The sequence below is a fragment of the Elephas maximus genome, chromosome 23 (assembly GCF_024166365.1).
Source record: "Elephas maximus indicus isolate mEleMax1 chromosome 23, mEleMax1 primary haplotype, whole genome shotgun sequence".
In the NCBI taxonomy this organism is placed as follows: domain Eukaryota; kingdom Metazoa; phylum Chordata; class Mammalia; order Proboscidea; family Elephantidae; genus Elephas; species Elephas maximus.
In genome coordinates, this window is record NC_064841.1 from 56583409 (window position 1) to 57721175 (window position 1137767).

At 40.5% G+C, this 1137767-nt stretch overlaps 3 protein-coding genes and 1 non-coding gene across 5 annotated transcripts; 2 read left to right on the forward strand and 2 right to left on the reverse strand.

The window, feature by feature from the left end:
- The first annotated feature begins 6339 nt into the window (after positions 1-6339).
- NUP58 (nucleoporin 58) lies at positions 6340-49798 on the forward strand. 2 transcript variants are annotated; one of them, XM_049867163.1, is made up of 16 exons: positions 6340-6633; positions 11362-11504; positions 13300-13335; positions 15909-16058; positions 18952-19083; positions 21698-21808; positions 26652-26676; positions 27446-27511; positions 27812-27986; positions 32588-32667; positions 35025-35143; positions 35547-35629; positions 38493-38694; positions 44586-44684; positions 46278-46373; positions 47607-49798. In XM_049867163.1, the coding sequence occupies exons 1-16, from the start codon at positions 6527-6529 to the stop codon at positions 47774-47776; spliced, it is 1794 nt and encodes a 597-aa protein (XP_049723120.1). In that variant the 5' UTR covers positions 6340-6526; the 3' UTR covers positions 47777-49798. The 2 variants fall into 2 exon arrangements, with proteins under 2 accessions (XP_049723120.1, XP_049723121.1); XM_049867164.1 differs by lacking the exon at positions 13300-13335.
- Positions 49799-119135: 69337 nt separating this feature from the next.
- ATP8A2 (ATPase phospholipid transporting 8A2) lies at positions 119136-824690 on the forward strand. Its single transcript, XM_049867411.1, has 34 exons — positions 119136-119189; positions 258451-258595; positions 322736-322835; positions 323221-323319; positions 324220-324265; positions 325067-325107; positions 331302-331375; positions 334244-334313; positions 335301-335428; positions 336711-336822; positions 351113-351278; positions 362123-362250; positions 363837-363914; positions 388382-388470; positions 389188-389232; positions 391102-391177; positions 414560-414665; positions 415377-415459; positions 419901-419950; positions 422331-422400; positions 426036-426120; positions 427401-427540; positions 429078-429216; positions 440942-441006; positions 553426-553598; positions 648110-648293; positions 656083-656193; positions 737358-737432; positions 749476-749598; positions 751601-751679; positions 789054-789115; positions 789617-789673; positions 791081-791188; positions 824579-824690. Exons 1-34 carry the CDS (start codon positions 119150-119152, stop codon positions 824603-824605), a joined length of 3174 nt encoding a protein of 1057 aa, XP_049723368.1. The 5' UTR covers positions 119136-119149; the 3' UTR covers positions 824606-824690.
- A 157310-nt stretch (positions 824691-982000) lies between these two features.
- SHISA2 (shisa family member 2) lies at positions 982001-988370 on the reverse strand. The gene is made up of 2 exons (XM_049867349.1): positions 987336-988370; positions 982001-983112 (listed from the first exon to the last, which is right to left on the reverse strand). Exons 1-2 carry the CDS (start codon positions 987664-987666, stop codon positions 982559-982561), a joined length of 885 nt encoding a protein of 294 aa, XP_049723306.1. The 5' UTR covers positions 987667-988370; the 3' UTR covers positions 982001-982558.
- Positions 988371-1126959: 138589 nt separating this feature from the next.
- Positions 1126960-1127090, reverse strand: LOC126066644 (U11 spliceosomal RNA). Its single transcript, XR_007515222.1, has one exon. It is a non-coding gene; the product is annotated as a U11 spliceosomal RNA (small nuclear RNA).
- Between the last annotated feature and the right edge of the window lie 10677 nt (positions 1127091-1137767).

Here is a 1137767-nt window from a genome sequence, read left to right on the forward strand (position 1 = left end):
GTGGAGTTCGATGAGGGTCTTGGATAGGTATCTTCTTGTCTTTCATGATATCAGGGAAGTTTTCTGCCAACAAATCTCAACAATTCTCTCTGTATTTTCTGTTTGCTCTCCCTGTTCTGGTACTCCAATCACTCTTAGGTTATTTCTCTTGATAGAGTCCCACATAATTCTTAGGGTTTCTTCATTTTTTAAAATTCTTTTATCTGATTTTCCTTCAAATATATTGGTGACAAGTGTTTTTATCTTCAATTTCACTAATTCTGACTTCTATTTCCTCAATTCTGATCCTCTGACTCCTACTGAGTTGTCTAATTCTGAAATTTTATTGCTAATCCTCTGAATTTCTGATTGCTGTCTCTCTATAGATTCTTTAGCCTATTAAATTTTTCATTATGCTCTTGAATAACCTTAATTTTCTCCATTGCTTTATCTATGTGCTCCTTGGCTTGTTCTGCATATTGCCTGATCTCCTTCCTGATCTCTTGAACAGTTCTGTATACTAGTATTTTGTATGAGTCGGAATCGACTCGACAGCACTGGGTTTTTTTTTTTTTTTTTTTTTTTATTCTATCTCTGGTAATTCCAGGATTTCCTCTTCATCAGGAAGATTCCTTGATTCTTCATTTTGAGAGTTTGTTGAAGCAATCATGGTCTGCTTCTTTATGTGATTCGATATTAACTGTTGTCTCTGAGCCATCTGTAATTTATTGTATTAGTTTGTTTTAAATTTCCTTACTGTGTTCTAGCTTCTTGCTTTGTTTTGTTTTGATATACCCAAATAGGCTGCTTGGGTGAGCTAGCTTGATTATTGTAGCCTCTGAAGCTCTAATGTCCTGTCACCAGATGGCTAGAGCTGTTACCAGGTCTATCAGCCTAGGAGCCTATTCACTTTTCTTGTATGGATTTGGCTCAGGTATCCAGGTAGTTGGTCACCAAGTGTGTGGTGCAGGGTCTCACCTATGGTCTTGGAGGAGCAATGGTGATTGGTGTATGCACAGGTTTCTGGTTGCAACAAAAGGTCACACTCTGAGCAAAACAGGGGGCTCACAACTGTTCCCCAAGTGTCTGTGAAGAAGACGTGTCACTCTTCTCTAGAGCGCACAGGTGGGTGGGCTCTGCACCATACCATACGCACCCAATGCTTTTACCTGTAAGGACTAGGAGTTACCACTTATCCTTGGACCCCTGTCATGGGTGGCTAGGTTGCATGGGTGGAGCCTCCAGTCCTCAGGCCCCTGATGTGGGTAGGTGAGGGCCCTGCTTAACAGGCAGAGTGGTGTCAAACGTCAAAAACCTGCCTCTCCACTGCACAGCTGGAACTGTTGAAGTCAGACCTCAGGGACATATACCCTTGCACTGTGACAATGGTATAGCTGCTGAAATGGGGCCACACAAGTCCATGCAGGGGTGAATGGCATTCATAGTCTGTGGGCCACTTGTGCCTGGACAGTAGCCACTTCTGCCCTAAGTGCCCAGCTTGGGGGAGTCAGCAGATTATTTTTTTCCCCATTTGTTAATTTGTTCCTTCTCCAAGGTTGGAAGAATGGCTCAAAGTGTGCAGCAGGACCTATCTCAGGCCCAGGGAAATGGACCATCACTGAAGCCACCTCAGGGCCTGTGGCAGAGGGAGGAGGGATCAGATAAATGGGAGAGAGTTCTTTCGAAAGGGGAGCTATTTGATCTGTACAGTAAATTAGACACAAGCACTTATCTTATGCTGAGAGCACTGTTCTTTGCTGATTCCAGAGGCATGAGTAGACTCTGTGCCGTTGGCTCCCTGTGGCTAAGGAAACCACGTCCTGAATACTACTACCAGCCTTGCCACAGTCTTGCCAGCAGATCAGGGCTGAGGGGCACTGGTTCCTGCTGAGCCAGATCCACCAAATTCTCACTGCTTCTGATCCATCTCTCCCTCCCCCTGCCACTTAGTCCGATTTCTTAACTTTGTCTTTGATTTTCAGGCTCCTAGCTTGCCATATATATAATTGATTCACTTGTTTTTTTGAGTCTTTGTTGTAAGTGGGACCACCAGAAGCATCTGACTACTCTGCCATCTTGGCCCTGCCTCTTCAGGGTTTTCTTGACTGTAATCTTAATGGAAGCCGATCACCAGACCTTTCTTCTGTGGTATCATTGGCTGGGCTCAAACTGCCACCCTTTAGGTTAGAAGTCAATCACAAGTACCCAGGGGCCTTGACACAAATATAACCCCCAGTATTTCCTACTTCCTAGCCTTTGGGATTGTGTGTCAACTTGGCTGGGCCGTGAGTCTCAGTGGTTTGTCAGCCGTATGGTGTGATGACTTCCATGATAAGATTTGATATTGTGTGATCACCTCCATGATGGTGTCTGCTGTGAGTAGCCTGTTAATTTGGGGGAGTTTCCTTAGGCATGTGACCTGCATTGAATATGAATGGATAGTCTGGAAAGGCTTGGGTGCTTATTGCTCATGCTGGATCCTGCAGCTGGCTTCTGTCTTCTAGCCTCTGGTTCCTGGGATTTGAGCTGGCAGCTTACCTGCAGTCTTACCTGCTGATCTTGGGATTCATCGATCTCCATAGCTTGTGAGAAAGAGCCCTGATCTGTGACCTGCTGATCTTAGGTTTGCCAACTCCTGTGGCTACGTGAATCAGGGGAAACCTCTATCTTGACCTGCAGACTTGGAATGGTCCAGCATCTACAACCGTGTGAGCCATTTCCTTGATATAAATCTCTCTCTCTCTATATATATGTTTATAGAGGTTACTGGTTTTACTTCTCTAGAGAACCGAGCCTAAGACAATCAGGTTTCATTTCTTATAGCTACATTCCTTTGTTTCCTATCAATGTTTCTGCCCACTATTACACTGCATTCCTAATAGGTACAGAGATTGAGACACACCTTCAAGACCTTATCAATAGAATTCTATAAGGGTTGCTAGCATTTTATTTTGTCTAGCAAGATTTCTAAAAAGAAAAGAAATTATTACCATCCACTATCATCATGAGGCCGCCAAGGCAACTTTTTCATGTCCCATTCACTGCCCCCACCAATAGCAAAAACATAATTTCAAAATAAATGACTACACTGAGAATGGAACTAATTTAGCTTCATGGAAAATGCCTTCTATTGCTTTTATTTTTCTCATTTCTTGAGTCATGAATGAAAATTTCATTAGTAAACAGATAATTAGTATTCTGACCTGTGATAGTGAACTTTTCCTCTAGCTTTAGGCTCTTCCTTTCTAACATTTTATTTTGAAAATGTCCAAACCTACAGAAAAGTTGAGAGTAGTATAATGGACACCCATCTACCTTGCTTGTGGAGGTACCAACTGTCAACATTTAGTCACATTTTTATTATTGCTCTATCTCTCTATATTCATTTTGTGGTTGTCGTTGACTCTTTTGAGACTTTAATAGGATTTTTAAAGAAGAATGATACTATCTAAATCTTTCAAGCCAAATAAATACACCTCTTCTGGAAAAATTTACAAGACAGAGTCTGGAGGCAAATGCTGCATGTAGTTTCTGAAAGATAACCTCTCTCTTGAATATTTCAGAGGATCAGAACCATAAACATTACAGATCACTTTAAATAGACTTCAGATTCCCAGACACTTTCTGTGTTAAAACCTCTCAAATAATGCTTCTCAAAGGGCTCTCCTGATCTGAACACACTACTACTGCAAGGCTATTTAGCTCTTTAATGCAAATACAAACTGGAATTTTTTTTTACAGTGCTATTGCCTTTCAGCTAATTGTCTGATTATGACATTAACAATGTTATCATCCAGCAAGCAAATCAGCAAAATATGGAGTTTCTTAACAGAATGCTCACAATAAAAGAGGAGGGGAAATAAAGTAGCTTGCTATAGAATTCAGAATCTGAATCACTTGCTTCCTCCTTGGAAAGCAGTAATTCACACAGAACTGACACATGGGTCAGGTCCCATAATGTCCAAGAGTAATATTTGGAACTTCGTTTGTAATAAAAATTTGTCACTCACACTAGATGAGGAATGTTAAGCCAAATTACAGTGCTCCACATTTTTCCCTGGTTGGGGGATAGGGTTTAATAGGCACGAAGTTGAGGTTATTGCTATTTTACTGGCAAGTTTTCAGTTTCGTAACAAAAAATTGGGCCTATTAAAACTGTTTTCTTTGGAGAGGATGTAAAGTGTTTTCTTTTTTTCTTCTCCCTCTCTCTTTGCTAATAGGACAGACAGCCACAGGTATATAAGATGAGAAAAGGTCTTTCAGGTCCAGTCTTATGCTTGGTGCATCTGTAAACTGTGACAGATTATAACACTGTGCGTCAAATATTCCAATTTTCCACCATGCAGTACTTCTTCCTGTGGGATTTGGGATCATTTGTTACTGAAACAGAACTTAAACTGCTCTGCCAGATACAAGGCAGAAATGCCATACTAAAATTTTTATAAAATAAAATTGTAAGAATAGCTTGCGCATCAATTTGAATGGCTCAAAGAAACATAAACACCCTTTGTCTGAGTCAGGTTCCCCTATTTTAATTCTACAATAAGCTTTGTATTTCAAAAGTTTTAATTTATAGAATTTTTGCACTGATAGTACAGACAGTTCCTTTGTACTGTACGCCCAATTATTAATATGTTACAATAAAGCTAAAAACCCATTGCCATCAAGTTGGTTCTGACTCATAGTGACACCATAAGACAGAGTAGAACTGTCCAATAGAGTTTCCAAGGCTATAATCTTCATGGAAGCAGGCTACCATATCTTTCTCCTGCAGAGTGGCTGGTGGGTTCAAACTGCCTGTGTTGGATTAGTAGCTGAGCTCTTAACCACTGTGCTGCTAGGGTTCCATAATATCTTCCGACAGCTCCTCTAATATTTTTACATGCTGTTTCCGTCCAGGTAATCTTACATGTCTTATTAATCAACAAGTGCTTTTTAAGTGCTGGGGATTTTATTTGTCCTAATTTTATTTTGATATTCTTCAAAAATTGTGGAAATACCAGGGAATGAAATGACATAAGGAACAGCTTTCTTTCAAATGTCATCTGGTTGCATTTTTTTTTTTAGTCAAAAGGAAGTACATTTAAATTTTATATCTACAGGCTTCTTACTGGCCGTCCTATATCTGTCATTGAAAACGCTATCTAGATTACTGAAGCTCTAAAATTCATAATAATTTTTACTATTGCTCAATCACTGTGAATTTTTTTATACTATAGTTTAAATATATTTCCCTTTCATTTCTGTTTTATCATGTGACCTTCATAATGTTTAAAATGGTGTTTATCTATTTTTAATTCTACAAACAGAAGTGGGAGTGCCCAGTCTCAACCGGAGAAAGTGTTGCATTCACGGCAATTGTGAGAGAGGAGGTTGTACAGCTGGGTCGTGTTGAGAACTTTGCGTATTAGACTAAGGAGCCACTGGGAGTTTCTGATCAAGCGACTGCCATGGTGGCAATTATATTTTAGAAGAACAAATATGGTGGTTGCTAATGGGACGGATTTTATGGAAAGAGAATTTAGGTAGGAAAACCATTTGAGGAGGCGAAGGTAACAATTCGCGATGGAAAAAGAGACCCACATTATGACGGCGGAACCTCTATTGTACTATTGCTGAAGACTTCCCTGATCTTTCCCACAGAGGAGATATCTTCTTGGAACCCACAGTTTTCTGACGTTGGTCACGTAACTCTTAAATTTTACCTTACGTCATACTTGTCTGTATAGTGTTTTTCTCCTTTGCAGCTGTATAGGCCCTTTAGTAGGTAGCACAGAGGATATCGAAGCGGCGTCCCGGTTGGCTCTAGCTCCTACTATGCTGACACTACTGGTTGACTTGGCTAAACCATGAGCTACAGGGCCTTGGACAGTCCGTTTCCTCAGCACCACGAACAGAGCCAGCGCCCACACCTCCATCGGGCCGGTCCTAAGCCCTGTTGGTGACTGCCGTGTCCGACTATACGAAACGGTCCGCGCAAGCTATTGAGCAGAGTTGAAGCTCAGTGCGTTGAAGGGATGGGTGAATTATGATTTCCGAAATCGCTGACAGCGGTCAGCCAGTTCGCGGCCTTTGTCTCTGTAAAAGGAGGGACTTGGAGATGCTCTTTAGCGCCCTTCCCAACTCCGGAATTCTGCACATCCAGTAGGGAGGACATAAGCAATAATTGAGACGCCAAACTACAAAGTACAGACTGAGTCAGCACAGATACCAAAATAGAAGAACTAAATAAAAAATAGAAATGATTATTGGCTTTTAGTTTTTACTGTGGGCGCCTGCCCCTTTAAGGAAGTCGGTCGCGCGCTGTCCCAGCGTCCCTTGCGACGCGGGCTCGCTCCCGGCAGTGCGTGCGAGCGGCGAGCGACGCAACGGGCTGGTGCGTGCGTTGCTCCACCCCTTCGGCCTTGTCTTGGCCGCCGTTGGGGTGAGGTTCCCGCCAGGTTGGAGCTGGCGTGAGAGATGTCCTCCGCTCCGCCGCGGCGGTGAGGCGTGAGGAGCGGTCCCGACTCTTCCGGGTTGCCAACGGCCCCGGGCCCAGGGTGCAGCCATGTCCGGCGGCTTTTCCTTCGGAACCGGGACCCTGGGCTCCACCACCGTGGCCGCCGGCGGGACCGGCACGGCGGGCGGCTTCTCCTTCGGGACAGGGGCGGCTAGGTAACCGCGTGTACTCGTTTTTCGGGCCCGGGTCTTCGCCGGCGGGTTTCCCTGTTGGTCCCGACCCTCTCTTCCCGGTGGCTTCCTTCCCTGTGGGCTTACAGATATGCGCTTGCCGGGCCACCCGCTCGGTAGGCCGCCCGCTCGCGGTCCAGCCCGAGCCGTGCCCCGGCCTGGCAGGGAGGAGGGCGGACGGTCTGTGAGGTCTCCAGGATCGCGGGTGGTTCAGGCTTTGTTCCGACCGAGCGGGGCCTGGCTGGTTGACAGGGCCTGGGGTTCACAGCCCAGAGCCTTAACGAGGCGTCAGTCTTCAGGCATGGGATGAAGGTTGAATGAATGAATGAAATTACGGTTTATTGTAGGGTTTGACATGAAGATCTTTAACGAATGGAAATTGGTAAGGAGAACAATTAAAAGCGTCTTTCCGATAATTCAGATTCCACTGCAGTGTTACGGTTTTGGATGTTACGGTGCTTTAATGATTTCGTGGTTATTTTTAGCGAGCTTTTTAAGTTTTTTTTTTTTTTAAGGCTTTTTGCAGTATTTATTGGTGATAATTTTGTACGGTATGTGGGGAAATTGGAATATTTGACTAACAGTATCACGGCCTGTCACGTTTCATCATTGAGAACAATTTTCTCTCGATCACCAACGTATTGTAATTTCCCACATTGCCTTTCACTTAAATTGCAAAGCGTAGGTGACATATTCAGCGTTTTCTTGCAACCTGCGAGGACAGGTGTGACAAAAAGACAACTAGCAGAGGTTCGCAAAGATACAATTAAAACGGTGAAAGATGATTTTATGATGAGAGATTTAGCCCGTAGGCCTCAATCTTTTGAAGGTAGAGGCAGAGGAGTGCATAAAATGAAGTATGCATAGCATGAGCTACAAGATAACTCCTGGAGCTTGAAGGATGTGGTTGTAGGTTAAAAAGGCAAAAATATTTTGGGTTACGTGTATTTAAGGAGGGGGGAGTGCACCCCAGACTACACAGCCAAGATTAGAAATCTGGGGGTTTTCCTCTTTTTCTGGCACTCTATGCACTTAACCAGCAAGTCCTGGTGATTTTACTTCTGTGATTTCCGTTTTTTGTGCATTGCCAATGCCACCGTCCTGCTCCACGGTGTTGCATTCATAGAACAAATACTTACTGAACAAATTTCTATGAGCCAGGCTTTGTTTTAGGTGGTGAGATGAATAAGATTCTTGCTCTACTTAAGATTCCTGCCAGCTTTCCAACCAGCAACCTTTTTTTTTGCTAGATGAAAACTGCACCTGTATCTCCTGCATCAGCCTTTTTGCCACATGTAGCCAGAGATTTTCATTTTAAATGCGCTTTGCTACCTTTCTGTGATTTTCCATTACCCTTAAAATGAAATTAAATTTTCTTTTTCTTTTTTTTTTTTTACCATAGTCTACGAGGCCTGAATAATCTGGAATCCCTTTACTCATCTTGAACCCATCTTCTCATTTTAGTTTGCTCCCATTCATTGATCCAGGACCACTGTAAAAAAATAACATTTACATTACCACCCTGCTGGTATATACTGAGAAAGTGCTTGATGTCCAAAACCTCTTTATTGAGTAAAAGAATGATTAATATCTATTTTTTACTAACTGGAAACTTCCTGAGGGCAGGGTCTAATCTTATTTACCACTCCATCCTCAGTTCTCATGATGGTGTCTAACATATGAAAAGAGGTTTAATAAATACTTGTCAAATGCCTAAATAAATGAATTATTTGGTAATAAACTAGAAAAATCTACACAGGCTTTAAAAGGATTTGAATAAATTAATGACAGAAGACCTCTGCCCGTTAGAGTGCTAGATTGGAGACCTGACAGCTCCTGGTGCCGCTTGGTGATTTTGTCTCTTTCGGTAAGTCATTTTGGGTGACTTACTCTCCTGGCCTCAGTTCCCACACCTGGAAAAGGTGTATAATAACATACTTAACCTCAGAGGGTTTTTGAATGAGATAAAGCATGTAAAGTATCTAGCATCATGTACGTGCATCTTGGTAAACCAAGAAAACCAGACCCGTTGCAGTGGAGTCGGTACCAACTCATAGTGACCCTATAGGACAGAGTAGAACTGCGCCATAGGGTTTTCAAGGAGTGGCTGGTGGATTCGAACTGTCCACCTTTTGGTTAGCAGCGAAACTTAACCACTATGCCACCAGGGCTCTGCATCTTGGTAAGTGTTCAGTAAATGTTAGCTACTGCTTTTACTTCTAAGTCCACAGTTAATGTACTCTAAACTGAAAACCCAAACCTACTGCCGTTGAGTTGATTCAGACTCATAGTGACCCTATGAGTAAAACTGCCCCATGGGGTTTCTGAGGCTGTATTTGTTATACAAGCAGACTATCACCTCTTTCTCCTGCAGAGCAGCTGGTGGGTTTGAATCACCAGCCTTTTGGTTAGCAGCCAAGCACTTTAACCACTGTGCCACTAGGACTCCTTTAAGGCAGGCTGGAGAAGTTAAAATATCATTTCTGACTAGATGGAGTCAACTTTGCTTTTCCACAGTAAAAAAAAAAGTGAAATCACTGGCAGATAATACTGGGTCGAGGCAATAATTGGTTGGGCTTAATGTAGCTTTTGTTTTCCTTGAAGTAAAGAAATTTCACTGCCACAGAGAAATTTCTCTTTTGCTCCTCTGGTAGAGTAAGAAGGATTTTTTCTTTGATATATATATTTTTTGAGGATGTTTTGAACTTTTGTTATGAAATACCTTACAGTGCCTTCAGTTATCTTAAGTTGTCAAGAAATTTAAAATTTTTTAATTCATTGTTTAATAATACATACCTTTCACTGTATGTTTTTGGTATATTTATGGAATACAAGTAGGGCACAGCTTTAAAAAATGGGGTCATTCATTTGGGAGCAAAGGGAGCATAATAACCGTTTTTCTAATTTGATTTCGAAATTTGCTGAAATGTTTCTTAAAATACCATTTTAATTGTTCAGTTGATTAAATATATAAAGTTCTATGCTTTAGTTGTACTCCCTTTTTCTGCTCAGTATTGATAACCCATCTCAAGTGTTACCTCCTTAATAAGCTGCTCCCTCTCCATTCCCCTCAGCGAGTAGCTTTTCACCTCAAACTTCTGTTTTATGTTTGCCAGTGATCTGCATAAAGTGATTATAAGCTTGTTGAAGAGATAAATTTGTACTACTTGTATCATAATGCTTCCCTCCCCCAAACTCCCAATATATACAAAACCCGAATGGTTCCATGGGCTAGTTACAGAACAGATGAGATTTGGATGCAAGTAACTTGGAGAACTGTTCTACCTTGGATTATGGTTATTTGTGTTACTTATCCTCCTGGTAAACAACACGTTCCTTGCACGCAGGGGCTATCTTAGTCTTCTCTGTACCCCCTTGCTACTCCTGGCATAGAGCCATGTCTGCAATGTATTTAGTTGAATTTGCAAGTATTCCTAATGTTAACAGTAGTAACAACATTTGAAGTTAATTCACCCTGTGTAATGTCTTAATCTTTATTAAAAACCCAATGAAGTGGGTACTGTTTTTCGTATTTTGCCGTCAAAATGGAAAGTGGCAGAGCTGGTACTGGAATCATCTTAACACTACCGCTTCCTCTTTAAATTGAAACATCTCAGAACTTTTAAACTTTTTTAAAACTGACATTGGATTCTCTCAAGATGATTATATCACTATGACGGGCAAGGATAGATGTAATAAAGGTAAATACATACTGTAAATGAGATTTTCCATTGTGTTGTACATGTTGTTACAGTCTCTTGCATGATTTTTAAAGTGTTAGGCTGTCAGCATGTTTTGCTTAGTTTCATAATTTGCCCTCTCACCTATATATATTGTTGTTGTCAGAAGCCCCAAGTTCTTACTGCTTCTTTGGTGGCAAGATACCAGACCATACCCCTCCCCCCATGAGTACGGTAATAGAGCAGGAGAGGTTGGGAAGACAAATTAGAATGACTTTCTGTTTCTGGGTATGTTTTACTTTATTTTAATTGTTATTCGGGGGAAGAACAAATGAATTTAGAAACTGCTTAAATGGTTCAAAAAGAAAGTGATCACTATTCATAGGATTTCCTTCTGGCCATTTTAAAATATGCTAGGTTTCAGTCACAGAAAAAAATTGGTGAAAGCAGAATATCTGTGACCCTTACCTGGTTATGACTAATCCTAACTGCTTGGACTGAAATTCTGATTCCTATGGACTGCTTTTCATGAAGATTGGTATTTTATTTTTTAAGAATATTTTTACATACTCCTTTAAAAAATTACCTATGAGACCAAGCAGTCAACAATTACTGTAAAACAAAACTGAGAATGTAAGGGAGCAGGGAAACTAGATTAATGTAAGTAAATGGAACAACCAGAATGGAAATAATGAGAATGTTCATACATTGTAAAGAATGTAACCAATGCCACTGAACAGCTTGTGTAGAAATTGTTGAATGGAAACCTAAACTGCTGTGTAAATCCTTTGCTGAAAACACAATACAATTTTATTTAAAAAAATAATAATTTTACATGCACATTTATATTTAAGGAAAACAGAAAAATACTTGATCTTGGTTAAAGGTAAATTTATTGTTGGTTCATTTTGGATCTAATGAAGGTGTATTATATATGTTCAACAAAGAAAAATAATTAACCCTGAAGAGTTAATTTTTGTTTTTGTTAAATATTAGCTCTAGTAGACTTTTTTGTTTTGTTTTTATAAACAAGTAACCCTTCCGTGGGGCTCAGTTTTGGAACTCTTGGAAGCACTACAGCTCCTGCAACTACATCTGCGCCTTCAGGTGGTTTTGGAACTGGACTTTTTGGATCCAAACCTGCCACTGGGTTCACTCTAGGAGGAACAAATACAGGTAAGAAGGAGTGTTGAATTTTTAAGAAGTAGGCTTAGTATATTTATTCTTTTTCAAGTTCTGTCCTGTGTCTCCTTCCTTAACAAGGATTGTCACTGTAGAGAATCAAAAGTGGTAAATCTAAAAAACAGTAATTACTAAGATGAGAAGAAATATGGGGATTTGGAAATAAGGGCCAATGATATGGCCTGTTATAGGCTATGATCTCCTCTACAAAACACAAACACATCGATATCTCCTTTCTTTCAGTATAATGAATTAAGGTACTTTAAAATTTTAAAGATTACATAATGTAGCATTTTACAAAGTATTGTAAGTGAGGATTGTTAAGTCAAGTTTCCTAATTTGGAACATTAACTAATTTAACATAATAAGGGACAGTCAGCATCCTACTTTGCCATAACATTATAGTACATCCCTAAGAGAACTTGTTTTAAATTTTTGTGTTATTAAAACAATTGTTTTCTCTCAACCCACCTGGAGCAAAGGAGAATGAAGAACACCAAAGACACAAGGTAATTATGAGCCCAAGAGACAGACAGGGCCACATAAACCAGAGGCTATATCAGCCTGAGACCAGAAGAACTAGATGGTGCCTGGCTGCAACTGATGACTGCCCTGACAGGGAACACAAGAGAGAATCCCTGAGGGAGCAGGAGAGCAGTGGGATGCAGACCTCAAATTCTCATAAAAAGACCAGACTTACTGGTCTGACTGAGACTAGAAGGACCCCAGAGGTCATGGTCCCCAGATCTTCTGTCAGCCCAAGACTGGAACCATTCCCAAAGCCAACTCTTCAGACAGGGATTGGATTGGACTATGGGATAGAAAATGATACTTGTGAAGAGTGAGCTTCTTGGATCAAGTAGACACATGAGACTTTACGGGCAGCCCCTGTCTGGAGAAGAGATGAGAGGGTCAGAAGCTGGCCAAATGGACACGAAACTAGAGAGTGGAGGGAAGGAGTATGAGTATACTGTCTCATTAGAGGGAGAGCAACTAGGAGTATATAGCAAGGTGTATATAAGTTTTTGTATGAGAGATTGACTTGGTTTGTAAACGTTCACTTAAAGCACAATAAAAATTAAAAAAAAAAAAAAAACAGTTTTCATGGGAAAGGGCAAGAGGTGAAGGAGTTGAAGGTTTCTGGTATATATTTCAATAGTAAAAAGTTTTTGTTTGTTTTTTAAAAATACCTACAGGCATTTTGTTATTATAAGCTAAAAATAACATTTCACTGGAATAGACCATTTAAGAATTTGCTTCCTTATTTACTTTTTATTCTGCAGCACCAGAACCCTCTTGGCCTTTGTTACTTGCTTTTGCATTGACCATATAGCTTTGACTGCAGCGCATTTCATAACCACGCATAGAAAATGAAAGAACTGCAGGGTAAATAATGAGCAGGACAACCAGTCAGCTCCGGGAGACAGCGTTGTGTTCCTCTGCTTTGCTTGGAGTCGCTTTTTCTCCTCCCGCTTAATTTTGTTAAAAGCAATTGTGTTGTCAGCTGCCATCAAGTTGGCATTACGAGCAAGAGTTACTTGTATTTTGTAAATCTTATTTGGTAGTTAGGGGAACACTGGGTTATTTGGTAGTTAATCAAATTATAAACAACCTGGGCTGTAGGAAAAATGTATTACTTAGTGGTTATGGTGGAAGATACTTGTGATACGTATTGGTCTTATTAGAAATGTTACTGCATCCTGAGGGTAAGTCTGAGTCTTTCCCTTACGATAAATAAACCAGAAGAATGCCTTGTATTGATGATTAAATTTTCTCTTTTTGTCCCCAGGAATAGCAACAACTATTTCTACAGGATTAACTCTGGGTAAGACTTTTTGAGGAAAGATCCCAGATGTGTGATTTTCTAATAATTGAAATTAATTGAGTGATCCTTCTCTTTTCTTTGTCTGATATTGCACAGAGCAGTATAGTAGAAAGCATATAAGGAACTGAATATAGATCACAGGTATTGAATGACCAAAGAGGCTTTCAGTATTTGAGTATTTTAAAAGGTTCGTAACTCTATATGATCTTTTTTAATTAAAAAAATTTTAACTGTAGAAATGACTTTTCATATGGATATTTATTTCACCATTAACTTTTTTGAGTCATTTTTAGTCCTTTTTGTGTTAAAAGCAGCAAACTAGAAGTCAGAAGTCTTAAGAGTAGCCCTAGTTTTAACTAAATAGTTGTAAGATCTTAAATAGCCATGCAATTTCTAGGGCCTTTTAGTTATCTATAAAATGAGACTGTTAGTCTAAAAAGTTTTTCTTTTCCTCCAGCTCAGAAACATGGTTGCTCATAGTGGCATGCTGAGAGAAATGGGAGTAACTGTCTTGGATAAGGATAGAAGTAAATAAATGTGAAAGGAGATGAGAAATGAAAGGACATTAAGGAACCTTCTATATTTAAATCAGATTAAGGAGTGACAGACTTTTTCACTTGTATGCCACCCATTACCAACAGAAAACAATCTGTTTACCTTTGGACAGGATTGGCTACAAATTCAAGGAATTTGACCCTCTTGTTTTTTGAGTTCAGAGCACCGTACTGTGGCAGGAACTTCCAGTTGTAGCCAGGGCAATTTAGAAGCATAATTTCTACCTTCTTTCCTTGAGTGATTTCAGGAGAATCCAAAATGGAGGTCACCCATACATTTATTCGCTGAGTAGTTTTTGAGCAGCTACTACATTCTTGCTGTGTGGCCTTGGGTATAGTTACATATCCTTTCTAAACTTCAGCTTCCTCATTTATAAAATAGGAATGATAATGGTGATGAGTAAATGAGCAAATACATATAAAATGCCCAGCACAATGCCTTGGACATTAAGTACTAGCTGCTGGTGGATGGAGTTGGTAGTAAGGATGGTGCTGATGGTGATGTCGGAGACTTCTAAGTACATCAACAGGATCCAGTCTGTGGTGAGCTAAAGGGGACAGACATGTGTTTTAATGTTTCTCTGTAATCTGGCCAATAAATGCCCTAACAGATGTATGAAAGACACTGTGGAAGGCAGAGGAAGAACAGAGCAGGAGTTTATTTTGAGAGTAGGAAACATTATTCCAGACAGAGAAGTGGAAAATGCAAAGGCCCAATCATGAAAGAGGTCAGCAAAATATGAAAAATGTTTTCTTCCGGGAGCTTAGGATTCAGGGAGGGAATGGTAGGGAGAGATGAGGTTCTAGGGGCAAGTTGGGACCAGATAGTAAAGGGTGTCCCTTTTTTCAAGATAACTGAGATGGTTCCAAGGATAGATGAGAGGTTGGAAGGACTGATGGCAGAGCTACAAAATGGTTCTTGAGAGCGGGAGAACCTGATTTAGGATTTTTGAGGCTGCCTGGAATCCAAGGATATTTCTGAAGCAGAACTGACAGGATTTGTGACTAGCAGAATACTGGGAAGGAGAAGATGTCAAGGATAGTTGTGGCTTCTGGCTTGAGCAACTGAATTGACAGTGAGGAATTTAGGAATTCCTTTTTTTTTTTTTTTTGGTGGGATGAGAGGTTACCTCTGGACATATAGGGGTCCAAAGGGACATCAAGGTGGAGATAGCCACTGGGGGACTTGAATAGATACAGACTTAAACTCATGGACCTGCAGTTGAAATTACGAAAGTGGGTGGATCATCCCGCAAGTAAAGAAGCAGGAATGGAACACTAGGGTATATCATGTAAGAAATGAACCAGAAAAAAAAAAAAAAAGAAAAACCTGTTGCTATTGAGTCGATTCCAACTCATAGCGACCCTATGGGACAGAATAGAACTGCCCCATAGAGTTTCCAAGGAGCACCTGATGGACTCGAACTGCTGACTTTTTGGTTAACAGCAATAGCTCTTAACCACTATGCCACCAGGACCTCTAAGAAGTGAACAGAGGAAGAATATCTACGAAAGGGGACTGAAAATGCTTAACAAGGAGGAGTAGAAAAAAGACTGGAGCTAATAGAAACCTAAAAGCCAAGAAGGAAGAGAATGTGAAGGAGTAGAGATGGTTATTTAAATAGTCTTGGAAAAGAAGGATCATTTTTCTACTTAAGACAAGAGGGAAGGAGAGAGGATAAACACTGTTCTAGGAAAATCTAGGAGTGGAATTGAAGTTGGATTGTAATATGACTATACTGGATTCTTTCTTGCTTTTTTTAAAAAAAAATCTAAAAGGCCAGTATTTTTTAAAATATTCACCATGATTTAATCCCAACTGTGGTATTTTTTTTCCTCACAACTACACAAGTACGTATACCCTTGCTCTTACTATAGAAAGTAAGAACTCAAACTTCTGAGGATCCTGATAGAAACTGGTAAAATACACATATAATCTATTGTCATCAAGTCAATTCTGACTCATAGCGACCATACATATACTTCAGGTAAAATGAGATTTTTTTTTTTTTAAAACAGGAGCACCAGCCACTACATCTACATCTACAACAGGTTTTAGCTTAGGATTCAGTAAGCCTGCAGCATCTGCCACACCATTTGCTCTGCCGATTGCTTCTACCTCAGCCAGTGGTCTCACTCTTTCTTCTGCTCTGACATCAACTCCAGCAGGTGAGGCACAATGGGAAATGAAGTTGCATTTCATGGTTAAAGTTTTATTTCATTTGGTTAGTAAATAAAGGTATCCAAGTTCTCTTTTCTATCTTTTTAAGCATAACTTTTTTTTTTAGTTTGGGGAAATTTTTAGTTCAGTTATTTAACAGTTTTGACGACTAAATTTTTGACTTGTGAAGAAGAAAAACCAGCATTCGGCATTTAAGAGGCCATTTGGGGATTTGGTCAATATTTACAGAGCAGAGCAGGGTAGAGGGTGCAAGAGGTAAAATCTACAGCTATTAACATCATCTTTGTTTTTAAGGAATAGTTCAGTCACAGGGAAGGGTACAGAGTTCACATAAATCGTGCCTGGCTTAGGATTCATTTAATTTTGAAAGTAGAGTTGGTAGCTTGGGTTGAAAACTTTTTTTAAATTTACTTATTGTTCTTTAGATGAAGGTTTACAGAAGAATCTAGTTTTTCATTAAACAATTAGTACACATGTTGTTTTGTGATGTTGGTTGCCAACCCCACAACATGTCAACACTCTCCCCTTCTCGACTTTGGGTTCCCCATTACCAGTTTTCCTGTACCCTCCTGCCTTGCCCTTGGCTGGTGTGCCCATTTAGTCTCGTTTTGTGTTATGGGCCTGTCTAATCTTTGGCTGAAGGGTGAACCTCATGAGTGACTTCATTACTGAGTTAAAAGAGTGTCCAGGGGCCATATTCTTAGGGTTGGTTTCTTCCGTCTCTGTCAGAGCAGTAAGTCCGGTCTTTTTTTTTTTTTTTTTTTTTTTTTTGTGAGTTGGAATTTTGTTCTGTATTTTCCTCCAGCTCTGTCTGGGACCTCTATTTTTTTTTTTTTTTTAATTGTGCTTTAAGTGAAAGTTTACAAATCAAGTTAGTTTCTTACCTAAAAATTTTTATATACACCTTGCTACATATTCCCAATTACCCTCCCCTCCATGAGGCAGCCCGCTCCCTCCTTCCACTCTCTCTTTTCCTGACCATTTTGCCAGCTTCTAAGCCCCTCTACCCTCCCATCTCCTCTCTAGGCAGGAGATGTGGGACCTCTATTTTGATCCCTGTTAGAGCAGTCGGTGGTGGTAGCCAGGTACCATCTAGTTGTCTGGTGGAGGCTGTGGTAGTTGAGGTCCGTCAGTCATTTGAACTAACATTTCCCTTGTGTCTTTGGTTTTCTTCATTCTTCCTTGCTTCAGATGGGGTTAGACCAGTGGAGTATCTTAGATGTCTATTCACAAGCTTTTAAGACCCCAGATTCTACCAAAGTAGAATGTAGGCCATTTTCTTTATAAACTATGTTCTGCCAATTGAGCTAGATGTTCCCTGAGACCATGGTCCCCATAGGCCTCAGCCCAGTAATTCAGTCCCTCAGGGAGTTTGGATGTGTCTATGGAGCTTCCATGACCTTGCCTTGTGCAAGTTGTGCTGACTTCCCCAGTATTGTGTACTGTCTTACCCTTCACCAAAATTACCACTTACCTATTGCCTTTTTAGTGTTTTTTCATCCCTAACCCTCCTCACCCTCATAACCATCAAAGATTGGTTCTTTTTTTTTGTGTAAACCTTGAGAACTCTATAACTGTCCAGAATTGGTTGTCAGGTACGGTTCTAGTATTACACAAGGCCCTTATTTCTGTCACTGATTATTTCAGGTATGTATAATTTTGTCTTTAAGGAGCAGTTTTTCCGCAGAGCCACGGAAATCAGTTTTTTAAAGTTATTTGTATTTTTCTGTGGTATTCCTAAAAATAGTGTTGCCAGTGGAATACTGTGCATCAATAAAGAACAATGATGAATCCATGAAACATTTCATAACATGGAGAAATCTGGAAGACTTTATGCTGAGTGAAATTAGTTGCAAAAGGACAAATATTGTATGACCACTATTATAAGAACTGGAGAAATAGTTTAAACAGAGAAGAAAATATTCTTTGATGGTTACAAGAGGGGGGAGGGAGAGAAGGAGGGAGAAAAGTTTTCACTAATTAAATAGTAGATAAGTATTATTTTAGGTATAGGGAAAGACAACACACAATACAGGAGAGGTCAACACAACTGGACTAAACCAAAAGCAAAGAAGTTTTCCTGAATAAACTGAACACTTGGAAGGCCAGTGAAGCAGGGGCGGGGCTTTGGGGGCCATGGCTTCAGAGGATGTCTAAGTCAATTGGCATAATAAAACCTGTTAAAACATTCTGCATCCCACTTTTGGAGAGTGGTATCTGGGGTCTTAAATGCTAGCAAGCAGCCAGCTAAGATGCATCAATTGGTCTCAACTCACCTGGAGCAAGGAAGAATGAAGAGCACCAAAGACACACGGTAACTATGAGCCTAAGAGACAGAAAGGATCACATAAACCAGAGACTACATCAGCCTGAGACCAGAAGAAGTAGATGGGACCCGGCCACAACCAATGACTGCCCTGACAGGAAACACAACGGAGAACCCCTGAGGGAGCAGGAGGGCATTGGGATGCAGACCCCAAATTCTTGTAAAAAGACCAGACTTAGTGGTCATAGTGGGACTAGGAGGACCCCGAAGGTCATGGTCCCCAGACCTTTTGTTAGCCCTGCAGACAGGGATTGGACTGGAATATGGGATGGAAAATGAAAACTGGTGAAGCATGAGCTTCTTGGATTAAGTAGACACATGAGACTGTGTTGGCATCTCCTGTCTGGATGGGAGATGAGAGGGCAGAAGGGACCAGAAGCCACCAGAATGGACACAAGGAGAGAGTGGAGGGAAGGAGTGTGCTGTCTCATTAGGGGGAGAGCAATTAGGAGTGTATAGCAAGGTGTGTATAAATTTTTTGTATGAGAGTCTGACTTGATTTGTAAACTTTCATTTGAAGCACGGTAAAGGTTTAACTATCTCGTCTTTTATAGCTTCCACAGGATTTACTCTAAATAATTTGGGTGGAACAACAACTACAACTGCATCAACAGGCCTTTCTTTAGGGGGGGCCTTACCTGGTTTAGGAGGTTCGCTTTTCCAGAGTACAAATACAGCAACACCAGGTAATTTATATTTATTATCTAGAAATAATAAATATCTGTACTTAGTTTTACTTTGTCCTTCTGAGCAGATCACTTTGTCGCCTTAACCTGTACTTCTTCCTTCTAGTATGAAAGCTGAATTATGTTTTTCATATGTAATTGGACATCTCAGTATTTTAGAAATAAGCTTTCCTTTTTCTCAATATTGATTGGCAAGATGCAGAAATACCAAGAGGGACCTCTTTAAGAAATCAGTATATATTCTAGAGAAACTTGTCTTTTTTAATAAATGGTGGTTGAATAGTCTTGGATCATTTAGAGCCTAAATTCTTTTTAAGCTCATTTGTCCTTTTAAGCCGGAATTCTTGAAATTGCTGTCCATTATAGGAAAGGGTATTAGCATGTTTTGAAGGCAAGATTTTAAAACACAGATGTTAAATAATTTCATTGTAGTCTTTAGATAAAATACTACAGTATTGACTTGCTTGGCAGAGAATACTGAATTAATATTTTGTATTTTCAGTTTGATTTCTTTCTTTCTTTCTTTTTTTTAAATATGCCTAATGCTAAGGTTTTGCTGATGTTTTGAATAGTGGCTGTAGCTAATGCCGATATAAAGAACAAGTGGCTGTTTTAAAGGCATTCTAAACTGTAGATGTAATTTAATGAAATTACAGTGTCTGTATTGTACCATTTGGGACGTTCGTATTTTGAAGAGTCAGTCAGGCTTCATGAGTGAGAAAAGCTCCTTTGCTAGTTGAATAAATTATGTAGCCACTGCACACAACAATGTAATGTCAAGAATTTCTGTTTAACAATTTAGAGATTTAGAAAAATGAATGCATATTGAAATCATAGGCTAATTTATAATGGGTATTTAATTTTGAAAGTTTTATTGAGCGCCTAAAATGTGTCTGCTACCTGGGATGTGTGAGAGGAAATGAAAGAATCTGACTTGATGTTTTCTCTTAAAGAAGCTAGGATGCTTTTATATCTTCTATTCAGATACTAAATTTGGTAGAGAAGATTCCAATCAGTGGAAGGTGAGAAAATAAGTCAGGATAATCAGACCTGTAGAAATTTGTATTTTTGGGGGTGGGGTGGTGGGGGGTAGATTTTACCTATAGAAATTTGTAAAATTTGCATTATTTCAAATACTTATCTTTGTCCTTATCTAATTTTGTAGGTATTCAGAATCCCTACTAGTCACCAAGTCACTAGAGAACTATAACATTATTTCTTTGCAGGATAAATATTTAAACATACTTCACAAAGATTATATATAAGTTCTTTTTACTGACTTTTTAGGTATGCCTTGAGTTTTGTTAGACTCCTGAGACAATATTCATTGCTTACTTTGGTTATATTAATTTAATGGTGCCATTGACTTTTTATTGTTATTAAAAAATAACAAACAAACCCACTGCCATCAAATCAGTTCCAACTCATAGCAACCCTATAGGACAAGTAGAACTGCCCCCAAAGTATTTCCAAAGCTTTAATCTTTATGGAAGCAGGCTACCACGTCTTTCTCCCACAGAGCAGGCTGACCTTTCAGTTAGCACCTGGGTGCTTAACCAGTATACCACCAGGGCTCTTATTGTCATTTATTAAGTTTTTTGTCAGATTACTAGGATTTGAACCCAGTTTTCAGTTATCCCATGCTCTTAACTAGTACAGCCTTCTGTTTGCTCTGTTCTTAAAATAGATATCATTTTGTCCAAGAAGAACCAACAGTTGATTTGGGAATTTATAGACTTACATAAATACAGATTAGTCAACATAAGATCTTTGAAATTTCGCTACTTGATTCATAAGTATACATTAACGACTTATGGTTAGCTATAGTGTGGCCCCTTCGATTCCTTTTGGCAATGGGATGGGATTGAAAGAAATTAATGAAATTTACTCCTTTATAAAAAAAAATTTTTTTTATGAAAATAACCGTTGCCATCGTCAGTCCTTACTCATAGCAACCCTGTAGGACAGGGTAGAACTGCCTCATAGAGTTTTTTAGGCTGTAATCTTTACAGAAGCGGACTGCCATATCTTTCTCCTACAGCGCGGCTGATGGGTTCAACTTGCTGTCCTTCCATTTAGCAGCCAAGTGCTCCCTGAAAATAACTAGGAGTATGAAATTTGATATTTGTTGAACTGTATGTAGGACTTCTAAATTACCAGTTCTTTAAATCTCATGGATAGTATTTCCTTTACATTGTACTAAAATCTTAAATATCCAAACTAGATTATTTTAAAATCATGCAAAATTTAATGCATGATTGGAGGACAAGATGTTTTCACCTGAAACTGTGCAAATTAAAACTGCTTTTATAGAGGGTGGTTTTAAAACACATTATACCAAATAAAAGTTGAGTGTCTTCATATTGAATTAACAAATACATCCTGCCTTTTTAATAAGGAAAAATCACATAATCCAAACTATGTGTACTATTGAATTCAAGCAAGAATGTCTGTTTTTGTACAAAACCTGCTCTAGACTTGTTTCTTGTCATTTTCCTAAATTGAGTATGAAGAAAATCTGGGATCCAAAGCATTTGAGTGTCCTGGTCAGCAGTGGGAAATTTTTATAAAGTCTTTCAATGAACTTTGTAAACGATGTTTGGTTTATTTGTAGGACTTGGACAGAATGCTTTAGGCTTGACTTTGGGAACTACTGCAGCTACTTCAACTGCAGGGAATGAAGGCCTTGGTGGCATAGATTTTAGTAGCTCATCAGATAAAAAGAGTAAGTAATGTTGTAATTTTATGTGTTAACGGTCCTTTGAGGGAACTTTTAGGTTACTAAAAATTCCTGTGTCTGGAAGATCAGTAGTTATACATTCAGTATTAATGCTTTTAGTTTGTTTGCAGTGTCATTAATATTTCACAGGTTGTGTGTGTATTGTGCATTTAAAATTTTGTTTTGGAAAATACTTAGATTTGTATATGTCTTACACAGCTATCTTAATATGCATGTTAATATATCCTTTTAAATTGGGATCATAATATATGCATTGTTTTTGTAATCTGGTCTTTCTCGTGTGAGTATATGTCAGTATCAGTAATTTTTAAAAACATTTTAATGCTGATAGTATCAATTTTATGAATAGATAACAGTTTAGTGGACCATTGTCTTATTGTTAGGTATTTGTTTCCAGTTCTTTCATTCTGTCACTGTATTGGACATCTTTATATAGAGAGACAACGTGATATAGTAGTAGTTAAGAGTATCAGTAATTAAGAGTGACAGCTCTATAGCTTAATTGCCTGGGTTCAAATCTTGGCCCAATTACTTATAAACTGTGTGACCTTATTTGAGTTATTTATCCTCACTGTTCCTCAGTTTCCTCATCTGTAAAGTGGGGGGAAAATGACTTCATTGGGTCTGGTTTGAGGATTGTTGTTGTTAGGTGCCATCAAGTTGTTTCCGACTCATAGCAACCCTGTGTACCATGGAACGAAACACTGCCCAGTCGTGCACCATCCTCACAATCGTTATGCTTGAGTCCATTGTTGCACCCACTATGTGAATCCATCTAGTTGAGGGTCTTCCTCTTTTCTGCTGACACTGTACAAAGCATGATGTCCTTCTCCAGGGACTGATCCTTCCTGAAAACATGTCCAAAGTATGTGAAACACAGTCTCGCCGTCCTTGCTTCTAAGGAGCATTCTGGTTGTAATTCCTCCAAAAGAGAGTCGTTCCTTCTTTGGGCAGTCCATAGTATAGTCAGTATTCTTTGCCAAGACCACAAGTAAAAGGTGTCAATTCTTTGGTCTTCCTTATTCATTGTCCAGCTTTCGCATGCATATGATGTGATTGAAAATACCGTGGCTTGGGTCAGGTGCATCTTAGTCTTCAAGGTGGCATCTTTACTTTTCAGCACTTTAAAGAGGTCCTTTGTGGCAGATTTGCCCAAAGCAATGCATCTTTTATTTCTTGGCTGCTGCTTCCATGGGTGTTGATCGTGGAGCCACGTAAAATGAAATCCTTGACAACGTCAGTCTTTTCTCCATTTATTACGATGTTGCTTATTGGTCCAGTTGTGAGGATTTTTGTTTTCTTTATGTTGAGGTGTAGTCCATATTAGAGGCTGTGGTCTTTTTCTCTTCATCAGTAAGTTCTCTTCACTTTCGGCAAGCAAGGTTGTGTCATCTGCATAATGCAGGTTGTTAATGAGTCTTCCTCCAGTCCTGATGCCCTGTTCTTCTTCATATAGTCCAGCTTCTCAGATTATTTGCTCAGCATACAGATTGAATAGGTATGGTAAAAGGATACAACACTGACACACAGGGTTTTAGCAGCTTATTTTTTACCCTCTTAAGTGGAGCAGACTGGAACTCCCCCCACCCCCACTTTCATTTTAAACAGGAGACTGCTTCTCTCCTTTATAATTGCTTTTAGAATCCATGTGAAAGAGCAGATTGAGACAAAGAAGAAAGAAAAACGTAAGAAATTAACCTCCCCTTTTTTCCCCTGCCCACCATTGTGCTACCCTTATATCATGCCTGGGCTAGAGTTGAGCAAAGGAAATACAATGAATAAATGCTCATAATTACTTGTACCACATCCCCAGTTCCCTTTAATAGGTGGTATATGTCAGGGTATTCTTTATTTAATTTAAAAGATTAATCTTTTTTTCAACGAGCTCAAAGTTAGCCAGGGACCTGAAGTATCAGTGGGAGTTAATCGGCTGCAGAGTAGCAGGAAACAGCATTCAGAGAACAGGGAGCAGCATGTATTGAGGCTTAGAGAGAAGGAGGACCAGGGCTCTTTTGAAGAACTCATGGAAGGCTAATGTAGCTCTAGAATAAAAAGATTCTGAAGGTAGGCGGCCACCAGACCATGAAGGACCTTGTATGCAACACTAAGGAGTTTTGTCATTATACTGAGGGCAGTTGGGATCCACTTAAGGGTTTTCATTGAGGTAGCATGACATGATGAGATTTGTATTTTAAGAAGCACATTCTGACAGCTATTTGGAAAGTGGTGTGCAGAAAGGCGAGAATAGATATGGAGAGCTATTAGGAAGCTTTTGTGGCAGTCCACGCATGTTGCTGAGGCAAAGACTAATCAGGGGTCCATAGTAATCTAGAAACAGGCCCAAGTTACATGTACACGTATAGAAATGCTTTTGTGTATATGTATGTGTATATGTGTAAATACTTATAAACTATAATAAGTATGGAATGTCAGAAGTAAAATAATGTATTACTGAAAAAAATTGAACTATTTGGGGAAAAAATAATATTACAATGCCTCATCAAATCTAAGACAACATCTATAGAAGATGGGTCCCAATTCCAGATATGTTAAAATGTATAAGAAAAAGTCTTAGAATCAATGAAATACAAACTGTAGAAAAAGAAATTACAGTTGGATTAAGGAGTTCAAAGTAAAAAAAATGAAACCTCATATACAAAGTTAAAAGGTAAATGGCAAATTAAAAGTAAATTACTTGATTTTTAGGTGATTTTTTTTTTCCATATTTTGACATCTCTGAAATCGAGACTTGTCTTACAATTATGAGATAAGGGTCTAATTTTAGAAATACCCAAAACACCAAACCCGTTGCCATCAAGTTGATTCTGACTCATAGTGACCCTATAGGATAGAGGAGAACTGCGCCATCAGATTTCCAAGGCTGTAAACCTTTCCAGAAGCAGACTGCCACATCTTTCTCTTATGGTGTGACTGGTGGGTTTGAACCACTAGCCTTCTGGTTAGCGGCCGAGTGCTTAACCGCTGTGCCACCAGGGCTCCATAATTTTAGAAGTAGACAGATGAAATATGATGTATACGAGACAAATAGACAAATAGAAAAAGGAGCAAATAATATGAATAGGCAGGTTACAAAAGACAGACTTGCCTAATGAACATTTGAAAAAATGTTTCGCCTCTCTAGTACTGTCAGAAGTATGAATTAAGATTATAATGAAGTGGCATTTTTCATTTATATGAGTGGAAAAGCTTTTTTTTTTTTTTTTATATATGAAGTTTATTGTTGTTGAGGGTATGAAGGAAAACCTCCTCTCACTGTTCTAAGGGATTAGTGTGTCGTAGGCCTTCCCTGACATACTTCCACATACAAAGTCCTAGGAATATAAATATAGTAGTGTACAAGTATTTGTGGAGAAAGGCATTCACGGCAGCAGCATCATTTACATAACCTCACTTATTGACTATCTTGTTATCTGACATTTCACATTTACACAATAGTAAAGAATCTACTATATAGCTATATAGCTATTTTGCACATTAACGACATACATCTGACAGTAACTAACACCGAGGCACGAGATGAGAGTAATGCACGGTTTGATGGTTAAGGATACGTGTTAACTTGTCTGGGCCATGATTCTCAGTAGTTTGGGAGTTAGTAATGATGTAATTTGGCAGTTACACAGTGAGGTAGCCATCTTCCATTTTTGTGACCTGACGAGGTCATCTTCCATTTTCGCATAATGCCCATTTAGCATAACAACCTGGGCTTTGGAACCTAACCAGGTCTGTAAGTAAAGAGGATGTGTAGTAAAAAATACTAGTAAAAAATTATGATATACCTGCAATACTCTGGACATTTTTTAATCGTTCAGGTGACATGGGAAAATATTTACAACATGCAGGGAACATATGTTAAAATACTAACATACACTAACCCTGACGGCATTTTAAAAATGTATGTGTAATTGCAGAAAAATAGTGACAGGAGCCATTGTGGTTCCCTCTGTTTGCTGGAATTAAATTTTGTATTTCTGTGTTTTTCATATATTTTCTTCAAAAAGTGGCTCTTATTCAGTAATCAGAAATAAACTGAGAAAAGCAGAATGTGAATCACTGTGTCATTATTTTGCTGAAGGAGCAGATACTAATAATAATTATCAACTGGATGTTTTTATTGAGGAAGCTGTTGAAATGTCTGCAAGCATTAAAAAAATTTAATTTGCTGTTTTTGTAAAATCTCTGGAGAAGTTCAGGTAATTACTGATAGGTAACTACTGATAGGGCCTGAAAAAGTGTCAAGTAAAGCTACCCAGGCATCAAACTCCTAGGCAAGAATACAAACCATCCATATAGAACATCTTCCATGGAAGATAGTTGAGAAAGGAAGATTCTTTGCCTTGAAAGAAGTAGATGAAAACCAGCTCTGTCACATATCTGGTTGACATATCAGTTCTGAGTTCATGACAAGTCATGCCATGACCTGAGGGCCATCTCAGGCATGCTTAACTGAGTGTACTTACACTTAAAAAAAAAAAAAAAATGTTGCCATGGAGTTGATTTCTACTCATAGTGACTGTATGGGGCAGAATAAAACCGTCTCATAGGGTTTCCAAGGCTGTAATCTTTACAGAAGCAGGCTTCCACATCTTTCTCCTGTGGAGCAGCTGGTGGGTTTGAACCTCCAACCTTTTGGTTGGCAGCCGAGTGCTTAACCACTGCATCATCAAGGCTTCTTTTACTTATGCCTTAATTTAATAAATTTAAAACTTGTATTAATTTAAATTAATTAAAAGTATTAATTTAAAACTCGTACTTGCAATGTTTGCTGAGTTACCAATTTTTAAATGAAGCCTCTTGTATTTTCTAGGTGATAAAACAGGAACAAGACCAGAGTAAGTTTACAATTTAACTTTAAAATGCTTTAAAGAGTTTTACTTATTAAGTTGTAGACATTGTGTTTTCTCACCTGATTTACATTAGTTACTAAAGCATTTGTCAATAAATTATCAAGTACACTTCTCATAAACCTCTTGTGTATATGTTAGCTATGTTAATAAGTGAAGAAGCCGGAGGCTGAGAGTGATATCAAGGAAGTCAGTAACAGCAGATCTGTGATTGAAACCTAACTCACAATTGTATCGCAGCATGCCAAATATAACGGCTTGTTCTTGCTGAATATTTGTGATTTCCTTAAGCTATCCCTAGGTCATGTTGTCCTGTTCTAGTGGGTAGTGAAGAACAAATAGTAACTTTAACCTCTTGTTATGAAAACCTTTGTAGACATACTTTAATGAATGCTTTAATATTTTGAATTAAATATCAATCATTGAATCTTTAAGCCAGAGGAAACTTGGGTAGTTCAGCATCTCACCCAGTCTGATTTTTTTCTTAGCCATTTAGTCAGATTTTTTAAGTGTGTTTATTGTATATGCCAGCCTTCTTAGATAAGAAGTCTGTATGTCAGTGAATTGTTAAAATATCTTTATTTCATACATCAGGAAATTCATTGTTCTTTATAAAGAACTTTGAAATCATACCAGCATGCTGTAAATAGGAACATTTGCTCTATTTTATCATTTCTTAACACATACGCTAGTATAAAGTTAACTGTCAGTTCTGTTAATTTCAGTAATTTTAATACATTTGTGATGTTTTTCTTAGGGATAGTAAAGCACTGAAGGAGGAAAACCTACCTTCTCTCATCTGCCAGGATGTTGAAAACCTCCAGTAAGTGTCAAATACAATTAGATAAGTAATCCTTGGAGAATTCTGGAGTACATTTTATGGGGAACATCTCCTTTTCCTCCTGAACAGTCTAGCTTGGGTTAAATTTGAATGCTTCGAACATGGAAGAGAAAGCAGAACAATAGGAATTAAAATATAGCAACTGCCTTTCTTTAAAAAAGCATGAGAACTATTGATTTGTTTCTTAAACACTTAGACTTTGACCAACTTATTTTAAATGTACTTTTAAAAAAAGGTTTTTTTTTTTTTTTTAACTCAGCTCTTTTTTTTTTCTTTTTTTAGGAAGTTTGTGAAGGAACAAAAACAGGTCCAAGAAGAAATTAGTAGAATGTCTTCAAAAGCAATGCTTAAAGTGCAAGAGGATATTAAAGCTCTAAAGCAGCTTCTGTCATTGGCTGCCAGTGGGCTACAGAGGAATACTCTCAATATTGACAAATTGAAAATAGAAACTGCTCAGGTATATTAACTTACAGACATTTACCATGAGGTTGTTACTATTATTTTTTTAATGGAAATATTTTTTGGGGGGTCTTTTTTTTTTTTTTTTTGTAATAAAAAGTTACAGATGTACTATAAGAAATCAAGTAGCTCACATACTTTTAAATTGTTATAATAACAATAATGGACAGTTTCTATTGAGTGTTTACCATGTATGTGATAGTGTCCTAAGCAATTTATATATATAACCCAGTTTAATTTTCACAAAATTAAACTGGGTTGTATGTATAAATTGAGGTAGGTACTATTATTATCTTCATTTAATAAGTGAGAAGACAAGCAGAGTGCTTTGTTACTAAGTGGAAGAATCTGGACTCAGGTCCTGGCAATCCAGACCTAGAGCTTATGCTCTTAATCACTTTGTTTCATAAGAGTGCCTCCTGGCTAAATTACCATATTAGACAAAAGGAAAAATAGCTTGTCAGAAGAAACTTTCCTTTTTTTAAATCCGTTAGTTATATAAAAATTGTAACTTGTTGATGACTTTATTATTTCATAGTTAATAAAAATTGTAATGAGGCTGGTATCTTCTCTCACTCATGTCTACTTGTTTTTCTTCCCTATATAAAATAATATTTTTATTTTATATTGTAGAATATATATAAATAAAATGTTTATATACATATAAAATTATATAGTAGATTTCATATATTTGTATAAAATACAATATCACATAAGGGAAATTCTGCTGGGGAAGAATGATAGGTAATTTACTTGTGTTTTATATATCACAATTATAGAATATACTTGATCTGATCATGGCAGTCTAGAAACATTTCCCTAAACTTGACCCTGGTGTTAAAGAACTTCACGTAATACGCCTTTTTAATGTTGGCTCATCAGAATGCTATGCTTTTCATATTATGTGCTTCATAACATTTTAAGTAAAAATTTTAAAGGCAATTTCATGTCTTTAAAGGAGCCCTGGTGGCACAGTGGTTAAGCACTCAGCTCCTAACTGAAAGGTCAGCAGCTCAAACCCACCAGCCGCTCCGTGGGAGAAAGATGTGACAGTCTGCTTCCATAAAGACCACAGGTTTGGAAACCCTTTGGGGCAGTTCTACTCTGTCCTGTAGGGTTGCTATAGTGTTCCTGTGAGTTGGAATCAACTCGATGGCAGCGGGTTTGGTATATGTCTTTAAGTCAACTATTATAGGGTGGATATGAGTCAGAATTGGTTTGGTTTGGTTTGTTATTAGCGAATACTTTATGATCTATTTATAAAAATACTGTGTTACTAAACTAGCTATTTGTAAGGGGGTAAAGCAGACTAAACTACGAAGTGTTTTAAAGGGAATTCAAAGACATTGCTGTTTACACTCGGATTTCCTAGTCTCTTATAAATTCTTTGATTAAATATGAATCAAATAGCCTCCCATATTTCTTCCCCACTTATTCTTCCTTACATATCATCAGATACTGATGTTCTGCGAGGAAGAAAATTTTAAACACTTATGCTGTGGAGGATGTTAAGAATTTGTGTAAACATATGAAATTATTTGTAAATTACATGAAATTATGAATTATAGGGGCCTGGTGGTGCAGTGGTTGCAAGCTACAGCTGCTAACCAAAAGGTGAGCAGTTTGATCCACCAGCCACTCCTTGGAAACCCTCTGGGGCAGTTCTACTCTGTCCTGTTGAGTCGCTGTGTGTTGGAGTCGACTTGATGGCAGAGAGTTTGTTTTGATTTGGATATAAACTATATGAAATTATATAAATTATCTGAAAAAAGATCATTTGCAAAGGTTGAGAAGGCAAACTTGAATTGAAAATAAGTAAATGCTATGTGTGATAGGATCTATTTTAACTCTAAAACTAGATGGTTCCGTTCAAAAATATTTGTAAAATACCTGTTACATGTAAGTCTTGCCACTAGTCTTTCAAGGATGAGAACACAACTCTTATGGTAGTAAAAGTCTAGTGAAATAATAAAATATTTGGTAGAGTACAAAGGTGGCAAAGGAAGAAGGGGGCAGGGGTCAAAGAAAATTTCCTTGAGGAGAAATCATCTGTGCTCTTAAGAAAATTTTATTGGAGATACCACATAAGCTTTAATAAAATATTACATGCTTTTGTTTCTAATATATAGGAACTGTTTTTCTACCCAGAATCTGGTGAATTAAAATTGAAAAAAAAAAAAAGTATTCTTAATACCTTAATGATTCAATCTTAGTATCAATTGATATAACCCAAAAACCTTCTCTTCAAAGAAAGCCTTTCTGAGAAGAAATAAAACTCGGCAATTCTGGAGTGAGGAGCAGTATTGCAGTTAGGAAGCCAGAACCTCATGGCAAATAAAGCAATGTCTTTTATAGACCTTGTTTCTTTGGTAGATAACTTGGGAGTGTAGATAAGTTGGGTGGTTAAAGTTTTCTTTGTTGGGAGGTTGGTGGAAGGATGATGCCAGATGGGGTATTGAAGTCATATTGCTGAGTTTTGCAGCATCCATTCATTCAGTGAACGTTTTTTACGAGTCTGTTATGTGCCAGGCACTTTAACAAGCATTCGAGATCAAAAGACTTATAGTATATAGGAACGTATTGTATATCAGTCAGGTTCAGTTATTGTGTTCCAGGTAGAGGGTATGGTGGGGAGCACAAAGAGCTCAAATGGGCGCTATTATCATCTGTCCTAACTAGGATACCTTTGTGTTGTGTCTTGAAACATTTGCAGGTGTTCCCAGGCTGGTAGGAAGGAAGGCTAATGTGAGGGGGCATTCCAAGCAAAAGGGGCTAGGTGAGCAAAGGTGTGGAGGCATGAAGTAGGCCTATTTGAGGACCTGCGAGTAGTTTGGTACTATAGGAGCACTGGGTGTGTGTCTGGGACTGGCAAGTGTGAGTGTTTGGAGAGGGAGGCAGGGGGCAGAGTCCGCAGAGTCTAGAGCTTTTGTGCAAGAGTGGGGTGAGATGAAGACTGAAAAAGAGGTCGAAAGAACAGTTATCCCTAGTTTTTTTTTTTTTTTGAGAGGCTTGGCAGTAAAAGGTTGCTAGATGGGAATATAAACTTAAGGTCCTTTTTTTTTTTTTAATAGGAGAAGCTTAAATAGTGGTTGGAAAACAGTGAAATGATAAGAATGGTATGTAAAAGAATGGTATGTAAAAGCAGAAATGGTGTTGAGGAACAGTACCCAAAAAAACCAAGCCTGCTGCCGTCAAGTCGATTCTGACTCATAGCAACCCTATAGGGCAGAGTAGAACTGCCCCATAGAGTTTCCAAGGAGTGCCTGGCGGATTCGAACTGCTGACCAAAAGGTTAGCAAAAGGTTAGCAGCCGTAGCACTTCACCACTACGCCACCAGGGTTTCCTGAGGAACAGCAGAAGGCAATATAAGAATGGTTAAGTGTGTAAGCTTTAAAGGAATTAAACTGCCTAGATTCACTTCATAGTTCTTCCAGCTACATGGCATTGGTGAGTTACTTAATGTCTCTAACTCAAATTCTTCATCAGTAAAAAGGGTAGTTCTATAGTAGTACCTACAGTAGTACCTGCATTGTCATTGTTAGTTGTTGATCCTGACTCATGGCAACCCCATGTGTGTCAGGAGATCTGTGTTCCATAGGGTTTTCAAGGCTGTGACCTTTCAGAAGCCGATTGCCAGGCCTGTCTTCCAAGGCACTTCTGGGTGGGTTCGAACCACCACCCTTTCAGCTACTAGTCAAGCGCTTAACCGTTGCACCACCCAGGGAATCAGCGCCTACATTATAAGGTTATTATCAAGAATTAACCAAGAAAATATAAGTGAAGGCTTTATCATGGTGCCTGGTACATAGTAAGCATCCAGATGTTAACTGCTACCATCATCAGCCTCAACATTATTGTCACTATTCATTCCTTTTTTTTAAATAATGTTTTCTGCTTCTGTATGTTAAAGATTTAAAAAATAGTAGCATAATCTTTCATTCTGAATGAGTTAGCTTCATGGATCCTGCAGAAACCTAGTTTCTTAAGTAGATGAACAGCTCATTATAATTTTATCATAAAGGATAGTTGTCTTAGTTATCTAGTGCTGCTGTCACAGAAATACCACAGTTAAGTGGCTCTAATGAACAGAAATTTATTTGCTCACAGCTTAGGAGGCTGAAAGTCCGAATTCAGGGCACTGGCTCTCTCTGTTGACTCTGGGGGAAGGTCCTTGTCTCTTTTTAGCTTCTATTCTTGGGTTCTTTGGTGAACATGTTTCTTTCCCTCTATTTGTGCTTGCTTGCTTAATCTGCTCTTTAAGATCTCAGAAGATATTGAGACACACCCTACACTGACCTGGCCTTGTTAACATGTCAGAGAAAACGTGTTCCCAAATGGGATTCTAACCACAAGGTTAGAATTTATAGCACATTTTGGGGGGATGCAATTCAATCCATAACAATGCAAGAATGTAATTTGTCTTCTCTGGAAAGCAGCTTGTTATAAAGCAGCTATCATGTACTACAAGGTGTTCTCATAGCATGAACTTCCACAAATGGCGTTATTTGAGAAATTTCTGTCCTGGTATAGTTGTTATTTTAGCCTAACTACTAATGGGATTTTTTTTTTTTTTTTTTTTTAAACCTCTGGTATATTAGGAGTTAAAAAATGCTGAAATAGCTTTAAGGACCCAGAAAACACCACCTGGACTTCAACATGAAAATACAGCCCCTGCTGAGTGAGTTACTAGATTTTTTTAAACAAATGTTTCTCACTTTAAGAAAGCAGAACAGTAATAATATACAAGCCAAGAATTTTTAGTTGTTTACTGTGTGTCAGGCCTGGGTTAATAAGCACTTTACATAGCTTTTTAAGTTTAATTCTTATAACAACCCTAAGAGGGTAGTTTGTTATCCCCATTTTACTGAAGGGTAATAAAGGCTAAGAGATCTAATCTTTTAACTACTATCATGCAGCTACACTTCATTTAAATGCTATTCACCGAGAATAGTCTATTCCACTTTATTAAATTTTGCAAGTAGAGGAAGCTTATATTTTTACTCACTAACACATTTAAATTAAAAATAATTCTTTTATAGTTCCATCCTTAAGAAGGACATACTAAGCAGAGTTCTTATTTATTTACATGGGTAATACATACTCAGGAAGAAAAACTAGAAAATAAGTAAAATCAAACAAGAAAAATCCACATGTAATCTCATCACCAAGTTTGTATGTCTAGTTTTCATACCTGTGATATATCTTATCCCTTTTTTAATGTCCTTCCATGTTGATAGAGATAATAGTTAATATTTATCAAATGCTTCCTGTATGCCAAGCAGTGTGCTTAGCACTTTATATATTTTATCTCATATTTTTCACAAAACCTCTGTAGTTATTATTCCAGTCTTAGAGATGAGCAGCCTGAAGCTTAAAGAGGTGAAGTGAGCTACTGGTAGAGGTCTTTTTTTTTTCTTTAACTTTTTATTATGACACAAATTTCCAACTTAGACATTTCAAGACTAGAACAGAGGATTCTCCTAAACCTTTTATCCCGGTTACCTGCCTGTTAAGATTTTTACCACGCTTGTTTGTGCCTCTCTCCATGTTTATGTGTGTGTACACATTTTTTTCCCTGAGTAGTTTGAGCTGTTTGCAGATGTGACGCTCCTTTACACTTAAGTACTTTAGTGTGTTTTTCTTTAACATAAGGGTATGCTCTTTCTTTAACATAAGGGTATTTGCAGTTATTGAAATCCAAAATCAGGAAGTTAACATGACAGTGATACTCCTATATCTAATGTACAGACCTTATGTTCTGTTAGCATCGGGTGTGGTACATGAGAGGAGCTTCTTTTTGCTTTTTTTCTTTAATAAAGAAAACATCAAACTAAGACAATAATGTAATTCCATGTGTACGGTTTTAAGGTTCATGTTTAGCTTTATGTACCCTTTGTTGCAGTCTTCTAAGATTTGTGTCCTATCCTTACACGTTGTAACAGCCTATTGGTAGCCGTCAACGTTGTGACATAGTGTCATACTGGCTTCCTAGTTGGACTTTCTCACATGGTGTAGCCCTCTGTCTTGTTCTTCACGTTGCAGTCAGGGCTAATTTTGAAAAAGCTTCCATAGTTCTCTGTTTCTTACAGAATCATGTCCATACTCCTTTGCATACGACTCAGTGTCCTTTTTTTTTTTTCAAATCTTTCTTGCATTCTCTGTAAATTTATGTAAATAAAATAGTAATAGTAGCAGTAATTACATGCTCTGTCTTTTGTACACTATAGTGTTTCAGATTATAAGTTTTATTAATATAACCGATTGCCGTCAAGTCAATTCTGTCTGATAGCAACCCTATAGGACAGAGTAGAACTTCCCCATGGAGTTTCCAAGGTGCACCTGGCAGATTCAAACTGCCAGCCCTTTGGTTAGCAGCCATAGCACTTAACCACTACACTACGAACTGTAAATACCTGGTTGTACAAATCTGTTTGATAATTACACTTCTTTTTTTTTTTTTGAACTTATTTTAGACTTGCAAAAATATTAGTACTGAGAATTTTCTTGTGTCCCTTATTCTGCTTCCCCTGATGTTAACATGTAACATGACCACAGTATAAGTATCAAGAGCAGAAATTAACATCAATACAATATTATTAACTAAACTACAGACTGTATTCAAATTTTACTGATTTTTTCTACTACTGTCCTTTTTTCTATTCCAGAATCCTATTCAGGATTGCATTTAGTTATTTCTTTTTAGTCTCCTCCGTGTAATAGCTATTCAGTTTTTCCTTGTTTTTCATGACCTTAATACTTTTTGAAGAGTATTAAATTGTTTTTTAGAATCTCCTTTAATCTGGGTTTTTAACTCGTGATCTGAGTAAGGGTATGCATTTGTTTTTGATACTTCAATACCTTACGACTTAGGAGTCTTTATTTCAATAATGGTATCTGTGCCACTTAAAGATACATTATGTCATCAAACTAATCAAAGGGCCTACTCAAATGGGGCAGTTATTGATTTATTTGGCATTTAGAGTATAAAGAAAATGTTTTAAAAAATCTGATCTGATTTTTAAAATGTTCATATAGCTATTTCAGAATCTTGGTTCAGCAGTTTGAGGTACAGCTTCAGCAGTACAGACAGCAGATTGAAGAACTAGAAAACCATCTTGCTACTCAAGCAAATAATTCACATATAACCCCTCAAGGTAACATGCTTCTGTGGTAATTTTTTGATACACTTTTTTTGGTAGAAGAAACATTAAACTATAGTTGTGTAGAAGATATTCCAGTTAACTTAGTTGTCTTAAGCTGCTGTAAGAAAATTTTCATAACAAATGTTGGCTAGACCTCTGTTCCCAGTGAATATAAAATGCTTTATTATGGACTGACTGTGTTAACCAGGGCTGCTTGTCCACCTCCCCTTCCCCCTGGATTCCTAATGTAGACTCCTTCTCTCAGTCTAGCCATCTGCTGTCTTCTCTGTCATCCATATAGTTTTTTCTCTTACAAATTCACAGTACCAAAAATTGAACTCATAAATAATAATAAAAAAAAACAATTTATTGTGTCATACATATATTTGTGTGATAATATAATTTTCTTTTATAGATTTATCAATGGCTATGCAGAAAATTTATCAAACATTTGTAGCTTTAGCTGCACAACTTCAGTCTATTCATGAAAATGTGAAGGTAAGTTTTCATTGCCCATTCATCTAGCTGGATACCTTTTTGTCTCCCCAAATGAAGTATTTATTATAGCAATGGCTAAAATTACATCCTAGTGAAAAAATAAAAAAGATACAGTCCATAATCAGACACAGACACAACCATTGGTAACGTGTATGCTTTTTAAGAAAGATTCAAGTGTTATTTTATATATACAGTGTGCTATTTTAACCTTTTTCAACAGTATATTGTGAATAACTTCCCACTTTAGTGCATGTTTCTTCAGTATCGTTTTTAGTAGTATTTAGGGTTTCATTGTATGTACGTGTCCTGGTTTGTTTAACCCACCCTCTGTCATTGAACATTTACATTGTTTCCATCCTTTTACCATTATAAACAGCATTGCAGAAAATAAACATTCTTAGCAGTAAAATCATTTTTCCCTGCGTTCATCTTATGTGTATTTTAAATGTTTATCAGCCACTGCATAAAAAACTTACTTCCAACATTCTCCCTTCTAAATACATGGAACTGTTTGTGTTCACTAAATTATATAAATAAAATAATTTGTCACTGAATATCTTGACCCACGTAATAATGTGCTAGACCGATCAGTTGCCATCAAGTCAATTCCGACCTACAGCGACCCTATAGAACAGAATAGAACTGCCCCGTAGGGTTTCCGAGGAGCAGCTGGTAGATTCAAACTGCTGACCTTTTGGTTAGCAGCTGTAGTTCTTAACCGCTACGCCACCAGAGCTCCAATAATGTGCTTTTTTTTTTTTTTTTCAATTTATGTAAGTGAAGGGTTACGTGTGAATGTACTTTTTCCAGCTAACCCAGCACATGCACCGTATTTTTATGCAGATAGCACTGGCCCTTCTACACTTGTTTGCTGACCATGCCCTCCCTCTGCGAAGCATTTTCCTCAGTGCCACTATGCCAGGTTTCTTTTTTACACGTTACCGTTTACAGAAATACCTTGGGGGAGGGCATGTTAGCAAACAAATATAGAGGGCGTGTGTTATTTGCATACAAATCTGGTAATTAATTTTTTAGAGTTATATGCGGTCAAAATAACTAAATTTTAAAGCACCCACATCTGAGTCTAAGTAAATTATTAAGTGTAGGGTAGAATTTAATCTTGATTATCAGTAGTTTCATTTTAATTTTAGTCTGATGGATGGCCACGGAATTTTTAAAAAGTTAAATTACACTTAAATTATACCGTTTTTGAAATGATAGCGTACTTCAAACCATTAGCTTTAATACATTTCAAACTCTTTATCAGATCTTTGAATAATTTTAAGGGAGGAATTTTTATCAGATTTTCTTATAGTTTTTATTAATCAAAGTATAATAAGAGCTAATAAAGATGATTCTACAATGTCACTTTGAGGTCTGTTGTACAAATGTTCCTCCTCCCCCCCTTAATTTTTACTGAAGTTCCTGAGTGGTGCAAATGGTTAACATGTGTGGCTGCTAACCAAAAGTTACATGGTGTGGGTTCACCCAGAGGCACCGCAGAAGAAAGGCCTGGCAGTATACTTCAGAAAAATCAGCCATTGAAAACCCTGTGGAGCACAGGTCTAATCTGACACACACGGGGTCACAGTGAGTTGGAATACTCCGACTCCATGGCAACTGGTTTTAGTTTTTTAATTTTTATCATGGAAGTTTTCAAGTACACGCAGAAGTAGACCACTATTACAATGAGTGCCCAGGCACTCACCACCCAGTGTCGGCTATTATGAAGATCCTGCTGATCTTGTTTTATCAATTCTCCACACAGAGATGCTTCTCCCTGTGGACTGTGTTAGAGCACATCGCAGACATGGCATTTCTAGTCATGCATGCTTTTTCAGGGGCGCTTTCTCTGCTATAGGCCCACTCTGGTGGAAACTGTACCCTTTTCTGTAACATGACCATATAAACAGTGAGACAGAGATTCTCCCAAAAGAGCCCCGGATCATGTTGGGTAAACATCACATGAAATTTTGATCTCTGTTTTTAGATGTTCCCAAGAACCAAAGGATTCTCCACAATCAGCTGAACATTTATGTTCCGTTGCATTTAGTGAGCAAACTATAAATACTAGACTTGTTCATTTCTTGTAGAAATCTCACAAAAGATGTTTTTTATTCCTTTTGTTTGTTTGTTTGTAGATAGTCCGTTGAAACAAACTTAGCTACTTTACCCAGGCAGGCATTAACAAACTTGGAAGTTTTAATGATAAGTTATCTACATCACGGTTGATGTCAGTTTTTTAAAATAGTTGTCTTAACATTTTTCAAGTCTCTAAGGCAGGTCTTTATTTCCCAGTGTCTGGAGTAGGACTAAAACTTATAGGGCACTGATGCTCTCTTACACCCTCTGCTGAGGTAGCATCTTATTTTGGCATCACCCAGGCCTTTTTAAAAAAATGTGTTTAACAGCTACCTATTTAGTGCTGGTTTTTGTTTTTTTTTTTTTTTAAGCTTTTTGAGTTTAAAGGTTATCAAAGATTAGATATTTGGAGAAAAACTTTCGTAGAAAACCTGGTATAAAATGCTGTTTTAAATATTATTCTGCTTGTCTGAAAGCTAAGTTAGCTAACTCATTTTAAACAGGGCCCGATGAAGCTGGAGTATCGTAGGCAGTATCTTGTAAAGATGTGCGACAAAAATAGGGAAGAAAATATTCAAAGGAGTGACAGCTCTCAAATGCTACTTCCCACGCCAGCGTGCATTGCTAGCATGCTTATTTGCAGTTTAGGTGGAATGTATAATATTGGCAGTGTCTCTTCTATGATCTGTCTGTCTTTGGTAAATATTTTATAGTTGTATTTATTCACATACTACCAAAGTCAACACAGAACTTGATAAGCCTTTTTTCTGCATTCGTTTAGGTGCTCAAAGAACAGTACCTTGGCTACAGAAAAATGTTCTTGGGTGATGCTGTAGATGTGTTTGAAGCCAGGCGAACAGAAGCCAAGAAGTGGCAGAACACACCCAGAGTTACTACAGGACCCACCCCATTCAGCAACATGCCAAACGCAGCAGCCGTTGCCATGGCTGCCACACTAACACAGCAGCAACAGCCTGCTACAGGTCTGAACACATTCAAGTTATAGATTCTTACTGTTAAATGCAGAGCATTTGTGTGCGTTCTTATAAGTCTTCCTTTTGTGTTAGCACTGAAGAAATTTCTATGAATAGCTGTTCTAATGCAATCTAAAAATTGTGATGAACACAATTATAAAAATATACCTGATAGAAAATGCAGGGTAGAATTAGCAATAACTAACTATACATCAATTAGATATTGAATATTGTTAATTTAATTAATGATATTTGCTGTATTGCTATAAATGCCCTTTAGGACATGGTGTTTCACTACTGAATTACATTTAGAAATTTAGAAATAACATTAGATTCTAAAATTGTGATTGTATCATTTATTGTTTTAAAGTCAGAGATAATCCAGCCATATATTTTATTTTTCTTATATGATACGGAGAGATGGTATATTCTTGTTCTCCTCATATGCAGTGATTATAAAGTACCCACATTCAGGATGAAGGACATTTTTATTTATTGACGGTTCTTTGAAGTTCAATAGGTGTGTTTGTACGCGTGTTGATTGAAAGCAGAGTACAGGTCCTCTAATCCAAATTTTGAAAATGATACATTCTACAATTATTTGTAACCTTCAAAATGAACAGAACAGTAACAAGAGCAGGAAGAAGTTAATTTTGACATGCTCAAGATTGCCTATTAAGAAATATGAACCAAGAGCTTGAGCAGATGGAATTGATTGGTGAGGTATTAGAAAGCAGATAACTTTAGTACTTGGTTTAATTCCACTTCTAAGCAGAGAAACAATTTTGCAGTCTCATTCTGTAGTATTTTATCTTTGTGGTCTAATTCTGTTCTGAAGTTAGCCCTTGTCTGCTTATTCCTGCAACCCCTTTTATCTGGTTTGAAGTTTGACATAGAAAAATACCATCTTAACAGATACTGATTTTTTCTTTGTTCATTTATGAATTTTGAGTGATGCCTGTTAGTTATTATACAGCATGTATCTTTCTGACATGTTGGCTAAGAGTCCCATATAATATAGTAGTAAATTATAGCGCAAAGAAATGAAAATCTGTATCTAGGTAAATTACATTTAGGCTGCTTCTCCTAGGAAAGCATTCTCTGATTTTCACTATTCGCAGTTTGAAAAATTGTTCTTCTCATTTGGAGATGACAAGACATAGCATAAGTCAAGGGTTGGTGGTAGATTTAGCATGCCAGGTCCTCCGTAGTCCCTCTGGACCCACGTGAATGGCGGCTCATACTGTGTGGTGGCTCTCTAGCTGGCTGGAGTGTGAGATTGCATTCTCAAGTTATGAAGGGAAAAAGTAATTATGGGATTGATTTCTCTGTGGAATCACTCCCGTAATTAACGACCATCCATTCTCGTGATTATTTAACCAGCTAAGCAAACCGACAATAGTACAAATTTACATTTTAGAGCCAATATTAACCACTAAAGTAAGTCAGATAAGTGTGGGTTTGGTTAAGTGTTCTTTAAACATAATGGAATTCCAATCTAAGAAATAAAACTTAAGAAAAATCAGTTATCTAAAATGTTGTGCTGTAAGTGAATTAGTGTGTAGCATACAACTAAAATTGAAGCAAAACCGCCTCTCAAAAGAATTTTTTAAAAACTCACATAGATGGTCCTATCTTGAGAGGTTTGTAGGTTTTCTCGCAAACATTTTGGGCTCATGGATGGACATAGGCAGATTTATATTCCTTCAGTAAGTATGAGAGCTTACTCTCTGCTAGACTCAGGGGATACAAAGATAAGCAAAACAAGGTGATCTGCCTTGGTTTCCTAGAACTGCCATAACAAAATAGGATGGGTGGCTTTAAAAAGCAAGTCAAGTTCATTTTCTCACAGTCCTGGAAACTAGAAGTTCAAATCAGGTTATCTGCTGTGTTGATTCCACCTGGGAGCTTTGAAAGAACTGTTCCATGCCTCTCTCCTAGCTTCTGATGGCTGCCGCAGTCCTTGGTATTCCTGTGCTGCTTATAAATGCATCTCTGGTCATATGGTGTCTCCCCGTGTGACTCTGTCTGTGCTCTCCTTTATAAGACACCACTCTGAGGGGATTAGGATTAGGATGTACCCTACTTCAGTTTGACCTCATTTAACTTAACTGATAACAAAAGAAAGACCCTATTTCCAAACAAGATTACATTGACAGCTGCAGGGATTTAGATTTTAACGTATCTTTTGCGGGGACACAATTCAATCCATGACACTTTTTCTGGTGGTGGAGAACATTACCTTAAGTTAGAGTAATCGTTGTGCTTTAATTCCATCTGTGGTTTTTGCTAGGCTTTGGGGAAGCTGACTGCTTTCAATATTGTCTTCAGTTTTGAAGCCCATATTAAGTGTTTTCTAATCAGGGTGCAGGAATTGTAATTTGGCAACCTAAATAATCTTAACAGTGTTTCCATATTGAATCGTGTGGATTTTTAGAATTGAGAAACGAAACAACTGTGGCGACAATTTTGTATTATGTCTCATCTTTCCCTTTTGTCTCTGATGGTATCCCTGTCTCCATAGTCCATTCCCCTTCCTAGTCAAAGTTTTAGTCATTTTAGCCATGTTACCGTTGCTGTGGAATTTATGAGCTATCTTAGATAGGTATATAATGATTTTATGAGTCACAGCCCATTTAGAAATTTCTCTATATTTTGCACTGTGCTTTGTACCCAGTTAGTTATTCCTGAAGTCCTGTGACTTTCATAGGATCTTTTTGTTAAGAGCCAGTAACAAATTTTGAAGACTACATACATGAAGTTAGACAGAGCTTGTGTACTGTTTTTATATGTCCCTCTTGATCTGTGCAAAATTTGAGTCTTCAGAGGGGTTTTGTCTTATGTGCATATTGATTCTTGACTTCCTTAATGTAAATACAGGCACAAAGCAGACAGCTTTATAGACTGCTACCTTCTGAAGATGGTTTACATGTTACCTTTCTTGGAGATAGAGGAATGGATTCAAATGACTGCTTGATCCTTTGTTAAGGCTCTGTTAATGAAAAAAATAAAATAGGGCCTAGGCATGTGTGATTTATGGTTGCTAGTCCTGAAGCTTGAAGAGAGCTGATGGAAAGCCTACAGGCCGTGTATGAAATAAGCGTCAGTACATGGCTATGTTACGTGTTGGTAAATCTTGAGTACACTTGCTCACAAGTGCTTCCCAGGCCTCTTAAAGCACTTACTGAGACAGTTCTATTAAGCTTCTTGGCATAATTTTAACTTAGAATAGGTTTTTTATAGGTATTGTTTTGGGATTGAGTTTTGCTGTTGTGTTTTGACTATTTTAAAAGTTCTTGGTGTTTATATAAGACTTTCTTCATGTGACTTAGCTGCTGTATTTAAGGAGAGAGGAGACATTTTGTTAGGAATTCCTACTTTGTAGCTTTTAGTGTAGGTTTGAAAATTTAAGGTGTAGTGTTAAAATAGGAAACTTTAAGTATTTCATCTTAGTTTCTTGTAGTTTTGTGATTTTTTTTTTTTTGTATTTAATAACCAAAGGAACATTCTCCATTAAATCAGTTAAGAGTAATAAAACTTTTCACACTGGGGAAAAGGCGTTTTTTGTTTTTTAAGAAAAATTAGTTTCAAAATATGACTTGGGAATAACCATACTAATTACATTAGGCATTTTGAGTGATCATGGAAGACTTTAAAGAATTTTTATCACTTTAGTCTTTTCCTGTGAATGCAGTTTTACTTTTAAGAAAGTAGAATTTATTCTGGAAAATATGAATTAATAGTGCTGAACCTGATTCTGTTGTGTTTGAATATATAATGTGGTAACTTTTGTAAAATGTTACTCTACGTAAAGATTTCACTTTGGGCAGTCATTGGAATATATTACTGCTAACTTGGTTTTTATTTATGGAAGTAAGAGTCTCTCGCTGAATATTCAGGTTTTGAAGCAGACTTACTGAACTGTTTACGGAACTTTTGCCTGAGGTATTTAGATTCTGCTTTCTAATAGTGAAACTAATTTATATGGTGGCCAGAGTGTAATATATGTGAATACTTTGGCATGGGAGATATTTAAATATCATGAGTTTTTACAATTAAAAAATGTTATACATTTGCCTACTAGTTTTATAAATAATGTTGCCTTCAGAATTTGTGTGAAGGTACAAAACTCAACATACCATGTACCTGTTGTGCAATGAAAAGTCTTGTCACTATTACATGTAAGTTCTTGATTTTCTATACCCCGAATATTGATGATTAGAGAAACTGTGTTCTAGTGCTTTTCAAAACAGACTCACACACAATAGAAAGCACGCGATTTGAGTGACTGTCATGACTCGGAGGGCTGAGGGTTGTGGTGTGCATTCTATAGGGTCTTCCACCAGCAGTGCCTCCTGTTAACATGTGACACTGAAGTCTCTCAATGTTAAAGAAACTGGGCATGTGTTTTCTACATATTATTTTTGTTAGAAATGAGAAAGTAATATGCTTAGTTTCTTTTTCCTATAGTAACATTTTACAAAAGAGCTGCTAGGCAGATATTTTATTCTCAAACTGGATATAAAAAATGTAAATCCTTTTTTAATTTATTTTTTTAATAGTCGTATAAGAACTTTGGCTGCTATTAATTACTGTTTATTTTCTGGGTAGAAGCTATTTGAAAAGTCCAGTTTCTGTCCCAGTGTAGCAAAATGTAGTTTCTCAGTTTTGTTTTGGTTTTTAATGCTTTATAGTTTTACACTACCTTCTGAATGGACAAACCTCATTCTTCATTAACTGAAAAGCTTTGATTTCTTTGAAAAGTTTAAATTTTAATCTGTTCATATTACTTTGGCAGTCCCCTCACTTTGAAATGCACTGATCACTGTGCTTGAAAAAGATAAGATTGAAGATTATACTATGAAATTTATTGAATAACTTTCATAAATTATTTATCAAAGGAGAGATTTTTAGATTTTTGTATTCTGCTTAGTTAAAAAAAAAAAATAGTTACAAAGAGAGGCTAGTAAGTTTGATGTAATTCTTGCCAAACAAACTCAGCCAAGATCTTCAAAGTAAATGGGCAAAGGATAAGTAATCGTTCTGCGTCCGAGTGCATCTTCCAAAATGTTGAAAGGAAACTTCTGAATTGAAATCTTGAATGTATTGGATTTGTCAAGGTGCACCTCGGTGCCTTTGTGAATGTTCATTTATCTATCTTATTTAATCAGGTGAAAAGTGGTGTCATGTAGCGGAGCTAAAAAGAGAACTCAGTTATCACTTTTTGTGAACAAGTTGGAATTGTCATGTTACTGTGTAATTGATTTGCTTTAAAATGAACAATAAATTTAATAAAATAAAGCATTGTCTTGTTTTTTATCTATTTATTGCATATATCATTTATATTTCATATGCTAAATCATGCCTAGTTTTTTTGGTACTCACTGTTTTGAAGTAACATGATATTTTTGCCAGGTTAGCGTCAGTCTCTTCTGATCATTTGAGACTTGACTCTAATGATAAGGAGCTTGTTTTTAAAAAAGTAAAAACCTTTACTGATTACACCAACTATTTTTTACCAGAAAACAAGTGGGGAGAGCTAAAACAATTCTAGAAGTAGATCTAAAAACAACTGTAATTTATAATACATTAAAGATTTCAAATTATAGTAGCTTTAACTAAGAGTTATCTTTCAGTGTCATAAGACTATTTTATTTGTTTAGTGTGGAACAGGTTAATTTAAAAATTGGCTGGCTTTTTTTCTTTTTTTTTTTTAATAGGTTAATCTCTTGGGGATAGATAAGTTAGGCTGGGAAGACATCCAGAAAACTAAATGGCATTTGTTAAAAGTAATAATGTTCATTAAAAAAATAATTTCGTAAAGAAGCTTTAATCTTGAAAGAGTAAGGCAAATTTGTTTTTTTTCCCCCCCGTTTTTTTTTTTTTTTTTTTTATACCAGGGCCACAACCATCTCTGGGAGTTAGTTTTGGAACGCCTTTCGGCTCAGGTATTGGCACTGGCTTGCAATCAAGTGGCTTAGGTTCTTCAAACCTTGGAGGTACACTTTAACTTTTCTAATATTTTATTGGACTATTAAGCGTTTGCATTGATACTGGACTGTAAAAACAAATTTCTAAGAGGATCTGCTGCTATTTTGGAAGTTAAGGTTCCATCTGGCAAAAACGATTCTCCAGACTTAATCAATGCCTTCTAGTATTAGCTTTAGAGCTTAAAGAATCATTTCATCTTCTGTGAAAAGGAAAAATAAAAAATTACTAAAATTATATGGTAGGGAGGTTTGTATTTTTAAAGTGGTATGCTAAAATGTTAACTTTAGAGTTAATGAATTTAATTTTAATTAGAAATTTAAAAAATTAGTCCTCTTAACACTAGAGTCTGAAATATTTCGAATATACATGCTCTAATCATAGTCTTCTTTTTCTGAATGTGAGCACTTTAACTGGGGAAATAATTTCATTACAAATTGAACAGCCAGACTTTCACCTATTCCTAAGTACTTTTCGCATATTTGCCTATATACATACTTGTATACGTAAGGAATTAAGCTTATTTTAATAGTTCATAAGTTAACTATATATCAGTAAGGTAAGTCTTCTGCAAAAACATGCTAAATAGAAATGCATTCAAAATTCTTGGATATGGGTGATTGAAAGTTGATTATATTTTGACAAATGTAATGAGTAAGATACCCTTATTCTCACTAAAATATATCTTCATAAGAAGGAAAGCCTATAAGCTGTTGTGACCGCTTAAAGTAATAGACTCTATTAGGAATTGCTAGAATTTAGACAGCATATTTTATTTGATCTATAATCCAGTTTGCCATCATACTTCTTAGAGTTACAGGCAATAGCGTTAAACTCAGTATTTTAGATAAACTGTTACAAAGCAGCCTAAAAAGTCATTTAACTCTATTCGCGGAGCATCTGGCTTTTAAGAGTACTTAGCAGAAGCTGCTGACAAACTTTGGGGAAAATATTTCTTTTTTAAGATTATGAAAATAGTTATTGCTAAGAGGACAATCATGATGTCTGCACCCCCATTTCTTACTGTTGTACCAGCTGGTCATACAGTAGGAACCTACTGTTAATTGAGTAGATGTAAAGCGATTGACCATTGTGTAGTTTTTCAGCGGTTTTTGTTAAGTGAAACTGTTTCGGCCAAGAGCAGAGTACAATTACCTTGCGGCGTTTAGTGTTTTAAATTGTTGTGCATGCCGTGCTTATATGTGAATTTGATCCATCTTTTTTTTTTTTTACAAAACGAAATACCCTTGAGTAGGTATGTTTATGCCCGTTTGGCTAATATCACACTTGAGTGTTCACTAAAACTTCCAGCCCATTTGGGAGAGAGAAAATACTAATACGATCTGGTTTTTGCATGACCTTGTTCTTTTAAATTATTGATGGGTCATAAACTTAGCCTAAATAGATATAAAATTATTATTTCAAAATTAATCTGTTTCTTCCAAAAGTCTTATGCAATGGAATAAAAAGCAATTTCCTTAATAAGGTCATGTCTTTTAAGACTGTATTTCTTAGGCCTTTGATAATTTTAGGTTTTACTTGTTAGTATCCGTTGACCTGTGTTTTACATACCGTTGTGTATTTCTCTATTGCCCTTCCACTAGGCTTTGGAACTAGCTCTGGTTTTGGAAGCAGCACCACAGGGGCCTCCACATTTGGATTTGGAACAACAAATAAACCCTCAGGAAGTCTTAGTGCAGGTTTGTGTTTCTGCCTGAATTTCAGGCACATTGAAAAGTGCAAATTATTTAAACGTACAGCTATTATTATTTCTAATCTCCCCCCAAAAGTCACTGATTCTGTTACTACTCCCTGGATAAAGCGTGCAAGCCTAGCTAATTACATAGCTTTATCTTTCTCACAAACTAAAGGTTAGGTTTGTAAAATATTTTTAATAAGAAGACTTCTTAGTTTGACTTGATAAATAATTATATCCTCTCTTAACCAAGTAAAGATTCATTTGAACCCTGGTGACTAGCTTCATGGTTAAATAATTTTCCTGTCATTGCAAAAATGAAAACCATCATTGTGAAAGTTTAACCCAGTTTTTATCTGTGTTCGTTTAGGAGAATGATTTGTATTCCCAAGAGATGTCTTCAGTTAGAAATGCCTTTGGTTTAAATACCAGTCTTAATGGTGGTTAATGGGTTCCATGTTCATTTTTGAAATAGGTGTAATCTTTTTGACTCTGGTGAAAGAAAATTCCAAATTACATCTACTTTTGCATTTACTATATGTTTGTAAATAATGGCTTGTTTTAATGTACTGTTTAGGGATAGATAGTACGTCTAATATAATGACATAGTTGAAAGAAATCCCGTTTAATACAAAGTTGTGGTTAAAATCAGCACTTCCAGCTGAGTAAAATAATAGTAAAATTCAGTGGTATCTGGATCTAGAGATAGATAAAGATGCTATTAGTTAACTAGGCAGTAATAGTATTTTAATTATATGAGAGCCTGTATAAAAATCAGAACAGCAAGTACTGCTCTTTAGTGTGTTCGTTGTCCTGAAAACTGTGGGTTTGAGGCTTCCTTGGAGGACTTAGAATTGTCTGGGGGACCAAAGGTCTGTCTGTTCTACACCTTGATAAAATGTTTATGGTGGGGCTGAGGAAGAAGGCATCTTGATTTATTTTAATTAACAAAAAAGTTTCTGGCAGCTTCACATTTTCTCTGGACTTCAGTTACTTGTGCTAAAGCTTCTCTTTTGACCTATATCACTAAACTTCTGTCTCTCAGGGTGCCACGTAGAGTTGTTAGCTAAATTAATTTCCTATAAAAATTTACGTTAGAAGTTTAGCACCCTAAAATAGTTACTATTCTTATCAATTATGTGTTCTTTCAGATAGAAATTTACCTCTCATCCCATTTTTTTAAATTTGTTTTTGTGACTTAACTTCTGATATAAATGTTTTCTTCCCTAAACATAAGGCTTTGGCAGCTCAAGTACATCTGGGTTTAACTTCAGCAACCCTGGCATCACGGCGTCAGCTGGTTTGACATTTGGGGTGTCCAATCCTGCCTCTGCAGGTTTTGGAACAGGAGGACAACTCCTTCAGTTGAAGAAACCGCCAGCTGGAAACAAAAGAGGAAAAAGATAAACATATGGGTTGGTGTGTTAAGAGAATCCATAGCAGCATCGCTCATTCTGAGTCTATTTTTCTAAAATTGATGCAGTAATTAAATTGCATCCGAGATTTATAAAGTTTTGATATTTTTCCCTACACTGGAATTTGAACTTCGTTCATACTTGCCATGCCGAACAGCTTTTTCTTGTGAATTTACAACCCGGTTGTGTATTTTTCATTATTTTGATTTGTAAAAAAAATGTTCTGATTATATCACTGATTGACTAGTAAAACCCACTGTTTAACTTAGTGTCGATAGCAGTGTTTCTCAGTAAGGTTTACACTGTGTGAATATATGCACATTGGTTTAGTATACAGTTGGTATGACTCTAGGGTCTGTACTAACATCAGTTTGTTTCCTGATAAAGGCCTTTGAACTATATACACTGCAGGGCGTCTTGTGAATATGTATATAAATATACACAGAAGAATACACACAATTGTGTATGCATAGAAAATATATATTTACAGACCTACAACTCTTGCCTCAGACTGTTCCCCTTTTCTAAGGGTATCCAGTTTCTCACCCTTTAAGCTTCAAATCCTCAGTGCTTGTCGAATGATGAACTAGGAGCACCAGTTCATTACCAGCTGTTGGCTTAAAGACTTGTTGAAATAGTTTCTGGCATAAATTTTTGGTCAGCTCAACTTCACTGAGTCTAGCATTAGGTAGACCTATTTATCTTTTAAGTACAGTTTTCAGATGGAATGTGAAACATGGAATTTTCCGTTTTCGTTTCCACTTTGGATTTTAGCAGCTACTCCACAAGAGGAACGCTGTGAGATTTGTCAGGCAGATTTTAACTTTCATTATCTTATAAATTCCCATATTGCACATATAAAGTGTTTTTTTCTTTCCAAGATGGGCCTTCAGGAGCATATTTGAACTCCAGACTGGTGTTCTGGGACAAAGAGCTATTAAGCCAAATCGATTCTATGCAGGTGACGGATGCACTATTTAGTGGAAACTTTTCTAGCTATTCCAATCGAGTTCTTTCTTAGAGGGCTATCGATGTTGACACCAAATGGAGTGGCTTATCAGCCTCTTAATGTCTTAAGTAAGTGCTTAATATGGAATAGAAAAACAGTATATTTTAAGGAAAAACAAATTCTTTGTAGCAGCTATAAACGTTCCCTTGTTCGGATGGTGACAGAGCTCCAGGTAATAATAGCCCATCGGAATGTCAGGTTGCATCTGTGTCATAGTGTGTGTATTAGTACTCGTGAGTGAAGCAGAGTGCAGAGAAATGAGAGCCCTTTGAAAGAGAACTGCCTTAGCTGTGATTTCCAAGAGAAACCATTAGGTAGACCTATTTATCTTTCAAGTACAGTTTTCAGATGGAATGTGAACATGGAATTTCATTGAAAATAGTTTTCTATATAGAAGGGTTTGTACATAATGTGCATCAAGTGAATATTTTCAGAATCATTTTCACCAAGGCACCTTTTTTTCTAAGATAGGATTGCATATATATATAAACACATATATATTTTTAGTATAATGTTAGTTGGGTTTAATTATAAAAGTATTGTCCAATCTGTATTATTTATCTGCATATAGCAATGGTTGGCTTTTTTAAATTGAAATTTGTGCACCTTAATGCATTAAAATAAGGAAAATCGTTTGTTTTGGGGCACTGAATTTGTTTTTATTTCTGTGTACTTCTCTAATATTGTAATTCCCAAATCAGATTGTGGAATAGGTTAGGAAAGGTGTAATTTTGTGTTTTGAATTACTGTCAGAATTAAGTATACAATTAAATCAAACTTTTTTTTTTAAGGGACATGCATTGGGCCGCAGAAATCTGAATATTTATATTGTTGTTTTTTTTTTCTTTGTATATTTTACATTTTAATATGTTGAACCACTGGAAATTTTGTAACGGAATAATCTGTGATAGGAGTTAAAATGTGTTGTCTTTGTCTCCACTGTCTTCACTTTGTCCAAAGCCTATCGTTATGTAAACAATAAAATTATTGTGTCAGTTGCTTTGACTCTTTGTAGGCGTCAGTAGTTGTTCTTAATACGTAATTTTGCGGATTACTGCTCTTGTATTCTCTTTGGTTGGTTTCTAGTGTTTTTCCCTTCACTAGTTTATACATCTCACATTTCTTTTTTAAACCTAAGACTGACCGCAAGATAGTAAGTTCTTTATCATTTGCTTTTGTCTTTTCAAAATTAAAAACAGTAAACATTTTTAATAAAAATTTCCATTATATAGAAGAATATTTACTAAAACGTGAAAGTCCCCTTCAAGTCCTAAAGCCTCAGCCCCCCTTCCTTCCCCAGAGGGTCCCTCTTCACGGTTCAGTATGTATCTGTGCAGGTCCTTTTAAAAATGTCTTTACCAACATGTGTATAGGATGTTCGTTCTCTTTCATTTTTCTCTCCTTTTCTCACATTTTATCTTTCTCTCTTTTCTAACAAATGAGTTAAAACTCTATATATTCTGTGACTTGCTTTTTTTCCCCTTTGATGGTGTATCATTGACATCTTCCTGTGTCAGTCTATATAGATTTCCTTTTTACATACTGTCCCATATGGACTGTGATTTGTGTAACTGTTCCCTACTGAGAGACAGTTAAGTTCTTTCCAATGTTTTAATTCTACAGAAAAAGCTACAGTGAGTATCCTTGTACATGACCTTTTAGGCTTATATTTATTTATTTGTTTGTTTATTTATTTATTGTGATTGATTCTAGAAGAAGAATTGCAAAAAAAGTATATAAATTATATGTCTTACTGTCAGATTGCCTTCCAAAAATATGTACACTCTGACTAGCAGTATATGAATACCCATTTCCTTGCAATCTCTGTATCCCTGAGTATTGTCAATCTTAATAATAACTTATAGGGCTGAACTTTTATATATATCTTAGCTATTTGTGTATCAGTGGGAATTGCATGTTAATATCCTTTGGCTATTTTTATATAAATATAGGGTTTTTTTCTTAAGATTTGTAGGAGCTCTTTAGATAATGAATATTACATTTTTCCTGTTAGATATGTTAGACTCTTGGAGTCAGCTAGGTTCATACCCCTGCCTTGACCCTGTGTGATCTTGGGCAACTTTCTTAACTGTTTATAGAGCTCAAACTCATCATCTGAAAAATGGGGATCGTATACGTGGGTGGTGGTGCTAAGAGAGAGAGTCTACTTTAAAGCACTTGGGTAGCACAATGATGTGTTGTGTTAGCTGTCCCAGCACCAGTGCCACGTTATTTTAATTGCTGTAGCCCTGTGCTTTATTTTGGTACCTGGTGGGGAGGATGCCCGATCTTGTTTTTCTCTGTTTTTGTTTATGTTCTTCTGTGGGATGGCTATTCTAGAACACTTACTCTTCAAAGTGAACTTTCGTATCTGTTTTCTCAGGTTTGATTTTTTAAAGCCTATTGGGATTTTCATTGTGTTGTTGTTGGGTGCCATCAACTCTGTTCCGATTTATGCACAACAGAACAAAATGCTCCTCAGTGCTGCTCCATCCTCACAATCGTGCTTAATTTTAAACCCATTGTTAAAGCCACTGTGTTAATCCATCTAACTGAGGGTCTTCCTCATTTTTGCTGACCCTCTATTTTACCAAGCACGATGTCCTTCTCTAGGGACCGATCCTTCCTGACAGCATATCAAAGGGATGTGAGACATAGTCTTGCCATCCTTACTTCCAAGGAGCATTCTGGTTGTACTTCTTCCAAGACAGATTTGTTCGTTCTTTTGGCAGTTTATGGTATACTCAATGTTCTTTGTCAACACCAAAATTCAAAGGCATCAGTTCTTTGGACTTGCTCATTTATCGTCCAGCTTTCACATGCATAGGAGGTGATTGAAAACACCATGGCTTGGGTCAGGCACACCTTAGTCTTCAAGGTGACATCTTTGCTTTTCAACACTTTAAAGAGGTCTTTTGCAGCAGATTTGCCCAGTGTGGTGCATCTTTTGATTTCTCAACTGCTGCTTCCATGGGTATTGATTGTAGATCAAAGTAAGAAGAAATCCATGACAACTTCAATCTTTTCTCCGTTTATCATGATGTTGTTCATTGGTCCAGTTGTGAGGATTTTTTTTTTTTTTTTTTTATGCTGAGGTGTAATCCGTACTGAGGGCTGTGGTCTTTGATCTTCATCAGTAAGTGCTTCAAGTCCTCTTCACTTTCAGCAAGCAAGGTTGTGTCATCTGCATAACGCAAGCTGTTAATGAGTCTTCCTCTAATACTGATGTCCTGTTCTTCATATAGTCTAGTTTCTTGGATTATTTGCTCAGCATACAGATTGAATAGGTATGGTGAAAGGATACAACCCTGACACACACCTTCCCTGACTTTAAACGAATCAGTATCACCTTGTTCTGTTGGAACGACTGCCTCTTGATCTACGTACAGGTTCCTCATGAGCACAATTAATTGTTCTGGAATTCCCATTCTTTGCAACGTTATCCATAGTTTTTCATGATCCACATAGTCGAATGCCTTTGGATAGTAAAACACAGGTGAACATCTTTCTGGTATTCTCTGCTTTCAGCCAAGAGCAATCTTACATCAGCAATGATATCCTTGGTTCCATGTCCCCTTCTGAACCCAGCTTGAATTTCTGGCATTTCGCTGTTGATTTACTGCTGCAGCTGCTTTTGAATGATCTTCAGCAAAATTTTACTTGTGTTTGATATTAATATTGTTCAACAATTTCCACGTTTGGTGTAATCACCTTTCTGGGAATAGGCGTAAATATGGATCTCTTCCAGTTGGTTGGCCAGATAGCTGTGTTCGAGTACTTCCAGCTCTGCATCTGTTTGTTGAAACATCTCGGTTGGTATTGCGTCAATTCCTGGAGCCTTGTTTTTTGCCAATGCCTTCAGTGCAGCCTGGACTTCTTCCTTCAGTACCCTCGGTTCCTGATCATATGCTACCTCCTGAAATAGTTGAATGTTGACAAATTCTTTTTGGTATAGTGACTCTGTGTATTCCTCCCATTTTCTTTGGGTGCTTCCTCAGCTGTATAATATTTTCCTCATAGAATCCTTCAGTATTGCAACTTGAGGTGTAAATTTTTTCTTCAGTTCTTTCAGCTTGAGAAACACTGAGCGTGTTCTTCCCTTTTGGTTTTCCATCTCCAGGTCTTTGCACGTCATTATAATACTTTGTCTTCTTGAGCCTGTCTTTGAAATCTTCTGTTCAGCTCTTTTACTTCATCATTTCCTTGACTTTAGCTACTCGATGTTCAAGAACAAAGTTTCAGAGTCTCTTCTGACATCAATTTTGGTCTTTTCTTTCTTTCCTGTCTTTTTAATGACTTCTTGCTTTCTTCATGTATCATGTCCTTGATGTCATTCCATAACTCCTCTGGTCTTTGGTCACTAGTGTTCAATGGGCAAAATCTATTCTTGAGATGGTCCCCAAATTCAGGTGGGATATACTCAAGGTCGTACCTTGGCTTTCGTGGACTTGTTCTAATTTTTTTCAGTTTCAACTTGAACTTGCATATGAGCAATTGATCGTCTGTTCTGCAGCCGGCCCCTGGTCTTGCTCTGACTGATGATATTGAGCTTTTCCATCGTCGCTTCCCACAGATGTAGTCAATTTGATTCCTGTGTTTTGCATCTGGTAAGGTCCATGTGTATAGTTGCCGTTTATGTTGTTGAAAAGTATTTGGAACGAAGAAGTCATTGGTTTTATAAAATTCTGTTATGCTATCTCCGGCATCGTTTCTATCACCAAGGCCATATTTTCCAACTACCGATCCCTCTTCTTTGTTTCCAGTTTTTACATTTCAATTTCCAGTTGTTATCAGTGCATCCTCATTTCATGTTCAGTGAATTTCAGACTGCAGAAGTTGGTAAAAATCTTCAGTTTCTTCATCTTTGACCTTAGTGGCTGGTGCATAAATTTGAATAATAGTCGCATTAACTGGCCTTCCTTGTAGGCATATTGATATTATCGTATCACTGACAGCGTTGTACTTCAGGATAGATCTTGAAATGTTCTTTTTGATGATGGATGCAATGCCATTTCTCCTCAAGTTGTCATTCCTGGAATAGTAGAGCATATGATTGTCCGATTCAAAATAGCCAATACCAGTCCATTTCAGCTCACTAAATGCCTAGGATATCAGTGTTTACATGTTCCATTTCATTTTTGATGATTTCCAATTTTCCTAGATTCATACTTCATACATTCCATGTTCTGATTATTAATGGATGTTTGCAGCAGTTTCTTCTCATTCTGAGTCGTGCCACATCAGAAAGTGAAGATCCCAAATACAACTCCATCCACGTCATTAAGGTCAACTCTGCTTTGAGGAGGCAGCTCTTCCCCAGTCACCTTTTGAGTGCCTTCCAACTTGAGGGGCTCATCTTCTGACACTATATCAAACAATGTTCCATGGTTATTCATAAGATTTTCACTGGCTAAATCTTTTCAGAAGTAGACTGCCAGGTCCTTCTCCCTAGTTAGTCTTATTCTGGAAGCTCAACTGAAACCTGTTCTCCATGGGTGACCCTGCTGGTATTTGAATACCTATGGAATAGCTTCCAGCATCACAGCAACATGCAAGCCCCCACAGTACAACAAACTGACAGACACGTGGGGGAATTTTCACTAGATTTGCACAAATAGGTTAATATAGTATAGGGAGAATTTGACATCTTAATACTTATGAGCATGGTGTATGCATTCATGTAGGTCCTTTGTGTCTTTCAGCAGAACTTTACAGTTTTTATTAGAAATTCTTGCTTAACTGCTTTTCCTAACAGTCTCTGGATTTTTGAGTGGATTTATCTTCTATAGTTGGTACGAAGTCATTTGCATTATTAAAATGCAAATTAATTGCTCTTTTGTGATATTATATTGACAAGTCCACGTTAATGTCCTACTGATTTGAATAGTGCCTTTAGAAATAATGCAATGGAATATTTGTTTTTTGCAGTGTTGGGATTTGGGTGGTCCATTATAAGATATTGTGCTTCAGGGTCTGCTTGCCTTGACACCTACCCTGCAGTCTTACTGTGAATGAACGTGGCTGCACTGTGCCTCTCACAGCACACACCAAGGCAGAGTTATTACTTAGGCAAGATGACACTGCGACTTGCAAACACGGTAGCCAGTGTCCTGTCACATCTGAGCTGGAGGGCCTAATCTAAATCTGACCCACAGAGTCATCTTTGCCTGTCCTCACATCCCTCCTATTTATGGGGTGCATACTCTGTTCTAGGCACCACGCTTAGCACTTTATATACTTGACCTTGTGTAATCTCGATATTACACTATGATGCAGCAATCTACAGTTTATAGGTGAAGGAACTAAGGCTTAAGTTGAACAACTTAGTCAAGGTCACACAGCTATTAATTCATGGAGCTGGGATTTGAACCCACATCTGCCTAATTCCAAAGCACATCCACTTGATTACAATGTTATTACTGCCAGTCAGAGAGAGAAAGAGCACACTGATTTCCATGCCTAACCTTGTACAAAGGCGTTGAAGATGATGCGATAACGTAATTTACATGGGGAAAATTACAAGTACACAGACTGTATAGATCAGGGCACCCTGAGGTAAGTACCAAGGACTATGGGACTTAAAAGGAGAGAGAATAATCCGATGTAGGGTGTAAAGGAAAGGAGCCAGGGATGGGCTAGAGCAGCCATCTCTGACCTATTCCACTGCTTCCCTGTGAAGATATTCATGGAGAAAAGCCAGTCATCCTTGCCTGAGGTAGGGGGTAGGGGTGGGGGTGGGGAGGGGAGTGGTCTGCCCACTTCAGAAGGGGTAAGCAATTTTGGCTATTTGAGTCTTCACTTAGGAACTATACAAGGCAATTTTAATGAGAAAGCTTTTCCGGGGATACTTGGACAACTATAACCCAAAACAGTACCCTGTGCTCAGACCAAGAGAAACTCTAGATCTTTTCCTTGCAAAAGAAAACCACGGAAACAGGGAAGAAGCTTCCGGTGCTGACAGCAGCCAACAAAGGAAAGAGTGGACACTACCGGAACGATTGGTCGTGGCCCAGAATGTTTTTTACCTTTTGACCCTCACTCAAGCTGATGCACCCTTTTCTCTTCTACCAAATCGATCTGTCAATAAATGAAAACAAGCTGCTAGGTTCACAAAATTGCTGTGTTAGAATGTGCTGCTGTAGGTTTAATGTGCAGAGAACTCACTGTCATCTCCACCTCTGGTAGCAAGTCAGTGTAATTCAGCAAACATTTCTTCATCATTTGCTGTGTGCAAGTCACTGCTAGGAACTTGCTGGGTGCCGTTGAGTTGATTCCGACTCATAGTGACCCTTTGTGATAGAGTAGAACTGCCCCACAGGGTTTTCCTGGTTGTTATCTTTACTTGAGCAGATCACCAGGTCTTTCTGCAGAGCAGCCGGATGTGTTCAAACCTCCAACCTTTTGATTAGCAGCTGAGCACTTAACCGTTGAGCCACCAGGACTCCTTGCTAGGAACTTCCAAAAAAACCCATTGCTGTCAAGTCAATTCTGACTCATGGTGTGCCTATAGGACAGAGTAGAACTGCCCCATAGAGTTTCCAAGGCTGCAATCTATGGAAGCAGGCTGCCACATCTTTCTCCCATGGGGCAGCTGATGAGTTTGAACTGCCAGCCTTTTGGTTAGCAGCCCAGCATTTAACCACTGTGCCACCAGGGCTTTTTGCTAGGAACTTAAGCTGAAAACCAAACACTTTGCTGGAGAGTCAATTCCGACTCATAGCAGGATATAAATATGGGTAGAATATTGTTTACCCTCCATAATGTTAACATTTATCGAGTGCTGAGTAGCAGCTAAGACCTGTATCAAGACCTTTATGTATATTAATTCAGATTATCCTCAGTCCTATGAGGTGGTTACTATTATGCTTTTTTTAGATGAGAAAATGGGTACCTAGAAGTTAAATAACTTCCAATGGTCACTCAACTAGTAAGTGGATGAGCCAGAATTCAACCCAGCTGTCTTGCTAGAATCTAGGGTTTTAACTCCTGCCCGGGGTGGCACAAATGTTTAAGTGCGGCTCGACTACTACTAGCTGAAAGATTGGCAATTTGAACCTACCCAGAGGGCCTTTGGAAGACGCGCCTGGTGATCTGCTTCCGAGAGATCACAGCCTATGAAGCAGAGTCTACGCTGCACGCGTGGGGTTGCCAAGAGTCGGAATCCACTCTACGGCAACTAACAACAACATATGCTAATAGGAGCCCCTGGGTGATGCAGAGGATCAACCAGCTTGGCCACTAACCAAAAGGTTGATGTCCACTTAACAACTGGTTTACTGGATATGCAGATAAGTGTAATACAAAGTGGGCATGATAAGTGTTACGATAAAGATGCAAAGTCAATTCTTGAGTGCTCTGAAGAGAGAGAGATGAATTCTTTCTGGAGGAATAAAAAATTGTTTTAATAGGTGACTTTGAGCAATGAGTATGACTGACTTAACTTTTAATGAAGGATTTACTGTTTTAAAGTTATTATTGTTAGGTGCTGTTGAGTTGGTTCCAACTTAGTGACCCCATGTACAACAGAACGAAACGCTGTCTGATCCTGCGCCATCCTCACAGTCATTGCTATGTTTGAGCCCATCGTTGCAGCCAAAGTGTCGGTCCATCTCATTGAGGATCTTCCTCTTTTGCGCTGACGCCCTACCTTACCAAGCCTAATGTCCTTCTCCAGGGACCGATCCCTTCTGATAACATGTCCAAAGTACATAAGATGAAGAAGTCTCGCCTCCCTCACTTCTAAGGAATATTCTGGCTGTGCTTCTTCCAAGACAGATTTGTTTGTTCTTCTGGCAGTCCAAGGGTATATTCAATATTCTTCACCAACACCGTAATTCAAAGGCATCAATTCTTCAGTATGATATGTAATGTACCATACATACATTAAAAATTATCACACATTTGAGCAACAGAAAACATTTGAACAACATAAAAAGCAAATGCCTCACTCTCCATGGGAAGTTCCTAGAAGTTTCTTTTCATTTCAGTACATAACGAGTTTCCTCATTCTTTTTGATGTCTACATAGCAGATGTTACCAAGTTCTGTTTAGCTCCTTTCAGTGAATGTTTAGGTTCTACCTTTTTTTTCTTTTTTTGCCACTGTAGATGTGAAATTTTGCCACTAATATAAGTGAACATAGTATTTAGTTTCACTTGACACTTCTTTAATTATGAGTTTTAACTTTTTTTGTGTGTGTGGGCATTGGCCATTTAAGGATATAAAGCACTTGTTTATATTCTTAATCTTTTTCATTATTCCTAAGAGGCTTCCTAATCAATTTCTACCTATAGAGACATTTGGGAAAATTAACAATTCTAGATTCTTTAGTCTTAAACTTTTTTTTAATACTTTAGGTGTAAGTTTACAGAGCAAATTAGTTTCTTATTAAACAATTAAGGCGCTAATTGTTTTGTGGCATTGGTTGCCAATCCTGCGATGTGTCAAACTGCCCTCTCGTCCTTGCTGTTGAGCTGGTGTGCTCATTAAGTATCGTATACATGATTGAAATATGAAACACATTCCTAACGTGTTATTTTTTGCCCCATTAAAAAAAAAAAAAAGCCCCGTTGCCATCAAGTCGATTCCCATTCATAGCAACCCTATGAGTAGAACTGCCCCATAGCGTTGCCAAGGAGTGGCTGGTAGATTCGAACTGTCAACCGTTGATTTGCAGGCATAGCTCTTAACCACTGCACCTCCAAGGCTCTAATTGTTGTGCTGTTGTGAGGTGCCATCAAGTCGGTTCTGACTCATAGTGACCCTATGTACAACAGAATGAAACACTGCCTGGTCCTGTGCCATCCTCACAATTGTTGCTGTACTTGAGCCCATTGTTATAGCCACTGTGTCAATCCATGTCATTGAGGGTCTTCCTTTTTTTGCTGACCCTCTACCAAGCATGATGTCCTTCTCCAGGGACTGATCCCTCCTGATAACATGTCTAAAATATGCGAGATGTAGTCTCGCCATCCTTACGTCTGAGGAGCATTCTGGCTGAACTTAAATCCAAGACGGATTTGTTCACTCTTTTAGCAGTCCATGATATATTCAATATTCTTCTCCAACACCACAGTTCAAAGGTGTCAATTCTTCTTTGGTCTTCCTTATTCGTTGCCCAGCTTTCCCATGCATATGAGGCGATTGAAAACACCATGGCTTGGGTCAGGCGCACTTTAGTCATCAAGGTGACATCTTTGCTTTTCAACACTTTAAAGGGATCTTTTGCAGCAGATTTGCCCACTGCAACGCATCTTTTGATTTCTTGACTGCTGCTTTCACGGGTGTTGATTGTGGATCCAAGTAAAATGAAATCCTTGACAACTTCAATCTTTTCTCCGTTTATCATGATGTTGCTCATTGGTCCAGTTGTGAGGATTTTGTTTCTTTATGTTGAGGTGTAATCCATACTGAAGGCTGTGGTCTTTGATCTTCATTAGTAAGTGCTTCAAGTCCTCTTCACTTTCAGCAAGCAAAGTTGAGTCATCAGCATAATGCGAGCTGTTAATGAGTCTTCCTCCAATCCTGATGTCCTGTTCTTCTTCCTGTAGTCCAGCTTCTCAGATTATTTGCTCAGCATACAGATTGAATAAGTATGGTGAAAGAATACAACCCTGATGCACACCTTTCCTGACTTTAAACCACACAGTATCCCCTTATTCCGTTGGAATAACTGCCTCTTGATCTATGTACAGGTTCCTCATGGGCACAATTAAGTGTTCTACAATTCCCATTCTTCTCAATGTTATCCATAATTTGTTATGGTCCATATAGTCAAATGCCTTTGCATAATCAATGAAACTCAAGCAAACATCTTTCTGGTATTCTCTGCTTTCAGCCATGATCCATGTGACATCAGTAATGATATTCCTGGTTCCAAGTCCTCTTCTGAATCCGGTTTGAATTTCTGGCAGTTCCCTGTCAATATCTTGCTGCAGCTGCTTTTGGGTGATCTGTCTGTTGTACCAGTGCCAGGCTGTTTTGACTACTATAGCTGTATATTACATTCCGAAGTCAGGTAGTGCGAGGCCTCCTACTTTGTTCTTCTTCTTTAATAATCCTTTATTTATCCAGGCCTATTTCCTTTCCATATAAACTTAATAATTAGTCTTTCCATCTCATTAAAGAATGCTGTTGGTATTTGGATCAAGATTGTGTTCTATTTGTAGATTGCTTAAGTTTTCACAATATCTAGTCTTCGTACTGATGAACATGGTATGTTTTCCCATTTATGTAGGTCTCTTTTCTTTTGGTTTCTTGTAGTAGTGTTTTGTAATGTTCTTTGTATAGGTCTTTTATGTCCCAGTTAAATTTATTCCTAAGTTTTTTGTTTTAGGGGCTATTATAAATGGTGTTGCTTTCCTGATCTTCTTTTCATAGTTCTTTTTTTTAGTGTATAGGAATCCAATTGATTTTTGTATGTTGATCTTGAATTCTGCTACTCTGCTCAAACTTTCTATTGGTTCTAGTAGCTTTCCTGTGGAGTATTTAGGGTTTCCTGTGTATAGTATCATACCATCCACAAATAGGGATAGTTTTATTTCTTCCTTAACAATTTGAAAGGAGCCTTGGTGGCACAGTGGTTAAAGCAATTGACTGCTAACCAAAAGGTCGGCAGTTCAAAACCACAAGTGGCTCTGTGGGAGAAAGATGTGGCAGTCTGCTTCTGCAGAGATTTACAGCCTTTGAAACCCCACAGGGTTGCTATGAGTCAGAATTGACTTGAAAGCAGTGGTGGGTGGTGGTTTTCAGTTTGGATGCATCTTATTTCTTTTCTTACCTTATCGCTGTAGGTACAAATTCCAAAACAATGTTAAATAGAAGCGGTGATAAAGGGCATCCTTGTCTTTTTATTGATCTCAAGGGAAATGTTTTCAACCTCTCTCCATTGAGAATAATGTTGGCTGTTGTTTTTGTATAGATGGCCTCTATTATGTTGAGAAATTTCCCTTCTATTCCTGTTTCATTGAGAGTCTATATCAGGAATCGGTGTTGAACTTTATCAAGTGCCTTTTCTGCATTGATTGAGATGATCGTGTGATTCTTTTCTTTTATTCATGTGGTGGATTACATTGATTGATTTTCTAATTGAATCAGCCTTGCATGCAGGTATGAATCCCACTTGGTTATGGTATATTAATTTTTTTATATGATGCTGAATTCTATTGGCTAGAATCTTGTGCAGAATTTTTTCATCTATACTCATGAGAGATATTGGTCTGTAATTTTCTTTTTTTTACCACTGGTGTCTGCCTGGTTTTGGTATCAGGGTTATGCCAGCTTCATAGAATGAATCTGGAAGTATCCCTTCCTTTTCTTTGTTGTGAAACAATTTGAGAAGTACTGATGTGAGCTCTTCTCTGAATGTTTGACGGAATTCTCCAGTGAAGCCATCTGGGCCCAGACTTTTTTTTTTTAATTACCTTTTCAATCTCTTTTCTAATTATGGGTCTGTTCAGATTTTTTTTTTTACCTCAGTTTGTGTTAGTTTAGGTAGGTAGTGTGTGTCTAGAAATTTGTCCATTTCCTCTAGTTTTCAAATTTGTTGGAGTATAGTTTTTCATAGTAGTCTGTTATGATCCTCTTTATTTCAGTCGCGTCTGTTGTAAAGTCCCCCATTTCATTTATTTGGGTTATTTGCTTCCTTTCCTGTTTCTCTTTTGTCAGTTTGGCCAATGGTGTGTTGATTTTGTTGGTCCTTTCAAAGAGCCAACTTTTAGTTTTGTTGATCCTTTCCATTGTTTTTCTGTTCTCTATTTCATTTTTTTCTACTCTGATCTTTATTATTTCCTTTCTTATCTCCGTAGGCTTCTTTTGCTCCTCTCTATTTGTTCAAGTTGTAGGGCTAATGTTTTGATTTTGTCCCTTTCTTCTTTTTTGATGTGTATGCCTATTGTTATAAATTGACCTCTGAGCAACGTCTTGCATTGTCCCTGCAATTTTGGTATGATGTGTTTTCATTCTTATTTGATTCTAGAAATTTTTTTAATTCTTTCTTTGATTTCTTCTATTGCCCAGTGGTTTTTAAGCAGGGTGTTATTTGGTTTCCATGTTTTTTATTTTTTCCTTGTTCCTCCTATTATTAATTACTACTTTTATGGCTTTGTGATCAGAGAAGATGTTTTGTGTTATCTCAGTGTTTTGGACTTTGTTGAGGGTTGCTTTGTGGCCTAAAATGTGGTATATTCTGGAGAACATTCCATGTACATTGGAAAAGAATGTGTACTTTGCTGCTGTTGGGTGGAGTGTTTGATATATGTCTATGAGGTCAAGATGGTTGATTGTGGCTTTTAGATCTTCTGTATCTTTACTGCTTTTCATTCTAGATGTTCTGTTATTTACCGAGAGGTGTGTTGAATTCTCCTACTATTCTTGTGGAACTGTCAGTTCCTTTTTTCAGTGCTGTTAGAGTTTGTTTTCTGTATTTTGGAGACCTGTCATTGGATGCACAGATATTTATTATGTTTATGTCCTCAGGGTAGATTGTCCTTTTCATCATTATATAATGTTCTCCATTGTCTTTTATTGTCGATTTTGCCTTAAAGTCTATTTTATCTGAGATTAGTTTTGCCACTCCTGTTCTTTTTTGGTTGTTGTTTGCTTGATATATTTTTTCATCCTTTGATTTTTAATAAATTTATGTCTTTGTGTCTAAGGTGTGTCTCTTGTAGACAGCATATTGATGCGTCATTTTTTTTTTTTATCCATTCTGTCACTCTCCATCTCTTTACGAGTGCATTCAAGCCGTTTACATTCGGTGTGATTAACAAAAGATGTGAGGTGATTGCTGTTACTTTGTAATGCCTTTTGGGGGGGGGGGACGCTGAGGTTTCTTTGTTCCTGTTACTCTCTTACTGAGTTCCTTTCATTTGTAAAATTTCTTTTCATTTCTTTCATTATTGTATATTTTGTGTTTACTGAGACTTTATGTTTTTCTTCTTTGTTTTGTTGACTAGGTTTGTTAACTTTCTTTGTGGTACCTTGAAATTCTCCCTTATCTTCCTAAGTTTGAACCAGTCTTGTATTACTTGATAATGCCTTGACTTCCTCTCTATTTGAAAGTTCTATGCCTATACCATGTATTCCCCTTTTTATTGTTTTGATGTTGTTGTCATTTACAGATTGACACTTCTAGCTCTCTGTTTTAAGCCTTTAATTTTGTTTTACCCTTGAGGGTTCATTACCTAGGTTGGTATCTGGCTGATTATGGCCCATGTCCTAGATTCAGGTTGTTGTCTGATGTTGGTTCCCTTAACAGAAGAACTCCCTTTAATGATTCTTGTAAGTTTGTCTTGATTTTTACAAATTCCCTTGACTCCTGTTTATCTAGAAATGTTCTAATTTTGTCATCATAATTTAGAGAGTTTTGCAGGATATATTATTCTTGGTTGGCAATTTTTTTATTTCAAGGTTTTATATATGTCATCCCATTGCCTTCTTGCCTGCCTGGTTTCTGCCGAGTACTGAAAGCTTAGTCTCACTATTTTCCCTTTGTATGTGACTTTTCCTTTTTCTCGAGCTGCTGTCAGGATCCTTTCTTTGTCTGGTTTTAGCAAGTGTGATTATGATACGTCTTGGCGACTTTCTTTTCAGGTCTATCCTATATGGGGTTTGCTGAGCTTCTTAGATGGTCAGCTTTTCATCTTTCATGATATTAGGGAAGTTTTCTGTCAGCAAATCTTCAATGATCCTGTTTGTGGTTTCCATTTTCTCCCCTTTCTGGAACGCTGATCACACAGAAATTTTTGCTCTTGGTTTTATCCCACATAGTTCTTAGGCTTTCTTCATTCTTTTCTCTGATTTTTCCTCAAACAAAGTGGCATCCGTGAATTTGTCTTCAATTTTGCTGATTCTGTCTTCCATTGTTTCAAATTTGCTTCTAAAATGTTCTACTGCATTGTCCATTTTGAAATTTTGTTGTTTATCTTCTGGATTTCTAATTGCTGTTTTTCTATTATTTGTAATTATTTATTTTGACATTTTAGGCAAGTTATTTAACACCTTCGTGCCTTGTGAGTAGAGATAATAATACCCTAGTATATATATATATATTTTTTATAGTTTGAAGCCCTCCCTGGTTGTGCAGTGGTTAAGAGCTTGGCTTCTAACCAAAAGGTCTGCAGCTTGAATCCCCTACCTGCTCCTTGGAAACCCTATGGGGCAGTTCTACTCTATCCTACAGGGTTGCTATGAGTCGGAATCAACTCGACAACAATGGTTTTTTTTATAGGTTGATTGTGAGGATTAACATGAGTTAACAAATGTAAGATTCTTAAATATGTGCCTTGCGCAATCCAGGTAATGCAATAAATATTAGAAGTTTCATACTGGAACCTAAACAATATTTCTCTTTCTCTTAGGCAACAAATCACAGGTTTTAACTGGATTTCGAAAACTCAGTGTTACAGAAACCAATGAAGTAGCAAGAAAAATCCAGTTCTGAGCAGTCACTGAATCAACAAATATCTGCTTTGCAAGTAACTTCTGATTCTCATTTTCTGAATCTCGCTATTTAAGAAACGGACCAACAGGCTTAGAATGAGTTTAGTCAAGATGTTCAGAATTCAGGAAAGAAAACCTGCCCTTGATGTTTAAGGACAGATGGATCATATACCAGATTCTGGGAGTATTAAATGGAAATGGAAGTAGGCCACTAATTCTGTGTATATAAGGAATTGCGGAATATTCATAGATGGAGGAGGAAAAGTTGATACCAAATGCAATTAACCTAGTGAATTAAATATTTCTTAGTGCTAATTGTGCAGCTTCCTCTTTGTTTTAATGGCTTTATTAAGGTGTAATTCACATACCATACAATTCATTCATTTAAAGTGTGAAATTCAATGGTTTTAATATATTCACAAAATTGTAGAACCCTCACCACAATCTGATTTTAGAACATTTTTATCATCCTAAAAAGAAACCCTGGACACATTAACAGTCACTCCCTATTCTCCATCATTTCCCCCATGTCCTAAGCAACCGTTAATCTAATTTCTGTCTCTATAGTTTTGACTGTTCTGGGACATTTCTTATACATATGACCAGTTTCTCTGGCCTAGCGTAATGCTTTCAGGTTCATCCATGCTGTAGCTTGTAGTACCAAAATGTGGATATAACACATTTGATTTTTCATTCATCAGCAGATGGACACTTCAGTTGTTTCTACCTTTTGGCTATTGTGAGCAATGCTATTGACAACATTCAGGTAGAGGTTTTTTGTTTAGTTTTATTTATTTTATTGTTGTTGAGAATATACACAGCAAAATATACATTAATTCAGCAGTTTCTGTCTGTACAATTCAGTGACATTGACTACATTTTTTAAGTTGTGTGACCATTCTCACTCTCCTTCTCTGAGTTGTTCTTACCCCATTAACATACACTCACTGCCCCCTAAGGTTCCTATTTAATCTTTCCTGATGCTGGAGTCAATTCAGTCCCATACAGACAGTTCTTAAAAGAGCATAATGCTCAAGGCAGATATTTTTTACTAGTTAAGCTAAACTATTGCGTGGTTTGAAGAAGACTTCAGGAGATATTTTTGGTTCGAGGTTTAAGGATTATTTCAGGGCAATAGTTTCACGGGTTCATCCAGCATCCACGGCTCCAGAAAGTATGGTGTCCATGAGAATTTGAAATTCTGTTCTGCATTTTCCCCCTTTTGATCAAAGATTCTTCTATAGAATCTTTGATCAAAATGTTCAGTAATGGTGGCTGGGAACCATTCAGTTCTTCTGGTCTCATGGCAAAGGAGGCAGTTATTCATGGAGGCAATTAGCCACACATTCTATAAAAAAAAATTCTATATCTTCCTCTTATTCCTCCTGACTCTCTTTCTTCCTCTGTTGTTCCAGGCAAATAGAGACCAATTGTTATGCCTTGGATGGCCATTTGCAAGCTTTTAAGACCCCAGACACTACACAATGAGCTAGGAGGTAGAAAAGAAGCACAAAACACACCATTAGACCAATTAACCAGGATGTCCTGTGAAACTATGACCCTAAACCTCCAACCAAGGAACCAAATCCCATGAGGTGTTTCGTCGTACTTAAGCATCTTCAGAATCTACTCTTTTTTTTTTTTTTGGTCATTTTTGTGAATTTTTCTATCACACAATTTTTGCCATTTCATCTTTTTACAGGTGTGCAACTTACTGATAGCACTTAGTGAAATGTTATCTCCTTCTGGTTTTGATTTGCATCCCTTAATGGCTAATGATGTTTAGCATCTTTTCATGTGTTTGGTGGCCATTTGAATATCCTCTTTGGTGAAATGTCTATTCAATTCCTTTGCCCATTTTATGATAGGGTTATATGTCTTTTTGATGTTAAATTGCTGAAGTTTGATGTATACTATATTTTTACACAAACAACCCACACCTTCTGTGTTTGTTTGCTGGCCATGCCCTCCCCCTTCAAGGCACCCTTACACGCACTGCCATGCCAGTCCTCTTCCACATGTAACTGTAAAAAAAAATCAACATAGCATGCTTATGAAAATACCTTGCAGGGGGTGGGCATGGCCGGCAAACAAATGCAGAAGGCACATGTTATTTGCATTAAAATACGATATTTTAGCTTTTAGATTCTTATTGGATATATGGTTTCTGAAGATACTTTTTCAGTAGGCAGGTTATCTTTCCACATTTTTGGTAAAGTCTTTTGATGAACAAGTCTTTAATTTTTATGTGGCCCATTTATTTAGTTTGTCTTTTGTTGCTTGTGCTTTTGTTATTATATTAGATAATGCATTGCTAAAAGCCAGGCCTGACAGTGTTGCCCCTGAATGTTCTTCTAGGAATTTTATGGTTTTAGTTTCACATTTAGGTCTTTAATCCATTTTGACTTTGTTTTTTGTATGGTGTGAAGCATGGATCCTGTTCATTTTTATTTATGTGGAAGTCCAATTTTCCCAGCATCATTTATTGAAGAGACTCTTCTTTCCTCATTGAATGGTCTTAGCACCCTTGTCAAAAATCAGGTAACCACAGATGTATGGGTTTACTTCTGTATCGTGTAGAGGGTTTTGTGTGGACATGTTTTCAATTCTCTTGGCATTCCTGAATCATATACCAACTCTATATTTGACATTTTGAGGAACCACCAAATTGTTTTCCAAAGTGGCTGAACCATTTTACATTTCCGCCAGCAATGGATGAAGGTTCCAATTTCTTCACATCCTGTTATTGTCTATGTTTTTGATCGTAGCCATTCTAAGAGTGTCATCACATGGGGTCACTGTGAGTCAGAATCTGCTAAAAGACAACGTAGAACAGCAACAATAATGAAGTGGTATCTCACCGTAGTTTTGATTTACGTCTTCCTAATAACTAGTGGAGCCCTGTGGCACAGTGGTTAAGAGCTTGCCTGCTAACCAAAAGGTCAGCAGTTTGAATCTACCAGCCACTCCTTGGAAACCTTATGGGGCACTTCTTCTCTGTCTTATTGGGTCACTATGAGTCAGAACCGACTTCATGGCACCTAACAACAGCAACAATGACTGATAATGTTGGACATATTTTTGTATCCTTATGGGCCTCTTGCATATTGTGCAACTCATTCTTACAATGTGTACACCATTCCTATGTTCGTTATATTATTCGACAAATATTTATTGGTTGATTATTATGTGCCAAAAACCTTTCTAAATATTGGGATAGATCATTGAACACACTAAACAAAAATTCCAGCCCTCATGCAACATACATTGTATTTGAGGGATATAGATGATATACAAAATAAATAAATTAAATATAGAGTGTTAGGTGGTGATAAGTGCTATGGATAAAAAATAGAGAAGAGGACTAGAAACTTCCAGGGGTAAGAGTTGAGTTTAAAATAAAGTAGTTAGAAAAATCTTCACTCATATGATGTTTGAGTAATAACAGAAGGAGGTAAGAGAGGGAATGTTGGGAAATATAATTAAAAACAAAATCTGCTCCCAAGCCTAGAAAGACTCTCTAACAAATGTAGAACAAGAACAGTTTTGTTACAGAATAAGCATTAAGCCAGAACGTGATGCATCACAGGCAGTCTGCTAAAGAGATTATAAAGACAGAAAGAAATCTTGCCCTTTATATAACCAAGTAGATGCAACCCATTTCATACACTTTTTTTTTTTTTTTCGATTTGTATGTAGCCTTACTGGAGCCATGGAGAGACACAGGAGAAAAGCAAGCAGAAGAGATACTGCAAAAGCCTTAGTGCAGGAGCATGGATGGGCTACTTCAAAGAGCATCCATGTGCCTGGAATGGAGAGAGGGAGGAGAGTGGGAACAGATGAGATCAGAGATGTAGAGTGAGCTGAGATTGTGGTAGGGCCTTGAAGGCTTTCACTCAGAATGAATGAGATCTTAAGTCTTTGGAGGATTTGTTCAGAGGAGTGGCATGTGTACAGAGCAGGACTGTCTTCCATTTTAACAGGATGTTTAGAGATGCAGGTGTTATCACACTTGTGTGAGGGGGTATTGGTTGCCACAAACACTGGGGACCAGGGGTATTAAACATTTTGCAACAAATTGGACTATCTTAAACAAAACGTCAATAGAAACCCTACTGAGAAGCACTGAGGAATGAAGGAAACAGGGAAGTCAGTTGAGAGGCTATTACTGCATCCAGGTGACAAATGATGGTGACTTGGTCAGGGTGGGGCAGTGTGGGGATAAGAAGTTTAATGATTCTGAGTGTATTTTTAAGCTGGAGTTGACATGACTTGTTGACAGGTGGAATGTGGGATAAGAATAAGAAGAATCAAGGGTGGTTTCAAGGATTTTGTTCTGAACATTGGGAAAAATGGAGGTGGCATTAATTGTGAAGGGTAAAACTGAGGAAGGAGAAGGTGGGAGGGGATTGAGAAAACCACGGCAAGATCTGAAACATTTCCAGTATAAGATGCCTTTAGACACACAAGTGAAGGTGTTGAGTAGGCACCTTCTACTCCACACAAATATGGGGTTCAGGAGAGAGACCTGAGTTGGTAAGATGAAATTAGGAATCTCATCAGACTGGATGTGATTTACAAAAGAGTGAGATAGATAGAACAGGCGAGGTCTGGGGCTCTCCAAAGTTAGGGTGATAAAGAGAAACCAGCCAAGGAGACTTACAAAGTATACCCAGTGAAGCTGGAGGAAAAATGAGTTAACTGTCAAGAGGAAATCTTTGGTCACCTTGAGAAGCAGAGTTTTGGTGGGGTGATAAGAAGAAAAACTCAACCGGAGCAAATTCAAGAGATCGGAGGATATCTAGTTTTGCTATGGTGGTATATTCCTTCTATAGCCCATACCTCCTATTGATTACAAATATAAACTCAAACAAAATACAAAAACAACTACTGGAGAATTTCAAAAAATACAAGATAGAAGGAATATTATGGAAGGGAGTCAAAATTTAGAGATGCTACCTGCACAGAGTGTAAGTTTCCCAATTTTTTTGTTTTCCCTTTTTTTCTCAGTTCGTTGCCCAGAGGCAGGCCCCAGGGGCAGAGTAGTGCAATTCAGGTGGCAAAAACTCCAATGGGGACAATGGTAGTTCAGTGGCAGATTCTCTTCTGCCTTCTATGCAGGAGACCAGCGATCGACTCCCAGCCAATACACCTCATGCTCAGCCACCATCCGTCAGTGGAGGTTTGTGTGTTCAGTGATGCTGGACAGGTTTCAGCAGATCTTCCAGACTAAAATGGATTAGGAAGAAAGGCCTGGTGATCTGCTTCCAGAAATAAGCCAATGAAAACCTTGTGGATCACAATGGTCTGATTCTATTGTGCTTGGGGTCACCATGAGTCAGGGTGATTCAACAGCAGCTAACAACAAGACTCCAAAACGAACTTTTCAGTCTTTTTGGTGAGAGGAACCAGATAAAGATGCCCCTAAGGACTGGAAAGTGTTGGGGGGAATCCCAGAGGGGAAAAAGTCAGAGAAGGGAATTCCCTAATTCTGGGTATAAATCTGCATGAGCCTCAGACTAAACCTTGAACCACTAATCTGCAAGGCAGACCCAAACCAGGTAGCAAAAACTTGGATTTGAACCACCGAAAGCAAAACGAAACTTATGGTCTGATCTTATCCAGGTTGATTACCTGCTAAAACAAAAATGTTAGCATTCTCTAGACGATTACAACAGAACCCAGAGTGTGACATGTTATAACATAGCATTGGCAGTGTCCAGCACATGATACAAAATTACTTGATGTAGAAAGAACTAAGATAACATGACTCATTCCCAAAGAAAAGACAACCAGGAGGTGCTCCATGAGGTAAGAGAAAACAATTGAGATGACTAAAAAAGACAGAAACTTTCCATGGAGAAATAAAAACTATAATGAAGAACCAAATGAAAATTTTATAACTGAAGAATACAATATATGAAATTTAGAAAAATCACTGTATCAGGTAATAGCAAAATAAAAATTGTAGACGAAAGAGTCAGTAAAGTTGGAGACAGATCAATAGAAAATATCCAACTTGAAGAACAGAAAAAAAAAGTATTAAAAAAAAGATTAATAAAACTTCAGGAACCTGTGGAATAATATAAAAAATTCAAAATACATGTAATATAAGTCCTAGGAGAGGAGAGAAATATTGTGTCAGAGACAATAGTTATTAAGAAATAACATCCAGAAAACTTCCTAAATTTGGTGAAAGACATACATTTACAGAAAAAAAAAGGCAATCAAACTTGAAACAGAACCAAGATATCATGCCTAGACATATCATAATCAGGCTGCATAAAAGCAAATATAAAGAAAAAGAATAAGTTGCTGTAAAAAAAAAAATAACAAATTGTGCTCAGGAAAAATGATTTGAATGACTACAAATTTCTCATCAGAATCCACAGAGGCCTGAAGACAGTGGAACAACACCTTTAAAGTGCTGAAAGAAAAAACATCCTGTCAACCCAGAATTTTATATTCAGCAAAATATTCTTAGCTGCAGCCACTGTGTCAACCCATCTCCTTGAGTGTCTTCTTTTTTGCTGACCCTCTGCTTTACCAAGCATGATGTCCTTCTCCAGGGACTGGTCCCTCCTGATAACATGTCCAAAGTGCATGAAACGAAGTCTTACCATCCTTGCTTCTAAGGAGCATTCTGACTGTACTTCTTCCAAGACAGATTTATTTGTAAATATAACACTTAAGATAATTCTAATATAAAGGACAATGGGGGAAGAGTAAAGGGACCTATATGGTTGCAATGTTCCTACAGTTTATGTGAAGTGGTAGAATACTAACTCCAAGTAGACTTAAAAGTTTAGGTATGTCTATTACAACCCCTAGAGCAACCACCACCATCAATAACAAAAATACAAAAATATAGAGCTGACAATCCAATAAATGAATTAAAATGGAATGCTAAACATGTTCAAATAATCTAAGAGAAGGCAGAAAAGGAGAATAGAACAAAACATTGGAGGTGAAGGAAATTTTGTTATTTTAATTGTGACGGTTTCACAAATCTATACATATGCTAAATGTTATAAAACTTATGCTTTAAATATGTGTTGTTTATTGTTTACTAATTTTACCTCAGTGTTATTAAAAAAAATGAAAGAGGACAGGGAGAGAGAAATTGGAGGTGACAAGTAAAGGCAACTCTGAGGAGATTGCTGAGAAGTAGCATGCTAATTGGAGAGAAAAGTAAGATCAGGAGAGTTTCTGTTTTTAAGATGCAAGCAGTAATGGCATGCTTATATGCTGATAGAAAAAGATCTGGTGGAGAAGGAAAAATTAGTAATATAAGAGAGAGAGAGGAGAACTGTTGCCTTGATGCCCTTGGATAGGTGAGGGGAGATGGGACCTTTAAGATGGGATTGGTCCAGAAGAAGAGCACAGAGATCCACCTAGCAGAAGGGGAGGCAGAGTTTATGGGAAGAAATGCTAGAAGGTAGGGAGAAGTTGTTGTGGAAGCTTGTGGAAGCTGAGAGTGAGGGTGCGAATGGAGGTGTTGGAGGCTTGAGAAGAAAGAAAGAAGATCTACAATAGCCCCCCACTATGGCAGTGGGAGAATGAATAGGTAAGATTGCCAGGCAACGCTAAGTGTCCTCTTGCGGTTGGCGGCCATGAATTCAACAAGCTCCATCAGTATGGCTGGACCTTTCCTTCTCCACATTCAGATGTGCAGATTTCAGCATGGAGAAGGCAGAGACTTGGATTACATCAGGGTTCAGGTTTTGTCAAGCCGGTATCATGAAGCTAGAGAGAGACAAGCATTTGCAATTATAGAGTTCAAACTGAGTGAAAGGAGGGCAATGAAGAAGGAAAGGGTAATGAAATAGTTGCAAAATCTGTGGTCCCGAGGGGGTGGAAGGGTTATTAGATTTGATATTAAAGAGCATGTGCTGGGAAGATCCTGGCAGGAGAATGTGATGATTTACACTGAAGTTGTGGAGAAGAGTTCCACTTACTGATAATGACGGCATCTAGAGCTGTGAAGCCCAATACTATTGATAGCCACTAGCCTCAGGTGGATATTTAAATTTAAGTTAATTAAAAGGAGATAAAATAAAAAATAATTTAGTTCCTCCCCACACTAGCCACATTTTAAAAGCCATAAACTACTAAAAACAAAACCACCAAACCCATTGCTGTTGAGTCAATTTGATAACACCATGTGACAGAGTAGGACTTCCCTGTAGGGTTTCCTAGGCTGTCATCTTTACAGGAACAGATCACTAGGTCTTTCTTCCATGGAGCTCTGGGTGGATTTGAACTGCCAGCCTTTTGGTTAGCAGCCATGCACTTAACCACTGCACCACCAGGCCTCTATTACATGTGACTAGTGGCTACCATATTGGACAACACAGACGTAGAATATTTCTATCATCAGAGATAGTTGGATACCTCTCTGCATGTCTGTGGGAGAGAATTTTGAAGTAGGATGAAGATAAATAAAATCATTGGAGGAGAGGCGGTCAAAGAACTCTGGGGCCAGGGTGCTGGATGGATCATCTAAATGGATGTTGAAGCCACCAAGAGTCACAGCAGAAGCAGTGTTGGAAACAGTGACAATAAATCAGGAGCTAAAGTCTTAGGCAGAATAAAGTCAGGAGGAATGACCTAGGGTAGCCAGTGGTATCTTTGATGGCCTGAGCTTTACAGCTCAGGGACTTACTGCAGGAAGAAGGCAAAATGGTCTGCAAGCGTCAGCGAAGAGCAAGAAGGACATCTACACCATTTCCTGGCAGGAGGTCCAAAGAGTATGAGAAAGAAAGCATCAACTCCATGAGATGGTAGCACCAGACCTAGTGCCCTTGGGGGAGAGGCGGGTTATCATTATAGCAAGAAGATGAAGGGACTGTTTAGAGAAGAGTTTGAAGGCATAGGCGGCTTTGTCAATGGCTGGCCTTGTGTTGCAGAGGACACAGGATTCAAGGACTGGGGAAATGAGGGAGATGAAGTTAGAGGTGACTGTGCAGAGGTTCTAGAGCCTGAGTGTGAGGAATGAGGGGTGACTGAAGGTTGCTGGGGCTCTTTGGGTTTAACATGAAGAGCATAATGGGTCTAGTTCTGATGGTGCCTAGGCTGTGCAGCTGAATGGTGGGTGGGTTGGGAGCATGCAAAATTCTGGCCAAGGGAGATTTGGGGCCTGGGGCAAAGTTTTTCTTATTCCAAGCATGTGGGGGGCTCCCTCCTGACTCTTGCATGTGGGAAATTGAGCCAAATCCCCCATTTACTTCAAATAAAACATCTATAATATTTGATACATACAAAAATATATATATATATAAATTGTGTGAAGAAATAATAAAATAAGTACAAAAACCAAAACCGGTGGCCATCAAGTCGATTCGGACTCATAGCGACCCTACAGGATTTCCAAGGCTGTAATCTTTAGGAAAGCAGACTGCCAAATCTTTCTCTCGCGGAGCAGCTGGTGAATTCCAACCAGTGAGCTTTTGGTTAGCAGCCAAATGCTTAACCACTGTGCCACCGGAGCTCCTTAAAATTAGTAGAGGCATAGGTATTGTTGGCGCAGTACAGAAAATTAAGTCTGTTTAAAGTAAAGTCACAAAGGTTTATTTCAAGCAAAGATTACAGTTCGAACTGGGAACAGCACAATTCGTGGAGATAAGACAGTGATGTCCGAAGAGGGGATCTGAATCAGGGATAATTATGCTGCTACGGCAGGCATCAGTTAAAGGTTATTCTTCCTTGGTGCATCTCTGATTAGGGAAGTGGGAGGTGGGATCTTGGAGGGGAGGTACCTTATTGGTTCCGAGGGAAGAGCTCCAAAAGACTGATGGCTACCAATTATTAATAGCTATCATTAGAGATTACAGATAGTTCCACAGGATACTGAGATATCACTCACAAGATACTTATATGGATTTTCTTTGTCTCTCTTTGAAAAATACCTTGCTGGCAACAGCACCCAGACAACACTCTTCCAAGTTCATGTATTTTGAGGTGTGCAGATGGCCACTTGGTTAAGACCCCTCAGGGCATATAGCTTCACATCCTGGTTCTGACTGCTAAGGAAAAACATGTTTTTCTCAAAAACATAGCTGTTAGACTAGAAATCCAGATTAAAATTCAATAGCATGGTCCGTATGTTATGCCTCTGTCTCACTGACTGCACTGAAAGTTCCCCCGCTCCCGACAGTGTATATAATAAACACAGGATACATATAATAGGAGCTACATCTATTAATGTCGAAAACAAAAATCCTCACAACTGGACCAATGAGCAACAACGGAGAAAAGATTGAAGTTGTCAAGGGTTTCATTTTACTTGGATCCACAATCAACAGCCATGGAAGCAGCAGTCAAGAAATCAAAAGACACATTGCATTGGGCAAATCTGCTGCAAAGGACCTCTTCAAAGTGTCGAAGAGCAAAGACGTCACCCTGAAGACTAAGGTGCGCCTGACCCAAGCCATGGTATTTTCGATCACATCATATGCATGTGAAAGCTGGACAATGAATAAGGAAGACCGAAGAAGAGTTGACGCCTTTGAATTGTGGTGTTGGCGAAGAATATTGACTATACCATGGACTGCCAAAAGAACGAACAAATCTGTCTTGGAAGAAGTGCGGCCAGAATGCTCCTTAGAGGCAAGGATGGCGAGACTGCGTCTTACACACTTTGGACATGTTGTCAGGAGGGATCAGTCCCTGGAGAAGGACATCATGCTTGGCAGAGTAGAGTACAGGGTCAGCAGAAAAGAGGAAGACCCTCAATGAGGTGGATTGACACAGCGGCTGCAACGATGAGCTCAAGCATAACAACAATTGTAAGGATGGCGCAGGACCGGGCAGTGTTTCGCTCTGTTGTGCATAGGGTCGCTATGAGTCAGAACTGCCTCGATGGCACCTAACAACAACAACACATCTATTAAGTATAATACATAATTATAAGTACAAAATACGTATAAATTGTAAGGAATAATCATAAACACCACCCATTAAAAAATCAGAACATGATCGATATTGTCGAAGCTAATTGTGTTTTCTTCCCCAACCCCTTCTACCGGGCTCGCCACACAAGTAACCACTATCTTAACTTGTGTTCAAAAATTTTTGCAACTTTTTAAAGGTAGATTTAAATGCAGATGTCACTGACCATTTCATTTTGCTTGTTTTTGAGTGTTATAAAGGTGGTTTACTATATGTAGTCTTTTGCAAATTGCTTATTCCTACCCAACATTCTAAGATTTATCCTTGTGTCTAGCTGTAGTTCATTAATTTCACTACAGTTTAATACTTCATTATGTGAATGGTCCACTATCCGTTCTCCTGAACGTGACCATTTTCGCTGTTTCTATACTTTTTTTTTTACTATGAAGAAATGATTGTCATGAACATTTTTGTGTCTCCCGACACACTATGTAAGGAGTGCTCCAGGGCAGTGTTTTTTCAAACAGTGGGTCATGGTCCATTAATAAGTCATGAAAATAAATTTAGTAAAGGGCAACCAGCATCTATAAGAAGTGGGGGAGCAGAGAGAGGGAGATGTTGCAACCAGAAATGACATCTTTTAGTAATCACCGAAAGAATAGAAAGGGAAAAACAGGGAGGACTTGGTACATGTTCTCTAGGCCTTTTTGAAAACATGGTGTTGTTCCTTTGGCTACAACCATGGGAATCCAGGAGCAAGTTGATAATGTAAACATCAAGGGAATGGATGCTGTTCTAAAGGAAGGCCTCACAAACGTTACCATGGCAAAACCAGAGTCTACAGGGCCACACACCGTGCTTCTGAAACTGTTGGATCAAAGAAGATATTTGCCAAGAGAATTAATGTGTGATTTCAGCATATTAAGCACCCTAACGAAGTAAGGTAACATCCTGAAACATGAGAAGAAAAACAATCACTGCGAATTGAAAGTCAGAAGAGAAAGGGTTCAACTGAACCACCAGCCTGCCCCACCTAAAGGAAGACACCTGTGAAGGACCCAGGTAGAGTCTAAGCCACCAGGATGATTTGATACAAATTTATGGCATGATTGGTATAAAAGTAATAAAGACTTTTCTACTAAAAAAAAAAAAAAAATAGAAAAGATAGTATCAGAAAGTAAGAGCAAGTACTGTTTTATTAAATTAATTTCACTTGGAAGAAGCTTTGTATACTGAATTGGGATGTAAAATGTATTTTTTATTGTGGTTAGTGGTCAAAAGGTTTAAAAGCCACTTCTAGGATATTTGAGTATGCAGATGGTCCAGTTGTTTTCCAAGGGAGTTGTATAAATTTACATTCTCCCAGCAGTGTTTCAGAGTTCCTGTTGTCCTATATCCTCACCGGTATTAGTAATGAGAGATTTAATGCTCGCCAGTCTAATTGGTATTGGTAATGGTAATGGTATCTCTTGGTAGGTTTAATTTTCAGTTACTAATTTTTTTTTCTTTTCACAAACTGACTTTTTTATTGTTGCAAAATATTTATAACACATTTTCCACTTTAACCATTTTTTAGTGTACGATTCAGTGACATTAATTATATTCACCATGTTGTGGAATCATCACCACTATCCACTTCCAAATATTTTCACCACCTTAATTAGAAACTCAGTACCCCCTCTCCAGCCCCTGGTAGCCACTAAAAAGATTTGTCTCTAGGCATTTGGCTATCCTAGATACTTCTTATAAGTGAGATTATGCACTATTTATCCTTTTGTGTCTAACTTTCTCCACATGGTAGCACGTATCGGAACATTTCTCTCTACAGCTGAATAATATTCCATTGTGTGGATATACTACATTTGTTTATCCATTCATCTGTTGATGGACAATCAGGTTGTTTCTACTTTCTAGCTATCGTGAATAGTGTTACTGTGAATATTGGAACACAAGTATCTGTTTTCATCTCTGCTTTCGATTCTTTACGGTATATATGTAGGAATGGATTTGCTGGGTTATACGATAATTGTATGTTTAACTTTTTGAGGAACTGCCAAACTTTTCCACAGTTGCCATACCATTTTTGGTTCCCACCAGCAATGGATGGGCTTCCAGTTTCTCCACATCCTTGCCAACCCTTATTATTTTCCATTTTTTATGATAGTATTCATCCTAGTGGGTGTGAAGTGGTATCTCACTGTGGTTTCGATCTGTATTTCCTTAATGCCTAATGACATTGAACATCTCTCAATGTGCTTACTGGCCATTTGTATATCATCTTTGGTGAAATGTCTACTCGAGTCCTTTGCCTATATTTTAATTGGGTTGTTTGTCTTTTCATTGTTGAGTTGTACAAAAACCCATTGCCGTTCAGTCGGTTCCAACCCATAACGACCCTATAGGCTTTTTTTTTTTTTTTAATTGTGCTTTAGGTTAAACTTTACAAGGCAAATTAGTTTCCCATTCAACAATTTATTCAGAAATTGTTTTGTGACATTGGTTGCAATCCCCACCTTGTGTCGACACTCTCCCCTTCCACACCCCAACTCCTCATTTCCATCTGTCCATTTTTCTTGCCCTTTCCTGCCTTTTTGTCATTGCTTTTGGGAAGGTGTTGCCCTTTTGGTCTCATATACACGATTGAAGTAAAAAGCATGTTTCCCACATGTGTAATAGACCTATCTATGCTTTAGCTGAAGGGTGAACTTCAAGAATGGCTTCAGTTCTGAATTAAAAGGGTGTCTGGGGACCATAGTCTTTGGGTTTTTTTCAGGCTCTGTCAGACCAGTAAGTCTGATTTTTTTTTTGTTTGGGTGAATTTGAATTTTGGTCTATATTTTTCTCCAGCTGTGTCCCGGACCCTCTATTGTGATCCCTGTCAAGCAGTTGGTGGTAGCCGGGTACCATCTAGTTCTTCTGGGCTCAGGCTGGTGGAGGCTGTGGTGCTTTGGACTATTATTTCCCTTGTGTCTTTAGTTTTCTCCCTTCTCCTTTGCACCAGACAGGACGGGACAAGTAGATTTATCTTAGATGGCCACTTACAAGCTTTTAAGACCCAGATGCTACTCAGCAAAGTTGGATGTATTACATTTTCTTTATGAACTTTATTATGTGAATTGACACAGATAACTCCTGTGACCATGGTCCCCGGCCCTCAGACCCAGTAAGTAACTCAAGTCCCTCAGGGTGTTTAGATGTGTCTATGAAGCTTCTATGACTGCCTTGGTCAAGTTGTGCTGACTTCCTCTATATTGTGCACACTGTCTTTCCCTTCACCAAAGTTAACACTTACCAACTATCTAGTTAATGATTTCCCTTCCCAATTTTCTCCTCCCTCATAACCATCAAACATTGTTTCTTTCCCTGTGTAAACCTTTTATTGAATTTTTATAATAGGGATCTCATGCAGTATTTGTCCTTTTGTGATTGACTTATTTCACTCAGCATAATGCCCTCCAAATTCATCCATGTTGTGAAATGTTTCACAGATTCATCATTGTTCTTTATCATTTTGTAGTATTCCATTGTGTGTACATACCATAGCTTGTTTATCCATTCATCTGTCGATGGGCACTTAGGTTGTTTCCATCTTTTCGCTATTGTGAATAGTGCTGCAATGCACATGGATGTTCATGTATCTATTCATGTGACAGCTCTTATTTCTCTAGGATACATTCCTAGGAGTGGAATTGCTGGATCATATGGTATTTCTATTTCTAGCTTTTTAAGGAAGCTCCATATTGTTGTCCAAAATTGTTGCACTATTTTACATTCCCACCAGCAGTGCATAAGAGTTCCAATCTCCCAGCAACCTCTCCAACACTTGTTATCGTCTCTTTTTTTCATTAGCACCAGTGTTGTCAGTGTGAGATGGTATCTTAATGTAGTTTTTATTTGCATTTCTCTAATGGCTAATGATGGCAAGTATTTCTTCATGTGTCTGTTAGCCACCTGAATGTCTTCTTTGGTGAAGTGTCTGTTCATATACTTTGTCCATTTTTTAATTGGATTGTTTGTCTCTTTGTTGTTGAGGTGTTGCAGTAGCTTGTAGATTTTAGAGATTAGGCCCTTGTCAGAAGTCTTTTAGCCAAAAAAATTTTCCAGTCTGTAGGCTCTATTTTCATTCTTTTGGTGAAGTCTTTTGAAGAGCATAAGTGTTTAATTTTTAGGAGCTTCCGGTTATCTAGTTTATCTTCTGGTGCACGTGCATTGTTAGTCATGTTTTGTGTCCTATTTATATGATATATTAGGGCCCATAGCATTGACCCTATTTTTTCTTCCATAATCTTTATAGTTTTTGGTTTTACATTTAGGTCTTTGATCATCTTGAATTAGTTCTTGTGTATGTTGTGAGGTATGGGTCCTGTTTCATTTTTTTACAGATGGACATCCAATTTTGCCAGCATCCTTTATTAAAAAGAGGCTGTCTTTCCCCATTTAAAGGACTTTGGGCCCTTGCCAAAGATCAGCTGGCCATAGGTGGATGGATTTATGTCCGAGTTCTCAATTCTGTTCCATTGGTCAATGTGTCTGTTGTACCAGTACTAGGCTGTTTTGACTACATTTTGTCTTATTGCTCTATCTAGGACCTCCAGCACAATGTTAAATAGGAGTGGTGATAAAGGGCATCTTTGTCTTGTTCCTGTTCTCAGGAGGAATGTTTTCACTCTTTCTCTGTTGAGAATAATGTTAGCTGTTGCTTTTATATAGATGCTGTTCATTATGTTGAGGAATTTCCCTTCTATTCCTATCTTGCTGAGAGTTTTTATCAGGAATGGGTGTTGGACTTTATCAAATGCCTTTTCTGTGTTTATGAAGATGATCATGTGATTCTTCTGTTTTATTTATGTGGTAGATTACATCGATTGATTTTCTTATGTTGAATCATCCTTGCATAACTGATATGAATCCCACTTGGTTTTGGTGTATTTTTTTAATATGATATTTAATTCTATTGACCAGAATTTTGTTAAGAATTGTTGCATATATATTAATGAGAGATATTGGTCTGTAATTTTCTTTTTTTGTAGTGTCTTTGTCTGGCTTTGGTGTCAGGATTATGTGGGCCTCATAGAATGAATTCAGAAGTATTCCTTTCTTTTCTATGCTCTGAAATAGTTTGGGTAGTACTTGTGTGAGCTCTTCTCTGAATGATAGAATTCTCCAGTGAAGCCATCTGGGCCAGGGCTTTTTTTTGGTGGGAGTTTTTTTTTTTTAATTACCTCTTCAATCTCTTCTCTCGTAATAGGTCTGTTCAGATTTTCTATCTCAGCTTGTGTTAGTTTAAGTAGGTAGTGTGTTTCTAGAAATTTGTCCATTTCCTCTAGGTTCTCAAGTTTGTTGAAGTATAATTTTTCATAGTACTCTGTTATGATCTTTTTTATTTCAGCTGGGTCTGTTGTAATGTCCCCCATCTCATTCTTGTTTGGGTTATTTGCTTCCTCTCCTGTTTTTCCTTTGTCAATTTGGTCAGTGGTTTGTTGATTTTGTCGATCTTTTCAATGAACAAACTTTTGGTCTTGTTGATTCCTTCTATTGTTTTCCTATTCTCTGTTTCATTTGTTGCTCTATGTTAGGTGCCATCCAGTCGGTTTCAACCCATCGCAACCCTGTGTACAAAAGAGCAAAACACTGCTCTGTGCTGTGCATCCTCACAGTCATGCTATGCTTGAGCCCATTGTTGCAGCCACTGTGTCAATCCATCTCATCGAGGGTCTTTCTCTTTTTTGCTGACCCTCTACTTTACCAAGCATAATGTCCTTCTCCAGGGACTGGTCCCTCCTGATAACATGTCCAAAGTGTGTGAAACGAAGTCTTGTCATCTTTGCCTCTAAGGAGCATTCCGGCTGTACTTCTTCCAAGACAGATTTGTTCATTCTTCTGGCAGTTCATGGTACATTCAGTCTTCTTTTCCAGCATGGTAATTCAAATGCACCAATTCTTCTTGAGTCTTCCTTATTCACTGTGCAGATTTCACATGCATATGAGGTGATTGAAAACACCATGGCTTGGACCAGGTCCACCTTAGTTCTTAAAGTGACATCTTTTCTTTTTAACACTTAAAAGAGATCTTTTGCAGCAGATTTGCCCAATTCAAGGCACTGTTTGATTTCTTGACTGCTGCTTCCATGGGTGTTGATTGTGGATCCAAGTAAAATGAAATCCTGTACAACTTCACTATTTCATTTATTTCTGCTCTAATCTTTATTATTGCTTTTCTTCTGGTGCCTGTGGGCTTCTTTTGCTGTTCTTCTATTTGTCCAAGTTGTGTAGCTAATGTTTTGATTTTGAACCTTTCTTCTTTTTTGAAGTGTGTATCTATTGCTATAAATTGACCTCTGAGCACTGCCATTGCTGAATTCCAAAGGTTTATGTGTTTTTCTTCTTGTTTAGTTCCAGGAATTTTTTTTATTCCATCTTTGACTTCTTCTATTACCCAGTGGTTTTTAAGCAGGATATTATTCAGTTTCTATGTATTTGATTTTTTTTTCCTTGCTCTTCCTGTTATTAATTTCTATTTTTATGGCATTGTGATCAGAGAAGATACTTTGTATTATCTCAAGTTTTGGATCTTATTGAGGGTTGCCTTGTGGCCTATTCTGGAGAATATTCCATGTGCATTGGAAAATAATGTGTACTTTGGAACTGTTGGGTGGAGTGTTCTATATATGTCTATGAGGTCAAGTTTGTTGATTGTGGCCTTTAGATCTTCTATAGCTTCGTTAAGTTTCTTTCTAGATGTTCTGTCCTTTACCAAGAGTGGTGTGTTGAAGTTTCCTACTATTACTGTGGAACTGTCAATTTCTCTTTTCAGTGCTGTTAGAGCTTCTTTTGTGTATTTTGGAGGCCTGCCATTGAGTGTGTAGATATAGATTATGGTTATGTCCTCCGGGTAGATTGCTCCTTTAATCATTGTATAATGTCCTTCCTTCTCTTTTATGGTGGATTTTTTAAAAGTCTATTTTAGCTGAGATTAGTATTGCCACTTCTGCTTTTTTTTTTTTAGTTGCTATTTGTTTGCTTGATGTATTTTTTCCATTCTTTGATTTTTAATATATTGTTGTCTTTGTTTCTAATGTGTGTCCTGTATTTTCATCCATTCTGTCACTCTGTCTCTTTATGAGTGCATTTAAGCCATTTATGTTCAGTGCAATTATTGATAGGTGTGAGTTTATTGCTGTCATTTTGTAGTGCTTCTTTCTGTGGTGCTGGCGTTTTCTTTGTTCCTCTTACTTCCCTGTGTTGCATTCCTTTTGTTTGTGGATTTTTTTTTTTTCATTTATTTCATTCTTGTAGATTTTATGTTTACTGAAACTTTATGTTTTTCTTCTTTATTTTGATGAGTATGTTAATTTTCTTTGTGGCTACCTTGAAATTTACCCCTATCTTCCTAAGTTTAAACCAGTCTTTTATTACTTGATATTGCCCTGACTTCCTCTCCATTTGAAAGTTCTATACCTACACCATTTATTACCTGTTTTATTGTTCTGATGTTTTTCTCATTTACAGATTGATCTCTTTGGTTCCCTGTTGTAAAACTTTTAGTTTTGTTTTATCCTTGAGAGTTCATTACCTAGGTTGGTATCTGGCTGATGCTGTCTTGCATCCGAGATTTAGGTTGTTGTCTGATGTTATTGGTTCTCTAACTGAAGAACTCCCTTTAATAATTCTTGTAAGTATGGTTTTGTTTTTACATATTCCCTCAATTTCTGTTTTTCTGGAAATGTCCTAATTTCACCACCATATTTGAGCGAGAGTTTCAGCATACTGTATTCCTGGTTGGCAATTTTTTCTTTCAAGGTTTTATATATGTCACCCATTGCCTTCTTGGCTTCATAGCCGCTGTCATGTAATCAGAGCTTAGTCTTATTTTTTCCCCTTTGTATGTGACTTTTCGTTTTTCTCGAGCAGCTCTCAGGATTCTTTCTTTGTCTTTGGTTTTAGTGAGTATGATTTTGATATGTCTTGGTGATTGCCTTGTGGGGTCTATCTTATATGGGGTTTGTTGAGCTCCTTGGATGGTCAGGTTCTCATCTTTCATGATATTTCTGTCAGCAAATCTTCAATGATCCTCTTTGTGTTTTCCATTTTTTCCCCGTTCTGGAACACCCATCACAATTAACTTTTGCTTTTGATTGTATCCCACATTGTTCTCTGGGTTTCTTCATTTTTCTTTGTTCTTTTCTCTGATTTTTCCTCAAAGTGATATCCAAGTTTTTGTCTTCAATTTTGCTGATCCTGTTCCATTTTTCAAATTTGCTCCTAACACCTATTGCACTGTCAGTTTCTGAAATCTTGTGTGTTTACCTTTTGGATTTCTAATTGCTGTTTTTGTATGATTTGTAGTTGTTTATGTATTTTGACATTTTGTTCCTGTATTATTTTCCTGAATTTTTCCATTGTTTTGCCTGTTTTTTCCATGATTTTGTCTATTTTTTCCTTATTTTTGTCTGTGTTTTCCTTCATCTCTTGGATAGCCCTGAATATTAGAGTTTTGAGTTCCTTATCAGGTAGTTCCAGTGCCTTTTCTTCTACTGGAAAGTTGTCTAGTGCTTTATTTTGGATGCTTTCTGGAGCCATCCTGTCCTTTTTTTAAAAAATATGTTTTGATATTGTCTCCTGTCTTTGGAACATTCGGAAATTATTTCCTTCATTTATTGATTCTAGGTTTGTTTGTTTAGGCCTGCTTTTTTGTTTTATTTGGTTATGTTTGGGCAGGCAGGCTGGGTGTGCTTTGTTGTTTGCTCTTCTGTGGGCATGATACCTCTCACCACCTTGTCTGTGTGGGCAGGGCCAGTTGCTCAGCTGTGGTGCATGCAGCAAGGCAGGTCCCATCGGGGGGGGGGAGCAGGGATCAGTCTTTTGTGGCATGTAGTGGGGCTGACAGGTGGGGCTAGGGGAGCAGTGCTGGGTGGGGTTTAGTGGTCCACACCTGTGGTGTTTGGGGGTGTGGCACTCAGAGTCTTGTGCAGATAGGCAGGAGGGAAGGGGGTGTGTGTGATGTGTGGAGTTAAGTGGGTATGGGAAAGAAGAAAAAGAGGGAGAAACAGAAGGAAAAAGAAAAAGTGAATAAAATGGTGACTGAGCGGTCTGGCACAGCCTGTCAAGATGGTGCAGAGATGGCACACGGGGCTTGGTGTGAGAAAGGAAAAGGAAGAAAGGGATAAGAAGCCAAAGAATGAATGAATGAATGGATAAACAAACAAATAAAAATAAAGTATGGCACTTACGGAGCCTGCTGGTACAGTGGCATGAACCCGGGGAAATCATTTGCTGGTGGCTCTCTAGCTGAGTGGTGTGGCACAGCCCATCAAGAAGGGGTGGAGACAACACATGCAGCTAGGTGGGAAGGAGAAAGAAGAAAGAAGAAAGGACAGAGAGATAAGAAACTGAAAAAAAAAAAGAAATAAAAGTAGCACTGAGGGAGCCTGCCAGTGGGGTGATGCAGACCCAGAGAAGACATCTGCTTGTGGCTCTCTAGCTGAGTGGTGTAGCACAACCTGTCAATAAGTGGTGGAGACAGCACACACAGCCCAGTGGGCTGGAGAAAGAAAAGGAAGGGAGAGATAAGAAACCAAAAAAGAAAAGGGTGCTGATGGAGCCTGCCAGTCGGGTGGCGTGGACTAGGGAACCAATGTGCCGGCAGCTCCCCCGCTGGGCATTGTGGCACAGCCCATCAAGAAGGAGCGGAGATGGCACATGCAGCCAGGTGGGCAGGAGAAAGGAAAGGAAAGGAAGGAGGGCGGGGAAAGAGAAGAAACAAAAAGAAGCCAAAAAAAACAATGGCAGTAACAAAAAAATGGCATTGAAAGAGCTGGCCAGTGGGGGTGGGGCAAATCTGAGCAGGGAGGAGCTGGCATCTCTCTGGCTGAGTGTCTCCCTGGCCTAGTGATGGAGGCTCACCAGAAAGCAGTGGAGGCCATGCAGAGGGAAGAAGGATGGGGGGTGGGAAAGTGTGTATTCCTGGTTACCAGGTGCTCTGTCTCCTGTTGGGAGCTCTGTGAAGTTGCCTTCCCATACTACCTGTCTGCTGTTCCTGGTGGCTGAGGACCAAGATGGCGAGTCTCTGCTGCGTTAGCTAATAGGCATCCACGCCACAGCCTTCCTCGTTCTCTGTTCTCCTTCACTTTCCTATTCCATTCAGTGCTTCGTTGAGTTCTTTATCCCTTCATTTGACACTCAGGGTTCCAGGACTGATATTTGTATCTGTTTTACTTAGCTTCTCTGATCTTTGTTGCAGAGGGATGGCAATAGTACTTCTGTCTACAGTGCCATACTGGCTCCTCCTGCTTCTAACTTTCAATCTCACCATCAGCCTTTTTGCTGAAGTTTCTCCAGTCATCTCTTGGTTGGAAAAAGTTCATCCTTTATCACACCCCTAAAGAAGGGCTTCTAAGTAAATTATCTCTTGAGCTCTTGCATGTTTAAGATGGTTTTTCTATAGCCTACATCTTAAAAGACAGTGTGCCTGGATCATACTTGGTTCACAATATTTTTCTGTGTATTTCTTGGTTCACAGATCTTTCCTAGTATTTCTTAAAAAACGTTGCTCCATTTTTGCCTTGCTTTTATGTTGCATTTTAGATAGCAATCTAATTTTCTTGCCCTTGCAAGTTATTTGATCTTTTTGTCTGGAGGACCTGAGAGTTGTTTACTTTATCTTTAAAGTCCGATAGTTTTACTAGGGTATGTCAATGTGAAATAAATTTATAATTTTTGCTTTATGAGAGCAGAGAGAGTTCTAAAGGTCATCTTATTGAATGTTAGAAACCTATGTGCTGTATAATCATAAACATATATAATCTTTAATGCCTATAGCTATACCTTAAACTATAGCTAACCTTTAGAAGTAGCTTGCCTCGTTTCACATAATTGTATTTAGGTGATCAGGCTCATTGAAACACTTGAAATTTATTTTTTCAGAAAGAATGGAAGATTAATGAACATGTCCTGTTTCCAAGTCTCTAGAGGTCTTTCAACCATCTTGTCATTGTTTTAGCAAGGTTTCTATTTAAGCTTTGATAATTTGAACACATACTGCTCTCTTATAAGATTTATGTATTCTGACATAATTGTGAACCAATCACAAAATCCTTTTTTCAAAGTTCCCTGATAAAATCATATATAAGCACTTTGAAAATTTTAATTAATCAGAGCACTGATTTACTCATTAAATGATGTGCTGCCCAATTTTCAAACTGACTATTAAAACTTCATCAATCAAACAAAAACCAAACCCAGTGCCGTCGAGTCAATTCCGACTCATAGCGACCTGATAGGACAGAGTAGAACTGCCCCACAGAGTTTCCAAGGAACGCCTGGTGGATTTGAACTGCCGACCCTTTGGTTAGCAGCTGTGGCACTTAACCACTACGCCACCAGGGCATAGCAATTGGTTAATGGCGCTCTGAGTTGTTTATTTTTTCCCCAGGTATGAGGTTAACCTTTTCAATATGTAGATTCAGGTCATTTACTTCAAGAATGTTTTCTTGGATTATAGTTTATATATCAGTTCTATTCAAGTTTTCTTCTGCGTTTCCACTTCCTCCTTCTGCCTCCTTTTCCTCTTTCAGTTTAACTTCTCCTCCTTTTTTTTTTTTTTTTTAACTACTTCTCTTTCTTTTTCTGGTCCTTCTCTTTCTTCTAGTCCTTCACTACTTCTTTCTCTCTTTTTCCTTCCTTCAAGGACTGTATTTCTGCATATTTTGGATCTTCTTCTTCCTGTCTGCCATTTCAACCATTATCATCTTCTTTTAATCTTATTGTCATTCTCTTTGTTGTTTTAATGCCCCTCAGTAAATTTTCAATTGAGTTTATTCTTCCTTAAAAAAACAAAACAAAACAAAACCCACTACCATCGCAGTGATCCTGTAAGACAGAGTAGAACTGCCCCATAGGGTTTCCAAGGAGCTGCTGGTGGATTCAAACTACTGAACCTTTTGGTTAGCAGCTGAGCTTTTGACTACTACATCACCAGGACTCCATTTCTGACATGATTTTGTCTTTTGCTATAGTTTTTTTCTTCAGTTCAATCAACTTTCATTTTATTTCTTCCTGTTTGGGGTCCTTAAAAAAAAAAAAAAAACTCATTAAAGCTGTTCTTCATATCCCCAAATGCTTATCTGAGAATATTTACTTCTGTTTGGAGTATTATGTTACAATCTTCTTGGAGGGGAGCTGTTCATTAGGTGAAATGCTTTGATTCTTTCTGGGTTTCTTTTCCCCCCTTTAGGTAGCTTTATTTAGATGAAGACTGCTTATATCTATGCATTTTAGGGTCAGGGTTCATTATTTGTTATGTGTGTGTTAGTTGTCTATTGCTGTATAAAAATCAATCTAAAACTTATTGGCTTAAAACAAAAACTTAGTAGCTTCAGAGTGTGTATTGGCTAGGTGGTTATTCAGCTGTCTTACCTGGGCTCATTCATGCAGCTGTTGGGTTGGTGAGTGACTGGGCTTGACTTGGATGGATAGCTGGGTCTCTGTCCATGTAGCCTTTCATCCTCAAGGAAGTGTTCCAAGAAAGTAACAGTGGAAGCTGCAAGGCCACCTGAGCCTGGACTGAGAAGTCACACAGTGTCACTTCTACTGCATTCTGTTCATCAAAACATACCATAGGACCACCCCAAATTCAAGGGGGAGAAGAAATAGAATGCAAAGTCATATTGCAAAGGGTTATGTGTATAGATAGGAGAAATTGTTATATCCATACTACAGAAAATCCCTAGTTCAAGAGAACCATCTTCTATGTAGCAAATTAGATATGTAAGAAACTGCCCCCCCCCCCGCCTTTTTTTCTTTAATAGCGGATGGCTTTGCTGAGGGAGTTATGGTTTTGTGTCCTTCAACTGTTGGTTCTGTTTTGCCTTTGAAGATCCTGTATTTTCCCCTGTAGTTTCTTTTTCCCTTCACCACCAAGTCTCCAAAGGACATCCCTCTCTTCTTAAGTCTCTTCTCCCCTAGAAGTGGTACTTTTCTGAGACTGCCACCTCAGTTCCTGCACACTTTTCAGTCCCTTTCTTGAAGTCAGTGCTCTGATGTACTAGAAATCTTCCAGTATTTTCACTCTTGGGGTGCAGTTTCTCTTTCTGAGGGTGCTTTTAGGTAAATCTTAACCTCCTGCTCCTTTTATTTTCTCATGTGTGGAGATACCCTTACTCTCCACAAGGGCTTATGGTAGGAACTTGAGATATAGCTGTTCTGGAAACTGGTGTTTCTTCTTCCACATACAGGCCGTTTGAAATTAGTAATGTTTTTTGTCTTCTAATTATGTTGATAGTGTGGAGTTTGTGCTGTTTTATTTGCCCTTCTTATTGAACAGTATTGTTTGTTGGAGCAGTGTGGGAAGATTCAGATTAATTAGGTGGGCACCATGACCTCAGTAACCTGGAAGTCTTCTCTTTCCAACTCCTTGCTCTCCATGCTGTAATTCTGGATAATGTTTTTCATATCTGTTCATAATTGCTTTTTCAGCTGCTGTGTCTAATTCAAGGAAGCATTCCAAGAAGATAACAATGGAAGCTGCAAGGCCACCTGAGGCCTGGGCTAAGAGGTCACACAGTGTCACTTCCAACGCATTCTGTTGATCAGAACATACTATAGGACTATGATTGTTTGTTCCAAGAAAAATGTTTATGATTGTTTGTTGGTCCAAGAGAAATGAAATCCTTAGAGACAAAAGGGATGGATTGACCATCTTGATTGTGCCATCTTGATTTTAAGTTTAATTTCTCCTTTGAGGGCCCTAGCTTATTGGTGAGTTTAAGGTTCATCTCTTCTACTTTGTGGTAGACTCCACGAGCAGATGCTACCTCCAGAGCAAAACCTGTTTTAGAAGTTTGCTTACTGCTCACTATTCTCATTTCACGTCACTGTTCTTTTTTTGTGTTTTTCTAACCATCCTCCCCCTAACCTCCTTGCTCACGCTTTTTTTTTTTTTTGGTGGCTTTTAATGCTTACTTGTGAACCTAGCAATGCCTTAAAAGGTACGATGATAGTAGTTTCCCTAGTGTCTAGTTTTTTCTTGCTTCGTTTTCATTATCACCAGGCAAGTCCACCTCTCTAGCCTGATCACATAAGATATTTGTTGTTAGGGGCCATTGAGTTGGCTCAGACTCATGGCGACCCCATGCATAACAGAACAAAATATTGCCTACTCCTTTGCTATCCTCACAATCATTGCTATGTTTGAGCCTATTCTTGCAGCCACTGTGTTAATCCATCTTATGGAGGGTTTCCCTCTTTTTTGCTGACCCTCTTCTTTACCAAGCATGATGTCTTTCTCCAGCGATTGGTCCCTCCTGATTACATGTCCGAACTGAGCAAGACAAAATCTCTCCATCCTTGCTTCTAAGGACCATTCTGGCTGTCCTTCCTCAGACAGATTTGTTTGATCTTCTGGCAGTCCATGGTATACTCAATATTTTTCACCAATACGACAATTTGAATGTGTCAGTTCTTCTTCGGTCTTCCTTATTTATCATCCAGCTTTCCTATACATATGAGTTGACTAAAAAAAACCATGACTTGGGCCAGACTCACCTTAATCACCAAAATGACATCTTTGCTTTTTAACACTTTAAAGCGGTCTTTTGCAGCAGATTTGCCCAATACAATATATCGTTTGATTTCTTAACTTCTGCTTCCATGGACATTGATTGTTGGTTCAAGAAAAATGAAATCCTTAGATGCAAAAGGAATTGATTGGGAAATGTAGAAACATTTGAAATAGGAACAAATGAAGGCATAGCTGAATGTAGATATATCTCCGCTGTTTATATGAGTGTTACCTTGTATATGAGAAAGCCTAAAATAGGGATTAAAAATAGAACTAGAATATGCACTACAAGGGATGGTCTCTGAGGAAGCAGCCACAAAGCTTAATTTTGCGCATTGGGATCCCACCTGGGAACAAGAAAAGGTTTTCTTTAATACATTCGTTTTCCCAATAAATGAGGCTGATGACAAGGACAAAGGCTTGTTATCTGCTTATAACTTCTATTTAGGGATGGTTGTGCCATTTGTTGTTCTGACTCAAAGCGGAAGAAGTTTTTGAAATTCTGCATTTGAATATTCCCACCAGGTCCTGAGAGACTATTCTCTGGGGTGTAGCCACTCTGCTGAGTTACATTTACAAGCTGCCAGCTCTCTCACTGGCCTCCTTACTAAGTCCTCTGACTCTCACTCCAGATTTCCAAACCAAAGTGAAATAAGATTCTTCCTTCTGTGAATATAGCTGGGCTCATGCATGTTTTCACTCTCCTTTAGTTCCAAAGTTACTCACTCTTTTGTTGATATAATTTGCCTTTTAAATACTTAACACATATGCATAACAAGCCTCCCAATTTCACTTTAGGATAGGATGATTCTCATACCCGCTTTGGCAGAGAGAGAAATGAAGTCACCGGTCTCAGTTCACAAGCTAGTGAGTAGCACTGCGAAGGGAGCCCCAGTCTCCGACAGTACTGTCCCAATCCTTGTGCTCAGTGCACTACCGCGCTGAAAAAAGTGAGAGAAATGCCTTGGGCGGGGGTGAGGGTCCCTTTTATATAAGTCGGTTATCCCCGAAAGATGTGTAAAAGTATCCTTTGATATGGGGGGAGAAGGGGTAAGAATCTTGAAAAATGCAGGATAGATTCTGTATCACAGAGATGATCCCAGAAAAAGGCAAACCGGGCTACTCACAGAGCAGAACAAGCACTATGGAGCTGTTTGGAGACATGTTCATGCATATTACCCCAGGCAAACACTGAATGAATGTTGTCTTCCTTCTGTCTGCTTGAGCAATCTCTAGCCAGAGGAGCTCATGTTTGTGTAAAAATAGCACTCCTTGTGCAGGGAGTTGTAATAGTTCAGGTCGCTGTGGCAGCAGCCTCTTTGAGGGTTTCCTCCTCAATCTTAGTTTAACTTTGGAAAACCAAGCCCAACGCTGCCTGCGCCCGAGTGCCTCCCAGGCAGGCCAAACGCATCGATCACAGAGAACGTCAAACACTTCACGTTCCGAGACGAGGCAATGCTGGTCAGGCTGGTTGTGAGCCCAGGTTCTGGAGACAGATGTGACTTTTTCGTGAGTTCTTTTCGGTAGTGAACATGTATATTAGGTCCTGAAGAAGTCTGCCCTCATGTTAATTTGGTGGCTTCGTACCTACTATTTGCAGAAAGGATGTTGTTTAGGGACTTTAAAATACCCTCACTGGCCGCTGTGATTCTTTTTTATAAAACCATCACATTTCTTCCGCAGCGTGAAAAATACTTTCAGGTATGTTTTGCTTTTTTGGAACATTTGTCCTCCTAACATCCCTGGGAGAAAGAGACACCTTCCTTTTGCAGATGGGTAAAGTGAATACACAAAGGGCAGTGACCTATATGTGGTTTGTACGGCGGGTGATCAGGGTCCAGCAGATACCTGCTTATTGTTTTAATTGGGTAGCTTTTTCCAAAAATTACTATGGAAGGGTTTTAAACACCTCAGCCCTTGATTATAAAAGCAATATATGCCTATTGTAAAAGTCTGAAAAACACAAAAGAAAGTCTATCACCCAGAGATAATACCTTTAATATTTCAGTGTATTTTCTTCTATTCTCTTTTTCTCTACATTAAAGAGCCCACTTGCTGAAATATGTTTTAAAACAAACAGAAGTAGAGAAGAAAATGTTATTTCAGGCAAAACTTGAAAAGGCTTTAATTTCATGCCACAAATTTCAAAGAATATGTCAGACAAGATGGATATTGAAAGAGGATATGTATTCCACAAGTATTTCTTCAATTCATGATCGCGGTTTAGTCAGAAAAATACAAAACACAAAAAATATTTCAATAGAAGGAATTTAATATGGGGAATTAGTTATATAGGTGTTGGGGGGCTGAAATAGCAAAAATAAAAGACAGTAATAACTCTAGGAAATATCTACCACCCCTATATTGGGGCAGACGAAAGAAGAGATTACTATTATCACACTGTAGGAACTTGAAGGAGGGTCCCACAGAGCTGGAGCTCAGACCTCTGAGGAGGGCACAGTCAGCTGCTCTAATACCTCAGGAACATAGAGGAGGGGTCTCCAGAGTTAAGAAAAATATATCGCCCATGTTCTCTTCTTGAAAAATCTACTTGTAGACATAATCCAATCAACTGAGAAATAAAGTGTGGATAATAGCTGGACAAATGTGACTTGGAATGTAATCCTAAAACATTAAATTCTGGAAGTCAAAAAGAAGAGCAATTAAGTGAACGAAGGGAGGAAAGAATTAATAAAGATAATAGCATATACAGAGAACTATAAAAAGAAAAACAGAGTTAACACTTTGAGAAGAGTTTAGAAATACATCTCCTAAAGTTGAGAATACACAGATGCTAGATAGATGGATGGATGGACATAGATAGCTGCCATTGGATTGACTCTGACTCATGGTGACCTTACTTACAATAGAATGAAATGTTGCTCAGTTCTGTATCATCCTCACAATTGCTGACATGCTTGAGTCTGTCCTTTCGACCACTGTGCCAATCCATCTCACCAAGGGTCTCCCTTGCCCTCACTGGCCCTCCACTTCACCAGACGAGATGTCCACCTCCAGTGATTGATACTTCCTGATGATGTATCCAAAGCAGTGGAGTCAATGTTCTGCTATGATCCATAAGGTTTTCATTGTCTAATTTTTGAAAGTAGGTCTTTCTTCCTAGTCTGTTTTAATCTAGTAACTCCACTGAAACTTGTCCACCATGAGTGACCCTGCTGTTAACTTGAGATGCTGATGCTATATCTTCCAGCATCACAGTTATACGCCAAGCCATCATGGTATGACACACTGACAGATGGGTGGTAGACACATATACTAAGACATAGCAATTTAACTCTTAGGTATGAAACCAAACTGAACCTGTTGCCATCAAGTCAATTCTGACTCATAGAGACCCTATAGGAGAGAGTAGAACTGCCCCATAGGGTTTACAAGGAGCGGCTGGTGGATTTGAACTGCTAACCTTTTGGTTAGCAGTTGAGCTCCTAACCACTGTGCAACCAGGCCTCCTATAGTAGTGGTGTAGTCAGGTAATGTCATGTAACAGTTCAAACTACATGTGTCACTATTGATAAATAGAAAAGTTTCAAAGAGATATTCTCCAACAAAGGACCTGGACCATAAAATGCCATGAACGTGAATTCATGTAAATTCTTACAAACACTTATGGTTAGTTGCTGTCGATTTGATTCTGATTCATGGTGACCCCATGTGTGTCAGACTAGAAATGTACACCATAGGGTCTTTGAGGCTGTGATCATTTGGAAGATCGCCAGGCCTGTCTTCCGAGTCGCCTCTGGTTGGGTTTGAACCACCAACCTTTTGGCTAGTAGTCGAGTGCTTAACCATTTGTGTCACTCAGGGACATAGGGACTTAAGGGCTGTATAGTAATAAAAGTAAACTTACTACATACTTTGTATGAATTCTTACAGTAACATGAAATATTGTCATCATCACACCAATTTTGACAAATAAAGACACTGTTGTACAAAATGGTTAAATAACTTCCCAATGTCATATGGCTAAAAAGTGACAGATCAAGTCAAACGCAAATCCAGGCAGTCTGCCTCCAAAGGCGGCACTCAATCACTATCAAGCACTGCCTCATCCCGATGCTGTCTGGACTATTCCAGATTATAATGGAAAGTGAAACGTGTTCAATTCTTTTTTAAAGACAAAGATCTAATGGAAATAGCACGTAAAAAGAGAACAACAGACCAATCTCAACCGTAATAAAAAAAAACCCAGTGCATAATATTGATGCAAAAATCCTAGTAAAATATTAGCAAATAGAATTTAGTGGGACCATTAAGTGAAGAGTGCAACTCGAGCAGATGGAATTATTCTAAGAAGGGAGGATTAGTCATTGTTAGGAAATCTATTTAAAGTTTTTACCCCACTATTAAGTCAAATGATAAAAACATAAATGTTATTGCTTATTTAATAATTTCTCCAGTAATATGGACAAAATTCTAGGGTAAACAATTTAATGTAAAAAGTATATGGAATAAAAATGAAAAACTGTGTTCCTCCATCTCTTCCCATATTAATTCCTCTTTCCTCCCCAGAAGTAACCTCTTTGATGAATATCTTCTCAGATTTGTTTTTTACAGTTATATAGAAACACACTTGGAATATATTGGGATTAGCTCTGTGGCCAAATAAATGGTAAAATTTCTAAAAGCTCCAGGAGTGTTTGAAAACTATTTTGGGGATAGGAGTTGTAGCGAGTCAGCGAGTTCTATGTTGTTGTTGTTAGGTGTTGTGGAGTCAATTTTGACTCAGAATGACCCCATGTGACAGAGCAGAACTGCCCCGTAGAGTTTTCTAGGCTGTAATAATTATAGAAGCAGATCTTCAGGTTTTTGTCCCATGGAGCCACTGGGTGGATTCGAACTGCTAACCTTTCCTGAGCAGTTGAATGCTTAACCATTGAGTCACCAGGACTCCTTAGTGAGTTCTATATGTATCAGAGAATAAATGTTTATGTGTTACTTAGATCATCTTACAGCCTAACTTACCTGAAAAAAATAGACAAAAATCATGTTGTTATGTGCATAAAAATTACTGTTCTTTTTTCTCAGAGGATTATAATCTTTTATCAGTAGAAAATAACTCCTTGTCCAATTTAATGTTGTTTTGCCTTGAATTCAATTTCATCTAGACCCATTCCTTTTTGTTAGCACTTGCATTTCGTTTTAATGACTTTATTGCTTTATAAAAATAGCATATGCTTACTGTTTTTTAATGTGGGAAATTATAAAGAAGCAAGTCAAAACTTACTCTCAATCTTATTGCTTATAAGTAACCATTGATTAATATTAGATATACATAAATCCAAACAGGTCTCTAACATGTAAATAGGTAAAACCCCATTGCTGTCCAGTCAATTCCTACTCATGGCGACCCTATAGGATAGAGCAGAACTGCCCCATAGGGTTTCCAAGGAGCGGCTGGTGGATTCGAACTGCAGACCTTTTGGTTAGCAGCTGTAGCTCAAGATAGCTCTTAACCACTGTGCCACCAGGGCTCCATAAATACGTAGGTAGGTAGAAAAAATTGTTGGATAGAAGAAACAGTTTTTATAAAAATAAGATCATACAATGCATACTTTAAAAAAGAAAACTGTTTGACTTAGTTTGAGTTTAATAGAAAAAAAAAACAAAGTAAAAGCTAATAGAAATACTGAACTCAGATAAATATTTCTTGACCACAGCAGCTATTAGTTTTAAAACAATTTCTTTAATATCTTATTTAAGATGAAGGTAAGGGCATTTAAAAAAATCGAGGTACATACAAATATATATATATACACATATCTCCTTAAAAAAAAAAATTAGGTGGCGCAAATGGGTAAGTACTTGACTACTAGCCAAAAGGTTGGTGGTTTGAACTTCTTGCATGCTCCAATTATTAAAAACTTAAAAACATTTTTTTCATTGAAATATACACAACAAAAATATTTCCGTCTTAACGTTTGAGTGTACAATTCAGTGACATTAATTACATTCACTGTGTTGTGCTGCCATTACCACTATCTACACTATCCGTTTCCACAAGTTTTTCATCACTTCAAACAGAAACTCAACACTCCTTCAGCAATAACTCCAATTCCCTTCTCCCCCAGCCCCTGGTAACCACTAATAAACTTTTGTCTCTAGGCATTTGCCTATTCTAGATATTTCAAATGAGTGACATTATACAATATTTGTCCTTTTGTGTCCTACTTACTCACTCAGCATAATGTTTTCAATCTTCATCCATGTGGTTGCGTGCATCAGGACTTTATTTCTCTTTACGGCTGAGTAATATTCCATTGTGTGTACCACGTTTTTTTTATCCATTCCTCTGTTGATGGGCACTTGGGTTGTTTCCTCCCTCTGGCCATTGTAATAGTGCTGTAATGAACACTGGTGTACAAGCATGTATTTGAGTCCTTGTTTACAAGTATTTTGGGTATATACCCATGAGTGGAATTTCTGGGCTGTATGGTTTTTTTTTTTTATGGTAGTTCGGTAGTGCCCAGTTTGAGGGCACTGGGTTTTTGGGTATGGTAGTTCTATGTTTAACTTTTTGAGGAATCTTCAAACTATTTTCCACTGTGGCTGTGTTCTCTGAGTTTTTTGTTTTTTTTTTAATTGTACTGTAGGTGAAGGTTTAGAGAACAAACTAGCTTCTCATTAAACAACTAGTATACATACTGTTTTGTGACTTTGGTCACCCACCCCATGATTTGTTAACCTTGGGCTCCCTATTACCAGCTTTCCTGCCCCTCCTGTCTTCTAGTCCTTACCCTGGGCTGGTGTGCCCCTTTAGTCTCATTTTGTTTTATGGGCCCTTCTACTCTTTGGCTGAAGGGTAAACCCCAGGAGTGACTTCATTACTGAGGTAAAAGTGTGTCCAGGGCCCATACTGTTAGAGTTTTTCCAGTCTCTGTCAGGCCAGTAAGCCTGGTCTTTTTTTGTGAGCTAGAGTTTTGTTCTACATTTTTCTCCAGCTCTGTCTGAGATCCTCTATTGTGATCCCTGTCAGAGCAGTCAGTGGTGGTAGCCAGACACCATCTAGTTGTGCTAGACTCAGTCTGGTGGAGGCTGTGGTAGTTGTGGTCCATTAGTCCTTTGGACTAATCTTTCCTTTGTGTCTTGGTTTTCTTCATTCTCCCTTGCTGCAGATAGGGTGAGACCAGTGGAGCATCTTAGATGGTTTCTCACTGCAAGCTCCTATTTTAAGCTGCTATTACTAACTTCCTATTGTGAACAATAATAAAAAACCAGTAACTCTCATCTCATTCTCTAACTTTCCATTCCTACTTTCTGTTATAGTGTTTTTTTTTGTTTTTTTTTACTGAAATATGGCTTATATGACTTCTTACTTTTATGAACAATATTTCCATAGTTGTTGTTGTTAGGTGCCATCAAGTCGGTTCCAATTCATAGCGACCCCATGCACAAAAAAAAGAAACACTGCCTGGTCCTGCACCATCCTCACACTTGTTGCTATGCTTGAGCCCATTGTTGCAGCCACTATGTCAATCCATCTCATGGAAGGTCTTCGCCTTTTTGCTGACCTTCTACCTTACCAAGCATGATGTCCTTCTCCAGGGACCGATCCCTCCTGATAACATGTCCAAAGTATGTAAAACGCAGTTTTGCCATCCTTGCTTCTGAGGAGCATTCTGGTTGTACTTCTTATAGGACAGATTTTTTCTTTCTTTTGGCAGTTGATGGTATACTCAACATTCTTCTCCAACACCACAATTCAAAGGCATCAATTCTTCTTCGGTCTTCCTTATTCATTGTCCAGCTTTCACATGCATATGAGGCAATTGAAAACACCATGGTTTGGGTCAGATGCACCTTGTCTTCAAGGTGACATCTTTGCTTTTCAACACTTTAAAGAGATCTTTTGCAGCAGATTTGCCCAATGCAATGTGTCTTTTGATTTTTTGACTGCTGTTTCCATGAGTGTTGATTGTGAATCCAAGTAAAATGAAGTCCTTGACAACTTCAGCCTTTTCTCCATTTATCATGACTACATCTGCAGAAAGAGACTACAGAAAAGCTTGATATCATCAGTCAGAAAGAGGCCGGGCCAACTGTGGAACAGACCATCAATTGCTCGTATGGAAGTTCAAGCTGAAACTGAAGAAAATTAGAACAAGTCCATGAGAGCCAAAGTATGGCCTTGAGTACATCCCACCTGAATTTAGAGACCATCTCAAGAATAGACTTGACGCATTGAATACTAATGACTGAAGGCCAGATGAGTTGTGGAATTATATCAAGGACATCATACATGAGGAAAGCAAGAGGCCATTAAGAAAAGACCAAAATGGATATCAGGAGAGACTCTGAAACTTGCTCTTGAATGTTGAGTAGCTAAAGCAAAAGGGAAAAATGATGCATTAAAAGAGCTAAACAGAAGATTTCAAATGGTGGCTCAAGAAGACAAAGTGAAGTGTGATGACATGTGCAAAGACCTGGAGATAGAAAACCTAAAGGGAAGAACACACTCAGCATTTCTCAAGCTGAAAGAAATGAAGAAAAATTTCAAGCCTCGAGTTGCAATACTGAAGGATTTTATGGGGAAAATATTAAATAATGCACGAAGCATCAAAAGAAGATGGAAGGAATACATAGAGTCACTATAGCAAAAGGAATTGGTTGATGTTCAACCATTTCAGGAGGTACCATATGAGCAGGAATCAATGGTGCTGAAGGAAGAACTCTGAGCTGCAATGAAGGCATTGGCAAAAAACAAGACTCTAGGAATTGACAGAATACGTACTGAGATGTTTCAACAACGGATGCAGCACTGGAAGTACTCACTAGTCTATGCCAAGAAATTTGGAAGACGGGTACGTGGTCAACTAACTAGAAGAGATCTATATTTATGCCTATTACCAAGAAAGGTGATCCCACCAAATGCAGAAATTATCAAATAATATCATTAATATTACATGTAAGTAAAATTTCACTGAAGATCATTCAAAAGGAGCTGCAGCAGTATATGGACAGGGAACTGCCAGAAATTCAGGCCGGATTCAAAAAAGAACATGGAACCACGGATATCATTACTGATGTCAGATGGATCCTGGCTGAAAGCAGAGAATACCAGAAAGATGTTTACCTGTGTTTTATTGACTATGCAAATGTGTTCAACTGTGTAGATCATAACAAATGGATAGCATTGTGAAGAATAGGAATTCCAGAACACTTAATTGTGCTCATGAGGAACCTGTACATGGATCAAGAGGCAGTAGTTCAAACAGAACAAGGGGATACTGCATGGTTTAAAGTCAGGAAAAGTGTGCATCAGGGTTGTATCCTTTCACCATGCTTATTTAATCTGTGTGCAGAGCAAATAATTCGAAAAGCTGGACTATGTGAAGAAGAATGGGGCATCAGGATTGGAGAAAGACTCATTAACAACTTGCATTATGCAGATGACACAACCTTGCTTGCTGAAAGTGAAGAGGACTTAAAGTATTTACTGATGAAGATCAAAGACCACAGCCTTCAGCATGGATTCCATAATTCTAAAATCGTATGGATTTCAGTCTTATCACTTGTCTTTGTGGTATGCACTCCATTTTAACTTCTCTACTGGTTGGTTGGAAACCCTGGTGGCATAGCAGTTACAGCCGCTAACCAAAAGGTCGGCAGTTCGAATCCACCATGCACTCCTTGGAAACCCTATGGGGGAGTTCTACTGTGTCCTATAGGGTTGCTATTGAGTTGGAATCTCCTTGATGGCAACGGGTTTGGTTTGGTATTTGTTGGTTGCATTTCATCTCCAGAATTTTTTCCAGAAGCGTCTATAAGTACTATGTTGCTTAGTTCTTGCATCCTGATTGTTTTTTTCCCCCTTAAACTGTCTGCCTTTAGTGCAGCCTTATGTTTCCTCCAAATTCTCAAAAATAGAATCAGATGTCTCAAATTCCCATTTTCTTTCACATGCTTCCTTTTTAAAGTATCCACCCTGCTGTGACAATCTAGATTAATCTTCATACCCACATATGATTGTCATGTTGGGACTCTGATTCCTTATTCTCCTGGGTAGGATCTACTCTTGTTTTTCTAGAGTGCATCCTTTACTAATTTCCTAAGAGTGGCTATGTTCCTACATAAGCTTTATGAGTCATTTTAAGTCTGAACATGGCATTGTTTTACCCTCACCTTTCAAAACTTGGTTTGGTATAAAATTTCAGGTTAAGGATATTGTGCCTCAGAAATTTAAAGCCATCATTCTTTTGTTTTCTAGCGTCATGTTAATGAAGAGCAAAGTTATCTCTGTCTGATTCTCATTTCTTTGAGAGTAACTTGTTTATTTCTTGCTGGAAGTCTGAGGATCTTTCCTTTGTTCCTGATGTTCTGAAATTTCCCAGTATTTTGTCTCAATTTTTATTTGCTTTTTTAGACCCTTGGCTGGCCCTTTTCGCTAGGAAACTTCTGAACACAACCCTGGAAACTTTACTTTTTAAATTAAAAAAAATATTTTTCACCTATTAATTTTCTAAGTTCTCTCTTCCTAGAACCTCTATTAATAATAGGGTTAATTTTTAAATTTCTTTTATCTTTTCTGTCCTATTTCCCTGAATGCCTGGCTGCTGGAAGTTCTGTGCAGTGGGGCAGGTGTATCTGTACGTGTGTCGAGGTTTGTGTCTGGGTTTGTGTGTGTGTGTGCGCGTGCATGGATGTGTGCTTGCATGCATGCGTGTGCTTGTGTGTCTGTGTGAGCTTATGTACCAGGCATGTGCGTATATGTGTACACATTTGTGTGTGCGCATGTGTTTGGGTTTGGCTCTACAGGGTTTCACTAAATTTCTTGTTTTCAGTTCTTCTTTTATCCCTGCCTCATGTTTCTATTTGTTTCTGAGCTCTGGACCTTCCCTGGGTTCCAGTGGGCAGACAGGCTCTGCCCTTGACTCTATCCCCTTCTGTGCTCAAACATAAGCTGCAGCTGCCTCCTGTAACAGAGACTCATCCATAGAGTAACAGCTTATGATCAGAAAATGACTTAGGTCTTTATAAAAGGAACCAATATATAAGGGAGAAACAAGTGGAAGGTGGCAATTTCGATAAGTAAAGAAAAACTGGATATTTAATACATGGTGTGGGCTTTCATGCTTGAGATTGAGGAAAAAAAAAAAAACTGGACCCCCCTACCACTTTCTATAAATCAAAATAAAATCCAGATGGGATGAAGAATCAAATAAAAAAAAAACTCAGAAGTACTACAATAAGTGGATCATTTTCAAAAAGTACGATCTTGAGATGAAGAATGCTTTTTAAAAATATCATAAAAGCCAGACAGCTTAAGGCAAATATTATAAATAACCTGACTACCGAAACATTAAACAATGTGTATTAAAGCCTCAGTTGTCTCTGCTCCCAGCACCCTTTCTGTCTTGGAACGCAAACCGCACCGTGATCGTCCTTTTTGGGCCTGTCCCTTCCAATCCAGGCTCCTGCTTGGCCACTCAGACTCTTTGTCCCCGAAATGAGGAATGTGAATCTTGAGCTGAGGGACACAGGGACTCAAAGTGGTGATACCCTGTGGAGCATGACCGTTACCTGGGTCTGGGAACACCCTATGCTTGCCCTTCCCGAGGCTGGGCTGTTCTGCTTTGCCTTTGCCTATTGCTTGCACTCTGTTGAAAGAAAAATCTGAACAATAATTCAGAGTTCAGAGGTTTCACTGGGCAGAAAAAAATGCCTCTGGAGAGATAAGCTCATCACATTATGATTGTGGTCAGCTTATAGACAGTACAGACTGTTAGGGGGTGTTCCAAGGGAGAAACTTGAAATGATTGGTTGGCATTCACTTAATTGGCAGGAGGTGGCTTGGACTGGTTTCTTTAGTTTGCATGTCTGCGTTCTATAGGTTAGTTATTTAAACTTTTCCCAGACCAGTCCTTATCACAGGTTTTTAGTTTCTGGGGAGGTTTAAGAATTAAGTTTAAATAGGAGATGGGGGTGGCATTTTCTTTAACAACTAAAAGAATTCTAACTAATATAGGTCTGTATAGGGGAAAACATCCCTTGTTCCCTCCCAAAACAACAACAACAAAAACCACAATATTCTAAACATGTTGAAAGACAAATAACAAAATGGGAGATTAGAGAAAGATAAAGAATTATTACAGCCAATTTGCAGAAGAAAAATACTAATTACCAACAAATATATGAAAAGGTATTTAATTTTCTAGTAAGCAAAGCTATGGAAACTTTTACAAATCAGATATTTAGCACCTATTGTAGAGGAACCCACAGGCCATATTTGACAAGGCAGGCTGTATTTGACAGCAGAGCTGGTGCCTCTCAGAGGAATCTTTGCTTGACTGAAAATCTCTATTCCTTTTGCCTTTCTGACATGGTTCTAATTTTTCAGCTCCTTATAATGTTTGTTAGTACTTCTGACCCCTCTCCAAACTTTCCCCTGGTCTTCACAGAGGAGAGGATTTTCTGAAAGGATCTAGCTAAAGTGTTAGGAAGGAACAGTGTGTTTTTCTCTCTGGGCCCACAGTGCAGAAAACCAGTCTTCGTCCCCATTGCTCCCCATTGCATGTTGCCCTTTCACTTCGCTCCATGCCTCATCTGAGGCCATACTGACCAACTGCAGTCTATGACTCCAATCTCTGCCATGGTGCGGCTGACTCGTGGCCTTGCTTCTGGGATCATTACAACCAAACCTCTGTCCACCTCTGAAACAATAGCCAGCACCGCTGGGATGCCGTGGGTAAGGAAGGCATGGACAGCAAGGTGTGATGGAGACCCAGAGTCTGGGAAATTGGGCCTGATAACTTCATGAGAGGGAAAGAGAAAAGGGAAGGAAAGGAAAGAGAAAGAGAGCGTCAGAGAAATGTAGCCAATAGGTGGTGGGGCCATGCAAAGGGCAGGTTAAGGGAAGGAAAGCGTCCCTATCCAGGTGATGGCATACATCCTTGTACACACACTTTTAAATATGCAAGGAGAAGTGTGGAGATATGTGTGCATGCATCAGACTTTCTAAACTCCTGCATGAGTGCCCACAGGAGGATTTCTCCATAGGGGCTGAGGAGGCCTGCATGGGAGTGTCTTTGGCTTGGTGGCTAGGCTGGGATTGCTGTTGAGGTGCGTGAGGGAAGGGCAGCAGCTCCAGCCAGGAGGTGGGATCCAAGGTTCTGCAGGCAGGTGGGAGAAGGGAAAGTGCTGGCTCCCTTTGCCCTATCTTCTGCCATTTCTCTGTCTTTCCTTCCCTCCTTTGCCTATTCTTTCTCTTCCCCATCTACCCTCGATGTCTTCATTTTCCCTCCTGACTCAAGTAGTCAGATCTGTAAGTGGAGGCAGGAGACTGTGGGGTCACTGATATGGACTTCCAAAGGGGCCACCAAGATGATTATGCCCTTAAACACCAGGGGCTGCTTCTGAGAGTCACCTGGTGAGGATATGAGGCATGTGTGTGTGTGAGAGAGAGAGAGAAAGAGAGAGAGAGAGGGTGAGGGCACACATACAGTGCCCTGCATGAGTCTGTGCTCATCTGTTGTTGTTAGTTGCATTAAGTTGGCTCCAGCTCATGGTGACCCCATGTACAACAGAGCCAAACATCGCCCAATTCCCTGCCATCATCACGATCATTGGTATGCTCGAGTCTACTGTTGCGACTATTGTTTAGTGACTTCCAACCTAGGGGGCTCATCTTCCAGCACTCTATCAGACAATGTTCTGTTGTAATCCATAGGGTTTTCATTGAGTAATATTCAAAACACCCACATGTCTGTCAGTTTGTCGTACTGTGGGGGCTTGTGTGTTGCTGTGATGCTGGAAGCTATGCCACCGGTATTCAGATACCAGCAGGGTCACCCGTGGAGGACAGGTTTCAGCTGAGCTTCCAGACTAAAACAGACTAGGAAGAAGGACCCAGCAGTCTACTTCCAAAAAGCATTAGCCAGTGAAAACCTTATGAATAGCAGCAGAATATTGTCTGGTATAGTGCTGGAAGATAAGCCCCCCAGGTTGGAAGGCATTCAAAAGACGACTGGGGAAGAGCTGCCTCCTCAAAGTAGAGTCGACCTTAATGACGTGCATGGAGTAAAGCTTTCGGGACCTTCATTTGCTGATGCGGCATGACTCTAAATGAGAAGAAAGAGTTGCAACCATCCATTAATAATTGGAACCTGGAATGTACGAAGTATGAATCTAGGAAAATTGGTAATGGTAAAAATGAAATGGAACGCATAAACATCAATACCCTAGGCATTAGTGAGCTGAAATGGACTGGTATTGGTCATTTTGAATGGGACAATCATATAGTCTACTATGCTGGGAATGACAACTTGATGAGGAATGGTGTTGCGTTCATTGTCAAAAAGAACATTTCAAGATCTATCCTGAAGTACAATGCTGTCAGTGACAGGATAATATCCATACGCCTACAAGGAAGACCAGTCAATATGACTATTATTCACATTAACGCACCAACCACTAGGGCCAAACATGAAGAAATAGAAGATTTTTATCAGCTGCTGCAGTCTGAAATTGATCGAACATGCAATCAAGATGCATTGATAATTACCAGCGATTGGAATGCAAAAGTTGGAAACAAAGAAGAAGGATCAGTAGTTGGAAAATATGGCCTTGCTGATAGAAACAATGCCGGAGATCGAATGATAGAATTTTGTAAGACCAACAACTTCCTCATTGCAAATACCTTCTTTTACCAACATAAACGGCGTCTATACACATGGACCTCGCCAGATGGAACACACAGAAATCAAATTGACTACATCTGTGGAAAGAGACAGTGGAAAAGCTCAATCTCATCAGTCAGAACAAGGCCAGGGGCCGACTGTGGAAGAGACCATCAATTGCCCATATGCAAGTTCAAGCTGAAACTCAAGAAAACCAGAGCAAGTCCACGAGAGCCAAAATATGACCTTGAGTATATCCCACCTGAATTTAGAGACCATCTCAAGAATAGATTTGACGCATTGAACACTAGTGACCGAAGACCAGATGAGTTGTGGAGTGACATCAAGGACATCATCCATGAAGAAAGCAAGAGGTCACTGAAAAGACAGGAAAGAAAGAAAAGACCAAGATGGATGTCAGAGGAGACTCTGAAACTTGTTCTTGAGCGTACAGCAACTAAAGCAAAAGGAAGAATTCACGAAGTAAAAGAACTGAACAGAAGATTTCAAAGGGCCTCTCGAGAAGACAAAATAAAGTATTATAATGACACGTGCAAAGAGCTGGAGACGGAAAACCAAAAGGGAAGAACACGCTCGACGTTTTTCAAGCTGAAAGAACTGAAGAAAAAATTCAAGCCTCGAGTTGCAATAGTAAAGGATTCCATGGGGAAAATATTAAATGACGCAGGAAGCATCAAAAGAAGATGGAGTGAATACAGAGTCATTATACCAAAAAGAATTCGTTGATATTCAACCATTTCAAGAGGTGGCATATGATCAGGAACCGATAGTACTGAAGGAAGAAGTCCAAGCTGCTCTGAAGGCATTGGTGAAAAACAAGGCTCCAGGAATTGATGGAATATCAATTGAGATGTTTCAACAAACAGATGCTGTGCTGGAGGTGCTCACTCATCTATGCCAAGAAATATGGAAGACAGCTTCCTGGCCAACTGATTGGAAGAGATCCATATTTATGCCTATTCCCAAGAAAGGTGATCCAACTGAATGTGGAAATTATAGAACAAGATCATTAATATCATACGCATGCAAAATTCTGCTGAAGATCCTTCAAAAATGGCTGCAGCAGTATATCGACAGGGAACTGCCAGAAATTCAGGCCGGTTTCAGAAGAGTATGTGGAACCAGGGATATCATTGCTGATGTCAGATGGATCCTGGTTGAAAGCAGAGAATACCAGAAGGATGTTTACCTGTGTTTTATTGACTATGCAAAGGCATTTGACTGTGTGGATCATAACAAACTATGGATAACACTGCGAAGAATGAGAATTCCAGAACACTTAATTGTGCTCTTGAGGAACCTTTACATAGGTCAAGAGGCAGTTGTTCAGACAGAACAAGGGGATACTGATTGGTTTAAAGTCAGGAAAGGTGTGCATCAGGGTTGTATTCTTTCACCATACCTTTTTAATCTGTATGCTGAACAAATAATAGGAGAAGCCGGACTATATGAAAAACGGGGCATCAAGATTGGAGGAAGACTCATTAACAACCTGCGTTATGCAGATGACACAACCTTGCTTGCTGAAAGTGAAGAGGGCTTGAAGCACTTACTAATGAAGCTCAAAGACCACAGCCTTCAGTATGGATCACACCTCAACATAAGGAAAACAAAAATCCTCACAACTGGTCCAATGAGCAACATCATGATAAACGGAGAAAAGATTGATGTTGTCAAGGATTTCGTTTTACTTGGATCCACAATCAACAGCCATGGAAGCAGCAGTCAAGAAATCAAAAGATGCATTGCATTGGGCAAATCTGCTGCAAAGGACCTCTTCAAAGTGTTGAAGAGCAAAAATGTCACCCTGAAGACTAAGATGAGCCTGACCCAAGCCATGGTATTTTTAGTCACATCATATACATGTGAAAGCTGGACAATGAACAAGGAAGACGGAAGAAGAAGAGTTACGGATTTGAACTGTGGTGTTGGCGAAGAATATTGAATATACTGTGGACTGCCAAAAGAACGAACAAATCCATCTGAGAAGAAGCACAACCAGAGTGCTCCTTAGAGGCAAGGATGGCGAGACTGCGTCTTACACACTTTGGACATGTTGTCAGGAGGGATCAGTCCCTGGAGAAGGACATCATGCTTGGCAGAGTACAGGGTCAGTGGAAAAGAGGAAGACCCTCAATGAGGTGGATTGACACAGTGGCTGCAACAATGAGCTCAAGCATAACAACGATTGTAAGGATGGCACGGGACTGGGCAGTGTTTCGTTCTGTTTTGCATAGGATTGCTATGGGTCGGATCTGACTTGAGGGTACCTAACAACAACAACAACAATATTCAGAAGTAGATCACCAGGCTTTTCTTCCTAGTCTTAGTCTGGAAGCTCCACTGAAACCTGTCCACCATTAGTGACCCTGCTGGTATTTGAAATACTGGTAGGAACACACAAGCCACCACAGTATGACAAACGACAGACATCTAGCTACTATCTAGCTATTTAGCAGTCAGTCTCCAGGTTTTAGGAGCCCTGGCAGCACTGTGGTTAAAGCTTTCAAACTGCTAACCAAAAAGTTGGCAGTTTGAACCCACCAGCCACTCCACAGAGAAAGGTGTGGCAGTCTGCTTCTGTAAAGATTATAGCCTCGGAAACTCTATGGGGCAGTTCTCCTCTGTCCTGTAGGGTTGCTCTGAGTCGAATGGACTTGATGGCAGTGTGTTTCTCCAGGTTTTAGTCATAAAATGAGTACCCCATCCTTTTTTTAATGCTCTGAATTAAGCTTCTCCATTCCTAATCTGAGTTTCACTAGTCATATTTGATAGCCTTGTGTCTTATTTAGCTAGTGCTGCTACAACAGAAATACCACAAGTAGATGGCCTTAACAAATATCAGTTTATCCTCTCACACTCTAGGAGGCTAGAAGTTGAATTCAGGGCACCAGTCCCAGGGAAGGCTTTCTCTCTCTGTCAGTTCTGGGGGAAGGTCCTTGTCATCAATGTTCTCCTGGTCTAGGATTCTCAGCTTAGGGACCCCGGGGTCCAAAGGATGCACTCCACTCTTGGCACTTCTTTTTTGGTGTCATGAAGTCCCTCTCGTCTCTGCTGGATTCTTTCTTTTATATCTTCAAAGAGACTTACTCAAGACAGAACCTAATCCTGTAGATTGAGCCCTGTCTCATTAATATAATTGCCTCTAATCCTGCCTCATTAACATCATAGAGGTTAGGCTTTACAACACGTAGGATAATCACATCAGACCACAAAATGGTGATCAACCACACAATACTGGGAAACATGGCCTAACCAAGTTGACACATGTTTTGGGGGGACACAATTCAATCTATAACAGCTTCTTTGTAAAAATTCAGTCATGCATGAAATGGTGTGTATTGCCACTGTCCTTTAGGGTAACACAGATGGATTCATACTGGCAAATAATAAAATCTGCTGTATAAAAAATGCTGCTCAGAAATCACAGAAGTGGATACAGGAAGGCTGCATCACGGTCAGGAGCCTGCCTGGCCTCCAGCGGCCCAGGCCACCTGGCTCAGGGCTGGCTGCAACCTGAAGGCCTTCTCTCCCACCAGCTTTGCTCCTTGCCTCCTGTCTAGAGCAGGTCTCAACTGAGCTGGTTCCTCTCCCGACAGGGAAGTGGATAGAGTATCTTGAGTGTACTCTTTATTTATTTATTGTGGAAGTTTACAGTTCAAGTCAGCCTCTCATATAAAACTTATACATACCTTGCTATGTAGTCCTAGCTGCTCTCCCCCTAATGAGACAGCACGCTCCTCCTCTCCACCCTGTATTTCCTGCATCCAGTCAGTTCCCGTCCCTTCAGCCTTCTCATCTTGCCTCCAGACAGGGGTTGCCGACATAGTCTCATATGTCTGCCTGAGCCAAGAAGTTGAGTGTACTCTTGTTATTCTGCCAAAATGCAACCTAAAGCATTTTGGTTGTTCAATAATTCAGAAGTCACCTCGGTTGAAATGTTCCTCTGTCTTTGCTGCTCCTCCTGAAACTCAGAGCAAGAGAGTAGAGAGTAGTGAGAAGAAAATGTTTAAGATGAATGTCATATGAGCTTTATTATTTCTAGAATATTTTTAATGCATAGAAACAATGAAGCAGATAACAAACCCCAAACCAAACCTGTTGTCGTCGGGTTGATTCCAACTCATAGTGACCCTATAGGACCGAGTGAAACTGTCTCTTAGCGTTTCCAAGGAGCAGCTAGTGGATTCGTACTGCTTACCTTTTGGTTAGCAGCCAAGCTCTTAACCACTCCAGCACCAGGGCTCCGACGAAGCCGATAAAAACAAGCAAAATAAATTCAAAACAGTGTTTTCGAGTTATGTCCCTGTAATTAACTCTCCAATATTCAGGAGCTAGCTTGCCAAGAGGCTGACTTTTTGGCTTCGATTTTACCTCCATTCCCTTTGTGAGGGCCAGTGAGGAATAAGGGAGAATGTGAACACCCAGCCTTTATATTTTCACAACATTTTTGTTTCTGTAAAAGTTGCCCAATTAGGGAATGGTATTAGGGGTTAGGAAATTTTTTTTTTTTTTAAATAAAATGGAGTCTTTTGAAAATTGTAGATTTCAGGAATGCTGTTTCTGTTTCTTAGAAATGCAAATAACAGAGAGTTAGAATTAGAAGCTGGACTATATGAAGAAGAACGGGGCGTCGGGATTGCAGGAAGACTCATTAACAGCCTGCGTTATGCAGACGACACAACCTTGCTTGCTGAAAGTGAAGAGGGCTTGAAGCACTTACTGATGAAGATCAAAGACCACAGCCTTCAGTATAGATTATACCTCAACATAAAGAAAACAAAAATCTCCATAACTGGACCAGTAAACAACATTATGATAAACGGAGAAAAGTTTGAAGTCGTCAAAGATTTCATTTTACTTGGATCCACAATCAACACCCTTGGAAGCAGCGGTCAGGAAACCAAGAGACATATTGCATTGGGCAAATCTGCTGCAAGAGACGTCTTTAGAGTGTTGAAGACTAAGGTGCGCCTGACCCAAGCCGTGGTGTTTTCAATCACCTCATATGCATAGGAAAACTGGACGATGAATAAGGAAGACCAAAGAATTGACGCCTTTGAATTGTGGTGTTGGCGAAGAATATTGACTATACCGTGGACTGGTAAAAGAACAAATAAATCTGTTTTGGAAGAAGTACAACCAGAGTGCTCCTTGGAAGCAAACATGACGAGACTATGCTTCACATACCTTGGACATGTGGTCAGGAGGAATCAGTCCCTGGAGAAGGACATCATGCTTGGTAAAGTTGAGGGTCAGTGAAAAAGAGGAAGACTCTCAATGAGATGGACTGACAGCATGGCTGCAAAAATGGATTTAAGCATGACAATGGTTATAAGGATGGTGCAGGACCAGGCAGTGTTTCCTTCTGTTGTGCATGGAGTTACTATTAGTCAGAACTGACTTGGTGGCACCTAACAACAGCAACAACGTATCTCTGAACATGTAAACAAAAATAAACTCATTTAAAATCATTTTTAAAAAGTTTCCAGTGATTTAATATATAATCTATCAGTCATAAGGCATGAGGTCTGTCATCCATAATAAGTGAGATGATTTGATAAATGATTCTCACAGGCGTGAACATAGATCAGCTATGTTGTAACCACCGCATAACTGAACCCTCCCTCCCTTGGGCCGAAGACCCAACCACCTGTGTTCTTTCAGTGTCCATGGCACCCCACCGTCTGAGCGGGAGGAACTTAAGCTCGTGGCTTCTCTGGTAGTGTCCACTTAAGAGTGTGGCACAGCAACAGGGATTGAGACCAAAGGAGACTAAGGACACCGAGACCCTTTCCAGCATCACCAGTTTACAGACAGCTTGTTCTCTCTCATCCTGGAAGAAATCTACTTTTCCCCAGCTTTTAGGGTACGTAGAGAGAGAACACATAAACATGATTCTCAAAACATTGGTAGGAGCGAAATTGTGAGCACACCAATAAGGCTCGTCCAACTTTTATAAGTGGGGAGGAAATCACATATTCTCTGGGTGGATGACCAAGCTTCGTGAACAACACAAGCTGGGAATGCCCCAAGCTGCGATTCAGACAAGTTCAGTCTCTCCCTGATTAAGAATAGGGTAATAATTATAGTTTACATAACAGAATACTATAGTAGTGTAATTAACCAAAGACAGTAAGTAGGCCTTGTGACTACTTTTACTTTGGTGTAGGCAAAACACATTTCACAGTTCTCTACCTGTTCTTCCACTGCATACTCAACCACTTGTTGTTAGCTGCCATCAAGTGGCCCCTGATTCATGGCGACCCCATGCCAACAGAACAAAATGCTCCCCAGTTCTGCAATATCCCCATGATCGGTTGCGGATTGGATCCTCATAATCCACAGGGTTTTCATGGGCTGGTTTTCCGAAGCAGATTGCCAACCTTTCTTCCCAGTCTGTTTTAGTCCAGAAGCTGCGCTAAAACCTGTTCAGCATCATAGCAGCACCCAAGCCTCCGCCGAAGGACGCGTGGTGGCTGTGCGTGAGGTGAATTGTCTGGGACTCGAACCCAGGTCTCCTGCATGGAAGGCAAGGATTTTGGCACGGAACTACCACTGCCCCCGTAAATCTCCAGTAGCCCTCCAAAAATCTACACCGGAAGTAAAAGTAGTGCCGTGTTTGTCTCAGCATGAAAATAGGTTCTCTAGCTCCTTCCTCCCCTAACTCCTTCCCATATATATATTCTAGAGTTGCACATTATCTCAAGTAAAAAGGGAATTTTTTTCCATCGTAATAATTGGGAAGTCCAATTAGGGGCCTGGACTTCAGAAAAGATCTGGATTGATCAGGTCAAACAATATTATCGGAAAGCAAATCTCTGTCTTGGCTAGCTGGACGAGGTCTTTCCGGATGGTGCCATATGGCTTCTGGGAGCCCGAAACTTACATCATCCTTACAGCTCAAGACCTTCTGTCTTCAAGAGTCTATATCCGTCTTTGGAAAAGCACTCTGGTTGGTCCCGTGTTGGGTATTGTATTCTTCTCTAGATAAACCCTGTTTCTAGGGAGAGATTTACTCTGACTGGCCAGTATAGGGCCCATGGCCATAGCTGTGGTAGGAGAATTGGAGCCATGATAGTGTGGGTACCTTCCTCCAAATGACCTGGAGTGCAGAGAGGAGTTTGTAAAAGGAAAAGATTCCAGATGGACAGAAAAGCAACTTTAGAGAGTATTAAAATGTGAATTTGTACCAATATTGTATATGAGAGTGCATATGTGCTCAAAGTTGTAGTTAACCTTTGCTGGTCTTTGGTCAGCAGACTTATAGAAAATACAAATGCCTGATTAAAGCTTTTTGTTCTGTTTATATAAAAAGATGTCTTTGGAACAGATAATGGTGATGGTTGAATAACATGATAAACATAATTAGTGTCACTAACTTGGACATGTGAAGAATGTTGAAATGGCAAATACTTTGTTCCATATACATTTACTAAAAAAAAAGAAGTCTTTTGGTTTGTGCTGTTATAAATGTCTAGAAATATTCTTTCTTTCCTCCCTCCCTCCCCCCTCCCTCCCCCCTCCCTCCCTCCCCCCTCCCTCCCTCCCTCCCTCCCTCCCTCCCTCCCTCCCTCCCTCCCTCCCTCCCTCCTTCCTTCCTTCCTTCCTTCCTTCCTTCCTTCCTTCCTTCCTTCCTTCCTTCCTTCCTTCCTTCCTTCCTTCCTTCCTTCCTTCCTTCCTTCCTTCCTTTTACCTGTACTTCTATGTTGAAAGATACCTTTGGAGATGTGGTCAGTATGATTATTATGATTGTGGTCACTGGAGACAGACAGACAAATGCTCACATTCAGCTCCATGAACCACACAACTGGGTGAGCTTGGGCAAATTATTAAACTCTAAACCTGAGCTTCCTCATCTGCAAAATAGAGATAATAATGTACTTATCTTTGTATAATGCTTTGAGAATTAAATGAGAAAATGCAACTAAGGCACATAGCTTATTTCCTGACCCAAAATAAGCACTTGAAATGCCAGCCATTATCACCATTACCATAAAGCTAGTTAATCTGCTTTAGACTTATTCATTTGTCATCAAGTTGCTGCGTCAGCTCTTAACTTCCCAATATTCTGCAGCTGTGTTGCAGTTCTTGGAGAGATGCTTTACTTATGACGCCCCTTCTGTTCCTCCAGTTCAGTTTGGCAACCAGCTGTTGCTTTGATAACTTGTCCTTAGCATGTGTTTAGCCAAGTGGAGTTACACCAAAGCAACGTCTCTATGCCGATGGACTAGTTTCCTAGACTTCATTTAAGAGACACTTTTTCTTATTCTGTTGTTAAAAAAAAAAAAGTGAAAGATATTGTCTTAGTTATCTAGTGCTGCTATAACAGAAATACCACAAGTGGGTGGCTTTAACTGACAGATACTTGCTTCCTTTATAGCTTAGGAGGCTGAAAGTCTGAAATCAGGATGCTGGTTCTAGGGGAAGACTCTGTCAGCTATTGGGGAAGGTCCTTGTCTCTTTTCAGCTTCTATTCCTTGGCTCCTTGGTGATCTTCATGTGGTGTGGCCTCTAACCTTCCCCATCTCTGCTAGTTTGCCTGGTGCTTGCTCAACTGCTTTTTTTATACGTCAAAAGAGATCGATTTAATACACACCCTACACTAATGCTGCCTCATTAACATAACAAAGAAAACCCATTCCCAAATGGGATTATAACCAGAGGTATAGGGGTTAAGATTTACATCGCATATTTCTCAGAGACACAATTCAATCTGTAGCAGATACCAAGAAGTATAAAGAAGGAAATAAAAATCACTATCCACAGATAATCACTGTTAACACTTTAGTACAACTCTCTTCTCCCCCAAACTCTCTGTCTCTAGATATGGATACAGATATATAATACATCTATATATAGCTATATTAAAAAAAAAAACAACGCATAGCTGTTGAGTTGATTCCAACTCATGTCGACCCTATAGGACAGAGTAGAACTGCCCCATAGGGTTTACAAGGAGCGCCTGGTGGATTTGAACTTCGACCTTTTGGTTAGCAGCCAAACTCTTAACCTCTATGCCACCAGGTTTTCCATATATAGCTATAAAAGGATTAAAAAACAAAACAAAACAAAAACCATTGCCATTGTGTCGATTCTGACTATTAGGGACCCTATAGGTCAAAGTAGAACTGCCCCATGGGGTTTCCAGGGAGTGGCTTGTGGATTCAAACTGCTGAACTTTTTGGTTAGCAGACAAGTTCTTAACCAGTGCACCACCAGGGCTCCACTTAAAAATTTCATTTCTTTTATTAGTTTTTTTTTTTTTAATTGTGGTATACTTTACAGGGAATTGTATAGGTATTAACCACACAGTTTAATGAGTTTTGACAAATGCACACACCCAACACTAGAACCTTTATGAAAAAACAGAATCTTTCTATCACTCCAGAAAATTCTCTTGAGTCCCTTCCCCAGGAATCTCTGCAACTTGCCATTTAGAGTTTAGTTTTGCTTTTTCTTAAATGTCATGGAAATGGAATCGTACTGTATATACTCTTTTCTGTCTTGCTTTCTGTCAGCATAGTGTTTTAGAGATTCATCTATGTTGTTGCATGCATCGGTAATTTGTTCCTTTTTATCACTGAGTCACATTCCAGTATACTATGTTATTATGAATCCCTTCTGTTCCTCCAGTGTGGGGTTATTATGAATAAAGGTGGTACTGACATACTTTTATAAATCTTTTTGCAGACATACGTGTTCATTTCTCTTGGGTAAATACTTAGAAGTGAAATTTCTGGGTCATAGGGAAGGTGAACATCTGACTTTATAGGAAACCGTGAGCTCTTCACTCCCACGGGCAACGTATGAGCGTTCTGGTTGCTCCGCATCCTCTGCAACGTTTGCAGTTGTCAGGCTTTCTATTTCAGTCATCCCGGTGGGTGTGTACTGGATCACCAAGGTATTTTAATTTGCACTTTCCTGGTGACTAATGATTTTGAACACTTTTTCATGTGCCTATTGACCTTTGGATTTACTAGAAAAGGATATTATGTTTGGTAAACTAGAAGGTCAGCAAAAACGAAGGAAACCTTCAGTGAGGTGGATTAACATGATGGCCACAACGATGGACTCAAAGAGACCCATGACCATGAAGATGGTGCAGGACTGGGCCACGTTTTGCTCCGTTACACATAATGTCACCCTGAATTGGAGCCGACTCGAGGGCACCTAACAATGACATTGACCTGTCGTACATCTTCAGTTGTGAATGGTCTGTTCAAGTCTTTCGTGCATTTAAAAAAGCATTAAATTTTTCCTTTTTAGTATCGAGTTGTAGGAGTTATTTATATATTCAAGATGCAAGTCTATGGCCAGATGTTTTTATTGTGGATATTTTCTAGTCTGTGGCTTGCCTATTCATTTTCTTAGCGTGTCTTTTGATGAGTAGTTTGTGACATTCAATTTATCAATTTTTTTATTTTATGGTTAGTGGTTTCCTCGTTCTGTATAAAAAAAACTGTTTTCTTCTAGAAGCTTTATATGCTTAATTTTTTACATTTAAGCCTATGATTCATTTTGAGTTAATTTTTGTATATAGTTAAGCAGGAGGGGTCAAGGTTTATTTATTTTTCACATGGATATCAAGTTGTTTCAGCACCATTTCTCTGTGGAATTGCTTTAGTGCTTTGTCAAAATCAACTAAAGAAAAGTGCATGGATCTATTTCTAAACTCTGTATTCTGTTTCAATAATCCATTTGTGTATTCTGATGCCAGTACCACACTGTCTTCATTAGTGTTAGTACTGTAGTTAGACTTGAAATCAGGCACTGTAAGTCTACTAGCTTTGTTCTTTAGGAGCCCAAGTGACTTGTTTTCAGTATAGAGGTCTTGCACATTTTTCACCAACTTTTCCACAAATATTTTAAGATGGGTACAATTATAAATCATTTATTAAAAAAAAAAAAAAAGAATCTTGTTACTAGTTCTGATAGATTGTATTTCCAAAAATGGCTGAAACAGTATTTCCAATGTTCATGCTTTTCCAGAAATTTGCCACTTTCTCATTACGAGTTGGAGTCCATTTTCTTCCCTTGGACTGGCTGGGCCTTTGTGACTTAACAAACAGAATGTGGTGGAAGTGACGCTGCATAACGTCCAAGGTTAGGTTAGGAAGGGTGATGCCAGTCCACCTGGCTTTCTGTATCAGGACATTGCCTTTGAAATTCAGCCACCAGGTGTTGAGGAAGCCCAGGATACAGGGAGGCCACTTACAGGTAAATCACAAGCTGACAGTCTCAGCCACAATTGCAGTTGACAGCCAGCATCAAATGCCAGACACAAATGTTAATGAATGAATGAAATACTTGAGAAGAAGGGTCTGGGACTACTACTCCTTAGTCTTCTGTATCCAGTTTGGGATAAAAGCAATGTATAAAAAAGAGAAGAATTCAGAGAAGAGTCAAGAGTCATCACAATGTATTTACATAATGCTTAATAAGAATCCCTAGTACAATAAAGAGTTCCATTAAATGATCTTCTTTTTTGGATCTTTTTGTCCAATACTATCAGGATTGCTTTTTAGCTTGTTTGTTTGTAAATAATCATAGAGAAATAGGAAAGAAGCCCTATCAAGAAAGCCTAAAAGGATATTGCTCTTGGGGCAGAGGGAAAGGAATGGAATTAGAGTTGGGTACGCAGGTGGTTTCCGCTGTGTCTATATTGTTTTGTTTCTGAAACTGGGGGTAGGTAGGTGCATGGGTGATTGCTGTCTGTTTACATGTAACTTTTTATATGTATATATTTACGTGTGTGTTTTCTTATTAAACGTTACTTAATTAAATGGCTTAATTAAAGTCTTTTATCCCAAACTGGATATAGAAGAATATGGTACATACACACACATACCTAAAAAAGAAAATGTGGCTTTTTCTTTCTGATAAAAAACAAGGGTTTAAGAGATGGCCGAATTAAAGTCTTCAATTATATGAAAAAACTTCTTGAGAAGGAAGCTAGCTAATCTTTAGGACCACAAAGATTAAATAAGGAAGAATGGGCTTAAGTCAAAGTAGAAGAAATTGAAGATGGCCATAGGAAGAACTGCTTGAAAACCCTAGTTCTTGAACTCTGGATGGGCTATCAAGAAAGACTACGCCGTCTCCTTCCTTAGTAGTCTTGGAGAGAAGTGGAGTCAGCCTCTCTGCAGTTACTGGCCCGAGGGTTTGAGTCCTCGCTCCTGGAGATGGATCTGTCTTGGCTGAACTCCTTGCTTAGGAAGGGGCACACAGAACAGGGAAAGAGAATGGACACTGTTGGCTTTCAGGGAAAGAAAACTAGTGTTTCTTTATTCCCTTTTTCCTTCGATTTTATCCCCAAGGAGGAAAAGGGTTGCTCTGGCTTAGTTAAGTTCATTGATATTCATAAACCCACAGTGCTAGGGGATCGGTATGACTCTTTCTTGGAACTGTCTCTTGAAGGTTTATTTCTTCCTTCTGCAGTCTGCTTCTGTTATCCAACTTGTGAATGCCTGAGACAGTGGCTCTAGGAATTTAGGCAAACTCTTGTTCTTGAGAAGTTCTTGCTTTCATAAGGGTAGAGGCAAAACACATGTCTCTGGATATTCCCCCCTGTTGCTCTGTATTTTAGATTTGCTCTTCCATTTTCTCAGAGGCCTTCTTTGATTCTAACCCCAGGTTTCCCCTAGCAAGGGTGAAGGGAATTCCCTGCAAGGTCAAGTATAGATCACTGGGGGCTCCAACTGGCGTTTGGATTCTAAGCCTACCAATAAATACTGGTCATTTGCTAGCTTTTGTCCTTTGTGCATATATTTTCCTTGAAGGCCTCGAAGATAGGACTGAGTTCTGGATTCTGTGGGCCAAAGCTATCTAATCTCTCCAAGGTTCCCAACAGATACCCAACAAACCATGAGATTAGGGGAATTGGCCATGGCCATCAATGAGATAACACAAGCTCAAATGAAATATGCATCTATGGCTCCTTGTAATCTATGCTATGATCTTCAAGGGGTGCCAACTGAATTATCTCAACACTCTTACAAAGGTGTCAGGATTATTTTGGTTACTGAAAGACAAACATAGAAATAGAAGCAATAACAGTCTATGTTGTCTGATGGGGTTGCATGAAGTCAGGGTAGGACATGGGGTGAATCTGAGGAGATCAAGGCAAAAGTTCTATACTTAACGGATTCTGCTGCTTTCTAAAAATGAAAAATAATCTTTCTCTAGACTTTCTGTTCTCATCTAGCTATGGCCAAATAAATAAATAAATAAAAGTTTTCTATTTATCTCAACGTTTGGGGTTTAAAAGTCATATTTTCTCCTCCAGCCCCTTTCAAGTTTGTTAGGTCCTCAAGGAGTTACTGTCAACAGAAGATTTACTGGGTCACTAGTGACAAATTTTTGACAAAGTCATAGCTAGGGTTAACCCTTGCTTTAAGTTCACCCTCACCAGCTCTAAGTCCCACTGAGAAAAAAAAAAAAAAAAAAAAAAAACAAGACCCATTTCTCATCAGAAACACTTTTTTTTTTTTTTTATTAAGAGGGCCCCAGAACAGAAAGGCAAGGGATTCCACTTGAAGCAGAATTTTGCGTAGACTCTGGCCAGCCTAGTTTCAAAGCAAGTTGCTCATCCCTTCTGGACTTTCCTAGAAATAGCCACAGCTCAGGCTGTCCTCCCTGGCATTCATTCCTTCAACTCAGCTCTATTCTTCTCTTTGCCAGTCTCTCATGTCTAATTTATGTTAAATGGAACATAATGATCACATCAGTAAATGCAGGGCCAGGCTCTTCTCTGCTTTATTGTTATTATTTTTTAACTCTGAGGTCAGACTTTCATCAAATATTCTAAAGGTTCAGTTTTTTCTTTTTCTATTTGGAACTGTGCCCAGAAGGACCAAGCACAGTTTAAACATCAACTGATAAGTAAAAAAAAAAAAAAAAAAAAATAGATCAAGTGACCTTGGACAAGTCACTTTACCTCCAATGACACTTTCAGTGGAAGAAGGTGTGCGTGTGTGGGAGCGTGAGCGCGCGCGGGGGGAGGGGGCACTAAATATTCGCTGGGGTGTAACATTCTACCAGTTAGACTTCCAAGCAGGCTGGAGTCTAGCTGGGATGAAGGAGTGGGGAAAGGAGGGATCCGGAGGCCCAGAACTCCTCTGCGTTCCAAGCCACACGGACCCTGGGTCTCATTAGAACAGATTTCACCCACCAGTTTGTACATGAAGAGCAGAAACTGAGACCCCCGAAGTGGAATGTAAGGAAGTGGATGGGAACTCTAGGAGGAAGCGAAGTTATGAGTCCTGGGCTACTCACCAGACACAATCCCTCCACTCTGTCCAAACGACAAGTGACAGACCAGCAGAATAGGTAGCAGACAGGCACGAAAGACAGAAAACGGTACCCCGAGGGGCGTGCATGTCCTAGAAGGGTTCCCTAAAGTACCGAATCCCTACCTCCCAGCAATCCCATCCCATAGCCTTCTCCGCCACCTGAGTCCTCTGTCCTGCTTAACGTTCCAGATCCTTCCCCGCCTCCTCCCTCCCGCCGGGTTCCCCGCCGAGGGCCGCTCCCCGCCCCCTGCGCCGCAGCCCGGCCGCGGTGCCCGCAGCGGTGGCGTTCGCGGGCGCTGCTGCATTGGCTGCTGCGGCACCCAGGGCGCAGCCTCCGGTGACAGCCGCAGCACAGGCAGCCAGGCGCTCGCAGTCCGAGCCCTCGCCGGCACCGGCAGAGGCGCGGGCCGCTCCATGGCCCTCGACTGCAGCCCCTGCACCCTACCCCCTCGCACAGTCCCCGCCGACCACCCGGGAGGGCCGCGATGCTGAACGGGTCCGGCCTGGACAAGGCTCTGAAGATGTCCGTGCCCCGAAGGTCGAGGATCCGCTCGTCCGTGGGTGAGAGGGGAGGCGCGCGGGGCGGGGCGGGGCGGCCGGAGGGTCCGCGCGGGGCGGTGGCGGGCGGCGCCGGCGGTTACCTGACACCCGCCCTCCCCCTCCCCCGGGTCCTGGGGCCGAGCAGCCCAGCGGCGCGCGCCGCCCTCACCCGGGCCGCGCGCTCCTGCACCTGCCGTGCCAACAGGCCCCGATTCCCGGGCGGGGGAGCAGAGACCCCCGGAGAGGTTCTGGTTCAGGGGTGTGCGTGTGTGGTTGTATGTGTGTGTGTGCGCTTGAGAGACTGAGCGTGCTGGCGTGTGTCTACATATGCGCATGCCCGCCAGTCCGCTGCGTGGTGATGGGGGGGCGGGTGGAGGCGACCCCAGCGGATCCATGTCCCCAGCCGCGCTCCCGGCGGCCACCATTACCGGAACGTCTCGTCCTCTTCTGCTAGCTGGCCTCGCCATGTGCGGTATTTGCTGCAGAGCTCAAAGGGAGCCAAGGGTCACACTGGTGTTTCTCAGCCCTTGGGGCCCTTGGCCCTCACGCACACACAGCTGCGACGCACTGGCTCACGACCACCCGCGCAGCCCCCCAAGCCCCGTAGCGAAACAGGGCCCAGACACCCCCTGCGTGCAGGCGCCAAAGCGCGGGGCTCTGAACTATTTAAAGCGGTGCATCCTGGCGCTTCGGAGGCAGCAGCTCCAGCTGCTCACGTCCTTAAAAGCCTGTGCTTTGTTGGTTCCCTTATATAACATATTTAGAAACCGAAATCTTGTTGAGCTCGATGTGTAGGTGGCTATGACACAATGGTTGGTTTCCTACACCCTTAGATAATAAAAAAATTGAAAGGGAAGCCTCAAAAATGATTAGATCTCCCACCATTTTAGGACTTTTTCCAAGTTTGTAGGCAGATCTCAGTTATGAGGAAGGTACAGGGTTTGCAGTTTGGAGGTAGGGTCACTGGTACTAGTTGTGTTTTGAGAAAATAGCCATATGATATAAAAATAGCTGACTTTGGTATTTCTGTAGTTGAGTAAGGTGAGAGGGAAAGTAGCCTCTCAGGTAATTTAGACCATGTCTTGCCAACTTGAGTAATAGAAGGGCACCTTCACAATTCATTTTGAGAAGAAAACTGGCTTACAAGAAGGGCTGCGGCTGCAGGGTTGGGGACAGGCAGGGGAGAAAGGGCTGAGGCAAGGGGGCCAGCGCGAGGCCACTGGGACAACCCAGGTGAGAGAGATGGGGGCTTGTTCCAGGTTGCGGCAAAGGGCTGGGGAGAAGTGGGAACATTCTGCAGTGGTCAAATGGGAGAGCCACCAGCGTAGGCTCACGATTTGCGTGTGAGGCTTAAGTTAAAGAGGAGAATCAACGGTGGCTCCAAGGTTTCTGGCCCAAGAAACTGGAAGAATGTACCATTTTCTGAGATGAGGACAGCTGCAGAAACAACAGGGCTTTCTTTTGGGGAGGGGGCGTGAGGAATTTGGTTTTGAACCTGTTAACCTGAGGTGCCCACCAGAGAACCAAACGGAGATGTTTTGCGGAGAGTTGGATTTCGGAGCTTGGCTTTCAGGGGAGTGTCTAGGCCAGAGGTATGCATCCCAGAGCCTTCAGCAGGACCTGCTCCGTGGTGTGTGACGTGTGCAGCTGCGCAGGGTCCCCGTCTTAGAAGAGCCCTGTGCTTGCTGTAATGCTTTGCTGTTGCCATACTGATGTTTTTTTTATAACAATTTTTGAACAAGGGGCCCTGCCTTTTCACTTTACACCGGCCTCACAAATTTGTAGCTGGCCCTGGTTGTCAGTGTGCATAGATATAGCCAGAAAGAGCAGGGTTTTAGGATGGATCCCTGGTTATTCCAGCATTTAAAGGTCAGGGAGATTGGAGAACAGCAAAAGGGACTGAGGGGCTGACCAGTGAAGCCAGTGGAGAACCCAGAGAGGGTGCTCAGAAGCCAAGCGAGGCACATGTTCAGGAAGAAGGGACTGGGAGTGTTTGGCTGTGCCAAGTGCTACTGAGAGCTCAACAAAGACAAGGCTTGATTTAGCAATGTGGAGGTCATTGGCGACCTTGAGAAGGGTTGCTGTTGATTATAGCGAAGGAGGCCTGACACAGTGGGCTTAAGAGTGACTCAGGACAGGAATGGGAGACAGCAAGTAATGACAACTCGGGATATTTGTAGAAAAGGAGGGAAGAAGCTAATTGAGGAGGATAGGAGTTCAAGAAAGGTTATTTGGTTTTGTTTAGACAGACGTTAAAGTGGTGTAGTCTGACAGCATGAGCTGCAAGTCAGGGGTTTGTAGGGAGGAAGAAGGGGCGATGATCTTTGAACTGGGAACAGGGTTGGCAGCTAGAGCAATTAAGGCCCAGAAGGTTCAGGAATAGAGAGGTGGAGGATAGAGGGGGATCTTGCTGATGGTAGGCTGCATGTTCCAGAAGACATAGTGGAAGGTTTTTAAAGGATGAGTGTAGTTAGAGCATATCGTAGTATCATGGGAATGAGAGAGGGCCTGGGGAGCGTGAGTACTTTGGGGTGACTTATGTAAACTTGGGTAAAGGGCCAGAAGGGATTAGTTTCGATGGCGACCGAGACAGATTGAGTTGTTGAGGCTGTGAGTGTTGGAAGGGGAGGGTGGGCTGAATGCTGGAGGGTTCCACCAGGAGGAACCTGAGCTCTGAGACCCTGTCTTCTCTTCAGGTGATAGAGCCGTGGAAGCTGGCCGATGGACAATGCCAGCTGCAGAACTCAAACTCAAAGCTTTGGGACCCTTCCTCACTCAGTCTTCAAAAACGTCTTGGCTCTTTCTGGTCCCGTATTCCTCCATAAGTATTTTTAAAAGAGCGTTTTCTAAAACAAAACAGAAAAAACATGCTGTTAGGATTCTGATAAGATTTGGATTAAATTTATAGATTAAATAGGCTAGAGTAGACTTTGTTACAATACTGAGTCTTCTAAACCCCAAAATATGATCTGTCTCATCATTTATGTATGTCTCCTTTTATGCCCTTTGTTAAAGTCTGTAGGTAAGCTATTGGGTTTTTATATTGATCTGGTTTCCAGCAGCCTGGTGAACTTTCTTATAAATTCTGATAATTTGTAGAGTCTCTTGGTTTTTTTTTCCTCTGTGTGTGTGTGTGGACAGTCTTATTATCTGAAAATATCAATGTGGTTTCTTCCTTTGTAATTGTTTTAACCTTTATTTTTTTCGCATTTGATTATATTTGCTAGAACTGCCAACAAAAGGTTGATTAGAAGAGCCATTCTTGTTTTGTTCTTAGAAGATTAAAGAATTCCATTCTGAGTATGATATTCATTGTTGGTTTTCTGTAGTTACTCTGTGTTACACTTATGAAGTACTCTTCTATACTCACCCAGAACTTCAGCAAGAGCAGAGGCAGATTCACTGTGCACCATAAGATAACCACAGTGGACCAGGAAAATACTGAAAGATTTCTGAGTGGTTGTGAGGCCTCTGCCTTTCTTCTCTGGATATTTGTGTTCATCAAAAATAAATCATGGCACACCTGCCAGAATGGCTACAATAAAAAATAATGACAACACCAAATGTGGGCAAGGATGCAGAGAAACCGGGTCACTCACACATTGCTGGTGGACGTGTAAAATACTACAGCTTCTACAGAAGAGAATGTGGCAGTTTCTTATAAAACCAAACATACAATTACCATGTGATACAGCAGGTGCACTCTTGAGCATTTATTCTAGAGAAATGGAAACTTATGTCCACACAAAACCCTGCACATGAGTGTCCATAGCAGTTTTATTCCTAATAGCCCAAATCTAGACGTGCTTCAATGGGTGAATGATTAAACTGTCGTACATACATTCGTACCATGAAATACTACTCAGCAATAAAAAGAAACGAATCATTGGCACACAAAACTTGGATAGATCTACAGGGAATTATGCTGAGTGAAAAAAGCCAGTTCCAAAAGGTTATACACTGTCCAATCCATTTATATAACACTCACAAAAGGACAAAATTACAGAAATGGAGAACAGGTTAGTGGTTGCCAGGGGTTGGGGAAAACAGGCAAGGTGAGAGGGAAATGGCAGGATGAGGGATGCTTGTGAAGATGGACTGCATCAATGCCAACATTCTGGTTGTGATGTTGTGTTACAGTTTTACAGGTTGGTACCATTGGGGAAAACTGGGCAAAGAGCACATAGGAGCTCTCTGTGTTATTTCTTACAGCTGCCTGTGAATCTACAATGATCTCAAAATAAAAAGTGTAATTAAAAAAAAAGTAAACCATAGTTCTTTTTCATCAGAAAGAATATAATTAGTTAACTGATAGTCATGTTTTAGGTTTTATGATTTATTCCCACTAAAGACATTTGAATTATATTATTATGATTTCATTGGTAGGGTGTACCCTCAGGGCAATTAGATCGCACACCAACTATTTCTAAAACATTTAACAGAACTGTGTTTGACCAGCTTTGTGCTGGTATATCTGGGTAGGGTTTGAGGTGGGATGGAGTTTAGACAATTGTGCACTCCCCTAAAAACATGAAAGAAAGATGTGTGCATTTTTAGTGAAGCCTGCTGCTTCTCATCCTTTACAAACTGTTTGTAAAAGCAGCTTCACAGATCAGAGTCTACCTAAGATTATGTATTTAGCTTCATGACATTTAATAAAATAATTCTGGGACTATTATTTCTTGCCTATGAGACATCTTTTTTTTTTAAATAATTTTTATTGTGCTTTAATTGAAAGTTTACAAGTCAGTCTCTTACACAAAAACTTATATATACCTTGCTACGTACTCCCAGTTACTCTCTGCCTAATGAGACAGCCCGCTCTCTCCCTCCACTCTCTCTTTTCGTGTCCATTTCGCCAGCTTCTAACCCCCTCTACCCTCTCATCTCTCCTCCAGGCAGGAGATGCCAACATAGTCTCAAGCGTCCACCTGATCCAAGAAGCTCGCTCCTCACCAGCATCCCTCTCCAACCCATTGTCCAGTCCAATTCCTGTCCGAAGAGTTGGCTTCGGGAATGGCTCCTGTCCTGGGCCAACAGAAGGTCTGGGAGCCATGACCACCAGGGTCCTTCTAGTCTCAGTCAGACCATTAAGTCTAGTCTTTTTATGAGAATTTGGGGTCTGCATCCCACTGTTCTCCTGCTCCCTCAGGGGTTCTCTGTGGTGTTCCCTGTCAGGGCAGTCATCAGTTGTGGCTGGGTACCATCTAGTTCTTCTGGTCTCAGGATGATGTAGTCTCTGGTTCATGTGGCCCTTTCTGTCTCTTGGGCTCGTAATTGCCTTGTGCCCTTGGTGTTCTTCATTCTCCTTTGATCCCGGTGGGTTGAGACCTATTGATGCATCTTAGATGGCTGCTTGCTAGCGTTTAAGACCCCAGACGCCAATCTTCAAAGTGGGATGCAGAATGTGCCTATGAGACATCTTTGATTCCTGTCCTAATCTGGATATTCAGTTGTACTTTTGCCAGTTCTGCCTTTCCCCAAGTCCATGGGTGGTGCAAATGGTTAACACATTCGGCCACTAACCAAAGGCTGGGGGTTCGAATCTACTCAGTGGTGGCTTGGAAGAAAGGCCTGGTAATCTGAAAAATCAGCCACTGAAAACCCTGTGGAGCACAGTTCTACTCTGACACGCATGGGGTTGTTATCAGCTGGACTCGACTCCACGGCAACTAGTTTTTACTGGTACTTTCCCCCCAAAATACTGAATGCTGTGTGTCTCAGACATTTTGCCAGGTGATGAGGACACAAAGACTGTTCTCATGGAGCTTGTAGCCTGCTCAAGGTGGAGCCTTTTAGTCTAGTAAAGAGACAAGTGGAAACAGAGTCATTCATTCAGCAGATACATATTGAACACCTACTATGTGCCAGGCAGTGGACAGGCCCTCAAGGAACTTATGTTTTCTTGGCTGTTACAGCACATGGAGTAAATGCTCTTCGTCGCTTATCCAGCCTTAGTAACACTCACAGACTGCACAGAGGTGAGCGCGGGGCAGTCATGGGGGTGAGTGTGTGCATGGGTGGGAGTGAGTACTGAGGACAGAAAGGAAAGGGGCTTGTTTTCTGTGGATGGCAACAATAGCACTCTCTATGGCAGAAGCTTCCTCCCGATCTTACTGAATTTCTCAGTTCAGCTAAATGACGAATGATCAGTAATGAAAAGCAGACAGGTGGTAAGTGCGAGGACTTAAATACAGAATCCAGAGGACTACAAATCTTCTAGAAACCATCCCTGGGGTCTTCACCAAATCCCACACTCAAGACCCATCCATCTGTCCTGCCCCCTCCCGATCATCAAAGGTTTGTTTTAAAGGGTTTCTGTGCGGGCCTATTGTTAGTTGCCATTGAGCCAATTCTGATTCGTGGTGACCCCATATGTGCAGAGTAGAACTGCTCCTTAGAGTTTTCAAGGCTGTGACCTTTTGGGAACAGATCCAGGAGCCTCTGGGTGGATCTGAACCACCAATGTTTGGCTAGCACTGGAGCGCTTAACCATTTGCACGACCCAGGGACTTCTTAAGTGGGCCTAGCTTTCCTGTAACACCCTGGCTCCAGGTTTCTGGGGGAGAATGAGGACAGCTGAAAACACAAGGAGCTCTAATGTTAGAATGTAAGATCTAGAAGAGGTCTCAGAGACTTTAATCCTTTCATTCACAGACTGAAAAAACAAATTCAGGAAGGTTAAATTACTTGCTTGCTGGTTAAATTCCTACCAGTAAAAAACCGTTGCTGTGAATTCAATTTCAACTCATCTTGACCCCATGTGTGTCAGAGTAGAACTGTGCTCCATAGGATTTTCAGTAGCTGATTTTTAGATCACCAGGTCTTTCTTCTGAGGCACCCCTGGGTGGGCACCAATCTCCAACCTTTTGGTTAGCAGCCAAGCAGTATAACCATTTGCACCACCCAAGTACTCCTTATTTCCTATAACCCACAAAAAGAACCAGCTAATTTCCAACCCAGGGTGCCAGCTGCCAACTCCAACCTGCCTATTTCAGTATCAGACCTAAGTTGACTAGAACAAATTCATTCATTCTACATTGTTTCCTGTTACTTGATCAGAAATAAAGAAATGGGTCTAATTCCCACTTCCACTTTTTCGTGCTGTCTATGTGGATACTCAAGACATGAAGATTCGGCTGAGTTTGTCATGGATTATTTTTGCTTTGTACTAGATTATTTTTGAAAGTTTCTCAGAAGCAGTATCTATATGGGCAAAAACATTAGGCCTTTGGGTTAGAAAGAATTGGGCTCAGATTCTGACAGTGGTATTTGCTACCTATGTGACATTAGGCCGATTCCTATTCAGATGAGAATGTAAAGTAGTAGTTTGCTCTTCCTGGGGTGGTTGTGGCAAGTGAGGTAAGGTGTACACCAGTGTGAGCATTAACTAGCCAATACGTTGGGAGAATTCTGGCTGACAATCAGGTGCAGTGGTTAAACACTCGGCTAGTAACCAAATGGTCGGTAGTTTGAACCCACCAGCTGCTCCGCAGGAGAAAGATGTAGCAGTCTGCTTCCATAAAGATTAAACCAAACAACAAAAAACAAAACCTGTTGCTGTTCAGTCGATTCTGACTCATAGCAATCCTATAGGACAAAGTAGAACTGCCCCGTAGGATTTCCAAGGAGTGGCTGGTGGACTCGAACTGCCAACCTTTTGGTTAGCAGCTGAATGTTTAACCACTGCGCCGCAGCCTTGGAAACCCTGTGGGGCACTTCTACTCTGTCCTGTAGGCAAGGGCGGATTATGCCATAGGCGAGATATGCGAGGTGCTTACCTTGTTTACCATATCATCCATAGTGAACAATTTCACATGTGAATCAGAGATGTGGCGAAACCCATGTGAAGTGGTTCGCTACAGATTGGTAAGTAACACAAGTCCGTGCTTACCTTGCTTACCGGGTCAGGAGAGTCAGAGGCAGAATCTTTGATGTGGTGAAAAAATGTGAAATTGTTCACTACAGATGATCTGGTAAGCAAGGTAAGCACCGTGCTTACCTTGCCTATTGGATAATCCATCCCGCCTATAGGGTCACTATGAGTTTGGTTTGGTTTTGGTGATGGCAACCAAGCTTATACTGGTAATGTGTCAGATCTCTCTCATGGTGCCCTGTCATCATCCAAGGTAAACTCCCCACCCAGAGCAGAACTGGCAAACACTTCAGTTGTCACGGAGCCCTGGTAGCACAGTGGTTAAGAGCTTGGCTGCTAACCAAAAGGTCGGCAGTTCAGATCCACCAGTGACTCCTTGGAAACCTTATGGGGCAGTCCTACTCTGTCCTATAGGGTCACTATGAGTCGGAATGGATTCGATGGCAACAGGTTTGTTTTTTTACTTGTTTGTACTCAGTTGTCAGTATTCTTCCCTCTAAATCCAACGATGGAAGCCTACCTAGAAGGTGATGGCATAGGTTCAGTTTTGGAGAAGGTGTTTAATTTGCTTCCAGGTGTATATGATTACAGCAATAAAGACTCCCCCCGCCCCCCAGCCCTCCGATTGTGGAGAGAGCTCCTCCTTTACTGCCTGCCTCCAAAGGTTCCCGCTGGCTGTTCTAGAGCAATCCTGCCGTGAAAACCAGCTCTCCCTTCCAGGGGTGGCCAATAATCACCTCCTTTGGTGGCCTCCCTTTTTAATAATTGGTGGATGTTACTTGTACAAAGGATGTTTTATCTTAAACCCTCATCTCACAGAGGTGCCAGCTAGACAAATGGATTAAATTAAAATTATTTTCTAAAAAATTCTCAAACATTTATGGGAATATATGTGCTTGGCACCTTCAAAGATGGCCCTTTCTGCCTTGGATCTTTACATTTACTAAGAATAACCTCTGGTCAATACCACACTGGATACAAGATGTTATTTGCATCCATTTAGGCCCCTTAAAGTGCCCGGAACAAATGTTAACAACCATTAGGAAAGGCTAAAAATAACAGTGATCTCATTGCTGTGCCCTGGGAGTTTTTCTCCATCATGGTCAAGGGCAAACAGAGAAGTAGGACCTGCTACAGACCAGGAGAGAGCCCTTGGCTGGTTAGGGCTGTGCCCAGATGGGGTGGTTAGTTGCAATGCAAAATAGCCTGTAAGAGTGCATGTGTCCACTTGTTCATTTATCCAGTGATAATTACGTAGGGCTCACTGTCTCAGCATATTACCCTGGTGTTGTGTGTACGTGTGTGATTTGGAGCCCTTGAGTGGTACAAATGGTTAATAATCTCAGTTGAAAGTCTGAATCCACCCAGAGGTACCTTGGAAGAAAGGCCTGGTGATCTTCTGAAAAATCAGCCATTGGAAACCCTATGGAGTGCAGTTCTACTCTGATATACATGAGGTCACCATGAGTCAGAGTCGGCTCAAGGTCATCTGTTGTGTGTGTGTGTGTGTGTGTGTGTGTGATCTATGTGTATGTCTCTTGCTCTGATAGTTTATCTCTTACCTCCCACACTGCCTTTCTGTAAGAATCACAATCTGGGATATCATTATATTTCATCCTAAAAAGTGATGTAATCCTGATTAACTTTGATTTAGAGGTTATGCATTTAGAAGTAAGTTTCCCATCCTTATGTATCTTATGCCAAATAATAAACAACTGTACATTTCATCTTTTGAGTGAAGCATTTGGGTGCTACGTTTCACTTCTCTTTCTTTAGAAATACTGTGTTAGCCATATGTAGCACTGAAGATCCTAGGATTACTGTAATGTTTTAAGCACATTACTGAAACTGATTATATGGGAAGCTAGGGTCAGCAAACTACTACAGGGAGTAAGTACTTCTCTATTCTGATATTTGGAACGCCCTAAGTTCAAAGACGGTTGCTTTTTCCATGCTTTTTATCATCCCACTTAAATGATACCTTGATATCATAGTGAAGTTCATTCATATTCAAGGTGGGCAAACAGGGTCCTGTCTGATATGTTCAGGATATTGGTCCACAGGATCAAGCCTCTTACCAACTATTTTTAGCAACACAATGATTATCCCTATTTAAGACTCTTTGATTCTTTTTTTTTTTTTTTTTTACTGTAATGCACTATGAAGGATGACTTTGGTATTAAAACTACAGAGTTCTTATCTTTAAGCCTCAAAAGAGGTAGTTATAGTATTTCTGACAAAGAAAAACCAAACCATTTTCCTATCCTGGAAATTCAGAGTCTCACACAGCAGCTGGCTGTCCCACAGCTTTAGCTGGACCCAGTCGCTGAGAGTGTAAGATCACGCGCTGTTTCTGCTGCCTCCCTGCCCTGTTCAGTTTGCCACTTCCCAAATTACCTCAAGCTCTTAATTTGTGCTGGAGAGAATAATAGAAATAGATTTTCTGGGTCCACTGTAAGTTCATGTTCATATTGACCCTTTGTGACGCTAAAAAATACATTTATCAACTGAATTTAACTTTTCCACTGTTTGGCTTTCTGATGTTAGTATTCAGGAAAGTGGGCAGTGGTGGTTCGCGGTAGAATTCTCCCCTTTTGTTCAGGAGACTCAGGTTCGGTTCTAAGCCAATGTATTTCGTGCGCAGCCACCACCTGTCAGTGGTGGCTTGTGTGTTGGTATGATGCTGAACAGGTTTCAGTGGCACTATTAGACTAAGACAGACTGGGAAGAAAGGCCTGTTGATCTACTTTGAAAACGAGCCAGCTAAACCCTGTGGATCACAACGGTTCAATCTGCACCTGGTCAGGGTGATGGTGCAGGACTGGGCAGAGTTCCGTTGTGTTGTACATGAGGCCACCACGAGTTGGGGGCTGACTCCATGCAGCTAACAACAACAGTGTTTGGGTGAATTTTCTGGAAGGAAAGGCAGCAGTGTGGACTGTCAACAAAGAAGAGTTCTCAGGACAGGATAAATTGGTCTGGATAGAGACCACAAGGGATGAGTATGAATTGTTCATGAAGTACAGGTCGGGGGCAATGGGAGCAGAGCTGTGCTGGTAGCGTGATGGGAGCTGGTAGAACAGTCAGGAGGAGAAAAAAGAGCCAGGAAGGGCCAGGGATATGAAAGCAGATGGGTTCAAGCTCAAGGTTGTGACTGGGACCAGGTGGCCAAAGGCCTGATTTGATTAAGTGCTGGGTATATGTTAGTAGGACAGGTGGCTCGAATAAAAGTATGGGACCAGCCAGACACCCAGGAAGGCAATTCCAAGCCTTTTAGATGCTCTTCAAGCTCCAAATTTCAGTTCCTCATTCTTTTAACTGATAACTTTGTCTTCTAATTTCCTGAGCAGATAGAAGCTGACAAGTGTTCCTTTCTTCGGACCCCCACATGCTCCTTTTTTGTTGTTAGCTGCCACCAAGTTGGCCCCCTATGCATGTGACTCATGCACAACAAGATCGAACTGTCGTGGTCCACAGGGTTTTCCTTTCAGAAGAAGATCACCAGGCCTTTCTTCCCAGCCTGTCTTAGTCTGGAAGCTCCACTGAAACCTGTTCTGCATCATAAAACCAAACCAAACCTGTTGCCGTTGAGTCAATTCCAACTCATAGCTTCCCTACAGGACGGAGTAGAACTGCCTCACAGGGTTTTCAAGGAGCCCCTGGTGGATTAACAGCTGTAGCTCTTAACCACTATGCCACCAGGGTTTCCATTCTGCATCATAGCAGAAGTCTCCACTGACAGACAGGTGGTGGATGCACACGAGGTGCATCGGCCAGGAAACACACCTGGGTCTCTCGCCTGGAAGGCAAGAATTCTACCACTGAACCGCCGGTGTCTCATACATGCTCCCACTACCTCTGATTTTCTCCTTGCCATCACCCTGCCTTTTCTCCTCTACTGTCTTACTGTCTTGAGGGGGAGAAATTCTTCGTACTAAGTGAATACCACTACTGGTGGCTTTGAGCCCATCATTCGAATTTCTGCCTACAGGACTTTCCGTTATTGATGCCCTCAGTTATTCTTGGTGGCTGTAGTTGCCATAGCTACTAGCCACATGTGACTTTTGAGAGCTTGAAAAGTGTCTAGCCCAAATTGAAAGGTGATAGAGGTGTAAAATACACTTCAGATTTTGAAGAGAATACAAAAAGGGTAAACGATCTCAATTTTTTTTTGGTCACATGTTGAAATGATAATATATTGGATATATTGGGATAAATAAAATAGATTATTAAAATTAATTTCTCCTGATTTTTCTTGTTTAATGAGAAACTTTAAAGTTCCATATGTGGTTTGCCTCTGTGGCTTGCATTATATTTCTGTCCGACAGCACCGCTCTGTAGCTCTCTCTCTCCCTAGCTCCTTCCACCTTCACATTATCAGGTTTTGGGCTTCTGTCTCCTGAACAGAGTTTTCCCTTGATCCAGTTAGCCCATGAACCAGTTGCCGTTGAGTGGACTCCAACTCGTGGTGACCCCGCGTATGTTGAGTTAGAATTGTGCTCCACAGGGTTTTCAATGGCTGACTTTTTGGAAGTTGCTTGCCAGGACTTTCTTCTGAGGTGCCTTTGGGTGGACTTGCCCCTCCATCCTTTTAGTTAGAAGCTAAACCTGTTCACTATTTGCACCACCCAGGGATAAACAACAATTTATTTCTTTCTGCCGTTTTACGGCAAGCTATTTGTGTCATCTCACCAAGTCTACTTCCTTACCACCCTTCCCCCTTGACCTTTGCTGTCTGGGTTTCTGTTCTACACTCTAGTCACGTGGCTGGCGTTGCTCTCTCAAAGGTCATCAAGAACAAATAACCTCTCATCAGCCCTTGTGACATTTGATTACTGGTAGTCTCCTCCCTTGTGAAAACCGCCTTCTCTTGGTTGTGGTGCTTCTGCCCAATCTGACCTCCCCATTTCTCTGCCTATACTTTTTCTGTCTTCTTCAGTGGTTACTTGTGGGTGTTTCTCCAAGGTTCTATTGCCTTTTTTTTTTTTTGGGATCTTTCTCCATTCTGTGTTCCAGAGACCTCATCTATTTTTTTATTCTACTTTAGATGAAGGTTTACAGAGCAAACTCGCTTCTCATCAAGCAATTAATATACATGTTGCCTTGTGACATTGGTTGCCAACCCCATGACAGGTCAACACTGTCCACTTCTCTTTCCTGTTACCAGCTTCCCTGTCCCTTCTTGCCTTCTTGTCCTTGCCCCTGGGATGGTGTGCCCCTCTAGTCTTGTTTTGTTTTGTGGGCCTGTCTAATCTTTGGCTGAAGGGTGAACCCCAGGAGTGATTTTATTACTGAGCTAAAAGAATGTCCAGGGCCATACTCTCGGGGTTTCTCCAGTCTCTGTCAGACCAGTAAGTCTGGTGTTTTTTTTTTTTTTGGTGAGTTAGAATTTTGTTCTACACTTTTCTCCAGCTCTGTCCAGTATCCTGTATTGTGATCTGTTAGAGCAGTCGGTGGTGGTAGCCAGGCACCATCTAGTTGTGCTGGGCTTGGTCTGGTGGAGGCTGTGGTACTTGTGGCCCATTAGTCCTTTGAACTAACCTTTCCCTTTTGTCTTGGGTTTTCTTCATCCTCCCTTGCTGCAGATGGGGTGAGACCAGTGGAGTATCTCAGATGGCTGCTCACAAGGTTTTAAGACCCCAGACGATACTAACCAAAGTAAAATGTAGAACATTTTCTTTATGAACTATGTTATGCCAATTGAGCTAGATGTTCCCCGAGACCATGGTCCCTACAGCCTTCAGCCCAGTAATTTGGTTCCTCAGACAGCCTGGATGTGTCTTTGGAGCTTCCATGACCTTGCCTTGGACAAGTTGTGCTGGCTTCCCCAGTATTGTGCACTGTCTTACCGTTCTCCAAAGTTACCACTTGTCTTAGGCTGGGTTCTCTAGAGAAGCAAAACCAGTAAAGAATACACACACACACACACACACACACACACACGTATATATATATAAAGGAAATGGGTCACGGGATTGTAGATGCTGGAACATCCCAAATCTGTGGATCGGAATAGAGGCTCCTCCTGATTCATGTAGCCAAAGGGGCTGGTGAACCCAAGATTGGCAGGTCGGAGAGCAGGGCTCTTGCTCACAGGCTGTGAAGATCGATGAATCCCAAGATCGGCAGGCAAGACTGCAAGCCTTCTCTTGATTCATGTAGTAGCTGTAGGGGCTGGTGAACCCAAGATTGGCAGCTAAGCTGCTAGCTCAAGTCCCAAGAACCAGAGGTCAGATGAACAGGAGCCAGCTGCAGGATCCAGAACAGACAAAAGCCAGAACGTCTACGTACATTTGGATGCAGGCCACACACCCAAGGAAACTCTGTTTCAGGTGATTGGCTACTCACAGCAGATCCCATCACGGGGGTGATTACATATCAGATCTGAACAAGGAAGGGATCCCAACATTATACGACTCCCGAAACTCTAAGAATCATGGCCCAGCCAAGTTGACACACAATCTAAACCATCACACCACATATCTATTTAGCTTTTTTCCTGCCTCACCCTTTTGCTCCCTCATAACCATCGAAGATAGTTTCTTATGTGTAAACCTTTTCATGAATTTTTATAGTAGTGGTCTCATACAATATATATCCTTTTCTGATTGACTTATTTCACTCAGTGTAATGCCCCCTAGATTCACCCATGTTGTGAGATGCTTTGCAGATTCGTCATTGTTCTTCATCGTTGCATAGTACTCCATTGTGTGTATGTACCATAGGCTGTAATCTTTACAGGAGCAGATGGCCAGATCATCCAGTCCAAACATCTTTGATTGACTGTGCATAGAAATGCAGACTCAACAGAAATAAAAATATCTGACAATTTAACTCCCTCATTTCTGGTGAGGAAACCAAGACCATGAAGGGTTAAGTGATATGCCAGAGGTTCTAGGGACAGTGACAGAGTTAGGACAAGAACCTGTGTCCTTAGATTCCTCCAGTATTCTTTTCTGTCATTTTGCTTTCCTCTTACATTGAGTAAAAACAGGCCGTGGTGGTGCAGTGGTTTAGTGCTTGGCTGCTAACTGGAAGGTTGGTGGTTTGCACCCACAAGCCACTCGATGGGAGGAAGATGTGTCTGTCGGCTTCCACAAAGATTAAACCAAACCAAATCCATTGCCTTCAGGTCGATTCCAACTCATAGTGACCCTACAGGACAGAGTAAAACTGCCCTATAGAGTTGCCAAGGATCAGCTGGTGGATTTGAACTTCCGACCTTTTGGTTAAGCAGCTGAGCCCTTAACTACTGTGCCACAGCCTTGGAAGCCTTATGGGGCAGTTCTGCTCTGTTCTATAGGGTCGCTATGAGTCAGAATCGACTGCCGGCACAGGGTTTGATTTTTTTTTTTACATTAAGTAAATATCTCCCTTGGGCACAATCTAAGAGATCCGCCTTAAATTAATTTTGAAAATGAACTGGGTCGTGCTATAGTGAAATTCTGTTTCTTTGAACCGAATATCTGATAAAATCTAGTTGCTCGGTCGAGTCTTTGACTATTGTCTGATATCATCAGTCAATATTTGAAGAGAGGATCTTCAAATATTATGCACCCACACTTCACGATTAAGTGAAATTTTGACCATGTACTGCACCGTTGAGGGCGAGGTGCCAGCAAGTCTTACTGAATATATAAACCTGTTGCCATCTAGTTGATTCCGGCAAGTCTTAGTGGCCCCTGAAACCACGCTGTTAAACACCAGTGGGTATCTCAGCAGCAGTTTTTCTCTTCCAGGCAGCCAGCCATTAATTGAACTGTTTTCCTAAGCAACATATTTTTTAAATGATTACATTTTCATGTGTATTTTCTTTATAATTCATTACTTTCTCAAGTAAGTATCCCAGAGGAATGGAGGAAATAAGTGCAACAGAAAAAATTCATGAAAATGGTATTCAAACATCATTAGGCTGTTAGTGGCTTGAGTCCCATCGAGAAGACAGAGGTAGGTTTTATTACCAGAGGATAATGGCAGACTCCTTAGATTGTTGACTACTTTGAGTTTTTAGAAATTTCTTTTTTTTTTAAGCTACATAGATGAGATTGTGGGCTGTGATAATGAATACCTTGTTGGTAACAAAGATAATACTTGTGCTGTTTTTAGTAGCCTGATATATATATACACATAGAAGCCCTGGTGGCGTAGTGGTTTAGTGCTATGGCTGCTAACCAAAAGGTCAGCGGTTCGAATCCACCAAGTGCTCCTTGGAAACTCTTTGGGGCAGTTCTACTCTGTCCTATAGGGTCGCTCTGAGTCGGAATCGATTCAACGGCAACGGGTTTTTTTTTTTTTTTGGCATATATACACATGTGTACATTTTTATTGTGGCGAATATACATGTAGCAGATCTTTTGCCTTTTCAACATTCTCCGCATGTACAGTTCAGTGACATTAGTTATGTTTATCATGTTGCTCAGCCATCACCATTATCCATTTCTAAATTTTCCCATCACTTTTAACAGAAGCTCAGTGCCTTTTTTCCTCCCTTTGGCCCACAGCTGATAACCACTAGTAAATTTTGGTCTCTATATACTTGCCTATTCTAGATATTTCATATAAGTGAGATCATACAGTGTTTGTCCTTTTGTAACTGACTTATTTCACTCAGCACAATGCTTTCAAGGTCCATGTTGTAGCATGTGTCAGGACTTCATTTCTCTTAATGGCTGAATAATATTCCATTCTAGGTATGTACCATATTTTGTTTACCCATTCATCTGTTGATGGACATTTAGGTTGTTTCCACCTTTTGTCTATTTTAAGTAGTGCTGCAATGAACATTGGCATAGAAGTATCTGTTTCCATTCCTGCGTTCGATTCTTTGCTGCCTCTATGGCAATTCTGTTTAACTTTTTCAGGAACTGCCATACTGTTTTCCATAGTGATTACACCATTTTACAGTCCCACCAGCAATGGATGAGGGTTCCATTTTCTCTGCATTCTTGCCAACACCTGTTTTTTTTTTTTTTAATTATAGAAATTTTGGTGGTTGTAAAGTGATATCCATTGTGGTTTTGATTTGCATCTCCTTAAATGGCTAATGGGGAAACTCTGGTGGTGTAGTGGTTAAGACCTACAGATGCTAACCAAAAGATCGGCAGTTTGAACCTACCAGGTGCTCCTTGGAAACCCTGTGGGGCAGTACTACTCTGCCCTATAGGGTTGCTTTGAGTCGGAATTGACTAAATGGCAATGGGTATAATGGGTATAATGGCTAAGGGGAGCCCAGGCGGCATAGTGGTTAATAGCTAACTAAAACGTCGGTAGTTCCAATCCACCAGCTGGTCCTTGGAAACCCTATGGGGCTGTTCTACTCTAGCCTGTAGGGTCACAACAAGTCAGAATCTACTTGACGACAATGGGTTTGGTTTTGGTTTAATGGTTAGTGACGTTGAGCATCTTTTCATGTGCTTATTGGCCTTTTGTTCTTCTTTGGTGAAATGCTGATTCAAGTCCTTTGCCCATTCTTTGGTTGTTTGTCTTTTTGTTAAGTAATAAGAGAGAGGTTTTTTAAAAAATATATTTTGGGTATTAAACCCTTACAAGATACATGGTTCTTCCAAATTTTATCTCAATCTGTAGATTGTTTCTTTACTTTGTTGATGAAGTCCTTTGATGAACAAAAATTTTAAATTTTGATGACATTCCATTTATCTTTTTTTGCCTTTCACTGCTTGTGTTTTTGGTGTCATATTAAGAATTTGTTTTTAAAAGCTGGGTCCCAAAGCATTACCCTTATGTTTTCTTCTAAAAGTTTTATGGTTCCAGTTCTTACATTTAGGGCTCTGATCTATTATGAGTTAGTTTTTGTATATGGTGTGAGGTATGGATCTAGGTTCGTTCTTTTTCAAGTAGTCTGAAATCTTTCATTAGTGTTTGTTGTTGTTAGTTGCTGTTAAGTTGGCTCTGACTCATGGTGATCCCATGTACAACAGAACGAAAAGTTGCTAGGTTCTGCATCATCCCCATGATGGCTGGTCTGCTTGAGCCCGTTGTTGTGGCCACTGTGTATTTTGAGTGCCTTCTAACCTAGGGGGCTCATCTCCCAACACTATATTGGATATTCTGCTGTGATCCATAGAGCTTCCCTTGGCTAATTTTCAGAAGTAGATCTCCAGGCTTTTCTTTCTAGACTCTCTTAGTCTGGAAGCTCTGCTTAAACATATCCACCATGGGTGACCCTGCTAGTATTTGAAATATCGGTGGCATAGCTTCGAGCATCACAGCGACGCACAAGCCACCACAGCACAACAAACTGACAGACAGGTGGTGGCTTTTATCAGTAGTGTGTGGTTATTTTGTTTTATAGGTATGTTTTGACTCACAATCTGTGAATCTGTATAACGAAGAGGTGTGTTTTATGTACTCTATTGTATTTTTCAGTGGAGACCTTGACTTTCTGAGTGTAGTTATAAAGAATGACTTAACATACCCAGATTAGGATAGTTATGCTATAGCTCTGTCATCCAGGCCCTCTTATGCAGGATGACATGTTAACAAGATATACCAGGGCAGTGCCAACAGCATTATGCTGAGGCCAGGGAAATGACATCTTGGATGTGATGATGCCTATGTTAACACTGTGATATCGGCACCGTTGTGTCAATACTGTGTTGTTAGTTCCAACATCAGCCTCAGGTACCTATGGACAGATGGGATCAAAATTAATTGATAAAATTGATAAAATTAAGTGCCCACTCTAGCTCTCCATAAACATGAGATCTGGGTTTAATTCAAAATGTGTGTGAATGGAACAAATGAATCCCTTTCTGGATACCCTTTTCCCTGATGTAAACTAAACTGCTAAGCAAATAGCTCCAGATCTACAGGAATTGACCAGGTGCTATACTAAAAAAACAAACAACAACAAAAACACAAAAAACAAAACAATAGCAACAACAACAACAAAAAACAAACTCATTGCCATCAAGTCGATTCTGACTTATAGCGACCCTGTAGGACAGAGCAGAACTGCCCCATAGGGTTTCCAAGGCTGTAATCTTTTCTTTCTTTCTTTCTTCATATGGGCCTGTCCAATCTTTGGCTGAAGGGTAAATGTCAGGAGTGACCTCATCACTGAGCTGAAAGGGTGTCTGGGGGCCATACTCTCAGGGTTTCTCTGGTCTTTGTCAGGCCAGGAAGTCTGGTCTTTCTTTTTGAGTTACAATTTTGTTCTACATTTTTTCTCCAGCTCTGTCTGGGACCCTCTGTTGTGATCCCTGTCAGAGCAGTCAGTGGTGGTAGCCGGGCACCATCTAGTTGTACTGGACTCAGTCTGGTGGAGGCCATGGTAGATGTGGTCCATTAGTTCTCTGGACTAATCTTTCCCTTGTATCTTTAGGTTTCTTCATTCTTCCTTGCTCCCAAAGGGGTGAGACCAGGGGAGTTTCCTAGATGGCCGCTTACAGGGTTTTAAGACCCCAGACGCTACTCACCAAAGTAGAATATGGAAGATTGTGTTTATAAACTACGTTATGCCAATTGAGCTAGATGTTCCCCGAGACCATGGTCCCCACGGCCCTCAGCCCAGTAATTCATTCCCTCAGGGAGTTTGGATGTATCAATGGAGCTTCCATGACCTTGCCTTGAACAAGTTGTGCTGGCATCCCCAGTATTGTGTACTGTCTTACCCTTCACCAAAGTTAACACTTATCTATTGTCTATTTAGTGTTTTTCCAGCCCCTCCTTTCCCCTCCCTTGTAACCATCAAAGATTGTTTCTTTTTGTGTGTAAACCTTTTAAGTATAGTAGTGGTCTCATACAATATTTGTCCTTTTGTGATTGACTTATTTCACTCACTATAATGTCCTGCAGATTCATCCCTGTTATGAGATGCTTCACAGGTTCGTTGTTCTTTATCATTGTGTAATACTCCACTGTGTGTATGTACCACAGCTTGTTTACCTATTCATCTGTTGATGGGCATCTAAGTTGTTTCTATCTTTTTGCTTTTGTGAACAATGCTGCAATGAACATAGGTGTGCATACGTCTATTCGTGTGATCACTCTTATTTCTCTAGGATATATTCCAGGAGTGGGATTGCTGGATCATATGGTATTTCTATTTCTAGCTTTCTAAGGAAGTGCCATATCGTTTTCCAAAATGGTTGCATCATTTTGCATTCCCCCCAGCAGTGCGTAAGAGTTCAGATCTCCCCCAGCCTCTCCAACATTTGTTATTTCCTGTTTTTTTGATTCATCCCAGTAATGCCGGGGTGAGATGGTATCTCATTGTGGTTTTGATTTGCATTTCTCTAATGACTGGTGATCGAGAGCGTTTCCTCTTGTGTCTGTTGGCTGCTTGAATATCTTCTCCGGTGAAGTGTCTGCTCATTTCCTTTGCCCATTTTTAAATTGGATTATTTGTCTTTTTGTTGTAGAAGTGTTGAGTTTTCTTGTAGATTTTAGAGATTAGACCTTTGTCTGAGTTGTAATAGTCAAATTTTTTTTCCCCAGTCTGTAGGTTCTCTTCTTACTCCTTGGGTGAAGTCTTTTGCTGAGCACACGAGTTTAGTTTTTAGAAGATCCCAGTTATCTAGCTTATGTTGTGGAGTTTGTGTGTTGTTGGTTATGGTTTGTATCCTGTTAATGCCAAGGCTATAATCTTTATGGAAGCAGACTGCCACATTTTTCTCCCGGGGAGCTGCTGGTGGGTTGAAACTGCTGACCTTTGTTTTAGAGGTACCACCAGGGCTCAAGGGCTATAGGAATATTTATGTGATACCAATGTTTATATCATATGCCAAACACACACTTATAAGGGAAAGATTTTCTTGGAAATAATAGATGTGTAGTCGTATCTCAAGGAACCCTGGTTGCCCAATGGTTAAGCGCTCAGCTGCTAACTGAAAGGTCAGTGGTTGGAATCCACCAGCTACTCCGCAGGAGAAAGACCTGGTGATCTGCTCCTGTAAACCCTATGGAGCAATTCAACTCCGTCTTATAGGGTCACTGTGAGTCAGAATTGACTTGATAGCACACAACTACAAGAAGTGGTATCTCATTGTTGCTTTAGTTTGCAACTTTCTAATGATATGTGATGCTGTGCATCTTTTCATGTGCTTGTCATCTTAGTATCTTCTTTGGTTAAATGTCTGTTCAGATCTTTTGCCCATTTTGTAATTGGATTGACCTCCCCACACCCAAAGAAAAGAAGACAAAAACCTTGGCACAGTGTGCTTCCCCACTCTCCTCTATTCCCTTGTATGTTGAAATCACCTGAGTTGGTTCTAGAGAGTTATTAATTACTTTCCAATCAACAGTTACTTACTGATGTCTTTGCTCACCATTGCTTTCTTGTTATTTTATTCTTTTTGCTGAAGTAGATCCCCTAGGATCTTTCAGTAAGCATTTGTGAGTGGCAAACTTTCAGTTTCTTTGTATGCCTGAAAGTGCTTTTATGTCATCATCACAGTTAAGTGATAATTTTGCTGAATATAGAATTCTAGATTGAAAATCCTGCTTCTTCAGCACTTTAAAGATGCGACTTCATTATCTTCCTGTATCCAAATTTGCTGATAAGAATCTATGTCAGTCTGATTCTTGTTTCTTTGCAGGTAAGCTCTTTGACAGTTTTTAAATAGTATGTTTATCCTTGACATTCTGAAATTTTACTCTGATGGTCTGTTTTTTTCTCCTTTAATTACCTTCTCAACACTGGAAAGCCCTTTCAGTCTGAGGGTTGTGTCTGGGAAATTCTTAGATTTTTATTTCTTCAAGTATTACCTCCCCCGCATTCTCCCTGAGGAGCCTTGGTGCAGTGGTTAGTTGGCTGGTAATGGAAAGGTTGAAGTTTCGAACCCATAAGCTGCTCCGCGAGAGAAAGATGTGGCAGTCTACATCCGTAAAGATTACAGCCTTTGACACCCTATTGGACAGTTCTACTCTCTTCTATAGGGGACAGTAGTGGGTTTGGTATTTTTCTCATGTTCTCTGTATTCTTTCCTGCAACCCCAGTTAGACTACTGTTAGCTCTTCTGCTGTCTCTGTTCCCAGGTTTCTGCACTTCCTTTTTATACTTCCATCTCTTTATGCCCATTTTAGGAGTCTTGCTTGGCTTTATCTTCCAGCTCAGGACTTAGTTTACTGTTCAACTTCCCCTCTCCTCCTTCCCTGTCTTTAACATATCTATGGAATCCCTGGGCGGTACAAATGGTTAATGTGCTTGGCTGCTAATCAAAAGGTTGTAGGTTCAAGTACACTTAGAGGCACCTCAGAAGAAAGCCCTGGTGATCTGCTTCCAAAAACTCAGCCACTGAAAAGCCTTTGGAGCGCAGTTCTATCCTGATACCCTGGGGCCGTCATGAGTCGGAGTTGACTCAATGGCAACTGGTTCATAGTTTTTAGTTAAACAATTATGTATTTTTTATTTCCAAGGTGTCTAATAGATTCTTTCTTTTACAACAGCCTACTAGCATTGCTTTATGTACCGAATATGCACTTCTGTTTCCCAGATAATATGAATTGCAATTATTTAAAAGTCTTTTTCTGAGTGCTTTATTATTTGAGCGTGAGTTCTGTTTGCTTTCTCTTTTTTTGTGGTTTTCATGCTTCTTAAATGCCTTGTGGTTCCAGAACTCAGTTTTTGCAGTTGAGATTCTCTGGAACAGACAAAGAAAAACTGCAGGGACCGTCCACACTGTCCTCAGGGGGATGGGGCAGGTAGGATGTGCCACCGGTGGGGCACCTTGGGGGCTGGTCAGCTCTGGGCAAGTGTTTCAGGGGCCTAACCCTTACCCCACTTCACACAGGACCACATTGGCCATGGAACAGGTTGGGAATGGGCGTAGGGGTGAAAGAGCTGATCCCGCTCAGTCCTTTCTTTTGCTTAAATGAGCGCGTGTTGGTTGAGGAAGGGAGGCTGACCACACCGTATGTTTTCACTCGGTTTGCTCTGTAGTTTAGGCTGAATGCAGCCTTTTCTTTAGGCAAGGGTATAGCCTAACTGGCTTCCAGTCAGACCTGCTTTTGGGTTTGACACCAACCTTTACTCGCTGGGTGTCCTTGGAAAAGTTACCTCATTCTCTGCCTCAGGTTCCTCATCTGTACAATGTAGGTAGTAATAATACCTACCTCATCAAATTTCTCACAGGCTTAAACAAGGTAACATGTATGAAACCCTTTACCTGACACTCTTAGTATTACTTTTTGTTAATGTAAAATTAATAATTAAAACAGTGATCATTAGTATGATACTGTAATTATTATTATTATTGTGCTTGAGGTGAAGGTTTACAGCTGAAGTTAGTTTCTCATGCAAAAATTTATACACACATTGTTATGTGACCATAGTTGCTATCCCTATAATGTGACAGCACACTCCTTTCCACCACGGATTTTCTGTGTCCATTTAACAAGCTCTTATCCTTTTCTGCCTTCTCATCTCTCTTTGGAACAGGAGCTACCCATTTAGCCTTGTGTACCTATTTGAACTAAGAAGCACATGCTCCATTAGTATCATTTTATGTCTTATAGTGCAGTCTAATGTTTGTCTGAAGAGTTGGCTTTGGGAATGGCTTTAGTTCTCGGTTAAAAGATAGTCAGGGGTCCATGTCTTCTGGGGTTGCTCCAGTCTCAGTCAGACCATAAAGTCTGTTTTTTTTACTAGGATTTGAGTTCTGCGCTCTACTTTTCTCCTGCTCCATCCGGGACTCTCTGTTGTCTTCCCTGTCAGGGCGGTCATTGGTGGTAGCTGGGCACTATCTAGTTAAGGCTGATGGAGTCTCTGGTTTATGTGGCCCTTTTTGTCTCTTGGGCCAATATTTTCCTTGTGTCTTTGGTGCTCTTCATTCTTTTTTGCTCCAGGTGGGCTGGGACCAATTGACGCATCTTAGATGGCCGCTCACTAGCTTTTAAGACTTCAGATGCCATTCACCAAAGTGGGATGCAGAACATTTTCTTAACAAACTTTGTTAATGCCAATTGACGTAGATGTCCCCTGAAAGCACGGTCCCCAGACCCCTGCCCCCACTACTCAGTCCCTTGAAGTGTTTGGTTGTGTTCAGGTAACTTCTTTTCTTTTGGTTTAGTCCAGTTGTGGTGACTTCCTCTGTATTGTGTGTTGTCCTTCCCTTCACCTAAGATAATTCTTGTCCGCTATCTAATTACTTTGTTGTTGTATCTAGTTAGTGAATACCTCTCTCCTTCCCTCCCCACCCTCATAACCATCAGAGAATATTTTCCTCTGTGTTTAAACCTTTTCTTGAGTTCTTATAACAGTGGCCTCGTACAATATTTGTCCTTTTGCGACTAATTTCACTCAGCATAATGCCTTCCAGATTCACCCATGTTATCAGATGTTTGTTCTTTATCTTTGTGTAGTATCCCATTGTGTGAATATACTGTAATTTGTTTGTCCATTCATCTGTCGATGGGCACCTAGGTTGTTTCCACATTTTTGCTATTGTGAACAGTGCTGCAGTGAACATGGGGTGTACATATATCTACTCGTGTGATTACTCTTATTTCTCCAGGATGTGTTCAAAGGAGCAGAATTGCTGGATCCTATGGTATTTCTTTTTTTTTTTTTTAATGGTATTTCTATTTCTAGCTTTTTAAGAAAGCACCAAATTGATTTCCAAAGTGGTTATAACATTTTACATTCCTACCAGCAGTGTATAAGTATTCCAGTCTCTCCATAACCTCTCCAACATTTATTATTTCGTGTTTTTTGGATTAATGCTAGCCTTGTTGGGGTGAGATGGTATCTTATTGTAGTTTTGATTTCCTTTCTCTAATGGCTAGTGATCATGAACATTTCCTCATGTATCTGTTGGCTGCCTGAATGTCTTCTTTGGTAAAGTGCCTGTTCATATCGTTAGTCTTTTTGTTGTTGAGATTTTGTGGTATCTTGTAGATTTTAGAGATTAGACCCTGATGGAATATGTCATAGCGAAAAATTTTTTTCCCACTCTGTAGGTTGTCTTTTTACTCTTTCGGTGAAGTCTTTTGATGAGCATAAGTGTTTGATTTTTAGGAGCTCCCAGTTATCTAACTTCTCTTCTGGTGTTTCTGCATTGTTAGTTATGTTTTGTTTTCTGTTTATGCCATCTATTAGGGCTCCTAGTGTTGTCTCTAATTTTTCTTCCATGATCTTTATTGTTTTAGATTTTATATTTAGGTCTTTCATCCATTTTGAGTTAGTTTTTTGCATGGTGTGAGGCATGGGTGTTGTTTCATTTTTTGCAGATGGATATCCAGTTATGCCAGCACCATTTGTTAAAAAGACTGTCTTTTCCCCATTTAATAGACTTTGGACCTTTATGAAATATCAGCTGCTCATGGGTGGATGAATTTACATCTGGATTCTCAATTCTGTTCCATTTGTCTATGTATCTGTTGTTGAATCAGAGCCAGGCTGTTTTGACTACTGTGGCAGTATAATGGGTTCCAAAATCAGGTAGTGTGAGACCTCCTACTTTGTTCTTCTTCAGTAATGCTTCACTTATCCAGGGCCTCTTCCCCTTTGATATGAAGTTGGTGATTTGTTTCACCATCTCATTAAAACATGTCATTGGAATTTGGATTGGAATTGCATTGTCTCTGTAGATCACTTTGGGTAGAATTGATGTTTTCACAATGTTGAGTCTTCTTATCCATGAGCAAGGTATGTTTTTCCACTTATGTAGTTCTCTTTTGGTTTCTTGCAGTGGTGTCTTTTGGTTTTCTTTGTATAGGTCTTTTATGTCTCTGGTTAGATTTATTCCTAAGTATTTTATTTTCTAAATGGTATTGGTTTGGTGATTTCCTCTTTGAAGTTCTCTTCATTGGTGTAGAGGAATCCAGCTGATTTTTGTATGTTTATCTTGTATACTGATACTTTGCTGAAATCTTCTATTAGTTCCAGTAGTTTTCTTGTGGACTCTTTAGGGTTTTCTGTGTATAAGATCATATCATCTGCAGTTGGGATACTTTACTCCTTCCTTACCAATCTGGATGCCCTTTATTTCTTTTTATAGCCTACTTGCTCTGGCTAAGACCTCCAGCACAATGTCGAATAAGAGTGGTGATAAAGGGCATCCTTGTCTGGTTCCCGTTCTCATGGGGAATGCTTTCAGACTCTCTCCATTTAGGATAATGGTGGTTGTTGGCTTTCTATAAATGCCGTTTATTATGTGGAGGAATTTCTCTTCTATTCCTATTTTGCTGAGAGTTTTTATCATGAGTGACTGTTGGACTTTGTCAGATGCCTTTTCTGCATCAGTTGATAAAATCATGTGGTTCTTGTCTTTTGTTTTATTTATGTGATGGATTACATTGATTGTTTTTCTAATGTTGGACCATCCCTGCATATCTGGTATGAATCCCACTTGGTCGTGGTGAATTATTTTTTTTGATATGTTGTTGAAATCTATTGGCTAGAATTTGTTGAGGATTTTTGCATCTAAGTTCATGAGGGATACTGGCATGTAATTTTCTTTCTTTTTTTTTTTGGTGTCTTTACCTGATTTTGGTATCAGGGTTATGCTGGCTTTATAGAATGAGTTTGGGAGTATTCCATCCTTTTCTATGCCCTGAAATATTTTTAGTAGTGGTGGTGTTAACTCTTCTCTGAAAGTTTGGTAGAACTCTCTAGTGAAGCCGTCAGGGTGAAGGCTTTTTTTTTTTTGCTGAGAGTGTTTTAATTACTTCTTCAATCTTTTCTTTTTTATATAGGTTTATTTAGTTGTTCTACTTCTGTTTGTGTTCGTTTAGGTAGGTAGTGTGTTTCTAGAAATTTGTTCATTTCCTCTAGGTTTTCAAGTTTGTTAGAGTACAATTTTTCATGGTATTATGCTATGATTCTTTTATTTTCAGTTGGGTCTGTTGTGGTATTGCCCATCTCATTTCTTATTCTGGTTATTTGGTTCCTCTCCTGTTTTTCTTTTGTCAGTTTGGCCAGTGGTTTATCCATTTTGTTGATCTTTTCAAAGAATCATCTTTGGTTTTGTTAACTCTTTCAATTGTTTTTCTATTTCATTTAATTCTGCTCTATTTTTTATTATTTGCTTTCTTTTGGTGCCCAAGGGTTTCTTTTGCTGCTTCTTTCTATTTGTGCAAGTTGTAGGGTTTATGTTTAGATTTTTGCCCTTTCTTGTGTTTGGATGTGTGTGTTTATTACGATAAATTGATCTCTGAGCAGTGCTTTTGCTGTCCCAAAGGTTCTGGTAGGATGTTGTCTTAGTCATCTACTGCTGCTATAACAGAAATACCACAAGTGAATGGCTTTAACAAAGAGAACTTTATTCTCTCATGGTCTGGTAGGCTAGAAGTCCAATTCAGGATGCTGGCTCCAGGGGAAGGCTTTATCTCTGTTGACTCTGGAGGAAGGTCCTTGTCATCAGTCTTGCCATGGTCTGGGAGCATCTCAGTGCAGGAACTTCAGGTCCAAATAATGTGCTCTGTTCCTGGTGCTGCATTTCTGATGCTATGAGGCCCCCAACTCTCTGCTAGCTTCCCTTTCCTTTTATCTCTTGAGAGATAAAAGTTGGTGCAGGCCACACTCCAGGGAAACTCCCTTTACATTAGATCAGGGATAAGACCTGGTAAGGGTGTTAACAATCCCACCCTAATCCTCTCTAACATAAAATCACAATCACAAAATGGAGAACAGCCACAGAATACTGGGAATCATGGCCTAACCAAGATGATACCTGTATTTTTTGGGGGACATAGTTCAGTCCATGACAGATGTGTTTTCATTCTCATTTGATCCTGTGAATTTGTTTATTCTGTCCTTAACTTCTTCTGTTTTTGAGCAAGGTGTTGTTCGGTTTCCATGTGTTTTATTATTTTTTTCCTTGCTTTTTCTGTTATTGATTTCTACTTTTATGGCTTTATGGTCAGAAAAGATGCTTTGTAGTATTTCGATGTTCTGAATTCTGTTAAGGCTTGCTTTGTGGCCTAATATGTGGTCTATTCTGGAGAATGCTCCATGTGCATTGGAAAAGAAAGTATACTTGGCTGCTCTTGGGTGGAATGTTCTGTATATGTGTATGAGATCAAGTTGGTTGATTGTGGTATTTAGATCTTCCATGTCTTTACTGAGCTTCTTTCTGGATGTTCCGTCCTTCACCGAAAGTGGTGTGTTAAAGTCTCCTACTTTTATTGTGGAGCAGTCTATTTCTCTTTTCAATGCTGTTTGAGTTTGTTTTATGTATTTTGAAGCCCTGTCATTGGGTGCATAAATATTTATTACGGTTATGTCCTCCTGGTGTATTGACCCTTTAATCATTATATAGTGTCCTTCCTTTTCCTTTGTGGTAGATTTTGTTTTAAAGTGTATTTTGTCAGAAATTGATATTGCCACTCCTGCTCTTTTTTGATTGTTGTTTTCTTTTTTTTTTTTCCATCAGTTGAGTTCTATTTTGTGCCTTTAAGTCTAAGGTGTGTCTCTTGTAGGCAGCATATAGCTGAATAGTGTTTTTTTTTTTTTTCTTAATCCATTCTGCCACTCTCTGTCTTTTTATTGGTGCATTTATTCCATTTACATTCAGTGTAATTATTAATAGGTATGGGTTTAGTGCTGTCATTTTGATGTATTTTTGTGTGTGTGTGTGTGTGTGTTGTTGACAGTTACTTTGTTTCCCTTAATTGTCTGTGCTGCATCATTTTTTTCTATATATTTTCATCATTGTTGATTTGGTATTTGCTGAGTCTATCTTTTTCTTGTTTTTTATTTTGATGTGTAGGATTGTTACTTTCATTTGTGGTTACCTTAATATTTACCTCTATTTTTCTAGGTTTAAACCAATCTTTTATATCTTTATATCGCCTTGATGTCCTCGCCATATGAAAGATCTATGACTACATTATTTAGTCCCTGTTTTTTGTTTTAATGTTGTCATCTTTTACACATTGATGTGTTTGTTTCCCTGTTTTCAGTGTTTTAGCTTTAATTTATTTTCGTGACTTTCCTATCTGGGTTGATATCTGGTTGTTCTGTCCTGTGTTCTAGTCTTGGGTTGTTATCTGATGTTATTGATTTTCTAACTATAGGACTCCCTTTAGTATTTCTTGTAATTTTGATTTCATTTTTACAAATTCCCTAAACTTCTGTTTATCTGGAAATGCCTGAATTTCACCATCATATTTGAGAGACAGTTTTGCTGGCTGGCAATTTTTCCCTTCAAGGCTTTACATATGTCACCCCATTGCCTTCTTGCCTGCATGGTTTCTGCTGAGTGGTCAAAGCTAGTCTTACTGACTCTCCTTTGTAGATGACTTTTTGTTTATCCCTAGCCACTCTTAAAAGTCTCTCTTTATCTTTGGTTTTGGCAAGTTTGATTATAATATGTCTTGGTGACTTTCTTTTGGGGTCTACCATGTGTGGTGTGTGATGAGCTTCTTGGATAGATATCTTCTCATCTTTTATAATATCAGGGAAGTTTTCTGCCAAAAAGTCTTCAACAATTCTCTCTGTATTTTCTGTTATCCACCGCCCCCTCCCCCCCCCCCCGATTCTGGTACTCCAGTCACTGGTAGGTTATTCCTCTTGATAGAGTTACACATAATTCTTAGGGTTTGTTCATTTTTTTAAATTCTTTTATCTGATTTTTCCTGAAATAAGTTGGTGTCAGGTGCTTTATCTTCAATCTCACTAACTTTGACTTCCATTGCCTCAGCGCTACTCCTATGACTTTTTATTGAGTTCTCTAATTCTGAAAATTTTTTGTTAATCTTTTGAATTTCTTTTTGCTGTCTGTGGATTCTGCAGCCTGTTAAATTTATCATTATCCTCTTGTATAACCTTCCTAAGTTCCTCCATTGCTTTATCTCTGTGTTCCTTGGCTTGTTCTGAGCTTTTCCAGTCTCTTGAAGAGCTCTGTCTATTAATCTTTTGAATTCTACCTCTGGTAATTCCAAGAAGTTATTTTCCTTTGGAAGGCTTCTTGGTTCTTTATTTTGGTGGCGCGCTGAAGCCATCACGGTCTGCCTCTTTATGTGCTTTGATATTCACTATTTTCTCCGAGCCATCAATAAATTATTATATTCATTTATTTTTAGTTTGCTTACTGTGTCCTCACTTCTTGTTTTGTTTTGATATGCCCAAATAGGCTGGTCATGTGAGCTACTTTGATTATCGGCATCTTTGAAGCTGTCACCAAGTGGTTAGAGCTGTTGCTGGGTATGTGAGCCCAGGAGTCTGTTTACTTTTCTTGTGTGGATTCGGCTCAGGTATCCACATCATCGATCACTGAGTGTGTGGTGCAGGCTCTCACCTACAGTACTAGATGGGCAAGGGTGATTGGAGTAGGCACAGGTATTGAGCTGTAGTAGGGGGTCATGTGCTGAGCAAGGTAGGGGATTCACGGTTGTCCCTGAGTGTCTGGGTAGAAGGCATGTCTCTGTTCCCTAGAGCGTGTAGGTGGGTGGGTTTTACAGCCAGACTATGGGTATCCAATACTGTTGGCTGTAAGGACTGGGAGGCACAACTTATTCTTGGACCCCTATCATGGGTGGCTAGGTGGCATGGGTGGAGCCACCAGTCCTCAGGCCCCTGATGTAGGCCTGTGCTGTTGAAATGGGGCCACACGGGTCTATGCAGAGGTAAAAGGCATTCAAAGTATATGGACCCCTTATGCCTATGCCTAGACAAAGGAGCTGTGCCTGCCCTGAGTTCCCAGCTTAGAGAAGCTGTCAGATTATTTTTTCCTGTTTGTTAATTTGTTCCCTTTCCAAAGCTGTGAGAATGGCTCAGGGTGCGAGAAGGGTCTTACTTCTGGCCCAGGGGGTGCAGCAATCACTGAAGCTGGACCAGGACCTGGAGCACAGTGGTGAAGGGGCAGGTAAATGGCAGAGAGGTACTTCTCAAATGAGGGAGTTTTTGGTCTGCGTGGTAGGTTAGACACTTGTACTTATCTTTTGCTGATTGAGCAGTGCTTCTCGGTGGTTCTGGAGACTTGAACAGACTCTCTGCCTCTTGGTCTCTCTCAGTGTGGAAAATGTGTCCCAAGTGCCAATGCTTGCCTCATCCTACACGCAACAGCAAATCTAGGCTGCAGGGTGCCGGTGTTGGCCAGGTCAGTTCTGGCAACGCCTTACTGGTTCTGAACTGTGTCTCCCTCACCCCGCCACTCAGTTCGATTCCTCAACCTTGTCTTTGATTTTCAGGGCTCCTAGATTGTTGTACATAATTGATTCACTTGTTTTTTCAGGTCTTTGTTGTAAGAAGGAGCACAGGCAGCATCTGACTACTCTGTCATCTTGGCCCCACCTCTGATACTGTAATTATTTTAAGAATAACATACTGAGGGTACAGGGCCCTGGACCCGCCTTCATTTTATCTGTGTATTACTAGATTGCCAACTTTTCTCTCTATGATATGAACTCCATCTATATGGACAGAAACTACTTTAGAAGGTCTCATGACTGCCATGTTGTTGTTATTATGTGCCGTTGAGTTGATTCCAACTCCCAGTGACCCTATGTGACAGAGTAGAACTGCCCCATAGGGTTTTCTAGGCTGTAATCTTTACCGAAGCAGATTGCCAAGCCTTTTCTCCTGTGACACCACTGGTGGGTTGAAACCTCTGATCTTTCAGTTTGCAGCTAAGTGCTTAACCACTGCACCACCAGGGTTCCTTAATCACAGTGGTCTCAATTTTTTAAAAGCATTATAAAATCCTGCTCATGTCAGTGAGTAGATGGGAATTTGCCTGTCTGTGAAATGGAACAATTTAAAAAAAAAAAAATTGTTCTTTAGGTGAAAGTTTACAGATCATACTAGTTTCTCATTAAACAGTTAACACAAAAATTACTTTGTAACATTGATTGCGAATCCTGTGATGTGTCAACACTTTCCCCTACTCCTTCTCTGATTCCCCATTTCCATTTGTTCAGTTTTCCTGTCCCTTCCTACCCTCTCATCTTTGCTTTGGGGCTGGTGTGCCCATTTAGTCTTGTATATATGACTAAACTATGAAGCATGTTCCTCATGTGTATTGTTGTTTGCCCTATAGACCTGTCTAATCTTTTTGAAGGGTGAACCTCAGGAGTGACTTCAGTACTGAGTTAAAGGATATTCGGGGGTCATACTCTCGGGTTTCTCCAGTCTCTGTCAGACCAGTAAGTCTGGCCTTTTTTTGTGAATTCAAATTTTGTTCTACATTTTTGTCCTGCACTGTCTGGGAGCCCTATTATGATCCCTGTCAGAGCAGTTTGTGGTGGTAGCCAGGCACCATCTAGTTGTGCTGGACTCAGTCTGGTGGAGGCTGTGGTAGTTGTGGCCCACTACTCCTTTGGACTAATCTTTTCCTTGTGTCTTTGGTTATCTTCATTCTCCCTTGCCTCAGATGGGGTGGGACCAGTAGATATATCTTAAATGGCTGTTCACAGGCTTTTAAGATGCCAGACGCTACTTACCACAGTTGGATGTAAAACATTTTCTTTATAAACTATGTTATGCCAATTAAGTTACAAGAGAACAGTTTTTTATGTGACTTTGGTGCTTTGAAAGAGCTCTGGTGGTGCAGTGGTTTAGCACTCGGCTGCTAACTGAAGGGTTGGCAGTTTGAACCCCCTAGCTGTTCTGTATTAGACAGATGTAGCAGTCTGCCTCCGTAAAGATTTAGAGCCTTGGAAACCCTATGGGGTAGTTCTCCTGTGTCCTATAGGGTCACTATGAGTCAGAATCGACTCGACCAGCAATGTATTTTTTATTTTTTTATGAGATGGTGCTTCGTGAAACTGAAAGGAGAGCAGTGATTATGCAGAGATTGTTAACCAAAAAAGCCAGTCTGGAGTGTGATGGGAATAGTTTTCCCACTTCTTTCACCTTAGAAATGAAGAGAATAAGTCATTTCATGCTTGAGACCAAGGCACTAAATAGCCTGAAAGACCGTTGCTTAGGTGCAGGGCCAGATTACCAAATAAGTAAGGTACGCATGGGCTTACTTGTGTTTATTTACTAATCATTACTTTGCTTACTGTAAGTGGTATGGACGTTGCTTACTGGTTAATCTGCCCCTGCCTGAGGTGGCTGTGTCTAGGAAACCGTGGAGGATTTCCCCAGGTAGAAGCAAGGAGCATTCCCGCGGACATTAAAGTTGCAGGCATAGTGCTGACTGGCAGTGACAAAGTGAATGTGTTGTTTCCACTACTTGTATTTTTTCTTTTCACTCACTCATTTGTACACATTCTTTTCTAAACACTTGCTTCTGCTTATTTATGTCACTGTGAGGTGGGCTGTGAGTCAGACTCACACCCTAGGTTATCTTCATTTTTCCCACCTCAGAGAGGTAGGGCGTTGGGCCAAGCACTTGAAGGTATTTATCTAGTAGAAAAATGAACAAAAAATCCAGTTGCTATCTAGTCGACTCCAACTCATGGTGCCCCCATGTGTGTCAGAGTAGAACTGTGCTCCCTAGAGTTTTCAATGGCTGGCTTTTTGGAAGTAGATAGCCAGGCGTTTCTTCTGAGGTGCTGCTGGGTGGGCTTGAACCACCAACCTTTTGGTTAGCAGTCGAGCACATCACTATTTGCATCACCCAGGGACTGGAGTTTAGTGCTGTCCTCGCATCATTCTTTGGTGATGCACAGCTTCTCTGCCTCAGAGACTTCATTGGCCTATAAAATTGGTGTAAATAATAATCCCCTCTATCGGCTTACCCCAGGGCACCTCTAGAAAAACAGAACTATTGAAGTTACTAAAAACTTATTTAGAGCTATAACTTCTTAAAACAATAATGATACTTTTGTAATTAGAAGAATTTTTGTAAACAAGAAAAGCTAAAGATAGTTTCTTTCTTTGCTTTAATATTTTAAAATATTTTTTTAATTTAAATCTTCTTTTTTTTTTTTTTACTTTAGTTGAAGGTTTACAGAACAAGCTAGTATTTCATCAAACAGTACACACATTGTTGTATGACATTGGTTCACAACCCCACAACGTGTCAACATTCTCCCTTCTCCACCCTGGGTTCCTTACTACCAGCTTTCCTGTTGCCTCCTGCCTTCCAGTCCCTGCCCCAGGGCTGGTGTACCCCTTTAGTCTTATTTTTTTCCATGAGTCTGTTCAATCTTTGGCTGAAGGGTGAACCTCAGGAGTGACCTCATTACTGAGCTGGAAGGGAGTTCAGGGGCCATACACTCAGGGTTTCTCCAGTTTCTGTCAGGCCAGCAAGTCCGAACTTTGTTTTTGAGTTAGAATTTTGTTCTACATTTTTCTTCAGCTCTCTGTGGGACCCTGTATTGTGATCCCTATCAGAATAGTCAGTGGTGGTAGGCAGGCACCATCTAGTTGTACTGGACTCAGTCTTGTGGAGGCTGTGGTAGATGTGGCCCATTAGTTCTTTGGACTAATCTTTCCCTTATGTCTTTAGTTTTCTAGATTCTTCCTTGCTCCCAAAGGGGTGAGACCAGTGGGGTATCCTACCTGGCCACTTAGAGGCTTTTAAGACCCAGATGCTACCCACCAAAGTAGCATGTGGAACATTTTCTTTATAAACTATGTTATGCCAATTGAGCTAGATGTTCCCTAAGACCATGGTCCCCAGCCCTCAGCCCAGCAATGTGGTCCCCCAAGGAGTCTGGATGTGTCTGTGGAGCTGCCTTGCCTTGTACAGGTTGTCCTGGCTTCTCCAGTGTTGTGTACTGTTTTACCCTTTACCAAAGTTACCACTTATCCATTGTTGTTGTAGTGTTTTGCTGTCCCCACCCCTCCCCTCCATTGTAACCATCAAAGATAGCTTCTTTTTGTAAGTAAACCTTTTCATGAGTTTTTACAGTAGTCTCATATAATATTTGTCCTTTTATGATTGACTTATTTCACTCAGCGTAATGCCCTCCAGATTCATCCAAGTTATGAGGTGCTTCACAGATTCGTCATTATTCTTTGTCATTGCGTATACTCCATTGTGTGTAAGTACCACAGTTTGTTTATCCAGTCATCTGTTGATGGGCATATATGTCGTTTCCACATTTTTGCTATTGTCAACAATGCTACAATAAACATGGGTGTGCATATGTCTTTTCGTGTGAAGACTCATTTTCTAGGATATATTCCTAGGAGTGGGATTGCTGGATCATATGGTATTTCTATTTCCAGCTTTCTAAGGAAGTACCATATTGTTTTCCAAAATGCTTGTATCATTTTGCATTCCCACAAGCAGTGCATAAGAGTTTTGATCTCCCCGCAGCCTCTCCAACATTTGTTATTTCCTGTTTTATTGTTTTGTGCAATTAATGCCAGGGTAAGATGGTATCTCATTGTGGTTTCGATTTGCATTTGTCTGATGGCTCATGATGGTGAGCATTTCCTCAAATGTCTGTTGGCTGCTTGAGTGTCTTTTTTAGTGAAGTATCTGTTCATTTTTAAATTGGATTATTCTTTAATTTTTAAGTACGCCTTTATACATCCGTTGAAACACTGTCCTCTTTACTAATGTTTTCAGATGTTTTGTAGTCGTCATTTTGGTGGCGGCGATGTCATATTATCTTTATTATTTCCTGTCAAAATGAAAAGAAAAAAAAAAAGGGAGAAAGGAAGAAGGAAGAGTTAAAGGTGCTAACCACCATACCCAAACAACAAACCCACTGCCGTCGAGTCGATTCTGACTCATAGCGACCCTATAGGACAGAGCAGAACTGCCCCATACAGTTTCCAAGGAGCGCCTGGTGGATTTGAACTGCCGACCTCTTGGTTAGCAGCTGTAGCACTTAACCGCCACGCCACCAGGGTTTCCGATACCACCACGACCAGTTGCTGTCAAGTCAGTTCTGACTCGTGTTTCAGAGCAGAATTACGCTCCACAGGATTTTCAGTGGCTGATTTTTTCATAAGTAGATTTCTAGGCCTTTCTTCTGAGGTGTCTGTGGGTGGGCTTGAACCTCCAACCTTTTAGTTAGCAGCCGAGCTTGTTAACAGTTTGCACCACCTAGGGACTCCTTTTGTGAGGGTAAGTGTGCTTATAAGTGTGCTTAAAGGAAATGGTGTCTCCACCTGTTTGATGGAAAATAGATTCACCAAGACAGCTAAAAGAAATCCAATACAAAACCAATTAAAGGGTCAAAAGTAAAGCTCTGAAATGAGGAGGTACCGGTGTTCAGCAGCCGCTGGAGATTACATTAGCGTAGCGCCAACTTCCTGCCACTTATCACAGAATAACAAACATAACATTGCCTTTTAAGAGGATTGGGTAAGACAAAGCAATTACTTAATTCAGATAGTGCCACTTAATCGAATTTTGGGGAATACAGGGAGGAAAGTAGCCATTGTTTTATTTTCAGGAATTGAGCATCAGTGAGTTTGGAAACAGGAAATCCCAACATTTTAGATGTAAGAAGAATCAAGCAAATGGTTGGATTTTGTAATATTAAAGCAGGAACATGATTTAGTTGATTCTGAGAAGTTATTTCTGTCATGTCTTTTTTTCTCCTCTAAAGTACTAAAAATCTGGGGTAATGAGGTCAGGAATTTTTATCTGTGAGGCAGTGGTGGTTCAGTGGTAGAACTCTTGCCACCCATGAGGGACACCTGGGTTCGATGCACCAACATGCACAGATGCCACCATCTGTCAGTGGAAGCTTGTGTGTTGCTATGATGCTGAATGGGTTTCAGCAGAGCTTCCAGACTGAGATGGACTAGGAAGAAAGGCCAGGAGATCTACTTTGGAAACTCAGCCAATAAAAACCCTGTGGTTCACAGCGGTCCAATCTGCAAGTGATCACGGGGATGATGCAGGATTGGGCAGTGTTTCTTTCCATTGTGCACAGGGTCACCGTGACTCCGTGGCAGCTAACAACAACAATAATAACAAATCTTCATCAAAGGAAATAGGATAATAGGTTGAGAAAGGAGTTATCAGTCCAGATATAGTCTAAGTACTTTCTGTACGTGCATCATTAACTTGGTTTAGGTTCACTTGGAAATCTTCAGCCCCTTACCTTACGTCAGTGATAACAATTAGAGAGCTAACTGAGGGTAAAACAGAGGATGGTCAATTTAGACCACCTGAGGGCTTCTAGTAAAGTTGTGGTTGTCAGTTAATGGGGAAGTGCGTTTGTGAACCCATTTATCATGTTCAACTTTGGACTGAAGAAGTAGTACCAGGAAATAGCCTCTATTAGATGATTTGTACTCAAATCAACAAATATTTATTGAACATCTCATGTACAACGTGTTAGGCAGTGACTGAATTCATAGTTGTGGGAAAAGGGTGCGTAATACCTGTTTCCAAGGAATTTGTGATCTGATTGGGGGAGATAAGACCTGAACATGTAAAAAGGAAGTCATACAAAATCAGTAATGTTTCCAGACAGTAATAGAAGAGGTGCCCACAAGGCATCATTGATTGCTGCATGAGTTATGAGGATAATCAATGAACACTTCAAGGAGAGAGTGGCCCAGTAGGCTTTTAAGGAAGGATTTGAGTTAGGTTTTAATTTCGGAGGCTTTTTTTCAGGTCTGTTATTAAGGTATAATTTACATACAGTGCAATTCACCCTTTTTAGGTATATGGTATAGCTTGATGATTTTGATAAATATATACAGCTGTGTAACTGAACATCGCCATCATCAGGCTATAGAATACTTCCATCACTCAGAACGGTCTCCCATGCCCCTTTGAAGTCAATCCCTTTACCCTTTTCCAGCCCTGAAACCCTTTATCTGATTTCTGTCCCTACAGTTTTGCCTTTTCCAGAACATCACACAAATGGACCCATACAGTGTGTAGCCTTTTCTGTCTGGTGTCTTTTACCTAATGCTTTTGAGACTCATCCATGTTGTAGCATGTGCCTTACTTTTACACAAATGCGGCATGCCTTCTACGTTTGTTTGCCAACCATGCCCTCCCTGGCAAGGTATTTTCGTGAGCGCAACTATGTCAAAAAAAATTTTTTTTTACATGTTGCTGTAAAAACAATAGCTTAACGCGCTTTCGAAAATACCCCACGGAGGTGAGAAGGAGTGGTTGGCAAACAAATATAGAAGGCGTGTGTTATTTGCATAAAAATACAGTACTGATGGTTTCATTCCTTTTTATTGCTAAGTAGTATTCTCTTGTGTGGATGTGCCACTCAGTTTGTTTATATCTTCACCAATTTCCTTAAATGTTGAAGGGTGAGTAGATTTAGATGGAGCTGATGGTGGTGGTGGTAGGGACAGGGGAATTTGGAGGTTAAGTCACATGGAATAGAATAAAATGAGTCACTGAGTATTTCCAGTACATCAAAGAGGAAGGGTTCTGGACACAAGACTTTTTTATTATGGATAAATCCTGCTAGCAGTAATATCTCCCTATCCTGAATTCCAAAATACTATTCATCTGGCCACCCTTCTTCCATCTAGCCATCCATTTATTATTATCCATTCTTCCATCATCTATTTAATTATTCATCATGTAGCAAACGTTGGTTGAATACCTCCAATGCACCAGCAATTGAGCTATGATCAGTTTGTACAAATTAAAAATCGTGACCCCTGCCCCAAATAGTTCTTAGTCTAGTAGTGGAACTAGCAAGAAAATCAACAGTTAACACAAACAGTTATCACAGAATGCTGTGCCTGACTATTTAACTTTCCTTATGGGTCCTTGAAGGCAGGAAGCTTACATTGCTGTTTACTTCAGTGCCTCAAATATAAGAGTTTAAGAGGTACAAAAAATAGTTAGAGTTGAAGCCTTTTAGATTAGTTTTGGTTTTCGGAAAAGCAAAGAAACGTATTTATATGAATGTTGATGTTTTTGTCCTCAATCAAAGCCACACAGAAGAAATTTTGGCTTTACTGGGGACCTTTTAGCAGGCTGCCCTGGTTGAGTATACGACTCAGGGGAAATCACAGTGTGTAACTTTTTCTTCCCTGAACATGAGTAGACATTTGGACACTGGTTAAATGGTTGCTCGGGGCATTCTTGAAGGGGAACCAAAGAAAGGAAATGCACACAAGTGTATTGTACAGCCTGAGGGATTTATGTGGAAGAAGGTGCTGTACGACTGAAGGAATTTATGTGCAAGTAGGTATACATGGGGAAACCCTGGTGGCATAGTGGTTAAGAGTTACAGCTGCTAACCAAAGGGTCGATAGTTTGAATCCACCAGGCACTCCTTGGAAACTCTATGGGGCAGTTCTACTCTTTCCTATAAGGTTGCTATAAGTCAGAATCAACTTGAGGTCAACGAGTTTTTAGGTATACGTGGAGTCCTCCAGTGGTGCAAAGGGTTAACATGCTCATCTGGTAAGTGAAAGGTTGGCAGTTCAAGTGCACCCAGAGGTGCCTCAGAAGAAAGGCTTGGCAGTCTACTTCTGAAAAAATCAGCCATTGAAAACCCTATGGAACACAGTTCTATCTGACTCACATGACGTCACCATGAGTTGGAATGACCCAAGGGAAACTGGTTAAGGTATATGTGGGCATCTCAGTTCTGTTTTGTCTTCGCATCTCAGGTCTGCTTTGTTTTCATGCTAGCTGGTGATACTTCCTCTTTGTCCACAGAGTCATAGCCCTCAACACGGGGCTTCTCATATTTATGGTTGAGAAAATGATTTGAAAAATACCAATCATAATGTACAATATGTAAGAATATGAATAAAAAATAGAACTACTAAATTCAACTGCCCAGAGATGGACGGGCAAAGGCAGCCACGATGCCCTGGGCTCCCGCTTTCAATGAGAGAGTGCAGTCAGGTTTAGGCCCACTTCTGTGGACGGAGCCCTCACTGTCTGCCCCAGAAGAGCAGTGGTAGAATGCAAGCGGTATGGTGCTTAGTAATTGATACTGAGCACCAAACCATCAAGTCTCTAATGTCCTCTAGCCAGAAAAAACTTGTTTCTTGTACGCATGCCGAGCCTTTCCTGCGCTCACCTGCACGTGTCCTTGCAGGCTCCAATGTCCTCTCCTCCAAGGAACCTTTCACGAGAGAACAGATGGATGAGTACTTTCGCTGGACCACTTTTTACTTCATGTATAGTTTTTTCTCTTAACCTGCTGAGAATTATTTATATACTGTTTTGCCAACTCAGTTTGACTTTCATCTTCTTTAGGGAAAAAAAATGGGATTCATTTTATTTTGTACCTGCTTGAACCCTGGTGGCGTAGTGGTTAAGAGCTATGGGTGCAGTTCAAATTCACCAGACGCTCCTTGGAAACTCTATGGGTCAGTTCTACTCTGTGCTATAGGGTCGCTATGAGTTGGAATCGACTTGATGGCAATGGGTTGGTTGGTTGGTTGGTTTTTTGCGTGTAGCTCAGTGCACATCTAATCTAAGGCAGTGAGGTAAGTTGGGAAGAGATCAAGCTCTTGATGCCTTGGGAAAGTTATAAAATTTTTCAAAGGCTCAGCCTACCAACCTATAAAACATGGATAGTATCTGATAAGCATTGAGAGGAATTAGATAATGTGCAATTGCCTGGCTTTTGATAGTTATTCAATAAGTACTGTTTTTTTAAAATTATTTTTGTTGTTGTTGTCAAATATTGATGTAAATGATCAATATAGCTGTTATCACCTTAAAAAAGAACAGTTGCCGTCAAGTCAACCCTGACTCATGATGACCCCATGTGTGTCAGAGTAAAACTGTGCTCTGTAGGGTTTTCAATGGCTGATTTTTTGTAAGTAGATTGCCAGGACTTTTCTGAGGTGCCTGTGGGTGGACTTGAACTTCCAGCCTTTCAGTTAGCAATCAACCGCGTTAATGATTTGCACCACCCAGGGACCCCTATCACCTTAAAAACAGGTTGCAAAGATTCTAATGGACTGTGTCAGCTTTCCAGATAACTAGCTGCAGGTGGTCCGGGCTTGTCCTTACCTGTGATCACCAGGTCTGTCCACAGGCAGGCTGAGAGTGTGAGGCGGAGCCGGTTCGGACAGAAGCAGAGCTTACTGGGATGCAGGGAAATTGGGCTTAGGCCGGAATCAGCCTTAGGATAATTCATTAAGCCTTACGTTGCTTTGTGTAGTTTTCTGTATCTGTGTTTTAGTTTACAAAAGAAAATATAAACTGAAAAATGAAGTTAATAAAAAAAACAAACCTAAACGAAAACCCCAAGCCTGATCAGAATATAGCATGTTGACCTCAGGCCCAGGCCTCACTTCCCACCCTTGAGGGGAGATGTTATCAGAACAGCCAGATAAGTGAAAGGGTAGAGAGACCAATTGCTGGCTGCTGATGAAGAGTTCAGAGTCTAGGCTCACCAGGCCTGACATTTTTTCCTGGCCAACCCTCCATACGCTGCTAGTCCATCTGCATTCTGTCCGCTCCAGAAGCTAGTATCTAAAGCCAGATCCTGCCTCTAGCTTAAGGGGTTCTGTCTTCTAGAAACAGGCCTGGGTACTCTGCTTACCATCCTCACCTCACTTTCTGGCTTCCACCTTGGCCTCTGTCCAGGTACAGGGGTGAATGTGCCCTTGACCCCAGGCAGCCTTGAGTATGAGGGTGCTCTTGGACCCATTGTCAACTTTGTGTTTCCAGTCTTTGCTCTTACAAATGTTATCTTGAGGCTGAGGACTTGGCTTTGTCCGTACAGACTCAGCAGCAGCTGGAACACCGCCTCTGACAAGACTGCATTTCCTTCACTTTCTGCTTCCGGACCTGCTGAGAGTAAAAAAAGCTGTCTCTTATTGACTTACTGAAGCCCACACAACGTAGCCAACACTCGCTGACATTCTGGCATTTTTCTATCAAGTCCCAAAGCGCCAGGTTCTAGGGCCAAGTGGTTGAACCCTCAAGGTGCACAGGCACCTGTTTGTTTTGCTACCTTCTAACATATTAGAAACATATTAGAATTTACACATTCAAATGAATTTTGTTGGAAACATTTTTGGGGTTCTCTTTTAGAAGCTGCCTTCAGGGATGAGCTTATAAATCATAAGAAAATCAGACTAAAGCTTTACAACCCTACATCATTTTTGTCAAAAATGCTTATTGGAACTTCCTGGTGGGGGATGGAAGGAGGTCCTTGGGTGGCGCAAATGGTTAATGTCCTTGGCTGCTAACCAAAAGGTTGTCAGTTCAAGTCTACCCAGAGGCACCTTGGAAGAAAGGCCTGGCAATCTACTTCTGAAAGTTGGCCATTGAAAACCGTATGGAACACAGCTGTATTTCGACAGACATGGGGTTGCCACGAGTTAGGGTCAATTCCACAGCAATATCCCATTCCAAAACCCATTGCTGTTGAGTTGATTCTGAATCACATCTACCCTATAGGACAGAGTAGAACTGCCCCATAGGGTTTCCAAGGAATGGCTGGTGGATTTAAACGGCTTACCTTTCGGTTAGCAGCCAAACTTTTAACCACTGTGACACCAGGGCTCCAATATCTCATTAGAGGAATCAATTTCTCTCTTCATCAGGAATCTTTTTATAGCCTTCTAGAACTTTCCATTATAATTAGTCATTATACATCCATTTGTGTGATTTTCTGATTGTCATGACTGGAAGCCATAAGGTTCATGAGGGCAGGCTTTGTCTCTTTTGCTTCACGGTTGTTTCTCAGTGCCTGGTGTACGGTAGGTGCTCAAAAAACATTGTTGACTGAGTTTTCTAAAAGTCCTGTGCTAACATCCTGGAAATACAAATTTGAATGAGACTTGGTCCCTGTCCTTGGGAAGCTTGGGGTTAGGGGGTTTATAGAATGTTCTCAATACATTTGATAAATTCTATTAACGAGATGTGGATGAGGTTAAGAGGTGACAGAGGAGAGGTTCACTTGGGGTGGAGGTGATCAAGAGCAGCTTTACAAGAGAAAGTAATCCTATCATGTTGTTGGGTGCAGTCCAGTTGATTCGGACTAATAGATACCCCACATGACAGAGTAGAACTGCCCCATAGGGTTTTCTTGGCTGTAATCTTTACGGAAGGAGTTTGCCAGGTCTTTTCTCCCCCTGGGAAACCCTGGTGGTGTAGTGGTTAAGTGCTACCGCTGCTAACCAGTGGGTCAGCAGTTCGAATCCGCCAGGCGCTCCTTGGAAACTCTATGGGGCCGTTCTACTCTGTCCTGTAGGGTCGCTATGAATCGGAATCGACTCGACAGCAGTGGGTTTGGTTTTTTTTTTTTTTTTTGGTTTCTCCCCTGGAGCCACTGGGTGGGTTTGAACTGCCAACCTTTCAGTTAGCAGCCGAGCACTTAACCATTGAGCAGCAAGGCTCCTTAATTCTATAATAAAAGAGTCCCGATTTTACTGAAGTAATGTATGTGAAAAGAAAGAATACAGGCAAACATACATTATAAACCCCAGACTTTATACTCCTGTACAGATATGGATAGGAAGATATGTATATTTTGATTCTTTACCTCCGCTTGGGAGGCTTGCTGTCATTTATAGCAGTGATTACCAATCTGTAGACTGGCTGAAGCAAAACCACAGGAGGTGGGGCCTGGTATCTAACCTGTATGTTTAACAAGCTCCCCAGGTGATTCTGTTGTACCATGAGGTATGGGGCCACAGGTGAATAGCAGTGGTTCTCAGAATCACCTGGAAGCTTGTTAAAACACTGATTGCTGGGTCCCACCCCCAGAGGCTGTGCTTAGGTAAGCGTGGAGTGAGGCTGAGAATTTGCATTTCTGACAAGCTTGCAGATGATGTGGATGCCGCATGCTGCTGGTGGCACCAGGCTTTGAGAATCACCGGAGTATAGTAAGGTCCTGAATCCTGGGCACTTCTGAGGAGCACAGCGTTGCACCTAAATGACTTGTCCAGATAACTAATGCTTATCTCTCCCAATGCCAAGACTTTGTTTCTTTTCACCATATTAGGAGGGCACTTTTTAAAATAGATTCTGCATTTCTTTGCTTTTTTAACCAGAGGACACGGCCCACCGTCTAACGGTTTTGTGATGACTCAGGATTATCACAATGAACACCACCCACTATTGTTCTGGGCATCAATGTACGCAGGGTGATAGTCCAGCTGTTTAACCACCAGTCCAGCTTGGGGCCACGCCAATCACAACAGCCTCTTCTCAGAGCACTGCAGAAAGATCCCGGGCCTTCCTCTGCTTTGGCAGGCTAACCTTTCAACTGCTGGGTCATGGGGAGGCCCTGGGATCCTGGGAGAGGATCCAAGGAGACAGGCCTTAGGGGACCACTCAGGGGCAGATTATCCAATAGGCAAGGTAAGCACTATGCTTACCTTGATCATCTGTTGCGAACAATTTCACCACTTCAAAAGTTTTGCTGCTAGGCATGGCTGGCATCTGTCTCTCTCCCAGCTCCACTGCACCTTCCTACACACAAAAAAGCCTCTTTTAAAATTTACAATCCCTGTCAGAGGTGGTGACCCAGTAAGTGAGGTAAGCGTGGCTTACTTAATATTCAAGTGGTGAAACCCATGTGAAATTGTTCACTATAGATGATCTGGTAAGCAAACAAGGTAAACATGATGCTTACCTTGCCTATTGGGACCACTCAGGGGCTAGGGAGAGTGGTTATTTGCCAGCTGGTACAGAGCATCTCAATATCTCAGCAACAATAAGCTGTGCTAGTGCTTATTCACCCCGAGGCCACATCAGCTCTCGGGCTGCCCAGATCAACAGTGGATTGTATTTATTGTTCAGTGTTCTTGTTATCAGGCCCTCAGCTATCAATCATTTATTGTTGACTTTTACTCATTCATTGAACAACGATGCTGAGCATGATGGGTGTCTACAAAGATGAATCAGACATAGAACAAGCCTGCTGCCCAGTTGGGAAATTGGACTGAGACTCATTTCTTAATTTCTCTGAGACTCATTTCTCTCTTGGTAAAAACTGAACACATTCTTGCCCTTCCAATATTGAAGGTTTCTTGTTGCTGTCTAGTTGGCTCTAACTTGTGGCGGCCCAATGTACAACAGAACAAAACGTTCCCCGGTCTTGTACCATCTTCACCGCCATTGGTCTCCTCAAGTTTATTGTTGGGGCCACTGTATATTCTCAGAGCCTTCCAACCTGGGGGCTCATCTTCTCGTGCTGTATCAAGCAACACCGTGTTGTGACCCATAGGGTTTCAGTGGCTGGTTTTTGGGAAGTAGATCACCGAGCCTTTCTTCCTAGCCTGTCTTATTCTGGACGCTGCACTGAAACGTGTCCACCATGGGTGACCCTGCTGGTACTTGAAATACCAGTGGCATAGTTTCTAGCATCATAGCAATACAAGATTCTGACAGATAGGTGGTAGATATTGCAGGGTAGTAAGGATAAAATGAAAATGTACTTGAAAGCTCTTTAGGGTGGTTTTTGTACCAGCGAAAGGGATCATTATTCTTTTTTACTGAAAGTGTTAAAAATGATTTCTAGATAAGTGGCAGGATGCTATAACAGAAGTAGCATTTTATCAAACATTTTCAGCCTTGCAAATGCTTATATCCATCAAGTTATGAACGGAATCTGAACAAAAGGGCTAGCAGCAATATCATTTAATAAATGCCTGCTATGTAGGTTATGTAGTAAAGAGGCTCTTGTTTCCTTTAAATAGCAGTCCAAAGCTTTTTTCTCCCAAAATAACTAGTTTTCAAGCTGTTCTTTCTTTAGCCATGAATACAATTTAGGTTCAATTGTGAGTGACAAAGATAAGTGCTTGTTGGCTGAGGAGAGAAAAGAAGTAGACATTTGTATGAGAGCTATCAGCTGCAAACAGGCTTCAGGGCCACTGCCCCTCTGTGTGTTGGGCAAGTGTGTCTGTCTGCATGAATGAAGGGGCAGGATGGAAGCAGACAGTGTCTTTTGAAAATGGTTTCTTTCCTCTTTTTCCATTCTGGTTTGCAAGGCTTCTGTGTCTACATCTAAGCAAGCTTATGACTTATAGTTCAGTCTTTTTCTTTTCGTTTTCGTCAGGGACACCCTGGAGTTGACTCCAACTCATAGCAACCACATGTGTGTCAGAGTGGAACTGTGAAACACAAGGTTTTCAATGGCTAATTTTTGAAGGGAAACCCTGGTGGCATAGTGGTTAAGAGCTACAGCTGCTAACCAAAATTTTGGTCAGCAGTTCAAATCCACCAGGCGCTCCTTGGAAACTCTGTGGGGCAGTTCTGCTCTGTCCTTTAGGGTTGCTATGAGTTGGAATCGACTCAATGGCAACAGGGTTTCAGGGTAATTTTTAAGGAAGCAGATCACCAGGCTTTTCTTCCAAGGAGCCTCTGGGTAGATTCTTACCGCCTACCTTTCTGTTTGCCACTGAGCAAGTTAACCGCTTATACCACCCAGGGTCTCCTGAGTCATGCTGGGCACCATTTAAAAAGAGTTGAGGGGAAATATGGCCCTCTGAATTTAAACTTCCCCATACCTACCTGGTGGTGCTCTGGTTAAGTGCTCAGCTGCTAACCAAAAAATTGGCGGTTCAAACCCACCAGCCACTCTCCGAGAGAAATATGTGGCAGTCTGCTTCAGTAAAGATTACAACCTCGGAAACCCTATGAAGCAGTTCTACTCTGTCCTGCAGATTCTCTATGAGTCAGGATTGACTCAATGGCAATGAGTGAGTGGGTATACCCACTCAGAGGTGCTTCTTTGGGAAAATGGCCCTAATTCCATATACCAGTCCAACTCTGGCTAATAATGTTGAGTTAAAACAGACTTGTGGAACCAGGCTGTGAGTTGGAGAAAGGTACAGAAAAACACCTCTAAACAGAAAATTCAGGTTGAGCTGTGAAACCTGTCTCCAGGTGTGCCAGGGACTCCTTGAGTGACATTGAAGAAGCTTTTCACCTCCTCTGTATCTAGAATTTTCTCTCTGGGCCAGCTTTCTACACAGGGCAACTAGATGGTTATATGTGGCAACTGTACTTTTTCAAAACCCAGTAGGGATACACAGTCTGGCAAAATTTTTTTCCAACATATGTTTCTTTTTAATAGAATGTTGCCTACTGAGTTAGTTCATTCAGGAGCTGGTTGCAGCCATGCCACTTTTGAAGACCGGGGGTTTAGAAGGGTAGAGGATTTGAAGTTGGGACTGCCCAAGAAAGTCCCACATATATGGAGAGTCACTGGTTTGCTTTATCTGGCAGAAGTGAGATAAAGCCTGAAATCACAAAGGATGGAGAGGGGCTGCTGAATGGAATCCTTTCATTCACTCCTCCTTCCATTCAGATATTTATGGGTTACCTGCCATGTGCCAGGCATGATGCTAAGTGCTGAGGGTATACTGATGAGGAGGATGTAGTCCCTGCTCTCTCAGAACTTACGGTCCAGTGGGAGATGCAGTACACTGGGTAAGTTATACCACAGGGAAAGTGGAGGGAAGTACATAGGAAAAGCTCCCAGACTTGGTGGCTGGAGAAGGCTTCCTGGAGGAAGTGACACCTGAGACGGAAGATAGAGACATGCGGAGAAGGACTCCACAGTGGTGAGAGCATTCAAGGCAAAGGACACAGCAGGAGCAGAAGCCTGGAGATGTGTGAAAGTCTGCTATGAGAGCTGAAAGTACTTCAGTCTTGCTGGAACTTGTGGAGGGAGAAGAATTTGAACTTCGACCTCAAGGCAGTAGAGGAACATTTGAAGGGTTTTAAAGTGGCGTAATTTTTTAAATGAGATTTGCATTTGAGAACTTCTACTCTGGTTTCACTCTGGAAACTGGCTTGGGGAAGACAACTATGAAGACAGGGAAAGCATTATCAAAACTAAAACCAAACCCACTGCTGTCGAGTTGATTATGACTCATAGTGACCCTATAGGATAGAGTAGAACTGCCCCATAGGGTTTCTGAGGCTGTAAATCTTTACAGAAGCAGATTACCACATCCTCCCCTGGAGGGGCTGGTGAGTTTGAACTGCTGACCTTTTGGTTAGCAGCCAAGTGCTTTTAACCACTGCACCACCAGGGCTCCTCAGAGCATTACTGGAGGAGGGATAATAGAAGACCAAGCCCAGGGCAGTGGCAGTGAGGGTAGAGGGAAGTGGATGCCCCCATGAGAAAGTTGGGAGATTGGTTAAATGGAATGAGGGAAGAGGAATCTTGTCTGCTCGGATTTCTGATTTGGGCAATGGGGTTGGCAAGGAGCCTAAGAGGAGGAGCAGGGTTTTGAGGGGCATAATTAGTTTTTGGACATGTTGTCTTGAGTTACCTGTAAGAAAGCCAAGAGCAGACGTATAGTAGGATGTGAGGTGTGGGGTTGAGAGATCAGGGGTTTGAAGATCTTCAGTGGGTACTCATGGGAACTGATGCTCTAGGAATGGACGAGGAGCCCAGGGAAGGTGGGTCAAGTGAGGGAAAAAAGTGCCCTGAACAGAATTATCATAGGCAGCAACATTTAAGGAACAGGCAGAAGAAGAGAAAACAATTCATTACATAGAGAAGAGGTGGCTGGAGACTTTGGAGGTAACCAGGAGAGTGTGGTCTTGAAGAAGTAAAGAGTGAAAGTGGTCAGCAGGTCAAATGCTGCTGGCGGGTCAAGAGGAAAGGCTGCAGAAGGGTCTCCAGATTTGCCAGCAAGACACTCTTGGAGACCTTGATGAGATCAGTGGACCTAGTTGCTAGGAACAGAGGCAGATAGCAGTGCCAAGAGGCAACAGGAGGTGAAGGAGCCCTTGGGCAAATGTTGATGATACTTTCAGAAAGCTCAGCTTTGAAGGGAGGGTGGGGAGTGGAATGTGAGGAAGCTGTTGAAACATGAGTGAAAGTACACAGAATGGAGTCCTGAAGAGAAATGATATTTATAACATAAGGGTTAATTACACCCTTATACACTGCCTTATGACCTAATGCTGCTGTCACAGTAGTACCACAAGTGGGTGGTTTTAAAGAATGGAAATGTATTTTCTCACAGCTCTGGAGGCTAAAAGTCCAAGTCAGGGTCTTGTCTGTGTTGATTTCTTCCTTGTCGGTAATCTCGGGCAGTGGGAGCAGCAAGAAAGGAGCTTGTAAGCCTGTCTGGGAGTGGAGAGAGGGCTGGAAGTCCTCACAGAGGAGGCAACATGTGGACTTCGCCTCGAAGGAAGAGTTGGCTTTTTTCAGGTGATGATGCATGTGTGGTCTGCTTTTCCCTATCAGCCTCCCTGCTCTGTACTCATCACCTCCTTCAAGGGTGTGTTCTGGGTTAAGAAATTGACAAAGTGTCTTTGCCGCCATTTCTTGAAAAATGTAGTAATCCTTCCATAAAGTAAGTGGTATTTATTTTAACAATGCTATTTTTTTCTTTAATTTTATTTTTGGTGGAAATATAGATAGCAAAACCTGCTCGCATTCCACCATTTCTAGATGTAAAGATCAGTGACATAGGTTACATTCTTCACCTTGTGTCAACGTTCTTGTTATTTCTCTTCTACTTGTTTGGCTTCCTTTATAAAATCTCTCTGCCCCCTAAACTTCTCATTTATGCTTTAAAATAGCTGTTGGTCCTTTGGTCTTATATAATTTTTTTTTTTTTTTAAATAAAGAAACTCGAAGGTGAAAGTCTGTACTCTTTGGACTAAACTATTACTTAGTTTAAAGGTGACTTCAGGGGATAATTTCAGTTCAAGGTTTAAAGAGCAACTTGGGGACTCCTCCAGCCTCAATAGGTCCAGTAAGTTTGGATTCTTAAAAAATTTGAAGTTCTGTTTTACATTTTTCTCCCTTTTTATCAGGACTCATCTATTGTGTTCCTGATCAAAATGTTCAGTAGTGGTAGCCGGGCACCATCTATTCTTCTGGTCTCAAGGCAGAGGTAGCAGTGGTTCATGTACACAATTAGTGCTGTAGTCCAGTTCCTTCTCTGATTATTGGGTTTCCTTCTTTCTTTTTTATTTAAGATGAATAAAAACCAGTAGTTGTATCTTTAACAATGCCATTTTTATAGCTAATACCTCAACCCTAGCAGGCGATTTGCTTAAACCTGTTACCATTGTTCCAGATGTTGGACACAAGCTACGGCATTGTTGAGAAGGGGGCATTGCCTGGCAGGGGTGGGGCACTCACGAATGCTGTGTTTGGGTTGAATTAAGAACTGAAGACATGACTGCCCAGGTCTCCAATGCCATGCTCAATTCTCAGGATCAATGCAAGGTGTCTCTGTATGGAAGATTCTATAGTTAATCTAAATGGCTCCAGAAGAGAACAGGTGTCCTGTAATCCTGAGTCTAACTTCAGGAGGTAATTTAAAGAGAAAACAAAAGTTGGAAATTTTTTCTGAAAGGCCCTTTCAGATAAAAGGGAGGATGTATTTGAATTCTGACCAAAGGCTTTGTTTCTAGACCGTATTTTGGACAAGTTAGCTTCAGTGAGGTCTAGGAAAATGATGAAGAGATTGGAAAATTTAATTTAGAGGAGGATTATACTAGGCTATTATGAGAAAAAGTGGTAAGCAGCTATGAACAAATTTCACAGAGGGCAACATTCAAAAGGCCTGGAAGAAAGCGGATTAAAATTGAAGAGGATGTTTGCCCTTAGGGAAAACTTCCTGCCTGTGTTTTGCTGGGAGCTCATGATGGGTTGCCAAAGAAGACTACAATCTCCTCTTCTGTGAATAATTTAAATAAATCAACAGAGATATATGTTGAATGTATTGCTGTTGTTGTTAGGTGCCATTGAGTTGATTTTGGTTCATAGTGACCCCATATGACAGACTACAACTGCTCCGTAGGGTATCCTAGGTTATAATCTTTATGGGAGCAGATTGCCTGGTCATTGTCCTGTGGAGCTGCTAGGGGACTTTGAGCCACCAACCTTTTGGTTAGTAGCCGAGTGCTTAACAACTGCGCCCACCAGAGCACCACTGAATGTGTAGAAGGCATTATATATCAGATATGTGGGGCTACTGAGGGATAGGAAACGTGGACTCTGACCTTTGGGAACTTACAAAGCGGGCTTTGTGGAATGGTTTGAGTTCAGGAGAATAGACTACATAACTTCTCAGTCATTCACTTGAGATAATGAATTACTCTTGCTAATCATTTCAAAATTCAATACGGTAAAGAGTGATTGCCTTCATCGTTTGTGATTGTTCCACCTTCACCAGCATCAGCATCCTTTCATCCCTATCATCTCTACAACTTTCTTCTGAAGGCTCTGGGCTCTCTGTCTGGCCCTAATCCTAGCCTTTTGTTTAGACACCTCTCAGCTTTCTTCACTGCCTCCTGGGCCCAAGACAGAGGGAAGGAATGATGGATGTCCAGAGGGTCAGTATCCCCTCGGACACTGAGTTGGAGGGTGATTCATGGAGAGAAATGGTTCATCCCCTTAAAGCTCTGCCCTATTATGAAAGTTTGGAGACTTTTTTCTTTGTGTTTTAATTGGTAGATTGACTCCTAATTTATTTCATACAGTGTTTCATGGAAATGTTGTATGATTGTATTGTTCTGCTTTTGCAGCAACCTGAGACAGTTTCCTAGTTCCAGGCTCAGCACTTCCACCTACAGAATGAGTGGAATTAGGACTGAAACTCTGCCCCCACTGGCGCCCTGCCCCACAAGCCCATCCCTCACCCCATTCAGAACCTTTCTGTACTGGCTATTCAGGGTCTCCAGTTGTTGCTGCTGATGTCACAGCACCCTGACACTTTGTAGCCTCTGTTCCTGATGTTCTTGCTTAGGATGATGAGGGCTGGCCTGGGTGTACGCTGGCAGTGTCGCTAAAGAGTTGGTGTAATTGGTCTAATTTCTATTTACATGGGACTAGTGTTTCTCATGGTCAAAGATATGTTCCCACAGAAGCTGCAAAAAGTCCTCTCTTCCTGTCTGAAGACATTTCATTAGATCCCTGATAGATAAGGGGGCCTTGCCCTCCCAGTTGCTAGTGGAATGGGATGGAGAGCAGAGATGACACCAACACAGTTTCTTGTCATACACTTCGAGGTGTTGCTGTTCTTGCTGCTATGGATTGAATTGTATTCCCCCCAAATATGTTTTGTAAATCCTAATTTTATACCTGTGGATATAATCCCATTTGGGAATAGGGTTTTCTTTGCTATGGCAATGAGGCTGGATTAGTATAAGGTGTGTCTTACGCCAATCGCTTTTGATATATGAAAGAGCAGATTTGGCACAGAAAAACAAGCACAAATGGAGAAAGATTGATGCCACTTGGAGATCACCGAAGACCGAGGAAGAGAAGTGGAAAGAGACGAGAATTTTCCCCTAGAGCAGACAGAAAGAGCCTTCCCCTAGAGCCAGTGACCTGAATTCGGATTTCTAGCTTCCCAAACTTCAAGAACATAAGTTTCTGTTCTTTAAAGCCACCTGCTTGTGGTATTTCTGTTACAGTAGCAATAGGTAACTAAGACGGTTGCCGCCAAGTTGGCTCTGACTCATGGCGACGTATGCATAACAGAAAAAAAAATTACCCAGTCTTTGCCATCTTCATCATCTTTGAGATATTCAAGCCCAGTGTGTGGCTTCTGTGTTAACCCATTTCACTGAGGGTTTTCCTTGACCCTCTACCCAACATGGTGTTCTTTCCTAGGGATTGATCTTTCCTGATGACATGTCCAATGTAAGACGGGGAAGTTTCTCCACCCTCTTTTCTAAAGAGCATTCCGGTTGTATTTGATTTGTCTTTTCTAAAGAGCATCCTGACTGTATTTGATTTGTTCATTCTTCTGGCAGTCCAAGGTATATTCAGTATTCTTTGCAAAACCATAATTCGAATGCATTGATTTTTCCGCTATCTTCTTTTTTTATTGTCTAGCTTTCGAATGCAAATGATGCAATTGAAAAGACCATGGCTTGGGTCCAGCATACCTTACTCGTCCAAGTGACATGTTTGCTTTTTAGAACTTTGAAGTTTGACATGTCAATCTTGCTGAAAGAAACTTTTCTCCAGTCTTCTGTCGGGGGGTAATTTTCTTGGTAACTAAATTTGTATTATAGCAAAGTAAAAGTTTGTTAAGTCTTTTATTAGTGTCTCATTAATGACTTCTATTGATGAGTTATCTATACTAAGCCATTACCTTAAACTCTTCTCCCTCCAGAAATATTCTTGGCCTTATTTTAAAGGACTTTAGTTAGGAAATCTCATAACTCTTATGCTTTGGGATAGCTCTCATGGTTCCTTGATTGGATAGTTCAAGGAAACTAATTTTACATTTAACAAATTTTGATTTCTGATTACAGATGCAGGACAATATGATGATACTCTTGGAATGCTTCAAAAGAAACATCTTAAATGTATACATAATGGATTTTCTGTAAACATGCAAAGAATTATAATAACGTTTCAAGAAATGAGGCATTGTTGTGATGCTTGATTTGATGGAGCCCTCGTGATGCAGTGGTTAAGTGCTCAGCTGCTAACTGAAAGCTCCCTGGTTTGAACCCACCAGCCGCTCCAGGGGAGAAAGATGTGGCAATCTGCTTCTGTAAAGATTACAGCCTTGGAAACCCTATGGGGAAGTCCTTTTCTGACCTATAGGGTTGCCCTGAGTTGGAATCAGCTTGAGGGCAACGGGAGTAATTATAGTTTGCAAATTTATACATTGTTTCATAGAATTGTTCTAAAATTTTTCTTCTTTATTTTTCTATACCCTGCCTGTACTTGTGTCGCTCTCTTCTATTTTGATCTTCCTGTAAAGCTCTTTTTCTGTACACAACAGTTTCTGGAAATAACATTATTGGCTAGACCAGCAGGCTAAACTCTCCAGCTGTCATCACTTCTCTTCCACAATATACTCTGTCTACTCAAGTATTGACTGGAAATCTGCAGGCTTATAAGAATGTCTATTTACACAGAAAGAATTTGTTGGGGTCTCATTTCCTTTTAGGGAGGCAGGGGATGGTTACTGACATTTGTATATGTCCCAGAGAGTGATCATTGTAAAGCATGGAAAGCATAAAACCAAAGGACAAGATCCCGGACGTCCAGCACTCAAGATCTCAGATTTAAAATTCCAAATACCAGAGTGAATAGCCGAACTAAAATAAGAAAGAGATGAAGTAGATAAACTGGAAGAGTAAATGGAAAAAGTGATTCAAATGCATGATAATGTCTTATTTCAGTTTCTTGTAATTAATCATGAGCTTCAAAAAGGGACTGAACATTATACCAGATACCATGAAGTTTAGGTCTGCATTGTTCTCCTAACTCACTCCCTTCCCCAGCCATCTATTCTCCAGCCTACAGCCAGATTGATGCTTTTATGATTAGTCAGATCACGTTGTTGTTATTAGCTGTCATCAGGTTGGCTCCTGACTCGTGCGACCCCATGCATAGCGGAAGGAAACTACACCGTCCTCATGACTGGTTGCAGACTGGATCGTTGTGATCCTTGGGGCTTTCACTGGCTGATTTTCAGAAGTAGATAACCAGGACTTTCTTCCTAGTCTGCCTCAGTCTGGAAGCTCCACTGAAACCTGTTTAGAATCATAGTAACATGCAAGCCCTCACTGACAGAAGGGTGGTGGTTGCATATGAGGTTCCTTGACTGGGCATCAGACCTGAGTCTCCTGCATGGAAGGTAAGAATTCTTCTGCTGAACCACCATTCCCCTCCCCCATTGTCATTGGGTTTGCTTGTGTTGCCATTCCTTCCTATGTCACTCCCATTTATTTTTGAAAAGTTTTTCTATAGATTTTATGTGAAAGACTTGGAAGACTCCAGTATAAGTCCTGGCACCAGAGTCAGAAAGTGAGAGTGCTAGGTGTTTTTCTTTTTTCTAACATCCATCAGACAGCAAGTGTAGACAGTGAGCATTGATTCTGGGCAGGTTTGATGTCGAAGTGTTTATTTCCTTCAAAGAAAATTTGGAACCTGTATTAGCCTCCCCCAATCCTCTCAAATGAACAGATTCTAAACCTACCAGGAAACATTAGCTTTGGGTCATTGCTGTCATCATTTGGTTAATTCATGGTATTGGAAGAATTATAAATTGCCCAGAAGAATCATATTGTCAACAATCCTTCCAGAATGACTAACTTTATTAGTATTAATTATTCATCTCTGAAAGATTTCTTTTAGCTTTTCTACTTTCTTGGGAGATGCTAAAAGCAAACTCTCTTTTTTTGTTTTCAGTTGAAAATGTGGAGGCATACACAAATGAAAGACATTTAAATGAGGCAATAAATTAAACAATATTTTGTAAACATAACATTAGTTTCTTGGTAAGTGGTGTGAGGTCTTGAGCACATTTGCTTGCCTTGTAGTTTAAAACTTGGTCCATCAAAGGAGATAGTTTAGGAAACTGGATTCCAGATGAACTAAAGCCATTGATTTGTATTTTAATTATGAAATGTTAAGGTATTTGGTTTCTTCTCACTTGTCTGAAAAGCCTGTCTTTGCCCCTTGGGACTTCTGTGCAGGCCCGGTTTTCCATGAATTCTTGACCATTTGTGGAGGTGGATGTTGTTCGGTTTTCTTAGTTGAGGAGCACCAGGCATTTCTTCTCATGTTCAGCCTGTTCCAGAAGGTGGAGACTTCTCTTGTGTTCTAAAGCTGTGTCCTAACAATCTAGAAACCTTTACTCTTATTTTACTTCATTGTCTCCTTTCTTCCTGATACCTGGCTCCTGTGTCCTGCCTTCTTGGTCTACTCAAGAGTTCGTTGTAGTCTAGCTATGCAGTCTTGGCCAAGTTACTTGAACATTTTTGTGCTCAGTTTCTTCATCTACAGAATAAGAGGATTGTCTTTAAAAATCTGTAAGTGCGGGGACCAAGATGGCTGACTAGGTAGATGCTTCCGCTTATCCCTCTAGCAACAAAGACTTGAAAAAACAAGTGAATTGATTACATACAGGACAATCTATGAACCTTGAACATCAAACACAGAACTAAGGAGTTGACCTGTGTGACAGTGGAGCAAAAAGCCACATGCCGAAGCAGCGACTGCTTTCAGAGCTAGTGTGCTACGCCGTAGCCTTGAGCCTTTGCGGTTCCCTGGTGCCAGAGTGGTGGGGCTGATTGTGGCTTACTGAGATGGGGCAAGCACGGATGCAGGCCTAACCCTTGGGACCCAGCCAGGGCATGCAGGCTACACACCGACGCGGCTGACATGCAAATTAAAAACCACGGGGAAGCAGCGACTGCTTTTAGAGCCTGTAGCGCAGTGTCCCAGACAGGAAACCTTGGTGCTGGGCTTTGGACTAAGCATGGAGGAGCTGATTGCAGCTTTCTGAGATGGCACAAGCACCAGATGCAGCCCTAAACCTCTGGGGCAGTCTCAGAGGGGAACCAGCCAGTGCAAACAAGCTACACACCCCTCTGGAATCTCAGGAAAAACAGTCCTCACCAAACAAGATAAGTAACTTTGTCTATCTTGCCACCTACTGTCTACTAACTATCTGATCCCTCCCATCCCTGCCCCAGCCAGCTTCATTAACATTGGAATTCCTGGGGCCAGAGAGTGAAGTGCACTGCTGGTTTTTTTTTTCTTCTTTCTTTTCTAACCCATTCTCCTGGCCTGAGAAAAACAGCACTTAACAATCAAAGCAAAAATCCTTTTCTGACTTCCCTAAACTGGATTAAAAATACAGAACCAGCTCTATCCAGGAGTAAGAGACCCACAGTCTTTGGCTTTCATCCTTACAGGTAACCAGGTGGCTATTATAATGTAAAGGCAATTCTGATAGAGATCTGACTATAAGTATTTTAGCGGAGCACCACATACTAGGTGACCAGCTATCAGGACACCTGAGCTGATTCTATTCAAGAATAGCGAATGGACTCATAGGCTTATATACCTGGTAACAGCTCTAACCAGCTGGTAACAGGACATAAGTGATTCAAAAGCTACAGCGATCAAGATAGCACAATCTAGTAGCCCATCTGGGTGTATTGTAACAAAACAAAACAAGAAGATAAGACTCAGTGAGCAAATATAAAAGAAAACATTACAATATCTTATAGATGGCTTGGAGACAGCAGTGGATATCAAATCACATAAAGAAGCAGACCATGATTGCTTCTAAAAAAAAATTCTACAAACCCCCAAACCAAAGAATCAAAATCATTCCCAGATGTGGATACATTCCTGGAATTGCCAGATGTAGAATATAAAAAACTAATTTACAGAATGCTTCAAGACATCAGGGATGACCTCAGAAATGAAATAAGGCAATCTACAGAAAAAGCCAAGACACACACTGATAAAGCAGTTGAAGAAATCAAAAAGATTATTCAAGAACATAGTGAAAAAATTAATACACTGCCAGAATCCATAGAGGGACAGCATTCAGAAATCCAAAAGATTAACAATAAAATTACAGAATTAGACAACTCAATAGGAAGTCAGAGGAGCAGAATCAAAGAATTGGAAGGCAGAGTGGGGGAGCTAGAGGATAAGGCATTTGACACCAATATAGTTGAAGAAAAATCAAATAAAAGAATTAAAAAAAATGAAGAAACCCTAAGAATCCTGTGGGACTCTATCAAGAAGAATAACCTGCATGTGATTGGAGTTCCAGAACAGGGAGGGATAACAGAATATACAGAGAGAATAGTTGAAGATCTGTTGGCAGAAAACTTCCCTGGCATCATGAAAGGTGAAAAGATATCTATCCAAGATGCTTATTGAACCCCATACAAGATAGATCCCAAAAGAAAATCACCAAGACATATTATCATCAAACTTGCCAAAACCAAAGATAAAGAGAAAATTTTAAAAGCAGCCAAGGATAAATGAAAAGTCACCTACAAAGGAGAATCAATAGGAATAAGTTGAGACTACTCGGCAGAAACCATGCAGGCCAGAAGCCAATGGGATGACATATACAGAGCACTGAAAGAGAAAAACTGTCAGCCAAGAATCATATGTCCAGCAAAACTCTCTCTCAAATATGAAGATGAAATTAAGACATTTACAGATAAACACAAGCTTAGAGAATTTGCAAAAACCAAACCAAAACTGCAAGAATTACTAAAGGAAGTTCTTTGGCCAGAAAATCAATAATATCAGATACCAACACAACACAAGGTCACGGAACAAAACATCCTGATATCAACTCAGATAGGGAAATCGCAAAAACAAAATAAGATTAAAAAAATTGCTCAAAACGGGGAATCATTGATGTTATTGCTTAAAAGATTACAATAGCCAAAAAAGAGGGACTAAATACAGAAGGCATAGATCTTACATATGAAGAGGAAACCAAGGCGATATAGGATGACACAAGTTAGGTTTTTACTTAGTCAAGTAGGGGTAAATATTAAGGTAACCACAAAGAGGTCTAACAATTCCATACTTCAAAATAAAAACCAAGAAAAACATAGCAACTCAGCAAAAATAAATTCAACTACTGTGAAAATGAGGAACACACATTCTACAAAGAAAAACTTCTCAGCACAAAAAAGTAAGTGGAAAAATGAAAGTGTCAACAACACACACAAAAAAGGCATCAAAATGACAGCATTAAACTCATACTTATCTATAACTACGCTGAATGTAAATGGACTAAATGCACCATAAAGAGACAGAGAGTTGCAGACTGGATTAAAAAACACAATCCGTCTATATGCTGCCTACAAGAGACACACCTTAGACTTAGAGACTAAAATTCAAAGGATGGAAAAAAATTTATCAAGCAAACAACAATCAAAAAAGAGTAGGAGTGGCAATATTAAGTTCTGACAAAATAGACTTTAAAGTTAAATCCACCACAAATGATAAAGAAGGCCACTACATAATGATTAAAGAGACAATTTACCAGGAAGATATAACCATATTAAATATTTATGTACCCAGTGATAGGGCTGCAAGATACATAAAACAAACTCTAACAGAATTGAAAAGTGAGATAGACACCTCCACAATAATAGTAGGAAACTTCAACACACCACTTTTGGTGAAGGATAGGACATCCAGTAAGAAGCTAAATAGAGACATGGAAGATCTAATTGCTACAATCAATCAACATGACCTCATAGACTTATACAGAACACTCCACCCAACAGCTGCAAAGTATACTTTTTTTTCTAGTGCACATGGAACATTCTCTAGAATAGATCACATATTAGGTCATAAAACAAGCCTTTGCAGAATCCAAAACATTGAAATATTACAAAGCATCTTCTCAGACTATAAGGCCATAAAAGTAGAAATCAATAACAGAAAAACCAGGGAAAAGAAACCAAATACTTGGAAACTAAACAACACCCTGCTGAAAAAAGACTGGGTTATAGAAGACATAAAGGAGGGAATAAGGAAATTCATGGAATTCAACGAGGCTGAAAACACTTCCTATCAAAACCTTTGGGACACAGCAAAAGCAGTGCTCAGAGGTCAATTTCTATCAATAAATGCACTCATACATAAAGAAGAAAGAGTTAAAATCAAAGAACTGTCCCTGCAACTTGAAAAAATAGAAAGAGAGCAACAAAAGAAACCATCAGGCACCAGAAGAAAGCAAATAATAAAAATTAGAGCAAAATTAAATGAATTAGAGAGCACAAAAACAATTGAAAGGGTTAACAAGGCCAAAAGCTGATTTGTTGAAAACATTAACAAAATTGATAAACCATTGGCCAGACTAACTAAAGAAATACAGGAAAAGAAACAAATAACCCGAATAAGAAATGAGATGGGCCATATCACAACAGACCCAACTGAAATTAAAAGAATAATATCAGATTACTACGAAAAATTGTACTCTAACAAATTTGAAAACCTAGAAGAAATGGATGAATTCCTAGAAACACACTACCTACCTAAACTAACACAAACAGAAGTAGAACAGCTAAATAGACCCATAACAAAGGAAGAGATTGAACAGGTAATAAAAAACTCCCAACAGAAAAAAGCCCTGGTCGTTACAGCTTCATTGTAGAGTTCTACCAACCTTTCAAAGAAGAGTTAACACCACTACTACTGAAGGTATTTCAAAGCATAGAAAAGGACGGAATACTATCTAACTCATTCTATGAAGCCAGCATAACCCTGATACCAAAACCAGCTAAAGACAACACAAAAAAAGAAAATTACAGACCTATATCCCTCATGAACATAGATGCAAAAATCCTCAACAAAATTCTAGCCAATAGAATTCAACAACATATCAAAAAAATAATCCACCACGACCAAGTGGGATTTATACCAGGTATGCAAGGATGGTTCAACATTAGAAAAACAATTAATGTAATCCACCACATAAATAAAACAAAAGACAAGAACCACATGATTTTATCAATTGATACAGAAAAGGCATTTGACAAAGTCCAACACCCATTCATGATAAAAACTCAGCAAAACAGGAGTAGAAGGAAAATTCCTCAACATAATAAAGGGTGTCTATACAAAGCCAACAGCCAACATCATCCTAAATGGAGAGAGCCTGAAAACATTCCCCTTGAGAACCAGAACCAGACAAGGATGCCCTTTATCACCACTCTTATTCAACATTGTGCTGGAGGTCCTAGCCAGAGCAATTAGGCTAGACCAAGAAATGAAGGCCATCCGGATTGGTAAGGAAGAAGTAAAATTATCTCTATTTGCAGATGACATGATCTTATACACAGAAAACCCTAAGGAATCCTCCAGAAAACTACTGAAACTAATAGAAGAGTTCAGCAGTGTATCAGGTTACAAGATAAACATACAAATATCAGTTGGATTCCTCTACATCAACAAAAGGAACATTGAAGAGGAAATCACCAAATCAATACCATTCACAGTGGCCCCCAGGAAGATAAAATACTTAGGAATAAACCTTACCGAAGATATAAAAGACCTGTACAAAGAAAACTACAAGGAAACCAAAAGGGACCTACATAAGTGGAAAAACATACTTTGCTCATGGATGCTCATGGATAGAAAAAAAAAAAAAAAAAGATAGGAAGACTTAAATTGTAAAAATGTCTATTCTACCAAAAAAAAAAAAAAAAAGCCATCAATATATACAATGCACTTCTGATCCAAATTCCAATGACATTTTTTAATGTGATGGAGAAACAAATCACCAACTTCTTATGGAAGGGAAAGAAGTCCCGGATAAGTAAAGCATTACTAAAAAAGAACAGAGTGGGAGGACTCAACCTACCTGATTTTAGAACCTGTTATACCGCCACAGTAGTCAAAATAGCCTGGTACTGGTACAACAACAGACACATAGACCAATGGAACAGAATTGAGAATCCAGATATAAATCAATCCACATATGAGCAGCTGATATTTGACAAAGGCCCAGTGTCAGTTAATTGGGGAAAAGATAGTCTTTTTAACAAATGTTGCTGGCATAACTGGATATCCATCTGCAAAAAAATGAAACAGGACCCATACCTCACCCCATGCACAAAAGCTAACTCGAAATGGATCAAAGACCTAAATGTAAAATCTAAAACGATAAAGATCATGGAAGAAAAAATAGGGACAATGTTAGGAGCCCTAATACAAGGCATAAACAGAATACAAAACATTGCTAAAAATGCCAAGGAGAAACCAGATAACTGGGAGCTCCTAAAAATCAAACACCTATGCTCATCTAAAGACTTCACCAAAAGAGTAAAAAGACCACCTACAGACTGGGAAAAAATTTTCAGCTATGACATCTCCCACCAGCGCCTGATCTCTAAAATCTACATGACTCTGCTAAAACTCAACCACAAAAAGACAAACAGCCCATTTAAAAAATGGGCAAAGGATATGAACAGGCACTTCACTGAAGACATTCAGGTGGCTAACAGATATGTGATAAAATGCTCTCAATCATTAGCCATTACAGAATGGATAAATTATGGTATATCCACACAATGGAATACTACACATCGATAAGGAACAGTGATGAATTGGTGAAAGATTTCACAACATGGAGAAACCTGGAAGGCATTATGCTAGTGAAATTAGTCAGTTGCAAAAGGACAAATATTGTATAAGACCACTATTATAAGATCTTGAGAAATAGTTTAAACTGAGAAGAGCATACTCTTTTGTGGTTATAAGAGGGGGGAGGGAGGGAGAGTGGGAGAGGGGTATTTACTAAATAGATAGTAGACAAGAAGTACTTTGGGTGAAGGGAAGGAAGACACTCAACACAGTGGAGGTCAGCACAACTGGACTAAACCAAAGCAAAGAAGTTTCCTGAGTAAACTGAATGCTTCGAAGGTCTGCGAACCAGGGGAAGGGGTTTGGGGACCATAGTTTCAGGGGACATCTAAGTTGATTGGCATAATAAAATCTATTAAGAAAACATTCTGCATCCCACTTATAAGAGTGGTGTCTGAGGTCTTAAATGCTAGCAAGCAGCCATCTAAGATTCATCAATGATTCTCAACCCACCTGGATCAAAGGAGAATGAAGAACACCAGGAACACAGGATAATAACGAGCCCAAGAGACAGAAAGGGCTACATGAACCAGAGACTACATCATCCTGAGACCAGAATAACTGGATGGTGCCCGGCCACAACAGATGACTGCCCTAACGGAACACAGCAGAGAGCCCCTGAGGGGGCAGAAGAGTGGGATGCAGACCCCAAATTCTCATAAAAGTTCAGACTTAATGGTCTGACTGAGACTGGAAGGACCCCGGTGATCATGGCCCCCAGATCTTCTGTTGGCCCAGAAGAGGAACCATCCCCGAAGGCAGCTTTTCAGAGATGGGTTGGACTGGACGGTGGGTTGGAGAGGGCTGCTGGTGAGGCGCGAACTACTTAGTTGAGACAATGTTGGCATCTCCTGCCTGGAGGGGAGATGCGAGGCCAGAGGGGCTTAGAAGCTGGCAAAATGGTCACAAAAAGAGAGTGTCTCATGGGGGGGAAATTAATTGGGAGTATGTAGCAAGTTGTATATGGGTTTTTGTGTGAGAGACTGACTTGGTTTGTAAACTTTCACTTAAAGCACAATAAAAATTATAAAAAAAAATCTGTAAGTGCATCCATTTACCAACAAATATCTATGGACCATCATCTTGTCAGAGACTGGATAACTTTTCATTGTGTTCTAATTTGTTTCACAAAGAATTTAAGGCAGCTGAGTAATAATTAACAGTTGCGTACAAAGCACTTTCACGTGTATTTTCCCGTTAGATTATTACACTAGTCCTGTGAGGGAGAGAACATAGTGCTTACTGTCTCCATGTATAGATGCGATAAAAGGCCCTTCCAACGCCCCAGATTTGATGATTCTGTAGTCCAATTATTGGGGCCCTGGTGGCAAAGTGGTTAAGAGCTTCACTGCTAACCAAAAGGTCAGCAGTTCGAATCCACTGGCAACTTCTTGGAAAACCCTATGGGGCAGTTCCACTCTGTCCTATAGGGTTGCTGTGAGTTGGAATTGACTCGATGGCACACAGTACAACAATATAGTCCAGTTAAGGAGCCCTGGTGGCACAGTGGTTAAGCACCCAGCTGTTAACTGAAAGGTTGGAGGTTCAAACCCACCAGCCACTCCAGGGAGAAAGATGTGGCAATCTGCTTCTGTAAAGACTTGCGGCCTTGGAAACCCTATGGAGCATTCTGCTCTGTCCTATAGGGTTGCTATGAGTCAGAATCAACTCGATGGCAATGGGTTTGGTTTTTTGGTTTTGTATAGTTCAATTAAGGGGCCCTGGTGGTGCAATGGTTAAACACTTGGCTGCTAACCGAAAAGTTGGTAGTTTGAACCTATGCATCGGCACCTTGGGAAAACCACCTGGCTATCTGCTCCTGTAAAGATTACAGGCTACAAAGCCCTATGGGGCAGTTCTGGTAACTATGAGTCGAAATAGACTTCATGGCACCTATCAACATGACAATAGTATGTAAGAAGCCCTGGTGGCACAATGGTTAACTGCTCTGTTGCTAACCAAAAGATTGGTAGTTCAAATCCATCCACTGGCTCCTTGGGAGGAAGACCTGGCAGTCTGTTCCCATAAAGATTACAGCCTAGGAAACCCTATGGGGCAGTTCTCCTCTGTCACATGGTGTTGATATGAGTCAAAATAGACTTGATGACACAACAAAAACAACACAGTCCAGTTGTTCAACTTCAATTAATTAGTGTAATTTTTCTATTTCAGTGGTTCTCAAACTTTCATGTGCGTAAGTAAGACATGTGTTCAAAAATGGAGGTTTCTGATTTGTTGTATTGGAGTGGAGTCCAGGAGTCAGCATTTCTAACAAGCAGTGACAGGCAACTGATCAGCAGGTGCCTGCTAACTGCACTTTGAGATTTTCTTACCTAACATGGCACCTGGCACATCAGAAGTTTATTGACCTAGTTTATGGGTAACAGATATCAAGTCAGTGTTAACCAATGGAAATAAACATCTAAAACTCTTAAGCATAGGTAAATAGGTGACAGCTTATGAGATGGACACAGTGCGCAACCCAGTTGTTTTGTGGCACCAATATTTGGCACGTCAATGTCTGAAGGTAAAATTAATTTGTGCTCCGTGTGCTGTGCTACCTGGCTATCTTTCTAATACCCTAAGAAATAACAGCAACAAAAACCAGTTGCTGTCACGTGGACTCTGACTCGTGGTGACTCCATGTATATTAGAGTAGAACTGTGCTCCATGGGGTTTTCAATGGCTGATTTTTGAGAAGTATATCGCAAAGCCTTTCCTCTTAGGTGCCTCTGGGTGGATTCGAACCGCCAACCTTTTGATTAACAGCCAAGTGCTTAACCATTTGTACCACCCAGGGGTCCTCTAATAACCTAGACCTTTAGACTTACCTCACACACTTCTAGTCCCACCCATACCACTAATACACTGTCTTTCCTCCCCTGTAAACAGACTCTCTCAGCCAGGGCCAGAGTAACCAGTAAACACAGTATGTACCAGCTTACAGTAAACAAGATATGCATGGGCTTAAAAAAACAAGTGAAATTATTCACTACAGATTAGTAAATAAGCATAATTAAGCCCATGCGTACCTTTTCTATTGAGTACCCATCCCTGCTCTCACCCCTTTTTCCTTAAATGGCCTGGTTTGGTCAGCTCATGGATTCTCCTATCAGTGAAGATCTCCCTGGCTGGAATATATCTCCCAATGAATACAAACCCTCACACATGGTAGAATGGGGCATTGAATAAAAAGATCCCAACACCCCCTCCCTACCCTGTAATAATAGTACCTACTGACCTTTGCAGAGAACCAAGGGGAACTTGGTATTAAAAAGGCATTAGCTGGAGCTTGGTTGTAGATTGTGAGTGAATGGCTGTGCCCACAGAAGTTAGTGAGCAGTGTTTTAGCCTTGCATTCACCCAAGCTCCAGCGAGGATCCGTGGGCTCCACAGGGGCCAGGCTTCTCTGCTGGCCTCTTGATCTACTACCATATTTTTTGTTAAAAGATATACATACATAAATATGTTGTTGTTATGTGCCATCGAGTTGGTTCCGATTCATAGTGACCCTACGTACAAGAGAACGAAACATTGCCCCGTCCTGCACTATCCTCACAACCGTTTTTATGCTTAAGCCCATTGTTGCAGCCACTGTGTCAGTCCATCTCATTGAGGGTCTTCCTGTTTTTCGCTGACCCTCTACAAAGCATGATGTACTTTTCCGGGGACTGATTCCTCCCGACAACATGTCCAAAGTATGTAAGACGTAGCATTCTGGTTGTAGTTCTTCCAAGACAGATTTGTTCATTCTTTTGACAGTCCATGGTATATTCAATATTCTTCACCAACACCACAATTCAAGTGTCAGTTTTTCTTCAGTCTTCCTTATTCATTATCCAGCTTTCACATGGATAGGAGGTGATTGAAAACACCATGGCTTGGGTCAGGTGTACCTTAGTCTTCAAGGTGACATCTTTGCTTTTCAACACTTTAAAGAGGTCTTTTGCAGCAGATTTATTTATGCAATACATCATTTGATTTCTTGACTACTGCTTCCATGGGAGTTGCTTGTGGATCCAAGTAAACTGAAGTCCTTGACAGCTTTAATCTTTTGCCCGTTTATCATGATGTTGCTTATTGGTCCAGTTGTGAGGATTTTTGTTTTCTTTTTGTTGAGGTGTAATCCATACTGAAAGCTGTAGTCTTTGATCTTCATCAGTAAGTGCTTCAAGTCCTCTTCACTTTCAGCAAGCAAGGCTGTGTCATCTGCATAATGCAGATTTTTAATGAGTCTTCCTCCAATCCTGATGCCCCATTCTTCTTCACATAGTCCAGCTTCTCGAATTATTTGCTCAGCATACAGATTGAATAGGTATGGTGAAAGGATACAACCCTGATGCACACCTTTCCTGACTTTAAACAACGCAGTATCCCCTTGTTTTGTCTGGACAACTGCCTCTTGATCTATGCACAGATTCCTCATGAGCACAACTAAGTGTTCTGGAATTTCCATTCTTCACAATGTTATCCATAATTTGTTATGATCCACAAAGTCAAATGCCTTAGCATAGTCAATAAAACACAGGTAAACATATTTCTGGTATTCTCTGTTTTCAGCCAGGATCCATCTGACATCAGCAATGATATCCCTGATTCAACATCCTCTTCTGAATCGGACTTGAATTTCTGGCAGTTCCCTGTTGATATACTGCTGCAGCTGCTTTTGAATAATCTTCAGCAAAATTTTACTTGTGTGTGATATTAATAATATTGTTTAATAATTTCTGCATTCAGTGGGATCACCTTTCTTGGGAATAGGCATAAACATAGATCTCTTCTAGTCAGTTGACCAGGTAGCTGTCTTCCAAATTTCTTGGCATAGATGAGTGAGTACTTCCAGTGCTGCGTTTGCTTTTTGAAACATCTCAATTGATATTCTGTCAGTTCCTGAAGCCTTGTTTTTCACCAATGCCATCAGTACAGCTTGCACCTTTTCCTTCAGTTCCATTGGTTCCTGCTCTTATATTACCTCCTGAAATGGTTGAACGTCGACCAATTCTTTTTGGTATAGTGACTCTGTGTATTCCTTCCATCTTCTTTTGATGCTTCCTGTGTCATTTAATATTTTCCCCGCAGAAGCCTTCAATACTGCAGCTCGAGGCTCGAATCTGTTCTTCAGTTCTTTCAGCTTGAGAAATGCCGAGTGTGTTCTTCCCTTTTGGTTTTCTATTTCCAGGTCTTTGCACATGTCATTATAATACTTTCCTTTGCCTTCTCGAGCTGCCCTTTGAAATCTTCTGTTCAACTCTTTTACTTCATCATTTCTTCCTTTTGCTTTAGCTACTCAACGTTCAAGTTTCAGAGTCTCTTCTGACATCCATTTTAGTCTTTTCTTTCTTCCCTGCCTTTTTAATGACCTCTTGTTTTCTTCATGTATCACGTCCTTGATGTTATTCCACAACTCCCCTGGTCTTCGGTCATTAGTATTCAAGCAAGTTGAGAACCCAAGTTGAGACAGTCTCTAAATTCAGGTGCGATATACTCAAGGTTGTACTTTGGGTCTCATTGACTTGTTCTAATTTTCTTCATTTTCAACTTGAACTTGCATACGAGCAATTGATGGACTGTTTCACAGTCGGCCCCTGGCCTTGTTCTGATTGATGATATTGAGCTTTTCATCGTCTCTTCCCACAGATGTAGTCAATTTGATTCCTGTGTATTCCATTTGATAAGGTCCATGTGTATAGTTGCTGTTCGTGTTGGTGAAAAAAATGTATTTGCAATGAAGAAGTCGTTGGTCTTGCAAAATTCTATCGTGTAATCTCTGGCATCATTTCTATCACCAAGACCATATTTTCCAACTACTTCTCCTTTTTCTTTGTTTCCAACTTTTGCATGCCAATTTCCAGTAATTATCAATGCATCTTGATTGTGGAAACCCTGGTGGCATAGTGGTTAAGTGCTACAGCTGCTAACCAAAAGGCTGGCAGTTCAAATCTGCCAGGTGCTCCTTGGAAACTCTATGGGGCAGTTCCACTCTGTCGTATAGGGTCGCTATGAGCCAGAATCAACTCAACAGCACTGGGTTTGATTTTGGTTTTTTTGTTCTTGATTTTATGTTTGATCAATTTTAGACTGCAGAAGTTGGTAAAAATCTTCAATTTCTTCACCTTTGGCCTTAGTGGTTGGTGTGTAAATTTGAATAATAGTAGTATTAACTGGTCTTCCCTGTAGGCGTATGGATATTATCCTATCACTGACAGCGTTGTACTTCAGTGTATATCTTGAACTGTTCTTTTTGACGATGAATGCAATGCCATTCCCCTTCAAGTTGTCATTCCCAGCATAGCAGACCATATGATTGTCCGATTCAAAATGGCCAATACCAGTCCATTTCAGCTCACTAATGTCTAGGATATCAATGTTTATGTGTTCCATTTCATTTTTGACAACTTCCAATTTTCCTGGATTCATAGTTCATACATTCCAGGTTCTAATTATTAATAGATGTTTGCAGCTGTTTCTTCTCATTTGAGTCATGCCACAGCAGCAGATGAAGGTCCTGAAAACCTGACTCCATTTACATCATTAAGGTCAACTCTACTTTGAGGAGGCAGCTCTTCCCTAGTTGTCTTTTGAGTGCCTTCCAACCTGAGGGGCTCATCTTCTGGCACTATATCAAACAATGTTCTGCTGCTGTTCATAAGGTTTTCACTGGCTAAAACTTTTCAGAAGTAGACTGCTGGGTCCTTCTTCCTAGCGTGTCTTAGTCTGGAAGCTCAGCTGAAACCCTTCTGCCATGGGTGACCGTGCTGATATTTAATACCAATAGCTTAGTTTCCAGCATCACAGCAATACACAAGCCCCCACAGTATGACAAACTAACAGACATGTGGGGGATACATACATATAGACATATATATGTTTAAAGTTAAATATCATGACTCTCATACAGATAGTGTTAAAGATTTTATTTAACTCATTATTAAAGAGAGAACTGGTAAGATGTTACAATCAGTGCAAAGGAGAATCCAAAGAACAGACACATTTATAGATTGGAAGATTAAAAGGAATGTGTAAATACAGGCAAAACTAGCATCTTTCATAGTGTGGAGGGCAACAGCTGATGGAATTTACATGTTTATAGACAAGAATTATTTCACATTGCTATCAGTTATCTGGAGTCCTGGGTGGTGCAAAAGTTAAGGCACTCTCAGCTGCTAACCAAAAGGTTAGAGGTTGGAATCCACATAGATGTGCCTCAGAAGAAAGGCCTGGTAATCTCTTTCTGAAAAACCAGCCATTGAAAATCCTATGGAGCACAGTTCTACTCTGACACATGTGGGGTTGCCATGAGTGGAAATCAACTGGTGGGTAGCCTGCTAGCTCTGACAGGCATTCAGGCTCATTCTCCACCCCCTCCCACTCCCAGACTATTTTAAGGTTTAGCTGGTATAGCTATAATCATTTATGCTCAAATGCCTTTTATTTTTTAATTGTTCCCTTGAGATGTCTCCCAAACGGTGTCTAACTGAAACTATGCCTTCCCTTTATTTCTAAAGCTTTGATTCAAGTTATAAAGACTGTATATGAATATTTAGGGTTTCATCTATTGTGAAAAGTGTGGTACAAACTTAGATTGACAGAGAGCTCACATCTTTTTTATTTTGGAATCAACTTGATGGCAACTAATAACAACAACAATAACAATCATCTTGGCATAGAATCCCACTGCTGTCAAGTTGATTCTGACTCATCGCAACCCTGTAGGACAGTGTTGAACTGTCCCATAAGAAATTCTAGGCTGTAGTCTTTATGGACGTAGACTGCCACATCTTTATCTCACACAGCAACTGGTGGGTTTGAACTGCCAACCTTTTGGTTAGCAGCTGAGTGCTTAAAAACTGTGCCATTAGGGCTTCTTTGGCATAGAATAAACTGAAAAAAAATAAAAACAAAAACAAAAAAACCAAACCCATTGCCGTTGAGTCGATTCCTACTCATAGCGACTCTGTAGGACACAGTAGAACTGCCCCACAGGGTTTCCAAGGAGTGGCCGTGGATTTGAACTGCGGACCTTTTGGCTAGCAGCCGAGCTTTTAACCTCTATGACACCAGGGCATAGAATACACAGGTCAGAATCCATATTACAGACAATATTCCTTTACTGGTTCAGGCATTGGAATGGATGAGAGGACAGCTACTTAGTAATCAATTTTGTTTTCTAGGTCCTTGCAGAGTCCTCTTCTTTACCATTACGTGAGATATAGCAACTGTACAGTTTTTACATTTTTAAAGTATGTTTCCTCATAAATTTTGGCCTCTCTCCTTTTCTTATTAAAAGAAAGAATAAACTATAGGGCAACTGAAAATTACACATGTAATTTATTACTTTATACTTGCACAGAACTGGAATTAAACAGCAGGCAAAGAAAATAAACATGGAGTTGATCTATAACCTTATACTGGCTCTGTTTGGTGCCATTGTTATTTCTGGAGCTAAAACATGTATATATTTGCTAAACTCAGAGGCCTGGCAGTCCTGACAAAGGCAACATCTGTCTAAAGTTCCCTCTATAGATATTTGAATCACTCTTTCTTTGCTCTTCTTATTTAGCACCATTTCCGACATCATATAATACCTAAAACAGATCCTCACATCTTATGCCCCCACCCTAGATCCCACCAGTTATAAAATGGTGAGAATGAGCAAATACTGGAAGGTAACTAAAAAAGGCGTAGGGCCCAAATATTGATTTCAGAGTTTCAGGATAGACAACAATCTAGTTGCCATTACTTTTCTGGCTTGTTCCTTAACTGGACCATTACTTAAACAGATGAAACACTTAGGAATTGAGAAGAGTAATATAAAGAATCCCTTAAGGACTTAATAAATACATAGAGAGGTATACTTGAAAGCATGTATTATTTATCTCAGTAAAGTGCTTGTTCATCTATGCCAAGAAAACTGGGAGACAGCTACCTGGCCAACTGACTGGAAGAGATCCATATTTGTGCCTATTGCAAAGAAAGGTGATCCAACAGAATGAGGAAATTATTGAACAATATCGTTGATATCACATTCAAGGAAAATTTTGTAGAAGATAATTCAAAAACAGTTGCAGCATCACACTGATGGGCAACTGCCAGAAATTCAGGCCAGATTCAGAAGAGGACATGGAAGAAAGGATAACATTGCTAATGTCAGATGGATCTTGGCTGAAAGGAGAGAATACCAAAAAAAATTTTTTTTTACATGTGTTTTATTGACTATGCAAAGGCATTCAACTCTGTGGATCATAAATTATGGGTAACATTGCGAAGAATGAGAATTTCAGAACACTTAACCGTACCCACGTGGAACCTGTACATAGACCAAGAGGCAATTGTTCAAACAGAACAAGGGGGATACTGTGTGGTTTAAAATCAGGAAAGGTGTGCATCAGGGTTGTATCCTTTCACCATAGTTATCCAATCTGTATGGTGAGCAAATAATCTGAGAAGCTGGACTATATGAAGAAGAACACAGCATCGGGATTGGAGGAAGACTCATTTAACAGCCTGCAATATGCAGGTGACACAATCTTGTTTGCTGAAAACAAAGAGGAGTTGAAGCACTTATTGATGAAGATCAAAGACTACAGCCTTCAGTATGGATTACACCTCAACATAAAGAAAACAAAAATCTTGACAACTGGACCAATAACCAGCATAATGATAAATGGAGAAAAGATTGAAGTTGTCAAGGATTTCATTTTACTTGGATCCACAATCAATGCCCATGGAAGCAGCAGTCAAGAAATCAAACCATGTATTGCATTGGGTAAATCTGCTGCGAAGGACCTCTTTAAAGTGTTGAAAAGCAAAGATATCACTTTGAGGACTAAGGCACACCTGACCCAAGCCATGATATTTTCAGTTGCCTCATGTGCATGTGAAAGCTGGACAATGAATGAGGAAGACCAAAAGAAGAATTGATGCATTTGAATTATGGTGTTGGAGAAGAATATTGAATATACCATGGACTGCCAGAAAAACAAACAAATCTGTCTTGGAAGAAGTACAGCCAGAATGCTTCTTAGAAGCAAGGATGGTGAGACTTCATCTCACGCACTTTGGACATGTTATCAGGAAGGACCAGTCCCTAGAAAAGGACATCATACTTGGTAAAGTAGGGGGTCACCAAAAAAAGGAAGGCCCTCACTGAGATGCATTGACACAGTAGCTACAACAATGGGCTCCAACATAGCAATGACTGTGAGTAGGGTGCAGGACCAGGCAGTGTTTTGTTCTGTTGTTCGTAGTATCCCGTAGAGTGGGACGGCACCTAACAACAATAACAAACAATGTTGTATACTGATATAAATATCTGGTCAAGAGGTTTTTATTTTAAATGGATTGACATTTTTAATGCCTGACATTGGGGGACAGGTGAGGTGTGATAGTGCACACACTTTAGTAGACCACACAAAGAGGTTTAAAAGAAAAAGTCACTATTAGACCAATGAATTAAAAACTTCATTGTCATTTTAGAACTTCTGTCAATAAACAACTGTGCCTTCTCTGTTTTGCTCTTGGTCCAACTTTTTTTTTCTAATTACCAGAAGATACTTGAATATATTCTCATATGACATTCCCACTAACATTCTGGAATTTAATAAAATTATGGCATTTATCTTTGCTCTTCTTCTTTCACTTCTCTGCCTCCAGCTTGGTAGCTCATATACTTGGTTGAACTGTCTTCTGACTCTGTGCAGGTGAGCACTGTCACTCAGTTCCATGTGTACTCTCTCAGAACTCTTTCTGTGCCTTGATCTATACACACAGCCTTATGTTTCTTTTTAAACATTAATTGGATTAGGTACACATATTTTTGCAACTTTCTTTCCCTCTTAATTTATCCTTGATCTCTTACCTTGTTATTAAAATTTTTTTTTTATTGAACTTTAGATAAAGGTTTGCAGAACAAACTAGTTTCTCATCAGACAATACACACTTTGTTGTATGCCATTCATTAACAACCCCTCGACATGTCAACACTCTGCCTTCTCAACCCTGGGTTCCCTATCACCAGCTTTCCTGTTCCCTCCTACCTTCCAGTACCAGCCCCAGGGCTGGTGCACTCCTCTAGTCTTGTTTTGTTCCATGGGCCTGTTCAATCTTTGGCTGAGGGGTGAACCTCAGGAGTGGCCTCATCACTGAGCTGAAGGGGTGTCCGGGGGTCTTACCTTATTTGTAAGTGTCTACATTGACTAGACAGCACAGAGCAACAACAACAACAACAACACAACAGTTTTGAGGGGCAGTGGTGGTTCAGTGGTACAATTCTTACCTTCCGTGCAGGAGACCCGGTTTAATTCCTATCCAACGCACGTCATGTGCAGCTGTTACCCGTCCATCACTGGAGGCTTGCGTGTTGCTATGATACTGAGAAGGTTTCAGTAGAGCTTCTAGACTAGACAGACTAGGGAGAAAGGCCTTGTGATCTGCTTTTGAAAAATCAGCCAGTGAAAACCCTATGGACCACAATGGTTTGATCCCATTGTGCATGAGGTTCCCATGAGCTGGGGACAGACTTGATGGCAGCTAACAACAACAACAACAACAACTACAAGGAAAGAAATTGGTCCATTTAGGGATGCAAGCATTCTTCTTATGCTTGGGTGATATAATAGATGAGGCAGGAGAAGTCGCTTAGAGCCAGACTGGGAAGGGCCTTGTCAGATTTGCCAAGGAATCTAAACCTTTTGTAGCCAAGAGTCCCAAGATGTTGGTAAGGGTGTTATGACTGAGTAAGGCAGTGGGTCACGTGTTGATGGATCAGGAAACCGACTGGGCAGGAATTAGCAGGCTGTCATGGACCAGGCTGAGAAGATGAGGACCTGGAGTAGAAGACAGCTGTGGGCACTGGGAGGAAGGGGTGAGCTTTGAGAGAGTTTTGAAGTGAAACTAACCAGGTTCAGTAACCAACTGCCTTAGAGGCAGAAACTTGTGATGACTGCGATGTCTGTGGTTTGAGAGCTTAGATAAATAGCAGATCTGATGAGGAAAGGGAAAGAATTCCATTGTGGATTTGGAGAGTTGGAGCAGCACGTGGGATTTCCAGACGGAGGTGTCTAGTAAGCAGCTAGAACGTGGGCTCATGCTCATGAGAGAGGTCTGGGCCCAAGACTAGCTTGGGAAAGGGTGCCCCAACCAAGGGCACATGGTAGCTGAAAACAGAACTGTGGGGGACTCTGATGACAGAGGGGTGCACGTGAAAGGGAATGGAAAACGTCAGCTGTAAGAGGGGGCCTAGGGCCAAGAATTTCTAGAAGCCGAAACTAGAAATTGTTGCAAGTGAGGCATGTTTAGAAGGCCAAATGCTGCGGAGGGTTTATAGGAAAAGGAGTAGTCATTTACAACTGCATTTGGTAGGAAAGGCATTGTCATTGATCTTGGGGACAGAAATTTCAGAAGATGGTATCTAGAGGTCACTGTACTAGGTTAAGACTGGTGGCTAGAGGTGAGGACAGTTTGAGATGTTCTGAGAGACAAATAGGGCAGTAGCTTATGAAGGAGACTTGAGTATGCTTATAAGCCAAAGAGGAAGAGACTAGTTAATATTGGCTTTCCTTACTTGAGTGTATATTCCTTCCTAAAACGTATTTCACAAAATAGACATTCAGTGTGTGTATACATATATGTGTTATTGTTGTTCAAAAACCAAACCCAACCCAATCCTTTGCCATTGAGTCGATTTTGACTTACAATGACCCTATAGAACAGAATGGAACTGCCCCCCCCACCCCATAGGGTTTCCAAGGCTATAAATTTTTTTTTTAATTTTTATTGTGCTCTAAGTGAAAGTTTACAAATCAAGTCAGACTCTCATACAAAAATTTATTAACACCTTGCTAATAAACCTTGCTGTATACTCCTAATTGCTCTCCCCCTAATGAGACAGCACTCTCCTTCCCTCCTACTTCTTTTTGAGTCTATTTGACCAGCTTCTGACCGTCTCTACCCTCTCCTCTCCCCTTTAGACAGGATATGCCAACATAGTCTCATGTGTCTACTTGATCCAAGAAGCTCATTTTTCACCAGTATCATTGTCTATCCCATGGTGTGGTCCAATCCCTGTCTGAAGAGTTAGCTTTAGGAACGGTTCCTGTCTGGGACTAACAGAAGGTTTGGGGGCCATGACCTCCGGGGTCGTTCTAGTCTCAGTCAGACCATTAAGTCTGGTCTTTTTTTGAGAATTTGGGGTCTGCATCCCACTGCTCTCCTTCTCCCTCAGGGGTCCTTTGTTGTGTTCCCTGTCAGGCCAGTCATCGGTTGTAGCTGGGCACCATTTAGTTCTTCTGGTCTCAGGCTGATGTAGTCTCTTGTTTATGTGGCCCTTTCTGTCTCTTAGGCTCATAATTACCCTGTGTCTTTGGTGTTCTTTATTCTTTGCTCCAGGTGGGTTGAGACCAATTGATGCATCTTAGATGGCCGCTTGCTAGCGTTTAAGACCCCAGACGCCAGTCTCCAAAGTGGGATGCAGAATGGTTCTTAATAGATTTTATTATGCCAATTGACTTAGATGTCCCCTGAGACCATGGTCCCCAAAACCCCACCTCTGCTACACTGGCCTTTGAAGCATTCAGTTTCTTCAGGAAACTTTTTGCTTCTCGTTTAGTCCAGTTGTGCTGACCTCTCCTGTACTGTGTGTTGTCTTTCCCTTCACCTAAAACAGTTTTTATCTACCATCTAATTAGTGGATACCCTCTTCCTCCCTCCCCGCTCTTGTAACCATCAAAGAATATTTTCTTCTCTGTTTAAACTATTTCTCAAGTTCTTATAATAGTGGTCTTATACAGTATTTGCCCTTTTCCAGCTGACTAATTTCACTTAGCATAATGCCTTCCAGATTCCTCCGTGTTATGAAATGTTTCACAGATTCATCACTGTTCTTTATTGATGTGTAGTATTCCATTGTGTGAATATACCATAAATTATTTATCCATTCATCCACTGATGGGCACCTTGCTTGCTTCCATCTTTTTGCTGTTGTAAACAGTGCTGCAATGAACATGGGTGTGCATAAGTCTGTTCTTGTAAAGGCTTTTATTTCTCTAGGATATATTCTGAGGAGTGGGATTGCTGGATCGTATGGTAGTTCTATTTCTAGTTTTTTAATGAAGCGCCAAATCGATTTCCAAAGAGGTTGTACCATTTTACATTCCCACCAGGAGTGTATAAGTGTTCCAGTCTCTCCACAACCTCTCCAACATTGATTATTTTGTGTTTTTTGGATTAATGCCAGCCTTGTTGGAGTGAGATGGAATCTCATAGTAGTTTTGATTTCCGTTTCTCTAATGGCTAATGATCGTCAGCATTTCCTCATGTATCTGTTAGCCGCCTGAATATCTTCTTTAGTGAAGTGTCTGTTCATATCCTTTGCCCATTTTTTAATTGGGTTATTTGTCTTTTTGTAGTTGAGTTTTTGCAGCATCATGTAGATTTTAGAGATCAGACGCTGATCGGAAATGGCATAGCTAAAACCTTTTTCCCAGTCTGTAGGTAATCTTTTTACTCTTTTGGTGAAGTCTTTAGATGAGCATAGGTGTTTGATTTTTAGGAGCTCCCAGTTATCTAGTTTCTCTTCTGCATTGTTAGTAATATTTTATACACTATTTATGCCATGTATTAAAGCTCCTAGGGTTGTCCCTGTTTTTTCTTCCATGATCTTCATTGTTTTAGATTTTATATTTAGGTCTTTGATCCATTTTGAGTTAGTTTTTGTGCATGGCGTGAGGTATGGGTCTTGTTTCATTTTTTTGCAGAGGATATCCAGTTATGCCAGCACCATTTGTTAAAAAAGACTGTCTTTTCCCCATTTAACTGACTTTGGGGCTTTGTCAAATATCAACTGCTCACATGTGGATGGATTTATGTCTGGATTCTCAATTCTGTTCCGTTGGACTATGTATCTGTCGTTGTACCAGTATCAGGCTGTTTTGACTACTGTGGCGGTATAATAGGTTCTAAAATCAGGTAGAGTGAGGTCTCCCACTTTGTTCTTCTTTTTCAGTAATGCTTTACTTATCTGGGGCCTCTTTCCCTTCCACATGAAGTTGATTTGTTTCTCCATCTTGTTAAAAAATGTCTTTGGAGTTTGGATGGGAGTTACACTGTATCTATAGATGGCTTTTGGTAGAACAGATATTTTTACAATGTTCAGCCTTCCTACCCATGAGCAAGGTATGTGTCCTCCCTCATTCTTTGTGGTGGATTTAACTTTGAGGTCTATTTTGTCAGAAATTAATATTGCCACTCCCGCTCTTTTTTGATTTTTTACTTGATGTATTTTTTCCCACCCTTTGAGTTTTAGTTTATTTGTGTCTCTTAGTCTAAGGTGTATCTCTTGTAGGCAGCATATGGACAGACTGTGGTTTTTTTTTTATCCATTCTGCCACTCTCTGTCTCTTTTTCGGTGCATTTAGTCCATTAACATTCAGCATAATTATGGGTAGGTATGTTTAGTACTGTCATTTTGATGTCTTTTTTTGTATGTTGTTGACAGTTTCTTTTTCCCACTTAATTTTTTGTGCTGAGTAGTTCATCTTTGTATGTTGTCTTTTTCTCTTATTCATTTTTGTTGATTTTGTTTCTGCTGAGTCTTTATTTTTTTCTTGTATTTTATTTTGACGAGTAGGATAGTCTCCTTTGTGGTTACCTTAATATTTACTCCTACTTTTCTAAGTTTAAACCTAACTTTTATATCGCCTTGACTTTATATTGCCTTGTCTTCCTCTCTATATGAAAGATCTATGACTACATTTCTTAGTCCCTCTTTATTATTTTAATGTGGTCTTCTTTTACATAATGACATTGCTATTTCCCTGTTTTGAGCATTTTTTAATCTTGATTTATTTTTGTGATTTCCCTGTCTGGGTTAACATCTGATTGCTCTGTCCAGTGTTCTACTCTTGGGTGGATACCTGATATTATTGATTTTCTAATCAAAGAACTCCTTTTAGTATTTCTTGTAGTTCTGGTTTGGTTTTTACCAAATCCCTAAACTTCTGTTTATCTGGAAATGTCTTAATTTCACCTTCATATTTGAGAGACAGTTTTGCTGTGTATAGGATTCTTGGCTGGCAATTCTTCTCTTTCAATACTTTATATAGGTCATCCCATTGCCCTCTTGCCTGCGTGGTTTCTGTCAAGTAGTCAGAGCTTATTCTTATTGACTCTCCTTTGTAGGTGACTTTTCATTTATTTCATTTATCCTTAGCTGCTCTTAAAATTCTCTCTTTATCTTTGGCTTTGGCAAGTTTGATTATAATATGTCTTGGTGACTTTCTTTTAAAATCCACCTTATGTGGAGTTCAATGAGCATCTTAGATAGATACTTTCTCATCTTTCACGATATCAGGGAAGTTTTCTGCCAACAAATCTTCAGCAATTCTCTCGGTATTTTCTGTTATCCCTCCCTGTTCTGGTACTCCAATCACTCGTAGGTTATTTCTCTTCATAGAGTCTCACATGATTCTTAAGTTTTTTTCATTTTTTAAAATTCTTTTATCTGATTTTTTTTCAAATATATTGGTGCCAATGCTGTATCTTCAAGGTCCCCAATTGTACTTTCCACTTGCTCAATTCTGCTCCTCTGACTTTCTATTAAGTTGTCTAATTCTGTAATTTTATTGTTAAACTTCTGAATTTCTAATTGCTGTCTCTCTATGGATTCTTGCAGCTTATTAAGTTTTTCATTATGTTCTTGAAGAACCTTTTTAATTTCTTCAGCTATTTTATCTGTGTGTTCATTGGCTTTTTCTGTATATTGTCTGATCTCCTTCCTTATTTCTTGAAGAGTTCTGTATATCAGTCTTTTGAATTCTACCTCTGGTAATTCCAGGAAGTCACCTTCATCCAGATGATCCTTTGATTCTCTGTTTTGAGAGCTTGTTGAAGCAATCATGGTCTGTTTCTTTATGTGGTTTGATATTGACTGTTGTCTCTGAACCATCTGTAGGTTAATGTATTAGTTTATTTTATATTTGCTTACTCTATCCTAGTTTCTCGCTTTTGTTTTGTTTTCTTATGCCCAAGTGGGTTGCTTGAGTGAGCTAGCTTGATTATTTTCACCTTTGGGGCTCTGACATCCTGTCACCAGATGGCTAGAGCTGTTATCAGGTATATGAGCTTATGAGTCCATTTCCTTTTCTTGTGTGGATTCCGTTCAGGTGTCCAGGTAGCTGGTCTTCAAGTGAGTGGTAGAGGCTCTGTCTTACAGTCTTAGAGGGGCAGGGGTATTTGGTGTAGGTACCAGTATCTAGTTCCAGCAGGGGGTCACACTCTGAACAGGTCAGGTGGTTAAGAACCATCCCCCGAATGTCTCTGAGGAAAGCACATCCCTCTTCCCTAGAGCGTGCAGGTGGGTTGGTTCTGCAGATGGACCATGGGAACCCAATGCTTTTGGTTGTAAGGACTGGGAGGTACCAGTTATTCTTGGACCCCTGTCGTGGGGGCTGGGTGACCTGAGAGGAGCCACTAGTCCTTAGTCCTCTGATGTGGGTAGGTGAGGACCCTGTTTAATAGTCAAGGCTGGGTCAAATATCAAACACGCACTTCTCCGCTGCACAGCTTAAACAGTCACAGTCTGCCAGCAAGGGCCTATTCTCCTGGAATAGGCCCAAACAGGTCCATGCAGGGGGGAAAGGTTTTGAAAGTCCACGAATCGTATATGCCTGGACAGGAGCTGCTTCTGTCCTGAGCTCCCCAGGTTAGCTGGTAAATTATCTTTTCCCCCTGTTTTGAATTTACTCCTTCTCCAAGTCCAGGAGCATGGCTCAGCATGCTCAAATGGGCCTATCTCAGGCCCAGGGAAATCAACAGCCACTGAAGCTGGCTTGGGAGTGGGGGGTGCAGTAAAATATACGCAAGTACTTAGTTTTGCCGAGAGAACCATTTTTCACTGGTTCTGGAGGTGTGAATAGGCTGTGTGGCTGGCTGCTTCTCCCTGAGAAAACTGCGGCTGAATGCTACCACCAGCCTGCCGAAGCAGCTTCTGGGAATGGTGCCTGACCGGGACCTCTGTGATTCAGGTGCGGCAACTCCTTTCTGCTTCTGAACGGTCTCATTCTCGCCCTGCCACTTAGTCCATTTTCTAACTTTGCCTTTGATGTTCAGGGCTCCTAGCTTGTCATAAATATAATTGTTTCACTTGATTTTTCAGGTCTTTGTTATAAGAGGGATCGCCGGAAGCATCTGGCTATCCCACCGTCTTGGCCCCGCCTCCAAGGCTGTAAATATGGAAGCAGAGTGCCATATCTTTTTCCTACAGAGTAGCTGATAGGTTTGAACCTCTGACCTTTTGGTTAGCCGCTGAGTGCTTAGCCACTGCACCACAGTTGCTGTCAAGTCAGCTGCAACTCATGGTGACCCCATGTACAACAGAATGAAACATTGCCTGGTCCTACACCTTCTTCACAAACTCTTTAACTCTTTAACACCTTCTTCTTTAACTCTTTATTTAACTATAGTCTACATACAGAAGCACTGGTTTTTTTGGTTGGTTTTTACATACAGAAAAGTACATGATTGCTTTTAAAATTTTTTTAAATTTTTTACTGAGATATAATTCACATACATAAAATCTGCCCTTGAAAAATGTAAAATTCAGTAGTTTGGTATGTTCAAATTCATTTTCGTGGTCACTGTGTATTTTGAGTGTCCCCCAACCTGGCTCATCTCCCAGGTTGGGAAGATACATATTGGACCGTGTTCTGTTGTGCTCCATACGGCTTTCACCAGCTAATTTTTGGAAGTGGGTCACCAGGCCTTTCTTCGTAGTCTGTCTGAGTCTGGAAGCTCTCCTGAAACCTGTCCACTATGGCTGACCCTACTGGTATCTGAAATACTGGTAACATAGCACAAACAGTTAAGGTGTTCAACTACTAGCCAGAAGGTTGGCAGTTGGAACCTACCTAGAAGCCCCTCAAAAAACAGGCCTGGCTGTCTGTTTCTGAAAGATCACAGCCTTGAAAACCCTATGGAGCACAGTTCTACTCAGTACACATGAGGTCACCATGAGTTGGAATTGACTCAGAAGCAACTAACAACAACAACCAAAACCAAAACCAAATCCACTGCCGTCGAGTCGATTCTGACTCATAGGGACCCTACAGGACAGAGTAGAACTGCCCCATAGAGTTTCCAAGGAGTGCCTGGCAGATTTGAACTGCTGACCTCTTGGTTAGCAGCTGTAGCTCTCAACCACTACGCCACCAGGGTTTCCAACAAAAACAATAGTGTGTATGTATGTATATATATATATAAAATTAAGTCTGTCCCCTGGTTATTTTGATAATATAACCTTTGACTGGAAACGCTGGTGGCGTAGTGGTTAAGTGCTACAGCTGCTAATCAAAGGGTCGGCAGTTTGAATCCCCCAGGTGCTCCTTGGAAACTCTGTGGGGCAGTTCTACTCTGTCCTATAGGGTCGCTATGAGTCGGTATCAACTTGACGGCAGTGGGTTTGGTTTTTGGAACCTTTGAATGGACAAGAAAACCTCAGTGTTATTAATATGCTTTCTGTAAACAGATTTTAATTGATGAGTGTAATGGCGACCTTTACTTTGAACAAATCTCATACAGTCACAATGGAATGGGAATTGATTTTTTCCCCTGAGCTCTACAAAACATCCTGTGGTTATCTGAGATCCAGTTTTAGCATAAGCCTGATTTTTTCTAATTAAGCAATAATCTTGCTTTAATAAGAAATGCTTGCTAGTAAAATGTGAGCTTGTTGCTCAAAAAAAAAAATTAACTAAATATAATCTACATGCAGAAAAGTACATGATTGCTTTAAAAATATTTAAATTTTTTATTGAGATATAATTCACATACATAAAATCCACCCTTGAAAAATGTACAATTCAGTAGTTTGAGTATATTAACAAAGTCTTGTGATAGGCATCACTGTCTCATTCCAGATGTTTTCCTCACCCTAAAAGGAAACCACATGCCTGTGAAGCAGTCACCCCTCCTTCTCCCCTCCCTTGAATCCCTGATCTACTTTCTGTATCTGTGGGTTTGTCGAGCCTGGCTATCTCCTCTAAATGGTATCCTGTAATATGCAGCCTTTGTGTCTGTCTTCTTTTACTCAGTATGATGTTCTCAAGCATCACTCATGTTGTAGCATTTCTCTTTATGGCTGAGTAATATTTTGTTACATGAATACAGACAATCCCTGGTTAGGAACGTGATCTGTTCCTAATGATGCCTTTAAGTCGAACTTGTAGGTACATAGGAACAGGTACATATGGTTCTTATTTAGCCTTACATGCACTTTAATGCAAGAAGAGACTAGAAGCCTTTTTGATGATTGACAAGGTGTAGGTGCAGCAAGTGAAAGGTGATTGTGATGAAGATTGTTTCAAGTAGGGCCTGGTTCAACCTTTTCAAAGTGAAGGCAAATTTACATAACATTAAAGGGGACTGCCTGTATGTTATGTTTTGTTTACCCATGCATCAACTGATGACGGTGATTGCTTTTTAATGTTTTCACTTTAAAGTGTTGGACCTTGGTTTTGTGCTGTGGAACTCCACAGAAACCTGCAGCAAGCCCAGAACACTGGCCCAGCTCACACCCCTTAGTGTGTACAGATGGCCCTTGGTGCTGCTTTGGGCAAGGGCTCACAGGGTTGGGGGTGAGGTGCCTGGAGGCAGCTCTGGTGTCTTATCTGCAGTGCTCTCCTAGGGAATAGTGGGTTTTGGGGAACCTTAGGACCTTGAGAACTGATGGTTAGAGATGACAGTTTCAGATGTTCTGAGAGACAAATAGGGCAGTAGCTTAGGGAGGAGACTTGAGCATGATTATAGGTCAAAGGAAAAGGGACTAGTTAATATCATTTTCTTTACTTAAGGAGCCCCAGTGGCACAGTGTTTAAGACCTAGAGCTGTTAACCAAAAGATTGGCAGTTCGAGTCCATCAGCAGCTTCTTGGAAACCCTATGGGGCAGTTCTACTCTGTCCTATAGCGTTGCTATGAGTTAAATTGACTCGATGGCAACGGGTTTGGTTTTTTGGTTTCCTTACTTAAAGGAGACCTGGTGGCTCAGTGGTTAAATACTCAGCTGCTAACAGAAAGGCCGGTGGTTTGAACCCACTAGCTGCTCCGCAGGAGAAAGATATGGCAGTCTGCTTCCATAAAGATTCAACCAAAAAATCCACGTCTATTGCTATTGAGTCAATTCTGACTCATAGTGACCCTACAGGACAGAGTAGAACTGCCCCATAGGGTTTCCAAGGGGCAGCTGGTGGATGCGAATTGCTGGCCTTTTGGTTAGCAGCCGAGCTCTTAACCGCTGCACCACCAGGGCTCCACTGCCTTGGAAACCCTATGGGTCAGTTCTACTCTGTCCTACAGGGTTGCTATGACTCAGAATCGACTTGACGGCAATGGGTTTGGTTTGAGTTGGGTTCCTTACTTAAGTGTATGTTCCTTCCTAAAATATATTTTGCAAAATATGCAGACATTCTCTGTTGGAGCCTGGTAGAAATTTATTACCAGAAAGTGCAAACCACATTCTTTCCTTGGGGATTTTTATTTTAAAGAAAAAAAAAGTGGCCATCAAGTTGCCCCAACTCATGGGGACCCCATGTGTGTCAGTCAGAGTAGGACTGCTCTCCTTAGAGTTTTCAAGGACTAATTTTTCAGAAGTAGATCAGCAGCCAAGTGTGTTAACCATTTGTCCCACCCAGGCACTCCTAGATCTACATGAACACAGAGGGAGCTCTTTTTCCTGGTGAACACTGACTATTTGTTTATGGGACTTTTGTGGTTCCCAGCTCAGTCCTAAGGAATCACTTTGTCATGTGTTTGAAAGCTGGCCAGGGGCTCTCAGAGGCCTGAGGGGAGTTCATAGGCAGGGACACCCCACTGTTGGTGACCCAAGGTGCGGTCCCCAGGAATCACAGCAAGCAATGCAGCCTGTTTGCTTGCTTCCTGTAAAGTGTTCCTGTGGATGAAATGACCATGTTTACACTCCTCCAGACTCTGGAGAAGGACATCATGCTTGATAGAGTAAAGCGTCAGAGAAAAAGAGGAAGACCCTCCATGAGATGGGTTGACACAATGGCTGCAACAGTGGGCTCAAACATAGCAATGATTGTGAAGATGGCACAGGACTGGGCAGTTTTGTTCTGTTGTACATAAGCTCGCCATGAGTAGGAGCTGACTTGATGGCAACTAATAACAACAACAACACACTTCTCGAAAGGATGCGCTCTCAGAAAGATCACATTGTAGGCGGCAAATTAAGTGTAATTCTGGTATTTACGTGTTCTTAAGTGGTAGGAGTTCTTTCATGGAGCCTAATGTTCTTGATACGGGCCCTGGTGGTGTAGCGGTAAAGTGTTTGGCTGCTAACCAAAAGGTTGGTTTAATGTTCTTGATTTTTTTTTTCAATGTACACATTATATTTCTACTCCCCACCTATTGCCGTTGGGTTGATTCCGACTCATAGCGACCCTATAGAACAGGGTAGAACTGTCCTATAGGGTTTCCAAGGCTGTAATCTTTATGGAAGTAGACTGCTACATCTTTTTCTCACGGAGTGGCTGGTAATTTGAACTGCTGAGCACTTAACCACAGCGCCACCAGGACTCCTTTTGTTTCTGTTAGGGCAAAGTAAATGTTACACGAACAATCTGTGATCGAGGTTATCCTGTACCCATGTTATCTAAAGAGACACAGCCAAACATTGTTTTTTCTTGGCTCTGGGTGGTATTGGGAGCAGTCAGCTTTCGTGAGGCTCCTTCTGTAGGTTTTCACAGTTTGGGAGAAATCTACATTAGTGTGGAAACTGAAGTCAGATTCTCTTTTCCTTTTAATCTGTGGGAGTTGAGTTACTGCAGGGCCTAAGTTGCTAAGCTTTGGCAATAGGTCTTTTGATGATGACATGAAAAGGCATGTTCCAATATGTTTATCACTTAAGCTGGACATAGATGGTGGGCAAGGGGAGGAAAAAGGGTATCGTGGACTTTCTTGGAATATCCCCAAGGCATCCTATAGTTCAGATTGTTTCCAATCCATCTTTAAAGCTCTGCTTGCATCTGGGGAAGTAAAGTGTGTATACTTGGTTCTTGTGTTTGGGCTGAAATGTTTAGTTGCACAATGAGCTATAAGTCATTAGAAATTGTGTACTCGTTGGTCTGACAGAGACTGGAGAGACCCCAAGAGTATGTCCCCAGGCACCTTTTTAACTCAGTACTGAAGGTCACTCCTGAGGTTCATCCCTGAGCCAAAGATTAGACAGGCCCATAAAACAAAACAAGACTAAATGGGCACACTAGCCCAGGTGCCAGGACTAGAAGGCAGGAGGGGACAGGAAAGCTGGTAATGGGGAACCCAAGATTGAATAGGGAATAGTGTTGACATGTCGTGGGGTTGGCAACCAATGTCACAAGACAATATGTGTATCAATTGTTTAATGAGAAATGAATTTGCTCTGTAAACCTTTATCTAAAGCACGGTAAAAAAAACAAAATAAGAAAAAAAGAAATTGTGTGCTGGACAGTGGTGGAGGTGTGGACGTGCTCAGCTCCTTCTGTGTGAAGGCACTTTCCTTTGTCAAGCTAGAAGGACTTCATCAGACATGGCTCAGATTGCTAGTTGTGCCTAAAAAAAACCCGAAAACCAAACCCAGTGTTGTTGAGTCAATTCCGACTCATAGTGACCCTATAGGACAGAGTAGAACTGCCCCATAGAGTTTCCAAGGAGCACCTGGCAGATTTGAACTGCAGACCCTTTGGTTAGCAGCCATTGCACTTAACTACTACACCACCAGGGTTTCCAGTTGTGCCTATGAGGCTGTAATTCAGGACATTTACCCAAAACGTGTCATTCAGGAGGTAAGCCCCTGGGCTCGCCAACCTAGGAGGGATGGGAACCATGCAGTGCTTAAAAAAAATTTTCTTTTTAAGCACAGCAGCTGGCTCACCACAGAGTTAAAATAACTGTCCTTTGTTACTGCCTCCAACATTACCCAGCACCCAGCCCCATTCAGTCTGTTAATGGCCCTCTCTTATTTTTATCTTTTTCTTCCTGAATCAAAATGCTGTACGTAGCATAGAAAGCAAGAAAGACCAATTGGCCTCTGCATGCGGGTGTGGTTTTCTCCTGCAGGGGTGTGTTATAATGGGATGGACCCCACCATGAAAGGTTGACGCTAGCATGGTTCGGGGAACATTTAGCTTGTTACCTGCTCTCATCCCTAAGTGTCGATGGTGGGCCTTTGTGGGGAAGCAGCCACGGAACCATCTCTTTCTTGGGTCTTAGATGCTTTTCTTGGGACCTGCAAACCTGCTCCAAGCTGGGAAACCTTGGAATTCTTGTGGGTTAATCTGTTGAAGCCTGGTAGAAATTTATTACAGGAAAGTGCAAACAGCAGAGGACTTCTGAACCATGGGCTTTTCTGGCTACCGGAGCTCTTTCTTTGTGTCATTAATTAAGTTGTGTGTGCTGTATCTAGGGGAAGAGAAAACCAGTCAAGTTTAAGTTTTGTTTTTTACCAACATGATCTTTGTGAGATTTTTTTCTTTTGGAACTATCTAACCTTAAAGTTGATGTCATCCTTCTCTGGTGGGCATGCCACCAAAATTGATGGTGTAGTATACTGCTTGTTTTTTGTTGGGTTGGACTTTCTGTTCCTTTTGAGCCTTATTTGCGCAGTTGATGGATCTTATGGGTCCCCCCCCCAACACTGAAAGTATTTGAATGTTATATTGAATTGTGTTTCTGTTTTTCTTTAAGAGACCTGAGTAAGGGAAATATGATATAGATTATTAAGTTTAGGAACCACCATCAGACCAGAATCTTATTTATTCTTCACACAAGTTTATCTTTAGTTGTAGGCTAAAATGATCTCATTAAAAGTCTTGCACTGTTGGGGGGAAAAAAAAACTGCCAATATCTCTGTACGTGACTTTTCTGACTAAATTTCAGCTATTGGCTACCTGTTTATTGGTTCATGGCCATAAACCTTTATCTTAACACTGGAGGTTTCAAATTTGGTTGAAGTAGAGTTGTGATAAAACGACTCTGGAGAGGGCTCTGCCCTAGAGGTTCCCAGGACCTTCCTAATCAGGATCCAGAGCAGTTGATGGGTGAATCCAGAACAATATTTTCATAGTCTTGACATTGCTTCTAATAGCCGCCTTAACCTTAAATAAAAACTCAGGTGTTTACATATTTTGCATTTTTTTCCCCTGCAGGGAATATTTATGCTAAGGAATTTGGCTTTTCAGCAGATCATAGCCCTATCAAATCAGCTGTCAAAGCTTTAGAAGCTGCGGTACTTTCAAGAAATGAGTGTATATAATTGTTGTTAGCTGTCATTGAGTCCGCTCAACTCAAGTTGACCCCATGCACAGTGGACAGAAATGCTGCCTGGTACTATGCCATCCCCACGATCGGCTGTGGATCAGGCCATGGTGATCCCTAGGGTTTTCCCTGACTGCTTTTTCAGAAGTAGATTGTCAGGTTTCTTTCTAGTCTGTCTTAGTCTGGAAGCTCTGCTGAAACCTGGTCAGCGTTATAGCAACATGCAAGCACCTGCTGACAGACAGGTGGTGGCTGTGCGTGAGGTGCATTGGTTGGGAATGGAGCTCGGTTCTCCCTCATACAAAGCAAGAGTTCTACACTGAACCACCGTGATGTGACTGTTAAAAAACAAAGCTTTTCCTGGTATTGACAGAGATTGTGTTTAACATTTTTAAGACATTCTAGATAGTAGAAACCCCCATCAAACATGATTAGAGAGCCACGTATCTTTTTAAGTCAGAGTTAAACAAATAGATCTTAAAGAAAACATATTTATTTCTCTCTCTTCTTATATATATAAAGAAAATATATTAAGGAACCAAAAGTCAGTTGTTGTGGAGTCCGTTACAACTCACGGCGCCCCGTGTGTGTCGGAGTAGAACACTGTTCCACAGGGTTTCCCTGACTTACTTTGCAGAAGTAGATTGGGAAGTTCTTCTTTATCCGAAGTTCAAAGAATTGGTAGGGAGAGAGGCTGAGGGATGTGTACTTTGCTTTAAAGACAAAGTCAGACATATTTTAAATAAGTTGATATTCTGGAATCTTTACATTTCCCCAAAGGATTTCTCACCCCTGGGCTTTGTCCATGTAGACTTACATTTTACATATAGAATACTATATGCTGATAGCGAGGTAAGGCAGCCTTAACTTATTAATCCACTATTAGGAAGGCATTTTGGTTAAAATAAGATTTAATAGGAAAAAACATTCTTCCATTTTAATCTTTTTCTAAAATCCAGTGTGTTAATTTTAGAAAATATGAGGGCAGGAATAGGAAAAAAAGAATATGTCATCTATAAGCTTAAAGCCCAGAGAAGATAACTGTTATTAACATTTTGGTTCATTTTCTTCTAAAAAGAAATACGAGTCTTAATTCTTTCTTTTCATCAGTTTGCTATATTTGTCATTTTTCAGACTCAAAATATTGTTTTCAAATCTTAAATCAGCAAATTTCTCTAGGGCATTCTGTAATCCTTAACTGACTTTTAACTGTGGGACAGTTAAGCCTAAGGACAGATGAGAAATGAGGGAGGGTCTGGGTAGGAGGTTTACAACTAAGAGAAGTCCAGTGAATGTAAAAGAAAGGAGTTGACCTCTTAAAACCAGCTCCTGTTGTTTCTGAAAGAGCTTTTAAGTCAGTTATCAACTTTTCGTGATTATTTCTATAGAAGGATTTTAACTTTTTACAAATAACCAAAGGCTGTAAGAGATGAATTAGAAAATACAATCTCTATCTCCCAACTTTTAACTAAGTTTGTTAGCAGACTCAGCCTAGTTTACACGGTTTTTACTTTTATGTTTCTAATTTTATTTCACTATAGTCCTCTTATGGAAGAATTATTCCACATAACAATATGCCAAGTATGTTAATTACAGAAATTAAGAAAAATTGAATTTTCTAAATTAAAAAAAATTATTGACTACTTTTGAAATATAGGTCCATTTGTCAAGTATTTAGTGTCTATCTTATAGATACCACTATTCAGACACTGTGGGTAGAAATAGCTCTTTATTTCTCCACAATCCTTTTAACTCCAGTAACTTTAGAGGTGACTTACAAAATTACGGACACTATAGCACAATTGAAAATAAGCAAGAATATAGGGGCTAAGAGAAAATGTTGTTGGGTGCCATGGAGTTGATTCTAACTCATAGTGACCTCATAGGACAGAGTAGAACTGTTGTTCAGTAGGGTTTCCAAGGCTGTGATCTTTTCAGAAGAAGACTGTCACATCTTTCTCCCATGGAGCAGCTGGTGGGTTCGAACAACCAACTTTGTGGTTAGCAGCCGAGCACTTAACTACTGTGCCACCAGGGCTCCTTAAGAGAAAATAAGAGTACAGTGCAATGGATTGCTTTTGTGTGGCCGTTCTCGCCGTGGTCTTGTAACTCCCACCCAAGTGATTGGGTGGGACTATAGAAATAAAGTAATTGTGGCCCACCAAGGGGATTGGTTTCCCATCACTAGGCTTAAAATGAGCCATCCCAGAAGTGGGAGGAGAGGATCTCACCACCACCAAGGAAGAAGAGCCACAAGTGGAGCATGTCCTTTGGACCCAGAATCCTTGTGCTAAAAAGCTCCTGGAACCAGGAGACAGAGAATGAGAGAGAGAGAGAGAGCTGTAACACCAAAGACAGTGAAAAGTGATGGCAGAGAAACAGTGCAGGAGAAGCTGGAGAGACTAGCAGGAGACAGTGCAATGGGCCGGAGCCCATGGAGCAAAAAAGCTGAGTGCCTTTGGGCAGGGATGGAGTAGGATGCCTTGCTAATAGAGTAGGATGCCTCCAGGCACCATGGAGCTAGAGCTGAGTGCCTTTGGGCAGTGGCTTACCGTCAGAGAGGGGTGCCTCGGGGCACTTATTGGCAGAGCTAAAAGAGCTTTTTAACACTAGCCTGAGCAGGGCAGAGGCCAGCTGTCCAGAGCGCTGTGCCTGTGGGCATGGGTGAGAAGAGGCTGTCCTGATGGAAGAACTTATCCTGAGAGTTCCTAATCCTGAATTGTAACCTGTTACTTTGCTAATAAACCCCATAATCGTGAGTATTGTCTGTGAGTTCTGTGTGGCCATTGAAATGAATTATTGAACTCAGCAGAAGAGTAGAGAGTGCCGTCGGCGGGACGGTTGGTGTCAGAATTGGTAAAGATGGCGGGGAGAGGAGGCAGGTCTGACCTCTCTCTCATAGGAATCAGCCTTGGGCTGTTGATCTTGATTTTCCTTCCCCGTCATGAAGTTAGAGGAGGTCAGATGCCGCCCCCATGCCATTTTTATAAAGAGTAAGGAAAAATAAGATGAAATCAAAGGTCAGAGAAGAAAATACACTCGCCTCAAGGCTTTTAAGCAGCCAAGGCAGCAATGATACATGACTAGTCATAATAGCAAGTGTCCATTAGAGGAAAAACATTCTGCTTACGAGACACCCAGCTGTTTCTGATACTGAGTCCAGAATTAAATTCCTCCCTGAGGAATTAAAAAAGGTGCTCTGACAAAGAACCACATCTTCCACAACGTCCCTAAAGAAAACGCAATGCTATGCTACCTGGATCTGTGCAGAGGCTGATCAGGCAGAGGGTCAGACTCGGGAGTACTGGTAGACCTACTCTGTAGTGCTGGTGCTGCAGAAGAGCCTACCTGTTACAGAGAGGTGATGCTAACTCTTCAGAGGAGGCAGGAGATGCCTCAGGATGAACAAACAACAAAACAGAGCTGTGATGTCACACTCCTGTTGCTCTTTGTAAATATCTTTGTATGAGGTTAGTGAGTATCTTAAGGAGTCCTGGTGGTGCAATGATGAAGAGCTTGGCTGCTAACAAAAGGTCAGCAGTTCAAACCCACCAGCTACTCTGGGAGAAAGACCTGGCGATCAGCTCTCATAAAAATGTGAGCCTAGGAAACCCTATGGAGCAGTTCTACTCTGCCCTATAGGTTTGCTGTGAGTTAGGGTCAACTGGACGGCACACAACAACAACAACAACAGTAAGTGAGACTTAGGAAGAAAGGCCTGGGGATCTACTTCCAAAAAATCAGCCACTGAAAACCCTATGAAGCACGGTTCTACTTTGACACACATGGGGGTGCTATGAGTTTTGTGAGACTCTATCAATCTATTTTATGTAAGACAGATTCTTTGCTATTTTTCCATCATGTTCAAGGATAATGTTTGTATTGTCTCTCCACATCCCTTCCATGAGTGGCAGGCTTTTAAAATGTCACATGATTCTAACTTGCTACCACTTGCTTTCGGATTTTTAAGTAAAGATGTTTCCCATATATGGTTTTGTTAAGCATATGGAGTTTTGGGACTTATATATGTTTTTCTATATAAATGTCAGCCAAAAGGCAACATACCGAGAGATCTTTACAGTCTACGAAGTTGAAGAGTTAAAATCCAAGAGACATTTTGTGGGAGAGGGTTAACCAGGGAGAAATTGTGTACGGTGCATGTCACCCCATGTGCCCCTTTGTCTTAAATGTCATGGCAATGGCTCCTGCACTGGTGTAACTTATCCTGCATGAAGGTGCAGTTAAAGGGAAAGAGCCCCGAGGCAGGCGTGAGAGCCGGGCTTGTGCTTGGCTCTCCCTGTAACTCTAGGAATGAATCCTTAGATGCTGTTGTTGTGTTGTTAGGTGCCCTTGAGTTGATTTCGACTCATAGCAACCTCATGTGATGGAACAGAACTGCCCCACAGGGTTTTCTAGGCTGTAATCTTTATGGGGAAGAAGACTTTGTGATGCAATGGTCAAGCGCTTGGCTTCTAGCAGAAAGGTTGGTGGTCTGTACCCCCCTAGCTGCTCCTTTCATAAAGATTCCAGCCTTGGAAAGGCTATGGGGCAGTTCTACTCTGTCCTATAGGATAGCTATAAATCAGAATTGACTAGAGGGCAATGGGCTTGGTTTTTTTTCCCTTTTTTTTTTTGGTTTAATCTTTATGGGAGAAGATTGCCAGGTCTTTCTCTCATGAAGTCACTGGGTGGGTTTGAACTGCCAACCTTTTGGTTAGCAGGCATGCATTTAACCACTGTGCCACCAGGCCTCTTCTTTCCTCAGATGCTGCTGGGAAATAAAGCAAGCCAAGAAGGTGTCCTCTCCATTTAGGAAGTTTATTTTAGTATACCACTGAGTGTTATCCCTCCACCCCCTTTTTGGGCTAATTTTTTTAGAGAAAGTTCTTTTCCCCCCCTCCATTTTTTTTTTTTTAATATAATGCTGTACTCTCCATCCTAAGTTTCTTGTACTCAAGCTATGTTTTGTGCCCGGTGAATTAGAACGGGACAGCTTCAGGGTAAACTATAATTCTCCCAGATTATCACGGGGATCAGCCTTGAGCTTTCTTAATACTCAGAAACCTATGAAAGGTGACTGCTGTCTTTGTCTTCATGCAACCAGCATACAGGACTGAGCACCATGCCTCTGACTCTTGGCTGGAGAAGATTCTGCTCCATAGGTAACAGATAGCATCCAGACACTGGGAAAATAGAGGTGTAACGTACACATGGTATGAGCGAAGGAGGCAATAATAAGAGCAGCCATTTTTGAGCAAATGCTTAGCCCATAGCTAGCAATTCCCCAATCCTATGCATTCTAGATAAGATTTATAGGTTCTGTGGCTTAAAATGCAGCCAAAAATGGCCCAGATGGTTATTTAGAGAATTTTTTTTCTTTGTGTAAATGTTAGGCAGTTTTTAAACATGTTGTGATCCCTGAAATAGCTTTTTGCCTTGAAAATATTTAGATGAAACCTTAAGGCAAATTAAATGGCATGTAGATAGCAAGAAACCCAGCAGTTACATGCATAAAAATGGTCTACTAATATTATGTAGCCTTAGAAGGGGTTGTTCGCCTAGTGTTCCCCTACAGGAAAGCTATACGCTCCTGACTGGGGATCGGGATGTTCACACCACTTTAGAACCACTTTTTCTCCGTCGATTTTTCTCTCCGAATATTTCTTTTAGTTGAAATATCATGCCAAATTATTGTTAGGTCTTTAATTTGCTCTTGTGGTTTAGAACAGTAGTGTAATGGCTGATAAGATATAGCAATCCAAAGAACATGAATTGAATTTTGAATTTCTGGGCAACTTCTTTTAATATGTAAAAGTTATGACTGCCAAAAACGGTAGTTGGAAGAAAAATCTAGAACACTCTTTGTCAAGATGTATTGCTTTCAGAAGTTGAATATTTTTGTACTTATCTTAAAATTGGAACAATGTTAAGGACTTAAGCACAGAAGAATTGAGAGTAATTTATGCCCAACCCAATGCTATGAGGAAGTCAGTACAGGGTATACTGTTCAGTATTCTAGAAGGTCTCCTTTTTTAACCTGTCTGGTCTTTCCTTGGAGTCCCTGGGTGTTGGAAACAGTTAGCATGCTCGGCTGCTCCCAAAGGTGCCTGGGGAGAAAGGCCTGGTGATTGGCTGCTGAAAACTCAGCCATTGAAAACTCTGTTGAGCACAGTTCTTCTCTGACACACACGGGGTTGCCATGAGTTGGAATTGACTCACAGCAACTGTTTTATTTTTTTGTCTTCTTTTGGCCTCTTCATTCATTCGTTCATTTTATCAACCTAGATACAATTTGGAAACCCTGGTGGGATAGTGGTTGGAGATACAATTTAGGAGCCCTGGTAGCACAGTGGTTAAGTGTGCAGCTGCTAACTGAAAGGCCCATAGTTCAAACCCACCAGCTGCTCCATGGGAGAAAGATAAGGTAGTCTGCTTCTGTAAAGATTACAGCCTTGGAAACCCTATGGGGCAGTTCTACTGTGCCCTATAGGGTCTCCATGGGTTGGAATTGACTTGATAGCAACGGGTTTGGTTTAGATACAACTTGTGATGCAGGTTGTTACAAGCTAGATACAAATAACGATTCTTTCAGACATACTTTATATAAGTATATATAAGTTTTTCAACAGTTGTTGTTGTTGTTAGGTGCCGTTGAGTCAGTTCTGACTCATAGGGACCCTATGCACAACAGAACGAAACACTGCCTGGTCCTGAGCCATCCTTATAATCGTCGTTATGCTTCAGCTCATTGTTACAGCCACTGTGTCAATCCACCTCGTTGAGGGTCTTCCTCTTTTCCGCTGACCCTGTACTCTGCCAAGCATGATGTCCTTCTCCAGGGACTGATCCCTCCTGACAACATGTCCAAAGTATGTAAGATGCAGTCTTGCCATCCTTGCCTCTAAGGAGCATTCTGGCCACACTTTTTCCAAGACAGATTTGTTCGTTCTTTTGGCAGTCCATGGTATATTCGATATTCTTCGCCAACAACACAATTCAAAGGCGTCAACTCTTCTTCAGTCTTCCTTATTCGTTGTCCAGCTTTCACAGGCATATGATGTGATTGAAAATACCATGGCTTGGGTCAGGCGCATCTTAGTCTTCAGGGTGACGTCTTTGCTCTTCAACACTTTGAAGAGGTCCTTTGCAGCAGATTTGCCCAATGCAACACGTCTTTTGATTTCTTGACTGCTGCTTCCATGGCTCTTGATTGTGGATCCAAGTAAAATGAAATCCTTGACAACTTCAATCTTTTATCCGTTTATCATGATGTGGCTCATTGGTCCAGTTGTGAGGATTTTTGTTTTCTTTATGTTGAGGTGTAATCCATACCGAAGGCTGTGGTTTTTTATCTTCATTAGTAAGTGCTTCAAGTCCTCTTCACTTTCAGCAAGCAAGGTTGTGTCATCTGCATAATGCAGGTTGTTAATGAGTCTTCCTGCAATCCTGATGCCCTGTTCTTCTTCATATAGTCCAGATTCTCGTATTATTTGCTCAGCATACAGATGGAATAGATATGGTGAAAGAATACAACCCTGACGCATACCTTTCCTGACTTTAAACCAATCAGTATCCCCTTGTTCTGTCCGAACAACTGCCTCTTTTTTTTTTTTTTTTATAATTTTTATTGTGCTTTAAGTGAAAGTTTACAAATCAAGTCAGTCTGTCACATATAAGCTTATATACACCTTACTACATACTCCCACTTACTCTCCTCCTAATGAGTCAGCCCGCTCCCTCCTTCCAGTCTCTCCTTTCGTGACGATTTTGTCAGTTTCTAACCCTCTCTACCCTCATATCTCCCCTCCAGACAGGGGATGCCAACACAGTCTCAAGTGTCCACCTGATACAAGTAGCTTACTCTTCATCAGCATCTCTCTCCCACCCATTGTCCAGTCCCTTCCATGTCTGATGAGTTGTCTTTGGGAATGGTTCCTGTCCTGGGCCAACAGAAGATTTGGGGACCATGACTGTCGGGATTCCTCTAGTCTCAGTCAGACCATTAAGTCTGGTCTTTTTATGAGAATTTGGGGTCTGCATCCCACTGTTCTCCTGCTCCCTCAGGGGTTCTCTGTTGTGCTCCCTGTCAGGGCAGTCATTGGTTGTGGCCGGGCACCATCTAGTTCTTCTGGTCTCAGGATGATGTAAGTCGTGGTTCATGTGGCCCTTTTTGTCTCTTGGGCTCATAGTTATCGTGTGACCTTGGTGTTCTTCATTCTCCTTTGATCCAGATGGGCTGAGACCAATTGATGCATCTTAGATGGCCGCTTGTTAGCAGACACCACATTTCAAAGTGGGATGCAGAATGTTTTCCTAATAGAATTATTTTGCCAATTGACTTAGAAGTCCCCTTAAGCCATAGTCCCCAAACCCCCGCTGACCTTTGAAGCATTCAGTTTATCCCGGAAACTTCTTTGCTTTTGGTCCAGTCCAGATGAGCTGACCTTCCATGTATTGAGTATTGTCCTTCCCTTCACCTAAAGTAGTTCTTATCTACTAATCAGTAAATAACCCTCTCCCACCCTCCCTTCCCGTAACCACAAAAGTATGTGTTCTTCTCAGTTTATACTATTTCTCAAGATCTTATAATAGTGGTCTTATACAATATTTGTCCTTTTGCCTCTGACTAATTTCACTCAGCATAATGTCTTCCAGGTTTCTCCATGTTATGAAATGTTTCACAGATTCGTCACTGTTCTTTATCGATGCGTAGTATTCCATTGTGTGAATATACCACAATTTATTTACCCATTCATCCATTGATGGACACCTTGGTTGCTTCCAGCTTTTTGCTATTGTAAACAGAGCTGCAATAAACATGCGTGTGTATATATCTGTTCGTGTAAAGGCTCTTATTTCTCTAGGGTATATTCCGAGGAGTGGGATTTCTGGGTTATATGGTAGTTCTATTTCTAACTTTTTAAGAAAACGCCAGATAGATTTCCAAAGTGGTTGTAGCATTTTACATTCCCACTGGCAGTGTATAAGAGTTCCAATCTCTCCGCAGCCTCTCCAACATTTATTATTTTGTGGTTTTTGGATTAATGCCAGCCTTGTTGGAGTGAGATGGAATCTCATCGTAGTTTTAATTTGCATTTCTCTAATGGCTAATGATCGAGAGCATTTTCTCATGTATCTGTTAGCTGCCTGAATATCTTCTTTAGTGAAGTGTGTGTTCATATCCTTTGCCCACTTCTTGATTGGGTTGTTTGTCTTTTTGTGGTTGAGTTTTGACAGAATCATATAGATTTTAGAGATCAGGCGCTGGTCGGAGATGTCATAGCTGAAAATTCTTTCCCAGTCTGTAGGTGGTCTTTTTACTCTTTTGGTGAAGTCTTTAGATGAGCATAGGTGTTTGATTTTTAGGAGCTCCTAGTTATCTGGTTTTTTGGTAATGTTTTGTATTCTGTTTATGCCTTGTATTAGGGCTCCTAGGGTTGTCCCTATTTTTTCTTCCATGATCTTTATCGTTTTAGTCTTCATGTTTAGGTCTTTGATCCACTTGGTGTTAGTTTTTGTACATGGTGTGAGGTATGGGTCCTCTTTCATTTTTTTGCGAATGGATATCGAGTTATGCCAGCACCGTTTGTTAAAAAGACTGTCTTTTCCCCAATTAACTGACACTGGGCCTTTGTCAAATATCAGCTGCTCATATGTGGATGGATTTATATCTGGGTTCTCAATTCTGTTCCATTGGTTTATGTGCCTGTTGTTGTACCAGTACCAGGCTGTTTTGACTACTGTGGCTGTATAATAGGTTCTAAAATCAAGTAGAGTGAGGCCTCCCACTTTGTTCTTCTTTTTCAGTAATGCTTTACTTATCCGAGGCTTCTTTCCCTTTCATATGAAGTTGGTGATTTGTTTCTCCATCACATTAAAAAATGTCATTGGAATTTGGATCGGAAGTGCATTGTATGTATAGATGGCTTTTGGTAGAATAGACATTTTTACTATGTTAAGTCTTCCTATCCATGAGCAAGGTATGTTTTTCCACTTAAGTAGGTCCTGTTTAGTTTCTTGCAGTAGTACTTTGTAGTTTTCTTTGTATAGGTCTTTTACATCCTTGGTAAGATTTATTCCTAAGTATTTTATCTTCTTGGGGGCTACTGTGAATGGTATTGATTTGGTTATTTCCTCTTCAATGTTCTTTTTGTTGATGTAGAGGAATCCAAGTGATTTTTGTATGTTTATCTTATAACCTGAGACTCTGCCGAACTCTTCTATTAGTTTCAGTAGTTTTCTGGAGGATTCCTTAGGGTTTTCTGTGTATAAGATCATGTCATCTGCAAATAGAGATAATTTTACTTCCTCCTTGCCAATCCGGATGCCCTTTATTTCTTTGTCTAGCCTAATTGCTCTGGCTAGGACATCTAGCACAATGTTGAATAAGACCGGTGATAAAGGGCATCCTTGTCTGGTTCCCGTTCTCAAGGGAAATGCTTTCAGGCTCTCTCCATTTAGAGTGATGTTGGTTGTTGGCTTTGTATAGATGCCCTTTATTATGTTGAGGAATTTTCCTTCCATTCCTATTTTGCTGAGAGTTTTTATCATAAATGGGTGTTGGACTTTGTCAAATGCCTTTTCTGCATCAGTTGATAAGATCGTGTGGTTTTTGTTTTATTTATATGGTGGATTACATTAATGGTTTTTCTAATATTAAACCATCCTTGCATACCTGGTATAAATCCCACTTGGTCGTGGTGGATTATTTTTTTGATATGTTCCAAACGACTGCCTCTTGATCTATGTAAAGTTTCCTCATGAGCACAATTAAGTGTTCTGGAATTCCCATTCTTTGCAGTGTTATCCATAGCTTGTTATGATCCACACAGTCGGATGCCTTTGTATAGTCAATATCATATAGGTAAACATCCTTCTGGTATTCTCTGCTTTCAGCCAGGATCCATCTGACATCAGCAATGATATCCCTGGTTCCACGTCTTCTTCTGAAACCAGCCTGAATTTCTGGCAGTTCTGTGCCGATACGCTGCTGCAGCCGTTTTTGAACTGAATATAAATTTAGAGCTTCAAGCAATAAAGATGATGATCAATCTTAACTTCTGATGGGATTTTATATTTATTTTAATGTTAGAAGTCTCTTAGGCAGAAATAATACCATTTCTTGGAGATATATTGAAGCACTATATGGGCTTTATTGAATTTCTCCCCCTTTCAGCAATTTGGAAGAAAGAAAACTCTTCCTTGTAAAGTGAATTAATTTCAGGCAAAGGTAATTTGGAAGTAGAGCTAACTGTTGTTTTAAGTGTGTGTTGTGAATAAGTTACCGTTTCACACTGGTCAAATGAAAGCATAATTAAAAAAACAAAGCTCCACATGGAATTCATTTTATGTGCCTATCCCTCATTATATCCAACAGCATTTTATGGGGTCAATGCCAAAATTGCAATCCAACCCCCATCCACTTTCCCTATATCCATTTCTTTTTTATTTTTCACTATTTTGCCTTTCTCCTTATAAAACACTATATAATATGATTATTTTGCATACTATTTCTCTTTCCCCACTAGAACATAAGCTCCGTGAAGGCAGGAACTTCTGTTTTGTTCATTGCTGTAGCTCTAGTGCCTAAAAGGGTGTTCAGTAAATATCTATTGAATGAAAGAATACTGTAAGTGAAATAATAATACCTGTTGCCATTGAATCAATTCCAACTCAGAGTGATCCTATAGTGCAGAGTAGAACCGCCCCAAAGGGTTTCCAAGGCTGTAATCTCTATTGAAGCAGGCTACCACATTTTTCTCTTGTGGAGCAGCTAGTGGGTTTGAACCACTGACTTTTTGGTTAGCAACTGAACACTTTTGGAAACCCTGGTAGCGTAGTGTTTAAGTGCCACAGCTGCTAACCAAAGGGTCGGCAGTTCGAATCTGCCAGGCGCTCCTTGGAAACTCTATGGGGCAGTTCTGCTCTGTCCTATAGGGTCGCTAAGAGTTGGAATCAACTCGATGGCACTGGGTTGGGCTGAACACTTAACCACTGAACCATCAGTGCTTCTTGTAAGTAAAATAAATCCCTTGAACAGTAACTGCATTTGTAATATTTTAATGTTTGCAACTTTTATTTTTGAGATTTAACTCATATGAAATGAATTATACAAATCTTAAGAATATAGCTTGATGGATACCTGTGACCACTACTCAAATCAATATAGAATATTTTCATTACCCCTAGGAGATTCCTTGTATGCCTCCCCAGACATCCCTTCCTTGCCAGATGCAATCACTGTTCTGATTTCTATCACCCATAGATTAGTTTGCCTTTGAACTTCGTATAAATGGAATTATACAATATGTTATATAGTTGTGTCTGGCTTCTTTCACTTGACATAATGTCTATAGTATACAGTATACTTATTTTGAATATTTATCTATGTTGGGTGTAACCTTCCCTTTTCTTGCTGAGTAGTATTTCGTTGTGCTGAGCAGTATTCCATTGTGTGATATATCATAGTTTATTCATTCCCCAACTGATGGACATCTGGGCGTATTTATATTTTTGTTGCTATGAATATACTTCTTGTACATATTTTTGAGGATATAACTCTTTGTTTCTCTCGGATAAAGTACCTAGGAGTAGAATTACTTGATCATAAAAAATAAACTGAACCTGTTGCCGTTGAGTCAGTTTCGACTCATAGCGGTACTATAGGATCTAGTAGAACTGCCCCATAGGGTTTCCAAGAAATGGCTGGTGGATTCCAGCTGCCGACCTTTTGGTTAGCAGCTGAGCTTTTAACCACTGTGCCACCAGGGCTCCACGTGATCACAGGGTAGATGTATATTTAACTTCTAGAAACTGCGACACAGTTTTCAAAAGTGGTTAAACTAGTTTATATTCCAGCCGGCGATTTTCCACATTCTGCCAAACATGATGGATGCCACGCTGATTGATGTATAGTAGTATCTTCTTATTTATTTATTTTATTGTGCTTTAGATGAAAGTTTACAGAGCAAATTAATTTCTTATTAAACAGTTAATACACAAATTGTTTTGTAACATTGGATGCTAATGCCACTATGTGTCAACACTTCCCCCTTGTCTATCCAATTCCCTGTTTCCATTCATCCAGTTTTCCTGTCCCTTCCTGCCATCTCGTATTTGCTTTTGGGCTGGCGTGCCCATTAGTCTCATATACGTGATTGAACTATAAAGCACGTTCCTCATGTGTTGTTGGCCCCATAGACCTGTCTAATCTTTGGCTGAAGGGTGAACCTCGAGAGTGACTTCAGTACTGAGTTAAAAGGGTGTCCGAGGACCATACTCTCGGGGTTTCTCTAGTCTCTGTCAGACCAGCAAGTCTGGTCTTTTTTTTTTTTTTTTTTTTGTGAATTTGAATTTTGTTCTACATTTTTCCCCTGCTCTGTCCAGGACCCTCCATCGTGATCCTGCCAGAGCAGTTGGTGGTGGTAACTGGGCACCATCTAGTTGTTCTGGGCTCAGTCTGGTGGAGGCTGTGATAGTTGTGGTCCTTTAGTTCTTTGGACTAATCCTTCCCTTATGTCTTTGTTTTTCTTGATTCTCCTTTGCTCCAGATGGGATGGAACCAGTAGATGTATTTTAGGTGACCACTCAAAGCCTTTTAAGACCCCAGACGCTACTCACCACAGTTGGATGTAGAACATTTTCTTTACAGACTATGTTATGCCAATTGAGCTGGATGTCCCCCGAGACTATGATTCCCAGCCCTCAGCTCAGTAGCTTGGTCCCTCAGGGTGATTGAATGTCTGTGAAGTTTCTGTGACTTTGCCCTGGTCAAGTTTTGCTGACTTTCTCAGTATTGTGTACTGTATTACCCTTCTCCAAAGCTACATGTTATCTACTATCTAGTTATTGTTTTTCCCTCCCACACCCTCCCCTCCCTTGTAGCCATCAAAAATTGTTTCTTTCTGTGTGGAAAGTTCTCATGTCTTTTTATAATAGTGGTCTCATGCAGTATTTGTCCTTTTGTGATTGACTTATTTCACTCAGGAGCCATGGTGGCACAGTGGTTAAGCGTTTGGCTGCTAACCAAAAGGTTGGCAGTTGGAATCCACCAGCCCCTCCTTGGGAACCCTATGGGACGGTTCTACTCTGTCCTCTGGGGTCACTATGAGTCGGAATCAACTTGATGGCCACAGGTTTTTTTTTTTTTTTAATTTCACTCAGCATAATGCCCTCCAGATTCATCCATGTTGTGAGATGTTTCTCAGATTCATCATTGTTCTTTATCGTTTTGTAGTATTCCATTGTGTGTATGTATTATAGTTTGTTTATCCATTTGTCTGTTGATGGGCACTTAGGTTGTTTCCATCTTTTTGCTATTCTGAACAATGCTGCAATGAACATGGCTATGCATACATCTATTTGTGTGATGGTGTTTATTTCTCTAGGATATATTCCTGGGGTGGGATTGCTGGATCATATGGCATTTCTTTTTCTAGCTTTTTAAGGAAGTGCCATATTGTTTTCCAAAATGGTTGCACCATTTTCCAGTCCCACCAGCAGGGCATCAGAGTTCCAATCTCCCTGCAATCTCTTCAACATTTGTTATTTTCTATTTTTTTGATTTGTGTCAGTAATGTTGGGTTGATTTACATTTCTCAATTAAAAAACCCAAACCCAAACCCACTGCCGTTGAGTCGATATCGGCTCATAGCGACCCTATAGGACAGGGTTGAACTGCCCCATAGAGTTTCCAAGGAACACGTGGTGGATTTGAACTGCTGATCTCTTGGTTAGCAGCCGTAGAACTTAACCACCATGCCACCGGGGTTTCCACTTTCTCCAATAGCTAGTGATAGATAGCAAGCATTTCCTCATGTGTCTGTTAGCCACCTGAATGTCTTCTTTGGTCAAGTGTCCGTTATATCCTTTGCCTATTTTTTAATTGGATTATTTGTCTTTTTATTGTAGAGGTGTTGCATTTTCCTATAGATTTTAGAAATTACACCTTTGTTGGATATGTCATAGCCAAAAAAGTTTTCCCAGTGTGTAGATTCTGTTTTTACATTTTTGGTGGTCTTTTGATGAGCATAAGTCTTTAATTTTTAGAAGATCCCGTTTATCTAGCTTATCTACTGAGTTTGTATATTGTTAATTATGATTTGTATCCTGTTTATGCCATATGTTACGGCCCCTAGTGTTGACCCTATTTTTTCCTCCATGATCTTTATAATTTTTGGTTTTATATTTAATATTTAGGCCTTTGATCCATTTTGAATTAGTTTTTGTGTATGGTGTGAAGTATGGGTTGTGTTTCATTATTTTACAGATGGACATCCAGTTTTGCCAGCACCATTTGTTAAAAAGACTGTCTTTTCCTCATTTAATAGACTTTGAGTCTTTGTCAAAGGTCAGGTGGCCACAGGTAGATGGATTTACATTTGGGTTCTCAATTTTGTTCCTTTGGTCAATGTGTCTGTCATTGTACCTGTACCAGGTTGTTTTGATTACTGTAGTTGTACAGTAGGTTCTGAGGTCAGGTAGTGTGAAGCCTCCTACTTTGTTCTTCTTCATTCATGCTTTACTTATCCGGGTCTTCTTTCCTTTCCACATAAAGTTAATGATTAGTTTTTCTGTCTTGTTAAATAATGCTGTTGATATTTGAATCGGGATTGCATTGTACTTACAGATTGCTTTGGGTAGAACTGACATTTTCATAATGTTGAGTCTACCTATCCATGAGCATGGTATGTTTTTCCATTTATGTAGGCCTCTTTTGGTTTCTTGCAGTAGTGTTTTGTAGTTTTCTTTGTTAGGTTTTTTACCTCCCTAGTTAGATTTATTCCTAAGTATTTTATTTTTTTAGTGGCTGTATAAATGGTATTGCTTTCTTGATTTCTTTTTCATTGTTCTCTTCATCGTTATATAGGAATCCAATTCATTTTTGTATGTTTATCTTGTATCAATATTCTGCTGAATATTTCTATTAGTTTCAGCAGTTTTCTTGTGGAGTCTTTTGGGTTCTGTATGTATAGTATCATATCATCCAAAAGAGGGACAGTTTTACTTCTTTATTACCTGTTTGGATGCCCTTTATTTCCTTTTCTTGCCTTATTGCTCTAGCTAGGACTTCTAGCTCAATGTTACATATGACTGGTGATAAAGGGCATCCTTGTCTTGTTCCTGTTCTCAGGGGGAATGTCTTCAGCCTCTCCCTGTTGAGAATGATGTTGGCTGTTGGTTTTGTATAGATGTCCTTTATTATGTTGATGAATTTCCCTTCTATACCTATTTTGGAAACCCTGGTAGCATACTGGTTAAGAGCTATGGCTGCTAGCCAAAAGGTTAGTGGTTCGAATCCACCAGGTGCTCCTTGGAAACTGTATGGGGCAGTTCTACTCTGTCCTATAGGGTCGCTATGACTCGGAATTGACTTGACGGCAACAGGTAACGGGCAACGGGTATACCTATTTTATTGAGAGTTTTTATCAGGAATGGGTGTTAAGTTGGACTTTATTGAATGCCTTTTCTGTCTTGATGGAGATGATCATGTGATTCCTTTCTTTTGTTTTATCTATCTGGTCGATTACACTGATTTTTTAAATGTTGAACCATCCTTGCATACCTGGTGTGAATCCCACTTGGTCAGGGTGTATTTTTTTTTTGGTAATATGATGCTGAATTCTATTGGCTTGAATTTTGTTGAAAAGTTTTGCATCAATATTCATGAGAGATATTGGTCTGTAATTTTCTTTTCTTGTGGTGTTTTTGCCTGGTTTTGGTATTAGGGTTATGCTGGCTTCATAGAATGAATTTGGAAATATTCCTTCCTTTTCTATGTCTGAAATAGTTTGAGTAGTACTGGTGTGAGCTCTTCTCTGAATGTTTGGTAGAATTTGCCAGTGAAGCCATCTGCGCCAGGACTTTTTTTTTTTTTTTTACCTTTTCAGTCTCTTGTTTTGGGTTTGCTCAGATTTTCTACTTCTGTGTTAGTTTAGGTAGGTAGTGTGTTTCTAGAAATTTGTCCATTTCCTTTAGGTTCTCAAATGTGTTTCAGTACAATTTTTCATGGTACTGTGAAATAACCCTTTTTTATTTTAGTTGGGTCTGTTATAATGTTCCCCATCTCATTTCTTATTTGGGTTATTTGCTTCTTTTCCTGTTTTTCCGTTGTCAGTTTGGACAATGGTTTGTAAATTTTGTTGATCTTTTCAAAGAAATAACTTTTGGTTTTATTAATTCTTTCTGTTGTTTTTCTTTTCTGTTTCGTTTATGTCTGCTCTGATTATTATTTCCCTTTTCTTCCAGTGGTTTTTAAGCAAGGTGTTATTTGGTTTCCATGTATTTGATTTTTTCCCTTGCTCTTCCTGTTATTCATTTCTACCTTTATGGTATTATGATCAGAGAAGATGCTTTGTATTATCTCAGTGTTTTAGATTTTGTTGAGAGTTGCTTTATGGCCCAAAATGTTTATACTGAAAAATTTCCATGTGTGTTGGAGAAGAATGTATACTTTCCTACTGTTGGGTGGAGTATTCTGTATATGTCTATGAGGTCAGGATGGTTGACTGTGGCCTTTAGATCCTCTGTATCTTTGCTGAGTTTCTTTCTAGATATTCTGTACTTTATCAAGAGTGGTGTGTTGAAGTCTCCTACTATTACAGTGGAACTGTCAATTTCTCTTTTTAGTGCTGTTAGAGTCCTTTTATGTATTTTGGAGCCCTGTCTTCGGGTGTGTAGATATTTATTATGGTTATGTCATCATGGTGAATTGTCACTTTAATCATTGTATAATGTCCTTCCTTGTCTTTAATGGTAGATTTTGCCTTAAAGTCTATTTTATCTGAGATTAATATTCCCACTCCTGTCCTTTTCCGGTCACTGTTTGCTTGATACATTTTTTTCCATCCTTTGATTTCTAATATATCTTTGTGTCTAAGGTGTGTCTCTTGTAAACAGCCTATTGATGGGTCTTTTATTTTTATTTTTTGATCCATTCCATCACTCCCTGTCTCTTTATGAGTTCATTTAAGCCATTTACATTTGGTGTGACTATCCATAGGTGTGATCTTATTGCTATCATTTTGTAGTTTTTTTTTTTTTGTGGTGCTGAGGTTTTCTTTGTTCCTCTTACTCTCCTTGCTGAGTTCCTTTCATTTGCAAAATTTCTTTCATTATAGCAGATTTTGTGTTTACTGAGAGTTTATGTTTTTCTTTATTTTGATTAGTAGTTTTATTAACTTTCTTTGTGGTTATCTTGAAATTTACGCTTATCTTCCTAAGGTTAAGCCAGTTTTTATTACTTGATATCACCTTGATTTCCTCTCTATTTGAAAGTTCTATACCTCCACAAAGACTCAAAAAAAAAAAAAAAACAAGTAAAACAGATACAGACTTCAATCCTGGAACCCCAAACCTTAAATAAAGGGATAAAGTGTTAGCTCAGAAGTCACTGAGGAGAAGAAAAAACTGATAGAAAATGGGGAAGAAATGCAGATACAGGTGAAGGTTCTTGGCCAAATGACATGACCCAGTGTGGCCATCTTGGAATAAAACCAACAACCCTGCATGCAGAAAGGCACCTCCGTGAATTCCCAATAGGAGACAGTGGTACAACATGGACATACCCAGGGCTAAGTAAGACCATGTTTGCTGACTGCAATTCAAGGAGGAGCCCAGACTCTCACCTGGTAACCACAGGAGTGCACTCCTACAACCCCCACACCTCTAGTGAACAGCAGCTATAACCACCCCATCCTGGCAACCCCAACTGCCGAGAACCACAATACTGACCCATCTTATTGCCCTCCTCCATCTAGCCCACTCTGCGCTTGCATTCTCTTCACCTCCTACCTCTTTCTTAGCCCCAAAGGCTGCTGCTGCAGCCTCAAAGGGACCCGGCCCAGACCCCAGCCCCCACTGCTGGCTCCAGACCCCTCCCAGCATTTGCCATGCACCAAAGGGACCCAGCCTGGACCCCAGACTACTCCCTGCCCACACCAAACTGCCTCACTGCCCACCAAGGGGACTCTCCCAAACTCCAGGCTCCTCCCCACCAGCTCTGGGCTATCCCCCTGCCACCTGCTGAGGCCCCAAGGGGACCCAACCTGGACCCAAGACCCCTAACCATCAGCTCAGGACACTCCCCTGACAGAACACCACAGCCCAGCTCCTTCCCCAGCCTGGTTCATGCTGCAGAAGAAAAATGACTCATCTCCACCCCTCCCGCCACTCTGCTGGACCTGCCAAGCTGTACTATAGCTGAGTGACCAGTGCTGCACTCCCGGATATGGTAGCAAGAACTATTTTTCCCACAGACAAGGAAGCAGCAAAGCATGCCTGGCCCGCCTGCCCAGATATAACAAAATAAAAAAGCAGGATGAAGCAAACAAACCTACAATCAATAAATAAAGAAAAATACTTACTGAATGTCTATGAGACAGCCACAATATGAAAACATATTTAAAAAAACAGGACACTATGGCTCCAGTAAATGACCAGAATAAAGCACTAGATGACCTTCCAGCAGAAGAAAAGGAACTGAAACTACTTAAAAGGGCATTTAAAAGTCTAATATTCAGGACTCTCCAACAGATCAGGAATGAGATCAAGGAAAACACAGCCAAAATCAATGAAAACACAGACAAAGCATTAGAAGAATTCGGGAAAATAATACTAGAACAAAATGTTGAAATAAATAATAGGAAATCATACAAAAAAGAACAATTAGAAATCCAGAAGAAAACAATAAAATTGCATTGCTGTGGCTTAGTGCGTCTGACTGGTCTACCATCTTGGCTCTGCTTCCCTCTTCTTATAGCTTTAATTTTCATTTCCCTAATGACTAATGGAGCACTGTGGTGGCACAGTGGTTAAGTGCTCAACTGCGAACTGAAAGGTCAGTGGTTTGAACCCACTAGGCGTTCTGTGGGAAAAAGATGTGTCAGTCTACTTCTGTAAAGATAACTGCCTATAGGAAGCCCTATTGGGCAGTTCTACTCCGTCCTATAAGGTTGCTATGAGTCAGAACTGACTCAACAGCAACAGGGTAATGACTAATGATGCTGAGCAGCTTTTCATGTGTTTATTGCCCAATTGGGTATCCTCCTGTAAAGTACCTGTTCAAGCCTTTTGCTCATTTTGTTTTTACCTTTTGTTACTGTTTTGTATGCATTTTTCATTCTGGGTACAAATCTACACACAGTGAAACATGCTTTTCAGCTGTGATTTACCTGTTCCCTTTCCTAATGATATCTTGGTGAATGGAAGCTCTTAATTTTAGCCAGTTTAAATTAACCAATTTTTCTTTAATGGTTATTGCTTTTTTGTGTTCTGTTTAAGAAAACTTTGCCTAGCCTGGAATGATTTTAAAGTCATCAGTGCAGTTAGCACGAAAAAACGAGATTGAAATAGACACTCTCATTTGAGAAAGGAAAGGAATTATATTTAAACAACCACAAAATCCAAAGCAAACCCAAACCAAACCTGTTGTCATTGTGTCAATTCCTACTCACAGCAACCCTATAGGAGAGGGTAATACTGCCACACAGGGTTTCCAAGGTTGTAATCTTGATGGAAGAGGACTGCCATGTCTTTCTCCCACGAAGCAGCTGGTGGGTTTAAACCACTGACCTTTTGGTTAGCAGCCAAGTGCTTAACCACTGCGCTACAAGAGCTCCCTCAAAATTCAAACATCCCTCTTTTATTAAGGATTAAAAAAAAAGACAGAAGGTCTTTCTTTCTACAGCCTTTCACAAAGACAAGGTCCCTGGGTGGCACAAATGGTTTACATAAGGTTGGCAGTTCAAACTTACCCAGCAGTACCATAGACAAAAGGCCCAACAATCTGGTTCTGTAAAGATTATAGCTTAGAAGACTCTGTGGTGCAGTTCTATTCTGTTACACATGGGGTCACCATGGATCGGAACTGACTTGATGACGATGAGTTTGGTTTTTGAGTTTTTCACATAAACACGCTTTTTATCATACACAGATTTTTTTTTATAATTTTTTTTTCTCGGTGTTAAGATAGAGTATAGACTATTGGCCACAGTAATGACACAGTACTGATCTGAGAGTGAATGGATTGTTTAGCCTGGACACAGAACCTTTTACCTTTCTCCTTAACAATTCGTTGTACATAACTTCCCTATTTGCCCCTTCTCTTTCCTTTGTGAGCTTTCTGTTACAAGATTTTATTATGTACTTTTCCTGGTATGATAACTTCACAGCTAAAGTTGGTGGTTTATCAGTAGGGATGACAATATTTGAATTAATAACTTTTGTGCAGCTTTGATAAATCGTGAAATGTGAGGTTACTGCATATTGGAGTTATGTTCTATTAAAATGGTTTTCTAACTTTCTTTAGCCGTGGAGTTCTATCTTAAAATGATGTCTTGCGGAGAAGCTTGCCTTGCAGTTAGGCAGTGCCCTTTCTGGAGCCCATTTTTCTCCTTTTATTGTATCATACATAAATCAGTCACCTAGCATGCTGAGCTTTTGTGGGAAAGTCTAGGAAGGCTTTCTTTCTTCCAAGGCCACACTTACTTTATTTATCATGCTGAAGTACATAAGAAGACCAAGTTCTCCTCAGAAACAAATGCTCACCCCCCTTCCTTTTTTTATTGGTTTGTAGGTATTTTTTATTCTGGCTGTAAATTTTTAGTTATATGTATTGCAAATAAATTTTCTTGTAGTCTCTGTGATAGTTCCAGCGTCCGTCCTGTTTTTCGTATTTAACAAGCTCTCTTTGGACAATCTCATCTACTGTCTGGCTTCAGATATTGTTTCTGTGGTCATAGTTCCTTAGTCTCCAGCCCAGATCATTCTTCAACCTCTATGCACAAATACAAAATACATACTCTTGAAGGTTTCATGGCAACCACAAATTTGAAATGTCTGAAAAAAGATCTCTCTCATACATCCCTTCTTTTCCATCTCTTTCCTCCTCTCAGACCACACAAACATAGTTCTGTTGTAGTTTATGGTACCACTATCTTCTTGCTGAAGCCCAAGATTATAACATCATTCTTGGCTTCTCTCTCTGGTGATCGCTCTGTTGATTCTAGTGCCTTAATGCTTTTCCAAAAATTTCTGCTGCTTTCATTTCTGTTACCACCTTAATTTAGGCCAGTATCTCTCACCTGGTTTGTTAACAGCATTTAACAGACTTTACTCTTCTCCCTGTCTAACCCAACCAGGAAGACTTTTCTCAGTGTGAATGAATTCTTATCACATCATTTTTTTTCTCCCTTCAATATATCTGAAAAGGTTTATGAAGTCTAGATTACTTCACATGGGTTGTAAGACACTTCAGATTTGTATACGCTGTTTTTCCTCCTGGGCTGCCTTGTCTATCCTTCTTTAAAATAGTTGCATAGTAGTCTCATATGGACAGGACATAATTTAATGACATTGTCTCAATATAACAGCTGAGTTTCTAACTTTTTGCAGTTATAAGCAACACTATACAAGTGATCATTATAGCTAAATCTTTGACTACATCTATTTTTAGTTCCATAGGATAAGTCTCTAGAAAGAGAAAGGTGATCTTTTCAAAGAACCAATTTCAACTTTGTTAAATTTTCTCTGTTGTTTATCCCTTTTTTATTTCATTGGTTTTTCTTCTTGTCTTTATTTCTGTCCCTTTACTTTGTGTTTAATTTGGTCTTCTTTTTCCTAATTTTTTAAGGTAAAAGCTTAGCTCATTTATTTTAAACCCGTCTTCTTTTCTAATATAGGCTCTTAAAGGTATAAATTTCCCTGTAAACCACACCACATCAATTTTGATATTTGCTTATTTTTATTCAGTTCAAAATATTTTCTAATGTCCCTATTGATGTCTTCTTTTATCTCAGGATTTAGAGTATGGTGCTTAGTTTTCAAATATTTGGGGATTTTTTGCAGAGCTTTCCATGATTAATTTCTGGTTTAATTCCTTTGTAGCCAGGGAAAATACTTTCTATAATTTCAGTCCTTTGAAATGTCTTGACACTTGCCTTATGACACTGTAGTTTGTCTTGTTGAATGGTCCATGTGTATTCTTCATTTGTTGGGTAGAGTGTTCTATACATGTCAGATATATCGAGTTGCATTATTGTGTTGTTCACATCTTGTATATTGCTACTGATTTCCTTTCTACTGGTTGTGTCAATTTTGAGAAAGAAGTATTGAAGTCTCCAAGTATAGTTTTTGAATTTATCTATTTCTCCTTGCAGATCTATCAGTTTTACTTCAAGTATCTGTTATTAGACGTATAAACGATTGGCATTGATATGTCCTCTTGATGCATTGACCCCTTTATCATTATGAAATATGCCTTTTATCCTGGTAATAGTTCTTATTCCCAAATCTGCTTTGTCTGGTATTATTATACTCCAACTTTTTTGGGGGGTAAGGGTAGTCTATAAGAAACGTACTGTGATTATGAAGATATAAATAGGTTAAAAAAGAAATGTATACATCAGGCAGAGCACAATTGACCCCATAGGATTTCCTAGGCTATAATCTTTGTGGAAGCAGACTGCTACATCTTTCCCCCCTGGAACAGCTTGTGGGTTCAAACCACTGAACTTTTGGTTAGCAGCCGAGTGCTTGACCACTGCACCACTTGGGCATCTTATTTCTAGGTATACCATATTTTTACACAAATATTGTGTACCTTCTGTGTTTGTGTGCTGGCCGCACTCTCCCGCTGTGACACGCACTTTTCTTCACAGCAACATGTTAAAAAAAAAAAGCTGGGATAGTGGTGCCTGTGAAAACACCTTGTTGGGGGAGGGCACAGAAGGCAAACAAATGCAGAAGGCAGGGATTATTTGCATTAAAATCCAGTAAGTCTGAAACCCATTGCCGTGGATTCCAACTCATAGTGACCCTGTAGGACAGAGTAGAACTGTCCCATAGTGTTTCCAAGGCTATAATCTTTACAGAAGGAGACTACTACATCTCTCCCATGGAGCAGCTTGTGGGTTCAAACCACCAACCTTTTGGTTAGCAGCTGAGAGCTTAACCACTGTACTACCAGGGCTCTTTAAGTCCCCAAATACAATATTGTATTGAATTATCAGTTTAGTAAATTTTGATAAAAATCTGCAAAGGGAATCTCATTTACTTATATATTTCCAATTTTGTCTTCTCTTTATTTTTTATGTACAATCCAAGTTTCAATCTGCCATTCTTTTCCTTCAGCCTAAAGAACTTCTTTTATCTTATAGTGCATAGATTCTGTTAGCTTTTGTTTGTCTGAAAATAAATCTTATTTAGTCTTCATATTTGAAAGATGTTATTGCTTGGTACATAATTCTAAATTGATGGGTTTTCTTTTTAAGCTCTTCAAAGATGTTGCTGTATTGTCTTCAGACTAGTTCTTATCTTTGTTCTTCAGTCTGTAATCTGTCTTCTCTAGCTACTGCTAAGATTTTTTTTTTTATTGATGGTATTTGTCCATTTGAATATAATGTGCCTCAAGATATTTTCTTTATGTTTATCCTGCTTGTTGTTCACTGAGTTCTTGGACCTTTGAGCTCATTATTTTCATCATGTTAGGAGATATTTTTGCACATTACTTCTTCAAACATTTCTGTCTTTTATCGCCATCATTTCCTCCCCAGAACTCCAATTATATGTATGTTAGATCCCTCAATATTGTGTCATAACCAGTTGCCACAGAATTGACTTCTACTCATGGTGACTCCATATGTGTCAGTGCAGAACTGCACTCCAGAGGGTCTCAATGGCTGATTTTTCAGAAGTGTATCACCAGGCATTTCTTCAGAAGTATCTCTGGGTGGGCTCAAACCTCCAGACTTTCAGTTAGCAGACAAATGTGTTAACTGTTTGTACCACCCATAGGTTACTGTATTAGTTTCCTTGGGCTGACATAACAGAATACCACAAACTGGGTGTTTTATCAGAACAGAAATTTATTGCTTCACCCTTCCGGAATCTAGAAGTTCAAACCTAGAAGTCCAAGTCAACCTGTCAGCTGGACCATTCTCCCTCTTAAGGCTCTAGATGAAGGCCTTTTTTTGTCCCTCCCAGGTTTTGGTAGCCCCAGGTGTTTCTTGGCTTATGGATGTACCTCTACATGGGCATCCTTCCTCTGTCTCTTTGTGTCTATTCTCCTCTTTTATAGGGACACCACTCAGACTGGATTAGGACTCAATCTACTCCAATATGAACTCATGTTAACTAACTGATAACATTCTTAAAGACCCTATTTCCAAACAAGGTCATGTCCACAGGTACCAGGGGTGAGGACTTGAACATATCTTTTTAGGGGACACAATTCAATCTATAGCAGCCACTAATGCTCTCTGCATATTTTTTCTCCCTGTGCTTCATTTTAGTTATATTGTCTTCAGATTCAAGGATCCTTTAATTTGCAGTATCAAATCTTCTGTTAATCCCATCAAGTGAAATTTTCATTTCAGATACTCTATTTTCCATCTGTAGAAGTTTTTTTTTTCTTTTATCTATCTTCCATTTCTTCATTATTATGTTCTTTTTTTCCCCCCTCTAAATCCTTAAGCATATTGAACCTACTTATATCAGTTTTTGCTTCCTTGTCTGGCAGTTAGACACCTCTTTCATATCTGGGTCTGTTTCTATTACTGACTTTTCTCCTGGTTGTGGATCGCCTGCTTCATATGGGTTTTCTGCTTCTTTGTATGTCCAGTAATATTTGATTGAATGCCAGACATTGTGAATTGAGAGCTGGATTTTTGAATCCCATCAGGAGTGTTGGACTTTGTTCTGGCTTAGTTACTTTTAGGTCAGTTTGATCCTATTGAGACTCATTTTTAAGCTATTTTGGAGGTTCTAAAGTAGCCTTTCTTATAGGTCTATTTTAGCTCCTCAACTAAGCCAGGATTCTTTTGAGGTTTCTGCCGATAGCTCCATCATTCAGAGAGGTCTTTCCACTTTGGCTCCTGGGAACTCTAAAAATCTCCTGGTCTTGTGTGAGTTCTGGAATTGTTGCTCTTATAGCTCTCCGGTCATTGTGCTTTCCATGGTCATTGTTCTTTGCCTAATTTTAATAAATTTTGCTCTATATTTACACAGATCAAAGATTTAAGCCAACCCCTATGCTGATTTTTTAGGCTTCTAGTTTGCATAGCTCCCTCCTCTCCAGTTTTCTGCCCTGTAAGTTCTTAGCACTTCAGCTTACTCAAACAGTGATCTCTGTCTGGCAGGCTTTTGTTTGGGATTCTCCTATCCACAGTGCAGTCACTGTGGTCCAGAAATTGCTTCCACACCAGGCTGGTGTGATCATAGGGCTTACCTTGCTTGTTCCTCTTCTCTCAAGGGTTACTTTTTTATATTGCCTGTTGTTTGATACCTGAAAAGAGTTGTTCCCTATATTTTTTCCATTTTTCAAGTTGTTACAACAGAAGGGTTAGTCTGGACCTCGTTACATACTCATGATCAGAAGCAGAAATCCCAATGAATATATTTCAAACTTTGTCAATTTGTGAGGTTATATATACTCATTTTAATTTATCTTTCTTGGTTACTGATGTGCAACTTCTTGTCTTCTAGATTAGCTTGGACTTTTTAGGATTACCATAGTACAGTTTGTTTGAGGGAGCCAGTTACTTGGGTATCATCTAACTTGGGTTATTATTACAGTAGTGGAAAGTCACCCCATACCAAAAACATGGGTATCATGTTGGGTACAGTTTTCAAAATCTTGATGTAGAGTTCAAAAGGGGAAGGAGTATCCTTTTCTGTAAGCAAATATATCTTCATGAATTTAAGGAAGTCCACTAGTTTTAGAGAATTTAGAGAACAGAAGTTTACAACCCAGTTCAGATGTTAGTCACACAAGAGACTGCTATCATGTTGTAAAAATGGTGTAGGGGCAGTGTCTGACCTTCTCTAGTCCCACGAGGGGGAAGGAGAACCAAGATCAACAGTGCAAGGCTGACTCCTATGACGTGGAGGCCACACAAGCCTCCTCTCTCCACCATCTTTCCTAATTCTGACACCAACTGTCCCTTGCGCAGCACTCTCTTACTTCTCTGTGGGGTTCGATGATTCATTGCAATGGCCACACAGAACTCACGGACCATACTCACGATTATAGGGTTTATTAGGGAAGTAAAAGTTACAACTCAGGCTCAGGAATACTCAGGATACAATTTTTCCATCAGGATGGCCTCTTCCTGGCTGTGCTCACAGGCATGCCTCTCCCTGGCCCTCAGCCTCTACCTCTAGCTTTCTCTGTGGACTGGGAGTCCTATCTTGCTGTCTCCTGCTGCTGGGTCTCTGCCACTAATCTCTCCTTCCTTGATGGTAGTGGGCTCTTCTCTCTCCTCTGGAATTGGCTCTCTTTTAAGGCAAACTGACCTTGGTGGGCCATTTGCACAGCTACACTTAATCACCTGGGTGGGCGTTACAAGACCATGGTGAGAAAGGCCATGCTAAGTAATTCACCACACTGCAGACACGGAGAATGGCAAAGTGGTGACTACTGCACATATGCCCTTGGTGTCTTTTCTACCACTGAGGGCTAAAAGTACATGAAAAAGACATTATATTCTATTGTTTATGTGCTACAAGTGTATTGTCTTGATCTTTTCATTAAAATAATTCAGTTCTGTTTAGGTGCTCTTATCTGCTTATAAACTTATGACTGTTTTTTTATCCACTTGGCTATGATATTTTTGTATAAATCAAATACCAATTTATTATGTTTCCAAAAAGGTGCTATTAAACGGTGATACCCTGTTTAATTCTGTGTTAAGTATAATACCAGTAATTCACTGGCTATTAAAGAATTTATAGGTGCATCTTTAAGATACATTACTGTATATTGTTTTAGACATTTTATATTTCCAGTAAGATCTCAAGTATTTAATGGATCAAATATCATCTTTTAGCTTGAATAATAGATACAGGATGAAGTATTTTAGGTTGGTTGGGAAATGTAGTGCTAATAAATTAAATCTTTGATTTAAATTAAATATTCAGTTTATCAAAATATAATAGAAAACTTCTGAATCAAAAATAAATTAGGACAAAGCATTGGGACCCCTAGGAAAGTTTTATACTAATATTTCTTAAGAATTCAAAGTGTTATTTGTGAATACTACCCTACTACCAAATTAGGGTTGTCTTTGTGGCCTCAGGGGTTGCTGTGCTTGGTAAACTCATTTACCAATGAGCTTTTACCATTCTGTGCCATTCTTGCTGTGAAGTGTCATTTCTGACTAGAGACTAGTGTGCCTGCCCTTAGCAGTCTTTTTTCCCTCACTTTCTCTAATCTGAGGTAGGGTTGGAACTAGTTTGTTAATCGTATTAGAAACAAGATTAAACTAAATATGTGTTCATCTCTAAGGCAGGCCTAAAGTTATCCATATAAGAAAAGTGTTTGAATTTTAGTGAAAAACTTTCTTCACATTGATTTATATTTCTTTAGAGGGCTTTTTGATCCCCAAATCACAGCCTAAAGTGGAGTTTACCAGAGAACTAAGTTTCTAGATAGGTGAAGTATTAGTACTCAGCTTTAGAGTTTGATAACTCTGTGTCCAGAGCTATCTTCCCTATAAGATTTTCCTTTAGCTGGTATTGAAATTACTTTTTCTCCCTTAAATTCAAACTGTCAATTTAGTTGAGGATTGGAGAGACTACGGGTGGAGGGAGAGAGCTGGTTTGGTAGTTGAGAGGTAAGAAGCAGGTGAGAGGTAACATCAATAGTGAAGTTGTACCTGTTACACCAGTGCTAATACGAATATAATGTAAGCATATTTGTAACTTAATAGTATTATATATCTCATTTAACCAAGTATATTGTAAATATTATTTCAGCATGTAATTAATGTAAAAATTATTAATAAGATATTTTAATTTTTTTCATACTAAGGCTTTGAAATCCAGTATATATTTTACACTTTGGCACATCTCAATTCAGAAAAGCCACATTTCAAATGTTCCATAGCCACCTGTGACTACCAAAACCCATATCTGCTGCCACTGAGTCAATTCTGACTTATAGCGACCCACATTGGACAGCACAGTGCTAGTCTCTGATCGTTAATCTGATCAACAGTGTTCTTACTATTCACAAGGTACACATGCAAACACAAATTACAGTATAAGTGAGATTAAGTGTTGATAGTTTAGAAATACCCTTTTTTTAAAAAAATTAATTTTGTTGTTGAGAATATACACAACAAAAGATACACCAGTTCCACTGTTTTTACATGTATAGTTCAGTAACATTGATTACATTCTTCGAGTTGTACAACCATTCTCACTGTCCTTTCCTGACTGTTTCCTATCCCATTAACATAAACTCACTGCCCCCTGAGTTTCCTATCTTATCTTTTGAGTTGCTTTTGTCACTTTGATCCCATATAAATAGTTTTTAAAACAGTATAATGCTCAAGGCAGACATTTTTTTTTTTTTTACTAGTTTAGCTAAACTATTGTTTGGTTTTAAGAAGATGTCAGGGGATATTTTTGGTTTAAGTTTTAATGATTACCTCAGGGGAATAGTTTCAGGGGTTCATCCAACTTTCATGGCTCCAGGAAGTCTGGAGTCCATGAGAATTTGAAATTCTGTTCTGTATTTTCCATGATTCTTTTATAGGATCTTTGATCAAAATGTTCAGTAATGGTAGCCAGGCACCATCCAATTCTTCTGGTCTCATGGCAAAGGAGGCAGTTGTTCATGGAGGCAATTAGCCACACATTCTGTTTCCTCCACTTATTCCTGGCTCTCCTTGCTGTGTTGTTCCAGGTGAATAGAGACCGTTTAACATGCCTTGGACAGCTGCTTGCAAGATTTTAAGACCAGCAGTTTAGACAGCTGTAATGAAATAATATTGTGCGTGTTTTGGTCTTTTGGTTGTTCATAACTATACTTACTGGTACTCTAGTCTGAGTGTTTATACCTGTTTGGGTAATTGACAGAGGATCTTTAGGATGCAGTGCCTCAGGCTGATACAAATTGGAGTGCATCCTTAAATACAGTCAGTTTTTTCCAAGACTTTTGTGTTGGTGGCAACACTGTAGCTCTTGTTTGCTAATACATTACACTTAAAATGTGGAAGTGTACATAGGTAAACATGAAGTGTATCTACACAGTAGGAAAAGATGAGTTCACTGGATCGGGCAATGCAATATGCAAATAATTTTTTGTACAAGAGAAGTTTTATGGATTCAATTTAAAATTCTAAGGTACAGGCATAGTATGGCTAGAAGGGGAAGGTGGATATAAGGACAGCCCTTGCAATTTCTGAAACACAGAATGGAGGTTCATTAGTAAGCCAAATGAAAGAATCCGGGGTAGAGTATAAAGTAAGTGTATAAAGGAAATTCTAGGGAAAATGATGCCTGAAGAGGGTTCTATATGAACTTTTTTTTTTTAAATAGTTTTTATTGTGCTTTAAGTGAAAGTTTACAAATCAAGTCAGTCTCTCACACAAAAACCCATATACACCTTGCTACACACTCCCAATTACTCTCCCCCTATTTTAATGAGACAGCGCGCTCTTTCCCTCCACTCTCTCTTTTCATGTCCATTTCACCAGCTTCTAACCTCCTCCACCCTCTCACCTCCCCTCCAGGCAGGAGATGCCAACATAGTCTCAAGTGTCCACATGATCCAAGAAGCTCACTCCTCACCAGCATCCCTCTCCAACCCATTGTCCAGTTCAATCCATGTCTGAAGAGTTGGCTTCAGGAATGGTTCCTGTCCTGGGCCAACAGAAGGTCTGGGGGCCGTGACCACTGGGGTCCTTCTAGTCTTGGTCAGACCATTAATTCTGGTCTTTTTATGAGAATTTGGGGTCTGCATCCCACTGCTCTCCTGCTCGCTCAGGGGTTCTCTGTTGTGTTCCCTGTCAGGGCAATCATTGGTTGTAGCCGGGCACCATCTAGTTCTTCTGGTCTCAGGATGATGTAGTCTCTGGTTCATGTGGCCCTTTCTGTCTCTTGGGCTCCTAATCACCTTTTGTCCTTGGTATTCTTCATTCTCCTTTGATCCAGGTGGGTTGAGACCAATGGATGCATCTTAGATGGCTGCTTGCTAGAGTTTAAGACCCTAGATGCCAGTCTTCAAAGTGGGATGCAGAATGTTTTCTCAATAGATTTTATTATGCCAATTGACTTAGATGTCCCCTGAAACCACGGTCCCCAGGCCCCTGCCCCTGCTACACTGGCCTTTGAAGCATTCAGTTTATTCAGGAAACTTCTTTGCATTTGCTTTAGCCCCATTGTGCTGACCTCCCCTGTATTGTGTGCTGTCTTTCCCTTCACCTAAAGCAGTTCTTATCTACTATCTAATTAGTGAATACCCCTCTCCCACCCTCCCTCTCTCCTCCCTCTTGTAACCACAAAAGAATGTTTTCTTCTCAGTTTAAACTATTTCTCAAGTTATTATAATAGCGGTCTTATACAATATTTGTCCTTTTGCAACTGACTAACTTCACTCAGCATAATGCCTTCCAGGTTCCTCCATGTTATGAAATGTTTCACAGATTCCTCACTGTTCTTTATCAATGCGTAGTATTCCATTGTGTGAATATACCATAATTTATTTATCCATTAATTTGTTGATGGGCACCTTGGTTGCTTCCATTTTTTGCTGTTGTAAACAGTGCTGCAATAAACATGGGTATGCATATATCTGTTCGTGTAAAGGCTCTTATTTCTCTAGGATATATTCCAAGGAGTGGGATTACTGGATCGTACGGTAGTTCTATTTCTAGCTTTTTAAGGAAGTACCAAATCGATTTCGAAAGTGCTTGTACCATTTGACATTCCCACCAGCAGTGTAGAAGTGTTCCAATCTCACCACGGCCTCTCCAACATTTATTATTTTGTGTTTTTTTGGATTAATGCCAGCCTTGTTGGAGTGAGATGAAATCTCATTGTAGTTTTGATCTGCATTTCTCTAATGGCTAATGACCCTGAACATTTCCTCATATATCTGTTAGCTACCTGAATGTCTTCTTTAGTGTAGTGTCTATTCATATCTTTTGCCCATTTTTTTAATTGTTTTTTTGGTCTTTTTGCAGTTGAGTTTTTTGCAGTATCATGTAGATTTTAGAGATCAGGCACTGATCAGACATGTCATAGCTAAAAACTTTTTCCCAGTCTGTAGGTAGTCTTTTTACTCTTTTGGTGAAGTCTTTTGATGAGCATAGGTGTTTGATTTTTAGGAGCTCCCAGTTATCTAGTTTTTCTTCTACATTCTTTTTAATGTTTTATATACTGTTTATGCCATGTATTAGGGCTCCTAACATTGTACCTATTTTTTTTCCATGATCTTTATCGTTTTAGATATTATATTTAGGTCTTTGATCCATTTTGAGTTAGCTTTTGTGCATGGCGTGAGGTATGGGTCTTGTTTCATTTTTTTGCAGATGGATATCCAGTTACGCCAGCACCATTTGTTAAAAAGACTATCTTTTCCCCAATTAACTGACACTGGGCCTTTGTCAAATATCAGCTGCTCATATGCAGATGGATTTCTGTCTGGATTCTCAATTCTGTTCCATTGGTCCATGTATCTGTTGTTGTACCAGTACCAGGCTGTTTTGAGCACTGTGGTGGTATAATAGGTTCTAAAATCAGGTAAAGTAAGGCCTCCCACTTTATTCATCTTTTTCAGTAATGCCTTATTTACCTGGGGCCTCTTTCCCTTCCATATGAAGTTGGTGATTTGTTTCTCCATCTCATTAAAGAATGTCCTTGGGATTTGGATCGGAATTGCGTTAAATGTATGGATCGCTTTTGGTAGAATAGACATTTTTATAACGTTAAGTTTTCCTATCCACAAGCAAGTTATGTTCTTCCACTTATGTAAGTCTCTTTTGGTTTCCTGCAGAAGTGTACTGTAGTTTTCTTTGTATAAGTCTTTTACATCTCTGGTAAGATTTATTCCTAAGTATTTTATCTTCTTGGGGGCTACTGTAAATGCCATTTATTTGGTGATTTCCTCTTCAATGTTCTTTTTGTTGGTGTAGAGGAATCCAAGTGATTTTTGTATGTTTATCTTGTATCCCGATACTCTGCTGAACTCTTCTATTAGTTTCAGTAGTTTTCTGGAGGATTCCTTGGGGTTTTCTGTGTATAAGATCATGTCATCTGCAAATAGAGATACTTTTACTTCTTCCTTGCCAGTCTGGATGCGCTTTATTTCTTTATCTAGCCTAATTGCTCTGGCTAGGACTTCCAGCACAATGTTGAATAAGAGTGGTGATAAAGGGCATCCTTGTCTAGTTCCCGATCTCAGTGAGAATGTTTTCAGGCTCTCTCCATTTAGGGTGATGATGGCTGTTGGCTTTGTATAAATGCCCTTTATTATGTTGAGAAATTTTCCTTCTATTGCTATTTTGCTGGGAGTTTTTATCATGAATGAGTGTTGAACTTTGTCAAATGCCTTTTCTGCATCACTTGATAAAATCATGTGATTCTTGTCTTTTATTTATGTGGTGGATTTCATTAATTGTTTTTCTAATGTTGAACCATCCCTGCATACCTGGTATGAATCCCACTTGGTCATGGTAAATTATTTTTTTGATATGTTGTTGAATTCTATTGGCTAGAATTTTGTTGAGGATTTTTGCATCTACATTCATGAGGGATATAGGTCTATAATTTTCTTTTCTTGTGGTGTCTTTACCTGGTTTTGGTATCAGAGATATGGTGACTTCATAGAATGAGTTTGGTAGAGTTAACACCACTACTACTAAAGGTACTTCAGAGCATTTTTCTATGCTCTGAAGTACCTTTAGTAGTAGTGGTGTTAACTCTTCTCTGAATGTTTGGTAGAACTCTGCAGCGAAGCCATCCAGAGCAGGGCATTTTTTTGTTGTTGTTGTTGGAGTCTTTTGATTACCTTTTCGATCTCGTGTTATGGGTCTATTTAGTTGTTCTACCTCTGTTTGTGTTAGATAGGTAGGTAGTGTGTTTCTAGGAATTCATCCATTTCTTCTAGGTTTTCAAAACTGTTTGAGTATAGTTTTTCATAGTAATCTGATATGATTCTTTTAATTTCAGTTGGGTCTGTTGCAATGTCACCCATCTCATTTCTTATTCAGGTTATTTGCTTCTTCTCCTGTTTTTCTTTTGTCAGTTTGGCCAGTGGTTTATCAATTTTGTTGATTTTTTCAAAAAAACAGCTTTTGGTCTTGTTAGTTCTTTCAATTGTTTTTCTGTTTCATTTAGTTCAGCTCTAATTTTTATTACTTGTTTTCTTCTGGTGCCTGTGGGTTTCTTTTGTTGCTCTCTTTCTATTTGTTCAAGTTGTAGGGATAATTCTTTGATTTTGGTCCTTTCTTCTTTTTGGATTTGTGCATTTATTGAGATAAATTGGCCTCTGAGCACACTTTTGCTGTGTCCCAAAGGTTCTGATAGGAAGTGTTTTCATTCTCATTGGATTCTCTGAATTTCTTTATTCCATCCTTAATGTCTTCTCTAATCCAGTCTTTTTTGAGCAGAGTATTGTTCAGTTTCCAAGTGTTTGATTTCTTTTCCTGCTTTTCCTGTTATTGATTTCCACTTTTATGGCCTTATGGTCAGAGAAGATGCTTTGTAATATTTCAGTGTTTTGGATTCTGCTAAGGTTTGCTTTATGACCTAATATGTGGTCTATTCTAGAAAATGTTCCATGTGCACTAGAAAAGAAAGTATCGTTGGTTGCTGTTGGGTGGAGTGTTCTGTATATGTCTGCGAGGTCAAGTTGGTTGATTGTGGCATTTAGATCTTCCGTATCTTTATTGAGCTTCTTTCTGGATGTCCTGTCCTTCATCGGGCATGTGGAAGTCTCCTACTATTATTGTGGAGCTGTCTATCTCACATTTCAATGCTGATGGAGTTTGTTTTATGTATCTTGCAGCCCTGTCATTAGGTGCATAAATATTTAATATGGTTGTATCTTCTTGGTGTATTGTCCCTTTAATCATTATATAGTGTCCTTCCTTATCCTTTCTGATGGATATAACTTTAAAGTCTATTTTGTCAGAAATTAATATTGCCACTCCTGCTCTTTTTTGATTGTTGTTTGCTTGATATATTTTTTTCCATCCTTTGAGTTTTAGTTGGTTTCTGTCTCTAAGCCTAAGGTGTCTCTCTTGTAGGCAGCATATAGACGGATCTTGTTTTTTAATCCATTCTGCCACTCTCTGTCTCTTTATTGGTGCATTTAGTCCATTTACATTCAGTGTAATTATGTATAGGTATGAATTTAGTGCTATCATTTTGATGTCTTTTTTTGTGTGTTGACAGCTTCTTTTTCCCACTTGATTTTATGTGCTGAGTAGATTTTCTTTGTATATTGTCGTTTCCTCATATTTGTTGTTGTTGATTTTGTTTCTGCTGAGTCTGTATTTTTCCCTTGTATTTTATTTTGATGAATAGGATACTTTGTCTCCTTTGTGGTTACCTTATTATCTACCCCGATTTTTCTAAATTTATAACCAACTTTTATTTCTTTGTATCACCGTATCTTCCTCTCCATATGGAAGGTGTATGATTACATTTCTTAGTCCCGGTTTATTATTTTAACGTTGTCTTGTTTTATATAATGACATTGCCATTACCCTGTGTTGGGCTTTGTTATTTATTTTTTAATCTTGCTTTGTTTTTTCGGATTTCCCAGTCTGGGTTGACTTCTGGTTGCTCTGCCCAGTGTTCTAGTCTTGGGTTGATACCTGATATTATTGATTTTCTAACCAAAGAACTCCCTTCAGTATTTCCTGTAGTTTTCATTTGCTTTTTACGAATTCCCTCAACTTGTGTTTATCCGGAAATGTCTTAATTTCATCTTCATATTTAAGAGACAGTTTTGATGGATATATGATTCTTGGCAGGCAATTTTTTAAATATGTCATCCCATTGACTTCTTGCCTGCATGGTTTGTGCCGAGTAGTCCGAGCTTATTCTTATTGGTTCTCCTTTGTAGGTGACTTTTCTTTTATCCCTCGCTACTCCTATAGTTGTCTCTTTATCTTTGGTTTTGGCAAGCTTGATTATAACATGTCTTGGTGACTTTCTTTTAAGATCTACCTTATGTGGCGTTCGATGAGCATCTTGGATAGATATCCTCTCATCTTTCACAATATCAGGGAAGTTTTCTGCTAACAAATCTTCAGCAATTTTCTCTGTATTTTCTGTTATCCCTCCCTGTTCTGGTACTCCATTCACTTGTAGGTTATTTCTCTTGATAGAGTGCCACATGATTCTTAAGGTTTCTTCATATTTTAAAATTCTTTTATCTGATTTTTCTTCAAATATATTAGTGCCAAGTGATTTATCTTCGAGTTTAGAAATTCTAGCTTCTACTTGCTCAATTCTGCTCCTCTGACTTTCTATTGCATTATCTAATTCTGTAATTTTATTGTTAATCTTCTGAATTTCTGATTGCTATCTGTTTATGGATTTTTCCAGCTTATTAAACTTTTCGTTATGTTCCTGAATAATCTTTCTGATTTCTTCAGTTGCTTTATCTGTGTGTTCCTTGGCTTGTTCTGCATATTGCCTCATTTCCTTCCTGATGTCTTAAAGGGTTCTGTATATTAAACTTTTGTATTCTGCATCTGGTAATTCCAGGGATGCACTTTCATCTAAAAGATCCCTGGATTCTTTGTTTTTAGAGCCTGTTGAGGTGATCAGGGTCTGTTTCTTTATGTGACTCGATATTGACTGTTGTCTCCAAGCCATCTGTAAGTTATTGTATTTAGTTTATGCTTGCTTACTGTGTCATAGTTGCTTGCTTTGTTTTGTTTTGGTATACTCTTATGGGTTGCTTGAGTGAGCTAGTTTGATTATTTTCACCTTTGGAGCTCTAGTGTCTTGTCCCCAGCTGGCTAGAGCTGTTATCAGGTATATCAGTCTAGGAGTCCATTCAGTTTTCTTGCATGAATTCAGCTCATGCTTCAGGTAGCTGATATCAAGTGTGTGGTATAGGCTCTGTCCTACGGTCTTAGAGGGGCAGGGTTGATTGGCGTATATACCGGTATCTGATTGCAGCAGGGGGGTCACGCTTTCATCAAGGCAAGGGGCTGAGAACCGACTCCCAAGTGTCTCTGAGGAAAATGCGTCTCTGTTCCCTAGATTGTGCTGGTGGGTGGGTTCTGCAGAGGGACCATGGGCACCCAATGTTTTTGTTTGTAAGGACTGGGAGGTACCAGTTATCTTTGGACCTGTGTCACGTGTGGCTGGGTGACTGAGTGGAGCTACCAGTCCTTAGGTCCCTGTTGTGCATAAGTGAGGACCTTATTTAATAGGCAATGTCAAATGTCAAACACCCACCTCTCCACCGCACAGCTGAAATGGTTGGAGTTTGCCAACAAGGGCCTATTCTCCCAAAATAGGCCCACACAGGTCCATGCAGAAGGGAAAGGTGCTCAAGGTCCACAGATGGTTTATGCCTGGACAGGAGCTGCTTCTGTCCTGAGCTCCCCTAGTTAATGGAGCTAGAAAATTATCTCCCCCACCCCGTTGCAAATTTTTTCCTTCCCCAAGGCCGGGAGGACAGCTCCAGGTGCTCACCACGGTCTATCTTAGGCCCAGGAATTCAGCCGCTGAAGCTGGCGGGGGTGGGGGGGGGCGGGGGGCGGGCACGGTAAAATATACACAGGTACTTAGCTTTTGCCGAGAGTGCCCTTCTCAGGTTCTGGAGGTGTGAGTGGGCTGTGTGGCTGGCTGCTTCTCCCTGAGGAATCTGTGGCCCAATGCTAGTGCCAGCCCATCTCCACCGCCGCTCCTGGAATGGTGCCTGAGGGCTTCCTGCGATTCAGGTCCGGCAACTCCTCTCCACTTCTGAATGGTCTCTTCCTTCCCTTCCCCTCAGTTTGTTGTCTAAGCTTGCCTTTGATATTCAGGGCTCCCAGCATGTCACAAATGTACTTGTTTCACTTGTTTTTTCAGGTCTTTGTTGTAAACAGGGCTCGAGGAAGCGTCTGTCTATTCCGCCATCTTGGCTCCACCTCTGTATAAACTTTTAAGTCAATTATCACAACTGATATTTAAAAGATATTTAACAAGTGCTCTTATGGTATTATAACTTTCTGTTTGACAATTAAGTAGAATCTTTAACAAACAATCTTGTACTTAGAAAATTATAACATCTATGTTAGCTATTTCTGATGTCTCTCAGGAGAATAGCTGTGTTTGGGGTCAGGAAGATGAAAACACTCTGTCTTAGTTTCTGTTATTTGAGCCGGGATAATGACCGTGGACTCGACTTGAGTTATAACATCTGGTGTAGCAGGTATGATGAAATCAATATGTTAACCCTGTCAAGATCAGGTACTTGAGCATTCCATAGCTTTGTATTTATTGTAAGGTTGAATTTTTAACCTAAGGAACAGATGTGTGCTTTATATCGAAGGGGATGGTGGTGCTAACTGAATTAGGCAAATGTATTACCTAGAGCGATACTCTATTGATGAAGAGTTATTATATGTTTCTTGTGGTTACATCTTAAAGTCCCTTGAAGGAATTCCTTTTTGGGGTATTAGCTTTAGTAATTTTTCCCTAATATAAAACAAATTAAGTGTTTAGATCATTGGCTTTTGACTTTAAGACTTTGCATGTTTTCGTTTTTCCAAATCTCTGATTTAAAGTTGTTATTCTTAGAAGATGATAGTAAGGTTCGGAGCAGAAAATGAACATGCCACTCACATTACTTAGGGAGAAGATAATATACTTGTATACATTGTAAACAAAATGCCACCTTGCATTCTTTCAGCACAGTTAGCTTCAGATATTACAGGTTTTCAAATTTGTTCTTCTGGTAAGTTGTTTGACCTAGGTGACCAGGTAACTTGACACATGTGCAGCTTTAGTTCACTGGCTGCCTTTTTCTATCCATTCTTTGATTTCTTTTTCTATCTTCTTATTCCAGCATGTGTTCCCTTGCTTTGCCAGAGTCTTCTCTTGTCCCATTTTCTTGCTTTTGACCACATTCTAGACAATGGTATTTGTCTTATGGTCTTTAAGGCTTTGCTGGGTAATATATGGTCTTCTGTCTATTCCAGAAACACCACAGTTACTGCTCAGAAGTGTCAGAAGATCTCCCCTGGCCTTCTTTTGTGTGACCCTTTTGACTGGGTAGTTGTACTCACGTTCTAAAATTCCTCCACTTAATCATCCCAGTAATGTTATGTAAACTCTTAACAAACCTAGATGTATTGCCTACAAGTTAAAGGACATTGGGCAAGTTATTTAACTCATAAATCCTCACTTTTCGCTTCCATTTTTGTTGTTGTTAGTGGCCATCGAATCAGTTCCAACTCTTGGAGACCGTACGTATAACAGAATGAAGTTTTACCTTTCCTGTGCTGTCATCATGATTGTTGGTTTGTTTTGAGCCATCGTTGTGGCTTTTGTATCAATCCATATCATTGAGCATATTCTTTTTTGTTGACCCTCTACTTTACCAACCTGAGGTCCTTTTCTAGTGATTAGTCTTTCCTGATGACAGGTTGAGACTTTCGCTCACTTACTCTCTTGGTTATCTAGTGCTACTGTAACAGAAATACCACAAGTGGATGGCTATAACAAAGAGAAATTTATTCTCTCGTAGTCTAGTAGGTTACAAGTCCAAATTCAGGGTATCAGCTCCAGGGGAAGGCTTTCTCTGTCTGTCATCTCTGGAAGAAGATTCCTTGTCATCAGTCTACCCCTGGTCAAGGAGCTTCTCAGGTGCAGGAAACCCAGGTCCAAAGGAAATGCGCTGCTCCCAGTGCTGCTTTCTTGGTTGTATGAGGTCCCCTGTCTCTCTGCTCGCTTCTCCTTTCATATCTCAAGAGATTGCCTCAAGACACAATCCAGTCTTGTAGATTGAGTCCTGTCTCATTAACACAACTGCTGTCCATTCTCCCTCATTAACATCATAGATGCAGGATTTACAATATACAGGAAAATCACACAATGCTAGGAATCATGGCCCAGCCAAATTGATACATGCATTTTTTGGGGAACATAATTTAATCCATGACACTTACTTTGGACACATCATCAAGAAAGACTAGTCACTAGAAAAGGACATCACGACTGGTAAAGTACAAAAGTACCATCTGCAAAAGGGTGATGACACCTCTCTCACAAGGTGGTTGTGTGAATTAAATATTTTGTGTAGAGAGCACCTGGCAGGGGGTAGGCCTAGGAAATGTTAGTTTATTAGTATACAGCCACTAACTAACGTCTCTAGCTGGCAATTTTACAGTAATCCTTTATTATAGAATTTTACAGTTAGCTTTTACAAACTCAAAGTCTCACTTAAGTATTAATGAAACTCTTGTTAGGCAAAGTAGTATTATCTTTCATTTCTCATGTGAAGAAGACATATCCCAGAGGTTAAGCTTTAAATTGTAGGTAGAACATCCTGGGTTTGAGGAAATTAGAAAAATTAGCCTCAAATCCTGACTCTAGTGAAAAAAGGGCAAGATATCTACTTATTGCTGTTTTGACAAGGGTTGTTATTGTTAGCTGCTGTTGAGTGGCCCACCCCCCCGCCCCCCGACTCATGGCAGCCTCACGCATGACCAAACCACACGCTGTCTGGTCCTGTGCCATTGCCCTGATTGGTTGCAGGTCAGCTGTTGTGATCCACAGGGTTTCCATTGGCTGATTTTCGAAAGTAGGTCAACCGGGCTTTTCTTTCTAGTCCATCTTAGCCTGGAAGCTCTGCTAAAATCTGTTCAGCATCATAGTAACATGCAAGCCTCCACTGACAGACAGGTGGTGGCTCTGCATGAGGTGCATTGGCCGGGAATTGAACCTGGGCCTCCCATGTGGAAGGCAAGAGTTCTACCACTGAACCACCACTGCCTCTTTGAGAAAGGTTAAAAAAAAAAAAAGGTTAATATGTATAAAATGTCTGGTATATACCACGTGAATAGCAGATCTTAGCAACACAACTGAGTGGTTTTTTTATGAAGACTTTGTTGATTCTTGTGAAGATTCATTCATTGAATCATTCAGGTATCTGCCATATACCAGGTCCGAGAAGGAGAGCAGAGAAGAAGAACTCAGCTCATGGAGCTTACATTGTAGGGGGGTAACCAAAAAATATTTTCCACTGAGTTGCCTCCGACTTACGGTGACCCCACGTGTGTCAGAGCAGAACTGTGTATTACATATAAACTTATAGATATATTTTAATACATATATATATACATATTACTAACTATAATATGTACAAAAAAAAAAAAAAAAAACTCCTAAAAATCAGATGGTTGTAAGTCTGGTTCATTGTTACTTGAATATGTCATAAGTTGGGAATACTTGTATATGCTATGGTCAGGTGAGCCCTGGTGGCAAAATGGTTAAGTGCTTGGCTGCTAACCGTTGGCTGTTCAAACCCACCCAGTGGCTCTGCAGAAGAAAGAACTGATGATCAGCTCCTGTAAAGGTTACAGCCTAGAAAACCTATTGGGCAGTTTTATTCTTTCACATGGGGTTGTTATAAGTTGAAAATTGACTTGACGGCACACAACAGCAACAATGCGATAGTCAAGATGATGTTTCCAGTCTTCAGCCTTACTCCCTGCCTCAGGGGTTTGTTCTCTGTCCCTGGGTCCAGGCTTGCCTGTCTTCCCAGCAGACAGTCCAAGGTCGACCCAGCAAAGCAGTACGAGGCTCTCTGTTCCACTAAGTGACTCCAAAGTTTACTGCAACTCAGTTTTCTTGTGTGAGAGGTGTGGGACTTTTAAGTTGTTCATTGGCTGGAACTCTGAACTTCGCACAAGTGTGAGGGAGTCTGTTGAGAGGTTGTGTTACCAATGAGGAAGAGAAAACAAAGCGGGGCAAGTAAGCGTAGCAATCAGCTATGGATCCTTCTTGGCAGAGATAACTACTAGTACATGAGCGATGGAAAGTGTAGGGGGCCAGGGTCCCAGCTGGGGCCTTCTGTGTCTGCTGTCTCCTGCTGTCTTTGGCTCCAGATGGGAACTGGAAACTCTCTGGTGACAGGAACGTGCTTTTATATTGGAGTAAGGATGTGTATGGTGACCCCATGTGTGTCAGCGTAGAATTGTGCTCCACAAGGTTTTCAGTGGTTGATTTTTCAGAAGCAGATCACCAGGCCTTTCTTCCAAGGCACCTCTGGGTGAACTTGAACCTCCAACCTTTTGGTTAAGAGCTGAGTGTGTTTGCATTCAGGGTTTGCACTACCCAGGGTTGCCATGAGTCGGTGTTGACTCAACAGATGTGTATGTAGAAGGGGTACAGACAGGTGACACCTTTCTACAAGGACTACAGTCACAGTAGGGTAAAGTGCTATTTAAGAGGGTATCCACCCCGGTGTAAGTGAGGCTGGAAGGGGTGCTTCAGTGGAGCTGTGAAAGATAGATGAGTTAGCCAGGTGAAGAAAGAAATAGGGGCCAAATGCAGAGAAAAAGAACTGCAGAGAAACAGAACTTAGTTCATTTAGGAACTGCAAGTGGTCCCGTAGCCCAGACATTTGAGTGATGGTAAAAGCAGTAAGAGATGAGGCAGAAAAAGGAGGCATTTGAATCTGAGCGACAACCTTATACATCCTGGGTAAAAGGTACTGCATGATTTTTAAGTCAAATACCTCTACTCATGAAGTTTAGAGTTAATACATAAAAAACTATGCGTTTGAAAAGCATTTGTGCTTTATTTGCCATTTTCTTAAGAAATGAGTCTTCAAATGAATTCAAATAATCTCATTGCCCACTCCCCCAACCTGCTTTTGCATTTGGATCTAACGTGAGTGCTTTCCATGTGGCTAAGGCCTAAAAGATCAATAATTAAATTATTTCTTCCAGGGACGTGTATTTCTAATACAGGTCTCACTGAGCATTTGAATAAGGAGCAGTGGTGTTTTGGTGGTAGAATCCTTACCTTTCATTCAGGAGACTGGGTTCGATTCCCGGCCAATGCACCTGTCTGTCAGCGGAGACTTCTGTGTCACTACGATGTTGAACAGATTTCAATGGCGCTTTCAGACTAAGACAGACCAGGAAGAAACGCCTGGTGGTCTACTTTTGAAATCGGCCAGTGAAAATACTACAGATCACAATGGCCCAATCCACAGCTGATCGGGGATGGTATGACATTTTGTTTGGTTGTACCTGGGGTCGCCAGGAAATGGAGCTGCCCCAGTGGTGGTTAACAACCATGGCATTCGAAGACTTTGCTGGTGCCTTTACCTTTGTGTTTCTTGGGCTGCACACTTAGTGCAATGTGTTACTTTGAGGTAAATTCTATGGCCTTTTCACTTCTGGTGCTCTGTCCTCTGTCGTGGAGTTCCTGGGTGGTGCAAACGGTTAAGTGCTTGACAGTGACAGTTCAAACCCACCCAAGCACTTGAAAATGTTTATCTAATAGAAAAAATAAACTCCAGTCGTCCTTTTAGTCCAACTCCCGGTGGCCCCACATGTGTCAGAGTAGAACTATGTTCCATAGGGCTTTCAGTGACTGATGTTTTGGAAGTAGATTACCAGGACTTTCTTCATCGGCACCTCTGGGTAGACTTGAACCTCCAACCTTTCAGTTAGCAGTCAAGTGCGTTAACTGGCTGCAAACCACCCAGGGATTCCAAGCAAAGTCTAGGGAGTGACATTCTAGGCAGAAGAAAAGACGTGTACCAAGTCTCTGGAGAGGGAACAAAGTTGATGTCTTTGTTGAGGAATGGTGAGAAGGCCTCTTTGGGTGGGGCTTCATGAGCAAAGGTCAGGGGATACAATGATGCTAGAGAGATGGGCTGACCAGACGCCATGAATCCATACACCTTTGGCCAAGGCACTGTGGGTCTTCAAAATGCTTAGGACAGGCAAACCAACGCTACACAGAGTCCGCACCTCCCTAGGATTAACTGCTCAAAAACTGCTTTCATGTGCATTGAGCTGGCAATGGGATTTTAAAGTTGGTGTCCCTAACTTGAACCCAGTTTGAGGTCCTAGGAGCAACGAAGAATACCTTTCCTAGTAACATAGGGATTTGCTATAGAAAAGTCATTGGATTTGTACTTTCAGCCTCAGCCAATCTAGCTAATTTAGAACAATCCTCTGAACTGGGTTTGTGCAACATAACTCTTCTTTTTTTATTTTTATATATGACACATATTTCCTTAAGAGCACATTTATTTTGTCTTGACTTAATTTGCATGATCTTTCTTAATATATGTAAGGTATAAAATGGGTTTCGAGGAACAGAAGCCCAATTTGTATTGCTGTACTTACTGGAAACAGGTCTTCAAATTACTGTGGCTCAACTTTGAACCATCACTTGGGAGCCAACGAAGTTGTAAATAAGGTATCACCAGCATGCGCCTCCCTCTGCTCATAGCTTTTACCGTTCTGTTCTTTCTGCGCAAACAAAATCATACTCATTCTTGAAGGTCTAGTTCAAATACTTCCTTAATGAGTTTCCACTGTTGGTTTTTTTGGCCCTATTTGAGGCTGGAAGCCATCTTTGTCCTCTGAATTCCCACATTTCTTGGCCTCTTGAACATATCATTGTTCTTTCTATTGCCTCTACTGGAACGTAAGCTCCTGTCTTAAACTTTGTACCTCTCCCTTCCCAGTGCCTAAGAAAATGCCTTCTATTATAGTAGGAGGTGCTCAAAAAGTATTTGAATGACTTCAGCACCCAACAATATTTTAAGTTATGAATATCCCACGGCCTATTATTTCCCTTCCCATTGTCTCTATCTCTGCAAAAAAGAGAATCCAGTTAGTATTTGCAGGAGTAAAAATTTCCGATCTGTCAATGTCACTTTGCTTTGTGTTTATTTCTTTTGAATTCTTGGGTAGAAATGTATCACAGATGCTATATTTGGAAGAGATATGGTTTGTGCAAAGTGGGGTCTTGAAAAGGCCTCCACAGTGTGTCTGCCAAGGCTGGAATAATCACGTTTTGCATTTGCACAGCATTTTCATTGTGTTTGCTTGATTAAGAGAAATAATCAGCCCAAGTGTTTCCCTGTTGCTGGGCTGCTTTGCTGTGTCCATGTTCTGAGGATTAGGGATATCTCTGTAAATATGGCGAGTGAAGTTGAAACTCTTGGGAAGGGTTGTGCACGTGTGTGTGTGTGTGTGTGTGTGTGTGTGTGTCTCGTGAAAGAGTTCTATGATGACTGCACTCTTTTCCTAGAAATTTATCTGGAAGCAAAGAGCAAACTCCCCTTACATGCTTTTCAAGCTCATAAACCATTATGAAAAAGACAAAAACTAACTTCTTATCGTATGTAATAGAAATTTGAAGAGCTAGGTTTGCTGGGAATTTTATGCCAGGTCATGTTGACATGTTGTTGTTGTAAGCTACCATCGAGTCGGCCCCTGACTCATAATGACCGCCTCTACAACGAGATTGGACCATTTTGGTCCATAGGGTTTTCACTGGCTGATTTTCACAAGCAGATTGCCAGGCCTTTCTTCCTAGTCCATCTTAGTCTGGAAGCTCTGCTGAAACTTGTTCAGCATCATAAGGACACACAAGCCTTCAATGACAGATGGGTGGTGGCTGTGCTTGAGGTGCATAGAAAAAACTTAAACTCATTAGTTTGTATCCCCGAGGTGGGAGCTGGGATATAATCAGGTTGTTAACTGTCAAAGAACTTAATTTATATAAGGGGTCAGCAAACTATGGCCTATGGGTCAGATCTGGTTTGTGAACTGAGTGTTTTTTACATTTTAAACAATTTTGTGTTAAAAAAAAAAAAAGATCAATATATAACAGAAACCATATGTGGTACACAAGCCTAAAATGTGTACTATCTGTCCCTTTATCTAAAAAGTTTGCTGGGACATGGTTTAAATAAACAATTTCTGTTTCACAGATGGAGAAACTAAGGTTCAGCGGATAGCCTGACTTGTCGCAGAATTGGAAGAACTGGATTCGAGTTTTGGTGTATCTGGCTTCCAATCCTATCTTCCATTGGAGCCAGTGTGGTTTTGTGATTCTCTATAGGTTTCCCTTTTGGCTCTGCCATTCTAGAGTTCACACCACAATGTCCAAGCCAGTCTGACTCTACCGCTACTTCTCTTTTCTCTATGTAACTAGCAAAGAGCTACTAAGAGGGGCACAGCCATAAAGGTTAACAACCTTACTGGGCTTCTGACTTAGGGCGTTTCTTTCCCAAGAGCCTGTAGTCTAAGATAGCCAAACTTCTTTGTAAGGGAAATTGATTAGATGGGTCATGAGTATCTGCTGGAGTTTTGAACGTTTGATTTGACTTAAGGGCAAAAGTACTGCAGTTCAAAGTCATAAGACAACATCATTTTGTTTCTGTGATAAGACAATAAAATGTGTAGTAATACCATGCTTTATAGCCCCTGGGTGGGACAGTTAACTCACTGGGCTGCTAACCAAAAGTTTGGAGGTTCAAGTCCTCTCAGAAGTACCTCAGAAGAGAGACCTGGCAATCTCTTCTGAAAAATCAGCCATTGAATACCACATGGAGCACAGTTCTACTCTGACACACGTGGGGTCGCCATGAGTTGGAGCTGACTCGAACAGCAACTGGCTTCATAATATGCTTTACGCTAACTCTCCTTTTGTGTTTAATTCCTTGTTTGACGTTCTTAACTCCCTGGACCTATTTAGTTTATTCTAAACTAAAATAATATTCATTATTTTATTTTAAAAAATTATTTGGGTTTTTCATTTTCTTTCCAAAAATGAACTCCATGGAATTATTTAATGGAATGAATGGAAATGAAGTGTTGTCCTCATTGCTATCAGTTCTCCTGCCAGTGGGGGGGCGGGGGTCAGTGTCCATCTGTCATTGTCTCTGCTTCCTAACCCATGGCTGCCACATTCTTGTCACCACAGGCCAGGGCGTGTGAGGGAAATGAGAGGAGTATGGGCCACTCAGTAAGGTGAAAATCCTGCAGTAGCAGCGACTGGAACAAAGTGAGTGGAGAAGAGATTAGCAGGAGGGCTGGAGCCACGGGTGGCTGAGGCCCGGGGGAGAGGTGGGATGGAGGTCGTGCTGGGAGGTGGGAGTTGCTGACGGTGCTGGGACAGCTTGCGCATGTGTTCCTCTCCTTTAAACTCCTCTCATCCCTCTGGGGGGCACGGGCATAGATACTGTAATTAGTCTGCCCCTCTTCTGCCCCTTCCCCAGCTCTTCACTTTTCCTCTCATGACAGTTCCTCCTGGGCATTCTCAGCCATCTTTCTCTGTTTCTTAATTCCGTTCTTTCTCCAATCCGGGGTGAAACCCTAAGGGAGGAAGAAGACAGGGCTGCTTATTTCTTTCACCAACCACCTTCTAGTTCCTGTGTTTCTTCTAAACCAATGGCCCAGATGCTGCCATGCACGGTTTCTTCAGTTCCACGTGGCCTTCCTCTGTCTGGCTGTGGCCGACCCCTGGGGCTCCTCAGTGTGGTCTATAAGTGAACAGGTATCTGCCCCTCCTCTTTAAGCTGACCTGCTCGTCGATTTTAGAGGGTAAAATAGACCCTCTGTGTGATCCCATACTGTACTGGTTGGGATTCGTGGCCATGGAACCCAAAGACCCCGAAGTAGCTGGGATCTAAGAGGGGGCTAGATCTAGGACTAAAACACCTGTCAGGACAGTCTCTGTTGCTCTCCAATTGCCTGCTTCATTCTTATCTCAAAAGACCTTCATTGTCAGCTGTCAGCTTTCCAGTACACCTGGTAGATGGAAGATGGCCATCCCATAGACCTGGGTATGTATGTTAGCAGTCTAGCCACATGTGGAGACTGTCCTCTCTAGGTGCCATGTCAAAATTCCCATATGAGAGGTTTTGAGTGGCCCAACATCAATCAAGTAACCATCTCTGGTCCAAACAGCTATGACCAGTGTTGGGATCACATAGCACAGACATGCATGCTGCCCTTATGTGGGAGGGGAAGGAGTCCATATCCAGAGAAAGGAAAAGTCATTGGTTCCTTGACTGGGTGGGCACCTTCAAAAGATACCCACTATATTGTTGTTGTGTGCCATCAAGTCGATTCCAACTCATAGTGACCCTATAGGACAGAACAGAACTGCCCCATAGGGTTTCCTAGGCTGCGATCTTCGTGGAAGCATATCACCAGGCCTTTCTCTCACAATGCAGCTGGATGGTTTGAACCTTTCAGTTAACAGCTGAGCACTTAACCATTGCACCGCCATATATTTACAGACTGCCTACTGTGTGCTAGGCACTACTCAGTGTGCTGGGGTGGAGCAGTGACTAAGTCCCTGCCCTAATGGCCTTGGCCGTCAGATGCCTTGTCTGCATTTTCACATCAGAGTGGGCAGATCTAGTGCTTGTCAATTTGCCTATTCTTGCTTCTCTTTATTCTCTCCTTTTGCTTCGGTTTCTTTCTCAACTAACATATTTTTATTGAACTCACACTATCTGCTGACACTGCTGGGTTTCATGGGAAGTTGTAAGCATATGCTCTCATTTTGTGTAGTGGTATTTGCAAAATGCATTAACTCAGGATTTGTCTCATGAGCCTGAAATTGAAGCCTTAGTCATAATGTGTTTTGCTATATATGGTAGTGTGATTTCCTAAGGCAATCCATTTTCAACAAATGTTTGTTATTTGGAAAATATTATATATACTTTTTTCTGCTAAGCAGTGTTATGTTAGGATGAGGTCACTGAGGTAGGAGGAAGTTATTTGAGTCTTAGGGGGAAACGGTAACTACTTCGACCTAGTAGGAAGTTTCCAGGTCTGGTCCTGTTGTATAGAAAGATGAGCTGGTCTGATGAAGGCCAAGTTCTTGACTGAATTAAGTGAAATAACATCTCTCTCACTACTTGTTTGTGTCAATTATATTTTTCCCCAATATTTGTTATCTAACATTTAAATTCTTCTTTGGAAAAATTGTTGTTTTCCCTCACTTGTATCAGTGATGCTTTCTTTTTGGTCTCAGTCTGCTCGTCTTCTAACTCTAGTTACCCAGCCTTTCCTGGCCTGCCTGTTCAACCTGGAAAAAGTCTTGCAGAGTTTTCTTTTGAGATGTTTCTCACATTTGTGCTTTTCTCCATTCTCCTCTGAATTCATGCTTTTCTACCCACTACTACATTGTAGAATTAATGTCCTCCCTGGTCTGCTTATCTTCAGATCTTTCCTCTTCTTGTTCCTACTTGAACGTTACTGCCAGCCCCACTTCTCTCTTGCCTGGAGGACACCTTCTGTGGTCCCTGTGACCTTCAGGACGAAGGGCAAGCTTCTTTGCCTGGCTTTAAAGTCATTCACGGTCTGGCCACAAGTTACCTTTCTGAGCTTCATTTCTACCCTTCCTCAATTTGGACCCTCACTGCCAATTTTTTTTTTTTTTTTTTTTAATTTGGCCCCTGATACAATTTTGTCTGTTTGGAACTTTGCTTAAGTTCTCGCCCTTACCTAGAACATACTTCCCTTTCTTCCTGCTTTATGCCTGTTCTCAAAGTTTGTTCTGTCCATGTCCCACCCCAAGAACAAAGAGACTGTTGGCCCCGGGCCTTGCTTAGTGTCTTCAAGCTATTCTTTATCACTTAGTCACAGCTGTCACCCACTGGTATGTAATTGTGGTTCTGCCTTAGCCCCTTAAACTAATCAACATTTTTGAGGGCAGTAGCCATATCTTTTATTTTCGTCTTCCCGGCAGTATCTAACAAGTGTTTCTCAACTCTGGCTGCCCAGTAGTATCACTTCCTGTTGTTGTTAGCTGCCGCTGAGTCTGTCCCAACTTACGGCTACCCCATGCCCAATGGAACGAGATGCTTCCTGGTCCTAAGCCATCTCCATGATTGGTTAAATAGCAGACCACTGTGATCCACGGGGTTCGTATGTGCTGATTCTTGGAAGTAGATTACCAGGCCTTTCTTCCTAGTCCATCTTAGTCTGGAAGCTCCTGCTGAAACCTGTTCCGCATCATAGCAACACGCAAACCTCCACTGACAGATAGGTGGTGGTAGCACATGAGGCGCACTGGCCGGGCATTGAACCTGGGTCTCCCACATGGATGGCGAGAATTCTACCACTGAACCACTGTTGCCTTAAGGAGCTTTAAAAAAGAAAAAGAAGCGAGAATCTGTGAGGATGGGGCTGAGGCTGAAAGCTCCCTTGGTGATGATAATGCACAGCCGGAGTGGAGAACTACTCACTGAACACAACACAGGCAATGAAGTATTTCTGACTGCATAGTGTGTGTACTTTGAGCCCTTTGTGCATATCATTACCTTTCTGCTGAGAGAATTCAAAGAGTCCTTTTATAAGACTTGAGTAAAAATGACTAGTTCGACCAGCAAATATGACTGCCAGTGACGTGCCAGGCACTGTTCCAGGGGGTGAGGTCACTACAGGGACCAGGGAGCCCTGCTGTCCCAGGGCTTGGGTGCAGGAGCACAGAGAATAAGCAAATACTGCCAGGTAAGGATGAAAAAGGCAAAGGCAGGTAAGAGGGCAGAAAGAAAAGCAGTTCTTTTATCTATGCTTCTTTACAACATATTTTTTCTCTGCCTTAACTCAGTATGTGCTTTTTAAATCTAGTCCTATGTGACCAAAGTCAGGGCGCCCGAGCTTGCTGGCTAGCAAGACTTGCAGTCGAGTTTCTTGTTCTCTACTGCCTCTTACTGATAAAGAGAGAACAGAGCTTAATTGGCCTAATACCGTGTTTAGTTCTTCTGTTCTACCTTCTAGTTCATTGCGTAGTCCTGGGGTCTTAAAAACTTGCAAGTGGCCACCCAAGGCACAACAATTGTTCTTCATTCACCTGGAGCATCAGTGGAAGAAGGAGAGTCAGGAATAGGAGGAGGATATAGAATGTGTGGCTAACCGCCTCCATGAACAACATTCTCCTTTGCACCAGACCCGGAGAGCTGGATGGTGCCTGGCTACCATTACTTGACATTCTGCTCAGAGATTCCACAGATGAATCCTGATCAATCCCAATCAAAAGGGGAAAATGCAGAGCAGAATTTCAAATCTTCATGACCTCTAGACTTTTCTGGAACCACAGAGGGCAGATGAACCCCTGAAACTATTGCCCTGAGGTAATCTTTAAACCTTAAATGAAAAATAACCCCTGAAGGCTTCTTAAAGCCAAATAAGAGTTTAGCATAATTAGTAAAAATGTCTGCCTGGAGCATTATGCTCTTTTAAGTACTGTCTATATGGGATCACGTTGACAAGGGCAACTCGAAAGGTTAGATAGGAGCCTTAGGGAGCAGTGAGATTATGTTAATAAGGGAGGAACAACGCAGAAAAGGCGGGCGAAAATGGGTACACAACTTGAAGAAGGTAATCAGTGTCGCTAAATTGTACGTGTATAAACTTGGATGGGTGTATGTTTTGCTGTGCATATTCTCAACAACAAAGTAAATAAAATTAAAAAGAAAAAGAGAGAGTGAGACAGAACCATATCCTGTGGAGCAAGAGGGATCCCAGAGAACAGGAGGCCGGAGGGCGCAGGGAGGGCAGGGACCAGCTGAGGGCTCCTATGCCTGCACCCATCTGGGTGCCCTCATCTGAGTAAGATGTGAGGCCTTAGCCCATGGAGGCTTCATCCTTCCCTCAGGTTCAGAGTGGCTTGTCCGCTCTAAAGTACTAATTTCGGTTTTGGTTGTAGTCCACCACTTAGGATGAGGATTATGAGCCTTCCCATCACTTTAAAAAGATGGCATACTTACATAGCCAGAATGTCCTCCTTCCAAATGTTTCTCTGTGTCAGCAAGCAGTGTTCTTTGCAGCTGGGAGCTGGATGCTTGCTTCGAGGAGAATCTGTTTCTTAAATGACATGCCACAGGGCTTGCATTTCTTGGATGGGTGGAAAAAAGCATAACATATTGGAGCAAATGTATATTTAAGGAGAAAAGGTGAGTTTCATCTGTAGGACGTTCAATTTTTTGTGATCCTTTACCTCAGAAGCCCCTCTGCAAGGTCAGTTCTCAAAGAGGGTGTCCCTGATCTAATGAGGAATGCTGCCTTGTAGTTGGTGACGTGGTTCCGCACCCCTGCACGACTCTGTCTCTTTCTCTCTCTCTGAGTGTAACAGTTTCTGTACTGGGTATATCAGTGTCCATGAGGACACCTCCATCAGCAAAGGTTATGGGGAGGGTTAGCTCACGGAGAGAGGTTTGTGTGGTAACCTCAGTAACTTCAGCAGTGACAGGAAAGAGCATGCATTGGCCATAAATTGGAATTTCACTTCAGGTTGCCAGGCACATTAGGGAAGTCTGTTCAAGCTTTGGCATTGTGGCTTTAGAGCGTTAATTCGTGAAGCCGAGCACAAGATGTGCGCCCAGCATCCCTTTCTGCAGTGCGTGAACCAGGGCGCATTCCCGCCACTATCATCGGTCTGCTCCTGAGAACCATCGAGGAAGCCGAGCGGACCTGCTTCCCGAGCACGGTCCCTCTGCCCCTCCGCCCTGCACGAGCTGCTCCTCCGCACCCTGCCCGCCCCTCGCGCGTGCGCACGCAGCCTCCCAGGTGGGGAGCCGCGGCCAGGCTCGTGGGCGCGCAGGGAGGTGCCCGGGGACGGGGCGGGACGGGGCGGGACGGGGCGGGGCCGGGCGCTGCCACCAAGTCTCAGGGGAGCGAAGGTACTAAGGCGGGACCGTGCGGGTGCCCAAGCATCCTCCCTAGCGGGGCTCCGCCCGAGAGCGCGCCGCTGCCTCCAGCTAGCGGCTGACTTCTTTTGTGTGTTGTTTTCTGCCCCGCGCCTGGTCTCTGCAGGACCTGTCTGTTCTTCTTCGGGCTACAAGAAGGCAGATGATGAGATGTCCCGGGCCACGTCTGCTGCAGACCAGCTGGACACACCAGCCCGCACCATTTACCTCAACCAAGCGCATCTCAACAAATTCCGTGACAACCGGATCAGGTAGGGGAAGGCGGCGGAGAGAGGGCGGAAGCAGGGGAGTCACAGTTGGGATGGTAGTGCGTTTCCAGTTGTCATCTTCCCACGTATCTATCCAGCCCGCGCCCATCTACATCCTCCAGCCCCTCCTCCCCGCCTTCTCTCCTTTAAAGCCTTCCAGTGTTTCCTCGGCTTCCAATGGGGTCAAGCGAATACAGCCTTCACCTTTCTTTCCCTCTTACCTGTTCACTGCCCAGCCTGTCCCCTAACCCTTATGTTCACTGACAAAAGTCAAGTCTCTTATCGTTTCATGCCTTGGCTCACTGCCAGAAATTCCCTTTAGTCTGGTTTAAGCCCAAATTGATAACACTCCTTAGCAATTTGTAGAGTGTAATGTAGGGAAGTGCTTTATACCAAATCCCACAGATCAGAGCTCTGAGTGGCCCACAGCTTTTGTTAAGAGGTCTTTATTTGCTGGGAAACTTTGCCTCTGTAGAAACGGAGTTAGCAGAAAGATGGACCGGAGCGAACATTTAAGTGTCTTCTTTTTGCTGGCCACTATGACAGATGCTTTTACTCTGCTAGCTTAATGAATTTTCATAAGCTCTTTTTCCTGGAGAAAGCAATGTTGCCTCCAAATCAGGAAATGGAGATACAAAGCTGTTGAGGAATGTACCTATAAGCGATAAATGGCTGAACCAGAAGTGGACCCAGGCCAGTCTGACTATTGTATTAAGCCCAAATTCTCTGCCGTGCAACACTAGCTCTTTAAGTGTTGTTATTAGGACGTTTTCAAATTTCATTAAACTTTCAGGCTTGGACAACTTTCTGTCTGGGAGTGTCTTCAGGTGATGTAGTGCCGGGAGCTGCAGAGAACACTGCCGAGGTGCAGAGCGGTTAAGTGGTTGGCCAGGTGACACTGGTTAGTGGTTATGGGCAAACCTGGATTCTGAGGCAGGGCTCTGTCTTGCAAGCTCTGGCCAAAACTTTGTAGTTGTTGTATATTTCAGTATTCCACTACAGCATTAGCATTTGTGCAGGCTGCTGAGCCTGGCATCTTTATTTAGAAAGGGCTCTGACTGTTGTATTGCAGTTTGATAGAATTTAGGGTAGAACAACAGTGTGTGTTATGTGGAGGTGATACCTTCATTTATTCAGGGACTGTTAGATTACCCTAGCTTTATTTTGGGCTTTAAGAATGACCATCTGGGAATAAGGATAGCTGGGGCCATTCCAGAGGGAGTGACCCCGTTTTAAGATATTCATCACCACGAGGAATTACCACTTCACACTGACTAGAATGGCTCTGATCAAAAGACAAGTGGTGGTGAGAGTGTGGAGAAATCAGAACCCTCATATGCTGTTGGTGGGAATGTAAAATGGTCCAGCTGCTGTGGAAACAGCCTGGCAGTTCCTCAGAAGGTTAAACACAGAGTTACCATATGACCCAGGATCCACTCCTGGGTATATGCCCAAGAGAGATGGAAGGATGTTCATACCAGCATTATTCATAATAGTAAAAAAGTGGAAACAACCCAAATGTCCACCAAGTGAATGGATAAATAAATATTGCTTGGCCATTAAAAGTAATGAAGTCCTGGTACACGCTTCAACAACATGAAAACATTCTGATAAGTAAAAGAAGACAGATACAAAAGATCACATACATTATGATTCCATCTATATGAAATGTCCAGAACAGGCACATCTATTGAGACAGAAAGTAGATTAGTGATTGTGGTGGTGGTGGGGAGGGGGGGTGGGAAATGGGGCTTGACTGTTAATGTATATGAGGTTTGTTTTTGGGGTGATGGAAAATGTTCTAAAATTGATTGATGGTGGTGATTGCACGATTCTGTGAATGTACTAACAACCATTGAATTGTAAACTTTAAATGAATGAATTGTGTGGTTTGTGAATTGTATCTCTATCAAGCTGTCATTTAAAAAAATACAGAGCACCTCTGGAGTCCTGCAATGCTAATACGGTTCCATTATCCATACCTCCTCATATGTGTTTCTGTTGAATTTTTTAAAAAAGGTAAAAATTATAAGGTAACAGGAATTGAAGAGTTACTTTTCTTTCTAAACTTTAATATGTTTTCAAGTAGTATTTTTGCCTAGTTCCTGTTAGTTCCTTTCATGTTGGTACCATTCAGGCATGCGTAAAGCCTGAAGAATGAAATAGGGGTCTTTTGTTTTTCTCTAAATTCTCTAGTTTCTGTGGAAGGTACAGATTTTTAAGAGCCATGGTAATGGGCCTTACTACCTATTCTGTAGTCATGAGTCAAAGCTGACTTTTGAGACTGATTGTGTTATCTGCCAGCTAGATTTCAAGTGGCTACCTCTTGTAGACTTTCATTTGTACTTTCCTTGGGAAGTAGAGATGCACAGTGAGTTGGCTAGGAATGAAGCAGGCAGATACCACCTATGCCCTCTATTTAAAGCTTTATCTAAGTGTATTGGAGCCTGGTTGCACAGTGGTTAAGCACTCGGCTGCTAAATGAAAGGTCAGCAGTATGAATTCATCAGCCGCACAGCACGAGAAAGCTATGGCAGTCTGCTCCTGTAAAGATTATAGCCTTGGAAACCCTATGGGGTAGTTCTGCTCTGTCCTATAGGGTCACTATGAGCTGAAATCGACTCCATGGGAGTGGGTTTTTTTTTTTCTTCTTCTTTAAATAAGTGTATTACCAATGATCATGAAGATGGCACAGGACCAGGCAACTATTTTAAATACATATAATAGGTCTGCTATACATAGAGTCGCTATGAGTCAGACCCAACTTGACCACAACTAACAATAACATAAGTGTATACTGGTAGTTTAATTAGTGAATTATATTAGATACTAAAATTTGTAAAGTTTTTGAGTTCATGGCTTGTACAATGAGCATAAGTTTCAGAATATGGTGGATAAGGTCTTAGAAATTAAAACGTGGCCCTTGATGTACTATAAAATGGCCTTGTGAGTAGTTGGTTTACCTTGACTGTGTATTTTAATAGGAATTACTAATGGTTACCAGTGACTTGTAGTTCATAAAATAATTTATTATAAAACTTATTAGGATTATAATTTAAGGATTTTACAAAATGTTGAGCACATTATTTTAGTACTTTAATGTTACTGAAGTCAAGTTTTAGAAAAAAGATATTTTATAAGGCTTTTTTATCTTGGCCATGAATGTTTGCTGAAAGTTGATAAGGATAGTCAAAGGAATATTTTTTAAAAACAGAGTTGAAACAGATTTGTTGTTTTAATGTATTTTTTCTTGAGAATAGGTTAATGGTTTATTTTAGAGGCAGTGGTATGGGGTATCTATCCCGGATTGTTTGCTTCTAAATCGGAATTTCTGGAAAGGAGGGACCACATGGGGGCAGTGGGGCTCATGCCAAGTTATGGAATCGGTGGTGTCTGACTTTGTTGAAGGCTATATGGCTCAGGAGGCTGGATGTCTCTAGAACAGCATTTTCTGACTTCAGTGGAGCTTCCAGACTAAGACAGACTAGGAAGAAAAGCCTGGTGATGTATTTCTGAAAACCAGCCAGTGAAAACCGCGTGGATCACAATGGTCTGATATGCACTCGATCACGGGATGCTGCAGGACCAGGAACATTTCCTTCCGTTGTGCATGGGGTTGCCATGAGTTGTGGGCTGACTTGATGGCAGCTAACAACAAAAACAGATCTAATGTTGAGTACTGAGAGGACGAATGATTCTCCGCTAAACATTTTAAAGCTATGGAATTTAGGTAAGAGCTGGTCTTCACACTCGAGCTTCTTTCATTTTAACAAAGAAACTGTATCAATATCATAGTAAGAATCATAACTTCCTTTTAAGTACAGATTATTCTTTTAAAGAACCAGTGTTTACACAGATAATCTTATCAAGTTCGACAAGCTTTGAAAGTATTAAAAATCCTCATCAAAAGTAATTGCTTGTACATAGATATATCCAAGCTCCATGAGGGACTGAATTGCTGGGCTGAGGGCTGTGGGGATCATGGTCTCGGGGAACACCTAGCTCAATTGGTATAACATAGTTTATAAAGAAAATGTTCTACATTCTACTTTGGTGAGTAGTGTCCGGGTTCTTAAAAGCCTGAGTAGCCATCTAGGATACTCCACTGGTCTCACCCCTTTGGGAGCAAGGGAGAGAGAAGAAAACTAAACATACAAGGGAAAGTTTAGTCCAAAGAACTAATGGACCACAACTGCTACGGCCTCCACCAGACTGAGGCCAGTACTACTAGGTGCTGCCCGGCTACCACCACTGACTGCTCTGACAGGGATCACAATAGAGGGTCCTGGACAGAGCTGGAGAAAAATGTAGAACAAAATTCTAACTTGCAAAAAAAGACCAGTCTTACTGACCTGGCAGAGACTGGAGAAACTCTGAGAGTATGGCCCCCGGACACCGTTTTACCTCAGTAATGAAGTCACTCCTGAGGTTTACCCTTCATCCGAAGGTTAGACAGGCCCATAAAACAAAAGGAGACCAAAGGGGCACCACCAGCCCTGGGTCAAGGACTAGAAGGCAGAAAGGGACAGGAAAGCTGGTAACAGGGAACACAAGGTCGAGAAGGGAGAGCGTTGACATGTGGGGTTGGTAACCAATGTCACAAAACAATGTGTATACTAATTATTTAATGACAAGCAGTTTGCTCTGTAAACCTTCATCTAAAGTACAATTATATATATAAAAAAAAGCACCCATAAGATGTTCTTTCTGTGTGTGCTGTTTTTATTTTAGAGTCAGATTTACTTGGTTAAGGAGCCCTGGTGACACAGTGGTTAAGTGCTCGACTTCTAACCAAAAGGTCAGCAGTTCAAACCCACAAGGCGCCCTGTGGGAGAAAGATGTGGCAGTCTGTTTCCATAAAGATTAAAACCTAGAAAACCCTATGGGGCAGCTCTGCTTTGTCCTATAGGGTCCTTATGACTTGGAATCAACTCGATGGCAACTGGGTTAATTTGGTTATACTTGGTTAATCTGCAAACCAGGCACTGTGAGTGCTTAATTTATCTATACCAGCAATAATTAATGCCATTAAAAAGTCTAGTAGTTAGAACTTTTATTGTGTTTAGCCCCTGTACGAGAATATTAAGGCAACCTGCAGATGAAAGTATTCAAATTAAAGGACCTTTGGCATTGTACATACCAGGGTGACTGAGTGAGCTTTCTTCAATTGTATTTTTAGAAACAGCAAAGCATGCTAGCCAGGGGCCAGTTTTGTATTTGATGTTTCTAAGGAAACAGCAAATGTCTAGGAGAACAGACTTGCACGGTGATTTCTTTATCAAGCTGATCCTGTGAGGATGATAAGAAGCATGGATTGAATTTGACCAAAGAAACATCTACGCCATTCTCCCATTCATAAAAACAGATTAAAGCATTTAGTTTGGGCAATTTGGTCAGTACCTATTTCTCCTCTCTCCCATCCCTAAATTCTGTTAACTCTTATTGTCCCTTGTGAACTTGGAAGCATTTCTGATTCTTACTGATAAAAAGAATTAAGCATCAGGATTTGTGAAAAACGAGTTAGCACTGAATCTGAACTTGAAGATACTAAGGAGTTCCTGGGTTAAACACTTGGCTAGTAACTGAAAGGCTGATCATTCAAATCCACCCAGTGTCACCTCAGAAAAAAGGCCTGGTGATCTACATCCAAAAAGTCATGGCCATTGAGAACCCCACGGAGCACAGTTTTACTGATATACATGGCCTTGCCATGAGTTGGAATGGACTTGAGGGTAACTGCTTTTTTTTTTTTAAGGAGACATTACAACCAAATGCCATGTAGATTCCTGAATCAGATCCTGGAACAGAAAAGCAGACAGTGGTAGAATAATGGTGAAATTCAAATAAAACCTGTAGTTTAATTAGTATTGTGCCAATGTTATTTTCTTAGTTTTGGTAATCGTACTGTGGTGATATAAAATGTTAACACGTGGGCGGGGGTGAAGGGTACATGGGAACTGCTTGGCACTCTTTTTGCAACTCTTCTGTAAGTATAAAATTATCTCAAAATAAAAAGATGAAAGAGTTTTACCAGAAGTATCCGGGAGGGTGGGAACTAAGTGCTAAATTCTCGTCTCTGTGTCAGATAGTTTGGAAAAGGTTTGGGAGCCTTTATTGGTAACAGACGTGATTTTGAGTAGGAGATGGTCTGGAAGGGACGGGCAATCTTCACTTCTCTGTTGTGCTGGCAAGATAAGAAAACACGCACTTTCTGGGAGTTACACAGCATTCCCCTGGATGATGACACTAAGGGTTTACATGACATCCAGTCTAGTTGTATGTTGTTGTTAGGTGCCGTGGATTCCATTTTTTACTCATAGCGACCTCACGCAAGCTGCCCCATAGCGTTTTATAGGCTGTAATCTTTATGGGATCAAATCACCAGGTCTTCCCCCCACTGAGTCCCTGCGTGGGTTCGAACCACCAACTTTTCATTTAGCAGCCCGGTGCTTAACCGTTGTACCACCAGGGCTCCTTAATCTGTGTAGAGGTTGAAAAAGGTGGGTGGTGTAAAATAAACAATAACACCTGAGAGGAAATTGTTCCTCAGAACAATCGATTATATGAGATCAAAAGGACAATTGCCCAAAAGCAAAGATGAGAAGGCAGGAAGCGGTAGAAAATCAGGACAAAAGGAAACAGGGAACCCAGGGCAGAGATGGGGAGAGGAGAGTGCTGACACATTGAGGGGAATGCAACCAATGTCATGGGACCCTTTATGTACAAACTGTCAAATGGGAAACTAATCTGCTCTGTAAACTTCCACCTAAACCACAATAAAAAATTAAAAAAAAAGAAAAAGCAGGTAGCAAAGTGGACTGCGGAAGGTTCTGTGCTCATAGTTTAGCCATGTGGGTCTTCACGTGGTTATATAGAAAGTTGATTCTAAGTGTTTATTCTACTACTTACAGCTGAGCCACTAAACAGACAGCAACAGCCTTCTGTAAGAAATGCTCATCAGCAAGCCTTTTAAGAGGGACAATGCTTAGAACAAAAGGAGAGGCCTGACCTTTGTTGGGATGCAGAGGTGCTTTACAGAGAAATTTCCTGAACTCTGAAATCTATGAGGTTCGTTTTGATCACTTAAACACTGATCTACCCTTTAAATGAAAGTAGCTCTTTAAAACTGAAATAATGGACTTTGATTAATCATTATTGTTTTATTGTAAATCCATTGCTGTTGAGTTGATTTCGACTCATAGCTACCTTATAGGACAGAGTAGAACTGCCCGACAGGATTTCCAAGGCTGTAATCTTTACAGAAGCTGACTGCCACATCTTTCTCCCCTGTTGCTGCTGGTGAGTTCAAACCCCTGACCACTTGGTTAGTGGCACAGCTCTTAAAACCCGGAGCCACTTTGTGGGAGAAAGATGCGGCAGTCTGCTTTTGTAAAGATTTATAACCTTGGAAGCACTATGGGAAAGCTGTACTCTGTCCTATATAGGCTCTGTATGAGATGAAATTGACTTGATGGCAATTTTTTTTTTTGTTGTTATTGTTGTTAATTTTATGGTAGACGAAGCTAAAAATGATTTGGAGTTGAGTTGGGATGTTGTTACTGTTATTTTGAAGGATTTTCTATTTCATCATTATTTGTTGCATAGCCTTGGTGGTACAGTGGTTAAGAGCTCCGTTGCTAACCAAAATGTTGGCAGTTCAAATCCACCAACCGCTACTTGGAAACCCTGTGGGGCAGTTCTACTCTGTCCTGTAGGGCTGCTCTCAGAATAGACTCAACAGCAATGGGTGTGGTCTCTTGCCTGCAACTGCTACAAGCAAGCCAGTTGTGCTAAGAGCATAAGACAGGGCTGGGATATGTTTGACTGCGCACGTGTGTGTATGTATTGTTAAATTGAGAAGTCAACTTCTCCTTTTGGGGGACTGAGAAAACAAAGTTGGGCATAAATTCACAATAAGTCCATTATTTCCTATCCCTTCCCACAAATTTCCACCCCGCAATGAAACACCAATCAAGATTCTTTACTACAGAATGATAAAAACCTTAAACTTTGTCCAGATGGATAACTAGATTGAATTGAATTGTGAGTATGAAGCCTGTGTTTTTTCTCTCTCCCCTCTTTTTTTAATCTGTTTTCCATGTTTCGTGCTGTCAGCTTTTCAGCACTAGGACTCTGCTTTGAATATCCTAAGGGAATTTGTCATGATGGCAAAATAATTAATCTGAATTCTTAATTGTAGATCTAATTATATAGAGAAATCTTTAAATTATCCCATCAAAGAATTACTCTTTTATCTTTACTCCAGTAAAGGGTGGAGGTTTTGAAAATAGTACTGTCTAGTGCATGAAATGTGTTATCAAACTTGGACAATTTTTAAAATAGAGCTCTATATTTTAAAAGAGTACAGCTATTTGCTGAGTGGGATCATAATTACTCCCCAGTATTCCAGTGTTGTTAAAATTGCCTCATATTAATTTTTAATGCTACCTTTACAAATTAGAGTTCATTAATCATTCCAGGGCTGATGTAGCAGAATAAATTATTTTAGATAATGACTATGCCAAGGAGAAGTAGAATCATGAACTTCCTTCCATATGACAGTTTTCCCCTCCTAGCTGTCACATTTCCATCACCATGCGTATTTTGATTAAGTTTTTTTCACTGTATAGGTAGTCCCCGATTTACGATGGGATCCCTTTCTGATAACTGCATCATAAGTTGGTTCTGACGTAAGTCAAATACCTCTTTTTTTTTTTTTCAAGTTTTCATTATTATTACCTTTTATTATCAGTATCTTTATAAGTTCGATCTTTGAACATCTGTGAGTGAACATCTGGGAATGATAACATCAACAAATAATGCACCACAACATTGTACGTGGTCCATAAAAAAAAAGAAAAAAGAAAAGTCTTAAACGCAGTTCATCGTAACTTGAATATGTCATAAGTCGGGGACTACTTGTACACACTTAGACATTTCAGGAGAAGTAATTTTAAGTACAAGGAGCCCAGGTGGTGAAGTGGTTAAGTGCCTGGCCTAGCTGAGAGGTTGGTGGTTCAAACTCACCAGCTGCAACTTGGGAGAAAGTTATGGCAGCCTGCTTCTGTAAAGATTACCGTATTTTGATGCAAATAACACACACCTTCTACATTTGTTTGCCAACCACTCCCTCCCCCGTGAGGTATTTTCATAAGTGCCACTATGCCTATTTGTTTTACATGTTACTGTAAAAACATTAACATAGTGCAGTTACAAAAATACTTTGCAGTGAGGAGGGCACAGTTGGCAAACAAACATAGAAGGAGTGTGTTATTTGGGTAAAAATATGGTACAGCCTTGGAAGCCCTATGGGGTGGTTCTACTCTGTCCTACAGCATCACTATGAGTTGGAATCAACTCCACGGAAAAACGATTAATTTTAAGTACCGGAGGGAGAAGTATGTGTGTACGTGGAACCAGTTTTTCTCTATGTGGATGGAGGTCTTAGCTGTGTGTGTAAGCCCAACGTTGTGGGTACTGTGAAGTCAGAGAAATCTGCAGCATAAAACAATATAATAAAGATTTTTATTGATACAGCTACCAACCTCCTTCCACCATTTTGCATAAATATACACACATATACATACATACACCTTCAGTCTTATTTAATATTTTTAATTTATCTGGCTTCTATACAAACTTTTTATTTCTCAGTTGAATTTGCATTTTACTTGGTTTTGTAATAATTGTTGTTAGGTGTAGTTCAGTTGGTTCCGAATGAAACACTGCAATCCTGCGCCATTCTCACATTTGTTGCTATGTTTAAGCCCAGTGTGGCAGCCACTGTGTCAGTTCATCTTGTTGTGGGCCTTCCTCTTTTTTTGGCTGGCCCTCTACCTTAACAAGCGTGATGTCCTTCTCCAGGGACTGGTCCCTCCTGATAACATGTCCAAAGTACGTGAGATGAAATCTAGCTATCCTAGCTTCCAGGGAGCCCTCTGGCTGTACCTCTACCAAGGGAGACTCGTTCGTTCTTCTGGCAGTCCATAGTATATTCAGTATTCTTTGCCAACACCATAATTCAAAGAAATCAATTCCTCTTTGGTCTTCCTCATTCATTGTCCAGCTTTTGCATGCATATGAGGTGACTGAAAATGTCATGGCTTGGGTCAGGCGCACCTTAGTCCTCAAAGTGACCTATTTGCTTTTCAACACTTTGAAGAGGTCTTTTGCAGCAGATTTGCCTGGTGCAATAATGAAAGCAATAAAATTATGGTTAACATTTCCTGAGCACTTATTACTGGTTTATATGGATTATTTCATGGAATTATCAAGCTATCTATGTAATATGAATTATCATTCCTGTTTTACAGATGAGGAAACCGAGGCCTGGAGAGATTAATTAATGTTTAAAAAGACACGTAATTAATAAATGGTGGAACTAGAGCTTGAACTCATACATTCCAATTCTAGTATCCAATCTCTTAACTCTTATACTTTATTTATTTTGTAAATTTATGTTGTATTTATAGTTGCGTAAGAGCTAAAAACATAAGGTTCATGTAGCTAGATTTGTGTTTGTATATATTTAAGTAACACAAAACAATTTAATTTTAGGTGTTACAGTCTTTTGTTTTTTCAAAAGCAGTCAATTCGTTGCACATATTTATAAGTGTTTGTCTCCAGTGGGAACATATGAATTCACCTGTCAATCATTCTAGCCCACGGTGAGGTGATGTTCAAGTTCTTACACTGAGGCTTCTCTGACTTCCAGATGTTGATCATAGGTTGTAGGTTGCATATGAAAAGCAGCACTTGGTCCTTAAGCAATGGTAGACATTCTTAGTCACTATGACAAAATCTTGTTTTTGACACACATTCAAATTTATAGCACTCCTAATGTTTAGCATAACAGCCACGTGTACATTCATAGAGACGTGCTTTTCAGAATTGTCCCAAAGAGTATTTGTGGTTTCCTCCTATGTTAGCTCTTCTATCATACCTTTGGCAAAGAATATTTTTATGTCATGAAGTTGACAACCGGTTTGATTTACATGGCTCTTGTAAACCAAAAACCAAACCCAATGCTGTTGAGTCGATTCCAACTCATAGTGACCCTATAGGACAGAGTAGAACTGCCCCATAGGGTTTATAAGGAGTGGTTGGTGGATTCAAGCTGCCGATCTTTTGGTTAGCAGCTGTAGCTCTTAACCACTGTGCCACCAGGGTTCCTATATGAAACAAAAATGGAAACAAGGGTTGGAAAGCATTTCCATTTTTTCCCGCTTTAGAACCTGAAAAATCTTAAACTCCATATTAATAGGTATGAAGTTTGAGGAGATGCTGACAGAGCTGGAGGCTGTCAGTCAACTTCTGATAATCTTTTCATGTGTTTTCTAGTTCACTTTCTGAGGACTGTGTATTTCTAGTTTTGTGATCCATTTGTTATTTATTTTCTTTGGTTGCTTCGGGGCACAATACAGCATTCCAAAAAAAATTTTTTTTTGTATATCATATACTTAACTAGACAAAAAATTATTTTCAGTACAGTGCTGGCATTTGGTATTTAGTAAATAAGTATTTTGTGAAGCCGACCCATGATTTTTAAGGATTTTGGGATGACAGGGTAACTTGTAAGAAAGTTAAACGATCTCCATTTTATATCATAGTATTTTCTATATGAATACTTTGAAAATACTAGTTTGACATTCTTTAGAGCCAAGCACATTTTTTTTTCACATAGCAGTTGAAGATAAACTGATTATTCATCATATTTTTTTGGACCATTGTGCCAAGGGACTTCATGAATTTTGAGATAGCACCATTAGTAAAAATGAATTCAGTGAGAGCATCTAGCTTTTAAAGAAACTCATGTGCTGTTTACTTTTTGAAATACACTGAATATTTAAAAATTGGGGATGGTGTAGGACTGGGCAACGTTTCCTTCTGTTGTACATGAAGTACCATGAGTTGGGGCAGACTTGATGGCAACTAAGAACATTTTAAACAGCATAAAACAGGTCCCCATACATCCATGAAATAATGTCCCCATACATAATGAATAGAGCTGTGGTGTGGTTCTGCAGAGTTGATAGCTATGCAGTTACTTCTAAGATGTTGTCTCTGCTTAGTAGGACTTTAAAGAAAATCTCCCACTAAAATGTCTCCCATAAAAGAGCCCTGGTGGTGCAATGGTTAAGTGCTAGGCTGCTAACTGAAAGGTTGGTAGTTCAAACCCATGCATTGGCTCTGTGGGAGAAAAACCTGGTGACCTGCTTCCGTGAGGATTACAGCCTAGAAAACTCTGTCACATGGGCTCACTGTGAGTTGGAATTGACTTGACAGCATCTAACAACAGCCACGTGTTCCCCATAAAATGAGCAAATGCATTGTTACGGAATCTTTACAACAGTGCTGGGAATTGATTTTTGCCCTCAGTTCCTCATTCTTGGAATGCTTGTTTTAAGAAGAGTGATTCGTACTCTGCCAGCTGAAATGGGCCCTTCATGTCGTGTTACATGCACATAAAGGCAGTCTGGTTGGTGAGACCATGCTGCATACATCAGGTATTTTTTTTTAAAAAACGTTACATTGCATAAGAAAATCTAGGGTGCTTGTTAAAAAGGTAGATCCATGCTTTCTCCTTTTACCCAAAATTCCTTTGGTGTGGGGCAGGGCTCTGAAGTCTGTCTGAAGGAGCACTGTGGGTGATTATGTTGAAGGTGGCCCTCATCCATTGCCATCTGCATCCTACAGCACATATTTCTTAGGGTTGTTATGGGCATTAAGAGTGTTAACATGGGTAAAGAACTTTAAACAGAACCTGGCACATACTGAGTACTTTATAAGTTTTGATATTGCTGTTGCTTGCTTTTTAGATCTTAACCACTGCGCCACCAGGGCCCCTCTACATGTCATGGTAGAGATTACAGGTGAGGTGCAAATTGAGGAGGATGAGTTTATTTAAGGAACAAACAAGAAACATTTTCTTTTTGCAGTGAATCTGACTTTTAAGATTACTTCTAGTATTTGCCTGAGGGTGTCAAGGAGAACTTTTAATGATTACGTATTTCTTTTTTTTTGAGGTGTCTTTACCTGGTTTTGGTATCAGGCATACATACGCTGGCTTCATAGAAGGAGTGTGGGAGTATTCTGTCTTCTTCTATGCTCTGAAATACCTTGAGTAGTAGTGGTGTTAACTGTTCTCTGCAACTTTGGTAGAACTCTGCAGTGAAGCTGTCCGGGCCAGGGCTTTTTTTTGGTGGGAGTTTTTTTATTACCTTTTCAGTCTCTTCTTTTGTTATGGGTCTATTTAGTTGTTCTACCTCTGTTTGTGTTAGTTGAGGTAGGTAGTATGTTTCTAGGAATTCATCCATTTCTTCTGGTTTTCAAATTTGTTAGAGTACAATTTTTCGTAGTAATCTGATGTAATTCTTTTAATTTCAGTTGGGTCTGTTGTAATATCGCCCATCTCATTTCTTATTTGGGTTATTTGCTTTCTCTCCTGTTTTTCTTTGGTCAGTTTGGCCAGTGGTTTATCAATTTTGTTAGTTTTTTCAAAGAACCAGCTTTTGGTCTTGTTGATCCTTTCAGTTGTGTTTCTGTTTTCTATTTCATTTAGTTCTACTCTAATTTTGATTATTTGTTTTGTTCTTGTGCCTGAGGGGTTCTTTTGTTGCTCTCTTTCTATTTGTTCAAGTCGTAGGGATAAGTCTTTGATTTCGGGCCTTTTTTTTTTGTATGTATGCATTGATTGATATAAATTTGACCTCTGAGCATTGCTTTTGCTGTGCCCCAAACGTTCTGATAGGAAGTGTTTTCATTCTCATTGGGTTCTCTGAATTTCTTTATTCCATCCTTAATGTCTTCTATAACCCAGTCTTTTTTGAGCAGGATATTGTTCAGTTTCCAAATGTTTGATTTCTTTTCCCTGCTTTTCCTGTTATTGATTTCCACTTCTATGGCCTTATGGTCAGAGAAGATGCTTTGTAATATTTCAATGTTTTGGATTCTGCTAAGGCTTGCTTTATGCCCTAATATGTGCTCTATTCTAGAGAATGTTCCATGCGCACTAGAAAAGAAAGTGTACTTGGCTCCTGTTGGGTGGAGTGTTCTGCATATGTCTACGGGGTCAAGTTGGTTGATTGTGGCATTTAGATCTTCTGTGTCTTTATCGAGCTTCTTTCTGCATGTCCTGTCCTTTACCAAAAGTGGTGTGTTGAAGTCTTCTGCTATTATTGTGGAGCTATCTCACCTTTCAATGCTGATAGAGTTTGTTTTATGTATCTTGCAGCCCTGTCGTTGGGTGCATAAATATTTAATATGGTTATATCTTCTCGGTATATTGTCCCTTTAATCATTATATAGTATCCTTCCTTATCCTGTATGATGGATTTAACTTTAAAATCTATTTTGTCAGAAATTAATATTGCCACTCCTGCTCTTTTTTGATTGTTGTTTGCTTGATATATTTTTTTCCATCCTTCGAGTTTTAGTTAGTTTGTGTCTCTAAGTCTAAGGTGTGTCTCTTGTAGGCAGCATATAGACGGATTGTGTTTTTTAATCCATTCTGCCACACTCTGTCTCTTTATTGGTGCATTTAGTCCATTTACATTCAGTGTAATTATGTATAGGTATGAATTTAGTGCTGTCATTTTGATGTCTTCTTTGGTGCGTTGTTGACAGTTTCTTTTGTGCTGAGTAGATTTTCTTTATATATTGTCTTTTCCTCATATTCATTGTTGTTGATTTTGTTTCTGCTGAGTCTGTTTTTTTTCTCATATTTTATTTTGATGAGTAGGATAGTTTGTCTCCTTTGTGGTTACCTTATTATTTACCCCTATTTTTCTAAATTTAAACCTAACTTTTATTTCTTTGTATCACTGTATCTTCCTCTTCATGTAGAAGATCTATGATTACATTTCTTAGTCCCTCTTTATTGTTTTAATGTTGTCTTCTCTTTTATAATAACACTGCTGGTACCCTGTTTTGAGCTTTTTTTTTTTTTTTAACCTTGCTTTGTTTTGTTTGATTTCCCTGCCTGGGTTGACTTCTGATTGCTCTGCCCAGTGCTCTATTCTTGGGTTGATACCTGATATTATTGATTTTCTAACCAAAGAACTCCCTTTAGTATTTCTTGTAGATTTGGTTTGGTTTTTATGAAATCCCTAAACTTCTGTTTATCTGGAAATGTCCTCATTTCACCTTCATTTTTGAGAGACAGTTTTGCTGGATATATGGTTCTTGGCTGACAATTTTTTTCCTTCAGTGCTTTATGTCAGTCATTCCATTGCCTTCTTGCCTGCATGGTTTCTGCCGAGTAGTCCGAGCTTATTCTTATTGACTCTCCTTTGTAGGTGACTTTTTGTATATCCCTAGCTGCTCTTAAAATTCTCTGTTTATCTTTGATTTTGACAAGTTTGATTATAATATGTCTTGGTGACTTTCATTTAACATCTACCTTATGTGGAGTTCGATGAGCATCTTGGATAGATATCTTCTCATCTTTCACGATATCAAGGAAGTTTTCTGCCAACAAATCTTCAACAATTCTCTCTGTATTTTCTGTTATCCCTCCCTGTTCTGGTACTCCAATCACTCGTAGGTTATTTCTCTTCATAGAGCCCCACATGATTCTTAAGGTTTCTTCAATTTTTAAAAATTCTTTTATCTGATTTTTCTTCAAATATATTGGTGCCAAGTGCTTTATCTTGAAGTTCAGAAATTCTGCCTTCCACTTTCTCAATTCTGCTTCTCTGACTTTCTTTCGAGTTGTCTACTTCTGTAATTTTATTGTTAATCTTCTGAATTTCTGATTACTGTCTGCCTATGGATTTTTCCAGCTTATTAAATTTTTCATTATGTTCCTGAATAATCTTTTTAATTTCTTCAACTGCTTTATCTGTGTGCTCCTTGGCTTGTTCTGCATATTGCCTCATTTCCTTCCTGATGTCTTGAAGGGTTCTGTATATTAATCTTTTGTATTCTGCCTCTGGTAATTCCAGGAATGCACTTTCATCTAGAGGATCCCTTGATTATTTGTTTTGAGAGCTTGTTGAGGCAATCATTCTCTGTTTCCTTATGTGACTTGATATTGACTGTTGTCTCCGAACCATCTATAAGTTATTGTATTGGTTTATTTTATGTTTGCTTACCATGTCCTGCTTTTTTTTTGTTTTGATATGCCCAAAAGTGTTGCTTGAGTTAGCTAGCTTGATTATTTTTGCCTTTGGAGCTCTGATGTCCTGTCCCCAGATGGCTAGAGCTGTTATCAGGTATATCAGTCTAAGAGTCCATTCACTTTTCTTGTATGAATTCAGCTCAGGTGTCCAGGTAGCTGATTATCAAGTGTGAGGTACAAGGTCTGTCCTACAGTCTTAGAGGGTCAGGGGTGCTTGGTGTGGGTACTGGTATCTGTTTGCAGCAGGGTGTCACACTCTGAACAAGGCAGAGGGCTGAGAATCGTCCCCAAGTGTGTCTGAGGAAAGCGTGTCCCTCTTCCCTGGAATGTACAGGTGGGTGTGTTCTGCAGACGGGCCATGGGCACCCAATGTTTTTGGTTGTAAGGACTGGGAGGTACCAGTTATCTTTGGACCCCTGTTGAGGGTGGCTCGGTGACCTGAGTGGAGCCACCAGTCCTTAGGCCCCTGATGTGGGTAGGTGTGGACCCTGTTTAATAGGCAAAGCAATGTCAAACATCAAACACCCACCTCTCCACCGCACAGCTGAAACAGTTGTAGTCTGTCAACAAGGGCCTATTCTCCTGAAATAGGCCCACACATGTCCATGCAGAGGGGAAAGGTACTCAGAGGCCATAGACCATTTATGCCTGGACAGGAGCCACTTTTGACCTGAGCTCCCCTGGTTAGTGGAGCTTACAAATTATCTTTCCCCCCAGTTGCAAATTGATTCCTTCTCCAATGCTGGAAGGATGGCTCTAGGTGCTCAACAGGGCCTATCTCAGGCCCAGGGAAATCAGCTGCTGAAGACAGCTTGGGTGCCTGAGGGGGGAGGGCGCGGTAAAATATATGCAAATACTTAGCTTTTGCTGGGAGCGCTGTTCTTTTCTGGTTCTGGAGGTGTGACTAGGCTGTGTGGCTGGCTGCTTTCCCTGAGGAAACTGTGGCCGAAGACTAGTACCAGCCTGTCACAGCTGCTCCTGGGAATGATGCCTGAGGGCTTCCGGTGATTCAGGTCCTGTGACTCCTCTTCGCTTCTGAACTGTTTCTTTCTCCCCATACCCCTTAGTTCATTTTCTAAGCTTGCCTTTGATGTTCAGGGCTCCTAGCTTGTCATAAATATACTCGTTTTACTTGTTTTTTTGGGTCTTTGTTGTAAGAGGGCTTGCCGGAAGCATCTGTCTATTCTGCTATCATGGCCCTGCCTCCTCAATTACGTATTTCTTGAAAAAATGATGGTGGAAAACCATCTACCAGTGTAAACTATCTGTTTTAGAATAGCCAGAGAGGGAAGGAAGTTAGGTATAGTAGAAGAGGCACCATACACTTGGTGTAGAAGTTTTTATTCTATCAGTCACGAGCCGAATGACCTTTTGTCAATGACATAATTTCTGTGAGCTTCAGTTTCATCATTTGTCAGATGGGGACATACTGCCCTTGAAGACTTGTGGAAATAAAGGTTGCTGATGTGAAAATATCCAGGATGTAATGCATAGTGAATATCATATATCGCATCCTCCATGACGTGTCGGATAGGCTTATTGCTCTTTGAAATTGTTAATTCTTTACCACCATAAGGTGTTTTGAAGGAGCTCTGGGGGCACAATGGTTAAATGCTCAGCTGCTAATTGAAAGGTTGGTGTTTGATCCTACCCAGCAGCTCTGTGAGAGAATGACCTGGCAATTTGCTCCCATAAAAATTAAGAACAAAAACAAAAAAAATGAAACCCATTGCTGTGACGTCAATTCTGACTCATAGCGACTCTGTAAGACAGAGTAGAACTGCCCCATAGGGTTTCCAAGGCTGTAAATCTGTATGGAAGCAGATTGCTATATTTTTCTCCAGGAGTGGATGGTGGTTTTGCACCACCAGCCTTTTGGTTAGGAGCTGAGTGTTTAACCACTGAGCCTTCAGGGCTCATCCATAAATATTATAGCCTAGGAAACCCTGTGGAGTAGTATTACTCTGTCACATGGGGTCGCTATGCATCGGAATTGACTTGATGGCACCTAACAACACAATAGGGTGTTTCAGTACCCTATCAAGTTTTCTTGTCTTACTGTATACCAAGTTTAAGTGCTGTTTTTAAAAAAAATAGGTATAAAAGTTTAGAGGAAATTCAGAAGAGTTCCTTTTTTTCTCTCATTTCTGCAGTGGGTTGACTTTACTATACCCATTTTTCCCTGATGATCCCAGGTGAGTTGGGATATACCAGGACCCCAGTGGAGAATGAGAAGACTGAGGAAGAGGCTTGGTGGGATTGGGCACCGAGTTTTACATTGTATCTGCTTTTGATCAAGTAGATGCTTTCTGCTGCTCATTACCTGACTTCTCAACCCCTAACTGGACTCCTTGCCTTGTATTTTCCCCAGCACACAGCACAGTTCCTAGCCCTTGTTGTTGTTGTTATGGGGTGCTGGCAAATTGATTCTGGCTCATGGCGATGCCATGTGTTAGAGAGTAGAACTGCCCCACAGGGTTTTCTAGGCTATAATCTTTACAGGAGCAGATCGCCAGGTCTCTCTCCCTTGGTGCATCTAGGTGGGTTTGAACCAACAACCTTTCGGTTAACAGCTCAGCACTTAACCATTTGCACCACCAGGGCCCCTTTCCTGGCCCTAGGAAGCAGAAAAGCTGCTGAATAACACCGCTGTATAGGTGAAGGTTGGAATTGTGCTGAAGATAGGAGTTGGCTTAATACACTGTCCTACGAATTTCCTTCACACTTAATTGCTTATTGAACAGAGCAGTTATGCAGGTTAGTCCAGCCTCAAAAACTGATGTAATGTGTGGTTTTGATGTTACTCTTTTATATATGAACCACTCTTGAAATGGAGCCACCAAATTTAATGCTTTTATTGTCAGTTCTTCAAATTTAACAGATTGATATCTATCCTCAAATGCGGGCACATTTGGGATTTAATGTGGTAGCTGGCACTCACAGTCAGTTATGTCAGTTGAAGTTTAAAATGTGTTCATTCAACATATTTATTTTTAGAACTTAGTACACACAAATCACTGTGCTTGGTGTAGGGGATACAGCAGCAGAAAAAGAGAAGGTCTCTGCGTTTGTGGTTCTGATCTTTTTATTCTTTTTTAACATATTTCTCTTTAGCTTTTTGGGTAGGTTTAAGTAAGAAAGATGACATAGAAAACACACGTGTTGAATTATCCATTTTCATTGTTAAGCTAAAAAGAGTTTCCATCCAATGGACTCCGACTCATGGTGACCCGTGTGTGTCAGGGTAGAACTGTGTTCCATAGGGGGTGTCAGTGGCTGATTTTTCAAAAGTAGATCACCAGGCTTTTCTTCTGAGGCATCTCTGGGTGGACTTGGATTTCCAGCTTTTTTGTAGAGGCCAAGTGCATTAACCATTGCACCACCCAGGGACTCTATGTGGCTAAGTTAGTTGCTCCCTTTTTTTCCCCTCTCTCCTGTTTGGCCTGCATCCTCTGCCTTGTACAAGACGAGCTGGAGGAGAGCAAGATTCAGAAGCTGACTTCCCTTGTGTTCTTTCTTAGCCATGGTGGGCAATCAGCATGCCTCCCAGGGCTGGAAGTGGCTCTGTCCTGCCCATCCCTCACTTCTCACCTGGCTTTGAGAGGCAGGAATGCTCATGTGTTATAGGTTCAGGCAAAGGGCCTGACTTTGGGCTATGTGTGGCCTGTTCACCAAGGTGAGGTTAAGACTAAAGTGCCCTGGAAATTAAAGTTATAAGGTGGGACAATATTCTGTCCTGGATGAAGTTAGCTCAAAAGGGAGGAATTTCTGGATCAGCAGCTGATGAATCACCAAAGAAACTTCTTTTGTGAGATCATAGCCAAGGATGCAAGGTTCTACTGGTCCTGGTGTCAGATACCAAGGGGGGAGATAATCATATGCAATTAACTGAACGACTCTAGGGCAGCCCTGTGGGCAGCTTTGTCAAGTGAGATGGTGGCTCCTCACTGGGAGACCTGATGCATGCTTAAAATGCAGGTGGAGTTGCAGCCATGGCTGTGGATGAGAAAGGGCAGAGGGCAGAAGGCTGAAGGTAGAGCCTTGGGTAATATGGACAGTAACATCATGGACTGAACCCATAAAAAAGACAGGGCAGTCATTAAGTAAGCCAGTGTCCTGGATACAATGGAAAAGAGATTCTGAGCTTGTGAAGGATATAAATATTAGTAATTAGAATAGCCAATTAACATTTATTATGTGCCAGGCACCATTTTAGTACTTTACGTATTTCTTTTAAGATTTTTTTATTTTTATATAATTTTATTTTGTTGTTATTGTTGAGAGTATTCACAGCAAAACATATACCCACTGAGCAGTTTATACATGTATCATTTAATGACAATGATTACATTCTTCAAGCTATGTAACCATTCTCACCCCCTTTTTCTGAGTTGCCCCTTCCTCATTAACATAAACTCACTGCCCCCTAAGGTTTCTATCTGATCTTTCCAGTTGCTGTTGTCAGTGTGATCCCATATAGATAGTTCTTAAAAGAGCATAAAGCTCAAAGCAGACATTTTTAACTATTGTTCCATTTTAAGAAGATTTCAGGGGATATTTTTGGTTTAAGGCTTAATCCTTCCATGTATGAATTAAATTAAAAAACTATATATATTTTTGCTGATACCATCTGTTTTCATTAATGGAAGGCATGCTGAATCAAGGAGCATTTCTAAAATTTGATTGTGAAATATGGATTTTGATACATATTATGTAGGACACATATGTCCCATTACCTTCTAGATCTCTTGACAGGTGTGTACAATGTATGGCACCTGAAAATAGGTATTCATGTGAACTTGGAATCATTGCAAGAAATGCAGCTTCCAAATAACACACTATATACTTTAAAGACTTATGTTGCTGTACAGAAGCCAAAAGAGACACAAGTTTTCCACAATCACACCTCCAGGATGCAACACCTACTACAAGCCCTGTAAAAACAGTAATTTGTGCCACATGTCCATTTCTTCCATTTCAAACAGTTATACAGGTCCCCACCTGGCAGCAGCATACACTGAAAGTGGGAAAGCAACTTCCCAAGAAATCTGAAAAGAGAAAATGTAGGCAGGCAAACGTATAACCCGTTACTCAAGAAAGGGCTATTAAAGGTTATCTCAGGGCAGTAGCTTCAGAGGTTCATCCAACTTTCATGGCTCCAGAAAGTCTGGAGTCCTTGAGAATTTGAGATTCTGTTCGGCATTTTCCTTTTTTGGTCAGGATTATTCTATGGAATTTTTGATCAAAATGTTCAGTAATGGTAGCCAGGCACCACCCAGTTCTTAAAGTCTTAGGCGAAGGAGGCAGTTTTCATGGAGGCAATTAGCTACACATTCCATATCTTCCTCCTAGTCCTTACTCTTCTTCTTCCTCTGTTGTCCCAGGTAATGACCAATTGTTTTGCCTTGGTTGGCTGCTTTGAAGCTTTAAGACCCCAGGTGGTAGCATCAAACTAAGAGGCAGAACAGAAGCACTAAACGTGTTATTAGGCCAGTTAACTGGGATGACCTTAAACCTCCAAACCAAGATAGCAAATCTCATAAGGTTTTTAGTTGTACATAAGCAGCCTTACCAGCTACTCTTTTTTTTTTTTTAGCCTTTGTTGTAAATACATCTATCACACAGCTTTTGCCATTTCACCTTTTTACAGCATACAACTTATTAACAGCAATTACAATAATCAGCTGTGCAACCCTGCCCTTAATCAATGAGATTTTTCCATCACCATTATCGGCACCTTTCCCCCTCCTGCTCCTCTTGTCTTTTTATATAGGCAAGTTCATACAGTATTTGTCCCTTTGTGATTGACTTATTTGCTCAGCATAATATCTTCTAGCTGTATCCATATTGTAGCATGTATCAAGATTTCATTTCTCCTACTGGCTGAGTAGTATTCCCTTGTATGTATGTACCACATTTTGTTTATTCATTCATCTGTTGACAGGCATTTAGGTTGTTCCCACTTTTTGGCTATTATGAATAGTGCTGCAATGAACATTGGTTTACAAGTCTCTGCTTTAAAGTCTTTTGGGTATATTTCTAGGAGTTGAATTGCTGGGTCATATGATAGTTCTTTTTTAGTTTTTTGAGGAACTGCCACACTATTTTCCACAATAAAGGTCCTAGTTTCCCCACATCCTCACCAATATTTGTTATTTTCTGTTTTTTTTTTTTTTTCCTTGCCATCCTTAAAAACAAACAAATAAAAAATCCAAACCGGTTGCTGTCAAGTCAATTCCAACTCACAGCAACCCTATAGGACAGAGTAGAACTGCCCCATAGGGTTTCCAAGGAGCAGCTGGTGGATTTGAACCGCCAACCTTTCTGTTAACAGTAGAGATCTTAACTACTACTCTACCAGGGCTGCTTAGCTATCCTAGTGGGAGTGAAATGATATCATTATGATTTTGATTTCCATCTCTCTGACGGCTAATGACACTGAGCATCTTTTCATGTGTTTGGTGGCCATTTGAATATTCTCTTTGGTGAAATGTCTATTCAAGTCCTTTGCCCATTTTTTAATTGGGTTATTTCTCTTTTTATTGTTATGTTGTTAAAGATTTATGTATATTTTGGTTATTATATTCTCGTCATGTGTATAATTTCTAAAGATATTCTCCTAGTCAGTAGCTTATCTTTTTACTTTTTTGGTAAAGTCTTTTAATGAACAAAAGTTTTTAATTTTTATGAGGTCCAATTTATTTATTTTGTCTTTTGCTATTTGTACTTTTGTTACTAATTTGGTAATTTATTGTTGAAAGCTAAGCCTGACAACATTGCCCCTGCATTTTCTTCTAAGAATTTTATGGTTTTAGTTTGTTCATTTAAGTCTTTAATCCATTTGAATTTGTATATGGTGTCAGACCTAGATCCTGTTTCATTTTTCTGCATGTGGAAATACAATTTCCCAGCACCATTTATTGAAGAGGCTCTTCTTTCCTTGTTGAATGAATTTAGCTCCTGTGTAAAAAATCAGTTGACCATAGATGTGTGGGTTTATTTCTGAACTTTCAGTTCTATTCCATTGGTCTATGTGTCTATTGCTATACCAGTACCAGGCTGTTTTGATTACTCTAGCTGTATAGTATGTTTTAAAATCAAGAAGTGTGAGTTCTCCTACTTTATTCTTCTCTTTTAACATTGCTTTTGCTATTTGGGGCCTTTTGCCATTCCATATAAAGTTGAGGATTGGTTTATCTATTTCTGTAAGGAAGGCTGTTGGAATTTTGATTGGGATTGCTTTGAATCTATAGATCGTTTCGGGTGGTATTGACATCTTAAAAATACTAAGTCTTCGAGTTCATGAACATGGAACATCTTTCCATTTATTTATGCCTTCTTTAATCTCTTTCAGTAGTGTCTTATAGTTTTCATTGTATAAGTCCTTCACATCCCTGGTTAGATTTATTCCTAGGTGTTTTATTACTTTATGCATTTTTTTTTTCATTGTTGATGTTGGATGCCATTGAGTTGGCTCCAACTCAGGCAATCCCAGGCCAACAGAATGAAACATTGCCTGGTCCTATATCATCTTAATGATCGCAGACATCTTTGAGTCCATCGTTGTGCCAATCTATCTTATCAAGGGTCTGTCTTGCCCTCATTGGTCCTCTACTTAACTCAACACGATGTCCTCCTCCAGGGACTGATCCCTCCTAATGATTTGTCCAAAGCAAGCAAATTGGGCAGTGTTCTGTTGTAACCCTTATCATTCCCTAATTTTTGGAAATAGGTGGCCAGGCCTTTCTTCCTAGTCTAAGTCTGGAAGCTCTGTTGAAACCTGTCCACCATGGGTGACCCTGCTGGTATTTGAAATACTGGTTGAGTAGCTTCCCGTGCCATAGCAACATGCAAGCCACCATAGTACTACAAACTGACAGATGGGTAGTGAATTTTTATATCTATATATATATGCACACACAAACAGACATACTTACATATACACACATTTATATACACACACATACACACATATATATATACACACACACCCACATACATACTTGTACAGAACCCTGGTGGTGCAGTGGTTTACACCTATGACTGCTAACCAAAAGGTCGACAGTTTGAATCTACCAGCTTCTCCTTGGAAACCCCATAGGGCAGTTCTACTCTGTCCTGTAGGGCTGTTATAAGCCTGAATCGAGTCACCAGCAATGGGTTTTATATATATGCATGTACATATATATGTTGCAAACTAGCACAGTACTTTAGTAAGTTTGTATTCTACATGGAAATCAGGAGAACTCTGGTTACTCCTTGCACGCAACTGCTCACTGACTCAGCTGTATACATTCATTTGGAGATTAAGGCCCCAAGGGATTGGAGTTGCTTAAGCTCTCTTGGCATGTAGCCCTGCATCTCTGTAACCCTTGTGGTGTTGCACATTCCAGAGTGTAAGAAATAGATATGAAATATACTGCCATGGGCAGAGTTGGTAATCAATAAGAAATAGAACTTGAGTTACTTCAATTCTGTCATTTTGTGTGACCACTTGGAGTTTTGTGTTTAAAATTTGAAACGGTGAAAGAGAATATGAACTGGCAGGTGTAATATTTTTGTCTGGTAAGTGTAAAATTTAGTTTATATAAGATTTTACTAAATTTAATAATATCCTTAAAGTTGAAATTTATTCTTAATTATTCATTGTTTTAAAATTGAAGACCAAATCAAGAAAATAACATGTAATAGTAATAGTGTAATTCAGTAGTTGCCTAAACTATACCTTTTGCAAACATTTTGGTTTTGCTAAATTTCACTTATTAGTTACTCCGCAATTATTGACACATGTTATATCAGCCTGTAACCAAAGGATCAAAGTTCAAGCTTTTATGTAGTTATGTAGATGCAAAAACTATTGAATAAATAGTCTTTTTTCCTTTTTTTATTATAATAATTATTTTATTTACTGGCATGATTACATGAAGTTTAATAAAAATAATTTTTGCTGTGTTTCTTTTTTTTTGGTGAAAATATATACTGCAAAACATACACCAATTCAACGACTTTTACATGTACAGCTCAGTGATACTGATTACATTCTTCAAGCTGTGCAACCATTCTTGCTATCCTTTTCCAAATTGTTCCACCACCATTAACATAAACTCATTGTCCTGCCCCTTAGACTTTTCATCTAACATTTTGAGTTGTTGTCAATGGACAATATATAGATAATTCTTTAAAAAAGCACAATATTTAAGGCAGACATTGTTTACTCTAATTTGGCTAAACTACTGTTTGATTAAAGATGACTTCAGGGGATAGTTTCGCTTTAAGGTTTAAAGATTATCTCAGGGCAATAGATATAGGGAGTCATACGGCACTGAGGTTTTTGGCTAGCTTCAGTGGCTCTAGAAAGTCTGGATTCCATAAAAAAATTGAAATTCTGTTCCAAATTTATACCCCTTTTGATCAGGATACTTTTTTGGAATCTTTGATCAAAACAATCAGTAATAGTAGCTGGGCACCATCCAGTTCTTCTGGTCTCATGGCAAAGGAGGCAGTTGTTCATGAAGGCAATTTGACACACGTTCTATTTCCTCCTCCTATTCCTGACTTGACTTTTCTTCTTCCTCTGTTGCTCTAGGCCAATAGAGACAAATTACTATACCTGGAATGGCTTCTAGCAGGGTTTTAAGACCCCAGATGCTATGCAATGAACTAGGAGGTAGAACAGAAACACTACAAACAATATTTGGCCAATTGACTGGGATGTCCCATAAAACCATGACCCTAAACCTCCAAGCCAAGGAACCAAATCCCATGAGGTGTTTGATTGTACTTAAGCAGCCTCAGAAGCTACTTTTTTTTTGTTGTTTTTGTTATAAGGACCCCTAGTGGTGCAATGGTTAAAGTGCTTGGCTACTAGCTGAAAGGTTGGTGGTTCGAACCCACCATCCACTCTGCAGGAGAAAGAAGTGACAATCTGCTTTCGTAAAGATTATAGCCTTGGTTTGTTGTTATAAAGATATATATAGCGTAACATTTGCCAATTCAACCTTTTTCAAATGTACAACTTATTGATATCAATGACATTAATCATGTTGTGCAACCATTTCCCTTAATCATTGCCCAGTTTCTAATCACCATAAACAGAATCTTACTGCTTCCCAAACAATGGCTCCCCATCTCCCCGTCCTTTTGAATACCTCTCCTCCCCACCCCAGGATAACCACTAAAAAACTTTGGTCCATAGATTGATGCTGTGTTTCTTTTCTGGTCAGTTTTATATGTGTTTTTATTTCATGATTAGTATTAAAAATGGAGCCCAGGTGGTGCGGTGGTTAAGAGCTCGGCTGTTAACCAGAAGGTCGGATGTTCAAATCCACCAGCCACTCCTTGGAAACCCTATGGGGCAATTCTACTTTGTCCTATAGGGTCGCGGTGAGTCGGAATGGACTCGATGGCAATGGGTTAGTTAGTTTAGTAGTTATTACTGAAAATAATTTTTCCATATTAAAGAGGAGACTGTTAAAAAATTATTAAAAAAAATCTGCTCTGGTTGTCAAACCCCCTAATTACGCCACTACCCATGGCTAACTTAGTGATGGAGCCAAGGCTTGACCCAGTTCTGAGCTCTCAAATTCACATTCCTAACCACTAAGCTGCAACTCCTCCGGCCGTAGGCGAATCCATCTCTGAAGATGTAGCATTTTATCTTCAAGACCTCAATTCTCCATGTGTAAAATGAAGGGCTTGGACTGGATTTTTCAGGGTCTTTTCTAGTTTTAAAATCCTGCGGTTGAATGGATCATAGGTCCATGACGTAGCAATGGCAGAGAAGTTGTTTATGTTGACCTATTGGTCAGTTATTGCTGGGACTGCCACTCCTACAGGCCTGAGTGGTGGGACCCAGGTCTCTTGCCCATTGACAAGAGTTGGAAGTGGTCAGTGGATACAGTCATCTCTTCGCTGTTGTTTTAGTCCCTGTGACTAGGAGTGAGGGGCCAATTCAAGGTGTCTTAGTCATTTAGTGCTGCCACAACAGAAATACCAAAAGAGGATGGGTTTAACAAAGAGAAATTTATTTTCTCACAGTCCAGTAGGTTACAAGTCTAAATTCAGGGCATTGGCTCCCGGGGAAGGCTTTCTCTCTCTGTTGGCTCTGGAGAAATGCTTCTCCTGGTTGAGAAACTTCTCAGGTGCAGGGACCCTGTGTCCAAAGGAAGTGCTCTGCTCCTGGTGCTGCATTCTTGGTGGTGTGAGGTCCCCAACTTTCTGCTTGCTTCCTTTTCCTTTTATCTCTTTAAGAGATAAAAGGTGGTGCATGCCACCCCCCACCCAGGGAAATTCCCTTTACCTTGGGTCAGGGAGGTGACCTGAGTAAGGGTGGTGTTACAATCCCACCCTAATCCTCTCAACATAAAACTGCAGTCACAAAATGGAGGACAACTACCCATGGCCTAATCAAGTTGGTACACAGATTTTTGGCGGGACAAAATTCAATCCATGACATGAGGTTTCCACTTGTGCTTGGAAGGAAGGTGTATTCTCTATAGGGTCCATAGTTCATTTCTTCAGATTTTGAATCTGTATTTTTAGCCTATCCAATTAGTCAGTTTGATAATAGCATTAATTTCCTATTATAGCTTTTTTTTTTTTTTTTGGTCAACTTCCTCATAATTTTTGTTTTCTCTATTTTCATGTTATGTTATTTGATACATAGAAATTACCACACAGGTGGCGATGTTAGCTATAATTATTATTTTGGTCTTATTATTATTAGTTGGAAACCCTGGTGGTGTAGTGGTTAAGTGCTACAGCTGCTAACCCAAGGGTCAGCAGTTCAAACCTGCCAGGCGCTCCTTGGAAACTCTGCAGAGCAGTTCTACTGTGTCCTATAGGGTTGCTATGAGTCGGAATCGACTCGATGGCGCTGGGTTTGGTTTTGGTTATTATTATTAGTTATTTAGTTCTTGTCATGGATTGAATCGTATCCCCCCAAAATATGCATCAACTTCGCTAGGCTGTGGTTCCCAGTATTGTGTGGTTGTCCACCATTTTGTGATCTGATGTGATTTTCCTATGTGTTGTAAATCCTAACCTCTATGATGTTAATGAGGCAGAATTAGAGGCAGTTATGTTAATAAGGCAGGACTCAATCTACAGGATTAGATTGTATTTTGAGTCAATCTCTTTTGAGATATAAAAGAGAGAATCCAGCAGAGAGAGTGGGACCTCATGCCATCAAGAAAGAAGCAATGGGAGCAGAGCATGTCCTTTGGACCCGGGGTCCTGGACCAGGGGGAGATTGATGACAAGGGTCTTCCCCCATAACAATGGAGGGAGAGCCTTCCCCTAGGGCCAGCACCCTAATTTCAGACTTACAGCCTCCTAAACTGTGAGAGAATAAATTTGTTTGCCAAAACCATCCACTTGCGGCATTTCTGTTATAGCAGCACTAGCTAACTAAGACAGGTTTTAAACTTGATTTTGATGTTCATATTACAGCCTTTGCTTTCTTTTTGTTCATTTTTGTGTTGTATGACTTTGCTCATAAATTTGTTTTGAAATTTTTCTGAATTAAATAACAAAATCCCCACAGGGATCCCCCCCTTTTTTTTTTCAGTAAGGGCACTTACCCTATATGTTGTTACAACTTTTCAATAATGCATTCATTTTGTTTTATGTGTTTTATTTTTCTGTCCTTGCCCTTTTCTTGACTCTGGCTTGGATGATGGCACTGTGGGATTACTAGACAAATGGGAGAAGATGGAGGTGGAGCGATCAACTTTGGTCATGTTGACCCTTGAGAATGTGTGGGACATTCAGGTGGATGTACCCAGAGCTTGTGGTGGAGGTCAAGGCTGGTGACCATGAGTATATTGGTGGTAGTTTGAGCCACAGGAGTGAAAAAGATGGTTCGGAAAGTTGAATAAAGGCCAAAGACAGACGCTTAGGGAACATCACTGTTTAAGGGGCCTGTCAGTGAAGGAAAACAAGTCTGCAGATGGGCTTGCAAAGGAGCTGTCAGAGGAAGATGCTGGTGACCAGGAAAGGAGAGCTACAGAAGCCAAGGAGAGCATATCGAGGAAAGTGGTAAGTGGTATCAAATGTGGACAGAAATCCTTCTGCTGTGGCAGTTAGGTCACTGGGAAATTTTAATTATTAAGAGCATTGAAAGCCAGGTAGCAGGAGGTTAAAAGGTGTAAAAGAGATGAGAATAGTAGGATAAGGTTGCCTTCTTCAGTGAAGGAAAATGAAGAGGGGCTTAAAGCTATGTGTTGTTGTTAATTACTATTGAGTTAGCTCCAGCTCATGGCAGCCCCACGGACAGTTGCCTGGTCCTGAACCGTCTTCACGATAGTTGGTATGCTTGGGTCCATTGTTGTGGCCACTGTGTATTTATGAGTGTCTTCCAACCTAGGGAGCTCATCTCTCCGGAACTATATTGGAAAATAATCTGTTGTGATCCATAGGATTTTCACTGGCTCATTTTCAGCCATAGACCTCCAGGCCTTTCTTCCTAGTCTGTCTTAGTTTGGAAGCTCTGTTGAAACCTGTCCATCATGGGTGAGCTTGCTGGTATTTGAAATACTGGTGGCATAGCTTCCAGCATCACAGCAACACACAAGCCACCACAGTATGACAAACTGATAGACAGGTGGTGGTATAGCTATGTAGAAGAGGAGAAAGAGTAGCGAGGGATTTTATTTAAAAAGTCTCTTATTAAAAAGACTCCTGAGCATGTTCATAGGCTACAGGGTAAGCAGTGGGGAAGGAAGGAGGGCTAGGTTGAAGATACTGGGCACAAGATAGTAGAGGGGATTCCCAAACCCAAGTGCAGACTACATCTTTGATGGGAAGAAGAGAGACTTACTTCCTTTCCCAAACAGGATGGAAAGAGCTAGGGCTGATGAGAGGAGACAGTTTATAGGTTGTCGGTGGTATGGTGAATCAAGTCCAACTGAAAGCTTCTGCTTACCCCATGAATCTAGAGGGTGGAGACACAGCACTCACAGTGGAGGGAGTGGGGCAGGATAGACGTTGAGGTGAGTGAAATGTTGACAGCAGTGTCGTGATTGGGGCAGGAGCTGTCCAGGGTCTGGTAAGAGGCACGAAGAGCCTGGCTGCTAGTGGAAAACACACGTGGGTTAGTGTGTATCGAGGGATGCACTTAAGTTTGCTGTGTTGAAGAATATAGTTTAGGCAAATGAGACAGGGTTAGTCTGGGTCTCCTGTGTGCCTACTGTAACTTCTGTGGGTAGCGGGTACTCTCCAGGTGGAGGGGGTGGGGAAGGGAGGTGAGTGACTTCTCTGCCACTGCAGAGGATTCTCACTGCCAGTATGAAAGCAGTGATACATATTTCATGAAGTTTCCTGGGAGCACAACCATGCTTCAGAGAGTACGAAAGCTTATTTGGTAGGGATGAATGTAAGAGGCATTATATGATAAGGGAGGAGAATACAGGGAACATAGCCTGTTTTTTGTTTGTTTTGGTTTTCTGAGGCAACAGCCACACTTTGTCTTGTTCTTTTGGAATCCACATCTATACTTGGGAGTAGCTTTGCTGTTCTGATATTTTCAGGACTTTCATGTGTGTTATAAAACTGAAAACATACGGATGAAAACTTAATAAGAAATTTTAAATTTTTGACATTTTTGGTACTTGTTTTAGAACACAGTTAACTTTATCTCCCTATTTATTCTCTTGGACACCTTCTGTATTAGTCATCTAGTGCTGCTGTAACAGAAATATCACAAGTGGATGGCTCTAATGAAGAGGAACTTATTCTCTCACAGTCTAGTAGTCTACAAGTCCAATTTCATCTCCAGGGCAAGGCTTTCTCTGTTGGCTCTGGAGGAAGGTCTGTGTCATCAATCCCCCCTGGCTCTAGGAGCTCCTCTTTGCAAGAACCTCAGGTCCAAAGGACATGCTGTGCTTCTGGCACTGCTTTCTTGGTAATATGAGGTCCCCATGTCTTTCTGTTTGCTTCTCTCTTTTATATGTGAAAAGACATTGGCTTAAGACACTATCTAATCTTGTATCTCATAAATATAACTGCCACTAATCCACCTCATTACGTCATAGTGATAGGATTTACAACACATAGGGAAATGACATCAGATGACAAAATGGTAGACAACCATACAATACTGGGAATCATGACCTAGCCAAGTTGACAGATATTTGGGGGGACACAATTCAAACCATGACATTCCAACCTTCGGCCACCCAAAATTCATGTCCTTGCCACTTGTTAAACATATTCACCCTATCATAAATCAAGTCTTAAATCAACTCCAAGTCCAAAATTAAAAACTTCCTGTTTGTCTGTGAAATCTAGAAAACAAGTTATCTGTTTCCAAAGTACAATGGCAGAGCAGGTAAAATCTAGACATTTCCATTACAAATAGAAGAAACTGTAGGGAAAGAAAGCATAACAGACACCGAGCAAGTCATCAGAACACATTACATTAGCCCTCAAGGCTTTGAAAATAATCCTGTGTTCTCTGAGGCCATTTACACAGTAGCCCTGCCGTCCAGCCTCTAGGTATTGGCCACACTCTCTGGATTTTGAGTGGAGGTCCCTCAGCCTTGGGCTTCAGCTCTGCCTTCCAGGCCCACCGGGACAGCAACTCTGCTCCCTTGGCTTTAGGTGCACCATTCTTCTGGTCCACCTGAGTGGCAACTCCACCCTTAGAAACACCAGAGGCCATGGCTCCACCCTTTGAAACCAGAGGTTGTGGTTATACCTTTTGAGATTGAGACAGCTTGGCTTCCTGTGTTCCTTGGCATCTCGGCCTTTGGACCTCATGCTTGCATCTGCCCTGCCACTTGCTGGGGCAAGTGTTCCAAAGCTTAGTAGCTCCACCAATAAGTGCCTGGAGGCACCCCACTCTGCCAGGAAGCCTCCTATGCACAGGCACTCGGGTCTCTCACTTCGAGTTTGGCTCCTGTGCTGTCTGGCATTGGTCTCCTGGTTCTGCTGCTGCCAGTTCCCTGCTGCTGCAAGTCCTCTGCTACTGTTACTCACCACTTGCACCTTCTCTGGTGTTAACGGTTCTCCTCACTCCCTTCTGAGTCTTCTATCCATTCACAGTTTCAAAAGCACTTCTACATTTTAGGTATCTGTTAGAGCAACACCCTACTCTCTCGGTACCAAATTCTGTCTTAGTCATCTAATACTGCTATGACATAAATACCACAAGTGGATTGCTTTAACAAAGAGAAATTTATTCTCTCACAGTCTAGTAGGCTACAAGTCCCAGTTCAGCTCCAGAGCAAGGCCTTCTCTGTTGGTTCTGGAGGAAGGTCTGTGTCATCAATCTTCCCTGGGTCTAGGAGTTTCTCCATGCAGGAACTTCAGGTCCAAAGGACATGCTCTGCTTCCAGCACTGCTTTCTTGGTGTTATGAGGTCCCCAACTCTCTCTGCTTGCTTCTCTATTTTATATCTCAAAAGAGGTTAGTTTAAGGCCCTATCTAATCTTATAGATCTCATCAATACGACTCTCACTAATCCATCTCTTTACATCATAGTGATAGGATTTACAGCACATAGGGAAATCACATCAGATGATAAAATGATAGACAGTCATACAATACTGGGAATCATGACCTAGCCAAGTTGACAGATATTTATGGGGGACACAATTCAATCCATGACACCTTCTGTCTGAATCCTTATAACACTGAGTGAGCCTGACACTAATTCTTTCTTTTGTCACAGTGATGTCAGCAAACCCACACAGACCTAAGGGTTTAGCACACAGGCTACAACCATGCTTTTCTGGCTCCTGGTGACACTTTGCTATCTAAACCAACCAAACCAAGCCCGCTGCTGCTGAGTTGATTCTGACTCATAGCAACCCTATAGCGATCCGTCTTATAGTATAGAGTAGATCTGACCCATAGGGTTTCCAAGGCTGTAATCTTCATGGAAGCAGACTGCCACATCTTTTTCCTGACCAGCAGTTGGTGGGTTCTAACCACAGCAGTTAACCAGCGTACCATCAGGGCTCCTTCTTTGCTGTGTAATGGCACGGTTCTGGAACTGTGTGTGTTAGATGTCTGCTCAGATTCCCCTTTGGCTAACTCTTCCCAAACCTAACACCTTTGTGAACCTGCCCTGGGTATTGTTCTTAATGGATGTGAGGAACGGATGTGTGCAAATAAAACAAGAATGAGAAGTTGATGATGTTCCAATCAGAGCTGTCCTCTTTGGCCCTTGAGGGTGGGGTTCATCTAGCTTTACCTACCGCATCTTTCTTTTGGTAATTATGTCATTACTTTAGAAATGGCATCAGTTTAAAGCATTGAAAATGTGTTAGAATTAGTTTTAAGTGACCTTGGGATTGGTTGTGGAAGGCAGAAGAAGGTGATGCCATCTGTTTGGGTTCCTGAATCTCTGTGTGTGGAAGAGATGGGAACCACATATGGAAGCTGACATCACCCTTTTTCTTGTCTCCTCCCTTCTTTCCCATCTTCCCACCTCGTCTGTTTTTATTTCTTGAAATCACTTTTGTTTTGCTTCTTCTTGTTATTTTTGCCATTGGGTTGGCTCTGAATCATAGTGACTCTATGTACAACCAAATGAAACATTGCCCGTTCCTGTGCCAACTTCATGATCATTGGGATGCTTGAGTCCATTGTTGTAGCCACTGTGTATTTTGTGTGGCTTTCAACCTAGGGGGCTCATCTTCCAGCACTATATCAAACAATATTCTGTTGTGATTCATAGGGTTTTCATTGGCTATTGCTTCCCCATATCCAAGTCCTAATATAGTTTCATATTTGCTATAATTTGATTTGAGTTGCACAATTCAAGCTTTTCTTGATTTGAATACACATTGGCTGTCTAGATTTAAACCCTTTGAACACAGAGAACATGACTCTTCCTTGTCCACTTTCACGTAGGAAATAAAATTGAACAGTTTACCTAGCAGAACTTTCTTAACTGGGACTCATGCACACGAATAGTCAGATTCATTGTTCCCAGCACCGAATAGTGCTCTGTGAATCATTGCAGGTTAATCTAGCTGTATGTTTGATTTTTTTTTAGAGTGCTGCCATACAGAGGGAATGAGAGCGTTGATTTTAATTTTTTACTAGACTATTTTCTTAAGTTTTATTGTTAAAGATCAATCCTACAATTAGTGATTGTATGCAGTTCAAGTGGTTGAAGAGGAGGCTCAGTAGGAAACAAGGATTTAAAGCATTTTGGAAAATGAAAGTAGTTCCTTATAAGTTGTGAAGTCTAATACTTCTGGTCCCTGGATTGGTTTTGTTTTCTCCCGCTGGAATGTTAGATGACCTGGTAACTTTTCTATTACTTCTGACTTATTTTGAAGTACTTCATTGCCATTAACTCCTGATAGGAACAGTTTTTAATTATGCAAATTGGAAGAAAGTAAAAGCTCACTTGACCTGGCACCTTCTGTGAAGGGATTTTTGAAGACTAAATCAATGATGCAAAAAATAAAATCCACACACACAGACAACACAGAGCGTAGGATCTGGATGTTCATCCAATATCGTCTTCCTTAATGAGCTTACTTAGTGGAACAGATTGTTCTCTTGGGCAGGCATGGGTAGAACTGGCTTTTGTATGCAAATCACACTTTGGATTAATGTATTTCTGTGCCTTTGTAATAGAATATTTAATGTTCTTATTAGAATATCAGGGAGAATGGTAAGTCTCAGTGTTATAGCCTACTTGCATGACTTGATGTGTTGATTTATCCTTTTGTATCTAAAGCTGCCCTGGGTCAGTCTGCCCAGACGTTAAGATCATGATGCTGTCCTTGACCAAGGCGAAGGGTCTCACTCCTGGTTGCTGAGGTTTGGACTTCTCTGAGCACTGGACTCATCTTGGAGTGACTTGTTCTTTACACCATGGGACTGGACAACAATACAGGGTGATCGACATGGACTAATCCCCTGACTTCTTTGAAGTCAGAAGCAGCCATTAGTATCAAAAAAAGATGGAGGGATTGTTGTGTGTGAATAAGTAGCAAAAGCTTGGAGGTGCTGCATCATCCTATGCATTTTAGATTGAGTTAAATGCAGAATAACTAAGGAAAGTTATTACTTTTTAGGTTTGATTCAACCATTCAAAATAATGGTCAGTTTTAGAATTAATCTTTGCCTAAGGAACTTCCTGACTACGTAGGGAGATACAAAACTTGAGCAGCTGATTGAAAATTGGAACCCTGGTGGCACGGTGGTTAAGTGCTTGGCTGCTAACCGAAAGGTTGGTGGTTCTGACCCACCAGCAGCTTCCCCGGATAAAGATGTGGCGGTCTGCTTTCTCAAAGATTACAGCCTTGGAAACCCTATGAGGCAGTTCTACTCTGTCCTACAGGGTCACTGTGAGTTGAAATTGACTCGATGGCAATGGGCTTTTTATATCTAATTTGGTTTAGACCAATTTATTCTGATTTTAAGGGGGAAATAAAGTGTTTTTTTTTTTTTTTGTGGATGAATTCTCGAAAATGTATTTGATTCTACAGTGTTAGTTTATTTTTCCTTTAATGGGAGCACTTGTGGGTATGTCAAGCCAATTTAATCAGTTTATCTATATTTGTTGTTAGGTGCCACTGAGGCACAGAGTGATTAAATAACTAGACCAGAGTCTGACTGCAAACCCAGTAGTCTGGCTCCAGAGCTTGTGTTTTTAGCCATCTGCTAACAGGATGGCACCAAGCCCTATTTTTTAGGTGCTGTCGAGTCAGTTCTGACTCATAGCTTATGGCAATAATTCTTTATTATGGGCACTCTCTTTTACCCTACCATCAAGAATGTATAGCTGTTGTCTCAAATTCTATCAAGAAAGGCACTGATCTGCCTCTCCTGTTTACTCATTTGTTTAGTGTTTATTAAGCACCTGAGTTTCTGATTTAGGAAGTTAGATAGCAAACGAGGAAAATAGGCAACTTTGTATTGTAGTAAGAGCAAGTTAGAAAATAAACAAGGGGGTGTAAGAAAAGGTTGTGGCGTGGAGGGGGAAGATCAGCTAGTGGCCTGGTGTAGAGTTGATGTTTGTGTCAAGATGTGAAGGAAAAGAAGGAGCCAGCCATTCAAAGAATAGGAGAAAGAGGCCACTGGGCAGAGACAGAGTGGCTGCAGCATGCTGACAGCCGGCAAAGGGAGGCAGCTGAGAATGAAGCCTGCCTCTTAGTTTTGAGGACCTGCCCTGGGAGCAAGGGCCGTCAGGAATCCCCATCAGCTTCAGGGGATACCCCAGCTGTTCACAGTGGTATGCTCTTGTCCAGCAGTCCCAGTACAAAGTAACCGTGATTCCCCAAACATAACAATCCCCTGGTTCACGAAGGTTTATGTCATAGTGGAAAAGAATAGATTATTTCCTCCTAAATGCATCCTGTCAAAGCTATTGAATTTCCCTCCCAAGTTATATTGCCTGATCCTTAGATAATATTCCTGCTTCACTTGAAAGGAAGGCCCAGTGTGGCGAATTGGAGGCCACACAAGTCATCAGAAGTTGCTATAGAAGGAATCCAGGCCCCATGTGCCCCCTGGAGGATCCAAGGGCACCCAATTATGTTATAATGGAGCTTTTCTGAAGCTGCCACTGTAGTATTCAGGGTAACATCATAGGATGTGCATCGAGAGTTATCTCATTAAAAACACTTTTAAACTTGTGGAAGGGGATTTAGATGGCTCCGTCAAATTTTACAAAGTCATTAGTGTTCATGATGAGTGCCATGGTGGCTGGGGTGGGGTACTCATGTGATGCTCCAGGTGGGAACTAAAGCAAACTGAAGGTAGAATGTAGAGGTTATGAGAGTATGACAGTAATAATTTGAGACTCAATATAAAATTTCTGGCTAAAACTTTTACGTATTTTTTAATTCTTTTGAGGTATATAAATATATTCCCTGTGCAATGTTTTTTTTTTTTAAATACTGTGCTTTAGGTGAAAGTTTACAAAGCATATTAAGTTCCCATTTAACAATGTTTGCATGAATTGTTCTGTGACATTGTTTACAATTTTCACAACATGTCAGCATTCTAAGAATCCCTGGTGGTGCCGTGGTTAAGTGCTTGGCTGCTCCCCAAAAGGTCGACATTTTGAACCCACCAGCTGCTCCAAGGAAGAACATTGTGGCAATTTGTGTCCATAAAGATTACAGCCTCAGAAACCCCATGGGGCAGTTCTACTCTGTCCTATAGGGTTGCTATGAGTTGGAATCAACCGGACAGCCATGGGTTTGGTTTTGGTTTGGTCAACGTTCTCATTATTTCCATTCTGTTTGTTCTGTTTCCATTGGACCAAGCAGTTTTGATTTATAATGTTTTCTGTAGTTGCTTATTTCTGAGAAACAAACCTTAGTGTCTTTAATTGCTTTAACACATATTTGCATTTCTTTGACGTGTTTGACTCCTACTCTGTGCATATGTATATGACACTCTTTTGTTAGTATTGCTGCGGAGATAGGTGGAATCATAAAAGAAACGCAGTCCCAGTGGGAACCCTTCAGGCATCTGTAATTGAACTGAAGAGACAAAACACATATATATGAATAAATTGGCATGGAAGGTAGTGTAAGGTGAAAGGCCAAAGGGTGAGCTAAATTTTCTCAGACAGTAGGGAAGGGGCCCTTGTTCCTGGGACTCTGAGAGAGGTCCTGAAGGACGCAGAGGGGAAAATGAAGGAAGGAGAGAACTGTGCAGGGTGAGTTCAGGAAACAGGGACAAGTGGGTGTGAAACGGGATTGTACTAGAGAGGATCTGTGATTAGAGATACATGCCTGGAAGCATAATGTTGGATCCCTTTCATTATAGGCTGAGTAGCACAAAGAGCAGTGCTATGAGTTAGCCACTGAGTCCAGATCCCATGCCCTTGGCTTTGCTTCCTGACCCTGTTATTCAAAATCAAGTTACAGCCTCTGAAATGCATTATGTCAAATGCCTAGCAAATAATAAATTTCCAAACATTATTATTATTTGAATCATGGGGATATTTTTGAATATGATATGTGGCATGTCAGAAAGAAAGCTATCAGATATCATTTTATGGGGTACATTGGGGAGATGAATTAGGAGGTGAGAGGTGGTGCGGGCTTCCCATTGGCTATGATGGCATTGGGAGTGAAAAAGAGAAATAAACGGGAGATATTTGGATACACCCACCCCTGGTCTGTCAGCTTATCATACTGTGGTGGCTTTTGTGTTGCTGTGATGCTGGAAGCCATGCTGCCAGTATTTTAAATACCACCACGATCACCCATGGTGGACAGGCTTCATCAGAGCTTCCAGACCAAGACAGACTAGTAAGAAAGGCCTGGTGATCTATTTCTGAAAATCAGCAAATGAAAACCTTATGGATCCCAGCAGAACATTGTCCAACTCGCTTGCTTTGGACATGTCATCAGGAAGGATCAATCGCTGGAGAAGGATATAATGTTTGGTGAAGTATAGGGTCAAGGAGGGTGTGGGAGTGAGATGGATTGGCACAGTAGTCACAGTGATGGAATTGAACACACTGGTGGTTATGAGGATTATACAGGACTGTGCAATGTTGTATTCTGTCATACAGAGGATCACCATGAATCAAAGTCGACTTGACAGCAGCTACCAAGAACAACAGTTTGGCAATATAACCTATCCGGAGAAGACCTCAGGCAGGGAACCTCATTATACTCTCAATGGCAAAAATTGAGTGTTGAAGAAATAGAGTATGGTCTTCTGGGGCAAAATACATTTCTTGTCAAATATTGAAGCCTAGAATGCTGCCAACGCACAAATGCTTATTTTTCTGTGGAGGGGCCCGTTCCTATCATCTGAGTTCTACAGGGAGCCAGAGCCCAACAATAGTAATCTGTGGCTTAAAAATCATGTTTCTGTTCCATGTATTTTGTGTGATGCTGGACAAGTTAACTTTTAATCTGCAAATGGTAGCTGTAATTAATAATTATTGCCATTATAATATTCAGAAGAAGGCAGTCAGAATAATGGGAGGTATAGTGTGCTCCTTCCTTTGCCTAGTTAACACTGACTAGATAACTCCCACTTGTCCTTTGTTGTCGTTTCTTGCCATGAGTTGGCTCCAACTCAGAGCAACTCTATGCACAATACAATGAAATGTTGCCCAGACCTGTACCATCTTCATGATCATTGATTTGAAAAATATTCTGTGCGATCCATAGGGTTTTCATTGGCTGATTTTCAGAAGTAGATCACCTGGCCTTTCTTCCTAGTCTGTCTTAGCTGGAAGCTTTCCTGAAACCTGTTCAGCATCATAGCAACACGTAAGACGGGTGGTGGACTTGTCCTTTAGGACTCAAATATCACTTTTTTGGTGTTTGTGTTGTGTCATATGCTTATTGTGGTTGTAGTGCTTATCATTCTGTAGTGTAATTGCCTGTCTCCCCTCTATAGACTCTAAATTATTTGAGACCAGCATTGTGTGTATCCGTGGTGTATCTAATACAATGGTGTTTAGACATAGTAGGTGGTTCATTAATTGTTTTGCAGTTAAATTTAAAGAGAAATTGCTGAAGAGCCCAAGTGATGAGGTCTTTGTTTATTAACTTGGAGAAGAGACCACAAAGGGAAGACATAGCAGAGTGTTCCAGTGGTGAGAACTGTCCCAATTGTGTTGGGCAGCCTCAAAAGATGAGCATGCTATTTCTTGTAATATTCAAGCAGAGGCAGGATGCCAAGAATGCCAAAGGATGGGACCTGTGTACTGACTGGGTGGAAGGGGCTCTCTGAGATTTGGTTGAGAAGAAACATGACATAACATTTGGCTTCGTTGTTCCCTTCATAGAATGATTCCCTTGGATGGGTCTGAAGTGGACTGCTTTGGCTTTTGGTCTCGAGCTTGCAAATAAAATTAGTTGAAAGAGAGGCTGAGTAATAAAGAGACTCACCCAAACTGATGTGATGACTTATTGCATACCTCAATCAGACTTAGTCTGACTGCTCTGAGTAGCCTCATGACCTAGTCAGGGGCTCCTTCTGCAGAACTGGGTACTGGTTGGCATCAAGTTGGTGATACATCCAAGTGAGTAGTCCTCTAGGGAAGGGATCTCATCAGACCCAGGGTGGGAGAGAAAGGTCAGCATGGTGATAAGGAATAAAGCTGTGAAGCAGTACTCAGGTAGAAACTGTACAGTTCTGAGAGTTGTACTGAGGTGGAAAGTTGTTTTTTGGGTAAAATATCCTGTATATATATACATTTTTTAATTTTATTCAATATATATGTAACAAAGTATTTGCCATTTCGCCATTCTTCACGTGTACAGTTCAGTGACATTAATTTTCGTCATTCTTTTGTTTAACCATCACCACTATCTGTTTCCAACATTTCCCATCGCCCTTAATGGAAGCTCAGTGCCCCTTAAGCAATAAGCCCCCCCTTTCCCTTCTTGCCTGCCCCTGGTAACCACTAGTAAAGGTTAGTCGCTCTATGCTTGCCTATTCTAGATATTTCCTAAGAATGGAATGACAGTGTTTGTCCTTCTGTGTCTGAGTTCATTCAGCATGATGTTTTCAAGGTTCATGCATATCGTGGCATGTATCAGGCCTTCATTTCTGTTTATGGCAGAGTAATACTCCATTGTGGGTCTATACCACATTTTGTCTGTCCATTCCTCTGTTGATGGACTCTTGGGTGGTTTCCACCTTTTGCCTGTTGTGAACAACACTGCAGTGAACATTGACATACAAGTGTTTGTTTGCATTCCTGCTTTCAGTTCTTTTGGGAGATACCCTGTCTTGATGCTACACTTGTATCTTGGATAAGAACCCATAAGAACAAAGCCTCCATTTCCGAATGGGGCCAGGGCAAGGCCTTGTTTACTCAATAGAAAAAAATTAAGTAAGAAGATATCGGAAAAATAATTGAGAACGCTCTGGGTATTTTTTCTTGACGTGCATATTTCAGAATTTGAATATTTGCCACCCAACCTAAGATACTAAAGCAGACGGTAATATAAAAAATTGTGAAAAAAATTAAGGTCCTTAGGCTTAAAAAAAAAAAAAAAAACAGGCTACAGGGATGAAGTCAGAGTACTTACTGACAAGTTGAGAATATCATGTAGCTGTAAGCCTGTTGCTGGCACTCGGTAAACACCGGCATGAAGACGTGCAGGCATGCGCATTGGACAATGTAAAAACTTTAAGCCAAACAACGTGTGTTCGTTTTTAAAACAAAATCTTCCCAAATAGGATAGTGAGATTATCCCTCCTTAATGATTACTGAACTGTTTGAAAGCACCATGAAGTATTCCTGTGTCTGAATTCCTTGAGGTATAAGAGAAGACTGTTACATTGTGTATGCAGGTAAACCATGCGTTGTAAAGTGTGTTAGAAGGAATCTGACAGGGATATTGCTCTCTGCTTTCCTCTCTACCTCATTCCGATAGAATGTTGTTCATAATTATTTTTGTGTATCAAGTCTCCCCCAACCAAAAAAAACCAAACCCACTGCCGTCGAGTTGATTCCGACTCATAGCGACCCAATAGGACAGAGTGGAACTGCCCCATAGAGTTTCCAAGGAGCACCTGGTGGATTTGAACTGCCCACCTCTTGGTTGGCAGCTGTAGCACTTAACCACTATGCCACCAGGGTTTCCCAAATCTCCCCCACCTCCCCCCAAACCAGGCTTTGGTTTGAACACTGCTGGCATTCAGTATTGTATATATACAGTGGATGAGCATTATACATTATTTTGGTAAAATTATTTGTGTATTGCTATGAGATTTTGGAAAGGTAGAACAGAATGGTACCCGGTTCTTTTAAAATTCTTTGTAATCTGACATCTGTTGCATACGCTGTTGGAAGTTGTAGTTATAGGGGATTGTTATTGCAAATTGCGGGTTCGAGCCTCCTGCTGCAAAGCCAATACTGAGACAGGAGGAGGTAAGTAAGCAGTAAAAAGGCTTGATTGAATACCAGTATCCAAGAGACAGAGGGGGTGAAATTCCTCCCAAATTCTGTCTGCCCCAAAGGGTTGATGGGAGGGTTTTATATGGGGAAGATCAGGGTTACCTAATGTTTTGAGCACGTAGTCCACAGATGGTCTTATATATCACAAAACAGCTACAAAAACTCTTTATTAAACTAAAGATAAACACGTCAGGCATCCAGACTCTAATCAGTATATTTGTAACAGGCTGAAAAGCTCACATAAGAATCTCTTGGCTAGTGGAGCTGTTTTGCCAAGTCCACTGTGGTTGAGATAGGGAGCAACTTTAGAAAGCCTTCCTGTCGGTTTGCAGGCTGATGGCCATTTCTCAAGAGGACGAAGAAAGGAGAAGAGAGATCAAGGCCACAGGAGTTGAGATAGCTCCGCACCCCTTTGGAAGAGACCTGTGTAGCTGGTGTAATAAAAAAAGGTTTAGAGATTACTTAGAGCATCATTATGGCATTAGCCATGTCAAGCTCTCAATCACCTATTTTGAATAGGGGGAAACATATTGTAAGGTATTAGGGTGTTTGTTATGTTTTAAGAGTGGAACAGGCTGCTCAGCTATATTTTGAACAGAGCCTGCACCATTTTCCAAAGACTAGAGATTAATGACAGCCTATACAGCTATACTAAAACAAATGAGAAAATATACTCTCTCTCTAATATTTAAAACACTAAAGAGTATGCATTTTCGCTACTTCAGGATTACTTATTAAGAATAAATCCAGTGCCATCTAGTCGATTCTGACTTGTAGTGACTGAGTATAACTGCCCCATAGGGTTTCCAAGGCAGTAATCTTTACGGAAGCCGACTGCCATGTCTTTTTCCCATGGCTAGTGGGTTCAAACTGCTGACCTTTTGGTTAGCAGCCAAGTGGCTTAACCACTGTGCCACTAGGGCGCAATCCTTATTAAGAATAGGTTTCTCTTTTCTTTTTTGGTATAAGATATTCAGACTGAGTCACTTTATAGTGTGGTGGGAAAGGTCACACATGATAATCTATGGTCCCCTTGTTAGTAAGTACATTCCATCAGCTAAACTATTGTTCTCATGATTCCTGAAACCCTTGCTTGAATCAGCCGCTTAAGGCTATTGACTTTGGTCTGTAGTCTCAGAGTCACTTTTTAATGAAGATGGATGGGCTGTTGAGTCATTGAGGAAATTACCACTCTGATCCATCTTCTTATTGCGTAGGGTAATATCCTCATGGCAGTCACTTTTCTGAGAATGGTGTATGTCTTGAGTTTGGACTGATTGCCTTGGACGAGTCTGAAATGGTCTGTTTTGGTCCCTGGTCTCCAACTTGCAGATAAAACTTTTATTTTCTTTAGGTTAGCTAGAAAATTTTTGTGGGTGTGGGCAACTATTTTCTCATCACTGAACTGTTAATCTTGCATCCCTTTTTCCTCTCCCCTTTCATCTCTCTCAGGGGACCTGTTGATGTGTATACTTTCCTCTTCTAGTTTTTTTCCTCTGAGCCACGTCAACCTAGCTGATGGTGTTTTCTTATAAGAACATTATTTTCTTCCTAGGTTTTCCTTATGTACCTTAATCTGGAATTAGTTATAAAGCCTGAATAGTCAGTCATTTTGCATTTGTACAACTGGTTACACATATAAAGACGCCTTCACACACACAATTTTATTTTAGCCTCAGAGACTTCCTAGAATACGGCCTGTTATTAGATGCCTTAACTTCTCAGTCGGCTCTCAGTGTTTTCAGCGCAGCTATCTTAAAACCAAAAACACCAAATCAGTTGCCATTGAGTTGATTCTGATTTATGGTGACTCCATGTGTGTCACAACTATGCTGCATAGGATTTTCAGTGGCTAAATTTTTGGGGGGGAGTAGATTGCCAGGCCTTTCTTCCAAGGTACTTTTGGATAGATGCAAACCACCAGCCTTTTGGTAAGCAGACAAGTGCTTAACTGTTTGCATCACCCAGGGTCTTCATATCTGTCCTAGAGACACTTTATCACCAATGTATGCATTCCTAGCTCTTTCACTCCTCAGGGTCTCATAAACCTCACTTTAGGATGAGAGTGTGTCCATTTATTTCCCTTCCAGACCATTGTCAGCCAGCTTCCTATGTTCTGGCTGTGTGTGTTTTAATATTGTAAAATCAGACATACCGTTGTGTTCCTTTCTATTCTTCTGTATGGGTGTTCTTTCTTGCCTTAGCGTTAGAGTTAGCCCCAACTTCACAACAGCTGTCATAAGGAAAAAAAAAAAAAAGTCTCTGCTTATAAGTGCAGAGGCATAGAGAGGTCAAGGGGCTTATGCAAGCTGGATCTTGGGTTTAGAAATCAGCTTTCCAACCCCTTGACTAGGTCTTATTCTCCTTGATTAAGTGTGAGGAAAAGAGATATAATAAATGCTTGATTATTGCTAAATATAAAGGAAAATTATTTTATCTTTGTTTAAACTATAACTTCATGTTTATCATAGAGAATACCAAAATATGATTCCCAGAGCCTTTCTTGCTCTTATTGCTGAATGTTGGTTATTTTTTAATTTAGTGAAGCTCATTTGGGGGAACATTGCAAACTTTTTAACTGACGATTTTAGATCATTCACTGCACGGATGCTATAATGGCACGTAGTGTTTTGTCATGCCCCAAACACAAACCGTTAATAACTCAGCAGTTCCCTAACCTAAGCCATGCATAGGACAGCCTCAGTTCACCTCTGAGCCTCAGTTCATGCTGACTCCCTCACTGGGGAGGGACTAGAGGACACGTACTACCTGGCGAGCCTTTGCTGTGGAGTGGGCTCTGACTCATGGCCACCCCATATCTGTCACAGTAGACCGTGCTCCATAGGGTTTTCTTTAAAAAAAAAAAAAAAATTTTTTTTTTTTAATTGAGTTTATGGTGAAAGTTTACATAGCAGGTTAGGTTCCCATGTGACAATTTCTATACAAATTGTTCAGCGACATTAGTTACATTTATCACAATATGTCAACATTCTCTTCAATTGTGTTCCGTTTGTTCCCTTTCCCGTACTCTAATTTTCCTGCCTCCTTCTCATCCTTGTTTTTGAATAATTGTTGACCTTTTGGTCTGATACAGATGGTTTTTAAGTACAGCACCGATCTTACAGGTAGTATCGTTTATTTTGTGTGCCACTCTGCCATTTTGCTAAAAGGTGATCATGGGATATGCTTGTCTTTAGGTTTAGACTGTCTCAGGGTGATAGTCTCAGGGAGTCCTCTGTTCTCTAATGTTCCAGTTTGTCTGGCTTGTTTTTTTCTTTGAGTTCTGCTCTACAATTTTCTCCATTCTATCTGGGACCATCTATTGTGGCCCCAGTCAGAATGGTCAGTGGGGGTAGGCAGGCACCATCTAGTTCTTCTGGTCACAGGGTAGATGAGGTTGTGGCTCATATAGAGTTGTTTCTTCTCTGAGCTTTTGGTTACCTTCTTACTGTTTCACTTCTGGTGAGTACAGACCTATAGCTGTGTCTTAGATGGCCTCTTGCAAGCTCTTAAGACCCCAGATGCTACCCACTTCACTAGGATGCAAATCATGTTTTTGGTGAACTACGTTATGCTAGTTGACTCGAATTGTTGCATAAGACTATGGTCCTAAGGTTTCAAACCCAGAAAAACAGTCTTGAAAGTTTTTTTTTTTTTTTTTTTTTGTCTTCAGGAGTACCTGTATTTGTGTCTTCAATGGATATATGTGCCAGCACCCACATATTTGTATTAACACGTACCTGTAGATACTTCTAGAGCTCTGGCGGTTAAAAGCTTGGCTGCTAACCAAAAGGCTAGCAGTTCGAATCCACCAGCCACTCCTTGCAAACCCTGTGGGGCAGTTCTACTCTGTCCTTTGGGGTTACTATGGATCAGAATTGACTTCAGGGCAATGGGTGGTGGTATGATATAGATTGTTATTAACATCCACATGTAGATTCCTCATGTATTTATATTAGATTAGGCACATATCCACAGAAACAGATTTACTTGAAGCAAGTGGAATTTCAGTTTAAGTACTCTTCACTTCTGTCTGCCCATTCCAAGACCCTGGGAAGGAACCTATGCTATATTTTTTGTATAACTTTAGAAATAGGTTTTAACCGTGATTGGTTAAGTCCTCTGTCTCTTTTCACTCAGACTTTCCCCCTGTCACATCTCCTCTTCTGTTTGGTGGTGTTGGAGTGGTATTTTGGGACACCATGTAAGGGAGAGTTGAGTTGGAAATAACAGTTTGGGTTTGCTGTTATGGTGTGCCATTGAATTGATTCCTACTCCTAGCTACCTTATATGATGGAGTAGGACTGGCCCATAGGGTTTCCTAGGCTATAATTTCTATGGGAGCAGATTGCCAGGTCTTTTCTCTCACAGAGCCGCTGGGTGGGTTCGAACCTACAACCTTTCTGTTAGCAGAATATACTTGTATGGTCTGCAATCACTTTTGTGAGTAGGTCAGTTATTGCTAACTGTTCCAGTATAGGGATAAGTTCCAGAAATACTCCTACTGCCCACAGCCTTGTCTGAGGTTGTATGTGAAGGTGCAGAGTTAGAAGTATCAGATTATCAGTGCAATTTATTATGCTAGAAGTGTGTGAGGGATATTGGAAAAATGATATTTGAAATGTATGGAGCCAGCAGCTAGTCCGCAGAAAAATCTTATAGAGCTTGAGCTTCAGTTATGGAGGAAATTTGATAGAGATTTCTCTGACAACAATCATAAAAACGTACATATCACTATTGATGAATTGTGAAACAAAAGGGAACTTTACCAAATCAGCAATGAAACATGCTTGATCAACCCTAGCTAGAGTAAAGAATGAATAATCTTTCTATCCTCTCTCCAAAAAAATATATTACAAAGTTGCCATGTAAGGGGTGATCCAACCAAATGACGGAAAAACCATGGAGAGAAAATATTACGGAACACTTGACAGTTAATAAAGATACTGTTTTCTCAATATTGTGATGTAGTACTTTTCAGCTTTTATAAACTTGTATTATGTTGTGATTCTTTTCTCATTCTAAATAAGCATTCACTTTTATGTCCAATTTTATTTTGTAATTTTTTTTTCTTAAAGCAAGATCCTCAAATTGTATATGTGTTGTGTACAGATTGTATCCAGTCTCCACAAAACCTGGATCTAACTCTGGGATATAAATGAGTACATTAGATGAAAGACATGAGTAAATGTTTTAGAATTGCTTAGTGATGAACTACACTACTTTATGAGTATGTGTGTTTTAAATTAAAAGACTACAAGTGAATATATAAGAAAAATTATTGAAGTGCAGTAAGACATTGAAATTTTTCCTTAAACACCGCTTTTCTGAGAATTTCTGTTAGGAAATTGTGAGGGACCTGGTTGTCATCTGGCTCACACCTGCTGCTCCAGTGTTGTTTACATGGCAGAAAACACCGCCGTGAGGGCTGGCCAGCAGAGGGCACTGTGCTGTTGGTCCTAAGGGTGTACCATGAGTTCTCAGCCTGGAAGGTGCACAGAGACAGGAGAACAGAGTAAATATTTCATGTGGCAAGCTTAGAGCTGATGGGGTAAGAAAAAGGAGAAGAAATTAACACATACACCCACTGTTGAAGTGAATCAATGAATTACAGATTGTTTTTTGAGTAGATGTCAACAGGGAAAAGCTCTCTAAACAAGATGACCCCTTGGGCTCTTGGCTCAGAAGAAGAGAAGGATGTGGTTCGATGAAAAGAGGAAACAAAGACGTCCTAGGAATTTGGCTGAGGATTAACCAAAGATCTTTTGTGGTGGGAAGTAGAATAAAAATAAATTCAGTCTTTAACTTAATTTCATGTTCTAATAAACAGGTCCTTGTGTGTATGAGCAGTCCTGGAATTAGCCAGAAGAGCTGACTGTCCCTTGACAGTTATATCTGGATGATATTTATTTGTATAAAAAAATTAAATTATTGTTAAAATAATACATGTACATGGTTCAGAGTTCAGATAGTAGGGAAAGACTTATCATGAAAATCAGTAGACTCCAGCCCCATCTCTCCCATCCTGGTCCTATTATATCAAAGGAATCCACTTTGAATTCTTTCTGTTTTTAATTCTTCTGGTGGTTTTCACCACATTTCTAAGTGTAGAAATTATCTCTCTGAATTCTCTTAGGGATGAACATTTAACTTATTTATTTCAGGGCCAAGTAGTATAGTAGTGTGTTATGTTTGGTTCTCTTCTAATGTACCTTGCTTTTCCTGTCTCATTTCTCTACTTGAATATGGATTTTATTTTTACATGTTAATCCCTTTCTTATCATCAGATCAACATATATTTTAAATTATGCAACTTTTCTATATAATTTCAAAATAATCTCTCAGAATAATGTCTCAGCTCCACTCCCCCCGCCCCCCATGGAGGCCTCCTTCCCAGGTAGATGTGTTGTAGAGTGATCATCCTAGAGCTTTCTTTTGTTGCTTTCTTGAATTGGATTCACTGGTTTATTGATACTGTGTGTGTGTGTTGTAATTAAAATATTTTATTGTGTTTTCTGTGAAAGTTTACACAGCACATTTGGTTCCCACATAACAATTTCTACACAATTTGTTCATTGACATTGGTTATGTTTTTCACAATGTGTCAACTTTCTCATTATTTCCTTTCTGGTTGTTCTGTTTCCAGTAATCTAGATTCCCTGCCCCCTTGTCTTCTTGTCTGCTTTTGAACTATGTGTGTGTGTTTAAAAATTACTCTCGAAGATGGCTGACTAGGTAGAAGCTACCGCGGATCCCTGTTGCAACAAAGACTCGGAAAAACAAGTGAATCGATCACATACACGACAATCTACGAACCCTGACCATCAAACACAGAACTAAGGAGTTGACCTGAGTGACAGGGGAGCAAAAAGCTATGCCCTGAAGCAGCAACTGCTTCTGGAACTGGTGTCCCATGCCACAGTCTTGAGCCCTCGTGGTTCCCTGGTGCCAGAGTGGTGGGGCTGATTGCAGCTTACTGAGACAGGGCAAGCACAGGATGCAGCCCTAACCCCTAACCCCCAGAGTAACCTTGGTAGAGACTCAGCCAGCGCAAGCAGGCTGCACACTGATGCAGCTGACAAGAGAACGAGCAACCACGGGGAAGCAGCGACTGTTTTCAAAGCCTGGAGCCAGTGTCCCAGTCAGAAAACCTGGGCGCTGGGCTTTGGACTAAGCGCAGAGGAGCTGAGCACAGCTTCCTGAGACGGCACAAGCACGGGACGCAGCCCTAGCCCCCTGAAGTAACGTTGGCAGAAACCCAGCCAGCGCACGCAGGCTGCACAACAACGCAGCTGAAGGAGGAGAAATCACGGGGAAGCAGTGACTGGTTTTGGAGCCTGGAGTGCACCATCCCAGCCAGAAAACCTTGGCACTGAGCTTTGGACTAGGAGCAGAGGAGCTGATCAGGGCTTCCTGAGACGGTGCAAGCACAGGACGCAGGCCTGACCCTCGGGGGCAATCTCGACCCAGCCACCACACACAGGCTACGCCCCCTCTGGAATCTCAGTCAGATAAAACAGCCATCATCAAACAAGATAAGTAACTTTGTCTATATTGCCATGGGCTACTCTCTCCTATCTATCTGATTGCTCCCCTCCCTGCCCCAGGCGGCTTCATTAACATTGGAATTTCCTGGGTGAGGTAGTAAAGTGCTTTTCGTTTTTTTTTTCCTAACCCATTCTCTAGGCCTGAGAGAAGCAACACTTAACAACCCAGGGGGGAAAAATCCTTCCCTGACTTCCCTAAACTGGAATAAAAATACAGAACCAGCTCTAGCCAAGCATAAGAGATCCACAGTCTTTGGCTTTCATCCCTATAGGGAACAAGGTGGCTATTATAATGCAAAGGCAATTCTGATAGAGATCTGACTGTAATTGTTTTAGCAGAGCACTGGAAAGACAAGTTTTTGAGCTCTGATAACTCTCTACCTATTAAACAGAGGCCTCACTGATCCACAGCAGGGAACTGAGGGCTGAAGCTCCACCCAAATCACCTAGCCACCTGCCAAAGGGGTCTGAGGATAGTGATGCCTACCAATCTTTAGAGGTACAAACGTCGGGTGCCTAACGTACAGCTGCAGAGCCCACCCACCAAAGTGCTCTAGGAATAGAGACATACCTACCTCACTGGCACGTGGGGGAAAGCTGTCAGCATCCTGCCCTCCTTGGAGTGTGACCCCCTGCTGCTACTAGAATCTGGTGCATACAACTATCACCACTACTCCTATAAGTTAATAGGTGACAGCATACACCACACACTTGGTGACCCAAAATCAGGACACCTAAGCTGATTCTATTCAGAATAGTGAATGGACTCTTAGGCTTATATATCTGGTAATAGCTCAAACCAGCTGATAATAGGACATAAGCGATTCAAAGGCTACAACAATCAAGACAGCACAATCTAGTAGCCCATCTGAGTATATTGAAACAAAACAAAACAAGAAGATAAGACTCAGTGAGCAAATACAAAATAAATCATTACAGTATCTTGTAGTTGGCTTGGAGACAGCAGTGGATATCAAATCACATAAAGAAGCAGACCATGATTGCTTCTACAAAACCCCAGACTAAAGAATCAAAATCTTTCCCAAATGAAGATACAATCCTGGAATTGCCAGATGTAAAATATAAAAAACTAATATACAGAATGCTTCAAGACATCAGGGATGACCTCAGAAATGAAATAAGGCAATCTACAGAAAAAGCCAAGGAACACACTGATAAAGCAGTTGAAGAAATCAAAAAGATTATTCAAGAACATAGTAGAAAAATTAATATGTTGCAAGAATCCATAGAGAGACAGCATTCAGAAATCCAAAACATTAACAATAAAATTACAGAATTAGACAACTCAATAGGAAGTCAGAGGAGCAGAATCAAGGAATTGGAATGCAGACTGGGGGAGCTGGAGGATAAAGCAATTGACGCCAATATAGTTGAAGAAAAATCAGATAAAAGAATTTTAAAAAATGAAGAAACCCTAAGAATCATGTGGGACTCTATCAAGAAGAATAACTTGTGTGTGATTGGAGTTCCAGAACAGAGAGGGATAACAGAAAATACAGAGAGAATAGTCGAAGATCTGTTGGCAGAAAACTTCCCTGGCATTGTGAAAGATGAAAAGATATCTATCCAAGATGCTCACGGAACCCCATACAAGATAGATCCCAAAAGAAAATCACCAAGACATATTATCATCAAACTTGCCAAAACCAAAGATAAAGAGAAAATTTTAAAAGCAGCCAAGGAAAAACGATAAGTCACCTACAAAGAAGAATCAATAATAAGTTCAGACTACTCAGCAGAAACCATGCAGGCAAGAATGGGATAACATATATAGACCACTGAAAGAGAAAAACTGTCAGCCAAGAATCATATATCCAGCAAAACTCTCTCTCAAATATGAAGGTGAAATTAAAACATGTACAGATAAACACAAGCTTAGAGAATTTGCAAAAACCAAACCAAATTATAAAAATTACTAAAGGAAATTCTTTGGTTAGAAAATCAATAATATCAGATACCAACACAACACAAGGTCACAGAACAGAACATCCTGATTTCAATTCAAATAGGGAAATTACAAAAACAAAATGAGATTAATTTAAAAAAGAAAAAAATGCTCAAAACAGGGAATCATTGAAGTCATTATATAAAAGATTACAATAATCAAAAAAGAAGGACTAAATACAGGAGGCATAGATCTTTCAAATGGAGAGGAAAACAAGGCAATATAGGATGATACAAGTTAGGTTTTTACTTAGAAAAATAGGGGTAAATATTAAGGTAACCACAAAGAGGTCTAACAATTCCATACTTCAAAATAAAAACCAAGATAAACACAACGACTCAGCAAAAATAAATTCAACTTCACTATAAAAATGAGGAACACACATTCTACAAAGAAAAACTTCTTAGCACAAAAAAGTAAGTGGAAAAATGAAATTGTCAACAACACACAAAAAAGTCATCAAAATGACAGCACTAAACTCATACTTATCTATAATTATGCTGAATGTAAATGGACTAAATGCACCAATAAAGAGACTGAGAATCTCAGACTGAATAAAAAAACACATGATCCATCTATATGCTGCCTACAAGAGACACACCTTAGACTTAGAGACACAAACAAACTAAAACTCAAAGGATGGAAAAGAATATATCAAGCAAACAACAATCAAAAAAGAGCAGGAGTGGCAATATTAATTTCTGACAAAATAGACTTTAAAGGTAAATCCACCACAAAGGGTAAAGAAGGACACTACATAATGATTAAAGGGACAATTTACCAGGAAGATATAACCATATTAAATATATATGCACCCAATGACAGGGCGCAAGATACATAAAACAAACTTTAACAGAATTGAAAAGTGAGATAGACACCTCCACAATTATAGCAGGAGACTTCAACACACTACTTTTGGAGAAGGATAGAACTTCCAGTAAGAAGCTCAATAGAGACACGGAAGATCTAATTGCTGCAGTCAACCAACTTGACTTCATAGACTTATACAGAACACTCCACCCAACAGCTGCAAAGTATACTTTTTTTTCTAGTGCACATGGAACATTCTCTAGAATAGGTCACATATTAGGTCATAAAACAAGCCTTTGCAGAATCCAAAACATTGAAATATTACAAAGCATCTTCTCAGACTATAAGGCCATAAAAGTAGAAATCAATAACAGAAAAATCAGGGAAAAGAAATCAAATACTTTGAAAATGAACAATACCCTGCTCAAAAAAGACTGGGTTATAGAAGAAATAAAGGAGGGAATAAAGAAATTCATAGAATGCAACGAGACTGAAAACACTTCCTATCAAAACCTCTGGGACACAGCAAAAGCAGTGCTCAGAGGTCAATGTATATCGATAAATGCACACATACATAAAGAAGAAAGAGCTAAAATCAGAGAAGTGTCCCTACAACTTGAACAAATAGAAAGCGAGCAACAAAAGAATCCATCAGGCACCAGAAGAAAACAAATAGTGAAAATTAGAGCAGAATTAAATGAATTAGAGAACAGAAAAACAATTGAAAGAATTAACAAAGCCAAGAGCTGGTTCTTTGAAAAAATTAACAAAATTGATAAACCATTGGCCAGACTGACTAAAGAAATACAGGAAAGGAAACAAATAACCTGAATAAGAAATGAGATGGGCCATATCACAACAGACCTAACTGAAATTAAAAGAATCATATCGGATTAGTACGAAAAATTGTACTGTACCAAATTTGAAAACCTAGAAGAAATGGATGAATTCCTAGAAACACACTACCTACATAAACTAACACAGTCAAAAGTAGAACAACTAAATAGACCCATAAGAAAAAAAGAGATTGAAACGGTAATCAAAAAACTCCCAACAACAAAAAGCCCTGGCCTGGACGGCTTCACTGCAGAGTTCTACCAAACTTTCAATGAAGAGTTAATACCACTACTACCGAAAAAAAAAAAATAATAATTTTTTTTTCTATTGAAGGTATTTCAAAGCATAGAAAAGATGGAACACTACCTTAACTCATTCAATGACATATCCCTAATACCAAAACCAGGTAAAGACACCACAAAAAAAAAAAAAAAAAAAAATTACAGACCTGTATCCCTCATGAACATAGATGTAAAAATCCTCAACAAAATTCTAGCCAATAGAATTCAACAACATATCAAAAAAGTAATCCACCACGACCAAGTGGGATTTATACCAGATGTGCAAGATTGGTTCAATATTAGAAAAACAATTGATTTAATCCACCATATAAATAAAACAAAAGACAAAAACCACATGATCTTATCAATTGATGCAGAAAAGGCATTTGACAAAGTTCAACACTCATTTATGATAAAAATTCTCAGCAAAATAGGAATAGAAGGAAAATTCCTCAGCATAATAAAGAGCATTTATACAAAGCCAAAAGCCAACATCATCCTAAATGGAGAGAGTCTGAAAGCATTTCCCTCTAGAACAGGAACCAGAGAAGGACGCCCTTTATCACCGCTCTTATTCAACATTGTGTTGGAGGTACTAGCCAGAGCAGTTAGGCTAGACAAAGAAATAAAGCGTATCCGGATTGGCAAGGAAGAAGTAAAATTATCTCTATTTGCAGATGACATGATCTTATACACAGAAAAACCTAAGGAATCCTCAAGAAAACGACTGAAACTAATAGAAGAGTTCGGCAGAGTTTCAGGTTACAAGGTAAACATACAAAAATCACTTGGATTCCTCTACATCAACAAAAAGAACATCGATGAGGAAATCACCAAATCAACACCATTCACAGTAGCCCCCAAGAAGATAAAATACTTAGGAATAAATCTTACCAAAGATGTAAAAGACCTATACAAAGAAAACTACAAAATACTAGTGCAAGAAACTAAAAAGGACCTATATAAGTGGAAAAACATACGTTGCTCATGGATAGGAAGACTTAACACAGTAAAAATGTCTACCCTACCATCTATGTATACAATGCACTTCCGATCCAAATTCCAATGACATTTTTTAATGTGATGGAGAAACAAATCACCAACTTCATATGGAAGGGAAAGAAGCCCCTGATAAGCAAAGCATTACTGAAAATGAAGAACAAAGTGGGAGGCCTCACTCTACCTGATTTTAGAACATATTATACAGCCCCGTACTGGTACAACAACAGACACATAGACAAATGGAACAGAATTGAGAACCCAGATATAAATCCATCCACATATGAGCAGCTGATATTTGACAAAGGCCCAGTGTCAGTTAATTGGGGAAAAGATAGTCTTTTTAACAAATGGTGCTGGCATAACTGGGTATCCTTCTGCAAAAAAATGAAACAGGACCCATACCTCACACCATGCACAAAAACTAACTCCAAATGGATCAAAGTCCTAAACATAAAGTCTAAAACAAGAACGATAATGGAAGAAAAAAATAGGACAACGTTAGGATCCCTAATATAAGGCATAAGCAGAATACAAAAAAAAAAAAAGACTTCACCAAAAGAGTAAAAAAAACCACCTACAGACTGGGAAAAAATTTTTAGCTATGACATCTCGGACCAGCGCCTGATCTCTAAAATCTACATGATTCTGCTAAAACTCAACCACAAAAAGACAACCCAATTTAAAATTGGGCGAAGGATATGAACACATACTTCACTAAAGAAGACATTCAGGCAGCTAACACATACATGAGGAAATGCTCTCAGATATTAGCCATTAGAGAAATGCAAATTAAAACTACGATGAGATTCCATCTCACTCCAACAAAAAAAAAAAACACAAGGCTGGCATTAATCCAAAAAACACAAAATAATGAATGTTGGAGAGGCTGTGGAGAGATTGGAACACTTATACACTGCTGGTGGGAATGTAAAATGGTACAACCACTTTGGAAATCAACCTGGCGTTTCCTTAAAAAGCTAGAAATAGAACTAGCATACGACCCAGAAATCCCACTCCTTGGAATATATCCTAGAGAAATAAGAGCCTTTACATGAACAGATATATGCACGCTCATATTTACTGCAGCACTGTTTACAATAGCAAAAAGATGGAAACAACCAAGGTGTTCATCAACAGATGAATGGATAAATAAATTGTGGTATATTCACACAATGGAGTACTACGCATCGATAAACAACAGTGATGAATCTGTGAAACATATCATAACATGCAGGCATCTGGAAGGCATTATGCTGAGTGAAATTAGTCAGATGCGAAAGGTCAAATATTGTATAAGACCACTAGTATAAGATCTTGAGAAAGAGTTTAAACTGAGAAGAAAACATTCTTTTGTGGTTATGAGAGGGGGGAGGGAGGGTGGGAGAGGGTCATTTATTGATTAGATAGTAGATAAAAACTGCTTTAGGTGAAGGGAAGGACAATAGTCAATACAGGGGAGGTCAGCACAGTTGTACTGCACCAAAAGCAAAGAAGTTTCCTGAATAAACTGAGTGCTTCGAAGGTCAGCGGAGCAGGGGCAGGGGTTTGGGGACTATGGCTTCAGGGGACATCTAAGTCAATTGGCAAAATAAAATCTATTAAGAAAACATCCTGCATCCCACTTTGAAGTGTGGCGTCTGGGGTCTTAAATGCTAGCGAGCGTCCATCTAAGATGTATCAATGAGTCTCAACGCACCTGGATCAATGGAGAATGAAGAACACCAAGGTCAGAAGGTAATTATGAGCCCAAGAGACAGAAGGGACTGCATGAACTAGAGACTGCATCATCCTGAGACCAGAAGAACTAGATGGTGCCTGGCCAGAACCGATGACTGTCTTGATGGGGAGCACAACAGAGAACCCCTGAGGGAGCAGGAGAACAGTGGGATGCAGACCTCAAATTCTCATAAAGGGACCAGACTTAATGGTCTGACTAAGACTAGAAGAATCCCGGCGATCATGGTCCCCAAACCTTCTGTTGGCCCAGGACAGGAACCATTCTCGAAGCCAACTCATCAGACATGGAAGGGACTGGACAATGAGTTGGAGAGAGATGCTGATGAGGAGTGAGCTACTTGCATCAGGTGGACAGTTAAGACTATGTTGGCATCTCCTGCCTGGAGGGGAGATGGGAGGGTAGAGGGGGTTAGAAACTGGCAAAAAGATCGTAAAAGGAGAGACTGGAAGGAGGAAGTGGGCTGACTCATTAGGGGGAGATTAAGTGGGAGTATGTAGTAAGGTATATATAAGTTTTTATGTGAGAGAGTGACTTGATTTGTAAACTTTCACTTAAAGCACAATAAAAATTATTAAAAAAAAAATTCTCTCTGGTTTTGTTGAAGCAGATCTTGGAGTAGCTTCCTAAGAAAAGCTTACATGAAAACTATGATTGTGTCCAATAGCTTGTCTGGGTATAGAAATCTTAAGTATTACTCTAGCTGTCTGTATGTTACTGTTAAGAAGTTCAATCTCATATTGATTTTTTTCCCTTTTATAAATAAGCTCTTTTACAGTCTTGTTTTTTTTAATCTTTGATATTCTGTAATTTCAAAATTTTGGTATAGATCTTACATTGTTTTGGGTACTTGGGAGTCCTTTTCATCAGAATTTTTTTTTCCTTAGAGTTCTGGGAAATTTTCTTGGGTAATTTTTTTTTATTATTGTGGCGAAAATATACACAGTAAAATATTTGCAAATTCAACAATTTATACGTGTGTAGTTTAGTGATATTGATTACGTTCTCCATGTTGTGCAATCCTTCTCACTATCTTTTGCCAAATCGTTCTACCACCGTGAACATAAACTTAATGCCTCCGGAGCAAAAACTCCCCCTTTCCCTCTTCCTCCTACCCCTGGTAACCATTAATAATCTTCGATTTCTATATATTTAACAACTTCATATAAGTGAGATCATACAGTATTTGTCCTTTTTGTAACTGATTTTGTGAAGTTTCATCCATGTTGTGGCATGCATCAGGACTTCATTTCTTATTCCATTGTATGGGTATACCACATTTTGTTTACCCGTTCATCTGTTAATGGACATTTTGGTTGTTTCCACCTTTTGGCTATTGTGAAAAGTGCTGCAGTGAACATTGGTGTATAGGTTTCTGTTTGCATTCTGCTTTCACTTGTTCTGGATCGGGATTGCTGGGTCATATGGTAGTTCAATGCTCATACTTTAGAGGAACTGCCAAAATGTTTTCCACAGTGGCTGCACCATTTTACGGTCTCACCAGCAATAGATGAGGGTTCCAGTTTCTCCACAACCTTGCCAACACGTCGTTTTCCATTTTTTGGATCAATGACATTCAAACGGGTGAGGTAGTATCTCATTGTAGTTTTGATAATTTTTTAGTATTTCCTTTCTCTGTTTTTTATGAAAATCTTAATGGTAGGACATTCACTCTCATACTGGTGCTCTAAGTCCCTTTCATTTTTCTTATTCTACTTTTTTGGAGATTTACTCAAATATTTTTCACCATTTTTATTGCCTTTTTAGTTAGGCTGTCATATTTCTTGGAAACCCTGGTGGCGTGGGGGTTAAGAATTCGGCTGCTAACCAAAAGATTGGCCATTTGAATCCACCAGGTGCTCCTTGGAAACCCTATGGGGCAGTTCTACCCTGTCCTATAGGGTTGTTATGGGTCAGAATTGACTCAGTGGGAATGGGTTTGTTTTGGTTTTTGGTTGTCATGCTTCGAATTTCCAGTAGCTCTTTTATTCTGTTAGTTTTAAAAAATAGCATCTATTTTATAAATGTATTATAACTCTCAGGGTATTAACATTAAAAAAAAAATACTTTTAAAGCTTCCTGAGCTCTCTGTTTTCTCCAGTTTTCCTTTTGTCCTGTTTTCATTTGGAATATTTTTTTCATATCAGGGACTTTCTACACATAACTGGTAATTTCCCAAAGAGTGGGCACAGACAGCTCTGATATGGGTCGGATAACAAGCTTCACTTCTGAGTGAAGGGCTTTCAAACATGAATGTGTGGAAGGTTTTTTTCTGTCTTCCTTTGAGGTTTGTATGGTTGCCCCAGAGAATAAACTTTGGCTCTTTGGCCATGGATGTAGCAGGCTGGCTGTGTGGGTTTCTGGGCCTCTTGCAAAGGGGGACTTTGGGAGAGGAACAATGACGCTTTCATTACGCCTTTTGCTCTAGCCCTTTGTAGTTTATCTCATACAGCTTCTCCAGGCTCTTCACCCTCATCGCCTGGCTCCACCCCTCTCTGTACAGACTTTATACACTTCTTTTTGCTTTCCACCGTTGCATCAGACTCCTTTCTGTCTTTGATGTCTCCCATTCCTGAGGCACCTCAGTGTGCAGGCTGAGACAGCGTTCCCTGTCCACTATCGTTTCTGACATACTTAGTTGTCCCCACCTGCCCTGTCTAATAAGTGACCCTCCTAGGACTGTGGTAAAGAAAAAAAAAAAATTTTTTTTTTCTTTACCTATTGCCCTTTAAAAGTAAATTGACACATCTTTTTTTTTTTTTTTTGCCAGAAAGCTGTTCTGTAGCTAGACCCTTCTCTCTTCCTCCCAGGCCCAGGCCTTTCCTCAGGCTGCAGTTCCCTCTGTGTGTCCCCGCTTCCTGCAGTGGATACTCAGAAGGCATCTTTGAGGCATATAAACAGTTTTTTGTTTGTTTTTGTTTTTTGCCAAAAGCAGAGTCTATTTACGGGGAAAAAAGTTTGCTGATGATTCCTTTTCTATTTTCTAAAAATATGGCTGTATGTTTTAAAATTGCTTCCTACTGTCTTAGTGGTATCTCAGTAGCTGGAGGTGACACAAGTTTGTGCCCATTTTACAATTGCAAATCGGAAGCTAGGTACCCTTTAGACTGTGCCTTTATTGCTGTTAGAATCCCACACCTGAAGACTTGTTCTTCTCATTTCTATATGTTAAATTCCAATTAGATGACCATATGGGGTGTGTTTGCTTTATGAAAATTTGAGCTGTACACTTTGATTTTGTATATTTTTCTGTGTGCATGATAGGCTAAATGAAACAATCTCTATTAAAATTGAACATTTGAATAGTTTGGCAATTACATGTGAAATTCAGAGTAATAAAATCATATTACAATGAATCCTGTGAAAGCCAGAACCTGTGTAAGACGGAAATACGACAGAGAAGGAAACTCAGCAATAAAAAAGCAGCGAGACTGCACTCTGTCAAAGGCAGAAAACTCACAAGACTGGGAAAGCAAGGCAGTCCTGTTGAGTTCCAGCTCTCATAGGTTTCACTGTAGCTGGATTCAGGATTCTGCAATCTATAAACTTCTTTGACTCTTTGGAACACAAAGAACTGACATATTTTGCTTAACACCTGGACCAGTATTAAACTTTTGTACATTGCATACTCATGGACTCTGTGCCATAATCAATTAACCTCCTGCTACTCTCCCAGTTTGCCTGCTTCAGTCTAGCTTCCTACCCAGACACTCCTCACTGGCACAGTCCCTGAGCTCTGTCTGCTGGGAAAGGGTCCTTTATGACCAGCTTTGTCCTCGCCTTACAAACAGTGGCACCACTGCCTTCTTGACTGAGAACATGGGCGTGCGGAACGTGAGCCAGACAGATTTAGATGCTTCTACTTGATAGCTTGATTTCAGAGATTGGTCTCCAGTTATTTGGTTTGTAGCATGTCAGGGCCCCAGTACAGCCTTAAAACTTTGTTATTGATAGGGTTTATTTCCCTGTTTGGAAAGAATGTATAGAATTCTAAGTGGAGAGCCAAAGTATTGGAATTAAATGCAGTGTATATATCATGGCATTTGAGTTGTATCCCTTGACTTACTTTGTTTTTCTCTTGGGGCAGTGGTGGAATCAGGCCTGCGTGTGACTACTCCTGAACCCACTGGCCCCCAGGCCAGATGATTTCAGAACACATATTTGGCGTATTGCCCTCTTAGAGAATAAATGAATTAAGCTTTTTATAAAGACATGAACAACCTTGTTAGGACACTTAGTGTTTTCAGCTTCCTTCTTGAGTGAGTATTTGAGTGAAGAAAGGCAAATGGTATCTTACAGGGAGCTGGGTAGGATGGAGGGCTTTCGGAACCTGGCTCTTCTTGTGGAGAGTTTTAAAGAGCCCTTCATTCTTTCAGTAAATATTGAACACTCCTGCATGGTGAGCACATAGAAGAAATGCCCATATAATTTAGGAGAATAAGGCGATTGTCTTTGGCTATCTTTAAAACTTAATGTACATTTACATTCACGATTTTGGAAGTGAGTGTTCAGCCAGCTTAGCTTCTGGGTTTCTAGAGGCTTGCTTTAAAGGGAAGTAACCCTTTGAGCTGCTACTGTGTTATAGATTTGCCTCTGGAGAACAGTTCTCAACTTCTATTTTTTTCATAGCTGGAAAATCATATTCAAACATTGTCTGAGGGTTCTTGCCCTTTTCTTCATTCTAGAGATCAGGCTTCTATATTGCTTTGTGATGGTTGGGTGGCCCCAGACCCATATTTTTTGCCAGGCCCTAATTTCCACTGGGAGTCCCTGGGTGGTACAAATGGTTAGTGAGCTTAGCTGCTAACCAAAAGGTTGGAGGTTTGAATCTCCCCAGAGGTACCTTGGAAGTAAGGCCTGGCAATTTACTTCCAAAAAATCAGCCATTGAAAACCCTATGGAGCACAGTTCTACCCTGACAAACATAGGGTCACCATTGGTCAGAGTCAACTCAATGGCAATTTAAAAAAAAAAATTTCCAGCAGGTTTATTCTCATACTTGTCAGATCATAGGAATTATAAAGAGACATGCATCCAACATGGCTTCTTTACTGGTAAATGTTGGTTGCTTTATTTCAGTGGTTGAAACTGCCTTAAATGGACACATGAGTCTCTGTTTGACTTGTGTGTCCTCTAAGCTGTAATTAAGAAAGCTTTGTACCGTAAGCAGTCACAGAAGGGAGCTTGAAATATTTGCCTTACTCTTTAATTAGTTTAATGTCAGCTAGTTTATTGGATGTGGCAAAATTCTACAGTGATATCTGCAATTTCCCACTGGGCTAGATAAATGAGTCAGGGGTTCCATGTAAGCACTTTTTTCAGCTAATTCAATTCTATCCATTCAAGTGTCAAATTCTTTAAGTTTGAACCATTTTACAAGTGGTAGTTATTAGTTAGCTGATACATCTTTAGCACCTTAAGCAGAAGACGGCTAAACACGATTTTGTCTTTAAGACGTCTCTGATCATTACGTATTGCAAAACACCAGGCTGCTGCACCATGGGATGATTTCTCTGGGGCAGTGGCAGCATTAGCATGTGGACTATTTCCTGCTCTAGCAAAAAACCTCAGGCTGCTATATTTTTGAGTTGCCAGCTTTGGTTTGATTTCATCATTGGCACCGTGGTTAAGTGCTCGGCTGCTAACTGAAAGGTCGGTGATTTGAACTCACCAGCCACTTCGGGGGAGGAAGATGCAGCAGTCTGCCTGCATAAAGATTACAGCCTTGGAAAACCATGTGGGGCAGTTCTACTCTCTTCCACAGGGTCACTGTAAGTCAGAATTGACGACAACAGGTTTTTTATGATTAGTTGCTGTTAGGTCTTAAACAGTAGTACATATATATGCCTCTAGTGTATTCTGTCTCCCTGAGCCCCCTGCCCCTCCACTTTGGTGACTCTGATTTGTTGTGTTCTTGTAATCTGGTGAATAATCTCGCTAGAAATATATTTCAGTTAAGAGTAGGCTCAGAGTCATGCCTTCAGGGGGTGAGGTATGGGTCAAATATGTACTCTTATGGAGTCCCTGGGTGGTGCAAATGGTTAACCCACTCAGCTGCTAACTGAAAAGTTGGAGGTTCGAGTCCACCCAGAGGCACCTCGGAAGAAAGGCCTGGTGATCTACTTCTGAAAAACCAGTCATCGAAAACCCTATGGAGCCCAGTTATACTCTGACACACATGGGGTCACCATGAGTCAAAATCAACTTGATGGCAACTAGTCTAGTCTGGTTTATGTACTGTTATGGTTTGACAAGCCTTTGAGCAGCCAGGGGAAGTATGGTTCATTTTACCCCTACAGATTATTTAGTTTATGCCTTTGGTTTATTTCATTGTTCGTTGACTCTCTGCTATGTGATATGTTCTAGGAATATACTGAGTTGAAGTAACCATTATTCTGTTCCCATAATATACTCTGGAGATAGGTAAATAAATATAATATGAAGCAAAGACACTAATGTAGGTATAAATTCCATACTGTGGGCTTAGATGAAGAATGTTGTTGCTGTGTACCAAGTCAATTCCGACTCATAGTGACCCCAGGTGACCAAGTAGCCGTGGTAGAACGTAGAGTTTTCTAGGCTGTCATCTTTATGGGAACAGATCCCAGGGCTTTTCTCCCTCAGAATGGCTGGTGGGTTCTAACAGTGGACCTTTTGGCTAGCAGCTGAGCACTTAACAGTGGCACCTCCAGAAGAATAGTTATAAACTTGATTCAGCTTAATGGAAGATAATGAAGCTGGAGGGTAAGATAGGAAGGAGAGTTTAGTCATGGAGTGACAGGGCAAAAGGGAGAGGATGTCCCAGGTGGAAGCAGAAGTGTGAACAGAGGTGGCCAAATAAAGGGTGTGTTAAAGGAGCAGAATTTGCTCAGGTGTGGTTGAAACATAAAATATCCGTGGTGGGTGTCCAGAGGGACATATCGAACTATTATTCACACGGGCCATGCTTTGTCGAGTTGACTCTACACTGAATCCGGTGGTTGTGTAATAAGAATCGTAGTGCCACAAATTCCGGAATGTTTCTTCTGCCTTGCTCATGTGAGTTACTCAATTAATGCATTTATATTTTACCGTATTTGAATCATGTACCACTTTCTGTTTTGTCATTCTTGAAACATTATCTTTTTTTTAAACAAACATTCTGTATATGCTTACTGTATAGGTTGCTGGTAGCTCCTAGGAGGTGGGGACATTTTCTTGCTTATAATGTGTGAAAAATAAATGAAAACATGTATACAAAGTTTGAAAAAAAAATCATGTTAGGAAATTTTCTTATCAGGTGTCTCCTTTTGCAAAATAACACCTTTGTACAAGAGAGTCAGCATGCCAGTTTGTCCTGAATTTTGGAAAATTTTTTTATTAAAGCCACTTGTCCTAACGCATATAGTGAAAAGAACTGAGAGCAGGACCACAAATAGAAGCTTGCACACCAGTGTTCATTGCAGCACTTTTCACAATGGCCCAAATATAGATCAACCAAAAAGTCCATCAACAGATGAATGGATAAACAAATGTGGTACATACATACAATGGAATATTACTGAACATAAAGTGAAATGAAATCCTGATACCTGCTATGACATGGATGGATCTTGAAAACATTTTGCTGAATGAAATAAGGCAGTCACAGAAGGCCAAATATTGTATGATCCCACTTATATGAAGTTTATTCGTCATTACCAGGGCCGGGGAAGAAGGGGAAAAGGGGAGTCCACTGCCTAGGGGACACTGAGTTTCTTATTTATTGCTTTGTATCGCATGTTTAATGGTGGTAGGATAATTTGAAAAGGAATAGCAGTGGTGGTTGTACAACATGAACGTAATCAATGTCACTGAATTGTACGTGTAAAAAATGTTGAATTGGCAAAAATTGTATATATATATAAATACAATTAAAAACATTTTTGAATTTTTGAAACTATGTTTTGCTCTCTTTTTTAGAGTTTACATCATTAGCTGATAGTAGTATTTTTCTTTATCCTTGTAGTACGGCCAAGTACAGCGTGTTGACCTTTCTACCTCGATTCCTGTATGAGCAGATTAGAAGAGCTGCCAACGCCTTCTTCCTCTTCATTGCCTTATTACAGGTAATTTAAACAATTAAATTACATGCAAAATGAGATTTTGCTAAAAGACCACTTAGCTGAAAGAAGTGTTATAATACTTGACTATATTTGCTTCCTTCCTCCATCCCTTGTGTGACAGAGTGAACAGAAATGATCTTGGTAAAAAGAGAAACTTCTTTTGGTATTGCCTCTGGGACCATTGCAGATACTAAAAGATGCACTGACAAAATGGCACTGGAGGCGTACCTTTCAGTCTTTTTCTGTTCCAAACACACAGTAATGTTAGATTTAAAAAAAAAAAAAGTAAAATACAAAGCTAGTTTTAAAATTACCCAGTAATTTTGGGTAAGAGAAATAGAACAGAACTACCAAAGGTAATAATTTCTTCATTATCTCTTACCTACAGCAAATTCCAGATGTATCTCCAACAGGAAGATATACCACCCTGGTGCCATTGATCATTATTTTAACAATTGCAGGCATCAAAGAGATTGTAGAAGATTTTGTAAGTTTTTGTCTTGAATAATAAAATCATTATATTGAATATATCTTATTTATTGCTTTGTATTACATGTTTAAGACAAGAAATTGGGCTATAGCCTAACTGGCCTCTTAAAACTCATGATGGTATTTTTTGAGAGGGCATGTGTACACAAAATGTCTTAAATACCTATGCAGTGGCATAAAAAAAAATTTTTTTTAGGCATAGAAATATTTTAAATTATGTTTTCAAATGTTAGGTCTCAGCACCCCCTTTGATGTGCCTTATATCTCACTTCAGAGCTTGCTAATATCAGTAGCAAATGAAGGGTTGTAGTTCTGTCTAGTGTAGCAGCATTGTACCTGGGATCATTTTATAAGAATCTTTTTCCTCCTCATAGTTATTCTAGAAAATAGAGTTCCAAGTTCGTTGGCTACAATATTCTCTCTTCCTCTTTTCTTCTCTCTCCTTCTCCTCTCTCTCTCTCTGTTTTCTCTCTGTCCTTCACACACACACACACACACACACACACACACATGCTTCTGGGAATAGGTAAATAAATGTAATACATATCAAAGCAAAGGCACTTTGACCAAAGGTACTTTACCAGTAAATAAATTAAGCTGTTTGCTTTTTGGATTATCATCCTTAATGATTCTTTTACTCTGATCTAAAGCAAATGAGGAGGGAGAAGGTTATACTTCAGAGTGCTTGGTAATCGTTAGACCCAGAATGTAATCATTTGAAGTAGCATAGACTTCATCTAAATCTCATGTGTACGAGATCACAAAACCGTTGAGCTGAATTCGTGTTGTTGGTGGTTCGTTTCCCTGCCCCTGCTTTAATTTCCTGATCTTATTGTTTGCTATTTCAATTATTCATTCAGAGCTTTTGAATTTAAGGACTTTTTTCTTTCTGTGACAGAAGCGACATAAGGCTGACAATGCAGTTAACAAAAAGAAAACAATAGGTAAGGTACCAGGCTGAATCACTTTTTCCACTGAGAGACTTAAGAATAAGGTCTATACTTAAGGAATTTTAAGTAACAAGTAGTTCATGATATTGAGATAAGTTGGAAAAATTATCTATAAAATATTTTAATGGAGCAGAAAAATGAGAAACACGTCAAACAAAACATTAGTCCTGATAACTAAGATTTGAACAGAATTTGTGCACTTAAGAATTTTAGAAGATGTTGTAATTTTCAGGAAATAGGAAACAGACAGCTTTTAAAAAGTTCCAGGCATTCACATCCTTGGTTTGTAGTCTCTCCTTTCCCCCCTTGACCCAACTCTCATTGTATTGATTTATAGAATATCAGCTCTGATTTGTTTGTTTTTAACCTTGTAGCAGCAGGCCTATTTATTTTTTCCTTCTTCTTCTGGGCCGAACATGAATAGATTTAACATATATGTGTGGAAACCCTGGTGGCATAGTGGTTAAGTGCTACAGCTGCTAACCAAAGGGTCAGTAGTTCGAATCCTCCAGGCGCTCCTTGGAAACTCTATGGCGCAGTTCTACTCTGTCTTATAGGGTCGCTATGAGTCAGAATCGACTCGATGGCACTGGGTTTGGTTTTTTGGTGTACATATTTATGTATGTGTCTGCATTAATGTATACAAGTGACAGAGATACATAAGTTAGGACTCCATTTTGGGGGAAGAGGTCTCTATATCAAAATATACACAAAATATACCTTTTGGATTTTCAAGAACTGATTCTATTTTGATTATCACCAGTGGTAACCAATACTTTGTTTTTTCTTTTTCAGTGTTAAGAAATGGTATGTGGCATACCATTATGTGGAAAGAGGTAAAAATGAATTTTAAAGCTATGCCAGAAAGTAATTGTCTGGAGACTTGTAATTAATGTCTAGCATTGATTGCAATAGAAAGTTTGTGTTAAGACACAAGTCATGTCCATATCATGTGAGTTCTGCATTGTGGAGCTTGTCTGTAGAATGACTTAGAGCTGAGGTGTGCTTCCCCTGTTCCTCTGACCCTTCTAGATGGAGCTCACACCGTCCACTCAGAGTTGTGAACTTCACTGCTCCTGGAGGGATGTTTCTGAAACCTCGAAGCAACATTCTAGTTTATAAATCCAATTTGAGACACATTTTCCCCTGGTCCTCTGCGATTCAATATTTTTGTTTCCCTTTTATTAGGCTTATGATAATCATTGAATATAGAGTGATGGAATAGAGATTGAAAATCATCTTGTTTCAGTTCCGAGGCTAGGGTGGTTTAGCATGGCTGATAGTTATTGCTTTTAATTTGACAACCTCAAGGAAGGGTATGTCTCTACATCCCTACAAGTGTGAGGTTTGGAGGGTCTGAGAAGTTTTTGTGGATTTTTTGGTTGTTTATAGTGATGAATAGAACATTTAGGAGAAATATGCTGTGCCATCTGGGTATTTGGTACCTGATAAGATAAGCCTCTTAAATGAGTCTCTGATTTTTGGGAGGTAACTGCCATTACTTCAGGATTCAAAGCTGATTAATATGATGTGAAAAGAAAACTACTCTTTAGAGGATAACTTAAAATGGTTTCTCTTGCTAAACGTTTATAGACAATGTGTTAAAATACCACCTGTAATTGTAGTTAGTTGCTGTTGATTCCAACTCATGGCGACCCCATGTGTGCAGAGTAGAACTACTCCATAGGGTTTTCAAGGTTGTGACCTTTCAGAAGCAGATCTCCAGGCTTTACGTCCGAGGTGCCTCTGGGTGGGTTTGAACCTCCAACCTTTTGATTAGTTCGGTGCTTAATCATTTGTACCACCCAGAAACTCCTAAATACTGCCACTGGACTATTATGTAAAAAAAAATGCCCACTCATGCTTCAGCCAAAGATTAGACAGGCCCATAAAACAAAACGAGACTAAATAGGCATGCCAAAACAGTGGCAAGGATGAGAAGGGAGGAGGGGACAGGAAAGCTGCCAATGGGGAACCCAAGGTCGAGGAGAGTGTTGACCTGTGGCCAGATTGGCAACCAATGTCAGAAAACAATATGTGTATTGATAGTTTAATGAGAAACTAATTTGCTTTGTACACCTTCATCTAAAGCACAATAACAAAAACTTTACATAATCCACCCCACCACACACAAATGCCCACAATATGATAAATGCAGCATACATTTTAGTTCTTTTTGCTTTTGCTTTGTTATAGGAGAACCAGCTGCCATTTTCAGAAGTCCCCTCCTTATAGTAATTTGTGATAACATCTTAACCTCTGTAGTGGTATAGAGCTCCTGTACTGGCAAACATTAAGTGACCTCACTCTCATTGGGAAGTGAGGTGGTTCTTAGTGAAGAGGGTGGACATTCTCGACTTCACCGAAGGTGGAAACCTGCCAATGCTATGAGAAATTCAGGGTTCTTTGGCACTCTGGAATTGCCCCACAGTTTCTTTTGGGGTCCTCTTGTTGCTGCCTTCCCCAGAAAGGATCAATATGGCAGGAATGATTTGAATATGGGGTGCTGGGCACTGCTGGAAATATCAGAGAATGGGGTGATAGTCTCTGGAGTCTGGGTCCAGGAGTGGATGGTCTTGCAGACCCCCAAAGTGGATACCCTCACACACATTTGGAGAGAATCAAAATTTATTATATGCCTTGCCACATGTATTTTTATTTCAGTTAAAAATAGATTTTGCTTGCTCTTCGCATGTGCCAGGGACTGTGCTAGGCATTCGGGGGGCAGACAGGAATAACACATGGCTCCACCCACGAGGAGTCTTCAGAAGTGGGTCTCCCCTGTTAAAACACAGATGACCGGGCCCTACTCCCAAGCTTCTGATTTGGTAGAGCCAGAGGGAGGTCCTGGAACAGGCATTTTCACTAAGTTCCCAGATGATGCTGATGCTGCCAGCCTAGGGCCCACACTCAGAATGCTGGTGGAGTGGAAGTAATGGGCAACTGGGTATACTGCAATGCAGGGGCTCAGCTCTGTGAAGAGGTGCCCTTCAGGGGCTACGGGAACATCTGGTTGGGTCGAGATTCAGGTCAGGAAGGTGTCCCTCCTGAGATGGATATGTTCTTTTGAAGGGGGTAGAGGTAGCCAGTTTAAGAGGAGAACATTCAACACAGGCAGCTGGGTAAAATCTCTGGGGTACGGGAAAGTCAGCAGTGTGCAAATTTGTAAGTAGATCAGTGTGGGGGTGAGAATATTAGAGATGAGAGGCATTATATTCAGGCGGTGGTAACAGATGCCAGTGATGTATGGCAAGGCGGAGCTGGCCATCTTTAGGGTCCCCAAAGCAATACAGCTGTCGTACGAAATGCTGGCGCTCACAGTGGCATCTGGCCAGGGAAACCTGGGATCCCCTGGACTGTAGCTGTGGAGCTTTGGAATGCTGAGAGGCAGCTCTTGCCTGGATCTTGATAGCTTTGATTGACTTTGAAAAAGGATCATTTTAGTTTCTTCTTCAAAATTAAGAGACTTGTGAAACCTTCTGAGGTTACAGTGAATTCGGCAGCCCAAAGAGGGCTCGTTCCCACCTAGGAGTTCTTGCTTTTGGGTAGTTTCACATACTCAAGGAGTCCCTGAGTGGTGCAAAAGGTTAAGGCGCTCAGCTGCTAACTGAAAAATAAGAGGTTTGAGTCTACTCAGAGGCACTTGGGAAGAAAGGCCTGATGGTCTACTTCCAAAAAACCAGCTATTGAAAACCCTATGAAGCACAGTTCTACTCGGACGCACATAAAGTCACCATGAGTTGGGATAAATTCTGCAGAAACTGGTTACACACTCAAGGGACAGTCATGCATAAGAACGTAAAATAGAAAACTATTTTCAAACAAAATCCCAATAGTTCCTCAAATATGTGAAAGTTTTTAGTACCCTGTAACTGGAATATGAATATTTATTTATAAAGTAAAGATGGGAGAAAGCCATAATTTCCCTCATCCTCCCACTTTGAATTAAAAACCAAATAAACATACTACCTTTTATTTTTTGGAATTATGGCTCATTTTCCTTTTGAGTGGTGTCTACTAATGATCTCTTTTGACATTTTTTCTGTGTAATTAAACTATTTATATGAAATGTAGTTACTTTTAAAAAACATCTCCAGGTTACATTGGTATTCCTGCTTTTGTACTGATGGCCATTAAAATAGCGCTGTAGTATCTGTTCTCTTTTTAAAAATTGTATGTTTCCCCTTTGCTTTTAAATTAGATTCTAATCACAAAAGCACAATTATCCTAGAATTTAATTTTTACTGCCCTTCTCTTTGTTAAGGAGCCCTGGTGGCACAGTGGTTAAGAGCTCAGCTGCTAATGCAAAAAGTCAGTGGTTCGAACCGACCAGTAGCTCCCCGGGAGAAAGATGTAGCAGTCTGCTTCCGTAAATGTTTACAGCCTTGGAAGCCCTATGGGGCAGTTCTGCTCTGTCCTATAGGGTCACTATGAGTTGGAATCAACTTACGGCAATGGGTTTGGTTTGGTTTTCTCTAGCTGTCCCAGATTACTTAGACTTCCCCCGACACTTTGACAGGCAACTTGAAGCACTTCTAAGACACCTCCTTTCTCCCAACGGAAAATTAAGCTTGAACATCTGCTGAGGGTCATCCTACTGACTTCTAAGATCCAGTCATTTTACATGAGTATTCACATCATTTGAAATTCTTGATTACTAAGAGAATTTAGTAACGTGGGTTAGAATAGAAGACAAAGCATACGTCCATTTTGAGATTGTTCTGAAATTACTTATGAGGTAGAAATGACCTTTCTTCTTGTGTCATCAGAGAATTCTAATACTGTTGACGTTCACATTTATAGTATCCATTTATGAGTTCCGGGGGGAGTAAGTGATTAATTATTGTGCTTGGCTGCTAACCAAAAGATTGAAGGTTTGAGTCTACCGAGAGGTGCCTCAGAAGAAAGCCCTGACAATCCTCTTACAAAAACTCAGCTATTGAAAACCCAATGGAGCACGGTTCTTCTCTGACACACATGGGGTTGCCATGTGTCGGAGTCGACTCCACAGCTTTCGCTGGTAGTGTCCATTTGGTTATATTCATGCACATAGTGACTGACACCATCACACACCTGTTTCCTGTAGGGTGCTTTAGTCACTGCAGCAGCCCTGCAAGGTCGGTGGAACTATTTTTCCCATTTTTAAGTGAGGAGACTGAAGCTCCAAGTTTAAGACACTTTCCAAGGTCATGGTCATGTTTGTGAAGCTGGAATTTGACCTGGGCCCCCATGACTTGAAAGTCCATATTCTGTCCAACACAGCTGAGATGCCAGGACTGCTCAAGCAGATCCTACCTTGATTGCCAGTTGTACCAAACAAGTCCAGGGAGGCTGAGATCATCCACCTGTGATGCCAAATGCGTGGTGGGTGATAAATCCCACTCCACATGCCAACTACATGCTGTGGAAATTTCAGCTTTTCTCCCCTGGTCAGTTCAGACCATAGCCACCCGCACGGCCCCTTTCTCTCTCATCCCCATTACCTTGGTGCTAGGTCAGCAGGTACCCACCCCTTCTCTCTCCCATCTCTATTCACCTGGGGCTAGGTTAGTACATACCTACCCCTTCTCTCTCACATCCCCATTCACCCAGGGCTAGGTCAGTGGGTACCCACCCCTTCTCTCTCTCATCTCCATTCACCCAAGGCTAGGTCAGCAGGTACCCACCCCTTCTCCTTCATCACCATTCATGCAGGGATAGCTCAGCAAGTACCCACCCCTTCTATCTCATCCCCATCTACCTGGGGCAAGTCAGCAGGTGCTGACCCCTTATGTCTCTCATCCACACTGACCTGGGGCCAGGTCAGCAGATATTGACCCCTTCTGTCTCATCCCCATTGACCTAGGGGTACCTGCTCCTTCTGTTTGTTAGGTCCAGTAATCTGTTGCAACAGCTCACAGACTCCAGGGAAAGGGCTGTCTTTAGTCTAGGAGAAAAAAAGATACAAATACATAGGGTGAGGTCCAGGAGGGATCTTGGTGCAGAGCTTCCATGTCTTCAGGAGACATGTCTACCCTCTTGAGAGCAGATGTTCATTCTCTCCACACAGGAAGCTCCACTGAGCCTATCTTCCAAGGCCTTTATCAGCCTCACCATGTGGCCATGATAGATGACATCATGCCTCCTGAGGCTCAGTCAGCATTGGGCCCCCAGGTGGTCCCAATTGGTCTGGTCAGTCCCCACTTATTGGCCTCGGTGTGGTCCAGCTGTCAGAAACCAGGACCAGCGGCCAAATTGCTTACTGCAAAGGTGGTTCTACACGCGCAACGACGCTTCTGTGTTGTTATGGAAAAGATTTATAGATATCTGGCTATGGTGCTCATGTTTTAAAGACTGAAGCTTGTTTCCTTGGCTTGGAGTCTTCTGTTCAATGCAGGGGTAGATTAACCAGTAGACAAGGTATGCATGGGCTTACAGTAAGCAAGGTTTATTTGTGTTTACTTACAAATCTGTAGTGCACAATTTCTCATGGGTTTCACCACGCTCTGCCCAGCTGCATACTGCTATAGATACGTTTCAGTATTTGTAAATAAGCTGTGAGAAAATGAGATCTTGATGGTGGGTCTGGCTCGTTCGTTCTCTCCCTGTCCCCCATTTTTTTCTTTTTCATTAAGCATTATCGCAGAAAGGCAACCAGTTGCCTATATTGAAGCATTTCCCTTTTGTTCTTCTCAAGGAAAATAATTTGGATTTCTCTGGCCTGAACTTTGTGGCTAAGTAACATAGCAATTTTTTCTTCAAATGTTTAAACTACCTATATCTCCATTTGGGAGTCCCTGGGCGTTGCAAACGGTTAACACACTCAGCCACAAACCGAAAGGCTGGAGGTTTGAGTCCACCCAGAGGCACCTCAGAAGAAAGTCCTGGCAACCTACTTTCAAAAACTCAGACATTGAAAACCCTATGAAGCACAGCTCTGCTCTGACACACGGGTTGCCAGGGGTCAGGTCGACTTGACCGTAATTGATACCGGTATCCTCACTTGCACTCTTTCTCTCATGCATCTCTGTCCTTGTCTCTGGTCCTGTAGGTGACAGTGGGAGACATTGTGAAGGCCGTCAATGGGCAGTATCTTCCAGCAGACATGGTCCTACTATCCTCCAGGTCAGGTGTGCCACTGGGCACCGTTTTTCAAATACATGTTAAGAACCATAAAGCAGTAAATGACAACTGAATACTACCTCGAGCTGCCTTTTCCCTTTTACCCTCTGAGTTAGCGTCCTTTTCACATCCTGTTCTTCCATTTCGTTCTCCTGCCTTGCCCTCTGGTTGACTTTCTCCCATTCATTCCTTTGAACTTTTTCTGAGCAGTTTTACATTTATTGACTCATTTCAGTCTCATGGCTCTTCTGGTATTCCTCATTTATAGGGAAACTAATTCAAGATCAGTTGAGTGATATGTTCAGTAACGTCCAGGTTACAGCAAAGCCCATACTGCAGCCATGTTTTCTGATGGTCCAGCCAGCAGTCTTTCCCTTGGAACTCAGTGCTTCCTGTCACCAACTGTTCAGAGAGCCCCAGGCGCTTTCTCAGAGCAGGTGTGACCTGTGCACTGTTTCCTCTTCATTAGTCCACGTGTCACCCCTTCTCTATCCAGGCATCATTTCCACATTCTCTGGGTAGTTTTAGAGGTATTATCGCTTAGGTATTATCATACAATGAACAACACAATTCTTGACTTCTCCTTATGAGTAGCTTGATACAGAAAGTATATATTAAAGATAGAAAGCCAAAATTAGAATAAGAATAAACTTCTACTCTTGAGTTCAAGACTAAATTATATGATATTAAGACTATAGCTTCCCATGTGCTGTTGAGAATCATGGATACTCATGCTGTTAGCATTTTCTTCAATTGCAGAAAGAGTTTTTTATGTTGAATTTGAGCACTCATTAGATTTTAAGGCTTAGCTTTAATTTTCTGCTCTAGATGTAAGATTTAAAAATAGAAACTCAGGCCTAAAGAGGTGGCAAAGCACCATGAAAACACCAGGCAGGATTCACGTTTGTCCCTAGTCATCAGTAACAAAGATACTTTTCTTAAAGTGATTAAAACATTACCATGGCCTCATCTACCCTGAGACCAGAAGAACTAGATGGTGGCCCTACTACTACCAACTCTTCTGATCAGGAACACAAGGGATGGATCCTGACAGAATGAGAGAAAAATGTGGAACAGAAACTTAAATTCCTAAAAACACAAACAAAAATCCAGACCTACTGGACTTGTTATACCTGGAGGACTCCCTGAGACTATTGCACTGAGATATTCTTCAAACCTTGAACTGAAACTAACCCAAGGTCACCTTGTAGCCAAATAACAAATTGGCTAAAAAAAGTAATGAATATCACCTGTAAGTACTGTGCTCCTTTAAAAAAATCATCTGTTGTTGTTAGGTGCTGTCAAGTCGGTTCTGACTCATAGCGACCCTATGTACAACAGAGGGAAACACTGCCTGGTCCTGCGCCATCCTCACAATCGTTGACATGTTTGAGCCCATTGTTGCAGCCACTGTGTCAATCCATCTCATTGAGGGTCTTCCTTTTTTCACTGACCCTCTACTTTACCAAGCATGATGTCCTTCTACAGGGACTGATCCCTCCTGATGACACGTCCAAAGTACGTGAGACGAAGTCTCACCATCATTGCTTCTAATGAACATTCTGGCTATACTTCTTCCAAGGCAGATTTATTCATTCTTTTGGCAGTCCATGGTATATTTAATTTTCTTCACCAGCACCATAATTCAAATGCATTATTTTTTCTTTGATCTTCCTTATTTATCGTCCAGCTTCTGCATGCAGATGAGGTGATAGAAAAAAAAAAAAAACTCGCCTATGTGAAACCAAATGGTTAATTACTTTAAAACAAAAATGAGAATGTAAGGAGGCAGGAAAACTAGATTAATGGAAATAGAACTACCAAAATGGAAATAGTGAGAATGATCATACCTTGTGAAGAATGTAACCAAAGTCGGTAAACTACTTGTGTAGAAATTGTTGAATGGGAACCTAAAGTGGTGTGTAAACCTTCACCGAAAACACAATAAAATTTTATTAAAATATTGGTCCCTTGATAGTTTGCGGTATGACTCTTGGCTATGACCGTCAGAAAACTTGGCTTCAGCACAGGATTGTTTTGTCTGAATATCCCTCATGTTTTCAGAATGCTCATTATGAATATTTGCATGCTGAGCATATTATCCCATCTGATCTTCCCAACAGCCCTTGATGTCCTTATTTTATACATGAGAAAACCGAGGCACAGAGGAGATTAAATGACTCACCAAGGCCAAGTAGCCGATAAAGGTAGAGCTGGAGGATTTTAAGTTAGCCAGTGTGACTAGGGAGTCCATTCTCCCACCCACTGACTGTGCTACCTGTACCCAAAGATTAGAAGTGCGAGTACAATATCTGCTATGCTTATTTTTTTTCTTAGAGTTTTCTATGCTCAAAATTAGGTGTTTTGATTAAAAAGTTGCCTTTTGACATCATAAAAAATGTGGTGAGGCAAATGCTTGTTTAACCTATGCCCTGATCCCTTAACTTCTCTGGCTGAAATTTTCTTCAAAAGATGTGTATGTACTGGCTTGGGTAGGGCAAGATTTTAGGGATCACCCCAAACCCAACAGTTGGGCCTTAGCTGGCACACGGTGTGCTTCAGAGAGCATGCCCCTCCCCATTCATCCACGATTATTTCTGCCACCTTGAGGTCTAGCAGCACCCCATCTCCATAGGCCCTAGGGTAAGGTTGGATCATTTGAGCAACTTCTTGTTGATGTTGAGCCCTAAAGCTGAATGTTTGTCTGCCTTGTTAATTAATCACTCCTCACTGAAGTCATTGTATATAGCAATTTATTTTGAAGGCCCATCAGCAGACCTAGTTTCCCTAATGGAGATGTTATGACCTGTGAATTTTGTAGAGAGGTTCTTATTAAACTTTGACTTTTTTTTTTTCCCTCTTTCTCTTTAGTGAACCTCAGGCAATGTGTTATGTCGAAACAGCAAATCTAGATGGAGAGACGAACCTTAAAATACGTCAGGTAAAATCAACTTCTTGTATTTGGTGTTGTTGTGGAGTCCAGATTCTAAATTTGGACCCCATATGTACCAATCAGTATTTTTTCTAGAGAGAGATGTGCTACCGCCAAAGGTTATACATGAACCCTAATGGGATCCATGAAAAAAATGTTCCTCTTATGATGAAGAAAACTAGTTGAGAGAACATTAGAGCTGGGAAGAGCGGGCCCATCAAACTATAGGTCACAAAGGGCATCTCACCTTGCTTTGTGTCTCATTGAGCTCTATGCCTGCTCAGTTATGAGCGGGCTGAGCTGAGTGGTGAGGAACGGGCAGGATCTGTAGTGGAGAGAAGGAAGAGACACGCTATGGGCACCTTACCTTACATTGTTGTTTCATTTGTGATTTTAATTACAGAGAGGAGTAAGTTAGATACAAATTTTTCGTGTCTTAAATAAAACTATTCTCACCATATATTTTAATTTGAGGATAAAGAATAGTCTTTAATGTATAAAAAAGTTTCAGCATTTTGACATTTAAGGATTTTTTTTTTTTTTGCCACATCAGGTTGAATTTGTTAATTCTGTTGACATAGCCTCCATTTGATTTTGATATTTTTTTTCTGTCTAAAGAAGAGTTGCCAAGTGTAAGATGTAGTAAAATATTAAAGGGGTACCTGGCTGGTTTTTGGGCCAGTGTTACAGTATAGTAAAATTAATGCTTTTGGCAAGATGTTTGAGTATGGTAATTATTACTTAAACATGGATTTTTCCAGCAATGGCGGAATCTTAACTTTCTGCCTCACTGAATTATTGAAAGTTTTACATTAGATTGCTGTGGCAAAATCTGCTGGTAAAGTGTATCTTAAGGGGCGGATAGTTTGATTTGTTTTCCGGGTTAGATGATCCTTTCTTCCTTCTTCTTGTTTTTGATTAACAATCGGAATCTTGAACAGTGTCCCCCAAGCCCTGAAGATTGTTTTCAGTTTCCTCTTTTGGTTGAATATTTAGGGTTTGAGCCACACTGCTGACATGCAGACAAGGGAGGTGTTGATGAAGCTGTCTGGGACCATAGAATGCGAGGGGCCCAATCGCCACCTCTATGACTTCACTGGAAACCTTCACTTAGATGGAAAGAGGTACCACTTTTCCTGTTTGTTTTGCCTAATGTGACTAGGAAATACTGGAGTTTAGAAAATAAAAGGTGGTTTTCTAGTTCCAGAACATTTTAAAGCAGTGAGATTTGTTCCTGTTTAGCTTAGGTATGAGAACCTGAGCTTTTCTTAAAACACTATTTCAGTTTAAACCTCCTGTTAAATGTAACCCTGGTGGCATAGTGGTTAATTACTACGGCTGCTAACCAAGAGGTCGGTAGTTCAAATCCACCAGGCTCTCCTTGGGACCTCTATGGGGGCAGTCCTACTGTGTCCTATAAGGTTGATATGAGTTGGAATCGAGTTGGTGGCAGTGGGTTTTTTTTTTTTTTTTTTTTTTGGTTAAATGTAAGGAAAGAACTCCTGGTTTTTTAGAAGAAGAAAACCTGAGGACCTTACCTGAGGTTCAAAGCATGTGCCCTGTTCTTTCTGTATGTGTTTCTGGCCAGGGCTGAGAGAAGATTTTGGCAGCATATAACATTGTCCACAGAAGCTAAAGAGAGGTTTCTGAGGTGTATGCAAGCTAACAAAGTTACTAGAGAAACATCTCATTTTTTTGCCAGCCTTCTTCCAAGTAGCGTTTGTCTGTTTTTGGAAGTTGAATGAAATGACAAAAAGTTACCTTTCATTTAGAATATTCAGTACCTGTTGTCTGTGTCCTGTTGTCTGTGTCCTCTGGGTGTCTGTTTTATTGTTTGAGAGTCATCTCTTGTCGTTACCTTGGGATGTGGTTTCCTGTCTTCTGCCCCTCTTTTATTTGCGTGCCTCTTACCAGTGCCCCTGACAGGCTGGAGGGCTGGGAAGGGCCTGGTTTTCGGGATCCACCCAAACTAAATTTGACAACTATGAATGGGATTGCTTTCTTGATTTTCGTTTACCATATATAGCTATTCTGTAGGTTCCCCATTTTGAATTTCTAAATTTTTACTTAGGCTTTTACTTAACCATTGTCATCCTTGACAATTTGATATTATAGGTTTATCCCCCTTTTTTCCCCTCTTAATATTGTATAAAATAAACTGGGTTTCCCAAATGGGTAAGTTTCTGGTTGTTGTTTTAGCAGATTTCCTCCTTGCTGGCTCTTGAGTTTTTTAATAGGGCTGTAAGAGACACAGTTCCTGCTAATATTTTATAAAATACAAAAACCAAAACCAAAAAAGATGACTCAAGGAAGCATTTGATTTATTGTGGGTTTATGTTTAAGGGTGGGAGCCTATTCTCATTTGCCAGACTTTCATTAAATGTAAATGTTGTTTCTTATTTTTAGCCCTGTTGCCCTTGGGCCTGACCAGATCTTATTAAGAGGTACACAGCTTAGAAATACTCAGTGGGTCTTTGGCATAGTTGTTTATACTGGACACGACACCAAACTCATGCAGGTAAAATGTTTCTGTGCTGAAAAGCAATACTCCTTACAATGGGGTTTTTGTTTGTTTTTGTTTTTTCACCTGTTCTTACTGAGGGTGGAAAATGCAAGTGTTATATTTAGGAAATGCAAGTTTTTTATGAACATAATTTGGAAAGGAAGTACCTTTATTTCATATTCTTAGGTAGTTTTTTCTGGATTTCTGTTACCTTTTCAGATATTTGTTACCTAATTGCCTGAAATACAAATGGCTTTCATCTTCTGGATTTAGGGAAATAATCAGTTCTAAATTTTTTTTTCTTCTGAGCTTGAAAGGGGTTAGTTATAAATATTTTTCTCTGCTTTTCCTTCTCAACCCTTTAATTCAGATTTGGCAGTAACTTGTCTTATTTCATTGAATTCTAGACAATTTAAAATGAGTTATTTTTGAATTAATGTTTTTTTATAGGCCAAAGAAATAATATTAAGTTAAAATGATTTTGCTCATTCTCCCTGCTAATATTTCTTATTATTTATGAGAAATATATATAACATTATAAAACTTACCTATAACATTGTGGATAATATTACATATATGATGTTATATGTGTAACATTATCTATAATGTATATAACATTATACTATTATAAGTAACACAAAATATAATTTTCAAGCCTCAGTTATCTTCTGGTGTATTTTGGCAGACAGCTTTTGAAATTCTATGTAAATCATTTTCTCTGTGTGTCATTTCTTACATTTCTTTGGTATCATCGGCATTTAATTTTGGACCGGGAACTGCTAATGGTTGCTGTTAATGAGAGCTGACTTTTCAGCTTGTCTTCCCTTTTGTATAACTTCTAATGCATATATTTGGCTGTAAGTATTAATATATTTAGTGACCACTGTGCATCAAATCCTGTGCTAGGCCGTATGGATATAGAAGTGAAAGGAACCCAGTCTTGCTCTCTGGAAGACAGACTAAGAAAGTAATAAGGAATTACTAAGTAGAGATTTACTTTTAATATAGATCTTTACAAAGTCCTGTGAGTGCATACCAAAGAGCCATCTAGCCCAGGTTTGGAGATGCCTGTTGACTAGATGCGAAGAATGATCCCAAGGCAGAGGCACAATTTATATGTAGAACTGGAGAAGGGAAACTGTTGTGTTGATCTGTGTTTGGGGTGTTTCTGTTTGAAGTCAAATGATGGTAAGATGAGAGACTTAAATATTTACTAGAACAGATGAAATGACAGACGACAGTGTATATCAAAAACCCAAACCTACTGCCATCAAGTCAATTCCGACTCATAGAGACCCTATAGGACAGGGTAGAATTGTCCCACAGGGCTTCTAAGGCTGTAATCTTTACAGAAGCAGACTGCCACATCTCTCTCCCTTGGAGCAGCTGTTGAGTTCCAACGACTTTTCAGTTAGCAGCTGAGTGCTTAACCACTGCATCACCAGGGCTCCTTACCAGTTGCCATGAAGTCACTCTGACTCATGGTGACCCCACATGTGTCAGAGTAGAACTGCTTCATAGAGTTTCCAAGGCTGTAATCATTATGGGAGCAGACTGCTACATCTTTTTTCTGAGGAGTGACTGGTGAACTCAAACCGCCAACCTTTTGGTTAGCAGCCCAGTGCTTAACCACTGCACCACCATGGCTCCTTACTATGTCCAAACCAATTAGGAAATCCAGTGAAGATAAGAAAGGAGATAGGGAGGACTAGAAGGGCTGACTCATTGAAGCTAAAGAGACTGTTGGAGTTCCTGAGTGAGAGGTTGATCAGAGTGGAGGATACTTGTCTTTGAGTTTCTGGGATGGAGGGCTTGTAGATGATGAGACTTGGGAGTGAACCAGGGAGTCAGAAGCTAAAGGTAGAGAGCTGTTGAAGGTCATTCAAAGTTGGAAGTAAAGAACTGAAAGACCAAAGTGTTTGGTGCATCAGTGCTGTGGGTTTTGAAGACTTTTTTTAGCTGATAATAACAAAACTGGGGTAGAGAGGAACACATGAGTGAAATGCTCAAGTTTTTAGGGAGTGAGGAGACGTGACCAAAGGGTTGGTGGACTTGCTGGGGCTGGGGGCAAATGGTAATGTAGTCAGATGACATGAATTTTAAGAGTGGATTTTTAATGCATTAGAGGAATAAAGGTTCAGAGGTATTACCTTGTCCTGAATATATATTGAGTAATATGGCCTTCAGACTCCAAGGCATGTGATTCTTTCCTGAGCACCCTCTGCTCAGTAAGGGAGGGAAGGAGTGTCCTATGCTGAGTGAGGCAAGGAGCAGGAGAGCCCCATCCAGGAGGGGGAGAACATAATAAGGCCACAGGCACAGTAGGATGGTTGCAGATGGGGTGGTTAACATAGGATAACATGTTTAGCCTCTCTGAGGTGTGCCTGATCTCTCCCTCCTGCCAGGTCCTCACCATTCACAAGTGCAGACTAGAATGTTTGGAGCTTATTGGTTCTGAGCAGCCTGTATATGCAAACTTTATCCTAATGAATAGTTTAGTGCTCTGACTCTAGTAAGCATCCTTGGACTTGCCCAGTCCAGTGGCAGTAGCCAGTACTTAGCACTGTTGGAGCGCCATTAATCACAAATCACTATTTTTGTTTTGCATGATGAAGTGACAAGGAGACCACGAGTGGCTTAAATTTGAACAGGGTGCCAAGGCTAGTTTTCAGATCGTGCATATTACAAATTTAACCAGTCCCTAAGACTCCTTGCACACTGGGTGTTTTTTCAGTGTATACAATTATTTTTCTAGACCCAAAAACAAAAACAGTTGCCATAGGGCTGACTCCATCCAACTCATGGTGACTCAATGCATGTCAGAGTAGAAGTGGGCTTCATAGGTTTTTCAGTGACTGATTTTTTGGAAGTAGATCTCTAGGCTTTTCTTTTGAGGCATTTCTGGGTGGACTCGAACCTCCAACCTTTTGGATAATAGCTGAGAATGTTAACCATTTGCACCACCCAGGGATTCTTCTTTTCTAAATTATACATTGCTAATATAACTTTCTAGCTAAGGTGTAAGAGTTCATTCAATTACACTTAAAACATAATCCCATTGTCTTTTGGGTGTGCAGCATGTGTACTAAGTTACTTCATGACGTTTGCCTCCTGTGGTTGGGATGGGCACAGCCCCTTGTATCCAGATGCAGGAATCCTCTCTGCGAGGCTTATTACACATTGACTGTTTAAGTGCAGAATACTAAAAAGCCCAGAAACATCTGTGTTGGATTCATGATTCCTTTAGGGCTGAAACAACAAGTAAAAATAACGAGTCTTCAAAGGAAATGTAATCTAACACACATAGCCGGAAACCATCCTGCTTGTGAAATAACATTTTTCGTCTGTACTTCGCTTCTTTACTACAGAGAGGTATATATGTATATATATACATACATACTTCACTCTTAGACTCAATGGCTTCTACTCTTCAGAGTTCTCTTATTTGATGCTTAATGTAGTTACACTTAAGAAAATTGTCAATATCTTTTATTTCTGGTTGACTTAATGGGAAACAGGTACCATCACACTAATGATAACAAACACTGAGTGCCATGCACTGTTCTACATGGTTTACACATATTAACTCATTTATTCCCCACAATGGCCATCTGAGCAAAGTATTTCTCTTCCCATTTTACAGGTGAGGAAACTGAGATGAAGAGCATCTCAACTGGTTACCCGAGGTTTCATGTCTATTAGGAGACAGAGCTGGGGTTCAAACCCAGGCAGCCTGGCTCTGGAGATCATATCCTCGATTGGTACTAGGTTATCTGCCTTTTTAGGAGGGAATCAAACATACAAAAATCTGGGTCGCTGTTAAGCTTTTTAAAAATCTGACAGTTTGGCCTATTTCATTTAGGACTTATTATGCAGAAGTAGCGATGTTCTTTAAGAATTTTCTAGAAGAACTTGTAATGCTGGTAGGAATTTAACATTACAAGGTCATCATTGCAAGTAGAACTGTCCCGGGGATAGGAGTGAGTAAGAAAAGGCTGGGCTTCCATGAAGCGTGCATGTTGAAGCCTGAAGTTTTGAGGTTATTTTGTTGTGAAGATGAGTTTATCTTACCAGTGTTGGGTGAAAGGTAACTTTTCCTAACCTGTTAACTGGCCAGAATTCAACCACTGGAAAAGGTCAGAAGTCAATAAACTGATAGAGTCAAAGAAATGAGGTTTCTTTGTAGATTTTTTTTCTGCCCATGCAGAAACTGTGGTGTTGTTGTGTGCCGTCATGTTGATTCCGACTCATTGCAACCTTCTAGGACAGAGAAGCCCTGCCTTATAAGTTTTTCTAGGCTGAAATTTTTATGGGAGCAGATCGCCATGTCTTGTCTTCCACGAAGCTCCTGGTGGTTTCAAACCACCGACCTTTTGGTTGGCAGTTGAGCGCCTAACCATTGCACCACCAGGGCTTCTCATACAGAAACTAAAGTATAGCAATCCTTCAACTCCCTCAAAGAAAACTATGGCGAGGCGGAGCCAAGATGGCGGACTAGGCAGACGCTACCTCGGATCCCTCTTACAACAAAGACACGGAAAAACAAGTGAATCGATCACATACATAACAATCTACGAACCCTGAACAACAAACACAGATTTAGAGACGGAGAACGAACTAATACGGGGAAGCAGCGATTGTTTCCAGAGCCTGGAGCCAGCGTACCAGTCAGGTACGGCACAAGCACAGAGACCTGCTCCACCCCCCTGAACTAACCCCGGGAGGGGGACTAGCCGGTTCCACGGGCGGCGTGGGACGCAGCCGTTAGGAGAAGTCCCCGGGAGGCAGTGACTGATCTTGGAGCAGAAAGAGCAGCATCCGAGCCGGGGAACCGTCCCACAGGGATTTGGACTGCACGCAGGTACGCCATAAACACGGAGAGTTGCTCCACCCCCTGAACTAACCCCGGGAAGGTGACCATCCGGGTCGCGTGGGCGGCGTGGGACGCAGCCGGTAGGAGAAGTCCCCGGGAGGCAGCGACTGGTATTGGAGCGGGGAGAACAGCGTTCCAGCCGGGACACTCGGTCGCGGCACAAGCACGGGGAGCTACTCCACCCATCTGAACTAACCCCGGGAGGGGGCCCACCTGGTTCACGGGGGCGGCACGGCCACGCGGCTGGAGGGACGAGAAGTCCCCGGGAGGCAGCGACTGATTTTGGAGTCGAGAGTGCACCGTCCCAGTAGGGGAGCCTTGACGCTGGGCGTGGGGCTGGAAGCGGAGGATCTGACCGTGACTCCAGCGGGCCAGACCCCCCGGGGGCAATCTCCACACAGACAGCACACATAGGCGACGCGCCCGCGGGAATCTCAGATATAATAGTCATTCCAAGCAAGACAAGCAACTCTGGCTATATTCTGAGGTGCTACTCTCCTATCTCTCTGTTCCCTCCCCCACCCTCCCCAGGCGGCTTCATTAACATCTGAATAGCCTGAGCCAGAGGGAGAACTCTGATAGGGATCTGACTGCAGTTTTTTTTTAGCGGATTTTCTGGAAAAACTAGTTTCCCAGTGATGGCTCGGAGACAACAATCCATATCAAACCACTTAAAGAAGCAGACCGTGACAGCTTCTCCAACCCCCCAAACAAAAGAATCAAAATCTTTCCCAAATGAAGATACAATTTTGGAATTATCAGATACAGAATATAAAAAACTAATTTACAGAATGCTTAATGATATCACAAATGAAATTAGGATATCTGCAGAAAAAGCCAAGGAACACACTGATAAAACTGTTGAAGAACTCAAAAAGATTATTCAAGAACATACTGGAAAAATTAATAAGTTGCAAGAATCCATAGAGAGACAACATGTAGAAATCCAAAAGATTAACAATAAAATAACAGAATTAGACAACACACTAGGAAGTCAGAGGAGCAGACTCGAGCAATTAGAATGCAGACTGGGACATCTGGAGGACCAGGGAATCAACACCAACATAGCTGAAAAAAAATCAGATAAAAGAATTAAAAAAAATGAAGAAACCCTAAGAATTATGTGGGACTCTATCAAGAAGGATAACCTGTGGGTGATTGGAGTCCCAGAACAGGGAGGGGAGACAGAAAACACAGAGAAAATAGTTGAAGAACTTCTGACAGAAAACTTCCCTGACATCATGAAAGACGAAAGGATATCTATCCAAGATGCTCATCGAACCCCATTTAAGATTGATCCAAAAAGAAAAACACCAAGACATATTATCATCAAACTCGCCAAAACCAAAGATAAAGAGAAAATTTTAAAAGCAGCCAGGGAGAAAAGAAAGGTTTCCTTCAAGGGAGAATCAATAAGAATATGTTCTGACTACTCAGCAGAAACCATGCAGGCAAGAAGGGAATGGGACGACATATACAGAACACTGAAGGAGAAAAACTGCCAGCCAAGGATCATATATCCAGCAAAACTCTCTCTGAAATATGAAGGCGAAATTAAGATATTTACAGACAAACACAAGTTTAGAGAATTTGCAAAAACCAAACCAAAGCTACAAGAAATACTAAAGGATATTGTTTGGTCAGAGAACCAATAATATCAGATATCAGCACAACACAAGGTCACAAAACAGAACGTCCTGATATCAACTCAAATAGGGAAATCACAAAAACAAACAAATTAAGATTAATTAAAAAAAAAATACACATAACAGGGAATCATGGAAGTCAATAGGTAAAAGATCACAATAATCAAAAAGAGGGACTAAATACAGGAGGCATTGAACTGCCATATGGAGAGTGATACAAGGCGATATAGAACAATACAAGTTAGGTTTTTACTTAGAAAAATAGGGGTATATAATGAGGTAACCACAAAAAGGTATAACAACTCTATAACTCAAGACAAAAACCAAGAAAAACGTAACGACTCAACTAACATAAAGTCAAACACTATGAAAGTGAGGATCTCACAATTTACTAAGAAAAAAGCCTCAGCACAAAAAAGTATGTGGAAAAATGAAATTGTCAACAACACACATAAAAAGGCATCAAAATGACAGCACTAAAAACTTATTTATCTATAATTACCCTGAATGTAAATGGACTAAATGCACCAATAAAGAGACAGAGAGTCACAGACTGGATAAAGAAACACGATCCATCTATATGCTGCCTACAAGAGACACACCTTAGACTTAGAGACACAAACAAACTAAAACTCAAAGGATGGAAAAAAGTATATCAAGCAAACAATAAGCAAAAAAGAAGAGGAGTAGCAATATTAATTTCTGACAAAATAGACTTTAGACTTAAATCCACCACAAAGGATAAAGAAGGACACTATATAATGATAAAAGGGACAATTGATCAGGAAGACATAACCATATTAAATATTTACGCACCCAATGACAGGGCTGCAAGATATATAAATCAAATTTTAACAGAACTGAAAAGCGAGATAGATACCTCCACAATTATAGTAGGAGACTTCAACACACCCCTTTCGGAGAAGGACAGGACATCCAGTAAGAAGCTCAACAGAGACACGGAAGATCTAATTACAACAATCAACCAACTTGACCTCGTTGACTTATACAGAACTCTCCACCCAACTGCTGCAAAATATACTTTTTTTTCTAGCGCACATGGAACATTCTCTAGAATAGACCACATATTAGGTCATAAAACAAACCTTTGCAGAGTCCAAAACATCGAAATATTACAAAGCATCTTCTCAGACCACAAGGCAATAAAACTAGAGATCAATAACAGAAGAACGAGGGAAAAGAAATCAAATACTTGGAAAATGAACAATACCCTCCTGAAAAAAGACTGGGTTATAGAAGACATCAAGGAGGGAATAAGGAAATTCATAGAAAGCAACGAGAATGAAAATACTTCCTATCAAAACCTCTGGGACACAGCAAAAGCAGTGCTCAGAGGTCAATTTATATCAATAAATGCACACATACAAAAAGAAGAAAGAGCCAAAATCAGAGAACTGTCCCTACAACTTGAACAAATAGAAAGTGAGCAACAAAAGAATCCATCAGGCACCAGAAGAAAACAAATAATAAAAATTAGAGCTGAACTAAATGAATTAGAGAACAGAAAAACAATTGAAAGAATTAACAAAGCCAAAAGCTGGTTCTTTGAAAAAATTAACAAAATTGATAAACCATTGGCTAGACTGACTAAAGAAATACAGGAAAGGAAACAAATAACCCGAATAAGAAATGAGAAGGACCACATCACAACAGAACCAAATGAAATTAAAAGAATCATTTCAGATTATTATGAAAAATTGTACTCTAACAAATTTGAAAACCTAGAAGAAATGGATGAATTCCTGGAAAAACACTACCTACCTAAACTAACACATTCAGAAGCAGAACAACTAAATAGACCCATAACAAAAAAAGAGATTGAAACGGTAATCAAAAAACTCCCAACAAAAAAAAGTCCTGGCCCGGACGGCTTCACTGCAGAGTTCTACCAAATTTTCAGAGAAGAGTTAACACCACTACTACTAAAGGTATTCCAAAGCATAGAAAATGACGGAATACTACCCAACTCATTCTATGAAGCCACCATCTCCCTGATACCAAAACCAGGTAAAGACATTACAAAAAAAGAAAATTATAGACCTATATCCCTCATGAACATTGATGCAAAAATCCTCAGCAAAATTCTAGCCAATAGAATCCAACAACACATCAAAAAAATAATTCACCCTGATCAAGTGGGATTTATACCAGGTATGCAAGGCTGGTTTAATATCAGAAAAACCATTAATGTAATCCATCACATAAATAAAACAAAAGACAAAAACCACATGATCTTATCAATTGATGCAGAAAAGGCATTTGACAAAGTCCAACACCCATTTATGATAAAAACTCTTACCAAAATAGGAATTGAAGGAAAATTCCTCAACATAATAAAGGGCATCTATGCAAAGCCAACAGCCAATATCACTCTAAATGGAGAGAACCTGAAAGCATTTCCCTTGAGAACGGGAACCAGACAAGGATGCCCTTTATCACCGCTCTTATTCAACATCGTGTTGGAAGTCTTAGCCAGGGCAATCAGGCTAGACAAAGAAATAAAAGGTATCCGGATTGGCAAGGAAGAAGTAAAGTTATCACTATTTGCAGATGACATGATTATATACACAGAAAACCCTAAGGAATCCTCCAGAAAACTACTGAAACTAATAGAAGAGTTTGGCAGAGTCTCAGGTTATAAAATAAACATACAAAAATCACTTGGATTCCTCTACATCAACAAAAAGAACACCGAAGAGGAAATAACCAAATCAATACCATTCACAGTAGCCCCCAAGAAGATAAGATACTTAGGAATAAATCTTACCAAGGATGTAAAAGACCTATACAAAGAAAACTACAAAGCTCTACTACAAGAAATTCAAAAGGACATACTTAAGTGGAAAAACATACCTTGCTCATGGATAGGAAGACTTAACATAGTAAAAATGTCTATTCTACCAAAAGCCATCTATACATTTAACGCACTTCCGATCCAAATTCCAATGTCATATTTTAAGGGGATAGAGAAACAAATCACCAATTTCATATGGAAGGGAAAGAAGCCCCGGATAAGCAAAGCACTACTGAAAAAGAAGAAGAAAGTGGGAGGCCTCACCTTACCTGACTTCAGAACCTATTATACAGCCACAGTAGTCAAAACAGCCTGGTATTGGTACAACAACAGACACATAGACCAATGGAACAGAATTGAGAACCCAGACATAGATCCATCCACGTATGAGCAGCTGATATTTGACAAAGGACCAGTGTCAATTAACTGGGGAAAAGACAGCCTTTTTAACAAATGGTGCTGGCATAACTGGATATCCATTTGCAAAAAAATGAAACAGGACCCATACCTCACACCATGCACAAAAACTAACTCCAAGTGGATCAAAGACCTAAACATAAAGACTAAAACGATAAAGATCATGGAAGAAAAAATTGGGACAACCCTAGGAGCCCTAATACAAGGTATAAACAGAATACAAAACATTACCAAAAATGATGAAGAGAAACCCGATAACTGGGAGCTCCTAAAAATCAAACACCTATGCTCATCTAAAGACTTCACCAAAAGAGTAAAAAGACCACCTACAGATTGGGAAAGAATTTTCAGCTATGACATCTCCGACCAGCGCCTGATCTCTAAAATCAACATGATTCTGTCAAAACTCAACCACAAAAAGACAAACAACCCAATCAAGAAGTGGGCAAAGGATATGAACACACATTTCTCTAAAGAAGATATTCAGGCAGCCAACAGATACATGAGAAAATGCTCTCGATCATTAGCCATTAGAGAAATGCAAATTAAAACTACGATGAGATTCCATCTCACACCAGCAAGGCTGGCATTAATCCAAAAAACACAAAATAATAAATGTTGGAGAGGCTGCGGAGAGATTGGAACTCTCATACACTGCTGGTGGGAATGTAAAATGGTACAACCACTTTGGAAATCTATCTGGCGTGATCTTAAACAGTTAGAAATAGAACTACCATACAACCCAGAAATCCCACTCCTCGGAATATACCCTAGAGATACAAGAGCCTTCATACAAACAGATATATGCACACCCATGTTTATTGCAGCTCTGTTTACAATAGCAAAAAGTTGGAAGCAACCAAGGTGTCCATCAACGGATGAATGGGTAAATAAATTGTGGTATATTCACACAATGGAATACTACGCATCGATAAAGAACAGTGACGAATCTCTGAAACATTTCATAACATGGAGGAACCTGGAAGGCATTATGCTGAGCGAAATGAGTCAGAGGCAAAAGGACAAATATTGTATAAGACCACTATTATAAGATCTTGAGAAATAGTAAACCTGAGAAGAACACATACTTTTGTGGTTACGAGGGGGGGAGGGAGGGAGGGTGGGAGAGGGTTTTTTTATTGATTAATCAGTAGATAAGAACTGCTTTAGGTGAAGGGAAAGACAACACTCAATACATGGAAGGTCAGCTCAATTGGACTGGACCAAAAGCAAAGAAGTTTCCGGGATAAAATGAATGCTTCAAAGCTCAGCGGAGCAAGCGCGGGGGTCTGGGGAACATGGTTTGCGGGGACTTCTAAGTCAATTGGCAAAATAATTCTATTATGAAATCATTCTGCATCCCACTTTGAAATGTGGCGTCTGGGGTCTTAAATGCTAACAAGCAGCCATCTAAGATGCAGCAATTGGTCTCAACCCACCTGGAGCAAAGGAAAATGAAGAACACCAAGCCCACATGACAACTAAGAGCCCAAGAGACAGAAAGGGCCACATGAACCAGAGACCTACATCATCCTGAGACCAGAAGAACTAGTTGGTGCCCGGCCACAATCGATGACTGCCCTGACAGGGAGCTCAGCAGAGGACCCCTGAGGGAGCAGGAGAGCAGTGGGATGCAGACCCCAAATTCTCATAAGAAGACCAAACTTAATGGTCTGACTGAGACTGGAGGAATCCCGGCGGTCATGCTCTCCAGACCTTCTGTTGACACAGGACAGGAAAAAAAAAAAAAAAAAAATCTTTTGGTATTCATTATAGTTCTCTGTAAGAAATACAGTTTACATTGTGATTCAGCAAAATCATATTTATAAATCCTTATATTTTAAATTCAGTTCTATTCTACTTTTATCTACTTCATAAAAAAATAAATGCTGTTTTGAGATCTACCAAAAAAAAAGAAAACTATGGCAAAGTATTTCTGGATTTTGCAGTACAGTTCAGATAGCAATTTCAGCGGCATTGTGGTATGAAATTCTTTTATGGAGCTTAGAAATAAATTTTGCCTATGTAAGTTTCATCTCGGTTTTATTTTCACATTGTGGCTTAATTTGTATTCTTGTTTTTGGAGACATTTTTATCCTTGCTCTTTTAACGATCAGATGAATTGAAATAGTGGATGAGAGTGCTAACTTAAGTTTGATGCAAGTCACCATCTTAGGAGCCCTGGTGGTGCAGCAATTAAGTGCTTGGCTGCTAACCAAAAGGTTAGTGGTTTGAACCCATCAGCAGCTCCACGGGAGAAAGATGTGGTGATCTGGTTTTATAAAGATTACAGCCTTGAAAACCCTATGGGGCAGTTCTACTCAATTGGAATGGGTAGTGCCTTACAAGGAGCCCTGGTGGGGCAATGATTATATACTCGGCTGCTAAACAAAATGTTGAAACCTCCAGAGCCTCTGTAGGAGAAAAGACCTGGTGATCTGCTCCTGTAGAGATTATGGCCTAGAAAACCCCACTGGGCAGTGTTACTCTGTCATATAGGTTGGCTATGAGTCAGAACTGCTCAGCGGCACACAGCAACAACAAAGGTGCCTTACAGGTTTTAAAATCACTTGATCTAAAAAGGTAGAGTTCCTGAGTCATGGAAGGAGCCCTGTGCCTTGAAGTCTCCTGTGCCCATCTCTTCCTGTCCATTTCCTGGTTTCTGGTTTAATCCAGCCTCTTGCTCACTTTCAGGAATGGATTGTTGTAATGAATCCTTCTGGCTTTTCCCTCCTCAACATCCCCTTCGACCATCTGCAATTCTACGGTATTAGTTTTCCATTGTGCCAGAACACATTTCCACAAACTTAGTGGTAACAACGCAGCCTTATCACCTTACAGTTTGTAGGGTGAGAACGGTCCAGCCCAGGTCTCACTGGGCTAAAATCAAGACGTTGGCAGGGCTGTGTTCCTTTGTGAGGGCTCTAGGGGAAAATCCACTTCCTTGCCTTTTCCAGACTCTAAAGGCTGCCTGTATTCCTTGGCTTATGGTCTCCTTCCTCCATCTTCAAACCCAGCAACATCACATCTCTTTGACCATTCTTCGGTGGTCATGCCTCCCTCTGACCACAGTCAAGAAAGGTTCTCTGTATTTTCTACTTTTCAGGATGCACGTGATTAAATTAGTCTCTGTGTGGCATGAAAGATTAAGTGCTCAGCTATTAACTGAAAGGTTGGTGGTTAGAATTCACCCAGAGGCACCTTAGAAGAAAGCCTTGGCGATCCACTTCTGAAAGATCAGAGCCATTAAAAATCCTCTGGTGCATAGGTCTACTCTGAGATCCATGGGGTCTCCATGAGTCAGAATCAACTCTACAGCAAATGTTTTATTTGTTTGTTTATTTATGTAATCCAAGATAATTTCCCATTGTAAGATCCTTAATCATATCTGCAAAATCTCTTTTGCCATGTAAGGTAACATATTCACAAGGTCCAGGGATTAGGATATGCCACCAGGGTTTCCGGACATCTTTGGGGGGAGTATTATTCTGACTAGCACAAGTACCTTAAGAAATTTTTTTTACAAAATGACTACTAGTGTATCACTGTCTTGTTCATACAGTTCTATTGACTTTTCCACTGCTGAGAAGATATAGTCCTACATTTTCAACCTGACATGCAGTGATCACTGAACCTGGCCTTATTGAATCTTTCTGACCTGGACCTTGATTCCCCACACTGGCCTTGGCTCTAGCCAGGCTCATCCCTCCCTCCCCCTACTCTCCCTGCCCTCAGAGAAAGAGCAGATAATACCCGTTTATGGACCCTAAGCCTGTGTTAAGGCTGTCTTCCTAAACTGCCTTTCCCCCTGTTTTTTAACCTTTCTGTCTACCCTATGTTTAGGATTCAGGATGTTGTTTAAGTTTCTCTGGTTCACTAGGCCTTTCCTGACTTTTCCTGCTTATTTCTTGTTCACAGTTCTCCAAATGAACTTTTTTTGTCCACCCATTTATTTTGATACCTGTTGATGTTGTGTTGCATTATTGATGTGTATGTGTTTGTCTTTTTTTTTTCTCTCAACTAAAATTTTTTTTTTATGTGTTTGTGTGTGTCTTTTTTTTTTCTCTCTCAATTAAATTTTGAGCTACTGGAGGGAAATAGGTACTAATTTTTATCTTGATAGGTTTATTGTAGAGTTATGTTTTTACATAGATGGTTCTCTCTAAAGTCTTACAGTATAGAATCTCTAGTTTCTCTTGATTTAGCAACATCCTGATTTCTTTTAAATTAGACTTAAATTATTTAGAATCTGTTGTGTTTTAAGGCAATGAAGGTGGCTAATTTTATCACAAGATGTAATCACCGTAATTACAGATTGAATCATGGAGAGTGGAATGTGTTCTTTAAACTGGCAGAGTGTGTCTTCTGTCTTATCTAAAACTAGCTGTTGATTCAAGAGCATAGTATACTCCCCCCCCCACATTGGCCATTTAATAAAGAATATTGTCTTTTACTTAACAGTTGTTGAATTTGGTTGTCTTACCTCTTTTCGTCCCCACCCCTTGTCCCCAAATCTGTTCTGTTCTCCTTACTGACTTTAATGCTGTTGTGCAGAATTCAACCAAAGCACCGCTGAAGAGATCAAATGTTGAGAAAGTGACTAATGTGCAGATCCTGGTGTTGTTTGGTATCCTCCTGGTCATGGCCTTGGTGAGCTCAGTGGGGGCACTCTACTGGAATGGGTCTCAAGGTGGCAAGAACTGGTACATCAAAAAGATGGGTAAGTGTTGGGTGGGTTGTTTATTGATGTAGGACAAAACCACCCTTGGAAAGTTCTTTCAGGGGTAGTCATGCACCTTTTTCTTCCCTTTAGCTACTGTATATAATGCCAGCCTTTCAAGGAAGATTGAAAGATTATGAGTCATGTGCTGAAGTGAAGATGGACACATTAGGGGATTGCTTTTTACTCAAATGATGGTTTTTTTTCTACATCTTTTGAATTATTTTCTTAGTGGTTACTCCGCGGGTTACAGTATACATCTTTGTTTGTCAGAATTTACATCATAAAGTCAAAAGCATAAGGAGGCGGAGCCAACATGGCACTATAGACAGAAGCACCATGCCATTCTTCTGCAGCAAAGATCAAAAAAACCTAAGTAAAATAGATACAAATGTCAGTCCTGGAACCCTAAACATCAAATGAAGGGATAAAAAACTAGATCAAGCACCAGATGGAAGAAGAAACTGACAGAGAACAGAGAGCAAGGAGAGCTACTGAGTGACAGTTCCCTGCCAGCTAACATGACATGAATTTGCCATCTTGGAGTACAGCCACCAATGATTCCAGACAGTGAGTACGGGAAGGCAACTTCATGGAGCTTCCAATAGAAGACAGAGCACCCGGCCCTGTGCTACGTCCACCCCTTCCTTACTGGCCATGCTGTGTTGCCCAGCAAGAGAGATACCAGCTTGCCGTCACCCCAGTTCTGCACCACCCCCAATGGCTGGTTTTCTCAGTGCCGTATTTTTTGTTTGTTTCTTCTCTCTCCTTCCCTTACTTCCTTTCCTTTCTCCCACCCACCTAGCCCTGTATGCCACCCCTACTCCTTCTCAATGGGCAGTGCCACACTGCTCAGCTAGAGAGCCACCAGAACATGACCTCCCTGGGTCTGCCTCACCCACACCCACCGACTGCCACCGTGCCACCATTTTATTTTTTTTTGCTTCTGTTTCTTTCTCTTATTTCTCTACCACTTGGCTCTGCACATCACACCCTCTCCCTTCCCTTCTGCCTCTCTGCACTGTGCACAAAGCGCCATGCTTCTGAGCAACACTTGCATGAACCTCCGGACCCCTAGACCCTGCTGCACACCACCTTCTAGCCCTGATCCACTGAGTGCCACGACGCTGAGCAGCACCAGCACGAACTTCCTGACCCCTGGACACTGCCCCATGCTACCCCCTAGCCCTGCCCTTCTGAATGCTCTGCCCCCAAGCAGCACTGGCGTGGACCTCTGCACCCCCAGAGCATGCCCTGCGCTACACCCGACTCAGCTCCACTGAGTACCATGCCCCCAAGTGGCACTGGCATGAAACCCAGGATCATTTCCCATGCCACCCACCAGCCCTGCCCCATCAACCACCATGAGCCTGAGTGAGACCAGTGCAGACCTCGGACCCCCAGGCCCTGCCATGCTGGCCCCAATTCATGCGGCAGATGACTCATCCTTCCCTGCCCCCCCACGAACCTGCCCTGCTGCACCATCGCTGATTGACAAGCCCTGCTCACCTGGGCAAGGTGGTGAGAACTATTGTACCTACAGAAAAAAATACACCCAGCCCACTTATCCAGACATAACAAAATAAAACAAAAAAGCAGGACAAAACAAACCTGCAATCAATAAACAAAGAAAATAATTCCTGAATGTCTAGGAGATAGCAGAGTATCAAAACATGTATATATATACGTATATATATGTATGTATATATATATATGTGTGTGTGTGTGTGTATATATATATATATGACAGCATGGCTCCAGTAAGCGATCAAAATAAAACACCAGATGACCTTTTAGTAGAAGAAAAGGTGCTGGAACTATCTGATAAAGAATTCAAATGTCTAATATTCAGGTCTCTCCAAGAGATTAGGAAAGAGGTGAAGTGAAGCCCAGATAAAACTAAAGAAAAAATAGACAAAACCGTGGAAAATACAGATAGAATCAGGGAAAACACGGATAAAGCCATAGAAGAATTCAGGAAAATAATACAAGAAGAAAATGTCAAAATAAACAATTACAAACATATAAAAACAACAATTAGTAATCCGAAAGATAAACAAGATTTCAGAAATGGACATGATGCAATAGTAGGCTTTAGGAGCAAATTTGAAAAATGGGAGACAGGATCAATGAAATTGAAGACAAATCCATGGATGCCGCTTTGTCTGAGGAAAAATCAGAAAAGAATAAGGAAAACCTAAGAACTATGTGGGATGTAATCAAGAGCAAGAACTTGGATGTGATTGGAGATCCAGAACAGGTGAGAAAATGGAACACAGGATCATAAAGATTTGCAAAAGAATTAAAAATAAAATAAAATATAAAAACAAAGTCCTGGCCCAGATGGTTGAAGTGGAAAATTCTATCAGACATTCAGAGAAGAGCTCACATCAGTACTACTCAAGTATTTCAGAACATGAAAAAGAAAGGAATACTTCCAAATTAATTCTGTAAACCAGCATAACGCTAATAACAAAACCAGGCAAAGACACCACAAAAAAAGAAAATTACAGACCAATATCTCTCATGAATATAGACGCAAAACTTCTCAACAAAATTCTAACAAATAGAATTCAGCATCGTTTAAAAAAAAAAATACACCACAACTGAGTGGGATTCATACCAGGTATGCAAGCATGGTTCAATATTAGAAAATCAATCTCTCTAATCCACCACATAAATAAAAGGATCACATAATCACCTCAATTGATGCGGAAAAGGCATTTGATAAAAGTCCAACACCCATTCCTGATAAAAACTCTCAATAAGATAGGAGTAGAAGAGAAACTCCTCAGCATAATTATGGGCATCTATACAGAACCAACAGCCAGCATCATTCTGAGTGGAGAAAAGCTGAAAACATTCACCCTGAGAACAGTAACAAGACAAGGATGCCCTTTATCACCAGTCTTATTTAACATTGTACCGGAAATCCTAGCTAGAGCAATCAAAAATGAAAACCCGCTGCTGGCCAGTCGATTCCAACTCATAGTGACCCTACGGCAACCCTATAGGACAGAGTAGAACTGCCCCATAGGGTTTCCAAGGAGTGGCTGGTGAATTCAAACTGCTGACATTTTGGTTAGCAGCCGTAGCTCTTAACCACTGTACCACCAGGGCAATAAGGCAAGAAAAAAGAAATAAAGGGCATCCAAATTGGCAATGAAGGAGTTAACTATCCCTATTTGCAGATGATATGTTGCTATACATAGAGAACCCAAAAAACCTCACAAGAAAACTACTGGAACTAATAGAAAGATTCAGCAAAATAGCAGTATACAAGATAACTGTACAAAAATCAGTTGGATTCCTGTACTTCAATAAAGAGAACTACAAAAAGGAAATAAGGAAAGCAATGCCACCTATAAGAGTCCCTAAAAAAATAAAATACTTAGGAATATATCTAACCAGGGATGTAAAAGACCTATATTAAGAAAACTACAAAACACTACTGCAAGAAACCAGAAGAGGCCTGCATAAATGGAAAAACATACCATGTTCATAGATAGGTAGACTCAACATTGTGAAAATGGCAATTCTATCCAAAGCAATCTACAAATACAGTGCAACCCCAATCCAAATACCAACAGCATACTTTAATGACATGGAAAAACTAATCATTAACTTAATACAGAAAGGAAAGAGGCCCTGGATAAGTAAAGCATTTTTTGAAGAAGAACATAGTAGGAGGCCTCACACTATCTGACATCAGAACCTACTATACAGCTATGGTAGTCAAAATGGCCTGGTACTGGTACAAAGGACACATTAACCAATGGAACAGAATTGAAAACCCAGATATAAATCCATTCACCTACAGTCACCTGATCTCTGGCAGAGGCCCAAAGTCCGTTAAATTGGGAAAAGACAGTCTTTTTCACAAATGGTGCTGGCAAAACTTGATGTCCATTTACAAAACAGTGAAAGAGGACCCATACCTCACACCATGCACAAAAACTAATTCAAAATGGATCAAAGACCCAAATATAAAACCAAAAACTGTAAAGATCATGGAAGAAAAAATAAGGTCAATGCTAGGGGCCCTAATATATGGCATAAGTAGGATAGAGACCATAACTAATGATACACAAACACCAGAAGATAAGCTGGATAACTGAAATCTTCTAAAAATTAAAGGCTTATGCTCATCAAAAGACTTCACCAAAAGAGTAAAAGGAGAATTTACAGACTAGGAAAAAATTTTTGGCTATGACAAATCTGATGAAGGTCTACTCTCTAAAATCTGTAGGAAAATCCAACACCCCTACAACAAAAAGTCAAACAATCCCATTAAAAAATGGGCAAAGGATATGAACAGAAAGTTCACCAAAGAAGACATTCAGGTGGCTAAAAGACACATGAGGAAATGCTTGCAATCTCTAGCCATTAGAGAAATACAAATCAAAATGAAAATGAGATACCATCTTACCCCACATTACTGACACTAATTAAAAAAAATGTTGAAGAGGTTGTGGAGAGATTGGAACTCTTATGCACTGCTGGTAGGATTGAAAAATGGTACAACCAGTTTGGAAAACGAGATGGCACCTCCTTAAAATGTAGAAATAAAAATACCATAAACCCAGCCCAGTGCAATCTCACTCCTGTATCCCACAGAAACAAGAGTCGTCACATAAATAGACATACACATACCCATGTTCATTGCAGCATTATTCACAATAGCAAAAAGATGGAAACAGCCTAAGTGCCCATCAACAGATGAATGCATAAACAAACTATGGCACATACACATAATGGAATACCATGTGATGATAAAGAAAAATTATGAATCTGTGAAACATCTCATGACGTGGATGAATCTAGAGTGTATTATGATGAGTGAGATAACTCAATCACAAAAGGACAAATACTATACGAGACCCCTGTTATAAAAAAAGAAAAGGTTAGCACACAGAAAGAAGCAATCTTTGATGGTTATGAGGAAGGGGAGAGGTGGGAAGGGAAAAACACTAACTAGAAAATAGTTAAGTGGTAAGTTTGGTTAAGGGTAAGACAGTACACAATACTGGGAAAGTCAGCACAACCTGACCAAGGCAGTCATAGAAGCTTCATAGACACATCCAAACTCCCTGAGGGACTGTGTTACTGGCCTGAGGGCTGGGGACATGGTCTCTGGGAACATCTAGCTCAATTGGCATAACAGTTTATAAAGAAAATGTTCTACATCTGATTATGGTGGGTAGTGTCTGGAGTCTTAAAAGCTTGTGAATACCCATCTAAGATATGTCTACTGGTCCCATCCTGTCTGGAGCAAGGGAGAATGAAGAAAACCAAAGACACAAGGGAAAAAGTAGTCCAAAGGACTAATAGACCACAACTACAGCCTCCACCAGACTGAGTTCAGCACATTTAGATGGTGCCTGGCTACCACCAATGACTACTCTGACAGGGATCACAATAGAGAGTCCCAGACAAAGCTGGAGAAAAATGTAGATCAAAATTCTAACTCACAAAAAAAGACCAGACTTACTGGTCTGACAGAGACTAGAGAACTCCCAAGAATATGGCCCCTAGACACCCTTTAAACTCAGTACTTAAGTCACTCCTGAAGTTCACCTTTCAGCCAAAGTTAGATAGGCCTATAAAACATATTAACACACGTAGTTCAGCCACATGTATTTGATTAAATGGGCACACCATCCTGGGAGGAAGCATGAAAAGGTAGGAGGTGCAGGAAAGCTGGACGAACAGAAATGGGGAACTCAAGGTGAAGAAGGGGAGAGTAATGACACATCACAGGGTTGGCAGCCAATGTCAGGAAACAATATGTGTATTAATTGTTTAATGAGAAACTAATTTGCTCTGTAAAGTTTCACCTACAGCACAATAAAAAAAAATCAAATAAAAAATATCTACTTCATGTGAAGTTAATATGACACTAATTTAATTCCAGTAAAATATAAAAACCTCACTACAGTATAACTCCATTCTGTCACCAGCTTTGTGTTATTTTATTATGTATAATTTGTCTATGTTATAAACCCAACAATGAAATGTTATAGTTATTGCTTTATATAGTCTTGTGTCTTTTTGAAGATGCTAAAAAGAAAAAAAAAGATACAGTTTTTAAAATCAACTATGTATTTAGCATTTCCAGTAATTTTCATTTCCTCCTATGGATTTGAATTACCAACTAGTGTCACTTCCCTGAATTGGTTGGCTTCATTTTCTATCAATTTCTCTTTGCTGTCATATACATCTTTAAATGTTGTAAGTCCAACAATGCAATTTTATAATTTTTGTTTGGCATTGAAAAAATTAGTAATAGAAGAGAGGATAAAACTATATAATAATACTGTTTTATAATTACCTTTACTGGTGGTCTTTTTTTGTACTTTAGTTACTGCCTGGTGTCACTGCCTTTCATCTTGTTGAACTTTTTTTTATATCATTTCTTTTAAGGCAGCTAGCTACAAATTTTTTAGCTACAAATTATTTCAGTTTTTGTCTTGGGATGTCTTAATTTCACCTTCGTTTCTGAAGGATAGCTTTGCTGGATATAGAATTCTTGGATGACATTCTTTTTCTTTTAATACTTTGAATATATCCTCCCATTGCTTTCTGGACTCCATTATTTCTGATAAACAGTCAGCTGTCAATATTATTGTGTTCCCTTTGTATGTGAGTAATTTTTCTCTTGCTGCTTTCAACATTGTCTCTTTGTCTTTCAGTAGTTCTGTGTTTATCCTGTTTGGAGTTTTGTTGGGCTTCTGGAATTTGTAGATTCATCAGATTTGGAAAGCTTTCAGCTATTATTTATTCAAATGTTTTTTCTAACCTTTTTCTTTCCCCTTTCCTTCTGACCAAAGGGTCAGCAGTTCAAATCCGCCAGGCACTCCTTGGAAACTCTATGAGGCAGTTCTACTCTGTCCTATAGGGTCACTATGAGTTGGAATTGACTCGACGGCACTGGGTTTGGTTTTTGGTTTTCCTTCTGATACTTCCACTATATGTATGTTGGTACAGTTGACTCTCTTACAGGCCTCTGAGGCTCTGTTAATTTTTTTTATTTCTTTTTCTTTCTGTTCTTCAGATTGTATAATCTCTATTGATCTCTCAAGTTTGCTTATACTGTCTTCTGCAAGCTCGAATCTACTGTTGATCCCATCTAGTGATTTTTTTTTCATTTCAGTTCTTTTCAATTTTAGAATTTTTATTTGGCACTTAAAAAACTAATTTCTCTATCTTTATTGATATTCTGTATTTGATGAATCATTGTCATCATACTTTAATTGTTTAAATACATTTTCCTTTAGTTCTTTGAATATGCTTATAATAGCTGTTTTGAAATCTTGATCCATCATCTGGACCTCCTCAAAGTCAGTTTTTATTGCTTTATTCCCCCCTTCTTGTTTCTTTGCACATCTCATAAATTTTTGTTGAAAATCGGCATTTTAAATAACATATTGTAGGAATTCCAGAAACTGATTTCCTCATTCTCCTGGGGTTTGCTGTTGTTGCTTTTTATTTGTTTAGTGACTTGCCTTCTCTAATGCTGTGAAGTCTATTTTCTCCTGCAATGTGAAGCTTCTGATGGTACTGCTCAGGTTTATTTTCTTGTTTTTTATTTTTATCTTTAAGTTCTTAAATATGGACAGTTCAGTCATTTTTAGTATGTTCATAGATTTGTGTAACCCTCACCACCAACTAATTTTGAAACATGTCATCACCCCAGGAAGAAACCCCATCTACATGAATAGTCACTCCTCTTCTTGTTCAGGGTACTTAAAACCCTTCAACTATTAAGGATTCTACCCTCTGCTGTTGGATCTGTGTGTGGCTTGTGGAATGTCTTCAGCATTTGGGGACATTCTATCAGGAATTAGTAGCTCACAATTACCTTTCTGAAGAGGGTCTTTTTTGAGCAGGAGCAGCCTTACCCATGAACACAGTCTTCTGGACTACCAGAGATGTGTGTGATCTTACCAAAGTTTGCTTGGCTGTGTCTTTCCATGGATGTCTCAGTTAAATTTCTAGCTGATTGACTGTTTTGCTTGCCCTTATTAGTATTGTGGGGATATTAACCTTCCCTAATTATTAGTCACTGGGATTTTTTTTTTTATGTGCCCTTGGTACAGATTTTTTCATTCTCTGCTCCACATGTAAGCACCCTCAGACTGTCTCCTGTCCTGATAAACTGCCCCACTCTGGGATGAACAGCCTGTCCCATCCTGGGGTACAATTTCTACAGCATGGACCTGGGATGGAGAGAAAATTAGAGCTTCCAGCCTTCATGATGTGCTTTACCCACCCACTGACCCTGAGTATAACTTCAGCAACAAGGATCTGAGGGCAGGGGAGTGGGAATAGCCTCTACCTTAAATGCCAGAGCCTCCTAATGTTTTTATTGAGAGTCTGTAGATTTTCTTGAATATATGCTTTTTAATTTTTTATATGCTTCATGATCAGTTTCTAGAGACTTTAAATGATTGTTTCTGACAAATTTGTCCAGGTTTATTGTTGCTCTTTTGGGGAGAAGATCTGCTAATCTCCTTACGCAGTCATTCCAGAAAATGAATAAAATTTAATAACAAAATATTTAATGATAAATTTGAATTTTAAAATCATGGAATATTTTCTTGGGGTTATTTTTATTCTCGTCTTTAAGTATTTATTGGTTAAAATGATCAAAACATTTTTTCCTCTTTTAATTATTTCATTTAGAAAACTTAGCCTTCTAGCTGCCAATGAGAACTCTTGTTGCCACTTTACAAATGTGGGAAATGAACCTGTGGCTTTGATTATAGGTTGGAACACAATCCATTGGTCTAAGTTCCTAAAATTTGGACTTAGACCATGTTATGTGTCTAGATTCAAATGTGAAGATGAGTACTGTGGGTATATATATGTAGCTCCAAAACATTATGGTCTAGGTAAAGGTATAGCCTTGAGACTGTACAGGCCTCAGGAAAACTGAAAGACATTTAACTTTCTCAGGTATAATGTCATACTCCATTACTAACTACGTGATGTACGGTGGAAGAATGGTCTTTCTGCCATCTATAATGCTTTCTGTCTTGCTTGTTAACAATTATCTTTATGGTCAAGTATGAGTAGCTCTGGTAAAGCCTTGAGGCTTCCATCTTGCATTGTCACTGTAGGAGCTTTGACCTCAGTTCCTATCAGATTCTGTCCTTGCTCATCTCCACTTGATTATTTTGGTTTGACCAGAATCTTTATACAAAGAGTGTGGAGTCAATCTTTTCTTTTTTACACCTTCCATATTTCTTGGCTTTGAACCAGATATTCTAGGGTTTCTTCAACTTTGGTTTTGGGTCTTGCCAAATGTGCTTTACTCCTCAACATGATGCACAGTGATATAAAGACTCTTTTGACTGGTGTTTAATAGCTGACTTAAGAAATAACTTAATATATGATTAATTATATATGATTCTAATTGGAAACTAGAGATTTGTTTCTAAACAAATGTTATACCTGAGGGATATTTGTTAATTATTTAGCGACTTTATAATTCAATAAAAGAAAAGTGTAGCAAAGAAATGTATCAAGAAGAAAAGCAGTCATCAGGAAAAACGGAAGGCTTGGTACCCATAACCCATTGCTGTCGAGTCGATCCTGACTCATGGCGACCCTATAGGACAGGTTAGAACTGCCCCACAGAGTTTCCAAGGAGCACCTGGTGGATTTGAACTGCCGACCCTTTGGTTAACAGCCATAACACTTAACCACTACGCCACCAGGGTTTCCCTGGAAGGCTTGGTAGTGAGTAGAAAATGAAGGATGGTGGAAATATAACACTACTGATGATTTGTATGCAGACACCCTTGTTATCCTTTAGAAGTCCTTATCTTTTCATCGCAACTACCCTCCACAACTCTGAATCAAGCCATCACCATTTGACTTGATTTCTTGTGGGGAAAAACTCAGTAATTGTGGATTGGAACCATTACAAATTCCTAGACTCTGACCTTAGTCTTCTGCTATCTTTATTTTAATTCCAGTTCCCATCAGAGGCATTGTTAATACTAGTCAAACCCTTGGCTTGCTGCAGCCCTCACCTGCCTCTTCCCAAATTGAGAAGATTGTACTAGTTTTTACTTCACCCCGAATTTCATGACCATCAGGGAAGAACTTCCTCTTTTGATACCTACAAACCTTGTGCTTTGTTCGCCTGCCCTGGTCCACCCTCCTGTTCAAGATGATCCTGCTCTGCTTTGGATTTCAGCCCTTAGAAATCTTGTTCCCTCAAGACATTTTTCTTCTTCTCTTTTAACATACTCAAGGCTTTTACCTGCTTCTGTCTGCCTGTCTCGCTTGTGTGCACTTTTTCCATCTTACCAACTCGTTGCAGTGTCCCAATTGTAGCCATGTTTCCATGAGATTGTAGATACTTCTTTCAACCATTTCAGATGCTGGTCATCTTCTCTGTATTCTTTTTAATTAGCTGCCTTCTCCCTGTATTTCAAAACATGACTTGAGCATTATTTCTTCTGGGTGGCCATCAGTGACCGTGCTTCTCCATTGAAAGCCTTCTGTCTGTGTTTCTGCAATACCATGTGAACTCCTCACTTAGATATATACCCTGGAGCATGGTCACACAGAGCTTCTGCTCATCCTCACCCTACCTCCTACTAAAAGCTAGCTCTTTGTTGGCAGGGACTATCTTAATAGTATTTTATTCATAGTTCCTGACACATAGTGGGTGCTAAATAACTACTTGGTTTAAGTTTCTAAATTTATGTATAGACTGAGAGACTTTAATTGTGAACACCTTTTAGAAAAATACCGGAATAATAAAGTAAAAATAAACTGAATGGAGATTGTAACTAAAGCTATTCACATATTCTCGTTTTCTTCCCCAGACACAACCTCAGATAATTTTGGATACAACCTGTTGACGTTCATCATCTTGTACAACAATCTTATTCCCATTAGCCTGTTGGTGACTCTTGAGGTTGTGAAGTACACGCAAGCCCTTTTTATAAACTGGGTGAGTGTTAAAGCAGAGTTTACAAATTGAACTGCTGGGGAAATGACAAACACTGTTTTCTAATACTATCTCAGAGCTTTAGGCATTTAATTAAGCTCATAGAAAAAGAAGAGCATGGTTCATTTATGGTTAGGTCTATCGAGAGGCTAAACTGGCCAGGCAGAACTGGTGTTGGCATATATGTTAGAATTAGGGCAAGGGGTCATCAATAGGGGCCTCTCCAATGACTTAGGGATTTCTCTAGCTAGTTTAAGTGACTTGAAAGTGGTTGGGTAGAAAATCACCAGAAGTTGTCTATTTAAGTTTAAAACACTTTCAACAACAGTAAGTACAAACAAACAAACAACAACAGCAACAACAAAAACAAAGTTTTAAAAGAAAAATTTAAAACACCTCATGAGGGTGGGAAAGTTATTAGTAGACTTATGTGACAGTGTAATAAAATGAGGAAGACTTCAGGATGGGGACAAGCTGCTTGTGGTGACTAGTTCCCTAACTTCTCAGCTTCTAAATCTTCGAAATGGGGAGGGAAACAGTACGTACTGCAAAAGGCTGTGTGATGATTAAGGAAGATGTTGGAGGTAGGACGCTTGCTGTTGAGCTATGTCTGGTTGGGTAATGATGAAACAACTGAAGCTACTGTTCAAACTTGTAGAGTCTAATGCTGAAGAAAAGATCTCTTGGTGTGTTTAGTGTTAATTGTATTTCAGAATTCATTGTGATAGTAAACTTGATTTTCATTTTAAGGGTGGAGTTAGGATCTTTAGATAGAATCTATTAACTCTTGATGTATAATTATTCCTTAGTTTTAATCCCCAAATTTTCTAAGATGAAGGAGACTGTCTTGACTTTTGTGGATTTCAGCAACCAGTGTTTGCAGATCAGATGCTTTTTTTTTTAACAATAATTTGAAGTTTTTGTTTTTTTAATAATTAGTGATGAAATAGTTTATATCTATTTGTTGACACACTTATAAAAGTATTAAGGGAGAAATACTCAGTGTAGTTAATTTTCTTAAGTCTTAACAGATTAAATATATTTCTGTATTTTTTAAAATAATTTATTTTGTTTTGTTTTTGTTGAGAATGTGCACAGCAGAACATATACCAATTCAGTGGTTTCTACATGTACAATTCAGTGACATTGATGACATTCTTTGAGTTACGCAACCATTCTCACCCTCCTTTTCTGGGTCGTTCTTATCCCATTAACATAAACTCACTGCCCCCTAAATTTCCTGTCTAAACGTTTGAATTGTTGTCAGTTTGATTCCATATAGACAGCTCAGGTACATTTTTCATTTGATCTTCACAAGTATGAACTGTGAAAGATGTATTAACTGAGTTTAGAAGTTTCCATTAGTCTAAGTCATGAAAAATCATGAAACCAGACCTTCCGTATATAATGTTTTCTCCTGTATCACAGTGCTTTTCTGCAGTAATAGCCACCGTTTCTTCACCCCCAAAGTGTAAAATTAGCATTTACATCAAAATGCAGTGGTTTTATCTGTTCTTAATTTTTTTTCTCTGTTATATAAATGAAGTGTAATAATATTTATTTTCTGAAGTGTTCTCTTTCTCTCTCAGGACATAGATATGTATTACATGGAAAATGACACTCCTGCAATGGCCAGGACGTCAAACCTTAACGAAGAGCTTGGGCAGGTGAGAGCCTCTTTCAGAACTTTAATAACCATGGCATGAGTTGAGCGGTGACCAATATTGGATGACTATGAAGAGTTTTGTATAATATAGTTCTCCAAAAATGGAGTTATTTCATCTGAAGAGCTTTTTGTAATATTTGAGAGTATTATTAAATGAAAATCCTGACTTGCTTTTTTAGGTACAGATATATTTTATTGCCTAGAAAATACCTGGAAAACAAAACCAAAAAACCAAACCCTTTGCTGTCGAGTTGATTCTGACTCATAATGACCCTTAGAACAGAGTAAAACCACCCCACAGAGTTTCCAAGGAGCACCTGGTGGATTTGAACTGGGGACCTTTTGGTTAGCAGCTGAACTCTTAACCACTATGCCACCAGGGTTTCTGGAAAAACAAAGTACAAAAAATATAGTAAGTCATAATTTTGGACTCTTAAAATTGTTTATCAGGAGCAAGTGATAGAGAAAACAGTGGTTAGGATAATCAGATATCAGGCACCCCTATGCCCCACAAAATGTGTAATTTGCTGAAGAATTGAAATTGATGATTGATGCTGGTGCAATCATATCAGCCATGGAATTGTGTGTTAAATATATAGTAAGCAATATTATTTTAAAAGGCATTTTGAAAAAGCATTTTTAAAATTAATCTTAATTTGTTTTTGTGATTTCCTTATTTGAGTTGATATCAGGATGTTCTGTTCTGTGACCTTGTGTTGGTATCTGATATTATTGATTTTCTGACCAATTTCCTTTACTATTTCTTGTAGCTTTGGTTTGGTTTTTGCAAATTCTCTAAGCTTGTGTTTATCTGTAAATGTTTTAATTTCACTTTCATATTTGAGAGAGAGTTTTGCTGGATATATGATCCTTGGCTGGCAATTTTTCTCCTTCAGTGCTGTATATAGGTCATCCCATTGCCTTCTTGACTGCATAGTTTCTGCTCAGTAGTCTGAACTTATTCTTACTGATTCTCCTTTGTAGGAGACCTTTCTTTTATCCCTGGCTGCTTTTAAAATTTTCTCTTTATCTTTAGTTTTGGAAAGATTGATGATAATATGTCTTGGTGATTTTCTTTTTGGATCAATCTTATATGGGGTTCGATGAGCATCTTGGATAGATATCCTTTTGTCTTTCATGATGTCAGGGAAGTTTTCTGCCAACAGATCTTCAACTATTCTCTGTATTTTCTGTTATCCCTCCCTGTTCTGGAACTCCAATCACACACAAGTTATTCTTCTTGATGGAGTCCCACATGATTCTTAGGGTTTCTTCATTTTTTTTTAATCCTTTTATCTGATTTTTCTTCAACTATATTGGTGTCAATTGCCTTATCCTCCAACTCCTCCACACTGCATTCCAGTTGCTCGATTCTGCTCCTCTGACTTCCTATCGAGTTGTCTAATTCTGTAATTTCATTGTTAATGTTTTGGATTTCTGAATGCTGTCTCTCTATGGATTGTTGCAACATATTTATTTTTCCACTATGTTCTTGAATAATCTTTTTGATTTCTTCAACTGCTTTATCAGTGTGTTCCTTGGCTTTTCCTGTAGATTGCCTTGTTTCATTTCTGAGGTCATCCCTGATGTCTTGAAGCATTCTGTAAATTAGTTTTTTATATTCTGCATCTGGCAATTCCAGGATTGTATCTTCATTTGGGAAAGATTTTGATTCTTTAATTTGGGGAGTTGTAGAAGCAATCATGGTCTGCTTCTTTATGTGGTTTGATATCGACTGCTGTCTCCGAGCCATCTATAAAATATTGTAATGATTTATTTTATATTTGCTCACTGAGTCTTATCTTGTTTTGTTTTCTTTCAATATACGTAGATGGGCTACTAGACTGCGCTGTCTTGATTGTTGTAGCCTTTGAATCACTTATGTCCTATTACTGGGTGGTTTGGGCTGTTGCCAGATATATGAGCCTAAGAGTCCATTCACTATTCTTGAGTAGAATCTGATTTTGGGTCACCAAGTGTGTGGTGTAGACTGTCACCTATTCACTTAGAGGAGTAGTGGTGATAGTTGTGTGCACCAGATTCTAGTAGCAGCAGGGGGTCATGCTCCGGGGGGGCAGGATGCTGACATCGTTTCCCCAAGTACCAGTGAGGTAGGTGTGTCTCTATTCCTAAAGCACTTTGGTGGGTGGGCTCTGCAGCTGTACCTTAGGCACCCAATGCATGTACCTCTACAGATTGGTAGGTGTCACTATCCTCAGACCCCTATGCAAGGAGGCTAGGTGGTTTAGGTGGAGCTTCAGCCCTCAGTTCCCCATTGTGGGTCAGTGAGGGCTCTGTTTAAAAGGTAGAGATATCAGACCTGGGCAACTTGTCTTTCCAGTAATCTGCTAAAACAACTACAGTCAGATCCCTATCAGAATTGCCTTTGTATTATAATAGCCACCTTGTTCCCTGTAGGGATGAAAGCCCAAGACTGTGGATCTCATATGCTTGGCTGGAGCTGCTTCTGTATTTTTAGTCCAATTTCGGGAAGTCAGGGAAGGATTTTTGGTCCCTGGGTTTTTTGTAGCTGCTTCTCTCAGGCCAGGAGAATGGGTTAGGAAAAGACAAAAAAAAAAAAAAAAAAAAAAACCACAGAGCACTTCACACTCTGGCCCAGGAAATTCCAATGTTAAGGAAGCTGCCTGGGAAGGGGAGGAGAGGGATCAGATAGATAGGAGAGAGTAGCACCCAGGAATATAGACAAAGTTACTTATCTTGCTTGGTGATGACTGTTTTATCTGAGATTCCCGAGGGGTGTGTAGCCTGTGTGCATTGGCTGGGTTGAGATTGCCTCTGAGGGTCAGGCCTATGTCCTGTGCTTGTGCTGTCTCAGAAGCTGTGGTCAGTTCCTCTGCTCCCAGTCTAAAGCCCAGCGCCAAGGTTCCCCGGCTGGGATGCCGCACTCCAGGCTCCAAAACCAGTGGCTGCCTCCTGGTGACTTCTCCTCCTGTCAGCCGCACACTGCGCTGCCTGCGTGCACTGGCTGGGTTTCCCTTGAGGTCGCTTCTGGGGGCTAGGGCTGTGTCCCATGTTTGCACCGTCTCAGGATGTCGTGCTCAGCTCCCCTGTGCCCAGTCCAAAGCCTGGTGCCAAGGTTTTCTGACTGGGACACTAGCTCCATGCTCCGAAAACAGTCGCTGCTTCCCCATGGTTGCTCGTTCTCTCGTTAGCCACATCAGTGTGCAGCCTGCTTGTGCTGGCTGAGTCTCTGTCACTCAGGTCAACTCTTTAGATCTGTGTTTGATGGTCAAGGTTCGTAGATTGTCATGTATGTGATCGATTCACTTGTTTTTCTGAGTCTTTGTTGCAAGAGGGATCCAAGGTAGCTTCTACCTAGTCAGCCATCTTGGCCCAGCCCCCTGAAAAAGCATTTTTAAACTATGGGTTTATGATATAAGAAAACTTCCTTGTTCTCAATTTCACTCAGATTAAGTGATATTTAAAAAAAAATTTTTCTGCAGTGATTGGTTCAGCCCATGTTGGTCAAGAGCAAATACGATACTTCTCTGATCTTGGGTAGATTTTTAGACAAAGGAAAAATAGTTCTCACAAACGGTTAAGTGCTCGGCTGCTAACCAAAAGTTGGCAGGTCAATCCCACTCAGTGGCTCCTTAGGAGAAAGACCTGGCAATCTGTTCCCATAAAGATTACATCCTAGAAAATCCTATGGGACAGTTCTAGTCTGTCATATGGGGTTGCTATGAATTGAAAATCACTTGATGGAATTCAACACACACACAATTAATATAACCATCTAGATGGTAGACACAAAATTTCACGGGAATAATGCTACTGTTAACTTGAGCCTCTAACTCAATTAATTCATATGGATCCAAAATCAATTCAAGTGAAATACCCAGAAGGTGCAAAAGAATTTAGTGATTTACCAACAATTCTCATTTGAATAAAATGATTTAGAAACTAAATGAAGAAAAAAACAAAATAAAAACTAAAATCCACATAAATGTGAGGAGATGTGAACATGAGTATGCAGGACCTGGACAGCACACACCAGAGGATATAACCTAAAATGAGCTATGGCTAAGCTTTTCAGATATCAAGGTGAGAAACTTGTGGAGGCTGACTTGAAAAGCACATGGATGTGTTAACTCTTTCACATGTTGTGGATTTTGTCTCCGGAATATGCAGGGAACCAGAGACTGACATGTTTGGGCCTCATGGTGCTCTTTAAACTTTTACCCCAACACCCTCATTGCCCCTACTGAGTTGGGCTTTGCCATTATGCCTTTATTTTACAGGGACCGTACTGTAGGAAATTACATCTCTCGAATGTACTGCAGTCAAAGATTATAATTCCGTTTTATACATGTTTATCATTTAAACCTCCCAACAACCTTATGAAGGTGCTATATCCTTATTTTATAGGTGCCAGGGTTGCTATGAGTCAGAATCGACTCGACAGCACTCGGTTTGGTTTGGTTTGGTTTATGTCCTTCTTTTATAGGTGAGGACATGCGTAACTTACCCAGGATACTTGGGTAGTGAATGATAGACTGGGGACTCCAAATTGTCTGACCAAATCTGTTGTCGTGCTTTCCTGTCTTGTGTAGTAATGTTGTGGAGCGCTGCCTTCCCCCATTTCCTTCCTCAGTTTCCCCTATGTGAACATGCAGGTGAGATAGTTTATGCTGGCCTCAGGGTTAGAAAACATCTCCTAAGGAGGCAGGCCCCCACATGTCTGTCAGTTTGTTATACTGTGGGGGTTTGCTTGTTGCTGTGGTGCTGGAAATTGTACTGGTATTCGAATGCCAGCAGGGTAACCCATGGTGGACAGGTTTTGCTGAGCTCCCAGACTAAGACAGAGTAGGAAGGAGAACCTGGTGGTCTACTTCTGAAAAGAATTTGCCAGTGAAATGAATACCAGCAGAACATTGTCTGATACAGTGCCAGAAGAGGAGCCCTTCAGGTTAGAAGGCACTCAGAATATGACTGGGGAAGAGCTGCCTCCTCAAAGTAGAGTTGACCTTAATGATGTGGATGGAGTTAAGCTTTCAGGACCGTCATTTGCTAATGTGGCAGGACTCAAAATGAGAAGAAACAGCTGCAAACATCCATTAAAAATATGAACCTGGAATTATGAAGTATGAATCTAGGAAAATTGGAAATCATCAAAAATAAAATGGAATGCATGAACATCGATATCCTAGGCATTAGTGAGCTGAAATAGACTGGTATTGGCCATTTCAAATTGGACAATCATATGGTCTACTATGCTGGGACTGACAACTTGAAGAGGAATAGTGTTACATCCACTGTCAAAAGGAACATTTCAAGATCTATCCTGAAGTACAGCACTGTAAGTGATAGGATAATATCCATACGCCTACAAGGAAGACCAGTTAATACGACTTTTATTCAAATTTACGCACCAACCACTAAGGCTAAAGATGAAGAAATTGAAGATTTTTACCAAATTCTATGGTCTGAAATCGAATGAACATGCAATCAGGATGCATTGATAATTACTGGTGATTTGAATGTGAAGGTTGGAAAACCAAGAAGGATTGGTAGTTGGAAAACATGGCCTTGGTGATAGAAATGATGCCAGAGATGGCATGATGGAATTTTGCAAGACCAAAAACTTCTACATTGCAAATGCCTTTTTTTACCAACATAAATGGCAACTATACAAATGGACCTCGCCAGAAGGAATACACAGGAATGAAATTGACTGCATCTGTGGAAAGAGACAATGGAAAAGCTCAATATCATCATTCAGAACAAGGCCAGGGGCCAACTGTGGAACAGACCATCAATCGCTCCTATGCAAGTGCAGGTTGAAACTGAAGAAAATTAGAACAATTTGATGAGAGCCAAAGTATAACCTTGAGCATATCCCACCTGAATTTAGAGACCATCTCAAGAGTAGATTTGATGTGTTGAACACTAATGACCAAAGACCAGATGAATTGTGGAATGACATCAAGGGCATCATACAAGAAGAAAGCAAGAGGTAATTAAAAACACAGGAAAGAAAGAAGTGACCAAAATGGATGTCAGAGGAGGCCCTGAAAGTTGTTCTTGAACATCGAGTAGCTAAAGTGAAAGGAAGAAATGATGAAGTAAAAGAGCTGAACAGATGATTTCAAAGGGCGGCTCTAGAAGACAAAGTAAAGTATTATAATGACATGCGCACAGACCTGGAGATAGAAAACCAAAAGGGAAGAGCACACCCGGCATTTCTCGAGCTGGAAAAACTGAAGAAAAACGTGAAGCCTCGAGTTGCAATATTGAAGGATTCTACGGGGAAAATACTAAATGACACAGGAAGCATCAAAAGAAGATGGAAGGAATACACAGAGTCACTGCACCAAAAAAGAATTGGTCTATGTTCAACCATTTCAGAAGGTAGCATATGATTAAGAATCAAAGGTACTGATGGAAGACGTTCAAGCTGCCCTGAAAGCATTGGTGAAAAACAAGGCTCCAGGAATTGATGGCATACTACTTGAGATGTTTCAGCAAACGGATGCAGCACTGGAAGTGCTCACTCATCTATTGCAAGAAATTTGGAAGACAGCTACCTGGCCAACTGACTGGAAGACATCCATATTTATGCCTATTCCCAAGAAAGGTGATCCAACTGAAATGCGGAAATTATTGAACAATATCATTAATGTCACATGGAAGTAAAATTTTGCTGAAGATCATTCAAAAGTGGCTGTAGCAGTTTACTGAGAAGGAACTGCCAGAAATTCAAGCTGGATTCAGACGAGGATGTGGAACCAGGGATATCATTGCTGATGTCAGGTAGATCCTAGCTGAAAGCAGAAACTACTGGCAAGATGTTTACCCGTGTTTTATTGACTATGCAAAGGTATTTGACTGTGTGGATCATAAAAATTATGGATAACATTGTGAAGAATGGGAATTCCAGAACACTTAATTGTGCTCATGAGGAACCTTTACGTAGATCAAGAGGCAGTCATTCAAACAGAACAAGGGGATACTGCATGGTTTACAGTCAGGAAAGGTGTTGTATCCTTTCATCATAACTATTCAATCTGTGTGCTAAGCAAATAATCCAAGGAGCTGGACTATATGAAGAAGAACAGGGCATCAGGATTGGACGAAGACTCATTAACAACCTGTGGTATACAGATGACACAACCTTGCTTTCTGAAAGTGAAGAGGACTTGAAGCACTTACTGATAAAGATCAAAGACCACAGCTTTCAGTATGGATTACACCTTAACATAAAGAAAACAAAAATCTTCACAACTGGACCCATGAGCAACATCATGATTAAACGGAGAAAAGATTGAAGTTGTCAGGGATTTTGTTTTACTTGGATCCACGATTAACATCCATGGAAGCAGCAGTCAAGAAGTCAAAAGATGCATTGCATTAGGCAAATCTACTGCAAAAGACCTCTTTAAAGTGTTGAATACCAAAGATGTCACCTTGAGGAATAAGGAGTCAAGCCATGGTGTTTTCAGTTGCCTCATCAGCGTGTGAAAGCTGGACGATGAATGAGGAAGACTGATGAACAATTGATGCCTTTGAATTGCGGTGTTGGTGAAGAATATTGAATATACTGTGGACTGCCAAAAGAATGAATAAATCTGGCTTGGAAGAAGTATGACCAGAGCGCTCCTTGGAAACAAGGATGGTGAGACTATGTGTCACGTACTTTGGACATGTTGTCAGGAGGAATCAGTCCCTGGAGAAGGTCGTCATGCTTGGTAAAGCAGAGTGTCAGTGAAAAAGAGGAAGACTCTAAATAAGATGGATTGACTTAGTGGCTCCAACAATAGACTTAAGCATAACAATGATTGTGAGGATGACACAGGACCGGGCAATGTTTCGTTCTGTTGTATGTAGGGTCACTGTGAGCCGGAATTGACAACACCTAACAACACCACCACCACCACGGAGGTAGTCTTCCTTTCTTTCCTTTTCATCCCCTCAAGGATAAAGTGAATTCTGCAGTTGTTTTATAGTCTTTTTGTGTTTATTGCCAGAAAGTTAAGGTTCAGATCTGTGGACCAATTTTTGTAATAAAATAGAACCTTTTAGACAAATATGCAGTTGATTCTGTTCCTTTGATATTATTTTTCAAATCTTTATAGAGTTTATAGCAAATTTTTCTTTTTTCTTGAATTGTATATATTCATATTAAAAAACGAAACCAAACCCAGTGTTGTCGAGTTAATTCTGACTCATAGTGACTGTACAGAGCAGGGTAGCACTGCCCCATATGGTTTCCAAGGAGTGACTGATGGATTCAAACTGCTGACATTTTGCTTAGCAACCAAGCTCTTAACCACTGCCCCACCAGGGCTGAGTCTATTCATATAAGCACTCTTAAATTCTTAATTTGACAAAGTGTATTAAGGGAAACATGCTTCATACATGCTTGGCTTGGTGTACAAAACCTCCTCAGTGAGACCTACGTCTCAAAAGGCCTCCCAATTTTCCACCCCGCGGTCTAGCCACACAGACCTATGTATTGTGCCCAGATTTCTTTTTTGTTCTCTCTCTTTTTTTAAATTGTGCTTTAGGTGAAAGTTCACAGAGCAAATTAGTTTCTCATTTAACAGCTAATGGACAGATTATTTGGTGACATTGGTTGCCAACCCTGCGGTGTGTCAACACTCTCCCCTTCGCCACCCCTGGTTCCCTATTTCTGTTGATTCAGTTATTTTGTCACTTCCTGCCTTCTCATCTTTGCTTTTGGGCTAGTGTGCCCATTAGTCTTACATACATGACTGAACTATGAAGCATGTTCCTAACGTATGTTATTGTTTTGTCCTATTAAAAAACAAAAAAACCTGTTGCTGTCGAGTTGATTGTGACTCATAGAGACCCTATAGGACACAGCAGAACTGTCCCACAGGGGGTTTCCAAGGAGTGCCTGGTGGAATCGAACTGCTGACCTTTTGGTTAACAGCCATAGCTCTTAACCACCATGCCATCAGGGTTTCCATTTACCTGATAGACGCATCTAATCTTTGGCTGAAGAGTGAACCTCAAGAGAGGCTTCAGTACTGAGTATCGGGGGGCCATACTTTTGGGATTTTTCCAGTCTCTGTAAACCAGCAAGTCTGATCTTTTTTTTTTTTTTTTTTTGTACTTTAGATGAAGGTTTATAGAGCAAACTAGTTTCTTATTAACATATTGTTTTGTGACATTGGTTGCCGATCCCACAACATGTCTATACTCTCCTCTTCTCAACCTTGAGTTCCCCATTACCAGTTTTTCTGCCCCCTCCTGCCTTCTCATCCTTTCCCCTGGGCTGATGTGCCCATTTAGTCTCCTTTTGTGTTGTGGGCCTGTCTAATGTTTGGCTGAACCTCAGGAGTGACTTCATTACTGAGCTATAAGGGTGTCTGGAGGCCATACTCTCAGGGTTTCTTCAGTCTCTGACAGACCAGTAAGTCTGTTTTTGTGTGTGTGTGTGTGTGTCTGAGTTAGAATTTTGTTTTACATTTTTCTCCAGCTCTGTCTGGGATCCTCAATTGTGATCCCTTTCCGAGCAGATGGTGGTGGTAGACAGGCACCATCTAGTTGTTCTGGGCTCAGTCTGGTAGAGATTGTGATAGTTGTGGTCCATTAGTCTTTGGGACTAATGTTCCCCTTGTGTCTTTGGTTTTCTTCATTCTCCTTTACTCCAGCCAGGATGAGACCAGTAGATGGGTGCTCACAGGCTTTTAAGACCCCAGATGATACTTACCAGGATCGGGTGTAGATCATTTTCTTTTCCAATTTATTTATTTATTTTTTGTTGTGCTTTAAGTGAAAGTTTATAGTTCAAGTTAGTTTCTTATACAAAAATTTATACACACCTTGTTATATGACCCTAGTTGTTTTCCCTGTAATGTGACAGCACACTCCTCCTTTGTACCCTGTATTTCCTGTGTCCATTCAACCAGCTTCTGTCCCTTTCTGCCTTCTCATCTCGCCTCCGGAGAGGAACTGCCCATTGTCTCCTGTATCTACTTGCGCTAAGAAGCACTGTCTTCACAAGTATCATTTTATGTCTTATAATCGATTCTAATCTTTGTCTGAAGGATTGGCTTCAGGAATGGTTTCAGTTCTGGGCTAACAGAGAGTCCAGGGGCCATGTCTTCCGGGGTCCTTCCAGTCTCAATCAGACCATTAAGTCTGATCTTTTTACTAGAATTTGAGTTCTGCACCCCACGTTTCTCCTGCTCCGTCAGGGACTCTATTGTGTTCCCTGTCAGGTCAGTCATTGGTGGTAGCCAGGCACCATCTAGTACTCCTCAGGCTGATGGAGTCTCTGGTTTATGTGGTCCTTTCTGTCTCTTGGGCTAATATTTTCCTTGTGCCTTCATTCTCCTTTGCTCCAGCTGGGTTGGGACCAATTGATGCATCTTAGATGGCCACTCGCTAGCTTTTAAGACCCCAGATGCCATGCACCAACGTGGGATGCAGAACATGTTCTTAATAAACTTTGTTCTGCCAATTGACCTAGATGTCCCCGAAACCATGGTCCCCAGACCCCTGCCTCTGCTACTCTATCCCTTGAAATGTTTGGTTGTATTCTAGGAACTTCTTAGCTTTTGGTTTAGTCCAGTTGTGCTGACTTCCCCTGTATTGCGTTTTGTCCTTCCCTTCACCTAAGATAGTTCTTGTGTACTATCTAGTTTTTTTTCCTCTCTCCCTCCCTTACCACCCTCATAACCATCAAAGAATGTTTTCTTCTGTGTTTAAGCCTTTTCTTGAGTACTTATTATAGTGGTCTCATACAATATTTGTCCTTTTGTGACTAATTTCACTCAGCATAATGCCTTCCAGATTCATCCACGTTTTGAGATGTTTTGTGGATTCATCATTGTTATTTATCGTTGCATAGTATTCCATTGTGTGACTATACCATAATTTGTTTATCCATTCTTATGTTGATGGGCACCTAGATTGTTTCCATCGTTTTGCTATTGTGAACAGTGCTGCAGTGAACATGGGTGTGCATATATCTATTCGTGTGATGGCTCTTATTTCTCTAGGATATATTCCAAAGAGTGGGATTGCTGGATCGTATGGCACTTCTATTTCTAGCCTTTTAAGGAAGCTCCAAGTCAATTTCCAAAGTGGTTGTACCATTTTACATTCCCACCAGCAGTGTGTAGTATTCCAGTCTCTCCACAACCTCTCCAACATTTATTATTTTGTGTTTTTTGGATTAATGCCAGCCTTGTTGGGGTGACGTGGTATCTCATTGTAGTTTTGATTTGCATGTCTCAAAAAAAAATTTTTTTTTTTTTTTTTTTAGTGACTAATGATCGTGAGCATTTCCTCATGTGTCTGTTAGCTGCCTGAATGTCCTCCGTGGTAAAGTGCCTGTTCGTGTTCTTTACCCATTTTTTAATTAGGCTATTTGTTGTTGAGGTTTTGCAGTATTTTCAGATTTTAAGGATTTGTTGTTGAGGTTTTGCAGTATTTTCAGATTTTAAGGATTAGATGCTGATTGGATTTGTCAGAGCCGAAAATTTTTTCCCAGTCTGTAGCTTGTCTTTTTACACTTTTGATGAAGTCTTTTGATGAGCATAATTGTTTGAATTTTGGGTGCTCCCAGTTGTCTAGTTTCTATTCTGGTGTTTGTGCATTGTTAGTAATGTTTCATGTACTGTGTATGCCAGGTATTAGGGCTCCTAGCATTGTCCCTATTTTTTCTTCCGTGATCTTTATCATTTTAGATTTTTTATTTAGGGTTTTGATCGATTTTGAGTTAGTTTTTTTGCATGGTGTGAGGTATGGGTCTTGTTTCTTTCTTTTTTTTTTGCAGATGGACATCTAGTTATGCCAGCACCGTTTGTTAAAGAGACTGTCTTTTCCCCAATTAATGGACTTTGGGCCTTGGTCAAATATCAGCTGCTCATGTTGTTGTTGTTAGGTGCTGTCGAGTTGGTTCCAACTCATATGTACAACAGAACGAGACACTGCCCGGTTCTGAGCCATCCTTACAATCCTTGTTATGCTTGAGCTCATTGTTGTAGCCACTGTGTCAGTCCACCTCGTTGAGGGTCTTCCTTTTTCCGCTGACCCTGTGCTCTGCCAAGCATGATGTCCTTCTCCAGGGACTGATCCCTCCTGAAAACATGTCCAAAGTATGTAAGACACAGTCTCGTCATCCTTGCCTCTAAGGAGCATTCTGGCTGTACTTCTTCTAAGACAGATTTGTTCATTCTTTTGGCAGTCTATGGTATATTCAATATTCTTTGCCAACACCACAATTCAAAGGCGTCAATTTTTCTTCGGTCTTCCCCATTCATTGTCCAGCTTTCATATGCATATGATGCAGTTGGAAATACCATGGGTTGGGTCAGGCGCACCTCCATCTTCAAGGTGACGTCTTTGCTCTTCAGCACTTTAAAGAGGTCCTTTGCAGCAGATTTACCCAATGCAATGTGTCTTTTGATTTCTTGACTGCTGCTTCCATAGCTGTTCATTGTGGATCCAAGTAAAATGAAATCCTTGACAACTTCAATCTTTCCTCCATTTATCATGATGTTGCTCATTGGTCCAGTTGTGAGGATTTTTGTTTTCTTTATGTTGAGGTGCAATCCGTACTGAAGGCTGTGGTCTTTGATCTTCATTAGTAAGTGCTTCAAGTCCTCTTCACTTCCAGAAAGCAAGGTTGTGTCATCTGTATATCCCAGGTTGTTAACGAGTCTTCCTCCAATCCTGATGCCCCGTTCTTCTTCATATAGTCCAGCTTCTTGGATTATTAGCTCATCATACAGATGGAATAGGTATGGTGAAAGAATACTACCCTGACGCACACCTTTCCTGACTTTAAACCAATCACTATCCCCTTGTTCTGTCTGAACAACTGCCTTTTCATCTACGTAAAGGTTCCTCATGAGCACAAGTAAGTGTTCTGGAATTCCCATTTTTTACAACGTTATCCATAATTTGTTATGATCCACAGAGTCGAATACCTTTGCATAGTCAATAAAACACAGGTAAACAGCTGCTCATAGGTAGATAAATTTATGTCTGGATTCTCAATTCCGCCCAGTTGATCTGTGTATCTGTTGTTGTACCAGTACCAGGCTGTTTTGACTACTGTGGTGGTATAACAGGTTCTAAAATCAGGTAGTGTTAGGCCTCCCACTTTGTTGTTCTTTTTTGGCAATGTTTTACTTATCTTCCCTTTCCTTACGAAGTTAGTAGTTGTTTCCCCATCTCATTAAAGAATGCCATTTGGATTGGGATTGCATTTTATCTGTAGATTGCTTTGGGTAGAGTAGAAACTTTCACAATGTTGAGTCTTCCTTTCTATAACCAAGGTATGTTTTTCAACTTATGTAGATCTCTTTTGATTTCTTGCAGTAGTAACTTGTAGTTTTCTTGGTATAGGTCTTTTTTTTTATTAAGTATTTTTTATCATGCTTTAAGTGAAAGTTTAAAAATCATGTCAGTCTCTTATACAAAAATTTATATACACCGTACTATATACTCCTAATTGCTCTCCCCTTTAATGAGACACCACACTCCTTCTCTCCACTCTCTCTCTTCATGTCCATTTGGCCAGCTTCTGACCCCCTCTGCCCTCTCATCACCCCTCCAGACAGGAGACGTCAACATAGTCTTATGTGTCTACTTGATCCAAGAAGCTCGTTCTTTACCAGTATCATTTTCCATCCCATAGTCCTGTCTGAACAGTTGGCTTTGGGAATGATTCCTGTCTTGGGCTAACAGAAGGTCTGGGGACCACGACCTCCGGAGTCCTTCTAGTATCAGTGTGACTATTAAGTCTGGTCTTTTTATGAGAATTTGGGGTCTGCATCCCACTGCTCTCTTGCTCCCTCAGGGATTCTCTGTTGTGTTCCCTGTCAGGGCAGTCATCCGTTGTCGCTGGGCACCATCTAATTCTTATGGTCTCACACTGATGTAGTCTCTGGTTTATGTGGCCCTTTCTGTCTCTTGGGCTCATAATTACCTTGTATCTTTGGTGTTCTTCATTATTCCTTCTTCCTGGTGGGTTGAGACCTAATGATGCATCTTAGATGGCTGTTTGCTAGCGTTTAAGACCCCAGATGCCACTCTCCAAAGTGGGATGCAGAATGTTTTCATAATAGATTTTATTATGCCAATTGACTTAGATGTCTCCTGAAACCATGGTCCCCAAACCCCTGCCTCTGCTACACTGAACATCGAAGTGTTCAGTTCATTAAGGAAACTGCTTTGCTTTTGGTTTAGTTCAGTTGTGTTGATCTCTCCTGTATTGTGTGTTGTGTTTCCTTTCACCTAAAATAGTTCTTATCTGCTAATTAGTGAAAACCCTTCTCCTTCCCTCCCCCATCTTGTAACCATCAAAGAATATTTTCTTCTCAGTTTAAACTATTTCTCCAGTTCTTATAATAGTGATCTTATACAATATTTGTCCTTTTGCAACTGACTAATTTCACTCAGTGTAATGTCTTCCGGATTCCTCCATGTTATGAAATGTTTCATGGATTCATAGTTGTTCTTTATCGATGCGTAGTATTCCATTGTGTGAATATACCATAATTTATTTATCCATTCACCTGTTGATGGACACCTTGGTTGCTTCTGTCTTTTTGCTATTGTATCAGTGCTGCAGTGAACATGGGTGTGCATATATCTGTTTGTGTAAAGGCTTTTATTTCTCTAGGATATGTTCCGAGAAGTGGGATTACTGGATCGTATAGTAGTTCTATTTCTAGTTTTTCAAGGAAGCGCCAAGTCGATTTCCAAGATGCTTGTACCATTTTACATTCCTGCCAGCAGTGTCTAAGTGTTCCAGTCTCTCCACAACCTCTCCAACATTTATTATTTTGTGTTTTTGGATTAATTTCTGCCTTGTTGGAGTGAGATGGAATCTCATTGTAGTTTTGATTTGCATTTTTCTAATGGCTAATGATCGTGAGCATTTCCTCATGTGTCTGTTAGCTACCTTTTGGCCATTTTTTAATTGGGTTATTTGTCTTTTTGTAGTTGAGTTTTTGTAGTATCGGAGATTTTAGAGATCTGATGCTGATCGGAAATGTTATAGCTAAAAACTTTTTCCCAGTGTGTAGGTTGTCTTTTTAGTCTTTTGGTGAAGTCTTTGGATGAGCATAGGTGTTTGATTTTTAGGCGCTCCCAGTTGTCTGGTTTCTCTTCTGCATTCTTAGTAATGTTTTGTATATCGTTTATGTCATGCGTTAGGGCTCCTAGCATTGTCCCGATTTTTTTTTTTTTTTCGTTTTAAATTTTATATTTAGGTCTTCGATCTATTTTGAGTTCGTTTTTGTGCATGGAGTGAGGTATGGGTCTTGTTTCATTTTTTTGCAGATGGATATCCAGTTATGCCAGCACAGTTTGTTAAAAAGACTCTCTTTTCACCAGTTAACTGGCTTTGGGCCTTTGTCAAATATCAGCTGCTTATATGTGCATGAATTTATGTCTGGATTCTCAATTCTGTTCCGTTGGACTATGTACCAGGCTGTTTTGACTACTGTGGCGGTATAATAGGTTCTAAAATCAGGTAGAGTGAGGCCTCCCACTTTGTACTTCTTTCTCAGTAATGCTTTACTTGTCTGGGGCCTCTTTCCCTTCCATATGAGGTTGGTGATTTGTTTCTCCATCTCATTAAAAAAATGTCATTGGAGTTTGGATCAGAATTGTATTGTATCTGTAGATGGCTTTTGGTACAAGAGACATTTTTACAGTATTAAGACTTCCTTTATGCATGAGCAAGGTATGTTTTTCCACTTATGTAGGTCTCTTTTGGTTTCCTGCAGAAGCGTTTTGTAGTTTTCTTTGTATAAGTCTTTTACATCTCTGGTAAGATTTATTCCTGAGTATTTTATCTTCTTGGGAGCTACTGTAAATGGTATTGATTTGGTGCTTTCCTCTTCGATGTTCTTTTTGTTGGTGTAGAGGCATCCAACTGATTTCTGTATGTTTATTTTGTATCCAGATACTCTGCTGAACTCTTTTATTAGTTTCAGTAGGTTTCTTGAGGATTCCTTAGGGTTTTCTGTGTATGAGATCATGTCATCTGCAAATAGAGATACTTTTACTTCTTCCTTGCCAATTTCGATGCACTTTTTTCTTTATCTAGCCTAATTGCTCTGGCTAGGACCTCCAGCACAATGCTGAATAAGAGTGGTGATAAAAGGCATGCTTGTCTGGTTCCTGATCTCAAGGGGAATGCTTTCAGACTCTCTCCATTTAGAATGATGCTGGCGGTTGGCTTTGTATACATGCTCTTTATTATGATGAGAAATTTTCCTTGTAGTCCTATTTTGCTGAGAGTTTTTATCATGAATGGGTGTTGGACTTTGTCAAATGCCTTTTCTGCATCAATTGATAAAATCATGTGACTCTTTTGTTTTATTTATATGATGGATTACATTGATAGTTCTTCTAATGTTGAACCATTCCTGCATACCTGGTATGAATCCCACTTGGTCATGGTGAATTATTTTTTTGATATGTTGTTGAATTCTATTGGCTAGAATTTTGTTGAGGATTTTTGCATCTACATTCGTGAGGGATATAGGTCTATAATTTTCTTTTCTTGTGGTGTCTTTACCTGGTTTTGGTATCACGGATATGCTGGCTTCATAGAATGAATTTGGGAGTATTCCATCCTGTTCTATGCTCTGAAATACCTTTAGTAGTAGTGGTGTTAACTCTTCACTGAAAGTTTGGTAGAACTCTGCAGTGACGCCGTCTAGGCCAGGGCTTCTTTTCGTTGGAGTTTTTTGATTACCCTTTCAATCTCTTCTTTTATTATGAGGGTTTTTAGTTGTTCTACCTCTGTTTGTGTTACTTTATGTAGGTAGTATGTTTCTAGGAATTTATCCTTTTCTTCCATGTTTTCAAATTTGTTAGAGTACAATTTTTCATAGTAATCTAATACGATTATTTTAATTTCATTTGGCTCTGTTGTAATATTGCCCATCTCATTTCTTATTCGGGTTATTTGTTTCCTCCCCTGTTTTTCTTTTGTCAGTTTGGCCAATGGTTGATGAATTTTGTTGATTTTTTCAAAGAACCAGCTTTGGTCTTGTTAATTCTTTCAACAGTTTTTCTGTTTTCTATTTCATTTAGTTCTGCTCTAACTTTTGTTATTTGTTTTCTTCTTGAGCCTGAGGGGTTCTTTTGTTGCTCTCTATTTGTTCAAGTTGTAGGGATACTTCTGTGATTTTGGCCCTTTCTTCTTTTTGTATGTGTGCGTTTATTGATATAAATTGACCTCTGAGCACTGCTTTACCTGTGTCCTAAAGGTTCTGACAGGAAGTGTTTTCAATCTCGTTGGATTCTCTGAATTTCTTTATTCCATCCTTAATGCCTTCTATAATATGGTCTTTTTTGAGCAGGATATTGTTCAGTTTCCAAGTGTTTGATTTCTTTTCCCTGCTTTTTCTGTTATTGATTTCTGTTTTTTGGCCTTATGGTCAGAGAAGATGCTTTGTAATATTTCAGTGTTTTGGATTCTGCTAAGGCTTGCTTTATCACCTAATATGTGGTCTATTCTAGAGAATGTTCCGTATGCACTAGAAAAGAAAATTTGCTTGGCTACTATTGGGTAGAGTGTTCTGTATATGTCTATGAGGTCAAGTTGGTTGATTGTGGCATTTATATTTTCTGTGTTTTTATTGAGCTTCTTTCTGGATGTCCTGTCCACAGAAATTGGTATGTTGAAGTCTCCTACTATTATTGTGGAGCTGTCTATCTCACTTTTCAATGCTGATGGAGTTTGTTTTATGTATCTTGCAGCCCTGTCAGTGGGTGCATAAGTATTTAATATGGTTATGTCTTCTTGGTGTATTGTCCCTTTAATCATTATATTGTGTCCTCCCTTATCCTTTGTGGTGGATTTAACTTTAAAGTCTATTTTGTCAGGAATTAATATTATCAGTCCTGCCCTTTTTTGATTGTTGTTTGCTTGATATATTTTTTTCCCATCCTTTGAGTTTTAGTTTGTTTGTGTCTCTAAGTCTAAGGTTTGTCTCTTGTAGGCAGCATATCAGTGGATCGTGTTTTTCAATCCATTCTGCCACTCTCTGTCTCTTCATTGGTGCATTTAGTCGATTTGCATTCAGCGTATTTATGGATAGGTATGTATTTAGTGCCATCATTTTGATGTTTTTTTTTTTGTGTGTGTTATGGACTGTTTCTTTTTCCTACTTAATTTTATGTGCTGAGCCGATTATCTTTATATGTTGTCCTTTCCTCATGTTCCTTGTTGATTTTGTTTCGCTGAGTCTGTATTTTTTTCTTGTATTTTATTTTGATGAGTAGGATAGTTTGTCTCGTTTGTGGTTACCTTATTATTTATCCCTATTTTTCTAAATTTAAACCTAACTCTTACTTCTTTGTATCGCCTTATCTTCCTCTCCATATGGAAGATCTATGACTACATTTTTTTAGTCCCTCTTTATTGTTTTAATGTTGTCTTCTTTTGCATAATAGCATTGTTTTTACCCTGTTTCGAGCATTTTTTTATCTTGATTTATTTTTGGGATTTCCCTTTCTGAGTTGACTTCTGATTGCCCAGTGTTCTAGTCTTCAGTTGATACATGATATTATTGATTTTCTAACTAAAGAACTCTCTTTAGTATTTCTTGTAGTTTTGGTTTGGTTTTTACAAATTCCCTAAACTTCTGTTTACCTGGAAATGTCTTAATTTCACCTTCATATTTGAGAGACATTTTTGCTGGATGCAAGATTCTTGGCTGGCAATTGTTTTCTTTCAATTTTTTATATAAGTTCTCCCTTTGCCTTCTTGCCTGCATGGTTTCTGCCAAGTAGTCCGAGCTTATTCTTACTGACTCTCCTTTGTAAGTGACTTTTCATTTATCCCTAGCTGCTCTTAAAATTCTCTCTTTATCTTTGGCTTTGGCAAGTTTGATTATAATACATCTTTGTGACTTTCTTTTGAAATGTACCTTATGTGGAGTTCAGTGAGCATCTTGGATAGATATCTTCTCGTCTTTCACTATATCAGGGAAGTTTTTTGCCAACAAATCTTCAACAATTCTCTCTGTATTCTCTATTATCCCTCCCTATTCTGGTGCTCCAATCACTTGTAGGTTATTTCTCTTGATAGGGTCCCATGTGATTCTTAAGTTTTCTTCTTTTTTTAAAATTCTTTTATTTGATGTTTTTTCAAATATATTAGTGCCAAGTCAGGCACTCCTTGGCAACTCTGTGGGGCAGTTCTACCCTGTCCTATAGGGTTGCCATGAGTTGGAATTGACTCGACGGCACTAGGCTTTTTTTAAGTGCTTTATCTTCAAGTTCAGAAATTCTGCCTTCCACTTGCTCAATTCTGCTCCTCTGACTTTCTACTGAGTTGTCTACTTCTGTAATTTTATTGTTGATCTTCTGAATTTCTGATTGCTGTCTGTCTATGGATTTTTCCAGCTTATTAAATTTTTCATTATGTTCCTGAATAATCTTTTTAATTTCTTAGTTGCTTTATCTGTGTGTTCCTTGGCTTGTTCTGCATATTACCTCATTTCCTTCCTGATGTCTTGAAGGGTTCTGTATGTTGATCTTTTGTATTCTGCCTCTGGTAATTTCAGGAATGCACTTTCATCTTGAAGATCCCTTGATTCTTTGTTTTGAGAGCTTGTTGAGGTGATCATTCTCTGTTTCTTTATGTGACTTGATATTGACTGTTGTCTCCGAACCATCTATAAGTTATTGTATTGGTTTATTTCATGTTTGCTTACCGCATCTTGCTTTTTTTGTTTGTTTGTTTTGATATACCCAAGTGTGTTGCTTGAGTGAGCTAGCTTGATTATTTTAGCCTTTGGATCTCTGACATCCTGTCCCCACGTGGCTAGAGCCATTTTCAGGTATATCCGTCTAGGAGTCCATTCACTTTTTCTGTATGAATTCAGCTTAGGTGTCTAGGTAGCTGATCATCAAGTGTATGGTGCGGGCTCTGTCCCATATTCTTAGAGGGGCAGGGGTGATTGGTTTAGGTGCCATTGTCTGGTTGCAGCAGGGGGTCACAATCTGGACAAGACAGAGGGCTGAGAATCATCCCCCTTGTGTCTCTGAGGAAAGCGTGTCCCTGTTCCCTAGAGCGTACAGGTGGGCAGGTTCTGCCCACGGACCATGTGCATCTGGTGTTCTTTGGTTGTAAGGAGTGGGAGGTACCAGTTATCCTTGGACCTGTGTTGTGGGTGGCTGGGTGACCTGAGTGGAGCCACCAGTCCTTAGGCCCTTGATGTGGGTAGGTGAGGGCACTGTTTAATAGGCAAATTAATGCAAAACATCAAACACCCGCCTCTCCGCAGCACAGTTGAAACAGTTGGAGTCTGCCAACAAGGGCCTGTTCTCCTGAAATAGGCCTACAGAGGTCCATGCAGACGAGAAAGGTACTCAAATTCCACGGACCGTTTATGCCTGAAAAGGAGTTGCTTCTGTCCTGAGCTCCCCCGGTTAGAGGACTTGGCAAATTACCTTTTCCCCCAATTGCAAATTTATTCCTTCTCCAAGGCCAGGAGGATGGCTCTAGGCACTCACTGGGGCCTATCTGAGGCCCAGGGAAATCAGCCACTGAAGCCGGCTTGGGAGCGGGGGATGGGGGTGTGGAAGAATATACACAAGTACTTAGCTTTTTTCGAGAGCGCCGTTATAACCTGGTTCTGGAGGTGTGAGTAGGCTGTGTGGCTGGCTGCTTCTCCCTGAGGAAAATGTGGCCAAATGCTAGTACCAGCCCTCCACTGTTGCTCCCAGGAATGGTGCCTGAGGGCTCCCCGTGATTCAGGTCTGGTAACTCCTCTCCACTTCTGAACCGTCTCTTCCTCCTCCTGCCCCTAAGTCCATTTTTGAAGCTTGCCTTTGATGTTCAGGGCTCCTAGCTTGTCATAAATATACTCGTTTCACTTGTTTTTTCGGGTCTTTGTTGTAAGAGTGCTCACTGGAAACATCTGTCTATTTCGCTGTCTTGGCTGCACCTCTAGTTTAAGAAAGTTTTAAAAGTCAAAGATGTCACTTTGATGAATAAGGTGCACCTGTTCCAAGCCTTGATCTTTTCAGTCACGTCATATGCATATGAAATTTGGAGAGTGAGAAAGGAAGACAGAAGAATTGGTGCATTTGCACTGTGTTGTTGGTGAATAATATTGAGTATCCACTGCACTTCCAAAAGAACAAACAGTTCAGTCTTAGAAGAAATACAACCAGAATGCTCCTGAGAAACGAGGATGGAGAGACTTCAGCTTGCTTACTTTGGACACCTCATCAGGAAAGAAGATCACTAAAAAAGAACATCATGTTTGGTTAATAGAGGGTCAGCAAAAGTGAAAGAAACTCTCAGTGAGATGGATTGACACAATGGCCACAATGATGCACTCAAACACACCAATAGTCATGAAGATGGTGCTGCTCTAAGCAGCTTTTTGATAAGGTTGCTGTGAAGTGGAGCCGACTCAACAACAAAATAGTACCCAGTGCCACGGAGCATGCCTTGGAGTTTTATTCCTCTATTTTTTTTCTTTGGTTCTCTTGTCCCATCTTCCTAGAGTGGCCTTGTCATCTCCCTTGTCTTTCTTGTAAAATCCTTCCCATACAAGAATCAGTGTGTACTTGGTACATATGAGACTAAATTTGTCTCATGTTGAACTGCCTTACAGGGAATTACTTTGGGTGGCCTTTCTAGCTGTGCTCTTTGTGACTCCCACAAAATGATTGGTTGGGACTATGTAAATAAAGTGTTTGTGGCCCACAAAATGGGATTGAGCAGTCTGCTAATAATGCAAATAGGATGCATAGAATGCTTGTGGGGGTGGGACCATGCAAATAAGGTGTATGGAACCCTACTGAGGGGATTGGTCAGTTTTGCCACTTGGCTAGGCTTAAAGTGAGCCAATCCCAGAAGTGAAGGGGGGACCTCAATACCACCAAGAAGAATTGGGAGTGGAGCATGTCCTTTGGACCCAGGGTCCCTGTACCAAGAACTTTCTAGACCCAGGATACAGAGAGAGAGGTGTAACACCAGAGATGGCATGAGATGGTGAGAAACAGCAGGAGAGAAATGATGGCAGCAGAACCAGGAGATTGAAGTGAAGCAGTGCAATGGGCTTTCTGTCCCATGGAGAGAGATGGCTACAGTGGGTATGCTGACCCGTGGAGCGAGAAAGTTGAGCACCTTTGGGCAGGAGGCTTGCTGATGGAATGGGGTGCCTCTAGGCACTTGTTCGTAGAGCAAAAAAGCTGTAACACTTGCCTGATCAGGGTGGAGACCAGGCCGAGGGGTACAAGATGACCTAAGGGGCCGAGAGCCCAGAGAGAGTCTTGCTTACAGGCACAGCTGAGAAGCTGTACTGATCGAAGAACTGTATCCTGGGTGTTCCTGATCCTGAATTATAACCTGTTACTTCACTAGTAAATGCCATAACTATGAGTATGGTCTGTGAGTTCTGTTTGGCCATTGCAATGAATTTTTCGATCCAATAGAGAAGTAGTGAGTGAGGTGGTGGGGGAGAGGGACAGCTCATATCAAAATTGGTAAAAAGGGTAGAGAGACAGGAAGTATGTATGACCTCCACTTCATAGGCATCAGCCTTGGGCTAATGATCTTGATTCTTTCTCCTCCCCTTGTGAAGTTAAATGAGAAGGTCTGGTGCCACCATACCATTTTTACACGAACCCTTCTCCAGTCTTATAGGCAATTTATACCTCTTCTATGTTCCTGTACAGTCTTCTAAACACAAATCTAGTAAAATGAGGCATATGATAGTGATGTAATGCCCTTTTCCTCTTTAGACTTTAGATCCTAATTACAGATTTTGGGGAAGTTTTTATGGGGAGGTAGTTTTGAATTGGAACTTGAAGAATAAGATAAAATTTAATAGGCAGAGTGATATCAAATCTTGAAATTTTTAATGATAAATTTTTCAGTTTTTAGTACTTTGATGCAGTCTTTTAAATGTTTTTTAAGAGGGCAGAAGAAAACACTGCTTATTAAAAGGCAGATTCTACTGAATTCCTTATACCTGTAGACTTACTGCTTATGAATCTTACAGTTAAAACATTAATCACCTGCGTTGTTGTTGTTAGGTGCTGTTGAGGTGATTTTTAACTCATAGCAGCCCCATGTGACAGAGTAGAACTGCCCCATAAGGTTTGCAAAGCTGTAATCTTTATGGGAGCAGATTACCAGGCCTTTCTCTTGAAGAGCTGCTTGGTGGGTTCAGTCCATTAACTTTTTGGTTAAGTCTTATCTATTTCACCACCAGGGCTCCTTAATTACCCATAGTATACTAATTTTACATTTCTATGTAATATTTCACTCCATTAGGAACTTTAATAATCTTTTCTTGAAGGCTCTTTGGATGAAATTGAAAAACAATTTCAGTGTATTTGCTTGTATTATATCCATCAGAAAGCACAGAGAAAACAATTCATGTCATTAATTCCTCTTCTAAAAAACAGTAGAACACTGCCTTTCTAGAACAGTTGATATCCCTGGACTACAACTACATCTAGCACTTGGTAACAATCATGACCCCTCTTTAGAAAACCGTGGAGAAACTAGACTTTTTACTGGAGACAGTTCTCAGTTAATTACATCCCCTCACCAATCTATCACATAATTTCTTGGAACGTTAAATATAGAATGATATTACATAGCTTCCGGTCAAATCCTTTTATTTTATAGATATGGAAACTGAGGTCAAGAAGGATGAAATGACTTTTCCAGAGTCCGCGTAACTAGTGTCCAGAGCCTGAACTGGACTATCTCCTGTCTTGTGGTCCTGTGTTACTTTCCCACTTCCCCGTTACGTTTCTGACTCCAGAGGATGTAATTTGCACACCATCTCTGCATCTGTAGTATGTCTCTTTTACATTCAGTTGAACATGCCAAGATGGTTTGCTTTTTCCTCTGCTCCAGTAATGGCTGTTTCCACTTTGTGTATTGGAAGGTTTGTGCAATAAATCTGTAAGATGTTGTAACTCGTAAAGTAGTATAACCTATAGCAATTCATGCCATCTTCATGTACAACTCAATTGTGACAGTGACTGAGAAGCTTCAAGCTTTGTTCTGTACCATCTGAGGATATGCCTCCTTAATCCAATTTTAAGGCCGAGACTTAAGAAATTTTTGAAGATTGCCAAAGTTTTTTTAGCTTTTTACCTAGTCATATAGGACAGAATACTGTATAAGACCACAGAAATGTCCTGAAGGTAAATGTGTGTCATTGAGATGCCTTATGGTAGGACTTGTTGCTATGCTTATAAATCTAAAATGATGCCATGGCCGTTACTGACGCTTCCTTTGTTCATTTCCACATAAGTCGATGCTAGAATTGGTTATGGGGAAGGGTTTCTAAGTGGTCCAAGCACTGAAATGCAATTGGTACTGATTTGCTTGCTTTAAGGAAATTGACCATTTTAAATTAATATAGCTTTTGAAACACAGAGAAGGAAAGAACTTAACCATTGATCTTTACATTGTATTACATTTTTGATGTATGTTTCTTCTTTTCTTTGATTTAGGTGAAATATTTATTTTCTGACAAAACTGGAACTCTTACATGCAATATCATGAACTTTAAGAAGTGCAGCATTGCAGGGGTAACCTACGGGTGAGTGTCTTTATTGCCTATTGAAAAATTCATTTTTATTCTTCCAACAAAACAAGTTTATTCTTAGCTATTTAGTCAAATACTTTGAATTCCTGATATTTTGAAAGGATATTTATTAGAGATTTAAATATGTAGTTATTATTGAATGTGTTTGAAATATAAGGGTCTCAAATGAAACTTTGAACAACTCTAAAAGGTGATTTTTTTCTGCCAGTGTTAATTTAGACGTCCAAGGGAATAAAATAAATAAGTTTATATTTGAGTAAGTTAGTTTATAAACAAGTGAGTTTATATTTCTAATTTAGTTATAAAAATTCTTTACTCATGTAAGAAATCTTGGCCGCTAAATTGTTTGTGCTCAATTACGAACCGAAAGGTTGGCAGTTCAAAACCACCTAGTGATGCCCTGAAAGAAAGGCTTGGTGATCTGTTTCCATAAAGATTACAGCCAAGAAAACCCTGTGGAGCAGTTCTACTCTGTAACACATGGGGTTACAGTGAACAGAACTGACTCAATGGTAATACCTTATTTTTACTCAAGTAATGTTTTTTTTTTAATGCTTAGCACCTATGTTTGTTTGTCAACCACTTCCTCCCCCCAAGAAGTATTTTCATAAACACCACTACGCCAATTTTTTTTTTAACACGTGTTGCTGTAAAAATTAGCATAGTACACTTACAATTTTGTGGCCACTGTGTTTTCCTTCTCTCTGGCAGTCATTTCCCAGAACTGGTGAGAGAGCCATCTTCAGAGGATTTCTGGTGAGTAGATTCTACACTTACTGACACTTCAGTGGAAAAGGCTTTGGGATGTTTTCATATTGACATTTCTCATCTGAACTAAAAGTTGGATATATGTTGAGAGAGAACCCGAATAATATTTAAACACTTAGTGGGCCTCTAGTGGGCCCTTTCTTTCTATAAATTTTCTTTTATTGATTCTTGGAAATGTCCGTGTGTCATTTCAGTGTTAATTTTTCTCCTTTCCAACTTCCGTGTTCACTCTGGATTTCTTATTAGTCAGATATTTGGGTGATTTTCCAATGTTGTCACCTTTCTCACCCATTTCCATATTTTTTTTTCTGGTATTTCCTTAACATGATCTTTTACTCTTTTGTAGTGAAGTTTTAATTTAATTTGATTTTCAGTCTCAAAGGCATTCTCATAGCCTCGCAGTTGCATTGCTCTGTTTCCTTTTCCCTTTCCCTCCATGGTGTTTTTGGTTTCTTACTATTATTACAGAGGCTTTCTTCAAAGGCCCGGTGCCCATGGGCTGTCTGCGTCTACTTTAAGATTTACATACTAAGAAAGCTGACTGGTGGGTCTGTGTGTATGTATGAGGGGTGGTGTGGTTGATGTTGGTTGGCTTCACCAGGGCCTCCTATTTTATTTGGGCATCCCTGGATGTTAGGGTCTGTGGGTCTTTCTTGTAGGCTGGCCAGTTTTCTTCTCATGCCTACTGCCGAGGGTTATTAATCCACTTGCAACAGTTATGGGAGCTGAGTGGAGGTAGAGGGTTAGTGGTCATACCTTCTAGTGTGCATAGGGTTTTATTTCAAACTCCTGTTTTGGGAAAATGCTGTAGCCTCACCCACATGTGTGCCTGGTGTTCCAGGGTCACTGGGCCCAGGGTTCCTCTGACCCCTCTTAAGGGCAAACCTTCCATTTCTTTCTGAGTATGGAAGGTTCAGTTGCCTGGCTGCATGGGGTGAGGGGAGGTTTTTGAAGGATGAATCTTCCTCACAAGGATTGGGAATTAGTCCTATGCTCACAGGATATGGTGCTGCCATTTCCAAAGCCTTCCCAGAGTTCTGCTGGGGCCACCAGTTGGCATTTTAGATGCTCCCCTTTGAAAGCTGCTGGTTTCTTTTTTCTTTGCTATGCTAAACTCTGATGTCTTCTCAGAGTTGAGACTGACATCCACTCTGTTGTTATCTCCTCCTCTGTTGTTTTTGTCCACAGAGTGGAGATAAATGTGTATACTAAACCTCTCACATTGTCTTCAGTATGATAGCACAGCCTTCATATTACGTTTCCTTTGTGACCATCAGCCTTCTTCCCTCTCCTACATTTGAGCTCTGGCTGTAAATGATTGTATATATACAATGCAACAGTTATTCTTGTTTTACTTGCTTTGTGCAGGCACTTTTGGAAGTTCTCCCTCATCAAAGTTACCCAGGGACCGACTAAAATGGCAGAGCCAAGCTGTTGATCTTTGGCTTCTGTTTTCCCTCCTTGTAACTATGTTGTTATTTTTAATAACTTATAAAATACCTTAGTTATAATAAGATCAAATTTTGCTGCCTTGAAGTTTGAAATAATGTAAGTACTACAATGATTGCAATGTTTAATATCATTCTATAGGGTTTTTGGAGTCCTGGTGGCACAGTTGTTATGAGCTTGGCTGCTAACCAAAAGGTCAGCCATCTGAATCCACCAGCTACTCCCTGGAAACCCTGTGAGGCAGTTCTACTCCGTCCTCCAGGGTCACTATGAGTCAAAATTGACTTAATGGCAGTGGGCTATAGGCTTTTTTAAGTGTGAATCTTCCTGAAGATGGGTTCTTCCTAGGTGTGAGTTATATTAACAGGACATTTTAAATTGAATATGTATTTCTGTTCTCTTCTCCAGTCGGCTGCCTCCTCCCACTAGTGACTCGTGTGACTTTAATGATCCCAGGCTATTGAAGAACATTGAGGATCACCACGTAAGTCCAGCATTTTGTTCTAAGGCATCAGATAGCTTAGTGTGTACGTTTTGTTTATTTATTTACGTATGCAGGTAATGGCTTAAAAGTTGCAATTTGGGAGCCTGGGGAAGAGATACAGGTTCAATTGTGCGGCGTCCACACGATACATTTGCTTAAGATCACTTCCCTGAAGTGTGTATCGTGGGGACACTGTGCCTAAGTTAGTATAAAGCTGAATTAAAGTAGGTATTGAAGTTAGTAGCTGTTGTAGTTATGAATCCAGTTGACTTAGGTTCTGAGCTTCATTTCTACATTTATCAGCTAGTTAATGCTCGGCCACGTGACTTAATGTTTCTGTGCAACCCCCTCATTGCTGAGGAAGCACACCAGGGTCAAAGTGATTCTCACCACAGAATTGTGTAAGAGTTCAGTTGCTTTTCAAGCTTTCTGAGGTACTATTTCTTTATAGTTACAAATCCAAGTGGACATGTGTTTTGTAAAGAAATTGCTATATTCTTTGACTAGGATACTTGCCTTGGTTTCCTAGTATTGCCATGACAAAATACCACGAGTAGGTGGCTTCAAAGAACAAAAATGTACCTTCTCACAGTTCATGAGGCTAAGTTTAAATTCAGGGCCTTGGCTCTAGGGGAAGCTCCTTTGTCTCTTTCAGCTTCTAGTAGCTACTGGCAATCCTTGGCATTCTTGGGTTTATAGATTCATCTGTTGTGAGCCAAATTTTCCTATATTTCAGTGGTAAAGCCAATGAGAATAGGGGCAGATTAAGGCCTTGTAGAATAGATGTGGAGCCTTGGTAGTTCAGTGGTTAAAAGCTGAGCTGCTAACCAAAACGTTGGCAGGTTGAATCCACCAACCACTCCTTGGAAACACTATGGGGCAGTTCTGTTCTGTCCTATAGGATCAGTATGATTCAGAATCAACTTGACAGCAATGGGTTTTGGCTTTTAGAATGGATACCATGACTTGAGGAGATTATCATGAGCATGGGTGAAGAAAATGACTCTTTAGGATATTTAGTAATCTAGATACTCACAGATCATTTAAGGTGTAACAAGGTCATTGGTTGGGAAATTTATCTTCTATTTTTTATTAAAAGCCTACTTGCCTATGTTTTAACATTTTTCAACTTTCCTGGGCCCTTTAAGTCTTCCAGGTATTCTTCATCTTGACTACTGCATTAATTAAACCCTTTGACATGTGACATCTACTATAAATAATGAAAAATGTAAATTTCAGTATTTTTCTTTCAGAAGATGTATGATTGGATTAAATGTACACAACCAAAAAATTTTTTTTTCTAAGATTAAGGAAAATACTTTAATCATCTTCCAGTTTTACAGGCCAGTTTCTAAGACTTAGAACAAGGTTATTTCCAAGCCCATCATTTTACAGTAGTTGAAATTTTACAATTGTTCCTGAAGCCAAAGTAGTTAGACTTATAGTTGTGCACATTTCAACAGAGATGCTTCTTAGAAGGTTTTATTTTGTTCGCTAGAGAATTAATTTGTTGTAATTTTCTATTTCCTGGAGGAGGTCTGAGGCTTGTGTTTGGGTCACCTTGATTGGTCAGATTTCATAGAGCCTTGAATGTCTCCAGGCAAGAAGGCCTGATTCCTAGTTTTTTCATTACATCTGAAGATATTGGACCTTACTCCCTTCTTTCCATCCTTTTTTCTGTTATCTTCATTTATGCAACATGAATTTTATATAATATGGATCTTCTTTTAACAAAGGTTTTAAACAGTTCAAATACAGGGCCTCTTATGATCACTTGGTCATTGTGCCATAAAATGTTTGGGGGTGGGGAGGGCAGAAGCATTTTAGTCTTTTAGGTTACAGATGCCCTACATTCTTATCTAAATTGTCTTGGGATCTTTGACTAAAATTAAAGCATTGGAACCAAGAAAACCCTTACTTATCTCCTAAGGGAGTATTTCCATCTGCTACAGAATTTTCTTTTGTCCTGGGTCATCATTTCTGATTTTCTGGGTCCTTCAGGACTGTTTTGAACTTATAGGCTGACAGCCAAGGTGAAATTTGGCTTTTAGTCAGAGATTCAAGCTATGTAAAATTTCAAGGAACAATTTATGTTAATATATTCTTGACAGTGTTGCTAACCAGTGATTTCCTGCTTGTGAGATGAATTTCCAAAGGCATGCCAAGGAAGAAGACACAGCTTTTCTTTTTGATCATTATGTCTAGGACTCTTGAGTTTGAATCTTCAAGAATAAATCATTTATATATATTATTTGTATACTACATAGCTGGAATTTGACATGTAAAACAATTTTTGACATGTACATTTTTCTGCTTTTTTGAACTTCATCAAATACATTGAAAATATTCATTTCTAGATATGTAGCAATTTGTATAGAATAAAAAATGATAATTTATAAGAAGATATAGCCATTCATATATATACATTAAAAAAAAAAAAACTGCTGCTGAGTTGTTTCCAACTCATGGTGACCCCATGTGTGTCCAAATAGAACCATGCAAAGAAGCTTGCAGAAGGAGGAGCCCAGAATGGCAGCTTAGTCAAACACACCATAACATCCCCCTACAAAAAAGACTTGAGAAACCAAGTGACACAGATACACATGACAATCCTAAGCATCAAATGGAAGGCTGAAGAATTAAACAAAGCACTGACTGGAAGGAGAGAATGAGCTAGAACAGTAGATGAGAAAATTTACAGATCATCGGTACTAGGCCAGCTGACCTGGTACAGTGTGGCCATCCTGAGGCAAGAAAGGAGCATTCCTGGATGAGAAGCACAGGAAGGCAATGCCACAGAATTCACAACAGGAGACAGAGATACTGTGTAAACAAACCTGGAATAAAACAATGTGAATAGGACTTAGTCTGGATCTAAAACAGGAAAGTACAGAAAGGTGAGTAAGAGCTTCAGTGATCCTGGTGACCACAGAGCAGGAAGGGGGCCAGGAACAAGGGACAGGACTACTCACCAGTGGATGTACCTGGACCATTTGGACAGGAAATGCTCACTGAATAGTAAAACCTAGACTAACAACTAGAGTTTCCCTACCCAGTAAGCCTCCATGAAGCTCCCAACACCTCGCATTTAATCAGGCCAACCCCAATCACCTGATGTGGGCTGCCAGGAACACCCCTGCACCCACCCTTAGCAAAAATCAGGTGAGCTCACCATGCCTCCCTCCCAGTGACTGGTGGTGCACTCCCACGCCACCCCCTGGTGACCAGCAATGTGCTTCCATGCCTCTTGCCTGGCAACCAGTGGTGCATTCCCATGCTTCCCACCTGGCAACCGGCAGCGTGCTCCTACACCACACGCCTGGCTCATCCCGACAGGTGCCACTCATGCCCCTGCCCAACAATGAACAAACAATCACTATGCCATCACCCAATGACCAACCAGATGCAACATCACCCATGTATTGAGACCCTCAATCTTCCTCACCTAATAGGACGCCAACTTGTGCATGCACAGAAGGCCTTTTCCTCTACTTTTGTGTACCATTGCTTCCTAGTGGCTACAAAGATGCCCTGCCCTGCTCTCCAGGTGACGTACTAACTGCTAGCACCAACCTGGGAAGACCACACAGTCCCATAAGAGCTGTGGGGTGGGGGGACCCTGACCGCTCAACACTTGCTGCCGTACATCCAGGAAAAGATCTGCTCTACACTTCAACTCAACCAGTAAGGGAAGACATATGAGCCTAGTGACAGAGGACTCACATGTAGGTGTGACCCACCATAGCCACTAACTAAAACCAAACCAAACCTGTTGCCATTGAGTCGATTCCAATTCATAGTGACCCTATAGGACAGAGCAGAACTTCCCTATAGGGTTTCTAAGGAGCAGAAGGTATATTTGAACTGCTAACCAAAATCCTGAGATTTTAACCATTATGCCACCAGGGCCTCTTATACCCACTAGTGAGAGGAAATCACATCCAGCTAACCGACACCACCAAAGTCATACATAGACTAGTACCACAAAATAACAACAATTAAAATAATACAAAGGAAGAAAGAAAAAAAAAAAAGAAAGCTCCTGATATATCAAAACAAAACAAAATTTAGGATAAAGCAAATAAACATACAATCAACAGAGAAATATATAAATAAATAAAATAGCACCTTAATGCTTCAGAGACGGCAAAAAAACAAAAAACCAATCAAATGAGGAAACAGTATAAGATGGCTCAAGCAAATGAGCAAAATAAAGGGATGGAAAACCCTCCTGAGGAAGAACTGATAATAAAGCTACCTGATAAGGAAGTAAAAAGGGCTCCTCAAAGATATCAAAGAGAAGATTTGAGGAAAACAATATGAGAACAAAATGACAAACTCAATAGACAAATAGAAACCACAAAAAAAAAAAAAATCCTAGAAATTCAGAAGCTTCACAACAAAATATCAGAAGTAGACAACTCAGTGGAAGGACACAGAAGAAGAATTGAATCAATGGAAGAAAGAATGAAATGAGGGAAAAGAAACTTCATACTAATTTATTTAAGGAACAATCAGAAAAAAGATTGAAGGAAAATGAAGAAACCCTAGGGGTTATATGGGATACCATCAAGAGGAATAATATATGTGTATCAAGAGTTCCAGAGAGGAAAGAGAGAAAAAAGAGTACAGAGAGAATTTTTGAATATATAATGGCAGAAAACTTCCCAAATATCATGAAAAGCAGGAAGATTTTCATCCAAGAAGCTCAACGAACCCCATACAGGATAGACCTCAAAAGAAATTTACCAAGACATATCATAATCAAACTTTCCAAAACCAAAGACAAAGAATTTTGAGAGAAGCTTGTAAGAAGCATAACATCACTTACAAAGGGGCCTCAGTGAGACTAAGCTGTGATTTCTCACCAAAAACCATGTGGGCAAGAAGGCAATGGGATGACATTTACAAAATCCTGAAAGAAAAAAAATTGCAAACCAAGAATCGTATATAAAAAAAGTGTCTTTCAAAGACAAGGGCAACACAGCTCATTATTGTAATTTCTGTCAATTAGTTGTATACTTGTAAAAAAGTTGAATTGGCAAAAGTTGTGTGATAGATACATTTACAACAATGAGAAGAAGAAAAAAAGGGTACCTGCTGAGGCTGCTGTTATAGAACTAAACAACTCACTGGATTTGGTTTCTTGGTTTGGTGGTTTAGGGCCATGGTTTCATGGGGTATCCCGGTTAATTGGCCTAATAACATGTTTAGTGCTTTTGTTTTATCTCCTAGTACGTTGTGAGTGCCTGGGGTCTTAAACACTTGCAAGTAGCCATCCAAAGCACAACAATTGGTCTCTATTCACCTGGAGCAACAGAAGAAAGAGAGTTAGGAATAGAAGGAGGATATGGAATGCATGGCTAATTGCTTCCATGAAAAACTGCTTCCTTTGCTATGAGACCAGAAGAACTGGATGGTGTCTGGCTACCATTATTGAACAGTTTGATCAAAATTCTATAGAAGAGTCCTGATCAAAAGGGAGAAAATGCATAACAGAATTTCACATTCTCATAGACTCCAGACTTCCTGGAGCCATGGAGGGTAGATGAACCCCTGAAACTGTTGCCCTGAGATAATCTTTAAACCTTAAACCAAAATTATCCCCTGAATTCTTCCTAAAACCAAACAGTAGTTTAAGTTAATAAAAAATGTCTGCCTTGAGCATTATGCTCTTTTGAGAACTATCTGAATGGGTTCACACTGACAACAGCAATTAATTAGATAGAAACCTTAGAGGGCAGTGAGTTTACGTTAATGAGGGAGGAAAAACTCAGAAAAGGAGAGTGAGAATTGTTGCACAACTCGAAGAATGTAATCAAAGTTACTAAATTGTTACTTGTAGATACTGTTGAATTGGTGTATGTTTTGCTGTGCATATTCTCAACAACAACAAAATGAATAAAATTTAGGAAAAAAATGAACGTATTTACTAGGACATTCTCAGATAAGCAGAAATTAAGGGAGTTTGTAACCACCAGGCCAGCCTTACAAAGAATATTAAAGGGAGTTCTTTTGTTGAACAGAGAACCAAGGCCATCAGACAACAGCCTTAGATAAAGACACACAACAGCATCACCCAGATACCAAGTCAGGTAAAGACTTCACAAAAGTAAAACAAATCTGCAAAACTGATTACAATGTACTAGAGATGTTAAGCTGTAAATGATGACAACTTCAAAACAAAAGGGGGAATAAATGGTGTAGTTATAGAACTTCCATATGGAGAGAAAGTTAAGAAAATTTCAAGATATAGCAGGCTGTTTTAAACATAGAAGGATAAAAGTAAACTTCAGTGAACCACAAAGAGAATTAATAAATCTACTCAGCAAAATGAAGAAAATCAAAAGGACTCAGTAAACATAGAAACAACAATAGTAAATGATAGGAGAATAAAATCCATATACAAAAAGACATCAACACAGGAAATTAAGAGGAAAAAAGAAACTGTTAACACCACACACAAAAAAAGTATAACAAAATGTGGAGTGAATCACACTGAATGTAAATGGGTTAAATGTACCAGTCAAGAGACAGAGAGTGGCAGAATGGATTAAAAAAAAAAAATGACCCATCAATATGTTGCCTAAAAGAGACACACCTTAGACACAAAGACATAAATAGGTTAAAAATCAAAGGATGGAAAAATATTTACCAAGAAAACAGTAACCAAAAAGAGCAGGAGTGACAGTATTAATTTCTGACAAGATAAACTTTAAGCCAAAATCCATTGTAAGAGACAAAGAAGGACATTGTATAATGATTAAAGGGTCAAATCACCAAGAAAATGTAACAATAATAAATATTTATGCACCTAATGGCAGAGCTCCAAAATATATAAACAAACTCTAACAGAATTGAGAAGAGAAATAGACAGCTCTACAATAATAGTAGGAGACTTTAATGTACCACTTTTGCTGATAGACAGAACAACTGGAAAGAAAATCAACAAAGAGACAGAAGATCTAAATAATGCTGCTAATCAGCTTGGCCTAACAGACATATACAGAATACACCACCCAACAGCAGCACAACACACATTATGCTCCAACGCACATGGAATATTCTCTAGAATAGATCATATTTTAGGCCACAAAACGTTTTAACTTCAGTAAATTTAAAAACATTGAAATTATACAAAGCATCTTATTTGATCATAATGTGATAAAGTTAGGAATCAATAACAGGAAGAATAAGGAAAATTAATTAAATACATGGAAACTAAATAACACGTTACTAAAAAAAATTATTGGGTCAGAGAAGAAATCAAATGTGAAATTAAAAAATACTTAGAATTAAATAGGAATGAAAACACAACATACCAATACCTTTGGGATACAGCAAAAGCAATGCTCAGAAGGAAATTTATACCAATGAATGCGTACACTAAAAAAAGATCCAAAACCAATAAATTAACCTGACAGGTCACACAAATAGAAAAGGAAGAGCAAAAGAAGACCAAAGCTACCAGAAGAAAGGAAATAATAAAGATCAGAGCCGAAATAAATGAAATAGAGAATAGAAAAATGATAGAAAGAATCAACAAGATTGGAAGTTGGTTCTTTGCGAGGATCGATAAAATTGACAAATCACTGGCCAAATTGACAAAGGAAAAGAATGAGGAGATGCAAGTAACCAAAATAAGAAATGAAATGGGTGACATTACCACAGATCTACTGAGATAGAGAGGATTGTAACAGAATATTATGAAAAATTGTACTCCAACAAATTTAAAAACCTGGAAGAAATGGACAAATTTCTAGAAATACACCACCTACCTAAACTAAATCTGCTGCAAAAGACCTCTTTAAAGCATTGAAAAGCAAAGATGCCACCTTGAAGACTAAGGAATGCCTGACCCAAGCCATGTGTTTTCAATTGCCTCCTACGCCTGTGAAAGCTGGACGATGAATAAGGAAGACTGAAGAAGAATTGATACCTTTGAATTGTGGTATTAGGGAAGAATATTGAATATACCATGGACTGCCAAGAGAATGAATAAATCTGTCATGGAAGAAGTACAGCAAGAGCACTCCTTAGAAGCAAGGATGGCGAAACTGCATCTTACATACTTAGGACATGTTATCAGGAGGAATCAGTTCTTGGAGAAGGACGTCATGCTTGGTAAAGTAGGGGGTTAGCGAAAAAGAGGAAGACCCTCGATGTATTGACATAGTGGCTGCAACAATGGGCTGAAGCATAACAATTGTGAAGATGGCACAGGACTGAGCGGTGTTTTGTTCAGTTGTGTATGGCGTCACTAGGAGTTGGAACTGACTTGATGGCACCTAGCAACACCACCTAAACTAACACAAATAGGGGTAGAAAATCCAAACAGACCCATAACGAAAGAAGAAATTGATGATGTCATAACAATACCCTCTCACCGCCCCCCCCCAAAAAAACCTGGCCCAGATGGCTTCACTTTGGAATCCCATGAAACATTCAGAGAAGAGTTGACACCAGTTCTATTCAAACTCCCCCAGAACATAGAAGAGGAAGAAACACTCCCTAAGTCATTCTATGAAGCCAGCATAACCTTGATACCAAAGCCAGGTAAAGATATCACGAAAGAAGAAAATTACAAATCGGTATCTCTCATTTGCATAGACACACAAATTCTCAACAAAATTCTAGCCAACAGAATTCAACACAATATCAGAAAAAAATAATACATCAGAATCAGGTGGGTTTCATTAGAAAATCAATCAATGTAATTCACCACATAAATGATAAAAAAGGAAAAGAATTACATGATTGTCTCAGTTGACGCAGAAAAGGCATTTGCTTGAACTTGCGTATGAGCAATTGATCGTCTGTTCTACAGTCAGCCCCTGGCTTTCTTCTGACTGATGATATCGAACTTTTCCATCATCTCTTTCCACAGATGTAGTCTATTTGATTCCTGTGTGTTCCATCTGGTGAGGTCCATGTGTACAGTCGCCGTTTATGTTGTTGAAAGAAGGTATTTGCAATGAAGAAGTCGTTGATCTTGCCTCTTAAAGTGTTGAAAAGCAAAGCTGTCACCTTGAAGACTAAGGTGTGCCTGACCCAAGCCATGGTATCTTCAATGGCATCATACGCATGTGAAAGCTGGACAATGAATAAGGAAAACCAAAGAAGAACTGACACCTTTGAATTGTGGTGTTGGCAAAGAATATTGAATATACTATGGACTGCCAAAAGAATGAACAAATCTGTCTTGGAAGATGTGCAACCAGAATGCTCCTTAGAAGCAAGGATGGCAAGACTGTGTCTTACATACTTTGGACATGTTGTCAGGAGGGATCAGTCCCTGGAGAAGGACATCATGCTTGGCTAAGTACACGGTCAGCGGAAAAGAGGAAGATCCTCAACGAGGTGGATTGACACAATGGCTGCAACAATGAGCTCAAGGATAACAATGATTGTAAGGATGGCATAGGACTGGGCAGTGTTTTGTTCTGTTGTGCGTAGGGTCGCTATGAGTCGGAACCCACTCGACGGCACCTAACAACAACAACAATGTACACAACCAACTGCCAACATTATTCTTAATGGAGAAAGACATGAAGTCCAAATTCAGGGTGCCAGACACAGGGGAAGTCTCTCTCCCTCTTTGTTGGCTCTGGGGGAAGGTCCTTGTCATCAGTCTTCCCCAGTCTAGGAGCTTCTCAGTGCAGGGACCCCGTGTCCAAAGGATATGTTCTGCTCCTGGTGCTACTTTCTTGGTGATAGGAGGTCCCCTGTCTCTCTGCTTGCTTCTCTCTTTTATGTCTCTAAAGAGATTGACTCAAAATAGAACCTAATCTTGTAGATTGAGTCCTGCCTCATTAACATAACTGTCTCTAATCCTGCCTGAATGACATCATAGAGGTAGGATTTACAACACATGGAAAATCACATCAGATGACAAAATGCTGGCCAGTCACACAATACTGGGAATCATGGCCTAGCCAACTTGACATACATTTTGGGGGATACAATTCAACCCTTCACAGCAAGAAAGGGAAATAAAGTATATACAAATTGGTAAGGAAGAAGTAAAACTATCCATGTTTGCAGATGATATGATCCTTTACATAGGAAACCCCAGAGATTCTGCAAGAAAGCTACTGGATCTAATAGAAGACTTCAACAAAGTGGCAGGGTACAAGATCAACACACAAAATCAGCTGGGCTCCTTACACCCACAAGGAGAACTCTGAAAAGGAAATCAAGAAAACAATAGCTTCCAAAGGGATAAAATACTTGAGAATAAACCTAACCAGAAAAGATACATACAAGGAAAACTACAAAGTACTACTGCAAGAAACTAAAAGAAACCTACATAAATGGAAGAATATTCCATGTTCATGGACTGGAAGATTTAACATTGTGAAAATTTCAATAGTACTTGAAGTGTTCCATAGATATGATGAAATCCAAATCCAACAACATTCCTTACTTAAATGGAAAAACTAACTTTATATGGAAAGAAAAGAGGGCTCTAACAGCCAAAGCAATATTGAAGAAGAACAAAGTAGGAGGCCTCATACTTCCTGATCTTAAAACATATTGTATAGCCACAGTAATCAAAACAGCCTAGTACTGGTACAATGACAGACACATAGACCAATGGAATAGAATTGAGAACCCTGAAGTAAAATCATCCACCTATGGGCAACTGATTTTCAACAAGGGGTCAAAATCCATTCAGTGGGGAGGAAACATTAATAAATGGTACTGCCAAAACTGGATATCCATTTGCAGAAAAATGAAACAGGATCCATACCTCACACCATACACAAAAACTAAGTCAAAATGGGATCACAGACTTAAGTGTTAAAGCTAAAACTATAAAGTTCCTGGACAATAACATAGGGATAAAACTATGGAACCTAATTTTTTTTTTTGTGGAAATAGACTATCAAACACTACTACAAATGCATAGAAAATGAAAGACAAGTTAGACAACTAGGGCCTCGTAAAAATTAAATACAACCAGCCCTCCATATCTGCAGGTTCTGCATCCACGGATTCAACAAACTGCAGGTCGAAAATATTTGCGGGAGGGGGAACAAAAAGGTCTTTTTTTCCTTGGCATTATTCCCTAAACAATATACTATTTATATAGCATTTACATTGTATTGGGTATTGTAAGTATTCTGGAGATGATTTAAAGTATATGGAAGGATGTGTATAGTTATATGCAAATACTGTCATTTTATATAAGAGACTTGAGCATCCACAGATTTTGATATTTGGGGGGGGGTCCTGGAACCAATCCCTTGTGGATACTGAGGGATTACTGTACTTATGCTCATCAAAAGACTTTACCAAAAGAGTAAAAAGGGAACTTATAGACTGGGAAAAAATCTTTGGGAACAACATATCAGATAAGATTCTAGTCTCCAAAATATATAGAAAACTTCAACTTCTCAACACCAAAAAGACAAATAACCCAATCAAAAATGGGCAAAGGACATGAACAGATACTTCACCAGGAAGGACATTCAGGTCGCTGACAAACACACGAAAAGATGCTCATGATTATTAGCCGTTAGAGAGATGCATATTGAAACTACAATGAGATACCACCTTACCCCTGCAAAAATGTCACTGATCAAAAAAGCAAAAAACAAATGCTGGTGAGATTGTGGGGAGATTGGAACTCTTCTACACTGCTGGTGGGATTGTAAAATGGTACAACCACTATGGAAAACAGTATTGTGCTTCTTCAAAAAGCCGGAAATAGAAATACCTTATGATACAGCAATCCAACTCCTAGGTATATACCCTACAGATCTAATAGCAGGGACACAAATAGACATTTGCACACCCATGTTCATTGCAGCATTAGTCCCAATAGCAAAACAATGGAAACAGCTTAAGTGCATATTAATAGGTGTGGTACACACATACAATGGAATGCTATGCAGCTATAAGCAATAATGATGACTTCTTGAAACATAATTTGGATAAATCTGGAGGACATTGTGCTAAGTGAAATAAGTCAATCATAAAAGGACAAATATTTCATGTTCTCACTTTTATAAAAAGACAAGAACAGGTACACACACTGAAAGCAACGTTCTTTGAGGTTACCAGGGATGGGTGGGGGAGGGATGGGGAATCACTTTCTAGATAGTAGGCACTTGTTATTTTTGATGATGGGAAAGGCAATACCCAATATAGGTGAAGTCTGCACAACCTGACCAAGTACACAAGAATAAGGGACAATTTTGGTAAATGCTATGACATACACAATTTTGCAACAACAGTAATAATGACCAAAAATATGTGTATGGATACATAGGTAGATATTTTTGCATATATGTGTACAGGAAAGCACATGTGAGTATATGAGGTATGTATCGTAGGTATGTGTACATACTTGCTCATGTGTACATACTTGCTCTTGTGCTACATATATATTCATATATATAATAAACTACATAGGAGGCACAGTTGTGGGTACTTCCTAGACATAACCAAACACCTTGGGGGTTTGGTTTACTGAGTTTGAAGGTTTAGGATCATAGTCCTGGGGGACAACTAGGTCAATTCGCATAACATAGTTCATAAAGATATTGTTCTACATCCTAGTTTGGTGAGTAGCATCTGGAGTTTTAAAAGCTTGCAAGTGACCACCTAAGATAGACTGTTTGTCTCTATGCATCAGGAACAAAAGAGAAAGAAGAAAAAAAAAAAAGACTAAAAGAAGAAAATACTCTACAGGACTCATAGCTCACACGATCCGTGGCCTCATCTATCCTGAGACCAAAAGAGCTAGGTGGTGACCAGCTACCACTAACAACTGATCTGACCAGGGGTGCAATAGATGGTCCTGGGTAGAATGGGAGAAAAACGTAGAACAAACCTCAAATTCCTTAAAAAGGCCAGACTTACCGGACCGGTAGAGACTAGAGGATCTCCTGAGACTACCACCCTGAGATATAGAACTGAACTCACTCCCAGAGGTCACCTTTCAGCCAACAGATTGGCTCATAAAATAAATAATGTCATCTGTGAGTAGTGCTTCTTTAAATAACCATCTATATTTAGACCAAACAGTCAAATTTACCCTAAAGCAAAGATGAGATTATTGGAAACAGAATAACCAGAATGAAAATAACGAGAATGTTGACACATTGTAAAAAAAAAAATGTAACCAGTGTCACTGAACAATATCTTTAGAAATTGCTAAATGGTAACTTAATTTGCTGTGTAAACTTTCACCAAAAAAAAAAAAAAAAGAACCATGCTCCATAGGGTTTTCAATGACTGATTTTTCAGAAGCAGGTTACCAGGCCCTTTTTCCAAGGTACCTCTGAGTTGACTTGAACCTCTGACCTTTCAGTTAGCAACCAAGCATGTTAACTGCATCGTTCAGGGACTCCTACACATACATACATATGAACGTAAATATATATATATATACACACATATTTTCCAATAAATAATTTTTCTTGGAAGTTACAGAAGAACAGTTTATTTTCCAACATAAAACATTTCTCTGAAATATAAAGATATTTTATCATAGTGTTTTCTGATTAATTTTATCTTCTTTCCCTGATGGATTTTAGAATGCCAGGTCAAGTAAAGAAACAAAGATAGAGCCCTGGGGCAAGGACTAGAAGGCAGGAGGGGGCAGGAAAGCTGTTAATAGGGAGCCCAAAGTTGAGAAGGGAGAGTGTTGACATGTCATGAGGTTGTTAACCAATGTCATAAAACAATATGTGCACTAACTGTTTAATGAGAACCTAGTTTGTTTTGTAAACCTTCATCTAAAGTACAATTAAAAAAAAAAAAGTAGATTAATTTTGTTTTAGGAATTCTTTTTTTGGACTACCACTTAACCTTGAAACAAATTGAGTGTATATGTGACTTTTCCTTACAACTCGCAGAAGATATTTCTCTACTAAGCTTATTTGTTTGCTATAAAATCAAAGACCTGTTCCATGTTATTTTATTATAGGGGAGGGTTATGTGGAAGACTGGTTAATTCTAAGAGGCAGAGAAGGGCAAATTTTAATTCAGAGCCCAATTCTCAAATTAAAATGCTTTTTGGGTCAAATGCCTCACCATTTTTTAGTAAAAAAAAATATATATATATATATTTTATTATTTTTTTATAGTATAGGTCTTGGGAATTTAAACGTTCCCTAATTTAGCCTAGTTGACTCTTTGAACTACAATTTAATTATTATTTTTATTCCAGGCTGATAAGTAGCCATATAAACAGTTATGATTTGCTTCTAAAAATTGCTATTGAATTACATTATTAGGTCAAAGGAGAAAACTAGTAACATTTTTGTTGAATTCACCATCCTTTTATGACTTAAAAAAGAAATAAAAAAACTCCAAGAATAATAGCAAACATAAAGTTACTTTCTTAATCTAAGAATACAAATCTATCTCAAATTTATAGCCAGCTACCTATTTAAAAGTGAAATGTAATAACCTGAAAACAAGGAGGCGTGTTATTACCCCTACCCTTGAACGTCTTTCTTAAAATGCTAGCCTGTGCAGATGAGAACTAAATAACTATAAGTTGGGAAGGAAAAGGAAAAATTTATCATTTATGGATGCTATAATTGTCTGCCTTGAGAATTCAGGACAGTCAGCTGAAGCTCAAAGAGCTGCTAAGACTTCAATTACAGTTGGATATTAAATTAATTTACAATAATCAGTGTCTTTACTTACAACAATAAATAGCTATAGAATATAAAGGAAATAAGAATCAATTCATAATATAAAAAGAGAGAGATAAAATGCCTAGCATATGTCTCACATGCAGTATATATGTGCAAATATTTTTGAATGAATAACAAAATTAATAGGAAATAAGCTAGGACCTATATCAAGAAGATTTAGAAGTCTTTGGTAAATAGGAAGATACACTGTTTTCTTAGATGGGCAGACAATATTAAGATGTAATTTTTTCACTAATTATGAATATTGTATAACCCAACTAAAATCATAAGGATTTATTTTGGGGGGGCGGGAAGAAGGGAAAATGGGAGAAGTTTATTAAATGTGTATCCAGGACAATTCTGCTTAAAAAAAATTAGTAATAGGGAAGGGGTGCATTTACCATATAGATTTTCAAGGGAGAATGAAGAAAACCAAAGACTCAAGGGAAAGATTAGTCGAAAGGACTAGCAGACCACAAGTACCATAGCCTCCACCAGGCTGAGTCCAGCACAACTAGATGGTGCCTGGCTACCTCCAGTGACTGCTCTGATCCATTAAAAGAAACCCATTGCTGTCTAGTTGATTCCAACTCATGGTGACCCTACAGGGCAGAGTAGAACCGCCCCATGAGGTTTCCAAGAAATGGCTGGTGTATTTGAACTGCCGACCTTTTTGTTAGCAGCTGAGCTCTTAACCACTGGGCCACCACTGCTCTGATAGGGATCACAACAGAGGGTCCCAGACAGATGGAGAGAAATGTAGAACAAAATTCTAACTCAAAAAACGACCAGACTTATTGGTCTGACAAAAACTGGAAAAGCCCCAAGAGGATGGTCTCCGGACTCCCTTTTAACCATTACTGAAGTCACTCCTGAAGTTCACCTTTCAGCCAAAGATTACACAGGCCCATAAAACAAACAATAATGCATGTAGCTCAACCATATATAAAGGTGCAGACCAGCCCAGAGGCACGAACGAGAAGGCAGGAGGGGACAGGAAAGCTGGACTAATGGAAATAGGGAACCCAAGATTGAGAAGGGGAGAGTGTTGTCACATCGCGGGGTTGGCAACCAATGTCACAAAACAATACGTGTATTAATTGTTTAACGAGAAACTAATTTGCTCTGTAAACCTTCATCTAAATCACAATTAAAAAAAAAAAGGCTTTAAGAGGTTATAAAGTTAAATAATGGACATGGAATAGAACAAATGTTAGATGAAAGAAGTAAAAGACCAGGAACGTACATGTTTTGGTGAGCCAGTTGCTGCTACATTGATTTAGTGTAGATTTAAGCATCTTTAAGTGTCTTCTGATTGTCGTTCTGGGGATACATTAGTGAGGAAGGTAGGCATCCTGCTTGCCCTTATGAATCTTCCAGAAGTAGGGAAGAAGCTCATAAGTGATAGAAGTGTTACAAACGAGTGATGCAGGGTGCTGTGGCAATTACAGGAGGAGAAAATGCCTCTTTTGGTTCTCACTGAGCGGGCTAGCATGTCAAGACTGGCGCCCTAGCAGGGGCAGTTTATCCAGTAAGAAAGGTAAACGTGGGCTTACTTGTGCTTACCTACTCATCTGTAGTGAACAATTTCACATGAGATTCACCACACCACATCAAAGTGAAACCCATGTGAAATTGTTCACTATGGTTAAGTAAGTACAAGTAAGCCCGTGCTTACCTTGCTTACTGGGCCATCCGCCCCTGTCAGGGACTGTAAATTTGAAAAGAGGCTTTGATTCTGTAGGAAGGTGCTGTGGGGTTGGGAGAGAGACAGATGCCAACCATTCGTAGAAGTAGAATCCGTGATGTGGTGAAAAATGTGAAATTTTTCTCTACAGATAAGTAAGTAAGCACAAGTAAACCCGTGCTTACCTTGCTTACTGGATAATCTGCCCCAGTGCCCAAGGATGGGGTAATAACAGGCTTCTCAGAGGAAGTGTCTGATAAATGGAGGGGGAGTAACTAAGCTGGCTGGAAGCAGGAAGAAAGTAGAGATGGAACAGTGGGAAAGGATGTGCTTTATTTAAAGAATTAAAAGATGACCAGAGAGACTAGTAGAGAAGGTAAGAAGGAGAATGGCAGGAGACAGGGCTAGAGGGTGAGCAGGTGCCAGCTCACATGGGGCCTGGAGCCCATGTTCAGGAGCCCTGCTTCTGTGCTAAAGGCAGCAGGAAGCCATTACAGGGTTTTAAGCAAGGGATGACTTGATTTGTGCTTTGAGAAGATGACTAGCTCTGCATAATGGAGAACGGACTGAAAAGTGGGCAGTAAGAATGGACATGAGAAGACCCATTAGACAGTCTCTCTTAGAGTGGTTGAGGAAACTGGTCCCAGCACTCTGCCTGGCACATCATAGACCCTCATTAATAATTATTGAACCAATGAAGCACCGAGATTGTGTTGTGTTAGAATAAGGTGATAGTACTGGGAATGGGAGGAAATGGACATATTTAGAGTCTTCAGACTTGTTGATTGTGGTGTGGGGCTCTAGGGGTATGGAAGATTCAAAGATGGTGCCCATGATCCTGGCTTAACCAATTGTGAGGGTGCTGGTACTTTTTCCTGAGATACAAAGTGCAGGGAGGAAGAGCAAGCATTGGGAGGTGCAGGGGTGACCTCAGTTCAGTTTCTAACATGTTCCATTTGTGGTGTAGGTGAGAAGCCTAAGAGAAGGGATGTAGCTGGCAGTTGGATATGAGTTTGGAACTTAGAAAAGGGCAGGAGATCTACATTTGGGAGTCATTGGCTGTGGATGATGATAGCAACTATGGGAGTGGACAACGTCTCTAAGCAGGAGAGCAGAGAGAGAAGACTAGGATAGGCCTCCAGGAGGAGCTCTGGTGTACAGTGGTCCAGTAGCCCAAGACTGGCTGGAATGGAGGGAAGGAAGTATTTAAAGTCAGTGGAAAATGCATATACTCTTTAATACTGGGACAACTGGCTAAGTAGTCGGGTCTTCAAAACTGGGATAATTGGCCAAATATTTGGGTAGGGGATAGTTAAATTCCTTTTTATACTTTACATCAGGGATTTGGTAAACGTTTTCTATAAAGAGCCAGGTAGTTAATAGTCTTTGAGGGTCATATGGTATCTGTTGCAACAACTCAACTCTAATACTGTTGCATGAAAGATCCATAGACAACATGTAAGCAAATGAGCACGCCTGTGCTTTAATAAAGCTTTATTTAGGGGCATAAAATTTGAATTTCATTTTATTTTCACGTCATGAAATAGTAGTATTCTTTTTATTTTTCTCCAACTACTTAAAAATTTAAAAACCAATCTTTGCTCACAGGCTATGCAAACGTAGACAGCAGGGTAGATTTGGGCCTTGGGCCATAGTTTGCTAACCCCTGCCCTGTATTAAAATGCTTTTGAAGTATTTATTGTTCACTTGTAAATCTTTAAAAGTGATAGAATAAAATAGAAAGAGCTCAGTGTATTCTCTTGGGCTCCTAAGCCTCAAATCAAATCGACAACACATACAGCAAAATATGAATATATTTCACTATTATGAAATAGGACTTTTTTATACATACGTACATACATGCATTTTTTATATATAACATACAGCTATGAGCTCACTGGAAACCCTGATGGTGCAGTGGTTAAGAGTTTGGCTGCTAACTAAAAGGTCAGCAGTTCAAATCCACCAGGCGCCACTTGGAAACCGTATGCGGCAGTTCCATTCTGTCCTATAGGGTCACTATGAGTCAGAATTGACTTGAGAACAACGGGTTATAAGCTCATAAACTAGAACAAAAAATTTCTAATATGGATGTACTTGGTACCTAAAGTACACTCACAAGTGAATTACCTGGGCAATTTATACATTTAGAATTAAAAGGTCTCAAACATATGTTCCACCTTATAATAAAAAAAAAGCCAATTAAAGTAGAATTTTTTTAAATGAATGGTAGTATCCATTACTGAGGCTCTGGGCGAAATGGTATACTGTCATCGGGAGTATCATAAAAATATAATAAATAATAATTCAGAAAGAGGCTGGGCAATATGTATAAGCCCTTAATATGCGTGTGGCTTTACCAACCAACCGTCTTCTATAAATACAGAAACAGAGACAGATGTTGTATGCATGTGTGTGTAAGTGTCAAACATAGTAGTGCTAATTATTATGAAAAATTGAGTATAGCTAAAATGTTCATCTATACAGGATTGCACTCTAATTAAAATCCACTAAAAATGAGGTAGGCCAGTATTTGAGATGGAAATATACTCAACGTACATTAACAGGGACAAAATTTAGTACAGTGTGTTGTTGTTAGCTGCCGTGGACTCTGCTCCAGACTCACGGTGACCCCATGCACAGTGGACCCAAAATGCTGCCTGGTCCTGCATCATCCCCACGATCGGTTGCAGATTGGACCCTTGTGGTTCGTAGGGTTTTCATTGGCTGATTTTCATAATTAGATCGCCAGCCTTTCTTCCTAATCTGTCTTAGTCTGGAAGCTGTGCTGAAATCTGTTCAGCATCATATCCACACACGAACCTCCACCGACAGATGGGCGGTGACTGTGCACACGGTGCATTGGCTGGGAATCGAACACCGGTCGCCTGCATTCAAGACGAGAATTCTACTACTGAACCACCACTGGCCCCCAGAGCACAGTGTACATACGGGGATATATGCATCCAAGGGTGTCTGTAAAGTTACAGTGATTATCTGTTGGTGGTGATCATGATTGACCATTCTACATAATTTGTACATTTTTCAGTTTCTTTGCCATGAGCATCTTTCTCTTCAGTTAGTAAGAAATACTTTGAAGATTTTCAGTTATATAATTTCAGACTTTTCAAAGACTTCTCTTAATACAATCCTAGATAATTATCTTCCTCGAAGGGCTAGAATAGCTAGCATTTCATTAGGTATTGTGACTTAAGTGATGTTGCCGTTCCTGTTCTAAGTCCCAGAGAACTCAGTTGGCTCATCCTCAACTGCATTCCCTCCACTTTGGCAGGTAAGTGCCTTCAACGCCATGGCACTGATGGTAGGGCTGCCTTGAGTAACGTGCAGGTGAGGTGGGGACTGCATTCTCCCTCCACGCTGTTTGTCACTTCAGAAGCCAGTCTGGTCTAGGGTGACTGTCCAGGAAGGGCCCTTTTATCTAAGACCACGGTTGTTTTCTTGGGGCTGTCTGATGCTTTGGCCCCTTGGAACCATTTTTTCTTAATTGTAAGAGCCACGTGGTCTTTGTGGAACATGTGGAAGATGCAGAAACTGTGAAGAAGTAAACCAGTCTCCCATTTTCTTCGTGTTGGCATTATTCTAGGTGTTTGTTGAGTTATTTGAATGCTTTTTGTCAGTAGGCGAGATGTAAATAGGTGGCTTTAGATGGAAGCTCTCCCTGGGTGAGAAGGCACGTGTGGTCTATGTACCTCTCTGCTCTGCGTATCTCCGTTTAGCTCTGTGCTGGTAAAGCTATCTTTTTTTTTTAATAATTTTTATTGTGCTTTAAGTGAAAGTTTACAAGTCAAGCCAGTCTGTCACATATAAGCTTATATACACCTTACTCCATACTCCCACTTACTCTCCGCCTAATGAGTCAGCCCGCTCCCTCCTTCCAGTCTCTCCTTTCATGATGGTTTTGCCAGTTTCTAACCATCTCTACCCTCCCATCTCCCCTCCAGACAGGAGACGCCAACACAGTCTCAAGTGTCCACCTGATAAAAGTAGCTCACTCTTCATCAGCATCTCTCTCCAACCCATTGTCCAGTCCCTTCCATGTCTGATGAGTTGTCTTTGGGAATGGTTCCTCTCCTGGGCCAACAGAAGGTTTGGGGACCATGACCGCTGGGATTCTTCTAGTCTCAGTCAGACCATTAAGTCTGGTCTTTTTATGAGAATTTGGAGTCTGCATCCCACTGTTCTCCTGCTCCCTCAGGGGTTTTCTGTTGTCCTCCCTGTCAGGGCATTCATCAGTTGTGGCCGGGAGGTAAAGCTATCTTGTTGACCCTGCTTCTTTGTCCCAAGTTACCTTATCAATTATAATTTTCTTGTGGAGTAAAATCACTCATGTTGTATATTTCAATTTCTTGGCCATTTAGAATGTCTTAGGTGGCATCCCCAGGATGGTGGCTGCTGTGTGATAAGGTAAAAGGCTATATGACTGGCTTGCTTTCAGTGAGCAGCAGTGATGCGCAAGGCCTTAAGGATTCTCTGTTGTGTGGTTGTAAATAGATCAGGTTAACTCATCAAACCATGAAAGCAGTAATAAATGAAATAATGGTGTGTGGGAAAGTTGGGCAGGACTTGGAACCTCTGGGAAGGATATGGGGAGCCTTGTCTTGCCCAAATATAGCCACCCACTGGGCTCAGAACAGAGTAGAAACAGACGTCGAAATGGAACTCGTACATGTGTAAATTTTAATTTGTATTCTTAATGGCATCCACTATCATTTATTGAGTGCTTACCAATATGCTAGGTACTTCTTTGATCTCCACAATCCTCAGAATCCTATAAGGTAGGTGATGTCCTTATTTTGCAGTTGAGGGAACTAAAGCTGAGTGAACTTAATAAGCTTGTCTGTGGGTAAAATGCTGAAGTAGTGCTTCAGCTCATGATTAAAAATAAAAAATTATTGTAAAATATAACAAAACATTTGCCATTTCAGCCATTTTTAAGTGTACGACTCAGTGACATTAATTACGTTCCCATGTCGCACGTTGTGCTACTATCTCCACTATTCTTTTCCAACAATTTTCTATTACCCCAAACAGAAACTCAGTAACTGTTCAGCAGCAACCCCCTGTGTCCCCTCCACCCGGCCCCTGGTGACCATGAATAAACTTTTATCTCCATGTCTTTGCTGATTTTTCATATAAGTGGGATCATATAATATTTGTCCTTTTGAATGATTTCACTCAGAATAATGTTTTCCAGTTTCACCCATGTCATAGCATGTATCAGGAATACATTTCTCTTCAGGGCTGAATACACTCCATTTTATGGATATACCGCATTTTATTTATCCAGTCATCTGTTGGGTTGTTTCTACATTTTGGCTACTGTGAATAATGCTGCCATGAATATTCCTGTGCCAGCATCTATCTGAGTCCTGATTTCAAGACCTGGGTGTGTACCTAGGAGTGGGATTGGGAGGGTATGCAGTAATTCTGTGTAGCCCACGCTCCCTTTTTGAGGAACCACCAAATTCATGAGTGTTCCAGTTTCTCCATATTCTCACCAACTCTTGCTATTTTCTGTTTTTCTGATCATAGCCATCCTAGTGGGAGTGAAGTGGTATCTCATTGTGGTTTTGATTTGTATTTCCCTAGTGACTAATGGAGCCCTGGTGGCAGTGGCTAAGTGTTCAGCTGTTAACCAAAAGGTTGGCAGTTCGAATCCACCAGCTATTCCTTCGAAACCATATAGGGCAGTTCTACTCTGTCCCATAGGGTCACTATGAGTTGGAATTGACTTGATGGCAACAAGTTTGGTTTTTGTTGGTTTTAGTGACTAATGACATTGAAAATTTTTTGTGTGTGCTTGTTGGACGTTTGTATATCTTCTTTGGAGAAATGTCTATTCAAGTCCTTTGTGCATTTTAAAAATTGGTCTGTCTTTTTGTTGTTGATTTGTAGGAGTTCTTCATATATTCTGAATGTTTAGCCCTTAGCAGATGTGTAGTTACCAAAAATTTTCTCATAGTCTGTAGGTTGTCTCTTCCCTTTCTTTTTAAAGCCAGTTCTTTTTTTTTTTCTTAACCTTTAGAACTTGGAGAATTAAAATTCTGGCTTTGACTGATTGCTTTAATATGTATGTAAAAAAAAACTCCAATATACCTATAATGTAGAATTGTATTTCATCAAATTTCTCTCTCTCCTCTTTCTCTTTCACAAACACACATACACACACATTTTCACATAGACATTCATATGCCCTTGGATCAGTATGGGTCTTTGCAAGGTGGTATAAAACCCAAAACCAAACCCATCGCACTTAACTACTGTGCCACCAGGGTTTCCAGAGGTGGTATAAGCATATGTATGTGTGTATGTGTATAAATATATTTCTTTACTATGAAAAGCAATTCAGTCACTGATTACATCAGTTGTGCTTTCCAATAGGGACAGGAAAGCAAAAGTGTTCTAAGGAATTAGAATCAATCTGACCCGTATAGAAAGATGTAAGAACCATTGTCAACAAATCTTTACCATTTCTTGTAACTTGCCCAGATTTGTAGTTATGAATGAGTTCTCAAATAGTGAAGAGAATCGGTAAATAGCCTGAAGTGTTAGAATACCAGTGATGTCCATCCCATTTAAAACCTGTGAATCTGTCTTGGATCTTGCTTGACACCTGTGTGTTTTTTTGTTTTGTTCTGGATTTGTCTTTCTGTTTTGTTTTCCCTTTTAGGACCGAGGAGCCCCAGTTGTTTCACAGCTTTTCACTAACACTTGAGATTGCAAAACATCTTTGGATGTTTAATTATTTAAATTTTTTTGTGCTTATTTTGTTTTCTGAATTTAGAATAATTTTTAATTTTAATTTATTTCATAGGGATATTGTTTCAAACTTTTTTTAGTAAGTTTGTATCATTTTATACTTCTGAAGTTATTATAGCTTAAAGTTGCACTAAGCCGTGAATTGCATAGCTTCAAATCTGCATTCTGTATACATTTCAGGATATAAACCAGATTATAGCTGAGGTGGATGCCAACTATATTGTAATGGATGGATTAACTCAGCGTGCTGTTTTGTAGCCCACAGCTCCATGCATACAGGAGTTCCTTACCCTTCTGGCTGTGTGCCACACAGTGGTTCCTGAGAAGGATGGAGACGAGATCAACTACCAGGCCTCCTCCCCAGGTGAGTCTCCTTGGCTATTCCCTGCTGTCCCTTCTGTGGAGACGTGGGTGTTTGCTGTTATTTGTGGAAGGTGTGCTGTCATAGCCTACCTCAGAAGGACTCCACTGTTTGCCTCTGGCCTCACACCTTGTATAGGTGATGGTTGCAGGTGTTAAGACCATACAGAACAGGTTGGTGCTGGCTCTAGTAACACTTCAACCACGGGGGGAGGACCAGGCCCTCCTGAATTTCCTAACAGAAGCTGGAATGCTAGAGAAGGCTCTGAAGGGGAAGCAGGGTTGGCTTCCTTGCTCACCCCAGCATCGCATGGATTTTCCAACTGCTGGTGAGGCTGTCCTATGGGAAGAGTAAAATTGTCCCTGTGTCCTGGTGCTCTTTGACTCCCCCCTCATACTAAGTATGAAACATTGCCTTACTCAGAGAAGATACTGAGCCAGCAATAGAGAGAATTTGCTCCCACCTGAGTTAATGGGAGTGTAATTGACTTTTGTCCTAGTGAATTAACTTTCTGTTCCAGCCATTCCATTGAACACAAGTGCTCATCCCAGGACACCTGCTGGCAGAAGAGTGGGTGCCTTCCATACCCTGTCAGATAAGACCAGGCCTTTTTCATGGGTGTGGGTTTTGTTCAGTTGCATAATAATACTTAGCACACAGAATTCCATCATCACAAGTGATCAGTCAATGACTCACCAACCTTTTTATTGACAGATGAAGCTGCTTTGGTGAAAGGAGCTAAAAAGCTGGGCTTTGTCTTCACAGCCAGAACGCCCTACTCTGTCATCATAGAAGCAGTAAGTGACATACCTGTGCCTGTGTCTACAGCTCAGCTTTGTCTACTTCTTTGACGAATATGTGTTTGAAATAGCATGCCTATTGTAAATATAACTCTGTTTCTACTTTTTTCCTATGAGAAATGAGACTAGTTGAAAAATGAGAGTGTGATGGAATTATACTAGCCTGTTTGTTTTATCGCTGCTCTTGCTCTGCAGTAACTTATGTTGTTTTTGCATTGCAATAATTTATGTTGTTTTTGCATTGCAATAATTTATGTTGTTTTTGCATTGCAATAATTTATGTTGTTTTTGCATTGTAGTAACTTATGTTGTTTTTGCATTGCAATAATTTGTCGTTTTTGTGCTGCAGTAATTTTTCTCAAAGATGATTCACTACAAGTCTTTCAGACATTGATGTGAAGTTATTTGTAGCAAAATATTTAGCAAGCCTGTTCTTTGCTCTGTAGTTGTTGGGGAAATTACTTGTGGCCCAGGGCTCATGTCTTTATCTTTGTAACTTCAGCACCTGCGGTGTGTGTGTAACAATGTCCTTAGCCCATTGGGCTTCACTCTCCTCAGTTGTGAAAGAAAGGAGTTGAAATTTAAGATCTCTTTTAAGGAATCCTGGTGGTACAGTAGGAGCCCTGATGGTGCAGTGGTTAAGTGTTCAGCTGCTAACTAAGAGGCTGGTAGTTCGAATCTGCCAGCTGCTCCATGGAAACCTCATGGGGCAGTTCTACTCTGTCTCTGTGAGTCAGAATCAACTCCATGGCAATGAGTTTGAGTTTGGAGTCTTTTGGTGGTACAGTGGTTAAGAGCTCAGCTGCTAACTAAAAGGTTGGTGGTTTGAACCCACCAGCCATTCCACAGATGGAAGATGTGGCAGTCTGCTTTCATACAGATTACGGTTTTGGAAACCCTCTGGGGGAGTTCTACTCTGTCCTTTAGGGTCACCATGAGTTGGAATCAACTTGATAGCAATGGGTTTGAGTTTTGCCTTTTTTTTTTAAATCTGTCTGTATGGAATTTTTTTGGTTGCTGTTGTTGTTTCTGAAGTCAAGAGGTTTATTTACTTTATGAGCTTTTTTTTTTCTTTTTCTACATTTCCTTTCCTAGAGGCTAGAGGGAGAAATTTTATGATCAAAAGGAAAAAAAAAAAAAAAACTAAGAATGAGCTCAAACAGGGACCGTTGAGTTGGCAGTGGAAGAAGATGGCGAGGACTGCAAGGGCTGCGTTTTCAGTGAGGGTCAATTGTAAGGGCTGCATTTTGCTACTCACTGGGTTGGTCAGGGCCAGGCAGTAGTCTCTGCCTTCCTTCCCCTCTGCTTATCTCCGACCTTCAATTTGGGAAGGACTCATGCATATTGGAGTCCCTGGGTGGTGTAAATGGTTAACACACACAGCTGCTAACTGAAAGGTGGGAGGTTCAAGTCCACCAAGAGTTACCTCTGAAGAAAGGCCTGGAGATCTTCTTCAGAAATGTCAGCTATTGAAAACCCTAAATGGAGCATAGTTCTGCTCTGACACACATGGGGTCGACGGCAATTGGAACTGGTCATGTATTATTACGGTTTTGGGCTTTATGTACTTGAAATCCCTGTTGTTGTTGTTGTTAGGTGCCGTCGAGTCAGTTCCAACTCATAGCGACCCTATGTACTACAGAACGAAACACTGCCCGGTCCTGCGCCATGCTCATAGTCGTTGTTATGCCTAAGCCCATTGTTACAGCCACTGTGTAAATCCATCATTTGAAATACCTAGACCTCTTTAATTCATTTAAAATTCACTTCTGACTGCTATAATAACTTGATGCTGTTCCAGTCTTGGTAGTAGTTTTTTCTTTTGCTTGTACACAAAACCTATAAAATATTGTACCTTATACAAAGTGCCCATTTCTTGCCATTTTAATCTTTTCTTATGGAATACAGAGATGAGATCATATTTATTTTTATTTATTTCAACCAACAGAGGGGATTTAACTTAAGGAAACGTGCAACAGTAAAAGTGGAATGAAGTAGTGATAAAACCTGTTGCCGTCGAGTTGATTCTGACTCATAGCCACCCTATAGGACAGAGTGGAACTGTCCCATAAAGTTTCCAAGGAGGGCCTTGCGCATTCAAACTGCTGACCCCTTGGTTAGCTGTAGCAATTAACCACTACACCACCAGGGTTTCCAAAGTAGTGGTGGGACATAGGATTTCCTTCAGAGAAGCTTTTCAGAAATGACATCCTACTTCCTTTCTGTCTGAGGAGACTTTAACCTTGACTGTGGGAGCTTGGGTTGTATGCATCCCCACTGCACCTCAGGCCAATCACAGCACAGCCAGGAGAGATTGGCTGCTTCTGCTTTTCCAACAATACCAGGGAAGTACAGGGACCTTGGGAGCCTGTTGACCTTGTCATCTAGTGCTAGGTGCTGACGAACAGGGTGTTGGCACCCCTGCATTATTTTGTTACAGTTACCAGGTCGTATTTTGGGGAGTAAGAAGGACTATGTGATTGGTTAGGGCTTGTCAATAATAATAATTTTACTCTATTCAACCTTTGTTGTTTTTGTGTGCCTTTAAGTGGATATCAACTTATAGTAACCCTATGTGACAGAGTGGGACTGCCCCATAGGGTTTCCGAGGCTGTAATCTTTAAGCGAAGGAGCCGTGGTGGTGAAGAGGTTAAGCACTTGGCTGTTGCCTAAAAGGTTGGTGATTCGAACCCGCCAGCCCCTCCACTCCGTGGAAGAAAAATGTGGCAGCCTGCTTCCAGAAAGATCACAGCCTTGGAAACCCTATGGGGCAATTCCGCTCTGTCCTATAGGGTCGCTGTGAGTTGGAATTTACTCAGTGGCAAGGGGTTTGATAATCTTTATGGGAGCAGATTGCCAGTGGCTGGTGATTTCAAACTACCAGCCTTTTGGTTAGTATCTCAGTGCTTAAATGTAGCACCATCTTAATACTGAGATATCATCAAATCACAAACTTTCAAATTGCTCACCAGCTTTTCACATGGAATATCCTTACTGATAGTCATAATGGTAAGAAAGTACTTCTTCTCACAGCTGAGTCCATTGGCTGCACAAGGAAGCTATTGAATATAATAGCGGGTGCAAAGAGGAGATGCCCCCTCTGGCAGTCACAGCACTGGTGCTGAAGTGGTAGCTTGCAGCAGCGAGTGCATTTCTAGACAGAATCTGTCAGAAAGTCCAGTCAGGCTGAGAAGAAAGGGAACAGGTAGATTCAGAAACAGATGAGTAAAGGCCGAAGAAGGCTGGATTAAGCAGAGTGTTAATGGTAATTTGGGGGGTGGGTGGGAAGATAACATTCGGTTCTACCAAGTGTCATCCATGCACTCGGTAATTTGGATATGTACTTCATTTATTATTTCTTTCTAACTGGTGATACCACCAATCAGAATAAAGTCACACTCTCAGCGCCAGAAGCTGGACTTCAACTCACATCTGTTGGGCCCCAAAGCCATATTCTTTGCACTGTGATATGTTGGGGAAAGAGAGCAGATTGGGTTAAAAACAGTTTGAAAATGGCACACACATAATCTGGAACTTTCAGTTGGAAAAAATTGAGACTGTTGGGGCTCTAACTTGAAAGAATCTGAAGAAAATGGACATTTAAGCAATTGCCCTAAAATCTGATGCAAATTCATAATCCTTTGTCTGCAAATCCAAAAAGCTTTGGATTTCAAAAGAGTTTTCCTAAGTTTGGGGCAATGTGATTTGACAACAAAACCTAATGAAAACTGATGAGAGACTACTTATGGCCTTTATAAATCTCACTTAGTGTGAATATTCATATATTTTGCAGAAAATTAATATGTTGTGCTATTGCATGTTGCCCCAGACTCAACTGAGGACGTTATAGTATGTGGTCTATGCATAAAAAGCCAAAACCAAATCCATCGCTGTCGAGTCGATTCCGACTCACAGCAACCCTACAGGACAGAGTAGAACTGCCCCATAGAGTTTCCAGTGAGCGCCTGGTAGATTCAAACTGCCAAACTTTTGGTTAGCAGATAGCTCTTAACCACTACACCACCAGGGTTTCCTACCTGTGAATATACCTTTCTAAAATCTGTAAAATTCTGGATTCAGAAGCATAACTGGCCCCAAGATTTCAGATGAGTCCCTGTGGACCTGTGTAGCTAATGTCCTTCATCTTCATCTTTTGGCTATACCGGCCAGGTAGTAGGATGCCAATACTGTGAGCAATGGGAGACTTCTACCAGAAGAGGGAGCTATGACCACACCAGACTGGAGAAAACAGCACACGTTGAAAATGTGTGGCAGGAGGGTAAATTGTGGGGAAAGAGAGAGGGAGAGGCAAAAAAGCAGAGGGAAAGAGGCGGAAAGGGGAAGAGGGAGAAAGCATTTGATTGGGGAGAGACCTGTTTTTAGATTTTAATATTTATACCTTTGCACTTCAGGTAAGAATATGTTTTTCTTCCTTTAGATGGGAGAGGAACAGACATTTGGAATCCTTAATGTCCTGGAATTTTCTAGGTATGTTTCTCCTTGCTACACTTGAACTACTTAAATATATGTAACTACTTCATCACAGTGCTTGCACGACTGTGTGGTATGATTAAATATAGGACATAAGTAGTCATTACACTAAATGTATCTCCACAAACCCTCTTCTTCCTGGAATTTGTGGATTTCATTAAAGACGGTGCGGCGGGCCAGTTCTCTTTGCTTTCTTCCGTAGAAACGTTATCCTTCACAACCTTCCTTTTCTTTAGCTTCCCGGGGCCTGGCGTTGTGGCGGCGCTAGCAGCTGCAGATGTGTCTGCGTAGTTGGGAGCAGGTCGATTAGGGTCCTGTTTTCATTGGCGCTTCCAGGTCTCCTGAAGTCATGCCTCTTGCTCCATCTGAGCACTGCTGTGCTAGAGCTGAGAAACTGAGGCGTGACGACAGAGCCACCACTCACCCCATCCACGGCTCCGTCGGCGCCTAGAGGTTCTCTTGCAGTATTCAGAAGCAGTCTTCTCAGCGCAGTTTCTTCCATTTAAGACCCAGAAATGTGTGTGGGATCCTATTTTTTCGAAATTACGGAAGTCATCATTTGTTATAGGAAAACGTATCTTAATGTTTTGTGTCTTTTCTTCTTCTTGACGTTGAACTGTTGAACTTGCTAGAGCAAGGTTCTGCTGTTCCCTCGAAAGCATCTTTAAAAATGAGGGGGATTTTAAAATTTAACCTTTGTTAAATGAGTCACAAATTGCTTTGTTCTGTCTGCTTCTTGAGGGACTTGAGACAGATCGCTTTTTGCTCCCCTTGGAGGCAGTACTTTTCCATTCTAGTCTTTAGTTTTCGGACTGTAAGCTTGAAAACTGGTGGACCCTCAGCCCCCAGGGTTGGAGGTCCAATGGGAGGGGCAGAGTATGGTTGCTAACAGTAATGGTTCCTGTGGGGTGTGAGGGGTGGGGTGTCTGTATGCAGAGGTAGACACAGACTTGACGTCCTTCCAGACTTTCTTGTGGCCCATCTTTGGCTGACATCCTGGCAACTCGCACTGTTTTGTGGCTGCATTAACTAGGACCAGCAGTTAATGAAGGAAGGGGGAGAAAAAAAGGAGTTAGATAAAAGACATGATGCTGGGAAAATATGAGGGAATAAAGGAGTCATTTGTGGTTATAGTTATGGCTCTGTTCCTTTTTCATCAACTCATCTTTTCCGTTAAGCCTGACGGTCTCCTTTGAACGGAGCTTAGAACCAGATCTTTTTGAGTCGATCCCCTGCTGAGAATTTGAATTCTAACAAGTTCCCAGGAACCTATACATAAGAATCACCTGGGGATCTTATTAAAATGTGGATTCAGATTCAGTATATCTGGGGGTTGAAATGCAAATTCTCAGCAGGGAACTTGTTAGAAATGCAAATTCTCAGCAGCTGTTTGAACCAGAACGAACCCTTCTGTAGCCCTGCCTTTAAAGTCCTTGTTGGTAACCCTGCTTTAGAGATTAAGAAACTGATATTCAAGTTAAATAGCTTTGCCAAGAGTACCTGGTTACTAAGTAGCTGAACGGAAATTCAAATCCAGGTCAGTTAGAGTGCTGTGGGGTAGGATGTAAGAACTGACACAAAACTGAAGAGATAACGTCCCATACTCTTAGGAACTTATAGTCCAGTAGAAATGGCCACTCTGAAAGAGTTGGGTGTTCTGGGGCCCACCATAGTTGAGGGTGTGTTTCAGCAAGATGAGATTCAGTCCTGGAGGAAAAAGCAAGGAACAGAATGCACAGAAGAGGAGAATGGTGAGCCTTCTGGTGTGCTTGAAACCCCAGGGGCACCTGAGGGGCCAGCAGGAGATGTGGCGAGGCTGAAGATCAGCTTGAGGAGGAATTTATAGGCAATGGGGAGCCATCGAAGGTTTGTGAGTGAGGACAGGCTATGATGAAAGAAGTTTGTAGACATGTACTCTGGTAATGTGTGTGTTGGAGTGGAGCAAGGAGAGAGAGAGTACGTTGGTGCTCAATTAGAAATGTTCTGTGAATTTGTAATCTCTTTCCACTCCAGTTAAAAGCAGAAACAATGAGGAGCTTTTGAATTAAGTAGATTTTGAACTTCCCACTTTCCCACTTACTGGGCAAATTAATATTTTTGAGCTGTAAAATAAAGTAGGTGTTGTAGAGAGCGTGCTCAGAAGTAAATTAGGCTTACATAGTAAATGCTCAAATTTGTCTCTCCAGTCTCTCCTTCTGCAATATTTGTGCTAGTGAATTTCTATGGGAGGGAAATGAATAGATGTATGTCAATTAGAAATAAATAAAAAGAGGAGGAGATATGACCATCTTTTGATTTGATTGGTGTTTGATCATTTTGGGGCATGGATCTTATAAGACAGGCCAGTGACAACTTTTTTTTTTCTTTACTGTTACAGTGACAGAAAAAGAATGTCTGTAATTGTTCGAACTCCTTCAGGACAACTTCGACTCTACTGTAAAGGGGCTGTAAGTATTGGATGAGTGTCTTGCATAGCAGTGACTTCATTTTTAATTTTTTTTGTCTGGTAAATTATATATAGAGATAGGAAAACATTTGCCTTTTCAACGTTTTTACATGTATAATTCATCGACATTTATTATGTTCGTAATGTGCAACTGTATAGTCTCCTTAAATTTAAAATCCTTAAATCGTTGTAAAAATATATATGACACAACATTTGCCAATTTAGCATTTTTTTCACATGTACCATTTAGTGATGAGCCTTGGTGGTGCAGTGGTTAAGCGCTTGGTTGCTAACTGAAAAGTCAGTGGTTCAACCCACCAGCCGCTCTGTAGGAAAAAGACGTGGCAGTCTGCTTCGGGGAAGATTTACAGCCTTGGAAATCCTGTGGGGCAGTTCTTCTCTGTCTAATAGGGTTGCTACGAGTTGGAATCGACTCAATGGCAAAGGTTTGGTTTTTGGATTTGCTGCTAATGACATCACTTATATTAATCAGTGGTGACTTCTTGATGGCTGCTTGTTAATCTTCTGGTTTTTGTCACTGCTGTTTTATTATTCTCTGATTGTTTGCCCAAGGTTGAAAGGCTGTTTCAGGTTGGCCATGGCGCTCACTTAGTAAAAGCCCACTGAAGATATGGGGGTTCAAGGCAGCATGGCAAAAGCAACCAGTGCGAAGCTTATGTTGAGCCGGTGGTTGGTTTCAGACATGGTAACTTGGCATGTGATGCCAAACCTTGGACTGTGAATTCTGAGTCCAGCTTCATCACCATTGTGTTGTGACGTTGAGAAGATCACGTGATTTGTGTTCAGCTGCGATAATCTTCCTTTAAGTTCTCTTCTATATACTGCTTCTCTAGCAGCAGTTCTTTTCATTTTTGTGGTTCTGGTTTTTTTTATAACTCATTTTTGTTGTTGTTGAGAATACACACAGCAGAATAGACACCAGTTCACAGTTTCTGCATGTATGATTCAGTGACACTGATTAAAAAAAGTGGGACACTGATTACATTCATTGAATTGTGCAACCATTCTCACTGTTGTTTTCTGAGTTTTCCTCCCCCGTTTGTGGTTTCATTTTTTTTTTTTTTAATTCATCTCAGGAAGCTATGTAGTAGGTTCGAGGGCAGTGTCTATGGTTGCAGCATTCTTAAACTGCCCCCTTTGTCCAGTTTCCAAGTAATCAAATTTAAATATATTATTTCTAAGGGGAGATCTTACTGCTTATGAGCCTACTCGCAAAATCTATACCCTGTTAAGTTTGGCCTAATGTGTTGAAGGAAAGAATTTTATGAGACTGTGTCAAGAAGACACAGCTATACTAGGATTGATGATTGCTGAAAATCTTACAAATCTTTGTTAATTTGGGGAAGAAGGGTGGTCTTAGTTGAGTACTCCCTGACTAGGGTTTATAAAAAAACATGAGAGTAATCCTGTGAACTCTAAGTGCTTTCTATGTGGAACCATTAAAGGATTCTGTGTTTATAGGGTAGCAACAACTTAAATTAAGGACAAGCAATGCTCTTGCACAGTATTCTTAACTTGTATTTATTTATTTTCAGACGTTGTATTCTAAGTACCACACGCGCGCACACACACACACACACACACAAACTATTGCCATTGAGTCAATTCCTATTGGGTCGCTATAAGCTAAGTACCACCCAAAAAAACCCATTGCCGTTGAGTCGATTCTGACTTGTAGTGACCCTATAGGACAGAGTAGAACTGCCCTATAGGGCTTCCAAAGAGCACCTGGTAGATTGGAACTGCCGACCTTTTGGCTAGCAGCCATCACTGTAACTCTTGACCACTATGCCAGGAGGGTTCTCCTATGTACAACAACAGGTACAGAAAGAGGCAGTGTGAGGAAGGCTATAGACAGAACAGCAGAAGTGTGAAAATGCTAGAATGGTATATTTTAATTTTATAAACTTTTTTTTTTAGTGCTTCCCAAATTTGTTCCCCTCCTCCCAAGAAAACAAACTAGGTTTCTTTTTAGTATCCTGAAACTGCAATGTTACCGTATAGGATCAATTCAGCCCAGATCTATAACACCAAATGTAATGATCAAATCAATGCAATTTTCAATTTCACTTCAATTCAATTTTGTTCCTAACTGCACGCACAGCACTTTTTCCTCTGACTCTAGCTGCCCAAAGCTAGTTTAACCCAAACTCGTTGCCTTCGAGTTAATTCTGACTCATAGTGACCCTGCAAGACAAAGTAGAACTGCCCCATAGAGTTTCCAAGGAGCAGCTGGTGGATTCAAACTGCCAAGCTTTTAGTTGGCAGCCAAGCTCTTAACCACTGCGCCACCAGGGCTCTGAGCTAGATTAGACCTCCTAAGTAAAGGGCATGGTCCTCTAGACTGCCAAGTCTGCCTAAGACTTCAGATGCCAGCTACACGCTTGGGGGCCCCCATGATACCCTCACTTCTGACCCCCTGGCTACAAATTCAGGAGCTTCCCACTACCCCTCAGGATGCCTGTGGGTTCTAAGGGCTCCCCTCACTTCTGACCTGAGAGCCATAAATTTGGGGGCTTCTGCTACCCCTCCTTAGGATACTATCTATAAGGTCAGGGTTCTCTACGCTTCCCTTGTTTCTGACCTGCTGGCTCCCACTACTCCCCGAGGTTTGATTATCCTCTAGAATGATTCACAGAACTCACACAAGAGTCTACTTACAAGTATAGTTCTATTACAGAAAAAAGGAAACAAAAGAAGAGACACACAGGGTGATTTCTGTGAGGGTTCCCAACACAGAGCTTGATGTCCCAAAAAAAAGCACGCTACCCTCCCTCATGGGTTAATGTCTGTCGTCAACCAGGAAGCCCATGTGACTTCCATGTCCAGAGCCTTTACTGGGGCCTCATTACATAGGCATGATTGGTTGAATCGTGCTCCCCTCCCCCTATCACAAGCTGGGTCTTTCTGGTGTGGCCAGCCCCTACCTGAGTCACCTGTTAGGTAGGTATGGTCTGGAAACCTCATCAAAGACACTTCAGTCGCTGGGGAAATTACAGGCATTTAGAGGTTATCTCTCAGGAACCAAGGAAAAAGACCAAACTCTTTGGATAAAGTTGAATTCTTTACTCCACAATAACATCTTTGATTGATGATGTGTGGCATTCCATCCCCAGTCCTGCGTCTCGGTCGCAGAAGTATCACATGGTGATGAGCTGGACCACACCAGTGCTTCTTGGCTGCACCGGGCTGAGTGCCTTGTACCTAACGGCCTCCCTGGTTAGGGGCTCCTCCCTGGCAGAGCATGAGGTACTCGAGTAATTTGGGATGTGCAATTTATCCTCTCTACTTCTGCAAAAAGGTATAAACTCTGCTACGAATTTTGCAAATTTGGGTGACTATAGACACCATTCCTCATTCCTCTGGTTCTCCACCAACATGTGTTAGTTTGAATTTTAAGGTACATAACAGATTTGGGTTTTGCTGGGCACATCCATAACTGATTTATTTTTCAAGGCTCATGATTGAATCCAGCCAAGAATTGTATTTCAACTTGCCCATTCAAGTATTCTCATGCACATTAGACAAATACCACCAGAACAAAGCCACGTTTAGAATGCTGACTGGGAGGCTTACTTAAATATTTGCTAGTCACAATGTTTCCCTATTTTATAGGATAATGTAATTTTTGAGAGACTTTCAAAAGATTCAAAATACATGGAGGAAACATTATGCCATCTGGAGTATTTTGCCACGGAAGGTAAGTAAAAATTGGAAGTGCTCTTTCTAAGCATTGAAGTTGTATTTTCAAGTGCTTATGGCTGATGCTTGGGTAAGGAGCCACGTTCTGGATGGACGTGTCATTTTTGTGAAGTCATTTTTTGGCTTGCTTTTCTAGTGCCAGTCCCAGTTTCTCCACATTCTGTGCCTACGACAGTGATAAAATGTGTGGCACAGTCTATACTCAGTTACCTACAGATGACTCTGCGCACGCTTGACCAGCAGTGACAGGAACTTTGTGCACAGAGGGAAAAGACAGGCGAATTCACAACATGTAGAATCATTGTGTAACCAACTTTCCCCTTCTGGAAAGCTCATGTTGTTGTTTCCTGGCTATACTCTTGTTACCCTTATGGCACTGACTTATAGTTGTCTTAAGGAAATAACAGCTCACTGAGCCCACAGTGAGCAGGAAAGGAGTTCTCTGAAAGACTTTAAACAACACTGATGTCAGGTTTTCCTGCCAGTGAATGTGATGAAAGCGGGAGCCCTGCTTAAGTGTTGAGTGCTGCTTTCCCACCTTAAGTGTGTTCCCTGTGACTCCGTGCTCACACACACACACACACACACACACACACACACAGAGGCACCTCTGCTTGAAAACTTGGGTCTTTCATGTGATAGCACATTGAGCTTTTTATTGCTGTCTTGAAACATACTTTCTGCTTCCTCTACTTGCTGATACCTGCCTATTGTGCACATGCTGTGGGGATTTACCATCCAGTGACTTCTCATGTACTTTTAAATATATAGAAGAGGTTATTCACATTAGAATACAGTATCCAAACCCAAAAAATCCATTGCTGTCAAGCCATTCCAACTCATAGTGACCCTATAAGACGGAGTAGAACTGCCCCGTAGGGTTCCCAAGGCTGTAAATCTTTGCAGAAGCAGACTGCCACATCTTCCTCCCGTGGAGTGGCTGGTGGGTTCACACTGCTGACCTTTCGATTAGCAGTTGAGTGCTTAACCACTGCACTCAGGGTCCTTAGAATACAGTATAAAACCAAAACCAAACCCAGTGCCATCGAGTCGATTCCCACTCATAGTGACCCTATAGCACACAGTATAGTTATTTTAAATTTCCCTCTTTAGATATGTGAAAGTTGGATTAAAGTGACCTAAAAAGCAGACAGTTTCTTTAATTTATTTGAAATGCTCATATGAAATGGAGTCAGGTGATTTTACATAGGAGATAAAATATTCTACTTGACCCAGTTCACCAATGGCCTGCCTCGTCTACACTGTGGCTGTTGGCAGGTTTGCGGACTCTCTGTGTGGCTTATGCTGACCTCTCTGAGAACGATTATAAGGAGTGGTTGAAAGTCTATCAGGAAGCCAGCACCATACTGAAAGACAGAACTCAACGTCTGGAAGAGTGTTATGAGATCATTGAAAAGGTACATGATACGTGATACATTCTGTACGTGCCTAATGAAACACTTACCACCTGTTGAACAAAGTGTTTGAGCAGGAATCCTTTTGCTGTATAATGACATTCTATTTTCTAGTTAGCATATTAATTAACCATTAGGTTTTAATCTTTTTCTTTAAAAAGCACTGAATTTTGCTGAGCTGTCTGAAAGGTCCCAGTACCCTCGGCTAAGTATTAATGATATCTTAAGGAGTATTGGTGACTTTCTGGATTTTGCCAAGATTAAGTTTTTATGTGAGCAACTCACCAATATACATGAGCAATCAGAATATTGCATGGTTGGATTAGACAATGTACATATTGAGAATTTTTATACTTAATATAATATTTAAGCTTCATCATTGCTAGTTCATATTGTCTATTTTGACTTTTATTTATTTATTTTCAGCTTATCACAAGGCACTAGGTAGCTTTCTACTTACTGGATTTCCTCACATCAGGGGGCCTGGTTTCAACTTTTTCTGCTTCATGTTAGATACTATTTTCTAGAAACTGGTCCATCTGTTTTCTAGTTTCTATATCTTTGAAGTCATTACCTGTTTGCTTTTTTTTTCTTTCCATTTTTGGTTCTTTAGTTCCCCTTTGTTTTTTTTATACTTGGCTTTTGTTGGGGTTTTTATACTCAGTTGTTTGCCATTTTGGTGGAATCTGGGTAGGAGTAGAGCTGACTCCGTGTTCACTGGCCGTGCTTTACTGGAAATAGGCACATGACTTTATAGTAAGAGAACAACTATTCAGTAGGTGACTTGCCCATGTGGTGGATGCTCACCAGTTAGGTGGCTTTTCTTCCAATCTGTTAGCCAAGGTGAGGTGATACGTCACGGGTGAGGGGAGACAGGGAGTGTTTGCCAGGCCTTCTCTCAGAAAATTTGGAATCTACCAGCCCAGCAAGCCAAAGCACAGGCAGCCCAGGGCATTGCGTGTCCACACCCATCCTCGGAGTCACATGAACAGATCTTTCCTGTGGCCGTTAAGTGAACAAAAAGGGGTGAATTTTTATAACTCCTCTGTCCTAAGATGTTTTTATGTTTTCTTCTGTACCTGTTATATTCTTAGCATCACACGTTTTCCTCCTATATTGCTAGATAAGTATATCATCTAGAAATACATCTTTTCGTATGTTAAACTTAATATAATGCTTTATTCATTAGCGGGGTGAGAGGGGAAGGCTCATGTAATGTTAATATCCTCAGAGTAACTTGCCCATATTCTGTGCTACCAAATGATTTCTATTCTATTCCAAGTCTACCATGCCTATGCACCAAGAAATAAATGATGAGCGCTGGGTTGACTTTGTGTATTGAGTGGCCCTAACATTGTGAAGAGTTTTGAAGTGCCGTGTATCTAGATATCATTAATCATCTACGAATAAAGGCTTGATGTAGAGGAAATAAGATAACTGTCATAGAACATTTTGACTGCCTTTCTTTTGTCAGAGTTTAGTGATTCATGCTGTTCTTAAGTATGTTTCAATCTTTGATTAAAGATATTTCTCGTTCTAGAACTTGCTGTTACTTGGAGCCACGGCCATAGAAGACCGCCTTCAGGCAGGTGTTCCAGAAACCATAGCAACTCTGTTGAAGGCAGAAATTAAAATATGGGTGTTGACAGGAGACAAACAGGAAACTGCAATTAATATAGGTAATCAATTTTAAAAATAATTTTTGGATGTTGGTTTTTTACTTACATTTTTAAAGTGTCAGATGAGGTGCCTAAGACCTCTTCAGATGCGTTGACAAATGACTTTTTATAGAATTCTTGATTCACAAGGCAAAGAAGTTTGCCCAAATCAAATGAAGATACTCTGATGAGGATCATCTGCCTGTTATAAATATTAAAACTCTTATAGCTCCCTGAAAAGTATAAAATGTACTATATATAGAATATACAGTTTAAGAGTTGACATTTTTTTACTGCTTTCTTCACAAAATTTTGCTCTCTTAGAGCATGTTTTCATTACATTTAACTGTATATTATTATTTTATATAATTATAGCCATTTTAATTATTTTACCAGTTGATAGATTTTTCTAACATCCTGGTTGGCCACCTCCTTCCTTATTAAGTATCTCAGCAGACAATTGAAGAAGGGGGAATTTAAGTCAAAAGGCTGTCTTTGCTAGTGTTAAAGAGGCACATTTTCAGTGTGAGAAGAACTTGAAACTGCTCATTTAAAATCTAATTATGATTATTTGGCGTATTTTTAAATTTTTTGTTACTTTTACCACCATTATGGAGTAACGGTCTCTGGTACATATGTGATAAAATGGATACGTAAGGACTAGATGACCTACCGTGCTTTTTGTAAATACCCATACCGATTGCCGTCAAGTCAATTCCGACTCATAGCGACCCTATAGGACAGAGTAGAACTGCCCCATACGGTTTCCAAGAGGCGCCTGGTGGATTTGAACTGCCGACCTTTTGGTTAGCTCTTAATCACTATGCTACCAGGGTTTCCTTTTTTGTAAATAGATTTTATTTTATGTCATGGGACTTCAGAAAGAAACCTCCTAGAACCTCTGAAGTTAAGGGACTATTGTCCTTTTCAGAGCAGCCTCCCTGGAATACTACCAGTTTATTCCAATGGTGCCTCATTTCTATAAAGCCCTCTCCTGGATTAGTTCTATCTTTCAGATGCCTCAGCTGTAGATAATACCTGCTCTCTGGGGTTCATTTCATTTTTTGGAATTAGACAAAATAGACATTTTTGGAAATTATTTCTGCAAGGTGTGGAAACACCTTACACAAAGCCATTTGGGCCTTTGTTCTCAGTTTTTCAAGCTGTACCAACACCTGAGGCTAATGAGCGGAGGCTGACCAGACCACTAGGGGCCCAATGTTGACTAAGCCTCTGGAGGCATGATGCCATCTATCACCGCCATGTGGTGAGGCCAGTAAGAGCCCTGAGCCCCGAGGCTCAGATGAACTTCCTGGTTGGTGACCATGCACAGGAGAGGGTAACACATCCCTCTTTGGGACATGAAAGCCCTACAATGTGACCCCTCCCAGACCTCACCCTATGTGTCTCTTTCTTTGTATCCTTTTTGTTTGTAATAAAGTTTCAGCCATAAATACACTCCGTAAATTCTGAGTTATTCCAGCAAATTAATGAACCCACAGGGGCAATGAGGGCCAGCAGGGGCTGGTTTCTGCCTATTTGGCAGTCTGAAAGAAGGTGTCCTTCTAATGTGTGAGCTCTGACACAGCTCTGGGTGGCTAGGGTTGAAAGACAGTGTCCGTCTAACATGTGAGCTCTGACCCAGCTCTCGGTGGCTAGGGCTCAAAGACAGTGCCTATTGAATGTGTAAGCTCTGATCTAGCACTCGGTGGCTAGGGCTGAGAGGCAGTGTCCATCTAACATGTGAGCTCTAACCCAGCTTTCCGCAGCTAAAGCTGAGAGAGAGTGCCACATGAGCGGCTGGCAGCGAGGATGGAGAAGTGGGAAGGTGAGGACTGGATCCATTTGCAAGCTTTGGGAATTGGTTCATGCTGATGCTCACCACACAGTTAGCAATGAAAGTGAGATTTTCCAACAAGGCCCTTGTTCAGTGCAATTTCATTTTTGGAAATAGTCATTTCATGTCAAGATAGTAGCTAGCCAAATGCAATTTGAGTTCCCTAACAACTGAAATTAAAGTCACAAGAGAGGGACATGTGATTCATAAGCAGTCCCTGAGACATCAATAAAAGGCTCCATCCATCAGTTCGTGCTGGCTGTCACTCGGATGCGCTCTCTCGGACAAGTGTGAGGGTGTTTCAGTGCAAACCCATCGCTACCCTTGGACAATAAAAACCCAAAGCTTACAGCCCTTTGGTGATGTGTTGATAACGTATTTATAAATGAAGGATAGCACGCTTCCTCTTTTGTAATGTCTCTTCATGTGTTACTTCTGAAATAAATCTGGTCTAAAGCACCTGCTAATGATATAAAAAAAAATGATATATGGCCCCTGTTATTCCTATATGGCATATAAAGCTGACTACTACCTGAAATTGTTGTTGTTAGTTATCATCTAGTCAGTTCCAACCCGTGGCAACCCCGTGTACAACAGAACCAAACTGCCCCATCCTGTACAATCCTTGTGATTGCCGGCATGCTTGAGTCCATTATTGCCTTCCAGCCTAGGGGGTTCACGTTCACCTTCCAGCACTATATTGAAGAGTATTCTGTTGTAATCCATAGAGTTTTCACTGGCTGATTTTTAGAAGTAGATTGCCAGGTCTTTCTTCATAGTCTGTCTTAGCCTGGAAGCTCTGCAGAAACCTGCCCACCACGAGTGACTCTGCTACTATTTGAAATACCAATGCATAGCTTCCAGCATCATAGTAACATGCATGTCACCACAGTACAGCAAACTGACAGGTCATGGACTGCCTGAAATACTTACCCAGAATTTCAGTATACTTTTTGCTCTGTTATAGCAATATGAAAGAAACGTGTAACTCCTTAAATTAAAACAGAACTGTAGCTATAGTCTTTCTGTTTTTCTAGATCTTGAATGTTCTTGCTGGACTAAGGACCTTTCCCTGCACCTAGTCTCAGACCTATCATCCTAAAGTACTTTATCTGTGTGGTGTGAAGAGCATGCGTTAGAGTGCGCTGACGGCGCACTACCTGGAGGAGACCAATGTCCTCTCTCAACCACGTCACCCTTCCCTGGGGGAGCACGCGCATCCTTTTCTGGCTTGTTCCTGTTGTTACACCTGACCTGTCAGTGTCTAGCTCAGTTTGGATGGTATGCAAGAGAAAGCTAACTGGTTGAAAATCAATTCATATAACACAAATGGGTAATTTTCTGAGAAGGAAACTTTTACCTGCATGCAGCAAGGCTTCTCTGAGCCCTCTGAGATAATTGATACCTGTCCAGTTTTTTTTTTTTTCATTGTTATATTATTTTGTGTTTTTTTCCAAAGAGTGTACAGTAACATCTGTAGTTTTGGCACTAGAAACACTCACATCCATTAGGTAATTTATAACTGGTCTTTCTTAGTGAATGCTTCTCAGGGCCATGAGAAGATGAATATTGGTGTTGTATGCCATCAAGTCAATCCTGACTCATAGTGACCTTATAGGACAGAGTAGAAATGCCACATAGGGTTTCCTAGGCTGTAATCTTTATGGAAGCAGATCTCCTGGTCTTTTCTCCCCTGGAGCAGCTGGTGAGTTCAAGCCACTGACCTTTCATTTAGCAGCCAAACACTTAACCATTGCACCACCAGGGCTCCTGAGAAGGTGATGCCTCCTACGTAAAAGCTGATGACTTCGCCAAAGTCTCGTATTTATCCTGGGAGTTTCCTCTCTGGAGTTTTTCCTACTGTATTTGTAAGATTCAGTCAGCTCTTTGGTGTTACTGTGTTTCTAACTGGGGAATACATGTTTTTTGAAAGAACTCTATCCAAATTGTTCCTTCACTTTACCTTCAAAACTCGTTTGTAACCCTGGGTGATGTTGAGGAATGCAGTTTTCAGATTTAGGATCTCAGTTGTTACTACAGTCTCTGCAGGAGATTTAGCAAAGTGTGTACAACCAGAAATTTTATCAGGCTTGTCCATGCTAGGTCACAGTCAATACCTGTAAGCAGCTCAAGGTCCATGCTGCGTGGATTTTAAGCCTGTTTTCTAATCATCGGTTCCTCCCGACATGAAGTCCCAGGGAGGCCCAAATGGTTAACACACTGGCTGCTAACTGAAAATTTGGAGGTTAGAGTCTACCCGGAGGTGCATCAGGAAAGAGGGCTGGCAATCTACTTCTGAAAAATCAGCCACTGAAAACTCTGTGGAGGACAGTTCTATTCTGACACACGTAGGGTCACCATGAGTTGGGATCAACTCAATGGCAGCTGGTTTTTGGTTTTATTCCTCCAGAAAGCTACCCCTGGTAATGAAAACCAGTATCAATGGACCTGCCTAACACAGTGCTTCTTTTTTCTTCTGTACACTTTAGTGCATTGCACATGTGTTTTAGGGTAGCAGAAGATATTTGGGAAGAAGATCTAGCAGTAGTTCTTCTGGATGAAGGAAAGAAAAGATGACAAGTTAATTGAGTGTCTGCTGAGTACCAGGCCCTGTGCTAGGAGGTGCTTCCTGTCTTTATACATGAACAGTTTTATAGCTCCTGGGGAAAACGCAGAGTGTACCAAGGTTATGGAGCCCTAGTGGTACAGTGGTTAAGAGCTTGGCTGCTAACCAAAAGATTGGCAGTTCGAATCCATGAGGTGCTCCTTGGAAACCCTATGGGGCAGTTCTATTCTGTCCTGTAGGGTTGCTGTGAGTCAAAATTGACTGGACAGCAATGTTTTTTTTTGGTTTTACCAAGGTTATACTCTACTTAATGGCCAAGCGAGCACCGCGTCTCATGGTCCTTGACTTCTCGTGCAGGGCTCACTTAAAACCAATTCACCTAGCTTTCACAAAAAAACCTCCTCCGAAATTCCATCCATTCTAAGATGCACATTGTTTTGACATTTTAATGTCTCTGAAATGGGGATTTCTTATGATTGTTCACTCTTACAGTTTTAATTGGCAGCATTTTCTCCATGGTTCATATGGTAAGTGTTTAGATTTGGTGATGTTTGGTATGTTTGGTGTTTGGGGTTATGGGGTATCTTTCGCCTTTGGTGCTTTTTTTTTTTTTTAACAAGAATTTATTTTTAAAAGATTACTTTTGGTTCATACCTTGGCAGTAAATATCCTTAGTGAAATTCAGTTCCAGGACATTCGTGTCTGTTTAGAGCCAACGTGAGCCAGTGAGCAGTGTGTAGATTAACAGTCATTTTGCCTGTGGGTTTAGGTAGTTTGCATCCGGCATGATGCCGGAATCCTCCTGCACCAAATGCTGGGATTTTATGCTAACTAGCTCTGTTTCAGGGAGTTGGCAATTTTCTCTTTTGAACTTAAAAATTTGGCATTAGCTGGTCTAAAGTGAAATCTCAGATGTGGCCTTTGCGAATCATGTAGTCATCATTTCCTTATTACCGGTGGATAAAGCATCTATTAAGTAGATGTACAATACATGTGGCCTTTGCACATCTAAATTTTTTCTGATGGATATGGAATGAGTGAGAAGAAATTCTAGCATGCATTCCATTTTAGTGTCATTCATTTGGAAACAGCTTTTATCTTCAACCATTCCTGAGTTGCAATTTCCCCCTGCTTTTTGTTAAGCACTGTTTGTTACTTTCATACTGCTTCTTACAGACTTCGAAGTTTAATGTTAAAAAAGTGAGTACAGTTGGTGCTTGCCTACCACATCATAGTTGCCTGGCCTGTTAAAAGGACAGCATGTTCCCATCCTCAGGTGAAGCTGGTGTGAAATGGTTGCAACACTGCTTCGGGGCAATCTCCGTCTTTGTGCTGTTGTTAACAAAAGATTCAGACGCACATTTCTTTTTTTAATTTTATTTATTTTGTTGTTGTTGTTGAGAATATACACGCAAGACAAAACACACACTGATTCAACAGTTTCTACGTGTACAATTCAGTGACATAGATGACATTCTTCAAGTTGTGCACCCATTCTCACCCTCCTTTTCTGAGTTGTTCCTCCTCCATTAACATAAACTTCTGCCCTCTAAGCTTCCTATCTAATCTTTCAAGTTGCTGTTGTCAGTTTGATCCCACGTTGATAGTTCTTAAAAGAGCATAATGCTTAAGGCAGACATTCTTTACTAGTTAAGCTAAACTATTGTTTGTTTTAAGAATACTTTGGGGGATATTTTTGGTTTAAGGTTTAAAGATTATTTTAGGGAAATAGTTTCAGGGGTTCATCTAGCCTCCAGATGGTCTGGGATCCATGAGAATGTGAAATTCTGTTCTTCATTTTCCTCCTTTTGGTCAGGATTCTGCCATAGAATCCTTGATGAAAATGTTCGGTGCTGATAGCTGGGCACCATCTAGTTCTTCTGGTCTCATGGCAAAGGTGGCAGTTGTTCATGGAAGGAATTAGCCACACATTACATATCTTCCTTCTATTCCTGATTGTCTTTCTTCCTCTCTTACTTCGGGTGAATAGAGACCAGTTGTTGTGCCTTGGATGGCTGCTTGCAAGCTTTTAAGATCCCAGGCGCCATGCAGCAAACCAGGAGGTAGGAGAGAAGCACTAAACACTTTATTAGGCCAATTAACTGGGGTATTGCGTGAAGCCATGACCCTAAACCTCCAAACCAAGGAACCAAATCCCATGAGGTTTTTGGTTGTACATAAGCAGCCTCAACAACTATTCTTTTTTTTTTGACATTGTTGTAAGTGTATTTATCACACAACTTTTGCTGATTCAACTTTTTACGGGTGTACAACATATCAACTTAAATTACAATAATTGGCTGCAGACCTGCGTTTCTTGATTACCTGCTGCTAACATTGTTGCTGGGTGCCTGGTATAGGCTTGGGGAATGTACATTCCCTAATTGAGGCATGAGTTGATTAGGAGACAAATTAGAGAACAAAATCGATGAGAAAGTACTCATTGTGCAGTATAGACATGAAGCATGACAGGCTTTAACAATGGTAACTTAATGAGTATCAGCTATTATATACCAGACATCGTACTACGTCCTTTACATGGGTTTGATATTTAATTCCATTTGGGGTAGGTATTATTCCTTTTTAAAGGATAAAACTGCAGCACAAGAGATCAAGTAAGTTACCCTAGGTCACATAGGCATGACAGTGCTGAAAATCTGAGCACTTAACTGCTACACTTGATATTCACCTCTTGGAAGGAAAAGTATTTGAATTGAAAGGCTTCATGGTTGAGATATATTTAAAGCTAGAGCTTTCAAGATCTTATTAAAAACAAAATAAAACAACAACAAGAAAAACATGAGTGTAGAATGGGTTGTTGTTAGTAGTTAGTTGCCATCTAGTCAACCCCAACTCATGTCGATCCCATGTACAACAGAAAAAAAGTTGCCTGGTCCTGTACCATCTGCGCAGCCGCTGGTATGCTCTAGTCCGTTGTTGCAGCTACTGTGTACCTTGAGTGCCTTCCAGCTTAGAGGGCTCATCTTCCAGCGCTATATTGGACAGTATTCTGTTGAGATCTGCAGTGTTTTCATTGGTTGATTTTTGGAAGTAGATCACCAGGCCTTTCTTCCTAGTCTGTCTTAGTCTGGAAGCTCCACTGAAACCTGTCCATCATGGGTGACTCTGCTGGTATTGGAAACGCTGGTGGCAGAGCTTCTAGCATCATAGCAACACACAAGCCACTGTGGAACGACAAACTGTCAGAATGGGTTAGGATGGTCCAATTTGGGAAGGAGATCCTGAGGTAAGACTGAGGCAGTGTGTTCCTACATATGAGACAGAACATTACTGAGAAGAGTCTTAGGGATGTGGAGGGAAAGGTGCTAAGGTAGGTGGGTCTGAGGAAGAGTCCTCAGGCTCCTGGTGCTACGCGTGATGAAAGACCCTGTACTGAGTATCGCCAACCCTGCATGGAGAAGCTAAGGGTACTGTCTTTCATAATCCATTTGTGATGTCTGGCAGGGTTTTTCATGCCCTCACAGTCAAATATTGATTGATCAAATTTTCTATGAAAATGTTTGGAACCAAAAGTACTCGTTGAGAGTTTGGAACCATGTAGAACCCCAATTAACTGATAACTTGATTAATCTAAAAAAAAAATTTTTTTTGATTAATCTGATCCCAGGATATATGGTTTGCAAGTATGAATTCTTTCTGACTTTTTGAAAAATGTCTCCAGTGAAACTTGAATCTCTTTGACAGTATAAGTGGAGCCCTGGTGATACAATGGTTAAGCACTTGACTACTAACTGAAAAGTTGGTGGTTCGAACCCACTCGGTGACTCCACAGAAGATCTTGTGACCTGCTCCAGTAAAGATTACAGCCTAACTACACTATGGGGCAGTTCTACTCTGTCACATGGGGTCGCTCTGAGTCAGAATAGACTCAATGGCACCCAACAACAAAAAAGGGACACTGGCAGAGAGATTTGGCTTGGCAGAATTTTCTAGTGTAAAATATTATTTTATTGTCTTAAAACCAAGGTCTGCTCTAAGTGCCATAGACTCTGTGATATTTTGGTTTCTTTGAATGTTGATTATACTTAGGTAGTAGAAAGATTAAACATTTTTATAGCATGCTGTTAATTTCAGCTGTATTAAAAGTAAAAAACCCCAGAGGTTTTCTGCTCAGTCATTTGATGGTCGTCTTGGTAGATTGCGAGATTAAAGAACTAGGCCTCGATTTACAAGTGTGGATTGACATTTCATACCTGGCTCTTTTCCAAGAGTTGATCTCATTTTATCCACAAACATTAGAAATCAAGCACACCAAACTTGGGCTGACATAATTTAATTTGCCACGTTAGCTAAGTCACAATTAACTGTGTTAAATTGCCATGGTCTGTCTAGTGCAAGTGTTCTGTGTGATAATTCTCTAAGCAAAATCTCGCTTCGATTTCCAAATTAAAAAACAAAAAAAACCCACTAAACCTGTTTCTTCCTAGAACCCTTTAGTTGTGTATATTTAAGTGCATGAAAGTGTTGGCAGTTTTATTTATTATCCTCCCCCAGCCACGGCTAGAAAGAAACAGTTTTTTTTCAGAAAATTTTTGTGCAACTTCACTTGTCAAATGGCATTTTGCTTGAACTGAAAAATATAAAATAAAAAAACAAGCTAGGGTTTAAAAATTATAGCCTGCTTCTGCAGCTGTTGTTCAAATCAAAAACTACCAGCAAATCCTTTTGCATTAGTTACACCGAATTTGTAACAGCCTTTTATACTGCATGAGGTTGCTGGAAGTCTCCGGGGAGAGGGTAAGCCGAACATGGAGGGAAATAATTAAAGTTGCAATATCCCCTTTTGTAAATGAAAATAAAACGTAGACCTCCCTTTTGGACGTAAGCTAAAGAAAGTACAGGAAGGAAGAATGCATTTGTAGAATTTTAATGAGAAACAAAGTTCGTTGATTTCAATCTTACTATGAAGAACTTTTAATGGCATTCTGGGAAAGCCTCATTTTTACTCCTCACTATTGTTAAAATACGGCCTGATAAAGAACAACTTTGAGGCTGCATTGTTTGAGAAAATTTTTTCATGTCTGCTTGCTGGTGGTTTTTTGGTGGAGATTTTTTGGGGGGAGGGGCTGGCTTAGATACTTAACAGGTGTTCGCCCATGTGGTATTGTGATTTTAAATTATTCAGTTTCTTTTAGTGTTTAAAATAATACATGGTTGTTTTAATAAGGGAAATAATTTCATCCCCTTGAGAAAACTATTGTTAACGGCCTGGACTCTGTTCTCATGATATTGCTTTAAAAAAAAAAAAAAGTAACATTTGGATTAAAAAACATAGCTTTATGCTTAAAAGTTTGTGAACTGAGGGTATTTAAAAGCTATTCTTCTCTAGTGACAATCATTAATGCAGGATATAGTTGTTTTTTTTTTTATAGTTTGTACATTCAAAAAAAACTGAATAAAAATACTAGTTTTTTTTAATTTTAATTTTCCTCTGTCTTGAATTCTATTTTGTGCTTTTTGGTAGATTCTCTTAAGGATGAAAAGATACCTGCTGAGTAGGAATGAACACAGAACTGTTCCGTGACTTGGCAGTTAAACACCTATCTCTTTTTGTAGTTAACTGTAATGCCTGTGGAAACCCTGGTGGCGTAGCGGTTGCTACGGCTGCTAACCAAGAGGTCACCAGTTCAAATCCACCAGGCGCTCCTTGGAAACTCTATGGGGCAGTTCTACTCTGCCCTATAGGGTTGCTATGAGTCAGAATTGACTTGACGGCAGTGGTTTAGGTTTATAATGCTTATGGCAGTGGGTGCTTTAGCATTCTTTTGGGAGTATTGGTTAAGGCCAAGAAGCCCTGGTGGTGTAACGATTGTTTGGCTGCTAACCAGAAAGTTGGCAGTTTGAATCTACCCAGTGGCTCCCCGGGAGAAAAGACCTGGTGATCTGCTCCCACAAAGATTACAGCCTAGGAAACCCTCCAGGGCAGTTCTACTCTGTCACGTGAGGTCACTATGAATCAGAATCAACTTGACTGCACCTCATGGCGATACTGATTAAGGCCCTTCTTTGAGATAACCATATACATACTTGATCCAAAGTTGAAATTCTACTTGCTGATGATTTGTTTCATTTTTTGTAATCATTGATCGATCCATTGTTATAACATACTGAGAAGAAATTGGTTTTTGAGGGCCTATTTTCTTGGTGAATTCTTTGCTTGACTTTTCTCAATGAGATAAATTGAAACAGGGTTTAGTGAAAAGCACACAACTGATCCCATTTCTCTCAAGGGGCACTGAAAGGTTGTAGGATGATTTGAAAGAATGACTAGAGTCCTGACACGGCACCCCTGGTCTTGATGTTTTCAGGGGCCTACCCCTTCTAGGGAAACCCTGGTGGTGTAATAGTTAAGAGTTTGGCTGCTAACCAAAAGGCGGCAGTTCAAATCCACCAGGTGCTCCTTGGAAACCCTATGGGGCAGTTCTACTGTGTCCTGTGGTATTGCTATGAGTCGGAATCGAATCGATGCCGAGTTTTTTTTTTTTTTTTTGGTTTACCCCTTCTAGAGTGAATGGATTTGAGCGGGGAGGAGCCAGCAGGGACCCTGTCCCTTGTAGACCTCCAAGTCTCTGGGCACCAAGTATCTCCATCTGTCTCTGAGTGGACTGCTCAGCTTGAGTAGAAAAGGCCATCATAGACAACAGTATTACCTAGTAGAAGGGAAAGCAGAAAAGAATATCTTGGTTATCCTACAGAGAAAGATTTATTGAAAAATGCAATGGAAATCATTGATAAGAATTGGTATTGGGATACATTTATTTCACAGTGCTTTTTTTTTTTTTAACTCAACTTTAATTCTTTTAATGGGGATTAGTTTGAACTGCGGAAGGAAAAGTGATTCTCTTAAGTACAGTAGTATTCCTTTGAAGCCTGTTGTGAGAATTACCTAACATTTTTAAAGCAAAGGAAGGATCTTACTATTACAGTAGGCACATTTATGCTGGTTTAGGTACACCATTAGGTTCCATTTGTCTTCTTAAAGTGTTTGCTGTTATTTTAGATAATCCAAGGCTTATCCTAATTTATACAAGGATAAGAAGGATAAAGAAAAAGCCACAGAAAACCGACAAGTACTTATTTAGACATTAGTTATGTCGACCTCCCCAACCAGTTCTGTTCAAGCTGTCTGGAAGAATAAAAATCATTTAAAGTTTACTTTTCCTACCTCTTATTCTTGCCCAATTCCTGTGTGAGACTCAGTAGGCTTAAGATGGTCATACTGTGGGTAGAAGAATAGAGGCTGAATTTAAGTCACCATTGAAAAATGAGGAGCTCATGGAAGGAATGGTAAATTCATGTGTGTCGTCCCTTCCCCCATTTAGGCTATTCCTGCCGACTGGTCTCACAGAACATGGCCCTCATCCTACTCAAGGAAGAGTCTTTGGATGTAAGTAGTTTTGCAGAAGTTGTATTTGATATAACTTTAATAAACTATTTGTTTATTTGTTTCTGAAATGATTGATAATCAGAGTTTTTGTTTTTGCCAGAAAACAACTATAAAACTACTGTGTGAGTGTATGTTTTTTGTTTGTATTCAGGAACAAATGTCATACAGGGGTATCTTTAAATATCAAAAAAGCAGCTTAGAATATTGTTTCCTGATAATACATTATTTTACTCATCTAGGATTCTGCATTTAACACAGGATGGTTTTCTTTTAATCTGGTTTAACTTTAATGATTAATTTTGAAGTATGAATGGGGTCTATTATGATTTACACTAAGTAAAAAAAAAAAGTGATAGTTAAAATATACATGAGGCTGCCATGATTTGGAATGGACTTGACGGCAACAGGCTTGGTCTGATTTTTTAGTGATGGTTAACTCCATCACTAAAGGAGGTGAATAAGGAGACTTGTTGGATTTTCTTTCTAGTAGAAACGTTAAAATAAGGATAATATTCTTGTTTCAGGAGTTTTAAAAATTTTATAGTAATACGGCACCAAAAAAAAAAAACAAACCTGTTGCCCTAGAGTCGATTCCAACTCCGAGGGACCCTATAGGACAGAGTAGAACTGCCCCATAGAGTTTCCAAGGAGCACCTGGTGGATGCAAACTGCTGACCTTTTGGTTAGCAGCTGTAGCTCTTAGCCACTATGCCACCAGGGTAATAGGCTACATATGACCTTAATTCCCCACCATCCCAATACCATGAGTTCATCCAGAATTGAACAGCCTGGGGTTTCCAAGTGCTTTATAGACATGTAATGACCCCCTCATGGCCTAAAGCCAGTGATGACACCAGGAGTGAGAGCTGATCTGAGGATAACCCATGACCTATGTGAGTAATTTGATATGAAAAGATGAACTGAATACACCAGATTCTATTTCTTGGGCCTTTTAACAGGAGATTCTTTACCAACAGGCATCAATAGTCACTCAGCCATGCAGTGTACTAAATGCCAGTGCTAGGAGCAAATCACAGGGTTAGTTGTCATGGGAGGATATATAGCACAGAGATTTCATGCTTGAAAATTGGCGAGGCCATGAGTCCTAATGTGAAGGACAAGACACACTCAACCCCTCCACGACTTCAAGGGCAACATTCAGGAAGAGAACACATGGGCTACACATGCTCAGGGCTAAATCTTTCACCTCCTGGCCTCCAAACCACTATCAGCGAGATACAGTTCTTTGGCTTGAGTTCTTAAGGATTCATCCTAGTATTCTGTTTGTACTTGTCTGTGTCACTGCCTGCAAAAAATCCAACACTCCCAGGTCATCCCTTAAGGACTCTCATTCTCACCTGGCTCTATGGTAGTGAGGAAACCTCCCCTCTAACCAAGTGTTCCCTTCCACGCAACGCTCACACTTGCCTCTATTTTTTTCTGTAGCACTTCTCAGCATTTGAACTACTTAGTATTTTATTTGTGTGTCTATAGTCCCTTAGAGTGATAGCTCCATGGGGAAAAATTGTCTTATTTTATCTGGGCATCCCCACCCCCAAGACAATGCTTGGTATACACCAGGTTCTCAGTATAAGTTTGAATGAATGAATGAACAAGCCCAGAAAAATTTTTCAGTTATCCATTAGAATTTGTATTTAAAGGTCATGCTCATCCTGAGGTAATGGTGAGGGTAGCTACGATGGACCAGGCAGAAGCTGAAGTTCTGAGAGTGCAGAGCCTGAGTAAGCAAAGGAAGCACGTTGGTGGAGAGGGCGGGGGAGGGTTGACCTAGAGAGATGCCCAGAACCTTGAACAATCCACACAGTCTGTGTGCACACCCAGAGTGGCTGGTTCCTGGTGCTTCTTTGTTTCAAGATAGTTTTCCAGATCCAAGGCATCTACATCCTTAAAATAAATCCCATTTTCCTGGAAGCAACTCAAGTGGGCCTACGTTTTCTTTTATATGCGGTATTCTCTGGAATCCAGGAGATGGACTCTAACTCTATAAAGCACTGTAAGAGTTGCCACACTAAATGAGGCTTTTGGTTTCCTTAGACCTATTGAGTTTTTGAACATCACCAAGGAATAGTTTGTCAAGTCAGACTGAGAAGGTTTTATGGGTATATACCTGCCTTCCCTTAGTAACCTGTTAGCGATGTTTCTTCCTTAACCATTTTTGAACTTTACCTTTTGGTATAAGACTTTAATACATCCAATATCTATTGAGCATAGATGAACTTTTCTACCCAACCCACCCCAGTGCCGTCGAGTCGATTCCGACTCATAGCGACCCTATAGGACCAAGTAGAACTGCCCCATAGAGTTTCCAAGGAGTGCCTGGTGGATTCGAACTGCCGACCTTTTGGTTAGCAACAGTAGCACTTAACCACTATGCTACCAGGATTTCCAAACTTTTCTACATACTTTTTATTTTCAAAACTCAAAGGAGGCACTCCTTATTTCTGTCTACCAAGAAGACTTCTTTATTTTCATTTATTTTCAACTAAAGTTGGGTTAAAGCAATGCCTAGTCTCATTAAAATTTCATGTAGTAGGCGTGGCATAAAAGCAGAGTTCTAGAAGGCCAATAATTTATATATACAATAGATCCCTAGATGCACTCTCAAATTAAGCCTTTAAGGTTTCAGGGCTCTGCTGATGAAGCAAACAAGATAACAACAAGGGAAATGGCTCAAGATACAGAAGGGTTGAGTCTGGTTTCCCTCACTATACCCCCTCATATATGTAGGAGGGAATAAGGGGCCTACTTCAAAGACCCAGAGCAAGTTGTCATCATCTTCACTTGACTGACAAATATGTCTAGGCCAGGACTCTTAAGTGCTTATAAATGATTAGAATTTATCTTTCTGTTTTGAGTTTTGGCCTGTTGCCAAAATAACATCTAAGCTCTGTTTGTAATATAAAAAAAAATAGGTAAGACCAATGGCCTTTGGAACAAGGCTACGGTGGTGTGTGCCCTAGGGACCACATTAGATAATCCATTAAGTTGTGGAAGAAAATAATATAATTTCATTTTTTTAGGTTAAAGAAAAAGTAAAGAGAAATGAAGATTTATTAATAACAACGTATGGATTACCACTGATACAGCCAGTTCTTACTTCTGGTATACTGACCAGAAATGGGGGAGGGGGAGTAGGTAGAAGGAGAGAGAAATGAGTGGCATTTGCAGAAGAAGGGTTGACACTGGGACTCTCCCTCTGTTCAGAGGGAAGGTAGAGGTTACTATTTTATGTAGAGTGGTTAGGGGAATCCTCTCTAATAAGGTGATATTTGAGCCAACTTGCAGGAAGGGAGGGGAACAGGAGCCGTGGGTTCGTCTGGATAGGTGATCATGCATCCCAGTATGCCTGGAATAGTCTCAGTTTACATCTGTTGTAGTGGCATATTTTTAAAAACATCCCTTTTTACTCCTCAAAGTGCCTTGGTTTGGATGGTAAATGATATCATTACCCTGTATCTGGGAGAATAGTGTTCCAGGCAGTGGTTCAGTGAGTTCAAAAGTCCAATGTACTTAGGTCTTAATGTGTTTGCACAGCATTGTGGCTGCAGTGGAGTGGGTGAGGGAGACCATGGCTGAGGAAGTCAGTGGAATAGCACCCTGATTCTGCAGCCTTGTAGGTCATTGTAGTGATCTGGCTTTTATTCTGAGTGATGTGGGTAGACATTGGTGGAATTAGAGCAGAAAAGGGACCTGATTTGATTGATCTTTAAAGAAAGGTACGACTTCTGGGCTAAATATAGACTAAAGGGGGGCAAGAGCAGGAGCAGGGAGACAAGCTAGCAGGCTATTGCACGAATCCAGGTAAGAGGTGATGGTGGGTTGAATTAGGGTGTTGGCAGTATTGGTGACAGGAAGTGGCAAGATTCTGGGCATATGATATTTTGACAGTAGAACTGGCAGGATTTGCTGATTTATTGAAAATGGGAAATAAGGATAAGAAGTAAGAGTGACTCCAGGGGTTTTGATCTGAGCAACTGGAAGAATCAAGTTGTCATTTCTGAGATGAAGAAGACTGTAGGAGAAGCAAATATGATATATGTTTGTGTGCATATATATATGTGTGTCTGGAAGTTCAGGGGAGAGATCTAAGAGATACTTGGAAGTAGTCAGTGTATCATTTTTAAAGCCATGAGACTGGATGAGACCCCCAGGATTGATTAGAGATGGTACAGAGGTCTAAGAATTAAGATCTGGGGGTACTTCATTGTTTAAGAGTTTGGGAGATGAGAAAAGCAAAGGAGACCAAGAAGGTGTGGTCACTGGGGTAGGTAGAGAAACAAGAGAGGTTGGTATCTTGGAAATTAAGTAGAACAAAATCTTTCAAGAAGGAGGGAAGGGACAATTGTATCAAACGTTTCATGTACATCTAGTGAGATGAGGTCTGAGATTAATCATTGGTTTTAGCCATGTGGAGATCATTGGTGACCTTGTCAAGAGCTGTTTGATTGTGGAGATGAATGCCTGATTGGAATGGATTCAAGAGATTAAGTGGAGAAAACAAATATAGAGGATTCAGTGAGTTTTGCTGAAACTTTTCACAGGTCTTAGATTAGCATGATAATCCATTTCTTTATCCTGATAAGCAAGTTAATAGATAATTTTTGTCTTCTTTAAATGTATATTAAACCAAGATTTTTAAATAAATTCAACCAAGAAAATAATATTCCTTTCTTAACATTGTCTGTTCAGTTGTAAGTGGTGAATGTTTGTTACTAATGGCCTCGAAATAATTAGATGAATCAGTCAAAACTCTAAACTTAATGCACTAAACTCTTTATAATCTATCATACTTTTGTCTGTAGTTTGTTAGTAAAACAGAGGTGGCTGTAGCTACTTAACAAATCATTCCCATCCAGTGGGCTTATTTATTTATGTCCATTCTATAAAAAAAAAAAAATAATAATACAGCTTTGGGGGAATGATCTCAGAAGTCTTTATCCACCACTACTGCTGATAATGGTGTCCTTGCAAGCATCAAAAGCATAGAGAGAGAGGAGGCATGCCTATAACCTGTCAGGGAGCCTGATGATTCTTGACTTACCATGGCTGGCTTCCTAAGTGAAGAAAATCAGGAATTACATGGTGTATCGTACAGGTATATCATGAAAAACGTTAAATGCCCACAATGATGGTGGTTCTGAGGCTAGGATAACAACGTATTTTGCTGTGTCAGTGGAGCCAGGCTACTGGAAGAGAAAAATTATTACATCAGAGGCTTAAAAAAAAAATTTATTATTGAAGTTTATTCCGTGATCAAGTTTCTCAGCGCTGTGGTTCCTATATAAGATAACTTATGTAGCCCTGGGTATGTTTTATTTGGAATGACTTCCAAGATGTATGTAAGACAGAAGCTTTGATGTTGTTCACTTGATTAATGGGATTATAATCATCAAGCTTCGTTCTGAGGATAATTTAGGTTCCCTGGCAGTCTAATAGTTTTCAACCTTATTTACGCCTCTTTTAAAATTATCCAATCCATTTAACGTAGGGAAAGATAGATATAAATGTGGAAAAAAATAATTACTTAGAATTCACTACCTAAAGACTGTAATTAATATTTTGGTTAATAGTCTATGCACATTTTTCTGGTGAAAGTAGAAGCATATTTTATTTATGTATGTGTGTGTAGACTTTTTTTTCAAAAACAATTATACGTAATAGATACTTGTTAACCTGTTTTTTACTTTCTTAACAAGAATTCTCTGTAGATCAATAAATATGTAACTATCACCCTCTTTTAGAGAACTATATAAAATTCCATTGTCTCTATTGCCATGATTTATTTAACCCTTCAACATTATTTATTTATTTATTTAATTCAGATACCTTAGATTTTTCTACTTTTATAGCCTAGAACTTAAATTTAAAAACAATGTAAAACAAAATGGTGATCATTATATTAAAACAAATGAGCAGAAAAACACATTTTCCATAAAGGGTTAGTGAGAAGTGAGAAATCTTATATTATGCTATGATAAATAAATTTTAGAAATGTAGGTATACAATTCGTTAACCTAAAAGTTTGGATTAGTAAATCCTGATGTTTTTAGTGTTTTGTTTTGTTTTTTGATGAGCAACTCTTTTAATAAGTAACATAGACTTGTAGACTTAGAAATACTGTTTTGAAAAATAGTGTGTTTTCCGCTGGATCCCAACCCAAAAAAAAACCAGCGCTGGATAGATCATGGGAAAATAAAAAGCCTATGAGGAGAATACCCAGAGTAAGAAAACAGAAATGTGTATGTAATTTGTGTTTCCATGAAATCAAGACATTTGAGTACTTTTAGCAGACCAGGCATTTTGCTAAAGTGGTAGATGTAGCAATAAATGGCAGCATGTTCTCTGCTTGCCACAAATTTTTATTTTAACTGAGCAAATAGTCTCTAAATATTGACTTATGAAATTAAGTTGTTTTTGTGATAGTTCCAACAAAGGAGAAGTGTGTGTTGCTAAGTATACACAGCTAGGACAAAGGTTATCAAAGTTTTTCTGTAAAGGGCCAGATAGTAAATATTTTAGGCCTTGAGAGTCTTATGTTCTTGGTTGTCGTAATAGGAAAGCAGCCATAGATGAAATGTGGGTATGCACACATGCACACGTGCACATACACGTCTTACGTATCTATGTATGTGTGTATACGTAATGTGTACATATATAGCTCCCTGTACTCACATTCTTCTCAAGTAGAGCATTTTCCTTGCAAATCATAAATTCTCAATATAATTTTAGAGACTCCGTTATCATTCAGCTCATATTATATGAGCACAACTGACTTAACCAAGAAATCAGTGATAAAAAGATCATTATAAAAATCTTAGATTCATAGAAATTTAAAAATTATACTTATAAATAAGTCAGGAGTCAAAGAAGAAATCATACTGGAAATTAGAAAATTCTTAGAATTGAATGATTAAAAAAATACATCACATCAAAACTCATGTTCCAAAGAAAGAAGTTTGTATATTTGTAATATAATTACTGATTATATTACAAAAGAAAAAAAGCTTAAAAATGAATAAGCTATATATACAATTTAAGATATTAATAAAAGAAGATCAAGAAAACCAAAAATGGATTCTTCGAAAAGTCTAATGAAACAAACCAGAAGCAAAGCTGGTCAAGGAAAAAAGCAAGAATAAAGAATTTTAAGAATGACCAGAGAGAAATAAGTACAAGTAGAGCAGTGATTAGAATAGTAGGAGAGTACTGTAAATAACTTTAAGCAAATCCGAAGCTTAGATGAAATGATAATTATCTAGAAAAAATATGTACCTTTCAGAATCTGATTGGAGGATATAAAAAACCCAAATAATGTTACAACCATTAATGAAGCGGTATCACTACTTATAATTTTTCCCACAAAGAAAACAGTCGACACACGTAATATTTATAGTACAGGTTTTTCAAGCATTCAAAGAACAAATAATTCCAATTCTAAAGAGTCTTCCAAAAAAAAAAAAAAGTGAACACGTTTCAGTGTCTTCATATTAAAACCGGTAGGGGAAGAATAATTAAAAAAAAAAAAAAAAAGTTACAGGCCAGTCTCAGCTATGAAATGAGAGGTAAATTCCTTAACAAAAGTTTAGTAAACCAAATCCAACAACTAAAAAAAAAAAATTTTTGATTAAGTTGGGTTTAATTCTAGGAACGTAAGCATAGGCTTAGTTTGGAAAAATTAATGAATATTGTACTTTACCTCATTAATAGATTAAAGAAAAAATCATCTAATTAAAAAAATTAGATACAGGAAAAAAAAAACCCACTAAAAACCTTAACACTCATCTATTATTTAACAAAAAATTTTTAATCCTAGGAAAGAAAGGGACATTCTTAACCCAGTGAGGTTCATCTACCCAGACCTATGCCAAACCTCATACTTAATGGTGAAATGATAGAATCACTTCTTTTAAGGCAAGGCAAGATCAGCATACTCCTTGTTAGTAGTCCTTTTTAACATGATACTGAAGTGCTAGCCACAGGCTGACAAGATAAGGAAATAGAAGTAAAAGTTACAAGGATTAAAATAGAACAGAGACCATTGTAATTGATGGTGTGGTAATGATTGTCTACATAGTAGATACAGGAGAATCAACAGATAAATCAGTATAATTAGAATTTAAGAGAGATTACTAGTTTTTTTTTTTTTTTTAAGGAGCCCTGGTAGGTCAGTGATTAGAGCTTAGCTGCTAACCAAAAAGGTCAACAGTTCAAATCCACCAGTCGCTCCTTGGAAACCCTATGGGGCAGTTCTTCTCTCTCCTATAAGGTTGCTATGAGTTGGAATTGACTTGACAGCAATGGGTTTGGATTTTTTTTGTGTGTGTGTGTGGTGCAGTGCTCCTTAAAAAAAAAAAAGAAAACCTGGCAATCTTTGTAAGTTCCTATGCTGAACCATCTGTTGATCCTCCTGTATCTACTGGAGCCCTAGTGGTGCCATGGAGCCCTGGTGGTGCTGTGGAGCCCTGGTGGCACAGTGGTTAAGAGTTTGACTGCTAACCAAAAGGTTGGCAGTTCAAATCTACCAGCCGCTATTTGGAAACCCTATGGAGCAGCTCTGCTCTGCTCTAAGGGATCAACTCAAAGGGTTTGATTTTTTGGTTTAGGGTGGTACAGTGGTTAAGAGCTTGGCTGCTAACCTAAAGAAAGGTGGGTAGTTTACAGGCAGTTTGCAGGAGAAAGATGCGGCAGTCTGCTCTGTAAGGATTACAGCCCTGGCAACCCTATGGGGCAGTTCTACTCTGTCCTGTAGGATCACTCTGAGTCTGAATCACTAGATTTTTTAAAAAGAAACAAAACATTACATACAATTGAAGCCCCATTTGTTCTCCTTTACCCATTTCCATTGCCTGACAGAAATTCACAGTCTGGAATTTGGTGTTTTTTCTTTACATGAATGTTTTTATACATTTGCTATATATGTATATGGATCCCTAAACTATATATAAACTTGTTTTGACTTTTTTCAGTTTTATGTAAAGAATTCATAATTTATGTGTATTTACTAAGTTTGCTTTTTTCACTCATTTTGTTTTTGACATTTATTCATGTTGATATATCTAGGTTTAGTTAATTATTGTGCAGCATTTAAAAGCTGTTGATAGACATTTTGGTTGTTTTTAATTTTGTATATTATCACAAGTGCTGTCTCCTTGTGCCCATGTGTGAGAATCTCTCAGGTACATGCCCGCAAACAGAGATGGTATATACATCTTCAGTGCTACTAGGTACTAACTTCTCTCCAAAATGATTCTACCGTTTTCACTTCTGCAGGAGTGTGAACAAGCTTCCATTCCCCCATATTCCCCTCAACACACAGATGCCCAACCCTTAATACTACAGGAGTAGAAATACGTCAGAGTTCTCTTCTACCAGTGGCAAATCCCTTGTCACTTTGAAATGAAAGTTAATCAAGCTGCTCGGTGGCTACTCAAGAGAGAAGTCTGTAGCACTTAAAGTCACCCTGATTTATCACAAGTTTACTGACCCAAAAAAGTTTACTGAGGCCTGTATAAAGAATTATTTCATCAATCTTTGAAACGCTTCCCTTTTTGAAAACCTCACACCCTATTCGCCCTACTTATCTTTTCGGTGGCATCTTTCTTTGTGCTCAAAATTGTTTCTAGAGCTATCCTTTTATCCCAGCACAAATATGTTTCTATTTTTTAGTAACCACTGAGGCGCCTGGGTGGTACAAGTGGTCTGCTAACCTAAAGGTTGGTGGTTCAAACCCACCCAGCAGCTACTTGGAAGAAAAGCCTGGCAGTTTGCTTCTCTATTGCCTAGAAAACCCTATGGTTCGGCTCTACTTTGTAACACATGCGGTCAACATGAGTCGGGGGCTGACTTAAAGGCAGCTAACAACAATAACAACAACAGTGACCACTAGTGAAATCTAAACTTTTTTTTTTTTTTAAACTTTAATTTTTTTTTTTTTAATAACTTTTATTAAGCTTCAAGTGAACGTTTACAAATCCAATCAGTCTGTCACATATAAGTTTACATACATCTCACTCCCCACTCCCACTTGCTCTCCCCCTCTTGAGTCAGCCCTTTCAGTCTCTCCTTTCTTGACAATTTTGCCGGCTTCCCTCTCTCTCTATCCTCCCATCCCCCCTCCAGACAAGAGTTACCAACACAATCTCAAGTGTCCACCTAATATAATTAGCTCACTCTTCATCAGCGTCTCTCTCCCACCGGCTAACCAGTCCCTTTCATTTCTGATGAGTTGTCTTCGGGGATGGTTCCTGTCCTGTGTCAACTGAAGGTCTGGGGAGCATGGCCGCCGGGATTCCTCCAGTCTCAGTCAGACCATTAAGTTTGGTCTTTTTATGAGAATTTGGGGTCTGTATCCCACTGATCTCCTGCTCCCTCAGGGGTCCTCTGTTGTGCTCCCTGTCAGGGCAGTCATCGATTGTGGCCGGGCACCAACTAGTTCTTCTGGTCTCAGGATGATGTAGGTCTCTGGTTCATGTGGCCCTTTCTGTCTCTTGGGCTCTTAGTTGTCGTGTGGCCTTGGTGTTCTTCATTTTCCTTTGCTCCAGGTGGGTTGAGACCAATTGCTGCATCTTAGATGGCCGCTTGTTAGCATTTAAGACCCCAGACGCCACATTTCAAAGTGGGATGCAGAATGATTTCATAATAGAATTATTTTGCCAATTGACTTAGAAGTCCCCGCAAACCATGTTCCCCAGACCCCCGCACTTGCTCCCCTGACCTTTGAAGCATTCATTTTATCCCGGAAACTTCTTTGCTTTTGGTCCAGTCCAATTGAGCTGACCTTCCATGTATTGAGTGTTGTCTTTCCTTTCACCTAAAGCAGTTCTTATCTACTGATTAATCAATAAAAAACCCTCTCCCACCCTCCCTCCCTCCCCCCCTCGTAACCACAAAAGTATGTGTTCTTCTCAGGTTTACTATTTCTCAAGATCTTATAATAGTGGTATTATACAATATTTGTCCTTTTGCCTCTGACTAATTTCGCTCAGCATAATGCCTTCCAGGTTCCTCCATGTTATGAAATGTTTCAGAGATTTGTCACTGTTCTTTATCGATGCGTAGTATTCCATTGTGTGAATATACCACAATTTATTTACCCATTCATCCGTTGACGGACACCTTGGTTGCTTCCAGCTTTTTGCTATTGTAAACAGAGCTGCAATAAACATGGGTGTGCATATATCTGTTTGTATGAAGGCTCTTGTATCTCTAGGGTATATTCCTAGGAGTGGGATTTCTGGGTTGTATGGTAGTTCTATTTCTAACTGTATAAGATAACGCCAGATAGATTTCCAAAGTGGTCGTACCATTTTACATTCCCACCAGCAGTGTATGAGATTTCCAATCTCTCCGCAGCCTCTCCAACATTTATTATTTTGTGTTTTTTGGATTAATGCCAGCCTTGCTGGTGTGAGATGGAATCTCATCGTAGTTTTAATTTGCATTTCTCTAATGGCTAATGATCGAGAGCATTTTCTCATGTATCTGTTGGCTGCCTGAATATCTTCTTTAGTGAAATGTGTGTTCATATCCTTTGCCCACTTCTTGATTGGGTTGTTTGTCTTTTTGTGGTTGAGTTTTGACAGAATCATGTAGATTTTAGAGATCAGGCGCTGATCGGAGATGGCATAGCTGAAAATTCTTTCCCAGTCTGTAGGTGGTCTTTTTACTCTTTTGGAGAAGTCTCTAGATGAGCATAGGTGTTTGATTTTTAGGAGCTCCCAGTTATCGGGTTTCTCTTCATCATTTTTGGTAATGTTTTGTATTCTGTTTATACCTTGTATTAGGGCTCCTAGGGTTGTCCCAATTTTTTCTTCCATGATCTTTTTCGTTTTAGTCTTTATGTTTAGGTCTTTGATCCACTTGGAGTTAGTTTTTGTGCATGGTGTGAGGTATGGGTCCTGTTTCATTTTTTTGCAAAGGGATATCCAGTTATGCCAGCACCATTTGTTAAAAAGGCTATCTTTTCCCCAGTTAATTGACACTGGTCCTTTGTCAAATATCAGCTGCTCATACGTGGGTTCTCAATTCTGTTCCATTGGTCTATGTGTCTGTTGTTGTACCAATACCAGGCTGTTTTGACTACTGTGGCTGTATAATAGGTTCTGAAGTCAGGTAAGGTGAGGCCTCCCACTTTCTTCTTCTTTTTCAGTAGTGCTTTGTTCATCCGGGGCTTCTTTCCCTTCCATATGAAATTGGTGATTTGTTTCTCTATCCCCTTAAAATATGACATTGGAATTTGGATCGGAAGTGCGTTAAATGTATAGATGGCTTTTGGTAGAATAGACATTTTTACTATGTTAAGTCTTCCTATCCATGAGCAGGGTATGTTTTTCCACTTAAGTATGTCCTTTTGAATTTCTTGTAGCAGAGCTTTGTAGTTTTCTTTGTATAGGTCTTTTACATCCTTGGTAAGATTTATTCCTAAGTATCTTATCTTCTTGGGGGCTACTGTGAATGGTATTGATTTGGTTATTTCCTCTTCGGTGTTCTTTTTGTTGATGTAGAGGAATCCAAGTGATTTTTGTATGTTTATTTTATATCCTGAGACTCTGCCAAACTCTTCTATTAGTTTCAGTAGTTTTCTGGAGGATTCCTTAGGGTTTTCTGTGTATATAATCATGTCATCTGCAAATAGTGATAACTTTACTTCTTCCTTGCCAATCCGGATACCTTTTATTTCTTTGTCTAGCCTAATTGCTCTGGCTAAGACTTCCAACACGATGTTGAATAAGAGCGGTGATAAAGGGCATCCTTGTCTGGTTCCCGTTCTCAAGGGAAATGCTTTCAGGTTCTCTCCATTTAGAGTGATATTGGCTGTTGGCTTTGCATAGATGTCCTTTATTATGTTGAGGAATTTTCCTTCAATTCCTATTTTGGTAAGAGTTTTTATCATGAATGGGTGTTGGACTTTGTCAAATGCCTTTTCTGCCTCAATTGATAAGATCATGTGGTTTTTGTCTTTTGTTTTATTTATGTGGTGGATTACATTAATGGTTTTTCTGATATTAAACCAGCCTTGCATACCTGGTATAAATCCCACTTGATCAGGGTGAATTATTTTTTTGATGTGTTGTTGGATTCTATTGGCTAGAATTTTGTTGAGGATTTTTGCATCTATGTTCATGAGGGATATAGGTCTATAATTTTCTTTTTTTGTAATGTCTTTACCTGGTTTTGGTATCAGGGAGATGGTGGCTTCATAGAATGAGTTGGGTAGTATTCCGTCATTTTCTATGCTTTGGAATACCTTTAGTAGTAGTGGTGTTAACTCTTCTCTGAAAGTTTGGTAGAACTCTGCAGTGAAGCCGTCCGGGCCAGGGCTTTTTTTTGTTGGGAGTTTTTTGATTACCGTTTCAATCTCTTTTTTTGTTATGGGTCTATTTAGTTGTTCTACTTCTGAATGTGTTAGTTTAGGTAGGTAGTGTTTTTCCAGGAATTCATCCATTTCTTCTAGGTTTTCAAATTTGTTAGAGTACAATTTTTCATAATAATCTTAAATGATTCTTTTAATTTCATTTGGCTCTGTTGTGATGTGGTCCTTCTCATTTCTTATTCGGGTTATTTGTTTCCTTTCCTGTATTTCTTTAGTCAGTCTAGCCAATGGTTTATCAATTTTGTTAATTTTTTCAAAGAACCAGCTTTTGGCTTTGTTAATTCTTTCAATTGTTTTTCTGTTCTCTAATTCATTTAGTTCAGCTCTAATTTTTATTATTTGTTTTCTTCTGGTGCCTGATGGATTCTTTTGTTGCTCAGTTTCTATTTGTTCAAGTTGTCGGGACAGTTCTCTGATTTTGGCTCTTTCTTCTTTTTGTATGTGTGCATTTATTGATATAAATTGGCCTCTGAGCACTGCTTTTGCTGTGTCCCAGAGGTTTTGATAGGAAGTATTTTCATTCTCGTTGCTTTCTATGAATTTCCTTATTCCCTCCTTGATGTCTTCTATAACCCAGTCTTTTTTCAGGAGGGTATTGTTCATTTTCCAAGTATTTGATTTCTTTTCCCTAGTTTTTCTGTTATTGATCTCTAGTTTTATTGCCTTGTGGTCTGAGAAGATGCTTTGTAATATTTCAATGTTTTGGACTCTGCAAAGGTTTGTTTTATGACCTAATATGTGGTCTATTCTAGAGAATGTTCCATGTGCGCTAGAAAAAAAAGTATATTTTGCAGCAGTTGGGTGGAGAGTTCTGTATAAGTCAATGAGGTCAAGTTGGTTGATTGTTGTAATTAGATCTTCCGTGTCTCTATTGAGCTTCTTACTGGATGTCCTGTCCTTCTCCGAAAGTGGTGTGTTGAAGTCTCCTACTATAATTGTGGAGGTATCTATCTCGCTTTTCAATTCTGTTAAAATTTGATTTATGTATCTTGCAGCCCTGTCATTGGGTGCATAAATATTTAATATGGTTATGTCTTCCTGATCAATTGTCCCTTTTATCATTATATAGTGTCCTTCTTTATCCTTTGTGGTGGATTTAAGTCTAAAGTCTATTTTGTCAGAAATTAATATTGCTACTCCTCTTCTTTTTTGCTTATTGTTTGCTTGATATACTTTTTTCCATCCTTTGAGTTTTAGTTTGTTTGTGTCTCTAAGTCTAAGGTGTGTCTCTTGTAGGCAGCGTATAGATGGATCGTGTTTCTTTATCCAGTCTGTGACTCTCTGTCTCTTTATTGGTGCATTTAGTCCATTTACATTCAGGGTAATTATAGATAAGTTTTTAGTGCTGTCATTTTGATGCCTTTTTATGTGTGTTGTTGACAATTTCATTTTTCCATATACTTTTTTGTGCTGAGGCGTTTTTCTTAGTAAATTGTGAGATCCTCATTTTCATAGTGCTTGACTTTATGTTAGTTGAGTCGTTACGTTTTTCTTGGTTTTTATCTTGAGTTATAGAGTTGTTATACCTTTTTGTGGTTACCTTATTATTTACCCCTATTTTTGTAAGTAAAAACCTAACTTGTATTGTTCTATATCGCCTTGTATCACTCTCCATATGGCAGTTCAATGCCTCCTGTATTTAGTCCCTCTTTTTGATTATTGTGATCTTTTACCTATTGACTTCCATGATTCCCTGTTATGTGTATTTTTTTTTTAATTAATCTTAATTTTTTTTTGTGATTTCCCTATTTGAGTTGATATCAGGACGTTCTGTTTTGTGACCTTGTGTTGTGCTGATATCTGATATTATTGGTTCTCTGACCAAACAATATCCTTTAGTATTTCTTGTAGCTTTGGTTTGGTTTTTGCAAATTCTCTAAACTTGTGTTTGTCTGTAAATATCTTAATTTCGCCTTCATATTTCAGAGAGAGTTTTGCTGGATATATGATCCTTGGCTGGCAGTTTTTCTCCTTCAGTGTTCTGTATATGTTGTCCCATTCCCTTCTTGCCTGCATGGTTTCAGCTGAGTAGTCAGAACATATTCTTATTGATTCTCCCTTGAAGGAAACCTTTCTTTTCTCCCTGGCTGCTTTTAAAATTTTCTGTTTATCTTTGGTTTTGGTGAGTTTGATGATAATGTGTCTTGGTGTTTTTCTTTTTGGATCAATCTCAAATGGGGTTCGATGAGCATCTTGGATAGATATCCTTTCGTCTTTCATGATGTCAGGGAAGTTTTGTGTCAGGAGTTCTTCAACTATTTTCTCTGTGTTTTCTGTCCCCCCTCCCTGTTCTGGGACTCCAATCACCCGCAGGTTATCCTTCTTGATAGAGTCCCACATAATTCTTAGGGTTTCTTCATTTTTTTTAATTCTTTTATCTGATTTTTTTTCAGCTATGTTGGTGTTGATTCCCTGGTCCTCCAGATGTCCCAGTCTGCATTCTAATTGTTCGAGTCTGCTCCTCTGACTTCCTAGTGCGTTGTCTAATTCTGTAATTTTATTGTTAATCTTTTGGATTTCTACATGTTGTCTCTCTATGGATTCTTGCAACTTATTAATTTTTCCAGTATGTTCTTGAATAATCTTTTTGAGTTCTTCAACAGTTTTATCAGTGTGTTCCATGGCTTTTTCTGCAGTTATCCTAATTTCATTTGTGATATCATTAAGCATTCTGTAAATTAGTTTTTTATATTCTGTATCTGATAATTCCAAGATTGTATCTTCATTTGGGAAAGATTTTGATTCTTTTGTTTGGGGGGTTGGAGAAGCTGTCATGGTCTGCTTCTTTAAGTGGTTTGATATGGATTGTTGTCTCCGAGCCATCACTGGAAAACTAGTTTTTCCAGAAAATCCGCTAAAAAAAAAAATGCAGTCAGATCCCTATCAGAGTTCTCCCTCTGGCTCAGGCTATTCAGATGTTAATGAAGCTGCCTGGGCAGGGTGGGGGAGGGAACAGAGAGCTAGGAGAGTAGCACCTCAGAATATAGCCAGAGTTGCTTGTCTTGCTTGGAATGACTATTATATCTGAGATTCCCGCGGGGCGCGTCGCCTATGTGTGCTGGCTGTGTGGAGATTGCCCCCGGGGGGTCTGGCCAGCTGGAGTCACGGTCAGATCCTCCGCTTCCAGCCCCACGCCCAGCGTCAAGGCTCCCCTACTGGGACGGTGCACTCTCGACTCCAAAATCAGTCGCTGCCTCCCGGGGACTTCTTGTCCCTCCAGCCGCGTGGCCGTGCCACATCCGAGAACCAGTTGGGCCTCCTCCCGGGGTTAGTTCAGATGGGTGGAGCAGCTCCCCGTGCTTGTGCCGTGACCGAGTGTCCCGGCTGGGACGCTGTTCTCCCCGCTCCAATACCAGTCGCTGCCTCCCGGGGACTTCTCCTACTGGCTGCGTCCCATGCCGCCCGTGCGACCCGGCTGGTCCCCTTCCCGGGGTTAGTTCAGGGGGGTGGAGCAACTCTCCGTGTTTATGGCGTACCTGCGTCCAGTCCAAATCCCTGCGGGACGGTTCCCCGGCTCGGACGCTGCTCTTTCTGCTCCAAGACCAGTCACTGCCTCCCGGGGACTTCTCCTACCGGCTGCGTCCCACGCCGCCCATGGAACCGGCTGGTCCCCCTCCCGGGGTTAGTTCAGGGGGGTGGAGTAGCTCTCTGTGCTTGTGCCGTACCTGACTGGTACGCTGGCTCCAGGCTCTGGAAACAATCGCTGCTTCCCCGTATTAGTTCGTTCTCTGTCTCTAAATCTGTGTTTGTTGTTCAGGGTTCGTAGATTGTTATGTATGTGATCGATTCACTTGTTTTTCCGTGTCTTTGTTGTAAGAGGGATCCGAGGTAGCGTCTGCCTAGTCCGCCATCTTGGCTCCGCCTCCTAATTTTCGAAATCTAAACTTTTAAGAGTAGTATTTGGTATGGCTTAGCTTGTCAGATTCTCCAAGTTTCTAAATAGCTACCTGCTTTGAAAGAAAAAATTTTTTTTCTTTTTTTTTTTTTGGGATCTAGGGAAACCCTGGTGGCGTAGCGTTTAAATGCTATGGCTGATAACCACAGGGTTGGCAGTTTGAATCCACCAGGTGCTCCTTGGAAGCTCTATGGGGCAGTTCTACTCTGTCCTATAGGGTTGCTATGAGTCAGAATTGACTCGATGGCAACGGGTTTGGTTTTTTGGGTTTTGGGATCGAGAGAGAAGGTGATTTTAGGATGCCTCGTCTCTGGAACATTTTTTTTTTTCTGTTTCTGAATCATGGGTGCTACACGGATTACCCTTTGTTCCTTAAAAAAAAAATTACTAAAATCTGATAGATTAGATTAGGTCATAGGGGTACAAATTGTTGTGGCCGACAGGCCCATGTGGCTCCTATCAAACATAATAATAGTCCTCTGAAATTTGTGGCAGCTGCTGCCAAGGTCGCCAGCCAAGATCTGGACTAGAGGGTGGCACATGTGTAATTTAAGCAATAACCTAGAGATTAAATATGTCATTGAAAATGATTTTGCAGAATAAAGTTGAAGTCTGGACTATCTGAAAAGGAAATTAGTGCAGACATGTAAATAGCTTACTGTACAGCTAAATCATAGTTTTAGTAGGAGACAGGACTCGACGTCTCTGTAAGGATGCATTAAAGTGGGACTGATAACCTTGCTACCTTTGTATGGAAAAAACATGCCTATAATGCCAAATTGAATGTAAAAATAGTTTCATTTTCTTAAAGTTAATTTTTTTGACTATAATTAAATGGAGAGTTATTATTTAAGGGGTATATGCAATTTCCTTATCATTGTCTAATAGATTAACTTGAAAATCTTTTCCTTATTATTCATATGGCTTTTACGGAAGTTACATACTAGATTGTAGTTTTAGGGGTTGATTATTTTTAAATCTCAATTTATTTAAATTTTGAGACTTGCTTTTGCGTCAAATCTAAGAGTTATAATCGGTATTCAGTGTTTCAGTTCCCTCCACTTAGAACTGACAGAGTAGTTCTGTGGTTAGGAAATGAAGAGTTTGGGAGAATAAAACTAAAAGCTGATTTATTTGACAGAACTGTTAGGGACAGAGAAAAGGGCTAGATAGTCAACCTTGCTGACATGCTTCTTTTCGGTGGTAACTCTGCTTTGCTGTTTGTAGTGGTTATATTTATGAATTTCTTGAATTTATTAATTTTGTTAGAATTCATTCATGAAGTTTACTGAATTAATTAAAAATTATCCATTTTTTAATGCAGAATTGGAAAAATTAGAGTGGTTTGGGGGAGAATATTTTAAGAATCACCACCATCCCTTCATTCTCTCCTTCCCTCATTGATCTTAATATCTACACTCAAAATACACAGATTAGAACTAATAGATACAGGGAAGTCCCTGGGTGGTGCAAACTGTTAAGTGGCTCAGTTAGTAGCTGAAAGGTGAGTAGTTTGAGCCCATTTACAGGTTTTTGGAAGACAGGCCTGGTGATCTGCTTCCAAGGGGTCACGACTTTGAAAATCCTATGGAGCAGTGCTACTGTGCACATGGGGCCTCCATGAATCAACTCCATGGCAACTGACAACAATAGGTACAGGGAGAGAAAGTAAAGGGTTTCTCACTGTTTTGCAAGATATAAATTGATGATGTGATGTATACATGTATTTATATCTGAATTTAAATATTCTAAACCTTTTTACCCATTTAATCTACCAGCCCTTGTTGCCTGCTGACACATTTTTTTTTCAGTTAATTTATTGGTTCCAGTGTTTTATACTATAGGTTTAGACAATATAAAAACAAACAAACAAAAAAACCCATTGCCATCAAGTCAATTCTGACTCATAGTGACCCTATAGGACAGAGTAGAACTCTCCCATGCAGTTTCCAAGGAGCGCCTGGTAGATTCGAACTGCCAACCCTGTGGTTATCAGCCATAGCACTTAACTGCTACGCCCCCAGGATTTCCAATATAGAAGTCGATAATTGGTTTGTAAATCGTGTACAAGTTCCCAATGTATAATCATGTTACTTTCGTGAAAGCAGCGTTAAATGGCTCGGTGCCTATCCTATACAAACATGCATGCTGAAGGAACATGCACTGTTTAGGAGAGTAAATGAAAAGATTCTTGCAATATATTTAATTAATCAAAGTAAGAATGGAGTTTAAAAACGAAGCCTGGTAATTAAGGAAAGTAAACGTTCTACCATATGAGCATGGATGGATATTTAGGTGACCATATGAAAGGAGCTTTCTGTGTGCTCAAGAACTAAGTATATACTGTACATATAAATTATAACTATATACTAGGATGAATGGCATATATCATGTTTAATTTCACTTAGATTTCTGATTTTGCTTTTTCTTGATGCATTGGTATAACTGGAACTATTCTACTACTTCAAAGTCTTTAGTAAATTTTTCAAAATGTTAAAATAGAATGGGCAGCTTAACAACAAGAAGACAAACAACCCAATCAAAAAATAGGCAAAGGATTTGAATAGATGTTTCACCAAATAAGATATGCAAATGGCTAGCAAGACCATGAAAAGATACTCAGCATCATTAGTCATTAGGGAAATGCAAATCAAAACCACGATAAGATACCACTTCACCCTTATTAGGATGGTTATAATCAGAAAAACTGAAAACAAGTGTTGGCGAGGACATAGAGGAATTGCATTTTGGGAATGAAAAATGGTATAGTCGCTGTGGAAAACAGTTCGGCGATTCCTCAAAAAAGCTGAACAGAGCTATCATATGATCCAGAAATCCCAACCCTAAGTATATACTCAAAAGTATTGAAGGCAGGAAGGCAAACAAACACCTGTAGGCCTGTGTTCATTGTAGCACTATTCACAATAGCTAAAAAGGTGGAAACAACCTAAATGTCCATCAACAGAAAAATGGATAAACAAAATGTAGTGTATATATGCTATGGAGTATTACTCAGACATGTAGAGAAATTAGGTTCTGATACATGCTATAACATGCATGAACCTTGAAAACATTATGCTGAGTGAAATAAGTCAGTCACAAAAGGACAAATACTGTATTATCTCACTGACATGAAATAGCTAGGCTAGGCAAATGCATACAGACTAAAGTTTATTAGTGATTGCTGGGGGTGGGAGGGAGGAGAAAGAGGGAGTCATTGCTTGAGGTCACTGAGCTTCTGTTAAGGGTGATGGAAGAATTTGGAAATGGATAGTGGTGATGGTTGCACAATGCAATGATATAAATAATATCACTGAATTGTACATGTGAAAAATGTTAAATTGGCAAATGTTTTGTTATACATAACATGTACATTTTGTTATACATGTTTTTATCACAATAAAAAAAGAATGAACTGAGATTAAAAGAAAAACGGAGTAGGCAGGTTGACAGGTTGAATGTTGAGGAGCGTGTGTTTGTAGTGTGAGAGATGATTGTGTAAGCTGACCTCTACGCAGCGAGAAGCTGAGGAGTATGTGTGGTCAACGTGGGAAGGGAAGAAGTGGGAAAGTGGCTTAGATGGCTTTACATGCAAGGGGAGGAGGATGTTATTGCCCCTGGAATGCCTTGTTGCTGTCTGGAAAGATTTGGAGCTTGGGAGAGTGTGCTAGAATGGGTACCAGGACAGGAAAATGGCATGCAGTTCGCCATCCGTGTGACTAAAACATTGACTAGCCTTATGTTAGTTAACTAAGTACCCCTGTTTTAAATACTTGAAAACAATCTCATTAGTCTGTTTTGACTACTAAAGTAATGAAGTAATGAAGAATTACATTAATGGCAGTAAAAATACATCAGAAAGGAAATCCTATCCTTTAGAAATTATAGGATTTGTGGATACAGTTCTATTAATAATTTATTTTCTTTTTCAGCACAATTCTTATATGGAATAGGGAGATTTCATACAGGGTAGCTATGAGTCGGAATTGACTCGATTGGAATGGGTTTGGTTTTTTGGTGATTTAGGTAGCAAGATAATACTAAATAGTAGTTAGTGGTACCGTAAGATATTTTGGAACCCTGGTGGCACAGTGATTAAGAGCTTGGCTGATAACCAAGAGGTTAGCAGTTTGAATCTACCAGCCGCTCCTTAAAAAACTCTGTGGGGCAGTTTTCTTCTGTCCTATAGAGTCACTATGAGTTGGAATTGATAGAGTGGGTTTGATTTTTTGGTTAAGACTTTTTAGGGGCATGTGGAATATCATAGCCCTGGGCTACATCCAACAGGCATTCTTTTTCCAACATGCATTTTTATTAGTTTCTTTGGTTAATGGAAAATATTTTGCTTAGTTTCTTAGCACCAAAATATGAAGAACTCAATTCTCTAAATGGCAACAACATAATTAAAAAATTGAACTTGGGTTTCTGTTTTCTAATAATGGTAGGTTGTTCTTGTTAATTGGGTGCTTTGGAGTTGATTCCAACTCATAGCGACCCCACATGGTAGAGCAGAACTTCTGCATAGGGTTTTCTTGACTGTAGTCTTTATAAGAGCAAACTGGGTGGTTTGAACTGTCAACCTTTGGTTAGTAGCTGAATGCTTAACAGTTGTGCTACCATGGCTCCTTAAAGATAGGTTAGTATAACCAAACTTCCTGCTGAAAATAAGTAAAACTGTTGAACAGAATATTTAAAAATATGTATTTATGAAAGCATCAAAAAGAAGACAAGATGGTAAGGGCTTCCCAGGTAAAACTAAAGGGAGAACCAGAGCCCAGAGAAGCGAGAACACTGGAACATGGAAGCCACACTTGTTCTGAGTGCATTTGCTGACACCAGTGAAAGTGAACTTTTATTTTGTCAGCACTGTAAAAGGAGGGGGGCAGAAACTACAGCCTGGGGAATCTCCTCAGAGTGAGAAGAGGGCCTTAAAGGGCAAGACCCTCAGGAAAAGGATGAGCAAAAGTAAAACTGGTGTTCTATGAATTTCAAGCCTAGGTTCTTCTCACCTGTATGGACCAGGGACCCTCAAACTACCTGTCAGCAGCAAATGCAGATCCTCTTAGTAGGAGGGCACTTTTATTTTAAGTGCAAATAATGAATTCACTGTCAAAAATAATAAAGCACGGGAAAAAAGACACCATGAACGCTAAGCAGCACAAAGGGACAATAGAAATCAACTACAAAGATTGAAGATGCTAGAATAACCAGGATTAGATGTAGAATACAAAACAACCATGCTTACTATGTTTTAAAAACAGACAATAAGCCTAAGGAGATCTGTAGGATACAGTAAATGATAAAAAGTAACAAAGCACATGTGAGGAATGGCTAAATAGAGTACTACCCAGAAAAAAAACCCAGTGCCATCGAGTCGATTCCAACTCACAGCAACCCAGTAGGACAGAGTAGAACTGCCCCATAGAGTTTCCAAGGAGCGCCTGGTGGATTCAAACTGCCGACCCTTTGGATAGCAGCCGTAGCACTTAACCACTATGCCACCAGGGTTTTCCAAATGGAGTACTAGAAATGAAAAATACGGTAATGCATTAAAAACTCAAAGGAAAAGTTGGACAGTGTATTGGACAACACTCTAGAAAGAATTGGTGAAGCAAAAAATAGGCTAGAGACAATATGTAGAACAGGGGTCAACTAACTTTTTCCTGTAAAGGGCAAGATAAGTATTTTAAGCTTCATGGGCCACATATAGTATCTGTTGCATATTTTTCTTTGTGTGTGATTTTTTTTTTTTAATTTACAATCTTTTAAAAATTAAAAAAAAAAATTCTTAGATTAAAGGCCATACAAAAACAGCTCATGGGCTATATTTGGCCCATGGGGCATAGTTTGATAATCCCAATCTAGAATACAGCACAGAGAGTAGAAACAATAAAAAATAGAGAAGACAGGTTGAGGCATACAGGGTAGAATGGGAAGGCTTACCACATGCTTAATGAGAATCCTAGCAGAAAAGAAAACATAGACTAGGATAGAGGAAATATTTGAAGAAACAATGGCTAGAAATTTTTCAGAAGTGATGAAAGATGCCAACCTATAGATTCAAAAGCCCAAGCAATTTTAAACATAGCAGTAAAAACATTCAAGACATATCATAGTGAAGCTTAAGGATACTAAATACAAAAAAATTTTAAAAGATGGTAGACGACTAGGGAGAAGGAGAGACAGATGACTTCTCACCAGCAACAATGGAAGCCAGAACACAGAGGACTGACATCTTCAACGTTAGAAGAAAATACCTGCCAACGTAGGATGAAATCAAAACACTTGCAGAACAAAAGCTGAGAGTTTGTCACCAGTGACCCTTATAAATGAAATTCTGAAGTTTGTATTTTTCACAGAATGAAAATGATGTTAGGTGGAAAATCTGAATTGCACAAAAGGGTAAAAATCAGTTTTAAATATGTGACTGAGGCCCAGGATAATATTGAGCATACTTAAAAATGCCTTGGGGGTTTAAAAATATTGATTTTAAATATAACACAATAATAGCCACACAAATAGAGGTATAAAGTGTTTAAAGTCCTCATATTTATTTGGGGAAGTAATTGAAAAATACGAACAATTTTACGATTGATAGAATCTTAAGCCAAAAAACCATTTACTCCATTTTTAATGTAGTAATGAAATGAAATATTAGTGGCATTGTGAAATATATTACTTGATTCCTGTGTTGTTGTTCTTAGGTGCCATTGAGTCGGTTCTGACTCATAGCGACCCTATGCACAACAGAGCAAAACACTGCCCGGTCCTGTGCCATCCTTACAATTGTTATGCTTGAACTCATTGTTGCAGCCACTGTGTCGATCCACCTCATTGAGGGTCTTCTTCTTTTCTGCTGACTCTGTACTCTGCCAAGCATGATGTCCTTCTCCACGGACTGATCCCTCCTGATAACATGTCCAATGTATGTAAGACACAGCCTCGCCATGCTTGCTTCTAAGGAGCATTCTGGCCGCACTTCTTCCAAGACAGATTTGTTCGTTCTTTTGGCAGTCCATGGTATATTCAGTATTCTTCGCCAACGCCACAATTCAAAGGCATCAACTCTTCTTCGGTCTTCCTTATTCATTGTCCAGCTTTCACATGCATATGATGTGATTGAAAATACCATGGCTTGGGTCACGCACACCTTAGTCTTCAGGGTGACATCTTTGCTCTTCAACACTTTGGAGAGGTCCTTTGCAGCAGATTTGCCCAATGCAATGCGTCTTTTGATTTCTCGACTGCTGCTTCCACGGCTGTTGATTGTGGATCCAAGTAAAATGAAATCCTTGACAACTTCAATCTTTTCTCCATTTATGATGATGTTGCTCATTGGTCCAGTTGTAAGGATTTTTGTTTTCTTTATGTTGAGGTGTAATCCATACTGAAGGCTGTGGTCTTTGAGCTTCATTAGTAAGTGCTTCAAGTCCTCTTCACTTTCAGCAAGCAAGGTTGTGTCATATGCATAATGCAGGTTGTTAATGAGTCTTCATCCAATCCTGATGCCCTGTTCTTCTTCATATAGCCCAGCTTCTCCTGTTATTTGTTCAGCATACAGATTAAATAGGTATGGTGAAAGAATACAACCCTGACGCACACCTTTCCTGACTTTAAACCAATCAGTATCCCCTTGTTCTGTCCTAACAACTGCCTCTTGATCTATGTAAAGGTTCCTCATGAGCACAAGTAAGTGTTCTGGAATTCCCATTCTTCGCAGTGTTATCCATAGTTTGTTATGATCCACACAGTCGAATGCCTTTGTATAGTCAATAAAACACAGGTAAACATCCTTCTGGTATTCTTTGCTTTCAGCCAGGATCCATCTGACATCAGCAATGATATCCCTGGTTCCATGTCCTCTTCTGAAACTGGCCTGAATTTCTGGCAGTTCCCTGTCGATATACTGCTGCAGCCGTTTTTGAATGATCTTCAGGAAAATTTTGCTTGCGTGTGGTATTAATGATATTGTTCTACAATTTCCACATTCGGTTGGATCACCTTTCCTGGGAATAGGCATAAATATGGATCTCTTCCAGTCAGTTGGCCGGGAAGCTGTCTTCCATATTTCTTGGCATAGATGAGTGAGCACCTCCAGCACTGCATCTGTATGTTGAAACATATGTCATCAATTTCTGGAGGCTTGTTTTTCACCAATGCCTTCAGAGCAGCTTGGACTTCTTCCTTCAGTACCATCGGTTCCTGATCATATGCCACCTCTTGAAATGGTTGAATATTGACTAATTCTTTTTGGTATAATGACTCTGTGTATTCCTTCCATCTTCTTTTGATGCTTCCTGCATTGTTTAATATTTTTCCCATGGAATCCTTCACTATTGCAACTCGAGGCTTGAATTTTTTCTTCGGTTCTTTCAGCTTGAGAAATGCTGAGCGTGTTCTTGCCTTTTGGTTTTCTATCTCCGGCTCTTTGCATATGTCAGTAGTAATACTTTACTTTGTCTTCTCAAGACACCCTTTGAAATCTTCTGGTCAGTTCTTTTACTTCATCAATTCATTCTTTTGTTTTAGCTGCTTGATGCTCAAGAGCAAGTTTCAGAGTCTCCTCTGACATCCATATTGGTCTTTTCTTTCTTTCTGTCTTTTCAGTGACCTCTTGCTTTTTTCTTGGATGATGTCCTTGATGTCATTCCACAACTCATCTGGTCTTTGGTCACTACTGTTCAATGCATAAATTTGAATAATAGTCATATTAACTGGTCTTCCTTGTAGGCGTATGGATATTATCCTATCACGGACAGCGTTGTACTTCAGGATGGATCTTGAAATGTTCTTTTTGACAATGAATGCAACACCATTCCTCTTTGTGTTGTCATTCCCAGCATAGTAGACTATATGATTGTCTGATTCAAAATGGCCAATGCTAGTCCATTTCAGCTCATTAATGCCTAGGATATTGACGTTTGTGCGTTCTATTTCATTTTTGACTATTTCCAGTTTTCCTAGATTCATACTTCGTACATTCCAGGTTCCGATTATTAATGGATATTTGCAGCAGTTTCTTCCATTTTGAGTCATGCCACATCAGCAAATGAAGGTCCCAAAAGCTTTACTCCATCCACGTCATTAAGGTCGACTCTACTTTGAGGAGGCAGCTCTTCCCCAGTCATCTTTTGAGTGCCTTCCAACCTGGGGGGCTCATCTTCCACCACTATATCAGACAGTGTTCTGCTGCTATTCATAAGGTTTTCACTGGCTAAGGCTTTTTAGAAGTAGACTGCCAGGTCCTTCTTCCTAGTCTGTCTTAGTCTGGAAGCTCAGCTGAAACCTGTCCTCCATAGGTGACCCTGCTGGTATCTGTATACTGGTGGCATAGCTTCCAGCATCAGAGCAACACCCAAGCCCCACAGTACGACAAACTGATAGACACATGGGGAATTCCTGTGTTAACAAGGGGGAAAACATGAAAATCAATGAACCGATGGTAACATTATAATTTTTTTTTCAGTAAAATTGTGTGAAACCATGTTGTTATTGTTGTTGTTGGGTGCCGTTGGATGGGTTCCGACTCATAGCAACTCTGTGTGCAACAAAATGAAACATTGCCTGCTCCGGGGCTCTCCTTACAATAATTGCCATGCTTGAGCCCACTGTTGCAGCCACTGTGTCAATCCATCTCATTGAGGGTCTTCCTCTTTTTCACTGACCCTGTGCTTTACCAGGCATGATGTCCTTCTGCAGGGACTGGTCCCTTCTGATACCAAACAAAAACCAAATCCAGTGCCGACGAGTCGATTCTGACTCATAGCGATAACGTGTCCCAATTATGTGTGACAAAGTCTCGCCATCTCACTTCTAAGGAACATTCTGATTGTACTTCTTCTGAGACAGATTTTTATGTTCTTTTGGCAGCCCATGGTATATTCTGTATTCTTTGCCAACACCATAATTCAAAGACATCAATTCTTCAGTTTTTCTTATTATCAGTCTCTCCTATCTGTTGTCCAGCTTTTGCATGCATATGAGACGATTAAAAACACCATGGTTTGGGTCAGGCACACCTTAGTCTTCAAAGCAATATCTTCATTTTTTAACACTTTAAAGAGATTCCTTGCAGCAGATTTGCCCAATGCAAAAATCGTTTGATTGTTGACTGCTGCTTCCATGGGCGTTGATTGTAGATCCAAGTAAAATGAAATCCTTGGCAACTTCAGTCTTTTTTCCGTTTTTCGTGACGTTACTTATAGGGTCCAGTTGTGAGGATTTTTGTCTTCTTTATTTTGAGGTGTAGTCCATAATGAAGGCTGTAGTCTGTGCTCTTCATCACTAAGTGCTTCAAGTCCTCTTCACTTTTAGCAAGCAAGGCTGTGTCGTCTGCATATCGCAGGTTGTTAATGACTCTTCCTGAAACTCTGATGCCATGTTCTTTTTCATATAATTTAGTTTCTCAGATTATTTACTCAACATGCAGATTGAATACGTATGGTGAAAGGATACAACTCTGACCCACACCTTTCCTGACTTTAAACTGCCTATTATCTCTTTGTTCTGTTGAACGACTGCCTCTTGTTCCATGTACAGGCTCCTCATGAGCACAGTTAAGTGTTGTGGAATTCCCATTCTTTGCAAGGTTATCCATAGTTTGTTATGATGCACACAGTTAAATGCCTTTGCATAGTCAATAAAACACAAGTAAACATCTTTCTGGTATTCTTTGCTTTCAGCCATGATCTGTGTGACATCAGCAATGATGTCCCTTGTTCCACGTCCTTTTCTGAATCCAGCTTGAGTTTCTGGCAGTTCCCTGTCCATGTATTGCTACAGCCGTTTTTGAACGATCTGCAGCAAAATTTTACTAGTGTGAGGTATTAACGATATTGTTTGATAATTTCTATGTTCGGTTGAATCACTTTTTTTTTTGGAATGGACACAAATATGGATCTCTTCTGATTGGTTGGCCAGGTAGCTATCTTCCAAATTTCTTGACATGGACAAGTGAGAACTTCCAGCATTGCATCCATTTGTTGAAACATCTCAATTGATACTCTTTCACTTCCTGGAACCTTGTTTTTTGCCAGTGCCTTCAGTGCAGCTTAGACTCCTTCCTTCAATATTATCACTTACCATGCTGTGTGTTAGAATTACTGCTCCAGGATCTTCCCACTAGACTCAGCATTCCCAGAGAAGTGGTCTTATCCTAGTTATTTTTGTGTTCCGTCCTCTTCTCCAGTTCATAAGGAGGTGCCTTGAAATGCATAAAAAATTTTTAATAATTAGAAAAGGTGTTCTTAATATGACTTCTTGTGTACTATTAAGTATGAAATCTACATAAATGTATCCATTGCTGGATTCCTTATTCCTTGGACTGAGTGTTGGTGGCCTTCCTACATTGGAACAAGAATTTTGTATGAGATTTAGCTTATTTTTGATTGACTCTATTTGTCCATTTTTATTTTCCTCAACCTTTTCTGCTACTTAGTTCTCTCTTGCCACTGTCTTTTCATAGTTATTTGTTTGTTTGTTAGATCAAAAATTATACTATTTTAGAATGATCTCACCTTTCTTCACTCTGATGTTTACCAATTTCAGTCTTGGTATGTCAGCAAGCTTCCACCACCGGAAATCTGGAAAAAAGGAAAAAAAAGTAAGATTGCTTATGAGACAGGAGATTCCGTTCTAGTAACTTGGAAATCTGTTCCCTCTTTTGAAGTATATCGAAAGGCAGTTGCTAAAATTTGGAAATTGTAGAAGACAAATTTTCGCTGAATGTAGAGAAAATTTGCACCAAAGTTCTATGCTTTTAAAATCCAGAATGAGTCCAGAGCTTTGTCCTGTGAATCACACCGGAGACCAAGTTTTATTCTGAGAAATTAAGACCTTGATAAAATTTATATGCCAAGAGGAAGATGTGTAAATAGAAGTAAGGGGACTTTTGGCAACTGCTAAATTTAGTTTCTTACGGAGATTAAAAAAAAGAAAGAAAAAAAAAGAAACGTGGATAGAATGAGATAAGCATCGAGAGGAATGATTATGAGCAGAAGTGAGAAGAAGATACCGTAGCAAACTTGGAATGTTGAGATGTAAAACTATCATATTTTAAAACCTAGGAAAGTAATGAACCTTACCTTGCTCTTCCTCCTAATTTACCATACTTTCGAAAGGAGTTACATAATTTGAAAGAAATGTTTATAGTACTTATTGAAGGGTCATTACAAATCTAAGTCATTATATTAATTGAAGTGAAAATTTGATTTGCAAAGATTTGATCATTTTAAAGTTAGTGTGTAAGTCTATTAGAAATCTGCTAAAATTAAAAACCTTGATAATTTGTTAAAAATTAAGTTATGAGCAATTCAGTTTTAAAGAATTTATTTTCTTACATGCACCACCTCAAAAAAAAAAAAAAAAATCAAACTTGAACTAAAAAGCCAGAAAATGTTTGTTTTTAAAGGTTCTCCTCAGTGTCAACAGGGAGATGATGGAATTTTTCCCCCTCTTTTTTAATTTTTTTTTTTTCCCTCAAGGAAGGATTTGAAGGGATAAATAGAGAAAATCTTGTAAATTCACTAAACGATGCATTTTGTTACACAGTGCTTTTCTACTTGGCCTCAGTTCCTCATTCTGTCATTATGACCAGTGTTTCTTTCTTTGCTTTAGATCTACTACCTTCGTGGATTTTTGAACTACTGAGGTTTTTACCTTGATGGAGATAAAACTCCTCTAACCTTTCACGTGAAAACTTCCCAAAAGATGGTCTAAATCTATCTCTCCTCAATTTCTCCCTACAATCCTGCTTAATTAGCTTATTGAACAACCCCCTCAACATTATATCCTTAGCATTTAGCATACTGCTTAGCGTTGTGATTAGGCACTGAATATAATGAAAGAATCAGTGTCTTGCTCTGTAAGTTCTGTTCTCTGATTCCCAGTCTTCAACTCTAGCCCTAAGCCTGTGCATGTGAAAAATATTTCTTCCATAAAGTCTTTTCCTGGCTTCCTCCCCCATCTCTCAAACCAGATTTGGATCTTCATGTACTTATTTTAGATTTAGATCTTCAGGTATTTATTTTAGAGAATGGATCTTGATAGGCATTGATAATATAGTGCAATACTTGGCTTATTCCCAAACTAGGCTGTAAACTTCTTTGTTAATATATGACTTCTTGCTGGTAGGAGTCACTGGGTGGTGCAGATGGTTAATGAACTCAGCTGCTAAGCGAAAGGTTAGAGGGTCAAGTCTACCCAGAGGCACCTTAGAAGAAAGGCCTGGCAATTTACTTCTGAAAAATCAGCCTTTGGAAAACCTATGGAACACAGAACTCAAATTTTTAGGTCCAGACTTAACTGGTTGAGACTAGAAGACTCCCCAATACTGTCATTCTGTGATGCTCTAAACTTTTATTTATTTATTTACCTTTATTTTTGAATTGAACTTTAGATGAAGGTTTACAGAACAAACTATTTTCTCATTTTACAGCTAGCACACACACTGTTGTATGACATTGGTTAACAACCCCGGGACATGTCAACACTCTCCCTTCTCAGTCCTGGGTTCCCTGTTACCAGCTTTCCTGTTCCCTCCTACCTTCCAGTCTCTGCCCCAGGGCTGGTGTGTCCCTGTAGTATTGTTTCCACCCCGCCCCCCCCATGGGTCTGCTTAATCTTTGGCTGGAGGGTGAACCTCAGGAGTGGCCTCATCACTGAGCTGAAAGGGTGTCCAGGGGCTGTACTCTCAAGATTTCTCCAGTCTCTGTCAGGCCAGCAAGTCTGGTCTTTCTTTTTGAGTTAGAATTTTGTTCTACATTTTTCTCTAGCTCTGTCCGGGACCCTCTATTGTGATCCCTGTCAGAGCAGTCAGTGGTGGTAGCTGGGCACCATCTTGTTGTTCTGGACTAAGTCTAGTGGAGGCTGTGATAAATGTGGTCCATCAGTCCTTCGGACTAATCTTTGCCTTGTATCTTTAGTTTTCTTCATTCTTCCTTGCTCCTGAAGGGGTGAGACCAGTGGAGTATTCTAGATGGCTGCTTACAGTCTTTTAAAACCCCAGACACTAATTACCAAAGTAGAATGTAGAACATTTTCTATATAAACTATCTTATGCCAGGTGAGCTAGATGTTCCCCGAGACCGTGATCCCCACAGCCCTCAGCCCAGCAATTTTTTCCCTCGGGGAGTTTGGATGTGTTTTAGGAGCTACCGTGGTCTTGCCTTGTACAGGTTGTGCTGGCTTCCCCAGTATTGTGTACTGTCTTACCCTTCACCAAAGTTACTGCTTATCTATTGTCTATTAAGTGTTTTTCCATCCCCACCCCTGCCCTCCCTGGTAACCATCAAATATTGTTTCTTTTTGTATGTAAACCTTTTCATGAGTTTTTACAGTAGTGGTCTCATAAAATATTTGTCCTTTTGTGATTGACTTATTTCACTCAGCCTAATATCCTCCAGATTCATCCATGTTATGAGATGCTTCACAGATTCATCATTGTTCTTTAGTGTTGTGTAACTTTTTTTTGTGTGTGTGTGGTGCTAACATTTTCTTGGTTTCTCTTACTCTCCTGTGCTGCGTTCTTTTTGTTTGTGGATTTCTTTTTCATTTCTTTCTTTTTTTGGTAGATTTTGTTTTTATTGAGACTTTATGTTTTTCTTCTTTGTTTTGATGAGTAGGTTTGCCAACTTTCTTTGTGGTTACCTTAAAATTTACCCTTATCTCCCTAGGTTTGAACCAGTCTATTATTACTTGGTATCACCTTGCCTTCCTCTCTATTAGAAAGTTCTATACCTATGCCATTTATTCCCTCTTTTATTGATGTTGTTGTCATTTACAGATTAACCTCTCTGGTTCCCTGTTGCAACTGTTTTGGTTTTAGATAGTCCTTGAGAGTTTGTTTCCTAGGTTGGTATCTGGCTGGTACAATCCTGCATCCTAGATTCAGGCTGTGGTCTGATGATGTATGTTCTCAGACCAAAGGACTCCCTTTAATAATTGTTATAAGTTTGGTTTGTTTTTTATATATTCCCTTAATTTCTGTTTATCTGGAAATGTCCTAATTTCACCACGATATTTTAATGAAAGTTTTCCAGGATATATTATTCTTGGTTGGCAATTTTTTTCTTTCAAGGTTTTACGTATGTCATCCCATTGCCTTCTTGCCTGCATGGTTTCTGCTGAATAATCAGAGTTTCATCTTATTTTTTCTTCTCTGTATGTGACTTTTTGTTTTCCTCAAGGTGCTCTCAGGATTTTTTCTTTGTCTTTGGTTTTAGCAAGTGTGATTATGATATGCCTTGGTGTTTTTCTTTTGGGGTCTATCCTATATGGGGTTCGTTGAGCTTCTTGAAGAGTCAGCTTTTCATCATTCATGATATTAGGGAAGTTTTCTGTCAGCAATTCTTCAGTGATCTCTGTTATCTGTTTTCTCTCCCTGTTCTGGAACTCCGATCACTCATAAATTTTTGCTTTTGATTATATCCCACATAATTCTCAGGGTTTCTTCATTTTTCTTCATTCTTTTTTTCTGATTTTTCCTCAAACAAAATTGTATCCAAGTGTTTGTCTTCAATTTTGCTGATCCTGTCTTCCATCATTTCAAACCTGCCCTTCAGCCCTTCTATGGCGCTGCCCATTTCTGAAATCTTGTTTATCTTTTGGATTTCTAATTGTTTTTGTATGATTTCTAGTTGTGAATTCATTTTGGCATTTTGTTCCTGTATTATTTTCCTGAATTGTTCCATTTTTGGGTCTGTATTTTCTATGAGTTTGTCTGCCTTTTCCATAAATTTGTCTATTTTTTCCTCATTTTTGTCTGCTTTTTCCTTCAACTCTTGGATTTCTCTGAATATTAGAGATTTGAGTTCCCTGTCAGGTAGTTCTAGTGGCTTTTCTTGTACTGGAAAATCATCTGGTGTTTTATTTTGGATGCCTACTGGAACCATCCTCTCCTGTTTTATATGTTTTGATATTGTCTGCTGTTATTTTCTTTGTTTCTTGATTGTAGATTTGTTTGTTTTGTCCTGTTTTTTTGTTTTATTTGGTTATGTCTGAGCAGGTGGGCTTCTTTGTTGTTTGGTCATCTGTAGTCACGATACTTTTCATCTCCTTATCCAATGGGCAGGGCCAATCATTCAGCTGTGGTGCAGCAGGGCAGGTCCAGCTGAAGGGGAGGGGCTGGGATGGGTTGTTTGTGGCACATACTATGGCTGACAGAGTGGGCCAGGAATCAGTGCTGGGCAGGTTCCAGTAGGCCGTGCCTGTGCTGCTCAGGGGCGTGATGTTCGGTGCATGGTGCGGGTAGGCAGGAAAGAGGGGGAGGTTGTGATGTGTGGATCGAATAGGGGTATGGGAAAGAGGAGAGAGTGGAGAGAGAAACAGGAGCCAAAAACAAACAAGCAAAGAAAGAAAAGAAAAAAAGAGGGCTAAGGGAGCTTCCCACTGGAGTGGAGATGAGAAACTGAGAAATAGAGAAATGCAAAAATAAAAAAGGGAAAAAAAGAAAAAATAACTAGATAAAAATTTGGAAAAGAAAAGAGAAGCCCCCCAGGAGTCCCAGAGTCCCACTGGGGGGACTGCTAAGACTGGGAAGTGGCTCCCAGGCTGTGCAGTATAGCCTGGCTAGAGGGGGTACAGATGTCATACAGCACCAGGTATTCAGGAGCCAGGAAAAGAATATAAATGTAGAGAGACAAGAACTGAGAAATGAAGAAAGACAGAGGGAAAGAGAGAGAGAAAAGAAGAAAAAAAGAAATGCCCTCAAGGATCCCACCTTCATGGCTGCACAGATTGGGGGAGTGGCTCCTAAGCCATGCAACAGAGCCTGGCTAGAAGGGGCCCCCAAGCTGTGGAAAGAAAAAGAAAACAAAACAGAACAAAGCAAAGCAAGGGAAAAAAAAAAAAGCCCCAGGGATCCCACAAGCATGGTGCGGCAGGCTGGGGGAGTGACTCCACAATTGAGCCTGGCTTCCCAGCTTTCAAGAAGAAGCAAAGATGGTACATGGAGCCCAGTGATCCAGAGAAAGGAGGGGGAGGTGGTAGGAGGCACAGAAGAAACCAAGAGAGATGGAAAGAACCAACACCAGCTCAGGGGCCAGGCCAGTGTCAGCATGGCAAACCCAAGCAGCCTGAGGCCAAAGCAGTTACCTCCCCACCAACAGACTGCAGCTGGCAGGAAGCAGAGGAGGCCGAAGAGGGAGGGGGAGGGGGATTAGAAAAGCATATATCGCTTGTTATCGGGTGCTCTGTCTCCTGCTGGGAACTTGGTGAAGTTGCTGTCTGATACTGCCTATCCGCCAATCTCCAATGTGGGTGGGGCAGATCCAAGCAGCACGAAAGCTGCACTTCCCGCTGGGTGAGCCACTGCAGCCAGCCAGGAAGCTCGGAGGTAGAGCAGCAGGGAGAGAATGAGGGGTGGGAAAGAGTGTATTACTGATTACTGGGTGCTCTGTCTCCTGGCAAGAGTTCCCAGTAGCTGCGTTCACGTGCTCCGTGTCTGCCTATCCCCAACAGGAGTCCAAGATGGCGAATCTGTGTTGTATTAGCATATGGGGCCCTCTGCGCGTGTCCCTCCTAGCTTTCTAGCCTGTGTAAGTTTTTTATTCCTTCCCGTGCTTGGCTGAGCTCCTTTTCTCTTCATTTGACACTTCAGCTTCCAGGAATGGCGTTTTTCTCTGTTTTACTTAGTTTTTTGGGGGTATTTGCTGTGGAGGGAGGGCATAGCATGTCTATGGTGCCATGTTGGTTTAAAGTCCACCTTTTTTTTTTTTATCGTGTTTAAGTGAAAGTTTACAATTCGAGTAGGTTTCTCATACAAAAACTTACACACATATTGTTATGTGACCCCAGTTGCTCTCCCTACAATGTGACAGCACACTCCTGTCCACGCTGTGTTACCCATGTCCATTCAACCAGCTCCTGTCCCCCTCTGCCTTCTCATCTTGCCTCCAGACAGGAGCTGCCCACATAGTCTCATGTGTCTACTTGAGCTAAGAAGCACACTCCTCACCAGTATCATTTTATGTCTTATAGTCCAGTCTAACCTTTGTCTGAAGAGTTGCCTTTGAGAATGGTTTTAGTTTTGGGCTAACAGAGTCCAGGTGCCATGACCTCTTGGGTCCCTCCAGTCTCAGTCAGACCACTCAGCCTGGTTCTTTTACTAGATTTGATGTCTGAATCCTACTTTTCTCCTGCTCGGTCAGGGATTCTCTGTTATGTTACCTGTCAGGGCAGCCATTGGTGGTAGCTGGGCACCATCTAGTTTTTCTGGTCTCAGGTTGATGGACTCTCTGGTTTCTGTGGCCCTTTCTTTCTCTTGGGCTCATATTTTCCTTGTGTCTTTGGTGTTCTTCATCCTCCTTAGCTCCAGGTGTGTTGAGACCAATTGATGCATCTTAGATGGCTGCTTGCTACCTTTTAAGACCCCAAACACCACTCACCCAAGTGGTTGGTGGAACATTTTCTTAATACACTTTGTTATGCTGATTGATCTAGATGTCTCCTGAAACCATGGTCCCCAGACTCATGCCCGTTACTCTGTCCCTAGAAGTGTTTGGTTGCATTCGGGAAACTTCTTAGCTTTTGGATTTGTCCAGTTGTGCTGACCTCCCCTGTATTGTGTGTTGTCCTTCCCATCACCTAAAACAACTCTTGCCTACTATCTAAATAGTGAATACCCCTCTCCTTCCCTCCCTTCCCACCCTAGTAACCATCAAAGAATGTTTCCTTCTTGTTTAAACCATTTCTTCAGTTCTTATGATAGTGGTCTCATACAACATTTGTCCTTTTGTGACTAATTTCACTCAGCATAATGCCTTCCAGATTCCTCCACGTTATGTTTCACAGGTTCATCATTGTTCTCTGTCATTGCATAGTATTCCTTTGTGTGAATATACCATAATTTATCTGTTCATCCATTGATGGACACCTTTGTTGTTTCCATCTTTTTGCTATTGTAAATAGTGCTGCAATGAACATGGGTATGTATTCATCTGTTTGTGTGATGGCTCTTATTTCTCTAGGATATATTCCAAGGAGTGGGATTGCTGGATGTTACGCTAGTTCTATTTCTAGCTTTTTAAGGAAGCACCAAATCGATTTCCAAAGTGGTTGTACCATTTTACACTCCCACCAGGAGTGTATAAGTGTTCTAGTCTCTCCACAACCTCTCCAACATTTATTATTTTGTGTTTTTTGGATTAATGTCAGCCTTGTTGGGGTGAGATGGTATCTCATTGTAGTTTTGATTTGCATTTCCCTAATAGCTAATGATCGTGAGCATTTCCTCATATATCTATCCGTTAGCCACCTGAATGTCTTCTTTGGTGAAGTGCCTGTTCATATCCTTTGCCCATTTTTAAATTGGCTCATTTGTCTTTTTGTTGTTAAGGTTTTGCAATATCGTGTAGATTTCAGAGATTCGATGCTGTTTGCATTTGTCATAGCCAAAAATTTTTTCCTAGTCTGTAGGTTGTCTTTTTACTCTTCTAGTGAAGCTTTTGGATGAGCATAAGTGTTTGATTTTTAGGAGCTCCCAATTACCTAGTTTCTGTTCTGGTGTTTGTGTATTGTTAGTAATGTTTTGTTTATGCCATGTATTAGGGCTCCTAGCATTGTCCTATTTTTTCTCCCATGATCTTTATCATTTTAGATTTTTTATTTGGGTCTTTGATCCCTTTTGAGTTAGTTTTTGTGCATGGTGTGAGGTATGGGTCTTGTTTCTTTTTTTTTTTTGCAGATGGCTATCCAGTTCTGCCAGCACTATTTGTTAAAGAGGCTCTTTCGCCATATAATGGACTTTGGGGTTTGTCAGATATCAGCTGCTCATAGGTGGATGAATTTATGTCTGGATTCTCAATTCTGTTCCATTGGTCTATGTATCTGTTGTTGTATCAGTACCGGGCTGTTTTGACTGGGGTTTTGGGGAAGGTGGTATAATAGGTTCTGAAATCTGGTAGTGTGAGGCCTCCCATCCTCCCATTTTGTTCTTCTTTTTCAGTAGTGCTTTACTTATTCAGGGCCTCTTCGCTTTCCATGTGAAGTTGGTGATTTGTTTCTCCATTTCATTAAAAAATGCCATTGGGATTTGGGTCAGGATTGCATTGTATCTTTAGATCGCTTTGGGCAGAATAGACATTTTCACAATGTTGATTCTTCCTATCCATGAGCAAGGTATGCTTTTCCGCTTATGTATGTCTCTCTTGTTTTCTTGCACTAGTGTCTTGTAGTTTTCTTTTTATAGGTCTTTTACATCTCTGGTAAGATTTATTCCTAAGTATTTTATCTTCTTGGAGGCTTTTGTAAATGGTATTGATTTGGTGATTTCTTCTTTGACATTCTGTTTTTTGGTGTAGAGGAATCCATCTGATTTTTATATGTTTATTTTGTATTCTGATAGTTTGCTGAAATCTATTACTTCCGGTAGTTTTCTTGTGGATTTTTTGGGATTTTCTGTGTGTAAGATCATATCATCTGCAAATAGGGATACTTTTACTTCTTCCTTACCAATTTGGATGCCCTTTACTTCTTTTTCTAGCCTCATTGCTCTGGCTAGAACCACAGGGTTGAATGAGTGGTGATAAAGGGCATTCTTGTCTGGTTTCCATTCTCAAGGGGAAAGTTTTCAGACTCTCTCCATTTAGGATGATGTTGGCTTTGTATAAATGCTTTTTATTATGTTGAGGAGTTTCCTGTCTATTCCTGTTTTGCTGAGAGTTTTTTTCTTTTATCATGAATGGTGTTGGACTTTGTCAAATGCCTTTTCTTGTCTTTTGTTTTATTTATGTGGTGGATTACCTTGATTGTTTTTTAATGTTGAACCATCCCGGCATGCCTGGTATGAATGCCACTTGGTTACGGTGAATTATTTTTTTGATATGTTGTTGAATTCTGTTTGCTAGAATTTTGTTGAGGATTTTTGCATTTAAGTTCATGAGGGATATTGGTCTGTAATTTTCTTTTGTGATATCTTTACCTGGTTTTGGCATCAGGGTTATGCTGGCTTCATAGAATGAGTTTGGGAGTTCTCCATCCTTTTCTATGCTCTGAAATACCTTTAGTAGTAGTAGTGTTCACTCTTCTGTGAAAGTTTGGTAAAATTCTCCAGTGAAGTCATCAGGGCCAGGGCTTTTTTTTTGTTGGGAGTTTTTAAATTAACCTTTTCAATCTCTTCTTTTGTTGTAGGTTTATTTAGTTGTTTTTCCTCTGTTTGTGTCAGTTTAGGTAGGTAGTGTGTTTCTAGGAATTTGTCCATTTCCTCTAGGTGTTCAAATTTGTTAGAGTACAATTTTCATAGTATTCTGTAATGATTCTTTTAATTTCAATTGGGTCTCTTGTGATATTGCCCATCTCATTTCTTATTCGGGTTATTTGCTTCCTCTCCTGTTTTTCTTTTGTCAGTTTGGCCAGTGGTTTATCAATTTTATTGATCTTTTCAAAGAATCAGCTTTTGGTCTTGTTAACTTATTTTTTTTTTTCTATTCTCTATTTCATTTAATTCTGCTGTAATTTTTTATTATTTGCTGTCTTCTGGTGCCGGAGGGTTTCTTTTGCTGTTCTATTTCTTCGAGTTCTAGGGTTAATTCTTTGATTTTGGCCCTTTCTTCTTTTTGGATGCATGCATTTATTGCTATAAATTGACCTCTGAGCACTGCTTTTGCTGTGTCCTAAAGGTTCTGGTAGGATATGTTTTCATTCTCGTTGGATTCTATGAATTTCTTTATTCCACCTTTAATTTCTTCTATAACTCAATAGTTTTTGGGCAAGGTGTTGTTCAGTTTCCATGTAGTTTATTATTTTTTTCCTTGCTTTTTTTCTTGATTTCTACCTTTATGGCTTTGTGGTCAGAAAAGATGCTTTGTAATATTTTGATGTTTTGAATTCTGTTAAGGCTGGCTTTATGGCCTAATATGTGGCCTATTCTAGAGAATGTTCCATATGGGTTTGAAAAGAAAGTATACTTGGCTGCTGTTGGGTGGAGTGTTCTTATATGTCTATGTGGTCCAGTTGGTTGATTGTGGCATTTAGATCTTCTGTATCTTTATTGAGCTTCTTTCTGGATGTTCTGTCCTTCACCAAAAGTGGTGCGTTGAGGTCTCCTACTATTATTGTGGAGCTGTCTATCTTACTTTCAATGCTGTTAGAGTTTGTTTTATGTATTTTGGAGCCATGTCAGATGTGTAAATATTTATTATAGTTATGTCCTCCTGGTGTATTGACTCTTTAATTATTATGTAGTGTCTTCTTTATTCTTTGTGATGGATTTTACTTTAAAGTCTATTTTGTCAAAAATTAATATTGCCACTCTTGCTTTTTTTGATTGATGTTTGCTTGATATATTTTTTCCATCCTTTGAGTTTTACCTTTTTTGTGTCTTTTAGCTTGAGGTGTGTCTCTTATAGGCAGCATATAGATGGATTGTGTTTTTTTATCCATTCTGCAATTCTCTGTCTCTTTATTGGTGCATTTAGTCCATTTATATTCAGTGTAAAAAAAAAAAAAAGTTTTTTTTGTTATGAGCTTAGTCTATCATTTTGATGTCTTTTTGTGTGTGTGTTTTTGACAGTTTCTTTGTTCCTTTTTAATTTTCTGTACTAGTTTTTTCTTTATATATTTTCTTTTCATCTTTTTTGTTGTTGATTTTGTTTCTGCTGAGTCTTCATATTTTTCTTGTTTTTTATTTTGATACGTAGGATAATTTAGTTTGTGGTTACCTTAATATTTACCCCTATTTTTCTAAGTTTAAACCAACCTGTTATTTCTTTATATCGCCTCGACATCCTCTCCATATGAAAGATCTATGACTGCATTTTTTAGTCCCTCTTTTTTGTTTTAATGTCATCTTTTACATAATGACATCTCAGTTTCCGTGTTTTGAGCATCTTAGCTTTGATTTATTTTTGTGATTTCCCTATCTGGGTTGATATCTAGTTGCTCTGTTCTGTGTTCTAGTTTTGGGTCGTTATTCAGTTTCTAACCAGAGGGCTACCATTAGTATTTCTTGTAATTTTTGTTTGGTTTTTGCAAATTCCCTAAATTTCTGTTTGTCTGGAAATGTCCTAATTTCATCATCATATTTGAGAGACAGTTTTGCTGGATATATAATTCCTGGCTTTCAATTTTTTTCCTTTAAGACTTTATATATGTCATCCCATTGCCTTCTTGCCTACGTGGTTTCTGCTGAGTAGCCCGAGCTTAGTCTTATTGACTCTCCTTTGTGGGTGACTTTTCGTTTATCCCTAGCTGCTCTTAAAATTCTCTTTATCTTTGGTTTTGGCACATTTGATTAATATATTTCTTGGAGACTTTCTTTTGGGATCTACCTTGTGTGGGGTTTGATGAACATCTTAGATGTCTTATCTTTCATGATATCAGGTAAGTTTTCTGCCAGCAAATCTTTAATAATGCTCTCTGTATTTTCTGTTACCCACCTGTTCTGGTACTCCGGTCACTCATAGGTTATTCGTCTTGATAAAGTCCCACATATTTCTTAGGATTTCTTCATTTTTTAAAATTCTTTTATCTGATTTTTCCTCAAATTTTTTGGTGCCAAGTAGCTAATCTTCAATTTCACGAATTCTGACTTCTGTTCGCTCAGTTCTGCTTATGACTTTCTACTGAATTGTCTAATTCTGAAATTTCCTGAATTTCTGTTTACTGTCTCTCGATGGATTCTTGCAGCTATTAAATTTGTCAATATGCTCTTGTCTAATCTACTTACGTTCCTCTAATGCTTTGCCTGTGTGTTCCTTGGCTTGATCTCCTCCCTGATCTCTGGAAGAGTTCTGTGTATTAATCTTTTGTATTCTACCTCTGGTAATTCTGGAAGTTCTCTCCATCTGGAAGATTTCTTGATTCTTTGTTTTGGGAGCTTGCTGAAGCCATCTTGGTTTACCTCTTTATGTGATTTGATGTTGACTGTTGTCTCTGAGCTATCAGTAAGTTATTGTATTTATTTCATGTTTGCTTACTGTGTCCTAGCTTCTTGTTTTGTTTTGTTATGCCCAAATAGGCTGTTCGAGTTGATTATTGGTGCCTTTGAAGCTCTATAGCCTGTCACCAGGTGGTTAAAGCTTTTTCTAGGTATGCGAGCCCAGTAGTCCATTCGCTTTTCTTGTATGGACTCAGCTTAGGTGTCCAGATAGCCAGTCACCAAGTGTGTGGTGCAGGCTCTCACCTACAGTCCTAGACAAGCAGGGGTGATTGGTGTACACACAGATTTCTGTCTGTTGTAGGGGGGTCATGTGCTGAGTAAGGCAGGGGACTGACAACTGCCCCTGACTATCTGTGAGGAAAGCATATCCCTATTCCCTAGAGTACGTAAGTGAGTGGGTTTTGCAGATGGCCTGGGGGCATCTAATGCTGTTGGGCGTGAGGACTGGGAGGCACCACTTATCCTTGGACCCCTGTCTTGGGTGGCTGGGTGTCATGGGCGGAGCCACTAGTCCTCAGAGGCAGGGTATTCCTGCCGGGTTGAGTCTGGCAACTCCTCACTTCTGAACCGTTTCTCCTTCCCCCTGCCACTCAGTCCTATTCTTCAACTTTGCCTTTGATATTCAGGGCTCCTAACTTGTCATATATAATTGATTCACTTGTTTTTTTCAGGGGTTTGTTGTAAGAGGGACCACAGGAAGTGTCTGACTACTCTGCCATCTTGGCCCCACCACCAAGATAGCCTATACTTTGAACGGAGATAATTCCCTGAGGTTACCTTTTAGCTAAATAAAAGATAGGCTCATAAAATAAAGATATCACCTGTGAGTGTGGTGCTCCTCTTAAAAAACATCTGCATGAGACCAAGCCGTCAATATTTACTCTAAAGCAATGATGAGAAGGCAAGGGGACAGGGACATTAGATTACTGGACATAGAATAACCATACCAAAAATAATGAGAATATTGACACACTGTAAAAAATATAACCAATGTCACTGAACAATTTGTGTAGAAAATTGTTAAATGGGAACATAATTTTCAGTGTAAACTTTCACCAAAAACACGATAAAATATTATCAAAATAAAACCTACGGAGCACAGTCCTACTTTAGACACACACATACCTGGACGGGGTCACCATGAGTTGGAGCCAACTCCATGGCAACTGGTTCTTGATGGGAAGGACTGTTGTACTCTTCTTTAAAATAATTTTACGCTTAGAACACTTAAACTGAACTTAAATCCTCAAGAAACATATTGTCTAATAGCAGACTGTCTTGGTTTTTCATTTGTGTATTTCTTTTCTAGTATACATAATCCCTAAGGATAAGGATTCTTGGACTTTCTTTATGGCTTTGGAAGAGAATATAAGTCGAGTTTAGAGGTCTATTCTATCACTTACCCATAGCTTGTGGTTCACGAACACCGAAGAGGAAAAGGGAGGAGATCTGGAGGAAATTGAATTATATGAACTACCTCCAGCTGATTGAGTTATATTCTTAACTCTCTAATTTATGTAATCATGGGCAAGTGTTTTTGTTTTTTTACTTTGCCTCAATTTAATTTATATTCGCTAAGTTGTTGTGTGATCCAGTTAACTTTGACGAGATACTTAGCTTTATGCTTAGGAGTCTTTCTGTGTATTTGCGATGGCACTATATTGCAGAGTACTGCATGCAGTTTGAACACTATACTTCTGAAGCACAAATTATAGTATTTTCCCAAATTATGCGTGCTAAAGACAGTCAAGGAATGAATGCTGTTATGTGTGTATCAAGTTAGTGATTTGTTACTAGTTGGGTAAGTGCAAGTTCTATGGATTACGCCAGAGCAGGGGTGGTCTGGTCCATGTAAGCTGCTTTTCAGAAAAAATCAATTTACACAAATAAATTGATTAGTACAATTTTCCTCATGACCAACCCTCTAAATTTTTTACTTCTATCTCAGCTCCTGTAAGTTTTAGAAGTATATCATTAAAAAAAAAAAAAAAAAAAAAACCCTTCCATCTGTAGTAGTGTGTTGCTTCTGACATACCCGAATCAACTAAGATCACTAGGGTTTTTGCATATGAATTGTCTACAAATATTCTGAAAGTCTACGTTTTTCTTTAATGTTGTAAGGAAAATTTTATAGGAACGACGAGTTGTTCATGATCAATTATATGTAGTCAGATTTTTGAGGAACAGAACTTTAAGTTGGTAAGAGCAGGCAAGAGGAAAAGGTACGTTTAACCATGGAAGGAAGAAGTGATTAGTTATGTGTTTGCCTCAACAAGTAGAGTTGGAGACACTGTTAGGAGAAACATACAAGCTTGCCTCCAACAATCAAGAGATATGAGAAGTGTTATTTAATAAGAGGAAACCTTTTACTTTGTCAGTTCCCATTTTGAGGAAGAACAAATGCAATCTTTGAAACCATTAATTGTTTAGAAAAGGGTGTAGAAATGTATCGCAACTGTACCTTAAAGATATAGCTCTTTACATCCAAAGTTTCTACACAGTGTGAAGCCATTGTCTACAATTACAAGTGCTACTGTAATGTTTGAACTCCAGCTGCTAATTGAGCCTTCAAGTTTAAAAATACACAGGCCTCAGCAATTCAAGGATTCTTAAATTACACTTTCTTGTGGGAACCTGTATTAATGTGTTTGAGCAATGTGAAGTGAAGGTCTTCGGGGAAACAGGGATGATGGGTGTTCTGTTACAGCTTTTGCTACTGAGGTTGTTGCTCCTTCCTAAGATGGTAGATGTTCATTCCACTGGATGTTTAAAAAAGGCAGAAGTCTCTTGCTTCGTGTGATTGTTATTCTCAGTTTTGGGTTGATCTCTGAATTGCTAGAAATTAAATAAAATTAATTATTAACTAAAAGGCAAGCTTTGGTACATAGCTGATTATTTTTAGTTAACCTTCACAACAGCCTATGACGTAATTGCCTGAATCTCCGTTTTATAGATCGGGGCTCAGATGGGTGACTTGGCAAAGGTCGCACAACTCAGTAGACTTGCTGAGGTGGGCTCTCCTGGCTCCAAAGTGCTTTTTTCACAGTGTCTTAGTTATTCTGATGTTTTAAATGCTTTACAGTCAAAATTGAATCTAAAGTTATTTTGATTTGCCATCTAGGTTGAGGGAATGAAGACTGAATACTAGTTAAACAAGCAGTTTATTCTTTGATTCAACAAATGTATTGCACACTTGTTGGATTGGTTTTAGGCAGCTGGGAATAAGTGTTTATAAAGGACATGTTGCCGTCCAGTTGACTTTGACAGAAGGAAACGTTGCCAGGCGCTGCACCATCTTCATGATTGTTGGTATGCTGAAGTCTATGTTGAGGCTATTGTTTCAGTCCATCTGATTGAGAATTTCCCTTGTTTTCTCTGACCGTCTACTTCACCAAACATGATAACTTTTCTAGCAATTTGGTCTAAAGCAAGGGAATCAAAGTCATGTCATCCTCGCTTCCAAGAACATTCTGGTTTTATTACTTCTAAGACTGATTAGTTTGTTCCTTTTGCAGTCCACAGCATATTCAATTTTCTTTACCAATGCCACCGTTTGAAATCATAGCTGGTCTCTTAAGTGGAGCTAACATTTTACCTGGGAGGAGGTAGACAAAATAAATGAATTTACAAGATAGCCTAAGTGCCTTGAAGGACATATAACAGGATAGTGTGTTAGGGAGGATTTGGGGACCTCTAGATAGGGTGGAAGGAGCTTTGGTGGCACAATGGTTAAGCCCTTGGCTGCTAATTGAAAGGTTGGCAGTTCGAACCTACCCAGTAGTTCCTTGGGAGAAAAGACGTGGTGATCTGCTCCCATAAAGATTAACTCATTTCTATCATTTCCAACTTATAGTTACCCTACAGGACAGTAGAACACATGCTTTGAATGTGAAAAATTTATCTGAATATATAGCTTGGTTTGAACAAATTATACGAGAAGCCATGTTTTCTATCAGAAGGTTGCTTGCTGAACTTGGACTCAAGATACAAGGGTGCTTAGTTCTACAAGTCAGTAGACAGGTCTGGCAGGATATTCCTAGGGCCCCTCCTTTTCGTTGATTTAGAAACTCATGTAAACCACTTCTGTCTTTATAATCTTCCATTTTAGACCAGTCAATTCCCTTCTGATCCACACATTTTTTTCTTAACATTAATTCTCTCAGTCAAATTACAGTTGAGGCTCACTGGTCCAGAAACCGTTCATTCTCTTTAAGAGGATGTTACACAGCTTTGGATTAATCCTTTATGTTAATTAGTTGTATTTCTAGGTTCTGGGGGCTTGGAGAGTGGGGGCACAAAAGGGGGTGGTGATCTTTCAGTCACCTCTCTTACCTCTCAACCACTGCTATAACACTATTTCTGCAGTGGGGACTTTGGTGATAGCTCCTTGTCTTGTTCACTCTGATCTCTTTGCCTGAATACCTTTCCCCCTTTTCTGATTCGGTTGGGTAACCCCACCTTTTCCCTCACAGCTTATTGCAAACATTGCATGGCACACACCCTGACCCCTGTTTCGAAGCTTTGTGATCACTATTTCTCCTGCAGGAAAGGATGATCTTGCGGCAGCCTCTTACTCCCTGTCCGTGTAACTGCTCCGCCATAGGTACCTGTTACTCTGACTAGACAATATATCCTTGAGGACACCACCAAGATCAGCTCTGTAGCCTCGCTCTTGGCACTTAGGAAGTGCTCTTATATTGAATGCTTGGGTATCATCTAATGGCAGTACAGGCTATAGATTTGACTTCTTAGAGGGAGTAATAGAATGGCAAACCATATACTTGAAAAGAATAGAGGTTTAAAAGAGTACTTAAAATTTTTTTATTAACCTAGTTAGAACACTAGAGTTGAAGCATAGGTTACATTAAGTCTGTATGTCTTCTTACACAAACCCAAACCAAACCCATTGCTATCAAGTCGATTCTAACTCAGAGAGAACTGTCCTATAGGGTTTCCAAGGCTGTAAATCTTTAAGGAAGCAGACTGCCACATCTTTATTTCATAGAGTGGCTGGTGGGTTCAAATCACTGACCTTTTGGTTAGCATCTGAGTGTTTAACCACTGTACCACCAGGGTTCCTTTCTTCTTGGCATAATAGATGAATAGTAAGTTATTTTCTTTAATCAGTCGTTTAATCCAGTATAACAGTAAAAAAAACCAGTTACTGTTGAGTTGGCTGTCACTCATGGTGACACCATATGTGTCACAGTGAACTGTGCTCCATAGAGTTGTCAATGGCTGGTTTCTTCAGAAGTAGGTCACCAGGCCTTACTTCTGAGGTGCCTCTGGGTAGATTAAAACCTCAAACTTTCAGCCTTTTGTTTAGTGAGCAAGTGAATTAACCATTTGCCCCATCCAGGGGGACTTCATAAATGCCTTCCTTCCAGTCTTCTTTAGGAATTGTTGAAATGATAGATCAAAATGTCTTTTCTCTATTTCGTTTGGTATTTGAAGAACTGTCAAATATTTTATATTAGCCTACAGAATGAATAAAATAGAGAAAAACAAAATAAAACAAAACCCATTGCTGTTAAGTCGATTCCAACTCATAGCAACCCTAAAGAACAGAATAGAGCTGCCCTATGGGGTTTCCAAGGAGCGCCTGGTAGATGGAAACTGCCGACCTTCTGGTTAGCAGCTCTTAACCACTAGGCCACCAGGGTTTCCTGAATATATGTTATATATTATATAATTTGCTATAGTTTGTGGAGAGACTGCGTTCAACTGTGAAGGAGATAGTATCAACCAAAGAAGAGGGCACATGCCAGTTGTCTGTCTCTGACTCTCTCCTTCCTTGTTCTCACTGACCACCTGCCTTCCCCTCACCCCGACCCACTTTTCCTCTGCTTACTCTGTCTGTTGTGGCCAGTGTGGCTTCGATTTTCCAGTGTAAAAACTCTGACCTCAAAGGAAAAAATGATGGTTTGACATGCGGCATAAATTGGTCTGCTTTATAGCACAAATTTATACTAGTATTTTTATTATTTTGATTTTTTGAGCGAGAACTTCAGATATGGGGAACGGAGTAATATAATATTGCAGTTCATATGGCAGCCACAGTTTAATTTTATGGTGAAATCAATGACTTTAGAAATGGTGAAGTATTTATAGTACTGAAAGCTTTGTGTTGGCAATTTCTTTCAGAGAAAGGAATACTTATTATTCTATCACAGACATGCACACCACCCTCGGGCTGTTAAAGACACTGGAAGGGAAAACCAGGCCCAAGGTTTTTTGTGCTTGCTTCTAATGTTTTATTTCTAAACGAATTGAGACCATATGGTGACATAAACCCAAAGCTGGATGGTTCGGGGGTCTAATTTTGTGGCCTTGAAGTGTGTCTAGTTTTGCCTGCAATTAGTTGGAAATAATGCATTCAGAGAAAAATTTATAACTCACACAGGATTATTGATGAGAAAACCCACTCCAGGTATTGTCCTATTTCCAAAGAGAAGTGGCAGCGTTAATCTTCATGTTGTCATTGTTGTCACTTGCCTTCCAATCCCCTCAGACTCAAGGGGACCCCATATACAACAGAAAGAAATGTTGCCCGATCCTGTGCCATCTTCATGACTGCTGATGTCCGTTGCTGGGGTCCCTGTGTGTTTTGAGTGCCTTCCAACCTGGGGGGCTCATCTTCCGGCACCGTCTTGGACAATATTCTCTCATGATCCATAGAACTTTGATTGGCTAATTTTCAGAAGTCGATCACCAGGCCTTTCTGCCTTTCTTCCTCGGCTGCTTTGTCTGGAAGCTCCACTGAAACCCGTCTACCATGGGTAACCTTACTGGTATTTGAAATATTGGTGGCATCACAGCAACACATAACCCACCACAGTAGGACAGACTGACAGATGGGTGGTAGATTAGTCTCCATAGAGATGAGACTAAACCCTTCCTGTTTTTAACAGGACATTTATTTGTTGTGACACTTCACAGTGTCAGTTTTCTCTGCGAATATGCCCCTGCCCTGATCCTCATTTCACATGTATGAACGTTCATGCTATCATTGTTAAAACTTGGCTTCAGGCCAGCGATTTTAAGTAAGGACGCTGCATTTTGCTAAATGTAACTGACTCCTCTCTACTGTTATGAATAGAAAGTTCTACCAAATGTTTCCATGAAGGAATAGTTCCTCGGGAAACTTTGAGACAGCCCTTCTGTTGATACATGTAAAATATGCTTCCTAATAATACATGTTTGTGAGAATCAGATAATGGAGTGTTGACTGAGAACTTGAGCAATTTGCTTGGCTAATGAACAGGATGTTTATTGGCTGTGAGTTCTCTGTGCACACCAAAGGCAACTGTATCATCTATTGAGAGCAATCCCTCCTGTCCTTTTTCTTATCTTTCATTTTAATTTACAAGAGTGGTAACTGCTGCTAGGATTTACTTGGAGTGCTTTTTTAGGAATTAAGTCTGATTCATAGGCCTCAACTATGAAATGCCTGGGTGCCTCTATCGTCATAGCTTAATTACAGTATTTGCAGCTTGAGTTGTTGACTGCCCTTTTTTCGAGACTTTGAGAATGATAAGTGTGATTAGCTTTTTAGTTTCTGATTCAGGAGGTAAATAACTTTCTCCTGGTAATTGTTAAATAAGAAAAACAAAAAGCAAACCTGAAGGGGTGGAGCCAGACTACTCTTCATAACCTGTAATAGTGCTGCCCGGTAGACCTTTCTGTCATGATGAGGGTGTTCCGTCTGCACTGTCTGATTTGGTAACCTCTAGGCCTATGTGGGAAACCCTGGTGGCGTAGTGGTTAAGTGCTACGGCTGCTAACCAAGAGGTCAGCAGTTCAAATCCACCAGGCGCTCTCTGGAAACTCTATGGGGCAGTTCTACTCTGTCCTATAGGGTTGCTATGAGTCGGAATCGACTCGACGGCAGTGGGTTTGGTTTTGGTTTTAGGCATATGTAGCTAGTGCAGGGGAGGAATTGTTCATTTTAGTTAATTTAAATGAAACCAACCACACGTGGCTAGAAGCTACCATATTGGACCCTGTAGATTTAGGATATTTTTGAAAGATTAAAGACAGTTTTACCTAGTGGTTCCTAGCAGATTTAAAATACTTAGGTTTGCTCTAGAATAAGTATAATTTGGTCCTAAGTTGGTGATTTGAGAAGAGACTTAAATTTTGCAGTCATCTAAGGTTTGTATATATGTGACATCATTTGGTCGAATTCTGGTGGATGATTCCGTTCACTCTGAAAGAAAATGTTTGCTGCTTATATGCAAAAATGAGAACTTTGATGAGATTCCTGGCAAGCTTGAGAGGACAAATACATGTCAGAACAGCCGTGAGATTCTCTGGGGTCACTGTTGCTACAGTTGAGAACTGTGCTCCTGGTGAAGTAGACATTGAGTACATTGGCCCCAGGAATATGAGTGTGAATAATTTCAGCGCTAAACCACTGGCCCCTTAAAATGGTACCATTTGTGCTCTGCCTGCAGCAAGTACTGTTAGGGTGCATGTTACCATCAGTCTCATAAAGTGCTCATTCAGAAATAAAATTCTACTGTTCTACCAACTCAACCAAAAACCAGGCTATAAAAAAATGCAACATTTAACGAGTAACAGCATGTCTATATTAAGGCTTTAGCATTATGTCAGAAGTAGTCCCTTAAAGCTCTCCTAGGAAGCTTGAACTGGTGAAGAATTCTTCTGAATTTTCCTGTTCTAAGTAGTGTCATTGACTATAAGTCCATGTATCTTGGCTTCATAAGGAACCCTGATGGCACAGTGGTTAAGCCCTGGGCTGCTAACCGAAAGGTAGGTGGTTCAAACCCACCCAGTGGCTCCACAGGAGAAGGACTTGGCAATCTAATACCGTAAAGATTACAGCCAAGGAAACCTTATGGGGCAGTTCTACTCTGTTGTGCAGGGTCGCTGTGAGTCAAAAATCGACTTCATGGCAGCTAAAAACAATGGCAGTCTTTCCAATGCTATTGCCTAAAGCAATGGTGCTTTTTTCCCCCCTCAGTGAAAAAAATGTTTGAAAGAAGACCTGTATCCCAAGTATTTATTCTGTTTCCCCCTCTAATTTATTCAGATTAGATTTAAAATTACAATTTTAACTCTTTGCTCTCTGACCAAGTCTTGGCTTTAAGGGCTGTGAAGGCTTAACCTCATTGACCCTTACCGTAGTGCTCAGCGAGGAGTCCCTGGGTGGTGCAGCAGTTAACACACTTGGCTGCTAACCAAAGGTTGGTGGTTCGAGTCCATCCAGAGGCACCGTGGAAGAAAGGCCTGGCAATCTACTTCTGAAAAGTCAGCTTTCGAAAACCCTATGGAGCAGTTCTACTCTGACACACATGGGGTCACTGTGAGTCGGACTCAAAGGCAATGAATGACGACAATAGTGTTTGGCAGTTATTATGGAAGCCATGAAAACAATTACCAATTTTTCTTTTAGAGAAGCTGCATAATACCTCCTGAAATTGTTCTTAGGAATGCTCCCTTTAATTTGCGAAAGTGCAGGAGCAAAACTAGGACAAAGCGAATTTGCTCCATTGTGAATGTGCTGCTTCCGCTGACTCGCAGGTGTAGAGCTCCTACTGTCTGCCAGACACTTTGCTCTGTGTGGGGGTCACCTGACCACAGTCACCACGATGTGCACAGAGTTCCATTTAATGAAGGATGACCCACTGAACATCTCAATGGTGAAAACTCATAAACAGAAGTATAGACCGCTGTGGCAGTAAAGGGGCAGGATGCTAACCTTGAGGAAGGTCAAGCCTGACAGCAGGGAAAGCATGCGGGGCGTGGGGGGGGGGGTAACGAGGCAGGAGAAAACATTCTTTAAAGGGGACTGCCGTAGGTTGGGGGATGTTGGTGTAGGTACAAGTGGTGGTCAGCCAATATTTGTACTGCAGGCTGTAAATAGGTGTTCCCTGTGGAAGGATCACTGGGGCTGAGTAAGTTTGAGGGTACAGCACCTCGAATCCCCCTTTTGGAGATTTTCAAGTCACACAGCCATATTAAACTCTCTAAGATGCCCTTCTGCCAAGAAACCTGCTTAAATTGGTTTAATTTGGGGGTTTCCAAATGGTAAGCATGGAACCCTATTTTATAAAAAATATGGGCCCCCCATAATATGCCATGGATTGGTTTGTTGAATGACAGGGAATGCCATCTGCTGGAGGTGCAAGAGGGACTCAGAGGCTTGGCAGTGGCCAGGCTGTAAGAAGCCTTCTGTGTTACACTGGAATTTTAAATTTTTCTCTGTAAAAATTTTAGTGTCTTCATATCCGCTATGAAAGGATATTTCCGTGATAAAGCTGACGATCTCAGCTTTGGGGAATCCATAGAAGGAAGAGTCTGGACTCTTGTCCTCAAGGAGCTTACAGTATGATGAGGGATAAAATGCAAACTATTCCCAGGGCTTCAGTAAGTTCCAGGCTATGCTAATGCTGCTAGTTAGGGACCAGTTCTAGAAACCACTGTGTGGAGCAGTGTTTCTCAAAATTTATTATACGTAAGAATCACCAAGGGATCTTGTTAAAATGTAGATCCTCATTCAGTATGTCTGGGGTTGTTGTTATTAGGTGCCGTCGAGTTGGTTCCAACTCATAGTGACCCCACGCACAACAGAATGAAACACTGCCTGGTCCTGAGCCACCCTCACAATCATTATGCTTGAGCTCATCTTTGCAGCCACTGTGTCGATCCACCTCGTTGAGGGTCTTCCTCTTTTCCGCTGACCCTGTACTCTGCCAAGCATGATGTCCTTCTCCAGGGACTGTTCTCTCCTGACAACATGTCCAAAGTATGTAAGATGCAGTTTCACCATCCTTGCATATAAGGAGCAGTCTGGCTGTACTTCTAAGACAGATTTGTTTGTTCTTTTGGCAGTCCATGGTATATTCAATATTCTTTGCCAACACCACAATTCAAAGGCGTCAATTCTTCTTCAGTCTTCCTCATTCATTGTCCAGCTTTCACATGCGTATGATGCGATTGAAAATACCATGGCTTGGGTCAGGCGCACCTTAGTCTTCAAGGTGACATCGTTGCTCTTCAACACTTTAAAGAGGTCCTTTGCAGCAGATTTGCCCAGTGCAATGCATCTTTTGATTTCTTGACTGCTGCTTCCATGGGTGTTGATTGTAGATCCAAGTAAAATGAAATCCTTGACAACTTCAATCTTTCCTCTGTTTATCATGATGTTGCTCATTGGTCCAGTCGTGAGGATTTTTGTTTTCTTTATGTCAAGGTGCAATCCATACTGAAGGCTGTAGTCTTTGATCTTCATTAGTAAAAGTGCTTCAAGTCCTCTTCACTTTCAGCAAGCAAGGTTGTGTCATCTGCATAATGTCTTCCTCCAATCCTGATGCCCCGTTCTTCTTCATATAGTCCAGCTTCTCAGATTATTTGCTCAGCATACAGATTGTATGGCAAAAGAATACAACCCTGACACACACCTTTCCTGACTTTAAACCATGCACTATCCCCTTGTTCTGTCTGAACAATTGCCTCTTGATCTATGTCAAGGTTCCTCATGAGCACAATTAAGTGTTCTGGAATTCCCATTCTTTGCAGTGTTATCCATAGTTTATTATGATCCACACAGTCAAATGCCTTGCACAGTCAGTAAAACACAGGTAAACATCCTTCTGGTATTCTCTGCTTTCAGCCAGGATCCATCTGACATCAGCAATGATATCCCTGGTTCCATGTCCTCTTCTGGAACCGGCCTGAATTTCTGGCAGTTCCCTGTTGATATACGGCTGCAGCCGTTTTTGAATGATCTTTAGCAGAATTTTGCTTGAGTGATACTAACGATATTGTTCTATAATTTCCACATTCAGTTGGATCACCTTTCTTGGGACTAGGCATAAATATGGATCTTTTCCAGTCAGTGGGCCAGGAAGCTGTCTTCCATATTTCTTGGCATAGACGAGTGAGCACCTCCAGCGCTGCGTCTGTTTGTTGAACCATCTCAATTGATATTCCATCAATTCCTGGAGCCTTGTTTTTCACCAATGCCTTCAGAGCAGCTTGGACTTCTTCCTTCAGTTCCATCGGTTCCTGATCATATGCCACCTCTTGAAATGGTTGAACATTTACTAATTCTTTTTGGTATAATGACTCTGTGTATTCCTTCCATCTTCTTTTGATGCTTCCTGCGTCATTTAATATGTTCCCCATGGAATCCTTCACTATTGCAACTCGAGGCTTGAAGTTTTTCTTCAGTTCTTTCAGCTCGAGAAACGCCGAGCCTTTTGGTTTTCCATTTCCAGCTCTTTGCACATGTCATTATAATACCTCTGGGGTGGAAATGCAAATTCTCAGGAGAGGTTCAAACTGGAAGGAATCGGCTTGAAGTCCTGGTTTTCCCATTTAGTTTTCTAGATTATATTTAGTAGTTTCGTCTTTCACGTCCACGTCTTGAATTGATTTTTGTGCAAGATGTGAAGCAGTAGTCTAATTTTATTTTTCTTTAGGCATGAGCATTTGTACCGGTGCTATGGATTCAGTGATTATCCACCCTTTCAGTGGTTATCATTTGTGCCAGTTCCTTTATTAGTCAGCTGCCCATATGTGTGGTTATGTTTCTGATAGTCAGAGCCCTAGCGGCGTAGTGTTTAAGAGCTTGGCTGCTAACCGAGAGGTTGGCAGTTCAAATCCACCAGCCACTCGTTGAAACTCCACGGGGCAGTTCTACTCTGTCCTGTAGGGTGACTAAGAGTTGGAATCACCTCGACAGCAACAGGTTTGGTTTGGTTCATCGGTGTGTTTATCCTTCTGCCAGTTGCACATGATCTCAATTGTTATGGTCTTGAGATCAATTACGGCAAGCCTCCTTTGCCCGGGGGTGGAGTAACCACTGAGCAAGGTACCATGGGCTTAATTGTGCTTACTTACTAATCTGTGGTGAACAATTTCACATGGATTGTCTCCACGTCAATTCATGTGAAAATGTTCACTACTGATTAGTGAGTAAACACAATTAAGCTCCTGTGTACCTTGCTTATTGGGTAATCCATCCCTTACTTCCTTTTCAGGAGAGGCTTGCTCTTTTTGTTCTTTTATATGAATAGCCTGTTAGGTTTTGAGTATAATACAGATAATCTTTAGATTATTTTCTAAGATTTGACATCTTTATTGTATTAAATTTCCTAATCCACGAACATCATCTATGTATTTAGTATTTCTAATATATTTTGATGTCATCCAGTTAAATTTTATAATTTTCTCTTTAAAGGTCTCCTACATCCTTTTAAATTTAAATCCAGGCTCTTTATGCTTTTTAATGCTATGCTAAATAATAACATTTTAGAAAATTTTATTTTCTAGCTATACATGAGTACTATATAAAAATGCAATTTATTTTAGTAGATTATTTTGGAATCTAGCAACTTTGCTGAGCTCTTTTATTCATTCTGACTTTATATTCTTTTGAATTCTTAAATGTAAATTAAAAAAAAAAAAAAACCAAACCCATTGCCACGGAGTCGATTCCAACTCATAGTGACACTATAGGATAGAGTAGAACTGCCCCATAGGGGTTTCCAGGCTATAATCTTTATGGAAGCAGACTACCACATCTTTCTCCCGACGAGCTGCTGGTGGATACAAACCACTGACCTTTCGGTTAGCAGTCGAGCGCTTAACCACCAAGGCTCCTCATAAATAATAATACCACTGGTTTTCATTTTTTTTTCAGTCCTTATCATTCGAATTCTTCTTCTTGTTGACCAGGACCCCGAGTGCACTGTCAAATGTAATCATGGGCATACAACAAGAACAAGAACAACAGCGATTGGGCTGCTCTTGCTTTTCTCTGATCTGAATTGTTCTCTTGTTTTACCTCTACGTATGATGCTGTTGCACATTTCTGTAGGTGTCCTTTATTATTAGGTTATCATAATTGGGTGTTGAATTGTATCAAATTCTTTTTCTGTATCCATCAAGGTGACCTCATGATTTTTCTTCTTTAATATTTTAATTTGTGAATTATATTTACCACTTTTCAGATGTTAAACCAATCTGACGTACCTGGAAATATCCAACTTGGTCATGCTGTATTTATTAACTTTCTTATACATTATTGGATTTTGTTTGTAAGTGTTTAGAAAGTTTTATCTGTATTTGAGCATCATTTGTTTGTAGTTTTCATTTTTTTGTGTTGTCCTTACTGGGTTTGGTATCAGAGGTATGTTACCCTTGATAATGAGTTAGGCAAGTGTTCCTCCTTTTTCTTTTCTCTGACTTAGTTTGTATAAAGCTGGAATTATTCCTTCCTTGAATGTTTGATAGAACTTGCTGGAAGAATAACCTGGGCTGAGGATTTTCTTTGTGGAAAGATTTACACTATTGAGTTTTTAATCATTTTAAGATTTTTCAGGTTTTCTTTTTCTTCTGAAGTCAGTTTATTAGGTTATAGTTTTTTTTTTTTCTGGATATTTGTTTATTTCATTAAAATTTCAAACGTATTGCCAATAAGTAACTCATTACTATGGTCCTTTTTATGACTGTAGTGGCTCTCATTTTCACTAGATTTATTGTTGATTTGTTTTGGAGCTTGTTTATTAGGGCAATATTGCCAGGGGGATTTATTAGACTTTTTAAGGAGCAAACTTTTGGCTTTTTTGATAGCCATTTTGGGAATGTGAGTTTTATATATTCATTTCTCTTTTATCTATTAGAAAAACCAAAAACTCATTGCCATCGAGTTGATTCTGACTCATAATGACCCTGTAGGACAGCTTAGAACTGCCCTACAGGGTTTCCAAGGAATGGCTAGTGGATTTGAACTGCTGACCTTTTGGTTAGCAGCAGATCTCTTTACCACTGCACCACCAGGGCTCTTTATCTATCATGGCATTAGTCTTTTTCTTACCTATCTCTTATAAATTATGTCTTTATATATTTAAGATATTTATCATGTTGCTGGCATTTTGATTGTAAATAGTTTCCTGTGGATTTCTTTAATTTTGATTTTGGCAAAGTTATTTTGCAATTTCTTCTATTACATTTAAACCTAGTACATCATCTATCTAGAAATAAAAGATTAAAAATTTCTTTTAACTTTAATTTTGTATCTATTTCTAATTCTAATTAAACTCTAACCTGGCATTTTATCTTGACTTTTAATGTGAAGTAAAGACTGCCCCATGGGATTTCCAAGGAGTGGCTGGTGGATTCAAACTGTGGACCTTTTGGTGAGCAGTCTGAGTTCTTAGCCACTGTGCCATCAGGGCTTCAGGAAACCATCTGTCTAGAAATAAAAGATGCCAATTTTCTTTTAACTTTAATTTTATATCTATTTCTAACTCTAATCAAACTCTAACCTGGCATCTTATCCTGACCTTTAATGTGAAGGAAAGACTAAATCAGTGATTAAAAAGTCCAGCTTCACGATAGATTCACCTGAAGGCCTCTTAGGAAGAACTCTTGCCCGGCCCCCTTCTCGACCTGGTTGTCAGGTGCTGCAGAGTCAGCTGCCCGAGACTTAGTGCAGGACGTATGGTGGCCACTCAGTGAACTGGTTACAAGTAATGGGTGGGTTTGTGCCCCAGAAACAGCCCTCTGGCAGTGTGGAGACTAGGGTGGGTAGGAGAGGGTTCACAGAGAAGCCAGATAACACCTGTTGCAGTTTTCAAGGCAGAGGAGGGTAAGGGTCTGAACTAAGATCGACCTAGTGTGGATACAGAAGGAAGGTTAGATTTCATTGCCAAAAGGTATGATTTAGGTACCAACTGCTGGTGAAGGAGAGAGAGCTGAGGGGATGGAAGGCCTCCTGAGGAGGTGGGTGTGGAAGAAAGGTGGGAGACAGGTGGTGACATTTTCTTTCTCCCTTATATACCCTGAAGGTAAGTGTATTTAGTAAAAATTGTTTGCCTCGAAAGGAGCCCTGGTAGCTCAGTGGTTAAAGCACTTAGCTGCTAACCGAAAGGTTGGTGGTCCAAACCCACTAAGCTGCTCTTCAAAAGAAAGATGTGGGAGTCTGCTTCTAAAAAGGTTACAGCCTTGGAAACTCTATGGGGCAATTTTACTGTGTCCTATAGGGTCAGCTATGAGTCGAAATTGACTCCAGGGCAATGGGTTTTTGTTTTTTTTTTTTGGCTTTTGTTTTCCTCGGAACCCAAAAAGCTGTTTTCAGGTGTGAATAGGGAGTGATTCTATTTTGCTCATTAGCACTTTCTACTGAATGGCTTCAAAGGGCTGTGGCAGAATTTTGAAGACATTTGCTAGGATGTTAAGGCACTGCATTGAGTTTGCTGGGTCATCGTTTTGCCTTACAAGATATAAAACTTGGAAGCTTCATCTACAGGCCCTGGCTGATGCTTGGTTTCCTTTTGGATAGACAGTCTTTCTAATGTGAGAGCTTGTTTCTGTCCTTGGTCTGTGTCCTGTGATCGTAGACATAAAGGGTCATCTTCCCTTATTTTGCTCTCTGTCTTCTTTGTTATTGGGGGGATGGTGCCCCCTTAAGTCTCTCAGCACATGATATTGTGCAGATTTGTCAAGGAAGGCTCAGCAGTGATGCCCGTTTGATGATGCTGTTATCCTTAGAATTTTTCTGCAGATAGTTGGAACCCCAGTGTATTCAAGAGAAGCCTTCAAAATTGGCACCAGCCCAGGCTTACGTTAGTTGCTTGGTTTACTGAATGGCAGTGCAGATGGATGGAGGAAGGCTGGAGCTACCCACTCAGTGAACGTAATTGTTTTACAAATGGCGCCTGAGGGTTAGAAGAATGGAAGTGGTGGATGAACTTCACATCCTGTTGATGAGATGGGCTATCCCCCTGGTGGGGTGGTATGATCTCCTTGCTTCCCAGGGGAGTTTCTAACATCATTCAGAATATTATTACTCTTGCAGCTAAATATCATCAGGGAGTTTGCCTGGAGATGGTAGAAGATAGTGATGTTTTGTAGTTGTTGAAATAAAACGCCCTCTAAACTGCAGTTATCCCCCAGTCCAAATCTGTTCTGACACCATCTGCAGACGCAGCACTTCCTCCTCTGACCCCAACCACTGGGAGCTCTGTCAGAGCTCACGAGTAAAGGGCACTGTCCCCCAGACTGCCAAGCAGTCCCAAGGCTTCCGACGCCAGCTGCAAGCTTGGGGCTGCAAGCTTGGGGTCCCCGTGGCACTCGCAATTCTGACCTGCTGGCCGTGAATTTAGAATTTTCCTACTACCCTTTCAGGATGCCGCCCATAGGCTTGGGGGTCCCCAGGGCCACCCTCACTTCTGACCTGCTGGCTTTTACTACTCCTGGGGCGTTTTTTTTCCCCCCCGAGAACAACCCTTAGAACTCATGGGAAGCACGATACTTACAATTTTATTACAGCCAAAATGATACAAATAAGAGACGCATAGGAGGTCTCCCAGTGTGGAGCTTTCATGTCCCAAAAAGGGACTTGCAACCTCCCACAAGCATCAGTGGTCTGTGATCAACCAGAAAACCCACAGAGCTTCAATGTCCAGAGCTCTTATGAGGGGCCGGGGGTCTCATTATGTAATTAAAATCCTCTCACCTGAGTCAGTATCAAGAGGCTGATATGACATTGGTGGGTCTTCCTGGCCTGTCTAGCCCCCACCCAATAGTCACCTCATTGGCATAACCTGTTAGGTTAGGTGTGGTCTGGAGCCCTCATCAAAGACTACAGGATCACTGGGGCAATCCCAAGGTTTTAGAGGATATCTCTCAGGAACCAAGGACAAAGACCACATTCTTTAGGTAATATCAAGGTCTTTACCTGACAGAACTAAGACACTATTAGCTCTTGCAACATAATTGTTTGACTGTCCATATTCTGTAGTTTAATCATTGCTAAAACTTAACAGTGAACGTCGCATGCACCCTGTGTAATTTATACTTTGTCTTAGAAATATTTATATGCAAATGGACAGAATAAAGTGGGAGTTCAAGCTCCATGTGTCTGAGAGTAGAACTGTGCTCAATAGCGTTTTCAGTGGCTGATTATTTGGAAGATCTTCAGGCCTTTCTTCCAAGGCACTCCTGAGTGGACTTGAACCACCAAACTTTTGGTTGGTAACCGAGCACTTGATCATTTACACTACTCGAAGACTCCAGAATAGGAAAAAAAAAAAAAAAAAAAAACCCATTGCCATCAAGTCAATTCTGACTCATAGCGATCCTATAGGATAGGGTAGAACTGCCCCATAGAGTTTCAAAGGGGTACCTGGTGGAGTCGAACTGCCGACCTTTCAGTTAGCAGATGTCGCTCTTAACCAGTACACCACTAGGGTTTCCAGAATAGGAAATAGCAGTCAGGAAATCATAGACAGAGCCAAAGTGCCTCAGCTGAAATCCTGACCCCATCCTGTGTAACCCGGGACCAGTTACCATATTGTTACACAAATAACTCACTTACGAAAATACCTCATGGGGAGAGGGCATGGTTGGCAAACAAAGGTAGAGGGTGCATGCTATTTGCATAAAGATATGGTATTTAAACCCTCTGTGCCTCAGTTTCCTTCTTTGTAAAATGAGAATAACAAAGGTAGCCTAGGAAAGTTGTAAGAATTATATTGCTTCACACATGTAGAGCCTACGAAACAGTATCTGACAAAGCATAAATACTCAAATGTTAGCTTTCATTATTATGAAGTAGTTCCTAAAATATAGCCTTGTTTTATGACCAAGGAGCCCTGGTGGCTCAATGGTTAAGCACTTGGCTGCTAACTGAAAGGTCGACAGTTTGAACCCACCAAAGGGAGAAAGACCTGGCATCTTTCCCATAAAGATTAAAAAATAAAGATTACAGCCTAGAAAATCCTATAGGGCATCTGTACTCTGTCACATAGAGTTGCAATGAGTCTGAATGGATTTGATAGCAAATAGCAGCAACAACATTTTATGACCAGAATGCTAACTAAATTTAAGTAACACTTAGTGAATTGTTTTATTAGTTTGATTTTTTTTTTATTAAAAGTCCCAGTGGATTCAGATCACCGAGATTCATCTATTATTAAGGTAGATTTTATTCATTAATTCAGGGTATAAATTATCCAAGCGGGTTGAAAAAGCTTAGACATAGAAGCTCCATTTCCTTTTTAACTCCAGAAAGCCAAATAAAACAAGCTGAGGATCGGTCTTTGGCATTCAGGTCAAGAAAGCAGAGTGTGAAAACCGAAGGATGGAATGTTTGTCTCCTCCGAATTCACTGTTTAGAGACACATGGGGTGCTTAGAACCGCTACGACCTAGAAACAGTGTGGCTTCATGGTTCCTGCAGCCCATCAGAGCATCTGTTCCATCCTGTCTTAGAAGTTGACTCTGTGCCTCCATTTCCCTTTCTATAAAGTGGAGCTTAGAAACTCAGATGCCTACGAGGACAAGACAGCCACAGGAGTGACTGTGGAGAGCCCTGAGGGGACCGTAGCAAACAGCAGAGCACGTCACCTCTCTAAAGGAGCAGCCACGAATCAGTTCCAACCAGTTGTTTCACACAGGAATTCAGGGCAGGTGTTTCAGAAGTTGTGATTTTTCAAGAGAAGACAGCAGTCGACACTTTTACATAAATTTCCTAGTTTTGACATATTGGAAATTAGAAGTTTTACGAGTGCTGTATAGAGCCCTGGTGGTGCAGTGGGTAAGAGCTCAGGCTGCTAGCCAAAAGGTCAGCAGTTTGAATCTATCACCCATTCCTTGGAAACCCGATGGGACAGTTCTTCTCTGTCCTATAGGGTCGCTATGAGTTGGAATCAACTTGATGGCAACGGGTTTGGGTTTTTTGTTCTGTGTTGTTTTGTTTTGTTTTTGGCATGAAGCCCTGGTGGTGCAGTGCTCAGCTGCTTACTGAAAGTTTGGCAGTTCGAACCCCCAGCTGCTCCACGGGAGAAAGATGTGGCAGTCTGGTTCTATAAAGACTGCAGCCTCGGAAATCCTATGGAGCAGTTCTATTCTGTGATATAGGGTCACTGTGAGTTGGAATCGACTCAGTGGCAGTGGGTTTGGGCTTTTTGTCGTTTTGGTACCAAACCAGTTTGGGGCCACTAGTTTGCAATATCTGCAATGGGAAGATAATATTTGCTATATAGGTAGCCCACAAATGTTTAATATAAACAGGTAATTTTACTAGAATCTTTGAGTGAAATAAAATCTGATGATCCCGTTAAAATTGTTACATCCTGCCAGCTTTATTCAGGGTATTCCTGCTGTGCGAGTTACTGCATCATTTGGCTAACATTTTCCCTTGAGAGTGAGAAGTTGCTGTAAGCAAAACCTGGCCCAGAAGTAGCCAATGACTCTTCTGTAAAATATTTTTGAATGCCTATCTTTTGCCTTTTAGGTTTTATTAATCTGATAAAAGTAACATTACTTTTGGTTCTTCTGTTCTTTTGCATTTAATTGACAGTGTCCTCTCCTAAAGAATTTTGATTTTATGGTTGGGAGTCTTGAACTCAGTGAAGCTTTAGAAGCTGATAGAGATATGAACATACTGGACACCTTGACACCTAGCCCACCAAAACCATACTGGACACCTTGACACCTAGCCCACCAAAACCAGCTGCTGTTGACTCAACTCTGACTCATGGCAACCCCGTATGTGTCAGAGTAGAACTGTGCTCCATAGGGATTTCAGTGCTGATTTTTTGGACGTAGATTGCCTGGCCTCTATTCTGAGGTGCCTCTGAGTAGCCTTGAACCCTTAACCTTTAACATCCAAGCACATTAACCGTTTTCACCACCCAGGGTTTCTGCAGAGTATTCTTAATAGTTGACTGAACCAGGCTACCAGGTGGTTACTTGGCTTTAGCTAAAAATGACCCAGGGACACCGGTTGTTCAGCGGTAGAACTCTCACCTTCCAAGTGGGAAACTCAGGTTTGATTCCCCGCCAATGCAGCTCAAGCACAGCCACCACCCGTCTGTCGGCGGAGGCTTGCGTGTTGCTGTGATGCTGAACAGGTTTCCTGGACCTTCCAGACCAAGACGAACTAGGAGGAAAGGCCTGGTGATCTTGGTGATCTACTCCTGGAAACCAGTCAGCGAAAACCCTGTGGATCCCAGTGACCCGATCCGCGCGGCGACCCGATCCACGCAGCGACCCGATCCGATCCACGCAGCGACCCGATCCGATCCGCGCAGCGACCCGATCCGATCCGCGCAGCGACCCGATCCGATCCGCGCAGCGACCCGATCCGATCCGCGCAGCGACCCGATCCACAACGAACCGTGGGAACCCGGCAGCGCTAGGCAGCAGTCTGTTTCGCTGTGCGTGAGGTCGCCATGCGTCGGGGCCACCTCAAGGGCAGCTAAAAACAACAACAGAAAGAGATTCCGTAAGTTATAGTACTTGAAACACTTAGGGGAATTTTAAAGTTTTACCATACCAGCACGTATGTATCTAGAATTACCTCTGTCCAAACCGCAAAAATGACCAAACATTCTCCTTTCTTGGCTAATATGAATGACTGCTGCTTCTTTACCTGTTAAAGCTTTAACCTTACTTTGTTCTTCTTGATAAAATTATTAAGATACCAGTCACAGAATTGTCCCTGCTTTCTGACAGCACCCAGTCTGTGTCAAAACCAGGCTTCTGTAAACCCTTGCCCACATCACCTAAACAGGAGTTCAGATCAATGACCAAACCAAACCATATAGTCAATTCCGACTAAGAGTGACCCTATAGGACAGAGTAGAACTACCCTATAGGGTTTCCAAGGCTGTAATCTTTACAGAAGCCGACTGCCACATCTTTCTCTTGTGGAGCCACTGGTGGGTTTGAACCACAGACCTTTTAGCTAGCAGCTGAGAGCTTAACCACTCTGCCACCAGGGCCATACCAATCCCCTACAAAAAACATCTCTTGGAACCACCCCACCTGCACTGTGCTGGTGCCCTCATTGCAACAAACCAATAAACCCAACTTGGCTCTGCTACAGTCTGATCCTGGTAGTCTTTGGATGAAGGGCATTGATACCTACTACTAAATTTATGATATCATGTAGTTATTTACTTTTTGGTACTTGTGAAAAATTAAAGGAAGCAGGACCTCTCACAGCAGGTGCGTTTACAAAGGAAGATTGATGGTAAAAACAGAATTATCTAGTTCAATAAAAGCTGTTTAACAAACCTTCTCCGTCTCAAGTACGTCTGTGTGCTGCCTTCTTAGTGTCTGGGAATGCCACTAAGTGACCATAGGTAGATTTGTAAAAGTAGTTTGACTTGCCTTGAAGGTAGTGGGAGTAGAGGACCCTTTGAAAGCTACTTAGAAAAGGTTCTTTCTAAAAGCTATAGATTGTGTTGATTACTATCATAGCAGGTTTCAACCTGCTGTCCAGGTCTGGAACTCGGACAAGTTAAGATCAACAAGAATTTTGTGATCGAGTTTCATTTAATTAGTGTTTTCTGCCAAGTCATGGTTTTGAGGCCGACTTCCATGCCAGCTGCCTTTCACCGATTGCCTGCCCGAGCTGTGAGAGAACTCGCAAGGATGTTCTGCCTTTTCACCAGACTAGCTTAGCATGAGCTCAAATCCCAGAGCTTACCCAGAGATAAAGGAGACCTGGTGGTACAGTGGTTAAGCTCTTGGCTGTTAACCAAAACGTCAGCAGTTTGAACCCACCAGCTGCTCCACAGAAGGTAGATGTGGCAGCCTGGTACCATCAAGATTCAGCCTTGGAAACCGTATGGGGCAGCTCTACTCTCCTACAGGGTCGCTGTGAGCTGGAATCAGCTCGACAGCAGCAGGAACCAGAGATAAGCCATCGTGATTATATATGCTGCTGGGTGCTTTAGGGTTGCTTCCAGCTCAAGATAACCCTGGATGACAGAGCAGAGCTTCTCCATGGGGTTTCCTAGGCTGTAATTTTTATGGGAGAAGATTGCCTGTTCTTTTCTTCCACGGAGCGGCTGGTGGGTTTGAAATGCTGACCTTTTGGTTAGCAGCCAAGCACTTAACCATTACACTGCCAGGGCTCTTTCCCTCCTTGTATAAGAGAATGACTTGTTGCCTGGTCCTACATCATCTTCACGATTGTTGGTGTGTTTGAATCCGTTGTTGAGTGCCTTCCAATCTACCAGCTTCATCTTCCAGCACTATATTAGGTAATGTTCTGTTGTGATCCGTAGAGTTTTCATTGCCTAATTTTCAGAAATAGATTGCTGGGCCTTTTTTCCTAGCCTGTCTTACTCTGGGAGCGCCACTGATGGTATTTGAATACTGGTGGCTTAGCTTCCAGCATCACAGCAACATACAAGCCACCACAGTATGACAAACTGACAAACAAGTGGTGGAAACTGTTTATATGCTACTGGATATAGAATGGGGCCCTAGTGGTGCAGTGGTTAAGAGCTCAGCTGCTAACCCAAAGGCCAGCAGTTCGAATCCACCAGCCACTCCTTGGAAACCCTATAGGGCAGTTTTGGATATAGAATGTACTGATGCTAGTACATGGGGGCTAAGCGTATAGGACTATGTCGTCGTTGTTGTTGTTAGGTGCTTTACAGTTGGCTCCGACTCATAGCGACCCTGTGTACCACAGAACGAAACACTGCCCGGTCCTGTGTCGTCCGTAAAATTGTTGTTATGCTTGAGCCCATTGTTGCAGCCACTGTGTCAGTCCATCTCGTTGAAGGTCATCCTCTTTTATGAGACTATAGAAGTGGGAAATCCAGTTTGGTAGGCTTTTTTCCAGAGCAAGATAAAAGCATTTTCAGGTCTTTATCAGGACAGTGTCAAAAAAAAAAAAAATTGAAAGTAAGCTGACTTCTGCTTTTTCAGGTCCCTTTTCTAGGAAACGCTGAAGACCCTCTCCCAGGCTCTGCTATCTCCCTCCGTAAAGCAAACCCAAGCTTTCCCTGGCCAGCTTTGTTAGGTCATTGAATTAACAATGTTGTAAAGACTAGATCAGATCAGTTTGGCATCTATGCCTTTAGGGAAATTTTTGGTAGAGTGACCTTCCATTTTTAATACGTATGTTATTACATTTAGAATGAAATTACTAAGAGCAAAGCTGCCCTCCTGGATTTGCTATTAGCCATTTTTCCCTTTTATTTTTAATGAACTAGGACAAGTTGAAGCCAGTTGTTTCTAACAGTAGGCAGTGAGGAAGGAACTCAAAATCTTTTACTACCAGGCCCTTAGTTTAGGGAAGTTTAACTCTTCTAAATGTTAGAATTTGTAATAGTTCTGTACAAAGTATTCATTTTTTTTCTTTATTAAAATGGAAGGGGAGAGCCCATTGCATTACTTCACCAGTTAAATGTAGAAGCCTTTGCATGCTGAATTTTCTTCCTTAAATTAAAACAAATCATCCTCATTGACACCTTTTTTTTTGTGATTTTAAAATCTGAGTCGAAAATAAGCAGGCTAGAAGCCCAATAGCCTCCTGTAACAGCACACTTGTGAAGAGGGCCTAATCCCATCAAGTATTACAATCCAGCTGAAAATGCCAGTCCTAACTGCAGTGTGGTGATGGGCCAACACAAAATAATACAAGTCCAGCGAGCAGTTGGGAAATAGCTAGCTAGCAAACTAAGTCAATTTTAATAGCAAGTAACACTCCCAAATCAGACGTAAGAATTTTTACGAATGATGTTAGAAGAGAGACATGGGAATTTGGAGCCAAAATTTTAGATCCCACACTATCGATCTAAAACAAATACACACATACACACACACACACACACACACACACACACGCACCCCAAACAAAAGGATTCTTCAGGTTCACTAAAGACAACAAAAATTATCAAGTTGTAGGGAACATAATAAGAAAAAGAAACCTTGTTCAGGTAAGAAACAATAAACCAGGTCACCAAGCTAGGACTATTATACATAACAAGACCTCACTGAGAACTGGTAACCTTTTGGTTTCTGGCACCTAACACACCTACTTAGTCAAAGTCCACACATTTGCTAAGGGCGATTAATGAGTGCTACACATTAAAATACCAGTGCATAAACTACTATGCATGAATGTGTAAGGTAGTATACAAAAATAAAAATAATTGTGCTAGGATGATTACATTGTGGATTCCTTTTTAAGTGTCTCTTCAGCGATGCTTTTAACTTACATAAAATCTTTGACCCAGCAATAGAAATATTACTTTATTTGTTATGTATTTTTCACATTATTATTTTTTTATTTTGCTTTAAGTGAAAGTTTACAATTCAAGTCAGTTTCTCATACAGAAACTTATACACACATTGTCATATGACCCTAGTTGCTCTCCCTACAATGTGACATCACACTCCTCCTCTCTGCCCTGTATTTCCTGTGTCCACTCAACCAGCTCCTGTCCCCCTCTGCCTTCTCATCTTGCCTCTGGACAGGAGCTGCCCATATAGTCTCATGTGCCTACTTGAGCTAAGAAGCATACTCCTTGCCAGTATCATTTTATGTCTTATAGTCCAGTCTGACCTTTGTCTGAAGAGTTGGCTTCGGGAATGATTTTAGTGTTGGGCTAACAGAGTCTGGGGGCCATGTCCTCTGGGGTCCCTCCAGTCTCAGTCTTGTCTTCTTAAGGCTTGTCTTCTTACTAGAATTTGAGTTCTGCACCCCACTTTTCTCCTGTTCCATCGGGGGACTCTGTCGTGTTCTCTGTCAGGGCAGTCATTGGTGGTAGCCAGGCACCATCTAGTATTTCCAGTCTCAGGCTGATGGAGTCTCTGGTTTATGTCGCCCTTTCTGTCTCTTGGGCTCATATTTTCCTTGTGTCTTTGGTGTTCTTCATTTTCCTTTACTCCACGTGGGTTGGGACCAAATGATGCATCTTAGATGGCCGTTTGCTAGCTTTTAAGACCCCAGACGCCACTCACCGAAGTGGGAGGTAGAACATTTTCTTAAAAAACTTTGTTATGCCAATTGACCTAGATGTCCCCTAAAACCACGGTCCCCAGGTCCCCATCCCTGCTACTCTGTCCCTCGAAATGTTTGATTGTGTTCGGGGAACTTCTTAGCTTTTTTAGTCCAGTTGTGCTGACTTCTCCTGTATTGTATGTTGTCCTTTCCTTCACCTAAAATAATTCTTGTCTACTATCTAGTTAGCAAATACCCCTCTCCCTCCCTTTCCACCCTCGTAACCATCAAAAAAAAAAAAAAAATTTTTTTTTTTTTAACCATCAAAGAATGTTTTCTTTTTTACATTATTGATAGTGATGTTGTTATAATAATAGACAGGATTCATTGACTGTTTGCCACATGCTGAGTTCTTTTAAAGTAACCATTTTTTAGTTCTCATGGTGACCTTACGAGACATATTTACATTATTTGAATATATGTTAATAAATCTGTAATGATGGCTAATTTGTATCTGTGCACGTATACATACACGCGTCTGTGAGAGAGACACAGAGAGAGTTAACTTTACATGACATGCATGTGTGATATCTACTCTCCTCAACCACAGTGTGAGCGCCTTCTAGTTCAAGGGTATTGCGAAACACGGATTCTCTGACTTAGGAACAGCCTGGTCTACTTGTGGAATATTGTCCACAGGAACCATCGGTTCCACGCTTCCGTTTCTGAAAAATCTGTCACCTCCTAGGACTGCCCTGCTGAGTCTAGGGATGTATGTTAGCTTAAAAGAATACATGGCATTAAATATAAATTTTTTTCTACTTGTACCTTTATTGATTCTGAGGCTATCCATTGGTATCCTGGCTGGTCTTTTGGTCCTGGTTAGGGAGCCCTGGTTGTGCAGTGGTTAAAGTGCTTGGCTGCAGACTGAAAGGATGGTGCTTCTATAGGGGAAAGACATGGCTCTCTGCTGCTATGAAGAGTACAACCCTGGAAACCATACAGGGCAGTTCTGCGCTGCCCGATAGGGTCTCTGTCGATCAGAATTGACCTGACAGCAATGGAGTTGGTCTTGGTTAGGATAACTACATGATTTTTTTGTTTCTCACTATAATATTGACCATTGAATAGAGCCTAAGATTGGTCTTTTTGTCCCTTGAGATTTTGATAACTCAATTATATATTAAACAAAGTAAAAATTGCTTTACAAGAAGAATAAAAAAAATGATTCGGAACTTAAAAAGGATTAAATAAATTTTCATAGCTCCTTCTTTCTTTATGTTATTGTATAAGGTAAAATTTAGCCCTGATGGTGCAGTGGTTAAGTGCTCAGCTGCTACCTGAAAGGTTGGGGGTTTGAACCTACCCAGTGGCTCCGTAGGAGAACGACCCGGTAATCTGCTCCCATAAAGACTACATCCTGGAAAGAACCTACGGGGCAGTTCTACTCTGTCTCCTGGGGTTGCTATGGGTCAGAATCAACTTGAGGGCACGCAGCAACAACAACAACAGAGGTTAACTAGCACATAAATCACACTTAAAGCATCAGAGAGGAAGTTATTTTGGGGCTGCAACCATGGCAAAAATCTTGTAGTCTTTCCAGGATGATTTCCCCATTTTTTGAAAGAAGGAACACCAATCATTGATTTAAGCCTAAATGCTGACTGCTTGTATGTAGAATTCTAGTTCTGTAATTTACTTTGATGTTTTTTAGCTTTACCTTTTGGGTTTTCTTTTTTTCTTATTTTATAGGACAGGAGAGCAGTCTCACTAGTTTTTAGATTCTTTGGTATAAAAATAGGAATGTTCTTGAAGTGTTCTGTCTGACTGAGAAAAACCTGACTGGAAGTGAACAGTGAGCCACTGCGGAAGGAAACAGTGACTCAGGGAAGCACGAGTTTACTATCTATGGGCCTAAAGTGAATGGAGATTTATCTAATCTGGCAAAAAAAAAAAAAAAACTGGAACTCTTGGTGAGAGGTAAACCTTAACATTCCAGGGCACCTAGGTGTAATTGTCTTTCAACTGTGGATGTTCCCTGAAGCTATTAGTTGGTGGATCTGAGAAGGTACGTTTGAAAGGCTTAATGAGATCTGGGTTGGTGCTGAAGGTATTTTTCGGTGTGCTGTAATATTTGCACACAGCATCCTTTTATAATCCTCCCAAAAAAATCTTCATTTGTATATATTAACCCACGTCTAAGCACCCTGCCAGTGAACAGATGGCAACAGCCTGAATACAAAGAAAAGAAAAGGAGTCTTCTAGAACTTGAGTGACAGGAAGGATGGGAAGAGATGGATATTTAATTACCTACCCTGCCTTGTGCGTGGTACCAGGTGCAATTAGGTGATTATCTCATTGAACATTCACAGCCGTCTAAAGGAGGATGTGGTGGCTCCGTTGGCAGGCTGAGGAAATTGAGGCTCAGAGAAGAGAAGTGTCTTGGCCAAGGTCACACACATAGTAGGTGGCAGAGCCAGGATGCAAATGTCATGTTGAGTAATTCCAAAGTCAGTACAGCTCCTGAATTTGTTAGTTCAATAAAATTCAGATAATGCCCCTAAAAATTGATTCAGTGCGAGTATGACCTGTGCCAATATTGATTCAACGTTCTGCTTAGGAATTATTTCCATGTTCCTTGTGTTAGTTTTGTGGCAGTTCTGCTGTGTCCTATAGGGTCACTATGAGTTAGAATCGACTTGATAGCAACGGGTTTGGTTTGTGTGCGTGTCTAAAGTTTGACTTGAATATTTTACACCACTAGTGAGCAAGTCTCATTTATGAGGTTGAAGATGGGAGAGGTATTTTTCAAGTCAGTTTTGCAATTGAAATTGAGTTAACTAGACTACGAACACATCTTAACCTCGTTATCTGGTGTGATATTCAAATAGCTTCATAATCCATCTTCTTTTTTGTTTCACTGAAGATGAATTGGTTGTGGGTTTCTATCCCGTGATCTCTGGAGTTGCATCCAAAATTGGCTATTTCAGGGATCACAGGCCAACTACTTTTTCGGAACTAGGATTCCCCATTTGTTCTAGACCTGTTATTTGGTGCTATGAAGAGATAAAGCATCTTTGAGCCTGTTAGTATCTAGAAATAAGACTTTATTGTAACCCATAGTGTACAGAACTAATATTAATTGTTCCTGTATTTCAGTCATTTGCTGAGAACAAAGACATTTTTGGAGATCTCTTCAATGGGAATCTTCATTAACCATAGATAATGTCAAACCTTAAACTTTTACGAGTTACTGTAGCAGACTGAAGAAAAAAATTCTAAAGTTTAATCAGCAACTATAGAAGTAAGAAGATGAATGATGAAAATAGTAATTTGCTTTATTATACTCTGAGTGAAAGGCCTTAAATATTTATTAGGTTGTAGGAGAAAACGTGGAATTAGATGAATTGGTAGCGTATTTGAGCCTTCCCCCACACAGACCTCTTCCTGAGGGGATAGTGGGTCATGTGGTCCTGTCCTTTGCTCTCAGCCCATTGAACCATGGCCTTGCACTGTCAGGAGGTGCCCATCCATAGGTCTCCTGTAGATGCACTGCTGGAGACTGGCTCGGCGAGGAGCTGTGCAATAGCAGTGCCTTGGGAAGCTGAGACAGAGCAGTTGCCAGGGGCAGTGGCAGGTAGAGGTGGAAAGCCTAATGAAGTTGGGACAGGTTAGACTATGATGGGCTATGCAAAGCCAAAACTAGGTAGGCTGAGAGGGCCAATCAATTAAGGAGTTGTAGAAAGACCCCCAGGGAGAAGCAGAGATATCGTTAAAGAGATTTGTTCACACCCTCTTGTTACCACCAGCTTTTAACTTCCTGAGGCCTGGCTTTTGTTTTTTCCTGAATGTCTAGTGAATATATACATTTTTTTCTTGATGTAACCAACTTCCTTGTATGTTATAGAACCCTTAACTGTAAGGTGGTGGTGGTGTTAGCTGCCATCAAAAAAAAAAAAAAAAAACCAAGTCACCCCCAATTCATAGGACCCCATGCACAACGGAACTAAATGCTGCCCAGCCTGTACCATCCCCATGATCGGTTGGGGATGATCAGACTGTTGTGATCTATCGGGTTTTCACTGGCTGATTTTTGGAAGTAGATCACCAGCCCTTTCTTCCTAGTCTGTGTTAGTCTGGAAGCCCTGCTGAAACCTGTTCAGCATCACAGCAATGTGGAAGACTCCACTGACAGACAGGTGGTGGCTGCTCATGAGGTGCGTTAGCTGGGAATCAAACCTGGGTCTTCACATGGAAGGCGAGAATTCTACCGCTGAACCACCACCGCCCCGTAACTACGAAGTGAGGAACTCATAAGAAGTCTTTCACGTGTGGTAAAGAAGAAGATCTCCTCTTTGGTCCAGAATGCTGTAGAATTAAGAAAATAATTTCCTGTGGCATTAGAGGTAAACAGAGCCTTGGAGACGAGGAGCAGTGTGGCCGTACCTTCCCTGAGCTCAGATGCACAAGGCAGTAGAAATAAGGAAGGTTTGGGCAGCAGAGCACGGTGCTGGTGGAAGGCTCATGGCGCAGCGCGGTGCGGCACCACAGTGAACACAGCATTCTCCCTTGCGGTTCAGTGGCGCTCTCTCCTGGTAAACACTGCCATCCAAGTTGATATGCAGCTGCTCAGGGTGCCGTCAGCCTAGTTAAAAGTCAAGGCGCATCATTCAACTTTTTTGAGTATTTTAGAATAGGTAGATAAGAATTGGGATGCTCATTCAGTAGAGATGCCATGTGCAAAATTTATCCCCTGCTGCAAACGCGCGTTCTACTTTTACCAGTGTCTTAGTTTCCCTTTGTTTCTGTAACACAAATACCACAAGTGGGTGGCTTTCAGGAACAGAAGTTTATTTTCTCACTGTTCTGGAGGCTGAACGTTCAAATGAGGGACTTGGCCATGCCAATTCCGTCCTTGTTGGTAGCCCCGGGAGTTCCTTGGTTCCTTCGCTTATAGACAGTCATCACATGGTGTCTGCCTTCCCTGTGCGTGCATGCTTCTCTATATCTAAGCTGCTTTTTACAGCTCGGAGTGATTAGGTTTAGGACCCACCCCCACACGCTGGTATGGCCTCATTACCATAACAAAATAAAACCTATTTCCAAACAGGGTCATATTTACAGGTACAGGGGTTAGGATTTCAGTACGTATTTTCGGGGAGGGGAGAAGGACACAGTTCAGCCCATAACAAGCAGCATGTATGAGATGTGGCTAAGTACATGGAACCCATGGGAAGAAAGCCAGTGTTTGTTTGCATAGTTGTGCGTGTGCCAGGTAAAAGGTCAATCCAGATCACTTGGTACTTCCTGTCATTCCATCTTACATTCAGAAACCGAGGACTTTCAAGTTGTATTCAACAATAATTGTGTTGGCTGGGCTCTTTAATCCAGAGGTGGGTTTTTGAACCTTGTACAGTCATAGAATATGTGGTAGAAATTTTAAGACTAAGAATGGCATTTCTTTCCTCTGGTTTTTATTGGCCAATGGGGAGGACATCGAGGAATTACAAGCCAAACTTGGAAAAGTTTGGGCTGGTTTGCCTTGACGTTTTTACATATCGACATAGTATGACATATGCATTTAAACTTCATAGGAAAGTTGTTCATTGGACCATTTTGATTATTGAACTTAAAAACATTAGGTTTTAAATGCGTGACTCTAGATGTCATGGACTGAATTATGTCCCTTCAGAAATCCGTGTATCAACTTGGTTAGGCCATGATTCCCAGTGTTGTGTGATTGTCCTCCATTTTGTGACTGTAATTTTATGTTGAGAGGATTACGGTGGGATTGTAACACCTCCCTGATCCAAGATAAAGAGAGTTTCCCGAGTTTCCCTGGGGTGTGGCCTGCACCACCTTTTACCTCTCAAGAGATAAAAGGAAAGGGAATCAAGTAGAGAGTTGGGGACCGCATCCCACCAAGAAAGCAGCACCAGGAGCAGAGCGAGTCCTTTGGACCCAGGGTCCCTGCACCTGAGAAGCTCCTCGACCAGGGGAAGGTCGAGGATAAGGACCTTCCTCCAGAGCTGACAGAGAGAGAAAGCCTTCCCCTGGAGCTGACACCCTGAATTTGGACTTGTAGCCTTCTAGACTGTGAGCAAATAAATTTCTTTGTTAAAGCCATCTACTTGTGGTATTTCTGTTATGGCAGCACTAGATGACTAAGGCACCAGGTGAAAATTTTGAAATCTGAGATATCAGGGTTAATTATAATAATTATGATTGGATTTTGTTAGACTTAAACAGGGTGTGTTTGGTCTTTTTCCCTTCGTTTTGTTGTCATATATTTAGCACTGTGATTACTGACGGCACCAAGCTGCACTATGTAAAATGAACATGCATTTAACTTCTCTTTTAGGAAAATGAGGGCAAAGGAGTAAATCTCTGAGATGAAGATTCCCCAGGTACAGTCAAGGCTGACACGATCCTAAAATACTTCTGGTGTCTTTCTTTATGAGAGCTGATTTTATTCAGTCTGTTCTTATAAGGAATAAGCTTTGGCTACTTTCTTTTTTAAGGAGCCCTGGTAGTGCAGTGGTTAAGTGCTCAGCTGCTAATGGTTCAAGCACACCAGCAGCTCTGCGGAGAAAGTCCTGGTGATCTGCTTCTGTAAATATTACAGCCAAGAAAACCCTGTGGGGCAGTTCTATTCTGTCACATGGGGTCGCTATGAGTTAGAATTGACTCGACAGCACCCAGCAACAATTTTCTTTTTACCACTAGAAATTAGAGGCGTTTACTTTTTGGAGGAAGGTATTCTCACTTTTCGAAGGAAGCTATTCCCACTTTGTAGACACCTGAGTAGCCATGTTCTTATCTAACTGTGCTGGTATTCAGGCAGCCTTTCAGAGCTGTACGAGGTCTCTGGCCTGGGGGTTGTTGAAGCAAAAGTTCTGTGCAAGACCCCCAGGCTATGCGGACAAGTCTGGGGTGAAGGGTTTCCTTCTCCTTCCAGTTGCTGTGGGTTTCCTAGTTGACTCTCTCTCTCCGCATTCCACCTGCGCATCGCAGTGGCTTCATGGCCCCTGTATTCTTCACTCCTCTCTGGAGCGTTTCTCCTGCTTACCATTTTCAGTCATGCTCTGATCTGGTTCCTTTACAAAATCCTTTTGCTAAATTGAAAATAATGCCTCAACTTTTGGGGCTCCCCTTCAGGATGCTCCATAGTCTTGCTTGGCCTACATTTGCAGTCTCCTTTGCCCACAAATCCCCTTTATAACTCCTCCTGTTGTGGCTGCATTAAGCTAGTCACTCTTCCTGGGTAAAACCTGAGAAGCATTGTTTGGTGGTTGTCCTCACTCTGCATGCCCTTTCCCTCCTCTTCTTTCATTCCTGCATCTGTCACCTACCTCTCCCTCCAAATCTAGCCTAGATGTCAACTCTTCCAGTGTGGAGGATCAGGAAAGCTTAATAAAAGTAGTATCTAATTTATGTGTGTGTACGTGTGTATGTATTAAGTTTATATAGATAAGCCAAACCAAACCCATTGCCGTCGAGTTGACTCCAACTCATAGCGACCCTATAGTACAGAGTAGAACTGCCCCACAGGGTTTCCAAGGCTGTGATCTTTATCAAAGCAGACCGCTACATCTTTCTCCTGCAGAGTCTCTGGTAGATTCTAACTGCTGACCTTTTAGTTAACAGCTGAGTGCTTAACCATTGCACCACCAGGGCTCCTGATAGGTAGATGATAGATAGATAGATAGATAGATAGATAGATAGATAGATAGATAGATAGATAGATAGATAGATAGATAGATAGGTAGATGATAGATAGATAGATAGATAGATAGATAGATAGATAGATAGATAGATAGATAGATAGATAGATAGATAGATGATAGATATACAGATAGATATACAGATAGACAGGCAGACAGACATATATTTAATGGGCAACATTTTGTTCTGCTATATATAAGGTTCTTATGAATTGGAACCAACGGCAACTAATAACAATCAGCAGTATGTGTATAAATTAAATCTTTTGCCATTTCAACATTTTTTATATTTAGTACATTATTTATATCATCATGTTGTAAAACCATCACTACTCTCTGTTTCCAAATTTTCTCCATCACCCTGAACAGAAGCCCAGTGTCCCCTGAGCAACGATTCCCTCCTTCCCTCTCCCTCCGATCTCTGGTAACCACTCATTTGCCTATTCTAGATATTTCATATAAATGAGATCATAAAATATTTGTCCTTTTGTGACTGACTGATTTCATTCAGCATGCTCTGTTCAGGGTTTAACCATGTCAGAGCATGTATCAGAACTTCATCTCTCTTTATGGCAGAGTATTATTTCATTGTGTAGTTTTACTTTTTTTGAAATTCCTTATTTCCTTTAGTACCGTTCTGGCTCTTAGCACTCTAGTGTTTTGTGTTATAGTTACTTCTGGTACAAGCATTCTCTCTTCTCTCAGATTTTGAGATATATGAGGACATATACATTGGCTTATTATTACATTCTCTGAATTTCTTGACACAATGCCTTATTGTCTTAAAGTTAACTAATATTTGCAAGATAAATGCACATTTAAGTTTAGCCATGTAAGGTGAAACTAATTTCAGAAGAACATCTTGCCATTTTTCAACTGATATACCAATCTAGCCAACAGAAGTGTGATCTTAAATTTAAATGTTTGCTGAACCTGACTGGGAGATCCCTTAGCTTGATCCTGTTGGACTTCCTGGGGGAAAAACACATAGCAATCCTCCATGTCTTAAAGGATCTCCCTATTGGTGCCTTAATTAGAAACTTGGGGGTTTTCTTGTAATCCAGCTATGTCCTTAGATGTATTATTTTGTCTAAAGGCCTTATCTGGAGTCACGACTTGAATGTTGTCCAACTTGCATTGAGCCACTGACACTGAAGGCTTGGCCCATATGTGAAATCATGATGCTATTTCCTCATCAGGTTTATTATTGAAGAGTGTATTCACTTCATTTACTACTGACTGCTCCGTTATCTGTCATGTCTCAGTTGTGCCTGCAGTCTCTGCACAGGTACAGAAGAATAGTGGGTACAGTGGGTAACCTTGTAGTTCATAGGACCCATCTTGGATGGGTGCCCACATGGAGTTGGTGTCTGCCCTCTGCTCCTCTCCTTTTTATGCCCATCTCTTTGCAAAATTCTGTCTTCGTTTGAAGACTCCAGCGTTGTCCTACGGGGCAATACAAGATGTGCAAGATATTCTAGTTCCATTTCAGCTTCTTCTTATAAAACACCTAGAGAAGGTATCATAGGTCTTTTGTTTTTTCAGACTTCAGCATCACAAACTTTTTCTCTAAAATACTGGCTGCCTCTCGTAGCATCACCTCAATGTGTTGTTATGCTAGCAAAGCCTTTCTGTTTCTCTTTGGGATGGGAATTGAAGATGGAGAGATATTTGTTTCTAACACATTTGGTAAGGGGAGTTAAATCCAAACCTACAAGGAATTGGTTTTTGAAATGTGTACCTTGTTAAAAAAAAAAAAAATTGAACTTCTAATTCTTGCGTCAATTTACGTTCTTCATTCTCTGCATTCATCTGGTCAGCAGCATGTCTTGAGCTGTCTCTCCTGCCAGGCCCTGGCTTTACTCCTCTTTGGATAAGATGAATCTGACTGTAGGATAGAGTCCAAATCTGTACCAGTGGGTCCCAGTTCTGCCTTTTGGAGTGAATGTATTCGTTCTAATTTCTTTTGCATGTGATAGCTATTAAAACATTTCAAGACCACGAACATGCTCATTTGAGACCGGAAGACGCTGGGTTACCGAGGAAGAAGGAGGCAATTACAGAGTGGGAATGGGCAGGCTTTGGTAGTTTGGGAGACTTTGGGGAAAGAGGAAGGGAGCAGGATAGAGACACACATCTTTGTTCAGCTGGTAGCTTCATAGTCACATTCCTTGGAAAGAATCTCATCAGCTTTCTTCTTCAGGATGAAAATGTGAACTGTGTATTAGATTGAAAAATCACAGGACTCCCAAGTTGACACTGTCTATTCAACCCTTGCCTCTTTCCTACCAGGATAGAAGAGGGAGGAGATGGATGAAGGGACAGAATGCAACCTTTTTGTAGTTCTCAAGTTCTCGGATCGCGCTATTAGCTGAGTTCTGTAGAAGTTGTTACCAGTGAATGCTGATGGTCTTTTATACATTTATATGGGATCCTATTTGATACATCTTGTTTAACTTCACAGAGATCCTGGATAAGTTACAAGAAGGTTACCTATTATGTGGCAAATAAGACCAATTGGTATAGCTCTAAAGCAGTGACTCTGATTTCCATATACCACACAGGAAATTGAATCTCATTACTCTAATCCTGCCGTGTATAATACAGATGTAATTATAGGAAAAGAAGTCAAAAATATTTCAACAAATGTGCCACTGAAAATCATACAGCCCTACTGACTAATTTCACCTTAATTTCATGATATTTTGCAAATTGGCATTTATTGCTTCCTGTCTACCCTGCTTTGTTCCTCTAGTAAGTTTGCTTTCTTATTCCGGACACAAATTTTATCATAATCTTCCATGTACCCTACCAAAACAGCTATTTGTGAGTAGAAAAAAAATGGTTTAGGCTAATAAAGACTGATTTACAGCAATAGAGTATTTTTTAAAAAAGAAAGAAAAATGGCTCTTGAACTAACTTAGAAAAAGAATCCAGTGTTTCAAAAGGTATGTTTATAGTCTTGTTTGCCTGTGTGGTCCTAATTATACTTTGTTCCATAAAACAATTTTAGAGAAAAAAAGTGGAAAACAGTACAGAATGTTTGGTGAAAATTATAAAGTCCATAATGCTGCTTTTGCATCATTAAGCTAATGTTTTAAACGAGCTAGATTTTGTGCTCCAGTGGAGGAGATTCAACAAGGATTGCAGTTATGAAAGCCTGTTTGGTTTTGGTTGCACCATGGCTATATCCTGCCAAAAGGATGAGCCTTAGGAATTGTCTAGAAATTTTCATAGAATTGGAGGATGTCGGAGTAAGCCTACATTTGAAGACTCCAGCTTTGTCCTACAGGGGCAGTACATGATGTGCAAGACATTCTGATTCCATTTCAGCTTCTTCTTGCAAGACACCCTAGAGAAGGTATCGTAGGTCTTTTGTTTTTTCAGACTGTAGCTTCAAAAACATTTCTCTAAAACACTGGTTGCCTCTCATAGCATCATCTCAATGTGTTGTTATGCTAGCAAAGCCTTTCCATTTCTCTTTGGCATGGGGATTGAAGATGGAGAGATATTTGTTTCTAACACATTTGGTAAAGGGAGTTAAATCCAAACCTACAAGGAATTGGTTTTTAAAATATGTACCTTGTTTAAAAAAATGGAGCACTTAATTTTTCTCACTTTTGAACTTCCAATTCCTGCTCCCATTTACGTTCTTTATTCTCTGCGTTCATCTGGTCAGCAGCATGTCTTGAGCTGTCTCTCCTGCCAGGCCCTGGCTTTACTCCTCTTTGAATAGGATGAATCCATACAAGGATTGCCATGTTCTGGCCCAAAGTAATGATTCTACACTTGGAGAAGCCACTGACCTCTGTCCCTTTTAGGCTTGAGTGAATAAACTCATCCTGGCCCTAGTGTCTTTCCAGGGTTCCTGTCAAAGGTCTAGATGTGTGCCCCCAAAAAGCAAAATCCATTCTGTAAGGACGGAGGGCAGCGCTCTTGGCTGCTTTTTCCTTGTCTTGTGTCCATGCTTGGGGATTAAGTGTGCAAATTAGGTACTTTTACAAATAACGCACCCTCAGAAAGTATGTTGTTTCCGTTCTGATCAGTTTTTAGGCTCCCAAAGCAAGTCGTACGTCTTTGGAATTGGCTGAGACAGGTTGGCATTAAAGCCTCCCTCTGATATCTGTTGGCCCCGTACTTATCAGCATGAGAAGTTTGGCATGGGTTCCCTGCCAGCTCCCTCTCCATTTCTGCCTCTTGGTGTTGTATTCATTTATAACTCCTGCTCCAGACTTGAGTTTCTACCTCCTCCTTACTCTGAAGAGTATAAAATTCCAGTTGGACTTGGAGAGCAAAAGGAGATTGAAACTTAAACAGAAGGAAGGGGTGCCTTTGGCATGGTCTCCTGCCCTCAAATCCTCAACAGTCCATTTCTTCCCATTTCTTGGCTATCAGGAGAGTGAAGCTTGAAAGATTTTTCAAAATTATGATCTGACTAACGTAGTAAATAGAACAGAATCGGGGTGGTGGTGAAGTGAGAAGTGGCTCATAGACTTAAAACTAAGCCGAATTATTTCTCACTTGCATTTAGAAGATGATTTTGCTGGTGAACTTTTGAACATACCTGATTCACTGGCCATAGTGCCTTTCCAGGGTTTCTATCGAGGGTCTAGATGTGTGCCCCCAAGAAACGAAATCTATTCCGTGAGGATGTAGGCACCTTCCTGGCTGCGTTTTCCGTGTCTTTGGCCATGCACGAAGAATAAGTATGCATATTAGGTACTTTTACAAATTTTGTGCAGTAGTATAATAGTATGGATCATGTTTCTGAGGAGTCAAAAGCAAATTGCAGTAGCTAAATGCATATAAAACCATCATGGAAGAATCCTTTATTCTTTCTCTTCCCTTGGGAAGGTTCTGGAGCCAACTGGGGTCATCCTGCTTTTTCTCATTTTCTTTGCTCCTGAATTCTGATTACTCCCCTGAGTGTATTGCCAGATTGTTAGCATTCAGGTTTTGTAAAGAACATGGACATATGAAGTAGACATGGTGGAGCCTTAAGAGGAAGGAAAGGTCCTAGCAGACAGAATTTTTGGAATGGCAGCAATTTGTGTGCCTAGAATGTCAGCTTTGTTCTTAGGGTTTGCATCCTGTGATCTGGAATGCCAGGTGGTGCTGAGCAGGTGCCATGTTGAATTTCTCCGGTGCCACTGCTCAGCAGTTGTTGAACTTTAAGTGCTTAAGATGTCTAAAATCTTAGAAATGTCTAGCATTCTTCCTTTCCAGAAGGCATCCTATGTTTACATATGCATGCTATTCAGATCAAGCCTCATTGATAGAAGAGTTGTAGAACAGGACAGACCAAGTCAGGTCAGGCCAGGTGGAAAGTGAAACCATGGGAAATAACTCAGTTGTTCTCAGGTGCTTGCAACTGTGTGGAAGTTATGCAATTCATCAAGTAGTGTTTCATTTTAATATTTTGGTGAATGTGACGACACAACTTTTTCTCATCAATGTGTTGTGTGCTTTTGATAGCAAATGAAGTCATCCCTCCATAAACAGAAAAGGAGTATGAAAGGAGACTATCAGTCAAGCAGGTTTCTTGCTGACGAGTCTATTTCAGAGAGAGAAGTTGTTCAGAAGAACATTTAAAGTACTGTCTGGGCTCTGCCCGAGCGCATGGGTTAGATCAGCTCTTCAGTGGACAGGCCTGTGTGCAGCTGATGGAGTGATGATATCAATGCTGTGTATCCTCAAAAAATAACATTATTAAATGGAAATGCCCCGATTAGTGCTTTCCCCTTTGGATTTATGTAATATAAATCATTTTTAATTTGTATAAAAAATAATTGAACAAATATATAAATCAAATTAATAGAATTAAATATAGATATATATTATTTGTGTATGTATGTATTTATTTCAAATATCAGTAGTGCCTGGAAGGAAAAGTATTTGGACAAGTTGGTAATGGCTATAAGTGAACAATCTGATAGGCCGTATGGATCAGAAAATTGAAATTTCAAATTAGGGAAAATGTTTCTAACTTCAGAACTTAAGCATGGATATCTTTTAAGCATCCCAATTTTTACAGGCATTTGGGGAAAGATGAGCTAGATTGTTTGTTTCCCTGCCTGGCATAGGCTTGGCTGTTTTTACATTTGCTCTACGCAGTAGCTCTTCCCATGAGCTGAGGTGTATTGGAAAGGTACGGCCGTTTCTGTGGGGCAGAGGATGGTAAGGAGACAGACAAGTCATTTCAGGGCCCTGGGCAGGAGTAGTAGATCTAATCTAGCACAGAGACCACACACAGGCTCTACCTCAGGATATTCTCATCATTTCCCTGGCAATAAACTTCATTTTATTTGAGCATCTCATAATACCCCTCTGTCTCCACCCAGCCTCACCATATTTTTTCTAAAATATATTGTTTTATAGGTGCCCAAATGAAAAGTTTCATTTTTGCCAAAGTGGAAAAGGTAGGCAGCATATTAAGTAGTTATTTTACATTTTTGTATTCATTCTAGAAAACAATGATTTTTGTATTTGACTTGATGAAATTATAAACTTTTTAATTTGTTGTTGTTGTTCACTGTCGAGTTAATTCTGACTCTTAGCGACCCCACGTGACAGAGTAGAACTGCCCCGTGGGGTTTCCTAGGCTGTAATCTTTATAGGGACAGATTGTTAGGTCTTTCAAACTGTCAGCCTTTTTGTTAGCAGCCAAGTGCCTAACCATAGCACCACCAGAGCTCCTTAAACTTACTAGTAGGGGCTCAAAATCTCTTGTTAATAGAGTTATTCAATCAGAAATTCCCCATGTGAAAAGTTAAGATTCCCAAACAAAAAAGTGTCTGATGTTTTCTAGTCTTGCTCTTTTGAAAGGACTTAGAAAACCTCCAAATCCTTTCCTTTTTCTTTTTTTTCTCCTAGTGCCTTGGTGATAGGACAGAATAATCTCTTTCTCCTTTTTAGAGAAAGGAAAATCTCGTGCCTAGAATGCTCTCGGAGCTTCAAACTCACTTTCCTTGCGGTACCCGACCATCTGATCCATCCTACTGGATCAGACTCATCTTATAAAAAACCCTTTCATCATGGCATCACCTGAGTCTAGAACTCTGCTGCCCAATATAGTTGCCACTAGCCACATGTGGAAAGTTGAAATTAATTTAAATAATTAAATTAGATGCTTAGTTGTTTAGTTGCACTAGCCACATTTCAAGTGCCCAGCAGCCATGTGTGGCCAATGCAGAACATTTCCACCATCACAGAAAGTTCCATTGGACAATTCTGGTCTGGAAGTCAGACCATATCCTGTTTTTAAGACTTTAAATTTGAACTCCTTAGCCTGGCTTTAAGCCTCCTAAAATCTTGCCATCTATACAGATTTGTTGTATTTACTATACTATTGAAGGGGCCCTGGTGGTGCAGTAGTTAAAAGCTCAGCTGCTAACCAAAAGATTGGCAGTTCAACCTACCAGTTACTCTGTGGGAGAAAGACATGGCAGTCTGCTTCCATAAAGATTTACAGCCTTGGAAACGCTATGGGGCAGTTCTGCTCTGTCCTATTGGGTCGTTATGAGTTGGAATCAACTAAATGGCAATGGGTATTATATTATTTATTATAAGCAGGGGTGGTATGTGTAGACAGCTGTCAGGAAAATCCATGTGCCATAGATCATAGGAGACTTGGATAGTAGAAGAGAGGCATTTAATTCTTCTTTCAACAGACAGGCAGATAGTATGAGGTGGTTCTAGGAGGCATGTGAGCACAATCAAGTGTAAAAGATCTTGGTCTTGGGGAAGTGTAGGGTGAATAAAAGGAAATGGGAGAGAGATAGATGGCCTTGCATTCTCTGTTAAGATTTTACATAGTGTATCTTTTCACGATCTTCAGCCTATGTTTGAATTCAAACTTCTTCAATCCCCTCTGTCTTCAAAAAGAGAACAAGAAAGAGTCGATTCAATTATTGCAGAGAAGATAAGAGTAAGGGTGATGGTGGATAGTGGGGACTTCAAAAGGAAGGGAGATGATGGAGAGTCAGAGGTCAAAGTTTCTGGAGGAGTACTGTGATCTGGTGCAAGAGAGAGACAGAGGCATACAGAGCAGAGACAGACAGAAATGGGTCGGAGAGAATATTATACAGACTGTCTTAGTCATCTAGTGCTGCTGTAACAAAAATATCATAAGTAGATGGCTTTAACACATGGAAGTTTATTTTCTCATAGTCTGGTAGGCTAGAAATCCAAATTCAGGGTGTCAGCTCCAGGGCAAGGCTTTCTGTGTTGTCTCTGGAGGAAGGTCCTTGTCATCAGTCTTCCCCCTGACTAGGAGCTTCTCTGTACGGGAACCCCAGGTCCAAAGGACGCGCTGTACTCCTAGCACTATTTTCTTGGGAGCATGAGGTTGCCTGTCTCTCTGCTTGCTTCTCTCTTTTATATCTCAGAAGAGATTGGCTCAAGAAACAATCCAATCTTGTAGATTGAGTCCTGCCTCATTAACATAACTGCCTCCTATCACACCTCATTAGCATCACAGAGGCAGGATTTGCAACATATAGGAAAATCATATCAAATGACAAAATGGTAGATAATCACACAATACTGGAAATCATGGCCTAGCCAAATTGATACACATATTTTTTGGGGACACAATACAATTCATGACAGAGGGCTATGAGGCAAGTACTATTTTTAGAGAAAGTCAGATTTCAGTGATGGAAAGAACAAAGGAATTTTTGAGAAGTCTAAGATGAACAGAAGATTTCTTGTGATCACTCATGGGCCCCATAGGATACAGTGGATAAGGTAATGGAGGCCCAGGTAGCTGATGGCAAGAACTTGATCTTCAGTTTTGTGCCCCCAAAACCTGCAGTGCTTGATACTTAATGGATCCTAATAATATTTGTTGTTTGTGTGGGGAAGGTTGGGGCTCACCCCAGGATGGTAATTTCAGCAATGAATGAAGGAGGCAGATAGGAGTGTGGGGAGCAAGGTGGAGGTACTTAGTGTTGGGGCTGGCAGCAGGTGGAGATGTAGCCAGGAACATTGCTGAGTTTATGGAATTAAAAAACCCCAGTGGGAGCTGTTGAGTTTGTTGAATTACCTAGCTCCAAGGTGCCAAAGTCAACAGTGCGGGTTCACCCTCTGGCACGTTCCTCCCAGTGCTGGCTCTGGCACTGAGAGCAGCTCCTGCAGGTGGGTTCTCCTGAAAGGAGGGCAGGACTGGGGGCCTGAGAGGAGGATAGGGCCACTGCAGGCATCTGCGGGGGCTGTCTTCCAGTGCCAGGTGGGCTTGTTACCCAGCACATGTTTTATGCAGACAGTTGGTATCAGTAATGTGCTTTGGGAAGATAACTGGGGAGTTGGCAGCAGTACAGCTGTGGAGCTCTGAATTAGAAGTCTGATCACTAACTTACTCTGTGACCTTTGGGCAAGTCACTGAACCTCTAAGGCCATTTCCTCCTCACAAAATAAGGAGAAAAATTCCTTTTTTTTTTTTTTGTGAAAAAAAATATATATATATATAAAACATTTGCCAATTCAAGATTTTTCATAAGTAGTGTTTCCAAGGCTATAATTTTTCACGGAAGCAGACTGCCACATCTTTTCCTGTGGAGCTGTTGGTGGGTTTAAACCAATGATCTTTCTGTTAACAGCTGAGCACTTAGCCACTGCACCACCAGGGTTCCTTGATTAATTACATTTTGTAAGACTGATTGCAGTGGGCAGAGATATGCATAAAGGTAACCCAGTGAGGGTGTCTTTACATAATCACCTTGAATTAATGGGAACATGAGGCAAGGCTATGGGAATGGAAAAAATAGAGACAACAGATAGAAAGTTTTCTAGTTAGTATTTAAAAATTACACTTGGAAACCAGTTAAGCAATGGGGAAAAGGTAGTGGGATAAAGGAGAAGGTACCAGGAAGCTACCAGGATTCCTAGCTTAAATGATCGGAAAAATGATGGCAGAATTAACTGAGAAGGGGAGTGCAGGCAAAGAACTGAAGTTAAGACGATGCCTTTTGTTTCGAACTTACTGAATTCTGGGTATTAATGGAATATCTGATAAGAAATGGCAAGAGGAAATTTTGGTTGTAAGTTCAGAAGAAAACTTGAGGCTGGGCTTGGGAGCTAGACATAGGAGCAGTGCTCAAGATTTGGAAATAGAATGCTGTCAACAAGGAAGAATGGTAACATGAGAAGGAAGCCAGAGACATGGTCTTGGGGGCAGATAATGAGCATTAGGTACTCCTTGATGCTTCCATAGTGTCATGGATTGAATCATGTTCCCCCCAAAAATGTGTGTATCAACTTGGTTAGGCCGTGATTCCCAGTATTGTGTGGTTGTCCTCTATTTTGTGACTGTAATTTTATGTTGAGAGGATTAGGGTGGGATTGTAACCCCACCCTTACTCAGGTCAACTCCCTGATCCAAGGTAAAGGGAGTTTCCCTGGGGTATGGCCTGCACCACCTTGTATCTCTCAAGAGATGAAAGGGAAGCAAGCAGGGAGTTGGGGGCCTCATACCACCAAGAAAGCAGCACCAGGAGCAGAGCGTGTCTTTTGGACACAGCGTTCCTGCGCCTGAGAAGCTCCTTGAGCAGGGAAGATTGAGGACAAGGACCTTCCTCCAGAGCCGACAGAGAGGGAAATTCTTCCCCGGGAGCCGATGCCCTGAATTTGGACTTGTAACCTACTAGACTGTGAGAAAATAAATTTCTCTTTGTTAAAGCCATCCAGGTGTTGTATTCCTGTTATGGCAGCACTAGATGACTAAGACACATAGTTTCCTATACCACCTGATCGTGGCACTTACCACACTTCCCGCCATGTGTTCACTTGTTCATCTGCTCACACTCCAAATTCTGGGAAGATAGGGATTTTATCAATCTTATTTATCATCCAACCCTGAACATGAGCTAACTGCCTAGCCACATGCAGTAAGCTTTTGTAAATGTTCATTGGAACAAATAGATGGGTACTCTGAAACTAAGGTAGTCATAGTGAAGGGGGTCAGGAGAGGGCTGTGTCAAGACTACCATCTGGGCATATTCCAGGGCAAGTGGTATTGAAATGAGCCCAGTTGACATTATTAGTGTCTTTCTCTACTGATGCTCACTAGATTGAGAATGTGAGTTGAGAACAGAGATTGTTGACTGTGCATGAGGAAAAATAGAAATCACAGAAGGTCAAGGAGGTTGAGACAGCATCAATATCCATGAAGTCCAGGGTGGGTGGAGGGTTAGGTACAGCTCAGAAAGACCTGGCTAGAAAGTGCAGAGTCAGCAGGTTAGGGAACAAAGCTCACTTTCAAAACAAAGCAGACTGTTGAATGGATGGTAGAAATTGAGTGAGAGGGAAATTTCATGCTGTAGGTTCTTGGGTATGACTGCGCTAATTGGGATTGAACATGAAGGTTATGGAGACCAAGGTGGTATGGGCCATCCATTCAGAGGCTGAAGGTATAGAGAACAGTGCAGTGAGATGAAGGGAAGAACGCTGAGTCTAGTGCTCAAAGCCTCCAGGTAAGTGTTGTGTAGCCTCCAAACTGACTTGTCATATAGCCATAAGGCTCTCTACAGCTCAGTTTCACCCATTATCATGAAGCTTCTTCTATGATCTTGATTTTATTACTCTCAGCAGTCCAGGTTGCTTGTTCTTAGCATTTGGGCTTAGGTGGTACTTAGTATGCAGCACTTGGTTTCTCCAGAGCTCTTGTAAAGGGCCCCCAGTGCATGTAAATAGGACTGAGGTCTTCAGGTTGAATTGGCTCAGTGTGCCTCCCACTCCTACCTAAAGTCTCATTGCAGAACAAAATCAAATACTACACCTCGGCACAGTTTTCTGACCGAGAAGAAAACAATTGGTGTTGAAGTGACTAATTCCTTTTGGGGGGCCCTCCAGGAAAATTTGAAATTCTAGGCTGATGGAGAAGAGAGTCTTTGAAGGCCAGGAAACTGGGATTTAAAAAAAAAAAAAAAAATCTGTGTCCATGAAGCTGGACTTGGCAATATTGAAGACGTTGTTTTTGTTAGTTGTCATTGAGCTGATTGCGACACATGGTGACCCCATGTGTTTCAGAGTAGAACTATGTGACCTTTCAGAAGCAGATCACTGGAAGCCTCTAGGTGGGCTCCAACAGCCAACCTTTGGGCTAGTAGAGTGCCTAGCCATTTGTACTACTGTGATTCTTTTTGTTCCTCCCCATGATCCCAGACAGCCTGGGTATTGTCTTAGTTATCTAGTGCTGTTCCAACAGAAATACCACAAGTGAACGGCCTTAAAAAAAAAAAAAAAAAATTCTCTCACATTCTAGGAGGCTAGAAATCCGAACTCAGGGTGCCAGCTCCAGGGGAAGGCTTTCACTCTCCGTTGGCTCTCAGGGGGAGGTCTTTGTCATCAATCTTCCCGTAGACTAGGAGCTTCTCGGCACACGGACCAAAGGATGCACTGCCCTCCTGGTTCTTCATTCTTCGCGGCATGAGGTCCCTCTGTCTCTCTGCTCACTTGTCTTTTATATCTCAAAAAATACTGACTCAAGATGCAACCTAATCTTGTAGGTTAAGTCCTACCTCATTGTTGTAACTGCCTCTAATCCTGCCTCATTAACATCATAGAGGTAGGATTTACAACACATAGGAAAATGACATCAGATAACAAAATGGTAGACAGTCACACAGTACAGGGACTCATGGCCTAGCCAAGTTGACACACATTTTTGGGAGATGTAATTCAATCCATGACAGGGATGATGGAAATAAATGTCTTTAATTTGTTATTCTAGAGCTCCTCCATTTGGAAAATGAATTTGAGATTGGAGCTAACGTTTTAGATGACTTTTCCCACATTGAGTACAGAATTAAATGTTTGTATGCTCCTTACTTGTTTGCTTTAATTTTTCTACACTCATAATTCTTGGAGAGGGTGACAAGTGTATAATTTTGAGAGACAGCATGACCTGTGTATTCCTCTAGTTCTGGGAGCTGTAGAGCTGGAGGCCAGTGTCCCCTCCTGTTCCAGTTGGTGGCAGGGCATGTATGTTAGCAGGGAGCGATTCAGTGGAGTTTTCACTGTCATTTTAATGGCAGCTTGTTCCTAATTTAGAAAGAGAAGTAGAGCCAACATAAACTGGTAGAGGGTGTTTCCACCTTCTTAGATATTTGTATTTAATTTTTCCTTTTTTTAAAACTTCCCTCCTATCTCCTATCAAAATAAAACGAACAACTCTTATAAAAACACTCCAGAAGGATTTATTTGCTGAAGATGTGTGAAAACAATTATCTATAATGTTGCGGGGAGAATCAGTAGTTTGTTCCATTCTCGGAACCTTTTAAAATAGATGGCAACAGAGACAGGCTGACAGCTTTGGATGTGGTCTGGTTCAACCTCTCTGCTGAGTTACGACCTAGTGACCATGTTGGACTATAGTCAAGGCCAAAAAGAACATTCTGGTCCTTGGCTGATATATAGAAGAAAAGTGTGTCAAGTAGAAGCAAAATTACTGTATATCATTCTCTCACTTTAATAGCTATGTGTAACTGTAGCTGACGGAAAGCTACATTTAAAAAAAAACCAAAAAACTGTGATTGCCATTCTTTGTAATTTAGACTCTTCATTAAAGTAAGAACTGCCATGTAGCTTTGATGAAGGTGCTGGTATCAGTTAGCCGCACTCAGTTTCTTAAGTCAATCCCCCTCTCTTCTCAGCCTTCCACTGTTACTTGTGGTTTCCTGCTGTTAATCAGATCCCCCCTCCACTCTCCTCCCAAAACACCTTCTAGTTTTGCAAGATGATAATCAGGAATAAAACCCTCTCCCTAGCCAGGCTCTGGGACCGCAGTCACCTTTCCCACTGCGGCTGCCTAGCACCCTCTCTGTGAGTTGTTTTCCTTTATCCTGGTGCTGCTGTAATTGGCCACAGTTTTCTTCATCTGTCATGCAAACACTTCACACTCAGACCAGAGTAATTTTCCCCACCTCCTCTACTGCTGGTCGTTTTCCTTTGACGGGGTGTGCCGCTGCTGCTGAGGTCCCGTGGCCCCTGAGCCTGTTCCTCTGCGCATTTTTGAGGGGAGCTTCTGCAGCTGCCTGAGTTACAGCCTGAAGAATGTTGTACCGGCTGCCCAGCTGCAGGATGTCGATCCCAAAAACCCTTGTTGCGCAGGCCTGCACTAGGATTCAGGCGTGCGGGTTAGAAGGCGTTTTCCCTGGGCAGGTGGGTATGTTACTCTAGGACCATGAGTTAGTGCTTTCTCAAGGGTGGGAACTCAGGGTGGGCCCTCTCTGCAGGCCAGGTAGCCTTCTGGTTGGCTCCACATACATTTGCTTGCTTTCTTCTTCTTCTTCTTCTTTTTTTTTTTTTTAATAATATTGTGTTTTTGGTGAAGGTTTACACAGCAGTTTAGGTTCCCGTTTAGCAATTTCTACACAAGTTGTTCAGTGACACTGGTTATATTCCTCACAATGTGTGAACATTCTCATTATTTCCATTCTGGTTGTTCCGTTTCCGTGAATCTAGTTTCCCTGCCCCCTTACATTCTTGTCTTTGTTTAAAAGTATTTGTTGATGGTTTGGTCTCATATAGATGATTTTTTAAAGAAGCACAGTACCTGTGTGTGATGTTCATTATTTTTTTACCCTGTTTGTTATTTAGCTACAAGGTGACCTCAAGGATTAATTTTGATTCAAGGTTTGAAGTGTGTCACAGGCCAGTATCCTTGGGGAGTCCCCTAGTCTCAACCAGTCCAATAGTTCTGCTTTTTTTTTTTTTGAAGGAATTCGAAGTTCTGTTCCACATTTTTCTCACATTCTATCAGGGCCTATCTACTGTGGCCTTGATTAGAACTGCTGGTAGAGGTAGCTGGGCACCATCTACTTCCTCTGGTCTCAGAGTAGATGAGGCTGTGGTTCATGCAAACTATTTGTCTGGTAGACTAGTTTCTTCTTTGAGTTTTTGGTTTCCCTTTTTTTCTTTTGCACTGAACAAGTAGAGATCGATAGTTGTATCTTATATTTACTTTCTTTACATCTAGTAGTCTTGCCTTCAGATTTAAAGGAAGAATTCTTCATGCAGTTAGAGGGACATTCTATGGTGGTCTGCCATAAAAGCTTAAAAGTGCCAATAGTGTTTTTGTTTTTGTGTGCGTCAAGTCCATTTGGACTCACAGTGACTCTTTATAACATAGTAGAATTGCCTCACAGGGTTTCCGAGACTGCCGTTTTTACTGGAACAGATCGCCAGGTCTTTTCTCTTGCAGAGCTGCTGGTGTGTTCGAATTGCCAACCTTTTGGGTAACAGCTGAGCGCTTAACCATTGCGCCTCCAGGGCTGATAATGTAAAGCACACAAAAATAAACAGTGAATTGGCCTTTAAACATTGCATTTTGATTTTTTTTTTCTAGTGCCATCGATTTTGATACAGGGGCATAAATAGAGTGTCAAAGAGCATAAACAGAAAAATGACTTGCTAATACTAAAAACTGATTTTGGTAACAGTGTACAGAATGAAACAGACCAGGAGACAGGTTAGAAGGAGGGACCTGAAGCTCTGTGCTGACATATTGCCCTGAGGCATGAAGCTGTGGCACCTGTGGCATCTGAGGTAAGGCTCTGGCTGAGTATAGGGGGTGATTTCTCCTTGGTCCTCGCCATCAGTGCTGTCCCTCTTGGCTCGGTCTGGAAGCATTGTTGATCTCCTTGGTTGTAAGTGTTCTAGGAACATAAGATTCTCAAAAGGCTCGATTTGGCCAAAGAGGAATATACTTCTACTAGACTTGTGTGTGTACTTTTGTGTGTGTGTTAGGATACCTGTAGGTCTACTTATTGGCTCAGTCTACAAATATTTGTTTTATTCTTGTCATTGTTGTTGTTAGCTGCCATGGAGTCGGCTCTGACTCATGGCAATTCTACATACAACAGAACGTAATGTTGCCAGGTCCTGCACCATCTTCACAATCCTTGGTATGATGAAGTTTGTCATTGCAATGTGTATTTTGATATTTTAAGTGCTTTGCAACTCAGAGGGCTCATCTTCCAGCACCATATTGGACAGTGTTCTGTTGTGAACCATAGAGTCTTTTCATGGGCTAGTTTTTGGAATTAGATTACCAGGCATTTCTTCTTAGTCTTAGTCTGGAAGCTTGGCTGAAACCTGCCCATGGTGGGCGACTGTGCTGGTATTCGAAATACCAGTGGCATAGCTTCCAGCATCATAGCAACATGCAAACAACCACAGTAGGACAAACTGACAGATGGGTGGTGAATTCTTGTCATTGGTGCTCTGAAATGATTGTAGATATGAGCTGTCTTCTTAGCTGAAGGACCACACATCACTGATTTGGGGTGATGTGAAATTCCAAACAATGACTTCCATAAAAGCATACTGAAGTGTTTGTTCAGAGGTTTAAAAAGAATACTTCAAGAATTATCGTTTCTTTTTTTTTTTTTTAAATGAGTGTCTTGATCATGTGTGATATTTATCTAAATTGCTGGCCAGTGGCCCAAATTTAGCTTGTAGTGGTGCTTGTTTGAATAGACAAGTGCTGTTTAAAGTTAGGTTTGACTATCTTTGGGTGGGGCAGGTACTTTCCAGTCTGCCACAGACCCCTCTCCTGCTTACTGTTTCAGTCCCACCTGTAGTACCTGCCTGGTGCCTTGAGGTCATTGATTGACATGGTACCCAAAGTACATTTTCAGATTTCTTCCCCAAAGTGAAACAGATAGTAAAGCAGATTTGTATTTGACTTATATTTTTGTTTCTCCTATTGTCTTCTGATGGTGGTTTAAAATAAACAGTAAAATAGATACTCAAAAGGCTTGAGAGGAAACAAAATTGGTAGAGACTAGCATAAGAAGGCTTAGGGCCAGGGCCAAATATGAACTGGCTAGTTAGCCCTGGAATCTGTAGCACTGATCTGGACGGACGGACTTCAGCAAGTGGGAGGCTTGTACGTTTCAAGTTTACTGAGTGAACAGTCCTGGTATTGAATGATTCTGGTTTAACCTTTTTCAGTCTTCCTGGAAACTTTTCTGCTCCCAGGTTTTCCTTATTCCTCAAATGTTGCTGAATTAACACTTGGCCTTGGCAACTTCTGAGAAGTCATCTCTATTTCACATACTTATTTGTTCTATTGAAAGTGTTGATCGCGAGACAAGCTGACGTCTGAGGCGGGACGGCATTGATCTGATTGATTCAGTTCTGCGCTCTGCTCTGTGGTCGTGGGCTTTCTTCTGGAAAGATCATATCGAGTTCGTCCACTGTTGTGAATGAAAATAATCACTTGGTGAAAGCATAGAATTAGAAACCTCTTGGTATATTTATTTCTATGTCTCAAGAATTCTGATTTAAAACAGACTTTATTTCAAGTAATGTGAACAGTAGGTCGTTCAGGAGTCTCGGATGAATCAATGTTTTCTTCCCTCCTCGACAAGAAAGTCTATTTAAAGCAAAGGTCGAATCTGTGCTGGATTTAGAACATATGAAATGTGAGTCTGGGAGAACAGAGACCCATCTCTCTTTTTTTCCCCCCTACATACTTTCAAGCACTGGGGACACATTGCTCCTCTGTAAATCATCATTTCCCACGTATTTCTGGTGTCTGTAATTTTTTCTTTTGTTCTGGAACATGGGGTTAATCTGCAACATATATCTAGTGAATATGAGCCTTTGAGAGTCTTTGGGTTTATTAAATTTCAGAACAATTTGAACTTTAAAAAAAAAGCTTTATGAATAATTTATTAGGCTTTGAATTATATTGAGAAGGATATATAAATGCATATTGTATCTCATCAGTGCTAGAGGTACTCTGTTAACACGCTCAGCAACTGGACGCCCCATGACCACCCTCCTTCCCCTCTTCTCCTTCTCTCGCCCTCTGGCCTTCTCCATCTCCACGAAGGCTATCGAGCTGTTGTTCAAAGTCGTTGTTGTTAGTTGCCATCAAGTCACCCCCGACTCATGGTGACCCCATGCATGCAAATGGAAAAAAACACTGTCCAGTGTCATGCCATGCCCATGACCAGCTTTGGATTGGACTGTTTTGGTCCATAGGGTTTTCATTAACTGACTTTGAGAAGTCGATCACCAGGTCCTTCTTCCTAGTCTGCCTTAGTCTGGAAGCTCTGTTGAAACCTGTTCCGATCATAGGAACACGAGAGCCTCCACTGACAGGTGGGGTGGTGACTGCTCATGAGATGCACTGGTTGGTGATAGAACCTGGGACTCCTGCATGAAAGGCGAGAAATCTACCACTGAGCCACCAATGTCCTTGTTGTTTCAGTTAATAATCCCTTCCACAGCCCTCCTATTCAGTTACCAAAGTCGGTACTTTCTGCTCCTGAAAAGTTTTCAATTTTGTCACTTCCTTAGTCTAGATTTTATTATATGTGTAGATATTGACATAATGTTCTAACTTATCTCCCTGCTTTCCATTTTTACCTTCTCTAAGCCATCTTTTTGTTGAATAAATATTTGAATATGTTCTGTGGGCCAGGGTCCATTCTGGGCCCTGAAAGTACAATAGTGAACAAGTCAGCCAAAAACTCCCTGGCCCCAGGGAATTTATATGCTGGCGGAAAGGGCAGACAGTAAGCCATATAGATATAGATATAGAATATGAAACGTGATTAGTGTCTGGGAAAAATAAAGCAAGGAAGGGAAATAAAGAGGGGGTGATTTTAAATAGGGTTGTTCAGGAGGGTCTTGTCAAGAAGGTGACGTTTGTTTAAAGACTTCAAGAAAGTTGGAATGGGCCACGTGGAAATCTGGGAGAAGGAGGGTGGGGGAAAGGTATCAGGCCTGGTGTGTTTGGAAAACAGCAAGGAGTTAGTGAGGGCTGGGGTACAAGATGAGGTCAGAGGGGTGTAGGCCTGGCAGGCCTTTGGAAGGACCTTGGCTTTTACTTGGACAGAGAACAGAAGCCTTTGGAAGAAATTGGACTGACTGGTATGATCTGCCTTTCATGCTAGCAGGATTGCTCTGATACACTGAGAACAGAGCACTGGGGAGCCAGGATGGAAGCAGGGGATACTTTCGGAGGCCGTTCTCATAACCGAGGTGAGGGAGGGTGGCTGGCTCTAGTGCTGATGTGGTGAGATGGGGCAAGTTCTGGGTGCATTTTGAAGGCACAGGTGACATGATCTGCTGATGGATTTAGTAGGTGGGGTGTAAGAGAGGAATAAGAATGACTGCAGTATTTTTGGCTTGAGTACCTGGAAGGATGGAGTTGTCGTTTAACTGAGGAGGAGGAAGTGTTCACTGCTGTATCCCCCATAGTTGGTGTTCCATAAATATTCAGTGTTGGGATGCACAGGTTTGGGAAGGAGGGAATCAAGAGCTGAGTTTTGGAAAGCTATGTTTGGGGTGCCTTCTTAGACAACCAAACTGGGCTAGTAAGTTAGGAAGCTGGACTTCAGGGGAGAGGTTCTACCTGGGGGTATGAATTTGAAAGTCATTAACATATAGATGATATCTAAGGTCCTAAGACTGAACGAGACCAACAAATGTACAGGTAGAAAATGTCCTGGGACTGATCCCTGCAGTTTTTCTTATCATTTTCAGAAATTCAGATTTCTTAACCAAGGATCTTTACCCCCAGCCCCCATCTAGCTTTCCAGCTCATGTCTTGGTATTCTTCCGGTGTATGCTGGGGAGGACAGTTGCCAAGCTGCCTTTCCTCTGCAGATGATGTTTCCTTTGCTGGAGTGCCCTTTCTCCTTCCCTCATCAACACTGAATTTTCCTGTTACTTCCCTCTGAACGTTGACTCAATTATAAATGAACCTCTGTAGTTTTTAGTAATGTTTTCTCCTTCTCATCCCTCCCCTGTAAGAATTTCTCTTTCATTTATTTTTTTTACAACCTTCCATAATTGCATTTCTCTTATTTTTAATTTAATTTAATTTCTGTGTCCTTGATTGCAAGCTCCTTGAAGACAGGGTGGCCTAATTCATTTTTATATCACCTGTATATAACAGCATAGAAAATGTTTGTTGAATTAAAATGTTTAATTTCTGTAGGTTAACAAAAGTGGTTATATATTCCTGTGTGTGTGTGTGTATACACACACATATAAAGAGAATATATGTATAAGTACATATACATGTAGATATATATAACTACATATTTATTTATGCATGTATTATGTAACTACATATATGTATAACTACATAAAAAAAGTATGTATATATATATATATTCTCTTTATATGTGCATAAAACCCAGTGCCATCGAGTCAACTCTGACTCATAGCGACCCCATAGGACAGGGTATAATTACACGTATATTCTCTTCATGTGCGTATATATACATATAAAACTGCATATGTAGATGTATTTATATATATGTTCATTTTATATGTGTGTATATATATATAAAACTACATATACTTTTGTAGGAAACCCTGCATAGTGGTTAAGAGCTACAGCTGCTAACCAAAAGATCGGCAGTTTGAATCCACCAGGCGCTCCGTGGAAACTCTATGGAGCAATTCTACTCCATCCTATAGGGTTGCTATGAGCTGGAATTGACTCAACAGCAATGGGTTTGGTTTTTTCTGGTTTCATACTTATGTAGTTTTATATGTGTTTGGTTTTTTCTGGTTTCATACTTATGTAGTTTTATATGTGTGTGTGTGTGTGTGTGTGTGTGTGTGTATTCTTTTACCCCAGAATTCCGTTTCTTCTCTTTTCTAAAGCATTTTAGCACTTAAGGTTTGGGGGCCCAGAAATGTATTAATGAAAAAGAAAGCTTTCATAGGCACACCAGAAATTACCAATTCTATCTCATGTGCCATTCTGTTAAAAGTTTTAAATACTAAAACTGACACATTATTTTCCCCTATAGAATTGCTAGCTAGCTATCTGGACAACCGTGTGTGTTAGATGGAAGATGAAATGCCTGAAGAAAAATTTAAGGTGCTTTGGGAAATCCTTATTTTTACAGATTTTGTTTGTCTTTTAAATCTGGGAAGGTGCGTGTTCTCTCAAAATCACTAGTTTAATGGGAGGTGGAGGCAGGGCAGTCTTCATCCACTAGCTGGAAGGAGGAATCTGTTGCTGTGCCTGTGTTAGAACCAGCCAGTGACAACCCAGAAGCAAAACAGGTAGAGGCCTTGGGCGTTCCCCTTTTTGGACGAGTGTGCCCCATTAGGAATGAAAGAATACGATGCTCCCTAAGATGCGAGGTGGCAATACATGCCCACAGAGGCCCGGGATATAATGGAAACTCTTGAAGGAGACCTATACACCAAACTCCAGAAATGTACGGCCCCCTTGGTAATTCCCATTTCCACTTTGAATGGAGAGGTACGTACATAGTGGTAAAGCAGTACAAGCCCAGCCACCGATGATCAACGGTGCTCCAGATTCAGGGAAACAACTGGGTCGGGAGGCTCCATGGCAAGCTGTGGAGCAAGTGTGTGCGTTACCCACCTCTAGCTGCTATGGCTTTGCAGGAACATGGGCCCTCAAGTCCTAGATACTGTAATTTTTTTGCAAGAGAAGCTGGACATCAGGATTTTCCTGTGAAATCTCCTGGGCTTTTAAATTTTGGCTTAAATTTTTTTTTTTTTTTTAAATATAGGATGAATGATTAACCTTTAGTCATTCTATTGATTTTCCTCCATGATCACTCAGATCATCTGTTGGGACCTTTTTGCCACGTGAACGTTAACTGTAGTTCTCCTGCGCTAAGTCCTTTTTTTTTTAAGTCCTTGCATGGATCAGACTTCTTGACCAAGACCCCTAATGTCCAGTGTTCTGATGAGCTTCTGCCTCCTAAATCCTGCTTTATTTTTCTTATACCACATGACATTGCATGGTGTAATGATTTGCTTAGATTCTGTCCCCTCACTAATGTGTCAGCTTCTTGAGAACAGGGCTTTTATCTTTGTGTTCACTACTATATCCCCACAGTTGTGATCCATAAATATTTTCTGAATATGTGAATGGCCCACTAAGCTAGAGTCTGAAATAATTTTTAAAAAATTTTAACCTAAGGCTGTTGTCTCAACTTGGATGCAGTGATGGACGGAAGGGAATAGCTGAGCAGAGAAGGAAGTATTGTTCCCAGAGGACAGTGACAGGATTGTTCCGGCTGGGGTCAGGAGTTCAGGAAGCAGCAAAAATTCCCAAAACAAGGTGACAAGCATTTTCTCAGCACCTGCTGTATGATGAGTGATGTGTTTGTTTGCCTTTTTCACCCAAGGGGAGTGGTATGGAAACTACCCAAATGGTTTATTTTTTGTCTTCAACCAACTTTGATTGAAAGTTTGCATGATCCACAGAGAACAAGTGATTGCTGCCGGATGTTCAGTCTCAATTTGGTAGATGTCCAAAGGGGCACCGTGCTCTGAGTGACTCACCAGATTGTCATTCTGTGTAGCAATATTCCTAGAGAGCTTTTCTGGGTGTCTTAGGGCTTGAAGAGCCTTCTCGAATCCCCACAGTTTTCATAGGCAAACCCTTCCACAGTCTACAGGAAGCAGTGGGTTGACATCAGGGTAAGAAGGTGGGGTTGAACCCAGACGTTGCTCTTAAACCAAATAGCCAACTCCCTATCCACAAAGTCCATATTCTCTGGTCCCCAATAACATTCTACACATCCTTCCACCAATTCCTCCTGCACTCCTTTTTTCAATGAATGGCCTCATTTATCTACCTGGCTGGGAACTTCATTTTTTCTCTGGCCCTCTTGGAATGTTCCCTGATTTTGTCTCTATTATCGCAGTCAACAGTTAGACCCTCACTATCTGAAGCCTTCTTAACTGGCTGCTGTCCTTATTCCTCTGAATCCATGGGTGGCCCTCAGCTACTAACTGAAAGCTTGGAGGTTGAGACCAAACAGAGGTACCTCAGAAGAACGGCCTGGTGATAAATTCCAAAAACTCAACCATGGAAAGCTCTCGGGAGCACAGTTCTACTAACACACATGGGGCTACCATGAGTTAGAGTCGACTCCACAGCGGCTGGTTTGGTTTTGGTCCCTATTCCTATCCATCTTCTGCATTGTTGGTGAGCAATTTTCCTCAAAGGAAGATCTGTGTGTGGTATTTTTACACATATAAGCCTTTGTTGGTTCCCTATGAGTCCTGGAAAGAAGTCCAGATGCTTCATCCTGTACTGCCAGACTCTAGCCCTCTAGCACCTTCCTAACTTGAGCCCTTGGCTCCTCACCACCTTGAAGGCCTGTGATACTTATTGCCTGAGTTTGTCAGACTCATGCTGACCTTTTGCCATTGTGTGCCTTTGTCCGCACTGCTCTTTCTGTCTAGGACTCCTCAGCCCCTAGAATCTTGTCTTGTGCAAACAGGTCTTTAATGGCTAATGGTTAAAGGATTTTTTTGTTTATATTCTACTGTAAGTTTCCATCTCCATGACCTACAATCCTGGATAAAGGGTGTACAGAGTAGAATGGTAAGGACGTTCCCAGCCTGCCCCAAAGCTAGCCCTCACCTACGTTTTCGTAGTGGTAGTGGGTTCTGCCCAGCTGGTATGTGTGTGTGTCGGGGGGATGAGATTTCTTCCCATATCTGTCATCAGCATGGGGACTCTTCTCTGGAGATGAGACTCTTTCTACACTTCCTGCTTGTTTGTATGATTTTATTTATTATTATTATTTTTTAATTTTACCACATACTAATAAACGTTACCCCTACTGACTGGAGACAATCGTTTAGAAAACATTTCCCATTTTAAATGTGGCAACAGCGTTCCACATAAGCCTGAGCAGTTTTCCTAATATAGCAAAGGATTTGTGTACAGCTGTTCGTCTCTCTCACATGCCTCTCTCTGTGTTCCCCAGCCCCCTGCTGCTGATTCAAGGGAAATTGATGAGGTATCCATTCCTGCTGGCAGACGCTTTCAGAGCTGGGCTCCCAGTGGCTCTGCTGTAGCCTCTGGGCAGTGATGGTAGCTGGTCCCAGATCTTACTGTCCCGTGCCCCCTGCTCTTGAAGGCACTTCTCTCGAGCACCAGGTCCCTTTTCTTCACGTGGCTGCAGTCTCCCAGGCTGTTTACGCAACCTGCAGCTGCGACACATGCATTTCGGGATATTCTTTTATGGCCTCCTTTGCCAATTCTCTTTCAAGAGTTTTACTGTTTCCATTTGCTGTTCGTACAAGTCTAAACTCAGCCTGGGCCCCTCATAATTCCGCTAAGGGTCAAGGAGACTTTACAATAGCGCAGGCTCTGACTGTATTATTGAAATATTAAAGTTAAAAATGTAAATCCCCTGGGGTCAGGAAATTAAAGAGTTAAGCTAAAGTTATTATGTTCATTTTCTTACATGACGTGGGCAGAGTTTTGTTCCAAAAGTTAGTGCATGTTTTTTAAGAAATAGGTTTTATTTTAAAGCAAATAAGTAGGTCAAGAATTGAATGACTTCATGCGACTTGTAATGATATAACGACTTTGTCATTGTGAGCCAAGTGTAGCTCCTTAGTGTGCAGTTGATGTTTTATCTCGTGTATGAGATTACTAGTGCTCTCTTTTCCTTTGCTGAGGTTTACCTGACATGCTTAATCGCATAGTTCCCTAAAAACACCCTCTCTACAAACTGTAGTTATCATTTCTGCGGTAGTTTCTTACTTTTTTTTTTCTATTTTATAACGTCAATCTCCGTTTTGTTTGGTTTGGGCACTTACAATTCCTCTAAGAATCAAGGAAACTTGAGAAATCATTTAAATGCAAAGGCTGTATCATTGAAATGTTAAAAAATTACACCTTCAAAGGTCAGAAAATTAAGTAATTAAAGCTAAGGGGAGGTTCATAGTAAAATTGTCCTAGTTGTACGATGATGTTCATTGTGTCCCCTGAGGTATATGGTGACTTCCAGAGATTCAGTGTGACCAGCAACTGTTCCGTGGAATTACAGAGGGCCATTTTACACACAGCTGAGTGGTCACTTCCGAATGCTGATTTCACATTCTTCTTGCAGGAGAGTCACAATTGGAAATCATGTTCTTAATAGAGGAAGGTTTATCTACTTTAAGTAGAATTTTACATTTAAAAAAAAAAGAGTGTGATTTATATTTTCCTGTGCTAAGGATTCACGATCAAGGTTTAAATAGCAAATGCTTCTTAAAGCATGTATTTGTGAGATCTTATTATACACAGCTATTGAAGGATATATTTGTTAGCATACAATGGATGCCTAGTACCGAAATAAAAATTTAGTTTTGGGGAAGAAAATAAATTAAGCATATTGGAGTCGCTTTTTAATATATTTGAGGAATGAAAAAAGTACGTTTCTTCGGAGACTTTGAACCTCAGTGATTTGAGCTCTATCACAACAGTTAGTCAAGTTTTCTTTCAATAAATAGTGGTGATGGATGGTTTTCAAACTTTCTAGGCTCTGAAGCCTAAATAAATAAATGGTCTCTTTCTTATAAATGGTGCTTGGCCATTAAGTGTCACTACCAGTCTCGTTTCATACACCCCGCTTCCTGAATCTCCCCACTAACTCTGCTTGAGATGCAAACGTAGAACTTTTAAAGATTTCAGATGTAAGAGAAAAGAAGAAACTGAAAAATAAGGCATTCCAGGGTAGCCCACCCAGCGGAAAGATGCTTAGGTACACAGTTCTTACTATACTACACAAAAATGATCCCAGTGTACTGCCTGAAATGGTCCCACTTTACTTAGCTGTATGTCTTCAAGTTGCAGCAAATAAACCACAAAACCCAGTGCCGTCGAGTCAATTCCGACTCATAGCAACCCTATAGGACCGAGTAGAACTGCCCCATAGAATTTCCAAGGAGCGCCTGGTGGATTCGATCTGCTGACCCTTTAGTTAGCAGCCATAGCACTTCACCACTATGCCTCCAGGGTTTCTAGAAATTAACTTAATTCATTAAGCATTAAAAAGATGTCTAACATCATTAGTAGTCATTTTGGAAATGCAGATTAAAATGACAATGAAATTTAACATTACATACGCACCAGAATGGCTAAAGATAAATGACCCTGTAAGGGTTGACGAGGAGGTGGAGCAGCTGGAGCTCTCACGCATTGCTGGTGGGAATGCAGATGGTATAACCAGTTTGAAAAGCAGCTTCACGGTGCCTGTAAAGTTAAACATACAATTGCTATGTATGTATCTATGTATCTATGTATGGTATTACCTGGTAATTTCAGTCACAGGCATATAGCCAAAAGAAATGAAAACATATGTCCACATAAAAGTTCATATGCACATATTCATAGCAGATTATTCATAATATCCCCAAACTGGAAACCACCCAAATGTACAATAATCAGTGAGTGGATAAACAAATTGTGGTATGTTCATACATTGGAATATTACTCAGCAATACAGAGGAATAAACTACTGATACATGCAAAAATATTGAATAAATCTCAAAGCATTATCTAAGTGCATAAGCCAAAAGCAAAACGCTACTAACTCTGATTCTATTTATTTGACATTCCGGAAGAGGAAAAGCTGTAGTGACGGAAGTAGATCAGTGTGTGCCAGGAGCCCTTGGGTGGTGGGAATGGCGAACACGCTCAACTACTAACCAAAAGGGTAGAGATTCGAGTCACCCAGAGGCACCTCAGAAGAAAGTCCTAGTGATCTACCTCTGAACAATCAGCCATCAAACCCTTCAGAGCGCAGCTCTACTCTGACACACGTGGGGTCGTCATGAGTGGAGTTGGCTCCGTGGCAACTGGCAGTAGTCGTAACAGATCTAACGTTACTGTGTACTAACGGTGAGGGATGGACAGAGTAGAGAAACCCAGTCGTGGGTGGGGGGTGGTCAAAAAGTGGCCTGAGTGTACCAGACAGGCAGGAGGACAAATGATCCCTTGAAAATATTTGCTTAATGCTTGTGAGATGTTGTCCCATCTTCCTGGAAGTTACTAGTATCCTAGGAAATCCTCACGTCATTACATACTTAACAGAGGTTCCTCTTACCCACTTCTGAACTTTCAATTTGGGGATATCTGTAGCCTGGAGCAAAGCAACACTCCAGAGCAAAACGGGATCAGCTCTGCCTGCTTCCAACGCCTGCCGTTAGAGGCCATGTGCAGTGATTTGGGTTTCAGCCTTGGCCGCCTTCTTAGCTTATAATAGGTTTGCTGTATTTGTACTTTCACACCCAATAAGTTCCGTAAGTGCAAAAGCATCGAGACTATCAGTGCTACCAAGAAAGAAGTGCATGATTACATTGGAACTGAAAAAGATAGTAAAAAAAAGAAAGCGGTGAGAAGCTGGTGTACACATCTGCCCACAGGATGAGAGACTGGGCAGTAGGACCAGTGTGAAGGACAGGAGAACACAACGGGGAAAAACGATGCATCTGATGACTGGCAAGGGACAAGGACCAGAGACTGATGGCATGGAAAAGAAGGTTTTGAAGACATGGGCTGGAGGTGAGCATTATCGGCAGATACTCATTAGTCCAACGTTAATTCAGGAGAAGAGAGTTTGCTCTCAAACTCAAAGACCAAGCAGTTTGGTTGAAATGCTGCTAATGAAACTTGAGCCATGCTGGCTTTTGGCGTCCTCCTCTGAGCCCCTTGGAATTTGCAGAACATCAAAGTAAGGGCTGAGGCAGCTGCTGCTACCTTGGCGTCTGAGAAATTCCATATGATGTGGCTGAGATCGTGGAGAGAGGGGGTTACCTGCCTCCACAGATTTCAGTGTGGCTGGAACTGCTTGATTTTGCAAAAGGATTTCTGCTATCTCCAAATTGGTGGAAATGCACCCAGGTTCTAGAAATTTAAATCCAAAGTATTTAATACTTTGTTAACTAAATCCAAATTGATTAACAGTGAATGGCCTTTCAGACTCTATTTGTTCCTAGGTTGAGCAGTTTCCGTACTTCAACTTAGCCGTTCCTCCACCAATGAGCCTCTGCTTCTCTGTAAACAGCAGATGAACAAACATTTCCTGGTATCCTGTGGTGGCACTGCCTATGGTATTTATATAATTCTGTTTAAAAAACTGGCGATGCAAAGGCAAGTGCTGATCTTCTAAGAAATTCAGGGTTCACAATATAACACAACTGAGAAAAAGATGGACATTGTCCAGGGTGGCTAAAAGAATGGTCTTTGGCCACAATCATTCACTTTTGGCATTAAATCGTTTGTGTTTTTAATTATGAAGGAAAATAAAATTGTAAAGCTTATGAAAAATTGGTAATATATAGTTTAATATTATTAATACCTAAAAGGCAAATTCTAATGAAGGATTTTGGAATGTTTCTTATCTTTCTGGAAATGAAACCCCCAGGTCCAACTCCTAGCCCCCTTAATACAGGCACGTCCGTTATAACTTTCCGTAATTCATTTTTTATTAAAATAAGGGAGTGCAGTATAACTTTTAGTGACTAGGCTAAATAGGCATTAACAGGCCCTGGGAATCTTACCACAATTTGTAACATCGTTCCTTTGGGAAAATGGATTCTAAGTGCCCAATAACCAACTTACAAATAGACTTTTGAATCATAGTCCATTTGAGAATAAGGAACTGTTTGTGATAGAAATGCCTCCGATTGGCTTGCTTAAGAACTATACAGAAGGGACCTATATTCCCCTGCACATGTGTGTGAACACAGCTAGTCTGGGCTTGATCAAAGATTGCTGCCAAGTGGGCACTGAAAGCACAGGAATTAAATCCAAAGGAGAGGTCCTCTAAATGCAATGTGTGGTTCTAGATGGGATTCTAGATTTACAGGGAAGGATGAAAGGAGGGAATGAACAAATGAACAATGGGAGGAGAGGATGAGAGGAGAGAAGGGAACAAAAAAGAGAAGAAAGAAAAAAGCTAAAAGTACTTTTTTTGGGACAGTTGGAATATTTTGAATATACATATTGTGTGTGTATATATGTGTGTGTGTGTATAGTATACATGGAGCCCTGGTGGAATAGTAGTTAAGAGCTATGACTGCTACCCAAAAGGTTGGCAGTTCAAATCCACCAGCCACTCCCTGAAAATCCTGTGGGGCAGTTCTACTCTGTCCTGTAGGGCAGCTATTGAGTCAGAATCAAGTCAATGGCAGTGGGTTTTGTTTTGTTTTGTTTTGTTAATAGTACATATATGCACGTCAGTTTGTCATAGTATGGTGGCTTGTGTGTTGCTGTGATGCTGGAAGCTATGCCACTGATACTTCAAATACCAGCAGGGTTACCCATGGTGGACAGGTTTCAGCTGAGCTTCCAGACTAAGACAGACTAGGAAGAATGACCTGTGGTCTACTTCTGAAAAATTAGCCAGTGAAAACCTTATGAATAGCAGCCGAGCATTATCTGGTATAGTGTCAGAAGATGAACCTTTCAAGTTGGAAAGCACTCAAAATATGACTGGGGAAGAGCTGCCTCCTCAAAGTAGAATCAACCTTAATGACTTGTATATAGTTATGCTTTGGGAACTTTCATTTGCTGAGGTGGCACGACTCAAAGTGAGAAGAAACAGCTGCAAACATCCATTAGTAATCAGAACATGGAACGTACAAAGTATGACTCTAGAAAAATTGGAAGTCATCAAAAATGAAATGGAACACATAAAGATCGATATCCTAGGCATTAGTGAGCTGAAATGGACTGGTATTGGCCATTTTTAATAGGACAATCAATCCTATAATCTACTATGCTGGGAATGACAAATTAAAGGGGAATGGCATCACATTCATTATCAAAAAGAATATTTTGAATGTGCTTGGCATTTCTCAAGCTGGAAAAACTGAAGAAAAATTCAAGCATCAAGTTGCAATATTAAAAGAGTTTATGGAGAAAATATTGAATGATGCAGGAAGCATAAAATGAAGATGAAGGAATACACAGAGTCAATGTAACAAAAAGAATTTGTTAATGTTCAGCCACTTCAGGAGGGATCATATGATCAAGAACTGACGATACTGAAGGAAGAAGTCCAAGCTGCACTGAAGGCATTGGTGAAAAACAAGTCTCTAGGAATTGATGGAATACCAGTTGAAATGTTTCAAAAAACAGATGCAGCACTGGAAGTGCTCATTTGTCTGCCAAGAGATTTGGAGGATAGCTGCCTGGCCAACTAACTGAAAGAGATCCGTATTTGTGCCCATTCCAAAGAAAATAATCCAACAGAATGCAGAAATTACTGAACAATATTAGTATCACACACAAGTAAAGTTTTGCTGAAGATCATTCAAAAGTGTTTGCAACATTATATCGACAGGGCACTGCCAGAAGTTCAAGCTGGATTCAGAAGAGGACATGGAATGAGGGATATCATTTCCAATGTCAGATGGATCCTGGCTGGAACAAAAGAATACCAGAAAGATGTTTACCTATGTTTTATTGACTATGCAAAGGCATTCAACTGTGTGGATCATGACAAATTATGGATAACAATGCAAAAAATGGGAATTCTAGAACACTTAATTGTGCTCATGAGGAACTTGTACATGGGCCAAGAGGCAGTTGTTCGAAAAGAACAAGGAGATAACTGCATGGTTTAAAGTCAGGAAAGATGTGTGAGGGTTGTGTCCTTTCACCATACTTATTCAATCTGTATAATGAGCAAATAATGCAAGAAGCTGGACTGTATGAAGAAGAACGGGGCATTGGGATTGGAGGAAAACTCATTATCAACCTGTGATATACAAACGACACAGCCTTGCTTGCTGAAAGTGAAGAAGACTTGAAGCACTTACTGATGAAGATCAAAGACTAGAGCCTTCAGTATGGATTACACCTCAACATAAACAAAACCAAAATCAGGGGTCTTAAAAGCTTGTGAATGGCCATCTAAGATGCATCAATTTGTCCCAACCCACTTGGAGCAAAGGAGAATGAAGAACACCAAAGACACAAGGGAAAATTAGCCCAAGAGACGAAAGGTCCACATAAGCCAGAGACTCCATCAGCCTGAGACTGGAAGAACTAGATGGTGCCTGGCTACCATCAATGACCGCCCTGACAGGGAACACAACAGGGAGCCCTGGAAAAGTGTGGAGCAGAACTCAAGTTCACATAAAAAGACCAGACTTAGTGGTCTGACTGAGACTGGAGGAACACCCCAAAGCTATGGCCTCCATACGCTCTGTTAACCCAGAACTAAAACCATTCCTGGAGCCCACTCTCCAGACAAAGATTAGACTGGACTATGAAACATAAAATAATACTCATGAGGAGTATGCTTCTTAGTTCAATCAGATACATGAGACCAAATGGGCGGCTTCTGTTTGGAGGCAGAATGAGAATGCAGGAATGGATAGGAACTGGTTGAATGGGCACAAAAAACGTGGGGTGGAAAGGGGGAGTGTGCTGTCACATTGTAGGGATTGCAACTAATATCGCATAACAATATGTCTATAAATTTTTGTATGAGAAATTAACCCGAGCTGTAAACTTTCACCTAAAGTACAGTTTTAAAAAAAAGGAAAGAGAAAAAACAAAAATCTCACCAGGGGACCAATAAGCAACATCATGATAAACGGGGAAAAGATTGAAGTTGTCAAGGATTCCATTTTACTTCGATCCACAATCAAAGCCCATGGAAGCAGCAGTCAAGAAATCAAACAACACATTGCATTGAGCAAATCTGCTGCAAAAGACCTCTTTCAAGTGTTAGAACGAAAAGATGTCACTCTACGGGCTAAGATACGCCATGGTGTTTTCAGTAGCCTCATATACATGCAAAAGCTGGACAATGAATAAGGAAGGCCAAAGGAGAATTGATGCCTTTCAATTATGGTGTTGGTGAAGAATATTGACTATACCATGAACTGCCAGAACAACGAACAAATCAGTCTTGGAAGAAATACAGCCAGAATGCTCCTTAGAAACAAGGATGGTGAGACATTGTCTCATGTACTTTGGACATGTTATCAGGAGGGACCAGTCCCTAGAGAAGGACATCATGGTTGATAAAATAGAAGATCAGTGAAAAAGAGGCAGACCCTCAACAAGTTGGGTTGATACATTGACTGCAATAATGGGTTCATAACAGCGATTGTGAAGATGGTGCAGGACTGGGCAGTGTTTTGTTGTCCGTAGGGTCAGTATGAGTCAAAACTGACCGGACAGCACCTAACAACAACAGTTGGATAATAGCATTGTATCAATGTGATCATTTTAATACGGTTACATAGGAGAATGTCCTTAGTGCTTAGGAGATAGACGCCTAAACATTTAGGAGGAAAATGTGTTACCTAAATATATTCTCTTATATGATTACAATCATATATATATATATATATGACAACCCTGGTGGCATAGTGGTTAAGAGCTATGACTGCTAACCAAAAAGGTTGGCAGCTCAGATCCACCAGGCACTCCTTGGAAACCGTATGGAGCAGTTCTACTCTGTCCTATAGGGTCGCTATGAGTTGGAATCAACTTGAAGGCGATGGGTTTGGTTTTGGTTTATATATATGCATATCTATATATATATTTTTATATATGTATGTATATATGTATAAAATTTTTTTTATATATGTATACATATATATGTATGAATTTATATATCCTAAAAAAAAATTTTTTTTTTTTTTAAAGGAGAGACTGGAGACAAGTCAAGGAAGGATTTAGAAGAATGGGGTCAGGAGAATCTTTAGAGGTAGGAAAGTTTGTCAATTTCGAAGGTAAAGGTGTGATTCTGAGCAGATGAAGTGAGAGGAGAACAGGATGGAAAATAGGTAAGGCATTGTTTAGGAGCAGAGGAAGCTGAAGGCAAAAAGGCTAGGATATGAGGAATAAAATTGATCGAGAACCAATCATTTTGATGGGGATGCGAGGTGTACCAAGAAGGTTGCATAGCTCACTGGGAGGTCAAGTAGATGCTCCCAAGACTGGAAGAAGGAAGACCCTCAACAGGATGGACTAACACAGTGGCTGCAGTGATGGGCTAAAGCATTGTGAGGATGGCGCAGGACTGGGCACCATTTCATTGTTATACATAGGGTCACTATGAGTCAGAGCCAGCTTGATGGCACCTAACAACAACAAAGGCATATATTCCAACAGAATATTTAGAATCAAGATTTAGACACATCAAACTATTTATAAATTGAGCATGTTTGAGCACCTGCTAAGGGTTAGCATGATTGGAGCATGGCAAAGGGAGTTTCTTCCTTCACAGAATTTACAATTTAATGTACTTGATCCAACCACAAAGATGAGTCAAAGCAAGCTTGAGGTGTGATGATGGTGAAATCTAGACACTTCCCTGGAAGGAGATTAGTTTTTTTTTTATTATTTAATCCTTAATTTTGTGTGTATTTGTCACCCTGATAGTGCTATAAAATTGATGGGGATAGAGAATGTAGATTTTCGTTTTTATTATTATTTCTATAGAAGCGTAGTAGATATTCAAATAAGTCCATCTTGGTTGGTTGAGTCTAATAGGTTTAACTCATGTAAATGCTCAACTGAATCCATTTTGTGTTTGAAGAAGTATTTATTAATGTACTGTGCTAGGTACCAGTGTCAGAGAAAATATCTTTTGGTTGGAATAGAAATGTTAAATTTATCTTCTTTCATCGTGTTAACTTAACTTAGTAATGTTTGGTGCTTTATCTGCAAGTGGAGAGGGTGGCCACCACATATCTAGAGTTTTCAATTCAGTACTACCAATAAAGCGTCATTCAATTGTCTTTCACTCCTACAAGCTTTGTGACTGAGCCCAGCATCTCAAGGCCTTGTCCTGCCATCTGCCCTCTTTCCTCCTCCACCCATTAACTTTCTTCTCTCCCACGTTCCCTACTAAGCTGTTGCATATATCTGTCACTGTAGGCTCCATATTGTATTAGAAGTCTCACTCTAGAGGAAATGGTCTAGCAAATATTTACAGAGCATTGACTACATCCAAGGGCCACAGTTGGCCCTTCACCAGTAGTTTGCGTTCTGCGTTCACATCCTTGTGGTCACGATCCATGTCTTTTCTTCTTATATCTATGATGCTAACCATAGTGCTGCCCCCATAGTAGGGCTCAAGCAGTTGCCCTTTATGGTTCAATTTAAATTAAGATAATATGACTTGTGTCTCCCATCATGGCCACCTGTGGAATCATAGGTGGCCTTTGAGACTCAGGAAAAGCTGCTATCCCTGCTCCTCTCTGTCTCTATCTGTGTCTGTTGAAACTCCAGCTCCCTTTCTGGCATTCCTTTTGTATATATTTCCTTGGGAGTAGGGTGGGGTGGAGGGGGTTGTGCATGTCTAAAGGACACAGTTCACTCAGTTCCCCTCATCTTCCCAGGGCTCAGCCTTATTCTTGTGGCACCCTCTGTACTCCTGCCCCTAGAGATGCATGTGCGAACCTGTGATGAGCGGACCGTACTGGAGCTCTCCTCTCCTTGTCTGCCATGGGAAGAAGCAGACTTCCATGTCCAGTCCACCCTCATGCATGCTCCAGAAATGACCCCAAGTAAGGGGAGCACCTACCACCTGTCCGTCTGTCATACTGTAGTGGCTTGTGTGTTGCTGTGCTACTGGAAGCTATGCCACCAATATTTTTCAGATACTAGCAGGGCCACCCGTGGTGAACAGGTGTTAGTGGAGCTTCCAGACTAAGACAGACTAAGAAGAAAGACCTGGGGATCTCCTTCTAAAAATTAGCCAATGAAAACCTTATAGGTCACAGAATATTGTCTGATATAGTGCTGGGATGTGAGCCCCCTAGGTTGGAAGACATTCCAAATACACAGCAGTAGTCAACAAAGGACCCCAACATGCCAACAATCATGAAGAGGGCACATGACTGGGCAACATTTCATTCTGTTGTACATGGGGTCGCCATGGGTTGAAGCAGACTTGACAGCTACTATCAACAATAGAGAATGCACTCCATGATAGTACTATCTTGATATATCCCCACTTGTGTTGTGCCCCATTTTTTTTTTTTTTTTTTTAAGCCGTTAGTAATAGTCTACACATCTCAGGGGGGATATTTTACTCCTAAATCTTTCCTCCTTGGTTCCAGACACAAGTCAATGAGGGAGGACAAAGGAAGTTCAAGGCACCAAACTAGACTGTAATGAGCTTCTCTGATAGAACAGAGACCAACTCCTGGGGCCAGATCTGTGCACCTTGGCTCCTCATCCCTTGGGTGAAATACTTACCCGAGGTTATCTGTCCTCCATGCAGTCAGCCTCTGGAGGTTCACTCTCCAGAACTGGCCCCCTTGTCTGAGTTCCCTGGTGAGCACAGTCAGTCTGCTGGGCAAGCTGGGGTTCCTCTAAGTTGGAGAAATTTTCGAGGGGCAAATTATTTCCTTATTACCCAAATTCTAAAGGACAGGCTGTTTTCGTCATAATGTAAGCATAGATGTTTTCAGAGTGTGTGTAGGAGATTAAGAATCACATAACTAAGAATAAAAAGTATTGAGTTTTTTTAATTTTTAGTAAGTCCCTTTAACTTTTTGTTCTTAAAACATTGTATCAATTATTATATTATTACACTGACAAGAGAGATGTTGTCAAGGACAGCATTTGCTCACTGCCTTTAGTTACAGAGATGTGTATTTTCCTTGATATAAGGTTTTTTTTTTTTTGGTCAATTCAACATTTTTCAGGTGTACAACTAAATGGTATCAATTACATTAATCGTCATCAGTTATACAACCAATAGTCTTAATTGATGCCAAATTTCCCAACATGACAAACAGAAACTCACTCCTTCCGAACACTGGCTCACCTTCCTCCCCTCCCTCCTTTCCCTGGTAACCACTAATAAACTTTGGTCTTTCTGCGTTTGCCTGTCGTCCTTTTCTATAAGTGAGATCATACAATATTTATAATAGGAAGAGGCATGAGTTTTATTGAGTGCTAACCATATGCCATGCCCAGTCCTAAGGAGTACATTGTTAAGTTCATTTGTTTCTAGTCTCACCTCTATTTTACACATGAGAAAATTGAGATTTACCAAGGTTTAGTATCTTGTTCAGGAGTCCCTGGGTGGTACAAATGGTTAAGCACTGGGGCTACTAAGCAAAAGGTTGGGAGTATGAACCCACCCAGAGGCACATGAGAAGAAAGGCCTGGAGATCTGCTTCTGAAAGGTCACAGCCATGAAAATCCTATGGAGCTTAGTTCGAGTGTGAAACATATGAGGTTACCATGAGTCAGAATTGACTGGAAGGCAACTCTTGTGTGAGTGTGTGTATGTAATATCTTGCCCAAGGCCACAGAGGTAAAAAGGGGAGATTTGGGACTAGAACCCAGGCCATAACCACAGAACAGTGTTCTAAACCACAATAATGCCATCAGTACATCTTTCTGATTAGAAGTGGGTTACTGAGAATAAATTACTGAGCAGTAAGACAGTATAACCTCACTTTGTGATGGTAGTTGATCCTCAGTGTAACTAAGGGTAGAAAGATTCCTGCTCATTAAATGTATTTATTTCTTTAAAACTATAATTTATGTTATCATATGATCACATAATATAATTGCATATATATGTAACTTAATAGCAAAGAATAGTTATCTAGACAAAATAATTTCAGCAGACTTTTGTGTTTTTTTCATTAACTTGAACCAGATTTCTTTTTAATGAGCCAAAAACTGCTTTCTTTTATTCGAGCCAGATATCCTATTCATAGTCATAGATTCACTGTGAAGATTAGAACATCATTTTTGTTTAATCATAAAAATGGTTCTATGCTTTAATTCCACCTGATAAGAAATATTCCACCAAGACATTCATTTAGCTTAGAAATAATGTTTTGGGAGGTATTGGCAGTTTAATTTGATTAGATATTTTCTGTAACCTGTAAAAATAATCGATTCATTTCTTATCCTGATGGTGCATGGACAGAATGGTTGAGTCTGAAGATCTCAGCAGAGTTAGAAACTAATCTTTTGTGTTATTTTTATATCACCTAACATCTTGTAGAAGGAGTCCTGGTGGCACAGTGGTTAAGCACTCGACTGCTAACCAAAAGGTTGGCAGTCAAACCCACCAGCCGCTCCATGGGAGAAAGATGGGACGGTCTGCTTCCGTGAAGATACAGAGCCTTGGAAACCCTATGGGGCAGTTCTACCCCGTCTTGTAGGGTTGCTGTGAGTCAGAATTGACTTGACAGCACACATCAACATTTTGTGTATGCTTTAAAGATTACTTTGTACAAACTTGGAGCCCTGGTGGTGCCGTGGTTAAGAGCTCGGCTGCTAACCGAAAGATCAGCAGTTCAAATCCACCAGCTGCTCCTTGGAAACCCTATGGGGGCGCTTCTCTGTCCTATGGGATTGCTATGAGTTGGAATGGCAACAGGCTTGGTTTTTGTGCAAGCTGTGAAATGTTAGCATTTACCACTGAAGTTCCAGAACTGTTATCTTTTTCCAAAACCACATTTGTTTGTATAGAGTTTTCTTTTCTAGGAGCACCGAGAATAATGCGTATTCAGTGCCGACCATTGAGTTGACTTTGACTCGCGGTGGCCCCGTCTGTGTCAGTCCAGGACTGGGCTCCGTAGGGTTTTCAGTGGTTGGTTTTTGGGGAGCAGATCGCCACGACTTTCTTCTGAGGTGCCTCTGGGTGGACTTGAACCTCCAGTGTTTCCGTTTAGCAGCCAAGCATGTTAACTGTTTGCATCACCCCGTGACTCCATGTAGTGCAGCGGAGGGAAGACAAAGACAGTCATTAGAATTGTAGCAGTTACAGCTGTGGTGGAGAAGAGTCTGGATGTTCTAAGCAGCCGTGGACCCAACCAGAGAGAATAAATGTACATATATGATCTCAGTGCCAGGGTGCTTCCACTGATAAAACAGACCTGGAAAGTGTTAGCGTGTAATCTTAACAAATGCGTGTACCAAGTTGAGTGTTCGTCATACGTTAGAACGGGCATGTTCTAATTTCAAGGTACTTAATTTTGATTTTTGCTTTTGATGTCTCGAACTCACACAAAAATGCACTTTTTCTGCCTACACTTGTTTCAGGCCACAAGGGCAGCCATTACTCAGCACTGCACTGACCTGGGGAGTTTGTTGGGCAAGGAAAACGACGTGGCGCTCATCATCGATGGCCACACGCTCAAGTACGCGCTCTCCTTCGAGGTCAGGAGAAGCTTCCTGGACTTGGCGCTCTCGTGCAAAGCGGTGATATGTTGCAGGTAGGGTGTGCGGGCTGCACAAGATTCACTTTCTGATGTGTCTTTTTTCTGAATTTTTAGCAAATACATTGATGCACAGGAATTGTTGGCCTAAAGTTTTGTATCTGAAACCAGCAAAACAAAAGCACGCATTCAACTTTTACTGCCAGTTCAAAGATTTTGCGGTAGGCAGTTAGTGGTTTGAAAATGTTTGCTCTGTGTATTGTCTTCTAAGAAGATAAAAGAAATAAAAGCCAGAGCCTCCAGTCATATTCACGATGGGGGAGAAGTTGGACAAACTGTGACTCAGGCCTGTGTGGGAATGTTCCAGAAGTCCTAGCAACTTGATTCTTGAGCTCTAGGGGTCTGAGCTCAACTTCCAAGACCAAGGGGGGCTTGCCTGCATCTTTTCTGATGTTCTTTTTCAGTCGACATGGAGTTTTGGTTGGCTCCGCCGACTACGAATTTTTGTGTTGGGATCTAAGCAGGAGTCTTTGGTTTTTCATGAAGTCTGGGAGGGTTTCTTCAGGGTGGGCTCTGCTGCATTCCATTGGTTACTGGCAGCACAGAGGTCCAGTTCTGATAGAGACTTGAAAGTCAGGCAGAATTGTTAAGAAAATAAACTGCAAGAGAGGTGAACGATACCACCCCAGTTACGGGCCTGACAACTTGAAAGGTGAGAGGAGCACCTTCCATTTCTGAAAGCACTGTGCTCAGTGCCAGGTGGGTAGTTAAATTCTCAATGTGTATTACTGAGTTAATACTCTTATTTGTTCCTGCTCTTATATCTTATGATTCCCCACTGTTTATACGTTGCTTTCTTATTTTCTCAGTAGCCAGCTTTTAGGATGCTTTTAAATTCCTAACTCTGTTAGTCGTCTGAAGACGCCTCTTTTGAGTTCTAGCATAATCTGTTTCGAATAGCCAGTTGTCACCTTAACAAGACTGCCTGGCCAGTTCTGCCTTTCCAGAAGGCCCCAGGGATGTTTTCTTCATTCCTCTCTTCCCTAGATCTCTCTCGACACTCACTGCTCTGCTACGCTTAGCATGTCTGCGTGAAAGCCCGCCTGCCCTGCCACCAGGAAAGCTGACTCCTTAACAGCGCACGCGTCTTCTCCCTGTCTCTTCAACCTTGCCTGCCACTCCTGACCAAAGAATCTGTTCTCATTTCCCTGCTAAAACACCCCCCTGTTCAGAACCCCCAACTCTGTTTTCACCTAATGCTCCATCATTTTTCTTTGCTGTCCTGGTCCTTCTCTTAACTTGAGGCATTCCACCAAAGGCCAAGCAGAGCTGGAGTGGCTGTAGGAGCCCCCGTGGTAGAAAGGAATATTGGTTTTGTGCCTGGAGTCACAGGATGCTCAGGGATCTTGGGACTGAGGAACAAATTCAGATGTACTTGAAACAAGGAATGAGAACTCTGTGTTTTACCTTTAAGTCATTAGGAACCTCGGTGCAGCTGTCAGGGATCTGGGGTGGTGACCAGAGCATGTGGAAATGAAATACTATGCTTTCTGGTTTTATGATGGAATCTGTCTGTTTTTTTCCAAACAGCTTCATTGAGATATAATTCACATACCATACAATTCACCTATTTAAAGCTACATTTCAGTGGTTTTTAGTATATTTAGAGTTGTGCAACCATTACCACAGTCAATTTTAGAACATTTGTCATCACTCCGAAAAGAAATCCTGTGAGCCGTGGTGGTGTAGTAGTTAAGCGTTCAGCTGTGAACCAGCAGGTCAGCTGTTCGAACCCACCGGCTACTCCACAGGAGAAGGTTGTGGCAGCCTGCTTCCTTGATGACTGCAGCCTGGGGAGCCCTATGGGGCAGTTTCACTCTGTCCTGTAGGGTTGCTGTGGGTTGGCATTCACTTGAAAACTACGGGTTTGCCTTTTAGCTATCACTTTCCCATCTCTATTCTCCAACTGTAGGTAGCCACAGTAATCTACTTTCTGTCTTTCTGGGCATTTCACAGAAATGGAATCATACAAAATGGTCTCCTTAGGACAGGCTTCCTTCACTTAGCATGTTTTCCAGGATTATCCATTTTGTAGCACTTCATTTCTTTTTATTACAAAATAACATTCCGTTGCATGGATATAGCACATTTTGTTTATCCGTTTACCAGTTTATGAATATTTGGGTTGATTCCAAGGAGCCCTGGTGGTGCAGTGGTTAAGCACTCAGCTGCTAACCAAAAGGTCAGTGGTTAGAACCTACCAGCCAGCTGCTCCATGGTAAAAGAATGTGACAGTCTGCTTCTATAAATATTACACCCTTGGAAACCCTATGGGGGCAGTTGTGATCTGTTCTATAGGGTCGCTGTGAGTTGGAATCAACTTGACAGCAATGGGTTTGGTTTAGGTTTGGGTTTGGGTTGATTCCATCATTTGGCTGTTATGAATAACCCTACTATGAACATTGGTGTGAAAGTTTTTGTGTGAACATACGTTTTCATTTCTCTTGGGTATATATCTAGGAGTAGAATTGCTAGATCACGTGTAACTCTGTATTTAACCTCTTAAGGAGCTGCCAGACAGTTTTCCAAAGCACCATGCCATTTTACATTGTCACCGGCAACGTATGAGTATTCCAGCTCCTCCACATCCTTGCTAAAATTTGTTAAATTCTGTCTGTTTGACATCCTGGTGAGAGTGCAGTGGTGTCTCATTGTGGTTTAGATTTGAATTTCCTAATAGCTAATGATGTTGAGCATCTTTTCATCTGCTTATTGGCCATTTGTTTATTTTCTTTTGAGAAATGTCTCTTCAGATCATTTCCCCATTTTTTAAACTGGATCAATTGTCTTTTTATTATTGAGTTGTAAGAATCCTTTATATATTCTGAATACAAGTCCCTGATCAGATTTATTATTTACAGATATTTCCTCCCATTCTGTGGTTGTCTTTCCACTTCCTTGATGTTATTATTTGCAACATAAAATATTTTAATTTTGATAAAGTCCAATTTATCTTTTTTTTTTTTCTTTTGTTCCTTGTGCTTTTGGTGTCATATCTAATGGCTGTCTTTTCTAAGGAGCTGATACTGTGCTTCCTTTCCTGAATTCTATTTGGCCAGTTTAGATTGTCAACAAGCAAATGGTAATAAGGATAGACATGAGACGGGGAGTGGGGGCATACTCTTTCTCATCATTTCCCCTTTGTGTCTAAGCTGTAGAGTTGCCCAGTAGGTGTGTACCTGATTTCTATCAATCTGTCAACACTAGAAGGTCTATGAATGGTGCAAATGGTTAACATTTTCGACTGCTAACCGAAAAAGGTTGCATGTGAAAGCTGGACAATGAATAATGAAGACTGAAGAAGAATTGATGCCTTTGAATTGTGATGTTGGCAAAGAATACTGAATATACCATGGACTGTCAAAAGAACAAACAAATCTGTCTTGAAAGAGGTACAACCAGAATGCTCATTAGAAGCAAGGATGGCAAGACTACATCTCATATACTTTGGACGTGTTATCAGAACAGATCAGTCCCTGGAGAAGGACATTACGGTCAGTAAAGTAGAGGGTCAGCAAAAAAGAGGAAGACCCTTCAATGAGATGAATCGACACGGTTGCTGTGACAGTGGGCTCAAGCATAACAATGATTGTGAGGATGGCACAGGACCGGGCAGTGTTTCATTCTATTGTACATAGGGTTGCTGTGAGCCGGAACTGACTGGATGGCACCTAACAACAACTGAAAGGTTGGTGGTTTGAGCCTACCCAGAGGTGCCTTGGAAGAAAGACTTGGCGATTTACTTCTAAAAAAAAATCAGCCATTGAAAACCCTGTGGAGCACGGTTGTACTCTGACACACGTGGGGCCACCAGGAGATGAAGTCAATGCAACCTCGATAGCAACTGGTCAACTGGTTTCAGGTTGTTACTGCTCTCTCCAAAGCCAAAAGTCAGGGCAAGTGACTTCTTTTCTCTTTTCCAACTGCCTCTTTGGTAAAGGAGCCCTAGCCCAGACATATTGGTGAGCAGAGGCAAACAGCAGCAGCAGCAACCAGGAGAAACAATGTGGAAAAATCTGGTAAACTGTAAATGAAAGCAAACATGATACAGCTTCATGGTCTTTAAGAGGAAATAAAAATGAGGACGTTTAGGTTCTCAGGGGAGAGCCAGGAATGCCTTTAAGTCTTTACAGGAACATGTTCTTTTCTTGCCAGGTGCTTGATACTAAAGAAAAACATATTTTTCCTCTTCTTACTCTTGGCTGCTGTAACGGTGTTTTGTGTGTCACATAAGCCTGTGGACTTTAAGACTTCACAGGAAGGAGTTCAAACTGTAATTGGCACAGAAAGAGGAAATTTCAAATTAAATGCTGTTACTGTCTACCAAATAGAAGCACTAATTGAAAAAAGGAATCTAGGGGAGTATACTGCTACTCCAAGAGACATTTCTTGGCTAGTCTCATACTTCAGATTAAAAGAAAATCAACACATGCTTTAAAAAAAGAAACACACTTGTATGCTTCAAGGTGTACTTACTATTCATTGCGAGTTTAAACTTGAGATAAATTTAATATGTGGCTTCCACTCTAAGGTTGATCTGAAGTCTCAGTGGTCATCTTTAAAAGAGAAGTTTGTAATTACCTTTTTCTCTAATAATAGAAGAAAAAAAATTTTCAGAAATAACTCTTCTGTGAAATTATGAAGTATTGCCTCTTACCAATTTTGATTCAGAAACTGATAAATGTTGTGTAAAAACATAATATTTTAGGCAGTGAAAAGGAAATGTACAAGAATTTGTTAAATGTTTTCCTAAGATTAGAAACAAACAATTTGGTTAAATTTATAAGGAGCCCTGGTGACACAGTGGTTAACCACTCAGCTGCTAGCCAGAAGATCAGCAGTTTGAATCCACCCAGCAGCTCCTCAGAAGAAAAAACCTGGCTCTTTATTCCCATAAAGATTATAGCCTAAGAAACCCAATGGGGCAGTTCTGCTCTGTCCTATAGGGTTGCTATGAGTAGAGATTGACTTGATGGCACACAATAACAGCAGCATACACTGGTTACATTTCCCATTTGTTAAAATCCTATGGAAGTGCCCTGAGTTGCTCTTCAAACACTGAATTGAAAGTATCCCCTGAAGTCACCTTTAAACTAAATAATAGTTTAGCCCAAAGAGTAAAGATAGTCACCCGTGAGTATTGCATTAAAAAAAAAAATTCTCTACAAGACCAAAGGGTCATCAAGCTATCTTCATGCATAGATGAGAAGTTTGAGGGGCAGGGAGGTTAAGTAAATGGAAGTGAAACAACTAGAACAGAAATAAGGAGAATGTTGACACAATGTGAAGAATGTAACCAGTGTCGCTAATCATTATGTCTAGCAACTGTGTAATGGGAGGGGCTTTTGCTGTGTGTATTTTCACCGAAAATAAAATTAAAGAAAAATATCCTAGAAAGGTTACACTGTGGTCAGCAGAACAGGGACCAGTCAGTGTTCTACCCAAGTTCACTGTCGTATCTCACATTCTTTGTCGAAGTGTAAACTGACTAGTCCAATACGATTTTTGTTTTAGCTTTATTATTCGCTTTATAGTATGTCTCCAGTGCCATGGGGTATAAAAACATAGAAGACGTGGCCTCTGCCTTGTAAGTTTTAATAATGAATGACAGAGTATGGTACAGTATTTGCTGTTACTTTGCATCTCCTTTATGCCCAACGACTTGCACTCAGGCCTTTGGCGACGCTCACCTACCTCATGTCCCCAGTGGCCTCTGCCTGGCCATGTGCACCGGACTCTTGTACCTCCTCAGTATTTGATATGATGGTCCCCCCACTTGAAGACTGTTCTCCTGGCTTCTGGAATACCGCTCTCTTCTCCCTAGTGTTATATCTCCTCCACAGGCACTTTTTCTGGCTGCCTCTGAGATGTTGATTTTCCAACGTTGTGCCTCTCACTCCATATGTTCTCCCTGAGCGCATTCCATCTGCTTTTATGGTCTCACCATACTCTACAGTAGTGATCTACAACACCAGCCTCACAGAATATCACCCAAAGAAACTGAAGAAAGAAAATGCTCCTCAATGACTTGTCCGATGATCCAGCAACTCCACTTTTGGGCATATACCCCAAAGAATTAAAAACAAGTATTCAAATAAAAAGAAGCCCTAGTGGCACAATGGTTGCTTGGCTGCTAACCAAAAGGTGGGTGATTCAAACCAACCAGCTCCTTGGCGGGAAAAAGATATCTGCATCCGTAAAGATTACAGCCTTGGAAACCCTGTGGAGCTGTTCTACTCTGCCCTATATGTTTGCGAGGAGTTGGGATGGATGGCAATGTTTTTTGTTTTTGTTTTCTTTTTTACATCTGAAACAGGTAGATCCATAGAGACAGAAGGAAGATAAGTGTTTGCCAGGGAAAAGGGGAAAGGAAGAAGGCTTAATGGGTATAGGGTTTCCTTTGGGGGTGATAAAATGTTTTGTAACCAGACAGAGGTGATGGTTGTACAACATTGTGACTGTACTAAATGCCACTGAAGTGTGCACTTCAAAATGATTAATTTTGTGTTACATGAACTTTTCTTCAGTAAAAAACCTAAGATGTGGCAGTCTGCTAGTCTGCTTCTGGAAAGATTATGGCCCTCGAAACCCTACTGGGCAGTTCCGTTCTGTCCTACAGGGTCACTAGGAGTTGGAATTGACTCAGTGGCAGTGGTTTTTTTGTTTTTGTTTTTAACATAACTGAATGAAAGAAAGAAACAAATAAACAAGGTACTGATTCCCATGTCCTACCCCAGGCAAGTAAGTCAGAAGCCTTGGCACTTTTCGAGCTCTCTGATTAGCGCTAGTGTAATGTGCCAACAGGATTGAGAATGACTGCTTCCCAAATCTGCGCTCCAGCTGGGCCCTTGTTGAGCTCCACGCTCACCTGTACATTCATCTGTGTCTAGGACTTTTGTGAATGGACATGCTGTGGGTACCTTAAATTCAAAATGCGCAGCCTGAATTTATCACAGTCACCCTGTCTATGCATCTCCCCAATCCTTGCACCCACTGGTCTTCTGAATTCACTCCTCAGCTAATGGCTCCACAGTCCTCTCAGTAAGGAGCCCTGGTGGCACAACAGTTAAGCATTCAGCTGCTAACCGAAAGCTTGGGAGTTCAAACACACCTATCAGCTCTGTGAGAGAAAGACTTGGCAATCTGCTTCCATAAAGATTACAGCCTAGAAAACCCTATGGGACAGTTCTACTCTATCACATGTGGTCACTGTGAGTTGGAATCCATTCAGTGACACTTAGCAACAACATTCTCTCAGTCATCGAGGCTGTTGATAGCATCAGTAGGCATAGTTTTATATGCAAGGAACCTTTAGAGAGACTAAACCATGTAAGCAAATTACAGTGAAACCTGTGAGAGCCAGAACTCAGTGGGACAGTCTTGTTTTTCCAGGCCTCACGAGTTTTCTACCTTTGATAGGGTACAGTTTACCACTTTTCTGTTGCTTGTTTTAGTGGAAAATAGAGTTTTCCTTCTCTGACTGGTTTTCAGCTTATACAGCTTCAGCTTTCACAGGTTTTACTGTACAAGATTGAGATAAAAAATTACAATTTTTTCATTTGTCGATCCTTGATAAGTATTTGTTGTTATAAATGCAGAAATTAGGGCCTCAGAAAAATTCCATAACTTGCCCATAGTATCAAGTAGTAATCCTCAATCTGAATAATGTCAGGACCTGTGTTCATAAATCACAGAGTTGGCTGTGTGACTAACTCATAATCACATACCTTTATTACTGTTAATGCAGTTTCATACGAGAGCTTTTGCATTTAACCTATTTTTCAAGCTATAGAATTTGTTTAAACCTATCCGGCATAAAGTTTTGTGGGATATGTCATTTTCAAAGGGATAAAAGTCATGTAGAAAATGTGTAAATCATTTTCAGTATGTTCAGGAAAGAATTCTCTGTTCTCTCTTCCCTGTTTCCTTCACTTATGGCCGCCATCTTTCTTATCTTCTCATGTTTCCTTTTACTTTGAAGCTCTTTATTTTTGTCAAATGGAGATAAATTCTGCAGCCCAGACTACCAGGGGGCCAGACTTTGACCCCTAGAGAACATTTAGAAATGTGAAAAGTTGCTGCATATCCTCAGGAAAAGAGCCATGAAAGAATCATCAGCCTACCTCTACCCCCTTGTGTGAGGCAGTTGGCTCATGGCTCCACCACAAGTGCCTGCAAATACAGGTGATGCTCAAGGGCCCCGGAGCACCGCCTTGGGAGCTGAAGTGATTTACAGCTCTCACGTCTTCAGGGCCAGGGATGGAATAGAAGGAAAGCACCACGGCAGGGAGCTCAACTGGATGTAGCAATTAAAGGGTTCTGAAGACATCATTTATTTTCTGGGATGTGTTTAGACTTCTGTCCTTCAGGATAGATTCAGAGATAAACATTTATAAACTTACTGTGATACTATAGCAATAAAGAGAGTAAAGACAAAAAGGCAGCATGGGCATAATGGATGTTTTAAAAAACTTTTTTGGTTTGTTTTTCTAACTCTAAGAGAGATTTATATTCCTCATTGAAACAGTTAAAAAATGCAGATAAGCAAAAAGAAAGGAAACAGCAGTCACAATCTCACCAACCAAAGATGATCACTATTAGCCACTGGTGTTTAAATCTAGATCTTTTTCTGTGACAGTACTTTTAATAGGAAGAGGGGTTATACTGTTCACAATGTTCATATAAAATACAATTTAAAAAGCTTATTAGTGTTCTGTTACATGAAATCACAATAACTTAAGTCCTAGTTGTTGAATGGGAGTCACAGGGTGGCGCAAATGGTTAACTCACTAGGCTCTAACTGAAAGGTCAGCAGTTCGAGTCCACCCGGAAGCACCTTGGAAGAAAGGTTGGACAATCTACTTCCAAAAACTCAGCTGTGAAGATGCTGTGGGAGCACAGTTCTACTCTGACACACATGGAGTCACCACAAGTCAGGGTCGACTTGATGACAGCTGGAAAACTGGAAGTTGCTGGATATTCAGGTTATTAATAGTAAAAATTTCTATTATGAACATCAGTATGAAGATCTTTATAGCTGTATCTTTACAAAGATACTTGATGATTCTGTAAAGTAATAATGGATTCAAAGGTACGCAACAGAAATTTACAAAAGGGTTTGTGCCCTTCATATAAGAAAGTGAAGTCACGTGACTTCAAGGAAGAAGGATGTGGCCAGCAGCATTTCCCCACTGGGACCAATGTGTTTTCTTCTGTTTAGTAAGGAGAGTCTGCACTTCCAGTGTGAGGCTTGCTGTCCCTACTAATTAACAATTAAGAGATAATTTTGTGGTAGGATACACATATGAACAGAAACTTAAAGGAAATCAACACAGGCTTCTCTACTGAACGAGACAGGGTTTTAACATACTGACAGTATATCAATTCCCCAGGCTGGCTCCACCTTATACCCGTTTCCTGGACTTTCTCAAGCATATGACTCAACCTGTCTCTGAAAACCTATACAGCTAGCTGTCCTACCTTTAAAATACTTAATGTAGGGGAAAAAACAAAACAAAACTGGCTCTTCTCATTGGGCCTCTTCCCTAGGTTAACTTTTTGTATTAATAAGGCATGACTGGTAATAGGAAAGCTCAAGACATTGTGCCTTTTGTGTGTGGTATCTTTCAGCCTGTGGACTACACACAAGAATTCATGTCAAAACAGAGTTCAGACGTAGTAATTAGAATTGTACCACCAACTGTGTTTTGGTTGGCCTCCATATTGGTAGGGGTCCAATCCTATACTCACAAAAATGAAATTATTCTTTAGTTTCTTTCATGACTGTGATTTCTCAGCATCATACATGTATAGTTATAAGTCAGCGGTCTGCTTTGACACTTTTATTCCAGGGAGCATTATTAACTTGTCAAAGTTGTAAGCATCTCCTTGGGTTGTTTGTATTATAGCTTACAGTACATTTGCCCATTTATTGATTAAATGCAATTAAGGTAGAATTTATTTATAGACTGGTTCCTTTTCACTTAGCTCTAAGATGAATGTTATTATGTGAACAGTAAGGCAGTTTCATTTGGTCCTAAGTGGCTGTATTATTACTCTGCTAAAGAATGTACACCCTCAGATGCAATAGCTCCAAAAAGTCCAGTGTTGATAACACCCCTGCCCACGTTTTCTTTTTACCAGCATTTTTCTAGAAAAACAAATCAGATTAATTTAGATTTTGTACCTATATAGCGCATCTGAGACCAGAATATTTTGAGGCTTCAAAGTATTAATCCAAAGTAGGAAAATGAAACTACTTTGAAGTAATAATATTTAGCATAGGATTTAAAAAAAAAAAGGTTATTAAACATTTTTTAAGTCAAAGCTATATTTCGTTGACTTATGTTCATAAATGAAGTATACTTTTCATCTTAAATAGCAATTGCAGGAAGTAATTTATACAAATCATTATCCAAGTTTAACTCTTGACTATTAGAGATTTCTTACCTGATTTTTTTTTTTTTTTTTTATTCTGCACCTAAATGTTAGATATCATTGCTGTTTATTGACCATTCCTTTAGGTAAGAAATAGAAAAAAATTAGCCCGTCAACTTTGTTGCTTACGTCCTGCTCTCATATAATAATCTGGTGAGGAGATACAGTACATGTGATTAAAATGTGAGCACATACTTATGAGAATACAGAAGAAAGTTCTTTAAAAAAATCTGCTACAATAATCCAGGTTAAAGGAGGCAGCATTTATGGCATGATAACATGACAGAAAACTCTGCCACAGGATATTTCATAGCAGGGTTTGAGCTATTACAATATGCTGTGTATTTAGGAACATGTCTCTGATGTAATTTTGTTTTGGCTATAAAATTGGTATCATGCCTTCACTTTCCTTCTGTAGTAGAACTGTCCTTCTGTACCAAACCTGTTGCTGTGGAGTTGATTCTGACTCATAGTGACCCTACAGGACAGAGTAGAACTGTCCCATAGGTTTTCCAAAGCTGTAATCTTTAGGGAAGCAGACTGCCACATCTTTCTCCTGAGGAGTGGCTGGTGGGTTTGAACCGCTGACCTTTTGGTTAACAGCTGAGCGCTTAACCACCGTGCCACCAGAGCTCCCTGTCCTGTAATAGTACTAAAAAGTGGTTTATGTGGAAGGAATTCTTTTTGATTGACCCATGTTCACACTGGGGTTTCTAGACATAAGCTCAGATACAGTGAACACCAGAAGTAAGGAAGCCCTTTCTTCTTCGAGCAGTCTTCTAAGGATATGGTGTCTGTAATCTCACATCCGTTAACTCTGCTGCGTTCAACACATTGGAGCCCATATGAGATGCCAGAAGAGCTAATAGACACGTCATTTTTCAAGCCCCCACTTCTTTCTGATGAATGATTAATTAATTGGTGCATGTCTTTTTGATAATACTGCTTGCCAAATGAAACAGGTTGATGTGAGGCCGAACTGGATCTAAAATTCTGAAGCGAAAGCTCATAATATTTGGCCTCTTTGTTTCTGTTGTTACTGTTATGTGCTGTTGAGTTGTTTTCAACACATAGCAACCCTGTAGGAGAGAGTAGAACTGCCCCATAGTGTTTCCAAGGAGTGGCTGGTGGGTTCAAACTGCCGACCTTTTGGTTAATAGCCAAGCTCTCAACCATTGAGCATCAGGACTCCTTTTTCCTCCTAGAACAACAACAACAACAAAAAGCTCAAGAATAAAGCTCAAACATGTGGAATCTGTCATGAATATAGATGCCCCCAAGCCTTGTCTTGTGATCATATTTGAACTTAAAGTGTTTTTTTTTCTTCTTCTTCTTTCCTATGAAGTTGTTCACAATGTGTTTCATTAGTACAAGAAAGCATCATGTTAACTTTCGTTAGGAAAAGAAATCCCTCTTCTGCTGACAACATTGACACTGTTCTGATTGAGAGAATACAAAGTAGCTCTTACCTTAATTGGTCCCAAAGAAAATTATGTTTTCCATTTTCCTGTATATACATCTGGCACTTCCTCTCATTTATCAGTGCCTTCCCTTCCCTGGTCTTGACAGCCAGTATTCCTCTTATGGCTTTGAAAACCATGAGGAATATCCCATCTGGAAGCTTTACTGTTCCTCTGGTTTTGAACAGGAAGTTCCAGGATTATAGTGAGGCAAAGTGTACCCCTGTCTACCAATGCTTGGACTTTAGGCTTATCTGCTTTCAGCTTCTCTGCTTCCGTCTCCTACTTGTTTAACTTTAGAGAGAAAATGAATGGAAAGACAGGAAGTTTTAAGTCTTTTATTTTTCAGAGCTCTGCATATTATATTTATATTTAGTACTTAAGACTAAGTAAATTGTCAGCACAAGGCATGTCAGATTGATGGAGCTAGCCTAAGTTGCCAAATTTTGGAAGCCTGTGCTTCGAGTTTTATGGTTGGTGATCTCTAAGCTTTATTGCTGTTGTCATCTGCAAGGTTTTGCTGGGTCAACAGAGACGGAGTGCTTCTGCTGAATGATTGGACTTCTTTTGTTTCTTGTTAATCAGCTAACTGAGCTTTGTCAGAGTGCCAGGGCTGAATTATCTCCAGTGGCTTAGTTTCTGAGAGGCTGGCAAATGAGAGGGAGACAGACAGACAGATAGATACCCCCTCACCCCATCCCATCTCATCAAATTCTTGACATCTAGGTTACTCAAGAAAAACAGCAAGCATTTATTCTCCTACTAAGAAAGTATTCATGGTGGTGTCTTTTCATCACTTGGACCCACCAGTCTCTAAAGACCAAAGTAAATATACCAGCTTGAAGATAATCCTTTCACAAATATACGAATACCAAGTTAAAACTGTCTGTCAGTTATTTGTGCATTTTTCTTTAGCTTTATTTATTTTAATGGATAAGTGTTTGAAAATATTTGAGTTTGAGAAATTAGGAGTCCTATGTTAACACGCCACCACCTATCTGTCAGTTTGTTGCATTGCAGTGCCTTGCATGTTGCTATGACGCTGGATGCTCTGCCACTGGTATTTCAAATACCAGCAGGGTCACCCATGGTGGACAGATTTCGGTGGAGCTTCCAGACTAAGACAGACTGGGAAGAAAGACCCAGTGATCTACCTCCAAAAATTAGCCAGTGAAGACCTCATGGATCACAACAGAACATTGCTTGACATGCTTTCTTTGAACGCATCATCAGGAGGGATTAACCACTGGAGGAGGACATCACATTTGGTGGAGTAGAAGGCTAGCAGGTGAGGAAGACAGTTGGTGAAATGGATTGGCACAATAGCCGCAATAATGGACTCAAACATGCCAGCAATTGTGAGGATGTTGCAGGACTGGGCAAAATTTTATTCTATTGTATGTGGGGTCACCGTGTGCTAATCAACTCAACAGCAGAGATCTGTCTCTAGCTATCATGCTATCACAATATTTTGCCTATTTACAGATGATCAACCCTTAATTCCTGTTTCTTGTAAAATCTCAATTGATATATATTGAGTTTTTCCTGAAACAGAAAGTAACAACAGTAAGAGAATATATGTACATATGCAGATAAATGAGTGTATGCCTATGGGTATATATTAAATGTTTTACACACCCTCATGAGTGACATCAAAATGTAAATGTTGAGTTATCAAATCTGGAAATAAATACAAGGTTAATATAAAAGGGAGTGAAGCCTTTAAAGAGGTAAAAAAATAAACATTGAATGATGTTTATTTACTTTTGTAATACTTTTGTAATACTTTTGTAATACTCAGGATTTGAATTTATATTCCTATGTACCTGTAATTATTTATTAACCCATGTAAATGTAAACATGGCTACTCAAGAATAATACATAATAAAAGCATTAGGGCTGGTACCAATGTTTCATGACGTTTGAAAATATTTATATTCAGAGAAGTTAAAGAATGAAGGTAGGAGTTTGCTGTAGTCATATTTATGTTTCCTTTATTTGAAAGCTGCTGCCAACATTCTTCAGTGTGATTCCACTGCTGGATATCTCGCATTCCTCCTTAAGACTGGCTCGAGCTAAAGACTTCTTTGGATTAGATGACACGTATGTTTAGATAATGTTGTAGAGAAAAAGAGGTCTTTTAAACATCCTATAAGACTACTTAAAAGATCTATCTTATCATATGAAACATTTTGTCCTGTTATTTTTTGAAGCTATATTGTTTCCATGCAGTTGAATGGGGTCACTGCCCTGTCACCAGGTCAGCCCCCAGGTTTCCCAGTTGAGGAAGCTCATATTGAGTAAAAAAAATTGAGTAAGGTGATTGTATAAACACAAATGGCACCATATCTGGTGGGAGAGCCAGCCCAGGAATGACACATGATAACACAGTTCAGAATGTGAGGTGTGATAAAAGTTGTATCTAAAAAGATGAGGGAGCATAGTCCCAAGGGGTGGGTAAAAAAAACAAAAAACAAAAACCTGTTGCCCTCTAGTCAATTCTGACTCATAGCAACCCTCTAAGACAGAGTAAAGCTGCCCCATATGGTTTCCAAGAATTTAATTTTTATGGAATCAGACTGTCACAACTGTTACATCTTTTGAGGCTGGTGGGTTAGAACTGCCGACCTTCCTGTTAGCAGTTGAGTGCTTAGCTATTATGCCAGCAGGGCCCCTGAAGTGGTGGGAATCTGGTGGGAAATGCTAACGATGATGAAGCTAGCATTCAAGTCATCACTATTGGCAGACCTTCTGTGAGCACTTAACAGCTGTTATCTATGCAAATCCTCGCAATAGTTCAGAGAGCAAGGCACAGAGGAGTAAAAGACATTTCCCAGAGGTCCCACAACTATTAATTAGCAGACCCAGGGTTTGAATCCAAGTAGTTCAACTCCAGAGCTTATGCTGAAGGTCTTTATTCTGAAGACATTGGTGAGTCCTTGAAGCTTGTTGAGCAAGTTAACAGTGTTTGTGTGTGTTAGGGGAGGCAACGATAGGAAAGTTAAAAAATAGGAGTATGTATGTGAGGTATACTAAAAGCCAAACCAAACCTGTTGCTGTCCAGTCAATTCTGACTCATAGTGACCCTATAGGGCAGAGTAGAACTGCCCCATAGGCTTTCCAAGGAGCGGCTGGTGGATTCGAGCTGTCAACCTTTTGGGTAGCAGCCAAACACTTAACCACTATGCCACCAGGGTGAGGTATGAGGCCCTGATAGTACTTCAGTTTACCTAAACCAGGGTGCTGGTAGTCTGAATCTATTTACAGATGACCTAGCCTTGTAGGAAATCCCTCTTTCTAGGTTCACACTGAAAAGCAAAGATGTCACCTTGAGAAGTAAGGTGCACCTGATGCAGTTCATGGTATTTTCAGTCATCTCATATGCATGCGAAAGCTGGACAGTGAATAAAGAAGACTGAAGAAGAATTGACATCTTTGAATTATGCTCTCCATGAAGGACATTGAACATACATACCATGGACTGCCAGAAGAACTTCTTGGAAGAAGTACAGCCAAAATGCTCCTGAGAAGTAAGGATGGCAACACTTTGTCTCATGAATTTTGGGCATGTTATCAGGAGGGACCAGTCCCTGGAGAAAGACATCATGCTTGGTAAAGTAGAGGGTCAGCGAAAAAAAGACCTTCAACAAGGTGGATTGACACAGTGGCTACAACAATGGACTCAAGCATAACAATGACTATGAGGACGGTACAGGACTTGGCAGTGTTTTGTTCTGTTGTACATAGGGTCGCTATGAGTCAGAGCCAACTGGATGGCACCTAACAACAACGATAGGTGCACACTCAGGGCAGGGGAAAATGTTGAGGAAGATGAAGAGTTCCTTCATTCCCAAGCCCCTTTGTTAAGGTGACTTGAGAGGAAGGGCTTTGGAGGAGCATTTTTGTTGAGTCATTCTTACTGAACAATAAGCTTTTCAGGGTAGGATCCATGTGCAATTTGTAGGTTTGCTGAAATTCTAAGACCCAAAGGGACTAAATGATACAAAAAAAGAATATAAATGACACCCCCAATTCCTAGCCCAAAACAAAAGATATAGTTAGAGTAAACCTGATAGGTTTCTATACTGTCCAAGTTAATTAATACGGGACCCACCATGATTGTTTTTCTCTTTTGATTTTTTCTTTGATCCACTGGTAGTTGAATAGTGTGTCGTTTTCCATATGTTTGTATATTTTCCAGGTATTGATTTCTAACTTCATTGCATAGTGAACAGAGAAAATAGTTTGTATGATTTCAATCTTTTTAAATTTATCAAGACTTGCTTTGTGACCTAGCATATCCTGGAGAATGATCCATGTGCACTGGAGTGCAAAGTATATTGTACTGTTGTTGGTTGGAATGTTCTACACATGCCTGTTAAATCTAGTTGTTTTAGTGTCATGCAGGTCCCATGCTTCCTTGCTAATCTTCTTCCTGGACCTTCTATCCAATATTGGTAGTGGTGTATTGAAGTCTCCAACTGTTATTGTAGTGACATTTCTCCTTTTGATTCTATTAGCGTTTGCTTTGTACATTTAGGTGCTCTGATGTTGGGTGAGTATATATTTATGATTGTTAAATCTTTTTTTTATTAATTGACCCTCGTATCACTATATAATGTCCATCTTTATCTCTTCTAACAGATTTTGTCTTAAAGCTTACTTTGTCTGATACTAAGATTGTTGCCTCAGGTCTCTTTTGGTAGTATTTGCATGGAATATTTTTTTCCAGCCTTTCACTTTCAACCTACTTGTGTCCTTGGGCCTAAGGTGTGTCTCTTGTAAACAGCATATACTTGGATCAGGATTTTTTATCTATTCTGCCACACTCTGCATTTTGGGTAGAGCATTTAGTCCATTTACATTCACTGTAATTACAGGTACCAAGTGACAGACTTCTGCCCTTTTGTTATTTGTTTTTTGTGTATCTTAAGACTTCTTTGTCACTATCCTTTACTACTGCTTGCTTTTGTGTTGTTGGTTTATTGCAGTGAGCCATTTTGGTTCCCCCCTCCTTTCCTTTTGTGTATGTTTTTTAGATATTTTCTTACCCATTGTAATTATTTTAATCAGCAGCAGTTGCCTTAATAAACTCTGAGTTTGTATTTATAAAGAGGTTGGGATTGGGGTTTGGGGATGATGGGTGGGGAAATATGCATGAGTAGGAGATGATATCCTTAAACAAATCTCATTGTAGAATACCTGGGGATTCTTTATATTTAAAACTATGCCATTCCAAGAGAAGATGAAGTATTTCATTTGATAAAAGCAAAAGCAAAGAATGCCCTCATGGAACTAAAAACCTAATGTTGCATTTAGTTTACGTCACTACATCTTATTATGTTAAAACTATCCTAAGATTACCTTGATTTATTTTGTCTTAGTATAAGGTTAGCAACTTAATTCCTAAAAATATTGGCAGTAATCGTTACATAGAACTGCCTCCTTTCCTAAAATGATAAACCTGCTTCTTTTTTACTAAAATTCCTGGCTTTGCTAGTCCATTCCTTATTTCAGTTTTGATATAAGTTTTAAAAAGATAAAAAGCAGAAATTGCTGCTTCTTTTTCCAACTTGAAAGGCATTTTTATAGTTCTATATGACAAATCCTCATCATTTCCACTAAGTCTGTTGTTTCTGATAGGACTAAGAGGCAAATTTTATTGGTTTAGAAATTTTCACTGGTTGAAGTGCATTATATTGTTCACTGGATTTAGAACAAATTTATATCAGCCCATTTTCTGGAATCCTGAAGTTAATCAGCCTTAGGTTGGTGGTTTGAGTTCCCACAGAGGTGCCTTGGAAGGATGGCCTGGCAATCTACTTCTAAAACATCAGCCTTCAAAAATTCTACAGAGTTCAGTTCTATTCTGAAACACATGACAATGAATTGGAATTGACTTGACAGCAATTTTTTTTTAATTATTGTTCTTAATGATATAGCTTTCATGTAGATATTATCTAGGGAAAAAAACAAAAAATACTTCATTGCCTTAAAATGAGATTTTCAGTCAAGATTATAAAAGAGCCCATCCTGAATCTAGTAGTTGTTAATGATTCATGTTTTTTCTTGTTTGCACCTTAGTACTCTTTATACAGTTATTTAAGCACATTAAGTCTTCTAAGTTTTAGATATTAATCAAAATTAAAAACATTTGTTCATCAAAGGAAATTATCAACAAAGGGAAGGGACAACCTACAGAATGGGAGAAAATATTTGGTAACCGTATATCTGATAACGGTTTAATATCCAGAACATAAAAAGAACTCCTATAACTAAACAACAAAAAGATAAACACTCAATAAAAAAAAAAAAAAGACAAATAATTTGAATAGACATTTCGCCAAAGAAGACATATAAATGGCCAACGGGAAGATGAAAAGATGTTCAATGTCATTAATCATTGTTGTTGTTAGGTGCCATCGAATTGGTTCCGACTCATCGCAATCCTATATGCTACAGAATGAAACACTGCCTGTCCTGCCCTATGCTCACAATCGTCGTTATACTGGAGCCCATTGTCGCAGCCACTGTGTCAATCCATCTCATTGAGGGTCTTCCTCTTTTTCACTAACCCTGTACTCTGCCAAGCATGATGTCCTTCTCCAAGGACTGATCCCTCCTGATAAAATGCCCAAAGTTTGTAAGACGTAGTCTCACCATCCTTGCTTCTAGGGAGCATTCTGATTGTACTTCTTCTATGACAGATTTGTTCATTCCTTTGGCGGCCCATGGTATATTCAGTACTCTTCACCAACACAATTCAAAGGTGTTGATTCTTCTTCAGTCTTCATTATTCATTGTCCAGCTTCTGCATGTATATGATGTGATTGAAAATACCATTGCTTGGGTCAGGCATACCTTAGTCTTTTCCACACTTCACAGAGGTCTTTTGCAGCAGATTTGCCCGATGGAATGCGTCTTTTGATTTCTTGACTGCTGCTTTCATGGGTGTTGATTGTAGATCCAAGTAAAATGAAATCCTTAACAACTTCAGTCTTTTCTCCATTTATCATGATGTTGCTTATTGATCCAATTGTGAGGATTTTTGTTTTCTTTAGGTTGAGGTGTAATGCACCCTGAAGGCTGTGGTCTTTGATCTCCATCAGCAAGTGTTTCAAGTCCTCTTCACATTCAGCAGGCAAGGTTGTGTCATCTGTATAATGCAGGTTGTTAATGAGTCTTCCTCCAATCCTGATGCCCCGTTCTTCTTCATATTGTCCAGCTTCTCGGATTATTTGCTCAGCATATAGATTTAATAGATATGGTGAAAGGATACAACCCTCATGCACACTTTTCCTGATTTTAAACCATGCGGTATCCCCTTGTTCGGTCCGAACAACTGTCTCTTGATCTGTCTACAGGTTCTTCATGAGCACAATTAAGTGTTCTGGAATTCCCATTCTTTGCAATATTATCCATAATTTGTTATGATCCACACAGTTGAATGCCTTTGCATAGTCAATAAAACACAGGTAAACACCTTTCTGGTATTCAATGCTTTTGGCCAGGATCCATCTGACATCAGTAATGATATCCCTGGTTCCATGTCTGGCTTGAATTTCTGGCAGTTACCTGTCTATATACTACTGCAGCCATTTTTGAAATGATCTTCAGCAAAATTTTACTTGCATGTGATATTAATGATATTGTTTGATAATTTCCACCTTCAGTGGGATCACCTTTCTTGGGAACAGGCATAAATATGGATCTCTTCCTGTCGTATGTCATTAATCATTAGGGAAATACAAATCAAAACCACAATGAGATACCTCTTCACACCCACCAGGTTGGATATCATCAGAAAAACAGAAAACAAGTATTGGTGAGAATGTGGAGAAATTGGAACCTTCATGCATTGCTGGTGGGAATGTAAAATGGTGCAGCTGCAGCGTAAAAGAGTTTGGTGGTTCCTCAGAAAGGTAAACGTAGAATTACCGTATGACCAAGCAATTCCACTTTTAGGTATATGCCCAAAAGACTTGAAAGCAGGGACACAAACAGATAGTAGTACACGCATATTCACTGCGCTATTCATGTGCCTATAGTGAGCACTCAGTAGATATTTGTGAATGAATGAATGTTGTGGTACCTAGCTAAGCTTTTATTTTTTGGAGATAACCACTGGGTTGTTTCCACCTTTTGGCTGTTACCATGAATATATGTGTACAAGATTTTGTGTGGACATATATTTTCATTCCTCTTGGGTGTATACCTAGGAGTGGAATTGTTGGATCATATGGTAACTCTGTTTAACTTTTTGAGGAATTGCCAGACTTTTCCCAAATGGCTTTGCTCTTTTTTATTCCCACCAGCAATGAATTAGGGTTCTAATTTCTTCTGATACCTATGAACACTTGTTATTTTCTGTCTTTTTTGTTATAACCGTTCTAGTTGGTGTAAAGTGGTATCTCCTTGGGGTCTAGATTTGCATTTCTCTGATGGCTGATGATGTTGAGCTACTTTTCCTGTACTTATTGGCTATTTGTACATCTTCTTTGAGAAATGTCTATTCAAGTCCTTTGCCTATTTTTAAAATTTGATTATTTGTCCTTTTATTATTGAGTTGTAAAGGTGCTTTATATATTCTGGATGCAAGTCCCTTGTCAGAGATATGATTTGTAAATATTTTCTCTCATTCTACGTGTTATCTTCTCAGTTTCTTGATAATGTCCTTTGAAGCACAAAAGTTTTTAGTTTTGATGAACTCCAATTTGTCTATTTTGTTGTTGCTTGTGTTTCTGGCATTCTATCTAAGAATCCTTTGCCTAGTCCAAGGTCATGGATATTAATTACATTTATCTTTTCTCCTAAGAGTTTTACAGTGTTAGCTCTTACTTTTAGGTCATTGATCCATTTTGAGTTAACATTTGTATGTCGTGTGCAATAAAGGTCCAAATTCATCCTTTTGCATGTGAATATCTAGTTGTCCCAGCATTATTGGTTGAGAAGACTTTTCTTTCCTCATAGAATTGTCTTGGCCAGATACATATTTTTAAATGATCACTCTAACCACAGTGTGGACAGTGATCTAAGGAGAGGTTTGAGTAAAGAAGGGAGACCAATTGAACAAATACTTATTAAGCTCTTACCATGTATGTCTTAAACATTATTGTAGGCACTGGAACTATGGGAATAAACAAGTCAGACAAAGCCTTGCCCTCATGGGGGTTACATTTTGATATTGAGGATGAGGGATGCAGACCTAACAAAGGGGGTAGGGATGAAAGCAGATGAGATGATTCCATTTTGTGAAAGAAAAACAATGATGTTGTGCATCATAGATTACTTGGATATTGAATTTGTAGAACATAAACTGTCTGTTTACTTTAATCTTTGTTTCATATGTGTCTTCACACTTGGGTCGAGCATGCCAGGGCACACACAAGTTGGAAAGAATGGAGTTAAATAAGTAGTTTCCTCTAGAAGGGAAGGTATCTTTATTGCTGTTGTCCCATACTTGCCACTTTTGCCAGTGGGCTTTCACTTAATGTGTGCATTCAATTGCTGTTAGCGTAGACAGAGACTGACAGACTGAAAGAATGACCATTCTTTAATTCATTCATTCACTTCATTTATTCATTTGACTGTAGTAACTGAGATCATGGTACCCTGGCTTAAGGAGAAATGACTAGATTTGAGGGAAGTTTAGATGTGAAATGGAGAGGACTTTGTAATGAAGTATGAAAGGTGAGGGTAAGGAAGGAGGAGTTGTCAAGAATGGGATAGAATAATAGCTATTGAGTACGTAAAATGGGCTAGACCCCATGCTGGGCATTTTTCAGGCATTGTTTCATGTGAGACCCCCAAAACCCTCCCATATAGGTGTCACCACTACCATCATCATCAGGCCAAACCAAGGCTTAGAAAGCTGAAGCAAATCGCCTGAGATCACAGAACTGTGAGACTGGAAAAATGATGGAGCCTTTACTACTTTAAGGAGCTTTTCTGCTTTGCTGAGTTTTCTCATTTCGAAAAACATCCAAAGATTGGATGAAAAAATATATAACAATTCTAATGAACTGTTTAGTGAAGAAATTTGGAGGGAAAACCTGACAAACAATAAAATAACTTCCCCGTAATCTCACTGGCTCTGTATTGTGAATGACAGATCCACTTTTGGTGGATCTGCTTCAGTCTTTAGAGATAAGCCCTAACCTGAACACTGACCTTTCTGTATTGGATCCTGCTCCTGTCATGTGGGCTCACTTGTAGTTCCTGAGGGTGTGCCATGGGCCTAATGCATACCAGTCAGATTTAAGAACCGAGATTAAGCTTGCTTACCTTTGGCATCTTAATTTCCTCCCTCTTTTTTACTATGTGATTTTTTTTTTTTCCTTAGTGATGGCATTTAAAAGTCAAGGCAAACAATGAAAAGAACACAGCATTGTTTATGGGTACCTGGGGGTTTGATGGAACAGATGGCAGTGGGGGCTCTGAGGGTGTGGTGCGTGTTGCCTGTTCTTACGTGAACTAGCACGTGTCCGAGTACTTTATTCCCTTCAGGTTGGTACTGGTTAGGTCATTGGATTTTAATTAGTGTGTTGTTGTGCTGTTTTTCAGAGTAGGATACTGACATTAGGAAAGTTGGATTGAGATCACTTTTTTGGTCATAATTATGAAGTAGAGCAAATATTTCAAAGCAGAGCTTTCATGGATATTCATTGAGTTGGAGCAAGTCTGAAATTATGAAGTTGATTAGGGAACATTTTAATATCTCAGAGACTCAGGGTCAGAAAATTTAAATGACTAGACATAATAAGTAGAACTTTCCATTTACTATTCCTTTTTAACATTTATTTTCTTTTTATTGTCCTAATAAACTGAACTCTTGGTTTTTTCTCACCTTTATCACTTTTGTGGTTATAGATGCTAGCTGATACACAAAGCAGAGAGATTATTTGTTGCTGTTTTGCTGCCAATCTATTGAGCTGGGAGGACTATGGATTTTTTTTTTCTTGGCCCGATGAGCTACAAAAATCAAGACTGTACTGAAAAAAGGGTGAATGATAAAGAACTGACAACATCCTAGGAAACATCAGTCAAGAGTACCAGTACATAAACCCAGAATGTGAACTGAGGGAAAAAGAAAACAGGTTCTTTTTAGCCAAGAACAACAACAAAAGATTAAAACAATATATTTTTTTTAATAATTTTTATTGTGCTTTAAGTGAAAGTTTACAAGTCAGTCTCTCACATAAAAACTTGTGTACACCTTGCTACATACTCCCAGTTACTCTCCCCCTAATGAGACAGCTCACTCTCTCCCTCCACTCTCTCTTTTCGTGTCCATTTTCCCAGCTTCTAACCCCCTCTACCCTCTCATCTCCCCTCCAGGCAGGAGATGCCAACATAGTCTCAAGTGTCCACCTGATCCAAGAAGCTCACTCCTCACCAACATCCCTCTCCAACCCATTGTCCAGTCCAATCCATGTCTGAAGAGTTGGCTTTGGGAATGGTTCCTGTCGTGGGCCAGCAGAAGGTCTGGGGGCCATGACCACTGGGGTCCTTCTAGTCTCAGTCAAACCATTAAGTCTAGTCTTTTTATGAGAATTTGGGATCTGCATCCCACTGCTCTCCCACTCCCTCAGGGGTTCTCTGTTGTGTTCCCTGTCAGGGCAGTCATAGGTTGTAGCCAGGCACCATCTAGTTCTTCTGGTCTCAGGATGATGTAGTCTCTGGTTCATGTGGCCCTTTCTGTCTCTTGGGCTCATAATTACCTTGTGTCATTGGTGTTCTTTATTCTGCTTTGATCCAGGTGGGTTGAGACCAATTGATGCATCTTAGATGACTGCTTGCTAGCGTTTAAGATCCCAGACGCCACTCTTCAAAGTGGGATGCAGAATAAAACAATAGTTTTTGATTGATTTTTTAAAAGTTGATTAGAACTAAAGACTCACAGCATGAACTGTTTTATTTAGTGACAAATGAAGTTCGTTAAGTGTTTTTTCTGTTGTAGTTGGCTTTTGGCATTGATTAGAACAATATAAATAAATAAATAGAGGCGGGAGAGACAGACAAGGTTGGTGCATGCATAGCAGAGGGGGTGAAAGGGAAGGGGTCGCTCTTCATGTGTCAAAACCTACATGCACTCGTGTGTCCACCCAGTGACACCTTCTGTGTACTTCAGGGTTTCAGAAGGCTGCCTTGTTCTGCCTCTTTGAATTAGAACATGGGTGGGAAACTCATAGGTCAGTCCCTGTAAGTGGTTTTCTTCCTTGACTTTCTCCATTAAGTACTTGAACCCTGTGAATCCAACTCCAAGTCAAGAAAGGCTTCATGGTATGCTGTAGGCTTTAATGTTGAATATCTCCCCATTCATTGCTTTAAAAATAAAGCAGTTCCGTGGCTGTATGCCATTTGGACAGCTGTTCATTCTCCTCCAGAGACTGCCCATTTTAATTAGTTGATTCACCGAGGAGAATGAAAATTAGACCAACTGCTGTTTTGGCATGATTGGCCCTGTCAAATGGCAAATGATTTTTTCAAAGAGGGCTTCAGCCTTCTTGGGTGTTTGTGGACAGTTATTGGGAGGAGCTGACCTAGCAGGTCTGCAATGCAGGTGGAAGCAGTCACTTAAAAAAAGATTATGGATGGTGGGTGGGTGGGTGGATGAATGGATGGATGGATGGATGGATGGATGATAGAGGGATGGATGGGTGGATGGGTGGATGGATGGATGGATGCATGAATGGATGGGTGGATAATAGAAGGCTGGATGAATGGATGGATGGATGATAGAAGGATGGGTGGATGGGTGGGTGGATAAGTAGTGGATGAATGAATGGATAGATGATAGATGGATGATTCCCAGGCAAGCATTTCAAGAAAATTTATTATTCGCCTTCTGAATTGTAGCTGTTGTAATTTTGAGATACTGTGGCACATCTTGTTGCATCACTTAATATCCATTCCAACCTCTTTCTTGTATCCCTTCTGCATTGTAGAACCTGGGAAGCTAGAAAGTATATTTTTTGCAACTAGGATTCTGGAAATGATTTAGGTAGCTGGTCAGATTCACGTGTGTAAGACTTGAACACAGAATGGAATTAAGTGGGGAGAGAGACACAGTGTGGGTGAGACACAGGTTTGCTGGCCCCAACCACTCAGGCAAAGGTGGCCCTGGAGCCAGCTGGGCTGTGGTACCTCCTGGACTCTGGTGACGGCCCCTGATCCTTTGAGCAGTGTGAGGACAAGGGCTGCCTTGATGATCAGGCCTCCATTGCATGGTAGAAGCAGCACTTTACTTGGTGGTGGTGTGGTGTTCTGGGAGTTAGTCCTGGAGCCTCAGCTCAGCTCTGCCCTTCTGGGCCTTCCAGTGATTTTTAAAAGCTCCTGATCCCTGTGTGGAGCCCTGGTGGCACAGTGGTTAAGCGCTCAGCTGCTAACGAAAAAAGATCAGCAGTTCAAATCCACCAACCACTCCTTGGAAACCGTATGGGGCAGTTCTACTCTGTCCTATAGGTTTGCTATGAGTCGGAATCGACTTGAAGGCAATGGATTTGGTTTTTGGTTTAATCCCTGCATAAGGGGCCTGGTGGCCAAGTAGTTAAGCACTTGGCTGCTAACCAAAAGGTTGGCGGCTTGAACCCACCAGAGGCTTCACGAGATAAAGGCCTGCAATCTGCTCCCGTAAAGACTATGGCCTAGGAAATCCTATGAAGCAGTTCTACTCTGTTACATGAGGTTGCTATGAGTTAGAATTGACTCCATGGCACCCAACAACAACACACTCCCTGTAGAAAATTTCCTTAAAATACCTAAAGTGGTTTCTGTCATCTGTACTTGAACTTTGATAAATACATACTTCATGTGGGACGTGTTTTCGGGAGTCGAAAAAGAAAGTATGTCCATCTTTGTGGACCTACTGGGACACTGGGAAACTACGGTATGAGATTTGTACCTTCAGTCACATCGTCAGCTTCTCCCACACAATGATCTCTTCCTTCACAAAGAAAGTTAAATTCTAGCCCATTTGCTGATGGTAGTCTCATTTTCCCAGTCACCCAGGTGTGAATCCTGCCGATCATTTGCATTTCTCCTTCTTCTTAACCTCCTTAGCTTAACCATTGTCAGTTCTTTTTGTTGATTGTTTCTTTCCAGTCTAACTTTCCATTCATTCTGCATCCACCAAATATTTATGAAGGGCCTACTCTGTGCTAGAGTCTCTGCTAAGACCTTTGTATACCTTCTCTCAGTTCTAGTAACAACCCTGTGGAGACAAGTTGAACAACTTGTCCCAGGCCTGGAACTAGCAGTGGGACTGCGAATAGAAACCTCAGCTCTGACTGACCCAAGCCATAGGCTCTTTTTATATTTAAGAACAGATTTATTGAGAAATATTTCACATACCAGACAGTTCGCCGATTTAAAGTGTATAATTCAGTAGTTTTTGGTATATTCGCACATACGTGTGCAACCACTACTGCAGCCAATTTTAGAACATTTTCATCCCCTCAAAAAGAAACCCCATACCCTAGCTGTCACCTCCTTATCCCACTAATCAACTTTTTGTCTCCCTGGAATCACCTATTCCAGATATTTCATAAAATGGAATCATATATAAAATGATTGGCTTCTTTCACTTAATGTAATGTTTTCAAGGTTCATCCATATTGTAGCATGTATCAGCACTTCATTCTTATTTATGGCTGAATAATATTCAATTGTTTGGATATACTGCATTTTGTCAGTTAATCCATCAGTTGATGGACATTTTGGTTGTTTCCACCTTTTGGCTCTGGTGAATAATGTGGCTATGAACGTGCACGTATAAGTTTTTGTGTGGACACAAGTCTTCATTTTCTCTTGGGTAGATGCCTAGGAGTAGAATTGTTGGGTCGTATGAAACCCCTATGTCTGACCATTTAAGGAACTGCCAGACTGTTTTCCAAAGTCACTGCACCATTTTACACTCCTGACAGCAATGTAGGAAGGTTCAGACTTCACTATATCCTCGCCAACATTTTGTTACTGGGTAACTTTTTCATTATAGCCATCCTAGTATCTCACTGTGGAAGCCGTGGGCCCTTAACTCCCTTGTAACCCTATCCTCCGTTCCTGAGTGACCTCCTCAGTTCAATTGTCCCCTTCCTCATTGATGGCAGTAGCTGGTCCCTTTTCCAGGGCCTCCATCAGCAGGTTGCAGTCCAAGAGCCCAGACCACCCCTAGCCAAGACCACTGGGGGTTCCCTCTTTCCTACGGGTGGGACCTGCATTGTTTCACTGGGGTTACAGGCACTCCATTATTGGCCTCAGCCTTGCATTGTACTTTCCTCTTGGGCAGGCTTTCTGACAAATGAGACTCATATATTTATGTGTCCAGCACATGCCATGGACTTTGACACATCTGAGCCTATTCCTGCAATTTCTCTTCTCTTCAATGAAATCCTCTCTGCCTATGCCAACTTGAAGGCATTTTGTCCATGCTCTGTAGCTTTTATTGTCATTAACACACGTTTTGACTTTTGTTTGCAAGTATCGAGGATGCATATAACACATAAAAAACACAATAGAATACTTATTTTCTTACTGCTCCCTATTTATTATGGATTGACTTGTGTCTCCGCTCCCCCATACGTGTTGTAATCCTAACCCCATACCTGTTGATGTAATCTTGTTTGAGAATAGGGTTTTCTTTGTTGTGTTAATGAGGCCATTTCAGTGTAGGATGTACCCTAAACCTCTGTGTTACAAAAAGAGCAGAGTAAAACACAGAAGCAAACTCATACTAGGAAGGATAGATGCCAGGTGGAGATCACCAAGGAACCTAAGAATGCCGGGGCTCCAGAAGCTGAAAGAGACAAGGACCTTCCCCCAGAGCCAACATGGAGAGAAAGCCTTCCCCTAGAGTTGCTGGTGCCCTGAATTTGAACTTCTACCCTTCTAAATTGTGAGAATATAAATTTCTGTTCTTTAAAAGCTGCCCACTTCTGGTATTTCTGTTACAGCAGCACTAAGAAACTAAGATACCATCTAAGAAACAGACCTTATCAATGCTGTTGAAGACCCCTGTGTGCCTAAGATCATAGCCCCCTTTCTCTCCCACAGAGGATATTACTCTCATTAATTTTATCATCTACTTGCTTTTCCGTATAGTTTCTGCACATCTGTGGTTCATGTTACTTTACTATACACGTATTTGGATACAGAGTAAGTAGAATTGTGCTGTACTATAAGTAGAATTTTTTTGCAATGTGGCTTATTGTTTTTCTCAATCTTGTTTGAGTTTAACCCATGTAACTATAGTTTATTCATTCTCACTGCTATATAAAGTTTCATCATATGAATATTACCACAACTTATTTTATTATTCTCCTGTCAATGGACAGTTGACTTCTTGCCAGATTTTTCTATTATATAAAATGTGGCTACGAAAATAGTAAAGGTCTCCTTGTGCACATGTGCAAATATTTTTCTAGAGTGTAATACTTGGGGGTAGAATTGCTTGGTAGTGGGGACTGTGCATTTTCAGTTTCACTAAATAATGCAATTATATTCTTAAGTGATTTGCCAGCAGTTTATAACTGTTGCCAGAGATCTGCATCCTTGCCAAGATGTTTAATTTGTAAGGTGTCTAATCTTTACCAGCCTGGCAAGTATGAAATGGTACCAACTTCTTCCAATTTTTCCCTGCTTGCTAATGAAATGACAGTCTTCATCTTCAGCAGTGCTTTTTGCCTTACATGGCTCTTACCCGATACTAACTTGGCTATGGCAGGCTTCTTTCAGTTAGCATTTGCATATCTTTTTCCGTCCTTTTATATTTGGATTTTCTATATTCCTTTGCAATATCCTATATCTGGATTTTGTTTATGTTTTGTTTTGTTTTTTTATTTCCAGTTGGAGGGCCTTTGTAGCTAGGGAATTTTGTCCATTACATAGAGGTTGTGGGGGTTGTTCATCGTTGTTCACACTGGGTGAAGAACAAGAGATGAGTTTGCTTTTAGTTAGTGTGGAAGGCAGAGTTGTAAGGTGGCGCCCATAAAATTCTGCTCTCTGTTGTGTACACGCCCTCGATAATCCCCAAGACTGTGAATGTGGTGAGTTTTACTTCCATGGTTAGGATGTTACATGGCACAGTTGACTTTGAGAAGGAGAAATTACTTGGAGGGGCCTAACCTAACCACATGAGCCCAGTAAATCAGGGCCTAGAGGTCAGATACAGGGGAAGTCTGAGAGATTTAGTGTAGGAGAGGGATGTGATGGTACATTGCTGGTTGGAATGTGGAGGGGACCACATTGCTTTTAGGAGCTGGGAGTGGCCCCTGACTTGCAGCTAACAAGGAAAAGGGGACCTCAGTCCTACAACCAGAAGGAACTGAACTTGTCACAGCCACAGGAGCTTGGGAGAAGAACCCCCTCCAGATAAGGACCCAACTCAGCTGACACCTTGAGAAGAACCCTGAGCAGAGGACCCAGGGCTGGACCTGGGCTTCTGACCTACAGAACCATGAGCTAGAGGATGAGTGTTGTTTTAAGCCACAAACTTTGTGATGATTTGTTACGTAGCAGTACAAAACTGATGCAATGTGTTTGCATTTGAAAGAGACAATATCAGACATTTCCAGAAGGTAACGGGACATAAACACGTAGCGTTCAGGAGAAAGATCTAGCCTGGAGACAGATTTGCAATGGATGCCTCTCTATGAGCTGTAGAAAAGTGATGTGTGGATGAGATCAGTCAGAGAGAGTGTGAACAGGTTAGATAGCAAAGCTATACAATTGTCTATCTGGCTGAGGTAGCCAGGTTACTGGTCATGAATCCTAGGCGAGTACAGGTCAACCACCCTGATGGCGCACCTCTGATTTCACCCATATGCTATCAGATGGGGCCAGCCACCTAGCCTGCCTTCCCCGTCTGAATGCTCTTTCCCTGCCTCACTGGATGTTGCCCCGAGTTTATTATTAATGTTTGCACTTTTGCTCAGTTAACTGCTTGACAGCGCTTCCAACCTAGCTTTCCCTTTGTCTCCTTTTATGGCATATTTCCCCCTGGTTTGATTCCTGTCACTCAAGCAATGCTTCCTCATTCCTATTTCAGTGCCTGCATTGTAATTACCTTTCCTCCTTTGGTGCTTAGCCATGGCCCCTAATGTGGAAAGCATCCCATCCAATGTGGGAACTTACCACATGTGGTAAGACTAGTAAGAAATTAGATCAATTTCTTTTCTGGTTTATAGATCAGTCTTGTAGCTTTTAAGTCCCATCCCTTAAAAGGACCACAAAGAACTCAGCCTGATGATGTCTACGGCGAAATGTCGTCTGCTGCGATGATGACACTAGTGCGAGGATGTACTGGGTACTCCTGAAGTAGCAGTGATTATCCTAGTTTTTTGTGTGGTATTTATTCTTGTGGAATTTTTCTGGTAAGGAAACTGAAGCTCAGGGAGGAGAAATAACTTGACAACCAAATGCTCACTATTGCTGCTTATATGTTTACCTTTTGTGTATGGACAGACAGACATGTGTTGTTTTTAGTTGCCCTTGAATTGATTCTGACTCATGGCGACCCCATGTGTGCAGAGTAGAACTGCTTCATAGGGTTTTCAAAGCTGTGACCTTTCAGAAGCAGATCATCAGAGCTGTCTTCCAAGGGGACTCTGGATGGGTTCAAACTACCAACTTTTTGACTAGTAGTCAAGCTCTTAACCATTTGCACCACCCAGGTCTCCCTAGACAGACACTGTGATCTTTAAGGTTGTGTGTCACCTTGGCTGGGCTGTGATTCTCTCAGTGGTTTGGCAGTTATGATGTAGTTTGGCAGTCATATAATGATGTAATTGTCTCCATGACGAGATCTGATGTAATGTGATCGCCTCCATGAAGGAATCTGCTGTGAATAGCCAATGAGTTGAAAGGGAGTTTTCTTGCAGGTATGGCCTGCATCCAATAGAGGTGGACTTTCTGACAAGGCTCGTGGGCTTTTACTTGCTCTGGATCCTGCACCTGGCTCCTGTTCATCTGACCTCTGGTTCGTGGGACTTGAGCTAGCAGCTCACCTGCCGTCTTGCCTTCTGATCTTGGGATTCATCTCTCTTCTCAGCCTGTGAGTCAGAGCCCTGCTATCCAACCTTCCGTCTTGGGTTTGCCAGCCCCTGCGGCTATAGGAGTCAAAAGAAGCCTCCAGGACTTGGGACTTGGGACTTTTTAGCCTCTACAATTGTGTGAGACATTTTCTTAATATAAATATCTATATATATTTTTATGCTTTACTGCTTCTCTAGAGGACTTAGCCTAAGACAGACACGTAGTAGAAAACTATTTAACATAAAATATTTTGAACCAATTTATTTCAAATGCATTGTTGTTCGGTCCCATCAAGTTGCTCCCACTCATAACAACCCCATGTACAACAGAAGGAAGTGCTGACCATTCCAGCACCATCCTCACGGTTGTTGCTATGTTTGAGCCCCTTGTAGCAGCCACTGTGCCAATCTATCTCCTTGAGGGTCTTCCTCTTTTTTGCTGACTGTCTACTTTACCAAGCATGTTGTCCTTCTCCAGGGACTGGTCCCTCCTGATAACGGGTACAAAGTACGTAAGACAAAGTCTCGCCATGCTCACTTTTACGGAGCACTTTGGCTATACTTCTTCCAAGACAGAGTTGTTCATTTTTCTGGCAGTCCATGATATATTTTTTTAAAAATGCATTAGTGGTACTTATTATTTAAATAAGTCCTTTTAGGGAGAACTATTTTGTGAAGTGTATAATTTTATAATTTGTGCAAAATAGATTGTGATGTTTTGTTGTACATTAAAATGAACTAAGATACACTCGTAGCTGAGAAGGTGCAAGGGAACTGCGCAGTGGAGGAGCCGTGTGCATCACAGGAACTAACTGTGCTAAGTGGCATGAGAATGGACGAGGTGAATGGCATACGAGATCTGGAGAGCCTAGTGTATTCATTTCTAATTGTCTTTGTAACAGAAGACCACAAATACAGTGGCTTACAACAGCACAAATCCATTCTCTTACAGTTCTGGAGACTCTGAGGGAAGAATCTGTTTCTTTGCCTTTTTTAGCTTGTACCAGCAGCCGATATTCCTTGTTTTGTGGCCCTTCCTCCATGGGCAAAGCACATCACTCTAGTCTCCTGTCATCACAAAACCTTCTCTCTCTAGTAAAATCTCCCTTTTCCTTCCCTCTTATAAGAACCCTTGTGATTACATGGGGGCCCTGGTGGTGCAGTGGTTAAGCACTGGGCTGCTAACTGAAAGGGCGGCAGTTTGAACCCACCAGCTGCTCCTCAGGAGAAAGATGTGGCAGCCTGCTTCTGTAAAGATTACAGCCTTGGAAACCCTGTGGGGGCAGTTCTGCTCTGTCCTGTAGGATTGCTATGAGTCAGAATTGACTCAGTGACAATGGTTTTGGTTATTTTATTTTTGTAATTATATGTAGAGGATAATTATCTTATCTCAAATTCTTAGCTTACTCACATCTGCATAGTTCCTGTTGCCATATAAGGTAACATATTCACAGGTTCCAGGAATTAGGACATGGATATCTTTAGGGTTCATTATATAGTTGGCTTTAAAGGAAATAGGAATTATTGAATCAATTCCAATTATTTGATCTAATTGTTTGATCAATTCTTTCTTTTTCGTGAGAAGAAGGCCACGTTTTCAAGGGTCTGAAGAAAAATACTCTGTGAGAGGGTGGCAATGCTGAGAGGCTCAATAGGGAAAAGCAGTTAAGGATCAACCATAGGAGGTAAGAGGTAGAGAGTGGATGGATACACGTGTGTGTGTGTACATGTGTGTGCATGGGTACACACACATATACATCTGCACACACATTTGAACTCCATTTGTCTTTGTGTTGACTTCCTTGGTGTCTTCAATCTCACATTCCCATCCTTCTCCAACTGGGGTATGTGTAATGGATGCAGAGTAAGCAAAACCACATAGAAAACATGCCAAATCTTGGGGTGCGTTTTTCTCAGATCTCAGAGGAAGGCATTTACATTTAAGTTAACACAGCTACGGCATAATGAAAGGTCCCTGGGCGGCTCAGACTGTTGGTACTTGACTAAGACTATTAGCGTAAAATGGTTGGTGGTTCAAACCAGCCAGCGATGCCACACAAGAAAGGACGAGCGACCAGCTCCCGTAGGATTGCAGGCGAGGAAGCCATGTGGAATACTTCTACTCTGTAATGCGTGGGGTCACCATGAGTCAGAATCGACTCGACAATAATGACAGGTTTGTCATATGATGGCAAATGGAAATATTACCTGAATTTTTAAGATAAATCATGAAACTTGAAAAGTACTTCATTTTAACTCTTACGTGATGGACTTTGGTATTTTAAGGAACATTGTTTACTGTGTTGGAGCGTTACAGGAAGAAGTTTAGAGCTTTCTTGGTTTTGTTTTGTTTCACAAAACATTCAGCCGAAAAAACCAGTTGCACCAAGTCGACTGCGACTCGTGACAACCCCGTGTGTCGGAGCAGAACTGTGCTCCACAGGTTTTCAATGGCTGATTTTTCAGAACTAGATCACCAGGCCTTTTTTCTGAGGAACGTCCGGGTGGACTTGAACCTCCAGCCTTTCTCTTAGCGGCTGAGTACGTTAACCGTTTGTACTACCCAGGGACTCACTCGGTACCACAAAATGCTGTGAACAGTCGAGAGAGTTATTTTCCCAGTGTTGCTGTTTGTATTCTCTTTTGACAAAGCCAAAGAAGCGACCACATGGTAGAGCCGTATTTGTGACACTGAAAAGTAAATATCCCAGGCGTTTAGACAAAATGGTCCATCACTGCATGCCATAGGAACCTGTGTCCTGGCTGATGAGAAATGCTCATGGCTTAAATCAGCCATTATCTGGATAAACTTCCCCAAAGAGAATTTTCCAGATTAACACAGGGCACCAGTAAAAAAGCACAAACAGAAAGTGTCCTCCAGCCATGAAAACACGTGGGATGTTTTTCTATATAATATTTCACTTTAAATGTAATTGTAGATTAACTTTTAGAGAGAAAATATTTATTCAAGCCAGATTTGCTTAAATCCTTTCATTTCCGCAAATATGACCAAAGCCCTGGGAATACACTCCCTTCTGTAATTTCCAACCAATTTGCCCCAGTCACGGACAAACCATTAACACTGGCAAAGTCGACGTATGGGAGTACCACAGCTAGGAACCTGAAACTGGCCAGAAACCGGAGTCTGAAGTCAGGACCTTTGTGCTCGGGCCCCAGCGTGGCTGCCACGTGGCCTCTCTCCCATTCCCTGCGCTCCAGGTCCCAGGGTCCTCAGGGCTGCAGCGGGCGGCGAGGCGAGGCTCATCTGCAAGAAACTTCCCTGTTCTAAGCTGGCACGCCCTAGTCCTTCAAAGAACCACATGGTGTGTCGGATTGAGTTAAAACTGAAACCTATTTTTATAGTGTCTATCGAATCTCAAAACTTTGAATAAATCTAGTAATATCTAAATTCCTGGTTTGAACAAACTTAGAAGCTGTAGTGATGGAGGGAGTAGGTTTTGAACTGAAACAGGCCTACCTTTAAATCAGGCTCTACCACTTACTAGCTGGGGGGCCTTCATCAAGAAACTTGTCCGCAATCTCCCATATTCTCATGTATACCGAGAGATATCTACCTTGTGGAAATGTCCATGCAAATGTAAGACGCTTAGCACAATACCTGGCTAGTAATAGAAGCCAGTGTTCTTAAGTTGACTGTGACTCATGGTGGCCCCACGTGTGTCAGAGTAGAGCTGTGCTCCACAGCTTTTTCGATGGCTGATTTTTTGGAAACAAATCACCAGACTTTTCTTCTAAGTAGACTTGAACCACCAACATTTTGGTTAGCCGCCAAATTCATTAATTATTTGTACCATCCATGGATATCTGGCCAATGATAAGTTCATTGCCATGGAGTTGATTCTGACTCCTGAGTTAAAGAATAGAATCACACTCCACAGGGTTTTTGTAGCTGTGACCTTTCAAAAGCAGTTAGCCAGCCCTTTCTTCCATGGTGCCGTGGGGTGGGTTCAAACTGCCAACCTTCAGGTTAGTTGTTGTTAGGTACAATAGAGTCAGTTCCAACTCATAGCAACCCTGTGTACAACAGAGTGAAACACTGCCCAGTGCTGCTCCCTCCTCACAATCATTGTTAAGATCGAGCCCATTGTTGAGCCACTGTGTCAGTTCATCTTGTTGAAAGTCTTCCTCTTTTTTGCTGACCCTCTACATGATGTCATTCTCTAGGGACTGGTCTCTTCTGATAACATGTCCAAAGTATGTGAGATGAAGACTTGCCATCCTTGCTTCTAAGGAGCATCCTGGCTGTATTTCTTCCAAGACAAATTTGTTCTTTCTTCTGGCAGTCCGTGGTATATTCAGTATTCTTTGCCAATACCATAATTCAAAGGCATCAGTTCTTCTTTGGTCTTCCTTATTCATTGTCCAGCTTTCGCATGCATATGAGGTGATTGAAAATACCATGGCTTGGGTCAGGCGCGTCTTAGTCCTGAAAGTGATATCCTTGCTTTTGAACACTTTTGAGAAGTCTTTTGCAGCACATTTGCCCGGTGCAATATGTTGTTTGATTTCTTGACTGCTGCTTCCATGGGTGTTGATTGTGGATGCAAGTAAAATGAAATCCTTGACAGCGTCAATATTCATTAGCAAATGGTCATGTTAGTAGTGCGGCACAAACTGCCTGTGCCCCCCAGGGTTAATAATAATATGTGCTTTTGAGGTAACAAAGACCAGCAGTATATCACCCACTATTTCATCTACACTGAATCCAACATCTTGAGTTGATGCTGTGAATTCTTAAAGGCCATTTTGCCTTTCAGGATGACGTGAGATATTTGATCCGGGAAGCGCACAGATAAAGTGTCTGCCTGAGAGAGAGAACAGGCTTTCCCAGTAGCCAGGGCCACTGTACATGACTGCTAGTAGACATTTGAGACGCTAGCCTGAAAACCAGCTCCTCATTGCAGGGGAGGCATCTGAGCCTTTGAAAAGGGGGCTACTGTGTCCCAGTTTACACGGCTTCACTGTGACGGGAACCAGCCTATATACTCCTTTTTTTTTTTTTTTTAAATATTTTACTGTGTTTAAGGTGAGAGTTTACATAGCAAACTGGGTTCCTATTAAACAGTTTCTTTTTTATTTTTATATACAAATTATTCAGAGATACTGGTTACATTCCTCATAATGTGTCATTATTCTCATTCATTCCATTCTGGTAGCACCATTTCCGGTGCTCTAGTTCCTTTGCCGCCTTATCTTCTCTATATTTGCCGTAGAGTAATTGCTGACCATTTGGTCTCCTACAGTTGATTTTTTTCTTTCTTTAAAGAAGCTCATTACTCACAGGTGATATTCTTTATCTTATGAGCCAATGTGTTATTTCGCTAAAAGGTGACCTCAGAGGACAGTTTCAGTTCAAGGTTTAAAGAGCATCTCAGGACAGTATAGTTCCCGAGGAGTCCTCTAGTCTCAACTGGTCCAGGAGTCTAGACTTGTTAAGGATTTGAGTTCTGTTCCACATTTTTCTCCCATTCTATAAGGATCCATCTGTTGTGGCCCTGATGCCTATATCCTCTATCTTATACTGTTCCCACAACTGGGGGCTCTCAAGAAGATATCCTCACTGCATCAGCCTCAAGGAGCATTTGGAAGGTACGTAATTAGCACAAACGTGTATATAGAAGTGTGTGTCTGGAACTCTTGTAAAGTTAGCTTTCATAAATGTTCTCTTTGGAAAGAGGACAGAGCATACCTTTTGGACCCATGGTCCCTGCACTGAGAAACTCCTAAACCAGGGGAAGATTGATGACAAGGACCTTCCACCAGAGCTGACAGAGAGAGAAAGCCTTCCCCTGGATCTGGTGCTCTGAATTCGGGCTTCTAGCCTCCTAGACCGTGAGACAGTGAGAGAATTTCTGTATGTTAAAGCCATCCACTTGTGGTATTTCTCCCTGTGGTAGCTCTGTTATAGCAGCACTAGACAACTGAGCCAAGGCCCTGTGAGAGGGATAGTCTTCCTGTTGAAATTCTCAGAAAAAACCTCTCAGAACTAACGCCAGAGAAGGTTTTTTTCCCATCTTTTTCCTTTCTTGGGCAAGATTTCAGTTTATTGAGTTAACCCCACATGCTCATAGCCTTTGACCACTTCTGTTGGGTCCCCTGTGCTTTTCTCACTTTTCCACATCTTTGTGCTCTAGGACTCGGCGTATTTAATTACTGCCTTCTCATCTAGGATCAGGATTACCTTGCTTTGATTTTTGTTGCACTCTTTCTCACCCTCTTTGCTCCTTTATCCTACAGAGAACTGGGAGGGGTACAAACTAACTAAACACATGAATGTCTGCAGTTTGGCCAGACCAGGAATAGTGGCACCTAATTAGGGTTATTAATTAATTACCTGTTGTTGTTGTTGTATGCATTCGAGTCGATTCCAATTCATAGCGACCCTATAGGACAGAGTAGAACTGCCCCTGCAGGGTTTCCAAGGCCGTAATCTTTACAGGAAGAGATCACCAGGTCTTTTTCTCCCCCGGAGTCACTGGTGGGTTCTAACCACCAACCTTTTGGTTGGCAGCCAAGCACTTAACCATTATGCCACCAAAGCTCCTTAATTAATTACTTAGGGTTACTGATTAATTAACTAGGTTTACTAATTTATCCTAATTAGTGCCTTCAAAAGGAGCCCTGGTAGTACAGTGGTGAAGTGCTCGCTGCTAACAGAAAGATCAGTGATTTGAACCTACCAGTCACTCCTCTGGATAAAGGGTGTGGCAGTCTGCTTCCGTAAAGATTACATACCCTTTGGTCTTCTGACAGATACCATGGGTCTGGTGTGATGCCTGGGTTTTTTCTCAGTTTGGTATTATTATTATCATCCCTCCCTTAGCAAGGCTTGACTTGAAGCCAATCTTGTCCCACATTTGTTGGGTAGTTTTGTTTGATTTGTTTCCCCTTTCCTTTCAGATGACATTGTTATACTGAAAAAGCTAGACATGGTGATAAGACGTAAGATCTGCAAGGTACTCATTTCATTCTAGTACTTTGTAAATGATGGTGAAGGGAAAACTGGTCAGGAAGAAGTAATGGAAAGGTGGAGAGAAGCATTTGCTGCATAAAGAAGTATGTACGATTGTTAAATTGCCCTCTTTTGTCCCTGAGCCTTTAATATGCTTAACCTGCATTCTGCCAGAGGGGACGTCAGTACAGCACCTGTCAAAGTGATTCTTGTTCACATCTAACTGAATTTATTAGAAAGCAAAATCAGATTAAGGCAGATTTGTCTTCAGCTCCATCAAATTGATTTTCGTTTTGAATAACAGGAAGAATCTTGGTTTGGCGGTTTCAGCTGAGTGTTAGGGCCACCGAGTATTACACTGGTGTTTTCCTGCTGCTGGTTCAAATGTGATAAACATCTGAAAGAGGGCTCTTGGGGGTAGCTTCTGCCCTTTTTAGAATTATAACCTCCGGTGGCTTTGTATCTATTACACTCACAAGTTGGACAAATTACTGATATCTTCGTACGGTTTGAGGCTCTTTATTTTGTCCTGTCTTCTTACTTTAGTTTTTCATACTTCATAGATCTACATGAATGCCACAGGGAAGGCCAAGTGACAACGGTTTGAGGAAATTTAGAATTTTCACCCAATTTACTTATTCTGGAAGAGTTTGTAAAATGGTATTGGAGAAATTCTTGGACTTTAATTATATGTTAATATGTTAATTGTTTAACATATAGCAAAAGGAGGGACAAGTCCCTAGAGAAGGACATCATGGCTGGTAAAGTAGAGGGTCAGGGACCTTCAATGAGATGGATTGACATGGTGGCTGCAACGATTGTGAGGATGGTGCAGGACAAGACAGCGTTTCGTTCTGTTGTACGTAGATCACTATGAGTCAGCACCAACTCGATGACACCTAACAACAGCAATTGTTTAAAAGAGGGAATAAAGATATTAAAGCCACCCATCACCCATCTGTTGGTTTGTTGTACTGTAGTGGCTTGCATGTTATTGTGATGCTGGAAGCTATGCCCCTGGTATCTCGAATACCTGGTAGGGTTACCCATGGTAGACAGGTTTCAGTGGAGCTCCCAGACTAAGACAGGCTAGGAAGAGAGACTTGGCAATCTACTTCAGAAATTTTGCCAATGAAAACCTCATGGATCATAACAGAATGCTGTCTAATATAGTGCTGGAAGATGGGCCCCCAAGGATCATGAAGATGGCACCGGGAGCGGGCAATGTCTCACTGTTATACATAAGGTTGCCATGAGTTGAAGCTGACTCAGTGGCAACTTACAAAAACATTAAAGCTGTAATAATTATAATTTTGACCAACTGAACTCTTGTGCTTGCAGTTTTTCCCATTTTCTTCCCAAACTTTCTTGGCCACAGAATGCTTTTGATTTGGGGGAAAATGTTATCCACTCTTGTACTTTTGTTTTTCTGTGTAAAGAAGCTGAGTCCTCGAGAACTTATATAAGGTATTTTGGGGTACCCAGTGATTAGTGGGATATGCTTGTTAGAATAACCAAATTTAAAGAAAGCAGAATATAATGGCTTCTTCAGTTAAAAACAAGAAGTAGAGGGAGATACGGCAGCATCTAAACACCACCGCAGAGATGGTGCTCGTAAGGTAAGTGCTGCAAATGTGTCCCTTAGAACTAGGAAAAGACATCGTTAACGTGCACAGCAAGGGACTTGGTGTCTAACCTAAAACTTTACAATGTCTACATCTGACAGTTTATTTCAGTTCTACTGAAGGTTGTGAAAAGCTTAGGCATTGAAGATGGAAGTGGTCGATTTGATGGTAAACCAAAAAGCAAACCCATTGCCATCGAGTCAATTCTGACTCATAGCGACCCTGTAGGACAGAGTAGAACTGCCCCATAGAGTTTCCAAGGAGCGCCTGGTGGATTCAAACTGCTGACCTTTTGATTAGCAGCCATAGTTCTCAACCACTACGTCACCAGGGTTTCTAAATAACATAAAATCCAGGAAGCTAGACTTTTTGCATAGGTGGGTGATGTATTCTCTCTCTGAGCTCTGGGGTCCATGAGAAATCCCCAAGGCCATATGTGACTTACCTCTAAGTTACTAGATTTTTTTTTGTTTAATTTCTGAATTACTAGATTTACTTCCTCTCTTGTGCAAACGCACCTCAGACATATTGTTCTGTCTCCCTAGAGTCAGAGTAAAATCCGTTTTTTCTCTCCCTAAACCAAAGAGCTAGACTTTTCCAAGAGGAAAAAGAATAAGTGCTCATACTTTAATCATTGTGTTCAGGGAAAGGAAACAACTTCTTTCCCCCAAAACAATGTTTGAACACTGGAAGTATGGATGATCCTTTCCAGACTGTTATTGCTAGACCTGAATTCAAAAGATGTTGGCTGTTGCCAACTCTGTCATTATCCAGGTACCATTCCTGGAGCCAGACTTCCAAACTCTAGGCCTCAGTTTCTTGTTGTGAAATAGGACCAGTTGCCATCAAGCCGACTCTAATGGAGATCCTGTGTGTGTCAGAGTAGGACTGTGCGCCACTGTGCACCATACGGTTTTCAGTGGCTAAGTTTTTGGAAACAGATCATCAGGCCGCCCTTCTGAGGGGCCTCTAGATGGATTTGAACCTCCAGCCTTTCGGTTAGCACTGAACACGTTAACAGTTTGGACCACCCAAGGACTTCCATGAAATAAGATAGGTGGGCCAAATTATCGCCAATATATTTTTTGTTGTTCTAAAATTCATTATTTGAATTTTAATAGCTAAAGATAAATAAATGTCTTCTGAATTTGTCTTTATTACAAAGTTCATGACCAAGAATATTTACTGATGTAAATAAACCATTTACAAAGTATTTTATCGTCAATGGGATTATATTTTACTTGAAACTTTCTACTGCCTCCTGTCCTTTGTAATATATTCAGCCTTTCTATGAGCTCAGTTGGCCTAATATATTAAGTGTTAATAGAATAGATACTATATTTTATGAATCAATCACTCAAGTCTCAAAGTGATAAAAAATTTTTAAAAAAATACACAATATATCCCAGTAAAGGAACTAGCTTCTTACTGAAAAAAAAAAAAAAATTATACCCTGTATTATTGCCATTTTTGCTCCACAGGTGTGAATAAACCTGGAAAGCTTAAACATTTGGTAGTTATTGAAAGTTTATTGAAAATTCAGTAATAAAACGCCCACCCTTCCTTTGTTCCTATCCAAAATGTAGAATTATTATAGTTGGCTGGGGCTTTTCCTATGTCTCAGTGGTATAATTTCCCCACAAGTAAGAAAATTGAATGGGTAGGGCCTAAAAACAGTAAGGCTGTTAAACAGCAGTTTTACATGCCTTTATGATGAAATGTAGGAGATGGGAAATGTGTGTCATGGAAGCCTTAAATACCTAATAAGGAAATAATCCTACTGACAGCAGGTGTTTTGATTAACAGAGAAGTTAGTTTATAGCATAATAAAGAATGGCATGAGGATTAAATTGTCCAAAACCCAAGCTAGATTTTTTGGTGTCGGGGTGCAGGGGTGATTTCTCCCCCTAACTTCCAACAGTCACTTTGAGGACAAAGGTGCGCTGACCCAGCCATGGTATTTTCAGTCGCCTCGTATCCATGCAAAAGCGTTGATACACTTGAATTGTGGTGTTGGTGAAGAATATTGAATATACCATGGTTTTACCAGAAGAATGAACAAATCTGCCTTGGAAGAAGTACAGCAAGAATGCTCCTGAGAAGCAAGGATGGCAGGACTTTGTCTCACATACTTTGGACATGTTATCAGGAGGCACCAGTCCCTGGAGAAGGACATCGTGCTTGGTAGGTAGAGGGTCAGCGAAAAAGAAGAAAACCCTCAACGAGATGGACTGACACAGTGGCTGCAACAGTGGGCTCAAACATACCAAGGACTGTGATGGTGGTGCAGAACTGAGCAGCATTTTGTTGTACATAAGGTTGTTTCAGAACCAACTCAATAGCACCTAACAATAACAATAAACTGTAAAAGTAATAGATGTTTATTTTGGAAATTTGGAAAAATGAAAATCACAGATGATGTCACCATCCTAAGATGACTTGTTATTTCCTTATGCACACTTTTTGTTTGCCTGTATCTGTGTGGTGGAAACCCTGGTGACGTAGTAATTAAGTGGTACGGCTGCTAACCAAAAGGTCGGCAGTTTGAATCCACCAGATGCCCCTTGGAAACTCTATGGGACAGTTCTACTCTGTCATATAGGGTCGCTATGAGTTGGAATCGACTCGACGGCAACGGGTTTGGTTTGTTTTTTTTAATATCTGTGTGAGTGTGCCTGTACTCACGTGTGCACACATTTTGTTTTCCACATTTTTGTTTTTAGAAGGTCAAACTCTTCATTTTTCACAAGGTCAAGTAGGTAGTGGACAGCTGGAAGGAGACTGAGGAACTTAGGTCAGTAGGATTCCAAAGTTCTGTTCTTTCCATAGGGAGCCCTCGCCTTTGAAGTTGCACTACTTTGGTAGTTAGCTCTTATTTATCCTGTTCTTCATAGTTTATTAGCCCTCTTGCTCACTAGCTTTTAATAGTTTTTCCAAAGAGATGGCAAATATATGTATAGTAGTTGCTAGTATTGAGTCATTCAATCTATTTTATATATGGGTCCGCTTAAAAAAAAAAAAAAAAAAAATCATGGTTGTCCAAAAGGATATTTGGAGAATTTGGCAATTGTCATGTCCTTTCTTCAAATAGGACTGCCTAGAGCCAGCCAAACTATTAAAGGACCTCTTGAAAAATGGAATTGTAAACTACCAAGAGTGTTAACACCCTTTGTTGTCAGAGATTTATTTCTTGTACCTAAACTTCAGTACTTTAAACAAAAAAAAACCCAGTGCCGTCGAGTCAATTCTGACCCTAGAGAACAGAGTAGAACTGCCCCATAGAATTTCCAAGGAGCACCTGGCAGATTCAAACTGCTGACCCTTCGGTTAGCAGCCATAGCACTTAACCACTATGCCACCAGGGTTTCCTCAATACCTTATGGCACAGCTTAACCCCATTTCTTCTTGATTTTCCTTCATTGGATCTGGGGGACAGCTGACCACCTCTTTCGTAAGTTACTTTTTCCAATATACAAACAAGAACGAATTGCCCTTTAACTTCCTCTTCATGTTAATTCTTTTCTTTTATTCCTCTCTTTTACCATGACAAGCTTGCTGTGAACACCAAAAAGACTGCCTGGCTTATGGTGTGCATTCAGTACATAAGTTTGGTTGAATAAACTGAAGTATGGGTTGTTCCTTGCTGTGTAAATAAAGGGGCTTCTTCCTTCCTGATTCCTTTCTCCCTATCCTCATCCCCACTTTTGTCTCTCTGGTATTACTGTTAAAGGTCCCTGTGTCTGCTGGGGATAGGATCCATGCTCATTGCTGAGACAAAATTTTGAAAGGCTTTTTGTAAGAACTTAGTCAAATTCTTAGGCAGGGGCTTTTCTCATTTCTAGTTTAATGTCTGGAGGGTAGGAAGCAGCTAATACACTGAACATAGAACCTTAGGTTGCTATGGTTTATCCCTTTTTAACTGATATTTGTGTAACAGATTGCAGTTTACAAAGCATTTACCTTCTTAGCAAGCATAATTTTTTTTTTTTTTTTTTTAGTGTGTACTACCCAGTGGTTAGGTGCTGGAACTTCAAGGGCGGGTAAAGCTGCCCTGCCCCCAGGGATCTCACAGCCCAGTAGAGGGGTAGAATGTAATGACCATGGTACATGGTAATAAGCTGTCTAATAGAGGGGAGATCAAGGTATAATGGTGGTAGAAAGGAACAAGCAATCAGTTCTATCTGATGGTCAGGGAAAACTTGAGAAAAGATGGTTGAATGGGGTTCTAGCACAACACCTAAGGCATGATTTTACTTATTTAGTTGTGTGGTTCTATTCCCCTCCTTAGAAAGTGGATTTTGGGTCTTTTATCTTGGAAATCCTAGTACAGGTTGTTGGCTAGCTAGAGTGTTGGATGTGAAGAGATTTTTAGATGTAGCTGAAGAGTTGGGGGCAATATCTTAGAGAACACTGAACGAGAAATAGTTTAAAGTTTTTATGTTAAAAAAATAACTGACAGGAGGGAGAGCATGAATGAAAAAAAGGAGAGTCGGGGAAAAGGAAGAACAAGAGATTTTGCAGCATTCAGAGGGAGAAAGGATGGTAGCATGAAAGTGGGCTCTAGAGGCAGTGGGGTTGGAGCCATGGGACAGATAGATGGAGCCAGAGTAGGAGATGAATTGACCTGACTTTGTCATGAATAGATGTGGGAAAAGAAAGCAGCATCTGGGGTGAACCCCATTCTCCTGGATGTGGATGCTATTTCTGTAATTCAAAATGTAACATGGGTTGATTCCAGGTTAATGTGTTCAGTTTCAGACATTTGGATGTGAGGGGACCGTGAGACATACAAATCAACATGTTTAGTTGGAGACACAAATATAAGTGTGATTTGGGACACAAGCCTACATCAAGTATTGGCAAACTTTTTTCTGAAAAGGGCCAGCTAGTAAATATTTTAAGCTTGGTAGACTATATGTTCTCTCTTCCAGCTAAATTCTGCTGTTGTTGCACAAAAATCAGTCATACCAAAAAACCAAACCCATTGCCATTGAGTTGATTCCGGCTCATTACAACCCTGTAGGACAGAGTAGAGCTACCGCATAGAGTCTCCAAGGAGCACCTCGTGGATTCAGGCTGCCGACCTTTTGGTTGGCAGCCATAGCACTTAAGTACTACACCACCGTGGGTCCCCCCGCCACAAAAAAAAATCAGTCATAGATGATATAAATAAATGAATGTGGCTGTGTTCCAATAAAACTCTATTTACAAAAATGGGCAATGGGCCTGATTTTACCAAAGGGCTGTAGTTTTTTGATACCTGGTCTAGATGATTATATAGGTTGTAGTAGATCCTGGAAGTGGATGAGAATATGTACATTGTAAATACGTCTGATTATAGAAACCTGGGGAATACTAACCAGCATGGGATGAGTAAGACAAATCACAATGAAGGAGACAACTATCAACTGGGAAAATACCGAAGTGGGGAGAGGTTTCCAGTGTTTGGGGTGGGGAAGTTCAAGTCAGCCATGGCAGAGATAACCTAAGGTAATGACTGAGAAGTGCTCATGGGATTTGCCCATTCAGTAGGAAGGGAGTTTTAATGGCTTATGTTGTTGTTCTTAGGTGCTGTTGACTCAGTTCTGACTCAGCGACCGTATACACAACAGAATGAAGCACTGCCCAGTCCCGTGCCATCCTCACAATTGTTGCTCTGCTTGAGCCCATTGTTGGACCCATTGTATCAGTCTATCTCATTGAGAATCTTCCTCTTTTTTGCTGACCCTCTGCTTTACCAATCAGGGACCGATCCCTCCAGATAACAATTCCAAGATATGTGAGACATAGTCTCTCGCCATCCATGCTTCTAAGGAGCATTCTGTTTGTACTTGTTCCAAGACAGATTTGTTCATTCTTTTGGCAGTCCTGGGGAATACTAACCAGCATGGTAATACTAACTGCAAGTATTCAGTATTCTTCGCCAATACCACAAAGGCCTTAATTCTTCTTCAAAAACCAAAACCAAACCCACTGCCGTTGAGTCAATTCTGACTCATAGCTACCCTAGAGGACAGAGTAGAACTGCCCCATAGTGTTTCCAAGGAGCACTTACCTTTTCATTAGCAGCTGTAACATTAACCACTATGCCACCAGGGTTGCCCAATTCTTCTTTGGTCTTCCTTATTCATTGTCCAGCTTTTGCATGCATATGAGGCAATTGAAAAACACCATAGCTTGGGTCAGATGCACCTTAGTCCTCAAGGTGACAACTTGGCTTTTCAACACTTTAAAGAGGTCCTTTGCAGCAGATTTGCCCACTGCAATGTGTCTTTTGATTTCTTGACTGCTGCTTCCATGGGTGTTGATTGTGGATCCAAGTAAAATGAAATCCTTGACAACTTCAGTCTTTTCTCCATTTATCATGATGTTGCTTATTGATCCAGTTGTGAGGGTTTTTGTTTTCCTTATGTTGAGGTGTAATCCATACTGAAGGCTGTGTGTGGTCTTTGATCTTCATCAGTAAGTGTTTAAATTCTTTTCACTTTCGGCAGGCAAGGTTGTGTCATCTGCATAATGCAGGTTGTTAATAAGTCTTCCTCCAGTCCTGATGCCCTGTTCTTCTTCATATAGTCCAGCTTCTCGGATTATTTGCTAAGCATACAGATTGAATAGGTATGGTGAAAGGATACAACCCTGACACACACCTTTCCTGACTTTAAGCCATGCAGTATCCCCTTGTTTTGTTCGAACAACTGCCGCTTGGTCTACATATGGATTCCTTATGAGCACAATTAAGTATTCTAGCATTCCCATTCTCCACAGTGTTATCCATAATTTGTAATTGTCCACACAGTCCAATACCTTAGCATTGTGAATAACACAGGTAAACATCTTCCTGGAATTATTTGCTTTCAGCCAGGATCCATCTGACATCAGCAATGATATCCCTGGTTCCACGTCCTCTTCTAAGTCTGGCTTGAATTTCTGGCAGTTTCCTGTCGATATCCTGCTGCAGCCGCTTTGGAATGATCTTTGGCAAAATTTTGCTTGCATGTGACATTAATGATTTAGTTCAATAATTTCCGCATTTGGTTAGATCATCTTTCTTGGGAATAGGCATAAATATGGATTTCTTCCAGTCGGTTTAGTGGCATAGGAGGGACAGACTTAGTTTGAAGAATGAATAGAAGGCAAGGAAGTAAAGACACCAATTCTAGATCATGCTTCATGTGTATTTTGAGCTTATAACAACCCGGTGAGTAAGAGGACAGTGTTTTTTATCCTAGCTTTAAATATGAGGAAACTGGCCCTCACAAAGGCAAAGAAAATTACTGGAGCCTGAGTCAGGACTCAAACTTATGTGATTTGCACCTTATGTTTGTATTTTTTTGCTTTGTTTTATTTTTATTATATCCACCTAGACCCTAGCTAATTCACCTTGGTAATTTTTAAAATCTCAACTTAGGAGAATCTTTTCTGGTTTTATAAAGAAGACTTACTTGTTTCTTTACTACTATTCCAGTTGAGTATGCAGGTAAAAGAAACCCTGACAAAAGTAATCCACAACAGACTCTATTCCTGTTTCTATGAACTATAGCTTCCATTTTCAGAGACCAGAAGAAAAAAGAAATTTTGATAAATACGATACCACTTGCTGAGTCTGAGGATGGTGGTCTGCACTGTTACAGGGGCATTATTTATTAGGCATGCTGTCTGTCGACCTCTGTCTTCACGTGGTATTCCCATTTTATCCAGGAGTAAACCCTTGCAGGGTTCAAAATGGCTCATGTAGTGAGTGGTGAGACTGAGATTTAAATTCTCCTGTGCCAGTGACTTACTGCAAGCAGAGTGATGTCGATTGCAAGTTCTGGAACACAGGTGTGATGCTCTCTCTTGCTTTACTTGCCCTAATTTTGCTTCTCCCTATCCCCTCTTTGTCTGGTAGTGGCTGTGGTTTAATCTTTAAGAAGGCTCTAGGGCTATGGAATTTTGTTATATCCTGTGTTCTTATTCTGAGGTCTACCACCATGACTGGGCATGTGATCTTAGCTCATAATAAATTTAAAAAAGTGTGTTGTGGTTGGCTGGAGGTGGGGAGGTGGACAGGGGGAACACAGATTGGAGGTAGAAAGGGCTTTGTGGTGAAAGATAGGAAGGGGACTGGCCTCAGGGCTCAGTGATATGTCTGTGTACCCTAAACACATCTGTTTTCAGCTGGCTTGTTTCAGCTAACAGTTTCTCAATTTACATATCTAGGAACTACAGGCAGAATGACTTGAATCAGGGGCGCATGGCACTTGGGTCCTTGCCAGCTTTTATTTCAGGCTGACGACTTTCTGGATGTAGTACAAGATTCATAGCTGTTTGTTTCTTCTAATGAGGTGGCAAAATAAGGCAGCATCTGTTGCAACTGTTCAGTGCAGGACATCTGAATATTGATTTTGAAAAGAAGCATGGAAACATAAAATTTTGAAGGTCTACAAACAGTGTGAATTATTGAACTAGTAACTGGACTTACCATAAGTAAACTTCTGCTGCTTTTTAGGTGACCGTGGGAGGGAAGTATGATTGAAAACTGCATCGACACGTGAAATGGGTGAGAAAAAGCTCTTCTTTTTCTCTTGTGCTTGTGGAGGAAGGAGACTCATGGCATACACTTGTGGTGGGGAGGGAAGTCGTCTAGCATTTTTCTCGGCTGTCTGCTCCTCTGATCTGATCCGGCCATACAGCAGGAATGCCAGAGCACCAGCCCTCCATGGTACTACTGGCTGATACCAGAGTGCCTCTGGGAGCTGTTGTGGTGGCTCCAGAGCGGCTGCTGTTGACTGGGCAGAGGTTTTGAGTGTATGCCATCTCAGCCCTTCCTTATCCTAAATGCAGTTTGTTGACTGGATGCTCTTGCTTGCTGGAGGAATATTTTTTTCTCCATGAGCTCAACTATATTGGAACAGAACCAGTATGAAACCACAAGAAAAAAAAAGGAAACAAACCATATTGTCGTCGAGTCAATTCCAACTCATAGCGACCTTATAGGACAGAGCAGAACTGCTCCATGGGGTTTCCAAGGCTGTGATCTTTACAGAAGCAGAAGACCATATCCTTCTCCCATAGACCTTTCGGTTAGCAGCCAAGCACTTAACCACTGCTTTACCAGGGCTCCTTAAAAACAGTATGTTGTTGTTAGGTGCTACTGAGTCAGTTCTGACTCATAGCGATCCTATAAGATGGAGTAGAATTGCCCCATAGGGTTTCCAAAGAGCAGCTAGTGGATTTGAACTGCTAACCTTTTCGTTAGCAGCCGAGCTCTTTAACCACTACGTCACCAGGGCTCCTTAGAATCAGTAAAGAGCAGAAAAATTTAAAGCTGACGTCCATGGCTTTAACTTCCTTACTATACAACTAGGTGAATAGAGAAGAGAACAAGTTTCTATAGTATAAAGGGCAGTCTTTTTCTTCCTTTCCTTTTTTTTTTTTTAAGGCGTTTTTGACCCTGTTCCATTACAAAATAAATTCAACTTGGCTTGGAGAAGAGTGCACACATGGAAAATAGTTGAAATAAAATGTAACAGTAAATGGCAGTGTAACCATTTGTAGCTTGATGTTATAGGAGTTTATGCAATGTACCCCATTTTATTTAAGGGGGAATAGACTTCACGTTAAGGAGCCCTGGTGGCACAGACAGTGGTTAGGAGCTCAGCTGGTAACTCACCAGCCACTCCACAGTAGAAAGATGTGGCAGTCTGCTTCTATAAAGATTACAGCCTTGGAAACCCTACGGGGCAGCTCTGCTCTGTCCTGTAGGATCTCTATTAATCGGAATCAACTCAACAGCAGTGGGTAAACTTCTTATTAATGAAGTTGGCAAATAACCCTGAAATCAGGGGAGATTTCAAAAATCTGGAAGGCCAGAAACATTATAATCGTACCTTCAGGAGATTAAAAATATGGGCAGGAAGTAACAAAATGAGATGCAGCTTAGAAAATGCACACTAATACAACAGGGGAGAAATAATATAAAATGCAGAACCCAAGTGGATAGAAGAAATGTAAACCATAGTGCCAAGAAGAGCAATATTTGCAATTGTCTGTTGGATTGCAATACATTACAATGTATTAGGAGGCTCCTATGTTGGTCATTTTATGTTGGTCATAGATTTATTTATCATAGAGATAATCATGGGGATGATATTTCCAGAAGGATGACCAATATTTGGTTTAGTTTCGGTAATTTCACCATTTAAGAGATAAGGAGATTGGAAGTGAGTCACTGGCAGAGATTAAAGTGACGATAGAGAGGATGCAATGTAGCAGTAGAAATAATGAAGGTCTGAAATGAGAGAATGATAGTGGGGTTGGTGGAAATAGATGGACTTGCAGGAAATTTAGGAGGCAAAACCAACAGGATACAAATCCAAGAAGGAAGAAGTTGACTGCTGTTGGGGCTTGGCGGAGATGGTGGTTATTATCACTACTCACAATGGGGATTATAGGAGTAAGATCAGATTTGGCAGGAAAGATAATGAATTCCATATTGGGACATTGCAAGTACTTAAGGGATATTGAGCTATTAGAGTGTCTAGTATACAGATGGATATTAAGTCCAACTGAGTTAGCCTTGTAAGCTAATTTGTGTTGATAATCAATATGAAATTTCTGATATTTATAATGTACGGACATTTAGCATTTTATTCCAAAAACTGATACCTTGGCCAAGGCAATAGACAGTCATTTCTTCTCATAAGACTGTGCTCGTTCACCTTACTTAAATACAGCTATAGTGTTGTTAGTTGCCATCAAGTCTTTTCCAACTCATGGAGACCTTATGCATAATAGAACGTAGCGTTGCCTGGTCCTGTGCCGTCCTCACATTCTTTGATATGTTTGAGCCCATTGTTGCAGCCACCATGTCAATCCATCTCATGCAGGGTTTCCTTTGTTTTTGCTGACCCTCTACCAAACATGATGTCCTTTTCTGGCAATTTTTCTCTCTTCAAGACATACAGCTATAGCAGATAATATGATTTTAATAATCAGAAATTGAAAAGCACATTTGACTTTTAAGAACTATATATAAAAGTAACTATTTTTTAAAAGTGTATGAGTTGTCACATATTAGTTTTTATAGGAAAGACCTTTGTCTGAAAAAATGAGTTTATAGATCAACTAATTCTCAAAGATGATGGAAATTTTGATGAGTAAATCTAACATTCTAAGGATGCTGATATGCAAGGTTGAAATCAGATCATTGCTTAGTTTCTTAAAATACTGGTATTAATTGTATACCTTGATAGTAATTAACAGTTAATGACCACAGTATAGTTTGTTGCCATGAAGTTAATTCTGACTCACAGTGACCCCATGTGTGCAGAGTAGAACTGCCCGTAGGCTTTCTAAGGCTGTGACCTTTCGGAAGCAGAGAGCCGGGCCTGTCTTCTGAGGTGCCTCTAGGTGGGCTCAAACTGCCAACCTTTCAGCTAATAGTTGAGTGTGTAACTGTTTGTGCCATACAGGAACACCCCTAATATAGAAGTATCCCTGAAATAGTTGGAACATACACTCAAGTAAAACTTTCGTTCTTAAGAGAAAACCAAAAACTATTTTCCCCAGGTATTTGAAAGCTCAAGACAGTTGAATTACTGATGTTCCACTGAAATGCAGCCATTACGGATCGAGGGTTCAGCATCATGGTGTTGAGAGGAGAGTGCTGGACCCAGAGATGGGGAGAACTGTGCTCTAAGGCTGAATCTGCCTCCTTTTGATGTGTGAGGTTTGACAAGGCTCTTCAGATCTCTGAGCCTGGGCCTGTGATGCCTGAGGGTGGGTACCATGTCTTCCTCTTGTGTCTTCATCATAGCCTTTCTGGAGATGTAGGTGATGAGTGATGGAAATCACAGCAGCCTTCCTTGTGAGAATAAATGCCATGGTATCCAAGAAATGGCCTATGTGTGTAAAGTGCCATTGTTGTTAATGTCATCTTGCCCCAAAGATCATGTGTCTAATGCAGACAACAAATTAGGGGCACATTTTAATATGTTTATAAGTTAACCAAACCAGCTGCCATTGAATTGCCTCCAACTTGTGGTGATCATCTTACGTTAAAAGGACCTTTTGACAGGTGTGCACTGTTCTGTCTCCAGTGAGTACATACCACACGGGTTTTATATGTACATCAGTGGTGTGAATTCACTGTTACAGTGTGTGTAAATGGCAGATGTGGGGAGATTTTATCATATAAATGTCATCAGATAAAACAACTCCTGATGGAATCTATGAGGAAGTCAGCTGAATATTTCACCTGATGACTGATGTTGTATGGTTTATGTTAAATGTATATTATTTTAATCAATGAATAAAGCATTAAAAAGTGGAGGGGGGGGGAGTCAGAGTAGAACTGTGCTCCACAGGGTTTTCAATGGCTGATTTTTTTGGAAATAGGTTGTCAGGCCTTTTCTTCTGAGATACCTTCAGGTGGACTCAAACCTCCAAACTTTTGGCTAGCAGCCAAGTGCAGTAACTGTTTGCACCGCCCAGGGAGTCCTATGGCAAGTTAGAAGCCCTTTAGAAACAGAGATTCTGTGGGTCTCAAAACATGTTGTGCCTCATCACCACTGCTATGGTTAAGTGTTGCTCATATGCTCATACGCAATATCTGTCTATACACATACATATATATGTATGTGTGTGTATATATAAGTATGTACATGTATATATGTACACACATATATAAAAAACCACTGCCATCAAGTCAATCCTGACCGTATACATATATATATATACATGTATATTTTCCCAAAAAACCGAACTTGTTGCCTTCAAGTCGATTCGACTCGTAGTGACCCTGTAGGACAAAGTAGAACTGCCCCATAGGGCTTCCAAGGGGTGCCTGGTGGATTTGAACTGCCAACCTTTTGGTTAGCAGCCACAGCTCTTAACCACTCTACCACCAGGGTTTCTCCACATGTGTATGCAATGATACGTAGTATGCAGTGATTTCTAAACATATTCAACTTATATGTACCCTTTTTTTTTTTTTTTGGTGGTAAATCCTTTTGATCAGTTATTGTCAGGAATATGTTTTGAAACCCATAGCCAGGTATTTTAGAGTAGATGGAGGAAGCACTGGTTTGGAAATGGTTTTTATGAATCTGTGAGAATGTCACCTCCCCTTTGGGTCTTGAGGATATGGAATGTGCAGCCATGTGTAGTGCCCGTGGCAGCAGCCTTCCTGGGGAACAGATTGCAGCTTGGGAGGTGGGGGGTTCTTAGAAGAGGCAGAAAATAGAGGGGAGATGGTACTATGCAGAATTCTAACAGGATGAGGAATGGCGAGTGGTCTAGCATTGGGAAAGGAAGCACAAAGAATAAGCTGGAGGTGTGGAGGAAGTAACTGGAATTGCTTCCATCGTGGGTGGTCACAAAACCTGGGAACGTAGCTTCGCTTCTACATCTGGATTCTACCAGTTGCATTTTTCCTTTGTCATGATAGATGTCGCATCAGGCTCTGGCAGATGCTAAACTAGAAAAGCTCAAAGAAATATTAGACAAATGTGTCTTGAGGTGTCAGCAGCCCCATGGAAAGAGCGCTGCACTGATTGGCTCCAGAGCTTTCAACACGTTGATCAATTTCCTCCACTTCACCTGTTGCGGAGTTTTTAGCAGGAATGCTAATTAGTTCTGAAAACCCATATTGATGAATGAGGTGAAGGCCCTCTGAGGAACATGCTTACTATCGGTTAACAGTTGATTTATTCATTGATGGAAGGTCCTTGGAAAGAGTTTTTCAGGTTATAAGTATTTTGAAATGTTGTAGGATGTAAGTTAGTCCTGGGAGTACATCTATACGTGCAGAGAAGAAGTACATACTGCCATTTAGTGTCATGCAGAATTTTACAGCCTTTCAGTGTTGTACATTATGAATTGGGTTTAGTAATTTTTACAAACTAACATCTTCCAATACATGTCTTGATCTTGTAAGAGGGAAGAAACTGAAGTCCAGTTGCTCTGAGTATGAATTTTCTTAGACAATTCTTTTCAGTTTCTCAGCCTATAAACCATGATGCATGCATTTAGATGTTATTTAACCCTGACACTGTAGGCGGGGTGTTCTTCTTTCATTCACTTCTCTTTCTTCAGTAGTAAAATAAACCCTGAGACTTATGTTCACTCTCTTGCTTACCGTTCCCCTCCCCCCGTATGTACGTATGTCACTCTTCTGTGAGGTGACTGTGCGTGCAGCTACCTAAATATGCAGTTCTGTGGGACAGAGATACTATTGGGAAATGAAACACTGTATGTATTTTTATACGCTTCGTTTCAGATATACTTAAACTAAGGAACAAGCTAGGGGGAGGAGAAGGCTTTATTTTTATACACATAATCTGTATTTTGAAATTCTGAGTCCATTTTTGTTACATCAAACCCAAAACACTCAAACCTGTTGCCGTCGAGTCAATTCCGATCCATAGGGTTTCCAAGGCTATAATCTTTACAGAAACAGACTGCCACATCTTTCTCCGGAGGAGCTGCTGGTGGGTTCCGACTGCCAGTCTTTTGGTTGGCAGCCAAGGGCTTAACCACTATGCCACCAGGGCTTCTCTTCATTATATCAGTGATATTACTAATTGAAAAGTAATAGAAACCCTATGGGGCAGCTCTACTCTGTCCTATAGGGTCACTATGAATTAAAATCAACTTAACAGCAATGTTTTTTTTTGTTTGTTTTTTAGTGAACTGGTAGATGCAAACGGTTTGCACTCAACTACAAACCTAGGGGTTGGTGGTTTGAATCCACTCAGTGTTGCCATGGAAGAAAAGCCCTAGTAATCTGCTTCTGTAAAGATTCCAAACCAAAGCTAACCGATTGCCATGGAGGCTATTCCGATTTAAAACGACCCTATACGACAGAGTAGAACTGTCCCCTTAGGTCTCCAAAGTTGTACATTTTTACATAAGCAGACTGCCACATCTTCCTCCCTCGGAGTGGCTGGTGGGTTTGAACCATCAACCTTGTAGTTAGCAGCCGAGCACTTAACTGCTGTGCAACCAGGGCTCCCCTCTAAGAAAACCCTATGGAGCAGTTCTACTCTGTAGCACATGGGGTCACTGAATCAGAATTGACTTGACAGCCATGGATTTTGTTACTTGGGTTTAGTGGACTGATAATTAGATTAGGAATAAAAACGGTACTTCAGTCCTATCTCAGTTATATCCTTATTATGTAACCTTGGTTAGAATTCTCAAAAGCCACTGGGGTTTGTAATGAAAAGCTCGTTGTAAGGCATTCTGTGAAGTTAAAGTGCTTTCACACAGAGAGAAATACTGGAGTTTCTTGGACACATGGTTATAATTTCAGAGGAAAAAAAATGAAAAACCAAACCTGTTGCCGTGGAGTCGGTTCTGACTTATAGCAACCCTATAGGACAGAGTAGAACTGCCCCATAGGGTTTCCAAGGAGTGGCTGGTGGATTCCAACTGCTAACCTTTTAGTTAGCAATATATTCACAGGGGCTATGTCCCCATGTCTTGCAGACAGTAAAGGAAAATGTATGCCTTTTATGGAAGCTGCAGGGATCTTATGGTTGAGTTATGTGATTGAAGGGTCTTTGTGGGAGAGCACTAGTGGAAGGGACTCGGCTGTTCTGGATTTGGCTTTGGAATTTTGGGGATGAATGGGGGAACTGGTGGTGTATAATTCACCTTCTCACTTGCTTTCCTGAGGTTAATATGACTTGCTGCACACTAGGTGTTGTCAATGCAAAGTGGCACGCTCAGTAACAAGGGGAGACAACCTAGAATTTTAGCGTAAAGTCAACTGTACAATTGACTCTATTTGTATTCTGATTAGAGGAGTCCTGGTGGTGCAGTGGTTGAAGCACTCAGCTGCTAACCTAAAGGTTGGTGTTTCCAACCCACCAGCCACCCCCTGGGAGAAAGATGTGGCAGTCTGCTTCCATAAAGATTTATAGTCTTGGAAACCCTGGAGGCAGTTCTACTGATTCGATGGCAGAGGGTTTGGGTAATGGGTTTATATTCTGACTGGGTTCCAAAAACTGGATATGAGAGGCTTGCAATAGATTTGGCATCACTCTGCAGATGATCTCATGAGGGATCTTGGAATATTTCATGTACTCAGTTTAGGTCCATATAGGCTCTGGGCTGTATATCTGTCTTGTGACCGAGCATGGAATTGTCCTGTTGACTGTGGATGCTCTGGAGTGTTTGTTATTGTTGTTGTTAGGCATCGAGTCAGTTCTAACTCATAGTGACCCTGTGTACACTGTTCTGTGCCATACTCATAGTTGTTGCTATGTTTGAGCCCAATCTTGCAGCCATTGTGTCAGTCCATCTCATTGAGGGTCTTCCTCTAATTTCACTGACCCCCTACTTTACCAAGCATGATGTTCTTCTCCAGGGACTGGTCCCTCTTGATAACATGCCCAAAGTAGGTAAGACAAAGTCTTGCCATCCTTGCTTGTAAGGAGCGTTCTGGTTTTACTTCTTCTAAGACAGATTTATTCGTTCTTTTGGCAGTCCATGGTATATTCAATATTCTTTGCGAACACAATTCACAGGCGTCAATTCTTCTTCAGTCTTCCTTATTCATTGTCCAGCTTTCACATGCCTATAAGGGAATTGAAAATACCATGGCTTGGGTCAGGTACACCTTAGTCCTCAAAGTGATAGCTTTGCCTTTTAAAGGTGATTTTAAACCATGCAGTATCCTCTTGTTCTGTTCAAATAGATGCCTCTTCCTCTATGTACAGGTTCCACATGAGCAAAATTAAGTGTTCTGGAATCCCCATTCTTCACTGGAGTATCTGTTGACACCGAGTAAACACGAACCCAGTAAAGATATAGTTGATATAAAGATAAGTTCATATTCAGTAAATGAAATCAATATTGCACAAATGAAACCAGCACCAGTGTTACTTTGTAATGCCAGTGGAGTTTTCATTGCTTTTTTCTTTTTAGATGAGAAAAATGTTTTTCAGCAAACAAACTAAAAACACCTGAGTTTCATCTCCTAGTCCCGTTTTCTAGGAATGCAGCATTTTTTTTTTCCATTGGGGCTATAAAGGGATATTTTAGTAAAAGAGGAATGGTGTAAGAATGGGTCTCTCTGGATTTGGCAGGATGCTAAGCAGGAGTCTGACCAAGTCCTACCATTTTCACTGTACCCTGGGTGCCTGTTGGGGGTAACTTCTCATTCCTCTGCAGGGAACCTTTGCAAAAATGCTGTTTGATACCCAAGAGACCCCCACTGCAAATAATGCTATTCAGAAAAGATGTGAAAGTCCAGGTAAATGTAATCCACGTTGGTCACTTTTCCTGGCTGAAGTTGGCATTCACAGTGATATTCTCAGTGAACTGATGATAAAACCCTCAAAAGACCAGAAAACCAAAAACAAGCAAAAAACCCATGATGACAAGGAAGATTTTTCTTAGCTTTGAGGCTGTCTGTAGAAATGACACACTGACACCAAGGTAAAGCAGAATGGATGATGTGTGATGGCCATTGCACTGGTTCTTTAATTTGGGAAATGAGAAGAGTAAATCCAGCATGTGGACTGAGAAAATTCTTTGGGGCGAAGCTGATGGAAGAATTTGAGCGGGGAAGGGCTTCCAATGATCCCTTTTGTACCTGTAGAGTCCCTGGGTGGTGAAAACGGTTAACGCGCTCAGCTGTTATCTAATAGCTTGGAGGTTTGAGTCCACCCTGACGCACTTTGGAAGAGAGGCCTGGCAACTTCCGAAAAATCAGCCATTGAAAACCCTTCTACTACAGTTCTACTCTGACATACATGGCATCACCATGAGTCAGAGTTAACTTTCCACTGCTTTTTTTGTATATGCAATGAACTCCGTTTGTAGGAAAATATTTCCAAGGTCACTTTGTATGTCATACACACTCAAATATTTGTCAAATTGCACTATAGTTAGAAAAAAATTAGCCCAGATGAGTCTATTATGTTACCTGCTCCTTTGTCAGAGACCTCCTAACCTTACCCTGGAAGGCAAAAGGGATATTTTAGTAAAAGAGGAGTGGTGTAAGAATGGATCTCCCTGGATTTGACAGGATGCTAAGCAAGAGCCTGGCCTAATCCTACCATGTTTTTGCTGTATCCAGGGTGCCTGTTGGAGTGATTTCTCATTCCTCCCCAACACGGTCTCTTCCCTGGAGAGACACTGTATGTGCTTCAACAAAAACAGTAAGAACAACACATTTCCTCAGTTGTTAAAAACTGGACAATTCTAGTTGGAAAGCTTTTGGCGGGAAGTACATTCAAGATGGATTTATAGAAACTGGTTCGTTTTTCCAACCAGAATTAAAATTGTACCTCTGGAACACTTCATAGGTTTTTCTTAATTTTATACTTTGAGCATGGTAGTATCATTAGACTTTTTAGCCTATACTTTCAAGATACCTGTTATGGATTGAACTGTGTTCCCCCAAAATGTGTATCGACTTGGCTAGGCCACGATTCCCAGTAGTGTGTGATTGTCCACCATTTTGTCATCTGATCTGATCTTCCTGTGTGTTGTAAATTCTGCCTCTATGATGTTGATGAGGCAGGATTAATGGCAGCTCTGTTAATGAGGGCAGGACTCAATCAACAAGATTATGTTGTGTCTTAAGTCAAACTCTTGAAATATAAAAGAGAGAAGTGAGCAGAGAGACAGGGGGACCTCATACCACCAAGAAAGCAGCACTGGGAGCAGAGTGCATCCTCTGGACTTGGGGTCCCTGTGCTGAGAAGCTCCTAAACCAGGGAAAGATTGATGACAAGGACCTTACTCCAGAACCAACAGAGAGAGAAAGCCTTCTCCTAGAGCTGGGACCCTAAATTTGGACTTATAGCCTTCTAGACTGTGAGAGAATAAATTCCTCTTTGTTAAAGCCATCCACTTGTGGTATTTCTGTTATAGCTGCACTAGATGACTAAGACAATAGTCCTATGATCAGAGCCTCCTAGCTGGAAACATTTAGTTTTATCCTGGAACTCACAGTGCCCATTGAAAAAAAAAAAAAAGCGAATTCCGTACTGCTTTCCTCTGCTTCCTCTGTAGAATGAGAGCCCTTCTTCCTTGTGTTTCCAGATCTCATTCAGAGTTTTGAATTCTTCATTAATGAAGGAGTAGTTTCACCATCTTCTAGAAGATTTCAAATAGCAAATTTGTTGATTTTCAGTACACATAATAAGTCAGAAGTAGGGATTGGTAGAAACTTATGTCCTCCACATCTACAAGCCATTTGTTTTATCCACTGATAATAACGCGGAATAGAGCCTAGCTTTAAAGGAGCCGCAATGGATATTTATGGATAGTGGTGCAGTAGCTTGGCAGCTAACCGAAAGATCAGCAGTTCAAACTCACCAGTGTCTTGGTGGGAGAAAGACCTGGTGGTCTGCTTCCATAAAGATTACAGACTAGTAAACCCTATGGGGCAGTTCTACTCTGACCTGTAGGGTCACTAAGAGTGGGAATTGACTCGACAGCATGCAATAACAACACAACAGAGCCTGTTAGATCCAGGGTGCTTAATCATGAAAACATGCCTGAGAGGTTGTGCTCTTTGGGCTCATGCATCTTCATATGAGGGGCAATATTGTGGGAAGAAGAGTCCCTGAGTGGTGCAAATGGTTAGTTTACTGAGCTGCTAATGAAAAGGTTGGCGATTTGAGTCCACCCAGAGGCACCTTGGAGGGAAAGCCTGGCAATCTACTTCTGAAAAATCAACCATTGAAAACCCAGTGGAGCGGGGTTCTACTTTGACACTCATGAGTCGCCATGAAATGGAATTGACTTGATGGCAACTGGTTTGGGTTTTCTTGTCAGAAGGGGAGTTCAAGAGTCAATTGCCAGATTTATGTTTCCAAATTTTGTGGATTTTCACTTATTAGGTTGAAAATATAAAGGGATTCAAGCTCCCTTATCTGGCAGGAGTAGCAAAGGAGATCATAAGCGTCTTTTATTCGTGCACTTATTTAATGTCTTCCACTTACTGGAGAACTCTTGTGCTTACAGTGTATTGAGAAAACGGGCTTGTAAAGCAGCCCTTATAATGCAGTGTGATATGTGTTAAATCAGAAGAGGTAAGGCTGAAATTTGGAAGCGAAATTAGCCACTTGGGGAATGCATTCTAAGTAGAAGGAATGGCCTGCAAATAGTTTAGTGTGGTAGGGGTATAGCGTGTTCAGGGAGGGATGGAATCTGGTAGAGTTTGAGGATTTATGTATCATATATAAACTACATCAAGGAGCCTGGTGGAACATTGGTTAAGCGCTCGCCTACTAACTGAAAGGTTAGCATTTCGAACCCACCAGCCACTCCATGGGAGAAAGATGTGACAGTCTGCTTCCATAAAGATTACAACCTTGGAAACCCTATGGGGACAGTTCTACTTTGTCCTGTAGGGTTTCTGTGAGTCAAAATTGACTTGATGGTGACAGGTTTACATACTATATCATTTAATCTCAAAATTCTGCAAGGCATGCACCATCGTCCTCTTTTTACAGATTAGGAATGACATATATCTAAGGACATGCCAATAAATGGGCTAAAATAATATTAGATCATATAAGAAACGCTCCTTACATAAAATTTACAAGGTTTGACTTTTCATAAGCTGGCATTTTGAGCTGGTTTTGTTCAGATATTTTTGTATGAGCATATACATTAGTTTTCTTCTATTACACGGAGATTCATTGGGATTTTTAAAATGGATTCAGCTAATCACCCAGAAAAATCTATGAGGATTAATAGCTAACATTATTTGATGGTTTGTTCTGATTTGGGAATCATAGTTTAAGTTCCAGTTTGAAAAAGCTTTGCTAAGAAGAGATCCATGTATACAACAGTACTTGTTTCAGCTCTGTGGTTTCTAAACAGCAAATAAGAGAAAGCATTGAGCGTTGCAAACAAGCTGGCTGAAATCAGGAAAATTTCACTTACAGTCGAAAAATGATTTTTCAATGAAAGGAGCTAATGAGGTTTTTTTCCTGGTGCTATTTCACATTGAAGTTCTATCAGCAAACTGGTCAGAGTTCTGCCAAACTGTTGTGAATGTCCTTTAGAACTATCCTGACTTTCTTCTCATTATACATCTGAATTTTCTGAAGCTTTTTGGAAACTTTTTCTGTTTTGAATGTTATATAAACTCTCTGGTTTGCCCATCCAGTGAAATGTTATGACATTTAAGGGGAAAAAATCCTATAAGCATTAATCAATGTGAGGTATTTGTTGCTTTTTCATCCGACCCCATCTTGCTTTCATCCTGACATACTCCATGCTGGAGGCATCGGCTGCCCATTTAATTGTTTCATACAGAATGGGGTTTGATCTCCTTTCTGTGCTTTCAGTACTTGGTAAATTAATCAAAAGAAGTTACTGCTCTGCTGGGCGTTCACATGGGTTTAGATGTTTCTGCTTCAGGGCCTGTTCATCAACTAAAATGCTTTTAAGCCCCAAATGGAGAGTAAACAATATGGCTGCCGCGGCTTTGAGGTGAGCCATTACTAGTGACCTGCTTACATTTGGGAAGGGGCCAGTTTGTATTAGCAGTTATTCCTGTTTCGGCTGTAACCTTTTCAAACTGTTTTCTCTCCTCTTTTTACTGTAATATTTTTTATGTTGTAGAGAACCACCCCCACCATCGCCACCACCATATGTACATATCAGAGACATTTCAATAGCAATACATGGACATGAAAATAAGAGAACCTAGTTTGGTCCTATGAAGTTTGAAAAGCAACATTTGAATAGTAACTAATCCTTGTCATAGGAGGACAATGAAGTTATAAGACTAATCCAGATATAAATTATCAGATTAGTTTTTATTAACGTTAAATTAGGGATCCCTAGGTTTGTTTCTTGTCTTCCATTAGACAGACTTTGAGTACCTATTTGCACCTCGGAGTTCCTGGGTGGTGCAGATGGTTAACACACTCGGCTGCTAACTGAAAGGTTGGTTGTTCAAGTCCACCCAGAGGCGCCTTGAAAAATCAGCCACTGAAAATCCTGTGGAGCACACGTCTACTCTGACACACATGGGGTCACCATGAGTTGGGGTCGACTCAATGGCAACCAGTTTATCTGTGCCAAACATCTTGCTTAGGCACTGGGGATACAAAAGAAAAATGGTCTTTGTGTTCCAAGAAATTAGTCCCGAGAAGAAGACAGACATATAAATTGTTATTTCAGTGCTGTTGTGAGTATTGTGACTGACGTGTTCACCAGGGCACTATGGGAATATACACCTGGGTTCAGCTGGCAGGGGGAGCCTGAGATGGGGAGGAGCACAAGAAAGGACCTCTCCCAAGGAGGAGATGGCATCTGAGCTGCTCTTCAAAACTGAGTAGGAGTTAGCTGAGGGGAGAAAGGAAGCTAGGGAGTGGAAATGCTTATTTTGTCAGGACAGAAAACCAGGCAGCAAGAATGTGGGTGGGTAAGGGCTGCGAACACAGACTCTGGGTTCTAAGAGAAGGAGGCAGCCTCAGGAAAAGAAAGGAGAGCAGCATTAGCCTCTTGAACAGTGTTCTAATGAGCTTAGGCTTTCTCCTAGGGGGATCCACTGAGGAATTCAAGGAAGAGTGCTTTGGTTGTATTTGCCTTATGAGCAGATCAAAGCTATGGAGTGGATAAAGGAGGCAGCAAGCCCATTGCATTTGTCCAGATTTTCTTTAAAAATGAAAATGAATTTAAGATGGGAAGTTCTGGTCATTATTGAATAAAAAGAATTATTTAAGGCTACCTGCTGGTCATATAGCTCTAATATCACCTCCTGAGTTTCTGGTCATTGACACCTAAGTCTACTTTAAAAATATTTGCGTGTATATGAGCGTCCCATTTCTATAATAAACAAGAGAATTTCATTATTATAAATTGCTTGACTTCATCAATATTTATGTACCTATTCATGTTCCTGTAAAACCATAGCAAGGAGACCTTCAGTGACATCCTCTCTAAGGCTAAAAGGTCCTTGTTCATGTGAGAGACTCTCCAGCATCAGACAGTAGTCTCCTCCAGAGCCAGAGTGGGCTGTTTCAAATAGATTCTACTGGGAGCACTTGCTAGGCTCTTCATAAACCCCAACAGATTTGAATAGATTGAAGTTCTAATTAAATAATCTGCAAGTGTGTACAGATTTGTCAGAGCCAAACGTAGAGATTGTGAACATGGAAAGTCTTCCTTTGGTACTTACTCTCCTCTTCCTTTGTTACTCTTATCATGTCCCTCACTCCCATTTCCTTCATACTAGGCTCAAAGCTCCACACCTACATCTCCTACAAGCAACTCTCCTTCTCTAGACCTTCCAGTGCTTTCATGTTTTTCCAACTCCTGTTCCTGAGATCAGTGGTTCAGCTTAGTGTCACAAGCATTGAGGGGATGTTACCAATGGAATAGGACCTTTCTTACCATGCAGTAAAAGGATTTTAGGAAGTAACACATTCAAATAGCATGGAGGAGATTTTGAGCCCATGGGGCCCCTACTAGTGGTCGTCCAGTGAGTGTAGTCCAGCAGGTTGATATGGGCAGAAAGAGATAAAAAACTCAGGAAGAAAAGTTTCTTCTGTATGTGTATATATAAAATTTCTATTTTGAAAGAGTTGCTTGGGAAATAATAGAAATTCTCTGAACATATGTTCATAGTTCAGTAAAGTTGCCTGGTGGATAGCTAGTGCCAACACGTCTGTTTTCAAAGCCTGTTTGTCCAGGATCTAAAATTGAAGTGATTTTTGGTTGCATCACGGTGTATTGGAAAACTAAGAGAGAAAGCTTTGGTGTGCTCACTACAAATGTGCTGGCAAAGGCCGTCTTTTCCTGGGGAAATTTATCTGACTGTGCAAGTGTGACTTATTTGGTTGGTTTCTTGATTCTCCTAAAACTTCTTCAATTATTTGAAAATAACTTTGAGTTATTTTGTCTTATTTTGAGTTCAACCTCATTAACAAATGTTTGGCAAGCCTGAGACTATATGTAAGCAACTGTGTTGATTAGACACATGTAAAGTTCTTATTCAGATTGCCTTTACACAATATTCCATCCATCTTTACCCCCATACCAACACTATGTCTGTTTAGTCTTTGCCAAACTCTGTTCAAACTGTTTCTTATACCTGAGACTTTCTTCTCTGGGTTGTGGCCCACCATATCTACCCAGTTTTTAAGAACTAACAAAGAAAGGCTCCTGTGATTTCTCTCCACCTCCCCCCCTTCTATTTACTTATCACCCCCTAAAGTGTCATACCTTTTTCTGAGCATCCCTGATGTTCTGTTATGGTAGTCTTCACTGTGGACCTGGTTAGAGTCTCCTGTTCTCTCCTAGAGGATGCTGCACTGGAGAGCAGGGCCCATGTCTGGCTCGGTGTGGAGTTTTTGGAACCATTCCATGATGTTGTTATAAGCTACCATTGCATTGGCCCCCAACTCATGGCAACCCCCACACACAATGGAACAAAACACTGCCCGGTCCTGTGCTATCCCCATGATCGGTTGCAGGTTGGACCGTTGTGATTCACAGGGTTTTCACTGGCTAATTTTCAGAAGTAGATCACCAGGCCTTTCTTCTTACCCTGTATTAGTCTGAAAGCTCCACTGAAACCTGTTCAGCATCATAGCAACACGCAAGCCTTCACTGACAGACAGGTGGTGGCTGTGCATGAGGGGCATTGGCCAATAATTGAACCCCCAAGTCTCCTGCATGGAAGGCAAGAATTCTACCACTGAGCTGCCAGTGCCTTTCATGGCACTCCTCACCAAGGTGAACCTCCAGATCACTTGCTACGAGGATTAACAGTTGAGGCATGCTGGAGTACTGGGCCTCAGGGCACCACTGCTCATACAAAGTCTAGCCTGACAGGCCAAGAGCAGGTGTAAGATCACTTAATGAGTGAAAAATCAGGCTAATCTGAGAAGCAGCATCTCCAGCAGACCGGGGTGATGTAAATTAGGGACCCACAAACCGAGTGATAAGTCATATGGTGTGATCACACAGCTGCTTCTTTGGCTTGACCCATACACATTCCTAAAGGCCCTCTGAGCTTATTTTAACCACTGGTTTCGTGCTCATGCGTAGGAAGTTGGCCAGACAATCTTTTGTTTTCCTGGTTATTAGCTTCCCTTTACCTTTAATATGAAGAACTCTGGTGGTTAAGCACGGCTGCTAATAGGAAGGTCCGTGGTACAAACCAACCAGCCGCTGCATGGGAGAAAGATGTGGTAGTCTGCTTCCGTAAAGATTACAGCCTTGGTAACCCTATGGGGCAGTTCTCCTCTGTCCTGTAGGGTTGCTATGAGTCAGAATTGACTTGAGGACAAAGGGTTTGGTTTTGGTTTTCCTTTGATGAATCTAATACTCACCTTTTTACAGACTAGAGCAATGTGTGGCTGTAAATATGAAGAATCTCAATCTAGTGTGGTTAGGTTAGTCCCCAGTTATTATCTGAGTGCCAACTATGTGCCGGCTATTGTGGTAGACGTTGGGGCTATTGTGAAGAAAATGTACATGGTTCTAGCCCTCATGGGGTAAGTCACAGAGGCAAAGTTATCCTCAGCCTTGTGGGATGACCCCCTGGTCTCTATTATGTCATTTCCCAGTTGATCTCCTAGAGATATTTTGTAGTAGGACTGGTCTCCATGTGAGAGCAATACGGCAGTGTCTCGGAGTGAAGCATCTCGCTGATCCTGTGAAAGACTTCCGTTTCCTGTACTCTTGGTTTGTGGGTGTGTGAACAAAAGCGAAACGCCACCTGTGTCCAAAATTGGCCCCCAGAGGGAAACAAGAGTCTCTTTCCTTAGTTAACATAGCATCTGGAAGAAATAGAAAATGGCTGTTTCCTAATTACTGTTAAAGTGCATGGAGCCAACGTTTGTGTATATTTTTCTCTCCATCATTCCCTCAAGGGCTTGAAAAGGAATTGGCCCTCTTGCATTGAGCGTCACTGTGTGTGTTACCTATTCAGTGAGAAAGCTGCAGATACTGTTTGACTCAGCCTAGATGGATAGCCCCACGTTAACACAGGACTAAGAGTCCTGGTGATGCAGTGGTTAGAGCACGCAGCTGCTAATCGTGAGATTAGGGGCTCGAACCTACCGGCAGCTCTGCAAGAGAAAGGTGTGGCATTCTGCTCCCATAAAGATTACAGCCTTGGAAACCCTATGGGGCAGTTCTACTCTGTCCTGTAGGGCAGCTGTGAGTCGGAATTGACTCCACTGCAACGGGTTTATCATAGTAGTGCCTCAGAAACATTATGGTATCTCTACAAATCCAACTTAATTGCTGATTTATTTATATTGGTGGACTAGTTTACTAGTTTGCTGCAAGCTGCATAGCTGGTTTGTTTAATATATTTTTCTTTGTTCTACTAATGACCTGCACTTCCTTTTACGACATGCTGATAAGGAGTCCAAAATTGTACAAAGAACTCTGAAAACAAAATTTCACTTCCTTATTAAGCTAACTGGCTCCGGCTCCCGCATTTCTGCTGCTCAGAACATCAGCTAGCAAGTCAAATGCAATGGCCTCATTACCATGCTGGCTGTCCAAACTCATCAAACCATTTTCTTTCCAGGAAATGGGGTCCTTCAGCAATGGCCTTCTGATTGCATCTTAGGAAAATTTCAGTTTTCAGACAATTTTGAATGGGGAAAAAAAAAAATCCTATGTAATGCCTTCGAGCCTTTACTGACATGACTTAATGCTGCAGCTAGCTTCTTGGTAGCCAGTCAAAACTATCTTTTCATTAATCCTGAAAAGTCTTTTTCTTTGACTGAAAATTAATGCCTTCAATTTAACGAGAACTCTAGTTAGAGGTTTGTAGCACAAATCAAGCCCTGTGTAAATAAGAGGATTCCACAGAATTGCCCGATGTCGAAAAACAGGCAGAGGTTTTAGATGTTTAAATGGTTCAGATCAAATAAATTTAAAGAACAAATTCGATTTTTAATGTAATTTCGTTTTAGAAGATTTAATAGTCATTACAGAGATGGGTGCTTTTTTAGATTTTATTATTTTATGCTATAGCAAAAGACATAGATTTTGTTAGGATTTCAGGCTAACTAAAACCAGTCATCTGTTCAAGTGGGTAGTACTGTTTTTCACTTGTTAATTGTCTGGTGTAATTTTACGTAGTTAGGATTTTTAAAAATTTGTTTGCTATCAATTTCTACTCATTTTCTTTAAACAGAGAAAAAGTGAGTGTTGACTTTCTCTTGTTTTGATTGCATCCAGATTGAATTATTTGCTGTCTTTATTTTTGTTTTTGGAGGTGAGATTAAGAGGAAACACTATTTCCAGTACGTGAATGAAAACTAAGAAACCTTTTGTGTTTACTAGGGCTTTAGGAGAGATAATGCTGGTAATGGTTGCACGTTTTTCATGTGTTTGTAATTTGTTCTAGTGGACAGCTGATGTTGTTTTAGGGCATAAGGATTGACTGAGCTAATTGCACAGTTCTAATCATGCAAGAGAGGCCCTGGGTGGCACAAATAGTTAAGCCCTTGACTGCTAACTGAAAGGTTGGCAATTCAGACCCACACAGAAGCGCCTTGGAAGGAAGGCCTGGTGATCTGCTTCCAAAAAATTAGCCATTGAAAACACTGTGGAGCACAGTTCTACTTTGACACACATGGGATTGCCATCAGTCAAAATTGACTCAGTGGCAAGTGGATAATCATTCAAGATCTTGCTATAGCTCAGACTTGAGAGACAGGCCTTCCTGTTTTTGCTCCCAGCTTCACCCAGGGCAAAGCAACTGAAAGAGAGTAAGTGCGCTAACAATGCTAGAATTCTTTCTTTATTCCAAATTTGCTCTGTGCTCCAAACATACATGGCTACCATTTTCCTCCTTCCATATATCAGAACTGTGCCCACTATTACTGCAGTTGGATTCACGTGGCAAACATATCAGCACTTGCTGTGTGCAAAACACTTTGTTGGATACATGGGAAATTAAAAAATGACACTTTGGTGAAGGGTAAGACAGTGCACAATACTGGGTAAACCAGCACAACTTGACCAAGGTAAGGTCATGGAAGGTTCATAGACACATCCAAACTCCCTGTGGGACCAAATTACTGGGCTGAGGGCTGGGGACCATGGTCTCGAGGAACATCTAGCTCAACTGGCGTAACAGTTTATAAAGAAAATGTTCTACATTCTACTTTGGTGAGTAGTGTCCTGGGTCTTAAAAGCTTGTGAGTGGCCGTCTAAGATACTCCACTGTTCTCACCCTGTCGGGAGCAAGGGAGAATGAAGAAAACCAAAGACACAAAAGAAAGATTAGTCCAAAGAACTAATGGACCACAGCTATAACAGCCTCCACCAGATTGAGTCCCGCACAACTAGATGGTGCCTGGCTATCATCACTGACTGCTCTGACAGGGACCACAGTCGAGAGTCCTGCACAGAGCTGGAGAAAAATGTGGAACAAAATTCTACTTACAAAAAAAAAAGACCAGACTTACTGGCCTGACAGAGACTGGAGAAACCCCAAGAGTATGGCCCCCGGACTCCCTTTTAACTAAATACTGAAGTCACCCCTGAGGTTCACTCTTCAGCCAAAGATTAGATAGGCCCATACAACAAAACAGGACTAAATGGGCACACCAGCTCAGGGGCAAGGACGAGAAGGCAGGGGGAGATAGGAAAGCTTGTAATGGGGAACCCAAGGTCAGAAGTGGAGAATGTTGACATGTTATGGGGTTGGCAACCAGAGTCACAAAACAATATGTGTATTAATTGTTTAATGAGAAACTAATTTGCCCTTAAAGTACAATTTTAAAAAAATGGAAAAAAAAATGACATAATCTTCACCCTGTAAGAACTCACAGTTTTGCTTGTGTGTACATATATTCGTTTTTAGTGCATGCTAATATTAGTGTAGATTACACAATTTAATGGTTTGGTATATGTCTAAGTTTCTTAGTGCTGCTCTAACAGAAATGCCCCAAGTGGGTGACCTGAATAGACATAAATTTATTTTCTCTCAGTTTAGGAGGCTAGAATGGCTGTAGGGGAAGGTTCTCCCTGTCAGCTCTGGGGCAAAAGCCTATCTCTTTCAGTTTCTCTTCCTTGTTTCCTTGGTCATCTTCATGTGACATCAGTCTTTCCCCATCTCTGCTTACTTCTTTGTGCCTAAGCTATTCCTTTTATAGCTCAAAAGTGGCTGGGTTTAAGACATATCCTACATTGATACGATCTTTTTAACATAACGAAGAAAACCCTATTCCCAATTAGGATTATATCCACGAGTACAGGGGTTACAACAACAATATGACTCATCATAAAATAGAGTCTAACCCTATTGGATGTAGCAACCCTCCAAGACAAAGTAGAACTGCCCCATAGGGTTTCCTGGGATGTAATCTTTATGGAAGCAGATTGCTACATCTTTCTCCCACAGAGTGGCTGGTGGGTTCGAACCACTAACCTTTCAGTTAGCAGCTGAATGCTTAACCACTGCACCCCAGGGCTCCTTAACGTAACATGAGGATTAGGATTTGCAACACATATTTTGGGGGGACACAGTTCAAGCCCTAACACTATAAGAAACCTTATAAATAATTACACATGATAAAAATCTTATACAGAACTATAAGGAAAGAAAAAAAAAATTTTTTTCCTTAAATAAGGAAAGGGGAGATAAATTCTGCCAAGACTTTCTTCTCTAATGGTTCTCATTCCATCTGCTTCCTGAAGACCGTGAGGGCCCTGAAGCCAGGAGCTTATGGGAAAGATACTCCTCGTTCCCAGCCAGGAATAGCTTAAAAAAAAAAAAAAAAAAAATTTTTTTTTTTTTTAAAGCCTGGACAGTGTACTCAGTGGAGAGGTGCTGAGTGGTGCTTGGGAATGAGGAGCATCAGAACCAGCCATGCTTTTTCTACCTTTCAGGATCCTTATTCATCATTAGCATTTGTGTGGTCTTCATGGCTGTCTTGTGAAGTAGATGGCAATGGTGACATCCCCCTGTTACAAGCAGAGAACTGAGAGTCAGGTTAGCATCTCACCCATGTTGGGAAGGAGACTCAGGAAGCTCTTGGGTGGGTGGTCTTTCCACCACCCACCTAGAATCAACTATTCAACAGTACTCTCTGCAGCTCCTAAATATGATGGAGTAGAGAGGTTGGGCACACAGGCCCCAGACATGTTCAGACCTTGTTGTTGCCACTTTCTGGGTCTGTGGCCTTGAGCACAGCATGTTGACCTTTCTGAGCTTGAGGTTCTCATATGTAGACTGGAGAGCACTAAATTATCCATCTTGCACTGTTCTAGAGAGGATGAAATGAATTAATTTAGTTGCCATCAAGTTGGTTCTGACTCATGGTGACCAATGTAGAACAGAATGAAACGTTGCCCTGTCCTGCATCATCTTCAGGATTGTTGGTATGCTCGAATCCATTGCTGCAGCCACTGTGTATTTGGAGTGTCTTCCAACCTAGGGGGCTCATTTTCTAGCACCATTTTGGACAGTATTCTGTTGTGACCCATAGGGTTTTCTTTGGCTAGTTTTTGGAAGTAAATCATCAGGCCTTTCTTCCTAGTCTGTCTTAGTGTGGAAATTCCCCTGAAACTTGTCCACCATGGTTGACCCTGCTGGTATTTGAAACACCTGTGGCATAGCTTCAAGCATCATAGAAACATGCAAGCCACTGCAGTACAACAAATCAGTGGTGGTACTGATGAATAATACGTGCAAAATCAGTGATTGCTGTTGCTGCTACTCCTGTAATAATTACTATTATATTCTCATATTTTTATTCGCAGTGTATAAGCATAGGTTTTAGAGCTTAAGAAATGTTAGAAATCCTCCTTGTTGGTTTCTTTACAGAAGAGGAAAAAGACCTGGGTGGGAACTTATGCACCTGGATAAGTAGAGGCAAAGATCCCATTTATACTCTTTCTGGCTTTTTGCTCCCTCCGTGCATTCTCCACTGTTTTTCATTGTTTATTTTATTCCTTCACACATTGTCATTACCTGAATTATTTTCTCCCTTCTTCATAAGCTTTGATGATGAACACACTAAAAACCTTTAGGGAAGAGAATTTGCTGACTTTCCAAAAGGATTGGAAGGGAGATTGGAGAAGGGGTAGAATTTTCTTAGCAATCCATGGAGCCACGAAGACTCTCCCCGCATGTAGGTTTTATTACGTTGGATCTTAGGTTGAAGAATGTGGTTCTGGACCTTGTAGAAACTGGGGAGGATGGCCATATCATAAAAAAATGCAAGAGAATTCATTGTAACTTTCCTTGATGCCACATTAGTTTAACGTCCCCCTCTGCCATGCTACCTTCAGCTTTGAAGCTCATTCTGGAGGCTCAGTTTGATTGATGACTCCCACTTTCAGCTGGGAGGTGGGTGTCGTTGAAGGCATCAGCATTCCCCACCTCCTCCGTGAAATTCCCAGACTTACCCAGGATAAGGAGTGAGAGCCCTTCTGAATAATGCTGGGATCACTGTTGGTGGCACTCCTGAGCACTTCCCCTCTACTGCTCAAGTTTCTTGGCTGTAAATTTCTTCATACTCAATTCCTCCTCTGTCACTAGCCCTAATCCAGCTGGTCGTGTATCTAGCTAACTCTGGCCTTGGTCTCTTCCTCAGGCTAATTGACCAGGCTCTGTGCCTTGAAGGCAATCTGGACTTGCTCGCCTCTCTGCCCCCACTTCCAGCCAGGTGAATGTGGCATGTGCTGGGAGCATCAGCTCGGCCTGTCAAACCACATCAATGGCAAACACAACTTTTAGGTGGTAGCTGTTACTTTCAAAATGTGGATAACTTGGTAAACTTGGCTGTCAGCATATTAATTTGCTGTGAAGAATGTAGCTACCAGGTGGACTCAAAGGTTTAGATTCGTGTTTCTTCTCTTGAGTGGTGGTTGTAATAAACTAAGCCTTGTTTTCACTTTTTTCCATCAAGACTACAAAAAGATCATTATTCATGCAGTAAGTTAAGTGTCCCCTTGAATGTGCAAATGGAACAATTATAATTAAGAAGGGAAAGAAAAGAGAGCTGTGTTTGAAATCCAAAACTTATAAAAAATAAACAAACCAAGAAAGCAGGTGATTCAGCAAACACTTGTTACCTACTGTGTTTGGTGCTGTTTAAAACAGATTTTGATCACCAAGTAATTCTAAGCCTAGTCATGGAGACAGAAGTACACCAAAAACCAAACCAAACCTGTTGCCATCAAGTCGATTCTGACTCGTAGAGATCCTATAGGACAAAGTAGAACTGCCCCATAGCGTTTCCAAGGCTGTAATCTTTATGGAAGCAGACTACCACATCTTTCTCCTGAGGAGTGGCTGGTGGGTTTTTGAACTGCTGACCTTAACGGTTAGCAGCCAAGTGCTTAACCACTGCACAACCAGGGCTCCTCACAGAAGCGCACAGCCAATTATATTTCAGATCAGACTTTGTTCAAGGAAGCGCTCTTATGATGGTATTAATCAATTAGAAGAGCAAGTTACCAATTATGTTTTGCAGTAGCTTATGTTAACAGTTCACTATTATAATTTATTTTGATTCAGTCTACCTTCTGTGGGTACACGGTGTTTTGGGGCTGATGTCCTGTCTTTATACAGACCATCATGTTGTTGATCGCCATGCCCATACTTGTCCTACTCACAGCCACCGTGACATCCCACTCCTGTCTGCCTGATGACTGTCTTTCTCTGTCACTCTCCAGGACATTAAAAATAACAAAAACCGGTTGCTTCCGAGTTCTAAATCGACTCATGGCAACCTCGTGTGTATCAGAGTAGGAGTATGGCTGACCTTTCTGAAGTAGATTACCAGGACTTTTGCCCAGGTGCCTCTGGGTGGACTGGAACCTCCAACCTTTTAGTTAGCAGCCAAGTGCATTAACCATTTCCAGCACCCCAGGACTCCTCTTTAGGACATTAGCAGTCATTTTCTTGTTTTGCTTTAGGAATGTTAGAACGGTGCTGCCTTTTAAAAAAAGAAAAAAGTTTTGCATACATGGTAATGGAAAAGAAAAGAACTATCATTTCCTGCTGTTGAGATTGAGAATATAGTGCCTTGCTAAATACAAGTTTTAAGACAAGTAGCCTTGGTGGCACAATGGTTAAACACTTGGCTTCTAACCTAAAGGTCAGCAGTTCGAACCCGCCAGCAGCTCCACTGGAGAAAAGACCATAAAGATTTCGGCCTAGGAAACCCTATGGGGCAGTTCTGCTCTGTCACATGGGGTTGCTCTGAGTTGGAATTCACTCAACAGCACACGGTAACAACAGGTTTGAGAAGGTGTGTAAGCTACTTCAGAGAAAGCTTTGTGTAACTAATCTCCATTCCCACCCAACAAATCTGCTCTCTAATGAAAAAAAAGGAAGAGGGGAAGGAAGAGAAAAGGAGGGGTGGGAGATGCATTGCTCTGTGAACTCACTCTACTGGTGTGCTGTGCACACATCTGGGCAACTCCCGTCCCTGAGACCGTTAGTCTCTTGGTTGTTTGGCTCGGGATTGGATGGAGGTCAGAGGTAGGCAGGCAGCACCTCCCCTTTTTCCAGAGCACATGTAGTTATGGTTTGGCTGATATATAGGCTTGGTGATCAGATGACCTTTTGTTCCAGGCCCACGTGACAGGTGAAGGGTAGGTCTAATTAAAATCATTCTATTAAACACCTCGGTCATCAATAATTTTCAGGGATGCCTGAGCTCACAATGGCTGGTCCTGAAGGAGCCATAAGTTTGTGCTGAGATGTCAAAACTCCAACACTTCTCAGCTTTCCTCTCGGCTCTGTTTCCTATTCCCACCTTCCCCACAGCAGAGGTCAGGCACACTGTTCTGAAACACTAGTGGAATTTGCAGTGGAGTGCAATAAACGTATGTTCACTTCAAGAAAGGCAGACACTCCTGAGAGAGTCTGGGAGCCTTAATAAAGCATTTCAAGGAAGCAGAGTATCAGATTAATGCTTTTTGTGCTAAAAACATTAAGGTATTTAAATGTGTTATTCTAATCCCTGTTTCAGCCTGGGAATAGAAGGATCTAATATCTTGTATTTAAGTCCCAGCCTTCCTAGACGGCTCCATTCTTTTCAGCCTAGTACAGGAAGAAACTGACAAGAGCCAGTTGATTTCAGCGACTAGCAAGCTAGGTGTAATTCCCAACACACGGCCCATTACATTTTTACATAAAATGTAGTTGCCCAGATCTTAATATAGTCGACATCACTTAGTGGAGATGTTCGATTTTCAGAAGCAAGACTCTTATGTGAGCACCACTTTAATTGTTCTGTTTCCTGAACTTTGGATAAAATTGTCATAGACGGAAGTACAGACGCACACATCCTGAGCCTCCGCGCAGGACGTGCTATTCGGATGTGAGCCAATCTTGAGCAGACAGGGGTGTCCTCCCTTTTTCTGAGAGGCCTTTCCTGAAAGCCTTGGCTGCAAAGGCAGCATTTATGGCTGGAGTGCCGGATCAGGTTATCAGGTTTTTGTTCGGTTAATAAAGAATATCAGGTTTCCCTCACGTCTCTCAACTATGCTAAGGTTCATCTGTAACTTCTAGATTGCAGAGAAGAGAATGCTCATAGGATGCTGAAAGAAGTTACCAAGCAAGTATATGCCTGTGTGTATATATATGTATGTCTGTGTGTGTGTGTGTGTGTGTGTGTGTGCATGTGTGTATATCCCATTGCAGTTGAGTGGATTCCAACTCATAGCAACCCTATAGGGCAGAGTAGAACTGCCCCACAGGGTTTCCAAGGCTGTAATCTTTATGGAAGCAGACTGTCACATCTTTCTCCCTCAGAGCTGCTGGTGGGTTTGAACCACCAATTTTTCAGTTAGCATCCAAGCCCTTAACCACTGTGCCACTAGGGCTCCCCATATACGTGTGTGTGTGTTTGTATGTGTATGTATTTGCCTCATCCCTAAATCAGTTGTTAAATTTTCTTCTCTTTAAAATTCCTGTTTTGTTGGGATTTTTATGCCATGTAAGGCTAACTCCAGGTGACTACAATAGGTAGTCTTAAAATTGTTTATATTAGACTCAGCGTAGCTTATCCAAAGTGACTAAGACACTAGTGAGATAGCTTCTCAAGGTATAATAAAAGGATTTATGGGAGAACCAAGGCTGTGTTTTGCCTGAGGCCAGTGTGAGCTTGCCGGTAACCCTGTTAAACTTTACACAGGTGTACCTCGTTTACTGTGCTTTGTTCTATTGTGCTTCCAGGTATTGCATTTTTTACAAATTGAAGGTTTGTGGCAACCCTGTGCCAAGCAAGTCTGTTGGTGCTATTTTTTCAACCGCCTGTGCTTACTTTGTGTTTCTATGGCACAGTTTGGTAATTCTCCCAATATTTCAAACTTTTTCGTTATTTTTGTATTTGTTATGGTGATCTGTGGTCAGTGATCTTTGATGTTACTGTTGTAATTGTTTTGGGGTACCACAAACTCGCCCATATAAGGTGACGAACTTAATCAATAAATGTGTGTGTTCTGATTCCTTCACCAGCTGACTGATCCTCTGTCACTCTCCCTCTCCTCAGGCCTCCCTGTTCCCTGAGACACAGTAATATTGAAATGAGGCCAGTTAATGACCCTACAATGGCCTCTAAGTATTCAAGGGAAAGGAAGAGTCGCATGTCTCTCACGTTAAATCAAAAGCCAGAAATGTTGAAGCTTAGTGAGGAAGGCATGTCTAAAAGAGAGATAGGCCGACAACTAGGACTCTTGCGTCAAACAGGTAGCCAAGTTGTGAATGCAAAGGAAAAGTTCTTGAAAGAAATTAAAGGTGCTACTTTTACTAAAAGTGTTACACACAACGGTAAGAAAGCGAAACAGCCTTATTGCTGATATGGAGAAAGTTTTCGTGGCCTAGATAGAGGATCAAACCAGCCGCGACATTCCCTGAAACCGAAGACTAATCCAGGGCAAGGCCGTAACTCCCTTCACTTCAACGAAGGCTGAGAGAGGTGAGGAAGCTGCAGAAGAAGAGTTTGAAGCTAGCAGGGGTTGGCTCATGAGGTGTGAGGAAAGAAGCCATCTCCATAACATAAAAGTGCAAGGGGAAGCAGCGAGCACTGATGTGGAAGCTGCAGCCAGTTCTCCAGAGGATCCAGCTCAGATAATTGATGAAGTGGCTTCACTAAACAACAGGTTTTCTGTGTAGACGAAACAGCCTTATATTGGAAGAAGATGCCATCTAGGACTTTCACAGCTAAATAGGAGAAATCAATGCCTGGCTTTAAAGCTTCAAAGGACAGGCTGACTTTTGTCAGGGGCTAATACAGCTGGTGACTTTAAGTTGAAGCCAGTACACATTCACCATTCTGAAGATCCTAGGACCCTTCTACTCTGCCCGTGCTGTATTAATGGAACAACGAAACCTGGATGACAGCACATCTGTTTACAGCATGGCTTATTGAATATTTTAAGCGCACTGTTGAGACCTGCTGCTCAGAAGAAAAGATTCCTTTCAAAATATTACTACTTATTAACAATGCATCTAGTCACCCAAGAGCTCTGATGGAGATGTACGAGGAGATTGCTGTTGTTTTCATGCCTGGTAACACAACATCCATTCTGCAACCCATGGATCAAGGAGTAATTTAAACTTTCAAGTCTTATTATTTTAAGAAATGCATTTTGTAAGGCCATAGCTGCCATAGATAGTGATTCCTCTGATGGATCTGGGCAAGTAAATTGAAAACCTTCTGGAAAGGATTCATCATTCTAGGTGCCATTAAGAACATTTGTGAATCATCGAAGAAGGTCAAAATTAACAGGAGTTTAGAACAGGTTGATTCCAACCCTTCTGAATGACTTTGAGGGGTTAAAGACTTCATTGGAGAACGTAAGTGCAGATGTGGTGGAAATAGCAAGAAAATTAGAATTAGAAGTGGATCCTGAAGATGTGGCTAAATTATTGCAATTTCACAACAAAACTTAAATGGACGAGGAGTTTTTTGTTTTATTTATTTTTTTTTTTCTGGATGAGCAAAGAAAGTGGCTTCTTGAAATGGAACATACTACTGGTGAAGATACTGTGAACATTGTTGAAATGATGACAAAGGATTTAGAATATTACATAAACTTAGTCGATAAAGCAGAGGCAAGGTTTGACTCCAATTTTGAAAAAATTCTACTGTGGGTAAAGTGTTGCCAAGCAGCACTGCATGCTACAGGGAAATCTTTTATGAAAGGAAGAGTCAATTCATGTAGTAAACTTCACCGTTGTCTTATTTTAAGAAATTATCACAGTCATCCTGACATTCAGTAACCATCACCGTGATCAGTCAGGAGCTATCAACATCAAAGCAAGACCCTCCACCAGCAAAAAGATCATGACTCACTGAAGGTTCAGACGATAGTTAGCATTTTTTAGCAGTAAAATATATTTTAATGAAGGTATGTACATTGTTTTTTTAGACAGTACTATTGGATACTTAATCAACTACAGTATAGTGTGAACATAATAACTTTTATATATACTGGGAAACCAAAAATTTTGTGTGACTTCCTTCATTGTGATATTTACTTTATTGTGGTGGTCTAGAACTAAACCTGCAATATCTCTGAGGTATGCCTGTATTATTATTCAATATTACATATCCTTTTATGCAAAAAGGAAATTATTAGTAAATGTCAGTATATTGTTTCACTGGCAATTTTGTATACAGAGTGTCTTTAAAAAGCTCCCTGGTGCTCTCTCTCTTTTTGTAGTGGAACTCAACTCCTGTTCTGAAAGTTGAATTGTACCTAAAGATTCTGTCCTGGAGTATGGAAACATTTAACTTTAGTAATTTTGAAAAATGGATACTCATACTATGGTGAAAATCATCTTTGTGCTCATAGGATGCCGTGGAAATTTTTAACATTCAAATTTAATATCTGACCAAATGTATCTGTTTAATTCCTAAAGTTACCAGAAAATCGCTCCTTGAAGGTGGAAAGCAAGATGGTTGGACAACAGCCTGATTCTTTTCTTTCCTTGGCACAGTTGCACTTGTGGTATTGTAACCATAGCATGTAGTCAACCATCAGTATAATCAAATGTAAGCAATCATATGGCCAATACAGGGAACTCACAGGGAATGTTATCAAATCATGGAGGCCTTGAGTGGAGCTAATGGTTAACATGCTCAGCTGCTAACCCAGAGGCTGGCAGTTGTAGTCTACCCAGAGGTTCCTCCAAAGATAAGCCTGGTGACATACTTGCCATTGGAAACTCTATGGAGCACAGTTCTACTCTGACACACATGGGATTGCCATGAGTCACACTCAACTCAACGACAACTGTTTTTTTTTTGTTGTTGTTGTTTTCATTTTATCAAAACATATATGCTTCAACCATGCCAAAATAAGTAATACTATTGGCACCTATGGGCTCTTAGATTAGTTACCCAACAAACCCAACACTGTGACTTGTTGACCTGTATTTCACAGGGGTGGCTGGATCACATCATGGTCCACAGTTATTTCCTGAATGTTCTTATCACCAATCATGAGATACAGGTGCATCATTTTACTCAGCCAACAAGCTAAATGTTGGTTCTGTGCCAGGCATCATGTGGAATATATAAGTAGTTCAGGGGTTCCGCAGAGTGTGCAAGAGTGTGATGGGATATTATTCTAGACTGAAGTCATTGTGCAAAGAGCAAATACATGGTGAGGTGCCCACAAATAAAGACTTTGGATGATTCATATCAGCCAGCATCCCTGAGACCATGGGAAAGGCTTGGTAAGTCGATGTCTGCTAAGCCCTCCTAGTGTCTGTGCAAGATGATGCATGGGGGCTGAGGGTTGGTTTCTAATAGTCAAAGTAATATAATCTAAAGAGGCAGGAAAAACAGACGAGGCTCATACATTAGTCTTTTCCAGGAGAGCCCAGTGCGGAGGCAAAGACTGCTGCCAGCCATATGCCATTAAGAGCTGTCAAAAAAGCCTAGTGTGTTTTTAAGAATATTAGGAGAACACAGAATCAAGACCACTGGCATGTTCGGCAGGAAGTCTGCAAACAGTCTCTAGACCACAGGAAAAGGGGGTGTTTTGAATTGCTTTCCGTGGTCAGTAAGTGTAGATCACATGTAGATGCCCATTCACTTTCTCAGTGACTTCCTTCTTGCTAAATTGGAGTCGTAGTTTTCTTCTCTCAGACACACAGTAGTTGTTCCAATAGTATGTTCCTAGGTCTATTACTTACATGGAAGTTAATGTTTTTTTGTTTACATAGAACTGCATTTTTCCCCATTATCTATAGTTATGGTTAGAGATGTAATTAGTCCTGCAATCATCATTTTGGTATTTAGTCGCCATTTGTTGAACATTCACCGTACAGATACTGGAATTAGACATCTGGGGTAGAGTGGGAAAAGGGGAGGATCAGAAAGCAATGAAAGATACCATCCCTGAACTTGTGAAGCTTAGAGACAAACATACTCCCATGTAATGGATGCAATCAATTACGCTTAAAACAGTTTACAGAAATAAATGCACCTAGTAAATAATTTTGGTATCACTCTAGAAACTTCCGTAATCCATGTTATCCTCCAGTGGTGTGCCATTGTGTCTGCTCTTTCATGATGCAGCTGATGAGGTTCCAGAAAGAACACTAACTTCAGCAGCAGTATGGAATTGTGTGGGAAACCTCATCTTTCATGTGGCTGATCAAGAATCAAGTGTGATTTTGAAATTTTCAAGGATTGAGAGAACTTTTTTTTTTTTATAATAACTTTTATTAAGCTTCAAGTGAACGTTTACAAATCCAATCAGTCTGTCACATATAAGTTTACATACATCTCACTCCCTACTCCCACTTACTCTCCCCGTCTTGAGTCAGCCCTTTCAGTCTCTCCTTTCTTGACAATTTTGCCGGCTTCCCTCTCTCTCTATCCTCCCATCCCCCCTCCAGACAAGAGTTGCCAACACAATCTCAAGTGTACACCTGATATAATTAGCTCACTCTTCATCAGCGTCTCTCTCCCACCCGCTGACCAGTCCCTTTCATGTCTGATGAGTTGTCTTCAGGGATGGTTCCTGTCCTGTGTCAACAGAAGGTCTGGAGAGCATGACCGCCGGGATTCCTCCAGTCTCAGTCAGACCATTAAGTTTGGTCTTCTTATGAGAATTTGGGGTCTGCATCCCACTGCTCTCCTGCTCCCTCAGGGGTCCTCTGCTGAGCTCCCTGTCAGGGCAGTCATCGATTGTGGCCGGGCACCAACTAGTTCTTCTGGTCTCAGGATGATGTAGGTCTCTGGTTCATGTGGCCCTTTCTGTCTCTTGGGCTCTTAGTTGTCATGTGGGCTTGGTGTTCTTCATTTTCCTTGAGAGAACTTTTTCCAAAGGAGGCATACCACAACCAGTGGCATCACTACGGTTGATGTCACCCAGTGTGGTAACTCATGGTATCACCACCTCCGTGCTAATTACACAGTATTGTAGCTGTAACACCAGGCAAATGTGACAAAATCAGCAACCATAAAAACAGTGGTAGCAACAAAAACAAAAGCGCTTCTTTGTAGTGCATGCAGAGACCACCACGTGGTTCAAAGCATCATTGTAACTGGGTAATGACAGCTATGACCAGAGCACATTAGAAAGTTCAAAAAGTAAATTAACATAGAGTTTTAAAAGCTGGGCTTATGAACAAATTTTTGTTGCTGTTCTAACTAACTACAGGGATATTTTTATTAAAAAAATGATGAATTTCTGCTGAAACACTGTACAAAAATTTTATAAACAGTCCTTTTGATGTCACGCCCTCTGACAGTGTCATCCAGTGCAGTCCACACCCCTTGTACCCCCAGTCATGCCACTTTAATCTCAGAAGAAATGCTGGGATAGGGGACAACCCTTACCTGCTCAGGTAACCACAGATAGAAATGCTCTTCACTCAAAGTATGAGCATAATGCTCATTTAACAGCCAGGCATACGGTGCTACACTCTTAAATCTACTCTCTTATGCATTTTTTTTTTCCTCTGCAAGCACTCATCCTGCCTTTTAAAAAGAGCTACGCCCTAACGCTCCCCCCCCCCACACCGCCATGTCTGTCAGTTTGTTGTACTGTAGGGGCTTGGGTGTTGCTGTGATTCTGGAAGCTATGCCACCGGTATTCAGATACCAACAGGGTCACCCGAAGAGGACAGGTTTCAGCTGAGATTCCAGACTAAGACAGACTAGGAAGAAGGACTCAGCAGCCTACTTTTGAAAAGCATTAGCCAGTGAAAACCTTATGAATAGCAGCAGAACATTGTCTGATATAGTGCTGGAAGATGAGCCCCCCAGATTGGAAGGCACTCAAAATATGACTGAGAAAGAGCTGCCTCCTCAAAGTAGAGTTGACCTTAATGACATGGATGGAGTAAAGCTTTCAGGACCTTCATTTGCTGATGTGGCATGACTCAAAACAAGAAGAAGCACCTGCAAACATCCATTAATAATCAGAACCTGGAAAGTACAAAGTATGAATCTAGGAAAACTGGAAATCACCAAAAATGAAATAGAACACATAAACATTGATATCCTAGGCATTAGTGAGCTGAAATGGACTGGTACTGGCCATTTTGAATCGGACAATCATATAGTCTACTATGCTGAGAATGACAGCTTGAAGAGGGGCGGTGTTGTATACATTGTCAAAAAGAACATTTCAAGATCTATCCTGAAGTACAACACTGTCAGTGATAGGATAATGTGCATACGCCTACAAGGAAGACCAGTTAATCCGACTATTATTCAAATTTGCCCACCAACCACTAGGGCCAAAGATGAAGAAACAGAAGATTTTTATAAGCTGCTACAGTCTGAAATTGATCGAACATGCAATCAAGATGCATTGATAATTATTGGTGATTGGAATGCAAAAGATGGAAACGAAGAAGGAAGGATCAGTAGCTGGAAAATATGGCCTTGTGACAGAAACAATGCTTGAGATCAAATAATAGAATTTTGCAAGACCAATGACTTCTTCGTTGTAAATACATTCTTCCCCCGACATAAACAGCGACTATACACATGGACCTTGCCAGATGGAACACACAGAAATCAAGTTGACTACATGTGTGGAAAGAGACGACGGAAAAGCTCAATATCATCAGTCAGAACAAGGCCAGGGGCCGACTGTGGAACAGACTAACAATTGCTCATGTGCAAGTTCAAGCTAAAAGCAAGTCCACGAGAGCCAAAATATGACCTTAAGTACATCCCACCTGAATTTAGAGACCATCTGAAGAATAGATTTGATGCATTGAACACTGGTGACCAAAGACCAGATGAGTTGTGGAATGACATCAAGGACATCATACATGAAGAAAACAAGAGGTCGATGAAAAGACAGGAAAGAAAGAAAAGACCAAGATGGATGTCAGAGGAGACTCTGAAACTTGTTCTCAAACATTGAGCAGCTAAAGCAAAAGGAAGAATTGATGAAGTAAAAGAACTGAACAGAAGATTTCAAAGGGTGGCTCAAGAAGACAAAGTATTATAATGACATGTGCAAAGAGCTGGAAATGGAAAATCAAAAGGGAAGAACACGCTCAGCGTTTCTCAAGCTGAAAGAACTGAAGAAAAAATTTAAGCCTCGAGTTGCAATAGTGAAGGATTCTATGGGGAAAATATTAAACAACGCAGGAAGCTTCAAAGGATGGAAGGAATACACAGAGTCACTATACCAAAAAGAATTAGCCGATGTTCAACCATTTCGAGATGTAGCATATGATCAGGAACCGATTGTACTGAAAGAAGAAGTCCAAGCCGTTCTGAAGGCATTGGCGAAAAACAAGGCTCCAGGAACTGATGGAATATCAATTGAGATGTTTCAACAAACAGATGCAGCACTGGAGGTGCTCACTCGTCTATGCCAAGAAATATGGAAGACAGCTTCCTGGCCAACTGACTGGAAGTGATCCATATTTATGCCTATTCCCAAGAAAGGTGATCCAACCGAATGTGGAAATTATAGAACAATATCATTAATACCACACGTAAGCAAAATTTTGCTGAAAGATCATTCAAAAACGACTGCAGCGGGATATTGACAGGGAACTGCCAGAGATTCAAGCCAGATTTAGAAGAGGACTTGGAACCAGGGATATCATCGCTGATGTCAGATGGATCCTGGCTGAAAGCAGAGAATACCAGAAGGATGTTTACCTGTGTTGTATTGTCTGTGCAAATGCATTCAACTGTGTGGATCATAACAAACTATGGATAACATTGTGAAGAGTGGGAATTCCAGAACACTTCATTGTGCTCATGAGGAACCTTACATAGATCAAGAGGCAGTTGTTCAGACAGAACAAGGGGATACTGATTGGTTTAAAGTCATAAAAGGTGTGCGTCAGGGTTGTATTCTTTCACCATACCTATTCAATCTGTATGCCGAGCAAAGAATCTGAGAAGCTGGACTATATGAAGAAGAATGGGGCATCAGGATTGGAGGAAGACTCATTAACAACCTGCGTTATGCAGATGATGCAACCTTCCTTGCTGAAAGTGCAAAGTACTTGAAGCACTTACTGATGAAGATCAAAGACCACAGCCTTCACTATAGATTACACCTCAACATAAAGAAAACAAAAATCCTCACAACTGGACCAATGAACAACATCATGATAAATGGAGAAAAGACTGAAGTTGTCAAGGATTTCATTTTGCTTGGATCCACAATCAACACCCATGGAAGCAGGAGTCAAGAAATCAAAAGATGCATTGCATTGGGTAAATCTGCTGCAGAGGACCTCTTTAAAGTGTTGAAGAGCAAAGATGTCACCTTGAAGACTAAGGTGTGCCTGACCCAAGCCGTGGTATTTTCAATAGCATCATATGCATGTGAAAGCTGGACGATGAATAAGGAGCACTGAAGAAGAATTGACGCTTTTGAATTGTGGTGTTGGTGAAGAATATTGAATATACCATGGACTGCCAAAAGAATGAACAAATCTGTCTTAGAAGTACAATCAGAATGCTCCTTGGAAGCAAGGATGGCGAGACTGCGTCTTACATACTTTGGAAATGTTGTCAGGAGGGATCAGTCCCTGGAGAAGGACATCATGCTTGGCAAAGTACAGGGTCAGTGGAAAAGAGGAAGACCCTCCATGAGGTGGGTTGACACAGTGGCTGCAACAATGAGCTCAAGCATAACAATGATTTTAAGAATGGCGCAGGACTGGGCAGTGTTTTGTTCTGTTGTGCATAGGGTTGCTATGAGTCGGAACCAACTCAATGGCACCTAACAACAACAACACACCCTAGCCCCAACCCTGTGAGGCTACTTCTTATTCAGACACTGCATTCTTTGAGATAAGAACTCAACTGCTTTCACCATTCTTTAGTTGTTACATCAATTAAAAAAAAAAAATTTTTTTTTTTATTGAGGTACAGTCTCTATGGCTTCCTTATTTACAATATTTTTGTTGTTGTTAGGTGCATCAACTCAGTTCTGACTCATAGCATGCCTTGTGACAGAGTAGAACTGCCCCATAGGGTTCTCTAGGCTGTAATCTTTGTAGTGGGTTTGAACCACTAGCCGGCCAAGTGCTTGTTCGTTGTACCACCAGGGCATAACTCTTCTTTATGTGTAGGTGTTTGTAGTGAGGGAGCACTTAAACAAGTCTACTTTAGAATTCTTCAGTGATTGAGTTTAAATTTCTCTGTGCATGCAAGTAAGCTGGCCACAGGTACCTATTGCGTTCTTCTAGACCCAAATCCTTTCCCCATCCCATCTCCCCTTCAGTCTAATGTCTGCCATGTGCTCTGGGAACCATCCCAAGCTGTCAAAATCATCTGCTTTTGGAAATTGGGGCTACAGCAAGAGCCAGCAAAAACTGGGACATGATATTTAATTTTGAGAGAGGTATTCTTTGGGCCAGGGCACAGATATAGAATGTTTCAGAAGGTGATGAGTGCCCAGAGGGCACAGGCAACTGGACTGTAACCTGAGTGTGCCAATAAATCTAAAGAAAGAACACAGCATTCAGGCCACTTAGTAAACAAACACATGGGATAGTTCAATTATTTTTAGATTTTGGATTCATATGTTAGGGGTGGGTATATCTACCAAAAATATGAGATTTTTTAAGGTGCTGCAATTTTGAACCTTTAGGATAACTGACTGCTATAAGAAGTAAGGAGAATATTTTGTTTCATTTTTTTTTATTTAAAAAAACCCTTTCTATAGGATAATATCTAAGTTAACAGAAAATACCTTTCACAAATGGAATCATCTGATATGCTGACAGTATTTTGTTTTACAGTTAATTATTATGTACTTTAAGGAGCCTAGATAGCACAATGGTTGCCCAGCTGCTAACTGAAAGGTTGGCGGTTTGAACTCACCAGCTGCTCCATGGGAGAAAGATGGTGGCAGTCTGCTTCCGTAAAGATTACAGCCTTGGAAACCCTATGGGCCAGTTCTACTTTGTCCTATAGGGTCACTATGGGTAGGAATTGACCACAGTGGGTATTATATATTTTAGATTTGGGATAGATAGGTTGGGTTTTACATCATTAAAAAATAACTTATGAAGTCATGTGTGCCTTATTTTGGTTAGCCTTTTACCCTCTTAGATGAAACATTCAGATTGGAAGGGTATTTTAAATGAAACCCTGATGAAAATTTGTATTTATTAAATTTTGGTTTAAAAGCCAAGAACCTATATATGCAAAACTTGAAAGAAGGGGATGAGATTCAGTATTTCTGCTAATTAATTGTTAAATGTCACTCTATGAAATTTGTACATATATATATATATATACACATCTTCTACTATGGAAATTTAAGCTTAGCTGCTTGAAACATTTGACTTAGAGTTGACTTTTGATACCGTGTTGGCCAGTGCTAGCCAACAGTGTGGGCCCCAGACACATGGCATCAGCATCACCCAGGACCTTGTTAGAAATGTAAATTCATGAGTGCCACCCCAGACTTTCTGAATCAGACTGTGTATTTTAGAAAGCTTTTTTCTTCAGGTGATTCTGACTTAAAATTTGAGAAGCGCTGATCTAGAACAGTAGTCTTCAAACTTTCTAGTCATAAAGACTATCTGTATGGAAAAGGAAACCCTGTTGGCATAGTGGTTAAGAGTCATGGCTGCTAACCAAAAGGTCAGCAGTTCAAATCTACCAGGCGCTTCTTGGAAACTCTATAGGGCAGTTCTACGCTGTCCTGTAGGGTCGCTATGAGTCAGAATCGACTCAATGGCAGTGGGTTTGGTTTTTGGTTTTTTGGTATAGAAAAAAGAAATTTGGAAGTCCAATCAGTAAAAGCATTTAATGAATCTGGTTAATTAGTACGTGTTGTAGCTCTGGTTAAAGTTCTCGTGGGTGCTTATGGGTGGAGTTCCTTGTAGCCCCTCTGGCTCAACTGAATACAGTCTCTAAAACAGTAATCTAAGTCCAGCCCCTCATTAACAGGTGGGGAAGCTAAGCTTAAGTTTGCTCAAACAGTATTGTAAGATCAAAATTTAAGAACACACCCTGAGACCAGGGTTTTTATAGATCAGCTAAAGTAATGCACGATCATTCATTCTACAAAAGTATTTACTAAAGCCTTTGCATAAGTCTTAATATTTGAAATAACTGAATGGAGCTAGTTTTTAAATTTCGGAAGCTTATATCCCATAAAAGAGGTATTCCAGGATACTGAATTAAAAAAAAAAAAACTCCAAAGGAGAACTTATTTCTCATTTTAGACTGTATTGTGTTATACATAAAAATGGATAGAATACCTCTCCAGGTAATTGAAGACCTTTGATTCAGCTTTTATTCATAACCCATTGCTGTCAAGTCAATTTTGACTCATAGCAACTCTATAGGTCAGAATAGAACTGCCCCCATAGGGCTTGCAAGGGGATAATCTTTATTGGAGCAGACAACCGCATCTTTCTCCCATGGAGTGGCTACTGGGTTTGAACCTTTTGGATAGGAGTCGAGTGCTTTAACCACTGCAACACCAGGGCTTCTCTTTTTATTCGTAATGCACCAAAATAGGTTATAGAAGTGCCACAAACACCTAGCTTGGCTCAGATGTGGTCTGGGGTTCTTATTTTATGGCTTGACTGTGTTATATGCTGGGAACACTTATTACGTGTGGCATATGATTCCAACTCACGAATGGAGATTAAGAGAGAGCTGGGTTGTACTTTGTGATAACTTGGCATACTAAAATATTACATGTGGCTGAGGTGTAATGGTGCCTTTTCTGTTCTCTAGAAATTAGCTGTTTGACATCTGTTATGAACCCCTAGTGTGTGCTGGAATTATGTTTTCTCAAGGCATTACAGCTGAGGGTGTAATAAATCCTTGATGAGAATTTCATGCTTCTAGAACACTGGAATATAACTTGGCTTATATACCCCAGTCAGCTTTTCCCCTTTTTGCTCTTTGGGAAAAGACAAATGTTGGACATTCATATATTGTACTTTAAGCTGTCAGTGGCATTATTCGATTTACTTGAGATGCAAACCCGGAGTGGCAAATGTGGTGAGTATATCTGACTTGCTACTTGTCACACATTGGTTGGCTTATAGCTAAATTCCGGAAAAGAAAAGCAAGAACTTTGACCTCAAAGAAAACCTTGGATCTGTTTAGCTTCTTCCCTGTCTACCACCACAGTCCTCCCAGCCCCCCATATCAAGATGTTCATGTGGCTGAGCTTTCAAGGCCACAAGCAACCTGTCTGCTCCTCTGGCTCCCCAATGCCCTGTGGTATCCCTGGCTACCCCGCAGGCTCTTTTCTCTGTAGACCACTCCAGGTTTGCTGATAAATCAGCCCAGCTTGCTTGATGGCATATAAAATCTGAAGAAGTCAGAACTGTCCTAGAGCTGTTTAAGTTTCTGCTTCCTGTTCTCTTGTGGTAGCTTCATGGATGCAGAAGACGAGTAAAGGGGACAACAACTACATGACGATACTGTTAAGTGAAGTTATACCTTAGTGGATGAACAATTGTGTGCAACACTTGATTTGTGTAATCGTAGAGAATAAGGATTTGTGCTGAGGTTCCCAGACTTTCTAGATTCCTTGTATCCATGGTGCCTTGGTAGCGCGGTACTTAAGCAGTCAGCTGCTAACTGAAAGGTCAGCAGTTTGAACCAGCCTGTCCATGGGAGAAAGGTGTGGCAGTCTGCCTGTGTAAAGATTACGGTCTTAGAAACCTTGTGGGGTAAGCCTACTCCATCCTGTAGGATCATTGTGAGTCAGAATCGACTTGATGGCAACGTTTTGTGTGTGTGCGCGTATAGTGTGTGTGTGTAAGTGTGTCTAAGTAATTTTTTTGTGATTCCTCTAGGCCAGAAGAAAAAACAAACAGTTTCTATTAGGTAGTAGTAGTTGTTAATTGCTGTCAAGTCAGCCTTGACTCGCGGCAAACCCATGCACAATGGAACGAAATGCTACCTGGTCCTGCACCTCCCATGAACAGTTGCAGATCAGACTATCATGATCCACAGGGTTTGCACTGGCTGATTTTTGGAACTAGATCACCAGGCCTTTCTTCCTAGTCCATCTCAGTCTGGAAGCTCCTCTGAAACTTTTTCAGTATTAGCCAACATGGTGCTATAGACAGAAGCACTACACCATCCCTCCACAGCAAAGATCTGAAAAACTAAGTAAAACAGAGACAGACATCAATCCTGGAACCCTAATCATCAAATGAAGAGATAAAAACTAAACCAAGCACCGAATAGAATAAGAAACCAACAGAGAACAGAGAGCGAAGAGAGCTATGAGCAGATGTCCCTTACCAGCTAACACAGCACAGATTCGCCATCTTGGACTCCTGTCTGAGATTGGCGGACAGGGAGTATAGGAAAGCAGCTTCATGGAGCTCTCAGCAGGAGACAAAGCACCTGGTAACCAGCGGTACATGCTTTCCCACCCCCCTTCTTCCCCCTGCTTGGCCTCTGCCACTTCCTAGCAGGCCGAGCCACCACAGCCCAGGAGGCACTGACTCCGTGCCATGCAGATTCACCCCACCCACACCAACTGGCTCCTTCAGTGCCATTTCTTTGTTTCTGGTATTGCCTTTTTCGGCTTCTTTTGGTTTCTTCCCTGCCTCTCACCTCCTCCCCCTTCTTTCTCTCGAACACCTGGCTCTGTGTGCCATCTTTGCTTCTTCTTGACAGGCTATGAAGCACATCTGGGCTGGGGAACTGCTTCCCTGCTCCACGCCGCCACATTGGTGGGAATCCTTGGGGGCATTTCTTTTTATTATTATTATTTTCTTTTTTCCTTTTTGCCTTTCTTCATTTCTCAGTTTCTTGACTCTCTCTACTTACCGTCTTTTCCTGTCTCCTGAATACCTGGTGCTGGGTGCCATCTTTGCCCCTTCTAGCCAGGCCGTACTGCACAATTTGGGAGCCACTTCGCCAGTCCACACAGCCATGCTGGTAGGATCCCTGAGGGCCTTTCTTTCTATTTATTTTTTTCTTTTATCTTTTTTGTTTTTCTTCATTTCTCAGTTTTTCATCTCTCCCTACTTTCCTTCTTTTCCTATCTCCTGAGTACCAGACACTGTGTGCCATCTCTGTCCCTTTTAGACAGGCTGTGCCCTGAGGCCTGGGAGCCACTTCCCCAGTCGGTGGGATCCCCGGGGGTATTTCTTTTTTTATTTTATTTTTTCTCTTCTTTTTTCCTTTTTGTTTTTCTTCATTTCTCAGTCTCTTGTCTTTCCACTCCAACAGTAGGGTCCCTCAGCACTTTTTTATTGGCTCCTGTTTCTGTCTCTTCACTCTCTTCTTTCGCATACCCATCTTAGCTGCACATATCAGTGTCCCCCCTCCCTCCTGCCCACCTGCACCATGCACTGACCATTGCACCCTGGAGCAGCACAGGCATGGCCTACCAGAACCTACCCTGCACTGACCGCTGGCCCACCCTGTCAGCCCCAGTATGTGCCACAAACAGTCCATCTCAGCCCCTCCCCTTCAGCTGGACTTGCCCCACTGTACCATAGCTGAGCGACTGGTCCTGCCCGTTGGACAAAAAGGTGAAAAGTATCGTGCCCACAGACTAGCAAACAACAAAGAATGCACAGTCTGCCTGTTCAGAGATAACTAAATGAAACAAAATGCAGGACAAAACAAACAAATCCACAGTCAATGAATGAAGAAAATAACATTAATGTCCCAAAGACAGCAGGCAATCCAAATATATTTTAAAAAAAAAAAAAAAGACAGGATGGTTCCAGTAGATGCCTAAAATAAAACACCAGGCAACTTTTCTGGTAGAAGAAAAGGCACTGGAACTACCTAATAGGGAATTCAAATCTGTAATAATCAGAGTTATCCAACAGTTGAAGCAAAAAGCAGTCAAAAGTGAGGAAAAAATAGATAAATTCATGGAAAAAAAGACAAATTCATGGAAAACACAGACAAAAAAATGGAAGAATTCAGGAAAATAACAAAGGAACAAAATGTCCAAATAAATTTACAACTAGAAATCATACAGAAACAACAATTAGAAAACCAAAAGATAAACAACAGGATTTCAGAAATGGACAGTGTCATAGAAGGTCTGAGGAGCAGGTTTGAAACAGTGGAAGACAGGATCAGTGAAATTGAAGACAAATCCTTGGATACAATTTTGTTTCAGGAAAAATCAGAAAAAAGAATGAAGAAACCCTGAGAATTATGTGGGATAAAATCAAAAGCAAAAATTTGCAAGTGATTGGTGTTCTAGAACAGGGGGAGAAAATAGAAAACACAGAGAGGATCATTGAAGAATTGCTGACAGAAAACTTCCCTAATATCATCAAAGGATGAAAAACTGACCAGCAAAGAAGCTCAACAAACCCCATATAGGATAGACACCAAAAGAAAATCACCAAGGCATATCATAATGACACTAGCTGAAACCAAAGACAAAGAACCCTCAGAGCAGCTCGAGAAAAACAAAAAGTCACATACAGAGGGGAAACAATAAGACTAAGCTCTGATTACTTAGCAGAAGCCATGCAGACAAGAAGGCAACAGGATGACATATATAACCTTGAAAGAAAAAAATCGCCAACCAAGAATAATATATCTTGCAAATCTCTTGTTCAGATATGATGGTGAAATTAGGACATTTCCAGATAAACAGAAATTAAGGGAATGTGTAAAAACCAAATCAAATTTACAAGAATTATTAAAGGGAGTCCTTCAGCTTGAGAACAAACAACATCAGGCAACAGCCTGAATCTAGGACACAAAGATCTCACCAGCCAGATACCGACCTAGAAAATGAACTCTGAGGGACTCTTCAAAACCAGAAGATTTACAACAGGGAACCAGAGAGGTTAGTTTGTAAATGACAACAGTGTCTCCTGAATACCTGAACAATAAAAGGGGGAGTAAATGGTGTAGGTATAGAACTGTCTAATGGAGTGGAAGGCAAGGCAATACCAAGCAATTTCAAGGTAACAGCCAAGAAGGTTAATCTACTCATCAAAATAAAGAAGAAAAACAAAGTCTCAGTAAAAACAAAATCTACAAAAACAAAAGAAAGGAAAAAAAAATCCACAAACAAAACGAATTCAGCACAGGACAGTAAAAGGAACAAAGAAAACACAAACAAGTACTACAAAATGACAGCAATAAACTCAATACCTATCAATAATTGCAGTGAACGTAAATGGACTGAACGTACCCATAAAGAGACAGCGGAGTGACAGAATGGATAAAAAAAATAAAATCCATCAATATGCTGGCAATAAGATACATACCTTAGAAACAAAGACATAAATTTATTAAAAAAATCAAAGAGCAGAAAAAGATTTATCAAGCAAACAGCTACCAAAAAAAAAAAAAAAGGAGCGGAAGTGGCAATACTAATCTCAGATAAAAGAGACTTTAAAACAAACTCCACCATAAAAGACAAAGAAGGGCACTATATAATGATTCAAGGGGCGATCCATCTTGAAGACATGACCATAATAAATATCTACGCACCCAATGACAGGGCTCCAAAACACATAAAACAAACTCTAACAGCACTGAGACTTTGTCAGTGTCATAGCAACACGAAAGCCTCCATGGGCAGACAGGTGGTGGCTGCACATGAGGCGCATTGGCCAGGAATCAAACTTCGGTCTCACATATGGGAGGAAGAATTCTACCATTGAAACACCAGTGTCCCCATTAAGTATTAAGTTGTTAGAGTCAAACAATTTAAGAAATATTTATGCTCTAGCAATTTAGCAATCACTGGGAGCATTAATCCACATAAATCAAAGGAAATAATACTTATTTTAATCCTTCAATAACCATAATCACTTAGTGGTGGTATTCATGCACCTCTTGAGCACTGTACAACTTCTCGAACCTTGGAGCCAGACCAGACTTCGCTGCCCTCATTTTCTGTCCCATATCGATTTTCACAAGGTACTTGCATTTTATCATCACAACCATGAAAACCCAGCTTCCCAGAGATATCATATCATGTAAAAGAATGTTGCATGGTCTAATGTTGAAACTGTGAGCTACCTTAAGCTAATATTTCACACGAGTCGCCAAGAGATGTCATTGTGTTTCCCTTGAAATTTTCAAAATTCCCATTACAGCGCTCCAGGGCACCCACAGACACAGTTTGGGAACTACTGGTCAGAGTCAGAAGGCATGCAGTTCTCGTGTGTTCATTTGTTTTTTTGTTTTTTTTTTCAACAACTGAGGTTTCGCAGATAACCCCATGCAAAGTAAGGGTAGGAGATAACATTTGTTTTGCACTTGACAGGTAACATAATGACTTCACCTAAATACATCTCAACTACCTCATGAGATGGGTGGTTCTTGTTTTCCCCGTTTTATTCATGAAAAAACCTGGACTCAGAATTATTTTCCCTCCTTAGTGTGGGAGCATGGAACAAGTTCATACACAGTTATTTAACTTTGACTCCTAGGGTGTTTTCTCTATGCTGTATTTGATGTCTGCTTCTATTGAGTTCAAAAATGCGAGGAGTCACACTTGCCTAGCATGTTGGAATTGTGGGCTGTGTCTGCCAATAAGAGATGTGATGAGAGAGGAATATAAAAGACCAACCTTTGGCTCCAAGTAGCAGTTGCAGGAACTTGGAAGGAATAGATACAGCTTAATATTCCCTGTGTGTTAAAAATTGCTTATGTTTGGTTAACTGGAAGTTCATTAATAATCAACAGTAAAGCTTCTAGTAATTTTATATTAGGCTACCTTAAAGTAGGTTTAGCGTTTGAGACCAGGGAGAGGATGATTCTGTTCTCTGCTCTCAGCTGTCTAGAAGATCATTCTTGGAGGCTATTTTTAAATCCTGAAGCATGCCAATTAAATTGTGGTTGAACGACCTGAGAGAATAGTTTGTCATCAGAAACTGCGCTTTGGGAGGAATGACCTGATAGGGGTCTTCATATTTCAGCCTTCCACATATTTGAAAGAGGGAGTATACTTGTTCTGGTCCAGCTCAAAGGATCAAATTAGTGCTTTGAAGTATGTTCAACAACAGAAAAAGCAATAATGATAATTTTTAGTGATTGAAACTTCCCCAGGAGGCAATGAATGCTCATCATTGAAGACTCTTGTGTAAAATGATAAAAGAAATATTGGATTTTATGCAACGGCCCTGAAAGCCCTTTCAGCCCTAAGATTCTGTTTCTCTAACTTCCTAATTTCTTTTCTTTGTAACCGAACAAGGCTTATCAGAGTACCGATGCTTTAAATTCAGCTCGCTTACTTTCCAGAGTGGATAAAATGAAATGTAAGGTAAATTTTAGATTGCTGGGAACAGGTATTTTTGTGGGTTGGAGGTCATAGGACAGGTCGTAATTCTTCCTGGGAAAGCCTTTGAGTGCCCATTCTAGTTTGTAAGGATAGTAAATGTATCCAGTCTTTAGTGACTGGCAAGAAAAACACATAATAAAGTTTGCTTAATGAATAAGAAGAGCTGTGTGTGTTTTCCCCCTTTTTAAAGGAGTCCCTGGGCGGATCAAATGACTAAGCGCTTGGCCGCTTGTCTACGTTTTGTTAAGGTTTCAGGGGAAGATGGAGTCTGTCTGCTTTAAATTTCTATAGAATAACTGTTCTTACAGTTGTTCGGGGAATGAAATACCATGGTTTTTTAACTTGTGGGTGCTGCCTCTGTACCTCTGCGAAACCCAGAAAAGTCTTTTACTTTGTGTGTGTTTAAGTGAATTCAGGGGTTTTCCAGTAAAGTTCCAAATTTAAATCAGCTTACCAATGCAGAATGTAGAGTAAATCAGCCCTGAAGTACTAGTAGATTTATCATGTTGTTATATTATCTGGACTTAGACTATGAACAAACACTTCTTTATAAGTAAAGGGCTGTACTTTAGATACCACCGATTGGTATTTGGTCAGCTTCCCCTTTTCCCCAGATGGCTGTGGGCTTATGAAAAGTAGTCGACTTTCTTTGATTCTTTTTGGAAACCCAAGGGGTTGCCACTTGGCGAAGGCTGCTGTAATCTCCCCTTTGGGGCTGTGCTTCCCCATCAGTCCCACTGTAATCGACCTTTCTCCCCCATGACTCCCATTCTTGTGGCCTTCTGCCTTGGCTGCCCTTCAGACATTGTCTCCATCTCTGGATTTCTTTGTAGAGCTAGATGAGAAGCCTTTCTTCTTTTCTCTTACTCTAGCCCTTCTCATGCCCTGCCAATTTTCGTTCCTTTCTGTAAAAGCCAATTTTACAGACAGTTCCCTTGCCAGCCCTTCGATGTGTCTGATGAATGGCAAACCAAAATGGGGTCTCCATGAGTGTTCTAATTTATTGGAAAGATGTTCCCCAAGACCTCTGGAACTGAGCGTCGCTGCCTTTATCATTCAGGAGGGGACATGTGTACCTGAGCAGTTCACCTTCCTACTTCCCACTGAGAAGGGTGATTACAAATGGGCTGTGTTTTAACTCAGCTTTGAGTTGTACATTTCATCTGTGCAGTTGGCAAATGCTTGAAAGCCACCAGCTACTGTTTTCTGACAGCTCTTTGCACATGAGCATAAAATGTATGTATGGAGTTTGGAAATTGTCCAGTAACTGCCCTTTTAATGCAGCTCAGTGCAGATTACAGCTGTTACCCTGGAAAGCCAGGTAGAGTAAGAACTCCTCTTTTTTCTCTTACAGAGTATCTCCTCTGCAGAAGTCTGAAATAGTCGACGTGGTTAAGAAGCGAGTGAAGGCCATCACGCTTGCCATCGGGGATGGGGCCAATGATGTGGGGATGATCCAGACTGCCCATGTGGGTGTGGGCATCAGTGGGAACGAGGGCATGCAGGCCACCAACAACTCGGACTACGCCATCGCACAGGTGAGAGCAGGCTGAGCAGCTGGCCCATCCTGTTGATAGGGAAGTCAGTTGGGTTGGAGGTCTGCGGTTAACCTCCATGCCACCCCAGGAATGCTGCCACCCCTTTTGAGGCTGCTGTATAGATGGAATCGCTAATGCGTTTGGGTTTCTCCGTCACGTTTATCTTGTGCATTTTGGAGGTCCTGTTTTTTTTGTCCCGCTAGTTGAGATTCCTTTGGCCAGCCGTGGGATTGGCCAGGATGCTCTGTCCCCAGGCGAGAAGCCATCCATGACTGCTAGGCCTCTGGTCCTGCTAATAATAACTCCAGTGTAGCATTTAGTCTTTTCAGAAATGTGTTGCCTTAATCCCTTCACGCTAAAAACATGGGCCACACATACAAGTTCGGAGCCACATACAGCCCAGGTTCACATGCTGGTCCTCTGCAATTTCCAGCTCTACTCCCCCCACCACCCCAAGGTAGAGACCTGCACAGAATCACCAGACAGAGTCCCTTCCAGCTCCATAGGTCTGTGAACACAGCAAGGAATTATAAAATCCTTAGGAGAAGTGGATGAAATCAATCTTCTTCCTTTGTTGCTTTCACATAAATTCTCAAAATAGTTCCAAAAGTAGGTAGGAGAAGGAATTCTGATGTCACAGGTGGGAAAACTGGGGTTCCCAGCATCAGGCGACCTGCCTGAAGTCCAGGAGTCGGCCGGTCGGGGTCAGAGAACAGCAGGCCTGTGTGTGAGCAGGAGACTAGCCCAGCACACCTGCCTGTTTCCTTTCCCCAGTCAACTGCTCCATGGCCGCTGGGAATCGTGCTTCCTGTAGTCTGTCAGCAACTCTATGTGTTATACGCCCCAGCGTTATTAAATACTTGAGTTATAGCATCATGTGGCTGGAAGGGATCTTGAGAGGTTTCCTAGGAGTTCCAGGCAAATATTTGCCTGTCTTTCCTTTAAAATGTCTAGGGAAGGGAGATTCCACGACCTTCTTTACTGAAATGGAACACGAAGGGGGTGTGGAATCCTGAGCAATCGCACTCTTCAAATTAAAAGGGTCAAAGAAGTGTGGGGTGGGGATCAGGGTTGTGTAACTCTATTTAGGGGTTTTCTCCCCCTCCAGTGTAATTGTTACCTTTGCCAAAGGAACTCGTAAATGGTCTTCATCTTCTCCTGTTCAAGGTCTTTTATGATTAGACAGAAATCATATTATTTTAGAACAGTTTTCCTCTTTGCCATCATACCCTCTCCACCCAATAATATAATACACTACATCTACCTTAATTAATACGGAACGCTGGGTGGCTCTGTGGTAGAATTCTTGCCTCCATGTGGGAGACCTGGGTTCCACTCCCAGCTGGTGAATGCACGTCATGCATGGCTACCGCCCATCTGTCATGGGAGGCTTGTGTGTTGCTATGATGCTGAACAGGATTCAGCAAAGCTTCCAGACTAAGACCAACTAGGAAGAAAGGTCTAGCGATCTACTCCTGAAAATCAACCAGCGAAACTCCTGTGGCTCACAATGGTATGATCCCCAACCAATCATGGGGATGATGCAGGACCAGGCAGCATTTTGTTCCATTGTGCATGGGGGTCTCCATGTGTCGGCTGATGGCAGCCAACAACAACAACTTTAATTACTAAACTAACAGTTCCACACTTTGATGAATTATTTTACCCTATTGAAATGATAAATGCCCCTGACTGAAGCTAACATCTGTTATTGGCATTTTAATGTGGCTAAATAAGTTTTTGACTGAGTTTTTGAGAAAGTACCCTGTAGGGTTATATACTAAAGGAAAAAGAAGATTAGCTCAAAGATAAATCCTTGGAAAAATTATGAAGTGGGCAAAGTTCTATTTCCATTTCTTTCCTGCCTACTTTGTGCATTTATCCACACTGACAGCCCCTGGGCTGATAGCTCCCTGTGATTGTTGCCTTGTCCATGTACAGCCGTTGCTGGCATACTATGCCCATAGCCGACCGCTTCCTGCTCTTGTCTGGAGAGAATCATTCCTGCCCCCTACGTTTTTAATGTTTTTTAAACGACCTCATGAAAATAGCATTTTGATTTAGTGTATTTTTTCTTCTGGAAATAAGTCATTGTAGCGCTAAAGTTGAGACACTCAGGATGGCTCAAGCAGATGTTGTGTGTGCTCATTGAAGTCTAACATCAGGGGGCCCAGGTCAAATACAAACTTCCTCTTTATTTGTTTAGCTCCTTATTTTATGATTCCCCATTCCCCTTTGGAATCCTTAATGAGCCTTTATGGGGAGCTTCATTTTTCCATATGTACCTCTTCTGCCATTTTGAAGTCCTCAGTCATTTAGACCTGGGAGTAAGTTGAGGACTTACCATCCTTCCCCCAGATCTTCTGGAATAACTCATTGAAATGTAATTTCATCTTGGAGGTAGTTCATTCTCTTTAGTGCTAATGGAAATTATAATGTGGTTTCCTCCTGCTTTTTAAAATATTGCATTATATTCAGTCAGGATCTTTCTTTTCTATGTGTAATTTTTATTTCAAAAGTAATCTGAAAGTAGTAGGAAGTTTACCGTAGCAAAAGAATTTCTAATGTTTGTAGATGTTCTCAATACAGCCTGATCCTCCCTCCATAAAAGGGTTTCAGCTTGTGGACTGCCCAGAGGCAGTGGGCTTCTGACTCTGGGATTTAGAACAAGGAGATTAAGGCAACCAAGGGGGAACTCTACCCCATGTGAGGCCAATTCAATGTATACAAACTGTGAATTTAAACGGGATTGTTCCTTGCAGCACATTCATGCCAGAACACAACACAATCTGTTGTCGTTGGATACTGTCAAGTTCATTCTGACTCATAGTGACCCTACATACAACTGAACCAAACACTGCCCAGTCCTGTGCCATCCTCACAAAAAATGCTGTGCTTGAGCCCATCATGGCAGCCACTGTGTCAACCCATCTCATTGAGGGTCTTCCTCTCTCACTGACTCTCTACTTCACCAAGCATCATGTCCTTCTCTAGAGACTGGTCCCTCCTGATAACTTGTCCAAAGTACATGAGATGAAATCTCACCATCCTTGCTTCTAAGGAGCATTCTACCTGTACTTCTTCCAAGACAGATTTGTTTGTCCTTTTGGCAGTTCATGGTATATTCAATATTCTTAGCCAACAACATAATTTAAATGTATCAGTTCTTTTTTTTGTTTTCCCTATTCATTGTCCAGCTTTCAAATGCATATGAGGCAATTGAAAATACCATGGCTTGTATCAGAAATGCTTTAGTCCTCAAACTGATACATTCGCTTTTTTATCACATTTAAGAGACCTTTTTTTTTTTTTTGAGGCGGGCGTCCCTAATGGCACAGTGGTTAAGTGTTTGGCTGCTAACCAAATCGTTGGCAGTTTGAATCCATCAGCTACTCCTTGGAAACCCTATGGGGCAGTTCTGCTGTGTTCTGTAGGGTCGCTCTGAGTCGGAATTGACTCAATGGCAATGGGTTTGTTTTTTGGTTTAAGAGGTCTTTTGTAGCAGATTTGCCCAGTGTAATACGTCATTTGATTTCTTGACTGCTGCTTCCATGGGCATTGATTGTAGATCCAAGTAAAATGAAATCCTTGACAATTTCAATATTTTCTCCATTTATCATGATGTTGCTTATTGGTCCATTTGTGAGGATTTTCATTTTCTTTAAGTCAAGGTGTAATCCATATTGAAGGCTGTGGTCTTTGATCTCCATCAGTAAGTGCTTCCAGTCCCCTTCACTTTCATCAAACAAGGTTGTGTCATCTGCATGACACAGGTTGTTAATGAGTCTTCCTCCAATTCTGATGCCACATTCTTCTTCATATAGTCCAGCTTCTCAGATTATTTTCTCAGCATACAGACTGAGTAAGTATGGTGAAAGGATACAATCCTGGCAGATACCTTTTCTGATTTTAAATCACACAGCATTTCCTTGTTCTGTTCAAACAACTGCCTCTTGGTCTATGTACAGATGCCACATGAGCGCAATTAAGTGTTCTAGAATTCCCATTCTTCACGATGTTATCCATAATTTGTTATGATCCACACAGCCAAATGCTTTTGCACAGTCAATAAAACACAGGTAAACATCTTTCTGGTATTCTGTGCTTTCCACCAAGATCCGTCTGACATCAACAATGATGTCCTTCATTCCACATCCTCTTCAGAATCTGGCTTGAATTTCCAGCAGTTCCCTGTCAGTGTACTGCTACAACTGTTTTTGAATTATCTTCAGCGTAATTTTACTTGCATGCAATGTTAATGATATTGTTTGATAGTTTCTGCATTCCGTGGGATTGCCTTTCTTTGGAATAGGGACATATATGGATCTCTTCCAGTCAGTTAGCCAGCCAGGTAGCTGTCTTCCAAATTTCTTGGCTTAGATGAGTGAGTGCTTCCAGCAATGAATCCATTTGTTGAAATATCTCCATTAATATTCCATCAGTTCCTGGATCCTTGTTTTTTGCCAATGCCTTCAGTGCTGCTTGGACTTCTTACTTCAGTACCATTGGTTCTTGATCATATGCTACCTCCTGAAATGGTTGAATGTCAACCAATTTCTTTTGGTGTAGTGACTCTGTATTCTATTTTCTTTTGATGCTTCCTGAATCATTCAGTATTTTGCCCATAGAATCCTTCAATATTGCAACTCAAGACTTGAATTTTTAATTCAGTTCTTTTAGCTTGAGTAATGCCAAACGTGTTCTTCCCTTTTGGTTTTCTAACTCCAGGTCTTTGCATGTTTCAGTATAATACTTTACTTTGTTTTCTCAATTGCCCTTTGAAATCTTTGTTCAGCTCTTTTACTTCATCATTTCTTCCTTTCACTTTAGCCACTCTGTTCAAGAGCAAGTTTCAGAGCCTTTCCTGACATCCATTTTGGTCCTTTTTTTTTTTTTTTTTCCTGTATTTTTAATGACCTTTCTTCATGTATGATGTCCTTGATGTCATTCTATAACTCGTCTAGAGTTCAATCATTAGTGTTCAGTGCGTCAAGCCTATTCTTAAGATGGTCTCTAAATTTAGGTGAAATATACTCAAGGTTGTACTTTGGCCCTCATGGACTTGTTCTAATTTTCTTCAGCTTCAACTTGAACTTGGATGTGAGCAATTGATGGTCTGTTCCAAAGTCGGCCCCTGGCTTTGTTCTGACTGATGATGTGGAGCGTTTCTATCATCTGTTTCAACAGATGTAGTCAATTTGACTCCTGTGTATTCCATCTGGTGAGGTCCACATGTATACTCATAGTTTACATTTTTGAAAAAAGGTATTTGCAGTGAACAAGTCGTTGGTCTTGCAAAATTCTGTCATGTGGTCTCTGGCATTGTTTCTATCAACAAGGCCATATTTTCTGTCAATCCTTCTTCTTTGTTTCTAGCTTTTGCATTCCAATCGCTAGTACTTGTCAATGCCTCTTGATTGTATGTTTGATCAATTTCATACTGCAGAAGTTGGAAAAAATCTTCAGTTTCTTCATCTTTGGCCTTCGTGTTTGGAGCGTAAATTTGAATTATAGTCGTATTAACTGCTGTCCCTCATAAGTATACGAATATTATCCTATCATTGGCAGCACTGTATTTCAGGATAGATCTACAAAACAAAAACAAAATCTTATTTTCCTGCCTCCTGCTCAATATTCAGACTTTTGGGGGCCTTTGTGAAATAGGACACGGAAGACAAAACCAGGCTTAAGAGGAGGATAAGCAAATATGATTGGAGTTTTCCCACAGAAATCCTCTACCCCAGGTTGGACTAATTTGTTTTATTAGAATATTGCTAGCTCTTTATTTCAAACTGCAAAACCATTAAGTTCCTATCAAATTAGTATCACTTAGGTTCTCCTTGACCTCCCCCTCCCCGCCCCCGACAGCACAGCACTCTGACAAGAGGTGCTTTTTATGCTATGAGAAAAGAGAACATAACAGGTGTAGGCATGGAGGCAGATAGCATCATGGACTGGATTGCTTGGAGCCATTTGTATGTATGTGTGTGTCTGTGTATATGTGTGTGCATGTGCGTGTCATTATTTTAACCTGAGGGCTGGCAATGAAAGAAGGTGTGTATATACGTGTACCTGCTTTTAGAACAGGATGCTGTTACACACAGGTTCCTGTCCCTTGTTGCTGATGTCACAATAAAATATGTGATTGTGTAGAGACATCTCTTTACCACTGTGATTTTCTTTCCTTCAGTTTAGTCAGTTGCCTTCCTTTAATAATTAAGATCCTTTATCTTTTGCTGTTCATGCTTTTGTTATTATATCAGATAATCCATTGTTAAAAGCCTTGCCCCTGCATTTTCTTCTAAGGTTTCTGTGGTTTTAACTTTCACATTTAGGTCCTTAATCCATTTTGGATTTGTTTTTGTGTATGGCGTAAGGCATGGATCCTGTTTCATTTTTCTGTATGTTATTGTTGTTAGGTGCCATCAAGTCAGTTTTGACTCATAGCGACCCTGTGTACAACAGAATGAAATGTTGCCTAGTCCTGCACCATCTTCATGATCATTGCTCTATTTGAACTCATTGTTGTAGACACTGTGTCAATCCATCTCTTTTTCGCTGACCCTCTGCTTCACAAAGCATGATGTCCTTCTCCAGGGACTGGTCACACCTGATAACATGTCCAAAGTACATGAGATGAAATCTCGCCGTCTTTTCTTCTAAGTAGCATTCTGGCTATACTTTTTCCAAGACAGATTTGTTTGTTCTTCTGGCAGTCCATGGTATATTCAGTATTCTTCACCAACACGATAATTCAAAGGCATTAATTCTTCTTTATTCTTGCTTATTCATTGTCCAGCTTTCACGTGCATATAAAGCTATTGAAAATACCACTGCTTGAATCAGGTGCATGTACAGATCCAGAAATTTTCCCAACACCATTTATTGAAGAGACTCTTCTTTCCCTATTGAGTGGACTTAGCACCCTTGTAAAAAATCACTTGATCATATATATGGGTGTGAGTTTACCTCAGAAACCCTGGTGGTGTAGTAGGTAAGTGCTACAGCTGCTAACCAAAGAGTCAGCAGTTCGAATCTGCCAGGTCCTCCTTGGAAACTCTATAGGGCAGCTCTACTCGGTCCTACAGGGTTGCTATGAGTCGGAATCAACTCGAGAGCGCTGGGTTTGGTTTTTTTGTTTTGGAGTTCACCTCTGGACTTTCTATCCTAGTCAACTGATCTTTGTGTCTATCATTGTACCAGTACCAGGCTATTTTGATAATGTAGCTGTATAATATGTTTTGAGATCAGAAAGTGTGAGTCCTCCTACTTTGTTCTTCTTCAAAATTGCTTCAGCTATTTGGGGACTCTATAATTAAGACCCTTTAGAAAGCGTTAACCTAAATAGAATTTTATGAGAATTACCATTTCACGTCTAGTAGGTTGTTTGGGTAAAATAATAATTATTCAGATTTAAAAGAAGATTTTAAATGTTCTGAAAAACAAAAAAACAAAAGCCAAACCAGTTGCTCTTGAGTTGACTCTGACTCAAGGTGACCCTACATGTATCAGAATAGAACTGTGTTCCGTAGGGTTTTCAATGACTGATTTTTTGGAAGTAGATTTCCAGATATTTCTTCCGCTAGTTATTCTCATCAGGCCTGAAGGCTGCCCCTTTAGTGAATGGTTTTCTGAGGTTGTCTGTATAATCTAGTTTTGTCTACCTACCTTATCTGTCATCTTCAGCTCATATGGAATCCCTGATGTTTGAGATACTGGAAGAAAGATGATCTCTTATTCTCATTCTAAGTGATTGGCTCTTCTAAACTTTGTTATTTATATTTTTCAGTTTTCCTACTTGGAGAAGCTTCTGTTGGTCCATGGAGCCTGGAGCTACAACCGAGTGACCAAGTGCATATTGTACTGCTTCTACAAGAACGTGGTGTTGTACATTATTGAGGTAAAAAAGGTTTAAGTTGTTTGTTTTTAATTTGAGAATGTAGCCTTTCTCAGAGGACGCATTTAAGGAAATTTCAAAGAAGAAGTTCGTTAAATAGAATTTTATTTTTAAAGATGTTGTTGTGAGTTTATCGAGCCTATGAAACAAACAGCCTGCTTTGAACCCAGATGTACCTCCCAGATCAAGGTCCTCAGGCAGAAGCACCAGCACCAGAAGTCTTCAGCCTTCTCTCCCCTGGACCATGACCTCTTCCCACACTGTGCCCCTGGAGGATGGATAAAGACACCCTTGATCGCAGAGCTCCTCTGGGCCTGCCCTCTAGCCTGTTGCTGTAACTGACACCCTCCTCCTCCCAGGGGTTGGGGGGAGGTCAGAGCCTGGGCAGCAGATGTTCATGCTCTTCTTGCGGGCGGTGGAGGACTGTAGACAAACTGGTTATTTTTTCTTTACTAGAATGAGCTCAGAGATTAGGCCCTTGACTACTAGCTGAAAGGTTGGTGGTTCAAAGCCATCAGCCACTCTGTGGGAGAAAAGACCTGGCGATCTGCTCCCATAAAGATTACAGCCTAGGAAACCCTGTGGATCAGGTTTGCTCTGTCCTATAGTGTCACTGTTAGTTGGAATCGACAAGACAGTGCACAACAACAACAGCAAAATGAGCAGGGCCCAATTTCGTATTGTATTTATCATGGAACCTGTAACTTGCCTTATAGGAATGAACCCAGATGCTATCATCAAACTATTTTTCAAGGTGAAGAAAAGCACAAAGAGTAGAAAAGGCATTTATGATTGATAGCAGTAGGAGTACCAGTCATCACCTTGTTTTCCTTTTTAAGAACAGGGCTTCTATAAAGTTGTGGCTCTTGAGGCCATCATGACTAATGGGTTTTCAGAGGCAACTTCTATTTAGAAAAAGGCGAAGTAGACGGTCACTCTGTGGAGAAATAGGAAACCAATTATAATTTTTTATTGTGATTAATAACTCATTCTCTTAGGGGTTATTCTATGTCTTATTTTTCAGCCCTTGGCAAAAATAATAACCAACGCATAGATTTGATGAGGTCTCCTAGAATACACAGTTCAGATAATTTAATGAGTGGCTTGCTCATGTAACTGTGATTAATCATTTATTTACCACATTGTCAGCATTCTTTCCTGCTGAAGCATTCAAGTCAAACATAGAGATTGGTGTTACTTCTTCCATAACGGAACTACTTCAGGCTAATTTTCCCATTTTGGGCAGATTGCTCGCTGCACAGGCCACCCAGCCAAAGGGGTAAATGGAAGCTAAAGTGTAGCCTCCATTTCTCCAACCCTCCGGTGGTGTGGAACCTGCTACTGGGCTGCGTGCCCTGCACAGAGGGTGCCTCTTCCTGGTTCTCACACAAGGACCTTGTGGACTGGGACAGCCCTGATTGCTACAGGGGTTGGTACTCTTAAAGAATTTGACGAGCCATCAAAAGAGATCTGGTTAAAATCCTGAGCATGGATCCATTCTTCCTAATTTGAGAGGAATCCTTTGTGTGAAATGTCCTGTCAACTTACATTAAACAAATGAAGTTATATCCCTAGGAAGAAAACAAGCATCAGGGTCTTGATACACTTGGAGATGTAACTGCAGATGTATTCAGTATGGTGAGGTTACAATCAGTAGTAATAATTTAAAAACTCATCCATAATGTGTCTGTCTGTCTTGTGCTGCAAAATTCAAATCCGTCCACTCTGGATCAGAAATTATAGATGTTCCGTGTAATGGGTTTCGTGAGTTCTAGCTTCTTCTTGCCCTCATTGGTACAGTTCCCACTGGGCACTTGAAGAAGGGTGTCCCCTCCCCCTTCCTGTTGTTTGTGTTTGTGATAGCAGTAACTCCTGAGTGTCAGCGGGGTCATAGATAGCCAGTGTGGTGGACTACAATGAAGGAAAAGTGGAATTCCCATTCCTGCATCTCATCCCAAGTTTCACATGCATTTTAAGCTACTCTAGCTGGTGACCTCACAAGACTTCTTAATAACCTGGTTTTCCTCACAATCAGCAATTTACAGATAGTCTAGACTTCTTATCAAGAAATTCTACATGAAGCTCCCAGCCCCATAGCTTTCCAGAGCTTCCTGGGGACCCTTCTTAGTCATTTACACCTACTATCTTGCCGTTTTTTTCACTTCAACTGGGGCGAGGCTAAGAAGAGGACGATCTTAGTCTGTGTGGAAAAAAAAAAGCTGTTTGGAACTAGGCTCTGGAAATGCCACATTGGGGCCTCAAATTAATCTTCAAATTGTAGCTACACAACAACTGTTTAATGGTCTTCCATAAACTTCCTTTTAAAATACCCTCAAAAAGTTTTTTAAAAAATTGAAGAAGTCTCCATCTCTCTATGCACAATTTTCTATTTAGTATTTCTGGGAGATATTAATTTGAAAACCAAGAAAACAAAATTCTGACTGAGCCTAGACTATCCGAGCACTTGCTCAGACGTGTCTGCTATTGCCGCGTAGCTGCTGTGGCATCAACGTGAGCTTCAAACGTCGTATTAAAAACAGGAAAACACTACTTGCATGCTACTGTAGTATGTTTTCAACTGTAAGATTTGCTCAGTTGCAAAGCATGCATGTGCTTTCTAAGGGTATCTGTATAATTAATTACTTAAGTAACAATAAATTAAGTGTAGTATTTCTCTTAATGATATTCTTGTTGCAATGGGAAATCCTTTGCAATAGCCAATATATTCTAATCTTAAATGCCTTCTGGTAACTACCAGGTCTTATTTTTATACTTAGTTATTTAAAAATATAGCCTAAAAACAATTTGGAAAATTAGAAAAACTACACACATGCACACATATGCCTTATAGTCAGCCACTACTATGAGGATCATGAAATGATTTGAGTTGCCCATAAAAACTGCCTGGAAGAGCTATTGGCCTGTGATGTAATGTAATCTACTCACTGGGTGTACTAACCTAAAGCACTGGAATACATGGGTATATTCCCATTGCAGTATGGGACACAAGCAGAAAGTTCCCTCACTCTCAACCCCATCTTCTGCTCTCCTTTGCAGTCCCGTTGTGTACATTCTGTTCTCACCTTGTTCTATGTATTTACAGTGATGTGCACAAATACAAACAAATGGAAGTTTTAGCATCAATATCATCAGGCTGTGTGACCATGTTCAGTAATTCATGTTTTACTTAACAGCATAGATTGGAGCCCACTCCCCACCGATACAAAAACATCTATTCATGGTATTTCATGGTATGGTTCGCCACTATCTATTTCACCATTCCCGTATTGATAAACCTCAAGTCATCTCCAGTTTCACTAACAAAAAGCCCCGTGGAATGCCAGCTTTCCCTTGACACAATCCATTAATATTTCACCAAAAAGAAATTGATTTAATTAGACCATTCTTACCATAGTAACACATACTCGCTTTATGTGTTTTTATTCTTACATCAGGTGATTTGTTGTTCACAGATCTTGTGGTTTTTTGGAGTGCCACATAAAATTTGTTCAGGCTAAATAAGAGAGAAGACAGTTGTTCAACCCAGTTGCTTTAAGTGATTAAAAAATGGGAACAAAATAACAGAGTCGATGATTTAGTAGTGGCTCTGCTAATAAGTAGAACTGCAAATACATCTGATTTTGGTCTCAATCCCCACTGCTATTGTTTTAATTTAGTACCTTTTACCTGGACGATTGCAAAAACCGCAGTTTTGTCTCCTTGAACCATCTATCATGCAGCCAGGGAGAGATTTCAAAAACATGCTTCTAGTCAGTTCCAGTGCCAGGCACAGTATCTGGAGCATAGGCACTCAAAAATGTTGACAGTGAGTGAATGACTGAATGAATCCCACTACCATTCTTCCATCCCTTCAGGGCTCACCATTGCCTTCTAATAAAATCCCAAATTCTTCCTTCTATTCACCTGCTCCTTCTTCTGTGGTCTGAACCCCAATTGATGCCAACCTTGACTCCCACTAGACCCCTCCTTTTTTGTTGTTTTTAATCAGTTTTTTTTAGGTTTAATTAGCATACACTAAGATTCATCCTTCTTAGGTGTACATTTCTATGCATTAAAACCAAATTTTTATCATTAGAGATTGAGAGGCAATTTTCTGTCTTCCTCTGGTAGACAAAGGCTAAAACATCACAATCCATAATAAATGATGATGACCAGAATGTCACAACCCTAGTACATGGTGACCAGGTTGTTACAACTCTAGAAGCTGATGACAAGATTGTCACAGCCCTAGTAGAAGATGACCAGAATGTCACAGCTATAGTATACAATGGCCAGAATATCTCAGCCCTAGTAGATGATGACTAGAATGTCACAGCCCTAGCACATAATGACAAGGTTGTCACATCCCTAGATGGTGACCAGAATGGTCACAGCCCTAGTAGAAAATGACTATGATGTCAGAGCCCTTGTAGATGATGAGTAGGCTGTCACAGCCCTCGTAGACAATAACCAGGATGTCGCAGCCCTAGTTGACAGTGACCAGAATGTCACAGCCCTAGTAGAAAATGACTATAATGTCAGAGCCCTTGTAGATGATGAGTAGACTGTCACAGCCCTAGTGGATGATGACCAGAATGTCACAGCCCTAGTAGAAAATGACTATAATGTCAGAGCCCTTGTAGATGATGAGTAGACTGTCACAGCCCTAGTGGATGATGACCAGAATGTCACAGCCCTAGTAGATGGCAACCAGAACGTCACAGCCCTAGTAGATGGCAACCAGAATGTCACAGCCCTAGAAGACTATGGTTAGAATGTCACAGCCCTAGTAGATGATGATTAGAACATCACAGCCCTAGTGGATGATGAGTAGAATGTCACAGTGCTAGGATATGATGACCAGGATGTCACAGCCCTAGTAGATGATGACTAGAATGTTACAACCATAGTACATGATGACCAGAATATCACAGCGCTAGTAGACGATGATTAGAAAATCCTAGCCCTAGAAGATGATAACCAGAATGTCACAACTGTAGTGGACAATAACTAGAATGTTGCAGCCCTAGAAGATGATGACCAGAGTGTCATAACCCAAGTAGACAATGTCCACAATATCACAGATCTAAAAGAGAATGACCAGAGTGTACCAGCCCTAGTGGACAATAGAGCCCAAGTGTTTGTGAAAGGCCCATCGTGTGTCTTCAGAGGGATACAAAAATGTGTAGACAGATCTGTGTTTTGGAAAGTTTATCTAAGATTTGAAAAACTACTTTACATACCGTTTTGTTTAGTATTAACCTAATTAAAAGCAAAGCTTTTTGGCCTTGGCCAGATGGAACATAATTCTCAGAGGGTAAAATCCTGCTGTGGGCTAGAATAGTCTTGACAGACTTAATTTCTATCAGCCAGCTCAAGGGAGGCACACATCTTATATTGTCTGTGTTTGGGGCAAGCATAGGAAGTAAATTAGTAAAGGCAAAGTGATTGGACTGGATGAGATATGTGAATGGTCAATGAAGGTGACCTGAACAACTTGACAGGAGTTTTGTGGATGTTAGAAGGTAGAATCCTTTTTTCATTCTGGAATGGGCAAATTACATGGAAAAAAGGTTTCAGAAAATTTGTTGTCAGTATGTAGGCAGATGGAAAGCAGAGAACTTAAATGCAGTTTTTAAGCCTGTGGCATAAATCATGACCACTATGTAACCATCTCCCCATGTAATTTACATGCAGAAAAGATAGAGTAACTTTTTAAGACTCATTGATTTTGACAATGGAAGGAATTCACTTTGAATCCGAAGACTGGAGGTTGTGGTTTTAGGGAAGGATTCCTATATATTTCTGAAGTCCTAATGTGACCCCTCTGTGGTATTTCCTAAAGGGAAGAATTGAGTAAATTTTTTAAAGTACCTAACCTGTCTATAAACCAGAAGTCAGTTACTCAGAATTTCCTTAATGAAGCACGTTTTTAAAGCCTAGCACTGTCAGCGTTTTGAGTATTTACTACGTGTGCATTTTTCCATGGTTCATCCTGAACCCTTAGCAAAAGATATTTAGAATAGATAAAATTTTTACTGATAATAAAATTTAAATACAAAAACAATAGGAGAGTTACTTAAGTTTAACCTATATTTCAAAAAAGCACCATAGGGATTTATTTTAAAATTGAGTGTAGCAATAAAGAAGATATGCCAAATTATCTTTGAAATAGAGATGAGACTGAAATTATGATGATAGTTATCTGATGATTTCTAATTCAGAGAATACTATTTATGTGAAAAAATGGAAATTGTGTACCACTATGCAAAAAAAAAAATTTCTATCAAGTCTATTCCAACTCGTAGTGACCCCATGTATGTCAGAGTAGAACTGTGCTCCGCTCGCTGGGTTTTTGATGGCTGTGACCCTTCAGAAGCAAGTCCCCAGGCCTCAAACCACCAATCTATCAGTCAGAGAGTAGCTGCTGAGCACATAACGATTTGTGCCACCTGAGGACTTCATTATGTGAAAAAGTGGGAATTATATACCACTCATAGTGTCTATTTTTTACACCACCTATGAGAGATTTTAGTGTTTACATGGGATCATTAACGGGTATGGGATAAAGTCCAGGGAATTAAATACATATTTAGCATGGAGGCCTGGAAATATTATCACTGAATAAGAAAGAGAGAGTCTAAGGCCATAGCAATATTGGGGTGAAATGAAGCCTAACCAACTGGCTTTAGCTGAGAACCAGTTAAATTTTGCCAGCATCTGACATCCCTGCAAGAAGCAAACAGAAGAAGAAGCTGTGCTACATGCTACTACACAGGATATGAGATAAGGCCTACCAGCATTTCCTTGTCTGTGTGTCTTCAGACTGAAAAAGTAAAATGAATTATGGCTTATATGAAAAAAATTCTCAGTAGATGAATACTTTGAATTTTTTATTTTTCTGAAAATACATATATAGTCCCTTTAGCTGTTTTACTTTATTTTTTTCTGATTTTGAAGAGGTTTTGATTTTTTCACCACGTTTCATGTCCCTATTGTTGCACAGTGGTTAAAGTGCTCAGCTGCTTAACTGAAAGGTTGGTGGTTCAAACCCACCAGCCACTCCACAGGAGAAAGATTTAGCAGTCTGCTTTCTTAAAGATACTGCCTTGGAAACCCTATGGGGCAGTTCCACTCTGTCCTATAGGGTCGCTATGAATTGGAATCTACTCAGTGGCAGTGGGTTTGTTATTTTTTTGGTATTGTTTGAAAATAATTACAGTTGAATTGCTTGTAGATAGCCCTTTCTTTCATTTAATATATGATCGATTTCTTGTTTGGGGAACTAAGGTTTAATATGCACATCTGCAGAAATTCTGCAGAGTTAGTCAGACATATTCCAAGCATGTAGGTGTTTCCCTATAGTAAGCCAGGCTGCATTGTGAATTATGAAAGAACACACTGACTTTGAGGTATATTTCACTCTTAAGTGTCAAAATAGATGATAGATGTTTTAAACTATGATAAAAAAAAAAATCCCCCCTTTTGAGTGTAATTTATGAATTAAATACAGCTCAGAAAATGTGTTTTGTTCTTGACACGAGAAATCTCATTATGATAAAATACAAAATTTCTAGCAGCTAAACCTACCTCTTTTGGCCTGCAGGCCTGCTTGGTCAGCTGGTTTTATGTTTCCTGATATTCTTTGTTTGAGGGCCTAGATTGGTATGTGTACACTTAATGTGGGATTGTTAATGGGAACAGATCAGTTGAAAAACACAGTCCACATGTGGGCCTTCCTGTAACCATTGTGGGTTCCTCAAATGAGAAACCATCCATCCATTTTCTATTAAAAGCTTTGTAGGAGAAGAATGGAAATCTATTTTGGTTCTCATTACATGTGGTTTCATTTCTATAAATTTAATTTCAACACTATAACATTTCGTAGTAAGGTACATTCTTTGTGTAAATCCTAGTATTAGAATTTTCAACCCAACTAAAATTCATTTTAAGAACAGTTGTTGTGTGTCATTGAGTTTGTTTTGCCTCATAGCGACCCCATATGACAGAGTAGAACTTCCTCAGAAGTTTTCCTGGGTTGTAATCTTTATGGGAACAGATCACTGGGCCTTACTTCCATGGAGCCGCTAGGTGGATTTGAAGTGCCAGCCTTTTTGGTTAGTCAAATGCTTAACTGCCACCAGAGTGCCTGGTTTTGAGAACTAGGAGAATGGTATCACGCAAATACTGTTAAATCAACAACCATGTGTCATTTACTCTATAACAGAGAGATTTCTAGAACCAGGGCCACCACAACAAGCTTTGTCCCTGCTCTCAAAGTCCCCAGTCTGTTGGGAGTGATGGGTGAACAGAGCGTGAAACATCCTCTGAGAGTCACGTGCTCAGGGAACTTTGACTGTAGGCCTGGCGCTAAGCCCATCCCAAGAACGTTCCAGTTTGCAGAGCTCATGATTACGTGGCTGGTTTATACTTTATCCTGGTAATTGTTGAGCAATAACTATAATTTTAATATGATAGAGGTAAAGTTAAGGAGCCCTGGTAGTGCAATGGCTAAAATGATTGACTGCTACCTGAAAGGTCAATAGTTCGAAACCACCAGCGGCTCTGCAGGATAAAGATGCGGCAGTTTGCTTCCATAGAGATTTACAGCTTCGGAAACCCTATGGGGTCACTATGAGTCAGAATTGACTCGAGGGCAGTGGGTTTGGTTTTTGGTCTGAACGTAAAATTATTTAGAGAAAGACTTTTCATTCGGTAATTTGAGAATGAGAATTTACTAGAAATAGAAACTTTCTGAATACTATTCCCCTTGTATCATTTGGAGTCCCTGGGTAGTGTAAACAGTTACCACCTCTGCTATTAACTGACATATTGGAGTCTACCCAGGGACACCTTGGAAGAAAGGCCTGGAGATCTACTTCCAAAACATCACCAAAAAGAAAAAACAAAACCAAATTCATTGTTGTTGAGTCGATCCCATCTCATAGTGACTCTGTAGGGCAGAGTAGAACTGCCCCATGGAGCTTCCCAGGAGCGCCTGGTGGTTTCGAACTGCCAACCTTTTGGTTAGCAGCCGTAGCTCTTAACCAGCGCCTCGAGGGTTTCCCAAAACATCACAGCCATTCACGGCCATTGAAAACCCTGTGAACACAGCTGTACTTTTACACGCATGGGGTCACCATGAGTTGGAGTCAACTCAGCAGCAACTGGTTGGTTTGTATCATTTATTTCCAAGTCAAGCCCTATCGGATCCTGAGGACAAGATGAACAAAATAGAGAGATCCTGCTCTTAGAATATAGTAGAGAACACAGGTAAGAAATCCAGCAGTTACAATACGGTGTGTTTGGTGCTGGCATAGAGAAAGACAGCTTTCAGTGAGAGCTCTTAGAAGTGGCACTCTACAGCCTTGATGGGTCAGGGCCTCAGGTTTGCAGATGGAATGAGTTAAGACATGCAGGTTGAATAGGAATGAAGAGGATGGGAGGAGAGGGTCATATCAGTGTGCTGGAAAGAGTCAAGTGCCTCTCTTTCCCACCCAACCCTCCCTGTTGATTCCAGCTCTATGATAAATGTCAAAAGTCAGCCCAGCCCTTGAGTGAACAACAGGGAAGAAGCAAGGTTTGTGGGGTTTTATATTTCAGTGGGAGGATGGCTACAGAACAAGTTGGGCATGTTTAAGAAACGTTCTTTTAAAGCCTACTTGGTTACTGCTGCTTTACAGAGGTGGGAGTTTACTAGCAAAAGGTGTGGGAAGGGAGAGGTTGTTATAAAGCCAGAGAAGTGTCAGCAGTCTGTAGGGATTCTCCTCTATGATACACAATCACTTTGAACTTTATAAGAGTAGACCCTTACGGCCTTTTATATGTGACTCTATACGCTTTTTAGTCATGTTTTATAACTGCCTTATTTAAAAGGATCATCATAAAGATCCAGCATTAAAAATACATATATTTAGGCATTGATGGTTTAAAAACTGAGTCTCTGAAACTCCATAAAGTGCTTACACCTCCCTGGAATTAAAAAAAAAAGTGCAAGTTCAGAAACAAAATTCATGGTAAAGAACGTTGACTGGTTGGTTCGTATCATTTATCCCCCTTCTCCAAGTCAAGTCAAGCACTGTTGGGTCTTGATGACACTATGAACAAGACAGCAGACTCTGCTCTCGGAATCTAGTAGGGAACACAGATGAGAACTCCAGCAGTTACAGTGCAGTGTGTTCTGTGCTGGCGTAGAGGAAGACAGCTTTTGATGAGAACTCTTAGAAGCGGTACTTTACAGCCTTGGTGGGTCAGGGCTCCAGAACCTTTGAGAGATGGGTGCTGTGTTGGAGTGACTCTGTATGCAGAATGTCCACTCTTCTTCCCTGCTCCTGTTATTGCAGCAGAAATGAATAAAAAGACCATCAAGGGAGTCCAGCTCATTTCACCACTTGCGCTTACTCGCATATCCCAACTTGTTTCCCTTTCTGAATATCCCATTTTGTTCATAGGCAGCACCCGATAGTTGAGTACTGATTGCCTCTCAGGTTAATGTTATTTTTATTTATCGGATTATGATGACTTTCCTAAGCTCAGGGACCATTTCTTTACTTTTTGTCCCGTGTCCCCTACAGGACTGAGTACACGGTGCTCAATAAACTGATGATCCATTGACTACATTTCAGTAGAGGCAGATATGGAAGAGTTTACTGAACTTTTGGAGCATTTTTTTTTAGAGTATATAAGATTGATGGTTGTTACGTGCCATCGAGTTGATTCCAACTCATAGCAACCTCATGTGACAGAGTAGAACTGCCCCATAGGTTTTCCAAGGCCGTAACCTTTACAGGAGCAGACTGCCATGCCTTTCTCCCACAGAGCGGCTGGTGTGTTCAAATCACTTACCTTTCAGTTAGCAGCCACGATCTTAGCCGTTGCACCCTCTGGGCTCCTTATGAGATTACATATGTGTGTGTGTGTGTGTGTATGAAACCCTGGTAGCGTACTGGTTAAGAGCTACAGCTGCTAACCAAAAGGTTGGCAGTTCAAATCCACCAGGTGCTCCTTGGAAACCCTATGCGGCAGTTCTACTGTGTCCTATAAGGTCACTATGAGTCGGAATTGACTTGGCAGCGGCTTTTTTGGTTATATGTGTTTTTATTATTATATTATTTGCTTTTCCTTTTAGGAAATACCTTTCTTATCTAACTTAAATCTTTCCTGGCACAGTTTTCAAATAGAGAACTCTACCCTCCAAGTATTAGAACATTATTATATTACAAGTTATTTAACCTCATCTTTTGAAAGAATGAAGGACAGTTTTGATCTCGTTCTTCAAACACATTCCTACCTTCCTTTAAATTTTGTTTTGGCTAAAATTCTCAAATACATGTTTTCAGTCTTCTGAAGTTGAGTTTACTGATTAGGTTTTTTTCTTCTGTTTTTTGTTTGTTTGCTTTTCCCTGTTATTTTGTTATAAAGCTTTCCTGTATGTCTTTCTGTTCTTTCTTCTGCCAGTGAAGACAAAGTTTCCTAAAACTTTGAAATCACACTTCCTTTAATTTTTTTAATTAATTTTGTGACAGTGTATAAGGACGAATTTGCTAGATCATTTCTATCAGTTTTTATAAGCACTCGGCTACCTATTGAAAGGTTGGCAGTTCAAATCCACTCAGAGACACCTCAGAAGAAAGGCCTGGTGATCTACTTCTGAAAAGTCAGCCACTGAAAACAGAGCACAGTTCAACTCTGACACCCATGGCGTTGCCATGAGTTGGAATTGACTCAACACAACTGGTTTAGTTTTTTAGGCACCTTAATACCATCATTCTGACCCGGTGGGTTTCAGTGACATTGGATTAATATGTTAGAAACCCCAAGATCAAGAATGAGACTTCAAATAGGCTGTAGAAAAATGTGACAAGTGCAAGAACACCTTTTGTAGTAGATGAGGGAGGAGATGATGGGAAGGAGACAAGGACAGCTCGTAAAGTATCTGCTCCAGTGATGGCGAGATCTCCTCCTTAGTCTGACAGTCCTACACTTGCTTAGAATCAGTCTATTTCCTGGAGTGCCCGATTTCTCTGAACTGGTTGGCCTGATACAGGAAATGGATATAGGTTTTGGCCTGTAGTTTTAAAACACCTTTATATATACAAATGAAACATAATTATTTATGATACACCATTCATCTTTCTTTCTGTGTCTTGGACATATGAGTTTGCTCCCTTTGACCTTTAGCTAAGCTGGTTTCCATTTCTAAGTATCACATTAAGAAACTCTTCTCCCTTCTAGTCAATTTTTGTACGGTTTAACTCATGTAAACTACTATATTAGTTTTCCCAACAGCTCTCCAGGGGGTTTAGCATGCCCTTCATTTTTCAATTCCATTGTCTTGACCAACTGAGTAGACTGTTTAAAGAAGGCTCAAGAATAGGAGCATGTATAAGCTTTCAGCCCTGTTTTTCAAACTGAGGCATAATAGATTCTTTGTGCTAAATACAGCTTGGACTGCCAGAGCATGCCAATAAAAGAATATTGATTAAAATATTACCTCTTTTAGCCAGGGATTATAGAATGAAATTTTTTATTGCTACTTTAACTAAGCAGTATGTTGTCTTGATCATCTTCTTTGTCTGCCTCTTGCCAATTTGAAAGTCGTTTCTTCATAACATTAGCTATTGACTAAAAGCTGTTAACTAAAAGATTTTAGCCCCCTTGTTAGCCTCAATTTAGAGGTTTCATTTGTTCCTCCAAAGGCATTTGTTAGTATGGTATGCCTCTTTTTTGTTTTAAGGTATAATTTACATGCAGTAAAATGAACTTTTTTTAGCGTACAGTCCTGTGAGTCTTGACAAGGGCACCCAGTTGTATAACCACTTCACAGTCTTGTGAGAACAGGATCGTCATTCCAAAAAATCCCCCTGTGCCACTTAGTAGCCAACCCTTATCTTCACAGCCAGCCTCTGGAAGCCACTGGTCTGATTTCTATCTGTATAGTTTTGCCTTTCTCGGAACACCATTCGAACGGAATTATACAGCGTGTGGTCTTTTGATTCAACACGACACACTTGAGATTCTTCCATGTTGTTGCATGTGTTAGCACTTCATTCTTTTTTATTTCTGAGTAGTAGCCCATTGGAGCCCTGGTGCCACAGTGGTTAAAAGCTCAGCTGCTAACCAAAAAAAAGGTCAGCAGTTCGAATCCACCAGGCACTCCTTGGAAACCCTATGGGACAGTTCTACTCTGTTCTATAGGGTCTCTATGAGTTGGAATTAGCCTGACGGCAGCAGGTTTGTTTTGTTTGTTTTTAGTATTCCATTGTGTAGGTATACCACCATTTTGTTTTGTTTTGTTCATCCATTCACCTATTGAAGGACATTTTGGCTGTTTCCAGCTTTTGGCAATTATGAGTAATACCTCTATAATATTCATCTATAGAATTTTATGTAAACATACATTTACATTCCACTTGGTAAATAATCTAGAAGTGGAATTGTTGGATCATATGGTAAGTATGTATGTTTCATTTCCCTAATGACTAATAATATTGAGCATCTTTTTATGAGCTCATTTACCTCCTGTATATATCCTTTGGTGAAGTGTCGGTCCAAATCTTTTATATTATTACATATTTTTCACAATGTATGTGCTCACTGGGAAGTCCAGAATTTTCCCTTAAGGAGAGTAATCTACAACAAGGCATGAATGACCCTTCATTTAACTCCCCCTCAAGATTTGCTTGTTAAATCAAATGCCACTTTGTAGTCAACCACTACTTCCACCCCCAGCCTGTGGTGGTCACTGGTTGCTTATTAAGTGAACATGCATTTCATTTCAACCAGCAAAAGAAAGACATAATTTGGGATATTTAAATTGCTCTTATAGTCACACTCAGACTTTTTTTGAACCACACAGACCACATGTTTACATAAAGTTCTGCAAATGGGTATTTATAGAGGCATTATAGAGACAAGACATAGACCAGCTTGAAAAACAGCAGATAAGGGATCACTGGTGTCCTCCCCTTCCCATCCCCATTTCCATCACTTTGATTACATGAGGGAAAAATTGAGCAGGAGCCTTGCCCCAAGGGACCTCTTGTTCCATAATACAGCAGGCAAGGCTTCTCTGCCTCTCAGGCATGGGTTTCTTGAAGATTTGGGAATTCTGGAAGCCCAACCCATGGGGTCCATGAACCAGGGACCGGGAGCACAGTAGACTCCTGGAAATGTCTTAGCTTAAAGAAGGGCTTGTCTAAAATTTGAGGGGGGATAACACTGACAAAAATAAAACATGATGATGGTGGTGAAGGGTGAGTGCGACTAGTGATGACCCCTACCCAACCCTTCTTGGAGGATGGGAAATGACAGGAGCCCAAAGATGCGTCTCTCCCGGGGACCACTCTTCCACTCCCTGCCACACCAATGACTGCCGTAGCAGAGCACTATGATTAAGGAAGGCTCTGGAGGCAGACCGCCTGGGTGAGTTAGCTTCCGGCTCAGACATGCACACATGGGCATATCTCCTGAGCTCTCTCAGCCTCAGTTTCCTTTTCTGTACAATGAGGATATTAAAAGTATGTAGATCATAAATTTACATTTATGTGAAATCATATATTTAGCACAGTACCAACCACATAGTAAACCCTCAGACTAGCCCTTAGCATGACTTTAAGGTACCTTATCACTAGATATATTTATCACTAGATATATTATATATATATATATTTGATAAAGAGGCATTGGTGGTTCAGTGGTAGAATTCTCACCTTCCATGTGGGAGACCCGGTTTGATTCCCAGCCAGTGCACCTCATGCGTAGCCACCATTCATCTGTCAGTGGAGTCTTGTGTGTTGCTATGGTGTTGAACAGATTCCAGTAGAGCTTTCAAAGTAAGATGGACTAGGAAGAAAGGTCTGGCAATCTCCTTCTGAAAATCAGTCAACGAAAAAACCCTATGCACTGCAACGGTCTGATCCTGTTGCACATGGGGTCACCTTGAGTTGGAAGCCAACTCGACAGGAGACGACAACAGTATCTGAAGAGCCTTATAACTGTCGTTCAGGGCTTGAGGATATTCTAGTCATGCTTTTTTTCAGTGCGGGAATCTTCCCTACAATAGCATGACAGCCATCCCCCCTCTGCTGGAAAAGGGGGAGGGGGTAGAAGTCCCACCTTATTACATCCTTGAAGAGCCCTAGTCATGCAGCGAGTAAGCCTTTGTCTGCTAACCAGAAGGTCAGTGGTCAAACCCAGAAGCCATTCTGCGGGAGAAAGATGTGGCAGTCTACTTCTGTAAAGATTTACAGCCTTGGAAACCCCACATGGCAATTCTACTCTGTAGTAGGGGAAACTATGAGTTGGAATCGACTTGATGGCACAGGGTTTGGTTTTTGTTCTTTTGATTACACCCTTGGACAGCCCTATCTTAAAGATAGTTCTTATCATACACAGCAATTATATTAATCACCATAGAGCAAAATGACAATGACTAAATCTATTAGATTAATTTGAAGTTTGTTTATGCCTTACTTCAGTTGCACATTGCTAATAATTGAGGCACCAACAATAATTGCATTCCAGTGGTGTGGTCTCCTGCTCGTAGCTGAGAAATAATTCTCCCACCATCATCAATGGCCTAGCCTTCTTCCCTGACCCAGGGTGGTATCAGAGGCTTCATGACATGCCCAACAGCCCATGAAGCAAAGTCACTTTGAGTTGCATCAAGAGCTGTCCATGAAACATTAAAACTGATAAACTTGTCCCTTAAAGCCCCAGCCCCTAAACAGTCCACTCTGCTTGGAATTTGCCAGAAGGAATCCACGGGAGAATGGATTCCACTCCCAAACTGTCTCTTGTTGACTGAAACTAGTTTTCCAGGATGCCCTGGATTAAAATGTCTGTCTGCTTTCAAGGCTGAAGAAGAGCCCTGCCACTAGATAGCTACTAATTGGCTGAAAACACAGCTTCCACTTTCCTTGTGTACAACATTGTAGTCATTATGCTTCCAGTAGAGATAACATCACCGCTTTCAGGTGAGACAAGTGCTCTGTTGAGGTCATTTGTTTTCCACCTAGACCTGAAAGTATTCAGGAGTTCTGTCAGATGCACCTCCTTTTTTTGTTGTTAGTTGCCAACAAGTTGGCTTCGTCTCATGGAGACCTTACGTACAACAGAAGGAAAGGTTGCCTGGTCCTGTGCCATCCTCACAATTGTTGGTATGTTTCAGCCTGTTGTTTCAAATATTACACCTCCATTTGGGGTGCTTTTAAAATGCATGTGCTATGAAACAGTGTACCATAAAAGCAAGCAGCAATGAAATATATCCCAACCACTAGTATACTTTAGTATGAAAATGGAAGATAAGTTTTCCCAAAGTCTTGTTGTTCTTCTTGTTGCTAAATATATTTTAAATCTATAAAACCTAGGGATGTTTGGTTCATGCTGACTTTTTTTTTTTTTTTGCACTTGCAAGAGACACCTACCCAAAAGCTAACCTATCTACTGTACAGTTGCAGAAATGAAGCAAAAAAAATTTTTTTTATTTTGTTTATCTACCAGATACATTAATTGCAATACCAGAACCCAAATTGCTTAAACTAATACCTTTTGGAGCAGTATCTAAGATTCTATTTGTGTCCATGACAAAAATTTAATATTAAGAACCAAAAATAAAGAGAATAAACTGGACTTAAACCTTGAGCTATGAAAATTGCTAATCAAAAACCTCATATAACTAATATACTAATATCTGGCACTGGTTATGATCCAGATACTTCTGATCCAATTCAGGTTTAGAAACTTGGCTCAAACAATAAAAATAACCATAATGTTGCTTTTTAACCCTCTTAGTAGCAGTTTTTGTCAACCACGTGTAACTATTATAACCATGGAAACAGAAAAACTTTCTAAACACAATTAGTTGTTTTTGAACTTACTTTATCAAGTCTTTCCATGTGCTTCTCTGTTAGCTCCAAAGTTCTTTAATACCCCGCTCCAGTGTCCAAGCTTCTGTGAAATTCACGCTGACCTTTCTCCATGGACTCAGCTCTTTGCTTCTTTAAATATTCAGCATTGTAAAACACACCACCTCTATGAAACACTTGAGGAGCCCTCATTGTTAACCGAAATGTCAGTGGTTCAAACCCACCAGCTGCTCTGCGGGGGAAAAAGATGCGGCAGTCTGTATCCACAAAGATTACAGCCTTAGGAATGCTATGGGGCAACTCTCCTAAGTAAAGACTCCCCTTTTCCCTTCCCACCCCTGGTAACCACTGATACACTTTGGTCTCTATAACCCACCATCCACTGCCATTGATACGTTTTCCTATTTCATCTAAGTGGGATCCATCCCTTTGTGACTGTCTTATTTCGTTCAGCATAATGTTTCCAAGATTCACCCATGTCGTAGTGTGTGTCAGGACTGCATTTCTCTTTATCACTAAGTAATATTCCATTGTATGTATGTATCACATTTTGTTTACCCATTCTTCAAGTCATTGAAATTTAGGCTGTCTCCACCTTTTGGCTTTTGCCCTCAAAGTGACATCTTTGCTTTTCGACACTTTAAAGAGGACTTTTACATAAGATTTGCCCAGTGCAGCATATTGTTTGATTTCCTGACTGCTGATCCCATGGACATTGATTGCGGATCCAAGTAAAATAAAATCTTTGACAGCTTCAACCTTTTCTCCATTTATCGTAATGTTGCTTATTGGTCCAGTAGTGAGGATTTTTGTATTCTTTATGTTGAGGTACAATCCATATTGAAGGCTGTAGTCTTTGATCTTGCTCACTAAATGCTTCAAGTCCTCTTCAATTTCTGCAAGCAAGGTTGTGTCATCTGCATATTGAAGGTTGTTACTGAGTCTTCCTCCAATCCTGATGCTAAGTTCTTCTTCATATAGTCCAACTTCTTGGATTATTTGCTCAGCATACAGATTGAATAAGTATGGTGAAATAATACAACCCTGGTGCATATCTTTCCTGACTTTAAGCCACACAGTATCCCCTTGTTCTGTTCTAATGACTGCATCCTGGTCTATGTACAGGTTCCTCATGAGCACATTTAAGTCCTCTGGAATGCTCATTCTTCTTAATGTTATCCATAATTTGTCATGATCCACACAGTCAAATGCCTTTGCATAGTCAATAAAACACAGGTAAACATCTTTCTGGTATGCTCTGTTTTCAGCCAGGATCCATCTGACATCAGCAATGATATCCCTCATACCACATCCTCTTCTGAATCTGGCTTGAACTCCTGGCAGTTCCCTGTTGATGTACTGCTACAACCACTTTTGAATAATCTTGAGCAAAATTTGGCTTGTGCATGATATTGATATTGTTCGATAATTTCTGCATCTGTTGGATCACCTTTCTTTGGAATGGGCACAAATATGGGTCTCTTCCAGTTGGCTGGCCAGGAAGCTGCCTTCCAAATTTCTTGGTATAAATGAGTGAGCACCTCCAGCGCTGCATCTGTTTGTCGAAACATCTCAATTGTTATTCTGTCAATTCCTGGAGCTTTGCTTTTTCCCATTCCTTTCCGTGCAGCTTAGATCTCTTCCTTCAGTACCGTTGGTCCTTGATCATATGGTACCTCCTGAAATGGATGAACGTCAACCAGTTCTTTCTGGTACGGTGACTCTGTATTCCTTCCATCTTTTTTTTTTTTGACGCTTCCTGCATCATTCAATATTTTCCCCATAGAATCATTCAATATTGGAACTTGAGGCTTGAATTTTTTCTTTAGGTCTTTCATCTTGAGAAATGTGGAGCGTGTTTGTCCCTTTGGTTTTTCTCTAACTACATTTCTGTCACCAAGGCCTATTTTCCAACTGCCAATCCTTATTTGTTGTTTCTAGCTCTTGCATTTCAATTACCAGTAATTATCAATGCTTCTTGATTGCATGTTTGTTCAATTTCAGACTGCAGAAGCTGGTAAAAATCTTCAGTTTCTTCATCTTTGGCATCAGCGGTTGGTGCATAAACTTGAATAATAGTCGTATTATCTGGTTTCCTTGCAGGTGTATGAATATTATCCTATCACTGATAGCATTGTACTTCAGGATAGATCTTGAAATTTTTTTGATGTTGAGTGCAACACCATTCCTCTTGCATTTGTCATTCCTGGCATAATAGACCATGTAATTGTGTGATTCATAATGTCTAATACTAGTCCATTTCAGCTCACTAATGCCTAGGTTATTGATCTTTATGCATTCCATTTCATTTTTGATGACTTCCAATTTTCCTGGATTCATACTTCGTACATTCTGTGTCTGATTTTTAATGGATGTTGGCAGCTGTTTCTTCTCATTTTGAGTAATGCCACCTGAGCAAGTGTAGATCCCAAAAGCTTGATTCCGTCTACATCATTAAGGTCAGCTCTGCTTTGAGGAAGCAGCTCTTCCACAGTCATATTTTGTGTGCTTTCCAACCTGAGGGACTCATCTTCTGGCACTGTACCAGACATTGGTCTGCTGCTATTCGTAAGGTTTTCACTGGCCAATTTTTTCAGAAGTAGACTGCCAGGTCCTTCTTCCTAGTCTGTGTTAATCTGGAAGCCCCTCTGAAATCTGTTCACCATGGGTGACTCTGTTAATATTTGAAAAACCGGTGGCATAGCTTCCAGCATCAGAGCAATGTGCAAGCCACCACAGTATGACAAACTAACAGATGTGTGGGGTCCTCTTTGGTGAAATGTTTAAAAAGGTATTTCTTAGCCTAATCCTTCTAAAACTAGATTTGTAAATTCCTTAATAGCAAGGACAGCATCTTCTGTATATTTCAGTAATTTGTTTCAAAACAGGAAAATTATGGGCAAATATTATATACCTGATTGGTCTCTAATATCCTAACTGCTAGCTGGCCTTTTCGGCAGTATTTGAAGAATCCATAACCTGTTTAACCAAACGGGTCTCAGCTGCAGTTCCTCCTGGAGGGTGTTCCACAGAGTTGCCTTTGTGAGAACAACTGGGTCTGCACCCCAATGCCTACAGTTTCAAGCCCCTGCCCTGTGATTTTCAGTTTTGAATTAATAGTTGAACCTTTCCCCGTTGCCCACAGACAAGTGTGGAAGTCCTCCAAGAGGCCATCACACAAAATCGCCATGATTCACTTCAGTTCTGATTACTCTGGGGAATGTTTCCTTTTCTGAGTTATTCCCTAGAGGTATCCAGAGTCAATTTTGAGAGTACTACATAGCCTTTATTTTAAATCAAACCTTTCCAAATATTTTATGAAAACCTAGACAGACATTTTTCCATGATATGGTGACAGCAGACAAAGAGATTAAGTTAATTTTATTTATTTAGATTATGCAAAGTACTGGTGCACACTGCTTTCTAATACCATGGGTGTCTGCCTTTCATCTTTTTATTGTACAAATGTGTGTGTATGTATATCTGTCTATCTACACACAAAGTATGTATGTGTGTGTGTGTGTGTGTGTGTGTGTATATATATATATATACACACATATGAATAAAGGTCCTTAGGTGGTACAGTTAACCTGCTTAGCTGCTAATGGAAAGATTAGAGGTTCAAGTCCATCCAGAGTCACCTTGGAAGAGAGACCTGGACATCTACTTCTGAAAAGTCAGCCATTGAAAACCCTGCAGAGCACAGTTCTGCTCTGACACGCATGGGGTTTCCATGAGTCAGAGTCAACTTGATGGCAACTGGATAACCATAACCGAAACCAAACCCGTTGCTGTCGAGTCAATTCCAACTTATTGTGACCCTATAAGACAGGGTGGAACTGCCCCATGGGGTATCCAAGGCTGTAACCTTTAGGGAAGCAGACTGTCATCTCTTTCTCTCATGGAATTGCTGGTGAGTTCAAACCACCAACCTTCCATTGAGCAGCAGAGCACTTAATCACTGGGCTACCAGGTATGGTATATATTTGTGTATATACCATAAAAACTTAAACATAATAAACTCCACTTTTGTCTGTGACTCTGTCCACACCATTGTCCCCTGCCCTCTGGAAGTGTCTCTAATACTTGCTTTCTGTGTTTGTTTTTGCAAATACAGGGTTTTGTGTAAGTATTATTAAGCTCTCCTTTCCTACACAAAAGGTTGCATACTGCTTACCTGTACTGCACCTTTTGTAACATAACAGTATATCCCAGGAATCTTTCCACGTCCACACATAAAGGGCCTCTCATTCCTTTTCCAGTTGCATAGGCCCAGTTAGGTAGTTTATTTAACTAGTCCCCTGTTGATGGACACTTGAGTTTTTTCCAACTTCAACTTTTTAGTGTTACAAATGATGCCACAATGTTAGATAAATTGCAGGAAGTGGGACTTCTATGTCAAAGGGTAAAAGCATTAACAATTTTGACAAATACTGCCCCTTTGCCCTTCTTTTCTTTTTAATTTCTAGGAGTTGTTTATATGTTGGGGAGATGGTCCATTGTCAAAGACATCATTTGCAAACAGGTTTTTTTATCGTAGTAAATGATTAGAGTGGTCCTAAATGGTTGTTTCAGCCTGGGTTTCCATGGATGGAGACTCTGAGGTGGAGTTTAGCATGTAGAATGTGTTTCAAGGAATGCCCTTCAGATCAACACCTTTGGACAGGAAGAGGTGGAAGCAGGTGTGTTCTGAGGAAGAAAAACCGGATGTGTGGACATAGTCAAAAACTCAGCTCAGCTGATGGGGAGTCTAGTAGGTCTTTGAGTTGTGCTGAGTTTGACCAAGAGAACCAGACATTGAAGAGACATTGGGTATATTGGCCTTCCCCAAGAGGCATGATCTTTCTTGGGGGAAACAACTCTCTGCAGCTGAGAAAATTCCTGAAAGGGTGTCCAGCTGACAATCAACAACTCTCTTAATAGTTGGAGCGAAAAGTACCTCATTAATGGGCGACCTAGGCTATGTCTCACACTATCCACCACAGTGTCCAACAGTGGAGACTGGTTAAATATATCATGGTACAGAAATATAATGGTGTATTATAATTAGAAACCATGAGAGAGGCCTGGATGTGCTGGAATGAAATGATATCCAAAGTATATGGTTAAGAAAGAAAAGCAAGGATGCTGATCAAATTTTATATGATTCCAAATATGGGAGGGGGTAAAGTTGGGTAGGTGAAGTTTATGCATGCAGACATACCCACAGACACACTAGATTACGAGTAGAATGTCTCCGAAAGGATGCAAAGAGATGAGTCAGATCAGCTGTTGGAAGAAGTGGGAAAGAGAATTACTTGTCACTTTTATATCCCTTTGTATTGTTTGCAGCTTAAGTTTGTTCACATGATCTAGGCAAAAAATAAATCTATAAGATAAAGAATTAAAATTGTCATGCGGCATACACCATTGTTCATTGCAGCTCTGTTCACAATTGCCAAAAGGTGGAAACAACCTAAACGTCCATCAACAGATGAATAAACAAACAAAACATTGTATATACATACAATGGATCTCTACTCGGCCGTAAAGATAAATGAAGTACTGTGACGTAGATGAATCTTGAAACCATTATGCTGAGTAAAATAAGTCAGTCACAAAAAGACAATTATTGTGTGATCCCCCATATGTGAAATATCTAGAATAGGCAAATATATAGAGACCAAGGTTTATTAGTGTTTACTAGTCATGGGGAGGGGGAGTCATTGCTTAGGGAGCACTGACCCTTTCAAAACCAAACCCTTTGCTGTCAAGTCGATTCCAACTCATAGTGACCCTGCAGGTTAGAGTAGAACTGCCCCATAAAATTTTCAAGGAGCGCTTGGTGGATTTGAACTGCCAGCCTTTTGGTTAGCAGCAGGAGCACTTAACCTCTACCCCACCAGGGTTTCTCTGGGAGCACTGAGTTTCTGTTAATCATGATAGATTAATTTGGGAAAGAATAGTGGTGATGGTTGTAAAACATAATGAATGTAATCAATATCATGCAATTATAGATGTAAAAATTATTGAATTGGCAAATATTTTGTTTTATATATGTATATGGAAACACTGGTGGTGTAGTGGCTAAGAGCTACCACTGCTAACCGTAACGTTGGCAGTTCAAATCCACCGGGTGCTCCTTGGAAACACTATGAGGCAGTTCTAGTCTGTCCTTTAGGGTTGCTATGAATCGGAATCGACTCGATAGCACTGGGTTTGGTTTATGTATATATATGTATTTGGAGGAAGACTCATTAACAACCTGTGATATGCAGATGACACAGACCCAAGCCATGGTATTTTCAATCACCTCATGTGCAAAAAGAACAGAAGAAAAAATTCAAGCCTCGAGTTGCAATAGTGAAGGATTCCATGGGGAAAATATTAAACGATGCAGGAAGCATCAAAAGAAGATGAAAGGAATACACAGAGTCATTATACCAAAAAGAATTAGTCAATATTCAACCATTTCAAGAGGTGGCGTATGACCAGGAACCGATGGTACTGAAGGAAGAAGTCCAAGCTGCTCTGAAGGCATTGGCGAAAAACAAGGCTCCAGGAATTGATGGAATATCAATTGAGATGTTTCAAAAAACAGATGCAGTGCCAGAGGCGCTCACACGTCCATGCCAAGAAATATGGAAGAGAGCTTCCTGGCCAACTGACTGGAAGAGATCCATATTTATGCCTATTCCCAAGCAAGGTGACCCAATTGAATGTGGAGATTATAGAACAATATCGTTAATATCACACACAAGCAAAATTTTGCTGAAGATCGTTCAAAAACGGCTGCAGCAGTATATTGACAGGGAACTGCCAGAAATTCAGGCCAGTTTCAGAAGAGGACGTGGAACTAGGAATATCATTGCTAATGTCAGATGGATCCTGGCTGAAAGCAGAGAATACCAGAAGGATGTTTACCTGTGTTTTATTGACTATGCAAAGGCATTTGACTGTGTGGATCATAACAAACTATGGATAACACTGTGAAGAATGGGAATTCCATTACACTTAATTGTGCTTATGAGGAACCTTTACATAGATCAAGAGGCAGTTGTTCGGACAGAACAAGGGGATACTGATTGGTTTAAAGTCAGGAAAGGTGTGCATCAGGGTTGTATTCTTTCACCATACCTATTCAATCTGTATGCTGAACAAATAATCTGAGAAGCTGGACTATATGAAGAAGAACGGGGCATCAGGATGGGAGGAAGACTCATTAACAACCTGCATTATGCAGATGACACAACCTTGCTTGCTGAAAGTGAAGAAGACTTGAAGCACTTACTAAAGAAGATCAAAGATCACAGCCTTCAGTATGGATTACACCTCAACATAAAGAAAACAAAAATCCTCACAAATGGACCATTGAGCAACATCATGATAAAAGGAGAAAAGATTGAAGTTGTCAAGGATTTCGTTTTACTTGGATCCACAATCAACACCGATGGAAGCAGGAGTCAAGAAATCAAAAGACGCATTGCATTGGGCAAATCTGCTGCAAAGGACCTCTTCAAAGTGTTGAAGAGCAAAGATGTCACCCTGAAGACTAAGGTGCGCCTGACCCAAGCCATGGTATTTTCAATCACATCATATGCATGTGTAAGCTGGACAATGAATAAGGAAGACCGAAGAAGAATTGACACCTTTGAATTGTGGTGTTGGCGAAGAATATTGACTATACCATGGACTGCCAAAAGAACAAACAAATCTGTCCTGGAGGAAGTGCGACCAGAATGCTCCTTAGAGGCAAGGATGGCAAAACTGTGTCTTACGTACTTTGGACATGTTGTCAGGAGGGATCAGTTCCTGGAGAAGGACATCATGCTTGGCAGAGTACAGGGTCAGCAGAAAAGAGGAAGACTCTCAACTAAGTGGATTGACACAGTGGCTGCAACAGTGAGCTCAAGTGTAACAACAATTGTAAGGATGGCGCAGGACCAGGCAGTATTTCGTTCTGTTGTGCATAGGGTCGCTATGAGTCGGAACCGACTCGACGGCACCTAACAACTAACAACAACATATGCAAATGAAAGCTGAACAATGAACAAGAAAGACTGAAGAAGAATTGATGTCTTTGAATTATGGTGTTGGTGAAGAATATTGAACATACTATGAACTTCCAGAAGAATGAACAAATCTAAGTATAGCCAGAATGCTCCTTAGAAGCAAGGATGGTGAGACTTCATCTTGTGTACTTTGGACATGTTATCAGGAAGGACGAATTCCTGGAGAAGGACATCATGCTTGGTAAAGTAGAGGGTCAATGAAAGAGAGGAAGACCCTCAACAAAATGAATTGACAAAGTGACTGCAACGATAGGCACAAGCATAGCAATGATTGTGAAGATGACACAGGTACAACAGTGTTTTGTTCTGTTGTACGTAGGGTCACTATGAGTTGGAACCCACTCAATGGCAGCTAACAATAACAACAACAACTATTTTACCACAATAAAAACTTTAAAACATTGTCATGTGTCAAAATTTTCACTAGGTTCACTTTTAAAAGTTTAATATATTTATCCTATTACATACAAAATATCCAAATCTCCAATATAGGTTTTCTCAGAACATGAATTGTAAAACTTTGAGAAAAAAGCCATCAATTCCATCCAGTTATACCTTCCTGAGATTTCCGAATCCCGTATCCAAAGTGTCAGAATCCCCAAAGTGTGGCCATTCACTGGTGCATTCTGATTAGTCGAGAGTTGGCTCCTCATAGTAAGGTGGCTCATTTCACTGTTAGAGAGCTACCACTGTTCATAATAATCATACTTTTTGCATGTGGTTTGCATTTTCAAACCACGTTCGTACATTGGATTATAAGACCAATTGCATTTATTCTTTGAAACGGTTCTGTGAGATAATCAAGACTTTACTGCTTTATGAGAGAACTAAAATGGAAGAAAACCTTGTAATCTCAAAAGCATTTCATAAACCATCTTTATGTTTCTCCAACAATTTATTATGAACATTTTCCAGTATACAGAAAACAGCTGGAAGCTTTATATTGAGCACTTATATAACCACTCCCTAGATTCTATAGTGAACATTTTATTATCACTTTATCACATGTTTATTTATTTACCCTTCATCCATCTGATCCATCCTTTTCATGCATTTCAGAGTACGGTGACATCACTACATTTCCTCCCAAATACTTCCGTTTGCATGCATACCACTAACTGGAGTTCAATATTTGTTCATGGTTCTTTTGAGGTAGACATGTATTTACATACAGTGGAAGTGTGCAGTTCTTAGTTTATCATTCAATGAGTTCCAAAAATGCACGTGCCTGTGCAACCCAAACACTTAAACAAGATCGTGTTACCATCGCCCCAGAAAGTTCCTCAAGGCTTTTCTCCAGTAAACCTCTCCTTTTCCCAGCAACCACTGTTAGGATTTTTTTCCAACTGTCATATTTGCTTTTGCCTGTTCTAGATCCTCATATAAATGGAATCCTACAGGATATTCTCTTTGTGTAAGGTCTCTTTCATTCAGTTTGATGTTCATCTGTGTTGACGTGTGTGTCAAAAGTCCATTCTTTTTTCTGGCTGAGTAGTAGTCTAATGTATGAGTATACCATGGTTTATCCATTCTCCTATCAGTGGACACCTGAGCTGTTTCACATTTGGGGCCATAATTGCATTTTTTTTCTTTTTGCAGTTCTTTTTTTAAAATTTTTTTATTATGGTAAAAATATATATTACAGAACATTTGCCAGTTCCTTTCACATGTACAATTCAGTGACATTGCTTATATTCATGGTGTTGTACAACCATCACCGCTCTGCGTTTCTGAACTATATAATTGCATCTTTAAACATGAAGAAACTGTGACTCAGAAAAGTGAATTGCAAACCGTGAGTCAAACAGTTGGTCAGGGCCAAAGGCCAGGAATACAACTCAGGTTTCCTCCTTTTTGTCCAGTACAGCTGTAGGCCACTTCTTCCAGTGACACCATACCAGAGGAGGTCACAACTCGGGAGAAATAATTCCTGTCGACATGGGTGGAGGGGAAGCAAAGAGGAGCATAGACAGAAGGCTTCTCCAAGAAGAGGCTATACACATGTGAGATCCAAGTGAATCCGGGAAAACACAAGTAGCTCTGAATGGCTTGAAAGTTGATTTTGAGAGAAGTGAGCCGAAATACAGTGGGAGAGAAGGTGGAGCCGCATTGGTTAGGCCTGTGTTTGCCACTAAAGAGGGTGAGTTCTGGCCCTTCAAAGACAGTAGTGATGATGTGATGAAGATTTGCATTTATGAAAGATCATGCTAGTAGCTGGTACCTCAGTGGCTCACAACAGAGTGGCAGATTGTATTTTCCAAAGATGGCAGCACCAGTATATATGATATATTCCATGTTCTGTATTCAGTGTGCCACTGACACTCCTTCCACTGAGCACTGGAGTCTATGTCCCTCCCCTTGAGTCTGTGAGGGCCTTTGTAACTGTCTCAAGCAAAAGACATTGAGTGACTTCTGAGGCTAAGGCATACAAGGTGATTTCTTCTCTCTCTTGAGATACTCACCCTTGGAATGCAACCATCATATTGTATGAGACCCAGCTCCTGCTCAAGTCTTAGCCAACAGTCAGCATCAACTGCCAGTCATGTGACCAAGGGCACCTCCAGATGTTTCCAGCCTCAGCCTTCCAGCAGCTTCAGCTGACGCCAAGTAGAGCAGAGAAAAGCTGTCGCTGCTGAGCCCTGCCCACATTCCATATTTGTGAGTAACTGTGATGGTGTCATTGTTTTAAGTGTTAGAAGTAATTTGCTAAGGAGTCATAAAAACCAGAACAAATAGTTATGTTGATTTTGATTAAAAAGTTAATGATTTAATCTCCTATCAGGGCAACAAGTTTCTTTACCTGTTGGGTTCATGTACCTTGGAGCCAATCATTTTTGGGGATCCAGGAGAGTGTTTTGTCATGTAGCCAGGAGTTTATCTGCATAAGTTGATTAATTTGTTCTGAATAAACCTAGTTGTGAGGCCTTTTTATCACAAAGTTTAATGACCAGGCACCAGGCCAGCAGCCCAGTGGCTTTAGCACACTCTGCTCTCACCACACTGGTGTCCTGATCACAGAAAAGTACCACATTTTCCTATTGTTCTTTAGATAAAAATTTCTACTTTTTCTGTACCATTTTTAGAAAACTCAAATTGGGCCTGTATTGAAAAATGGGATTTTCCTGATGTTAGATGTATACTCCAGTGATAGCACTTCAATTTTTTTTTTTTTCTTTTAAAACCAATCCCGTTACCCAATTCTTTGAGTAAAAAAGGCACTGGAAGAACTGCTTGAAGAAATGGGCAAGTTTATTGTGTTTTTTGGCCCACCCGTTTTCTGCCTTCAGTCTCTGGATGTTCATTTAAGCCGTTTTTGGGAACACACATATGGGGCAGAAGTAGGTATTCCTCATTCATGTATCATTCTCTCTGCTTTCCTCTATCAAGCATCTAGACTTGGTTGCTACTTCGTTGGTTTGTCTTTGAGATGAAGAATGTTGTGGAGAGAAGACAGAGCCTCACGAGGAGTTCAAGTGTCTTAATAGTCAGGAGAGACATGATTTCAATGAAGAAGGAAAGAGAGGTGGGAATTGAAAATAGAACAATCTTTTTGGTAACCGCGGGCAGGTTCTCATAAAGCTGAGCAGACACTTGCCATACAATCCAGAAATCCCTCTTCTAGGTGATTATCTAAAAGAAATGTACACTTCTGTTCAACAAAAACCTGTACCTGAGTGAAGGTTTATAGTGGCTTCATTTATAATCTCTCCAAACTGGAAACAACCCATGTTCCTCGACTGAGGACTGTGTGGTATGTACACACAATGGGGCATTAAAAAAAAAAAACAAAACACATTACTCAGCAATAAAAGGGAACAAACCATCCATACACACAGCATGAATGTATGATGCTGAATGAAAGAACCCAGACTCAAAAGACTGCAAACTATATGATTTATTTATATGACATTCTGAAAAAGGCAAAACTGGGGGGCCAAAACGCAGATCAGTGGTTTCCAGGAGTGGGAGTGTGGAGAAGTGTGGCTACAAAGGGACAGAGAGAATTTTGGGGGTGATGGAACTTGGGTCTATTCTATGTCTTGATTGTGGTGGTTACACAAGTGTATGCAGTTGTCACACTCATAGAACTGCATGCTAAAAAGGATGAATTATGGTATATGCAAATTATATCTGGAAGATAAATGAATGAATAATAAGAAGAGAAGGATTCCAACAATTTCTTCTTGATGTTTGAACCCACCAGTGCCACATGAATCAGAAAGCTCTTCCATTTATATTGGACTAATCTCTCTCACTCTTTCACTCTCCTGCACGCGTGCATGCACACACACAATCCCCTAGTCATTCTTATAATCATGGGGGGTGGGGGGATGTTTATAGGGTGTTTCCAACTCATGCACCAGTGTTGGTCTCGTGTTTGTGGTCCTGAATGGCTAGGCCTGCAGAGGTGATCCACCCATCCATGGCAGTGTTCTGACTTAAGAAATAGGACTGTAATCAGTCAGTGCTTCTGTACCTTATACGCTTGGGAAACATTTGATAAAACTGAAGCTTGAAGGAGACAACTTAAGTTTGAAAAGGCATATACTTTATATGCACACATATGAATACTTGCAAGGAATTTTCTTTCCATTTTCTCATTCCTGAGAGGTTAGGCAGTGTTTGAGCAGGGATTTTCTACGTGCCATTGGGCCAGCAAAACTTCATATTCCTTATTACTTTTAGTAGTAAGAAAATAATTAACATGCTCATGTTTTTATACATTTCCTTAACATTCAAATATGAATACTACAGTAAATAGTAAACCACAATTCATAAATGCAAAGACCTCCTGCACCCACATTTAGCATATTTAGTCAGTTCGTTTTCCATACCTTCCCAATGACAGCTGCAGAAATGTCTTCAGGATGACAGATGTCAGCACATTGACATAGATTGTTTTAGATGCATATTTTTAGTAGGAATGAATAATCTTTAAGTGAACATTTCTCAGTAATATAAGACTAGGGAGACAAATTGTTATTCCATGTGTCAAACTTGCAGATTTTTGTTTTGTTTTCCTTTTTTGGGTTATAGTCAACCTAATTAGTAATTATTTAACAAGTATTTTAAGAAAAATAAATTAGAGTTTGCTGAAGAACGTTCTACTGTCTACTAGAACAGAGCTGTTGATTTATGCTAAATAAAGAGCAAAGAAATTGATCTTAATTCTTTTTGGCGCAAGTAAAGGACAAATTAATTTAAAATGATTGAAATTGAGCTTATTTTATTGTATTTTATTACTTACATAATATTTTAGGAAAGAATGTTGATCAAAACTTTGTAGATGGAGAGGCTGTTGCATTATGTTTCTTTGTAAAGGTGAACTGGAATCTGGAGATCAAAGGACAATATTTTCCTAACGTATTTATTTTAAGAATGATTGGGACTTCGTAGGATCTCAGTTTCTTCAGAAGAATACTTTGTTAGGATTAGGGAGGTACATTTTATGGTTTTAACCTAGGAAGTAACTGCCAATATTGAAAAAAAAAATCAGTAAGAAGGCCGTGTGTGTTGTTTTCTACACCTCTGGCCCCATTTGAGAAATCTGTTGACTATGTATGAATTGTGATGACTACAGATAGGTAGGAGAGCAGGAAACATGTTAAATTCCTTTTAATTGAAGGAAAGCGCAAAACAATCCTCCAAAGGATAAAACTAGTCACGGCCCTAATCAGGAAGTGCTATTTCCATATTGGAGAAAACAGGCCTGACTTCCTGAGGGAATGTCTTACATCTTCAGCACTGGTTCAGAGGGGTGTATTCTTCATACTCATTTGCAGTGGCCATGATGGAATCCTTATTGCCAGTGGAATCCTTAATTTGATTCCTTTTAGACTGATAAGATTTTAAAGGAGAGGTCTTTAAAGAACATGGAACCCAGAGGGAAAAAAAACACTATAAAATTGATGAAGGCAAATTTTATGTAGAAGGCAGTGGGTTTTAATTTTCTCTGAAAAATAATTAAAACATACTGGGAGCCGTGAGTCCTTCAGCAACTACCTACAAACAACATAGATTCCTTGATGTGATCGTGGAGGAGCTATTTCACGTAAATCCATACATGTTCCCTTAGGAATATGGATCAAACCACATGAGACTCTTGCCCTGTGTGCCTGGACTGCACTGGTGAGATTTAAGTACTCCTTTTATCTGCCTTGGAAACCCTGGTGGCATAATGGTTAAGAGCTACAGCTGCTAACCAAGAGGTCAGCAGTTCGAATCCACCAGGTGCTCCTTGGAAACCCTATGGGGCAGTTCTACTCTGTCTTTAGGGTTGCTATGAGTCGGAATCGACTCGATGGCAGTGGGTTTGGTTTTTTTGGTTTGGTTTATCTGCCTCAAACTATTCTGATTCTAACTTGGCTGTCAAAAAAAGGAGGTGGGGGCGGAGCCAAGATGGCAGAATAGACAGACGCTTCCATCAAGCCCTCTTTACAAAAAAAACAAGTGAAACGAGTATATTTGTGACAAGCTTGGAGCCCTGAGCATCAAAGGCAAGCTTAGACAACGAACTGAGGGGCAGGGGGAGGAAGAGGCCATTCAATAGTGAAGAGGAGTTACTGGACCTGAATCACAGGGAGCCCTCAGGCACCATTCCTGGAGTGGCGGCAGCGGCAGCAGGCTGGTCCTAGCATTCGGCAGCAGTTTCCTTAGGGAGAATCAGCCAGCCACACAGCCTACTCACACCTCCGGAACCTGAGGAGGACGGCACTCTTGGCAAAAGCTAAGTACTTGTGTATATATTACCGCACACCTCCCCCCCACCCCCAAGCCGGCTTCAGCGACTGAATCCCTGGGCCTGAGATAGACCCTGGTGAGCACCTAGAGCCATCCTCCCGGATTTGGGGAAGGAAAAAATTTGCAGTTTGGGGAAAAGATAATTTGCTAGCTCCATTAACCAGGGGAGCTAAGAATAGAAGCAGCTCCTGTCCAGGCATAAACCGTCCATGGACCTTGAGCACCTTTCCCTTTTGCGTGGACCTGTGCGGGCCTATTTTGGGAGAATAGGCCCTTGCTGGAAGACTCCAACCTTTTCAGCTGTGCTGTGGAGAGGTGGGTGTTTGACATTTGACATTGCTTTGCCTATTAAACAAGGTCCTCACCTACCCACATCAGGGACCTAAGGCCTGATAGCTCCACTCAGGTCACCCAGCCACCTGCGACAGGAGTCCAAAGATAACTGGTACCTCCCAGTCCTTACAACCAAAAACTTTGGGTGTCCACGGTCCCTCTGCAGAACCCACCCACCAGCATGCTCTAGGGAACAGAGACATGTTTTCCTCAGAGACACTTGGGGGTCGGTTCTCAGCCCCCTGCCTTATTCAGAGCATGACCCCCTGCTGCAATCACATACCAGTATATACACCAATCACCCCACCCCTCTAAGACTGTACAACAGAGCCTGTACCACACACTTGATAGCAGCTACCTGGAAACCTGAGTTGAATTCATACAAGAAAACTGAATGGACTCCTAGACTGATATAACTGATAACAGCTCTAGCCAGCTAGGGGCAGGACACCAGAGCTCCAGTGGCAAAAATAATCAAGCTAGCTCACTCAAGCAACCCATAGTGGTATACCAAAATGAAACAAAGCAAGCAGCTATGACATAGTAAGCAAGCATAAACTAAATACAATAACTTATAGATGGTTTGGAGACAACAGTCAATATCAAGTCACATAAAGAAACAGAGCATGATCACCTCAACAGGCCCTCAAAACAAAGAATCCAGGGATCTTCTAGATGAAAGTGCATTCCTGGAATTACCAGAAGCAGAATACAAAAGTTTAATATACAGAACCCTTTAAGACTTCAGGAAGGAAATGAGGCAATACGCAGAACAAGCCAAGGAACACACAGATGAAGCAACTGAAGAAATCAGAAAGATTATTCAGGAACATAATGATAAGTTTAAGAAGTTGGAAAAATCCATAGACAGCAATCAGAAATTCGGAAGATTAACAATAAAATTACAGAATTAGATAACTCAGTAGAAAGTCAGAGGAGCAGAATTGAGCAAGTAGAAGCTAGAATTTCAGAACTCGAAGATAAATCACTTGGCACTAATATATTTGAAGAAAAATCAGATAAAAGAATGTAAAAAAATGAAGAAAACTTTAGAATCATGTGGGACCCTATCAAGAGAAATAACCTACGAGTGATTGGAGTACCAGAACAGGGAGGGATAACAGAAAATACAGAGAGAATTGCTGAAGATTTGTTGGCAGAAAACTTCCCTGATATTGAGAAAGATGAGAAGATATCTATCCAAGATGCTCATTGAGCTCCACGTAAGGTAGATCTTAGAAGAAAGTCACCAAGACATATTATAATCAAGCTTGCCAAAACCAAAGATAAAGAGAGAATTATAAGAGCAGAGAGGGATAAACGAAAAGTCACCTACAAAGGAGTGCAAATAAGAATAAGCTCTGACTACTCAGCAGAAACCATGTAGGCAAGAAGGCAATGGGATGACATATTTAAAAAATTGAAGGAAAAAAATTGCCTGCCAAGAATCATATATCCATCAAAACTGTCTCTTAAATAAGAAGGTGAAATTAAGACATTTCCAGATAAACACAGTTGAGGGAATTTGTAAAAACCAAACCAAAACTACAAGAAATACTAAAGGGAATTCTTTGGTTCGAAAATCAATAATATCAGGTATTAACCCAAGACCAGAACACTGGGCAGAGCAACCAGAAGTCAACCCAGGCAGGGAAATCCAAAAAAAGAAAGCACAATTATTTAAAAAAAAAAAAAGCTCAAAACAGGGTAACAGCAATGGTATTACATAACAGAAGACAACATTAAAATAATAAAGACGGATTAAGAAAAGTAATCATACACCTTCCATATGGAGAGGAAGACACGGCAATACAAAGAAGTAAAAGCTAGGTTTAAATTTAGAAAAGCAGGGGTAAATAATAAGGTAACCACAAAGGAGACAAACTATCCTACTCATCAAAATAAAATACAAGAAAAAAATAGAGACTCAGCAGAAACAAAATCAACAACAAATATGAGGAAAGGACAATATATAAACATAATCTACTCAGCACATAAAATCAAGTGGGAAAAAGAAACTGTCAACAACAGACAAAAAAAGACATCAAAATGATAGCACTAAATTCATACCTATCCATAATTACCCTGAATGTAAATGGACTAAATGCACCAATAAAGAGACAGAGAGTGGCAGAATGGATTAAAAAACAAGATCCATCTATATGCTGCCTACAAGAGACACACCTTAGACTTAGAGACACAAACAAACTGCAACTCAAAGGATGAAAGAAAATATATCAAGCAAACAACAATCAAAAAAGAGCAGGAGTGGCAATATTAATTTCCGACAAAATAGACTTAAAAGTTAAATCCATCAGAAAGGATAAGGAAAGACACTATATAATGATTAAAGGGACAATACACCAAGAAGATATAACCATATTAAATATGCGCCCAATGACAGGGCTGAAAGATACATAAAACAAACTCCATCGGCACTGAAAAGTGAGATAGAAGCTCCACGATAATAGTAGGAGACTTCAGCACACCACTTTCGGTGAAGGACAAAACATGCAGAAAGAAGCTCAATAAAGACATGGAAGATCTAAATGCCACAATCAACCAGCTTGACCTCATAGACATATACAGAACACTCCACCCAACGGCAACCAACTATACTTTCTTTTCTAGTGCACATGGAACATTCTCTAGAATAGACCACATATAAGGTCATAAAGCAAGCCTTAGCAGAATCCAAAATACTGAAATATTACAAAGCATCTTCTCTGGCCATAAGTCCATAAAAGTGGAAACTAATAACAGGGAAAGCAGGGAAAAGAAATCAAACACTTGGAAACTGAACAATACCCTGCTCAAAAAAGACTGGATTATAGACGACATTTAGGATGGAATAAAGAATTTCAATGAACCCAATGAGAATGAAAATACTTCCTATCACAACCTTTGGGACACAGCAAAAGCGGTGCTCCGAGGCCAATTTATATCAATAAATGCACACATCCAAAAAGAAGAAAGGGCCAAAACCAAAGAATTATCCCTGCAACTTGAACAAATAGAAAGAGAGCAACAAAAGAAACCCACAGGCACCAGAAGAAAACAAATAATAAAAATTAGAGCAGAACTAAATGAAATAGAAAACAGAGAAACAATTGAAAGAATTAACAAGACCAAAACCTGGTTTTCTGAAAAACTAACAAAATTGATAAACCACTGGCCAAACTGCCAAAAGAAAAACAGGAGAGGAAGCAAATAACCTGAATGAGAAATGAGATGGCCAATATTACAACAGACCCAACTGAAATTAAAAGAATCATATCAGATTACTATGAAAAACTATGCTCAAACAAATTTGAAAACTAGAAGAAATGGATGAATTCCTAGAAACACACTACCTACCTAAACTAACACAAACAGAGTAGAACAACTAAATAGACCCATAACAAAAGAAGAGATTGAAAAGGTAATCAGAAAAATCCCAACAAAAAAAGCCCTGGTCCAGATGTCTTCACTGCAGAGTTCTACCAAACTTTCAGAGAAGAGTTAACACCACTACTACTAAAGGTATTTCAGAGCATAGAAAAGGACAGAAGACTACCAAACTCATTCTATGAAGCCACCATATATCCCTGATACCAAAACCAGGTGAAGACACCGCAAGAAAAGAAAATTATAGACCTGTATCCCTCGTGAATGTAGATGCAAAAATCCTTAACAAAATTCTAGCCAATAGAATTGAACACCATATCAAAAAAATAATTCACCATGACCAAGTGGGATTCATACCAGGTATGCAGGGATGATTCGACATTAGAAAAACAATTACTGGCATCCACCACATAAATAAAAGACAAGAATCACATGATTTTATCAATTGATGCCGAAAAGGCATTTGACAAAAGTTCAACACTCATTCATGATACAAACTCTCAGCAAAATAGGAATAGAAGGAAAATTCCTCAACATAATAAAGGGCATTTATACAAAGCCAACACCCAACATCACCCTAAATGGAGAGAGCCTGAAAACATTCCCACTGAGATCGGGAACCAGACAAGGATGCCCTCTATCACCGCTCTTATTCAACATTGTGTTGGAAGTCCTAGCCAGAGCAATTAGGCTAGATAAGGAAATAAAGGTATCTAGATTGGCAAGGAAGATGTAAAAGTGTCTCTATTTGTAGGTGAGATGATCTTATACACAGAAAACCCTAAGAAATCCTCCAGAAAACTACTGAAACTAATAGAAGAGTTCAGCAGAGTATCGGGATACAAGATAAACATACAAAAATCAGTTGGATTCCTCTACACCAACAAAAGGAACATTGAAGAGGAAATCACCAAATCAATGCCATTTACAGTAGCCCCCAAGAAGATAAAATACTTAGGAATAAATCTTACCAGAGATGTCAAAGACTTATACAAAGAAAACTACAGTATACTTCTGCAAGAAACCAAAAGAGACTTACATAAGTAGAAGAACATACCTTGCTCGTGGATAGAAAGACTTAACATTATAAAAATGTCTATTCTACCAAAAGCAATCTGTACATTTAATGCAATTCCGATCCAAATCCCAAGGACATTCTTTAATGAGATGGAGAAACAAATCACCAACTTCGTATGGAAGAGAAAGAGGCCCCGGATAAATAAGACATTACTGAAAAAGAAGAACAAAATGGGAAGCCTCACTCTACCTGATTTTAGAACCTATTATACCGCCACAGTAGTCAAAACAGCCTGGTACTGGTACAAGAACAGATACATGGACCAATGGAACAGAATTGAGAATCCAGACAGAAATCCATCCACATATGAGCAGTTGATATTTGACAAAGGCCCCAAAACAGTTAAATGGGGAAACGACAGTCTTTTTAACAAATGGTGTTGGCATAACTGGTTATCCATCTGCAAAAAAGTGAAACGACCCGTACCTCACTCCATGCACAAAAACTAACTCAAAATGGATCAAAGACCTAAATATAAAATCTAAAACGATAAAGATCATGGAAGAAAAAATAGGGACAGTGTTAGGAGCCCTAATACATGGCATAAACAGTATATAAAACATTATTAAGAATGCAGAAGAAAAACTAGAGAACTGGAAGCGCCTAAAAATCAAACACCTATGCCCATCCAAAGACTTTACCAAAAGAGTAAAAAGACTACCTACAGACTGGGAAAAAGTTTTTAGCTATGACATTTCTGATCAGCGCCTGATCTTTGAGATCTACATGATACTGCAAAAACTCAACTACAAAAAGACAACCCAATTAAAAAAAGGGCAAAAGATACAAATAGACACTTCACTAAAGAAGACATTCAGGTAGCTAACAGATACATGAGGAAATGTTCACAATCATCAGCTATTAGAGAAATGCAGATCAAAACTACAGTGAGATTTCATCTCACACCAACAAGGCTGGCATTAATCCAAAAAACACAAAATAGTAAATGTTGGAGAGGCTGTGGAGAAATTGGAACACTTCTACACTGCTGGTGGGAATGTAAGATGGCACAACCACTTTGAAAATCGATTGGTGCTTCCTTAAAAAGCTAGGAATAGAACTAGCATACTAACCAGCAATCCCACTCCTCGGAATATATCCTAGAGAAATAAGAGCCTTTACCCGAACGGGTATATGCATACCCATGTTTATTGCAGCACTGTTTACAACAGCAAAAAATGGAAGCAACCAAGGTGCCCATCGATGGATGAATGGATAAATAAATTGTGGTGTATTCACACGATGGAATACTACGCATCAATAAAGAACAGTGAGGAATCTGTGAAACATTTCATAACATGGAAGAACCTGTAACGCATTATGTTGAGTGAAATTAGTCAGTTGCAAAACGACAAATATTGTATGAGACCAGTATTATAAAAACTTGAGAAAGAGTTTAAACTGAGAGGAAAATATTCTTTCGTGGTTACGAGAGGGGGGAAAGAGGGAGGGTGGGAGAGGGGTATTCACTAATTAGTAGATAAGAACTACTTTAGGTGAAGGAAAAGACAGCACACAATACAGGGGAGGTCAGCACAATTGGGCTAAACCAAAAGCAAAGAAGTTTCCTGAATAAACTGAATGCTCTGAAGGCCAGCGTAGCAGGGGCAGGGGTCTGGGGACCATGGTTTCAGGGGACATCTAAGTCAGCTGGCATAATAGAATCTGTTAAGAAAACATTCTGCACCCCACTTTGAAGAGTGGCCTCTGGGGTCTTAAATGCTAACAAGCAGCCATCTAAGATGCATCAATTGGTCTCAACCCACCTGGATCAAAGGAGAATGAAGAGCACCAAGGACACAAGGTGATTATGAGCCCAAGAGACAGAAAGGGCCACGTGAACCAGCGACTACATCATCCTGAGACCAGAAGAACTAGATGGTGCCCGGCTACAACTGATGACTGCCCTGACAGGGAACATAACAGAGAACCCGTGAGGGAGCAGGAGAGCAGTGGGATGCAGATCCCAAATTCTCATAAGACCAGACTTAATGGTCTGACTGAGACTAGAAGGACCCCGGTGGTCATGGCCCCCAGATCTTCTGTTGGCCCAGGACAGGCACCATTCCCGAAGCCCACTCTTCAGACATGGATTGGACTGGACAGTGGTTTGGAAAGGGATGCTGGTGAGGAGTGAGCTTCTTGGATCAGGTGGACACTTGAGACTATGTTGGCATCTCCTGCCTGGAGGGGAGATGAGAGGGTGGAAGGGGTTAGAAGCTGGCGAAATGGGCACGAAAAGAGAGTGGAGGGAGAGAATGGGCTGTCTCATTAAAAAAAAAAAAATTTGTCTCATTAGGGGGAGAGTAATTGGGAGTGTGTAGCAAGGGGTATATGGGTTTTTGTGTGAGAGACTGACTTGATTAGTAAAGTTTCACTTAAAGCACAATAAAAATTATTTAATAAAAGGAAGTATTTCCCTTCTCCTTAGTGGAAGGAGGCCCTAGGTCATTGTTGCCACACTATTCGCTGGAAGATTGATTTTTGCATTTTTCTGGCTGTCATGACCTACTCAGTATTCTTTTCCAGAACCACAATTCAAATGCAGAGGAATGCTCCTTTGAAGGGAGGATGGTGAGACTTTGGCTTCCTTACTTTGGACACATCATCAGGAAAGACCAAGCACTAGAAAAAGTTATCATGTTCGGTAAAACAGAGAGTCAGTGGAGATGAGGGAAACCCTCAATGAGATAGGTTGACCTAGTAACCACAACAATGAGCTCCAGGACTGGACATTGTCTTGTTCTTTTATATATGAGGTGGCCATGAGTCACAACCGACTGAATAGCAAATAACAAAAGTGACAACAACAGTCACTAGAAAAAAACAAGGCTCAGGGTGGTAACAACAAAAAAATTAATCCAAACAGAAGAATGAAAAATAAAACAAAGCATCCTTATAGATACAGCTGCATTCACAGCACCATTACAGATGTCAAACTTACCGACTTAGCCAGTAAGTGCCCTTGGCTTTGGCATGTATCAGAGTCCTTCCTTTCAGGGAGGGAATAAAATGAGTGGGGAGTACTTTGAAACTTTATTTGTTGGGCCACGTAAGTTTGCGTTTTTAAAATACGATTACTGAGCCTTTTTAATGACTAAGAGAAAGCTTCATTAAAGTAAATAATGACAGTTCTTTATACAGTATAAATTCAACTATCCAAATGCATGTGCTTATAAAAAATATTAGAAGGACATAAACCTTTGTACTGATCTTTGGGTAGGAAATTTATGATTTTTTTTTTTTTGCTTCTATGTGTTTTACAGAAATTTTTAATGTTCTAAAATGGCATGTTGTTTTTATAATCAGAAAAATGTCGTTATTTTAATTTAGATGTATATGTGAGTAGATGCTATAATGAAGGAGGTTAGAAGAAAAGCAACCAGAAATTATAGCTGGCATGCATGTTAAAAACAAAATAATCACCAAAAAGTCCAAAAACCACAGTGAGCCATTGCAACAAAAAATGGGATATTATGGGAAAGAGTGTCACTTAAGGAATCTTAAGTTATCAGAATACCTTTTGTTGTCAAGATCTGGGTATATTTATTGGCAAATAGTTCTCCTTAAACACCATTACCATATTTTTATGCAAATAACACATGCCTTCTGCATTTGTTTGCAGGGGGCACCATCCCCTCCCCGCTGGCTCCGCGCCCCAAGTCATTTTCATAGGTGGCTTCTGTGCCAGTTTTTTTAATATGCTGCTGTGAATAAAAATGAGCATAGTGTGTGCTTTGGAGGATGCCTCGAGGGGGAGGGTGCTGCTGACAAAAACAGAAAGTGAAAGTTATTTGTGTAAAAATACGGTAAGTAAATTCTCAGAAGGGTACACCACCTTGCTGTCTGTGGTTTCATAAACTATCCTTTCAAGAACGTTAGGTAATTTGTACCTTTGTGTAAGCTGGGATTAGATGGTCAGGGTAAGCAGGACAGCTCTATTGCGAGAGGTATTATTTCAGTAGGTACTTTTCTAAGTTTCAGGTACAGTACTTAACAGATATTGACATCGTGTCCAAGTACATTCCCATTGTAGTCAGCTCTATGGTATTTTTTGCATCCTCATGTATTAATTAGTTGCTCATGGTTTAAAAATGTGTTTGTGAATTTAAAAGTTTACATATAAGTGATAATTGGTCATAAATGACACATGCTTAAGAGAAACTTTAATCCAAATAAAGCTATTTATTAACTAATCTGACTTCAAGGAAACTATCTCATCTATAACTGTACAATTAAATCAGACACATCTATGTATTTATCTAGGAGTTTGATTTATAGGCTGTCTTAAAAAAAAAAGAAAAAAAATTTTTTTTTTATTACTATTTTTTTTTTTTTATTCAGTCTGGTTTTGATTTTCTACTATTACCTCTAAGTTTTAGAGGGTCCCAGATACAGTAAAACCTGTGAAAGCGGAACCTGTATAAGGCTGTCAGAGAAGGAAAACTCAAATATTTTCCACTAAAACGAGCGATATAAAAGTGGTAAGACTGCACCCTGTCAGAGGCAGAAAACTTCTGAGACCTGGAAAAAGAAAGCAGTCCCTTCGAGTTCCAGCTTTCATCAACATGTTTCACTGTAGTTTTACCTAAGAGCATGACTGTTTATGGATGGGGTCTTCCCATAGGTGGGGTTGTATTAGTTGTTTCAATGCAGATTTATCACTCAGAATAGCACATTTTGAAGTGTTAAACATTCCATGCTGAATTCATAAAAGTTAAAGACCTTCCTGTTTTTAATTATAATACCCCAAGGGAGAACGGTATAGGGTTAGCAAATTGATTCTGTTTGACATATGAGTGGTCGTCAACGAGAAGGGTACCTTGGTTAAATTTAGAGATAAATGTGTCTTAGATTTTTTGTAATTTATGCAAATTGGATCTACAACCAAGGGTAATGAATACCTTCTTGTGTTCCACAGTTAATTTTATTTCAAGAAAACGTTAACACCGTGTAATTTTCCCTAGGCTATGACTTTCTCAGTGCAGGGTTCTTTTGCCCTTGAGGATATTTCCAATGGCTGTAAGTTTACTAATGACCACCATGTGTCACATAATGAGTGTCCAGGTGGAAAGCAAGCCATGCTTGTTTCATTGGCACTGCAAGAAGCAGTAGTTATTCTCTGTGAAGATTCTTGTCATAAAATGGTCAGTGATTCGCATAGTTCCAGAATTTCCTCAGGGAAGCACCTCTTATTTGTGAAAAATGTCACCTGGGTCTCTATGAACTTTCTCAGCTCTCTAGATGTGTGCCAGAAGTCACACAGGAGCATGGTTGGGGGGTTCTCCATTTGGTGATTCGGTGCACACAATTGTTAGGATTCATTGCAAAAGTCCTATATTTTGATAAAACACTTTTATCCAACTGTCCTATCAAAGATAACAGTTTCTTCTTTTATAGATTGCTTTTTACAAGTGGGTGTCCTATCCTCAATAGGGAATTACTATGTCAAACAGTCTTAAATTCTTATTAAGAAAATAATATTGAACTGAGCTTGAAGGCTAGGCAAGTTACAAAGCCTTACATTTATAAGGAAAGGGCTGGAAGGCATGACTGTTTTCTAGTGTAAAGAGCATGAGTTTAAGAGTCAAGCTGTAGTGGCATAATTATAACATAGAGCTTAAATGACCTCACAGGATACCTGTGACAGTTAAATGACATTCATGTGTGAGTTCCCATCACAGTCGAAATGCCACCCCCTCTCCAGTGAGCAGTTGATAGGTGATTGTATCAGGCATGACAAGTTTGTCACTTATAAATAATTTTTAAGCAAATCTGACTAGTGGAAGGACAGGTGTGGATAGAGTAGAGCCTGGACAAAGTACACAGGAGACTTACTTCCAACCACAGCAATATTCAGATGGACAAGAAACTCCTCTCCCCTCCCTAAACTTCTCTGTCTTATATTTTTAAGTACTTTTCAAAAGCACACCTCGGATCCAGGCATTCCACCTGTTATTGCTGATGGCCAAGGAGCCGTTGTAGGGCACAAAAAAAAAAAAAAAAAACCCACTGCTGTCGAGTCGATTCCGACTCACAGCGACCCTATAGGACAGAGTAGAACTGCCCCATAGAGTTTCCAAGGAGCGCTTGGCAGATTTGAACTGCTGACCACTTGGTTAGCAGCCATAGCACTTAACCGCTGTGCCACCAGGGTTTCCAGTTGTAGGGCAGGAGAAATTATTAAGCAATAAAATACCACCTGTGTCCTTTGACTCAGGAGGACGAAACAGTGACTCTTCTTCATGAAAGAAGAAATCAGATATTTCCAGGAGAGCATACACTTCTTCAGGAAAACGTAACACATTTTCTAAAGGAAGAAGGTGAAATATTTTCTGACTGTCCATTACGTTCTACAGTAATTGTATTAACAATCACAATATCGTGGCTAACAGTTATTGAGTCATAGAGTTCTCCCCTTCCATGCAGGAAACCTGCGTTCGATTCCTGGCCAATATACCTCATGCGAAGCCACCGCCGCCTGTCGGTGAAGACTTGCGTGTTGCTGTGTCGCTGAACAGGTTTCAGTGGAGCTTCTAGACTAAAATGGATTAGAAAGAAAGCCCTGGTGATCTGCTTTGAAAAATCAGCTAATTAAAACCCTGTGGATCTCAACAGTCCTATCCCGTTGTTCATGGGGTCGCCATAAGTCAGGGACCGACTTGTGGCAGATAACAATAACAACAACCCCAACTGGATTATTGCTATCATTATCCTCATTTCGCAATGAGAAAGCCAAGGCTCCCAGAGGTTAAATAATGTGTCTACAGTCAAGCAATGGCCGAGCCCACATTTTAAACCAGACAATCTGATTGTAGAGTACTAACTACATACCTGCATCTGTAACAAATAGTTCTGAAACCAGTGGGAACAAGTACAGGGAATCTGTGCTGACATGTTCAGAGAAAAGTTCAAGTCAATTACTTGCTAGAGGGAAGGGTAATAAACAGAGTTACAAACTAAAAAAAAAAAACTCAAGTTAGACGGCAGGTCAAACCTAAGAAGTCTGCCAAAGATGCTCCCACCCAAAATTAGCATGCAGTATCTTGAATCAGGCCCAGATATCTAATATAAGCCAGTGATTTTTAAAAATTCTGGGTGCAGCAACTCATTTGACTTTAAAGGAACTATGTGGCAGTTTCCTGAAAACCCTGAGGCACTATATGAATTTTTTCCTGAAAAATCATCCCTAGGGAGGAGATTACTGAACTGAGTAATCAAATATCTCACAGAGAACGTATGTGTCTTCAGCTCTAAGAAACAACCAGTAGCTCAGCTATCAGAGTTATATCGAGTTTTCCATCTCTAAGCCCTGCTTCATCCTGCCTCCCCATCTCAGTCCAGGCTTGGGAAATTTAACCTTTATAAACCTATTAGTGAGCAGCAGCTAGAATAACCAAGCCAGAAAACCAAACCCACTGCCTTTGAGTCAATTCCCACTCATAGTGACCCTATAGGACAGAGTAGAACTGCCCCATAGAGTTTCCAAGGAGCACCTGGTGGATTCGAACTGGTGACCTTTTGGTTAGCAGTGGTAGTTCTTAACTGCTATGCCACCAGGGTTTCTTCTAGAATAACAGTAGGGTGTTATTAGAAAATGGTTCAGACAGCCAGAAGGGCCTCATGAGCCTAAGATCTTCCTTAGAAACTGTCAGTTGCCCAACTCTGTGTTAACCCTGGGCGGAAGCAGCAGAAAGCATTCTTCACAGTCAAGAATTACTGAGATCTTCACCCTCACCCTCAGAAAAACTAAACTTCTGTTCAGCCACTGACCTTGAACCCTAATTTTTGCTTGGTTTTCTGAGGTCTGTCTGTAGGAGGGACGTCCCTGGGTGGTATAAACAGTTTACCTTCTCAGCTGATAACAGAAAGCTTGGAGGTTTAGGTCCACCCAGAGGTGCCTCAGAAGAAGGACCTGGTGATCTATTTCTGAAAATTCAGCCATTAAACACCCTGTGAGCACGGTTTTACTCTGACGCATGTGGGGTCGCCATGTGTTGGAATCTGATTACCTAGTTTGTAGGAGAACACTGGGCTATTGTCTGAGTAAGATACGCCCAGGTCAGCATGTGTGCCAGTTCTCATCGAAGAAAGAAAGCTGCCGTGTGCAAAGAGAATTGAGATGTCCTGGGTGCAGCGTGCGCCTGTCTGGGTGCCCCACTTCCTTGAAGTGCTCACCTTTGGCAGGTTTGTGTGGATCAGCGCTCCCTCTTCTCTGATGGTTCTGGAGCCAAGGGCATCTCTCTCTCAGGCTTCCTCCGGGCCTGGTGGGCTGTCCAGACACGTTCATTCTGGAATGGGTTAATGCTCTGCCCAAATAAAAATCCCCTTGTTTCTTAAAGTCAGAGAAAAGAAACGAGCTCTGAAAGACAAAGCTTTAAGCAAAAAATATTTTAAAGTTAATATTTCTGGGCTACAGTTTATTCATCTGAGGAGTTTGGACCACTTTAGCTCTAGGGGGAAAGTGCTGGGCTTCTAACCGGAATGCAGGTTGTTCTACAGCCTAGAAAACCCTATGGGGGCAGTTCTATTGTCGCGATGGGTTGCTATGAGTTGAAAATCAACTCGGTGGCACCTAACACCACCACCAATTCTGTGAACCTAAATGATTTGTTTCTTAGCTTCAAGCCAAGTTTTCTAAGATCTCAGTATTGCTCCGTAGTGCTAACCCATGGGCCAAACACATAACTCTGCTTGAAGCTCATACAGGTAAACTTTAACAATGGCTGTCCCTAAAATCTGCCTCCCACACCCCTGTCTGTGGGTGGTACTCTTGTAAGGATAGCAAGGAGTTGTAGGATGGACCGGAGAGGAATTGCTTCTGGATATTCTTCCTTCCTCTTGCCGGAGAACTTGAATATGCTGTGGGGGGATTGAAAAATAGACTTTGAAACCTGACGTTATTTAAATGGTTGGATGTGAACAAATGTTACTGGAATGTTTAAATATTAAAAAGAGGAGCTAGCTACGTGGTGATGCTGTTAGTTGCCCTGGAATGGCCTCCAACCCATGGCAACCTTATGAACCACAGAACGAATCTTCGTTCGGTCCTGCACCTTCTTCGCTATCTTTGGTATATGTGAGTCCACTGATAACCTACATTAATTAGACATTTATTATTTGAATAATAGAACTTTAGAAAATTTTGCCTTGCAAATCTTGCTCCCCATTATTGCTAAAAATAACCACGCATCATTTTACAACTTGTCTTTACAAATATGCATGATGCCTAATTGCAGTGCACAAGTGATTAGAATTCAGTGGCTGAGGCCCAGTTTCTAGAGTGGTGACTTCATGGAGACCCAGAAGGTCAGCTGCCACAGTCTTGTTCGTGAGAGACGGGAGGGCTAATGCCTGCTAAATGCTTGCCAACTTTAAAAAACACAATTTTAGCATTATGAGAAATGAATTGGATGTTTTTATTAGAAAATACCATAATCCTAAGTAACCTTCTCACTTTTCCTACTCAAAATGCAGGAAGATGATAAATTTTCATTATACTTGAAAATTTTTTTCTCAAATTGAATTTAAAAAGGCAGACGGGGAAGCTGTTGGAAATGCAACCCCTGGAAGTCCATTATCAGCATGTGTGCCAGTTCTAATTTAGCTGTAAAAGAGAAGGTTTAGATGCTAGATATTAATTCATCAATAGATTAACTTGAAAATTGACTTACTTTTAATTTAATCCTAAAAGTAAACCTGTAACCTTCCACCCTTTAATTTCTCATGTCTCCTCCAGTTCTGATGGAAGAAATATGAAGTTTTATTTACCTTTCATTCCATGGGTCCCTTAGTGGTTACTTCCTTACTAGTGGTGCGAGTTATTCTTACTATGTAATTACATGAAACGTAGAAATACATGTGAAACACATGAGGGAGGTTTTTTGTTTGTTTTTTAATGAAAACTAATTTGTGTGCTTTAGAAAGGCTCAAAGGTGAGTTTAGTTTTATAAAGCCTTCTAATTAAGCATGTATGAGACAACTGGATAATCAGAGGATTAAAAAAAATCTGAAGGATTTTATACTCAAATCACCTTACAGGTTTTCTCTTAAACACAAAACTGGAAATCGTAGAATCTGAAAAAAATATTGAGCCATCATGGGCATGGCTTGTGTGTCTTAGAGAACATGGAATTTCAGTCAGGAGAGCAGTTTTGGGCTCTAGAACAAAAGGTTGGTGAATGAATGTAGATTTAAGTTAAAATGTTTCTATATCAACTTCAGCTGTTTTTCGATTCTCTTACTAATCAGGTGACAGGATTGTAATATTGTTTGCTAAAACATCAGTTTATTGAAACTGAGTATCAAAATTATAATCTCAGTGTTTTGGGAACAGTTACATCTACAACCCAGAAATTTAATAGAGGCTCATAGCTTCAATCTAAAGGAGCTACTGTAATATAGGAAACCCTGGTTAAGAGCTATGGCTGCTAACCAAAAAGGTCGGCAGTTTGAATCCACAAGGCACTCCTTGGAAACTCTATGGGGCAGTTCTACTCTGTCCTATAGGGTCACTATGAGTGGGAATTGACTCTACGGCAGTGGGTTTTTTTGGTGTTGGTACTATAATATATAAAAATATGTGTATATTAATTAGGAGCCATGGTGCCACAGTGGTTTGAACCCACCAGCTGCTCCGCAGGAGAAAGACGTGACTATCTACTTCTGCAAAGATTGCAGCCTTGGAAGCTCTATGGGGCAGTGATTGTCAGACAGTGTCACTATGGGTCAGAATCGACTTGACGGCAATGGATATGTTAATTATTAAATAGCTTGTTTAATATGCTTGGTAGAAAGCTTATTTAGATCCAGTCATTTAATCACACAGATTATATGTGATACCTCACCCTCATACCTTTATCTAGACCAATATCTGAACCCAAAACGTCACTTCCCTCCTCCCCATATCTTAATACTGAAATTCTTCCCATCCTTCAAATACCAGCTTCTGAAGGCTTCTCCATGTGAAGTTGTGGTCGACTTATGAAACTTGCTTGTTGATAATACATTAGATTATTACCTTTTGTTTGTTTTAGTTAGAATTGATTTTTGGACTCATAGCCCTGAAAATACATCCAAGAACGATATTTACACTTGTGTCTTGAATTTGCAATGGTCAAGAAACTAAACAACATATTGCTTTGGGCAAATCTGCTTCAAAAATCTTCTTTAAAGTGTTAAAAAGCAAAGATGTCACTTTGAGGACTAAGGTATGCCTGACCCAAGCCATGGTATTTTCAGTAGCCTCATATACATGCGAAAGCTGGACAATGAGTCAGGAAGACTGAAGAAGAACCAATGCCTTTGATTTATGGTGTTGGCAAAGAATATTGAATATACCATGGACTGCCAGAGAAATGAACAAATCTGTCTCCAAAGTACAGTGAGAATGTTCCTTAAAAGCAAGGATGATGAGACTTCATCTCATGTACTTTGGACGTGTTATCAGGAGGGACCAGTCCCTGGAGAAAGACATCATGGCTGGTAAAGTAGAGGGTTAGGGGAAGACAGGAAAACCCCCAGTGAGATGGATTGATAACAGTGGCTGCAACAGTGGGCTCAAACATAGCAACGATTGTGATGATGGCACAGGATCAGGCATTGTTTCGTTCTGTTGTTCACAGGGTCATTATGAGTCAGAAGCGACTCAACAGCAACCAAAAAACAACATCTGTGTTAACCTGTATTCAGTACCAAATCTCCAGTTTCTCAGAAACACACTGTCTCGGCAGTTTTGCGTAACTTACGTTAGAGAGCACAGCGCTGAAACACTGAGAAGAGCAGCAGGAGTTTCCGTGGGTGCATTAGAAGTAACAAATGATTATTCACAGCAACTTCAAACATAGTTTTTTAGAGAAAAAGTACATTAATAAATATTTTGCTGTGAACTTGACCATGCGTACAGTGTACTATATATTTTGGCAAAACATTTTGTTTAAACTTAAAGAGCCTTTAAGCTTTTGCCAGTATATATAAAAATGCTGGTCTTGATTTATAATCATTTTTGGAGGGTGTGAGGAATGGTCGTTTTAATATTAACACAGAATAGATTCTTGGTTGTAAGAAGTGTTACTAAATATGATAACTTGTATTAAAAAATTGAAGATAGAAACAAGTGATGACTAGTTGAAAAGTAGAAAATTGAAAAGCCTACCTACCAGCTCTATCAAGGACGAGGAAACTGATTTTAACTCTGAAGGTAACCTCAGAGGGAGCTGCAGTTTCATTTTTCGTGGCATGAGCCAGTTTCACGTAATGAGTTTTGTAGCTTTGTGTTGATCTAACAATTAAATAGAGAGAAACTCTCTTTTTCTGCATGTATGTGACTAGTACATGTGGCTAGTGTCTTCGTTATTACTGGGTCCCAATAACTATCGAGAGCTTTCTGAAAACACATTCTAACTTTAAAAGTGTCTTTAAAAATGATTTCCCCCTTTTTCTTCTGAAGACAGAGTTTTAACTAGGCTGGCATTTTGCTTTGCAATAAAGGGGCTCCTTACGGGAAAGTCGCTTCGCACCTACCCTGCCTTGCCACTGAGCCTGGGTTTCACGGCCCGACTGAATGATTCCTTTACTTAACGTGCAGAAAAATGAATTCCGTGAACTTGAGATCATAGCAGCTGCCTAAGGGACTTCTAGCATAAAGAAAATGCAGAAGCTAGCTGATGCTGAAGAGGTTCAGTTAGGAGAAAAATGAGGTGTTAAACAGTTAGACGCTGCCATCGGATTTTTAGCATTGTTATAATAGCTTTGAATTATTGAAAGCGTAGATGTAGAATGTAACCGTTACTCAGCTAACTGAAATTAAATGTTCAATTGCCAGCTTTCTTTCTTTTCTTTTCCTGATTGCTAATTTTCTGTCCGTGTGTTTTAGGATTTTGTGAAAATTCCCAAGGATTTTGTGAAAATACCTTTTCTTATTTGCATTCTTATTTCTTGCAAATACTGACTTTGCTTTAGAATCTACCAAGAGATAGATATTTGGAGTTGGTTTCCTTTTTCTTATTTATTCTTATTTAATGGTAAGGAGGCAATCCATTTTTGTCTGGTTATAAAAATCTCAATACATGTAATTTATTCAAAAGCAAAGTTTGCTTTTGAAATCTCCACATGTTTGAAATCCAAAGCTATCCATACAAATACAGTCTGCCTACCTAGACTGTACTGAAAACCAGGCTGGCATTTCAAAAATTAAGTATAAAGAGTGTTTATCAGATGGCACATGACGTTTAATTTTGAAACCATGGAAATATTTAAGTTACCATCTTGATGTAGGTCACAGGTATTGTATCAATAAGCTTTTCCATTGAATTAAAGCTCTTATATTAATAGAATCATAGATGCTAAGTAATTGCCAATATAGCTGTTTGATTTTCTGGACTGTTTTAAGTAACTGTTGTTATTGTTAGCTGCCTTTGAATCAGCCCTCGACTCACAGAGACCCCAGGCTAAAAAGAATCCGCCCTTTGGGATCCATAGGTTTTTTATTGGCTGATTTTTCGGCAGTAGATCGCCAGGCCTAAGGTATGTGTTAATACTTATAAAAAGGAGGTGAAAAAAGTTCCAGACACTTTAGCCTAACAACACAATATGTACTTGATATCCTATAATATTTGCTACTTTTGAAAGTATATCACAAGCTCAAGGTTCCTGGTGATGGGATGTGAGGTCATTTATTATTCAACATTTATTTGAAGACCAATTTCATTTCAGGCCCTGTAGATACTTGTCCCGTAAAGATAAGTAGAGCAAGTTCCCTGCTTGAACTGAATCTCACAATTTACAGTAGACTAGAATGGAATTGGTAGTGTAGTGATTAAGTGCTATGGCTGCTAACCAAAAGGTCGGCAGTTCGAATCCACCAGGTGCTCCTTGGAAACTCTATGGGGCAGTTCTACTTCTGTCCTGTAGGGTCGCTGTGAGTCAGAATTGACTCAATGGCAACGGGTTTGGTTTTTTGGTTTTGGAGAATAAAATTGACTCCACAGAATCAGGGTTTAGAGCAACAAAGTACAGCAAAGGTAAGGGAAATACAAAAGACGCCAGAAAGACACTGAACAAGAAAGAGGGAAGAGAGGGAAGAGCAAACTTTTGAAATCAAGATTTTAAGCCTTCAAAGGAGGACATATAGAGAGAAATCTAGTTTGGGTAGAAACAACAAGTTGGTGTTTAACCAAAACCAAACCCATTGCCGTCGAGTGGATTCCAGCTCATAGCGACCCTATAGGATAGAGTAGAACTGCCCAGTAGGGCTTCTGAGGAGCAGCTGGTGGATTTGAACTTTCAATCTTTTGGTTAGCAGCCTGACCTCTTAACCACTGCACCACCAGGGCTCCTTTTTTGTATTATTGAGGCATTCACATAGTAAGCTCATGTGGCACAGTGATTAAGTGCTTGATTGCTAAGCAATAAATCACTGGTTGGAACCCAACAGCTGATCTGCAGGAGAAAGATGTGACACTCTACTTCTGTAAAGAAACCTCACGGGGCAGTTCTTTTCTGTCCTATAGGATTGCTGTGAGTCAGAATCAACTCGACAGCAATGGATTTTTTGTCTTTTTTTTTTTTTTATAACTCACCTTTTTAAAGTGTACAGTTCAGTGTCTTTAAATAGATTCAGAGTTGTGCAGCCATCACCACTATGTAATTCCAGAACATTTTCATGGTCTTCCAAAAGAAACCCTTTACCTATTAATAGTCCCTACTTGTCTCCCCCACATGCCAGGCCCTGTCAACCTCTAATCTGTTTTCTGTCTCTATGGATTTGCCTGCTGGGAACATTTCATATAAATGGAATTGTACAATATGTGATCTTTTGTGACTGGCTCCTTTCATGTAGGAGAATTTTGTCTCGGTCATCCACATTGTGGCATATATTCGTACTTTTTCCTTTTATGGATAAATAATATTCCATTGTATGGATATACTATGTTTTGTTTATCTGTCAGTTGGTAAACATTGGGGTTGTTTCCACTTTTTGGCTATTATAAATTATGCTGCTATGAACATTAGTGTACAAGCTTTTGTGTAGGCATATGTTTTCAATTCCCTTGGTAGATGCCTAGGAATGGAATTGCTGGGTCATATGGTAACTCTGTGTTTAACATTTTGAGGAACTGCCCAAATGTTTTCCAGAGAAGTTGCATCATTTTACATTCCCACTAGCAAGGTATGAGGGTTCCAATTTCTCCATATCTTTAGCAGCATTTGTTATCATTTGTCTTTTGTATTATAGCCATCTTAGTGTGGATGTGAATTTGTATCTGATTTAAGTTTTGATTTGCCGTTCCCTAAGGACTAATGATGTTGCACATCTTCTCCTGTGCTTATTAGCCATTCGTATATCTTTGATGAAATGTGTCTTCAAATCTTTCCCGCCATTTTGTAATTGGGTTGTCTTTTTGTTATTGAACTTTAAGAGTTCCCTGTGTATTCTGGACACAAGTTTCTTATAAGATAAATGATTTGTAAATATTTTCTCCTGTTCTATAGGTTGTCTTTTTACTTTCTTAGTGGTATTCTTTGAAACAGAATAGGTTTTAGTTTTGATAAGTCCAATTTATCTATTTTTTCTTTTGTTCATTCTTTTGGAGTCGTATCCAAAAAACCATTGCCTAACCCAGGGTCACAAAGATTTACTCCTAAGTTTCCTTCCAGGAGTTTTGTAGTTTTGCTCTTATATTTAGTCTCTGATCCATTTTCAGTTAATTTTTGTATGTGATATGAGGTAGATGTCCCACGTAATTATTTTTCATGTGGTTATCCAGTTGTCCTAGCACCATATATTGAAAATACATTTCTTTTCCCCATTGAATGGTCTCAGCACCCTTGTTGAAAATCAATTGACTATAGAAACTCCATGGGGCAGGTCTACTCTGTCCTACAGGGTTGCTAGGGGTCGGAATTGACTTGACGGCAATGGGTTATAGATGAGAAGGCTTATTTATAGACTCTCAATTCTATTCCATTGATCTCCATGTCTATCCTCAAATTTCTTTTAATAAAAGCAAATAGGGGTATATTAATTTAGTCGCCTTATTAAATGCATGTGGAAAATAGAGAATGGAAAATTATCTATAATCCCATCATTGTAATGTTTTGCTATATTTCCCTTGAGCGAGACTTAGACCCTTTAATTCCTTTATATATTGTTAAGCCTACCTTTTTTAACTCTGTCTACTAATATTGCTGATTTCTTTTTTGTTATAGATTGAATTGTGCCTCCCCCCAAAATATGTGTTGAAATCCTTACTTCTGTATCTGTAAACATGATTGTGTTTGGAAATGGGGTTTTTATTATGTTAATGAGGCCATCCCAGAGTAGGGCAGGTCCTAAGCCTAATTAGTTCTGAGTTATGGAAAGGCGGACTAGACACAGACACACAGGGGCGCAGATGGGACATGAGGATCATCCACACAAAAGGAGCGGCAGCAATCGCTGGCCGTCACGAGAATAGGAGAGAGACCCACAGGAGGAATCATACAGCAAGACTGGAGTTGGACTTCTGGCCTCCAGAACTTGAGAAAATAAATTTCTGTTCTTTAAAACCACCCACTTATGGTATTTGTGTTACAGCAGCCCCAGGTAACTAGGACATTTTCCTGTGTGCCTCGGAAGCCAGAAGGAATGTTGCAAAACGACATGATCCCTAAAATCACTTGGCTGCCTCCCTCCCAACGCACACACCTAAACCAAAACCGAACCTGTTGTCATTGAGTCAATTCCGACTCATAGTGACCCTGTAGGACAGAGCAGAACTGCCTCATAGGTTTTCCAAGGCTGTAATCTTTACTGAAACAGACTGCCACATCTTTCTCCCATGGCGCAGCTGGTGGGTTTGAACCGCTGACCTTTCTGTTAGCAGCTGAGCACTTAACTATTGTGCCACCAGGGCTCCTTAACACACATACCAAAAAAACCCCAAACCCATTGCCATCAAGTCAATTCCGGCTCGTAGTAACCCAATAGGACAGGGTAGAACTGCCCCATAGGATTTCAAAAGAGTGGCTGGTAGGTGCGAACTGCCAACCTTTTGGTTAGCAGCCAAACGTTTAACCACTGTACCACCAGAGCTCCTTAACACACATATCAAAAAAAGCCAAACCCATTGCCATCAAGTTGATTCCAATGCATAGCAACCCTATAGGGCAAAGTGGAACTGCCCCACGGCGTTTCCAAGGAGTGGCTGGTGGCTTTGAACTGCCAACTTTTTTGGTTAACAGTCGTAGTTCTTAACCACTATACCACCAGGGCTCCTACACTCACATACGGGAGGGTGTAAATTCCCTTTTAATATTTTGTTTTTCTACCCTAAGCTACTACTGAGTTACTGTATGCACTGCTGAGGTTCTATAATGGCTGGACACTTCAGATTGCCCCTCAATGTACACCTTTAGTAATATAACCTTAATGATATTAATCACAAGTTGCCTTAATTTAACAGTAATAAATGAGAATGTTTAGGACAAAGCATAAATGTTTTTGAACCCAGGTTCAGACTGCTTTCTTTGCTGCCCAAAGACTTTTACATACCTGAAATAGCTATTCAAAGCATCTCTGCTTCAAATTACAAAAAAAAAAAATCTTTCAGACACCTATACTTTAATATTTGTGATTTAACTTTTAAAACCTCTGTGACCTTATAAACAAAGGGAAATCTCTTGAGAATCACACTAGAAACCCACATTTTCAGACAGCTGAGAGATTTTCCACAGAGCTAAAAAAGATCTCAGGAAGACAAATCCCAGGAGGAAGACTTGTGTCCTGTGTAAGCTAGACGTGAAAAACACATGCAGGATTCTTTTAAATTGAGTGTGCCATTGAATGCTCAAATGCTGCATTTTAAATTATCTGACTTTGACAATGACTTGGCTTGGATGTAAAATAATATTTGCTCGAAAACATCAGCCAGTGCAATCCTGCTTTTACAATGAAGTTTCTTATTGAAAATTCAAATCTGTTTTGTTTTGCCTTCTCAGAATGAAACTGGTTGCTGTGAGAGTTGATTCTGACTCATGGCGACCCCAGGTGTGTTAGAGTAGAACTGTGCTGCATAAGGTTTTCAGTGGTTGACTTCTCAGCAGTAGATCACCAGGCCTTTCTTCTGCGGTGCCTCTGGACGGACTTGAACTTCCACCTTTTGGTTAGCAGCCGAGCACATTAACTGTTTGTACCACCTATGAATGCCCTGCCAAACTTAAACATGACCGAAAGAGACCTCTTGATTCTTTCTTCTCAAAACCTATTCTTGCTATTTCCCCTCCCCATGTGAGGAACCCTGGTGGCCTTATATATAGTAAACATTCAGTAAAAAGTAGAATAATTAATCCTTTCCTGCATTAAAACCTTGATTTCTCTGATGTATAATAGATTCATTTTCTAGTAGCAGTGATCTATGTAATTATGTTCGTAATATTAAATAAATTTCTAGAAAGCTCTTTTCAGCATGGCAGGGGCATCAGCAGGGCCTGGGCATGCGAGGCAGAAGTCCAGGGGCCTTAATGCTTAGTGAGAGGACTCGAGTGTTGAGAAAGAGGGGGCGAGCCAGCAGAGAAGCAGGTTTCACCTCGAGTTACAGGCAGGTCGTTTGGTTCCTGGGTAGATGGAACATTTTGATTTTTTGAACAGTTATTGATGTGATGACGGCATGTTAGTTGATACCATCGAATCTTTGCTGAACTTTGCCTTTTTTTTTTTTTTTTTGGAAAGTAAACATTAAGGGGCAGAATTATGATTGTGTTTACATTTTCTTTAGTCATTTTCTGTTTTCGTCTTGCCCTACAGATTTTTCCATGACGTTACAGATTAGGACCTCGAGGGATGATTGTAATAGAGAGTTATACAAAATTTTTGTCCTTCACCTGCCCCAAAAGGAAAACTAGTCACAATTGTTTTAAGTTCCTGTCATCTTAATTAAGAGGTACCCATTCTCCTGATTTTTCCCCCCTCATAATTATATAAACTGTACTGAGTGGAATGTAGTAACATGATTTTTCATTGATAGTGTGTAGAAGGCAGTTGACAGTGACACACACAGCAATATCAGTGACAGAACTTTGGCAGGAGAAAAATACTAAATATAATCCAAGTGTCAATACAGAAAGGAAGACGGTACCAGGTGGTCAATGATTTGATACAGTGTCATTGGGAAAATATTGTCAATTACATTACATTTTTAATCCAAATAAAACATGTAGTTTATTTGAAAGTCGCAATACCTAGATGCATAGTATATGTGTAGATGATGTGTGTAGTTATATACCCACATGCAATCCTTGCTCCCATTGGTACTTCTCTTTTAGTCATAATCCACAAAATAAAAACCTTTTCCGATGTTGCTCCTGGCAGTTATATTTGTATACCTAATGTGCTTATTATTTATTCTGATATGTGTCGAGTTGACCATTGTAGGCATTATCTTTTGACTTCCTGTTGTCCTGGTTGAAGATTTCCCTCTCCTCCTCTTCCTCTCCCTTTCGGTGTAGTTACAGCCCCGATGGTAATTAATTCAGGGATCTGTGTTAACCTCTTTGTTGTTTTTGCTGTTAGGTGCCAACAAGTGAGTTCTGACTCACAAGCGACCCTATAAATAACAGAATGAAACGTTGCTCTTTAAAATCCTTTCATTACCTTTTCTTTTTAATTTTTTTGATGGCATGTGTTTTCAGTATTGGAATACATGCTTACTAATTGAGTATGTTTAAATTTTGGTTGGTAGTATGGATATTGAGGAATATGGTCTGGTAATACAAGCCACCATGAGGTAAGTGGCACTCTGGCACCACTGATCTGTGGTATGACAATATACCAATAAGAACTAACTAGAGAATTTATTGTGAGCACCTTGCTATTAGATTACATAGGGAACTTCTAGTCTTCCAAATATGACACAGAAAAAAAAACAAACAAACCCATCACGGCTCCCTAACTATCACAGAGGGAAGCTGTAATTGTGCTTGCAGGCCTTATCTCACAGAAATAATGGGGGGAAAAAAGGTATAAATTTACAAAATTAACACATCCAGGAAGCATATCTATACAATGCTCAAGCTACACAACAAGGAGGCTCCAACTCCACGCTGCTGAGCTTCATGCATTTCAAAAGGGACCCACCTTGATGCTAAATTCATTAAAACCAGAATAATGTACTACCTATGAGGGCCTGAGGTATACCATTAAACCGACAGTAACCAAAGAGTTAAGATTATAAAAATAATGTTCACTGTAGAGTCAAAGATTATGCTATGATTATTTTTCCTTTCTCGTTCAGGTTTCCGTTTTTCCTGGTGTTTCTAATTGCCTTTCTTTATGTCTCTTTCCTTAGCTGAATCCCACATACTTTAAATACTCCCCAGATGTTCTAGTCCATATTATTTTTTACATCTCCTGTGCACGTTCCCCTGCCTCCTGCAGCCCCCTCTCCTTCAGTCTCCATCTAGACTGCATATTCTCTAGGTCTTCTCTCTGCTGCACTTTACTTCTTTCTCTTTGCCATTCCTCAGGAAAGTACTCTTTTCTAGACTTCTTTATCCTTATTTTTGGTTCTTCACCCATGTTCCTGAAGCACACAGACCAGTAGATCCTTAAGAAATGTTGCATGGGTAGGTCATACATTTCAGTGACATCGGATAACCAAAAACATTCAGCCATCATACTTCATTGATACATCGGCAGAGTATAAAATTCTAGGCTGAAATTCTTTTTCTCTCAGAATGGTGTGTGCCTTTAGCTTCCTTCGGGTTAGCTGGAGAGAAATTTAGTGCAATTCTGCTTCACATCCCTTTGTATGTGGACTCTACAGTTGTTTTCTGTCTTCTCTTTATAGTGTTTTAAAAAACAATTTTTTTTTAGGTTTTATTATACTTTAGGTGAAGTTTACAGCGCAAATTAATTTCTTGTTCAAAAATTTATACACAAATTGTTTTGTGACATTGGTTGCAATCCCCACATTTTGTCAGTACTCTCCTTTACTTTTACACCCCGGGTTCCCCATGTCCATTCGTCCAGTTTTCCTGTCCCTTCCTGTCTTCTCATTTTTGCTTTTGGGCAAGTGGTGCCCATTTGGTCTCATATACTTGATCGAACTAAGAAGCACTTTCTTCACATGTGTTATTGTTTGTTTATAGGCCTGTCTAGGCTTTGCCTGAAAGGTGGACTTTGAGAGTGGCTTCAGTTCTGAGTTTGCAGGGTATCCGGGGTCCATAGTCTCAGGAGTTCCTTCAGTCTCTATCAGATCAGTAAGTCTGGTCATTTGTGTGTGTATGTGTGTGTGAATTTGAATTTTGTTCTACATTTTTCTCCCTCTCTATCTGGGACCCTCTATTGTGATCCCTGTCAGAGCTATTGGCAGTGGTAGCCAGGCACCACCTAGTTCTTCTGGGCTCAGGCTGGTGGAGGCTGTGGTTCATGTGCTCCATTTGTCCTTTGGACTAATATTTTCCTGTGGCTTTGGTTTTCTTCATCTCCTTTGCTCTGGACAGGATGGAATATACTGTTTTAAAATTTTGCTTTGATGTGTTTGTGTGTACCTTCTCTTCTTAATGTTATTTTTAATTCTAAAGACTGGTTTTCTCTAGTCTGGAATATATATATGTAATTTCTTCCTTTCCATTTTCTGTATTTCTGTATCTTTAGTCATATATTGAAACTTCTGCACTTACATCCCAAAGAGCTTATATTTTCTTTATCTTTTTATCTTATTCTTTTACTGTCTTAGAGATTTCTCTAACTTACCTCTCTATTTTCTTTTTTTTAGTTTTTATTTTAGCAATCTTTTTTCTTTTTAATTTGCAAATGCTTTATTTCTATTTTTCTCTACTTTTATAGTAATATTCTGTTCTTATTTAATGAATGTAATATCTTCCCATATCTTGAAAAGTTCTTAGAAGCCCCAAAATGTGGTTTTAATCTTTCTTTAATTTTAGCTCTTTTATTTCTTATTTACATATTTTAACATTCACCTAATAATTAAAATACTAAATATTAAAATACTGAATAGTTAATGCATTTTATATGCTAGTAGAATTAATGTTTATTCAGAGTAATTTGGCTCTGTGATGAAAGATGAGGGCTTTTTTCTATTGCTATCACAATTATTTTGCTTTCCTGAAAGAATTTCCAGAAGAATCGTGAAAATAACAGGACGTATAGATAATAACAAGCAGTGTACCTGCTCCTTCAAATCTTATTGTGGAAATGGATTTTACATTATACAAGTATAAAGAGTGCATCACTATAACTATTTTTTTTATACCTGCTCCTTCAAATCTTATTGTGGAAATGGATTTTACATTATACAAGTATAAAGAGTGCATCACTATAACTATACAGGCTATGTGCGTATTTAGACAGTAATCAAGAGGACCTTCTCTGGAGTGACTTCTGGAATCTTTTCCAGATGTTAATGACAGGTTGTGCTATATATAGTATTCAGATTAAATTGTATATTAGCTTAGTTGGTAGAAGTTTGAGTTATAAGTTTATGTAGTAAAAAGTGATATTTTGAGAATTTAGTCCTCACTATGCTGTAATTGGAAACCCTGGTGGCATAGTGGTTAAGCACTATGGCTGCTAACCAAAAGGTCGGCAGTTCGTATCCACTAGGCACTACTTGGAAACTCTCTGGGGCAGTTCTGCTCTGTCCTGTGGAGTTGCTATGAGCTGGAATCGACTCGATGGCAATGGGTTTTTTGTTTTGTTTTGTTTTTTAATGCTGTAATTGGTACCTTTAGCAATTGCTGATACCCTGCCTGTGTAAGTGTTCTAGGCCTTTCTTCAGGATTGAAAAATAAAAATATAAATGTAAGTAAAAGCATATATGCTTAAAATAGACAAGTTGCTCTATCAGCGCCTTAAATATATTTTAAGTAATTTTCAATTCTAAATGTTAATAATGCCATAGATAAGAAGAAAGCGATAAGATGGCCATCACAGTAGCTGGATTGCTCGAAATTTATTAAGACAGCATTACTTGTTCCTCCTGAAAATAAAAGCTGAGAGAAAAGAAAAGGAGGAAGGAGAAAGGAAAAGGTGTTCAAGAATGATTTTCCCTGTGAAACTCTAATTTTAATTCACTGACACTAATCTGCCCTATATTGACAGCTTTATGAGGCCTAGGATGGATATATGGTGTTGACTCAGAGAAGTGATACTCCTGATGATAGCTCCCATTTTAATCCGTCCATGAATCTTAGAGCTAAGTCTAAGCAACTCTCAATTTGGAGCATTTTGGGAACAACCAGAAGCTGATAGTTGGGACCTTGGAGTATGACAGTGGGGCAGAGGGCAAAGTAGTGGATGCTTTTACATTTATGGCATGCTTTTAGCCTGTCATCTTATTCAGTTTTCCATTTGGTGGACAGACAGGGTTATGGGGCTGACTCGCCCTAATCTGCATCCTTTTCCTCTGTAGCACTCTCAGTGACTGTTCTGGTGGTGGCCACGTGACCTTCCCCTGGCCAGTTAAGTGGATGTCTCTGAGTAGGACTTGCAGGGGAGCTTTCAGAAAGGGATAGACTCTGCTGGCATGCTCCCTTTCTTTTCCTTCTCGCTTCTTGGATATGGATATGAGATGTAGAGGTAAAGCAGCCCTCTTGTCACCCTGAGCTAACAAGCAAAGTTCGAACATCTAAGGATGGTGAAGCAGAAAGATTCCTGATACCAGATAGCATACCAGAGTCCTGATGGCAGCAGTGAGCTGCTCTGACTTCCCTGGGCAGCCCCTTTAAGCAATTATTAGTCGGGTTATTTTTTTTCAGTCCCTTGCAGTGCTGAAGCACCTAGTAACCAAATTTTTTTCATTGTGGTCAGTGACGTATTGTGCCTGGGCGAGAGTCCTAGGAGAGCAAAGCAAACAAACCCTTGATAAGATACGCTGGAGGCAATTGTCCCTTCCTTCACCCAGACACCAAATCCAGGGCCTGGCTCTGTTCTTCCTATTACTTGTGACTGGAAGGTCAGAAGTGAGGTGGTCACCGTGGGGATGCATTGTGATGTGTATTTACATTGAAATGTGAAATTGGGTTTCATTCTTTTTTGGTGTGATTTACCTGATTGATTAAAATGTGAAAACCAGTGTTGTCATTTAGGTTTTATGGCAGAGATTTCCCAAAACTTGAATGAGCTCAATCTGCGGCTGCAAGATTTCGAGGACTATTTAAATCATGTGATACAAGGTGCCTATGTTATTCATGCCATGGCACCTTATCCACAGAGAATACAGTGTGAGCATGATGGTCCTTTGTGGTAAGAGGAAATTATTTTATCAAGCAATAATGTAATGTAGCAAAAGCATATTAAAATGAAAAAAAATATTTTATTTCCCCCAAGCCTTTCTGAGTGTATTCAGTGAAAAAGTTTCATCTAAATGAGAAAATAACAGGAATAAGTCAGAATCATGTGAAAATTTTTGGTACAGCCTTTAGAAATACTTCCTAGAAGTTGAGAAAGTAAATGATTCTCATGACTTGTTAACAAATTCTTCTGCAAGTCAAGTGGTTTCTGTTTCTTTGCTTTCAAACAGATTTAAAAAGGATCTAATCAAGATGACAATAGATAAACAATTTGAAATAACTTTACTATTAGATCACTGTGATTAGTCTTAGTACATGGTTCAGAAGAGGTCCAAAGTATTGCTTGGATATTGCTGTAACAAAACTGTACATTTTCATCTACCATATTTCTTAGTTATCTAAAAAAAAAAAAATTATCTAGTGGGGCTATAACAGAAATATCACAAGTGGATGGCTTTAACAAAGAATAAAATTTATTCTCTCATAGTCTACCCAGTGCCGTCGAGTTGGAAGTCTAAATTCAGAGTGCCAGCTCCAGGGGAAGACTTCCTCTCTCTTTCGGCTCTGGGGGAAGGTCCTTGTTATCAATCTTCCCTTGGTTCTAGGAGTTTCTCAGCACAGTGACCCTGGGTCCAAAGGACATGCTTTCCTCCTAGCTCTTCTTTCTTGGTGGTATGAAGTCCTTCTCCTCTCTGCTCGCTTTTCTCTTTTATACCTCAAAAGAGATTGACTCAATATACAACCCAATCCAGTAGATTCTGTCCTACCTCATTAACATAACTGCCTCTAATCCTGCCTCATTAACAGCATAAAAACTCAGGGCCATCGAGTCCATTCCAACTCATACAGACTCTATAGGCAGAGTAGAACTGCCTCATAGGGTTTCCAAGGAGGTTAGGATTTACAAACAATCAGATGACAAATTGGAGGACAGCCACACACTACTGGGAATCATAGCCTAGCCAAGTTGACACATATTTTTGAGGAACACAAGTCAATGCATAATACATGTGAACAAAATTTCTCAGGACTTGTTGGGTGCTGTCCAGTCAGTTACAACTCATAGCGACCCTATGTGACAGAGTAAAACTGCCCTATAGGGTTTTCTAGGCTGTAATCTTTACAGGAGCAAATCACCTGGCCTTTCTCCTGAGAAGCTATTGGTCTTTCTCCTAAGAAGCTACCTGCCAACCTTTTGGTTAGCAGCCAAGCGCTTAACCGTTGTGCCATCAGGCTCCTTTCTTATAACTGAGATGTATTAAGAGTGAACAATAGCTGTAGAAATGATGCTGAAGCCTCTCTCAATCTAGCTATAGGTAATAGTCTACCACAGCTACATGAACTAATGGACAAGCATCATCTATCTCATTGAGAGGTGTATTTCCAACCATGTTTTACTTATTGTTTAATCATTAGCAAAGTGTATAAATTTTTAAATCAGTTGTATACCATGAATAGGAGCCCTAGTGGCATAGTGGTTAAGAGCACATCTATTAACCAAAAGGTTGGCAGTTCAAATCCACGTGCTGCTCCTTTGAAACCCTGGGGACAGTTCTACTCTGTCCTATAGGGTCACTATGAGTTGGAATCGATGTGACAGCAAAGGGCTTATACCATAAATGATTGTAAAACTCAACCAATAGGCACTTTTTGACACTTAGAACTATAGGGCCACAGGAAATTAAAAATAATAATTTCAATTGCAATTCATTGTTTTTGTGAAGTATGATAACCCATTGCTATTGAATAGATTCTGACTCATAGTGACCCTACAGGACAGAGTAGAACTGCCCCATAGGGTTTCCAAGGAGCGGTGGTGTATTCAAACTACCAACCTTTGGTTAACAGTTCGTAGCTCTTAACCACTGTGCCACCAGGGCTCCAGAGTGAAGTATCATAGGGTGGCCAATAAAAGACTTTCAAGCAGAAATATATTAAATTAGGGCAAAAGTATATCTGGGTCAAGTGGAATGGAAAAACAATTTCAAAGAGAGTAGGAATGGTGCAAAATTTCTTTGATCATTAAAGAAATGTTCATTGATGCATCTTTTAAAGTGTATTGTGATGAGTTTCTGATTGTGGTATTTAGAAACCACTGGTTACATTTAAAAAATGATATAAGTTTTATTTTTAAATGTCAGCATTTGCAATATGTCAGAAATTATATCCTTTGCAACTATTTAACCTTATAATTTAAAAAATGTAAATATTAATTTTAAAATACATTGAAACACTGTATTTTTACACAAATAACATGTGCCCTCTATGTTTGTTTGCCAACTGCTCCCTTCCCCCAGTGAGGTGTTTTCCTAAGAACCATTATGCCAATTTTTTTTTACCTGTTGCTGTAAAAAAAATTATCATGGCGAGCTTAGGAAAATTCCTCGTGGGGGGAGAGAGTAGTTGGCAAAGAAATGTAGAAGCCACATGTTATTTGCATAAAAATAGAGTAGTTCTCAAAGTTCTAAATACCTAGGTACATACATTGTTTTTCAAATTTCTTTTAAGGAGTATGTGAACGCCCATTCCCATCTTTGAAGAATACCTGCTGAGTGTCCTTCACAATCTGACCCCAGCCTTCTTCTTCTCTTCCTTGGTTTTCTTTCTTCTAACCACTTTGAATGCCATGGTAATTCACACATGTTACCCTTTTGTACAAGGAGCCTTGGTGATACAAATGGCTAAGCACTTGGCTGCTAACCCAAAGGTTGTCACTTCAAACCCACCCAATGGCTCTGCAGGAGAAAGACCTGGCAATCTGCTCACATAAAGTTTGCAGAATTAAAAACCCTATGGGCATATGAACAAGCACTTCACTAAAGACAACATTCAGGTAGCTAACAGATACATGAGGAAATGCTCATGATCATTAGCCATTAGAGAAATGCAAATAAAAACTACAATGAGATTCTATCTCACTCCAACAAGGCTGGCATTAATCCAAAAAACACCAAATAATGGCGGAGAGGTTGTGGAGAGACTAGAACACTTATACACTGCTGGTGGGAATGTAAAATGGTACAACCACTTTGGAAGCCAATTTGGCGCTTCCTTAAAAAACTAGAAATGGAACTACCATACGCTCCAGCAGTCCTACTCCTTGCAATATATTCTAGAGAAATAAGAGCCTTTACACGAACACATATGTGCACACCCATGTTCATTGCAGCACTGTTTACAATAGCAAAAGATAGAAGCAACCAAGGTGTCCATCAATGGATGACTGGATAAATAAATTATGGTATATTCACACGATGGAATACTGCGCATCCATAAAGAACAATGATGAATCTGTGAAACATTTCATAACATGGAGGAATCTGGAAGGCATTATGCTGAGTGAAATTAGTGAGTTGCAAAAGGACAAATATTGTACGACACCACCATTATAAGAACTCGAGAAATAGTTTAAACAGAGAAGAAAATACTCTTTGATGCTTACAAGAGTGGGAAGGGAGGGAGGGGGGAAGGGAGAGGGGTTTTCTCTAATTAGATAGTAGGTAAGAACTACTTTAGGTGAAGAGAAAGACAACACACAATACAGGAGAGGTCAGCACAACTGGACTAAACCAAAAGCAAAGAAGTTTCCTGAATAAACTGAATGCTTTGAAGGCCAGCGTAGCAGGGACAGGGGTTTGGGACCATGGTTTCAGGGGACATCTAAGTCAATTGGCATAATAAAATCTATTAAGAAAACATTCTGCATCCCACTTTGAAGAGTGGTGTCTGGGGTCTTAAACTCTAGCAAACAGCCGTCTAAGATGCATCAATTGGTCTCGACTCACCTGGATCAAAGGAGAATGAAGAACACCAAAGACATAAGGTAATTATGAGCCAAAGAGACAGAAAGGGCCACATAAACCAGGGACTACATCAGCCTGAGACCAGAAGAACTAGATGGTGCCCAGCTATAACCAATGACTGCCCTGACAGGGAGCACAACAGAGAACCCCTGAGGGAGCAGGAGAGCGGTGAGATGCAGACCTCAAATTCTTGTGCAAAGACCAGACTTAATGGTCTGACTGAGACTAGAAGGACCCCAGAGGTCATGGTCCCCAGACCTTCTGTTAGCCCAAGACAGGAACCATTCCCAAAGCCAACTCTTCAGACAGGGATTGGACTGCACTATGGGATGGAAAATGGTGAAGAGTGAGCTTCTTGGATCGAGTAGACACATGAGACTATGTGGGCAGCTTCTGTGTGGAGGAGAGATGAAAGTGCAGAAGGGGTCAGAGGCTGGCTGAATGAACATGAAAATGGAGAGTGGAGGGAAGGAGGAAACTGTCTCATTAGGGAGAGAGCAACTAGGAGTATATAGTAAGGTATATATAAATTTTTGTGTGAGAGACTGACTTGATTTGTAAACTTTCACTTAAAGCACAATAAAAATTGGAAAAAAAAAAAAACCCTATGGGCCAGTTCTGCTCTGTTCCATGAGTTGCTAATGAGTCAAAAATCAACTCAATAGCACCTAATCATAACAAGCTGTTCCTTCTGTCTCCAGTGCCCCCGTTCCCTCCACTTATTTACTGAATAGAGCGATTCTCCGAGGCCCAACCCAGGTGCCCACCATCTTTGAAAAGGCTGAGCAGACTCCTCTAGTCACAACCAGTTTCTTCTTCTATGTTCCTGAAGAACTTTCTGTACTTCTGATACAGCACCTGCCTCTCCCCAACCATCCTGAATTCTAACTGAAGGGCAGGGACGATACAGAGTTCACCTTTGTAACTGCAGGCAGCACAGGGCATCATTTGAAAGAGGCTTTTATATATTTTTTTTAATGAACACTTCAGTAATTTAATGCTTTTCTTCTTTAAAGACGTATGATTCTTTCCTTACCATCTTTCTCTGAGAGAGTAGCCAGGGCTTTTCCCCACTTTCTAGAACAAGAAAATAAGACACAAAAGAATAATTGCCGTACCCAGCTACAGGCACTCAGTGGCTGATGTAGGTGCAGGAATGGTGTCAACATTCTTCTTTTGGTCCTGGACTGTGTCAATATGTTAAAGAGCATTACTTTTTTGGTTATAAAACACATGTTCTCAAATATTTGCCATAGGCCCTGTCCATAAATGAAATGATGTTGTACACACTTATGCTCCCCTTCAATTATCAACCTCTGGTCCTGCTCCCACATCCCAGACCCTTTCCCACGCAGGGGACTATCTATAGAAAATAGCACCTAAGGTAATTAGTTTTAAATTGCTGAATGATCTCTCACAGCTGGCAAAGGGAACTGTAATGGCCAATAGAAACTGCTCATTAGGGCCACTCCTCAAGCGGCGCCCAGGGCATGCGCCCTACCTCCCATACCTTAGTTCCGCTTCTGCTGCCACATCTTTCTCCCATACAGTGGCTGATGGGTTTGGACCACAGACCTTTCTCTTAGCAGCCGAGTGCTTAACCACTGCACCACCAGGGCTCCTTGCTTCAACACCAGAAGGTTGGAAACAGCTGTGTCATTAATGAACGATGTCACAGATCCTAACCAGTGACCGCCAGATGAATGAAAGGGTCATTATTTCATTACTGGTCTCCAGAGCGATCTGGTCCCCTGGCACAGGGTTTGGCCTGAAGAGTCTAAGCCTTGAACTATAAAAAATGTACGGAGTCTTTGATACAATTTGGAGCTGTTATATTCTATTGTACCAGAATTCCTTATTAACAATCAGTTTAGTTGTGCATACCCATCAGGTCAGTATTAAGATCTCTTCTACATGATGGGGGGAACATGATTTTGTATTTACCTGATGCTCCATGATATAAGCATGTAATTTTGCAGAAGCAGAGCATTTCGTAGCACTGAGAAATTAGTAATTAAGGAAACTGTAAAACTGTTTACCAGACTTCCCTTGACTAGCTTTTGGTGACTTTTGAGCTCTAAGGGTTCATTTGAGATTTAATGAAAAAGAAAATGTTAGACTAACGTGAAAAATGTGTCTAGGCACCTCATCTTGTGCGGCCTTTATTTGCATTAACCATTTCTGATTTACTCTATACTTTTGAAATTCAAATTATAATCCTTTTAAACATAACCTAGATTGCCCCATTAGCATTATTTTGCCTTGTTTTTATTCAAGGAATTTGGATAATGAAAGGCAAGAAATTCATCTACTGCATTGGTCTCAACTATATTAACAAAAAATTGCAATATTGTAGCTCAAAATATTAACAGGAAAATGTTTCAAACCAGAGTGATTGCATTTTGTTTTATAGAATAGGGAAGTTTTTTTTTTTTGTAGCCTGTTTTTCAAAACAGTTTATATTCTACTCTAAAGAGAATTTCTTAGCTTCTTCATATTGCATTCGAGGCTGAAGATTTGGATCATTTTTAATATGCTTTTATTCTGCTTATGTGCTTATCAATGTATTTTGTTCATGTTACATTGTTAAAATATCAGGAGACTAGTAAATTCTTAATCATAAATATCGATTTGATTCTGATCAGGCTTAACTTTGATGTTTTTAAAAATCACTTATGTGTTATGTAGAGTCCACTATTAATAGTTACCATCTATTGAACACCTATTTGGTCTCATCCATAGTATCTTTAATCTTCTTTGTGCCCTGATTTCCCCATCTGTGGAATGGAGACAATGCTTACTTGTTAAGGTTGCTTGAGGTTTAAATGAGATAATCCATTTAGAGCGTTGCAAGGTTCTTGGCATAGAGTAAGCATTAAACGCATGTTAATTTTTATCATCATCATCAAAAACAAAATGACAATTTTAGAGTGTTTCTCCCTCCCTTCCATTCATTCATAAAATATATAACTCAGGAAGTTGCCTGTGCTCACGCAGCAACTAAGGAATTGTCTGATTAATTCTATAGGCTGCCCTATGATCATTTTTATGCGTCCTTTAAGGTTAAGTATTGATATCCTGCACGTATCCATTTATTAAGTACCTGATGTGTGCCAAGCACTGTGCCAGATACTGGGTGTGCCAGTAGTGAGTGGAGTCGATATGATCTCTGACCTCATGCATCTTACAAACAGTGGAGTAGAGAGAATAACAATGCAACAAAAAGTTATAGAATGTGGTGAGCGAAGAGAAAAGTGAGCTGTGGTGCAGTGATAGAGCAAGCAAGTTGATTTCTTCTACATAATTCTTTAAAGTAGAAGTAACATGTATTTGTTATGATAATAATGGTGTTTAAAGAACACATTAGTTCCCTCATTTGCCTCCATGCCTACCGAAGCAATCAATAGGAACCATTTGGTTAACCTTCCATAACTTTCTTTGCGCTCATACAAACATATGTAGGCTTATGCCATTTTTGTTGTGGTTTTACAAAAAAAATGAGTACAGCCTTGGAAACCTTAGGGAGCAGTTCTACTCTGTCCTGTAGGGTCATTATGAGTCAGAATTGGACTCAACTGCAAGGGGTGTGGGGTTTTGTTTTGTTTTTATACATGTTTCTCTGCAAGTTGCTTTTGTTTGTTTGCCTTAGAAGTTTGCGAATATGGTGTTTGCTGCTAGCATTGTACCCGTCCAAGACTGACTCAACAAGACAAAACTCTCCAAAGATTTTACGGATAAGACCCTCTCCATTTATTAGAATATGCTTTCTAGTCTCCATTTGTTCTGGCCACTCAACACCATGAGTTAGTGATATTTACTCAAGTGTCACAAAAGATACTTGAGGGGAAGTCTGTAGAGCATCTTACTACTGTGAGTGCCACTGCTGCTGCTGCTGCTATTGCCACTGTCACTTCTGACAGCTCTTCATCTATAGTAACATCTCTGACTTATTCCTTTGATCTCCTATCTATCTATCTATTTGGCTTTTCTTTTTTCAGTCTACTACTTCTTGGGCAACGCTTCATTTCCATACATATAGATTTAACATTTAAAATATGGCTGCTACGTATTTTATAGAATTGCTATACTTGCCCCGATAAAGGACATTCAGGTATTTTTTCTATACTTTTTGTTGTGTTTTCAACAACGGTGCTGCAAAATGAGATGTTTTTTTCTGTATAGGTGCTTTTATTTATGAGAAATGGATTTCCAGAAATAGGATTCATAGACCAAGTGTAGTTTGTTTCTTCATTATTTTAATACATCGCCAGCTCAAATTCCACAGAGATGGTAGCACATTGACTGTTAAGCAGATCTCTTGAATGGTAGTTAATCAACTCAGACACAATATACAAATTTGAAAATCATGGTTGTACTGCCACTTTAGTAAGAAACCATATGGCTAATTTATTTACTTAATGCTGACTAGGCTATGTTCCACTTCAGTCCTCGATCATGGGTCTTGAAGAACAGAGTACATAACAATCCATCCCTTCCCCAAATGAAACACCATTTAAGTATGTCATCTGTTAGTGGAGAGCCTGAGCAGCAGCAGGTACAACCCACCGAGGTTGGACTATGGCTGTTGGGACCTCCAGACAGGAGTCGGTGCAATTAGCCAAGATGGTTACTGCATTTTTGGCAGTCAGGCAGCAGTTAGAGCAAAGAAGGGTCTTTTTCCAAGAAGGAAAAGCCATTTAATAAGTTTGGGTTATTTTGCTCATAACAGCACTACATTTGAGGACCAAAAACCCCAGGAGCTTGGCAAGCCAGCAGCGCTTGGCAGGTCTTCCCACCAACTCACCAAGTCTGAGTCAGTCCAGACAGAACCTGGCACTCCCAGCTTTAACTGCATTCATTTAATAACATTCCTAGTTAACAAGAAAGTAACAGCAAAGGAATTTTTTTTCCCCATTAATCCAAAAGAGTCAAATTTAGTGCCTAAAAGCTAGCCAACACACTGTGCACGGGAGGGAAGACTGGCCATCTGTTTGGATTCACGACTGTATGTGTGGTGCATGCAGCTTGGAACTTCTGGTCCACCAAGAATGACGTTAATGTTTAGAAATTGGATGGTGCTTTCTTATTTTTGTATATGAATTAACATTTGTATATGAATAACTAGTGTGAAAGACTGATTTTATAGTGTGTCAGAAAGCCATCATGTACCTGTTTCATGACTAAATAAAATAAAAACTGAGCTAAGTATGTTTGTATAAATATTTAAAAATACAGTGGGTTCTCCTACTTTTCCCGCTTCACCTATGGAAATCTTGCCAAAATGAAATCAGGTTTGAGTGTTTACAATGTAAGAGAAAACCAGCTCATGGCTTTTGAAATTATGAGGTGGATTTTCTTGTTTATTTTGGTTTTAATTCTTTTTCCTCTACCAGATAAATTGTTCCAGTGAAATAAACAGGTCTGGTCACCTAGTGATGGATTATTTTAATGAAGAATGAAATTGAAATTGGAAATATTGAGAACGATTTTGTTTATGGCTTTTGAAACGCTACAGCACCTGCAACTGATAAAAATTAGTACAAACATAGCAAAGTTCTTTGAAGAAACATGTGGCCACACCAGTGCTGAGTGGGGTAGAATCACAACACTAGCTGCACAGAGGAAATATCCCAACTCCCTGCTAATCAACGACGTTGAAGTGAAGAGTGAACATTTTTACATGGTTCAGCAGTGCCTGAAACAAAGCTTGAGAAAGAGATGCTAAATTTTCTAGGATTTTCTTTTTCTTTTATTGTATGTATTCAACAACTTGAGTGTCTTGCGTGTGCAAAATTCACCCTCAGTATTAAAATGATTCCTAATTAGTAATTTAATTAGACTGCAAACGACTTCTTTAAAGTGTTAAAAAGCAAAGATATCACTTTGAGGACTACAGTGTGCCTGACCCAAGCCACGATGTTTTCAGTCACCTCATATGCATGCGAAAGCTGGGCAATGAATAAGGAAGGCCAAAAGAAGAAATGATGCATTTGAATTGTAGTGTTAGCAATAAATATTGACTATATTTTTTTTATACCATGGACTGCCAGAAGAACAAACAAATCCATCTTAGAAGAGGTACAGCCAGCATGCTCCTTGGAAGCAAGGATGGCGAGACTGCATCTTACATACTTTGGACATGTTGTCAGGAGGGATCAGCCCCTGGAGAAGGACATCATGCTTGATAAAGTACAGGGTCAGTGGAAAAGAGGAAGACTCTCAATAAGATCGATAGATACACTGGCTGCAACAATAGGCTCAAACATAACAACGATTTCAAAGACAGCACAGGACCAGGGAGTGTTTTGTTCTGTTGTTCATAGGGTTGCTATGAGTCAGAACCAACAAGACGGCACCTAGCAACAACAATTCACAATTTATAAAGATATATTTCTGTGTTAAGTATCTAAATGAGTGAGTTGACTGAATTCAGATCCACCATGTTCCTCTGTATATAGAAAGGGACTCTGGCTCTACATACCAAGTCAGGCTGTTGTTGTTAGGTGCTGTCAAGTCAATTCTGACTCATAGTGCCCCCATGTGACAGAGTAGAACGGCCCCATAGGGTTTCCTAAGCTGTACTCTTTTATGGGAGCAGATTATCAGGTCTTTCTTCCACAGAGCCAGTGGGTAGGTTCAAACCACCAACCTTTGGGTTAGCAGCCCAGCACTTAACCGTTTATGCCATCAGGGCTCCTTGAGGTCAGGCTAGAGGGAAATTATTCAGAAAGGAGTGAAAGTTTCTGAACCTACACCCCATACACACACACATGAATCTTGGCTTCATGGAATTTGTCACATGTCATTTTTTTTTTCTTATTTATAACAAACAACTCTTACTACAAGGTATCTAAATTTTAACAGGTTGACCTAAATAACTTTGTTTCGTTAATCTAGGATTTCTCAACAGTAGCACGTTTGACATTTTGGACTGAAAAATTATTTGTTGGGGCGGGGCTGTCCTGTGGGTTATAGAATGCTTAGCAGACATTGGGGCCTCTACCCACTTGATGCTAATATCACCCCACTTCCAGTTGTGACAATCAAAAAGGTCTGCAAAAGGGCTCCAAAAGGTCCAACCCATAGGGTGAAATAGCTCCTCAGAGGCAAAATCACCCTCAGTTGGAAACCACTGCTTAAATCAGTTATATAAATGAAACAACACAAAAAGTTCGAAACAACACAAGAGTTATTAGTGAGCTTTGTTCCTACCAGTGAGAGAACACTTTCACTACCTAGAGATAGTGAATACTAACCAATTTTATGTGTCTTCCAGAAAACAGCCATGCATATGTAAATGTGCACACCTGTCGTACACAATCATGAACATTCAACATATATTTTAATGTTTTTCATTTTAATGATATGTCTGTGAGATGTTTGTATTACAGGGCATACAGACATACTCTTTAATGTCTGCGTAAAGTTTCATTGAATGGATGAACCATAATTTAACCAAGTATCTATCACTGTCCATGCAGGTTGTTCTAATTTATTGTTTTTCCAAATAATGCCAAAGGTAAGTGTTACCATGTTGGGTACGATGTGATTACAGCTATAAAATATAATTTAGAATATGTCCCTAAAAGTGGAATCACTGGATCAAGGGAAAGTTAATTCAACATATTTGTAGATAACGCTACCTTCTCGAGTGGGTATAAAAGTAACTATTTCCACAGGCTATCAAACTTTTAAATCTTTGCCCATCTGATAGGTAAAAAAAAAAAATGATATTCCTGTGTGTATGTATATGTGTGTTTTAATATAAAGCAAGGTTTCTTGTATTTACGAGTCTTTTTCCTCCTGTGATCAGCCTGCATGTGGTCTGCCCATTTTCCTGGCCACTTGGAGGACTGTTTCCTTCTAATCTGTAAGAATTCTTCATATATTAAGGAAATTAGGTCTTTCTTTTCATAGGTGTTACAAATACATTTGTACTGTTTATCAATTTTATTTTAACTTTATTAATATTCTCCTCTATAGAAATTAATTTCTGTGTTTTAAATTTATTTCTCTCTGTACAATTTCTCAGTTTAGTATCTTGCAATGAGTCATTTTTCATGTTTAATTTTTTTCATGTTTTCTTCTAATGCTTTCAAAGTTTCATTTTTTATGTTTAAATATTCAACTCATCTGTAATTAATTTGGGTTTATGGATTGAGGCTGAAATAGAACAACCTTTTTCAAATAATATGGTAGTTTATTATATGCTAAAAGGTATTTCAAACAAGTGGGGTAAAGATGGCTTTTTCAACAAATGCTGTTGATACAATTATCTGGATTTGGGGGCACAAAATAATAAAGATGGATCCATGCCTGGTGTGTGCAAGTAACAACATGAGGCCATATGCTGGAGCTTAGTGGGCAAGAGGCAATGTGACAGTTAGGTGAGGCCTTATTATGTAGGGCTTTTTAAGTTGGGGTTATAAATTTGATCTTCTTTGAATAGTGTGTCTTTTTCATGTTTGTTTTACATGTTTCTCTTATAAAACCACTGCCCACTGCCGTCGAGTCGATTCCGACTCATAGTGACCCTATAGAACAGAGTAGAACTGCCCCATAGAGTTTCTAAGGAACGCCTGGTGGATTCGAACTGCTGAACTCTTGGTTAGCAGCCATAGCTCTTAACCACTACGCAACCAGGGTTTCTCTTATATGTAGCATATATTTTGGATTTATTTTTGTATCCATCTGAGCATCTTTTAATTTTTATTTTATTGTTAACCTCGCAGACATGTTTTGTGTTAGTTCTGTTATCACCTTCTATGCAATGTTTTCAGCTTTTAATTTTCCATAGTTTCTATCTTTTGCTAAAATTCTTGTCACACTTTCTCTGAGGACCTGTAAACATTCACTACTGGATTCTAGTATTGCATATCACTAGAGAGAAATATGAACCCAGCTTGATTTTTTTTCCCCTTGTAGGCTGTTTGCTTTTTCTACCAGAATGTGCTAAAGAATTACTATTTTTATAGTTTACAACTCATTAATTCATGTATCAGGATGAGTGCAGGTGTTGATCTTTCCGTATCTGTTGTTTTGTTTCCTGCTAATAGAGTGCCTTCTCCATTTGCTGAGCAACTGTTCAGAATATTTCAGAAATTTTTCTATTATATCTTTGCACATTTTTTCTGTCGAACTTGCTCTTTGTTTTTCCAAGTTCAGCTTTTTCACTCTTGCTGTTATTCTTTAACAGACTTTTATATCTCTGAGTTTCCTTTAAAATCAATGTGAACCCTTTGTCCTTAGCCTAGAATTTGCTTTCTCAAGCCTACCTTACTTACCCCCAACTGCGGTTTCAGCAATGTCTATTCTGGCTTTTATTTCCCTTAATATGGCTTTAATTTGTAATATTAAGGTTTTTATATCTGTTTCCTTCTTTGTATCATATGTATTTTCTTTTAGCCATTATTTTAACAAAAAGCCACATTTTCTTTATTTCCTTTAGACTTGCCAAGAGTGTTCACATTTTTTCTGCTCTGTGGCTGGGTTCTTCTATAGAGATTATTTCCTATGCATTGTGTTGAATTCCTTTATGTTTTTCTTTCTATTGTGCTGATGTCTGTGTCTAAGCCCCACACTATTTTCTTGTTGAGTGTTACCCATTTTTTTTAAATGTAGCTCCTTGTTACAATATGGGGAAAATAACAAGTGTTAGTGAGGATGTGGAGAAATTGGAACCTTTGTACACTGATGGTGGGATTATAAAATGGTGTAGCTGCTGTGGAACACAATTTTATGGTTCCTCAAAAAGTTAAATGTATAATTACCATATAACTCAGTAATTCCAGTCTAGGTGTATAGTCAAAAGAATTGAAAGCAGGGACTCAAACAGATACTTGTACACCAGTGTTCACTGCAGGATTATTCACAATAGCCAAAAGGTGGAAACAACTCAAGTGTCCATCAATAGATGAATAGATAAACAAAATGTGGTACATACATACAATGGAAAATAATAAATATTTTTTATCTGTGGAAACTTTGTCATAAACACGTTTATTTATGGAATAATATTGTGTCACATGGATATGACATTATTTATTAACTATTCTGTTATTATTTTTTAACTCCCCATTGCCTAGTAGAAATGAGGTGCTGGTACACACTACGTCATGGATGAATCTTAAAAATGTTACGCTGAGTGAAATATGTCAGCCACAGAAGGACAAACATCGAATGATCCCACTTATGTGAAATATCTAGAATAGGTAAATTCATCCAGAAGAGAGAAGATTAACTGTTACCAGGTGCTAAGGGAAAGGGCCTCCATGGTCTGTTAGTTTGTCGTACTACGGGAGCTTGCCTGTTGCTGCAATGCTGGAAGCTATGCTACTGGTATTCAGATACCAGCGGGGTCACCCATGGAGGACAGGTTTCAGCTGAGCCTCCAGACTAAGACAGAGTAGGAAGAAGGACCATGCAGTCTACTTCTGTAATGAATCAGCCAGTGAAAACCTTATGAATAGCAGCAGCACATTGTCTGATACAGTGCTGGAAGATGAGCCACCCAGGTTGGACAGCACTCAAAAGATGACTGGGGAAGAGCTGCCCCCTCAAAATTGAGTTGACCTTAATGACGCAGATGGAGTAAAGCTTTTGGGACCTTCATTTGCTGCTGTGGCACGACGCAAAATGAAATGAAACAGCTACAGCCATCCATTAATCATTGGAACCTGGAATGTACAAAGTATGAATGTAGGAAAATTTGAAATCATCAGAAATGAAATGGAGTGCATAAACATCGATATCCTAGGCATTAGTGAGCTGAGATGGAGTGGTATTGGCCATTTTGAATCAGACAATCATATAATCTACTATGCCAGAAATGACAACTTGTAGAGGAATGATGTTGCATTCATTGTCAAAAAGAACGTTTCAAGATCTATCCTGAAGTACAACACTGTCAGTGACAGGATAATATCCATACACCTACAAGGAAGACCTGTTAATACAACTATTATTCAAATTTACGCACCAACCACTCAGGTGAAAGATGAAGAAATTGAAGATTTTATCAGCTTCTGCAGTCTGAAATTGATCAAACATGCAATCAGGAAGCACTGATAATTACTGGCGATTGGAATGCGAAAGTTGCAAACAAAGAAGAAGGATCTGTAGTTGGACAGTATCACCTTGGTGATAGAAACAGTGCTGGAGGTTGCATCATAGAATTTTGCAAGACCAACAATGTATTCATTTCAAATCCATTTTTTACCAACATAAACGGCGACTATACACATGGACTTCGCCAGATGGAATACACAGGAATCAAATCGACTACATCTGTGGAAAGTGACGATGGAAAAGCTCAGTATCATCAGTCAGAACAAGGCCAGGGGCCAACTGTGGGACAGACCATCAATTGCTCACATGCAAGTTCAAGTTGAAACTGAAGAAAATCAGAGCAAGTCCATGAGAGCCAAAGTACAACCTTGAGTATATCCCACCTGAATTTAGAGACCATCTCAAGAAGAGATTTCAGATATTGAACATTAATAACCGAAGACAAGATGAGTTGTGGAATGACATCTAGGACATCATACATGAAGAAAACAAGAGGTCATTGAAAAGACAGGAAAGAAAGAAAAGACCAAAATGGACATCAGAGGAGACTCTGAAACTTGTTCTCGAACATCGAGCAGCTAAAGCAAAAGGAAGAAATGGAAGTAAAAGAACTGAACAGAAGATTTCAAAGGGCACCTCAAGAAGACAAAGTAAAGTATTATAATGACATGTGCAGAGAGCTGGAGATGGAAAACCAAAAGGGAAGAACACACTCAGCGTTTCTCAAGTGGAAAGAACTGAAGAAAAAATTCAAGCCTGAGTTGCAACAGTGAAGGATTCTATTGGGAAAATATTAAACAATGCAGGAAACATAAAAAGAGGATGGAAGGAATACACAGAGTCATTATACCAAAAAGAATTAGTTGACATTCAACCATTTGAAGAGGTAGCTTATGATCAGGAACCAGTGGTGCTGAAGGAAGAAGTCCAAGCTGCACTGACAGCGTTGGAGAAAGTCTCCAGGAATTGACAGAGTATCAATTGAGATGTTTCAACAAACAGGTGCAGCACTAGAAGTGCTCTCTCCTCTATGCTAAGAAATTTGGAAGGCAGCTGTCTGGCCAACTGACTGGAAGAGATCCATATTTGTGCCTATGCCCACAAAAGGTGATCCAACTGAATGTGGAAATTATCAAACAATATCATTAATATCACTGGCAAGCAAAATTTTGCCAAAGATCATTCAAAAGTGGTTGCAGCAGTATATTGACAGGAAACTGCCAGAAATTCAGGCCAGATTCAGAAGAGGACGTGGAGCCAGGGATATCATTTTTGATGTCAGAGGGATCCTGGCTGAAAACAGAGAATACCAGAAGTATGTTTACCTGTGTTTTATTGACTATGCAAAGGCATTCGACTGTGTGATCATAACAAATTACGGATAACCTTTCAAAGTATGGGAATTCCAGAACACTTAATTGTGCTCATGAGGAATCTGTACATAGATCAAGAGGCAGATACTAACTGGTTTAAAGTCAGGAAAGATGTGTGTCAGGGTTGTATCCTTTCACCATACCTATTCAGTCTGTATGCTGAGCAAATAATACAAGAAGCTGGACTATATGAAGAAGAATGGGGCATCAGGATGGGAGGAAGACTCATTAACAACCTGCATTATGCAGATGACACAACCTTGCTTGCTGCAAGTGAAGAGGACTTGAAGCACTTACTTACACCTCAACATAAAGAAAAAAAATTCTCACAGTTGGACAAATAAGCCACATCATGATAAACAGAGAAAAGATTGAAGTTGTCAAGGATTTCATTTTACTTGGATCCACAATCAACACCCATGGAAGCAGCAGTCAAGAAATCAAAAGACACATTGCACTGGGCAAATCTGCTGCAAAGGATCTCTTTAAAGTGTTGAAAAGCAAAGATGTCACCTTAGAGACTAGGGTGCACCTGACCCAAACCATGGTATTTTCAATTGCATTATATGCATGTGAAAGCTGGGCAATGAATAAGGAAGATGGAAGGACTGACACCTTTGAATTGTGGTGTTGGTGAAGAATATTGAATATACCATGGACTGTCAAAAGAATGAGCAAATATGTCTTAGAAGAAGTACGACCAGAATGCTCCTTAGAAGCAAGGATGGCGAGACTGTGTCTTACATACTTTGGACATGTTGTCAGGAGGGATCAGTCCCTGGAGAAGAACATCATGCTTGATAAAGTATAGGGTCAGCGGAAAAGAGGAAGACCCTCAATAAGATCGATTGACACTGTGGCTGCAACAATAGGCTTAAGCATAACAACGATTGTAAGGATGGCGCAGGACTGGGCAGTGTTAGATTCTGTGGTACAGACGGCCGCTATGAGTTGGAACCAACTCGGCGGCACCTAGCAACAACAACAACAAGGGAGAGGGAAATAGGCAGTTGCAAAAATGACAATGGAATAGTTAACAAATAATGTCATATCCATGTGACAAAATATTATTCTGTAAATAGACATGCATTTGTGACAAATATTCCACTGACACAAAAAAATTTTTATCAAAAAAAAATTTTTTTTATCATATAAAAGACGGAATATAAAACTGAGTGAACAATGTGATAATCAAGTGTATAAAGTGCAATGAAAAAAACACACCAAAATCATAAACATGATTATTCTGGATGGTGACATTAGGAAAAAAAAAAAAAAACTTTATGAAAAACTTCAAATATAAGAATCAGCACAAAGCCAATTCCTGTGAGGCAGAGGTCAAGTATATCCCAGATTTCCACACCCTTAAGCTGCTGCACCATCTCATCTCTGACACCGGCCACTCTCCTTCCCCTCATCACTCTTCCCTCCCCTGTTTGAGTTTGGCAATTTGCTGCAGCATCTCACAGATCTCACAACTGTACTTACAGCTAAGTGGTTTACTAAGGAACAGGGTACAACATGGGATCAGGATCAACAGGCTACAACTCAGGAATTAGGATAAGGAGGCATATAGGCAGAGTCTCCCTTCAGTGCAGGACAGCTCTCTCAGCTCCTCTTGGTCCCCTGAGGACAGGCTCCTCTTTGCCTCCTCAGGACAAGCTCCTCATCTACCCTGAGACCAGAACAACTAGATGGTACCTGGCTATAACCACTGAACTTTCTGACTGGGGTCACAATAAACCTGTCACCATCAAGTCAATCCCGACTCGTAGCGACCCTATAGGACAGGGTAGAACAGTCCCGTAGGGTTTCCAAGGAGCAGCTGGTAGATTTGAACTGCTGACCTTTTGGTTAGCAGCTGAGCTCTTTACCACTGTGCTACCAGGGCCCCTTTAGGAGCATACTCTAAATCATGTCTTATAGATATAATCACATCGTATTCAACATGAAAACACAAAGATGCTTACCTTGGCATTATTTGGAAAAACAAAAAATTAGAACAACCTTCATGGACAGTGAAACCATAATTAACCGTTCGATGAAACTTTATGTAGACATTAAAAAGAGTATGTCTGTATGCACTAGATAGATGGTCCCAAATAGAATGGGATAAGAATGTAGAACAAAACTCTTTCTTAAAAATGGCCAGACTAACTGAACCAGTTGAGACTAGAGGATTCTCTGAGACACTCTTTAAACCTTGAACCAAAACTATCCCTTGAGATCACCTTTTAGCAAAATAGCAGAGTGACACACAAAATAAAGGATATTACCCATAAGCATGGTGCTCTACTAAAAACCCATCTGTATGAGTCCAAAAGTTCAATATTTACTCCAAAGCAAAGATGAGAAGATGAAGGGCAGGGAAACTAGAGTGCTGGAAATGGAACAAGAACACCAAGAGAATATTGACACATTGTGAAAAATGTGACTAATGTCACTGAACAAGTTGTGTGGAAATTGCCAAATGGAAAGCTAACTTGCTGTGTAAACTTTCATCCAAAGCACCACAAAATATTACTTTAAAAAAAAAAAAATAACATCAAATAGGGGTGTGGAGGGATTTTTCAAAGTCAGCAAGCTTATCTTAGACTTAGGAAAGAACTCTAGTAATTTTTGAATTAAGGAATGAGATGATGAAAGATGTGCTTAAGAAAAATTTATCTTGCAATTGAATTGAGATATTTAATTTAATCCCACTGGGACTCAGTGAATCCCTCCCTGTTTTGTACCAAGCATAGCATAAGGTATACTGTGCATAGAGCAGCATAGAAAATAATTCCTAACTCAAGAAGCTTAGTCTGGTGGCATCAAGAGACTGATTTTGAAAACTTTGACAGTGGACTTTTAGTACCATGGTCAACAATTACTATAACACAAAGATGAGAATGTAAGGGGGCGGTGAGACTAGATTAATGGAAATGGAACAACCAGAATGCAAATAATGAAAATGTTCACACGTGGTGAAGAATGTAACCAATGTCACTGAACAACGTGTTCAGAAATTGTTGAATGAGAACCTAAACTGCTGTGTAAACCTTCACCAAAAACACAATAAAATATTATTAAACATTTTTTTTAGTCACGGAGTTTATTTCAACTCAGGTTATCATGAGGTTGCTGTTCACTGTTGTCAGTCTGGTTCTACCACACTAACTGATTAAGTCCATTGTGATTTTACATTGTTAAAGCAGATTTTGCGATTTCCACAAAATGGAATATTTTAGGGAAGGGTGGGTGGCAGTTCTGGCGTACCCAAATTCACTGGAATCCTGTTGTATCATAGGAATTCAGCTGGATTTTAAGCCACAGAATTTTATATTCCATATTTCGGTATTCATTGACTTCTATGTCAGGCTATGTATGGTCCATCCTCCTCATGGTTCACCCTGCCCCTCTTCCCCTCCATTCTTCACTCCTCCATGTCCTCATCTAATTACACCCTTGGTGATCGTTCTTGTCTCTAAGTCATGCAGCACTGATCACATTCTGGTGATTTGCTCTGCAGTTTCTTATGTCAGTGTTGCCTAATCAGTTAGAATGATAGACTACTTGGAGGCATAAGTAATAGTCTACATTTTATTTATTTACGCATCCTATGTCATTCCAGAAGAGGATTTTAGGCATATTACTTTCATATTATTGCATTTTGATCTTTTCTAAGTGGTTGACATCCAATTACGGAGGGTCACTATTGCATGAACTAAGAATATACATGATCAACAAGGTTTTGTTTTGCTTTTTTTAAATTTATGATTTTTATCTCCCATAAGTCCCACCAAGATAAATCGTATTTAATAAATTCACTTTACAAGATAAAAGAACATGAAGTGAGACTCTTTTCAGTCAGCGAGAAGGTGTTGACACAAGACATATTAGGCATAAATTAAAAATTAGTTGTTTTTCTGTAAACATTTGTATATTACCTCTCATAAGTTATTTATTTAACCATATTGATATGTGCCTTAAATCTCATTCTTCCTTCAAATGTTGAAGCTTGTGATCTTCAGGATTTATGTTTTATGAACGAGCCACTGCTATGGTCCCCTGGCTAATGATTCCTTAGCAGATGTGTCCAGCTGGTGGTCCACATTCCCCCACTACTTCTTCAGTGAGTGGAAACATTTAGGTCAACATTGATATAAAACTTCATGAACTTTCTTCTCTTTCAGCTTTGGTTCGCCTTTGTTAATGGATTTTCTGGGCAGATTCTGTTTGAACGTTGGTGCATCGGCTTATACAATGTGGTAAGCATCCTCCACCTCTATCTGATAGCATGCAGAACGTCAGTGACATTCCTTGGCTGTTTATGTCTGGGAAGTGTATCTAAGTCAATCATCTCTGTACATAGCAGGCAGCACATATACATCTTTAGGGCCTTTGTTGCCGAGAAACATCCTACAGAAGCCAAACTCCCCACACATGGTTTCAATCATAGCAGATCATTCTGGAATACTAACCCCATGAAATTATGAACCCATATATCTTGACGATAGACCCTCGTTACCTCCTTACTAAATGCCTGTGCGATATTTTTGTGTTTTTAACTCAAGTAAAAACGTCTGAACTGCATCTAGACTTATTCCGTTTCATACTTTCATTTCTGAATTCTTAAACACAGATACGAGTAGGCAGTATGTGATCTAGTGTTCTCTTTGTCCTTCTTAAAAGAGCATCTGTCCTTGCAGAAGGATGTGTTCTTACAGAGTTAGGACTAAAATAATGAATTCTGATTTCCAGCCCCTGTGGTGAATTGTAATGAGCTTATTTGATAGTTTTCATGAATTTGCGGTTATTTTTTTCATGACTTGACTGTAATGAATTCAAAAGCTGGAAATAAATATAAGCTGCAGGCTGAAACGACTTTATGGCTGCTTCGTGTTCTTGCTTTTTGTTTTACTGGCAGAAAGAAGGAAGGGACTTGTAGATTTGTGTGGCAGAGACCCAGTGCAGCCCATCTCTCTAGCTGTGCTCTCCCCCTTGTTTGGGACCCTAACCCTGGCATTCTCTGCCCTGTGGGAGTTCACATTCAGAAACAGCCTTCGTGGCTGGGAATAGCTAGAAGTTATCAGACCTCCAATAATATAAATTGTGGTGCTATAAATATTTATGGCTTGTGTATACATCTGTGTCTGGATATTCAAGTTCTTTGTGCACTTAACCCTTTTTTTTTGGGGGGGGGGCCGGTGGGGGTTGGCCGGTAACTTCTCTGCTAGGTGCTGGGTATAAATGAATAACACAAGTTCTCCATAGTCGTGTGGAGCCTACAAGTTAAGAGGGTCGGATGGTTAGAATAAGACTTCACTGAGTCTCAGTTGGAGCCCTGGTGGCACACTGGTTAAAAGCTCCGTTGCTAACAGGAAGGTCGGCAGTTCAAACCCACCAACCGCTCCGAGGAAGAAAGATGTGGCAGTCTGCTTTCATAAAGATTACAGCCTTGGAACCCTATGGGGCAGTTCTACTCTGTCCTATAGGGTCTCTATGAGTCAGAATCGACTTGATGGCAAAGGGTTTGAGTCTTACTTGGAGTCTTGAGTTTAAACTGCATGGATCAGTTAACCATGCTGTGGTACTTACCACAGAATGCACTAGCAAGTTGGTTACTAACACTTAAGCCCTAAGAGACAAAGGAAACCCTGATGGCATAGTGGTTAAGAGCTACAGCTGCTAGCCAAGAGGTCGGCAGTTTGAATCCGCCAGGTGCTGCTTGGAAACCGTGAAGGGCAGTTCTACTCTGTCCTACATGGTCACTATGAGTCAGAATCAACCGCAATAAGCTTGGGTTTTTTTTTTTTTTTTTTTTTTGGTTAAGAGACAAATGCGGTAGGTATGGAGAGCAGGGCTGAATTGGTATCAGCCCATCCCCTGTGGGAGAAAAGCTGCCCTAAATGTGTGCCCCTTGGGCAGTGGCTCAGTGCCTCCCCTCCACTTCCTAAGGGGAGAGAGCACAGATTGTGAATTTTTCAAAGCTGAAATAAAACTATTTTGAGTAGCTTAAAATTATGCAACAGTCAAGGAAAAAATAAATATGCTGACTGTTCCATACTGATTTACTGCTGGGAAGGGCCAAAGTGTCATGAGGGTGACACCTCACACAAATTCATACCCACGTGCGTATTTTATAAAGAGGAAGCTGAGGCCCAGCAGAGTATGTTTTAGAGCTAAAGACAGGGCTGGAATACATGCCACCTGGTTACTGACAATGGAGTTGTGCTCTATTTTCATGCTTGAGGCACGAGGGCCAGATTCTATTGTGTTCTATTCTGCTAGCTCACTGTAGCTTGGGCAACTCAAATTAACTCAATAAATTTTATTGTGCGCCCTGGTGGTGCACTGGTTAAGTGTTTGACTGCTTACCAAAAGGTTGGCAGTTTGAACCCACCAAGTAGATCCACAGGAGAAAGACCTAATGATCTGCTTCAGCCTAGAAAACCCTGTGGGGACAGTTCTACTCTGTCACGTGGGGTCACTATGAATCTGAATCTACTTGGCAGCACCGAGCAACTGTATGTAAGATGCTTGTAGGCTGTTGGGCTCTATTTTTTCAGACCATTCACATGCAAGTAACCAGGGGTTGTTTATAAAAATGCAGATTTCTAAGCCCCACCCTGTCTTAGCAAACAGTGTCTCAGAAATACTGCATTTCAACCAAACTTTTCCAGTGACTGATATGCACATTAAAGTTTAAGATCCACAACAACCTTTAATCTCTGGGGTTTACTCATTTATGTGTCCCCCAGACTATGAAGAAATAACCTTTTACCACCATACACAGAATAAAAGCCAGAGTGGGGGTGGGGAGGTGTAACAGAACTAGAGGCGAGTGGTGCGTTTTGACTGGGGAGATTGCAGCGCACTTCTTAGAGGTGTTATTTGAGTGAACCCTGAGAGGCTGTGATAGCAGAAGGGTGGATGGAATGCTAACTGGAGCGGTAGCGCAGCCATAGTGCACATTCATGCATCTACTGAATGGGGAGTTTCATTGCTTGGGGAATGTTCCAGAAGAAACGTTGTTGGTGTGTGGTGCAGGGTCAATTCTGGACTCATAGCGACCCTATATGACAGAGAAGAACTGCCCTATAGGGTTTCCTATGCTATAATCTTTATGGGAACAGATCACCAGGTCTTTCTCCTATGGAGCCACTGGTGGGTTCCAACCATCCATCTTTCAGTTAGCAGCCGAGCGCTTAACTGTTGTGCCACCAGGACTCCTCAGAAGAAACATCTAGGGGTAGGCAAAGGAGCCAAGCGGGAGGTATGACATCTGTATGGGAAACTCCTGAATTTCATGCTAAGGAACTTGAACTTTGGAAGGAAGTTGGAAGAGCCATCAAGAGTTTAAACCAGAAGAGTGATATCAGATCTGTGTTTCAGAGAGAGACTAGTGCTGTGAAATGATTGGAAGCTGAGAGTGCAGTTAAGCAAAGGTGAGAACTTTTGTGAACACTAACAGTGGGGGTAGAAAGAAGGAGGCTGATTGGAGAATGTGGCCAAAGGAAGGAAAAGGGAGGAGGAAAACACTGAGACTGGCGATTCTGGCATTTAGGTGTAGAGAGCAGCTCCTAACCGAATGTGAATATGTTGTTGCCGTTGTATTATTAGGTGTCGAGTTGATGCTGACTCACAGTGACCCACCTACAACAGAGCGAAACACTGCCCAGTCCTGTGCCATCCTCACAATCATTGCTCTGCTTTAGCTCATTGTTGTAGCCACTGTGTCGATCCATCTTATAAAGAGTCTCCTTTCTCGCTGACCTGGCTGGGGTGAAGAAGGGATGAGGTAGTTTTTAGCACATCCACTCTTAAGTTGTCGGTGATATCCTTGTGGATTATTTCCTTTTCAAAAATGTCAGTCCCTGCCAAGAAGCAAGATAGAATGTGGGTTGAGAAGATAATTTAGAAATGATGAGATCATGGCTTGCTTTCAAAAGAACTGCTTTTGTAAAAGATTTGCAGTATTGTAGATCTAAAAAAGATTGAGCACCTCCCCTGTACCAAGCACTGTTCTAGCTTCTAGAAATACATTACTGACCAAAGTAGGCATGATCTCTGCTTTTATGGTGTTTATGACACGGTAGGAGAGATAGACCACCAAAAATTAAATACATAATAAGACACCATGAGGAATGCCCAGCAGGACAAATGCAGGGAACTGGGAGAGTATGGAATAGGGGATGGGATCTGGCCTGGGGAATTATTAAAGCCTTTTCCCTGAGGAGCTGACCCTGAAGCTGAGGAATGAATGGGATAATGGAAGTGTAGGAGGGGAGAGTAAGCCATGGTTTGAGTAGCGAAGTTTTTTGTTTTGTTTTGTTTTGTTTCCATTTAAGGAAAGGGTAGACATGAAACAGTGCTTAAGTGCTCGGTTGCTAACCGAAAGGTCAGCAGTTCAAATCCACCAGAGAAAGATATGCCAGTCTACTTCTGTAAAGATTTAAAAAAACAAACCAAACTGAACCCGTTGCCGTTGAGTCTATTCCAATTCATAGTGACCCTGTAGGGCAGAGTAGACCTGCCCTATAGTGTTTCCAAGGAGCAGCAGGTGGATTCAAACTGCTGACCTTTTGGTTAGCAGTGGAGCTCTTAACCACTGCACCACCAGGGTTCCCCATAAAGATTATAGCCTTGAAAATCCTTTGGGCTAGTTTTTCTCTGTCCTATGGGGTCACTATGAGTTGGAATAGACTGAACAGCAATGGGTTTGAATTGGTTATATTTATATTTATTTACATATTTATATAGGTACATACATATAAAGGAGCCTTGGTGGCACAACGGTTAAACACTCAGCTACTAACTGAAAGGCTGGCAAATCAAACCCATTGGCTGTTCCGTGGGAGAAAGACTTGACATTCTGCTCCCATAAAGATTGTTGTTGTTAAGTGCTGTCAAGTCAGCTCTGACTCATAGTGATCCCATGCAGAACAGAAGGAAACACTGCCCCGTCCTGCGCCATCCTCATAAACATCGCTATGCTTGAGCCCATCGTTGCAGTCATCGTGGCCATCCATTTCCCTGAGGGTCTTCCTCTTTTTTGCTGATCCTCCACTTTACCAAGCATGCTGTTCTTCTGCTGATAACATATCCAGAGTAAATGAGACTAAGTCTCACCATCCTCACTTCTAAGGAACATTCTGTGGCTGTACTTCTTCTAAGACGGATTAAAGATTACAGCCTAGGAAACCCTATGGGGCTGTTCTACTCTATCTTGTAGGGTCACTATGAATCAGAATCAGCTGAATGGCACACAACAACAGAATACACACACACACATAAATATGCTGTTGTTTTGTGTATATATGTATATATGCTGTTGTTTTAAATATATATATATATATGATCAATGAGTGGAAAATGCCATAATTTGCAATTCTCAGAAGTGGGTGGGTGGGGGGTATTAATCGAGGGGAGTATATTACAAACAAAATGGATCAGAGGGATTTATAACATCAATTTTTTTTTTTTTTCATGATGGTCCCTAGCCCCAGAGCAGGAAGAGGGAAAATGGCTTGTATGTTTACTCCTGGAAGGATATGGTAGATCAAGATGGAAGGTCAAAGGACAGATGTGCTCACCTGATCATCCTGCATGTGGTTCAGGCTGGGTAGAGAAGCAATGATAGGTGCAGAGTGTTGGTAGACTAGGATTGATGGTTGAGGTGGACACAGCCATTGTTAAAAAAAAAAAAAAAAAGGGCCTAGAAATTACAATAAGGATGAAAAGTGAATTCAGTAACGATAGGAAAGTAGGAGGATATGGTGGCTAAAAAAGTGGATTTCAAAAGTAAAAAGGGCCCCACAGGGTGCACAGTGCAGTCGTTGGAGTGGGATGCCATGGAGTGGTGGCAGAGAAAGCATTTCCAGTTGGGACATTCAGATGGGCCATTGCCCTCCTAAGTCGATCATGTGGAAGGTCTAAATCTTTGAGAGCATGGAAGTTTGCCCCCCATGGAAATGTTCTGAAATTATCGTGGTTGCTTTTGTTTGGAATAAATTGAAATTTAGAAAAAAGTTGCAAGAAGAGTACAAAGAACTCCCATATACCCTTCACCCAGACCAATCAGTTATGTCCGCATTTGCTTCCCCTCTCTCTGTACGTGCACAAGAGCACACACTCTCACACACATGCACACACAGGTGCACACACATACTTTTCTGAACCATTTGAAAGTCAGTTAGAGGCATCAGGCCCTTTTACTGCTTAATATTTTAATGCATAGCTCCTAAGACCGTTCTCTTACATAACCACAGTATAATGATCAAAATCAGAAAATTTGATGTTGATACAATACTATCATCTAGCCCATATTCAAGTATGACCAAAATTGTTCCAATAATGTCCTCTTTAGGAATTTTTTTTCTCTAGTCTAGGATCCCTCCACAGAGGTCCCTTGGAAGAGGTAGTTGGGGGCATTTAGGGCATTTGCTGGTGGCCCCCTTCTGGGCTGCCTTCTTCTTTGCTATGTCCTTCAAGCAGTATTTCTTTCCTGCTTTTTCTTCTTCCGTCCTTATTGATTGTATGATTCTCTAAGCCAGCAAAAGTAGCAAATCATTTTTTCCCAATTTAACGCTTATAGCTGGTTAAAAAAAAAAAAGCTGGTTACGTAGCAGTAAAACTGACTTCTTGTTATTAGGTGCTGTTGAGTCGGTTCCAACTCATAGCAACCCTCTGTCCAACAGAAGAAAAAACACTGCCTGGTCCTGCACCATCCTCACAATCATTGCTATGTTTGAGCCCATTGTTGTAGCCACTCTGTCAACCCATGTCTTTGAAGGTCTTCTTCTTTTCTGCTGACCCTCTGTTTTACCAAGCATGATATCCTTCTCCAGGGACCAGTCCCTCCTAATAACATGTCCAAAGTATGTGAGATGAAGTCTTGCCATCCTCACTTCTAAGGAGCATTCTGGCTGTACTTCTTCCAAGACTTATTTATTCATTCTTCCAGCAGCCCATGGTATAGTCAATATTCTTTGCCAACACCATAATTCAAAGCGATCAATTCTTCTTTGGTCTTCCTCATTCACTGTCCAACTTTCACATGCATGTGATGCCTGGCTTGGGTCAGGTACACCTTAGTCCTCAAAGTGGCATCTTTGCTTTTTAACACATTAAAACTGACATGTATCTCTCCAAATAAGGAATGAATGCTGCCCTATTGGATTCCAGTTATACCCTTAGTCACATTTTTCAAATAACTCTTAGAAAAGGGGATCATCCATGAATAGAAATGTTGTCAGCAGAATGAGATTTAAAAGGCCTCCAGTGACAAAAGCTACCAGAATTAGGATGGATCGCGGCCAGTTTCTGTTAAAGAGATAACTCTAATGTTATTGAAACAGTTTCAGAAAATCAATCTGATTTAATTTTATCAAGTAGGCATAGCTTGAAGAAGAAAACCATGTGTCAACCTCACTTATAAACATAAATGCAAACATTCTCAGTAAAATATCAACAAATGATATTAAACAATGATCAAAACAATAAAATATTTGACCAAGTAGGATTTATTTAAGGTACACCGAACCAAAACTAAACCCGTTGCTGTCAAGTTGATTCCAATTCATAACAACCCTGTATGACAGAGTAGAACTGCCCCATAGGGTTTCCTAGGCTTTAATCCTTATAGGAGCAGACTACCAGGTCTTTCTCCCACGGAGCGGCTGTTCAGTTTGAACTGCCAACCTTTCTTTAGCAGCCAAGCACTTAACCACTACACCACCAGGGTTCCTCCTTAGGTAGGTGTACAGGGAATTCAAAATCAAGAAAACTTTCTCAATGTCACTATGTCAACTAAATGAAGAAGAAAAACACGGTCTCATAAGTAGGTACTACAAAAGCATTTGAGGCAATTCAGCTGCCATTCCCAAAATAAAACTCAAAATAGGAATAGACAGAAGCCAAGGAACTGTGATACAGACTGTTTTCTTAAAAAAAAAAAAAAAAGTAGCATATTGCCATAAATGGTAAAATTCTAAAACTATTTCATTTTAAATAAAAAATTAGGGAAGGCTGCCATCCAATAATGCAGCATTGTTTTGGAATTTTTAGCAACTGACAAGAAAATTAAATGAATATTGGAAAAAATTGAAACTATTTCTGTGCTTATACAAATATGCTGATAATAATACAGGCATGCACATATGCTCATATGATTTTGTATCTTAAAAACCCAATAGAGACCAGTAAAGGAATACTAAGATTGCCAGAGAATTTGACAATGTGACCAGATGCATGGTAAATATATAAAAATCATTAGCTTTTTTCCTATTCTAGCAATAAGAACCTAGAAATACACAGGGAATAATAATTCCTTTCAAAATACTGATTAAAGTTATATATTCATAGCAGTAATTTTTACAGTACCTATATGAAAACGAAACGACTCGATAGCACTGTTTTTTTTTTTTTATATGAAAACAGGAAACCCTGGTAGCGTAGTGGTTAAGAGCTACAGCTGCTAACCAAAATGTTTGCAGTTCAAACCCACCAGGCACTCCTTGGAAACCCTATGGGGCAGTTCTACTCTGTTCTATAGGGTCACTGTGAGTCAGAATCGACTCGGCGGCAATGGGTTTTTTTTTTTTTTTTTTTTCGGTATATGAAGACAACATAAAGTCTCACTGAAAGATATTTGAACAAATACCATTTTCTTATGTGAGAAGACTTAGAGTCATAAAAGAAACAATTCTTCTAAAATTAAAAATAAACTTATATGATTCCACATAGGATCTCAACAAGTGATTGTTTTTTTGAGGGGAGGGGAGTTGCATAAAATTATCTGAAGGTATACAAGAAATTAGCACATGTCTGAGAGTAAATATGTAAGGAAAGTTCAGAGAACAATCACAAGGTTAGGCTTATCTTTACTAAATATCAGACTGTACTATAAAAACCCAGACCCGTTGCCATCAAGTCAATTCCCACTTGTAGCAACCAAGACTGTAAATATTTATGAAAGCCAACTGCCACGTATTTCTCCTGTGGAGCGGCTGGTGAGTTCCAATCGCCAACTTTTCAGTTAGCAGCCGAGCTCTTTAACCACTGTGCCACCAGGAAGAATTTCAATTTAGTAGAAAATGTTTGGATTAATTAATTGTCCTCTCCCAGTTGGTTCTCCATCTGGAAGAAAGTAAAACTGGCTTCTTATTTTATACCATATACCAAAATAAATTCCAGATGTATTAAAGACTTAAATGTGAAAAATAAGACTATTAGAATCCTGCAAGAGCCTCCTGGAAAGTCCACAGAAGTTCCAGGGAAGGGAGACGTCCATAACCACAATCGGACACTCAGAAACAGTTCTTGACTTTATAAAAATTACAAGCTTTTGTATGGCAAAAGAAGCCATGAAGAAAGCCAGTAGACAAAGAGGACATTTGGATGAAATTCTGTAACAGAAAGACGGAATTGATATCTGTTATACTCAAAGAACTCTTAGAAAAGAGGATAAACTATAAATAGAAAAATGGGCAAAGGACCTGAGTAGACATTTTACAGAATTGTGAATCCAAATGTCCCAAAACTATATGAAAAGAAACCCAAACCCAGTGATAGTCAGGAAAATGTAAATGTTTTAAAAGTAAGGTTTAATATCTCTAATTTTTCCAGACTGGATAATAGAAAAAGACCAGTATAACACCTCTTGGTAGTAAGGAAGCAGGCAAAAGGTTACAGCTGTCCTTTGCAAGTAAAGGTAAACGATTGAAACCTTTTTTGAAAGCAGTCAGGCAGCATCTAATATCCTTACACCCAGCAATCCTACTCCTGGGAATGCCTCCCATAAAAATAAAAGAACAAGTATATACAGTACAATATATTACAGATATTTATTACGTAATTACTTGGTAACAAAGAATGGGAAACAAGATGAACGCCTACCAGGAGGTGTATGGTTGAAAAAATACGGTATGTCTCTACCATGAATTATTAGGTCAGCTTTGAAAGGACTGCATTAGTGTCGACTTGGAGGGATTGCCATGATGTATGTTAGGGAGAAAAGTATGATGAAGAAAAAGGTGTATAATAGCCCCCTTTTTAAAACAAATCATGAGCCCCAACAATCTACATATTTGTGTGTAGGATGCTATAAAAAATGAAATAAAACAACCCATTGCCATTGACTCATTCCAACTCATAGTCACCCTATAGGACAGAGTAGAACTACCCCACAAGGTTTCCAAGGAGCACCTGGTGAATTCAAACTGCCCACTTTTGGCCAGCAGCTGTAGCACTTAACCACTATGCCACCAGGGTTTCCATAGGATCTATAGGCAGGGTGAAAACATGACAGGGCATGCTAGGTTTTTAGAATCCCTGGGTGGTACAAGCAGTTAACACATTCAGCTGCTTACGGAAAGATTAGAGATTCTAGTCCACCCAGAGACACCTTGGAAGAAAGCCTTGGTGATCTACTTCCAATAAATCAACCTCTAAAACCCTGTGGAGCACAGTTCTACTCTGACACACGTGGGCTCACCAGGAGTCTGAAGCGACTCCAAGGCAACTAGTCTACTAGGTTGTTAGCCTAATGGTAAACTGAGGGGGAGAAATTGAAGTAGGTAGAAGGAGAAAGTCAAAGAAAATAGAAAAGTTGTGACCAGCAGTACAACAACTCTGGATGTTTTTCTCCTTGAAGTCTTTGTAAGGTCTTGAACTCCAGGGCTATTTTCCATTCTGCCTTAAGGTGAGTGCCGAGCACGAGGGTTTTATTGGCCTTACTCACCACCTCTCCAATTGCTTTAGCTGGACAGCTGTGTCAAAGGCCTCTTTCTCTGGCTCATATCCTCAGTCTCCAAATAAATGATATAAGTTATGAGTTCAGAGTTCTCTCCAAGCCATACTGCCAATTTCCATGGGCTGGCTGGAGAGCTTGCTGGGTTTGTGGGTATGGATTTGGTTGATGCCAAGGAGTCTGTATGAACCCATGGGATCCCAGCATCTGCCAAGCTGAAATGATACCTGCATCCCAAACCCCTTCTTCAGCACCTGGCTTCATCCTTCTAAAGCGCAGCATTATCATGTCACGCCCCTGTAACATACAGATAAACAGAAGTCTTAGAAGCCAGGCACCATCTGGCTCAAGAACTCATTGCTCATCTGAGGTTGCTTTGGTCTCCTCTCCAGGCTTGTCTTCCACCACGTCTTCATCTAGCCATCCTGTACATCTTAGAGATTTTCCCCATACCCCATGCTCATTCATACCTGAGACTCTGAGGGGGGCCTACACTAGGTGCTTCCTTCTGCACCCCTGTCACCAGCATCCATGATCATCATGCCAAATCCTATGGGTGCCCTACCTTGCAGGTCAGATGCTCTGTGGTCCAAGAATCCTTTTTTGACTCTCCCTTCTCCTTCTTCATTCCCTCTCCCATTAATAACTTGGCAGAGCACTGTTTGTACATATTCACGTCCCAGTCCCTGCTACCTCCATCCTTACTTCTGCAATAGACTCAGTTCCTGGAGATGAAAGACCACCTTCCCTTCCTTCCTGCCTGCCTGCCTTTCTTCCTTTCTTTTCTTCCCTTCCTCCCTCCCTCTCCCTTCTCCCTTGCTTCCTTCCTTCTGTCCTTCCTTCCTTTCTTTTTTCTTTCTTCTTTTTTGAATCTTTAAATACCTGGTACTTATCACAGTGGCACCAGAATTTCTTTCCAATAAATGTCCATTGAGCAAATAAATGGGTGAAGTACACTGTGCTCCCTGAAATTTGAGTATAACACCAGTATGCAAAGTGGCAAAATTGTGCCTCAGCTAGCACCAACAGAAAACAGGACATCAGTTCACAAAGCTCACTGTGGTGTGACTCTCAGTCATCGCTAGTTTTATAAAAGGAACCAAAAAAAGAAAAACCGAACAAACTTGTTGCCATCAGGTCAATTTTGATTCATAGCAACCCTACAGGACAGAGTAGAACTGCCCCGTAGGGTTTCCAGGGAGCACCTGGTGGATTTGAACTGCTGACCTTTTGGTTAGCAGCCATAGCACTTAACCGTTATGCCACCAGGGTTTCCTTACAAAGGGAGGTAGTTGTTAATTTAGGAAGATTTGGTGGCTGATCAAATATTTATTATGCTGTTTTCAGCATTCAGTGTATTTATTTTATGCTGATTATGTAACAGTTAAAAATGGTCTTTTGTTTATTTTTTTTGCTTGGAGGGTGTCTGGAGAATTGTGAATCACGGACTCTCAGGTTTGGGCTTGACTGGAAATTAAGTCATCATTCCATAGAACTGAAACACTCACACTGCGTGAATCAAAAGGGCCTGCTCTAATGGGTCATTGTTCTTTGTGTAGATTTTCACGGCATTGCCGCCCTTCACTCTGGGAATCTTCGAGAGGTCTTGTACTCAGGAGAGCATGCTCAGGTTTCCACAGCTCTACAAAATTACCCAGAATGCTGAAGGCTTCAACACCAAGGTAAATACAACTTCGCTGCAAATTGTCCCCTCAAGTAGGCATAAGCCCTGCCTTTGCTCTTTCGGCTCTAGTCATCTGCCTGGGAGAGGTCTGAAGCTTTAGAGAGAAAATTTGAAAAGCAGTAAGACCACAGCCCTCCCTGCTCGATAGAGCAAGCTCAGTGAACCAGAAATGCCAAATTGGGAAGGCGGCTTCCATGTTGTATGTGGTGTTTCTCTCAATTACAGTTTGTTGACATCTTTCTCATCTGCCTCTGGGATTTACGTGGGCAGCCGCACCCATGGCCCACTTCCTGTAGGATCGACCATTAGGGAGCCCCCTCACACTTTCATAAAGCCCTGTGTCTAGGGGGACGAGGAATTAGCCCCTCCAGAGCCCTCCAGCCACAGCTGCTTGACTTTTCATCTAAAAGAAAAGGTTTATTTAGCCAGTGAGTAAAACTGGCTAGATACAAACACGGCAGTCAAGTCAGACATGGATATTTTTCTTCAGACTATAGAATCAGAGAAGATAAACCACCTAGACCAAAAAAAAAAAAAGCCTAGGTAATCCTGAGAAGACCCAGAAAAAACTGGAATAGGTGTTAAATGGATTCCTTAGTCTTCATTGGCAAAGGGGTCTGTCCCCCAGCCTGCTGGTCACGACTAAGAGTGGAAGAGGGTTGAGGGCCACCAGCCAAAAGAGAAGGTGTCTGGCGGACAGACAGAGGACGCATGATATGAACACACCTGGCCTGGCCATGTGCCTGTATTAGGCTTTCGTGCAGGGGAGAATAAGAGAGGCTCAGATGCCCAGTTCAGTTAAAATCCCGTGAGCTGGTTGTGCTCCTGATTGCTTAAGTAGCTTGTGGGACCTTAGTAAGGATGATATGGGGATGTCCCTCCCCAGTCCTCAATAAGGAACAGTCTCTGAAGGCCTTGTTTTAGAGCCAGGTACTGGTTATAGTCTTTCTTCAGAGCCGCCTTATTCTTGGGAAGGTATAATAGCAGATCTGAGACTGGGAAAAAATGTAAGGGCTCCTTTTGATCCTACTACTGTCTTCCATCCGCAGTGAGACATGGGTGGCTCATTTGATCAGAACTTGTTTACTACAGTTCTGTCAATGGGAAAATATGGCCTGTTTGTTCTTTATTATTTGCATAGATAGAATCTGTTTCCTGTAGAGTTAGAAATCAAAGGCCATGCGGGTTGGTAAGTAGAAGTAGGCAAGGGACTCATATAAAAGATAGCAGAGCTGAGAATGCCCTGCAACTTATCTGCAGGCACCTTGAAGACATTTTTTGTAGAGCAGCCACGGAAGGATAGGGAAGGATGAACACTGAACACTGGAAAAACCTCACTCTCTTATAATAATGTTTTTCACTATTTTCTGTTGTCCCTCCCATTACTTAGCATCAAGCTATATGACAAACCCCAGAACAGCTTGTAAATTTTTGATTAAACTCAATCTAGCTTACTAGTTCTATCCACTCAGTGGTTTCAAACATGATTGAAATGCACTAATGAAACGCTAGTTTAGAATCCACTAAACCTGGTGTTCTTTTGTTTGACCTTTCAAGCACTAAAATAAAAAGAATTTTAAAACATGCGTGATCTTAATCAAAATGCTAGAAATTAAAGAAAAGGGAACTTGAGTAAAATGAAAGAGTAAGAATTTTGTGTAAGAATTTACGTGTAAAATGCTTTTAATGCTTTTAGAAAGTGCACAGGCTTAGCTCATTTTTCAAATGTGGACAAGGTGTGTGTTTGTCTATGTATATGTGTGTGTATATACAAAGTTCGGTCTTTGTACTGAAGCAGTGTTATCTGGAGATCGTCCAGCCATTTGTATGTAAAAAATGAGGAAATAGTTGGGGTTTTTTTTAACTCCAAGAATAATATACTCCTTCTGGGGCTGAGCAACACCCCACGAGCACCCTTCACAATGAGGCGTTTGTGGAGAGTTAGGCAGAGGTCAAGTGATGTGGGCAGCTCCTGACTCCCTTGGTTTGTTTTCCCGTAGGTTTTCTGGGGTCACTGCATCAACGCCTTGGTCCACTCCCTCATCCTCTTCTGGTTTCCCATGAAAGCGCTGGAGCATGGTAACGGCTTCATGATTTCAACTGTCAGCAAGTCCCTCTGGTCAGCTTTTCAGTCTCTCTGGTGCCAGCGTGTTCAGTTTTCTTTTTCCAATTCTGCAGAGCTAGAGATCCCAAGAACAAACTTGAGTGCAAAAACGTACCTAAAACCAAATGATAGCTAGTCCCCAGGTTATGGCTTTTAAGTTTCATCAGTTCCGGCCTTGAGATTCCATTTTCTTTACTATGGACTGGGTAGTTAAATACTAGGAATTCTAAGCTTAATTTTCAATAAATGTTTGAGTCAGGGATCCACAGCACCATAAAATGTCAATGCCCCTTGTGCATGAGTCCGAAGTTTTCTGTTAATTATGTGCAGTTTCATTTTGCAAGTCTCACATGACTATATGCAGAATATCGCAAAGTTCTTAAGAGTTTAACCTGTACCTAGTTTTTTGAGCATCTTGTGTTCTGGAGATAGACTTTTCCAAGTTATAGCTTGAAGACTAATCCTCCAAATAGGACTTAGACTTTCTGTAGAGCCAGCAGAGGAGACTTGAGAAAGCTGGTGTGTTCTTTGTGTTTATCGGCCCTTCTTACTAGATCCAAAACACTGCCTCTTAAAGAAATATATCTGTAGTCTCAGAAACTGAAAATGTATCACTAGAATGCTACTCTTTCATCCCATTCAAACAGTAATAATCCCCCTGGGAAAAATTACTCCAAATGTTGAGGAGACAAGGCCTTTTATTGTTCAAAGAGCCAAAGAATATAATGTTTCCAAGCTTCTTTGTTTCTGTGTCAATGTGTTGAATGTTTCAAACAGAAATGATTCATTCTCACTGATATTCCTTAACCTATGAAATACTGAACATTAGAGAAAACGTGTGCACAGCCAGTAGGTGATACCAGATGACCTATTCTTTCAATTTCGTCAGACCTCTTTTTCCTTCGAGGCTCCCTAAGTCAATCAGAAAATAAAATTCCTTGCCTCTAGCTCTATCCGCAAAGAGGCATTTTGGGGGAATCATTTTCTTTTAACCCTAAAGCTGTCCTGGGACTCAACTTTACTCAGAGTAGAGTCTGTTTATTTCAAAATGGTTTTGCTAAGTAAGTTTTTTGCAAGTATGAGGGTATTGAATGTGACTTGGTTCTAGAAGCTATAACGTGTTGCTTATAGAAGGAGCCACCGTTATACTGGGATGAGCAGTGGTGGGAAACAAGATGCCCGATGAGCATAACAGCAAGTGTCCTCTCGCACCTGACCTCAGCCTTTCATACTTAGGAAGAGAAAACGAATGGCTGGCACTGGATACAAGTAGTCTCTAGACCCCTTTCACTTCTTCTCCAAACGTTGTACTGTGTTCCTAACTCAGGATGTGCTTGCCTTTGGACTCTACCCAGAAGTTTTACAAGGTGGCCATCTACTTGCCTGCTACAAAAGGAACTAATGTGGCCCCATTTGACTCTACAGACAGTGGTTTTCTAATCCTGTTGTGATCACATGTTTTGAGTTTGTCACTTACAGTGTATGATGGAATGCTATAATTTGCCTAAATCCCATTATGGAAATCCATTCACCCACCTAGTGTGGTATAAGTTTAAAAGGAGATGGACTCCCGACAGTCAACTCGGAGTTGACCCTGATTGATGGTGACCCCATGTGTGCAGGGTAAAACCGTACTCCATAGGCTTTTCAGTGGCTGATTTCTCAGAAGTAGATCACCAGCCCATTCTTCTAAGGTGCTTCTGGTGGACTCAAACCTCCAGCCTTCTGGTTAGCAGTGAGCATGTTGACCTTGCAGTACCCAGAGGCTCCTCTACCTTTATCAACTCCTCCACTTCCCACTAAATTTGGAAAGTTAACCAGCAGCCAGCCAATAGGATGATTTTTTTCAGTTTTTATTATAACAGTTATTATCATCAAATGTCATTATTTCATTATATTTATTAAACCTCCAGGGTAAGGGTTTTGTTCTAAAACAGTAACCTGCTGAGTGAAATTGTTTAAGGGGAGGTAAATTGCAAATATTAATTATAATTGGCGCAGAACAACAGAAGCCCATTGGTGTTCTTGTTCATTAGTTGACTTCCTCTAACTAGTTAAATGAATATTTAAAACAAAAATTATTATATTATTGCTCATTAACCTTATTTGTTCATGGAATATTTCTGGCCAAGACCCTGTGGTGGATTCTAAGGGTAATAAGTAAATGAACCAATGCAAGTCTTACCTTCAAAGAGTTTGCAGCCTGGGAAAAGAGATTAGATTTGTACATGAATACCTCTAATACAAGGTAGAAAACAACTGCCTCAAGTAAAATACAGATAAAGTATTATCAGATTCCAGAGGGCTGAGAGATGCCTTTCACTTGGGATTAGAAATGGTTTCTTAGAGGAGGTAAATTGAAGCTTAGCCTTGAAGTCCAAGTGGGATTTAGATGTGTAAGAATGGAGGGTGGCGTATCAGTGGAGGGAAGAACCACACAGAGTGGAGAAATCAAGGGTAGGTGTGGAAAGCTAGAAGTTCAGCACTTGAAGAGTATAAGATGGGGAAAAGTTTGAAAGTTGCATGGAAGCTAGATTGTAGAGGGATTTGAAAGTGTGGTGAAGAAATCGGGATTTAATTGTTTAGGCACTGAAGAGTCAATATAGAATTTAGATCAAGGAGAGTGTTTTAAACAGCAATTTGGGAAAAAGAATCTACTGTGTCTTACAAGGGGAATGGTGGAAGGAAAAACTGGATGCATGAATCCTAGTTAGGACACCATGTATTACAGGGGAGAGTTTAATGAGGGTGTAAACCCAGCAAATAGGAGAGAAGAGAACACATTTTGAAAGGAAAAATCATGGCGTATCTACCATGTGCCAGGCACTCTGGGGCACAATGGATATCAAAGTAAGCAAGATGGCAGTGTCTATCTTGGCCTCTTGGTGCTCACGTAAGATTGGAGTTGATCATCAGTAATGACATAAACAGGAGTGCAGTGCTTAAGCACTCAGTGGGAAGAGTGTTCTCCAGGGAAATGATATTTAAGTTCTTGAAGGATGAGTAGGGGATGGACAGGTAGGGAAAGTAGGAGTGGGGGGAGGTGGGGAAAAGCATTCCTGGTTGGCACAAAGCAAAGTGCACGTGCCCTGAGGAGCTAGAAAGAGGCCACATGCAGTAGCTCTCACTGGGACCTGGATGCTGGACTTGGACTGTTCTTTTCCACACTCCGGTGAGCATTTCAGGGTGGTGAGCATCCCTGGCCCCAGGACAGGAAATGTCCCTTCCCTCTTTCCCCATCATTGTGGCAACCATAAATCAAAGTAAGTCTCCGCCCATTTCCCTCTGCGGTCAGGTGTCCCATCCCCCATGGAGACAGCAGTGACACAGAAAAAGGGGAGAGAGGCTGGAAAGAAGGGCAAAGATGTTCCATGAGAGCCAGACCATATTAGGGATTCAGGTTTTCATCTCCATGAAGGGTTTGAGGCAGTAGGGTTATGTGCTCAGATTTGTCTCTGAAGAAGGTCTCTCACACTACCCTGTGGGAGAGCAGGGTCTAGCAAGACCTTAAGGTTTGTTTTGTTTGATTTTTTTGTGGGGAGGGGGGGATACACTGGTAGAAACGGAGAAAGAGTATAAGTTGGAGAGGACTAAGCTATAGCAAATGATCAGATGATGTGCTGTTGTATATGCTTATTTACTGTCCTAAATATAAACGAGCTCTCATTACATTCCTAATTACCATTTAGGAAGATGTAGCCACCCCATAGGAGTCCCTGGGTGGCAAAAATGATTAAGCACTCAGCTGTAACCAAAAGGTTAGTGGTTCGAACTCACCCAGAGGTGCCTAGGAAGGAAGACCTAGGAATCTGCTTTCAAAAGGTCGCAGCCTTGAAAACCCTATGGAGCAGTTCTAGTCTGAGACACATGGGGTCGACAGGAGTCGGAATCAACTCAACAGCAACTGGTTTTTTAGCTTATCTACTCCATGCCACCCCCAAAGAGGCATAGGAACACAGCACTGATTTGAGATAAAGTGGGGCACTTTAAAAGCATGGGGAACCCTGATCTAACAGAAGGACATCTTTGCCCGCACCCCCAAGTGCTGCCTAGAGCCATGTCTCAGACACCTGCCCACACGCATAGGTTCTGCTGGAAGCACTGGGTAGTTTGGCTTGACCCAGGGCTGAGGTCCCTAGAGTAAGCTACATTTCGTTTTTTGGTCCTATGTGAATTATGTCGCAAAGAGTGGTGAATTTTGCTAGGAAATTCTCATGATACATATCAGCACTGAACACTTGAGACAATATAATTGTCAGAAAGAAATGTTTTGGTCAAGGGGTGGGCACATTGTTCATTTCCTAGAATGCTTCCAAGAATGTTGCTTCGCTTATTTTTGCGTGGTTTTGGATAGAAGTTTCAAAGCACTTTTTTGCTGATGAAGTTTGTGATGATTCATTTCAGGTTTCAAAATAACTTTTTTCACTCGAGCAATCAGTGAATCAGATGTCTTCCAACCATCATAGCCTTTCACTTACTCCCGAGACCTGCCTGCAGCTCCCGTTCTTTGGTGTGAGAAGTGATTCTAGGCTGAACCAGGGCTGTCACCTATGCAGGGGCTGACATTGATCAAGAGCCTTGGTGCCAAGTTTCGCATTGGTGTATCCAGTCTGCATATTTGGGCATCGTTCCTTGCAGTGCAATGTGGTAACTGGCAAAAGAACAGAAAATTTATTTTCATTTGAAAAGGGAAAGTGTTCAGAATTTTCTTTATGAAATTAAAGAGTGAGCAGACTGGATAGAGACTATACTAACCAACAGAGAAAGTTCTTAAGTTTTTTTCTTCTTTCTCCACAGTCCACACCCTGAAAACCATCCCTATCCCCCCTTTTTTTTTTAATTTTTATTGTGCTTTAAGTGAAAGTTTACAAATCAAGTCAGTCTCTCGCATAAAAACTTATATATACCTTGCCACATACTCCCAATTACTCTCCCACTAATTTTTTCTTTTTTTTAATGAGACAGCCCGCTCTCTCCCTCCACTCCCTCTTTTCGTGTCCGTTTCACCAGCTTCTAACCTCCTCGACCCTCTCATCTCCCCTCCAGGCAGGAGATGCCAACATAGTCTCAAGTGTCCACCTGATCCAAGAAGCTCACTCCTCACCAGCATCCCTCTCCAACACACTGTACAGTCCAATCTATGTCCGAAGAGTTGGCTTCGGGAATGGTTCCTGTCTTGGGCCAACAGAAGGTCTGGGGGCCATGACCATCGGGGTCCTTCCAGTCTCAGTCAGACCATTAAGTCTGGTCTTTTTATGAGAATTTGGCGTCTGCATCCCACTGGTCTCCCGCTCCCTCAGGGGTTCTCTGTTGTGTACCCTGTCAGGGCAGTCATTGGTTATAGCCAGGCACCATCTAGTTCTTCCGGTCTCAGGATGATGTAGTCGCTGGTTCATGTGGCCCTTTCTGTCTCTTGGGCTTGTAATTGCCTTGTGTCCTTGGTGTTCTTCATTCTGCTTTGATCCACATGGATTGAGACCCACTGATGCATCTTGGATGGCTGCTTGCTAGCATTTAAGACCCCAGACACCACTCTTCAAAGTGGGATGCAGAATGTTTTCTTAATAGATTTTATTATGCCAGTTGACTTAGATGTCCCCCTGAAACCATGGTCCCCAAACACCTGCCCCTGCTACACTGGCCTTTGAAGGATTTAGTTTATTCACGAAACTTCTTTGCTTTTCATTTAGTCCACTTGTGCTGACCTCCCCTGTATTGTGTGTCTTTCCCTTCACCTGAAGTAGTTCTTATCTACTATCTAATTAGTGAATACCCCTCTCTCACCCTGCTCCCTCCCACCTCTCGTATCCACAAAAGAATGTTTTCTTCTCAGTTTGAAGTCTTTCTCAAGTTCTTATAATAGTGGTCTTATACAATATTTGTCCTTTTGCAACTGACTAATTTCACTCAGCATAATGCCTTCCAGGTTCCTCCATATTATGAAATGTTTCATGGATTCCTCACTGTTCTTTATCGATGCGTAGTATTCCATTGTGTGAATATACCACAATTTATTTATCCATTCATCCGTTGATGGGCACCTTGGTTGATTCCATCTTTTTGCTCTTGTAAACAGTGCTGCAATAAACATGGGCGTGAATGTATCTGTTCGTATAAAGGCTCTTATTTCTCTAGGATATGTTCCGAGGAATGGGATTGCTGGTTCGTATGGTAGCTCTATTTCTAGGTTTTTAAGGAAGCACCAAATCGATTTCCAAAGTGGTTGTACCATTTTACATTCCCACCAGCAGTGTAGAAGTGTTCCACTCGCTCCACAGCCTCTCCAACATTTATTATTTTGTGTTTTTTTAGATTAATGCCAGCCTTGTTGGCGTGAGATGAAATCTCACTATAGTTTAGATCAGCATTTCTCTAATGGCTGATGATCATGAACATTCCCTCATGTATCTGTTAGCTACCTGAATGTCTTCTTTAGTGAAGTGTCTATTCATATCTTTTGCCCTTTTTTTAATTGGGTTATTTCCCTTTTTGTAGTTGAGTTTTTGCAGTATCATGTAGATTTTAGAGATCAGGTGCTGATCGGAAATGTCATAGCTAAAAACTTTTTCCCAGTCTGTAGGTAGTCTTTTTACTCTTTTGGTGAAGTCTTTGGATGAGCATAGGTGTTTGATTTTTAGGAGCTCCCAGTTATTTAGTTTTTCCTCTGCATCCTTACTAATGTTTTATATACTGTTTATGGCATGTATTAGGGCTCCTAACACTGTCCCTATTTTTTCTTCCATGATCTTTATCGTTTTAGATTTTATATTTAGGTCTTTGATCCATTTTGAGTTAGTTTTTGTGCATGGAGTGAGGTATGGGTCTTGTTTCATTTTTTTGCAGATGGATATCCAGTTATGCCAGCACCATTTGTTAAAAAGACTGTCTTTTCCCCATTTAACTGTTTTGGGGCCTTTGTCAAGTATCAACTGCTCATATGTGGATGGATTTATGTCTGGATTCTCAATTCTGCCCCATTGGTCTATGTATCTGTTGTTGTACAAGTACCAGGCTGTTTTGAGCACTGTAGTGGTATAAAAAAAAAAAAAAATTGTAGTGGTATAATAGGTTCTAAAATCAGGTAGAGTGAGGCCTCCCACTTTGTTCTTTTTCAGTAATGCCTCCGTATGAAGTTGTTGATTTGTTTCTCCATCTCATTAAAGAATGTCATTGGGATTTGGATCGGAATTGCGTTACATGTATAGATGGCTTTTCGTAGAATAGACATTTTTATAATGTTAAGTCTTCCTATCCATGAGCAAGGTATGTTTTTCCACTTATGTAAGTCTCTTTTGGTTTCTTGCAGAAGTGTACTGTAGTTTTCTTTGTATAAGTCTTTTACATCTCTGATGAGATTTATTCCTAAGTATTTTATCTTCTTGGGGGCTACTGTAAATGGCATTGATTTGGTGATTTCCTGTTCAATATTCTTTTTTGTTGGTGTAGAGGAATCCAACTGATTTTTGTATGCTTATCTTGTATTCTGCTACTCTGCTGACCTCTTCTATTAGTTTCAGTAGTTTTCTGGAGGATTCCTTAGGGTTTTCTGTGTAGAAGATCTTATCATCTGCAAAAACAGATACTTTTACTTCTTCCTTGCCAATCTGGATGCTCTTTATTTCTTTATCTAGCCTGATTGCTCTGGCTAGGACTTCCAGCACAATGTTGAATAAGAGCGGTAATAAAGGGCTTCCTTGTCTGGTTCCTGATCTCAGTGGGAATGCTTTCAGGCTCTCTCCGTTTAGGGTGATGTTGGCTGTTGGCTTTGTATAAATGCCCTTTGTTATGCTGAGGAATTTTCCTTGTACTCTTATTTTGCTGAGAGTTTTTATCATGAATGGGTGTTGAACTTTGTCAAATGCCTTTTCTGCATCAATTGATAAAATCATGTGATTCTTGTCTTTTGTTTTATTTATGTGGTGGATTCCATTAATTGTTTTTCTAATGTTGAACCATCCCTGCATACCTGAATCCCACTTGGTATGAATCCCACTTGGTCGTGGTGAATTATTTTTTTGATATGTTGTTGAATTCTATTGGCTAGAATTTTGTTGAGGATTTTTGCATCTACATTCATGAGGGATATAGGTCTATAATTTTCTTTTTTGTGATGTCTTCACCTGGTTTTGGTATCACGGACATGGTGGCTCTATAGAATGAGTTTGGGAGTGTTCTGTCCTTTTCTATGCTCTGAAATACCTTTAGTAGTAGTGGTGTTAACTCTTCTCTGAAAGTTTGGTAGAACTCTTCAGTGAAGCCGTCCGGACCAGGGCTTTTTTTGTTGTTGGGAGTTTTTCAATTACTTTTTCAATCTCTTCCTTTGTTATGGATCTATTTAGTTTTTCTACTTCTGTTTGTGTTAGTATAGGTAGGTAGTGTGTTTCTAGGAATTCATCCATTTCTTCTAGGTTTTCAAATTTGTTTAAGTACAATTTTTCATAGTAATCCGATTCTTTTAATTTCAATTGGGTCTGTTGTGATATCGGCCATCTCATTTCTCATTCAGTTTATTTGCTTCCTCTCCTGTTTTTCTTTTGTCAGTTTGGCCATTGGTTTCTCAATTTTCTTGATTTTTTCAAAAGACCAGCTTTTGGTCTTGTTAATTCTTTCAGTTCTTTTTCCCTTTTCTGTTTCCTTTAGTTCAGCTCTAATTTTGATTATTTGTTTTCTTCTTATGCCTGAGGGTTTCTTTTGTTGCTCTCTTTTTATTTGTTCAAGTTGTAGGGATAATTCTTTGATTTTGGCCCTTTTTTCTTTTTGAATGGGTGCGTTTATTGATGTAAATTGACCTCGGAGCACCACTTTTGCTGTGTCCCAAAGGTTCCAGTAGGAAGTGTTTTCATTCTCATTGGATTCTCTGAATTTCTTTATTCCATCCTTAATGTCTTCTGTAATCCAGTCTTTTTTGAGCAGGGTATTGTTCAGTTTCCAAGTGTTTGATTTCTTTTCCCTGCTTTTCCTGTTATTGATTTCCACTTTTATGGCCTTATGGTCAGAGAAGATGCTTTGTAATATTTCAGTATTTTGGATCCTGCTAAGACTTGCTTTATGACCTTATATGTGGTCTACTCTAGAGAATGTTCCATGTGCACTAGAAAAAAAAGTATAGTTGGTTGCTCTTGGGTGGAGTGTTCTGTATATGTCTACGAGGTCAGGCTGGTTGATTGTGGCATTTAGATCTTCTTTGTCTTTGTTGAGCTTCTTTCTGCATGTTTTGTCCTTCACCGAAAGTGGTGCGTTGCAGTCTCCTACTATTATTGTAGAGCTTCTATCTCACTTTTCAGTGCCGATGGAGTTTGCTTTATGTATCTTTCAGCCCTGTCATTGGGCGCATATTTAATATGGTTATATCTTCTTGGTGTATTGTCCCTTTAATCATTATATAGTGTCCTTCCTTATCCTTTCTGATGGATTTAACTTTAAAGTCTATTTTGTCAGAAATTAATATTGCCACTCCTGCTCTTTTTCAATTTTTGTTTGCTTGATATATTTTTTTCCATCCTTTGAGTTTTAGTTGGTTTGTGTCTCTAAGTCTAAGGTGTGTCTCTTGTAGGCAGCATATAGATGGATCTTGTTTTTTAATCCATTCTGCCACTCTCTGTCTCTTTATTAGTACATTTTGTCCATTTACATTCAGGGTAATTATGGATAGGTATGAATTTAGTGCTATCATTTTGATGTCTTTTTTTGTCTGTTGTTGACAGTTTCTTTTTCCCACTTGATTTTATCTGCTGAGCAGATTATCTTTATATATTGTCCTTTCCTCATATTTGTTGTTGATTTTGTTTCTGCTGAGTCTCTATTTTTTTCTTGTATTTTGTTTTGATGAGTAGGATAGTTTGTCTCCTTGTGGTTACCTTATTATTTACCCCTGCTTTTCTAAATTTAAACCTAGCTTTTATTTCTTTGTATCGCCGTGTCTTCCTCTCCATGTGTAAGGTGTATGATTACATTTCTTAGTCCCTCTTTATTATTTTAATGTTGTCTTCTGTTATGTAATACCATTGCTGTTACCCTGTTTTGAGCTTTTATATATATATATAAAATCTTGCTTTGTTTTTTTGGATTTCCCTGTCTGGTTTGTCTTCTGGTTGCTCTGCCCAGTGTTCTAGTCTTGGGTTGATACCTGATATTATTGATTTTCTAACCAAAGAACTCCCTTTAGTATTTCTTGTAGTTTTGGTTTGGTTTTTACAAATTCCCTCAACTGTGTTTATCTGGAAATGTCTTAATTTCACCTTCATATTTAAGAGACAGTTTTGATGGATATATGATTCTTGGCAGGCAATTTTTCTCCTTCAAATTTTTAAGTATGTCATCCCATTGCCTTCTTACCTGCATGGTTTCTGCTGAGTAGTCAGAGCTTATTCTTATTCGCACTCCTTTGTAGGTGACTTTTCGTTTATCCCTCTCTGCTCTTATAGTTCTCTCTTTATCTTTGGTTTTGGCAAGTTTGATTATAATATGTCTTGGTGACTTTCTTTTAAGATCTACCTTATGTGGAGTTCGATGAGCATCTTGGATAGATATTTTCTCATCTTTCTTGATATCAGGGAAGTTTTCTGCCAACAAATCTTCAACAATTCTCTCTGTATTTTCTGTTATCCCTCCCTGCTCTGGTACTCCAATCACTCGTAGGCTATTTCTCTTGATACAGTCCCACATGATTCTTACGGTTTCTTCATTTTTTTTTAATTCTTTTATCTGATTTTTCTTCAGATATATTAGTGCCAAGTGATTTATCTTCAAGTTCTGAAATTCTAGCTTCTACTTGCTCAGTTTTGCTCCTCTGACTTTCTATTGAGTTGTCTAATTCTGTAATTTTATTGTTCATCTTCTGAATTTCTGATTTCTGTCTGTCTATGGATTTTTCCAGCTTATTAAACTTTTCAGTATGTTCCTGAATAATCTTTCTAATTTCTTCAGTTCCTTTATCTTTGTGTTCCTTGGCTTGTTCTGTGTATTGCCTCATTTCCTTCCTGATGTCTTGGGTTCTGCATATTAAACTTTTGTGTTCTGGCTCTGGTAATTCCAGGAATGCACTTTCAAGTAGAAGATCTCTGGATTCTTTGTTTTGAGAGCCTGTTGAGGTGATCATGGCCTGTTTCTTTATGTGGCTTAATATTGACTGTTGTCTCCTAGCCATCTACAAGTTATTAGTTTATGCTTGCTTACTGTGTCATAGCTTCTTGCTTTGTTTTGTTTTGGTATACCCCTATGGGTTGCTTGAGTGAGCTAGCTTGGTTATTTTTGCCTTTAGAGCTCTGATGTCTTGTCCCCAGATGGCTAGAGCTGTTATCAGGTGTATCAGTCTAGGAGTCCATTCAGTTTTCTTATATGAATTCAGCTCAGGTTTCCAGGTAGCTGATATTAAGTGTGTGGTACAGGCTCTGTCATACAGTCTTATAGGGACGGGGGTGATTGATGTATATACTGGTATCCGACTGTAGCAGGGGGTCACGCTCTGAACAAGGCAGGCAGCTGAGAACCGACCCCTGAGTGTCTCTGTGGGAAGCATGTCCCTGTTCCCTAGAGCATGCAGGTGGGTGGGTTCTGCAGAGGGACCATGGGCACCCAAAGTTTTTGCTTGTAAGGTCTGAGAGGTACCAGTTATCTTTCAACCCCTGCCACGGGTGGCTTGGTCACCTGAGTGGAGCTACCAGTCCTTAGGTTCCTGATGTGGGTAGGTGAGGACCTTGTTTAATAGGCAAAGCAATGTGAAATGTCAAATGCCCACTTCTCCACCACACAGCTGAAATGGTTGGAGTCTTCCAACAAGGGCCTATTCTCCCGGAATAGGCCCACACAGGTCTATGCAGAAGGGAAAGGTGCTCAAAGTCCACGGACGGCTTATGCCTAGACAGGAGGCGCTTCTGTCCTGAGCTCCCCTGGTTAGTCGAGCTAGCAAATTATCTTTTCACCCCAGTTGCAAATTTTTTCCTTCCCCAAGGCCAGGAGGATGGCACTAGGTGCTCAGCAGGCCCTATCTCAGGCCCAGGGAATTCAGCCACTGAAGCTGGCTTGGGGATAGGGGGACGCGGTAGAATATTCGCAAGTACTTAGCTTTTGCCGAGAGCGCCATTCTTCTCAGGTTCCGGAGGTGTGAGTAGGCTGTGTGGGTGGCTTCTTCTCCCTGAGGAAACTGCGGCCGAACACTAGTACCAGTCTGCTGCCGCCACTCCTGCGGATGGTGCCTCAGAGCTCCTCTCAATTCAGGCCCAGTAACTTCTCTCTGCTTCTGAATGGTCTCTTCCTCCCCCGCCCCTCAGTTCGTTTTCTAAGCTTGCCTTTGAAGCTCAGGGCTCCCAGCTTGTCACAAATACACTCGTTTCACTTGTCTTTTCTGGTCTTTGTTGTAAAGAGAGCTCTCCTGAAGCGTCTATCTATTCTGGCATCTTGGCTCCACCTCTCCCCATCCCCTTTTTAAGAAGAAATTATACTGTGTAGATTCTTAGTGCATGGGCAGTAAATAAGCAACAGGGTCTTTCAGCATTTGGGGAAAAGGCTAGTTTATACCTTTATATCAAAATAAATATTATTTATTAAAAAATATGTGCCACTATAAGATCAGACATATTTTATATACTGAAATAATTGTTCACATGTATAAAGTAAAACTGAGCCAACCCCTCTCTGCCTGTGGCATCTTTGCGTCATTTTAGTTTGAATTGTTTATGACCCTTAGTATGTTACTCTAAATTTGGTTGTTTTATAACATGTAAATTTTGATGACTTGCATTGTTTCACCTTAAGCTAAGTTTGGCAGGATTGCTAACGTTCTCTGAGATTGCAATTTCTTATGCTTAGTTATTTATTGGGTAAGATAGAGATGCTCTAGCTACCTCGTTTGAGAGGAAAACGAGCAATAAGAACAATGGCCATTTCCACTGTGACCTTGAGGAAGAGTCCCTGGATTGACAGACCTGGGCTCTAAACTCTGGTTTTTTGTTCCTCTTTCTGTGCCTCAGTTTCCCTATAGGAATATAACACTAATACCTGCCTTTCTCTCTGGCAAGACCATGGTAAAGATCAAAGAAAACTGTAAATTTAAAAAAGTTAATAACACCAGTACAGCGTGGTGTCATATAGTCATATTAGTGGAATTTCAGCTTCATTCTTTCTTTAAAGGCCTAAAGTTTCTTCAAAAGCCATGCTAAATAAAATGAATGCTTGCCCAGGTCTTTGAGACCTCACCAAATGAGTGAATGAATGAATGAATAGGGCAATAAATGCTTATATTCTATATGCAAGGCTAACCCTGGATGCAGGAGATACAGCCATACACATGACAGGCAAAGTCCCCTGCCCTTAAGACTAACATCTAATGAAGGTAGGCCGTGAACAATAACAGATCCCAGAAGTGTCACAGAGGAGGAAGGTCAAGGTAAAATGGAATGGTTTCCAAGGAAAATTAATAGGGCTAGCCTCCCTGACAATGTGGAAACAGAGTTGAAAAATGAAGGTTTTTTTTTTTTTGGCCAGATGCCATGGAGTCAACCCAACTCTTGGAAGCCCTATGTGTGTCAGAGTAGAACTGAGCTCCATAGGGTTCTCAATGGCTGATTTTTCAGAAGCAGGTCTCCAGGCCTTTCTTCCAAGGCACCTCTGGGTGGATTCAAGCCACCAATCTTTGGGTTAGCAGCAGAGTGCGTTACCCTTTGTAACACCCAAGGACTCCTTGAAAGATAAGTAGGAGTGAGTTATTAAAGAGTTTCCTTAGAAAAGGATTTCCAGATGAGGGAATAGCATGGGATTGCAAGTGAAAGAAGGCATATGTGGGTAGAGGATTGGGGTCAGGGGCAGAGTGTGAGGCACAGATTGCCTTGGGATGATGAGGATGGAGACCCAGAAAGAGGTCATATCTTTTCAGGTCTTTGGGACAAGTGAACCTTTCAGATTATAAGTGTAATGGAAACCATGACATGCTTTAAGCAGGGAGCCATATGACCTGATGTATTCTAATATAACCATACTGGCAAGAATGACTGTCGGTGTCTAGTTGGTTGGCTGTTGCATAGTCTAGCATAGTGGCAACAGCGGTAGAGAGAATGGAATGGATTAAAGAGAAGTTTTGTTGTTGTTGTTAGGTGCCGTCGAGTTGATTCTGACTCATAGCAACCCCATGCACAACAGAACGAAACACTGCCTGGTCCCGAGCAATCCTTATAATCGTTGTTATGCTTGAGTTCATTGTTGCAGCCGCTGTGTCAATCCACCTCGTTGAGGGTCTTCCTTCTTTCTGCTGACCCTGTACTCTGCCAAGCATGATGTCCTTCTCCAGGGACTGGTCCCTCCTGACAACGTGTCCAAAGTATGTAAGATGCAGTATCGCCATCCTTGCTTCTAAGGATCATTCTCGTTGTACTTCTTCTAAGACAGAATTGTTCATTCTTTTGGCAGTCCATGGTATATTCAATATTCTTCGGCAACACCATGATTCAAAGGCGTCAATTTCTTCTTTGGTCTTCCTTATTCATTGTCCAGCTTTCACATGCATATAATGCGATTGAAAATACCATGGCTTGGGTAAGGCACACCTTAGTGTTCAAGGTGACATCTTTGCCCTTCAACGCTTTAAAGAGGTCCTTTGCAGCAAATTTACCCAATGCAATGCGTTTTTTGATTTCTTGACTGCTACTTCCATGGCGGTTGATTGTGGATCCAAGTAAAATGAACTCCTTGACAACTTCAATCTTTTCTCCGTTTATTTTGATGTTACTCATTGTTCCAGTTGTGAGGATTTTTGTTTTCTTTAGGTTGAGGTGTAATCCATACTGAAGGCTGTGGTCTTTGATCTTCATTAGTGTTTCAAGTCCTTTTCACTTTCAGCAAGCAAGGCTGTGTCATCCGCATAACGCAGGTTGTTAATGAGTCTTCTTCCAATCCTGATGCCCCGTTCTTCTTCATATAGTCCAGCTTCATGTATTATTTGTGCAGCATACAGATTGAATAGGTATGGTAAAAGAATACAACCCTGACGCACACCTTTCCTGATTTTAAACCAATCAGTATCCCCTTGTTCTGTCAAACAACGGCCTCTTGATCTATGTAAAGGTTCTTCATGAGCACAATTAAGTGTTCTGGAATTCCCATTCTTTGCAATGTTATCCATAATTTGTTATGATCCACGCAGTCGAATGCCTTTGCATAGTCAATAAAACACAGGTAAACATCCTTCTGGTATTCTTTGCTTTCAGCCAGGATCCATCTGACATCAGCAATGATATCCCTGTTTGCATGTCCTCTTCTGAAACTGGCCTGAATTTCTGGCTGTTCCCTGTTGATGTACTGCTGCAGCCATTTTTGAATGATCTTCAGCAAAATTTTGCTTGTGTGTGATATTAATGATATTGTTCTATAATTTCCACATTCATTTGGATCACCTTTCTTGGGAATAGGCATAAATATGGATCTCTTCCAGTCAGTTGGCCAGGAAGCTGTCTTCCATATTTCTTGGCATAGACGAGTGAGCACCTCCAGTGCTGCATCCGTTTGTTGAAACATCTCAATTGATATTCCATCAATTCCTGGAGCCTTGTTTTTCACCAATGCCTTCAGAGCAGCTTGGGCTTCTCTCTTCATCACCATCGGTTCCTGATCATATGCTACCTCTTGAAATGTTTGAACATTGACTAATTCTTTTTGGTATAATAACTCTGTATATTCCTTCCATCTTCTTCTGATGCTTCCTGTGTCGTTTGATATTTTCCCCATAGAATCCTTCACTATTGCAACTCGAGTCTTGAATTTTTCCTTCAGTTCTTTCAGCTGGAGAAATGCTGAGAGTGTTCTTTCCTTTTGGTTTTCTATCTCCAGCTCTTTGCACATGTCATTATAATACTTTGTCTTCTCGAGATATCCTTTGAAATCTTCTGTTCAGTTCTTTTACTTCATCAATTCTTCCTTTTGCTTTTGCTGCTTGACGTTCAAGAGCAGGTTTCAGAGTCTCCTCTGACATCCCTTTTGGTCTTTTCTTTCTTTCCTGCCTTTTCAATGACTTCTTGCTTTCTTCATGTATGATGTTCTTGATGTCATTCCACAACTCGTCTGGTCTTTGGTCACTAGTGTTCAGTGCGTCAAATCTATTCTTCCGATGGTCTCAAAATTCAGGTGGGATATACTCAAGGTCATATTTTGGCTCTCGTGGACTTGTGATTTTCTTCAGTTTCAGCTTGAACTTGCATATGAGCAATTGATGGTCTGTTCCACAGTCAGCCCCTGGCCTTGTTCTGACTGATACTATTGAGCTTTTCCAGCGTCTCTTTCCACAGATGTAGTCAATATGATTTCTGTGTGTTCCATCTGGCAAGGTCCATGTGTATAGTTGCCGTTTATGTGGGTGAAAGAAGGTATTTGCAATGAAGAAGTCATTGGTCTTGCAAAATTCTGTCATTCGATCTCTGGCATTGTTTCTATCACCAAGGCCATATTTTCCAACTACTGATCCTTCTTGTTTCCAACTTTCCTATTCCAATCGCCAGTAGTTGTCAATGCATCTTGATTGCATGTTCGATCAATTTCAGACTGAAGCAGCTGATAAAAATATTCTGTTTTTTCATCTTTGGCCCTAGTGGTTGGTGTGTAAATTTGAATAACAGTCATATTAACTGGCCTTCCTTGTAAGCGTACAGATATTATCCTATCACTGACAGCGTTGTACTTCAGGATAGATCTTGAAATATTCTTTTTTACGATGTATACAACACTGCCCCTCTTCAAGTTGTCATTCTCAGCATAGTAGACTATATGATTGGCCAATTCAAAATGGCCTATACCAGTCCATTTCAGCTCACTAATGCCTAGGATATCGATGTTTATGCGTTCCATTTCATTTTTCACGATTTCCAATTTTCCTAGATTCATACTTTGTACATTCCAGGTTCCAATTATTAGTGGATGTTTGCAGCTGTTTCTTCTCATTTTGAGTCGTACCACATAAGCAAATGAAGGTCCCGAAAGCTCTACTCCACCCACATCATTAAGGTCGACTCTACTTTGAGGAGGCAGCTCTTCCCCAGTCATCTTTTGAGTGCCTTCCAACCTGGGGGGCTCATCTTCCAGCACTATATCAGACAGTGTTCCGCTGCTATTCATAGAGTTTTCACTGGCTAATGCTTTTCAGAAGTAGACTGCCGGGTCCTTCTTCCTAGTCTGTCTTAGTCTGGAAGCTCAGCTGAAACCTGTCCTCCACGTGTGACCCTGTTGGTATCTGAATACCTGTGGCATAGCTTCCAGCATCACAGAACACGCAAGCTCTCACAGTACGACAAACTGACAGACATGTGGGGGAAAGAGCTATTTAAGAAATGCAATTCCAAGGGTCCAGTACTGCTTTAATTAATACTTCCCTAACTCTATCTGATTGTACCGTGTCCTAAACCTGTCAGGAAAATGTGCTACTGTAGTCAGAAAGACCAGCAAAATGCTATAGTTTAAAGTAAGGCTATATGAAACAATATGCTGACATCTTGCTTCCATTTAAAAATCACTGACATTCCTGTTATGGTTTTAAAAGTTCTAAACTAAAGGGAAAAGATCCAGAGACCATTGTTAAATGCTCTGGGGAGAAAGAGGGGGGTGATATTAACTGAATGTGGCCTCTGTCATTTGGGAAACCTGCTAGGAGGACAGAGTGTGGCTGAAGTTCATAAAATCCTAAAGCAAATGGAATTTGCTCACTAAAAACTAGAAAGGCAGGACACTCTGCACGCATTTTACATTTAAACAAATGAAACTATCGCTTATAAACCTAAGTAACTAGTTACTAACTCAATCATCATAATAAGCAAATTCAAGTTTTTCTTTTTTCTGCTTTGGTTTATTTTAAACAAAGTAAAGAACTGCTAAGATAAATCTTCACCTTTAGAGTTTACTTTTCTGTATGATAGCCATGTTCTGTCTCACACATTCTGTACCACTTTAGGAAGCAGAATTGGGCTGGAAGGGTTATTATTTTCATTCAGTTAAATATGTCTGTGCTTCAATGTCTCTGAATAAGTTCTGTATCATACATGAGGAGTCCCTGGGTGATACAAGCAATTAAGCCCTGGACTACTAATCATAAAGGTTATTGGTTCGAGTCCACTCAGAGGTGCCTCAGAAAAAAGGCCTGGTGATCTACTTCCAAAAACTCAGCCAATGAAAACCCTTTGGAACACAGTTCTACTCTGTCACACATGGGGTGGCCATGAGTCGGAATGGACTCCATAGCTACTTGTTGTTTTTTTTTTTTAATTGCGTATATTTCAGAAAGTTAAGATTGGCGTAATACCATAAGAAGCATGAGCCAGGGTTCCCGGATTTCACCATTTATAACTTTAGCCAGAAGTTGGATCAAGATTTATTAGCCAGGGAAGGAAAAGCTTAAGCAATAAAAGGTTTATTTCTCACTCATGTCACCACGAGTGGAAGAATGCATTGTCATGGGGCCCCATTTAGTGACTGGTCCATGAGTTCATCCTAAGCCTTGACAACTGGGGGGATGATGGGGCGGGGGAGAGCATAAGGAGAAGGACACCTGATCTGAACTGTTTTGACAGGAAGGAAAACATTTTTCATCACTCTTGCCCAAGTCTGTTTGGCAAGAATGAGTCAACGGGACCTGTGGGTAAAGGGCCTAGTTTTTCCCCAAATAAATTGACCTTTGTCCTTGGCTCCGGAGAAATAGCCCTTGGAGTAACTGGGGCTATTTGGTCTGGGACTTCCAGGCCACACCTAAAGATTTGTGCTGGAGTGTGGGGGACTGGCTAGACCAGAAAAGTCTCACCTGGGAGGCCGATAACAACTAGCCTCAGAAGACATGATTTAGCCTATCATGCAGGACTGGTCAATAAAAGTTCGGAACCTAAGGCTCTGTGAGCTTCCTGGTTGGCAAGAACATTTGCTCTGGGAGGGTAGTGTATCCCTGGGGACATGGAAGCTCCACATTGGGAACCCTCCCAGACCTCGTCACATGCATGTCATTTGTATCATTTTGGCTGTAATAAATCTGAAGTTGTAAGTATGGTATACTCTTCGTGAATCCTGTGAGTTGTTCCAGTGAATTTCAAACCCAAAGGAGCAGTAGAAGCCAGCAGATCAGAAAGTAAGGGCATTGTGTGGACCCCCAAGCTTGCAGCGGGCATCCTGAAGAGGTAGTAGGAAACCAGCCCCAAAGTGGTGACCAGCAGATCAGAAGATTGGGGTGCCATGTGGACCCCCCAAAGCTTATTGCCTATTTGGCAGTCTGAAGGATGATATCCTTTTAACTTTTGAGCTCTGACCTAGCTCTGGCTGGCTAGGGTCAGAGGAGGCAGCTGGTAAGGAGGTTGGAGATGCAGGAATGTGAAGACTGGATCAGTCTCCATGTTATGGGGACTGGATTCATGCTGGTCCTTCCACAGGTCCCTATCTAGGTACAAGGAGATGGGAAGTGTCATTTAGCCACGTTTTCAGGAAGAAGAAATAGGTTTGTAGCCACACTAGGTGACCGTTTGACATTGACAATCAAGTTTACTTTGCATCATTTTACTTCTTAGTTTTAGTAAACAAAAATGCAAAAAGAGGATTGAAGTTTGAGTTTCCTGTTCTTAACTTTATCTAGCAGAAATATCAGTAGAGAGGAAGAAAATTCAGCAGAAAGCTTACATAACCAGGAACTTAACCCAGCACTTGTTATGAGTGTAACTATAATCACTAACACTTGTATAAACTCTACCTTTTATAAAGCTCTTTCCAATTTTTATATCTGTTCTTTAAAGAGAAAGATTTAAAAAGAAAAAGTACGTTTTTCTTTCTTCATTAACATGTAGTGTTGGAAGCAGAAAGAATAGTTTCAGTTACAGTACAGAGAGTCCCCACGTAAGAACAGGCTATGTTCTAGAAGTTCATTTGGAGATTAGTTATTTGAAGCTTGGACTAATCTTCAGTCTTGATATAAATCTTCGAGTAGATAGTTGGCAGTGTACCTCCTTTCAACCTCTAAAGCCTTAAGAGAGCCAGAGCGAGGTGGGGGAGAGGGACTCAGTTAATCTTCTGGAATTTGGGCTCTTTCGAAATAGTGCTGGTGGAAGGGTCTTGAAGTAAAAGGGTGAGAGAGAGAAAGCAGGAGAAACTCGGCATCTGCTTCTGACCAAAATTTTCTTGGCAAAAGCCTTGATGTCAGGGATTAGTGCCATTGCTGCCTCAGTTCTCCCCACTGAGTCAGCCTCGGTGAGGCACCGCCTGAGCTTTGCAATTTAGGTGTCCCACAGACTCTTACAGAATTAAAAATAACATACTGTACATAGATGTGCCCATCTGTTTTCTTAATTATTGAACCCTATCTTTTCTGGCTGTACAGTTCTACATTGTAACTTTAGTCTTCAAATGTTGCCTTTTTGTCAGAGCCAATTTGGAGTCCATTTTGTGGTTTAGCTGGGTAATGATGTCATGGCTTTAATGAGCATTTAATTGAAATGGAATATTTATTAAATGTCATCAACCCAGCCTTTTGGAATATTCTGAAATAAGTGCCTTGATCATTTTTGTCTGTTTTGAAAATAAGGCATACTTTTTTTTTTTTTACAAATAGTTCTTCCCACAAATATTTGCAAAGAGGTTTCTGCATGTATCATTTTTGAGCTGTAACTACTAATGTGGAGGGGCATGTGGTTTTGTCCCAGTTGTTCACAATTGTCTTTTTTAGGGACTGTGTTTTCAACCCCCATTCGGCTAATTCTGCATTTATGTAGCGCCTTGGATCCAACCACATTTTGCGAATACTTTAATACATATGTCTAAGAGGATGAACTTACCTGCTGCTGAAGCCATAACGTTGCATTTGGCCTTTAAGAGAATGTGCTGGCTCCCCGAGACAGTATTTCCATCTCTTTGTCATTGTATAACACTTAACATACATATAATAAGCACCATCATTACATTCCACCACCTGTCTGTCAGTTCGTCGACTCTGGTGGCTTACATGTTGCTATGATACTGGAACTATGTTACTGGTATGTCAAACAACAGCAGGGTCACCCATGGTAGACAGGTTTCAGCAGAGCTCCCAGACTAAGACTAGGAAGAAAGGCCCAATGAGCTTCCAAAAATCAGCCAATGAAAACCTATGGATTACAACAGAACATAATCCGATATAGTGCTGGAGACCATGCAGGATCAGGCGACGTTTCGTTCTGTTATGCATAAGGGCACCATGAGTTGAAGCTGATGCGGCAGCAACCAACAACAACAACATCCTAAAGTTAGGTTTGAAATCACATGCAATCACAGATACAGTCTAAAAGTGACTCCATGTTCTATCAAACAAAGCAAAAGGGGAATTTTCCCTACTCTTGGGCCCTGAGCTTTTAGTTGCTCTATGTTGTGGAATCCTCCCTTGGACTAATGATGTTTGGGCTAAGTAGTGCCCTCTTCTCTCATATCAGCTTTCCTCTGAGGATGGATTCAATCCTTGATCTTTAAATGGCTGACTGATCTCAGATCCGTGTAGTTAAATGCCAGCAGTTCTGATGCAAGAAAACCAAACAAAAAAGCTACAGCCATTGAGTTGGTTCTGACTCATAGCGACCCTATAGGACGGGATAAAACTGCCTCATAGGGTTTCCAAGGCTGTAAATCTTTACAGAAGCCACACTTTTCTCCCAACTGAATCAAGAGGGAGGTGAATTATTCTTACCTTTCAGGTGGTCTTTTAAGCCTTTGAGTGCCAATGATGAGTTTCCATTAGGAAAAACTTAGCAAAATACTGTTTAAGACAGGGAAACAAAGTTTAAGGCAGATCATATCGCTCCATATGCACTTTTGGATGGATCCCTTTTCTGGGGCTTTTATAGGGATGTGTAGAGCCTTTCATGGTTTGATCCCAACTGACCTCACCAATCTGACACCGACCACAGTACTCCAGCCTCCCCCCCACCGCCAAAACCCCCACACAGTTTACTGTTCAACAGCACCTGTCTAACTCCGTCCACAGGCTTCTGTTGTTGTTAGGTGCCACTGAGTGGACTTTCAACTCATAGTGATCCCATGCAACAGTAGAACTTCCCCCATAGGGTTATCTAGGCTGTAATCTTTATGGAAGGGAGCCCTGGTGGCACAATGGCTAAGCATTCAGCTGCTAACTGAAAGGTCAGCGGTTCCAGTCCACCAGCCGCTCCATGGGAGAAAGATGTGGCGGTCTGCTTCCATGAAGACCACAGCCTTGGAAACTCTATGGGGCAGCTCAACTCTGTCCCGTTAGGTCACTATGAGTCTGAATCAACTCAACGGCGATGGGTTTTGTTTGTTTGTTGAGGGAGGTAATCTTTATGGGAGCAGATCTCTAGGTCATTCTGTTGTGGAGATGCTGGTAGGTTCAAACTACCAACCTTTGGTTGACAGTTGAGTGCTTACTGATTTATGTATTTGTTTATTTATTTTTCACCTGAAATGTCTTTTCCCTTCTCACTGCATCTCCACCCTCGAATATTTATCTGTACAATTCCATGTTGCTTTCTCTGAAGTAGTGTTAATACTCTAATTTATATATTCTTCTTAGCTGCTGTAGAGTCAGCCCCCAGTTCACGGTGACCCGATGCGCAACAACAAAACACTGCCCAGTCCTGCACCATCCCCTTGATGGGCTGCAGATTCGACAGTTGTGATCCATGGGACTTTAACTGGCTAATTTTTTGTACTTTAGATGGTTTACAGAGGATATTAGTTTCTCATTAAACAATTAATACACATATTGTTTTGTGACATTAGTTGCCGACCCCATGACATGTCCACACTCTCCCCTTCTTGACCTTGGTTTCCTCATTACCAGCTATCCTGTTCCTTCCTGCCTTCTAGTCCTTGCCCCTGGGCTGGGGTGTACCCATTTAGTCTCATTTTATTTTATGGGGACGAGATTGAAGGGTAAACCTCAGAAGTGACTTCGATACTGAGTTTAAAGGGTGTCTGGGGGCAGTACACCTGGGGTTTCTCCAATCTCTGTCAGACTAGTAAGTCTGGTCTTTTTTGTGAGTTAGAATTTTGTTCTACATTTTTTTTCAACTTTGTTGGGGACCCTGTACTGTGATTCCTGTCAGAACAGTAGGTAGTGGTAGCCAGGCACCATCTAATTGTGCTGAACTCAGTCTGGTAGAGGCTGTGTAGTTGTGGTCCATCAATCCTTTGGACTAATCTGTCCCTTATCTGTTTGGTTTTCTTCATTCTCCGTTGCTCCAGACGGGGTGGGACTAGTGGAATATCTTAGATGGCTGCTCACAAGTTTTAAGACCCCAGACACTACTCACCAAAGTAGAATGTAGAACATTTTCTATATAAACTATGTTATGCCAGTTAAGCTAGATGTCCCCCGAGGCCATGATCCCCAGCCCTCAGCCCAGTAATTCAGTCCCTCAGGGAGGTTGGATGTGTCTATGAAGCTTCCATGACTTTGCCTTGGTCAAGTTGTCCTGGCTTCCCCAGTACTGTGTACTGTCTTACCCTTCACCAAAGTTACAACTTATCTGTTACCTATTTAGTGTTTTTCCATCTACTCTTCCCCATCAAAGATTGTTTTGTTTTGTGTGTAAACCTTTTCATGAGTTTTTATAGTACTGGTCTCATGGAGTATTTGTCCTTTAGTGATTGACTTATTTCACTCAGCATAATGCCCTCCAGATTCATCCATGTTGTGAGATGTTTTACAGATTCATCACTGTTCTTTGTCGTTAAGTAGTATACCATTATTTGTACGTACTATAGTTTGTTTATCCATTCATCTGTTGATGGTCACCTAGATTGTTTCCATCTTTTTGCTATTGTGAATAATGCTGCAGTGAACATGGGTGTGAATATGTCTCTTCACGTTCTGGCTCTTATTTCTGTAGGATATGTTCCTAGGAGTAGGATTGCTGGATCGTATGGCATTTCTTTTTCTAGCTTTTTAGGGAAGTACCATATTGTTTCCCAAAATGGTTGCACCCTTTTGCAGTCCCACCAGCAGGGCATTCGAGTTCCAGTCTTCTTGCAGCCTCTCCAACATTTGTTATTTTCTGGTCCATACCAGTAATGTCAGGGTGAGATGGTATCTCACTGTAGTTTCAATTTTCATTTCTCTAATGGCCAGTGGTCTCGAGCATTTCCTCATGTGTCTGAAGGTCTTCTTTGGTGAAATGTCTGATCATGTCCTTTCCCCAGTTTTTAACTGGATTATTGTCTTTTTGTTTTAAGGTGCTGGATTTTCCTGTAGATTTTAGGGATTAGAGTTTTGTCAGATTCGTCATAGCCAAAATTTTTTTTCCCAGTCTGTAGGCTCTCTTTTTACTCTTTTGGTGAAGTCCTTTGATGAGCATAAGAGTTTAATTTTTAGAAGATCCTAGTTGTCTAGCTTATCTTCTGGTGTTTGTGTATTGTTAGTTATGGTTTGTATCCTGTTTATGCCATGTATTAGGGCCTCTAGCATTGACCCTATTTTTTCTTCTATGATCTTTATAACTTTGGGTTTTATATTTAGATTTTTCACCCATTTTGAATTGGTTTTTGTATATGGTGTGATGTATGGGTCTTGTTTCATTATTTTGTGCATGGATATCCAGTTTTGCTGGCACCACTTGTTTAAAAGACTGTCTTTTCCCCCATTTGATGGACTTTGGGCCTTTGTTGAAGGTCAACTGACTATAGGTAGATGGAGTTACATCTGGGCTCTCAATTCTTTGCCTTGGTCAATGTATCTATCATTGTAGGCTGTTTCGACAATACCAGGTTGTTTTGACTACCATGACTGTATAGTCGGTTCTGAGATCAGATAGTGCGAGGCCTCCTACATTGTTCTTGTTCTTCAATAGTGCTTTACTTATCTGGGGCCTCTTCCCTTTTCATATACAGTTAATGATTAATTTTTCCATCTCTTTAAAGAATGCTTTTGGTATTTGGACAGGGATTGCATTGTATTTGTAGATTGCTTTGGGTAGAATTGGCATTTTCACTATGTTGAGTCTACCTGTCCATGAACATGGTATGTTTTTCCATTTATGTAGGTCTTTCTTGATTTCATACGGTTTTCTTTGTATAGGTCTTTTGCATCCCTGGTTAGATTTATTCCTAAGAATTTTATTTTTTTAGGGGCTATTATAAATGGTATTGCTTTTTTGATTCCGTTTTTGTAGTTCTCTTTATTCATGTATAGGAATCCAACTGATTTTTGTATATTTATTTTATATCCTGCAACTGTGCTGAATCTGTTAGTTCCAGTAGTTTTCTCGTGGAGTCTTTTGGGTTTTCTATGTATGGTATCGTATCATCCACAAATAGGGACAGTTTTACGTCTTCCTTATCAATTTGGGATGCCCTTTATTTTTCTTGCCTTATTGCTCTAAGCTAGGACCTCCAGCACAAGGTTAAATAGGAGTGGTGATAAAGGGCATCCTTGTCTTGTACCTGTCCTCAAGGGGAATGTTTTCAGCCTCTCTCCATTAAGAATGATGTTGGCTGTTGGTTTTGTAGAGATGCCCTTTATTATGTGGAGGAATTTCCCTTCTATACCTATTTTATTGAGTTTTTTTTTTTTTTCAGGAACGGATGTTGGACTTTGTCGAATGCCTTTTCTGCGTTGATTGAGATGATCATGTGATTCTTTTCTTTTGTTTTATTTATGTGGTGGATACATTGATTGATTTTCTAATGTTGAACCATCCTTACATACCTGAGATATGAATCTCACTTGGTCATGGTATATTATTTTTTTATATGATGCTGAATTCTGTTGGCTAGAATTCTGTTGAGAATTTCTGCATCTGTATTCCTGAGTGATAAAAAAAAAGTGATATTGGTCTGTAATTTTCTTTTTGGGGTGCCTTTGCCTGGTTTTGGTATCAGGGTTATGATAGCTTCATAGAATGAATTTGGATGTGTGTCTTCTTTTTCTATGTTCTGAAATAGTTTGAATAGTACTGGTACTCTTCTCTGAACGTTTGGTAGAATTCTCCAGTGAAGCTGTCTGGGCCAGGGCTTTTTTTTCTGTTGGGAGTGTTTTTTCTTTTTTTATTATTATTATTGCCCTTTCAGTCTCTTCTTTTGTTATGGGTCTGTTCAGATTTTCTACCTCAGGTTGTATTAGTATGAGTAGGTAGTGTGTTTCTAGAAATTTGTCCATTTCCTCTAGGTTTTCAAATTTGTTGGAGTACAGTTTTTCATAGTGCTCTGTTATGATCCTTTTTATTTCAGTTGGGTGTGTTGTAACGTCCCCCATTTCATTTCTTATTTGGGTTGTTTGTGTCCTCTTCTGTTTTTTCTTTTGTCAATGTGGCCAGTGGTTTGTCGATTTTGTTGATCCTTTCATAGAACCAACTTTTGGTTTTGTTGATTCTTTCTTTTTGTTTTTTATTCTCTATTTCATATATTTCTGCTCTAATATTTCTTTTCTTTTTATGGCTGTGAGCTTCTTTTGCTGTTCTCTTTCTATTTGTTTGAGTTGTGTAGCTAGTGTTTTGATATTGTCCCTTTCTTCTTTTTTGACGTGTGCATCTTTTGCTGTAAATTGACCACTGAGCACTGCCTTTACTGTGTCCCAAGGTTTTGGTGTGATGTGTTTCCATTCTTGTTTGATTCTAGGGATTTTTTTATTCTATCTTTGATTTCTTCTGTTACCCAGTGGTTTTTAAGCAGAATGTTATTCCATTTCCATGTGTTTGATTTTTTTTCCTCGCTCTTCCTGTTATTAATTTCTACTTTTATGGTGTTGTAATCAGAGAAGATACTTTGTCTTATCTCAGTATTTCGAATTATGTTGAGGGTTGCTTTGTGGCTTAAGATATGGTCTCTTCTGGAGGACGTCCCATGTGCATTAGAAAATAATGTGTACTTTGCTGCTGTTGGATGAGGTGTTATATAGATGTCTATGAGGTCAAGTTGGTGGATTGTGGCCTTTGGATCTTTTGTATCTTTGTTGAGTTTTTTTCTAGATTTTCTGTCCTTCCCTGAGGGTGGTGTGTTGAAGTCCTCTACTATTATTGAGGAAAACTATCAATTTCTATTTTCAGTGCTATTAAAGTTTGTTTTATGTATTTTGGAGCCCTATCACCGGGTGCGTGGGTATTTATTAAGGTTATGTCTTCTTGGTGGATTGTCCCTTTAATCATTTTATAATGTCCTTTCTTGTCTTTTATGGTAGGTTTTGTTTTAAAGTCTATTTTGTATGAGATTAGTATTGCTACTGCTGTCTTTTTTGGTTTTTTGGTTTGTTTGCTTGATATATTTTTTTCCATCTTTTGGTTTTTAATATATTTATGTCTTTGCTTCTAAGTTGTGTCTCTTGTAGACAGGCCATTGAAAGGTCCTTTTTTTTTTTTAATCCATCTCTCCCTGTATCTCTTCATGGATGTGTTTAAGCCATTTATGTTCAGTGTGATTATTGATAGGTGTGAGTTTATTGCTGTCATCTTGCAGTGCTTTTGTGTGTGTGTGTGTGTGTGTGGTGCTAACGTTTTCTTTGTTCCTCTAGTCTCCTGTGCTGAATTCTTTTTGTTTGTAATGTTTTTTCTATTTCTTTCATTTATTGATTGTAGATTTGTTTGTTTCATCCTGCTTTTTTGCTCTATTGGATTATGTCTGGGCAGGTAGGCTGGGCATGCATTTTTGTTTGTTCATTTGTTTGTACTTCTCATCACTTTGTCCAAGTGCACAGGGCTGATCACTCAACTGTGGTGCAGCAGGGCAGGTCCAGAAGATTGGAAGGAGTGGGAATGGGTCATTTACAGCACATACTGGGGCCAACAGGTGGGGTCAGGGGTAGTGCACAGTAGGATTGAGTGGTCTGTGCTCGTGCCACTTGGGGGTGCGGTGCTCTGCACATAGTCCAGATAGGCAGGAAATAAGGGGGAGGAGGTTATGTGTGGACATAAGTGGGTGTGGGAAACAAGATAAAGAAGAGAGAGTAACAGAAGCAAAAAAAAAAAAAAAAAATGAAGAAAAAAGAAAAGGTGCATAAAATGGCGGCTGAGCACTGTGGCATCACCCCTCAAGAGTGGTGGGGACAGCACGTGGAGCTTGGTTGATGAGAGAAGGAAAGGAAAGGAAGGAATGGAGAGAGAGATAAGAAACCAAAAAGAAAAAAGAAAAAAGGTGCTGATAGCATCTGCCAGTGGGGTTGCATAGGCCCAGGAAGCCGTATGCCAGTGGCTCCGTAGCCAAGTGTTGTGGCACAGCCTGGTAAAAAGTGGCATAAATGGCACATTTGGCTAGATGGATGGGAGAAAGGGAAGGAAAGAAGAGAGAGAGAGAGAAGAAACTGAGAAGAAAAAAATAAAGAAAGAATGGCGCTGACGGTGCCTGGGAGTGGGGTGACACAGACCCAGGGAAGCTGTGTGCCAGTGGCTTTCTTGCTGAGCTGTGTGGCACAGCCCATCAAGAAGAGGTGGAGACTGCACAAGCGGCCAGGTGGGTACAAGGAAGGAAAGGAGAGACAAGAAACTGAGAAAGAAAAAAAAAAAAAGTGGCACTGAGGGGGCTCACCAGTGGGTCAGCACAGACCAGAAAGCCATAAGCCAATGGCTCCCCTACCAGGCAGTATGGCACAGCCTGTCAAGAAGGACAACATATGGTGCTAGCTGGGTGGGAGAAAGGAACAGAAGGGAGAGAGAAACAAGAAACCAAGAATTTAAAAAATTAATTAATCTTAAAAAAAAAATAGTGCCAAGGGAACCCATCAGCAGGGTGGTGTGGACTGGGGAAGCCATGTGCCATGGTCTTCCCAGCTGAGCAGTGCAGCACAGCCCATCAAGAAGTAAAGGAGACAGCACACAGTGCCAGCTGCGTAGGAGAAAGAAAAGGAAGGAGGTGAGTGAGAGAAAAGAAACAAAAAGAAGCCAAAAAAAATAACAGCAACAACAAAAGAATGGCACTGAAGGAGCCGGCCAGTGGGGGCAGGGCAAATTCAAGCAGCAAGGAGCTGGCATCTCCCAAGCTGAGCAACCAGGGAGGCCATGTAGAGGAAAGAAGGGTTGGGGGTAGGAAAGCATGTTTCCCTGGTTACCATGTACTCTGTCTCCTGTTGGGAGCTCTATGAAGTTACCTTCCTGTACTCAGTGTCTGCCATTCCCAGTGGCTGAGGTCCAAGATGGTGAGTCTGTGCAGTGTTTGCAGTGTTAGCTGGTAGGGCATCTCCACTCTGCAGCTATCCTTGGTCTCTGTTCTCCATCAGTTTCCTATTCCATTTGGTGCTTGGTTGAGTTCTTTATCCCTTCAGTTGATGCTTAGAGTTCCAGGATTGATGTTTGTATCTGTTTTACTTAATTTCTCAGTTCTGTGCTACAGAGGGAAGGTGTGGTGCTTCTGTCTGCAGCACCATGCTGGCTCCACTGCTCATTGGCTGTTTTTGAAAGTAGATCACCAGACCTTTCTTCCTAGTCTGTGTTAGTCTGGAAGCTCCACTGTATTCTGTTTAGCATCATAGCAACACACAAGGCTGCGCTGACAAACAGATGGTGGCTGCATGCAAGGTGCATTGGCTGGGAATTGAACTCAGGTCTCCCAGATAGAAGGTGAGAATTCTACCACTGAACCACCACTGCCCCCATAATTTATACAGATGGTGGTTAAAAAAATGTTCTGAAAGCTGACTTGGGAAACCAATTACTCACGTTGGTTTTAGAGTTATTTCCCCCCATATCAAAAAAAAATTCATTTCAGATTTTAAATATCTGACTAAAATAAAGACAGCCAAATTACAGGAAGACGTTTTCCTGAGACAAGTGGGAGAATTTTAAACAGTAATCTCTGACTAGGCAAAGTGGGAAGAAATATTTTGTAAGCAACACTCTTCATGATATGCTAGAAAATCCGATTAGGCTTTTCTAGCCTTGAATTATCAGCAAGCTGTAGTTTGTTAATGTGTTTATCCACAAACAATTTCTTTGGACTTCTGTACTTTTCTTCAGGACTATCATATTGGCAGGTTTAAACAAGGAATAATGCCTGTGGGCATTTGCCATTAAAACAGTTGGAATATAACCAATAAGAGAGCCCTCTGTTCCACAGGGCTTTCCACAGTAGGGTGTGCGGACTGATGTGCTGTGATTTGTTTAGAGAATGCTGTCTCTTCAGAGGCTCTTGGCCCAGAATCTCACACTGGTTTGGGAGTTTCTTCTCCAAGGTAATAAATTATTTCCAGATGGTGTTAGTTTTGACTTGGGAAGAAGCTACACTTTCCTAAGCAGAAAACTGAAATGCAATGTTGAGTTCTCCTTTCAAAATGATGAGCTGAAATACTAGCTTTATCCTGGCCTAAAAAAAAGTTTGCTGTTCCAATTACCTTCAGTGTAAACATTTTGTCGAATGTCAGTAGCATTCAGTATCATGACGAGTTAAAAATGAGCATATTTTAAAACTCTAGAAGCCAAATTGAAAAGTGTCTTTTAGACTTTCCTATCTCTTTCCTCCCTTCTTGCCAAGTTGCCACGGTAGCGTTAAATAGTCTTAAATGTCTCCATGGAGGTGCTCTCTTCATACATTTGCGTTTAATCCCCAGGTAATCCAAGAGTTTTCCCCTTTTTATTTAGCTCCCTTTTACGTTCTTTCCAGCCTTGTAAATTGTATCACTTTGTACCGAAGCCAGACACCACTTTTTCACCATTACACTCTATGCCCACTGGTCATAGTGGACAGTCATATCCACCATATTTTCTCTTCCTTCGTCTGCTGAAGAGAAGTGGATTTTCCTATACATTCCAGAACCTAAACCAAACTCGTTGCCATCGAGTTGATTCTGACTTATAGCAACCCTATAGAACAGAACAGAACTGCCACATAGAATTTCCAAGGAGCACCGGGTGGATTCGAACTGCCGACCTTTTGGTTGGCAGTCGTAGCTCTTAACCACTGTGCCATCAGGGTTTTTCTATACGTTAGACCTTCTTATTTCATCACTAGGAGCCTTGGTGGAGCAACAGTTAGGCATTCGACTGATAAGTGACGGGTCAGTGGTTCAAACCCATCAACTGCTCTACAGGAGAAAAGACCTGGCAATCTGCTCCCATAAAGATTACAACCTAGAAAACCCTGTGGCGGCAGTTCTACTCTGTGCCATTGGAAACAACTCAATAGTACCCAACAATAACAACAAAAACACTTCATCACTACCTATTCCAGCTCATCTTTCTGTCATCTAACGCAGAGCTTCTCAACCAAAGGTAGTTTTATCCCAAGGGACATGTGATAATGTACAGAGGAGATATTTTTGGTTGTCAGTTGGGGATGGGGCAGCTAATGGCATCTAGTGGGTAGAGGCTAGGGATGCTGCTAAACATCTTATAGTCCATAGGACAGACTCCCCCACAGGGAATGATCCAGCCCCAAATCTCACCTGGACTAATGCTGTGTTCCACACTAACTCACAGTTAAAGGCCAAGCTCAAGGGGTGACACCCAGCTCCCTTGGTTTGCACACTGTGTATATTTTCTTATGTGGCACCTGTTGGTCTTAGAACTTCTAGCATGTGACCATAATTTTTTTCTCTATTTTAATTCTTCCCTAGAAAGTTCTTTCCCATTAGGTGTTGGTATTTCAAATTAGTACTTCTTAGTCTGTTTTTCCCCTTGAAGTTGTCTTCTTTCATTCCTTGTAGTCCAAAAGTCCCTGGTGACGCAAATGGTTAATATACTCAGCTACTAACTGAAAGGTTGGTGATTCAAACCCATCCAGAGGCTCCTCTAAAGAAGGGCCTGATGATCTGTTTCTGAAAGATCACAGCCATGAAAACACTATGGAGCTCAGTTCTACCCTGACATACATAAAAGCTGGAATGTTACTTCTAGAGCATAACATGTCGTTTTACTCCCTACTCAGAACCCTCCAATGATTTCTTATCAAAATTAAGAAATCCAGACTCCTCACCATGGCCCATGTTAATTTTCTTGATTAAAACTGAGCACTTTTTCTTTCCACCTGCGCCCTCCAGCCAAATTGGCCTTCCTGAGGGTCTTTGAGTTCATCAGGCTGAGGGCAATTTCTCTTCTTTCTGCCCAGAATACTCTCCCCTCAGATATTTCTTTAATGCCCTCATATCATTCAGATCTGCTGAAATGTCACCACCTCAGAACAATCTTTCTTGAACACCCTATCAAAATAGTAGCTCCCTGTCACCATCTATTCTATTACCCTACTTTATTTTTCTTCAGAGCATTTATTTCACCTGGCATTTTGCTGTATAGCTATTTGTTTATATATTTATCTTCTGACTCCTTACTACGATGTAAGCTCCATAAACACAGACCTTGTCTCTCTCAATTGCCACAATAGTTCCTGGCATAACATAGACTTTAAATTCTCCTTTCAAGGCTGTGATCTTGTATGTTTACAATCAAAGAAGTGGTCTCCTGTCTAATCTCAAGTGTTTCTTTATTGAGACATGCCTTTAAAAGTGATACATTTACTATAAAAACACAACATACTAAAACCTATGGGATGCAATGAAGGCAGTACTCAGAGGAAAATTTATAGCAGTGGATGCCTACATTAAAAAAGAGAAAGACTCCACATCAATAGCCTAACTCTGCTACTTGAGGAATTAGAAAAGGAAGAGCAAACTAAGCCAAAAACTACCAGAAAAAGGGAAATAATAAAGATTGGAACAGAAATAAAGGAAATAGAGAATAAAAAAAACAATAAACAACAAAATCAGAAGTTGGTTTTTTAAAAAAAATCAATGAAATTGACAAACTTTTGGCTAGGCTGACAAAGACAGAGAGAAGATAAAAGTTATCTAAAATTAGAAGTGATGTTACAACCAACTCTATAAAAATAAAAAGGATTATAAGTGGAAACTACAAACAGTTGTATGCCAATTATAGGAAATGGACAAATTTCTTGAAACACATAACTCTCTACGTCAACTCAAGAAGAAATATTGGATCTCAACAGATCTATAACAAGTGAAGAGACTGAATTGTAATCAAAAACCTCCCAACAAAGAAAAATCCTGAACAGGATGGCTTCACTGGGAAATTCTACCAAATATCTGTAGAAGTGACTCCAATTCTATTTAAACCTTCCCAAATAATAGAAGAGGAGGGAACCCTTCCTAACTCATTCCATGAGGCGAGCGTTACCCTGATACCAGCAAAGACACCGTAAGTAAAGAATGCTAAAGACCAATATTCCTCATGAATATAGATGCAAAAATACTCCACAAAATACTAGCAAACCAAATCCAAAAGCATATTTAAGATTATACACCATGATCAAGTGGGATTTATCCCAGGAATGCAAGGGTGGTTTACCATTAGAAAATCAATCAATGTAATAAGCCACGTTAATAGAATAAGGGAAAAGAACCACATGATCATCTCAATCGATGCAGAAAATGCATTTGACAAAATTCAACACACAACAAGATAGCAATAGAAGGGAAATTTCTCAATATGATAAAGGACATTTAAGGAAAACTTACAGCTAATATCATACTCAATGGAGAAAGACTAAAAATTTTCAAGACAAGGGTGCCTACTCTTACCACTACTATACAGCATCATTCTTGAAGTCCTAGCCAGGGCAGTTAGGCTAGAGGAAAAAAGTAAAAGCTATGCAAATTGGGAGAAGGAAGTAAAACTATCACTTTTCACAGATGATATGATATGATCCTATACATAGAAAATCTCAAAGAATCCACAAGAAAGCTATTAAAACTAATAAATGAATCCAGCAAAGTGGCAGGGTGCAAGGTGAACACAAAAATCAGTTGAGTTTCTATACATCAGCAATAAGCAAGTAGAAAAGGAAATTAAGGAAACATTACCATTTATAATAGCATCTAAAAGAATGATGTACCTATGAATAAATTTAACCAGGAAGGTAAAAGACTTGTACACAGAAAATTATTTAAAAAATTATTAAAAGAAATTAAAGAAGACCTAAATAAATGGAAAGACATTCTGTGTTCATGGCTTGAAAGGCTTAATAGAGTTAAGATGTCAGTACTACCCAAAACAATCTGTAAAGTCAATGCAATCCCCATCAAAATGGCAGCAGACTTCTTGACAGAGTTGAAAAAGCCAATCCTCATATTTACATGAAAAGGCAAGGGACTCCAAATAGCTAAAGCAATCTTAAAAAAAGAAGAATAAAGTAGGAGAACTCACACTTCCTGATTTCAAAAAATATAATAAAGCCACTGTAATTAAGCAGCCTGGTACTGGTATACCAAACCAAACCCATTTCTCTTGAGTCGGTTCCAACTCATAGCAAACCTATAGGACAGAGTAGAACTACCCTATAGAGTTTCCAAGGTTGTAATCTTTTCTGGAGCAGACTGCCACATCTTTCTCCCACAGAGCTGCTGGTGGGTTTGGATTGACAACTCATCAGTTAGCAGCTGAGCATTTGCAACCACTGTGCCACCAGGGCACTTGGTACTGGTATACCAAACCGAAAAAACAAACCCATTGCTGTCGAGTTGATTCTGGCTCATAGCAAATTTATAGGATAGAGTAGAACTGCCCCATATGGTTTCCAATGAGCACCTGGTGGATTCGAACTGCCGACCTTTTGGTTAGCAGCCCTAGCTCTTAACCACTACATCACCAGGGTTTAGTAATAGACAATTAGAACAGTGGAATAGACTTAAGAGTCCAGAGATAAATCCATACATCTATGGTCACCTTATTTTTGACAAGAGTGCTAAGTCCATTCAATAAGGAAGGAAGAGTCTGTTCAATCAATGGTGCTGGGAAAATTGGATTTCCACATGCAAAAAATGAAACAAGTTACCTGCCTCACTCCATATACAAAAACCAATTCCAAATAGATCAGGGACCTCAATGTGAAATCTGAAACCATAAAATCCTTAGAAGAAAATATAGGGACATGGCTGTGGGACCTAGTTTTAATGATAGATTATCAGATGTGACAACAAAAGCAAAAGCAGCCGAAGACAAAATAGATAATTGGAACCTCATAAAAATTAAATACATTTATTCATCAAGGGACTTTATCAAAAAAATGAGAAGACAGCTACAGATTGAGAGAAAAGCATCAGGAACCATATATCCAATAAGGGTCTAGTATGCAAAGTATATTTTAAAAACTACACAAAAAAAAAAAAATCAAAAAATGAGCAAAGGACTTGAACAGACATTTCTCCAAAGAGGCTATTCAGATGGCCAGAAAACACATAGATGCTCGATGTCATTAGCCATTAAAAAAAAAAAAAAAAAAAGCCATTAGGGTGATGCAAATCAAAACCAAAATGAGATACCACTTCATCTCATCCCTACTAGAATGGTAATGATAAGGTCAGAAAATAAGAAGTTAAACAACAGACAACAGATGTAGGCCAGGTTATGGAGAAACTGGAAGTCTTACCCATCACTGGTGGGAATGTAAAATGGTACCACCACTGTGGAAAACAGTTTGGTAGTTCCTCAAAAAGTTGAACATAAAACTACCACATAACCCAGCAATCCTAATCCTAGAAGACTGAAAGCGTGAACGCAAACAGAAATCTGTACACCAACATTCATTGCAACACTTTTCACCACAACCAAAAGGTGCAAACAATGGAAATGTCCATCAACAGATGAATGGGTAAACAAAATGTAGTATATCCATACAATGGAATATTACTCAGCGATAAAGCGAAATAAGTCCCGATACCTGCTACAGCATGGATGAACCTTGAAAACATTCTGAACGAAACAAGTCAGTCGCAAAAGGATAAATACTGTATGATTTCACTTACATGAAATAAGGAAATATATAGAAACCAAAGATCATTTAGTGGTTACCAGGGTTGAGAAGAAGGGAGAGAGGTGGAGTTTTTGCTGAGGGACCATTGAGTTTATAGTGGTGGAATAGTTTGAAAAGGATGGAAATAATGGTAGCACAACATGGAGAATGTAAGGAATGTTGCTGAATTATACATGGAGAAATCGTTACAGTGACTAATGTTTTGTTATGTATATTCTCACCACAATATGAAAGTGATACATTTATTATTAAGGCAGTCTTAGGACCAATTACGGAAAAGTAGGCCTCCACAACTTTGGACTACTCTTTGCTAGTACATCAATTCGTTGCCTTCTTGGGGTTTAGCCTTTCCCTTACTTCTCCAAACTTTTCCCCTTCCTTCTCTTTTTAGGAAATCCTTGACTAAACTTCTGGCCTTTCTTCACCACCTTTTCTTTGGGCCATGAGATCTTTTTTTTTTTTTTTTTAAAGTCAGCGCCATTTTTTTCCCCGTTCTCCTAGCCTCTTATGTCCCCCAGTAGCAGGGTTTTTTTTAGCACTCCCTCAGTTTAAGTCTGTATCTAACACAAGCCCTTTGGTATCTCTTAGCCAATTAATCTTCCCTTAATTTACTCCTGGATTTCTACATGTTCAATGACATGTCTTGATCATTACACTGTTTTAGGGAAGGAAAGAGACCTTCGTTCTTTAATAGAAGTGGGATTCTCCAACAGGCACATAGGCGAATTGAGGAACCCAAATACTTGCAACCCAGCAGCTACTGGGTTGAATATTTGAACACAAAAATTCCTATACCTGGACTGCAGGCCACACTATAAAAAAGTATAAAAGAGAATAAGAGGAGATTGGCAGTGTCGTACAAAGAAACTGTTCCTGATCCTAAAGTAGGCTTTGATGCCTCACAATAAAAACCAGACTTTTCTCAGCAGGCCTAGCTGCCATGAATTAGGCAGTTCTACTACAGTTTTGCCTTAGTGATTGTTGTGTATATTGTAATAGTCACCCTGAAAAAAGAAAAAAAAAAATTGGAATATGTGTGAACACCAAAGTTTCAAAAATCCTAGTGGTATTCTCTAGATATCTCTCATTGAGCTGTTTCCACTCCACCAGTTTGTAGACATCAAAAGTTTATGTGGTTGCATTGAAAACATTAGTAATGAACATACCCCCAAATTCTCTGGGTTCAGTCATTATGAATTGATTTTCTTGTCATATAGTTATCTTCTTGTACAAGGCCATGATACTAATTTAGGCCAAATTTAAGATGGATAGTAAATGAACATTTAAAAAATATTCAATTCTGGCACTTAGTAAAGATAGATTCATATAACCTTATTCCCTTCCTTTTTTTTTTTTTCGATTATCCAGACAAAGAGAGATATTAATCTTTTATGAAAATGTACATTTCAGTACAGAGCTAAGGCTGGTCGTTTGTTGGAAGCCTGATTTTGTTTATTTCAGTTGGAGAGAATATGGATGGAAAATATCAAGGAGGCAGAAAGCAAGGGAAGCATTAGAATCAAGATGATGCCATTTCAAAATACCCCTAACTTTTTGTTGTTGTTGTTGTTAGATGTTTCTAAAGGTCCATTTTTTCTGTTCTGAATGAAGTAGCTTGCAGTGCTCAGCCGCTGGAAAATAACAACGCTGTCTTCATTTTCCAGATACTGTCTTGGCCAATGGTCACGCCACGGACTACTTATTTGTTGGAAATATTGTTTACACGGTGAGTTGATCTCTTTTTATTGAACCATACTTAAATGGCACATGTGTAAATTGTATCTCTTGCCAAGCCCTTGATATAAGGGTTTCCAGGTTGTTGTCATTTATTTCAAACCCATAAACTATATATTACCAATTCCTTAAAGTTCAGAATGGCTGGGAAGTGCTGGCCTCTTTTCCAGGAAGGTTCCGCTGAGCCCAGGTTTTGGGACAGGTGGCTGGCAGACTGCCCTGGGCTCTTGCACTTCTACCTGCAAAAGAAAAGCAACCTTCAGGACAGTGGTTTTTCCCAAATCTTCTGAGCTAAGAAAAGGGCAAAAGTAACTATGAGAAGTTTCTAGAATGAAGGTGTTTCTTGAACTAAACATACCTGTATGTTCCCCAAAGCTAACCCATAGAGAATCTGTTACTGAGATGGCACTTTCAAAGTATAGCTGCCTGGAGGGAAAGTTAAAATAATTCACAAGAATAACATATTTTTCCAATCTCCTCTTTTTTTTCACAGTATGTTGTTGTAACTGTTTGTCTGAAAGCTGGTTTGGAGACGACAGCTTGGACTAAAGTAAGTTTTCTCAAGAATTATTCCTCTATCCAGTATAGACATTTTTTATACTATGGTTTCTGGTTAAGCGTTAGGAAAGCAATAAACAATATCTTGGCTTTTTTTTTTTTTTTTTTTTGGCTTAGCTTTCTTATTTTAAAATCCACATGTAAAAATTGTGGCTTGATCTTTATCAGGGCAAATTTGCTATCCAAAGTTTCCTGGTAACTTATTTTCTGGGCACTTACTACTGCTCTACACTGTTAACAATCATCTCATTTCCAGTGTATACATGGTCATTATAAAATATATATATATTCACACACACATATACCGCATGCATAACAGAAAACACAGAGACATACCAAGAAAAGGTAAAATTTCCAAGTTTTACCACTGCTGTGTAACCTTCCAGACTTTGCTTTCCATGTGCACGTGTGTGTATTTTTAGCGAAATGATGCATTACAGAACATATAGGTTTGTAATAGTTTTTCACTTAAAAATATATCTTCAACAAAATTATTGTTCATGATTAAGGAGTATTACATTTGATACTGATGTGCCATCATTTATATAATCAGCCTCCTAGTTTAGATATTTTGGTTATTTCCATTATTTGGGGATTGTAACCAGTGCTTCCTGTCTGTCAGGAATGTCATTCTGGCTACTGTTTAACTAGGCTCATCTAATGCCATGCTAAGAGCAGATGGGTGGGAGGCAAATTCAGGCAAGTGTGGAATCAGGGAATCAGTTAAGGAACAAGGACAGTACTGCGGCTGAGAGCTGATGCTGGCTTAGCCTGGGGTGGTAGAGGAATACACAGTGAGAAGTGGTCAGATTCTGGATACATTTTTCTTAAAAAAAAAAAAAAAGCTAACAGAGCTTACTGATGGATTGGAGTGTGGAAGAAAGAAGGACCGTCATATTAAGAGAGTAAAGGAGAAAATAACAACTCAGTAGATGCTTAAAAGGGGAGTTGTTAAGATGTACTATCCATTCCAGATTAAACAAACAACAACAACAAAAAAACTGTCTTTGGAAAATTGAAAGAATAATCAAAGTCTTGAAATGACTTGTCCATTTTTCTTTTCAACCATTCTCTTACTAGATTCATGAGACCTTGTTTCATATAACGCCAAGTTGAGCAAACCTTTCTGATGAATCTAGAAGTGCCTGCTATCACTGTGGGATGTTGGCAAAGCACCTCCATCTTTAGGGTAGTTTGGAGGCACTAGTTACTTGAATTCGTTGTTAAACATTCTAAAACAGGAAAATTAGAAAGATTGGCATCTCCAGTAACTGGTGAGTGGCCAAAATCTTTGCATGAGGAAAGGAGCTTGCACAGAGGAATTCTGCAGAGGTGGGGCTGGGGTAAATCACCCTGTGCAAATAGAGAAGCCGGCTTGAGCGTCCGTTTTCTTCTGCAGTTCAGCCACCTGGCCGTCTGGGGAAGCATGCTGATCTGGCTGCTGTTTTTTGGCATCTACTCCACCATCTGGCCCACCATTCCCATCGCTCCTGATATGAAAGGGCAGGTGAGTGCTACTGATTGTGGAGGGTGTGCGTGCTTTCCGTGTCGACTGACCTTCAGTGAGCATGGTGTTACTTGCTTCCACCAAAATGTATGAAGAAATAAACAAACCACCCCAAAGCACGTGGAAAAGGTTGCCAGGTCCATAGAAATAGCATTTGAAATTTTGAGTAGTGTGAAAAGCATCAACTTGCATCCTATGACTTACCAGCATGCCCACCTTTCATCATAAATCGCGTGGTAATTATACACACTGCTGATGTGCGCCATCCATGGCCTTTGGAAAAGGAGCTGCTTGTGAGTCACACATAATCCAATGACCATGCCAATTATAGTGTTACTGTTGAGTGTATTACTATGCTCATTATTTGATAATTGGTTGCCTGTAAAAAGAAATATGATAACTCTTAACCAGGATATCTCATTATTCATCTCTCATGCTGAATTTCTGAACTTTTGAAAAGTTGCACAGAAGCATTACTTCACTTAATTTGAACTAGAGAGGCTGCAATTTTAAGACGTGCACATTCATTTGAATTTTTTAATACCTCTTAGTCTAGTTTTTTGAGATTGAACTATCAGCAGTTACGAATTAGATTACAGCATCCCACAGGATCAGGTCTGGAGAAGGGCTTGGCAATCCCCTGGTCTAATCTCTTGGTGTACAAAGGAAGATGCTCAGGCTGGGGTCATCTAGCCCCATCCCACAGGCTCCTGTGCTGGATCCGTTCACCCCCAGCCCTGCCCATAGCCCTTGACAAGGGGCTTGCCTGAGGTCCTGGGCTCAGTGGGCCTCTGCTCTGGCCCTCCATGGCTGGGCTGTCCCTCTTTATAGGGTGAGAAGCCCATGGGTTGCAGAGCCAGCACCCTCACTTCTAGTACATTCTCTGGATCTCCAGGATCCTGAATTTCCTTTCCAACCCTCCTGAAACCCACGCCCAGATGTGCATGGCTCCCTTCCCAGACCCAGGTCCAGTATGCACACTCCTTGGCCAGGGGTGGCTGTTTGTGAAGCTGTGGGCTGGGTAGTTGGGATGATTGCAGCGTTATGTTCACACGTTTGCATGAGGGTGCTCACACTGTGGGACGGAGCCAGGGATGAGAAGACTGTGGGTTGGGGGCTTCTAGGAGTAAGTATTTTAGGGACAGGCCTGTGCATACATAGCACAACTGCCTGCTAGCTTTGCCTCACTCCTCTGCCTACCCAAGCCTAGGTGTTTGTCCAGCAGTGGCTTCAAGTGAGATGACCCAGGAGTGGCATTGCTGGCCTTTTGCATGGTGAATTAGGAGCTGATGGATACACTCAGGGAATCTGGTGTGCACCTGAGCGTGGGTGCAGACAGGGTGAGCTTGCCCTCCTGGAGGGGCTTGGCTCTCCTCAAACACATTTTTGCTTCCTGTAATATAATACATAATATGCTTTTCAGCTCTTTTCCAAACCTAAATGGTAGAGAAAATTGTAGGGCGCTGGATGAACCCAGGAGATTGTTCTGGGGCAAAAGGAGCATTTCCAACAAAGATACTTTGTGTGTACAGGCAGTCCCTGGGTTGTGAATGAGATCCATTCCTATGTCTGTTTTTAAGTCGAATTTGTATGTAAATTGAAACAGGTACGTACGGTTCTTATTTAGTGTTAGTCAAATGTTTTAGTGCAGAGTACCATATACCGAAGAAACCCAAACCCATTGCCATCAAGTCAGTCTAGACTCATAGTGACCCTACGTGACAGAGTGGAGTTGCTCCCTACGGAGCTTCCGAGGCTGTAACGTTTACAGAGACTGCCACGTCTTTCTCCCACAGAGAAGCTGGTGGGTTCGAACCGCTGACCTTTCAGTTAGCAACTAAGCACTTAACCACTGCACCACGAGGGCTCCTGTTTTCATTATATGAGTCCATAAGCACACTGGTCTCTGTGGTTCAAAGGCTCAGCTTACATGGTGACATGTAAGCTTACATTTGGGACTTTTCCAGTAGAAATTTAGTGAGCTGTTCCTATCATCCCAAAGCAAAGAAATGATGTGATTAAATCACATTTCACCTTCATATGAAAAAGTCTCACTTTTCTACTTAAATCATGTTATTTTAACCTTTTTGTTGGTTGGTTGGTTGGTGGGTGGGTTGGTTGGTTGGTTGATTTCCACGAGGCAGATGATGTCGTTTTGAAATATAACTGACCGAGAGTGGGAAAAAACACCACCAAAGGCCAAGGTTTTCATTAGGGATTGAACAAGATGACTAATGTGATTTTTATGTGGCCAGATTTCTGAGTGGGTATTGCTGCTGTTGTTGGGTACCTGTTGAGTCGATTCCAACTCACGCTGACCCCATGTGACAGAGTAGAACTGCCCTGTAGGGTTTCCTAGGCTGTAATCTTTAGGGAAGCAGATTACCAGATCTTTCTCATGCAGAGCTATTGGGTGGGTTCGAACCATCCACCTTTTGCTTCGCAGCTGAGCACTTACCCTTTGTACCACCAGAGCTCCTTCACTGTCTAAGTTTAAGGAGCTGTTTATCACTTCTGTTCTTTCTCTTAGTGAGGGAAGGATGTCAGGAAACGTGTCACTTCAGCGTCGCTTAGTTTCCTTTTACCCAAATGTCTTCCACTCTCTATTTTGACTCAGTGATCTGTTCGTGTTTTGAAAAGCAGCAGGGAAGCATTAAAAGCATCTTTTAACACTTTTGAAGAATCATTGGGTGGATCCTTTTCGTGCTCAAAATGAGCCTGAAATTTCAGAATATTTTCTGCTGACCCAAGAGGAATTATATGCTGTCATAAAAAGAGAATGGATAGTGGTGATGGCTGCCACCATGGGGAATGTAATTAATGTCGCTGAGTTGTACACGTAAAAATGGTTAAAATGGCAAATGTTTTGTTATATATATTTTACCATAGTAAAATTTAAAAAGATGGAGAGAGATTGGGAACTGGGCTGAGGTGTTGTCAGTGATAGGAATGATCTCATTTTGGGGACTATTGACAATATGACTTTGTCCACACCATTTTCTTCCTTTGGTTCTAGGTAAATGCTTCTTGTTGTTAAGCGCTTTCAAGTCGAAGGACTCATGGTGGCCCCATGTGATAGAGTAGAACTGCCCCATAGGGTTTCCTAGGCGGTAATCTTTACAGGAACAGGTTGCCCGGTCTTTCTCCCGAGGAGCTGCTGGGTGGATTGGAACCACTAACCTTTCAGTTAGCACTTGAGCAATTAACCATTGTGCCACCAGGGCTCCTTAAGTAAATGCTTAGGAGTGAGGAATGTTCTAGGGAAAAACTCTGCCTTTTTTTTTTTCCAGAAATGTTTCTAGTGATTTTTTTATAAACCCATTTTTTTTTTTTTTTTAATAATCCACTAAACAATGAGTTTTGGGCAAGTGAACCTGATTCTCTGGAGCTCTACAATTAGACGAGTGTCTAATGGCAAACAGCATTTCTCACCAGGGTGCCGGAGATAGACATGGCACACAAACCATTTTATACTGTCTATTTGTAACATCCTAAACTGTTGAAAAGATACATTGTTTCTGCTGGGGTTTCCTAAACTAATTTGATTAAATATCTCTTTGTCTTGTCCGTTACATTCAGAATTTTTCTCACAGAGGAAAATACACGTTTTCCCTTGAGGGCAAAAGAGAGGAAGGGCTATAGAATTAAAGAGTTGTTCTCTACTGTCAAAGAGTCTTTATCTTCCCTAAAACACCTCATCAGATAGTACATGAAACTCACCAAGACAAATGAGCCAGGAAGTCCCAGTGGAAGTTTTTGAAATCAAAGAAGTCATCTGCATACTCCCTCTCCTTAAAATATGCAACATTTGTGGCATTTTAAGGAGCATCCAGTTTTTCTATTTTTCTAGGACCAAGCTAGATTTTAAGCAGGATTAAAAACTCAGGTCGTATCTATCCTGATTAATGCCAAAGTCCTCCGCTAGGGAAAATATATGATGGCTGTTTTCCATAGAGGACCACATGTCCCCTGCCCTCCCCAACAGCATAACCTTAGGTCACAGCTTCTGCACAATGGGTCCTGAAAACTAACACCTAAGGTGGAAAATGACAAGCCACTCTAGCTCAACCTCTGTCCCCGCCCCTGCTGAGGTGGAGCTTTGAATTAGATGAAGAAAGCTTGATTTAAAACTAGATCAGGAGATGTATGAATATTTTCTTCATTTATTTCCCAAGACTTTTTCCTTTAGGAGTGTCTGAAGGAATAGGAAGGAGCCCTTGTGGCACAGTGCTTTAAGTGCTCAGCTGCTAACCAAAAGGTCGGCAGTTCGAACCCACCAGCTATTCCTGGTGGCAGTCTGCTTCCGTAAAAATTACAGCCTTGGAAACCTCATGGGCCAGCTCTTCTCTGTCCTGTAGGGTCACCATGAGTCAGAATTGACCAGACTGCAGTGAGTTATGGAAGGGGATAGCATCTTACTTGACCTTTGTTTAAAAGTCAAGAGACCTGGGTTCATGGCCCAGCAAGCTATGTAACCTTTGGCAAATCATTTGACCTCCATTAATTTCCTTATCAGCAATGTAAGAATAATATCACCTACCCTAATTGCCTCAGAGGATTGGGGTGGAGATAAGATGAGATACCCTGTAGTGGGAAATTCCAGACCATGCACGCTCTTCTTTTTCCAAGAGTGATAAATTATTTTTGAGCTTTTATAAACAGACATGTTGTGATTTAAACCCCCCAAAAGAGCTCGGCTACTAACCAAAAGGTCAGCAGTTTGAATCCACCAGCTGCTCCTTAGAAACCCTCTGGGACAGTTCTGTTCTACCCTATAAGGTCACTATGAGTTGGAATCAACTCAACGGCAACAGGTTTGGCTTGGTTTTATAGGTTCTAGGTGTGGTGTTTCTCTGTAAGGTCCATTGATCACCTGCATCAGAATCATCCAGGTTACCTGTTAAAGGTACAACATCCACCCCCCCATACAAAATGTGCATACACACACATGCACGCACACACACACACACACACACACCCCTGAATCAGAACCTCTGAGTGTGGAGCCTGCATCTGGATTTTAATAAATCCCCAGGTGATTCTCTTTAAAGGTTGAGAACCGCTGCTCTAAAACATCTAAAATATTAGTGCATCGTGACAGTGTTTTAACTAGTGCTAGGTGGCATAGAGGGAGCCCTGGTGGCACAGTGGTTAAGCACTCGGCTGCTAACTACCAACCGCCCCTCTGGAAAAAGATGAGGCAGTCTGCTTTTGTAAAGATTATGGCCTTGGAAACTCTGTGGGGCAGTTCTACTCTGCCCTATAGGGTCGTTATGAGTCAGAAGCAACTGGACAGCGTTGAGTTTTCGACGGCTAGTAGAAGATGGTGCACTGAGAAGGATCACAGCTGCAGTGGTTATATAAGACATGACCAGGACGTGTCTGTGACTGCTGGAAGGCAGCTAGCTTCTAAATAGACAGTTATACCAAAAGACATTACATCGTTCACCATGGAAAAATACTCCTCACCAAGTTTGGTGCTTTGCCTTTAAAGTTCTTTTCATTGCTAGTAAAAGAGGAAAGTAAACATTCACTTCAAAGTCTACAAACTGCTAACTTTGCCTTCACTGCCAAGCTCCAGTCTCCAGCTAGTTTCTGGCATATGACAGCCTTTTTTTAAAAAAAAAAAAAAAAATCTTAAATACAGGAATGGGTTTACTTTTGAGTTTTATATACACATTATATATTAAAAAAAAAAAAAAAAACCTGTTGCCGTCGAGTTGATTCCGACTAAAAGCGACCATATAGGACAGAGTAGAACTGCTCCATAGTGTTTCCAAGACTGTAATCGTGACGGAGGCAGATCACCAGGTGTTTGTTTATCCCCCAGAGCAGCCGGTGAATTTGAACCACCAACCTCTTGGTTAGCAGCCAAGCACTTAACCACTGCGCCACCAGAGCTCCTTACACTGTGTCTAACCACGCAGTGCAAATCCCAACAGACTTAAATAAACAGAGGGAGAGATATTTACTATTTTGCCATTGTTGAATCAAAACGATTAATTACTCATCTTCTCTGAGTAATTGCCTTCCTCTGGACTTTGCACCCCAGTAAGATCACAAGTCCAGGTGTTTTTCACTTGAAGTAAGAGGAGTGAGTTTTGCTTCCAGGTTGTGTGTGCTCTAGGTGGAAAGGCAGAAGTAGGAGTAGTGGTCATGTCAAATGCAATCGTTGTTTAGCTATGGCTCCAGAATATGTCTCTGTAAAACCGGGGCTTAAGGCTGAGAATCGGCTCCACGGTCAGCAGAGGACTTGCCCTCAAGTTAACTTTCGTTGTGTGGAGGGTCCCCCAGCACCCGTTCTTCCTTCAGGCTTTCCTAAGGGTGACACTCCCCCTCCCCCATCTGTATTCAAGCACCGTGCCTTGTGCAAGAGGTCTAATGCCTTAGGGGAGTTGTTTCTGCCCTTGTCTCCAGAGGAGCACTTAATCCCCTACTCCTGCCTTAATGACGGGTTCAGAAGCCCTGAAGGAGACCTTTTATGGGGGTTTTGGATGGTGCAAGTGGTTAAAGCCCTCGGCTGCTAAGGGAAACGTTGGAGGTTCAAGTCCACCCAGAGGTGCCTCAGAAGAAAGGCCTGGCAAGTTCTTAAAACTCAGCCATTGAAAATCCTGTGGAGAAGTTCTGCTTTGACACACATGGGGTCACCGTGAATCAGGGCCAACTACATGGCAACTGGTTTTCTGGTAGGGAATCATGTTTGCTCCAAAAAGAAATCCATCAAAGAGCTGACCTTCTCTTCTGAAGGACGTGGTTGCTACTGTGAAGCCTGGAATTTTTCAGCCACAAGAAGAGAAGCCACCTTCAGAGTCCTGCTGCTGTGAAAAAATGGAAAAGAAAGGCAAAAGCCAACCAAGTCTTTTATGCAATTGTCAAGATACCCAGTGCAGCCAGCCCTGAAGTCCATGCTCACAGGCTCTCCGGCTGTCCCCCATGCACATGCTACATGTTCTCTGTATGTAGGCAGTGCTTAGTAAACAAGTCACCACCCAACTTGGATGCTGGGAATTTTTTTTTTTTATATTCACAAGCATATAGGCAACTAAGGAAATAGGTGATTTACACAAAAACAGTCCTGAGTCTTTAACATTTGCATACATAGTGTACTTGAAGTTGGGTACTTCCAAATTTATTTAAGGAACTGGTAAAGAAATACTTTGTGGTGGAATTATTAGTATTTTAGGTGGTAACATCTCAGAGAGGAGCCCTGGTGGTGCAGTGGTTAAGCATTCGCCTACTAACCAAAACGTCGGTGGTTCAAACCCACTAGTCACTCTGTGGGAGAAGGATGAGGCAGTCTGCTTTGATAAAGATTACAGCCTTGGAAACTCTATGGGGCAGTTCTACTCATCCTACAGGGTCTATGTGAGTTGGAATCAACTGAATGGAAATAGGTTTTATTTTGGTTTTTGGTTTTCTTAATGCCTAACATGAATATCTTACAATGATTGAGATTTTTTTTTCAAGGCAGTATTGACTAGAATGGGGTGTGGTAGTAAGTAGAAGTTGTCTCACTTTTCTACCAAAATAAGTTTTCTAGGCACATCCAAACACTTTGAGTAACTGAGTAGCTGGGGCTGGGGCCCAAGGACCACAGTCTCAGGGGACATCTAGGTCAATTGGCATAACTTAGTTCATAAAGAAAATGTTCTATATCCTACCTGGGTGAGTAGTGTCTGGGGTCTTAAAAGCTTGCAAGCAGCCATCTAAGATACATCTAATTGGTCCCATCCCACCCAGAGCAAAGGATAACGAATAAAACCAAAGATAATAAGGAAAATATTAGCCCAAAGGACTAAAGGATCACATGAACCAGAGACTCCATGAGCCCAAGACCAGAAAAACTAGATGGTGCCCGGCTACCATCAGTGACCACCCTGACAGGGATCACAACAGGGTCCTGGACGGAGTGAGAGAAAAATGTAGAACAGAATTCAAATTCACGTAAAAAGATCAGACTTACTAGTCTGACAGAGATTGGAGGAGCCCCCAAAACTATGGCCTGCAGATGCTTTGCTAACCCAGAACTGAAACCATTGCTGAAGCCCACTTTTCAGGCAAAGATTGAACAGGCCTATATAACAAAAAATAACACACTTGAGGAATGTGCTTCTTGTTCAATCAAATATGAGACCAAATGGACAGCTCCTATCCAAAAGCAGGACGAGAAGGCAGAAAGGGACAGGAACTGGACGAATGCAACGGGGAGCCAGGGGTGAAAAGGTGAATGTGCTGTCTTGGGGATTACAACCAATGTCACAAAATAATGTGTGTAAATTTTTTGAATGAGAAATTAACCTGAGCTTTATAAACGTTTACCTAAAACATAATAAAAATTAAAAACTGCATAGATTATAGAATAAAAGCCATGGTTCTCTCCCCTGATACAACTCTGTAATTTCTTTATTATTCTGTTCCGAACAGACTTCTGCTCTGAAAACTTGCTTGGTCAATCTCAGCTACACTTACTCTAAATTCTTGTATGAGCCATGCAGACTCAATGCTGCTTATTTATCTTGTTGCTTTATAAGCATGGAATAGTCAGAGATGAGGTAAATGTCTTGCCTCCTCAGTTATCTTGAAATGCTTAAAAATAGCTCATTTCTGCTAAACAAGTAAATTTTTTTTAGCAAACTCATAACCCATGATTTGGTAGTGCGATAGTTTCTCCTGTTTTCAGACCTTAAAGTTGGCAAGGATGGTTGTCCAGCTGCAGGCAAAGGGAAAAAATAGTTCAAAATTAATTCAAAGGTGTTCATGTAGCCATTCCAAGAGGAGTTTCGAAGACCTTAGAAACTGCTTATCCTTGATTTACGGCATCCACGTCTCAAGACTGTGAGCCAACTGGTAGTTTATAGGAAATTCTTCAGATGGAGGAACACATTAAATGACGCCATGAAGAAGCAATCACACAAAGTATGGAACATTCAAGTAGAAAGCTGGTCTGTCTCTTCATTGTATCAAAGGCATGAAAAGAAAAGGAGCAGAGAACACATGCAAGACGTGGATTCTGATTCACACAAGCAGGTCAAAGACATCCTTGACATAATGAAGGACATTTGAATATGGACCAAGCTTTAGATAATACCAAGGAGTTATTAATTTTGGTGCGTATTTTTATGATAATGACATTATAGTTAAATAAGAGAATGCTTGTATTTTTAGAGATACATAACTGAAATATAAGAGGTGAGATGGTATGAGGTCTCAGATTTCCCTTAAAGTATTTCAGTTGGAGGAAGGGAGAAAGAGAGGGAGTAAGGGAGAAAAAGGAGGGAAGGAGGGCATACATAAAAGAACAAATTGAGCAAGTATGGCAAAAGTCGATAATCATCAGAACAAGGTGATGGATAAATGGGAATCCATTATATTATTTCCTCTACTTCCATATACATTGTAAAATTTTTTCCTAACACAGTTTTTAAAAAGAGGCATGATTGAAAAGTTCTTAAACCCAAACCCACCCAGTTCCATCGAGTTGATTCCCACTCATAGTGACCCTATAGGACAGAGTAGAACTGCCCCGTAGAGTTTCCAAGGAGCGCCTGGTAGATTTGAACTGCCGACCCTTTGGTTAGCAGCCATAGCACTTAACCACTACACCACCAGGGTTTCCTGAAAAGTTCTTAGGGAGCCTAAATTAGCACTTATACTAGTTGATAAAAAGTCTTAAAGTATGGCTTTGGGCCCTGGTCGTCTCTAGTTTTCTTCAAATAATGCTACTCAGTAGCCTGGTTCTCTGGCGAGCGTGAGAAGTGGTCAGTATCTCAAGGAAGGAAGCCCTGTCAAGTAGAGATTTGTCTCTTTGGTTTGAAATGACCTCATGGCATCTTCTTTGTGCAGTTTTCTTGAGTTTTCAAGCTGACGAAATAAATCATTTGTTGAAGTCAGGTTTACATTTTGGCTTTTAAACGTGTCGATTTTGTGAAATACTAAGACTTACAAGAAGGAACATGCTGTGTTCCCAGAGGACGTTATTATGCAAATAGATAGTATGAGCATTTCCAGGAGGGCGCTGATGTCCTGGTTTCTCTTCTCGGAAGTTTGTAACTCGCATCATCCACAGGGTGCCCCCATTAGTGTGCACTCTCCATCTAGGGCTGTCCTCACTAGTCCTTGTGTGAGGCAGGGCCATGGGGATCTAAGCCCAGTTAAAACTGTAATAAAAAATTCTTCATCAATAATGAAAACAAAAACCAGAACCATTCACCCTCCAGATGGCCAGGGCTATCTCGGAGCATTCTTACAGGCTTGGTAAATATTTGAGCTCTAAAAGCAGAAAATTCAGGCACCGAACAGCAGTTCTGTCAGAAAATGGCTTTCGTGGTTGCTATATGTAATGCCGAGGAGCCCTGGTGGCACAACAGTTAAACACACAGCTGCTAACCACAAAGGTTGGCAGTTCGAACCCACACAGCAGCTCTGAGGGAGAAAAGCCTTGGCAATCCACTCCTATAAAGATTAAACCGAAAAAAAACCCCAAACCCATTGTTGTCATCAATTCCGACTCATAGTGACCCTGTAGGAGAAAGTAGAAGTGCCCCATAGGGTTTCCAAAGAGTGGCCTAGAAAACCCTATAGGACAGCTCTACCCATGTGGTCACTATGAGTGACCATTGACTCAAGGCACTCAACAGCAACAACATATGTAATGCCAAGTCATTTTATTTTTCCTGGTTACCAAATAAGGAAAAAAGTATGGGTTAAAATTTAGAAGCTTCTTAAAGTCATTTCAATTATATCTACAGCAGAAAAGATACCAGCACACCCTTTATCCTGATCGCTTCTCTGGAACACCTACAGGAGCAACAGAATCAGTCTGGATTAGGGTGACCTGAGTCCGTCGCCTTTCCTATTCAGTGTGAACCCTTATGTGGAAGTAGGATTTGAACTGAAAGAACCTGATACCTAAAACATGTATGAAGTTAAGCCTACTGTTTACAATATCTAGCCTTCATTGTGTTATTCCTGAGCCTCGGTTTCATCAGAAAATGAGTATAAAGTAGATAATCTCTCTTTTGACTTAATCCCTGGTGGTGCAGTGGTTAAAGTTCACAGCTGCTAACCAAAAGGTCAGGGGTTCAAACCCAGTGGTTGCTCCTCAGAAGGATGTGGCAGTCTGCTTCTGTAAAGATTTACAGCCTTGAAACTCTATGGGGCAGTTCTACACTGTCCTGTAGGGTCACTATGAGTCAGAGTCAACTCAATGGCAGTGGGTGTGGGGGTTGGTTTTCACTTAATATGGAATTTTTTTTTAAAAAAAAGCCACGTGAAGAACAATTGTTGCTATTAGATTCCATCAAGTCTGCTCCGATTCATGGTAACTGCATGTACAACAGAAAGAAATGTTGCCCGGTCCTGCGCCATCCACACAATCATTGGTATGCTAGAGTCCATTGTTTTGGCTACTGTCTAGTTTGAGTGCCTTCCAAGCTAGGGGGCTCATCTTCCAGCACTATACTGGATAATATTCTGTTGTGATCCATAGGGTTTTCATTAGCTAATTTTTAGAAGTAGATCCCCAGGCCTTCCTTCCTAGTCTGTCTTAGTCTGAAAGCTCCGCAGAAACCTGTCCACCATAGGTGTTCCTGCAGGTATTTGAAATCCCATGGCATACCTTCCAGCATCACAGCAACACACAAGCCACCACAGCACAACAAACTGACAGACAGGTGGTGGTGAGTAGGCTTTATTGACTCCTCTGAAGCCAGTGAGCGCAATACCTGGGATTTCCCCTCAAGTCCCTTAGGCACCTGAGTGTCAACCCCCACATTTTAGTGTCACCATGGAAAGCACTTAGGATGATGCTTGTTACAAACCAGGTGTCTCATAAATGTTAGTCAATCCCCTCCCCAATTTTGCTTTTATTAAAATTTATCCGAACTAACTTGCCTTGCAATGTAATCAAATTTTTGTAATATAAATATAGTTAGGAGGCGTAAACATCTTTGTTTTGAACAGCAGTTATGAGAAAACAACTGTCCATGGATTCTCATTTTCTCTGCAGAAAAGCAGGTTTCAAGCAAGTCTTTTTTTTTTTTTTAAGTACATTATGGAAAATCCAAAGAGCCCTGGTGGCACAGTGGTTAAGCACTCAGCTGCTAACTGAAGGATTGGCAGTTTGAACCCACCAGCCGCTCCCCAGGAGAAAGATGTGGCAGTCTGCTTCTATAAAGATTACAGCCTCGGAAACCCTTTAGGGCAGTTCTACTCTGTCCTACAGGGTGGCTGTGAGTAAGAACTGACTGGACAGCAGCGGGTTTGGTTTCTGTTTTTTTACGGAAAGCGCCTCCCCCCCCCCTTTTTTTTTAATCCTTGCCCTCCCACCCCCACCGTGCGCAAACACACACACACTTTCTCCATTTTGGCTGTTTGTTTTATTTTGGCCTCTCCTTTCAAGGATGCCCTGTGTTAATTAGAGGACAGGCAGCTTTGATTGTGAGTTGTTTTTCTGTGCAGTTAAAGGTTTTGTTGTGGTATCGGCATTTGTCATTCATCCTGACGTTAATTTTTTAAATATCTGTCAGCAAATTAAAGTACACATTACATGCTGATTTTGTTTGTTTGTAATATTCAGCCTCAGTGGTTACCGAGTACTTTTGATGTGGTTTTGAACTTTTCCTTTCCTGCAACATATGAGAATGCATATGTGGTGCGCGCTAGTTAAAACGCTGCCTGGGGGTTCACTTCCCCAACGTGTGCAGGACCGTAGTCCTCCAGCTCAGAGGCATCAGTGTTCTTTAGGTCGGTTCTGTTTAGAAGGTAGAGAGGTGTTGAGAGAGGCCAGCAAATAAAGGATTTGTGCAAGAAAAGATGACAGGGTAGGTTAGACTAGAGAAGGAAGAAAATAGAAACATAACATCCTACTAAGCATATATCACGGAAACCCCAATGGCGTAGTGGTTTAGAGCTATGGCTACTAACTAAACTGTCAGCCGTTCGAATCCACCAGGTGCTCCTTAGAAACCCTATGCAGCAGTTCTACACTGTTCTATAAGTTTGCTATGAGTCGGAATTGACTCGGTGCCAATGGAGTTAAGCATATATAATGGAGCCCCTGGGTGGTACAGTTGGTTAAGTGCTGGACTACTAACCTAAAGGTTGGTGGTTCAAACCCACCTAGAAGTTCCTTGGAAGTAAGGCCTGGCAATCTGTTTCCTAAAGATCACAGCCTTGAAAACCTATAGGGTGTGGTTCTACACTGCACAGTTGGGGTTGCCATGAGCTGGAATCACCTCCACAGCAACTGTCAATAAGAACAACAAGCATATACCGAGATTTTTCTGTTCTGATTAAATTGTGATGCAAAGCTGTTTTTGACAGTTTCCAAGAGGACTGAAGCCTGAAGGCAAGGTGGGATTTTAGTCACCGTTGTCATCACTGGCTACATAAAATACTGAAATGCCCACTGAGGAAATCGTATGCTCTTTGTACCTGGATTAACCAGCTGTCATCTGTGTTTGGTGTCCTTCGCCTAAAGACAGGAGAAGAGAATTCTAAGTTTCCTGTGTGTGTGCCCGTATTGCACTTCAGTTCACAGTATTGTTTTTTAAAAAATGATTGTGACCTGATTTTGATAAAGGATGAAAACTGAAAGAAAGGCAATCTTAAATGTGTCGATAGTTATAAGACGTGCTCTGAAGGCACCCCCCACACACATACACACTTTGTTCAGCAACTGCAAACACATTCCTTGGGTTCAGTGGCGTCTGCCACCTTTTGCCTGCCCTACATCTTCCCCTCCTTCAGGACATGCATTCAGGTGGTGCTAGCTCTGCCTCTCCCTCCAGCTCTGGGTCTGGACACTTGACCCAGGACTGGTCAAGCATGATCTTCCATCTCATTGACCAAGATTGTAGATTCAGGAATGGGCATGGTAACCCAAACCAGGTAAATCAGAGACAAGTCAAAGGTTTTATGGAAACTAGTGGAGGTGGGAAAGCTCTCTTGCTGCTGGGTGGCTATTTTTGGACAATGTCAGCCTGGAGCTAGCAGGGGCCACCACACAGAGAGTACCCGAATATGGATGGCTTGAGCATGTTGTCCTCCATTGGAGAAAGTTTAAGTGAGAGATGAGGCTGTGAAGTAGTCCCTGGAGCCAACTACACCTGAAGCTAGGTCCATCTCTAATTTTTAGATATACATAAACCAGCAAATTCCCATTTTTTCATAGGACAGTTCAAGTTGGGTTTCCGTTACTTCTGAAAAGATTACTATTTAATGAAGAAATTAATAATTCAAGTTACAGACCCAAAATGTAAAACTGTCTGGGTCAAGTTAAGATGGAAAGAATTATCCTATGCCTGCCTGGAAAATTGGCAGGCTTGGGCATGAGGTAGATAAACAACTTTTCCTACTGGGAGTCTTCCAAGTTGGAGTACAGGGGACTTTGGTAGAAAAATGTCAGTAACTCGAGGTATATTACCTCCTTTTTATAGCCTTCATTATATGCATACCCATGCCCTTCAAAACAAACAAACAAAAAAGACAGCTTTGGGTAGAAGCTAATCATTTGAAACAGAAATGGAAGGAAAATAGGAGCTTCCCTAAGAGAGGCCAACAATTCAAATGGTGTAGAGTCACAGTCCAGAACAGCACTGTCCAATAGAAATAGAACATGAGACACATGTATAATTTTTAAATTTTCTAGTGGCCACATTAGAAAAAGAAAAAAGAAACAGGTTAAATTAGCTTTATTAGTATATTTTATTTAGCTCAATATATATCCAAAATAGAATCATTTCAATGTGTAACCAGAATGAAAAGGAATTATTAATGAGATATTTTATTTTCTTTTTTTGTACTAAATATTTGAAATCCGTTGTGTGTGTCATACTTGCAGCACATCTTAAGGTGGACTGGACGTATTTCAAGTGCTCAGTGACCAGCCACACCTGGCCAGTGGCTGCTTAATGGACAGCACAGCTCTAGACCGAATACCCATTGGCCTCAAATCGATTCCAACTCATAGCAGCCCTCTAGGACAGATTAGAACTGCCCCCATAGGGTTTCCAAGGCCATAAATCTTTACAGAAGCAGACTGCTACATCTTTCTCCCTCAAAGCAGCTGGTGGGCTCAAACTGCTTATCTTTTGGTTAGCAGGCGAGTGCTTAACCACTGTGCCACCAGGTCTCCTTCCATAAAGATTACAGCCTAGAAAATCCTATGGAGCACAGTACTACTCTGTCACATGGGGTCACTATGAGTCAAAATTGACTCCACTGCTTGATGCATCTGTCACGGGTTGAATTGTGTTCCCCCAAAATATCTGTCAATTTAGCTGGGCCATAATTCTCAGGATTGTGTGATTGTCCACCATGTCGTGTGATTTTCCTATATGTTGTAAATCCTATCACTGTAATAAGATGGATTAGTGGCAATTATATTGATGAGGTCTTCAAGATTAGTTAGTGTTTTAAGCCAATCTCTTTTGAGATATAAAAGAGAGAAGCCAGCAGAGAGACATGGGGACCTCATACCACCAAGAATGCAGCGCTAGGAGCAAAGTGCATCCTTTGGACCTAAGGTTCCTGTGCTGAGATTCTCCCATACCAAGGGAAGACTGATGACAAGGACCTTCCTCCAGAGATGACCAAGAGAGAAAGCCTTATGCTGGAGCCGGCGCCCTGAATTCAGACTTCTAACCTACTGGACTGCGAGAGAATAAAACTTCTCTTTGTTAAAGCCATCCATTTGTGCTATTTCTGTTACAGCGGCACTAGATGACTAAGACAGCACCTAACCCACTGCGGTCTAGTCAATTGTGACTCATAGGGGCCCTATGGGCAGAGTAGGACTGCCCCCGTAGGGTTTCCAAGGCTGTAAATCTTTATGGAAGCAGACTGCCACATGTCTCTCCCACAGAGTGGCTGGTGGATTGGAAACGCCGACCTTTGGGTTAGGAGCTCAGCACTTTCAACACTACGCCAGAGATCTGGAAAGGCATATTCACTATCTGAAGCTACATTTTGTGCAAACAAGATAGGTGGTAGGAAACCCAGCCTCAGAGAAGATGAGACCTGGGAGGAGCAGAGTCCTCCAGGTGCCCCAAGCTCTTAGGAGATGAACTATCTGACTTATATTCCAGTCGTTTGCAATGGAAAGGTTCTTGGCTTTCTAAGACTTTCCCTAAAAAATAAAACTAAGGAGCAACTGAGAAATCTATGGGTTTGCTAATTAATTGCTTTAAATGGAGTCAGAGCTTATTGACCATTCAGCTCTAAAGAGAATATTTGGGTTGAACGCTTTCTAAGGGAACCCCTGCCCCCTCCATTTTGCCCAGCAACTGCAAGGATGTCTCTCGGGTGAGTGGCCTCCCCCGTTTTTTGCCTGCCCTACGTCCTAGATGTATGTTTTACATTATGCACGTAAGAAGATAACCATTAAGAAGAAACTCCCCATACACAAAGTCCCCCCAAAAACCCAAAGATTTTGGAATTTCTGGGTGGCACAAATGGTTAGCGTGCTCAGCTACTAACTGAAAGTTTGGTGGTTCATACCCACCCGGAAGCACCTCAGAAGAAAGGCATGGTGCCCTACCTCAGAAAAACCAGACTCTGAAAACCCACATTTCTACCCTGATACACATGCGGTCACCATGAGTCAGAGAAGAGTCAACAGCAACCGGTTTCTGGTTTTTAATTCCCGGCGGTTCTAGGCTAATCATTATACGGTGGTTTTATTACGAGAGGTCAGGCCAATAAAGACAGTTGATCACAGATGCCAGTAACTCTTGGACAGCATTTTCATTATTATATTAAAGGGATCCAACCACAAAAACCAAACCCAGTGCCGTCGAGTCGATTCCGACTCATAGCGACCCTATAGGACAGAGCAGAACTGCCCCATGGAGTTTCCAAGGAGCGCCTGGTGGATTTGAACTGCCAACTCTTTGGTTAGCAGCTGTAGCACTTAACCACTACACCACCAGGGTTTCCATTAAAGGGATCAGTATTTGTGAATTGATAAACAGAACCACACAGTTGGGGAGGAAGTTTTGGTTAATAATCAGACTTAGGTCGAATTAAGTTAGCAGCCAGCCTCTGATCAATCTGGGATGACTTCATGGGAGAAATGAAACTTGTTGGGGGTATTGTTACTGGTGGAGGAGCCCTGGTAGCACAGTGGTTAAGCACTTGGCTACTAACCATGTGGCAGCCTTGAAAACCACGTGGGGAAATTCTCCTCTTTCCTGTAGGGTTGCTATGAGTCATGGCTAAGGTTTGGTTTTTTAGTTTTAGATCAGGTGGCAGGGGCGTTCCAAGCTTACAGGCTGCTTTAAAAGAGAATTCGGGGCATGAATGGGTCAGGCACCAAGAGCCAAGTTAAGGTAGAGGATCTTAGTGGAAAGTGAAGTGATATAACAAGAGAAGAAAAAAAACTACTGTTTGAGAAGTCTGTCCCCAGCACAGCAGCTTTAATTAAAAGAAAAGCAGGAAGCAAAGTGATTATGTGTTATGTGAATCAAAAGAAGTGGAGAGGGAGAAAGACAGAGGAAAACGTGATTGATATAGTGAGGACAGAGGGCCTTAATTTGATGGAGAAGGCCAGGTGCAGTTATGAAACCTGAAAGGGGAGGATTTAAATTTTCACTGAAGGCAATTACAGGGCAGTTGAGAAACTTTCCTAGGTATAGTATCAAGAAAGAATAAGATCGACCGTGAAAAAAAGGCCTGTCACATAGTAAGTCAGAATTGTGCCTTTTTATGATTAATGTGGGAAAAGTAATTCTTGAAAACTAAAGGAAATAGCGGTAATATGAGTGTTCTCTCATGTTCTTTTTGACTGATAAGTCATTTAATATGATTCCTAATGAACTAAACAAAACATTTTCTGTGCTGTTAAGAAAAAACCTTACGATTATTCAAACTCTGTAGGGCATTGTCTTAGTTATGTAGTGCTGCTGAAAAAAAGCTGCTAGAACAGAAATATTACAAGTTGGTGGCTTTAATGAACAGAAATTTATTTTCTCACAGTTTAGGAGGCTAAAAGTCTGAATTTAGGGCACCAGCTCTAAGGGAAGGTCCTCACTGTCTGCTCTGAGAGAAAATCCTTGTCTCCGCTTTTCTAGAGTTCCTTGACAATCTTGTATCATCCGCTCCATTTGTGCTCCCTTCTCTGTGCCTCTTCTCTTTTTATATCTCCCAGGTGATTGATTGGCTTAAAACACACCTTATACTGTTGAGCTCTCATTAGCATAACAAAGAAAACCCTATTCCCAAGTGGGATTACATTTTCAACTAATGGTGTCATCACCCTTCCCAGTCATGCTTACTTAAAACCTTTACAGGCCCTCCTCCCTCTTTCTCCCTCCTCACCAGTATCCTCAGATCCACCCAACAACATTGATTTCTTCAGCTGTGTTGTTTTTATGTGCGTTACAGCATGGCTAGCATTTATGTCACCATCTTATAGCAGAAGTATTTATGTGATTTGCTCTAAGAGGGTGCAAACAGTCCGTACATCCATTTGGTCTTTAGGACATGTTGGAATGGCAAGACAGACAGAGCATTTGGCATTGAGAACAAGAATTTAAGTAAACTCAGAGTCAAAACTTCGGATTTTTTCTTCTGTTGTGGTTTATTTCCAGGAAAAGATATCTTAAAACATGAGCTCTTATTCCCTCCCAGTGCCTATTTTTTGAGAAAGTCTCTGCTGAGCAAGGCCCATCCTGCCCAGGATAATACTTCCCGTGGTGATACTGCTTCTGAGGGAGAGCAGGCTGCTCACTGGCCTTGCCCTTGATCTTGGGGGTTTGGGGCTATAACCTAAACAGGCTAAACTTCCTTAACTGTGCCAGTCAGGCCCTTGATCTCAATCCACAAAAATGGGCTTTGACTTAATGAACAGAAAAGGAAGGAGTAGAAGGTTGTGATGCAGGAGCCCACAGAATGTGTGGAAAGCTTTAGAACAAGGTGGAGAGAGCTGGTGGAAACCACGGAGGCTGCCACAGGACCATCTGGTTAGGATATATCCTCTGGCATTGCTGCCCTTGGAGACTTGTCTCTGCCAGTGATGAACTCTGGACTCCAGCACTGTGAATAGTCTCTCAGTTACTCGAGACCCAAAGTGTGGGCGGGAACATCTGACGGACAAACCCCAGCCATTTCCCTACCTCAGTGGTTCTTCTAGCAAGTTTATGTGAATTGACCTAAATGTGTTTTAGAAGAATCCTGGCAATGCCTCAATTCTCCTGCAAAAAAAAAAAAAAAAGGAGAAATAAGATCTTTTCCACTTGGCTTTCCCTGGAGAAGCCAGGATCTTGCCTTGAACAGCTTCTCTCAATGAGAAGACAAGCTTGCCTAACTCCACAGAGACTTGAGGCAAGTTCAAGACATACAGTGAAAAACATACTCATTCGTGAGCATAGACAAAGCAAGAGTTTTCAATATGAGAAAACTGAAGTAAATAGGACTTAGAGCTTGGAGAATCAGATTTAAGCTTAAAGAGGTAGATGGTAGAGAGGAGATGGCATTATGGTAGAAAGCCATGGGGGCAGGGGCCTGTCCATGGGATGGCCTGTTCTAGGCAGAGACTCTGATGGGATCAGATAATCCTAAAATCAGAAATTAACTGCATATGGGTATCCGTAATTTGTCAGTGTCTAAAGCAATTTGAGTAACAAATTTCCTTATACTTGTGCTTGAAGAAATTTCAGTAGCTAATCCATAGAGGGTAGCCTCTTGGCAAGCCATTGCCTTGTGTGAAGTAGCCAAACATTCCTTCGCATTAAAAAGTGTTATTTCTTTGTTCCCTCAGGATGTTGTCAAGCCAGAACCAACTGAAGAAAGAGAAGGGGGAGGGGGGCGGAAATGTGGTCAGCATTATTTCATTGTATTAATTAAAACACTGTGGTAGTTTCAACTTGAGCGAATTGGATACTAAAACCAAATGAAATCACTCCCTAATCCGTAATCCTTACACTGAGACCTTAAATGGTAGTGGAAGGCTTGGGGTGAACTTTGTTAACTGTTGGGATATTTCTAGAAGACATTTAGGACAATTCATGTAAATCCGCTGGAAGAACCTTTACAGTAAGGGAATGGCATTGATAGACCACCGTCTTTCCTATCTCAGGAGCTAATGTTTATTATTATAAGGTATGCACCCCAAATGTAAAATGCAATCTCGTCTATCCCTCTATGCTCCAAAAGCTACACAGCATAAATTAATCTTTTCAACAGAAGCAGTCAACTTTTCTAGTAAAGGAATTTGCAGTCCTCATGGTTTGGGTATAAAAAGGTTTTACCTTTTACCAGTTTCTCGATGAAATGTGTTTCATGATAAATTCAATCTTTCCTCTAAAAATAAATGCCCCCAACCTACTTTTTATGCAAAATTCAACTTAAAAGCCTTAAAGCAGCCAAAGATTGAGTTTGTGCAGACCTGAGCAAACAATTTTTGGGTCCAAGGTTAAAGCTATTTATTGCTGAAGATACAGTATGTACTCATACCCAGGAAGAATGAAATCTAACACATTGACACTGGTTTTCAGATATATTAATGTACTTTTGTTTTAAGATTTTTTCCTCTTCGCCCTTTTGAATCCCTTTCCACACTTGGTAAAATTTGGAAGGATTTTTGCCAGAGATTACTAGTAAAAGTATATTGTTTTTGCTGTGTAATGACAAGTCGATTCCGACACATAGTGACCCTATAGGATGGAGTAGAACTGCCCCATAGGGTTTCCTAGCCTGTAGTCTTTACAGGAGCAAACTCCCACATCTTTCTCCTGTGGAACGGCTGGTGGGTTCGAACCACCTACCTTTTGCTAAGCAGCCGAATGCTTAACCACTGCGCCACTACAGCTCCTCAGCAAAGGTAAACAATGTGTTAACATACAGGAGATCGTTGATTTCATTGCCCGGACTTCAGAGAAATTTCCTTGCACTCTGACTTTAGCAGAGCATGCGGGAAATTCCTCACTGGTCTGCCCAGTGCAGTAAACAGACCTCCTGTATCTAACCGCATCCACGCCGAAGTTTCTCATGAGGGATGCTTTTGCTTTTTGTATGAGTTAGGGGTCCTAGCATTCATATTCCACACTGTTTCAGCTCCTTGGCCCTGGAATGTGTGTTGGACTGGGTTTAGGGAGTAATAGGACTTGTGGTCTGATGTATTCCTTACCCTTTACTCATGTGGAAAAGGTAGACAGATACCCTATGGGTACTTATTTTTATGTTTTTTATAAACATTAAATGACATCAGATTGGTCAGAAAAATCAACAATTACCATTTACTTTTTGGTTATTCACTAAGGGCATTGCTTATTATATTTGGAGTCCTTGGGTGGTGCAAACGGGTTCATGCGCTTGTCTGCTAGCTAAAAGGATGGAAGTTGAAGTCCACCCAGAGGCACCTAGGAAGAAAGGCCTGGTGACCTACTTCCAAAGAATCAGCCACTGAAAGCCATATGGACCATAGCTCTGCTTTAACATTTGTGGGGTCACCATGAGTCAGAGTGAACGCCACAGCAAATGCTTTTTTTGTTTTGTTTTGTTTGTTTGGGTTTATTATATTCAGTGCAGGTGAATACTTCAGTAACCCTGGCTACTGAAAGTGTGGCAGCACCCACATCCCCAGACGGCTTGCTAGAAAGGCTGGATCTCGGGCCCCAGCCTGGAGCCTCTGGACTAGAATCTGCGTTCTAGCTGGTCCTCAGGTGCTCTGGAGGCACACTGAAGTGGGGAAGACCTGAGTTACCTCCATGCCTGAGTCCACTCCGATAAGGGCTCTACAAGAGGAAGCGAGAGCCAACGCAGACCGGCCAGTGGGGTGAAGAGAGCCCGAGCTGGGAGGATGTCGCCTGAGTTACATTACGCTCATTAATTCAATTTGAGGCAGGAATGTGTATAAATAAACCCTGGCAGCTGCAGCGGCTCTGCTTCCTGCAGGCGCAGGCGGGAATGCAGGGGCCAGAGAAGAAAACCTGCCTGGGACCAGACACATAGCTCTGCCACCCGAGGTAATGAGCCGGAAGATGAGGTTAGGATTATCGTATTAAGGAGGTCTTCAATGTGGAGAGAAGTACCAAACAGCTGGAATTGGAGAGGCCACTTCAGCATCAATTAAATTGGAATTATTTAAAAAGATTTAAGCTCTCCTGACTGCGTCCCCCTCTTTTTAAATTTTTTTAGGTTTTTTTAATCTATACAGATTGGATTTCCAGGGGTTAAAATGAGCACAACAGAGCCATTGTCCTGGACAGCTTGTCCATACCCACTTTCCCCAATACAAAATCAAGTCTCTGAAAAGCAATGATGAGCAAATTGAGTTCTTATGGGTTAAGAGAAGCCCTGGTGGCACGGTGGTTAAGAGCTCAGCTATTAACCAAAAGTTAGGCAGTTCAAATCCACCAGCCACTCCTTGGAAATCCTATGGGGCAGCTCTATAGGATTGCTATATGGGTTAAAAACAACTTCTTTGTACCGTAGACCTATAAAGTGCTTAAAGGTTTAATCCTTGGCACTTTATGTTCATTACAATGTTATGGGGGGGGGGGCTAAGTAACACTGGTTGATAATTTAAACCCCGAGTGGTGTGCTGGGCGAAGATGCTTGGCTGACGGTAAAAGATGGTACTTATTTGTGTTACCATATTTAGAAGTTCATTGACTATTATTCAGTAGTCTAAAGAGAAGACTATTTCCCAGCACAAAATTAGCCTTCAAGTCCCTTATCCCTCCTCACTGATTTATGGCTATGTATTTTTTTTTTTTTATGAGAAGAGTCATATTCTTTCTTAAATTTTATCTGGAAATGTTTTCTTTAATGCCTCAGCCAAGGATGATGATGTTGATGATGGCTATGGTGATGGTGGTGGTAGTGATGATAGTGATTATGGTAATAATGGTGGTAGTGGTGGTAATGATAGTGATGATAGTGGTGATCATGATGGAGATGATGGGTGTGATGGTGGTGATGATGGTGGTGGTGGTTAAGATGATAATGATGATGGTGGTAGTGGTGATTATGGTGGTGATGATGATAATGATGATGAGGATAATGGTGGTGAGGGTGGTGGTGATGGTGGCGATCATGATAATGATTATGGTGATGGTGGTGGTGATGATGGTGGTGGTGCTAGTGAAGATGATGGTGGTGGTGGTTAAGATGATAATGATGATGGTGGTCATGGTGATTGTGATGGAGATGATGGTGGTGATGATAATGATGATGGTGGTCGTGGTGATTGTGATGGAGATGATGGTGGTGATGATGATGATAATGGTGGTGATGCTGAGTGCTAGACACTTTATTGTTTTATATATTTAATTCTTACTACCGTTCCTATCGTATAGGCAAGAAACTGAGACCTAGAGAAGTTATCAAACCTGCCCACAGTCACAGTTGCGAAGCTGAGATTTGACCTCAGGCTGCCTCTAGGGCAGTCATTCACCCTTCAATGCATAACATCTCCTCCTTTTCGGACCTATCCCTTGCCCGTCCTCTGCAAGGCATGGCATACCTTCTCTGTGCTCTTAGAGCCCTCTTTGAACAATTTTCTTACCAAAACAAAAAAACTGTTTTTTATTATTATTACAGACTAATGCTGTATGTATAGGTCTCTCCACCCAGTGGGTTGTTAGGCATTTTAGAGAAGGGCCTGACACAGAACGAGCCCTCTGCAGACTGTAGTGCATTCTCCTGCATGCTGGCAGACTAGTATCTTCACTCCTGTCCCTTGCTCTGGTCAAGCATGAGGTCTTGCAAGGTAAGATGACTTTACCAACACTGAGCTGAATTCCAGGGAAGAGTGGAGAATGCTTGTCTTGTAGCCTTTTCCCAATTTCTTTAAACCACTAGAGAGAAGTCCTCCCCTAAAGGCCACTGGGGGTAACACTGGAGAAAACATCACCAGCATATGGTCTGTTGCGCATGCATGGAACTCCCATCAGCGTTGATGGGGCTTGCACATTTAGGTCCAGAAGACATGCAGAAAAACTTGCAAGTCCTGAGTCCTTGATTGACAGCCTGGGTGAACACACTGCTTTTAGCTCAGGAGGGAGGATTTAAAACCTGGCTGAGAATGACAGAAAACAGAGCAAGGAGTTTTCACTTCTGGTAAGTTCATCCATTTTCTGCACACACCTTTCCCTATAGAGAAAGAGAGTTCAGGGGGCCAAAAAATGAGAAATGGAGCTCTTGAGGCTCATTCACCGAGCCCACCCTCAGTATCCCTAACTTGCAACAACATTTGGGAGACTGTTTAGTAGAAGAACAGTAGGGCACTTCCACTCCTGCCTTCTGTGAATATCCCCCTTTGAGTCAGCAGCCTTTGTCTGGAGTTAGCAAACCAGGACACATTGAGGTTAAGTTGGTCTTGACTTCCTTTTCCAACACAGCAGTTCAACAAGTTCATGCCAACCCTTAGGGATTTAAGGTGGCAGTTGTGCAGCGTTGGAGGAAGCAAAGCTTTTAGGATTTCATTCTCCTCTGTCAGTCACCATCCACATGCCAATTCCAGAATGTTCCAGGACTGACTTATGTGTGGATTACCCAGTTCACAGGCTCCTGTTCCCACTCGCTTTTCTTGCCATCTCTTCCAGCTTCTTCTGCTCATTAGTAGGCTATCAGAAAGCAGGTGATACAGGGAAGCAAAAAGATATCTAAAGAAACCAGGGTCTGAATAGATAAGTGGTAAACTTGGTGAAGGGTAAGACAGGAGACAATACTGGGAAAGCCAGCACAACTTGTCTAAAGCATGGTCACGGAAGCTCCATAGGCACATCCAAACTCCCTGAGGGACCGAATTACTAGGCTGAGGGCTGTGGGAACCACGGTCTCGGGGAACATCTGGCTCAATTGGCATAATATAGTTTATAAAGAAAATATTCTACATTCTACCATGGTGAGTAGCACCTGGGATCTTAAAAGCCTGTAAGCAGACATCTAAGATACTCCACTGATCTCACCCCATTGGGAACAAAGGACCAATGGACCACAACTACCACAGCCTCCACCAGATGAGTCCAGCACAACTAGATGGTGCCCAGCTACCACCACTGACTGCCCTGACAGGGATCACAATAGAGGGTCCTGGACAGAGCTGGACAAAAATATAGAACAAAATTCTAACTCACAAAAAAGACCAGACTTACTGCCCTGACAGAGACTGAAGAAACCCTGAGAATATGGCCCCTCGGAAACCCTTTTAGCTCAGTAATGAAATCACTCCTGAGGTTCACCCTTCAGCCAAAGATTAGACAGGCCCATAAAATAAAATGAGACTAAAGGGGCATACCAGCCCAGGGGTCGGGCAGGAGGAGACTGGAAAGCTGGTAATTGAGAACCCAAGGTCAAGAAAGGAGAGTGTTGACATGTCATGGTGTTGGTAACCAATATCACAAAACAATATGTGTACTAATTGTTTAATGAGAAAGTAGTTATGTAAATCTTCATCTAAAGTACAATAATTTAAAAACAAAATCAGGATCGGTTTGGCTTGTGCTTCAAGGTTGGCTTACTTTGGAAGGGAGGTTTGTTGCACTTCAGCTGGGCCAAGGATGAGACCTTTCTCTCTACTAACCTGAGACGCAGGTACTCAGCATGCTTTGTAGAGTAAAAGCTTTGAGGAATGGGACCTGCATCACAGCAACTAGTTGAACAGATTTTGATTTCCTTACTTCTCTAATTAGAGGGCCAACTAAACAGCAGCTAACAATGAAAATAATTGCTCCTGCTTCTCCTTACCCACTGACCTCAGACACTTGGCCTCCTTCCTTGAGCCTTCCCACATCCACTGCCCTCTTCATCTCCTCTAAGTCCACTCTGACCTCCCTCCCTGCCTCTACTGGCTGCCAGGAACAAGATAGCTCTCTACAGAGAAGTAGTGCTGTGGCCCTCACCTGTGGGGCCCTCCTGGGACTTAGCTTTGGTGGCCAGGACACCGGGAAGGCCAGGCTCTCCTGACCTTGCCTCCACTTCTTCCTCAGCCAGGGCTCTTACTTCCTCACTCCAACTCCAAGTACAGGGCCAGTCTCCTTTCTTCTTTTGCCTCTTTGCTCCTGGGTCTCTTTCCCTCCCTGCCCCTCTCCTTCCGTCCTTCCCACATGGGGTGAATGGCATGTTTTTTAAAGAGGTGAATTTAAAGCATTATTATTAGGTCTGGTAATTGTCTGAGGAATATCACTTCCCCTTTCCGGCTCATTAACAGAATAGAGTGGCTGCTGTTACAGTCACCAACCGCCTCAATACATCAATCCTTTGTGTCCCACTGTTCCTGAGTATGTTATTTTTTTCCCATTAATTCTTAGTCTTATTTCTCTTAGAATTAAACAATTATAACCTGATATGAGAGGAATTCAGTCAGAGCAGAGTATTTGTGGAGCCACGGCATTTTTCCTTTATTTAAAGCTGGCCTTTTATGAAGCAGCCACAGAGATTGTTTTCATGCATTTACTCCTTAATGATGTGTTTATTTACCTAGACTCTCCCCATTCTCTCTTGCCATGGGTAATCCAATACTAACGGGTAGTAACCAAGATTCCCATTGAAGGAAGGAATTTTTCAAAGAAAACAAAGGGAATTGCTGGTTCAAAATTCCAGAGAGAAACGCTGAATCAAAAACCTACCAAAGAGGATGTGAGAAAATAACTGGATGAAGAGAGTAATTCCTAGAGTAGGATGTTGCCTGCTACCTCGGCAGCTACTCCATTGTTTACAAGTGGTGTTTTGTTTTAAGGAGATTCTTCTCCCAGAATATTCTGGTAGCTTGTCCTAACATTGTCAGACACTGTTATATCATCTCTTGGATGAGGTGTATGTTTTTATATACAAGTAACTAATCAATCATGGTGTTTAGTTTTCCAGATTACCTAAAATGGCTCCTTCCAAAAGAAGTTGGGAGGTGGGGATGCTGATGGTGGAATATTTATTATTGAGATTAGATCACAAATCTCAACTAGCTTCTATTCTAGAAGATTCTCACTGTGGAAATGGTAACATTTGGCTCTTGTTAGGTGTGAGTGAATGTGCTTTGTGTGTTTAGCACCTTGTTTTTTACCTCTTTCAGCCTCCCTATTTTTTGTCACATCTGCAAGGACAGTCTGCCTTTTCTAAAAGCAGGTCACAAAATCCAGACTAGTTGTGTGAACTGTGGCTGACATCCCACATGGCCTTACGCAGTCCACGTTCAGCTGATGAAGACAAGTTCCCAGGCAGAAAGTCCCTGGGGTCACCCTGCGGAAATTCCTTCTAGTGGCAGCCTAGAGTGTCTTTTGCTGTCTGCTGGCTGTTCAGTGGCTTATAGGAAAAACATTCTGCGTCTCAGGGCCTTCTCCAGTAGGTTTTTCAGGGATATATATTGCCATGAGAGAAAATATTAGGAGGCTCACTTAGCATTCAATAGGGGGGTACTTTATATCTGCAGTAATGCCGGTGGGGAAACCCTGGTGGTGTAGTGGTTAAGTGCTATGGCTGCTAACCAAAGGGTTGGCAGTTCAAATCTGCCAGGTGCTCCTTGGAAACACTGTGGGGCAGTTCTACTCTGTCCTACAGGGTGGCTATGAGTCGGAATCGACTCGACGGCACTGGATTTGGTTTTTTTTGGTTTGGGAATACCAGTGGTTTGTTATAAAATCATATTTACAAAGAAAAGGGTAATCAGCTTAGGCACATTGACAACATCTAGTCAACTGGTAGACCCAGAACATTTTCCCAGGTACTAGTCAACTGTACAAGGAGCCTTGGTGGCACAGTGGTTAAGTGCTCAGCTGTTAACCAAAGGGTCAATGGTTCAAACCCACTTGCTGTTCTGAGGGAGAAAGGTGTAGCAATCTGCTTCTATAAAGATTATAGCTTTGGAAACCCTGTGGGGCAGTCCTACTCTGTCCTGTAGGGTTGCTGTGAGCTGGAATCGACTCACTGGCAACAGGTTTGGTTTTTTTTGTTTTTGTTTTTGTTTTTTTTGGTTTGGCAAGTTTAGTGTAGGTAGTCTGTATGAACATCCAGGTGATGTGATTCCATTTGTGTTAAGGTGAAAAACTTGCAAAAGTAACTTATGGTGTTAGAGGTCAGGATAGTATTCCCACTTGGGGGGGAGAGGATGCAGGCTTAACAAAAGGGGGTGCAAAGCGGCTTCTGCCAAGATTCCAGTGTTCTGATCTGAGTGCTGGGAACCCAGGTATTCATTTTGTGAAAATGAAAAATCGTCTGAGGTGTACACGTGGGGTCTCTAGACTTTTTGTATCTGTATATACTGCAATAAAAAGTTTACATTAAAAATACGACCTGAGAGTATAAGGAAAAACTCCTTTCTTCAAGCAAACTTTTATTAATAATAAATTCAGGCAGGAGGGGGAAGAGGAAGGGAGCACATGTAATTAGGTGCCTTCCATGAGACAGGGGCTTTCTTCACATCCACCCCCCAGCGGCTTTTAATCACTCTTCAGAAGTTTAGGTTTGTCTATTTGGGGACCCCAGTTTGTTTGGTTTTTTATTTTTCTTTATTTGAACAAATCAATCATGAACTTATAAATTTGTTTCTGAATTGCGATAGAGTACTTTTTAATAATTGCCTCAAGAGGCTGCTTATGTAATGAATAATCTAAAAATGTTACTTTTCAAAACACTGATTTGGAAATGATTCTTGTTCAGATTTGGATGACAGTTAAAATCATGGGAGCTGATGGCACCAGCCAAGGAGAGCAGACAAAGTGACGGGAAAGGAATGAGACACAGAACCCTGAGAAAACTAGCATTTCCAGGGTGAATAGAAGGCCTTCTGTCACCAAAGCAAGCATGCCTTGGCCAGACATGGTACCGTGATCACTCGGTGAAGGCTGGTTGGATCATTAAATCTTGTTTTCTCTTTAGAAAAGTGGTATGGCTTTGAGCAAATTCTGTGTCTGAAATTTTAGCGAAAGGCTAGAAAATGTCCTGACTGAGAAAGTAGTAGCATTCTGAAACTGGTTGACACAGCACAGTTTTTCTCATTACAGAACTATATCTAACTGATGCCTGTAAGTATTTCTTATGCAATTTCTGAAACTGACTGATAAGCATGTTCTCTCTTTTTCTTTGTCAAGTTCAGAAAAGGTTCAAACAAGAAAGGAAGCAATAAAATATGGGGATTGTGTGTGGTAACTAATCAAGGGGGGCTGAAGTGACGAGATAGACAGTGAGCTCCAACATTGGAGCTGGGTTGCCTGACTGGGTGATATATAAAAGTTTACAGGGTTCATGGATCATTTTGTATAGATGGACATTGTATTGTAATAGGTCATTTTTTGTATTTTTAAGTTTATATGAGAATAGTATTCTGAAGTTTTCCCTTCTCATCTTCACCTTAATATGGCATTTTTTTCCTCTGATCTATCAATGACTACCGTATTCCTGCCCCCCCAGGTATTTTCATAAGCACAATATGCTAATTTTTTTACAGCAACAAGTGAAATAAATTGGCATAGTGCTTAAGAAAATACCTCGACAGGGGAGGGGAGGACACGGCAAAAAAAATGTAGAGCAAGCGTGTTATTTGCGTAAAAACAGGAGAATGTCAGGAAGCGAAGAATGTAAGTTCTGCCACATAAGAGAGACTCCTGTTTTCCAGTCTTTACAAACAAAGACTTAAAGATTATTTGTATACTATCTTCCCCAACCCCCAACAGGGACACCAGTGTCTATTAAAACCAAACCCATTGCTGACGAGTCAGTTCTCACGCATAGCCACACCGTAGGACAGAGCAGAACTGCCTCATAGGGTTTCCAAGGCTGTAAATCTTTATGGAAGCAGATTGCCTCATCCTTCTCCTGTGGAGCAGCAGATGGGTTCGAATTGCCAGCCATTCGGTTAGCAGCCAAGCACTTAACCATTGTGTCACTTCCAGTGTCTGTTAATTGCTATTAAATTTACTTTATTGTTATTTGTCATAAATATAATTTAATGATTTTTAAAAAAATAATAAAAGGATTTCATGATTTCAAGAGGTTTAAGATCCCCTAGGAGAATCATGGTCTGAATAAGTTTTGTTTAAATCACTGAAAAATAGAGCACAGTTGCCAGAGTTCTGACTCATAGTGTCCCCCTGTGTGTCAGAGTAAAACTGTGTCCCATAGGGTTTTCAGTGGATGATTTTTTAGAATAGACTGCCAGACCTTTCTTCCAAGGTGCCTCTGGGTGGACTCGAACCTCCAACTTTTCAGTTAGCAGCTGAGCACATTAACTTGGCTAAGAGGACTCCTTAAGAAATTATTTCATTTGTCTTAAACACTAAGATTTGGCCTAACCGTAAGTCTCTTTATACTTAACTGAAGTCCAATGGTAGAGCAATAAAGTGTTCTTAAAGGACTGTTATTTCAGACTTCGTATGGGTTTTATGGGACCCTTAGTTTCTTTCCTGATAGATATTATAAATATCTTTTCCACATCCTCCCTCCCATATGCAATACCTTCTTCTTAACCTTTATGGTGATTGATCTCCATGCAGGTTTCAATACTGTGGACCTCTCATTCCTTCTAGAAATTCTGCCTTTCTCTTTTTTCTAAAACATAGATCTCTCCTCTCTCTCTCTTTTGACTCCTCATTAACCACTGATCTCAATGGTTTGCCCTACTCCACGGCCCAGTGGAATTTGTCTGAAGGTTTCTTTCCTCAGCCAGTCTTTCCTTTTTTTAATTTGTATTTTCTCTCTAGATTATGTCCTATACACCAAAGCCTTCAATTCCAGCTAAAAACTAACTGCTTCCAAATACATATCTTTAGCCCAGCATTTTACAGTTGCCTACAACTCTGTTTACTTGGAAGAGGGAGAGTGATGCTTTCGTCATTGTAACTCTTCACATACCTAAAAGAGTACCTGATACACGGGAAATAGTAGCAGATGGAAAACATGCTCACGTTGGTAAAGGTTTCTTAATAATTTGGGGGATTTTAGTCTAAGGAAATGTGCCCAAACCAGTGAGGTACTGGAAGAATAAATGTAGAAGCTTCTTTCCCTGATCCGTTTTGGTACTTCTGCCTTGATGGCTGACGGGTCGTCTTCACAATTTTTAATTAAGACTCTGTCTATGAGGCTTCTTGTGGAAATGCACTTTGAGGATTGAGATGACACTTTGCAGAACAGTTTTTTCCCCTTTATTCTTGTGGGCATACTGACTTAGAGCTAAGCCCATGGAGCAGAAACACTAAAACATTTGGGAGCTTTTTTTTTTTTTTTTTTAAAGGGGGGAACTTTTATTGCCAGAAGTGAATATCCCATAGAGCTGAAGAAAGGCCTATGAAATTTAGCTTTTAAAAACAAAGCTGTGTTTAAGTTCTGTGGAAACAGAAGGTATTGCTTAGAAATGAAATGGCAGATGTTAGAAAAATTTGTTTTAAAGCATTACTCTCAGGTTAAGTCATGTTACAACCTGGAACACATTTCTACTACTCAGCAGAGCTCAGAAAATGGGTAGTGGTTAAGAGCTACCACTGCTAACCAAAAGGTTAGCAGTTCGAATCCACCAGGCACTCCTTGGAAACTCTGTGGGGCAGTTCTTCTCTGTCCTGTAGGGTTGCCATGAGTTGGAATTGACTCAACAGCAATGGGTCTGGATTTTGGTTTGGGTCATAATAAGATTCACAGTATGGGATGTGACACATGTTTTCTGTCGTGGCGAGGATTAGAAAGTGGCACTCTCCTTTTTTTTTTGTAAAATATCATTTCTGTCTTCCAGAGTTAACCTAATAAAAAAAAAAAAACAGTTGAAAATGCAAGCTACATTGTCTTTGAGATTTTTTTCTGGGGGTGCAGTGGTTAAGAGCTACAGCTGCTAACCAAAAGGTCAGAAGTTCAAATCCACCAGCCACTCCTTGGAAGCCCTGTGGGGCAGTTCTACTGTGTCCTGTAGGGTCACTATGAGTAAGAATCAACTTGATGGCAAGGTGCTTGGTTTGGTTTGGTTTGGTTATACATTACTCTAAAAAGAACAACCCACTGCAGTCAACATGATTCCTATAGGAGCCCTGGTGGTGGAGTGGTTAAGCACTTGGCTGCTAGCTGAAAGGTTGGTGGTTCAAACCCGCCAGCCACTCTGAGGGAGAAAGATATGGCAGTCTGCTTCCATAAAGATTACAGCCTTGGAAACCCTATGGAGCAGTTCTGCTCTGTTCTGTAGGGTCACCGTGAGTCAGAATCAACTTGATGGCAGTGGGTTTGGGTTTTTGGCTTTTTCATACATTACCCTCACTCAGTTTTAGGCTTACCTGTGGTTTTTTTCATGTGTATCTGATGTTTCTTTAGAGCAAAGTTACACTACTCAAAAATGATCATGTTAAAAGCACACAGAATTGGGAACGGAGTAGAAATAGGGCTGCTTCTTGGATCGGAGCCATTTGATCCCTGCCACTACCCCACCCACTCCAGTGGATTTTAAAAATAAATAAGTTAGGAGCTCTGTTAGGTGTTTTCTGGGTAACATTGAACGGAACACACCGCAGTTTCTGCCTCTGCGCCTAAGTGTAAGACTGTGTCACCAGGTATAGTCAATGTACCCCGCTCTGGAAAATGGACAAAAAGATGGTTTTCTGTTCTTTGACACATTAAAAAAAAAAATCACAAGATTACATATCTAACAGATGAATTAGACTAGTGTTTTGTTGTTGTTTGCTTGCTTGCTTTTTTTATTTTGAGACTTCATAATCTTTTTTTTTAAGATGTTTGACCTTTGAATTTATTAATTTTTTCTCTCAGTTTTACTAATAGGTGGGGTCAGTTTGGGTGCTTACCATGCAGAGCCTGTCTTGGCATAGTGTGCCACATCTTTGGTTATGAGATAACCAGTTCGGCCTTAGGAGTAGACTTTTCTTGACACTTAAGAAGAGTAAGTTCAAAGGCAATAGATACAGCAAATGAAAACTTTCTTTTCTCACACACGTACTTCTCAGTGACTCTTCTTCTTCTTTCCTCCACCTGTGCTAATCGTATTCTGAAAAGGTTCTCTGCATACATAGTGCAGTACTCTCTCTCGTTCATGGCTGGAAGCTTCTCTCTGCCTCCCCCGGCACTGTCATCGCCCGTTAGTTGGCACAGGTAACATGTCTTGGGCATCACACAGGGGTTTTATGTGTTTGACTCTTTTTCACATGAAAATAAATGATTAAATGATTCCTGATAGAAAATAATCTTTAAAAAATACCTAGGACTGAGAGCATTAAATGTTAGTACACAGTATTAAAAAAAAAAGTGGTAATAAATATTAGAGAGGTCTTGAAGTTTGGATTGTTTCCAGCAAACGTGGACGAATCATTCAAATGGTGATTATCTTAGGATAGGTGGTGTTGTAAGCTGCCGTTGAGTCGGTCCCCAACTCACAGACACCCGGTGCACAAAGGAAGGAAACACTACCCGGTCCTGCACCATCCCCATGACTGTAATTTTTTAAAGTAGAGGGCTTTCCTTTCTTCCTAGTCCGTCTTAGTCTGGAAGCTCCGGTGAAACCTGTTCAGCATCATAGCAACACGCAAGCCTCTGCATTGGCCAGAATCGAACCAGGGTCTTCTGCATGGAAGGCAGGAATTCTACCAGTGGACCACCACTGTCCTCTCAGAGCAAGTGCAGAGAAGGTTATTACTGGCAAGCATGGATGATGGTGAGAGTTGGTGAAAATGCCTGAGCCATGAGAAGAAGCACTTCTGGAAGCTTCTTCCAGCCTGGGTGCTGTGGGATGTGGGTGGTGAATGGTGCTGGGCCAAAGAGCTTTGTAGGTAATATTGGGGGTAAGGGAAGCTGAGAGTTGGTTTGAAGAGGAGAAAAAAGAAAAACGTGCTAAACCGAAAGGACTATGGGAGTTTGTGGCGTTGTAGAACTTCTCTTGGGTAAGGAGCTACAATAGCATTTATGTTTATGTAAAAGGAAAAAAAAATCACATGTGGTAATTGGAATTGAGAAATTTTAATGTGCCTGATATTCCTCCAAAAGAATTAAATATTACACTCTGTCAATGTTTATTTTATTATAAAATATTTGATGATTATATTCATACATGTATTAGATATGCATCATTTCAAGTGTGACTTTTAAGAAGAAACCCAGTCAGTAAGTAGAAAGGAAGAAATACTTTAATTATCTATCAGTTTTTCCATTAAGTTCATATACTAATCTTTGAAGCAGGAATCTCTGCTTCAGGGGTTATTTTCTGAGAAGAGTGAATTTTGTTGTTGGGTGCCATTGAGTCAATTCTGACTCATAGCGACCCCATGTAGCAGAGTAGAACTGCACCACAGGGTTTTCTCGGCTGCAGGTTTTACAGGAGCAGATCACCAGGTCTTTCTCCCACAGCTTTTGAGTAGGTTTGAACCTCCAACCTTTAGGTTAGCAGCCAAGCACTTAACCATTGTGCTACCAGGGCCCCTTGAGAGGAGAGAATAGGCATGCCTTAAATTTGTGTTTATAACAAAGAAATTGTTATGGATGGCTGAAGTTTCAAAGTTAGATTGGTTTCACGCCAGGGCTTGTTACCTAAACTACAGCCACTCCACCAAGGCTTCTTCTGGCCTATTGGCTGGGAAAGGATCTTCAAACAGGATATGGTGATTACTTGTAAATGATCATTGCTCATTCTGACAACAGCTCACTACCGGATGCCCGTGGGACCATCTTCTGTTAAAAATGCATGTAAAGATGAGTTAGATGAAAATATCATATGTACAGCATTATAAATATTAGCTCATCTACCAAATCCGAAGATGCCTGAGTAAAGATAACTCACAATAACTTAGTTCTCTTAACGTAGATCTATTAAGGGGCTAGCCTTGTAAAAAAGGATAGCAATAAAAATAATAAAAAAAAAAAAGACAATCAAATGAAACAAGAATGTGAGGTTTAAAAAGGGCAATGAAAAAGTTCACAGAGCAGGAAAGGAGTTGAAGGTTGCTCAGCAGTTCCTCAGGAAACTGTTTCCCTTCTCATCATCTCTGCATTTCAAAAAGCAACGTGATTGCAATCAGGAGATATTACCTGACTGCCAAGTAACCTGCACAGTGAAGTGCCGATTATATCTCCCCCATCCAAAGACTTGGGGGCACATTGGGCATTTTTCTGTATAGATTGGAGCATTTGTACGAATGATTCCATTGAGGAAGAGGAGCTGTTTTTCAGCATGGTGCAGAATAGCCACACATACACACGCACGCACACACACGCACACAGTGAACACTTTCGGACAATTCCTTTTTTTTAACTGATGCCACCAAGCATTTCAACAGAATATATGTAATTGACTCTTTCAGACAGTCAGTCTAAAATATAAATAATCAGATGTGTTGTATTTATGCTTTATTCTTTGCCCACCAGATAAGGGCTTCTTATGGATAGAAGCTGGATGTCATCCTCTCATTAACCCATTGCTATCGAGTCAATTCCAACTGAAAGTGACCCTATAGCCCTATAGGACAGAGTAGAACTGCCCCATAGGGTTTCCAAGGCTATAATCCTTGCAGAAGCAGACTTCCACATCTTTCTCCCATGGAGCTGCTGGGGAGTTCAAAACTCAGCCTTTCAGTTAGCGGCTGAGCACTTAATCGCTGTGCTGCCAGGGCTGCTTACATACTCATAAAAAAACAGAAACCAAACCCATTGCCATCAAGTCGATTCTGACTCATAGCAACCTTATAGGATAGAGTAGAATTGCCCCATAGGATTTCCAAGGAGCAGCTGGTGGATTCAAACTGCCATTGTTTTGGTTAGCAGCCATAGCTCTTAACCACTGTGCCACAAGGGCCCCTTCATACTCATAGGCCCCTCAAAACCAGCATGTGAAAATATTGACGAATTTTTATATGCCGTCCCATCCCCCACACACACAGGTTGGGGTGAGAGTGGGGGTGGATGACAAAGCAGAACAAAAACTTGTTTCTCCTGCTATAAATCCTGTCTTGGTTTCAAGTTACTCAAACCAAGAAGCTGAGACTGGTTCTTGGCCTCTCCCTCTCCCACACTCTCCAGATCAAACGGTCACCAAGTTTGACCACTTTTAACACTGATGTGGCTTTCTAGTTTTCTCCTTTACTTCTTACTACCCTGGCTATTTCCCTCCTCAGCAATAGCAGTAACCTCCTACTGGTCTGACTGCCAGGGCTGTCTGCCTTCCCTTCACCTCAGCCCCAGCTACAGTCACCCAGAAACCACCGCTGCTCACCAACCCCACCACTGCCCATCCTTGACCCTCCACTGTCTGCTCTGAGCACAGCAACCAGAATGACCCTCTTGATATCTAAATCACTCTGCCCTTTCTCTATTCAGAAACTTCCAGTGTTTCCCATCTCCTTTGTAGTGCTCACAATGGTCCAGGAGATCTTTCACAATCTGCATTTGATTTCTCCATCTTCATCATCCACTACTGCCCTCCTCACATGTTCTTCTGTACCAGCTGGTCCCGTTGGTCTCCTTGCTGTTTGTTATCCTAGCACCCCAGGCGTATTCTTTCCTCAGGCTTTGGAACGTGCTGTCAACCGCCTTCTCCATTGTTCCTGTGTTGGCAACCTCACCACCTCCCGGTCATGACTCACGTTGTCAGTGAGGCTCTTCAACTCCCACATTAAACATGTTCTACAACACCCCCCCACACATACACACACCTCTCATCCTTCATTCCATACCTTGATTTTGTCCATAATACTTCTCAACTTCTGATATAGTTTACTGATGTCGTTTGTTTTCCCACATACATTCCCAAGTATTTATATAAGCCCTATGAGGCAGCAGTTTTTGTCAGTTTTATTCACTGTTGTGACCTCTACACGCAAATAATAGGAACTTAATAAATATTTTTAAAATAAATGAATGAGAGCTACTTCCCACCCACTAGGAAAAAAAAAAAAAAGCCTTTTGCCATCAAGTGAGTCAGTTCTGACTCAGTAACCCACTAGGATGGCTATTACTTTTTAAAAAAGCACAGAAATTAACAAATGTTGGTGAGGATTTAGAGAAATTAGAACCCTTGTGCATTGCTGGTGGGAATATAAGATAGTGCAGTCACTGTGGAAAACAGTTTCGGGGTCCTCAAAAAGTTAAACATAGAGTTACCGTATGACCCAGCAATTCCACTCCTAAATACATACCCCAAAGAACTGTAAGCAGGGACTCAAACAGATACTTGTACACCAGTGTTCATTGCAACACTATCCACAGTGGGATGCAAGGCAAAAGGTGGAAACAACCTGAATGTCTTATCAGCAGATGAATGGATAAACAAAATATGGTACCTGCAGACCATGGAATACTACTCAGCCCTAAGGAGGAATGAGTGGTATGAGAAGTCCCCAAACCTACCACAACATGGGTGACCCTTGAAAACATTATGCTGAGTGAAATAAATCAGTCACAAAATGACAAATATTGTATGATACTGCTTGTATAAAATATCTAGAATAAACAAATTCATGGAGAAGAAGTAGATGAGAGGTTACCACAGACTGGAGGGCAGGGAGGTTAGAGAATTATAGCTTAATGGGTACTGAGTTTCTCTTTGGGGTGATAAAAAAGTTTTGAAAATAGTGGTGATGGTTGCACAATGTGGTGAACGTGATTAATGCCACTGAATTGTGGACTTCAAATGGTAAAAATGACAAGTTTATGGCATATTTATTTTGCCACAATGAAAATTTAAATTATAAATTAATAAATGGGAATCAGCCAGGGGTGGGTATTAGAAAATCACTGTTCTGCAAATCCTACCTAAGATCCGTTGAACCAGAATCTTAAGAGTGTGGTGCCAGAAGTTGATACTATTGAACAGGCCCCCAGATGATCCCAATGCCCAACTCAGGTTGAAAGTCACTGCTACTAGAGTGATTTCTTAAACCATAGAGTTCATCCCCGCTTAAAATTCTTGACCAGTTCTCCACTTTCCTATGGAATCATGCCCAGACTCCTTAAGGTCATATTGTAGAGTTGCTGTGGCTTGGACCCCTGGGGGACTTTATCTCTTGTATCCTGCCACTCCTGTACCTGTCTACCTGTACCCCTCTTGCCAGCCTTCTGGAAGCCTTTGTGTTTTCCCAAACATCTCGTGTTGCTTCACACACCCCTGCGTTTGCACAGGCCTTCTCTGCCTTAAACGTTTTCTTCTCATTCCCTGGAGGGTGAATTGTGCATGGTTAAAGTTTTGATTTAAATGTCAACATTTAAGTATAGTTTTCCCTTTTACACTTTTTTCTTTACCCACCCGCCAATAATTAATGGTTACTTTTATAATGTGTTGCCTATCTTAGCCATATTTCATTCCATTGTAGTTTTCCATTACCATGCCTGCTCCTCACGAGACTCTGCACTTCTAAAGAATAGGTATGGTCCAGCATTTTTTTTCCTCAAACCTAGCAAATTATTAAATATCGAATGTACAAGCTATAGTTCTTTAACTGGGGTACCAAAACAAAACTTATCTTAATCACATGGGATAGCTTGATTGGGGTTTTGTGAGTATTCAGTAGCTAGATACCTATACACACACACACACACACACACACACACACACATCTATGCCTCTAAGGAGAGGTGTGTGTGTACAGTCCTGGTCCCTTGGTCCTGAAGAAAGACACACAATACCTGTTTCTTGTTATTAGTCTCTTCTTCACCTGGAGACATCACCCACCTTCTCCTCTTTCTTGAAGCTCTTAATTTAATCTCTGCTACTCAACGGCACTGGATTTCTGAGTACTACTCTCTTTGGAAACCCTGGTGGTATAGTGGTTAAGTGCTACAGCTGCTAACCAAAAGGTCAGTGGTTCAAATCCTCGGTAACTCTATGGGGCAGTTCTACTCTGTCCTAGAGCGTCGCTATGAGTCGGAATCAACTCGACAGCAGTGGGTTTGGTTTGGTTTTGGTTTACTCTCTCTTTTGAAGCCCTGGTGGAGCAGCGGCTAAGAGCCTGGCTGTGAAAACAAAAGGTCGGCAATTTGAATCCATCAGCTTATCGTTGGAAACTCTATGGGGCAGTTCTACTCAACAGCAACGGGTTTTTTGTTTTTGTGTTTTCTTGGTACTCTCTGGGGATCCCTGGTGACACAGTGGTTAAGTGCTTCGCTGCTAACCGAAAGGTCAGCAGTTCAAATCCACCACCCAATCCTTGGCAAAAAGATGTGGCAATCTGCTTCCGTGAAGATTACAGCCTTGAAAATCCTATGGGCCAGTTCTGCTCTGTCCTGTGCGGTCGCTATGAATCGAAATCAACTGGACAGCAGCGGGTTTGGACTCTGTTTCCGTGGGGACACTGGTGGGTCAGTGGTAGAATTCTCACCTTCCATGCAGGAGCCCTGGATTCTATTCCTGGCCAATCCACACAAGTCATATGAAGCCACCATCCATCTGTCAGTAGAGGCTTGTATGTTGCTATGATGCTGAACAGGTTTCAATAGAGCTTCCAGACTAAGATGGACTAGGAAGAAAGGTCTGGCAATCTACTGCCAAAAATCAGTGAATGAAAACACTCTGGTGCCAGACTAAGTGTGTTTTGATGTACATGGAGTCACCGTGAGCTGGGGGCTGATTCAATGGCAGCTAACAACAGCAGCAGTTCTCTTTCAGCAGGTTGCCCCCTTAGATATTTACTCAAAAAAAATTTTTTTTTGTTAAAGGAAGACTTTTAAGTCACATTTCTTATATATGCATTTTTAAAGATCAGATTTTCTCTCCCTTTCCAGATTTAACCTTTCTTCCTGCTCCCTCTTCCTCCTTTCTCTCCATTTGTTTTTGTGTTTTACTTTTCTGGTCTCTCCTATCATTTAATAAACAAGGACAACAAAAAACCTTTGCGCTTAGGCTAAGCCCTTTTTGCTGCTTTCTTCTCTCTACTGAATCATTGTCAAAAGTTGGTGAGTATTGGGTTTCTGCTCTCTGCCTCCATTCCTCACCATTCCCCCTGCAAGCCTCTGCCATCTGGGTTTCTGTGTGAAAATGCAGGGCTCATGAGTTTCCATGTAAACTCCACACCCAGCGCCTGTCTCCACCCTGGTTCTCCTCTGCCTGCTGGCAAACGGTATTGTCCTGTTGCCTTCTGATTCCCCGGAGGAAAGCTCCCGTGGTGTTGGACTCTCCTGAGTTCTTTCTGCCTCTTTGATGGTCTTCCCTCCCCTGCCCTTTGGGCTCCTTATACAACACTTACTGTACGTAAGTGTTCAGTACACTCTTAGGTTTTATGCCCAAATCTTGGTTGTTTACTCTTGGCTCTTTGTCGATACTCCACAAGAAAATCTTTCCCTCAGGAGGTTATGGTTATCAGAATGCTCTCTGCAATCTTGTTCTAGCACCACTTTTATTTTCCAAGCGTGTGCCAAGTGTGTGCCATCATTCCCTTAAATGTTACATGTCTAAATGTCATCTTTTCTCTTCCTCACCCCTTGAAAGCAGGTCCTCCCAAATTTCTGTCATTCATCTTCAGACTCCAGTGTTCCAGGCCTCTGATCACTGTCCTGTTCCTCCCCCTTTACCTGCCCTTCACAGCCAAACAGTCCTTGAGTCCTGTTGACGTCTTTCCTGTCCATCGTAGTGTAAACCCCCATATCCTTTGTTGCTTCCTGTCTGCCTGCCTTTTGTCTCTTTGGTGATGCCTACAACCACAACTTTGACCTTTCTATAAAAGACCATTTTCATCCTGTTACCCTGCTCAGAACCTCAAGTGATTCCCTTACTCTCTCTTCCAGGATTAACTAACTCTACCCAGTCTTCAAGGCTTCCCCTAGCCAGTCACATCTGCCTGGGCAGCCCTATTCCCCAGCAGCCAGCTGCCTGGCAAGGGGATCTTCTCCTGTCTCCTTTTAGCTCTCTTTTCTGTCTTTTTATTAATGCTTTCATTCTTCCTGTATAAAATGCTCTCCTTCCACTCTTCATAGCCATATCTATCCTTTCTTCTTGCTAGTGTTTCTTTTTTTAGGGCATCCTACACAAGCCCTTGCTTTTCTAATTCTTTGTGTTATCCAGTGCTGCAATAACAGAAATACCACAACTGGGTGGCTTTAACAAACAGAAATTTATTTTCTCACAGTCCAAATTCAGGAAGCCGACTCTAGAGGACGTCTCTCTCTGGGCTCTGAGGGAAGATCCTTGTGTCGGCATCTGTAACCCCGGTGTTCCTCAGTTCTCTGGCAATCTCCATGTAGCATCTATCTTTCCCCCATTTGAGCTTGCTTCTCTGTGTGTCTAATCTGCTCTTCTTATATCTCAGAAGTCATTAGGTTTAAGACACACCCTATGCTGATGTGACCTCATTGATATAAAAAGAAAACTCTATTTCCAAATGAGAGATTGCATATTTGGGGGGAGCACAATTCAATCCATAGCACTTCCCTTCTATTTAATTATTCATGTGACAAAATGAGAGCCTATGCTAGGAAATCCTAGTGTCTAATGTTAGTTCCAGCCTTGTTGTTGTTATTGGGTGCAGTTGAACTGATTACGACTCGTAGCGATCCCATGTGACAAAGTAGAACTGCCCCATAGAATTTCCTAGGCTGAAATCTTTACGGGAGCAGATCACCAGGTCTTTTCTCTTGCAGAGCTGCTAGGTGGGTATGATCAGCCCAAAACCCCATAGCCTAGAGTCCTGTCCCACTCCCTGATTGGCTGTAGATCTCTGTCTATTTCTCCTTACTGATTCACTCAGTGCTTGGAGCATAACCCGTTGTCATCAAGTCAATTCTGGCTCATGGTGACCCCATGTGTGTCAGAGTAGAACCACAACCCACGGGGACCTGCTTGAAGCACAGATCCTTGTACGTATGTTTTGTGGATGAGCACTCAAAACTGGTTAGAAACCATACAAGTAACTGGCATATTGTTGCATTCTATCCCATGATCATTTTGAAAAAGGATCCACATTAAGATCAGACTACCAGTTCGATGACCATTTACTAATAATTGTTTGGAATTCTGGCCTCTTTGGTGGATTTCTTAATGACAGAGATCTTGGACTTCTTGATGTCTCTTGACATTCTCATTTATACAGTAAAGGGGTTAATTGACTCACCCATTCAATAGCTATTTCATAAATCCCTATGGTGTGGACATGTTCATCTCTAAGGACCCTTTTAACTATAAAATAACAATGACATTTTCTGAGAACAAACAAAAACCTTACTCAATTAACAAACCTCTCAGAGACTCATTTTCTATCTTTCCATTTGCCGTTACAGACTTTTCTCATGCCTCACCCCTTTTCCTATTTATTTTTGTCCCAACTTTATTTCCAATCCAGGGCTAGGTCCCTGTGCTTTCAGCTGTCAAACTTCACATGCTCTTAAATAAACACAGTAGAACAGAGACTGAAAAGAGATTTTCTTAGAATCCCTAATGGACCAAAGCATGAAATGATAGAGCCAGCTCTTAAGAGAAGCACGATCTTGAAGGTTCTTTTCACTTGTTTTATCGCATTTTTTAAAATTAGACTTTATTTTTTAGAGTAGTTTTAGGTTTAAAGAGAAATTATGAAAATTAGTACAGAGAGTTTCCATATACCGCTTCTCTGCGCAGTTCTTCTATTATTAACATCTTACATTAGTGTGATACATTTATTACAGTCAATGAACCAATGTTAATTATTAACTCAAGCACATAGTTTATATTAGGGTTCATTCTTTGTATCACATTACTTTTTCATTTTAAGAATTTGACTTTTTTCTGTATTCTTGACAAATTTTTTCAGGTAAGCATTTGATGATGACAGATGAAGCCTACGGTCTGACATCTCCCCTAGCAGACAATCAAAACTGAAATTATTAAATGCCATCATTTGAGATGAGTCTTAGAGATCTTATTTAAAGATAGCCTGATGGTTTTCTGTTGAGGCACTTTCTTTGTTTCTACACTTTATGCCAAAAAAAAATACCGTCGAGTCGATTCCAACTCATGATGACCCTATAGGGTAGAGTAGAACTGCCCCCATGAGCTTTCCAAGGATTTGAACTGCCAACCTTTTCTTATTAGCCAGGCTTTTAACCACTGTACCACCAGGGCTCCACACTTACCATAGCAGGTTTTTAATACAATGGTTTCTATAATTTCTAAAAGCCAACAATCATTGAGCACTTTACTTTTGTGGCAATATTGACTTAGGCACATTGAGCGTAGTTTCAGCCACTGAGTCGTCTTGTCCAGCTGGGACTTCAGAGGCCCTGAGGGTTTCCCCATTAGTTCTTAAACTGGTCTTGGATACTTTTGTCTTTGCAACTTCTTGTCCTGCAAGCAAGTAATGAAGCAGAGACTGCCCGTCCCACTGGGAGTGGATAGGGTGTCACGGAGCCCCCATCCCTTGTAAGTGTCTGGTAACAGCATTCCTCAACAGCTGCTCCCTTTGAAGGCTCAGTGCACAGAATTCCAGAGGTCCCAGGGCAGCTGCAATTGCTGAATGGTGACTTCAGGCTTCACTTGGTTCAGGACTCAAGGGGACTGAGCCAAAGCTGACATGACTTAGTGTTCAGGCAACAAGTTGGAAATAGAGAAAACACTTTAAACACCAGTTGGTTGCTGCCTTTGTCAAAAGGAATGGACTTTAGAGGAGTGGTGGTTCTATGCACTCCTTATCCTTGTTCTGTTCACTTCTGCCGCATTTTCTTTTCCTGGCCCCTTTGTAGTGAGGCAGTTGACCCAATGATTTTGAATAATTTCGGTGTGTGACGCTTCACTTTTAAATAACAGGCCAATACCAAAACCAAATCAAACCCACTGCTGTTGAGTGACAGAATAGAACTGCCCCACAGGGTTTCTGAGGTTATAAATTTTTATGGAAGCAGACTGCCACATCTTTCTCCCTGGGTTCAAACCGCCAAGCTTTTTGTTAGCAGCTGAGTGCTTTAACCACTGTGCCACCAGGGCTTCTTAACAGGCAGATAAAATGGCAAATATTCTTTGGATGATAAGAGGAGCCAACAGCATTAAGCAGTGTAAAAAAATATGCATAACTTCATATTGAATCATGGTATTAAATTTTTAGATTTTGTAAAATGTACCTTGAACATTTGGCATAGTGGTTAAGTGCTACAACTGCTAACCAAAGGGTCGGCAGTTCGAATCCACCAGGCGCTCCTCGGAAACTCCATGGGCAGTTCTACTCTGTCCTATAGGGTCGCTATGAGTCGGAATCGACTCGATGGCACTGGGTTGGATACCTTTAACATTCAGGATTCTTTTTCATCAGTAACATTCATACATTAAAACTTCATTTAAACCTGGTGTATTTTAGCTGACGTCCCTGGGTGATGCAAATGGTTGAGTGCTGTGCTGCTGATGATAAGGTCAACAGCTCAAGTGCACCCAGAGGCGCCTCAGAAGAAAGGCCTGGTGATCTGCTTCTGAAAATCAGCCATTGAAAACCCCACGGAGCACATTTCTACCCTCACACACATGGGGTCGCCATAAGCTGGAGTTGACTTAACAGCAGCTGGGTTTTATTTTCTATATATTTTAGCTGAGTATGAAAGCTCTACAAATATACATTGAAGTTGTTGACTTCTTTTGAAATGTCCCCCATTCTGTCTTTTTCCTATGATAAGAAATATTTTTGACAAGAACTAGTACATTTTTTTTCCAAAATTGACCCAGAATTGACCTTTTTGCTCTTTCAGTCAAATGAAATAATGATGGGTATAAACTTCCGACCTGAAGGTCTAGATTGACTTCTTAGAGAATTCTGTAAGAATTCGTGCCTAATGGTAAACACCATTGTAACAAAATATGAGATCCATTGGCAGCCCCTGCAATTGATTAAGTAAATGCTAAGACCAGTGATTTCCCCTTTACAAGAAGTGTTTGAGTCACTGGGATGTTTTGCACACGAACAAAAGAGTCCAGTGTTTTCTAGGAAGTTTGCCTTCCAGACCCCTGTCAGGCTTGAGCCTTTCTGAAGCTCCTATCACTGGAGGCAGGCCCAGTGTCCAGGCTGAGATGCTATTGGACCAAATGGGAGCGTGAAGTCCCTGCAACGCAAGCATGTGATTTCTGAAGCTCATACAGTTCTACCATGTTGTGGAAGCCTAGCTGTTAAATTACTAACCACAGCCAGTGCCGGCACCTTGGTCTTAGGTGGACCCAGTATGAAGAGTCAACAGAATAGATTTTTTTTTCTTAATTCCTATGTTTGAAAAACATATGGGACAAAGGGTGTCTACTATATTTAGCTTGTGCTGTGATCTGGATTGGGACCTGACAAAAGTGTTTTTGTTGTGTTTTGTTTTGTTTTGCAGTTAGGAAAAGACACTATTTTGTTCCCAAGGTTGAATGGAGGCAGTGGTCTTTGCTCAATATCTTCAAATATTAATACATTTACAACATTCGAGCTTTTAATAAAGAACTGTGGCCTTCCAAATTATCTGAACCCTCTGCTGCTTGTCGCATTTTACCTTTTTAGGGAAGTGCTAATTCATGTTAAGTCCGCCTGAGAGATTTGTTTAATGAGAAGATTAAATGGATAATTATCCCTCTCCTATTTTTTTTTTTTTAAGGAGGGGCTTCTTGCAATGCCCCTCTGCTATTTGGCGCAGGAACACAGAGGGGTCTTTTTTAAATTACCCCTGCAGGGTCACTGGGACCCAAGCTGTTTGCTTCATTAAACCCTGATGGCTTCTTTAGAGGCACCCCTCCCCCAATGACCCTGACACAATTGTATCTAAATTAGCATCTGAGTGACCCCTTTTCTCTCTTTTTTCAAGCCCCAGCTGACAGGGATTGGCAAAAGATGTTAATTGGTTGGGCCTGGCTCAGAACAATAGACTTGCCAAGTTGACAAAAGGACCAATGTTTCTTTCAATATGCACCCAGATTCACATAAGTACCTCTTTTAATTACCAGGAATTATTGTAATGCCTGGTCAATGGAATAGTTGACCCTCAACAACTAGCGCTTATTCTGTAGTAAATAATGGCACCGGCCTAGTCAGAGGAACAGGCACCGGGGAGATTTTCGAGAGTGAAAAGAGATTTTCTCAGCCAGCGAGCGCTCTGTGATGTACCTCAGCAGCCCAGAGGAGAGGGGACTAATTTGAGCTTAAAAAAAGTGGGAGGAAATGTGCAGAGAGTCATTAGAACTTATCCTTAGGACCAGAAAGGAGTGCATAAAGAAATGAGTTAGTAGCTTGGCAGCTTAGAACTCATATGATCAGTGATAGGGTATGGGTCAAACAGCTTCAGAACATGTAGAGAGAAAAAACCCACAGCGTTTGCTTTTACCCCTGAAAATACATAGTTCATTTCTAGCAAAAGGACATTTTTATTTCAAATATTCCATTGAATGAGCCCCCAAACCTGGTATTATCTCACTCTTTATTGTCACAAATCCTAGATACGCCAACAAATAATTTTGCCCTCCGTTGAGGTCCTTGGAGAATCTTTTTTTTTTTTTTTTTTAAACTATATATGATGAAGGTCTCATGTGGCGTAAATGGTTAAGCGTTTGCTTACTCAACGAGAGGTTGGTGGTGTGAACTCACCTAGAGGTGCCTTGGAAGAAAAGTTTGGAAATCTGCTTCTGGAGGGTCACAGCCATGTAAACCTTATAGAGTACGGTTCTACTCTAACACACTTTGAGTTGCAGTGAGTCGGAATGGCTTGGTTTTTTGTTGCTGTCATTTTGGTATTGTCTGGCTCCCTGTTATGCAATCCAGTGACATCCTTCTGTTAGGTTTAGGTTCTAATTCTAATCGAGGTTGGTATTTAAAGCTATGTCCTCTCTCCAAAATTATAACATTGATTGGGCACTAATCTTGTACTTGGCATTTCCATGGAGTGTTCATTTAATGAGTATAACACCCCACTCCAGGAAGGAGGTGTTCGTAAGGCCACTGAAATGCTGTGGTGCATTGCTGAACGCGATGTGGTCTGTGAGGCAGACAAAATGGGGTTCCACTCTCAACTTTTTAGAGCCCTGGTGATGCAGTGGTTAAAAGCTCAGCTGCTAACCAAAAGGTTAGCAGTTCAAATCCACCAGCTGCTCCTTGGAAACCCTAGGGGGCAGTTCTACTCTGTCCTATAGGAATCAACTTGACCGCAATGAGTTTTGTTTGTTTTACCCTCAATTTAGCTATATTCTCCTTTGTTACCTTAAGCAAGTTATTGAAATGCCTAAGCTGACATTTCTGTTTTAAAGAGTCAGGGGAGGCTACTTGGACACCAGTGTTCACTGCAGCACTGTTCACAATAGCTAAAAGGTGGAAACAGCCCAGGTGGCCATCAACAGATGGATGGATACACACAATGGAATATTATTCTACCACAAAAAGAAACAAAGTTCTGATACCTGCTACAGCATGGATAAGCCTTGAAAACATGCTGAGTGAAATAAAGCAGACACAAAAGGGCAAATATTGTATGACGCCATTTATATGAAATATCTAAAGAGTATCTAGAATAGGTAAATGCATGGCGATGCAAAGTAGATCAGTGGTCACCATGGGCTGGGGGCAGGGAGGTCTGGGGAGTTACTGCTTAAGGGGCAGAGTTTCTGTCTGGGACGAGGAGAAAATCTTGGAAACAAAGAGTGGCGATGGTTGAACGGCGTTAGTGCCATGTCCTTGTCCACTTGAAAGTGGCTGAAATGACAAATTTTATGTTGTGTATATTTACCACAATGAAAAAAATATGACCCTTAAAAATGGTTAACAGGCAAACTTTTTGTTATGTATATATTTTTACCAGAGTAAAAAAAAAAAAGTTTTAAATATATGGAAAAAAAGAGTGGGGAAAATATCTATTTCTTAAAGTAATTGTAGAGATAATTGAGCTCACCTATTACTTTATTCAGTGCAGCACCAGGTAGATAGTAACACTCCATGTTCCATCTGTTGTAATTATTACCCCTTAGATTAGACCAGGAGCGCTGGTGGCGTGGAAACACTGGTGGCAACGGGGTTTTTTTTTTTTTTTTGGTACTGGTGGCAAAGTAGTTAAGCGCTCAGCTGTGAACCAAAGGTTAGCAGTTCAAACCCACCAGCCGCTCCTTGGAAGAAAGATGTGGCAGTCTGCTCCCGTAAAGATTACAGCCTAGGGCATAACGTAGTTTATACAGAAAATGTTCTACATTCTCCTTTGGTGAGTAGCGTCTGGGGTCTTAAAAGCCTGTGAGCGGCCATCTAGGATATTCCACTGGTCTCACCTCATCAGGAGCAAGGAAGAATGAAGAAAACTAAAGATACAAGGGAAAGATTAGTCCAAAGGATTAATGGACCACAAGTACCACAGCCTCTGCCAGACTGAGTCCAGCACAACTAGATGGTGCCCAGCTACCACCACTGACTGCTTTGACAAGGATCACAAATAGAGGGTCCCAGACAGAGCTGGACAAAAATGTAGAACAAAATTCTAATACACAAAAAAGACCAGACTTACTGGCCCGACAGAGACTGGAGACACCCCGAGAGGATGGCCCCCGGACACCCTTTTAGTTCAGCAATGAAGTCACTCCTGAGGTTTACCCTTCAGCCAAAGATTAGACAGGCCCATAAAACAAAATGAGACTAAAAGGGCACACCAGCCCAGGGCAAGGACTAGAAGGCAGAAAGGGACAGGAAAACTGGTAACAGGGAACCCAAGGTCGAGAAGGGGATAGTGTTGACATGCCATGGAGTTGACAACCAACATCACAGAAAAATATATGTATTAATTGTTTAATGAGGAACTGGTTTGCTCTGTAAACCTTCACTGAAGTTCAATTAAAAAAGACAAAGGATTACAGTCTAGGAAACCCTATGGGGCAGTTCTACTCTGTCATAGAGGGTCACTATGAGTCGTCTAATCTACTCGACAGCAGCAGGTTTGGTTTGGTTTAGGTTATGAATGATGGAGAGACGATTTGTACCGAGGACCATTTGATTCCAAAGCCTATGCTTTTCCAGGATTTCACATGGTCATTTCATCCCTAGAACTTAAAGGAAAATATTAGTACACTTCAACAATGGTGAAAAATAAAATGTTAATGCTTCATTTCATTTTTTTAAACAGCAGGTGAGAGAAAATATCAATTAAATATAACTGGATTTTTATAACTACCATTCTGATCTTTGTGGCCAGGAAATTTATTTCTGACATGTTTCTATCAGGGGAATAGGAATATTTAAGGAAGATATTGATTGTTAGTTCCCAAGGAATCTTTTTTTTTTCCATAAAGAAAAACGTGCAGATTCCAAACTAGAAAGGAAAGTGTGTGATAATGCCTGAACTTGGTGTGAAGGCTCTTTTAGGTGTCCCACGTCTCATCAGAAGTCCCTTTTGTGCTTGTTCGCATGTTTAGTCTGGTGGGTAAATTCAGTCTTTTAAGAGTAAAGTCCTTTTAGGTCAACTTGGATAAATATAAAAAATGGCTGCTGGACAAATAAATACTGTAAAACGAAAACATCTTTTTGTAGTGACTTGAGTTAGGGAGTTGAGGTAGAGCAGCAAGTCTTTCTGAGCTTCTCTGTGGGAAGCCTTAGTTCTTATCATGAAGAGTGGTCTCTTCGGTGAGATGCATTCTGGTTGACCACCAGAAACCAAAATTCTAGTCTAGTTTCACTGTTAACTAGAGACCCTGGGTGGTGCAAATGGTTAACGTGCTTGGCTGCTAACCCGAAGGTTGGAGGCTCAAGTCTCGGAAGAAAGACCTGGCAACCTACTACTGAAGAACCAGCCATTGAGAACTGAATGGAGCATGTACTGGGGTCGCCATGAGTTGGAGTGGAGTCTACTCCACAGGAACAGGTTTATTTTTTTTTTTTCCACTGTTAACCAGTTCTGTGCCCTCAGGCAACTTAGTCCCTCAAGGACCAGTTCCCTTGTAACATGAAGGAATCGAATCAGATGATCAGAGCTCCTAAACACCATGTCCAAAGACATTCCAATCACCACCTTACTGAACCTGTGCTATGATATATTTGTGACCACCTTCTATTTCTTAAAATTCTTCCATGTTTACATCTACATCCCTTCTCTTGCAGACTTTCCACCTATCTGTCTCTTTCTACCTCATTTGCTGGTTTTTCTTTTCCTGTCTGGCCTTTGAGTGTTTTGTTCCTTAGAGTTCAATCCTTTATAGATTTTTCTTCCATGGCCATCTCTTCCATTCCCACGCTTCAACTCTCAGCACTCTCCATATTGCATTTACTTATCTCCAGCCCTAACCTCTCTTTTAGGTACCAGACTTGCATTGTAAGAACTTCTCACCCTTTCCATCTGTGTGTTTTCACGGCCCCCTAAGATTCAACATACTCCCAAGTCACATCCATTGCCTACAGCCTGTGTGCTTCTGAGTATCGTTATTCATCTCCATGCTGTACATACATCTATCTCCATTCCTATACCTTCCTCCACCAATAGGTCCTGCAAATCCACTCCCCTCCACATTCTCATCTGCTACTGTCACAGCACTAACCCTCGCCAGCTTCTGCCCCGAGTGACCTCCATGTCATCGCCTCCTTCAGGCTTCACCCTGCATTACAACCTGCTGTTGCTCAGAAACTTGGTCAGTTCCCAACTACCTGCAGAGCAAATCCCAGACTCCTTAGAAGGGCTTTCAAGTTGCCCACCGTGGGCCTCTTTCTACCCGCTGAAGCACCCCTTCTCTCACTCCCACCTGTGCTAGCGCCGTGCTGTTTCTGAAAGTTGCTGTGTGAAATACCCTTCTCCTCCTTTCCTCAACTGTTGCAATTCGACTCACCTTTAAAGGACCAAACACTCAACATCTTTCAAGGTTTCACCGTGAAGGGTGTTACTGCCTTCATGGAGATGGCGTCTTGTCCAGACTCCCAGCAAAATTATTTTTTCTGTGTCCACTCATAGCTTTTAAGCATGTTTGTTCAAACTGCTGGTAGAATATTTGCTATGTTATGTATCATTAGTAGGTAATCCCTGGTGGTGCAGTGGTTAAGTACACAGCTGCTAATCAAAAGATGGGTGGTTCGAACCTACTAGATGCTCCTCCGGAGAAGGATGTGGCAGTCTGCTTCCATAAAGATTACAGCCTTGAAAACCCTATGGGGCAGTTCTACTGTGTCCTATAGATAAGGTCCGTATGAGCCAGAATCAACTCAACGGCAATGGGTTATTGTCATTAATGGGTTATGTATCATCCTGGGTCTAATCAGGAACAGAGAAAGAAGCCTAAGTATGTAAAGTATTATATTTTAATTCAAGGAATTGGTTGCAAGATGCTAGAAGGGCTGAGAGAGGGAGACAAGAGAAAGTCACTAAGCTGTAAGGACAAAAGAAGGGCCATTATTATCAGAGCCCAAAACGATGCATTGCATTGAGCAAATCTGCTGCAGAAGGCCTCTTTAAAGTGTTAAAAAGCAAAGACATGACTCTGAGGATGAAGGTGCGCCTGACCCAAGCCATGGTGTTTTCAATTGCCTCATATGCATGTGAAAGCTGGGCAGTGAACACGGAAGACAGAAGAAGAATTTATGTCTTTGAATTATGATGTTAGCAAAGAATATTGAATATCCATGGACTGCCAGAAGAGCAAACAAATCTGTCTTAGAAGAAGTACAGCCACAATGCTTTTTAGAAGTGAGGGTGATGAGACTTCATCTCATGTACTTTGGACATGTTATCAGGAGGGACCAGTCCCTGGAGAAGGACATCATGCTTGGTAAAGTAGAGGATCATCGAAAAAGAGAAAGACCCTCAATGAGATGGATTGACACAGTGGCTGCATCAGTGGGCTCAAACATAGCGACAATTATGAGGATGGTGTAGGATTGGGCAACCTTTCGTTCTATTGTACACAGGATCACTTTGATTTGGAACCAACTTGATGGCACCTAACAACAACAACATAGTTTGAGCTGTTTAAAAACTGGGACCTCATCTTACTTGCTTTTGTAAGCCCTGTGCCTAGCACCAAGTAAGGCTTAATAACTTGTAGTGAATTGAAAAGACTGCTAAGTTTTCCTTCTAAGACGACGATAGTGAATTGAAAAGACTGCTAAGTTTTCCTTCTAAGACGACAATTATGTTGCTTTCTACCTGCACATTGCCTCCATTTGTCATGATGTTAAAACAAAGATATGAACCATTTCCATGAATTCTTTTTATAAAATCAGAGATATCTTGTAATTATTTACTTAAATTGATGCTTTAGTTCAACAGAGAGCCAATTCCTTTATTAACATTAAGCTGATGCTATTTATCAGGTCTGGGTTGGTTTTAGAAACATTTTCCACCAACTGTGAGTCAGATTAAATACAGGAAGGGAAATGGAGATGTTGATTTAGTAAATGCTAACAATGTGAGAGAAAGGGGAAAAATTATGCTGTGAACAATTTTCCCATAACTCATCCTGAATCTGCCTTTGAACAGGCCCTCTCCCCCAGTCTGTGGGCAGGCTCCATTGTGCCACTGAGAGAGAGACCGTGGACATTTTGTGGGTCTCACCATGGGCAGAGCACAGCAGGGTGGAGGCAGAAATCTGGGTAGCCAGCCCAGCCTTGCCTTTTTAAGTTGTCTTGCTTTCCCTGAGGAGACATTCCAAAGAAGAAAGGCTCTTTCCAGGGCTGCACACATGGCTTCCGCAGTGAGCTGCCTGCATTTTCAGAAGCTGCCTTCTTGCTCATGAATGGATCTTCAGCTTACCTCTTCTGATGCCACTTGTCCTCAGCAGAATCCTCTAGATTTGATGGGCCAAACACAAGGTTATCACTTAAAATGTGCCACAAGATCCAATGTTTGAGGTGTGTGGCCAAACGAAGTTGGAAGAAATCTAAGAGACATCCAAGTCCTTTGTTGACCCATAAAGAAAGTGAGGCCCAGAAAAAGTGACAGTATTATTAATATTCTATAGGGTGATAGCAGAGCCCTGGTGGCGCAGTGGTTAAGAGCTCGGCTGCTGACCAAAAGGTTGGCAGTTTGAATCTACCAGCCACTCATTGGAAACCCTATGGGGCAGTTTTACTCTGTCCTATAGATTCACTATGAGTTAGAATCAACTTGACAGCAGCGGGTTTCGTTTTTTCTTAGGGTGATAGCAACACACCTGGCCTAGAATCCAACTCAGGTAACTCCTAGCCCATTGTTATGGATTGAATTTTGCACCCCAAAATTCTGTGTTGCAAATTCTAACCCCTAGACATGTGGATATAGTCCCCTTTGGGAAAAGAATTTTCTTTGTTATGTTAACGAGGCCACATAAGTTTACAGAGTGTCTTAAGCCAATCACTTTTGAGATATCAAAGGAGCAGCGTAGGCACAGAAGCAAGCAAACACAAATCAAGAGGAAGATACACACTGCTTGAGGCCCAAGGAACCCTGGAACACAAACTAAAGAGATAAGGACCTTCCCGACCTTCCCCCAGAGCCAACAGAGAGAGAAAGCCTTCCCCTAGGCTGGTGCCCTGAATTCAGACTTCTATCCTCCTAAACAATGAAAAAATAAATTAATGTTCATTAAAGCCGACCACTTCTGGTATTTCTGCTAGAGCAGCACTAGGTAAGTAAGAGACCCATGGTGGTTTTGTTTTGAGGGAAAGTTCTTGAAGGTGTTTTAAACCTTGTCTTTTAACAGAGTATTACAGTGTCATCATTGTCCACTTTGGTGAATTAATTTGGTTTTCTGCCTTCTTTCTATCTCCTCTTATTTTAATTTATTTGTACTATTTTTTTTTAATACTCCTTCTTTTATTAGCTTCTTATATTTTTTTTTAAATTAGGTTTGCATTCAAAGATCATTCACGGGGTCCTTGCTGAGTTCTAGCCGCTGTCACTGGTCCACGTTTCCGGATCTTTCCAGTACCTATGTCCTCCTCACCTACTAGTGTCAACCTTTCACCCCTGCTCATGAGTTATTCTTCATGTTGGTCCCTCTCTCAGCCTAATTGTTCTCGCTCATAAATTCTTCATTCTCTGACTTATTTTGACTCTTTGTGTGTGAACAGATTGTACTCAATTGCCACCCACACCTGGTAGCAACCTCTGCATGTAGATAGAATTTTAGAGCCTGAGATCATTATCCTGACCAGAGCAGTGACCCCCTCTGTTTGGGAAGTCGCTATGGATACAGTTAACCAAAGAGAACCCTGAATGTTAAGCATAATGACACTATATTATCCTAGGTTTTCCTTCCTTTCCACTCCTTTCCGTCTTTCTTTTTTTCTCATTTAAAGACTTTCTAAATCAGAAAGCCAATTTTAACTTACCTCTGCAGATTAGGTTATTGTTAGTTGCCATTAAGTTGGCTCCAACTCATGGCAACTTCATGTATAACAGAACAAAACATTGCCCAATCTTGTGCCATCCTTCCAATCTCTGGCATGTTTGAGGCCATTGTTGTAGCTGTGTCAATTCATCTCATGGAAGGTTTCCCTCATTTTCCTGACCCTCTGCTTTACCAAACATGATGTCCTTTTCTGGCGATTCATCTTTTCTGATGGCATGACCAAAGTAAGAAAGACAAAGTCTCACCGTCCTCACTTCTAAGGAGCATTCTGGCTGTACTTCCTCCAAGACAAATTTCTTTGTTCTTCTGGCAATCCATGGGATTATTCAGTATTCTTCACCAACACCATAATTCAAATGCATCGATTCTCCTTCCATTTTCTTTTTTCATCTCCCAGCTTTAACATGCATATGACCATGGCTTGCGTCAAGTATACTGTTATAGATTGAATTATGTCCCCCCAAAAATGTATGTATCAACTTGGTTAGCCCATGATTCCCAGTATTCTGTGGTTGTCCTCCACTTTGTGATGGTAATTTTATGATAAAGAGGATTTGGATGGGATTATAACAGCACCCTTACCCAGGTTTCTTCCCTGATCCAATGTAAAGGGAGTTTTCCTAGAGTGTGGCCTGCACCACCTTTTATCTCTCAAGATATAAAAGGAAGGGGAAGCAAGCAGAGAGTTGGGAACCTCATACCACCAAGAAAGCAGCACCAGGAGCAGAGTACATCCTTTGGACACGGGGTTCTTGTGCCTGAGAAGCTCCTTGACCAGGGGAAGATTGAGGACAAGGACCTTCCTCCAGAGCCAACAGAGAGAGAAAGCCTTCCCCTGGAGCTGACGCCCTGAATTTGGACTTGTAACGTACTAGGCTGTGAGAAAATAAATTTCTCTTTGTTAACATCATGCACTTGTGGTATTTCTGTCATGGCAGCACTAGATGACTAACACAGAACCTGGTACCAGGAGTGGGGTGCTGCTCTAACAGATCCCTAAAATGTGGAAGCAGTTTTGAAACTGTGAACAGATAGAGTTGCAACAGCGGCAGAGGACCAGTGCAGCAGAGAACCTGCAGTGGCAGAGAAGCGGCAACAGCAGAGAACCAGCAGCAGCCGAACCAGGAGACCAGCATGAGACGGCATTAGAGCCAATCCACGGAGTGAGAAAGCTGAGTGCCTGTGCACAGGAGGCTTCATGGCAGGGTGGGGTGCCTCTAGGCACTTATCGGTGGAGCTACAGAGCTTTCGAACACTTGCCCCAGCAAGGCAGATGTGGGCATGAGGCCTGAGGAGCCGAGAGGCCAAGAAGCCAGGAAGCAGAAACTGAAGAGACAATACAAGAAGCCGAGCTCCCTCAGTCTGAAAAAGTATGGCCGTGACATCAGGGGTTCCAAAGGGTGGAGCTATGGCTTCTGGTGTTTCTAAGGGTGGAGTTGCCACTCAGATGGACTAGGAGAATGAGCCTAAAGCTGAGGGAGCAGAGTTGCTGTCCCAGTGGGCCTGGAAGGTGGAGCTGAAGACAGGGCCAAGGGGCCTCCACTCAGAATCCAGAAAGTATGGCTGATACCTAGAGGCTGGAGGGTAGGGTTATTGTGTAAATTGTCTCAGAGAACAGAGGATTATTTTTGAAGCTTTGAGGGCTAATGTAATGTGTTCTGCTGACTTGCTTGGTGCCTGTTATACCTTCTTTTCCTTTAGTTTCTCCCATTTATAATGGAAATGTCTAGCTTGTACCTGTTCTACCATTGTACCCTTGGAAGCAGATAACTTATATTCTAGATTTCACTGACGAAGCATTTTTGGATTTTGAACTTGGAGTTAAGACTTTTGCTATGATACGATGGGGTGAATATGTTTTGCATGTTGCAAGGATGTGATCTGGGGGGGACCAAAGGGTGGAATGTCATGGATTGAATTATGTCTCCCCAAAAATGTGTATATCAACTTGGTTAGGCCATGATTCCCAGTATTCTGCGGTTGTCCTCCATTTTGTGATTGTAATTTTATGTTAAAGAGGATTAGGGTAAGATTGTAACACTATCCTTAACCTAGGTCTCCTCCCTGACCCAATATAAAGGGAGTTTCCTAGGGTGTGGCCTGCACCACCTTTTATCTCTCAAGAGATAAAAGGAAAGGGAAGCAAGCAGAGAGTTAGGGACCTCATACCACCAAGAAAGCAGCACCAGGAACAGAGCTCGTCCTTTGGACACAGAGTTCCTGCGCCGGAGAAGCTCCTTGACCAGGGAAGATTGAGGACAAGGACCATCCTCCAGAGCCAACAGAGAGAGAAAGTCTTCCCCTGGAGCTGATGCCCTGAATTTGGACTTGTAACCTACTAGGCTGTGAGAAAATAAATTTCTCTTTGTTAAAGTCATCCACTTGTAGTATTTCTGTTATGGCAGCACTAGATGACTAACACATACACTTAGTGATCAAAGTGACGTCTTTGCTCTTGAAAACTTTAAAAGGCAGGATTCAGTCCCAGGTTTGATTGATTTCATACCTGCTTTCTATCCTGTGTTCACTATACTGTGTTACTCACTGTACTGTGTAACTCACTGTACTGTGTTATTCACTATACTGTGTTATTATACTGTGTTACTCACTGTACTGTGTTACTCACTGTACTGTGTTACAATACACATAATTACCTGGTGGGTATACCAACTATAAGTCAAAATAACTGTAATCTCAAGAACAATCACTAACTAATATTGACATAAATAATTTACTAGAAAATTCTATCTCAGTGAAGTTTTTAAAAATAGACAGCCTTGACTATGCTAATAAATATTTAAATAAAGACATAAGCCTTTATAATTTTCCTGTGAGTATAAAAATTATTCCTCCATGAGGTGATTTATCATTTTAAATGTTAATAGGTATATCATAGCAATGGGTTGTAATAGAATAAGATACCTTATTTAGTTTTAAAATTTCTTAAATATCAGAGAATACATCTTTATTCTTTGACTGTTAGAGGTCCCAAAAGATTGCTGACAATGAATAAGGGACTTGAGAGAAAAATGAGAGAAAGCGGATATTTGGAAGAAGAGACTAATTATCTGTAGAGGGACATGTGTTTTTAGATCCATGAATTCATCTTTTATGAAGTGGAAATCCTGGCCAAACCACATAAATGGACTTGAACCGACTGCCAGATAAGGAGCCTTTTAGAAATGAAAGGGCACTGGTGCAGCCTGGAGGATAGGTTTCCCAAAGCGTCCTGATAAAAATAAAATGCTTCAAGGTGCCAGAGGCCTATGGGTGATAGATAGGAGGCTTTCCTGGGGACAGCATCAATTACTAAAGGAGGAGAAAGGGAAATTTGTAACAGGAAATGGGGAAGCCAAAATATTGTATTTGTTGATTGGGCCACATATGCTTTTAACTATGTGATATTCCAATTACAAGGTTACTTGTTGCCAGTTACTATGTGGCCATACAAAGAGCCAGATCTGTGGTTAAAAACAAAAAAGACCAGCGTGATGTAGAACATTCGACAGTGTGAAAACCAAGACTGTTACCTGTGACATCCATGGGAGCCCAGGGAAAAAGAACACACTCTGAAGCCAGGAAAAAGAAAAACTCACTACCATCTAGTCAGTTCCGACTCATAGCGACCCTATAGGACAGAGAACTCCCCCATAGGGTTTCCAAGGCTCTAATCTTTATGGAAGCAGACTGCTACAGCTTTCTTCCAGAGAGTGGCTAGCAGGTTTGAACCACCGACCTTTCAGTTAGCAGCCATGCACTTTAACCACTGTACCACCAGGGCTCCTTCTGAAGACGGAAGCACTCTGTTATTCATTCAGAAAGGAATGAGCAAAAGTATTTATGTGATAACATGTTACAATAGCTTATTTTAAGGAAAATAATTTTGCTTTAACTTGTGAAAAATTTAGTTCCCCTCCTCTTAAATGCGTAAGTCACTACACGGATGAATCTGACACAGTGAAACAAGGATAACATGATTTCACGTGCTTGGCAGCTGTCTCCCATCCCTCCCCAGCAGACCATCCTGGGCATTTCATTTCATTTTGGACCCCTCTTGTAACAATATGTTCGAAGATTCCTGTGTTTGTTATTGTGGTTGATTGTTAATTTCTCATATAATCTTCCTAAAAGAATAATTAAAGAAAGCAAAGTGCCACCTGGAGTGTGGGGTCGGGATGGAGGCCGTGCATTAGGATAAAGAGGTATAAAATACTGTTCCTCTTGGGCCGGAGAGGGAGATTAACACACATGATTCCTCAAAGTCAGCTTTAGCGCCTGTGTTTCTCCAGACCTTATACAGTTAATGAGTCGGAGGGCAGAATAGACCACACATCAAGGTGGTAGATAATGAGTTGTCTTTTCTAGCCTGAGCTTAATGGTGCCTGGAAAGTGAACCAAATTCACGTTTATGCAATGTATACTTTTCCAGGTGTGAAGCCACCCTTGTTTTATTATATTCTCTTCCAAAATTATACATTGTTCTTTGTACTGGAAATGTTCAGGTAAACTTAGAGTTAAGACTTACACAGAAGGAAAAGCTACAGGTGTTAATCTGGGACAAGTACAGAGAAGGTCCTGCCTAAGGCATTCAGCCTTAGGGCAAACAACCCAGTCCTTCTCTTTACTGGATTCCTTCTACAAAAGCCTTCAGCTGAGGAGAAAAACTTTACATATAAAACTTGTGAACGCTGTTTAAGAGTAAACTGCTCTAGGATTTGGAACTGGGGCATGTCATGAAATCTAACTCTTGCTAGATAATCTTAAAGTGATATTTGGTAAATATTGTATTTTACAGGGGTTGGGGGGTGAGATAGAAGAAAGCCAGTCTAACTCCCAGAAGCAGTCATGGACTTTACAGGTAGTCATAAAAGGTGGGCACCCCCATGAGGTTGGCTTCTGGTACCCCCAGGAAACACTGCTGTCCACCCTGCTGGAAGGATACTCGGAATGACGGGCGCAGCGGTTTGGCTGCAATTACAATAAAACCCAAAACCAAACCAGTTGCTGTTGAGTTGGTTCTGACTCATAGCGACCCTAAAGGACAGGGTAGAACTGCCCCATAGGGTTTCCAAGGAGTGCCTGGTAGATTCGAACTACCCACCTTTTGGTTAGCAGCCATAGTTCTTAACCACTACGCCACCAGGGTTTCCGCAATTACAATAGTGTCCTAAAATGCACCTCAATAAACATTGATTGGGTATCTACTATCTGCAAGACTGTGCTATGTGCTGATTATTTATACTGATAGTTTAATTGACCAGGGATTAATTTTTAAATATAAAACTCTGTGTATCCTTATGACTATTACCTTAAATACAACCTTTTTTTATATTTTGAATTTTACTTTTAAAGTATTTTTCATTGTATCAAATTATTAACAGCAGCTTGAAAGGTTAGGTGGGACACTTAGGGGACAGTGAGCCTATGTCAATGGGGGAGGAACAAATCGAAAAAGGAAGGTGAGAATGGCTGCACCATTTGAAGAATGTAGTCAACATCACTGTATTTTACCTGTAGAAATTGTTGAATTAGTGTATGTCTTACAGCGAACAACAACAACAAAAAGTGTTGTTCACTGTAATACTCAAGCATTCTTGCTGTAATATGTGCGTGTGTGTGCACGTGTGTATTCTGCCAGGGATAACCACTTCTATTATTTAGGGGTGGTGTGATTCTTACCTGAGTGTACCACCTCGTTTTTAACTGTAATCAGATCACTCTGCCCAAGAGTTTTGAGGTGTTTTAGTTTTGTTTTTGGTGTTAGGATGTGCTGAGGAGGGTGGAGAGGGGACACTGTCTGAGCAATATGTTCACAGGAGATGCTGTGAGGTGGGCTGTGGCGGCCCGCTGGGCTCTGTGCCCTTCCTCTAGTAACAGTTTTAAGAGCCACCACAGTCATACTTCTCGGTGAGGTTTACTCTTTCTCGGTAGCACTCAGCTGCTAACTGAAAAGTTGGAGGTTCGAGTCCACCCAGAGGTGCCTTAGAGGAAAGGCCTGGCAATCTACTTCTGAAAAATTAGCCATTGAAAACCCTACAGAGCACAAGCCTACTCTGACATATGTGGAGTCACCATGAGTCAGGGTCAGCTCCATAGCAACTGGAAAACAAAACTCTTACTCAACCCACGTCCTCACTTCTCATTCAGTCCTCAGCCGGTTAGAACTGACCTCCTCATTCCTTCAAAACTAGTCTCACCCACGTCAGCAATCAGCTCTTAATTCCATTTCCAGAGAATGTCTTATAGACTTCTGTGTGGTCCTTGACCATGGCCAGGTACTCTTTTTAAAGCTCACATCTTCCTTTGCTTCTTTAACACCATCCTCTTCTGGGACTCCAGCCAACCCTTTACCATTCTTGCACACTGATGCTCCCCAAGGCCCTGGCCTGAGCCACAGGTTCATTCTTCCAGAATTCTCCTGTCAGTTCCTCTTGGCTTCCACTAATACCTGTGTGCTTATGACCTCCAAACCTAAATGTCAGAAGGGTTGTGTCTGTCTCTCTTTGAAGTGCCAGACTCAGTTATCCAGCACCTTGCAGACTTCTCAGCTTGGAGGGCACACACGCCCTAAGCTCAGCATGTATGAAAGAGATGTTATCACATCCCCTGGACACCTCCTCCTTGTCTATGTACCCATCTCAGTCAGGGGCTCCACCATCTACCAGTTCACAGAAGCCAAGAACCAGAGTGCTCCCTCTCACCAGTCTTATCAGTCACCAAGCACTGGCAATGCTACCTCTTAAGTTTTGCCCAATCCCTGCATTCGATCTCACACAGCCTTCATTAGGACCTCACAACCTGTAGCCCAGATGCCACAATGTCCTTGTCCAGCAGGTTTGTGGTTTACACTGCCACTTTCTAGCTTCCATACCCCTCCCCCTGCCTTTAACAGCCTTCTTTTCCTGAGTAATTCCAACATTTTGTTTATTGTACTTATTTGTGCCCCTAGAAAAACTGTGGGCATCCTGATGACAGAATCTGTCTCCCTTCCCTGTATCCTTAGGAAAAAACACAGTCCTGTCGTCCCTACCGCATGCCCACAGACACACTGTAAAACACACACACACACACACACACACATAAATAGTTGCTGTCGAATTAACTGTGACACATGATGACACCACATGTATGGAGTAGAACTGTGCTGTAGAGGGTCTTAATGGCAGATTTTCAGAAGTAGATCTCCAGGCCTTTCTTCAGAGGTGCCTCTGGGTAGACTCAAACCTCCAACCTTTCAGTTACCAACTGAGTGCATTAACCATTTGTATCCCCCAGGAACTCCCCAAACTGTAAAAGCAATAACTAATGAATGCGCCCAAAGCAAAATTCAACAGCAAGATTAAAAGGCTTTTTCTAAAACGGAATAAGCTAATTTGAGTATCGAAATGAACATATTGTTAAATCTTTTTTCCTCCCAGAAATATGTAAAAGATTATCAGATATTAGAAAAAGTGAACAGAAAGTGAATTCATATTTGTGTTGTGTTGAATTTATTTACCCCCTCGGCCTTGTGCTGGCATGAAAGACTTAAGCCCAGAAGCAGAGATATGCTATTTTGATTTATTATGTGGTAAATTGTAGCGAGCACAATATTTATAGTCTGAAGAATAGTTTGTGGTGTTTATTTGGTCAGATGTGTATAATGGTGAAAAGTATATTGAAATGTATTTCTAACCCAGAAATAAGTTAAATAATTTACTGGTGTAGTGAATAATTTTCCCTCTCTGGTTTCTTTCCTAGACTTTTGAAATGGGGAACAGTGACTCCCTTGTTTTGTGAAGGTTGGGAATTAAGAATTAACAATAGCAGCATGTTTGAAGTATTAGAACAGATGAGGAAATCCTGGATACAGTTAGTGATTGTCTGTAATACATCTGCATATGTAAAATGAGAAGAAATGTACCATATCGTCAGTAAGAATCCTCCCAACTCCAAAATTCTGTGAACGTGTCCATCATCCTAATCAGTAATATGCAATTAAAAAAAATCTCTGTGGTTGTAGGTTCTACGTTTGTTAAGGGGTTTTTATTGTAAAGTAACATTCAAAATCTGGATAGCTGAGGGAGTCTGGGCAGGGCCGTGTGCAGATTTATAAGAGTCTAGAATACAAAGTTTGTGTAGAATATAAGGATGAGTTTATGACGGCGAGCGTGATCAGTCTTATTGTTGCAACATTGTTGGAGGCATTAACAACGGCTGGTGACAGGATGATGAGGTCTTTAGATACTGAAGTTTCAGTGAACCACAAATGGAAGGAAATAAGTTGACAGCTATCACATTATGGAATTGCAACTATTCACAGGGATGACAGAAAGAAACATGTGTTTCTAGTCAGTGGGCAGGGCAGTCAGTGTCCTATAGTAAGCTGCTCACTCCTTTCCATGGAGGGCCACCAAGTGCTCTGAGGTTAGAAAGAAGCAATTACAGGGGCCCCTTCAGAGGGCATTGAGCAGGAGGGTTAGCAGCTTTCTCACATTCCTTTTTTGGCTTGTAAACACGCGTATGCCATGTCTAATACTCCCGCCTGGGTCCAAATATCCCTCACTGGGGTATAGTTTCCCCAAAAGGGGAGGTTTGATCTGTTCCACACATTTGTCGTTCATCTGTTCACCACACAGGCAACTGTGAGCCAGCTACTCTTTCTGATGAAGACACACACTCATCCTAATTCCCATAATTGTACCCAGAGCCTGGCCTGTTGGGAAGCCTCGGGAACTGCCGTCTTTTATGGGGAGCCGGTCTAGGACTCCATGCTCTGTAGTTCTAAATTCTGAGGTGGAATCTTTTCTTTTTATCATCAACTTGAAGGAAAAAGGACAGGTGGGGTTAAACAGATCCAGGCATGGCTTCCCTGTTTACTTTCAGGAACAAAGAAACAACCTAGAAACACATGTAGCAGTAGGAACACAGAGTTAAAAATAGTGGCCCTACTTACAACTGAAAAGGTTCAGCAATTATCATATTTGGCTGAACAATAATAGCGAAGTTTTCCCATAATCAGATCTGCCAGCAGAGACCTGCCAAGAGCAGCAGCTATTTATTTGCCAGTTCCTGAAACCTTTCTAAACTACAATTTTATTAAAGTCTTTTATTTCACATTCAACAAACATTTATTGTTTGCCTACTACAAGCCAGGCGCTTGCTAGGCACTGGAGACAGTAGGAATAAGATGTGGTTTTTGGCCATGGAAAGGAGCCCTGGTGGTGCAGTGATTAAGCAGGTAGCTGCTAACTGAAAGGTCAGTGGTTCAAACTCACCAGCCACTTCGCAGGAGAAAGATGTAGCAGTCTGCTTCCATAAAGATTACAGCCTTTAAAACCCTATGGGACAGTTCTACTCTGTTCTACAGGGTCATTAAGAGTCAGAATTGACTCAGTGGCAATGGGCTGTTAGCCATGGGAGGTTGTTCTAAGTGCTAAATATCGTGAAATGCACAACGCACAAAATCTTTTTTCACTTTTTACTACTGCCCTTCTCAAAAATCCAAACCAGATCCATTGCTGTCAAGCCAATTCCAACTCATAGTGACCCTACAGGACAGAGCAGTACTGCCCCATAGGGTTTCCAAAGAGCGGCTGGTGGATTCAAACTGCTGACCCTTTGGGTAGCAGCCGTAGCTCTTAACCACTGTGCCACTGGGGCTCCAGTACAGTTACAGTGTCTGGTTTTTTAAAATGATGTAATTTTATCATTACCAAAGGGTAGTTGTTTTCGAAATAGCTGCCATGAATAAGGGAACCATGACTAGTCAGTAAGCAGCTCTTCGTCTTGCTTTGCCTTTTCTTTGTAAGAACCGAAAGGGTTGATGACATCCCATGGTGAAGATCCCGTAAAATAACTGCTCTCTCCTCCCCAGTTGCCTACTCTGGCTCTCCCTTCCAGCACAAGCAATTGAAAGCTCAATAAGAGCAGTTAAATTGTGAACAGTAAACCACCCGTTAATATCTAAAATTGATGTTTCACTGAGGTATTTTTGGTTCTGCTATACATAGTTCACACTAGTAACTGCCCAGGTAAAAGACTGGATTATGCTTTGTTTTAAGCGGTGTAATCCTGTGATTTTGGTGGAAAAATAAATCTCTCAGCTAAGTTTGGAAAGTCATGAGAGCTTTCCAATGCTTGTTGGTTTTTACTGAATTCGGGTTAAAAATAATTATATGGGTCTCCTTTCTGCCAGTCATGAGCTAGTTGCTGAAAATATAAAAAATATATATATAAGAAGGAAATATTTGGCCTCTGTCCTCAGAGAGTTATGAAGGGTCCTCAGAAAGTTCAACACAGCATTGCCTTAAAAACCCAGTAATTCTAATCCTGGATATATACCCAAAAGATTTGAAAGCAGGAATACAAACAGATAACATCAGTGTTCATTGCCACACTCTTCACAACGGCCAAAAGGTGGAAACGACTCAAATTCTCAACAACAGATGAATAGTTAAACAAAATGTGGTATAGCCATACAATGGAATACTGTACAGTCCTACAAAAGGAATGAAGTTCTAATACATGCTATGACATGGATGAATATGAAGACAATACGCTGAGTTAATAAGCCCGACATAAAAGGAGAAATATTGTATAATCCCACCTATGCAAAATGTCTACAATAGGCAAATGCATAAAGACAGAAGTTTATCAGTAATTATCACAGCCTGGAGGAAGAAGATAATGTGGTTACTGTTTAAGGGGTCCAGGGTTTCTGTTTGGGGTGATGAAGAACTTTTGGAAATGGCTAGTGGTGATGGTTGTACAACAGGACGCACGTAATTGATTCCACCGAATGAGCCACTTAAAAATGATTAAAATGGCAATTTTTTTGTTATATATATTTTACCACAAAAAAAATTTTTTTAAAGAAAAGCTAGTGAAGGGAACAGACTTGCAAACATGTAATATAATATGTTCTGTGAAGTGACTGAAATATATACTAGAAATTAAAAAACTGCAAAAGGATGGGATCAAGTTGGGGTGGGGTCCAGGGAATAGTGAAAACTTCTTAAAGGATAATAGTGACCCCTCAGCAATATCTGAAAGTAAAATAAACATTTTTTTTTTGAAGTATTTAAAGGGTTGGACAACATTGCAGAATGAGAGAACAACATGTAAAAGGATAAGAAGTTCCAGAAGATATGGCAGGGGAATGAGGGGCTTATGGCAGGAAGAGGAAAGATGTGGGAACCAGCACTGAGGAAGAAAAGGTAGCCTTGAACAAGAAGAGAAAATAGTTAATAATTATTTTATAAATTATAAAATTATTATGTAAAATATATATAATTATAATAATTATAAAAATAATAAGGGTGTAATCATTGTCATTGTTGTTGTGTGCCATCGAGTTGACTTTTGACTCATAGTGACCCCGTGTGATAGAGTAGAACAGCCCCGTAGGGTTTCCCAGGCTGTAATCTTTATGGGAGGAGGTCACCAGGTCTTTCTCTCATGGAGCTTACATTTATAAGAAGAAAAATGTCTAAGAATTGAAAATTTCAGTCTAAGGGCCTGAGTATTTATAGGAAATTTCCATAGTTGAATAATCTTGCTTAAATGTAACCCTGAGCACGTCATGTTGTTGTTTAGAACCCTTTGTTGGTTCAACTTGACACTATGATAAAGTCCAGTATTCTTAACAAGATTTAAAGACCCTCTACAGTCTAAGTCCTGTTTATGCCAGCTTTCTTTTACTCTCTGTGCTTCCGCCGTATTAGTTCCTGGGATGTTCCAGGCTTTCTCCAATTTCTAGGACATTGCCGTGCCTGGAGCAGGGTCTTCCATTTCTTTCAATCACATGACCCCACTTGATCAATCCCTACTCATCCTTCAAAAGCTGCTGTGAAAAATTGCTTATTCAGGGGAGTCTTCCTGGATTACTCCCCACTCTGACTCCCCAACTGCCATCAACTCCCAGAGTACCCTGTTCTCTACTTTGTCAGTCTCTTGACATGTACTGTTCACTTACTGTCTTTCCTTCTCAGTAGACAGAAGGCTTTGGAGGGCATGAACTCAGTCTCCTCTATAGCCTGCTGTCGCTCAAGTAGGAAATACTGTGTCTGGCATAGAGTAGGTGGGTGTTTAATGACTGTTTTGCTTAATGAATGAATAAAACACATAGTTGATGGATCATGTTTCAAAAATAAGTTTAAAGTTTAAAAATAAAAGTAAACTATTAATACCAGTCTCAAAAAAAAAAAAGGTTAAATTTTAAATTATTGCAGAACTGAGCTTGTTTTAGTTGCCTCTCAAAAGTCTTTGAAAGAATGAACTGATTAACTGAAAAACGAATGATTTGGTAGTGACATTTTGATGCTGGAGTCCTTAGGTGGTGCAAACAATTACTGTACTGGATGGTGAACGGAGAGACTGAAGGTTTGAGTTCACCCAGAGATGCTTTGAAAGAAAGGCCTGGCAATCTACTTTAGAAAAATCAATCATTGAAAACCCTATGGAGTACAATTCTACTCCGATGACACACATGGGATCTCCATGAGTCAGAATGGACTCAGCGACAACTGGTTTTTATTTTGGTGCCAGAAAGCCATAGAAAGACTAAAGGAATGACTATAATTGCACTTTCTCTAGGTTCTCCCGGGCCTCAATTTCCCCTCTTTTTTTCTGTGCGCCTATCTTGTATTTCCTGTTCCTCCTGCCCACCCTCCATTCTTCTACCTTCTTCCCTTCCCTGCATCTCATATACAAAATACAAGTCCACAAATGCTAGTTCAATATCGTTCTCTCCCGCCCCCACTACAGGGCTGATCTTTGTACTCAGGAACCCCACTGTCTTCGCATCTACAGCTTCTATGCCAGTCAGTGTAGTGAAAACGCATTTAATATGACGGTTAAAATTCTGTATTTTATTGTCTTTGTCGAACAGCCCTTAGTGGCTTCTTCATTTTGCAAGTGAGTTCAGCGTTTGGATTTTCCTCTTAAAAAGTAAATTAAATCTCACGGCGGGGGTGGGGGGGGGCAGGGGCCTGAATCATTCCCAACCCCAAAATAGGCCAGTAGCTGTCTACGTCAGCATCCCAAACTTTTTTGTCATAATACCAGTTACTGTTTTTCAAACCATGGAACCGCTGTTGGACCCAGAGTTGGAAGAGAAATACTACAAGGCTTGTTGTATTTAGATGAGCTCGTGAAGAGAAGTATGGCCTTTGGCACTCAAATATTTAAATGGTTTGAAGATTCATAGGTCTTATCTAAGCCACTCACTGGTTATTAGTTCTTCATATTAAGTTGAAGAATTATAAATTCTTCTTGGTTATGGTATATCCAGGCTGAAAACATCTGAACTTCAGAGAGAGAATTGGGACCTTGAATTTCCAGTAGAAATTCAGTCTGTTCATTTTTCTTGAGGTCCACTCATAGAACAACATTTTTCTTTCTCAGGCTGCCTTCCATCAGAGAGCATGGCAAACACCCAGATAAAATTTTGATCACTTCATCTCCAAAACCATATTTGACTTAGCTTTATATTTATACCATTTATCTTCTTGGGCTTCAAACATTTTGCACTGACGAAGCCTCCTTTGAAAGCAGAACACCCACATTCATATCCCTGCATTCATTTTCCTTATGTTTTGGCTTCAATTATGTTGCCTTTAATATTCATGAAGTTTGAAAAAATAAACATCCTTGACTATTTCCTCTGAATGGAAATGTTATGCTTTCAAACCCCAGAGAAAACAATGGCTAAGTTCTACAAACCCACATCTTTTTCCCCTGTCAGTTGGAAAGTAACTCCAGCCTGACGAAGGTAACAGCCTTCTTAACACTTTTGGACTTCTCTGAGCAGATGGCCGAGGGGGCTTGCTCTAAGGAAGAGGCAAAAAGTCAACAGACATACATATTTAAAGAGTCCCTTTGGGGTAATCTGTACTAGAATTCTTTAAATTAATTCAAAATCATATTATTTCTGTCACTAAAGAACGTAAAAGAATCATTTATTCGGTCTACTTCTCTATGTTCAAATGAAAATAGTTGAAACATTTTCTCAGCCCTCTCTCCTTACTTTACGTGAAGCCTGTATTAGGAATAAACCCGTTGCTGTCAAGTGGATTCCAACTCATAGTGACCCTAGAGGACAGAGTAGAACTGCCCCATAGGGTTTCAAGGAGCAGCTGGTGGATTTGAACTGCCAGCCTTTTGGTTAGTAGCCATAGCTCTTAACCACTGCACCACTGAGGCTCGATATTCGGAATAATAATTGTCACTAAAATGAGATCAACCAGTCCCTTAAATATTTTAAGTAGTATTGATCAGGAATTCCCCACAAACTGGGAAGTCAAACCTTTTAAGAAAAATAAAATGATTTATGATTCTAAGTAATTAAGAGAAAACTGATATTCAGAAGTGATTTCTCAGTAATAGAATATTTTAGGACTATGAGGCCACTTTTGCAGGGAAGCCTGGTGGTGCAGTGGTTAAAGCACTCAGCCACTAACCCAAAGGCTGATGGTTCGAACCTACCAGCAGCTCTGCAGGAGAAATATGTGGCAGTCTACTCCCCTTGGAAACCCCATGAGGCTGTTCTGCTCTGTCCTGTAGGGTTGGTATGAGCCAGAGTTGACCTGACAGCAGCGGGCTTTGGTATGAGGCCACTTTACTTAACCTCTTGTCTTTTATAAAGATTGTAGATCTTTATTTCTTTACTTGGAGTCAACCTTGACTCTTCCTCATCCTTTTTCCTCAAATTTTGTCTCCAAGCATCAAATCTTGTCAATTCTCCCTCAGCAAAATTCCTTACAACTTTCCTGGTTTTTCTATTTCCAGTGCTACCACCCTAATTATGACCCTCACTTTCTCATCTGGGTGAGTGCAGTCATAACCTAATTGGTCTTCCTCCTTCAGTCTGCCCTGGTGTAGACCACCCTTTGGCACCCCCATCTCCGTAACTCCCATGTCCAGTCCACCACTAAGTCCTGTCCATTATTCCTCCAAAATATCTTTCCAATTTGACCATTTATCCTCATCTCCATTGCTGTGTTGCACTGGGCAGATCTGCTGCAAAATACCTCTCTGAAGTCCTAGAAAGCAAAGGTGTCACTTTGATGACTAAGGTACTCCTGACCTAAGCCATGGTTCTTTTCAGTTGCCTCATGTGCATGCAAAAGCCGGACAATGAAAAAGGAAGATAGAAGAATGATGCATTCAAATTGTTGTGTTGGTGAAGAATATTGAATATACAATCAACTGTCAGAAGATGGAATAAATCAGTCTTAGAAAAAATAAAGCTGGAATGCTCCTTAGAAGCAAAGATGGCAAGACTTAAGCTCCCTTACTTTGGAAACATCATCAGGAAAGACCAGTCACTAGAAAAGGACATCATGGTTGGTAGAGTGTCAACAAAAATGAAGGAAGCCCTACCTGAGATGGATTGACACAATAACCATAACAATGGGCTCAAACGTAGCAATGATCATGAAGATGGCACAGGACCTGGCAATGTTTTGTTTTGTTATCCATAAGATCACCATAAGTCATAGCCAACTCAACGGCAGCTAACAACAATCACCACTGTCCCCCTAGTCCGAGCCTCTACCATCACTGGATTATTACCTCCTAATCTGGCTCTCTGCTTCAAGCCTTGTTTCTCTCTACTCTGTTTTCCATATCTTCCTCTGCTTCTTCAAACCCTAAATGACTTAGAATTGTGTTTAGAACCAAAATCCTTTACATGGCAAACTTGTTATGTTGTTAGGAGCTGTCAAGTTGATTCCAACTCATAGCGACCCTATTTACAACAGGACGTGGCAAACTAGACCCTACATAACTCAGCCCCATCCATGTTGCCACATTCACCACACAGTGCTGTCTAGCCACATGGATGGTCTTTCTGTTCTTCACACTAACTAAGGTCTTTTTCTCTCACAGCCTTTACACATGCTGTTCTTTCTGTCTGTAGCACCCAAGCCCCTGCCCAAGCCCTGTTGCCAATTTCAACTCCTTCTTTTGGGCTCAGCTCAAATGCTGCTTTTAAGAGAAGTTGAAGGCCCCCTCGTTATTCTCTGCAATGTCACCAAAATGTTTTCCTTAACTGCCATTAACCACAAGAATTTTCATTGTATTATTTGTTTAATGCTCTGTCTGTCCTACCTCTAGAATGTAAGCAGCACCTTGTGATGAAGACTGAACATTATCTGTTTTGTTTCATTGTGCACCCAAGTACTAGAGAGTATCTTACACATAATAAAAAAAGAAAAAAATTTTTTTTTTTTTTTTTTTTTTAGGAGCTCAAAAATATCTTTTCAATGAGTAACAAAGAAAGTCTCAGGGCTGTCTTTGCTGCCTGTCAAGTTGAATTTCAGCTCCTGGGCCTGTTGCTCAAGGCCCTCTGGGGTCTGACTCCAACCAACCTTTCCCACCTCCCTCACAATTCCCAAGAATGTGATTTGTGATTAAGCCAGATGGAACCTCCATAGCACCTTCATACCTTTGCTGCTACTGGTCCCCATTCTCCTTAAATGTGGCTTGGATTTCTCCCCAGCCAGAAATGCCTTCCACCTCTCTTGGTCTCCTATACCACATTATTAGATCCCCATTGTGGCACTTGTCATCCACTATACGCAGTTGGTGTATCTTCTCCCCTGCACTAGAAGGATGGGTGTCTAAGAAGCACTTGTGTCCCATTGGTCTTGGGGTACCCATCACACTGCCAGCACAGGGCCTTGTCTGATAGCCTCGTTGGGTAAATAGTTGGGCTGAGCCAGCAGGTGCTTGCCATGTTATTGGAGATGCCATAGAGCAAGAGGAAGGGAGAACTGAGCAATCTGTTGAACTGAGAACTGAGTAAAATGTCTAGCCCAAACTGAGGTAATTGAGAAAAAGCCTGAGTTTAAGAAGAATCTTGAATTTTTTGGCCACCTCCAGAAGATACTTTATAAGGAGTGCTTAGTCTACCAGCCATTCTGATCAGGGCCACAATAGATGGACCCTGATAGAATGGGAGAAAAATGTGTAATACAACCTCAAATTCCTAAAAAGAAAGAAACAAAAACAGACTTACTGGACAGGTTGAGACTAGAGGACTCCCTGAGACTATTGCCCTGGGATACTCTTTAAACTTTGGACTGAAACTAACCCCTGAGGTCACCTTGTAGCTAAATAACAGATTGGTTACAAAATAAAGGCCTGTAAGTACGGTGCTCTTAAAAAAAAAAAAAAACCCTATATGAAACCAAATGGTCAACAATTACTTTACAACAAAGATAAGAATGTAAGGAAGCAGGGAAACTAGATTAATGGAAATGGAACAAACAGAATGGAAATACTGAGAATGTTCACGCATTGTGAAGAATATAACCAGTGTCACTGACCAACTTGTGTAGAAATCGTTGAATGGGAATCTAAACGGCTGTGTACACCTGCACCGAAAGCACAATACAATATCATTAAAAAAAAAAAAAAAAAAGAAGAAGAAAAGAAATGCTAAGTCGTATCCAAGAAAAGGTAGAGCCAGAGAGTTTAGGTTTAAGGACTTACAGCAAACTTGCCTGTTTTGGGGTTGCCTGTACGGTGTATGCAGGATATGCCTAAAGTGGAAAGGAAAAAAGTCAGACAGAAAAAAAGTAGCACTAAAGTATAGTAGGGGGGCCCTAGTACTACAGTCGTCGTTAAGCACTTGGCTGCCCGCCAAAAGATTGGCAGCTCCAACCCACAGTCACTCCCTGGGAGAAAGATGTGGCAGTCAGCCTCTGTAAAGATGACAGCCTTGTAAACCCTATGGGGCAGCTCTACTCTGTCCTCTGTGATTGCTATGAGTCAGAATCAACCCGATGGCAATGGGGTTTAATGGATTTAAAGCATATTGGCTCAGCTGGTTGAGCGGATGTTGTACTGAATGCAGACCTCAGAAAGAGAACAGGCCTCTGGGGTGGTGTGGTCTTCAGAAAAGAGCACCTACCCTCACTCTCTTGGGATTGGTCAAAGAAGAAATGCCACAGAGCAACCTGTTTGGGGATTCCCTGGTGCCTGTTTTGTCACATTTTTCCACAAGAAAGAAGTCTTTTCATTACTTGAGTGCTCACTGTGCTCTCCCCACAAAAGAAAATAAACAGAAAAATTCCCCTCCAAGTGGACTCAGAATCAGCTGTCGCGGCTCCAGCAAAAGATCAAACCAGAATCTTTGCACCTTGTGGTCACTGGCATCAAAGGCCGCAGGTTTGCTTTCCGCCACATTTTAATATGCTTGTGAGCCTTGGGAGGCTTAATTAAAACTGTGGGGGAGCCAAAGGAAGCATATAAAAGGAACTGTTTTGATGCTTCAAAAACCCAAGCAAACAGAACCTAGATTATTCAATTAGGTATGCTTATGGGATTTGTCTTGTGTGTTTTGACTGCTCAGAGCCTGCTGGGGAAGTCAGTCATAGGATCTAGACCTGAAAGGAGCCAGAGTTAACGCCCCCCAAATTTCACTCTTCTTCTTCTTGTTTAGGTTTACCATTACCAGTGCATTATAGTGAACTGTTTACTCCAATTCCTGTTTACTTGACTTCTCTTTCTGCTAACAGGGGATTATGTGGCAGGGCCATTCTAGTTCCCCATCCCAATTTGTCTGCATGGTTTGGAAGTTGTATTCTTGATCCCTGTCTTACTTTTCATTGATGGTCTTTGCTGTAGTAACACAAGGGTTGTCTGAAAGGCAGGGTAGCATGGTAGTTCAGAGCACAGTATCTCCCAGATGCACCACGTCCTATCCCTTTGGCCTTAAACAAGTCACCAATCTCTTTATGCTTTAATGTATCATATGCAAAATGAGGATCAAGGTAGTAGAAACTGTGCCAGCAACATAGGGTTTACTGTGTTAATTCAACGGGGAAAAAAATGTATGTTAAAGTGCTTACCAAAATGCCTGGCTCAGGGTAAATGTTCAGTAAATGATGATAATTATGATTATCCCAGGATATAGGTAGGCTGCAGCCAATGGATCAGGGGAGATTCGAAAGGCTGTGTACCTAGACCCTCCCAGAGGCATGCAGTAGACCGGTGACAGTGCTATGAAGGAGAACATAGCCTCAGAAAGTCACATGAGAGACTACACACACAAGTTGAGTTCAATGGAAGTTTCTGTCAGTGAGGCTGGGTTTCCCAACAGGCATCTTAAGCAACAAGGACTCCTGCCATAAGTCCAGCTACTGGCAATCTCTCATTGAGTTAAGAAGCTCCATCTCTGAAGATGGGATTCAGACTCAGGGCTCTGGGGGAATTTATTGCCAGGATCTTGACCAGGGCCGCTGACCTAAAGGCAAGTAGCCGTATCTGTCAGAGTCGAGACCTTTCTGGCCTCTTTGGGCACACATTGAAGACCCCTCACAAAGTGTGTACTCCTTTCTAATCAGCTACAAAGTAGACCCATGTGCTAAATAGATTCTACCCTAACATCTAACTGTTGGAAAGCGATCCTAGAGAAAGCTTGACCTGATGCCAACTGATGAATCCTTAAGAGTCCAATCAAAGACTCTTAGTGTCAATTTGGTAAAAGTTTAGCAACCAGTGTTACCTGAATGGTACCTGAGTGCTGGGCCTTAACTTCCTTTACAGTTGTTTGTATACATTCTATACAAAGCATGCTGTATAGAATGTAGAGTGTATGCGGATGAGTCTTGGAGGAAGTACAGCCAGAGTGCTCCTAGGAAGTGAGGATGGCTTGACTTCACTTTCATTTACTTTGGACATGTTATCAGGAGTGACCAGTCCCTGGAGAAGGGACATCGTGAAGGTAAAGGACATTGTTGTTGTTGTTCTTAGGTGCCGTCGATTCGGTTCTGACTCATAGCGACCCTATGCACAACAGAAAGAAACACTGCCCAGTCCTGTGCCATCCTTACAATCGGTTGTTATGCTTGAGCCCATTGTTGCAGCCACTGTGTCAATCCACCTCATTGAGGGTCTTCCTCTTTTCCGCTGACCCTGTACTTTGCCAAGCATGATATCCTTCTCCAGAGACTGATCCCTCCTGACAAGATAAAGGGCATTACGCTTGGTAAAGTAGAGGGTCAGCAAGTAAGAGAAACACCTTCAATGCAATAGATTGACACAACGGCTGAAATAATGGGCTCAAATATAACAAGGATTGTGAGAATGACCCAGGACTGGGCAGTGTTTTGGTCTGTCACACATAGGGTCGCTATGACTTGGAGCTGACTCGACGGCACCTAACAACATGAAAAGCCTGTGTAGAAAATATTTCTCTTTGTGGTCTCTAGTGAATTAATTGTCTTCCTGTTATGTACCAGCCTCTAAGACACAGGCATGAGGAGAACTTGTCATTAAGAGGCTTTCAATCTAATTTAAACAGATGAGTAAACAAGTAATCATAGCACTGAGCATGTATACAAAGATCACAGGGCACAGGGGCAAGGACATGTGCTATGGAGTCATATGGAGCTAGATCAGCTGGCAAGCCATGTGTGACCTGAGGAAAACTAGTAGACCTCTCTGAACTAAACTTTTGTCATCTATAAAATTGAAGATAATGGTATTGTTGTAGTTTCATCTGTGTGTATTAAATGAGGAGACAGCAAATGACTAGTACGGAGCCTGGCATATGGTAGTCACGCAACAAATGGTAGCTCTAATGGTTATCAGAGGCCTGTAATTCCGTGTGGAGAAGCTGAGGAGATGATATTTGAACTCATCCTGAAAGGAAGAGGAATTCTCAAAGTCAGAAGAATGGCGGAGTGGGGCACTCTAGGCTGAGGGAAGAATAAGGCAGGAAAAGGCCAAAGAAAAAGCATTGAAGGTTTGGCAAAATGCAGACAGTTCACCTTGACTAGGGCATGGGGTGCTGGTGATGAGGGCCAGGAGCTGGGTCTTGAATGAAGGTCAGGGCTGGACCGTGAATGGCCTTGGATACCATTATAGAGAGTTAGATTTTACCAAATTTTTCAAGAATGTCCTAAATATTCTAGCTACTCTTTAATAAGTGCCAAGCACTATACGAGGCTATTGGCTACACAACAACTACCCTCCGAGGGTAGAATAGCCCCAGCTTAGAGCTGCTAAACTCTGGCTCAGGGAGATTAAATAATTTAACCATTAAGTTTTCCACATTAAATTATGGTAAGTTAGGCAAGCTGCCTACCCAAAGGACTATCTCGTTCAATATTTCATATTAAGCTTTGGTGCCTTCTTTTTTTCGTTTTGTATTAATTCCCCTCAATTCTATTTTGGGTACTTTTAGGTAGAACAAAGCAAGACAGAGAATAAATAAGCTCTCATTATAAGATATCAAACTTGAATGAGTTTGGCCACCTTCCCCAGTTGGGCAGGTGGTTAGGTGAGAGGTGGAGATATGACTCACTATTACAGTGTAATTCACTGATACAAAGGCTCATTTTTACTTTGGGTCAAATCATTCTCCCCAAATAAATCAAGCCTGACATTAAAAACTGCACACTATATTTTAATTTTCTGTGATAGGTACTAAGGAGCCCTGGTGGTATAACAGTTAAGTGCTCGGCTGCTAACCAAAAGTTTGAAGGTTCAAACCCATCCAGCAGCTTCGCTGGGAAAGACCTGGCTGTGTTATCCTATAAAGATTATAGCCAAGAAAACCCTATAGGGGCATCCTACCCTATCACATAAGGCCACTATGAGCAGAAAATCCACTCAGTGGCACACAACAACGATAACTTTGATAGGTATTAGGCTTGAGTCCAAAATAAGCTAATGTGGGACATTTGGTTGAGGTTGAAATTTTTGTATGTCACCCAAAAAGGAGTAAGATGCAAACCACCTTTAGACAATCATCAATTAAGAGATTGAAAAAGTACATGTTAGCACATCAACCCTAGGAATTTGGGGTATGGTGTGTACCCAAGTGCCCAGAGTTCTGTAATCTGAACTGCTGCTGTCAAACCCAGCCCCTTCAAATACTCAAGGCACATTTATTTTGGATGGGCTCTAAACAGGTGTTTCCTTTATGCCGCAAACGGTTTAAACAAGAGCCTCGTACATCCGGCATGTTCAGCTGAAATCACATGCCGGCTGCCTCTGTGAGCGTGTTTGCTCATCTGTGGCGATGCTGACAGCCAATACTTGCCGATTCCCACATTGGTCAGCACTGGACATAGAACAAATGTTGGGGATTACAGGGGCAGCTTTGGGGAGGTTGCGGGCCTGTGTGTCTGCGAAGTAATTCATTGTGGAGATAGAGATGGGCCCATTTGAAACTTCAGTGAGAAGTTTTACAAAACCCACCTCTGTGGGCCTGCAGTTAGGACTCAAAACAAATGCTTTCCTGGTGTCCTTTAACTGAAAGAAAAATAGTAAGACATCATCTTCCAGTCCAGCTGAATGAAGAAGGAAAGAAATCCTGATCCCAGAAATTTCCATTTAAGTTCTGATCTCTTAATTAATTTGCGGGATCGACGCGCTGAAGCTCAGAGTAGAATCCTTCTGATTGTTTGGATGGCAAATCATTGGGAGACAGTTCACAGAGGACTGGGAGGTTGACTGCAGACCTGGGAGAATTTCTTTGAGGCTGTGCTTGATTTTGCCCAGTATAAAACAGGGCTATTTCTTTTGGGCCATTTCTGGTTTACCTGGAGTTCTTTGTACAGCTGCTCCACTGATAGTACTGTTTACCCCTTAGGCAACTATCTGGAGTGCTATGAGTTAGAGGTCCAGAGCCTGGAAAACTGCAGGCTACAGATGGAGCATTGCTGTCTGCTCAGTGAACCACCTATAATGGAGCACTCGCACCGTAGTGGTGCTCCAGGGAACCTAGGAAGAAGATGGTGCCCTTTGTTTCTTTAGTGTCCAGAGTTGCACTCGTAGGATTAATGACCCTAAGTTTTATGCTTCCCATTGCAAAGTTTCTTTCCCAATGTGTTGGCTGGCACATTTGAATCAGTGCTGTTGTTTGAAAATCAGATTATTTAAAGAAACACGCCCCCCAAAAAAGGGGTGATACGATGAGAATTTTCTTCATCAGTAATGATCATCTAAGAAAATTGTAAGAATAAAAGCAAAGGAAACTGGACTTCAAAGATGAATCGAATTCAGAAAACATGTTTCCCGGATTTTTCTTTTCCCTTGGTTCCATTGCCAATTTACAACCTTTAGAGTTTTGGTAGGAAGAATGACAAGTAAAGCTGTAAATTCAACTGTTACTGCCTTAGAATTGGGCTTTTTTTGTTTGTTTGTTTTCGTGGTGGTGGTGGTTTTTCCAAGAATGTATTACATATGTCTCTTTTTTCTGGGAAACATAAATGTTTCTGCCAGGGAGAAATCAGGTTGTTTATGAAGAGAACAAAGGTACTGACAATAGTTTACTAATAAACGTTAAAGGGTTAAAGAAGTTATAAAATTATGCGTCATTGGCATGAAATGCCACTGAGTAAGCCAGTAAAATATAAGGAAAAACAAAAGTCTTAAATATTCTACAATTCACAATCTCAGTCTCTGAATGGATGGAATTCATTCATTCAATCACTTAAGAGTTTACCTTTTTTTTTTTTTTTCCAACAGTAACTCAAAGTAGCCTTATTGGCTTTATTCTTGAAAAAGTGGGAGGAAAGGTTAATTATCGTATTTTGCTTCCCCTTCTTCCTGAACTACTTCAGTTCCTCAGAATTAATGGAGAAATATAAGAAAGCATTTCAATGAAAGCAAAAGAAATCCCTTAGCGCTTTTAACAATATTAAGGGGAACAAAGAAGTATGAAAAGGAGGTCTGGATGGCTTTATAAAGAACATGTTATATCAAAAGGTATTTACATATTTAAGCTGGTTTTTAGATGGGAAAACTCTACAAATGTAGAAGGCAGTCTATATAAGGGTTAGTCACAGGTATTCGTGTTTGATTTTATCTAAGGATTTAAAAAAACTAGGGAAGCTGTCTTAAAAAGATAAATTAAAATATATTGGAGAGAGAAATGTAGCTAAAGTGTTACTACTAGGTCATGATAAAAAAAAAAAAATTGGATCTGTTTTATGTAAATTTTCAACAGTGACCTGGTAAAGAAAGTCAAAAGTAACATTAATTAAATTTACAGAGCCAGAAAAGGTGAAGACCCAGGAGGCTAGATGTAAAAACTACAGATGGGCTGAGAGAGATGAGAGGAAACGGACGGACTTTTACAACACGATATTCAGCTTGGAAATATGCAGGCCAGTCCAATGGGGACTACTAGTCAAAAGACAGAAAAAGTTCATAAAATGTTGAGTCTGAAAAACTGTACAGACTGAAGCCAGGAAATTACAACGTTATGGATCCCGCAGCAACTGTAAATTAACCCCACTGCACATGCATAGTATTTCATATTACTGTAGATGGTGTTAACTTTCACGCCTCAACATACGTGTGTGTGTGTTTGGTCTGAGTTATGGTTGTAATGGGGACGGAGATGCAAACAGGACGTGTACTGGGTTGCCTGCCACCTTCACAAGTCAGCCAGGAGCCTTCAATCACACGCTGCTCTCACTCATTGGAATCGAGTGGAGCCAGGATTCAGGCCTTTGATTCAGATCCATAGTGTCCACCAGAGGAAAGGAGCTGGGGAGGGACACGCGATTCTTGACAATGGATGTCATGCGGGTGGGGTGGAAGGGGGTCTGTAACACCTTCCAGTTACGACACATTAGATTTAAGTATTTCCACATTCCTATTTTCTTTGCTTATCTCATGTGAACGACTCCATATCTCTCTAGCATATTCTTTTTATCTTTTTTTTTTCCCTCCAGCTACCATACTATATTTGTCTCTGTGTACCCCTTTCTCTTAGCTGGGCTTATTGTTGTTAGTTGATTCTGACTCATAGTGACCCTATAGGATAGAGTAGAACTGCCCCATAGGGTTTTCTAGGCTGTCACCTTTATGGGAGCGGATTGCCAGGTCTTTTTCCCACAGAGCCACTGGGTATGCTCAAACCACGCCAACCTTTTGGTTAGCAGCTGAGGACTTACCCATTGTACCACCCACCAGGGCTCCTGCTGGGCTCATTACAGGAGGAAAATTACAGTGTTTCCTTTTAAAGCATCCAATCTACTGATCTGTTTGTTTTTTGATTCGGTTTGTTTACTTGTACTAGTACTAGTCGCCTTGGAGTCAGTTCCAACTCATGGCGACACCACGTGTGTCAGAGTAGGACTGTGCTCCACAGAGTTTTTAGTGACTGATTTTTCAGAAGTAGATCACCAGGCCTTTCTTCCAAAGCACCTCTAGGTGGACTCAAACCTCCAGCCTTTTGGTTAGTAGCCAAACGCATTAACTGTTTGTGCTTCCCAGGAACTCCTTAAAAACAGTACTCTCTGCTTTTTCATCCCTAGTGCCAGTTCTTTTTTCTGAGTCAGTTTACTTGGTATATTCCAATACCTCTCTCACTTCAGACATAGGACCAGCAGAGAAGTTTGCCTACTTCTTCCCAAGCTATTGTTTTCCATCTCTCAGCCATCTCTCTCTTGGTTCAGGTGGGCCTTCTTGTAGCATCCTCTACCCTTCCTTGTCATCATGACATAGTCACCTAACTAACTTTTGCCATACTGTTGGAGATTTTTGTATCTACATGAATGACTTCTCTATGAATCATGTCTTCATTATCCTTTAACTTCTCTGCTCTGGTAATATCCTTCTTCATTCCTTGGCAAGTCTACACCTCCACCACCTGGTTACTCGAACCTGTGTCATCTACAAGACATCTGATTCCCCTTGTTCTGCCTCCACTAGGCCTTTGTCCCCGCTGAACTTGCCCTTCACCTTCATTGTCATTGTTAACTCCTCAGCCTTAGACTTGGTATGTAATAAGTTGCCAATTTGCCCAGGCTTTGTCTTCCTTTCTTCCAGCAGGGCTGCAAAGTCAACTTTAAATGATATATTCATTCTCACGCTTGATATCCTTGCCTGTTTTGGTTCTGCTATTTTACCCACCAACTAATTGCTTAACTCTCTGCTCTTAGGCTGTTGAGCATTGTTAGAGAAAGTCAACTCATTTGTTTGTGCTAATAGTTGGGTTCTCACTGGTGTTTTAAGGTCTATTTGTCTATCTTTCCATCCTTCCTTGCCCTCTCCAAAGCCACCATCCAACGCGGCCCGAGGTCAGCTCCTCTCACTCCGAGGCCACTCTTCGCCTATTCTCCTCTTGAGTTTTTACACCTCAAGAGTTTTTCTCTCCCCTGTCTCCTCCCCCACTGCCACCTTGTCATCACTGCCAACCTCGATCTGGCTTTTACATCCCGATTTACTCATTCATGTCAGTGCACTCCCCTTTCACCGTCACCATGTTTTTTTCTTAAAATTTTCTTCAGCTTCAAAGTAAAGCTCCATCTGGCTCTACCCTCTTCCTAACTAAGGCTTAATTGAATACTGGCTCCTTTTCTTTCTCCCCACCTCCTAATGTAAGTAACATCCAGATTCTTATCTCAAGCCTTTCCTTACCATGTATTCCCTTTCTTTGTGATTTTGTTTCCACAGGCTTACCTGTTACTGCAGTGCACCTGATCCTCAAATATATAGGACTAGTCCACATCTCTTGTAAGAGGCAATGAAGGATCAAGAGCTTGGCTCCAGGGTCAAACGGCTGGGTTCAAATCCTAGCTCTTCCACATCCTAGCTGTGTGATCTGACCAAGTTACCTAATCTTTCTTGCCTGAGTTACCTCATCTGTAAAAGACGAGCTGTAATGGTACCTACTTCACAGGCTGTGGTGGAAAGGGCTTAGAACATTGCCTGACACATGCCAACCACAGAGTAATTGTAGCTGTTTTCTCATGGCCATGATTGCCTCGTCATTCTTGACATGTTAATCTTTAGTATGAGTCTCATGCTCACATTTCCAACTTCCAGCTAGACGACTTCCTCTGGAGGGTCTACAGGTGCACTGCACTCTTCACCCTCTCTCATAAACAGAACTCTGACTTCCGTCAGAAGGGTGTAGCCACGCCACCTCAAAGCCTTTTGGTCCACCTTCCCCTTCATTGCCTGCTTCTGCTTTTGCCCGTTCAGTGTCTCCTTTGTCTCCTCGGCTATCTCAAAACCCTCCTTATTGGCCTCCACATTTTGTCCTCACTTCAGTCACTCCCGTACATGAATGTCTTGACTAATGTTCACTGTTCAGAATGTCTTCTGTGTCATTTTGTTGTCTCCTGAATTAAATCTTAACTTCTCAGCCCAACATTCATCCTTCCCTTTTCAGGCCTACCTCCCTGTTATTGTGAGTTACCTTGAATCGATTCTGACTTGTGGTGACCCCATGCCTACACATGCCCCAAATCCAGGCAAATTGTTCTATTCCAGGATATGCTTCATAACTTTCTACCCACCCAACTTGTGTGCTTATTCCTGCTGCTCTTCGAGCTAGAATGCTTCTGATTCCCTGTAACTAGATGGAATCTCAGTGAGCCCATAGAAGCATCTCTCTAACAGAGTTTATTTTACTCTAGATGGCATTAGAATTACCTAACTATTCCTATACCAGCCAAAAGTTGCTCCTTTCCCACGCAGTCTTAGCAACATTACACATTGGATTGAACCTTTGAGAGTTCATACCTGTGGGCCCATCCCTTTAAATCTAGCATCTTGTACTGGACCCTCACACAGCCATGCCATGTACCTTGACCAAAGAAGAGGATTTTTTTTTTCCCCAAAATTATAACAAATTTCACACACAGAGAAGAAGGACACAGAATTAAATGCCTAGTCTAATCAAATATCAACGTGCCACTTGCTTCTTATCTTTTTAAAAAGAAGTAAGCCATTAAGCATATCATTGAGTTCCCCGGAGTTCCCCTCCCAATCTCATCCTCTTAGGATATAACCACTCTCGTTACTTCGGCGTTTACTGTTTTCACACGTATGTTATGTATAAATCTGTAGAAAATATAAACAATATGTACTGTTAACTTTGCAGGGGTTTTGAAACTTTATATAAACCCATTGCAGCTGAGTCAATTCCAACTCATAGTTACCCTATGAAACAGGGTAGAACTGCCCCATGGGGTTTCCAAAGCTGTAATTTATACAGAAGCCGACCGCCACATCTTTCTCCCACAGACCAGCTGGTGAGTTCAAACCTCCCACCTTCCGGTTAGCAGCTAAGCTCTCAACCATTGTACCACCAGGGCTCCTTAACTTTATATAGATTGTATCATATGTACCCTTCTGCTCAACACTTTCTTAAAACTGTTTTTGAAGTTTATCCATACTGATATAAGTGTAGTTCATCCCTTTTAATGTTTTCAGTTATGTAAATACATTACAATTTATTCCGCTAATGATAAACATTGACATTTCCAAATGCTACAGTGAATATTCCTGCACATACTTGCTTGTGGATAAGTAGGAGAGTTTATAACCAGGTATGGAATGTGCATTGGAAATCCGTCAGTCTGTGGCTTTGCTTTATACTTCGTGATGTCTTCTAATACAAAAGCGTTCCATTTGATGCAGCCAGACACATCTCTTTTCCTTTATCGCTTCTGCTCTCTATATTATCTGAAAGCTAACCAAGGTCATAAAGATATCATTCTATATTTTCTTCTAAAAGTTTTACTTTTCACCTTACGGTCTTTGAGCTACCTGGAATTGATGTTTGTATACGATACGTAAACCCATTGCCCTGGAGTCGATTCTGACTCATAGCCACTCTGTAGAACAGACTAGTGCTGCCCCACAGGATCTCCAAGACTATAAATCTCAACGGAAGCAGACTGCCACATCTTTCTCCTGTGGAGCGGCTAAAGGGCTTGAACCACCAGCCCTTCGGTTAGGAGCCAGACACTTTAACCACTGCACCACCAGGTCTCCTTATGCATGTAGTAGGGATCTAATTTAATGTTTTCCACCTGGATAGGTAATCTCATGTATTGAGTTGTCAATGTACAGCACAACAAGAAGAGGCCATGTAGGCTGCTGGGTTTCATGTGAGATTTCTAATGTCCAGGTTCAAAGTCTCCACCTTTACATCTAAGGGGGAGGAGCTGAGCACAGTGGGGCTCTGTGACACTCGCCTTGCCATTCTTGGAGGACGGAGAACACTTGTTTCCAGTGTATGAACTTAGAGAGTATTTGAGATGATCTAAGCTCCCTGCCTGCTTGGAGACTTCTTACCACCTCCAGTGTAGTTAAGTCTTAAGTGTCTTCGATCTTGAAATCCCTGGAGAACAGCTATGCTGTCAATTCGAGGCCTCCTTTCCTCACTCAAATTACTTCCCATTTCTAAAAATGATTATTTTATAACCTGCCGATGTTCTGTGGGGTGATTTGAAGGCTGTGTTGTTGTTTTTGTTTCATAGGTACCATAATTAATGAGACTTGTCCTATGATGACTTCTGTTGTTTAAGTACTTGTACCATGGCCAAGTTCAGGCTACCAACATGAAATAGAGCAATGCAGAGTTGGGACGAGATGAATTTTCAGTGCAGATGACTCCAACACCCACTGGGTGTTACTGGGGAAAAAAAGAAATATTATTATCTTTTCTGTTAAAGAGCCGGAAGACTACCGTATTTTTACATGAGTAACATGTGCCTGTGCCTTCTGTGTTTGTCAACCACACCCTCTCCCTGTGAGAAATTTCTGTAGGCGTATTATGCTAATTTTTTACTGCAACAGGAAAAAAAATTAGCATAGCGGCGCTTATGAAAATACCTCGAAGGCAGAGGGCTCAGTTGGCAAACAAAAGTAGAAGGCACGCGTTATTTGCGTGAAAAGACAGTACGTCTCTGGATGTAGTTCTAAAAAATCCAGTTTGGGAGGAAACGTATCTATCTTTTTAAAACCATTAGTTTTAATACTTTATGAAACTCAAGCTTCCGTTCATAATTTTTTAAAAGTGCAGCATGCGTTGATGTGATTTAGGTTTAAACATGGCAGGCAATTTTTCCTGATGAGAAACACAGGTAAAAGTGTAAATGTTAGTAAGACAATGATAGTAAAAAGATTGGTTTTACGAAAAAAAAAAAAAAAAAAACTTGCTCTGCTGAGGAGTCGTGAGGGACCATGACATCCAGTCAGACCCCACTGCCTGTTCAGGTCCTTGGCTGTCTGATAACGGAGAAGCGCCACGTCGTTTATGAGCCGAGCACTAAGCCACGACAGCTTTGCTTCGTTGAGTAATGGCGCACAACTGCTTACTTAGTTAGCACAACCGCAGTACGCCGGGGGAATAAAGGCATTCCCTGCAAATATTCCACTTGTTAAATTCATCATTTTAAAATGTTACATTTTAAACAGAATAGAAACAGACAAGGGTAGAAACATAGTGAAAGAATTAGCTTATGTGTGGTGAAATCAGACTAGGGTCTCTGGACCAAAAATGGAGGCAGGATCATATAAATGTAAGGGCTTACGGTTTACTAAAAGAAAAGTTATTGAAATGCTGGCAAATACCGTTAAGAAAAGACTAATACACTATAAATTAGGCTATAAAGCCGTGATCTGTAAGGAATATGGTTCTCTGCTATCTTGGGCCAGGTACTGTCTATAGCTAGAAAGGCCTGGGTTCAAATCCTGACTCAAGACACTCATTGCGTGGCCTTGGACTAGCCACTCAACATTAGCCTTAGTTGCCTCATCTGTAAAATGGGGAAAAGTGGTATCTCCTTTGCAGGGGTTTTGGTGGGTCTTAGAAATAATATATGTGGGAGCACTCCAGGAAGGAGACCTGGTGGCACAGTGGTTAAGCTCTTGGCTGCTAACCAAAGGTCAAAGGTTCGAACCTACTAACTGTTCTGTGGGAGAAAGATGTGGCAATCTGCTTCCATAAAGATTACAACCTTGGAAACCCTATGGGGCAGTTCTACTCTGTCCTACAGGGTTGCTAGGAGTAGGAATCAATGGCAGTGGGTTTGGTTTACTCTGGGGAAAAGGGCTGGGTAGAAGAGAGTGGAAGCAGAAACCAAGGACGACCTCTCACTTGTGCCTGGGCCAGGGCAGCTGATGGTGGCAGAGTTGAGGAAAATGGGGAATGCACGGGAAATGGTGGGAGCGAGTGAGGGTTGGTTTTGGATGATGTGTTTTATTTGGGACACCCTTGGTGGGGGCTCACAGTTGTTGCTGGCGTGTGGTGCAACCTGTATATACGCATCAGGTATTTTATGTATATGGGTGAACGAGGAGTCTAACAATAGGCACTACTTTCGGTCAAATGTGTGTAATGCCTGTCGATGAGGTCTTGGGGACCGTGCTTCGTTCATCTTTGTGCCTCTCATGTGTAACCAAGAGGTTGAGCGCCATAGTGGGTGCCCAAAAACTGCTGAAGGAAGAAGGCAGGTTGGCGGGTGCTGCAAAGTTACTAGTTTCATGAAAGAAACAAATCAGCTCTTTAAAAGTGGAAAGTGTTGTTTTAGTTCTTAATTGGGAACTTGGGGTGGATATCTTGCCATATCCGTTTGGTTACTGTGAAATCTCTATTATGTCAAGTCTTTTCTCCCCAAGAACACTTTTCTCTCAGGAAAGAAATATGAACTTTGGTGCGGAGGAGCAGGGACAGGAGTGAAGGGGGGAAAGAGAAATGCGCAGGAGTCCCCGGGGGCTGCACGCTGCTGCGAAGTCTCAGTTGCAGTTGTCAGAGTGAAAGAAAACACTGGAGAAAATGTCTCAGGGCCCTCCCTGGACAGCCTGCTCAGAGAAGGCCAGCTGAGGGGCAGGCCGGCGGCCAGCTGGCAGACGAGGTGCCCTGCCACAGCGTGCCGCCATGAGCTCATTTGCTCCATCTGAGTCATTTTATGGCCAGAGCTGTTTCTAGATTGGCACAAGGGGCTGCACAGATGGGGAGGGGGAAGGGAGAGCCAGGAGGAGTTTGAGGAAGGAAGAAGTATATGCTTATTTTTGAGGGTTTTGCCCCCGGGCTTCTTGAGGTTTTGGTAACATGGAATGTGAGATTATGAAAATAACTAATTGCATGCTAGGCACATATGTGCTAAACAGGTCTCAAACTGCACGACAACCCTTTGAGGTAGGTGCTGCTGCTACTGCTGCTCTGCAGCTGGGGAAACTGAGGCACAGACAGGTTAATTCACCTGCTTAAGTCTAAGACTCAGAGGCAGAATTCCATTCCAGGTCCATGTGAATACAAAGTCCCCACTCCTGAGTACCATATACAACTACTGAGACAGTGCCTCCTAGAGCAATAAAAAGAGTTAGCCTAAGCCCCCTACTTCAGGGTCCTCTGGCTCTACCCCCTCAGCAAGTGTTCATTGTTACTTAGTGAAGGGAGTGAGCACGATGGTGTCCCCAAGGCAATATCTTTGTCCTGCTGAGAGTCTGTCTTGTATATTTCAGTCCTGAAGTACAGATTAAAAGCTCCCCCAGAAAACCCAACAAGATGAGAGAACAACCCTGATCCCAGACCTGTCCACTCCATTTGCACGCCAGTGAGCATGAGCCAGGAAAAGACTGGGTCTGAGCAAAACTGTGCTGTACTTAGAGCATGGGGAACCAAGCTCTCTGTGTCTGCTCCCAGCCCTGCTGCAGCCCCAGCTTTCTTGGCTCCTGTTTACAACACCCATGAATGTCCTAAACCTGCTGATTGGCGTCCTAATTTGTAAATTATTTTTGAACCCAGATATTTATTGTTGTTGTCATTAGGTACTGTTGAGTCAATTTTGACTCATAGCGATCCCATGTGACAGAGCAGAACTGCCCCATAGGGTTCTCTAGGCTGTCATCTTTATAGGAAGGACCCATGTGGTGCAGTGGCTAAGAGTTCCCCTGGCAACCAAAAGGTCAGCAATTAGAACCTATCAAGCTGCTCTGAAGGAGAAATGTTTGGCAGTCTGCTTCTGTAAAGATTACAGCCTTGGAAACCCTATGGGGCAGTTCTGCTGTGTCCTGTTGGGTTGTTATAAGTCAGAATTGACTCAATGGCAATGGGTTTTTTGTTTATGGGTGCAGATCACCAGCTCTTTTCTCCCGCAGAGCCACTAAGCCAAACCAAACCCACTGCTGTCAAGTGGATTCTGACTCATAGCGACCCTATAGGACAGAGTAGAACTGCACCATAGAGTTTCCAAGGAACGCCTGGTGGATTTGAACTGCCAACCTCTCGGTTAGCAGCCGTAGCACTTAACCACTACGCCACCAGGGTTTCCGCAGAGCCACTAGATGGGTTCAAACCGCCAATTGTTTGGTTAGCAGCTGAGCCCTCAGCCATCATGTCACCAGGGCTCCTCAGATATGTATTAAACCACTAAAAAAACCAAACCCACTGCCATCGAGTCAATTCCGACTCATAGCGACCCTATAAGATGGAGTAGAACTGCCCGATAGAGTTTCCAGGGAACGCCCGGCTGATTTGAACTGCCGACCTCTTGGTTAGCAGTGGTAAGCACTTAACCACCATGCCACCAGGGTTTCCCAGATTAGTGACTGATAATTCCACCCTCCTCAAACTTGTCCAGGGAATGCCTCTAACAGCAAAGGAGAGTGGAGACATGGGCCTGGAAGGCCTGAGGATATATTTTTTTGGCATTGCATCTCAGAAATAATATTTATTTGAAGACTTAGGTTTTGTGTAAAAAAATCTTTTGAGTTTATTGTGAAAGTTATTGGTTTGAATATGAAATTACTTATTTTCCAAATCTTTCAGTGAGGTTGGAACCCAGGAGGCTGTGTCTTGTTTATCACGTGGTAGGATGTAACTGCCAGCACATTGGTGGTCTAATTTAGAATCCCTGCACCTTCCCGGTAACATCAGGAGTGATTAAGATCACTTTTCAGTTAGATAAAATATCTTCTCGTTAGGATGTGTATGTGTGTGTCCTAGTCATGGTGTGATTTTATGTCATCTCCATCCTCTTCATTATCACCAATGTCAAGTAGAAGAGCAGAGGAGGGGGCTAGTCCTGCCCAGTGTCACTCCTATCAGGCAGTGTGAAGGCTGTTTGCCTCTCATACCTATAAGGGCAGCTCCTGGCATGAGAGAAAGTATTTATCATCCTCAGAAACAATTAATACATGTCTTCAGTTTGCGCTTCCAGAACAGCTTGACAGCCAAGATGATTTCCGGGATCTCCCAGCTCAGAAATTTGTTTCCCTTCATGATAGCATTCGTGATATCATGAAATCTGTGATTTCCTAAAAATAAGTGAGTTGCTGTGGACCCTTTATTCCACAGAAGCAGTGAAGGCTCTGGAGCACAATTCGGGTTGAGAATTTCCCCTTTCTTCCTGGGGCTGTGAGTCAGCCTTGCCCAGTATTCAGCCTTTTGATATGCAGCTACATGGAGAATATTTTTCTGTGAGCAGTTATCACCTACTTTGTTCTTTTGTATGTGGGCACAAAGTCATGGGTGTATCTCTATCTACAGCAACCTCTGAGTCTACTCTGAGTGGTGTTTTATAAAGATAAGGAGCAGTACCTATGTTGGCATGGTATGCTGAAAAGGAGCTCACTTTAATCAACTAATAAAAATAGAAGGCACCTGTGAGATGTGGACTCAAAGGAATCCCTTTGGCTTTTCTGCTTTGTCCTACAAGGTTTCTACAAGTCAGAATCAACTTGATGGCAATGGGTTTAACGGGCTCTCAGTTCCTTCCAGCAGTCCAACACCTGAGGCCAATGAGTGTGGGCTGACCACACCCCTCGCCCCCCCATGCTACCTAAGCCTCAGGAGGCATGATGTAATGTATCATGGCCACATGGTGAGGCTGCCAAGATCCTGAGCCCTAAGACTCCCTTGGGGCTCCTTGGTTGGTGACCATGCATGGGAAAGGGTAGCGTGTACGTCTTTGGAACATGGCAGCTCTGCACTGTGACCACTCACAGACCTGACCCTAGGTGTCTCTTTGTTTGTATCCCTTTTGGTTGTAATACAGCTGTATTAAGTATGGTATACTATCCACAAGATTCTATAAGTTGTTTCAGGAAATTAAGGAACTCACAGGGACAGTGAGAGCCAGCAGCAGGGGCTAGTATCTGCCTGGCAGTCTGAAGGAAGTAGTTCCAATGTGGGAGCTCTGACCTAGCTCTGCGTGTCTGCACCACTGGGACAGTGCCTGTCTAACGTCTGAATAGTTGAGGCTGATAGAATGCCGTGTGAGCAGCTAGCGATGAGGACGGACAAGTGGGAAGGTGAGGACTGGATCCATTTCCACACTTTGGGGACTGGCATTGTGTTGACCCTCACACCATGCAGTTAGCAATGAAGGTAGGCTGTACCCACTGGGCCCTCACTCAGTACAGCAGCATGTAGGCATTCAGTGTAAGTCAGTGGTGCTTAGACCTGTGGCTAAAGACTAGATTTAGCTTTCTCTGTGTGCCACCACCACTGTCAACACTTGCTGCCTGTCACCAATAGCACCTTGCTTCGAATATGATTTGGGAATTTTGCAGCATGTAATCCAGCCCTTCCGCCCACCTGAGAATGGTAGTAGATAAACCTGCTCCTCACAGTTGGAGAAGATGATAATCTTTTGGACCCAACTCTCCTTAGAATTCATTCAGAAGTCAGTGTATATCACTGCTGACCCCTTCTATCATGTCTGTCTTAGTTATCTAGTGCTGCTGTAACAGAAATACCACCAGTGGACGGCTTTAACAAAGAGAAATTTAGTTCCTCACAGTAAAGTAGGCTAAAAGTCCAAATTCAGGATGTCAGCTCTAGGAGAAGACTTTCTCCCTTTGTCGACTCAGGAGGAAGTTCCTTGTCCTCAGTCTTCCCCTGATCAAGGAATTTCGCCCCACAGGGACCCCAGATCCGAAGGACGTGCTCTGCTCCTGGTACTGCTTTCTTGGTGGTATGAGGTCCCCCTATCTCTGTGCTCACTTCTCTGTTTTATATCTCAAAAGAGATTCCTTCAAGACACAATCCAGTCTTATAGATTGAGCCCTACCTCAGTGACACAACTGCCGCCCATCCCCCCTCATTAATATCACAGGGGTAGGATTTACAACATGTGGGAAAAGCACATCAGATGACAGAAATGGTGGACAGTCACACAATACCAAGAATCATGGCCCAGCCGAATTGACACATACATTTTTGGGGGAGCATAATCCAATCCATGACAACGATTAAATACAATTTATGGTTTTAGCCAAAATCATTTAAAAAAAAAAATTGTTACAACTAAAGTGTATGGCGTTGACCATGTGCCAAAAATAAAAAAATCTGTTCCCGTGGAGTCAATTCTGATTCATAACGACACTATAGGAACTATTCCATAGGGTTTCCAAGGCCGTAAACCTTTATGGAAGCAGACTGCCACATCTTTCTCCTGCGGAGCAGCTGGTGGGTTCACACTGCCAATGTTTTGGTTAGCAGCCAAGCACTTACTTGCTGTGCCACTGAACTCCTCAACCATGTGCCAGGCATCTTTTAAAGTGCTTTGCTTTTATTAATTCATTGAAGCCTTGTGGCAACCCTATGAGGTAAGTGTTGAATTTCTCCCATTTTACAGATGAAATAATTGAGGCACAGGTGGTTATGAATAACTGACAGACCTGGGATACAAGCCTGTCTTTGTCATCTAGTGCTGCTGTAACAGAAATACCACAAGTGGATGGTTTTAACAAAGAGAAATTTATTCTCTCACAGTCTAGTAGGCTACAATTCCCAATTCAGGCCATCAGCTCCAAGGGAAGGCAGAGGAAGGTCCTTGTCATCAGTCTCCTCTTGGTCCGGGAGCATCTCAGCACAGGAACCTCAGTTCCAAAGGATGTGCCCTGCTCCCAGTGCTGCTTTCTTAGTGGTATGAGGTCCCCAGCTCTGCTCAGTTCCCTTTCCTTTTAGCTCTTGTAAGATAAAAGGTGGTACAGGCCACACCCCAGGGAAACTCCCTTTACATTGGATCAGGGATGTGACCTTAATAAGGGTGTTATAATCCCACACTAATCCTCTTTAACATAAAATTACAATCACAAAATGGAGGACAACCACACAATACTGGGAATCATGGCCTAACCAAGTTGACACATATTTTTGGTGACGCAATTCAATTGACGACAAAGCCTACGCATTCTGGCTCCAGAGTCCCTGCTCTTAAATACTGTGCTGTGCAGCCCCACATGGAAGTCTCTCCTGGCCCCTGAGCCTTACAAGAAACACTTGCTGGTCACTCTGTTTTGGCTCCTTCAGACACCACATCCAGAACAGTGCTTCTAACAAGCCTTTGATTTGAGACCTTGTTTTCGTTTACCTTTGTGGGAGGAGCAGTGAACAGAGTACTTCCGTATTGTACTTTGGGAAGTGTGGGTGATCCCGTGGCCTGTGCAGCGAGGGTCTGTATTCAGGCCCCACAGCAGGCCAATGAATGAATGTCTGTTTTGGGGGTCTGGGCTTGTAGGGGCAAGAGAACAGCTTGAGCTGTGTGTCGATCAATCTCTGGGTCCTTGAACCCACCAGATAGAGAGACAAGCTAATAATAACCATAGGTAAGAAGTACTCACATTTCTCCTGGGGAGCTTGTAGCTCAGATGACAAGAAGGTGAGATGGAACATTTGCCCCACCTTGCTTTATTGGTATCGTCCCTAAATACTGTGTTTTAATGCTGTCCATAATATTCTTTCACCACCCACCTGTCATCTTATTGTACTGTAGTGGCTTGTGTGTTGTTATGATACTGGAAGCTATTGTTGCAACCCTATGTACAACAGAACAAAATGCTGTCCGGTCCTGTGCCATCCTCATAATCACTGTAATGTTAGACCCCATTTTTGTAGCCACTGTATCAATCCATCTCATTGAGGGTCTTCCTCTTTTTCACTGACCCTCTGCTTTACCAAGTATGATGTCCTTTTCCAGGGACTGATCCCTCCTGATAACATCCTTGCTTCTAAGGAACATTCTGGCTGTATTTCTTCCAAAACAGATTTGTTCATTCTTCTGGCAGTCCACGGTATACTCGATATTCTTTGCCAAACACCATAATTGAAAGACATCAGTTCTTCTTCCATCTTTTTTATTCATTGTCCAGTTTTTGCATGCATGTGAGGTGACTGAAGATATCATGGCTTGGGTCAAGCACGGCTTAGTCCTCAAAGTGACGTCTTTGCTTTTTAATACTTTAAAGAGGTCCTTTGCAGCAGATTTGCCCAATGCAGTACAAATACCAGATGCACACATGGTGGGCAGGTTTTGGCTGAGCTTCCAGACTAAGGCAGACTAGGAAGAAAGGCCAGGTGACTTACTTCTGAAATGAGCCAATGAAAGCCGTATGGATCACAACAGAATACTGTCTGATACAAACAATAAGATGAGCCCCCTAGGTTGAAAGGCACTCAAAATACATAGTGGCTACAACAATGGACTCAAGCACGTCAGTGACTGTGGAGATGGTACAGGACTGTGGAACGTCATGTTCTGTTGTACATAGACTCATCATGAGTCAGAGCTGGCTCGGCAGTAACTAACAACAGCAACAACGTAATACTCTAAATAATCCTGATTTTTGCCACTGTTAGGCATCTACCCTTTCTCTTCAAGACAGTGGATAATTTTGCTGCATCGGCATACTGCCTCCTTTGGCTTTCTGTATAACTACTTGAGAATTGCAATCAAAAAATAATGATTTTTAAAATTGCCCATAAACACACAATGTAAGCAATATGCCAACAGACACACATACACACAGGCCTACAGCCACACTTCTGCTGGAGGTGAGTTAGAGCTGGATCTGAGGCCTGGCAGCCTGGTTTCACTGCAGCTTTTCTCATAACCCCCACCAGACAATTACTCTCATTACATAGAAGATATAGACATGTCTTCAGTAAATATCACTTTTTTTTCCTAAAAACAGAATAAAGTGCAGTTTGCTTGTCTTTAAACCCAAGCAATACCAGTTTTAAGCCTTTCAGTCTCACCTTGAAATTAAGAGTCACAGGTCCCCAGAGCAGCAGTGCTGTGCTCTCTGATTTAATTTCCCACACCATGCCGTGGGTAGAATGATAAGAATTGCTGTGTCTGCACACCCAAAACACTGTTTCAGGACATTACTGGAGAGTAGGGTACGGGGGTGATTCTATGTGATAATAATAGAGCTATTTGGTTAGACCAATCATTTGGTCTCAAATTTGAGTTGTTCTAAGGAAAAAAAAGGAAAATTAAAATTTTCCCTGTAAAAGAGAAATAGATTTATACTTTAATGAATTTAAGGGGCTTATCTTTCGTTGTATTTGTTGTTAGGTGCCATCGAGTTGATTCTGACTCGTACTGACCCTATAAAAAAAAAAAAAAAAAATTTTTTTAGGACAGAGTAAAACTGCTCCATAGGGTTTCTCTCTAATTAGTAGGCATATTATGGTAACAACATTCTACCTCCTCACTGCCCGTTTGGGAAAATTGGGAAATATTTCCTCATTGGCCTGGGAAATAAACAAGAGTTTAAACATTATTATTATTATTATTTTAATCACCCCATTCTGCATGCCCTGAAATAAGAATTACTTTCCTTTGGAGGAAGGGTGTACTTGTTTGCTTCAAGGTTTTCTTTCTGGAGGTTTTGACCTGTCTACCCCACTCACGTAACCCTCTCTTAAATAGCTCTTATCGATGACAGTAGTAATGGTTGTCAGAATGGCCCCATCACATGACCAATATCATGTCATCTTAGAAATGTGTAGTAAAACCACAGTGCACCATTAAAAGGGGTACAATTTAAAAAAAGACTGACAATGCCAAATGTTGATGAGGGCTCAGAGCAACTGGAATGCTCATACATTGCTGGTGGGAATGTAAAATGATACAACCACTTTGGAGAGCTCTTTGACAGTTTCTCATTAAGTTAGACATGTACTTCCCAGATGACCCAAAAATCCCACTCTTAGGTGTTTACCCAAAAAAAAAAAAAAATGCCCACAAAAAAAGACTTGTACAAGAATGTGCATAGCAGCCATATATTTAAGAGCCCCAAACTGGAAACAACTTACCTCTCCATCATCAGAAGACTGGCGAAACAAATTATGGTACATTCATATAATGGAATACTATTAAAAAATAAAAAGAATGCATCAACAACCTGGATGAATCTCTAAAGCATTATGTTGAATGAAAGAAGCTGATTTGAAAGATCTTACAACTTGAGATTTGTGTAACACTTTTAGGTGGTTGCTTAATCTCTCCCATCATCAGCTGCAAGTGGTAGGGAGCCTGAGTTGGTAGATGTTTGTGCTGGAGGATCAAATCTCCTTTTGTGTGGGTTCACCTAGACACGCTAGTGGGCTGGTATATACATATCAGCGTGGGGGAGGGCAGTTTTTGAGTTATCTAAGATATCCAAGTGCTTCTGGAATCACTTTGTTGCTTTCCTAACAGTTCATTCGCATACTCTGACAGCCACCATATAATCACACAGAGTTTGGTGGGATCATCTCTGGAGAAAGTCTCAAGGCATTGAGTTGAGTTGTCTTCCCCCATTTCAGTAAATCTAAGCTTGAAACTGGCACCAGACTATAGTCATTGTTGGTGGGGGCAGAGTAGGCATAAGTGATTATAGGAAATGAAGAACTAAATTTCACCCTGGAGTTCGTTTCCTTCCTCCTGTGGCAAGTTAGTGCGGGCTTGCTGAGAACTTTACTGGGCTTCGCACTTTCTATCTTGCTGCAGTGCAGAGTTAGGGAAGGAGAAAGCCTCATCCTTCACACCTAGAGAGGAACAGTGACCTGCTTTGAATCCTCCTGACTCTGCCTTCTGGCAGTAAGTCGTTGGGGGAAGTTGCGAACTTAATTTTTCTTCTGTAAGATAGGTACAAATTCTGTGAAATACTTTCAGGGAAGTCTCTGGCACATGGTAAAAGCACAAAGAAATCTTTGTTTCCTTTCTTGCAACTAAGCTGAAGTGTTGCCTCCTTTTTAAACCTTTTGTAGTCTATCACCATATTCCTGGATCACTGGATCGCTGGTTGTGTGTGTGTGTGTGTGTACTTAGTAGCACAGCCACAGCTAATGAGTTCATTAATCCAAGACCATCAGTTTAGTGCATGTACTCGTGCTGATAACCCATTGCCTTCAAGTCTGCTCTACCTCATAATCACCATATAGGACAGAGTAGAACTGCCCCATAGGATTTCTAAGCCTGTGACCTTACAGAAACCGACTGCCACATCTTACTCCCAAGGAGCATCTGTTGGGTTCGTACCACCGACATTTTGGTTAGCAGGCAAGCACTTTAACCACCGAGCCACTAGGCCTTCTTCTAGTGCTAATACTCCTAGTAGGCAGTACTGCACAGCTCACAGGCTTTGGAGGCAGACCAGCCTGGTTTCTCATCCTGTCTCCAGCTCTCATCATCTCTGTGTTCTTTATCTGTTTCACCTGCCTGAGCCTCACTTTCCTCAAATGCAAAATGGGTCTGATTTACCACCATTTGTTCCTATGCATTTGGCATCTAAGTGGTTAAATAGTCATTGCTAGCTAATGGTGTGTTGACTTGAGGGGTGCACTCTTCCCAAAAAGGACTATTGGCACATGGGATGTGTGTTTTTAAAACCCCACTCTAATGTATATAAGGAGGGAGGTGAGTAATTAAGTACCACTCTTTTGTAACCTAGCCTAACTCAATAAACATTTTTTTTTGTTATGCTAGAAAGCAAGAACAATTTAAGCAAATTTCAATAACTAAAGCTGTGGTGTTAGCAAAAATTCAAGACTTTAGACTCCAGTTAGGAGCCCTGGTGGTATAGTGGTTAAGCATTTTAGCTGCTAACCAAAATGTTAGTGGTTCAAATCCACCAGCCACTCCTCGGGAGAAAAGACCTGGAGGATCTGTTCCCATCTGCTATGTTGTTGCTAGGTGCTGTTTAGTCATTTCTGACTCATAGTGATCCCTTGTGACAGAGTGGAACTACCACATAGAATTTCCTGTCTTATAATCTTTATGGGAGCAGACCACCAGATCTTTCTCTCAAGGAGCTGCTGGATGGGTTTGAACCTCCAACCTTTCGGTTAACAGTCAAGTGTTTAGCTGTTTGCACCACCAAGGCTCAGTCTTGGCTCCTGGGTTTACTACTGGCCAAGAAGGTAAGCAGACTATGTGGGTGGAAGGCTGGACTCTGCAAATATGAACTCCTTTGCCTTGGTTTTCTTGGGAGGGGAGCTTCTAAATTTTTATCATGTAAGTAATATATGTTTTCTGTAGAAAAAAAAAATAGGAAGCATAGATAACCAAAAAGAGATGATATGGTTGTTGTTGTTAGCTGCTGTCTAGTCGGCCCCAATTCATGCCACCCCATACACAATGGAATCAGACTGTTGTGATCCATAGGATTCTCATTGGCTGATTTTCAGAAGTAGATTGCCAGGCCTTTCTTCCTAGTCTGTTTTAGTTTGGAAGCTCCAATCAAACCTGTTTAGCACCATAGCAACACACAAGCCTCCAATGACACACAGGTGGTAGCTGTACATGAAGTGCATTGGCTGGGAATCGAACCCAAGTCTCCTGCATGGTAGGTGAGAATTCTACCACTGAACCATCACTGCCCTCCAAAAAGAGTTATGAGAATAAAAATAACCCATCTTGCCACCCTTACGGAGCCCTAGTGGTGCAGTGGTTTAGGTTCATCTCCTAACCAGAAGGTCAGCAGTTCAAATCCACCAGCCACTCCTTGGAAACTCTGCGGAGCAGTCCTATAGGGTCACTATGAGTCAGAATTGACTCGATGGCAACGGGATTGGTTTTTTGGTTTACCACCCTTACATCCTTAGGTACCCTCAAGTCAATCAAGACCTAGGTTACTTCTACTGTTTGAAGTCCTGGAATGTTTTGTTTTGAAGATGAGGAAATACAAAAACAGGATTATAAAACTTGTATTCTGATGTACATTGACACATATGTAGTGCTTCACACTCATCACTTAACACAAAGATGCAGTAACTTCTGGGTGTAATGCATTTGAAAATAACATCTCAAGTTTAACTTTGAAACTTGGCCAATCAGGGTTCCTTTTCCATGCCCACTGAGTTGGAATTGACTCAATGGCACTGGGGGTTTTTGTTGTCATGAGAGGTCCTATGTAAGATAACTTGCTTACAACCTGTGTTTTTCACTGAGCAATTTAACATGGCATCTCCCCATGTCAATAAATATAATTCTATAGCCCTTTTAATAGCTACATAGAAGTCCAGTGTATGTAGGTACCAGAATACATTTAATAAGTCTTTGTCTTGGATATTTAGTTCTGATTTTTTCTGATAGTCAGCACTGTAGTGAATATTCTTGTACTGGCCTCTTTTCACCTTCTTCTCCCTCAGGATAAATTCTGAGAGGTGTAAAAGGCACTCACATATTTTTAAGGTCTAATATTATTTCCTCAGAAAGCTGACACTTCCCCATTTAGGGAAAGAAAGCAGATCCTCCAATGCCAGGATTAGAGTTCAGCTCTTGTATCCCGGATCTCACTGCTTTTCAAGTAATTACCGTAAAATACCGAATAACGTAAATAGGGGCTTAGGGGCATGTGATAGAGTTCAGAGGCCAGAAAGAGGTGGTTTGATGCCGGCTTTGCTGGCACGACAGGGATAAAGGGGGCTGGGGTCTGCAGGGAGTGAAGAGGCTGAGGAGTCACAAAGAGGTGGAGTCCAACAACGGAAGGAGGGTGTGAGCAGTCGGTCTGGCTGGAACAGACAAATATCAGAGAGTTAAGTAGAACTTTGAACTCCAGGCTGGAGCCAGGGTGAATCACCCTGGCTCTTCAGGTGAAGAAAGCTCCCCCAGATCCCTTGGTTCTTAGCCCCACCAAGTCCCGGCAACAGTCACAGAGGTAAATGGTACCTGGCCCTGGGCCCTCTACTCTCCAGCGCTCAGTATGCCTCCCTCCACTTTGCAATAATCATTGCATAATGATCCCAGTAGGACCAAATGTCTGAGGACCCCAAACACAGAAAAACAATGAACATGAAAGGGTCACAACTGAAGCTGTCCCTTTCCCATGTAGCCCACCCTTGCAAGGCCAGCTTGCCAACTGCCCGTCAGCTCCATATGCCCTTCCTTTGCCCACTTGAAACCAGCATTGTGGAATCTGACTCCTCTGGACAGAAACACGCTCTGCTTTTGCCCTTTCAATTCCTCACTTAACTAAAATCTAACTTGGCTCTACTACTCTGTTCCCCACAACCCTCCCTATCTATTCCCCCTACCCATGATCCCTGACTCACTGTGCCAGGAGCAAGTCAGCATCCTCCGAGGTGGCTCTTCCATGCGTTTATCGCTTGGCTTGGGATTGCTCTCTGTTTAAGCCTCACCATCATCTGTCAAGATTCTGCCTATCTTTCCAGGTGCTTCTCACATTCTATCTTCTTTAAGAAGTCTTCCCAAAGATCTAGCCTTCCTCTTAAACCCCACAGAAAGAATATTTCCATGTTACTGCATCATACTCAACTGTATAATATAGATTACTCCATGCGATTTTAAAATCTTTGAAGGCAAGGACTCTAACTTATCTTCTTCCGGACAGTGGGAATCATTGTGTATTGTAACAAGTGGTTATCACATGGATCCTGGTTAAGTAAATGAATGACCAAGTGAAGGAAAACGAATTCTTGAAAGGAGGCTGCTAGTGTAGTAAAGCTCATCCCATGGGAATGAAAAAATCAGTTGTCTCCAAGTCAGTTCTGACTCACAGCAATCACGTGTGTGTCAGAGTAGAACTGTACTCAGTAGGGTTTTCAGTGGTTGATTTTGTAGCAGTAGATTACCAGGGTTTTCTTCCAAGGCACCTTTGGGACTTGAACCTTCAACCTTTCAATTAGCAGCTGAGTGTGTTAACCATTTGCATCACACAGCGGCTCCCAATGGGGATTAGGTGGCTCCAAAATTTCTCTTTAGGAGGTATTTAGGAGAGCATTCTGATCAGAAGGGGGTTGAAGCACTTTATGAAAGAAGGAGAAAACACTTGCCAAAATGAAGAATGGAGGTGAGAACTGGTGAAGCTCATAGGGAGGCGCTAGCCCTTTCAGTTCCCCTGGACATTATTCCTAGATGTATGCTTTACCATCGTCCAGCTGGACAATGAATAAGGAAGATCGAAGAAGAATTGATGCCAGTAAAGAATACTGAATATTCCCTGGATTGCCAGAAGAACAAACAAATTTATCTTGGAAGAGGTACAGCAAGAATGCTTCTTAGAAGTGAAGATGAGGAGACTTCGTCTTGCATACTATGGACAAGTTATCAGGAGGGACTAATCTCTGGAGAAGGGCATCTTACTTGGTAGAGGGTGAGTGAAAAAGAGGAAGGAAGACCCTCAATGAGATGGGTGGACATAGTGGGTGTAACAACAATGATTGTGTAGGACCAGGCAGTGTTTCATTCTGTTGTACATAAGGCTACTATGAGTTGGAACTGACTCAAGGGCACGTAACAATAACATGCTTTACCATTCCTTAAATGTAATGCTTTTGGTTACTTTTGTGTTGTGGGATGCTTTACAATGGTTAAATTATGTTTCACTCTTTTTGAAAGAAAAAAGTATTAATATTGATACACATGCCACTTGTATTTTTTGTAGGCCACCATGGTCCTGAGCTCTGCACACTTCTGGCTGGGATTATTTCTGGTTCCTACCGCGTGTTTGATCGAAGATATTGCCTGGAGAGCGTAAGTTGAAGAATGAAATAGTAACCCAAAGTCTTGTTATTTACCCTTGCAATTGTCTCTCACTTGAAGCTGAGCCCTGCTGCAGGAAGTTAAATGCTATGGGGATTCTGAAGAAGCCAGGATCTGCCACTGGCGATGAAGGATGCTGCTTTTCTTTTCAACCTCTGCTTCATCTTGAGATAAGAATCTAGACGAGAACGAGTCTCCAGCTAGATTATTTCTGTTATAGCAGAACTAGATAACTAAGACACAAGTCAACAGGAACGTTGCCTTGTGTCTTAGTTATCTAGTTCTGCTATAACAGAAATACCACAAGTGGATGGCTTTAACAAACAGGCATTTATTTTCTCACAGTCTGGTAGGCTAGAAGTCAAAATTCAAGGCGTCAGCTGCAGAGGAAGGCTTTCTCTCTCTATTACCTCTGAAGGAAGGTCCTTCTCATTAACCTTTCCCTGGACTAGGAGCTTCTTTGTGCAGGAACCCTGGGTCCTAAGGACGCGCTCTGCTCCCAGAGCTGCTTTCTTAGTGGTATGAGGTCCCCCGTCTCTCTGCTCGCTTCTCTCTTTTGTATCTCAAAAGAGATTGGCTCAAGACACAATCCAATTTTGTAGATTAAGTCCTGCCTCATTAACACAACTGCCACTTATCCCACCTCATTAACATCGTAGAGGTAGGATTTACAACACATAGGAAAATACATCAGATGACAAAATGGTGGACAATCACGCAATACTGGGAATCATGGCCTAGCCAAACTGATGCGCATATATTTGGGGAACACAATTCAATCCGTGACACCTTATCTTTGATTATAAGGAAGTGTTTCCACATACAGACCTATTCCATCAGGTTCAGGAAGTATGACTCAGAATGTATTTCTACTTATATCGAAAGCTTGATGCTAGGTAATCATAAATATGGCCTGCTCTAAATCCCATCCTTAAAGTAAAATGTATACATGTAAGTCATTGCAAGTTATGAGAATGACATATTCTTCATTTTTCTAAATAATTCACAGTAGAAATCTTTCTAATAGAATTCTTCTGGAGTGTCAGTTTTATAGATTTATGAGAAAATTAATCATAAAGATGACATGATAATGTGGATAATTTAGTAAAGAATTCATACTCAATTTTTGCTCATATGTTTCCAAATATATTGTTTGTGAAATCTCTCGGTGCACTAGGTAAAAGAAGTAACTAAGTTGCAAAATAATGTAAATTTAAATTTAGTCCATGAGCAAAAGGTGGGTCACTCCAAATGAAATAATACTGATTTTTGCTTTGGGTAGGCCTAATTTCTTTTACGAATAGTTGCCAACTTCCCTGACAATTGAGACTCCCTAGTTTGGCTGTACTTTAGGTAACTCATAATTATTTTGGGGCCCTGAGGTAGAGTATTGAGACTTTAATCCACACCTTCCAGGAAAAGACATCAGATTTCATTTTATCTCTCCCTTCCTCCCACAGTCAGTGAGAATTGTTCCTGCCTGACAGTTAAGGATGTCTTTTGAAAAAGTCTTCATTTTGGCATTATCTTGACAGCCAGTGATACCTAATGCAGAGAGAGAAAGAGAGACAGAGAATTTTATAGCTTATATTTTATTTTTTTCTTCTGTTAACTAAGTTTGCAACTGTTAGTCGAAATTAAATAATTCTAATTTCTTAAATGCATCAGTGTACCACTATTTCCAGTTTGTCTACCAAAACTGTAATCCATAAATCAGAACCCTCAGAAATAAAATTATTACAGCCAGGAAAGATGTTTTCTTTGTCTAATAAATGCACTGTAGCAAAATATTAGTTCTGTTACTTGCTCTTTTAGCAAGTAGCCCAGGTGTGGTATGACATATTACTTCACTAAATGTCTTAGTTACCTGGTGCTGCCATAACAAAAAGCTTTAAAGAACAGAAATTTATTTGCTTACAGTTCAGGAGGCTAGAAGTCCAAATCACAGCATAGCTCTAGGAAGAAGTCCTACTTCGTCTATTTCAGCTTCTATTAGCTGCTGGCAACCCTTTGTTACTTTGTTATTTGGCATCCCCTGGCATTCCTTGGTATCTGCCTTCCCCTGTGTAAGTGTCTGTCTCTATTCTGCTCTTTTTATGACTTAGAAGCAATTAGGTTTAGGACCCACCCTACTCTGCTATGGCCTTATTAACATAACAAAAGATAATCCCATTCCAAATAGGGTCACATCCACAGGTACAAGGGCTAGGACTTCAATACATATTTGGGGGGACACAATTCAATCCATAACACTAAATTTCTTTAATTTTACAAGCTAATCAAGTAAGTTTGTTTATTTTAGATAAATATAAAAGTGTCTTGGCTACATTAGATGACTTTTTCAAATTGTAATGACTGAGTAGTAAATTGATTATAAATTAGTCTCAGACTATTTTTTAATTTTAAAATTTTCATATTTTTTAAATTTTAATAATTAGCCTCAGACTATTAATTCAACTACCTTAATTAATACCATGAAGTATGTGTGTTTTTTTTTTTAGACTGAATATTTGCCAGGTAAGAATTTAGTAAGAGTAGCTTTCTGCCAACTTAAAAAAAAATGTTTGCAGATTACAAAGTCCCTGTGCTTCCTTGTCTGCTTTCTGGGTCTTTTCCAATTCATTCCGAGTGAAAGTTCCCTCTTGCCATGAAGCCAATTATCTGGTGCCTCAAGCAGAACCTCTTTTTTTTTTTGTTTCCCCTGTCACAGTAAAATTAACACCATTTACATTTTACCAAGGGTAAATCAAGTGTCACTGCTCACAGCCCCACCATATGGAAAGAGTAAAAGCACAAGAAGCCTGCCAGACCCAGTCTGAGCAGGGACCTCGACCCTGGAAAGAAGGAGCTTATCGGGGGAGAAGAGAGGAGGTTGCTGGGGATGTCGACAAGCCAATCGGCTACAAGCGGCTGCCTGCGACCCTGCAGTGCTGGCCCAGGTGTGGAGAGCATGACATCTCAGCAGGAGCCAGAAATGCACCTACCCAATTCCAGAGGTGCTTCTGGAAATACATCTTCATCTTGTTTTACTTGGAGAGGAGGGGGTGGGGGATGGTGTATATTGGCTGTCATTTGGGGTATTTGCCCAAACTATATGCTCCATTTTATATATGTGTATATGAGTGTGTATGTGTGTGTGTGTAATATGTACATGGTAGAGAGGTTCCATTGGAGCTTCCAGGCTAAGACAGATGAGGAAGAAGGACCCGGCTGTCTACTTTTGAAAAAAATTAGCCAGTGAAAACCTATGTATAACAGTGGAATATCGTCTGATATAGTGCCAGAAGATGAACCCCTCAGATTGGAAGGCACTCAAAATATGATTAAGGAAGAGCTACCTCCTCAAAGTTGAGTCAATCTTCATGATATGGATGGAGTCAAGCTTTCAGGACCTTCATTTGCTGATGTGGCATGACTCAAAATGAGAAGAAACAGCTGCAAACGTCCGTTAATTATAGGAATGTGGAATGCACGCAGTATGAATCTACAAAAATTGGAAATCATAAAAATGAAATGGAATGCATAAATATCAATCTTCTAGGCATTAGTGAGCTGAAATAGACTGGTATTAGCCATCTTGAATCAGACAGTCATGTGATCTACTATGCCAGAACAATAAATCGAAGAGGAATGACATCTCATTCATTGTCAAAAAGAACATTTCAAGATCTATCCTGAAGTACAACAGTGTCAGTGATGGGATAATATCCATATGCCTACAGGGAAGACCAGTTAATACGACTGTTATTCAAATTTACGCACCAACCGCTAATGCCAAAGATGAAGAAACTGAAGATTTTTACCAACTTCCGCAGTCTGAAATTGATCAAACATACAATCAGGATGCATTGATATTACTGGTGATTGGAATATGAAAGTTGGAAATGAAGAAGGATTGGTAGTTGGAAAATATGGCCTTGGTGATAAAAATGACACCAGGGATCATATATAGAATTTTACAAGACCAACAACTTCTTCATTGCAAATACTTTTTTTCAAAAATATAATGATGACTATATATGTGGACCTCACCAGGTGGAATACACAGGAGCCAAAACAACTACATCTGTGGAAAGAGACGATGAAAAAGCTCAATGTCATCAGTCAGAACAAAGCTAGGGGCCGACTGAGGGATAGACCATGAATTGCTTATATGCAAGTTCAAGCTGTAGCTGAAGAGAATTAGAACAAGTCCACAAGAGCCAAAGTACAACCTTGCGTATATCACACCTGAATTTAGAGACCATCTCAAGAAGAGATTTGATGACTTGAACACTAATGACCGAAGACCAGACAAGTTGTGGAATGGCGTCAAGGGTATCATACGTGAAGAAAGCAAGAGGTCATTAAAAAGTCAGGAAAGAAAGAAAAGACCAAAATGGATGTCAGAAGAACATCGAGTAGCTAAAGTGAACAGAAGAAATGATGAAGTAAAAGAACTGAACAGAAGATTTCAAAGGGTGGCTCAAGAGGACAAAGTATTATTATGACATGTGCAAAGACTTGGAGTTAGAAAGCCAAAAGGGAAGAACATATTTGGCATTTCTCAAGCTGAAAGAACTAAAGAAAAAAATTCAAGCATCAAGGTTAGCTTCATAGTCTGTTCCTTGATGCTCCAATTTCCTTCCTGGAGTAAGGAAGAGAGGAGTACCCTGGCAGCAAGAACCTGTAGTGAAGCCATCAAGGGACAGTGGCCCAGGACTAGAGTGGGGAGGGTTGGAGATCCTTGGAGTGAGTGGATTATTTCTACTTTCTTTCCTCCTTTTTGCCTCCTGGAGCGATAAGGCTTGGGGCTGTAATTTAGGGTTACACAGCTCTGTAAAACTATGGATGGTACCAGGGGGACCCAACAGCGGTGATTATAGTTGTCCCCAGAACCTAGGCTTTTGGCTGAAGGAAAAAGTGGACTTTGAGACTTCCTTCTACCATTACCCAGCCCAGGCCACTAAAAAAAAAAAAAAAAAAAAAAAGGAAAAAAGACAAGGGTTGCAAGCAAAAACCTCTGCTCCTAAACACAGTACAGAAACATACAAGGGACATCTCAGCAAGGTATAGGAGGAGAAGCTACTAATTCTGTATATCAGAAGGATGATATATGTACATGGTAAAAAATTCAAAACATACCAAAGTAAATATTTAGTGAGAAAGAAATCTTTTTTCCACCCGCGAAAAAAGGAGGTAGCATATGATCACAAACAATGATACTGAAGGAAGAAGTCCAAAGTGTACTGAAGACACTGACAAAAAACAAGTCTGCAGGAATTGACAAAATACCAATTGAGATGTTTCAACAAAGGGATGCAGCTCGAAGAGTGCTCACCCATCTATGCCAAGAAATTTGAAAGACAGCTAACTGGCCAGCCTACCGGAAGAGATCCATAGTTATGCCTGTTCGAAACATGATCCAACAGAATGAGGAAATTATCAACAATATCAATAACATCACACACAAGTAAAATTTTTCTGAAGATCATTCAAAAGTGGTTGCAGCAGTACATCAACAGGGAACTGCCAGAAATTCATGCTGGATTCAGAAGAGGACGTGGAATGAGGGATATCATTGCTGATGTCAGGTAGACCCTGGCTGAAAGCAGAGAATACTAGAAAGATGTTTACCTGTGTTTTATTGACTATGCAAAGGCATTCGACTGTGTGATCGTAGCAAATTATGGATAACATTGTGAAAAATGAGAATTCCAGAACACTTAATTGTGCTCATGAGGAACCTGTGCATAGATCAAGAGGCAGTTGTTCGAACAGAACAAGGGGATACTGCGTGGTTTAAAGTCAGGAAAGGTGTGCGTCAGGGTTGTATCCTTTCACTGTACCTATTCAATCTGTATGCTGAGCTGAGCTGTAAATGGGACCGCGTGAAAAAGAACGGGCACCAGGATTGGAGGAAGACTCATTAACAACCTGCGCTATGCAGATGACACAACCTTGCTTGCTGAAAGTGAAGAGGATTTGAAGCACTTACTGATGAAGATCAAAGACCACAGCCTTCAGTATGGATTACAGCTCAACATAAAGAAAACAAAAATCCTCACAATTGGACCAATAAGCAACATAAGTGATAAACGGAGAAAAGATTGAAGTTGCCAAGGATTTCATTTTACTTGGATCCATAATCTACACCCATGGAGGCAGCAGTCAAGAAAATCAAAAGATGCATTGCATTGGGTAAATCTGCTGCAAAGGACCTCTTTAAAATATGGAAAAGCAAGTGTCACCTTGAAGGCTAAGGTGTACCTGACCCAAGCCATGGTATTTTCAATTGCATCATATGCATGGGAAAGCTGGACAATGAAAAGGAAGAGTGAAGAAAATGCCTTTGAATTGTGGTGTTGGCGAAGAATATTGAATACGCCATGGACTGCCAAAAGAACAAAAAAATCTGTCTTGGAAGAAGTACAACTGGAATGATGCTTAGAAGCAAGGATGGTGAGACTATGTCTTACATACTTTGGACATGTTACCAGGAGGGATCAGTCCCGGAAGAAGAACATCATGCTTGGTAAAGCAGAGGGTCAGTGGAAAAGAGCAAGACCCTCAATGAGGTGGATTAACACAGTGGCTGCAACAATGGGTTCAAACATAACAATGATTGTCAGCATGGCGCAGGACCGGGCAGTGTTTTGTTCTGTAGCACACAGGGTCGCTATGAGTCAGAACTGACTCAATGGTGCTGAACGACAACAACATAGTAATTTTTAACTTTTGGAGGATCAATTTATAATATACATTTAATGTCTACACTATGGTTACCTATCTCCTCAAAAGCAAAAATTTTGCAAGTTTATTTGGGCATTTTCCCTTGGATCATGGGGCCCATTTTGAGACCTGTCACTTCTCATTTTTTGTCTTATACTTGGAACCTGAAATGTTTAGTTTTGGGTCAAGTAAATTTGGTATGCTTCTTCTGAGAAGAGAAAGCATATTAGTAGTTGCTTGCCTCTGATGGGGCCACATTGCTTAACGGTGATTCCCCTTTCTGAACATCAGCTTAAGGAATGTTCTGGCTCTTCTTCATGCATGTGGTGTTGCACTGAGTAGATATTTATCCTGATTGTTCACAGCTCGCCACAACCAGGCATCGTGCGGTTTAAGTCTTCATGTGTTTACTGAGGCATGATACACTAGGACGCACCTTGAACCTCTGAGAAACACTTTACAACCAGTGACTATGAACTGAGGAGCAACTGAAGAATGTGTTCAGGGACGGCTCTGTCATGAATCAGCCCAGGGCACTGCTGCAGTTCTTTAATCTTGGGTTGGACCAATCTTAAGGGTAGTTCGGATTGTTTTGTTTTGACTTTGATGATTACACTTTACCTTGAAAGGCTCTTAGATTCCAGCCTTTTCAAATATATTCCTATGAGCTCGTGAGAAAATTACTCTGCTTTTCTGCATTTCTCCCCTTTCTGTGCACAGTCCTTCTCTTCCGTTTCAAGGCCTGGACTATTAAAAGTAAGAAAAGAGGAACAGCGTGAGGTAATTCAGTCATTTTTTCCATGAAGTCTGACATCTCTGTAGGTGAAGATCCATTATTAAGTCGTTTTTGGACTCCATAAAATACCTGAACTATTATCCTATTAACCAGAATTTTCATGAATGAAGGACCAAACTAACAGATCTTTTATGAAAATAAATGACTGATTACATGTGATACCTGGCTAATGAGTATTTTTATTAGAAGCATGAAGTTTAAATTACCCAGGACTATTTTAATATCCTTTAGCTTACACTTTTCCAAAATGTTTACGTATGACACCATTCTTAGGTAAGCTGCCATAGACTTATTCTCTTATAGGAGAAATTCATTAGTATTGCTCTGTAAGAATAATAGAATGTTCAAGGCCATTGAACACATAGGAACCCGTTTCTTTTTATCTATCTCCTTTTCTTTACCAGCCATTACACAATACATTTGCAATTTCAGAATGACTTCATTTCCTTATTAGAATTCAGATAGAGAGCTAAATGGAAATAAAAGCTAATAAGAAATTTATATATACAAATGGACCTTGATTTTTTTTTTTTTAATTTTCTAGTAAACTGATTTCTTTGAAAGTCCATTATTTTTACATTTTAGTCCACATTGAGAATTGAACTTTTCCTTTGATTTGCTATTTGCTGTGCTCCCATGCAAAAGAAAGAGTCCAGGCCATAAGCCTCAGAAGCAAAAGAGTGAAAAGTTCAAGCTTCTAAATCAATGTATTTATTTTAAAAGTCCCTAATAATCTGACGGGCCCCTTAGCTGTATCTGAAGGTTCACAAAGGCTCCCACACTCTATCCATCGGTGTCCAACCACCTGCATCTGCCTCCTTCTGTGGTCACCTGCACTCTTTTTTTAAAATAATCTTTTATTGTGCTTTTGGTAAAGGTTTACACAGTAGTTTTGGTTTCCATTCAACGGTTTCTACACAAACTGCTCAGTGGCATTGGTTACATTCTTCACAATGAGTGAGTATTCTCATTCCCCTTATATTTTCATCTCAAAGTAATTGTTGACCGTTTGGTCTCATAGAGGTGATTTTTTAAAGGAGCACAGTACTTACAGGTAATGTTCATTATTTTGTGAGGCAATCTGTTATTTAGCTATAAGGTGACCTCAGGAGTTTGTTTCAGTTCAGGGTTTAAAAAGTATCTCAGGGCAGTATTCACGGGGAGCCCTCCAGTTTCAGCGAGTCCAATAGGTCTGGTTTTTTGGTTTCGTTTTTTAAAAATTTGAGGTTCTGGTCCACGTCGTCCCCCCATTCTATCAGGGTCCACTATTGTGGCCCTGATTAAAACAGTCAGTAGTGGTAGTTGGGCACCATCTAATTCTTCTAGTCTCAGGGTAGATGAAGCCATGGTTCATGTAGACTATTTGTCCTATAGAGTAGTTTCCTCTTTGAGTCTTTGGTTTCCTTCTTTCTCTTTTGCTCTGGATGTTTAGAAACCAATAGTTGTATCTTAGGTGGTCGCTTGCAAGCTTTTAAAACCCCAGACACTACTCACCAAACTAGGATGTAGAACATAACTTTATGAACTGTATTATGCCAATTGATCAAGATGTCCCACAAGACTATGGTCCTAACTCTTTAAACCCAGAAAACCAACCCCATGAGGTGTTTGGTTATGTCTAAGAAGTATCTGTGCCCCCTATGTGCTTTATTATGTATATGAATATATGCATGACAGTCACATAGATGCATATATGTATATACATGTGTATATATAGATGGAAACCCTGGTGGCATAGTGGTTAAGTGCTATGGCTGTTAAGCAAAGGGTTGGCGGTTCAAATATACCAGGTGCTCCTTGGAAACTCTATGGGGCAGTTTTACTCTGTCCTATAGGGTCACTATGAGTCAGAATCGACTCGACGGCACTGGGTTTGGTTTTTGGTTTTATACCTATATATACACGGAAACCCTGGTGGCATATTGGTTAAGAGCTACTACATCTGCTAACCAAAAGGTCGAATCTACCAGGCACTCCTTGGAAACTGTATGGGGCAGTTCTACTCTGTCTTTTAGAGTCATTATGAGTTGGAATTGACTCGACAGCAATGGTTTTGGTTTTTGGTTTGATATATATGCATATATACAGCTATACACATGTATGACTACATACATACATATCGTTGTTGTTGTTAGGTGCAGTCGAGTTGGTTCCAACTCATAGCAACCCCATCCACAACAGAACAAAACACTGCTTGGTCCTATGCCATCCTCACAATGGCTGCTATGTTTGAGCCCATTGTTTTGCAGCCACTATGTCAGTCCATCTCGTTGAGGGTCTTCCTCTTTTTCACTCATCCTCTACCAAGCATGATGTCCTTCTCCAGGGCCTGGTCCCTCCTGATTACATGTCCAAAGTAAGTGAGACGAAGTCTCACTATCCTAACTTATAAGGAGTATTCTGGCTGTACTTCTTCCCAGACAGATTTGTTTGTTCTTCTGGCAATCCAGCCCATGATATATTCAATATTCTTTGCTAACACCATAATTCAGATGTATCAATTCTTTGATGAAAATATTCATGGCTTGAGTCAGGAGCACCTTAGTCCTCAAGGTGACATCTTTGCTTTTTAATACTTTACAGAGGTCTTTTGCAGCAGATTCGCCCAGGGCAGTATGCTGTTTGATTTCATGACTGCTGTTTCCACGGATGTTGATTGTGGATCCAAGTAAAATGAAATCCTGGACAGCTTCAATCCTTCTCTGTTTATCATGATGTTACTTATTGGTCCACTTGTGAGGAGCTTTGTTTTCTTTATAGTAAAGTGTAATCCATACTGAACTGTGGTCTTTGATCTTCATTAGTAAGTGTTTCAAGTCCTCTTCACTTTCAGCAAGCAAGGTTGTGTCATCTGCATATCACAGGTCATTAATGAGCCTTCCTCCAATCTTGGTGCAGCATTTTCCTTCATATCGTCTAAGTTCTTAGATTATTTGCTCAGCAGATAGGTTGAATACATACATACTCACACAGATATTTTTTTGGTTGTTTTTGCTGTTGTTGGAAATTTATATATGCCGTAAATAACAATTACCAACAGGTCCTTTTTTCTTGAATACATTTTAGTGACATCATTAACTTTTTTCAAGCCGTGTACGCTTTACCCTCATTCAGTGTTACCTTTCCCATCACCAAAAATACCAAGTATCTACTATCCGGAGAGTGAATCCCCACCCCCACCCCACCCAATCCCTGGTGATCGATAATAAACATTAGTTTCTGTATATTTACCTGTTCATGTCATTTCATAAAAGTGAGAACATCCAATATTTGTTTTTTGTAATTGACTTATTTCACTCATTTGTCATCTGGACTCTTGATGTGTGCTTAGATGAAGCAGGCCCAGATGATGGAGGTAAGCCATCCACTGATAATGGGACTTTGTTTAGGCTGTGCCTCAGAACAAGCTAAGTACCAGTTCATGGTGAGACCTAGTTACATGCTAACATTTAAAAATGGGCTTTTTAAACCTGTAAGTGTTAAATTTTAGTCAACTCTGTTGTAGTCTTTGACAGTGGAGATTTTAGAATCATTTACTAATTAAGGCCGTTTTAGGTAGAAAGTCTCAAGGAAAGGATTTTAAATTGCTAACATCACCTCCACTTTCGTGCTGAGCACAGGAGATGTAGAATCATCCCTGCGTTGCAATCCGTTGCTCTCAAAGAGTGGTTATGTTCCAGGCCAGCTCGTGGGAGCGAGCAGAGTAGATTTGGACACAGGTGGAATTTCATCTACTGAGGGCACGTACAATGCACAGTGCATGGAGATGCTCAGACATTTCCCTCTGAGGTGATGAAATGAGTGAGTAGATGCTGGCAGTGTCTCTGTAGTTGGCCACATTCTCTTCTTCCTTGGCGTAAACTATCAGGTTCCCAGTGGCCCGAACCCAGTGGTTCCACCTTCCTATTCTCAGCCAGCTTCTTAGGGACACGCTCTATTCCCAACCGAAACGATAACACAGATAACACCAAGTGCTGTTCTCGAGGTGGGTGGCTCTGTTTGCTCTGTGTGTGTGCTGCAGTGGGGAGGAGGAAGAGAGGATGGGGGGTGAAGTAAGGGGAACCCTGAACCAGCAAGAGAGCATTCTCATCCTTCAGGACTAGACAGACATGTCCTCGTGGATCTGTGTGTCAGGAGTGAACCTGAGAGAGGTGGGCCGTGCCACTCAGTTGGCTCTCTACCAACATAACCTCCTAAGCCCCTAAGATAAAAAGTCAAGTCTGGGGCTGTCTTAGCCAGGGTTCTCTAGAGAAACGGTGCCAATTATATGTGTGTGTCTGTGTATACACACATTTTATATGTAATATAAAATGTATGATATTTTTTAAATAAAATACAGTTGCCCTTATGTTGATTTTAACTCATGGCAACCCCATGCGTATCAGAATAGAACTGTACTCTCTGGAGTTTCCAATGGCTGATTTTTTGGAAGTAGATCGCCAGACCTTTCTTCCAAGGAAAAAAATAATATATAATGAGTAAAAAAAAAGAGAGATTGATTGATTGATTCTAAGGAATTGTATTACATGATTGTAGTGGGCTGGCAAGTCCAAAATCCATAGGTCAGGTGACAGGCTAAAAATTCCATCAGCCTTGCTTTCCAAAATCCATATATCAGGTGAAGGGAAGAGTGAAGAATGAGAGAGTTCTGGCAAGATGTCTGTTTATAGTCTGGAGGAAGAACACAGCCTAAGGAAACTATGTTTTTGCTCTAAAGGCCTTCAAAACTGATTAGATGAGGTCTATCCACTTTATGGCCTATCCTCTTATGGCCAACTGCTTTAATCACATGTAACTACTTCATAACAGATTCTAGACTAGTGTTTGACCAATTGGGCACCACGGCCTAGCCAAGTTGACACACAAAATTCACCATCACAGGGGACGAGTATATTCAAAATTATATAATAGCATAAATTTTAACATCCTTTTTGACTATCTCCTTTCCAACAAAGTTGTGGAATGTTTTCTCATTTATTGTTTAAATTCCGGTCTTTGCTTTGAACTGCAGCATTTTATCAGTACTGGGAGTCTGGGGACACTGAAGTAATTAAGATAAATCCCGTGTGGTTCAATTCTCTTGCTGACTTTGGGGAAAAGGAAGGCAGGCACACACACAGTGTCTCAGTAGTAACACTCCATTATAGATTAACTCAGAGCATCAGAGATTGACTGCATTATCTTAACACACTCCCATTCCTTCAAGTTGGAGGGTGGGCAAGAAGATGTCATTCAGCTAAAACAGTGAATGTTTCCAGAATATTCCCATTACAGTGTTTTTACTTCCTTGCAGATATGCTCAGCTTTTGTTCTTGTTCTATCTCTGAGTCCTGGTACCTAGCAGGATCCTCACATGTATTTATATTGAAATGAAACTGATGCAGAGCTCTCCAGAATTAGGAAACCTCCCACCTGTCACGATGTTGTGAGCCCCTTTTTTTTACAGTTTATTCTCTTGCCGTATCTACCCTGTGACTCATTAAATGCCTTTTCTTCACCTGTATTGTTTCCCACCAGTAGCTCTTTTTTGTCTGACTTTTATGAAGATCCTAAGATCAGCCAGTTATTTCAAAATCATAAGGTGTTCATCTTAGTTTAATCAGAAAAAAGGTGCAGGTAGCTCTTCCTACAGGTCAAGTAAAGGAATATGACCAGCACAAGGTTCAGGTTTGGTGGAAAGGCCAGCTGGCTTTTGTATTTCCTAAGTTGTTTTATGCTGTGGAGGCCCATACGTGTAGACGCTCATGGAAAGCTGTTGCAGGAGAAAGATGGAGAAGTTGTGCTTGGATATTTGGGTTGCCGCCAGGTTTGAGGTCAAGGGTGTTACATAAAGAACCTGGACTCTGGCATGCTGTATGAACCCTATCCCTGCTGTGGCAGGTGGCCCTTTTCACACTAGAAAGGGCAGGAAGAAACTGCTAATCCTTGGTCTCTCTGATCACAGTAGAAAAACAAAAACAAAAAACCACTGCCATCGTGTCAATTTGGAATCATACTGACCCCAAAGTACAGAGTAAAACTGTCCCGTAAGGTTTCCAAGCCTGTTAATCTTTATGGAAGTAGATCGCCACATCTTTTTCCTGCGGAGTGGCTGATGGATTCGAACTGCCAACTTTTCAGTTAGCAGCTGAGCGCTTACCCACTAGGGCTTCTCTGATCCCAGTAAACCAAAACCAAACCTGTTGCTGTCGAACTGCCCCATCGGGTTTCCAAGGAACAGCTGGTAGATGGGAAGCACTGACCTTTTGGTTAGCAGCCAAACTCTTAACCACTGCACTACCAGGGCTCCCTGATCACAGTAGGGGTTGGGAAATGTCCTCTGGGATCAGGGTTCAAAGCACCTTTTGGGTTTCCAGGTCCCATTGTGAACAACTTTAGAGACAGACCCATGAATATCCCATGAACCCCAGTCTTTGGTCTGAATGCCTGGGTCCAGCAGGCCTGTCCCTCCAGCATGAGGTCTCCTACACACCTCAGCCCCTGAGCCACATCTGTAGGTTTTTTTTCCCAGAGACAAGCAGCATTCTTTTGGGGTGGGTGACTTCTGATATTTGTGAGGTCCAGGAGACTTCCCTGGCTTCTGAAAATGGACCCTATGCCAAGTGTGGATTGTGGGTCCTCTGTTATATCCCAAACATCACCCTTGGACATGCTCCCCTTGTGGTCTGAGAGGGGAGCAACCGGTTTTTACAGCTGTGTAACATTTATGTGTTCTGTTCTTTTTGTCTCTTCCTTGTGATACAGGGCCAAGCACACCTGCAAAAAAACCTTGCTGGAGGAGGTACAGGAGCTGGAGATCAAGTCCAGAGTGATGGGGAAAGCCATGCTCCGGGATAGTAATGGAAAGAGGTAGGGCAGCCCCCTCCCAGGGTTGAAGAACACAAGTCACCCTACCCCTTCCCAGCTTTTCCTTCCCATACTTCTTCCTCCTTAAGTTCTCAGTAGGATCATGGAATGCTCGCTCAGTGTTAAGCATTTTGGTTATTCTCTAAGAATGTGGTAATGTTGAAATTTAAATCATGCTTGCTTGATGGTGGCATGGTACAGGACTTTCAGGGTCGTTGGGCCTGCCCCCAGGTGGCACTGGGGTTTATGTAGGGTCTGAACATCTCCAAAACAACCACAGATGCAAAGTAGAAATAGGAGCAATATTAACTTAAGATGAAAGGAAGATTTCAAGTTTAGCAGCTTTATCAAAGAGGCATTTAAAAGCCAAACCTTTTGTGATCAGGCCCGATTATTATACTAAAGGGTGAGTGTCTACGAGGAAGGTTTACATGCTAAATAATGGCATAGTATTAATCATTCATGTAATCTGGGTACAGTCCACTTGGCCTGTACCTGATTTTCCCTTTTTGTTTTGTTTTTAATGAATTGTTTTTTTCCTAATGGAGTTGAGAAGATATCATGTGAACTACTGGCTGGTTCAGAGGAATCCTCAGAGTCCGTCAGCCTAGCCTTTCTAACCTTACCTATCCTAAGTGTGCTTACCCGTTGCGTTGAGTCAGCTCCGACTCGTGTTTAATCACACATGTTAAAATGTTGTCATTAGAGTGCATTTGATTAAATCCCTACACTACCGAAGGAAATTTCCCCGGGACCGAGAACAACTTGCTGTGTAATAAAGAGCCTTTGCTGCCTGAGAAATAGGAGGTGTCTGGCAAACTGTGAGTGGAACTCTTGTCTCGGGACTTCAGAGGAAATTTGTGGCTAACTGCTAATGAAACAATGAATACTTCTAGAGACTCCCACTTTGTGTTTTGTTTCATATTCTCTTTCCTTGTGCTGTCCTTTATTACGTTTATGAGAGACAAAGCCTTTTCTTTTTTTTGTTTAAGAGAATTCAGACATTTTGAGAGGCATTAGGAGTATGGTTTCAAATAGTGTTAGACACTGTAGGAGAGGGGCTGTGGAGTACGTAGTTGACCTTGTAGTTCTGTGTATGTCTTATTTTTTCATAAGGGGGTTCATCAAGCATTCATCGTGGGCAGCCATTTTAGTCACTCTAGAAAATTATCAGCTAACAAGACAAAAATCACTGTTGTCAATAAGCTTAAAATCACGACCACACGGGTGGAGGCTAGGCTTAGGGTAAGTCGACATAAAACTCTTAAGGCAGCACGCGGTTAATGATCTGAGCCAGGCTATTCTGTCTCTTAGATACTTTAGGCACCATCTAGATTTTCAATGACCTATAAAATTTCTTGAGACCTGAAAAAAAAAAATTCTTAGGCTCCAAAATACTGGGGAAACCCTTGCCAATTGAAACTAATAAATGTTTAAAACTCTACAAAATACTTATCAGTCTTAATATTGTTAAGCTTCTTAAAGCACAAGCAGCTTTATCATATTTAAAAACAACTTACAGACTCTGATATCTCAAGAATTCTCAAGTACACACAATGATCGCTGTGAGATCGCAGTGGTTTCTAAGTGGAATAAGAATTTCAAAGCAAGATTCTGAAACTCTGTTCAGACGTTTTACAGGAAAAAAATACGTATAAAGTGGCGTGAAAATGCGTTTTAATATGTTTGATGTGACGTGGGCCAGGGCCTTTTTCTGGCCAGTGAAGTTCTTAAAACAGGGCTGGACATGGGGGAAGTAACATGGAGAACATTCCGATCCTGGAGGCCATCTGGCTGTAGAGATCAAAAAGGGCTTCAGGTTGGAGATCATATTGAAAACAGGGCTTTGAGGATGTAAAGGACTTGAGCAGACAGAGGGACGAGACTACGGTTCAGGCCGCTGGAGCAGCATACACAAAGGCACAAGTCAGATGGAGTTCGGGGAGCAGCCGCCTTTCAGTTTGTAGGGCCATGCATGTGGCATTTCACAGAGACCTTAGGCCTGAGTTTGAATTCTGTCTTAGCCACTTATTAACTGTGTGACCTTAGGCAAGAGATTTTATTTATCTGGGATTGTCCCTTCACCCATTATAGATGTCTTGTTGTTGTTGTTGTCACTGTTGTTGTTAGTTACCATTGAGTTGGCCCCAACTCATGGCGACCCCATGTACAACAGAACAAAACGTTGCCCAATCCTGCACCATCTTCTCGATCATTGGTAAACTGGAGTCCATTGTTGTGACCTCTGTGTATTCTGAGAGCCTTCTGACCCAGGGGACTTACCTTCCAGCCCTCTATGGGACAAGGTTTTCTTTGGCTAATTTTTGGAAGTAAACCACCAGGCCTTTCTTCCTAGTTTGTTTTAGACTGGAAGCTCTGCTGAAATCTGTTTACCATGGATGACCCTGCTGGTATTTGAAATAGTGGAGGCACAGCTTCCAGCATAACAGCAACAGGCAAGCCACCGAAGTATGACAGACTAACAGACAAGTGGTGGTATAGAAGACTGCTGATTTCATATTGTTGGTTAGGGTTTATGAAATAATACATAAAAAAAAAAATAATACATACACCACAGCATACTGCCTGACCCGTTGCAGGAATGCAGAATGTCAGCTGCTGATCTTCATTCGGGGGGAGAGTCGTGGCATGTAAGGGCGTCATGGGCCATAGCCTAGAGACAGAGCTATCTTTGCTTGTTGATGAAAAGAATGTGCGTAATGAAAACAAATGCTTGTATGCTGTTCAAAATCATTTTTCAATCTTTAAATGGATATCAGGAGATAATTAGAGCTTAAGTGTGATTTCCTACCTTCTACAGTTTAAAATCTCTTTTCTGGTCGCTTTGGGTATTTTACAACTTGGTAGTTGCTGCAATTGTGTGTGTGCTCATGTGTGTGGCTGTATGCACTCCTGCTTATTTATCTCCTTCCCCCTCTAGGCTCAGCGTCTTTCTTCACTCTTGCATTCCTAGACAGAAGATAGATTGGGCACTCCATCCCTCCCATCCTCCTTAGTGCCCCCCCCCCATTTGCTTTTCTCCCTCCTAATTGCTCCCAGGTTTTCTGGGTGGTCCATCTGCCAACTAGATAATGGCTGCTGTTCTCGTGAGAGAGGATCGTGTCACGCTTGGCCTTCTGAGAGCTGCTCACAATTGTTCTTTAATCACCTTTGTTTGCTTCTTTCACACCTGCCTGAATTCCTGGGCCTCCCTGGTGCTGATGAGGACCAGGGAAAGGGTCAGCCAAAAGCAGAGTGTTCCACAGGGAGAGTCAAGGGGTTTCTTCAGCTCTGTGCTTCCTTCTGAAGATTGTATAGACTCTCTTCTTGAGAGACCCTGAGTGTTTCTGTCTCTTCTCATAGCTTCCTCATTCCCCACATCCATCCCATAGTTCAGTCTACTCATGTATCTCTCTCCAACTGTTAGCCTGGTACCTACTAGAGGCTCCATCAGTATTTGTTGACTGTTCAGCTGAGAACGCAAAAGCCCAGCGAGGACGTGGTGAGAAAAGGAAGGTGAATCTGCATTATCAATCACATTATCAACGTATTGTCAGTTATCAGTGCTGACCTCTGGAGTCCAGGGAGCTAGCTCAAAGACGAAGTGTCCGCAGAGAGATGTAGAGAAAGATACAGGTACTCACTTGCCTTCCAGGCAATTTATCTCGTCCCTTAAGAATAGAGCTAAAATAGAATTAAAGAAAGGGGTGGGGGGCGGGGTGTGATGCTGACAATGTCCTACCCATGCAAGAAGGGCCCAGTTAGGAGATAGCCCTCCCTGCAGTCCAAGTCCTTCCTGCTTTTCTGTGCCTCCCTGCTCAGCTCCCCAGGTGTCCTTAGCATCCCTAAGTACTTGAAGGGCTACCAAGCTCAGTTCTGAAAGGGTTCCTTATTGATATCGTTGTCGTCGTTAGTTGCCATTGAGTGGATTCCTGCTCATGGCGACCCCATGTGTGCAGAGTAACTGCTTCATAGGGTTTTCAAGGCTGTGGCCTTTCAGAAGCAGATTGCCAGGTCTTTCTTCCAAGGTGCTTCTGGGTAGGTTTGAACCTCCAACGTTTCGGCTAATAGTCGAGCACTTAACTGTTTGTGCTGCCCAGAGATCAGGAAAGGATTCCTTCACCCTGTTGCCGTCGAGTGATTCTGACTCATAGCAATCCTACAGGACGTAGTAGAACTGTCCCATAGAGTTCCCAAGGTTATAATCTTTACTGAAGCAGAGTGATACCTTTTTCTCAAGTGAAGCAGCTGGTGGATTCGAACTGCAGGCCTTTTGGTTAACAGCCAGGCACTTCGCCACTGCACCACCAAGGTGCCTTAAAGGATTCTTTAGGGCCCATTAGCAGACATTCTGCCACATAATAAAGTCCAGGTCCTAGTCACCGGCAGATAGTCTAGCAGTTTTTCATAGGAATGTACTCATAGGAAATGGAACAAAAATCGTTATGCATTAATTCTGAAAAATTCTTTTGTGCCAACATTATAATTAAAATTATAAAATGGTAGCTAGGGATACTAAATTTCCCTCCATGTCCTTTACTGATTTAATAAAATACTTTAACCTGACATTTTGTTGAACTTGTCTAAAGCCCAAACTTTCACACTATTTTGATTAAAAGTTAAATTTTTATGAACATGCTTCTGAATTTTCTCATTAGTACGTCTTCCAATATTAACCTGTGTTATTTGTGCATAAATGAAGTTGTTTTCATGACTGAAATAAGACAAGCTGATTATAAGGGTTGACAGAGTATTAGATATCTAAAAAGTATAGGGTAGTAAGGAAATGCTTAAGGTAATAGGAAAAAAAAAAGGTTTCCTTGACTTTAGTTTCTTTGCTCTGCTGTAGTGTCACTATGAGTCAAAATAGACTCAGGAGCAACAGGTTTGGGTCTCGGTTTGTGTACCTTATAAATACTACCAAAAAAAAAAAAATACTACCAGTTGCTGTTAAGTAGGTTCCAACTCATAGAGACCCTATAAAACCAAAAAACAAATCCGTTGCCATTGACCCTATAGGACAGAGTAGAACTACCCCATAGAGTTTCCAAGGAGTGCCTGCTGGATTTAAACTACCAGCCTTTTGGTTAGCAGCCGTAGCACTTAACCGCTATGCCACCAGGGTTTCTAGAGACCCTATAGGACAGAGTAAACTACCCAGTAGGGTTTCTAAGGCTGTAATCTTTATGGAGAGGAGCCCCAGTGGTGCAGTGGTTACAGACCTTGGCTGCTAACCAAAAGTTTGGCAGCTCAAACCCACCAGCCACTCTGTGGGAGAAAGAGGTGGCAGTGTGCTTCCGTAAATATTTACAGCCTCGGAAACCCGATGGGGGCAGTTCTCTGTCCTATAGCGTCATTAAGAGTCAGAATCGACTCAACGGCAATGGGTTTGGTTTTTAGTTTGGAATATTTACAGGAGCAGATCACCAGGTTTTTTCCCACAGAACGGCTGGTGGGGTCGAACCACAGACCTTTCGGTTAACAGGCAAGTGCTTAACCACTGCGCCACCAGGGCTCCCTTATAAATACTAGACGCTAGTTAGTATTTGAATTGGTTAGAATACCTTTCCCTAGCCATCGTCCTCAGAAAGCTTACCAAGATGAAGCAGGGAATACTACTGTCCTGTGGACAAAGCAGAGTGTACTCTGCAAATGATATTTCATGCACGTCTAAAAACTGAATTGCTAAATGGAGGAATTCCTTTCTTCAGTGTTTTGGTAATAATTTTCCCCTCTTTATTCCGAAAGTGGAATTCATGCAAAATTTTCTTTTCTGGGAGGAGAAAAATCTACCCATGACCACTTACCTTACAAACATGCCTAAATGCCTAAAATGCCAAATAAGATGATAGAGCTACCTTTTCTTCCCTTAAAATTTTTTTTCTTCTTTAGGGTTGGGTGTGTTCTATAATAGGTATTCTAGCAAGCAAGATAAAAGGTTAACATATTTGATGGAAATATCTAGTTTTGAGTTATAAATAACAAGGAAACCCTTGTTTTTATTCTAGATCTTCATTCTCTCTGTACTTCCCTAACTGGTGGGAGGGGGGAGGGGGGCGGGGTGGGCCCTGGGCGAATTCTCTGCAGTTTCAATGTCAGGGAGAGCTGAGAACTGCTCTTGCATGTCGCCAGCAAGGCTGTGGGATTTTCTTTCATCAAGTGCTTTCCCGCAGTATAACTTGCTCCGTGTCTCTGGTAAGAGTAGCCCTGTGACTGGATCGATCATCGTATTTCCCCTTTGGTTTGTGTTGTTGGGAACGCGGCTGCCTGAGCTCTGTGATGGCTGAGGCCAGCACACAGGAGGTCATCCAGACAGCCAGACAGCCTCTTGGGGACCCAGGAGGGGAACTGATTCAGTCCTGCCTGCGCACGGCTGCCTTGTGCCCTGAGGGCTTCTGGTTCCAGCGCCGGAGCCCAGTGTTCTGGAAATCCTAATTGAGGGTCATCTGCTGAGATTATGGTATGGAGCCTAAGACCCATCAGATTCTCACAGGACCCAAAGACTGTCCCCCAACGCCCAGCAGTACTTTCCCACAGCTGTCTTGAAAACTAATTATATTAAAAACAAAAACTCAACTATGCTTTGATCTTGAAGCAGAAGTCCTTTGAGCTTTAAAATAACGTTTGAAAATCTATTTGCTGTTGTTACACCTCTGAAGTCAAAATTTGTACGGCTGCTGAGTCAAAGATGAATACATACAAGCTTAAAATACAGGAAACGCTGGCTTTATTGCACATTAGTTTTCCATTTTCATTCCATGTTATTTTCCACCTTATGTTGTTTGAGGATATATTGGCGATGTGTGTCTCAGCCTTCCTTTTGTTTCCCTCCCCACGCCTTCCCACACTTTTCTCCTAAAATCTCCCTTAGTGTTTTATTAGCTAACAGGATAGGAAATGATGGCATCATCGGAGCACACCTCTCCTGGCCAGGTGCAAGTGTCTGCTTCCTCACCTGGTTAAAATTTACCTCATCTCCAGCTGCATTTGTTCATTATTGTGTCATGATGCAGTGGAAAGAGCCCAGGCTTTGAGATAAACAGACTCAAGTCGCCATCCAAGCCCTGCCACTCACCGGCTATGTGACCTTGGGTCGGTGATTTGCCTTCTCTGAACTTGAAACTTATCATAAATTTGCTTTGAGGTTTAAATGAAATAATACATATTCAACCTGTAGCACATGTAAGCTTTCAGAAAGTGTTAACACCCATCTGGTCCCCTAACTGAAAAGCTGAGTAACAATTAAATCTCACTGAACATTTTAACATGTGTGGGTTTTTCCCAGAGCATGTAGCTTTTTTTTTTTTTTTTTTTCTGAGAGGATGTGAACACAGCAGACTCTCTGGTTTGCCTTCCCTGAGTACAGAACCAAGGTCCCCTAGCCTGGGGCAAAAGACAGAGGTCCATCTGAGCCCCAGGTACATCAGTGTAGACTTGGCCGAGCTAGAGGTGGCCCAGCTAGAGGTTGGATTGGGAGGGTGGTCGGGGGGATTCACTCAAAATCCTGAGAGTTTCCCACATCAGCCTTTGACTCACTACTTGAAACCAACTCCTCCTTACAAGGGAGAGTGTGTCTCAAGCCCAGGCCTGTCTTTCAAATTCCATATTTTCCTGCTAGGCCACCCTGCCCGGATGTCCATCTTAAATGCAGTGTATCCAAATCCAGAACTCACATCTTCCCCTCAGAAGCAGCTCTGCCTTCAGGGTTCCTTGCTCCCAGGAGAGATGCAGTTGTTCCCAATCACTGAGACTCACCTTTGGCACCATCTTTTTTCCTTCTTTGTCTTTCCATCCAGCCGGGTGCCAGGTCTTCTGAGTATTCATACGGTGATCCTAACTGGTCCCCACACTGTAGTGCTGCTCTCTCTTCCCTCCCTTTCTACCCAGCTATAAGCATGTATGTTTCTAAGGCACAGCTCCAGCCATGCCACCTTCTGGTCTAAAACTTTTGATGGCTTCCCTTGACCTACTGAATTAAGTAGACCTCTCACTGTCACCTTCATGCTCGCGGTGAATTTTTCTGTTCCACTTTGTGCTTCTGTGAATACCAACCTCCTGTCTGTCCTTGCCCACACCAAGCTTCTACTCACCAAACCTGGCCATTCTCATCTCTTGCTAATGCTATGAGTTGGCTTTTCTCTCTCAGCTGGTGGTATACAGTTGTGTCCCTGCGGTGTCCTAGCCCAAGGGGGAGCACCAGGTGCTCAGGACTAATGAGACAGACCCTGTCCTGGTGGGGCATACAGCCCTGAGGACAAATGTTCCTTAGGAACTACAAATGTCCACTTCTTACACACTCCCTCACAGTACCTTGCTGGTTGTGGGGTTTTCCGCACTCTGAAAAAGTACCCCTGGTGGCACAACAGTTTAGCGCTTGGCTGCTAGACTAGCCCTGGTGGTGCAGTGGTTAAAGTGGCTGGCCGCTAACTGGAAGGGCAAACTGTTTGAAGCCACCAGCTGCTCCGTGAGAGAAAGATGTGGCAGTCTGCTTCCATAAAGATTACAGCCTTACAAACCCTGTGGGGTAGTTCTGCCTGTCCTATAGGGTCGCTGTGAATTAGAATTGACTTGAGGGCAATGGGTTTTGTTTGGTTTTATGGTAATATCAGGTAACTCCGGTGGCACAGCAGTTAAGCACTCGACTGCTAACCGAAAGTATGGCTGTTCAAACCTACCCAAAGGCTCCAAAGAAGAAAGACCTGGCGATCTGCTCCTGTAAAGATTACAGCCTAGAATACCCCATGGGGCAGTTCCACTCATTCTATATGGGGTCACTGTGAGTCGGAATTGACTCGATGGCACACAACAACAACATGGTAATGTCAGCCTGGGCCTCCATTAACACACTCATTTTAAATGTTTTTTATAATTATTATGGAACTATTCAAGCATACACAATAGCAGAGACACTAACACAATGAAGTCCCAAGTACTCTTGCCTAGATTTAGCAGCTATCATGCCTTTGCCACGATTGCTTCATCTGTCGCCCTTTTCCCTCTTCTTTGCCAAAGCATTTAAAGTACATTGCAGACATCACATTATTTTATCCTTACAGACTTCAGTATGTATCTTTAAATAGTATATATTATAATGTGTATGTTATAAAACCAAAAACCAAACCCACCGCCATCCAGTCAATTCCAACCCATAGTGAACCTAGAGCACAGAGTAGAACTGCTCCAGAGAGTTTCCAGGGAAACCACTGAGCCACTAGGCTCCATGTTTGTTATAATACATCACTATTAAATTTGTTTGTTTATATATATATGTATGTATATGTATAATAACTAGAGTGCCCATTATGATGTCCAAAAATTAGCAGTAGTTCCTAGGTGTCAGTATAATGTTAGCTGCTGTTGAGTTGGCTCTGACTCATCTTGACCCTGTGCACACCAGAACAAAATGCTGCCTGGTGCTGCGCCATCCCCGTGATCAGTTACATGCGACCCCCATAGGCTTTTCATTGGCCGATTTTCTGAAGTAGGTTGTCAGACCTTTCTCCCTAACTGTCTTAGTCTGGAAGCTCCACTGAACACAACAGGCCTCCACTGACAGGTGGGTGGTGACTATATATGAGGTGCATTGGCCTGAAATTGAACTGGGTCTCCCATGTGGAAGGTGAGAATTCTACCTTAGAACCACCACTGCCTCCATTTTAATCTAATACCTGGTCGTAATCAGATTTTCCTGATTGCCTCAAAAATGTCTTCTTAGACTTGGTTTGTTTGTATTACTATCTATGCAGGGTCCACACACAGCAGTTTTTGTGCTTTTCCCGTCTATTTTTTTAGACTTCTCCTCCCTTTATTATCATAACGCTTATCACCATGTGCTGCAAATGCACATTTTCTCCATGCAGAAAAGGAAACCAAGTCTCAGGCTGGTGAAGTCACCTGCCCAGTGTCACCCAGCTAAAGACAGAGCAGGCACCAGGACCTTCTAACTCCAGGCCTCTTTTCACAAAGCCAAAACCTTGACAGCTGACCAAATGCTTCTGTTTCCAATTTCATTTGTAAGAGTGCCTGGAAAGACGCGGCTCACACTGAGAGTGAGTGGGAGGGACGGCTGGCCACCTGAGTGGGGTCTGGTGAAGATGCCACAGAAAAAGGTAAAAGCCTGTTGATTTGAGAGTAGTGTGCAGAATTCCACAGAAGCTAGGACACAATCGGTTCATGTTGTCGTCGCCTTTTAGGTCTCTAGATGGAGGATGAATGGGGGGTAAATATCACCTCCCCCATCGGAATAGAGATCCTAAGCAATCTGAGGACCTCAGAGCAAATAAACACACAGGAGTTAACAAAAGCTGTTAACTGTTTTGATAGAATTCAGAAAAGAGCAGCCTTATTGCAAAAGATGATTCTCAACCAGAATCACCAAATTAATTAAATGCATTTCTTCTGAGGTAGGATAAAAAAAAAAAATTTTTTTTTTTTTTTTTGGATAGAGTCTTGGGCAAGGCCTGAAGACCACAAACATTTTAGTTTAGACAACAGGGAAGGTTCTTAGAAGAACAATGGGAGAGTCAACACTCCCAAGACCGGTTAAACCTCTAGTCTTGCTCAGAACAGGTGAGGAAATGTGTTAGTGGGACAAAGGGAACAAAGGGAGTCAATGGTTCAGGAAATTGCAGAAAGGCTGACTGGATTACCCAAATGGGGATTTCTGGTGACTGTTTGCATCCTGGGTACCGGAAGGAGAGGATGAGGAGAATAAACTCTTAAGGAAGCAAAGCATCCAATTAGCATTTAGTGTCTAAGCTCCTGTGTCAATTGCAAATAATCCATTCTCTGTTATTCTCTGTCAAACACCAAGTGCCTTTTTTTTTTTTTTTTTTTTTTGGCTAGGACTGATGCTTAAGAATTAAAAAAAAAAAAGAAGAAAGAAAGTTTGATAAGTTCCATTTTCCATTTACTATGAATCAAGGAAAGGACTTCTTATTCTAATCTAACCAGGAACTTAGCTATGGCTCATTGCTGTAATAAATGACTCCAGTAACATCTTTCTGGAATGCCTGGAGAGGATTAGAAAAAGACAGCCATTTTTTTTAAAGGGAGGTGAGGAAGCTGGTATAGAGAAGGGAGGGTGTCAGTCAATGGTATGCTTGCCATGTGTTCTCAGTCTTCATTTCCAGGATGACTTGAAAAAATTCATGTTTTCAGTTAGGACTTAAGTTGGGTAAATGTCAACTTTCTCTATTTGCCAACAAGATTCCTTTTCAGAGATCATATTTACTTGTGAAATTAATGTCAGTAACAAACTCAGTGCTGATGGTTCATTGCATCTTTTGTAACATAGCAATGAAACATTTTCTTTTTTGAAATTTGGTTTTATTTAATTTGCTTGAGACACACGTAGAAACATTTGAAGGTAAATTTAAAAAATTAAAAAATTTTGCATTATACGGGTCATATAATTTGAATAGCGATGTTACGCATTTTGGGCAGGGATTAGTGTTTCAAGAGGATCTAAAAGGACCTCTGCTAATCCCTTTTCTACTTGATTATCAGTGAGTTGTTTGCTTTTCAGTTTGACCCCCCTCTCCTCCCTGCCACCAACTGTGGTGGATCTCTGAAAGTAAAACATTCCAGCCAACTAAAAACCGGTGACCAGAAACACCCATTCTGAAATTGAGTTATAGTTTAGACATAACCTGGGAGTAAGCAGATTCTACTATTCATTTCTCAATGAGTGAGAAAACATTATAGACTTTGGCATCCTGGAAGTACAGGTGTGAAGTGGTTTTTGTAGGGCAGTTAAGAGAATCACTGAATCCCTTGGTTATATTATACTGTTGGGGGAAAGAATTTAAGGGACCATGCAGGACATTTTTCATCTGTATTCGATGGGTGCTTTTATACCCTACAATACTCTGAGCATGTCTGCCCAAGTCCCAAGCATGGTTTTTGTTGTAACGTGTGGTAGTTGCCATCTGTAATGGATGATTGGTCTTGGAAAGCCAGTTAAGGCCCATCTGATCACAGGTGAATATGAAATCATTGGCTTTGTGTTTGAGAAGAACCCAGAGAATATGTAAACGTTATAATTAGCAAATGGTCATTGTAGCATGAGTCACTGTACTTAGCAATAAATTTAGTGGATTTTTTTAATGAAATAAAAATAAAAGAAAATCGAATTGTGAGAGAGCCTCATGCTAGTGCACCTAGTGGTCAGTTCTTCAATACACCAGGATATAAAAGTGAACGCTCATCCTAGAGCCTCGATTACTGGCCATCTCTTAAGTCTTCCTTCTCTAACAGAATAATGGTAATATTATTTGGTGTTTATCTCTTTCTCTAGCAATTAGGATTTGCTCAAGACACTGCGGGTGGTGGTAATTGGGAATTCGCACATGCTAATGAGTAAACAGGTTGACATCATAGCAAATAGAATCAGTGATTGCCTGATATGGGCCGATTCATTTATTCATCCATACATTTAACAGACACTTATTGAAAACTGAGGACATGCCAGGCAAAGGTATGGGCCTACAACAAGACGGACAAAGTCCCACTGTCTTGGAGCTTATATTCTAGTGGGAGTAACAGACAGTGAACAAACAAGTGAATAAACAAGAGAATATGAGACAGGTGAAACCAGTGTGTAATGCGAAATGAATGCCTGGGGTTGCAGTGGCCAGGAAAGCCTCTCAGGTGATACTTAAGCTGATACGTGAATAAAAAGATCCTGCCAACTAAGTGAGGATCTGAGGGAGAAGCATTCCAGGGTGTGGAAAGAGTTGGTGGGAAGCCCCTGAGGGAACAAGACTGTCTGGCGGAAGCTAGAAAGTACAGAGCCAAGTCATGGAGTAGGCAGCAGGGGCCAGATAACTCAGGGGCAGAGGATTTAGATGTTAGCCAGGAGCAGCCAGGCGAGGGGGTCTAAGAAAGAGACGTGCCATTTTCTAGAATGTGTGATTGCGATAACATTTTGAAGCTATGGAATCCCATTTTAAAATTAAAAAGTTAAGAAAAATCCCAGTGTCTTATACAGATAAAAAAAAAAAAAAAACATTAGTATGAGTTTATTTTACAAGTTCAGATTAAGGCATTTATTGGTTTTGGAGTCGATTAGTGGTAACTATGAGATGGTTTTCAGAATGACAAAAATTTGAGATTAGTGTTGTGAGGACAATTTGTCTGGTATCATCTTTATATTTAACTTGTTTCTGTTTTCATTTGGGTTGTATTGAGAATTACATATAAGATTAGTTGCCAACGTTAACAGTGTTTCCACAGTGTACATTGTAATCTCGGACTATTCCTCATTTTTGTTCTTGACTATATCTGACAGCTACTTAAATTTCTTATCATAAATGTAAAAGTAATATAAAAAAGCAACCAGAGGGAGGGAGGGAAGGAGAGGAGTTTTCACTCATTAGTACATAAAAACTATTTTAGGTGAAGGGAAAGGCAACACACAATACAGGCAAGTTCAGCACAACTGGACTAAACCAAAAGCAAAGAAGTTTCCTGAATAAACTGAATGCTTTGAAAGCCAGCATAGCAGGGGCGGGGGTTTGGGGACCATGGTTTCAGGGGACATCTAAGTCAATTGGCATAATAAAATCTATTAAGAAAACATTCTGCATCCCACTTTGGAGAGTGGCGTCTGGGGTCTTAAATGCTAGCAAGTGGCCATCTAAGATGCATCAATTGGTCTCAACTCACCTGGATCAAAGGAGAATGAAGAACACCAAAGAGTCCAAGAGACAGAAAGGGCCACATAAACCAGAGACTACATGAGTCTGAGACCAGAAGAGCTAGATGGTGCCTAGCTACAACCAATGACTGCCCTGTCAGGGAACACAACAGAGAACCCCTGAGCGGGCAGGAGAGCAGTGGGATGCAGGCCCCAAATTCTCATAAGACCAGACTGGAAGGACCCCGGTGGTCATGGCCCCCAGACCTTCTGTTGGTCCAAGACAGGAACCATTCCCGAAGCCAACTCTTCAGACATGGATTGGACTGGACAATGGGTTGGAGAGGGATGCTGGTGAAGAGTGAGCTTCTTGGATCAAGTAGACAAACGAGACCATGTGGGCATCTCCTGTCTGGAGGAGAGATGAGAGGGCGGGGGGCGGGTGGTCAGAAGCTGGCCAAATGGAAACGAAAAGAGAGAGTGAAGGCAAGGAGTGTGCAATCCCATTAGGGGGAGAGCAACTAGGAGTACATAGCAAGGTGTATATAAATTTTTATATGAGAGACTGACTAGATTTGTAAACTTTCACTTAAAGCACAATTAAAAAAAAAAAGACGAAAACCATAATCACCCACGCATTCCTGCTTTGCAGGAGTAAGACACTGATGTATTTCCTTCCTTCCTTCCTGTTTTTCTTTCTGCCTGCCTGCCTGCCCTCCTGCCTTCCTTCCTGCCTTCCTTTTTCTTCTTTTTGTTTTCTCTATAGCTTCTTTTTTTTTTTTTTTATGGTAAAATATTTATAACAAAATTTGCCATTTTAACCCTTTAAAAAAAAAAAAAGCTACCAAAGGCTTACATCTGCACTAAATAGCATCATGTGATAAGTTAGGTGTTCTCTCATTATACAACTGGCTTATGTATGCGAACAAGAACAGAGTCAAGCATACGCACTTTAAGCAGGAGAAGACAGTTGCCAGTGTTATTTCATATGAATGGACACATAGGAATGCTTTTTAAAAATTGTTGTGTGCCATCTAGTCAATTCCAATCCATAGTGACCCTATAGGGCAGAATAGAACTGCCCCATAGTGTTTCCTAGGCTGAAATCTTTGCAGAAGCAGACCACCAGGTCTTTTCTCCCACGGAGCCGTTGGTAGTTTTGAACCACTGACATTTTGGTTAGCAGCTGAGTGCTTAACCATTGTGCCATCAGGGATCCCTTTTTTTAAAAAAATAGCAGTATAGAATTGCAACCTTTCTGACCTTATTGTAAGATAAGGACAAAGAATCTTTAATCATGGAAGCAAGCTAACTTGAAAACATTTGTGGTTTTTTAAGAATTGATACATATTATATGAAACATTTGTATGTGTCTTGTTTTAGTTAAATATTCTAAAATATTAAATGTATACAGAATGCAATTCCGAAAACTAGTGGAGCCTGGTGGCACAGTGGTTAAGAGCTCAGCTGCCAACCAAAAGGTTGGCAGTTCGAACCCACCAGCCGCTCCTTGGAAACCCTATGGGGCAGTTCTACTCTGTCCTATAGGGTCACTATAAGTCGGAATACACTTGATGGCAATGGGTTTGGTGTTTGGTTTTAATGGCTGAAAGAATAGTAAATGGTTCTGTAACCTTAAAAGTATATAAAGCCAAATCCATTGCCATCTAGTTGACTCTGACTCATAGCAAACCCATAGGACGGAGTAGAACTGCCCCATAGGGTTTCCAAGACAGTAATCTTTGTGGAAGCAGACTGCCATGTCTTTCTCCCATGGAGTGGCTGGTGGGCTTGAACCGCCAACCTTAGTGGCCGAGTTCTTAAGCATTGTATCACCGGGGCTCCAAAAAGCATGTATTATCCTTATATTTCAATTCAGTCACAAATTCCAGAAGCATATATTCCTCAAAAATGTTGACATCTCATGACTGAGCCCAGAAGAACTAGACAGTATCCAGCTACCACCATCAACCACTGACAGGGCTCACAATAGAGGGTCTCAGACAGAGTGGGAGAAAAACATAGGACAAAATTCAAATTCATAAAAAAAGACCAGACTTGCTGGTTTGACAGAGACAGGAGGAACCCCTGAGACTATGGCCCCTGGACACCCTGCTAACTCAAAAGTGAAGCCACTCCTGAAGTCCATCTTTCTGCCAAAGATTAGACAGACCTATAACACAAACAATAACACACGTGAGGAGTGTGCTTCTTGGTTCAGTCAAGTATATGAGACCAAACAGGCAACACCTGTCCAAAAGCAAAGACAAGATGGCAGGATGGGACAGGAAAACTGGGCAAACGGACACAGGGAATTGGGTGCGGAAAGGGAAAGGGGGAGAGTGCTTACACATTGCGGGGATTGCAACCAATGTCACAAAAAAATTTGTATATAAATTTTTTAATGAGAAATTAATTTGTGCTGTAAACTTCTACCTAAAGCACAATTAAAAAAAAAGATTAAGAAAAAATGTTGAAGTCTTTGGAGAGAATATACATTTTAAAGAGACTGAAACATATTTGGCTATTTTAATATTATTCATAAATCTAGGTCAGGAAGACAATTTGAATAATTTAAAATTTGGGGTATTTAAATTAAAAAAAATATTATTTAGACAATAGTTTTACCTGCAGTCATTGAATTTACTTATAAGTAGAACCTTTCATTTCTGATGGAATCAAAATGTTTGAATTACACCACGTGTTTCTTTTTGTCAGCTTTTCAGAAGTAGTCAAGATTTTAGATGGAAGATATTCAAGGTATTTCTAGAATTATCGTTGTTTTGTCTATGAAAGCATTGCCGTATCACCCAGCTCTTTTGTCCTCCTTACTGTGACCCACCTATTCAGAAAGCATTTGCTTTTAGAAAAAGAACTGAAGATAGGAACTTGCTGAAAGCGCTTTTGTCATATGGAACTTTGGGCTTATTATCTGAGCTATCATCTTTTCACCATCCTCACAAATCTGTTGAAAGCTGAACGATTGTCCAAGTTGTCACAAGGGTGCCACAAAGCCCTTTTGCATGCTCCCAGTTCTCGAACAGTGTCTTTCAACCTGCTGCAGAAGATGAAAGACACCAAAGTGGTCAAAAGCTCAGAGGTGTCAGGCCTGGGCTGTGATAGCCCTGCCACCATGTTGCAGGACAAATGTGTTGTAGTCTTTGACCAAGCATCTAAGGAAATTCTGTACACAGGAGCATTTGAAAATGACTTGAGGCTGTTCTACTCTATCCTATAAGGGTCGCTACGGGTTGGAATCAACTTGACAGCAATGGGTTTGGTTTGGCTGGGATTTCAAAATTCAATCCTGAATGAGCTCTTCATTTAATAGCCCAGAGAAATGAGGCAGCCACATGTTTCTGCTACATCTTGGCCTGTGCTGTAGCCATGCGATTGGCAGCAGACAAAATGTTTGCAGTTCCTCTAAAAAGTTTTCTACTTTTGTCTCTCCAGTGTTTGAAAATACAAATACACTTACATCCTCACACACCATTGATTTGTATCTGTGCTGTTCTGTGGGGAATATCTACAGGCAAACAGTACCATCTAATTCCACACGAAGGGATTTCTTGAGGATCTTGAGGGAAATCTCCCAATAGGCTCAGCAGACATCCTCATCTCTGTGCTTTAGATCCCAAGTTCGTATAGTTCCTTATGGGGTGACTTTCCTCCTCCTTCCTTTTTATGTAATATTCTCAAAGGACACAACCACATCATTTCATCAGGCCTACTTCATGTCTGTGTCACTGCTTTGTTCTCTGTATTCATTTCTTTCTGGAACACAGCAGCTTATGACATGAATAGGCTTCGTGTTTTCTACTTTTTGTTTTTTTATAGCTCTTTGGGAAAGTATCCAACTTGATGACATCATTAAACATGCTGCACAGGCTGGGGGGTGCGCATTCTACTCAAACATTTTGGTTTCCTGGGCTGCTTTCGTGTTAGTGTCCACATTTCCAACAAGTGATGTATATCCAGCAGTATTCCTAGGATACTTCTACCATGAACCCATTGCCATCTAGTCAATTCCAACTCATAGTGGCCCTATAGGACAGAGTACAGCTGTCCCATAGGATTTCCAAGGCTGTAACCTTTATGGAAGCAGACTGCTACATCTTTCTCCCATGGAGCGGCTGGCGGGTTTAAACTGCCAACCTTTCGATTAGTGGCCAGGTGCTTTATCCACTGTGCCACCAGGGCTCCTCTACCATGAACAAGGGCAATAAAAGAAAATGAAATATCAACCATCAAAGTAAAACTTGATCATGGAGTCAACAATGAAGTTTATAATTTGTTCTCCCAGGACTCTGTCCATTCATCTGTAGTCACTACAGGACAGAATGACCCCTTAATATTTATTTTCTTCTACAAACCAGTGTTGTTGTCATTGTATGCTGTTGGGGCAATTCTGAGTCATAGTGATCCCATGCAACAGAGTAGAAGTGCCCATAGGGCTTCCTAGGCTGTGATCTTCACAGAAGCAGATTGCCAGGTCTTTCTCCTACAGAACCGCTGGGTAGGTTCAAACCACCAACCTTTTGGTTAGCAGCCAGGCGCTTAACTATTGTGCCACCAGGGATCCTTTACAAATCATTACTCATTTACATTCTAACTCTTGAGTTTTTTTGCACGGAATACCTGCTGGGCAAGTATTATCATGTTCCTTGAAAACACCCTGAGCATGCGTATCCTGGCATTGAAGATCACGTTCTAAAACTACAAGGTACTTACACAACCTTGGCTAGTTTTCTTTCCAATCTCCAGGGCCAACCCAGATAAGAGTAGAGCTTCTATGAATGTCCCACATGCAGTTGCTTCTGTCAATCTGCTCAGTTAAAGATGCCGATGTGGTCATCTTTTGTGGTGGTGCTAATCCAGGCAAGAGCGTGTATTGAGCCATTATAATTTGCCAGAGATAGTGCTGGGCAGTGAAGAAATAGGAAAAAAAAAAAAAAAAAAGGACATCACCAGTGCCCCTAGGGGCTTGCAGTCTCAGTAATGCTGGCAGATGAGCAGATAAAGAATAAGGACACCACGCAGAAAGTGCTTTGGCAGCATGATAGACAGGCGGTGGGCAGAGACCAGTGCAGAGCAGAACGTACTACCAGGTAGGGAAGCAGGAGAAGGGCACTGCAGCCTCAGGGAATAACTTGGTAGATGTACAGAGTTATATGGAACCGTGGGGAAGATCGGTACAGTGGGGCTGAGAGTCCAGAATGATGGTAAGATATTAGGCTCACTTATTGGCACTGGGTTTTTTTTTTATTAGGATAAGTAGGTAAGAACTAAACCTCATGACATGTTGCAAAGATTGGGCTTTATTCTGAAAGCCACAGGACACCATCAAAAGCCTCACTTAGAACAAATAACTATAGAATGTGATCTTCTGAGTAGAGAATTATTAAAACAAGCCTCTTGGCCTTTCTTCATCAAGGTCTCTGCAGTTTGTCCATGGAAACATGTAGTTTGTCTGTCACCAGATTTTCTCTTCCCTACAGAGTTGTTTGGAGACATGCACATTTCATCTAATAGTGTTGAAAAATTACCCCTTGCCCCAGATCTAAAACAATTACATTATAGATAAGTGTTTTCTTTGGTTTTTTTAAAGAGTGGTCTCACACCCTTTTTGAAGAGAAAATAAAATTAGAGGTTTGTAATTGCCTTAAATTAAACACTAAGCAACCAAGTATACAAATTTAGAATGTGGTGCCCTTGGGCTAACCATAAACTACCCTCCCTGGCCTGTGGGATTCAGGGCACCGCTAGGGCAGGAGGGGTGCTTTGTCACAAAAGAGCTGATGGGTGGCTATTCATTTAGTAGACATTATGTATGCTGGTTATGAGAATGGTGAAGGTGATAAAACCTACATTATTATTATAAATTAGATATTTTTTTAAGTGAACTTTTCAGAATAACCCCAGGTAGAGCTCAAGGCCACAAGGCCAAATTCCACCTTTCTTCCACTCCAGATCCTTTCAATTCGCTCTCCCTGATCTCTCTTCTGAGCTGCCAGTTTTGGTTCCTTAGAGTCTGTCCATGGGCCAATGGTTCTTAATTATTCTGGAATAAGAAATCTTGCATCAGAGGATGCTTTCAGTTGCAAATAACAGAAACCCCAATCCAAACTGACCAAAGGATGAGAGAAGTGACTGGCTTGTGTCACATATGAGTCCTGCTGGGGGGCAGCCATGGAGGGTGAACCCTAGCCTAGCGATGCCATTGAGGACCATGTTTCTTCCTATCTTCTCCCTTTGCCCCCATGGTTGGTAGTAAGTCTTACACTTGTCATGACCGCAGTGAGGGGGTGATGTGCTTCCTTGTTCAGAAACAGCAGGAGAGGGGAGTTTGCCTCTGACAAGCTCCTGTTTTCCTTGGCGGGACCGTCCTGGGCCAGTCCCCACAGTCAGGGGAAGCTGTGGTGGATTGGCTTGCTTGGGCCCCCAGAGTCTATCCATGTAGGAAGGTGGCAGGGCGTAGGGGTGGGAGTGAGGTTGTTCTGGAGCATGGGTGCTTCTCAGTGGGGGAGGGGTGGGAGTGAGGTTGTTCTGGAGCATGGGTGCTTCTCAGTGGGGGTGAAGGAATGCAAGTTGGGGAACATCAACATGTCCACTACTGGCCTCCGATAATCTGATAAAAGCTCTGCATCATCTCCCTGAATGTCAGTTTTGAGTGAAATTTGTTCAGGGGTTGGGGGGAGCTATTAGAATGTTCCTTAGAAGCGAGAATGGTGAGACTTTGTCTCACTTACTTTGGACATGTTATCAGGAGGGACCAGTCCCTGGAGAAGGACATCATGCTTGGTAACATAGAGGGTCAGCGAAAAAGAGAAAGACCCTCAATGAGATGGATTGACACAGTGGCTGCAACAGTGGGCTCAAACACAGCAACGATTGTGAGGACGGTGCAGGATTGGACAGTGTTTCCTTCTATTGTACAAAGGCTCTCTAAGACTCCGAACCGACTTTATCTTCTTTGTCTCAGAATAATAATGCTGCTTCCAGAGGCGGAGCTGGATCTCACTGCTGGATTTCAGCACTATCCTGTACTACTTATCCTCGGTGTTCAGGAAGTACAGCGATCAGATCCTGGAGATAAACTGTGTTCTTAAAATTCCTATTTCATCGTTTCTAAGGATGATCCAGAAGGAGGCCAAGTAATATGTTGTTGTTGCTGTGTGCCACCAAGTCAATTCTGACTCATAGCGACCCCGTATGACAGGGTAAAACTGCCCCATAGAGTTTCATGGGCTTTAATCTTTACAAGAGCACGTTGCCAGGCCTTTCTGCTGCAGAGCCACTGGGTGGGTCTGAACACCCAACCTTTCAGTTAGCAGTTGGAAGCTTAACTGCTTTGCCACCCGGGCTCCTTAAGTAAGTAATAATATAAAAAATATGGGAACAATTAATTGCAAACATTCAGTTTGTTCTCTAACTCACTCAAAATCCAAGGTTTTTCCATTAAGAACAACAGGGAAGTATGCTCTTGTATATTTTTTATTTTTTACCGTGGTTTTCACAACTTTATCCCAAAAGCAGTGTGATGAATCTGTCCACAGACTGCCAGGTACCAACAGTAAGGACTCTGACCAGGTCTGTCTTGACAGTCTCCCAGTGTGCAACCCAAGCAAGGCTTTGCAATGACAGCGCTCCTCCAGACTGAAAAACATGAATGAGCAGTAGACAATGATGTAGACAATCAACTTATTTTGAAATTTTAGGAGAAAAGTTTGGCCAGAACTATTGGGCAGGTCTATCAGCTGTCCTACTTGGAGGAAGACAAAGGCCTCAGCATCTACAGAGCCTTCTCAGCACTGTCTATCAGCAGCTTTATCCATTTTAAGTAATCCCTGCTTTAAAAGGAATCAAAGAAGTCCTTGGCCAAGTCAGTGTGGTCATGTCTTACTGGATCTCCACTTTGAAGACACTTCTTTAAAGACGAGGCTCGGAAAGAATTCGACAAGTTGCCTAGAGCATCCATAGCCAGTACCCAAGTGGGACTGGTCACATTTCTTAGCCCCCTGCAACCCTGGCTACAGGTAGGGCTCTTGGTCTGGCCAGCATTCAGGTCGCACCGGATACTGATGGTAAATGCCCCTTTCCTTTGGCTTGTATCTCAACAAGCAACACAACTAAAAGTGAAAAAAGCAGCAGTGGTATGGGTCCTGCTAGTTCCTCATATAACTCTCTGCATGTGGAAAAATTGCTACAAACTTGCTGTCTTCACATTGCTGATTAGATAGTTCGAAAAATCCGCTGTTGGGATTCACCATCTACTGCCTGGTGGTAGGGAAAGAAGTCATAAGTACCCCTGGAGAACTATGGAAAATGAAACTAGCTCCACCTACAAAGCAACTCAGGTGAGTTGATGGAGCCCTGTCACGGGCTAATGACCGAGAAGTGCCCAGTGACACCGTTGCATGTCAGCTTCTGATGACAGTGCTGGTTAACGATGTTGTCGGCCTCAGCTGATGGTATTCACTGTCTGTTTCTGCAACCTCCGTGCCACTCAGATGTCACCTCTGCTCAGAGTAGGGGTACTCTGGCGCCCACGCCTGCCAAGGTGTTCGGGAAGGCCTTGACCCTCAAGTGATGAGGAAGACAGCCACACGCTTTTATTCATCTAGCTCAGCCTCCACTCTGCAGTGACCGTGATGACAATGTCTGGGAATGCCTATGTCCCAGGCCACAGCTTATTACAATACATTCATTAGAAAAAGGAGAGAAGCTCAACTGCACACTCTTTTTTTTTTTTGTGGGTCTAACTAGGACTTCATTGCTGGTATGGCTTCGCTTCTTGTGGGGTGAGGGGGAAGAAGAAGAATCGGGAGATACCTTTAAAGGCTTGCAGTGCACCGCCAGACTCCAGGGTGCTCAGGAACATAAGTTTATTCACTCCATATCATTTGAGAATCCGTAGTGGTGCAGTTAATGCACTCAACTACTAACCCAAAGATTACTAGTTCAAGTCCACCCAGAAGTACCTTGGAAAAAAGGCCTGTCGACCTACTTCTAGAAAGTAGGGGTCACCATGAGTAGGAGTTGACCCCACGGCAACTGGTTTGGTTGAGTTGGGTTTTTTTTGTTGTTGTTGTTGTTCATATTGTTTGATTTACACACGCTGCACCTTGCTCCAGAAAGGATTTCAAGCAGCTCAAGACCAGAAATAAAGTGTTAGAGTTTAAAAAATAATTTCTTTGAATCCTCTGGCTCTCTCCAGGGGCTGCACTTTGGGTGATTCACCCATGGTGTGAAGTCCTATGAAGGCTCCACTTTGGGTGATTCACCTATGGTGTGAAGTCCTATGAAGGAGTCCCTCGGTTGGGGCACGTGATTGGTCCACGCATTCCCCAGGGAGACAGCTTGAAGCAGGCCCCTGCGGCCACTTTATCCTCCTCCTCCCTGAGAGATGAGCCTGACATGGGATGTGTGCCCTTACCTGTCCTTGAACTCAGGGAAGTTGTGGAGGTCAGGGTGTGCTAAGCACTTTGTACTCTCGTTACCTTCAGTTACCACTGAGGAGGGTGATTGGTGGTGACACTCATCTTTCTTTAATTATTTGAACAGTGAGTCAGTAGCTCTGTTTGTTTGGATGCTTGTCTGAATTTGTTAAGTCAGGTGTTTACTGCCCAGATCTAGACCCTGTTTGCATTTGAGGGGGTGTCAGGAAAACAGGAGAGAAGATAAAGGACAAAGTTATTTTTACTGCATTTGGAGCTTAATGGAACTAGAAAGTTTGCTATTTTAAAACAGCCTAATGCTTACAAGAGGAGCCCTGGTGGCACAGTGGTTAAACCACTCAGCTGCTAACTAAAAGGTTGGTGGTTCGAACTCACCAGCACTCCTTGGAGAAAGATGTGGCAGTCTACTTCCATAAAGATTACAGCCTTGGAAACCCTATGGGGCAGTTCTCTAATAGGACTCAAAGGGTTACTAAGAGTGGGAATCAACTCAATGGCGATGGGTTTGGTTTTTTGGTTTGGTAACAGTCACAAGAAAGATCAGCAATTTCAAACCTGGTCCAAATTTTCTTAAGCTCCAATAAACAAATTGACTTTATTTTTCATGCAAAGGAAAGTTCACATTCAAGGAATTTAATGGATTGAAAAATACCATAAGTCACTTACCCCATGGCTTTACCTTCACACGGTTACGTGCATTGTCCATTGTATTTAATTTTCCTTGTTTCATGGGATGAAGCTACCAGCTGTGCCCTTGAGAAATCGTATTCCAGCCCAGGAGGTTTCAGTGTTCAAAAAATGTCCTTAATGTGGAACTTAAATGTCCCTTTGCTTATTTCAAGCGTCCTGTGTTGCTCTTCTCCTCTTTAGGTCTGTGACCATCCAATACCTTAAAAACCATTGGAGTGATTTGATAGCTCCCCTTTCCACCATCCCGAGATCTTTTCTCTCCTCCTCCATCCACATGCTTGTCTCTGAAATGAGGTGGTGGTTTTCCAAGCCTCGTGTGGGCATGGGTTTTGGACTTGGGTTGAAATGTATGGTTTTGTTGTACAAGGAAACAGTCTGAGGGGTCGATGCCTCTGTCCGAAAAGTCCCAACTCCTCCTTGGCAAAGTTAGAATGGAGACTTGGCAGCCCCTCGGTGCCAGAAGTTCTCTTTTTAAGAAAGAAGCTCCCTTACACAATGCTGTGGGAGGTCAGCACACTAGCTTCTTTCATTCCCCCCCACCCTCCGCCACCAGAAGAAATTGAACACTGAAATGGTTCTGAGGGTGCGATAGCAGGAGCTTTGGGAAGGAGCAAGGGCCCTGTGGCCTTGCCATTTCCATCTTTGCCTCTGCATTAGTGCTTTGGCCCAGCCTGCATTTCTTCATTCATTTCTTCATTCCAGTGAGTAGTTATTGAGCACCTACCATATATTAACACACTTGGCTGCTAACCAAGAGGTTGGAGGTTCACATCCACCCAGAGGCACCTCAAGAGAAAGGCCTGGCAACCTACTTCTGAAAACTCAGCCACTGAAAACTCTGTAAACACACTTCTACTCTAATACACTTGGGGTCACCAAGAGTCAGAATCAAGTGGATAGCAACTGGTTGGTTACTGTGTACCAGGGTTGTTGTTGTTGTGTGCCATGGAGTCAATTCTGACTCATAGTGACTCCATGTGACAGAGTAGAACTGCCCCCCAGGGTTTCCTAGGCCGTAATCTCTACAGGAGCAGATCTCCAGTTCTTTTCTTCCATGGAGCCACTCGTGGGTTGGAACAGCTAACCTGTCAGTGAGCATCTGAGCACTTAACCACTACACCACCAGGACTCCTTATGTGCTAGGAATAGAACTGTAAACAAAAAAAAATCTCTGCCCTCATGGAACTTACATTCTAATTGGGAACACAGGCAATAAACCCAAGTATGAAGTATGTAGTGGTTAGGGTGATAAAAATAAAGCAGGACGTGGACGTAGCTGGTGACAAGGACCTGAGGTTTACGGTAAACAGGTCAGAGGAGACTGGTTGGAGGGAGAGGGCTATGTCTGTGGGGAGATTTTAGGGAAAGCAAGTGTAAAGACTGCGAGGTGGGTAGTGTCCCAGACCCCGTGGCTGAAACAGAGGGAAGGAAGGGGAGTGGAGCAAGAAACTGGTTGGAGAGGAAGCCAGAGACTTCACATATATTGTATGATTTTTAGCAGGTAAATGACGTGGTCTGATTTGCCTTTTTAAAGGAATAATACCGGCTGCTGTGGAAATAGAATTTTTTTAAAATAATGTTTTGCTTGTAAAGCTGCAGCTTCCCCATTGGCTTGATGCTGTACCACGGTAGTGTTGCTTCGGTTTGTCCTTTCCTCAGACGCCCCTATTCATCGCTGTCCATAGCCTTACCCAGCTCTTACTCGGTCCATCACACATGGGGTTTGTCTACCCCCCAACCCAGCGTTCTTATCGAGGCCTCTCTGGGTCAGCCAGCTACCCTGCTAATCTCCCTGTGCCTAACCACCCTATGACTCCAGCCTGACCTTTCCACGGGCTCCCAGACTTATTGAAGATGAGCCCCACAACCTCATTCGGGGTTGGGGAATGAGGTAATGGTTTCCATATGTCCTGGGGCTGTCATTCAGATTCCCTTTGCCTGTTCAGCTAATGAGCCAGCTGGCTCTGCCTGTGATGGACACCCGTCCCTCAGGTCATGTGCCTTCAGCAGTTGTAGGAGGGTCTCCTCCACCCCTGTAAACACAGCTCAGTGAGGGGACATATCAGCCCTGCTTGGAAAGGGATAACTGCAGAGAAGCACGAATTAGAAGGGAAGGCACAAGAACCAACAGGGATGCCTTTGATTTAAACTTTTTCTTTTGAGATCATTGTAGCTTCTCATGCAGTTGTAAGATTAGAGATTTCCTGCAGCCTTTACCCATTCCCCCATTGATAACATCTTTACCTATTCCCCCATTGATAACATCTTGCGAAAGTACACATCGCTATCAGGAACTCGACATTGATGCACTCAAGATGCAAAACTGTTCCATCATCACAGGCTCCCTCACCCGCCTCCCTCCTGCCCACACCGCCTCCTAGATGCCTGGTAACCACCAACCTGTTCTCCATCTCTATAACTTTGTCATCTGAACAATGTTAGGGGCCATTGGTCGGTCTGGGGTAGACTGGGTTTGCTTTCTGGACAACAGACCTCAAGCACAGCTACCACCCATCTGTCAGTGAAGTTTTACACATTGCTGTGATGCTGAACGAGTTTCATCAGAGCTTCCAGATTTAGACTAGGAAGAAAGACCTGGAGATCTACTTCCAAAAATCAGCCTGTGAAAAATCCTAGGGACCACAACCATCCAATTCAGAATTGATCATAGGGATGGCGCAGGACTGGGCAGCATTTTGTTTTGTTGTGCATGGAGTCCCCATGAGTTGAGGGCCAACTCAACAGCAGCTAACAGCAACAACAACAACGAAGAATGTTATAGAAATGGAATCATAAAATATCCTACCTTTTGGGATTCATGTTTTTCACTCAGCATAAATCCCCAGTGATTCATCCAGGTTACTGAATGTATCAATAGTTTGTTCCTTGACACACTCGGCTGCTAACTGTAAAGTTGGCAGTTTGGATCCATCAGCGACTCTACAGGAAAAAAACCTGGAGATCTGTTCCTGTAAAGATGGCAGCCTAGGAAACCCTATGGGGAGGTTCTACTCTGCCGTACAGGGTCGTTATGAATGACAATCGCTATGACAGCACAACTATAAACACTATTTCCTGGTTTGGGTGCAGCACTGTTTGCTTAACCAGCGCCCACTGAAGAGCATCTGAGTTAGTCCCAGGTTTTGGCTATTACATGTGAAGCTGCTATCACCACCTGTTTCTAGGTTTTTATGTGAACATGTCTTCATTTCTCTGGATAAATGCCTAGAAGTACAATTCCTAGGTCATATGGTATTTTTTTTTATGGTAATTGCATGTTTAGCTTATTTTTCCTTTTTTTTTTTTTTTTACCTCATGACCTTGTGGGTTGGCAGTTTGGGCTGGGCATTGGCTCAGGTTCATCTGATGATTTTTTTTTTTTTTTTTTTGGAGCTATAATTCACATACTATATAATTTACCATTTTAAAGTGTCTAATTCAGTGATATATTCACAAGGTTGTGGTATGTTTAGTTTTTCAAGACACTGCCAAACTGGTTTCCAGGGTGGCTGCACCCTTTTACATTCCCACTAGCAATGTGTGAATAATTCAATTTCTCCACATCCTTGCCAGCATTTGATGTTATCACTATTTTTTGTTTAATTTTTTTTTTTTAATTTTAATGATAGATATGTAGTGATATCTCATTATGGTCTTATTTTGCATTTCCCTGTTGACTAGTGATGTTGAACTTCTTTTCATGTGCTTACTTGCCATATGTATGTCCTCTTTGGTGAAATGTGTCTTCATGTCTTTTGCCCATTTTCTAGTAGGTTGGGTTATTTGTTTCATTCATTTGAGTTTTAGGAGTTCTTTATATATTTTAGATACTAGTCCTTTGTTGGATATGTGATTTGCAAATATCTTTTTCCACTCTATGGGTTGTCCTTTCAGCCTCTTAAAAGGGTTTTTTGCTGAACAAATGATTTTAATTTTGATGTGGTCTAATGTATCAATTTTTCCTTTTATAGATTATGCTTTTGGTGACAAGTCTAAGAGCTCTTTGCCTAGTCCTAGATCCTAAAGATTTTCTCTTATTTTTTCCCCCAAAAGTTGTATACTTTTATGTTTTACATATAAATCTAATATCCATTTTCAGTTAATTTTTTTGTATAAGGTGCAAGACTTAGATCAAGGTCTTTTTTTTTTCCTTGCCTATGTATACAGTTGCTATGGCAACATTTGTTGAAAAGGCCTTTTCTCCCCCAGTGAATTTCTTTTACATGCTTGTCAAAAATCAGTTGGTTACATTTGTGTGGGCCTATTTCTAGATTCTCTGTTCTCTTCCATTGATCTATGTGTCTCTCCCTACAACAGTACCACACAGTCTTGATTGCTGTAGCTATATAACAAGTTTTGAAATCAGTAGACTGATTCCTTCCACTTTATTCTTTTTCCAAATTGCTTTAGCCACTCTGGTTTCTTTGCCTTTCCCTATAAATTTTAGAATTATCTTGTCTATAACTACAAAAAATCTTGCTGGAGTTTTAATAAGAATTGCATTAAATCTGTATATTAATTTAGGGGAAATTTACACCTTTACTATGTCAAATCTTCCAATCCATGAAAACAGCATGTCTCTCCATTTATTTAGATGTTCCTTGATTTCTTTACTCAGCATTGTGTAGTTTTCGGTTTGTAAGTCCTGTACATGTTTTACTAGGTTTACACCCAAGTATTTCATGTTTGAGCAATTGTAAATTATATCGCAACTTTAATTTCAGCATCCATGTGCTTGTTGCTAGTATATAGAAATACGACTGATTTTGTATGTTGATGTTGTGTCCTACAAACTTGCTAAACTCGGTTATTAGTTCTACAGATATATTTTTTAATAGATTGCTTGGTATTTTCTACATAGACAGTCATGTCATCTGCAAATAGGACAGTTTTATTTATTTTTTTTCTGATCTGTATGCCTCTTACTTCCTTTTCTTGCCCTATTGCAGTGGCTGGAACTTCCAGCACTATGATGAACAAGAGTGATGAGAATGGGCATCCTTGCCTTTTTCCCAATACTATGAGGAAAACATTAAGTCTTTCACCATTAATCTGTGGGATTTTTAAGTGCAGTTTATTAAATTCATCCTGATTTGCTGAGAAATTTGTTGTTTTTAATCTTGAATAAATGCTAAGTTTTGTCAAATGCTTTTTCTGCATGTCTTGATATGATAGTGCAATATGGTGGATTACATTGATTTTCAGATACTGAACCTATCTTGGCATGGTATCCTTCGGGTTATTCTGTTTTAGGTTTGTTCATCTTCTTAAACAGGTAGATTTATTTCTCTTGCCAAATTTGTGAAATTTTCAGCCGTTATTTCTTCAAGTACTGTTCTGATCCTACGCTTTCCTCCTCTCCTTCTGGAACGCTAAAGATACAAATGTTAGATCTATACTCCTACGGGCTCCTAAGGCTCTGTTAATTTTCTTTAGTCTATTTTCTCTCTGTTGTTTAGATTGGGTAATTTCAACTTCTCTATCTTCCAGTTCACTGATTCTTTCTCTGTCCCTTCCATTCTGCTTTTAAACCTAGCTACTGAAGTTTTTATATCAGTTATAAAATTTCTATTTGCTTATTTATATATTCTATTTTATATCTGAGGCTTTCTATTTTTTTTCCCACTTGTTTCAAGCGTGTTTGTGATTACTCATTGAAGCATTTTTGTCATGGTTGCTTTAAAAGTTTTGTCAGATAATTCTAACATTTCTATCATCCTGGCATTGCATCTATTGATTGTCTTTTCTTATTCAGCTTGAGATGTTTGTGGTTATTGTTATGACAAGTAATTTTTTAATGATACCTGGACATTCTGGGTATTATGTTACAAGACTCTCAACTTTATTTAAATCTTCTGTTTTAGTTGGCTTTTTCTGACACCTCTCTAGCAGGGGAGGGATGGGCATCGCCATGTTACTGCCGGGTGGAGTTGGTCCAGGTTTCCCATTCAGGGATCTCTTCCAACATCAGAATTGCCCTCTTTCCCGTATTACCCTACTATCCAAAACTTTGTCTGGGATCGAAAAGAACCAACTATATGCTAGTGCAAGCCTTTCTTTCTCTCATTGCCTAATTTTGATGGTCAGAGGAGTGTGAGTCTAGGGAGGACTAGAGGAATCCATCTTTGTGGTTTTGGAATGGAATGGAATGTATAGTAAGGTCAGTTAGCCTTTTACATTATCCATTCCTTTTGACAGACTGTCACTAATTGTTCCATGTAACCTGAATTCTTTTCTTAACAAAATTATAATGCTTCACCTCTTTAAAGGCCACAGACATCTTCTAGAGTTTGAAGTACACTTTCTCCCTCCCTGAAAGAGATAGGGATGATGTCCCTATTATGCTTTTTTTTTTTAAAAAAAAATACTTTATTGTGTTTTCGGTGAGTGTTTACACAACAGTTTGGCTTCCCATTCAACAATTTCTACACAAATTGTTTAGTGATATTGGTAACATTCTTCACCGTGCATGAACATTCTCATTAGTTTTGTTCTGGTTGTTGTTTCTATTAATCTAGTTTCCATGTCCCCTTAAATTCTCATCTTTGTTTTAAAGTAATTCTTGACCATTTGGTCTCATATAGATGATTTTTTTAAAGGAGCACAGTACTCATGGATGATATTCTTTATTTTGTGAGCCAATCCGTTGTTTAGCTAAAAGGCAACCTCAGTTGCTAATTTTGGTTCAAGGTTTAAAGAGTATCCCAGGGCAATACTTTTGGCAGTCCTCCAGTTTCAACTGGGTCCAGGAAGTCTAGATTTTTTAAGAATTTGAGGTTGTATTCCACGTTTTCCTCCCATTCTATCAGGATCCATCTATTGTGGCCCTGATAAGAGCTGTCAATTTTGGTAGCCAGGCACCATCTTATTCTTCTGGTCTCAGAGTAGATGAGGGTGTGATCCCAGCCACTACTGAAAAATGCGTGATGTTCTGAGCTCAGTACTGGGCATTGTGGACAGGCGCAAAAACAAATGATGACATGATCTAGTTGTGGAGACCCATATCAATAAGATATTTATTTATGGTACTAACCAGTAAATACAAAGTACAAATAAAATTGTATATACTTAACCATGTCCTCTGTACTCAGCCCATGGTAGATACTGTGAGAAATGCAGAGAACATCTAACATTTGATCCCTTTAGTTGCACACAGACTCTGTTGGTATTTCCCAAGATCGCCAGGTACAGCACCTCCTTCTTACTGCACCTGCTGTCTTTGGGTGTCTACAGGCTCATGATTCCAAAGTGGCCTCTCCAGCTTAAAGCTCTCTCAGACCCCAGTGCCCAATGGACTCCTGGAAGGCTCAGAGACTACACAAAGCCCTCATATCCAAAGCTGCTCTCATTGTGTTTCCTACTAAACCTACCCTTCCTTCTGTGTTGCCCATCTGGATCCTCAGTACAAGAGCTCATCCATTATTCAGGATGCAACTTCAATGTCTATTTTTCTTTTCTTTTTTTCAATTGTCGTAAAAATATAGATAACACAAAATAGATAACACAACTTTAGCCAATTCAAAATTTTTCACATGTACAATTCAGTGAGACCAGTCACATCAATCATGTTGTATAACCATCACCAATATCCATTGCCATGTTGTCCATCCCCATAAACAAAACTTCAATGCTAGCTAAGTACAGATTGCCCTCTTCCCTTTCTCTCCTGCCCCTGGTAACCACTGTTAAACTCTGATCTCTATATGTTTACCTCTTCTAGGTATCTCAATTATTGGGATCATACAATATTTGACCTTTTTATGACTGACTAATTTTACTCAGCATAGTGTGTTCAAGGTTCATCAATGTTGTGACATGTATCAGGACTTCATTTCTATCAAAGCGCTCCTTAACCTTCTCAGAGTTCTTCCCTGCCTCCATTTGGGCACTGCCCTGATGGCACAGTGGTTAAGCACTTGGCTGCTAACTGAAAGGTTGACAGTTCTAACACACCAGCAGCTCCATGGGAAAAAAGATCTGGTGACTTGCTCCCATAAAGGTTACAGCCTAGGAAACCCTATGGGGCAGTTCTACTTTGTAAGGTTGCTATGAGTCAGAATCAACTCAGAGGCATTCAGCAACTACAGCAAACCTAGTAGAATCTTTTATACCACTTACCATCTTATATCATGAACAAACGTCTACACAGTAAGATCCCCTCAGAGACTGGGCAATTCGTAAGGGCAGAGACTGGGTCTTGGGTAACTTTGCTTCCAGCCCTAGGTCTCACACAGAGTAGGTACAGCATGAATGCTGAATGGTTTTAAGCAGAGTGATGCACACTGTGTGGCAGAAAGAAGGAAGGAGGATAATTTATTATAGTCCATTAGAATAGGATTTATATAGGCTTCTAGATGTAACCTTGATCTTATGAAAGCCTTAGTCAGGAAAACATATTTTGTTCGGTTTTATCGTTGCTATTTTCCTCCATTACTTGAGTATTTAAGGTAAACTTTCTTTTTGTTCTACAAAGGGCAGGGTGGGTCTGGAATACACTGGAGCCCCAAAAGTTCTCATTTTGTAATGGTGAAGGTTGTGATAAGTAAACGAAGTGAGCAAGTGAGGCTATAAAATTTCATTGTCTAAGGATCCTTAAGAATAGCTTACAAGCACAACTTGTACAAGGCAAGGTCGTGGTAGCTCCATAGACACATCCAAGCTCCCTGAAGGGCCAAATTGCTGGGCTGAGGGCTGTAGGGACCATGGTCTCGGGGAACATCTAGCTCAATTGGTATAACATCGTTTATAAAGAAAATGTTCCACATTCTACTTTGGTGAGTAGTGTCTGGGGTCTTAAAATCTGTGAGCAGCCATCTAAGATACTCCACTGATCTCACCCCTTCAGGAGGAAGGAAGAATGAAGAAAACTAAACATACAAAGGAAAGATTAGTCCAAAGGATTAATGGACCACATCTACCCTCCACCAGACTAAGTCCAGTACAGCTATATGGTGCCCGGCTACCACCACTGACTACTCTGACAGGGATCACAATAGAGGGTTCCAGACAGAGCTGGAGAAAAATGTACAACAAAATTCTAACTCATAAAAAAGACCAGACTTACTGGCTTGACAGAGATTGGAGAAACCCTGAGAGTGTGGCCGCCAAACATGCTTTTAGCTCAATAATGAAGTCACTCCCGAGGTTCACCCTTTAGCCAAAGATTAGACAGGCCTATAAAACAAAATGAGACTAAAGGGGCACAACAGCCCAGGGGCAAGGATGAGAAGGCAGGAGGGGACATGAAATCTGGTAACAGGGAACCCAAGGTCGAGAAAGGAGAGTGTTGACATGTCGTGGGGTTGTTAACCAATGTCATACAACAATATGTGTACTGTTTAATGAGAAACTAGTTTGTTATGTAAACCTTCATCTAAAAAAAAAAAAAAGTACGATAAAAAATTAAAAAAAAAAAAAGAAGGTTACAGTTTCAACAGTCTTGAGTTAGGATGTTTGTCCTTCTCTGAAGGAGAGGGAACTTTGGCTAGCTTTGCTGTACAGGGACCTGTCAGCTCAATGCTTTTAAGATTATCCAGCAGCTAATTAAGGGGGGAAAAAAAACAGTGTTTCTTAAAATACATATTTGTTTTTGCCTTTGTGGTATCAGCTGTGATTCTTATCAGCTGTTACCACTGACACAATCTAAAAATCAGATTTGTCATATTTGGTCACATACACCACATGTCTGTTCTTTGGCAGTTATGCAAGTGTGGTTTTTGTAGGAATAGCTTCCTAACGGCAATGTGGACACAAGAATTTACTTTTCCCCAACATAAACCTTCTCATCTCTCACTTTCTTCCTAAGACTGCTCATTTTTTGAGACAGGACCCCACCACCTGCTCTAGGAGGTATCTGTTTCTATAAAGGGCCAGTTTGTAAGGATTTCTTTGGGAGATTGGGTTTCACCATCATTATTGAGGAGGTATATGTAAGGCTGGTGATGTGGTGTTTGTATTACACCTTTCATCTCGGTAGATCCCAGCCAGCATACAGTATTAAAAAAAAAAACAGGGAAATTGCTTTAACTCCTATGTCCCCACTGCTGCTGGGGGTATAAACTGTGAAAATGGCGTCACTACTGACAGTCCAGGTGATGTGAGAAATTAACCTCAGATTTGAATTGCCTTCCGCTTCCTTTTTTTTTTTTTACCCAAAATCTCATGGATCTAAATTATGCAAATTTGTGCTCCTCTTTTCTTCTCATTTCTCAGAATTAACCAAAGTAAATATTTACTTGCATTTTGTTCTTTTTTTTTTTCTGTATCCTTTTGAGTAGATGGATACCTGATGATATAATGCTGCAAATATTATTATCCTAATTTCTACCTCCTTTCTATCTTATGCTTTCTGAGTGTTGTTATTCATGAGAAATTTTAATAATGTCCATTATTAAAATATGTCCAATGGCCTTTTTGTCTCCCAAAGTTGTTGTTGTTAGGTGCCATCAAGTCGGTTCTGACTCATAGTGACCCTATGTGTAACAAAACGAAACACTGCCTGGCCCTGCGCCATCCTCACAGTTGTTATGCTTGAGCTCATTGTTGTAGCCACTGTGTTAATCCATCTCATTGGGGGTCTTCCTCTTTTTTGCTAACCCTCTATTCTACTAAGCATGAGGTCCTTCTCCAGGGACTGGTCCTCCCTAATAACATGTCCAAAGTATGTGAGACAGAGTCTCTACATCCCTCGCATCTATGGGACATTCTGCTGTACCTCTTCCAAGACAGATTTGTTCATTCTCCTGGTAGTCCATGGTATATTCAATATTCTTTGCCAACACCATAAAATTGTCAAAATAATGTTACTTGAGGTTGTAACATTAGAAACCATGGAGAAGTCAAGGCCTCAGATACCCCCAGTAGAGTGATTTCATCAGCTCTGGTATCCTTTTCATAACCTAAAGCTTTGTTCAATCCATTACTAGTTTAAAAGTCTCCAGATAAGTTTTTTCCTAAGTAAAGCAAAATTTGGGGGAAGAATAGTTCTGTGATCTTGTTCTGTAGCCATGGTGCTTTTGAAGAGGTGAGTCAGGGAAATACAGGGTATTCATGGGAACCAAGTAGAGCCAATAGGCAGGGCTGACTCAGAGAGGACCTTTCCAAACACATAGAGATGTCAGGTGAAATATGAACAAAGAAGGCTTTGAATGCATAATCAAGCTCAAAAGAAAGACAAGGAAATCCACAGGTGCTAGAAATGGAGAGAAATCAAAGCCAGCTGGGAAAGAGGGAGTAAGATAGCTGCATAGGAATAGCAGAGTATTTTCAATGCTGCAGAAACCCCAAGCTAAGATATCAGTATAAAAATTAGCATAAAACTAGTATAACCCCTAGGGCCCTGGCAAAGACAAAAAAAAAAAAAAATTCACCCTGAAGAATGGTTCCATAACTGGGCCCACACAAAGAAATGACCACAATGAGGGAGCGTCATCAGGTACCACAATTAGGAAAATCAGCTCCCCAGGAACTGGAGGTGCGAGGATAATCTGAAAGAGTCTATAAAATAAGGATAAAAGAAGTTGAAGAAATCAAAAAGCAAGATTAGGGTGCTATGTAAAAAGAACAGGTGGGTTTTGAAGAAAAATAGAATGTATGCATGTGAAAAATGTAGTGATTTCAATTAATATTTTATTGCATAGTATAAAATCATTTAGATAAAGCTGGAGTGAGATGAGGAAATGGAAAATGTAAAAGAAGTTTAGGAATGTGAAAGCTAGAATGAGATAGATATACATTTAATAGAAGCTCCAGTACAAACTATATTTTTTCCAGTACAAACAAAAAGAGAGAATAGGGGAGAGGAAAACTCAAAGAGAGTTTTCCAGAAGTGAAGAAAAATGAACCCTTGATTATTGCACTTTCCAGATCTGAGCAGCTGAGGAGGGTATAAAAACAAATCTACACCTAGTCACACTAAGTGTTGTAATGATACTACAGAACAGCAAAGACAGAAAGAATTACCACAAAAGCAACCAAAGTGATAAAACGGATTACCTAGAAAATAATAATCACACTGACACACCTTCATTGCTGAAGACAAAAAGATGAGGAAATTCAAAGTTAGAAATTTTAAAGTCCTTGTCCTACTCAAGGGGTGGTTTTCTAACTTTTGACCTTGTCAAATACACATGTTAAAAAAATTAAGGTAACCTCTAATATAATAAACTATTTCCCTAAACCAGTAGACAAAGTAAACATAGGTAAACAAAACGTTATGATTTCAATAGAAGACAAGGAAGGAGAGAAAAAGGTGCAAAGAGAAAGTATGGTAAATGTTGTGTTGTGTGTCATCGAGTCAATTCGGACTCATAGCAACTCCATGTGACAGAGTAGAACTTCACCCATAGGGTTTTCTAGGCTGTAATCTTTAGGAACAGATCACCAGGTCTTCTCTCCTGCCAAGCAGCTGGTAGGTTTTAACCACAAACCATTCAGTTAGCGGCCGAGTGCTTAATCATGGGTTATACCTATTTTACAACATAATACACATACATGTAGGAAAAATATAAAATATTGAGAAGAAGATTATTTCTAACTTTATTATAGTAGAAGGGGGAGGGTTGGGACCAGGGAAGAATATAAGGGAACTCTATACTTAAGATTTTGCAACCAGACCCACTCCTAACATTTGCAATCCTTGGTGCAAATAGAGACCACGTACCATACCTAGATATGTGAAAGTTATAAAAAGTTATAAATCAAGATAACACATAGTTATATACCTTGATTAATATACCTTCATAAAGACTGGAACCCTTTTTGACTCTCAGTGTTTGGAGGTCTGAGGCAGAACTTGGTGACTTGAGGTAGAGTTAGCTTCCCTTGCTCTTCTTCCCGTTACACCCCCAGCTGTGCCCTACCCATTGAGGGGATTTGTATGCAAACACGAGGACTTCTCAGTGCACATATCCAGGCCCTGTCCACATTTCATGTGAAGAGCCTTCCCTTGGCCACCCTCAGCCCAGGGCTCTATGCATTGGCTCATACTTTTAGGGGGACAAGTCTAGGGAAGCGGTCAGGTTGGCCTTGGGTATAGGCATGGGGTCCCTGAGCAGGGGCTTCTAGGATCCCAAATAACTGCAGGCGCGGGCTTTAAGTGGGCATGTCTCCTTGGCCCTGTGGACTTGTCCCCTCATGGGGAACAGGGCTATGGGACAGAGTGCGTCCTTTTAAAGCATGGGGACAAAGAGGCACTTAACGTTGGTTAAGGCTCAGCAGGTTGGTGGATGTTTGTTTTACTTGTTGTTTTTCTCTTTTTAACCATTTCTATATGTTTGGAGTATTTCGTTATAAAAAAGCAGAGAAATAAAAGCAGTGCCATTCCATGAGGGAACTGGCTGACTTCTGCCCAGCATAGAAGGGAGGGGCCAGAGCACCTCAGGCCAAGTGTGGCATGACCTTTGCCTAGTTATGTGAGAGGTCCTGTTTCCTCACCTGCAAAGTGAGATGCTGAGCTTTGTGAGTCTGAAGACCCCTTCCACTTCTGTGATTCTGCAACATTCTTGTGAAAGCCCCTCACTGGGAGGAGGACCTGCTGGATCTAAACAGAGAGAGATACCAGAGAGGGCAGGGTGGAGAAGGGACCTGGGCTGGAGCCTTGCCCTGCTCCTGTCCCTTCGGATCTGGGTCACCCTTTGTGTGACCACATGGTCCTGGCTGGTAAAGTGGCCCAGGGGAGCTGCAGATCAGTCCCAACCGTCCTGGGGCCCAGCAGCCTCAGGATCCCTCTGTGGACATGGAGGCCGGAACAGGGCCTGGCAGTGTCTTCTGTGCGCAAATGAACCATAGCCTTTGTTGGGCAAGTGTGAGCCCGAGAGGACAGGCCCTTCATAGCACACCCCACGTCCTGAAACCAGACAGCACAGAGAGCTGCCAATGGGCTGGTGATGCAGCGACACAGAGAGACAGGTGAGCCTCCACAGGCCCTCTGGTCATTTATCTGCATGTCACTGCAGTCGGGCTGGTGCCCAGCAGGCCCCAGTGAGATTAATTTGGCCAGTGGAAGAAAAAGATAGGAGGTGGTAGGGGAAGCCGGTGTGGAGGGATAGACAGAGCATTTTTCTTCATCAGACATTTTGCCAAGCTTAGCTTGCTGAGGCTTACCCTTAATTGGTGATGAATTAAACACTGCCGTTTCAACCAAGGCAATCAGAAAATGACTTCTTCTGTAAACCCAAGTACAAAATGAACTTCAGCTCATGGAGCCTTTGGGTGCAGCCAGGTCCCCCCACCTCTTCAGAAGACCCGTGGGGAAGCTATGAAGGACACTCTGCTCAGGTCGAGGTCCTTTTCCAGTTAGGGGCTCAGAGACTGAGCGTTCTGAACCACAGGCAAGGGCAGCTTCCCACAGGGCTTCACAAGCCCTCAGACTCCTGCAAGTACAGCTTAGGGCACTGGCACACTTCCGCACCGGAAGCCTCTTTTTGGCCAAGCGAGTGACATCCCAATAGTGAGAAATCAAAGCACCTGGGCCCATATGGGCAATTTTTAATCATCACCTTTTGGTTTATAGACATGAGTAACAGCCTTCCTCCAGTGTGTTGTTGTTGTGAGTTGCCACTGAGTTGGCTCCAACACATGGTGACCTGTGTGTAATAGTCCTGCACTATTCTCACGATAGCGACATGTTTGCATCCGTTGTTGCAGCTGTCCTGTCGGTCCATCTCATGGAGGGTTTCTCTGGTTTTTGCTGACCATGATGTCCTTTTTTAGCAAGTGGTCTTTCCTGATGACGTGTCCAAAGTAAGCAGATCAAAATCTTGCCATCTGTACTTCTAAGGAGCGTTCTGGTTGTATTTCTTCAAAGACTGATTTGTTCCTTCTTTTGGCAGCCCACTGTATATTCAATATTCTTCACCAGCATCACAATTCAAATGCATCAATCCTGCTTCGGTCTTCCTTTCACATGACCATGAGGTGATTGAAAAGACCAGGCTTGAGTCAAGCACGCCTGAGTCACCAAAATGACATCTTTGCTTTTTAAAACTTTAAAGTGGTCTTTTGCAGCAGATTTGCCCAATGCAATGCATCGTTTGATTTCTTGACTGCTGCTTCCATGGGTGTTGATTATTGATCCAAGTAGATCCTTCCAGATAGTTCCATGTTTCTTCACAGCAATGACAACCTTGAAGGGAGGAATTTCAGGGGAGGTAGAGAGGGCTGCCACTCCTGTGTTTTAGAAGAAAACCCCATTTGATTTTCATTGTTTCAAAATTTTCATTGGTTCAAAAATAAGAATCAGGTTCTGCAGAAAGGACAGCTCCTGACCAGGGTCCCGAGACGTACCAGCAGGACTCACCCTCATGTGGTTTATTGGCTTCGGGAAAGACGAGCTGAAGGTGAGATTGAGGCTTTTAAAACATTCGCCATAGAAACAGATCACTCCTGGAAAGTGTTCTGGGGAGCTGCGGGCTTCAACCGGTATGAAAAGGGCACTTGTAGTATACTTCATTTCAGAGGAAGGCCAAGTTCAGAGGCGTTGTGTCCAGGCAGACTGGAAACAGAGCGCCTTTTAGCAGCAGGCGTAGTGCACTCAAAGTGTCAAGATAGCATCTACTGTAAATAATGGGGCAGATTGTGAAACTAGACAGTTTTCTTCATGTGGGGAAGCTTACTTCCCCTGTCTGTCTGTTTTATTTTACACCCTAAAGTTCTTTGCCAAGTACCTTTGAGATGTATGCACATCAACTCGAGACTGACCATGTTTGGTTTCCTTGCAGGATGAATGAGCGTGATCGCTTGTTAAAGAGACTGAGCAGGAAAACGCCCCCCACTCTCTTCCGCGCTGGTTCCTTCCAGCAAGGTGTCCCACGTAAGTAACCACCGACAACTCATTCTGGTCAGCGAGCCCCCAGCCCAGGCAGGGGAGCCGGGCCACTTAATTAAAGTGTGGGTAGTGCTAATAGGGAAGGAGACAGCTGCCAAGCCAGAGATGCACATTGGGAAGTGGAATTAGTGTATTTGGCCCAAGGCAAGTACAGCTTGAATGTAGGTAATTCCCTGGGACCCAATCAAATGCTTAAATGACAAAGTCCTTAAAGTTAAAATCCTGACGTGTTTAAGATCCTTCTGTCAGCCTCCTGATAGGAATTTTATTTTAAGGTGGAAGTGATACTATTTTTAAATTATTTCCCACCAAAGATAATGATAGGAACTGTTTTGTTTAATATTGACATGTTAATTAAAACAATAGCGATCAGTGCAACAATGTGCTTCTCCTGAGAAGGCTTCTCCACACCTAGCTTTGGTGCCCCACCTCTCAGCCCCAGACTGGTTTCTGCCAAAGGGACCCAACCCAGGCAGTGCTCTTGGGGCTGTGCTGGGGACTGGGGGACTGCTGAGAAGACGAGGTGGGAGAGGTGGGGTGACGGAACTCCCTGGAGGCTCACTCATGGGCTTACTCTTAGCAGTCAAGCTCTTCAGCCTCACTGCAGGCTTGTCACTACAGCCCAGACTCCTTCATGCTATCCCTGTGTGGGCCACCTCCCCAGGGCCAGTCCTGTTTGTCATTTGTCTGACAGTGTCTGTCTCTCTGACGGCTGCCACCTGGTCCAACCCTCGCACCCTTTTTATACATGTACATCCGTGTGTCAGAGTAGAACTGTGTTCTACAGGATTTTCAGCGGCTAGTTTTTCCGGAAGTAGGTTGCCAGGCCTTTCTTCTGAGGCGCCTCTGAGTGGGCTCCAACCTTTCTTTTAGCAGCCGAGCACATTAACTGTTTGTACCACCCAGGGACTCCATGCATGCACACGTCATCTTTATCCCATTCCCCACTTCCTTCTTTCTTTTCTCTCCCTGGGAGTTTAAAAAGAACAAAACTGGTAGAAAAGAAAGGTTTAAGAAATGCTAAGAAAATTATATTGAAATGTCAGTGTGTCCATAGTACAGATGTTGAAGAAGGTTTATATTCAGTCTGAATTGAACTCCATGTGCCAACAAATATTCACCTACATTCTCGATGGAGAGAGAGGGAAGGGGCAGAATATCTTTACCTTTCAGTGACCTCTCGCTCCCCCTCTTTCCCATGTGGAAAAGTCTTCCTGTGGGAAGAATATTAATATGGGAGGAAGGGGGCAGAGGCCAGCTCCAGGCGGGGCTACACCTCCTTTGTCTGCTTGCATCTTCCACCGTCCCGTGGCCTATAAGCAGATAGCAGAGGTTCAGGTTGGGTAGGGAAGGGGCCAGTGATGGTGCCATGAGCTCTGGTTTGCAGCCTGGGTCCATCTGACACCAAAATAGATGTCAGGTAGGACAGAGGCTTGATGGTATAGTTGGAAGAACAGGGTCTTTGGAGCTCCACCTGGGGAATTGAACTGCCCTGGTTCATGTCCCAGCCCTGTGACCTGGGAGAGGGTACTTAATCTGTTTCTTCATCTGTAAAATGGGGATTATAGGAGAACCTACTTTAGGGTTATTGGGAAGATTGAATGAGGTCATTTATATGAAGTGCCTAGAAAGTGCCTGACTATGTGAAGAGTTCAGGAAATGCTAGGTATTATTATTATTATACTCAGTCTGCCTTTAGCTGAGTAACTTTGGGCAACTTACATATTTCTGAACTTTTCTTTTCCCCTCTGGGAAAAAAGGGAATAATAATAACATACATGTTAGGCAGTCTACGTAAGGCTTCCCAGAGGGGTATGCAAGGCACCTTCTCTGTGCTTCCTAGGCACCTGGAAAATGCGCACTGGTCCTCTAAACCTCACTGTTCATGCCGTTGAACAACACTGCTTCTGTTGTAAATGTTTTAAAGTAACCACAGAAGGAATATATGGTCCTGTAAATTGACATTGCACTCAAAGACCAAGTGAGAACTTTTGTGGAGGAATTATAACTGTCCTAAAACTTCTACTAAATGTTTTTCTTACTTTTCAATATTTTGAAAGGTGTAACTAAATAAATAAATGAGTGAGCGAGGGAGGGAGTAAGTTGTTATTGGGTGCCGTTGAGTCAGTTCCAACTCATAACGACCCCATGTGACAGAGGGAACTGCCCCATAGGGTTTTCTTGACTGTAAACTTTACTGAAGCAGATCGCCAGGTCTTTTTCCCACAGAGCCACTACGTGGGTTCGAATCGCAAACCTTTCGGTTAGCACTTAACTGTTATGCCATCAGGGCTCCATTCCACACACACACGCACGCATGCACACACACACACGCACACACCACATACTGAACAAATACAAGAAATAAAACGGCTTCTGAAATCACCTACGTGTTAACACCACTCTGCAACCAGCAGCAAGAGCCTGATTGGTAGTCTACACTGTTTCTGTCATTCACCAATGGAGAAAGGCCATCAAGTGTCCAGAGCTGCCGCTGCGTGCGAGAAGCTCTGTATAGCACTTCTCACCTTTTCTGGATCCCTCCTGGGTCTCCACCCTTCAGCTGTCTCAGGCCTCAGGCTTCCCAGGAAACTAAAAGGAGAAACTATAATCTTGGAAGTAAGTTCAATTCCTTCTGAGCGACCGAAGTACAACATTCCTTGGCGAGATCAGCATTTCCTACATAGTCTATTGTCCTTATTGTCCCCGTGTCTTCCTCATTGCTCTATTATGAATCTTTTTGCAGACAGGAGACAGAGCTCATATTGAAAGGAATGCTGTGAAAGGGTAGCTTTATTCCAAAACAGTGAAACATTATGGGATTTAATGGACTTAAGTGTTCTCCTAGGAGAAGACAAAAACCAAGAAATTAACCTGCCCTTCCATCTCCTTCTACCACCACCCCTTCTGTCCCTGAGTTCTGACCATGCCTGAGGATTTAGGAAGCAGATGCATTAGGAAACCAGCCAGGGAAAGTCACCAGTTGGCTCCATGGAATGCTTTCTCTAGGCCCCCAGCATTGCTTTCTGGCTGTCAGGATTTCCTGAAAGATTAATGTAAGTGGGAAATGCAAAGAGCTGGAGGCTTCCTCCGAGCTCCCTATTTGGATGCAAATGGCAGTTAAATGTTCATTAGGTAAAACCTGGTGAGAGGATCATGCATCTTTGTCAGGCTGTTGGGTGATGGCCTGGCAGGCAGAGACAGGTTGCACGGGTGATGGTTCCTGTTGTGTCGGAAAAAAACGGCTCGAGCTCCCATCAGGGCTGGTTTCTAGGAGGAAAACGTTTGATATCTGAACTGGGGAGGAAACACCCCTAGGATAAACCTGCCAGGCCATCCTCCTTTGGTCCTTGGATGGTAAAACCCATGCATTCCAATCAAGAAAGTCTCGGTGTACAGCCACTAGGGAGCTGGTGGGGAAACCACTTGGCAGCGGGGACTCTGCTTCCCCTGCAAGAAAATGTTTAAAATAGGACAAGAAGCTCCTCTTTGCTGTCTCTTCTTATGGAAACCTAGAAAACCTTCCCATCCCAGAGTGGCTAAGTAACCCTACTGCAGCCCAGGGGAGACCCTTGTACCAGTGGTACAAACACAAGCAAAAGAAGTGATGAACCTGCAAGCCGAAGAAACCACCAGGGTTGAGTTCCCAGAATGCACAGGCATGTTATGAATTAAAACAGGATAAATACAAGACAAATGAGCCCTGGTGGTACGCAGTGGTTCGGGCTCAGCTGCTAACCAAAGGGTGGGCAGTTCAAACCCACCCAGTGGGGTACCACGGAAGAAAAGGTCTGGCAACCTGCTTCTATAAAGATTATAAATAAATAAATAAAGATTACCACCTGGAAAACCCTGTGGGGCAGTTCTGCTCTGTCATGTGGGATCGTTATGAGTTTGAATCGGCTAGAAGGCACCCAACAAAAAATGCAAGGCAAGGTTTTTGCTCCTTCCATTTGAGCAGGGATTAAACAAAGAACCAAACCCATTGCTGTTGAGTCGATTCTGACTCATAGCTACCCTATAGGACAGAGTAGAACTGCCCCATATGGTTTTAAAGGAGGTCCTTTTTCCTAGTGGATTCGAACTGCTGACCTTTTGGTTAGCAGCCGTAGATCTTAACCACCATGCCAAGGAGGGAATAGACAATCCAAATGCTAAGGCACCTTTCCCAAAAAGATACTACAAATAATGTTTATTTTCATGTCTTAAAAAGTCCCCTAATTCCCCCTCCCCACTCCTTCCCCCCAAAAAAATTTTAAAAAAGAAAGATAGTAATTGTTCTGTTTGGACTGATGGCTGAAACAGACTCCTTTCGTTTCTGGCATGGATGTAGAGACCTGCCTCATTGATGCAGGGTAAATTAACCCAGAAAATACTGCAGCCTGGGGCAGTTAGCCACAAAGATTCCTAGAGACCATATAGAGGATTGGAGCTGTGAAGGAACTTGACCTCACCTTGTCCAGATCCTTTATTTTACAGGAAAGTAAACCAAGACCCAGGGAGGTTAAAGAGCCCAAGGTTACAAGGTCATATAGCCACGGAATGGCCAAGCCAGGACTCGAAGTCTTCTTTTCTTGCCCCTAGTGCTTTAGTCAGTTCATCCCACAGGATCCAAGGTGAAAACCCATTGTGTGGGGAAAGCTGTCTTTGAGATAGAGAGCTCAGTACTAATGTGGGTGCCATCAGGAGTGCTTATGAAGAGCACTTACAAGGTGACCCCATCCTTGGGGAGAGGGCTGGTCATTACGTGACCCGAACAATTTCCCTCTGATTGAGGCATCTGGGAGGAGTGGTGTACCAGGTCCACAGAGTCAAAGGCAGGACTGGCATTCCAGCAGCACTGCTGGTCCAAAGACAACGACTGCTTGGCCCCCTCAGGAAAATATCAGATGTTACTAGAAACGGTCCTTTTTAAGAGACCCAAGAATGAAAATTGTCCAAGTTGACTACAGTACCCAGCCTTGTTACTGGAAGAGACAGTGTTGTTTGCTAAATTTTGCTTTGAGAAGCCCAAAGGAAAGGCCTCTGCACTTGGATCGTGGTACAAATTCTTCACAAAGAGCACCTTGTGCCGGGCAGGCAGGGAGGCTGGCGGCCGCCTGCACTGGAGGGAGTGAGGAGGCGGTTTGGAGCGGCCCCTCAAAGCTGGACCATGGAGGTCTCATTGTCCAGGGTAATATGATGGACACAGTGGGGACACCTGGTCAAGCAACTTGGTGAAAACTACAAGCTTTTAGGAGAGCGGAGGTGAGAGGAGACACTTCATTTTCAGTGCTATGGGGCAGATCTCAGGAAGATGAAAGAGCAAGAATCAGAGCAAAGGCTGGGAAGCTGCCTGTGTGGAAAGCCCTCATACGGAAGGGCAGAGACCCTTGGAGTGGGCACAGCTGGAACCAGCCGACCAGCCTGGCTGCACCACCAGGAGCCTCCCGTCCAGGCATCTCAGGCTGGGCAGCCCAGCTGGCCTAGCTCCAGGCCTGGCTCAAATTGAAGCAGCTGGTCCCTGAGCCCAGTTATGTGGGGGACCGCCCAGGCTGGTCAGTGCTCTGGGAGGTGAGGGGGTAGACAGAGTCTGCCGCAGAAGACCCCTCTCTGTGACTCTCATCCCCACTCTTGGCTTGCTCTGTCCTCTTTTCCTCCTTTCTGGGACTCAATACATGTCCTCAGGCGCCCCCCACCACCACACCCCAGCCACTCTGTGTGGACAAGCTCTGCCTCCTAGGTGGCCAAGCCATGCTGGGTGGGCCCTGGGGCCCTCCGGAACCTTGGAATTTTTTAGTGTGGCAGAGGACTAGCTCTCTGGAAGGCCGGGAAGCGAGCCCAGGACGGAGACTCACAGTTTATGGGCAGGCGTGGGTAGTCTTCTCCGCTTCTCCGACCTCAGGAAGACTCTTTTATACATTGTTAGAGTATGTCTTTGTACTTTTACTAGAAACTTGCCTTTTTAAACCAAGTATCCGAGTAACTTAACTAACAATCCAGGAAACAATACATAGGCACAAACTTCTGACTTCTTTTTCTCCTTTTAAAGAGTTGGCAATGAACTATTGGCCCCATGGATAATTCTTCAATATAGATGGATGGGAGTCACAACTGGCAGACTTTTTGCTGCATTGTCTTGTGGTCAGAATGTCCAATGGAGCTCTGCGACCTTTCCGTACCGCTTTCAGAGAGCCATCCTTCTAAATGTCCTTTCTGGGGGAAGAGCCGGTTAAGAAGGAAAACCTCACTTTTGGCTCATGAATGCTAAACCTCTTTCAAAATTAGAGATGAGGAATGCACAGACCCTGGCATCTCATGGCCTGGGTTTGATTCCCAGCCCTGCTGCTCACTTAGTCTGTGACCTTGGGCAAGTTACACATCATTCTGTACCTCAGTTTCCCCATGTATGAAATGGAAGAATTATATCGCCTATTTCACAGAGTGATTGGGAGGGTTAAATGAGCTAATTTGTGAAAAGTGCCCCTACACAAGCAGCATTTATTAAGTGTTGGCTATTCTTATTACTGAGAAGCCCTGGTGGCACAGTGGTTAAGCACTTGGCTACTAACGAAAGGTCGGCGATTCGAACCCACCAGCTGCTCCACAGGCGAAAGATATGGCAGTCGGCTTCTGTACTGATTTGCAGCCTTGGAAGCCCTATGGGGCAGCTGTACTCTGTCCCATAGGGTCGCTATGAGTTGGAAGTGACTCGATGGTAACCGTTTTTTTTATTATTATTCTTTATTATTAGGAGTCCCTGGATGGCACCGTTAAGCATTTGACTACTAGTCAGGAGGTTGGCAGTTCAAACCCACCCAGAGGTGCCTTAGAAGACAGGCCTGGTGATCTGCTTCCAAAAGGTCACAGCCCCGAAAACCCTATGGAGCAGTTCTACTCTGCACATGTGGGGTTTCCATGAGTCAGAATCAACTGGACACCAACTAGCAACAACAGTTCTTATTATTAGGCCCTTTATTATTAGGTGCCTGGGTGGTGCAAACTGTTTGTGCTCAGCTACTAACTTAAAGGTTGGTAGTTCAGATTCACTCAGCGGCATCGTGGAAAAAAGACCTGGCGATCCACTTTGTAAAGACTACAGCCAAGAAAACCCTATGGTGCAGTTCTACTCTGTAGCACATCGGGTCACCATAGGTCAGAATCAACCTATCAGGAACTTTTTTTTTTTTTTTTTCAGTTTTTTGAAATTCTTCTTATTAACTGATTGTCCCTAGGTGGCACAAACAGTTAATGCACTCAGCTGGTAACTGAAAGGTTGGCAGTTCAAGTCCACCTAGAGGTGCCTCAGGAGAAAGGCCTGGCTATCTACTTTTGAAAAATCAGCCATTGAAAACTCTATGAGCCCAGACATACGTGGGGTCACCTGTGAGTCAGAATCAACTTGACAGCAACTGGTTTGGCTATTTATTTTTTTCTTATCAGCTAGTTGTAAGAACCAGTCTCCCTGTGCTGATCGCTAAATTCCTCTTGACTTTATCTTGTGATCTTATTCTTTACTTAAACAGAAATAAATTCACTGCGATGACTTATGCCCAATCCGAATCAGTCCAATTTAAGAACAGGAATGCTTCATCATCACCAGCCTCCCTGCCAGCTCTCGCTACTGACTTTGCTTGTGTTTTCCCCGGAATGTTTACAGCTTCGTAAATTACTTGGCCAGCCTTCAGTTTCAGGCAGATTGTGGCATTTCCGGAGCAGAACAACTCGCCCTTCCTCGTGATTGGTGTTGGGAAACTGGAGCCACGGACCAGCGGCTCACTGTTTACACTGCTCAGACTGAGCTCAGCTGCAGCGCCAGGGATATCAGACCTGCCTGCTGAGCTGTTCTACCGCAGTAGCAGCGCCAGCAGCCAGAACTACCCAGACATGGGTCAGCTACGTCTTGCCATCACGCCCACGCTGCCCATTCTCCCCTTCTGGGTCCCAGGTTTCTTCATCCTAGGCCTTCATCTAACCAGTTGCCATCAGGTTGATTCGGACCCGTAGCTGCTCCGTGTGGTCAGAGTAGAACTGTTCTCCATGAGGTTTTCAGTAGCTGAGTTTTCGGAAGTAGATTGCCAGGCTTTGCTTCCTAGGCACCTCTGGGTGGACTCGAATTTCCAACCTTTGGGATAGCAGCCATGCATGTTAACCATTTGCAACACCAAGGGATTCCAGACCTCAATTTACTCAAGGCTAATGAGGCCAGTTGAGCAGCAGTCGTGAAAAAAAGCAGCTCTTTTAAACCTGGTGTGTTCTTCTGTAGTACTCTTAACCAAATCCTTCCATATGCTTTTTTCCAGATGGGTACGCCTTTTCTCAAGAAGAGCATGGAGCTGTTACTCAGGAAGAAATAGTCCGTGCTTATGACACTACGAAAAAGAAATCAAGGAAGAAATAAGATGCAGCTTTTCCTGATTGGTACCAGGAAAGAGATTCGGTTTGTTGTATCCAGTGTTAACACGTCTTCGTCAAAAGAGACTGGCGTCAGCAGCAGCCAAAACCCCGGGAAACACATTTCCGTGGCCTTAGCCAACCAGTTTGTTAGTTATCTATCCCCTTGCGAACCTGGAGTGCACAGTGGGGGAAGCCGTTTTTTTTTTTTGGTTTTTTGGTTTTTTTCTTTTTCCCTTTCCAATTTGTGTGCAGTGCTTGGCCGAACTTTTGTTTATGTTGTTATAAAGCATTCAACTGTGCTCTGTGAGGTGTGAAATTAAAAACATTGTGTTTCGCCAGTATTTAAACATCAGACTAGTTGTTCTAGGAGAGAGGTAAGAGGGTTTTATGTTGCGTGAGAGACCCATCTTGTGTAATTGGAATGGGGGCGCCCGTGTACTTCCTGTTTTGTTAACACGAAGAGTAAGTCCCCAGGCTGCATGTAAACTTCCCCGGAGGCAGGTTGCTGTCGCGCTTATGATTCCTATTTCGTTTGTATGAAGTTGGTATAAACTTCTTGATTGCAGTGAAATCGCAGAAACGTGCATCTGGGTGGTAAATCTGAAGACATGTATTTTAACCTCCTTGCCACATTTCCAGCAGGGCGAGCTGATTGGAGTTCCAGCAGTCTTCTGGGTCCTCCCCAGGTGCCTTCCCACCTGGCCCCTGCCCCGTCCAGGCACCTCTGTCAACCTTCTGCATGGCTGGCCCACGTGCTACGTGCACGCAGCTGATGAGCTGCCTGCCCCAGGCCGCAATCTTCCTAAACCTACTGCAGATTCAGGGGTGGACGTGAGAAACCCCTCCTTCACTCCCTTTGGGCTCTATAGCTAAGGAAAAGAAACATAGGTACTGGGCGTATATTCTCAGTGCTTCTCTGCCTGGTTCTGAGGAGCCAGGTTCTGACGGGTAATCCCTCCCTGCCCTGGTGAGGCTCTGAGCGCTCATTCCCCGACCTCCAGACCCCTGGGCACCCCCACAAATGAGAAACTGCATGATAGCATTTCTCCCCAGAGGAGGAACACACCTGTGACTCCATAGCTCTGGAGCTAGAGAGGTTGAGGACACCCAGAAGGGAGAGTAAGGGGAGTTGCTGGGGGGGGGAGGGCCGGCAGAAGAAAGGCACTGAGAAACTGGGAGGAGGAGCTGGAGGACGGTTTCCACCAGATACTCCTCAGACAACAGACCAAGCCAAACCTGTTGCTCTCAAGTTGATTCCGATTCATGGCAACCTCAGTGTTACAGGGTAGAACTGCCCCATAGGGGTTTTTTTTTTTTTTTTTTTGGCTGTAACAGATGCAAATTGCCAGGCCTTTCTTCCATGATGCCGCTGGGTAGATTTGAACCAACAACCTTTACATGAGTAATCAAGGGCAAACTGTTTGTGCCCTGAAGCCCAGACAGTTTATCCCATAACCAAGGAGGTTAACCAGGACTAGGACATGCAGTTTTAATTGAAAAGAATTCCAAACATTTCAAGGAAACTCCCTTCAAAAGTGACATCGTTTCTTTGCTTTATCCAATCAGTTTTAGATACAGACACCGCTCTAAATATGAGCATCCTGAATTCTAGGATGAGGGAAGTGCTGAGTCACCACCTTTCCAAACTGCAGAGCCCACATTTTAAATTTGGACAGAAACGGGGATTCCTCTGAGGCGAGAATGTGAGCACCTGAAGCCCTAATAAACTACCCGCCTCGAGGCACGAGGCACGTTCTCTCCTCTTTGTTTTGGTTGCCAAACCAGATTTTTGCATGGCTTGAAGTAAGCACTTCTGGGCAGCTGTTGCTGGTTAAAATGGCCGAGTTCCTCTGGGTTGGTTGTGCTGATTTGGGGAATGAAACAATAGTCCCCTTTGCTTTCTAACCCTTTATCTCTGAACAGCCACATCTTCCACATCTTATTGGGGGTTGAGATAATTTAGGGTACAAATGGCGTTGAAGAAGAAAACTAATGGCTCACTTTTGAAGTGACCAGCAATCATAGAGGTCTTGAGGGACAATGGAACACTGCAATCAATAGCTGAGGCTCAGAAAAATGCCATTCCTTCCTCTCCACGATGAGTAAAAAAAGTTTTTAAATATTAGAACACCTGGCAAGATGAATCACTGAAGCACTGCCATGCAGGACTTAAAACAACAAAATATGCCTGAAATTAATACAGCAAACTAAGCTGGTATGTCTGTCCTGCAGGCCCAGAAAGATGACAGCTTAAATACAGAGAAAGAAAATTAGAAATAGATGTGTGTTAGGCATCTTGACTATTTGCTTTCATTTGGAAACTAGGCTTATTTGGAAAGAGTGAATTAAAACTCAGTCCTTGTCAAACCCTTAGCTCTTTCTTGAACTCTGAAGCCTTCTAAGTCAGGTTTGCAAATTAGTTCATGCATGCACTCCTGTGTGTGCACATGGGCACGCACGTACATGTTGGCTTTTTATTTGGTATTTTTACTTTAAAGTACAGTACACATCTTCTGAGATTTAAGTGTATTTTCCAATTCTTTTGAGAAGTAGACTAAACAGTCTTCGAAATAATGAAATATGCACACAGAAGAAAACACTAGAAAAGATGCCTTTCTATTTTCTCATTTGATTAAGCTTTCTTGTAGCCAAATGACTAAATTGGGTCCCTGGGAGAAGCAGCTGTCACCATGTGTGATGTACAGTATTTAGCCAGGGCAGACTCTGAGGCTGTGTCATTTGTCCTATCTTAAAATTGAGGTCAGAGTGTCGCCCATAACCCCTCCCAGGGAGAGGGTGGACTGAGCTGGGTTGCATATGCTGGCTGTCAGCTCAGTGGAGCTGACATGAGCCGCACATGGGACTTGTCACTCTACCACACAGTAAGTGACATGTAGCCTCGCAGGTCAGATTCGGTCAGCACTACAGGGCTGAATTGAGATCAGGGCTAATCTAGCCAGACACACGCAGGTCAACCCTAAAGCTCTGCTTGTTCTCTGGGGTCACTACAATCCTTGATCTGGGGTTGTACTCAGACAGCTGACTCTTTTTATGATCTCTGTCCTGCTCCTGCCTGCTTCTGCAAAAGGAAAAGACCCACCGCTTTATGAACTCAGGTCTGAGTTCAGTTACACACCAACGGGCCAGCAAGGGTAAGGATAATACACACTGAAAAGGTAGGGTGGGAGAGCAGCGTAAAGTGACCGTTTCTACTTGGCTGTCGGGATGAACACTTTACTGCTGATCAGAAAGGGCTTTGTAATCATTTGTGGGGAGTACATAGGGGTGCCATGAGTCAGAATCCAGTCAAAAGCAACCAACGACAGCTGATGTGTCCCGCCTGTCTCTGCAGAATATGTGGGCTCTTGACCAGGCTTCCGTTCTCCTATCCCTCAACACGTGTGGACACACACACATAAGCATACACATGAAAATACAACCATGCACACACGTGTAAGAACGTATTTTTGGGGAGCAGCATACCATAGAAGAGCTGTGCTTTGGAGAAAAGCAATGTCATTTCTTTAACACTTATGGAGTAATATCCTAAAAAGTGAACTTGGGTCGCAGCAGAGCACTGCTGAGGACTCTGTGGCATTTTCTTTCCCTTGAGAAGGCTGCAGGTCTTGCTGTAGGGAGCTGGTCGTGGAAATCAGTAATAACTTGTCAAGAAGCAGTGAATAGTGAAAAAAAAACTCAGCCTAGGAAGCTAATGCCTGAAAATGCATATGGACGTATATGTTACAGGCTTTAAGATTTAATTTTTTTGAAAAAGAAAGCTATAGTCTCTAATCCCCTCTTGGTAGAACAATGACCCTTTATTTTGTGTTTTGAGCCATAAGGAAGAGAGTTTTTCTATCAGGTATTCGTGTTCCTAGGGATTTATGTCTTAAACCATAAGTTGAATAGAATGTTTGCAAAACTCTACTATGGAATAAGCTGGCCTTTCGTTTTGAACATGAGAGAGAACCGCACACATTTCAGCCAGGGTTTGAATTACTGCCCTGGGTCATTGTCCCAAAGTAATTCAAGGAGTGATTTAGCTTCAGCATTTGTAATGTAGCCTCCATCTCCTGGGACCCATAAAAAATGAGAGCAGAGAAACTGTGGTCAAGTAGAGCCTGAAATAATAACTTGGCAAAGAAATGAGTTTATCAGGTCAACTCAGAAGATGGCATCCCTGTTATTAAAAAAAAAAAAACTCGTTAAATATTTTCTGCATGCAAATGCTTAAATTAGTAAATATAATTGTGATGGGGATGGTTAAAATACACCCCCCCTCCCGCTAATAAAAGAAAGCCTACATCATTGGCTTATCATTGGTTCTTCATTGGCACAAGGCAGTCATCTGTCATAGTATAGCCTTGGGGAAAATTATTTTGCCTCACACCAGCCATCTTTCCATCTTGAAAAGCAAGAGGGACAGTTTGATGGGTTTTCAACGGGCTATAGAGGTGAGGGCCCAAGATTCCTGATATCCCAAAACCAAACCCATTGCCATCAACTTGATTCTGACTCACAGCAACCCTAGAAGACTGAGCAGAACTTCCCCATAGGATTTCCAAGCAGACTGCCACATCTTTCTCCCATGTAGCTGCTGGTGGGTTCAAACAGCTGACTCTTCAGTTAGCAGCCCAGCCTGTACCACCAAGGAAGGCTCTTTAAGATTCCCGTAAGGACATGTTATTAAGTTTTCCTAAAAGGAACAGTCCTGGAATACTCAACTCGATGTGTTGTTTCCTTCATTTATTTTTGTCTCAGCATCCCAGATTATCCCAGCGTACGTCTTTCCATTTTCCTTTACCTTAGACAAGCATCATTTAACACTAAATCTCTAACGATTGCTGTTAGAGCTCTTTCTTAGTTTGCTGGGTATGAATGACTGGTTGGTCAATCTGGGGTACAGTCTTGAGTGGAAGAAAAGGCTACTGAGCCCACGTAAATCTAAGTGGTCAGAAGATACAACATCCATGGAGCAGAGGAGAGGGATCAGCTCAACCCCCCGACTCCATAGCAAGTACAATCCATAACTGTTCACCTCTGACAAATACCCCAGTCCCCCTGACTGAGGGGAAACAAGAGGGTGATTCTTTTTACACTCAGGCTGGCTCATTTTCCAATGACAATCTCTTGCCCTCGTTGCCTTTGAGATAACTGCTCTTTCTCCCGGCGTCAGCCCAAGAAAAACATGCTCATACGATTAGCCCGTAGGCATTTCTTCTGACCCGGCTAAAGAAAGAAAGGAGACCTGTTAGTTTTAAACATCGGGAACAAAGTGTCAGGTGGCTTTGATTTATGACAGAAATAGGAAGAAGAAAGTTGAAGTCATAGCACTATCCAAATAGCCCAGGAAACCTAGGGGTCAAGAGTGCTTCTCAAGGGCCTTTAATAGGGCGAGCTCTTCCGTGTACAAGACAAAGGGCCGGAAGGTGGGAGGAGGCCTACAGATAAGGATATGAACCTGCTTCCAGTGGGCCTGGATCCTATTGTATAGCTAGAGGTAGTTTGTGAGTACAGGTGAACCAATAAACAGCAATCAAAAACAGAAAAAAGAAAATCTCCCTGTCATAGGCCTTCTGTTCTACTAACAAGATGCCCCATAAGCAAATGATATTTTTGGTTTTCACTAATAAAGTCAGTGCAAGTACTGAAATAAGTACTCTCTCCTCCCTTCCCCCATGCCTCAGTGACTGCTGGCTGAGTCAGTGATGGGCTGCCCCTGGAGTCCTCTAAACCTGTGGGCAGTGCAAACAGCTGCATGGAGGCTATCTGCAGAGGGGAGGGGGGTGTAGGGTGCAGGTCCCTGCGTGACCGGGACATCCCCACGTTGTCTTTCTCGTGCACAGAAACGCACATGCTCCTCTCTCTGTCACATCTGTGGCCAGGTTGCTTAAGTGTTGTTTTAGATGGGGAGGTTTCCGTCTGGTTGTGCAGAGGGAAGCCTTGCTATAAAAAAAGAAAAGCTATAGGGTACCTTTAATTGGCTCCCAGCAGAGCAGTGAGTGCTTCTGTGGTGTTTGGGGCTTTTTGTTCCCTCATTCTAGAAGTATTACCATTTCCACGTCATATTAATGTCCTCTGGTTGTTAAATCACAGGGGCACATTAGGGTGGAGCCCAGTCCCCTCCTGGAATGACTACAAATGAAGGGCATTTACTTGTCTTTTCAGAGGTTTCGGAGAATTTCGTGATTTGTGGCTTTGATCAATCATGTTGGCTGGTGTATGTCTGCGCAAACCTGTTTCAAATAAATCTTTTGTTAAAGTCAATGATAGGACTTTGTTTTATTTTGGAATTTTCTTTCCCACTAATAAGCAGTTCCTGCCATAGGGTCTTGGGACTGGAACACAGAGGGTATTGTCAGCAGGGACTATATGTGCTGTGCCCCAGAACTGACAACTAGGAAATCCTGGGGAACAGCAGGGCCACAGGTGATAGGGGTGCAGATGAAAGTGCGTCCCCAGGCCTGTCCATGAAACGGGGGCCAGGAGGTCACAAGGCTTAGATTTGGTAACTCAAAGGACAGAGCTGTATGCAGAAGGCCTTCCGTCCCTCAGTCACGTCACTCCCTTTGGTTCATTTCAGTTTCTGTTACGGATTGAATTACGTCCTTCAAAAATGTGTGTTGGAATCCTAACCCAACCGCTATACCTGTGGGTGGAATCCCTTTTGGAAATAGGGTTTTCTTTGTTATGTTAATGAGTCCAAACCCATATTGGGTGTGTCTTTAACCTAATTACTTTTGAAATATTAAAAAAAAAAAATCAGGCACAGAGATAAGCACAAGCTGGTGAAGATAGATGTCACGTGAAGATCACCAAGTCACTAAGGACAACGAGAGGAATGTTAGAGGAGCTGAGATAGGGAGTTTCCCCCAGAGTGGGCAGAGAGAACCTTCCCCTATAGCCAGTGCCCTGAATTCAGACAACTAGCCTCCTAACCTGTGAGAAAATAAATTTCTGTTCTTTAAAGCCACCCACTTGTGGTATTTCGGTTACAGCAGCACTAGGTAACTATGAAAACTAAGGCAGTTACCCTGCAAAGTGAGATGTGGAAAGTTCAAATTCTGCTGCCCAGCATGGAATCAGTACATTGTTAGTTTAAAGACAGTAAGGAGACCTCAGCCCAGTCCCTGTCGGTGCGATGAGTCACATTCAAATACACACCCATCTACCGTGATGCCCTGGTTCATGCGGCTATGTTGCACACGTGGCCATGTCGCACCTGGCTTCAGGTGGGAATCAGAGGGCGCAGGCATGGAGCCCTGAAGTGTGTGGGCTGGTGCGTCCTCAAAGGAAGTGAATAAAACATGTTAGGCATGGTTCCCTCTAGAAGGTTGTGTCTGGAACCCCAAGGACCTCTTCATCGCCCACCTCAGATTTACTACCAATTTCCCATAGCTGAATTTGACTCCTTCTCTGCCAGTCGGAAACACTGGTGGCATAGCGGTTAAGTGCTATGGCAGCTAACCAAAAGGTCAGCAGTTGGAAACCCTATGGAGCAGTTCTACTCTGTCCTGTAGGGTCGCTATGAGTCAGAATTGACTCGACAGCAATGGGTTTGGTTTGGTTTGGGTTTTTTTTCCCTGCCAGTTTGTGTCTTATTTATTAGAGCCAACTTTGGCGATCCAAGGGCACTTGTGGTCTTTAGTCATATCCCAGGCCTCACATCCAGGCAGAGTTCTGTAGTTTAGGGCAGAACAGAAATATTTTCTTTTCTAGCTTTGCATAAATAAGCAGGGGCAGGGCCTTTTTATTATTATTATTATTGTGAAAAACTGAAAATGATTTAATACAATCATCAGGAAGGTGTCAAATTCCAGCTACTGCTTTTTATTTTTTTCTTTTTGTCACAAAATCTGCCTTTGCCTCTACAGTTTTGTCCTGCTGTCTTTGTTTTATCCGAAATGTCATTTTTCACTTTTGCTCACCAGACTGAACTTGAACCACTGAGAGGCCGTTATCAGCTGAGGAGGGTTTGCTGATTAAACTACAGACCCTACATTTCTGCCTAAAACAATGTTCTTTAGAATGGTATCCTCTCCAAAGAGGAGTCCCTGGTGGTACAAATGCTTAACGCACTCAGCTGCTAACCAAAGGATTAGAGGTTCGAGTCCATCCATAGGCACCTTGGAAGAAAGGCCTGGCAATCTACTTCTGAAAAAATCAGCCATGGAAAACCTTATGGAGCACAGTTCTACTCTGACACACATGGGGCCACCATGAGTCGGAGTGGACTCAATGGCAACTGTTTACTGGTTTCTCTCTGGGAAAGACTGGGGATACTTTGAAAAAAGTCTCAAATTCTGCTATTTAGCTTCAAAGTGTTTATGCAACGTGATTGTATCACGTGAGCGATTATCTCCCAAAGCGATAGGACACACAGTGAATCTGTGCAGAGGCAGCAGCCTTCTCAGCCTCTAACATCTTCTGCCTACATTTGTTCCCCATATGAATCTTTCAAGGAACTTTCCAACAATTGTTGGAAAGCCAAGTAGTTGCTATACGTGGGACTACAGATGAAGGCCTGGCACTTTATCTTTCTCCAAAGGAGGACAAGCTAAAATCACCCCACTTATCCAACACACAGTCCTGCTTACAAACATTCAGTTTTCATTTATTAAAAGTAGGGCACACACATTAATAAAATTATTTAAGATTCTTGAGGGTTGGCCTCAAAGCTCTCTTCAACTGTTTGTCTCTTATTGCAATTAAACTGTCCTTGACTGAGTGATGATATTGAAAGAAAGGACATACAGCCTATTCTTAGGGTACCAGTCTTGGCCTGAGCCCACAGAATTTGAGTAGTTTGTCCCCAGAGTGTCTGCGTAACTCTTATTAGAGTTGTTCACAAAGTTTAAACACTTAGTTACCTGCACTCCTCTCCTTTAAAGAAAATGTGTTTTGATTTGAAATATTCAAAATTCATTGTTGAGAAGCTCTTTCTGAACACCGCTCTGCCGCCCCCCCCCCACCCCCCACCCCCCGCCACACACCTTTCAAAACAGTGGTTTTGTGTTTATTAAGCTTCCGGTTAAAGCTCTTCTAACCCATTTTGCCCTGTGGCTGGGAGGGCGGTGTTGGTTGTGGTTGTTTTCCAAACGGCTTTGGCCTCGAATGGAGGTATGGGTAGGTGCTGTGAACTGAAAGAGAACAGCCCATCAGCCACAAACAAAGCTGTTAAACTCATTTTTTTCTCTTCCCCACGTCCTTAAGACTTCTCTTATTTGCAAATTACTTACAAAGATGGCTGCAGGAAAAGCACTTGAATTTGTTTCAATATTAGAATTAAAATTGGATGGGAGGACCAGGAAGGGCTGGGGGAGACCCTGACTCATCTGCAGAGCAAACCACCTCCACACAAATTAATTTAATGCTTTAGCTGGAAAACATTTTCATGTAGTCCAACTTTCCCATCTAGTTGGTGAAAAGCCCGCCTCAGCTGGCTGCTGACAGGAGGCATGGGGGGGCTTGCTGCAGGCGCGCTCCACATGGTATCTGCCCTTGTGGTGAGGCAGAGCCATTCAAACCTGCAGCGCTGTATGCTTTTGAAATACGTGTGCTCGCGTACACGCACACACACGCATATGTATGTGACGGTCCTGTGGGAAATAATGAAGCCAACAAAAAGGTTCACAAATAAAAAAAGGAAAACTCATTCTTAACCTTGAGGATTTGACAAAACAGCTCAGACGGAGCCATGGAAGGTATGTAAGGGTTTAACCCATTTCTTTTTCTCAGAGATGAGAGAAAACCCACTTTCTGGTGACTATATGCACTCAAGGGAAATGCTTCAGGGCCTGTTCAGTTCCAGATGTTTGTCAGAGACCTGGTGTCTTTCTGCTAAAACTGCCAAGGCATCTGAACGGGGTGGCAGGGAGGTGGGAATGTGGCCGACACAGCTTTTGTTCCTCTGCCGACAGCTGAAGCAAGCCCTGCCACTGTCCGATGATCTTTGGGAGCTTCAGCTTTGCTGACTACCAGACACCCTTCCTGGCTTACAGGCAATGGGCATACAGTGGTGAACACAATAGAAGCCCTGCCCCCACAGAGTGGGCATTCCAGTCGGGGAGACAGACAATAAACAAAGGGATATTTCATGTTATGTCACATTGCAGAGAAGAGAGCTCCCCATGGATGCAGTCTCAAGGGCCGATTGCCAGGCTCTTAGTGGATGGTTGAGTCTTCACAAAAATATGCAATTACTCTTCTCTTATCAAAGGAACCTCTTCCCTGGTATTCTTTCCAGCTATAATAAATGGGTAACTGTAAATACAGGTAACTGTCACCGTGCAGTTTGCAATCTGTCACAGAGAATTAACAAGCCCACAGCAATGGGATGCTAACGTAGCTCAAGGTGGCTAGTTCAGAGGAGGACCGGTCAGGCAGAGTCCAACTCATGAGGAATTGGTTTTGGGTGGCTGGGTGGCAGAGGGTCGATGCATAGGCAATTGATGAAGAAGGACAGGGTTTTTCTAGCTTGTGACCTAGGTCCAGTGAAACAGAGAGAGAGAGACGGGCTGGCTGGTCTGAAGTGCAGGGAGTTGTGCAGACTCCTGAGCCTACAGCTATTCCCCAATGACCTGGCCTCAGGTGGCCAGGGATGTTTTGACCTAACTCTGGGTGGTTACAGTGTGAGCAAAAGTGCCATAGAAGATGTGGCTGGTGACAAAGAATGGAGATGTGGGGAGATGAAGCCTGGATCCATTTCCAGGTATAAATTGGATTCAAGCTAATCCTTACTACACAGTGATAAAGCGGGGTTTCCCCACTTTGCCCCTTCAGTAGTACAGTTAGGAGTGACAGTGGCGTCGCAGGGACTTATTGCTTAGGGGGCACAGAGCTTCTGTTAATGGTGGTGAAATGATTTAAAAAGGATAGTGGCGATGGCTGCACAACATGATGAACATAACCCATGTCACTAAATTATATACATAAAAGTCATTGAATTGGCCCATTTTTTGTTTTATATATTTTTACCCCAATAAAAAAAAAAAGAGAGAGAGATTCTCTTAAGAATTCTATGTGACTGGACTTGTCCTGGTTGGCTGTACAAATAAGTGGCCAGGGGTGATGAACAACAATGTCCCCTTTTTTTCCCAATCTAATGGTGGTCAGTCTGCTCACCAGTCCTCAGGATCTTTTAACACCACAGGCTTATCTTCACCTCACAGTCTCTGCTGCTCACTCTCCTCCCCCTTCTGAAGATTCAATCCTTCCTGGCCTCAGAGGCTTGGTTCTAGTGTCCCTCCTTCATGATCCTTTCTCAGATAATGATCTCTCCTTTCTGTCACTATGACAGCTTCACCTGCCACCTCCGGGCACTCCAGGCCTGCACTTTTTTATACTACACTTTTCACACATGTAAGCCTAGTTTCTCCAAAATGGTTAAAAAGCTTCTCAGTGACAAAGACATGTTACCACACATGTGTGTATATCATGGGTAGTGGATTGAAAGTTGGACTTAGAACCAAAGCACTTGGGTTCAAGTATTGATTTGACTAGTTATTAGCTTTGTGACCTTGAAGAAATCATTTAACTTCTCTGAACTTCAGTTTCTTCACTTACAGGACCGGGAGGATACCTACCCTCCCTCCTCACATGGTGACGGCGAACAGGGCTAACATTGTGATACACATCAGAACAACTATTGTTGTTGTTGTTAGCTGCTGTCCAGTCAGCACCCAACTCATGGGGGCCCATGAACAGAAGAATGATACACTGCCCAGTCCTGTGCCATCACCACGATCGGTTGTGCATTGGGCCATTGTAATCCGTACCGTTTTCATTGGCTTCTTCCTGTCTTAATCTGGAAGCTCGGCTGAAAACTGTTCAGCATGATAGCAACACAAAAGCCTCCAATGACAGACAAGTTATAGCTGCACCTGAGGTCCATTGACTGAGATTCAAACCTAGATCTCCCACATGGAATGTGAGAATTCTACCACAGAACCACCAATGCCTTCGGAATAGCTATACTACTTGTTAAAATATAAAAAATATAATTGCCACTTCACTTACCAGTAAGGGGTAGCCATGGTGCTCCACTACCAACACCTCCAGATAGTTCCACAGTCTAACAACTAAGGAGATGAGACCTGCCAAGCAGGGGCCCCCAGACCCTACTCTACCACCCTTGTCCATTATGCCTGGTCAGTGCCCAGTGCCATTCAGATTGATCAATGTTTTTAATATCACCTGTGGTCATGAGACTCTCCATCCATTTATTCCATAACTGTGTGCCTGGCACTGTGATATGAGTTAACATTCGTTGTTAGGTGCTGTCAAATTGGATCTGATTCATAGCAACCCTATGTACAAGAGAACAAAACACCGCCCAGTCCTGCACCATCCTCACAATCATTGTGCTTGAGTCCATTGTTGTAGCCACTGCATCAATCCATCTTGTTAAGAGTCTTCCTCTTTTTTGTGCTGAGAAGTTTTTCTTTGTAAATTGTGCATTCCTCTTTTTCATTGTAATTTGTTTTTGCTGAGTCTTTATATTTACCTTGGTTTTTACTTTGAAGTATGGGATTGTTAGTCTTTTTTGTGGTTACCTTAATATTTACCCCTATTTTTTTTAAGTATAAACCTAACTTGTATCTCCCTATATCGCCTTGATTTCCTCTTCGTATGGAAGCTCTATCCCCTCTTTATTGATTATTGTCATCTTTTACATAATGACATTCAGTGATTCCCTGTTTTGAGCTTTTTTTTTTTTTAATCTTATTTTATTTTTGTGATTTCCCTGTCTGAGTTGATATTGGGATGCTCTGTTCTGTGTCCTTGTGTTGTGTTGATATCTGATATTATTGATTTTATAACCAGAGAATTCCCTTTAGTATCTCTTGTAGTTTTGGTTTGGTTTTTGCAAATTCTCTAAGCTTGTGTTTATCTGTAAATGACTTAACTTCACCTTCATATTTGAGAGGCAATCGACTCGACGGCAATGGGTGATTTGAGAGGCAGTTTTGCTGGATATATGATTCTTGGCTGGCAATTTTTCTCCTTCAATGTTCTATATATGTCATCCCATTGCCTTCTTGCCTACATGGTTTCTGCTGAGTAGTCCAAACTTATTCTTATTGATTCTCCCATATAGGTGACTTTTTGTTTATTCCTGGATGCTCCTAAAATTTTCTTTATCTTTGGTTTTGGCAAGTTTGATTATAATCTGTCTTGGTGACTTTCTTTTGGGATCTACCTTGTATGGGGCTCAATGAGCATCTTGGATAGATATCCTTTCATCTTTCATGATGTCAGGGAAGTTTTCTGCCAACAAATCTTCAACAATTCTCTCTGTGTTTTCTGTTATCCCTCCCTGTTCTGGAATTCCAATCACAAGCAAGTTATTCTTCTTCATAGAGTCCCACGCGATTCTTAGGGTTTCTTCATTTTTAAAAATTCTTTTATCTGATTTTTCTTCAACTATATTGGTGCCAAGTGCCTTATCCTCCATCTCCCCAATTCTGCATTCCAAAATTCCTCAATTCTGCTTCTCTGACTTCCTATTGAGTTGTCTAATTCTGTAATTTTATTGTTAGTCTTTTCAATTTCTGAATGCTGTCTCTCTGTGGATTCTTGCAGCTTACTAAATTTTTCATTATGTTCTTGAATAATCTTTTTAATTTCTTCAACAGCTTTATCTGTGTGTTCTTTAGCTTTTTCTGTACATTGCCTGTTTTCCTTCCTGATGTCATCCCTGATGTTTTGAAGCATTCTGTATATTAATTTTTTGTATTCTACATCCAGCAATTCCAGGAATACATCTTCATCCAGAAGATACCTTGATTCTCTGTTTTGGGGGTTTGTAGAAGCAATCATGGTCTGCTTCCTTATGTGATTTGATTTCAACTGCTGTCTCTGAGCCACCTATAAGTTACCATAATAATTTATTTTATATTTGCTCACTGTGTCCTATCTTCTTGTTTCTTCTAGTAGCCAGATAGGCTACTAGAGTGCTCTAACTTGATTAGTTGAGCCTTTGAAGCACTAATGTCCTGTTACCAGATAGTTAGAGCTGTTACCAGGCATATGAGCCTATGAGTCCATTCACTGTTCTTGAATAGAATCAGCTCAGGTGTCCTGATAGTTGGTCACCTAGTGTGTGGTGTAGGCTCTCACCTACTATCTTAGAAGAGTAGTGGTGATGGTTGTATGCACTGGCTTCTGGTAGCAGCAGAGGGTCACACTCTGAGGAGGGCAGTGTGCTGACAGTCCTCCCTCAAGTGTCAGTGAGGAGGAAGCATCTCTGTTCTCTACAGTGCTCTGGTGGGTGGGTTCTGCAGCTTTATCTTAGGCACCCAGTAAAGACTGGTAGGCACCACTGTCCTCAGACCCCTTCTGTGGGTGGCTAGGTGGCGTGGATGGAGCCTCAGCCCTCAGGTCCCTGCTGTGGATAGGTGAGGGCTCTGTTTAATAGGTAGAGTGGCACCAGACCTCCAAAACCTGCTTTTCCACCACACAGCTGAAACAATTACAGTCAAACCTCTAACATATTTGCCTTTGCACTATATTAGCCACCTGGTTCCATGTAGAGGTGAAAGCCAAAGTCTGCGGATCTCTTATGCCTCAACTGGAGCCACTTCTGTTCTGATCTTCCAGTTTAGGAGAGTTGGGAAATTATTTTTCCCTTTTTGTTAGTTTTCTCATTCTCCCAGGCCAGGAGAATGGGTCAGAAAAAGCACGCACTTCTATCTCAGGCCCAGGGAATTCAAATGTTAATGAAGCCAGTTGAGGCAGGGAGGAGAGAGACCAGATAGATAGGAGAGGTGGTAAAATAGACAAAATCACTTATCTTGCGTCCAGAGCACTGTTTTATCTCAGATTCCAGAGGCCTGTGTGCTGGCTGGCTGGCTGGCTGGGTCCCCGCTAAGATTGCCCCAGGGGGTTAGGGCTGTGTCTCATGGTTTCCATGTCTCAGGAAACTACCACCAGCCCCACCTCATTTGCACCAAAGAATGGCACCAAGGAATCAGTGCTGAGGTGCTGCCCGGGCTCAGCAACTCATAGCTGCTTCTGCATGGTCTCTTGCTCTCCTATCACTCAGGTCAGTGTGTAGCCTGTGTGCATTGGTTGGGTCCCCGCTGAGAATGCCCCAGGGGGCTAGGGCTGCGACCCGTGCTTGCCATGTCAGGAAACTACCATCAGCCCCACCGCATCCGTGCCAAAGAATGGCACCAAGGAATCAGAGGCTCTGTGCAGGCTCAGCAACTCATCACTGCATCTGCACAGTCTCTCACTCCCTTGTCATTCAGGCTGATTCCTTAGTCCTGTGTGTTTGATGGTCAGGGTTCATAGACTGTCATACATGCAATTGTTTCACTTGTTTTTTTGGATTTTTGTTGCAAGAGGGTTCAGTGGAAGCTTCTGCCTAGTTAGCCATCTTGGCCCCACCTCCTCTTCCTCTTTTTCGCTGACCTCCTTTACCAAGCGTTTTAGTCATTGCCTTAGTTATTAAGTGCTGCTATAACAGAAATACCACAAGTGGATGGCTATAACAGAAATTTATTCTCTCACAGTCTAGGAGGCTCGAAGTTCAAATTCAGGGTGCCAGCTCCAGCAGAAGGCTTTCTCTCTCTGTTGACTCTGGGAGAAGGTCCTTGTCATCAATCTTCCCCTGGCCTAGGAGCTTCTCAGTGCAGAAACCCTGGTTCCAAAGGGCGCGATATTCTCCTGGCTCTTGTTTCTTGGTGGAATGAGGCTCCCCTGTCTCTGCTCGCTTCTCTCTTTTATATCTCAAAAGAGATCGACTTAAGACAAAACTTAATCTTGTAGATGGAGTCTTGCCTCATTAACATAACTGGTTCTAATCCTGCTTCATTAATATCATAGAGGTAGGATTTACAACACACAGGAAAATCACATCAGATGACAAAATGGTAGATGATCACATAATGCTAAGAATCATGGCATACCCAAGCTGACACACATTTTGGAGGAACACAATTCCCAAACCGTAACAGTCATCTAGTGTTGCTATAACAGAAATACCACAAGTGGATAACTTTAACAAACAGGGACTTATTCTCTCACAGTCTAGTAGGCTAGAAGTCCGAATTCAGGGTGCCAGCTCCAGGGGATGGCTTTCTTTCTCTGTTGGCTCTGGAGGAAGGTCCTTGTCATCCACCTTCCCATGGTCTAGGAGCTTCTCAGCACAGGAACCTCAAGTCTAAAAGACACATTCTGTCTTCTTGGTGGTATGAGGTCCCCCTGTCTTTCTGCCAGTGCCGCTTTTTTATATCTCAAAAGAGATTGGCTTAAGATACAGCCTAATCTAGTAGATTGAGTCCTGCCTTGTTAACTGTCAATGATCCCACCTCATCAACATCACAGAGGCAGGATTTACAACGTATAGGAAAATGACATCAGATCACAAAATGGTGGACAATCACACAATACTGGGAATCACGGACTCTCAAGTTGCCACACATTTTTGGGGGAACACAATTCAATCCATAGCACCAAGCATGATGTCCTTCTCCAGGGATTGGTCCCTTCTGATAACATGCTCAAAGTACATGAGACGAAGTCTCGCCATCTTCACTTCTAAAGAGCATTTTGGCTGCACTTCCAAGACAGATTTGTTCATTCTTCTGGCAGTCCATGGTATATTCAATATTCTTCTCCAACACCGAAATTCAAAGGCTTCAATTCTTCTTCAGTCTTCCTTATTCATTGTCCAGCTTTCGCATGAATATGAGGTGATTGAAAATACCATGGCTTGGATCAGGTGCACCTTATTCCTCAAAGTGACAACTTTGCTTAACAATAGGTACAGAAAAATAGGCCCTCAAGGACCTTAGTCCAGTAAGCAGACATGCAAATAGAGAAAATACAGTCAGTGAGTGTTTCGGTTATCTATTACTGCTTTGGCTGTTGATTACTGTCTAAGAAACCACTTCAAAACTTGGTGGCTTAAAGCAGCAGCAATCATTCTTTTGCCACAAATCTGTAATTTGGGCGGGGCTCGGGAGGAATGACCCATCTCTGCTCCATGATGTTGGGGGTGTCAGTTGGGATGACTCAAATGGCAGAAGCTGGCTGAGAATCTCAACCTCTTTATGTAATCTCAGCTCCTCTCCACGTGGTCTCTCCACATGGTCTGACCACCATGGTGGCCTCATGGTAGTGAGACTACTTACGTGGCAACTTGGGGGTCCAAGAGTAGCCAGTTATTAGCCTCATGACCTTGAAGAAATCATTTTGCTTCTCTGAACATCAATTTCTTTGCCTATAGGATTCGAGAGTACCTTTTCCATCTCCTCACAGGATGATGGTGAGCAGGGCTGACATATTTCAAGAGACAGGAAGGAGAAGCTGCCAGGCTCCTAAGGCCTAGGTCTAGAAACAGGCACAGCATTAGCTCCCAAAATTCTACTGGCCCAGAAGTCACAGAGCCTACCCATGTATAAGCGGGGGACTTATACCCCCCCACACCGTGGAAGGAATTTCAAAGAATTGGTGGCCATTTTTGGTTTATCACAGTGTGATCAGGGAAGTGTGTACAGGGTCCTAAGTTAGTATGGAGTCAAGAAGACTCATGGGGGATCCAGAAAGACTTCCAAGGGGAAGAGAAGGTGACATCCAAGATGAGATAATTAAGGTGAAAGGATCTTGTAACATTAAGTCATAAAATGCTCCTGTAAAGCATTATCAGTGATGGTGGCAGTAAAGATTGAATTAAGACAAGGTTTTGCATTGAGTCTCTCCCTCTTCAATTCACCATGAGACTCTGGGCTACTGGCCTGGGAGTGTGCTCGGTAGGACCGCCCTGTGGAATGTGGTGCCTGCATCTCAGGACCCAGTCCCCCCCGCAGTGAGGTCTGCACACCACTCTACAGCAGATCAAGGCCACAGCACGCAGTGAATGCCACTGTATGCAGTGCACTCCAAGGTGAATTGTAGTCATGAGGTTCCAACAGATCTAACTCATTTCCCGCTAATTCCAGAGACTTAAAAAAAAAAAAAAAAAAACCCAAACCCAGGGCCGTCAAGTCGATTCCAACTCATAGCAACCCTGTAGGACAGAGTAGAACTGCCCCATAGAGTTTCCAAGGAGTGCCTGGCGGATTTGAACTGCCGGCCCATTGGTTAGTAGCTGTAGCACTTAACCACTACGCCACCAGGGTTTCCTCCAGAGACTTACGTGGCCTCAAATGCCATATTTCAATCACAGTTTTTCTTAATAACCACATCCTTTGTGGTGGGGGAAAAAAAAAAGCCATTGAATCAAATGAGGTTCTGATACTTCTCAATAAATAGTTGCTGAATGAATATTGGTCCTTAGCCATTCAGCGAAGACTCTTTTTGTTCCAAGCATATTTTGTTACATATAAAATTTCTTAAGGCTATAACTAGCATAGATAGAAATACTGCATTGGCTTAAAAACGAAAAGAAAACCCATCAATGATAAAAGCTAGGAAAAAATCTACTTTGGATCACGCTTAGCCTTTCAATTTTTTTTTGGAGGAAATCTGTTTTAGATGGCTCTGGTGATTCCAAATCTTTGCAATCCTCACTTGATTCTGTTGGACCAATGGAGTTAAGCAATGACTAAAATCTAGACAGAAGCCATGATAGTCTCACAAGAGTCACCATAAAAAGGGTCCTATCTCAGGTATTGTTAACTGATTTGTTCTTTGAAAATTTTAATAATCAGAGAAAAACCTATGTGTTGGCTCATGTAATGCCAGTGTCAGCTTGGCTGGGCCATGATTCTCAGTGGTTTCACCGTTATGATGTAGTTTGGCAGTCATATAATGATATAATCACCTCCATGACCAGATCTAATATAATGTGATCACCTCCATGATGGGATTTGTTGTGAGTAGCCAACCAGTGTGATAGGGGGTTTCCTTTGGGGTGCTGCCTGCACCCAATATAAGTGGACTTTCTATCAACACTCATGGGTTTCTGCTTGTTCTGGATCCTGCGGCTGGCTCTTGTTTGTTTGCCCTCTGATTCTTGGGACTTGAGCTAGCAACTTACCTGCCATCTTGCCTGCCAATCTTTGGATTTGTTGGTCCTCACAGCCTGTGAGCTAGAGCCCTGCTGTCTGACTTGCCAACCTTGGGTTTGTTTGCCAGCCCCTGCAGGTATGTCAGTCAGGAGAAGCCTCCAGCCTGATCTATGTTCCAGCCTCTACAACCGCATAAGCCATTTTCTTGATATAAATCTCTCTCTCTATATATTTATACGTTTTACAGTTTTGCTTCTCTAGAGAATCCAGCCTAAGCCTAACATAAAGTTATACTGGACACTGCTTTTAAATAAATAGGTTATTGCATGGGCCTAAGACTATTTCTTAAACTTAGTTTGGAAATAGTAAAAGTCTTTATGTCGAGACATTCTTTCTACCTTCACAAATATTAACCTAGTGCATGCTGTATGCAGGCATTGTTCTAGGTGCCAAGGTGTCATTTAGAAATGTTGAGGTCTTGGTCTTGGTCTTGGTCTTGGTCTTGGTCTTGGTCTTGGTCTTGGTCTTGGTCTTGGTCTTGGTCTTGGCCTCTAAGGGGACATGCACACAATTTAGAGTACCAGGCAGGATGAAATAAGAGCAAAGCAAGTGGTTGGAGAATTCAGAGTAAGGAGGAATTACATCAAGTGTGCATTAAAGGAGCAGAGAGTAGCAGCTGTGCTTTGCCCCATCTCTGCAACGTCTAGTTCCTGTAGCCCAATTTCTAAGGATTGCTGAATAATGTGAAAACATAGGAGCAATGAAAGGATCCCATTAGGATGTGGCTAGGTGAGGTTTTGAAGGAGCCCTGGTGGCACAGTGATTAAGTGTTAAGCTGCTATCCAAAAGGTCAGCGATTCAAACCCACTTGCCGCACATGAGAAAGATGTGGCAGTCTGCTTCTGGAAAGATAACAGCCTTGGAAGCTCTATGCGGCAGTTCTACTCTGTCCATCAGAATCGACTCGATGGCAACGAGTTTGGTTTTTTGGTTTAGGTGAGGTTTTAGAGATGGTTACACAAAAACAGAGTCCCTGGAAAATAACCTACAGAAGCAATCCTGTATTCAGCAAGAGATGTCACAGTGGGCTGCCATATCATTTCACTTACTCCTCACTACAGCCTGTGAGCAGGTGTTCTTAGGGGTTCCATCTTAACCAGCTGAAGCTCAAGGAGGCCGCTTCCACACTTGTCAGGAGTGGAAGAGGGATTTGAACTCATCTCTCACTTCTTCCAGAACCTGTGCTTTGCCCTGAAAGAATGTTCTTCTGAAGCAAGCCTCTAAAGATGTCTGAAAAGTACCCAACAATGCAACTTCACAGGGAATGCTGAGTAAACTCAGTTGTGGCTGAGCATTTAATTTTTACTTTTGCATTCGGACTGGATATATGAGTTGCTTTAAGTTCATCCACTGATTTTATAGACATTTGTGGTAGGTAGATAAATCCATTTGCAACACACACATCAGAGTGATTAGGAAAATCATTCGTTCAAGTCACAATGCATAGGTTCAACTTGTTGTTAATTGACTGTTGAGTCGGACCCCAACTCACGGCGACTGTGTTGGTCATCTAGTGCTGCTATAACAGAAATACCACAAGCGGATGCCTTCAACAAAGAGAAGTTTATTTTCTCACAGTAAAGTAGGCTAAAAGCCCAAATTCAGGGTGTCAGCTCTAGGGGAACGCTTTTTCTCTTTGTCGGCCTTCTCATCAATGTTCCCCCAGACTAGGAGCTTCTCCACACAGGGACCATGAGTCCAAAGGACGCGCTCTACTTCCGACACTGCTTTCTTGGTAGTATGAGATGCCCAGTCTCTCTGTTCATTTCTTTCTTCTATATCTCAAGAGATTGCCTCAAGACACAATCCAAACTTGTAGATTGAGTCCTGCCTCACTAACACAACTGCCGCCCATCCTCCCTCATTAACATCATAGAGGCAGGATTTACAACACACAGGAAAATCACACAATACTGGGAATCATGGCCCAGCCAAACTGATACATTTTGGGGGGGACATAATTCAATCCATGACAGTGACCACATGCACAACAAAATGCTGCCTGGTCCTGTACCATCCCCATGATTGGTTGTGGATTGGACCATTGTGATCTATATGGTTTCCATTGGCTGATTTGCAGAAGTAGATTGTCAGGCCTTTCTTCCTAGTCCACCTTAGTCTGGAAGTTCTGCTGAAATCTGTTCAGCAACATAGCAACAAGCAAGCCTCCACTGGCAGACGGGTGGTGGCTGCTCATGAGGTGTGTAAGCTGGGAATTGAACCTGGGTCTTCCGCAGAGCAGGTGAGAGTTCTACCACTGAACCACGGATGCCCTCTCAAAACCAAACCTGTTGCTGTGGAGTTGACTTCAATTCATGTGTGTTAGGGTAGAACTGTTCTCCAAAGAGTTTTTAAGAAATGATTTTTTTGGAAGTAGATTGCCAGGCCTTTCTTCTGAGGCACTCACTGCTGGGTGGATTTGAGCCACCAACCTTTCAGTTAGCTGTTAAGCACTTAACCATTTGCACCAGCTAGAGACTTCTTATGTAGGCTATAACTCAACAAAAAAATAAAGTATGTTGTAACTAAACCCTGATTGGTTCAGAGAGATACCAATTAGCAGACTAGAAAGGCTCAGTAGGAGTAGCCAAGTCTAGTAGAGGGTACAGGGAAAGAGAAATCCTGTGAATTTACAAAGCAATGGTGCAAAGAAATAAGACAAGGACACTTAGGGTAGTACAAAGAGTGCCATTAGTTCAAAGGTCAGAGAAAAACAATTCTGTACAAATCTTAGGCAACCTAGAAGTCACAAGAAATTTAGATTAACCCAGGCAAAATAGTACTAATTAGTTATTTTTTTAAATAATATTTTATTGTGTTTTCAGTGAAAGTTTACACAGCAGACTGGGTTCCCGTTTGACAATTTCTACACAAAGTGTTCAGTGACATTAGTTACATTTTTCACAATGCGTCAACATTCTGTTTGAGTCCTGGCTGTTCCATTTCCAGTTCTCTAGTTTCCCTGTTCCTGTATCTTCTCATCTTTGCTTTAGAGTAATTGTTGACCTTTTGGTTAATGATTAGTTATTGAAACAAAAATTTAAAAGATCCCTAAACTAGTTATAAGAATCTTTATATATTTGATGTATCTTATTTGTCAATATAAGGAGCCCTGGTGGCACAGTGGTTAAAGTGCTTGACTGCTAATTGAAAGGTCGGTGGTTGGAACCTACCAGCTGTGCCACAGGAGAAAGATTTAGCAGTCTGCTTCTGTAAAGATTTACAACCTTGGAAACCCTGTGGGGCAGTTCTACTCTGTCCTATAAGGTCACTATGAGTCGGAACCAACTCGATGGCAACAGTTTGTCAATATAAATATATATATCTATACTGGACAGGTTAAAACTATCTGAAGTTAAAAAGAAAGACCAGATTGTCTGGCCTGACAGAGACTGGAGAAACCCTGAAAGTATGGCCCCTGGACACTCAGCTCAGTAATGAGGCCACTCCTGAGGTTCACCCTTCAGCCAAAGATTGGACAGCCCCATGGAACAAACGGGGCGCACCAGGCCTGGGACAGGGACTGGAAGGCAGCAGGGAACAGGAAAGCTGGTAATAGGATACCAAAGGTTGAGAAGGGAGAATGTTGACATGTTGTAGGGTTGTTAACCAATGTCATACAACAATGTGTGTACTGTTTGATGAGAAGCTAGTTTGTTCTGTAAACCTTCATCTAAAGATCAATTTTTTTAAAAAATTGTGGTATGCCTATTAAAAAAAAAACTATCTGAAGTTAAATTTTATGTTAATTAGGAAAACCTGCTGGATGTCAATGGCACTGTAGAAGTTATGTCCTTTTACCCTGATCCCAACCCTCACAGGAGGATGTCCTTCATCCCCTTTTATAGAGAGTGCACTGAGCTCAGAGATATTGAGGCTTGTGTGGAAAGTCACAGCATAAGTGGGAAAGATGGCTTCTAACTCGATTCCCTCCCACTCCAGAGGACGACCCTGAGAACCAGCTCTAACTGAGACAAGTGAAGCTGAGGACCGCAAACAAACTCATTTTAAAAAATCAGACCAGGAAAAAAAAAAAAATCAGTCCAGAATTGAGAACAGACTCTTGGATGAGAGGGCCTCATATGATAAGTTCTTTCTGTTTTAAATTTCCCTGCAATCATTATGCACATGCATGTATACACATATGTGGTAATTTTATATACATGTCACAGATGGAAATCAGTCTCCTACAGCTGTTATGTCTACTGAGTAAATAATGTATTGTGTACCCTATGATTTTTCTAAATGGAAAGACGTACACTTCAAGATGGTTGAAATTAAGACGCAAGTTTCTATGCTGAAAACTCTGTATTAAGGCTGCCATCGTCAACTTTTTTACCCCTTTTATGGTCTCTCATTTAGAAGTATTAAAAAAAAAGCATTAATTTCTAATTTCTTGTTCTTGATTTGAGTCTAGGTCCTTCAATTCTGGGAAGCAATGTTGAAGGCATTCTGAAGCTTTAACTGTGAAAAGCAAACTGACCCTCAGGACCAAATCCCTACAGAAAGCCTTGTAATTTCATCTCAAAGTTATTCCGTCTGGGTTATACTTCATATCCAAAAATGCTTAACGTTTTCAACAGGAGTAGCACTGGTTTCTAGGGTTTTAATCTTACATTTTTCTCTGATAAATGATTCTGTACTGGAGAGTGGAGGGCAAACTACAGACAGGAAATGTAAATTAATGCATTACAACATATTTGCTACAGTAATGCTGTAATTCTCAGGAAAAGAGTTAAGTTCTAATCTTTTGTTATCTTTCACTCACTCAGCCCCTTAAAAGCACATGAAGTCCCTGGGTGGTGCAAACAGTTAACACACGTGGCTGATAACCACGGTTCCAGTCCACCCAGAGGCACCTCAGAAGAAAGGCTTGGTGACCTTCCGAAAAAACAGCCACTGAATACCCTTTGGAGCACAGTCCTACCGTGATACACAATAGTTGCCATGAATCAGAATCGACTCAACAGCAACTGGTTTTTTGGTTTTAAAAGGCACGGAAATGACAGCAACATTAATGCTTTCAATTAACAACAAAATACAACAGGCCAAGAGGTTTTTTTCTTTTTATTTATTTTATATAGAGAATTTTTTGAATGAATGCGCTGAATGAAAACAGATGAACTCTGGCTTTTAAACAGAAAAGGTGGCAGGATGGTATGTCCTTAAGGCTCTTCCATCTGAGCAACTGGGGGGAGGGTTAAATTAGAGTGATGAGCACTGGTGGTGTCGTTTGTTTGCACGTTGTATTCCTCCTGGCAACGTTTAGCTGCCCCTTTTAAACAAGAAAGGGGCCCTCAACTTTGAGCACAAAGGGCATGCCTTCTCCAGGGGCCAATTCCAGACCCACCCCCCACCTCCCAGTTCCTTTTATGGGCAGGCCCCAGGTCTCTGCACACTTCCTTGGTTTTTTAAAAGCTTCTGCAACTGCCCTCGCTATGGCCTTGGGGTTCCTCTGCTCAAGGTAAGTCCTGTTGTAAGGTTTTGCAGCTACCTCAGAGATTTTGACTTTTGCTCCAGAGACAAGAGAAATAAGCAAAATATTTTTTAAAAACCCAGACAGTGCTCATTTGGCCATTCCTGCCAGTGCCTTAATTTACTTTGAAGTAACTCAAAACCCTCAGCAGTGGCTGACTTTTCCCTCTGCCCACTGGATCTCCGCCCCGCGCATTCCGACGAGAGCCCTCTGCACATCTCGCGAGAAGAGCCGCGCTCTGGACTCCGTCCTATACGCTCACCACGTATGCTAATAAGGCAAGGCTGAACCACTGGAGAAGAGCAGGCTAAACGAATGAGGAATCTCGATTCTGAAATACGTTAAAAAAAAAATTCCTTTTCAGCATTTAGGAAGCGTAAACAACTACAGGCAAGTGGGTTGTTTATTAAACTGCTAACCCACTTGAATGAATTGCTGAAGATTTGTGTGGCAGAGAGACACTGGACTTTCTGCTGGAGACGACTGTGAATTTGCCGGGAACAGAGAAAAAGCCCCCAACAGTTAAAGGGACTAAAATGAGAGTGCTGTTACGGGGAAGGGGTCCCTAGGTGATGCAAACAGTTAACACGTCCAGCTGTTAAAGTTCGGAGGTTTGAATCCACCCAAGGGCATCTGGAAAGAGCCCTGGCGATCTACTTCCGAAAGGCCACAGCTCCTGAAAACCCTGTGTTGCAGTTCTGCACTGACACGTGGGGTCACCATGAGTCAGAATCGGCTCCTCCACTGTCGCCGGTTTTTTATTTTATTACTGGATAAGGGTAGAACTGAGAAGAGAACTTGTAATCCAAATTCTTTCAGATCCCAATTTTTAGCACTATTTAAACTTACTGCCCCTTGTCCAGCCCATTTGCAAGCATCTGCCCTTTTATCTCTGCTTTCTGATCTTCATGGTTTCTTGAGGCTGGCTTTCTGAAAGCATGTAAATCTTAATTGTTAACAAAACAAGGAGAAAATAAGGCCCCAGAACTCTTGAAATAAGTGTGTAATCATTAAAGAAAGGAGCCCTAGTTGTGCAGTTAAGTGCTCTGCTGCCGACAGAAAGGTCAGCGGTTCAAAGCCACCACCCTCTCAGCAGGAGAAAGAAGTGGCAGTCTGCTTCCCTAAAGATTCAAAAACAAACAAACAATCCATACCATGAACTCCATTCCAACTCGTAGCAACCCTACAGGACAGAGTAGAACTGCCCCATAGGGTTTCCAGGTCTGTAAATCCTTACGGAAGCAGATGGGTCACTAGGAGTCAGAAATGACTTGACGGCAACAAGTTTTTCAATGGGGTTGATCATGAAAGAATGAGCTCAAGGTCAATTTAACAGAGGACATAGTTAGTTTGTTCAGATTCTAAGAACTTAAACTATCAGACATGGCACACTAGCTTGAAGGTGAGTGCTGCAGAGTAAATAAGCTATGCCAAAATGCATTCATCTTAATGGTTTTCTTACCACTTTGGATATTGATACGCTTGTTAAATTTCAACTTTTCCAGCAGCAGAAATCAGTGCGTAGCGCAGACCACAATGGGTGACACTGTCAGAGGGGGTGGCGCCAAAATGACTGTCTATAAAATTTTTGTGCAGTTTCAGCAGAAATTTACTTTTTTTTTTATAAAAATATCCCTGTAGTCAGTTATAACAACAAAAAATGTTCTCGTAAGCCCGGCTTACATGTATCTATACACCTGTAAGGCTAAAACTCTACTCTAATTTACTCTTTGAAGCTTCTAATATGTTGTCATTATTACCCAATTACAAAGGTGTGCTTTCGTCTGCACTCGCTACAAGGACATGCTGTTGTTTTCCTTGCTGCCAGTGTTTTTATAGTTGCTGATTTTGTCAAATTTTCTGGTGTTTTAGCTACAATATTGTGGTAATTAGCATGGGGGAGGTGACACCATGAGTTACTGCACTGGGTGACACCAACCGTAGTGACGCCACTGGCAGAAATGATAGGAAATGCAGAATTTCCAGGTTCCCAGATGGACACAAAAAGCTAGTGAATTTCATCCTTGGAATCAGTGGTTCTGGGCTTTCTCTCCTACATGCAGGGACACACTGGATACAGCTGCAAGCAAAGACTTCCCCCTGCAGCCATCATGAGCTGATGTGAAAAGTTCGGATGCAGAAGAAAATGCAAAGCAACAATCTATTTTTCTACCCGTCAGTGCTCCTTAAAAAACAACAACAACAAAAATTAACAGACTTTAAAATATTTCTCTTGGGTACAAATTATACCCTACAGGCTATTTTGTGTTGCTTTACTGCAAGGAAGGTGTACTTTACTAAACTTTTAATTTTGCTACTGAATTTCTCCCGTTTTTAACAAAATTGAGAAAAATCGGAGGCTGTTGTTAATAACGCTATATGTTTGGAATGACCATGTAGCTTTCACTAAAGTTAAAAACTCATTCCATCTATTAAAACAAACTTTTGCTTTAATCACAGTATTTAATGACAACCTAGAAAAGGAGCAAAAATTATACGATCTTGACTAAGAGAAGGCAGCACTCCCCATACCTCTATGTTTAAAAAAAATCATCAAGAATGTTGGTTGCATTGGGCAAGGCAGGACTGGATCAGGAATGAGCAAACTCAAGCCCATGAATTAATTCAGGCCACTGTTGGTTTTTGTATGGCCCCAGAGCTACGGTTTTTATTTTTTGAGATGACTCAAAAAAAAAAAAACAGAAGAAAAATAACATCATGACATGTGGAAATTATATGAAATTCAAATTTCAATGTCCGTAGATAAGGTTTTATTGGAACATAGCTAAGCTTACTTGTTTACATGTCATCTGTCTGCTTTCCAGCTACTTTGGCAGAGCTGTTGAGTCATTGCAACAGAGACCATATGACTTGCAATGCCTAAAATATTACCTAGCCCTTTTACCAGGAAAAAAAAAATTGCCAGTCCCTAGGCTATACGATCTCTAAGGTTAACAAGTTCAGCTAACTGAAAGGAGCCTCAGAAAACAGTCTTGGCATCTACTTCCAAAAAGTCAGCCACCAAAAACCCTATGAAGCACAGTTCTATCGATACACACGGGGTTGGTATGGGTCAGAGTCAACTCGACAACAATTTTTTTTTTTTTAAGGTAAGTAGGAATTCTTCATCCAAAACAATGTAGGAAACACACTTATTGATCCCAAAAGAATTGTCTTTTGTGTTGTCAACATTTCCACCAGAATATGTAAAATAATACACACAGACTCACAGCATGTACATATAAACTTCTCAGATAGCAATCATTTTCTAATATTGCTTCTAAAAAGCAATATTTATGATTTTTAGTAATTTTATCAGATTAGCAAGTTTAATAAACGACCTGGAAAATTACTAACTAGAAACAAAATGAAAAAAAACCAACTCCCCTAGAAATTCACACCATAAAACATTTATTAATAAGTAAAATTATTTCCCCCACCTTTGGTTATCAAAAAAAAAAAAAATGTGATTATAGTGTCTTTGTTGATACTGATTGCTGCCAATGGTTTTACGTTATTGTCATGAGATAGACAGATAGATATAAAAATGTGTAAAAGACCACACCTCACAAAGGTTTGTTTAGTTACAAATCTTGGTTTTGCTAGCATTTGAAAATGTATTTGCACATACGTAAACTTATTTTTTTATGTAAGTAAACAATATACAAATAAATTCACTTGCAATTTTGGTAAGTCAGAACAACGGCGATAAATACAGCTCTTGCTGAGGACAGAGGAAAACAAGAAGAAAGACCCAACTTGGTGGAAGAAAGGCAATCTCTCTTTGAAAAGCTTTTCTCCTGACTGAAAAGTCCCTGTTTCCTGCAAAAAGCCATTTTGACGGTGAGAGTATAAAAGCCTCATGATTTGCAAAGTAAATCTGTATCTGTGATTTACATTTCACTCCAAGTTTCAGATTATGGCATAAAGGCTATACTAAAAATCACTGTAAAGCATTTCTTTGAATTTTTACTAGGTGAAACAAGAAAACATTTTATCAAATCTAGGCGGAAGGACTGACCTTCACATATAACTACAGTACCTGCACTCAGTACTATATAGAAATCAGGATTCAAAAACCAAACAGAGCGAAATGACAAGCTATACCACATGGCAAAATTAAAAGTCACTTGGAAAAGCAGCAGCTTGATGGTTTATGATTGCCATTTTAAAAATATCAAATTATTGCATCTTCTCAGATGTCCCTGGAAGGCCAGGAAATTAAAAGATTCAACAAGAAGGGGATGAATGGTTTTATGACGACAGCACCCACTATTTCAAGATTAAAATAATCCTAGAGTTCTGAAACGTCTTCACGGGTTAAGTGACTATAAAATTTCTTTCAGTCTCCTTTTAACGTAGAAAATCACTTTGTAATAAGATCTCTACCGAAGGTAAAAAAGCATGATCACAAAATATATATATATATATTTTTTTATACACTGAAATTAAGATTTGCCTGTGAAATACTGAGATCAATGATGAATTTCAGAGTGTTCAAGTTGGTTTCCTTTTATAATGACCACATAATTTATGTCTTCCTCTCAACCTTGGGTGTTTATTTTTAAAAAAAAAAAGGCCCAGGTGAAAAGGGAGGTAGGTCACAGCAATTCTAATCTTGTGAAGATAAAGACAAAATAGAAATAATAATAATGATAAAATAAAAACCCTTAATCTTTCAGTTTACACAATTCTTTTGACATCTGTACCTCGGGGACACTTAAGGGCACAGGCATCTGTGACTTCACCACCAGAAACAGCAGAGGCAGCTCGAGCGAATGTGCTTTCCCACCATTGATCAGTCAGGCGCGGGGATGGACCATCCAGGAACGCTGAGGCAGGGATATCTGCATATGGTGTGGGGGAAACGCACCTGTCATGAAGAATCCCGCCACCAATCTCACCGACATGGATAGCCTCTCACGACAAGGCATCTCTACAAGCTGACTGTCTGCATCTCTGACGCTCTTGGGAGCTACACAGTCACCACCGGGAACATCTTCTGCTCGCTGGTAGTATGGGGGAAGGGGGACTGGATCTGCCTGTAGCCAGTCTGCAGGCCATCCATAAAAGGGGGCACGGGCGGCATGGGTACCGAGTCGTGTTGCACCGTGTACCCCACGTAGGGCGGGTGCAGGTACTGCCCCTGGTGCGGCACGATCTGGGTGGCCTGCTGGCAGTTCAGCACGGAGAAGTTGGTGGGCATGTTGACGTACACGTTGTTCATGGTCCCCTCTGGCATGCAGCAGTTGGTCTGTGACCTGGTGGGGGGGCCCCGGGCACCCGAGTTGGCGCTGGAGCTGGAGCTGGCAGCTGTGCTGGACTGGCGAGAGGAAGACCCTCGGGACGTGCTGGCGCTGGGGATCATGGGGATGGTCTCCATCAAGCGGTTGCCCCCAGGGGCTCGGCTCTGCTGGGGCTCCTGCTTGGGCCGGAGGCATCTGCAGCAACAGGCTGCCACGAGGGACCCCAAGATGATGAAGGCAACAAACACGGAACCCACGATGAGGAACGGGACGTAGATAGGCACTGAAGAAAGGAGCACAGACGCAAAATCATGACTTACTGTAAAAATGCAGTACGATTCTGTGATGAGCAGCATTTATACCCAGAGTGAAGGACCCAGGCTACGCCAGTTTATTCATTATCAGCCACAGACGCTCTGCCCCCTAGGAGGTGCTTGGGAAAGGTGGAGTCCCTGGGTGGTGCAAACGGTTAACGTGCTTGACTGCTAATTGAATGGCTAAAGGTTCAAGTCTGCCCAGAGGTGCCTCAGAAGAAAGGCCTGGCAGTCTACTTCTGAAAAATCAGTCAATGAAAGCCTTATGGCGCACAGTTCTACTCTGACACACATGGGTTCGCCATGAATCAGGACTGACTCCGCAGCAACAGGCTGACTGGCTGGTAGGAGAGGTGGTAGGGCCTTCTGGGCATGGTGCTCAGCTCCCCCAAAACGAAAGTGCTGATATTTACAGTTAGACTCACCACTGCAATACTGTTAGAAGCAAATATTCAATCTGGTAAAATATATATTTATATATAATATATATGGATTTAATGTTTTAAGACTGTTACATTTCTAAAATACCTACCATACCTGAACTGCCCAAACTCATGTCTGCCCTAATAAAATCCTGAAAAACCAGACCCATTGCCATTGAGTTGATTCCGACTTATTGCAACCTATGGGACAGAATAGAACTACCCCAGAGGTTTTCTAAGGAGTGGTTGTTGGATTCGAACCGCTGACCTTTTGGTTAGCAGCCAAGCTCTTAACCACTGTGTCACTTGCCCTAACAGATAGGTGAAAAAGGAAGACAGAAGAAGAACTGATGCATTAGAATTGTGGTGCTGGCAAAGAATAATGAATATATCAGGGGCTGCCAGAAGAACAAACAAACCTGCCTTAGAAGAAATACAACCAGAATGCTCCTTAGGAGTGAGGATGAAGAGACACTGGCTTGCTTACTTTGGACACGTCATCAGGAAAGACCATAATTGGTCTTTTCTGATGAAAAGAACATCATGGTCGGTAAAGTAAAGGGTCAGTAAAAATGAGGGAAACCCTCAATGAGATGGATTGACACCAACAGCCCCAACAGTGGGCTCAAACATACCAATGATCATAAAGATGGCGCAGGACCAGGCAATGTTTAGTTCTGTTATAAAAAAGGTTGCCATGAGTTGGAGCCAACTCGGGGACAACTGATAACAGATAGTTACAGGATCTACATAGTAACAATGAGTTTAAATTGTTTAAAATTCTTTTTTCTCCCACTTAGAAAATTATTTACACTCCTTTACCATTTTTTAGCAAGTTCTTTTTTTACAAGCAGACAAATCAAAAATTTAGATCAGCCTCTAACCACTACCATTTCTCAACAGTCATTAAAAAAAAAAAAAAAACTACAATCTCTTGCTTAGCTGAAGTGCGGGCCCTTGGGTGGGAGGCCTAGCACAAGGCATTAAACGGTGGAAAGGCAAGGTTACTCAGGGGTGGAGTAAAGTTATTCCAGCCAGCAGACCACCGTAAAAACATGTACTGAGAACAAATGTAGGGAGCAGCAAGACATTGGCTCAAGGTAGGAGGGCCACCCACCGGGAGCCAAGAAGGTGCCCAGGTAATACCAGGGGGGCTGAGGTGGCACAGGTAAACTCAAAGTTGGACACTGGATTCTGAGTGAAGAACTGCAGAAAAAGCCTGGAGAGCATAAAACAATGGTCAAGATACACACTACATCAGGTTTATTTCAAAAACCTGTAAAAAATAAAAATAATCTTTTAGTAAAATCAATAGCATACTCCATTTTAAAATTAGATAGTCCTACAAGGCTTCCAGAAGCTAGCTCCATAGGCTGATGGGGGCAGGACCCAGAGAAAGGAGTCTGCAGAATGTCTCCAAACCACTTCTGTGGAATTCCACCCTGTGCTACCCAGCACCTCAAGTTTCTGGTATGTTCCTGATGGATCTTCTTGGCTCTTTGACTGAAAAATGCATGAGGACAGGGACTAGATCTTACTGGTCCTGGAAAAGCACGGTGCCAGCACAGTCATATGGGACAGCCCTTTGGGAAGGATAAAGAGTCAAGTTCTCTGGCAACTGTAAGATCAGATACTTTAAATTATTTGGCTGTCCACGGGAACAACGAACTTTCTAATTATGCTCCTTCTTACTGCTCTTGCCTTCCTGGAGTCACTGCTTTTAGAATACAGTTTCACAAGGAGTCATACGAAAGAATGCTGTACAAATAAAAAGTTCTTTACGAGTACAAAGGCTGACAACTGGGTTCCAGTGCTGAAGAGAGGAAGTACTATATAACTATACACCCACTGCTGTTGAGTCAATTCCAACTCAAAGCAACCCTATATGACAGAGGAGAACTGCCCATAGGGTTTCCAAGGCTGTAATCTTTACGGAAGCAGACTACCACATCTTTCTCCTGCAGAGTGGCTAGTAGATTCGAACCACCAACCTTTAAGTTAGCAGCTGAGAGCTTTAACCACTGCACTACTAGGGCTCCTAAAAAGTGCCCTTTAACAGGTAGAAACACTTGCTGTAGTCTGCAGCACAGTTGGTTTCCCAAGAGTATTTCTGTTCTAATTATACTATCACTTCAGGCTAACTAGAGTCCTGGAGCAGGGGCAGCTGGGCTTTTCCCATGCATGCTATAAAACCTTCATTCTCTAAATTGACACCAGTCCTCCAAATAAGTTATCAAAGAAGTAAACAACAGTAACACTGCAAAGAAAAATACCCCAAACATGAGAGCAAAACCCAGCTGGAATCAGTCTAAGTTCATATGAGTTTTCTGGGAGAAATAATTGTTCTCTTGCCAGGATTTTTAATTGGCAGCATAAATAACTTACACAGGGTAAACAATGCCGAGCTGCTGTCAGCACTCAGCACCGTTTAATTACCTAAGTTCTCCCTGACTGCAGAAAAGAATGGTGAGGAACAGGATTTTTAGGAAAAAAAGGTTTAAAAGTAGAATGAGGAACACACCACACACAATCCATAGCATCAAGAAACTTTCTGCTGCCTACTGATTTGTCCAAAGACCGCTAACAAGCCCAACCTAACAGACACATCACTGCAGCCCACCAGCTTTGGTTTTTCAGGCTTGATTCCAAGGCCACACGCTCTGCCAGGCTGTGCTCGCGTAGTAAGATGGCACCTTTTCTGGAATTACCCTCAGTTCTTCTCTCTTCAGATTCAAGCAGCAGACCGGGGAGGAGCATACTAATAAATTGCTTGACTGCAAAGAGAACTGCACTGGATGGATGTGCCTCTTACCAGGCCCAAGGAGACAGCTCTGTAAACACAGGAAGCCACTCACTGCCAACAGCTCAGGTAGCTCAAACCCCAGGCTTAGGATGCCGGTCAGAAGTCCTCTAGGTTAAGGGCAACTGCCTCAGAAAAAGAACCCCCCCCCCACACACGTTTGCGCTTGACCTCTATCTCTGCCACCCCAGAATTAAATCCTCCCTCACACTCACACACACACCCCCTTAGTTACTGGCATATACTCTCAAGGGAGTCAGCCTGGGAAGGCTTCTGAAGAGCGGAGGAAGTGGAACCTATCAAATTCTATCACAGATTTGTTCACTCTTCAGCTCTGGCTTTGGCAATTTGGAAAAATAAAAAAAGTAATTAAGAAAAAAAAGAAGCCACAAAAAGCAAGGTTAGGCTGACTCTGATGTCATACCTAACAAGTCTGACCTGGCAAGAACTGCCCAGAGGCCCGAGACGCCTGGCCCACCAGCAGGGGAGAGTTAGAGGGGACCAGGTCTGATAAAGTGCATCACCGGCAGGAAAGCCCTGAAGAGCTGCCTTCCTTCCGAGGGGACTTCACGGTAGTGCCACTGCCAGGCCCCCTCCGAAGGGGGCGCGTCCCCGCCGCTTCCTCAGGTACCCCCCCGCCAAAGTACCCCTTACTAGAGGTTAGACGTATGGAGACAGGAGATATGGAAGGTGCAAGAAACGTGTTGCTGTCTGCGGCCTACCCTGTATGGTTTTCTTGAGAAAAGCCTGCCACCTTTTAGCTGACAGTTGGGTAAACTGAGACCAGGGCGGTGAACTGGCGACCCTCTTCGCACCAATTAACTGGATGGACCAGAATGCAGGCTCCGCAGGTGCTTTTCGGCAATGTCGGTGCTCCTACTTCCTTTCCCCTCCCAGGCTCCCGGGTCCCTGCCCTAGGGACACTGTCAACCTTCCTCCCCGTTCGTCGCGCTCGGTCCCGCCGCCCTACCTGCCGAGCCGTCGGGGCCGTCTTTGTCCGCCCGGCCAGGCTCGCCGGCGCCCTGCTGCTGGTCGTTGTCGCAGCCGCCCTGGTCCAGGCGCGCCTCGGCGCTGGAGCAGCAGTAGCGCAGGGCGCAGCTGCCGCAGCAGATGGTGGCGTCGCCGCCGTCGAAGCGCTCAGGGCACTGGAAGCCGATGCGCCAGACGCCCTGTGCGTCCAGCCAGCCGTGGCAGTACTCGCCGCCCGCCCGCGCGCCCGCCGCCAGCAGCGCACCCAGCAGCACTGGCAGCAGCGAGGCGGCGTTCCCGGAGGCGGCGGCCGGGCGGCGGCTGCCCCACATGGTCCCACCCTGGGCGCGGGCGGCGCGGCTCCAGAGGGCAAGTGGAGGTCTTCGGGGGAGTGGGGTCTCCGGGTGCTGCGGCCGGGGCCACCTCGCGGGGCGCCCCTTACGCGCGGGCCACTCCCCTCTGCCCGCCGTCCGAGAGCCTCCGACACTGGCCGGCTGGGTCGCGGCTCCTAAGCCATCCCCGCCACTTTCCGTGGTTCCAGCCTTCGGCGGGGCTGCTTTGAGGGGCGCCTCTCCCTGTTGTAGCTCCCCGGGTGCAGTCAGCGGGTTCCCAAGGCTTCAACCACAACAGGACTCTCCAAGTGCATCCCCACGAAGGCGGTCACTCAGCCCGGGTGGCCTCCAGGCACACCCGCCTAGCGCCGCGCCGCCGGCCTCCTGATGCAGAGCCGAGTCGCAGCTTCTGGGTCCCGGCGCAAGTCCGGCGAGTCTCCCCTACTTCACTCTCCTTTCAGGGGCCGAGAGAGCAGAAGGCAGCGGGCGGCGCGCGCGGAGCTCCGGACAGCAAGTGCAGCGGGCGGCAGCGCGCAGCCTCCAGAGCGCCCAACTTTGTCCGCATGGCTCCGGCCGGCTGTCCGAGCGATGCCCCAAAGTGCAGCAAACACCCCCACGCAGGGCGCTCGGAAAACCCGCTCCCTCCCGCCGGGAGCCCTCGCCCGCTGCAGAAGGCGCCGCCGCCGGCGCGTCCAGGAGCCGCAGTCCCGGAGCCGCGCGGCGCCGCTCGCTGGCCGGGCGGCAGGCGGCGCGGCTGCTGCTGGGCGCAGGTCCCAGGCGACCGCTCGCCCAACTCCCCGGCTGCAGCCGGTCCCACAGGAGCAGAGGGCCTCTGTCGGCTCCCCACGCCCCTGCACTCCGGGGCCCTCGGAGCTGCGCACGGATGGGAGCTTCCCACGGAAGTATCAGTCCGCGCTACCGCGGAGACAGCGCGCCACACGGCCGCACAACCGCCGCTAGGCGCCAGCCCAGCCTCAGGCTCCGCGCGCCGCGGCCGCGCTGCGCTCTCTTATAGTGCTCCGGCTGCCTGGGCGCATGCGTACTGAGCCGCCTTCCGTCCCCACTGGAAGCCCCGAGGTGAGGGGGAGGCCTCCGCCTCCTCCTCCCACACCGGGGGAGACGAGCCCTGTGGCAGTGGGGAGTGGGCTGCAGTCTGCAACAGGGCAGGAGAAAAAATAATTAACAATCTAGACCTTGCTAACACAATAATACTAATAATGCTAATTACAGCAAACTAAACTTGCTTATTCAAGTTTAGTTTGCTTTTATTATCCTTATCTTTCACATTCAAAATTTGATTTGATTCTTAGAACTCCCCAAAGAGGTATTATAATTACTCTTCATTTTACAGATAATGATGTTGCAACTCCGAGTAGCGGTCTCCTCTCGGTTTCTAGCAGCTGATGTCTTGGCCACCGCTGGTCGCAGACGGGGGCGGAGTTGGGAGGGAGCAGATCTTGGCAGTTTTCACACTCCATCCTGGTGCAGCACGTGGTCCGCCAGGTGGAATGAAAAGGGTTTGGCAAAGATATCACACATTTGGCCACTGACTGGCTGACCTGTGTCACTTTTTTCCTTTTATATTTGGGGGTGGGGGGTAATGGAATCCAGCAGAAAGGTACCTCGGTTCAGCGTTTGGCCTCAGTTTACAGACAGCTGCAGTCATGGGAAGGCAAGGTTCAGACAGACCAGACGCCCCGCTTTGATGAAGGAGGAATTAATAGCGTCTCTCCTGCGGAAGCTGAGACAACAGGTGCTGATGCTAAAGCAGCCAGGATTATTTTTAAAGGACCGAATGCCCTTCCCAATTCCTGGGGAGGCAGGAGACCTGACTGACACACCAGCCCTACCAGTGGAGAGTCGCGGCATTGTGTTGGCCTCAGTTTCTCCATCTGTAAAATAGTGCATAGCAGGTGGTGACCACCAAGGTTCCCTTCCAAGTCCAAGACTAAAGAGCACAGGACAGTTTTATTCCGAACAGAGCCTCTGCTCCAAACAACAGCCACTGGGCACTTGTGCATACCTGGTTAATGGAGAGACTCAGAAATTGTTGATATTCTTCCCCTCCTCCAACAGCCAAAGAAAAAACCCTACCGTACCCTGTACCCCTTGATAAACAAAGACGTTCTTTTCACTAAACCTTTCTACAGTATCGCACTCTATTTCCTTGCATATTTGGGGCGGGGGGGTTATACTGTTAGGGGCTGAGGATTCACTGGGAAACCATTTCCTTCAAACAGGACCACGGAAACTGGACAGAAAGACAAAGAAATAAGGAAAGACAACGCAAACATGATTAAAAGCTATGACTGGTGATGTACAGGGTCAATTTAAGCACATAACCTAGGGGCAACTACCGGGCTCAGAAAAATTATTAGAGAAATGTCATTTAAAATTAGACCCAAAGAAACCATGGAAAGAATTAGTTTTTAAGCTTCAGCCATTTTCTTAGAGTTGACACAGACTTATGGTGAGTCTGCGTGTGTCAGAATAGAATGTGCTCCATCAGGAGTTCAATGGCTGATTTTTCAGAAACAGATCACCAGGCCTTTCTTCCAAGGCACCTCTGGGAACCTCTAGACTTTCATTAGCAGCCTAGCACATTAATCCTTTGGATTAAAACCAAAAAACCAAACCCACTGTCGCTGAATCACCTCTGACTCATAGCGACCCCATAAAGTTTCCAAGGAGTGTCTGGTGGATTCGAACTAGTGACCTCTTGGTTAGCAGTGATAGCACTTACCCACTATGCCACCAGGTTTCCTTTGGGTTAGTTAACATTTATTGAGGGTTCACTATATGACAGGCACTGTGGTAAGAGTTTGACACGCATGGTTTCGTTTAATCCTCACAACTCTACAAATAAAACACAATTATTATCTTCATTTTATTAATGAGAATACCGAGACATAGAGATTAAATAACTTGCTCAAAGCATTCAGATAGAAAGTGTCACTATGTCTGCACTAAACTTGGTTCTACCTGACTCCAAAGCCCACCCACACCCACACTGCTAATCACCGCAGTTTCCACTACAGTTTAAGCCCATGCTTGGTTGCAAATTGTGTACAAATCACCAGATGGCTAGATGGCGTTTTTGTTTTCTCTACTGCAGCATAGATTGATTTTGGTGGTGTTCAAAGGGTTAGTGCTTTAGTTCTCTACCACCACCCCTTTGGAAAACAAAGTAATGCAGAAGAACTGTACTTACTTCAGGGAATTCCCATGCTATACCCTTTTTCTACTATCCATTTAGCCTCATCTCCAAAACACCCACAATTTGTCAGTTTATTTACGAAGATGGAAGTTGTTGAAAGTTTTCATAGCAGAATTGATTAGGTGACCTGTTTGTACCACAGTTTAAACAAAACCAGTTTTTCCCAAATAATCCATAAGTTAGTCTCTAGCCAGCTAACTTGCAAGTGTGGAGCTTGAGCAAACCCGTCCTCTTTCTGATGGTTGTTTGCCTCTCTCTCTTAAAAGTTATAACGGGTTTATGTAAATGAAAGAGAAGAGGGCTATTTCAGTCGCTTTATGAGGTGGTGATAGCCTCCAATGCTCGAAAATACATTGCACTGACCTTCCTTCTGACTCGTTTTTCATTTTCATTCTTTGTGTGTCTAGTGTGTTTCATACAAATTTTATAAAATAAAACAGCAAGTATGGGAGATGCTACTGGGAGATATTAAGATGATCTCGTTCCTCCTACAGGCAATGAGAAGAAATTCCCTGGCCCTCCTTAATAGCTATCCCAGCTGTTTTACTAGTCTCTTCTGAGAAACTATGACTGGTAATCACAACATACAGGTAGTAGTAATGATAATTTATTATAATCAAAACTAAATGTCAGGCGGTCTGCCAAATCTATTCAAACACATATAAAAGAACCCCCCCCTTAAAAAAGGTTAAATTCTATAGATATTAACTGCAAAAGCCCATTTTCAAGTTATTTTACCTTTCAGTATGTGCCTACATATATATGAATAAAATATAATTGGTTTTAAAACAAACTTCTGACATATTTTCTAACGGTAAAAGTAGAAAGTCATATAACTAAAGAAATGATTACTTATAACCTTGCTAACTGGAGTAGATACAAATCATCTGGAGTTAATCATATTTCATTTAGCTGGAAGTTCTATAAGTTGCAAGATCAACAGTGTTTTTCTGCAAGTTTCAGCAAGAGCAGAAGTTTCTTACCAGCTGTGTCCCAGTCAGCAGTCTGTGTGGGAAGAATGGCTTTCGCTAGGTTCATTCATTTTTCCCCCCTCTTCTTTCATAAATAGGAGCAGTATTGCAAACTCATGTTTGGCTTACCAGAAGCTCTTTCAAGTTAAAGTGTTTGTGTTACCAATGAGATCTCAAACCCCAATATGTTCATTTGCATTTCTTCGAATTTTGTCTTGTGGTTACCTAACCTCATGTGAAAATAAAAACGGCCAAAAAATTTTGAAAGCAAAAAAATCTTTATTGTTGCTTATAAACTTTCATCTTCCATCCTTCTTTCTTTTTCATATAATCAATACGCTGACTTTCAGAAAAGTAATTTCTATATTTTAAATTCTTTTTCTTCTCATCTACCCTTTAAATATTTGACATACTTCTCTCCCTCTATACATAACGCCTCCATGATTTTTTACTGAACTTTCCTCTCTCTCTCTTTTTAATTTTTTTTTTTTGTCTGTTTTGGCGAACCCCCACGTGTCTGTCAGTACGTCGTAGTGTGGGGGTCTGCATGTTGCTGTGATGCTGGAAGCTATGCCACCGGTATTCAGATACCAGCAGGGTCATCCCTAGAGGACAGGTTTCATCTGAGCTTCCAGACTAAGACAGACTAGGAAGAAGGACCTGGCAGTCTACTTCTGAAAAGCATTAGCCAGTGAAAACCTTACGAATAGCAGCAGAACATTGTCTGATATAGTGCTGGAAGATGAGGCCCCCAGGTTGGAAGGCACTCAAAAGATGACTGGGGAAGAGCTGCCTCCTCAAAGTAGAGTCGACCTTAATGACGTGGGTGGAGTAAAGCTTCTGGGACCTTCATTTGCTGATGTGCCATGACTCAAAATAAGAAGAAACAGCTGCAAATTAATACTCGGAACCTGGAATGTACAAAGTATGAATCCAGGAAAATTGGAAATCATCAAAAATGAAATGGAATGCATAAACATAGATATCCTAGGCATTAGTGAGCTAAAATGGACTGGCAGTGGCCATTTTGAATAGGACAATTATATAGTCTACTATGCTGGGAATGACAACTTGAAGAGGAATGGTGTTCCCATTCATTATCAAAAACAACGTTTCAAGATCTATCCTGAAGTACAATGCTGTCAGTGATAGGATAATATGCATACACCTACAAGGAAGACCAGTTAATACAACTATTATTCAAATTTATGCACCAACCACTAGGGCCAAAGATGAAGAACTAGAAGATTTTTATAAGCTGCTGCAGTCTGAAATTGATCGAACATGCAATCAAGATGCATTGATAACTACTGGCGATTGGAATGCGAAAGTTGGAAACAAAGAAGAAGGATCAGTAGTTGGAAAATATGGCCCTGGTGATAGAAACAATGCTGGAGATCGAATGATAGAATTTTGCAAGACCAGTGACTTCTTCATTGCAAATACCTTCTTTCACTAATATAAACTGCGACTATGCACATGGACCTCGCCAGACGGAACACATAGAAATCAAATTGACAACATCTGTGGAAAGAGAAGATGGAAAAGTTCAATATCATCAGTCAGGACAAGGCCAGGGGCTAACTGTGGAACAGACCATCAATTGCTCATATGCAAGTTCAAGCTGAAACTGAAGAAAACCAGAGCAAGTCCACAAGAGCCAAAATATGACCATAAGTATATCCTACCTGAATTTTGAGACCATCTGAAGAATAGATTTGATGCACTGAACACTAGTGACCGAAGACCAGACGAGTTGTGGAATGACATCAAGGACATCACACACGAAGAAAGCAAGAGGTCATTGAAAAGACAGGAAAGAAAAGAAAAGACCAAGATGGATGTCAGAGAAGACTCTGAATCTTGCTCTCAAACGTCGAGCAGCTAAAGCCAAAGGAAGAATTGATGAAGTAAAAGAACTGAACAGAAGATTTCAAAGGGCGTCTTTAGAAGACAAAGTGTTATAATGACATGTGTGAAAAGCTGGAGATGGAAAACCAAAAGCGAAGAACACTCTCGGCGTTTCTCAAGCTGAAAGAACTGAAGAAAAAATTCAAGCCTCAAGTTGCAATAGTGAAGGATTCTATGGGGAAAATATTAAACGACACAGGAAGCATCAAAAGAAGATGGAAGGAATACACAGAGTCATTATACCAAAAAGAATTAGTCGATGTTCAACCATTTCAAGAGGTGACATATGATCAGGAACAGATGGTACTGAAGGAAGAAGTCCAAGCTGCTCTGAAGGCATTGGTGAAAAACAAGCCTCCAGGAATTGATGGAATATCAATTGAGATGTCTCAACAAACAGATGCAGCGCTGGAGGTGTTCACTCATCTATGCCAAGAAATACGGAAAACAGCTTCCCGGCCAACTGACTAGAAGAGATCCATATTTATGCCTAGTCCCAAGAAAGGTGATCCAACCAAATGTGGAAATTATAGAACAATATCATTAATATCACACACAAGCAAAATTTTGCTGAACATCATTCAAAAATGGCTGCAGCAGTACGTCAACAGGGAACTGCCAAGAATTTCAGCCGGTTTCAGAAGAGGACGTGGAACCAGGGATATCATTGCTGATGTCAGATGGATCCTGGCTGAAAGCAGAGAATACCAGAAGGATGTTTACCTGTGTTTTATTGACTATGCAAAGGCATTTGACTGTGTGGATCATAACAAATTATGGATAACATTGTGAAGAATGGGAATTCCATAACACTTAATTGTGCTCATGAGGAACCTTTACATAGATCAAGAGGCAGTTGTTTGGACAGAACAAGGGGATACCGATTGGTTTAAAGTCAGGAAAGGTGTGCGTCAGGGTTGTATTCTTTGACCATACCTATTCAATCTGTATGCTGAGCAAATAATCCAAGAAACTGGACTATATGCAGAAGAACAGGGCATCAGGATGGGATGAAGACTCATTAACAACCGGCGTTATGCAGATGACACAACCTTGCTTGCTGGAAGTGAAGAGGACTTGAAGCACTTACTAATGAAGATCAAAGACCACAGCCTTCACTATGAACTGTACCTCAACATAAAGAAAACAAAAATCCTCACAACTGGACCAATGAGCAACAACATGATAAATGGAGAAAAGATTGAAGTTGTCAAGGAGTTCATTTTACTTGGATCCACAATCAACAGCCATGGAAGCAGCACTCAAGAAATCAAAAGACATATTGCATTGGGTAAATTTGCTGCAAAGAACCTCTTTAAAGTGTTGAAAAGCAAAGATGTCACCTTTAAGAGTAAGGTGCGCCTGACTCAAGCTATGGTATTTTCAACCACATCATATGCATGTGAAAGCTGGACAATGAATAAGGAAGACTGAAGAAGAATTGAAGCCTTTGAACTGTGGTGTTGGCGAAGAATATTGAATATACCACAGACTGCCAAAAGAACGAACAAATCTGTCTTAGAAGAAGTACAATCAAAGTGCTCCTTAGAGGCAAGAATGGTGAGACTGCATCTTACATATTTTGGACATGTTGTCAGGAGGAATCAGTCCCTGGAGAAGGACATCATGCTTGGCAGAGTACAGGGTCAGCAGAAAAGAGGAAGACCCTCAATGAGGTGGATTGACACAGTGGCTGCGACAATGAGCTCAAGCACAACAACGATTGTTAAGGATGGCACAGGACCCGGCAGTGTTTCATTCTATTGTGCTTAGGGTCACTATGAGTTGGAAGTGACTCGACGGCACCTAAGAACAACATTTTGGTGAAAGTATATACAGCCAAAGATACACTAATTCAACAATTTCTATATGTAAAATTCGTGACATTGGTTGCGTTCTTCAAGTTTTGCTACCATTCTCTGGATGTTTTTCCAAATTATTCCACCACCATTATCTTAAACTCGCTGCCACCTGAGCTTCCCCTCCAACCTTTCGAGTTGCCATTGAACTTTTTTTAAAGTCGATTTTGATACCTCCTATTACTTTTTTCTTTGGAGATTCGGAGTTGAAAACCAGCACTAACTTCTTCAAATAATGCTTGCATAGTAGCAAGAACAAAGTCAACGTGTGATGTCAAAAGCCTGTAGCTATGAAACTAGTAATCCATCCATGATGTCAAAGGAAGATTCTGAAGCAGGTTCACAAATTGCAGAGAGGCTCTATCTTCTTATCAATGAATACACAGGAAGATAACCAACTAAAAAGTTACGGAACACAGTCAGATATCTCTGAGCATAATTCCAAGCTCCTAAGCTAAACGTTAAGAAGTCCTAGTGGCATACTAGACTGCTAACCAAAAGGTTGGCAGTTTGAACCCACCCAATGGCTCCACAGAAGAAAGACCTGACGATCTGCTCCCATGAAGATTACAGCCTTGGAAACCCTATGAGGCAGTTCTTCTCTGTCCTATAGGGTCGCTATGAGCCAGAATCGACTCAATGACAATGGGGTAAGTTAAATGTTACAAACTCTCCCTCCCCCGTTCCCTAGAAACCACTAGCATCAGGAATGCTGTGAGAGATGCCACTGAGGTCTTCCTTTACCGTGGTCTAGGAGTTTCTGGGTGGGGCAAAGAGTTAATGCACTCAGCTGCTAAGCAAAAGTTTGGAGATTTAGTCCACCCAGAGAATCCTTCAAAGAAAAGGCCTGGCAATCTACTTCCAAAGAATCAGCCATGGAGCACAGTTCTACTCTGACACACGTGGGGTTGCCATGGGTAGAAACTGACTGACAGCAACAGGAAAAAGGGAGTTAACTTGGGCCATAGAGGGATGACTTTCAGTGAGCAGGAGCTATGTTCTAGAAAGTTTCAGGAAACTAGATCAAGAATAAGCTGTGGTCAGTTTGTGCTAATTCAAAGTGGTTGGAGAATGGGATATACGTAGTTAACTGGCTGCTGAGAGTTGAATATTGCACATACCCAGCTCAATTTCTCCCATATCATTTTATTCATGACACTATTGATATGGCTTGGATTATGATACTTTTTGTTCCTTTATCTCCCCTTCTAGACCATCAGCTCCCTGAAATCAGAAACCAAATCTTGCTCATCTTTGAGTCCTCACAGTGATTGACATAGAGTAGGCTCAGATTATCCATTCCATAAATACTCATTTTTCACGTAATATATACCAAAGGCGCCCTGGTGATACAATGGTTAAATGTCCGGTTGCTAACCAAAAGGTTTGCAGTTCAAACCCACCCAGCAGCTCCACTGAAGAAAGACCTTTAACTACCTCCTGTAAAGATTACAGCCTGGAAAACCCTATGGGACAGTACAGCACCCAAAAACAACCACATGCCAAGCATGAAAAGAATCAATAGTTAATTGAATTCTTACTTTTGTGGAATTTGAAATTAACAAAACTCACCTAAATATTAAAGCCAATTGGAGTATTAAAAAAATCCCAGTTGCTGTGGCATTATTCTGACTCATGGCAACCCTGTGCGTGTCAGAGTAGAACTGTGCTCTATACGATTTTCAAAGGCTGCTTTTTCAGAAGCAGTTTACTGTCAGCAGCCAAGTGCTTAACTGCTCGTGCCACACAGGGACTCCATCTGGAGTACAGCAGTTTGTATATAAAATATCTGGATAAGACTAGGGGAAAAAAAAAATCCTGATGCTTGAAAAGAATTCCTTGGACATTGGGTTCAGAGGGAATAGCTTTCCCTCAGCCTCCTTTGGCCATGCCTCCACAGGTCTATGTTTTTGGAATAAAGTGAGCTTTGCAATTAAAAAAGATGTGACCAACGAGCAAGCTGTTTCCTGGGAATTCCATGTGAAATAGAAGGGTCAGTCATCAACAGGGTGGGTGCCAGCAGCTCCACCCATGACTGGAGATGGCTCCCTTTGTGCTGCCATTGGTGTTCCTCACTTAGGTCATCAGCTACCTCGGGGCCTGGTATTGGTGGGCGATGACAGCTCTAGTGCCTTCAGCACACGACTGAGGCTCTACCCTGAGCAGGGATGACGCGTTGTCACTGAGAGCTGGAGCTGGAGACATGTGCCAACCACATGGGCACCAGAAAGATGAGTTTGGAAGCACATGGGGAGACACTGCAAGGGTTCCCAGAACCGAGACGAATTTCTAAGTGGGTTAGGGCTGATTGCTGCAGAGCAAAAGGGGGTGAAGAAATGTCTAATGTTATTATGTAATATGAAATTATGTTGTTTTACATCTAGGCTAAGAAACTGGATTAAAACCAATTGCCATCCAGTCAATTTGAACTCATGGCAATGCTGTGTGTGTCAGAGAGGAACTGTAGTCCGCAGGATTTTCAATGGCTGATTTTTTGGATGTATCATCTGGCTTTTCTTCCAAGGCACCCATAATGGATTTAACCACCAACCTTTTGGTTAGTGGCCAAGCACAATTAACTGTTTGCACTACCCAGGGTGTCTTAGTCACCTAGTGCTGCTATAACAGAAATACCACAAGTGGATGGCTTTAACAAAGGAAGTTTATTCTCTCATAGTCCAGTAGGCTACAAGTCCGAATTCAGGGCGATGGCTCCAGGGGAAGGCTTTCTCTCTCTGTCAGCTCTGAAGGAAGGTCCTTGTGATGCATCAGTCTTCTCTTGGTCTGGGAGCATCTCAGCGCAGGAACCTCAGGTCCAAAGGACACCCTCTGCTCCTGGCACTGCTTTCTCGGTGGTATGAGGTCCCCGTGTCTACTGCTCGCTTCTCTCTTTTATATCTCAAAAAAGATTGGCTTAAAACGCTACCTAATCTTGTAGGCCTCATCAATATAACCACCCCTAATCCATTTTATTACATCATAGTGATAGGATTTACAATGTTTAGGAAAATTGCATAAAATGGTGGACAATCATACAAGGGAATTGTGACCTAGCCAAGTTGACAGATATTTTGGCGGGGGACACAATTCAGTCCATGACACAGGGACTTCATGAAACTGCATCACTTCAATATAATTTCATATTTTTTATAGTTTACTTTTGTTGTTGAGGATATACACAGCAGATCATATACCGGTTCAACAATATCTGTATGCACAATTCAGGGACACTGATTACATTCTTCAAGTTATACAACCATTCTCACCCTCCTTTTAGTTATATATTTTTAATTAAAATATTCCAGAAGGCATTTTTGGATCATAGGTTCCTTGGGATTTCTCATTATTAATGAGATCTTTCACTGTTTTTGTATGACCAGGGCATAGAAAAAAAAAAAAAAATCCAATGTATCCTGAGTGTTTAGATTTGATATGAATCGGAATTTCCTTCAACATGGCTACCTCACCAGTCTCTTGGTAAAAACATAAAAAGATAAAAGAAGCGGTATGTTGCTTATTTTAGCAGAAAAGGAACGATGGAATTCACAGTGCAGCCTCAACGTGGTAATTGCCCTTGTCCAAATACTTTCACTTTTCCAAACTCAGCCCTCCCCACTTTCATGGTTTCAACCTATTTTGTACCTTTTGGATTAGTAAAACATTTTCTTTGGCTTTTGCAAGCAGTCAATCTCTCAGGAAACAATCGAATTATATTTCATATTTGTTTAAAGCGTCCTTGGATAGCAACTCACATCTGCATTTCCTCCAAATGTCTCCACTGACAGAATAAAGGGAGAAGGTTATGCCTTGTATAGTATTCAAATGAGGAGGGAAACGCTTAATGAGTTCCATACACTCAAAATGTTAGCGTCCCAGTAACACCTCAAAACTTGCTAAGTAATTCAGACCATTGCAATTTTACGGCATTCAGGATATGTCTTCTTTGACATTGTAAATTCTTATATAATGTAACAGTTATCTGGAAAGTCTCCAACTTACTAGCCTTCATTGCCTAATTAGAAGAAAGGTCTCTTTTTTTTTTTATGTTACAAAATATACTTGAATAGCTATCACACTGAAGTACAATCAACTAATAACTACTATTTATTGAGCATCTATGAGCTGTAATAGACCCGACAACAGTGGGTTTGGCTTTTTGGTTTATTGAGCATCTGGGGGTGCTGGTGGTTCAAGGGCAGAATTCTTACCTTCCATGTGGGAATCCAGGATTTCATTCCCAGTCAGCGTTCATGTGCAACCACCACCCATCTGTCAGTGGAGCTTCCAGACTAAGACAGACTAGGAAGAAAGGTCTGGTAACTTATTTCCAAAAAATCAGCCAGTGAGAACCCTATGGATCACAAAGGTCCGATCCCAATGTGTGTTGGGTTGCCACAAGTCGGTGACAAACTCCAAAGCAGTAACAACAGCAGCAATTGAGCATCTAGTATATACCAGGCATTGTACTAAATCCTCGATATCATTGTAATGTGTCTTCTAATAAGTAAATTAAAAATGGTTTAAATTCATCAATATTTCTAAATTTTCCCAATAAATTAAAAAAAAAATGCCCAGCCTATACAGAATGTCATACGGGCCATTCTAATGCAAGCAGTATGCCTTACCCAGCTTTTATTCCCAGTGAACTGGCTTGTAATATTACACAAAGGAGATGATATGTCTTCTCAGAAAGAATTTACACAAATCAGCGCATTCTTAATTTCTATTACCAAATGCCTATTTGGTATACGATGGTTTGCATTTCTAAATTGCATATGTTTTTAGTTATTTTATTTCTAGAACTAGGTCAGTTTATTTTGGAGATAGGAGGCTGAGAAGAAAAACTTAGAAAAAGGGAAAGCAAAAACGTATAGAAAGGTTTAAGATGATGATTTGTTATGCCTAAAGAAAATAAGGTGGGAGTGACTGCCTCAAAATTATCTTTAAAAATGAGAAGGAATATTTTTGGAGGGACCTTAGCCAGTCAACCATCCTGTACAGATAAGACAAACTCAGGGAAGTAGATTTAAATGACAAAAACTGATATTTAAAGAGTATTAAGCAACCAGTACAACCTTGGAAACCCTTTGGGACCACTGTGAGTCTGAATCGACTCGATGGCAGTGGGTTTGGGTTTTTTTGTTTTGCTTTAACTAACAAATAAGGAGCCCTGGTGGCACAGTGGTTAAGCGCTTGGCTGCTAACTAAAGGTCAGTGGTTCGAACCCACTATCCATTCTGCGAGAGAAAGATGTGGCGGTCTGCTTCCATAAAGATTATAGCTTTGGAAGCCCTATGGGGGAGCTCTACTCGCTATGAGTTGGAATCGACTCAATGGCACACAACAACAGATACCCAGTAGGAATCCTCAACTACTAACGGAAATGTTGGCACTTTAGACCCATACTGAGGCACTAGGAATAAAGGCCTGGTGATCTGTTTCCAAAAGACCATAGCCAAGAAAACCTTATGGATCACAGTTCTACTCTGACACACATGGAGTCACCATGAGTTGGAATTGACTTGATGGCAACTAGTTTCATTTTTTGGTTATCTAGCCAGTGTAGATGAAGAAGCATTAAAGCAGTGACTAGCCAGATACAAAATCTCCCAAATGCTATGATCCTTAAAAACTTATTAAATAACTTCCTGCTTAGGGAAGGGACTGCCTTAGGATAACTGCCAATAGACAGGGCCAGGGTTAGTTAATTTTTTGAGATTCCTTTCTAGTATTCCTTGAATCTTACTATTGTTAGGTGCTGTCAAGTCGGTTCTCACTCATCGCAATCCTGTGTACAACAGAACGAAACACTGCCAGGTCCTGTGCCATTCTCACAATCATTACTATGTTTGAGCTCATTGGTGCAGCCACTGTGTCAATCCATCTCGTTGAAGATTTTCCTCTCTTTCACTGACCCTCTATCTTACCAGCACAATGTCCTTCTCCAGGGACTGGTCCCTCCTGATAACATGTCCAAAGTAAATGAGACAAAGTCTCACCATCCTCACTTCCAAGGAGCACTGTGGCCATACTTCTTCCAAGACAGATTTGTTTGTTCTTTTGACAGTCCATGGTATATTCAATATTCTTTGCCAATGCCATAATTTGAAGGCATCGATTCTTCTTCGGTCTTCCTTATTCATTGTCTAGCTTTTGCATGCATGCGAGAAGACTGTAAACACTATGGCTTGGCCCAGGCGCACCTTAGTCCTCAAAGTGACATTATTGTTTTTTAACACTTTAGAAAGGTCTTTTGCCACAGATTTGCCCAATGCAATACATCTTTTCATTTCTTGACTGCCGCTTCCATGGGTGTTGATTGTGGATTCAAGTAAAAGAAATTCTTGACAACTTCAATCTTTTCTTTGTTTCTTATGATGTTGCTTATTGGTCTAGTTGTGAGGATTTTGTTTTCTTTATGTTGAGGTGCAATCCATACTGAAGGCTGTGGTCTTTGATCTTCATCAGTAAGTACTTCAAGTCCTCTTCACTTTCAGCAAGCAAGGTTGTGTCATCTGAGTATTGCAGGTTGTTAATGAGTCTTCCTCCAATCCTGATGTTACATTCTTCTTCACATAATCCAGATTCTCAGATTATTTGCTCAGCGTACAAGGAAAATTAAAAGTCATCAAAAACTAAATGGAATGATTAAAGATGGGTATCCTACCCACTGGTGTGTTGAAATAGACTTATACTGGCCATTTTGAATCAGATAATCCTATGGTCCACTATGCCAGGAATGACAAACTGAAGAGGAATGACATCACATTCATCATCAAAAAGAACATGTCAAGATCTATCCTAAATAAAACCCTGTCAGTGACAGGATAATATCCATACACCTACAAGGAAGATCAGTTAATACAACTATAATTCAAATTTACTCACCAACCATTAATGCCAAAGATGAAGAAATTGAAGATTTTTACCAACTCTACAATCTGAAATTGATCAAACATGCAGTTAAGATGCACTGGTAATTACTGGTGATTTTTTTTTTTTTAGAATGCAAAGGAAACCCTGGTAGCACAGTGCTTAAGGGCTGCAGCTGCTAACCAAAAGGTCGGCAGTTTCAATCTACCAGGTGCTCCTTGGAAACCATATGGGGCAGTCCTACTCTGTCCTATAGGGTCGCTATGAGTCAGAGTCGACTCAATGGCAAAGGGTTTGGTTTTTGGTTTAGAATGCAAAGTTGGAAACAAGAAGGGTTAGTAACTAGAAAATATGGCCTTGGTGATAGAAACAACGCCAGAGGTTGCATGATAGAATTTCACAAGACCAATGACTTATTCACTGGAAATACCTTTTTTCAACAACATGAATGGTGACCATACACATGGGCCTCGCTGCATGGAACACAACTACATCTGTGGAAGGAGATGACGGAGAAGCTCAATATCATCAGTCAGAACAAGGCCAGGGGCTGACTGTGGAATGGACCACCAATTGCCTCAGCTTCGACTTGAACAAAAGTTCAAGTCGAAGCTGAGGAAAATTAAAACAAGTCCCTGAGAGCCAAAGTATGACCTTGAATTATCTGAATCTTACTATGCAATGTAAGGAAACCCTGGTGGCGTAGTGGATAAGTGCTACCGCTGCTATCAAAAGGTCAGCAGTTCAAATCTACCAGGCACTCCTTGGAAACTTTATGGGTCAGTTCTACTCTGTCCCATAGGGTTGCTATGAGTCAGGAATGACTCCATGGCAACGGGTCTTGGTTTGGTTTCTTACAACGTAAAATGTTTAGGTTTCACATAATGAAAACAGCCAGCAGGGTTACATGCTTATTCTTTTAACATTGACCACACTTTCTGACTTCCTCAAGCAAGTGAAAAATTTTAAAGAAGACAATATTGTTGCCTCTATTAATGTATGAGGTAATTGATTTCAAATACCATTTTATTTTATTTTTTGGGATACTATGCATTTTTAGTACGTTCAAGAGTGAGAAGAAAGGGGAAGGCTGGCGTACAGCTGGGGGCTTCCTTTGTACCTGGGCTGACTTATACAAGTAATACAACTCCCACTCGTGTGCACTCAAAAACCATCCAGCATCAGTTTCAGATGCAGGCAATTTACATTTATAGACTAGGTCAAGCAAATTGGACAGTTTAAGTGAGCACTGAATGAAATGGGAACATAAATATGTTGGGGCCAATAAATGATCATATTTATAGACTGCAGTAAAACCAATATCTCCCCCTCCACTTGGAGGAAACTTGCCAATGGAATTGAATGTAGCAGCTATGATATTGAGTGCTGAAACCACAGAAGGGGTGAACTGAGCTCCTGAAATTGAACTTCCAGCTTCTGTAGTACTATTTCAGATACACTGGAATATCCAGTATTCCTATGGAAGAGAATGGATAATACACATTAAGAAAAAAAACAAAAACAAAACACAGCCAAACAAACAATACAAAACTTCCTTTTGAGTGTATCCATGTGTTTCCAGGTCCTGTATGAGACTGCCAAACTCCAAATAATTTTTGAGAAAATATAATCCATATGTTGCTTGATAGGAAGAGAAGGGTTAAGCCAGACCCCAAGTAATATAAAATCGGTAACCAGCCCCAAAGCTCAACACTCACTGCTGTTTTATTCATTATGGTGGGTCCTGCTTTTTGGTAGTCTTGGGGATGAAGCTGAAGATCAGGGCTTGGTTTACTTTAAAGGCAGGGTGTTAAGATAAATTTAGTCTCCCAAATACACAAAGCACAGACCTCCAATTGTTGAGGTCTAGGGCTTTTTTAGGGCTAGGATCAAAATACTACAACACAGGGCGATAGTACAATGGCTGAGTCGTAAGTCGGGGGCAAAACATAATAGGCTGGAACGTTCTTTCTAAAAGGCCAACAGGCAAGTCCAAGAAAAGATTGCCCTCAGCCTTTCCATGTGTCGCAGTAAATGTACACCACCCTTCTAGGGAAATTGGAGACATTGTTTGCCGTGCCTCCAGCTCACTGTGTAGTATCAGCTCCAAGATTCCTAGCATGATGAAAATTTAGGATTTTTATAACTTACACTTGTATCAAATCTTCACTCTCACCTAATTAATGCTCGTTGTGTTTAATTTCACAATCAGCATGGAGCTCAATCAACTCTTACCATTCAAATGTTTTTTTTTCCAAAGTAGGTTAAGGGCAATATAAATGCTCTAGTTTTTACCAGATGATGTCATGTTTGATTGACTAAAATAAACTAGGAAACCTGTTCTTTGTGAGTTTTTACTTTTTACTTGCAAATAATTTCAAATTTGCAGGAGAAGTTGCAAGAATAAGAATAGTGTAAAGAACTCCTGTACACCCCTTACCAGATTCATTAATTTGGTGCAATGTGTTTTACACCCACACAATGCCTCATAACAAATGCATTAACCCCGCTCTTTCTTATTGGGACTATCATGTACACATATAGAAAAAAGCACCAACCTTACTAACTGTACATCGTTTGGGAGAACAGAACCAAAATCTACCCTCTTGCATTGGTCTTCGATTTATGCTTTCCCTCTGTTTTCAACAAATTATTAAATCTAAACCATATGCTTACTAAAACACATTACTCGGGTAGCCCGCTCCTAACAGCTTGGTTAGCTTTAATGCATGTTATGATGCTGAACTTTGGGCTCTAAGTGCTAAATTGAAGAATAAAATCCCAGGCCTTTCAATCCAGAGAAAAGTAAATGAAAGCCATAAACTTCCAAAGATTTCTTAGCTTTGGCTCTTGCACTCCATCTTCTGGCTAAAAGCTGGCTGTGGGACGGTTAAGTTGAACACACCAATTGCTAAAATCAATAACATAATATAGAGCCTTTTTTTGGGCACTAGACTTAAGAGAAAGGCATGCATGTTTTACCAGTGAAAGAGACTAAGGCCAGAGGAAAAAAGCAACTGACAAGATCATAAAGAAGGGGACTCAAAAGCTGCCATGAATCTCCTGCTTGCCTGAATGGTCAATCTGGGAAGTCCACTGCAGGAACACTGGGTCCAGGCTTTATGACCAGTGTTGGGGGTAGGAGAGAAAAAGGTGTGGAGTAGGGGTGATAATTAGGGGACCAGGAACAGGGAACAGTCATCCATCATGACTTTAAATATTGGATGATCATTCTCTAAGTCACTCCTAGGATCTAGGTCCTTGAAGGCAAGAACAGAGCCCAATTTATCTTCTTATCATCCACAGGCTGAGCACAGTTTCTTGCTGAATGAATGAATGAAGGATGAATATTTTATTCATGTTTGTTTAGCACATGCAGCCCTGTTTATTAAGTTTTAATATTAAATACAAATATTAAAGTAATAAACTTATTGTAATACTCAGTAGCCAAAACGATGCATATCTTTCTGTGTAGTTGCATTTTAACTTGCTCCTGAAACCAGATCTATTTGAGGAAATGCATTATCCATTTAGAATCCTAATAGTATAGACTTAAAAGGGCTGTAATAAGTTTATACTTTCATCATAATCAAGAGTTATCCATTTGGTTCATCATCATGAATATTTCTGCAGATTCCATACACTTTGAGAGCCTCTTCTGGGTTTAATCATATTTGCATCATACCCTTGTCATAGTCACTTGCTGTTCAGTTGGCTCAGACTCATGAAAACCCCAGGTACAACAGAATAAAACGTTGCCTGGTCCTGTGCCATCTTCAAGATCGTTGGTATGCTCAAGTTCATTATTGTGGTCATGTGTATTTTGAATGCCTTCCACCCTAGGGCTCATCTTCCAGCACTATGTTGGACAATATTCTGTTGCAATCCACAGTGTTTTCATTGGCTAATTTTTGGAAGTAGGTAACCAGGAAGGTGAAATTATTGTCACGATGCAATGTTACTGAGAGTAGTAACAGAAGAAAACACAGAGGCCTTGGTTACCAGGGGGGACAAGGCATGAGCCAGCCTTCTATACAATTTCAAATTTAAATCTCCAAGGGACCAAGATCCCTTTTGCAGAGATTTTCCCTGTCCATAACCTTGTGTTTGCTGTGACTTAAGAAGCCTTGCTGCTAAGTTTCGCTAAGGGTCAAAGTACTATGTAGTATTATGACTAACTCTGACCAACAGCAAAAATAGTGAGAAACAATACCTGCCATTTACTGAAGACTTACCATATACCGTATATTCTCTACATACATTGCCACATTTAATGCTTCAAAGCCATTTGGAATCATAGTGATACCCAGAGGTCAGCTTTGGCCTAGGCGTTCAGCTGAAATGCACTTTCCTTTGGTTTAGCTTTGGAAGCCTGCTAAACTTCTGTACAACCAGTGGTCATCTGCTCACACAGGCTACCATCGTATCTGATCATATCAGCATCAGTATCATAACAATACCAGTCACACACACATGCTGTGACATTTGGATTTGTTGTTAATATTGAAATACAGTATTCTCTTTCAGGTGTAAAACCCAAAAACCAAACCCACTGCCGTCGAGTCAATTCCAACTCATAGCAATCCTGTAGGACAAGGTAAAACTGCCTGTAAGGTTTCCAAGGCTGTAAGTCTTCACAGAAGGAGACTGCCACATCTTTCTCCTGCAGAGTGGCTGGTGGGTTTGAGCATAAACCCATTGTCATCAAGTTGATTCTGACTCATAGCAACCGTATAGGACAGAGTAGAACTACCCCATAGGGTTTCCAAGGAGCAGTTGGTGGATTCGAACTGCTGACGGTTTGGTTACCACTGTGCCACCAGGGCTCCAGGTTCGACTGTAAGTATAGGTATTATAAATGAGACTTGGAGTCAAAATCTCCTTACGTTCTTTATGTGTTTAGGGGTTGGATTCTGGCAGTCTGTTGAAGTATAGATCTATAGTTATTACTGTAAGACTAGGATAAGCATGAAAGCTGTTAACTCTATGTCAAAGAAAGCATGTTAGCTTTAGGATACATATCTTTTTTTGAGTCAACAAATGTTCATGAGATTTTAAATAATAATACACGGGAAAAAAACCTCATTGGAACTGACTCATAGCGACCCTATAGGACAGAGGAGAATTACCCCATAGGATTTCCAAGGCTGTAGTCTTTATGGAATCAGACTGCCACATCTTTCTCCCGCACAACAGCCGGTGGGCTCGAATCACTAATCTTTCGCTTAGCAGCCAAGCGCTTAACCACTGTGCACCCAGGCTCCTTATGGTATACAAGGTAGAATAATAACAATTCATAAATTCAGGAAACCCTGGTGGTGTAGTGGTTAAGTGCTATGGCTGCTAACCAAAGGGTCGGCAGTTTGAATCTGCCAGGCGCTCCTTGGAAACTCTATGGGGCAGTTCTACTCTGTCCTATAGGGTCGCTATAAGTCGGAATTAACTCGACGGCACTGGGTTTGGATCACAATTCTAGTCTTTGTAGAATTGTTTTGGTGAACTGCCATTGTTAATATTAAATAACATTCAAAACTGTATTTATTTATTTATTTTTAAATTCTATTTAAGCCATGATCCTTTTAAGGGAAGATGCTCTTCGGGAATTCTTTAACTCTTGTGGGGATGATTTAGAAGCAGCATGTTAACTTTGCCACTAAAAACAACGCCCGTGATGAAGAGTAAAGAAGAGAAGCAGGATATTTATTTAAAATGAGCTACTCAAATACTTTGCTTCTCTACCAGTCACAGTTGAAACTGGGCTCTATTTAGTTTTGTCAATATGTAGGTTTGTTGTTGTTGTTGTTAGTTGCCAGTGAGTTGGCCCCCAACTCATGGTGACCCCACGTGCAAAGAAACAAAGCCCTGCCTGGTCCTGTGTCATCTCCATGATGGGCTGCAGATCAGTCCATGTGATCCACGGAGTTTTCACTGGCTGATTTTCAGAAGTAGATCACCAGGCCTTTCTTCCTCATCTGTCTTAATCTGAAAGCGCCGTTGAGACCTGTTCAGCATCATAGCAACATGCAAGCCTCCACAGACAGGTGGGTGGTGGCTGCACATGAGGTGCATTGGCTGGGAATCGAACCTGGGTCCTGCACGGAAGGTGAGAATTCTACCACTGAACCACCGACTGTCCCTCGGTAGGTAGCTCCCAGAGGAAAAATCAAGCCGCTCACAGTGGAGATGTTATTGCCCCTTTCCCATAACGTCAAACTCACAAAATTTGACTGATGAAACTTTAATAACATGTTCATATGGTAGGTTGAGTGCAAAAATGGCTTTAATTCTCTGCCCTTTTATGTATTTGAACCCTTCACAACATGTCTTTGAAGTCCCTCTTATCAAAAGGCGAGACCATTTTTCCCAGGCTTTGTGTCTTTTGTGTGTGTGTGTGTGTGTGTGTCTGGGCAGCTTTGTGGTTTGCTATACATAATGCAGCAGAAGCGAGCAACAAGCCTGTTCCGAGCCTCATCCTCAGCGCATGTTCTCCCTCTTGCACTTGGAACTCTGTTACGCCACAAGGACAAGCTCAGGTTAGCCTGCTGGAGGAGGAGAGGCCACCTGGAGCAGAGCAGAGACAGCGGCGCTGAGGACATCCTCGACCAGCCAGTCCCTGTCCCCCCACCTGCAGGTGAGTGCAGTCACAGGAATGAGCAGACAAGAGTGAGTCCAGCTGAGGTCTGCAGGGTCTGCCCAGATCAGCAAAACCATCCACAGACCTGTAGAATGGGAAAATATAAATGTGTAATATTGTATGCCTCTGAAGTTTTACAGTAGCTCGTTACACGCAGGCTTGTGGCAAGAGATAACCTATACAGTCAATGACTACTTTCTAATAACAATATGAGGATTATTCTTTTACCCCAGATATCGATGTTACAATGGTGATATTTAACTTTGGCCTTGGTCACTTTACCACTTGACCATGTAGAAGCAGTCAAAGTGTGGATTTGGTACATCCCTATGATTTAAAAATTATTATCTCCAATTTATAATGATAATAATAATAAAAACTGAGGCTCCTGAGGGTTTGGTTGCTTTCCCAGGCCCCAAGTCCAGCTCTGTCTGACTCTGGGGCTGTGCCCTTAACCACCGAGCTCCACTGTCCCCCTAACACATTCTCTAGCGAGAACAGAGAAGTTCACTTTACAGTCGCTCTATGGCATGAGGGGCAATTTATTCTGGGTAGGAAATGAAGCAAGCTGCTTTCCATTATCTGTGTAATAAAACTACCCTGATTATCTGGGGAAAGAGAGTATGAAGAGCGGAAGTGTTATATCCCCGTTACAGACTGGCACACAAATGCTCACTAAATGCTTACTGCATATATTTAGCAGCTCAAAGGAAGAAAACTCTTAAAATCGTGATTTTACAATATAGTTCTTTCTGTTATTCTCCTGACACATTTACTCTATAAGTAGATAGCTAGCTAGCTAGATAGGCGGATAGCTGGGTGGGTGGGTGGGTAGGTAGATAAATAGCTGCCATCGAGTCAGCTCTGACTTATTGTGACCTATGTAAAACAGAACAAAACATTGCCTGGTCCTGCATCACCCTCACTGTCGCTGCTATGTTCAAGTTCATCATTGTGGCTCTTGGGCCAATCCATCTCACTGAGGGTCTCCCTTGCCCTTCTTGGCCCTCTGCTTCACCAAACATGATGCTCTCCTCCACTGATTGATCTCTGCTGATAACGTGTGCAAAGCAAGTGAATCGGACAATGTTCCGTTGTGATCCATAAGGTTTTCAGTGGCTAATTTTTCGAACTGAGTCCCCAGGCCTTTCTTCCTAGTCCGTCTTAGTCTGGAAAGCTCCACTGAAACCTGTCCATCATGGGTGGCCCTGCTGGCATACCTTCCAGAATCACAGCAACACCCAAGCCACCAGAGTATGACAAACTGACGGGCCAGTGATGGGCTAATATCAGGCAAGAGAAATTATTTGACAATATGGGTCTTAGTTCTACCACCATCTCCATAAAATTGACATTTGAAGGGAAGGTGTTGGCCAGCATGGAGTAGTATGTTTCTGAGACACAAAGGAAACAAAGTATCAAGTGAGTAAACATGTGAGTGAAAGAAAGAACTGATGGTGAGATAAGAGCAGGTGGTTTCTCAAGGCGGTTTCAACAGCAGCCTCACCTGGTAACTTATTAGACATGCAAATACCCAGGCCCCACCCCAGAAGTACTGAATCAGAACTCCTCTGGTCGGGCCGGCAATCTGTGTTTTCCCAGAACCTTTATGTGACTCTGATGCACGCCAGAGGTTCTCAAACCACTAGATAACAGAAAGGTGTCATCGAAGAGAGGATTTTTCTTCTTCATACATTTTAAGTTTGGGCCTTGCTTTCAGTTCAGAGGGGTAGAACCAAAAAGACAAACAAACTATACCAAACCAGTTGCCATCGAGTTAACTCTGGCTCGTGGTGACACTGTGTGTGTGTGTCAGAGTAAAACAATGCTCTGTAGTGTTTTCAATGGCCAGTTTTTCAGAAGTAGACGCCCAGGCCTTTCCTCCGAGGTACCTCTAGGTGGACTTGAACCTCCAACCTTTCAATTAGCAGCCAAACTTTTAACCATTTGCACCACCCAAGGACTCAGAGCAGTGGGACCAGGCAGCAATTACCTTCCCTGCTCTCTGCTCGCAGAGGCACCTGCAGAAGTTGGGGTTCCTTGTTCTCTGGGTCAGTTTGTTAACAGTGGGAAGTAGGCAGGGAAAGAAAACACATGGAAGGAAAGGTATCTAGCAAATGAGTTCTGCCCACCCGCCTCCTCCCCCCAGGTTTCAGTGGAGGCCAGCAGCTCCCCTACCCCTTCAGCTTAACCCTCTGGCTGCCCCACAGGTCAAAGCACCTTGTATGTCATGTGAAAAATATTTCCCAGCTAAGTGCTCTGCCTCCAGCTGTGAAATTGATTAGTGGCCTTAAAATCCCTGAAGAGCGTCTACCCTGACAGCTGTGGTTGCTATTTTAAACCTGAAGCCAAAGAGTGTGCGAGAGAGGAAGCGGTTGTGCATTAGGTGCGGAAAAAAGGTAAAAAATACGGTTTTTTCCCTCAAAGTTGAGTAATGGGGAAGACATGCATGAGGAAACGTGATATAAATTTTGCTTCCTATATTCTAATGTTTGTTGGAGTAACCAAAACTTTGGTTAATTGTTACAAAGCTACTTCTGAAACCAGCATCAAGAAATTTAGCTTTCAGGGTCTTAAGAGATGGTGGAATTCGCAGATGAAAAAGACCCCTGAATCAGCCCACGTGGTTTTTAGGTAAGGCACACTCCTTGTCAAATGCTTGGTTTGGTTGAAATGTATCTGTGGGCATGGGTAATGTATTCAGAAACAGTATATGAAACATGAGATGGAAGTCACAGGTTCCTTATATGTTAGACATGATGAACTCAGTGATGGCTTTCCATTAGACGAAGGTTTGAAATCCCACTTCCCACTGTCATCAAGTTGATTCTGACTCATAGTGACCCTTTAGGACAGAGCAGAATTGCCCCGTAGGGTTTCCAAGGCTGTAATCTTTACAGAAGCAGACTGCCATTCCTTTCTCCTGCAGAGCGGCTGGTGGGGTCAAACTGCCAGCCTTTAGGTTAGCAGCCGAGCTCTTCAGCACTGTGCCACCAGGGCTCCTTGAAAGTCTAGTTAACACCTGGAAATCATTCATCACCTGAGGACTCCACACTTACAGAAAGGCTCAAGAGTTGGCCGTTCCACTAATCTAACCATAACTTTATTTACTCAGTGTTATAGATCGAATTGTGTCCCCCCAAAAATTGTGTCAACTCTGCTAGTCCGTGATTCCCAGTATTGTGTGACTGTCCACCATTTTGTCAACTGATGTGATTTTCCCACATGTGATGTTAATGAGGCAGGACTCAATCTACAAGATTAAGCTGTGTCTTAAATCAATTTCTTTTGAAATGTAAAAGAGAGAAGCAAGCGGAGAGACAGTGGGACCTCAGACCACCAAGAAAGCAATTCCTGCGCTGAGAAGCTCCTCTACCAAAGAAGACTGATGACAAGGACCTTCCCCAAAGCCAACACAGAGAGTAAGCCTTCCCCAGAGCCAATACAGAGAGGAAAGCCTTCCCCCGGAGCTGGCATCCTAGGCTCTGAGAGAATAAACTTGTCTGTTAATGTCATCCACTTATGGTATTTCTGTCATAACTAAGACATTCAGCAAACATTTACTGAGCACCTACTCTGTAGCAGATGTTGTGCTAAACGCTGGGAATATAAAAGAAAGATGGGGCACATAAGCTATAAGAAGGAGACAAACGTTCTCAATAAATAAATAAAATGTAAAATTGTTTTATAAAGGTAAGAGTTCAAATGGCTTCCCTGGGCCAAGGGCCCAACAGAAATGGGTCATGAGGTCATTTATAAGAAACAACAATTTTATGCAAAATCAAACTTAGGGAACTTTTCCTTATCAGCATGAGTTACTATGAGTTAGCAATCCTTATCAGCATTAGTTAGCAACACTAGCCCAATCAAGATAAACCAGCTTAGCACTCTGTGATGAACTTTACTAAAACAAAATGAAAATTAAATATGATTAGCCAATCAAAGCAAAGGGCAAGATACTTAATCATCTAAGCTTTAAAAGGGCTTTGTAACTGTGTAAATCTGAGCCTCCTCACCATTTTCAGTTTGGGGTACTCCCTATTCAAGAAAAGTTTCTCACTCAATAAACCCTGTTAACTCTAACTGACTAGATCACATTTTTCTTTCAACAGTGCTATAATGAAAATAAAAGTAAATATAGCCCAATCAGACCACAGAGCAGAGGGCCAGTGAAGAATACTTCACTGAATAGAAGACTGCTAAGCTGGGTGAAGAGGAAAACCAAAACCAAACCTGACTTATGGTGACTCCATGTGTTAGAGAGTAGAACTGCTCCACAGATTGTTCTTGGCTGTTATCTTTACAGACGCAAATCTCCAGGCCTTTCTTCTGCAGTGCTGCTGGGTGAGTTTGAACCATTAACCTTAGGTTAGTAGTTGAATGCATACCATTTGTACCACCCAGGAACCTGGGTGAAGAAAAGGGTGGGGTATTTCAGGCAGGGGGAGGAAGAAAAGCTAAGGATGGTGAGAAGACCTCGTGACAGGAAGACAGGACACTGGGGACAGTGCTGGGGAGTGAAGCTGGGAAGGAGGTTAGGGCCAGGTTGGGAAGCCCCTTGCCTGCATGCTAAGGAATTGGGGCTGTGTTCTGCAGACAATGAGGCAAGTGGGGTGGGTGCATTAAACTGTCTCTAGCAAAGGGGACATATTTGGAAGATAACTCTATCCAGAGTCTGAAGACGGCCTGGACAGATGAGAAAAAGAATGCAGAGGGTCTGACTGGAGACGACAAGAGAAGCAAACTGAACATTCGTCGTTTGTCTCCTATTTGTTACACGATAAGCTTTAATTGCTCCCAAGATAGGGGCTGATACCTCCCTAACCAAAGCAGGCAGACACTTCAGAATCTCCAAGGGGGCAGGTGGAATATTCATTGTCATAAGATCGCAGACTATTTGGAAAATGAAACAAGTAAATATACCCACTTCTTCTGAAATTTCTAGTATCCTTAAAGACGTGAGAGAAAAAAATGTTCTTAGCGGAGGGCATGTTGTTGTTAGAAGCCTTTGACTTGACCCTGACTCATGGTGAACCCATGGACAATGGGATTGGACCCTTGTAGTCCACAGGGTTTTCATTTTTGGATGTAGTTTGCCCGGCCTTTCTTCCTAGTTTGTCTTAGTCTGGAAGCTCTGCTGAGATCTGTTCAGCATCACAGCAACATGCAGCCCCCCGCTGACAGACAGGTGGTGGGGGCACATGAGGTGCATCGACCAGGAATCGAACCTGGGTCTCCTGCAAAGGTGAGAACTCTTCCACTGAACCACCACTACCCTCAACTGGAGGGTATAAACTGTTACCGTACAGTCAATTCCAACTCATAGTGACCCTATAGGACAGAGCAGAACTGCCCCACAGAGCTTCCAAGGAGCACGTGGTGGATTCGAACTACCGGCCTTTTGGTTAGCAGCTGTAGCACTTAACCACTATGCCACCAGGGTTTCCCTAAAGGGCACAGAGGTTAATAAATGTTGACTACTACTGATCCTTAAGCACCTTGGAGCACATCCTAATAGTCTGAAGTCGAAGGATGCTGCTTGACACGAAGGGAATTCATACCCAGCTCTCAGCTACTGTTCTGAGAGCAAGTTATTTGAAACAGACAAACTGGGCCTGGGTGTGTGCGTTTTTCAGCTAATACATAACCAATTGGATTTTTTACACAGTTCAGGGGAAATAAAGCATGCATGACTCGTAATAGAAAAACACGTAAACTACCAAAAACCAAATGCAGGTTTCACAGATGGAAAAGCCGGAAACATTACAACGGAGGTGAGTATGCTCTGTCTGCATCAACTACAAGGCTGTTGGCCCAGAGGAAAAAAAGTCTCTCCTGCCCCCTGGTGTCCATTGGCTTACCTTGCAGTGTTACAAGGTTCTTGAATCACTATTTCTGGAGAAAACGTTCCTGAAGGATTTTCCCTAACCCAGAGCGACTGACTTCACAGTGAATGCATCTTAATTTCTCAGTCTTATTTATGAGAGACTTTATTATTATTATAATAACTCAACTATCTCTCTAAGTATGGGAGGCAAGGAGGTCTGGTGTTCCTGATGGCTAGTGCACAGTGTCACTCCAGCTGTAGGACGGAGCTAGGCAAGGCCGCTTTGGGCTGCTATCGGTGAACAAACAGACGCTGGAGCTCCTGGAATGATGCCTGGCAGACACAAGGGAAGAACAGAATCCCGAGGAAAAGCAGAAGACTTTGGTAAACTGAAGACCAGTGCTGAGTAAAGAAGAAACAACTGCCAAGGGAGAAAATCAGCAGTACTGGGGTAGGACCAGAGGCAGTAGTTCCATGGCAAGCACAGACACAGACTAGACCGCGGCAGGAAGGGCAATCTGAATGGATTGGGGATCTGAGTGTCTCTCTAACCTAGTTTACATTGAGGAATAGGCATCCATCAGAACCGATTAAGGAAAAGGGCCTTCAAGGAGAGAGAGGAAACCGTATTTCAGAGAAATAATCAAATAATGTAATCAAAGAACAGAAAAAAGTGGTTTATATATATTTGCTCGTACCAGTTGTACTAGAAGTTTTGCAATTCGATGTTTCAAAACATCTTAAAAGAGCATGAACAAAATTAAAAATCAGACTTTGGGAAACTGTTTTTTATGCACATGGTTTTTGATGGGAGGAGGAAATAGAACACATGACACAATGAGTCTATTTACTTACCTGTTGCTTTAGGCAGGTGGCCTCAGCACCCAGCATGGCGCCCAGAGCGCATTAGATGAGTGGCTGTGGAGTTGACTCTAACTCATGGCGAACTCATGCACAACAGAATGAAACGCTGCCCGGTCCTGCTTTGTCCTCACAGCTGCCGGCATGTCTGAGTCCATCGTTGCAGCTATTGTGCCAGTCCATCTCACTGAGGGTGCTCCTTGCCCTTTTTGGCCCTCTAATTCACCAGACAAGATGCTCTCCTCCAGTGATTGATCCCTCCTGATGGCATGTGCAAAGAATGAGATGGAACAATATTCCATTGTAACCCACATGGTTCCTGTTGGCTAATTTTCAGTAGCAGATCTTCAGTGCTTTCTTCTAGTCGGTCTTAGTCTAGAAGCTCCCCTGAAACCTGTCTGCTATGGGTGACCCTGCTGGTATTTGAAAATACTGGTAGCATAGCTTCCAGCATCATACCAACACGCAAGCTACCTCAGTATCACAAACTGACAGATGGGTGGGAGCCAGAGAACATTGTTGTTTTGTGTGCTGTCGAGTCTATTCCAACTCATAGTCAGCCTATAGGAAAGAGCAGAGCTGCTCTGTAGGGTTTCCAAGGCTATGATCTTTACGGGAGCAGACTGCCATATCTTTTCCCCACAGAGTGGCTAGTGGATTCCAACCACTGACCTTTCAGTTAGTAGCTGAGCATTTCAGATCCCAGTAAATGTTTCTTTTTGAACAGTTAGAACTGATTAATTCAAAATAATATAGAAGTCGAAGAGACCTCATAGATTCAAAATAATGAAATCAATCGTATAAGCAGTAGCTCCTTTCATAGCAAGTTGGATATTTTTGAGAACCAAATGTTTCCCACTTGTGGGAGCAGACTTTGCTGCCATTTACCAATTCCTCTAAGATATTTCTACAAGCGACTTCATTGTCTGTCTCTGCCTACTGCCTTCTCCCCACAGTAAAAGGCATCTCAAACAGGAAGGCATCAGTTCACGCTTTTGTACACTGAATTATTAAAGTTATAAAGACACTGATTTTCAGAGAACAATTTGTGTGGCTGCTGCAAAACTTTAGAAGATTTAACAGCTAACAAAACTTATCTTACTAATAAAGCCATAATAATCAAAACCCAAACTTGTTGCCGTCGTGTCAATCCAGACTCATAGTGACCCTTTAGCACAGCGTAGAAGTGTCCCATAGGGTTTCCAAGGCTGTAAATCTTTACAGCAACAGACTGTCACATCTTTCTCCTGAGGAGTGACTGGTGAGTTGGAACTGCCAACCTTTTGGTTAGCAGCCGAGTGCTTAAAAACTCATAATAATTCAATTGTTTTCAAAGGAAAGACATTCAAAGAAAAAAAGAAAACTAGCAGTTCCCCCTTAATGAACACCTCCCCTCCCCCAGTTTGATTTATGTGAAACCCAAAGAATCAGGAAGAATGGGTGGAAGGGAGAAGCAGTTTTAATGGTCCAAAAACTTCCTGTAGGTGTTTGATGTTTTCCTGGTTCAGGCCACACAACACAAGTGCCTCTGCCTCTTAGATATGTGGCAGGAAAAACAATAGTTACGCCTTACTTTTTCCATAAATTAAAAGGACACGAACTGTTCACAATAATGAATCTTAACTATACCCGGTAAATGAACGGAGGAGCATAGCTTTAGAGCTGGAGATTTAGTGTATGGCCAGTAGAGGGCAGCACTCTCCCCACTGGCTACATGTATAAGCCTGTTTCCCATTTGCCTTACCTGAAGAAAGTAGTGGACGCTTTGTTGTTGTTAGTTGCCTTATTATTATTAGTCGTGGTGGAGTCTATTCTGACTCATGGTGACCCCAAGTATGCAGAGTAGACCTGCTTCATAGGGTTTTCAAGGCTGTGATCTTCCTGAAGCAAATTACCAGGCCTTACTTCCAAGGCACCTCTGGGTGGATCTGAACCACCAACCTTCTGGTTAGTAGGTTAGTAGTCCAGCACTTAACCATCTGTGCAACCCAGAAACTCCTCCTGGATGTCTTAATCTTCTATAGAAAACATCAAACCAAAACTTTTTCCAGAGTCTGCTCTGAACCAAACGACAGTTTAGCCTAATTAGTGAAGCGTGTCTGCCTTGACACCGAGCTCTTTCAAGGGTCTGGGATCAAGCTGACAACGTCTCAGAACGTTAGCTGAGCAGCTTAGGGGGCAGTGACTTTACCTTAATGACTGTGGGATAATCTGGAAGACAGAGGGAGAACAGCTACACAATTTGAAGAACGTCATCAATTGGAAGGATGTAAACAATGCCACTGAATTGTACACGTAGAATTTGTTGAAACAGTGTATAATTTGCTGTGTAGATGTTCACACACACACAAAAATAAAATTTATACATTAAAAAAAAAAATCTCAGGGTTACAAGCATTCAGCAGCTCCTAACTGCAACCATGTGACTTCCCAAAAATTAAGGGCTGCCTTCCACAGAATTTTTTTTTTCCACAGAATTTAGGGCAAGAATTCCCAAGGCGAATTCAGTTTCCGGGCTTTCCCTTTAGCCATCCATGGCTGTCTACAGGCACAGCTCAGCAAGACCTGGGCTGCTACCCAGCCAGTAAATTCTGACAAGCTGAACTCATGAAAGTACGGCCAGTTTGTGATTCTGTGTCTGAAAACCTGTGCGCGCACACACTGCTTAAAGTAACTACAATTCAAAGGGTGGCAGAGTGTGCGTTGGCGGGGGTCTTCTCTGTAGGTGTTGTCTAGCACTGCTCAGCTTGCATCAGAATCGCCTGGAGAACCTGTGAAAACGCAGATGAGAGTGGGGGGCAGGCGTGACTCTACCTCCAGAGTTTCCAGTCCTGTGGTTCTGGAGTGGGGCAAAGAATTCGCGTTCCTAACCAGTCCCCTGTGATACCGATGCTGCTGGACTTCACTTGGGGACTGCCGCTAGAGGGACCGGAGGGTTTGAGGCGCTCCTCTGAGTGGATGAGCAGGCAGAAGAGAGGACGTGTCGAGGATATTCCCGTGGCTCTTCGCTTCCCTTTGAGCTCTGCAGCAGACCACTGCCCAGGGCTGAATTGTCCCCGGAGGAGGGGCGGCCGCGGGGTTAGACAGGGATCTCAGACCTTAACCCCTTGAGCACACCCATGGGCCTACAGCAGTGCAGGAGGTGAGCTGGCTGGAGCGCACCGACACTTTAGCACCCGCAAACGCGCGTGCAGGTCACCCTCTCCATCTCACCTCAGAGATTGGGCGTCTCCTGATCCCCACCGCCCACTGGGGGTCTTTTGATCCCGGGATGCAGAAGAGGGTGGAAGACGCCATTTCCTCCCCGGGGCGCCCAGCTCTGACCCTTCTTGGCCTGTGTCCTCCACTGCTCCCCATGGTCCCCGCCGCTCCCTGCTGGTCTCCCGCACTCCCCGCTTCTCCCCGGCTACTCCCTTCGCCCCCAATAACCCCTGCTGTTCCCCATTACTGCCCGCTACTCTCTGCTACCTCCCGCTGCCTCCCCGCGTGCCCCGCTACTCCCCACGGCTTCCCCGCGCCCTCCCCGTGGCTCTTAGGGGGCGCCCACGCCCAGCCCCGCCCCGCCCCCGGCCCCGGCCCGGCCCCGCCCCTGCCCTCCCCCGCCCCGCCCCCGGCCCCGCTCCCGCTCCGCCCCGGCCCGCCCCTGCCCCTGCCCCGCCCCAGCACCCGCCCCCGCCCCGGCCCGCCCCCCCCGCCCCCGCCCGGGCTGTGCCCCAGGCCCACCTCGCGCGGGCTGGGCTCCGGCCGGGGGCAGTGAACCTCGTACTTGTCCGGAGAGAACGGAAGTGAGCGAAGCTTCGAGAAAATGAGGTACGGACCGGCGGACTCGGGAGGCCTGGCCGGAGCTGGGGAGGGGACGGCAGGCGTGGGCGCGGTCCGACCTGGGCTTTGGGGAGCCCCGGGAGATTTGAGTCCTCCGAGTACGGCACTCGGCCGGTGGAGCCTTTGCTGCCGGCGTCTCAGGCCGTTTGGCTTTTAGCTGAAGTGCAGGAATTCAAAGGAGGCGCGAAGGCAGCGTCAGCGCGGACGGAGGGAACAGCCCGGACTCCATACTGCTCTGCCGACCAGCGTCCTCGTCGCCCTGGCTTCTCCTTCTCCCCCCTCGGCTCATCTTCGGGTTCCCTGCACCCCTCGGTGAGAAAGCCCCCAGTCGGAGCTGAGTGTGTTCTTGGCTGGCGGGTCTTCACAGGGCCTCGGGCGTGTCCCCACGTTCGGGTGCTCTGGGACCTGCAGCGGTTCCAGGCTTCCAGACCCTCCACCCCCTCCATCCCAGCCTGCGTAGACATGAGGAGCCCAGACGTTAAAACCCCTGGAGACTCCAGGGACAGGCTCCATGCACTTCAGAGACAGAGTTCTTGTGAAGTGACTAGTGCAAGGATATCTCAAGCTTATTTTTGCTTGCCTTTACTTTTCAAAGTGTTACATGTGGCTAATCTCTAGCTCCGTAAATGGGCATGGTTTCCTAAATGTAAAGCTTTGGGGATAACTGGGCAAAATCCTCGCATCAGGGATCGAGAGCCATGTTCAGGAAAAATCTGAATCTTAAAGTTTCGGCGCAGTGATATGTTTGCATCTCATCTAACCTGGACCAAGATTCAGCAGGAAGCCAGATGCCGAATTCTGATTAATGACTGGACACCCAAGTGACATGTGGCCCGTGGCCAGCTGCCCGGAGTGGAACTGGACAGACCATGGGTTCCATCTGGTGCCATACTTCTCAAGAATAAAAAATAAACAGCAACAAAAAAGCCCGAGACCTGGCCTTGAGAAATGCAGGCTGCCAAGAGACTGCAGAAGTCCTTAGTTCAAACAAGTTCTTGCCCTTGCAGAGAACTTGCAAAAAAATCTTCCTGAAAGGAAATTAGTCTTTAGCAGGAAGTTCTAGGAAAAAAAAATCCCAAATAATCTAGATAGGTGGATTCGTTTGTTGGTGGGGAAATCTCTCAGTGTGCCTCATGGCTGGGGAAAGGATTTTTTTCTTTTTTTGGTGAATAAACAAGACTCTGCCATAGCAAATTATGTAACTAAAATATTTTCCTTGACCAGACTGTAACCTGCATGAGGTCAGACAACTAGTTTTTCTTCTTTCCTGCTGTAACTCCAGAGCCCTGGGGAATGTGTGGCAAACAGTAGCTGCATAATATTTATTAAAAACGCAAATGCACGTAAGAGCATTTGTGAATCATATAAGGCTGACATTACTGAAAATCACTCATGCAACCACATGTAAGCTAAGGTCACCCTATTTGTTGACACTTAGTTCTATTGACTCAGCTCTCTCCTCCCTTCCCCCACTCACATCCTGCTGGGATCTCAAGCCCTTTTCAGAGATTTCAGTAAAATGCTCAAAGCCTGTAGTCTCTTGGTGACCTTGCAAAAGTTCCCTTTTCACTTAAGTCATTGTGTGTGTGCTGACCCAAAAATAAAGCCTAGCCTTCGTCACTTGTGTTATGGATTAATTTTGTTCCGCCAAAATATGTGTCAACTTGGCTAGGCCATGATTCCCAGTATTGTACAGTTGTCCTCCGTTTGCTGATCTGATGTGATTTTCCTATGTGTTGTAAATCCTAACCTCAATGATGTTAATAAGGCAAGATTAGAGGCAGCTACATTAGTGAGGCAGGACTCAAGCTACAGGATTAGGTTGCATCTTGAGTCAGCCTCTTTTTGTTACTGGAGAATAGCCTCAGTTCTTGTCTTCGGAGTACGAAAGAAAGAACTCAAACACTGAGACAAATAGTGCCAAGCAAGCAGAGGTTTATTAGCTAGCAGAGGGCTAGTAGCGAAAGTACACTTGACTCTGGAGCGTCAAGCAGGCTACTCAGATAGAGAAAGAGTCTGAGTGCCCCGATAGTCGTTTTCTTAGGGTTTTATACCCTTTTTCTCTTTTCTCCCACTGTTAACATTTCACTGCCAAGTCAGGGACCCCTGTAGAGACTATTTCCTTGGCTTATCGTTTAATTACCAAGTTAGGGACCCCTGTAGTGACTATTTTCTTGGCTTAATGTTTAACTACCAAGTCGGGGACCCCTGTAGGGACTATTTTATTGAGGAATGTCACCACCCCCTGTCTCTTCCTCCTCCCTAGTACGAGCTCTCCCCCTGCCTTACATTTTGAGATATAAAAGAAGCAAGGAGAGGAGAGGGCCCTCATTATCACCAAATAAGAAGAGCCAGGGGCAGAGCTCGTCCTTTGGACCCTGGATCCCTGCAGTGAGAAGCTCCTAGACCAGGGGAAGATTGATGACAAGAACTTTCTCCCAGAGCCGACAGAGAGAGAAAGCCTTCCCCTAGAGCTGGTGCCCTGAATTTGGACCTCTAGCCTCCTAAACTGCGAGAGAGTAAACTTCTGTTTGTTAAAGTTGTCTGCTTGTGCTAGTTCTGTTGTAGCAGCACTAGATAACTAAAACACCCTGATTCCCCAATCAATACTAAATTAGTTGTGTGTTAACACATTTACCAAAGATTTGGGGTTTTAAGGTAGGGATGTATATTACCATATATATAGTGAGTAATTTAAGATCCTGCAAAACTCAGGCCTCACTTCCTTCTCTTCTTACTCTAAACTGGCTCCCTAAGCAATCTCATCCAGTGATTACCAAGGATTACCTATAGACCAAGGAGCCCTGGTGTTGCAGTGATTAAAGCACTTGGCTGCTAAGCCAAGTTTGGCGATTTGAACCCACCTGGTGCTGTATGGGAGAAATATGTGGCAATCTGCTTCCATAAAGATTTACAGTCTTGAAAACCCTGTGGGAGTTCTACTCTATCCCATAGGGTCACTATGAGTTGAAATTGACTCAACAGCAGTGGGTTTGGGACTTACAGACCAACTTATCATTCATATGGGGTATTAAGTGCCTTCTTTCAGCTCTCTGTGTGTTCAGCTGCTTCCTTTATATCTTCACTTGTAAAAGGTTCCTCATACTTAATATACCTGTGGCAGAACCTGAAATAGTACAACGTTATTGCTCAGGCCCTTGCAGGCTGTTGCTGTGTGCGGTTACAACTACAGCGGCAACTGTGGAGGTTTGCTGAGTTGTGACAAAGGCAAGTCCCTTTTCAATGTGTTCTGCCGTTTCTTGGATCCTGCTTGGTTCAGTTCATGCATGTCTTTTTACAGCAGTTCCCAAGAATACTTTTTTATTGCCAACATGTTCTTTGAACGTCTAAAACCAAAAATCAAGCCAACTGCTCTCAAGTCAATTCTGACTCAATGCGACCCCGTGTAGAACTGTGCTCCATAGGTTTTAAATGACTGATCTTTTGGAGGGAGATCGCCAGGACATTCTTCTCAGGAGCCCCTGGGTGGACTTTTAGTTAGTAGTTGAGTTAGTTAACCCAGGGACTGTATGTTGAACATTTTATTATTGCTGCTAGTTGCCATTGAGTCATGGGGTGCAGAATAGAGGGGTGACAAATGTCAGTTGGGTTTCTTGTTGTCTTTGTTAATATGTGAATACAATTAAAGTCAACAATAAAGATCACAGCCATGGCCAATGGAATACCTTCTTCTTAAGCTGCAGATAACTCGTGTCCTGGGGCATGTTGGCAGGGTAGGCCCAGGAGGGTTCCACATCTCCTTCTAATCTTTTCTTCTCTATTTTCACCATGGAATTTTACAGCATTCTGGACATGTTTCAAGTATATCATAGGCACCTTTCGAGAGGCTTGCCTATCTCCTGCCCCTTTCTCTGAGGCAGGCAGTGCAACTTCTCCTTTACTGATCTGGAGTTTTCCAGAAATATTTAAACGTGGTGTGGTCGATAGTAAATACACGTTTTCTGGTTCACTTTACCAATAGCTTATGTTGGTCGTGTTAGAGTTATGAATCTTGGGCAAAAAATAAAGTGGTGTGTAAAAATGTATTTTCTCAAATGCTTTTGTAAAATGCCAGTGTAGAATTACTTTTAATATTTCAATATATCACCTGAAAGTAACCCAGACTGATTTAAAGAACTGCCTAAGATTCATGATGAAATTATTTCTCCTTTAAAATTTGTGTGATTTGGGTTTTGCTGGTTTTATTTATGTGCTTACTTTTAGCATGCTCTAAAGTTTAAAATTCATCAGGGCTAAAGTTCTGAAAAGAATAACTTACCAATATTTGAAATATGGTAATATGGTACTATTTTTAAGGTGACTTATGTTAGGTAAATTGGGATGACTTCAGCTGCAATGAACAGAAATCCCTGATTTAAATTGGCTTAAACAATAACGCAACCTACAGTTAAGGGTTGACTGAGACAGATGCTCAATTATGTCCTGTCATACCATCCTCTGAGTGTTGACCTTGCCTCCAGGCTATGTTCAAATGATGGCTGCATCAGTTCCAGACATCTCATTCAGACAGAGAAACATCCAGAAGCAGAAAGAGGCCATCTCTTCTGTTCTTCTCATTAAGAGGAAAATCATCCTTCCCCAAAGCTTCTCAGCAGAACTCCCCCATCTCTGATTGCCCAGAACTGAGTCACATGCCCACTTCTAAACCAATCACAGATGCAGAAATGTAACCACCATGATTGGCTCATGTCAGAAAAGAACTTACTTCTGAGCTTAATAAGGTGAAGAAAGGGTGGATACCTGACAAAGTCAGGGTTCTGTTAGGAAGCAGGTACACGAAAATGGATGTTGAGTAACCAACCAACAGTGTTAACTACAGTAATCTATTTAAAAGAATTGTATACTACCATAGACAAACAACAACAACAAAAACCTGTTGCTGTTGAGTCGAATCTGACTCATATCAACCCTGTAGAACAGAGTAGAACTACCCCACAGGGTTTCCAAGGAGTACCTGGTGGATTTGAATGCTGACCTTTTAGTTAGCAGCCATTGCTCTTAACCACTATGCCACCAGGGTTTCCGTATATTACCATCCAAAAAAACCAAAAACCAAACCTGCTGACATCGAGTCGATTCTGACTCATAGTGACCCTATAAGACAGAGTAGAATTGCACCATAGAGTTACCAAGGAGCGCCTGGTGGATTCAAACTGCCAACCTCTTGGTTAGCAGCCATAGCACTTAACCACTATGCCACCAGGGTATATTACCACATATCATATTAGATCAACATGACAACACTAATGGAATAACATTAAATAAAGTCTATTAGTCCTACTTCTATGTAATTAATAATATCCTAAACTTCAAAACAAGGCAACTATACACATGGACCTCACCAGATGGAATACAAAGAAATCAAATTGACTACATCTGTGGAAAGAGACAATGGAGAAGCTCAAATCATCAGTCAGAAAAAGGCCAGGGATCAACGGCGGAACAGACCATCAATTGGTCATACGCAAGTTCAAGTTGGACTTAAAGGAAATTAAAATAAGGCCATAAGAGACAAAATAAGACCTTGAGTATATCTTAACTGAATTTAGAGACCATCTCAAGAATAGATTTGACACACTGAATGCTAATGCATGAAGACCAGACAAGTTGTGGGATGACATCAAGAACATCATACATGAAGAAAGCAAAAGGTCATTAAAAAGACAGGAAAGAAAGAAAAGACCAAAATGGATGTCAAAAGAGACTCTGAAACTTGCTCTTGAAAGTACAGTAGCTAAAGCAAATGGAAGAGATGAAGTAAAAGAACTGAACAGATTTCAAAGTGCAGCTTGAGAAGACTAAGAATTATAATGAAATGTGCAAAGATTTGGAGCTAGAAACCAAAAGGAAAGAGCATACTTGGCGTTTCTCAAGCTGAAAGAACTGAAGAAAAAACTCAAGCCTCAAGTTGCAATACTGAAGGATTCAATGGGCAAAATAATGATGGAAACATCAAAAGAAGGTGGAAAGAATACACAGAGTCACTGTACCAGAAAAAATTGGCCAATGTTCACATATTTCAGGAGGTAGCATACGATTAAGAATGGATGGTACTGAAGGAAGAAATCCAGGCTGCACAGAAGGCACTGACGAAAAACAAGGCTGCAGGAAATGATGGAATACCAATTGAGATATTTTAACAAACGGATGCAATGTTGGAAGTGCTCATTCATCTATGCCAAGAAATTTAGAAGACAGCACCCTGGCCAACCAAACTGGAAGAGATCCCTATTAATGCCTGTTCCAGAGAAAGATGCTGCAATAGAATGTGGAAGTTATCGAACAATATCATTAATATCACACACAAAATTTTGCTGAAGACAATTAAAAAATGGTTGCAGCAGGACATTAACAGGGAACTGCCAGAAATTCAAGCCAGGTTCCAAAGAGGACATGGAATGAGGAATATCATTGTTGATGTCTGACGGATCTTGGCTAAAAGCCGAGGATACCAGAAAGATGTTTGCCTGTGTTTTATTGACTATGCAAAGGCATTCGACTGTGTGGATCATAACAAGTTAGGGATAACATTGCAGAGGGTGGAAATCCCAGAACACTTAGTTGTGCTCATGAGGAACTTGTACATAGACCAAGAGGCAGTCGTTCAGACAGAACTGTGTGGTTTAAAATCGGGAAAGGTATGTGTCAGGGTTGTGTCCTTTCACCATACTTATACAGTCTGTGTATTGAGCAAATAATCTGAGAAGCTGGACTATATGAAGAAGAATTCAGCATCAGGACTGGAGGAAGACATTAACAACCTGTGATATGTAGATGATACAACCTTGCTTGCTGAAAGTGAAGAGGGCTTGAAGCACTTACTGATGAAGATCAAAGACTTCAGCCTTCAGTATGGATTACATCCCCACATAAAGAAAACAAAACCCCTCATAACTGGCCCAATAAGCAACATGATGATAAGTGGAGAAAATAGTGATGTTGTCATGGATTTCATTTTACTTGGATCCACAATCAACGCTCATTGAAGCCGCAGTCAAGAAATCAAATGACTCATTGCATTGGGCAAAATTGTTGCAAAAGACAGACCTCTCTAAAGTGTTAAAAAGCAAAGATGTCAATTTGAGGACTAAAGTGTGCCTGCCCCAAGCCATATTTTCCATTGCCTCATATGCATGGGAAAGCTAGACAATGAATAAGGAAGACCAAAGAAGAATTTATTTTTTTGAATTATGGTGTTGGCAAAGAATATTGAATATACCATAGATTGCCAGAAGGACAAAAAAAATCTGTCTTGGAAGAAGTACAGCAAGAATGCTCCTTAGAAGCAAGCATGGTGAGACTTTATCTCACGTACTTTAGACATGTTATCAGGAGAGACAAGTCCCTGGAGAAGGACATCATGCTTGTTAAAGCAGAGGGTCAGGGAAAAAGAGGAAGACCCTCAACGAGATGGACTGACACAGGAGCTGCAACAATGGGCTCAAACATAGAAAGAAGGATGACACAGGACTGGGCAGTGTCTTGTTCTGTTGTACGTAGGGTTGCTATGAGTCGGAACTGACTCGATGGTACCTAGCAACAGCAAGCTTCAAATTTGAGTCCTTTGAAATTTCATGCTAATTGGCCAAGAATGTATCAGTGAAAGATTTACAGTTCTGCTTATACTACTAGCTGAAGATCATCAATGTTAAATTTAACCATTTTGTTTGTAGTTTGATTATTAGTATAATCATTGATTAATTCTTTTCCTCTGATGGGGCTCAAAGAACTCAAGTACAAACCAACAAAAACCCGTTGCTGTCAAGTCGATTCCGACTCACAGCGACCCTAAAGGACTGAGTAGAACTGCCCCCTGTAGAGTTTCCAAGGAGTGCCTGGTGGGTTCGAACTGCTGACCTTTTGGTTAGCAACCATACCACTTAACCACTACACCACCAGGGTTTTCTATTCAACTACAAGGCACTTTAATTACATAATTAGATTAAATAATTTCAAACATTTAGAATGGAGAAGAGGTGAAGGCCAGTTCTCATTTCTAAGATAATTCAATTAAGGATTACCGGAGAATGCACTTAAAGGGTATTTAAAGTAACATTGTTCTTTGTGGTGAAGAGCTAGCTGGAAACAGGATCCAAATGTCCAAGAAAGAGGATCGGTTATATAAACTGGAATATATCCATACAATAATGCTCACATTGCCTTTTCCACTGACTTATAGCCACATGTTTACAGTTTTCATTTTTATAGCTAGAAAAAGCACATAGAAGCAGCCACTTTAAGCTATGTACATTAAGATCAATTTAACAGCAACCGGGAGCCTTGGTGGCATACTGGGTAAGCGCTAGGCTGCTAATTGGAAGGTCTTCGGATTGAACCCACCAGCTGCTCTGCAGGAGAAAGATGTGGCAGTCTGCTTCGGTAAAGATTTACAGCCTTGGAAACCCTATGGGGAAGTTCTGATCTTTCCTATTGGGTCACTATGAGTTGGATTCGACCTGACAGCAATGGGTTGGGTTTGGTTTGGTTTGGTTTGGTTTTATGAGCTTACCCAGAAAGGTAAGGCCAAGTCTGTCTGTGGAGACCTTGCCTACTATGCTAAAGAGCTTGGGCTCTATGCCCAAGGGGGCTGACTTGGTATTTCTGAGGAAGAGAGAACGACATGATCCATCTACGACCAGAGTTACCTAAAAGAATGCAGCAGGGTGAAAGAAATATTATCTTAGTAGCTGGCACTTATAAAGAGGCAGATATATTCAGAATAATAAACAACTCGGTGTTGGGAGGGGACGCCTTGATGGTGTGGGGTGGGGGGAACCAAACCCGTCCCTATGAGTTAGGTGGTAAGAGACAATTAAAAAGGCAATTTTTACACTGCTCTGTGTAAGAATCGAATAGGGATTCTTGAGTGGGGAGAACAGGAAAGAGGGGAGAGGGTGGGGAGAAAGGAAGGAGGGGCTGGACCAAGCTAACATGATTGCAAAGGTAGAAAAGGTGGGATCATCAAAAATCTTCAGGATCTGTGACAAGCTGTTGTCTGACAGCCTCAGTTCCTTTCTGGCAGTTGGCTGAAGGTCTCTCTCAGTTTCTTGCCATGAGATTTTTCCATAGGGCAGCTTACAACATGGCAGCTGGCTTTCATCAGCACAAGCCAGAAAGCCAGAACAGTGAGCAAGACACAGCCCAGAATCTTTTTATAACCTAATTTCGTAAGTGACGTCCCACCCCTTTTGCTGTATTTTACTCATTAGAAGCAAGTCACAGGTGTAACTTGCACACAAGAAAATGACATTACATAAATGTATGAAGACCAGAAAGCAGAGATCATTGGGTGCCATTTTAGAAACTGGCTACCAGAATATTTGTCACATATCTTGTGCTATTTACTAGGATGAGTGAACTCTATCTTACTGCAAAGTTCAGATGGAGTTCCCAAGAGCAAGGATAGTTCATTCTCATCCTTCCTAATGCATTCCCCATTGCCTGCTTGAGTTGAGCATTTCTTTTGAATACACGCACACATCACTCCCCACCTTCTTAATTTTTTTTCTTACTGAAAGATATGGTTTTTAATAATTTTTAGTGAGTAGAAAGATTTTTTGTACAATTAATAAACAACTAAGAATTTTTTAAGTGTTTCATCTTTATCTTATCCTTAAAAATCTTCTCATTGAGATAAAACAGAAGGAATCCTAAGTGCACAGTTCAACGAGCCATCTCCAAGTTAAACACTGTATGATGGAAACTTTGCCTTTTCAGCAGCATTTGCCTAGAAGATTTTAAAACCGAATGCTGTATTTCAAACACAACTGGTTCAAACCAGCCAGAATTGAAAACTCTAAGTATCCCAGTATGCCAGACTATCACCGGACCTAAATGAAAACTATTTGCTGGCCAATAAAAAATGGAGATGAGTTTTAAGCCTTGTGTAGACTTATGGACTCATTCCACTTAATCCATGGTACAAACTTCAATTCTTGTCTAGTGTGATGGTTAAGATTGTGTGTCAACTTGGCTGGGCCATGATTCTCAGTGTTTTGGCAGTTTTATAATGTTGTGATCACTTCCCTGTTGAAATTTGATATGTGATCACCCCCATGATGGAATCTCCTCAATGGTACTGGTTGGGGTGGGGCCTGTGGTGGCTTACCACCCCCTCAGTCTTCATCTTTCCGCCTTCTGCAGCCTATTTCCTTCCTGCTCGCCTTGCCAAGGTTTTTGACTCGTTCTGGATCTAGCAGCTGCCCCTTGTCTAATCTCCGGTTCTTCAGACTTGAGCTATCAGCTTACCTGTCCATCTTAGGATTCGTGGATCTTCACAGCCTGCAAGCAAGAGTCCTGCTCCCCAGCCCACTGATCCTGGGCTTGCCAGCTCCTGCAGCTACTTGAAGCGGGAGAAACCTTGTGGTCTTGCCTGCCGACATTGGGCTTCCTCATCCTTCACAGCCTGTGAACAGGAGCCCTGCTCTCTGACCTGATGATCTTGGTTTCACCAGCCTCTGCGGCTCCACGAGTTGGGAAAGGCCTCTATCCTGATCCACGGAATTGGGATGTTGCAACCTGTACAATCACGTAAAATGTTTCCTTGGTGTAAATCTCTCTTTATATATATTTATACACTTCACTGGTTTTGCTTCTCTAGAGAACGCAGCCTAAGACAACTAGTCTAACCACTGTTTAACCACAATGAAATGACTTTTTAACACATAAAAATTCCTAACAACTTCCCATTGAGAGCCATTCAGTGATTTTTTTTCGTTGATGTGTATACTATTACCAGACAAGAATATAGCCCAGTTTTCTATTTTTCGATCACTGTGATGTCCCACTCCTGACACAACAACCTTTTGGGAGAAAGATGTGGCAGTCTACTTCTGTAAAGATTGCAGCCTTGGAAACCTTATGTGGCAGTTTTATCCTGTCCTATATGGTCTTGACTTAATTTTTGATAATTGTATTAATCTTTTGTCTTGGTGACCTGAATAACTTTCTATCATATTTTTAAGCCTCTTTTCTTGTTCTATTACCTTTAGTCTCTTGATTCCCACTATGTAATGAATGTTTCATATCTCTTCTATTCTATTCTATTAACTATATCTTTGCGTTTACATTTTTAAGGCTGTTTATAGTGGCATTCTGAGTCTTCTGTGCTTTGTCAAAAGTTGAATCTATATACATTGAAAACCATTCAACCATATTTACATTATTTTTATTATATCTGTTTCTTGCTGAGCCAGTTCTCTAGATTCAATTTTTTGATCTTGTGTCTTTGGGAAACTATGACAAGCTTTGAGGACAAATGTATTCTCTCTCCCTCTTTTTTTACATGCCATCAACTGTATAATATTGTACAATTTTTTTAAAATTTCCTTCATATTCAGACCCTAATTTCCTTCTGCAGATTTTGGATTTTCCTAGTTGCCTTTCCTTTTTTTTTTTCCTTACTAATAGAAAAAAAAAAAAAAATGCCTTTTTCATATCTTCACTATAATCCCACTTCTCAAATATACAATCTGCTATATGAAACTTTCTTCTTTAAGATGTAATTTCCAGAACATTATGGCCATCTGCTTAATCTGGACCAACTTTCTGTGACAAAGCCAAAGCTATGTATTCACCAAACCATTTCAGATTTGTCCATGGCACACAGGAAGGTGATGTTTCCCAGGCTTCTTGCTTCTACATGGCATCATATGACTCCTTTTGGCCAATGCAATGCTGGTGGATGTGGTGTGCACCACTGCCACCTCTAGTCCGTAGGAAATCTCCCACCACCCTGCCCAGGATCATCCCCTTCTATGATAGCCTTGGAAGTCCTGTGTTGAAGTCGGTGACATCACAAGATATAAGAGGTCTGGATCTTTGAGGAACCACATGGAGAAAAGCCACCCAGTATCATGTATTTTGCTAACATTTCAGGATATAGTAGAATTTTCTGATGTACAGATATATGTATATATACCCACATACAAATAATCAGGATCATACTACACATACTATTTTGAGGCCCATTTTCTCCTTCAGGAAACCCTGGTGGCATAGTAGTTAAAAGCTACGGCTGCTAACCAAAAGGTTGGCAGTTGAAATTCACCAGGCGCTCCTTGGAAACTATGGGGCAGTTCTACTCTATCCTGTAGGGCCCTATGAATCGGAATCGACTGGATGACAATGGGTTTGGTTTTGGCTTTTGGCTTTCTTCTCCAACTTTATAAAATGGAAATATTTTCTCATTCTGGTAAGTATTCTTTTATAACATAATTTCAAATGACTGTTGGGTATTTAATAAGATGTACATAACACAACTTATTTAACTGGTGACCTATTGTGAGACATTTAGATCTTTCTCTAATTTTTGCTTCTTTGCCACATTTTTCAACTGAATATCTTTCTACTTGAATGCTCAATTATGTGCTTCAACTTTTAAAATCAAATTATTAGACAACAGGGATATTTTGAAACTTTTACCACACTCTCCTAAATGCTGAGTTTACTTTGTCAACCATTTCCGGTTAGGGGAAACATGGTAACTCACTCTCTTTTTTAACTTGTTTTACTAGTGATTAAAAGTGAAGTTAACTTTCTATTTTTCATTTTAAAAGTCATTCGTGTATCTTATGCTTCTGTAAACTATGCAAAGCCAAAGCTATGTATTCACCAAACCATTTCAGTTTTGTCCATGGCACACAGGAAGGTGATGTTTCCCAGGCTTCTTGCTTCTACATGGCGTCATATGACTCCTTTTGGCCAATGCAATGCAGGTGGATGTGGTGTGCACCACTGCCACCTCTAGTCCCTAGGAAGCTCCCACCACCCTGCCCAGGATCATCCCCTTCCACGACAGCCCGGAAGCCCTGGGCTGAAGTTGGCGGCATTTATGTTGTTTGGCCCCCACCCCCTTTCTTCTATTGAGGTATTATTGCCTTTTCTAATTGTTTATCTTAAACAATTAATCCTTTTCTAATTGTTTATCTTAAACAATTAATCCTTTTCTAATTGTTTATCTTAAACAATCCTTTCCCCAACTTTTAATTTGCACTTTAACTTAATTTGTGGTCTCCCACAGCTTTTTCATTTTGAATACGTAGGAAACAGGACCCTGTCCGAAAGGAAAACTAAATCAGTCAAATGTTGAAAGGGGAAAACTGCAAAAAATCTGCTTCCATGTTTATCATTAACCCAATGACTACAGAATTTTACCACAGCAAGAGCTGGAACTCCAAGAGGCGGGTAACAAAACTCAATGCTGCGGAGTCTGACTCATAGCGAAGCAACCCTTTAGGACAGAGGAGAACTGTCTCGTAGGATTTCCAAGACTGTAATTTTGCGTAAGCAGAGTGCCACATCTTTATGTTGTGGATTGGCTGGTGGGCTTGAATTGCTCACTTTTCAGTTGCAGTTGAGTGTGTAACCATCACACTGCCAGGCCTCCTGAAAATAAGAAAGGAAATGCGATTAAGAGTATAAAAGATTTAATTTGTGGATTTATCTTGGTGGGAATCAATTTCAGGAAATAGCTAAGTATTTGAAAAAGAACTGAATTTTTGTTCACTCCTTTAAATGGGCTGGAGTCACAAATAAAAGGGAATATTCATAATGCCAGAATTATTTCTAAAGGCAGACTTCTAAGATTTGTGTTACAAATTGTTTTCTCCTACAGTCGTGCTCCCATATGGGTCTAGAATATGTATACAAACACGTATTTTTATTTGGGTTTCCCGTAAATATATGATGATCATTTCCGCAAGGCTACTACTGCAGATGTTTCTAAATGACCAGCACTACGGCTGACCCATCGGTATTGGTTATTTAACATTAAAACCAGTCAATCAACCAACCAATCTTTTTTCTGGGTTGGGGTAAAAGGAGGGAACATTTCTCTAGGCTCTCTCTGCTTTCCTGTAGTCCCTTTTCAAATTTTATTTCCCTGATGAGTTATAGTTCCTTGTTAAATGCAAACGTTGTTATAAATCATGTATTCTTCCTCTCTCCTCCCTCCTTCCCTCGTTCCTTCCTTCCTTTCCTTTTTTCTTCCAAAACTTTTTGTTGAGGGTCTAATATGTAACAGTAACTGTTGCAGATGCTTGCATCCAACTGGAGCCTCTGGCATCCTAGGGGATTTTAGATGGACTTCAGAGGATCAGTTAATTTCCTGAAATCATGTCCCAATTTTGTGTTTATGCACTTATGTTGGAGGACGAGTCTGTGTTTCTCATTAGATTTTAAAAAGAGTATAAAAAACCAAACGGTTGCCATTGTGTCGGAGTAGAGTTGTGTTCCATAGGGTTTTCAATGGCTGGTTTTTCCGAAGTAGATCACCAGGCTCTTCATCCGAGATGCCTCTCGGTGGACCTGAACCTCCAACCTTTCAGTTAGCAGCCAAGCACGTTAATCATTTGTACCACACAGGGACAAAAGAGGATACATCCAATAAAAATAAAAAAAGTATTCAATGCCTAATGGGCTGTATATAACCAGAAATGAGTCCAGAAGCCAAGATGCCATCGCTTTGCTTCTTTTTTAGCATGCCCACACCCAGAAGGGTTGGAAATCAAGAAAACTTGCCCGGCTATATTTACTTTATGTCATTCGAAATCTGAGTTGGCATCTAAAACAGCAGGAAGAGAATTGCCTAGAGGCTAGTAGTTTCTTAAGTGTTTAGCTGCTCTTTCGTGCCCCCAAGGCTTCTAGATTTCTGCACAATTTTAAAATACAGAGAGGATAGTAGTGAAATTCAGTGGTTCAGCATTTCCTTTCTTTGTCGACTTAGAATTCTGGACACTGGGTCAATATTAAAGAACATCATCTGTCTTTACTTCCATCACCGCTTTCTATTTTTTATTTTCCGTATTCCCTATGACTCCAAACTTTAGAATAACAGGTGAGAATTGTTAAGCTGGCAACTTAGCATTTTGCTTTGTTGTTGTTGTGAGCAGCCATCTAAGTCAGCCCTTGAATCATGCCAACCCCACATACAAGAGAACGAAACTCTGCCTGGTCTTATGAAATCACTATAATCGTTTGTGGTTTGGACCATTGCGATCCAGAGGGCTTTCACTGGCTAAATTTTCTGGAGTAGTTTCCCAGATCTTTCTTTCCAGTCCATCTTAGTCTAGAATCTCCCCCGAACCTGTTCAGCATAATAGCGACATGCAAGCCTTTATTGACAGATGAGTGGTGGCTGCACATAAGGTGCATAGGCTGGGAATTGAACCCTGGTCTCCTGCATGAAAAAAAAAAAAAAAAGGAAGGTGATAATTCTACCACTGAAGCACCATTGAGAGGTGAAAATACAAGTACTAATTATGTCCAGTAGTGCAGGCAAGGTTTTGACTGATGGAGGCGTCAAGATACCGATGCATGGGAGCGTGGAAGGGGCTTGAGAGACTCTTACACCACCCTGAACAAGATTACCAGGAGCAAGTATTATGTCAGGAACAGGTTTCTTCTTTATGGCGGAAAAGCACTTAAAGTGCATGTGGGTTGCTCTTACATGAGAGAAAGGAAGGTTGGAGAAGGGTTTTGTATGTTGCATGGGAACCTGAGGCTGCAGACTTGGCACAATTGCTGCACGTGGTGTTGTACAGACAGCTCACGTGGCCCACTGTGTAGACAGCCTGAGACAGAGGCACCGGGAGAAAGCAGAACAGTTTGTTGGGTTCCCTGCTGATGAGTGTGGCATAGAGTGTGGCTAAGAAGTTAGGATAAAATTACCCAGATTTCCTAAACAGTTGCAGATATGGCTGGATTTTTTTTTTCTTTTTAAGTCAACGTTATTGATCTAAAATGTGCAATACAATGCACCTATTCTAGGCATGCAGTTCGATAAATTTTGACAAATGTATGTTGCTGTTAATATCAAGTTGGCTCCTACTCAGGGTGACCCCATGTACAACAGAACGAAAAGTTGCCCTGTCCTGCACCATCTTTATAATTGTTGGTATGCTTGAGTCCACTATTGTGGCCACTGTGTATTTTGAGTGCCTTACAACCTAGGGGCCTCATCTTCTAGCACTATAAAAAAAAAAATTGGGCAATATTCTGTTGTGTTCCTTAGGTTTTTCATTGGCTAATTTTCTGAAGTAGATCTCAGACCTTACTTGCCAGTTTGTTTTATTCTAGAAGCTCTGCTTGTATTTTCATTTGTGAAGCTGTTAATTAAAATATTTTGCCCAGTGTCATGGATTGAATTTTTTCCCCCAAAAATGTGTGTCAACTTGGCTAGTCCATGATTTCCAGTTTGTGTGACTGTCTACTATTTTGTCATCGGATGTGATTTTCTTGTGTGTTGTGAATCCTACCTCTATGATGTCAATGGGCTGGGATTAGCAGCAATTATGTTAATGAGGAAGGACTCAATCTGCAAGATTAGATTGTGTTATAAGTCAATTTATTTAGAGATATAAAAGAGAGAAACAAGCAGAGAGACATGGGGACCTCATACCACCAAGAAACAAGAGTCAGGAGAACAGTGTGTCCTTTGGACCCAGGGCCCGTGTGTTGAGAAGCTTCTCAGCCAGGGGAGATTAATGACAAGGGCTTTCCTCCAGAGCTGACAGAGAGAGAAAGCCTTCCCCTGGAACTGACACCCTGAATTTGGACTTGGAGCCTACTAGACTGTGAGAGAATAAATTTCTCTTTGTTAAAGCCATTCACTTGTATTTCTTTATAGCAGCACTAGATAACTAAGACACCCAGCATTTATTGTGTGGTATTCCTATTATCAGGTTCTAAAACTTCTTTATATATTGCGGAGACACGTCCTTTGTCAAATAAATGTATTGCAAATATATCTTTCCAATTTGTGACTACCTTTTTAGTTTTTCTTAATAATATCTTTAAAAGGTCAGAAGTAACTGATTTTGATAAAATATCACTTATCAGTTTTTCTTTTATGTTTAGTATTTATATGTTTGGTGATCCCATGATCACAAAGATATGCACTTCTGGCTTCTAGAAATTTTATAGTATCAATTTTTGCCTTTGGTTCTATCATCCATTTTAAATCAGTTTTGCAATGGTATGAGGTAGAAATTAAAGCTCAGTTTCTAAGATATGAATATCCATTTGTTCCAGCATGATTTCTTGAAAAGACCATCTTCTTTTGCATTTAATTACCTTGGAAGTTTTGTCAGAAATTAATTGGCCATATATATGTGGGTCTATATTTAGACTCTATATTCTGTTCCATTGATATATATGTATCATTATTACCGTAGCCACTAACTTTATTACACTAGTTAGCTTTATAATAAATCTTGAAATTAAGTAATGCGTGTTCTCAAAATTTGTTCCTTTTGTCCAAATTGTTTTTTGGATATTCTAGATCCTTGTCATTCCCTCTAAATTGTGGAATCAGCTGTCAGCTTCTTAAAACACCAAAAAAAAAAACTTGCTGGGGTATTATTTATAATTGCATTGGATCTATAGGTAAATTTGTGGACAATTGACACTTAATAATTTTCAGCCTCCTATTTCATGAACATGGTATATCTCTTCATCCATTTAGATTATCTTTATTTTTTCAGCAATATTTTATAGTGTACACTGTATAGTAGCACTTTGTTAAATTTATCCATAAATGTAAATCCCTGTTGTAAATTGTATTTTTATTTATGATTTGGATTAGGATTTGTGTGGAATCTGTTGATCAATCTAGAGGGTTTTCAGTGTTCCGATCCACAAACTTAGTATATCTCTCCATTTATTAAACCTTTTTTTAAAAAAAAAAAAAAAAACCTTTTAACCAATGTTCTGTGGTTTTCAGCATACAGACCTTGCACATTTTAAAAAAGATTTTTACCTAAATATTCCATGTCTTTTGGTGCTATTTAAAATGTTATCTTAGAAGAAATTTAATTTTCCTACTATTTGCTGCTCACATATAGATTATACAATTAATTTTTGTTTATGGGCCTTACATTTGCAAATTTGCTGAAATCACTTACTAATTATAAAAAAATTATAGTAGCTTAAAAAAATCACTTAATTGAGATACAATTCGTATGCCATAAAATTCACCCTTCTAAAGTGTGCAATTTAAATGTTTTTAGTATATTTACAGAATTGTGTAACCATTGCAACCATCTAAATTTAGAACATTTTCATCATCCTCAAAAGAAACACTGTATCCATTATAGTCACTCTTCGTCACTCCCTCAGCCTCCTCTCTTCAGCACCCCCCCACCCCCAGCAACCACTAATCTACTTTCTGCCTCTACGAATTTGCCTACTCTGGATATTTCATATAAATGGAATCATACGCTATGCAGTCTTTTGTGTCTGACTTTATCCCCTTAGCATGATGTTCTCAAGGTTGATCCCTATTGTGGCATGTATCAGCACATCATTTCTTTTTATGGTGTAGTAATTTTTGGGAAACTCCTAAGGAGTTTTAAATACAATATCATCTGAAAATAAAAATAGTTATACTTCTTCCTTTCCAATCTGTATTTTTTTTCCCCTACTGAATTGGCTAGGACCTCCATGAAAATGTTGGTTAGAAGCAGTAAAAGCAGAAATTCCAGTTTTGTTGCTGATCACAGGGGAAAACATTCTGCCGTTCTTGTCACCGGTATACCTAGGTGGATTGTGCTTTTTCATTCCTTCTGACAGTCTCTATTTGAAGTATTTAAGCCTTTTTCATTTAATGTAATTACCAGTATAGTTGGACTTAAATCTACCAGCTTCCTATTTATTTTCTATTTGTTCTCTTTATTTTGACAATTTTTCCCACTTTTCCTGCCTTCTTTTTGATTGAGTGTTTTTGGTATTCTATTTTATCCCATTTATTGGTTTATTTGCAGTTCTAATCTACCAGCCTCTCCGTGGAAACCCAATGAGGCAGTTCTACTCTGTCTTACAGGGTCACTATGAGTCAAATTGACTTGATGGCAATGGTTTTTTTAAATTGGTTTATTATGTGTTGGTTTAGTTTTTAGTTGTTCCAGGGTTTAAAGTATATGTCTTTACTTTATCACAGCCCATTTTAAAAAATATACCACGTAAAAACTCTTATCGTTAGGTGCTGTTGAGTTGATTCCGACTCAGCCACCCAGTATACAAAAAAATGAAACGCTGCCTGGTCCTGCGCCATCCTCACAACTCTTGCTGTGGTTGAGCCTATTGTTGCAGCCACCGTGTCAATCCATCTCGTTGAGGGTCTTCCTCTTTTTCGCTGACCCTCTATTTTACCAAGCATGATGTCCTTCTCCAGGGACTGATCCCTCCTGATAACATGTCCAAAGTATGTGAGACAAAGTCTCGCCAGCCTCACTTCTAAGGAGCATTCTGGCTGTACTATTTGTTCATTCTTCTGGCAGTCTGTGGTATATTCAATATTCTTCTCCAACACCATAATTCAAAGGCATCAATTCTTCTTTGGTCTTCTTTATTTACTCTACAGCTTTCACATGCACATAAAGTGATTGAAAATATCATAACTTGGGTCAGGCACACCTTAGTCCTCAAAGTGACATTTTTGCTTTTTAACACTTTAGAGAGGTCTTTTGCAGCAGATTTGCCCTATGTAATGTGTCATTTGATTTTTTTTTTGTGGTGCTATAAGTGAAAGTTTACATTTCAAGTCAGCTTCTCATACAAAAACTCTCCCTATAATGTGACAGCACACACCTTCTCTCCACCCTGTATTTCCTGTGTCCATTTAACCAGCTCCTGTCCCCCTCTGCCTTCTCATCTCACCTCCAGACAAGAGCCACCCACTTAGTATCTTGTGGCTACTTGAGCTAAGAAACTTACTCCTCACCAGTACGATTTTACGTTTCATAGTCCAGTCTAATCCTCATCTGAAGAGTTGGCTTTGGGAATGGTTTTAGTTTTGGGCTAACAGAGAGTCTGGAGACCATGTCTTCTGGGGTCCCTCCAGTCTCAGTCAGACAATTAAGTCTGGCCTTTTTACTAGAATTTGAGTTCTGCACCCCACTTTTTTCCAGTCATTTGATTTCTTGACTGCTGCTTCCATGGGCATTGATGGTACATCGAAGCACAATGAAATCCTTGACGACTTCATTATTTTCTCTGTTTATCATAATGTTGCTTATTGGTCCAGTTGTAAGACTTTTCATTTCTTTTATGTTGAGGTATAATTCATAATAAAGGCTGTAGTGTTTGATCTGCATCAGTAAGTGCTTCAAGTCCTTTTTGCTTTCAGCAAGCAACGTTGTGTTATCTGCATATCGCAGGTTGTTGATGAGTCCTCCTCCAATCATGATGCCGAGTTTTTCTTCATATAGTCCGGCTTCTCGGACTATTTGCTCAGCATACATATTGAGTAAGTATGATGAGAGAATACAACCCTGATACACCCCTTTCCTGATTTTAAACCATGCAGTATCCCCTTGTTCTATTCGAACAACTGCATCTTGGTCCATGTATAGTTTCCTCATGAGCACAATTAAGCGTTCTGAAATTCCCATCCTTTGCAATGTTATCCGTAATTTGTTATGACCCACACAGTCAAATGCCTTTGCACAGTCAATAAAACACAGGCAAACATCTTTCTGGTATTCTCCACTTCCAGTCAAGAGCCATCTGACATCAGTAATGATATCCCTCATTCCACTTCCTCTTCTGATTGCAGCTTGAACTTTTGGCAGCTCCCTGTCAATGTACTGCTGCAACTGTTTTTTAATTATCTTCAGCAGAATTTTACTCATGTGTGATATTAATGATATTGTTTGATAATTTCCACATTTTCTTGGATCATCTTTCTTTGGAATGAGCACAAATATAGATCACTTCCAGTCAGTTGGCCAGGTAGCTGCCTTCCAAATTTCTTGGCATAGATGAGTGAGCGTTTCCAGATTTGTATTCGTTTGTTATTCCTTCAATGTCTGCGGGCTTGTTTTTTGCCAATGCCTTCAGTGCAGTGTAGACTTCTTCCTTCAGTACCATTGGTTCTTGATCATACACTATCTCCTGAAATGGTTGAACATTGGCCAGTTCTTATAGGTACAGTTACTCTGTATTCCTTTCATCTTCTTTTGATGCTTCCTGCATCATTCAATATTTTGCCCATAGAATCCTTCAATACTGCAACTTGAGGCTTGAATTTTTCTTAAATTCTTTCAGCTTGATAAATGCCAAGCGTGTTCTTCCTTTTTGGTTTTCTAACTCCAGGTTTTTGCACATTTCATTATAACACTTTACTTCGTCTTCTTGAGCTGCCCTTTGAAATCTTCTGTTTAACCTCTTTTATTTCAACATTTCTTCCATTTGCTTTAGCTGCTCCAAGTTCAAGAGCAAGTTTTAGAGTCTCTTCTGACATCCATTCTTGATCTTTTTCTTTCTTTTCTGTTTTTTTTTTATTATGACCTTTTGCTGAAAGTGTAAAAACTATATAACAGTATATTTGCATTTCTTCTCTTCTTCCTTTGTGCAATCGTTGGCATACATTTTCCTTTAACTATGCTATAAATCCCAAACACATTGTTATTATTTTTGTTTTAAATATAAATTTTAAAAAATGTTAAATAATAAGAAAACAAAATTACTTTATATTTATCCCTATATTACCATTTCAGGAGATCTTTATTCTTTTATGTAAATCATATATTCTACTTCTTACCATGTTCCTCTGCCAAAACAACTTCTTTTATTATTTCTTTTAGCTCAGGTTTGTTAGAAATGAACTCTCTGCTTATTTGTTTGAAAACGCCCCCCCCCCCCCTTCGTTTTGAAGGATATTTTCACTAGTTAAAGAATTTAGATTGACGGATTTGGTCTTTATTTCAGCAAATTGTCTCCTGGCATTTCTGAGAAGCCTGCTGTCATTCTGAATTTGGTTTTCTTTTGTTAACATTAGTTGTGTTGTGCTTTCATGCTTTCTGGCTGACTTTAACATTTTTATCTTTATCCTTGATTTTCAGCAACTTGGTTGTGGTGTGTGTGTGTGTGTGTGTTTTATACTGCTTTGCGTTAATTGTGCTTCTTGGATCATTACATTTGGAAAATTTTCTGCCATTATTTCTTCAACCATATTTCTAGCCCTTTCTCTATCTGCAACTCCAAAGACATGCACCTAATAATACCTGATACTGTCTCATAAGTAGCTGAGGCTCTGTTTACTTTTGTTCAGCCTTCTTTCTCCCTGTGCTTTAGTTTGGATGGTTTCTACTGCGATGTCTTCAAGTTCATTTATCTTTTCTTCTGCAGTGTATGTAATCTCTGTCAGTAGGCTTATCCAGTGAATTTTTCATTTCAGGTATTATATGTTTCAGTTCTAGAAACTTCATTTGGTTCTTTTTATTATGGTTTTCATTTCTTTCCTTATATGTTCATATTATCTTTAAGGTCTTACCTTTATAATAACTGCTTTAAAATTCTTGTGTGCTATGTTATTTTAATTCTGTCATAGTTCCCACTTCTGGGTCTATTTTGTTGACTTATTTTTATCTTAGTTAGGGATCAGATTTTGAATATATAACATTTTTAAACTGGATGCTACATGTCGTGACTGTTACAGTGTTAAATGTCTGTATTTTCCCTTTAAAAATGTCTTTTATACAGGTAGTTAAATTAATTATGGATTATAAATTAATTAATTTGCAGCAGGGATGAAAATAGAAATATCCTCCAAGAATTACTGGTCTTTGCTTGTAAAAACTCACTAAGTAGAATAGGATTTGAGAAAGGAGGCTTTACCCTAGAGGAGAGATTTGAAAGACATCTCTTTTTTCCCTGGAAGTGCCCTAGAAAGACAATGTGTTCCAGGGAAGGAACGGCTTTCCTGGGGATGGTAGACCATGGGCATGAGACTTTCAGCCTCCCCAATTGCTCCATGTTTTCATAGCTGGCACTGAAATCTCATAGAATTGCTAGTCCAAATGAGGCTATGTGTCTTAGTGGTGACTTGGAAGGGCAGATGATAGATGAACAGAGGGTGCTTCAATGCTTCACACTGTGTAAGACCCTGGAAAATTGGTACTTGCCAGAGTTAGAGCCCAAGAATGACTGAGATTGAATTTTCCACTAGTCCCATTGGATATTAAATTGAATTATAAAAAATACGGAGATCTGTTGATTCTTGTACACCTAAATTTTTTTTTTTTTTGTACTTTAGATGAAGATTTACAGAAAAAAACTAGTTTCTCATCAAACAGTACACACATTGTTCTGTGACATTGGTTAACAACCCAAAGACATGTCAACACTCTCCCTTCTCAACCCTGGGTTCCCTATTACCAGCTTTCCTGTTCACTACAGCCTTCCAGTCCCTGCCCCAGGGCTGGCATGCCCCTTTAGTCTTGTTTTGTTTTGTGGGCTTGTTCAGTCTTTGGCTGAAGGGTGAACCTTAGGAGTGACCTCATTACTGAGCTGAAAGGGTGTCCAGGAGCCATATTCTCAGGGTTCCTCCAGTCTCTGTCAGGCCAGCAAGTCTGGTCTTTCTTTTTAAGTTAGAATTTTGTTCTACATTTTTCTCCAGCTCTGTCCAGGACCCTCCATTGTGATCCCTGTGAGAGCAGTCAGTGGTGGTAGCTAGGCACCATCTTCTTGTTCTGGACTCAGTCTCCTGAAGGGGTGAGACCAGTGGAGTGTCCTAGATGGTTGCCCACAGGCTTTTAAGACCTCAGACGCTACTCACCAAAGTAGAATGTAGAACATATTCTTTATAAACTATGTTATGCCAATTGAGCTAGATATTCCCCAAGATCATGGTCCCCAGTAATTCAGTCCCTCAGGGAGCTTGGGTGTGTCTATGGAGCTATCATGACTTTGCCTTGTACAGGTTGTACTAGTTCCCCAGTATTGTGTACTGTCTCACCCTTCACCAAATTTACCACTTATCTATTGTCTCTTAAGTGTTTTTCCATCCCCATCCCTCTCCTCCCTCACAACCATCAAAGATTGTTTCTTTTTGTATGTAAAACTTTTCATGAGGATTTACAGTAGTAGTCTCATACAATATTTGTCCTTTTGTGATTGACTTGTTTCACTCAGTATAATGCCCTCCAGATTCGTCCATGTTATGAGATGCTTCACAGATTCATTATTGCTCCTTATCGTTGCATAATACTCCATTGTGTGGATGTACCACAGTTTGTTTATCCATTCATCTGTTGAAGGCCATCTAGCTTGTTTCCATCTTTTTGCTATTGTGAATAATGCTGCAGTGAACATGGGTGTGCATATGTCTGTCCATGTGATGACTCTTATTTCTCTAGGTTGTATTCCTAGGAGTGGAATTGCTAGATCATATGGTATTTCTATTTCTGGCCTTCTAAGGAAGCGCCATATTGTTTTCCAAAATATTTGTACCATTACACCTGATCTTAAACCTTGAGATTTGTGTGCTGCACTCATTATGTGAGTTCATTGAAACCAACAATATTGTGCAAATTTCATACAAACAAAATGTGATACAAAGTGAGGGAACATATGTACATGAAGAATTACTTTACTCAAAGAAATTGGTCTCTGTCCCTGGTTCCTGGGAATATCTAAACCAAAAAAAACCCCAAACCCGTTGCCATTGAGTCGATTCCAACTCATAGTGAACCTATAGGACAGAGTGGAACTGCCCCAAAGAGTTTCCAAGGAAAGCCTGGCAGATTTGAACTGCCGACCTTTAGGTTAGCAGCCGTAGCACTTAACCACTACACCACCAGCGTTTCCAAACTCTTGGAATTTCCCAAGTGATTGAGGTACCTTTGTTCTCCAGACCACATCTGATAGGTTATGCTAATGAAGTGACTCTTGGGGCCTGGCCACATGATTTCAGCCCAACCTTTGGGTAGAGGAGGAGCACCGGAGATTGAGTTCAATCACATGGCCAATGATTCAACCAATCATGTCTATGTAAAGAAACCTCGATTAAAAACTCTGGACAACTGAAGCTTGGGTGAGTTTCCTGGTTGGTAATAGACACTGATGCACAGGCGGATGGGGCTTCCTTGGGGACACAGGAGCTCCACATTGGGGACCCTCTGAGACCTCACCCTATGCATTTTTTCTGTATGTTGGTTCTGATTTGAATCCTTTATAATAAAACTGCAATTGTAAGTATGGGACAAAGAACTCAGTTTGGCCTTTTGTCTCTGGTTTTGAAAACAGTCCTTGGATTTTGCCAGCAATCAAGGGGCCTTTGTTTTACAAAATAGCCAGACAACACTTAAATATGTGTAAATGGGTAGGGGGCTGCACAGGCCCCCTCCTGGCGACAGTCCACAGGAAGGGAGGGGGACATGATGCAGTAAATCATGCATATTTACTGATTTCTGCATATGCATTGGTCTTCAGTGTCTATGGGACCCTGGACCTTGGAGTTTTCTCTCCTGGAACTTCCTGGATTGATGAGAACATTCAAACACAGGAAAGAGTCCCTGGGGACAATGGAAGCCTCAGGCCTTGCCTAATGTGTCTCTACACTCAATAAATGGGTAACCGTAAGCATAGGTAATCGTCTCTGTGAATTTTGTGAGCTGTTACAGAGAATTATCAAACCTACTGTGGGCTGCGAGAGCCAGCAGAGAGGCTGATGACTGCCTATTTGGCAGGGGCTAGAAATTTTTTTTTTTTTTTTTTAGAAGGGTGGGTTTAGAAGGACAGAAAGGAGCCTTGGTGGCGTAGTGGTTAAGTGCTTGGCTATTAAATGAAAGATCAGCAGTTTGAACCCATCAGCTGTTCTGTGGGAAAAAGATGTGGCAGTCTGCTTCCAGAAAGATTTATAGGCTTGGAAGCTCTTCATGGGACAGTTCTACTCTGTGCTATAGGGTTGCTATGAGTTGGAATCAACTCGGTGGCAACAGGTTTGGTTTGTTTTCCTTTTTGGAAGGACAGAGTCCTAACTTGTGGAGACCCAACTCTGGCTGGTTAGGGTCACAGAGAGAAAGTGCCCTGTGAGGGGCTGATGTCAGAATGATGAATTGGGAAGATGGGGATATGAGTTATTCACATTTTGGAAATTAGCCTTATGTCAGTTATTAATTCAGTAGGTATAGCACTTTTCTGATATCTGGGAGTCATTCTAGTGAATTAATGAACCTGAGGGGGTAATGGGAACCCCTCAATATTTAGCCAGCTGGTCACATGTCCAGGTGTCCTGGGAATCCTCAGACTTAGAGTTGGTGTCTAAAGTCTTGGACAGGTTTGGCAATCTGGAGGACTATGCCCTTTACCCTGTGATATCTGACCTAGCTTGTGCTTAGGGTCAGAGGCATTGAAGAAGTTAGTGTCTGAAGAGAATTTAACTGATTTTAGAGCATCCTGCTTAGAAAAATATCTATATGCTGGATAGTGCCCTTAAAAACTTGTGAGTTTTCAAAAATAGAAAGTTTTTGTTAAAGGTGGGATTATCATGCAACATGAAAGCCTCTCCCACTTTTCCCCAAACAACTTGTACCAGAGTTTCAATTTTGGTGAAACATCTTATTTTTATTTTTATATTTCAGAAATGAACTGATAAACAAATTATCTCACAATCATAGGGAAAAAAGGTAAAACACTGAAGACAAATTAAAGCAAAGTTATTGGGTCTCCCCCCTCTCCCATTATTTATACCCAAAAATAACAACTCCATCAACATCTACCTAACCAACTCGTTAGCTAAAGCCACGGAAGTGAGTGTTCAGCAGTGTTGGCTCACTGTACCACTCTCAGGCAAGGATGTAGGGCCACAGGAGACAATGGTCCAAGTTTTATTCATGGACAGGTTCAGAAATAACTTCACTTACAGACGACTTTGTTGCGTATTTAGTGGTGTCATAAGAACGGACTATTTCTCCTTGAGGAACCATGGCTCTTTCTGCTTGAGAAAACGCATACCCATCTGAAAGAAGAAAGCACAGGGGCCTCAGTTAAGAGCACAGTCTTGTGAACATTCTGGTGTTAGGAATCTAGGCTCAACTCGACTGGCCCATGCTGGCCACGTTAAGCCAGGCCTGAGAGGAAGGCATCAGCGGTAGAGGCAGGGGAAACGGTGGTTTGGGAATGTACATGCACTGATGGAGTGGACTGCAATCCTGGCTATGTTAGAATCACTCAGGGAGCCTTTAAAAATATCCATTTCTGGACCCACGGCCAACGTGTGGGTGGGACTGGATGTTGGCATGTGCTTTTTAAAGCTCTTGCAGTGATTCTAATGTGCAACCAGGGTTGAGGACCACTGTGAACAGGCAATGGCTCCTGTTTTGGGGGGGCTGCATCTGAGCTCAGTCTGAGATGTTCAAACAGTTGCCTCCCTCACGAGCCCATGTTTTCATTTTTCCACCACAGTCCAAAAGGAGAGGTTCGGGAAATGTCTGAATTTTGAAATGGAAACTTGAACCTGAAACCCAGAAAACGAATTTATAAGGTTGAAAACATGGTGGGAGGCAACACACAATATAAATATTAAATTTGGTAAGGAATTCATAATGCCCGAATCATTCCTGTTTTTAAAATTTGACTGATTTAAGTAAGTATTCAAAGTGGGTTTGTTCAAGTGTAAGTAAATATCAAGGACACCTGTAGAAATTGTCAAGAGGAATTCATTCATCGGCATGCTGTCGCAGGGAGGGCCTGTCTTATAACCATTCGTGAAAGTAGTGCCAGCACTCACTGGGCAATATAGGGAGTTAATATTTCTGTCTTTCTCCAATTCTTGACCTTGGAAGTTTCTTCAGTCAAGTAGTCACACACTTGAATAATGCATTCTGGTTAAAATATAACACATACTGCCAGACCATCACTATTTCCATCCATATGAGTCTAACGTGTATCACTTGGCTCAGTAATGCCAATGGATTTATTAGTTAGCAGCTACACTCTTTGAAAGAAGAAAAGGAATTTGGAAATGTAACTTGTATCTACTACTTGAAGGATTAACTACATGAAATGCTTCTGTGTGGGTGAAAAGACAGGTGGTTCTCAATTTCCACCGCACGTTAAAATCACAGGGAGCTCGTCAAAGTCCGAGCATCCAGCCTAAACTCTCGACCAGTGGCTCTCAGACTCACGTGCGGCAGAACTCACCTGGTGAGGGCTGGGCCAACCTCCAGAGTTTCTGATTTAGTAAGTCTGGAAGAGGGCCAGGAGCTTGTGTTTCTAACAAATTCTGGTGACGCTTATGCTGCTGGTTTAAGACTATGAATCGGAACCACTGATTTAATCACAACCTCTGGATGGATGTAGTAGCTCTCAACATTTTCCAGCCCCTGGATAGGTCCTCTCTCCTACCCTTGCTTCCCTCTTTCCTTCTCACTTTAAGCTAATTCAATCAGAATCTCAAGGTAAATTTTAGAGTTGTTTGAAGAGGAAAATTGGTAACAGTCATCTTACTTTGATTTTAAGGTTTTCCTTATCCACAAAACCAAATAAAGTCTGATCCAAACTGCAAAAGCCTACCAGGGCTGCTATAAAGCAATGTAAACTTGTCTTTTCCTGCTAGAAAAGGTCAGAACAAAACCATTACTTCTTGATTTAATGAAAAAGACTCTAGGCTCTCCTAATTTAAATTTCAAAAAGGTATGGCTGCAGGTTGAATGGCTGCAGGTGGGTAGAGATCCAGAGATCTTAACCTGTTATCAGTTGATCCCAGTTAAAGGGGAAACCAAAAAAAAAAAACCAAACCCCTTGCCATCCAGTCAATTCTGACTCGTAGAGACCCTATAGGACAGAGTAGAACTGTCTCATAGTGCGTCTAAGAAGCGCCTGGTGGATTCGAACTGCCAGTCTTTTGGTTAGCAGCCATAGCACTCAACTACAACGCCACTAGGGTTTGCATAGTCAAAGGGGAGGTCGGGGTTCAATCCAGCATAGTAGATTAACCAGTGGTTGATTTTCTATTCTTCCCCTTCCTCTTTATATGCTTCTTTGTAACTAGCCTACTTCAAGCCATTTACTTTTTGGGGGAGATCAGAATGGCCTCCCTATATGCATATAAAATAACTGGTCAGAATAAACCTTATGATGCAATTTCTTTGAGTTTTGGTTAATTTTTTACAGTTTGCTTTTAAACTATCCAGGTTTTTCTCGCGTTGAGTCAAGGATGACTATGAGGAGACATGAGGAAATGCCTTAAAAGTGAGGGGAAAAGACATGGCTTATGGGTGTGGCCTCAAAAACCCTAGGACGGTTCCTCGGTTTTCATCAGCTTTCCCTTAGGAGTATGGACCACGTGACATTAACCATCCAAACAGGCAAAGATTAAAACAATCATTGTTATTTTAAATGTTCTAATCATAAGAACATAGAGGGCTTTGAAAATGAATGAATACAGAATATTTCCTTTTGAATGGAAGATGTGTTAGCATTTTAATGTGTTTCCTTCCCACTCAGATGGAGAAACCACATCTCTCTTTGAGGCGCCCACATTCCTGTTTGTAATCCCTGGCCTAAGATGTTCAGGAAGCATAGGAGGAGGGTCTGGATGGTGGATGTGGCCCAGAGGGAGTGCTTCTCCTTGGCTCTCAACAAGCTGTGTGTACAGGTGGACTTTTCGTGAAGCTGACCTCACTTACAAGGCTCCACCCAAGTCTCTGGGTGATGTGTTGGAATTCGTCAGCTTTTATGGAGCAATGATTCTGCTGTTAACCAAAAGACTGGCAGTTCGAATCCACCCAACAGCTCCTCGATCTGCTTCCATAAAAATTACAGCCTGGAAAACCTTATGGGACAAATCTACTCCGTCCTATAGGCTCCCCATGAGTCAGAATCCATGCAGCGACACCTCACAGCAGCACACATGAGTGATTTGTTGTGATTTCTTTCTCCATTTTAAATACTTGCTTTTGAACCTAAATTCACTTTTGTAGTTTTGTATTCTTTTCCTAAAGAGCGTACTCCAAATAGTATAAAGTTCTGGTCTCACTAAATTGGGATCTGCCATTATTCCAAAACAAAATATATTTTTCAGGAATCTGTGCTCATTGGTCTTTTCACATTGTTCCCAGGGAGGAGGAAGAGCTGAAGTGAAAGAATAGGAGACAATACCCACCCAGCCTGCCTCTGCCATCCTGCCAGGCTGCCACCCAACAGCCTGAAAAAGAGGCAAGATCCTCTCTTTGGGTTTTACCTAAAGAACTCTGAGCTGACATTTACATCCAATGGAGGAGCTCAGAGGAAGCCTCTAGCTCTTTGCATTTCCCACTTAACCTTTCAGGAAATCCTGACAGCCAGAAAGTAATGCTGGGGGCCTGGAGAAAGCTCTCAATGGAGCCAACTGGTGACTTTCCCTGGCTGCTTTCCTAATGCATCTGCTTTCTAAATCCTCAGGCCTGGCCAGAACTCTGGGAAGAAGGGGACAGAGGAAGAAAGGGAATGGGGGTAGAGGAGAAGGATGTGGGATTTGCAAGTTGACCTGGATGTTGCATGTAGCAGATTTCAGAAAGCAACCATGCGATTTTTCATTATTTTGCCATAAGTGTTATATTAAATTAATTTCCCTAGAAATTTGGGAACTTGATAAAATCTTAAAGTCAGAATTTTCTGTCTTGAGAAAGAAGTGGTAAATTACAATGAACAGAGGATTTCCCCTGTGAGTAATGTTTCTTACTTGAGGAACTCAGCCATTTACAAATTCAATTTAATATTGTGGCATACAGCAGAAAAACAAACAAGACCTAAAAAACTACAAACAGGCTGAGGGACTTTCCCTCAAGCAACAAGACAGAAAATGCCTCAGAACCTTTTGTAATCCAGTACCATTTCTAATATCCAGTGTTGTTGGGCAGTGTTGAGTTGACTCGATTTCTACTCATGGCAACCTCCTGCGACAGAAGAACTGCCTCACAGGGTTTCCTGGGCTGTAATCTACGGGAGCAAATCACCAGGTCTTTCTCCTGTGAAGCCGCTGAGTGGGTTTGAACCGCCAGCCTTTCAGTAGCAGCCAATCATTTTAACTGTTGAGTCACCAGGGCTCCTTTAACAGCTTCTATTTTTATGTGAAAAAATAGTGTCATTACATGAGACTATGTTGGCATCTCCAGCCTGGAGGGGAGATGACAGGGTAGAGGGGGTTAGAAGCTGGTGAAATGGACACGAGAAGAGGAGTGGAGGGAGGGAGCAGGCTGTCTCATTAGGGGGAGGGCAACTGGGAGTATGTAGCAAGGTGTGTGTAAATTTTTGTGTGAGAGACTGACTTGATTTGTAAACTTTCACTTAAAGCACAATAAATTTTTTTAAAGTGTCATTAAAATAATTTCTTCTTTACAATGAATATTTAAAAAAATAATTGCAATATATATTTTCTAATTCTCATATGTATTCAATGATATTTCAAGTCATTCATGCTCTCGTATATTACAAAAGATTTTGTAGTGCTTGTAGGACCCTATGAGAACTAACTACATAAAGCATTTATCCCTCTCTTTGAATCCAGATACGTGAGCCTTTTATACTCCATGCTGCCTATGATGATTCTATTCTATTCACTCTGTTCTATTGCATGGAATACCAAAAAGATAGAAACACTGACTCTCAGAGATAATGACTAATCTGCCAAAAGTCCTGGGGCCAGTTAAGTGGAAAAGTTGGGCTGCAGCTTCCCATCTATGTACTTTCAGTGTCTCAACTCTTCCAGTGAAGAGTGTGGCATCTTGGAGCGAGGCCGACTGAAGTTCCAGTCTGGGTTCCATCAGTTACTAGCTACATAACCTAAAGCAAGTGACCTAACCTTCCTGAGCCACCATTTTCTCTTCTGTAAGATGGGGATTCATTCAATTATTCTTTCATTCAACAAGTATTTAATAACTATCTCCGTATGGTGGCCCCGAAGATCTAATGCAATAAAGAAGATTCAGTGCTTAACAGAGGGCCAAACCCATAGTATGTGCTCAATAAATAGTGGTTCGCTTTTGTTGGTGTGAATAATTTATATAGCTGAGATAGAAGAGGAATGGATATCTGTTAGCACATATAATTCAGCCTGGACTGTTCATTAATTAATTTATTCACTCAACAAAAAAATTCTTTTTAATTTTTATTGTGCTTTAAGTGAAAGTTTACAAATCAAGTCAGTCTCACACAAAAACTTATATACACCTTGCTACATACTCCCAATTGCTCTCCCCCTAATGAAACAGCCCACTCCCTCCCTCCACTCTCTCTTTTCATGTCCATTTCGCCAGCTTCTAGCCCCCTCTACCCTCTCATCATCCCCTCCAGGAGATGCCAACATAGTCTCAAGTGTTCACCTGATCCAAGAAGCTCACTCCTCACCAGCATCCCTCTCCAACCCATCGTCCAGTCCTGAAGAGTTGGCTTTGGGAATGGTTCCTGGCCTGGGCCAACACAAGGTCTGGGGGCCATGGCCACCAGGGTCCTTCTAATCTCAGTCAGACCATTAAGTCTAGTCTTTTTACAAGAATTTGGGGTCTACGTCTCACTGCTCTCCTGCTTCCTCAGGGGTTCTCTGCTGTGTTCCCTGTCAGGGCAGTCATCTGTTGTAGCCAGGCACCATCTAGCTCTTCTGGTCTCAGGATGATGTAGTCTCTGGTTCTTGTGGCCCTTTCTGTCTCTTGGGCTCGTAATTACCTTGTGTCCTTGGTGTTCTTAATTCTCCTTTGATCCATGTGGGTTGAGACCAATTGATGCATCTTAGATGGCTGCTTGCTAGCGTTTAAGACCCCAGACACCTCTCTCCAAGGTGGGATGCAGAATGTTTTCTTAATAGATTTTATTATACCAATTGACTTAGATGTCCCCTGAAACCATGGTCCCCAAACTCCTGCCCCTGCTACACTGGCCTTCAAAGCATTCAGTTTTATTCTGGAAACTTCTTTGCTTTTGGTTTAGTCCAGTTGTGCTGAACTCGCCTGTATTCTGTGTTGTCTTTCCCTTCACCTAAAGTAGTTCTTATCTACTAATTAGTGAATACCCCTCTCCCACCCTCCCTCCCTCCTCTCTCTTGTAACCATCAAAGAATATTTTCTTCTGTATTTAAACTATTTCTTGAGTTCTTATAATAGTGGTCTTATATAATATTTGTTCTTTTGCAACTGACTAATTTCACTCAGCATAATGGCTTCCAGATTCCTCCATGTTATGAAATGTTTCACAGATTCATCACTGCTCTTTATCGATGTGTAGTATTCCACTGTGTGAATATACCATAATTTATCCATTCATCCATCGATGGGCACCTTGGTTGCTTCCATTTTTTGCTATTGTAAACAGTGCTGCAGTGAACATGGGTGTGCATATATCTGTTCGTGTAAAGGCTCTTATTTCTCTAGGATATATTCCAAGTAGTGGGATTGCTGGATTGTATGGTTCTATTTCTATCTTTTCAAGGAAGTACCAAATCGATTTCCAAAGTGGTTGTACCATTTGACATTCCCACCAGCAGTGTATAAGTGTTCCAATCTCTCCACAGCCTCTCCAACATTTATTGTTTTGTGTTTTTTTGGATTAATGCTAGCTTTGTCGGGTGTGTGTGGTGTCACTGAACAAAATTTTTATCGAGTGTTTACTAAGGAGCTCTGTGGCTCAGTGATTAAAGCAATCAACTGCTAAACAAAAGGCCAGCGGTTCAAAACCACCCGTGGCTCTACGGGAGAAAGATGTGGCAGTCTACTTCCGTAGGGATTTACAGCCTTGGAAACCCCATGGGGTCACTATGAGTTGGAATTGACTCAATGGCAGTGGGTGGGTACTATTTAGACCAGGAATTCTCCTAGATGCTTGGGATAAATCAATGAACGAAATAAAAATCCTTGCTCTCATGAGGAGTTTACATTCTAGTAATGAGGACAGATGCTCAACAATGACATTAAAAAAAGAAAAAAGCTAATCACAAGACATCAATAAAGATCTATGAACAAAAGGAAAAGTAAACTGGGTACAGGACCTGGGAGTTGGGTAGTAGTAGCACATCAGGGTATGTGACATTTGGGCAAAGACTTGCAGGCAGTGATGGAATGAGCATATGCAGATATATGATGTATTAGCCTTCCAGGCAGAGGGATCAGACAGTGTAAAGACAGATCCTTAAAGCAGGAGTATTCCCGGTGTAATACAAGAAAAGCACAGAGGCTAGAGTGGAATGAGGGAGGAGGAAGAAGAGTAGGAGGTGTCAGGAAGGTAATGGGATCCCTATTAAGTAGGATTTTATTGGCCATTGTAAGGACTTTGGATTTTACATTGAGTGTAAAGGATAACCATTGCATGGGTTTGATCAGAAAATTGATGGCTCTGATGTAGTTTTAAATGGATCACCTTGGCAGCTGCATAAGGAGCCAGGGTAGAGGTATGTACACTATGTACGGGGCTACTGCTAGTGCAGATAGAGGTGAAGGTGGCTCATACCAGGGTGGTAATAGTGGAGCAAGTCGTCAGATTCTTAATATAATATGGTGGCAGAGCCAATGCAATGGCCTAATGGACTGCATAGCTTGTGTGAGAGGAAAAGAGGAAATTAAGAATGGCCCTGAGGATGTTGGCCCTAGTCAAAGCAGGGAGTTACCAGCAATTAAGATGGGTGAGGCTGCAGATGGAGCAGGCTGAGTGGGAGAGGCAACCAGGAACCAGGAGATCACTGTTGGACATGTCAAGTTTGAAATATCTATTAGATTAAAAAAAAAAAAAGGAAATGTTGCTTGGATACGTGGATATGACTTTAAAGTTCAAGAGAGAAATGAGGCATATAAATTTAGGAGTCATCAACATATCGTTGTTGTGTGTGCCCTTGAGTCAATTCTGACTCATAGTAACCCATGTGACAGAGCAGAACTGCCTCATAGGGTTTCCTAGGCTGTAATCTTTATGGGAGTAGGTCTTTTCTCCCACAGAGTGGCTGGTACTTTCGAACTGCCAAACTTTTGGTTAGCAACAAAGCACTTAACCCCAGCACATCACCAGGGCTCCCTCATCAACACATGTTGTTGTTGTTAGGTGCTGTCCCACCTGGGTCTGACTCCTATTTGATTTCAACACATAGTGACAACAGAATGAAACACTGCCCTCACAATCATTGCTATGTTTGAGCCCATTGTTGCAGCCACTGTGTCAGTCCATCTTGTTGAGGGTCTTTATTTCGTTGACCCTCTATCAAGTATAATCTCCTACTCCAGGAACTGATCCCTCCTAACATGTCCAAAGTACGTGAGACGAAGTCTCCCCATCCTTAATTTTAAAAAGAGTGTTCTGGCTGTACTTCCAAGATAGGTTTGTTTGTTCTTTTGGCAGTTCATGGTATATTCAACATTTTTCACTAACACCATAATTCCAAGGCATCAATTCTTCTTCAGTCTTCCTTATTCATTTCCCAGCTTTCGCATGCGTATGGGGCAATTGAAAATACCATAGCTTGGGACAGGCACACCTTAGTCCTCAAAGTTACCTCCTTGCTTTTAGACACTTTGAAGAGGTCTTTTGCAGCAGATTTGCCCAATGCAATACATCATTTGATTTCTTAACCGCTGCTTCCATGGGTGTTGATGGTGGATCCAAGTAAAATGACATCCTTGACAACTTCAATCTTTTCTCCATTTATCGTGCTGTTGCTTATTAGTCCAGGTGTGAGGATTTTTGCTTTCTTTATGTTGAGATGTAATCCATAATGAAGGCTGTAGTCTTTGATCTTCATTAGTAAATGCTTCAAGTCCTCTTTACTTTCAGCAAGCAAGGTTGTGTCATCTGCATATTAGGTGTTACGGAGTATTCCTCCAATCCTGATGCCCCATTGTTCTTCATATAGTCCAGCTTCTCAGATTGTTTGCTCAGCATACAGATTGAATAAGTATGGTGAAAGGATACAACCCTGATGCACACCTTTCCTGATTTTAAACCACACAATATCCTGTTGTCCTGTTCCAACAATTGCCTCTTGGTCTAAGTACAGGTTCCTCAGGCACACAATTAAATGTTCTGGAATACCCATTTTTCGCAATGTTATTCATAATTTGTTATTATCCACACAGTCAAATGCCTTTGCACTGTCAATAAAACACAAGTAAACATCTTTCTGGTATTCTCTGTTTTCAGCCAAGACCCATCTGACATCAGCAATGATATCCCTTGTTCCACGGCCTCTTCTGAATCTGGCTTCAATTTCTGGCAGTTCCCTGTTGATGTACTGCTGCAACGGTTTTTTAATTATCTTCAGTAAAATTTTACTTGTGTGTGATATTAATGATATTTGATAATTTCCTCATGCTCTTGCATCACCTTTCTTTGGAATGGGTGCAGATATGGATCTCTTCCAGTTGATTGGACAGGTAGCTGTCTTCCACATTTCTTGGTATAGATGAGTCTGTGCTTCCAGCATTGTATCCGTTTGTTAAAATATCTCAATTGGTATTCCATCAATTCCAGCCTTGTTTTTCACCAGTGCCTTCAGTGTAGCTTAGACTTCTTCCTTCAGTACCATTGGTTTTTGATCATATGCTACCTCCTGAAATGGTTGAACATTGACCAATTCTTCTTGGCACAGCAACTCTGTGTATTCCTTCTATCTTCTTTGGATGCTTCCTGCGTCTTTCAATATTTTGCCCATAGAATCCTTCAGTATTGTCACTTGAGGCTTGAATTTCTTCTTAAGTTCTTTCAGCTTGAGAAATGCCTAGCATGTTCTTCCCTTTTGGTTTTCTAACTCTAGATCTTCACACATTTCATTATAATACTTTACTTTGTCTTCTCTAGCTGCCCTTTGAAATCTTCTGTTCAGCTCTTTTACTTCATCATGTCTTCCTTTTGCTTTAACTACTCTATGTTCAATAGCCAGTTTCAGAGTCTCTTCTGACATCCATTTTGGACTTTTCTCTCTTTCCTATCTTTTTAATGACGTTTTGCTTTCTTCATGTATGTTGTCCTTGATGTTATCCCACAACTTGTCTTGCCTTTGGTCATTAATGTCCAATGAGTCAAGTAAGTTCTTGAGATGGTCTCTAAATTCAGGTGGGATATACTCAAGGCTGTATTTTGTCTCTCATGGACTTATTTTAATTTTCTTCAGCTTCAGGGTGAACTTGCATATGAGCAATTGATTGCCCATTCCACAGCTGGCCCCTGGCCTTGTTCTGACTGATGATATTGAGCTTTTCCACCATCTCTTTTCACAGGTGTAGTTGATTTGATTCCTGTGTATTCCATCCATCAAGGTGCATGTGTATAGTCACTGTTTATGTTGTTGAAAAAAGGTATTTGTGATGAATAAGCCATTGGCCTTGCCAAATTCCGTCATGAGACCTCTGGCATTGTTTCTGTCGCACCACTCATCTGTTAATTTGTTGTACTGTGGTGGCTTGTGTATTGCTATGATGCTATGATGCCACCAGTATTTCTAATACCAGCAGGGTCACCAATGGGGGACAGGTTTCAGGGGGCTTCCCGACTAAGACAGACTAGGAAGAAGGACCTGGTGATTTACTTCTAAAAATATTGGCCAGTGAAAATCTTAAGAATAGCAGCAGTACATCAACATATAGATGGTTTTAAAATTATGAGATTATGAGTGGAATGAATGCAGACAGAGAAAAGAGAAAAAGTCAACAACTTAGCTATGGGACGCTTCAATATTATGAGACTGGAGAGGAAAAAGGAGAAGTTAGCCAAAGTGAAAAAGGAGAGACTTCTGTGGTAGGAGGAAAACTGAGACAGTGTAGTGTCCTGGAAATCTGGTAAAGAATACCAAGAAGGAGGAAGCACCCTACAGTGCAGTGTGCTGCTGATAGGTCAATTAGGATGAGGACTGAGATTGACCATTAGATTTAGCAACAAGAAGATCACTGATGACCTTGACCAGAGCAGTTTCAGTAGAGTGATGGGAATGGAATAAGCTAAGGAGAGAAGAGGAGAAGAGGAACGGGCGACAATGGATATAGACAATTTTATCTATAACTGTTGGAAAGTCTGGTGGCATTGTGGTTGAGAGCTTGGCTGCTAACCAAAAGGTTGGCAGTTTGAATCCACTAGGCACTCCTCGGAAACCATATGGGGCAGTTCTACTCTGTCCTATAGGGCTGCTATGAGTTGGAATCAACTCTACAGCAACGTATTTTTTTTTTTTTTTTGGTTGCTGCAAAGACCACCCTGGGTGGTGCAAACTGTTAATGTATTTAGCTGCGAACTAAAAGGTTAGTGGTTTGAGTGAACCCAAAGGTGTCTTGGAAGAAAGATCTGGTGATCTACTTGTTAAAAATCAGCCATTGGAAACCCTGTGGAGCACAGTTCTACTCTGACACACATGGGTTTGCCATGAGTTGGGGTCAGTTGAGAGCAACTGGTCTGGCCTGGTCTGGTTGTTGCAAGGGAGTACAATGAAATGAAGCAAAATCTAATGGGTAGCATGTGGTCAAGAGAAACTTCGTCTTTAAGATGCAAGAAACAAAACCTGTTACGTGCTGGTGAGAATGATCTGGTAGAGAGTGAAAAATTGGTGACATAGGAAATATAGGAGAGAATTGCTGGAGTGCCATTCCTGAGCAGGCAAGAGCAGACGGACTCAACGGTACAAGAGGAGGATTGGCTTTAGACCGGCATGGATAGTTAATGTGGTAACAGGTGGGCAGGCAGAGGATGTGGGTGCATAGAGCTGGTAGGTGGGTATATCTGGTAGTGAGAGCTCATGGCATTTAACTTCTGATTCAATTTTCTTGGTAAAGTAGAAATCGAGCTCATCAACTGAGAATGAGGATGGGAAAGATGTTAACCCAAATCCTTTCTGCTTAAAGTTCTCTTGTTCTGGTTCTTTTTTTTTTTTTTTAACTTCTGTTTACCTTTCACCTATTTCTTCCTAAATATCTTCAGGGAAGAAAAAAAAGTGAAGTGGTAGGAGTAGGGTAGGGAGAAGAAGCAGTGTGTTTGTGTGTGTGTGTGTGTGTGTGAGAGAACTAGTGATCCAAAGAGAGAATTAGTGATTCAGAGAGAGAATTAGTGATTTCAGTAATAAGAAGGGGAAAAAATGGACAGTAAGAGGACCTGGGATTTAACAAACCTACAACTTTAGATTCACCATGCATCTGTAAGTTTACCATAATGTGGTGGCTTGCATGTTGCTATGATGCTGGAAGCTATTCCACTGGTGTTTCAAATACCAGCAGGGTTATCCCTGGTGAACAGGTTTCAGCAGAGTTCTAGTCTAAGACAGACTAGGAAGACAGGCCTGGGGATTTACTTCTGAAAATCAGCCAGTGAAAACCCTATGGATCACAACAGAACATTGTCCAATATAGGCTAGAAGACCAACCCCTTAGGTTGGAAAGCATGAAAAACACACAGTGGCCACAATAATGGACTCAAGCATACCGACAATGGAGAGGAAGGTGCAGGACTGGGCAACATTCTGTTCTGTTGTACATGGGGTTGCCATGAGTCAGAGTTGACTCAATGACAATTAACAACAACTTTAAGTGAACACTTTGATTAAAAAAAAAAAAAATAGGGACGGGAATTAGCTCTCATTCTTATTGCCTTTTCCTTTGGCTTGTGTCCTTTTCCAGTATAGCATTAAACACTTACCGCCGAAGGCAGGGCCCATATAGGGCCCAAATCTCTCATCTAAGCAGTTCTTGGAAGGAGGGGAAAATACGATAACTTGTAAAAGCTTTAATGCCTAACCAGGCTGTTAATATTTATATCAAAAAGGGTACACAAGTTTTCTTTGGGTAAAAATTATTTGGAACCAAACATCACGTATACATTCAAAACAGTATTTTTGGTAATCTGTCCAGGGATATTGGAAACAACAGGATTTTACATTTAGGGATTTTATCATTTAGGATTGGGTGCCCAGGAATTGCCTTCATTCAAAATTGCCAAACCCACTAATTTCATGCAATTATGTCAGCCCTCTTTCTTTAGTAAAACTACTGTACTTTTAATTACTCATCTTTCCTGTTAGTACATGGAATCCCAGTATCATGATCCTGTCACTTACGTGGGACACTTTGATCAACAGATTCATTCTGGAAGAAAATCTCACGGGCGTGGCTCGGTAGAGGTATTTGTTGTTGTGTTGCCTCCACCCTGTAAGTAAATCAAATGTAGCCTGTCTTTAGTTCATCTGAACAGATCTCAAAGGAATTCACCAAAAAAAAAAAAATTAGATGGTAAAGGTTAAAAAAAAAAACTTTCCTCACATTTTGGAGAACGCCCATCCATTTAAAATAAATCAGATATTATCAAGACACTCTTGGCATGATGATTATTCTAAAACAGCATAAGCATTCCTTATATTCAATGCTCTTAACTGTCCTTTCCATATAATTGAACTGAACACTAAGTGCGTTTTAGTCCTTTGGCTTCCCAGAGCACCTTATACATTTTATGGTGTGTATATTAAAATTGCTGTCACAACTTCCTTTCCTAATGGCAAAGCAATAAACTCCACTGGTTCAATAATCATGACAATGCATGTCAGGAAGGAATCACTGTCGTAGTTAGAGAGACTGACATCTGCAAACCGCAGGGCTTACTGTGGGACCACACTAGAAATCCAGGTACAACGCTTTCTAAATTCGAAATATTGGAGTCATTTTGTGAACTTGCCTGCTCCAAGGCTGCCACTGCTGTGCATAAACATAGCAGTGTACTTAGAGCTACCACCATCTGTCAGTTTGTCATACTGTGGTGGCTTGTGTGTTGCTGTGATGTTGGAGGCTATGCCACCAGTATTTCAAATACCAGCAGAGCTTCCAGACTAAGACAGACTAGGAAAAAAGGCTTGGTCATCTACTTCTGAAAATCAGCCAATGAAAATCCTGTGAAGCACAACAGAATATTGTCCAATATAGTGCTGAAAGATAAGCCCACTAGATTGGAAGGCAACAATGGGCTCAAGCATGCTGGTGATCGTGAAGATGGCACAGGATCGGGCAGTCTTTCATTCAGTTGTACCATGTCATTATTGCTTTTCATTCTTTCCTCAATCTGATAAATGCTCAACATTTAGCAGGTATTCAATGTATAGTTTATAGACTGCTCCCCCTCATAATCCCCATATAAATATTCCGAATCCAGAGAAAGCATGCTCAAAACTCAAAGGCACTCCCAGCCACATGTAAAAGCCCAGAACAAAGTCTGTTGTCTTTACTGAGAAGAAACATGGTATTTCTATTCAGAAGAATACCCAGGTTATGTTGCATGATTGAAATTTATCTACCTTTGGAAATTGTTCAGGTACAGAGATTAAAAACGCTAATACAAATTTAATTCCTATAAGCCTTCTGTCATTTCTAGTACTTGGCATGTTCTTCTCTCAGTACTATCAACTAAGAGCCAGTAGGATGAAGATAGCAACTGCAAGAGCAAAAAATGTATTTTCCCTTCCTCCCAGGTGGTACAAGGGGAACAGTTCAGTTTCTGGAAGAAACCCTGATCCTTTGGTTCTCTAGTGCAGTTCCCTATTCCCCTGTGACCACAGCTTTGTGTAAGGGGAGGAAACAGAAGGAAGAGCTACTTTCCTCCTGCATTTCAAACCTGTGCGTAAAAGTATGCAGGGGAAAGTAACAGGTTCTCGGGTTCAGATCAGATGTGTGCCTGTCCGCCAACCATCAGAAGTGAAAGTAAAGTTAATGTGAGCAAGCTAATACACCTGCTATTAGAATAGCAGCAAGAGAGGCTGTGAAAAATAGAGAGCTCTCTTTTAAAATATTTGAAGTGAAAGGAAACACGATTTTTCAAAATGAAGCTTTGTAAAAAACAAAAACTTGCTTGACAACCAGACATTAAGAGAGAAAGCCATAAGCAGATATCTCAAACTGGTCATGGGGGTGTGTGTGTACATGCATGTGTGTGTGTGCATGTGTGTGCATACATTTATGTGAGTGTGTGATTGAGCATGTGTGCACATGCATGTATGCATGTGAGTGCGCATGCATGTATGCATGTGTGTGTACATATGTACATGTGTGAAACTGCATGTGTGTGTGCATGGGTGCACATGTGTGAGCATGTGTAAGTGTGTGCATTGTGTGAATGTGTATGAGTGTGTGTCTGTGCATGCATGTGTGCGTGCACGTGTGTGTGAAAGAATCTTACCTTGTTCTGTGGGAGAGGGGAAGTCAGAGGAAGGTTTAGAGAAGTGGAGGGTGAGACAGATCTCATTTCTGTTGTTAAAGCACCCCTGGCTGTGTGTTGAGAGAAGAGTGCATGGGGAAAGAGGGAAGCAGGCAAACCTGTTAACAGGCTACTGAAATAATCCCAGAGAAAGATGATGATTTGCTTGGAACAGGGCAAGAGCGGTAGAGGTTGTAAATCATGGTCTAATTCTGAATTTATTGTGAAGGTATAATTAACAAGATTTTCTGATGCATTGAGTATGGGATATGAGAGACAGGAAGTGAGAATGACCCCAAGAATTTTGGCCTAAGGAACTGGAAGAACGAAGTTACCATTAGCTGAAGGGAAGGCTGCCAATGGAGCAGGTATGGAGGGAAGAGTGTGACTCTATGGCTGGGTGTGTTATGTTTGAGATGGCTGTTTAACATGTATGTGAAGATGTCAACTAAGCAGTTGGATATCTTAGTCTGGGGTTCCAAGAAAATATCCAGGCAGGAGATTTGAATTTGGAAGATGCTAGTGAATTGACATTTAAAGCCACGGAAGAGAGAATCATGGGGGTGAGTGTGGACTGAGAAGTGAAGGAATTCAAGTACTGGTTCATGGTGCAATCTGATATTGAGGTCCCAGGAAGAAGAAGAGAAACCAGAAGAAGAGACAGAGAATGAGTGACTGATGAAATTGGAGGCAAGCTAAGAGACTGTGGGGTTCTGGGAGCTGAAAAAAGAAAATATTTCAGGAAGGAGGTAGTGATCAAGTGTATCAAATACTAAGAACCGGTCAAATAATACTAGGACTGAGAACTGGACAGTACATTTCATAAGGTGGAGTGTTATGGGTGAAAACCTGATCTGAAAAACCTGTTGCCCCATCGAGTCAGTTGTGACTAATAGCAACCCTATAGGACAGAGTAGAACTGCCCCATAGGGTTTCCAAGGAGTGGCTGGTGGATTCGAACTGCTGACCTTTTGGTTAGCAGCCGTAGTGAATTAGGGGATAGAAATTGGAGTTTGCATGTACAAAACAACTCTTTTTAGGGGTTTTGCTGCAAGGAGGAGCAGAAAAATGAAAAGCCAAATGAGAGAGGGTAATGCAGGCGAATCTGGCCTCTTTTGCTTGTTGTGAAGACTAATGTTTTTTTGGTTTCATTGAGTTTTTCTGTGGTTGACCTGGAGTGCCAGAGCACACCATGTACCCCAGAGTCATTGTCAGCACCAGGCTTGGTGGTTCAGAAAGCCACATGCCACGCCACCTTCTCACGGCCTCACATTACACTTGAACACTTGCTGCTTCTCTGAGAAAGAACAACCCAATTAACAAGAAATGATTAATGAACCTGGGAAAAATGGGCAGAGTATGGAAAAACCTGGGTGAGAAAGGTGGAAAGAAGATCGAGAAGAACTGGGTCTTAGCAAAAGGAGGATAAACAGAATCGACTCACCTGCTTTCAAAATGTCTACGAAGATAATCTTGTCCTTTAACTTTGCTGCTTTCCAGCTCGCGAACCTCCTCTAAAAGAGTTCTCTTGTAGGTATTTTTGACCCTGTGCCACATGGGAAACACAAAAAGAATATAACATTGAGAAAGACTGATTCCCTTTACCCCTCTTTTAGATGATAGCTGGACATCCTTTGGTTAAAGGTGGTGTAATTAGATATGAAGTAGTCCTGGTGGTGCAGTGGCTAAGACTTCAGCTCTAACCAAAATGTTGGTGGTTTGAACCCACCAGCCGCTCCGCTGAAGAAAGATGTTGTAGTTTGCTTCCCGAAAGATTACAGTCTTGGAGACCCTATGGGGCAGTTCTACTCTGTCCTAAAGAGTTGCGATAGCTTGGAATCAACTTGAGAGCAACAGGTTTGGTTTGGTTTAATGAAATATAAGGTCCCCGGGTAGTGTGAATGTTTTTTGCTTGACTGTTAACCTAAAGGTTGGCAGGTTGAACCCACCCAGTGGCCCCAAGGAGGAAAGGCCTGAAAATTTGCTTCCATAAAGATTACAACCAAGAAAATCCTATGGAGCAGTTCTGTTCTGTAACACATAGGTTGCCATGAGTCAGAATGGACTTGACAGCAGTAGGTTTTTTTTTTAAGTAAGATATAATGCACCCAACTAAAACAAACTCACTGGGGTCAAGCTGATTCTGACTCATAGTGACCCTGTAGGACAGAACAGAACTGCCTCATAGGGCTTCCAAGGCTTTACAGAAACAGACTGCCACAGCTTTCTCCTATGGAGCAGCTGGTAGGTTCCAGCCACTGACCTTTTGGTTGGCAGTGAGCGCTTACCCACTACAACACTAGGGCTCCTAGAAAAAAGTTTACCTGTATTTTATTAAATATACAAAGGCATTTGACTGTGTGGATCATAACAAATTATGGATAACATTGTGAAGAATGGGAATTCCAGAACATTTAACTGTGCTCATGTGTAACCTGTACACAGAATAAGAGGCAGTTGTTCGAACAGATGCATGATTTAAAATGCATGGAAGGTGTTCATCAAGGTTGTATCCTTTCACCATACTTATTAAATCTGTATGCTGTGCAAATAATCTGAGCAGCTGGGCTATATGAAGAAAAGAGCATCAGGATTAAAGGAAAACCCATTAAAAACCTGCGATATGCAGATGACACAACCTTGCTTGCTGAAAGTGAAGAAGACTTGAAGCACGTAACTGATGAAGATCAAACACTACAGCCTTCATTATGGATTACACCTCAACATAAAGAAAACAAATATCCTCACAATTGGACCTATAAGCAGCATCATGATAATTGGAGAAAATGCTGAAGCTGTCAAGGATTTCATTTTACTTGGATCCACAGTCAATGCCCATGGAAGCAGCAGTCAAAAAATCAGATGACGTATTGCATGGGGACAAATCTGCTGCAAAAGACTTCTTTAAAATGTTAAAGATGTCAGTTTGAGGACTAAGATGCATCTGACCCAAGCCATGGGCAGTATGCATGCGAAAGGTGGGCAATGAATAAGGAAGACCAAAGAAGAATTGACGCCTTTGAATTATGGTGTTGATGCAGAATACCGAGTATACCATAGACTGCCAAAAGAATGAACAAATCTGTCTTGGAAGAAATACAGCCAGAATGCACTTTAGAAGCACGGATGATGAGACTTTGTCTCACATACTTTGGACATGTTATTAGGAGGGACCAGCCCCCAGAGAAGGACATTATTCTTGGTAAAGTAGAGGGTCAGTGAAAAAGAGACCCTCAAGAAAATGCATTGATACAGTGGCTGCAACAATGGTCTCAAACATCACAATGTTTGTGAGGAAGATGCAGGATTAGGCAGTGCTTCGTTCTGTTTTGCACAGGATCATTATGAGTTAGAAATGACTAGATGGCACCTAACAACTGCCCCCTGAAAACTTATGTCCACTTTCAGGATAATATGAATAAATATAGATATTACAAACTTATCAGTACTGTTTCCCACCTCCCATTGCTAACTTTGGTTGACAAGCTAATACCAATATGAAGTGTTCTTCAAAGGTTTACTATATTCTGTGGTGTGAAGAAAATTCTTATTGCAGGTGGAATTACTGAAAAGATCACACACACGGTGACACAGAGAGAAATATTTCAGGTATTTCCACCACTTTAATGGTTTTCTTCTGCTAGAGTTGGAAAAAAAATATTGTGATTCTATAATAGTTAAATATCCTGGGAGAACTCTATTGACTCTTACTTCAAATTTTGTGAAAAAGTGAAGAATTTTTTTTCTTATTTGAATCTCTCTCTCCTTTTTATTACTTTATTATGACTTTTTAATCTGATATCTCTGATATCAGATTTTGGCTCCTGTAATTAGTAGATACAAGTTACATAAGTCACACTTCTAAAGAATGAAGAAATGGGCCTGTTTTCAGAAACAATCATGAACTAGGTAATAAAACCTGTTGCCGTTGAGTAGACTCCGACTCATACTGACCCTGTAGGACAGAGTAGAACTGCAAAATACAGTTTCCAAAGAGTACCTGGTGGATTCAAATTGCCAAACTTTAGCAGCCATAGTTCTTAACCACGACACCACCAGGATTTCTGAACTAGGTACCAGCAGTATCAAATTTCATACACTCTTCCATGCATTTTGACTCCATCTTTCTTCTCTAAATTGACCACTGGTAAATCCCCAGTGGCAAAAAAAAGAAAAAACAGAAGGCATTTATTTTCTTTCAAAAACCTTGTGGTATTAAGTATCATAAGGTGGCACTCAGTTTAATTTGAAAGACATAATTAGAAAAGTGTAGTTCAGAATGAAAACGTATTTTTTAGTTACCACCTTATTTTTCAACTTACGATTTCCAAAGTAGATTTTGAATCAGGCAAACAGAGGGGACAAGGAATAAACCCAGCCAGAAATGTGGACAAACCAGGACCATATTGATCTGCAAAGAGACAGACATGAAAAGTATTAAATAAGAAGCTTTCAGTTTGTCAATATTGGGTACCAAGGACAGCTGTCAGTTTTCCCCCATCCACCAAAACCGGGAAATGACAGATACAGAGCCACTCCTATGAATGTGGAACTACTAAATAGACATAGGTACATATAACCTAAATATAGTATTTCTAACTTAATTTGATAGTATATTCTACAAACAAATCAAATAAATATGTTGACCATTTTATAACTTTTTAGTTTGATCTTTATTATTTCCTTGCTGCTTAGTTTCAGTTTCATTTGCTTTTCTTTCTTAATGTGGAAGCTAAAGCTGTTGACTCATTCCTCCCTCCTGGTTTATGGACTATCGTTGTCATACATTTTAATTCTAATACAGGGAGTCCCCGGGTTACAAGCATTTGGCTTATATCCAACTCGTAGTTAAGAACCAACCCCTGTAAAGCCTATTACATTAAAAATTTGAGGTACATACAATGATTCGTAGTAACAAACAGGTGACACTTTGCAACACACATGGAAACATTATTATTATTATTACTGTATTATATTCAAGATGTTTTAGTGTATCTGGATGTGTTTCCTTACTGTTTTTTGTGACAGAAAGGCACACTGTATACAATATACTAAGACAAATATTTGACTAACTGACGTTAGATATGAACCATACCTGTTCCAGCTTACATACAAATTTGACTTAAAGACAGACCTAGGAATGGAACTTGTTCGTAATCCAGGGACTGCCTATGCACATTTTAATTTTTACTTTAAATAGTTCATATTTTAAAGAAATTTTAATATAAACTTTTTTTTAAAAAGAAGCCTTTTATATTTGCCCTCATAGTTGCCATTTCTGGTGCTCTTTTTATGTGTGTGTATATCAAGATTTCTATTTGGTATGATTATTCTTCTATCTGAAGGATTTCCTTTAACATTTCTCACAGAAGAAAAACTGGTTGATGATTAAGGTTTTCATGTATTTTACATTTCTGAAAAATATTTTGTTTCACATTTGATTTCAAAAGATGTTTTTACAGGATATAAAATTCTAAGTTGATTTTTTTTTTTTTCCTTTCAGAGTTTTAAAGATGTTGCTCCACTGTTTTCTCACTGTCAGTGTTTCCAGTGAGAAGTCTGCTGTCATCCTGATTTTTTGTTCCTTTGTAATGTGTCCTTTTTCTCTGGCTGTTTATTTTTTATCAGTAATTTTAAGCAGTTTGACTATAATGTGCATCTGTGTCATTTTTATTTACAGTCTCATTGAGACATAGTTTATATACCAAATAATTCATTCATATAAGGTGTTCAATATAATAGCCTTTAGTATTTTCAAAGAATTGTGCGATCGTCACGACGATCTAAGTTTAGATCATTTTCAGCACCCTAAAAAGAAATTCTGTAGACATTAGCACTCATTCACAGTTACTTCTTCCCCATCCCACCTCAGGCAACCATTCTGTCTCTAGGCATATTTTCTAATTCTAGACATTTCACATAAAAAATACAATGCATGGTCTTTCGTGATTGGTTTACTTCTTTCAGTTAGCTTATGTTTTCAAGATTTATCCATGTTGTAGAATGTATGTCTTTTATTGATGAATAACATTCTCTTGTATAGGTATATCACATTTTATTTACCTATGCATCAGTGTATGGACGTTTGGGTTGTTTCCACTTCTGGCTATTATGAGTTGCTGCTACCAGCATTGGTGTAAAATAATGAGGTCAAGAATATTTTCATGTGTTTATTCATTGAAAAATATCTATTTAAATCTTTTGTTCATTAGTTAATTGGGTCATTTGTCTTTTTTTTATTGAGTTGAAGAGCTTGGCTGATAACCAAAAGGTCGCCAGTTTGAATCCACTATCCACTTCTCGAAAACCCTGTAGGCAGTTCTGTTCTGTCCTATAGGGTCACTATGAGTCAGAATCAATTCAGCAGTAATGGGTTTGGTTTGGTTTTGGTTTGGTTTTGGTTTGGTTTTGGTTTAAGAGTTCTTTATGTTCTGGATACAAGTTCCTTGTCAGACACATAATTTTCAAATATCTTATACCATTTTGTGGGTTGTATTTTCACTTGTGTGATAATATTTTCATGCCATATCTAAGAAAGCTTTTCCTAACCCAGGTTATAAAACTATACTCCTATATTTCTTCTAAGAAGTTTATTGTTATAGTTTTTACATTTAGTTCTGTGATCCATTTTTTAGCTACTTTTTTCTGTTTAGTGTGAGGTAGGTGTCCAAATTTATTCTTAAATGTGAATATCCAGTTATTCCAGCACCATTTTTTGAAAATTCTTACCCCACTGAATTGTTTTGGCACCTCGTTGAAAATCAACTGACCACATAACGAAATAAATATAATTAAAAAAAAATCAACTGACCAGAAATGTAAGAGTTGATGTCTAACCTTTCATGTCTAATCCATTAATTTATCTGCCTATCCTTATGTCTGTGCCATGCTGTCTTGATTATTGTAGCTTTTTGAAAGTTTTGAGATCAGAAACTTGCTATTCATTTTCAAGGTGGTTTTGGCTATTTGTATCCTTTGCATTTTTGTATAAATTTTAGGATCAGCTTGCCAATTTCTGGGGGGGGAAAGCTGAGATTTTTAAAGGAATTTTATTGAATTTGTATATCAATTTGGGAGTATTGCCACTTAACAATGTTAAGTCTTCTGATTTATGAATATGAGATGTTTTTCCATTCATTCAGATTTCCTCAATTTCTTTCAACAATATTTTATACTTTTCATGTGCAAGTCTTGCACTTCTTTTATTAAATTTGCTCCCTTGTATTTTATTCTTTTTTACTATAATAAATGAGATTCTTCACTCAGTTTCATTTTCAGATTGTTCATTGCTAGTGTATAGAAATACAACTGAGTTTTGCATATTGATCTTACATCTTGATACATTAATGAGCTGGTTTATTACTTCTAATCATTAGTTAATTCCTTATGATTTTTTACATACAAGGTCACGTTATCCGTGAATAAAGATAGTTTAAGTTCTCCCATTCCTATTTGAATGCCTTTTATTTTGTTTTCTTGCCTATTTTCCCTGTCTAGGACCTCCAATAAAATTTTTAGAAGAACTAGTGAGGGTAGACATTCTTGTCTTCTTCCTGATCTGAGGTGGGAAGCACTTCATCTTTCTGTATTAAATATGATGTTAACTATAAGGGTTTCAAGTTGAGTAACTTACTTTTTATCCCTAGTTTCTTGAGGTTTTTTTTTTCTTTTTAAAGTGTGTTAGATTTTGTCAAATGTTTTTTCTGCATCTATTGAGATGATCATGTGGTTTTTTTCCTTTATTCTATTAAATACAATGCATTATCTCAATTGATTTTCAGAGGTTAAACCAACCACTCGTTCCTGGGATAAATACCACTGGTCTTGGTGTATGGTTGTGTGATTTTATTCATGTTTTTGTGCTTGAGATTCATAGAGCTTCCTGGAAATGTCAAGCTTTGTCAAATTTGGAAAATTTTAAGCAATCATATCTTCAAATATTTTTTTGTGTCCCCACCTTTGTCTCTTTTCCTTTGTGTTTGTGGACACAATTATGCATATAAAAGGCTAATTAATCTTGTCACAAGGCTTAGTGATGCTGCTTTTTATTTGTTTACTTGTTTTACTTTTTTCTCTCTCTGTTTCTTTTTTTATTGTGAAAATATACACACCAAAACATTCACCAGTAAAACAACTTTCACATTTACAATACCATGATATTGATTACATTTTTCATGTTGTGCCATCATTATCACTTCTCCAAACTATTCCACTATCATTGTGGAATAATCCCAATGTCCTCCAAACAAAAACTCTTCCTTTCCCCCTCCCTCCCACCCCTGGGAACCGTTAATAATCTTTAGTTTCCATATATATGATTATTTCATGTAAGTGAAATTATACAGCGTATGTTCTTTTCCAACTGACTTATTTCACTCATCAAAATGTTTTCAGGGATCATCCATGTTCCATGTATGCATCAGAAGTTCATTTCTTCTCTTTGCATTTTCTGTTTTCCTGTCTTTGATTCACTTTTTTTCTTCTGTAATTTCTAATCTTCTATTAATCCCTTGTGGGCTTATCACTATTTGTTTTCAATTGGTTTTCCAGGCTATCAGTTATTTTTATAGTGTGTTTCATAATTCTAACTGGATTTCTAACATTGTAAATGAAAATCGTAGAGGTATTGATTAGTGTTTTCTTTCTCCAAAGAATTTTAAGGATTTTTTAAAGCAGGCAGATATAATACCGGGGAAAGACTGTGATTGTGTGTCAAGGGTGGTCTGAAGCTTTGTTAGTCATGATTTGTTTTGCCTTTTATAACAGCCATGGAACTTTTTCCCAGGGTGTTATATTTTCTCCTAATTTGAGGATTTTACTTTTGGACATGAATTTTCTGGGGTCTCAAGAAAACCCTGGATTCTTGCCAAGGCTACTCTAACTTGGCAAGACTTGACTTCAACTTCTATCCCTCCAGCATTGGGTGGGTGCTAAATTTCTACTCAGTCCTCAGCTTGCCATCTGTTTCATACTGGGTTTCTTAAAGTCTCACCTTGCATACGCAGTGTTTAAGAGTCAGTCCAGGAATTGAGGGGGTTTTAGCAGCCTAGGACTCTGAACTCTAACTGCTTGGTCCAGTAAAATCACTGCATTATTTTGGACTCTGAGCGCTTGCACTGCAAGCTGAGAAATATCCTTAGGATGGATGTCCAGGATGACATGGCGCCCCCTTTCCTTCAAGGACTATCTCTGTTGGTTTCTTGACAATGCCTTAAAACAGTTATTTTCTTATATTTTCTTCAGTTTTTATGGCTGTTTTTGTCAGGTTATTCCAATACTAGCCACTTGGTCATGATTGATACAGGAATCTCATCTCTACTGAGAAAGTCAGAGGGTGTAGAAGACTGATGTACCGTGAACAGACCACAGGGATTGAGCTGGGGAACTCTGGTCTTGCATTTCTTCGTTTGTTAACTAATTGAACTTGGACTAAAGTTACTTCTAGTCCTAATACATTGGAATTTTTTGACCCATTTTTTAAGCATTAAGGGTCTAATCCCCCACAATAGGCATAGATAAAGTAGATTTAAAAATCTTTAAATAAGTGTAAAAATCTTTAAAAAATGTAGCCTCTGAGGTTTAACATAAGTGAAATAACAGCTTCTACGTAACTTTAAAACATTTAGAAACTTATAGAATGCATTATATCTGGAATACTTAGGAATGACTACTCTGGTTAGCTAAACATTTTAAATAAATTTTTTTTTCTTATTTACCATGCATGGATCACTACATATCAAACAATTTGAACACATAGCATATTACATGAAAAATATAATTACAACATTAGCTTTTCCAGATGCTTTGGAAATTACAACTTTTATCAGTTATACACAAAAGGTATAAATTGTGGAAAGTTTGGTTAATGCAGATAGTTTGAAGTAATGAGATTTTGGATAAAGTAATTTCTATTTTAACTAAAAGTTCAACAAGAAATTAGTTGGATCAGCAATCACTTCTCATTGCGTTGCTTTTTATCTTTCCTTCCCAAATTATTTTGAAAGTGGGTAACATCAGCTTTTACTGTTAAAAAATATAAGCTTCCATGAGAAATGAATGGCACACTCACCAATGCAGTTAATGGAACTAACCTGTCCTCTCATATCTGGAGCGACAGGAATGGTGGGCCAGAAGTAACAGTATACTGCAAAAAATGCCATCCAGATTATTATGCTTCCCCAAATTGCCAAATGACTAAACTGTAGAAAGAAGGATATCATAGAAACACTTCAGTCTTTTTTATTAAAAAGGAAAAAATTTTTAACTCTATCAACTAATGAAATACATTTGTCCAGGTCATATGTTCTTATATGAAGGTATGGATAGATTTTTAATTGCTTGATAATTGAGACTTCCTTTCTAATATCTTTCTCAGAATATTTGGCTTTGGACTCAAGGGATCATTCAAAGTATCTAAATCGACACTCCAAGCCAAGTGTCCTTCAGTTTCTTCAGTGAAAAGTAGTCAGCTCCTGATCAGAAGGGATTCACACAACTTTTGGGTTATGTAATGAGGTTATCTGCTTTTATCTACTTATTAATAAAGCTTTCTTCAGGATAAAAAGTTGAACATAAATCATTAATAGGGATAAGAATTTGACTCTATCATACTTGTTCTGTGGAAATAGTTCTGGGTTAATGACAGAAGTTCTGATTCTTAGATTGGTTGATACTGGAAGGATCATCTGCATATCAACTATGTATGCAATTCTAGTAGAGACTGTTAGCTGGAAGATCAGTGTCCATGTCTTGGTGTGGAAACTTGGGATAAGTTTATAATGGTAAATACTAAAGAGGTTAGACCCTTCTGTTTATGTAACCTATTGCTTTGTACAGTTTGTGTTAGCAGAGAAAGGGAAATGAATAGAAGACCTATGTTCTGAACTTGGCTAGGTGCACCACTCTGTTGGTCTGTAATTTATTGTTTATATACAATAAGGTGAGTAGCTTGTTCTTGGTAGTTGCCATCAAGTCAATTCCAACTCATGGTGAGCCCATGTGTCACAGAGTAGAACTGAGCTCCATAAGGTTTTCTTGGGTGTAACTAAAACAGAATGAGATCACCGGGACTTTTCTTCTGTGGTACCACTGGGTGGGTTCAAACCGCCAACCTCTAGGTTAGCAGTAGAGCACAAACCATTTGTACTACCCAGCTACACTAGATGATTGCTTGAGAGCCAAAGTGCCCTTATCCTATCAGCTACTGCTCATTACTTAATCATATCTGATCAACAAACTTATTGAGAAAAAATCTGTTTCTCTAAAGTATTTGTTGATATCTGTTTATAAGTCATATACTCATTTAAATTATTGGTAATTTCATTTAAAAAGACTTAAAATTCTGCCTAATTGACCAGAAGTTCACTTCTAATAATATCCTAAGGAAATTATCACCTACATCTGTAAAAACACAAGTACATATATGTTCAAAACACTACTGGATATATATAGTTTATAACAACAAAAATTAACACAAATGTTCTAAAATAGTGTAAATAATAAATATCCGTGTGATGGGATATTGTAGTCATTAAATTAGACATAAAAATTAAAGACATGGAATAATGCTAAGATCTATTACTACAATGAAGAGACAAGTTACAAAATGTTAGGTACATTATGATCCTTTCTTTGTGAAAAACATATACACGTACATAGAATAAAGACTGAAAAAGCAGAAGCCAAAATGTCAATTGTCATTGAAATTAAAAGGTATGGGCAATATGTATTTCCTTCTTTTTTGATATTTGTTAATTTTTCTATTATGATTCTATACTTGGATATTAATAATACTAATAAATTAAAGGTCTCAATGGCATGCTAAGTTGAATCTACTTCAAATGTAAGACATTAGATGGTTAATATATCTTGGTACAGTTTAAATAATCACTCGACTGTGGAAAACAAACAAAAAAGTAAAATATGGAGACTAGAAAACTGCTTATCATTTTCCTAAGGCTTAAAAGTACATCATAGTATACAAACAACTATACTGGATTGAGCAGAAATCCTGGAGAATACTTACTAGAGTCCAAGACAAGGTCTCCAAACCAGCTTTCAGACAAACAGTAACAACTGCATACTATGCAAGGTGAAATGAGAAGGAGAAAGAGATTGGAAAAATGTGTTAAAATTTTCCATTAGAATCCACGTCTCCCCACTCCCTTCCTGATCCTCCACCCCAGTTCCCTCCATGTCTGTTGAATTTTGCGATTATCAGGGGTGCTAAGTATTTTGTAGGTTTTTGTTCTGGGGAACATGCAGTGGTTTTCAATAAATGCTGTATGTTGAAAAGCCCTTTAACATATCACTAAAATCACACACTTGTGTAATAAACTCTTATATTACTTCTTTTGCAAATAGCATAGAAGATTTGATTCTACCTAGAAATCTGAGTGCTATTGTGAAAAAAACACAATTAGGCAAGGTAGATTGAAACCATTATAAATCTAAGTGTTTTTTTATTTCTAAATCGGCCTTTTTCATTTCTAATTTTTTATATACATTTTAGAAAGAGCTCATCAAACCTTTGGGGTATTGATTGTGATTAATTTGGGGAGAATTGACTTCCTTATAGTATTGAGTTTTCTAGTCAACGAACATGGTATATTTCTCTATTTAAATGTTCTTAATGTGTCCAATAAAGTTTGACAATTTTTTTCAAAGAGGCCTTGAACATCATTTGTTAGAGTTACTCATATGTCTTTCATATGTTTGATGCCATTGTAAAATAATTTCATTAAATGTTTTTGTTTTCTAAATATTTGTTACTGGTATATAGAAATAGAATTGATTGTAAAACACTCATCAGCATTCAGTAAACTGCCAACCTCTTTTATTAATTCTAATATTTTATCTGTAAATTTTTTTGTATTTTCTATGTATACACTCATATCATCTGTGATTTGAAACAGACTTTTCCCTTTCCAAAGCTTATACTTATTATTTCTTCTTGTCTGGCTGCACTGATTTGTAACTCCACTACAATATTGAAGAGAGGTGGGAATACTGAGCAGGCTTGTCTGATTCCTAATCTCAAAGAAAAACCTTTCAGTGCTTTATTGAGTTTGATTTTGTTGCAAAGTGAGTTCTTATGCAGCAACAGATAATTGCTAAAATGAGTGTTTAAATTTCTACTTTTGAAGTAGTCTTTGATTATGTCTACTTCTCTATTTCCAGTATCAGCATTCTAGAAAGCCTTCATTATCTCTTCTAAGCTATTCCAAAACCCTTTACCTTAAAGTCCCCAGCAGCTAATCCGTACTTACCTCTCCAAGTTCATCCTTGCCACTGCCCTGAGCCTTCCTTGCATAGTGCACACTGTGCTTTTTGTTCTACTGACTTTTTAAAATTCCCTAAAAGCTCCAAAGTTGACTCCACCTTACTGGAGGTTTACTCAGTTCTTCCATAAGGTCTATCTTTCCTTCCAACTCACTAACTTTGGAATCAGCATGTCAGGAACGTTGGGTTAGTGGTCTTACCATCCTGGGCCTGCCAACTCTCCTTGTTTTACTCCTTGAACATCACATTTTAAGGTTTTTAGCATTGGTCTACTCCCCTTTTCTTCTTTAGTTGCTATGGTGAATTATTTTGTATAATTTTTTTATTGTTGGCTTTCCTATTTTTGATTATTTTGTAAACCTTAGGAGATTTAGATTCCACAAGATCAATTTATGCATGCATTTTACACTTCTGGAAACAACTATACTGTAGAAATATGTATAAGAAACTGCTATACTGCCACAATAGTTTCTTCTGGAGAAAAGTATTAGAGTGCAAGAAAGACTTAAAATTCATGGGATACTATCTTTTAATACTTTATTTTTAAATAAAAACCATGAAAATTGGTTTAATTCCTGTGAATGAGCTTACCGTATAAATAAAATTCCCAAGAAACAAATAGTCTGTAGTGTGACCACCTTGTAAGACCATATCTGAAAAGTGAAAAAATCAATTTTAACTTTACAGAGTCTGAAAGAGAGATCTGGAATTTATTTTTACCAACGAACCTATACTGTTCACCAAAAACACATTTTTAAATATTTTATTGTGTTTTAGGTGAAAGTTTGCACAGCAAATTAGGTTCCCATTTTTTTTTATACAGCTTTTTCCCTGACATTGGTTACAATTTTCACAATGTGTCAGCATTCTCATTATTTCCATTCTCTTCTGTTTCCATTGATCTAGCTTTCCTGCCCCTCCTTGCCTTCTTATCTTTGCTTTGGGGTTAAATATTGACTGTTTGGTTTCATATAGTTTATTGTTTAAGGAAGCACATTACTGTTGGGTGATATTGTTTATTTTAAAAGTCAACCTATTATTTGGCTGAAAGGTGATCTCTTTTCATTTGTTTGTTAGCTGCGTGAATGTCCTCTTTGGTGAAGCATTTATTCATGTCATTTGCCCATTTTTTGACTGGATCGTTTGTCCAATATATCATTGCCAAAGATTTTTTTCACAGCCTGTAGGTTCTCTTTTTACGCTTTTGGTAAAACCTTTTGATGAGCATAAGTATTTGATCTTAGGAGGTCCCAAATTTATTTATCTTCTGTTGTTCATGCATTTTTAGTTGTTGTGTTTGATAGAGTATTTATGCCAAAAATTAGTTCCCCTAGTTTTGTTCCTGTGTTATCTTCCAGGAATTTATAGTTTTAGCTTTAACATTTAGGTCATTGATTCATTTTTAAGTTAGTTTTTATGCATGGTGTGAGGTATGGAGCGTGTTTCACTTTTCTGCAAATGGATATCCAGTTCTGCCAGCATCATTTATTCTTCCCCCATTTAATGAACTTCAGCTCTTTGTCAAAGATCAGCTGCCCAGAGACAGATGGATTTACTTCTGGGTTCTCAATTCTATTCCATTGGTTTGTGTGCCTGTCATTGAACCAGTACTAGGCTGTTTTGATTAACTGTGGCTGTACAATAAGTTTGAGATCTGGAAGTGTAAGCCCTCCTACTTTGTTCTTATTCATCACCAAAAAAATTATCAGTTATTAGCCATAGTTCTAAACTGCTCTGTCACTGACAACAAGGCTTTCTTTTTCACAATAGTGACATTTTCCCCATCTCAACTCTCTCCAAAGATATGTGAATCAACAAATAAATAAACTGCAAGGAGTACATGAGTGATTATTAAACTTAGTTTCACAAGCAACTAAACCATCTGACCATAAACTGACCGTTCAAATAGTCCAATTAGTGATGATACTAACAACAGTGGGAAATAAGGACTTGCTTTTCACATTTACCACGTTATCCCTTTTCCAGTATTACTAAAATAATGAGCCTAACAAAAAAACTGGAAATTATAATACAATTTCATAATTCTCTTCAGCTATTGCTAAATCTGCTATAAAACTTATGAATTTCATTCTATTTGATGAGTCAATGTGATCTCAAGATAAGGAATATTTCTTCAGATTATTTTTCATTGTTTAAATTTTCAAATATAAATTGGTGGTCTCTGGTCCTGATTGAAAGAAATTTTGGAATGCAAATTCCTGGCCTTAATACCAGTTTGGATAATATGCCCATGTGCTTGATGATCATTTATTGTTATTTCCTGACAGACTTATGCCTCATGAAAATACTTAAGGCTTATTCCCTTTCCTAAAGCCTAAATATACACACTGGTATATTCAGGGCATCTGACTGAAGGGAACTATAGGTAAATCTGTGGGTTGGGTTAGACCAGCCAGCAGAGTGACAATCATGGGTCTGGACTGTGCATACACCTAAACATAGTGAGATATATTGGAAGTGGGATGATTGCATAGATGAGCACAACCTTGTAATTAATTAAGAAGGGAAAGAAAACTACTGCATAAGAAGGTAATACTTGGTTATAGCACCCAGATATGTATTCAAAAGGAGAGAGAAAAATAACAAGCTCTATTGGGAAGGAGGGGAAACTTTCAGCAGAACATGGTGGTGTAAAACGGAAATTCCATTCTTTCTGGACATTATACGAAATCAGCTATGGAAACATAGAAAACCTCCACAAAATCCATGTTCAGGGAAAAAAAAACAAAAAACAAGCCCATTGCCATTGAGTTGATCCTGACTCATAGCAACCCTATAGGACACAGTAGAACTGCCCCAAATGGTTTCTAAGGAGAGGCTGGTGGCTTTGAACTGCCAGCCTTTTGGTTAGCAGCCACACTCTTAACCACTGTGGCACCAGTACGCCATGTTCAGGGAAATTAGGAAGCAAATAGTCCACAGATTCAGGAAGCTAATGAAGGAGTCCAAGCAGAGAAGGTCAGCGCAGAAGCTGTGCTGGGTAAGTGATAGTGAAGGCTCCGCAGTCTGGAGTAAATACCAAGCTGGCTGCAGATTTCAGGAAACACCAGCAAAGGTGCATTCCACGAAGGAGCCTCCACAAACGGCTGGGACAAAACAACCTAATGAATTCCATGAAGAATAACGTAAAGTCAGTAGGCAAAGAAAGCATCAATAAAAGGGAAGTGTAAGAAAAAAGGCAGAACATTCTATTTCATGATTTGTGTGGTTATTATTCATTATACTATAAACTAATGCTTTATGTATAAAACATGTTTTAAAGTGGTTTAAAAGCACATGAATGGAAAAAAGCAGTAAAACTTACCAGATGAAGAATACTCACCAGGGAACTTTGCAACAAAACCCTAATATAACCAGCCAACGAAGAAATGATGGGAAAAGAAGCCATAGCAAAAAGACTTTTCTTTGTGAGCGTTTGTTGTATACACAATAGTAGAATTAAAACTAAAAAGGTAAGAACAAATGTGAGGTTAGAATAACCAATCTGATTATAGTTAATATATGCCCAGATAAGGTGGAAATGATGCCATTCATAAAATCTGTGAGAGTACAGGTACAGGTGAAGTACTTGGGAAGAAGAGTATGTTTGCCGATTGTCTCATCTATAATATCTGAGAGCCAATAAAGAACATTCAAAGATAACAAATCAAGTAATAGAATTATATTTATCAGTATAAAGGTATGCCATACACAAGATAACGAGATGCTGGAGGAAAGGGAAGGGAGAAGGAAGGAAGAGAAGTGTGATGATTTTTATCATTATTCATATAGGAAACTAATGGACTTGTCTAAAGAAATAGAGCACCATTTATATAAACTTATAATAAAAGTAGCCAATAGAACAATAATTCAAACCTTCCTGAATATCTGAAGACTACACACAATAAAGCAAAGAAAACCAACCACATAACTAAATGAAAAGCAAAATCTTATGAGAAATCTCAAACAAAACCTATGTTTTAAAAATGAGTTTTAGATCGTAGGTCAAACCGAACCCAATCCTATGCTCTATATAAGAGACACATCTAAAAAAAGTGATTTGGGAAGTTCGAAAAATAAAAGATAAAAAGATACATGTACATACAGACTAAAAGCAGGAGACACAGTATTATTATTAGTTTTATAGGTTAAGAGATATTAAAGTCAAAAAGAATTAAACAGCACAAAGAAGGTCACTATGAAATCAAATTGTACAAGTTCCAATGAATATAAAACAGGAATATTGGCAAAACAAATAACAAACACTTCTAAATCATAAATTTTGAAATAAATTTATAAATAAAAAAGGGAAAAAATGATAGTAGAAGACTTTCTATTTTTTTATAATTTAATTTGTTGTTATTGTTGAGAATGTACACAGCAGAACATACACCAATTCAACAGTTTCTACGTGTTCAATTCAGTGACATTGTTTACATTCTTCAAGTTGTGCAACCATTCTCACCCTCCTTTTCTGAGTTGTTCCAGCTCATTAACATAAACCCATTACCCCCTAAGCTTCCTATCTAAACTTTAGAGCTGCTATTGTCAGTTTGATCCAATATAGATAGATCTTAAAAGAGCACAATGCTCAAGGCAGATATTCTTTACTAGTTAAGCTAAAATATTGTTTGGTTTTAAGATTATTTTAAGATATTTTTGGCTTAAGGTTTAAAGGTTATCTCAGGGCATTAGTATCAGGGGAGTAGCAGAAGACTTTCAATCACCTTTCTCAGCCCATGACAGATCAAGTGATAAAAAATAAGCAAGACCAGGATTTCTGCTTTCATGAATGAAGAAGTATTAGGATTTTCCCCCCTTCTACAATCAATTAGAAAACTAGGCAAGAGGCAAAATATATGGATTTTTTTTTTTTTCAGACATTAGATAACAGGCAACACAAGACTGTGATTCCTGAGAGAAGGGAAACAAATACATGAGCTCTAGAGGTAATTTCTGGACTACTGTGTGGAGCAGAGGACCTGAAAGAGAGCTTAATGCTTTTGATGAGTTGATGAGACAGAGATTGGACTTTAGAGGCTAAAGTGGCAAGAATATGCAGAACACAGTAATGGAAATTATGAAGTTATGCAGAGAATGATCTTTGGAAATTCATATAAGTGTCCTTATAAGCCCTTGCACACGTGTAGTAAGAAATCCCACAAGGCCAGCAAAGTGCAACGACCATGGAAAAACCAGTTACCCGAGAACTGTACACTGAACAATTGCCAGATCTAATATAATGCTGGAAATTGATCAAATTCCCAAGAGCCAAAATGAAGAAACTTTGTGCACTTTAATAGAGGAATTAAGTTAGTCCTAGAATGAAGGATACTTTAGGCTATAGGTTCACTATGAGTCAGAATTGACTCAGTGGCAAGGGGCTTGGTTTTTTGGTTAGAATCAACTTTAAAAAAGCAGAAAAACAAGACATGAAAGGATTAAACTGATCCATAGATAACCTGACTGCCTGCCAAAATGAAGTCTAAGTATTTAAAGGTACACAACAAAAATATTCAGCAACATAAAATTACAATGTCCAGCACTCACTGAAAATTATAAGACGTGTATAGGCAAAAAACAAAGACAAACAAAAAACTGACTAATAACTAGTAGAAAATCTGCAGTAGAAACAGACTCAGAAATAACATAGCTCTTGGAATTAATAGAAAAGTCCTTTAAAACAGCTATTATAAGTATTAAAAATATACTCAAGGATTTGAAAGAAAACATGAAACCAATGAGGAGAAAATGGAAAATATAAAGAACCAAATAGAATTTCTAGAGACAAAAAATATAAACACATGAAAGGAAAATATCACTGAATTATACTTAGCAGAAGAGAAACTCTGCGAAATAAAAGGTCAGTGAACTTAAAGACATAGTAAAAGAAATTAAAAACGAACTAGGGAGACAACAAAGAAAGCACAAATGAACATAGTACCGGGATGATGTCAAGGGCTAACATATGTGTAGTTGCAGTCCTTGAATGAGAGCAAGGGATACAGAAAAAAATATTTAAAGAAATGATGGGAAAATTTTTTTTTGAATTTGTTGAGAACTATAAACCAACAGATCCAAGAAATTTAAGCAACTTCAATCACATTAAATACAAATAAAATCACACCAAGACACATCATAATCAAATTGCTGAAAATCATTAATAAAGAGAAAAATCTTAAATGACATAAAAATAGAAGGCAGATTACATAAAGAGAAACAAATATAAGAATTACCACAGTCTTCTCAACAAAATAACACAAACCAGAAGACAATCACTGACATTTTTTAAGTGGTGAAGAAAATGAATTATTAACCTAGAATTCTACACTCAGCAATAATATTTTTTTTTTTTCAAAACTGAAAGCAAAAAAAAAAAAAAAAAATCAGGCAAATAAAATCAGAAAGAACAAAATAAAATCACTTTAATAGAGGAATTAATCCTAGAATAAAATATACTCTAGACTCAACTTCAGAAATCAGAAAAACAAATCATGAAAGGATGGAGTAGAGCCTTAGATAACGTGGCTGCCTGCCAAGATAAAGTTCAAGTATTTAAGGGTATATGGAAAAAAAATGCAGTAACATAAAATTACAATGTCCAGCACTCATTGAAAATTATACAACATGTGTAGAGGCACATGCTTTAAGTTTTAAAAGAATTTAAATCTTCTTTAAATGCTATGCTATAAAGGAAGAAAGCTATAAAATCAGTAATCTAATTTTCCACTTCAACAAGCTCAAAAAAGAAGAGCAAATTAAACCCAAATTAAGAGAAGGAACTAATAAGAGTAGAAATAACATACAAAACAAAGAGTATATAAAATGAAATCAAAAGTTCGTCTTTTGAAACTCTGAAGAAAGCTGATAAATCTCTAGCTGCATGGATCAAGACAAAAATAAAGAAGTAAAAAATGACCAATATCAGGAATAAAAGAGAGGATATCAGTAGATGGGAGTACAGATATCATAGATAATGAAGGAATATTATAAACCACTCTGTGGAAACTCTGGTGGCATAGTGGTTAAGTGCTACGGCTGCTAACCAAAGGGTCGGCAGTTTGAATCCGCCAGGCGCTCCTTGGAAACTATGGGGCATTTCTACTCTGTCCTATACGGTCGCTGTGAGTCGGAATTGACTCGACAGCACTGGGTTTGGTTTGGTTTGGTTTTATGCCAATAAATGTGATAACTCGAGTGAAAATGACAAATTCCTTGAAAGATACAAATGAACAAAATGAATTCGGTAAAAAATAGACTAGCTGAATAGCCTTTATCTAGCAAAGACATGAAATTTATAATTAAAACCTTTCCCACCAAGAAAACTCTAGACTTCATTTTAAAATTTTTTATGAAATATTTGTGGAAGAAATGATTCTAATCCTACATAAAGTTTTTCAGAAAACAGAGAAGAAGGGAATATTTCCTAATTCAATTTAAGAAGTAAGTTGGGGGACATTTAGCTCAACTGGCATAACAGTTTATGAAGAAAATGTTCTACATCCTACTGTGTTGAGTAGCTTCTGAAGTCGTAAAGGTTTGTGAATGGCTATCTAAGATATGTCTACTGGTCCCACCCTGTCTGGAGCAAGAGAGAATGAAGAAAACCAAAGACGTAAGGGAAAGATTAGTCCAAAGGACTAATGGACCACAACTACCACAGCCTCCAACAGACTGAGGCCAGCATAACTAGGTGGTGCCTGGTTACTACCACCAACTATTCTGACAGGGATCACAATAGAAGGTCCCAAACAGAGCTGGCGAAAAATGTAGAACAAAATTCTAACACACAAAAAAAGATCAGACTTTTGGTCTGACAGAGACTGGAGAAACCCCGAGAGTATGGCCCCTGGACACCCTTTTAACCCAGAATTGAAGTCACTCCTGAGGTTCACCCCTTAGCCAAAGATTAGACAGGCCTATAAAACAAACAATAACACATGTAGTTCAAACATGTATATGAGATTAAATGGGTATACCAGCCCAGGAACAAGGAAGAGAAGGCAGGAGGGTACAGGAAAGCTGGACGAATGGAAATGGGGAACCCAAGGCCGAGAAGGGGAGAGTGTTGACAAGTTGTGGGGCTGGCAACCAATGTCACAAAACAATATGCATATTTATTGTTTAATGAGAAGCTAATTCACTTTCACCTAAAACACAATAAAAAAATAATAATAAAAAAGAAGTAAATACTACCCTGATTCAAAAACCAAACCTATCATAGCAAAAGTACAAACCAGTATTCCTAGTGAACACAGACACAAAAATCCTTAACAAAATATGAGCAGATCAAATTCTACAACATATTTAAAAGGATAGTACATCATGACCGAGATTTATCCCAGAAATGCAATGTTGGTTTAATATTTTAAAAATAATTAATTCAATTCATCATATTAACAGAATAAAGGAGAAAAAATAAGATCACCTTAATAGATGCATTAAAAAAAAATTCTGTGTTGATATCCAAAATCCATTCATGATAAACATCTTCAACAAAATAGAAATAAAAGGAAACTTTCTCAACATGAGAAAGGGCATCTATGAAAAAACTAACATTATAATTAAGAGCAAAAAGAATCAATACTTTCCTCCTAAGATTAGAAAAAAATGAATATATGTCCACACTCACCACTTTTTTTTTTTTTTTTAACATACTGGAGGTCCTAGCCCGTGTGTTAATGCAAGAAAAAGAAAATAAAAGACATGCAGATTGGAATGGAAGTTGTATACACAAAATATCCTACAGCTATATACATGCAATCCCTAATAAAAGTACAAAACAGCTTCTAGAACTAATTAGTGAATTTAACAAGGTCATAGAATACAAGGCCAATATAAAAATAAATTGTATTTCTATATAAAAATGAAAAATTGGACAATAAAATAAAAAATACCATTTACATTAGGATCCAAAATTTAAATATTAAAAGATAAATATTTTTTAAAATGTGCAAAAAAAAATACATCAAAAACTATGAAACATCCCTGAGAAAAATTAAAGAACACCTAAATAAATGGAGAGACATAATATGTTCATGGACTGAAAGATTCAATAATGTTGATGTTGATTCTGCAATTCTCAAATTAATCTATAGATGTAATTCAAATCTAAATCCTAGCATTTTTATTATTAGAATTTGAAAAGTTGATTTTTCAATTTAAAATAAAATTCAAAGGACCCAGCATAGCCAAAACTTTGTTAGAGAATTTATACTACTCGACTCCAAGATTTATATAGAGAGTAATCAAACCAATATGGTCTAAGAATAGACGTATATATCAATGAAACAGAGCAAAGATTCCAGGTATAAATTCATACATATACCTTCCACGGATTTTTTTTTTTTCAAAGATGTCATGGTAATTCCATAGAAAATGCATTATCTTTTCAACAAAAGGTGTTGGAATAATTGGACATCAATATGTAAAAAATGAACCTCAACCCTTACATCACATCATACACAAATGTTAACTTCAAAAGGATCAGAGACCTAAACCTAAAACTAGAAACCTTCAAAAAAAAAAAATCAAATCTTTGTAACTTTTTGTGTACTATCGAGTCGATTCTGACTTATAATGACCTATATGGCAGAGTGGAACTTCCTTATAGGGTTTCCCAGGCTGACACATAACAACAACTACAGTCTTTAAGAGAGCAGATCACCAGGGCTTTTCTCCCGAAGAGCCTCTGGTGGGTTCGAACTGCAGACCTTTCAGTTAGCATACCAGTGCTTAAACATCGAGCTGCCAGAGGTCCTTTTGTAGCTTTAACTCATTGCGGTAGAGTCAATTTCGACTCATAGGGACCCTACAGGACAGAGTAGAAATGTCCCATATGGTTTCCAAAGCTGTAATCTTTACAGAAGCAGACTGCCACATCTTTCCCTTGCTGAGCAGATGGCGGGTGTCAATTGCTGACCTTTAGGTTAGCAGCTGAGCACTTAACCATTCCATAAGCAAGGCTCCTTCAGTGTAAAGTAGATGCCCAAATTCATTCTTTTGCATTTGGCCATCCAATTGTCCCAGAAACAGTTGGTGAAAAAACTATTCTTTCTCCATTAAATAGTCTTGGCACCCTTGTCCAATACCAACTGAACGTAAACGTGGAGATTTATTTCTGGACTCTCAATTATATCTCATAAGCCTATATGTCTATACTTAGGCCAGTATCACAGTGTCTTGATTATTTTAGATTTATAATAAGTTTTGAGATTGGGGAGTGAGTCCTCCAACTTTGGTTTTCTTTTTGAAGATTCTTTTGGCCCCTCTGAGTTCTTTGTATTTCATATGAATTTTAGGATCAGCAGCAAAGAAGTCAGGGAAGATTTTGAAAGGGATTGCATTGAATCTGTAGACCAATTTGGAGCATATTGCCATTTTAACAATACTGTCTTCCAACACATGAGCATGAGATGAGATGTCTTTCCATTCATTTAGCCTTCTTTAATTTCTTTCAACAATGTTTTGCACTTTTCGGAGTATAGGTTTTGCCCTTTTGTTAAATTTATTCTGAAGTATTTTATTCTGTTTGATGTTATTGTAAATGGAATTATTTTCCTAATTTAGTATTCAGATTTAATAGTGAGTTCCAGACCAATGAGATAAAAGTGTTGCATGAGCTATTTATTGGGGTCGATGCATTACAGCCGCGTGAAGGGGGCGATCCCCCACAACAAGAGGTCTTCCCAAGGCAAGAGGCAGCACAGGGAGCCATTAGAATGTAAAGTGGGCAAAGAAACTCCCAGGAAAGAGAATAAAAGGGGTGAGTTATGTGTACCTAGGTGATGTCCTTCTGCAGCAAGAAGGAAAGTCTCTGAGTGAGAGACCTCTGAAGGACAGCAGCTGGAGGTTCCTATAACTACAGTTTTATCTTATATGTGTCTAACAGGTGCTTGGTACTGTTTCACGGGGAAGACTCTAAAGTAGGCAGACTCTAAATAGCTAAAAATATGCTTGTTCAAGCTATTTTTAAAGACAATTATATGTGTAAAAATTTGAATTTGGTGCTGGTGGGCTTTTGGGGCTAAAGGTCCCAGTCTGTTATGAGGAAATAACCTGTGCCAATACACAAAGGGCATACTTGGCACATTTATATAATACTGCTGTGTAGAAATAAAATTGATTCTTGTGCGTTGATTTTGTATCCTGACACTTGCTTAATTTGTCTATCAGCTCTCATAGTATATTACTGTATTCCTCAGGATTTTATATATACACAGCCATGTGGTATGCAAATAGAGATTTTTACTTCTTCCTCTCTAATCTGGATGACTTTTATTTCATTTCCTTGCCCAATTTTTCTGGCTAGAACTTCCAGTATAATGGTGACTAAAAGTGGCTGGAATGACACCTTATCTTGTTCTTGATCTTAAGGGGAAAGCATTCATTCTTTCACCATTTAAATATGATGTCAACTGTGGGTTTTTGTAGGTGTCCTTTATCAGGCTGAGGAAGTTCCATTATATCCTTACTTTCTTGAGTATTTTTATCATGAGAGCATATTGGATTTTGTCAAATGCTTTTTTAAAACTATTGAGATAATCATGTTGATTTTATCCTTTTTATATTGATCTGATGTATTACGTCAATTGTTTTTTCGATGTTAAATCAACCTTGCATCCCTGGGATAATTTTCACTAGGTTATGGTGTATAATCAGTTTGCTAGTATTTCACTGAGGATTTTTGTGTCTGTATTCATAAGACATACTGGTCTGTAGTTTTACTTCTTTGTCATGTCTTTGTCTGGTTTGGGTATGAGGATAATAGTAGCTTCATAGAGTGAGTTGGGAAGTGTTGTCTCACTTCCCGTTTTTTGGAAGAGTTTGTGAAGAATCGGCATTAATTCTTCTTTAAATGTTTGTAGAAGTCACCGGTGAAGACATCTAGTCCTGGATTTTTGTTTGTGGGAAGTTTTAAAATTATTAATTCAACGTATTTACTTGTTGTAGATCCACACAGATTTTTTTTTTTAATTTCTTCTTCTGTCCTCTATTATATCTGATAAGAAATCAGCCGTTAATGTTATTGGAGTTCCCTTACACATGCTGAGTCATTTTTCTCTTGCTACTTTTAAGATTTTCTCTTTGTCTTTCAGTATTTTTACTAGTATGTGTCTGGATGTGGTGCATTTATCTTACTCAGAGTTGATTAAGCCTCCTCGATAAATGTTTTTCCTGATTCATCCTCTCTCTCCTCTTGTTCTGGTACTCCCATTATTCATATGTTGGTGTGTTTAAAGGTTTCTCACATTTTCTCTGATACTCTACTCATTTTTCTTCATTCTATTTTCTCTCTGAACTTCGGATTGAATATTCTCTATCAGTGTATCTTGAAGTTCACTAGTTCTTTCATCTTCCATTTCAAATTTACAGCTTAGCCCCTCTAAGAATTTTTCATTCAGTTTTTGTACTTTTCAACTCCAGAATTTTTGTTTCTTTATTATAATTTTTACCTCATCATTGATAATTTTTATTTGATGATCCATTGTCTTCATACATTTAAGCATGATTTCCTTTAGTTCTTTGAACAAATTTATAGAGGTTATTTTGAACTCTGTCTATTAAATTTGATATTTGGGCTCTCTTACAGGCAGTTTCTTTTGCCAATTTTCCCATTACACTTTCTGTTTCTTTGCATGTCTCATAATTTTTTGCTGAAAACTGGACATTTTAGGTACTATATTGTAGTAACTCTGATATTGATTCCCCTCTCCTTCAAGGCTTATATTTGGTGTTGTTTGCTCATTTGTTTTGTGAATTGGCTAGACTATTTTAGTGAAATCTATATCCCCTGCAGTGTGAAACCTTGGTGTTTCTCTTGGAAGGTACAGCCTAGGGTGAGTGCACAATTATCCTGGTGTGACAGTGGTCTTAGCCAGGCTCTCTTTGACATTTCTCCTAATCTCTCTGTTAAGATGTCTGTCTTATTTGGTATTACACCCAAGCGTTAGGCTCTACTAAGTACTGGCAGATTGCTCTGCTGTTTTGACAATGTCCTGGGTCATAAATTGGTCTGAGCCAATTAAATTCAGGCAGAAGTATTTTTGATGCTAGTCTCTGAAGTTTGTTCTCATCCTAGGAGAACTCTTCTTAGCTGTCTCTTTCCCTGTTACTCTCTAGTAAATTAGCCGGCTAATGGTTTAGCTTATTGCTCTCAGTCAAGAGGAGTTATTGCTTTTGAGAGCATCCTTACACTTGAACTTCCCCACATTTTGTTTCAAATAAAATCATTTCCATTGGGAAGAACTTTGGAGCTCTCTTATGTACAGCCTCCCCCCACTGGAAAAATGTCTGGTCAACTACTCTTGGTGCTGAGCAGGTTGGTGACCTCTGGTATTCTCAGCTTGTCTCTCCCAGCATGGAACCTCTGCCCTACAAGTGAGCTGGAATAAGGACAATCAGGGCCCCAGTATTCTCAATTTGTCATGTCTTGGGCAGAGCCTCCGTTGTATGAATATAAGCTGGCTGGAGAAAGGGAGCCTCCAACCTTGCAGTCACATTCACCAAAAATTTAGCCTCTTCAACTTGGAGTTGGAATGGAAGAGAAATGCTGATGGTCTGCCCCTCCTCATGAGATATGGTCACTCTTGATTTTGATCTGAGAAGATGAGGAGCCCCATATTCTTGGCAGCACCTGTCTGGAGCAGAACTTCCATCAAACTAAGCTGTGGTTGGGTAGGAGGGGAAGAGGGTGTGGCTCATGGATCAATTGTGTCAGACTCTCATTGTTCAGTTGGTGTTTTTGAATACATATTTCTTCATTTGCTCTATGCCTTTAGGACAATTTATAGATAATTTATAGTTTTTTTTTTTAATAGTTTTTGCCAGCTTTGCTTGTTTCATTGAGGCATGGGTCCACAGAACTGCCATCCCAGAATTGGAATTAAGTCTTCCTAAACTTCTGACTTTGCTGTTTTTATTGTTATTACGTGAATATTTTGATTATTTCTTAGAAGGGAGGCCCTGAGCAATGTAATGGTGGATTCATTCCTTTAAATACAAATAAACACATACAACTCAAACTCATTTTTTTCTGTTGAATATATCCAAGATAAAGGACATGTTGCTAGAAAGAAGCAATAAAAATTAAATTTTGTTTTAGAAAAATGACTATACACTAAAACCTGTGAAAGCTGGAACTTGTGTAAGGCAGAAAACTGTCAGAGAAAGAAACCTCAAATATTTTCCACTAAAATGAGTGATAGAAAAGTGGTAAGACTATACCCTGTCAAATGCGAAACTCTTGTCAGACCCGGGAAAACAAGGCAGTCCCATCGAGTTCCAGCTTTCACGGGTTTCACTGCAATTTATAGCTTAATTTGTAGCTTGTTAAAATGTGAACCCATTTCACACAATAAAATATTTCATATATCCTGGTTCTGGATGTATTAGGCCCCAGTTGGCCTGGAGAAAGACTTTACACAGAATGACATTTGGAAAATTGATTATCAGAAAAAAGAGACTATGTCAGCATGTGATAAGGTTAAATTCCTATATGATCTTGTGTTACAGTCTAAATTTAAGCTTAAGAAATGGAAACAAGACATAAAGTAGTCATAAGTTTCAAACTTGCTAACAGGAGACATCCATGCTCCATCAGAAATATTATTCCCTCCATCAGACTTCCTTACTCAAATATATATTTAGAGATTAACAATAAAAGCACTAGTCCTCAGTTTATACATATCAGAGACAAAGAGAATGGGATCTAAGGGTCAGCTATTAAATGTCCAAACTATAATCTATTAACGATAAGCCAAACCAAACCCAGCGCCGTCAAGCCAATTCCGACTCATAGCGACCCTATAGGACAGCGTAGAACTGCCCCATAGAGTTTCCAAGGAGCGCCTGGTGGATTCAAACTGCCAACCTTTTGGTCAGCAGCTGGAGCACTTAACCACTAGGCCACCAGTGTTTCCCTATTAATGATAGGAATGCCTAATATTAGATTTAGATAACTCTTTGGTTTTCTCTAAATTCTGTTTATGTGTTCTCCAATTATTTCTGGGGGCACACACACACACTTGTAAAAACATTTACTCTGGTGAGAATCATATTTTTTTGTTTTGTTTTGTTTATGCAGATATTTGAAACAACGAACTTATTACCATGCGCCAGCATTTGTTTGGGCAACCAGAAGAGAATGAAGGAGTGAACCAAAGCATTCATACATTCAATCCAGAATACCTAAAAGAAAATAAACCAAGAAAGTCATAGTAGTACCACAATACCTTGACCTTGGTCTAAATCTAAAAGTATGTGGTATTGTAAAGTGTATTTGCTGCGTGTAACACAGTTACAAAACTAAAATGTTATTCATGAAAACTGAAAAAAAATCATTTCTTTATTCAACTTTGAAAAGAAATGACTGAAGTTATAGGATATCATTTGAGAAAAAAATTTATTAAGTATGAAACTCAAGTGTGATATATTTGTCATAAAAATTATGAAAGCTGAAATTATCCAGAACCAGAAATAATTTTAAAAGAAACTATAAAAATATTTTAAATGTTTAAATTATAGTACTTTAAATACAATTTCATACTACATTTTATATGATACCTCTGATCCTTTACCCCTACACTCTGACACTGGTCACAATATTTTTTTTAAAATCCCTTGTGCTTCGTATGAACAGATCATGCACAATTTTCTTAAAGAAAATATCGATAATATAAAATCTCTGGAATCAATCAAACAAAGGCACACACAGGTTAGGAGATGATAAAACAATAAAAACAGAATTCTTTGTTCTTTCAGTTCTAAATACACCAGTTATTTTCATACTTCCCAAGAAAACTAATAATTAAAGGACTAGAGAAGAAAAGAATGTGTAAACATATCTGACCTGTGACCTAGAATTTTCCTGGAGTAAGGCAGTTCTTAAGAAAAAATGTAAGACAGTGATTCAAAAACAAAGTTAATGCCAGATTGGAAAACAAAAGGATTTGTGGGATACCCGCTAGAGGATATAGAAAGTTCTCGCCTCAATAGTGGAGAATAATTACTACTAGACTTAGTGCTCCTTTGATGCCTAACAAATTATAAAAGCCAGACCCAAAAGGATCAAACTGTTTCCAATTAACTTGCTTGTGTCCCAGAACAAAACTAAAGAATATTTGTAGGAATACAAGTATTTCCAGGACTTAACACGGTAGAATTCACAATGTAAAGCATCCAATCAAGAATTATCAGGCATGCAAATAAGCAGGAAAATACAACTCAGAATGAAGAGGTAAATAAATCAATTAAATCCAACCACAAACTGACACCGATGTTAGAATGTGCAGGCAAGAATAACTGTTGAAACAGTTATTATAACTGCACTCCATATGTCCAAAAAGTTAAGACAGGCATAAAAAAAAAAAAAACTGTTGCCGACAAGTCGATTCCAACTCATAGCCTAGAAGATAAAAAAACTATCCAAATAGAAATTTTAGAGATAAAAACTACAATGTGTGAGATAAAAAATACACTGAATGGAATTTTTGGCAGACTAGACATGGCAGAGGAAAAAAAATAATGCCTAATTAAATATTTCAGAAATAAACTTGAAGACAAAGAAAATTATCCAAAATGAAATAGACAGGAAGGAGAATTTAAAAATCATTAACAAAAGCTCAGGTTCAATGAGGTTTTAGACAACTTCAATCAACTGAATATGTGTTACTGGAGATACAGAAGAAGAGGAAAGAACAGGTCAGAAAAAATATTTGAATAAATAATGGCTGAAAATACCCCAAATTTGATGAATATTGTAAACTAGGGTTCAGCAAACATTTTCTGTAAAGGGTCAGATAGTAACTGTTTTAGTTTTTTGGAGGGTGCGGGGCATGTGGTCTCTACTATACCTACTCAACTGTGCTATTGTAGCAATAAGTCAGCCATAGACAATTTTTAAATTAATGAAACTCAATTCCTTGGGTAAGATAAACCAGAAGAAAGAAGGCACAAGGCTTTATTTCTTGTATTTTTAAAATTGTTTTTCCTAAAGCATTAGAAAGGGAAGGCCCAAGTTATATTTGAAGTCAGTTTGAGATGAAGGACTGAAAATAACTTTCTGTTTACCTTTGTGTTGAAAATTTTCTCATCTTGTGAAATTGAGTACAGTTGTGGATACTTGAGCAAGCTCTTCTGACTGCAGCACTGTTCAAAGATTCCCAGAGTAAAAGGTGGCAATGAAGTGAAAATCTGTATAGAAAACAAGGACCTATTAAAACGAGTTTTTAACCGTTCCCTGAGTTACTAATATCGAGTTACTAATGTGAATTTCCTGGTTTGACAATGTACTACGCCTGGGTGAAGGGCACGCAGAACTCTCAACTATTTTTGCAACTTCTGTTGAGTCTTAAACTATTGAGTCACATAGATTCAAACAAATCTACCAAATCATGACTTAGTTTTTCTGATTGATCCAATCTTGGAGTCAATGAATCATAACATTTTATTTTGTTGTGTTTAATGAGCACAAAATGAGTAAATTGTAGATAGTTACAGAAAAGGCATAGTATTGGCCAAAAATTTATTGGGAATTTATTGACAATATGGGCATTTGTCTCCCTCCTATGAACCAGATCTTATTCACTTGCCAGTACCGGGCACATAGTGTTGTTATCGTTGTTAGCTGCCTTGAGTCATCCCTCAACTCATGGCAACCCCACATGTTACAGAGTAGAACTGCTCCATAGGGTTTCCTTGGCCTTAATCTTTACAAAGACAATTTGCCAGGCCTTTCTTCCACAGAGCCACTGGGTGGGTTTTAACACCCAACCTTCAGTTAGCAACAAATAAGCTCCTTTTGGGGAAGCCTGGGAGAAAGATTAACAGTATAAATTTTTGGCAGTGTAGTGGGGTCGTTCCTCAAGAGGACCCAGCCTCCACTCCATTCAAGGGGTAGTGAGTCTGTAAACCGGCTCAAGTCTGGGGATTGATTGAGGGGCCGTGACTCTCTATTCTGGTGATTCGCTTGACCTAGAATTCTTCCACTTGTACAGATCAAGTACATATTAAGTAGATTTCCCATCTATTTCACTCTTAGGGACATCATGACTAAGTAGCCAAAGTTATAAATCCATACAAGTCAGACTATTCTGATTACTGCTTTTACTCTTTTGTCAAATTACGGTAACCATGCCCACCTTGTCTTTGTCTATTGAGTGCCGCCACTTGGCCCCTACCACCCAGGGGTCGAATAGGCCCCATTCTGGTTAAAACCAAAACCAAACCCAGTGCCGTCCAGTCGATTCCAACTCACAGCAACCCTATAGGACAGAGTAGAACTGCCCTATAGAGTTTCCAAGGAGCACCTGGCGGATTCAAACTGCTGACCCTTTGGTCAGCAGCTGTAGCACTTAACCACTACACCACCAGGGTTTCCCCATTGTAGTTAGGTGTCCTAAATCAATTAAGGGAGTTCCCACTGTCTAACCTGGCTTACATAAAATAGCAATCACATCAGTCTTCAAAGATGCTGGGATTCCCTTCACAAATTTATTTCTCACCATTGTCCTATGGGCACCCCATGGGTGGGTCTGTGGGTCCAACCTGATAAATCCACTCTAACATGCCTGTTTCCTTATGTCTTTGGATATCTTTTTCTACAGTATACCTAGGCAGGTCTCGTACTTCAACTTGATTTAGTGTAGGACACCGCGTTATCCGTGCTTCAGTAAATCAACCAGACAAGCCATTAAGTCCTTTTCTAACCTCTCGGGCTGAAACGCTGAATGAAGAGTCTGTGCGTAATGAGGCCATATCAATAAACTCAGACTGATTGAATTTGATGTTCCTTGCACCATTATCCCACACCCTTAATGGCCATTGCCACACATATTATCCAGTTTTTGGTTTGTATATATTAGAAAAAATCAAGCAGTTGTTTTGGAGTGTAGCATACCTCCTCCTGGGTCACACTTTGTACTTCACCTCTTGGGGCTCTCAGAGACTTAAGACTAGTTATAGGCCATGAGCAAAAATGGGTGGTGGGGTAGGTCCTAAGGACATGCAGCAATGTCTTGAAAGGCTTCTTTCTCAGGTGATGCCCTAGGCAATGCCCTAGGACTTGCCCCAGGCACTATCTCAGACAAGGACCCTTCAGACACAGCTAAGGCTCATGCAGTTGTGGAGGCTGGCAAGTCCCAAATCTGTGGATCAGGCATCAGGCTGGAGATTCTCCGGACTCATGTGGTTGCAGGGGCTGATGAACCCAAAATTGCTGGGTCAGATGGCAAACTGCTGGCTCACAGGGCTGTGGGAACTGTCAAATCTTAAAATGTACATGTCAGGCAGCAGGCTGCTGGCTCATGTTACAAGAACCAGAGGTCAGAAGATGATGAGTTGGATGCAGGATTGAGAGATGGTGAGCTTTTCCAGAATGCCCATTTATATTGGATGTAGGCCACAACTCCCCTTTTAACTGATTGGCTGCTCATGTCAGATCTCAAAATACACAAGATCTGCCAAATCACTGACAATCACTGCCAAGCCAAGTTGACACATAACCTTAATTACAATTACCGTTGTTGTTATGTGCCATCAGGTTGGTTCTGACTCATAGTGATCCTACATACAACAATTAATAAGGAAGACCAAAGAAGAATTGATGCCTTTGAATTATGGTATTGGCGAAGAATACTGAATATACCATGAACTGCCAGAAGAATTGACTCGACGGCGATGGGTTTGGCCAGAAGAAGGAACAAACTGATTTTTGAAGATGTATAGCCAGAATGCTCATCAGAAGCTAGGATGGCGACATGTTATCAGGAGGGACCAGTCCCTGGAGAAGGACATCATGCTTGGTAGAGCAGAGGGTCAGCGAAAGAGGAAGACCTTCAACCAAATGGACTGACACAGTGGCTGCAACAATGGGCTCAAGCATAACAATGATTATGAGGATGGGGCAGGACCAGGCAGTGTTTCGTTCTGTTGCACATGGGTTCACTAGGAGTGGAGACTGACTCAATGGTACCCAACAACAACAACATTGGTTTATTAGCTATACCTTTCTGTTTTAGTTTCTAGCTGGCCTTTAAACTTTACAGTATCAACATGTAACGTATCAAAAAGTTCAAATATTATACCACTTCATATAAAATTCAAGAACTTTATAACAGTATATTTCAATTTCCCTTCCCATTCTTTATACTCTTGTTATCATACATTTTAATTCTACATAAATTATAAATCCCATAATATATTATTATTTTTGCTTTAAACAGTCAAGTATCTGTTAAAGAGACTGAAAATGGGGTAAAGGTCCTTTATATTTGTCCACATAATTAACATATCTTTGCATAAATACACTTTCTTCCTGATATACAGGAAGTCATCAACTTATGACAGAGTTCAGTTCTGATGATTCCAGCATAAATCAGTTGTAATGTAAGTTGAATACTTTTTTTCAGTTTTCATTATTGTTGCCTTTTATCACCAGTATCTTTATAAATCCGATCTTTGAACACCTGCCAGTGAACATCTGAAAATGATGCCATCAGCAAATTATGCACTACAACATCGTGTGTAGTATATATTACTAACAATAATATGACCTGCCCCCACCCCCAAAAAAAGCAGTCTTAAGTGAGGTTCTTCTTAACTCAAATATGTTGTAAATCGGTGACTACCTGTATTTTTTCTATTGCTTGAAGAACTTCCTTTAATGTTTCAGGTAGTGCAGGTCTTTTGGTGAATTCTCTCAGTTTTCTTGGTTTGAATAGGTTTTTATTTGGCCTTAAATTCAGGAAGATATTTTTGCTGGATATAGAATTCTGGAATAATGGATATTTTCTTTCAGGAACATTAAAGATATAATTCCACTCTCTTTTGGATTGTGTGGTTTCCGATTAGAAATCTGCTTTTATTCTAGCCTTTGTCTTCTGTATGTAATGTTTTTTCTCAGGCTGCTTTAAAGGCTATTCTTTCAGTCAATGGTTTTCAGCAATTTGATTATAAAGAGTATGTGTGTGCTTTTCTTTTAGGCTTATTCTTCTAGGGCTTTATTGAGATTCTTTGAACTGTGGGTGTATAGTTGTTTTTTTTTTTTAATCAAATCTGACATTTTCAACCATATATTTTTTCTGCCTCATCTTTCTTTTGAAATGCTAAGTACATGAATATTAGAATGCTCGATATTTTCCCAGAGCAAAATGAGGCTCTGTTCATTTTTTCTTTTCTTTCTCTCTCTCTGTGCTTCTTTATTGCTATGTATTTATATTTACTGATCTTTTTACGAAGTTTCTAATCTATGAGTCAGAATCATCTCGACAGCAACAGCTGTGGTGTAATCTACTCTTGGTCCTTTCTAGAAAAATTTTCATCTCACATATTGCATTTTTCATATCACAAGGCTCCATTTGGTTCTTTTCTATATCTTCCATTTCTCTCCTCATTATATCCAGGATTTCCTTTATATCCTTGGCCATGTTTATAACATTTATAACAGCTGTTTTAAGATCCTTATCTACTCATTTCATCATCTTTATAATTTCTGGGTCTGTTCTTATTTATTTTTTCACCTGATTATGGATCTTATTTTTCTGTTTCTTGGCACACTTGGTTTTATTGAGTGCTGAAACTGTGACTTTTGTGTAGTTGGGTGCTGGACTTTGTCCTTTAAATATGGAGTGGCTGTCTTCTGCCATGCAGGTAACTTGCAAATAAGTTGAATATTTTGGAGGCTTGCTTTTAAGTTTTGTTATGAAGGCCCCAGGGTTGCTTTGTTATGGGATTAATTTATCCTTATTATTAAAAATGTGGCTCGTAGAAGGAATTTACCCAATGTCCTGTTTAATAGGAGTTCTTTCTGCTCTGGCTAGTGGCAATACAAACTTGGATCCTTATAAGAGCTCTAAAAATTTTTCAGCCTGCTGCTCTCTGGTGGTTCTTTCCTCAGCTTTGTATAGACTTTTCTCATGCACACACAGGTCAGTCCTAAGCCAAAGGCTCAAGGGGAGCCCTCTGCAAATTTCTAGAGCTTCTGTTTATTTCGCTACACCCTCCCCCCTCAAGTAAGCAGACAGAGTCTATCTCTGACATTGCCAGTAACTACTTGAAATGTCCTGGGCAACGGTTATTTTGTATCTGTAAAATGTACATGTAATGGGATGAGATTTAGTAACTCAATGAATATTAGTAAGTATAAGTCATCATATTTTATTCTTTGTTGTTCCATAATTTTTCCCACTGTAGCCCCATCTACTACTAGTAAAAAAACCTGATGTCTGTTTCCCTTTATAAAAAATAAGATTCTATCGATTAATATCCGTAGCATATGCATTCATAGTGATTTTTCTAGCACAGAGGACAGGGTCTGCCATTCTCTGCCCCAGTCTCTTATGAAGCTTTGAAGAAAATTGATCAGTATTGTCATCTGTGACCAAAAACCTGGTAGAAGCAGCTCTATGGATGACCTCAGACTCATTGGTGAAGGATTCTACCCAAATCAGTCTATCATTGAACACACACTGTGCATGGTCATAGCACCAGGCATTTTTCCATTACTGGACACTCAGTGACTTCTGTCCTTTGACTTCTACCTGTGCTTTCTGTTTCAGAATTTATGCTTCTAGAAAACAGAGTTTTAGGGGTTAGAGCACAGAACATACAAAAAATATTGTGATTGTGGTAATACAATGTAGGAGAGGGGTTGTGTTACAGTCTCTGAGAACATCATTTTTATGCTAGGTTTCCCTAATTTCCAATTCTCAAAGTGGAATAATAATACAACAAAAGTAAAACAAAAAGAAAAATGGAAAGGTAACGTGGCTTATAAGCTGTGTAGCCTTACTTTTTAAAATTTGTACCCAGCTTTTTAATTCAAAATGAGTCACATAAAGCATGAGATTGTACATATTATTTTCTTTAATTCAGTTATAGTGGAATATAACATTTACTCTAGAACTTGGGATCAAAATTCACTATATAGTACAAACACAGACTGTAGAGGGTAATATATTTCCACAAGGACCCATTTTCTGCCAGGAAGTTTAAAAGGACACCAAAACACATTATAAGGTCACACATATATACAACCGGATACATCAGAATTATACTTATTAAATGGAGTGAGTTTAGGTAGAGTTCAGCAATTTTCACTTGGCTTAAAAGCATGAAAACATTTCACAGACATACATTGAAGTGGTTTCGGATATATTGTCAAAATACATGGGGCACAAATTTCACGTAGTTGCTCTAGAAAGATCTGCTTTGATTGAACACACATGTGGACAGTTTGACTCCTGCATGATTTGTTGCAACAACAAAGGCCTTGAGGATGTATGTATGCTGCCTGCTATGTACAGAGATGATTGACTTAGATACACTTCCCAGACATAAACAGTCAAGGAATGTCACTGACGTTCTGCATGCTATCAGATAGAGGTGGAGGATGCTTACCACATTGTACAAGCTGATGGACCAATGATCAAATAGAATCTGCCCAGAAAATCCATTAACAAAGGTGAACCAAAGCTGAAAGAGAAGAAAGCTTTATATCAATGTTGACCTAAATGTATCCATATACTAAAAAGAAGAGACACAGAAGATGGAACCTTCAGCTGCTAGAGAATAGTTACCGATAGAGCCATCTCATAGTTCTTTCATAAATTGTAAGTTTCAAATGCTATATTGATATTAAAAATTATTGATGCACTTCTATAATTAATGGCATATGTCCTTATACTACAATACACCATTTTATACTAAAAAATTCACATAGTACTTGTAAAAATTCTCAACAAAATATTATCAAATCTATCAATGTATAAAAAGAATTATTTATTACAGCCAAGTGGGTTTATTCCAGGGATGCAAACCTGATTCCACATTTGAAAATCAATCTTTGTAACCCACCATACCAACAAGCTAAGAAACAAACAACAACAACAACAAAAATAATGTGATTCTGTTGTTTGACACTAAAAAAGCATTTGACAAAATCCAACACCAATTCATGATTAAAAGTTCTCGGCAAACTGGGATCAGAGGGGAATTTCCTCAATCTGATAAAGAACATTTACAAAAAAACTTATGGCTAGCATCACATTTAATGGTGAAAGACTCGTATTCAACATTGTACAGGAAGTTCTAGTAGCACAAAAAGACAAGAAAAAGAAATAAAAGACAGCAGATTGGAAGGAAAAAAAAAACTGTCGCTATTTGCAGATGACATGATTGTCTGCATAGAATATCCCAAGGAATCTATAAAAAACTCCTAGAACTACTAAGTGAGTTCAGCAAGTTTTCAAGATACAAAACCAACCTTCACAAAACTACAATGAGATTATCACCTTATCCTCATTAGATTAGCAATGAGCAAAAAAAAAAAAAAAAGCAAGGGGAGGGGAAACAACAAATGTTGGCTAGGTTGTGGAGAAACTGGGACCCTCATCCATTCCTGGGGGGATTGTAAAATGGCACAGCCACTGTGGAAAACAGTTTCGCAGTTCCTCAAAAAGTTGCACATAGACCCACCATATGACAAGCAATCCCAGTCCTAGGTATATACACTGAAAGAGTGAAGGCAGGAATGCAAACAGAAAATTGTATGTCAGTGTTCACTGCAGCACTTTTCACAATAGCCAAAACGTGTAAACAACTGAAATATCCCTCCACAGATGACTGGATAAACAAAATACGGTACATACATGCAATGGAATATTACTCTTCATAAAGACAAATGAAGTCCTGATGCATGCCACAACATAGATGAACCTTGAAAATATGCTCAGTAAAATAAGTCAATCACAAAAGGACAAATACTGTATGATCTCACTTACATGAAATAAGCAAATATTTAGAAACCAAAGATTATTAATGGTTACCAAGGGTGGGAGGGAGGGAAAAAGGGGAAGTTTTTTTTCAGGAGGTGTCTTAGTTATCTAGTGCTGTTATAACAGACATACTACAAGTGGGTGGCTTTAACAAACAGAAATTTATTTTCTCACAATTTAGGAGGCTAGAAGTCTGAATTCAGGGTGCTGGCTCTAGGGGAAGGCTTTCTCTCTCTGTCGGCTCTGAGGAAGGTCCTTGTCTCTTTGAGCTTCTGCTCCGGGGAGATCGTCATGTGGCTTGGCATCTTTCATCTCTCCCTTGTTTAATCTCTTCTATATCTTAAGAAGATTGACTCAAGATAGACCCTGATCCTGCCTCATTAACATAATAAACACAATCTATTTCCAAATGGACTTATAAGCACAGGCAGAGGTTAGGATTTACAATACATATTTTGGGGGGATGAAATTCAATCCATAATCGGTGGTATTGAGTTTATGTGAATGGTGGTGGAATGTTTTGGATGAGGATGGCAATAATGGTGGCACAACATGAAAAATGTAATCACTGTCTTTGAGTTGTAAATGTGGAAGCTGTGTTGGTGGATGTTTTGGTGTGTAAATTTTCACTATAATAGAAAAAAAGAGAAAAAATCAATATACAAAAATCAATCACATCTTTGTGTATGAACAATGAACACAATGATGCTGAAATTAAAATCACAATACTATTTACAATCACTACAAAGAATATGAAATACTTAGGTATAAATCCAAAACAGCATGTACAGGATCAATATACTAAAAACTATAAAATGTTGATGAAACAAATCAGAGATGACTTAAATAAATGCAGAGTTATACCATCTTCATGGACTGGAAAAATCAACAAAATATGGTACATACATGCAATGGAATATTACTCTTCATAAAGAGAAATGAAGTCCTGATGCATGCCACAACATAGATGAACCTTGAAAATATGCACAAATTCTCCCCAAATCAATCTATAGATTTAATGCTAATTTCTATCAAAATCCTAGCAGAGTTTTTCTAAAATTTATATGTAAAGGCAAAGGATCTAGAAGAGTTAAGACAATTTTGAAAATAAATAAATAAAGTGGGAGGAATCACTCTGGCTGCTGCTAAGCCTTACTATGAATGAAAAAAATAAAAAAACAAACCTGCTGCCATCGAGTTGATTCTGACTTACTAGACAGCTTCAATAATCAAGACAATTTGGCAGTGGTGGAGGGATAGACATATATATCCATAAATCAGATGAAAGAACCCATAAATAGATTCACATGAATATGCTCAACTGATATTTGACAAAGGTGGAAAACCAATTCATTGGAAGAAGGATAGCCCTTTTAACAAATGGCATTGGAACAATTGGACATCGATGGGCAAAATAATTAAACACAATCTAAACCTCAGCGCTTATACAAAAACTAAATGAAAATGGATCATGAACACATACACAAGACTGCATCTAAAACTGGTGAAATCCAAATAAGCTCTGTGGATTGTACCAATGCCAATTTCCCAGTTTTGGTTTTGGACTAATTATGCCAGATGTTATCTTAGGGAGAAACTGGTTCAAGGGTACACGGGATCAGTCTGTACATTTTTTTTTCAACTTCTTGTGAATCTATAACTACTTAGAAATAAAAAGTTTAAAAGCTATATTTCACAGCCAATTTAAAGATTCTGTAGGTATTTTTAAGTCAGGATAGTGCTTAGAAGAGTCATTGTTTACCTGCATTCCATATCCCAAACACCTATACATGACACTCTAGAAAGAGCTTTTTTTTTCTTTCAGAAGTAATAAATGCATGACAAACTTACAGATTCTATGAAAAATGCAGTTATATGAATTTCATTTGGTTCTTTTTAAGGAAAAAATAGGACAGACTGTCTAGGACAGTGTCCACTGCTCACAGAATTTGTGTTCATGACGAGGAAGGGAGTCGGATGGAAATTTGTGGTGCTGACTACAGTGTGAGGAGCTATAGTCCACCTTCCCTGGAAACAGGAGCAGTAGTAGCAAGCTTATTTATTTATTTTGGTGTGGAAATAGTACTAATTGAATGTTTGTTTCCAGTGGCTTTAACCACCAATGCTAAGTATAGCCAGAGATACAAAAGAAAAGAGAGCATCTGACAAAATAAGGCCCTTTAGTGGAAGTGATATCCCTTAGTGGAAGTATTAAGAGACAACAATAGCCTTGTGATGAAGATTCTTCATTTCAATAGGAATACAGCTAAAAGTTCTAAAAAGCAAAGATGTCACTTTGATGACTAAGATGTACCTGACCCAAGCCATGGTCTCCTCAATCACTTCATATGCATGCAAAAGCTGGGCAATGAAAAAAGAAGACAGAACAACTGATGCATTTAGGGAGCCCTGGTGGTGCAGTGGTTAAGAGCTATGGCTGCTAACCAAAAAGTCAGCAGTTCAAATCTACCAGCTGCTCCTTGGAAGCCCTATTGGGGGAGTTCTATTCTGTCCTATAGGGTCCCTATGAATCGGAATTGACTCCATAGCAACGAGTTTGGGTTTGGGTTTTGCTAGCTAAAAATATTGAATACCATGGACTCCAGAAGAATGAACAAATCCATCTTAGAAGAAATAAAACTGAAATGCTCCTTAGAAGCGAGGAAAGTGGAACTTCATCTTGCTTACTTTGGATGCGTCATCGGGAAAGACCAATTGCTAGAAAAGTACATCATGTTTGGTAAAGTAGAGAGCCATTGAAAATGAGGAAAACCCTCAATGAGATGAATTGACAACACAATAGCTACAACAACGGACTCAAACATACCAGTGATCACGAAGATGGAGCAGGACCAGGCAGTGTTTCGTTCTGTTACACATAAGGTCACCATGAGCCGGAGCCCACTTGACAGCAACTAACAGCTAAAAAGGCCTAGATGTTTCTGAGGTGTTTAATCACTGCAAGGATCAAGGGCAGGAAAGATGGACTCCAGTTCTCAACAGGCTAGTTTTACCACACAGTATAAATATGTCATCATGATGTCATAACATCTTTTACTTGACCACTTTTGTGTGAAAAAAAAACTTAAAGCAGGACTATTAAGACATAAATACAAAAAAATTTAAATTACCAGGCCTGATGTCAAAGAGAAGCCCTACCTCCTCAGTGAAAGAAAGCTTATCTCCTTTCTTACCTCAACAACATATAATACCACGTTCTTGTAGAAACAGTACAATATGCATTTGGTCACTCGAATATAATTCCAAGATCCATGAACCAATAGAAGTTTCTCCAAGTAACTAAACTAAAAGACAGAAACAAGAGTCAATTCAAGTTCAAACTAACCTATTCGTTAGTGACAAAAACATAGAAAATGGTGCTTTCCAATATTTCAAGCCTCAGCAGGTCCTATGTATAGACATACAACATAGAAGGAGAGCAGAACAAAACCAATTCTGTAGACAGCTGACATGGCAGTTCACTCCAAGGGGATTGTTTAAAGCCTCATAAAATTATCTTCTCTGGTTGTCCAAAAAACATTGAATATACCCTTTTATCAAAATTTTTATTGTGCTTTAAGTGAAAGTTTACAAATCAAGTCAGTCTCTCGAAAACAATTTGTATACACCTTGCTATATACTCCTTTTTTTTATATATATATACTCCTAGTTGCTCTCCCCCTAATGAGACAGCATATTCCTTCCGTCCAGTCTCTATTTTCGTGTCCATTTGGCCAGCTTCTGACCCCCAAATATACCTTTTTATGCTCACTAAGTGGTGCTTGACTTTTCAGTTGTCACATGCAAGGCTTTTATTTTAATCTGGTAGACATTTAGAAACTAAGTCATGAGAAAGGGTCAGATTATTTAGTGAAAACATCCTGTCAGAAATGAGAAACTCAGGCTCACTCAGTAATCTTTCTGTAGGGTCAGGTGAAGTAACTAAGCAAGTGAAGTAACTAAAGGGTCAGCTCCCCATTTGTTATAATAAATAAATAAATAAAATTTCATTTCCCACACACTTATCTTCTAACATAAGATATAGTTTATTAATTTATTATAATTATTGGTTTCTGTTTTGCCTCCCCTTTATGAGGGCAGGAGTCCCTGGTTGGCACCAACAGTTAAGTGCTCGGCTACTACCCAAAAGTTTGGCAGTCCGAGTCTACCCAGAGACACCTCAGAAGAAAGGCCTGGCGACCTACTTCCAAAAAGTCAACCACTGAAAACCCTATGGAGCGTAGTTCTACTCTCATAGGCATGGAGTCGACTCAACGACAACGGGTTTTGTTTCAGTAATGACTGGGATGACAAATCTAATCAATATCTCCAGTCCCCCAGATTATAAGATTGTCTGGTTCCATTCATCAATTAAGAAACAGCTGTATTAATGGGAATTTCCTTTAACACCTCAACCAAAATCAAATCCATTTCTGTTGAGTCGATTAGTCATAGCAACCCTACAGGAGACAGTAGAACTGCCCCTCTGGGTTTCCAAGGCTGTAAATCTTTATGGAAACAGACTGCCACATCTTTCTCCTGAGGAGTGGGCTGTGAGTTTGAACTGCTGACCTTTCTGTTAGCAGCTGACCGTTTAACCACTGTGCCACCAAGACTCCTTTCCTTTAACAAGATGGTAGTAATTTTGCCTGAGGAAGACAGAAAATGAAAGATATTAAGGGAATACTGTATTTTTACAGCAAAAAATATTTGCATAGCAGCACTTACAAAAATACCTCTGGGGGGAGGGCACAGTTGGCAAGCAAACATAGAAGGCATGTGCGTAAAAATATGGCATATCTTGGTTTAAGAGATATCACTTTATAAGTGAATAAAAGATGACATTGTTTTGGTAAGCAACTTGCTTGGCTCCTGACTTCAAGGTCATTAAGGGCGAAGGATGGCAGCTGCCCCCAGAATCAGCCCATGGCAGCCACACCAGACAAATACCATGGTCACATATGTAAACACACAGGGGCTGTAAATCACTGGGCCATGACTCTTCTTCAATGCCTGACAAGAAGCAGAGCCCCCTTCAAAAACAAAAAGGAGATGGGGAGATTATATGTCTTGAAGAATTGTTTATCAAGAGACACCACAAAGCAAAGCACGTAATACAGTTTTGGAGAGATTGGGGATTGAGAGATTATTCTTAGGAGGGCTCTAGATTCTTGGTGGCAGCAGTTTGACCAGGGAAAACTTTACTGCCCCAAAATGTGTAAGAGAAAACCAGAGAGAACCTCGAATGTGCTGACAGGCTGGCTATATAAAACCTCAGGGTAGACTGGAGGTCTTACGAAAGCCTGCCTGCCCAGTTGTTCACCCGGCTCTGACCTGTGCGATGGCGTAGTCTGAGTTGTTGGCGGCCTGCATGCCCTCGTTGCCACTGATGCCCACGCCCACGTGGGCAGTCTGGATCATCCCCACATCATTGGCCCCATCGCCCACGGCAAGGGTAATTGCTCCTACATGCCTCTTGACCATGTCCACTATTTCAGCCTTCTGGAGGGGAGATAACCTAAAAACAAACACAGAAACAAATACCTCTTTTCTTGTTTTGTTTCACATTGTTCCAAAAGTCTTTACATAGGAGTTAGCAGTAAGCTACATGTTGTTGTTATTGTTAATTGCCATCAAGCTAGCTCCAACTCGTGGTGACCCCATGTAGAACAGAAAAAAACATTGCCTGGTCCTGTGCCATCTTCACAATTGTTGGTATGCTCAAGTCCATTGTGGCCCCTGTGTATTTTGAGTGCCTTCCAATCTAGAAGGCTCATCTTCCAGCACTATACTAGACAATGTCTTTCTATAATCCATAGAGATTTCATTGTCTAATTTTCAGAAGCAGATTTCCAGGCAGGCCTTTCTTCCTAGTTTGTCTTAGTCTGGAAGCACCATTGAAACCTGTCCACCATGGGTAACTCTGCTGGTACTTGAAATACTGGTGTAATAACTTCCAACACTGTAACAACACACAAGACACCACAGTAAAACAAACTGACAGGTGGTGGAATTTCAATGGCAGTTACTCAACCCTTTGGGAAAATCAGCAAAATTGGTAAAGCCCTAGCTAAGTTGATCAAGGAAAGAAAGATATATACAGAGAAAAATCAGAGAAAGAGAGAGAGATGAGAAATATGAGGAAGGAAAGAAGGGACTTCACAGTAGATAGCACTGAAATTGGAAGAATAATGAAGGAATATTATGAAAAATTTTACGCCAACAGATTTGAGAACTAGGTACAATGGACAAATTTCTTTTCTTTTTTTTTAAATATTTTATTGTACTTTTGGTGAAGATACACACAGCAATACACACTCCCATTCAATAATTTCTACACATAATGTTTAGTTACATTGGTTACATTCTTCACATTGACTTCCTCTCCATATGAAAGATCTATGACTACATTATTTAGTCCCTCTTTTTTGTTTCAATGTCATCATCTTTTACATGTTGATGTCTCTGTTTTCCTATTTTCAGCGTTTTAGCTTTGAGCTATTTGTTACTTCCCTACCTTGGTTGATATCTGGTTGTTCTGTCCTGTGTTGTAGTCTTGGGTTTTTATCTGATGTTATTTATTTTCTAACCAGAAGACTCCCTTTAGTATTTCTTGTAATTTTGGTTTGGTTGTTACAAATTCTGTAAAATTCTGTTTATGTGGAAATATCCTAACTCTACTTTCATATTTGAGAGACAATTTTGCTAGATATATAATTTTTGGCTGGCAATTTTTTTCCTTCAAGGCTTTATATATGTCATCCCGTTGTCTTCTTGCCTGCATGGTATCTGCTGAGTAGTCTGAGCTTAGTCTTATTGACTCTCCTTTGTAGGTGACTTTTTGTTTATCCCTAGCTGCTCTTAAAATTCTCTATTTTTGGTTTTGGCAAATTTGATTATAATATTTCTTGGTAACTTACTTTGGAGATCTACTTTGTGTGGGGTTCGATGAGCATCTTGGATAGATATCATCTCATCTTTCATGATATCAGGGAAGTTTTCTGACAAAATCTTCAACAGTTCTGTCTGTATTTTCTGTTATCCCCCTCTGTTCTGGTACTCCAAACACATGTAGGTTATTCCTTTTCGTAGAGTTCCACATAATTCTTAGGGTTTCTTCATTTTTTTTAATTCTTTTTTCTGATTTTTCTTCAAATATGTTGGTGCTAAGTGCTTTATCTTCAATCTCACTAATTCTGACTTCCATTTTCTCATTTCTGCTTCTATGACTTTTCACTGAGTTGTCTAATTCTGAAATTTTATTGCTAATCTTTTGGATGTTTGTTTGTTGTCTCTCTATGGATTTTTGCAGCATGTTAAATTTGTCATTATGCTCTTGTATAACCTTCCTAAGTTCCTCTATTGCTTTGTCTGTGTGTTCCTTGGCTTGTTCTGTGTTTTGTCTGATCTCCTTCCTGATCTCTTGAAGAGTACTGTATATTAATCTTTTGAATTCTACCTCTGGTAATCCCAAGAATGTCTCTTCCTTCAGAGAGTTTCTCAATTCTTTGTTTTGGGTGCTTGCTGTAGCCATCGTGGTCTGCCTCTTTATGTGATTTGACATTGACTGTTGTCTGTGAGCAATCAATAAGTTATTATATTTATTTATTTTATGTTTGCTTACTGTGTCCTAGCTTCTTGTTTTGTTTTGTTTTGTTTTGATATCCCCAAATAGGCTGGTCATGTGATCTAGTTTGATTACTGGCACCTTTGAAGCTCTCATGTTCCGTCTCCAGGTGGTTAGAGCTGTTACTAGATGCGTGAGCCCAGGAGTACATTTACTTTTCTTGTAGGGATTTGGCTAAGGTGTCCAAGTAAATGGTCACTGAGTGTGTGGTGCAGGCTCTTACCTATAGTCCTAGATGGGCAGGGGTGATTGGAGTAGGTACAGGTGTCTGCCTGCAGTAGGGGGTCATGTGCTGAGCGAGGCAGGGGGCTGACAGCTGTACCTGAGTGTCTGGGAAGAAAGCATGTCCCTGTTCCCTTGAGCATGTAGGTAGGTGGGTTTTGCAGCTGGATTATGGGTGCTAAATGCTGTTTGCTGTAAGAACCAGGAGGCACAACTTATTCTCAGACTCCTGTCATGGGTGGCTAGGTGGCATGGGTGGAGGCACCAGTCCTCAGGCCCCTGATGTGGTTAGGTGAAGACCCTGCTTAATGGGCAGAGTGGTGTCAATTGTCACAAATCTCCCACTCCACCTTGTAGCTGATACAGTTGAAAATAGGCTTCAGGTATACACCCTGTTGTACTGTGCTAATGAGTGCCTAAGCTGTTGAAATTGGCCCACACAGGTCTATGCAGGGGTGAAAGGCATTCAAATTCCGTGGACCCCTTATGCCTGTGCCTAGGCAAAGGGGCTGTGGCTGCCCTGAGTTCCTAGCTTAGGGGAGCTGGCAGACTATTTTTTCCTGTTTGTTAATTTGATCACTCTCCAAAGCTGGGAGAATGGTTCAGGTCACGTGACAGGTTCTGCTTTCAGCCCACGGGATGTGGCAATCACTGAAGCCAGCCCAGGACCTGGTGCAGAGTGGGGAGGGAGTAGGTAAATAGGAGAGAGGTTCTTCCCAAAGGAGGTGTTTTTTGATCCATGTGGTAGGTTAGACACACGTACTTATCTTTTGTTGACTGAATGCTGCTTTTCACTGGTTCAGAGGCTTGAGTAGACTCTCTACCACTTGGTCTCTCCTGATGTGGAAAAGCATCCCAAGTGCCACTATTTGCCTCATCACACACACCAGCCAATCCAGCAGGGTGCTGGTTCCTGCCAAGTCAGGTCTGGCAACTCCTCGCTGCTTCTGAACCATCTCTCTCTCCCCCCGCCACTCAGTACAATTCCTCAACTTTGTCTTTGTTGTTCAGGGCTCCTAGATTTTCAAATAGAATTGATTCACTTGTTTTTCTGGGTCTTTGTTGTAAGAGGAACCACAGGAAGAGTCTGACTATTCTGCCGTCTTGGCCCCACCTCTTTGATCCTATTTTTTCTTCTATGATCTTTATAGTTTTTCATTTTATTCTTAGGTCTTTGATCCATTTTGAATTAGCTTTTGTGTATGGTGTGCGGTATGGCTCCTGTTTCACGTTTTTGCAGATGGACATCCAGTTTTGCCAGCACCATTTGTTAAAAAGACTGACTTTTCCCCAATTGACAGACAGACTCTGGGCCTTTGTTGAGGATCAGGTGACTGTAAGTGGTTGGGTTTACAGCTGGGTTTTCAATTCTGTTCCATTGATCAATGTATCTGTCATTGTACCAGTACCAGCCTGTTTTGACTACTATAGCTGTATAGTAGATTCCGAGGTCAGGTCACATGAGTCTTCTCACTTTATTCTTCTTCAATAGTGCTTTACTTATCCGTGGCCTCTTCCTTTCCATATAGCATTAATGATTAGTTTTTCCATCTCTTTAAAGACTGCTGTTGGTATTTAGATCAGGATTGCATTGTATTTGTAGATTTTTGGGGTAGAATTGACATTTTCACAGTGTTGGGTCTACCTATTCATGAGCATGGTATGTTTTTCCATTTATGTAGATCTCTTTTGGTTTCTTGCAGTAGTGTTTTGTAGCTGTTTTTGTATAGTTTTTTTAATATGCTTGGTTAGATTTATTCCTAAGTTTTTTTTTTGTTTTTTTTTTTTAGGGGCTACTATAAATGGTATTGTTTTCCTGATTTCCTTTTTGTCATTCTCTTTATTGGTGTATGAAATCCAACTGATTTTGGACAAATTTCTTGAAAGACACAAATTACCAAAACTGACTCAAGAAGTAGAAAATATCTGCTAGAGAAACTGAATTGCTAATCAAAACTTCCCCACAAAGAAAATACCAGGCCCAGATGGCTTCAACAGTGAATTATATCAAACATTTCAAGAAGAAATAATACTAATACCACAGAAACTGTTTTAAAAAATAGAGGATAAAATAATACTTTTTGATTCATATTATAAGGCCAGAATGATCCTGATGATACCAAAGCCTGTCAAATACATCGAAAGAAATAAAACCAGACAAATATCTTTCATGGATATAGATTAAAACCATTTAATAAAATGTTACTAGAATATGTAGAAAAATAGTAAAATTTTAAAGCCATAAAGAAATTTAGAGACGTAGTCTGCTCTCCATCCCTGCTGCCATACCCTCTTTTAAGTTAAAGATTTCAGCCAATTGCATACCAAATTGATTTCTTCAGTTTAGAATATAGCTCAGTGATGAATTTCAATTTTGTATTCATTTATTTTTACTGTTCATTTAATGGGGACATTTAAACTTACTGAGTTTGTAAATGAAGAATATAAGGTACTGAATTACCAAAACCTAGTTTTTTGTTTTTTTGGGGTTTTTTTTAGGTAAATGTGCAGTGGTTAAGTGCTCAGCTGCCAACCAAACGATTGGTGGTTAGAATCCACTCAGTGGTTCCCTGGGAGAAAGACCTGGTGATCTGCTTCTGTAAAAATTACAGCCTCGATAACCCTATGGGACATTTCTGTTCTGTCACACGGGGTCACACAAAATAATTCAGAGTTAGTATCATCGTTGTGTTTGGCCAATAAGGAGCCCTAAAAACACTGGAAGGAGGAAGGAGAGTTTTTCTCCTGGCTTCTCCCCATCATTTGTCTTCCCCAGTTGTGTCTTTACTGCAGCTCACTACTGCAGGACTCTCTCCTTTCGGTTTCTAATAACCACTTCTTCCTCTTATCCCTTTGTTTGTCAATGGACGCTTGGGTCATTTCCACCTTTTGGCTATTGTGAATAATGCTGCTGTGAACCTTGGTGTACAAGTACCTATCTGAATCCCTGCTTTGAGTTGTTTTGGGTATATACGTAGAGTGGAATTGCTGGACGTAAGACAGATTTGAATTCAGCTTTTCGACGTTTGCAACTCAAAGAGTTCTGATAGAAAACTAGGTCACAAAGAGTCCTGAAGACTACACTAAAAACATGATGGGTCAGAGTCCAGTGAAGAACAGAAGTGCTGTGGTTTTTAATTGATGATGAATGAAGGTGAACACAAAGGGACATCTAACTAAGGAAAAGATTTGAAGTGTACTGTGTACCTCATGAGTTGAGGAGCATGCTCATAGGAATATTTCGAAGTTCAAAGCATTAATATGTTTCAGTAATTGGTCCATTTTAACATTTTGAAGATCAAGAAGTCCCTGTATATTCAGTTTAATTATTTTCTCAATTCCGGCCATCTTTGTTGTAGATTATCTGCTTTTTTACAAATCAAATTTGCTGACACACACCAATACTTGTAATTTCATTCTTCTCTAGGTATCGATGGATTTTTTTTCCAGATTTGCTCCTCACTATAAATAAACTTAGGACCTTTGTTCTTACTGAAGACTTCTTTCATCTTGTTATAGATCAGTAACCAATTTCCATTAAAAATTATAAGCTGCTTTCTAGTAAATCTTAACAGTTAAATTCAAGTCTTTTCACTTCTGCTCGATCATGTATTTTCCCAGTAAGGAATTTTACCTCTGCTAAAAGTTACATTGCATTTCCGTGTCTGTATTTTCATTACCTAAACAATATTAAATATAGCAAGAAAAATAAAACAGGGAATATGTTCTTACCTACAACACAATACTACTCTACAAGAGATGGCCAAATTTAGGAAGTCCCTCTTAATTTTAAAATGCAGGGCATGCTTCAATGTTTCACCATCAATGATTAGAGCCAGATCATTTTCTTGACCCAACAAGGCTCCAAGATCTTCACAGTTCTGATTAATTGCTTTCCGTGCTGCCTAAAAGAGAGAAAGGGGGAAAAAAAAACTCGACTTACATCAGAACTGACTTACAACAGTCATTGGAACAGAACGCTGTTGTAAGTCTGGGAGTACCTGTATTAAATTCTCCAACTATTATAGTAGAACTGTCTAGTTCTCCTTTCAGTTTTTTCACAGTTTACTTCACATAATTTGGGGCTCTGACATTAGATGCATACATATTTATAATTGTTATATTGTCTTGGTAAATTGACCTTTTTATCATTATATAATGCCTGGTTGTCTTTTGGCTACTATTTGCATGGAGTTTTTTTTCCATCCTTTCACTTTCAACCTATTTGTGTCTTTGAGCCTAGGATGTGTCTCTTGTAGAACACATACAGTTGGATCATGTTTTTTTAATATTGCCTGCCCCTCTCTGCCTTTGATTGATGCATTTAATCCATTTATATTCCTGGTAATTACCACTTAGGAAGGACCTACTTCTGCAATTTTTTTTTGTTTTTTATGTGTCTTATACCTTCTTTGTCCTTCATGTCCTCCAATATTGTCAATATTGGTGTTTTGTTGATATTTTGTAATAAGCTATTTAGATATTCTTTTTCTTTCCTTTTGTATATATCTTTTAGTTATTCTCTTTGTGATTACTATAAGAATTACATTTAACATCTTACATTTTTAACAACCTTGTTTAATTAATATTAATTTAACTTCAGTAAAAAAAAAAAAAAAAAAAAACTCTATTCCTACACAGCTCGGCCCCTCCTCAGCTGTTTATCTTGTTGTTTTTACCTATTACATCCTTATACATCATGTACCCTGTAACATAAATTTATACTTATTTTTTATGTATTTGTCATTATAAAATGTGAAGGCCATAACAACTAAAATTACTAACTAAAAATACCTTAAATCTGGTCCTTGTACTTGCCCATGAAATTTCCAGTAATGGAAATCTTTTATTCTATGTACTGATTTGAATTACTGTCTAGTGTTCTTTCCTTTCCATCTGAAGGACTCCTTCTACCATTTCTTGTAGGGCAGGTCTGATGGTAACAAACTCCCACAGGTTTTCTTAATCTGGGAATTCTTCTGCCCTCAGTCTTTAAGGATATTTTTGCCAGATATGGTATTCTTGGAAACCCTGGTGGCGTAGTTGTTAAGTGCTATGGGTGATATCCAAATGGTTGGCAGTTCAAATGCACCAGGCACTCTTGGAAACTTTGTGGGGCAGTTCTACTTTGTCCTATAGGGTCGCTATGAGTTGGAATTGACTTGACAACAATGGGTTCTTTTTTGTGGCATTCTTGGTTGAAAGTGCTTTTCTTTCAACACTTCAAAAATGTAATTCCACTACCTTCTGGCCTTTGATGTTTCTGAGGAGAAATTGGCACTTAATCTTGTTGGGTATGCTTTGTATGTGACAATCTGCTTCTTTTTTATTGCTTTCAAAATTTTCCTTACCTTTAGTTTCATTAAAATGTGTCTTACTGTGTATCTTTTAGAGTTTATCCTACTTGGAGTTTGTTGAACTTCTTAAATTTTTGGATTCATGTCCTTCATCAGATTTAAGAGGTTTTCAGCCATTGTTTCTTCAAATATTCATTCTGTTCCATTCTCTCTCATCTCCTTCTGGGATTCCTATGATGTGTATCTTAGTTTACATGATGGTATCCTACATTTCCATTAGGCAGTCTTGCAGTCTTGAGCATTCTCTCTCATTACTCCTCAGACTGTATGATATTTATTACCTTATACTCTACTCTGCTCATTCTTTTTCTGCCAGCTCAGATCAGCTCTTAAGTCCTTCCAATGAGTTTTTCATTTCAGTTATTGTATCATTCAGTTCCAGTATTTGTTTGCTTTCATTTTACAGTGTCTATTTCTTTATTTACATTCTCATTTGTTCATGCACTGTTTTTCTTATTTCTTTTAGTTCTTTGCTCATGTTTTCCTTTAGTTCCTCGAGCATGTTTAATATTGTTGTATTATATTCTTCTAATATGTTTATTATCTGAGCTTCCATAAAGATAATGTCTTCTTTCATCTTGTTCTTTTGAATGGGCCAACGTTTCTGTTTTATTCCTTTTTTTTTCTTTTGTGTGTGTGTTTGTGTATTTGTGCCTTATTTTTGTTCTTGTTGTTGTTGAAACTGGGACATTAGAATATTACAATGTGTTAGCTTTCTCAATTCCCCCACATACACAGTGCTTGAAAAAGCACTAATTTCTGCAAGAAACTCTTAGGAGGTCACAGCTTTTAGTCTTTGCTCACCGCTCCCTCCTCCACCCTGGAAGGGCTCCAATTCAGGCTAGGCCAAAGTTTTAGTCCTTTAGGCAGCTCCTAGACTAATCAGAAAATACACACTGATCAGTCTTCCCTCAGGCTGGCACAATCTTCAGTCTTTGCTCTTCACTACCTCACCTGATGTACAAGAGCTCTGGTTCATGCCAGACCGAGGTTTCAGTCCTTCAGGCTACTCTCAGACTTGTCAGAATATACACCCTATATAGTCTTCCAGTGAGATCTGTCCTACTTACTTCATAGTCAGATATCGAGTCCCCTCCTAGTGCACGGGGGATCATGGGTTGACTGAGGCTGCAACTGGGGATCCTCTTCAGCCATCTGGCTGAGGTACTGGGGGGAAGGGACAAAGATACTGGAAAAAGAGATCTATCATTTAAAATTTGTCCTTTTACTGTTTTAAATTTCATCTACTTGCCACCATCCTTTGTCTACTTTTTCAGAGTCCTTACAGGGTTGAGTACAGATTCCCAGTTGCTTTTCTTGTTGTTCATATGGGGAGAATAAGGATCTTTGACCTGTTCATGCCACTATCTTCATAGAAGTTGCCATTTAATTTTTAAGGGCAAGGATATTCAATATTTTATCTCACATTTCTCTCATTGTTACAACATAAATGTCATCCATTGAACTTTCATTAAAGACTGCTGTACGAACAAAGAATTTTTTTTTTTCTTCTTAAAATAAAGGATGAGATCTAGGTCCTGGTTTGGGTAGTATAAAGGACTAGCTTCAAGACTAAGATCAAGAATTATCAGAGCAGAAATAGTCAGAACCAGAGATGGCCTAGAATGGAATATCAGTAGAATTTGCACGGTCAAATGGAAAGAATCCCATTTCTAGCTGAAGCGCTCCCTTTATCATTTCTTGTAGGGCAGTTTTGGTGGTAACAAACTCTCACAGCTTTTCTTAGAGAAGAATCATGGGAAACACCTAGACTTTCTAATGGATCTAAAGTGGGAATTCAAGGCAACCTCATATAGATTTTAAGGGACATGGCAATCAAAAGTGACAAGTGGGCTACACTCATCTTAAATATAATTTTTTTAAAAAACCACTTACTTCAAATGAATGCGCATTCAACCGAATACGAGGCATTTGACCTGATATCAGTTTGCAGGAATATGCTAGAGGGAGAGAAATAACAATGTCATATTTGATGACTCAAAGCCTCCCATGTGATTTTTTTTTAAAGGAGCTGTTTATTTATTTCATCATGCTCATTATCTCATGACTATTTCAAAACAACTTGAATAGAAATGGTTGAGAGGATGTATATAATTAGTGGCTAAATCTGTACTTTTAAATATCTGTGGATTTTTATTTTTACTATTTTTCTATGACATGAGCTCAGGTTCATGCTTTGTAATAATACCAAGTCTTCGAGAAAGGCAAATTCTGTTGTATCAAAACTGCTATATAAACAGTATTATACCTAGTATACTAATAAAATCCTAGGTATTATTAAAAGAAACTCATACAAGTCTCATAATAGCAGTCAATATGATAATGAATTTATAAGCCTCAAGAAAAATTTATTGTGAAAATTTCAAGTCATTTCCATTAAAAAAAAATTAAGCTGGTAAATTATAGAGAGGAAAAAAGGCAGAGTTAGACCAAGTAGTTCTAAATACAAAATCACATCTGTAACTAGAAGAATAAAACTATACCCTGTGATAGATGAGCCTTTACCTATAAGTTTGTATCTTTATATAAGCAGTCATTTTAAACCTAAAGGAATAGGTGTTTGTGAAACTGAGGAAACAACAGTTAACAAATAAATGGCTCAACAATAGATTCACTTTCTTTTCCTCCCAAAGGCTCAAAACCAAACCAAAAAACCATTGCTCTTGAGTTGATTCTGACTCATAGTGACCCTATAGTGTTGGGCAGAACTACCCACTGGGTTTCCAAGGAGTGGCTGCTGGATCTGAACTGCTGAATCCTTAGCAAAATTTTGTTTTAACTAGTATCAAGACTACATGTATTCTTCTAACTGCACCTTGTTAGCCAACTTGAGCTCTAGAAGAGGATGATAACCCAAACAGTCATCATATTCACAAATGTATCAGCTAACATTTTGCAACCTCACTCTATGCTTAACACTGGTTTTTACTCTATACTTTACATACACCATCTCATTTAATCATCATAATCACCAGTGACATTAAGATTATCTCCATTTTATTAATGAGAAGAGTCCCTATATGGCACAAACAGTTAAACACTAAACTACTAGCCTAAAGTTTGGCTGTTCAAACCCACACAGAGGCACCTTGGGAGATACACATGACAATCTGCTTCCAAAAGGTCACAGACTTGAAAAGCCTAGGGAGCAGTTCTTCTCTGCACACATGCAGTCACCATTAGTCAGAATTGACTTGATGGCAACTAATAACAACAGCAACATTAATGAGAACACTGAAGTTTGGGAAACTCCACAAAAGCACAAGCTCATAAATACATAGGCAGAAGATTTAGGCTCAAACCTTGGTCCGTAAAACTCTGAAGCTTGTGGTTTTCAAACACTATGCTCTACATTTCTTTTTGAAAGACGTCAACTTTTCTTCTCAAAGCTCATAACTCTCTCAAAGTGAGAATCCATTCCTAGTGTTATTCTTACAGCTATTCAGACATGTAAGAATAACACTAGAGCTTTCTGACCAGAAAGCCTTCAAGAAAACCAATTATGTTAGCACAGTCTTCAGTTTATACAAGACAAAGTTAATTGACTCTGCCTTTCAGACAGCCTTCTCCATGAGCAAGTTTTAAGACAAAACAATGAAAGTCAATCTAGGACCAAGCAATCAAAATGGGGTGGAGGAGGAGGAATGCAAGCTGCATTCAGCCAACAGATGTTGTTTGCTTTGCTCGGACAGCATTTTATACATTGCAGCCAACATTTATAAAACAAAAACAGTGTGTTAACTGTGGACTCTCATTTCCGTGAGGCAAAGGTGCACTGGCTACCTCTTCAGAATGACAAGTACTCCCCATTCGCTGTGGATTTAACCTCCACACTATGTGTGCATTGGTCTTTACTAAGTAAAGACCTGCTTTCCTTACCAACATACCTGACCAGCTCTTTCAGATGTTTGAGTCTGCAGAATCTGCTCTAAGAAGTTGATGAGTTTATTTCCTTGATATTTTCACCACAGTTACTAAACATTTCTTAAAATTAGTACAATTCAATATAACATTTAACTAAGAGTCCAGTTATTCTCAGGGAAGAGTCATTCAAATGAATTGTAGACTTGTAACAAAAATAGATCTCATTTGATAAACATAAAAATTTCCTCACAAATAAACAACATCTCCTGTGTCTTATCTAGGCTAGATTTCAATCCTGAACTGACAAGACAATCAAAGACTCAGGAAAAACAAACACTTAGGCACAAGGTTGACTGGGTATAATTTAGAAAGCTGGTGAGATATGCCAATCATCCTCTTTTAGCTGGTGCTGTATCAGGCAAGCCATTTCAGAGTCTACACACTAAGTTACTGTACTGTTGAGTTTGTGGTTATAAAGAAATATAGCAAGTCATGCTGAACCAGAAACATGGAAAATCTGGTAAAAATGAGAGCACGTGCATGGTATGGCCTCAATATTTGTCACTTGGGTAAGGAAGTATATACATCACGGTTAGAGACTTTATGTGTTGTACTTATCAACTTAATGTTGATAGCTAACATTTATGGTTGTTGTTGTGTGCTGTTGAGTCGATTCCAACTCATAGAGACACTATATGCTTTGCACCAAAATAAGCTCTCGCAGAGGGATTATCTTAAATCAGTCTCTCAACTCTGAGGTTAAAAAACTATACTTATTCTCATCTTACAAATGAGAAAACTAATACTTAGGTTAAGTTACCAAAACCCAAACCAAAGCCAGGGCCGTCGAGTCGATTCCGACTCATAGCGACCCTATAGTTTAAGTCACTCTTCAGAAAATCAACTGTCTTACTTATCTAGTGCTGCTGTAACAGAAACACCACAAGTGGGTGGCTTTAACAAGCAGAAATTTATTATCTCACAGTGTAGGAGGCTAGAAGTCCAAAATCAGGGTGTCAGCTCTAAGGGAAGACTCTCTCTGTCAGCTTAGGAGGAAGGTCCTTGCTCTTTGGCTCCTCGGTGATCTTATGTGGTATGGTATATATATTGCTTTATCTCTGCTTCCTTAATCTGCTCCTTATAAATTTTGTAAAATTGACTGAAAATACACTCTACTCTAATCCTGCCTTATTAACATATCAAAGATAACCCACTCCCAAATGGGATTACAACCACAGGCATAGAGGTTGGGATTTACAACACATATTTGGGGGGGGACACAATTCAAACCATAACATTCCACCCTTCAGCCCTGAAAATTCATGTCCTTCACACATACAAAACATTTTTATCCTATCACATCATCCCAGAAACCTTAATTCAAGTTCAAGTCCAAACTCTGATTTTCTAAATCATTTATATTAAGTATTTTATAGGTGAGATTTTAGGTGTTTTCCATCCTGGAAAAAATTCCTCTTTATCTATAACCTGTGAAATATAGAATACAAGTTATCTGCTTCTAAAGTGCAGTGGTGGAACAGGCACAAGGTAGACATTTCTATTACAAATGGAAGAAATTAGAGGGAAAGAAGGGATAACAGGAACCAAGCAAGTCCAAAACCCAACAGAACAGATTACATTAGCTCTCAAGGCGTGAAAATAATCTTCTGTTCTTTGGGACCATCCAGGCAAGGGTCCTGCCCTCCAGACTCTGGATGTTGTCCATGCTCTCTGGATTCAGGCAGAGGCCCCTCAGCTCTGGGCTTCAAGTTCCACCTTCCAGGCCTGCTGGGTTGGCAACTCTGCTGCACCCTTGGCTTTAAGCGGCCCCATTTTCCTAGTCCATCTGAGTGGCAACCCCAACCCCCTGGCCACAGCAGACCCCATTCTTTTGCCCCTTGGGCATGGCAGCCCCACCCCCTCAACTTCGGGCAGCAACCCCCTTGGCACTTGTAAACTGCAGCCCCACACTCTGGGACTGAGGTGGTGAAGATCTGTCTCTTTGAAATTTAGAAGGCCATGGCCCTACTCTTTGAAATCTAGGAGTCCGTGGCCCCACTCTTTGAAATAGAGGTAGCCCTTCTTCCTGTGCTCTTTCAAACAGTTCTACTGATCTCTGAATTGTTCCACGAATGGTTCTTTTCTTTCCCTAGAGAACAGCTGATGTAGTTCCTTTGGTGTGTTTCCTGCTTGTAAAATTCCAAGAGGCAGGCAGCTCTCTTTCCTTTTGTCCTGTCTCTATCCCCTTCACTCTAAGCTCATGAGTTTTCCGCTGTGGTAGTTGGTTAGATCCATCAGTTATAGGCTTAATCTCTAAGACTGTGTAGCCAAGTCTTTAGTGAAAAATCTAGAATGTGTGTCTTTTGTTTGTACAATATAATTTTCCAAATTTTTAAGTTTTGTTTTCATTTTGTACAGTTCACTTTTAAGTTCATCTCTTTCCACTTGTATTTTACTATATGTGTCCAGGAGAAGCCACATGGTTCCTTTAAGGTCTTGCTTAGAAATCGCATCAGAAAATATTCAAGTTCATCATTTATGCAAGTTCTACCTTCCACCACACATTTGAACATAATACAAACAAGTTCTTTGCCACTGCATAAAAAGCAATGCCCTTCCTCGATTGTCCAATCACATATTCATCATTTCCTTTTAAAGTCTCACCAGGAGCACATTTAATGTCCACATTCCAGCAACATTCTGTTCCTGGTGCCGTATGTATTCTCTATGAGGATAGAGACTTTCTTTATGGCTTTCCTTCTGAGCCCTCACTAGAATTTCCTTTGATGTCCATAATTATACCAGCAGTCTCTTCAAGGCAATCTAGGTTTTTACTCTTAGGCACCTTAAACCCCTTCCAGCCTCTACCCATTACCCAATCCCAAAACCACTTCCACACTTTAGGTATCTATTAGAGCAACACTCCCACTTTTCAGTACCAAAATCTGTCTTACTTATATCTTGTTGTTGTTGTTAGGTGCCGTCAAGTCAGTTCCATCTCATTACAACCTCATGTACAATAGAACAAAAAACTCTCCAGTCCTGTGCTATCCTCACAATTGTTCTTATGTTTGAGTCAACTATTGCAGCCACTGTGTCAATCACGCCATCTTGTTGAGGCTCTTCCCCTTTTTCACTGACCCTCTACTTTACCAAGCATGACGTCCTTCTCCAGAGATTGGTCCCTCCTGACAACAGGTCCAAAGTAAGTGAAATGAAGTCTTGCAATCCTTGCTTCTAAGGAGCATTCTGGTTGTACTTCTTCCAAGACAGATTTGTTTGTTCTTTTGGTAGTCCATGGTATATTCAATACTCTTCACCAACACCATAATTCAAAGGCATCAATTCTTCTTTGTTCTTCATTATCCGGCTTTCGCATGCATATGAGGCAATTGAAAATACTATAGCTTGGGTCAGACACACCTTAGTCCCCAAAGTGACATCTTTGCTTTTTAACACTTGAAAGAGGTCTTTTGCAGCAGATTTGCCCGATGCAATATGTTGTTTGATTTCTCAACTGCTGCTTCCATGAGTGTTGATTGTGGAGCCAAGTAAAACGAAATCTTTGACAACTTCAAAATTTCTCATTAATCATGATGTTGCTTATTGATCTAGTTGTGAGGATTTTTGTTTTCTTTATGTTGAGGTTATCTAGTTTTCTAGTGCTGCTATAACAGAAATACCACAAGTGGGTGGCTTTAACACACAGAAATTTATTTTCTCACAGTTTAGGAGGCTAGATGTCTAAGTTCAAGATGTCAGTTCTAGGAGAAGCCTTTCTCTCTGTTGGTTCTGGAGGAAGGTCCTTGTTTCTTGACTCCTTGGTGATCTTCATGTGCTGTGGCATCTATCTTCCTTTATCTGTTTGTTTAATCTGCTCCTTTTATGTTTTGTAGGCAATTGACTCAAAACACTCTCAACACTAATCTTGTTTCATTAACATAACAAAGATAACCCATTCCCCAATGGGATTATAAGCATAGGCATAGAGATTAGGATTTACGGCACATTTTGGGGGGGGACATAATTCAAACCATAACACCAACCTTTATTGACTCCAGTTCTCTTCCAGCTACCATCCATTTCTCTGCTCCTTTTCATAGCGACATGCTTTGAAAGAGTTGCCTATACTCATTGTATCCACATCAAAAAGTGCTGAGAGTTCAACCTATGAAATATTTCCCCAAATTGTTTCTTTTTGCACATTCTCCATCCTGTCTTAGTACAAGTCACCATCATCTCCTGTCTAGACTTCTACAAAGACATTCTAACTGGTCTTCCTGCTTCCATTTAGTCTAGTTTCAACACAGTATCCAACAGATATTTTTAAAATATAAATTAGATCACAAGACTCATTTGCTCAGACTCCTAAACATTCCTTTCTATAGCCTATCAAGCTGTTACCATCTATTTTTCTCTGCTTTGCTCACCATGCTCTAGTCTCACTGTTCCTTAATTGTTCCTCAAATGTGACTAGCTTATTCCACTTTTTGCTTGCTGTTCTATCTGGAATACTTGGCCTGGAATATTCTTACCAGAGATCTTCCTAGTGCTTGCAGTCTCTTTTCATTTGGGTCTCTGGTTCAAATATCACCTCCTTAATGTGTCTTCTATCTAAAAGTACTCCTCTCTCTCTCTCTAGACTCTGCTTTGTTTTAATTCTTAATACTTATCACAACAATATTGTAGTATACATTTATTTGCTTGTTAATTTTTTGTCCTTTCCATTTGTATGTAAGTTTCATGATGGCAGAAACTTTCTTGCTCAAATATTTGTTACCAGCTCCTGGAATTTGCTTGCATATATCAAGTGATCACCCCCATGTGTCCATCAGTTTATCACACTGTGGGGGCTTGTGTGTTGCTGTGATGCTGGAAGCTATGCCACTGGTATTCAGATACCAGCAGGGTCAATCATGGAGGAAAGGCTTCAGCTGAGCCTCCAGGCTAAGACAGACTAGGAAAAAGGAGACAGCAGTCTACTTCTGAAAAGAATTAGCCTGTGAAAACCTTATGAATAGCAGTGGAACACTGTCTGATATAGTGCCAGAATATAAGCCCCCCAGGTTGGAAGACACTCAAAAGATGACTGCAGAAGAGCTGCCTCCTCAAAGTAGAGCCGACCTTAATGATGTGGATGGAATCAAGCTTTCAGGCCCTTTATCTGATGATGTGGCATGACTCAAAATGAGAAGAAACAGCTGCAAACATCCATTAATAATCAGAACCTGGAGTATACACTGTATGAATCCAGGAAAATTGGAAATCGTAAAAAAGAAATAGAACAAATAAACATCGATATCCTAGGCATTAGTGAGCTGAAATGGACTGGTATGGGCCATTTTGAATCACCCAGTCATATAGTCTACTATGCCGGGAATGACAACTTGAAGAGGAATGGTGTTGCATTCATTGTCAAAAAGAACATTTCAAGATCTATCCTGAAGTACAAGGCTGTCAGTGATAGGATAATATCCATACGTCTGCAAGGAAGACCAGTTAATACGACTATTGCTCAAATTTACGCACCAAAGATGAAGAAATTGAAGATTTTTATCAGCTTCTGCAGTCTGAAACTGATTGAACATGCAATCAGGATGCATTGATAATTATTGGTGACTGGAATGTGAAAGTTGGAAATGAAGATGAAGGATAGGTAGTTGGAAAATATGGCCTTGGTGATAGAAACAAAGCTGGAGATAGAATGACAAAATTTTGCAAGACCAATGACTTCTTCATCGCAAATACCTTTTTTCTCCAACATAAACAAACAGCAACTATACCCGTGGATGTTGCCAGATGGACTACACAGGAATCAAACTGACTACATCTGTGAACAGAGACTGATGGAAAAGCTCAATATCATTAGTCAGAACAAGGCCAGGGGCCAACAGCGGAACAGACCATCAATTGCTCGTTATGCAAGTTGACACTGAAGAAAATCAGAGCAAGGCCATGAGAGTCAAAGTACAACCTTGAGTATATCCCACCTGAATTTAGTAATCATCTCAAGCATAGATTGACTCTTTGAACACTAATGACCGAAGACCAGATGAGTTGTGGAATGACATCAAGGACATCATACATGAAGAAAGCAAGGGGTCATTGAAAAGACAGGAAAAAAAGAAAACACCAAGATGAATGTCAGAGGAGACTCTGAAACTTGCTTTTGAACATCGAGCAGCTAAAGCAAACGGAAAAAATGATGAAGGAAAAGAACAGAGCAGTAGATTTCAAAGGGCAGTTCAAGAAGACAAAGTATTATAATGGACATGTGCAAAGAGCTAGAGATAGAAGACCAAAAGGGAAGAGCAAAGAACACTCTTGGCATTTCTCAAGCTGAAAAAACTGAAGAAAAAATTCAAGCCTCAGGTTGCAATAATGAAGGATTCTATGGGGGAAAATATTAAATGATACAGGAAGCATCAAAAGAAGATGGAAGGAATACACAGAGTCACTATACCAAAAAGAATTAGTCGACATTCAATCATTTCAAGAGGTAGCATATGATCAGGAACAGATGATACTGAAGGAAGAAGTCCAAGCTGCACTGAAGTCACTGGTGAAAAACAAGGCTCCAGGAATTGACAGAATATCAAGTGAGATGTTTCAACAAACAGATGCAGTGGTGGAAGTGCTCACTCATCTATCTCAAGAAATTTGGAAGACAGCTACCTGGCCAACTGATTGGACTGGAAGAGATCCATATTTATGCCTATTCCCAAGAAGGGTGATCCAACCAAATGTGGAAATTATTGAACAATATCATTAATATCACATGCAAGCAAAATTTTGCTGAAGATCATTCAAAAGTGGCTGCAGCAGTATATCAATGGGGAACTGCCAGAAATTCAGGCCGGATTCAGAAGAGAACATGGACCTAGGGATATCATTGCTGATGTCAGATGGATCCTGGCTGAAAGCAGAAAATAGAAGAAGAATGTTTACCTGTGTTTTATTGCCTGTGCAAAGGCATTTGACTGTGTGGATCATAACAAATTATGGATAACATTGTGAAGAATGGTAATTCCAAAACACTTAATTGTGTTCATGAGGAACCCGTACATAGATCAAGAGGCATTTGTTTGGACAGAACAAGGGGATGCTGAGTGGTTTAAAGTCAGGAAAGGTATGCGTCAAGGTCGTATCCTTTCACCAGACCTATTCAATCTGTATGCTAAGCAAATAATCAGAGAAGCTGGACTGTACAAAGAAGAATGGGCCATCAGGATTGGAGGAAGATTCATTAACAACCTTCGTTATGCAGATGACACAACCTTGCTTTCTGAAAGTGAAGAATACTTTCACTCTTACTGATGAAGATCAAGGACTATAGCCTTCAGTATGCATTGCACCTCAACATAAAGAAAACAAAAATCCTCACATCATGATAAAAGGAGAAGAGATTGAAGTTGTCAAGGTTTTCATTTTACTTGGATCCACAATCAACACCCATACAATCAGCAGTTGAGAAATCAAACAACATATTGCATTGGGCAAACCTGCTGCAAAGGACCTCTTTAAAATGTTGAAAAGCAAAGATGTCACCTTGAAGACTAAGGTGTGCCTGACCCAAGCCATGGTATTTTCAATCACATCATATGCCTGTGAAAGCTGGACAATGAAAAAGGAAGACCGAAGAAGAATTGACACCTGTGAATTGTGGTGTTGGTGAAGAATATTGACTATACCATGAACTGCCAAAACAATGAACAAACCTGTCTTGGAAGAAGTACAACCAGAATGCTCCTTAGAAGCAAGGATGGTGAGACTGTGTCTTATATACTTTGAACATGTTGTCAGGAGGGATCAGTCCCTGGAGAAGGACATCATCATGCTTGGTAAAGTAGAGGGTCAGTGGAAAAGAGGAAGACCCTCAACAAGATGGATTGATGCAGTGGCTGCAACAATAGGCTCAAGCATAACAAGGATTGTGAGGTTGGCACAGGATGGGGTAGTGTTTCGTTCCATGGCACATAGGGTCGCTGTGAGTTGGAACTGACTCGATGGCACCTCACAACACAACAACATCAAGTGATCAAGGTTCACTGAATGAATGAATGGAAAAAGGGTATCTGGTGAATACAGGATCTGTTTATCACATATGCTCATCTAACTAGAGCTGGTTTCCATGACGATCATAGAAAGAATAGTTGTTTCATCTCCTCACCATTAAAACTTGCGTATTCACTGCTAATAGGTGACTTTCAATTCCTTTTCTTGTTTGTTTCAACACAAAATACAATCAAACAATGAAGTTGTTAAAAAAAATACTATAAAGGCAGAAAGAACTGACATCAGAGCTTGGGAGAAAAAGCACCAACTGGATACCCGCACTAATAATCAAAATGTTTATGAATGAACGTATATAATACAAAGATAGGTATATAGTCATGTGTTGCTTAAGGTGCAGGATAGGTTCTGTGAAATAGGACATTATGTGATTTGGATGTTATGTGAACATGCATAAATCACGAGCAATAGCATTCACTGATTTTCCACATTTGTGTTGTTTAATAACCTTTCATTTCACTTCGAAATTGATACTCCTCTTTTGCTTCTTGCTGTAGCTATCACTAGTGCTGGTTTTGCTGCATTTTGCAGCCATGATGCACTTCCTGGTAATATTTTTGAAAGAAAATTAAACAGAGAAATAATGCTACAACACTCAGGAGATACATGATACACAAGGTTGGCTGCTGTTACCAAAGAGTCGAAGCATACACTGTTATACAGTAAACTTTTTATGTGTAAGTAAGGAAAGTTCACGTTAAAATAGTGATAGAAAGTACAGTATAGTACACACATAAGCCAGTAACATAAGCATTTATTATGACTATGAAGACGTATGTATTATAGGTTATATATGTATTGTAACATTATATACCTGGCTGCTTAAATGCTTTGTGTACAAGAGCTTTGAGATACACGCATTGTATGCAGGAAGTTGTTATGTTCCCTACATGTGGGTACATACGCTATGTCTCATTCTCTGAGATTTCTGAACTCTATTATAGCCTTATGGGACCACGGACGTGTGTGTGGTTGAATGTTGCCCAAATGGATGTTACATGGTGCATGACTGTATAGACACAACTGGGCAAAATACCATAGCTTCAAATTCTGAAAGAAAGAACAAGAAGCTCCAGATTACTCATGTTACCATTCTACATTCTGTATTCCAAGAATGTGAAGCAGACAAGACAGTCTGCTTTGCCTAGTATGTTCAAATTCTTTGCCTTGTGATGGGAAGGTTCCTTTGTACTCTATTTTTCCAAAGACATATAAAACAATTACTTTAAGAAAGCTCAGCCATATATTCTTAATACCAGGATGTATTTAGTATATGTGTATAGCCAGATTTTTAAAAAATTCTTTGTATCTATTACCTATGTTAATCACAGTTTCTTGTTTATCTCCTGTCAAGACCCATATTCTTATATTTGCTTTCAGTAAAGTTGCTATGGTTTCTGGAACACGTGCTTGAAGGCGATCCTCAATGGCTGTGGCTCCAAGCAGCATAAATTCCTAGATATTTTTTGAAAAAGATATTTTTTTTACTACTAATTAAAGTTAGAGTTCTTTTAAAGATGAATAATAAGAGCAAATTTTGACAGAAGATTTGCAGTCTGATTATTTATTCTGCAATTTCCATATATACATTCACACAAGTGCACGCACACACATACACACACACACTTTATTTTCTAATCTTTTCCACTGGTGTATTTATTTATCCCTATTTCACTACATAATGAGGCAGTATAGAATTAAGATTAAGAGCATAGGCTCTGAGATTAATGCCCTAACTCTGCAACTTATTATATGGGTAGACATAGACAAATTACTTCAAATTCCTCAATATCCTCATCTCTAAAGTGAGGAAGTGGAAAAATATGATTACTCATAGGATTATTGTGAGAGTTAACATATTTAACTGATTAATGTTATACATTATAAATTTATACTATAAAAAAATATAGTCAATAAATATTACCTATTACTTCAATTATTATAACTTTATTATAAGTCTTGTATCTGGTTAAGTAAGACTCCTTTTTCATTCTTCTTCAAAATTATCTTGATAATTCTTAGCTTTCTCCTACTTTTATATGACTATTAGGACAAACTTGTCAAGTTCTGTGAAAATCCTGCTGGAAATTTGATGCATTTCTACTTTGCATACTCAGATTACTTGAGGAGAATTGCCACTTTTATAAAATACTGAGTTGTTCTATGTAATGTATATCCATTAATTATTTTTTCCTGGGGGGAGACCAACGAAACCAGCTGCCCTGGAAACAAAACTTACGCTCCCAAAATCTCTTGATGTTGCTTCTGCACATAGAGCAGGAGAGGTGCCTTACGTGTGCCACTTCATGTCAGAAGCCCTTTTTTACCCATCAATTTTTATCATGAAATATTTCATTCATTTTTTATCCTTATAATTTCCTCTATAAAGTTATCATACATTGCATGGTTTATTTTATTCATTTTGTTCCTAGAGTTAATTATTTTCCTATCACCAGAGGGATTCAACCAGAGGCCTGATGGTAGATTAAGAGGTTTGTGTAAAGCATTAAGGAGCCCTCGTGGGGTAATGGCTAAGTGCTCAGCTGTCAACTGAAAGGTCAGTGTTTCAAACCCACCAGCCACTCCATGGGAGAAAAGACCTGGCAATCTGCTCTTATAAAGATTACAGCCTAGGAAACCCTATGAGACAGTTCTACTCTGTCATGTGGGGTTGCTGTGAGTTGGAATTGATTCAATGGCAGGCAACAACGGCATGTAAAGCATAAAGAGGTAGGCTAGATGATGTATGATAATATCGTTTTCCAGAAGTTTGGTAAAATCTAAAAGTTTCAGAATGCCCACTCTTACGACTTCCATTCAGCATTGTAGAGGAGGTTCTAATCAGGAAAGTTAAGCAAGAGAAAGAAATACAAGGGCATCCCGATTCCAACCAGAATTAGAAAGAAGCAAAACCATCTCTATTCATAGATGACACGATCTTCACCAATATTAGAAAATTTTTGCCTTAAAAGACACTACCAAGAAAAAGACACCAATGAAATGGATGAAAATATTTGCAAATAGTATATCTGATAAAGAACTTGGACTTAGAACATATAAAAAACACTAAAATAAAAAAAAACTTGGTAATATAAAGACATATAACCCAGCTTTTAAATAAGCAAAGGATCTGAATAGGGATTTTTCAAAAGAACATATACAAATAACCAATAAGCATGTGAAAAGATGCCTGACATCATTAATCATCAGGGAAATACAAATCCCAAATCCAAACCACAAATGAGATACCGCTTCTACCCATTAGGACGTCAAGAATCAAAAAGTCAGGTGATAACAAGTGTTGGCAAGAATGTCAAGAAATCACAATCCACATACATTGCTGGTGGTAATGTGAAATAGTGCAGCCACTTTGAAGAGCACTCTGGCAGTTCCTAAAATGGTTTAACATACCTATAACTCAGTAATAACACTCTTAGATATATACCCAAGATAAAAGCCTACATCCATACAAAAATGTGTATACAGAAGTTTATAGCAACATTGTCCATAATAGTCAAAAGGTACAAACAACGCAAATGTTTATCAACTCATGAATGGATAAATAAAATGTGGCACAATGGAATATTATTCAACTACAAAAAGGAATGAAATACTGATACACGCTACAACATGAATAAACCTTGAAAACGCTATACTAAATGAAAAAATGCAGTCACAAAAGACCACATATTATGATTCCATTTATATGAAATGTACAGAAGACATTTATAGACACAGAAAGGAAATTAGTAGTTTTTTTTTTTTTTTTTTTAGGGCTTCGGTGGATGGAAAGATGGGGAAGGTGATAGCTAAAGGGTACAAGACCTCATTTTCAGATAAGAAAATGTTCTAAAATTTATTGCTGTGATGGTTGTACAATTCTGTGAATACACTAAAAACTAATTATACACTTTAAATAGATAAATTACGTAGTAGGTTAATTTTATCTCTATAAAGCTGTTAAATATATATATGATATATACCCACATTATTTTTAGTCCACAAAAAGGGATGATAACATAAGTTCTGTTTGGTAATTTGCTTTTGATTTAAATTAATAATATATTGTGGATACCATAGAAGATGTTTTGGGTGAGAAAAAGAGAAAGCAGGAATAAAAACTGGGCTACAAGGTGAAAAAAAAATATTTAAGAGATCCACTTCCAGGATGGTGCATGAGTAGTTCTGTGGACACATTCCCAGCAAAACACCCATAGCTGTTGAAAATTATTTTTAAAATATGATAACATTTAAAGTCATGGGAAATGTTCCCAAAGGCACACAGCATGAAGAAATATTTATTTAAGAAAATCTACTAAATCTTGGTAAGAACAGTAAGAGTCCATGGCACTTGAGTCACAATACAGTCCCTTTTTTCCTTACTTCCAGGTCAGTTTAACAAAAGCTCCAATCCAGGCAGGTGCAGCCAAGAAGATGGGGCTTCTTCCCACACCCTCAGTCGAGGGATGCTTCATGCAAGGGGCAAGCCATTAGCATTTCTCATTCATATAAGTTCCATGTAACAGACGTAAAATTTCAGGCAAATGCAGTGAAGTGGCTGGGGACTCCCGTCTTTTACTTAGTCCCCACTTACAGGAAGGAGGCACTACCTCAATCACAGGAGGCTAAGAATACTGGGGTCCTGACTGCCCTTACCCTGGTTCACTCACACACTAACAGAGGCCCTGCTCACAAAGCCAGGTGCCACTCCAAGATAAACAGGCCACTGTATCCAACCCCAAGCTCTAAAGTATTGGCTCAGAAATTTTTCTCAGAGGTAAAATTAAGCCAGATAAACCAACAGAGAGTTCCCACAAGGTAACTGACTTTATCTGAAATAGAGTGTGGGGAAGGAAGTTCAAGCCAAAGGACACTGTTGAAAACAATGGAGTTTGGTTTTTGGTAAGCAACTAAGAGGAGCTGATAGCTCCATGAGAGAACAAACTAAAACATAGGCCAGCTTATTTACTAGAGAGAACTAGGAAAAGAGATGGCTAAGAAGAACCTTCCTGGTGTCAGGACAAGCCTAAAAACCGGCCTCAACAGTCACCCCTACGAAGAGGCCCAAATTTAATTGGATCAGACAGTGGGGCAATTTTTATCTGAGGAAACTGTCAAAAAATGATATATTAATCAGTCAGCAATTCACTAATTGAGCCTAAGAGTTGGGTGTTACATGAGAAGAGACAGCTTAATAAGGAGATCAGAGAAAGAGACAGTCAAAGAAAACCCTGCCATTTGTCATACCAGGATGACTGTGTGTTTGACTAAGGTTGAACTCTCTGAGTAGTGGCAAAAAGTCTTCATACTATGAGGGAGAGATATTTTGCTAAAATAGACCACCAAAGTCACTAAACAAATAAACAAGCAAACAACAAACCTCTGAGTGGAGGAGGGGATTAATATCCAGAGTTGCTACAATATGTAATAATCTGAAATGTCCAATTTTCAACAGCAAAAAAATGAGACATGCAAAAAAACAGGAAAGTATGACCAATTAGCAGAAAAAAAAAAAAAAAAGGCATAAAACAAACAAAAAACTGCCTGTGAGAAGGGCCAGATGTCAGACTTAACAAAGACCTCAAAGCAGCCATTGTAATATCTCGGATACTGAAGAACCTGTGCTAAAAGAAGTAAAGGAAGTTATGCCAAGGTAAAGATAAAGAAATTATTTTTTAAAAAAAGCCAAATGGAAATACTGGAGTAGAAAAGTCCAACAACTGAGATTAAAAAAAAAAAAATGGTAGAGATGCCCAATAGTAGATTTTAATTTGCAAAAGAAAGGATCAGCAGCCTTGAAGATAGATTGACAGAATTTATGCAAGGACATAATGCAGAGAGAAAAATAGTAAAGAAAAACAAGCACAGCCTCAGAGAAGTGTGGGACACCACTAATTACACCAATGTATATGTAATAGAAATATAAAAAGGAGAGGGGACAGAGAGAAGAAGAAAAAAAAAATTCAAAAAAAAAAAAAGGCTGATCTTCCAAATTTGCTTTACAGACAACAATCTACACATCCAAGGAGGTCAACAAACTCCAGGTAGGAGCAACACAAAGAGCCATGCCCAGACACACCATAATAAAATGCTGAAAGACAAAGAGAAAACACAAAACCTTGAGAAGAGAAAAATAATTGTCACATATAAGGGAACTCCAATATGAATAAGCTCTAACTTTTCATCAGAAACAATGGAGGCCAGAAGGCAAAGGGATGACATACTTCACTTCTGAAAGAACAAAGCAATCAGACAAAATCCTTATATCCAGAAAAACTTGAGGGAGAGCGATTTCACTCTTTCATAAACATAGGCAAAATAGAGGGATTCCAAGATAAACAAAAACTGAAAGAATTTTTTGCTAGCAGACCCACCATACCAGAAATACTAAAGGAAATTCTTCAAGCTGATAGCAAATGACCCCAGGTGGTAATTCAAATCCATACCCAAAACAGAGAACACCAGTAAAGATGTCCCAAAACCCACTGCCATCCAGTTGATTCCGACATATTTCTTCTCCTAACTGATTTAAAATGCACTTGACTAAAACAGTACATAATGTATAATTATATTATCGAGCCTGTAACATATAGTGAAAAACCAAACCAAACTTGTTTTTATTTCTTAGAAGTTTTATTCTTGTACTGCTTTGAGGTCTTTGCTAAATGTGAACTTTTCAGTCCTCATTTAAAACTTAAAAAATGTTATTTATATTGCTGTCAATATATTGCTAATAAGTCCCTGAAATTAAGAATAATGAGCTAATTGGTATCATTGAAACAAACATAGTTCTTGAAATGAGAAAGCTAGTTGCCATGGAATCAATTCTGACTCATGGTGACCCCATGTGTTATAGGGTAGAACTGATTTTAGGGTTTTCTTGGCTGTAATCTTTACAGAGCAAATTGCCAGGCCTTTCTTCCATAGCACTGCTGAGTGAGTTCAAACAGCCAAACTTTATGTTAGTAGTTGACGGCAAATCTTTTGCACCACCTAGGGATCTATTACATACAGAAACATTTAATATATTTGACAATGATTGCACAAAGAAGGTGATGGGAGTAAAGCTGTACACGAGTAAAGAAAAAACACCAAATGGTAACTCAAATCAACAAGAGAAAAGAACCAGAAATGGTAAATAAAAAGGTTACATAACAGGCTCAATAAATACATACTTGCTCTTTCTTCTCTCAGCTTCTTTACAAGACATAAAATTATAAAAGCAATAATTATGACAGTGTATTGTTGAGTTTGTAAAATACATAGATATAATATATATAACAACAAGAGCACAAAAAGGGGGAAGAGGGAATAGAGCTATATGGGAGTAAGGTTTCTATAGCTTGCTGGCTTTAAGCTAGTATAGATCTGAAGTAGATTCTGATAAGTTAGCTGTATATAGTGATCCCGAGAACAATCAATGAAGAGCACTGCTGATGCAACAGTTAAGCACTCAGCTGTTAACTGAAAGATTGGTGGTTAGAACCCCCCAGCAGAAGAAAGACCCGGAAATCTGCTCCCATAATGATTATAGCCTAGAAAACCCTATGAGGCAGTTTATTCTACCACATGGAGTTGCTGTGAGTAGAAATTGATTCAGTGGCTCCTAACAACAACAACAAAGCAATCACTAATAAAAAAAAAAATAAAATTTTTATTAGTGATTGCTTTGTTGTTGTTGTTAGAGTAGCTATTAAAAATATATAGTGAAAAAAATCACTAAAGGAATGAAAATTTTACACTAGAAAATATTCCCTTGATGCAAAAGAAGGCAATAGAGGGGAAAGAGAAGCAAAAAAGACATGAGACATATAGAAAATGAAAAAGTAGAATAGCAGATATAAATTCAACTATATAAACAATAACATTAAATGTACATGTGTTAAACAATCCAATCAAGAAGCAGAGACTGTCAGACTGGAGAAAAATTAAAATAAAAACAAACTAACGAAAAAGATCAAACTATGTGCTTTCTACAGGAGACACACTTTAGATTCAAAGATACAAATAGATTGAAAAGGAAAGAATGAAAAAAGAGAGATCATGCACACAGCACATAGTCAAGCAGACTATACTAATATCAGACAAAGCAGACTTTAAAACAAAATAAAATGACATAGAGGGACACTTCTTAATGATAAAACGGACAATCCTTAAAGGAAAATATAACAGTTATAAACATATATGCACCTAACAACAGAGCCTTAAAATATGGTAAGCAAAAGCTGACATAACCGAAGAAAGAAAGAAATAATTCAACAATAATAGTTGGAGAATACACTATCCACTTTCTGTAATGGACAGAACAACTAGACACAAAATCAACAAGGAAAATGTAAACTTAAATAACACTATGAACCAACTAGACCTGACAGACATCTATAGAACACTTCATCCAACAACAGCAGAGTACACATTCTTCTCAGCTTCACATAAAACATTGACCAGGGTAGATCGCATGCTAGACCATAGAACTAATCTCAATAAGTATAAAAGTATGGAAAGGATATAAAGCATGTTCTCTGCCATCATGAAATGAGAGTATAACTCAATAACAGAAAAAAAAATTTTTTTAATTCACGAATATGTGAAATTAACAGAAAACATTCCTAAACAACGAATGGGTCAAAAAATAAATCACCAGGAAAAATAGAAAATACTCAGATATAAATTAAAATAAAGACATGATGTACTAAAACTTACGAGATGAAGCTAAAGCAGTGATTTGAGGGAAATTTACAGCTGTAAGTACCTTTATTAGAATAAGAAAAAAATCTCACGTCAATAGTCTAACCTTGCACTTTCAGGCACTGTAAAATGAAGAGTATATTAAAGCTAAAGCAAGATGAAAGAGGAAATAGTAAAGATTAGAACAGAAATGAATGAAAATCAAGAATAGAAAAACAATAGAGAACAATTAAAATCAAAAGTATGTTCTTTCAAAATATTTCTTAAAAAATTGACAAAACTTTAGTTGGTCTGACAAAGAGGAAAAAAGAGAGAAAAATTCAAATTACTAAAATCAAGAATGAAAGCACATTACTATTTACCTTACAGAAATTAGAGGAATTATAAGGTGTATTATGAACAATTGCATCCCAACAAATTAGGTCATCAAAAAGAAGTGTAAAAATTCCAGAAAGACACGAACTATAAAAACTGACTCAAAAGAAATAGAAAAATCTGCATAGAACTATAAAAAACCAAGAGATTGAACTAGTAATAAAAATCTACCCATGAAGAAAATACCAGGCCCCTATGGCTTCATTGCTGAATTCTACCAAACATTTAAAGAAAATCGATGCCAATTCTTCACAAACCTTCCCAAAAAATAGAAGAGAAGGGTATATACCACCCAATTGATTTTATGAAGCCAGTATTATCCTGGTACCAAAAAAAAAAAAGACAAAAACATCACATGAAAATAAAATGACAGACCAATATTTCATTTGATTATGGATGCAAAAATCCTCACCCAGATCCTGGCAAATTGAATCCAACAGCATAATATAAAGAAGTATATACCATAATCAAATGGAATTTATCCCAAGAATACAATATTATTTTGACATCCACAAATCAGTTAATGTAATACATCATGCCAACAGGATAAAAAACAAAAATCACACAATTTTCTCAATAGACACAGAAAAAGCATTTGACAAAATTCAACACCCTTTCATGATAAAAACACTCAACAAACTAGGAATAGAAGAGAACTCCCTCAGCCTGACAAAGGGAATCTACCAAAAATTCATGGCTAACATCATACTTCATGGTGAAAAACTGGATGCTGTCCCTCTAAGATCAGGAACAAGACAAGGACTATCTGCTCTCCTCGCTTCTATTCAACCTTGTACTGGAGGTTCTAGCCAGGGCAACTAGGCAAAAGAGAGAAAGAAAAGACATTCAGATTGGGAAAGTAAAAGTATCTTTGTTCACAGATGACATGATTTTGTACATAAAAAATCTCAAGGAATCCACTAAAAAACAAGTTTGGCAAGGTTGCAGAATACAAGATTGATACACAAAAATAAGTCAATTTCTATACAATTTGAAATGAAATTAAGTAAACAATTCCATTCAGAACAGCATTAGAAAGAAAAAAAGGACTGGAAACAATTTTATAAAAGAAGTGCAAAATTTATACTCCAAAAACTACAAAACATTGTTGAAAGAAGTTAAAAAAGATATAAATAAATGGAAAAACATTTAATGTTCATAGTTTAGAAGATTCATATTGTTAAGATGGTAATATTTCCAATTCAGTAGTTTGTTAAATAGTGTGAAAGTGCTGTGTTAGTGTCTAAAACTGATTACATTAATCCTCAGACCTTCTAAGTGCTTTTTGTGTAGTTTTCTAGGCTTAGAACATCTTTGTCCTCACCAAGGAAAGTTAGATTGTCTTATCACCTGCCTTACAGCTTGTTCTAATTTCCACAATTCTAGCTGCTGTTCTATGGTAGTTTCTGTAGTCTGGTAGGTAGATATTGTAATCTGACACGAAAGAGTGCAGGATCAATTGTTCTGTGAAAGTGGCTCTTACAGACAATTCCATAGCTCTTACAGACAATTCCATGCATACTGTTGTGGTTCTTCTTTTCCGTTATAGTGAGATATTTTCTAACTCCCTTCCTAGTTCTTGAGGCCAGAGACTTTCTTTATGTCTTGAGCATTTTTCTTTAGGAAATCACTCTTAGAAGAATTTTCATTTCTTTCATTCTGGGTAAGGGTAGGAATGACCATTTCTGTATTTCTTAACATAGTATAGCCAGTTAATTCAAAAATAATCACCATAGTAATGCTTGCATAGTCTTTTAAGCTCCAGAAACCACTTTTCAACTGCCCAGATTTCCTTTCAGCGTATGGGAGCAAGGTATGGCCACATTGCTACAGCTGGGAAAGGACCAATGAAGGTTCCAAAATGGAAACACAAGAGGTGGATTACATAAACCAGTTAAACTCCCTTCACCGTGATTTGTCAGCAGAGGCTGAATAATCACCCATGAAGGAGACTGTTGAGAGTTGATGCATTTGGCATGAAGCTAGGTTAGATTCCAAATCTTCTAATTTATGGTTTTGAAAAGGACCTAGGGCCAATAAGCTCAATAAACCAGCCCTATCTAAACTTGTTCTGGTCAAGGGCCTGCAGGAATGAGATGCAGAATTCATGCAGCCAAATGACAAAAGAGTTCCAAGTCAAGAAACTAGCATAAAAATTGGCCTGGGATCTGTGAAACCCCGGAGGTCCCAGCTGAAGCAAATTCAGTTACCCTCCAGAGCACCCAGGGTGTATGAGATTCCCACAGGAAAAATAACTACCACAGGATAGCAAGCACAATGACAAATTACTCATCCATACAATGGAACACCCTGGAGTATTCAAAGAAGCTAATATATAAGAATACTCAATGAAATGGAAAAATGTTCCCAATTTTTTAAGAGGAAAATTCATGTGCCAAACAATATACAAGCATGAGCTAATTTTTATTGGAAAATATTGTGTTGTATGTGTGTGTGAGAGAGAGACAGGGAGAGAGATAAACACACACAGTGGAACACTACATATACAGCACACATATAAAGAAGGAGACTGGAAGCTTATACACCTGATGTTAGTCATTAGCACAGCATTACTGGTGAGTATCATCTGTTACTCTAGCTTTTTTTTTTTTTTAATAATGAACATGTTCTTTTGATATGGAAAAAGTTATTATAAAAAGGATAACAAGGTTGAAATGATTAGACTCAGAAGAGGAAGAAATACTTTGAATCTTTTGTAAGGACATATTTCATGAATTTTCAGTGTGATAGGACAGATTTACACTTTTGAAGGAAAAAAACAAAATTTAACTGTGTTTTAAAAACCATATCAGCATACAAAAACATTGAAGGATAGATTTTCTTCACTTATGTACGTATGGGGTATGTTACCTTTTCAATAGTATCATAACATTCTTCTAGTCTTTTACTTCTGTCTTCTAAAACTGTACTGGCTTCTTTATACCCCTTTAGCCATTCTTCGTAGTCATCCTCAGTTAAATCAGTATAAGCAATACAGAGAGTTCTCAGACCTGCAAGAAAGAATGTGGTATCTCCTGGTCATGCTGCCAGTGACCAGGGACAAGAGAGGCATTTGAAAATAAAATCCAAAAGTATTTTAGAGGTTGTGTGAATGTGAAGTCCTTCAAGGCCCTCCCTGATTTGCCCCTGGCTACCTTGTTGATGTTTCTTCTGCCCTTCTCTCCCTTGCTAACAGTGACATCTTGCTCCCAGACTCTTACCTTTTACTGCTCTACCTTTTACCTTGAATACTTTCCAGATAGCCATATGGCTCTCCCCTTCACTTTCTTCAGTCTCTGCCTCAATGCCATTTTATCACCCTAAATAAGGTGGCATTGAGGCCACCACTCTCTAGTCCCCTTCTCCTGCTTCATTTTTCTTTACAGCACTTATCACCACCTGGCATTATATTTACTAGTAAATTCCATGAGAGCATGAGTTTTCTGTATTTTGTTCAGTGATGTCCCAGAAGCTGAGAATAGTGTATGGCACTTAATAACCATTTCTGTCAAGTTGATTCCCACTCATAGTGACCACATAGGACAAAGTAGGACTGCTGAAGGCCCAGTTCCCCTCTGAAGCCATGTTCGAGGAGGCCTACAGCAACTACTGCAAGAGGCAGGCCTTGCAGCAGTAGCCCCTGGACCCCCACCTGGCCCCTGGTCACCCTCCAAGCCTGCTCCATACGTCACGCAGGTGAAACAGTAGATGGCGGTGTTGATGCATGTTGAAACTCCTTTGCCCAGTAAGAGGGAGAGGGGAGGCTGCTGGGGCCTCATAGCCAGCACTTACACATGGTTTTTATTGCTCAAATGGTGTAGCTTGAGAAGAGTAAGAACGAGAACGAAACCCCAACTTCTCTTTGTGGAAATACAGGTAGTCCCTGGGCTATGAATGTCTGACTGTATGTCTAGATAAAGATAAAAAGGCAATTTTCT

Bases quoted from the DNA above. Each gene is read 5' to 3' on its own strand.
- NUP58 (XM_049867163.1), top strand. From the start codon at position 6,527: ATGTCCGGCGGCTTTTCCTTCGGAACCGGGACCCTGGGCTCCACCACC. The intron at 26,677-27,445 runs GTAAGTTTACAA...TGTTTTTCTTAG, and splicing joins AAAACAGGAACAAGACCAGA to GGATAGTAAAGCACTGAAGG. The intron at 38,695-44,585 runs GTCTGAACACAT...TTTTTATACCAG, and splicing joins GCAGCAACAGCCTGCTACAG to GGCCACAACCATCTCTGGGA.
- ATP8A2 (XM_049867411.1), top strand. From the start codon at position 119,150: ATGTCCGTGCCCCGAAGGTCGAGGATCCGCTCGTCCGTGG. The intron at 362,251-363,836 runs GTGAGTGTTAAA...TTTCTCTCTCAG, and splicing joins AAGCCCTTTTTATAAACTGG to GACATAGATATGTATTACAT. The intron at 389,233-391,101 runs GTGAGTAGATTC...TCTCTTCTCCAG, and splicing joins CCATCTTCAGAGGATTTCTG to TCGGCTGCCTCCTCCCACTA.
- SHISA2 (XM_049867349.1), bottom strand. From the start codon at position 987,666: ATGTGGGGCAGCCGCCGCCCGGCCGCCGCCTCCGGGAACGCCGCCTCG. The intron at 983,113-987,335 runs GTAGGGCGGCGG...TCCTTTCTTCAG, and splicing joins CGGCCCCGACGGCTCGGCAG to TGCCTATCTACGTCCCGTTC.